The 987,067-nt window shown below is 55.5% G+C and overlaps 381 protein-coding genes and 4 non-coding genes across 385 annotated transcripts in view; 188 read left to right on the top strand and 197 right to left on the bottom strand.

Annotated features, from left to right (window-relative positions):
• Positions 1-1,059, bottom strand: part of F5Z01DRAFT_411261 (putative DEAD/DEAH box helicase) — a 2,460-nt gene extending 1,401 nt beyond the window's left edge. The window contains exons 1-4 of the mRNA XM_046259559.1: positions 910-1,059; positions 772-833; positions 525-721; positions 1-469 (exon numbers count right to left, since the gene is read on the bottom strand). The exon at positions 1-469 is cut by the window's left edge and continues 1,401 nt beyond it. Of these exons, the coding sequence (XP_046121633.1) occupies positions 1-469; positions 525-698 (643 nt within the window). The 5' untranslated portion in view covers positions 699-721; positions 772-833; positions 910-1,059. The remainder of the gene's footprint in view (positions 470-524; positions 722-771; positions 834-909) is intronic.
• A 57-nt stretch (positions 1,060-1,116) lies between these two features.
• F5Z01DRAFT_679651 (uncharacterized protein) lies at positions 1,117-2,956 on the top strand (the record flags this gene model as incomplete). The annotated part of the gene is made up of 2 exons (XM_046265547.1): positions 1,117-1,171; positions 1,587-2,956. The coding sequence occupies 2 exons, from the start codon at positions 1,117-1,119 to the stop codon at positions 2,954-2,956; spliced, it is 1,425 nt and encodes a 474-aa protein (XP_046121632.1).
• A 2,846-nt stretch (positions 2,957-5,802) lies between these two features.
• On the top strand, positions 5,803-6,515 carry F5Z01DRAFT_633623 (uncharacterized protein; the record flags this gene model as incomplete). The annotated part of the gene is made up of 3 exons (XM_046261969.1): positions 5,803-6,116; positions 6,221-6,373; positions 6,434-6,515. The coding sequence occupies 3 exons, from the start codon at positions 5,803-5,805 to the stop codon at positions 6,513-6,515; spliced, it is 549 nt and encodes a 182-aa protein (XP_046121631.1).
• A 685-nt stretch (positions 6,516-7,200) lies between these two features.
• Positions 7,201-8,484, bottom strand: F5Z01DRAFT_646784 (uncharacterized protein). The gene has a single exon (XM_046262933.1). It carries the CDS (start codon positions 8,231-8,233, stop codon positions 7,691-7,693), a length of 543 nt encoding a protein of 180 aa, XP_046121630.1. The 5' UTR covers positions 8,234-8,484; the 3' UTR covers positions 7,201-7,690.
• On the top strand, positions 8,482-9,340 carry F5Z01DRAFT_411109 (uncharacterized protein). Its single transcript, XM_046259556.1, has one exon. It carries the CDS (start codon positions 8,731-8,733, stop codon positions 9,316-9,318), a length of 588 nt encoding a protein of 195 aa, XP_046121629.1. The 5' UTR covers positions 8,482-8,730; the 3' UTR covers positions 9,319-9,340.
• A 6-nt stretch (positions 9,341-9,346) lies between these two features.
• On the bottom strand, positions 9,347-10,430 carry F5Z01DRAFT_671295 (uncharacterized protein; the record flags this gene model as incomplete). Its single annotated transcript, XM_046264686.1, has 3 exons — positions 9,347-9,546; positions 9,605-10,371; positions 10,423-10,430. 3 exons carry the CDS (start codon positions 10,428-10,430, stop codon positions 9,347-9,349), a joined length of 975 nt encoding a protein of 324 aa, XP_046121628.1.
• Positions 10,431-10,651: 221 nt separating this feature from the next.
• Positions 10,652-13,432, top strand: F5Z01DRAFT_646781 (P-loop containing nucleoside triphosphate hydrolase protein). Its single transcript, XM_046262932.1, has 2 exons — positions 10,652-11,060; positions 11,115-13,432. The coding sequence occupies exons 1-2, from the start codon at positions 10,876-10,878 to the stop codon at positions 13,027-13,029; spliced, it is 2,100 nt and encodes a 699-aa protein (XP_046121627.1). The 5' UTR covers positions 10,652-10,875; the 3' UTR covers positions 13,030-13,432.
• Positions 13,433-13,662: 230 nt separating this feature from the next.
• Positions 13,663-19,814, bottom strand: F5Z01DRAFT_410964 (RasGEF domain-containing protein). Its single transcript, XM_046259554.1, has 3 exons — positions 19,717-19,814; positions 18,980-19,450; positions 13,663-18,905 (listed from the first exon to the last, which is right to left on the bottom strand). The coding sequence occupies exons 2-3, from the start codon at positions 19,408-19,410 to the stop codon at positions 13,988-13,990; spliced, it is 5,349 nt and encodes a 1,782-aa protein (XP_046121626.1). The 5' UTR covers positions 19,411-19,450; positions 19,717-19,814; the 3' UTR covers positions 13,663-13,987.
• Positions 19,815-20,044: 230 nt separating this feature from the next.
• F5Z01DRAFT_410743 (P-loop containing nucleoside triphosphate hydrolase protein) lies at positions 20,045-21,190 on the top strand. The gene has a single exon (XM_046259552.1). It carries the CDS (start codon positions 20,414-20,416, stop codon positions 21,026-21,028), a length of 615 nt encoding a protein of 204 aa, XP_046121625.1. The 5' UTR covers positions 20,045-20,413; the 3' UTR covers positions 21,029-21,190.
• A 1,269-nt stretch (positions 21,191-22,459) lies between these two features.
• On the bottom strand, positions 22,460-23,837 carry F5Z01DRAFT_410770 (40S ribosomal protein S0). The gene is made up of 3 exons (XM_046259553.1): positions 23,367-23,837; positions 22,859-23,307; positions 22,460-22,811 (listed from the first exon to the last, which is right to left on the bottom strand). Exons 1-3 carry the CDS (start codon positions 23,534-23,536, stop codon positions 22,552-22,554), a joined length of 879 nt encoding a protein of 292 aa, XP_046121624.1. The 5' UTR covers positions 23,537-23,837; the 3' UTR covers positions 22,460-22,551.
• Positions 23,805-24,960, top strand: F5Z01DRAFT_734086 (uncharacterized protein). The gene is made up of 2 exons (XM_046266753.1): positions 23,805-23,916; positions 23,964-24,960. The coding sequence occupies exons 1-2, from the start codon at positions 23,883-23,885 to the stop codon at positions 24,932-24,934; spliced, it is 1,005 nt and encodes a 334-aa protein (XP_046121623.1). The 5' UTR covers positions 23,805-23,882; the 3' UTR covers positions 24,935-24,960.
• On the bottom strand, positions 24,961-26,602 carry F5Z01DRAFT_646775 (vacuolar ATP synthase subunit D). Its single transcript, XM_046262931.1, has 4 exons — positions 26,362-26,602; positions 26,221-26,309; positions 25,285-26,174; positions 24,961-25,234 (listed from the first exon to the last, which is right to left on the bottom strand). The coding sequence occupies exons 1-4, from the start codon at positions 26,391-26,393 to the stop codon at positions 25,151-25,153; spliced, it is 1,095 nt and encodes a 364-aa protein (XP_046121622.1). The 5' UTR covers positions 26,394-26,602; the 3' UTR covers positions 24,961-25,150.
• F5Z01DRAFT_646773 (nucleolar protein NOP58-like protein) lies at positions 26,603-29,114 on the top strand. Its single transcript, XM_046262930.1, has 3 exons — positions 26,603-26,957; positions 27,017-27,106; positions 27,165-29,114. Exons 1-3 carry the CDS (start codon positions 26,923-26,925, stop codon positions 28,849-28,851), a joined length of 1,812 nt encoding a protein of 603 aa, XP_046121621.1. The 5' UTR covers positions 26,603-26,922; the 3' UTR covers positions 28,852-29,114.
• Positions 29,115-29,133: 19 nt separating this feature from the next.
• On the bottom strand, positions 29,134-30,777 carry F5Z01DRAFT_410734 (uncharacterized protein). The gene has a single exon (XM_046259551.1). It carries the CDS (start codon positions 30,566-30,568, stop codon positions 29,471-29,473), a length of 1,098 nt encoding a protein of 365 aa, XP_046121620.1. The 5' UTR covers positions 30,569-30,777; the 3' UTR covers positions 29,134-29,470.
• Positions 30,778-32,489: 1,712 nt separating this feature from the next.
• F5Z01DRAFT_410700 (anaphase-promoting complex, subunit 10-domain-containing protein) lies at positions 32,490-33,850 on the bottom strand. The gene is made up of 2 exons (XM_046259550.1): positions 33,185-33,850; positions 32,490-33,135 (listed from the first exon to the last, which is right to left on the bottom strand). The coding sequence occupies exons 1-2, from the start codon at positions 33,586-33,588 to the stop codon at positions 32,586-32,588; spliced, it is 954 nt and encodes a 317-aa protein (XP_046121619.1). The 5' UTR covers positions 33,589-33,850; the 3' UTR covers positions 32,490-32,585.
• A 2,056-nt stretch (positions 33,851-35,906) lies between these two features.
• F5Z01DRAFT_695078 (uncharacterized protein) lies at positions 35,907-37,773 on the top strand (the record flags this gene model as incomplete). Its single annotated transcript, XM_046266253.1, has 3 exons — positions 35,907-36,152; positions 36,219-36,890; positions 36,956-37,773. The coding sequence occupies 3 exons, from the start codon at positions 35,907-35,909 to the stop codon at positions 37,517-37,519; spliced, it is 1,482 nt and encodes a 493-aa protein (XP_046121618.1). The 3' UTR covers positions 37,520-37,773.
• A 1,261-nt stretch (positions 37,774-39,034) lies between these two features.
• On the top strand, positions 39,035-40,208 carry F5Z01DRAFT_695076 (uncharacterized protein; the record flags this gene model as incomplete). Its single annotated transcript, XM_046266252.1, has 4 exons — positions 39,035-39,114; positions 39,192-39,341; positions 39,425-39,729; positions 39,789-40,208. The coding sequence occupies 4 exons, from the start codon at positions 39,035-39,037 to the stop codon at positions 39,803-39,805; spliced, it is 552 nt and encodes a 183-aa protein (XP_046121617.1). The 3' UTR covers positions 39,806-40,208.
• Positions 40,209-40,439: 231 nt separating this feature from the next.
• F5Z01DRAFT_410547 (Hsp70 protein-domain-containing protein) lies at positions 40,440-43,974 on the bottom strand. Its single transcript, XM_046259548.1, has one exon. It carries the CDS (start codon positions 43,720-43,722, stop codon positions 40,720-40,722), a length of 3,003 nt encoding a protein of 1,000 aa, XP_046121616.1. The 5' UTR covers positions 43,723-43,974; the 3' UTR covers positions 40,440-40,719.
• Positions 43,975-44,233: 259 nt separating this feature from the next.
• F5Z01DRAFT_646754 (uncharacterized protein) lies at positions 44,234-46,290 on the bottom strand. Its single transcript, XM_046262929.1, has 4 exons — positions 45,862-46,290; positions 45,784-45,811; positions 45,230-45,734; positions 44,234-45,178 (listed from the first exon to the last, which is right to left on the bottom strand). The coding sequence occupies exons 1-4, from the start codon at positions 46,020-46,022 to the stop codon at positions 44,592-44,594; spliced, it is 1,281 nt and encodes a 426-aa protein (XP_046121615.1). The 5' UTR covers positions 46,023-46,290; the 3' UTR covers positions 44,234-44,591.
• Positions 46,291-46,405: 115 nt separating this feature from the next.
• F5Z01DRAFT_646753 (uncharacterized protein) lies at positions 46,406-47,412 on the bottom strand. The gene is made up of 4 exons (XM_046262928.1): positions 47,187-47,412; positions 47,107-47,138; positions 46,978-47,059; positions 46,406-46,925 (listed from the first exon to the last, which is right to left on the bottom strand). Exons 1-4 carry the CDS (start codon positions 47,370-47,372, stop codon positions 46,899-46,901), a joined length of 327 nt encoding a protein of 108 aa, XP_046121614.1. The 5' UTR covers positions 47,373-47,412; the 3' UTR covers positions 46,406-46,898.
• Positions 47,413-47,416: 4 nt separating this feature from the next.
• Positions 47,417-48,489, top strand: F5Z01DRAFT_646748 (Prefoldin subunit-domain-containing protein). The gene is made up of 4 exons (XM_046262927.1): positions 47,417-47,544; positions 47,593-47,721; positions 47,772-47,839; positions 47,898-48,489. Exons 1-4 carry the CDS (start codon positions 47,518-47,520, stop codon positions 48,088-48,090), a joined length of 417 nt encoding a protein of 138 aa, XP_046121613.1. The 5' UTR covers positions 47,417-47,517; the 3' UTR covers positions 48,091-48,489.
• F5Z01DRAFT_410347 (major facilitator superfamily domain-containing protein) lies at positions 48,479-50,709 on the top strand. Its single transcript, XM_046259546.1, has 4 exons — positions 48,479-48,846; positions 48,898-49,100; positions 49,149-49,562; positions 49,619-50,709. Exons 1-4 carry the CDS (start codon positions 48,834-48,836, stop codon positions 50,636-50,638), a joined length of 1,650 nt encoding a protein of 549 aa, XP_046121612.1. The 5' UTR covers positions 48,479-48,833; the 3' UTR covers positions 50,639-50,709.
• A 70-nt stretch (positions 50,710-50,779) lies between these two features.
• F5Z01DRAFT_633603 (uncharacterized protein) lies at positions 50,780-53,098 on the bottom strand (the record flags this gene model as incomplete). The annotated part of the gene is made up of 1 exon (XM_046261968.1): positions 50,780-53,098. The coding sequence occupies one exon, from the start codon at positions 53,096-53,098 to the stop codon at positions 50,780-50,782; it is 2,319 nt and encodes a 772-aa protein (XP_046121611.1).
• A 2,890-nt stretch (positions 53,099-55,988) lies between these two features.
• On the top strand, positions 55,989-58,298 carry F5Z01DRAFT_646738 (cobalamin-independent methionine synthase). Its single transcript, XM_046262926.1, has one exon. It carries the CDS (start codon positions 56,046-56,048, stop codon positions 58,056-58,058), a length of 2,013 nt encoding a protein of 670 aa, XP_046121610.1. The 5' UTR covers positions 55,989-56,045; the 3' UTR covers positions 58,059-58,298.
• Positions 58,299-58,518: 220 nt separating this feature from the next.
• On the top strand, positions 58,519-60,574 carry F5Z01DRAFT_409824 (uncharacterized protein). The gene has a single exon (XM_046259543.1). The coding sequence runs from the start codon at positions 58,717-58,719 to the stop codon at positions 60,382-60,384; it is 1,668 nt and encodes a 555-aa protein (XP_046121609.1). The 5' UTR covers positions 58,519-58,716; the 3' UTR covers positions 60,385-60,574.
• A 747-nt stretch (positions 60,575-61,321) lies between these two features.
• On the top strand, positions 61,322-63,391 carry F5Z01DRAFT_409826 (threonine synthase). Its single transcript, XM_046259544.1, has 4 exons — positions 61,322-61,645; positions 61,707-62,079; positions 62,134-62,339; positions 62,390-63,391. The coding sequence occupies exons 1-4, from the start codon at positions 61,556-61,558 to the stop codon at positions 63,365-63,367; spliced, it is 1,647 nt and encodes a 548-aa protein (XP_046121608.1). The 5' UTR covers positions 61,322-61,555; the 3' UTR covers positions 63,368-63,391.
• A 1,413-nt stretch (positions 63,392-64,804) lies between these two features.
• On the bottom strand, positions 64,805-66,585 carry F5Z01DRAFT_409789 (mitochondrial carrier domain-containing protein). The gene is made up of 4 exons (XM_046259542.1): positions 66,044-66,585; positions 65,589-65,993; positions 65,378-65,530; positions 64,805-65,322 (listed from the first exon to the last, which is right to left on the bottom strand). The coding sequence occupies exons 1-4, from the start codon at positions 66,366-66,368 to the stop codon at positions 65,102-65,104; spliced, it is 1,104 nt and encodes a 367-aa protein (XP_046121607.1). The 5' UTR covers positions 66,369-66,585; the 3' UTR covers positions 64,805-65,101.
• A 1,256-nt stretch (positions 66,586-67,841) lies between these two features.
• F5Z01DRAFT_616429 (uncharacterized protein) lies at positions 67,842-69,008 on the bottom strand (the record flags this gene model as incomplete). Its single annotated transcript, XM_046260915.1, has 2 exons — positions 67,842-68,316; positions 68,368-69,008. 2 exons carry the CDS (start codon positions 69,006-69,008, stop codon positions 67,842-67,844), a joined length of 1,116 nt encoding a protein of 371 aa, XP_046121606.1.
• Positions 69,009-70,820: 1,812 nt separating this feature from the next.
• On the top strand, positions 70,821-72,828 carry F5Z01DRAFT_409485 (uncharacterized protein). The gene is made up of 5 exons (XM_046259540.1): positions 70,821-71,312; positions 71,366-71,395; positions 72,077-72,315; positions 72,365-72,614; positions 72,668-72,828. The coding sequence occupies exons 1-5, from the start codon at positions 71,082-71,084 to the stop codon at positions 72,668-72,670; spliced, it is 753 nt and encodes a 250-aa protein (XP_046121605.1). The 5' UTR covers positions 70,821-71,081; the 3' UTR covers positions 72,671-72,828.
• A 171-nt stretch (positions 72,829-72,999) lies between these two features.
• F5Z01DRAFT_671272 (HSP20-like chaperone) lies at positions 73,000-73,780 on the bottom strand (the record flags this gene model as incomplete). The annotated part of the gene is made up of 3 exons (XM_046264685.1): positions 73,000-73,226; positions 73,279-73,671; positions 73,756-73,780. The coding sequence occupies 3 exons, from the start codon at positions 73,778-73,780 to the stop codon at positions 73,000-73,002; spliced, it is 645 nt and encodes a 214-aa protein (XP_046121604.1).
• Positions 73,781-74,140: 360 nt separating this feature from the next.
• Positions 74,141-75,402, top strand: F5Z01DRAFT_409527 (Snf7-domain-containing protein). The gene is made up of 2 exons (XM_046259541.1): positions 74,141-74,584; positions 74,638-75,402. Exons 1-2 carry the CDS (start codon positions 74,537-74,539, stop codon positions 75,295-75,297), a joined length of 708 nt encoding a protein of 235 aa, XP_046121603.1. The 5' UTR covers positions 74,141-74,536; the 3' UTR covers positions 75,298-75,402.
• Positions 75,403-79,066: 3,664 nt separating this feature from the next.
• On the top strand, positions 79,067-79,555 carry F5Z01DRAFT_671270 (uncharacterized protein; the record flags this gene model as incomplete). Its single annotated transcript, XM_046264684.1, has 1 exon — positions 79,067-79,555. One exon carries the CDS (start codon positions 79,067-79,069, stop codon positions 79,553-79,555), a length of 489 nt encoding a protein of 162 aa, XP_046121602.1.
• Positions 79,556-85,620: 6,065 nt separating this feature from the next.
• Positions 85,621-90,712, top strand: F5Z01DRAFT_671269 (uncharacterized protein; the record flags this gene model as incomplete). Its single annotated transcript, XM_046264683.1, has 4 exons — positions 85,621-86,041; positions 86,098-86,224; positions 86,274-86,585; positions 86,659-90,712. The coding sequence occupies 4 exons, from the start codon at positions 85,621-85,623 to the stop codon at positions 90,710-90,712; spliced, it is 4,914 nt and encodes a 1,637-aa protein (XP_046121601.1).
• A 938-nt stretch (positions 90,713-91,650) lies between these two features.
• F5Z01DRAFT_409339 (GPI-GlcNAc transferase complex) lies at positions 91,651-92,554 on the top strand. The gene has a single exon (XM_046259536.1). It carries the CDS (start codon positions 91,829-91,831, stop codon positions 92,519-92,521), a length of 693 nt encoding a protein of 230 aa, XP_046121600.1. The 5' UTR covers positions 91,651-91,828; the 3' UTR covers positions 92,522-92,554.
• A 32-nt stretch (positions 92,555-92,586) lies between these two features.
• F5Z01DRAFT_616356 (pseudouridine synthase) lies at positions 92,587-94,251 on the bottom strand (the record flags this gene model as incomplete). The annotated part of the gene is made up of 2 exons (XM_046260905.1): positions 92,587-93,711; positions 93,763-94,251. The coding sequence occupies 2 exons, from the start codon at positions 94,249-94,251 to the stop codon at positions 92,587-92,589; spliced, it is 1,614 nt and encodes a 537-aa protein (XP_046121599.1).
• Positions 94,252-94,581: 330 nt separating this feature from the next.
• Positions 94,582-95,783, top strand: F5Z01DRAFT_409358 (P-loop containing nucleoside triphosphate hydrolase protein). The gene is made up of 3 exons (XM_046259538.1): positions 94,582-94,873; positions 94,934-95,147; positions 95,200-95,783. The coding sequence occupies exons 1-3, from the start codon at positions 94,806-94,808 to the stop codon at positions 95,479-95,481; spliced, it is 564 nt and encodes a 187-aa protein (XP_046121598.1). The 5' UTR covers positions 94,582-94,805; the 3' UTR covers positions 95,482-95,783.
• On the bottom strand, positions 95,356-96,124 carry F5Z01DRAFT_409344 (RNA polymerase III subunit C17). The gene is made up of 2 exons (XM_046259537.1): positions 95,892-96,124; positions 95,356-95,833 (listed from the first exon to the last, which is right to left on the bottom strand). Exons 1-2 carry the CDS (start codon positions 96,021-96,023, stop codon positions 95,504-95,506), a joined length of 462 nt encoding a protein of 153 aa, XP_046121597.1. The 5' UTR covers positions 96,024-96,124; the 3' UTR covers positions 95,356-95,503.
• Positions 96,125-96,956: 832 nt separating this feature from the next.
• Positions 96,957-98,586, top strand: F5Z01DRAFT_409305 (ribose-phosphate pyrophosphokinase). The gene is made up of 2 exons (XM_046259535.1): positions 96,957-98,009; positions 98,064-98,586. The coding sequence occupies exons 1-2, from the start codon at positions 97,074-97,076 to the stop codon at positions 98,442-98,444; spliced, it is 1,317 nt and encodes a 438-aa protein (XP_046121596.1). The 5' UTR covers positions 96,957-97,073; the 3' UTR covers positions 98,445-98,586.
• On the bottom strand, positions 98,384-102,282 carry F5Z01DRAFT_695050 (uncharacterized protein; the record flags this gene model as incomplete). The annotated part of the gene is made up of 6 exons (XM_046266251.1): positions 98,384-99,543; positions 99,652-100,499; positions 100,525-100,795; positions 100,832-100,853; positions 100,879-102,067; positions 102,126-102,282. The coding sequence occupies 6 exons, from the start codon at positions 102,280-102,282 to the stop codon at positions 98,671-98,673; spliced, it is 3,360 nt and encodes a 1,119-aa protein (XP_046121595.1). The 3' UTR covers positions 98,384-98,670.
• Positions 102,283-103,997: 1,715 nt separating this feature from the next.
• F5Z01DRAFT_409288 (uncharacterized protein) lies at positions 103,998-106,095 on the top strand. The gene has a single exon (XM_046259534.1). The coding sequence runs from the start codon at positions 104,149-104,151 to the stop codon at positions 105,898-105,900; it is 1,752 nt and encodes a 583-aa protein (XP_046121594.1). The 5' UTR covers positions 103,998-104,148; the 3' UTR covers positions 105,901-106,095.
• Positions 106,057-107,151, bottom strand: F5Z01DRAFT_409281 (uncharacterized protein). The gene is made up of 3 exons (XM_046259533.1): positions 106,803-107,151; positions 106,671-106,739; positions 106,057-106,576 (listed from the first exon to the last, which is right to left on the bottom strand). Exons 1-3 carry the CDS (start codon positions 107,058-107,060, stop codon positions 106,214-106,216), a joined length of 690 nt encoding a protein of 229 aa, XP_046121593.1. The 5' UTR covers positions 107,061-107,151; the 3' UTR covers positions 106,057-106,213.
• A 282-nt stretch (positions 107,152-107,433) lies between these two features.
• F5Z01DRAFT_646668 (tryptophan synthase beta subunit-like PLP-dependent enzyme) lies at positions 107,434-110,169 on the top strand. Its single transcript, XM_046262925.1, has 3 exons — positions 107,434-107,708; positions 107,762-108,153; positions 108,208-110,169. Exons 1-3 carry the CDS (start codon positions 107,661-107,663, stop codon positions 109,928-109,930), a joined length of 2,163 nt encoding a protein of 720 aa, XP_046121592.1. The 5' UTR covers positions 107,434-107,660; the 3' UTR covers positions 109,931-110,169.
• Positions 110,170-116,934, bottom strand: F5Z01DRAFT_646667 (uncharacterized protein). Its single transcript, XM_046262924.1, has 3 exons — positions 110,639-116,934; positions 110,332-110,584; positions 110,170-110,276 (listed from the first exon to the last, which is right to left on the bottom strand). Exons 1-3 carry the CDS (start codon positions 116,701-116,703, stop codon positions 110,262-110,264), a joined length of 6,333 nt encoding a protein of 2,110 aa, XP_046121591.1. The 5' UTR covers positions 116,704-116,934; the 3' UTR covers positions 110,170-110,261.
• A 1,900-nt stretch (positions 116,935-118,834) lies between these two features.
• On the bottom strand, positions 118,835-122,409 carry F5Z01DRAFT_646662 (exoribonuclease 2). Its single transcript, XM_046262923.1, has 3 exons — positions 121,857-122,409; positions 119,651-121,805; positions 118,835-119,595 (listed from the first exon to the last, which is right to left on the bottom strand). The coding sequence occupies exons 1-3, from the start codon at positions 122,164-122,166 to the stop codon at positions 119,028-119,030; spliced, it is 3,033 nt and encodes a 1,010-aa protein (XP_046121590.1). The 5' UTR covers positions 122,167-122,409; the 3' UTR covers positions 118,835-119,027.
• A 356-nt stretch (positions 122,410-122,765) lies between these two features.
• F5Z01DRAFT_671256 (p115 like vesicle tethering protein) lies at positions 122,766-125,990 on the top strand (the record flags this gene model as incomplete). The annotated part of the gene is made up of 3 exons (XM_046264682.1): positions 122,766-125,468; positions 125,523-125,735; positions 125,784-125,990. 3 exons carry the CDS (start codon positions 122,766-122,768, stop codon positions 125,988-125,990), a joined length of 3,123 nt encoding a protein of 1,040 aa, XP_046121589.1.
• Positions 125,991-126,145: 155 nt separating this feature from the next.
• F5Z01DRAFT_409170 (protein arginine N-methyltransferase) lies at positions 126,146-128,079 on the top strand. The gene is made up of 2 exons (XM_046259532.1): positions 126,146-126,835; positions 126,899-128,079. The coding sequence occupies exons 1-2, from the start codon at positions 126,250-126,252 to the stop codon at positions 127,891-127,893; spliced, it is 1,581 nt and encodes a 526-aa protein (XP_046121588.1). The 5' UTR covers positions 126,146-126,249; the 3' UTR covers positions 127,894-128,079.
• F5Z01DRAFT_616205 (OPT oligopeptide transporter protein-domain-containing protein) lies at positions 127,962-130,250 on the bottom strand (the record flags this gene model as incomplete). Its single annotated transcript, XM_046260897.1, has 5 exons — positions 127,962-128,036; positions 128,099-128,426; positions 128,475-128,620; positions 128,678-129,913; positions 129,972-130,250. 5 exons carry the CDS (start codon positions 130,248-130,250, stop codon positions 127,962-127,964), a joined length of 2,064 nt encoding a protein of 687 aa, XP_046121587.1.
• A 172-nt stretch (positions 130,251-130,422) lies between these two features.
• Positions 130,423-134,903, bottom strand: F5Z01DRAFT_646652 (RAVE protein 1 C terminal-domain-containing protein). Its single transcript, XM_046262922.1, has 5 exons — positions 134,536-134,903; positions 131,566-134,490; positions 131,269-131,515; positions 130,968-131,218; positions 130,423-130,914 (listed from the first exon to the last, which is right to left on the bottom strand). The coding sequence occupies exons 1-5, from the start codon at positions 134,614-134,616 to the stop codon at positions 130,462-130,464; spliced, it is 3,957 nt and encodes a 1,318-aa protein (XP_046121586.1). The 5' UTR covers positions 134,617-134,903; the 3' UTR covers positions 130,423-130,461.
• On the bottom strand, positions 134,904-138,967 carry F5Z01DRAFT_646647 (uncharacterized protein). The gene is made up of 3 exons (XM_046262921.1): positions 138,570-138,967; positions 138,401-138,517; positions 134,904-138,346 (listed from the first exon to the last, which is right to left on the bottom strand). Coding segments are annotated over exons 1-3 (3,372 nt in total). The 5' UTR covers positions 138,571-138,967; the 3' UTR covers positions 134,904-135,092.
• A 3-nt stretch (positions 138,968-138,970) lies between these two features.
• Positions 138,971-143,024, bottom strand: F5Z01DRAFT_646646 (tRNA synthetases class I-domain-containing protein). The gene is made up of 4 exons (XM_046262920.1): positions 140,577-143,024; positions 139,328-140,524; positions 139,176-139,271; positions 138,971-139,125 (listed from the first exon to the last, which is right to left on the bottom strand). Exons 1-2 carry the CDS (start codon positions 142,705-142,707, stop codon positions 139,443-139,445), a joined length of 3,213 nt encoding a protein of 1,070 aa, XP_046121583.1. The 5' UTR covers positions 142,708-143,024; the 3' UTR covers positions 138,971-139,125; positions 139,176-139,271; positions 139,328-139,442.
• Positions 139,060-139,345, top strand: F5Z01DRAFT_671252 (uncharacterized protein; the record flags this gene model as incomplete). The annotated part of the gene is made up of 3 exons (XM_046264681.1): positions 139,060-139,125; positions 139,176-139,271; positions 139,328-139,345. The coding sequence occupies 3 exons, from the start codon at positions 139,060-139,062 to the stop codon at positions 139,343-139,345; spliced, it is 180 nt and encodes a 59-aa protein (XP_046121584.1).
• A 413-nt stretch (positions 143,025-143,437) lies between the features above and the next one.
• Positions 143,438-144,910, top strand: F5Z01DRAFT_409036 (Mo25-like protein). The gene is made up of 3 exons (XM_046259531.1): positions 143,438-143,716; positions 143,769-144,250; positions 144,304-144,910. Exons 1-3 carry the CDS (start codon positions 143,554-143,556, stop codon positions 144,769-144,771), a joined length of 1,113 nt encoding a protein of 370 aa, XP_046121582.1. The 5' UTR covers positions 143,438-143,553; the 3' UTR covers positions 144,772-144,910.
• A 37-nt stretch (positions 144,911-144,947) lies between these two features.
• On the bottom strand, positions 144,948-146,778 carry F5Z01DRAFT_646635 (SWI/SNF complex protein). The gene is made up of 3 exons (XM_046262919.1): positions 146,589-146,778; positions 145,610-146,529; positions 144,948-145,565 (listed from the first exon to the last, which is right to left on the bottom strand). The coding sequence occupies exons 1-3, from the start codon at positions 146,692-146,694 to the stop codon at positions 145,050-145,052; spliced, it is 1,542 nt and encodes a 513-aa protein (XP_046121581.1). The 5' UTR covers positions 146,695-146,778; the 3' UTR covers positions 144,948-145,049.
• Positions 146,779-147,264: 486 nt separating this feature from the next.
• Positions 147,265-149,599, bottom strand: F5Z01DRAFT_671248 (kinase-like domain-containing protein; the record flags this gene model as incomplete). The annotated part of the gene is made up of 2 exons (XM_046264680.1): positions 147,265-147,633; positions 147,683-149,599. The coding sequence occupies 2 exons, from the start codon at positions 149,597-149,599 to the stop codon at positions 147,265-147,267; spliced, it is 2,286 nt and encodes a 761-aa protein (XP_046121580.1).
• Positions 149,600-152,108: 2,509 nt separating this feature from the next.
• On the top strand, positions 152,109-153,667 carry F5Z01DRAFT_646631 (uncharacterized protein). Its single transcript, XM_046262918.1, has one exon. It carries the CDS (start codon positions 152,552-152,554, stop codon positions 153,416-153,418), a length of 867 nt encoding a protein of 288 aa, XP_046121579.1. The 5' UTR covers positions 152,109-152,551; the 3' UTR covers positions 153,419-153,667.
• A 215-nt stretch (positions 153,668-153,882) lies between these two features.
• Positions 153,883-154,754, top strand: F5Z01DRAFT_633573 (uncharacterized protein; the record flags this gene model as incomplete). Its single annotated transcript, XM_046261967.1, has 2 exons — positions 153,883-154,088; positions 154,169-154,754. The coding sequence occupies 2 exons, from the start codon at positions 153,883-153,885 to the stop codon at positions 154,752-154,754; spliced, it is 792 nt and encodes a 263-aa protein (XP_046121578.1).
• Positions 154,755-154,966: 212 nt separating this feature from the next.
• Positions 154,967-159,742, bottom strand: F5Z01DRAFT_679625 (chitinase II; the record flags this gene model as incomplete). The annotated part of the gene is made up of 10 exons (XM_046265546.1): positions 154,967-155,284; positions 155,480-155,563; positions 155,601-155,632; positions 155,668-155,902; positions 155,924-156,347; positions 156,527-156,878; positions 156,911-157,144; positions 157,916-157,955; positions 158,357-159,292; positions 159,491-159,742. 10 exons carry the CDS (start codon positions 159,740-159,742, stop codon positions 154,967-154,969), a joined length of 2,907 nt encoding a protein of 968 aa, XP_046121577.1.
• Positions 159,743-160,988: 1,246 nt separating this feature from the next.
• On the top strand, positions 160,989-162,473 carry F5Z01DRAFT_408913 (uncharacterized protein). Its single transcript, XM_046259528.1, has 3 exons — positions 160,989-161,135; positions 161,191-162,025; positions 162,073-162,473. The coding sequence occupies exons 1-3, from the start codon at positions 161,127-161,129 to the stop codon at positions 162,438-162,440; spliced, it is 1,212 nt and encodes a 403-aa protein (XP_046121576.1). The 5' UTR covers positions 160,989-161,126; the 3' UTR covers positions 162,441-162,473.
• Positions 162,474-162,505: 32 nt separating this feature from the next.
• Positions 162,506-164,381, bottom strand: F5Z01DRAFT_679624 (histidine phosphatase superfamily; the record flags this gene model as incomplete). Its single annotated transcript, XM_046265545.1, has 3 exons — positions 162,506-163,942; positions 164,013-164,245; positions 164,285-164,381. The coding sequence occupies 3 exons, from the start codon at positions 164,379-164,381 to the stop codon at positions 162,506-162,508; spliced, it is 1,767 nt and encodes a 588-aa protein (XP_046121575.1).
• A 757-nt stretch (positions 164,382-165,138) lies between these two features.
• F5Z01DRAFT_616207 (uncharacterized protein) lies at positions 165,139-169,323 on the bottom strand (the record flags this gene model as incomplete). Its single annotated transcript, XM_046260898.1, has 3 exons — positions 165,139-165,796; positions 165,851-166,112; positions 166,209-169,323. 3 exons carry the CDS (start codon positions 169,321-169,323, stop codon positions 165,139-165,141), a joined length of 4,035 nt encoding a protein of 1,344 aa, XP_046121574.1.
• Positions 169,324-169,676: 353 nt separating this feature from the next.
• Positions 169,677-171,160, top strand: F5Z01DRAFT_646612 (putative para-hydroxybenzoate-polyprenyltransferase Coq2). Its single transcript, XM_046262917.1, has one exon. It carries the CDS (start codon positions 169,901-169,903, stop codon positions 171,101-171,103), a length of 1,203 nt encoding a protein of 400 aa, XP_046121573.1. The 5' UTR covers positions 169,677-169,900; the 3' UTR covers positions 171,104-171,160.
• On the bottom strand, positions 171,161-172,013 carry F5Z01DRAFT_734037 (40S ribosomal protein S23). Its single transcript, XM_046266752.1, has 2 exons — positions 171,558-172,013; positions 171,161-171,501 (listed from the first exon to the last, which is right to left on the bottom strand). The coding sequence occupies exons 1-2, from the start codon at positions 171,814-171,816 to the stop codon at positions 171,323-171,325; spliced, it is 438 nt and encodes a 145-aa protein (XP_046121572.1). The 5' UTR covers positions 171,817-172,013; the 3' UTR covers positions 171,161-171,322.
• Positions 172,014-172,179: 166 nt separating this feature from the next.
• F5Z01DRAFT_408631 (uncharacterized protein) lies at positions 172,180-173,345 on the top strand. Its single transcript, XM_046259527.1, has one exon. The coding sequence runs from the start codon at positions 172,307-172,309 to the stop codon at positions 173,123-173,125; it is 819 nt and encodes a 272-aa protein (XP_046121571.1). The 5' UTR covers positions 172,180-172,306; the 3' UTR covers positions 173,126-173,345.
• Positions 173,346-174,943: 1,598 nt separating this feature from the next.
• On the top strand, positions 174,944-177,992 carry F5Z01DRAFT_616727 (uncharacterized protein; the record flags this gene model as incomplete). Its single annotated transcript, XM_046260929.1, has 5 exons — positions 174,944-175,297; positions 175,385-176,616; positions 176,686-177,130; positions 177,607-177,693; positions 177,792-177,992. 5 exons carry the CDS (start codon positions 174,944-174,946, stop codon positions 177,990-177,992), a joined length of 2,319 nt encoding a protein of 772 aa, XP_046121570.1.
• Positions 177,993-178,349: 357 nt separating this feature from the next.
• Positions 178,350-179,806, bottom strand: F5Z01DRAFT_646596 (adenylate kinase). Its single transcript, XM_046262916.1, has 4 exons — positions 179,287-179,806; positions 179,181-179,233; positions 178,974-179,128; positions 178,350-178,920 (listed from the first exon to the last, which is right to left on the bottom strand). The coding sequence occupies exons 1-4, from the start codon at positions 179,432-179,434 to the stop codon at positions 178,461-178,463; spliced, it is 816 nt and encodes a 271-aa protein (XP_046121569.1). The 5' UTR covers positions 179,435-179,806; the 3' UTR covers positions 178,350-178,460.
• Positions 179,807-179,837: 31 nt separating this feature from the next.
• Positions 179,838-181,467, top strand: F5Z01DRAFT_694951 (maintenance of mitochondrial structure and function-domain-containing protein; the record flags this gene model as incomplete). The annotated part of the gene is made up of 3 exons (XM_046266250.1): positions 179,838-180,508; positions 180,561-180,832; positions 180,883-181,467. The coding sequence occupies exons 1-3, from the start codon at positions 180,319-180,321 to the stop codon at positions 181,465-181,467; spliced, it is 1,047 nt and encodes a 348-aa protein (XP_046121568.1). The 5' UTR covers positions 179,838-180,318.
• Positions 181,468-181,534: 67 nt separating this feature from the next.
• Positions 181,535-182,160, bottom strand: F5Z01DRAFT_734032 (uncharacterized protein; the record flags this gene model as incomplete). The annotated part of the gene is made up of 1 exon (XM_046266751.1): positions 181,535-182,160. Exon 1 carries the CDS (start codon positions 182,144-182,146, stop codon positions 181,535-181,537), a length of 612 nt encoding a protein of 203 aa, XP_046121567.1. The 5' UTR covers positions 182,147-182,160.
• Positions 182,161-182,269: 109 nt separating this feature from the next.
• F5Z01DRAFT_679617 (Coproporphyrinogen III oxidase) lies at positions 182,270-183,550 on the bottom strand (the record flags this gene model as incomplete). Its single annotated transcript, XM_046265544.1, has 2 exons — positions 182,270-183,289; positions 183,350-183,550. 2 exons carry the CDS (start codon positions 183,548-183,550, stop codon positions 182,270-182,272), a joined length of 1,221 nt encoding a protein of 406 aa, XP_046121566.1.
• Positions 183,551-184,775: 1,225 nt separating this feature from the next.
• On the top strand, positions 184,776-185,387 carry F5Z01DRAFT_616417 (autophagy protein Atg8 ubiquitin like protein; the record flags this gene model as incomplete). Its single annotated transcript, XM_046260911.1, has 3 exons — positions 184,776-184,865; positions 185,071-185,288; positions 185,339-185,387. The coding sequence occupies 3 exons, from the start codon at positions 184,776-184,778 to the stop codon at positions 185,385-185,387; spliced, it is 357 nt and encodes a 118-aa protein (XP_046121565.1).
• A 1,588-nt stretch (positions 185,388-186,975) lies between these two features.
• On the top strand, positions 186,976-189,961 carry F5Z01DRAFT_405316 (uncharacterized protein). The gene has a single exon (XM_046259524.1). It carries the CDS (start codon positions 187,448-187,450, stop codon positions 189,647-189,649), a length of 2,202 nt encoding a protein of 733 aa, XP_046121564.1. The 5' UTR covers positions 186,976-187,447; the 3' UTR covers positions 189,650-189,961.
• Positions 189,962-190,086: 125 nt separating this feature from the next.
• On the bottom strand, positions 190,087-190,836 carry F5Z01DRAFT_671229 (uncharacterized protein; the record flags this gene model as incomplete). Its single annotated transcript, XM_046264679.1, has 1 exon — positions 190,087-190,836. One exon carries the CDS (start codon positions 190,834-190,836, stop codon positions 190,087-190,089), a length of 750 nt encoding a protein of 249 aa, XP_046121563.1.
• A 123-nt stretch (positions 190,837-190,959) lies between these two features.
• Positions 190,960-192,115, top strand: F5Z01DRAFT_694947 (uncharacterized protein; the record flags this gene model as incomplete). Its single annotated transcript, XM_046266249.1, has 1 exon — positions 190,960-192,115. Exon 1 carries the CDS (start codon positions 191,105-191,107, stop codon positions 192,113-192,115), a length of 1,011 nt encoding a protein of 336 aa, XP_046121562.1. The 5' UTR covers positions 190,960-191,104.
• A 134-nt stretch (positions 192,116-192,249) lies between these two features.
• F5Z01DRAFT_679614 (pyridoxal phosphate-dependent transferase) lies at positions 192,250-193,734 on the bottom strand (the record flags this gene model as incomplete). The annotated part of the gene is made up of 3 exons (XM_046265543.1): positions 192,250-193,349; positions 193,402-193,462; positions 193,618-193,734. The coding sequence occupies 3 exons, from the start codon at positions 193,732-193,734 to the stop codon at positions 192,250-192,252; spliced, it is 1,278 nt and encodes a 425-aa protein (XP_046121561.1).
• A 1,578-nt stretch (positions 193,735-195,312) lies between these two features.
• F5Z01DRAFT_406447 (general substrate transporter) lies at positions 195,313-197,524 on the top strand. Its single transcript, XM_046259525.1, has 4 exons — positions 195,313-195,787; positions 195,862-196,252; positions 196,315-197,049; positions 197,105-197,524. The coding sequence occupies exons 1-4, from the start codon at positions 195,538-195,540 to the stop codon at positions 197,430-197,432; spliced, it is 1,704 nt and encodes a 567-aa protein (XP_046121560.1). The 5' UTR covers positions 195,313-195,537; the 3' UTR covers positions 197,433-197,524.
• Positions 197,525-197,559: 35 nt separating this feature from the next.
• F5Z01DRAFT_646574 (uncharacterized protein) lies at positions 197,560-199,421 on the bottom strand. The gene has a single exon (XM_046262915.1). The coding sequence runs from the start codon at positions 199,221-199,223 to the stop codon at positions 197,616-197,618; it is 1,608 nt and encodes a 535-aa protein (XP_046121559.1). The 5' UTR covers positions 199,224-199,421; the 3' UTR covers positions 197,560-197,615.
• On the bottom strand, positions 199,415-201,715 carry F5Z01DRAFT_405307 (membrane transporter). Its single transcript, XM_046259523.1, has 4 exons — positions 201,262-201,715; positions 201,015-201,076; positions 200,098-200,937; positions 199,415-200,045 (listed from the first exon to the last, which is right to left on the bottom strand). Exons 1-4 carry the CDS (start codon positions 201,463-201,465, stop codon positions 199,550-199,552), a joined length of 1,602 nt encoding a protein of 533 aa, XP_046121558.1. The 5' UTR covers positions 201,466-201,715; the 3' UTR covers positions 199,415-199,549.
• Positions 201,716-203,141: 1,426 nt separating this feature from the next.
• F5Z01DRAFT_408093 (uncharacterized protein) lies at positions 203,142-206,851 on the bottom strand. The gene is made up of 2 exons (XM_046259526.1): positions 206,708-206,851; positions 203,142-206,640 (listed from the first exon to the last, which is right to left on the bottom strand). The coding sequence occupies exon 2, from the start codon at positions 206,586-206,588 to the stop codon at positions 203,184-203,186; it is 3,405 nt and encodes a 1,134-aa protein (XP_046121557.1). The 5' UTR covers positions 206,589-206,640; positions 206,708-206,851; the 3' UTR covers positions 203,142-203,183.
• A 670-nt stretch (positions 206,852-207,521) lies between these two features.
• On the top strand, positions 207,522-209,751 carry F5Z01DRAFT_646559 (uncharacterized protein). Its single transcript, XM_046262914.1, has one exon. It carries the CDS (start codon positions 208,019-208,021, stop codon positions 209,513-209,515), a length of 1,497 nt encoding a protein of 498 aa, XP_046121556.1. The 5' UTR covers positions 207,522-208,018; the 3' UTR covers positions 209,516-209,751.
• Positions 209,752-210,049: 298 nt separating this feature from the next.
• F5Z01DRAFT_646558 (uncharacterized protein) lies at positions 210,050-211,265 on the bottom strand. The gene has a single exon (XM_046262913.1). It carries the CDS (start codon positions 211,116-211,118, stop codon positions 210,408-210,410), a length of 711 nt encoding a protein of 236 aa, XP_046121555.1. The 5' UTR covers positions 211,119-211,265; the 3' UTR covers positions 210,050-210,407.
• A 798-nt stretch (positions 211,266-212,063) lies between these two features.
• On the top strand, positions 212,064-213,327 carry F5Z01DRAFT_616543 (uncharacterized protein; the record flags this gene model as incomplete). The annotated part of the gene is made up of 2 exons (XM_046260920.1): positions 212,064-213,061; positions 213,126-213,327. 2 exons carry the CDS (start codon positions 212,064-212,066, stop codon positions 213,325-213,327), a joined length of 1,200 nt encoding a protein of 399 aa, XP_046121554.1.
• Positions 213,328-213,598: 271 nt separating this feature from the next.
• F5Z01DRAFT_679610 (putative fungal-specific transcription factor) lies at positions 213,599-215,805 on the top strand (the record flags this gene model as incomplete). The annotated part of the gene is made up of 3 exons (XM_046265542.1): positions 213,599-213,630; positions 213,685-215,314; positions 215,374-215,805. 3 exons carry the CDS (start codon positions 213,599-213,601, stop codon positions 215,803-215,805), a joined length of 2,094 nt encoding a protein of 697 aa, XP_046121553.1.
• On the top strand, positions 215,643-217,444 carry F5Z01DRAFT_405109 (acetylornithine aminotransferase). The gene has a single exon (XM_046259522.1). It carries the CDS (start codon positions 215,959-215,961, stop codon positions 217,366-217,368), a length of 1,410 nt encoding a protein of 469 aa, XP_046121552.1. The 5' UTR covers positions 215,643-215,958; the 3' UTR covers positions 217,369-217,444.
• Positions 217,445-217,521: 77 nt separating this feature from the next.
• On the bottom strand, positions 217,522-218,514 carry F5Z01DRAFT_633548 (uncharacterized protein; the record flags this gene model as incomplete). Its single annotated transcript, XM_046261966.1, has 1 exon — positions 217,522-218,514. One exon carries the CDS (start codon positions 218,512-218,514, stop codon positions 217,522-217,524), a length of 993 nt encoding a protein of 330 aa, XP_046121551.1.
• A 469-nt stretch (positions 218,515-218,983) lies between these two features.
• F5Z01DRAFT_671217 (argininosuccinate lyase C-terminal-domain-containing protein) lies at positions 218,984-219,302 on the bottom strand (the record flags this gene model as incomplete). The annotated part of the gene is made up of 2 exons (XM_046264678.1): positions 218,984-219,188; positions 219,235-219,302. 2 exons carry the CDS (start codon positions 219,300-219,302, stop codon positions 218,984-218,986), a joined length of 273 nt encoding a protein of 90 aa, XP_046121550.1.
• Positions 219,303-220,216: 914 nt separating this feature from the next.
• On the top strand, positions 220,217-221,386 carry F5Z01DRAFT_646544 (uncharacterized protein). The gene is made up of 2 exons (XM_046262912.1): positions 220,217-220,648; positions 220,704-221,386. Exons 1-2 carry the CDS (start codon positions 220,561-220,563, stop codon positions 221,018-221,020), a joined length of 405 nt encoding a protein of 134 aa, XP_046121549.1. The 5' UTR covers positions 220,217-220,560; the 3' UTR covers positions 221,021-221,386.
• A 132-nt stretch (positions 221,387-221,518) lies between these two features.
• F5Z01DRAFT_t26 lies at positions 221,519-221,619 on the top strand. The gene has a single exon. It is a non-coding gene; the product is annotated as a tRNA-Leu (tRNA).
• Positions 221,523-222,237, top strand: F5Z01DRAFT_405060 (uncharacterized protein). Its single transcript, XM_046259521.1, has one exon. It carries the CDS (start codon positions 221,621-221,623, stop codon positions 222,014-222,016), a length of 396 nt encoding a protein of 131 aa, XP_046121548.1. The 5' UTR covers positions 221,523-221,620; the 3' UTR covers positions 222,017-222,237.
• A 4,225-nt stretch (positions 222,238-226,462) lies between these two features.
• On the top strand, positions 226,463-228,322 carry F5Z01DRAFT_616782 (amino-acid permease inda1; the record flags this gene model as incomplete). The annotated part of the gene is made up of 3 exons (XM_046260934.1): positions 226,463-226,768; positions 226,825-228,003; positions 228,062-228,322. The coding sequence occupies 3 exons, from the start codon at positions 226,463-226,465 to the stop codon at positions 228,320-228,322; spliced, it is 1,746 nt and encodes a 581-aa protein (XP_046121547.1).
• A 335-nt stretch (positions 228,323-228,657) lies between these two features.
• On the bottom strand, positions 228,658-231,252 carry F5Z01DRAFT_404717 (uncharacterized protein). Its single transcript, XM_046259520.1, has 4 exons — positions 231,072-231,252; positions 230,749-230,952; positions 230,548-230,701; positions 228,658-230,500 (listed from the first exon to the last, which is right to left on the bottom strand). The coding sequence occupies exons 1-4, from the start codon at positions 231,153-231,155 to the stop codon at positions 229,059-229,061; spliced, it is 1,884 nt and encodes a 627-aa protein (XP_046121546.1). The 5' UTR covers positions 231,156-231,252; the 3' UTR covers positions 228,658-229,058.
• A 6,387-nt stretch (positions 231,253-237,639) lies between these two features.
• On the top strand, positions 237,640-240,954 carry F5Z01DRAFT_616768 (ras guanine nucleotide exchange factor domain-containing protein; the record flags this gene model as incomplete). Its single annotated transcript, XM_046260932.1, has 1 exon — positions 237,640-240,954. One exon carries the CDS (start codon positions 237,640-237,642, stop codon positions 240,952-240,954), a length of 3,315 nt encoding a protein of 1,104 aa, XP_046121545.1.
• Positions 240,955-241,598: 644 nt separating this feature from the next.
• F5Z01DRAFT_616135 (major facilitator superfamily domain-containing protein) lies at positions 241,599-243,178 on the bottom strand (the record flags this gene model as incomplete). Its single annotated transcript, XM_046260896.1, has 2 exons — positions 241,599-241,833; positions 241,893-243,178. The coding sequence occupies 2 exons, from the start codon at positions 243,176-243,178 to the stop codon at positions 241,599-241,601; spliced, it is 1,521 nt and encodes a 506-aa protein (XP_046121544.1).
• Positions 243,179-245,363: 2,185 nt separating this feature from the next.
• Positions 245,364-246,239, bottom strand: F5Z01DRAFT_671211 (trans-aconitate 2-methyltransferase; the record flags this gene model as incomplete). Its single annotated transcript, XM_046264677.1, has 1 exon — positions 245,364-246,239. One exon carries the CDS (start codon positions 246,237-246,239, stop codon positions 245,364-245,366), a length of 876 nt encoding a protein of 291 aa, XP_046121543.1.
• Positions 246,240-247,308: 1,069 nt separating this feature from the next.
• F5Z01DRAFT_671210 (acyl-CoA N-acyltransferase) lies at positions 247,309-247,830 on the top strand (the record flags this gene model as incomplete). Its single annotated transcript, XM_046264676.1, has 1 exon — positions 247,309-247,830. One exon carries the CDS (start codon positions 247,309-247,311, stop codon positions 247,828-247,830), a length of 522 nt encoding a protein of 173 aa, XP_046121542.1.
• A 74-nt stretch (positions 247,831-247,904) lies between these two features.
• Positions 247,905-250,497, bottom strand: F5Z01DRAFT_404009 (calcium-activated chloride channel-domain-containing protein). The gene is made up of 4 exons (XM_046259519.1): positions 250,363-250,497; positions 250,170-250,308; positions 249,970-250,123; positions 247,905-249,918 (listed from the first exon to the last, which is right to left on the bottom strand). Exons 2-4 carry the CDS (start codon positions 250,300-250,302, stop codon positions 247,980-247,982), a joined length of 2,226 nt encoding a protein of 741 aa, XP_046121541.1. The 5' UTR covers positions 250,303-250,308; positions 250,363-250,497; the 3' UTR covers positions 247,905-247,979.
• Positions 250,498-250,623: 126 nt separating this feature from the next.
• Positions 250,624-252,307, bottom strand: F5Z01DRAFT_671208 (exopolygalacturonase; the record flags this gene model as incomplete). Its single annotated transcript, XM_046264675.1, has 7 exons — positions 250,624-250,770; positions 250,823-250,924; positions 250,980-251,329; positions 251,385-251,481; positions 251,535-251,597; positions 251,648-251,728; positions 251,786-252,307. 7 exons carry the CDS (start codon positions 252,305-252,307, stop codon positions 250,624-250,626), a joined length of 1,362 nt encoding a protein of 453 aa, XP_046121540.1.
• Positions 252,308-252,701: 394 nt separating this feature from the next.
• On the bottom strand, positions 252,702-253,247 carry F5Z01DRAFT_646498 (uncharacterized protein). The gene is made up of 2 exons (XM_046262911.1): positions 253,073-253,247; positions 252,702-253,016 (listed from the first exon to the last, which is right to left on the bottom strand). Exons 1-2 carry the CDS (start codon positions 253,152-253,154, stop codon positions 252,844-252,846), a joined length of 255 nt encoding a protein of 84 aa, XP_046121539.1. The 5' UTR covers positions 253,155-253,247; the 3' UTR covers positions 252,702-252,843.
• Positions 253,248-253,571: 324 nt separating this feature from the next.
• F5Z01DRAFT_646496 (amidohydrolase family-domain-containing protein) lies at positions 253,572-256,089 on the bottom strand. The gene has a single exon (XM_046262910.1). It carries the CDS (start codon positions 255,840-255,842, stop codon positions 253,977-253,979), a length of 1,866 nt encoding a protein of 621 aa, XP_046121538.1. The 5' UTR covers positions 255,843-256,089; the 3' UTR covers positions 253,572-253,976.
• Positions 256,090-256,604: 515 nt separating this feature from the next.
• On the bottom strand, positions 256,605-257,132 carry F5Z01DRAFT_671206 (uncharacterized protein; the record flags this gene model as incomplete). The annotated part of the gene is made up of 1 exon (XM_046264674.1): positions 256,605-257,132. One exon carries the CDS (start codon positions 257,130-257,132, stop codon positions 256,605-256,607), a length of 528 nt encoding a protein of 175 aa, XP_046121537.1.
• Positions 257,133-257,646: 514 nt separating this feature from the next.
• F5Z01DRAFT_633538 (Alpha/Beta hydrolase protein) lies at positions 257,647-259,038 on the top strand (the record flags this gene model as incomplete). Its single annotated transcript, XM_046261965.1, has 3 exons — positions 257,647-257,709; positions 257,777-258,529; positions 258,568-259,038. 3 exons carry the CDS (start codon positions 257,647-257,649, stop codon positions 259,036-259,038), a joined length of 1,287 nt encoding a protein of 428 aa, XP_046121536.1.
• A 431-nt stretch (positions 259,039-259,469) lies between these two features.
• Positions 259,470-261,232, top strand: F5Z01DRAFT_741580 (protein kinase; the record flags this gene model as incomplete). The annotated part of the gene is made up of 6 exons (XM_046266860.1): positions 259,470-259,529; positions 259,623-259,768; positions 259,868-260,208; positions 260,277-260,578; positions 260,629-260,788; positions 260,845-261,232. The coding sequence occupies 6 exons, from the start codon at positions 259,470-259,472 to the stop codon at positions 261,051-261,053; spliced, it is 1,218 nt and encodes a 405-aa protein (XP_046121535.1). The 3' UTR covers positions 261,054-261,232.
• Positions 261,027-262,361, top strand: F5Z01DRAFT_398102 (uncharacterized protein). Its single transcript, XM_046259515.1, has 2 exons — positions 261,027-261,980; positions 262,030-262,361. The coding sequence occupies exons 1-2, from the start codon at positions 261,368-261,370 to the stop codon at positions 262,065-262,067; spliced, it is 651 nt and encodes a 216-aa protein (XP_046121534.1). The 5' UTR covers positions 261,027-261,367; the 3' UTR covers positions 262,068-262,361.
• Positions 262,362-262,679: 318 nt separating this feature from the next.
• Positions 262,680-263,042, top strand: F5Z01DRAFT_633536 (6-O-methylguanine DNA methyltransferase; the record flags this gene model as incomplete). The annotated part of the gene is made up of 1 exon (XM_046261964.1): positions 262,680-263,042. One exon carries the CDS (start codon positions 262,680-262,682, stop codon positions 263,040-263,042), a length of 363 nt encoding a protein of 120 aa, XP_046121533.1.
• Positions 263,043-263,204: 162 nt separating this feature from the next.
• On the top strand, positions 263,205-265,182 carry F5Z01DRAFT_402593 (uncharacterized protein). The gene is made up of 4 exons (XM_046259517.1): positions 263,205-263,419; positions 263,494-263,580; positions 263,651-264,800; positions 264,853-265,182. The coding sequence occupies exons 1-4, from the start codon at positions 263,366-263,368 to the stop codon at positions 264,894-264,896; spliced, it is 1,335 nt and encodes a 444-aa protein (XP_046121532.1). The 5' UTR covers positions 263,205-263,365; the 3' UTR covers positions 264,897-265,182.
• A 503-nt stretch (positions 265,183-265,685) lies between these two features.
• On the bottom strand, positions 265,686-266,766 carry F5Z01DRAFT_646478 (uncharacterized protein). Its single transcript, XM_046262909.1, has one exon. The coding sequence runs from the start codon at positions 266,318-266,320 to the stop codon at positions 265,841-265,843; it is 480 nt and encodes a 159-aa protein (XP_046121531.1). The 5' UTR covers positions 266,321-266,766; the 3' UTR covers positions 265,686-265,840.
• Positions 266,767-266,963: 197 nt separating this feature from the next.
• On the top strand, positions 266,964-267,995 carry F5Z01DRAFT_679598 (fructosamine-3-kinase; the record flags this gene model as incomplete). The annotated part of the gene is made up of 2 exons (XM_046265541.1): positions 266,964-267,829; positions 267,899-267,995. 2 exons carry the CDS (start codon positions 266,964-266,966, stop codon positions 267,993-267,995), a joined length of 963 nt encoding a protein of 320 aa, XP_046121530.1.
• F5Z01DRAFT_398090 (Snf7-domain-containing protein) lies at positions 267,950-269,006 on the bottom strand. The gene is made up of 2 exons (XM_046259514.1): positions 268,726-269,006; positions 267,950-268,652 (listed from the first exon to the last, which is right to left on the bottom strand). Exons 1-2 carry the CDS (start codon positions 268,773-268,775, stop codon positions 268,067-268,069), a joined length of 636 nt encoding a protein of 211 aa, XP_046121529.1. The 5' UTR covers positions 268,776-269,006; the 3' UTR covers positions 267,950-268,066.
• A 282-nt stretch (positions 269,007-269,288) lies between these two features.
• On the top strand, positions 269,289-271,529 carry F5Z01DRAFT_616302 (P-loop containing nucleoside triphosphate hydrolase protein; the record flags this gene model as incomplete). Its single annotated transcript, XM_046260902.1, has 2 exons — positions 269,289-271,370; positions 271,401-271,529. 2 exons carry the CDS (start codon positions 269,289-269,291, stop codon positions 271,527-271,529), a joined length of 2,211 nt encoding a protein of 736 aa, XP_046121528.1.
• A 239-nt stretch (positions 271,530-271,768) lies between these two features.
• Positions 271,769-272,687, bottom strand: F5Z01DRAFT_646473 (cytochrome c). The gene is made up of 3 exons (XM_046262908.1): positions 272,663-272,687; positions 272,072-272,357; positions 271,769-272,013 (listed from the first exon to the last, which is right to left on the bottom strand). The coding sequence occupies exons 1-3, from the start codon at positions 272,670-272,672 to the stop codon at positions 271,989-271,991; spliced, it is 321 nt and encodes a 106-aa protein (XP_046121527.1). The 5' UTR covers positions 272,673-272,687; the 3' UTR covers positions 271,769-271,988.
• A 105-nt stretch (positions 272,688-272,792) lies between these two features.
• Positions 272,793-273,990, top strand: F5Z01DRAFT_646469 (uncharacterized protein). The gene is made up of 2 exons (XM_046262907.1): positions 272,793-273,478; positions 273,530-273,990. The coding sequence occupies exons 1-2, from the start codon at positions 273,053-273,055 to the stop codon at positions 273,926-273,928; spliced, it is 825 nt and encodes a 274-aa protein (XP_046121526.1). The 5' UTR covers positions 272,793-273,052; the 3' UTR covers positions 273,929-273,990.
• On the bottom strand, positions 273,971-275,325 carry F5Z01DRAFT_398086 (ribosomal protein S5 domain 2-type protein). Its single transcript, XM_046259513.1, has 2 exons — positions 274,649-275,325; positions 273,971-274,589 (listed from the first exon to the last, which is right to left on the bottom strand). The coding sequence occupies exons 1-2, from the start codon at positions 275,087-275,089 to the stop codon at positions 274,014-274,016; spliced, it is 1,017 nt and encodes a 338-aa protein (XP_046121525.1). The 5' UTR covers positions 275,090-275,325; the 3' UTR covers positions 273,971-274,013.
• Positions 275,326-277,402, bottom strand: F5Z01DRAFT_403321 (arginine-tRNA-protein transferase). Its single transcript, XM_046259518.1, has 2 exons — positions 277,213-277,402; positions 275,326-276,818 (listed from the first exon to the last, which is right to left on the bottom strand). The coding sequence occupies exons 1-2, from the start codon at positions 277,277-277,279 to the stop codon at positions 275,563-275,565; spliced, it is 1,323 nt and encodes a 440-aa protein (XP_046121524.1). The 5' UTR covers positions 277,280-277,402; the 3' UTR covers positions 275,326-275,562.
• Positions 277,403-279,571: 2,169 nt separating this feature from the next.
• Positions 279,572-280,130, top strand: F5Z01DRAFT_633528 (NUDIX hydrolase domain-like protein; the record flags this gene model as incomplete). Its single annotated transcript, XM_046261963.1, has 2 exons — positions 279,572-279,647; positions 279,712-280,130. 2 exons carry the CDS (start codon positions 279,572-279,574, stop codon positions 280,128-280,130), a joined length of 495 nt encoding a protein of 164 aa, XP_046121523.1.
• Positions 280,131-280,794: 664 nt separating this feature from the next.
• Positions 280,795-281,446, top strand: F5Z01DRAFT_671192 (uncharacterized protein; the record flags this gene model as incomplete). Its single annotated transcript, XM_046264673.1, has 3 exons — positions 280,795-280,939; positions 281,000-281,068; positions 281,130-281,446. 3 exons carry the CDS (start codon positions 280,795-280,797, stop codon positions 281,444-281,446), a joined length of 531 nt encoding a protein of 176 aa, XP_046121522.1.
• A 342-nt stretch (positions 281,447-281,788) lies between these two features.
• On the bottom strand, positions 281,789-282,709 carry F5Z01DRAFT_671191 (uncharacterized protein; the record flags this gene model as incomplete). Its single annotated transcript, XM_046264672.1, has 2 exons — positions 281,789-282,378; positions 282,436-282,709. The coding sequence occupies 2 exons, from the start codon at positions 282,707-282,709 to the stop codon at positions 281,789-281,791; spliced, it is 864 nt and encodes a 287-aa protein (XP_046121521.1).
• A 554-nt stretch (positions 282,710-283,263) lies between these two features.
• On the top strand, positions 283,264-284,157 carry F5Z01DRAFT_671190 (small GTP-binding protein; the record flags this gene model as incomplete). Its single annotated transcript, XM_046264671.1, has 4 exons — positions 283,264-283,274; positions 283,443-283,566; positions 283,624-283,899; positions 283,960-284,157. 4 exons carry the CDS (start codon positions 283,264-283,266, stop codon positions 284,155-284,157), a joined length of 609 nt encoding a protein of 202 aa, XP_046121520.1.
• Positions 284,158-284,998: 841 nt separating this feature from the next.
• Positions 284,999-287,896, bottom strand: F5Z01DRAFT_616414 (uncharacterized protein; the record flags this gene model as incomplete). Its single annotated transcript, XM_046260910.1, has 1 exon — positions 284,999-287,896. The coding sequence occupies one exon, from the start codon at positions 287,894-287,896 to the stop codon at positions 284,999-285,001; it is 2,898 nt and encodes a 965-aa protein (XP_046121519.1).
• A 1,262-nt stretch (positions 287,897-289,158) lies between these two features.
• F5Z01DRAFT_646442 (uncharacterized protein) lies at positions 289,159-290,175 on the top strand. Its single transcript, XM_046262906.1, has one exon. It carries the CDS (start codon positions 289,250-289,252, stop codon positions 289,547-289,549), a length of 300 nt encoding a protein of 99 aa, XP_046121518.1. The 5' UTR covers positions 289,159-289,249; the 3' UTR covers positions 289,550-290,175.
• Positions 290,176-291,539: 1,364 nt separating this feature from the next.
• On the bottom strand, positions 291,540-292,817 carry F5Z01DRAFT_633524 (WD40-repeat-containing domain protein; the record flags this gene model as incomplete). Its single annotated transcript, XM_046261962.1, has 3 exons — positions 291,540-292,502; positions 292,554-292,722; positions 292,780-292,817. 3 exons carry the CDS (start codon positions 292,815-292,817, stop codon positions 291,540-291,542), a joined length of 1,170 nt encoding a protein of 389 aa, XP_046121517.1.
• A 545-nt stretch (positions 292,818-293,362) lies between these two features.
• F5Z01DRAFT_679590 (WD40-repeat-containing domain protein) lies at positions 293,363-295,924 on the top strand (the record flags this gene model as incomplete). The annotated part of the gene is made up of 1 exon (XM_046265540.1): positions 293,363-295,924. The coding sequence occupies one exon, from the start codon at positions 293,363-293,365 to the stop codon at positions 295,922-295,924; it is 2,562 nt and encodes an 853-aa protein (XP_046121516.1).
• A 1,889-nt stretch (positions 295,925-297,813) lies between these two features.
• Positions 297,814-299,643, top strand: F5Z01DRAFT_671186 (flocculation suppression protein; the record flags this gene model as incomplete). Its single annotated transcript, XM_046264670.1, has 4 exons — positions 297,814-298,169; positions 298,224-298,291; positions 298,353-298,769; positions 298,823-299,643. 4 exons carry the CDS (start codon positions 297,814-297,816, stop codon positions 299,641-299,643), a joined length of 1,662 nt encoding a protein of 553 aa, XP_046121515.1.
• Positions 299,644-299,811: 168 nt separating this feature from the next.
• F5Z01DRAFT_633521 (uncharacterized protein) lies at positions 299,812-300,396 on the bottom strand (the record flags this gene model as incomplete). Its single annotated transcript, XM_046261961.1, has 1 exon — positions 299,812-300,396. The coding sequence occupies one exon, from the start codon at positions 300,394-300,396 to the stop codon at positions 299,812-299,814; it is 585 nt and encodes a 194-aa protein (XP_046121514.1).
• A 147-nt stretch (positions 300,397-300,543) lies between these two features.
• Positions 300,544-302,106, bottom strand: F5Z01DRAFT_398312 (sucrase/ferredoxin domain-containing protein). Its single transcript, XM_046259516.1, has one exon. It carries the CDS (start codon positions 301,897-301,899, stop codon positions 300,691-300,693), a length of 1,209 nt encoding a protein of 402 aa, XP_046121513.1. The 5' UTR covers positions 301,900-302,106; the 3' UTR covers positions 300,544-300,690.
• Positions 302,107-303,432: 1,326 nt separating this feature from the next.
• Positions 303,433-304,538, top strand: F5Z01DRAFT_397903 (cutinase). Its single transcript, XM_046259510.1, has one exon. The coding sequence runs from the start codon at positions 303,681-303,683 to the stop codon at positions 304,392-304,394; it is 714 nt and encodes a 237-aa protein (XP_046121512.1). The 5' UTR covers positions 303,433-303,680; the 3' UTR covers positions 304,395-304,538.
• A 144-nt stretch (positions 304,539-304,682) lies between these two features.
• F5Z01DRAFT_616360 (nuclear envelope protein) lies at positions 304,683-306,704 on the bottom strand (the record flags this gene model as incomplete). The annotated part of the gene is made up of 1 exon (XM_046260906.1): positions 304,683-306,704. The coding sequence occupies one exon, from the start codon at positions 306,702-306,704 to the stop codon at positions 304,683-304,685; it is 2,022 nt and encodes a 673-aa protein (XP_046121511.1).
• A 220-nt stretch (positions 306,705-306,924) lies between these two features.
• F5Z01DRAFT_646423 (t-SNARE) lies at positions 306,925-307,959 on the top strand. Its single transcript, XM_046262905.1, has 2 exons — positions 306,925-307,261; positions 307,317-307,959. The coding sequence occupies exons 1-2, from the start codon at positions 306,995-306,997 to the stop codon at positions 307,833-307,835; spliced, it is 786 nt and encodes a 261-aa protein (XP_046121510.1). The 5' UTR covers positions 306,925-306,994; the 3' UTR covers positions 307,836-307,959.
• On the bottom strand, positions 307,949-309,147 carry F5Z01DRAFT_747643 (mitochondrial export translocase Oxa2; the record flags this gene model as incomplete). Its single annotated transcript, XM_046266971.1, has 1 exon — positions 307,949-309,147. The coding sequence occupies exon 1, from the start codon at positions 308,936-308,938 to the stop codon at positions 307,949-307,951; it is 990 nt and encodes a 329-aa protein (XP_046121509.1). The 5' UTR covers positions 308,939-309,147.
• Positions 309,140-311,205, top strand: F5Z01DRAFT_397937 (alpha-1,2-mannosyltransferase alg11). The gene is made up of 3 exons (XM_046259512.1): positions 309,140-309,666; positions 309,718-309,853; positions 309,901-311,205. Exons 1-3 carry the CDS (start codon positions 309,341-309,343, stop codon positions 311,062-311,064), a joined length of 1,626 nt encoding a protein of 541 aa, XP_046121508.1. The 5' UTR covers positions 309,140-309,340; the 3' UTR covers positions 311,065-311,205.
• F5Z01DRAFT_397908 (gamma-glutamyltranspeptidase) lies at positions 311,099-313,424 on the bottom strand. Its single transcript, XM_046259511.1, has 7 exons — positions 313,217-313,424; positions 312,928-313,149; positions 312,604-312,867; positions 312,493-312,553; positions 312,294-312,441; positions 311,648-312,241; positions 311,099-311,598 (listed from the first exon to the last, which is right to left on the bottom strand). The coding sequence occupies exons 2-7, from the start codon at positions 313,111-313,113 to the stop codon at positions 311,133-311,135; spliced, it is 1,719 nt and encodes a 572-aa protein (XP_046121507.1). The 5' UTR covers positions 313,114-313,149; positions 313,217-313,424; the 3' UTR covers positions 311,099-311,132.
• A 460-nt stretch (positions 313,425-313,884) lies between these two features.
• Positions 313,885-313,967, bottom strand: F5Z01DRAFT_t25. Its single transcript has one exon. It is a non-coding gene; the product is annotated as a tRNA-Glu (tRNA).
• A 326-nt stretch (positions 313,968-314,293) lies between these two features.
• On the top strand, positions 314,294-316,041 carry F5Z01DRAFT_646407 (S-adenosyl-L-methionine-dependent methyltransferase). Its single transcript, XM_046262904.1, has one exon. It carries the CDS (start codon positions 314,396-314,398, stop codon positions 316,028-316,030), a length of 1,635 nt encoding a protein of 544 aa, XP_046121506.1. The 5' UTR covers positions 314,294-314,395; the 3' UTR covers positions 316,031-316,041.
• Positions 316,042-318,644, bottom strand: F5Z01DRAFT_646406 (myosin-binding striated muscle assembly central-domain-containing protein). The gene is made up of 2 exons (XM_046262903.1): positions 317,468-318,644; positions 316,042-317,411 (listed from the first exon to the last, which is right to left on the bottom strand). The coding sequence occupies exons 1-2, from the start codon at positions 318,341-318,343 to the stop codon at positions 316,056-316,058; spliced, it is 2,232 nt and encodes a 743-aa protein (XP_046121505.1). The 5' UTR covers positions 318,344-318,644; the 3' UTR covers positions 316,042-316,055.
• On the top strand, positions 318,645-319,945 carry F5Z01DRAFT_646404 (TFIIH subunit Tfb4/p34). The gene has a single exon (XM_046262902.1). The coding sequence runs from the start codon at positions 318,839-318,841 to the stop codon at positions 319,919-319,921; it is 1,083 nt and encodes a 360-aa protein (XP_046121504.1). The 5' UTR covers positions 318,645-318,838; the 3' UTR covers positions 319,922-319,945.
• On the bottom strand, positions 319,946-322,260 carry F5Z01DRAFT_646402 (aspartylglucosaminidase-like protein). The gene is made up of 3 exons (XM_046262901.1): positions 321,598-322,260; positions 320,784-321,549; positions 319,946-320,711 (listed from the first exon to the last, which is right to left on the bottom strand). The coding sequence occupies exons 1-3, from the start codon at positions 321,783-321,785 to the stop codon at positions 320,028-320,030; spliced, it is 1,638 nt and encodes a 545-aa protein (XP_046121503.1). The 5' UTR covers positions 321,786-322,260; the 3' UTR covers positions 319,946-320,027.
• Positions 322,261-322,405: 145 nt separating this feature from the next.
• F5Z01DRAFT_646397 (actin family) lies at positions 322,406-324,222 on the top strand. Its single transcript, XM_046262900.1, has 6 exons — positions 322,406-322,633; positions 322,681-322,703; positions 322,754-323,031; positions 323,081-323,167; positions 323,214-324,047; positions 324,095-324,222. Exons 1-6 carry the CDS (start codon positions 322,599-322,601, stop codon positions 324,158-324,160), a joined length of 1,323 nt encoding a protein of 440 aa, XP_046121502.1. The 5' UTR covers positions 322,406-322,598; the 3' UTR covers positions 324,161-324,222.
• On the bottom strand, positions 324,223-325,470 carry F5Z01DRAFT_718478 (chaperonin 10-like protein). Its single transcript, XM_046266552.1, has 2 exons — positions 325,321-325,470; positions 324,223-325,264 (listed from the first exon to the last, which is right to left on the bottom strand). Exons 1-2 carry the CDS (start codon positions 325,373-325,375, stop codon positions 324,261-324,263), a joined length of 1,059 nt encoding a protein of 352 aa, XP_046121501.1. The 5' UTR covers positions 325,376-325,470; the 3' UTR covers positions 324,223-324,260.
• Positions 325,471-326,409: 939 nt separating this feature from the next.
• F5Z01DRAFT_671171 (heavy-metal-associated domain-containing protein) lies at positions 326,410-326,736 on the bottom strand (the record flags this gene model as incomplete). The annotated part of the gene is made up of 2 exons (XM_046264669.1): positions 326,410-326,573; positions 326,652-326,736. 2 exons carry the CDS (start codon positions 326,734-326,736, stop codon positions 326,410-326,412), a joined length of 249 nt encoding a protein of 82 aa, XP_046121500.1.
• Positions 326,737-327,099: 363 nt separating this feature from the next.
• F5Z01DRAFT_646390 (uncharacterized protein) lies at positions 327,100-328,493 on the bottom strand. Its single transcript, XM_046262899.1, has one exon. It carries the CDS (start codon positions 328,292-328,294, stop codon positions 327,323-327,325), a length of 972 nt encoding a protein of 323 aa, XP_046121499.1. The 5' UTR covers positions 328,295-328,493; the 3' UTR covers positions 327,100-327,322.
• Positions 328,494-328,515: 22 nt separating this feature from the next.
• On the bottom strand, positions 328,516-330,507 carry F5Z01DRAFT_396592 (thiolase-like protein). The gene has a single exon (XM_046259508.1). It carries the CDS (start codon positions 330,126-330,128, stop codon positions 328,752-328,754), a length of 1,377 nt encoding a protein of 458 aa, XP_046121498.1. The 5' UTR covers positions 330,129-330,507; the 3' UTR covers positions 328,516-328,751.
• Positions 330,508-330,885: 378 nt separating this feature from the next.
• Positions 330,886-333,406, bottom strand: F5Z01DRAFT_616624 (uncharacterized protein; the record flags this gene model as incomplete). The annotated part of the gene is made up of 2 exons (XM_046260925.1): positions 330,886-332,604; positions 332,663-333,406. 2 exons carry the CDS (start codon positions 333,404-333,406, stop codon positions 330,886-330,888), a joined length of 2,463 nt encoding a protein of 820 aa, XP_046121497.1.
• Positions 333,407-335,196: 1,790 nt separating this feature from the next.
• On the bottom strand, positions 335,197-337,889 carry F5Z01DRAFT_396403 (transcriptional repressor TCF25-domain-containing protein). Its single transcript, XM_046259506.1, has 2 exons — positions 336,736-337,889; positions 335,197-336,677 (listed from the first exon to the last, which is right to left on the bottom strand). Exons 1-2 carry the CDS (start codon positions 337,589-337,591, stop codon positions 335,395-335,397), a joined length of 2,139 nt encoding a protein of 712 aa, XP_046121496.1. The 5' UTR covers positions 337,592-337,889; the 3' UTR covers positions 335,197-335,394.
• On the bottom strand, positions 337,796-340,396 carry F5Z01DRAFT_646384 (Lsm14a protein). Its single transcript, XM_046262898.1, has 4 exons — positions 340,187-340,396; positions 340,100-340,135; positions 339,809-340,049; positions 337,796-339,612 (listed from the first exon to the last, which is right to left on the bottom strand). The coding sequence occupies exons 1-4, from the start codon at positions 340,201-340,203 to the stop codon at positions 338,296-338,298; spliced, it is 1,611 nt and encodes a 536-aa protein (XP_046121495.1). The 5' UTR covers positions 340,204-340,396; the 3' UTR covers positions 337,796-338,295.
• Positions 340,397-340,642: 246 nt separating this feature from the next.
• On the bottom strand, positions 340,643-341,464 carry F5Z01DRAFT_694855 (t-SNARE; the record flags this gene model as incomplete). The annotated part of the gene is made up of 3 exons (XM_046266248.1): positions 340,643-340,767; positions 340,822-341,237; positions 341,285-341,464. 3 exons carry the CDS (start codon positions 341,462-341,464, stop codon positions 340,680-340,682), a joined length of 684 nt encoding a protein of 227 aa, XP_046121494.1. The 3' UTR covers positions 340,643-340,679.
• Positions 341,465-342,743: 1,279 nt separating this feature from the next.
• F5Z01DRAFT_671164 (uncharacterized protein) lies at positions 342,744-344,384 on the top strand (the record flags this gene model as incomplete). Its single annotated transcript, XM_046264668.1, has 3 exons — positions 342,744-342,981; positions 343,034-343,415; positions 343,466-344,384. The coding sequence occupies 3 exons, from the start codon at positions 342,744-342,746 to the stop codon at positions 344,382-344,384; spliced, it is 1,539 nt and encodes a 512-aa protein (XP_046121493.1).
• A 166-nt stretch (positions 344,385-344,550) lies between these two features.
• F5Z01DRAFT_397090 (cytochrome-c oxidase assembly protein) lies at positions 344,551-345,784 on the top strand. The gene is made up of 4 exons (XM_046259509.1): positions 344,551-344,857; positions 344,919-344,988; positions 345,034-345,481; positions 345,528-345,784. The coding sequence occupies exons 1-4, from the start codon at positions 344,604-344,606 to the stop codon at positions 345,575-345,577; spliced, it is 822 nt and encodes a 273-aa protein (XP_046121492.1). The 5' UTR covers positions 344,551-344,603; the 3' UTR covers positions 345,578-345,784.
• A 207-nt stretch (positions 345,785-345,991) lies between these two features.
• Positions 345,992-346,510, top strand: F5Z01DRAFT_633499 (60S ribosomal protein L26; the record flags this gene model as incomplete). The annotated part of the gene is made up of 3 exons (XM_046261960.1): positions 345,992-346,007; positions 346,061-346,173; positions 346,232-346,510. The coding sequence occupies 3 exons, from the start codon at positions 345,992-345,994 to the stop codon at positions 346,508-346,510; spliced, it is 408 nt and encodes a 135-aa protein (XP_046121491.1).
• Positions 346,511-347,085: 575 nt separating this feature from the next.
• On the bottom strand, positions 347,086-349,260 carry F5Z01DRAFT_646312 (uncharacterized protein). The gene has a single exon (XM_046262897.1). It carries the CDS (start codon positions 349,208-349,210, stop codon positions 347,336-347,338), a length of 1,875 nt encoding a protein of 624 aa, XP_046121490.1. The 5' UTR covers positions 349,211-349,260; the 3' UTR covers positions 347,086-347,335.
• A 1,820-nt stretch (positions 349,261-351,080) lies between these two features.
• On the bottom strand, positions 351,081-356,481 carry F5Z01DRAFT_733968 (uncharacterized protein). Its single transcript, XM_046266750.1, has 2 exons — positions 355,395-356,481; positions 351,081-355,345 (listed from the first exon to the last, which is right to left on the bottom strand). The coding sequence occupies exons 1-2, from the start codon at positions 356,348-356,350 to the stop codon at positions 351,223-351,225; spliced, it is 5,079 nt and encodes a 1,692-aa protein (XP_046121489.1). The 5' UTR covers positions 356,351-356,481; the 3' UTR covers positions 351,081-351,222.
• A 22,443-nt stretch (positions 356,482-378,924) lies between these two features.
• Positions 378,925-379,749, top strand: F5Z01DRAFT_671159 (uncharacterized protein; the record flags this gene model as incomplete). The annotated part of the gene is made up of 3 exons (XM_046264667.1): positions 378,925-378,950; positions 379,003-379,316; positions 379,361-379,749. The coding sequence occupies 3 exons, from the start codon at positions 378,925-378,927 to the stop codon at positions 379,747-379,749; spliced, it is 729 nt and encodes a 242-aa protein (XP_046121488.1).
• A 37-nt stretch (positions 379,750-379,786) lies between these two features.
• On the bottom strand, positions 379,787-381,090 carry F5Z01DRAFT_395921 (ATP synthase subunit D). The gene is made up of 5 exons (XM_046259503.1): positions 380,835-381,090; positions 380,675-380,787; positions 380,614-380,624; positions 380,184-380,558; positions 379,787-380,136 (listed from the first exon to the last, which is right to left on the bottom strand). Exons 1-5 carry the CDS (start codon positions 380,847-380,849, stop codon positions 379,868-379,870), a joined length of 783 nt encoding a protein of 260 aa, XP_046121487.1. The 5' UTR covers positions 380,850-381,090; the 3' UTR covers positions 379,787-379,867.
• Positions 381,091-381,450: 360 nt separating this feature from the next.
• On the top strand, positions 381,451-383,972 carry F5Z01DRAFT_671157 (uncharacterized protein; the record flags this gene model as incomplete). Its single annotated transcript, XM_046264666.1, has 2 exons — positions 381,451-381,507; positions 381,561-383,972. The coding sequence occupies 2 exons, from the start codon at positions 381,451-381,453 to the stop codon at positions 383,970-383,972; spliced, it is 2,469 nt and encodes an 822-aa protein (XP_046121486.1).
• A 148-nt stretch (positions 383,973-384,120) lies between these two features.
• Positions 384,121-384,440, bottom strand: F5Z01DRAFT_671156 (uncharacterized protein; the record flags this gene model as incomplete). The annotated part of the gene is made up of 2 exons (XM_046264665.1): positions 384,121-384,272; positions 384,329-384,440. 2 exons carry the CDS (start codon positions 384,438-384,440, stop codon positions 384,121-384,123), a joined length of 264 nt encoding a protein of 87 aa, XP_046121485.1.
• Positions 384,441-386,178: 1,738 nt separating this feature from the next.
• Positions 386,179-387,805, top strand: F5Z01DRAFT_671155 (tRNA nucleotidyltransferase; the record flags this gene model as incomplete). The annotated part of the gene is made up of 2 exons (XM_046264664.1): positions 386,179-386,914; positions 386,964-387,805. The coding sequence occupies 2 exons, from the start codon at positions 386,179-386,181 to the stop codon at positions 387,803-387,805; spliced, it is 1,578 nt and encodes a 525-aa protein (XP_046121484.1).
• A 300-nt stretch (positions 387,806-388,105) lies between these two features.
• Positions 388,106-389,620, top strand: F5Z01DRAFT_671154 (uncharacterized protein; the record flags this gene model as incomplete). The annotated part of the gene is made up of 6 exons (XM_046264663.1): positions 388,106-388,166; positions 388,237-388,301; positions 388,368-388,515; positions 388,583-388,983; positions 389,037-389,486; positions 389,606-389,620. The coding sequence occupies 6 exons, from the start codon at positions 388,106-388,108 to the stop codon at positions 389,618-389,620; spliced, it is 1,140 nt and encodes a 379-aa protein (XP_046121483.1).
• A 271-nt stretch (positions 389,621-389,891) lies between these two features.
• On the bottom strand, positions 389,892-392,852 carry F5Z01DRAFT_616835 (SacI homology domain-containing protein; the record flags this gene model as incomplete). Its single annotated transcript, XM_046260937.1, has 1 exon — positions 389,892-392,852. The coding sequence occupies one exon, from the start codon at positions 392,850-392,852 to the stop codon at positions 389,892-389,894; it is 2,961 nt and encodes a 986-aa protein (XP_046121482.1).
• Positions 392,853-393,233: 381 nt separating this feature from the next.
• F5Z01DRAFT_396007 (Ribokinase-like protein) lies at positions 393,234-394,956 on the bottom strand. Its single transcript, XM_046259505.1, has 3 exons — positions 394,873-394,956; positions 394,597-394,693; positions 393,234-394,544 (listed from the first exon to the last, which is right to left on the bottom strand). The coding sequence occupies exons 2-3, from the start codon at positions 394,607-394,609 to the stop codon at positions 393,403-393,405; spliced, it is 1,155 nt and encodes a 384-aa protein (XP_046121481.1). The 5' UTR covers positions 394,610-394,693; positions 394,873-394,956; the 3' UTR covers positions 393,234-393,402.
• A 740-nt stretch (positions 394,957-395,696) lies between these two features.
• On the top strand, positions 395,697-397,691 carry F5Z01DRAFT_395715 (putative adenylate cyclase-associated protein, 70K). The gene is made up of 3 exons (XM_046259502.1): positions 395,697-396,502; positions 396,563-397,085; positions 397,140-397,691. The coding sequence occupies exons 1-3, from the start codon at positions 395,901-395,903 to the stop codon at positions 397,578-397,580; spliced, it is 1,566 nt and encodes a 521-aa protein (XP_046121480.1). The 5' UTR covers positions 395,697-395,900; the 3' UTR covers positions 397,581-397,691.
• Positions 397,692-397,818: 127 nt separating this feature from the next.
• On the bottom strand, positions 397,819-399,702 carry F5Z01DRAFT_679567 (acyltransferase ChoActase/COT/CPT; the record flags this gene model as incomplete). Its single annotated transcript, XM_046265539.1, has 2 exons — positions 397,819-397,945; positions 398,000-399,702. The coding sequence occupies 2 exons, from the start codon at positions 399,700-399,702 to the stop codon at positions 397,819-397,821; spliced, it is 1,830 nt and encodes a 609-aa protein (XP_046121479.1).
• Positions 399,703-400,612: 910 nt separating this feature from the next.
• Positions 400,613-402,779, bottom strand: F5Z01DRAFT_671149 (SWIRM domain-containing protein; the record flags this gene model as incomplete). The annotated part of the gene is made up of 3 exons (XM_046264662.1): positions 400,613-402,037; positions 402,090-402,622; positions 402,683-402,779. 3 exons carry the CDS (start codon positions 402,777-402,779, stop codon positions 400,613-400,615), a joined length of 2,055 nt encoding a protein of 684 aa, XP_046121478.1.
• Positions 402,780-403,217: 438 nt separating this feature from the next.
• Positions 403,218-404,539, top strand: F5Z01DRAFT_646297 (electron transfer flavoprotein alpha-subunit). Its single transcript, XM_046262896.1, has 2 exons — positions 403,218-403,673; positions 403,750-404,539. The coding sequence occupies exons 1-2, from the start codon at positions 403,374-403,376 to the stop codon at positions 404,494-404,496; spliced, it is 1,047 nt and encodes a 348-aa protein (XP_046121477.1). The 5' UTR covers positions 403,218-403,373; the 3' UTR covers positions 404,497-404,539.
• Positions 404,540-406,362, bottom strand: F5Z01DRAFT_702053 (uncharacterized protein; the record flags this gene model as incomplete). Its single annotated transcript, XM_046266418.1, has 2 exons — positions 405,879-406,362; positions 404,540-405,818 (listed from the first exon to the last, which is right to left on the bottom strand). Coding segments are annotated over exons 1-2 (1,539 nt in total), but the record flags the coding sequence as incomplete, so codon positions are not given.
• F5Z01DRAFT_646293 (uncharacterized protein) lies at positions 406,363-408,718 on the top strand. The gene is made up of 3 exons (XM_046262895.1): positions 406,363-406,734; positions 406,793-406,988; positions 407,039-408,718. The coding sequence occupies exons 1-3, from the start codon at positions 406,574-406,576 to the stop codon at positions 408,515-408,517; spliced, it is 1,836 nt and encodes a 611-aa protein (XP_046121475.1). The 5' UTR covers positions 406,363-406,573; the 3' UTR covers positions 408,518-408,718.
• Positions 408,719-412,044, bottom strand: F5Z01DRAFT_718418 (uncharacterized protein). Its single transcript, XM_046266551.1, has 3 exons — positions 411,910-412,044; positions 411,761-411,857; positions 408,719-411,700 (listed from the first exon to the last, which is right to left on the bottom strand). The coding sequence occupies exons 1-3, from the start codon at positions 411,940-411,942 to the stop codon at positions 408,747-408,749; spliced, it is 3,084 nt and encodes a 1,027-aa protein (XP_046121474.1). The 5' UTR covers positions 411,943-412,044; the 3' UTR covers positions 408,719-408,746.
• An 80-nt stretch (positions 412,045-412,124) lies between these two features.
• F5Z01DRAFT_395285 (ribose 5-phosphate isomerase A-domain-containing protein) lies at positions 412,125-413,478 on the bottom strand. The gene is made up of 2 exons (XM_046259500.1): positions 412,820-413,478; positions 412,125-412,761 (listed from the first exon to the last, which is right to left on the bottom strand). The coding sequence occupies exons 1-2, from the start codon at positions 413,232-413,234 to the stop codon at positions 412,322-412,324; spliced, it is 855 nt and encodes a 284-aa protein (XP_046121473.1). The 5' UTR covers positions 413,235-413,478; the 3' UTR covers positions 412,125-412,321.
• A 593-nt stretch (positions 413,479-414,071) lies between these two features.
• F5Z01DRAFT_395301 (PGAP1-like protein-domain-containing protein) lies at positions 414,072-417,973 on the top strand. The gene has a single exon (XM_046259501.1). The coding sequence runs from the start codon at positions 414,429-414,431 to the stop codon at positions 417,708-417,710; it is 3,282 nt and encodes a 1,093-aa protein (XP_046121472.1). The 5' UTR covers positions 414,072-414,428; the 3' UTR covers positions 417,711-417,973.
• Positions 417,974-418,077: 104 nt separating this feature from the next.
• F5Z01DRAFT_646283 (major facilitator superfamily domain-containing protein) lies at positions 418,078-420,233 on the bottom strand. Its single transcript, XM_046262894.1, has 4 exons — positions 419,985-420,233; positions 418,932-419,923; positions 418,737-418,870; positions 418,078-418,672 (listed from the first exon to the last, which is right to left on the bottom strand). The coding sequence occupies exons 1-4, from the start codon at positions 420,069-420,071 to the stop codon at positions 418,191-418,193; spliced, it is 1,695 nt and encodes a 564-aa protein (XP_046121471.1). The 5' UTR covers positions 420,072-420,233; the 3' UTR covers positions 418,078-418,190.
• A 331-nt stretch (positions 420,234-420,564) lies between these two features.
• F5Z01DRAFT_616210 (serine incorporator/TMS membrane protein) lies at positions 420,565-422,144 on the top strand (the record flags this gene model as incomplete). Its single annotated transcript, XM_046260899.1, has 3 exons — positions 420,565-420,615; positions 420,675-420,754; positions 420,836-422,144. 3 exons carry the CDS (start codon positions 420,565-420,567, stop codon positions 422,142-422,144), a joined length of 1,440 nt encoding a protein of 479 aa, XP_046121470.1.
• A 112-nt stretch (positions 422,145-422,256) lies between these two features.
• Positions 422,257-423,547, bottom strand: F5Z01DRAFT_395279 (uncharacterized protein). The gene has a single exon (XM_046259499.1). It carries the CDS (start codon positions 423,471-423,473, stop codon positions 422,295-422,297), a length of 1,179 nt encoding a protein of 392 aa, XP_046121469.1. The 5' UTR covers positions 423,474-423,547; the 3' UTR covers positions 422,257-422,294.
• Positions 423,548-423,902: 355 nt separating this feature from the next.
• On the bottom strand, positions 423,903-424,794 carry F5Z01DRAFT_646273 (NADH-ubiquinone oxidoreductase 29.9 kDa subunit). Its single transcript, XM_046262893.1, has 2 exons — positions 423,990-424,794; positions 423,903-423,925 (listed from the first exon to the last, which is right to left on the bottom strand). The coding sequence occupies exon 1, from the start codon at positions 424,773-424,775 to the stop codon at positions 424,158-424,160; it is 618 nt and encodes a 205-aa protein (XP_046121468.1). The 5' UTR covers positions 424,776-424,794; the 3' UTR covers positions 423,903-423,925; positions 423,990-424,157.
• Positions 424,795-426,632, bottom strand: F5Z01DRAFT_646272 (BAR domain-containing family protein). Its single transcript, XM_046262892.1, has 5 exons — positions 426,399-426,632; positions 426,212-426,293; positions 426,045-426,127; positions 425,380-425,980; positions 424,795-425,326 (listed from the first exon to the last, which is right to left on the bottom strand). The coding sequence occupies exons 1-5, from the start codon at positions 426,440-426,442 to the stop codon at positions 425,165-425,167; spliced, it is 972 nt and encodes a 323-aa protein (XP_046121467.1). The 5' UTR covers positions 426,443-426,632; the 3' UTR covers positions 424,795-425,164.
• A 171-nt stretch (positions 426,633-426,803) lies between these two features.
• On the bottom strand, positions 426,804-429,287 carry F5Z01DRAFT_646264 (uncharacterized protein). The gene is made up of 2 exons (XM_046262891.1): positions 428,852-429,287; positions 426,804-428,806 (listed from the first exon to the last, which is right to left on the bottom strand). The coding sequence occupies exons 1-2, from the start codon at positions 429,014-429,016 to the stop codon at positions 427,019-427,021; spliced, it is 1,953 nt and encodes a 650-aa protein (XP_046121466.1). The 5' UTR covers positions 429,017-429,287; the 3' UTR covers positions 426,804-427,018.
• A 153-nt stretch (positions 429,288-429,440) lies between these two features.
• F5Z01DRAFT_646262 (6-phosphogluconate dehydrogenase 2) lies at positions 429,441-431,086 on the top strand. The gene is made up of 2 exons (XM_046262890.1): positions 429,441-429,912; positions 429,970-431,086. Exons 1-2 carry the CDS (start codon positions 429,868-429,870, stop codon positions 430,846-430,848), a joined length of 924 nt encoding a protein of 307 aa, XP_046121465.1. The 5' UTR covers positions 429,441-429,867; the 3' UTR covers positions 430,849-431,086.
• F5Z01DRAFT_395056 (ATPase, V0 complex, subunit E1/e2) lies at positions 431,027-431,707 on the top strand. Its single transcript, XM_046259498.1, has 3 exons — positions 431,027-431,214; positions 431,266-431,349; positions 431,413-431,707. The coding sequence occupies exons 1-3, from the start codon at positions 431,204-431,206 to the stop codon at positions 431,540-431,542; spliced, it is 225 nt and encodes a 74-aa protein (XP_046121464.1). The 5' UTR covers positions 431,027-431,203; the 3' UTR covers positions 431,543-431,707.
• A 164-nt stretch (positions 431,708-431,871) lies between these two features.
• F5Z01DRAFT_679558 (Arv1-like family-domain-containing protein) lies at positions 431,872-435,063 on the bottom strand (the record flags this gene model as incomplete). Its single annotated transcript, XM_046265538.1, has 9 exons — positions 431,872-432,335; positions 432,405-432,561; positions 432,623-432,824; positions 433,334-433,683; positions 433,705-433,707; positions 433,732-433,787; positions 433,809-434,223; positions 434,245-434,547; positions 434,572-435,063. 9 exons carry the CDS (start codon positions 435,061-435,063, stop codon positions 431,872-431,874), a joined length of 2,442 nt encoding a protein of 813 aa, XP_046121463.1.
• Positions 435,064-435,423: 360 nt separating this feature from the next.
• On the bottom strand, positions 435,424-438,591 carry F5Z01DRAFT_646257 (putative ATP-dependent peptidase). Its single transcript, XM_046262889.1, has 3 exons — positions 438,204-438,591; positions 436,333-438,150; positions 435,424-436,282 (listed from the first exon to the last, which is right to left on the bottom strand). Exons 1-3 carry the CDS (start codon positions 438,228-438,230, stop codon positions 435,866-435,868), a joined length of 2,262 nt encoding a protein of 753 aa, XP_046121462.1. The 5' UTR covers positions 438,231-438,591; the 3' UTR covers positions 435,424-435,865.
• A 463-nt stretch (positions 438,592-439,054) lies between these two features.
• Positions 439,055-440,264, bottom strand: F5Z01DRAFT_394872 (uncharacterized protein). The gene is made up of 2 exons (XM_046259497.1): positions 440,184-440,264; positions 439,055-440,137 (listed from the first exon to the last, which is right to left on the bottom strand). Exon 2 carries the CDS (start codon positions 440,104-440,106, stop codon positions 439,252-439,254), a length of 855 nt encoding a protein of 284 aa, XP_046121461.1. The 5' UTR covers positions 440,107-440,137; positions 440,184-440,264; the 3' UTR covers positions 439,055-439,251.
• On the bottom strand, positions 440,171-440,500 carry F5Z01DRAFT_603854 (uncharacterized protein; the record flags this gene model as incomplete). The annotated part of the gene is made up of 2 exons (XM_046260762.1): positions 440,171-440,263; positions 440,312-440,500. Coding segments are annotated over 2 exons (282 nt in total), but the record flags the coding sequence as incomplete, so codon positions are not given.
• Positions 440,501-441,546: 1,046 nt separating this feature from the next.
• Positions 441,547-442,878, bottom strand: F5Z01DRAFT_394533 (uncharacterized protein). The gene is made up of 2 exons (XM_046259496.1): positions 441,798-442,878; positions 441,547-441,747 (listed from the first exon to the last, which is right to left on the bottom strand). Exons 1-2 carry the CDS (start codon positions 442,449-442,451, stop codon positions 441,646-441,648), a joined length of 756 nt encoding a protein of 251 aa, XP_046121459.1. The 5' UTR covers positions 442,452-442,878; the 3' UTR covers positions 441,547-441,645.
• Positions 442,879-446,711: 3,833 nt separating this feature from the next.
• On the bottom strand, positions 446,712-450,420 carry F5Z01DRAFT_633470 (Glycerophosphoryl diester phosphodiesterase family-domain-containing protein; the record flags this gene model as incomplete). Its single annotated transcript, XM_046261959.1, has 4 exons — positions 446,712-446,882; positions 446,943-450,148; positions 450,220-450,359; positions 450,404-450,420. 4 exons carry the CDS (start codon positions 450,418-450,420, stop codon positions 446,712-446,714), a joined length of 3,534 nt encoding a protein of 1,177 aa, XP_046121458.1.
• A 1,152-nt stretch (positions 450,421-451,572) lies between these two features.
• F5Z01DRAFT_633469 (uncharacterized protein) lies at positions 451,573-453,651 on the bottom strand (the record flags this gene model as incomplete). The annotated part of the gene is made up of 1 exon (XM_046261958.1): positions 451,573-453,651. One exon carries the CDS (start codon positions 453,649-453,651, stop codon positions 451,573-451,575), a length of 2,079 nt encoding a protein of 692 aa, XP_046121457.1.
• A 133-nt stretch (positions 453,652-453,784) lies between these two features.
• Positions 453,785-455,026, top strand: F5Z01DRAFT_394230 (uncharacterized protein). Its single transcript, XM_046259495.1, has 5 exons — positions 453,785-453,951; positions 453,999-454,113; positions 454,168-454,233; positions 454,288-454,410; positions 454,457-455,026. Exons 1-5 carry the CDS (start codon positions 453,917-453,919, stop codon positions 454,598-454,600), a joined length of 483 nt encoding a protein of 160 aa, XP_046121456.1. The 5' UTR covers positions 453,785-453,916; the 3' UTR covers positions 454,601-455,026.
• F5Z01DRAFT_671127 (uncharacterized protein) lies at positions 454,830-455,387 on the top strand (the record flags this gene model as incomplete). The annotated part of the gene is made up of 1 exon (XM_046264661.1): positions 454,830-455,387. One exon carries the CDS (start codon positions 454,830-454,832, stop codon positions 455,385-455,387), a length of 558 nt encoding a protein of 185 aa, XP_046121455.1.
• A 474-nt stretch (positions 455,388-455,861) lies between these two features.
• Positions 455,862-457,168, top strand: F5Z01DRAFT_646191 (zinc finger protein zpr1). The gene has a single exon (XM_046262888.1). The coding sequence runs from the start codon at positions 455,886-455,888 to the stop codon at positions 457,104-457,106; it is 1,221 nt and encodes a 406-aa protein (XP_046121454.1). The 5' UTR covers positions 455,862-455,885; the 3' UTR covers positions 457,107-457,168.
• A 144-nt stretch (positions 457,169-457,312) lies between these two features.
• F5Z01DRAFT_671125 (uncharacterized protein) lies at positions 457,313-459,385 on the bottom strand (the record flags this gene model as incomplete). Its single annotated transcript, XM_046264660.1, has 1 exon — positions 457,313-459,385. One exon carries the CDS (start codon positions 459,383-459,385, stop codon positions 457,313-457,315), a length of 2,073 nt encoding a protein of 690 aa, XP_046121453.1.
• Positions 459,386-461,633: 2,248 nt separating this feature from the next.
• On the bottom strand, positions 461,634-462,950 carry F5Z01DRAFT_633465 (tRNA-splicing endonuclease subunit sen54 N-term-domain-containing protein; the record flags this gene model as incomplete). The annotated part of the gene is made up of 1 exon (XM_046261957.1): positions 461,634-462,950. The coding sequence occupies one exon, from the start codon at positions 462,948-462,950 to the stop codon at positions 461,634-461,636; it is 1,317 nt and encodes a 438-aa protein (XP_046121452.1).
• A 186-nt stretch (positions 462,951-463,136) lies between these two features.
• On the top strand, positions 463,137-463,236 carry F5Z01DRAFT_t27. Its single transcript has one exon. It is a non-coding gene; the product is annotated as a tRNA-Leu (tRNA).
• Positions 463,237-463,553: 317 nt separating this feature from the next.
• F5Z01DRAFT_616657 (aldehyde dehydrogenase) lies at positions 463,554-465,282 on the bottom strand (the record flags this gene model as incomplete). Its single annotated transcript, XM_046260926.1, has 5 exons — positions 463,554-463,690; positions 463,743-464,617; positions 464,672-464,688; positions 464,744-465,143; positions 465,221-465,282. 5 exons carry the CDS (start codon positions 465,280-465,282, stop codon positions 463,554-463,556), a joined length of 1,491 nt encoding a protein of 496 aa, XP_046121451.1.
• Positions 465,283-467,536: 2,254 nt separating this feature from the next.
• Positions 467,537-470,609, top strand: F5Z01DRAFT_741535 (Rgp1-domain-containing protein). Its single transcript, XM_046266859.1, has 2 exons — positions 467,537-468,321; positions 468,371-470,609. The coding sequence occupies exons 1-2, from the start codon at positions 467,778-467,780 to the stop codon at positions 470,311-470,313; spliced, it is 2,487 nt and encodes an 828-aa protein (XP_046121450.1). The 5' UTR covers positions 467,537-467,777; the 3' UTR covers positions 470,314-470,609.
• An 841-nt stretch (positions 470,610-471,450) lies between these two features.
• On the top strand, positions 471,451-473,810 carry F5Z01DRAFT_671121 (uncharacterized protein; the record flags this gene model as incomplete). The annotated part of the gene is made up of 2 exons (XM_046264659.1): positions 471,451-471,926; positions 471,977-473,810. 2 exons carry the CDS (start codon positions 471,451-471,453, stop codon positions 473,808-473,810), a joined length of 2,310 nt encoding a protein of 769 aa, XP_046121449.1.
• Positions 473,811-474,401: 591 nt separating this feature from the next.
• F5Z01DRAFT_671120 (uncharacterized protein) lies at positions 474,402-475,169 on the top strand (the record flags this gene model as incomplete). Its single annotated transcript, XM_046264658.1, has 1 exon — positions 474,402-475,169. One exon carries the CDS (start codon positions 474,402-474,404, stop codon positions 475,167-475,169), a length of 768 nt encoding a protein of 255 aa, XP_046121448.1.
• A 164-nt stretch (positions 475,170-475,333) lies between these two features.
• F5Z01DRAFT_616442 (peptidyl-prolyl cis-trans isomerase-like 3) lies at positions 475,334-475,890 on the bottom strand (the record flags this gene model as incomplete). The annotated part of the gene is made up of 2 exons (XM_046260917.1): positions 475,334-475,756; positions 475,813-475,890. 2 exons carry the CDS (start codon positions 475,888-475,890, stop codon positions 475,334-475,336), a joined length of 501 nt encoding a protein of 166 aa, XP_046121447.1.
• Positions 475,891-476,005: 115 nt separating this feature from the next.
• Positions 476,006-476,919, bottom strand: F5Z01DRAFT_393542 (uncharacterized protein). Its single transcript, XM_046259493.1, has 2 exons — positions 476,832-476,919; positions 476,006-476,783 (listed from the first exon to the last, which is right to left on the bottom strand). Exon 2 carries the CDS (start codon positions 476,779-476,781, stop codon positions 476,122-476,124), a length of 660 nt encoding a protein of 219 aa, XP_046121446.1. The 5' UTR covers positions 476,782-476,783; positions 476,832-476,919; the 3' UTR covers positions 476,006-476,121.
• A 663-nt stretch (positions 476,920-477,582) lies between these two features.
• On the top strand, positions 477,583-478,907 carry F5Z01DRAFT_679550 (uncharacterized protein; the record flags this gene model as incomplete). Its single annotated transcript, XM_046265537.1, has 3 exons — positions 477,583-477,675; positions 477,732-478,597; positions 478,679-478,907. The coding sequence occupies 3 exons, from the start codon at positions 477,583-477,585 to the stop codon at positions 478,905-478,907; spliced, it is 1,188 nt and encodes a 395-aa protein (XP_046121445.1).
• Positions 478,908-479,689: 782 nt separating this feature from the next.
• On the top strand, positions 479,690-482,431 carry F5Z01DRAFT_733928 (uncharacterized protein). The gene is made up of 3 exons (XM_046266749.1): positions 479,690-480,275; positions 480,335-480,889; positions 480,938-482,431. Exons 1-3 carry the CDS (start codon positions 479,958-479,960, stop codon positions 482,129-482,131), a joined length of 2,067 nt encoding a protein of 688 aa, XP_046121444.1. The 5' UTR covers positions 479,690-479,957; the 3' UTR covers positions 482,132-482,431.
• Positions 482,415-486,203, bottom strand: F5Z01DRAFT_646133 (uncharacterized protein). The gene is made up of 2 exons (XM_046262887.1): positions 485,936-486,203; positions 482,415-485,834 (listed from the first exon to the last, which is right to left on the bottom strand). Exon 2 carries the CDS (start codon positions 485,760-485,762, stop codon positions 482,820-482,822), a length of 2,943 nt encoding a protein of 980 aa, XP_046121443.1. The 5' UTR covers positions 485,763-485,834; positions 485,936-486,203; the 3' UTR covers positions 482,415-482,819.
• A 223-nt stretch (positions 486,204-486,426) lies between these two features.
• F5Z01DRAFT_702003 (WD40-repeat-containing domain protein) lies at positions 486,427-490,060 on the bottom strand. Its single transcript, XM_046266417.1, has 2 exons — positions 489,910-490,060; positions 486,427-489,854 (listed from the first exon to the last, which is right to left on the bottom strand). The coding sequence occupies exon 2, from the start codon at positions 489,706-489,708 to the stop codon at positions 486,673-486,675; it is 3,036 nt and encodes a 1,011-aa protein (XP_046121442.1). The 5' UTR covers positions 489,709-489,854; positions 489,910-490,060; the 3' UTR covers positions 486,427-486,672.
• Positions 490,061-490,858: 798 nt separating this feature from the next.
• On the bottom strand, positions 490,859-492,472 carry F5Z01DRAFT_616622 (cyclophilin-like domain-containing protein; the record flags this gene model as incomplete). Its single annotated transcript, XM_046260924.1, has 1 exon — positions 490,859-492,472. The coding sequence occupies one exon, from the start codon at positions 492,470-492,472 to the stop codon at positions 490,859-490,861; it is 1,614 nt and encodes a 537-aa protein (XP_046121441.1).
• Positions 492,473-492,748: 276 nt separating this feature from the next.
• Positions 492,749-494,267, bottom strand: F5Z01DRAFT_633454 (glycosyltransferase family 4 protein; the record flags this gene model as incomplete). The annotated part of the gene is made up of 2 exons (XM_046261956.1): positions 492,749-493,733; positions 493,783-494,267. 2 exons carry the CDS (start codon positions 494,265-494,267, stop codon positions 492,749-492,751), a joined length of 1,470 nt encoding a protein of 489 aa, XP_046121440.1.
• A 382-nt stretch (positions 494,268-494,649) lies between these two features.
• Positions 494,650-497,289, top strand: F5Z01DRAFT_718362 (putative DEAD box ATP-dependent RNA helicase; the record flags this gene model as incomplete). The annotated part of the gene is made up of 2 exons (XM_046266550.1): positions 494,650-495,273; positions 495,340-497,289. 2 exons carry the CDS (start codon positions 494,650-494,652, stop codon positions 497,287-497,289), a joined length of 2,574 nt encoding a protein of 857 aa, XP_046121439.1.
• An 82-nt stretch (positions 497,290-497,371) lies between these two features.
• F5Z01DRAFT_671111 (uncharacterized protein) lies at positions 497,372-498,354 on the bottom strand (the record flags this gene model as incomplete). The annotated part of the gene is made up of 4 exons (XM_046264657.1): positions 497,372-497,617; positions 497,669-498,173; positions 498,239-498,267; positions 498,325-498,354. The coding sequence occupies 4 exons, from the start codon at positions 498,352-498,354 to the stop codon at positions 497,372-497,374; spliced, it is 810 nt and encodes a 269-aa protein (XP_046121438.1).
• A 177-nt stretch (positions 498,355-498,531) lies between these two features.
• F5Z01DRAFT_393576 (uncharacterized protein) lies at positions 498,532-500,813 on the bottom strand. The gene has a single exon (XM_046259494.1). It carries the CDS (start codon positions 500,608-500,610, stop codon positions 498,871-498,873), a length of 1,740 nt encoding a protein of 579 aa, XP_046121437.1. The 5' UTR covers positions 500,611-500,813; the 3' UTR covers positions 498,532-498,870.
• A 741-nt stretch (positions 500,814-501,554) lies between these two features.
• On the top strand, positions 501,555-502,736 carry F5Z01DRAFT_646122 (uncharacterized protein). The gene is made up of 2 exons (XM_046262886.1): positions 501,555-502,133; positions 502,190-502,736. The coding sequence occupies exons 1-2, from the start codon at positions 501,800-501,802 to the stop codon at positions 502,591-502,593; spliced, it is 738 nt and encodes a 245-aa protein (XP_046121436.1). The 5' UTR covers positions 501,555-501,799; the 3' UTR covers positions 502,594-502,736.
• Positions 502,737-502,768: 32 nt separating this feature from the next.
• Positions 502,769-504,852, bottom strand: F5Z01DRAFT_393445 (uncharacterized protein). Its single transcript, XM_046259491.1, has 4 exons — positions 504,405-504,852; positions 503,860-504,350; positions 503,528-503,808; positions 502,769-503,475 (listed from the first exon to the last, which is right to left on the bottom strand). The coding sequence occupies exons 1-4, from the start codon at positions 504,648-504,650 to the stop codon at positions 502,871-502,873; spliced, it is 1,623 nt and encodes a 540-aa protein (XP_046121435.1). The 5' UTR covers positions 504,651-504,852; the 3' UTR covers positions 502,769-502,870.
• Positions 504,853-505,612: 760 nt separating this feature from the next.
• On the bottom strand, positions 505,613-506,904 carry F5Z01DRAFT_393482 (uncharacterized protein). Its single transcript, XM_046259492.1, has 2 exons — positions 506,601-506,904; positions 505,613-506,536 (listed from the first exon to the last, which is right to left on the bottom strand). The coding sequence occupies exons 1-2, from the start codon at positions 506,781-506,783 to the stop codon at positions 505,838-505,840; spliced, it is 882 nt and encodes a 293-aa protein (XP_046121434.1). The 5' UTR covers positions 506,784-506,904; the 3' UTR covers positions 505,613-505,837.
• Positions 506,905-507,491: 587 nt separating this feature from the next.
• Positions 507,492-507,563, bottom strand: F5Z01DRAFT_t24. Its single transcript has one exon. It is a non-coding gene; the product is annotated as a tRNA-Met (tRNA).
• A 357-nt stretch (positions 507,564-507,920) lies between these two features.
• F5Z01DRAFT_616704 (C6 zinc finger domain-containing protein) lies at positions 507,921-510,365 on the bottom strand (the record flags this gene model as incomplete). Its single annotated transcript, XM_046260928.1, has 2 exons — positions 507,921-508,097; positions 508,152-510,365. The coding sequence occupies 2 exons, from the start codon at positions 510,363-510,365 to the stop codon at positions 507,921-507,923; spliced, it is 2,391 nt and encodes a 796-aa protein (XP_046121433.1).
• A 3,279-nt stretch (positions 510,366-513,644) lies between these two features.
• Positions 513,645-515,191, top strand: F5Z01DRAFT_679544 (CFEM domain-containing protein; the record flags this gene model as incomplete). The annotated part of the gene is made up of 4 exons (XM_046265536.1): positions 513,645-513,755; positions 513,811-513,943; positions 513,996-514,174; positions 514,280-515,191. The coding sequence occupies 4 exons, from the start codon at positions 513,645-513,647 to the stop codon at positions 515,189-515,191; spliced, it is 1,335 nt and encodes a 444-aa protein (XP_046121432.1).
• Positions 515,192-515,232: 41 nt separating this feature from the next.
• F5Z01DRAFT_393435 (uncharacterized protein) lies at positions 515,233-516,271 on the bottom strand. The gene has a single exon (XM_046259490.1). The coding sequence runs from the start codon at positions 515,934-515,936 to the stop codon at positions 515,274-515,276; it is 663 nt and encodes a 220-aa protein (XP_046121431.1). The 5' UTR covers positions 515,937-516,271; the 3' UTR covers positions 515,233-515,273.
• Positions 516,272-516,687: 416 nt separating this feature from the next.
• F5Z01DRAFT_671103 (uncharacterized protein) lies at positions 516,688-517,410 on the bottom strand (the record flags this gene model as incomplete). The annotated part of the gene is made up of 1 exon (XM_046264656.1): positions 516,688-517,410. One exon carries the CDS (start codon positions 517,408-517,410, stop codon positions 516,688-516,690), a length of 723 nt encoding a protein of 240 aa, XP_046121430.1.
• Positions 517,411-519,458: 2,048 nt separating this feature from the next.
• Positions 519,459-521,028, bottom strand: F5Z01DRAFT_671102 (P-loop containing nucleoside triphosphate hydrolase protein; the record flags this gene model as incomplete). Its single annotated transcript, XM_046264655.1, has 3 exons — positions 519,459-520,673; positions 520,732-520,885; positions 520,946-521,028. 3 exons carry the CDS (start codon positions 521,026-521,028, stop codon positions 519,459-519,461), a joined length of 1,452 nt encoding a protein of 483 aa, XP_046121429.1.
• Positions 521,029-522,118: 1,090 nt separating this feature from the next.
• On the top strand, positions 522,119-525,013 carry F5Z01DRAFT_616405 (RAM signaling pathway protein-domain-containing protein; the record flags this gene model as incomplete). Its single annotated transcript, XM_046260909.1, has 3 exons — positions 522,119-522,465; positions 522,518-522,629; positions 522,683-525,013. 3 exons carry the CDS (start codon positions 522,119-522,121, stop codon positions 525,011-525,013), a joined length of 2,790 nt encoding a protein of 929 aa, XP_046121428.1.
• A 539-nt stretch (positions 525,014-525,552) lies between these two features.
• On the top strand, positions 525,553-526,359 carry F5Z01DRAFT_633442 (uncharacterized protein; the record flags this gene model as incomplete). The annotated part of the gene is made up of 1 exon (XM_046261955.1): positions 525,553-526,359. The coding sequence occupies one exon, from the start codon at positions 525,553-525,555 to the stop codon at positions 526,357-526,359; it is 807 nt and encodes a 268-aa protein (XP_046121427.1).
• A 14-nt stretch (positions 526,360-526,373) lies between these two features.
• Positions 526,374-527,657, bottom strand: F5Z01DRAFT_646113 (steroid alpha reductase family protein). The gene is made up of 3 exons (XM_046262885.1): positions 527,566-527,657; positions 527,277-527,501; positions 526,374-527,225 (listed from the first exon to the last, which is right to left on the bottom strand). The coding sequence occupies exons 1-3, from the start codon at positions 527,600-527,602 to the stop codon at positions 526,555-526,557; spliced, it is 933 nt and encodes a 310-aa protein (XP_046121426.1). The 5' UTR covers positions 527,603-527,657; the 3' UTR covers positions 526,374-526,554.
• Positions 527,658-529,863: 2,206 nt separating this feature from the next.
• F5Z01DRAFT_671098 (uncharacterized protein) lies at positions 529,864-530,484 on the top strand (the record flags this gene model as incomplete). The annotated part of the gene is made up of 1 exon (XM_046264654.1): positions 529,864-530,484. The coding sequence occupies one exon, from the start codon at positions 529,864-529,866 to the stop codon at positions 530,482-530,484; it is 621 nt and encodes a 206-aa protein (XP_046121425.1).
• A 532-nt stretch (positions 530,485-531,016) lies between these two features.
• On the top strand, positions 531,017-532,223 carry F5Z01DRAFT_646110 (ribosomal protein S8e/ribosomal biogenesis NSA2). The gene is made up of 2 exons (XM_046262884.1): positions 531,017-531,377; positions 531,480-532,223. The coding sequence occupies exons 1-2, from the start codon at positions 531,314-531,316 to the stop codon at positions 532,034-532,036; spliced, it is 621 nt and encodes a 206-aa protein (XP_046121424.1). The 5' UTR covers positions 531,017-531,313; the 3' UTR covers positions 532,037-532,223.
• Positions 532,224-532,488: 265 nt separating this feature from the next.
• Positions 532,489-535,381, bottom strand: F5Z01DRAFT_633438 (GTPase activating protein; the record flags this gene model as incomplete). The annotated part of the gene is made up of 4 exons (XM_046261954.1): positions 532,489-532,551; positions 532,602-533,543; positions 533,594-535,210; positions 535,283-535,381. 4 exons carry the CDS (start codon positions 535,379-535,381, stop codon positions 532,489-532,491), a joined length of 2,721 nt encoding a protein of 906 aa, XP_046121423.1.
• Positions 535,382-536,110: 729 nt separating this feature from the next.
• On the top strand, positions 536,111-537,244 carry F5Z01DRAFT_646102 (uncharacterized protein). The gene is made up of 3 exons (XM_046262883.1): positions 536,111-536,186; positions 536,259-536,288; positions 536,335-537,244. The coding sequence occupies exon 3, from the start codon at positions 536,970-536,972 to the stop codon at positions 537,180-537,182; it is 213 nt and encodes a 70-aa protein (XP_046121422.1). The 5' UTR covers positions 536,111-536,186; positions 536,259-536,288; positions 536,335-536,969; the 3' UTR covers positions 537,183-537,244.
• Positions 537,245-537,975: 731 nt separating this feature from the next.
• F5Z01DRAFT_671095 (uncharacterized protein) lies at positions 537,976-550,420 on the top strand (the record flags this gene model as incomplete). The annotated part of the gene is made up of 5 exons (XM_046264653.1): positions 537,976-538,023; positions 538,079-545,780; positions 545,832-546,035; positions 546,093-550,265; positions 550,326-550,420. 5 exons carry the CDS (start codon positions 537,976-537,978, stop codon positions 550,418-550,420), a joined length of 12,222 nt encoding a protein of 4,073 aa, XP_046121421.1.
• Positions 550,421-551,137: 717 nt separating this feature from the next.
• F5Z01DRAFT_679538 (ribosomal protein S6e-domain-containing protein) lies at positions 551,138-552,552 on the bottom strand (the record flags this gene model as incomplete). Its single annotated transcript, XM_046265535.1, has 5 exons — positions 551,138-551,233; positions 551,289-551,456; positions 551,813-552,175; positions 552,268-552,354; positions 552,547-552,552. The coding sequence occupies 5 exons, from the start codon at positions 552,550-552,552 to the stop codon at positions 551,138-551,140; spliced, it is 720 nt and encodes a 239-aa protein (XP_046121420.1).
• A 395-nt stretch (positions 552,553-552,947) lies between these two features.
• Positions 552,948-553,385, top strand: F5Z01DRAFT_671093 (chromosome transmission fidelity protein 8; the record flags this gene model as incomplete). The annotated part of the gene is made up of 1 exon (XM_046264652.1): positions 552,948-553,385. The coding sequence occupies one exon, from the start codon at positions 552,948-552,950 to the stop codon at positions 553,383-553,385; it is 438 nt and encodes a 145-aa protein (XP_046121419.1).
• A 60-nt stretch (positions 553,386-553,445) lies between these two features.
• F5Z01DRAFT_679536 (diphthamide biosynthesis protein 1) lies at positions 553,446-556,525 on the bottom strand (the record flags this gene model as incomplete). The annotated part of the gene is made up of 3 exons (XM_046265534.1): positions 553,446-554,596; positions 554,686-554,944; positions 555,347-556,525. The coding sequence occupies 3 exons, from the start codon at positions 556,523-556,525 to the stop codon at positions 553,446-553,448; spliced, it is 2,589 nt and encodes an 862-aa protein (XP_046121418.1).
• Positions 556,526-556,918: 393 nt separating this feature from the next.
• Positions 556,919-557,341, top strand: F5Z01DRAFT_633433 (uncharacterized protein; the record flags this gene model as incomplete). Its single annotated transcript, XM_046261953.1, has 1 exon — positions 556,919-557,341. The coding sequence occupies one exon, from the start codon at positions 556,919-556,921 to the stop codon at positions 557,339-557,341; it is 423 nt and encodes a 140-aa protein (XP_046121417.1).
• A 638-nt stretch (positions 557,342-557,979) lies between these two features.
• Positions 557,980-561,622, bottom strand: F5Z01DRAFT_679535 (P-loop containing nucleoside triphosphate hydrolase protein; the record flags this gene model as incomplete). The annotated part of the gene is made up of 8 exons (XM_046265533.1): positions 557,980-558,787; positions 558,836-559,161; positions 559,222-559,383; positions 559,437-559,472; positions 559,628-559,696; positions 559,752-559,806; positions 560,445-561,292; positions 561,362-561,622. The coding sequence occupies 8 exons, from the start codon at positions 561,620-561,622 to the stop codon at positions 557,980-557,982; spliced, it is 2,565 nt and encodes an 854-aa protein (XP_046121416.1).
• Positions 561,623-562,025: 403 nt separating this feature from the next.
• Positions 562,026-563,777, bottom strand: F5Z01DRAFT_679534 (Tubulin/FtsZ, GTPase domain-containing protein; the record flags this gene model as incomplete). The annotated part of the gene is made up of 7 exons (XM_046265532.1): positions 562,026-562,251; positions 562,305-562,728; positions 562,779-563,309; positions 563,381-563,456; positions 563,514-563,540; positions 563,608-563,648; positions 563,753-563,777. The coding sequence occupies 7 exons, from the start codon at positions 563,775-563,777 to the stop codon at positions 562,026-562,028; spliced, it is 1,350 nt and encodes a 449-aa protein (XP_046121415.1).
• A 667-nt stretch (positions 563,778-564,444) lies between these two features.
• Positions 564,445-565,196, top strand: F5Z01DRAFT_671087 (uncharacterized protein; the record flags this gene model as incomplete). The annotated part of the gene is made up of 2 exons (XM_046264651.1): positions 564,445-564,726; positions 564,786-565,196. 2 exons carry the CDS (start codon positions 564,445-564,447, stop codon positions 565,194-565,196), a joined length of 693 nt encoding a protein of 230 aa, XP_046121414.1.
• Positions 565,197-565,481: 285 nt separating this feature from the next.
• On the bottom strand, positions 565,482-566,858 carry F5Z01DRAFT_633428 (WW domain-containing protein; the record flags this gene model as incomplete). Its single annotated transcript, XM_046261952.1, has 3 exons — positions 565,482-566,012; positions 566,067-566,444; positions 566,511-566,858. 3 exons carry the CDS (start codon positions 566,856-566,858, stop codon positions 565,482-565,484), a joined length of 1,257 nt encoding a protein of 418 aa, XP_046121413.1.
• Positions 566,859-567,777: 919 nt separating this feature from the next.
• On the bottom strand, positions 567,778-569,493 carry F5Z01DRAFT_392097 (uncharacterized protein). Its single transcript, XM_046259489.1, has one exon. The coding sequence runs from the start codon at positions 569,247-569,249 to the stop codon at positions 567,978-567,980; it is 1,272 nt and encodes a 423-aa protein (XP_046121412.1). The 5' UTR covers positions 569,250-569,493; the 3' UTR covers positions 567,778-567,977.
• Positions 569,494-572,659: 3,166 nt separating this feature from the next.
• Positions 572,660-575,427, bottom strand: F5Z01DRAFT_671084 (uncharacterized protein; the record flags this gene model as incomplete). The annotated part of the gene is made up of 3 exons (XM_046264650.1): positions 572,660-574,865; positions 574,919-575,324; positions 575,379-575,427. 3 exons carry the CDS (start codon positions 575,425-575,427, stop codon positions 572,660-572,662), a joined length of 2,661 nt encoding a protein of 886 aa, XP_046121411.1.
• Positions 575,428-577,183: 1,756 nt separating this feature from the next.
• F5Z01DRAFT_671083 (Metalloenzyme, LuxS/M16 peptidase-like protein) lies at positions 577,184-578,720 on the bottom strand (the record flags this gene model as incomplete). The annotated part of the gene is made up of 4 exons (XM_046264649.1): positions 577,184-577,279; positions 577,333-578,177; positions 578,228-578,402; positions 578,460-578,720. The coding sequence occupies 4 exons, from the start codon at positions 578,718-578,720 to the stop codon at positions 577,184-577,186; spliced, it is 1,377 nt and encodes a 458-aa protein (XP_046121410.1).
• A 1,051-nt stretch (positions 578,721-579,771) lies between these two features.
• F5Z01DRAFT_646079 (RNA polymerase III subunit RPC82) lies at positions 579,772-582,433 on the top strand. Its single transcript, XM_046262882.1, has 2 exons — positions 579,772-580,733; positions 580,791-582,433. Exons 1-2 carry the CDS (start codon positions 579,933-579,935, stop codon positions 581,967-581,969), a joined length of 1,980 nt encoding a protein of 659 aa, XP_046121409.1. The 5' UTR covers positions 579,772-579,932; the 3' UTR covers positions 581,970-582,433.
• F5Z01DRAFT_646075 (mitochondrial carrier domain-containing protein) lies at positions 582,434-584,166 on the top strand. Its single transcript, XM_046262881.1, has 6 exons — positions 582,434-582,692; positions 582,754-582,791; positions 582,848-583,137; positions 583,188-583,365; positions 583,419-583,673; positions 583,736-584,166. Exons 1-6 carry the CDS (start codon positions 582,629-582,631, stop codon positions 583,820-583,822), a joined length of 912 nt encoding a protein of 303 aa, XP_046121408.1. The 5' UTR covers positions 582,434-582,628; the 3' UTR covers positions 583,823-584,166.
• Positions 584,167-584,582: 416 nt separating this feature from the next.
• On the top strand, positions 584,583-590,719 carry F5Z01DRAFT_671080 (uncharacterized protein; the record flags this gene model as incomplete). The annotated part of the gene is made up of 2 exons (XM_046264648.1): positions 584,583-584,683; positions 584,764-590,719. 2 exons carry the CDS (start codon positions 584,583-584,585, stop codon positions 590,717-590,719), a joined length of 6,057 nt encoding a protein of 2,018 aa, XP_046121407.1.
• A 328-nt stretch (positions 590,720-591,047) lies between these two features.
• F5Z01DRAFT_671079 (DASH complex subunit Dad3-domain-containing protein) lies at positions 591,048-591,378 on the top strand (the record flags this gene model as incomplete). The annotated part of the gene is made up of 2 exons (XM_046264647.1): positions 591,048-591,146; positions 591,202-591,378. The coding sequence occupies 2 exons, from the start codon at positions 591,048-591,050 to the stop codon at positions 591,376-591,378; spliced, it is 276 nt and encodes a 91-aa protein (XP_046121406.1).
• Positions 591,379-591,608: 230 nt separating this feature from the next.
• F5Z01DRAFT_633421 (uncharacterized protein) lies at positions 591,609-593,561 on the bottom strand (the record flags this gene model as incomplete). The annotated part of the gene is made up of 4 exons (XM_046261951.1): positions 591,609-591,829; positions 591,880-593,326; positions 593,366-593,429; positions 593,494-593,561. 4 exons carry the CDS (start codon positions 593,559-593,561, stop codon positions 591,609-591,611), a joined length of 1,800 nt encoding a protein of 599 aa, XP_046121405.1.
• Positions 593,562-593,731: 170 nt separating this feature from the next.
• Positions 593,732-594,456, top strand: F5Z01DRAFT_391589 (uncharacterized protein). The gene has a single exon (XM_046259486.1). It carries the CDS (start codon positions 593,856-593,858, stop codon positions 594,192-594,194), a length of 339 nt encoding a protein of 112 aa, XP_046121404.1. The 5' UTR covers positions 593,732-593,855; the 3' UTR covers positions 594,195-594,456.
• On the top strand, positions 594,402-595,892 carry F5Z01DRAFT_391633 (small subunit of acetolactate synthase-domain-containing protein). Its single transcript, XM_046259488.1, has 2 exons — positions 594,402-595,458; positions 595,513-595,892. Exons 1-2 carry the CDS (start codon positions 594,608-594,610, stop codon positions 595,691-595,693), a joined length of 1,032 nt encoding a protein of 343 aa, XP_046121403.1. The 5' UTR covers positions 594,402-594,607; the 3' UTR covers positions 595,694-595,892.
• Position 595,893: 1 nt separating this feature from the next.
• On the bottom strand, positions 595,894-599,169 carry F5Z01DRAFT_391593 (uncharacterized protein). The gene is made up of 6 exons (XM_046259487.1): positions 598,869-599,169; positions 598,606-598,809; positions 598,291-598,553; positions 597,985-598,234; positions 597,686-597,930; positions 595,894-597,631 (listed from the first exon to the last, which is right to left on the bottom strand). Exons 1-6 carry the CDS (start codon positions 599,059-599,061, stop codon positions 596,117-596,119), a joined length of 2,670 nt encoding a protein of 889 aa, XP_046121402.1. The 5' UTR covers positions 599,062-599,169; the 3' UTR covers positions 595,894-596,116.
• Positions 599,170-602,228: 3,059 nt separating this feature from the next.
• F5Z01DRAFT_671074 (eukaryotic integral membrane protein-domain-containing protein) lies at positions 602,229-603,400 on the bottom strand (the record flags this gene model as incomplete). Its single annotated transcript, XM_046264646.1, has 2 exons — positions 602,229-602,961; positions 603,027-603,400. The coding sequence occupies 2 exons, from the start codon at positions 603,398-603,400 to the stop codon at positions 602,229-602,231; spliced, it is 1,107 nt and encodes a 368-aa protein (XP_046121401.1).
• A 2,733-nt stretch (positions 603,401-606,133) lies between these two features.
• On the top strand, positions 606,134-608,895 carry F5Z01DRAFT_646047 (WD repeat protein). Its single transcript, XM_046262880.1, has 4 exons — positions 606,134-606,548; positions 606,623-607,918; positions 607,972-608,409; positions 608,459-608,895. The coding sequence occupies exons 1-4, from the start codon at positions 606,312-606,314 to the stop codon at positions 608,483-608,485; spliced, it is 1,998 nt and encodes a 665-aa protein (XP_046121400.1). The 5' UTR covers positions 606,134-606,311; the 3' UTR covers positions 608,486-608,895.
• A 1,049-nt stretch (positions 608,896-609,944) lies between these two features.
• Positions 609,945-612,940, bottom strand: F5Z01DRAFT_646039 (zinc metalloprotease mde10). Its single transcript, XM_046262879.1, has one exon. It carries the CDS (start codon positions 612,461-612,463, stop codon positions 609,971-609,973), a length of 2,493 nt encoding a protein of 830 aa, XP_046121399.1. The 5' UTR covers positions 612,464-612,940; the 3' UTR covers positions 609,945-609,970.
• A 620-nt stretch (positions 612,941-613,560) lies between these two features.
• Positions 613,561-616,225, bottom strand: F5Z01DRAFT_391305 (acetate-CoA ligase). Its single transcript, XM_046259485.1, has 6 exons — positions 615,986-616,225; positions 615,886-615,909; positions 614,632-615,821; positions 614,318-614,578; positions 613,858-614,262; positions 613,561-613,801 (listed from the first exon to the last, which is right to left on the bottom strand). The coding sequence occupies exons 1-6, from the start codon at positions 616,047-616,049 to the stop codon at positions 613,739-613,741; spliced, it is 2,007 nt and encodes a 668-aa protein (XP_046121398.1). The 5' UTR covers positions 616,050-616,225; the 3' UTR covers positions 613,561-613,738.
• Positions 616,226-617,433: 1,208 nt separating this feature from the next.
• F5Z01DRAFT_391276 (replication factor C subunit 5) lies at positions 617,434-619,053 on the bottom strand. The gene is made up of 3 exons (XM_046259484.1): positions 618,841-619,053; positions 618,167-618,789; positions 617,434-618,102 (listed from the first exon to the last, which is right to left on the bottom strand). The coding sequence occupies exons 1-3, from the start codon at positions 618,925-618,927 to the stop codon at positions 617,754-617,756; spliced, it is 1,059 nt and encodes a 352-aa protein (XP_046121397.1). The 5' UTR covers positions 618,928-619,053; the 3' UTR covers positions 617,434-617,753.
• Positions 619,054-619,234: 181 nt separating this feature from the next.
• Positions 619,235-620,354, bottom strand: F5Z01DRAFT_646030 (ribosomal protein L10e/L16). Its single transcript, XM_046262878.1, has 2 exons — positions 619,717-620,354; positions 619,235-619,655 (listed from the first exon to the last, which is right to left on the bottom strand). Exons 1-2 carry the CDS (start codon positions 620,137-620,139, stop codon positions 619,326-619,328), a joined length of 753 nt encoding a protein of 250 aa, XP_046121396.1. The 5' UTR covers positions 620,140-620,354; the 3' UTR covers positions 619,235-619,325.
• Positions 620,355-623,987, top strand: F5Z01DRAFT_733877 (replication factor RFC1 C terminal domain-containing protein). Its single transcript, XM_046266748.1, has 5 exons — positions 620,355-620,623; positions 620,673-620,718; positions 620,772-620,813; positions 620,869-623,445; positions 623,499-623,987. The coding sequence occupies exons 1-5, from the start codon at positions 620,524-620,526 to the stop codon at positions 623,815-623,817; spliced, it is 3,084 nt and encodes a 1,027-aa protein (XP_046121395.1). The 5' UTR covers positions 620,355-620,523; the 3' UTR covers positions 623,818-623,987.
• Positions 623,988-624,656: 669 nt separating this feature from the next.
• F5Z01DRAFT_633409 (GrpE-domain-containing protein) lies at positions 624,657-625,418 on the bottom strand (the record flags this gene model as incomplete). Its single annotated transcript, XM_046261950.1, has 2 exons — positions 624,657-625,085; positions 625,143-625,418. The coding sequence occupies 2 exons, from the start codon at positions 625,416-625,418 to the stop codon at positions 624,657-624,659; spliced, it is 705 nt and encodes a 234-aa protein (XP_046121394.1).
• A 479-nt stretch (positions 625,419-625,897) lies between these two features.
• Positions 625,898-627,294, top strand: F5Z01DRAFT_616809 (26S proteasome non-ATPase regulatory subunit 11; the record flags this gene model as incomplete). Its single annotated transcript, XM_046260936.1, has 3 exons — positions 625,898-626,079; positions 626,144-626,226; positions 626,288-627,294. 3 exons carry the CDS (start codon positions 625,898-625,900, stop codon positions 627,292-627,294), a joined length of 1,272 nt encoding a protein of 423 aa, XP_046121393.1.
• Positions 627,295-627,496: 202 nt separating this feature from the next.
• Positions 627,497-632,492, bottom strand: F5Z01DRAFT_391065 (uncharacterized protein). Its single transcript, XM_046259483.1, has one exon. The coding sequence runs from the start codon at positions 632,409-632,411 to the stop codon at positions 627,699-627,701; it is 4,713 nt and encodes a 1,570-aa protein (XP_046121392.1). The 5' UTR covers positions 632,412-632,492; the 3' UTR covers positions 627,497-627,698.
• A 590-nt stretch (positions 632,493-633,082) lies between these two features.
• On the top strand, positions 633,083-634,514 carry F5Z01DRAFT_694699 (putative peroxisomal membrane protein PMP47B; the record flags this gene model as incomplete). Its single annotated transcript, XM_046266247.1, has 3 exons — positions 633,083-633,171; positions 633,194-633,960; positions 634,014-634,514. 3 exons carry the CDS (start codon positions 633,083-633,085, stop codon positions 634,127-634,129), a joined length of 972 nt encoding a protein of 323 aa, XP_046121391.1. The 3' UTR covers positions 634,130-634,514.
• Positions 634,172-637,129, bottom strand: F5Z01DRAFT_390133 (Mak10 subunit, NatC N-terminal acetyltransferase-domain-containing protein). Its single transcript, XM_046259479.1, has 7 exons — positions 636,933-637,129; positions 636,746-636,865; positions 636,623-636,690; positions 636,439-636,567; positions 636,159-636,389; positions 635,649-636,110; positions 634,172-635,595 (listed from the first exon to the last, which is right to left on the bottom strand). The coding sequence occupies exons 1-7, from the start codon at positions 636,964-636,966 to the stop codon at positions 634,345-634,347; spliced, it is 2,295 nt and encodes a 764-aa protein (XP_046121390.1). The 5' UTR covers positions 636,967-637,129; the 3' UTR covers positions 634,172-634,344.
• F5Z01DRAFT_390644 (uncharacterized protein) lies at positions 636,812-637,457 on the top strand. The gene has a single exon (XM_046259481.1). The coding sequence runs from the start codon at positions 637,005-637,007 to the stop codon at positions 637,392-637,394; it is 390 nt and encodes a 129-aa protein (XP_046121389.1). The 5' UTR covers positions 636,812-637,004; the 3' UTR covers positions 637,395-637,457.
• Positions 637,155-637,999, bottom strand: F5Z01DRAFT_646017 (mitochondrial ATP synthase epsilon chain domain-containing protein). Its single transcript, XM_046262877.1, has 3 exons — positions 637,887-637,999; positions 637,667-637,781; positions 637,155-637,593 (listed from the first exon to the last, which is right to left on the bottom strand). The coding sequence occupies exons 1-3, from the start codon at positions 637,916-637,918 to the stop codon at positions 637,522-637,524; spliced, it is 219 nt and encodes a 72-aa protein (XP_046121388.1). The 5' UTR covers positions 637,919-637,999; the 3' UTR covers positions 637,155-637,521.
• A 385-nt stretch (positions 638,000-638,384) lies between these two features.
• F5Z01DRAFT_671060 (uncharacterized protein) lies at positions 638,385-639,269 on the bottom strand (the record flags this gene model as incomplete). The annotated part of the gene is made up of 1 exon (XM_046264645.1): positions 638,385-639,269. One exon carries the CDS (start codon positions 639,267-639,269, stop codon positions 638,385-638,387), a length of 885 nt encoding a protein of 294 aa, XP_046121387.1.
• Positions 639,270-639,559: 290 nt separating this feature from the next.
• On the top strand, positions 639,560-641,542 carry F5Z01DRAFT_390733 (uncharacterized protein). Its single transcript, XM_046259482.1, has 3 exons — positions 639,560-639,690; positions 639,761-640,294; positions 640,382-641,542. Exons 2-3 carry the CDS (start codon positions 640,032-640,034, stop codon positions 641,049-641,051), a joined length of 933 nt encoding a protein of 310 aa, XP_046121386.1. The 5' UTR covers positions 639,560-639,690; positions 639,761-640,031; the 3' UTR covers positions 641,052-641,542.
• Positions 641,543-642,218: 676 nt separating this feature from the next.
• On the bottom strand, positions 642,219-644,132 carry F5Z01DRAFT_390128 (uncharacterized protein). Its single transcript, XM_046259478.1, has 4 exons — positions 643,545-644,132; positions 643,362-643,496; positions 642,802-643,306; positions 642,219-642,743 (listed from the first exon to the last, which is right to left on the bottom strand). The coding sequence occupies exons 1-4, from the start codon at positions 644,010-644,012 to the stop codon at positions 642,409-642,411; spliced, it is 1,443 nt and encodes a 480-aa protein (XP_046121385.1). The 5' UTR covers positions 644,013-644,132; the 3' UTR covers positions 642,219-642,408.
• Positions 644,133-645,477: 1,345 nt separating this feature from the next.
• On the bottom strand, positions 645,478-646,522 carry F5Z01DRAFT_390195 (uncharacterized protein). The gene is made up of 2 exons (XM_046259480.1): positions 646,070-646,522; positions 645,478-646,024 (listed from the first exon to the last, which is right to left on the bottom strand). The coding sequence occupies exons 1-2, from the start codon at positions 646,333-646,335 to the stop codon at positions 645,751-645,753; spliced, it is 540 nt and encodes a 179-aa protein (XP_046121384.1). The 5' UTR covers positions 646,336-646,522; the 3' UTR covers positions 645,478-645,750.
• A 625-nt stretch (positions 646,523-647,147) lies between these two features.
• F5Z01DRAFT_646005 (glycoside hydrolase) lies at positions 647,148-649,186 on the top strand. Its single transcript, XM_046262876.1, has one exon. It carries the CDS (start codon positions 647,531-647,533, stop codon positions 648,752-648,754), a length of 1,224 nt encoding a protein of 407 aa, XP_046121383.1. The 5' UTR covers positions 647,148-647,530; the 3' UTR covers positions 648,755-649,186.
• A 20-nt stretch (positions 649,187-649,206) lies between these two features.
• On the bottom strand, positions 649,207-651,196 carry F5Z01DRAFT_390102 (uncharacterized protein). Its single transcript, XM_046259477.1, has 10 exons — positions 650,983-651,196; positions 650,868-650,921; positions 650,672-650,811; positions 650,615-650,617; positions 650,535-650,564; positions 650,375-650,484; positions 650,184-650,314; positions 650,022-650,130; positions 649,905-649,975; positions 649,207-649,857 (listed from the first exon to the last, which is right to left on the bottom strand). The coding sequence occupies exons 1-10, from the start codon at positions 651,092-651,094 to the stop codon at positions 649,316-649,318; spliced, it is 1,302 nt and encodes a 433-aa protein (XP_046121382.1). The 5' UTR covers positions 651,095-651,196; the 3' UTR covers positions 649,207-649,315.
• A 1,235-nt stretch (positions 651,197-652,431) lies between these two features.
• Positions 652,432-654,021, bottom strand: F5Z01DRAFT_671055 (uncharacterized protein; the record flags this gene model as incomplete). Its single annotated transcript, XM_046264644.1, has 3 exons — positions 652,432-652,789; positions 652,839-653,743; positions 653,800-654,021. The coding sequence occupies 3 exons, from the start codon at positions 654,019-654,021 to the stop codon at positions 652,432-652,434; spliced, it is 1,485 nt and encodes a 494-aa protein (XP_046121381.1).
• Positions 654,022-655,391: 1,370 nt separating this feature from the next.
• Positions 655,392-656,287, bottom strand: F5Z01DRAFT_616493 (tubulin specific chaperone cofactor B; the record flags this gene model as incomplete). Its single annotated transcript, XM_046260919.1, has 2 exons — positions 655,392-655,880; positions 656,051-656,287. 2 exons carry the CDS (start codon positions 656,285-656,287, stop codon positions 655,392-655,394), a joined length of 726 nt encoding a protein of 241 aa, XP_046121380.1.
• A 6,551-nt stretch (positions 656,288-662,838) lies between these two features.
• Positions 662,839-663,775, top strand: F5Z01DRAFT_671053 (uncharacterized protein; the record flags this gene model as incomplete). The annotated part of the gene is made up of 2 exons (XM_046264643.1): positions 662,839-663,071; positions 663,127-663,775. 2 exons carry the CDS (start codon positions 662,839-662,841, stop codon positions 663,773-663,775), a joined length of 882 nt encoding a protein of 293 aa, XP_046121379.1.
• A 414-nt stretch (positions 663,776-664,189) lies between these two features.
• Positions 664,190-665,678, bottom strand: F5Z01DRAFT_389745 (S-adenosyl-L-methionine-dependent methyltransferase). The gene has a single exon (XM_046259475.1). It carries the CDS (start codon positions 665,202-665,204, stop codon positions 664,413-664,415), a length of 792 nt encoding a protein of 263 aa, XP_046121378.1. The 5' UTR covers positions 665,205-665,678; the 3' UTR covers positions 664,190-664,412.
• A 473-nt stretch (positions 665,679-666,151) lies between these two features.
• On the bottom strand, positions 666,152-667,539 carry F5Z01DRAFT_718268 (uncharacterized protein; the record flags this gene model as incomplete). The annotated part of the gene is made up of 2 exons (XM_046266549.1): positions 666,887-667,539; positions 666,152-666,863 (listed from the first exon to the last, which is right to left on the bottom strand). Exons 1-2 carry the CDS (start codon positions 667,402-667,404, stop codon positions 666,152-666,154), a joined length of 1,230 nt encoding a protein of 409 aa, XP_046121377.1. The 5' UTR covers positions 667,405-667,539.
• Positions 667,540-668,102: 563 nt separating this feature from the next.
• On the top strand, positions 668,103-669,596 carry F5Z01DRAFT_389748 (NADP-dependent oxidoreductase domain-containing protein). Its single transcript, XM_046259476.1, has 2 exons — positions 668,103-668,567; positions 668,633-669,596. The coding sequence occupies exons 1-2, from the start codon at positions 668,256-668,258 to the stop codon at positions 669,314-669,316; spliced, it is 996 nt and encodes a 331-aa protein (XP_046121376.1). The 5' UTR covers positions 668,103-668,255; the 3' UTR covers positions 669,317-669,596.
• An 863-nt stretch (positions 669,597-670,459) lies between these two features.
• F5Z01DRAFT_616779 (Deoxyhypusine synthase) lies at positions 670,460-671,658 on the bottom strand (the record flags this gene model as incomplete). The annotated part of the gene is made up of 3 exons (XM_046260933.1): positions 670,460-670,546; positions 670,610-671,389; positions 671,443-671,658. The coding sequence occupies 3 exons, from the start codon at positions 671,656-671,658 to the stop codon at positions 670,460-670,462; spliced, it is 1,083 nt and encodes a 360-aa protein (XP_046121375.1).
• A 481-nt stretch (positions 671,659-672,139) lies between these two features.
• F5Z01DRAFT_733858 (myb-like DNA-binding domain-containing protein) lies at positions 672,140-679,326 on the top strand. The gene is made up of 3 exons (XM_046266747.1): positions 672,140-672,490; positions 672,620-676,607; positions 676,667-679,326. Coding segments are annotated over exons 1-3 (6,315 nt in total). The 5' UTR covers positions 672,140-672,488; the 3' UTR covers positions 678,992-679,326.
• A 135-nt stretch (positions 679,327-679,461) lies between these two features.
• F5Z01DRAFT_633391 (uncharacterized protein) lies at positions 679,462-680,227 on the bottom strand (the record flags this gene model as incomplete). Its single annotated transcript, XM_046261949.1, has 3 exons — positions 679,462-679,811; positions 679,909-680,041; positions 680,096-680,227. 3 exons carry the CDS (start codon positions 680,225-680,227, stop codon positions 679,462-679,464), a joined length of 615 nt encoding a protein of 204 aa, XP_046121373.1.
• A 470-nt stretch (positions 680,228-680,697) lies between these two features.
• F5Z01DRAFT_671045 (DASH complex subunit Dad1-domain-containing protein) lies at positions 680,698-681,032 on the top strand (the record flags this gene model as incomplete). The annotated part of the gene is made up of 2 exons (XM_046264642.1): positions 680,698-680,763; positions 680,829-681,032. 2 exons carry the CDS (start codon positions 680,698-680,700, stop codon positions 681,030-681,032), a joined length of 270 nt encoding a protein of 89 aa, XP_046121372.1.
• A 135-nt stretch (positions 681,033-681,167) lies between these two features.
• Positions 681,168-682,841, bottom strand: F5Z01DRAFT_645977 (ras family protein). Its single transcript, XM_046262875.1, has 3 exons — positions 682,232-682,841; positions 681,972-682,175; positions 681,168-681,924 (listed from the first exon to the last, which is right to left on the bottom strand). Exons 1-3 carry the CDS (start codon positions 682,484-682,486, stop codon positions 681,553-681,555), a joined length of 831 nt encoding a protein of 276 aa, XP_046121371.1. The 5' UTR covers positions 682,487-682,841; the 3' UTR covers positions 681,168-681,552.
• A 217-nt stretch (positions 682,842-683,058) lies between these two features.
• F5Z01DRAFT_645975 (BTB/POZ protein) lies at positions 683,059-684,377 on the top strand. The gene is made up of 3 exons (XM_046262874.1): positions 683,059-683,468; positions 683,698-683,838; positions 683,894-684,377. Exons 1-3 carry the CDS (start codon positions 683,299-683,301, stop codon positions 683,922-683,924), a joined length of 342 nt encoding a protein of 113 aa, XP_046121370.1. The 5' UTR covers positions 683,059-683,298; the 3' UTR covers positions 683,925-684,377.
• F5Z01DRAFT_645973 (lariat debranching enzyme, C-terminal domain-containing protein) lies at positions 684,378-686,599 on the top strand. The gene is made up of 3 exons (XM_046262873.1): positions 684,378-684,696; positions 684,748-684,849; positions 684,899-686,599. Exons 1-3 carry the CDS (start codon positions 684,643-684,645, stop codon positions 686,414-686,416), a joined length of 1,674 nt encoding a protein of 557 aa, XP_046121369.1. The 5' UTR covers positions 684,378-684,642; the 3' UTR covers positions 686,417-686,599.
• On the top strand, positions 686,600-688,036 carry F5Z01DRAFT_645969 (putative maintenance of ploidy protein mob1). The gene is made up of 4 exons (XM_046262872.1): positions 686,600-686,771; positions 686,828-687,296; positions 687,354-687,447; positions 687,499-688,036. The coding sequence occupies exons 2-4, from the start codon at positions 686,954-686,956 to the stop codon at positions 687,872-687,874; spliced, it is 813 nt and encodes a 270-aa protein (XP_046121368.1). The 5' UTR covers positions 686,600-686,771; positions 686,828-686,953; the 3' UTR covers positions 687,875-688,036.
• Positions 688,037-688,331: 295 nt separating this feature from the next.
• On the top strand, positions 688,332-689,291 carry F5Z01DRAFT_616846 (ATP synthase delta subunit-domain-containing protein; the record flags this gene model as incomplete). The annotated part of the gene is made up of 4 exons (XM_046260939.1): positions 688,332-688,493; positions 688,627-688,941; positions 689,029-689,121; positions 689,178-689,291. The coding sequence occupies 4 exons, from the start codon at positions 688,332-688,334 to the stop codon at positions 689,289-689,291; spliced, it is 684 nt and encodes a 227-aa protein (XP_046121367.1).
• Positions 689,292-689,703: 412 nt separating this feature from the next.
• On the bottom strand, positions 689,704-693,149 carry F5Z01DRAFT_616218 (family 63 glycoside hydrolase; the record flags this gene model as incomplete). Its single annotated transcript, XM_046260900.1, has 7 exons — positions 689,704-690,076; positions 690,132-691,376; positions 691,423-692,510; positions 692,621-692,717; positions 692,768-692,885; positions 692,937-692,975; positions 693,026-693,149. The coding sequence occupies 7 exons, from the start codon at positions 693,147-693,149 to the stop codon at positions 689,704-689,706; spliced, it is 3,084 nt and encodes a 1,027-aa protein (XP_046121366.1).
• A 1,772-nt stretch (positions 693,150-694,921) lies between these two features.
• Positions 694,922-696,136, top strand: F5Z01DRAFT_616693 (Decaprenyl diphosphate synthase-like protein; the record flags this gene model as incomplete). The annotated part of the gene is made up of 3 exons (XM_046260927.1): positions 694,922-695,140; positions 695,192-695,451; positions 695,500-696,136. The coding sequence occupies 3 exons, from the start codon at positions 694,922-694,924 to the stop codon at positions 696,134-696,136; spliced, it is 1,116 nt and encodes a 371-aa protein (XP_046121365.1).
• Positions 696,137-696,445: 309 nt separating this feature from the next.
• On the top strand, positions 696,446-699,281 carry F5Z01DRAFT_388984 (uncharacterized protein). Its single transcript, XM_046259473.1, has 3 exons — positions 696,446-698,002; positions 698,051-698,826; positions 698,880-699,281. Exons 1-3 carry the CDS (start codon positions 696,846-696,848, stop codon positions 698,945-698,947), a joined length of 2,001 nt encoding a protein of 666 aa, XP_046121364.1. The 5' UTR covers positions 696,446-696,845; the 3' UTR covers positions 698,948-699,281.
• Positions 699,282-701,062: 1,781 nt separating this feature from the next.
• On the top strand, positions 701,063-702,889 carry F5Z01DRAFT_616476 (leucine rich repeat domain protein; the record flags this gene model as incomplete). The annotated part of the gene is made up of 2 exons (XM_046260918.1): positions 701,063-701,492; positions 701,550-702,889. 2 exons carry the CDS (start codon positions 701,063-701,065, stop codon positions 702,887-702,889), a joined length of 1,770 nt encoding a protein of 589 aa, XP_046121363.1.
• Positions 702,890-703,516: 627 nt separating this feature from the next.
• F5Z01DRAFT_645923 (V-type ATPase, V0 complex, 116kDa subunit family) lies at positions 703,517-706,476 on the top strand. The gene is made up of 5 exons (XM_046262871.1): positions 703,517-703,702; positions 703,759-703,837; positions 703,891-705,909; positions 705,959-706,138; positions 706,191-706,476. The coding sequence occupies exons 1-5, from the start codon at positions 703,574-703,576 to the stop codon at positions 706,361-706,363; spliced, it is 2,580 nt and encodes an 859-aa protein (XP_046121362.1). The 5' UTR covers positions 703,517-703,573; the 3' UTR covers positions 706,364-706,476.
• Positions 706,477-709,614, bottom strand: F5Z01DRAFT_645922 (beta-lactamase-like protein). Its single transcript, XM_046262870.1, has 4 exons — positions 709,240-709,614; positions 709,090-709,187; positions 707,698-708,826; positions 706,477-707,637 (listed from the first exon to the last, which is right to left on the bottom strand). Exons 1-4 carry the CDS (start codon positions 709,390-709,392, stop codon positions 706,531-706,533), a joined length of 2,487 nt encoding a protein of 828 aa, XP_046121361.1. The 5' UTR covers positions 709,393-709,614; the 3' UTR covers positions 706,477-706,530.
• Positions 709,615-709,935: 321 nt separating this feature from the next.
• On the top strand, positions 709,936-712,081 carry F5Z01DRAFT_388741 (uncharacterized protein). The gene is made up of 2 exons (XM_046259471.1): positions 709,936-711,237; positions 711,288-712,081. The coding sequence occupies exons 1-2, from the start codon at positions 710,037-710,039 to the stop codon at positions 711,914-711,916; spliced, it is 1,830 nt and encodes a 609-aa protein (XP_046121360.1). The 5' UTR covers positions 709,936-710,036; the 3' UTR covers positions 711,917-712,081.
• Positions 712,082-712,489: 408 nt separating this feature from the next.
• F5Z01DRAFT_388749 (carbon-nitrogen hydrolase) lies at positions 712,490-713,817 on the top strand. The gene is made up of 4 exons (XM_046259472.1): positions 712,490-712,660; positions 712,721-712,813; positions 712,878-713,635; positions 713,689-713,817. The coding sequence occupies exons 1-4, from the start codon at positions 712,649-712,651 to the stop codon at positions 713,708-713,710; spliced, it is 885 nt and encodes a 294-aa protein (XP_046121359.1). The 5' UTR covers positions 712,490-712,648; the 3' UTR covers positions 713,711-713,817.
• Positions 713,818-717,157: 3,340 nt separating this feature from the next.
• Positions 717,158-717,769, bottom strand: F5Z01DRAFT_388714 (uncharacterized protein). Its single transcript, XM_046259470.1, has one exon. The coding sequence runs from the start codon at positions 717,622-717,624 to the stop codon at positions 717,283-717,285; it is 342 nt and encodes a 113-aa protein (XP_046121358.1). The 5' UTR covers positions 717,625-717,769; the 3' UTR covers positions 717,158-717,282.
• A 4,884-nt stretch (positions 717,770-722,653) lies between these two features.
• F5Z01DRAFT_633378 (actin-related protein 2/3 complex subunit 5) lies at positions 722,654-723,368 on the top strand (the record flags this gene model as incomplete). The annotated part of the gene is made up of 3 exons (XM_046261948.1): positions 722,654-722,908; positions 722,969-723,096; positions 723,149-723,368. 3 exons carry the CDS (start codon positions 722,654-722,656, stop codon positions 723,366-723,368), a joined length of 603 nt encoding a protein of 200 aa, XP_046121357.1.
• F5Z01DRAFT_388391 (methyltransferase domain-containing protein) lies at positions 723,018-724,799 on the bottom strand. Its single transcript, XM_046259468.1, has 2 exons — positions 724,357-724,799; positions 723,018-724,303 (listed from the first exon to the last, which is right to left on the bottom strand). Exons 1-2 carry the CDS (start codon positions 724,597-724,599, stop codon positions 723,482-723,484), a joined length of 1,065 nt encoding a protein of 354 aa, XP_046121356.1. The 5' UTR covers positions 724,600-724,799; the 3' UTR covers positions 723,018-723,481.
• Positions 724,800-725,219: 420 nt separating this feature from the next.
• F5Z01DRAFT_616331 (adaptin N terminal region-domain-containing protein) lies at positions 725,220-728,254 on the top strand (the record flags this gene model as incomplete). The annotated part of the gene is made up of 3 exons (XM_046260904.1): positions 725,220-725,716; positions 725,769-728,037; positions 728,093-728,254. The coding sequence occupies 3 exons, from the start codon at positions 725,220-725,222 to the stop codon at positions 728,252-728,254; spliced, it is 2,928 nt and encodes a 975-aa protein (XP_046121355.1).
• A 204-nt stretch (positions 728,255-728,458) lies between these two features.
• Positions 728,459-729,302, bottom strand: F5Z01DRAFT_616080 (alanine racemase family protein; the record flags this gene model as incomplete). Its single annotated transcript, XM_046260894.1, has 2 exons — positions 728,459-728,932; positions 729,015-729,302. The coding sequence occupies 2 exons, from the start codon at positions 729,300-729,302 to the stop codon at positions 728,459-728,461; spliced, it is 762 nt and encodes a 253-aa protein (XP_046121354.1).
• On the top strand, positions 729,271-730,789 carry F5Z01DRAFT_388505 (uncharacterized protein). The gene has a single exon (XM_046259469.1). The coding sequence runs from the start codon at positions 729,514-729,516 to the stop codon at positions 730,615-730,617; it is 1,104 nt and encodes a 367-aa protein (XP_046121353.1). The 5' UTR covers positions 729,271-729,513; the 3' UTR covers positions 730,618-730,789.
• On the bottom strand, positions 730,790-732,061 carry F5Z01DRAFT_388037 (S-adenosyl-L-methionine-dependent methyltransferase). The gene is made up of 2 exons (XM_046259465.1): positions 731,888-732,061; positions 730,790-731,761 (listed from the first exon to the last, which is right to left on the bottom strand). The coding sequence occupies exon 2, from the start codon at positions 731,656-731,658 to the stop codon at positions 730,963-730,965; it is 696 nt and encodes a 231-aa protein (XP_046121352.1). The 5' UTR covers positions 731,659-731,761; positions 731,888-732,061; the 3' UTR covers positions 730,790-730,962.
• On the top strand, positions 731,705-734,265 carry F5Z01DRAFT_388308 (uncharacterized protein). The gene is made up of 3 exons (XM_046259467.1): positions 731,705-732,273; positions 732,327-732,984; positions 733,034-734,265. The coding sequence occupies exons 1-3, from the start codon at positions 731,860-731,862 to the stop codon at positions 733,957-733,959; spliced, it is 1,998 nt and encodes a 665-aa protein (XP_046121351.1). The 5' UTR covers positions 731,705-731,859; the 3' UTR covers positions 733,960-734,265.
• F5Z01DRAFT_388074 (putative deacetylase complex subunit Sds3) lies at positions 734,260-736,310 on the top strand. The gene is made up of 2 exons (XM_046259466.1): positions 734,260-734,942; positions 734,994-736,310. Exons 1-2 carry the CDS (start codon positions 734,535-734,537, stop codon positions 736,167-736,169), a joined length of 1,584 nt encoding a protein of 527 aa, XP_046121350.1. The 5' UTR covers positions 734,260-734,534; the 3' UTR covers positions 736,170-736,310.
• On the bottom strand, positions 736,302-737,415 carry F5Z01DRAFT_387373 (putative 7alpha-cephem-methoxylase P8 chain related protein). Its single transcript, XM_046259464.1, has one exon. The coding sequence runs from the start codon at positions 737,287-737,289 to the stop codon at positions 736,435-736,437; it is 855 nt and encodes a 284-aa protein (XP_046121349.1). The 5' UTR covers positions 737,290-737,415; the 3' UTR covers positions 736,302-736,434.
• A 607-nt stretch (positions 737,416-738,022) lies between these two features.
• On the top strand, positions 738,023-739,981 carry F5Z01DRAFT_633369 (ARS binding protein 2; the record flags this gene model as incomplete). Its single annotated transcript, XM_046261947.1, has 1 exon — positions 738,023-739,981. One exon carries the CDS (start codon positions 738,023-738,025, stop codon positions 739,979-739,981), a length of 1,959 nt encoding a protein of 652 aa, XP_046121348.1.
• Positions 739,982-741,317: 1,336 nt separating this feature from the next.
• F5Z01DRAFT_645885 (uncharacterized protein) lies at positions 741,318-743,149 on the top strand (the record flags this gene model as incomplete). Its single annotated transcript, XM_046262869.1, has 1 exon — positions 741,318-743,149. A coding segment is annotated over one exon (1,734 nt), but the record flags the coding sequence as incomplete, so codon positions are not given.
• Positions 743,150-744,927: 1,778 nt separating this feature from the next.
• F5Z01DRAFT_616235 (Mechanosensitive ion channel family protein) lies at positions 744,928-747,486 on the top strand (the record flags this gene model as incomplete). Its single annotated transcript, XM_046260901.1, has 1 exon — positions 744,928-747,486. The coding sequence occupies one exon, from the start codon at positions 744,928-744,930 to the stop codon at positions 747,484-747,486; it is 2,559 nt and encodes an 852-aa protein (XP_046121346.1).
• A 322-nt stretch (positions 747,487-747,808) lies between these two features.
• Positions 747,809-748,942, bottom strand: F5Z01DRAFT_671023 (dienelactone hydrolase; the record flags this gene model as incomplete). Its single annotated transcript, XM_046264641.1, has 6 exons — positions 747,809-748,237; positions 748,293-748,418; positions 748,473-748,624; positions 748,683-748,723; positions 748,780-748,822; positions 748,879-748,942. The coding sequence occupies 6 exons, from the start codon at positions 748,940-748,942 to the stop codon at positions 747,809-747,811; spliced, it is 855 nt and encodes a 284-aa protein (XP_046121345.1).
• A 541-nt stretch (positions 748,943-749,483) lies between these two features.
• On the top strand, positions 749,484-752,160 carry F5Z01DRAFT_616046 (RHD3/Sey1; the record flags this gene model as incomplete). The annotated part of the gene is made up of 3 exons (XM_046260893.1): positions 749,484-749,575; positions 749,624-751,812; positions 751,862-752,160. The coding sequence occupies 3 exons, from the start codon at positions 749,484-749,486 to the stop codon at positions 752,158-752,160; spliced, it is 2,580 nt and encodes an 859-aa protein (XP_046121344.1).
• A 131-nt stretch (positions 752,161-752,291) lies between these two features.
• On the bottom strand, positions 752,292-753,329 carry F5Z01DRAFT_679494 (ribonuclease HII; the record flags this gene model as incomplete). Its single annotated transcript, XM_046265531.1, has 1 exon — positions 752,292-753,329. One exon carries the CDS (start codon positions 753,327-753,329, stop codon positions 752,292-752,294), a length of 1,038 nt encoding a protein of 345 aa, XP_046121343.1.
• Positions 753,330-753,819: 490 nt separating this feature from the next.
• Positions 753,820-756,212, top strand: F5Z01DRAFT_694641 (Mif2/CENP-C like-domain-containing protein; the record flags this gene model as incomplete). The annotated part of the gene is made up of 4 exons (XM_046266246.1): positions 753,820-753,896; positions 753,925-754,124; positions 754,185-755,759; positions 755,811-756,212. The coding sequence occupies 4 exons, from the start codon at positions 753,820-753,822 to the stop codon at positions 755,936-755,938; spliced, it is 1,980 nt and encodes a 659-aa protein (XP_046121342.1). The 3' UTR covers positions 755,939-756,212.
• F5Z01DRAFT_387013 (RNA12 protein-domain-containing protein) lies at positions 756,022-759,113 on the bottom strand. The gene is made up of 3 exons (XM_046259463.1): positions 758,727-759,113; positions 758,424-758,669; positions 756,022-758,376 (listed from the first exon to the last, which is right to left on the bottom strand). The coding sequence occupies exons 1-3, from the start codon at positions 758,944-758,946 to the stop codon at positions 756,281-756,283; spliced, it is 2,562 nt and encodes an 853-aa protein (XP_046121341.1). The 5' UTR covers positions 758,947-759,113; the 3' UTR covers positions 756,022-756,280.
• Positions 759,114-759,479: 366 nt separating this feature from the next.
• On the top strand, positions 759,480-760,235 carry F5Z01DRAFT_633361 (uncharacterized protein; the record flags this gene model as incomplete). Its single annotated transcript, XM_046261946.1, has 1 exon — positions 759,480-760,235. The coding sequence occupies one exon, from the start codon at positions 759,480-759,482 to the stop codon at positions 760,233-760,235; it is 756 nt and encodes a 251-aa protein (XP_046121340.1).
• A 336-nt stretch (positions 760,236-760,571) lies between these two features.
• On the bottom strand, positions 760,572-762,996 carry F5Z01DRAFT_385859 (heat shock protein 70 family). Its single transcript, XM_046259459.1, has 2 exons — positions 762,192-762,996; positions 760,572-762,124 (listed from the first exon to the last, which is right to left on the bottom strand). Exons 1-2 carry the CDS (start codon positions 762,937-762,939, stop codon positions 760,929-760,931), a joined length of 1,944 nt encoding a protein of 647 aa, XP_046121339.1. The 5' UTR covers positions 762,940-762,996; the 3' UTR covers positions 760,572-760,928.
• A 2,124-nt stretch (positions 762,997-765,120) lies between these two features.
• F5Z01DRAFT_616430 (major facilitator superfamily domain-containing protein) lies at positions 765,121-767,117 on the top strand (the record flags this gene model as incomplete). The annotated part of the gene is made up of 3 exons (XM_046260916.1): positions 765,121-765,359; positions 765,421-766,376; positions 766,432-767,117. 3 exons carry the CDS (start codon positions 765,121-765,123, stop codon positions 767,115-767,117), a joined length of 1,881 nt encoding a protein of 626 aa, XP_046121338.1.
• Positions 767,118-767,249: 132 nt separating this feature from the next.
• Positions 767,250-769,159, top strand: F5Z01DRAFT_385702 (uncharacterized protein). The gene has a single exon (XM_046259458.1). The coding sequence runs from the start codon at positions 767,693-767,695 to the stop codon at positions 768,686-768,688; it is 996 nt and encodes a 331-aa protein (XP_046121337.1). The 5' UTR covers positions 767,250-767,692; the 3' UTR covers positions 768,689-769,159.
• Positions 769,160-770,160: 1,001 nt separating this feature from the next.
• F5Z01DRAFT_386949 (Choline/Carnitine o-acyltransferase-domain-containing protein) lies at positions 770,161-773,163 on the top strand. Its single transcript, XM_046259462.1, has 2 exons — positions 770,161-772,855; positions 772,910-773,163. Exons 1-2 carry the CDS (start codon positions 770,374-770,376, stop codon positions 773,056-773,058), a joined length of 2,631 nt encoding a protein of 876 aa, XP_046121336.1. The 5' UTR covers positions 770,161-770,373; the 3' UTR covers positions 773,059-773,163.
• Positions 773,158-775,128, bottom strand: F5Z01DRAFT_385953 (uncharacterized protein). Its single transcript, XM_046259460.1, has 2 exons — positions 774,197-775,128; positions 773,158-774,133 (listed from the first exon to the last, which is right to left on the bottom strand). The coding sequence occupies exons 1-2, from the start codon at positions 774,643-774,645 to the stop codon at positions 773,269-773,271; spliced, it is 1,314 nt and encodes a 437-aa protein (XP_046121335.1). The 5' UTR covers positions 774,646-775,128; the 3' UTR covers positions 773,158-773,268.
• Positions 775,129-776,451: 1,323 nt separating this feature from the next.
• F5Z01DRAFT_679489 (P-loop containing nucleoside triphosphate hydrolase protein) lies at positions 776,452-777,795 on the top strand (the record flags this gene model as incomplete). Its single annotated transcript, XM_046265530.1, has 1 exon — positions 776,452-777,795. One exon carries the CDS (start codon positions 776,452-776,454, stop codon positions 777,793-777,795), a length of 1,344 nt encoding a protein of 447 aa, XP_046121334.1.
• Positions 777,796-777,834: 39 nt separating this feature from the next.
• F5Z01DRAFT_385694 (DNA-directed RNA polymerase III 130 kDa polypeptide) lies at positions 777,835-781,557 on the bottom strand. The gene is made up of 3 exons (XM_046259457.1): positions 781,336-781,557; positions 781,264-781,276; positions 777,835-781,207 (listed from the first exon to the last, which is right to left on the bottom strand). Exons 1-3 carry the CDS (start codon positions 781,460-781,462, stop codon positions 777,874-777,876), a joined length of 3,474 nt encoding a protein of 1,157 aa, XP_046121333.1. The 5' UTR covers positions 781,463-781,557; the 3' UTR covers positions 777,835-777,873.
• Positions 781,558-781,914: 357 nt separating this feature from the next.
• F5Z01DRAFT_645860 (uncharacterized protein) lies at positions 781,915-783,651 on the bottom strand. Its single transcript, XM_046262868.1, has one exon. It carries the CDS (start codon positions 783,280-783,282, stop codon positions 781,996-781,998), a length of 1,287 nt encoding a protein of 428 aa, XP_046121332.1. The 5' UTR covers positions 783,283-783,651; the 3' UTR covers positions 781,915-781,995.
• Positions 783,652-785,241: 1,590 nt separating this feature from the next.
• F5Z01DRAFT_385663 (putative RNA-binding protein) lies at positions 785,242-790,134 on the top strand. The gene is made up of 6 exons (XM_046259456.1): positions 785,242-785,859; positions 785,970-786,014; positions 786,138-786,565; positions 786,953-787,127; positions 787,466-788,438; positions 788,490-790,134. The coding sequence occupies exons 1-6, from the start codon at positions 785,467-785,469 to the stop codon at positions 789,785-789,787; spliced, it is 3,312 nt and encodes a 1,103-aa protein (XP_046121331.1). The 5' UTR covers positions 785,242-785,466; the 3' UTR covers positions 789,788-790,134.
• Positions 790,135-790,584: 450 nt separating this feature from the next.
• On the bottom strand, positions 790,585-791,972 carry F5Z01DRAFT_645852 (RL15_NEUCR 60S ribosomal protein L15). The gene is made up of 3 exons (XM_046262867.1): positions 791,665-791,972; positions 791,236-791,392; positions 790,585-791,181 (listed from the first exon to the last, which is right to left on the bottom strand). The coding sequence occupies exons 1-3, from the start codon at positions 791,749-791,751 to the stop codon at positions 790,814-790,816; spliced, it is 612 nt and encodes a 203-aa protein (XP_046121330.1). The 5' UTR covers positions 791,752-791,972; the 3' UTR covers positions 790,585-790,813.
• A 193-nt stretch (positions 791,973-792,165) lies between these two features.
• On the bottom strand, positions 792,166-793,501 carry F5Z01DRAFT_645849 (uncharacterized protein). Its single transcript, XM_046262866.1, has 4 exons — positions 793,172-793,501; positions 792,989-793,118; positions 792,812-792,931; positions 792,166-792,757 (listed from the first exon to the last, which is right to left on the bottom strand). Exons 1-4 carry the CDS (start codon positions 793,197-793,199, stop codon positions 792,283-792,285), a joined length of 753 nt encoding a protein of 250 aa, XP_046121329.1. The 5' UTR covers positions 793,200-793,501; the 3' UTR covers positions 792,166-792,282.
• Positions 793,502-794,163: 662 nt separating this feature from the next.
• F5Z01DRAFT_633349 (PSP1 domain-containing protein) lies at positions 794,164-796,986 on the bottom strand (the record flags this gene model as incomplete). Its single annotated transcript, XM_046261945.1, has 2 exons — positions 794,164-794,848; positions 794,897-796,986. The coding sequence occupies 2 exons, from the start codon at positions 796,984-796,986 to the stop codon at positions 794,164-794,166; spliced, it is 2,775 nt and encodes a 924-aa protein (XP_046121328.1).
• A 4,359-nt stretch (positions 796,987-801,345) lies between these two features.
• On the bottom strand, positions 801,346-802,289 carry F5Z01DRAFT_671006 (scaffold protein Nfu/NifU N terminal-domain-containing protein; the record flags this gene model as incomplete). The annotated part of the gene is made up of 2 exons (XM_046264640.1): positions 801,346-801,462; positions 801,528-802,289. 2 exons carry the CDS (start codon positions 802,287-802,289, stop codon positions 801,346-801,348), a joined length of 879 nt encoding a protein of 292 aa, XP_046121327.1.
• A 195-nt stretch (positions 802,290-802,484) lies between these two features.
• F5Z01DRAFT_385278 (putative HIT finger domain protein) lies at positions 802,485-803,681 on the top strand. Its single transcript, XM_046259455.1, has 2 exons — positions 802,485-803,108; positions 803,190-803,681. Exons 1-2 carry the CDS (start codon positions 802,909-802,911, stop codon positions 803,644-803,646), a joined length of 657 nt encoding a protein of 218 aa, XP_046121326.1. The 5' UTR covers positions 802,485-802,908; the 3' UTR covers positions 803,647-803,681.
• Positions 803,682-803,736: 55 nt separating this feature from the next.
• On the bottom strand, positions 803,737-805,326 carry F5Z01DRAFT_385235 (uncharacterized protein). The gene is made up of 2 exons (XM_046259454.1): positions 805,101-805,326; positions 803,737-805,050 (listed from the first exon to the last, which is right to left on the bottom strand). Exon 2 carries the CDS (start codon positions 804,857-804,859, stop codon positions 803,858-803,860), a length of 1,002 nt encoding a protein of 333 aa, XP_046121325.1. The 5' UTR covers positions 804,860-805,050; positions 805,101-805,326; the 3' UTR covers positions 803,737-803,857.
• Positions 805,327-806,225: 899 nt separating this feature from the next.
• On the top strand, positions 806,226-807,074 carry F5Z01DRAFT_385102 (uncharacterized protein). The gene has a single exon (XM_046259453.1). The coding sequence runs from the start codon at positions 806,303-806,305 to the stop codon at positions 806,831-806,833; it is 531 nt and encodes a 176-aa protein (XP_046121324.1). The 5' UTR covers positions 806,226-806,302; the 3' UTR covers positions 806,834-807,074.
• F5Z01DRAFT_385094 (uncharacterized protein) lies at positions 806,916-808,737 on the top strand. Its single transcript, XM_046259452.1, has 4 exons — positions 806,916-807,224; positions 807,315-807,751; positions 807,816-808,114; positions 808,169-808,737. Exons 1-4 carry the CDS (start codon positions 806,998-807,000, stop codon positions 808,532-808,534), a joined length of 1,329 nt encoding a protein of 442 aa, XP_046121323.1. The 5' UTR covers positions 806,916-806,997; the 3' UTR covers positions 808,535-808,737.
• A 1,888-nt stretch (positions 808,738-810,625) lies between these two features.
• Positions 810,626-815,682, top strand: F5Z01DRAFT_616423 (RasGEF protein; the record flags this gene model as incomplete). The annotated part of the gene is made up of 9 exons (XM_046260913.1): positions 810,626-811,093; positions 811,325-811,649; positions 811,707-811,913; positions 811,963-813,623; positions 813,678-813,781; positions 814,046-814,065; positions 814,353-814,582; positions 814,630-815,181; positions 815,239-815,682. 9 exons carry the CDS (start codon positions 810,626-810,628, stop codon positions 815,680-815,682), a joined length of 4,011 nt encoding a protein of 1,336 aa, XP_046121322.1.
• Positions 815,683-816,323: 641 nt separating this feature from the next.
• F5Z01DRAFT_633343 (60S ribosomal protein L3) lies at positions 816,324-817,737 on the top strand (the record flags this gene model as incomplete). The annotated part of the gene is made up of 5 exons (XM_046261944.1): positions 816,324-816,329; positions 816,385-816,470; positions 816,552-816,708; positions 816,761-817,434; positions 817,485-817,737. The coding sequence occupies 5 exons, from the start codon at positions 816,324-816,326 to the stop codon at positions 817,735-817,737; spliced, it is 1,176 nt and encodes a 391-aa protein (XP_046121321.1).
• Positions 817,738-818,303: 566 nt separating this feature from the next.
• Positions 818,304-818,837, top strand: F5Z01DRAFT_671001 (uncharacterized protein; the record flags this gene model as incomplete). Its single annotated transcript, XM_046264639.1, has 2 exons — positions 818,304-818,541; positions 818,593-818,837. The coding sequence occupies 2 exons, from the start codon at positions 818,304-818,306 to the stop codon at positions 818,835-818,837; spliced, it is 483 nt and encodes a 160-aa protein (XP_046121320.1).
• Positions 818,838-819,159: 322 nt separating this feature from the next.
• F5Z01DRAFT_645812 (anthranilate synthase component 1) lies at positions 819,160-821,103 on the top strand. Its single transcript, XM_046262865.1, has 3 exons — positions 819,160-819,295; positions 819,351-820,779; positions 820,838-821,103. The coding sequence occupies exons 1-3, from the start codon at positions 819,284-819,286 to the stop codon at positions 820,975-820,977; spliced, it is 1,581 nt and encodes a 526-aa protein (XP_046121319.1). The 5' UTR covers positions 819,160-819,283; the 3' UTR covers positions 820,978-821,103.
• F5Z01DRAFT_385009 (uncharacterized protein) lies at positions 821,011-822,915 on the bottom strand. The gene has a single exon (XM_046259451.1). It carries the CDS (start codon positions 822,611-822,613, stop codon positions 821,225-821,227), a length of 1,389 nt encoding a protein of 462 aa, XP_046121318.1. The 5' UTR covers positions 822,614-822,915; the 3' UTR covers positions 821,011-821,224.
• A 1,228-nt stretch (positions 822,916-824,143) lies between these two features.
• Positions 824,144-826,008, top strand: F5Z01DRAFT_694605 (uncharacterized protein; the record flags this gene model as incomplete). Its single annotated transcript, XM_046266245.1, has 2 exons — positions 824,144-825,379; positions 825,409-826,008. The coding sequence occupies 2 exons, from the start codon at positions 824,144-824,146 to the stop codon at positions 825,727-825,729; spliced, it is 1,557 nt and encodes a 518-aa protein (XP_046121317.1). The 3' UTR covers positions 825,730-826,008.
• A 476-nt stretch (positions 826,009-826,484) lies between these two features.
• F5Z01DRAFT_384809 (uncharacterized protein) lies at positions 826,485-828,641 on the top strand. The gene is made up of 3 exons (XM_046259450.1): positions 826,485-826,679; positions 826,727-827,030; positions 827,081-828,641. The coding sequence occupies exons 1-3, from the start codon at positions 826,617-826,619 to the stop codon at positions 828,418-828,420; spliced, it is 1,707 nt and encodes a 568-aa protein (XP_046121316.1). The 5' UTR covers positions 826,485-826,616; the 3' UTR covers positions 828,421-828,641.
• Positions 828,642-830,610: 1,969 nt separating this feature from the next.
• Positions 830,611-832,703, top strand: F5Z01DRAFT_616329 (uncharacterized protein; the record flags this gene model as incomplete). The annotated part of the gene is made up of 3 exons (XM_046260903.1): positions 830,611-831,184; positions 831,242-832,060; positions 832,111-832,703. The coding sequence occupies 3 exons, from the start codon at positions 830,611-830,613 to the stop codon at positions 832,701-832,703; spliced, it is 1,986 nt and encodes a 661-aa protein (XP_046121315.1).
• Positions 832,704-832,804: 101 nt separating this feature from the next.
• Positions 832,805-836,227, bottom strand: F5Z01DRAFT_645800 (AEX-3 domain-containing protein). Its single transcript, XM_046262864.1, has 2 exons — positions 833,808-836,227; positions 832,805-833,749 (listed from the first exon to the last, which is right to left on the bottom strand). The coding sequence occupies exons 1-2, from the start codon at positions 836,062-836,064 to the stop codon at positions 833,301-833,303; spliced, it is 2,706 nt and encodes a 901-aa protein (XP_046121314.1). The 5' UTR covers positions 836,065-836,227; the 3' UTR covers positions 832,805-833,300.
• On the bottom strand, positions 836,105-837,249 carry F5Z01DRAFT_384806 (uncharacterized protein). The gene has a single exon (XM_046259449.1). The coding sequence runs from the start codon at positions 836,881-836,883 to the stop codon at positions 836,155-836,157; it is 729 nt and encodes a 242-aa protein (XP_046121313.1). The 5' UTR covers positions 836,884-837,249; the 3' UTR covers positions 836,105-836,154.
• A 2,611-nt stretch (positions 837,250-839,860) lies between these two features.
• On the bottom strand, positions 839,861-841,174 carry F5Z01DRAFT_747474 (uncharacterized protein; the record flags this gene model as incomplete). Its single annotated transcript, XM_046266970.1, has 2 exons — positions 840,793-841,174; positions 839,861-840,703 (listed from the first exon to the last, which is right to left on the bottom strand). The coding sequence occupies exons 1-2, from the start codon at positions 840,853-840,855 to the stop codon at positions 839,861-839,863; spliced, it is 906 nt and encodes a 301-aa protein (XP_046121312.1). The 5' UTR covers positions 840,856-841,174.
• A 247-nt stretch (positions 841,175-841,421) lies between these two features.
• F5Z01DRAFT_633334 (KH domain protein) lies at positions 841,422-843,444 on the bottom strand (the record flags this gene model as incomplete). The annotated part of the gene is made up of 9 exons (XM_046261943.1): positions 841,422-841,445; positions 841,495-841,693; positions 841,743-842,084; positions 842,141-842,349; positions 842,404-842,571; positions 842,622-842,695; positions 842,732-842,753; positions 842,916-843,196; positions 843,249-843,444. The coding sequence occupies 9 exons, from the start codon at positions 843,442-843,444 to the stop codon at positions 841,422-841,424; spliced, it is 1,515 nt and encodes a 504-aa protein (XP_046121311.1).
• Positions 843,445-843,970: 526 nt separating this feature from the next.
• Positions 843,971-845,135, bottom strand: F5Z01DRAFT_616133 (putative ornithine carbamoyl transferase; the record flags this gene model as incomplete). The annotated part of the gene is made up of 3 exons (XM_046260895.1): positions 843,971-844,011; positions 844,061-844,745; positions 844,797-845,135. The coding sequence occupies 3 exons, from the start codon at positions 845,133-845,135 to the stop codon at positions 843,971-843,973; spliced, it is 1,065 nt and encodes a 354-aa protein (XP_046121310.1).
• A 968-nt stretch (positions 845,136-846,103) lies between these two features.
• F5Z01DRAFT_694579 (uncharacterized protein) lies at positions 846,104-849,369 on the top strand (the record flags this gene model as incomplete). Its single annotated transcript, XM_046266244.1, has 3 exons — positions 846,104-846,866; positions 846,975-847,931; positions 848,050-849,369. The coding sequence occupies 3 exons, from the start codon at positions 846,104-846,106 to the stop codon at positions 848,907-848,909; spliced, it is 2,580 nt and encodes an 859-aa protein (XP_046121309.1). The 3' UTR covers positions 848,910-849,369.
• Positions 849,370-850,008: 639 nt separating this feature from the next.
• On the bottom strand, positions 850,009-852,243 carry F5Z01DRAFT_384559 (SART-1 family protein). The gene is made up of 3 exons (XM_046259448.1): positions 851,387-852,243; positions 850,153-851,335; positions 850,009-850,096 (listed from the first exon to the last, which is right to left on the bottom strand). Exons 1-2 carry the CDS (start codon positions 852,186-852,188, stop codon positions 850,185-850,187), a joined length of 1,953 nt encoding a protein of 650 aa, XP_046121308.1. The 5' UTR covers positions 852,189-852,243; the 3' UTR covers positions 850,009-850,096; positions 850,153-850,184.
• A 1,518-nt stretch (positions 852,244-853,761) lies between these two features.
• On the top strand, positions 853,762-855,962 carry F5Z01DRAFT_679473 (putative glucoamylase GMY1; the record flags this gene model as incomplete). Its single annotated transcript, XM_046265529.1, has 6 exons — positions 853,762-853,984; positions 854,053-854,274; positions 854,330-854,477; positions 854,526-854,599; positions 854,670-854,789; positions 854,848-855,962. 6 exons carry the CDS (start codon positions 853,762-853,764, stop codon positions 855,960-855,962), a joined length of 1,902 nt encoding a protein of 633 aa, XP_046121307.1.
• A 98-nt stretch (positions 855,963-856,060) lies between these two features.
• F5Z01DRAFT_645743 (vesicular-fusion protein sec17) lies at positions 856,061-857,305 on the bottom strand. Its single transcript, XM_046262863.1, has 4 exons — positions 857,155-857,305; positions 856,966-857,089; positions 856,600-856,903; positions 856,061-856,538 (listed from the first exon to the last, which is right to left on the bottom strand). The coding sequence occupies exons 1-4, from the start codon at positions 857,185-857,187 to the stop codon at positions 856,115-856,117; spliced, it is 885 nt and encodes a 294-aa protein (XP_046121306.1). The 5' UTR covers positions 857,188-857,305; the 3' UTR covers positions 856,061-856,114.
• On the top strand, positions 857,249-858,103 carry F5Z01DRAFT_384389 (uncharacterized protein). Its single transcript, XM_046259447.1, has one exon. The coding sequence runs from the start codon at positions 857,489-857,491 to the stop codon at positions 858,044-858,046; it is 558 nt and encodes a 185-aa protein (XP_046121305.1). The 5' UTR covers positions 857,249-857,488; the 3' UTR covers positions 858,047-858,103.
• A 24-nt stretch (positions 858,104-858,127) lies between these two features.
• On the bottom strand, positions 858,128-861,258 carry F5Z01DRAFT_679471 (protein phosphatase inhibitor; the record flags this gene model as incomplete). The annotated part of the gene is made up of 4 exons (XM_046265528.1): positions 858,128-858,372; positions 858,435-858,518; positions 859,133-860,994; positions 861,170-861,258. 4 exons carry the CDS (start codon positions 861,256-861,258, stop codon positions 858,128-858,130), a joined length of 2,280 nt encoding a protein of 759 aa, XP_046121304.1.
• A 741-nt stretch (positions 861,259-861,999) lies between these two features.
• Positions 862,000-863,084, top strand: F5Z01DRAFT_645734 (uncharacterized protein). Its single transcript, XM_046262862.1, has 4 exons — positions 862,000-862,177; positions 862,212-862,213; positions 862,289-862,395; positions 862,460-863,084. Exons 1-4 carry the CDS (start codon positions 862,138-862,140, stop codon positions 862,917-862,919), a joined length of 609 nt encoding a protein of 202 aa, XP_046121303.1. The 5' UTR covers positions 862,000-862,137; the 3' UTR covers positions 862,920-863,084.
• A 45-nt stretch (positions 863,085-863,129) lies between these two features.
• On the bottom strand, positions 863,130-866,294 carry F5Z01DRAFT_616805 (uncharacterized protein; the record flags this gene model as incomplete). Its single annotated transcript, XM_046260935.1, has 2 exons — positions 863,130-866,020; positions 866,072-866,294. 2 exons carry the CDS (start codon positions 866,292-866,294, stop codon positions 863,130-863,132), a joined length of 3,114 nt encoding a protein of 1,037 aa, XP_046121302.1.
• A 33-nt stretch (positions 866,295-866,327) lies between these two features.
• F5Z01DRAFT_384352 (uncharacterized protein) lies at positions 866,328-867,228 on the bottom strand. The gene is made up of 2 exons (XM_046259446.1): positions 866,760-867,228; positions 866,328-866,618 (listed from the first exon to the last, which is right to left on the bottom strand). Exons 1-2 carry the CDS (start codon positions 867,091-867,093, stop codon positions 866,530-866,532), a joined length of 423 nt encoding a protein of 140 aa, XP_046121301.1. The 5' UTR covers positions 867,094-867,228; the 3' UTR covers positions 866,328-866,529.
• A 1-nt stretch (position 867,229) lies between these two features.
• Positions 867,230-869,225, bottom strand: F5Z01DRAFT_384294 (general substrate transporter). The gene is made up of 3 exons (XM_046259445.1): positions 868,861-869,225; positions 868,501-868,802; positions 867,230-868,449 (listed from the first exon to the last, which is right to left on the bottom strand). Exons 1-3 carry the CDS (start codon positions 868,967-868,969, stop codon positions 867,337-867,339), a joined length of 1,524 nt encoding a protein of 507 aa, XP_046121300.1. The 5' UTR covers positions 868,970-869,225; the 3' UTR covers positions 867,230-867,336.
• A 280-nt stretch (positions 869,226-869,505) lies between these two features.
• F5Z01DRAFT_679468 (family 32 glycoside hydrolase) lies at positions 869,506-871,056 on the top strand (the record flags this gene model as incomplete). Its single annotated transcript, XM_046265527.1, has 1 exon — positions 869,506-871,056. One exon carries the CDS (start codon positions 869,506-869,508, stop codon positions 871,054-871,056), a length of 1,551 nt encoding a protein of 516 aa, XP_046121299.1.
• Positions 871,057-871,287: 231 nt separating this feature from the next.
• On the top strand, positions 871,288-873,708 carry F5Z01DRAFT_383898 (fungal-specific transcription factor domain-containing protein). The gene has a single exon (XM_046259443.1). It carries the CDS (start codon positions 871,462-871,464, stop codon positions 873,559-873,561), a length of 2,100 nt encoding a protein of 699 aa, XP_046121298.1. The 5' UTR covers positions 871,288-871,461; the 3' UTR covers positions 873,562-873,708.
• Positions 873,709-874,068: 360 nt separating this feature from the next.
• On the bottom strand, positions 874,069-875,098 carry F5Z01DRAFT_645726 (plectin/S10 domain-containing protein). The gene is made up of 2 exons (XM_046262861.1): positions 874,971-875,098; positions 874,069-874,910 (listed from the first exon to the last, which is right to left on the bottom strand). The coding sequence occupies exons 1-2, from the start codon at positions 875,007-875,009 to the stop codon at positions 874,491-874,493; spliced, it is 459 nt and encodes a 152-aa protein (XP_046121297.1). The 5' UTR covers positions 875,010-875,098; the 3' UTR covers positions 874,069-874,490.
• Positions 875,099-875,326: 228 nt separating this feature from the next.
• F5Z01DRAFT_633319 (telomere stability and silencing-domain-containing protein) lies at positions 875,327-876,190 on the top strand (the record flags this gene model as incomplete). The annotated part of the gene is made up of 1 exon (XM_046261942.1): positions 875,327-876,190. One exon carries the CDS (start codon positions 875,327-875,329, stop codon positions 876,188-876,190), a length of 864 nt encoding a protein of 287 aa, XP_046121296.1.
• Positions 876,191-877,039: 849 nt separating this feature from the next.
• F5Z01DRAFT_633318 (cytochrome c oxidase polypeptide VIb) lies at positions 877,040-877,589 on the bottom strand (the record flags this gene model as incomplete). Its single annotated transcript, XM_046261941.1, has 4 exons — positions 877,040-877,074; positions 877,127-877,190; positions 877,249-877,467; positions 877,500-877,589. The coding sequence occupies 4 exons, from the start codon at positions 877,587-877,589 to the stop codon at positions 877,040-877,042; spliced, it is 408 nt and encodes a 135-aa protein (XP_046121295.1).
• A 93-nt stretch (positions 877,590-877,682) lies between these two features.
• On the top strand, positions 877,683-878,613 carry F5Z01DRAFT_645720 (uncharacterized protein). The gene is made up of 4 exons (XM_046262860.1): positions 877,683-878,056; positions 878,124-878,139; positions 878,238-878,300; positions 878,354-878,613. The coding sequence occupies exons 1-4, from the start codon at positions 877,994-877,996 to the stop codon at positions 878,485-878,487; spliced, it is 276 nt and encodes a 91-aa protein (XP_046121294.1). The 5' UTR covers positions 877,683-877,993; the 3' UTR covers positions 878,488-878,613.
• On the bottom strand, positions 878,614-879,326 carry F5Z01DRAFT_701771 (uncharacterized protein). The gene is made up of 2 exons (XM_046266416.1): positions 878,866-879,326; positions 878,614-878,814 (listed from the first exon to the last, which is right to left on the bottom strand). Exons 1-2 carry the CDS (start codon positions 879,184-879,186, stop codon positions 878,677-878,679), a joined length of 459 nt encoding a protein of 152 aa, XP_046121293.1. The 5' UTR covers positions 879,187-879,326; the 3' UTR covers positions 878,614-878,676.
• A 40-nt stretch (positions 879,327-879,366) lies between these two features.
• On the top strand, positions 879,367-883,928 carry F5Z01DRAFT_383884 (uncharacterized protein). The gene is made up of 3 exons (XM_046259441.1): positions 879,367-879,842; positions 879,893-883,382; positions 883,440-883,928. The coding sequence occupies exons 1-3, from the start codon at positions 879,634-879,636 to the stop codon at positions 883,482-883,484; spliced, it is 3,744 nt and encodes a 1,247-aa protein (XP_046121292.1). The 5' UTR covers positions 879,367-879,633; the 3' UTR covers positions 883,485-883,928.
• F5Z01DRAFT_383885 (late sexual development protein) lies at positions 883,929-885,708 on the top strand. The gene is made up of 2 exons (XM_046259442.1): positions 883,929-884,719; positions 884,787-885,708. The coding sequence occupies exons 1-2, from the start codon at positions 884,372-884,374 to the stop codon at positions 885,567-885,569; spliced, it is 1,131 nt and encodes a 376-aa protein (XP_046121291.1). The 5' UTR covers positions 883,929-884,371; the 3' UTR covers positions 885,570-885,708.
• Positions 885,709-887,031, top strand: F5Z01DRAFT_383814 (uncharacterized protein). The gene is made up of 2 exons (XM_046259439.1): positions 885,709-886,127; positions 886,188-887,031. Exons 1-2 carry the CDS (start codon positions 885,848-885,850, stop codon positions 887,006-887,008), a joined length of 1,101 nt encoding a protein of 366 aa, XP_046121290.1. The 5' UTR covers positions 885,709-885,847; the 3' UTR covers positions 887,009-887,031.
• Positions 887,032-888,872, bottom strand: F5Z01DRAFT_383839 (uncharacterized protein). The gene is made up of 3 exons (XM_046259440.1): positions 888,255-888,872; positions 887,948-888,203; positions 887,032-887,900 (listed from the first exon to the last, which is right to left on the bottom strand). Exons 1-3 carry the CDS (start codon positions 888,707-888,709, stop codon positions 887,055-887,057), a joined length of 1,557 nt encoding a protein of 518 aa, XP_046121289.1. The 5' UTR covers positions 888,710-888,872; the 3' UTR covers positions 887,032-887,054.
• Positions 888,873-889,820: 948 nt separating this feature from the next.
• Positions 889,821-893,065, top strand: F5Z01DRAFT_383723 (P-loop containing nucleoside triphosphate hydrolase protein). The gene is made up of 3 exons (XM_046259438.1): positions 889,821-890,056; positions 890,264-892,772; positions 892,823-893,065. Exons 1-3 carry the CDS (start codon positions 890,049-890,051, stop codon positions 892,838-892,840), a joined length of 2,535 nt encoding a protein of 844 aa, XP_046121288.1. The 5' UTR covers positions 889,821-890,048; the 3' UTR covers positions 892,841-893,065.
• Positions 893,066-893,289: 224 nt separating this feature from the next.
• F5Z01DRAFT_633311 (uncharacterized protein) lies at positions 893,290-895,801 on the top strand (the record flags this gene model as incomplete). The annotated part of the gene is made up of 2 exons (XM_046261940.1): positions 893,290-895,362; positions 895,421-895,801. The coding sequence occupies 2 exons, from the start codon at positions 893,290-893,292 to the stop codon at positions 895,799-895,801; spliced, it is 2,454 nt and encodes an 817-aa protein (XP_046121287.1).
• A 676-nt stretch (positions 895,802-896,477) lies between these two features.
• F5Z01DRAFT_383704 (uncharacterized protein) lies at positions 896,478-898,119 on the top strand. The gene is made up of 2 exons (XM_046259437.1): positions 896,478-896,918; positions 896,974-898,119. Exons 1-2 carry the CDS (start codon positions 896,762-896,764, stop codon positions 897,975-897,977), a joined length of 1,161 nt encoding a protein of 386 aa, XP_046121286.1. The 5' UTR covers positions 896,478-896,761; the 3' UTR covers positions 897,978-898,119.
• On the bottom strand, positions 897,824-898,950 carry F5Z01DRAFT_645700 (uncharacterized protein). The gene is made up of 2 exons (XM_046262859.1): positions 898,130-898,950; positions 897,824-897,844 (listed from the first exon to the last, which is right to left on the bottom strand). The coding sequence occupies exon 1, from the start codon at positions 898,589-898,591 to the stop codon at positions 898,262-898,264; it is 330 nt and encodes a 109-aa protein (XP_046121285.1). The 5' UTR covers positions 898,592-898,950; the 3' UTR covers positions 897,824-897,844; positions 898,130-898,261.
• Positions 898,951-899,520: 570 nt separating this feature from the next.
• Positions 899,521-901,635, top strand: F5Z01DRAFT_383657 (methylenetetrahydrofolate reductase-domain-containing protein). The gene is made up of 2 exons (XM_046259436.1): positions 899,521-901,323; positions 901,379-901,635. The coding sequence occupies exons 1-2, from the start codon at positions 899,625-899,627 to the stop codon at positions 901,516-901,518; spliced, it is 1,839 nt and encodes a 612-aa protein (XP_046121284.1). The 5' UTR covers positions 899,521-899,624; the 3' UTR covers positions 901,519-901,635.
• Positions 901,636-902,732: 1,097 nt separating this feature from the next.
• Positions 902,733-903,590, top strand: F5Z01DRAFT_670967 (uncharacterized protein; the record flags this gene model as incomplete). The annotated part of the gene is made up of 1 exon (XM_046264638.1): positions 902,733-903,590. One exon carries the CDS (start codon positions 902,733-902,735, stop codon positions 903,588-903,590), a length of 858 nt encoding a protein of 285 aa, XP_046121283.1.
• A 395-nt stretch (positions 903,591-903,985) lies between these two features.
• On the bottom strand, positions 903,986-906,293 carry F5Z01DRAFT_383649 (major facilitator superfamily domain-containing protein). The gene is made up of 2 exons (XM_046259435.1): positions 905,758-906,293; positions 903,986-905,708 (listed from the first exon to the last, which is right to left on the bottom strand). The coding sequence occupies exons 1-2, from the start codon at positions 906,125-906,127 to the stop codon at positions 904,381-904,383; spliced, it is 1,698 nt and encodes a 565-aa protein (XP_046121282.1). The 5' UTR covers positions 906,128-906,293; the 3' UTR covers positions 903,986-904,380.
• A 73-nt stretch (positions 906,294-906,366) lies between these two features.
• On the bottom strand, positions 906,367-907,654 carry F5Z01DRAFT_645697 (uncharacterized protein). Its single transcript, XM_046262858.1, has one exon. The coding sequence runs from the start codon at positions 907,334-907,336 to the stop codon at positions 906,797-906,799; it is 540 nt and encodes a 179-aa protein (XP_046121281.1). The 5' UTR covers positions 907,337-907,654; the 3' UTR covers positions 906,367-906,796.
• A 944-nt stretch (positions 907,655-908,598) lies between these two features.
• Positions 908,599-909,941, top strand: F5Z01DRAFT_383452 (fungal chitosanase of glycosyl hydrolase group 75-domain-containing protein). The gene is made up of 3 exons (XM_046259434.1): positions 908,599-908,668; positions 908,723-908,964; positions 909,021-909,941. The coding sequence occupies exons 2-3, from the start codon at positions 908,805-908,807 to the stop codon at positions 909,797-909,799; spliced, it is 939 nt and encodes a 312-aa protein (XP_046121280.1). The 5' UTR covers positions 908,599-908,668; positions 908,723-908,804; the 3' UTR covers positions 909,800-909,941.
• A 120-nt stretch (positions 909,942-910,061) lies between these two features.
• Positions 910,062-913,954, bottom strand: F5Z01DRAFT_679460 (uncharacterized protein; the record flags this gene model as incomplete). The annotated part of the gene is made up of 4 exons (XM_046265526.1): positions 910,062-910,077; positions 910,182-911,481; positions 911,544-913,358; positions 913,930-913,954. 4 exons carry the CDS (start codon positions 913,952-913,954, stop codon positions 910,062-910,064), a joined length of 3,156 nt encoding a protein of 1,051 aa, XP_046121279.1.
• Positions 913,955-914,377: 423 nt separating this feature from the next.
• Positions 914,378-916,513, bottom strand: F5Z01DRAFT_383386 (uncharacterized protein). The gene is made up of 3 exons (XM_046259433.1): positions 916,114-916,513; positions 915,498-916,063; positions 914,378-915,447 (listed from the first exon to the last, which is right to left on the bottom strand). Exons 1-3 carry the CDS (start codon positions 916,410-916,412, stop codon positions 914,645-914,647), a joined length of 1,668 nt encoding a protein of 555 aa, XP_046121278.1. The 5' UTR covers positions 916,413-916,513; the 3' UTR covers positions 914,378-914,644.
• Positions 916,514-918,332: 1,819 nt separating this feature from the next.
• Positions 918,333-919,685, top strand: F5Z01DRAFT_645677 (concanavalin A-like lectin/glucanase domain-containing protein). Its single transcript, XM_046262857.1, has one exon. It carries the CDS (start codon positions 918,374-918,376, stop codon positions 919,610-919,612), a length of 1,239 nt encoding a protein of 412 aa, XP_046121277.1. The 5' UTR covers positions 918,333-918,373; the 3' UTR covers positions 919,613-919,685.
• Positions 919,686-919,689: 4 nt separating this feature from the next.
• F5Z01DRAFT_383382 (uncharacterized protein) lies at positions 919,690-921,301 on the bottom strand. The gene is made up of 2 exons (XM_046259432.1): positions 920,081-921,301; positions 919,690-920,021 (listed from the first exon to the last, which is right to left on the bottom strand). Exons 1-2 carry the CDS (start codon positions 921,117-921,119, stop codon positions 919,768-919,770), a joined length of 1,293 nt encoding a protein of 430 aa, XP_046121276.1. The 5' UTR covers positions 921,120-921,301; the 3' UTR covers positions 919,690-919,767.
• F5Z01DRAFT_383347 (putative DNA repair protein Nse1) lies at positions 921,299-922,854 on the bottom strand. The gene has a single exon (XM_046259431.1). It carries the CDS (start codon positions 922,469-922,471, stop codon positions 921,479-921,481), a length of 993 nt encoding a protein of 330 aa, XP_046121275.1. The 5' UTR covers positions 922,472-922,854; the 3' UTR covers positions 921,299-921,478.
• F5Z01DRAFT_645674 (transcription-silencing protein Clr2) lies at positions 922,701-925,016 on the top strand. Its single transcript, XM_046262856.1, has 2 exons — positions 922,701-923,240; positions 923,293-925,016. Exons 1-2 carry the CDS (start codon positions 923,000-923,002, stop codon positions 924,813-924,815), a joined length of 1,764 nt encoding a protein of 587 aa, XP_046121274.1. The 5' UTR covers positions 922,701-922,999; the 3' UTR covers positions 924,816-925,016.
• F5Z01DRAFT_645673 (uncharacterized protein) lies at positions 925,017-925,670 on the top strand. Its single transcript, XM_046262855.1, has one exon. It carries the CDS (start codon positions 925,126-925,128, stop codon positions 925,546-925,548), a length of 423 nt encoding a protein of 140 aa, XP_046121273.1. The 5' UTR covers positions 925,017-925,125; the 3' UTR covers positions 925,549-925,670.
• A 225-nt stretch (positions 925,671-925,895) lies between these two features.
• F5Z01DRAFT_633297 (uncharacterized protein) lies at positions 925,896-927,049 on the bottom strand (the record flags this gene model as incomplete). Its single annotated transcript, XM_046261939.1, has 2 exons — positions 925,896-926,157; positions 926,211-927,049. 2 exons carry the CDS (start codon positions 927,047-927,049, stop codon positions 925,896-925,898), a joined length of 1,101 nt encoding a protein of 366 aa, XP_046121272.1.
• Positions 927,050-929,564: 2,515 nt separating this feature from the next.
• On the top strand, positions 929,565-933,476 carry F5Z01DRAFT_701745 (F-box and WD domain protein). Its single transcript, XM_046266415.1, has 2 exons — positions 929,565-930,280; positions 930,334-933,476. The coding sequence occupies exons 1-2, from the start codon at positions 929,881-929,883 to the stop codon at positions 933,333-933,335; spliced, it is 3,402 nt and encodes a 1,133-aa protein (XP_046121271.1). The 5' UTR covers positions 929,565-929,880; the 3' UTR covers positions 933,336-933,476.
• On the bottom strand, positions 933,475-935,833 carry F5Z01DRAFT_383140 (uncharacterized protein). The gene is made up of 2 exons (XM_046259430.1): positions 935,401-935,833; positions 933,475-935,322 (listed from the first exon to the last, which is right to left on the bottom strand). Exons 1-2 carry the CDS (start codon positions 935,489-935,491, stop codon positions 933,614-933,616), a joined length of 1,800 nt encoding a protein of 599 aa, XP_046121270.1. The 5' UTR covers positions 935,492-935,833; the 3' UTR covers positions 933,475-933,613.
• Positions 935,834-936,176: 343 nt separating this feature from the next.
• On the bottom strand, positions 936,177-937,421 carry F5Z01DRAFT_616746 (putative biotin synthase; the record flags this gene model as incomplete). The annotated part of the gene is made up of 2 exons (XM_046260931.1): positions 936,177-937,064; positions 937,143-937,421. The coding sequence occupies 2 exons, from the start codon at positions 937,419-937,421 to the stop codon at positions 936,177-936,179; spliced, it is 1,167 nt and encodes a 388-aa protein (XP_046121269.1).
• Positions 937,422-938,549: 1,128 nt separating this feature from the next.
• On the top strand, positions 938,550-941,034 carry F5Z01DRAFT_616850 (aspartic peptidase domain-containing protein; the record flags this gene model as incomplete). The annotated part of the gene is made up of 3 exons (XM_046260940.1): positions 938,550-938,733; positions 938,780-939,136; positions 939,188-941,034. The coding sequence occupies 3 exons, from the start codon at positions 938,550-938,552 to the stop codon at positions 941,032-941,034; spliced, it is 2,388 nt and encodes a 795-aa protein (XP_046121268.1).
• A 131-nt stretch (positions 941,035-941,165) lies between these two features.
• Positions 941,166-943,276, bottom strand: F5Z01DRAFT_645659 (uncharacterized protein). Its single transcript, XM_046262854.1, has 3 exons — positions 942,986-943,276; positions 942,660-942,934; positions 941,166-942,607 (listed from the first exon to the last, which is right to left on the bottom strand). Exons 1-3 carry the CDS (start codon positions 943,124-943,126, stop codon positions 941,206-941,208), a joined length of 1,818 nt encoding a protein of 605 aa, XP_046121267.1. The 5' UTR covers positions 943,127-943,276; the 3' UTR covers positions 941,166-941,205.
• A 1,409-nt stretch (positions 943,277-944,685) lies between these two features.
• On the top strand, positions 944,686-946,733 carry F5Z01DRAFT_382020 (uncharacterized protein). Its single transcript, XM_046259426.1, has 5 exons — positions 944,686-945,233; positions 945,391-945,676; positions 945,729-945,824; positions 945,885-946,001; positions 946,050-946,733. The coding sequence occupies exons 1-5, from the start codon at positions 944,998-945,000 to the stop codon at positions 946,404-946,406; spliced, it is 1,092 nt and encodes a 363-aa protein (XP_046121266.1). The 5' UTR covers positions 944,686-944,997; the 3' UTR covers positions 946,407-946,733.
• Positions 946,734-948,654, top strand: F5Z01DRAFT_381695 (zinc finger protein gcs1). The gene is made up of 3 exons (XM_046259422.1): positions 946,734-947,107; positions 947,176-947,949; positions 947,998-948,654. Exons 1-3 carry the CDS (start codon positions 947,060-947,062, stop codon positions 948,328-948,330), a joined length of 1,155 nt encoding a protein of 384 aa, XP_046121265.1. The 5' UTR covers positions 946,734-947,059; the 3' UTR covers positions 948,331-948,654.
• A 99-nt stretch (positions 948,655-948,753) lies between these two features.
• Positions 948,754-949,582, top strand: F5Z01DRAFT_633289 (uncharacterized protein; the record flags this gene model as incomplete). Its single annotated transcript, XM_046261938.1, has 2 exons — positions 948,754-948,807; positions 948,857-949,582. The coding sequence occupies 2 exons, from the start codon at positions 948,754-948,756 to the stop codon at positions 949,580-949,582; spliced, it is 780 nt and encodes a 259-aa protein (XP_046121264.1).
• A 626-nt stretch (positions 949,583-950,208) lies between these two features.
• F5Z01DRAFT_633288 (uncharacterized protein) lies at positions 950,209-951,755 on the top strand (the record flags this gene model as incomplete). Its single annotated transcript, XM_046261937.1, has 3 exons — positions 950,209-950,568; positions 950,626-951,175; positions 951,226-951,755. The coding sequence occupies 3 exons, from the start codon at positions 950,209-950,211 to the stop codon at positions 951,753-951,755; spliced, it is 1,440 nt and encodes a 479-aa protein (XP_046121263.1).
• A 601-nt stretch (positions 951,756-952,356) lies between these two features.
• Positions 952,357-956,190, top strand: F5Z01DRAFT_381480 (uncharacterized protein). Its single transcript, XM_046259420.1, has 2 exons — positions 952,357-954,056; positions 954,115-956,190. Exons 1-2 carry the CDS (start codon positions 952,547-952,549, stop codon positions 956,103-956,105), a joined length of 3,501 nt encoding a protein of 1,166 aa, XP_046121262.1. The 5' UTR covers positions 952,357-952,546; the 3' UTR covers positions 956,106-956,190.
• A 1,007-nt stretch (positions 956,191-957,197) lies between these two features.
• Positions 957,198-958,747, top strand: F5Z01DRAFT_616595 (Sodium/calcium exchanger protein-domain-containing protein; the record flags this gene model as incomplete). Its single annotated transcript, XM_046260923.1, has 4 exons — positions 957,198-957,453; positions 957,537-957,675; positions 957,734-957,940; positions 958,030-958,747. 4 exons carry the CDS (start codon positions 957,198-957,200, stop codon positions 958,745-958,747), a joined length of 1,320 nt encoding a protein of 439 aa, XP_046121261.1.
• A 113-nt stretch (positions 958,748-958,860) lies between these two features.
• Positions 958,861-961,581, bottom strand: F5Z01DRAFT_670944 (uncharacterized protein; the record flags this gene model as incomplete). Its single annotated transcript, XM_046264637.1, has 2 exons — positions 958,861-959,771; positions 959,829-961,581. 2 exons carry the CDS (start codon positions 961,579-961,581, stop codon positions 958,861-958,863), a joined length of 2,664 nt encoding a protein of 887 aa, XP_046121260.1.
• A 1,552-nt stretch (positions 961,582-963,133) lies between these two features.
• F5Z01DRAFT_616428 (armadillo-type protein) lies at positions 963,134-966,757 on the top strand (the record flags this gene model as incomplete). The annotated part of the gene is made up of 5 exons (XM_046260914.1): positions 963,134-963,152; positions 963,203-963,247; positions 963,300-965,627; positions 965,677-966,597; positions 966,654-966,757. The coding sequence occupies 5 exons, from the start codon at positions 963,134-963,136 to the stop codon at positions 966,755-966,757; spliced, it is 3,417 nt and encodes a 1,138-aa protein (XP_046121259.1).
• Positions 966,758-967,102: 345 nt separating this feature from the next.
• Positions 967,103-969,987, top strand: F5Z01DRAFT_381489 (family 2 glycosyltransferase). Its single transcript, XM_046259421.1, has 5 exons — positions 967,103-967,106; positions 967,155-967,528; positions 967,584-967,750; positions 967,802-969,788; positions 969,850-969,987. Exons 2-4 carry the CDS (start codon positions 967,496-967,498, stop codon positions 969,687-969,689), a joined length of 2,088 nt encoding a protein of 695 aa, XP_046121258.1. The 5' UTR covers positions 967,103-967,106; positions 967,155-967,495; the 3' UTR covers positions 969,690-969,788; positions 969,850-969,987.
• Positions 969,988-970,519: 532 nt separating this feature from the next.
• On the top strand, positions 970,520-973,723 carry F5Z01DRAFT_645602 (heat shock protein 70 family). Its single transcript, XM_046262853.1, has 6 exons — positions 970,520-970,745; positions 970,889-970,950; positions 971,185-971,216; positions 971,288-972,740; positions 972,789-973,082; positions 973,134-973,723. The coding sequence occupies exons 1-6, from the start codon at positions 970,733-970,735 to the stop codon at positions 973,425-973,427; spliced, it is 2,148 nt and encodes a 715-aa protein (XP_046121257.1). The 5' UTR covers positions 970,520-970,732; the 3' UTR covers positions 973,428-973,723.
• Positions 973,512-977,758, bottom strand: F5Z01DRAFT_382723 (eukaryotic translation initiation factor 5B). Its single transcript, XM_046259428.1, has 4 exons — positions 976,801-977,758; positions 976,234-976,740; positions 974,215-976,181; positions 973,512-974,154 (listed from the first exon to the last, which is right to left on the bottom strand). The coding sequence occupies exons 1-4, from the start codon at positions 977,263-977,265 to the stop codon at positions 973,911-973,913; spliced, it is 3,183 nt and encodes a 1,060-aa protein (XP_046121256.1). The 5' UTR covers positions 977,266-977,758; the 3' UTR covers positions 973,512-973,910.
• Positions 977,759-978,251: 493 nt separating this feature from the next.
• F5Z01DRAFT_616729 (mono-functional DNA-alkylating methyl methanesulfonate N-term-domain-containing protein) lies at positions 978,252-982,239 on the bottom strand (the record flags this gene model as incomplete). The annotated part of the gene is made up of 2 exons (XM_046260930.1): positions 978,252-981,941; positions 982,006-982,239. The coding sequence occupies 2 exons, from the start codon at positions 982,237-982,239 to the stop codon at positions 978,252-978,254; spliced, it is 3,924 nt and encodes a 1,307-aa protein (XP_046121255.1).
• Positions 982,240-982,691: 452 nt separating this feature from the next.
• Positions 982,692-984,336, top strand: F5Z01DRAFT_381715 (rab-GTPase-TBC domain-containing protein). The gene is made up of 3 exons (XM_046259423.1): positions 982,692-983,139; positions 983,203-983,349; positions 983,403-984,336. Exons 1-3 carry the CDS (start codon positions 982,941-982,943, stop codon positions 984,254-984,256), a joined length of 1,200 nt encoding a protein of 399 aa, XP_046121254.1. The 5' UTR covers positions 982,692-982,940; the 3' UTR covers positions 984,257-984,336.
• A 79-nt stretch (positions 984,337-984,415) lies between these two features.
• Positions 984,416-986,521, bottom strand: F5Z01DRAFT_616552 (Sac2 family protein; the record flags this gene model as incomplete). Its single annotated transcript, XM_046260921.1, has 3 exons — positions 984,416-985,561; positions 985,609-986,000; positions 986,044-986,521. 3 exons carry the CDS (start codon positions 986,519-986,521, stop codon positions 984,416-984,418), a joined length of 2,016 nt encoding a protein of 671 aa, XP_046121253.1.
• Positions 986,522-987,067: the final 546 nt, after the last annotated feature.

Here is a 987,067-nt window from a genome sequence, read left to right as displayed (position 1 = left end):
CCAAGATGCGCTGTAGATCATTCTTGAAGCCCAGGTCCAGCAGCCGGTCCCCCTCGTCGAGCACCAGCGACTGGAAGGCCAGCTGCGGGCAGTGTACGTGGGGCGAGGACAGGAGCTCGACTAATCGGCCGGGCGAGCCGACCAGGATGTTGGGGCTGGTTCGGAGGAAGGTGCTTAGGTCCTGGGCGACGGTCGTGGTGCCGCCGACGAGCAGCTGCGGGACGACGACGGGCCTCGTAGTGTCTGGTCGCTTCTCTTCGTCGTCGAGGTACGGCAGGGCGTGTTCGGCCGTGTCGCTGTGGAATTTGAGCAGCGAAAGAAGGACGGTGTGGATCTGGGCGGCCAGTTCGCGGGTCGGGGAGACGATGATGGCGGACACATGGTGTCGTTTCGTGGGTTCCTCGGCGCGCAGGATCTTCTGGATGATGGGGAGGAGGAAGGTGAGGGTCTTGCCACTACCGGTGACAGCCTGCGGGTGTTAGTAGACTCGAATAGAGCAGAATATCCCGAGAAATTAGCCTCACCTCTACGACGACGTCCTTGTTCCCCAGAAAGTGAGGAATGGTCGCAGCTTGGACGGGTGTCATCTGCGCGTAGCCCATTGTGGCCATGGCGTCGAGGATCCATTGATCGAGGCCGGGCTTGAGCACATTCCAGGCTCTGCTGTTGCGCTTGGGCGCTGCCTTGTCTGGCGCCATGCTCTCGTCGAGTGTCTGACTGTCTGTCTGCTCGTGGGATGGATCATGGATGGAGGGGGCATGAAGCACCTACACGATGCGCACTGGGGCGCTCGCAACTTTTTTCGTATCGGCGCTTATCAGATCTTATCGCCGCTGATCAGCGCTTATCAGCGCTTATCGGACCCCAGATAACGACATGGCGCTGATCAGCTGCTGCAACGGTACGTACCCGGTATCCGTACCCGCTCTGGGATTTCCGTCCTTGGCAAATGTCTGCATCATCTGGGGATACCGGCAGGCAGGGCAGGCTCACGATGTTTCGACTCGGCCTACACGCCCAATGCGCTGGTTCTTGGGTCTGAAACACCGTGAAAGTCGACTCTATGAGTGAACAGTACTCTGAGCCTAGTACAATTAGCACATTTGGGGATGAATGATGGGAAACAACCGTGGACATGGACCCCTGCACGGTCACATGCTCGTATACCTGAGTTAGTGGCAGGCTGGCACCGTAGCGGCGTAGCCCGGCGGGAAAAATCTCGTGCTTCTGCCAGTGTCCGACCCCGAAAAACCCACCGCAGCAGAGCAGACGGATTGAGATTGCCAGTGCCAACATCCAGCAGCCCGACCAACCCCGAATCCCACAAAGTCCGCTGGTCACAAGCCACGCTTGCTTTCTCTCACTCTCCCCCCTCTGATGACCACAGGAACAGCCCGCCCCATGCGAGCGACCTCGACCTCTGCCATCTCACCTCTCCGTCCAACATGCCGCGGGGGAGACACCCTCCGTTGCATCACCACCCGACTTCATCCTGGATTCGCTAGACGTCACATCGCCTCAACCCTCTGCTACGACGTCCAGTGACCGTCCACCAACCCCTTCGCTCGCTCTGCTCGAAGGCCCAGACGCCCCTCTGGCGCGCCCTTCGCGCCTCGATAAACATCTCCACTCCACCACCACCGCCCAGCCTACCGATCCCTACACGGCCTGGGTCGCCAGCTTCGCCTCTCTCAGGCGCATCCTCGTAGGCGCACTTGCCTGTCCGGCACTCCCAGCGTTTCCCGGCATCATGTCCACCCGACGTCGCGTCCCTGCGAGCCCCCGGGTCATCTCACCGTCGCCCGATCCTTCGGAACATGAACTCGACACCTCGCAGGGCCCCGTCACACGCTCTGCTGCTAGGAATCGCAGAGCGGCATCGCAGACCCTGCAGGACGAGGACAGCAACTCGGACGAAACACCGGGCCATCGTCGATCGCGCACGCGGAGTCGCTCCCCCATTGACACGCGCGCCATTCAGCGCATGACGCCGCGCCGGCCCAAGAAGCCATCTTCCTCCAAGATTGTGGAGGAAGTCGAGGAAGAGTCGGCAGCAACAACAACAGAAGTCACTCCCTCTGTGAGCAAACCGCCCAATGGGAAAGCCACGACGACAAACGGCCATCTGGCACCGCCCGAGCCGAGTTTCGCTGGCTGGACATGGCGCGACTTTAGTCGCAGCCCCAGTCCCCTCGGCCTGATCCCCATCCACCGACACTGGAGGACGTTTGTGCACAAGCACGAGGTGCCCCGCAAGGTGCTGCACGTCTCCATCGGCTTCTTCGTCGTCTGGCTCTACGTCGGTGGCACGCAGACGAGCGCGGTGCCTCCGTATCTCATGTCGGCCCTCGTGCCCATTGCCGCGACCGACTGGCTCCGCCACCGCTACGCGTCCGTGAACCGCTTCTACGTCAAGGCGCTGGGGGCCCTCATGCGCGAGAGCGAGTACGCGGGCTGGAACGGTGTCATCTGGTACCTTCTCGGTGCCTGGACCGTCCTCTTCTTCTTCCCCAAGGACGTGGGTGTCATGAGCGTGCTGCTGCTTAGCTGGTGCGACACGGCCGCGAGCACCTTTGGTCGGTTGTGGGGACGCTACACGCCCAGGTTGCGCCGCGGCAAGTCCCTCGCCGGCTCGTCAGCCGCGTTCCTCGTGGGCATTGCCACGTCCTACTTCTTCTACGGATGGTTGGTCCGCTCCATTGGGCCGATGCCTGGCGACGAGAACTTTTTGTTCCAGGGCGCGCTGCGGCTGCCGGCCACCGTGTCGAACGCACTCGGCCTTTCCCCTGAGAAGGCTACTATTACGGGCTCCCTCGCGCTTGGCGTCATGGGCGTCTGGTCCGGCTTCGTGGCGTCGGCCAGTGAGGTTGTGGACTTGTTTGGATGGGATGACAACCTCACCATCCCGGTGCTGAGCGGGCTGGGGCTCTGGGGCTTCCTCAAGGTCTTCACCTGAGGCGGGAGAGGCCAGCTTGGATTATATGGCTCGTATATTTTATGCATAGTACTTGCACGTGTTACGGATCAACGGATGGAATACCCACGCCTCCATGGCGGATTGATTGTGGGGGGCTGGGCTTGTACGACTTCTAGGTAGCATTGTCGCTCACCATTTACTTCTATCTTTCTACGGATAATGTTGTTCATGAGCATCCGTCATTTTGTCAATAGACTTTTTTACAATCGCTCGAAGCAACATGCATACAGCAACGCCTGGTGACTGACACGTGCAGCGCTGCGTGCTCGTCGGGGCTGCAGATATCGTGCAGATGGCCTTCGTGGCAAAACGCTAGGTACTACGTACTCTGCACGGACAAGGGGTTTGGCGAGGGCCACACTCTGGCTGGTGAGTTGTCTCTGCATCCTGGATGGTACGCGGGTGTGTGGCTTCAATATCGACAATGGTCCAGGTTGAGCATGGATGCAATGGCCAGTGCTACATTCATCTTTGCCGGGTGGCGTGTGTTACTCGCCAGGTCATCATCGATACCGGCTTCCCCAGTCCTGCAATACCCGAACTGTGCTTCTGTACGTACCTCATGGTCTCTACATATACCACATGTGAAAGCAATTTACTCACTATGTGACCCTTCAGCAAGCCCCTTGGCCAATAAGCACTTGTCGACGATGGACGCTACAGTAGAGCCGTGACAAGGCCATCCTCAAGAATCCTTCACCGCCTTTCTCCAACAGTGGCACAGACTAAGCATGTATGGATCACTGTCGAATTATGTCATGAGAAACGTGAACCTCACCCCACTGGCTGTCGTGATGGCGGGTCGTTTAGACTTGTCTCGAGCCAAGGTGGGAAGTACTCACTTGAGCCTTGCGGTACCTGCCAGCGCGCAGGCGCCTAGCGTCACTCGAAAAACAGTAATATCGCCGTGGTCTAGATGGCTTCCTCAGAATGGCCATGGGGTGGACATGCTCAGCAAGGCGTTCGGGTCAGCGCTGCGTAACGTCTGTTCATCGGGTAGTGGCAGATCCACGGTACGCTCGTGTGTTACGTCGGATGGTCTATCCCTCCAGCATATCAAGTGTAACAGCTAAGTACCAACACTCTAAGCTGATTGACAGTCATCGCTGTGGGCAAGGCCATGATAGAGGACGCTGGACGGATGAGCATCTTGATTCTTGCCCGAGGGTTGAGGTGGGGGAGGGGCAAATCAGAGGATATCTACTTCTTTGGTGTGCAGAATTTCAGCCAATAAACGTGGCAAGAAATACCGACAAGGTCGATTTATGGCCAATTATCATCTCAAGAATTGGCCCCACCAACCATACGACAACATCCGAGTCCCTTTGATAATGAAAGGAAGGAGCCATCATGTGCATGTCCTCCGCCGGTATTCCCCCCCTCCAGACCTGCACCGAGAATACCACGACGGAACCTGCGCTGCTCAGCCCTCCGTTCTTGGGGACGCCTTTTCGGACATTTCTCTGGCGAATGTTCTGACAACGCATCGTCAATCTATCTATCGCTCTCATCTCTCCTGTCCCGCAGACAGCACAGCACGCAGTGCATTTGCAGACGCAGGCGCACTGCATCCCGCACACCCATCATCGTCCAGACGGTCCTCTCTGCCCATGCAGTCCTGCCCAATCCCTCGTCATCTTGCCCTGTCTGAGGCCAGGCAACGCCCATGCCAACACCAGTACCTGGGTACCCCAGCTGGCGGATTCGTGCTTCGTCAACGACGGAACCTCAACCTGCTCTACTCATCCATCTAGCTTGCGAACAGAGCTTCGTCCTTCCACCTGCCTCACGAGCCAGCGTCAAGGGCGTGTGGAACAGCATCCACACGCCTCGTAATCCAGTGCTGCTTTTGCCTTTCACCTTGTACCTTAGCGTCGATGTTGCGCTTCTGCTTCTGCTTCTAATTCCTTGGTCTGTTTCTCGGCTTCACGCCCACCCAAGTGGCGTGCACGTACTCTTCCCTCCCGCCGTCGAACATGACGCTCGTCCTTCGATAGGCCAATTCGGAACGGGCTCGATCCTGTGGGGACCCCTCGAATCTTCATGCGGTTCTTGTTGGCCAATGCTACCAGTGTAGCCACATTTTGACCTTGTTGGTGTTCGTACGGCCTACTTGTCACCAACCGATGATGCTCTCTGGTAACCTGACCCCAACCTATTCTTCAGGTGGAACACATTTCTTCGGTGGCTTCGGCCATTCATTTACTTCTGCCGCTTCCCTCCTGGTATCTTTGGCTCCAATCACAGAAGCCTTGGCCATGTCGACGCTGTCCTTCGGCTCTATCAGAGCGGCTCCGAGTCAAGGGATCCATCGTCAAGACACGCACACACCCCCTTGAGCACCAACGACAGAGAGGCATCATTCCTCTTAGCCTCTCGAATTCTCTCTTCCCGTTGGCTCCCACCCTACTGGTGCCGTGGCTAATGCGTCTAGTCCCCCTTTTTCCTCCGTACTGGCTGCTTGCTTGTTTGGTTGACATTGTAAACTCACCCGCACGCCACCGTACGCCGTCGGCCGCGATCACCCTCATCACCGCCGCCCCAGCCCATTCTGTCTTTGCCTATTAGACCCTCATGGCCTCCTTCTTCGAGCGGGGGTCATGGCCGTCCACGAATAGAGTCATGGCGTGCTGCTCTCCTGGTTGAGGTGTGTGTCCTCTGGGGTGTTTGAAAAAAGTATAAAAGAGGTGAACTTGATGGAGTAAAGTCAGAGTCCTTTCTCTTCCTTTCTCATCATCCAAATTCCAGTTCCCAAGTTACCTCTCTTCGGCCCACATCCATTACCTTGTGACCCACGTCCATACACATCTAATCCTGACGGCAACATGTCTGGCCCCTACTACACCACATCATACACCATGCCCGCGTCCGCTAGCAAGGGCAACCAGTACCCTGCCTACAGCCAATACTCTACCTCTTCCATGGACTGTGACGAAGAGACCATGAGCCATCACGGCTCGGCTGTCCCGTCCGTCTACTCCGCCACTTCGGCTGGCTACATGACCAGCTCCTCCACCAGTGATTACGACAGCACACAGTCCGCCAGCGGCGTCGACTTTCAGGAATACATGCAGGACCGCTACGCCAACGCCTTCAACCCCATCCCCTTGGACCGCAGCATGGCTGTCCAGGCACAATCGTGAGTTTTTGTCCTCCATATCCACTCGATCCGCAAGGAGAGCCGACTCGGCTTGTCCTTGCGGACTGATTTGCGTTATGTCCCCGCGGCTAACACGGAGACAGATCCGGCAAGCTGAACGCCAAGCACCGCGAGCTCCTGGAGCTCCAGCAGCAAGCACAGGCGCGTCTGGCGAGGACGCGCGAGCGCTTCCAGGACGGCATGCGTGATGCGCGTGAGGTCCGTGGCGACCTTGAGTGGACGCAGAAGAAAGTCTCGTGAGTCTTCGCGCTCCCACGCCCAGTGAGGAAATATCACTGACTTGTGCGTCTGTCCAGTTCGCTCCAAAGCAAAGCTTCGCGCAAGCACCCCAAGGAGTACGCCAAGGCGCGCGCCAGGTATCCTTCTCCCGAATGCTAAAGGGAGCCGGTGCCAGAGTCGTCGTTGAGAGATACTGCAATGGCAGTTCTCGCGCACATCATTTTTCTTCTCGCCAACTGTCGTTCCTGCACAGCGGGGGAGGATCATGCAGGTACAGATCTACTACCCCTGAAAAAGCAAAGGCAGACGGGAGCATTATACGCAAGATCTGGGGTAATATGGGGGGGAGTGGAAACGCGCGTGGCAATCTTGCATCCCGCGTCAGGAACCATCCGCTCGGGTCAGGCTAACAGCGCGCGCGTGGATGCTGCTTTTGCAACGGCGAGATGTGGGGGGTGGAGGAGCCGTTTTTTCTTGTGCTTTTTTAGCGAAGCGTGTGTTTTCAAGGCGCGTTTACGAATCATGATTGGATGGCCAGGGGGAGTATGAGACAGCCACGGGGAGCGCAGCGACACTACAGAGACGCCTCCCTCCTCCTCTGGATGACAGCTGCAGGTCCGGGAGGGAACGGCCATGGCAGTGCCCAGGGGGGCGTGAGGAGAGCAACAGTGTTGGCCCAGGGCGAAAAATGACGAGCATGGGAGAGGCGTGTGCCTCCAGGTGGGAGTGTCAGCTAGGCGCAGGCTGCTCGGGAATCGAGGGTGGATATCTGAGTGAAGGTCTCTTATTGGGTGCTCGGTTCTGGATACGGCGTTCGGTATTGCTTCAAACTGTATATAAGAGTACGTATACGCCATCCTGAAGGTACTCCATCTTGTCTTGCAGTGCGCTTGTCTCTCCACGGCATCGTGACAGTGCGATGACACAGATACGGGGCCATTGTGTCCACCACGCCCGCTGAAGTCCGATGATCATGCGATCCGCACCAAGTCTCGACTGCTGAGAGATGATTCTGTCATGTGAGGGGGCTGCTCCAGCTAAGGCCGGCGTGGAGAGATCGAGTGGCATCTGTGCTGCTGGGGTTGCGGTCACGTGATACCCCTTTTGCTTCGCTGCCTGGACTTTGGGCATCATGCCATAACATTGCTTCCAAAAGTGGTGTTGCATGCGTGCCGCGACCCGTGATGGGAAAAGACATATGGCTTCCCGAGACTCTGTTGGTAAAGGGCCATAAAGATGCGCGACCTCTAACAGTGACAGCTCCCGCCAACGGGTAAGTCAGCCCTTGTCGGGATGGTGCGTCCTCGTATAGCAAATAAGGCGTGTAGATCTCTTCAAGTCGAGACTTCTCCAGGACGATGGCTGCTCTGTGGCAGCCATGTTCCTTGAGCCTGCAAGCCAAGGTTCCTCTCCAGCTTGTCCCATGGATTCTGGTTGAAGCGCGGGTCGTAGTAGTCCCTGTACCAAGCTCCCTGCGTATTCCTCGATCCATGTTGAGGTATCACACCGTGAGCACCTGGCTCGCCTTGGCTGGTTGCAAAAGCTGGCCGCTGTGGAAGACCGTAGGGAATAGGTTGCTGCTGGTGTAATGGCGTAGGCGTAGGTGGCTCCTCGTCGGCTTCGTCATCGAGTTTGATCTCATCGTCATTTGCCTTTGTACCCAAGGCATGACCAGAAGCAGCCTTAAAACCTCCTTCCCCTTTCCGAGCTCCAAGTGGTGTCATATTGGACCCGGTGGAAGACTCCGGCTTAGAGATGTAGACTTGGGCGTCCGCGCCAGGGTTGTACCGTCGCTTCTTCTGCGGGCGATCTGGGCCACCGAAGGCGGAGAAGCCCATCATCTGCGCCATGGCTGCTTCATCGAGCTGGTCGTCCATTATGAGGAGATTGTCGTTGAATGTCCTCTCACTGCGAGAATGGAGTTGTTTGAGTGAAGTCTGTCAACCGCTTGTCGATAATTCGAGATCGGCGAAATAGAGCGATGCCATTGGTTGAGGTGACATCACGCGTGGACCATCCTGGCTCTACTTCTAAGCTTACCTTGAGGCAGGAGAGCCTTGTCGCCGCTTCCAAAAAAGGATGCACAAATGCTGGACTGGTTCAACGAACCAAAATCTGGATTTTATGAGATCGGCATGTACTACTTTTTATAAGGCTGGACTGCGTTTGCCCAAGGCCTCGCACAATTGAGTGGTTGCTTCCATTGCCGTGCCAATTCCGGATAGTCTAGCTTCCGAAGATCTGTCTGAAGAAGCATACAGTCGATAAAGTCCCCTTCAAGCATGCCTAATCGTGCATCACGCCCACATCACTTTTCATCCCCGAAACACCATAGCTCATCTAGGACTGCCCGCAGCCCATTCACAGTCGCATCATGGCTGCCGTCACCATCAACCTGCCATCCAAGTACGCGCCCAATCATGCCAAGAAGACCGGCCCTGAAGGCCCAACGCCAACGCCATCTCTAGAGTGGCTCACACGCACCTGGTGTGTGACCCATTCCACCCTCTCCATGTGGCGATCAGCCCGCAATGTGAGGATCACGTACAAACCTCTCGCCGCAAAGCCAGACGGGACACCGCGCATCGACGACCTGGTCGAGTATGAGCCCATCAAGAAGCAGGGCGTGCGCAAGAGCGTCGAGGGCGTGGACACGCGCGCCGCCGATGGAGGCTGGGATTGGAAGGGTAAAGGCTGGCTGTTCTTTGTGGGGAGTCACTGGGAGATCTTGGCCTGGGGCGAGGAGGCTGATGGAGAGAGGTGGGCCGTGACGTGGTTTGCGCCCACGGTATTCACAAAGGAGGGGATCGATGTGTACTGTGATCGAAAGGAGGGCATCAGCGAGGCCACATGCACCAGGATACTGGAAGCCCTGAAGGCGGTTGGGGTAAAGGAGCTGGTGCAGATGGTCGAGAGCGACATGAGGGCCGTGGAGATCCAATTGCCTTGGACTGAGGCGTGATGTTCCATTCCGTTAGCGAGATTGATACTTATAATGTGTGCACACTAGCCTCTGCTACGGCGTCTGGCATCGTCGTTGTCTCTGGATCTCGCCCGAGTTGAGTCCTCTCTCGGCGAGCGCGACCTATGTCGCCGGTGGTGACGATGCTGCCGGTCATGATGATGTCTCCTGTGCCTACTACTACTGTCATGGTCACGCGACGTCTTGTGAGAACGCCCTTCGTGGTGCCTGTCCCCTGAGTTGGGCGAAGGGGACCTTGAACTTCTCTCTCGCCGCCGCCTGCGACGCCTCTCGGCGTGCTCTTGCTCTCGCCGCAGTTGTCGCAGCTCGGCGTCTCGCTCCTCTTGTACGCGCTTCCGCTCCTGGTTCACTTGGCGAGCCTTGGATGCTCCGAGCTTCATCATGGCGAGGGGATCATTCGACACTGTACGCTGAGCATCGCGCTCTCGACGTTGAGGGTCATCTTTACCCCACACATTCTTCAAGGGAGCTTCCGTAACGCCGTCACCGGCATTGGAGTACCATGGCTTCTGCACACCTTCCCTTCCCGCAGCATTCGCGAAGCGCATGGTATACTGGTCTTCGAACTCTTGCTTCTTCTTCTTGGCCTCTCTCTCAGCCTCTTCGTTGCCTTCAGCCCGACCTCTCGCCCGCTCATCACCAAAGAGATCAATGTGACCTGCATGATCGGTTATCGGCGCGGAGCTGGTCTGGTGCTTGAGGTCGGCAGCTTCCTCGGGTCTAGACTCGTAGCGCTCGTTGGCTATCCGTAGCTCGAAATCTGTATCGTCTTCGCCTGGTCTTTTGCGCTTCCGCTGACTTCCGCGTGCTTCGCGCCTCTCGACAGCCTGTACTACTGGCGGCTTCTCCTCCGTTTCCGGCAGTGGCGGCGGTATCTCACCTCGCAGTATCGACAGACGTCTCTGCGCATCAACCTCTTGCATGCGCTGCTCCTCGGCTTCCTCGGCTGCCCGAGCTGCTGCCTCGTCGCGGCGCACGCGGGCGATGTTGTCGGTATTGTACACGTTCCATGATTTCTTGCCGAGTAGATGGCTGCGGCGTGGTTAGCCGATGGGTGGCGCAAATATGTTCTCGGGATCGTACAGAGGCATGACTGGTGCCCTGAAATCCACAGCTTGGTTCACGCTCCAGACATGGAAGCTGATGAGGAAGAGAGACAAGCTGACGTTGACCACATCGTAGGGCACGCTTAGATACATATAGGGTTTTAAGGATAGTATGCGGGACGCAACCGGAGCGATAGGCTCAAAACGGGGTTCAGCAGCCCCACTACATACACTCTTATGTAATCAACTTCTACGCCGCTCGATGCAGGTCGGTGTGGCTGGACCGTGGCGGTGAAACTCACCTTACCTGTAACCTCACTCAGCTCATCACTCCACATTACTCCGTATAGCCGTGCATCATCCAGGACAACACGTCTTCGCTCATTCATCATCCGATTACATTCTTTGTTCATCAGTTCCCGTTTCCCTGCCATTATACAAGCGTCTTGAAGTTTTCTTGCGAGTGTCTCCCGCCTCATCAGACACAGTCATGTCGTTCATGCCGCAACGTGGCGGCCCTGGCCAGCCACGGCCTGGTCCTGGAGGTCATCCTGGTGGTGGCCCCGGCCAGCATGGCAGTCAGGCCGGCCCTGGAGGTCCTGGACGCCAGGTCACCCTCCAGTGCGCAAAGGTGAACGACAAGAACTTGCAGTCGCAACTGATTTACAGCAACATGTGAGCATCCATCTTCCCCAACAGCAGCACGCACCCCGGTTCACACTCCTTTAGTTGTGCCGTCAACCCCAGAGACTTTCCGACGCAGCGTCCCAACCAGAACTTCCACGTCCTTATCCGAGGCGGGCAACCCAGGGGCGAATTTGTGGTGACCGCGAGGCCTCTGGACGTTCTGCCACCGGGTACCATCAGTCTCTCTGACCCCCAGCGTACCTGGTGCGGCATCTCACTAAGAGACCAGTTCACTGGTGAGGTGTATGATCCGTTCTCGGCGCGCGATGGAAAGGCCTACCTATCCTCGCTGGACCTCGAGGTCACATTTGCCTCGCCTAGTAAGCGGACAGATGTCCCTTTTGAGGAGTCTGCTCTCATTGCCGATTTCACCAAGACGTTCGATGGCCAGGTTCTCGCCCCTGGCCAGCGCATCATCATGGACCGGGGCAACATCCCTCTTCTCGTCACCGTCAAGTCCATCATCCTCGTCGACCTCAGTGGCGGGTCCGCCCCCGAAGGCGCAGAGCGCACCAGGGAGCCATGGTCAAGGGGCATTCTCACCACCAACACAGATGTCGCCTTTCGAATCGACAGCCAGTCCCCTCTCAAACTCAACACATCTTCGACGCGTGCCAGGGCCAACCCGATCCTCGCGCCCGACTTCAAGTTCCAGGACATGGGCATTGGCGGTCTCGCCGACGAGTTCTCAACCATCTTCCGCCGTGCCTTCCTCTCACGTATCTTTCCACAGGCAACCATCTCCAAACTGGGCATATCCCACGTCAAGGGTATCCTCATGTACGGTCCTCCAGGTACTGGTAAAACCCTGATGGCCCGTCAGATCGGCAAGATGCTCAACGCTCGGCCGCCCAAGGTTATCAACGGTCCCGAAGTCCTCAACAAGTACGTCGGCCAGTCCGAGGAGAACATTCGCAAAATGTTTGCGGACGCTGAGAAGGAGTACAAGGAGAAGGGCGACGAAAGTGGCCTCCACATCATCATCTTCGATGAGCTGGACGCTGTCTGCAAACAACGTGGCTCGGGGACCGGTGGTGGCACTGGTGTCGGAGACAGTGTCGTCAACCAGCTGCTGTCCAAGCTCGACGGTGTCGACAAACTCGAGAATATCCTTCTGATCGGCATGACCAACCGAAAAGACATGATTGATGACGCTCTGCTACGTCCCGGACGTCTCGAGGTCCACCTGGAGATCTCCCTTCCTGACGAAAAGGGCCGCCTCCAGATTCTTGAGATTCACACGAACCCGCTGTCCAAGAACAAGATGCTGGGCGGCGACGTCAATCTGCACGAGATTGCCGAGCAGACCAAGAACTTTTCTGGTGCCGAGCTCAACGGTCTCGTCCGCAGCGCCGTGTCATATGCCATGTCACGCAGCGCCCCCATGGGCGAGCAGGGTGTTCCCACCGCCAACCCCGAGAGCATCATGGTCGACCGCGACGCCTTTGAGTACGCTCTCCGCGAAGTCCGCCCTGCCTACGGTGTCTCGGAGAATGACCTCGACGAGGCCGTCCGCAGGGGCATCATCCGCTACAGCCCGCACGTCGGCACCACCATTGAGAGCATGGCTCGCGTCATCGACATGGTCGCGACTTCGCAACATCAATTCGGTCACTCTGTTCTCTTCCACGGCCCAGACGGCTCAGGAAAGACTGCACTGGCGGCCTTTGTGGCGAAGCAGTCGGACTGCCCCTTTATCAAGATCATCACGCCCGCGCACCTGGCCAGCCAAAGGGACGAGTTTGCCCGAAGCGACTACATCCGCAAGGTCTTTGCCGACGCGGCAAAGTCGCCCTTTAGCATCGTCATTCTCGACAAGGTCGAGAAGCTCATCGGCTGGAACCCCATTGGTCCCCGTTTCTCTACCACCATCCTGGAGCCGATGCAGGCTCTCATTGACCAGCCTGGCTCAGAGGTACGTATTCGGCCATGCGCCATATCAAGTGGCACCTGCTGATATTCTCTCCCTTTTTAGAAACATCGCCTCTTGGTATTCGCCACAACGTCAAACATTTCTGCTCTGAAGATGCTCGAGGTCGACCGCACATTCAGAAAGCACACGGCCGTGCCCGCCGTCAGCGACCTCCGTGAGCTTGGTGCTGTGCTCACCGAGTCCCCCGTGCCCTTCTCGTCAGATGACATCAACACTACGTTGGGCGCTATCCAGCGACAGACAGGGACCGATCGTGTCAACGTTGGTATCAAGACGGTACTCGAGTGTGCCTTTGAGGCGCAGATGGCCCCCGCCAGTGAGATGCCACTCATGTTTACGGAGCTTCTCGTCGGTTATATTGAATAGAGTACAAGACGTATATGTCTGAATAGAAGGTTCATGAATTGGAAGCCAAATGACATGCTCATCGCTGAACTATCTCCTAGTCTACTTGGAAGAATGTGATCCAGAAGACCGCCAATGCACACGAGCAGCATCAGGTCAAAGCAGCGGTATTGTCTGTGAAGAGACTGTTAATCTTGCAGCTCGAGAAAGTGTATTCAAGCCCATTGCACCGCGCCAGCATAAGCCCTAGGTATCTCTAAAACATATAAAAGAAGCTCAGACTAAGGAAACATGTTGTTGCTGGTATAGCCGCCGCTGGGAATATGTGTCCTTTCCAATGTAGATGCGTGCCCTGTCCCTATCCTCAAGTAGACAATATGAATATGAATATTAAGAACGAGTGTGCTCTGTCGTCGGCAACAGACCGACGCCCAAAGTCGATGTATCGCGCGCCTCGCTTGGTCGTTAATCGGAACTGTCGTAATGGTAGGATCTGGCCCATGTGTATGTATGATGTGTTATGTATGCATGTATGCCGTGCTGCTGTCAAAAGTACAATTATGAAATGTGTCGAACGATGGGTATCGGCTTTTCTGGTACGCCAGTGTAGCCTGCGAATCGGTATATACTGAGAAAATTATTCCAGGTTGCCGGAGTGTCGCCTGATTTCTTCTTCTGTCAAGGCGCCGATCCAGAGACATCTCTCGGTGACACCCTCGATTGGATGGAAGTCGTAGTAGGTGCTTGCCTCGAGCAGTCGCAGCAGAGTTTTGACGACTCCGGCGCTGATACGGCATCGCTCAAAGTTCACGAGAGGGGGCGTGGTAGGCGAACTTGCAATCTCCGATGGCCTCTGGGCGTTGTAGATCAGATCTCGCGTGTAGATCACCACGAACGGAATGCACCCAATGTTGGGACCCGACTCCATCTCGGCGCGGAGGTCAAAGAAGTTGCGTGTAGGCGTGACCAGAGCTTCCAAGTCCTTTAGAGTCTGGAGATCCAAAGGGGGCACGAGCTCCCACGTCCGAGCCAGGCGAGAGACTTCGTTGCTGGATAGCGCAATCGTCAACTGGGCAAGAGTCGCAAAGTTGCGGTACCGACGGCAATGCGCAGCGATATGGATGTATTTGATAAGAAAGCGGGCTCGCTCCTCAATGTGTTGAGTCAGGACAATCTCAGAGACCGCCCATTTGACCATGAGGTTGAACCGGGCAATGACAACCTGAACGCCCTGTGCATCTGTGTTACGGAGGAACTCAACCCAAGAGCTTGGGTTGTCATTTGCAGCGTTCTTCCAGTCCATGTCCACGAGTTCCTTCCAGTCAATTTCGTTGAGCGCATCCTTTTCGATCAAGGTAAATTGTTGTGCCAAAGTTTCTGAATCAAAGGCCAAGATAAATGGCAAGTGAACAGAGTACTTGCGGCAAGCATCCGCCTCCTGTCCTGATGCGTCGAATGGAGGGTGGTCCGTGCCTATCTGATCAAATGGTGACCTTGGTCCCAACGCAATGCCCGGGGTAGCATCTGGAGTTGGGGGCAATGGCTTCAGAGTCAGATCTCGCTGTGCTGAGGCGCGGCTGCCATTGTCATGTGGTGATTCTTCCGTGCGGCCGTCGCCAGTATTGCTCGGGGAAGATATGTCGCTATCTCCCAGCGGGTGCGCTGGGAACCCTCTCGTCGGTGAAGCCGCATAGTGAAGACCCGGCTGTTTCTTTGGGGTATCTTCCTCTGAGATTTCCGAAGAGAGATCGCTGTCGAGGAACGTCTCATCCCCCGTGCTGTTGCGGGCAGGAGCTGAAAGAGCTGCCTTACTCTCGATTGCGGCCTCTGTCTGCTGAATAAATTCAAAGGATAAGTGAGAACCATCGGGTGAAGCGACTATGGCCAACGGGGAGGCGTCGTCTTCGTCTTGCAACACAGAGCGATCAGTCCAGTTGCGAGTTGTGCGCTCGCTCTGCCCGTCGTCGTCCGTCAGACCTCGATCTAGAAGTGGGACAGACAGGTATGATTCTCTTGTTGCATCTGACAAAAATGACTGACGGTTCACCTCTGCAGCCGCAGCAGGCAAGTCCAAGCGTCGGATCCTGGGTCGGAGGGCTGGTGGTGGCGTACCCGACTGTTCTTCCTCGGCCGTAGATGCTTGACGGTGGATGTCGGTCCATGTTTCGCTAAAGTCAACACTGCTGGTCTCAGACAGCGCATCGTCGTCGCCACCTGAGAGATCCATGGACAGCTTCGGGGGGGTAAGCCGCTTTTCGAACTTGCCCTCTAGTTTTGCCAGGGCAGACTCAACACCGCCATCGTCTTCATCGTCTGGTATTTCAGCGAGTTTCTTGGCTTCCGCCTCAAACGAAGGTCGCATTGGCGGCTTCGAGGAGCGCGTGCTACACAGCGAGACCTGTCGTTTCTTAGGTTTGTCCGCTAGCTGCCCAACAGAGAAGACCTGCGATCGGATTGGATACTCGCTGCTCTTGATGGACCCCATTCGTTCGGCTGACCTAGGTCGGTTTTGGTTGCCAATAGAACCACTGAACGACTCAGACAGGGCCGTGATGGAACCAAGCGACCTTGACCGCCTGAGCATACGTTTGTCCAAGTCATCCACATTGGTTGCAGCTCGCAGGTCGCCTCCTGGTCGTCTACGAAGCATGCGCAAAGGCTTCGGCACGGGAATGTCTGGCTCCTCTTCGTCAACTGAGTATCGCGTAAAGCTCGTGGCGTCAAAGCTCTGAATGTGCGAAGGGGGTATGATGTCGCTGCTGAGGGATCCGTTGCGGTGATGCAGGATAGAGTTGAGTGACTGGTGGGTTTTACTCAACTGATTCCGACGGTATATCTTGCTCATCCCCCCGCTGAGAGGTGGAAGTCGCTGGCTGCGTGCCCTGACCGTGCTCGGTGGCTGATGATATCCTTCGTCCGACCCAGGAGAAGAAGGGTCTTTCATTGATTCTGGGTCGGGCACAGCAGGTACCGGCACATCTGGCGCCATGGCAGTCCGCACGTTGTGGTTGACGACATGTGAGGAACGCCGCGCCAGATCGCCCTGGCGAGCAGGAGGTGTGATCGGAGGCGTGATGTTGGACATCTTTGGTATTAGAGTGTCACCAAAGACTTCGATAGATCTGTCAGACGGCGGGATCGTTGTGTAATTGTCCGAGCGACCAGCAGCAGAAACGGTGTCATCCACAATAAGGATCGACTGACTGCCACCGGACAGAACAGACTCCCTTGGTAGCTGATGTGTTGGTTGCTGCTGCGGGTTGTGGGGTGGCCCAGTTTCCAGGTCACCTGGAGAGTACCCTAGATAAATGGGCTTGTCCTCCTCTTCTTCCTCCTCCTCTTCCAAAGTCGGTTCCATTCGATGATCATGATTCTCGGCTTCTGCAGCAGCGTCCTCCCTGACCGCTCTCTTGAAGTCTTGGGCTACTTCAGCCCCGAGGAGGTCGATCCGCACCGGCGGCCTGGCGCCATCTCGGCTGATTGGCTTCTGGGGGACAATGGCTGTGCCAGGGAGGCGATTAGTAGCGCTGGCGGTCGCGGCCCTGATCGGGAGATGATCTGGCGAGACGCCAGTGCCCGGGGCGCGAGTACTGAGAGCCCTGCGCACACTTCCAAGCAGCCTCTTCATTCCTCGACTGGACATGGCGTCAGCTTGGACGTCAGGCATAAGCAAGCGTTCATCAAAGTCTTCATGCTCAAAGATAGTGGTGTGCCGCCCAGAGTCCCAGCGAGCTACCTCGACGAACGCCTTGCCAGGAGGCATCATGTCGCCACGCACAAGACTGCCGGCGTGTGGAGTAGCCATGGTGAAGTCATGGTCTTTGTATGAGAAATTCGGAGGCTCGTTGTCTGCAGATGATTCTGGAAGGCTGTTGCTGCGCTGATGATGCTGCTGATTCGGCCGGACCCTCTTCCCTACCAGGGCTCGAGGTGTAGTAGCCACAGGACCGCTATGGTTATACGCGGAGCTCGTCGACACAGGATGGGCCCCCAGACCATGATTCACATGCGGTTGGAGACCACGGGTGAACTTGTTCGGAAAGGAGCAGGAAATTATGTCGAGACTAGCCAGGCTCTGAGGCGACCAGGGTCCAAAGTCGCGATCGTGCATGGTACTCTGCGCGTTCTCAGGTGTCGTCGGGCGTCTCGCAATGACAATCGAGTCCCCAATGTGTCCAGGCCTAGACAGCTCAGGCAGGAAATTCGACGCTGCGTTCTCAGAAACGGGCATGAGCCTCGTAGACTGGGGCGGCGCTGTGTGACGCTGCTCCCAGAAGGTGGGATCAAGTGAGGAGTCCCGGTGACCGGCCACACCACCAGGTAGTATGGGGGCCTCTATCGCAGCTCCATCATTGAACTCGGGTCCATCCCAGTAGTGCGAGCAGACTCTCCGCCAACATTTCTTGAGCTCGTCCAGCGTCTTGAGCTGCACCTGGTATGTAGGGGCTTGCTGTAACAGATCATGTACCAGTTCGTTGAGCAGCTCGCAGAACTCACGTCGAAGATCGTAATCGACAACGAAATCGTCCATGAAATAGTTCAATATCCAGTGTCGCAAGGCAACAAACGCCCTCACGTGGACGATCATGCCGGTTCCATCGTTCCGCGCAGCAGCCCAGCGCAGACGAGCGACAAGCATGCGGACAAGGGCGTCCGGTTCAAGGAAGGCGCGATATGTCAAGAAAAAGTCGGAAATCAGCTCGTAATCGAGGAAGCTTGGCGATGTTATCTCGGCCACCAGTCGGGGTGGCGTAGCAGCCGTGACGGCGCCAGAGGTCGGTGAGTAGCGAACAATTGTCCGATCGTCGCATGCCGGTTTGAAGGTCAGCTCATCGTACATCGGCGCATCGATTATCGTTCGAGCGGACATGAAAGTGGCACGAAGTGGGTTGGTAGAAGCCTTGGACGGCACGACGCCTGGTGAGCGGCGTGGCGTTTGGCGTGAGAATTGAGCTTGTGGTATTTGCAGAGTGCTCGGTCTCCTGGGGCCGAGGGGCGGTAGAGGGAAGTTGATATCACTATATGAGCGGTCGAAAACTGATGCCCGCGCGCTCTGAGGTTCCTCACTCTGTGGGCCGCTTTGCGCAAAGGACGGGGCATATGAAGAGCCCCGGAGCAGAGGCGTGCCGGTTGCTGTGAATCTTGGTGTGCCAATTTGCCAAGAGGGTATGGCGATCTCGAGATGAGGCAGCACCTTGCCGTTAGGGTCTTCGGTGGTCTTTGGCCTCGACGGGTCACCAGGCTTGGATATGACTATCCTGAAGGCCCCGGCATCAGATTCATTAGGCGTGACTTCGTGAATGGTGCTGTCGGACAGCGCTCTCCGATGTCGAATTGGGCGTGTATCCGGCTTGGACAAAGGCACATCCAATGGCCCGTCAATCGCGGGGGACTGTCGAGGTGTCGGCGTCCATTGGCTTTGATGAAGGTCACTGTCGACTTCCAAGACACTGCGATCGTGGCTGAAAGTATCAAGCCCCGCGGTCCCCGGTGGGGTGACTGGGAATGTGAACTTGGGCTGAGGGTATCTTTCGTGTGCCGGTCTGACCGTGGGCCTGGAATGTGTTAGCAGACGTGACGCTGCGAACTCACAGGGTTTCCACGTGGACCCCCGAGACAGTTTGCATACTTGAGAAATATCCTCCCATTGTTCCCTACGTTGGCGACCGCGAAATGGCGTCCGCTTCGACCCGCAGAGCTTCCATCGGGGGCGATCTCCCAGTTGTCGACTTCAGCGTCCCGCTTGGCCTTGTGTAGCGTCTTGTCTTCCTGTGATCTGCGCTCTGAAAGGGGGAGCAGAGGTCTAGCAGATGCTGCGCCTCGCAATGATTTCGAGGTCTTGACTTGCGCCTGGTCCCTTCCAGCAGCACCATCTGCAGGGGATTTGGGTGATAACCTCTGCGCCCTGAGCTCCTTGGTCGATCGCTTTGGTGATATAGGATTTCTTCGTGGACTCGTTCGCGTCGTGGGCACCGAGACCCAACTCGAGCCCGGGGGCAAATTTGGGCGTAACTGCTCGTCCACGTCCATATCCTTCACTCGCGACGGCGTCACGACCATCGCAGCTAAGGTGAGCTCGTGGTGCTCGCTCGGTTCGCGCCTACACGTGACATTGAGTTAATACACGCGACGGTCCTCCCAAAAACAGCGGCCAGAAAGGGTCCAAGAAGAGTTTCCAAGACAAACAAGTGTCTCACTCAACCCATATCACCGTCCACCAAGACCCGCGAGTCATCCCAAGGCCGAGTGACGTCTGCGATGGCCAACTTGGGAGTCTGGGTGGGCTGAGACTTGAGTGGATGGCGGAATGGGTCCAACAACTAGTTGGCGGTCTGATCAGGGCTCGGGAGGATGAAAATCACGTACGTCGTCAAGCCATTCGGGGGGGTTAGTTGGCAGTCGAGGATCAAAGCATGTCCATGGAGTGCTCTGGCAGTCCAGTCATTCAGAGAATCGTAAGGCCGAGGGAGCCAAAACCAAACAGCAAAAGGACAATCTGAGCCATGGCGGGCACGCATGGGTTTTGGCGGCGGCCAGCCCATGGGTGGGTGTTTGCTTGGTCGGTTGTTGCGGTGGGTGGGGAGGCCAGTCCAGGCCTGACCACGGTTCGCGTCATCTCTACGCACTGTACAAGTAATGGTCCCGCCTCGATTTGGCTCACTGCGCCGGTCCAAGGAAGACATCGAGGCGAAGTGTCAAACAATTGGACTGCCGGCCAGCTGGATTCCCAGATAATACGTATACTACATCATTGTGTTAACTCTTCGCCTCGGTTTCAGTGTCTGCCTGGTCGATCCTTTGCGCGTTCCTGCGTCAACGCGTCTAGGCCCTGGCACAGCGTCGGTGACACAATCCTGTCATTCCCCTGTGGGCCTGTGGCCGGTCCCAAGCACTCGGTTCCTTGTGATCACTTGCAATCAATGAGGTGTAACTTGGTTTCCCGGCAGGTTTGATTACTTTCGGAGAACCTCCTTTCCATCCTCAACCCTTTTTCCGGTTAAAAATAATTTGAGCCTGGTGCAAACGCCAAAGTTGGACGGACACCCAAGGCGACATCAACAAGATGTCCACCCAGCAGATGTTACCCAAGCTCTTTATCCAGATGTCCGGTGCGCCAGGTTCTGGGAAGAGCACTACAGCGAGGCTGCTCAGAAACAGCATCGATGGCGTGGTCATCGACCATGATATTCTCAGGTCTACTATGCTCGAATCCGCTGTAGGCTTTGATCAGGCTGCGAAACTCGCCTACGACCTACAGTGGGCACTCGCCCAGGACATCATGAGGCAGGGCTTGAGCGTCATCATCGACAGTACCTGCAACTTCCAGGAGGTTCTCGACAAGGGATCTGTCTATGCTAAGCAACATGGCTACGCTTATTGGTATGTCGAATGCAAGGTTGAAGATATCGATGAGTTGGACAGGAGGCTGCGCACGCGAGACCGTATGGCAAGTCAGCGAAGCAGTGTCGACCAGCCTCCCGCTGCAGCAGTGGCAGCACGTGGCGGAGAGGAGAACCCTCGGGCGCGCTTCAAGAAATGGATTGAGAGTCCATGCCGCCCAAAAGACAATGTTATAATCGTGGACTCTACGGGGGACATGGACACGCTCCAAGACTGCATCCTGAAGCAGATTGTTGGTTTCGGTGGCTGTGGAGGAATTGTCGACTCCTCACTCTGACCAGACTGGAGTCTGTGAGAGCTGGGCCATCTGGGGCGAGGGATCACAAGTAACGACATGTCGGTGCGCACTGTGCACCTGGCCCACTTCCGAGTGGTCGGTTCATCCCTGCCCATCAACTCAAGTCAAGTCATTCCCACTGAACTTCCAGTCTGCTAATGACCAGCCCGCGCCCTGTTATCAATGCTGGACTATCCGCAATGACTAGGGACAAGAGCGCTACTCATCAGCTCCGGAATCCCGCGTCATCACAACGCAAAAGAGAGCGGGTTCAGAGAAGAGACGGAAGAAGAAGAGTGAGAAGAAGGAATCCTGGCGTGATGCATGCTGCAGACTGCAGCCGCGGAACACATCTCCCCTCTTTACGCGCCTCGAACTGTGCGTCTGGCAGCTCATTGGGCGCAATGCGGCCATCGTGACCATCCTTGTCGTCGGGATGGTATTTATGCAGCACACAGTCCTTGTAAAAGTACGGTGTCCGATGCGGCGATGCGGTGGCCAGGCACGGCGCGATCCTTTCGGTCACTAGCATTGCGGCGTCAGCACGTGGGCTGGATGAGCTAAATCATAAAGTACCTGACGTATACGGTATACCTGAGAGACGGACTCGGCCATCATACCGTAATATTTTTTTACTTATCAGAAATCGTAGACATCTGTCCTCTGGGCCTCTTGCGATAAGTCTCTCCTGAAGGTGTGACTGCATTCGTCGCGACTCATGCGCACAGACTCGTCACTCAACGGGTTCAAGCCAGCCACTGACACGCCCGTGTTGAATGGTGTACGTAAAGCAGGTCGTCGAAACGTTTGCATAAGAAAGCAATAAACCGCCTGCATGACTCAAAACATGCAGCATATATTCGCCGGTGCTACAGTCTTACTCGCGGGTTTTACGATTGGGATAAGAGCAGCGATATGAGATCACTCATTGTGAGACATCCACGAATCGCCGTTGAGTGTTGAGCGTTGAGCGTACGTTGTTGGTGGTTGCCTACAATTCTTCTGTTCCCTTGAAACAAGTGGTCAAAGGGGACATGGACTGTTCAGTGTTTTATAGGCTACATTACACGCAGCGAGCGCTCGCGGACGACATGCACAGTCAGATGGAACCAGACGCATCAAGTTGGTCAAGTATTGTACCAGGAAACATTGGTGAGATAACGGTCAAGTCCATCCCATTGGCCGCACAGGGCTTTCCCTCACCATCCTCTTCCAACAGACAAGTCGGAAAAGGGGTGAGTATCTTTCCCTCATTAGTGCCACCAACCGTGCAAATACAGCCCGGCACACATGTTTCCCTGGGGAGTACAAAGAAGAGATATTTTTTGCTTTTGATGTAGAACCTGATCCGAGCCCAACTCCATGTAGCAGCAAGCTTCGTTTCTTGCGTCTCGTCGTAGCGGTCAAAGCACCTGACCAAGAGGGTGTCATGACTACCAATTGTCGTACGCGGGCTCCTCTGTACGTGGAGGAGCGACGTTTTCCTTGTCAGCGGATGGGGCGGTCTCGGGACCTTGGACACCCTACCACTGGGTTTCCTTGGCGGCCTCGTTGGACCACTCGGTGGCGGGCTGGCCGGCAGCGGCCCAGTCCTCAACACCAGCGCCGGCAGCACCGTCCCAGTTGCCAGTGGCGGGGGCACCAGCGAAGCCAGGGGCGGGAGCCTCCCAGTCGGCACCGGCCTGCTGGAAGCCGGACTCGATGGCGGCGGCACCCTCCTCCTCAACACCGGGGAGCTTCTCCTCCTCGACCTTCTCCTCAGCCTCGGCCTCAGGGTCGCGGTCTGCACAGTCAGTAAAGATACATGGCGTTCGTCCGGGAGACACATACAGAAGTACAGATCGGGCATGACGTCCCAGGCGGTCTCGCGGTTGTAGATGGTACCGCGGAGGCGCAGGACCTCGCGGGCCAGGAGCCACCAGATGGTACCGATAGCGTTGCGACCCTTGTTGTTGGTGGGGATGGCAACGTCAACGTACTCGGTGGGCGAGTCGGTGTCGCAGAGGGCGATGACGGGGATGTTGACGTACGAGGCCTCCTTGATGGCCTGGGCGTCGGTGCGAGGGTCGGTGACGACGATCAGACGGGGCTCCTTGAACGAACGGGTGATGTAGTTGGTGAAGGAACCGGGGGTGAAGCGACCGGCGATGGGGGAAGAGCCGGTGTGGGCGGCGAACTTGAGGACAGCACGCTGACCGTAGGGGCGGGCAGAGATAACGCAAACGTCGGCAGGGTTCTCGATGGAGACGATGATGCGGGCGGCGAGGACAATCTTCTCCCTGGATCTCAGAGTCAGCAATTGCGTCGCCCAGTAGCTTGCGCATGATTCCAAACATACCAGGTCTTGCCAATGTTGATCACGTTGACACCGTCCTGGCGAGTCTTCCAGAGGTAGGGCTCCATGTGAACCTGGAGGTTCTTGCTGCCCAGGTGAGCCTGGGAAGCGAGGAGCATCTCAATGTCATTGCTGGTGGCATCGAAGACGGGGGGCAGGTTGTTGGGAGCCATCTTGACGGTTGTTGTGGTGGATGAACCGGTTGTCGTGGGGAGGAGGGAGTGAGGTTGCTGGTGATCGTGGAGGGGAACTCAGAAAGTTCGCGATGTGCCGTCTGGATTTTTGCGCAAGGTGTGCGTGGGACACCAGTGGGAGCCCTCATGGCGCTAGATCGTACCTGGTCTAGCGTACTCTGACCTGCGACTTTCTGGAATCTGCACGTGACGACTGCGCTAGTCCTCTTTGGACAACGCGTCAAGACTTCGTCGGAAGGGACTTGTGAATGCAGTGCAGAGCTGGGAAATTTTATGGATCGACTGCTTCGACATTGTATCATTTCCAGCAATTGAGGTGCCCGCCATGGCGCCCAGAATACCAGCGCTGAGCGCAAACCGTACGTATGCCAGTACGACTTTTCGAAAACCTGTCTAACCAGAGTAGTATGCCTCCGCCCGGTCGCGAAACCGACAGTCCCCAACTTCCTACCCATCACGCAGACGGCAAACCTGTCGCAGCGCGAGAAGAAGCGCAAGGCCAAGCAGCACCCGTATGCCTGGGCTCAGGCGCAGCAACGCAAGAATGCCAACTTGAAGCGCCAAGAGGAGCTCAGGCAGGAGCGTCGGGTTGAAGGTGACAACGATCCGGTCAGGGGCAGGACGACAGCCTTCCTCGATTCACTTGAGAATGCCGAATCAGCTGCGGCCGGCGCTGGCAAGGGCCGGTCGATGGCGGAGCGCCGCAACTTTCGACTCGCCGATTCCGAGCTCAAGGATGTCATGCAGCATGCGTACGTGCTGAACAAGCCCATTCACCACAGCGTCGCGGAAGGGACGGCCATGAAGGGCACCGTGTTCCACTCTGAGAATGCGGAGGAGCTCTTTGCTGAGCACGAAAGGAAACACAACCGGGCTTCCGAGGCGTTGAAGCGTATCACGGCCATGGAAAATGCGAACCAGAAGCATCGTTACTACCACAACGTCCACCGCATAGTCGAGGAGTTTGGCCGACACAAGACCGACAAAACTTTGAAGAAGCTTCCGAAGAACGCCGAGCCGCCACAGGAAGCGAACAGGAAGGCCCGTGTCTTGTCGTCGATCTGGGACGCTATGCGGCCACTGAGCATCCAGCCACCCCTGGTGAGGGCCGGCCCAGACACCGGCAGCTCGGAGGTGCAAATTGGACTCCTCACTGCGAGGATTAGGCGTCTCGACACCGTTCTGAAGTCCAACAGGGGCTACAAGGATATCCAGAACAAGCGGGCGCTGGAGATGCTGGTCCACAAGCGACAGAAGCTGCTCAAGTACATGGAGCGCAAGGAGAGGGGCAGTGAGCGGTGGACACACATGCTTGACAAGCTTGGCTTGACCCCATCGTCATGGAAGGGCCAGATCACGACATATGGGAGAATTTGAGGGCCCGACAACCTTGTAGAACACCTGTCCTTTTTATGTACAATACGAAGCCATCTGGAGCCGGGACTGATGTCTATCCGTGTCAGGATCTTTGCTGTGTCCATTTTTGCGCCGAGAATTTGTATCTCCTTTCCAATTACGAAATGAAACAATGCGCTACTTCTACAAAGGCGTGATGCAAACGATGTGTAAAGGGTGGGGGGGTATGTTGCAAGATCAAAAGACACTGATAAAGTTGCCGATCCTGTCCTTCTGGTTCTGCGCTATGCACTCCGCGATCCAAGTGATGTTGCGGATTTCCTAATGGTCATTAGCATCCAGCCCGGCACACACGTGTGCGTACCACTTACCTGCTCTCTCAGTTTCACCCACGCGTAGACGATGGAGTGTGTGAACTGCCTCGTAAACGCATTCTTCGAAATCTCCATCTCCTTCTGGTAGAACAAGTCCTCAAGGGACTTGCCGTCGGTCGAGCCGCCACCCATGTTTCCGGGTCCGGACGCACCGCCACCAATCGACACTGCGTCAAAGAAGCTCTTGTAGTCGTGGACGCCGTCGACAGCCAGGCGAACACCCTCGGCGTCATCAGCCCGCGAAAGCATCAGTGTGCCCTCCGGGTACAGCTTTCCAAAGTTGGGATAGAGCTTCTTGCGGTCTGCCTTGGCCAGCTCCGTGCCAAAGGAGTTGAGTGTGATGTTAATGGCACGGCGGTCCGCCTCGAACTCGAGCATCTCAGACATGACATCTGCCGTCGGCGTCCCCGCCATCTCAGGGTGGCTGTTGACGAAATGGTAAAAGTCCTCCAGGTAGTTCTTGTAGAGGGTGTTGCGCACAATCTCAATGTTGAGCTCGTCGAGATCCTGGTGGCTCAGACTGCCCTTAAAGTACGGCGCCAAAGGTGTCTCGATCAGCACGCTGTTGTAGAGCTCCTCAATGTTGGTCGCAACGCAGAGAACAGGCATGGTCTCGAACCAGCCGAGGGGATGGCATCGCTCGAGGAGTTCGCGGGTGTCTCTTTCGTGGAGTGTGCCAGTGATGAGAAGCGCAACGTTGTCAATCATGTACCCGTAGGTGACGTAGTCCATGAAAGTCGCAAGCGAGCCGACAGCATTGGCACGAACGTATCGGAACTCGGAGATAAGCTTGTCGGTAGTCTTGGATGCGAGGCTCGATGTTGAAGGGTTCGGTGGTAGGGAGGCCAGGAAGTCGCCATAGGCAGGGCCAAGTTGGAGCTTAAGATCTGGAGCGGTCAGCCCGTGTCGTCGAGAGGGTATCGTTGAACGTACCATCAATGGTCTCGCACTGCGTCAGGTTGTTGTAGGCTGGACCAGTGAGGAGGCTGTTGCGGTAACCGCGCACGATGCCCTCGACATAGCTATTTGATGTTAGTGCCGGCGATGCAAGGAAGACCACGTAACGTAACATACCCATTGTTGACATTGTACAAAAGACCTTCCATCTTCGCTTCCAAAAGGGCAGCAGTTCAATACACAAGGTGATGTACAGGAACCTTGAGATGAGCGGCTGATGCTGCAGTTAAAACAGGCGGCTGTCGACTGGAGGACGGACGTCGTTCACCTGCCACAGTTGAGGCGCAATATGCAGGCTAACGCCTCCGTGCCCACGATGACGGTCGGACGCTGGCGCCCAAGGGACTCCACGTGAGTGGCTGGGGGCTGTGCGGAAGAATGAGCTGCCGAATGCCGGGTCTGCGTCCCACCAAGCCAGACTGGCAGAAAGTGGAGTCCGGCCCGGATTGGAGCTCGCCGCCGACTGATCAAACTTTCGAAAAAAAGTGTGAAAAATTTCCCAGTAATAATTGTCAAGCGTAACCAACCCACCACGAACCTTCCTGCCTGAACTTCCTCCGCGCACATACCACTTCGCCTCTTGTGCTTGGGAAGGAAGGAACACGACGTTAATCCGCAACGAACGAGGCAGGAGCTGCAGAGGGATTAATCGCGAATCACGTCTTGCTTCCCGCCGCCATGTCGCTCTTTGTGCTGGCCGAGACGCCGGCAGGGTAAGTTCATGCCACCTCATCACCAATTGAGCCTTCACATACTGACTCAATGCTTCCAGCTACGGTCTGTTCAAGTCCGCCGACAAGAAGTTGCTCAAAAATGACAACCTTGCCGAGGAACTCGGGCGTCCCGAGAAGTTGGTCGAGATGTACGTTTCCAGGCGCCGTTGCATTTTGAAGGAACCAAGCATCTGATTGTGACTACAGGTTGAAACTGAAGAAGTTCGTCAAGTTCGACAGCGCTGCCATGGCCCTCGAGGAGGCTGCTTCGTTGAAAGAAGGCAAGATTCCCGAGCTTCTGTCGACCCTCCTCGAGGATCTCAAGTCCGAGAAGAAGGCCTCTCTCGCCGTTGCCGACATTAAGCTCGGCACCTCCATCTCGAACCTTGCCGATGCCAACATTACCGCTGTCGCTGGCTCAGATACCGTTGACCTGTTCCGTGGTGTGCGTGAGCACCTGTCGTCGCTCATCCCCGGTCTCGAGACCGAGAATGTCGACCGCATGGCCCTGGGTCTGTCGCACTCCATGTCGCGCCACAAGCTCAAGTTCTCCGCCGACAAGGTCGACTCCATGATCATCCAGGCCGTCAAGATGCTCGACGACATTGACAAGGATCTCAATGTCTACGCCATGCGCACCAAGGAGTGGTACGGATGGCACTTCCCCGAGCTTGCCCGTACCTTGAACGACAACGTTGCGTACGCCCGCATTGTTCTCGCCGCAGGCATGCGCTCCAATATTGCCGAGACAGATTTGTCTGAGATCCTGCCCGAGGAGCTCGAGACTGCCGTCAAGGCTGCCGCCGACATCAGCATGGGCACTGACATCACTGAGGCCGATCTCGCCAACATCAAGTCTCTCGCCGAGCAGGTCGTCGACTACTCTCAGTACCGCTCGGAGCTCTCCTCTTACCTGGAGAGCCGCATGCGCGCCATTGCGCCCAACCTGACCACTCTTGTCGGCACTCTGGTTGGCGCTCGCCTGATTGCCCACGCCGGTTCCCTGATCAACTTGGCCAAGTCCCCCGGTTCTACTATCCAGATTCTCGGTGCCGAGAAGGCTCTTTTCCGCGCTCTCAAGACCAAGCACGATACACCCAAGTACGGTATCATCTACCACTCGTCGCTCATTGGCCAGGCCACCGGGCGTAATAAGGGCAAGATCGCACGTATGCTGGCTGCCAAGACAGCTCTTGGTCTCCGTGTCGATGCTCTCGATGAGGAAATCGATGAGAAGGACGAGGAGGAGCGTACCGCTATGGGCATGACCAGCCGTATCAAGCTCGAGAACCACCTCCGCAAGCTCGAGGGCAAGGCACCTCTTCCTCGCGGCACCAATGTTGACCCCTCTGGCAACATTGCCGCTCCCGGACAGTTCACGCTCAAGGAGACTCGTAGGTACAACACCGACGCCGATGGCGTGACAGAGGAAGCCAACGGCGAGACCCCCAAGAAGAGCAAGAAGGACAAGAAGAAGAAGATTGAGGTTGTCGAGGAGTCTGATGACGAGATGGCCGATGCCAACGGTGCGGACGACAGCGACGACAATGCGGCTGCCACAACCCCTGCCAAGGCGGCCAAGCTTTCCGAGGCTGACTACGAGCGCCTGGCCGATGCTGCGGGTCTCTCCGTCAAGAAGTTCAAGCGCAAGTACGAGCGTGGTGACGTGGCTCTGAACGATGACGGCACCCCTCGCGTGTACAGCAAGAAAGAGCTCAAGAAGCTGCGCAAGGCCGATGAGGGCTCGACACCGTCCAAAGCGGCCGCCGTGGAGACTGTCACCGTCGAGAAGAAGAAGAAGCGCAAGCACGACTCGGACGACGACGAGGATGAGGTAGTGGAGAAGAAGGAGAAGAAGCAGAAGAAGAAGAAGCGCCAATCGACCGATGCCTAGGAGGCGACATGGACACAGAGGCCTAGGCGGGTGTGAATCTTTCCTGTTTCTCATATTTTTCTTGTACGCTACGTGGATACCTCGAGGAGACAACGCTGTCTCGATGTTTCTTGGTGACGCCGTTGGCTCTAGGCGTTCCGGATAGGGTGTTTCTTTGGCATTTTTTATCTCTTTTTACGGTGGGTCTGGGAAGGCGTGGACAAGCAATCTTGCTTCATCTGATTAACATCAGTTCAATGTCTCAATGACACATATTCAAACAATCGTGGTTTCAGCACTCCAGGTGTGATGTTAAAAGTGTCTCTCGTTGCAAACTTGCTACGGCGCCGTAGTAAAAAACAACATAAGTAAGTGACAATAACATATTGAATAGCTAACATTAAGCAATCCCGCCTTAAGCCAGCAGCACGAAGACGAGGAAAGTGACTCCATGTCGGCTTCCCTCGGCTGTACTGCCACGACTGTCCTGCCGGTTCAAGGTATCATTTGGGTATCATATTTCGGTCGTAATCCAATCGTAGAACAAATTCCCCAGCGGCCGTTAGTGTGAGCCCCATCTCCTCGTTGCGTTCATGACGCACGCTCGACCATCCAATCTCATCCAGGGACTTCCTCACACTTAGATGTTCTCAACTACGCGGGCGTTCATGGCGGACTGGAAGCCGGGATCCTGCTGTCCGTCGCCAAAGGTGCCGAAGCCCTCGCCAGTCTCGTTAGCGGCGGCGGCGTTGACGGCGGAAGACATGTTCATTGTCTGGTTGGCAGCGGGCAGGAAGATGACCTTGCTGTTGGCCGACTTGGCCATGGCCTGCATCGCCTCGAGGTAGCGGATCTGCATGGCGGGAGCGGAGCTCAGGATATCGGCGGCCTGGCGCATCAACTTGGCGGATTCGACCTCTGCCTTGGCGGCGATGACCTTGGACTCTCCAATACGCTTGCTCTGCGCAGCCATGGATAGAGACTCCTGGAGCTCCTGGCTGAAGATGATGTCCTTGATGAGCATGCTCTCCACTTGGACACCCCAGCCGGCGGCAACATCTTCAATGATCTCTCCAATGGACTGGGCCACCTCCTCACGACGCTCGATCACGTCTTGGAGGATGCGCGCGCCGATGACGTGGCGCAGGGTGGTCTGGGTGCGCTCGACAAGGGCCTGGCGGACGTTGGAGATGCCAAAGGCAGCCTTGTGGGGGGCGACAATGTGGTAGTAGATGACCGAGGTCAATCGCAGGGTGACGTTGTCCTTGGTCATGCAGACCTGCTCGGGGACCTCTGCGATCTGGATCTTGACATCGACCTGGATCAGACGCTCGGAGAGAGGGTTGATCTTGACGAGGCCGGGATCGACGGCCTTGTAGAATCGACCAAACTTGGTGACGAGGCCGACGTTGCCCTGGTTGACACTCTTGTATGGGTTGGGGCAGATGATGCAGCAGGGGATGGCGCCCAAGGTGCCAACGACGGCGCCAAAGGTGTTGATCATGCTCCCGTACCAGCCCTTGGGGCTGGCCTCGGACGTGACGGTAGAAGCGTAGCTGCGCTGCAGGTCCTCTTTCTTGGGAGGCTGGACTTCCATCTTGTTGGTGGCCTGGAAGCCGACGAGATCCTCGGCTGCCTTGGAGGACGAGCCCGGGCCGTTCATGTTGGGCGCACGCGATGGTTCACCCTGCTCGTGTTGACCGTTGTACACGGTGGTGCCGCCTACTGTGGAAGCCATTGTATTGATGAGAGAGAGGCGTCGAGTGGTTGTCGAGTGACTTGATCCGGATAGGAGGAGGAGCCAAGAGATTCGGTGCTTGACCTATGTTCGGGGGTGGTTCGGTGGGATAAAGGCGGATGTGAAACTGGGGTCAAGCACGGGGTATTGGTGAACTTATAGCAGGTGCTTACGTCTCCCTTTGCTGGGCTGTCGCACTCGCCGTATCAATGATGTGAAGCTAAGCTCAGAGGCGCATGCGGCGCGGGTGGCATGCGCGCCTGGCCTGGCCTTACAGGGGGCCCACTCGCACCCGCTGGCCGGGCTACCACTATTCCGTAACTTGCTGCCAGTGGACATAACAACCGGGCGTAGTAGCGACTGGACTGGACTGGACATTGCGGTTTGTTCCCATGACCCCTTGCCCTCGGTGACGTCGAAATTGGCGAAGTTCTTAGCTACAATTCTGCAGCGCTTCTGGAACTTCTACGTGCGAGCATGCCGCGAGACCGCAAATGATCACCTCCAGATGGCAGGAGGCGCGTTGGGAGGAGGAGAGGCAGTGAGGCACTACAAATGCGGTAGCAGGGGCTTGTTGGTCTTGGCTTTTTGTCGCTAACTGCAACTGGAGTATGCGGCACGCGGGGATGCTGTCCCCAGCCTCTACGGACCATGAAGTAACAGCTTACCCTGGTGGTCGACTGGCCAGTGTTTTAGAAGCCTTTTCTCAGTCGCTCGCACGGAAGCCTTGCAATACCATGTTCTCTGGACTCAGAAAGAACCAGTTCACAATTTGCGTCCCTTATCAGAGAGAAAGCCTTGCTGATCGCGCGACCATCAGTAGACATACGTTGGTATTCTGATCAATCCCTAGCGCCATCCATCTACTTTACCTCATTGTGAAGTGAGCCACTCCCATCCCCAATCCCGAAATCGATGACACTGCCAATGCAACATTGCCCAATCAACGCCAGTCGCCGAGCCAAATAGCGAGGATCGTATCCCACCCAATCTCCATGACAGCGTACCGGAAGCTTGACCATCGTGAAGCGTGACCTTGCACTGCCTCGCTTCCGGCACTCACCCTCCTCGGTGCCTTCTGTTCCAGGCGATGGCCGGGCGATCTGGTGAGTTGGAATCATCTTCATCGCCCGTCTCGCGTACGTACGTGTCACCACTGCTCGGCGACAGTTGTATACAGTTGAAGCTCCAGTTGAGTCCTTTCCAAAAAGGGAAACGAGTTATCGCTCTATAGTAATAATTATTGAAGACTCGAGAACGCACTGCGTACAGTATCATCTAAGTACTCCGTACATTCAGCACACTTTTGTTTCCTAACAAACGTGTACTATTATCCAGAGTGCTGCCTACTTGCTTGCAAATTCCATTATGCTCGCCGTGTTCAAACTTCAAACCTCTTTCGTGATAACGGCACTATAGTTCCGAGCAGTGTGTGCACAGTCGGGTCGCGGCACCTCGTGTTACGCGTATACCTACTGGTGTAAGTACACAGAAGCTAAGCTGTAACGGACACAGCAAGACTACTTATCTACGGGTTCCGTGGTCTGTTACTCAGTAATGTCACATCAGTGGTTTCATGAGGCTGTGTAGCCCGAACTTCTGTCAACACTGCCTTGACCGCAGCCTTGCGGACATTCCCGATTTGAGTACGGAGGACGTAGACCTGCCACCCGCTCCCCACAACACCATAACGCATTCGTGCACTCTGCGGCCCTCTTCACCTCTATGCATCATAGACAGGCACAATGCCTGTACGAGTCATCAACTGCCATATTGTAGCTGGACCTCGTCTCGGTTTGGCCTCGGACCCTGGGCCAACAGTTGAAAGAGGTATTCGTAGACGCACGACTCAGCTTGGGATATGCTCAATGGCCCGGTAACATACTCGCGTCGATCAAAAGTCGGAAAGTCGACATGCTTACATTGTTGATAGATGCCATACATTGCAAGGTTGCCTCCCAAACGCCAAACCCTTGCTTCCAGAGGCCCCGTTGCAGTTCCCCGACGCCGTTCACTCTCATCGCAACTCAGGTATACGCATGTAATCAGGTACTTCAAAGCCCCCATCGCCCGTCTCCGTGTTTGCTTCGGCCAGCTGTTGCGCCAAAAGACTTAGCCTCACGTTTTCCTCCGCGGGCTGCACGGCGGCCGGCTGGCGTGGGTTGGCCACCATCATTTCCACCATCTCGTCAACCGGATTGTGCTCTCTGCTCGGCACCTGCGCCGACTCGGGATCGAAGGCGTAGATCTTGAGAGCCCGCAGGTGCGTGTCCTTGCCGTTCTGGTGATTCTCCAAAATCTGCATCTGTAGAACATACGAGACGAGAGTGTTCCCATCAGCACCGCCGCCTGCACCAGCGAGAGGGACCTGTTGCCAGCCCACGGGGCTTTCCAGATTGAGGTGGGCGAATTCGATGAGGTTGTTCTCGCTTGTGCCGGACTTGAAGACAATATTGGTCGGCGTGTACGACTCATCCTCGTTGTAGTTGACGTAGAACCGGATTTCTCGAATGTCGACCCGTTTGACAAAGTAGATCGTCAGCCGGTGCGGCTGAGGGCCATCCGACCTGAGAGTGTTAATATGGCGTGCCGGGCGCCTTGGATGCGTTAACTCACTGCCAGTACATGTTGAGATCGTCGTTTCGCAGGGACTCGACCCCGTTTCCTTGTTTGTGACTGCTAACGGTGAGTCTACCCAGGTTGGAGATCTCCTTGAGACCTAGAGTTGGCGGCTCGGCATGCAGCTCTGGCCCGCCGGCGTCATCTTCGCCCTTCGCGTCCCCTTCCTCGTCGTCTCCTGGGATGTCCTCGTCCTCGTCGTCTTCATCCTCCTCCTCCTCCTCGTACTCGTCCTCAACGCTCGTATCCTCTGCTTCGACCTGGGTATGTGCGTCGTCACCCACCATCGTGCCGGTAGGTGCCGGTGCAGGGGCCTCCTGTCGCTGAGTCGTGTTGGCGCGCCTCATGTCCACGATACTTTGATCAGGTTCGCTTCCAGAGTCATCCGATATCTCCGGCATGCTTAATCGACTGTTGGGTAGATCTGGTGTCGTTAGCAGCGTTTGCTAAGTAGATGCGTTCCTTTGCCAGCGTAATATCTTGACAAAGAATGCAGTTTCGGCCACCCGACACTTGTATGAGAGCTGGGAGATGAAGTTTGTTCGTCCTGAACCAAGTTCTGCGCCAAATCGCTCCTGCACGGACGTCCATTGCTCGGTTTCGGGCTCTTGCCGCATGGCAGGCCTCAGCGAGAGTCGGATCAGTGACTGATGTCAAATGCAGGCGCACCAGTGCATTCTGAACAGGCTCCAGTCATATGACCCTATCAAGCTAAGGCAGCACACGAGATGAAAATCCTCTCCTTGCAGAACTGTCACTGTGCAGCAAGACTGGGACTTGTGTCCCTTCTGACCACTTGATCAAGGCAGAACGAACTTTTGAGCGATAAAAAAACACTTGATGAACCACGGCAAGAACAAGGGATGTAGCAGGTACTCCTTGACCTTGTGAGCCGTCTTCATTTGGGACTTGGGCATCGCATGGTTTAAGAATCTGCCCATGCATATTCCAAAGATGAATGTACGGCGTTCAGAGATTTGAAGGCTCGAAGTGAAGACTTACTTCGATGTAGTCGGAAGGGGTTGGGTCGTGGTGCCGCCGGGTTCGGGTTGCCGCTGACTTGTTGCGAAGGGTCATGCTGGGTCTGGTGGTTTCGATTGCGTCTGCCAGACCACTGCTCTGGCGTGTCATGCCTTCGCTGGTGTAGCATGGCAGCTGTAGGCGTCACTCTCCGGCCTTGACCTTGGCCAGCAGCGCCTGTGGGTGCTGGGAGCTGCAAACTGGGGGTGCGCCGGGCGTCAGCACTGGGGCTTGCACCCGTGCTGCTTCTGGGGGCTGCTACATTGCGAGAATTCCTGTGCACATTGTCCATCGCAGTGTATGATTGCCCGCAGTCGCGATGAGATTCATCTCTTATACGCGATGCGCTGGTGGTGGGGGATGTTGTTTTGATGCATCACGTGATCCACCTGACTGCTGAAGCCCCTGTGCGCGTCGCACGTCGAGGTACTCCGTACGTGATGGTTGATGATGAAGTATAGTAATGGTATTTGGCATAGAGATATAAGCGAGTTCTAGTCCCCCCGTGACTTGTGTTAGCTCGCAGTTCGTGCCCGGACAATCCGTTGACACCAGCATCCAGTGTCGCCCGCGGTGAACGTCGATCAACGGTACATGTATGTATGGCGCTGAGCAAGGGTTTTCAATCATGAAACTAGAACAACGCCCTACGATTGCTTGTATTCTGTTCGAAATACCCTAGCTAACAGTTGTTGGTTGAACAATAACTGATGGTATATGCAGTACAAGCGCCAAAGACGACAGCATGATACAGCCTACCCTGCTGCCACACCGATACCCGCAGCTTTGAAGAAGGAACAGGCGGAGAAGAGTGATTCAAAACAACGATCCCACGCTAATATTCAGAAACCGCAAATCAAGATCGGCCGGAGTTTGCAACCGAAAAGGGACAGGATAGGGGTTGAGACCGTTGAATTAATGATCGTGTTTTGCAAATATCACAACAGTATGAGCAGGTGCCCTCCAATCACATCGCGTCTCGTATCACGTGGGAGTCTGGCTATTATTGGCACCGCTGGCGCCTGGGTGCCGGGACACCGAAGGCAGGTAAGCTTCCAAGCTGTCAGCCGCAGGCGACCAATGCAGCTTCCCTATTGGTGTATCTCACCAAGCGGGTACCCTAATTTCCTCCCACATCCCCGTGAAGCGCATCCCTCCCGCCATTTTACAGAGGGCCCGGGTCTCGCAACTCGCTGAGGGACGTTGCAAACCGCAGACTTGCTGACAGACAGACAGGAAGGGATGGACTGGACACGGCGTCCGTCGTTATCATTCCAGATGTCTCTGCGCTACGGAAACTCGCCCTGAACACCTGGTATATGTCCGCCCTGTGCCGAGCTTGGCCCGTGGTCGCTGGCTCTCGGTTTTCTCGTGTTCCAGGTCGTTCCTCTCCAGCTTTTTCTTGATTTACGTACCTATCGAGCCAAATCTATTTCTGCGCCGTGCTATCAATTTGCTGGAGACGCTATTTGAGTCCAGACGCCGCCTATTCACCTGCCGTGCCTCCTAGGCTAGCTGGACACGTTGAGGTTCTAATAGTCCGACCGGCCCCAACGAACATCCTCCTACGCCCGTCCTCTCTTCTGCTTCTCCCTGTATTGCGTTTCCTCCCTTTCTCTCACATTGCTATGCCATCATGAATAATCAGAATCCGGCCATGGCCTCATGGGCGCAAAACCCGTCGCGCTTCGCCCCCAAAATGTGCGGGCGGCGGCCTGCGATCATTCTACTATCAGTCGCCCTGGTTCTCGGGAGCTTAATACTCTACGCAGCCTTCCAACTCGGGGATATTTGCCCTGAGGGCGGTGGTCGATGCACCTGGGCCGGCGCGATGAACACACTCGACTACCTACGGGGCAAAGGTAGCAATGGCGAAGGAGAGCCTAAGGAAGGTGACGTGACGAGCGCACCAGCAGTCGGAACCGCAACCGCAGACAAGCCCGTCGTCAGCCCCGAGCAGACACCGGCGCCAACCGAGCCGGAACTGGCACCAGGAGTTCCCGTCGAAGAGGATCCAAGCTGTCATGGCTTTCCAGACATGTCGAACATCCTACTCGTCATGAAGACGGGAGCCTCGGAAGCCTACTCCAAGATCCCGACGCAAATGCTCACCAACCTTCGATGCGTCTCCGAATCCAACTTTCTTATATTCAGCGACATGGCACAGTCCATCGCTGGCCAGGAGATTATCGACACACTCGAGACGGTCATACCCGAGGTGAAAGAGCACCAGGACTTCGAGCTGTACCACAATCAAGTGGCGTGCCCCATCGATCAAGAGACCTGCAACAAGGGCATCAATGTAGCCAAGCAGGGCTGGGCGTTGGACAAGTACAAGAACATTCACATGGCCGAGAAGGCCTATGCGCGCAACCCTGGGTTCGACTGGTACCTGTACGTGGATGCGGATACCTATGTCGTCTGGTCCACCCTCGTCGAGTGGCTCTCGAGGGTCGACGCCAAACAGAAGATATACATGGGCAGTGTGGCCATGCTTGGCGGATTCCCCTTTGCTCATGGCGGTAGCGGCTATCTCGTGTCCCAGGGCATGATGGCCGCCATGTTCGATGGGAAGGAGAACGTGGCCAATAGGTTTGATCAGAATGCGACTGGACTCTGCTGTGGCGATGCCCTTTTCTCCATGGCTCTGAAAGAGGAGACGGACGTATCGGTCCAAAACGTGGTAAGTTCCATCCGCCTCGGCGTGGGGATCTCTGTCCACCAGTCCCGGTCGCTAACATGTGGCAGTGGCCAACCGTCAACGGAGAGAAGCCAAACACGCTGTCATACGAAGACTCACAGTGGTGCCAGCCCCTTGTGACGATGCACCACATTGGGAGCGAAGAGGTCTCTGACTTTTACGAGTGGGAGTGCAGCCGCAACTACACGCAACCCGTGCGCATCAAGGATCTGTACCACCAGTTCATCAAGCCCCATCTTGACGACACGCGGGCGGAGTGGGACAATCTCAGTGACGATATACGCTACGCCGACCGCGATGCCGATGGGATCGACTCGACGGATGACAAGTATCGGTTCGACAACCTAAGTGAGGTCGAGCAAGAGGCACACGACAGCGCCACGAACTGCCGCGCTGCGTGCCTGGAACTCGAGGAGTGTATGCAGTGGCGGTTCCATCGCAATGTGTGCTACATGGGGCGCAAGATCAGGCACGGCAACCCCATCATACCCGGCGACGGGGACGGCGAAAAGATGGTCAGCGGCTGGCACAAGGCTAGGATCGCGGCTTGGGCAAAGGAGCACGAAGACTGCGGAGAGATCCAATGGCCGAACGTGAGGACCTCCAACTGAGAGACTGTGGTTCGACGTCAATAATGGTGCGTCTGAAGCATCGCTTTGCGGAAAAGCCTGGTCGAGGGCAGACAGATATGCTCGCTTGTGACCAGACTCAGAGACCACAGGCGGGCTCCAAGTCCTTTGCATGGATGGGCCAAAAACAGTGAGCCCCCAAACATTGCAAAGACGGCACGTCACGGAGGAAAATAGAGACGGCCTTCAACATTTGAAGGAGATGATGGAGATGGATCTGACATCATTGTTAATTACCCACCCTGGGTCGCAGTCTGCAGACGTCTTCTGCAGAGCCCTTGCTACGGTAGGCGTATGGGCATGGATGGGGTCGGCCATACGATAACATGAGCCGTGCTGCTGGCTGCATCTTGGCAGAATGATGATAGGCAATGCCGAGCCCGGTGGTGCGTGGGCAAATGAGATTTGCATGGGGACGATTACCATAGAGTCCCACGGCAATTTGGTCATCTCGCTACGGCCAAATGATCGCGGGACAACGCGCAGATTAATTAGAGCGTCCTCGCCGCGTGACGACTTTGTCCGGCTGGGTGTGTACGATATTGACTTACCTCTGCCTGCCTGGGACATTGTCGGACACGATGCTGCACTGATTAATTCAACAAATTCGTTACCAACACCGGACTCCAGTCGTTCGTATGCGCGCATGAGTGGGTTGATGATGCCCACACCCGACCGGCCCCTGGCGACAGCGCGACGCTACTGTAGACTAATGACCCCAGCCGGTTGGTCCCTGATTGACGGTCAGGCTACGTACGTACTAATTACCGGCGCGACTGGACGTACGTATTTCACTGACAGGTTCTCCTTGGCGGTACGTACAAGTAGCTATCATCTTGATGCTGGCTTGCCTTCAGGCGGCTGTCGCGTGTGCTGTCGATGAGCCAGAGCAGCCTTGAAACAAATCACTGTCAATGCAACACATCGACGAGTGTTTACTTGGCACGTACATATCCGTACTCGGCACTCAAATCGAGGGCTGAAGCGCGGACACGCGTGACCGAGACATGGCCATTCCGGAATGACCATCGTCTCAGCGCCACGTCTCGTGCAGGACAGGCATGGAGTATGCGTGATGAAAGGAAACGCGTGAGAATCATGCGCCCAGCGACATGACATTAATTAGGTGGAAGACACTGTTTCCCCCTGACCATGAATTGAGACCAGACCATCTCCATGTCCATCTCCCCCTGACCCCCTGCCCTGCAGGCTGCCCCTCTCCCCCTGGCCTGGCTGGTGAAATGGCCCAATGCGTGCCCAGCCCACCACCATCCAGTCATCACCCACTGACCGCTGACCACTGACCACTGACCACTAACCAAATGCCCCCCCAGGTCACAGCTCCGCTAAAGGGCATCCTGTCCATCTCCAGTCCTCAAACATCTTCTTGTTCTTCTCTCTCCCCTTTCCCAATTTGACTTCACTACCAATATCTGGCTGTTGAACGCTTGTTGCTCTTCGAAAGCCTTACACGCTGATCAAAACCCAATACACAACATGGATCCTCACACAGACCAGCACAAGACCGATGAGGAGCTTGACCGCGACTGGAAGCCCAGCGGTCGTCGGCCACAGTCGTACGTGCCCGCCCACCCCCTTGTTCCTCTCACCTCGAGTCCCTCACCCGGACATGCTCGAGTATCACCACATATAGTGGTCAGGACAAGGAGCATGACCAAGAGAACACCCCAGCTAACGGTGACGCCAATGCTAGGACCATGGCGCGCTCCTTCTCCGCCGAGCTCATGGACATTTTCCGCATCGAAAACTCGGTATCCGATCTCGACTCTCAAGTCCACAAGAGGTCCGTCTCTCTTCTCCTCGGTCTCACTCACGACAGCAATGGCAGCAGCAGGAGAGCAGCAGCTGACGATGCGACGCGCTTAGGAAGCACACCGTTCAGCAGACCACCACAGAACTCGCATCGCTCGAAGCGCGCCTGAAGGAGATGGAGGCTCGTCTCAAGCACTCCCAGGCTCGCATGTCCATCTCAGGCACCAGCTTCCGCCCTTCCGAGGGCACGCCCTCCGACAACAACCACGGCATCCCCCCATTCAACCCCAGGGACGAGTCATCAGCACCAGCAGTGGCAGCAGCAGAAGACAAGGCGCGCTCACGACCCGGCACGGCCAAGGCGACGCAGCAGGCACCAAGCTCGGGCGACATGCCTCCTACACCAGGAGCTAGCGAGGGTGAGTCGCTTCCCACAGCTCGATGAGTGAGATGAGCCGCCCTGCTGACGTTTGTCAAGATGGCGACCGCGAATAAGCACCCCCGACTGCGCACAACGACACCCGAATCCCCAACCTGGAGCGAGTATTCTGCTGAGCGATGGCGTATCGTGAGGAGCCACCACCACGACCATCACCCCTTTGGGCTCCTCCTTCTCTGGCGCGAGGCGGCCCTCATGCCTCGATATCCTTTACGCGAATGAGCCCTTATTCTTTTTTTTTTTTCTTGCCACAAACATACATTGCATGGGATGGAGGCAGGAAGTCCCGGTGTCCATTCGCTTATACATATATCCCCTACGGCGTTGAACGGTCTGCTTTCTATCATCTCATTCTCCACGGCGAGCCATTATACCATTCATCTTCGATCGCTACACCTCACCTGATGTGACGGTGTTTGTTAGAGCGTTGCACGCGTATTCGGAGCCGATACAATTTTGTAATTACATGGTGGTCCACGTTAGATGGCAGTTGCTGGGAGGACAGGGCTTATAAGGAGGAGGAGGAGGAGGAGAAGAAGAAGCGACAGCTGGACGAAGATATGCTGGTGTGGGACGATGCCGCAAGGTGCGGTGAGTGGTGCTTCGAATATACCATGCTTTTATCGAGGAGGCAATTGCATTCAATATGACGCTGAAGAGGATAAACAGTCTTCCGCTCCCTGAATCCGCCAATGTCATCAGGTATTTCAAGGTCAAACACCCCCTTCTGCTTCCTTATCTCGGGATCACATCTCATCCGCACAGCTCTCGTGATATGTAACGCCTTTAGCGCGGTAATAAGAGATTCTTATTTTACCGTAACGTGGGCATCGTCGTTCTTGATCTGGGGACTAGGTAAATCAAGTACTTGTCACGCTCTAAGATTCGTCACCGAAGACGTGAAGGTATATAGTCTTTGTCGGATAACCATCTACTTTGCGCGGGATATATATGTGTGTCGTTACTGAAATCATAGCTCATCATGACCACTGGCCTCCTTGGGCTTGTGCTTTGCAGCCTCCTCTCGCTTGAAGTCCTCGCTCACCTTCTCCCAATCGCCTTCGCTCATGTTGTTGATCATCTCCTCCAGCTCCTCCGCCGTAAAGGACTGATCTCCCACCTTGATGCTTTGCTTCTCCTGGGCCTTATTGTTGTTGGCCTTCTTTGGCTTCTTCTTCTCCTTCTCCGTCTTCTTCGACTTGCCCATAAAATTCCTGACGCTCTTGAGACTGAGCTCCTTGCTCATGCTCTCGATTTTCTGCAACTTGGCCTCCAGATCCTTGATTAACAGGACTGGATCAGCCGTGGAGGGAAGCGAATCTTGTTTGGGCTCAAGCTCCTTGAGCCACTCATCGGTGGTCTTGGACAGCTTCTCGAGATCAACGAGGTCCTCCAGCTTGTACAGAGGTGGCACAGGGCCTCGCTCCTCAAGCACGTCCTCCATTGTGGGTGCCTTGGCGTCGTCTTCGAGGCCAACGAAATCATCAGCAGGCGTCTCAGCCGGGTCCTTGGCGCTCGAGGCCGCATCTGCAGACTCGGCCGGGTGGTCGGCATGCCACTTGTCGTAGTCAGAGATAGACTTGCGTGTCGCGTCGAGGAATTCAAAGGTCTTGCTGAGGGTATCTTTGAGTTTGGTCAGTAGCTCGGGACGCTTCGCGCTCTCTTCGCTGCGCTTTTGAATCGGCGAAGCCAGATCCTGAAGCTCCTTGAGCTTTGCCTTGAGCTCGTCCTTTGTTGCTTCGGCACCGTCGTCGTAGAGCCACTCGCTGATAGTGCTGCTCTTGGTACCCAGGTTGGTACGCTCGACTTCAGTAGAGGCGGCAATAAACGCTTCGTCTTCGAGAAGATCGCGCACCCTGTAGGTGAAGCCCTCGAGCTTATTCAGAGCTTCTTCACGCGCCAAGCGGGCCCTGTCGGACACGGTAAAGGCCTTAAGACGATCCTTGGTCTTGGACAGCTGGTCCTTGGTAAGCTCCGGAATGCCGAGATTTGACACGGTGATGTCCACGGGAATGGACACGACCTCGAGCTTCTGAACCTCGGGCTTCAACTCTTCCGAAGAGCCAGTGCTTTCAGCGTCCGCAGTCTTAGCTGAGGCAGACTCAGCTGCAGCAGACGATGCGTCAGCCTTTGCATCCTTGTCATCGGCCGGCTCTGGTTTGGCGTCCTCACCCTCCTCCAAAGGCTCTTGATCTTTCTTTCCAAAGCCAAAAAGGTTCTTGACACCGTCCACGAACCCCTCCTTGACTACCACCTCACATCCCACAGCAGCACGAGTAATCTCTATCTCGCCGTTCTCACTGTTGAGCTTGGCGGTGATGCGGAACTGGGGTCCTTGATCGGCACATGTAGGGTGGGCCTCCTTGAAAGAGGCCATGGTGGCCGTGAGATTCTTGGTAGTGAAGGTCTTCACATCCTTGTGATCATCGCCGACCTGCTGCCAGAACGTAGCGGTGAAATCCTTGTCCTCGGTGAAAGTGTACTCCTTAGCAGGGCCACCGATAGGCGAAACGGCCGACCAGATGCGCTCACTCTGCTCTTGACCACCAGACATCCAGGACATTCCGATAGGATAGGCTGAGCCCTCGGACACACGGATCTCCTTGACTCGGAAGCTAGGACTGAGCTCGGCGGCGCGGAAGCCGGCGCCAAAGACAGCGGCTTCGTCCGAGTTAACGTTGGAGCGGAGCCTGTCTGGCGAGCCTACAATCTTCTCGAGAGCTTTTTGGACGAAAGGTGTGCGCGAAGCACCACCATGTAGGATGACAGAGTCAAGGTCGCCGATATCAAGACCAGCCTTCTTGAGAGCATCGTGTATGGTCACCGCGACGCGCTGGGCGTGTGCCTCAGACATGACCTCGAAATCGGCACGCGAGAGCTGATACTTGAAGTCGACGTCTTCGTAGAGACCCTCGAAGCTGGCGCCAGTCTTCTGGTTGGCGCTGAGAACGTGACGAACGCGCTCGGCCTCCTTGTTGAGCTTGGCCATCGCGCGACCGTGGCCCCTGATGCCGACTTCGGTAGCAGAGACCTTCTTGGCGCCCTTGGAATCGACAAACTGGGTGATCATGTCGTTGACGATCAGGGTGTTGAGGTTGTCTCCACCCAAAGTCCTGTCCCAGCCGCTGCCCATCAATTGAACCTCCTGGATTGTCTTGTTGAACTTGCCAATATCCTTGACATTGCGGCTCTGGAACTTCATGACAGAGGCCTTGGTAGACCCCGCGCCCATGTCAAATACCATGTGGTATTCGGGCTTGGCTCCCTCGTTGATGTTGGGAAAGACACGGCTCGTGGCGTAGTTGAGACCAACGGCCAAGCCGTCGCTGATCAGACTGAGGACCTTGAATCCTGCAAGCTCGGCGGCAGACTGAATGGCGCGCTTCTCGTCGGTGGTGAAGAAGGGAGGAACAGTCAGCACAATGGAACGCACTGTCGTCCCATCACCAGCAGCCAGCTCAGCGTTCTTTTGCACGCTCTGAAGTTGCATGGCCAGAAGCTCCTCAACCAGCCATGCTTCCTGGTCAGCCGTCACCGCATTGCTCTTGAAGGCAGCCGTGCCGCGGACATCGTGCGTCTGGAGTTGGAGAGCCGGGTATCGGGCGGCGTATTCTTGTACCACGGGGTCGTCGATCGTGAGCCCGAGAAGGGTCTTCAGGTTGGGGTACACCTCGCTGGGGAAGCGTGCAGACAAGGCCATGGCGTCGGATCCATAGAGACGTTCGGGGAACTGGCCCTCTTGCGGGCCGCCTCGTGACGGCTTGAAGGCCACAGCTGATGTCTCTTTGCGTCGGGAGTCCTTGGTCAGGACAATGTCGAGGGGAATGCCGGGCTTGACGAGTGCTGCTTTGATGTATTCGGTGCCCAAATCGACGCCCAAAACGGCTGATATAGCGAGGACTTGGGAAGAAAAGAAGAGAATGGCTCCGAGGAGCATTATCAAGGGCGATGCCCTCGAGCGGAAGGCCACCATGTCAGATGGTGGGGTGCGCTGGTACTGCAGCGCTGTGAGAATGAGTTTCGCAGAAGACAGGGACAATGCACTGCTTATGAAAGGTATCGAGTATAGAGGCGCTAAAGAGCGTCGAAGCGCAAGTGAATGGCTTCTAGACGATGGTTCAAAGTTGAGGTCAACAAAAGGTGGCCTCAACTAGTAAGTGGTGTGGTCGAGCCTACTTATGGGACAATGCGGTCACAGAAGAGGACAACTTGTACATAAAATAAAACCCAGGGTGGGTTGGTTGACAGAATTTTGAGAGGAATTAATTGCGTTTAACCACTAAGATAAGTGCGCGCGTTATTGTGGCCACCTCATTCGTTCCTGAATGCATGGCTAGTACTCCGTAAGGTGTGGCTAGTGATCTTGCAGGGGTAGCTTCAGCCACAGCTAGCTAAGGTTCTCAACTGCCGGACTGATTACCCTGTGGGCGACACAGGATCCAACTTCAAGTGATCCAAGGTAGACGTTGGTGCATTTGTCGTCCTGGCATATCGTGTGGTGCTGCAGAATATGCAATGCCTTTGGCGCATTTTGGTAGTTAAGAACAGTGGTAGGTTTCAGCTTGAGAGGTCGTAATGCATCATATTGTACATGTCCAGCGATAGGACATATCTAACAATCACCTAAACGACCGCCCTCCAAAATATTGTCCACACACACCCATTGTGTATCTTCCGTTCCTGGAAATCAGCCATGAACCCCCTTGCTATGCCACGGTGACTCTGTAAAACGCCTTCAACAACTGATGTACAATCGTCCTTGCCGCTGCGAGCAGGACGATGCTAAGGTTACATGTAGGTTTAAGCCCTCATGGAAACCAAGCCTCCCTGAGAGATGGAGTTCTACGACTCTTCAGTTCGGCGAGGTCCACCACGCGAAGGGCCACCTCTGCCACCACGGCCGCGACCGCGAGCATCACCACGGCCACGACCACGGAAATCACCGCGTCCACGGCCTCCGCGGCTGGGACCACTATCATTGCGGCCACGGTTGCGCTGTACCGACTGGAAGCCTTCGTTCGGGTCAGCAGTCTTGGGAGCAGGCGTTTGCTCAGGGTGGTCGTCTGCCCACGACTGGGTGTTGGCAGCAACGGCAGGTGTCGCGTTCAGGCCCGTGTCGGTCTCGGCGGGGTCCCGGGGTACCTGCACCCACTCGTCCTGCGAGGTAGGTACGTCCTTGGAGCTGTCCCAGTGACTTTGGCCAATAGCATTGGCAGCTTGGTCGGTGACATTGACATTGTCGATGCCGCTCGTGATTGCCTCCACAGATTGGCCATTGAGCTGTGTGGCGTCGCCGGCTTCAATCTCGGTCGTAGTCGCGTGCGCAACTGTGGGGTCAGTGGCAGCCTCAATCTCGACAGATGGCTCAACCGCCGCATCGATTTCGTAGGGACTCTTGTAAGTCTGGGCGAGGGTCTTGATCTGCGAGTCTATAATGTGGTTAGTCCAGCACGGCCTGAGCGCAAAGAATAAGAACATACATGGAGTCTGTAGCTGCTCCCCAGGCACACTAAGCGGAGCGTCGGACGATCCTTGGGTGAGCTTCAGCATAGTTTCGACTGCGCTGTCATCTCCTGTGTAGATGGCGAGAAGGATGCCTTCAATGGCTTGGGACTCGTCCGACTCTGCGTCACCACCCTCCTCACGGCGGTAGGCAGCTAACCGCAGGAACTGGGATAGCAGCAGCAGATCCTTGCGCTGAGAAGCTCGGAATCTCGCCTCTACCTCGGCGGCTGCATCGCTCTTGGCCTTTTCGAGAGTCTTTTCCCATTCAGCCTTGTCCGCAGTGGCTTGTGAGCGATAATGTTCGTCGATCTTGATGTACTGGTTCAGCTGCTCCTCTTGCTGCTGGAGCTGAGCCCGGAGCTCTGGCTTCTTCTCGATTTGAGCCTTCTGATCAGCGTTGATAATCTTCTCGCTGACGAGTTCATCGAGGGTCTTCTTGGGGTGCTCGTTGAGGATGCTATCGGTCTTCGAGGCGTTTGTCTACAACCTTGTCAGTGGTATATCGGAGAGCTGCTGTGCTAGAACCTACAATCTTCTTGTTCAGATTGCGAATATTCCTGTGGCGAGCGTTAGTCAACTTGCGGAACAGGTCCTGCTTGTCACGTACTTCTGGAGCTCCCTGATGTATTGACTGGCGGGGCCGTCGTCGCTGTTCTTCTCAGCTGCACCTGAGGCAGCACTGGGAGCAGGAGAGTTGACACGCTCGATAGCCTTCGCAGCCTTCTTTTTGGCCGACTTGGAAACAGATTGAGAAGCTGGAGAAGACATCTTGACAGCTCGACGGAGAGAATTGGTGGGAGGGATGAGGACGATCCGAGATGAGTCGATGGGGGTTCGTTTGGTTGTCACGAGCGAGGTCGAGAACAGGTCGTTGGAGGACACGGTTGATCTACTGACTCTGTGAATGATAGGGCAAAGGAATTGAAAGAAATCGTGTTTGGGCGCGAGGGGAATGACTAGGTAGACTTTGACGTTGCACGGTGGTCAGGCAGGGAAGCACGAGAGGTGAGGGTCGATCAATGCACGTCAGGCAGCTTCGTTTTTCTGGGGCTTTCCTGGCTTGGCTCAGCCCTGCAGTTGGTACCTAAAGTACTCCAAGACTCCAACAACCGTGGGCACGCGCTAGCTTATTAGAACATTGAGGGGAAGCATTTTCTAGAATCACGGACAAAACCAATGTTGATATCTGGACTATTGATCACACCGTCCTGGTATGCACGAATGACTCCTCCATCTTCGTCTACCAACCCATATCTTTGACGTCGCCACAACTACCTAACTCAACATAATCCGGCACGAGAGCTCGGGAGCTTGAGGTACCACGGGCAGGTTCCTGTGATGGTTCATCGAATGTTTGCAACATTGCTGAAATCACTGCTGTAGCAGGCGCATGCAGGGAGCTTTGTTTGTGTTTCCACAAACACTCTTCTGCGTCCCCACGCTAGCAAGTAAACGCCCTTGGAAGCGCACACCAGCCGTCATTTCGTGGCAGCAACCAATAGGTAACCATGGCGAAATCCGTATGGTCCTTTGATGCCTAGACCGCAGGCTTGAAGCTCTAGTCGAGGCTGCCGTGGCTCAATGGGCATCATCGCCATCACAGGCGTGTACTAGACGTTGTACATGTGCAGGAAACAAGCCTTTTCAGCCCTTGAACTTTGCTAGAGTATCCTGTCGAGTTCGATCAGCCACGCGCTCGAAGGTTTGGCACTTTGCGGCTTACCCTCGTCACCTTCTTCACGCTGCGCGAAGCGAGTTTCTTGTCACCGTACAGCTTCGAGTCAATGGCCGCCTCTTTCACTAGCCTAAACGCTCTTAGTTGACAAAACTTGGACGCCATGCATGGTCTTACGTTTCCATAAACAGAACATAGTTGAGGTATATCTGACATTCTGTAAGCACGTGTGCAAGCAGTAACAGCGAGAGGCCTACCGTGACATCGGCGTTCTTTTTCAGGTTCAGATTGGCATGCGCCTTGACAATCTTCTTCAATGTCGCCTTGGGATAAGCTTTCTTACCGGCGACTGCCATAGTCCTCAGCAATTGTTCATCTGCTTTGTCTGGTGATGATGAGGCGATGGCATGCGCGTTGAATGTCAACACCATAGTGGGTCGCATTTGAACTGTCCTGCACCGTGTGTGTTTCGCCGCACTGTCTTAAGCACTGTTCCCCCACCATGAAGCTCACTGCACTGGCAAACATTTTGGATGGACATTCTAGCACAACCTGGAGTTCTACAAGACAAGCTCGCAAGATCGCATCATGTCGGAAATTCTCGGCCGCCGTATGGTAAGTAGGCAATTGAGGCGCATATTTCGGTGCTAACACAACCGGTAGCTTTCGAAAGCAGAGGAGGAGGGCAGTGACGAAGTCGAGGTGCGCAGAGAGGACCAGGATAAGATCAACCGTTTCAGTCGTCTGCACCAGCGCGAATTGGCGATCAAAGAGGAGCTGGAGGCCAAAAGTGTAGGTGCCCGGAAATTTTGGGAACGACAGACATTGACCGCATGCCGCAGAAAGAAAAGGAAGAGCTCGAAGATCTCTCTACCGAACTTGAACTCGCAGACGAAGACGAAAAGATCCAGTAAGACCTCTCTACTATCCAGGCAAACCGAGAAACATAGCGCTTACCCGTACACCAGGTACCGAATCGGCGACTCCTTCTTCCACCTACCCCTCGAGCAGGCTCAGGAGATGCTGGAAGCAGCGTCGACGCGCAGCGAAGAAGAGACAGGGGAGCTCGAGGAAAAGCTCAGTTCAATACAGGACGAGATGAAGCAACTCAAGGTCGACCTGTACGCGAGATTCGGCAAACAAATCAACCTGGAGACATAATGCAATAATGTCAAACATGATCATGGTCCCCCCCTGTCCCGACTGCACAAGATTTCCACCCCGAGCAACCACCTGTGTATCTGTGCAAATAAGCCGGCGCACTACGACGTAAGATCCGTTACATCATGCTAGAGAGCCGCCGGATCATTACGGTGGTACCGGCGCTGGATCATCTATCGCAGCCTCAGGATCCCGCTGATTGCTTAGTCATAATATCAAAGCTGCTCCTTGAGTCGTTCCACCCCGGATATACGAATTCCCCCGACTCAGGAGAGCTCTTCTCACAGCCAATAGGAATTGCAGCCATTGAAGAAAGTTGGAGGCCGGCCGGCCGTACGATTGATGCTTAAACCCGGCGCTGCCCTTGTTACAGTTACGTACTGTTCCATCAAGCCGAGAAACGGAGCTGTTGCTCAATGATAGACAAGGGCCTACTTAAATGAGCGAACCAAGGCTTGACCCCACGATTCCTGGGCGGCCCGTGGTTCATCAGCCGGGGTAACGCTCTCTTCATCATTTCGCAATCGTCACCTGAAGTCCTGAACTGTCCTGTACCTTTCATTTTCGGTGATAGGCGTCGCCAGAGGTCTCTATTCTCGCTGTGCACCGAATTGCCATGTCCTCACAGTTGGATCAGTGTAGCGAGCCCAGCCAATACCACCATTCGTTGTACTGAACCACAAGTCCCGTCGTCGTCATGGCGAGTAGTGAGACAAGCGACACTAAGACGGACACGACGGCCCATGAGAACCGTAGGCATACATTTACTACCCCACGGTATTGCATGCACATATTGACGTGGTACAGGCGGTCGGCAAAGGAGCGTTGCAGCCGAGGATCAAATTGATCGCGTGGACACTATCGATGCAATGTCGATATGTGACGACGAGAACGGCGACAAGGGACTGGGAGCCCTTCACAGCATTCGCTCCAGGACACGAAGCCGAACAAATGAGACAGTTATTGGGTGGACTTACAACGACCCCGACAACCCCCAGAACTGGTCAAATGTCAGTGCTCGAAATGGCCATTGTACATTGTTCCTAACGTTGTTGCAGACTAAGAAAAGCGCCGTCGTCTTTATAAGTGGCTTGACTGTCATCAATTCGACAATGGGCTCAGCCCTACCCAGCATGGCCATTCCGAAGATCACCGACGAGTGGGGTGTAACGTCTCCAGAACAGAGTGTGTTACCCATCTCCGTGTATCTCATCGGCTACGTCTTTGGCCCGATCATCTGGGGGCCCCTGAGTGAACAGTTTGGGCGGAGGAACTTGAGCATTGCCGCTTTCTCCGTGTTCTCGCTCTTCACCATGGCCTGTGCCCTGGCGCCAAACTGGCCTTCCTTCTTGGTCTTCCGCTTCTTTTGCGGTATTACAGGAAGCTGTCCCATCGCCGTCGTGGCTGGGATTCTTGCTGATATCTACGGTGAACCCCGGACACGGGGCCGAGCCTTCGCCATCTTCATGGTCGTGAGTTCCCTTGCCAAAGTTTCGCCGTCAAGTTTTAGTTACTGAATCACTTCCAGACGACCGTATTCGGTCCGCTCTTTGCACCCATTGTCTCCGGCTTCTGTTCCTCCAGTATCGGCTGGCGCTGGACCTTTTGGATCGCCCTCATTGTCTGTGGTGTCACTTTCGTCATGATCATTCTCCTGCCCGAGACCTTTGGACCCATACTCCTCGCTCGACGCGCAGCTCGCATGCGTGCCGCTAACCCGTCTGCCAGGGTGGTCGCACCAAGAGATCTCGAGTCGACCGACCTAAATCAGCTTCTCACCGTGGTGCTGACACGGCCAATCAGGATGTTGATCTCGGAACCGATCGTGAGCACCACCTGCGCGTACCTTGCATTGTGTTACGGCATATTCTACATGTCCTTTCAGGCGTTTCCCATCATCTTCCAACAACTGTACGGTCTGTCGCCGGGTGTGACGGGACTGTGCTACCTTCCGATTGGCGTTGGAGCAATCTTGTCTCTGCCCGTGTTCTGGTATTGGGATCACTTCCTCGCTCTCGCTGTTTCGAGAGGAAAGACGTGGACCAAGCGTGAAGAGTTGCGTCGCCTTCCACTGGCCTGTGTTGGTGGGCCATCCTTCGTCATCGCACTGTTTTGGTTGGGATGGTCTGCCCAAGAGGGAACCTCGTTCGTCGTGCCCATGCTGGCTGGCATACCCTTTGGCTTTGGCTTCCAACTCATTTTCATGGCGCTGCTGAACTATCTGACCGATGCCTACGATAGCTTCGCAGCGTCAGCGAACGCCGTGGCAAGCATGTGTAGGTCATTGCTCGCGGTGGTGTTACCGCTGGCAACGAGTCACATGTTTAACAATCTTGGTATTTCCGGGGCCTGTTCTCTCCTCGGCGGTCTGACTGCGGTAATGTGCGCAATTCCGTTTGTGTTCATCTGGAAGGGACCCGACATCAGGGCCAGGTCCAAATTCTGTATCGCTTTGCGTGAAAGAAGGGAAGAATTGGCTCGAAAAGCGGAAGAAGAGAGGCTTAGGGCCGAGTACTCTGGTGAGGGCGAAAAGGAACAAGCAGCCTGAATGTAACATTGTGTATTCATAATTCGATTACGTCCTGTCGCGGAAACCTTTAACTTCTTGGACTTGCCCCCGTGTCTTTCTTCACCAAGGTATGGCTGACGCATTGGACGTGGCAACCGTAGCATCGTTGACTCCTCTCCCTCATTTGATGCCATCTGCGAGATTCAGCCTACCAGAATCGGCCCAGAAGCCTTCTTCGACTCTCACACGCTCCGGTAGATAGCCAACACTAGGGGTTAGCATCTCCAGCTCGGGATACTGAGTGTCAGGCCGCAAGCGCGAGCTATCACGACGTATTTGAAGCGTGCCTCTCTCAGAGTCCTTTTCAACCCACTTGCTAGGCAACAGCTTGCCGAAGCCCAGCTTGATCAAGTGACTTGCTCGCCCTTGGTGTGAGGCTGACCGACTTTTCTCGCGGTCGTCTTCTGCTGTTCGAGCAATACATGCAGGACAGGCTCTACGTCCATACAGCACTTGATCCTGCAAGGCCGCGCTCTGATTTCTCTGAGTGCGGGAATACGAAGGATACCTGACCCATGACTCTGGAGATGTTGCTAGACGCACTGCTGGCTTTCGCCAATTCCTATGCAATAGCTCGTCGCTCTGTGTATCAAACGTCTGTTGTGGAAAGGAGCCCGTTCTGATGACCGAGTTATTCGACCTCAAGACGCTTGGTTTGGAAGAGATTCCGCCGAGATGGTCTCCCTCTAGACTAGTAAATCGATGCTTCAAGGCTGTAGCGTATCCTTGAAGTGCGGATTTCAGGGAGATCCTGGAAATCTGGGGATGTGTCTTTCGACTCATTCCATGGCGATAGTGGCCCTGAGGAGCTGAGGGTGACGGCGGCGCGCGAGATGCTGCCACTTTGCCTTGATGTGCTTCTCTACCGATGCGAGCTGACGAGAATGTCCTGGCTCTCCCGGAAACTGACGAATGGACTCTTGATATGAGCAATGATCTTTTTCTCTCCTCTTTTCCGGTCTCGCCGAAGTCCTCCCTGAACCGAGACACCACTTGTGTCGCCGGCTGTTGCCAGGGTATGATCGGTCCAAACCTCTTGTCCACAGACTGCAGCTCGATCTCGCGCTGCTCAAAACTTGAGCTTTCAATGCGGGCACTGACTGAAATCTCCTCCTCTTCTACAACTCCAATGGTGGCATCCAACATCTCGCCATGCACTGAATCATTGCCACGGGCAGTGGCATAGGAACTTTGTCCCTCTGATCGTGTTGTGGCGTGAACACCAAGGGAAGGCCCGTGCACTGGAATCTTCTCCGTCAGAGTGAACGGGAGGAACTTGCTTGACGAGTGTGTTGATGGGCTATCGTCTTGCGGCATCATGTATGCCAAAGCAACGGTGTACTTGTTGACTAAGTCCTCTGATGAAGATTTGGAATTACGATGGCTGTCTTCTTTTTGTGACTCCTGGCTGTTTGAGTTCGTCGAGGTGTATGGCTTCGGCTGCGAGCCCTTGCTATCGTGATCAAGCTTGGTCTGTTTGTCAAAAGCCAATGGCTGAACTTGCGTGTGGTGTGACTGTCTAAGTTGTTCGATAGCTTTGTCATTTGTCGAAGAGCCGCTGAGATTGCTGTGCCAATGCTCTCCAGAAAAGCGCGCTTGTGTAAGCAAGTCTACACGCGAGGTCGGTTCACCTGTGGTCGACGGTGGCCGCTCCGATCTCATCCAGGAATTGCTGTCTATCCCGAAGACCCAATCAAGCCACGATGCCGTATGCGAAATTTGAAAGCTAGGCTGCGTGTCTGACTCCCGGAGTTTTAGCATCACAGACGGTGGCTCCGTCGCAATATCTAGAACTTGGGTGTCAGGCTTTGAAGCCTCGCAGACGGGCCAAGCTGCATTGTTGTTGGCCGTTGTGGAGCGTGACAGAGAACATGTTCGATCGCTGGCACCTTGAAGTTGCTGAAAACGACGTATTGATGAATGACCTTGCAATGGGGATGCCTCTTTGCAGGACTGAGAGAAGTCGGTTGCACCGCGAGGCCTTCCTCCATATTTGAAAGCGTCCGCTGTTCTTGTAGGATCGTAACCCTTTGATGTGCGATGACTGCCATCGTCGTCACCCGCCTCAGTTCCAAGTACATACTGAATTGCTTCTTGGCCTACGTGTCTCGACTCGGCCCTGGGATCAAGTTTGGTATTCCTGGCATTGGCAACCCGTGCGTTGCCTGCTCTGTGCAGTAACTGCGAACGCTGGCCCTCGCTTTCGTCCCTGTCTGTGGTGAGTCCATCGAGATGAACGAGCGGGCCACTTGGGACCGCTGCGGTGTCCTTTGTGTCATCAACATCCTTCGAGTAGTGCTTGATGTTGTGTGTAAGGTTTCGGAGGGTAGCGAAATCAATTTTCTCGTGCTGCCGTTGGGGCGTAATATCACGTCGTGGCCGCCTTGTGATGAAATTGTGCTGCCTTCGCCTCGAGCCACCGAAACAGAGTGTTGTCATGATGTTCGTTGGATGGCAATGGGCCTTGGCAACACTTCTGTGAAAAGAGTATGGCGGTAGTCGCCGGAAACATCCAGAAGCTTGCGGTGCCGTCGAGGTGATGACTGGGGCTTGGATGATGTCAATTCTGAGGTGCTAGTAACGAAGTCTTTGGATGGAGATCGGATGGTTCTTGCTTCTGATCGGGCGTTGTTGCCTTGCACTCTTGCCTTACAGGTGACATGGAGTTGGCTCTTGCGGATTTTGGAGTCTGGCACCTGCTCATGGAAACCTAGCAGACTCAAGTAGACGGGCATTCGAGGACTCTATATCAGCTTCAAGGTACTTACGGAAGCTGCTGTCCAAGCAGCTTCTGGCCCCCAGAGACGCTTGACATGGCTGCATACTAGATCAGACATTCCAGAGATGTGGTGTTGGAGCTCCGGGAAGGCAACGGCAAATTGAAACTCGAAAGCAGCTTGAGGGTCAACAATACAGGGAGAATTTATAGTGCGGAGTACGCGGGGGTCAGGTACGTAGATTTACTGTTGTCATGTGGTGTCCAGTCTCCAGTCTCACCAACTGAATTACCCCTTTTCCATGAGGCAGTAGCAAACAAAGCCATTGTGGGCTTCCGGCTCTCGACTAGTGAGAGGCTGCTAGGAAACTTGGGCATCTGAATGCAATCGCAATCACAAGAGTAAGGTAAGGTAGGTAACTGTTGATAAGACCAAGACTTGGTCTTCATGGCCTTGAACCCTGTCGAGTAATTAGCCAACGGGCAGCGGAACCCGAACTAGCCATAAGATATTCCGATGCATTGGGAACTGTAGTTAGAACTTACGAGCTACCAAGTAGAGAAAAACGAGTGGGATACTCTCACGCTGATAAACTTCTTTGCCGGCCATGCTCACAGTCGAGAATTGTATAGAAAGCGACGTGAATCTTGTGTTATTAGATACACGTGCAGCTTCACAAGTGAGCTATAACTTGGGCTAGTCACTTCTTCTTGATAGGGCGCAAAGAAAGCAAACCTCTCTGCTGCAGCCTAGTGCCGACATATCAAGTAGCTGACTCCCGGCTCGTTCACATCTAATGAGGCGAAACGGTATAGCTGCGCGCCGCGCCGGGACAGCTTTGGCCGCCAAGGTCTACGAGTACCTGGCTTTGTCGTATGCAAGATGGCAGTTCTCGTGGGACGCCTTTCGCCGCCAGGGGCGAGCTCTGACGATACTGCCCACTCGAGTGGCCCACTGTTAGTACCTCAAGCTCAGGCTCAAGCTCCGAAGAACGGCGATGGCGGGGCTGCGCCATATTAGCACAGGGTCCAGCTCCACCCAGGCTCGACAAGACGACGACCGCAAGCACACGGTTGCGTGATGGCAAAGGATTGGGCGGTTCACCCGGTCGATCCAGGCTGCTTGGCCGAATGGAGGAGACGTGACATTGGCAATGCAGATGTCGCTTCTGAGGCCTGTTCGACAGGCTGGTGGTGTCTGACGCTTGCTGCACGTGCTCCATTCGGTTGCTTTTTGCTCTCACATATCAAACCCAATACCAATGCAAGTTCAGCGACTGGTTTGCAAGCTACCGACCCTCTGAATACCTACTTAGAGATGTAACAAAACGAGCTCGGTCGGTTCGGGGAATATGGACTTGTCGTCATGGGCTAGTTGGGGACGTTCACCCTCTGCGTCGGCTCGGGCCAGCCTTTCTCTTGGTAAGGCGTGCCCGCCACCCGGTGCCGTCTTTCGAGGGGCAATCAGGTCAGGCACTGGAGGGACTCGGACTCAGGCGGTGGATCGCATCAGGTGGGGCAGGGGCGCATCGGTGGGTGAACCATGAAGGAAGGAATGAACCTTGGCTCCAGTATCGAGCATCTGCTGGGCTAATAGGCTTCTAAGATCGAGGCCTTGTGCGTAAGGTACGTACTGTAGAGGTGGGCGGCTTGGACTGGACTGGAGGTGGGATGTTTTTCTGCAGCGAGACTACCCCTCCCCCGCCTCGCATCACCTCACCTCACCTCCGTGCGTGCCCAGCGCAGCACAATGCGCCTTTTCTTGTCAGTCGCCAATCAGAGCGCTGGCCAGTCAAGCTATCAGGCCAACAGATGTGCCATGGAGCTACGCTCAACGCCTCAGGCACGCGTTGCCAGGACGCATCTGCCTGCAGTGTAGGTGGCTCTGGGAGACCCCTCCTTCCAGTTCCAGCGCCTCCAAGATGCAACGGTCGCTTTAAATCACCCCGCCGCCGGCATCTTTTTTTCTGACCCTCCCCTTCTTCCTCTTCTCTCATCCTCTCCAAACCCTTCCTAACCCGTCAATTCGTCTTCAACCGGGTGGAATTATCTTTTGCTTGTCTTCTACAGGTTCTGCCGTCTTTAGTACGAGAACCTTACCCTCCCAGTTAAGTACGTCTCATCGCAGGTGACCCTGTCCTTGGCGCCGCTTTCGCTACCCCTCTACCTGATCAAAAACTCTAAACTTCACTCACCTTCAATGGCTGTGTTCTGACTTTGTTACCAGCTCCTATCTCTCGACCGATCCGCTGCACACACCCAAACCAGCCGGCAAGATGGTTCAGTCTGCCATTCTCGGTTTCCCCCGCATGGGTGAGCTCCGTGACCTGAAGAAGGCCACTGAAGCTTGTGAGTGCTCCGTTTTCGGATTGTCTTGACCGCCGATTGCTGACTAGCTGAAGACTGGGGCGGCAAGATCTCTCAGTCCGACCTTCTCGCCGAGGCCAAGCGTCTGCGCCTGGCCCACTGGAAGATCCAGCAGGCTGCTGGTGTCGACAGCATCCCCAGCGGTGACTTCGCCCTCTATGACCACATCCTCAACCACATCCAGGACTTTGGTGTAAGGACATCTCACCCACCCCCGCCGAACATGTTGCTAACGTTGCTCTGCAGGCGGTTCCTCCTCGCTACACCAAGGATGGCCTCGACACTGTCGACCAGTACTTTGCCATGGGCCGTGGCCACCAGAAGGACGGCATTGACGTTCCCTCGCTGGAAATGGTCAAGTGGTTCGACTCGAACTACCACTACGTCAAGCCTACCTTCCAGGACAACCAGACCTTCAACCTTGTCGAGACCCCCAAGGTTGTCTCCGACTTCCTCGAGGCCAAGGAGGCCGGTATCAAGACCCGCCCTGTCATTGTCGGTCCTGTGACTTTCCTCCACCTCGGCAAGGCCGACCGTGAGCAGTCTGTCGACCCCATTGATCTGCTCGAGAACCTCCTGCCTGTCTACGAGCAGCTCCTCGCCAAGCTCAAGGAGGCTGGCGCCGACACCGTTCAGATCGACGAGCCCGTCCTTGTCTTCGACTTGCCCGCCAAGAGCAAGAACGCCTTCAAGCCTGCCTACGAGAAGTTCGCCAGCCTGGGTGCCAAGATCCCCAACCTGGTGCTGACCACCTACTTCGGTGATATCGTCCACAACCTCGAGGCCCTGCCCAAGGACATCCACGGTGTTCACGTTGACCTCGTCCGCAACCCTGAGCAGCTTGACACCGTTGTCGGCGCTCTTGGCCCCAAGACTATCCTCTCTGCTGGTGTTGTCGACGGCCGCAACATCTGGAAGACCAACTTCAAGCGTGCCATTGAGACAGTCGAGGCTGCCATTCAAAAGCTTGGCAAGGACCGCGTGATCGCTGCCACCTCCAGCTCGCTCATCCACACCCCTCACACCCTGGCCAGCGAGAAGAAGCTCGACCCCGAGATTGCCGACTGGTTCTCGTTCGCCTCTGAGAAGGCCGTTGAGATCGCCACCATTGCCAAGGCTGTCACCGAGGGCCCTGCTGCCGTCCGCGAGCAGCTCGAGGCCAACGCCAAGTCCATGCAGGCTCGTGCTACCTCCAGCCGCACCAACGACCCCAAGGTTAAGGAGCGCCAGGCCAAGATCACCGAGCAGGACTACAAGCGCAAGAACGAGTTCCCTGCCCGTATCGAGCAGCAGCAGAAGAAGCTCAACCTCCCTCTCTTCCCCACCACCACCATCGGCTCCTTCCCCCAGACCAAGGAGATCCGTGGCTACCGCAACAAGCTCACCAAGGGTGAGATCACTGCGGAGCAGTACGACAAGTACATTGAGAAGGAGATCCAGGACAACGTCAAGATCCAGGAAGAGCTTGGCCTCGATGTCTTCGTCCACGGTGAGCCCGAGCGTAACGACATGGTTCAGTTCTTCGGTGAGCGCCTTGACGGCTATGCCTTCACCACCCACGCCTGGGTTCAGAGCTACGGTTCCCGCTGCGTCCGTCCCCCCATCATCGTCGGTGACATCTCGCGTCCCGCTCCCATGACCGTCAAGGAGTCCAAGTACGCCGTATCAGTCTCCAGCAAGCCCATGAAGGGCATGCTGACTGGCCCCGTCACCTGCTTGCGCTGGTCTTTCCCCCGTGACGACGTTCACCAGTCCGTCCAGGCCGAGCAGCTTGGTCTCGCTCTCCGCGATGAGGTCGTTGACCTCGAGAAGGCTGGCATCGACGTCATCCAGATTGACGAGCCTGCTCTCCGTGAGGGTCTCCCTCTCCGCTCCGGCGAGGAGCGAACCAAGTACCTTGACTGGGCTGTCAAGGCTTTCCGTCTCAGTGCCTCGGGTGTTGAGGATGCCACCCAGATCCACTCCCACTTCTGCTACTCGGAGTTCCAGGACTTCTTCTACGCCATTGCTGCCCTCGACGCCGATGTTCTCTCCATCGAGAACTCCAAGTCCGACGCCAAGCTCCTCAAGGTCTTTGTCGACGAGGCCTACCCTCGCCACATCGGCCCCGGTGTCTACGACATCCACTCGCCCCGTGTCCCCAGCGAGCAGGAGATCAAGGACCGCATCGCTGAGATGCTTCAGCACCTCAAGCCTGAGCAGCTCTGGATCGACCCTGACTGCGGCCTGAAGACCCGCCAGTGGAAGGAGACCAAGGAGGCCTTGACCAACATGGTCAACGCTGCCAAGGCCTTCCGTGCCCAATACGCCAAATAAGTGTGCTGTCACACGTGCATAGGGGACGTTGAAGAATGAGAAACGACTGTGACAATTAGTGTGCAATTTGACAGCAGCTGCCTCAACGGCGGCTACGATTTCAACATCGGCGTTTGGGCCAAGGAAGGGGATTGAATATTCAGCAAAGCATGCAAAAAGTTTAGCCTGTGGTCAAAGGATGCGACCAGGCTTGCATTCAACATAGATGATTAATGATGAACATATTAAGTATTTCAGAACCATTCCCAGAATGAATGTGATTGCAACCTTCCACGACAGCCGACAAGACTGTTTCACCTTTGTGATCACAAGCAAGGGGGTGTTACTACTCAGTTCTGTGGCATTTGCGCCGAACCAGGGGCCCTTGGGCGGCATGCGGTTGACAAATCATAATACACAACAGCCTTGATACAGGCTCGGAAGTAGATTAGATAATGATATGGTTTGCCTGTGAACAATTGTTAATGACGGAGTGTGAGGACTCGAGGAAAATGGATTGGTGCAGTCCGAGGATTCAAAAGCAGGTCACGTGCTCTCGCGTATCCCTCCCCTCCTGTTGATACCGCAGTCGCGTACGACACCGTCCTCATCACGACACACGTATTATAGCCCACCTCTACATTAAAGGACTTGCTCAATCTCATGGCTTCATTTTGCTATGGCACCCCTTGTTATCGCCGACTCAGATGACGAGGATGACCTCGTGTATGCGCCTGAAACACATAGCTCGCCTCAACAATCAAATTACGATGACGAGGTGCTCTCATCAGGCTATGTAAGCCTCATGGGCCCAGTGGAAACATCAGACTCGCGCAATACCTCGGATCGGCGCGACAATACGGTGCAGCCTGGTCAGCGAAACGTCTCCAGGTACTCTCCCATGTCAACCGATCCGCTTCATGCGCAAACGAGCATTGATGGAAATGCTTGCCACATCCAACAACCCCCCAGACCACATGGCACGACCATCGCTACTCCCCATGGATGGGGCGGCGATTCACTGCAGATTTCTAGCAGCCCGTCTGGGGTCAACGGATCAACTGAGCTTGATGAAGGCGACAGAGCAAAGAAGAGGAGAAAGGTCGATGTACTACCTTCTTTCGCCGACGCTGACGAATTGAGCCTCGTGGAACTGCCCGGGAAAGGGAATTTCGACAAAAGGACACAGATGCATGCATCGCTCGCCATGCCGCCCCCAACGCTGCCCGATGTCCAGACCAGTCTGATGGCCGAGCAAGCTAGACTGTACGGCAATGAGAAGAAAAGCGATTCGTCGGGGACAAATCCTGCAACCGATCATCTTAGCCAGGATCAGGGGCCCCAGGTTGCGCCATGTGCCCTGATACGATCAAGCGGCTCTGCTACGAACATCAACACACAGAGAAGTGAGATGCCATTCCCACTGAGTTTTGAAATACCTTTCCCGCCGAGCATGCCATCACCGGCTCCGTCTCAGCATCTTGGAACAGAGCCAGCCGGAACGAGCAGGGGTACGAGGGGCGATCTGGACGCTTCCCCCGAGAAGAGCCCAAAGAAGAGCTCAAGCGTTGAGCACTGTCCATCTGCTTTGGCAGAGGAACGCAACTCGCAGGTTGATCCTGATGAGACAAACACCATTCAGAAACCACCCAGCCAAGTTGAAGCCCTACCATTAGTGTGCGAGGACCAGGCAATGCTGAGTAACGCTGCCCCCGTCATCAATGATGGCTCAGAAGATGAGTTTGTGGAACAACCAACTAGGCCGAAGAAGCAGCGTGGTCGGCCAAGAAAAGCTGCAGCTCCTGATGTATCACGGGCGGGAGCTGGAGCTGGAGCTGCCACGGCCACGAATGCCGCCGATCCGCCCCAGGCAGCAAGTGGCAAGAAGGCAACAAAATCAAAGAAGAAAAGAGGCAGGCCGAAGAAAGCGGATCGACAGGACACTGAGGCAGAGCAAGCTGCAGCGGATGTTCCCGCCATTGGTGAACCTGCTTCAGAACTCAACGCAGCATTGAAACCCGACTTTGAGCACCACACTGCAACTGAGCACGTGGATGGGGGCATGGTGGCTCCGGCAAGTCTCGACGTACAGGGCACTACCAAAGAAGCTGTCGCACCGCGCAATGCCCCGGTGGATGAAGATACAGACATAAAAGACAAAAGCCTCTTAGATGCCGAGGTCAAACGCATGACACCTCAAAAACAGGAGACACCCCAGGAGAAGAAAGAGGCTGCCAGAGCGAAGCCATTGCCTGGTCCCCAGAGCACCGGGAAACCGATCTACAGAGTTGGGCTGAGCAAGCGGTCAAGGATAGCTCCTCTGTTGAAAATCGTGCGAAAGGAGTGAATGCAAATGCTTCTTTTTGCGTACGCGGATAGATGGAGTGGCTTTCAAGGTCGCGGGTGTCCGACACTGGCACGTTATGCTCATCAAGATCTTGCATCGTGTCGCTAACACGCAGCAATTCCTGTTGTTCTGCACAAACGGGCTGACAGTCTTTGTGGGCGGGTACTCACACGCGAAGCAGCAGTGCCAGGCTGTCAACACGACTGGGGCTGAAGGCAACGGCGGCTTTCATGTGCCAGTCAAGGCTATCGGCAGGCGAGCAGACCGCCTTCGCCAAGCATGAGGTATGGCGTACCACCTGAACTGGTACTGGAGACAATCCAAGACAGGCGCCGATCTCAATGACCCGGCCAGAGCATGTACTACGTAATATGGGAGCATGACAAATATGCGAGTGGCAACAGCCAGGGTCGCGGGTTGGAAACAAGAAAGAGAAGAGGCCAGAGAGCATTCACGATATTGCTACGATATGAAGGCACGGCGTGGCAGAGTGTCGTTGTTAGGTCAATTGACTTCGCAGTTGTTCAATGGTACGAGCAATCTACCCTGCACAGGAACGGACAGGTTCTGGAAATTGGCAAGTCGGTACGTAGACCCCGCACTAGGCGCTTTCGGGAAGAGGGGCAGCGCGGGTCCGAGTGACCGATGCCGGGCAAGTGCAGACGAGAAGAGCCACCGGTTTGGAAGCCATCCTGACTCTTAAATGCGCGCTATTATTGTCACTGGCTGAGGTGGCTGCTGTTGAATCGGAAGCAGATTTTGCAGCTACTCCAATTCACACTCGCTCTTCTAGATACAGTCGAGACTACCTGTGAAATATTTCCGTCTGGGTACGGTAGTTTCTGTTGGTGATTCCTTAGGTACGTCCCAAAGAGGCCAAGAAAAGGTGCGTGTCTGTCAAAGCTACATACGTACTCCGTACACCGCGCCTGCCTTACCTACCCTACCTTACTTATTTTGCACCCTTGCTGGTACTCCCTCTACGTCAACCCACCGCCGGCATATATCCTCCCCTCCCACATAGCTCTTTGAGAGCCCTGACGACTTTGCGTCTCTTTTCTGGCCGTGTCTGACAGCCTGCCCAGTTCACTGCCTGCGCCGGCCCACAACTACCTACTCGACGGCTCCGAAACCGCTGCGAAGCAAACGCAGCAACCTCGCAGGAAGAGCCATGGCTTCCAACGGCGTTGATCAGAACGGCTCTGCGAGCACCCACACACCGTCGCAGCGGTACTTAAGCACACGAGGCGAGGACGAGGGTGTAAGTGCCACCCTGGCGCGTCTTCACTTTGGCACATTGGCTGATCAATTATGCTGTGCAGTTCTCTTTCGAGGAAGTCGTCCTCAAAGGTCTGGCCAACGATGGCGGTCTCTACATCCCCGAGTCGATCCCTACACCGCAATCATGGGAAAGCTGGAAGGATCTCAGTTTCCCGGAACTGGCTTACGAGATCCTCTCCCTCTACATCTCCCCCTCGGAAATCCCTCCAGCGGACCTGAAAGATATTATCGATCGCAGTTACTCCACCTTCCGATCCCCCCAGACCACACCCCTGGTTCATCTCCACGATAACCTCTACCTTCTCGAACTATTCCACGGCCCAACCTTCGCGTTCAAGGATGTCGCACTCCAGTTTCTTGGCAACCTCTTCGAGTACTTTCTGGTGAGGAAAAACGAGGGAAAGACTGGTCGCGGTAAGAAAAAGAGCACACAGTAGTACGTGGCCTAGCTTGGCTGACAGGTAGCAGATCGTCACCATCTTACTGTCGTTGGCGCAACGAGCGGTGACACTGGATCGGCTGCCATCTATGGTCTCCGAGGCAAGAAGGATGTCTCTGTGTTCATCTTGCACCCCAAGGGTCGCGTCAGCCCGATCCAAGAGGCACAGATGACCACAGTTCTCGACAAGAATGTGCACAACCTTGCCGTAACAGGAACCTTTGATGATTGCCAGGTAGGTTGCCGTCTCCTGTCAGACACAGTTCGTGTGCTCACCAGATCCAGGACATTGTGAAAGCCCTCTTTGCCGATAAAGACGCCAACGAGAACTTGAACCTGGGTGCTGTCAACTCCATCAACTGGGCCCGTATCCTCGCACAAATCGTCTACTACTTCCATTCATACTTTTCACTTGCCAAGCAATCCTCCACCTTCAAGATGGGCGACAAGGTTCGCTTCGTCGTGCCAACTGGCAACTTTGGCGACGTTCTTGCTGGCTACTTCGCCCTGCGTATGGGCCTTCCTATCGAAAAGTTGGTCATCTCTACGAACGAGAATGACATTCTAGATCGCTTCTGGAAGACTGGGAAATACGAGAAGAAGGTGGCTCGCGGGGCAGACGCTGTCGGTGGGCTGGCCGTGGACGGTGCGATGGCTCATCCCGATGGTGTCAAGGAGACCCTGAGCCCGGCCATGGACATTCTCGTCTCCAGCAACTTCGAGCGACTGCTGTGGTTCTTGGCGTATGAGTTCGCCAAGACTGCCAATATGGATGACCAATGGAACAAGAGTCAGGCCGGCCAGGAAGTCAGCAAGTGGCTTAAAGAGCTCAAGACAACTGGCGCATTTGGCCCTGTGTACCAGGATGTTCTCAAGACGGCCAAGCGCGACTTTGACAGCGAGCGTGTCACTGACCCAGAGACCATTGAGACCATCCAGAACACCTTCAAGGACATCAGGTATGTGCTTGATCCGCACACTTCAGTCGGCGTTACGGCTGCCCACCGCTCTTTGGATTCGGAGGACGGCAAGGCCCATCCCCACATTGCCTTATCCACGGCGCATCCGGCCAAGTTCTCGGGGGCCGTTGACATGGCTCTGCGTGGTGAAGAGGGGTTCGATTTTGAGAAGAACGTCCTGCCCAAAGAGTTTGTTGGTTTGGAGCGGAGGGAAAAGCGTGTGACCGACTCGGAGAATGATTGGGCCAAAGTTCGCGAGCTGGTCAAACTGCAGGTCGAGCAGGAGCTTAAAGAGGGCAACTAGACGATCAAGAGGCGATTTTCTCGAGCGTAGAACAAGATGATTGAAAACCTACATTCTTGTCCTGTATGTGTTTGGGCCTGTGAGTTTCTTCTTGCAGTATTTTGCCAAGAAGGCTCTCGTTGAGATCTCGGCAAGGTAGAGCACACTTACAACAAAGGCGCGGGCTACGTTGTGTAACAGGATGGGATGCATTCTAGATGCCCTTCCAACAATGCCTTGGCTCTGCTCCCAGCATGCAGAATCCGAATAGCACCCTCGCCTCACTCCAAGGTTGGCCATGGTAGTACAACAGTGTCGTCCGTCACATTTCGATATCGCCCCTTTTTTTCTGTTTTTTGTGGCAACAGAAGCGCATATCGTATGCTAACAGTTTGTCCTCTGCATACGACAGCACCAGCAAGCCCTCTAGCGGTGAGTGCAAGCACCACGGAACAAGCCTCGCTTCCTTGGAGCTATCACTGTCAAAAAATGTGCATACCGATCGTTGCTGGAGTGGTTTGAAGGGCATCGCGAGGCAAATTTCTTCAACGATTGGTAGTTTTCTCATCTAGCCTGTCGAGATGATCCGCCCTGGAGAAACATTCCCACCCGCAATAGCTGCCCGATGATTCACACAGCACTGATGCTCCGTGTTAATGACGTCTGCAGCCTTGTTTGTATGCAATGGGGACTCGCCTGGGATATCCTCAAACACGGAATGAGGCTGATGCCAGCATCCATTGGCTCCAACCATCCAAACAATCAACGAGATCTGTTGGACAAGACCCGCACGTGTGATGATAGTTACGTCACGGGCTCGCTAGGTTATCAAGTGATTCTGGCAAACAATAGAAAGTCCACTTTGGCAGCTCGTGTGGCGAGCTTCAGTCACTCGCCTGTCTTCGCTGGAAACGGGTATAAAGGCATGCTCTCCCCCCTACACCACATCCTCCTTTCTCTTGTTCTCTTCTCAGAACACTCCAAAACCTTCACACAAGACCACAGACTCTTTGCAGAAACATACCACCTTGACAACTTCACAAAAACTCTCAAACAACAACACCCACCTTCTCAACATGTCTGGCAACCAGCAGCAGAACAACAAGGCCAACCCCATGGGCCAGGAGGACAAGTCCCGCATCATGTCCGCCAATGTGAGTAACTTGACTACAGTCTAATTCGGCTTGATGCTAACTTTGCTAGGCCAAAGAACCCAACAACCCTGGTTTCGCTGGTCGCGCCCAGTCCGCCGCCGACAAGAACCAGCATGCTCAGAACGAGCAGGCTAAGGCTGAGCAGTCTGGCAACAAGCAAAAGTAATTCACGGGGGATAGCAGACTTGAGACTCAACATCTGGACGCGGATGTGGGAGGATAGGTAGTCTGCCATCGTTGGGCTTGTAGTGTTGTTGGCTCAGTGCACGGGGTCGACCACACGATTTCTCAGGCCCCCCTTTACCCCTTTTTTGGTCGCTCTAGCACGATGAACACGAAATGATTTGATTCGCCACAAAAAACAGAAATGTGATGTGCGTGTTCGTTGATTGATGCAAAAGTAAGATCCGCGCCCTGACCAATCCCTAAACCTTCAGAGTGCATTTGCCAAACCATGCCCCTGGGTATCCCGTCCGGCCAAATAAACGCCATTAAACACAATTGCCAGAGTGTCATGTCCCCCCTGGTTGAGGATTGTTCCTAGATACAGGTAAGGGGAATAACAGTCCATCAGAGCTACCCCTGGCAGTCTGGGGCGCTTTCATGAGGCGGTATCGTTATCCATTGTCTTGATGTGCTTCTTGATAAACTCGAATGACGAGAAGAAGATGGCATTGACGACACAGGAGCGGCTCATGGATACCCCCAGGCCGCGATACATGTGACCTTTGAAGAATTCGATCTTCGGTGCCGGTACCTTCTCGCCTTTCGAATACAAGAGGGCGTTGCGTTGGTAGATGCTTTTTGCGGAGTCAATGGGGTCTGTGGTAGTTATCAGCGCCTCTGGAAGCCGTTACTGGCAGCGACCCAAACTCACAGATCATGGCCCATGATACGAGCCCACATAGGCCGCCCGCTGCCACAACTGCCACACGGTTCGTGTTGGGATCGTTTCCCCCGAATGTTGTGATGAGCTGTTTGGAACTTTCATAGACCATGAAATAGATGGACGTTCCCAGAGTATCACGTACTAATTGTCATCATGTCAGCGAATTGACTTGCCTAGCTTGGTCTTTGCAGGGACCCACAGAGATGAAGCCTGAAGCCCGTGTACAGCCCCCATGGTCCACGGTGCTTCATTATGTTGCGCATGGTCCGAAATGTGCCCTTGTTCTGATAACTAGCGGCAACCGCCCGGCTTCGCGGGCATGTGCCGGCTCGATCCGCCAAGAGGACGGAGACCTGAGCACTTAACTTTGTCAACTCGAAAGGGCAGGCTAAAAATGTGATGGCCGATCCAGCTGTTGCGCCGGCAGCACCAAAGCACCCAATCGAGTAGAGGTTCGGATACGTGCCAGGCTTGTTGACGTGGCGTAGAATATCGTAGTTCAAATTCCTTTTCACCCAAGCGGCATATGAATGTTTTGCACGCTGGTACAAAGAGAAGGAGACGGTCCGGACAAGAGTAACGCTAGCCATTGGGGCTGCCACGCCTACTTGAGGTTAACAAACACACCGCGTGCAATCACCCACAGTCACCTACCTCGAAAGAATCCACCAAGTTTCTCCGTATTGTAGGTGTGTCGTACGCAATCCAGGAAACCCCGGTACTGGTATGTTTGCATTCGGGTCTTCACGCTGTCCAGCGGGAACGCAGCGAGCGTCGAAAACACGCTCGACGTGCTAGCAGCTATCTCGGTTCGGTATCTCTTGACGAAGGGTTCGGAAGCCGTGCCGCTTGGCGCGTCGTGCTGACGGCGGTCTTTCTGGGCCCCTCCGGCTCCCAAGTCGGAACGAGGCATGACGGCTGAGGCTGCGAGGTCGAATGGGACATTTTGTTGACCAGCAATAGTGGCCTCAATGGTCATGCTGCAATCGCGTGAGGCCTGGCCAGGGCGGGCAGACTGGCGAGGATGCGCGATGATCCTCAGTCGCCCTGTCCCTTGGGCGGGGACGGCGAGTGCTGAACTGCCTCGACCAAGATCCTGTACAAGACTTGGAACTCTGGCGTGAGTCTGTTGGTGTTGCCCGCGGCTTCGTCAGTCGAATGAGGCTTGACGTTAAGCAGCTGCCGAATCGTGACGCTATCCGTGACGTCGGCTCGAAGGGTCGATCGAGAATATGTGAGCGGCACAATGGAGCATCAATCAAGATTCAAGATGCTTCTTTGTCGATAGTTGTAAAGGCGGGGATGGAAGGCGCCTTGCTGAGCTGATCTAGACGGAATGAAGATGGGAAAGTGTGTTTTGGCAGCTGGCGTGCATGTGCTCGTCACGTCGTACAGTAGATCGGTCGAGAGTTGATGGTGGGATGTAGGCTCCGAGGGCCTGGAATTGAATTGATTACAGACGCCGGAGAGGCCTCAACCTCAATGAAGATGGCAACGTCAAGATGCGATCGGAAGCCATGCACAGCAGGACAATGTGCGAGCTACTCACTTCCCTCCTGGGTCGACCATCCATCCAAGGGCAGACGAAGAAGGGTCGTGATACCGGTAGCAATGTCATGACACGCCGTTGAGCGGCCCATCCGTTGGAGACGGGATGGCAGTCGCCAGGGCCGTGATTGGCTGGTCCGGATCCAGCAGTTACCTTAGCCAGGCAGCTTTCGCTGCGGAAGGCACTCTGGACACTGGCGTCCGCCCCACTCTGTGGCGTCTCCAGCCAATCATCGATAGCAGAGGGATCGCATCCCTCAGCAAACAGAGTGCGGGGTCTGCTGTGCCCGTCTAAGTGCGTCTCTACTGCGGCTGTAGCGCGTAATAAAGTTGGGAATATTGGTGCCACGAACTGTAAGAGCAGATTCACAGCTCAACGTTCGCACGAATTAAGGTGGCTGACTAGCAGGCACTATAAGAAGCACTCGACTGGTCTCAGATACAAAGCACAGGATAGTTCATCAACGCATTAAATAACATCACTCGAGGGAGGTCTTGGCCACCCATGAGATATGAAATGGTCCGCGTTGTACCATCCAAACCCATGTACTCCTTGGGCCTCGATCTCGTGCAGATCGCTAGACCATGAGGCAGCTGGCTCGCCAAGAGGACGCAGCATGCTATGATATTTACTTCCACAGAGCCATTGAGGGTCGCTGAGAGGAACAATCAAGGTGGGTGTGTATTCAAGACAGGGCCATATGCCACGCTAGATACAGCACCGTACAAGTCAGGCTTGCAATCCCTGGCGACAGAATGAATCATGTCTCCCCGGACCCTGTCAGCGAAGCGTCCTCTGGGGCCTTTGGCTGATAGTGCTCGGGCCTGCCTTGCTCGCAGCGCCGTTCATCCTTTCGCAGTAGGCGTTATGATCGTAGATGTGCTAAACGAGTGGCTGTGCGTTTCACGATGCAGATGCCGACGCCTCACCTGAAGCCTCTTTGCCAGCGTCCCCTGCTGGTGTCTCGGCCTCGAGTGAAGGATCAACGGGCGGCGGCGCGCTTCCATTGTACGAAGACAGCAACCGGTCCTCTTCCTTCTTTGCCTGGATGGCTTCGGTTTCCTTGCGCATCCTCTCCAGGTTCCAGACATCGTCGTCTGAATCGTCGTCGGAATCATCTTCATCACGCCATTTGCCGCTCTCAAACAAGTCACGACCAGTCGTTTCCTTGGCTTTCCTTGCTTGCTCCTCTGCAGCTTTCTTGTCCAGGCGTTCCTTCTTCCACTTGGCGAAGCTCTCTGGTGTGACCGGCGTGAGCGTGCCGGTAAGCTTGTGACGTTCAGACTCCAGAAAGTCCTCGAGGGTGAGAGTCTTGAGTGGCGACTTGTCCAGAAGTGCCTTCTCGGCCGCTCGTTGTTCTTTTGTTTTCAACACGAAGCTAGCTCACGTTAGCGTTGAAGCGTCAAAACACGGACTTCGAAGAACTTACCCAGGTGGTAGTGCGTGCACATACATGCACTTGTCTCCTCCATTCGGACACGTCCAGAACCAGCCGTACTTTCCATCCTCGATGGCTTGGATAAAGTACTTGCAGACCTTTTCCGTTGTCGTCCTCTGGTTGCCCTTCTTGGACAGGACGACCTTTCGGAGTTGATCTTCGTCCCAATCAGCAGACGTCTCAGCCTTCTTCTTCTCAGCCTCCGCTTCTCCTTCGCGCGCATCTGTGTACAGGTTCTTCTTCTCTGTCTTGCGCTCGATTGAAGTGTCGTGGGAGAACTTGCACTTCTTTCCCTTTTCACAGTTTCCCTTCTTGAAGAAGATGCAGACGACGGTCTTGGGGTCCGTGCCGAAAGGGACTTTCTGAATTTGAGCTGCCTTGTTGAGTAGAAGCTCTGTCTCCCTTTTGGCGTCTTCGGCTGCCTTCTTTTCCTTCTCGCGTTGAGCCTTGTCTGCGGCCTTCTTCTTCTCTTCGGCAGTGCCACCAGCTGCCAAATTCTTAGTCATCTGCTGAATCTGCCTCTGTGCCTGCGCGCCCTTCTTGTTTTTCATTCCAAACGTTCGGTCCTCGACCAGTTGTTTGGCGCCTGGCTTCTTGCCAGGGCCTTGCGTTTTGTCCTTTTTTGGTGCCATGGTGGGCTGTGGCGGGGTTCGAACGCTGTACAAAGGGAAGGCGATATAGTTTGGAGGATGTAGATAATCCGCCGCAGTTGAGTTCGAGAATTGTATACACAGGCGTTGTGCTCGCTGAGGTCTGATACGCTCGTTTTCTCGACGGCCGTGGGCGTTGAAACTTCTGTCTTTCGGCGAGATGGTGGTGGGCAAAAGGCTTTGTCGCCAATGAGGTCACTGAAGGTCACGTGCGGTTATTCTCAGCACCGCTGGCCCGCGTCAAGTGGACCTTGAGATCAGCCGGAGCTAGCGCCCGGGGGGCATTGGGGTGAAGCTGCGAGTTGTCCCGTGATTAATTACATCGGCCATTCAAGTCTACAAGTATCGCAACCTTTGATTTTCCGAACTTTTGGCAAAGTAAGTCAAGGCGCCTGCATAATCATGCCCACGCTGACAAGTGGCAGTTGCCTGCTCCCTGATCAGCCGCCGCCCCAAGGCCAATCGACAAGATGATCTCCGACAACGACCTCTACTCGCTTGCCATCTTTCTGGGCTCCGCCTCAATGATCCTCATTGTCTTATATCACTATCTCGAAGTAAACGCCCCCGATGCCGTTCCAGATGCTTCGCGGAAGACACAATGAGCGGCGAGTACGAGCGCCAATGGCGGATGATTTCGATACCCGAGTTTGCGAAAGCAAGATCTAGCTAGTATACCCATGACGAGCGAGACACATACGACAGAGAGCGGTGCTACGGATGCCAGGAAAAGGAAGGATTGTCTGCCACCAAGGTCGGCGTATCACCTGTGTAACATGGGGCAGGCACCTGGGAAGTGAAAGACAGCCGGTGACGGAACCAACGACATCGACAAGGCTCAACGAAGCTTTAGTTCAGGCTAGCAACGTGCATCTTGTGTATATAGTGGCATGCCACGAGCCACAGGGATGGGAAGAGCAGTTACATCATCAGGCTCAAGGCCTCTTCAGCACGTTATACAATCTTAGATTTCGCTATCCCTCCACGAAAATAAACAGAGTAGCCCTGCCATCCGGAAGTCTGGCCTTGCCAGCCTTTCTCCAGCACAGTGAGGACCTTTCGGATAGGAGACTTGACATGCGATGTTCCATTGCCTCACGGCGCACGCTCAAACCAACGCAACCAGTGGGTGGACGTGGCAGCTTCTTCTGGCCACCATTCTCACCATTCGTTCAACGTTGCAGCTTCGCCGCCTGGATGGAAAGCGCAGGCGTTGGCGGGTATGATTTCCGGGTGGAATTTTGCAACAATTGACTTTGGTGATACATTTGAGTTTCCATGGTCGGGCGCGGCAATTCATGCTTCAATGTTCAACGCGCAGGCAAAGGGCCAAGCAGGGGCTTCTGCAACGTCCTTGGGAACGACTGAGCTAGATGTGAAGGATTGCCATACAATTCCAGGGTCTTCTCATTTGGGCATTTCTAACATAATAGTAATATAATGATATAGATAGCTCCCTGCGCCCCAATTGCGATCCTTTCGCGAAGCTCACTTCCAATTATTGAGGCAGGTACGTACCGTAGCTGCTTGAGGCTTTGGACGGGGCAGTGTGGCACGATCATTGGCTGGCAACGTCCAGCATGCACACTTCAGCTGGCGCCTCAGGCATAATTCGGCGCGCCTCACTGCGCTTTGAGAGCGAAGCTTGTTCCGTCGCGGGTCAAACACGGTCGCCCCTCCCGCACAGGACTTCATCCTCCCTCACATCACCGTGCTCCTTTATCCCCCAACTCCCTTGGTTCGTCAACCTTACCCCATCCGAGCAACCAAACACGCCAACAAAGTCTTCACTTCACCATCGCGCACTTCAAAGCCGCGCTTTTGTTTCCAGCAAGTCTCATTTAAAGCTCACGGACTTGAACATTCCTTCACACCAAAGACCACACTGCTTCTTCAGCTGCGCAATCGCGACGAACGCTCCTGCACTCTCGTCGCTTCCTGACCATCGCGGCATTTCTCTTTGACAAGCTCCCTATCGTTTCTTCTCTCGAAGCCTTCGTTCAACGACGACAAGACACATTTTAATCTTCTCAACCTACCCTCACCATCTCCAAAATGTCTAGCAACCTCGACAAGGCTCTCGGCGAGATCGAGAAGACTCAGCGCCGTGCCGGTGGCCGTCGTCGCACCCAGCGCAACGCCGCCGCTCGTGCCAAGGTCGCCATTGCGGCCCCAACTGGAGGTGTCAAGAAGACCAGCAAGCCCGCCCGCAAGGCCGGTGCTAAGGCTGCGCCTGCCCAGATTGCCCCTGCCAAAGGTGAAAGCAAGGTTATCGTGAGCAACCTGGTAAGCGCTTCCTTTCCCTTGCTCAAGTCAAGGCCCAATATTAACAAAACCAGCCTAGGGATGTCACTGAGCAGCAGATCAAGGTATGTTTCCGCTGAGGCATCTTTTGCCTGCGGACTTTATTCGATCATTCCTCGCGTGTCCCTTTGGATTCCGATGCAGCGAGTACGAGCGAGATTTGCTCAGATTCCTTCGATCCGAGACGTCCTCCTATAGCCTCCCTCTCTGGAAAACAAGCGATCGTTTGAAATACTCCATCGTTTCGAGAGGTCGAGATATCCTTGTCGCGGAAAGCCACTCAAGCATGCCTGGTCAGCACTTGATAGAGCTCGCAGACAACTTAGAGGATGCTATACACAGGAGGCTCGCTGGGTCAGAACTCTGCTCACGTCTGTCATGGTCGGCTTTTCTAGACGTCGACCCAAGCGAGTAGAACAGTGAGCGACATGCCCCGTGTATCTTATGGCTCGCACTGGGGGACTTTGATGTTTCGGTACCACCATTCGGTGACAGGATGGTGTGGTACGGCATGTCTGGCAACACATGGGATAAGTGGGAGAGGCGAATACACACTACGGCTACTGGGCGCGTGCTTGTCGCGGAGCTTGCGGCAAAGCTCACTGTTCTGCTCACCCAAGTCACATCTTGATCGTGAGAGAGAGTCTCGGCGAATGCGGGAGAACGGCTCAAGGAACAACGATGACGACTGGCCGAACGATTATCAGCTCAACAAACTGACCGTCACTAACCATTCTTCCTAACAGGAGTACTTTGTTCAATCCGTTGGACCCATCAAGAGGGTTGAATTGGTCTACGGACCAAACTCGCAGAGCCGCGGTATCGCCAACGTATCCTTCCGCGATGTCAACGGCGCCAGCAATGCTTTCCAGAAATTGAATGGCCTGCTCGTCGACGGACGGCCAATCAAGATCGAGATTGTTGTTGGTGCCGCGCAGGCAGACAAGATTCTCCCTACTGCCAAGACTCTGGCTGAGCGCACTACGCAAGTAACCTACTTTCTGACTGATTTTCCCGTCGCTAACCTGGAGAAGTCAGCCCAAGGCTCAGCCCAAAGCCCAGCCCAAGTCTGCCGCGGCCGACAAGAAGGGCGCTGCCGGTAAGGCCAAGGCCGGCAAGGCTAAGAAGGGACGTGCCAGCAGCGGACGCCCAACTAAGAAGACTGCCGAGGAGCTCGACCTCGAGATGGCCGATTACTTTGTTGGCAACGAAAATGCCGGCAACACGGCTGCGGCTCCCGCCCCTGCGGCCACTGGCAACGGCGAGGCCATGGAGGAGATCATGGTGCGTAGTGGAGTCCCCAAACGTACAAATACCTCGGGCTAACCATCACGCAGTAAACTTAGCTTCATCAAATCAGCGCAGGGGGAACGGTTTGCATTTTAAATAATTGAGGAAGTTGTCCAAGGCGTTACCGGAACAGGGAGGATGAGAATGCCGATACCAACACTACCAAATCACAAGCGAGAGAATATCTTCCCAGTTTCTGTAACATGACTCCTTTTTGTGCACAATTATTGAGCCAGGCAATGCAGGCCTGTGATATCGTAATTCATTTTCAACCCTGTTCCATGCCTGTCATTATCACCAGTGTAGTAGCATACACCGCGAGTAGGTAGAACTACTAGAGTTCCTTCTAAGCCATGAACCCAGCGTCTTGGAAAGATCCTTATGCCTTCGTAGCATCAGCGGGAGCCGCATCTCCCTTCTTGTCGCCTTCAAGCGCGGGCATATCGTCCTCGTCGTCATCGTCACCAAGATCATCAGGGTTGACGCCAGCACCAAGGCCACCAAGATCAGGCATGCCTCCAGCGCCCAGCTTAGAGAAGTCAATGCCGCCAAAGTCGCCGCCTTCGCCGCCCATACCACCCATACCACCCATGCCGGGCATGCCACCTGTCGCCGTCTTAGTACAATGCCATGCATCAATAGTGCGAATAGGACTTACCCATGCCGCCAAATTGGTTGAAGTCTTGCTCGGCCGCCTCTTCCTGCTCGTCCTCGTCGACCCACTTGTCGAAGTCGGTCTTGAGGAAGTGCAACCGCTTCGAGTCCTTGAGCAGGCGGGGCCAGTACTCTTCCTTGAGATCCTTCTTCTGCAACTTGAACTCAATGTTCTTGGCTGTGTGGTTGATTTTGCTCTGCTCGGGGTCGATCTCGGCGTAGAACTCGAGCTCGACGTGGTACTTGCGCTTGAGGGTGCCCGAGGTGCCGGTGAAATTTAGGCCAGTGGGCTTCAGGTCGAGCGTGAGGCCTTCCTTGGGGACATCGGGGACAGAGATTGTCAGGTAGATGAAGTTCTTCTCGGGGTCCGAGTCGGAGGAGCGCTGGGCCCAGAGAACTAATTGCACGTTAATGATCAGGTTCGTTGTGGCAAGTGACGGGTTCGGCGAGCTGTGCGCCTTTGAGGACATCTATCGCATACCTTCAGGAGTCGCGGTCTCAGACATGTTGTTCTGTGTGATAGAGGACTGATGAGAACTGAATTGACAGTGTTTGTGGATTAGGGCAGTCTGTGGATGAAGGGTGCAGACTTTAAAGCGGTGTTGAGGATGCAGGGTCTGTTGTCGTGACCTGACGATTTAACAAGGCTGGCGAGGACACCAGAGTGGGCATGGAAGATTTCAGAAGCAGAAAGATACGATAGACTGTGACTCCATGCCTGACCTTATTTGTGCGATGATGTGAGTATCTCCCTATCGCCACTCGCCCTCTCCACGCTTGACGTAGGGAACCCCCACAAGGGAGCAATGCTCTACCTCAGCTAGCACAGCAGATCAAAACTTCACGAGAACTGGTTTGTCTGTGTGCAGAAGCTTCCACTACACTCTCCCCACATTTTCAATTACCACAGAGCAATTTCTAGCTTGCTATATCGTATCTGCAGCGTGAGAACTCACACAATGTTTTGCCGCCCATGTTGCAAGCTGTACGGATAGATGGCGGGGTAATGGACAAGCCACCGCCGCGCCACAGGAGGATGAGTGGCTAAACCCCAATCGCTGTACCATACGTTGCCAATCAACGTCACTGCCAGGCTTCCTGCATCGCGCTCGGCCTCATATCTCTCTACGCGACCAAGGCTCGGCACAAGCAGTCGAGTCTAATCCGGCGCTGAATCAGACATTCAGTGTTCTGAAGTCACTTAGTCTGTCTTATTGTGCCCCTCAATACTGGTGCTATCACCGGGAGTTTGTTGGCCCACCATGGAAACCGTCAGAGCTCTGTTCGCCAAACCAGACCCCAATGCGCAGGTATGGTCCATGCAATGCTATTCCGGCACGAGTCGCTGACATTGGACCGGTAGTTTCGAAAATGTAACCAGATCCTTCGCTCCAACCTTCGCAAGCTCGATCGCGACATTGTCCAGGTCCGCAATGTCGAAACGAAGACCAAGCAGCTCATACAGCAAGCCGATCGTCGGGCTCAGCGTGACCCTACGCGCTCGGCGCAAGCACAGAAGGAGGTGCGCGACTTTGCCCGCGAACTCATCCGTGCCCGGCGCACGACAGCGCGCCTGATCACCAGCAAGGCACAACTCAACAGCGTCCAGATGCAGGTCAACGAGGCATTTGCCGTGCGCAAGATTGAGGGATCGATCAAAGCAAGTGTGGGCATCATGAAGGACGTGAACGCATTGATAAAATTGCCTGAGTTGGCCGGGACGATGCGCGAGCTGAGCGTGGAGTTGACAAAGGCCGGGATCATGGAGGAGATGCTCGAGGACGTGATGCCCGAGGATGTCGACATGGAGCTGGAGGGTGAGGAGGGCGAGGGCGAAGTGGACAAGGTCCTTGGAGAGATCCTCAAAGACAAGAAACAGACAGAGCCGGCGGCCAAGCTACCTGCCGCACCAGTCCCCGAACCGCGGAAGCCGGCGGCCGCTCAGGTGGAGGAGGAAGAGGAGGAGGATACAGATGCCATGATGGACCAGATGAGAGATCGACTGCAAGCCCTCAGGAGTTGAGGTGCTTATGGGGCTACGATGTACATTTGGGGCGTTTTGGTGTTGGGTTCTTCCGATCTAGGCGTCATGATGCGATGCCTCCTCACATGAAGTTGTGTGCAGTTCTTCACAACTCACAGATATATATGACCTTGCTACTTGATTTTCAACATTCTCAGCCAGCCGATTACGGCCTGCCGTCGAGATCCCGAGTTTAGACAAGTGAGTAGCATGTTCCAACGGAGTCCTCGTGGAGTCTTGGTTGTGTATGGCACTTTACACGCCGCTCGACACTCAAGTCCTCCGCGCATGTCTCTCAACTACGCCTTGATACATGTCACATTTGAAGGCTCATGGAATGACGCAATAGGACATTGCAGAAGGAGGTCACCTTTCGAGTGGCCTCCTTGGATCAGATCCTTCGTGGGGAGCCAAGAGACGAGAACACCCACGGTGATCCTACAGACGCCTCTCCTCTTGGCCCCCAATCCATCACCGTGGATTTCCGGGGAATAGGGTAAGGCAACAGCGTAATATGACGAAGGCAAGTCTTGGAACGCGCCGAATTCCCACGGTTTTCATTACTATTGTCCTGTCGAAGACGTTGCTTTGCTCTCCTGGCTTTGAATTGTGACGACACACTAGGAGTCAGCTTTGCACATGAGCACTGTGTAGCATCTGACAGCGCCGCAGCTGACGTGAGTGAACAACCGCCGCCTCGTAGACCAAGACAAATTCGATAACAGGCCGGGTAAACGTTGTCCTCATCTGACAGATGGGCATGATTGTAAGCGTGGGGTTGCACGGGGGGGCTCTTCTGGTGAGAGGGGACACTAACGAAACCCCCCTCCTCCGGTCTGAGGGCGCTAGATATCGGTGTATGTTCCGAGACTAATTATTTTGAGGGGGACGATTTCCCTCCGAGATGTTCTCGCCAAGAAGGAAGCAAACTCCGAGGTTAGAAGATAGTACAAGTAAGTAGCCAGCGAGGAGCAGACTCTTGCTCTCTAGTCCGGCGCCAGTGCTAGACTTCTTGACTCGGCTCGTGGGGATAACTCATGGCGAATTGGCAAGACAATTCCGCCGAGCTTGGTGCCAGTCGGCCAAATATTGGTTAATTATCGGGGCACTTCCGGACTTCTCCAACCGGACTGCCCGTCGATGATCTCCACCAGGGGTCCAAAGGCTTTGACAGGCAAAGTATTTAGCCGCAGCTTAAGACGGAGGGACACTATGCTGCCACAAACAGCAGGTATTGCGGCTAGATCCCGCGCCTCGTTCTAGCTTGCTACGTACCACTGGCCAGTGACAGTCAATGGGAATTCTCAGCAGACCGTAAGTCGGGCATGATCGATAATATCAGACAGAGTTGCTGCGCGACATAACAGAATGGGTGTGCCGGCATGGCACTCTTGCATATGACACGAAGCGGTCAACGGGTAGCCTGCATAGATTGTGTCCTCGACGAATGCCATATACGGCATACCGCCTTTCTGACTCTTCAACGACCATGCAGACTCCATGCGGAAGCGCAAAATCTGGCAGAATCTAGGCCGGCATAGATTTCGAAGGCCGACATCAACAACCGAAATCTAATAAAATCTGCAATAAGGGCAGTGGAGAGAAAGGACCGAAAATGATTTATCCACTTCCCCGTGGCTCGGCCTTATAGTACGTAAGTGTAAGTGAAAAATCGTGGCTCGGGAAGCGCACGGACGGAAACCAGAAGCGATTTAGAACAAGCTAGAAGGTTTCTGGCAGTTGCTGCCGAACTCTTCGTTGGAGAGTGGTTTCTTTGAACTCGTCGTCGTTGGAGAGTAGGCCCTATGACTCAGGCTGTGTGCAGCCGCGAGACGAAGGTGCCACTCTTGATCCGTTGGAGTCGATCTGTCGGGAGATCAGTAAAGTTGGGCTAACGTTAGGCTGGTATCAAACAAATGCAGGGACACGTTGGGTATGCGCTGTAATTAGATGAGCAAAGACGGGTTGCTGCAAACAAACATCGAGGAGTCACAATACGTACATACTTGTTAGGCGGAAAATGCATTGGTGGTGATTCATCAGCTACCCGAGGAGTGACAGTGGCGTCCACGCTGCGTAAGGTAGGGTAAGTGTGCCATCGGCTATCGTATTGGACGCCCGAGAAGCAATGACTGGCATGTAATTATTGTCGGTATGTATTAATAGGCCTCGCGAGTTTCACAGTGGCTGAATATCAGCTTCGCCGGGCGGCGCGGGGAGCCGACGGTCACCCAATGTCATTGTAAGTACGCATGGTTGGTCACAAACACGACTCAGATTAGGCGTTGCGACGTGTCGAGTTTGACATGGTGATTGCCCACCGCCAGCCAGCTCAGCAGCACGAGCAAACCAGCAAGTCGATGATGCGGGACGAACGCGACGGTGTGAATGCGAGAACAGGATAAAACGGGAAAATGTCTAAAACGGGCCGCGGCATGCAAGACGCGTCAAAAGGAAGAGAAGCAGCGGTCTGGCAAAAGCACAAACACGTTGTCGCGGGCATTCACATGCCTCAGCTCGGTGGTGGTTGCAAGTGATTCCTGCTTTGTTCGTGGGTGGTGCGCAGTGGTTGCGGTTGGTGATGGATGGCATGTTGCTTCTCTTTGGGCGGTGAAGGGAGGCGGTCAGAAGCAATCAGAGCGTGATGCAGCGCAGCAACGCCTGTGACAGCAGCTGGCCGAGCGCCATTCAGCGCTCGGGTTCGGCCAATCAGCGCGACGTGTCAGGACACATAGGCGGTCAGGCTTCTGTAAGGACCGCGGAGCAAGCCCTGCCAGCCACTGCTCACGCAATTCACCGCCTGCCCTACCTCGCAGTCGGCCTATTGCTGCCTATTGCGCGCCTACCTCAGCTATTTGCATTGACGATGGGGGATGCCAGCGGGAAGGTGCCACCCCGATGGTGACTTCCCATTCAGATGATTCCCATCCCTGCATACGAACCCCCAACCGGAATCCTGCTGGCCATCCATCGCATCCTCTGTTTCGGTCTCATCGTCACGGGTGTGGGCAGGATGACTCTAACCAGCGGCTGTGACTTGCGTGTGATATGTACTGTAATAGGTAGGTACTCGTATATGATCTTGGTGTTGGTCCCGACCGGCTCCTACTATCTTATCTCGTTTCCTCCCTTTCTCTGCTTTTTATCGACACCAAGCTTGTGTTTGCTCAAACAACTGAAAGCCCCTTGATCAGAAGCATCGTCCCCCTGTTCACCAACAGGTACTTGAGCAAGAGCGCTGCCCCGAGGTTCACTGCAACGAACCATCACGGCCTTGACTTGTCGGTTCCTCCAGTACAAGTTTTAGCCGAGCATCTGACTCTCCCGAGGCGCACCGAGCTCTCACGGACATCTGTCACCCACGAGAATACGCCCCCGAGGACGAGTCATCCCACCCCCACCCTGCGCCTCCATTCATCCGCACCCCCAACGCTAGCCTCCAATCCTAGTCAAGTCTACCACCGTCCACGCTTGAGCGCTCCGGCTTCCAGGGTCTGACTCCAGTCGCCCTGTCTTACCCGCCTGCGCCTGCCTGCCTGCCGAGCCCAAAACGCGACACGCCCGACGGAGCAGCCATCCGCCCACTCTGCTGGATCCGCCTAGCATCTTCAAAACATATATCAAGTCCTCCTCCCCAGATTCCTGTGCCAGATCCACACAAAGACCCTTAAAGATTGTTGATACCTTTTTGCTTCGACATCGACCTTGTTCGACCCGAGCTCGACATACAACAACTCACACAACAATCAGACAACAACACATCGCCATCATGTACTCATCGTGGGGATCCTCATATGGGTCCTACAGCTCACTGAGCTCGACCCTCTCCTCCACCTCAGCTATGGACATCTCACCGTCGCCGGCTTCATCATATGGTGCCTCATGCGCCTTTCCCTCGTGGCCTCGAAGGAGTTCCTTGGACAGGGAGGAGAATGAGCGTCCCTCCTCGTTTCTCTCAGATGAGGAACTTCTCGGCGACCCCTTTGAGGACTCCGACACACAGTCGATCAGCAGCACCAGCAGTTCCGCTGATGCCTCACCACGCCAAGAACCGACTGCCGACGAGCTGTTCCAGCAACAGCGTGAGCGCGCTCTTGCACAGAAGCAGTACATTCAGCACATGGTCACCGAAAAGGAGCGCAAGCGCCAACAGGCCAGGAAAGCTGCCGCTGCGCTGCACAGCAACCAGCGCAAGAGCAGTCCCAAGAAGGCCAGCCACAAAACCAAGCTCAACAACATGACGACAATCACTGAATGATCGACGTGTCATGGCGTTTGAATCAAGCAAGCCGCCGGCAACGAGATCATACATAGCCACGCCGTCATTCATGGTTGCCCGCCACCATGACTCCTGGGCGGCTGTCACTCGACACGAATGACGCATCCACCTCGCCCGCCAAACTTTACCCAGACCTCGCGCAACCGACCGAGAGCAGAAACCTTCGAGAAGCCTGGGCAAGCAAATTGCCTTTTCGGGCAAAGCTTCACCGAAGGAGACCTCGGAGTGTGGCCGAATCCTCGAGTCATTCCGCGCACACACCGAGCCCTCGGCAACACTTTCTGGTCGCCGATGTGGATTCTTGCCTCTTCCCGCGGGGCGACGCCGGCCCGACAGGGAGTCGAGTCCCGAGGTCGCGGACGCAACCCCGAACTTCCCCATTGAGACTCTCCGAGTCCAAAGGCCCTTTAGCCGAGGCGGTCAGTCGTGCCGATCGGCTTGCCTCGCCTCATTCCCCATCACCACCTTTCATTTACGGTCCTTTCACGAGGATCCCTCAGCGTCGTCGTTCTTCCTGTAGCCGGCGTTCCGCTACGCTCACAACATCATTAATACTCGGTTCATTGTTGGTCTTCATCGGGTTGGGAGGCATACGCATATGCATGGACATGGTCGGCGCCCAGTGGCTTTTTTTTTTTTTTTTGCATTGTCAATTTTCATACTCATCAGCGCCGGACATTTGGATAGATAGATACCTTTTTGATTGATATGATACCCGAATCTTATTGTTTCTCACATCAGGCATCCTATCTTCACGTGCATGCATCCACTATATCTGATCAGGTATCGATGTCGCGTCCTGCCCTACTGCCCCCCGGGTCCAGCAACAAGCGCACCAATGCATTCTCGGTATAATTTCCCACCAACAGCCTCATTATCGTTTCATTCCCTTCCATCACACCCATTAGCCCCAGGTGTACGGATAATTTCTGTCCAAACTAAAGAAGCCAGGACGGTACGTAGCATGCGAGGCTAGGGTTCCGGCATCACTTCCTAAATATCCCTGCGAGTCCTGTCAAATCTCGCGGATGCCCATGCCTGCATCCAAACCACGCCAGCGAGATCCGGCGGGAGCTTCCCCGGTGGTTGGGCCTTGGGAACAGCGCAGGGGTCAATGCAACTTGGTGCGGTCACGCTAGGCCCGCGCCTTTTCAACCGAATCACCAACTGTCGAGTTTACTTTCGACACAGCAGTGACAGCACTGACATGTGTTGGTCAATGCATTGATTGTTTGCTTGTTTGCTTGTTTCCTGGGCACCCTAACCCGGAATCGTGGGGGTTCATTGGTCTTCATCCACGATCGAATGGAAACAGCCTAACACGTTCTCATTAACTTCTCGCCTCAATGCGACTCAGGTAATTGCATGGCGTCACAGGTTGTTCATGCAGCGCATTATTTAGTCATTTTATGGGGTGGTCCCAAATTCATTCCTTACTGAGCATTGATGCTATTCAATAGCGACAGATCATGGCTTCTTCGGACATCTTCGCGTTTAATGCTGCTGGCGGGTGACGTTCATGAAGGTATCGAATCAACATTGTAAGGCGTGATAACATCAGACCGACAAGCTCTCTTCCTAGGATTGGAGAATTCCATCGACGTATCCATGGCAAGGTTTACAAAGGTTTTTAGTGTTAATAAGACTGTTGTTCTGGATGTCGCGATGTCCCTCGTAGATTACAATCTAGTCCTGACTACCCTGCACTGTCGACTCAAGCAAACAATCATTAACCTCTTCCATCGAGACCTTCCGCTGGAAGTGAAATTTATCATCTGATGGGCTGAGACATAACGACTTGAATGCAGGACTTGCTTGAATTCCCACGCTTAAATCCAGTGTCAAATCCAATAGTGCCAGACGTGGCCATTGCGGTGAGTTGGTAACACGTAAGCAGCGGGTACAAGTAAATTATATGTAATTATTAAGTCGCGATTGAAAGAATACAAGCAGTCTACCATCGGCCTAGTACTTATGGCCTTCTAAAAATCTAGTCATCGCTCAAGCTTAAATTACAGGCCGACTGACTGATTCTCCTTCAAATCACGTATTCGTGGCCTCTTGGGTAGTATGAGGCCACACGATGTAGCTCAAGCTGTGAGTTTTTTTTAACTCCGGCTCGACGGCATGATCGCATCCAAGGAATAAGAGCAAGACAAGCATGAGTCTTATGCTCATGGGTGCTGTTCGCCTGCTACCAACATGAAGTTTGGTGGATCTGGCCATCTATAAACAACAGGGGGCCTACAAACATACGAGCACTGTTCTATGTGCCATGCCTCTACAGACACCATGGATTTCATATCGACGAGCTCAAGCGCAAGAAAATGCAAGATTCCCCCAGGATGAGTCGAGAGCTTCAGGGCACTGCCTTGTCAGAAGTCCCAACGCTCTGTGTTAGAGCTGTGTGATGTGTCCGATAGAGCTGTGGAATGCTTAGACACGCTGGCTTCCCAGCTGTCAGTTGTTTCAATGATTGTAGTTTCATACTAGCTAGACCCAAATTGAACAGTGCTGACACTGTAGGAACTCGAACTTCAGAGCGTGTGGTTTGAAGGCCTCCACCGTCCTTTATGCCCAGCACGTGCCTGCTGTCGAGCGTCGAGCTTCATATGCATGCGGACGGGTACCTACGTTGCCGAAGGTTTGCACGAGTGAACTCGCATCTGTACGAGGTCGCACGTCCTGCGACCCCCCGATCTTGCACAGATATTGTTGAGTGCACGTGGGCTCCATGTGTGACCGAGGACTAGCAGCCTGTGAGACCCTCCATTGAGCTAGCCACATGACCAAGGCGGTTCCAGAGGTGCAACGAAGATATTACTTAAATGGCAGCGTTGTAGATACGGGAACATCATTGTTAGGATAAGCAAGCCTGGCTTCGAAGCATGCGCAGCAGCCCCTGGCAGGCAAGCGGCTGTTGTCGCGAGATCTGTGCCCTAGGATTATTTAAGAGGTAATTGCCGCATACTCCTCGATCACATGCACAAGCACCTAGACGGATTTAACTAGCCACGCAGAGAACTGGCACATGTTGACAGACGTGGAGCGTCGCACCACGCGGCAAAAGAACTTTTGCCCGTCCGTATTCACCAGGGGTCCTGTTGTGTGACATGTGGAGTCGTGAAGGTCACGGGAACTGAGCATAGTCCAGTAGCTGAGCGGTCGGTTGTTTCCAAGAGACAGCAAGACGAGGCGAACCGAGCCTGTTTGGATATCGTTGGCTGTGCGGGCTGCCGAGGCGGTCAGTGTTCGATACCAGCTGATCCTGTGAGGGCCAGATACGTCCACTCAGGGGCTGCGTTGGGCTTGGAGCTCACGTACGCCAGAAAATGACGACATGGCAATATCTGTCCCAATTGTATCTGGTCTTGGAAGCCGAGATTGCATCCTCTCGATTGCTCGCCGTCGGTTGCCTTCAATTTCACCCGTAATCATGGAGACTCCGACGCTCCCATTCTGCTACCACTAACCGAGGGAGGACTGAGGACTGGAACCGGTCCAATTACGACGACGACGATGAATATCCGATTTTTCTGCGGATCAGGCAGTTGGCATTTCTCCTTCAGCAAAACAATGAGGACCGGACTGCTGCCGATGAGGCGAAGGCGTCTGGCCAGGCGGACGTTATGGCGTGGGTAGACGGGAACACAAACATCATATGGTGCGATCCTTATAGAGAATGACAGTGTGGCAGGGTGCTATGCTGTTAATAAGACGGAAAAGACGATTGTGTCGTCGGTATAAACAGAAAAGCAATAGGTAGTTATTAGAATATGCGTCGCACGAGCCGATGAACGGTAGGCTGACGAGGGAAGCCCTGAAGGTATCCCCAGAGCCATTCAGTCGCTCTCCGCTATGAACCTATGATAGATTGTGCACATGTATAGCTCTGATAATCATATCGTCGTGCGAAGCGTTGTGGCGTTAGTATACGAAAAGACATTCTTGACAGTGAGTGAATGAGAGCCAGTGCACATGCACAGGCAGTGATGTCGAGAGTGGAGTGGAAGACTGGACTCGAGAGTAGACATGAGACTGGCGATCGAACCCCTGGAAGGCTGGAAGCTAAAACGGGCGGGAAAAAGAATGGGCCGGGGACGGGAGCGGGGCGATGGCAGATCCCTGTCAAAAGCTGTGATAGAGCAGCTGATTGGCGGCAGGAACAGGCACACCTGCATGAGCCGTGGCCAATGGCAGGCGCGAGCTGGTGTCGGCGCTTCGACAACCGCTTCGATTGAACGTCGTCCCTCGACAGCCCCGCTCGCCCTCTCAACCTCAGCCCAACCACACGCCATTGTGCCTGCTCTCGCGAGCGCTTCTTCGCTCCAGTCTGCGGCTCATTCGCTTCGAGCAGCTCCTGAACGCTGACTCGAGGACTCGAGGAGGCCCCAGGCAGTGGACTCGGAGCGGACTCGGCTCTGAGGGCGGTGATTGCGCCTGAACCGAAGCCTCTCTGCCAATGCCCCCCAAGGTACGTACTGCTCATCACCGCGATACAGCATAGCATCGCTGGCACTGGGCACGAGAGGACATCCGTCATGCCAGGCACTGCTTTACTTTGCCGGCTCGTTCGACCGCGCATGCTGCTGTGTGACTGCTACTGAGCGAAAACGTCGACCTTGTTACTGCGTGCCATGTAGGGGCATGATGCCATGCTGTGCGCCGCGAGAGCCATGAGTCCAGAGTTGCAGCGCAGCACAGAACCAGCTACTGCAGTCAACGTGACATACCTGGGGACAATGACGCTAATAGCCCAAGGGCATTGCAATATGCGAGGTGGCACTGCCTGCTAATATGGTCTAATTTGAGGATAGCCAGATATGCGTCGTCCTCGAAACATTTGCTTTCCAAAGCTCTCGACCATCTGCTGTGGACGATAGTGATTCGTGAGGGGGACCCTTGGCCATGCATGACCATGCATCGTCCTGCTAGTCTTGGCTCCCGGTCCCGTATCCGCCCTGGCCTGCTCCGAGTTGGACTCGACGAGTTGGCGTCCGCAGACAGGGCTCTAATTTATGTCCTCCGTCCACTGGCAGGCCACCTCGCCATCGTCTAGGCGCCTTCCTCTGACTCCATTCTCCTCATGACATGGATGCAGCAGTGCCCTCGAAATATGGTATGGACAGTTAACTATTGCTCTTCCTGCCCTTGCCGTGCCTTTCTTTCCCCTTCACATTCCTTTCGCCCTCCGCCCATCACCAAGCGATCAATAGCAACCACTCAGCCTTGCTGTCGAGGCTCGACAGTCACATCAGTCACTGACTAGGTACGGAACCCATCACACTACCCTTGCCGCGAGGGTCACCCCCAAGTCCCCAGCTTGCTGCATCTACAAGCGCCCGACCCACCCCTACCTCTCCTCATCGGGCAATCGTCGTGTCTGGTCTTGCGCTGTGCTTGTCACTCCTCCTGCAAAACCGCCACGAAGCCCACACCTGGCCTGTCGCTGGCTTCCCCTTACTCTTCCAGCTCCTCTATGCTGCGGTCATACCTTCTTTTCCAGTGCACGCTCACCGAGACAACCTGTGCATCGGACCGTGGGCAACGACTGTTGCTGTTGGACCGATACACCTCAGCTGCACAATCAAGACAGCTTCAACAGTAGAGACAACTCGACAACAATATTAACGCCGAAACTGCAGAATTGAGACATTCGACACTGGTTGAAGGGTAGACGCTCGAGGGATTTTCCGCCTATTTGGGTTGTCGAAACACTTGGACGGCTGGGAGACGCTCGGAGGCGCGGGCAAAGCTGCGGTTCCATGTTCAGGTCGGCATCCGGAATCTGAGCAGCACTCAGATCGTCGACAGACCGAGCGACGGGCACCAGCACACCGGCAGCCAAGCACAACGAACCGGCTGCGACGGTTTCACAAGCCTGGACACCAGAATCTGCACGCACGGCTCGTTGCGAACGACGGTATTAAGGGGAGGCTCATCGCAGTGCACCTTGGCTCTGCCGCTTCCCGACTAGGCGATACTTGTTGGGATTAGACCCCAGTCAACGACAAAGGGCGCCCCGGTATCATATTAAGCCCAGCATGTCTGCATCCGCCGCACCAAGGAATCGCGCCGTCTCGATGAGCTCGGGTAGGTCGAATGGCTCGCGACAGGCGCAGGCGCAGGAGTTCAGTACGATGCCGTCCACGCAGGAGCTCCGATTCTTCGACCCCTGTGCCGCCACGGGGTCCATGTTTCTATACGCTCAAGGAACGTCAATCGTATGCTGCCATCATGACACCCTATCCATCGAGAGGCGGTTCTCCCGGCATTCGGAAGAGGTCCTGTTGCTGGCTGTGGACAACCAGAGCGAGCATGGCAGTGGACGCTATGTTGTCAGTTATGATGCTGGGCAAACTGCCATTGTTTGGGACCTGATGACGGGGGACGAGATCACACGGTTCGCCTCGTACGGTTATCTAACAGCCGTAGCGTGGATGCGCAACGGCAACATCGCATTCGGTGAGTGTTGGTGTCGGGTCATTCCAGGGGAAACGTATCGCTAATCGGCATGGTAGGCAATACGCAGGGCAGCATTGTGCTGTTTGAACCACAAACATCGGAGCATATCTCGACGAGGACGTTGGATCAGATCGCCGTCACGGCACTGGCACCGTCCGCCGACTGCAGGACTTTTGCCATTGGGTATGCTCTACGAAGTCCTGGATGCAAGACGAGACTGACCAGTGCACAGCTATCAAAACGGATCTCTACTCATCGCCACCCTGCAACCTCGCTTCACGATTCTCCACAACCTCACGACGTCTCGCTCACCTTCCCCCATCGTCACATTGTCATGGCATGCATCTTCATCTCGCCAAAAATCGGACATGCTGTCCACACAAACGCACAATGGCGATTTGCGCGTGTGGAGTGTGGCAAAGTCGTACAATGCCGATGACGAGGCTAAAGTTGTTCGGATCTTGAAAAGGTCTGAGAACATGTCAGAAGGACCAAACTGGATGGGATGGTCCAAGAACGGGCGCATTATTCAATACTCGGACTCGTGAGTTTTCTTCTTCTTAAATCGTGCGCGTGGGTCGGGAATGCTTCGACTCGCTGACACAAATTACTTACAGTCAAACACTATCTTGGGATGTGCGAACAAAACATGTCACGTCAGACGATATCCCGACATTGGAGCATGTCAAGGGCTTGGCTGTCTGGGGTCCCGGTGCCAGCCTGTTCACATTGGGCCCGAACAATACCGTCCAGCAGTTCGATCTCAACTCCCCTTCCATCATGGTAGCCAACGTGCAACATCCCGCCAATCTGCTGCCACCTTCACCTCCAAACTCCATCGAAGAGCCTACCGACAAATCAGCACATTCTACCACTACTATCCACACGTCCGAGTCTGAGAGCAGCAGCATCCCTCTGGAGATGGGCGTATCGGAGAGCGACGAGGATCACATGCCACCAATGGCTCGCTTCCAGCGCCAGCTCGCCCACGACTCTGGTAGCGAGACACCATACGGAGCAGCGAGTCCCGTATCGAGTCGTAGTGGACTGACCTCCAATTCAATGTCCTCGGCAGGATCCGGCACGCCGCGACGCTATCCGGGGTCTCTGCGCTCACGCGGGATGAGTGAGAGGACGTATATCTCAGCGGGCACCTCGCTCAAGTCCTCGACCATTGGCCGCAACCAGCCAGAGCCGGATATTGATACTTACTCCATGGGATACTCCATGGGCACCACCAGCACCAGTATTGCCACGGGGTCCTCGACGCGATCCAGGCAGCGCCCTTCACGACTGCGGAATGAGGTGCCGAGGAGCCCAGACGCCAGCAAGGTGCACGATCTGTTCAAATTCACCCGGGCGCGCTTGAGTGATCTGGCCTACAAGCATCCTACCCAGTTAGACAAGTCGCGCCTCACAAACGATAACCTGAGCCGGCAGATGCTCAGTACAATTTTTGGCTGGCACAACAGTGTGGATGACCTGATTCGCGATGAGATGGCGAGACACCCCACGGGTTCACCCAGCCGCATTCTCCTGGCCAAGTGGCTAGGGGACATGGACACGGACATACTCGCTGCCAGCACCGAGAACATGACCTCGTCCGACTGGATGCTGCTCGCTCTCAGCGGCTTTGGGGGCCACTCGTCACAGCACAAGCTTGGCCGTACCTACGTGCAGAAGCTGCTCGAGAGCGGTGATGTGCATGTGGCCGTGACGATTATGCTGGGCATGGGCGACCACAACGACGCGATTGAGGTCTATATCTCCCACAAAAGATATATGGAGGCCCTGATCCTCGCGTGCCTGATCTTCCCGAGCGTTTGGGAGCGACAGGCGGCCATCATCCGCAAATGGGGCGAGTGGGCAGTTCAACATCGTCAGCAGCAGCTGGCCATCCGTTGCTTCGCCTGCACCGATCAAGAGCCGACGGAGATGTGGACATCGCCATCTGCGACCCAGCTGAACTTCCAAAGCATGAACCCCAGCATCCCCGAGGTGCTGAGCCCGCCCCTGTCCCCTCCAGGAGTCCAGCGTGGGCCTCAGCGCAGCATTGCAAAGACGTCTGCCCTGAAGCTGATCACGACTTTTGGCGACCAGCCCAAGAAATCCAAGTTCTACCTGCACGGTGACGATGTGCAGACCCCCATCGCTGCGGCCCAGACTCCTATCGCCGAGTCCGCCGTGTCGCCTGGCGGTACGCACGAGGCGGCGACGGCCGTCCTCCGACCCTCTGACAACAGTCGGTTCAACACACCGACGTCTGCTCGGCCGCGCAACCGCCTCCCTTCCATTGGCGAGATGCCGTCAAACCTCAACAGAGACGAGCTGCGCGCCAACATGCCGCCTCCTCCCCCGCCAGCCCCAGCCGACGTGCACGGCCACATGCGTCGCGCTTCGTCTGGGCAGGACAACCTTTCCACAGGCAAGGCACTGCACCGCGCTGCCACTGCCAGCCCCATGATGATGCGGGAGCGCTCGATAGGAATGATGCAGGACTACGGAGATCGTCCCCCACCGCCCAACCAGGACTTCATGGCCAAGGTGCGTGACATTAGGGCTAACCGCCGCAATGGTTCGCGGGACCGCATCCCAATGGGCCTGAACCTGGAGCTCCATACACCGGCTGTCAACCAGTACGAACAAGAGGTCACCTCGCCCGAGCACTCTGTTGCCTCGTCCACACGCTACCACTGGCCAACTCGCCGCCGCGGAGCGGGCTCGGTTGCCAGCTCCGTGACATCCAACTCGAGCGCTGGGCGCAGTCTGCGCCACGGTGCCCGCCAGCGAGATGACTACATCCACAGCCTCGATGCGGCGCAGCGCTACCCCAAGAAGAGAGGCGCTCACAGCAAGGAAAGGAACGCCTCCCGGGGTCGTCATGGGAGTCACAGTCGCGAGAGGATGCCCGGGTCTCGGGATCAGTCAGAGGACCGTGGTCGCGGAGCCATCCAGACGTGGACCAAGCCGAAGAGATCGCCCACATCCCCGATCCCCATGTCGCCTGAAGACCTGGCGATCTTGAGCACGCCTCGCGTGTCCGAGGCTGGTGACCCCATGACTGTGCGCAAGGCGAGCAACAGTATCAGCTTCAAGCCCAGGACCACCAAGAGCCGCAACTCAAGTCGAGGCAGCCGCAGCCGCCGCCAGAGCCCGGAAGGCCGACAGCGACCGCAGCTCGCCATTGACACACGGGGTCGGAGCAAGGGCCGCGATGGTTCCCTGTCCCGGCCACGTTCACCATCGTCGCCCGTCCCCATGTCCGCCACGGCCGCCAGCCACTACCAAGGGTCCGAGGACGAGGAGGACTACAAGAAGGCCATCAAGGCGCAGGAGGACTTCCGCGCGAGGCACAATGGAAGCCGCGGGCCAATGTCGCCCGCCGTGTCGCGCCGTGAGAATGCCGATGCACGCCAGCGCGATGCCTCCGAGGCTCGCGACATTCTTCCGCCTCTTCAGACGGTCCGGGCCAACTCGACGGAGCACGCCGGCGATCTACGCCGCATGAAGGAGGAGAGACAGCGGAAGAAGGAGCAGGCAGCCAAGGAGCTGGAGGAACGCCGCAAGTCACTCGCGCAGAGGTCGCGGACACCTTCGATCCCTCATCCCAGCCAGTACTCGCCTGCTTTCCCGCGGGTGGGTGTGGAGATGTCGGAGCCGAACGAGGATCATCTACCACCCCGGTGTGCCACGGAACCCCCAAAGAGTATGTATGCACGCGGGCCTCACATCGGCCTACCAGCGACACCAAAAGCCATGCGCCTCGTTGTTGAGTCCGACCACAACAGCAGCCATGACAATGCCAACCGGCAACAGCAGGTGCAGCAGCAGCAGCAGCCAGCTGCTACTAAGGCTGAACCCGCGGTGCCTCCCATCCCGGCCACGTTCGCCCAGAGGCGCACACCAAAGGCCTCCCCTAGCAACTCCCCCGACAAGGAAAAGGGGAAGGAGAAGGAGGAGTCGCTTCTGACTCTGTTGCCCTCGACGGTGTACCAGCCCCCTACCAGGCCGTTTATCCCCCGCAGCATGTCTGCTCCCATCCCAGATGATCCTCCGTCGACGAAATATGGGCGCAAGGGCAGCGTAGGCGAGCTGCGCGGCATCGACGAGGTGATTGGCGTGCCAGGCCGCCGGAGATCGCAAGAAGAGGCTCTGGTACCGCCGCCGCCGCCTCCCGCCCCTTCAGTGCCCGCGCCCCCCATGCTGAGGGAGCTGCAACATCTCGCGTCGCCTCCGCCTCCACCGCCCGCGCCGTTGCCCCATGCCAAGAGGGCTCCAGGATCAGGGGCGGCTTTGTCGGCGGGCATGATTGAGATCGTCATGGACGAGGACGAGACATCTGCACCGGACGACGGCATGGCTCCCGCTACTGCACCGCTCGCTCCCAGCTCCAAGGGCCACAGTCGAGGTCGCAGCGAGACGGGCAGTCTCTCCGGTCGGTTCTCCAAGGCGACCGAGCGCCTTCGCTCTGCTAGTCGCGGACGCAAGGAGCGTGGCATGAAGTCGCCCCCCACGGAGGCACCGTACGAGAGTGTCCCGATGCCGTACCACGTCAAGACGCCGGGTGCGCCGCCGCCGGTACACTATGATCCTGATGTGATCCGGTCGCCTGTGGAGGGACCGAGGATGTCGTACATGTCGACGGGGCTGCACAAGAGCGAAATGTTTTGATTTGGTTCTTCACAAACGATACCACACTGTTTTTTTCTTTTCGCTTCGCCTCTTTCCTTCTTTCTTTTTTACTTCTACTGTGCAATTTTGCCCAGCATCTGTTTGCACAGCGTGGATGGATGGATCATGGAGGACCAGGGTTTGTTCCATGAAAGGGGGTTCTCGGCATCGGTACATGCCTTCATGGGCGTGCCTGGAGACGACTGCATTTTGCTATTTACTTTACTTTATGATTCATGATTGCAAAAGGTGGGCGGGCGGCGACGTGCTCGCAGCCTCCCAGGAGAACGTGACTCCTGTGGCTTTTTTTCGACTACAATGCTGCCTCGCGGCACCTTGTTGAGATATTTGGAGGATTGAGGGTAGTGTAGATAGTGAAATCGAACATTCAATTACAGTGTATTAAGTGTGTACAAGTGCTATTATTCGAGAGGGTGCTACGTACAAGCACATAGTGAGGCTCTCGCGAACACGCTCAGTAGTAAGTGTCCGCGTTCGACTCAGCCATTGCAACACCACACGATCTTTTGAGAATGCAAATACGATATCAAAAGATTACGCCTCGCCCAAGGAAGACCTTATCGCATTTTTCACAAAGATTACCAGCCCAAACGCGCAAAAGGGCAAAAAAGGAGTTGACATCACCAACCTAGTCCACTCACCCCAAGCCCCCCGCGTGCGTAATCCAACCCGCCACGCGACGGGGGAGAAGTCTCTGCAGAGTGAAACCTCCCTGAAGGGTCATCTCCAGCTGCTTAGGGCAGGCACCAGCATCGCAGGTTACCCATGCGAGTGGGCGGCCACCGCAGCGTTCGGGCTGGGCGCCGTCGGGGGGGATCTGAATGGAGTTGGGGTTGAGCGGAGAAGGCAATTGTGAGCCTTCTACCATTAGACCATGACAGCCGCTGGTAAAACCTGCAATAGCAGCTTATATACCTAAGGCCGGCGCCTCCACCTCGACCCACCACCTCTTCCTTAGCTACCTTGACTTCACACGCACCACGTCCAGTCGTCTCCAACATTAACTTCAGCTTCTCCAGCATGGATGGTACGATCATGATCTGACGCTCAACACTCCTTTGCCGCGCACCTTGCCAACCAATCGCGCTCGCAGCCATGCTCACGACGACCCCTCGCCTCTACACGCGCCGACCGTCGCCCACCACCGCCGAGTTCACCGTCACCACCCTCCCCCCACCAACAATCCCCTTGCGCATTCTACGCGTCCTCCTGCTCGCGCTGCGCGTCGCTCTCGTCCTGCTCACGGCGCTCGCTCTCCACGCACGATGGCTCAGCAGCCCCTACGCCCAGCCCTCTTTACCCTCAACATGCCCCACGGGTGACGGCTGGTTCAGCATGGAGGCGGTCTGGTACGCGCTCGACACGCTGCACAAGTCAAGCCTGGGACAGCTCGTGGGAGGCCTGGTAGAAAACGTGCCGCTCGTCGTCCTCCTCCCCGCGGCCGCGGCGCTCTGCTACCTGCTGGCGTTGCGGGTGCACACGACCGAGTCCCTCCTCGTGATGCGCGGTCTCGGCGTGCAGACGAGCAGTTCGCCCGCGACGTACCTCGCCAGCGCCACCTCGCGCTTTATACCGACGGAGAAGATACGGGACATTTTCGTCAATGAGGCCTTTAGGGGGTTCGAGGTGCGGTACTATCTGATTGTCGTCGTCGAGGGGGAGGAGAATGTCGTCGTCGTGTTCCCACGGCTGTTGCCGCGCAGGTCCATTGTGGAAACGGTCTGGCGAGGCGCACGGGCGTGCTTGTACGAAAGCCGGGGCGGCGACACGACGGAGGAAAAGGGGTGACACGCTGGGGCCTTTGTTGTACTACGTCTTTGTGTGATTTACGCTGCTGTGTGGTACCGAGGAGTCTACTCGCCCGTGTCTTCGTCCATCTTGTCCTGCTTGCTACCATACTTGGCGTCATTGAGCTCCGCCATGGAAATGTACCCCTTTCGCTTCGCGTAGCGATCCGACTGCTCCTGCGGCGTCTCCATCTTGAGCATGTCCATGACGGGGATGTACGTGCCCATCAGTCGCGCGCCGTTGCCGCCCTCGAAGCGCTGGGTCGACCAGGGTTTGGGCTTTGTCTTGGGCACGGGTACGTCCGGGACCTGGACGGTGGCTGTTTCTGGTTTCCGTGAGAGCATCTGCAGGAAGCCGTTGGCTAGGATCTCGTCCATCTTCCTGTCCCTCCATACCCGCCATGCTGAGTCGCCGAGTGTCACCGACAGAGCGTTCTTGCTGCTGTCGACCTCGTCATCAGCGTGTAGCCAGTCGAGGTTCTTCTCACTCGCCTCCGGATCCCGCGCCGCGCCCTCGCCAACAAACTTGCAGTCCCACAGCACCAGCGGCACCTCGTCCGCCATCGTGTAGGTGGGTCGACGAGGATTGTTCTCGACATCGAGAAGTCTGTCCACAATGTCCGGTGTCTCGAGACCTTGTCCTACGTTGAAGAGAATGGCAATCATATGACGGATCTGGTGCCACAGGAACGCCGTGCCCCGGACTTTGAAGTAGTACACCTTGGGTAATTTTTGCAAGCCGGGAGCGACGTCTGTGGGGATCTCGCGACCGGGCAAGGGGAAATGCGACGACATGTCGTCCGCCTCGTATATCCCCGCTTCCATGATGAACCTCCTGTAGTTTGTAATGTTCTTCGCCGGATCAACCTTGCAGAAATTTCGAAAGTCCTGATCGCCCTCGAACCGCTTCGCCGCGTCTTTCATAGCTTCAATGTCCAGCCACCCGGGATGTTTCTGCTCGTGAGGCACTGCCATGGGCGGGTTGTATGCCGGCTGCGTGAAGAAATACCGATACTCTCGTTCCTGGCAGGAGAACCGCGCCGAGAACCCTTCAGGTGGTGAAGGGCACCAGGCCATGACGCGAATGTCCGCCGGCAGGATACGATTGAGAACCCTGGCGTACGCGATCTCGTCCTTGATGGGATCAAAGGGCGGTGGCTCGACAGCCTCAGACTCAGGCTCGGGTGCGGGCTGGCTCACCTCCACCGGTGGCGCCGCTCCCGGGTTGAATGGCCTCGCGACCTTGTCTGCCGCCTCCTGCTCGGCCGCCTTCTTCTTCTTCTCCTTTCTCGGTTTCTTCCCAGGCACGGGCCGTGCGCTGCGGACACGGAGGGCGATGACCTGGCCGAATGCGCTCACGCCGCGATCTGTCCGGCCGCACTTGGAGTACTCGCAGCCACTAAAATCCACGACGTGAGGATCCTTGGGGAAGATGAGACAGGCCTTTGTCAGGGCCTTGAAGAGTTCCTCCTCAATAGACGGCGTAGCCGTGCTCGCTGCGTACTCAAACGCCCCATAATTGCGTCCTAGGTACGCCAGCTTCAAGGCAATGTATCGCGTGTTGTAGTTGGCAGCATCAAGCTTCGGCGCATCCTTTCTCTTCTTCGTCGGCGGCGCCACGGGCAGACTCGATCCTTCGCGCTTTGCATGGGCGTCGATCTCACGCAGCCGCTTGATAAGGCTATCCTTTGTCCACTTGTCGTAATCGTCAGGCAGCTTGGTGGCCTCCATCGTGGTGCTGATGGCAGGCACAGATCGCCGTGCGTAGTGACGAATAAGGACCTTGGGCGTCAACAGTCTGGCACAGCTCTGCAGGCTGCCGCTTGAAAGGCGCATATGTGACAGAGGCTTTTCTGGTGGGCCTTTCACCTCATACACCTGCTCGCCTTGGAGACTTTCTCTCCGTCAGTCAGTGAGTGAGTGGCGGTTGAGAATTCGAGGTGTGGCGCGGCTGGCCGTCAGCCACACACAAAAAGCTTGCGTGGGGATGACTACCCTAAACCACAGAGTTCGCAGTCCAATGACACCAACAGCCTCGTCTCTGAGGACCTCATTGGCATATTTCCATGCTTCGTATAAGTAACGAATAGTACTACTGCAGTGAATGGCGCTGTTTGCCATCCTTGCTCCTCTTTGATGGTAATTGGAGTGTGACACCACTCTATTACAGCGCTATCTTTGCCTCGGAAGGCTGTATCGTGGGGTACCACATATTACAACTGCATCTGTCCGCTGTTTGTCACTGTCAGATACTCATCACCTACCTTACAAAGAAGCACGGCACAATGGAACACGAAATCATCAGGTTATTGTTGGTAGGAGACGAGAAATGCGGCAAGACAACCTTTCTTTCGTACGTATCGGCCTGCGATGTACCCATCCCCAAGCAAATCCAACTGACCCAACATCACAGGCGCCTCAGCGCAGGAGAGCACACCAACCCGATCCCACTCCTACGCGACATTGACCAGCCCTTTGTCTTTGAAATCAAGCTCGGCGTCAAAGAGTACAGACTCGAGTTCTCTGACACGTCGTCACCGGACAGCTGGCGACTACTTGACCCCGATGTTGTGATAATATGCTACGATATCAGCCAGCGTCTCAGCCTCATCAACATGAAGCGCTTTGTACACACACCACTGCCCCAGACGCGACGTGAGCACCTGCTGACAGTACCAGTGGATTGACGAGGTCAAGCGGACGTTTGAGCGTATAGACTCATTGCCCATTGTGATTGTAGGGCTGAAGAGGGACTTGCGATCAGAAAACGACCCCAACGGCATCATCTACCCGCACGAAGCATACGCAGCCGCGCAGGAGCTGCGCGCTGATCGATATGTTGAGTGCTCCGCGGTCACGGGGGAGTTGATCAAGCCGGCTTTTGAGGACATATGCAAGACGGCCATCAAGACATCGACAGCAGCCGGCGGTCAGACGGAAGGTGGGTGTACAATACTGTGATTGACACACCTCAAGGGCACCATCAAGCGGCCTGGCCCGCGTCGTCCATGGCAACGTCGCCTTCGCCATTCTCCTGCGGAGCCTCTTCAGCTGGTTCAAAGGCGCCTAGCACCTCGGTGATGATGGTGACAAGCTCCTCCTGCTGCGTCTCATCGAAACGGCCGGCCATGTCCTCTACAATGACATTGAGTGCGACCACATTGGCAGGCCGGAGGTTGAGGATCATGACCACCTCTCCCTTGGACAGATCATATGGCCGCAGGCGTTCCAGTAGCGTGGGGATGGATTGAAGTGTATAGGGAGTAGGCTTCTGGCTCATGGGACTGGGCGATGCCTCGAGCCAGCTGCTCAGCTAGCAGGGCATCATTAGTATGCTACTAGGATCGAAGAGCGCGCCCAAGGGAACACACCTCTTTGACGACAGTTTCGTAGTTGGGTGGGCCACGATGGCGACTTTTCTTGTACCGCTCTCTCTGTTGCAGGACATGCTGATGGACCTCAAAGTTGGAGAGTACGGCAGACTGAGCTTCGAGGACCTTCATCGTGGATTAACGGCTGCTGCTGAGTTTGCGAGAATGATCCCAAGTCGATACACCCCGTTTCAATGAAGGAAGTTTTGCTTGAGTGTGACCATGGCATTAAAGTGAGTCTGACGGACCGGACACTTTCGAATCGGATCCATTAATCTAGGCTGCAGTACCCAATCATCGACGGGCCTTTCCCGGATGGCATCACGCTGCAGGGACCGCACCTGCCACCACAGGCTCTGATGGCGGGCTGTCAGTGGTTAAAGTCGGTAGTCATTGCGCAAGCCACTGTAGCACAGCGTTCGCAGCTTCCCTGCAGATGTGCGACAGGCGGTGGCATGCTGGAATTGACGGGTCTGAGTGGTCAGCCTTGGCGAATCAGATGGTCGCTATTGTCTTTCTTAGGCTGTTTCTTCCTCCAAAAACAGAGAATGGCAGGAACCCTTCTGGAGCCGAACCACCGACTTTTTTTTTGCAGGTCCGGCAGCAGCCGTCAGTTGGGAACAGTCAAGCAGCACACCGTCTTGAGCTTGTTTCATTGCGACGAAGACGTTTTGTGCTACTATCAATCTGCACACCCTCTTCTAGACCGGAAACCTTTTCTTTCATCATGCACAAAGTGTGAGAAACGTCCTTCATCGTAACTGTACGCACGTCCTTGCCCCGGCTGGCTTGCTCTCGACACGCCGGCATCGGTCCATCTCCAACAAAAAAAAGTTCGACGCGCACTGCGCCTGACGTCGCTTCAAGGTCCGCATCGACCTCCCCCACCATCGTTCTCGGCTCTTGAGCCCTTTTCCGGCCACACAATCGCCATTGCGCTCGTCGCATAGCCTGTCACTGAGAGAGGTATGTTCCAGTAGCCCAGGCTGGCTGAACTGCGACGCTGACAATTGGCGCAAGCCTCACTCGAGGACGAAGCGACGACGACGGCCACGACGACGGCGGCTACAAATTCTTCCTCCAGCCAGGGTGGGGTGAACGCAAAGAAAAAGAACCGGCCTTCTTTGTCTGTCAAGGACAACTCGAGCATCGAGACATCAACAAACAAACACCAACCACATCATGGTTCGCAACATCTGCCTGCTGGGTGGGAACTCCCACCCGCAGCTGACCGACAGTGTCTGCAACATCCTCGGCATCCCACCGTGCAACCGCATCCTGAGCAAGTTCTCCGGAGGTGAGAGCCGCTGCGAGATCAAGGACTCGGTCCGCGGCAAGGATGTCTACATTATCCAGTCCGGCTCCGGCAGCGTCAACGACAACCTCATGGAGCTATGCATCATGATCTCAGCCTGCAAGACCGGCTCAGCGAAACGTGTCACCGCCGTCGTCCCGCTCTTCCCATACTCCCGGCAACCCGACTTCCCCTACAACAAGTCTGGCGCGCCATTGTCCGGCTCGTCCAACGGCCACGCGCAGAAGAAGGACTACACCTTTGAGAGCGTGCCTGCTACCCCCAGACCGGGCGGCCCGCGCAGCAGTGGCCTGTTGAATGGCGTCAACGGCCTTGCGGAGAAGCTGGCCAAAACAACAACAGGGGACAGGCAGCCCAATGGCAACGAGCAACACCCTCCCAAGCGCTCTGATACCCTCTCGAGCCTCAGCTCCAACACGAGCCGACACCAGCCCGACGGCTCGCTCTCGTCGCAACCCAGCTTCACGACGCACGACTACGAGAAGCCCGCCCACAGTGTTGGCTTCCAGGCGAAACCCGGTTACAAGCAGTGGGTTGCGCTGGCCGGCACGCTCGTCGCCGACCTGCTGACCTGCGCCGGCGCTGACCACATCATCACCATGGATCTCCACGACCCGCAGTACCAGGGCTTCTTTGACATTCCCGTGGACAACCTCTACGGCAAGCCCCTGATCCAGAACTACATCCAGCAGTACATTCCCGACTATCGAGACGCTGTGGTGGTTTCTCCCGACGCTGGAGGTGCCAAGCGAGCCTCGCTCATCCGCGATAGCTTGGACATTGATTTCGCTCTGATTCACAAGGTAAGTTTGGCCTGTAGTCCGCCACCATGATCGCCTTGCTCACATGAACACCAGGAACGACGTCCCATCAAGTACACGGAGCAGCGCAATGCCAGCATGATGCTTGTCGGCGACGTGTCAGGCCGCGTGTGCATCCTCGTCGACGATCTCATCGACACCGGCAACACCATCACCCGTGCCGCCAAGCTTCTGAAGAACGAGGGCGCCACCAAGGTCTACGCGCTCGTCACGCACGGCGTCTTCAGCGGCGACTCCATCCCCCGGATCAACGCCTCGTACATTGACAAGATCATCGTCACCAACTCCGTGCCGCAGGATGAGCACAAGAGGCTCTGTCCCAAACTCGAGGTGCTTGACATCTCGGCTGTCTTCGCCGAGGCCATCCGTCGCGTGCACCACGGCGAATCCATCAGCGTTCTTTTCCAGTACAACTGAGCGTACTTAGTTGTTCGTCATACATGCAAATGGGTTCGGTTCACATGGTCGACCAGTCACCGGGGATCCAGGCCACCCAATGTTGGAGTTTGAGGAGCTTTGTAATCGGGATTTCATGTCAATTTTCTGTTTTGCTTCACCTAGGTGGTCCAGGTCGCGAGACTATTGGAATCAATCAAGTCATTAAAGTCCGAGTACACACTCAGGACTGGTACGCTCGCTGTAGTTACACTAATGCCCATGCACTCGCCATTGTCGCAAGCTCGGGCGAGATCTTCCAGCCATGAGTGTTTGCCACGCGCTTGTAAGCTCGCACAGCCTCGGAGATGCTGTAGCACGCCTTGTCACTCGGGGAGAGGCTGCGCAACCTCGCCGGCCGCTCCGTGTCGCACAAGCCAAGCCTGACCTGTATCAGGGCCTTCTCAATGCTCAATGCCGGGCTCCAGCCCGAGCTGGTGAGCAGCTCGGAACAGATGGCCCCTCCCGCAGTAACGTGGCCGCCACCGCCGCGGGCGAACTCCAAGAAGAGAGGGCGCACGACGCGGATGAAGGGAGGCGTGAGAGGATAATCAGCACCTGGAAAGACCTCTAACACGATGCTGTTGCAACCCTTTGCTTTCATATCTTGTGCAAGGGGCAGGGCCTCATCAAAGCTGTGCAGCTCGACAACCCATCGGAAGAGAGTGGCGGCTTTGTCCAACTGCTTGAAGTCAATATACCAACCTTGCTCGGCAAGGTCCGTCTCGTCCTGAGTCTTCATCATTTCCCTTCGCTCCTGAGCCAGCCTTCTGGTCGCGGTCATGGTAGCCCAGCTGGGTTCAGGTAATTTGGGCAGCTCGTTCCACTCCAGGACTCCGGGCTCAAAGTCTGTATCCAGCCGCCGCCGCTTTGTCGCCTCGTCATTGGGATTGTCGAGGAATCCATCAAGATCAAGTCCTTCGAACTTGACAGAGAGACTGGCGTCTTGATCATTTGCGCTCAGGGACGGGCGCTTGATGGAACCGGAGCTTTCCCTTTTCGCGGAACTGGACTGTGCCATCTGTGTATTAATACCTTCGTGTCTCGGCACAGCGGACATTGGAATCTGGAGAGCCAGTCCCTTGGGTCCGAGCGGAGTCATTTCTGGATCTTAACGAATGTATCCCTCTGAGGAGCGCTTGGGAGGCGTCGGGAACGGGAGCTGTCGAGCCTCGTCTGTAGGTGACACCTGGGCGAGAAGGAAACGACATTGAATCCATTCTATGTGGTCGACGACGAAATGGGGATGCTTGGCGATAAACAGGTCCGGCCTGTTGACCACTTCGCAAATAGACAGAGCAGCGTTGACTCTGAGTACAGAGTTTGGCCACGTTTCTGGTGCTGGGAAAGCCCTTAGCGAGTAGATCATACTGGTGCTGAACATCTTGCCCAAGTACACTCCATCCCCGAACGACCGCCCGTTTACTGTCCGATCGAATTTAAGTCCTTCATTGACAATGCCGTGCCAATTCCCAAGGCAGCTGCCGTGCCAAGCAAAGAACGTCGGCACAGCACCCTTGCGATGGGCCTCCACCTCACTTCTGAAGCGTTGCTCCTTTTCGGGGCTGCCTTGGACGAACCGAAACTGGAGCCATCCTTTAGGGCCTCCTAACACCATATTCGGCTGACTATTCGAGCCCTCTTCAACGGGCCCGGCCGGCGGGATGGGCTCGTCTTGAACAATGGGTGACCGATTTGCAGCTACAATCCACAGAAGCAGACGGTATGTGTTTTGGTCAATAATCTCTGGGGCATCGGAGAGCAGTCGATCTGGATGCGCCAAAAGGAACTCCCTCATCTTGAGTACAGACCGTATTCCCAATGTCAGCAGTGTCAACGCCGCAGGGCGATCATCTGGCTTAAGGCTGTACAGGTCATCGCAGAATGCATACGCGTACATATTCAAAACCAGACTCTGTAGATTCCGAAGCGACGCCACAGTTGCATCCCAATTTGTCGAAGAGGCAGTCACTGTTGACGCTTTTCCTGCGCTATGGTAGGCGGTGATCTCAAAATCGAACTCGTGGGCTCTCTCCTCTGTGACACGACATATGTACCACACGAGGGTGTCCTTCCAACGTATATGTAGAAAGGCTAGGAAAGCCTCCGCTGAGTAACTGCGTCGAAAGAGCAATTTTTGGGAAGAGTATGAAAGGCCGCCCAGCCTTGATCCAGGTTTGGGGCAGTTTGGGCATGGTCTCTGTTGGCAGCAGTGTCGCGATACCATGGCTTGGATCTCCATGGCTCATCTGCGTCTGGCATTCCAAAAGACTGGCTCCGTCTCGCGGGGGGGCTGGAACCTTGAGCTTGAGGGAGAGAGGAAAGTGGCGTAGCTGTTTACACTTCAAGCTTGTGTAGAAGAAACTAACCAACAGATCCACGACGTAGGGACTGTGGATGATTTCATGCTCGATACCTGGCCCCTGGTTGAGGGAGAATGTAGTGGTCGAGGCAGAGCGGATTTTCGCAGACGTGGGGTCTCATACTTTGGAAACCATCGTCCATGGCTCGATAGCAGTTGACACAGTACCTTCCGCATCGCATGAACAATTGCAGCGCATGTTGCATGGCCACCAAAGGTATGTTCACTAGTGGCTCCAGCGCATGGTCCTGCTGAAGAACCCAGGGCTGGCTCGCCGTGTCGTTCCAGGGTGCCGCACAAGCCTGTGGCGTAGTCTTTCCACCGTAAGAGCGCAGGCTGTGCAATGCAGCGAGCCATGAGACGTTGTCCTGCCGTCGGCGATTGAGAAGTGCAGGGAGATCATTTGTTAACGTGCGTGAGATGTACTGAAACATATACAAAGGCTCGAAGGCGCCTTTCCTCGTGTCATCCAAACCCCTGGCCCTGGATGTTTGGAATACTTGCTCAGCAGATGCCGCTGTCGGCTTGGCCTCCTCGCACTGACCAAATTCAAACCGGAACGTCTCAGTTTTAAGGCGATCCTGAATGTAGATGTCCGGAATGGGATATCCGCCAGTCGTCTTCATAAGAAGAACTAGATGCTTTTCCTTGTCGAGATGCCATGTTTCACACGCCTCCTCTGGTATGCCCAATCTCATGATGGGAACAGAAAGGGAGAAGATGATGCAATGTCCGCGCGTGTGTTCTGCATCGTGATTGTAGACACCAATAGAAAATCCGGCTTCCATTGCCGCTCTGAGGTCTTTTCGTTGACGCTTCAAGGCCTCAGGCCCTGTATGAAGACAATCTAGTGCGTGTGTGGCTGCCTCGGTAGAGCTCAAATTCAAACAGTCGTGGTCGTCATCGCTGCTAATAGGTTGGAAATCGTTTTCATCCTCTCCCATCGAGCTATCGGTCCCGTCGTAGTCGAGTTGATCGTCGAGGCTGGAGCCTTCGTTTCCCAGGTCCAAAGACACGTCTTCGCAGCCGAGCGATTTTTGAGATGCCGACTCTGCGCCAGCTCTCCCACATGGCTCTAACAAATACGTTGTGAGGCTGGCTGATACAAAATCGACGATTTGGGGTAGAGTTTTCTTGTTGAAGAAGCCAACGAGACCCTGCAGGAAGCTCACGATGTGGGGGTCAGGCTCATCCGACGAAACAAACAGAAAGTAGTCGGCTTTTGCTGGATATGCGTCGGTATCTACAAGACACATTAAGAGTTAGCCATCGAGAGCATGGTACTGAAGACGGACATATACCTTTTGCCATTATTACCACTTTCAGAGGGCGCAGGTCTGGGTAGGAGAAGGTGAACGCCAGCTGGCCGTCACTCTCGCCAGCCTGAACACAAGAGACATTGCTGACAGATGCTTTCTTTGCTTGCTGAAGATGGGCGTTGAAAGTTTTGCGACCCATTCTGGCCGTCGCCAGCGATGGGCAAAGTGCTGTTGAGACGGGAGATGTGCAGAAAGAGCTCCCTTGTGAATAGACGATGATTTATCCGCTGGTGGAGAGAAAGATTGGGATAGAGTCTGCAAAGAATGATGTAGAAAGTTAACTGCTTGTCAGAAATCGGGACGGCCCAGAGAACACTATTCAATTGCAAGCTTGCAGTATCTCGAGAGAGTTGGGACGATCCAAGGACTAATAAGGTACGGTAGGTTTAGTAAGGTACCTGAAGTACTCCAGCAAGAAGGCGCAATGACTGGAGCCGGCAATAGTTTGCCCAAGTACCTACTACCTACCTTACACTAAGCTTGAAACTCAGCGATACAACAGGGTGTACCAAGTAACGTAATAGTAGTTAGTACTTATATGTTCCGGGGAAGTGTACGAATGGAATCAAATCCAGCTGCAGACTGGACCATGATGGACTGAAGATGCGCGCGAGAAGGCAACCAGGCAGGGCAACCTGCAGTACCTTGGTACCTTACTAGTATGCAGCAGGAGACAATCCGGCAGCTGCAAGACTGTTACGTCTCCAATGAGACCCCGGTGCCCTGGTTGTCGATTGCTCAATCTAGTCGCTGCATCTTGTCGAACTGCACGACGTTGTTGCCTGTATCACGGCATTGTGCCACAGTGGCTATAGCCTAGCACAGGCTTAGATGCTTCAAAGCACAAAGAAGGAAACTTCTCCCTGGGCAAACCCAAGCAGGTGTGCAAGCATGAATTTACATGGCGAGCTTGAAGTGTCTGGTCGACAGTTGGAAGTGGCCAATGGTTGGTGACAGCATTGTGAAGTATGCGCAAAAGCTTAAGAGCCACTTGGACACAATCAAAGGCCATAATAGACGTAGTGCAACCGATGCGTTGCAGTGTCAATGAGTGTCGTCGTCTGTGGATACTGGATACAACAACGTTCCCAGGCGTTAAGTTGGAGGGAGGAAGGGGCGGCTCAATCTGTGAAAGAAAGGCGGACCCATATTATCCTAAGTTGGCCAATCAACGACGTGATCATGGACAACACCGAACAACGAACACCGCTAATACTAGTGGTCATTCGTCAAACTATTTAACTACCTAAGCATTTGCTGAACATTGTTAAGGACACACAGAGCATATGGCCATTAGAGATTTGATGTTCCCGAGTCTACGGAGTAGACATTGGCGACATTAGCATGTGAGTACCGTAGTGCAATCATGTAATAAACAGGGTCAATTGCGGTGAGCAAGGGGGCAATTTGACTAGGCAGGTACGGTAAGTAAGCACAAGCCAGGTGCTGGCTTTAATCTGTCAGTCCCCGCTTTGGACAGCTCGCTACTGGTGCCACCCGCGCTGATCAAGCCTCCAAGCCCCTGGCGTCGAAACGACATGGACCCTGCTGTAATAATAAGCCGAGCTGCGCAGCCAATGGACAAGCGAAGCATCTCGACAAGGATGTGCCAACCAGGGCCAACTCCTGTCAAGACTCAACAGCTCCGACTCCCAATCTCAATCCCCAATCACCGATCCTGCGACGGTAACGGACGTCTTTGACGCGCCCTCGCTCTTCTGCCCGCCTGCGAATTCATCGCTTGCCATTCCTTCTCGGCCACCAACTGCGACATCGTCGTTGGCCTCGTCACTCCTTTTGCACCAAGCGACACCCGCGACCTCGCCCACTCCCTGCACGACCTCGAACCCAATATACCAGCAACCGATAGCATTACGATGGATGTATAACTTGTTCCTTATGACATGACACAAAAGGCATACCTAGGCTTCTCGGGAACAGCACAGGAACGCACCCGCGAGCTGGGTTGCTGCTCCTGCGCGCGTCGCCAAGGGCCCAGCACAAAATGCCCAAGACGCGGCTGATGCGCGCACTCGTTCGGATCACAACTCGCCGGCTGACACTGGCCTTCACATTGCTTTCCCTAGCCGCCATTGCCTTCATCGTGACTCTTTCCTCGACGGTCCCCAAGTCCCCTCGCCTGGTCGAGTACGAGCACCAGACCCCGACGACGAGCGAGCTTCTCGCCAGGCCCTTCAGCAAGAGTCCCCTGAACCCGTTCAAGAAACCCACAAAGGCGCCCCCTCGGGAACGCAATGACGAACACTCTGGATCCTCATGGTGGCAAGATGGCAAATGGCTTGCGGTGGCCTTTTCGAGCGACCTCACGACAGACGATCGCGTCTTGCTCCCTCCCCTCAAAGAGCGCCCACCTATCTATTGCTACCGCGATACCTCGGTCGAGAGGCCAAAGGATGAGCACGAAGCCGAAGACGAGCTATTCCTGACGTGGAAACGTGCGTGGTGGGCGCATGGGTTCCGCCCCACCGTCCTGGGCGCGACCGAGGCCACGATCAACCCGGCATTCGACGAGGTCCAAAGGCTGAAGCTGGATGGCGTGCTACGGGCCGACGTCATGCGATGGCTTGCATGGGACACGGTTGGTGGCGGCCTCCTCGCCGAAAACACCATGCTCCCCATGGCTTCGAATGGAGACCCTCTACTGGCCGAGCTGCGCAGAGGCAAGTACGCTGAACTGACCAGTTGGAAGGGCCTTGGCAGTGGCCTGTTGGCAGGCTCGGGCGAGGAGGTCAAGTCTGCCATACGGGCTGTTCTAGAGCTGTCCGAGGCGAGGAGCGTGCTGGCGGCCCTGCCAGGCGACATTGTGAAGACGGACGCGACCCCAATGTCGTTGGCTTACTATGGGCCGCAAACCATTGCCAGCAAATACGCCATCATTGGGGAGGCCACTCGTCTCAACCGAGCTGATGGTCTCCGGGCTCTCAACAGACTCATCAACGCGCATTTGCACGTGGTGTGGCAGAACAGCTTCTCCCACGGCATCGACGTGCTCCAGCCGTACCCTAACCACACCTCCAAGATGGTCAGCGAGGCTATCGGGCTGGCTGAGTCGTTGCTGCATTGTCCAGAGACGCCATTGCCTGCCTCGTGCCCGCCAAACCTGCCGCGCTGTGCACCGTGCACGACCGACATGCGGTCGACACGCATCGCAACCCCGTCTTCCTACCATAACGCCTCCAAAGCCTTCACCATTGGATTCGTGCCCCACCCCTGGACACTCACGACTCTGAACATGCTGAAGGACACCTTTGACCTCAACGTTCTGCGTCGCGACTCCCTCCGTGACCCCTGGTTACTAGAGGTGACCGACCGCCTCCTCGACGATACTCATGCCGTCTACGACGAGCTCCCCGCCTCGGGCGATCGTCGCATCATGCGGTTCAAAGAAGCCATTGCCAGTGAAGAAGCCGAGTCGAGGACCCTCTTCCTCACGGCCGAGGCACCCTTGCCATCCGACCTCGACTGGCGATTTGGCTTCAGTATCCCGCAGCATGCTCATATTCCGCAAGAACAGCCCCCAGATCGCGAGGATCCCTCAGAAGACCCGACACTCGAGTGGATTCTTTTGGAGCGCGCGAAACAGGTCGTCTTTGAGACGGCAGAGACGGAGGACACTGGCATGCGCACAGCCCTCGAGACATGGAACATGGCCGACTATGAGGCGTGGAAATTCACCCGCGCCCTGCAGGCGCGGAGAGTCATGGAGAGGTCCAAATGGGCCAGTGAATCAAAATGAGGAGAAGCGCTGTTAATGTCTAATCTATGCAAGCGGAAGAGCATGTGGGACCGCAGAACCACACATATATCACACAATCATCGCATCTGTGCGCACGGCGTTGCGCTGCAGCAGTAGGGGCAATCTTTTGGGTTGAAGATTCACTGTTTATTTAGTTTCGAGAGCCGGACTGTTCAGGATATACCCGAGACGCTGGGCCAGTATATTACGGAGTGGCACATATATAAGTGTATATACACATCATCACGAGCACTGGTAGCAGACCTTGTCTGCGCCATGTATGAAAAGAACGGGGCATCCCCCACCCCCTTTTCTATGCGGCGTTGGCAATTGTCCCTTTGGTAGCCTCATCTTCCAACGACACGAGCGTGGAGGCAGTGTAGCCGTCCAATGCCGCCCGGGCCTTGCTGGCGACGTCCTCGGCTTTGGATAGAGCCGCTCTCAGTAGCTGGGCTGTTGCATCGCCTACCAAGTCTGGCACGTCCGCATGGGCATCCGCAGGCTTGCCGGTGGCCTTTTCCTCGAGCATCTGACGAATATGGCCGCTCAGCCAGAAGCCCTCCAGCTTTCGAGGGTCCATGCCCTGGGCGCCTGTGATGGTGCCGCGGCAGGAGGCTGATTGGCACAGGCAATCAAATGGTTGCGCCATGTGCCACTCTGTGGAAGGGTAGAAGAACTAGTGTCATGTCGTGTGAGTTTCCTATCGTAGTCGTGTGCATCGTCCGCATGTCACATGATGAACGGGTGGGTGGGCGGCATTGGACACGTACCGTGAGCTCATCACCAGGTTTCAACCCCTTTGGACCGGCAAGAATATCGAGGTTTGCCGTATCGAGAATCTTCCTTGGATCAGTCACTGTCGTTCATGCGTAGACTCATTCGAAAGGGCGGGTGGGCTCTACCAAAGATGGGTCACATGAGTGGTTGAGGTACAGCAAGTCACTATTGAGACTGATGTGCCTGTTCTTCCCGATCTGTACGGTGGCATAGGTCGCTTCCGGCGTGATTGTACATGGCGGAAAGGTCATCTTTGCAAACACTCCAAACGGTGGCACTGTAACTTTGGAGAGGCTCTTGGATGTGAACTCGGCCTCATTGACAATGACTTGGTGAATGTCCGGGTGCGATGGCTGCGCCCAGTGAGGCTTGAGAGGTGCCATGATGAGGTATGGGATGATCTGGTATGAAAACAAACGTCGCAAGCTGGCTGTTCGTGGTCTGAAAGTAATGGGCGTTCCGGTAGACGTATATCTACGATCAAGGCGCAATAGTTGGTGCTAATACCCGCACCGTGTAGCCGAGGCTATAGTCTAGTATATGGAGCAACCTACCCTATTGCCGGCTAGCAGACGACTATGCGACAGCATGTGTCCCAAAGGGGCAAGTCCGTCCAGCACGGCTGAGTCATCAGAATGGTCCGAGCGTGCATCCGCGAGACGCATGCATGTTGCGGAGCGGCAATGTGGGGTTCACCGATCAGGACCCTCCGAAGTCGCCTGGCGGGAGGCAATGACACGAACACCCCACCACCCACACCTCGTTCCATTGTCTGTCGACTTTTTTGCCTTCAATAGATGGTATATAAGTAGATTGGCCCATTTTCTCTTCCCGCTGCTTAGAGAAGAACATCAATCGCCCTCGAGTTGTTGCCATATAATAAATCTGCTCGTTTTCAACTCCACCAGACGACAACCCTCAACCCTCTTCCAATACGTTCCTACCAGCATACCGCATTCGCAGCAGCGGAGAGCACCTACACCATGGAGGGCATCAAGCGTGCGTTTGAGCAGTGCAAGAATGAGGGCCGGGTAAGCCACCTGGAACAAGCGCGCGCACGATCTCGTTGCTGATATCCCTCTAGAGCGCCCTGGTGACCTATGTCACGGCAGGATACCCCAAGCCAGAGGACACGCCCGAGATCCTCCTGGCCATGGAACGTGGAGGCGCAGACGTGCTCGAGCTCGGCGCGCCCTTTACCGACCCCATCGCCGACGGTCCCACGATCCAGACAGCCAACACAGTCGCCCTCAAGAATGGCGTCACAATACAGACTACCCTCAACATGGTCAAGACCGCGCGGAGTAAGGGTCTGAAGGCACCGGTCCTGCTCATGGGCTACTACAACCCCTTGTTGAGCTACGGCGAGGAACGCCTGTTGAAGGACTGCCACGAGAGTGGCGTGAATGGCTTTATTGTCGTGGATCTGCCGCCCGAGGAGGCCGTCTCTTTCCGCAAGCTGTGCACACGTGGAGGGTAAGCTATGCGTGATCACCCCCCGGTGGAGAGAATGTCGCTAACCATTACTAGTCTGTCGTACGTCCCTCTGATCGCCCCAGCCACCTCCGAAGCCCGTATGAAGATTCTTTGCCAGCTCGCCGACTCATTCATCTACGTCGTGTCGAGACAAGGCGTCACAGGTGCCACGGGCACCATGAACGCCAACCTCCCAGACCTGGTGGCCCGCGTCAAGAAGTACAGCGGCAACAAGCCCGCCGCTGTTGGCTTTGGCGTCAGCACTCGTGATCACTTCCTCAGCGTCGCGCAGGTCGCCGACGGTGTGGTCGTGGGCAGCCAGATCATCTCGACAGTGCAAAAGGCCCAGACCGGCGAGGCCTACAACGACGTGGAGAAGTTTTGCGCCTACCTCGGAGGACGCAGCGGCAATACCAACGGCCAGACGCGCGAAGTTGGCATCATTGAGACCCTGTCTGCCGCCCAAGAGCCCAGTGGCGAGAGCGTCACGGTGGAGGGGGTCATCACCAACGAGGACCGCTTGACAGCTGAGCAGGACACCGACCTCGTGTCACAGCTCGCTGCCTTGCACGGCAAGATCCCCGATCGCTTCGGCGAGTACGGTGGCCAGTACGTGCCCGAGAGTCTGATGGACTGCTTGTCCCAGCTCGAGGAGGGATTCAACTCCATCAAGGACGACCCCGCCTTCTGGGAGGAGTATCGCTCGTACTACGAGTTCATGGGACGCCCTGGCCGTCTCCATCTGGCCGAGCGCCTCACCGAGCATGCGGGAGGTGCTAACATCTGGTTGAAGCGAGAGGATCTGAACCACACGGGCAGCCACAAGATCAACAATGCCCTCGGACAGCTGTTGCTTGCCCGGAGGTTGGGCAAGACCAAGATCATTGCGGAGACCGGCGCTGGGCAACACGGTGTCGCCACCGCTACCGTCTGCGCCAAGTTTGGTATGGAGTGCACAATCTACATGGGAGCCGAAGATGTTCGTCGTCAAGCGCTGAACGTCTTCCGCATCCGTCTCCTCGGCGCCAAGGTTGTCGCCGTCGAGGCCGGTAGCAAGACGCTCCGCGACGCCGTGAACGAGGCCATGCGCGCTTGGGTGACGGAACTCGACACCACCCACTACATCATCGGCTCTGCCATTGGACCTCATCCCTTCCCCACCATCGTCCGTACCTTCCAGTCGGTCATTGGCGAAGAGACCAAGAAGCAGATGCTCGAGAAGCGCGGCAAGCTCCCCGATGCCGTCGTCGCCTGCGTCGGTGGCGGCAGCAACGCCGTCGGCATGTTCTACCCCTTCTCCAACGACCCCAGCGTCAAGCTTCTCGGCGTGGAGGCGGGCGGCGACGGTATCAACACGGCACGACACAGCGCCACCCTCTCTGGCGGTTCCAAGGGTGTGCTGCACGGCGTGAGGACATATGTGCTCCAGAACGAACACGGCCAGATCCAGGACACCCACTCTGTCTCCGCGGGCCTTGACTACCCCGGCGTCGGCCCCGAGCTGAGCTCCTGGAAGGACAATGAGCGGGCCAAGTACGTGGCGGCCACCGATGCCGAGGCGTTCATTGGCTTCCGCCTCATGAGTCAGCTCGAGGGCATCATTCCTGCGCTCGAGACGGCGCATGGTATCTACGGAGCCATCGAGCTCGCAAAGACAATGAAGAAGGGCGAGGATGTGGTCATCTGCGTCAGCGGCCGCGGCGACAAGGACGTGCAGAGTGTCGCGGAGGAGCTGCCGAAGCTGGGTCCCAAGATTGGCTGGGATCTCCGGTTCTAAGGGACGAAATTCGAGTTGTCGTTCAAAAGCATGTCATCACGGTCGGGCGTTTGTGACTAGGGGGGAAAGGAAATCGTAGATCGGGAGCGATACCATTTGGCATTTTGAGACTAGTTGGCATACATCAGGGGTACACGAAAGTAAATAAACCAACATGCACACTTTTTAGACATATTCCGCCAATGCCTTTGCGAAACGTGAAGTCCCGGAATCATGTGTCTCAAGTAAGCAAGCAAGCAAGCGTCACGGCAGTGAACAGCGTCAATGTAGCAGAAAATATCCAATTGTTCTATAGTTTTGGGCTATCATCAATCATCACTACATGCCGTCGCTAAATGATAATGAGCTGTAAAGAAAGTCAGTCCGCTGCACCCCTGTATCGAACAGTCAAGGGAACATACCTCAATGAGCTTTTCGGTCAAGTCAAAGCAGTCTCGGTGGATGTCGTCCATAGCGCCCATGGAGCATGAGCGCCACAGACCGCCAAAGCCGTTTTGTTCCAGTATCTCGGCCATGGAGCCGCCCGAGTTCATGGCGCGTGCATATTTCTTGTTCGAGGTCAATGTTCGTAGCAGCGTATGGGCTGCCTCGAGAGGTGCCGAGTTCTGTCCGTGTAACAGCACGTCGTCCAGGATCGTTCGCATGGAACCGCACCTATCTCACTATCAGTCTTGACCTCGATACCAAATACAAAGTGGACCAACTCACAGATGTATCATCACGGCAGGGCGGGCCTGGGCGAGTGCATTCAACCACTGAAGACTTCGCGTCTGTACAGCGTCTTCGAGGTACTGGAAGTCGACCATCTCCATGACGGTGATGAGCAGCAGCTCATGGTCAGCAAAAGTCCGAACGTCGCGCCGTCCTTGGTAGTCGACGGTCTCGGACGCAGGGTCCTCTGGGTCAATGCCGGCTCGCCAAAGACTGTCCCTCAGCTCGTCGTGGCCGGTGGCTCTGGCTCGGATCAAGGCCAAGTACGGCGAACTGGACACAGTAGGTGCACCAGAATGGGGTCCTTGCTCTGGAGGAGTTGTCGTCATCTCCAAAAAGGCCGAGAGCACGCGCATGGCCGTGGGTCTGGTGGTGGTGTCGGTCAGCCCCCGAGCTAAGCAAGCACACACGGCAAAATGGAAGCTGTTGTTGTTGAAGTGAATGCCATATGCTTCATCTAGAGCCATGGCCGCTTCGTCGAGCTGCTCGCGGCCCTGGAGCAGCAGAGAGACCATGTTCTCCCCCCTGACGTCCCCTACAGTGCCAATGTTGGCCAGCACCGATTCGAGGAACTGGGCGGCACAATTGAACATGGCCGACGGAACCAGCCTGACAAGTGATATCGCCAGCCAAAACAATTGCAGCCCGTAGCGCGACGCAGACGGTAACTTGGCCATCATCTTGGAGAGGGATGTTGTGATGGATACCAACATCTCAGTGCTGCTCTCCTCCTCAAACCTACCCACGCTGCTACGCAAGGCCACCAAGACCTGGTATAGCAAGTCATCGTCCACTTCCTCACGCGCCAGGTAGCCCATGACTGTGAATGCTCTTGGCTGAATCGCAGGGTTGTTCTGGAAGGCAGTACTAGCCACCAAACTCATCCATCGTGATCGCCAGGCATTGGACATGTCTAAAGACGGGGCAGCTGTTTGGCAAATATCGAAAAGAACAGCGGCCAGATGCTCGGTCGCGGCTAGAGTGGCACCAGAGTCCTGCGCCGTCGAGATGGACGCCCCTTCGCGTACAAACGTGGGATGTATAGGGAAAATGTCGCCCTTGGGCTCGCCCAGCGCCTCCAGGTTGGCCCTCAGCTTGCTGGCCGGGACGTCGTCCAGCGCGAACGATGTGCACGCCGCGTGGACGGAATTGATGAGTAGCCTGTACACCAGCATGCGCACGGACTGGCTGCCCGTGTTGAACAGCATAGTCACGACGTGGAAGACTTCGGGAAGGAAAAGCTGGGCCTGGATGCCATTGTCGAAAGATAGAGCCAGGCAGAAGTGCAGCAGAATGCAGATCTCCGCCCACACAGCATTGTCTGGTAGGTACTTGGTGGGCCTCAAAGAGGAGCGATTCAAAGCCTTGCGTAGCCTGGAGAGGATCTTGCCACGCAGCGTGACGCTCCCGATGCCAGCAACGATTGAAGAGATGATTTCGAGCGCCTCGTCATGGTTGCTATAGCCCATGGAGGTCTTCATGATCTCATCGAGGAAGATTTCAAGTAGAACCTCGTCTTGCGCTATGGCCGGCCAAACGCACTGCTGCAGCGTGTAGGATTGGGCGTGATCAATAATGGCCACGTCGATGAGTTTTCGAATGAGTAGCGCGACGCGCTCCCGGCCCTTTTCGGGATCCTGCTCGCTGGAGAGAACGTTGGTTCGCAACCCAGTGAGCCACGGGGCCATGTACGCTAGACTCAACGGTTTCTGTTCTTCAGGAAAGCTCTCCCAGCCGACGAAGAACTCGGTCAAGAAGTCGGACGTCAATTGTGGCTCCGTCTTGGCTAGCTCCTTGCTCATACTGACGATGAAATTACTGGCGTCGAGAGGCACGGACAGATCTTTGGCACAGACAAGCTTCGCCGCTGAGCTGAACTTGAAGGCCTTGCAAAGTGCTCCGAGCAGGTTGTACGAGGAGACCCTGAGTACATGGTCTGCACTCGATAGATTTGTCAAAGCCAGGTTGAGGAGCGTGCCAGGGACATCCTGTGGTCGGATCAACCTCTCTGTTGGCTTGTGTGTCCGGCTGTCCTTGCCCTGGATGCTCTTGGCGCCCCGCACGCTCTGAAGAATGTCCGCCTTCATGGGACTCGTAAAGTACATGACAATCTTGCCGCCGTCGGCTCGAAGGCCGAAAGCAGAGTCGTCTTCCGTCTGTATAGACGTGGCAGCTTCATCAATGTCTCCCAAGCGGAAGACATCGTTCACCGTTGTGCTCATCCGGAACCCAGTAAAGACTTCTTGTTTCCTGGCCGTGGTGATCTGGACAAATTGGTCGCCCACCTTGATGATCACCTCTATCTTGCCCTTTGATTTGGACAGGCGCGTCACAGGTTTGAAAACGAAGCGGCTATCCTGGATGACGCTGATCGTCTCCTTTGGGAGGTGAAGCTGGTTCAAGTTGAAGTGCGTCTGTAAACTTTCCATATTTCCGACAAGGTGGTATTCAACATTCTTCGGATGAAAGACGCTGGCTTCGTTACGCGTGCAGACCCTCAGAAGTCGCCTGAAGCAGCGTTTGAAGGCGTTGTTCATGTTGTAAATGTAGATTCGGGAAAGACTGCGCGCCAGCTCTGTTGGCGTGAGCAGTTCGAGCATGCGAAACAGCTCATCTTGTGGCTCGTTGCGACCATTGTAGCATGTAGCATCAATGAGAAGTCCAAATGGTTCATGCCAAAGCCTGCTCGCAATCTTGAGGTAACAGTACAGCAAGGTATCATGATCGATCCCCTCTGTCTCAATGTTTCTGAGAATGATGCAGATGATGGAAAGTCCGTCTCTGCTCTCACCACCATCATAGACAGCTCTAGCTGTCAAAAAGGACTCGGTGCTCCTGAAAGCGTTGCGCAGCATGAAATTCTGGAATCGGGAGTATAGCGGCGGGCTGTTGGAAGATACTTGAGGCCGATTCCATGACACGGCCAGTGGAGGTGGCCCCAGGTTGGCAATGAGGTTGCGAATGGGTTCGAGCAGCGGTGAGCGGCCACGCGATAGTTCTCCTGGCGACCGGACGTACTCCCGTCTCTCCCTAGAGACGAGGGTCTGGCGAACATGGTCCCAGTGGTCGTACAAGAAGCGATGCAGCGCTACGCATGAACCGAAATCGAACAGATCCACGTTTGTTGGGCCTTCAATCTTTTCCGGTGGCACAGACACCTCGTGCAAGAACCCCGTGATGTCAAAGACATTCTGCACAAGAAAGTCGTTCAGCGGAAACATGTATGGTTCCTTTACGCCGAACAGCACATTGTTGGCCAAGTTCTGAATGACCTTTGCAATCAGCAAGAGACCGCGGCGCATCTCCTTGGTAGGCGCCTTTGTGGCCAGCCCCTCGACATCCGGGGCGACGATGGCGGGACAGAAGAAGCGGAGGAAGATAAAGGCGCCGATCGCAGTGTACTTGGCATCCGGGAAGCGTGGCTCGACCGCATTGAGGATGATATGGCAGATCTTGCGGAAAGACGGGGGGATGCTCGACGCAGACGCACAGATATTGTCAATGAACACCTTTGCCACGATGCGTAATTGTAGAGCATTCTTCTTCGACTCCTCCGCCGAGCCAACACGTGCTGGATCAAGCTCAAGGTCGAGGTCTTGGAAATTGAGCATGAGTCTATCAAGGACCTTTTGCAACGTGTCTTTGAGGTACTGCGCTCCCTTCCACTTGGCATACACTGAGAGCATCTTGGTGGGCACGCATGTGCGCCGGAGAAGCTCCGCCTCGTTGTTGGTGTCTTCTACCTCTTGCTTGATGAGAGCCTCAAACAGTTCAAAGGTGAGCCCTCGTTGCTCAAATACGGTGAGGAGGCAGATGGCAACCTCGTCAACTTCGGTGCTCGGGCAGATGGAGCTCATGGAAACTGCAAGCGACAGATCCTTTGTGAGCAGTTCAAGGAGCTCTTCGTACTTTTCGCTCACAGCAGAGTCGGTCAAGTTGCTGAACTCGGTACCTTGGACAAGGATGTTGTACAGAACGCGCACAAAAGCTGTACGAATCTCGGGGTTCTCGTGGTATCCAATGCTGAGCGAATGCTTCAGACCAACGTCAATGTTGGCGCTGAGGAGGTTGGAGAGGATGGTGATGGCCAGGTCGGAATTCGAGATGGTGTCCTCTCTGACGGCGGGGCCGACGGTGGCTTCGTTGCGACCCGACTCTGGAGTCTCGTGATTTAGTAAGGAGAGGAAGCGGTTGAAGTAGGTGTGGAACATCTGTGACTTGATCTCACTCATGCCGGCGTCAGTCTGACTTTCGGATGGCTGAAGAGGCAAGCGATAGGTGAGATCCGACAATGACCTGAGGCAAGCCTTGTCAAGGTCTCTTTGAAGACGTGCCATGTCATCTTGGCGTGTTGAGTGTCCATTGTGCTCAGCGTGTGATGATCGTGGCCGGGCAATCCATCCAAAGATGCATTCCAACAACTGGTTCCGTATCCGCACATCGTCGCGAAGATTGAGATGCTCCTTTCTTTTCGTGACCGCTTCGCACAGATGGCAGACACGGATCTTGACTCTGAGAGTGTCCGAGCTCTCAGGCACCCCGTCTAGGAATTTGGCAAAGTTCAGCGTCAAGGCGCCGAGGTGGATCGAAGACGCCGCGCCAAGGTCCGACGGCGTCGTCAACCGCTCAACCAGAGCGCGCAGAAGTGACGCGCCCTGCTCCGCGAAAATGATCTCACTGTCCTGGGCCTTGTCAGATGTTGCCAGAGCGCCCGTGAAGAGGACCTCGAGTTCAGACTCCAGAGCGCGGAACAGGGGCTGATACAGCGACGGAGATACCTCACTAGACAGAACGTCCCGCATGGCCTCACGTACACGCACATTGGCGCATGCGAGCAACTGGATGCTCAGGCGCAGGTATCTCGTCAGCAACGTCTCTTCGTAATTCTCCGAGGACAGTCGGTCGATCCACTTCAAGCCTCCGAGGGCGGGTTCTTCCAGGATAATAGCCTGGTCAGCGACACATATGCCGCCCAAAGAAGCAAGGAAGCCTGAGAAGTTGCGCCACTCTGCAAGCGCCTTGTCATCGACGGCATCCGTGCTCGCGGTAGATACATCCTTGGCAAGGTGTATCCATCTATCAAATGCCGTCTCCCAAGCGTTGAGAATACCCGTTGTCGGGAATTGCATGCGCCGCAATAAACCACGGTTCCGTTTCTGAAAGGCAACCAAGCCAGTGAAGTGGAATTCCGGTGACGCGATCTCGCGGAAAATGTCTCCATTGCGCAGCACCGAGGCTGATGCCTTGGCGGCCTCAGCGACTTGATCAATGACGGAGCACTCCTCCAAGAATATGCCAATGCAGGAAGTCACCAACTGGCATACCTCGGGGTCGGCAGAGCATAGTGACACGAGAAGAATGGTCTCCAGCTTCGACGAGGCTTGCACAACGTCTGAGACATCATTGGGGACCTCGGAAAGTTCTGGGATGTTCTTGAGCAACAACAGCCGTGCCTTTAGGCAATCGTGCAATGTAGCAAGGGCAGAGTCGCTCGTCTGCGCAGCAATACGCTCACACAGCGAGATCAGCACCCTCGAACTTCGTCCCCACAAGTCTTTCCGCAGCGTGATGCTGTCCAGGGCCCGTCCGTTGTAGACCTCCCGAAACGCCTCTCCATGGTCATTGAACAGCCGCTGCGCCACGCTGATGGCTCGTCGACGGATTGTTATCTCAGGCGACAAGACACAGAGCAAAAAGGGGCGGAAGAAGTTGGTGGGCGAGTTGATGCTGACGGGACCGGTAATGAGGCGCCGGGGCGCCGCGTCTAGGAAGTCCAGGACGCTGCAAATCATGTCCGCTCCGTCTTTGCTCGCGACGGATCGTTTGCGCGAGTCGATACCATATTTGGTCTCTGATTCCAGCTGCGATTGCATGAAAGGCTGTAGCTGGTCAAATAGTTCAGCGTACTTGGCGTTATCTGGCTGCCGCGCAAAGTAGCAACAGGCTTGGACAGCAGCTACTTTGAAACTGTCCGGCGCAGAACGCGCAACGCAGCTCTCGACCAAGGGCTCTGTAGAGCCGTCCAGATTCAAGTGAGCCAGAGCCACAAAGGCGGCTGTCATAATCTCCTGCCCAAATGGCGATGTGTCCAGCCCCAGTGTTGGCGATGGTGAAGGGCCTCCAGAAATGGGTCGCTGGAAGACGGCTTCGCGCACTTCATCCTGCACGTCGAGCGCGTACGATACCAGCGCTGCGTCACTCTCAGCATGAAAGTGGCGAGCCGCACGTAGCAGAGCCACGAGGCAAAAGGCGGCTGATTCGTGACCGTTGCGTAGTGATTTCTTCAATCCATCCAAGAAGGACACCTTTTTGACGATTCCGCTGCTCTTGGCCTCCTTGAGGTTACTTGCCACCTCGAAGATATCGGGAAGCAAGAACAATAGACAAGTTTGCAGAGGCACGTGGAGCATGCGGCGCTTTGCATCATCCGACACACGTTGCGCCATGTCGAATAGCGTATCGGCGGACACGTCGAGTCGCCTCCGTCGGACGTGGAGCTGGACGAATTCAGCTGGGAAGCGATCGATCCACCTGGTGATCAGCAGGGGGACAACAACTGCCACGGCGTCCTGGTATGGCCTGCGAAAGTGAAGGTAGCTCGAGCAGATCTCCTGGATCACAAGACGCAACTTGGGCCCGTCTACCCAGAAGAAGGACAGCAGCCGGACGACAACCAGGGCAGAGACTTCCGCGTCAACGGCGGACTTGGGAGCATCCAGGCCACCTGCGGCCATGCTGCTCCGTATCGCGTAGATGGCATTTCTAAAGTAGTCAAAGGATGCATTCCAGCTGGATGCCGTGACATACTCCATCACCACTTTGACGTGCGTGTCGAGCTCAGCCAGGTGCGCACCGAGGAGCTCGGAGGCGGCTGTCGGGTTCTTGGGCTGGTGCAGCCGGGGGATCGTCACGTTGCGCTGCGAAACCTGGTCCAGGAGTGTGGACGGAGGGAGCTGGTACTCGTCTGGTATAGGCTCGAGTAGCCTCTTGAGGGCGTCGAGGATGCGATTGACGAGGACCTTGTCGAGGGGCGGTGGGCGCGGTATATCATCGTCGTCGTCGTCTTCTTCTGTCTCGTCGTCCTCCTCCTCCTCGTCTTCGTCGTCGTCGTCGTCCACATCGCCATCGTCGCGCCGGGCGTTGCTCTTGACACCGTGCCTCAAGCTCTTCCACTTGGCCGAGCAGCAATCGGCGGCGAGCGCCAAGACGTGGAGCTCGGAGAGGAGCACATGGTTGGGGTGAGACGAGACGGTCTCAAAGGGGCGCGCGAGCCCCTCGAGCAGGCTGAGGAGCGATTCGAGGACAGTTTCTATGGAGACCTTGCTAAACTCGACGAGGGTAGCGCGCGTGACGGAGAGGATGTTGTCGTCGGGCAACGTCGAGCCATTCGTGCCTGTGCGATGGGGCAGCTGTTGATCTGGGGGTCAGTATCTCGACTCTGCTTTCAATGTTCTTTGGACGTGCGTACCCTCGTGGCCAGCCTGTCGACGAGAGAGCCGACTAGGCTAGCGTCCGCGTCCATTGCTACAGCATCGAGCAAGGCCGTTGTTGGCCTGGCTTGCGTGCGACTCGCTCGAGCTTCCTGGACGCTGCGGTCCTGTCCTTTGTGCGCTGAGCTGGCTTGGAGTCCGAGCAGAGGGGACCCGGGGGGAAAAGCAAAGCTCGAGGCACGGTCCACGGACGGGCAACTGTGGTCACCAGGGTCCAGTCCTTTCCTAATCCTTCAGTTGATTCATCAAATGCGGAGCTAAGGTATTATATCAAGGTGGGGTGGTGTTCCCGTTTATTGGCGTTTGGAGCTCTTGGGGGCCAGGCTGCCCATTGCTGGTACCTGACCAGACCAGGCTAACTGGATTGGCGATGGTTGATCAATCAGGCCTTGGGCAAGTCGTACAGGCTGGAGCGATGAATCAATCCCCTCTGCAATTGTCAAAGGCTGGAGCTCATAATCCCGCTGTAGACCCTAAAATATTCCCTCATAATAGGCCACAAGCACTGTCCAGTGTTGCAGAATGCCCGTGTACAAACTGTTCGTGTTACAAACTGCCGCGAGTGGGCGTGGCAATCTCGCACCCCGGACCTGACTCCAACCCCTGATGCTCGCTGCGGGAGAACTGACTCAGCCTCGGCAACCTCAGGAGTTCAGGGAACTTCAAGCTAGGGAACTTATTATTATCACATCACGCGCAGTCGCAGCGAAACGGCATTGCATATTTTCTATTTCATGTCTTGTACTCAAGTGGTTTCGTCCTCTCTTCAATATTGTCTTCCCAGATACACTAGTACCCCAACGCCTTTACTCGAACCAGTCCCAGATCAACAGCTGCCAAATGCAAAATTGCACCTCCCCTATGTTTATATCGCCTGAGGTATCCATACAGGTCACCTAATATCTTCGTGAATCTCGGGGCGGGCCGTTGCCTCTATAGCTGGGAGCTGGTGGCGGAGGCTGTCCCTGATACTGCCCATAGTATCCTGGAGGTCCAGGTGGCCCAGGCGGCGGCGCCCAGCCGTTATTGTAACCGCCTCTTCCTCCTTGCTGCTGATACGTCGGCGGTGGCGGTGGAGGGCCACCCATACCAAAACCAGGGCCTCCAGGAGGCGGTGGTTGCCATCCTGGGGGTGGCGCTCCTGAGAACGACTGGTGTGGCGGGTTGTATCCTCCACGACCGTAACCACCACCGCCATTACCACCGCGGCTTCCGCCTCGGCCTCCTCGATAGCCGCCTCCTCGTTGTCCGTTTCCGTTGGGCCCGTAGTTAACAGGCTCATGTCGTCCAGTGTTGTGGTCAAATCGGCCCAGAGGGGCGCCGCCATGGTTGCGTCCACCTCGCTTGGACTTGCTCTTCATGATCTCAATGTCACTCCTGTTCAGCGCCGGTGGCGGCAGTTTCGCACCACGCAGCAGCATGGACTTGTGGGTTTGCGATGTCGTGGGCATCTCGTAAATCACACTAGTAGCACGTTAGCACCCTTGCCCCGTTGATCAGATTTTGATGGTGAACTTACGTGACAGAACTGTCATAGTCGAGATCAGGCATGGCCTTGCGCTTCAAGGGGTATTGCAGCAAGCCATGCGGCACATACTCCTCCATTTTGGCGACTTTGCCGGACATGCCTCCGCTGTTCTTCGGATTCAGCTTGAAATGAGGCGCACCCTGCTTCTTGGAGTAGAAGTTCGTCAGGATATCATCGTAAATACCCTCATTCGCATCAGACAAGATGAGAATATCCTTTCCCACGCCGTTGCGCGCCTTGTCATCTTCGCTGAGAAGATGGTACTTGGATTCCACCGCAGACAAGAGTCGCTGCATGTCGATGAACGGCAGGAGAGCCACGCCCTGCCAGGCAAACTTCTTGCCATTCAGGTCGGTCTCGAACTCCTGGGGATAGAAATCGATAATCTCGCTGTTCTCTTCCAGCATCAAGGGGTGAAAGACATCCGGAATGGCGGAGCGCGACCCAGCAGGCAGCACGCTCATCAGCTGCTCGAATGGCTTGGCGATGCGGCCCTTTTCGAATGAGATTTCCAGCTGGTTGAGGTCTCGGAAATCCGCAGCAAATGGTGCATAGTGGTACGGATAGTACCACTCCCAAGAAGGACAGCCCTGGAAGTAGTAAAGCAGTACCCACGCTAGACCTTCAGCATATGAATGGGCGACCGACTTGCGGAAGTCCAAATCACCGGGGTCCTTCCCGAATTTTTGCTGATAGTATCGGTCTTGATAGCCATCTTCCCAGAGGCGGACATTGTCCACTGGCTCATCGTCTTCATTAGCGGCAGGCGTAGCGCTTCCCGGGGTCTCGGTGGACTTGGGAGTATCCGTCCCGTCGAGAGCTTCGGTGGCCTTGCGTTTCCCAAGCGCGCTGGCGGTCTCCGCGTCGGCTGCCGGTTCCGCGGCAGAGGCCGCAGCCGGTGCTGGTGCCGGCTTGTCACCGCGAAGCTGACTCTTGAGGACGCTGGCCGCGATCTTGTTCGCAGCATTTGCATCGGCAGAACCACGATTGACGACCTTGTCGTGCGTGATACCCTGGTTGTAGATGGCAGGCAGCTTCTTCTCATGGTATGACTCTATGGGCCGCAGGAGATGCTTGGGGGTAAAATCTTGGTCTTTCTTGGGTCGGCCGCCGCCTCGAGCAGAATTGCCGCCACCAGGCGCGCCGTTCTGCGCGCTGCTGTCGTTCTGCAGCTTCCTCCGCTTGGCGTTGGCTTCGCGGCGCCTCTCTTGCTCCTTGCGTCTCTTGAAGATGGCGTCTTCTTGCTTGGCGAGACCATTCATGATGATCTGGGCTCTGTCCATGTCAATGTGACCATCCTTTGTGACATAGCCTCCCATGGAAGGCAAGTTGTCTCGCCAGATGGCCATGAGTGTGTCAATGCCATCCTCCCGAATTTCCAAAGCTGGCAAATGCGGCAGGAAATCGTTTCCGACAAAGCAGCACATGAAGATCCAGTCGTCGACGGCGCGCTCGAGGTCGAATCGGAAGGGCAGGTCGGGCACGCTGAGCTCAATGGCCAGGTATTCCCGCAGAACGGACACATGAAGCCAGATGAAAGGCTTCAGGGCGACACCATGGTCCTTTTCGTCGTGTTCTCCTTCCTTCTCTTTCGCTTCACCCTTACAATTCCGCGCGTCGTGGCCCTTTTGTCCACATATCTTGCACATTCTCGCCTTGCTGTCTTGGAAGAAAACATCCTCGCGCAAAACTCTAAAATGCGGCTCGTGCGTCGCCAGCCCCAACATGATCAAGTCGGCATCGAGACCATAGATGACATGGCGCGTGTTGGGGTCGTGCTCCGGAGACGCGCGTTGCGATCGGACAAATGCCATAATCTTGTGCTCTCCCTCACCAGGCACCGTTGCGTCGGAGATGATGACCTTCAATTTCGCCCATCCAGGGTCTGTGTTGAGCTTGTATTGGCACCAGTATCGCAGGCTGATGGCCAGGATATCCATGAACGGCGTACCCGGGGTGATGGTGTTCGAATCAAAAACCTGCTTCACGACGTTAAATTCGCTGTCGGGCGGTAGTTCGCCGCCGTGCTGCTGCTTCAAAAGCTTGATGAGCTCCTGCTTTTCGTCTGCCTTCTCCTTCGCCTCTTGCGCCGAGCGGAAACGTCGGGAACGTTGCTGGTTCATCTTCGCACGAGGAGCGACACCGTCTGGGAAGCGTTAGCCGGAGTACGGGGTGAATTCTGATGGACAAGACATACCGACAGCGATCATCAGCAGCTTGCGCGGCCTGACCATGTTGACGACGCGGTCTGTGTACCTAAAGACCTCCAGCATCATCTCCTCCTCATCCTTCGGTGCCGGTCTATCCTCCGGATGCGTACAAGGATGCACGATGCCATTCATATCCAGGTAAAGATTGTCGAACTCCTCGCCGTTGGGGTTTTGCCTAGTGGTGTCCACGGGAATGGTCGAGCCGTCGTCCATCTTCACGGGTTGGTCCTCGATCACCGGCGAGATGATCTTGGGGTACCGGTTGGACAGCCATCGGAAAGCAGCGGGGATACCCATGATGGGCTAGGTTTCGCACGTCGCGGAAGTTGAGTCGGCTACTGTCGAGTTCTTGATGAATGTTCGAGGGGCAGCGCGCCCTGGATTTGGTATAAAATCGAGCCCGAGCGATGCGGCATGGGTGGTCTTTGCAATGAATGTAAGAAGGCGGGTCCCTATTGACGATGAAAGGAAGGCGATCACAAAGCGACGCTGAAAATGTCGGCTTGACAATGTTGGCGCAAGAAAGGCTTTTGTCTCCCGAGCCTTCAGCGACTGTCATCTTTTCAGTGCTGATTCATGCAAGGCTGACGACTTGATTGGCCGCGCTGTGGCTGAAGGTGTGGCGCAGGCGCTCAGGGTCCAGTATCCACTCAATCTTTAGCAAGCTGTCCAGACAACCATAGCTCGAGGACAGATTGACTATAGCTAGAGAGCGCGACAGCACTGTTGGAGGTAAGTCCTATTGCGACTCGACGATTGTATTGAGCATCTGCTAATGGCCTGTAGAATATCACTTCCCAATGGCCATCGACCCCTGATCCCAAACGAACGGTGCGCTTGACGCACAGTACAGCAGTCAATCCAATCCCCCCCAATGGCCTGCAACAGCCGACAACATGTTCTCTACTATATCTACGGCGCCTGCTAAGCAGTCTGTCAGCGAGACGATCTCGACGTTGAGCAGCCGACTCAGCTCAGCAACCCTCCTCGAGGATCGAAGAGCAGCTATCCTTGGTCTACGCAGCTTTGCCAAAGACTACCCGGCGTCTGTGTCATCTGGTGCGCTGAGAAGTCTGATCGGAAGCTTGAACAAAGATGGCGAGGATGTGGACACGGTCAAGGTGGTCCTCGAGACTCTCCTGATGCTGTTCAACCCGAATGAGGATAGCCCAGAAGCTTCAGACGAGGTGGCATTGTGGATGGCTGACGAATTCACACAACGTGCGGAGAACATCACCTTGCTACTGGACTTTTTGGAAAACAACGACTTTTACGGTCGGCTATACTCGCTCCAATTGCTCGCCGCCATCTCCAATGCTAGAGCTGAACGTACAAAGGAGTGCATCTTCACAGCTCCTTCTGGTATTCCACGGCTCGTGGCGGCGCTGGACGACCAGCGAGAGGCTGTCCGCAACGAGGCCGTCACTCTGCTAATCTACTTGACCCACAACTCGATCGACATCCAAAAGCTCGTTGCTTTCGAGAACGCCTTTGACAGAATCTTCAACATCGTCGCTGCGGATGGTTCACTTGCGGAAGGGGGGCGGTCAGTGGAGGACTGCTTCATTCTACTCGTCAACCTCCTCCGGCGCAACAAGACCAACCAATCGCTTTTCAGAGAATCAGGCTGCATCGGCAAGCTCGCAGAGCTTCTTGCGCAACTGTTGCAAGTACAAAGCCAGGAGCCTGAGATCGCCGAGTGGGCCTTGGCGCAACGCAATCGCAATCTATATGCCTTCTTGGCGGTGGTTCGCCTATTCCTGACCGGTTCCAAGGGCACCGCGCAGAACCAAGCTGCGTTTTGGAAACAAGGCTTGGCATTCAGCGTCCTGCAGCTTGCTTTCAGTCACGAGGCGCACGCGACAATAAAAGGCGAGGCCTTGGTGACCGTTGGCGACTTGATCAGGAACAACGCTAGCATGCAAGAGAGCTTTGCCCAGCTCATGGTGACGGCACCCCTCCAAGAGATCCACGAGAACGGCGACAAGACCAATGGGCATGCAAAAGTCTACGTGATTGACGGCCTGCTCGACCTTACGCTGAGTGTTCAGGATCTAGGGGCATTCGACGTCCGCTTTGCAGCTTGCGAGTGTCTCAAGGCATATTTCTCGAATCATGCCGAAGTGAAGGCGCATTTCCTATCCAGAGCCATCGAGGGTCACCAGTCGGGGAGCGACGAGGTGACCAACGTCCTGACTGTGTTGATGAACCCAGCAGCAGTCCTTTCACCCAGTGACCCGTATCGCCTGTGGTTCGCGGCCGTGATCGCGTTCCATCTCCTCTACGATAACCCAATTGCCAAGTCAAAGGCGTCTGCTCTCACCGAGGGTGACGCAGAGAACGGCGAGGAGGTGGTGACTAGCATCCAGACAGTGGCGGCCCATCTTGTGGCGGGCCTGCGTCGCGATGACGACCCGCGGATCCTGGTGGGCTACTTGATGCTGTTGCTTGGTTGGTTGTACGAAGACATTGACGCCGTCAACGACTTTCTCAGCGAGGGCAGCAACATCCAGAGCCTCATTCAGGCCATCTTGCAACCAGTAGTCTCTGGAGGCGACCTTGTGCAAGGTCTCTGCACCATGCTTTTGGGCGTAGCGTACGAGTTTTCCACACGAGATTCACCCATACCACGCGCCAGTCTTCAAACGATACTCTTGTCGAGGCTTGATCGCGACACGTACCACGACCGCCTCAACGAGCTACGCAGTCATCCATTGGTCCGCGACTTCGAAGTCATTCCGCAAAAAGCCGACGACTCTGGGACATTGCCCGAGGTCTTCCTTGACAGCATCTTTGTGAATTTTCTCAAGGACAACTGCAGCCGCATCACGCGCTGCATTGATCGGGAACCAGGGTTGGAGATTTCCGTGATCAACAATGGCGTTCAGAAAGGCATTTCACGTGAATTGGTCGACTCGCTGCGCGCTCAGCTTAGCGATAAGGATAAAGCACTGGAGGATTCCCAGCTCGCCGTGACATCGCTGGAGAACCAGCTTGGTCAAGAGAAGACGGAGCATCGCCGCGCCGCAGACCTGGTAGCTGTCGAGCTCAACAAGGCAAAAGAAGAGATGACGGCCATGACAAAAGCCCACGAGGCCGACTTGAGGAAGCTGCAGACGCAGCACACAGCCAAGGATGCTGCTGTCGAGAAGCAAATGGAGCAGCTGCGATCTCAGATTTCTGCCAAGGAGGCTGACTTGCAGAGACAGCTCGCGGCGCGCAACTCAGCCTTTGAGAAGCAGACTGAGCAGTTGAAGAATCAACACGCTGCTAAAGAGGCAGAGCTACAGAAGAAGCTCGCAGCGCAGCAAGCGGAGGTCGAGAAGAAGCTCCAAGCGCAGCAGACGGACATTGAGAAGAAGCACAAGGCACAACAAGCCGAAAGCGAAAAGAAACTGACGACGCAAATATCCGAGAAGGACAAGGAGCTATCTAAGCTACGCGAACAGCTCAAATCCAAAGACACAGAGCTCGATGAGAAGGTGGCGCAGGTCAAGAAGACTGCTGAAACGGAAGCGGAGCGTCTGCAACGACGAACAGAGGCCGAGGTCGCCGACCTTAAGGCTACAATCAGCCGACTAGAAGTCGATCTGATGAAGGTAAGAACCCGCCGCTGTACTTGACGTTCATGCCGTGCTGACGGACCATCACAGGCCAACAAGACCAAGAGCCAAGAGCTGCAGGCCCTCAAGGATGAGCACACCAAGGCCCTGGCCAACCCCAACAAGAAGGTGAAGGAGGCCGAGGCAGAAGCCAAGAAACTCAACAAGAAGATCAAGGACCTCGAAACCAAGATGAAGGATCTGGAAGGCGAACTTGAAGAAGCACATAAGGTTTCCGATACCGCGGGTACCAAGGCCAAAAAGGTGAGCGAGACCATGTCACCCCGCATCGCACACTCTAACAGTGACCAGGCCGAGTCCGAAAAGTCAGAGGCCATCAAGGCGAAGGATTCTACGCAATCTGAGCTCGACGATCTCCTCATGGTATTCGGTGATCTTGAGGAGAAGGTCGCCAAGTACAAGGCTCGCCTGCGTGAGCTGGGCGAGACGGTCTCTGATGGGGAGGATGATGACGATGATGATGATGAAGATGGAAGTGACGACAGCGACGTCGACTAGATACCTGAGTAAGCGATCTCACATATATATACGTGTTCCGATCAAATCATGGGGAAAGAAATTCATGAAATAATCCATCAAGGTAGCGATTCAATTTTGTAGTATGTGGACCCACACCCCGCAGATCAGACCCTGCGTCACAGCCTTATTTAGCTGGTTGGATGCGGGCAGTTTTGTAGATATTTTCATGTGAGATACAGTACGAGACTAAATTTCACCATCACACCACCACGGCGCTTTTTTGAATACAACAATCGACATGCCTGGAAACCGCGATCGCGACTCGGCCAGCAGCGCCTCCGAGAGCTCGGAGGGCAGCGATTGGCAAGACGTCGAGCCGGATGAGGAGCCCTCGACTGTCGTGTCGCTCTTTGACGAGCAGACTTTCCCCAATCCCAAGGAGATGCTGGCGTACTGCAAGGACAAGCACAACTTTGACTTGCTCGCCGTTGTCAAGAGACTGGGACTGGACTTTTATGGCGCGATCAAGCTCGTCAACTACGTTCGATCAAAGGTGCAGCACAACCAGCCTCTGCCTGAGCAGATCTCCGCCAAGGACCTCGAGGACGACCAGTACCTGAAGCCTGTGCTCGAAAACGACGCTCTGCTGTTCACGCTCGACGAGGTCCTCGAGGCGGATCAGGAGACGTCCGCGGATCCTGCCACGCGCGCCATGGCACTGGAGGAAGAGCTGGAGAACCTGCGCGACCAATTCGCCAACTACCGCCTGACGGTAGAACAGACCCTCGACAAGCGCTGGGGCGACGACACTGAGCCGACCCCGTTGACATCCGCGCCCAAGAAGGATGACTCGGAATACTACTTTGAGTCATATGCAGCACACGGTATGATCTTGGCAGAAATGCAATGAAGGTGGATAACCGTCAAGAAACTAACGCTGTGCGCAGAGATTCACGAGACCATGCTCAAGGATGCCGTCCGCACAGACGCCTACCGCGACTTCATCTACAACAACAAGCAGCTCTTCAAGGACAAGGTCGTTCTGGACATTGGCTGCGGCACGGGCATCCTCAGCATGTTCTGCGCCAAAGCCGGCGCCAAGCAGGTCATTGCCGTGGACAAGTCCGACATTATGACCAAGGCCCGCGAGAACATCTTCAACAACGGTCTGTCGGACGTCATCACCTGCGTCAAGGGTGCCATTGAGGACGTTGTCCTCCCCGTGGACAAGGTCGACGTCATTGTCAGCGAGTGGATGGGCTACTTTCTCCTGTACGAGGCCATGCTGCCCAGCGTGCTCTACGCGCGGGACAGGTATCTGAAGCCAGACGGCATCCTGGCCCCCAGCTCGGCGACCATGTGGATTGCGCCCGTGGCCGACCCCGAGTTTGTCGGTGACCACATTCACTACTGGAGAGACGTCTACGGCTTCGACTTCAAGGCGATGCAGGAGGGCATCTACGACGAGGCGAGGATCGAGGTCGTGCCCAAGGAGTCTGTTTGCGGCAAGCCTTATCCCTTCAAGGTTCTGGACCTCATGACCGTCAAGAAGGAGGAGCTCTTCTTCACGGAGAAATGGGAGTCGACCCTCGACAAGGACATTGACATGCTGGATGGTTTCCTCGTCTGGTTCGACAACCACTTCAACACGAACCATGACGAGCCCGCGCCTGCGCCACAGGTCACCCCCGAAGAGTGGAACAAGCAGAAGCAGGGCAATGTCGCCTTCTCGACAGGGCCCTTCACGACACCCACGCACTGGAAGCAGGGCTATCTGCTCATGCCGCCGGATGATTCGCGCAAGGATCTCAAGGCCGGCACCAAGCTCACGGGCGAGATCATCTACACCGTTGCCGAGGACAACGCAAGGGCATTGACAGTGGGCGCCAAGTGGGCGATTAACGACCAGGAAATGAAGAGCCGCTCGTGGAAGATGAAGTAGATAAATCTATGATGATGCTAATGATGATAAATCTTGGGAATAGACTAGAGGGAGGGGAGATATGGCGTCTAAAAGTGCGGAACTTGGAACCCTTGCAAGACAAGGTTGACAATGCTGAGGAACCCCTCGCCCAAGATGAAGCCCTGTGATGAGGTTAGTGATTTCTATTATTGGCAGATACATGGAAGAAAGGGGGGAGACCAACCGAAGCAAGGATGATCATGGGGGTGTTTGACCTCTTCATCTTGTGCACCCATATCCAGCCCCCAATGCCGCCAATGGCTCGAGCCAGTGTGAAAGATGGGACATTGTACATGCCAACAGCCACGGCAATGCCTCCAGGGACCCAGGACCGCCATGCCTTGCCAACTGAAAATGTCCTGATGAGGGTGAAGAACACGAAGAGAACTCCAGCCCCCATCGCCCACTCGGTGGCCATGTACGGGAGGCCCTTGCCCGTGACAAGCCGGGCAGTGAAGATCCACACGTAGGCAGTGGGGACTTGGAAGAGCTCGCCGGGGATCTCATACACGCTGCAAAGTCAGTCAAGTTCCGTAGAGTGAAGAGCCGGTTGGACATACGTAGTGTAGAGTCTGTAGATGAACGAGCTGAAGATTGCGCCTGCGGTGGCGCCGATGACCTGACCCCAGAATTGCGCTTTCGGGGCTGCACCAAGCAGATGGCCCGTCTTGAGATCCTGCATTAAGTCTCCCGCTTGAAGGGCGCCCTGACAAGGTCAGCGTGATCATGGTATAGACAGCTGGGGGTGGGCAGCTTGACTCACAGCTTCAGACACTGCACCGGCCACGAGGTTGATCAGCACGCTTGACTTGTGCCCCTGCGGAATGATCAGAGCAAAGAAGAGCTGCGCGAGCTTGCTGATGCCCGACACTGGGTTCAGGTCCGTCTCGCCGAGGGCTCTGACGCCCATGATGCTCAATACCAAGGCCATCAAGACGGCGATGACAGTGGCATAGACAGGCACAAGATCGCCAAAAACGATGTAAATAGTCAGTACGCACAGGCCGATGGACAAGAGCAGGCCGATAGATACGGTCTTTTTCCCGATGCGCTGCTCAGGCGGTGCGTCAGCATCCAGATCATCCGTGAGCGTCTGTCTGCGCTCAGCATCGTCAACCGAGTCTCGCTGGGAAGCATGCTCATCATCCCTGTTCCGTAGCGGTGTGTACTCGTACGCGTCGAGTCGCAGTAGCTTGCCGACCCTGCTGCTTCTGAGCCTCCCGTAGACATCGCTAGAGAGGCGTGCTACGTGCTTCCCAAGTAGAGGCTGGAGGGCAATGTACGCCAAACTCACGACGGCGTCGACAAGCATGATGGACAAGGACACCCACACAATCCAGCCCTTGCTGCCAGTCTCCCAGTCTCCCACGTCGCCTGGCGCCCAGCCTTTGGACTTGGCCAGTGGACTGAGGATCGCCCAGCCAACGATGGCGCCCAGCGTCATGTGCAGGGTCGTCTCGGCACCCATGATGATGCCTTGTCCAATATACGCAAAACTGGGGTTGAGCGTCCACAGCCACGTGTTAGCCGCCACCGTCCCGAAGATGGGGAGGTTCCGCAAGACCGGGAGGAAGTAGGTAGAGACGGTGTATAAACCCGAGAGACCAAAGCAGATGAGCAACAGGCGCATGTTGCCGGCCCAGTCGTGCTTTGGATCCTGCAGATCTTCGCCAGGGTCGTCGTCGTACTCTTCCTCCAGTCGGTCCGACGCCAGGAGAGGCTCGTCTCGTGGCACCAAGGCAGCAAACTTGCCCTCGGCCGCGGCATCCAACTCCTTCTGAGATTGGTGACCCTGGTCGTGCAGAACCGAGATGAGCACCGCGGTGCTGAAGCCACTCGGAAAACGCAGACGCTCCTTGATGATGACCTGCTTCCGCAAGGGCACGGCGAAGACAACGCCAAAGTAGCAGAGGCCCAAGGACCAAACGATGAGTTGCCATACGCTCAAATTCAAGGGCCCCCTCTCCTCTGGTTTCAAGAGATCAGTCATCGCGGGAATCTGTGGCATCCATTAGCCCTGTTCTGTTGCTCACCATCTCTACGCTCGCCCAACTCACCACACCAACGAGACCACACCCAAGCGGCATAATGGCCATGCCGCACGCCACACTCTGCAGCAGCACATTCTCCACCGGTGTGAAGGGAAAGCTCAAGTGTTTCGAGAGCACCTTGAAGATGGCGAAGCCCATCAGACTGGCCGGCATGGACATGATGGACACCCATCCTGTCTGGAGGCCAAAGTAGACATTCGCCGCGCAGATGACGGTGCCGACCGCGAGGCCGGCCACCACACTGCGGACAGTGAAACTACGTCCAGGTGGTATCGGAGGTACCATGCTTTGACGTGGTGGTGAGACGCGCAGATGTCGATGAGACTTCAAGTTGATAGACGGGCGCATGAGCATGAGTAATGCCATATAGGCCATCGGCGTTAAGCGGACATGACTAAGCACGACCGACGTCAGTCAGTCCGAAGAAGCTGCTCCGAATCTCCTGCTGCTCTCCCGACCAGGCAATTAGAAATAATAATCATTATCAATTAAGCTATCAGAAGCCAAAGCTATCGAGCAACGATCCCGCATCCGGCTCCTCAAACATGGTCGGCGGAGGTTGCTGCTTCTTGGCCGGTCCATCCTGCGGCATCCCCTTCTGCAAGAACCCACCATGTCTGTCGTCCACTATCAACGAGCTTCTCCTCCGCAGCAGCTTGAGGGGGTTGACCTCGCCGCCAAAGCCAGATGACGCCGCCTTCTGGAACTCCCAGTTCCGTACCAGATCCAAGCCGAGCAGATCGCACCCCATGCGGTCGTAGAGCTTGGCACTGTGCAGCACAAACTCCCACTCGGCCTTGGGGCTCACCTTGGACGCGCCGCGCAGTGTCGAGAATGTCTGTTGGCGTAGCTGCGAGTACAAGACCACCAGCGCGGGATCGTCCGTCAGGAACAGGCGAGACTTGATGTCGGGCGAGCCCGGCGTCTCGATCAGTGTGTAGACTGGACACTGAAGGGGCTGGTCAGCAGTGAAGACGGACGAGCACTAGGTTTGAAACGTACCACAAGAGCGCGCACTGCCATGTCTTTGCGGCCCAGCATCCAGAAAGCCCACGAAGCCATCCAGCGGTTGCCTTCGCGGGCAGCCAAGGGGAGCACTGCATCCTGCAGGATCCTGTTCAGCACCGGTCCGCTGTCGCTTTCATATACACGCGTAATCGCAATGGCCAGTTGTAGGTCTTTGAGCTGGTTGAGACAGACATCAACTGCTCCGTCTAGATCATCGCCCAAGAGGAAGAATGCCGCAGCATATGCTGCAGAGTCGTCAGCTCACGCCATCATCACCCGCCCGAAACGCACTCACCAAAACGGCGCTTGCTCAGCAGCGCATACGCATTCTTCAGCGCGGCGCGCTTCCACTTGGGGTCCTCAAAGTTGTTGGCCAGGAGCTTTTGTGTCATGGCCTGCTCTTTGTTCCAGCCTGCCATGCGCCACAGGCCTTGCAAGACAGACTTTTTACGCAAGGCTAGGTAGAAGAGACTGCAGTCCACTGGGTTCTTCTCATCACTTTTCGTGTACTCGTTGCGGGCCATGGCCTCGAATTGTGCTTTCTGCGGTTGTTAGCAGATGGAAGAGTAGAAACGGGGTCTATGCATCCTACCACGGCGGTAATGTCCGATAGCCACATGAAGATGCCGCTCTCGCGGGCGTGCTCCCAGAGCATGCTGCCATGATTCTGGCGGGAGACAAAGTCTACTAAAATGTCCTGACTGGTTGAGTGATACGCCCAGTTGATTTCCCGCCATGACAGATGTATCTCGGTGGCTCGTCTCTTGAGCAAAGCGTGCTGTCGGAAGAAGAGCATGAACCTCGCCCCATTTTCGTCCATGGACCGACGCTGACGTTCGACAAAGGCGGCGCACTCGACAATGTCTGCCAGCTGAATCTGCTCATGGCCTGATAGCTGCGGGAGACTGATCTTTGTCAATTTCTCGTTGACAGCCGCCGCTGTTTGTTCTGTGAATGACGTTTCCTCCTCTTCCTCTTCGCCTTCTCCTTTGTCGTCGAAGAAGTAGCCATTGGGCCTCCCAGATTTGGCACTGGACATATCGAGGTCTGTGTAGAATTCCTCCATGCTCAAGCCGAGGTAGTCATCTAGCTCTTCGCCCTCAATGTGATACTTCAAAGTTCGGTGCAGGGCGAACAGTACCCGTCTGACCAGCGCGCTTTTGCCAGCGAGGATGCACTGCGAGAGGAACTGAGGGTGGAACACCGACAGTGGGCCGTTGAATCGCTGAACTGCTTCGAACAGATCTGTCGATCCATCCTTGCGGTGTGGCAGCCGCATCAAGCCTGCATGCTGTTCACTTGGGTAGAAGTTGCGGTCATGGATGAACATTTGGTTGCCAGCGCCAATCACCAGGTGGCCATCGCTCAGCCATGTTGAATCGCCGATGGGATGCGGTGTCAAGTCGCGAATGCCAATTTCTCGTATCGGGGCCCATGCCGGCCCCTTGTTGAGGTAGTCAAAGCGCATCTGCGACAGAAGAACGACCTTGTACTGAAAGCCAACGGCGAGAATGGACTGTGAGTCGGGTGTTGAAGTCCAGTCCAGATCTTGCACCACGTTATGTGTTTTGTAGTCCTCCTCAAACTCGAGGCGTGCTCCGCCAATATCCCAGATTGTGACCTGTGAGTGGGTTGCATTGGCAAGCGCTGCCTTCTTGAGCGTGCTTCCGCTGACCAAAGACAGCCCAGATATTCCGGTCTCTGTTGTGCATGTCGACAGCCACTCGACGTGTTGCTTCTCCAGATCAACACGTGCTGTCCAGAAATCAACTCGGCCCGTGTCAGTGTACGAAATAGCAACGTCGCCTGCAAAGACATCAAGGAATCCATGCGCAACGGGGGTCGACCCAGCCGGGTCGACTGGAAGCACGTAGGACAGGCCCTCGATGTCTTCCAGTGCAAAGCGACAGAACTCCTTGATGCCACCCCCCGCCATGGACATTGGATCGTCAAAGTAGCGCGGCAGACTGATCTCCCACACAATGCCACGCCCCTTTGATGTAATTGTACCAATGTGGGCTGTAGTGTAGTCGCGGGTCTCCGGACGCGGCAGCACAATCAGACACAGGGGCTGACCGTCCACTTCATAGGAGCATTGGCCAAGCGAAAGAGCACGCTCCGACCGACAGTCCCACAGAGTGACCGTTGTCGCCTGCAAGAATACCACGAAACGGCCTTTTCGCAGCACCGAGATGCGATGGATGCGGCCTTCCTCGAGTATCACACACCGCCGGGACAGTGTCGGACCCGTCTTGTTCGTCCGCGACTGGGTATGTCCCCAGACGATGCTCTCTCCTTGCTCCGTGCGCGTCACGACGGCCTTTCCGCTAAAGTTGCGGACCATCTTTCTGATCGAACCCGAGTGGCCCGACCATATCGTCTCGAGTGACAGTCGACGGTCGTTGGTGGTGGGATCCAGCAGATCCGCAATGTTAGTGGTGAATACGCCTATCCTACCATCAAACGAATGCAACAGTATGTGCAGTCGACCGCTGGCCTTGTCGCAATATGTCTGTATTTCCACGTGAGGCAATTGTCGCAGCGACAGGAAGCCACTGAGGAACTCGAGTTGTCGCGACCGGATTTGTACAATGTTGAAAATCCCTGGCTTTTCCGCCGTACTGCTATTGACGTCCTCGAGCGCCCACGCGGACAAGAGTCCAAAGCTGTCGACCGCGATGCATATCTCGGGGCTCTTCCTGGCCACGGCCACCAGATGTTCCAGCGCGACATCGTCCACGACTGTGTCGTTTGTCATTCGATCCTGTACCGCTCGCTCGACCGAAGGCGTAAAGTCCCGCGAGTCTACGACAAAGGCAAGCTGCACATCCTGTGCGGCAGGCTCGCCATCTTCCAAGGATGCTCCCACATTGACTTGACCCCATAGCTGCCAGTGCTTTCCGTCGTGGGACTCGGTCGGCGTCCAGACTCGCACGGCTGCATCAACGCAGAACGTATATAGAACATTGTCCACCGATTGATCGACATGAAAAGGCTTGCGCCAACGGAGGGAGCTGACGATCTCGGGATGTCGCAGATAGTTCATGTCAAAGCTGGCCTCGTCCGAACTATAGGCGAGACGTCGCCAGACTTTAGGCAACTTATCATGGTAGCCAACGGAAGCAATGTAGGCCGAGTCGTAGGAGAGTGAGGCGAATTTGACGGGACTGGGGAGCTCCCTTTCCCACACACATGCCGGCTCGCCCCGGGTCGAGTACAGCGAGAGCCAGTTCGTCCCCAGTAGCAGCTCCTCGGAACCTCCCCAAGACAAGGCGCATGGAGAATTAGACACGGGGTGCGGGATGGTAAATGCCGCCTCAAGCGCCCACTTGAGAGCGTTCTCTCGCAGCCCGAATGGCCTGTATATCCGTACCTGCTCCGAAGTGCAGCTCGCGATCTTGCCGGTGCTCTCGTCGAGGGCGATCGCCTCTAGCGGTTGCTCGTCGTCATCGTAGATGGTTTGCAGGATCGTCCGCGGGTCGCTGAGGATGGTTATTGCGTTGCCCGTTATATATACCTGCGACGATTAGCTGAAGCGTGCGACCACTGTTGCCGCCCGTACATTAATGTGCCTGCTGTCCCAGCAGCCTGTCGCCAGACCCTGAAGCCGGGATTGGGGCTTGCCCGGCAGGACTGCACTCATACTACCGGCCTCGCAGAAGAGATCGCATCGCCAGTGTATAGCTCGGAGGGTGCGGAAAGGATGTCCACCGTAGATGAGGGCCACAAGACGCTATGCTCGAGCGTGCAAGGATCAATGGTGGCACGATGGTTGGAGGAGGGTTAACCTGCATGTCGGCTTGACGCGACGTGACGCACGTCAAGGCTGCTAGCGCGGTGATTTCTCGGGGATCCTCCCCCCTTTACCTGGGGAGGCTGATTGCTGAAGACTAAGAAGGCACTACAGAGCAAGTACGGTAGAACACAGCGAGGCACGATGCTTCATTCAAAACTTGAACATTTCCAGCGAGATCTCCCGACGCCACGTCTTCCAGAAAGTCACAAGAGGGTATCCTGCCAAGTCAGGTGCTTCCAGTCGGCACGTCTGACATATCCTACCTATCCAAAACGCCTATGCAATGCACCTTTTTCTCTCCCGTAGTATCCGTTCATGCGTAATCACCGGCCATCACTATATATATCAGGCGAGCTCTCCCTCTCTTCCCTCTCTTTTGTTGGTGATCGCCGTGTTGGCGACGCTGAGCGTCTCTGCCCGTAGGACTCGAACAAGCTTCGTGGCGGAGTTGGGCGGCGTTCTTGTTGCTCTGTCCTTGGCCCAGGCGTACTAAACAAGGGCCTCTGGGTGGACGCGAATCGAAGCGGGTGTTGAGCGCTTGCAGGCTGGGTCCGGGAGCCAGCATTGGCGGGTCGCGATGGCGTGGCAAGTACTGGTCTCGCCATGCTCGATTGTGACGCAGACTGGGCTGGGCGGAGTGCGCTCGGTGCTGCTCTTGGACGGATGGCAACCTCATTCCCAAAGATCGCAGGTGGTGGCCCCCTAGGTGTAGTTGAGGAGGCTACGTTTGGTGTTGCTGGGAGCAGTCTCGGGAATCGCCTTGGCCCCTGTTCAAGCTGCGCACCACTGCTTGCGCCTGTCGGGCTGAGTAAAGGCGATTGATCCTCGTCTGCTTCTCTGAGGGGCGGCATTGTCCTTGCAAAGATGCCACTTGCGGCCAGCTGAGGCTGCCAGGTCCCCTTGCTCGGAGTGTCCATGCCATACTGAGCTGTTCGAGCGGACGGCATACGTGATGTGGTGTGCATCAGACTTGACCTTCCGAGAGACGCTCTTGCAGGCGTTTGACGTACAGCAATGGTTTCGTCCTGGAGACACTGTCCTCTCCACCGCTGGAAAGCCTTGTTTCGCGAGCTGCGAGCATAGCGTCTGCTGAGAGCAACAGCTGTATGAGCCTGGCCACCTTGTTGAATAGCCGAATTCGACCACGTCTTCTGGTAGCGCGATCGCTTCTTGAAGATCCACGTCTCCCGAGCCACTCCATCTTGTTCTTGATGGTAGACCGCTTGCTCGCTCCAGCTGTTGAGGAAACCCACCGCGTGGCGAAGCCGCATTTGGTAGTTGGTTTGTTGGTGCTCAATCGTTCGGCCGGCCCAGGTGTCTAGCATCGCCACCCTATGTTCCTGCTCCTTGGTCGCCCGAATCCTCGACGCCCGATCAAATTCGTGTTGGTCGTGAGTGGCCGCAGCTCGCCACCTATCAACGGCTGCAAGGCAGGATCTTTTCTTCTTCTCTTTGCTAAAGCGACGGTAGACCTCCTCCAACCTCTTCCTGAGCGTCGCTTTATCCTGTGCTTGGCGACGAGCCACCGTTTTTTGCACCACGTCCAGGAGCCGCGTAGCGCATATATATAGACGGGCGTTGTTGTTCCGCCTGGTCAGCTGCGCGCGCTGAGATATGCTTGTGCGTACGGTCGATAGTACTCTTGCGCGCGCGCGCAACTCATAATGAGCAGCAGCCACACGTTGTTGTTGAACGTTGGCATTTGCCCTGTGCTCCCACAGATCGAAAGTGCGACTGGCCGATACATATTCGTTCCTCCATTTGAAGGCTTGCGCCCTGGCTCGCAGATTCCAGAGATCGAATGCGTGGCTGGCCTTGTCCATGAGGTAAGCTCGGCGATAAGCCTGAGCACGTCTGCCAACTTCGGCCTGATCCCACCAGATCCTCAAAAGGTCGTGCGCTCTCTTCTCGAATCCCAGTTGCACTGACGCCTGTTGTCTGGCCGCCCCAAGCTCGGCTTTGCCTTGCCACCTGATTAAAGCATTCAGATTGTGCATCAAATGCCGATGGGTGTGGAGAGCCGCTTCCAGGCTCGCGTCATTATCAGCGCGACGCATCCAGCGCCTCGCGGTGTTCAGCCGTTCACGCAATGCGACCTTTTGGCGAGTGTCGGCCGCTCTGATAACACATCGCCACCTGTCAAGGACAGCTGTTACTTTTTTGCTTCTGTGCGAATTGTATGACGCCGAAGCAGAGATGCGGAGCTGTTCTTCGTTTTCTGCCACAGCTCGCTTGAGCTTCTGCGAAGCGGTGACAACTCGAAGGCGGTCCACCTCGGGCAGTCTTGACGTGGGCAGCTGGCTCCAAGCATGGAAGCAGCGGAACCGGATCATATGGCGTCGGGCCACAGCCTCTCGCTCAAGCCGCCGCGCTGTCTTGTCGGCCCAGTGGTTGAACACTTTGCTAGCAAGGAAGATTTCACGAGCCCGGGCTGCTATAGCTTGCATTCTCTGCTCTTCTGCTTGCGCGGCGGCCGTGAGCTTCTGCGCCTGCTTTGGTGTCTCCAATGGCTTGTTCGACTTTGCTACCGCTCTCTCCAGTGACCGCCTCCACGTTCCTCCCACGTCCTGTGGAGAAGTCGCATCTGTCGCTGCGGGCAGTGTAAGCGGTTTCTTCGTTGTCGTCACACCCGGTCGTGTCCCTGTTGCTCCTGGAGCTTGCGCGCTGGCAGCTTGCCCTTTGTGTTGCTCCTTGGAATGCCTCCAGATGTCCAGTGCCGAGAGTAGGGAACGGCGTTGTTGCGTCGGTATCCTTGATTCAGCGGATGGGTGGAATGGCTGTGGACGCTCGTCGAGTCGATACTCGGCCGTCGTCTCCTCTACAGGTTGTAGCTGCTGGAATAGCCGATCTGATTTGAAATGAACACCCTGCATGCCATTGCTTGGAGCGACTGGAGGGTGAGATGCAGGTGCCTGCTTCCCATCTTTTGCACGAGATACTGCCTCTGGTTCCATGGGATGTCTGGCAGCGACGGCATCCCGCCATCGATCCAACGCATTGGCCGCAGCGACTTGCCTAGCGGCCTGGAGCGCGGCTTCGACTTCGGGATCAGCATCAAAACTTGAATCATCCCATGAATCTTCGACCCCATTGTGATTATGCTGATCCGCAGGTCGAGTAGATTCAGGTGAACCAGAAGATTCCTTCGTTTCGTCCGACTCATATTCGGTGACAGTCGGTTTTGGCTGCTCATATCTTCGAATCCCCACGGGCGGCACAGTGACGGAAGCAGAAGTATCGCCCTTTCTGGTCTCCAGCGGTCGCGTCGATTGTCCGTCCTCTTGGGACCGAGAGGAGTTGTGGAGGGAGGCTGAAGTATCGTCGCCAAATTCGAGCGCTATTCCCATGCGGCCCAGGATAGCCTGGAACTTGTCCCCCAGCGTCTCGTGCTCCTCCTCGCCCCCAATGCGGAAAATGAAGGCAGAGAAGTGCTTGTCCTCGTCGGGGTCGATTCCGTATTCGGGCAAGATGTCGTCGTAGGCTTGAAAAAGCGCAGCGACTGGCAAAGGCTTTGGGTCGCGGCCATGGTTGACGCGCTCTTCCGCAGCAGCAACAATTGAGTGTAGGATGGCGATTTCTGGACAGGAGAGGTCAGAAATGATCGTGCAATTACCATGAGGTCTTCTCGTACCTTCGTTTGAGTAGTAAGGATCCTTCACCGAGCGCGCCGACTCGGTGAAACTTGCGCCTTCATCATCGGAAGGCGGAGCACTGTATTCTTGATTGGTAGAATAATCTGAAAATGCCACTGCCACAAGCGCATTAGTATGACTTCCTAGTTGAGAGGCCGTTCCACCCACTTGAGGCGTTCTGTGGACTCTGTTATCGATCCATAATCAACACAGGCGTGTATGGGCGCGTTGCGCCATGCGCCGACTGCAATTGCTCTTGGAACTTGGAGCTCAAGTTGCGACGGAGCTGCAGCCAAGATGAAGTTATCGCGTTGCGACGTCGTGTCCGAGATACCCAGGTAGGCGCGCAGAGTTGCAATATTGTCGTGGGAGAAGAGTCTGGCTGCGCGTTCAGGATCGGGTCATGTCGAGTCACAATTATGAATGGACCATTGGAACAAAGAATGATTTCGCTCTAGGGCGCCTTGCGTCGCGTCCACAACGACAGCCGTCGCGAATTGAACGCACACGCCAGCGCGCGTAAAGTGAGTGGCTGGTGGGATGCCTCCTCTTAGATGCATATCACCCAGTTATGCACCATACCCTAGAGATTCACAATAGACTTCATCATCGACGTGGATTCAACCAAGCCCTCAGTCGGCATCATTTTGCATCGAAGATGAATCCTGCCAAGACGCGCCCGATTCAGAAATTCGCGGCCGCCACTTCAAAGTGCTCTGTCGAAGTATGCTTGACCACGAGGATGTCCAACGGGCTGATCTAACAATTCTGCAGGCCGCTGCATATGGCAAGTGTATAGTGGCAGATTACAATGCCGTGCACAAGGACAAGTGTGCCAAAGAGTTTATGAGGTTGAAGGACTGCTATCTGGTGAGCTATAAGAAGAATGTACCAAGCACGCACATACTAACACGGTCTATCTGCAGCTTGCGTCGAAAAAGTAACTGCAAATATCTCTACATGGTATTCCGAACTGCCTAAGACTCTTATCTATCCCTCATAATATCATTTAAATCTACCAAATGCAAAATCACCACTTCCTCATAGCTTCAGCAACCGAAGCGAGAATGTTGCCTGCTGCAGTTCTTGATCCTCCTCTGCAATGAGCCCCTCCGTCTCCGAGCCAGCCTGCTTGTCAATGGGCCGGCGCAGCGACTTCTCAAAGAACGCCCCTTGTGATGAGAACACTTCCTCCAGCCCGATGCTCTCAGGGTCAGTGAGCACCTTGTACTCCATCTTGATGTCATCGGTAGGCTGCAGACCAGCCTTCTTGCGCAGACGCTGCACGCGGTTGATGACCTCACGGGCCAGACCCTCTTGGGCTAGCTCAGGGTGTATCTCCGTGTCCAGGATGGTCAGAACGTCGCTGTCCGTGTTGGTCTCGAGGTTCTTGGACGTCTCGTCTTCCTGCACGCCACGGCGCACAACCAGGTCGCCCTCCCCAAGAGGGATTCCGTCAACCACAATGGTCTTCTCCATCTCGTACGCCTTGCATTGTTCGCTCGTCAGAGTAGGCAGTGCCTTCTTGACCCGAGCCAGATCCTTCTTCAGCTTCTTGCCCAACACCGGCCAGTCGGCGACAACGCTGTACTGAACATTGTACTTGTTCTCATCCGACGTGAGCACCAGGTCGCGGATGTTGAGCTCCTCGCAGATGTATTTTTCCAGAGACTTGACGTCCTCAAGGTATTGGGGCTCACGGTGGATGACCACCAAGGTCTTAAGCGGGTGCTTCAAGCCGATGGCACGACGCTCACGCGACACACGGGCGAGCTCGATGACCTTCTGCATCCTGCCGAACCTTCGCTCAACGACGGGATCGAAAAGCTCCTTGCGGACCTCGGGAAAATCGAGGAAGTGCACACTACGGGCATCCTTGGCACGCTGCTTCTCGGGGATATGAGGAAGCAGCCTCTTGTAGATGTTGTCGGTCAGGAAGGGTGTAAAGGGCGCCAGGCCACGGCAAAGGGTATAGAGCACCTCAAAGAGCGCGTTGAGAGCGTGGAGTGTGTCGTCCAAGCCACCCTCACCCTTGAGGCGGCGACGGTTGAATCGAATGTACCAGTTCGTCGTGTTGTCGATGAGCTCCAGAAGACGGGGCACGACTGTGTACAAGCGGTAGACTATGTCTCATATCAGCCATGTTCATCCACACCCACAAAGGCCATCACTTACATTTCATCTCCTCGTTAACAAACTCGAGCAAGCTCTGGCAACTGGCTAGAATCCAACGGTCCATGACATTGGTGTTGCTCGACTCCATGCTCGGATCCCACATGTAGTCGACGCCCTCGGCCTTCTTGAGAAGCGCCACTTGACCCTCGAAGAATTTGTAGCTGTTCCAGAGAGGGAGGAGCACCTTTTGCACAACCTCCTTCACGCCAGACTCCTTGAAGCGCAACGGCTCGGCACGTACCACGGGGGAGTTGATGAGATACAAGCGGAGTGCGTCGGATCCATACTTGGCCATGATGACGTTAGGGTCGGGGTAGTTCTTGAGACGCTTGGACATCTTCTTGCCGTCTTCGGCCAGGACAATACCATTGACGACACAGTTCTTGAACGGAGCCTGTCCAAACAGGTGGGTTCCCATGACGACCAACGTGTAGAACCAACCACGAGTCTGATCCAAACCTTCCGCGATGAAGTCGCCAGGGAAGGATGCCTCGAACTTATCGACGTTCTCGAAGGGGTAATGCTGACTAGCGAATGGCATGCTGCCAGACTCGAACCAGCAGTCAAAGACCTCTTCGACGCGCTTCAGGTCACCCTTGCCCTGCTTACTGGGGATCGTGATGTGGTCGATCTTGTCGCGGTGAAGATCGTTGATCTCCTCGGCGTGACCACTCAGTTCGCGCAGCTCTTGCACACTTCCAACGCAGACGCGCTCTTCGCCGTCGTCGCTGACCCAGATGGGGAGGGGAGTGCCCCAATATCGGTTCCTGCTGACGTTCCAGTCACGGGCGCCTGCAATCCAGTTGGCAAAGCGGCGCTCCTTGACAGCGGATGGCACCCAGTGTGTCCCCTCGATGTTCTTCAGCATGTCCGGTACGATCTCAGGGATGCGAATGAACCACGAAGGTACAGCACGGTAGATCAGAGGGGTATCTGACCGTGGGCACATTGGGTATGAATGCTTCAGCATAGAATCAACGACGATACGGCCCTCGTTCTTCAGGTGCTTGATGATGTGCTTGTCTGCCTCCTTTACGTGCATGCCCTCAAAGTGACGGACGCGAGCTGTAAATTTGCCAGTGTCCGTGATCGGGTCAGGCGCCGGGCGGTTCTCCGTGACGATACCAGCCTCCACGGCCACGTTATAATCGTCCTCACCAAAGGCGGGGGCCTGGTGAACGATACCGGTACCGCTGTCGGCCGTCACATATGTGGCGTTGAGAACCTTGAAGGCCACATCCTTGAAGTCCTCGTAGAAGTAGTCAAAGGGGGGCAGATACTTCCAGCCCAGCATGTCCTTGCCGAGGATCTTGCCGGTGATGGTGTACTTGGCCTTTTTGGGATCCTTATAGAGCGTCGTCAGGAGGTTCTCCAGGATGATGTATGTCTTGCCAGACTTCTCGTCCTTGACCTTGACATATTCGAAGTCGGGGTGGGCGGCGAGGCCGAGATGCGAGGGCATAGTCCAGGGAGTCGTCGTCCAGGCAAGAAGGGCCGTGTCCGGGTCCTCAACAAGGGGGAAGGACACAACAATCGCGGGGTCGTTCACGTCCTGGTAGTTCTGGTTGGCCTCAAAGTTGCTCAGGGCCGTGGTGAGTGCCGTGGAATAGGGCATCACGCGATACCCTTGGTAGACCAAGCCCTTGTCGAAGAGTCGCTTGAAAGCCCACCATTCCGATTCCATGAAGTTCGGGTCCATGGTCTTGTAGTCGTTGTCAAAGTCGATCCAGCGACCCAGACGATCGATCGTGTGGCGCCATTCGCCCGCAAATCGCATGACAATAGCGCGACACTCGGCGTTGTACCTGTCGAGACCGAACTGCATGACGGCCTGCCTGCCCGTGACGCCCAGCTTCTTGTCAATCTCGTGCTCAATGGGGATGCCGTGGGTATCCCATCCGAATCGACGCTCGACGTGGAAGCCCTTCATGGACCAATATCGGGGGATAATGTCCTTGATGGTCGATGCCAGGAGATGGCCGTAGTGGGGAAGACCTGTCGCGAAGGGCGGTCCATCATAGAAGGTGTAGCGAGGACGGCCCTCGGAAAGCTCGAGCTGACGCGCAAAGGCGCCAATTTCGCGCCATTGCTCAAGGACGGCCTCCTCTGCCTTGGGGAAGTCGATGGACATGGTGGGCGTTGGCTGGAGGTCTTTGCGGGGTGCCTCGTTGACCCGAAGGAGATCTTTGGGTGACGAAACCTTCAGAGGAACAAGTGGTACTTCCAGAGAAAGGCGCAACCTTCCAACTGTCCAAAGTCACGTTGAAGAGAGGAGCAACGGCAAGGAAAAGGTGGAAGATCAGTCACCAAGTTGGATGGAGGGGTTCTTTTTTCTAAAGGACCCGAGTGAGTCGTGACTCAAGGTGGGGTGGCACTGGCATGCCCACCTACCTAAGGACGAGGCTCTTAACTTCAGGGCTGGCTGAGTTGGAAATGAGCAGTGAAATATTCGATCGCCTTGTCTAAGAATAGTCTTTTCCATTTTCCACATCTTCGTCACCGTACTACCTATGGGAATTTGCTACCGATCTCGTTGTGTAGTAGAATCGCAGTCCTGATATGCGTCTCGTGCTGCCCCTCCTCAGGGTCCGAGCGCGGCGTGCTGAGTACCCGCAACCAGTCTACCCCAGTATCGAAGGTCCTCTTCGCGGCAGATCTGGTGGAGCGGTACCTCTCTTCGATGATTGTCTCAGTCACCGCAACTTGCGTCAATGTGCAGTCGACCAGCAACCCCAGCAACTGCATGGGAGTCGCGACCAAAACACCAAATGTACAGACTTGCGACCTTGTATTATCCTCTCGCAAGACTCTCTCAGTTAGACACCACCGTCATTTCACCGCATCTAGAGCTTCAGCGCATGGTCGATTTCGGCGCCTGATTGTCCCACCCACCATTTAGCACCCGTCCGCCCCAAAAACAGCTCTGGAGGCCTGGATCCCCTCAATCCCAAGCTGCCCCTGAGCACGGCGTATCACCATGTCGTTCCTCTTCGGTCGCGCAAAGTCACGTCCGACCGCAGATCTGGGCAAGCAAGCACGAGAACACATATCCAGACTCGATGGACCAAATGGACCAGCCAAGGCTGAGGAGCTAGCGAGGGTGCTCAGTCAAATGAAGGTCATGTTGCAAGGCACTCAAGGTAAATATCAAAGCCGCGACCCCAGGATGCCACTGCTAAAAACACCCCACAGAAGCTGAGAGCTCTCCCGAACAGATCTACCAGCTTGTCACTGGCCTCATCGACGAGGACCTCCTCCATCTCCTCGCTGTGAACCTCTACCGTCTACCCTTCGAAGCCCGCAAAGATACCCAAGTCATCTTCTCATACGTCTTCCGATTCCGACCGGCGGCTGCGGCACCTAAAAGCGACCCGTTGGCATTATCTTATGTTGTCTGCAATCGTCCGCAGGTCCTGGTGGAGTTGTGTCGGGCCTACGACCACAAGGAGAGCGCGACCCCGGCCGGCTCAGTGCTACGGGAGTTGCTCAAGAACGAGGCGGCGGCGGCCATTATCCTCTACGACGATGAGAACTTGCCCGGTTCCAGTAGCAAGGGACTGAACGCCATTGACCGCGATCGGCCACAGAGTGGCAGGGGCGTGTTCTGGAGGTTCTTTGAATGGGTCGACAAGAGTTCCTTCGAGGTGGCAGCTGATGCTTTCACTACATTCCGAGTAGGCCTATTCGCAGTATCGTGCTCTTTCACTATGCTGACAAAAGACAACAGGAGCTACTGACCCGACACAAGGAACTGGTCCCCCAATATCTCAAAGTCAACTTCAATCTGTTCTTCGAGCGATACAACAACGTCCTCCTTCAGTCCAAATCATACGTCACTAAACGCCAATCGATCAAGCTGCTCGGGGAGATTCTCTTAGATCGGGCCAATTACAATGTCATGATTGCATACGTGGAGAGTGGTGAGCACCTCAAGATATGCATGAACCTCTTGCGCGATGAGCGCAAAATGGTCCAATATGAGGGCTTCCACGTCTTCAAGGTCTTCGTGGCCAATCCCCACAAGTCCATTGCCGTACAAAAGATCCTCATCATGAATCGAGACAGGTTGCTCAACTTCTTGGCGCATTTCCTGGAAGACCGAACAGATGACGAGCAATTCATCGACGAAAGAGAGTTCCTGATCAAACAAATCAGGAACCTGCCTCCTGCACCGGTACCGCCGCCTCAACGATGAGGCTGCCAGTGGTTCGGGGAAGGCTTGTGAACAAAAACAGTGTTTTACGAAAGCTATGACTACGATACATTGACTGTCACTTGGCACAAGGCGTTTGGGAGTTGGGCATTTCCTCAGATACTACATTACAGCGCAAGACCTTGAATTTCAGTGCTTAGACCCTATTTCGCAGATGATAGCATATAATCTATGTGTTGCCCAACGCCAGACCGCGCGCACCCTAAACGAAAATCCAGACTCCTCTGCCATTCGCGCGCAGCCCCATTCAGCATGCGTCATTACACCCGCGGTTGCTTGGACAGCAGAACGTTGACACTCTCCCGAGCGTTCTGGGTGGTCCAGACACTGTTGCTTCCGCCCCGCCTCCATTCATCGCTGTGAATCCTGTCGCCTCCTCCCCTACTGGTCTCGCCCATGACGATGTCCAGATCGCGCTTCTGCGAGCTCATCCAGTTGATGATGAAGTTGGCTGGATCTTCACTCAGCGCGGTGAAGAAAGTGTGTTTGGCCTTGGAGACCGAAACGGCCTGTACCAGCCGCGCTAGCTGATCGTCCAGTCCGTTCACCTCTTTCAGCATGGTGACATACTGAGGGTTGGTGAGGAAGGGCTGCAACACAGCCCGCAGAGGGTCTTCGACGGTGACTGGAATGTCGTAGACGGTCGGCTTGGGGTCCTTGTGGAACTCTTCATCCACGCGGATTGTGTACTCAAGCTGGATCGGTGGAAGTGGTACAAGGTGTGGCACAATGTACTCGCCCAATAGGGGAACGTGCCCTGTATCGCGACAGACGACCTACAATATTAGTTAAGCTCTCGTAGCAAAATAATCAAGCTTACCTTTCTAAGCAAATCGTCGCAACGAAAGTTGCGCTTCTCGTCGTCATCTTGCAAGCGGGCCATCCTGATGTACTCCCAGAGCCCCATGACAGCCTCGTGCTGTGTCGCCTCAGTCATATCTAGTACCTCGGCTAGCTCTGGTTTCAGCTTGTACCGCTCTGGGGTCTCATGTCGCTGTAGGCTGATTGTGATGTTGACATTCTCGTCCCCGCTTCGCTTGAACGAAATGTCGTCAAAGTCGGCCGCCGCTGGCAGCGCGACGGGATGCTGGTTGCGGGGAGCTGGCGGATCGGGCTTCTTCCATTCGATGCTCTGCTCGTTGCTGTTCCTGTAGCGTGACGGGTCGAACTCGATGTTCATCGCCTTGAAGAAATGGGAGAACCGAGGCTTCGGCTTGGTCGGTGTCTTTTTCTGCGCCCCAGGGCCATCCTCGTCCATTTTGTTGCCATCGGCGTCCCTCTCTTGCCCACCCATCTCTCCATCCTGTGCATCTTCGTCATCGTCCAGCAACCGCCCCTCAATCTTGACTCGGTAGGTCGCGTCCATGTTCGGGGAGAAGTCGAATGCATCCACATTCAGCCCATTGCCCTGCCAGACCTGATCCTCGACCGTATTGCTGATCCAGATACGCATGGTTTTGGTTGACTTGGTGGGACGGCTGACGGAGTCCATGACGTCCATCCTCTTGCGTGTCATGGTCGCATCCAGGCGTCGTTCCACGTTCCGCAAGTCTTTGTATCGCTGAACTGGCTCTGGGTCGATAATGCAGTCCGCGACTCCGTCTGGCAATGTTTTGTCGGTCGGTTTCTTGCTTCGACGCTTCGCCATGTCGTTGGCCTGAGCGGCCTGTTGCTGTTGCTGCTGCAATTGCGCTTGCGTGAGCGGCACCTGGGGATGAGGACCTGCAGACATCATTGGACCTGTGAGGAAAGTCAGCGTCGTGCTCTGTCGCTTGTGCGATGGCAGAGTTGAGTAGTACCGATGCCACCGCGACGCTGCTGCTGTTGCTGCTGCTGCTGTTGCGGTTGCGATTGCCGTGGCGGCAACTGCTGTTGTTGCGCAAACGCGCGGTATTGCTGCTGCATGCTGACCACGTGTTCCGAGACAAATTTCTGCGTGTAATATGATTTGCGACTGACTGGCGCTGGATGGTATCACAACTTGAACGTGATGCCTGACAAGGATGCCGCGTCCGTCGCGTCGCATTTCGAAAATGCTTTGGATCACGTGACGTGGACGCCTCCCTAATAAGCGACTTGCCATCGCCAGGATACAATCAATGGGACGAATGTGCTATGTATCAGCGTCCAATTTAGCTCCCCAATCACTCGTATTCAATATTCTCTAGTACAGCTTCTACAATAGAGTGATTAATGCGAGGGCTTTCCCCATTCTCACCATGTCGTGTGCCGGCCAATGATTCCACCTCCCCATGCGTCCAACACGGCTGCGCTCTAGACAGCAATTAAAGCAAAATGCCAACATGCTGCAAATGTACGACAATGACCGAAAGTAAGGTGGTCAATCTATATCACCGCTCCATTTCAAAGGTAGACAAACGATGCTTTCAGGCTGAAGGATGAGAGCAAGAAGAAGAGAAGAAGCAAGATGCGCCCAAGTACGCCGCGCGCCATGCCGAGCAATGTGCCGAGTATTCAAAATGCCGAATCGAGGCCGTTACGAGATTGTCGCTTGCTGAACCGATTACGCTTGCGTTCGGGGACTGGGCTGGGATCATCCAGGCTGGCCTGACTCTTGCCGAGATGACTGCGCCCATAGCGGTCACTGGTAGCGCCATACTGATCGAGGTTGCTGCCGCTTAGCCCAGCGAGAGTACCCGATGGGCTCGACATGGCGGACGAGTAGCCAGGCTCGCTATGATAAGAGTTGTTGACGCTCTGGGATTGCATAATGGCATAGTCCCTGGCTCGTTCAATGCATTCAATCCACTCCTCGGCAGACGCTCTCTTGTCGTCGGAGCTCGTGGCATTTTTGTTGTCTTCAAACGTGTAATGGTTGCCGCCCTGTGAAGTCAGAATCTGTGAACTAGAATAAGAGAGTGGGCTTGCTTACAGTGTCAACACACCAAACCAGTTGGCCCTTTGCGTCGTGCTGTGTCCTCCACGCGCAATCGGAACCCATCAAAGATAACTCTTGCTTGGTGCGCTTATCTTCACCTCCGGCGGGCGCCATGATTATGCGGCCGCTCGACGTTATGATGACGAGACGCTGGCGCTTCTTGGTTGTGCTTCCCCCGAAGAATCGTGATAGTTTCTTGTGTCCTTCTTCTCCCTTCCCGTTTGCTCCCGAGGGCAGGGGAGTCGAGACTACCATCAAGTCCCCGAGCTTCAGTATCCTCTCATGCGGCTTAGTGAGCACCGGGGACCACTCGATATCGAGCTGTGTAGGCGGCGGAAGCTCAGTGATGAGACGGGCCATTGACCTATTCGCGCCATTGGACGGAGTCGAGTGGTTCGTTGCGGGTTGGCGGTGTTGCGGCGGCTGTTGTGGTGTGCTGGAATGAGGGCCCCCGTTAAGTTGGATCACTGTTGGCTCAGGAGTTGGTGGCACATAAGGGCGAAGACGAGGTGCCTTGGCACGCCAGAGGCCCACGCCAAATGGCTGTCCATCAAAGAACTCATGATTGCGAATGTGCTCAATTGTCAACCGGCGCGCAGGATCCAACACCAGCAACCGCTCGACCAGGTCACGGGCTGCGTTGGGAAAGCCGGCAGGAAACTCGTATTCCAGGTTCACAATCTTCTGAAAGGTCAAGTACTCGCTGCCCGCCTTGAAGGGTGGTCGGCCTGCCAGCAATTGATAGACGATGCAACCAAAGGCCCAAAGATCGCTGGCTTTGCAGGCACTTTTGTTCGTAAGCAATTCCGGGCTCACATACTCAGCCGTACCCACAAAGGAAGCCGCGCGGCTGTCCTCCTCAGCCTCCCGCCTACCAGGGTCTGGCATCCCCCTTGCTGAAGGATCTTGCTGTTTTTGAGCTTCGCGAGGGTCTGGCAGTAGCTTGGCAGTTCCAAAATCTGTTATTTTGACGTGCATTGCGTCGTCGAGAAGAACGTTTTCCGGTTTCAGGTCGCGGTGAATGACCCCACGCGAATGCATGTATTCGATTGCGTCCAGGATCTGAGCTCCGTAGAAGCGGGTGCATTCGATATCAAATGTTCCCGTCCTTTTCAAAACACCAAGAAGCTCCCCTCCATTGCATAGGTCGAGAACGTAGTAGAGAGATGTTTCGTCCTGAAAGGTATAGTAGAGCCGCACTATACCAGGATGCTCAGTGAGTCTGTTGAGTGTGTTCTTCTCAATGTTGACATATTTGACCTTCTTTTCCTTGAGGATGTGCCGCTTCTCCAAAACCTTGATAGCGTACTCCTTCAGAGTCTGACGGTCGGTAGCCAGATAGACTGAACTGTATGACCCTTCGCCTAGCACACGGCCAAACGAGAAATCACGGACTCCTTTCTTGACTTGCCGGACCACGGTTCGCCCGTTGGCATCCACTTCACGACGGATGCCCACAGCTGCGCCTCTTTCCTGCCATTCCGCACTCGTGGTGGGCATAGGGCCGTCCACAGCTAGAGGCGCTGCCGGGCCTCCAGGCATCTGCGTATATCCTCGACCCATCCCTTTCGAACTTCCTCGCGGCGGCAGAGCTCTATTCTGCGAGGCCACCGATGACTGTCGGGGTATACCATGTGGTTCGTATGCAGCGCTTTGGCTGTGTTGTCGTGAGGGGACGCTGTCTGCCGTTGCGTATCTGGACAGTTCGGGCTGCGGTTGCGGTTGCGTCGGCGTGGTTTCGGGGAGCGACTTTGCCAAGGGACCACCGTCGCTGGTCAAGATAGCTCCCTCTGTCGTCTTGGGCGTGTTCGCATTAGGATCTGATGCATTTGAGGATGCCTGCGCAATGTCGTCGGGGTTGGCTATACGCAGCCCGCCCAGAGCTTGGGACAAGCTCAGGTCCCCGCTCATGGTGCTGACTGCTGTGAAGAACGAGCGGCGGCTCGACTACGCGAGCTGGTTATGAAGTCGGCAGAGTGGTTGAGGACGAGGCGGTAGACGGTCGGCCGGTCACATGGAGGTAGGGAAGTTTGACAAGCTAAGATTCAGTTCGATCATTATCTTGCCAACGACCGAGTGTGAGGACAAGGCGCGTGCGTCATGAATGACGATGTCGACTGATAAACAAAGGAGAACACAGTTGCTTTAGTGAGGTATTTGATAGTCCAAGGGTGGACGCGTAGAGAATGGAGCTCGTTTGGTTGAGTTTGAGGTTGTAATGGGCAGCAAAGGGTCGAGTCAGTGCGCCAGGAGTTGGAGATTGGACCTCGCGCTGACCGGAGCCTCTGACTTCGCTAGGTCAGAGCGGATCTCCCCAGGATTGTAGTGGCGATGCTCAGAGGCTTCTGCACCCGTAATGGAACTGACTCGTTCGAATTCAACGCGACGTTTGAAAATTCACGTGTTCGTATACAATCGCTCTGCTAGACAATATTGGTGCACGCTTTAGTCCTTGCTCAGGTCTATACCGTACATCTAATAGCTTGAATTGTCATTATTAGTGCGTGTTAATCTTGTCCAGTTGCCCAGGGTCGTGAGGGGTTGGCTACCCTGCACTGTAATACATGATGATGTTCAGTCCCAAGCCGCCGCGTCGCTACGAACAACTACCTCTGTGACTTTTTGGAAATATAAGTACTTTAGTTGTGCCGTCTTATAGTCACTTTAAATGGCGGGTTGCGTTGTTGGTATCTCATAAGGCGTCACGGAATCAGCGGCTACTTCAGTGGTGCTCAAAGTGTTACCCGTCATCACCCACATTCATGAGGGTCTTCTTGAACGAAATATCCAGATTGATAGGCATTTAATCTATCGTCAGGCTCAGCTGGTACTCAATTGCGCCAGTAGCATTGAGCTGCCGTGGGCATATAGAAGACGAGACAATTTTAAGCACTTAGTACTAAAACTTACCTTAGTTTGGATTGAGGACCAAACAATCGTTGAACCCAAAGCTCCTGCCTCTCAGGGGCCTGCACTGCAGTGGGATATTTTATAGTATATGCGTCGTGGAAGGAGCCTCATGGCTGCACTGCCTTCCCAGTGATGAATTACTAGTACCATGCTTCCATTGTCAGACCTTTCGTTCGGGGAGGCGGTATTACCTCTGCCACATCATCCTGCTGGTCCAGTCTGCAACGAAAACATGCTTCGCCTGCCCCCAACAACCTTGAGCATAACATCCAGAGATGTTCAGGCAGTGGACCACAAGACACATTCCCGCAAAGCTCAGCGGGCTCTGGCAGGCGACGGCGGTCTCGTACTAATAAGAGACCTGCCAGACGACATGCTTGCCAGTCCTCTTAGAGGGTCGACCGACGACCTAGGAGCTGAGATCGGCGTAGACAATGATTCAGACGGTAGGCACGCACTCCATCGTCCAGGATAGATACTAATCCCATGCAGTTCCGACGAGCACGCTCGTACATACCGGTACAGCGCACATCATGATTGCAGGCCGTCGTATACCAGGGAAACGGCTGAGGTCCGTCTCGCCTCCATTGATACCGCCTGCATTCTCGACACGCTCTCGCACCCTGGCACTCGTATGTCACCCGAGTCAAGTGAACCATTGCATGTTACTGAACAATACAGGCTGAGGAGCATGACCAGGCACAGCTGGAGTGTTCTGAGAATTCCGAGAGCGACGAAACCCTGCCCTCGGCGCTGTCCGCGTCGTGGACGGTCGAACTTCCTCACAGGAGATTGCATGACGACCGACCAGCCTCCCAGCTAGTGTACAATGACTCCATTCCCGCACGGTACCAACCTCAGACACCGAGAGACTTGTCAGCATCTCACCACTGGACGAGCCGGGACGGGGCGCGAACGATGCCGCCTCGACGTCGAGACCCTGGGGACTTTGGAAGTCCTACGGTGGCCGTGCGGCGGCGTCGGTCACAGGAATTCAGCATGAGGAGAGCATCTGGATTCGATGGTCTTCCGGATGGTAGAGAGAACACTGACGAAGTAATCATGCACCGCCAAGCTTGATCAGATCGAGTTATCATTTCATTGAAAGCAGCAATTACTGATATTGATCAATACGACGCTTCACTGCCCAATGCATCTGGTCTCACGGCTAATTGACGGCTGATCTATTCCGAGCCACAAGCCGCATCAAGTATCATCCGAGAGACGGCACGTGCCCGAGGCCGGAAAAGGCAAGCAGCGTTGATCCCTGCGGGCTCTAAGGGTCCAACGTGATTGGCTTCTGCTGACCTGCGTTTGCATGTTGACGAGGCGCTGCCCTGGCGCACTGTGTCGGCTGCTAGCGCTGTTCCTAGCAGGAGACTAGAGTCTGATAGCAAATATGCGTGGAATGCCTGCTGGGGCTAACTGAATCTATGTACCGCGAGAGTCCACTCAGTCTGGCTACCCCGGGTTAACCGTGCGCCGTGGAATCGCAATCCGACAACCTTCCAGTCGCGATCAGCCAGCCAGAGAGGCTCCAGTTCGCCCTCTCTCGGTTCCTCCGTCTCGTCTTCTCTTCTTCGAGTCTCTCCCCTTCCTTTAAACTTTCCCTCTTGCTCTCCTGTCAATCTCACCCACACCACTCCCCATTAGCCACTCTCATCTTTCCTCTCTTGTAGCTGTCCGCGACGTTGTGCCTGTTCGCTCCTCCCTCAGCCTACCCTCTTACACGAGTCTCACACACTCGCCAGAACCGCCATAATCTCTCCAACACCACCACCACCTCAGCCCTTCTGGGGACCAACAACCACCACACCATCAATACCTCAGCGAACCTAGGCCTTTTGATTGACCCTGTGTCACCAAGCTATCAGCTCCGGCCATTGTTGGTTTGTGCGTACAGCGGCATACTAATCCTCATTTCACTACAGACACCGTCGACCTACATCAGTCATGTCCACCTTTGGTCGTCAGTCTTCAAACTCGGCGCCAGTGCTTTCCATGTCACCTCAACCTGTTCTTCAGAATCCCTTTGGAGGCGCAGCCTTCACTCCCAGCCACCCTGCACCAGAATCACACTACACCTCCGGTGTCCCTCCAGCGGCGTCTACAGCCAGGAAGCGCTCACGCGACGAGGCTGCCGTCAATCTTGAACCCGATGCGCCTCCCGCTCCCCTAGAGGAGGAGTCCGAGGAAGGATGGACGCTTGGCCCGGGCATGACCCTCATCAAGCCGAACAAAGGCTATGTTGCAGACGCGGCGAGTCAATCTGGTACCTGGCTCGAAGAGCGCAAGGCGGCCGATGAGGAGGCACGCCTCAAATTCGAGCGCGAGCAGATGGCCGCGCGCAGCAAGAAGCTGCAGCGTGTAGACACCAGCGATCCCACCCTGCTGCCTCTCACACCCGCGGCCTCTGACATTACCTCGTCGCCCCCGAAAGCAGCACCCGTCGTGGATGACTTCACCGTACACCTCGGCATCGGGTGGCGCAAGATCAGCGACGACGAGCACATTCAGGCCGCTGCCCGTGGCTGGGCACGTTTCATCGAAAAGCACTATCCTGTGAGCAACGCGCAGATTCGCCTTGAAAGCAAGGGCCTCGAGTCTTATCTCGTCGAGTGCAACGAGGGCTTTTTCCTCTTCGCAGAGGACCTTCGTCAGGGCCGCCTCGTCAGCACCAGCATCGAGGGCGCTTTCCGCAACCTGCAGTCCTCGCCGCCCGTGTTTGACGGTGCGGATACCCTCAAGGCTGTGGAATCGCCCCCGCCCATGACGTCGCAAGCGGAGCATCAATTGGAGGCGCAGATGCACCTGGATTAAGACTCTTCTTTGCCTTCCTCGTTCTTTTATCGTGGGTTTAGGGTTCAACGGGCTTTAGGTGACGTGATACGCGGTAAATGCATGACTTTACATTGGGATGTGATGGGACTGGAAAGGGGTGGCACTGGGACACTGGCGTTTGGGTTTTTGACAGCAGACAATTGGGGAACACAACTCTAGCGGGACAGGTTGCTCCTGATTTTTCGTAACAGAATAAAAGCGAATTGAATTCCAAAATTCAAAGTGTAATATTGCGTTACGTATGCGTGATTGGGACAGCAATTTGATCGTTGCCTGGACTACTGCCACACTAGTGCGGTACTTAAGACCGGAGGCTTCGATGTATGGACACTAGTGACAGGTGTAGGGTAGCTAGACTAACTATCACGACAGATCATCCATCCTCCATCATCGAAGCCGTCAACCAGCCATCATTTCGCAAGCCTTCTTCAGCCGTCACTGCCATGTCGAATCCGAACCAGCTCTTCCTCCTCGCCGACCACATAAAGCTCTCCCTTCTGGAACGCCAGCGCGCCCAGACACTACACCTCGACGATGCGGGTGGCTCCAACCAAGATAGTCACATCTCCCGCTCGCTGGATCAATTCCGCGACGGCGTCAACTCCCTTGAGGAGGAGAAGACCCGGCTAGAATCCGGTGGCGAGGATGCGTAAGTCGAAACCGAAGCACCGAGGAACATGGCGCCAGTTTGCGATCGTGACAGAGATACTAAACGTCTGGTCCATCTAGATCCGCCATTACCGACGCCCTCCCATCTCTCCAGAAGCAGCTCAACGACTTGACATCGCAATTCCACGGCTTCGCCAGCCCTTCTGCGAACGAGACCCTCACGCATCCCAACTCCGCCTCCCTCACCGAGGACTTTTCGCACGCATCGTCCACCGAGCGCAAAGCATCGAAGACTGTGCGCTTCAGCGATACCCCGTCGTCCCCATCGCGGGAGCTGTTCGGTCCGTATCACGACGATCCCGAGCCGGAGAATCACGGGTACGCGGATCATGCGCAGACGCTAGACAACCAGCAGCTCCATCAGTATCATTCGCAGATTCTTGATGACCAGGATGAACAGCTCGACCGCTTGGGCGAGAGCATCGGACGGCAGAGGGATCTGAGCATGCAGATTGGCGATGAGCTTGACTCGCATGTCGCCATGCTCGACGAGGTCGAGAGCGCCACCGACAGGCATCAGAGCCGGTTGGACCGAGCCTCCCGGGCCGTGAACAAGGTCGCGAGGAGCGCAGGCGACAACAAGCAGATTACGGCCATTGTGGTGTTGATCATCATTCTGGTGCTGCTGATTGCTATCTTGAAGTAGACAGCGTGCGAGACTTGAGGGTATCCTTGCTAAGCGCTTTTTGGCATTTGTTCGGCGTTGGTGGCTGTTTCTTTTGGTCTGTTCGATATTAATATCACCCAGCCAGTGTACGATCTACACAATGGCAATAGCTTGATTGTTTTGCATTCCCATGTCTCTCATTCGCTACTTAGGTATACAAAGCACGACATCCTACTGTCAGGAGTACAGCATCAGCGGATCACGTCTCCCTCTTTGTCAATCCCCTCGAGACTCTCCAGGATGTCACTGCCGGCCAATGTACCAGGCCCACCTGTCGTTGACTTCTTGTCATCTGGCCATACCTCGTGGAACTTGACGGAATTGTCGCTTGCAGCGACTACCAGACAACCTTGGTGGACTGGGCGGCCGCCGGAGGATGGTTCGCCGACCCAAGGAGCAGATGGGTACGGAACTGCGTACAGGGCACGCAGTCCTTGATTCCACGGGATGGCTGCGACTTGTCGACAATCAGGCCAGCTGAAAACAGCAATTCGATAAGAGTGCTCAGGCTGAGCATAGCCGAACGTGGCCGCAATCTCGCGTCTTGTCGTTGACCAGATGAGAGATGTGACTTGGGCCGACACGGCAATTGTTGCCAATGCAGCTCCTGATGTCGTATGGAAGAAGTGGATGCACTTGTCCTTGGAACCACCGCCCGTGGCAACGAGGCCCGGTGTCCACGGGCAAAATGCAATGGCTTTGACAGCGGCGCCGTGGATCCAGCAATGCCGCTCGCTGCCAGGGGTCAAGGTTCGCAGAGAAAATGTTGCAGCTCGAGCTCGATGGATCTGGGTGACATCGGTAGCCGATGTCCTCATCTCGGACCCGCGGCCATGGTGGATGCGACTGGCGCCATACTCTCGAAGGTCACTCTCGCCTAGCTCAAGCTCACCGGCCACTCTTGGAGCATCTGGGTCCCCTGCGTCGGTGCGTTGTATCGTCGTCTCATGTCGTTGCTCGACACCCAGGATATCGTTTGCATCAAATATACAACAAAGATCGTCGTTTCCACCAGAAGCGAGCGACATACCGTCGGTAGACCATGCCAGACCACAGATCTGCTGGAAATGTATTGCGATCTTGGCTACCATTGTCGTTGAGCCTTGCCATGTGTCCCTCGTTACCTCCTAGGCGAGGGGGTACTCAACCACATAGTAGTATATGATCCCGTTCTCGTAGCCCACTACAAGGTCTTCTGTCTGCACGGAAACGCCAGGGTTGTAAGGATTTCTGGAAGGACGCATCGAACACCGTGGACGCCAGCTTAAGCACGCTACACCCCAAGGTTGTCTTATCTCAAATCGGGGGCATGAGTCGAACGTAGACTGAAGGACGAGATCTCCATCTGCTCGTCCGATGGCAAGGATGCTCTTTTTGCCCTGTGCAGAAGAAAAGGCTACCGAGGTAATCCAGCTGCTGTCGTTCGAACTTTTATTCATCGGGTTGGCCCCGGTAGCCTCGGACCATGTATACAAGCTGTTGCCCAGGCCAACTGCGAGCATATGGCAAGTTGTCGAGTAAGCCAACGCTGAGCAGTAAAAGTCATCGCGGAGACTCGGCGCATCCAGGACTCTGTCGAATGTTAGCACAGATGCGTCCGTCGAAGTCAACAACATCTGACCTGAAGGGAGGGGCTGGTAAGATGCGATATCTTGTAGGCTTCCGTGATCGAGCGCCTGTTATGACCATCAGCCGCAAGACCTTGACTTTGTCCAGAAATTTCACCTTCAGTCTCCTTGGCCCTCACCCACCCCACGCCATCCCACTTTGTCTTTGCTTCCATTTTCGTTAAGCGTCCATTGGCGTCTCGTGATGCCTGAGGTGAAGTGGAGCGACCGCTAAAGTCGAGGATCTTGCGGACACGGTCGACATTGAGAGCTTTTGCGATGCGACCTTGATAGATTTCCGAGTCGCTCTGCGGTGTTGACTTGCCGCGCGAGATCGGCGTGGTGTAGACCTGAGCGTGAGTGCCTGAACGGATCATGTGGCCGCGTCCATCGTCGACGGGGTGACCCATGGGGGCAAGTCCACCCACCGACCAGACGGCGCCTCGACTGACTTGCCGCTCGGCGACAGGAATCGGGGATATAGCGACTATGGGTGCTATTCATGAGCGTTAGCATGCGTCGGGATACATCTGAAGGCTGTGCGCTCACGGGGTAGAGTGGAATGAGGTTCCACCGATGGCTCTGGTCCTGCGCTGTGCGTATTCTCTCTTGTAATTGGTATTCCAGATGCTACAAAAGGGTCAAGCGAGGCTGCAGCATGCCGAACGAGCCGCTCCGATGAGGAAAGCATGTTGACTGGCCGACTCATTCGGAATCGCTCCGCCGTGGATGACGCTGCATCTCGAAGCGGCACAAACCGATCTGGTCGCTGGCACTGGGGGCTTCCTCTACTTCGTGGGGACTGGAGGTGTTCATTCTCGTCTGGGTGCAGGGCGAAGAAGCTCCGAAGTTTCGACCCAGGGGTACGCGGGAGTGGTCCAGGGTTTGACGTTGCTCTTGACTTGGGACCATCGCCCAGTGGCTCCTCGCGGTACGCATAGAGGCTCCGTGGGCTATCTTCGATAGGGTCGTCCTCCGATCCGCGTGTCGAGCCTGGACCATCAAAGATGGGCACGGTCCTCCATGTTCTTATGGGCGGTCGAATCGGTGACGCATCCTCGTGAGAGCTGTATCCGGAGTCGCCCGGGCTTTCTGTTTGGTCGACGTCTTTGGAGACATGGCGCTCTCGGAACCCAGCTCTATGGCTTGGTAAGTTCCCGCATGCTGACAGAACCCTGGACATGTTTGGATCATGAGGCAGATATGGGATGGCCTTCGGTTGAGGTCCATACACATGGGATAGTATCGTGCATCCAACAGTAAGGAGTAGACGAAAACAAAGAAAGAAGGTCGACGCGGAAGAACAGTATTGCTGTGATAAGATTTGCCTGACTGCTGGTGCAAGAGAATGGCGCAACCCCCAGTGGCGACGGAGTGTTGATGATGCTGTCTGGTTAGTACAGATGTTGGTAGTTCGAGTTCGAGGTTCAGGTTCAGGAGACAGAGTTTTAGGAGGGCAGTAGTTGGAAAGGTCAAGAAAGCGGCAGCTGTCGAGTTACTTCTCCATGGGTTGTTAATTCAGTCGCCAGCGACTGCCTTGGTCATGCAATGACTGGATTGCTGTAAGGTAAGGCTAGAGGTGAGTGGTGAGCAGTAGGCAGATGCCTTCCACTGCGTGGCCATCGGGCACTCTGTGCAGATTTTTGAGCAGGAGCGACTGGAGCCTGGAGATGGTGGTTTCCTTGGAAGGCACGCTATACCGAGGGGGTTGGTTGCCTTAAGCGATACGTCTGAAGTAAGGTAAGATGGAAAGAGATGTTGACCGTCCGTCCATCAATTCACAGGCACGTCAACTGCTGTAAGTGCTGGTGCTCAGGACACTCCAAAGCAAATTACTATTCAAAGTACGCCTATCGATCTATCTGGATAACATATCTTAGTGTATATAACGTCTAGAGAGCCCGGTCAACATGCGATTAGCGTAACGTGGTATCATAAGTCGTGTGTCTTCGCGCAACAACACCCTCCTCAAACCTTGCCGGTCCGTATATTGTCGTAAATAGAATTCGGGTACGCGAGGCAGTTCTGCTTCTTGGCCAGGCTGCCCATGCTGTTCTTCGCTGTCAAGATGAGCGACTCGGTCCCCTTCTTGTCGGCGGACGCCTCCCAGAACATGCTGCCGCCAAGGCCTCTACGCTTCTCAAAGCGAACCTTTTGGCGAACGACGGCAGGGGTGTCGTAAGAGATCATGGTACGCGATTTCGGGTCGTAGGTCCACGTGGCACCAAGCAGCTTGTTGTAGTGCATCTGGCTGCCCGGGAACGGGAGCGCCTTGTAGTCCCAGATCCCGTTCTCCCAGCTGCCTGGTCCGACGCCACTAAAGGCGCTACCCGGCCCCTTTGTGTTGGTGAAGGCCCGGCCGTAAATGGGCATGCCGAGGATGATCTTGTAACAGGGGACCCCGGCGGCGACGTATGCATCCACAGCAGCACGGGTGTTGAAGGGGGTGGCCTTGTCAGTGCCCTTGGTGGCCCAGATGTTTGCCTGGTGGCCGGCCACACCGTCCCACGAGCCAGAATAGTCGTATGCCATGAGGTTGATGTTGTCGACTACCTGTCCGAGTTCCTTGAGTTTGAGTTTGTTGAAATTCTGAGGTCCTGCGGGAGCAGCAATCGACAGCTCGAAATGGTGTCCTGGCGTATATTTGGCCGCATAGGAGTCCAGCTCCTGACGCACGCGCTTTAGCAAGAGGACCATGTTGTTCGCCTCGGTACTGGTTGCTGGATATTCCCAATCGATATCGATGCCGTCAAAGCCCCAGTCCTTCACCAAAGTAACGGCGCTCTTGGCAAAGTTGGCACGAGATGTCGATGTAGCCGCGGCAGAAGGAAAATTAGTGGACCAGGTCCAGCCACCTATAGAGAGTATGACTTTGACATTGCGATTTGCCTTTTTGACTTTGAACAGCTGCTTGACGGCGCCATAGGCGTTGTGGCCAGATTCTGTCCAGGCTGCGAGATGATCAGTGGCCCAGTCAGCCCTTACAGGTGAAATCACTTACAGTCGCCCGGATAGTGCTTCTGGAGGTCAGCGTATGTGTCGCCGGAAAACCTGCTTTAGGTCAGTTCCTCGGGTCTCCTGACAATAGGGGCTCGGTTCCACTTACACCCTGCCGCTGGGGTCGAGGTTCATGAAGGAATAGAGGACATGAGTAATATCTTGGGCAGGAAGATCGGCAGGCTGGTAGTTGCGACCGTAAATTCCCCAATTGGTAAAATAGACTGCGTTGATGTAGCCAGTCCCTCGCTTCGAATGGTCCAGGGAGGCGTCTAGGGAGACGTTGTGCCCTGGATCAGCCAGGCCCGCGGCAACCTTGACAGTGGCAAGAAGAGCCAGTATCTGGTACAGTAAGAACAGCATCTTGAAAGCTTGATGAGCTCAAGGAGGTATGATTGCTTGATGCGTATGAAGATGCCAAAGATAGTTTCCTCGAGGCCAAGGGAGCGCTGTAGTTGGGTTCGGTCGCTACTTGTACAAGACGATTCGCTACCACATGTCCATCGCGAAGAAGACATTGACATGCACCAGTGAACTCCAAATAGCTATCGAAACACCAATACCGCTCGTGGCCATCGCGTGAAGCGCACCAAGATCGCGTGTCAATGCATTCCAACCATCCAATACGCCTGGATGGGGGACCTAACATACCTATTACCGGTCCAGCCACTTTGGATTATTCGCGACCACGTACACGCATGGGTAAGTGCATCTGTCCAGATGCAAATTTCCGGACCTTGTTCGAAAACCGCGGGTATCGTGGCATTGAGCAGCAGTGAGCCAAGCACTAGTCTCAGACCCAACCACTCCGTGACTTGCGTCGCCTGCGTCCAGCACGTGTGAGAACAAGTCGATCTGTGAAGGGAGATTCCAGCGGCAAGCCACATTCGATCAATAGGGACTCGAATGTCTCAGACCCTGACCAGCCTCGGATCCATCATCCACGCGCTCACCAACGGTGGTGGTTCGTCAGGCCGGAGCAGGCACTGGAAAGGGCTTCAGTTCGTCGTGACTCGTGCGTGAGGTGCGTCAGGCAGTTCGAAAAGGATGCTGCTACATGAAAGCGCAGTATAATAACGTGCGGCAATTGCGGCCATACGGCCAATGTCGCACTTGTCTTCAAGTTTGCAATGAACACCGGCGCTCCGCGCTCCGCCGCTCTCCCTTGGGACCCAGGCGCTCTCGAACATCGGAGATGATATGACGAATGCCTCGAATGGTCAGTTTCGCGCATGCTACGGTGCCGAGCCGGAAATGCCCTTTTGGATCAGCAGTATGCGCAATCCTAGCGGGGCCATGGTTCGTGGCAGTTTCCATCCGTCGTAGAATCACGAGAGCATTGTGTCGTCGAAGGTTGCGCGCGGATGCCCGTGCGATTAGCTACATTCGCCATACTCTAGATCCAGAGGACTGTATATGTAGCATAGCCTTTATATTCGTAGGAGCGTTGCGTGCACTTGATGGATGTTGCTCAGGTGTCGAGCCGATATGGAGATTGGAGGATGGATGTGGACTCTGGTCTTCTCAGATCAAGGCGACCTGAGCCTAGGGTAAGCATTCTCGCTTGCCTCCGCCTTGGCGACTAAAAACACCACCCACCAAAGGCGGCGGATGAGTAAAGCATGCCCCAATCATCGATGCAGCTGCGGACGACCAAGCCAGAACACCCTTGTTGAACTCTTCATTTACCCGTCTGGAGCTGCAGCGTCGCAGTCGCGATCCCAAGTTCTCCCCTCTAGACAACAAGATGACCAGCGTGGGTGCTCTCCATTCCAACGCCAAATCCACCCCCCCTACTGACACCTTCTCAGCACGGTCACGGCATTGCCCGCGCCACGCGTCCCCGGACAGAAGAACAGCGCCAAGCCGACCTCGACAAGATTGCCCGCTATCGCACTCTAGAGGACGACATCCGCGACAGAGTGTCTCGTCAGGACTACGACCAGGACACCTTCAGCCTCACGTCCAAGCTCCTCCGCCAGAACCCCGAGTACTACACAGTGTGGAACATCCGCAGACGATGCTTGACCTCCGGCAGCTCGTCCAAACCTTGGGCTATGTCCTCGCTCTCGAAGGGGTCCTCGACTTTCTCAGCGACAGGCACCTCACATCTAGCTTCCGCCAGCTCGTCACCGCCCTCCTCGACCGAGACCCCGCCGTCCCACAACTACCCGAAAACTGGGATGAGTGGTACAACAGCTGAAACAACCGAGGACCGCCAGATGAGAGATCTCGAGATTATCAAGTCGGAGCTAGTCTTCACGGTGCCGCTGCTGATGGAGTTCCCCAAATGCTACTGGATCTGGAATTACCGACTCTGGACGCTGGGCCAGGCTATCGTGCGCCTGCCCACGCACGTGGCGCGCAAAGTCTGGGAAGAAGAGCTGGGTCTGGTGGGCAAAATGCTACATAGAGACCGACGAAACTTTCACGCCTGGGGCTATAGACGATATGTGGTCGATCAGCTCGAGAGCGCTGCCCTGGCCGGCCAAAGCATGACAGAGTCGGAATTCGAGTACACCACCAAGATGATCCGCATGGACCTGTCCAATTTCTCGGCCTGGCACTACCGCAGCCAGCTCATCCCACGACTCCTCAGGGAGAGGGACGCGGACGACCAAGCAAGGCAAAAGTTCCTAGATGACGGTAAGCCAGTTGTGACCGTGATGGTGACCTTCACTTACACTGGGCAGAACTTGCCTTCATTCGGGATGGCCTGAATGTTGGGCCCGAGGACCAGTCCCTCTGGTTCTATCACCAATTCCTCGCGTCCAACATCATCGACGACGCCTGCTCACAAACCATAGCGCCAGCACTGTCCGTCGACCAGCGCCGCTCCTACATTGAGCGCGAGATAGACGAGATCAAAGACCTCCTCGAGGACTACACAGATGTGAAATGGATCTACGAGGCACTGATACAGTACACGCAGTCACTCAGCCGGCTTGGACAGCAGGCCAAGCCTACTGAGTTGAAGGATTGGCTGGCGCAACTGAAATCACTTGATCCGCAACGCACGGGTCGGTGGAACGACTTGGAGGCGCAATTGTACGCTGCGTGAGCGTTTGCTTGGGTATCATTATATCTATCAAATGCTTTGCTACTACACACGATGCGCTCGGTAGCTCAGTTGCCGCATCGGTCCCTAACCTTGCTTGCCCTCTTGCCAGCTATATCGTCAAAATAAGCCAGCAGGGTCTCCGCGGCGAGCATGTCGATCTCGCCCAACGTGGGGTTCGAGGACTTGAAGACCTGCCCATTGAACAGGACGCGGACATAGAAGCCGCTGTCGCTGGGCGTTGTGGTGGCGGTGGGCGCAGGAATCGGGCTGTCTGTCGCTGTAGCCGTGGCCTGGAGATCCAAGCAGGAGCATGCCGAGTATATTTCCTCGACGTCGTCGCACTCGACGGGCCACGTCGGCAGGGATTCGGCCGTGTTGGAGCGCGTGAGGCTGGGGCACAGCGATCGGGCGGCTTCGGAGTGACGGATCATCTGGCGCAGGCAGTTGTTGTGGCTGCAGTCGGGCGCAACGACCGTCGACGTGGGCTTGGGCGGCTGAGCGCCGCCACCAGCCTTCTTCTTCTTGTAGAGCTCGAAAACGACCTCGGCGCCCATGCCAGGCCAGACCATCTCGTCAATCTGGAGCAAGCTCAGAAGGCGGGAGACGGAGCCGTCGTGGGCAATATTGTGGAAGTAGATGGTCTCGCGTTTGCCATCCATGACCTCGCGCAGGTGGACAGCCAGCTCGGCGACCCAGACGCCAAAGTTGGCTGAGGCGGCCGAGAACGAGTCGGGATGGTCGCGGTACATTTGGCTGTATTCCCAGTGACCGAGTCGGTACACAGCATCAGCCATCTCCTGGGTGATGCAGTCATCAATCTCCACGCCGTCGACGAGCTTGCAGGGGAGGGGTTTGCCATGGCACTGGCGCGAGGAAAGGTTGTCGAAATAAGGGTCGAAGGAGGCGTGGAAGTTGCCGCCGGCATCAACGCCCGAGATATCATCCAGGGCGCGATAGAGCTCCTCAGCCTCCTCAAGATGGCTCCTCCACTCGGGGTTGTTGTTCGACTTGATGTTGTTGAACACGTTCGCGCCCGTAGGGCAGCTATACTGGGGCTCGAGGCTGTCAATGTTGGTGGCCTGGACGTGGAGTGGGACATCTTCAGTGGTCCCCCACATGCCGTTGATGAGCATGCCCGCGACCTGGCTGGTGATGACATTGTTGGTCACGCGGTACTTGACCTTGTCGTCGAAGCTCTTGTCGCCCTTGGCCGGCAGGAATCCGAGCTCCTGGCCATAGACGCCGTACAGATCCGCGCCGTGCTGCCAGGAGTCATCCAAGCCGCCGGGCGTGATCTGCGGGAACTGGCAGCTGCCGATCCACCCGCTGGGGACGTAGGGATTCACGTCCGAGATGAAGCCCGCGCGATAGCCCTTGGCGGCATCGTGGCCATCAAAGGGGCGGCCGTAGAAGTACAGGCCCTGGTCGTCGCAGTTCCATTGATAGGGCTCGACTGGGAAGGCATTGGACGCGTAGGGCGTGCGCTTGTGGTGGCGATGAATCTACTCACAACGTTGATTAGGCCTTGCCTGCGTTTTTTCCTCCTTTCAAGAAGCGAAAGACAGCACTCACCAATTCGACATATTGCAGCTCAAACGCGTTCTTGTCCACCTTGACGTACTCCTTGGCCCTGACATGGGGCATGTTGCAGTAGTTGTATGTCCCGTACTTGTCGTCCGGTGTGTCGCTGCGATTGAAGATGAACCCATACGTGCCCTGTCCGTGAACGGCCGTTGTCAAGTTGTTCACGTTCGACTCTGCAGGCGCGTGCCATTCCTGCTTCACCGCCTGGACTCGCGTCGCCGCTAAGAGCGCGACGCCCACCACGGCGGTGGCGATCTTACTCGGGATGGGAGCCATGGGCGCAAGCGCGAGGGTGAGGGTCAGGATGGCGAGGATGGTGGTGGTTTTGGATTCGGCCTGGAGGAGGACAGGATGCATTTCAACTACTACCTAAGGTACGTTTATGTAGGTAGAAATGGCAATAGTCCGTATTACGTTTCATGGAACTAGCTGCACGTGTTTAGACTCGGACGAGTGAAAGGACCGGATCCAAAGTCAAAGATACCTGTCTGTCTGGTGGCTTCGAGACCCTAGCTACAAATTAATGTCGCGAATCCGATCGGGATGCGGCCTCTGGGAACGTGGAGGCGCGGAAGAGGCGCACGTGCCCCTGGCGAGAGGATTGGATGGTGCTACCTTACCTTTAGCTTCAGCCTGATTTACCCTTAAGTTCTTGATTAACCAACCGTGTTCCTGGCGTGTGGACCAAGACAGAGCAGTCTAACTTATCTTGGCAGCCCGACTACCGATATTGCCGTCGCGACTGGACCGAAGCTTACGGGGTACGATACCCATCTACACGTATCTGTCGAGCTCGCGTGTAACGAGACCTCATACTCCGTAGTCAGCGTCTAATTAGGGGTACAGTATGTAACTCAGCCTCGACGATACGACAGCATGTAGCATGTACGTACACACGGGCTTGTTAATTCTCCGAGCGTGCGGGCTCTTAAAATGCCCGTATGGACTGTTTAGCACTCCCTGTCACGTGCTTCGGATGTACATGTATGCATGCCTGTCTGGCGATCATCCTCTTACATTCGACATGATGATGGTGATCAAAGGATCCTAAGGTAACGCGTTGCGGCTGAAGCAAAGACCGGGTATCACAAGCATCACATCTCTCCTCCCAACCTCAACCCCTCCCTCTCCCCCGTCCTCTTCCACGTCCCCGTCCCCTTGTTCCACCTCGCCCTCGAGATGCTGGGGCAACACGAGGCGCTGCTTCAGCAGGGATGTCATCGTCATCGCTGGACTCGCTCTGTGTTTGTGCCTTTCCCAATTCGTCCTCAAAGTCAGACGCATCGCTGTGTTCACCAAGTCGAACCACGGTCCGGCCAGATGGCGCGAACACTCGGGACGAGGGTCCAGGGGGCGGAGGGCTTCGGTCGCTTTCGCTACCGCTTGCTCCTCCAGGAGGCGGAGGTGAAGCGTCAGTCTCCTCTCTGTCTTCGGTTCCGTCTCGTGCCCTTGACCCTCCCCCGCTGCTTACAGTCTGTCCAGGGCCTTGCGACTTAAGCGTACCAATCTTGAACTTCTTGCCCTTTAGCTTCATGCGTTCCTTCATCGACATAAACGCAGTCGGTGTCTCAGCTTCGACGGCAGGCTCAGCCACCTCCGATCTTCGAGGTCGGCCTCTGGGCCTGGTTCCCTTGACGGCCGTAGGCGTAGCGTCTTCTCCCGCACTCTCGACGGCCAGGCCACTTTCATTGTCCTCTTCATCGTCCTTGTCCGGAGGCGCAATTGGTTCTGACTTGCGAGGGCGGCCTCGACGGCGAGGACCCGGTGTCGAGCTTGGCATGGCTGCGGCTGGCGGCGAGGCGAAGGGGTCGTCGCTATCAACAGACACCGCGGCCGCTTCTGACTTGCGTGGACGTCCTCTGCGGCCCTTGCCATTCGAAACCTTGGGAGCCCGATATGAAGGCTCTTCTGCCTCGTCGTCTGTAGGCTCCTCGGTGTCTTCGTTAGATTCTTCCTCCTCGTTGACTCCTTGCCCAATCGTAGTGACGCCAGAACGCCTAGGCCTTGCACGTCGAGCCAGTTTGGTTTCAGAGGCCTTTGCGTCTTCAACCCCCGCCAACGCGCTACTTGGCAAGGTCGATTTGACGGCTCGGCCACTGCGTGTGTGCGACGTGACCGTTGGCTCTGGCGCTGTGGGAACAGCGGCAGCTGGCGCCGGCCTTGGGCCTGGGGGTCGACCTGGACCTGGGGGCCGTCCTGGTCCTCGTCGCACAACCTTCACACCATCAGCAGCCGGTGAGCCCTCGCCTGCAGATCCGTTCCCAGCGGAAACTCCGGTCTCGCCAAGCGCGCGCTTGAAGGCTTCCGATGCCAACTCGGCTGCGCTTTTGACCTGTGTGTTCCGGATAACAATGTCGTCCTCATCAAACGCATCGATCTCGGGCTCATCGAAGTCCGCGTAGGAATGCCGCGGCCTCGCGTGGCGGAGTTCAGGCTCGTTGGCGTCAAATACGGGGGCCGGCTGGCCTTTGGTCGACTCTTCTGCAGCCTCAAGACTCTCACGTGTCACCGGTGGCTGCCCTGACTCCAAGCCGTTACTAGGCTCCATAGGCGCCACAGGCGCAGATGCTTGCTGGTTGAACAAGGCAGGGTCCATGTTGGTATCATTCGCGTCGCCGTCGTTACCAGTCGGCGCGACACCGTCTTTCTCCGAGGTTCGGCGTCGTTTCTTCCATTTGCGCACAATGAACTCGGGATCCTCCTCATCCTGGCGAGCGCGCTTTTTCGCCGCACGTATCGATTTCTTCATAAACTCAGACTCGTCTGGCTGATCAAACTTGAGATCCTCGGCCGTCGGTACTTCGTAGTGATCAAACAAGATCTTCTCCGACGTCTCGTCCTTATCGAAATATCCCAATCCGATGCGCTGATGCATTAGTACAGGATCAGGATACGCAGACATATCCCTTTCCTCCCCATTCTGGAAGATAGCATCGTCACCAGTTGTTTCCGTGAAGGGCAGGGGAGCTTCCAGCTCCTCAGGACCCTCGGGAGCGTTTTCAGTACTCGTGAGGCCGGGCCCATCCTGCCCTTCGAAGACGTGTCGTTGGTCGCCATAGCCGTCCACAACTGCACCGTAGGCATGGCCATTCGTGACGTCTTGAGCCTCGTCACCGCCATCTTCCGTTGCGTCTTGCGCCTTGGCCGTGTCGGCTTGTTCACGGAGCCTCTGCATTCGTTTGCTGTCTTTGCTCCGGCTGTCCTCCCCTGCGGCCTTGAGCCAGCCTAGATTGTGCACACGGAAGTCAACCAGAGCCTCGATACTTCTATCGTCGGCAATCGCGCGTGTATCATGCCCCAAGGAAGTGTTCTTCGGCGTGTACGGATTCCCAATCCCTCGACGACGGCACTGCGCACAGCTGCATATGCCCAGGCACTTTGGGCACTGCCACTGTTCGTTCTCCATCACCTCCTGCGGCAGCATGTCGAATCCTCGGTATAGTACGCCGAAGCAGTATGCTTCCTTGCAATCAGGGTTGGTGCATTCCTGAACGCGGTAACTGTAATCCTTGTGGCAGCAGACGTGGCATTTGCGAATGTCGCCCTTTTTCTTCTTGCGCTTGTTCTTTTTCTTGGCTGCATTCTCTTCTCCCGCGTCTTGTTCAGAATCACTCGGCGTCTTTTCACGCTCCGGTTTCGTAATGTCCTTCCACGGACGACGCCTGAGGGCTTCCTGGCAGACTTGGGCCGCCGACTTTTTGCCCGCAAGCTGCTTCGCTACCTCGAGTGGCTGCGGGGAGGTTTCAAAGTCAATGTACCCGTCGTTGCGAATGACCATGGCGCGCCACGTCTCATAGTTGTCGACGAGATCGGACCACTGCCATTGCTCGCACCATTGTAGCTTTGACATGCAAAGGCACGACCTACCCATGGCATAGCACTCCATGCACACATCGTAAGCGTCCTCGTCACCTGTGATCAGCGTGCGAACGCAGTGTTTGCAGGTGAGGAACCGGTTGAAGATGTTTGACCGACAGTAAGAGCAGGTGACGCAAGAGTCGAACTCGAGGTACTCGACATCCTTTTCGGGGGTGGCAAACATTTCATTCACCAGGATCTCCTTGAATAGCCCCAACAACTCCTTGAAGTCCTCCGCCAGTTGTCGTGCCCGGGGTGAGTTTCTGACAATGTCCTGGCCGATGCCCAGGAAGTTCATCTGTGCCAACTCTGCTTGTTCTTCTAGGCTTTGGAGCTGCTGGTAGTATTTAGACAAGGTGAAGTAGACAATAGCCTTGTTCTTGTACTGCTCGTCGCGGCAGACCAGCCGAGCCTTAGGGAGAGCCTCGTGCAGCGCCAAGTCTAGAGTCTCGACCGTCGTGCGATTCCAGGCCACTTTCATGGTGCGCGTACCGCGGTTCCAGACCTGATGTGCGGCCAGGGGCGGAATGAGGATGAAGTCGCCGGGTTTCTGGTCGACAATGTAAACATCGAATGGCGCCTTCTTCCAAGCATTGATTTGGGCAAAGTGTTTTTCAATTTCGATATCGTGCCCTAGCATGGAGAGAAAGTACTCTCGGACGACCTCCCGATCTTTGCTTTCAGTCATGAACCATAACGAGCTTCCGGGCTTCTCGCCATCTGTATCGCCAGAAGCCTCAACCATAATGTTTTGACCCAGCGATGCACACATCTCCCTGTGAGCAGGGGTGTAGGTCCCTTCGTGGCCAATGTAGCACATCAGGTTCTGAGCTCGCATCTCTTCCGGTAAGCTAGACATGAGATCTCCAGCTGGTGCTACGGGCTGATCGGGTTTCATATCGTCGTCGTCATCGTCGTCATTTGTGTTTCGTTGATTGCCGTGGCCACTGACATTCTCGTTCAGGTAGAACAGGCTGGGATGGATGACCTTTTCCAGCGCGTCGCGCCATTCCCGAGGGCAGTCGATATCCTTGAGGTATAGGCGTTGACGGCGCTCGTCGCGGAAGTTGTCTGGCGTCCACTGGTTCGTGAGGAGTTTCATCGAACGGAGATAGTGCCCAGTAGTCATAGGCATGTCCGTGCTGGTACCAATGTCGCGAACATTCTCTTGCTTCTTGTCGTAATTGTCTTGGAGCCAGCGCGCACTGAACAGACCCTTAGGGAATGCCGTGTCCCAGCCCTCGACCACGAGAGGCTTCCCTCCCTCTATGACATGCATCTTGACCACCTTCTCAAACTCTTGTTGACCCAGATGGCGAATCTGGGTCCTTGACACTCGCTGGACCCATTTGAAATTGGGCGTTCGGTCGACTAGGCCGTACAGATCGAGGTCGGGAGGTATAGGGTCGAATTTGGCCTGGGGATGCAGAGATGTAGGCATCGTGAACGACCAGGGCGCACAAAGGCGCGCTCAAAGGCGCGCTCAAAGGCGCGCTCAAAGGCGCTGCTGGCCGCAGGTGCGTCGTGGAAACGGGACTCGCGGATCAGTGATCAGAAATATGGAGTGATTCAGCGACCCGCCCTCATCGATCTATCCCATTCATCGCGCGATGGGAAGAAAAGGCTGTGTGCCCTGTCAACGCGACGTACTTGTTGCTGGAGGGGTTGGGAAAGTTGCGACCAAGACGCGACATGGGCTGGAGGCTGAAATGCGCAGGCGATTGGAGGTTGCGGATACGGCAGGCGCGGTGCGGCGTTTGACAAAATTGCTGACTAATCTCATTTGAAAGCTTCATCCAACACCAACGACGCCAAACGTGTATTAATTAATGTCGTCGCAACCTAATTAATGTATGTTAAGGCACTTTAGGATTGGCTCTACTGATTCGCCGGAACAATATGAGACTTAAGAGAGTCTCTTTGAAGTAGAACGGCCCTCACCCCAAAAGCGTTGTGATCGTGAGCAAGGTCCCCGGCTTGTCACCATCCCTTAACTGACTTTGCGCAGGTGTTGATAGATGAGGCTGGGTAGGCTACCGGCCGCCACTTCGTTGGCAACTTGCCATCGTGGCTATGCGTCTCGAGCTGGACTTGGCCATGTACTACGCTCCAGGCTATCCGTACGGCCAATAATCAAAGTGCGGCAAAGCTGCGAGCAGCTCACAGCCTTCCATGAGGCCAAAAGTCACTTATCGCCTGCAATACAACAAGAGACAACTCAGCCCACGGCTGAGATCCCACCATACAGCCCTCAGACGACGGGGATATTGTCAATCATCCCAAAGTCGTGGGTGCCGTACGCTGAGTTGGTTCGGATAGACAAGCCAACGGGTACTTACTACCTCTTCTTTCCATGCCTCTTCTCAACATTCTTGGCAGCGCCAATGGCAGTACCCATGGCGACGCCGACCACGACTTTGGGCTACTCGGCTTTGTTCTTCACTGGAGCACTCATCATGCGAGGTGCTGGCTGCTCGATCAACGACCTTTGGGACCGAAACCTAGATCCCCATGTTACACGGACAAGGCATCGTCCAATTGCGCGCGGCGCCATCACTCCATTCAAGGGCTTGGTGTTTACTGGGTTCCAACTACTGGCTGGGTTGGGTGTCTTGGTCTCATTCCCGTTCCAATGCCTTTTCTATGGAATCCCCAGCTTGCTGTTCGTGGCTAGCTACCCTCTGGCGAAGCGCGTCACATACTACCCTCAGTTTGTGCTTGGACTGACGTTCTCATGGGGCGCTATCATGGGCTACCCAGCCCTTGGTATTGATCTGCTGTCCAACATGCCGGCGCTCACCTCAGCAGCATGCCTGTATGCCTCGTGCGTGTCATGGACGGTATTATATGACATGATCTATGCCCATATGGACATCAAGGATGACGCCAAGGTGGGCATCAAGAGCATTGCTCTGAAGCACGACGCGGATACCAAGAAGGTTCTCACTGGGCTTGCTACCGTCCAAGTCGGACTCCTGGCGGCAGCTGGGTTCGCCTCAGGGGCAGGGCCCCTTTTCTACGTCGGGAGCTGTGGTGGCGCTATTGCCACGCTCGGCATCATGATCAAAAGGGTCAACCTGAAGAGCGTCAAGGATTGCTGGTGGTGGTTTGTCAACGGATGCTGGATTACTGGTGGCACCATCGGCCTCGGCATGGGTGCCGATTACGTGCATCGTTATTCGACACGGGACCAAGAGATCGAGGGGGCTAATGCTGCCTGATGCAGCGTGTAAAAAGCCTTTGTACATCATCTGTAGCAACGATATTCAACCAATGACACATAATGTTACTTTTTGAGAGACTTGTTGATCTATTCTTTGAGATCCATCTCCCCAGGTCGAAAACCCTAACCTGTGATGCCGATGCAAGCAAAGCCGTTGTGACTCCTCATGCCCAAATTTGACGTCGCCTCGTATTGCCCAATAACAAGAAACAGATTCTTAAGTGCGGGGCTTCTCCTTCTTCTCCTTCCACAGCGCAAGCAGACCGACACCAGAAACCTTGACGACCTTGAAGCGCACACCGGGGATATCACCCTTGGCCTTGCCCTTGCGACCGAAACCAGCCAGGAGGACCTCGTCGTTCTCGTCCACGAAGTTCAAGCAACCGTCATTGGGGACTGTCCACAACGTTAGTATCGACATGGCCTCCACGCTCGTACTGTCTTCCACATACCGAAAGCGGTGACCTTCTTGCCGTTCTTGATGAGCTGCACACGCACACACTTGCGAATGGCAGAGTTAGGCTGCTTGGCCTCAACACCGACCTTCTCGAGGACGATGCCCTTGGCGTGGGAAGAGCCACCGAAGGGCGAGGACTTGTAGGCGGTACCGAGGGCACGACGCTTCCAGTGAAGATCAGCCCACTTCTGGTCCTTTCGGTTTGTTCGCAGCTTGCGCGCGGCGTTAAGACCACGGGGTTTGCCTCCAGCCATTTTTGCTTCGCCACGGGTTAGCTTCGTGAATTCGGTTGAGAGACGGTTGAGCTCAATGGGTTCGAGGGCGAGTGTCGACGGTACGGAGGGTAGACTCACCGGTTTAGTCGGGTATCGCGGCGATGGTTGGGTGGTAAGTCGTTGGCGGGTGACGGCGAAAAGTTGGGCTGATGCTTCCCGGAATTTCTTGGTAGGGTTTTTGCACCCTAGAGGGGAAAACGCTGGTTGTGGCCTTTGGATGTGCAGGGCCACGTGACTGGACGGACTGATCATTGACGGTGGAGTCGAGGAGCGGGTCAAGGTAGGTCCGTCCCCCGGCCATTCTTCATGTGGATACGCCAAGACACTCGATCGGGACATTAGCAAAGTGACGTGCGATCGCTGCCGACCAAATCACAAGTGTTCGCGGTACTACGCGATCACTGAACGGAGCTGACCTTCTGGCGCACCTTTTGCTCAAACAAAGCCCACCACTCTAGTGCCGGCTTTGATGGCTCAGCACACACGATCGCCGAGCAAATCGCAGCGCGATCCGCCGCCTTCTTTGTTCCTGCACCCCTCGCCATCCGCCTCTCATGTGTCGCTACCTGGTATCCTGGCGCCGGGCGCCTCCGCTCCAGGACCGAATCCCTTGACGCGGGAACGATCAAACCTTGATGTATACTCGGGGAGTCTGTCACCATCGACTGCCAATAGACCGCGGAGGGTTTTTAGAAGCGGCGAAAGTACAAGGAGCACTGATAGGACGGATGCCTTGTGGGCTGAAATGCAAGCTACCTTGGAAGAGGTAGAACTGTCAGCATCAGGAGGTACCCACGTGTTTGGGCCAGAGCATGACCGCAAACTAGGAGATCTACGTGCGGCGCAGATTGCTCTTGCACAGGCGTGGGCCCGAAGCGAAGCTGACGATGCGATCGAGACAATGTATCGAGACAGGGCTGGCTCAGCAGCTGGAGACGAAGTCCGCAACATGAAAGGGACAGTCGGCGATGCGTCCAAGTCGGCTGGTGGAGAGGGCACTGAGGCAGTAAAAAGCACAGCGCCATCTACCACTGGGGGCAAGTCCGATGCGAGCTCAGCAGGGGCAGATCGCTTGGGCGCGAGACTGGAAGAAGAGACTGAAGCAGACATACTGCTTGCGCGGAAGCGGCGCGAAGCCAACGATGAGTACTTTCAGAGGGTCAACAATGGAGTTGTCGACGTTGTGGCTAAGCTCGACGACGTGGCCAAAGCAATGCGCAGCATCGAACGAGAGAGCAAGGACGTGTGGGCGGAGAGCGAGGCAATGACCGGAAGCGTCAAGTCGTAAGGGGAGGGAGCGCTCAGCTTGTCACGATCATTCTTCTTTTTAGCGAGCATTGTAATTTGCATCTCTTCAGCAACAAGGCGTTTGGGCGCTGTCGTGTGGGGGTGCCTCTAATCATGTTGTATAAATGTCCGTAAGTCGATGAGATGCCACCCCGTATTCTGTAGCTCGCACCTTTTGCATTGGCCCTTCCACATGACGTGTTGAAAGCTCTCATCCGGCACACGGGTTTTAAGTTTAGAGACCCTCTACAGACTGCCACGTCAATTAGGAGCACCACGGGTGCCTTGGAGGCAGCCGCCGTGAAACGACAATGACCATGCGCAAGCAGGCAAAAGCACCACATCGCACAGTCCAGAAGAGGAATGTATGAATGTATGAGGAATTCAGGGTCTGACGATGGGCTTTCACTGGCTGGGCGATCGTCGCTCGACCCGGAGTGCTACCATTTTTGTCTCCTGCCCAAGATGGCAAGATGGCACTTGGATGGCGCTGCCCCGCCACTGGCGTCGCTGCTGGGGAGCCTGAGGTCATCTGCTCCCGTCCCGTCGGCATCAACCTCTAACACCAGCTCTGAGTCTCCTGTCATTGATTGAATCTCATGCGACTTCCCCCTGCCATCAAACATTTCCTGCATAAATATCGATCTGTCCCCATCTTCAGCGCCAACGTCACCAATCTCACACATACCTCTAATTTTCATCTCAAGCTACCCGAGTGACCCCTACTTTCAACATGCGTGTCTCTGGACTTCTCGCTGTGGCGCTCGCCGTCATTCCTGGTGTGCTCGGCAAGTCGGTCATCATTTACTTCGACGACAACAACACCCCCGATTCTATCGTCGACCAGGCGAAGAAGGACATTGTCAGTGCTGGTGGCAAAATCACCCACGTATACGCCATCATCAAGTACGTTCATCTCATTGTGCTATCTTACTTGGGCTTACAAGCGGTAGGGGCTTTGCTGCCGACGCGCCAGAGGAAGCGCTGCAATCTGTGCAGGCCTGGGGCAACGAGCACAAGATGCGTGTTGAAGCAGACCAAGAGGTTTCTATCAACAGCTAAACTTCACTAAAGACTTGCTCGTTTCATGAAGGCGTTTTGTTAGCTAAGATATGGCGTTATGATGATCACATGCTACGGAAGAGGCAACTGGGTAATGACCTTGCAAATTGCTGGCAATCACGCTCGCTAGAGGAGTTAGAGCGAGGTCTCTGGATTTATTTTGATAATTGCTGTTCCGACTTCCGAATGGTCATATGCAAGTGACAATGTTGTTCGTCTCGTCGGCAGCGCATGTTCCTTATTGACAGATGTCAGTCAGTACGGCTGACAGTAATTTGGACAGAGTGGAACGTAGCATGTATCACAAAGGGCACACGACGTACACCACTCTCCTGTGGGAGAATCACAGTAATAACCTGTTCTTGGCTTTCGGAAGCAATTCTCAGCCTTGTCCGTGAAGCAGAACAACGAGTACCCCATGGCGGGCTGGTCCCGGGTGGATCATGCACACTTGGCGGGTCGCAGCACGCGATGCGGACTCGGTGGACAGGAGGGGAACACCAGCTGAACAGCACCTGGGTTTCCCCATAACACAGCTACGAACCTTTACCACGATCAAGAACGAACATATGCTGTTCTTCGGGATGAGAGAACGCTTCTCCGAATAAGTTTACAGCTCGACATAAAAGCATCCTCATCTCTCGCTGCTCGACATGGTTCTACTTCATCATACCTACTTATCCCGTGGACCACGCGACGCGACTCTCGACCCTACTCAGTTGATCTATATTAGTTATTGACGGCAGCACTCGGCGAAATGGACAAGTCCACAGCAAAGGCGAGGCCGTCATTTAGCGAAGGCGCGCGGGTCGCGCTCCTGAAGACGGTCAACCGCATGTTTACCCTCGACCCCCCTATCGACAGCCTGGACGACCTTCACAACGGCCTTGTCCTAGGCAAGGTCCTCCACGAGCTTGATCCCGAATTCGACCCGTCGCATCTAGAGAAGGACCAAACAGTTCCTCTCTTGACAAACAAGCGCAATATACAGTCGGTCTACAAGGGACTCTTCCGTTTCATCCGTCGCAAGGTCCCGGAGCTGAGCTTCCAAGCCTCCAAATTCGATTATCATGCCATCGCCGAAAGCCCTGACGCGCAAGGCATCAGCCAGGTAAGTCGCCCCAACAGCCTAGCCTTCCAGACCGTGGAAGAGCGAAGGAAGCAGCGCGAAGCAGAGCTAACATTTCACGTGGAACAGTTGCTCGCCGTCATCGTTTGCACTGCAGCTTTTGGCCCTAACCGACAGCAATATGTTCCAAGAATACAGCATCTCGACCAGAAGGCGCAAGGGGAGCTTATGCATATACTGCAAGTCGTGCAGATGGAGATGGCAGATGCCAAGGGAGCAGCGGATGATACGGACGAAGCTGTGGACGATGTGTTGGAGGCGCGCGACATTGACCTCTTGGTGGAAGAGCAGAACGCCGCTCTTCGACAGCAACTAGACACTACCAAAAAGCAGCTGTCCGACTACATTACGCGACTCGAAAAGCTCCACCAAAGCCACAGCGAACTTCAGTACGAGAAGGACAAGAACGACCGCGAACTCGATCTTCTCCGCAAGGCCACCCGAGATGGAGCTAGCAATGCAGACACAGTCAAGGCTCTCGAGGCTCGGGTTCACGAGCAAATGGAGATCATTGCTGATTACGAAGAGACTATGCGAGAGGATGCCAAAGTCAAGGCTCATCTTGAATCTGAAGTTCAACGTCTCACCAATAGAGCTGCATTGGCCGAATCTCTCCAGGATCAGGTGGCCGAGTGGAAGCACAAGGCTGAGGAATTCGAGAAAAAGGCCAACACGGCTGACCGATACAAGCAGAAGCTTGAACAGCACCAAGGCGATGCCAAGGAACTCTCCAACCTCAAATATGAGCGCGCAGAACTGCAGGACGAAATTCAACGTCTGACCGGCGAGATACTTCGCAGCCAACGCGTACACAAGGCCGACGCCGAGTTGAGCACACTAATCTCCCAGTCTGAACAAGCTGTGTGGGACGAGCGCAACGCCAAGAACTTGCTGCGGCAAGACCTGGAACACGCCCTCACGGAGAATGCACAACTACAAGCCCTCCGCGACCAAGATGAGGTCATCATCAAGGAGTTGAATGACCGGCTCCAAGGTGGAGAAGGCTCCTCGATGCACCAGGGTGGCGATGCTGGCATGAGTCTCGAGGATGAGCTGAACGATGCCAACGACGGTGCTCCTGCAGCCGACTTCTCTCTGGCGAATGCACGCCTCAAGGCAGAGAATGAGGTTTTGAAGAGGACCGTCGCCTCAAAGGGGGATACCACCATCTTGCAGCGCGACTTGGACGTTATGACTGCACACAGGGACCGACTACAAGCCAAGACGAATGACGACTTTGAGAAGATTGCGATCCTCAATGCACAGGTCGAGGCCGTGTTGAACAACCTGACAGGCGAAGGGTTAGTCAAAACCATCAACGAGATGCTGGCTGATGGCCCAATGCATGTGCTAAATTGTACATATTACAGGGACAAGGCTTTTGCTGAGCTTCGTCAAGCCGACCTGGAGAAAGCGGACAAGCTCGAGAAGGCACAAAAGCGCATTGAAGCACTCGAGCAGCAGGCCGCTGACCAGGCCCGCGAGCTCGTCACGCTCCGAACCGATTTGGAAGCCGTGGACAAGGATGCGGCCCAAGCCCTGGAGGACATTAAGCACGCCGACGAGATCGTATCAGCATCTCTGAAATCGGAACTTGACCGGTTGCGCGAGAAACTTGGTATCGTGACTGCTGACAACGACGCGCAGAAGAGCCAGCTCATTGAAGCGCTCCTGGCCAAGGACCGACTCTCCAAGGCTGCTGAAGGCAAGACTCTGGACGAGATTATGGCCACTGACCCCGACCTGGCTGCAGCCGCCAAGAAGGAGACGGAGAAGATCGAGAAGCTCCGGGCTCGCTTGGTTGAACGGAATGAGGTGAGTGGCGAACGTTCCCTGACATCTCTCAACGATGAAATGCCTCCCGAGGCGTGGCCAACCTATGTCATGGTTCACCACGAGCGCCCAGGGCTATCGCCCGACAAGCGTCGCAGCATGGGTGGCTTTGGAAATGCGCATGGCCTTGACCGTACTCGCGGTCCACCCATGCCAGCGTTTGGCAGCGACTGCTCGCCGCCGCGCCCACGCCCGATGAGCCTCCCCTGGCCACGTGCGCCCCGAATGAGCCTTGAGCACCAAGTGGTGCCCGGCCACACCCAGTTCCCTATTTTATGTGTCAATGGTGGTGCCGGCAAAGTTGCTGTGGCTAGACCTGAGTCCCCATCCAAGAAGAAGAAGAAGGATGGGCTGTTCAAGCGAGCGTTCAACCGCCCCTTTAGCTTCAGCAGGAAGAAGAGCCAGACTTAGAGAGAGAGAAGGTAGTCTTGGAATGGTGTCATTAACAGAGTGTGCAGCAACTTGAAAAGTCGGAGCTGGAGCGTGTCGACCTCCAACGTAAGCTCAAAGCTGCACTGGGAGGGGATCTAGCGGCGGAGCAAAAGGTATGTTTTCTTGATTCCGCATTTCATTCAGCATATTTTACCATATTCCCCTTTCCCGTTCGGTGATTTGAATGAATGTTAATCTTTTACATCTCCAGGCTGCTCTTGAGAAGACGATCAAGAACCTCCAGAGAGAGAATGCGTTGATGGCGACGGCGTGGTTTGACCTCACCGGCCGCATCCAGAGCAATCTCGTCGTACTTCAGAGACGCCACGATGCGCCCAAAAGTTGGCTGAACAAGCAGCGGCAGATGGTTAACGGTCAGTTGCGCCGCCGCGACTCGCTCTATCTCTACTGAACTGACTTTGTCAGCTACCCCGAGGAGATAGGAGCTCACGACATGATCTCATCATGAGTGAGGCTCTGGGTCTTCGTGTCCCCTTGTCGACGGCGGCGTGGGCCATACTGCCTCTTTGCCTGCCCGCTTTGTTCGGCCAACGGGGCGAACCCTTCCTATTGTTACACACGTATATATTGAATCATATGCATAGCCAAGAGGCGGAATACCCGGGGCAGACGCATTGGAGAGAGGCAGCGTTGATTTAGCCTAGCATCACAACGGAGTCAAGAGGGCGGGCCGGTCGTTCCAAGTTTCATTTGTCCACGATGCGCCATATAATACCAACAATAGACAGGAAGAGGATAGAATAAGAGGATGCTAGTTTCATGGTCTCGGCTAAGTTTGACAATGTGGTACATGCATGCGTCAGTACATCTCGTCACAGCGACGTGATGACCGTAGCTGTCGGCTTTCTGCCCTTCTTGCTTAGTTCGAGCCAGTGATGCGGCTCAGGATCGTCGAACCGTGACCCTTGCTCTGCCCAGCCTCCACAATCTGCAGCATGTTCTTCCACACCTGTCCGGGCTCTTGGCTGGCATCCAAGCCCTTCCAGATGCCGGTCTTCTGGTAGTAATGCACAACCGGCGCGGTCTGCTGGTGATAGACAGCCAGGCGCTTCTGCAGAGCCTCGGCGTTGTCGTCGGAGCGCTGGATAAGGGGCTCGCCGGTGACGTCGTCCTTCATGGCCTCCTTGGGAGGATTGAAGGTGCGGTGGTACGAGCGGCCAGAGGCCGGGTGGACGAGGCGGCCAGTGATACGCTCGACGAGGAGGGAGTCGTCGATCTGCAGCTCAACAGCGTGGTGCAGGTTCTTGTTGCGCTGGCGGAGCATGGCGTCGAGACCCTCGGCCTGAGGCACGGTTCGGGGGAAACCATCGAGGATGAAGCTAGAAACTGTCAGTACCGTCGCGATTGTCGTGGCGCGTGAGAAGATACGTACCCGCCGAGGCACTCCTTGTTGTTGTTGAGCTCCTCCTTGATCATGCCGATCATGATGTCGTCGCTGACCAGACCGCCCTGGTCCATGATCTTCTTCGCCTCGCGCCCGAGGGGCGTCTTCTTCGCAACCTGGGAACGCAGCATGTCGCCGGTGGCCTGGAAAGATGTCAGAACACTGCCATTGCGACTGAGCGACAGTGGTACGTACAAGGTGGCAGCAGGAAAATCGCTCCTTGAGCTTGGGGGCTTGGGTTCCCTTGCCTGCGAGACTTGTCAGCATGCATCGGCAAAGAGTCAATCGCAAGACTGCGTACCAGCGCCAGGAGGGCCGATCAAGATCATGCGAATCTCCTCGGTCGAGGGCGAAGCGCCGGTACCGCGCTGTTCGAGACGCTTGATGCGCGACTCGAGGCCGGTGACCACATCCTTCAGATGCTTAAGCTCATCCTCGACGATGCCCATGATGCCGGTGGAACGAGGTCAATTGACACAGCAAGGAAGACCTGAGAAAGGATTCGACGCGTGGGGAGAGTATGGGGGGCGGTGGGCGTAGAGAGAAAGGAAAAGCAGAAAAGCCGAGAGGCAGGTTTCGAGATCGGAGGATGGAGTTGACGGAAACCAGGCGTGGAGCTTGCCCGGCCGTGGAAATGGTGGCGGCTTGTGATTGGGCGCGGATGTACTCGCGTTGCTTGCTGGACGGGCGGAATGTTATGAGCAAGGGATGGTTTAATCAACTGAGATTCACTTGTGAGGTCTTGGTCATTCAATTCTGACATGTAGTATCCATAGCTTTTGCCGACACTTGTCTTGTTGCCGCCGAGCTAATTAGGAGCAGCCTGAACTGAAGCATCTGCATATCCGTCCGTCCGTCCGCCGGTCCACGTTTCCGCTGCCACGCGCCGAGGTTGGAACCTGCATTTGCCAGGGAACAACGTCCGTGAGCGTCTCTGCGTGTGATGTGTCCAATTGAAGCAGTGGCCACGTCATTTGCTTACAGATTAACTCTAATGGGGCCTGGAGAAGGCTATCAAGCCGAAAACATGTCCTACCACTTCGATATGTCTATTCTCATAAATGAGAGGTGCACTGCGACTTGCAATCTGATGATGTCAAGCGAGCTGTGATCAAGCCACACTGTGGCGCATCACGTGACTGTACGTGGGGCTCAAGCTCTGGTTGCTGGAGCTCTAGCGTCAACTGCATCACCGAAGGCAGCCTCCAGTGTACGTAGGGCGGGCGATCAGATCAGCAAACGACTTTCTTGAGACAACCGCCAGCAACACCATCACATAGCTTCTACACATTTCACCGAGCGCAAGGGGCACAGACCCCATCACGTCTTTGAGATGCCTACCACCACAGCAGAAACCCTTTCCCTCGTCACTCGAAACGTCTCTGTCGCACCTCTCGTGCTGCTGAGCGCCGTCGACCACTACAACAGAACCACGCAGAACCAGATCAAGTCACGAAGAGTCGTCGGTGTTCTACTGGGCCAAAACGATGGGAAGAACGTTAGGGTGTCAAACAGCTTTGCTGGTGGGTGCCCATCATCCCGCTACTATCCGATCCACGCTGACCTCGACAACAGTGCCGTTCGAGGAGGATGAGAAGGACCCTTCAGTGTGGTTCTTGGACCACAACTACGTCGAGAACATGAACGACATGTTCAAGAAGATCAACGCTCGCGAGAAGTTAATAGGCTGGTATCATTCCGGCCCCAAGCTGCGCGCCTCCGATCTCCAAATCAACGAGATGTTCAAACGATACACGCCCAATCCACTCCTGGTCATTATTGACGTCCAGCCGAAGGAGTCAGGTGTGCCCACGGACGCATACTTTGCGGTCGATGAGATCAAGGATGTAAGTTCTTGAAGAGCTGTGCGATACGTGACAGCCACTGACAGCGACAGGATGGCACGACCACCGCGAGGACGTTTGTCCACACCCCTTCGATTATCGAGGCCGAGGAAGCAGAGGAAATTGGCGTCGAGCATCTATTACGAGACATCCGAGACGTAGCCGTCGGCACACTGTCGACTCGAGTCACCAACCAACTGCAATCGCTGCAGGGTCTACACTTGCGCCTTCGCGACATTGGCGCCTACCTTCAAAAGGTCCTCGATGGCGACCTGCCCGTGAACCACGCCATCCTCGGGAACCTACAAGATGTCTTCAACCTGCTTCCCAACCTCTTCACGCCGGAAGCAACAGGCAAGGCAGGGTCTGGCGAGCTGTCGAATGCTCTCAGCGTCAAGACCAACGATCAGCTCATGGCCATCTACCTCAGCAGCTTGATCCGCGCCATCGCCGCATTCCACGACTTGATTGAGAACAAGATTCAGAACAGGCAATCGGCGGAGGAGAAGGAGGCCAAGAAGGACGAGGCGGCGAACAAGGACGAGAAGAAGGAGGCAGCGGAAGCGAACGGGGACAGCAAGGAGGCGACCCCCAAGGACAAGGAAAAGGACAAGGAGAGCAAGGACAAGAAGAAATGATGACAAACTTAGAAGAAGGGCACAGTGCCTGCCTGACTGTACAGTGGGAGCATATCAGCCTAGATTATTATACGCCTGCTATGATACCCGCAAACTGTTCCTTTGACATTTCCTTGTGTTCGATGTAGGCCCCGAGAATAGTCTCCCACCTCTCTGCGAGAAGACAGGCGAGCAAGTGCTTGCAGCAGGGCACATCCTCCCCTCTCCCGGCAAGGCCGTCAAAGCTGACGCCACCAAATGACCAGTCTAGCTCTGCCTGCTCTACACCGCCGCTGTCGTCTATGCTGACCGGGAATGCGTCAAAGGCAAAGCTCGCACAAGAGCAGTTCCAAATGTGCGTCTCGACCAAGTAGCTTTTTGCAGTGGAAGAGTGGGCGTCACGGGTGCGCCGGGTGGCAAGCGTTGTAGCGAGAGACTTGACGATGAATGCCTTCTTTTCCACCCCGTTCCCCAGTGGTGTGCTGATCACAGACACCAGTCGGCGGTCAAGAAGGTCGAGGGCTGGTAGTAGAAGACTCGGGAACAGGACGTGTAGCGTGAGGAGCAGCTCTTGCCGATTGACGGGCAGACGCTTGGCCTCGCCGCCAGATTCGAGGCTGGAGGCAGCCAATGATGATGTGGTCGTAATGGAGTTCAGCAGGGTTGTGAGGAACTGGCGATGAGAGGGCAACGTTGACATTGTGCGGCGCAGAGGTGAAGTTGATGATGTACATTATTTGATTGCACTATGGCTCACAGGCAGATTTACAAATGGGTCTAATCTAATAATCTAACATTGGCGCGCGCACACCAACTCATCTACCTACACCCACTCCTTGGGCTCCTTGAGCACATCCACCAACCTCTGCTCCCGACTCTTGGGTTCTGGCTCGTGCATGTACTTCCACGTGGCCGTCAGCGGCAACGACATGAGAATACTTTCCACCCTCGAGCCAGGCGTGTTCAGCCCAAACGCCGTCCCGCGGTCGTGGACGAGGTTGAACTCGACGTATTTGCCACGGCGAATCTGCTGCCAGTCCTTCTCCTTCTCGGTAAAGGGCATGTCCTTGCGCTTCTCGAGGATGGGGAGGTAGGATGGCAGGAATGACTTGAGACAGTCTTGAATAAAGGCAAACGTGTTCTCCTGGTCGTGCGACGCCTCATCGAGGTCGTCAAAGAAGATGCCACCGATACCGCGGCATTCCTCACGGTGCTTGTTGTAGAAGTACTCGTCGCACCACTGTTTGAACTCGGGGTAGAATTCCTTGTTGTGCTTGTCGCACGCTTCCTTGAGTGTCTTGTGGAAATGGATCGCGTCCTCATCGAACAGGTACGAGGGCGTCAGATCGCTGCCACCGCCGAACCACCAGGCCTGCGAGGTACCGTCTGGGTTGGCCGTCTCAAAGTACCGGTAGTTGAGGTGCACCGTCGGCGCCATTGGGTTGTGCGGGTGCAGCACGAGGCTCAAGCCGGCAGCGAAAAAGTCCAGTGAGTTGACGGTGGGATCCAGGCTCTTGTGGTTCGCACGCATCTTCTCAATCGCAGGCTTGGGGAGCGAGCCGTACACGACGCTGACGCCCACGCCAGCCTTCTCAAAGACGTTGCCGTCCTGGAGAACGCAGGTGATGCCACCGCCGCCATTCTTGCGGTCCCACTCATCCTTGCGAAACTTTTTGCCGTCTATCTTCTCGAGCGCTTGCACAATGACCTGTTGCTGCTCCTTGATGAAGCGTTCCATCCGTAGGCGCATGGGCGAGTCGTCGCTGATCGCAGCTTCGCGCTTCTTCTGGGCATCTTTCTCGGCAAGGGTCGAGGCGTCGAGGCCGACGGGGTTTGATTTGATCTACAGCAACACCAAGGTCAGTTCGGTTCCTTCAAGAGTGGGCATCCAGCGTGCGCATACGTTGTGGTAGGCCAGCGGAGCGGCAACACCCAGAACAGCCGCTGCGCCGATCAAGGAGAGATGCCAGGAACTGCGAGAAGACTGACGCGGGCTGGCCTTTGTCGATAGCGACCTTGGCGAGCCCCATTGGCGTGTGACAGAGTGCGTCGGCAGCTGACGAAGTTGCGCCGCGAGACGTTGTGCCTGTCGTCTCGCAGCCATGGTGACGGTTTTCGCGGTAGGAATGGTGGACGTATCGGCCAATGAGGACTGGGAATGTAAGATGCTATATAGAGCAACTGGTAAGGACGCCTCTTGTCGTCATATGGTCAAATTTTGGGAATGGGAATCGAGGGTCTAAAAAAACAAAACTTACGATTTGACGGTTGGAATCGGGGACGTTTCCATAGGCCGCCGAGGCGCGAACTGCCGTCCGGCCTCCAGTCCCTTACCTGACAGCCGACGTCGGCCACGCGCTTCCATATCGCACCACGCATCATGCGATGTCTAGGGCGTGATCGACTTATCAAGACAGCTTCTTTGAGTGCGAGAACATAATCCACATCGAATCGGACCGTCATCCGAGGATTCTACACTTGCACGGTGTCTGCTTGGGCGATTCATTCCAGACCTTTATGATATACTTGCTGTATGGCTCGGTAGCCGCTGGCCATGAGACGCCTGCCCAGGCTCAGAGATGACGGATCGACGCGGTCCATTGACAAAAAGATTATGTGGCTATCTTTCCACTTAGCAACGCCACATCTTGTTGAATACAATCTGTGGGAAGAGGCTCTGTGACTCGTCCCCGGCACACCTGACGACTGGACCTTGTGATCACGAACAAGAAGGCAGCCTGCTGATGAGGCAGACAGTGCGAATGGAACTCTGGATGCGGTGACAACGATTGTCTTGCGTTGTGTGCACAGTGCGTATAGTCTCTTTTGACCGAAAGCGGCTTAGCTTGGCAGCCCCGCGTCCAGTCGTCACTCACCCGCAACTGGCGAAAGCAGCAGTGCAGCCAGGCGCTTCGGCGCTTCGGGCTGTGACTGTTCCCCCAGGGAGGACAAGTATCTTGTCTATTTGTAATGACTTGTTGGGGGCAGTTTGCTTTGCCACAGCTGTCAGATATAGACCGTCATCTTCTCGTGAATTCTAATCACGTCCTTCTGGTCAGTCACTGCGACTGGAGGTCACGAGCATAGCACAGCTCCAGTCCCGTCCTGTCCCCAGAATCACGGTGTCACTCGCGGCCTGTAGGCATTCACGCCCCCCACTGCACCGCTAGCGCTTGGCACTTGACAGCCTGGAATCTCCCAGTCAGCCCAAACCTTCTACCTCTCCCATCTTCCCTTTGCACATTATCATGCCCGAGAGTCTCGTCAACGAGCAACACGTTACACCATCCGAATCGCAGCCTGTACCAAACGTCGCAACGCCAGACAAGATGCGCAGCAAGTTCAAGGACGAGCACCCCTTCGAGAAGCGCAAGGCTGAGGCCGAGCGCATCCGCCAGAAGTACTCTGACCGCATTCCCGTAAGTGCCATTTGCGAAACTATCGCCATCGCCTTTTTCCTTCCGATTCCTTGATCCCATCGATGGATTTCATCATCCCTTCTTCTCCCGATGCCACGCAGTCCGGAGTGCCCGTCACGGCATCACCGCCTTTTCGGCTTCGCTGCACTTGGCCGCCTCGACGAACCCCGCCACTTTGGCCGACGGTATACTAACTGTGCACAAGGTCATCTGCGAGAAGGTCGAGAAGAGCGACATTGCCACCATCGACAAGAAGAAGTACCTGGTTCCTTCGGATCTCACCGTTGGCCAGTTTGTGTACGTCATCCGCAAGCGCATCAAGCTCTCGCCCGAGAAGGCCATCTTCATCTTTGTCGATGAGGTCCTCCCTCCCACAGCTGCTCTGATGAGCAGCATTTACGAGGAGCACAAGGACGACGATGGGTATGTGTTCCCCCAAGAGGCTCAAGAAACGTCTACTAACATGCGGATAGCTTCCTCTACATCACTTATTCAGGCGAGAACACCTTTGGGTCTGCTTAAGCGAACTACCTACCAGCGCAATGTGCGGATTGACTACGGCGTTCGGGCGGATAATGTTATTTTCTTGGTTTGGGGAAGGGTCTTGCGCTCTCGAGTCAGTATTCAGGAATACCAGCAAATGATACACTTTGACAAAGGGAGATGCTTTGAGCAGCTTGATGCCGGGACTACGGGGCGATACTGCTGTTGTGTCAACAAGCTGCGTGACGAAGCAATATGAAGACTTAGCTGTGCTACCTTACTTACTAATTATAAATTCCCACGTACTACGTATATAGCTGGTTCTCATGCGCGAACACTTGCAGGACTAGATCCTCGCGGCTACTGACGACATGGCACAGGTTGTAGAGCTCGACGTTTGGTTGCTCATGGCCGTCAGCTCGTCCATCAGATTGTTGATGCCTCCCGCCCCGCTTCACGTGCCGTATTTAGCAGCTGTCGACCGAACGCGGCGATGACCCGCCAGACAACCCAAAACTGCCGCCCGTACTGGAGATCCAACGGTAGAGCTTCAGGGTTTATTACTCTTACGCTCAGCTGTCGCGCAGCAATTACTTACTTGAGTCTAGTGATCTCGTGAATGACAGGCATGGTGACGCCTGGGTACCTTATCGTGCGCCGCCCGGCCACTGACGTCAGAGTAGCGGGCAGGGCTTGGCAGCTCAGGCAGGTGGTACTTGCAAATCCCGTACAGCCTCCACTGCTTTCGCAAGTACTTGGCGAGACAGCGACGTCGCTGAGATGCCAGTCGACTTCCTTTCCGTACACCACCACGTGGAGCGCCAATCCTCGGCAGATATTCCAGACACAGCCAGCGGGCTCAGCGGAGCGGAAGAAGACTCAAGGATCCTGCTTTATCCCTTGTTCTCTTCGGGAAGTGGTGGCCAGCAAAGCAAACAGCTATTGGTGGGACCTTGCTCAGGGCCAGGGTCCTGGAGCCGAGAGCATGACTCGATTGGCTGCCCATGTCGCTTTCAACAAAGTTGCGTCCTCAGCCCTCACCATGGAGGATTGTCCCTGGATGGTGTCGGTTGCCACCGACTCAAAGGCAATGTCGTCAACTTGCAGGGGCAGCAGGGCCCAAAGGACGCTCGGTCTGGGCGAGGAAATACCATAAAACACCATGGTCTGTCGTCGCCCTCCGGGCGATGTTCCTGGACGGATGGGCACCATTTTTCACTACCTATTGCGCTCCAAGGTGTACCCCCTTGCGCAGCAAACAAGATATTTCAACTTGTGAGCCGATATTCGCCAGAGAGCACAAGAGACACGGAAAGCCCCATTCACTTGGTGGTCTGAGGTCTCTGGTGTTGTCTGTTGTCGACATTCGGTGCCGTTACTTTGTTGTGCAAGCCGACAAGGATATCAGGAGCGACTCTCAACGAACGCAGTGGCTTCTCCAGCCGACAAGTTCTACTACTCCGTACCCAGGATTCTCTTGGCCTCGGTTTCAGACATTCTCTGGCCAGGGTTTATTTTAAAAAGTCGACGTTGACGCCGGCCGCCAGCCGACCCTGAGCTCGGCGTGTTGACTGGCTGTCGATAGTCGCCCAGCGCTTAGCCGCCGTACGGGAAGCGCGCGCGCCCACTCCACGACCAGAGAATCGACTCTGATTGAGGAAAGACGAAGATTATCCTGTGATTGGAGGATCTGCTGTGTTTGCTTCGCATTCACTACGGAAAAAGATCAGGTGAGTCCATTGTTTCGCAGCTTTCTCGGCCTCACTGCCACCGTTCGTTCATCACGCCCTCAGCGCTCCCTTATAGTCAGTCAGCCGCCTCAACTCTTGTGCTACGGACCGGGCCCTGTTCCTATTGTTCTCATTCACTGAATAAGACAAACCTCACGGCCGGTCATGAACACATAGAATCATTGCTGCGTGTTGACGAGTGTTTCCTTTGTCACTTTTCCTTTGCTATCCTGCTGTTCTGCATCGTTCTTCTTACACCACTTCTCCTTGAACGACCTCTTGTCCCGCGGGCGTGACAACATCGTTTTGGACTCGCTTCTATATACACATACGCACTACTCACGATATATTGCATCTTTGACCAACGCGATGAATAGATTCATCAACATGTTTTCCCCGCGGGACCCCCCGCATCAACACACATACCCCGATGTGCCCGGCTCACTGCGGTCCGACTCGGTCGAGCTATCTGGCTTCGACAAGATCCAGGACGCCAGGGCCACATCGGCATCCAATCTCACTCCCTATCTGGGACTCCGTTCTCGACTCTCGCAAATATGGATCAACCGATGGACCATCCTGCTACTCCTCGTCCTGGTCCGAGTGCTGCTGCTCATCGCATCACTCAACGACAATGTGGGCTCGGCCAAGGAAAAGGCCCTCTCAGCATGTACCAAGGTTGAGGACGTCGGCAGCTCCATGGCATCCATGCCTCATTACCTCTCGCTTGGTGTGAACGAAATGGCGGCCATGGGCGTCGAGACGGCCGTCAAGGCCATGGTCTCCGTCCTGGAAATGATCCTCACGGGGGTGGAGAGCATGATCTTCTTCTTCATCAATTTCCTCGTGGGCACGTACGTCTGCCTCCTTACTGCCCTCATCAAGGGCAGTTTGGACGCCGTTGCCTCCGTCACCGAGGATATTGGCAAGGTGGTCAACAAGCTCATCGACAGCGCCACAGACGACATTGAGTCCATCTCCAGCGACATTGAGGACGGCATCAACAACATCCTTGACGGTGTCACCGACTTCTTCAGTCCCGGATCCAACGACAAGCCCGAGGTCGACTTCTCCAAGCCCATCGCAGAGCTCAAGAACTTTGATCTCGACCCCAATGACTTTGCCAAGGACATCCGCAAGGTCAACGAGCACATTCCCAACTTTGACGAGGTCAAGAACATCACCCAGGAGACCATTGCCATCCCGTTCGACTATGTCCGCAAGGCCCTCAACGACAGCTATGGCGACTACAAGTTCAATCGCGATGTGTTCCCCCTCGCGCAGAAGGAGAAGATGACTTTCTGCTCGGACAACAATACTCTGAACGACTTCTTCCAGAGTCTCTACGATCTCATCGCAAAGTCCCGCATCATCTTCATCGTCGTTCTCGTGCTGCTGGCCGTGGCTGTCATTGCACCCATGGCGTGGTACGAGATCAAGCGGTGGAGGCGCACGCAACGCCATGCCCGTCTCGTGGAGAAGAACTCGTTTGATCCGATGGACGTGGTGTACATTGCTTCCCGGCCCACCACCTCGAGCTTCGGCGTCAAGCTGGGCTCTCGTTTCTCCGGGAAGAGGCAGGTCCTGGTGCGATGGTGCATCGCCTACGCAACCTCTCCCTCGGCCATCTTTGTCCTCTCGCTGGCCCTGGCCGGTCTCTTCTCCTGCCTGTGCCAATTCATCCTGCTGCGCGCGGTGCAGAGCCAGGTGCCCGCCCTCACCAAGCAGGTGGGCGAGTTTGCCGGCGATGTCGTCGGCAGCCTGAACCACGTCTCGGAGGAGTGGGCTACCGACGCCAACGGCGTGATGCAGGGTCTCGAGGACGACATCAACGACGACGTCCTCGCCTATGTCACCAACGCGACCGACGCGGTCAACGACACCCTGACCGTCTTCATGGACAAGATCAATGACGGCATTGAGACGGTGTTTGACGATACCATCCTCGTCGACCCCATCAAGACCGTGGTCCGCTGCATCATCGGTCTCAAGGTCGAGAGCGTGCAAAAGGGCCTGACCTGGGTCCACGACAAGGCCCATGTCGCGCTTCCCATGTTTGCCAACGACACCTTCAGCCTCGGCGCGGCAGAGTCCATCGACGGCGACTCGGACATGAGCACCTTCCTCGCGGCGCCTGGGGATGCCACCGAGGATGAGGTCTCTGGTGCGGTGCAAAAGGTCGTTGACTGGCTGCGCAACGGCATCGTCGTCGAGGCCCTCATCTCCACGGGCATCCTCCTCGTCTACGTCATCGTCGTCCTTCTCGGTGTCATCCGCGCCCTTGCCGGGATGGCTATGCCAGACAAGACCCGCGCCGAAGGGGGAGGCAATGGCTTCCGCTTCACGGGGGATGACCGTCCTCCTCTGACGCCTCGCTCGCAACCGCAGGCCTGGACAGGCGAAAGCGACCAGTTCCAGCCGCACGGTTCCGAGACGCACATTGAGGGTGGCTACTACGGCAGTGGCGACGAGAAGGGGACCGGCGCAGTCGGTGCCCGGCCAAGACACAACGCAGGACACGTCCGGAACAGCTCCTACGGCGAGATTGACCACGCGAGCAACAAGTTTTGATCATTCTTTTGTCTCTCACCCGAAAAGACAAAGCTACGAAAAAAAAAAAGGGACATAACTTCAAGAACATATCAACTCGCCGGGCTGTGCTCGAAAGCATTTCAACCGGATGGGCGTTTAAGAGGGTTTTGGATAAAGGCATTTTTTGTGACGAGGCATGACTGAATGGATTCCACCGTGACCACCACAAGTTTGGACCTTTACTCACTGGTGGTCGGTCTATAAGCGGGAGTTTTTTTTTTTTTTTTTTTTTTCTTGTAGCCTAGGCAAGTCATAGATTGTTTAAGCCTTAGGTTGGACCTGAATACAAAACAAATGGCTACATCCGAGCGTGCGTTGACTACGTACTTATCTACTTGCATGTACTAGCCCAAGCATCCATTTTTTCGTACATATAGTGTACATTGAACACACATACTGATACATCATGTCCATCTTCATGCCTTGAGGTGACCTGCTCTCCCCGCCTCGGCCTCCTGCTCGAGCTCCTCCCTGGCCAGAAGCTCCGGCTCAGTCTCATCCGTAATCGCCTCGCCCACGGCCTCGCCCAGCTCCTCGTTGCCCAGTGTGAACACGTCCCTAGCCTTAAGCTCGGCCAGCACGCCACGTCCCTCGATGCTCAGCTTACCGGGCGTGGCGTGGTCGAGCGCGAACCGCAGCATCCTGGCGTCCTCCTCGGTCCACGGCCGGGGTTCCAACCCCTTGGCCAGCCTCTCCTCGTTGAACTTGTCCCGGACGGCCTTGGTCTGCATCACGGCCCAGCGCAGCTTCCACCCCGTGGGGCCGAGCTCCTTGATGCGCGCGGCCTTGTCCTTGAGCAGGTAGTTCTCGAGGCCGCCCTCCTTCTTGATGGTCTTGAGCACGCGCATGGTGAGCTTTGTGCGGACCTTGCAGCCGAGCGAGGCGACGTCGTAGATGCGAATGTGCACGTTGGGCCGCCAGAAACGGGGCGTCTTCACCTTGTGTGGTGCCGACACATTGTTGCCGAAGCGCACGCGGGTCGTGCCGTACAGGCCCTTGTTGGACTGTTTGTAGATGAGGCGGGGACCGTAGGGATACGGCGGGCAGGCAATGGCCGGTAGATTTTGGGGCTTGATGGTCTTGGTCTGGAGGGTGGATGTTGTCGAGAACAGGCGACTCGAGGATGGTTTCGCCAGCGACGAGCGCAGGGGCGCTGTGAAGGACATGGTCGTCGCCGTGAGTATGTCGCTCGTCGTTATAATCGCATTGAAGACTTGTACAGTATCGCTGCAGCGCTATCGTCGTCGTCGTCGTCGCTCTCGTCGATATCACCCGTAATAGTTCCAGTCCATCCAAGAAATTTGGACCAAGGCTGCCCCCGGGGATCCTCCGCTGATTGGCGTCACGTGCCATCGCGTTCCTTTCGCGGGACCCATCCAGCGGTCCAAGTGCTAGTACCTCAATTGTTCCACATGCCAATGCCAACCACTCAGCATGTTCCCGCCCATAGACGAAGCCATTCTCCAGTCCAATCCCGACTTTGCCAACCTCTACAACAAGCTCACAAACGTCGTGCTGAACCCCGATGGCTCGACACGGGAGGACCCCGCGGTGAAGGAACGCCAGCGGGTGAAGGACGAACTCGAGAAACACCGCCTGCAAGCCGCCAAGCAGCACCTCCTGACACAGGCACTGTCCTCGCTCACGCCGCCACCGCCGTCTCGGTCCCTGAATCCCCGTCAGTCGCAGCGACCGACCCTGCCCGAGCCACTCCTCGACCTCCTCCTCATCCTACCGCCACTGCTCGCTCCCTCGGGCCCAGGCGTTGCCGAAGATGAAGTATCCCTCTTGCTGTCCAGTCCGCCCCTGACAGAGCTCGATGACTTGATGCCCGACTTGACCAGTCTTCTCTCGTCGCATCTGCGCAGCTCCGCCTTGAATCTGGCGAGGATCACACATCTGTCGACGAACCCCTCGTACCTACACCGGCATATCCCCGCGCTCGCGACCAGTTTCGCAAGCTTGACACAGCAAGAGCGCGACGCGCACCAATCACTGGTCAAAGCGCCTCTGGAAGCGCTGTCCAAGTTGCTTGAGCTGATGGACCTCTACGTATGCTGTCTCACAAAGTTGATCAGGACGCTGGAGTCAAAACACGGCGTCATTGCCCGGAATCTGGATCTGCGGGCGACGGAGGCGTCACTGGAGGCAAGACACGTGCACCAAAACGTCGAGATGGCGCTGCACACGACCACCGGCGAGGTGTACTCCTCCGACGCCATGGCGGCTCTGAACAAGTACGCCCTGCATCTGAAGGACGCCAAGGCACGCACGGGGGAGAGGATCAAGAGTCTCACGGCCGAGCTGGGGGACTACGGCGTGGGCGTCCCGGGCGGCGAGGCAAAGGAGCGAACAATGAGGGAGATGGCGCGTGTATACAGGGACATGGCGCGACAGGTGGAGGATGCCAAGGGCGACCTCAAACGACTGCAGCAACGAGGGTGAGGGTAAGGCAGGCACGCAGGCACGCAGGCAGACAATTGCATAGTACTAGTACATGGATCGTCAAACGTCATGGTATCGTCCGTCCCTCTCTACATTTTGATGATCCGACTCGACTCGACTCGACTCTACTCCATTTAACCCTTGACCTGGAAGATGGCCTCGGCGAGGTGGTCGACGTTCTTGCTGGTGATGCCGGAGACGGAGATGCGGCCGTCCTTGGTGAAGTAGACGGAGTAGTTCTTGGTAATCTTCTCGACCTCTTCGGGCTTGAGGCCGGTGTAGGCGAACATGCCGATCTGGGAGGTGATGTGGGACCAGTCGTGCTTGGAGCCCAGTGCCTCGAGCTTCTCGCGGAGGAGCTTGCGCATGGTGATGATGCGGTCAGCCATGCCCTTGACCTCGCCCTGCCACTGGGTGTAGAGCTTGGGGTCGTTGAGGATCTGGGAGGCGATGCGGGCGCCGTGGATGGGGGGGTTGGAGTACATGGGGCGGATGATGATCTTGAGCTGCGAGTCGATGCGCTTGGCCTCCTCGGCGTCCTCGCCGACGATGGAGAAGACGCCGGCGCGCTCGCCGTAGAGACCCATGTTCTTGGCAAACGACTGGGAGAGGAGGATCTTGTGGCCGTCGCGGATGAACTGGCGGACGGCGAAGGCGTCGGCGTCCGAGTCGCCCGAGGCGAAGCCCTGGTAGGCCATGTCGAAGAAGGGCAGGTGGCTCATCTCGAGGCAGACGCGGGACAGCTCCTTCCACTGCGCGGGCGAGGGGTCGACGCCGGTCGGGTTGTGGGCGCAGGCGTGGAAGAGGAAGACGGAGCCCGGGGGCGCGGCCTTGAGATCGGCGACCATGCCGTCAAAGTCGAGGCCGATGGTGTCCTTGTTGTAGTAGCGGTACGGCTCGACGGTCAGGCCCGAGTCCTGGAAGATGGCCTTGTGGTTGGCCCACGAGGGGGTGGGGATGCGGATGACCTTGTCGCCCGAGTACCAGCGCTTGAGCCACTCGCCGCCGATGCGCAGGGCACCGGTGCCGGAGATGGTCTGGGTGACGGCGATCTTGTCGAGGACGGGCGAGTCGTTGCCGTAGGCGAGCTTGGCGGCGGCCGAGGGGAACTCGGGGACACCGGTGATGCCGGCGTACTCCTTGTTCATCTTGTTCTCGATCACGCGCTTCTCCGCCTCGCGGACCGAGGGCAGGACGTAGGGCTTGCCAGCATCGTCGCGGTAGGCGCCAACACCTGTGCGGTGTTAGTTTTGATCTGGCCCTGTGGGTTGGCCAAGCATGCATACCGAGGTTGATCTTCTTCTCGTTGGAGTCAGCCTTGAAGGCCTCGGTGATGCCCAGGATAGCCTGCGAAGGACAGTTAGCACCATCGATTGGGCCGCGATGACAGATAGCCAATGCTGTCGCTGGTGAACAAGGGATGGCTCACGTCCTGGATTCGACCTTGTTAGCGAAAGTTTCGGGCAATATGGACATTCTCTCTCTCTGTTGGAGTCACTTACAGGAGGGCCCTTGGGGACGTTGCCCCAGATGGAAAAGGCGCGCGCGGCAGCGGCAGGGACAGCAGCTGTGCGGAGGGCCGAGTGGCGGGCGCCGGTCTTGATGGTGGTAGACAGCATCGTGGGCAGACTTTGCGTGGTGGTGAGTGCGATTGCAGAAGGACTGGAGGCAGAGGGAGAAAGGCGGGAGAGAAGGGAAAGGAACTGACTGACGTGGATGGAGATGTTTGTCTGGGGGTGCGCCGGCCCGGTCAGGGAAGGACTGGATCCACTGGCCGCATCGAACCACCGACCGGGGTCAGGGCTGAACTGCCTGGACTCGGGATAGGTGCGCTTACTGTGTCATGGCAACAGCACGGTGCTATATTAGGACCAATTGCCTTTGTACTGTAGGGCAATGCTTCTCCTTGATCATTTATTCATTACCATCTTTTTCATGTCGTGGTTGATCAGAGCTGCTAGCTCTCCGAGGCCAGCTTGAATTTGCCGTGCATTTACCCGGTCACTGACCGCTGTGGCTACACCACTGTAGGCCCTGTGAGAGCACTGGGAGCGCCGAAGGATCGCGCAGTCAGCACCCGCATTGCACTAACGGGATGATACACTCCTTGAAGGGCGGCGTGTTAGTCATGCCCTTCCACTGCGCTGTCTGGGGGATGTACGCTATTACTGTCTGATGACTGTGCTGCAACACGGGATCCAGTCCCATCGCATCAGCATCTTGACTGAATGGCCTCGGAATGCTGCGCTTCGATAATTATTTAGTGCTAGTCGGATGGGTCGGTGTTGATTCGGACGTTGCTCGGTGTCGGCAGGGCGCAATTTGTTGTGCGCAAGCATGTGATCACATTGTCCTGCTGGCTTTCATTGCAGCAATAGCTACCACACCTATTAAACCCGCCCTGGCTCCAAGGATCGACATAATGCCAAATAGAAATAATTACTTCATGAAAGGCATGTCCAATAGAAGAGCGGAAAGTCCTTGAGCGCATGACGGGGAGCAATGCGAACGCAGCACCACAGTACAGGGTAGGCTAGGCTCACACCAATGGGACCATGGCCGTACAGCTCACGCACAAGATTCAATATCCGTCCATTCAGCACACAAGTGCCGGTAGAGCTCCAGGGGGTGGTGGGTGGTCAGCCGGCATGCAGATCATTGTGAGGTCGGCATTGTACGTAGACTTGCTAACTGCTTCACGAGTCACGACCGTCAACCACCATACTTGGAGGCACCAGGTCAGCGCGACGTCGATGGGCGCCTCCCCAGTTCTTCTGGAAGGCTTCGGCGTGCCTGAGCCATCCCGCCCTCCCGTCGGGATATTGCGCCCTCCCGCGAGCGCTCTCCAAAGACTGCAGACTACTCCGTATTTGTTGGGCAAACCTCCATCTTCATACCAGTGCTGTCCAGAGCGGACAAGCGTCCCTGCAGGCGCCGATGAACCCCTTCTGCCCCTCCCCACACGAGACTAATAGACGGACTCGCAGCTCAAAGAGTCAAAGTGTCGGCCTAGCAGGCGAATGAGCATGAGGACAATCGACTCGGCAGACAGGGGTGGGATTTTCTCCAGGGCGCCAGGCAGCTCGCCAGCTCATCTTCTCCTTGATGAATCTCGCCCTCGGCTCTGGGGTATTCATTAATAAATTACAGTAGCGTCTTTACCAACAAAGAACTGCACGCACTTGTCGGAGTGCGCGACGCGATCCAGGGACGGAGACAAATTTGCTGTGGGGGGCCCACCTCGATTAGCATCCCAAGCTTGCCGGTCGTTCCTGCCTTCCGCCCATCCATCCATCCAATTCTCAAAACCCGTCTGGCTGTCACGCGACTCCTCTCACCTTTAGTCCAGTCCCTCACTCCCTCCCCTCATCTCAGCTCGCTCGCTCACTTCCGCACTCACTCGCCATCACGCCTCGCACAACATGGCCGAGAAGATCGACGACAGCGGCGTGAGGCCCGCCCCTGGACCCGATGCCGACTACATGGATGCGCCGGCCGAGAGCAAGGCGCACCAGCAAGTCATCGACCACGCCCGCGCCGCCGCTGCAAAGGAGCAGACCATGACCCTCTGGGAGGGCATGCGCCTCTACCCAAAGGCCATCTTCTTCAGCTTCCTCATCTCCTCCACCATCATCATGGAGGGTTACGACATCAGCCTCATCAACAACTTTTGTAGGTGGCCGCCACACCCACCCAACCCCGTGTCTTAGCAAGCAAGGCCAGTCCGACTAACCACTCCCGCCCAGACGCTTTCGGCACCTTCAACAAGAAGTACGGTGAGCAGCTTGACAATGGCAACTGGGAGATCCCCGCCCGCTGGCAGGCCGGCCTCAGCAACGGCGCCTACTGCGGCGAGATCTTTGGCCTGTTCTTCTGTGGCTTCATCGCAGAGCGCTTCGGCTACCGATGGACCCTTATCGGCTCCCTGGTCTGGCTGACGGCCTTCATCACGCTTTTCTTCATGGCCGAGAATGTCGAGACGCTGCTGGCGGCTGAGGTCCTCTGCGGCATCCCCTGGGGCGTCTTCCAGACCATCACCATCTCCTACGCCAGTGAGATCTGCCCCGTCGCCCTGCGCGGCTACCTGACGACCTACGTCAACGCGTGCTGGGGTATCGGTCAACTCATCGGTGTTGGGTGAGCATCTACCCTCCCCTCTTGGACTACGGCAGACGAGCACAGCAGCTAACAGGAAGCAGCGTCATCTACTCCATGCTGGACCGCACCGACCAGTGGGCCTACCGCATCCCCTACGGTCTCCAGTGGATGTGGCCCCTTCCCCTGGCCATTGGCATCTTCTGCGCCCCCGAGTCGCCCTGGTGGCTCGTCCGCAAGGGTCGTGTCGAGGACGCCAAAAAGGCCCTTTTACGCCTGACCTCCAAAAACCACCCGACCTTTGATGCCGACGAGACCATTGGTATGATGGTGCACACGACGGCCCTCGAGGAGAAGATCACCGCCGGCGCCTCGTACCTCGACTGCTTCAAGGGCGTCGACCTGCGCCGCACCGAGATTGTCTGCATGGTGTGGGCCGCGCAGAACCTCTCGGGCAACACCTTTAGCAACTACTCGAGCTACTTCCTCAAGCAGGCCGGTCTGTCGGAGCGCAACTCGTACGCCTTCGCCATGGGCCAGTACGCCATCAACGTCGTCGGCGTCTTCGGTGCCTGGGGCCTCATGACCGTCGGGCTCGGTCGTCGCTCGCTCTTCCTCTACGGTCTCTGCCTGCTGTTCGCCATGCTCCTGATCCTCGGCTTCCTGGGCCTCGTCCCCGAGAGCCACCGCGACCAGGGTGCGCTGGCCACGGGTAGCATCATGGTCTGCTGGGCGCTGTTCTACCAGCTGAGCGTCGGCACCATCACGTACTCGCTCGTGGCGGAGCTGTCGTCGCGCCGCCTGCAGATCAAGACCATCGTCCTGGGTCGCAATCTCTAGTAAGTTCTTTTTGCTTGCCCTGGTGTACTGCCGACCTGCTAACAAGAGCGCTAGCCTCATCATCGCCATTGTGACCGGTGTCCTGACGCCGTACATGCTCAACCCCGAGGAGTGGAACTGGTCCAACTACGCCGGCTTCTTCTGGGCCGGCCTCTGCTTCTGCTGCATCGTCTACGTCTTCTTCCGCCTCCCCGAGCCCAAGGGCCGCACCTACGCCGAGCTGGACGTGCTCTTTGAGCAGGGTGTCTCGGCGCGCAAGTTCTCGACCACGAGCGTCGACGTCTACCACGAGCACGTCGAGGACAATGTGATCAACCAGTTCACAAAGGTCAAGGCCACCGACGCACGTGGCGCCCCGGCGACCGCGGACGCCAATGCGTAGTGAGGTGATTGCCAGGAATGACGATGATGGGACACGATCAACTCTCCACATATAACGAACATAATGTATATAATGCCAGATACTCTACAGCGCAGCGACTCTTCTTCGGCACGCTTACAATATAATAATCTTTATGTACTTGAACACATCCTCTGATATGTATTCTGCACAAGGCCTCCCCCCTCAAGCCTTGCCCCAGAGGTCGCGCCACCACTCCCGGAGCCCATACGCCTTCTCGCGCGACTCGAGGATCCTCGGTCTATCGTTCGTCTTGAAGTGCTCCAGGAAGCTGCTGGCCTTCTTCTCCGCGGCCCCCAAGACGCTGACCGTCTGCCTGGGCCGCGTCGCCCGCTCCTGGATCTCCCGCGCCACGTCGGGGGCCACATCGGCGTACAGCGAGGCCATCTCGCGCGACAGGGAGAAATACGGCTTCTTGGCCAGATCGGGCGCCATGAGGTTGTACTCGCGCGTCATCTTGTTCAGGTTCTCGATGGACAGCTGCAGGTAGCCCGCCTCGGCCCTCTCCCACTCTGGATCCCGAAAGGGGGCCGGGAGGACCTCGCCGGGGAGGTCTTGCATTTGTCGTGGGGTTTCTCCTGTAGCAGCAGCAATAGCATCGTCAACGACTGGCTGCCGCATCTGGACCATGACCGGGTCATCCGTAGAGCTAGCCGCCACCGCGATCTGGTCGACCCTGCGCAGTCTCGGGTTGTGCACCTGCTCGGCGCGCGCGTACAGCTCCGCCCTACTCATCTGCTCCAGCATCGAGCCGCCCTTGGACGCGATTGTCCGCGCAACGTGGCGCTTCCACTCGACCCGGAGACGCGCACGGAATATGTCGGCCTGCTTGACCAGGTCCTGTTGCTTCTCGATCCAGGGGGGCACAATCTCCTGCCGCTGGATCATCTTGTTCATGATATACTCTGTCGTGTCGATGAACGGGTTGTCGGCCCTCGCGTCTCGCTCAATGCCCCGACCACGCGGTATGTCCTTGAACTGACCCCTCGCAATGGCGTCCTCGATCCTCTCGTTGGCGAGCGCGGCGAGGCCCGTGATGGAGTTGGGCATGGCCCTGGCACCGGGGGCGAACCGCTCGCGAAACTCACTCCGCAGCGCCTCACGCTCCTCAGCGTCGAGGCCCTTGTCCTTTCCGCCGCCGCTGCCGCCCTTGTGTGCTGCTGCTGCTGCTGCTGCGCCGGCATAGTGCTGGGCTCGCTCGCGCGCGTTGGCCACCCGCTGGGGCGCGCTCACGACCGGCTCACGCCTAATGCGCATGTCCACGGGGGGCGGCTGGAACTTGGCCCGGAGGCCGGGCTTAAGGGGCTTCTTGGCGTCGCTCAGCATGCGCAGCACGGCGTCGTGCGTGGTCTCATTGCCGTCCCACGCCTGGGCGCTGGCGATGGAGCGGGTGCCCTCGCCCGCGGCGGGAGTCATGTCAGCCTGGGCCAACGCGCTGGCAAAGTCGTTCCTGAAATTGGCGTCTTGCACCTTGTCGAGCAGCTTTTGCTTGAGCTCGTCGTTGAATCCAGCGTCCTCCACGGCGCGTCGACCGGCTCGACCACCCGTCAGGAGCGCTTCCTCGGTGGCTTCCTGGAGGCGTCTGCTCATGGCGCCGGCCGCCGCCCTAGAGGATTCATCGGAGACCGCATTGCCCTCATTTTCTGACTGGTTGCTTTTCTTCTCAGGTGCTGAACTGGAGTACGCGACGGAGCGTGGTGCTCGTCGTCCAAGAGCGACGGGTTTGTGACAGACTCTGCATAGTCGTGGGTAGCCAGCGATGCGAGGGGGCATGGCGATAGCAGTCTCCTGGAAGGGCAAAGGTTCTACGAGTACGTGAGCGACATGGTGTGTTAGGCAAGCGATGCATTTGTCGATGATGAATCGATAACGTTGTCACGGTCAAGTGGCGACTTGGTCAATGTTAGTCATCACGTGACCCATCGGCTTTGCATGAGACCACCTTTTGTTTGTTTCTGTTAACTGTGGACATAGAGCACAGACATGAGGCCATCGTTGGGTTTTATTGAATACTATCGTGGGTATCACAGGTTCCTATTCTCCTCTCCCCCCAAGACCTCCTTCAACGTCCTCGCCCTCATGGCAACGTCGCGCCGCGCTCACGAGCTCCTGCGGCCGTAGGGCTCAAAGGGGAAGAGGGCCGACGTGATGGCCGCGACGATGAACAGCGCGGCGCAGACATAGATGGGCACGCTCGTCGCGGTGTTGCCCTCGGAGGCCACGACGGCCGAGATGATGCCCATGATGCGGTTGAAGGCGACAGAGATGCCGTTGCCGGTCGCGCGGTGGGCGCTGGGCAGGACCTCGGGCGTGTAGGCGTAGAGGGTGCCGTAGTAGATGTTGAGGCAGAAGTTGATGAGGCAGGTGAAGAGGACGTCCTGGTAGTCCTTGCGGACGGCGGTGTAGCCGAAGAAGAAGGCGCAGGTGATGAGCGCGCCGATGACCATGGTGTAGCGCCGGCCGAGGACCTTGATGTTGCACAGCAGGCCGGCGAGCATGGGGCCGAAGATGCCACTGACGTTGGTCAGCGCGTAGTTGCGCCACGTCTCGAACGGGGTGCGGTTGAACTCGGCGCCGCGCGCGGCGAGGTACTGACTGCTGACGGTTAGACGGAAAAGGGGAATCGATCTTCTACAGGTGTACGTACGGCAGGAAGACGTTGAAGAGCGGGTACGCGAGACCGATCAGCGTCCAGGAGAACCAGATCATGCCGGTCGAGATGCCCATCTTCTTGGTGCTGAACAGACCGCGCAGGTGGACCATGAGCTCGCCAAAGAAGCCCCCCTTCTTGTGGCTGTTGTTGATGGTGCCGCAGGCCTCGAGCTTCTCGAGCGTCAGGGAGCAGGGGCGGTTGTACTTGTGCGACAGGTACTCAAAGGTCTCGACGACCTCGGCGTCCTTGCCCATGCCGAGCAGGTACTTGGGGGTCTCGCGCAGGCGGACGACGGTGATGCGCAGGAGGGAGAGGAGGAAGACGAGGGCGCCGCCGGTGAAGAGGGTGTAGCGCCAGCCCCAGTTCTCGTCCTTGGAGCAGGTGACGGCGTCGGCGTCGCAGTTCCACTTGCGGGGGACCATGAAGCCCCAGGCGATGAAGCCGGCGACGGCCTGGCCGACACCCCACCAGGCGGCGAGGAAGGTCAGGAGCCACTGCTTGCTGCCGGGGAGGAACTCGAGGAAGACGGTCGTGTCCATGACGAGGTTGCCGCCGCCGCCGAAGCCGAGCAGGGCGATGAAGACGCCGAGCGACTCCCAGGTGGGCATGGCGCCGGCCACGACGCAGCTGGTCGAGCAGATGAAGAGGGAGATGTTGAAGGCGTACTTGCGGCCGATAATGTCGGCACCGAAGCCCCAGAAGATGGCGCCGGCCAGCATGCCCACGTACACGGCAATGGTCATGCCGTTGACGTAGCCCTTGCGCCCAAACTCCTGAAAGGCCTGGCCGGCGATGATGGATTGGAACAGCAGGATCAGCGAGTCAACAGCATAACTAGGCACCGGTTGCGAATCAGCATCGAGGGGCGGACGAGGGAGGGAGAGAACCCAGTGGTCCATCATTCTTCTTACCCAAAGCCATTCAGGAAGAAGAGTTTGGTGTGGTACGGGGTCCAACCAATCTCATCAATGGCCTTTATTCACCAGAACAAGTCATGTCAGCATGAGGGCGCACAGCACAGCACGGACACACAACTCGCAAGCAAGGCATCCACGGGGACAGGGACTCGTCGTGTCCGTTCGCAATGGCGGCTCCCGAGCGAGAGACAGGGCCTGACTGCCTGCCTTGCGCCGCGAGCAGGCGGAGGAAGCAACTCACGTCATTCACCAGATGCATCTTCATGTTGAGAGCCGGGTCGAGGGCCTCCAGACCCAGAATGTCGCTGCCGACGAGGGACGAGCCATCGGCGTTGCGCACATCGTTGTGCAGGCCGGCGGGACCCCCGTCGCTGCGGCGGGCGCCCACCTTCTGGTCTTCCTTGTCCGGGTCCAGGTGAGACCGCTGGGGCGAGATGGCGGCCATCTTGTTCTTTGTCACTTGCAATTCGCACGGGTGGCACTGTCGTCTTTCGCACAGGATCACGTTGCTGTCGAGGAGAGAAAGAGGCGAGGTCGAGCGTTGCACCGTGCTTGTACCAGGTGGAGGTGAAGCTGCGTGTAAGCGCAAGGTGAGGGATGACGGCAAGAAAGAGAGGGTTGGCGAAAGGAAGAAGAAGAGGAGGTAAAAAAAAAAAGAGAGGTAAGCGAGGCAGAAGACGCAAGGAGACCCAGGGGACCTGAGGAGTTTTATCAGAGCCCGACGCGGCGTGGTGGTTCGCGCGCGCAATGAAGCACCTTCAGACCTCCGTCAATGAATCCATCCAGGATCCTCCACAGACTCTCACCCTTGGGCCTTGGCCCTTTGGCCATCCGTGGGTCCAGGACTCCAACCAGTCGTGGCTCGTGGGCCGTTTCCACCTACGTCAGGGCCATGTACCGTGGTACCCAAAGACTGCCGCGAGATAAGTCGCGCATACCGCGGACTCACATGTACCGCGTTACCTCGAGGCACGTGGGCAGCCTCGTCCGCGAACCTGGAGGCTGGGAGGCTGTTTGGCGTGCCGAATAAGTTAGGGGTTCCTGTCCGCGGAGATTTTGTTGACGCAACAATGCGCCCGTGTCGCGTGCCTCTGTACTTATATCGCTACTCGCGACCGCAGACTCACGTCTCGTCAAGTAGAGGCAACATGCCGCAACTGGTTGGGCGAGCAGTGGCGGCGGCGATCTGGGCGACGGCCGACGCCGAGCCATCGGCCAAGGCCCAAGACGGCACCCTCGTGCTGCGAAGCAAGCATCTTGATAGGCTAACTCGATGGGTAATCGCTCATGGAGAGGTGGTGCTGACCGTGCTGGCTTGCCTACTCGCTGTGGAGGAGAGGAGACTGGTGGTGGATGAACTCCGCACGCCCACAGACTAAAAGGACGACCAAGGTCCCTTTGGACAGACCCCCAAACCGACAATGCTGCCATGAATTGTCCGTCAAATCGTCAATTGAAGCATGAAGCCTGCTTTGCCCGGGCGTGGGGTCGGTGAGGACTGCCGCAGCCCATCATGCACAGTATTGGTGCAGCCTCACCGGGCGCAGCTGGAATGCAATGTTTCTTTCTCGCTTCTCGCAGCGGTCCTGTACTGTACGTAATTATCCGTACGGATCCGTACAGACCATGCGCTTCTCCAATTCTCGATCCAAATCACGCCCCACACCCACTGCAGCCATGGGCCATGGCGTCCATAATCAAGCTTCGACCTTGCCTAGACTGCTTGTAGTGATTAGTGAGTAGCCGCCACTAACCCGCGACTAACCCTTTGGTTCGAGAATTTCGATCGCCTGGAATCGTCGGGGAACCTAGGGAAAACCAGTCATGTCTGCCTAATAGAGATCGCCCACTCAGCCACATGCACCCTGAAATTGCCAGCCAACTAGTGCAGATGCAGCAGAACCTCCGGCCAGTGACCCCTGAGCGAATCCACAGATCGAGCTCCAGGCTTCTGCTCCTCGGTGAGCGGCGCGGGCAAATCGTGTGGTTGATTATCATGGTATGGCGTGCCCGAGCCTCCGGAGGTTGCCGGAGTGAAGCGCTTGACGCTCATCACTCGTGTCAAAATCAAGATTCTTAGCAGTCGATGATGCTTTGCAAGGCCCCATGTATTATCACGCTCCCAAGTAGGTAGTCGCTTCCAGTGTAGTGGTAGTCATCCATTCATATACGACCACCCTCTACCACCTCCCTCGCTGTTGCCACTTGTCCCGACTCGTCCACCCGTCTTCTCTCAACGACCCATCTGCCTTCTCCGCTGTCATCCTCGCGCGTGTACGATATACTGTCCGCTGAGTTGCCGTGCTTGTGGCCGGGTTCCGAGCGGCGGCTGAGGCTCGGGCTCACGTTCGAACCCGCCGGACTGTAGCAGCTGGACGTGGCCGTCGAATCGGGCGACTTGCCAGCATGTGCCTGATGTTGTCTATTCTCCGGCTGAGATGATGCGGAGAGCCGCGGCCCATGCGCTGTGTAAGAGCGCCCCTGACTAACAGGCGCCGACGACGACATGGCCGGCGCCGTGACCGTCGGGCTGCTGCCTGCATTCGCATTCGCATCCGACTCGAGACCCATGCCCGAGATCAGCGACCCCTTCCGTACGTGCGCGTGAGGATGCCCGTTCCACTGCGCCGTCCATGGCGACGAGGGCGCGTCACCTCTCTCAGACCTGGGCGAGCCCTCTCTACTAGAGGCCAGGCTCGCCTGCGACCCGCCCCATGCCTTGTTGCGCAGCCGCAGGAGCGCCGACAGTGACATCTCGTCGCCGCGATCCGCCATCATGGTGAGCTGCGCGAGACCAGGCGACTGCACCGGCGTGCCCAGCGCGAAGCCTGGCATTGCCATGCTCATGACCGAATTGCGGTTCGAATACTCGGACCGCTCGGTGATCGGCGTCAGGTTCGGCTCCTGCGACACCACCCGGCCGCTTTTGGACCGGCTGAGGCCGTCCTTGGGTCCAAAGAAGCCTCCGTTGGCGTACATGAAGGCCGCCTTGTCACTGGGCCCTTGCTTCGAGTCCCGACCGGACACCGGCGCCGAGTAGAATCCAAACTCCTGCCCGTACCACCCGTCCGAATCACTGGCAAGCGCCTCTGCGTTCGCTTCGGCGACGAAGCCGTCGTCGAGCTCAAAGTCGTCCATGTCCTCGTACCCAAAGCTGTCGTCGTCCACGTCATGACTGAGCTGCCATAGCTCCTCCTCCTCCTCCTCCTCCTCCACGCTCTCCTTGGGAGCCAGAACCTGGCTCTCTGATCGCGACTGTTCCCACTTGAATTTGCCCGTGGCAGCCGCCGCATGGGCCGCGGCAGCGAGAGCTGCTTGATAGGCTGCCATTGGGTTCTGGTCCTGGGTCATTGTGTTGTGCGCCGTTTGCGTTGCCTCCGTGTCACTCCCCCCTGATTCATCAATTTTCGCCGACGACGGCTGCGCTTGGCTCACCGACGTGTGCGCTGTAGACTGGTGGACGACCTCGGACTGCGCAGAGAGCCGCGACGTCATATCCGACTCTCTTTTGGCAGCCTCGTCCAGCGCGGCCTGGCGGTCCGACTTGGCCTGTGCAAAAGCGCCAGCGATCGGCCGCCCGTAGCTGTCGGTGTCGTTGATGTCAAAGATGGACTCATCAAAAGGCGCCCCCTCCCACGAAGGCGGTCGTGCAAGATCCTCCGCAAAATCATCCTCGTAGTATAGGTCCTCTTGCGGTTCAACCTTTGTCGACGCCTCGTTCGATGTGACAGCGCCTTGGATACCCAGACCTGCCGGCGAAGCTCGCGGCGGTGACAGGAACTGGTCGTCGCCAGCCTCATCCGTGGGCTGCGGCGTGCCCACAAGGCCGGAATTCCCGGGGGACGGTATCAGAGGTGACGTGCCGTTGGATCGCTGGAAAGAAAAGCCGGCAAAGTTCTCCTGGTCATTGTCGGGGTCTTCGTCGTCACCCACCACGTCGTCCTCCCCAATGTAAAAGTTGTCTTCCTCGTCATAGTCTGCGTTGACGCCGGGGATCCTCTCCTCCAGTCCATCATCATCCATCATGGCGTCGTAATCAAAATCATCGTCAAAATCGTCGAAACGTGAATCTCGTGGCATGGCGCTGTCCGAGACCTTCTTCTCTGCCTCCCTTTGTCTGTGCCGCTCCTCCAGCAACTTTTCCTGCTTCGCTGCGCCAATCATGTCAAAACTGAATCGCGAGGATGTGCTCTTCATGTGCTTGGGGATGCCTGACAGTCTGGACCCCATCGACATCTCCGAGGATATGGAAATGTTCCTGGACCGGGTGGTTGGTGCGGGCGCGGTCTCAGTCCTGTCGCTGTACCGCGAGGATGAGGAGGACTCTTGACGTTGCGGGATCGATCGTTGCCTTTGCACCGCCGCATCCTCCTCTGGCTGCCGCTGGACGGATTCGACCACAGACGCCCCCGAAGATCCGCGAACCAGCATCGAGTCGGGTGAAAGGCTTTTCGAATCCTTCGGCGGCACGCTCGGTCTCTCATTGTCACCAGATTGACGGAGATTCTCACGGCTTTCCGAAGAAAAGCCTTTCCTTCTGGGAGCACTGAAGTCATGTACACGGGTTCCCCTGATGCGGGGGTCGTATGTTGGCTGCTCTGTCTCGCTGGGACGCGGCAACTGTTCTGCGACTTGCTGCGCATGTTTCCTGCGGGCGAGCAAGGATGACATGGAGCTCTTGAGAAACGGTAACCCTTTCCTGCTCTTGTGCGGCTCGGGTGGTGCCATGTTGGGTGATGTCGACGATGTTGGCGCTGGATCTGACGGCACTCTCGCGCCCGCAGGGCGTCGTCCCGTAAGACCTTGGCTCGATGTCGGCTTTTCAGCATCTGTCGGCGCCACAAAGGTGAACGACGAGGACGGCATGTGCGGTCCGTATGAGTGGTGGTGCAGTACCTGTGGTGGCGGTCTCGTCGGCCCTGTGTTCGTGTTGATGGGAGCTGGCACTGGACGCTGGCGCAGCGAAGGTCGCGACTGTGTTTCCTGCCTCCTGTCGTTTGAGTTTGAGTTCGAGGCCGAGTTCAAATTCGAAGCGGGGGGCATCTCGGTGGTTTCGCGCTGGCTGCTGGCCGCTTTATGCTGGGCTTGCAACTTGCGCTTGTAGTTGCGCAAAGCCACGCCACCAATGAACCCTGAGTCCATCTTGGCCTCGTAAGGCGAGCGCGGAAGCGCTGGGGCATTCTGATTCTGCTGCGGCTGCGAGGAATATTTCTGACCGTCAGTGCGGAGTGACGACCCGGTGGCCTCGCTGGCGGCGACATTGTGATGCTTGCGATCGGTGGGGTCGAGCTCGGGTGAAGCTACGCGGACTATCTCAGGGAGGGTCGGTGGCAGGGCTGGGCTGGCATTGTTCTGGTTGCTAGACGTCGCGGACACGGGTGGCACCATGCTACTTCCCGAGGAAGGCTGTGGCGACAGCTGGGCCGAGTCGAGCTGTTGATGCTGGCTTTGGTGGGACTCGTGCCGTTGTAGCTGGTTGTTGTCGCCAGGAGTTTTCGGGGCGCTAGCGGTCACTGGGGAGCTGGGGGCAGATGACCCCCACCGGTGGAATTTGAGGTGGGAGAGCATCTTGCTGCTGTGAGGGTTGATGACTTGTTGTTGAATCGAAGAGAACCTGGTTCTGTACGTGTGGATGCTTTTGGTCAGCCTTGAGGGCGATTCAGCCGGATGATGAAGTTCTCAGAGACGAATGTTGAGTTTGCCGCCGTCATTATCTCTGACCGTGGTGGCGGCGCGCGCGATGTCGTCCAAGGTTGATTGACGTCAAGGTTACAATCGCCTACCGCGTGAAATTGATGTCGCGAGCAATGGCACGCGTCAGGTAGGAGAGTGCATGGTGCGCGAATCATCAACTGCAGCGAAGGAAACGGCTTGCAGAGCTAGTTGTTTGATGTGAAAAGGGAGCGGACTCAACGACGAGGATCTGCTTGGGAGGGTGAGTGAGGTAAGGCAGGTACGGCCGGGGAGATTGGCTCCATCACGTTTCATTCCGGCTGGTTGGTGGCAGTTGCGGCTCCCTCCCTTCCAATCATTGGTGCATGCATAATAATTGATTATGCAATGCTAGTCTCAGTTGTGCAAATTGCTTGTGAACGCTGTAGTTGATGGACTTGGTTGCAGAAAGGTTTCTGCAATAAGGCAAAACAACATTTAGAGATTGGCAAACTTGCCCATCCAAGACGCTGGATTTCTGCAACAATGTGCGGCTTCGATAGATGTGTACATGTTGCAGCGCTACGAATGGCCGGCATCCGCTGAAGGTTTATCCAGCCTTCGTAGCGACAGGCCGACAGGACGGTTTCACATCAGAACAATAGGTGAGACCCGCGTGTGGCCCTTGAATGTATTTCAGATCCTCATGGCAGGACTCAAGTACGTATGATGTAAAACTGTCGATGATTACGACTACGTATGTACTTGTTTGCATAGCCTCGCGTCAACCGCGGACGCGTGGCCTTGTAGATTAGGCGGGCGTACGGACGTACATTAGTAGTTCCGTCTCGACTCACCCCTTACATTCTTTGCCCTGAGAATACAAAGAAAATGGCGACAGCCACAAACAATGCCCTTTCTGTTTTGAGCAGTCCTTTCCGGATGATTGCAAGGCTGCCTTGCTAGTCGGCACAAACTGTCCGCCTACTACTAATTAGGAATTCCTGACGTGGAGAACTCATTCGTCCGCCAACGTCAGGAGTGCATGCGTAAGACCAATCTGTCGTTTCGGACGGTCGCTGAATTTTCTCCTATTATCATCCTACATGCTCTTCAACTGCGATCTCTCCTTCAACGCAGCGACAATCTCCGGCACAGGTCTTTACTTGAGGCGCATTAGGGGCCCCTCAGCGCGTAAGGGGTACCGCCCGCCGAAAGCGGTAATTGGGCACGCGACACACTCCTTACTACCAGCAACGAATTGATGAGCGCGCCTGGTCTGACTTCAGATCCAATCGACCTGCAACTGCGCGCGTCAAGACTGTCAGACACATCACTGAAGCACCATGGAGGGTCTTCTCCCCAAAAGCAACGAGTCTCCTGATGGCATATTGCAATCACACCAAGATGGCCAAGGATCGTGGACACAGCGCCTCAAGGCCCTGCCTCTATTCGCCATCCATCGCGTTCGTCGCCTCGGCGTAGGCTTTCTTCTCAAGTGCGTCGGTGTCTTTGGGTTCTTGCTACTGCTCCTGCATCTCATGGAACCAAGACTCGGAGACCGATACCGCAACGTACTAAGCTGGACCTCCACAGAGACTACCGAGGGACCTCACCTGCGACTCGTCGTCTTTGGAACGCAAGACCTCGTTGGCAGCTCAGGGAGCTCGGAAATTGAACAAATGACCTGGCCCGAGAAGCTCTGCAAAGAGTTGAGCTGTGACTCCCTCTTGTCGTTTGTTCCCAGAAGCGACGCCCAGCCAGGCATCCTGTCCAACGGCCTCTATAGCGATGCACTGCAATCACTGCAAAAGGTAGCCGAGGACGCGGATATCATGAAGAACCCGGCCGCCGACTTTTTCTTCGTCAGCGAGCAGTATCCCGTGCCTGCGCAGACGCCTGATCTGGAGCATCAAATCAAGCAGTTTCTTTCGCTGCCTGCCCCCGCGGTGCCACCGCAGGAGACGCTGTGGGTGTTCACGTTCGGCACCTGGGATATCTGGAATTTCGCGGCGCTGCCGCTTGAGTCGGGCGAGGGTCTTGTCGACGCCTCCACTGCTCACCTATTCGATCAAATCGAGGTCCTGCTCAAGGAGTCGCTCGCGCCAGGCTCGATCGCCTTTTCCGACTTTTGGACCAATGCCACCAAGGCCAAGATCGACGAGCTTACTGCCGAGGGTGCAGCCGAGAATGTGGACGCGCGCAAGCTCGAGAGCTTCCGGGTGATCATCCCGCAGCTCTTTGACATTTCGCTCACGCCAGGCTGGAATGTCCGCCAGGAGCCGTCCCTGCCACATTCGATAGCAGATCAGCTGCGTAACAGCGCAGTGCTGACTGCGCGATGGAACGACAACATCCGACGCGAGATGGACTCGTGGATGGGCAAGGGCAGCATGAGGCCAGCGGGCATCGAGGACAGCCAAGTCGGAACGAGGCCTCTGGAACCAGCGCCAATGAAGGAGAGTCCTGAGAAGCAGGCTGACAACGAATACTTCAACGAAGCTGGAGATGACCCCACAATCTACGCGCCCTTTCCTCGACGGCTAGGCTTCTCAGCCGACATTGCTGGCGGGATCCTCGATGCCATGACCGAAGAAGAGATGCACAGGATAGGTGCGACGGACGCTGTCGGCCGTGGCTCAGTGCCGGCCGAGGACGCGGCGCGCTTCCTCGATATCTGGAATCCCTGTGTGTCGAAGGACGGAGAGAAGGCCAGCTGCGACAAACCCGCAGACCATCTGTTCTACGACTCCTTTACGCTTTCGCAACGGGCGATTGATTTGATGACCAAGAAGACGGCCCAGGGCGTGCTGGAGAAACTGCTACTTAGGGAGGAGCTGTGATGCTGTGCGTGTAACGGCTGTGACTGGTCACCCGTATGTACTACCTAATTAAAGATCATGCACGATCGCAAGCATCGGAAATCTCGATGCCCCGGTACTCCAAAGCTTGTTTGCAAGTGAAGCCTCGCAGAGGCACGATGCGGTGTGGTCAGTGGTCACTGGTTAATGACCCTGGTCAAGTGACGGCTCCATCAGTATGCGCGCTGCTAGCACTGCAACGCTAATGAGTAATGAGCAGGTCTGATGCAACAAGGCAGCGATCATGCCTTTTGCCCTCGAAGCGCCAAATACTTTGGGTATGCAACAAATACAATACATACTCAATGTTCGCTTTGTTACTGATCATTCAATCAGCGCTATAATTAGCATTTTGTTAGCGAAAGCTGGGGTTTCGCGGGAGGAAGGACCGTTGCGCTGGCGGGGACGGATGGGGAAGGTATGACCCGCTATGGAACTGCCTGAACTAACGTTAGACTCCAACGGAACAGTGCCGCTCTTAGGGTGAGCTCGCTCTATGCAAATGACCAAGTTGCACAAGTCTAAGTCTCACTGTTTGGCATTACGAACCGTCATCTAGACTACTTAGCTACATCATTCTTTCCGTTTACCTCCCAGCCATTTTGAGAGCGCTGGCAGTTCGTGAGTGCTAGCAACTACTTGCTAGATGCGTGCTACATGCTGGTATATAATGTAACCTACGTAGTATCGAAGTGCTACTCCTTCCTGTAGGCTAGAACTGAGCGCTCGCTAGGTCGAGTAGATGTGAATCGACGAGTGTTGAATGGATGAGAGCCTGTAGAACTTGGTGATCCTCCTCTCTTCCATCTCCTGAGTCCCTGACCGAATAAAACCTTGTTTCCTCCCTCAAGGTCCTAATTTGCGCTTTCTCGCCCTACTCCGCATCCGAGATAGTCTCGTCACCCCAGTGCAGCTTGTCCATCCGTTGATAGTAGTCGGCGTCAGTCTCCCCGTCCATTCTTGGTGTATCAACCTTCCTCCCGCAGAGAGGGCTGCAGATGCCTCTAGCGTTGCTCTGCCCTACGGTACAATAGTTGTCAACCCGGCTGTTAGACTGAACAAGATCGTCCGAACTGGTATGGCAACCGTAGTGGAGGCAGCTCGTGGCTCCTTTCTCCAGTGAGTCCTGAGGCTCGTATTCTACTCGCCAATCACCGGGAGGCCCATGTACTGGCAGCTTGAGGTCCGGGTTGGCTCTGTTAAAGGTGGCCGCAAATATGACCCTGGCGTAAGGGGGGTCAAACACGAATGTCGTTTCACCGGTGATTCCATTTCTCACTTCTGCCGTGACCTCGATCTCGTCAATGAAGATGAGCTCGTCATCCTTCGTCACGGATGCCTTCTCGATCTGGTTCTTGATATGGGCTGCGGTATCAGGGTGGTGGCGGGTATCAAGGAAGTATAGCTGCTTCTGTCCTGCGACGGCGACGTAAGGAGAATCCGGTGCCACGATCTGGTGGCCGATCGATGTTTGAACAAAGTCCGGCCTGAAGCTGCCCCGGTACTCCTCCTGGAAGGTTGCCGCACCTTCACAAGCTTGGAAGGGGTTTGGAACCATGATAGAAAGCAGGGTAAGAAGAAGCATCGTGGTGGTAAAGATAGGTCACGAGTGTCGGAGAGGGGTAGGTTCATGTTGCTGGTGCGATAGAGATCACGTTACATGCACTCGGGGTGTTGTTGGTTCTGTTGAAAGCCAACCTGACACTGTGCGCTATTGCCCCAACATATATGGTACATTTCATGAGATTCTCCTCCTAGGGAAATAAGACTCCCCTCAAGGCTGCCATCGACATCCTACATGGTACCTGATAATCTGGTCAGCTTCTGGTCTCGAGTAAAGGCGTCTAAAGGTGCGCCATACGAGCCTCTTGGCTATTTCCACGGGGGTCGGCCACTCAAGCGCGTTGTCGCCATAGTGGGACCATGGTAGCAGCTATATCGAGCTCCAAATTTGCTGAAGCTCACTACTAATACTACGTACCTGCTTATACCCTCTACAGTCAGTCAGAGCTGGCTGACCGTTTTCATCTCGTACCGTCAGGGTGTGCAGTTTGCAATAGTGCACAACTTATGCATAAACATCAGCAGGCGACACTGAGCAAGAGCGGCTCTGGCGCTAGTCTCGATTAAGAATAACGTGCAACCCCCCCCCCCCATCACCAGTGGCTTGCGTTCCAGGCACATCACGTCACAAGCCATCGATCACCTCGTGCAGGAGAGCTCGAGGGAAGAAACAACCGACCACCAGGCCCAGTCACAGGCGCCACGTACAAGATGGTCATCCTCGCCTGCCATTGGCGTCGCGCTGCGCCTGATGCTTGTCTCTTCTCTTGCCTGCCACCATTTCTCGCCCTACGACACCTCACTACATGTAGCTGCTGACGCCTGACCACCTCTGCGACGACCTGACCGCAGTCACCAGTTCCTACGCCTCAGGCTGATCCGACATCACCATCACAATAAAAAGGGTCCAGACGGCCCTCCATCGCTCATCATGGCTACATTCGATCCTGCCGCCTTTGCCGCCGAGATGCAGACTCGAACGCGCAAGGAAGCTCAATTTGACGAGTTTGAAGCCCAGCTCCCCGACCCCAAACACCCAGCCTTCAAGACCACGACGTCCAAGGGCGATGTGGGCATTATTGGCGGTCTCATTCGCGCTATTGGCGATCTCAACCCTCTGGGGAAGAATGTCACCAAGGATGACGTGGTCTGGCTGCTGGACAACACGGCGTTCCGAACGTCGAGGCTGAAGAGCTGGCAGGCCGAGTACGTCGCTGCCGTCTTCGAGATGGACCCTCACTGCAAAGTCACCGACATTGTCTCTCGGATCGCCGAGCAACTGGGGCTCGCCGACGACGCCGCAGAGAGAAAGACCATTGCGGAGAGGATCCTGCCGTTTCTCTGGGACATTCGCATGGTGCGCATCGTCAAGGTCCGCACGGAGGGCAAGGATCTTAAGATGACGCCCACCAACGTCAACGGCATCTCGACGCAGGTCATGAAGATCCCCAGCGCCGACAAGGGCACCATTGTGAAGAGTAGGGCCGTGGTGCCCCAAGGCGTCTCGGGCATCCTGGAGGCGAACACGGTGTACGCCGGCACCAAGGGCTGGGCCATCCTCTCGGACATTGACGACACCATCAAGATCACCATGACGAGCAGCCCGACCGGCATTGTCCAGAAGACGTTTGTCGACGAGCCGACGCCTGTGCCTGGTATGCCCGAGCTGTATGCCCAGGTGAAGGCGTCTCTGCCCGAGGACACGCCTTGGTTCTACCTGTCGGCGTCGCCCTACAACCTGTACCCGTTCCTCAAGGAGTTCCGCGACAAGTACTACCCGCCCGGCACTATGATTTTGCGCGACTTCTCGTGGAAGACCGTCGCGGGACTGCTGTCCGCCCTGACAATGGGGACAGAGCAGTACAAGACCGACCGCATGAAGAAGATCAACTCCTGGCTCCCCGAGCGGAAGATGATTGTCATTGGCGACTCGACGCAGTCGGACCCAGAGGCGTATGGCGAGATGTAAGTGCATGCATAGTTAGTCATCTGATTCGAAAGAACCGCGCTGATGAACAATTGTCACCAGCTACCGCACCGTGCCCGGCTGGATCGAGCTCATCCTCATTCGCAAGGTGGAGGACGTGTCTGCCATCGGCATCGCAGACAAGAACCACCCCGATCGATTCGAGAAGGCATTCGAAGGTATCCCCAAGGAGGCGTGGCACGTTTTCACTGAACCCTCCGAGTGCTCGAGATTGATCCAAGATGTCGTGGGCAAGCACTCGTGAGTTGCAACACGGCATGCTTACGTATTGAATGCCTGATGAGCGGTCTGACCTATACCCTTGTACCTAGCACTACACATAGAATGCTTTCTTTTCACCCTGGATCGCGCATATACGTACGCCCTTGCTGTGTCAATTGTTCAAAGAGTGCCCTGTCTGTCTGGCGATAGCCGATGTCGGCTTTGTGTTGTGGGTCTTTGCTGTTCCGATGGCTTGTGGCCCCTCTAGAACCGAAATCCGACAGACAAACTCCAACTCACTCATCGTCAACAACATGCGCTCCAGTCTATCGTGCGACGCGTGCAGGTGACCGAGTCCCTGCAAATTGTGTGACGATGCCGGTCAGCTAACGTCTGACAGGCGAGCCAAAGTCAAGTGCGCCCACGATGGCGAGCCACCCTGCTCACGATGCGCCAAGTCAAAGGTGCCGGGCTGCACTTTGCTGCGGCCTCGTGTGGACTTGGAGAAGGCGAATCGCGTGAGGGCCAAGCGCAAAGAGGAGAAGCGTGCTGCGCTGGCGGCGGCATCGCAAGCGACCAGTGCGCCCGAGACGTCCCCTGGCATGCCCACCCCGAGGAGCAGTCATCGGACTTCTCTACGGACACCACAGGAGGAGCACGATGAGGCTGATGGGCAGGATACCGAGGACGCGAAACTCGATCTCCTCAGGGTCGATCGGCACATTGGCACCTTGCCCAACAGCACGATCCTCAAGTCGCTCAACACATTTTCCAACAAGTTCCCCGAGCTGGCAATATTGCATCTGCCCACCTTTATGCAGGAATTTGAATCGCCATCATGCTCCAGGGAGAGCATGGCGCTCCTCGCGGCGGTCCTGGCCGTGGCGAGGGCGCAACTCGCCTCGCAGGGCGCTGCTTGGACAGAGGGCCTTTTGAGCCGAGAAGAGTATGCCACATATGCCAAGGAGCGCCTACAGGTGTTCATGTTGAAGGAACCCAGGGTCCAGGTCGTGCAGGCGCTGCTCATCATCACGCTCCACGAATGGGGCACGCGCGACTTCCACAAGGCGTGGGTGTACTGCGGCATCGCGATCCGCATCATGCAGGCGCTGCACAGCCAGCGCGTCTCGCCGTACCCTCTCGATCCCAGCAGCGAGCGTGGCCGGCCCGCGCGCAACGCCGTGACGGCCGCCATCGAGACGCGCGCGTACTGGGCGTGCTTTCTCATGGACTGCATGGTCAACTCGGGGACGTACAACCCGCCCATGCTGCCCATGTCGGAGATGCATAAACTCAAGATCCCCCGGCCGCTGTCCGCCGTCGAGTTCGCCTTTGGACCCGAGCTGCCGTCGCACACCATGCCCCTCGCCGGCGGCGCGCTGGACATTACGCAGTCCTTTGAGATCCTCGTCGGCGGGTTCGAGATCTGGGCCAAGGTGATGGAGTTCATCTTCAACGACGGGCGCAAGGCGCCGGGCATGTGCGCGCCGCACAACTGTCCCTGGGTGCCGGGCTCGCCCTGGATGTCCAGCTGGAGCCGGCTGCGGTCCTGGCGCGCCGACCAGCATCGCAACCTGCACTACCCCAGCACCAGCGTCGCCGTGCACATGACGCTCGGGTACGGGGAGACCTTTACGTACCTGAACCTGCTGTATTACGTGAGCAATCTGATGTTGCACCGCGAGTACACGCCATTCCTCCCCACGCCGGAGAGTGTCCCACAGGGGCCGGTGGACAAGCCTCTGCTCGAGGCCACGGCGCCCAACGGGTGGTGGGAGGACAATGCGGCCGAGATTTTTGGGTCAGCCGAGAACATTGCGCTGCTCCTCCACGAGGCGTCCGAGTGCGGTGTCCCGCTCATGACCCCGTTTGCCGGGTTCTGTGCCTTCTCCGCATGCTATGTGCTGGTCTACGTATACCGGTTTCCACGGATGAACCTGGGCCGGAGTCCACGCGCAGAAGAATGCATGCACATGTGCATGGACTATCTACACCAATTCCGGAACGTGTGGAAGATTGCCGACGGATGGGTGAGTTTATAAAGAGAGAAAAAAGAGGTGTTGGCTGTAGTTGTGCTGACCATGCGTAGATCAAGACACTGCAATATGCATCGCTCCTCTATGGCCGTGCGGCAACAGAAGGCCGATACCGAGGACGCACGAGAGCAGACTTTGACAACCTGCACCAGTCCGTGCACGAGTTCCGCGTCGTGGATCGTTCCGAGCAGCATCTGCAGGAGATTGATGGCGCAGATCGTCCCGTTGAACAGCCCGATAGTAGTAGGCGCCATCTACACCAGCACCAGCATCATCACCAGCAACAACACCACGCAGGCCAAAACGAGCCAGATCGCTTCGCGGGCTCCTTTGGCTTCGATGACCAGACCATGGATACCAACATGCTGCTCAACCAGCTCATGGCCGAGGTCAGCACCAATGTCGACGAGCAGGGCGCCTGGTCCCAGTGGTGGCCGACCATGCAGGAGGTGGAACTGCCAGAGGGTGTGCCGCTGCTCATGTAATGCGTGTGTTGACGACGATAGTCAGACTCGCTGTAGGAGCTCCACCTCAGCCATCGGATCTCGGGTCTGAGACGAAGTCCAAGTCAATAAAAGACACCGGCATCCGTCTATCAGACCTTCCTCGGACGCACTCACACAAGACTCCCCAGCGACATGACTTCCCACCCAACGGGAGACGAGTTGTCCCAGCCAACACCACCCACAGAGGAATCGCCCTCCTCCTACATTCCAGGCCGCCTTCTCCACCGCTCCTTTACCCACCACCCGGCCTCCGTACTCTCAGCCAAGGCATCAACACTCTTCCTTTCTGACGGCCGGTCCATCCTCGACGCCTGCGGTGGTGCCGCCGTCGCCACCATTGGGCACGGCCACCCGTCCGTCCTCGACGCCATCAGCCGCCAGGCGCAGGATGTGTCCTACGTACACACACAGGCCTTCACGACCCCCGCCGCCGAGGATCTCGCCAATCTCCTCCTCGAGGGTCAGCCCGGCGGTCTGGACATGGCCTTCTTCGTCGGCTCCGGCTCCGAGGCCGTCGAGGCGGCCATGAAGCTCGCCCGGCAGTGGCACTTTGAGCGCGGCGAGACGCAGCGCGTCCACTTTGTCGCCCGCCAGCAGGGCTACCACGGCAACACCATGGCGAGCATGTCCCTCTCCAGCAACGTCGCCCGCAAGATCCCCTACCAGGGTTTCTCGTACCCGCACGTCACGCACGTGTCCCCGCCTTTTGCGTACCGGTACCAAAGGGACGCGGAGAGCGAGGAGGACTTTACCAATCGCCTCGTGCAGGAGGTGGAGGATGAGTTCCTCCGGATAGGAACGGACAAAGTCATCGCCTTTGTGGGCGAGACCGTCATTGGCGCCACGGCAGGGTGCGTCACTCCTCCCAAGGGGTACTGGGCCGGGGTCCAGGCCGTGTGTCAGAAGTATGGCATCCTCCTGATCCTGGACGAGATCATGTGCGGCTCCGGACGCTGCGGCGCGCCCTTTGCCTTTCTGCAAGAGGATGTGCAGCCCGACATTGTCACCGTGGCCAAGGGCCTCGGCGGTGGCTACGCACCCATTGCCGGCGTGCTGATGAACCGAAAGGTCACGGACGTGATCAGGAATGGCAGCGGGGCCTTTGTCCACGGACACACATACCAAGCCCACCCTCTATCGTGCGCCACAGCACTCGAGGTGCAAAAGGTGATCAGGCGCGAGAACCTCATCTCGCAATGTGCACAGATGGGCAAGTTGCTGGAGGAACTGCTGCGGAGAGAAATAGGGGGGTTGAAATCAGTCGGCGACATAAGAGGTCGAGGGCTCTTTTGGGCTGTCGAGTTCGTGCAAGATAAAAATACCAAAGCACCATTCGATCCCAAGATTGGGTTCGGTGTCAAGGTGCAGCAAGATGCGTTTGAGAGGGGCGTCGCTATATACCCAGGCGCGGGCACGATCGATGGCCGCAGGGGAGACCATGTACTGCTGGCGCCGCCGTTCAACATCACACGAGGAGAGTTGGAGACAGTGGTCGAGGTGCTCAGAGAGTCAATCATGTCACAAGAAGCATTACACGGATAAACAATACTTTCTTGATATAGACTATAGTCTAGGTACGTTTCCTTAGGCAGCGTTGTTGTTGCTACAAGTGCCCACCTGAACGGACAAGTCATTCTTGCAACCTCTCTCGATAGCCATCACCCGCTTGTCCTGCCCGAGTCCAGTGGGATGGGACTAGGGTACACGATGTATTGGGTCCGTGACAGCTGCATGATTCGGTGGTAGGGGGCCAACGCAAGCATCGACACGTGTTGGGTCGTCGGCTCTGAACAGCGGACAGGCTCCGGGACACAGCTCGTGTGTCCTGCGTTGATGCTTTGGCTTCTCAGCAGACAGGGAAGCCTGGTCAAGGGACGACAACACCTGTTGTGCCCGATGCTTGAATCTGAGCTCACGTAGCGTCCATGCGTCGGACACCGATATCCTTGACTTCCTGCGCCTCTCAAGGACAGGCCCGCCGGTGCTGTTCTTCGATCTTTGCCCGAGTTTCTGGACTTCTGCTTCCAGCTGGAGATTCAGCGCATCCATTAGGTGATCAGCATGGTAGCGGAACAATTGCGGAACCGTCGTTGCCTCCACTAGCGTGAAGTCATTGAGATGGGGGAAGATAGCAGCCGTGAGCTTGGTGAGGGCCGACTTCTCGACGTCCGTGACGTCCGTGAGGTTTCCCAGGAAGTCCTTTGGGGCATCATGAAGCTCGCGGGAGAGGGGGCTTGGTGCGATGGGAACCGATCCTTGGACTGTTTTGATGTCCATCTCAAGCTGTCGGTTCTTGTCTCGGAGTGAGTGAATGTCACGCTCGCGATTCTCGATCTTGTCCCACAAGTTGTCGTGCATGTAGACCACTTCCTCGCAGAGAAAGCTGGAAAGCCCGCCCAACTTTTCCACAGTCTTCAAACCGAGCTTGTCCACGTATTCCTCGTGGTGCTGGTGGGCCAAGGCAAGGTAATCGTCGAGCTCGGTAGCATGAATGTCTTGTAATCGTTCAACGAAACCACTCCTGAACTTGTCATCCTCGTTGGCCAGGTCCAGCAGCTGCGCGCAAGGCACTGGATCGAAGGCTGGGGTGACTGGGCCCACAAGTGGTGCGAAAGAAAGGGGGTTTGCGCCCAGATGAATAGGCGCGGGTCCTTGGGCCCCTGCCATACGGCCAACAAGCGAGTCCATGGTCAAGACGGGAAAATGTATAAGCTGATCGAGGTGGTTCAAGTCGCTCAGAGAGTGGGGATGAGAAGGATACTGGTTGATGATGCAAAGTGAGGGTATTGATATTGTCGTATGTTGTGGAAGAGAGCAACAGGACTGTCTTCCAAGCTTGGGGCCCCCCTGATATAAGGTCACAATAGGCCAGCAATCGGGTCGAAAGACCGCATGTGATGCCGTATCGGAAGAGGAAGGATCTTGCTCGCATGTTCTCCGTAGAATGGCAAGAGGCAAGAGAGAACCGGCAGTATTTGCCTAGGAGGCAATGCCCTCAGTTGAGGCAAGCTCAGTTGAGGCAAGTACTGTAGTGGGCTGGCATGTCACGCAGCAGGTACAGGTACTACCACCTTCTCTGGACCATTGCGAAGCAATGTAATCACTTCCTGCGTTCAGCGCCATCCAAGGCCATGGATTCTAGAGCTCCAGTCCCAATTCATCCGCCCTCCCCCAACGCCTGCACATCCTCGAAGCGCTCGTCAATCATCTTCATCTGCTCAAACGTGAACTCGTTCATCGGTGTTACCGTCTCCTTCGACTTGGCGACGCAGCGGCCCGAGATGTGGTGTGTCTCGCGGAAAGGGACACTCTTGCGGACCAGGTAGTCAGCAACGTCGCGGCTCTGCGCTCTCAACAAACGGCTGCAGGTATTGGCATGCTGTGCGCCGCGCGCGCACAGCGACTCACCAAGTCAACCCTTGGGTATTGGTCAATGTTGGAGTTGCCTTGGGGGCAAATCTGGCTTGAAAAGACATGTCCGGGGTGAAATCACATCTGGCAGGTAATGGATGGAAGCTGGAGCATTGGTGCCAATAACTGATCACGATGTGGGAGAGTGCCGACGCGGGCTGGCTCAAGGGCCCTCAGCGCCCACGTGACACAGGAGAAGAAGTCTGGGAAATCTGTATTTTTTTTTTGCAAACTGCACATGCACCCACGAGCTCGGATTGGAACATTACTTATAGAAAAACGCTGCAAGCGCGGCAAGAATCTCGGACACAGACTGGAGGCGCATATGCATCTCGCTGTGGTCAGTGCCCCCATTTCACGTGGGGAGCAAATAGGCTGAACCGCGGAGAGGACTGGAGCCGACCTCGGAGGTGGTGCAAACCCAGCCACCCACCAAAGGGGTGAGTGAGACCATGAGACAGCAAAAATATGGTTCAACATAGTGAATTCAAAGGAGACGCACTTTTGGGAGACCAATTGCAAAAATGCTGCTGAGCTGAAGGCCGAAATACTCCTTGAGATGCCTCGGTGTTTGTGCGTGTGTGTGTGTGTGTGTGTGTGTGCCTGTGTTCTCTGGGCTGCTGCACGATGCATGCACCAATCCATCGTCCATCAGGCCACGCAGCATCACCCGTGCAGCCGTGGCGTGACACTGGCCACACAACACGCCAGATTGTGATAGCAACTGCTCGTTACACAATCCATTCGACAGGTCCCCCGCGACTTTGCCCAACTAGACACGCCTGAGGCTGGATGCACTCCGCTCTCCGCGGCACGGGTGGGTGGGGTTGAAGCGACTTCGGCTTTAAGGCCTGCATTAGCAGATGCTGCTGCACGTTTCTGCTACCTCTGCTAGTGCTACTCCGTGCGCCAGGGAATTATTATTCGCGCTCCGTGGGTGGCCAAGGCCAGGTCCAGGAAGGCTCCCCAGATATCAAGGTACCATCTGCTCCTCGCACGCAAACCTTCCCAACCTTTTCTTCTCTCCTCTTTATCCATCGCTCAAATACCTATTTCACGCCCAAGTCTCGTCCCCCGTCTCAGGAAAAAAAAGAAAGAACAAAAGTGGCCAGCGCCTCTACAGATTCCCCGGTTGTTGCGTGAACGTCCAACATTTCCCGCAATCGCCCGCCTTGAGAAAAAAAAGCCCGTGCGCGCCCTGCCTGCCTGCCCGACTCGTACCGGCGCGCGTTTCTAACCACTACGAACAGTGATTGACGGCATCGTCATCAGCCTGCGCATCTACAGCCTCAATCCGTCTCGACAACACTCGCGCGCGACATCATGTTCACCACGCGTGCTCTCCGCCAGGCTGCTGCGCACGCCGAGCGCACCCCAATGATCAAGTTCCTCGGCCCTCGCTCGATTCCATGTGCGTTCCCTCACATGCCTCGTCAACATCAGCCCCGTGCTAACAACCTCAACAGCGTCCGTCGACCACACCCCCAAGCCGCACCCCGAGTCGCCCTCTGGCAAGCTGCCCGCCGACTTTGCAAAGAGCGGCAACTCGCACACCTCCTTCTCCACCTACCGCGACCACGCCCAGCAGCACGGTCCCCTCCAGAAGAGCATCCGCTCCGGCCAGGGCATTGGCTCTGTGCCCGCCGCCGCCTTGGGCGACATTACCCCCCCAAAGGGTGTCTTCTTCGATACCTCTGAGCTGCCGGCGCGCTTCCAGCGGGCGCCCATTGACTGGGCTGAGATTGAGGCCGTCGAGTCGGGGGGTGCGCCCGCCTGGAACTGAGGTTTCCCCTCCCTTGATTTCGGACATGACTACGGGGACGAGATGGGCATGAAAAGGACTTTGAGCGGCAGGAAAACGAGAGATGAGTTGTCATGGTACCACGTGAAGGTCAGGCGGCGCTCTGAAGAACTGCCGTCCTGCCTTCACTGGACATGTAGACAGACGGCACTGGGATAGTGCGTAGTCATCTAACCATACCTGACGCAGGCACGCTTTTGATGCCTGCTCATACTCTCGTCAACTGCATTTGAGCGTTCTATGGATAGACCGAGCGAGAACCAGGAGGTTCACATCGCCACGCTGATCTACGAGACATGTATGTATCAAGCACGTATAAACAATAAAAAAGACAAAACACTCGACAAACTGGCCTAGCTCGGTGATCACATGTCGCGCTGTATAGAGTGTAGTGAACCCTGACATACAATTGTGTTTCACGCTATTTCGGCGCGTTGCGTTGGGCTCATATTTTACAATAAGAGCACCGTAATCACAACAGCACATCTGGCCGAGTGGTCTAAGGCGCTGTGTTCAGGAGACGTTCATTCGTATCTTTCGCAGTCTCGTAAGAGGCCTGGGTTCGAGTCCCAGGGTGTGTAAATGCTTAAATTTTTTGTTTCTTTTGCTATCTTTTGTGGGCCTGTTGCTCACATTCTTTTCCAACACATCGTTGATAGAGAGCACTCAACCAACCGCCTTGCCCTGGTGTGTGAAAGAATGATTTTGTCAATCACACAGATGGAGGTGTGCTACAATCCGACAGCATGTACCCGACTGAGAGACTTGGAGACCGGTGAAATCATTGTGATGCACAGCGATAGTGGTGGTTCAAAGGTTAATGGATTTCGAAACGGTCCTTTGAAGATGCTAACACAGCCTAACAAGCCGCACTACATTTACGAACTGCTGATCAAAAATGAACGCAGAAGTTCTGCAACTGGTCGTGACGTGAACAGGTGCCTACGATATCGCATGATCATGCCAACGACTACATAGACCATCGCGTGCTCGTGTCCTGCCTGATCAGCATCTATCTCATCGAGCTACCCTGCGCCCGCCAGCTGCTTTCGGTCCGTTGGCAGCCTCGCGCACACAAAAGGCTCTCCTGCTCTTCTACATCTTGTCGCTCAAGAGCAGGAGGCTTTTGGCAGACCCGTCGCAACCACCACGAGACTCCATCGGGCGCTCGGGATTGGTATCTGACGTCCTAGACTGTGAATACGCTGCCCGTCGTCATTGACATGGTGTTCGGACCGCCACGATAGCTCGCATCATTGCACCCTCGGTCGGGGATCTGTCGAAGCTGGGAGTGGCGCCGCCTGGGGGTAGCCAGTCGGTTCGTGCGGAGGTTGTAGGTTAGCAGTGCGGTCGTCGTGAGCATCAAGTCTCAAGACTAGACTAGCATCTCAGGGTCCAATCGAGAATCTGACTTGGGCAATGCGACAATCACCCTCTCCTTTCGCCCTCGATTGCCTTGCCCGACGAACCCGGCGAAGGATGAGCCAAGGAAGAGATGGTCGCGCCGTCCGCTGGAGGGAGGCGTCGCTCTCACCGACAACGAAGGTCGCAGCAGGCGAGAAGATCCCTGAGGGGGCTGCAACGCCCTTCATTATCTCTCGCCTCCAGGCTCCAGCATTTTGACACCAGAGTCGTGGTCATCCACTGCAGCCGGTAGTGATAAGCGAAAAGTCAGGACATTGTCCTCTCATCACTGGGATCATTGGGATAGGATGCGAATGCCAGGATCGTGTCGGAAGGATTTCACATGCGCGCCTAGGCCCATTCTGAACGACTGTCCGTTGACGCAGAAGGGTCGCCCGCGCCAAGGCTAGTGATCGTGCACTGTGCGCGCTTGGCTTGAACCCCTTGGCAGTTGGTCAGCCAGCGGTGGAATCATTGCAGCAGATAAGTGTGTGGTCAGATCACAAAAGCATCCGTGCTCACGCGCTGACGACTGACGAGGGATCACCGCCTCCAGGTCGCAAAGTGAAGCACGCGACCACCTGCCCGCGCCTGAACAGTGGTGGCGACATGGAGTATACAGAAAATGTCAGACACGCGCGCAGTCAAGCGCTCAATGGCTTGTCGCCATGTTTGGCGGCTGGGTTTTCACGCCATCAATCGAACATGAAACCTCTTAACTTGTTGAGTCCAACCGGAGGCTTGAACTAATTACTCGACGCCGGACGGTGAACCCGTAACCCCTCACATTATTTAGACAGCCGCTGATTGGCCACTTCATTGCGGGTCCCTGCCGATAGGCCATCAGCCAGTCAAGAGGCCTCTCGCTATCAGGAAGAATCGAGTGCCGTAAATTAGAATGCTTCGAGAACTTCTCAGCATATGCAGAAGGCTCACTTCGGGCCGTCTGTGCTTGAGCCGGCTGTCATACCTTAATTCATCTGCCAAACTCGAATCTCCAAACCTCCTTTTTTGCCTCGACTGTCGTCAACAACTCCATGCGAGGCATCACCCGTTGACAGCAGTTTGCGGGGGAATTGACAAATATTAACTTCATGCCTGAAACTATTACGTACAAAGTCTGGGGAGCCGACTCTGGGGCAGGTCCGATGCGATGGAGCTGACAAAAAGAATCCAACATCACCTTATACTCTGGGGAAAGCGCTATTAGTGAATATACTGTACGTAATTCCTTGTAATTACTATGGAGCAGTGTTGGAGCTCAACACGACATAGGCATCTTGACCGTCTTCGCTGTTTCACCGTGAGCTTGGACATCTTTTACGAAGCTCTTGTTTCTGTCGATAAACTGGGAATTGGCCTTTGCTCATGTATTTCTGCCTATTTGGGCTTGCCAAGTGACATGGCGAATGCGTCCTGCAGGGCCCTGGGAAGCGCCGAGCGGCATATTCTGAAGATCTCGAATACGTTTAACAGATTCGTACGTAGTACAAGTAGATCACGCAGTGGTAAATAATCAAACACTCTGAGGAGAGTATGGGCCAATACAGCGCCATTCAGGCGCCAGCCGCGCGTGCACGCATAGTTTGCCCCGCTGGCTCACCGTTAGTCTTGCGCGTCTGAGCATGATACTACCCGCTCCTCAGGAGGCCGCCGTCTCGCGTGATAACGATGGGCATCGCCAAGGCGGCACAGTGACAGGAGCTGGTCGCTTGCTGAACCCTATCAGAGACTATCCGCTGCGCCGCATCCGAGACTCCATGCATAGTCCCTCAACGCATGCTTCTCGAAGCATGCGTGGCTTCTAGCGCCCGAGTTCTGTCACCACGGGGAACCTGGACTGGCAGGCTGGACCTGGACCTGGATCTGGACGAATCATCCCTTCAGGAACTACTCGTCACGACATTTGGGATGGCTTGGTCGAGACTCCCGACAGACAAATCAGATTGTGGCATGGAGAGCGCAACAAGTCCTTGTCTCAACCAACGAGTCCCGCTCGCTCGCCCAGCGGCTGACCGTTACGCAGTCGAGTCTTTGTGCAACTACGGACGTACGGAACGCTGCATGTATGTACCTTCGCGCCATGAACATTGAAGCTGGCCCCTAGCAGACTGCTGTCGCATTCGGTCCTGCGGTAAGCGCATGGCAACTTTAACTCTAATTGCCTGCACTGGTGACCGTGGCCAACCCAATTCTGGGAATTGATCACCATACTGCTCGTGTGCCTTGACGCCAGTCGTAGCCGTCGCCGTGTTCATGCCCATGGCAGGTACAGTAATAGCCGTCCCCTCGAGGGACATGTGCGACAAATTAGGCGAGGACACACCTCGGCGCCTCGAAGTCACCTAGTCGGGCAGGTGGCAAAAAAAGAAGCCCGGTGGAAGAAATGGAAGCCCCGCCAGACCACCCTCCCAGGTTGAGTTACCTCACGAGACGCGACAGCCACACTGATAAGCCTCCTGCTATTGGAGGGGGGAAGTGGCCTCCGCACCTGATAAGGCCTCGGCGAGAGCGACAAGACAGGCCACACAGACGGGTAGCGATCTCAGATCCATGCAGCCTCCTCAGCATGTGCTGACACTGTGGCGTCGGCCAAGGTTTGCAACGGGGAATGCAGCAGGCCTTGCGCTCACAACGAGATCGCACGCTTTATGGTTGATTTGGGTTCGACCAGCGCACTCCATGATGCGCGAATGCCAGTAATCATACCGTCACTCCTCTTTCCCCAGATTCCCCGTTTCTTCGCTGCATTTCTCTTACGTGACCAGAATTCCTCGAGTGACAGACATGTGGAGGCGGCCGACAGATTAATTAGCACGGCGCATTTGTCGTGAATAATAAGCTTCGCAGCGACGCAGCGGCCTCCGCACCTCTTCCAGTAAAGTGTTCTGGAAGTCTTCCCAGTTGGTGCACCGATACCGAGCTCCACCTCGACCGATAATCACCATTGGACAACCCTCGGAACAAGCGCGCAAACAGTGGCGCATCCTTGTACCGGGTCGGTAGCTGCTGACTCGAGTTTCGCCGAGAATTAGGACGGGGTCCTATGCGCCGGTACGTGGTGATACCTGACAGTTGCTGTCAGCAGCCTAGGAGTAGATTGCCAGGCAACTGGTTGGGTCCCCATCCTCCACAGGACCAACCTCCAACAACAAGCCACTCGAGAGGTGTGGAGGGTCCCAGCCGAATGTCTTATCTCTGTGGTCTGTATCCGTAGACGTATGGAGTCTATGGACTATGTGGGCTGGTCGGCACCGGATCCGGCCAGAGACATTGCGAGTCTTCATTGCTGTGGTGCTGATTGTTGACGAGGCCGACGGCACTCCTGGCACAATGTTCGTTGTCGTTTTGTTGGACGAGAATTGGGACAAATGCGCGTATGGAGTATTTGGGTCGTATCAACAGCTCGTTCAAGTACCCTATCTAGGTAGGCAGCACGCTCCTGTCCGTTGCAAAAGGCCCGCCCAAGAGAGGCAGCGTGCGGCAACCGCACTGTCCATATCCGCCCACCCAATCCAATCGCCAGTCCTGAGTCCTGACGGACCGGCTGCAAGGATTATGGATGCATGAGCGGGCTGCATGCACCATTTTGTCCCTCCAGGGTCTGGTCTGGCCTGGCCTGGCCCAGGGATTCCCGAACGCAAATCTCCTCCCCAATCTCTCGCGTTCCTCCAGCGCAGAGGCGGCAAGGACCCACCACACTACCCCGGCGCGGCGAACAGCGCTAGCCCACGCTCTATCGCACTTGCCATATGCGTGCGAGACGCAACTGCAATCGCCTGCGTTGCCTTGCTTCGAGGCAGGTAGGGAAGGTAGGTAGGCAGGTAGGAAGGAAGGCGCGCCTGGAGCCCTCTCTCCGTCTCGCTCTCTCTGGTTTATAATAAGACCAGCTCTTGCCCCCCTTCCCCCTCTCCCTCCCTCCTCTCTCCCAAGCTCATCTCTTCGACCATTCCCTTCATCCTTGGCAGGTTGACAAGACGTCCCCGTCTGAGCACACCACCAGCCACTCGACTCACCACCATGTCCTCCAAGGACTCTTTCCCCGTTCCCGATGGCGGCGAGAAGGGTGTCAGCCAGGTCGCCGGCGTCGCGGGCGCCGACACTGCCCCTATCGGCCCCGGCGAAGATATTCACAACTCGTACGCCGAGGAGAGCTGGGCCACCCGCAATGGTCTCAACCTCGAGTCGTTCAAGTGCAAGCACTATGGCCACGGCCTGGTCGAGCTCGATCGCTCCATGAAGAGCCGCCATCTTCACATGATTGCCATCGGTGGCTCCATCGGTGCTGGCTTCTTCGTCGGTTCCGGAGGTGCCCTCTACAAGGGCGTTAGTACTTGGCTGTCTTTGTTGTCGCCGTAGGCCAGCTCGTTAACCAATCTTAGGGACCCGGTTCTGTTCTTATTACCTTCATGATCGTCGGTGTCATGATGTTCAACACGGTCTTCGCCCTCGGTGAAATGGCCGTCATGTATCCTGTCTCTGGTGGCTTCTACACGTATTCGACCCGCTTCATCGACCCCTCGTGGGGTTTCGCCATGGGCTGGAACTATGTCTTCCAATGGGCCATTGTCCTGCCTCTCGAGCTCGTCGTCTGCGGTATCACCATTGGTTACTGGAACACCGACATCAGCCTGGCTGTGTGGGTCACCATTTTCCTCGTCGCCATCATCTTGATCAACATCTTCGGTGTCCTTGGGTACGCCGAAGAAGAATTCTTTGCCTCCATGTTCAAGCTGTGCGCCATTATCATCTTCATGATCGTGGCCCTGGTCCTGGTTCTCGGCGGAGGTCCCTCGGATGGTCGCTACAACGAGTACTGGGGTGCTCGCTACTGGTACGACCCTGGCGCGTTCAAGAACGGCTTCAAGGGTTTCTGCTCCGTCTTCGTCACGGCTGCCTTCTCCTTCTCCGGCACTGAGCTGGTCGGTCTGGCTGCTGCTGAGTCGCGCAACCCCGTCAAGTCTCTTCCTGGTGCCATCAAGCAGGTCTTCTGGCGTATCACCCTCTTCTACATCGTCGGCCTCTTCATGGTTGGTCTCCTCGTCAGCTCGACCGATCAATCCCTTCTCTCGGAGGCCGCTTATTCGGATGCCAAGGCCTCGCCTTTCGTCCTCGTCGGTAAATACGCCGGTCTCAACGGTTTCGACCACTTCATGAACGTGACCATCCTGGTCTCCGTCCTATCCCTGGGTGTCTCAAGTGTGTACGGTGGCTCGCGTACTCTCACTGCTCTCGCTCAGCAGGGCTACGCTCCCAAGATCTTCACTTACATTGACAAGTCGGGTCGCCCTCTGTACTCTGTCATCATCATCTCCGCATGCGGAGCGCTCGCCTACATTAACTTGACCGCTAGCGGTATCACCGTTTTCAACTGGCTGCTCGCCCTTTCGGGTCTTGCCGCGCTCTTCACCTGGGGCTCCATTTGCCTTGCCCACATCCGCTTCCGCAAGGCTTGGGCTTACCACGGACACACTGTCGACGAGATTCCGTTCCACGCTGTCGGCGGCGTGTACGGCTCCTGGCTTGGTCTCTCTCTCAACATCATCGTGTTGATTGCTCAGGTATGCTCTTGCTCTTCCGCTGCACGTCGTGTTCGACCGTACTAACATACTTGCGCAGACCTACACTGCCATCGTCGCTGCCCCTGGCGAGCCTGGCTTCGGTACCGCCGAATCCTTCTTCCAGTCATATCTTGCCGTCCCCGTCGTCATCGTCTTCTGGATCATCGGTTTCGCCTGGAAGCGCACTGGCTGGCTCCGCACCCACCAGATGGATGTCGACACGGGTCGCCGCGATCTCGACTGGGATGCCATGAACGCCTACCGCGCCAAGGTCGCCTCGTGGCCCGCATGGCGCCGCATCTTGCACAAGGTCTGGTAAGATCTTGTGCCTTTGGCGCGCTATGATATCTCATCTCATCGAGGGTTGGATACTCTCGAACGCTTCATGTACATGTATGAATGGTTGCCATGAGGCTCGTTCATGACGATGATATATTGCTGTACAATTTTTAGTACTAGATACCATTTGATATTATGTCATCTTACCAAAATCTTGTCATGGTTGTGCAGGCGGCTGTGAAAACGTTTGCTTGATTGATACAGTTGCGATGCGGGCATCTTGGGATTTTATTCAGTTCAGCCTCGCCGTGTCGTCCACGCCTTTAGTCACGCGTTCCCACTCGTCACGCCCTTTGCGAACAATTTGTGGGGCTTGTCATGTCAAGAAATCCATGATATTACCAAATTGAAGTGGGAATACAATTACATGATGCCCACAAAGGCCCTCCTTGCAAGGTCCTTTTGAGTTTTGATCCGTACGGGCCGATGTTAACCTCACCGCGGTTTGTTCTCGTCAAGGTTGTAGCATACCACGTGACATTGCCCAAGCTTCCAGAAGCCAGCCAGCCATCTAATGTCTAAGGTATACTAGCCAGATCGATACCTGGCTCGCCGCAGCTTGCGGACGTGGCTTTTCGGTTCTTTTGTAACTGGTGGGCTTGCATGCCACATGCGCGGCCCATCGTTGACGGAATGGAATGGTCACAGTGCTCGACACTTGGATAAGCATGACTTGTCGACATGATTGAACAGAAGGGTAAAATTCCTGGTACTCATCATCGCTCCACCATGGTGCGCGCGTCGCCTACTGCGGCGCGCGCCATCTTCTTCAACACCGTCCGTTCGTCTGCCTCGCGGTAGCGATCCCAAGTGTCCAGGCCCTCCTTGGCCTGGATGCTCAGCGTCTCGTAGCCCTGCTTGATGACGTCGGCGACCTGGACTGCCGTCAGGTTGCTGGGCCTCTTCTTGTTGCCGGCGTTGTCGACGAGCATCTGCTTGTAGTGCGCGCTGACGTTGATGAGCGTGTCGATGGAGTTGCTTCCCCGGTTGGCGAGGCGGTAGTTCTCCTTGAACTTGGTGAGGACGTCGCCGGACTCGACCACCTTGTAGAAGAGATCGTCGTAGGCGGCGGGCGTGGGCAGGAAAGCCTCGCCCGCGGACAGCGAGAGGGCTACCAGGTTGACGACATGGTCAAGAAGGGTCTCAATGTGCGTGAGGTCTTTCAGGTCGGCCGTGTACTGGGTGAGGAAGCGAATCATGGATAGCAGGGAGCGGAACAGCTCGGACCAGTGGTACCTTAGCCTCGTGCGCGAGCGGGACAGGTAGGATATGATGCGAAGCATGATGCCGACGCAGAGGGTGTATAAGTTCACGTCCAGGCGTTTGCGGAGGTTGTGGTTGACACCGTCCACCATGACATCCAGCAATGCCGCTGCGATGTTCCGGTCGCCCTTAACCAAGGGCAGAAACGGCTGGCGGTGACGACACAGGCGTACAGGTGTGCTCAGCTCGTCGCTGCATAGCTTCTTGCAGATGACGGGGTCCTCGACTAGGAGGCGGAACACCATCAGGTTGAGATGAGCGTACGACGTCGCCCGCGCCGAGAGGTGGGCGTGCTGTAGGAAGTAGGATGTGAGGGAGAGGTAGCTGGAGATCGGTTGCTCCTCGCCCTTTTCGCTCGTTAGCGTTACGAGGTTGAAGCAGAAGAGCTTGTTGGCATGGGCAAAGTCGTAGGCTGAGAGGAGCAGCGCAGCGTTGGGGCCGGGCAGCTGCGTGAACATGTGCTTGGCCGTCTCGGCATCGTATATGGGCTTCTTCTCCGGCTTCGGTCCTGGCGCAATGAACCCGAGGCCTATCAGGCTCAGCGTCCTGCTCAGTGTCCAGCCCTCGGGTATGTCATCCTGGACCTCGACATAGTCTGCCCTGACGGCCTGGCACGTGTACCCGACGCATCGTATAATTTTCTGTATCGTCGCCTCGTTGACAAAGTCGTTCAGGCGAAGCTGGTACGGATTTTGGAACTCGAACTTGTTGTAGTTGGCGAGCAGCCCGATGAGGGTGAAGGGCTCGAGCACGGGGCCTGGCTTCTCGGAATCGTGAACGAATTTCATGATGGACGGGAACAGGTCCCTGTGTATCATGTATGTGAGAAGCGTCGTCTGGTACGCTCCCGCCGTCGTCGCCAGGAGGACCTCGACGGCCTTGTGCCGCACGTCCACTGCTTCGTTAGTCGGAGTATTAGGGTGCTTCGCGGGCTCGTCATACGGTTCTTGCCATTTCTGATGATTCCATCTAGCGTTCCCACGAAATCTGTGAATATCGTATCGATGTAGTCGAGGCCGGCGAGGACTGCGATGGCGTCGGAGCTAGGTTGGGGGTATTTCTTCGAGAGCACACTCGAGAGGAATACGCTGAGCGTCTGTCCCTGTCAGATGTCTTCTTCCAGACTTTGTGTGGACTGCTTACATCTAGTGCATTGGAGGCCGCGCCAGCGTGCCCGCCTTTCAACGTCGCGACAGCGCGCGCAAACAGCTCCCTCGTCCTCCCCTCGAGCTGCAGCATGTCCGAGGGCGAGACCTCGTTCAGCGTGGCCCGAAACGCATGTCGATCCGGCTTGAGCAGAAAGAACTCTTTCCAAAATCCCTCTGACTTGTCCACGTCGTCGTCATCCTGGTGTCGCGTGCGCGGTCAGCGGCGGGCTTCGGTGGTCGTCGTGGCAGTTTCTGCGTACGTACCTGGGAAAGTCAGACGGGCGCGTGCCAGAGAGAGGGAGAGAGAGGCAGGCGAACCTTGAAGAGAGACTCGTAGAGACCGACGATTTTCGGTGTCAGGACCTCAGGCTGAGGCTGCCGCGTGAGAGGTGATGACTCCATAGGGAGTTGTGTTTAGGTTTGGGAATGCCCATGTGGTCGGACTGGATGGAGGCTGATGGCGTCGTCAATAGTCGTGGGGCGCAAGTGACGTGCGCCACGACGCTCAGCCCAGCAGCGGTCAGCGCATCGGTCGCGGTCGACACTCAGAGCTCGAATATGATCTGTGATCATGTCAATTCGAGGCAATCTAATAGGCAGGACCAGACTCATACTTGTTGTCACTCACATGCACATGTGGTTCGCAGATGCTTGCAAGCAAGCCCCGGGTTGTCAAGCCTAACCCACCTGATGAGCGCATAAAAGGGATCACCAGCGACACCACTCGATTGAACGAGCATTTTCCACCATCAATAAGAACTCACGCTGTAAAATCCATCATAGGGAACAAATTTCCATGGCTCACCTGTCCAAAGCTTCACAATTGTGGCCATGCTTCGCAGCCTGCCGTATAATACAGGGTAGATAGATAGCCTTGGGATTGAGCAGCGAGTGGCTGACCAAAATCCACAACCTTGGGCAACGCCATTAACTAGACTAGAATCAAACGATAAATATTGTTGTTGCTAGAGATTTGCTGTATTAAAGCTTAATTGTTGCCAGTCAGACCGACAGCAAGGGCCGGCTGTGCCCAGAAAGGTGCACTCGGACACACCCATCATGCCTTCGATGGCTCAACAATCCGAAAACTTGGCATTGTTCCCATTCACTGATCAACAAGCCCTCGGACCTGGAATACCGTCGATGGTTTTCCGCCTTACGAAATGCAACCGAACATGGCCGGCTCGCGAACATTGTACAGACAGTGTCATGCCAATTCCACATGTCGCCTGACCCTAATCCTTAGATCCGTGTTGACACTTCGGGGACTGGCACATCCCTGCCTGTCAGACGTGCTTTGACAGTAACAAGTGGACACCAATAATTGGCGTCGAGTCGCCGCGACTCGCGAGAGAGGAGGTGCAATGGCCGTCAGTTATCATTTTATCAATGAGCACTGGAGTCCTGAACAGCTTTGGCCAGCTCGTAAAATGGCCGGACATCATTTTCGCGTTCCTCCGCCCCGTATCGAATCTGGCCAGGACCCCCGACCAGGTGGGCTTGTCCACAGTCCATCCACTCTTTCTGGGGCGTGCTGGGGCCAGGATTGTTGCATCAATAGCAGGCTTGCAGGGAGCTGTCCATGGGTGACCGCAATCCGCCCAGTTCTGTGCTTGCATGTATACCTAGCTTGCGAGGTGGCAGGCTTCATCAGGGTGCCTCCAGATTTGCTATTATCTGGCTGCAGCCGGGCTGGGCTGTACCGATCGAAGCGAGACGATCTATCGCAAGCAGGTTGTGCTCTTCGAATATCTCAATTGTGATCTCGAAAGTGACGCTTTTGCTGAGAACCAATGCGGCAAATGGGTGCTTTGGTGCATTCATGTGCGTGCGCCAGTGTCGTCGGAGTCCAGGTACGTACTCGCGCCTCGAATGCATGTCTGATGGCTAATATGCTAGGCAGATAGGGTCTTGGACAACCGTTGACACACGTGTTGGCCGCGTGCGAGGGTAAGCATTTCGTTCACCTGGCGTCACATGATCGTTCGACCCTCTGCGCCGACAGCGTCCCCTGGTCGTTGATCCTCTTGGTCTGGCCTCGTCATTTCTTAACTGTCATCTGGCCTCGACAATGTTCAGCGTGGATCAACTGGGGGTCAACAAGTGTAAGCGGAGTCGCGGACCGCAGATCACAACAGACATTGACGCACACGTATCCATACGTATAACAGAACCGCTCGGGTATATGTCATCCACCGACAGATGCGTCAAAGGTGCGTCCAACGTAGCACGTGCAATCTCTCAGTCGTCGTAACAGCCAGCAATATGCCAATCTCACAGTTAACGCCGCTCTCGACTGGAGCTGTGGAACCCTGTCTTAATATGAGGTAGACCATGCCCTCACAATTCAGCCAACGTAGGGTTCTTCTCGGCCAACGTCTAGATCTCAAGCGGTCGACCCCAGCCCCCACGCTCAGCCAAGGGTCGAAGAGATGATCACGTTGAGAGCTGGCCTCGGCTTCCGACTTCTCATAATGGCCACTCACTGTCTGCTGCTCGCAGTCCGTATGTCAATCACCTACGAAAGGTCCGTTAAATTGGCCTCTCGGAAGACGGACCCGCATCATTCTGTCAGACCGAGTGTGATCGATCCCGACTGTGTGGTTACACATGGAGCAGAGTCCAACCGGTCCGGATCCGTTGTTCCAGGCACAGGGTCGCGCAGCCATCATGAGGGCCCAAGATGGTTAGGTGGCCATCCTTGAACAGACATTGCGAAGCTAATTAACAGACCACCAGCGTCGCAGCCGATCATTCTTGAACCCAGCAGCAAATTAGCAGGACTTGCGAGCAAGCCGCGTCGGCCCCAGTGGGAAGGGAACGATCCGGCCTTTGGGAATCCGCTGAACACCTTGTGCCGACAAGACACATGCTCCGCTCTATCACTAATTAGTGATCGCGCCGTCGTACTTGCTTTTCCTCAGCCTCAGGACGAATTGGCTTTGAAGGAACCGGAGCCGTTCGTTTCGTCAAGGCACTAAGAACTAATAATTAACATTGACGATTGCAGATCAGACCCCCATGAGCGGCTTCAATCTGCAACCTCAGCAAGGCTCCATCTTTCGAGGTACCGTCTGTCAGGACCACCAATGGGCTTCAATGCCGCCTGCAGTAGCTCCAGTCGCGACTGCCTAGCGCGCCACGCCGCCGGCACCAGCAAAGGTGCTCACGGCAGGGCTAAAAACCTCTCGACCGACTTCTCACTAAGGTAGGTAAGGTAACAAATACGCCGGCAGAGGAAAGAGGAGACATCTGGTTGCCACCGTCGCGGGCCAGTCCAAGGGCCGATGGCGACCCGACGAAGCATGGCGCAACAGCGAGAAGCTAGACTAGTTATTAGCAGCCAACGCGTGTCATCCACGGGCAACGCACGCGTCCTTGAGACAACTTCAAATAGGTCGTCGGCACGCAGTAGGCATATCCTGATCAGTACTCTTCTTGAGCGCAACGACCGACGCCGCCTTCATCTCATTCGAAGGCCTTTCCGCCTGCCTCAAGCTTCGTATTGTACCGGCCGTGCCTGAGCATCGAACGCACTTATCCAACAGTTTGAGATCAAATACACCATTGTGTAAAAAGGCCGTAGCCCACGAATGCATCTCGAAATCTCGGGTTCAGAGTGGGTCATAGCGGGAATCCGAGGGTAACATCGACAGACCCCATTCCAGTGCAGTACGCCGTCGTCAACCGGCAATGGTCGACGAATCAACTGCCCACAGCAGAAGCTTCCAGGTCCAGGATCGACACCACAGTCGCCGACCTCCTATGCGATGACTGGACGCACTCGAATGGGTCGAGAACAGCTTCGTTGTCTGGAAAGATCCGAACTTGCGTACGTAGTCAAGACACGATGGCTGATTGAATCGACCTGTCGCCGTGCGCTTGTCTCCATCGAACGCACAATGATTAGCAGGTCAAAGCTTCGAGAGCAGGCAGTGGCGGACCGAGCCCAGTGCCTCCGCGGTCCAGGTCTGGACGAACAGGTGGTGCAAGGCCGCAAGGCTGCAAGCCTGAAGGCTGCCTTGGTCCGTCGCAAGTAACGTGATGTACCAAGGATGCATTGTGCAACCAACAATAACGAGCCAACAATCCTTACGAACGATCTTCCCGCTCCGGCCAAATGGCAGACCGGACCAGGCGACTAGGCGAGAACTAGTGAATGCTGAGTGCCGGTCATTGCTGGAGCTCGCAGTAATTCGCTTGCGAGACCGACGCGGCGCTGAGATCGTCGCGAGAGCAGTGAATATGCACTTTGAGGACGCTGTCGCGTGTGCGCCAGGTCTTCGTATAGGAATGCGGCGCTAGCCCAAGCATACGGATACAGAATGGCCTTTGAGTTTGCGCGTGCCGTCGATAGTGGTTCGACTACCTCTCCTGAATAGGAATCGCGGAAGCCACCGGACACGCAGAGGAAAAGCTTTGAGTATCTGATGCTCACCTGTGTCTTCTAAACCCAGGGCGCGGCTCACGGTCTCTATGTGAAGATAGGGCGTACTTGTCGGTGCGTCATGTAACCGAACAGAGCTCTGTAACTGTCAACCGTCGGGTGAGTCGGTGACTGGCGATTCGTTACGTGGACGTTGTTGGGTGGGACGGGAACAGGGACAAGGTGCCGAACTGCTGATGTCACCCCGTCAGCCACCGCAAGCTCTCCTCTCTCGTGGGTCTGTGGGTGGAAAAAGTGGATGGGCGAGCATCGGGGACGCGGAGTGATCCAGAACACGACGCGGGTGAGGCGGACAAGGAGTCGAGGACGCCGGGCGAGCTGGTACAAGTAATTTGTCAGAGAGCAGCCCGCCTCAAATCTGACGATGGCTAAGGTAAGGTAAGGTATGATGCCTGGGAGAGGTGTGCTTCCTTCCTCCCAATTGTGTCTCCAGTCCTACCTGACCTACCTAATACGCACATGCTTCGAGACCATGCGACGAGAAGTGGGGCCTTGCAGCCTAAAAGGCGAGTGCCTGACATGCGAAATGCAGGTAGGTTCCCCGAGGCACACCACCTGGCGGCAAGAGCACCCACACAACCTCCTCACTTGGGTGATTGATGTTGGTGCCGCGACGACGCACTTTGCGTCGCCAGCAGTGTAACCATCAACCGGCAATGCTGTGAGTGGTACGGATAGAGCTTCACTCAACGGCAGCAGAGACGATTGATTGAGCTACATACAGCCTTTGCCTACGGTAGGCCGTGCTGCGAGACACGACACATCATTCGAGGCACACAAGCTGCGGATTGCCCTGGAAACGGGCTCATACTCCCCCCTCTTCACATAACTGTTCCAGAAGACCACCGTGTCGGCCATATCAATTGCCCGTGGCAGACATAGGTCAGACATGGCAGGAGATCGTGGTTGGGCCATGAGTTGTCCATTGTGATCGCCGCTGTCTCGACCTTTGTTACGTAGTCAAACCGGCTCGGACTCTCTTCGATTCGTGTCTGAAGCTACGTATATGCAAGCTACGTATACCTTATGCATCACACTCCGCCAGCTGTCACAGCCTTTTCAGACGTCAGTCAATCAATCAATCAGTCAGCAAGGGAGCAATATGATCCTACATCCTGAGTCCGACAGTCACTAGCGCTCAGCAAGTTCTGCGAGCCCAGCATGACGACGACAAGCTGCGCGGCTTTTACAGTACTATTAGGTCGAATGGACGATACCGCAGCTTTGGGTCCATTGGCGTCCAACATGAGTTATTATAATTTATCACCGGTTGGCTCTGGCAATTGATGCGCCGCGGAAGATGTGATGGGATCCGGGAGAAAGTGCCATGGTCCAATAGACCACGGCCCAGCCCATCCCTGCCAGGGCTTGCGAAGCTAGACATGGACAAGGGAAGCTGCCCCTGGAGCTAGCCACCCTTCAGTAGCGCACCCGCTAAGCAGCCCCTGCTCAAAGAACCTTTTGGTCCCACTCCACGTCTGCATCTGCGGCTTCATCACAACGACGGGGTGCTCGCATCACGACGACGGAGTGGGAGTGGGGGTGAGACCGCCAGGGACGGACTGAGAGTGAGAATCGACTCTTGGGTTGCTGCCGGGGGGGTTCATCCACACAACCACACTGCTGCGCCCGCCAAGTTTAAGGGCCCAGGTTCGAGAATAACACCTCGTCCATCCCCGGAAACCCGTCCTTGGGTGAGATTTTCTTCTGATCGATCTTCGTCTTCTTCTCCAGTCGCTTTTGCATGCCTTCGAGGGCGAACTACACCATTCTATCGGAAACTTGATTGCAGTATACGCTCGCTGTGCTTGGAGCATTCTTTCATTGCTCGCTCGTGTCGATTCCGCAGCTCCCTGGCGACTGCCCAACGCAACACATAGGGCGAGGCCGACCATCTCACGAGTCACGGCATCAATTGATCCCCCACCACAGTCTAAGTAGGTAAGCTTCAAGAAGATTCAACAGCTGGGATCGTAACGCGTGCGCTTTCCTGGAAAGAAGAAGGACCGGTCGTCGTGGGTCGAGGAACTGAACGTCATTCCTGCCATCTCCCATTCCTGGCCCCTCAACCCGTCAGGACCGCCTTCCTTCCATTCCAGCTCCAGCCCACCACAACAATCGACAGACACAGATCGCGTCGTTCCCCATCTACACATTGTCAATGGCAAGCGTTCTTCTTCTGACATTGCACAACTAGCGCTGCTGCAGCACTACAAACTCCCTCGACACAAGATACATGCCCCCGGCCGGGCCGCTGACGATTGCGAAGCCACTTAGTCTGGCTTCAGCTTACGCTTCGATGATCTGAACGATAAAAACCCTTTCATCCACAACATGCAGGACAGCGGATCGAATCGACCCAGCCTACAGGTCGCTCCTCTCGCGCTGAATCGACTCAACCACGGCGGGACTCAGCAGTACCCGTACATGCAATCCGAGATGACGCCCCCCCAAACACCAAGCTCCTCACAGGAGGATCTTTCGGAAGACCAGGGGCCTCCCACGTTCCACAACTTCCTGCGCGCTCACTATCCCTTCGACAACTCAGCATTGGATGATTCGAACATTACAATGCCTTTGGACCGAGGCGATATATTGATGGTACACTCGATACATACGACTGGCTGGGCGGATGGCACGCTGCTGGCGACCGGCTCTCGAGGATGGGTACCAACCAACTACTGTGAATCATATGAGCCGGAAGAAATTCGGAGTCTTCTTCACGCTCTCCTGAACTTCTGGGACTTGCTGCGAAGTCCATCAATCAATGACCGGGAGCTTTTTAGCTCCCAGGAGTACCTGCGAGGCATGATTGCTGGTATCCGTCACCTCCTACAACGCACAAACTGTCTGCACAAGGAATCAAGTACGGTGCAACGCAGTGACCTCTTGCGGAGATGTCGCAAGGACATCACCTCAGAGACATCTTCCCTCGTCCGCGCTGCCAGGAAAATGCAAGAATTGCAGGATGGGACACTGAACCCACCGCAAGACCCCAATGATATTTGCGACGAAATGGTTCTCAAGGCCTGCCAGATCGTACTCAAAGGTGTCCAGCTCATCGACACGTTGGAGGAGGAAAGGAGGAATCGCGCGCCCGCCTCCGTACGGGTCATGGACACTGTAACGGAGGAATCAGTCGCCTCTTCCTTCGACCTATCGCAGGCCTTCCCTCTGCCACTGAACAGACGTCTCTCGTCGTTCTCTCGCCCACCAACCCGCAACGAATCCTCCCCTCAAGGACACCGCGTATCGTCCAGCTTGTCGCACCGTGTCTCGTTGGCGGGGCCCTCCTCCTACACTAGGCCTCAGTTCCTCGTGTCCGAACGTCTGAGCCGCAGCCACGACGCCTTTCTATCTCACATTGGCTCGTTCATCGGGCGCTTATCTCTTCAATCTCAGTCCTGTCCCGAGCTGGCTTCGGCCATCAAGCAATGCGCGAGCAGTGGCAGTGAGCTTTTGGCAGTTGTCGATGCTGTCGGCACCCACAGCCACTCGAATTGCGCTGCTCTGGCGCTGGCTCGCTCTATCCTCTGCGAGAGAATCCATGAATTAGTGTATGCGGCACGGGACAGTCTGGTGCAAGCTGCTTCCGAGGAGGACCTTATCATGCCGAACGGAAACAAAGAGCTGCTCATGTCCGCCACAGGCTGTGTTCGCTCTGCCGGTGATTGCATTGCCAAGGTGCGGAATGCTATCGAGCGCCTGGGCGACTTTGAGCTCGTGGAGCTGGATAGCAGCGGACTCGACATGGATCTTAGCATCCTCGACGCAGCCGCCCGCATGCGCGAGCGGAAACAGTCCCACGCTGGTCTATCGGAGACTGCCAGCGCGGCAGAGTCAAGTGGTACGGCAGGCTCGCGAACACCTGGTCCTCGCCATGCACACACACCTTCACTGGACAAGCCGCTGCCCGAAATTCCGGCTATGGAACTTTCCCAGGAAGCGAACCCCTCACCGCCTCCCTCGCGCCCCGAATCCCAGCATAGCCAAGGGACGAGCAGACTCAATTTGCTGCCCAAGCTCTCCACTACTTTGCCATCGGCGGCCACGGAGAACCCTCATGATCATGAGTATCATCATTCGTCCCGCGTTGACAGTATGATCGCCTCCAGCGCCGGAAGCAGCGCCACCTACCTCAGCCGCGATTCTGAGACCAGTATCGTCTCGCAGGCGTCGACCCGTGCCACAACCCCTGACCACACTCTTGTACCCCGGCCGAAACCTTCCGTGTCGGAGCTGAGTGCTACCGCTAGCTCAACTCTCACTGAGGAGGTAGAAGAAGTAGAGTCACGGCTCATGGAGAAGACATATGTGCACGAGCTCATGTTCAACAAGGAAGGCCATGTGACGGGCGGCTCGTTGCCGGCTCTGGTCGAGCGTCTCACAACGCATGAAGCGGCGCCCGACACAGTTTTCCTGTCCACATTCTACTTGACGTTCCGTCTGTTCTGTACGCCCACGAAGCTAGCCGAGGCCCTGATTGACCGCTTCGACTATGTCGGCGACAGCCCCCGCATGTCCGGGCCCGTTCGTCTCCGCGTGTACAACTTTTTCAAGGGATGGCTCGAGACTCACTGGCGTGATGAGACAGACCGCGAGGCACTTGTCCTCATTCTGCCCTTCGCAGAGGGTCGCTTGAGCCACGTCCTCCCGGCTGCTACGGGTCGCCGTTTGGTCGAGCTGGCTAAACGGGTCTCGAGCGGCACCTGCTTAGTGCCCCGGCTCGTGTCGTCCATGGGCAAGACCAATACTGCTATTGCACAGCACATTGCCAGTGACACACCACTGCCGCCCCCAATCATGTCGAGGAGTCAGCAAAATGCCCTCAACGCCTTTAAGGCTGGAGGCAACACGCCTAGCATCTTGGATTTTGATCCTCTTGAGCTGGCGCGTCAACTTACGGTCAAGCAAATGAGCATCTTCAGCTCGATCATGCCCGAGGAGTTGTTGGCCCAGAAGTGGATGAAGAACGGAGGCGTCGAGACACCCCATGTCAAGGCCATGTCTTCCTTGACTACAGGCATTTCCAACTGGGTCGCGTGCACCATCCTGCACAACGAGGAGATCAAGAAGCGCGCCGCGGTCATCAAGCAGTGGATCAAGACCGCCAACCATTGCTACGAGCTGCACAACTACGACTGCCTCCTGGCCATCATGTGCACTATTCAGAGCACTACAATCAGCCGCCTGCGAAAGACGTGGGATCTCATCTCGACAAAGCGAAAGGACACCCTGACGCCTTTGCAGGAGGTGTCTGACACATCATTCAACTACAAAGCGCTCCGTGCTCGCCTGCATGACCATGTTTCACCGTGCCTCCCTTTCCTCGGCATGTACCTGACGGACCTGAGCTTTGTTGAGGTGGGCAATCCAGCGACAAGACAGATGGCCCACGGAAGCGAGACCGGGGATCAACGAGCCAGTGGGCTGACCGTCGTCAACTTTGACAAGCACTCCCTGACCGCCAAGATCATTGGCGAGCTGCAGCGCTTCCAGATACCTTACCGACTGGCAGAGCACGCAGACATGCAGGAGTGGTTGACGGTGCAGATCGACGGCGTGCGTGAAAGCGACAAGGTGAACGTGCAGCGCGAGAACTACCGCAAGAGTCTTGCTCTCGAGCCTCGCGAGACTGTACCTCGCACACCCCTTGAGCAGACGCCGATGCCGACACCCACGACATCCCGCGGTGACTTTTTTGGCTGGATGACGCGTGAGCGCAGCCAGACCAACACGCCAGCGCCTCTATAATCGGCATTTGCCGTCTGGCCTGGTGCTCGGCGTGTATCTTTGTGAACATATTTCGACCAGTTGCACATTCACGCACATTCTTACATGATACCCATTTTTAAACACTCTACGCGAGACGCACACACTTGTTCTTTTATCAATTTTTTTTTTCAATGGCACAGTTACCGGGGCAGGGAGACCAAGGCACTGCGCAAGCAGAATCGGCGTATTATGTTGTTTCAAGGCGTTATTTGAATTGGAGCGGGACTCTGGCGTTTGTACTGGTAACGCGCTACATTGGGCAGCATTGGGACAATGGAAATGGACATGGATGCAGGCTCTGGGCCTGGGGACACCAAAAAGGGAGTGTGCTATTTTGACGGAGTTGCTAGGGGATGCACATGAAGGCAGAGATGTAGCTTGCATAGGCGGCGAGGATGAAATGAAAGTGTATTCAATGTCAAGCGCTCTGATTCACGGCAAAGCGATTGTCCAGCACTCGGTGGTATTTGCATGATACAGCACTCACTCACTGTGTGGCTGCGCGTATCTGCTAGTAGTAGGCATATATGAGATTCCTAACTAGCCTAGGTAGTCCGAATTAACTACTCCCTCAACCCCCATGTCCGACTGATCAAGAACACCAAGTATTAAACGATGAATATTTACGCGGTCCCAGCCCTCTTGTCGTCGATGCCCACGACGACATCCTCAATGGTCTCGTCGGAGAACTTGAGGTCCTCCTCGACGCTGACGGTGTCCTTGATGCGGGTCAAGATGACGGGGGCACCGACGACCAGACTGGCGCCGAGTATGGCCCAGGTGATGGTGAAGAGGGTATCGTACGAGATCTTTTGGGAGTCGAGGGCGAAGAAGATGCAGGCACCGAGGGATTGGAGACTAGAGAAGCGCGTGTTAGCATACGGGTAAAAGAAAGAAAAGGACGTGAAGAGACCTACCCCTTGTAGAAGCCCGCGAGGTTGGCAGCCTTGCGACCCGAGTTGGAGAGGGCGCCCATGTACCAGTACATGCAGGTCTGCCAGACGGCGTCGTAGAAACCATAGAAGAAGTAGAGGAACATGGGGCCAATGTAATTCTCGCCGCCGTCGGTCCAGTCGACGAGGTGGTTGGCCTTGTACTCGTCGGTGGAGGCCTCGGCGCGGCTGACCTGCTTGGACTGCCAGGCGTAGCCGCCGCCCCAGATGCCCATGGTGAGGGCGACGAGGACGGCAAAGGAGATCTTGGCGCGCAGGCTGCGGCGGACGTTGGGAAAGTCAAGGGCGTAGCCAAAGACGATGGCGCCGACGATCTGGGAGAGCCAGTAGAGCAGGCCGTTGAGGGAGCGGGTGCGGATGTTGAACATGATGGCGTTGACGCCGTTGGTCTGGTAGGTGTAGAAGATGTTGGAGGCGAAGAACATGGGGAAGAGGAGGATGATCCAGGGGTCGCGGTAGAGGGTCTCCCAGAGGCCGATGAACTCTGTCTTCCACGAGGGGCTCTTCATGAGGATGACCTTTGTGCCGTCCTCGCGGATGACCTTGTCGGCGTTGACGAGGAACATGGCAAGGACAAGGCCGATGAACATGAGGACGATGAGGCCGGCGTAGGTGCCGTCGGTGACGGCGCCCGAGGTCTTGTTGATATTCTGGGCGAGGGGGATGAGCGAGCCGATGACGCCGCCCATGTTGAAGATGACCCAGAACCAGGAGATGTATCGGCCCTTGAGCTTCTCAGGGGGGTAGGACATCATAATGGCGCCCTGGGCGGTCCAGAGCAGGCCGGCGCAGACACCGAGGAAGCAGCCGGCGAAGACGACAAAGGCGAAGCTCTGGATGTGGTTGTAGGCGAGGAAGGAGGCGGCGTAGAGGGCGTAGCCGAGGCCGCCAAAGGACAGGGTGAGGCGCAGGCCGAGGACGTTGGCGATGGTGCCGGAGAAGAAGCCGACGACGGCGAAGACACCATAGAGGGCGGTGTTGGCGTACTGTTGGGCGCGGGCGTCGACCTGGCCGCCACCGCCGAGGCCGCTCAGGGCGTTGAACATGCCGGGGCACATGAAGCAGACGAGGGAGACCATGAGCAGCTGGATGGTGGGCGAGGCGTACCAGATCTCCTTGCCGCGGAATTTGAAGCCGCGGTAGATCCAGCCATTGGGGCGGTCAACGTAGACGTCCGAGTGGGCGTCGCTGTCACGCTGGACCTCTGTGGCCGGGCCGCTGGTGACCTCGTTTCTCTTCTCGTCGGCCATTGTGTGGTTGGAAAGTGGTGAGTGAGCGCGTGCGACGACGAGCAGGTGGTGGTTGATGGGAGGGTGAGAAGAGAGGGAGGCGGAGTTGGTTATTCCAATCAGGTAGTTGACTGTCGATCCTGGCTTGACTGGATTGTCTGTCGGCTCATGAATTAGTTGAGCGATCGAGCGCGTGCAGATCTAAAGAGTCGTCGTACCAGAGCCGGGGGAGGGGGGGAGGAAGAATGATATATAGAAGCAGTTTGGGTGGGAAGAAAAAAAAAAGGGTCGCGAGCAGGGGTCTCTGGCCCGTCTAGTGAGGTAGTATCTAGTGGCAGTGGCTTGAGACGGGGTGAGCCAGAGCTACGTGACAGCCGGCCGGTGGTGGTGAGGAGGAGGAGGAGGAGGAGGATGGCCAGTCGAGCTGGAACGAGCCATGGGCGAGGGACGCAACGAGCGTGCTCGTACAGAATGGCAGGTAATTAGGGAGCCAACCAACAAGGGGTTTGCAGCACACCTCAGTCGGGACGCATGCCAGATGTGTTGGTGAGATGGTGAGGACATGGAAGCAGAGTAGGCGAAGAGAGCACACTCACTTGAAGCCTCGAGTCGTTCATGAAGTTCAGTCTTGGAATGACGGATCTCGGTGATGCCTGGCTCTAGTCGCGCCTGCCTGTCTACGTGTATTGACAGATGAGGCTGATAAGGCAGGCACAATGGGGATTCACTGCAACGACTGCAACTGCGCGCACGCGACCCCGTGATACGGGTGGGTCCAGTCCCATCATCCATCCCACTGGCACTGCACCACCCGCCCAGAATCCGATTGTGCGTGCTGGTCCTGCTACTGTACAGTAGAAAACCGCCCGACAATTGCCGCTGCAGTGGCTGCAACCTCCAGTCCCTTGTCTGGCGTTACCCCAGATAAGGTGCTGCGAAGGACCGAATGCTGGGCGCTGTGATTGGCCGCCAAGACACGCCGATCGCCAGCCATCCGTCGGTGCGTGCAGCACTGGGGCCTCGTGTGGGCAAGAATCAGTTGCGCTCCTGCCTCCGAGGCACAGAAGGGCAAAATAGTCAACTCCATGTCCAGCTCAGTTTCTCATCCATCATCTACAGATACACCTGGCTCAGTCTGGGAGCAACATGGGCTGGAGCGCGCACAACCTCACCACAAGTTACAACGACCGTCCGAGCAATCTCCAGCCATCCCCTATCGCTCCACCATGCACGCAAGCAGGGCCCCATGCCGAGCCCCGACTCCCAGTCCCAGGACAGACGCGCACCTGTTGCACCCGCACCGCGCCCGCTCCCGCGTCTCTCACGGGGTCCACAATGTAACGTTTCGCCAACGTCCAGTCCAGCCCATCTCCCTCAGACCAGCCGACAACCCGTCGCTCGATTGACGGACACCAGCAAGTACGCACGATTGCCAACAACACATCACACTTCTCGCCGTCCGGGGTACGTGCCAGCGCAAGCGCCACATGTTGCAGACCGACCCCATCCCATCAATTACCTATCAATGGGCGTCCGCCTGCCCCTCCACTCTTCGTGATAGTCAACGGGCTGGCTGGCGTCTGTGATTAGCTCGCAGCGCCATGTTACATTGAGCCGCACCAGCAACCAAGTTGACACTGACAGCTATTGCGAGTACGTATACGTAGATCTCTGTGGTCTGGTCGAGTCTCGTTCTGCGCTCGACCGAGCTCCTGGGTTCTCGTTATCAACACTGCATCTGCACTTTGCATTGATAACCCATGCCACGTTGTCGAAACACCTGAAATGGACCCATATTTTATTTTAGGGACGACACAATACGGCGGACCCCACGCTCCACGATTTGCATTGAAACGTCCCTCTTCCCTCGACCCGGGCGAGCCGTCATCGGCAACTTACGTACTAGTCTAATCACATGAAACTTTGTTCATCTTTGCGATTGATGCTTGATGACGGCTGGTCTGAGGCCGAGCATCGACACCCCGAGTGACTTGCCAGGTGCACATGACGCCGAACTTTCCCTTGGCCACGCACAAAGAGGCTGCCTACGGGGACGAAATGGGGTGATCTCGAACCCAATAACTCGTTGCTTCATTCTTCATGAAGAGCAGCATCTCGCCAATGGCTACTTCGTCTCCGCCCTGACGCTGGGCTGGTGATGTCCAGATGAATGAGGAGTACTGCGTACACGTCGCTCATTGCGAGATCAGGCTCCCGACTTGGTGGCCACCACGAACAGCCGCGGGTACGGCAGCATGACCTTGCCGTCCGCCTGCGCCGGGTAGGCCTCCTTGACCCTTTCGAGATAGGCCGCGAGGTAGCCCTCCCTCTGGGCGTCGTCGAGGACGGTGAGGTAGGGGGCGAGGCCGGTGCCCCTGACCCACTCGACAATGGCCTCGTGGTTCTCGAGGACGTGGAAGTAGGTGGTGCACCAGATCTGCACGTCGGCGCACAGGGGCTGGAGGCCGTCGTACAGCTCGATGGGCGCGGGGAACTGGTCGCGCTTGATGCCGGCGCGACGCATGGTGTCCTCCCAGGGGGTGCCGGGGGCGTGGGCGACGTCGGCCATGGCGCGGTGGGAGGGCTCTGTCATGTTGAAGGGGACCTGGAAGGCGAGGACGCCGCCGGGGGCGAGGTGGCTGACGAGGCGCTGGAGGACCTCGAGGCGGGTGCCGTTGGGGAGCCACTGGAAGACGGCGTTGGAGAAGTAGAGGTCGACGGGGCCGGGGGGCTGAAAGGTGGTGACGTCGGCCAGGTCAAAGGGGACGCCGGGGAGGGTCTCCCTGGCCTTGCGGAGCATGTCCTGGGAGGTGTCGACGCCGGCGAGGTCGGCGGTGGGGTAGCGCGCGGCGACGACGGCGGTGGAGTTGCCGGGCCCGCAGCCCAGGTCGATGATGCGCCGGGGCTGGGCGAGGGGCACGCGGGCGAGGAGGTCGCGCGAGGGCTGTGTGCGCTCGCCGAGGAACTTGGAGTACTGGTTGGCGGACCATGTGTCTGCGGCGGCTGGGGAGGAGGAGGACATGGCGCGGGACGCGGTCTTGCGGCCGAGCTGGGCGATGGATGATCTTAAGAGGTGGGACATTTGCGTATGGTTGGGCGGAGCAGAGAGGTGAGGCGGATGGATGCTCATCGATAGCAGGTGAGTGAATGTCGTGATAGTTCGTTCATTGACATGTTATATATATATGGATGTGTTTATACGTGAATGTGCGCTTATGTGCATGAGACGGCAATAAGATGCCGGCGAAGCGGGGCCATATGCATGTACCGGGACTATTGCCTGGGGACGACTCGGCGCGAGGAGCGGCGACCGAGCTGCGACGCGAGGACTTTATGCTACTCGTTGTTCGGATATGCGAGTCACGAGGCAGAATCAATTCAGCAGATCATGGACACAGGACTATCAAGGGATAGGCCTCGGATATGCGGCGCTGTGATGGTGTTAATGGGCTCGCTGTACGAGCGGCAGGCGAGAAAGAGAACTAAGCAAGTCCCAGTTTGTATCTGTAAAATCCGACGGGAGTCCGAGCTCGGCCGAGCAAGGCCGCTTCTAACTGTAAGAGACAAATTTCCTTTTATACTATCAAGCTAGAATGAAGGTGTATTGAATTGAGTTCACTCACTGGATCTGGGGTAACCGATTCCCCAGATCGAGCCTCCCCAGACACTTACTTGTAAAACAGCGCGGTGGGGCGTCTTTCCCAATATGGCAGGATTTCGACGCATGCGCGGCGCTGATTGGCGGAGCCGCAGGGCCCTGGACCGCTGGGCCACAGCGCTCTCACAGCGGCTTTCACAGCTACAAGCGCTACAGTTTATACTCTTATGCTCAGCCCAGTCTCCAGTCTCATCCCTCTCCTTACACACCTTCGCCGCCTTGTTATACATCGACTGGCGCTTTGGATGGTGCACCTGTCTCGTGTTGTGGCAACCGTCGCAGCTGTCGGCTGACAATCGACATGCTACGCCATCCAACTGCATGCTGCCGCCAGGATGGCTGACAAGTCGCGCCCTACAGTTGACAAGACTAGGTTGACAGCTTGGCGCGTTTGCTTGGCAGATCCGTCCAACTATTACGGATATAATACATATATATATATATCTACATAAATGCAGCTTCTCACAAACCTTTGACAGCACCCGTGGCCGACATGGCCGCCCACGACAGCCCCTTCACCATCCGCACCCACCGCCCGGGCGACATGTGCATGATCGCCCACCGCTTCAGCGCCGAGTTCTGCGCGCCCCCTTGGAACTACGACGAGCGCTTCGAGGCCCTCCTCGGTCGCTCCATCGCCGACTTTCTCGACCACTTTCACCCGGCGCGCGACAGGTGCTGGATCGCCGAGAGGGACGGCGTCTTCATGGGCTGCGTCGCCCTCGTACAGGACCGCGACGACGTCCGCGCCGCCAAGCTCCGTCTGCTCTTCACGGATGACAAGGCTCGTGGGACAGGCGTTGGCACGGCCCTTCTGAACGTTCTTGTTGCTTTTGCCACAGAGGCGGTCTACGAGTCCGTCTCCCTCTGGACGCAGGCTGCCCTGCTTGGCGCGCGACGTCTCTACCAGCGGGCTGGCTTCGAGGTTGTCGAGACGGAGGAGCACGATCTTTGGGGGCCCAAGATCATGGGGGAGATATGGAGGCTGGAATTGAAAGACGCGGGCCCAAATTAGTACTCAATGAACATTACACAGGGTCTATATTCCTGAACGAGAGACGGAACCTTTTATATCTTCTTCTCCTCCTCCTCCACTCGAGCCATAGGACTAACTAAAGGAGCGCTTAGCCATAGGATTACAAGTACTCCGTACGTACACACTCATCAGTCTAGATGCGACTTGTCATCCTCGTGCTCCTCGCCAGCCCCGACTCCCCGACACGCCCTGATCAGGCTCAGCCCAGCCGTCGTGCTCGCCCCGTGCTCCATCTGGCGCGTAAAGAAGGCCTCGCCGCCCATGATACGAACCGACTTTCTACGCTCCTTCTCGGTCACGCTCAGCTGCGCGCCGCCGCCTCCACGTCGCCTCTGCTCCTCCGCCTCGCCGGCCTCCATCTCGCGCAGGTACCGGGCCCGCAGGGCGTACCGCTCGTCCCTCTCGCGGCGAATGTGCGCGGACCCGACGCGCTGGAGGGCGTACCGCACCAGCGACCGGAATCCCGTAAAGATGTGCTCGCTGATAAAGATGGTGATGGGCAGCGCCCACCAGGCGCCGGCCCCGATGCTGCTCGCCCCAAAGAGGTGCACAATGGCCCCCGTCGACAGGCTGCCGGCCCAGGTCAGAAAGTCGAGCGAGCTGATCCACGGCCCGATGCCGTCGCTCCGCACGGGCGCCGGTCGCTGGTGCTCCATGGCGATCTTGAGCAGGTCGGTGCGCAGCTCGACAATGTTGTTGACCAGGAAGCCGATGCTGATCAGCGGCCAGACGGGCGAGAAGAGCGCGAGGTAGCCAAACTGCAGCACAATCTCGGCAATGTCCTCCTGCACGTCGTACGGCGCCCGCGTCGCCTGGTCCCGCGCCGACCGCAGGAAGCGCGCCTCCTCTTGCTCAAAGGGCTGGACGTCGTCTGTCGTTGGTATGGCTGTTGTTGGCGCGCGGTATGTACGGTACCAGTCGTGCAGCTTGCGCTTCGCCACAGGTAGCACGTTCTCCTCGAAAAAGGACGATACCTGGCCCGTGAGCGCGAGGGCAATGACCTCGTCCCGCAGTCGTGTCGCGTCGACGACGCCTCCCACGGCGTGCGCGCTGCCATCGCTCTCCGCGAGGAACCGATGCCCAAACTGGCCCAGGAGACTCCTCGTGTGGGCGCTCAGCCAGGGCACAATCTCGTCGCCAAAGGGCACGTAGACAAAGGCCGTGATGAGGATGGGCAGGTAGTTTGTGATGATGCTGAGGACAAAGTTCTTCTGCGTCAGGGACATTTCGTAGTGGTCCGCGGTCCGGTGGTTCTCGTAGTCGGTGATGGCCTCGGCGACGCGCTCGAGCAGGCCGTTGATGCGCGGCAGGACGAGGGCCAGCATGATGGTCGGGACGTACTCGACGGCGCCCTGGTAGCCGCCCGTGTAGCTCTCGGACAGGAGGATCTCGAGCGCAAAGACGGCCACGATGAGCGCGCCCAGGAGGACCGCCGACAGCGCGATAAAGGGGATCTGCAGCAGGTGGCGCAGGACCTGCTTGTGACGGGGGAAGTGATGCCGCGGCTCGCCTGCGCCGTCGACGACAATGGTCTCCCACTGAAACTGCGGCCGGTTCACCTTGACCGAGGCCACGTTGCGGACCCGCCAGCGGATGCTGAGGTCAATCTCCTGCACCTTCCAGTACTCGAGCGTCACCGTGCACCAGATGCAGGTGAGGATGGCGTAGGTCAGCGAGTAGCGGCCGCCGAGGTACCAGGTGAGGACGCCCGTGACGGCGGGAAAGGTGAGGCACACGAGGTACGTCTGGATAAAGGCAAAGTAAAAGGCTACCTTGGACCCGTGGAGGTCGCGGATGCGGTCCAGGTCCTCGTTGGTCAGGAACAGACGGCGGCTGACGTGCTTGAGGAGGGCTTGGTTGGCCGCCTCGTTGTGCAGCGGGAAGATGGACGTGACGTTCTCCCACTGTCCGAGCCCGGGCGTGATGCCGGCGCCACCGCGGTCCTTGGGCCAGTTCACCAGGTGGTAGACGGAGAGGAGGTCCTCGGCCTCAAAGTCGCCGTCTACTATCGAGTCCTTGGTGCCGCCAGGGTGCGTCTGGACGATTCCGTAGAGCCAGTCCTTGACCCTGGGCAAGACTTAGCATGGTACCAGCAGAGGGGGAGATGGCCAACCGTACCTCGAGCGGTAGACGTATTTGCCCAGCAGCTCGCGTGGCGCCTTGACAAAGACGAGCAGAGTCTGCTCATAGCCAGCGCGCGCCTCCGTCAGGAGACCAGCCGTCTCGAGGTCGTCGATCATGGCGGTGACCTCGCGCTCGGCTGTCTCGGTGTCTGGATGCGGTCAGCGTGTGCTTGACTGGCTGGCTGGCTGGCTGACAGGACGTACCGACGTTCTTGAAATCGTACACAATCACGTACTTGTCGTTGTACCGTTCCATGTGCCCTGTTGCTGCCGGGACCGCAGGGAGGCTCGTCCCTGTCGAGCCGGTGCCCACTCGCCAGATGGCCATGCCAGTCTTCAGTATGTATATGATGAGAGTCTGTGAGAACCGCTGAGGTGAAAAGCCTACATGTAAGCTAGAAAGGCCTCCTGAAATGGAGCCGCATGACGTCCAGCGGCTCCAGCCCTACGGAGCGTGTACGCGTAAGCTGCTCCACGCAGCACAACCGCCAAGCCAAATTCGACGAGCCGTGTCCAGTCTACCATCGCCCTTTTTATATTGCAGTGCACATTCATGCTTACTGTTCTCACTCTGTACGTAGTTGTGTCCCTTCTAAACCGCAGTGTCCCAGCTGCACGCTCAACGTCCTCCCCGTGCCACTCGACACCATCAGCCCTGGGACGTGTCCCTGTCGATCACGGGCGCGACGCACGTCAAGTCCAGCAGCGACTCGTCCACGTGCAAGCAGTCGTAGACGGGCGACTCGCCGCTCGGGACGGTGACCGTCACGTTCTCTACCCGGATGTTGCTGCATCGCTGCACACGATCAGTACATCAAATCACATGGAGTGACAAGGACACAACTCACATCGTCCGCGCTGCACACGAGCGTGCCGGCACGGGGATCGTACGCACCCGACGTGGTACCCCACATGTTCTTCATAGTAATGTCCTCGATGGTGAGGTTCGCCTAGTTCATCTGTCAGCATCATCCGTCCTTCGTCAAGCGCAGAGGCCAAACGCACTGGAAACTCGTTGCACAGCGTCTGGTTCTTCTGCCCGTAGCACTGCGTAATGGTGATGGCGCGGTCATTGTTCTCGTGGTGGAACAGGTCGTACGTCACGTTGCGCACCCACCCGAGGCCGCCGCCGCCGTTGAGGTTGTCCTGAAAGTCCGTCTCGATGCCGGGCCAGACCTTGATGCGCGCGCCGTCGCTGGCGTTGCTCATGGAGATGTTGTAAATGTGCAGGTTCTCGACAATGTCCGTCAGCCCCTTGTACTGCCCCAGCGAGCCGATGCTGATGCCGTGCGAGCCGTGGCACACGAGGCCCTGCACGACCACGTTGGTGCTGTTGGGCTTGAACGAGACGCAGTCTGGTCAGTGTCAGTGGACTGTACGTGTCTCAGAAGGCAGGACGCTCTCTCGTACCGTCAGTGTTGTTGATGACAGAGTCTTGGATGACCACGCGGTTGGAGCGGTACGTGTCCCAGCCGTCCGAGTTGGCAATCTTGACGCCATCTGTGGCCTGTCCAGCATGAGCATCAAGTCTGTCCCCGCCAGCACTCAGGAGTGACTCACCACAGCCTCCAGATCCATGTTGCTGACGATAATGTCGGTGCTGTTGGCGATAAGGTTGAACCACTGTCCACACAGTCAGCCATGATCCACCCCTATACGAAGCATCAACTCACAAAAGGGGGATTGCGCATCCTCAAGTTGGACATGGAGCCGCCCTCGAGGCCCTCAAAGACGAATAGAAGGGGTCGGCGTAGCTACACATGGAATTGTCAGAGAAAGGCAACCCCTCATAGCATAGCATGCCCACGCACCGTCGTGTTGGTCTCAATCTCCTTCCAGTACGCCTGACCATGCCCGTCGATCAGGGACTGGTCGTTGCTTAGGTCGCCGTAAATGTTGACGTCCTCGCCGCCAATCTGCCAAAACGCACTCGTGTTCTGGTAGGGGTACTTGAAGCTGTGGTCCGCCCAGTAGTACACGTCCGTGTCGTCAAAGTGCACCTCGCCCGTGATGACCACGTCGACGTGCTTCAGGAAGGTGAGGTCCAGCGGCGACCCGATCCAGTATACCTGGTCGAGCACGACGGTGCCGCCATCGTTGCACACCTCAAAGGCCTTGAGGATGCGTGGCGCGGCGTCGTCGCGTGGGTGACAGCCCGCCCGGACGTGGCAGAAGCGGTCGTCGTCACGGGGCGGCGAGACGGGCAGGGCCTGGCCAGCGTGGTAGGGGGATGGCTCGAGGATGGGCCGCTCGGGGAGGCCCTCGGGGCGAGCGGCGTGGGACTGGGGAGAGAGCAGCGCCACAGCGGCTGCTGCTATCGATTGAACACGCATGATGAGTGTGTGTTGCGATCAATGGATGCTGCGACTGATTCATCCTGACGCTCGACTTGCTGCCAATTGGGTCTTATATGAGCCGCGTCTGCTAACAAGTGAGTACGTAGGCCTGTCATCCAGCTGGCCTGCGCCATACGTGGAAGAATATTATCACGTCTCGTCCTTCGGGCCATCGTCAACCGGCATCAAAGTGCCGTGGCCCATGTCAATGGGCACGGAGAAGATGTGCAGCGTGCGGAGAACCAGACATGCCCCGGATTCGCCATGTAACCCCGGATGCATGAGGGGGGGGGATCCCCAACTTCAAGCGACGATTCAGCCGCCCAATCAGGCCCGGAAGATATGCATGATCGGTGAGGAGAAATCCGCGTATCGGAGAGGCTCTGGGAGATTCGTGGGAAAAGGTGAAATAAATCTTGTTTGTGGCTGTATGTACACGTATGCCCCGGCTGATGCTGTGCCAAAAATCCAATGTCGAAATCTATCCTGAACGCCTTGAAGTGCAATGTCCCCTTGGAAGTGCACTGTCTCTTCTAGTGCCCCAGGATGTTGAACAGGCTCGTCCTCGGGTCGAGGTGCGTGTTGCCCTCAAAGGTTCTGCGACGCTGCGCCTCGCTCTGGGTGCTGTTGTACTGCGCGAAGCGGCTGTCCATGACGTTCCGCGACCGGCTCAGCTGGGAGCCGACGTAGTGGGCGACGATGGAGACTGTCGTCTGTTGTTAGTGAGTTGTAGGCGTGTCCCTGGGGGGAGGGAGGACTCACCAGAGCCGGCGACGACGAGAAAGGGAACGACTCTGGCCGCGGCGCCAGAAGGACGGATGTGTGCTGCGGTTGGTGCTGCCATTGTGTTTGTGACTTGGGTACTTGGTGTACTTGTAGTGTGTGTGTGTGCGTGTGTGTGACTGTGATGCTCAACTTGTTGTGTTGCTCGTGTTGGTCATCATCACCAGCACACCGTCACACAGGCTTATATACTCGCATGCCGTGAGGTCGTGATCCTACCTCATCCGAAGCCATCATGGTCACATCCTGCCCTGTCCGACGCGTGGTGTGATTCTCGTCTGGCCATGATGCTGGGTCGGGCGTGAGTGGCGTGATGTGACAAGGCGATGAAATGGCGGGCAGTCGAAAACAAGTCCCGAAACGGTAGCAGGATCATGCGCCCACGGGATCGCACGGAAGCAAGCCAGGAGACGGTAAAGTCAATTGACGTCCTGCATTCCACACGGCGCGGGATTGTGCGTGCGTGGCGCACGGGACTCGCCGCATGTCGTAGGAATATTAAAGGGTGGCTTCGGCTGGGGCCGAATGACGGGTGGCTGTCACGTGCTTGGCTCGATGAATCGGGTTAGCGGCCTTTGGCTTCATCAGCCTTAGTTCAGCCACATCTGAAGCTCGGCCACACCTTTTGATCTTTCTTAACGCAATTCTTGACGCGGATTTAATACACGAACTCTCCATTCGAAAAGTCATTTGAAATCTCGGAATAATCTTATCGTTAGCGCGACTCTGCACTCTAGTAGACAACTCTCGCTTCCGCTGAGCTGGGATCCGTGAACCAGCTGTGCGGCGTGGAAACGCCGTAGTGTCCAATCTCCCGCTGGTACTTATTATAGTCAATAGGAACAGAACATGAAACGAATGTCGACCTCCATGCACGCGATTGCTATACTAGACTCTTTCCCGGCGCATGCTCTATACAACCATTTATGATCGTATACGACGGTTCAAGATCCCTCAACTCAAGCAAATCCTGATTTGCCAGCGGATCAATTGGCCAGATGGTCAAGTCAGCCAATTTACCGGGTGTGAGAGTTCCACGAAGACTTGTCTCATTGAGCAGTTCGGCCGCCTGCGTAGTATGTAATGCCACCGCCTCATCGCATGTGATGGCGTGCTCGATACCCATAACTCCGGCAACAGTTGTTCGAGTGGTCATACCCCATATCGAACGCATCGCGCCAAACCGACCGATAGGGTAGTCAGAGCCTCCCCCAACGAGCGCACCGGCATCGAGCCAACTGCGAGCTGGAAAAAGCCGAGCGGTTCGCTCTTTTCCAAAGTAGAGCGACTGGATGGCGGCGACATCGTGAAGTAGAGGTTGCTGAATTGTTACAGGTATCCCCATCCGAACAGCTCGTGCCTGCGTGGCTGGGTCGACGAGAGCTCCATGCTCCATGACCAGACTGTGGGGTGGCAAGCTAGGATGTCTCTCCTGAAGCCGGCCGTAGACATCGAGCAGTGTTTCGACGGCCCTGTCCCCGTATGCATGGGTTCCAATCCTCCAACCTCTTCGAAGCACGACATCCATGGCTTCAACCATCTTGCTGACATCCCATGATAGAATGCCGCGAAAGTCAGTTGGGCCACAGCAGCCCTCGTCAGGTCGGCCTTCATAAGGCTCCTTGGTCGCGCCAGCTTCAATGCCCCCGTCCATGGTGAACTTGACACCCCATATGGACAACATGCTGTCGTGCTGCAAATGTCGATATTCTTCCATCTGATCTAGAAGACCAGTAACGGCAACGGACGACGTCATGCCAATGGATGAAACTAGAGCCCGCACCCGGATGTGTAGTTTGCCAGCTTCACGTGCCGCCATCAACACAGGAACATCGGAAATGGGGACAGCACAGTCTCGAACACAACCAATGCCCTTGGCTGCATACGCCGCCGAAGCAGCATCGAGGCCAATGATTCGTTGCTCAAGAGTCTGCTGAGGCAGCAGGCGAAGGATTGGCATCATTCCTTGATCCTGCAGATGGCCATTGAGACTACCGTCGTTTGTACGACCGATTTTACCGCCAGGCGGGCTCGTACTCGCGGTTGTTATGCCCCCGAGCTTGAGGGCAAGCGAGTTGACGACAATATTGTGCCCGCCTCGCCGCAGAACGATCGGATGTGTCCTTGAAGCGCCGTCAAGCTCGAGAGCGGTTGGAAATCTCCGCTCCTTGAGATTATACTCTTGCCAGTTGGCGGTCGTGGTGATCCATGAGCCTGGTTCGGTCTTTGAGGCATGTTGGCGCAGGAGTGCTAGAAGATCATCAATGCAGGTGGCTTGGTGTACGGGGACGCTGAAGTGACCGAGCCCAGCGAAAATCAAGTGAGTGTGGGTATCGTCGAAGGCAGGCAGCGCGGTGTGTTCTGGCTCATTGATAACCTGAGTCTCGGTATCGATATAGCCATCCAGGCCGTTCAAGTCCTCAGACACCGCCACAATACGCCCGTCTCGCAATGCGATGGATTTGTAGATCGGAGCACCTGTATCTAGAGAGTGGACAGTGCCGGCGCGAATGACTAGGTCGGTCTTTGCAGAGTGCGCAGCAGTCATGTTGAAAGTGCGGGTGAGATGACGCGCAAGCGAGTGGCTGCTCTGGTTGTTCTGATCTGGGATTGAAGCTAAAGTGATGAGTTTGGGAAAGATCAATTGATTGCAGACCAGGACCCTGATGATAATATAAGGGATCCAACAGTCGGGATGGGCGGCTTGACTTGAGCAAAATCGTCGGGTATGGCGTCGGGTAAGGCCCATGTCCTTCGGGGAATAAAGTTCAGGCTATCTAAGCGGGTTCTTCTAACTTACAATCCACAGTCCCTTGAATACATGTAGCGTTGAAGCGATAGAGGTTAAACGAAATAGTGAAGCGGATGCGTACGATGCCGGGTAACCGGGTTCCGCCTCCTCGTGATACTTGACGTTTGTCATAGCATTGGGGGTGCAGGCAACAATGCATTGACAGACCAAAGGCTACGAGATCGGATGTGGCTACATACGTAGATAGGTGGCAGCTGATCTGCAGGTACCTGATAAGAGGAACGTAAAGGAGCGGTAAGGGTCTTCTCATTGTACCTTCCAATGGTCTGAGCCACTCCGCGAGAGTCTATCCTTCGGCCAAGCTGGTCTAGGCTTCCCAGCAAACAACTCGGCACTCGAAAGCGGCACTCGAAAGCGGCACTCGAAAGCGGCACTCGAAAGCGGCTACCACCATTGGCATCTTGACGAGTGACCATGCATGACACATATAACAAGGGTCGCTCTGGACTACTCGTGCCGTTATTCCCGGCGCGCATCTCATAGACCAGTCTTTCCAACTATCGCCTTCAGCCATTTATTCACATCCAACATTTCTTCAAGTCTGCTCGTGACTCTATCACTCGCCATGACATTGGCGGAAACAAAAGCTGTAGTGCGCATTGAAAAGTCTAGCCTGAAGGATGACCGCAGCAGCGCATCCGCGATTGCATTTGATATATTCATTCCATGTGGTATGCTATATTTCAATGAGTCCCTACCTCAGTCCAGCCAAGCTGTCCCCTTCATGGCAGCGGTATCCCAGACGCCAAAGTCCTCCGCCGCCGCTTTTTGATACCCGTCGACGACCTCCACAAAGTCCGTGCCCCTGAGAAGCAGCCTGGGCCCGAGCTGGCGCTCATCCGAGAGCGTCGTCAGGTCAATCTGCCGGATCTTCCCTTCCTTGTTGAAGTAGTACTGCAGATAGGCCGTATACACGATGACGTCGCCCCGTTTCAGATCCTTCAGCCCCATGAGCTCGGGGACGTCCTGGCGGAGCCGGAAGATGGTCCGCTTGGGCACAATGAAGGTGCGCCCATTGTAGACAATGTCCATGGGAATGACCGCCTCGTCGGCGATGGGGTGGATCTGGGCGTACTGCGCCGTGATGGCGTCTTTGCCCACGAGGGGCTCGACATAGGGAAGGTTGAGGGTGATATCGTCGGCGTAGAATGCGTGTTGCGTGTCGTAGTCGCGGGCATTGAACGCGCGCAGATATTTGACGAATGAGGGCAAGGAGACGGCAGCCATGTTGGATGTAGTACGGGGTACAAAGTATGTTCTCGTGAAAGACGGAGAGTGTAGGGTCCCGGGACGGACGGTGAAGCGGGAGCTCCAAGTATTATATCAGGTCTCGACAGAGCCCGGCATGATGAGCCCACGTTCCGCGCTCGGTCTGCTTTTGCCTTGGGCAGCCGCTTCTATCCTTGACTTTCGTGACGGTCTCTTTCCGCTCTGGCTTCTCGTGGCTATGCTGCGCATGTTTTGGCAGCATGAAGTCGTCGCGAGTCAAACCGGTGGCATCTTCAAGTCCGAGTCGGACGGTCCCCGACACCCCACTTCCCCGCAAAATGATGGGTATATTGTGGGGCCCCGCGGATGCCGCGTCGGTCGACCCAAGAGCCCGTCGGCCCGATCCCCGACTCGGCCGCGAGAGCGGACAATGTATAAGACAGACGCAGGACCAGGGCTTCACTACGTGTAGCAGACAAGACCCAATAGCAGAGCTGAAAAGAACAGCACGACCTTGACTTCATTACCGACAATGCCGGAGACGCACACCAAGGACTTTAACCCACCATGGCGCACAAGCCACCATCCCACCCAAGTGAGAGCAACGTGACAGCCTCGACCGTGATGCGTGTCCACATGAACTGACGCTCGTCCTTGCGCAGCCCATGCCACCTCTCAAGCCCGCGCCGCCGCTTCAGTATGAGAAAAGCACGCTCCGAGACGGCAAGACCCTCCTCGAGAAGGACCTCACGATCCCCATGCGCGATGGCGTCAAGATCTACGCCGACGTGTTTCGACCGGCCGACGAGTCTATCCGGTCTCCGTCCATCGTCCTCTTTGCGCCCTTTGGAAAGCACGGGGCGACGCCAGTCGACCTCATGTCCAACATGGGCGTGGACTTTAGTACGATGAGCGAGCATACCCATTGGGAACTGCCCGATCCCCTGAGGTGGTGCGGTGAGTGGGGGTACGCCCTGGTGATAGTCGATCCCCGTGGGACGTGGTGGAGCGAGGGCGACGGTGCGTGCTTCCTGTCCCCTGAGGAAGGACGAGATGGCTACGACGTTGTCGAATGGACTGCGCAGCAGAGCTGGTCCAACGGCAGCGTCGGCTGGGGCGCCGTGTCGTACTACGCCATGTCGGCGTACCAGACAGCTGTCTTGAGACCGCCGCATCTGAAAGCCCTCCTCATCTGGGAGGGGATATCGGACGTGTACCGTGAGGTGAACGGCCAGGGCGGCATCCCCTGTGTTCCACTCCAGCAATTCTGGATGATCTTGACCGGCAACGGGCTCGGCAAGAGCGAGGACCATGGCGCGCTCATGCTGGAGCATCCACTCTTCGACGAGCTGTGGCAGTCCAAGGTGGCCGACTGGACGCGAATCGACATTCCCACGTGGTCCATCAAGGCTCCTGTGTCGTCTTTGCCCATCATTTCACGGACACCACGGAGATCACCGGCCACGCTTCTCTCAAGGTATGGATCCAGGCCATGGATTTCCCCGACACGGATCTGTTTGTGGCCGTGGAGAAGATCGACGCGGCCGGCGCCGTCGTCGACTTCTGGAGCAGCACCCAGGACGCCGATGCGCCCGCGGCCCTGGGCTGGCTGCGGATCTCGCACAGGGCCCTGGACGAGGACAAGAGCCGGCCAGAGCTGCCCGTCCACACCCACTCTGCGCGTCAATGGCTCCGGCAGAGCGACATTGTGGAGGCAAACGTGGAGCTGTGGCCGTCGGCGACGATCTGGGACAAGGGCGAGACTCTCCGGCTTGTCTTGCAAGGGCGGCCCTATGGAGGGAATGCGGCGGCGGCCAGGAGGAGGGCCCCCTCGCATAGCGTGGGAAAGGTCAACGTCTGGTTTGGGGGCCGGTTCGACAGCCACCTGCTTCTACCTGTCATGCGCGACGTTGCTCAGAAGTAGGCTAGAATAGGTCAAATCCAGTGTATTCGTAGCTTGGGCCTTTCCGTTGGCACGCCTTCTATGAGCCCTGAAGGCATGATGATGATGCGCGTTCTGTCGATACGGTACATGTGTCGTGCGATGCTCGGAACATGCGCGGAGGGAGACGAAGGAGAGTCAATGGGGAGGGTTCGGATCTATTAGGCTGTGTAAAGTTTGGAGACGCGAGAATAACGACACGGTTGGGTGTCTGAGCGCGTATTCCCAGGTGCGAAGTTTCTCCAAGGCCAAATGAATGATCGCAAGCGGGTTGGTCAAAGTAGGCTAGATGATAAATACTCAATGGTTATTGGTTAGTATCACCACCGACCCACTATTACGCGCTGGGGCAGCAGCCTAATTAGCGGGTCTCCCTCTCTATTAATTACTGCGCTCTTCATCTGCTTCTTATCATGAAACAAACCGCCCGCACAATTCAATGTCGCCCTCGATTATTCTATCTGCAACGACCTGTATCTTGTACTTACTCTAATAATCATGGCTATCTATATAAAAGATCTCATCCAAGAGTCTGGCGGCGGAAAATAACGACCCCTTCGACAAAGGAGAACTTCCATCGCGTGCCAGATGCGACACCTATCGAAGAGGAGCTTCTTCCCGGGTACAAGGCAGAGAACTATTATCCTATCACGACAGACACGACCTTGCAATCTCGGTACCACATTATCTGCAAACTTGGACGTGGAGTCGGGTCAACGGTGTGGCTGGCCTAAGACGTAAAGTACGACAGCCCCGAGTCTCATTTCAATATACATCATCTCTTTGCACACTTGGCTCATCGAGTATCCAGAACCTCTCAATATCGAGCTGTAAAAGTATGCACTCGGACTACAGAGGGTGCGGTTCCCGCACAAGCCAGTCAAGAGATCGCTGTTGCGGAATTCCTCAAGACAAGCCCTGTCCAAGAGCACCCGGGCAGACGGAGTGTCCGCATAGCTCTGGACTCGTTCACCCTCAACGGTCCTCATGGGACGCATACTTGTCTTGTCTATGCGCCTCAGGGAATGACTTTGACCGAACTTCGCGACTACCTACCGAACAACAGGCTACCGAAGCAGATGCTGCAGTCGACCGTCCAACTTCTTCTGATCGCGTTGGACTATCTTCATAAAAATAGCGTTGTTCATACCGGTGAGTTCATACTCACTGTGTCTGGCGCTTGGAACGTTTTAGTCGTTTCTTGCTAACTTGAGTGCTAGACATTTCTCCAAATAATCTCCTTGTTGGCGCAACGGATGAAGATGACACGGCATTCTCTCAACTAGAGAAGGACGAGCAGACGTGCCCTGTCGCAAGGAAGGTCCTCTCCGACAGAACAATTTACATGTCGCGCCCCGTACCTCGAACTAAAGGCAAGCTTATACTCTCTGATATGGGCTCAGCCAGATTTGGCCACGAGACTTTCAAAGGCGACATTATGCCTGATGTCTATAGAGCCCCGGAGGTTATTCTAGGTATGGAGTGGTCGTCTAAAGTCGACCTGTGGTCGGTGGGGGTTATGGTGAGTTTCTATCCTTTAAGCGCAGTGGTGACCTGCTAATATCAGTATAGATTTGGGATCTTTTGGAAGGCAAACGACTGTTTCATGCCAAGAAGGACGGTGTTCTGGATGATGAACAGCACTTGGCGGAAATGGTATCTCTGATGGGCAACCCGCCACCCGAATTTGTGCGGCGCAGTCCAATCTGCGCCAGATTCTTCGACGAAGAGGGTAATTTTTGCCCCATCGCAGCATCACCTGCATGATGAACTAACACACCGTGATAGGCAATTGGAAAGGCTCTATTCCTATCCCCAGCCAGTCCTTCGAAGATCGAATCACCCAGGTGCAAGGCGAGGACAAAGAGCTACTGCTTGTGTTTGTGCGCAGTCTGCTTTGCTGGCTACCCGAGGAGAGGCCGACAGCCGAGGAGATGGCATATGATGATTTCCTCATGCAAGCATACTTTGCCTCTCAGTCTAAACATGAAGGCTGATACTTGGAGTTTGCGAGAAGATGGGCGCGAAGATGGAAGAAAAGCGTTGTTAGACTTCCGGGTATTCACGGAATCACGGATAGTGCCTGACTTATAGCTGAGACGTGATTAGTCAGAACAACGTCAGACCATATTAGAGTGGAGCAGGTCTGATTTAGTCACGATTGATTGAATTGTCATCGTGAACACTGGGCCGAACTCCCACTTCCAGGGCCCCAGGACTTCGTCAATACATCTTCTGCATAACCACGCTTCCGATGAACGCCAGCCGCAGTCCGACGAGTCTTTCTTTGCTCCCCGCCTGATCGCACGAGATGAACGCACCTCGTTTCCTCGCCCGCGTGGCCGCGCGCGCACCCTGCTGCCGCCGTCCACTCTTCGCCACACCCATCTCGTCCTTCCACAGCTACCCGCTCCCTGCGCAGACGACCACGCCACCCCGCAACGACGACGTGCCCGAGACGTCCATCTCGTCGCCCTCCCAGCAGCAGCAGCCGCCGTCGCAGCAATCGCCACCTCTCCCCAAAGTCCACGAGACACGGCCTCTCAAGCAGCAGCCGCCCGCACCCACGTCCAAGACAGAGACCGAGACGGAGGCACAGAAGCCCAAGCCCCGGAAGCGACCCACGCTGCGCCCGCGAAAGGCCGCCATGACGCTGACGCCCTCGGCGGTGGAGCACCTGCGCGAGCTGCTCGACCAGCCGGAGCCCAAGCTGATCAAGGTCGGCGTGCGCAACCGGGGCTGCAGCGGGCTCGCGTACCACCTCGAGTACGTGGACAAGCCGGGCGCCTTTGACGAGGCCGTCGAGCAGGACGGCGTCAAGGTGCTGATCGACAGCAAGGCCCTCTTTAGCATCATCGGCAGCGAGATGGATTGGGCCGAGGACAAGCTGAACCAGCGCTTTGTGTTCCGGAACCCGAATATCAGTAGGTCAAGGTACACTCCTGGAGATACATCGTTGCTAACATTGCGCAGAGGAGGAATGCGGGTGCGGCGAGTCTTTCATGGTGTAGACGGGTGCTGGACTGGCATACATCATCAGCATGGAGAGCAAGCGAGCATCGACCATGACTACATTGAACCATGACCACATTGATTGCATTGTACGGCGTTAGGCTGGGAGCGGCACAGATCCGCGCGTGGGTATATCACGATTTGTCCACTGATTGTATTACTCGTTATATATTCGATGATATATAGACTTGGTGCACCACTTTTCAGCCCGATGAATACATGCGGGCCGACAGTCACTGCGTAGCTGTATTTTGTAAAACGCAACATGTACAGACTATAGTATACTGCTGGCAATTGCGGCAAGCAATCACTCGGATCTGGGCCGTATCTGTTGCGAGCAAAGTGACCAATAGCGTCACATGACACCGCGTATAGTGTTGCGTGCAATGTCGCGAACCTACCTTTACATCTTGAGCCAACTCCGTGAATCAAGCTTTTGATCTACGCTCACAGTTTCATACCAGCGCTCGAAGCTATCATACTTTCGCACGTCACACGATTCACTAGATCTCAGAATGGCGACAGTCAGCACAACGATGACGTCAAGCCCAGAGCTCGTCGTATACAAGGCGCCCTCATCACAGAAACGCACGCGCAAAGCACACGTCGACATGACAGAGACCATTCACAAGATCGCATCCTCACCACGCGGCACGCCCTTTGAGAAGCGCGTCTGGACAGCCCTGTGCCACATCCCCGAGGGGTCCTTCACGACGTACGCGCTCCTGTCCAAGCATCTGGCCACATCGCCCCGCGCAGTGGGCAATGCGCTGCGGCGGAATCCATACGCACCAGAGGTCCCGTGCCATCGGGTCGTCGCAACGGGCGGGAATCTGGGCGGCTTCAAGGGCAAGTGGCCGCGCAACGGGGAGGGCATCACGTTGGACGAGAAGAGGGCGCTGCTGCGAGGCGAGGGCGTCAAGTTTGATGCGAGCGGCAAAGTGCTCGGCACGCCATGGGTGTTTGGGAGGTGAATTGAATATCTGGTACGGAATAGTAATTATGCATTTACATATTTTATGCGCCTGTAATTGTGAACCTGCCAGCCGGCTATCACGTCGGCGCAGCATTGATCCGCGCCGGACAGCCACGGACCGGCGAATCCCGGAAGCCGAGCTCGACGGCCGAGCAACGCTCGCTGATTCGATCGTCTCGTGGAGCTGATACTGATACTGCCGTGCTGGACAGCTTCACTGTAGTAACCATCGTCATTTGCGCGTCCTCCCCCCCCTTCCTCCATCTCTTTCATCCTCTCCGCTCTCTTTTTCAGTCCCCAGGGACCTCTAGACAGCCCACCATGTTCAGATTTGCCTCGAGCCGCACCGTGGCGTCGGCGTTGAACGCCTCCAAGGTAAGGAGAAACGCGCGACCCGCCCTAGGGGCATGGAACGAAAAATGCGAATACTGACGAACAAACTCAATTAGATTGCGCCCTCTGCCCGCTTTGGCGCTGCCCAACAGAAGCGTAACCTTTCCATCCACGAGTACCTCTCCGCCGACCTCCTGAGACAGGTAAATTGAAGCCCAGAAAAATATATACGCGCATCGACGGCAGGACGAGACGACTGATCAAGAACACTAGTATGGCGTGGGCGTCCCCAATGGCTCCGTGGCCAAGAACGCCGCCGAGGCCAAAAAGGTCGCGCAGAGCATCGGCAACGACGACATGGTCATCAAGGCCCAGGTCCTCGCCGGTGGGCGTGGAAAGGGCACGTTCGACAACGGCCTCAAGGGCGGTGTCCGTGTCATCTACTCGCCGCACGAGGCCGAGATGTTCGCGGAGCAGATGATTGGGCACAAGCTCGTCACCAAGCAGACGGGGGCTGCCGGCCGCCTCTGCAACAGCGTCTACATCTGCGAGCGCAAGTTTGCCCGTCGCGAGTTCTACCTGGCCATCCTCATGGACCGCCAGTCGCAGACGCCCGTCATCGTGTCGTCGTCGCAGGGCGGCATGGACATTGAGACGGTGGCAAAGGAGAGCCCCGACGCCATCAACACGACGTACATTGACATCAACGTCGGCGTGACGGACGAGATGGCGCGCGACATTGCCACCAAGCTCGGCTTCAGCGAGCAGTGCATCGAGGACGCCAAGGACACGATCCAGCGCCTGTACAAGATCTTCCGCGAGAAGGACTCGACGCAGATTGAGATCAACCCGCTGTCCGAGACGTCGGACCACCAGGTGCTCTGCATGGACGCCAAGTTTGGCTTTGACGACAATGCCGACTTTCGCCAAAAGGACGTCTTTGAGTGGCGCGACGAGACGCAGGAGGACGCCGACGAGGTGCGCGCCGCCAAGTCCGGGCTCAACTTTATCAAGCTCGACGGCGACATTGGCTGCCTCGTCAACGGCGCCGGCCTTGCCATGGCCACCATGGACATTATCAAGCTCAACGGCGGCCAGCCCGCCAACTTCCTCGACGTCGGCGGCGGCGCCACGCCCGCCGCCATCCAGGAGGCCTTTGAGCTCATCACCAGCGACCCCAAGGTCTCGGCCATCTTTGTCAACATCTTTGGCGGCATCGTCCGCTGCGACCACATTGCCCAGGGCCTCATCAACACGGTCGAGAACCTGAACCTCAAGATCCCCATCATCGCCCGCCTCCAAGGCACCAACGTCGAGGCCGCCCGCGAGCTCATTGACAAGTCAGGCATGAAGATCTTCTCCATTGACGACCTCCAGAACGCCTCCGAGAAGGCCGTGCAGCTGTCCAAGATGGTCAAGCTGGGTGAGTCGCCTTAAACCTTCCTCTTCACTAAGATCATGCTAACGCCGCACAGCCCGCGACATTGACGTCGGCGTGGAGTTCTCCTTGGGTATTTAAGCAAAGCACATATAGACTGGCTGGCCGGGACGCGTTCCGTGTAATATATTCTCCCTGCGGCGGGCACGAGCAGGGCGCTCCGCCTGCTGAACTGGTGGATGGATAGATGGATCAAGGGAATCCGGGGGTACCGTTAGTGTTGTTTGAGCATCGAATCGACATGATATGCATATGAGGTAGTCTGTGTACGTATCTGCTTTGACGTGAGCCGCGCTACGTCCTTGTCCGATGAGCCGCAATTCCCGCTCCGGCTGTCTGAGGTCAACGTCCCACAAATCTCGGAAGACTGTCGCCGCATTGCATTGCTGTGAAAGATTGAATCATGGAAGCGCAATGATGCTGCCGCTGGACGTCACCCGAAGCGGTAAGGCCACTTCCTCCGACGGGGTTCATGTCTTCCTCCGAGCCAATGGCGAATACCGACACAGCGCCGTGACAGCAGGCTAACGATCGGCAGTCTCTTTCAAGATTTTCCATCTTGAATACCGAGGGCTTCGCGGATTCATGAAGCATTGTAAGCCTTTCTAACCCCATCACAGCAGCGCCTCACCTACTTGGGATGACGCTGCTGTTATTGACGCATGACGACTCGTGGGAGAAAACATGGGAGGTGCCGGACTGTAAGTGCTTTGTAGGCTGTAGTGTGCCCTTCAACTCCGCTATACCCGTCGTTTGTCCCGCGTAAATCGAGTCTACCCGACGCAACGAGCCACGGCAGGGACCTGGGTAGAGTTATCCTCCCAATTAATTCCGCAATACCCATCCGTGTCAATGTCAAGTCAGTCAGTCAGAGCACAAAATCCCTGCGTTGACCGAAACTATAAGTAGCCAGGCTGACCTCCCTCATCTCCCCTGATCTTGACTCGTTCAGCATTCCTCTGTATCCTCGTCGTACCAACTACACACACTCAAACCACCCATACCATCACATACCAACAACACACTCACAATACAACAAGATGCCTTCTCAACGCCAAAGCTGGTTCGCGCGCCACTGCACACCTGCTCCTCCCCAGACATCGACGCCGACCTGCCCCTGCGCAAACTGCTACTCTGCCTTCAACAACGCTTCGCCAGTGTCTGCTGCTCCTTCTCGAGTCAACAGGACACAGTATAGCCTCGGGGAGGCCACCGGCTCGACGAGACACCTCCTCGACGCAGACAACGCTTCGCTGCAGAGCTTCACCACCAGTACCCATGTCGAGAACGCGCAGTAATCCTGGGGCAAGGACAGTCATGCATGCAAGCAGCAGGGGTCCGGTCTTGTGATCGATAACCTTGATAAGAAGCTTGTTGCCAAATGCAACACTACAACGTTGGGTTCTCCAGGGTCCTTGCATGGGCGCGCGGCGCCCGTGTTGGAAGAGGAAGGTGGTACGCGCTGCAGAGACACGCCTAGACCACGAATTATTGGTGCAGCGCATTCACCCGCGGGATGGAGGCTTGGGCTTGGTGAGGGGGAGCAAAAGAGACGGGATGCTGAGTCGGGGACGAACTTAGCCGAGGGCTGGGCATGCCTGTCGGTCGAGCCTGGCGGTTAGCCAGGGCTGGACTCGACTCGCACATGGACCTGCAGATAATGGGAAGGTGATCAGGGGCGAGGGAAAGTTTGGTTCATGTTTCTTTCAACATTGCTGGCAGCACTTTTCCGCGAGTGCTGCTCGGCAATAGACAAGTGGGGCCGACTCCGGGCCCGGCCTGGACGGAAACTATGGGGCCGTATCACCGGACGCTCTGGGCTCAAGCCGGTTCTTTAGACTACCTTACTCAGTTTGGCGTTTTGTATTTGCAGCAGCGAGAATGATACCAGATTGATTGATATTCCTCAAGTTGAAAATCAAGAATAGCGACCATTGATCTTCCTTGATCATGCTCAAGAGCGCATGCCCACACATTTGATAACTGGCCCACCTCATTCTACCGTAAGAGCGAGCAACCGATTGACGTCACTCACAAGATGATGGATGAACATCAACCTCCACGTCCCAGCCTCATCTCGAGGCAGTGTTCTTGCCTCTTCAACCCTCATACATGCACCGCTTCATTTCCAGCCTGTCCAGACGCAAAATGCCATCCACAGTCGACGCGGCCATCCTCACCGCGCTCTCGTTGTCACCCGAGTCCACAAAGATCTCATCACACGGTGCTTCGGGCTTTGCGTCCTCCTACAAGATCACATCGACACACAATGGCCAGCCCATCAGCTACTTTGTCAAAACAGGCAACGGCACCTCTTCAGAGACCATGTTCAAGGGGGAGTACGCATCCCTCAACGCCATCCACGACGCGGTTCCCAACCTCTGCCCCAGAGCCCATGCGCACGGAGCCATGACCAGTGGGGGCAAGTACTTTCTCGCGACAGATTTCTTGGACCTGGGTTCGAACGCCAGCGGCGGATCAGGCGAATCCCTGGCGAGCAAGATCGCCAAGATGCACACGACGACCGCGCCGACCCCGCAAGGCCACGACAAGCCCATGTTTGGGTTCCCCGTGACGACGTGCTGTGGTGAGACACCTCAGGACAACTCGTGGAAGGAGAGCTGGGTGGAATTCTATGCAGAGAATCGGTTGAGGAGCATATACCGCGCAGGCGTGAAGAATCAAGGCCCGGACAAGGAACTGGAAGACGCCGTCGAGCAGACAGTCAGCAAGGTAACGCCCAGATTGCTGGGCCAGGTCCAAGACATCAAGCCCGTCGTCATCCACGGCGATCTCTGGAGCGGCAACCACGGAAGAGGTCAGATTGGCGGCGTCGGCGGGGCAGAAGAGGTCGTCTACGATCCCTCCTCGGTGTACGGCCACTCCGAGTATGAGCTGGGCATCATGAAGATGTTTGGCGGATTCGGGGCCAGTTTTTTCAAGGAGTACGAGAAGTTGGTGCCCAAGGCGGAGCCAAGGGACGAGTGGGACGACCGCATCATGCTATACGAACTGTAAGCCGTCCCCAGCGCACGTACGTACGTACGCACGCACCACGACAGAGACTGACCTACTGTGTGCAGATATCACCACCTCAACCACTATGTCATGTTTGGAGGCGGGTACCGCGGGGGCGCCATGTCCATCATGCAGAAGCTCATTCGGAAGTATGGTAAATAGACAAGACGCCCTGTATACAAGTCCATGATGCTATATCTCCATCCAAAAACAAAAACTCCACAAGGGGTATCTCACGCCGCCAAGGGCTGCTCCTGCTTCTGTGCTTGCGCCTGGGCCTCGCGTGCCGCCTGCTGCTCGCGCTCGCGTTCGGGGAGATTCGCGTCCGGCACACTCGGTAGCTCGTCGACCGTCTTGTCACCACCGGCCATCTCCCTCTCTAGGGCCTCGAGCTCCTCGTCGACCTCCTCATCGTCCTGGGCCGTGAGCTTGCCGCCGAGCATGTCGCTGATCTCCTGCTGGTAGGCGATGGCGTCGGCCGTCTCGCCCATGAGCTTCTCGACCTGCTCGATGCCGCCCATCTCGGCGTGGATCTGAGTCAGGACCTTTGTGCCCTGCTGCAGGCCAAAGACGACGTCCTTCTGGATCTGAGCAAACTCGACCTTGGACGTCAGCTGCTCGAGCTGGGCGAGCTGGGCGTCCGTCTGCGACAGCAGCGTCTCCTGGTACTTTTTGCGCCGCAGCGCGAGCAGGGCGCGGCGCTTGTCGCCCTTGGCGAGCATCTGGCGGGCGACATCGGTCTCCTTGTCGGTGAGCACGGTGATCTGGCGCTGGTAGCGGTGCAGGCGGTCGCGCTGGAGCTTGAGGTCGAGGATGGCCCTAGATGGGGCGCGGGTCAGTCAGGGTGTACTACTGGGTCATTGATTGGGGCACGTGAGGGGATGGAGCTGACTTGTCCTGCTCAGTGACCTGGCCTCTGGGTTTACTGCTGCTGTTCCCCATGGTGCGTGGGTGCGACGCGCCGCCTCGGAGTATGGGAGGTGCGTCTCGTAGGAAGCGTGGTGTGGATGTGGGAGGAGGAAGTGGTGGTCGAATTGTTAATTGCGAGCATGTCCCTGTAGGCGGTAGCTATCAGCCGACGCTCGGGGCGATGACGAACGACGCCTTGGCTTTCGGCGTGCCAAAAGACCGGTATCTTTGGCACTGCGTTGATCGCCACAGCCGCAGCCATCGAAGTCTCGCTGCACTCATAATGGCAAAGACGGACCCTGATCACTGGGGTATTTCACACAATTATTCGACTTTGCCATTGCAATGATTTTGGCCGAATTGCTTAGTATAGGATCAACCTGAGGAAGCGTTCTTATCGATAAGCTGTGACGCTCAGTGGTACGTGGGGGTGTTGGACCCACTGAAACTTTTTGGCACCAAGTGATTCAAGTCGAACCTGTACAGCAGCGTCTACTAGCTCACATTCCTTCAAGAACTGCTGGTCTGCCTTCCGTCGTCGGCGCGATGCCTCGCCTCAACTTGCGCCAAGGTCTCGATCGCGATGTATACGCCGTCATCGCCAAGCTGGAAGAGACCAACGGTGGACCCTTCAAGTCGGCCTGGAAAGCCTACGATGCGATCAAGCACTCCAACTCCCACCTGAGCCGCTCAAAGAAGCGGCCTTTGGAGGACTCGATCGAGCGCGTTCTCGAGTTTCGTAAGGAGGAGCTCGAGGACGACGATGACGACTCGGACGCCGCCATCGAGGAGGCCGAAGAACGCATGCTGCCCATGAAGACAGAGGATGAGCGCTTCTTGCTCAATCGCCAGATGACAAAGCATTGGAATACGACGCGCAACACGCCAAAGACGACCGACGGGCAACCCGACGCGAAGAAGAGGAGGCTGCACGAGGATGGTGCCGAGCGCAGTGGGACGGAGAGCGTGGCGGCCACAACGCCAAAGACAAATGGCAACAAGGACGGGGAAGAGTCGGCCCAGAAGCCGAAGAAGGCGTCGAGGCCAAATCGATTCAATGTGGAGCAGCCTCAAGCGATCATCGGCCTAGGCGGAATGGCTGATGTCGAGAAAGAGTTGACGGACCATCTGCTGTACTCGCTCAAGCCACTCGAGTCGTGGACACAACCAACATGGGAGCCGTCGGACGGTGTTCTCCTGACGGGGCCAGTAGGCGTGGGGAAGCGAACGCTGGTCAGAAAGGTGGCAGCGGACCACTCGCTACCGATTGTCTCCATCGCCCATTGTCTCAACGAGACGGACCGTCTCGACAAGTCGCTCACCGAGGCTTTCGATGAAGCCATGCGTCTCGCGCCGAGCATCGTCCTGCTGGAGGACGTCCACTTCTATCTGGTCAAGCCCGGCAGCTCTGCGCACAATGAGCAGCACAACCGCATCGTCATGGCCCTGGAGAAGCAGAGGAAGCGCATGGCGCAAGAATCACAACCGGGCTCCTGGGTCTGCATCATCGGAACGTGCCCTACCGCTGAAGACATTGCGCCGGCTGCCTTTCCGCACGGCGTCTTCTCCGACGAAATCAAGGTGAAGATACCTGATCTGGCGGCGCGGGAGGATATTTTCAGAGTGCGCCTCGAGAACAGGAACCTGGACGACGATGTGGACCTGCACGAGCTGGCCCGGATGACACACGGCCATGTTGGCGACGATATACGACGCGTCATTGTGCGTGCATTGCGTCTTGCCGGTGCAAGGCAGCGTGGTTCCCGACAGTCACTGGCCAATCTACAGGAGGAAGAAAACGACGACGACGACGACATGGTCGACGGTGACCAGCCGTCAGATCTTTGCGCCACAATGGAAGACTTCAGGCAGGTCATCAAGACATTTGTGCCCTCACTGCGCAAGGAAGGGTTCACGGTGATCCCCAGCGTGAGCTGGGACCAAGTCGGTGCCATGGAGGTGGCGCGGAAACAACTACAAATATCCATCATTGGCCCCATCAAGAACCCCGACCTCTACGAGACCTGGGGCCTCAACAGACCAGGCGGTGTCATCCTTTGGGGACCACCGGGGTGCGGGAAGACGCTGGTCGCCCAGGCCGTCGCCAACGAGGCGCAGGCGAGCTTCATCCTCATCAACGGGCCGGAACTGCTCAACAAGTACGTGGGCGAGTCCGAGAGGGCGGTCAGAGAGCTCTTTCAGCGCGCCCGGTCGTCCAAGCCCTGCATCCTCTTCTTCGACGAGATGGACTCGCTGGTGCCTCGACGCAGCGGCGGCTCGTCAGACGCGGGTGTCCGCGTCGTGAACGCGCTGCTCACGGAGCTGGACGGCGTGCAGGACCGCTCGGGCGTCTATGTCATCGGCACGACGAACCGTCCCGACATGATCGACCCAGCCATGCTCCGTCCCGGCCGTCTCAGTGTGCGCATCATGGTGGACCTGCCCACGGAGGACGAGAGGGTCGACATCCTCCACACCATCTACCGCAACCGACACAGCGCCCAGGCGGAGGACCATCGTGCTCGCATCGAACGGGTCGCTCGTGACCGTCGCTGCAAGAACTTTAGCGGCGCCGACTTGATGGGTTTGCACCAGAAGGCGGCCGAGCACGGTTTGATGAGGACGACCGTCGAGCAGGGACGGTACCCCGAGGCGCAGCAGGCCTCCAAGATCAAGGCAGAAGTCACAGAGGAGGACTGGGAATACGCCTTGAAGAATTCAAAGCCCAGTGTTACGGACCACGAGTCCTACCGAAAGCTGGCGCGGGAGCTGGGGAGAGATGCCTAGTTGTGATCCAGACGTTGATACCCATTTCTTCCATTGATGAAACATGAAATCACCAATCGATGCATACTGCATTCATAATCGTGACGAGTCAATCTTACGTATATTCTGCGCACGCAGGACAAATACAAGGTACTAAGGCTGCCCCCGTTCGGAGTCAGGCAACCGACACGGCCGCCGGAGCGGGTCTCATTGCCATGTTTCTGGGAATCAACGAGTCACACATGTTTTAAATCGGATGGCACGGAAGTTTGGAATCGTATCGTATTTCCAAATGCGCCGAATCCTCATCCAGGATCAACGGCGCTCTCATACTGTAGAAGAGGAGTTGTGAAAAAAGGGGGACACGATGCACGGCGCTGATGCTCCCTCACGGTAAGAGAGAAAAGTCTATAATACACATTCCGCCATGCCCACGTTCTATCATTGTGATATCATTACACGCGACCACGAATTCGTCGCTTAAGCAGTGGACTCCTTGAGGAAGCTGGTGACAAGTCAGTAAATGGTTCGCACATCGGGAACAGCAGATCAGGGAGACGTACGCAATCAGGTCCTTCCTGTCCTTCTCCTTCTTGAGACCGCCAAAGGCCATCTTGGTGCCAGGAATGTACTTCTTGGGGTTCTCGAGGTAGGCGAACAGGGTGTCGTCGTTCCACTCGATGCCCTTCTGCTTGTTGGCATCGGTGTAGGAGTAGCCCTCGACGGAGCCGGTCTTGCGGCCCCAGAGACCGTGCAGGGCAGGGCCGATCTTGTTGCCGCCGTCCTTCTCGACGGTGTGGCACTGCGCACAGCGGGTCTTGAAAAGGTTGGCACCCTTCTTAGCGTCGCCTGCGGATGAAGTCAGTCATGCTTATTCGCGAAATTGGTGCTCGCGATTCGAGTGTCAAGGTGACTTTGAGATGCGCCAGGCGGAGGGAGGATGCTGACGAGGCTTGGCTCGCAGGGGCAAAATGGCGCAAGCGTCACCGCGCACTGCGCAGCTGGCCCTGCTTCTCAGAAAACACCATCTCAACTTGTCGAATGGTCCTCCTTTCGAGAGCCTCCCGTCGCCAGTCTCGCCGACACTTGGCGCAGTCTCAATGGCATCCGGACACCTTGTTCGCGTGAATTTCGGAAGCCGTCGGGTAACTCACCACCAGCCATTTTGTAGGATATTAAGAGGAAAGTGAATAAGGTCTATTAGATTCTCGAAGAGAAAGGTCGTGAATCCAAACGCTGGATTTCTTGAAAGGTCGTGAGTCGTGGATTTGTTGGGTGGATGGGGAGGGAAGAGAAGAGAGAATTGGAACCAAGGCAAAGGGGAAAACTTTATCATGACAGCATCGAGCAAGAAAATCGACAGGGATACGCGAACGGAGCCACCTGTGGCTGGAGCCTGGCTGCACCAATCAAGGGCCCCGAATTACGCAGTTGCGGGAGGCTTGGTCCGGTCCGGGAGAAGTCGGATTCCGCTCTCAGAGAAACGGGGAAAGTTCGGACATTCACACGGGATTATGTAATAACCACGCAAGAAGCATCTCGTGATGGGCCAGATTTTCAATCATCATCGCCAACAAACACGCGCAAACGGCTCATCACCATTCGCCACCGACGCGAAGATGGCGTCCCGGGCGGTCATCCCGCGGTTTCTGCTGCCACTGCAGGGCCCGCTATGGCGTGGCCTGCGTATCCCACTCTCACAGAGTCTCATCATCCGATTCGCGACGACAGACGCCAAGGGCAAGGACAAGGACAAGCAGATTGTGCTGGAGAAGCCTCTCAAGTTCAACCCGCCCTCCCACGGATCGAGGCTGAAGAGGAACACGTTGCCCAAGTACTATGGCGCTCAATTGACGGATGCTGAGCTGGCCGCGCAGAGGGTCAAGAGCTACCCGGGGATGATGGCACCTGAAGGTACCTGGGCGCATTGGTTCTGGCACAGCAAGACGCTCCATCTGTGCATCACCATGGTGAGTTTGACGGCACTGATCCATCGCATCGCCGAGTCTGACCACATACAGGGCACCCTCCTATCCATGTGCGTCTTCACATTCTTCATGGACTACGCCATGAACTCGCCGTTCAAGGACCTTCTCCCGCCCATCTCCGACCTCTGGAAGCATCCCATCAACTTCTTCTACGGATGGTGGGACGTCATTGTCATGCACGAGCGCGACAAGTCGATCAAAGCCCGCGAGTCGCGCGATCAGCACCAGGCCGATGTCCACAAACGACGCTACTTTATGAAGATGCATGGCATCGAGCCAAAGAACCCCATCACCATGGTCTTTGGCAAGGATGAGAAGGAGATGAGCGAGGAGGAGCTGGAGGCCAAGGCACTCGGCAAGGAGATGCCCGAGACGCCCAAGACGGAGGGGGATACGCCGGCTGGGCGCAAGAAGCTGTTTGGCCTCTTTTAGATGTGTCTGGTATTGTACATCCACCTGTGCTATCATAGTTATTGTACCATGTTCGTCGTCGTGCTCATGAATCATTCTCACACTATTACGCCAACTCGACGTCCTTCAGACCATCCAGCACCTCGTCGGCGACCCCGCCCTTCTCCAAGACCGCCTGTATTATCCCGTCCAGTATGGCGAACTTTGTGCCGCCCACCGGTGCCTTCCACACGCCTTCAACAGACTCGCCCTCCTTCCCTGCCGGCGCGGCCCCGGTGCCCGAACTCGTGCCGTTGGGTATGCCGGGTGGTGTCAGTCTTGACGGCGGATCCACCATCCTGACTGACACGAGCTTCAATTTGCGTCTCTGGTCCTGTGCTGCCTTCTCTGATGCTGCCGCGGCCACTGACACTGCGAGTGCCGACTCGGCCACGGCCAGCTCCTCCTTTGAAGGGTCGAAAATGACATTGCCCCCGATCGCGACCACTAGGAGTGTGATGGGTGGTCGTGCGCTTTCACTCTGCGAGTAGAGGAACTGGGAAGCCTGCCAGTCGTCGTCGAACATGGGGTCCTCGTCGCCTTCGGATTTTAATCGTGGCAGGCGCGTAGCGAGCAGGGCGAGGTGTGTAGTTAACGAGAGCAGCGGGAGGGGGTATGACAGAGGAGGCGATATGAGCAGAATCTGATCACATATTGTCAGTATATATCCAGCTTGGATCGAGGGATGGTGCGTTGGCTTACATCAAGGTATAAACGCCAGTGAAACCGTCGGTTGATCCAGAGTTTTCTGGCGAAATCTCCGTCTCCAAGAAGTGCCTCCCGTAGCATCTCGCCCAAAAAGACCGTACTAGCATCGTCGTCCCTCAAGCCGGGGATCTCGACCGCAATCTCGACCCAATCGCCCCGGACTTGCCGTTGTGCGGCACCATCCTCTTGATCCTCTTGCTCATTGTCGGCACGCGTGCGCTCAATCTCTGCTTTCACCCCGACAATCGCCTCCGTGCCGTCGGAGAAACAGACACGCGCACTGCCATTCGTTCCAGGCAGCACACCGGTCTCGGCTGTGAGCGGTCGGAACTGTGTTGACGTGCGCCCGTCGCTGCGGATGGGTGGACGCAGGGATAGCGAAGAATGAATGTAGGCAAGCTCAGCAGGGGACAAGAGAACTTGTGATGTTGCCATGACGGCGTCGTGTCGAGAAGCAGTGCCTGCCTCTCGTTCTGGGGCCTGCTTTCGGTTTGTTGGTGGTTTAGGCAAAGGGTATCAAAGTGTTGTGGTCCAGTCTGAATCAAGAAATTTTGGAGCGCAAGCTTGGAGGTGAGTCGGTCGCATCGAGAAAGGTGCATTCACCGCATGAGGTGAAGGTGGGGCAACTTTAACGTGGGGCAAGGTAACGTCAAGCCATACCCTGGAGCAGAAGGTTATTTTGTGCCCAAGTTTGTCTAATACGGTAATCTCATGTGAATGGTGCCTGATGAACGACGTTCATCTCTGTGCCATTTTATCCTAGGAGCCGGCAAATATCGGTATCAGGCGTGGGAGGAAGTTCACTCAATCTCACAAGAGCCAAAGCTTGTGACATGTGGCCATCTCTTTATGAGAAGATGGTATGTATGTACAATTCCTCTTTACAGCCTTAAACCTGCGCATTTACCCTATGAAGCTCGTGTCAGATCCACACACAACACGTCCACGCAGTCTATCCCCAGGGCTGCTACGAGCTCGGCCACTGCCGCCTTGATCCCCGGCCACTGATCGACCCTCGTTCGTTCCCATGCCACAAGAGCAGACGTAGTGTACAACGGCCCGGCCACGCTGACTTTGATAGCGATGTTGTCCAGGTTCAACCACTTCATCTCTGCAAGAGGAGCGATTCCAGGCATGCGAGACAGGAACAAGGATGTGTCAGAGTCGTCTTCACCTTCCTCATCCTTTGATCCCCTTTTCAAAGTAACCGGGCGCTTGGACACACTGTCGAGTCCTTCAGAAACAGGCTCGCCAGCCTTGCTCTTTTGTTGTTGCTCCAGGAACAGACTGACGAATGGCTTTTGATCTAGAAGTGCCAGCATCTCCTCGTCGAGGGGACTCCACTTCAAGGACACTGGGTCCAGAATGTTCTGGGGCGCATAGTCGATCTTGTACCTCATCTTGGGGCAGCTGTGGATGTAGAACCCAGCGTACCACCACCTGTACCCTTTCTCATGCGCAAGGGAGATTTCGTGTAACGCACCGAGCTTTCCAGGGTAGTGCATGTGAATACTCTCATCGTAGAGAAAGTAGACCGAGCTGACACAGTCAGGCAACAGGTCCAACACCCCAATAGCTACGAGCTTCCCATCTAGCCGGTAGCATTGATGGTACGAGCCTAGCTGCCGCACTCGACCATCCGGGTCGACATACTTCTCGCGTCGCAAGGGTGAGCTGCACAGGAAGCGCTTGAAGCCTCTCCTTGTGCGGTCCTCGGGTGGATCCTTATGGACGACCTGTTGGTAGTTGCTGTACACAGCAAACTTCTCCTCTGTGAAATTGTCTTCTTCCAGAGTCACCACCAGCTTATGGGCTGGTTCTGGCGGCGTCGCGAGGCGCTCGTACTCTGCTTCATGGATGCGATCTGCCAAGACATACTCATTATCTCTCTTCTTGGCCTCAGCCTTGCTTCGGGGATGAAGCCTGGCGCTTTCTTTGATGTAATTGTCGCCTAGAACAAACTTGTTAAAGCGGTTGGCGGTCTGCCTCTGCGTCCTCGACGGTTTGAACTCGTTTGAGTCAAGGCGAATTGTATAATGAGGACAGCACGACTCGCGCTGGTTCGGTCGGTATAAGAGAGTCCCTGACCGTCTCCAGCATCTGTTGAGAAGTGTCTGGTAAAACGCAGCACTCAGAGAGGAGGCGCTTGCGTAGTACGAGAAGCCTGCACAGGTGAAGTAAGATTATCGGTCCAGGTGAGCGAGGGTGAGGGAGTATGTACGCTTGGACTGACTTCTATCGCCACAGTAGCCGCAACGAGTCGACCGAGAGTACCCTGCAGGGCGAAGTCAGAAGAGGCCTTTCCATTCTGCAGTGACACCACTGTCATTAGTAGGACTACTTGTCATTGCCGTGGGGGTGCTGTGCGTAGATCGCACGGTGGCAGATATCGGGTCGTATCGTGACAGCAGGCAACGGGCAGATCGACAAGACCCGAATATAGCTAAACGGAGACGAGCCAACGACGATAGGAGAACACAGCACGTGTTTATATGCAGTGACGAAGTTGTCGCAGGCAAGTGAGGAGACCCAGGTTGCAGGGCGGGGGAAGTGCTTACCAATTGGGGTCAGGTACTCAAAGTCCGAGCCTCCTGAAGACTGTCGTGTGCTCTGTGTTGCGGCCATCCTCAGAAACAGCGATAAATGGCTGGCGGCTGGTGATACGCTTCAGGTTTTGATGCCTTTCCGGGCTGCCGTGCGTACGTCGTTGCAAGGCCGAGCTAAGCTCCGAGATTGGCGAACACTGATGCTAGTAGTGAGGCCGAGCATGAGGGTGGATGGCTCGATGGAGTTGTTCACGATGGTCCAGTGACTCCAGTCGGGGTTGCAAGGTCCAGTCACTCCTGATGATGCAGGCTGCTGCCGAACAAGGATGTGTCCTAGCGGTGTACAGCAGACAATGATAGTTGCTTCAGTGAGGGATATCTGTTAGAAGGTCAGGCGGTCAAACCAACAAAGCGCCATGAAGCCAACGGCCGACACGTACTACGCAACAAGTGGTCAAGGGGCAAACAAGCGGGTATGGCAACTCCCATGTTGAAGCTGCCTGTGGCAGCTTGGAGGCGGCTGTGGGGTCAATTCCGACGGAGGAAGACGCTCAGGCAAGGTAGCAGACAATAAGCATGGGTTCGGGTTCTATGGTATTTCTAACCTTTGGACGTGTAGCTTATTATGACGCCCAAGTTGTATTCCCCCACCTCGGAGGTCTAGCCCCCCGCCAGATACAGCGCTCATGAGGGGTGCTTCTTCCTGACGCAGGCGCCGATGCCTTGTTCGTATAAAATTCACCTAGTGCCATTTGCTAACACGGAAAGGTCGCCCTTCAACAAATGTCCCTACCTGGTAGTATTCAATAACTACGTGCTTACAAAGGAGTACGCTCCCGACTCCTGTGACCGGTCCAACGCTTTGTGCGAGAACCTATCGAAAGTATTTAGCTGATTATCACGCGCACGCAAGCTGCATCGCTCGCAGTTCAAATCCACTAATCCACTATGCTAAATACCACCTTGAACAGACGAGAGGAAACGCTTTGCGAGCACGTGCTCATGACAGCCGCAGCTTGACGTGGGATCTGGAACAGGACCCTTCATCTGTACAAGCTTGAATATTACGCCGGAGCGCCAACAACAACAAATTACAACCTGCCAGATGTAGCGGGCCTGCCCCTCCTGTGGCACCTGAAGAACCCGGGCTCTTCCACCGACCATCATCTGCGACTGCACTCGATCGTCCCAAACGCGCTCAGCATGTCCATAGAGCTTGTGACGAAACACCGCAACAGCCACGCATGTTGGCGTGGGCCAGGCCACAGTAGTGGCATCCATGCCGTGGTTATGTTGCTGGCTCCAGCAGGCTTTGTTCTACGTACTAATAAACGGGCTTCAGTCCCCTCCTGCCGATGAAGGCACAGGTCATCATCGTAGAGCCGGGCCAAAGGCCAGCCACCATTCTGCTTGTACCACTCCACCATTTTTTTTGTGAAATGCACTCCCGTCGGCAGGCTTATTTGCGCCTAGCTCTTGAACAACACCGCAAGCAGCGCGACCATTGCATCGGCGGACTGAAACCTAAAAACCAGGCCCTATAATTAATAGTAACAAGGCCAGAACGGAACGGAAAAGCAGGAGCGGGAACTTGGGAGAAAAAACCTCAGACACTGGCCTTTTTTATCTCCGGCTTGGTATCTCTTTCATTGCTCCCAGCTCTCCACTATAGTGCCAGCTAAAAGAGTAGCATTGTGTGTTCCCACTTCTCGCCCGGCACACAGCGAAAACGGCTGTCCGTCATCTCGGTTCGATCTGACTCAGGCAAAAAACCCTTGCGGGCTGTTCTAAACCAAAAAGGCCCCTCAACCTCGTCAAAAGCCCGGACAGCTGGAAGTGTGTGGAAGCAGCCAAAGGCAGCGGGAACTTTGGGTGTCAAGTACCTGCACCGACGCTGGGCGCCCCCCTCCCGAAAAGGTTCCAACAAACCCAAATCGCCCGCCAACTCCTCGCTGCGACGCTTTCCGGTCAACTTTCTCTCCTTATTTTTCTTCGCCTCCCCAGGCTGGCCTGCGCGCCTGGGCCATTCACCACACGCCCTGCAACAACCTCATTTATCTGAGGAGAGAGAAGCTTCTCTTATTATTAATTCTCTTCACTTCTCTCCTACTGCCCTTTCTTTTGCTCCAAACTATACCAGAACAACGACCTTACGATGGCGCTTTGACCAGCCTGCCGCATAACGCACCCCACGTGGATAGCACTTGGGGAAACTCGCTCGCAGCGACAGCTGGATTTCACAGCGTCTTGGACGACAAAATACTGTCAAAGACAGGCTCCCCGAGCTATTTTAGGAGAGACGCAGCTCAGGCCAGGCAACCCGTTGAATCGGGCTTCTATTCCGCATCACACGACCCTCTGATCTGTCAAAATGGGCGGGTCCGCATCTAACAGCAACGGCTCGAGCAGTCGGTCGATGCACTCTCGAGTTGGCAGGAATAATCAACGTGAGTCGTTCATGCGCATTGAGACTCGACGTGGTGTCATATGATCTGACCCGCCGCCTCTCAGGTTACAACTCAGGCGGCGAGCGACTTGTCGCCGGCGTGGTGCCTCTGACGGCCGATCAGAACTACGTTCTTCTCATCCAGTCGACCCGTCGCAAGGGCTGGGTCCTACCCAAGGGCGGCTGGGAATCTGACGAGACATGCGAGGAGGCAGCACAGCGCGAAGCGTGGGAGGAGGGCGGCATCAGCATACAGGTCGACTACACGCTGCCCAAGATCGAGGAGAAGCGAGCGGCCAAGCCCTCCAAGGAGCGAGCCATCTACCACTTCTACCAGGCCACCGTCCTGAAGGAGCACGCCGACTGGCCGGAGAAACATAAGCGTGAGCGGAAATGGTTCACGTACTCCCAAGCACGCGCGGCTCTCGAAGCGAGACCAGAATTGCAGGCGGCCCTCGACGCATCGACCATGAACCGACTATAGAAGATGTGAGAAAAAAAATGCATCTGCAAAGGCGTCCCGCAAGCGACGCCTAAACCAGCTAACATTGTGGTTGGAAGGTGGTATCACTTATTGCATATTGGTCCGGCGTTTGTGAGAATGGATCTGATTTTTACCCAACATAGAAAACGCCTGGGCTTGGCTACTATCGCGCAGAGGTGCGAGACACGCAAGATAAACTCTGCTTTCACATGTGTATCCTTGCATGCTGATGAGCTCGCCGTAGTGTGATGCCATCACGAAAATCCATAGCGTAGATGTTCAGGTGAATGTACGTATGACATAGTCGAACTTCAATTGAGATGCACAGTCATCATTGCAACCTGCTTTTTATCACGTCCGTCATCGTTTCGCCTCGTGAGTTTCTGTGATGTTCTCCGCGCGCAACGATTGCCCCTCCATTCGTGACTTTTTGCGCGCCTGCCCCGCCATCCCATCCAACACTGCGGCACCTGCTCTGACGTACTGACAAAGTCACGTGGTGCGGCTTTGCCATCTACAGGCCACCAATTCCGGCGGAGCGACGACGCATGACAAGGGCGGCAAACGCAACGCGCGAGCGACAACCATTACGAGCAGCGATGAATCTGTGATCACAGCCACAGCTCGCTCATACACACACACACACACACACACACACACGACAATGGAAAATCTTTCCATAGCCGACAATGCGCCCCCTCCGCAGGGTGGGCAACCGCCAATGGGGCCCGGAGGACCGGCGCAACCACCACCTCAACTTCCTCCACAAATGTTCACTACTGCTGCCCAACTGCTGGACTTGACAGACAGTACGACTGACGATCTTTCACGGGTGCATATGACTGGCTGACGCGGGGGGCTATGTACAGAGAAGCTGATGCTGTCGTTGCGAGATGGGCGGAAGTTGATTGGCATCTTGCGAAGTTGGGACCAGTTTGGTAAGCCTAACATGAGCGCCCGGCTTCCACCGTACGAGAGGGCTGATGAATGATCAAACAGCCAACTTGGCTCTGCAATCCACCACCGAACGAATCTTTGCGCCACAGCCAGATGCCCCGGCCGACCAACCGCGCGGCTATTTCGCCGACGTGCCCCACGGTCTCTTCCTCGTCCGAGGCGAGAATGTCCTGCTGCTGGGCGAGATCGACCTGGACAAGGACGACGACCCGCCGCCAGGCTACGAGAGGGGCGAGTTGGCCATGGTGAAGAAACTGGCGGAAGAGAGGAAGACCCTTGACAAGGCCAGGGAGAAGAGGCGATTAAAGAAGCTCACAAGCATAGGTTTCGAGGGGGAGAACCTGGGGGATATTGTATGAGGACCGGGATCAACGTTGCAAAGGGCTGGTGTGAGGCAGAATATTGTGAAATGCCTCTCACCTATGGATAGCCGGCTACGGCACCTCGAGGCGAGTGAGAATCTCGCTGGCCCCGCCTGACAGAAAGAATCAGGAATTTTTTTTTTTTTTTTGCACGATCCAGTTTCATTTGCTTGCATGCTTGCATGCTTGCATGATTGAGACTTGTCGTGTGTAGAGTTACAAGATTAAGTGGTATCATTAAGTACACGGGGCCCTCGCCCCTAGAAAATACACGGCTCTGCAACAAAAACTGCAGGCGGCCCAGGCACCCCAACGCCAGCATATCCGTACATGATCTTGTCATCGTCTATCAACTCTTTGGAACATCGGCACGGGGGCGGCCCCCGGATCTCGGATTCCCCCCAGCAGCCAGTCAGTCAACCCCACGAATCGGGCGCCCATACCCTTTTCTCTGTTGTTGCTGTCGCCTTGCGCCGTTTCAATTGTGTGGCTCAAGATACGCCCCTCTTGGTCAAAGTCGAAGATGAACAGGCCGGTGAATGCCTTGCTGGCATCCACGCCGCGTCCCATTCGCAATGACTTGGCAATACTGCTGCCGCCTACTTCGTCCTTGTCCGTTTTGGTTTTCTCGCACCATCGCACCACGAGCTGTTCGGCCATCGCGCCTTGTCGCCTTGGCAGAAACGTCAATGGTTCGGACGTCATCCGTTCCGCAAGGACTTCAATCTTCACGTTGCCTATTATGGGGACCCTATTCCAAGCGATCGGTGATGTCCACAGCGCAGCATTATAGGCGACGCGACCGGACACTGTGGGGAGATGAGGATGCGTCGAGGGGAAAAGGTGTAGTGATATATTAGGGGCGAGGATATCTTGGGGTAGCGGCGATTGTAAAAGTGTCGGCATGCGTTCTTGGAGAATCCGCAAGGCTAGCAATCATCAGCACCAGTCGCAACGCTTGGCTCAGGTGAGATTCAGAAACATACTCTTTCCGAGCTTCGCCTTGTTGGGGTCGGGAGGCTTGTCACCGCCCGTGCCTACCCATAGAATCCCGGTCGTGTCGAAGAAAGCTCTTGCGTCCCGTCGCTTCGGCGGTGGTATCGACTCGGTCACAATATCTGGTGGAGGAAGGGTGTCGGCAACGGGATGGTTTATAGGCTGAACCTGCGCTTTCGCAGGGCTGAAGATGGTCAGACCGCGACACAGCGACGGTGCAGAGCGGCCAGCGCCCTTCACAGCTATACGGAGCGGCGCAGCCATTGGGAGTTGCGGTTCCTCAGCTTCGTAAATCGAAGTGCATCAGCACAGGTGAGGCCGCGGGTCGCGGAAGGATGGGCGAGACGGTCATGAGATGGGCGAGACGGTCATGAGATGGGCGAAGGAACTCTGGCGTCACTGGCTGGGGTTCGTCGAATTTCGTGGTGGGGCCGGTTCCTGGACAGTGAAATCAAGTTTGGTCGGGCTGTTTCACGGGTAGGCTGATCCAATTCTGAGGCAGTGCTTCACGTGACCCGCCTGTCAGCTGCACCTTTGGGTGCTGGCGCTGTACCTAGGTAGCAGCCAAGGAAGGCACCTGGCCAGGCGCCCACCGCCTATCGATCAGCAGCCAGAGCAGCCTGACGTACTCCAGTCTTTAGTCGATTGTCCCGTCAATCGCCCATCCAACCTACCTTCACCATCCACCATCTCCACAGGCCATCCTCCAGTCTCCCTCCATCGTCGCATCCAACGCACCGCGCGCATCGTACCCGCTACAAGTGCACTCGCTTGAACGCCCGACGACTACACCAGCCGGCCCTAAAGCAACCGCCATCATGAATCCCGAGTGGTGCGTACCGATCCCCTATTGCGAAACGGACCCCTGATACCGAGTGAATGGTTCGTTTGCTGACTCTTGACCTGCCAGAGTTCTTCCCCAACGCCGACATTCCTTCCTCGATCCAACTCCCGCAACGACACGCGTCTGCTTGCAACATGTCTGACATTCGGCTAGATACGACTACCTCTTCAAGCTTCTCCTGATCGGTGACTCCGGTGTTGGAAAGTCTTGCTTGCTGTTGCGTTTCGCCGACGATACCTACACCGAGTCCTACATTTCCACAATCGGTGTCGACTTTGTTCGTTCCCCCGTTACCCCTCTATCTCTCTGCGCGTCCGCAGGCTGACATGCCCAGAAAATCCGCACCATCGAGCTCGACGGCAAGACTGTCAAGCTCCAGATCTGGGATACCGCCGGCCAGGAGCGCTTCAGGACCATCACCTCGTCCTACTACCGTGGCGCCCACGGCATCTGCGTCGTGTACGATGTGACCGACATGGACTCTTTCAACAACGTCAAGCAATGGCTCCAGGAGATTGACCGGTACGCCACAGAGGGTGTCAACAAGCTCTTGGTCGGCAACAAGAGCGATATGTCTGACAAGAAGGTGGTCGAGTACACAGTGGCAAAGGTAGGTTTATGTTCTCTGGATGCAGCGTGTTGTGTCCCATGCTGATGACTCCCCTCGTAGGAGTTCGCCGACAGCCTGAACATCCCCTTCCTCGAAACCTCAGCCAAGAACGCAAGCAACGTCGAGCAGGCTTTCTTGACCATGGCCCGCCAAATCAAGGAGCGCATGGGCACAACGACCGCAAACAACACCAAGCCCAGCGTGCAGGTCGGCCAGGGCCAGGGCGTCGGCAACTCGAACAACAGCTCTTGCTGCTAGATCAGCAGCCGGTGTGGTTTCAGCGTTGACAGATCTTGGGAACAGCTGTTTTTGATGGAGTCTGGTTGGTGCAAACGTTTGCGGACGATTCAAGGATTACAACACGCCGGGGAGCAGAGAGAGGTGGTGAGGGCGGTTCGGGCCTGGACGCGCATAGAATCGGAATTGCTGTCATTTGGATGTGAATGGCACAACTTGGCCACTCTCTTTTTTTTCACCTGGGAGGAACACGGTCCGCGGGATTTCCTTGTGAATGAGATTCACAAGGGCGATGCATCTTTGGCCACCGACAGGAAGCGAGACGAGCGGGCTTTCAACTTGCGCACGCGGTGCTCTTTGTCTACTTTGTCTTCCCCCTTCCCTTTCCACGCGGTATTATGGTAATCAAGAATTCGGGTCACTCCTATCAAGTCACGGCCGCAAGGTCATGTACAATCATTGCCAACGCGACATGCCTTGTTGAAACATTGCCTGACGTTCTCGCCATCAAGGCGTCAGTCACCTGGAGCGCATGAACATAGCTTCTTGAGCAAAAGTATTGATTAGTCTACGCTATGCCTGCATGGTACACCGTCCGCAACGCGCCGCATGAAAAGACAGACTGCATTTGCCGCAGTTGGGTATCGATTAGATCCGGTCCTTTGCAGTACCCAATGTACCTCCTACTTCCCCCTCCCTCCCGATTTTTTAAGACCGTCATCAACATTGTCGCTAAAATTAGTCCCACGGAGGACAGGAAAATGCAGTGAATAATGTACTACTATAAAGAAAACATGCCAGTGTTTGGCTGGGTTGTATCTCATCCGAGCAAAGCTCCGTTGTGATAAGGAGAGACGAGATTTCAAGCGAGGCCAAGGAACTTCAAGGCCTTGCGACTGTTTGGTTTCTGCATCTGCGAGCGCTTCTGGATGAAGATGGGCATGAGCCTTCGTTCCTCTTCGTCATAGTCGCTATCGCCGGCAGGATCATAGGTCATGATCGATTCCGCCCCATCGGTCATGGCGAGACCACGCTTCGACTTTGGGTTCTTGGTGCTCTTGCCTGTCCGAGACGTCTTGAATGTGCGCACAGTCTCGGCGATGGAGGCTGCTCGGGTCGACGGCGCGTTTGACGGTTTGGCAGACTTGTTGAATCCAGGTGTGATAGGACTGGTCGGCCCTGTCGACCTTGGAAAGGGGGAAAAGCTGCCCAAAAGTGGTGTCGGTTTTTGCTTCGCGGCGGAGGGCTTCTTTGGAGGCGCAGGGGGCTGCAGAGGCTCTTCTGGGGCATAATACTGTGATATGCTCATAAGAATCTTCCTGATTGTAGCAATGAAAGTGGCAATCTCGGTGTCACTTGCATTCGACGTGAGTAGAAAGTTGGCGTGTGACACAGCAATGTCGGTCTCCGATGTCGAGCCAACAGGCTTGCCCAAGGGACCTTGGGGTTTGACCTGGTTACTGATCGATGCACCCCGTAGATGCATGAATCGTGCCATGTCAGAGCTCTCTGAGTCGATGAGCTGGGCCACTTTCATGAGGTCCACTCCGACCAGCTTCTGTAAAGCTAGAATAGTCGAAAGATGTTCTGGCGGATACTCCAGCAGAAGGTACCTAACCTCTGCGTGCATCGCCAGGTACGTTTCGAGATGGGGGACAATGAGGGTGGCGAGTAGGTATGCGTTGTTGAAAGGGTTATCAGATGTTTGGTTCGCCAGGGGCTGGTTTGTGAAGGATTGCATGGCGTTGGCGAGGAGATACCTAAAATCCAGGCGGCCACTTCGGCTCATGCCACTCCGTTTCGTGCCGAGCTTATCCAACAGGCCGACGACGGCAGACGAGTATTCCTTCTTGACGCCCTTTTGGGACCCGATGGCCAGGATCTGGTCCATTCTTCGGTTGTCGGCTCTCGGACTGCTAGGCTCGGCCTCACGGAAGATGGGTTTCCAAAGGCCTTCCAGTTCCGGTAGAAGAGAGAAGCTGAATTGCTTGTAACCGTCGCTTTCAGGAGGAAAGTAGCTCTCCAGCACTGCGCGGAGTGCATTCTGTATCGCAACGGCGGTGTGTGACGTGCAGACCTTGAACTCATAGAAGCTACTGTCCCTCTCTGTCGACACTGATGGCGTAGGAGTCTTCCGGGGCGTGGGGGGCCGGTGCACCTTTACACCAATCTTTTTGGTCTTTGATGTCGGCCAAGTGTCCTGTATGTAGGCAAATGGGTCATATTCTCCCTGGTCTATCAATGGCGACTTGACAATGCTGGGCTCCTCAGTAGCTTTAGGCGTCTCATCTCCACCGCGTATGCTGTGTGACTCTGGCGTTGACGGGAGCTCATCGTTTATGGTAGCAGTGTCTGAGCCGGCAGTGCTACTTGCGAGGATGGGGTAGAGCCCATCACGGAAGGCTCTGATGACTGTATCCAGAAGGGCGTCCGGCGCATCGTCCTTCATATACAGAACAAGGTGCTCCGTCAAGGGGTGTACTGGAACAAACACCTCGACTGGTTCCTCAATAACCTCGGCATTGGTTCCTCTATCGACATAGGACAATCGCTTTATCCTGCGCTTTCTCTCCGGAGGCACAGGCGAGAGGCTCACCACACTCGCATGCCTGGTCCTGACAGAGATTGTCCGGGAAGTATCGGCAAATCTCGACCGCAACGACGGCAAGGGTTGCTGTTCCGTGGCAGTGCTGCGGGAAAGTGGACGTAGCGCGGAGGTCGAGTCCTCATTGCTGGTTGGTGGCGATGAGCAAAGTCCATCGAGGGAGCGTACCCTTGTGACGGGGGCAATCGTGTGTCTCACATCGACAACCGAGGCCTCACCGAAAGTGACCTCGCCAGGTGACCTGATATCAAAGACTTCGGAGCGCGACGTTGGCAGGGCGTCCAAGAGCGGTGAGTGAAGAAAGGTTGGGCCGTAGCTCTCACCGACGCAGCTTGGCGACAGCTTGGGGTCGAGAACAGGCGAGTCTATTGGCTGGTCAAAGGCCCCTTGCTCGAAATGAGTGACTGAAAACCTCGGGGGGCCGACTTTGGGATAGTCATCCTCCACGGCTTCGTCGGCGACGGAGGTGTCGCTATTGGCTCTCTTGCGAGCACCGAACACATAGAAGGGTGCAGCGTCTCCAAAATTGTCGGAGTAGCCGTACATGGGCAGGCTGTGACTTCGCAGACGACTCGTCAGGGTCAGGTCCAGCTCCGTAGAGGGTTGAAGGTTGGCTGTCTCGCGATCCAAGGCCTCGGCTGCTCGCATCGCCCTTGTTATGGGATCTTCACTCAGAGCCTCCAGTGTCTCGTCCTCCGGAATAGTAGTGTCCATCGTAAACGGCGATGAGCGTGACCCGCTGTCCGCCTGTCCGTTAACCCATATGCGTGCCTGTCTCTGCAAGCTACCCAAGCCTTCCTTGACCAAGTGGTGAAACATGGACTCGGCTTCGACATGGTCGCCCTGGGTCTCGTATCGCATGATCTGGCGTATGCACAAGGCTTGGGCGCTAGGAGTTCCGCCATTCATGAAAACGAGTCGTTTGCTGGACGCAGTCGATCCCTCCAGGAAGGTCTGCGCCACATTATAGCGGGCGTTGGCGGCATGGTGAACTTTGCGAATGTATTCGGGGGCCGTAAAGGCATCGCCATCGGTTGACGTTGGCAGATAACACTGGACACTGGGTAATATGAGGATGTGAGGTGAGGTGGGTAAGAGTCGCAGCTGTGTTGATACGGTCTCGGGATGTCCTTCGAACGCGACGATACTGCCCATGGACTTGGGCATGCTGGAGGAAGCCATGATTCTAGAGAGTGAGTTGTGCTGTCCAACGAGGTGCGAAGGCAAATGCGCCACTCATGGCAGGACTGCCAGGGTGTTGCTGAAGTGATGATGAGAAGTGTTCATGAAGAAGAACCAAGGGCAAGGGTTCCGAAGCATGTAGAGAGTGGGGAGACAAGATCTGAGAGGCCTGGAAGAGAAAAGCGAGGAAAGTGTTCTTGCTATAGCAGCTCTGAGGGGGATCATTCGCGGGTGCTTGAGCGCCTTACGTGAGTGACGCTCAGGGACTGGACTAGCACGCCGCCGGTAAGTGCCATGCCTGCCCTGCTTGTGTGGGTCCAGGATATGTCGATAGCTGCTGTTAATCGGGTCAGAGCGACTGGAACAGCGCGGATGTTTCGACGGGGCGCCTGCCTGCTACTGATCAGTGTGGGATGAGGTCCACAGAACGGACGGGGCAGGCGCGACTGGATGTTCGAAGGGCCCAAGCCAAATTGTTTCATTCATGTTGGTCGCCGAGGTGCATGGATTGACCGAATGAAGGAAGAATGAATGTGATGTGATTGTTGGCTGGCTGGCCCTTGGGCCTTCACTTTGCCTCTACTAACCTGCAGGTACCCTCAGGCCGCTCGGACACCTTGGCCAACCCCAGCATCCATCCTTCTCAGCCCCTGCTCTCCAATTTGCGCGCCCATTCATTCATTGCTGAATCCAGTCAATCCACGCGGCGCTTGCGCGATCGACGGGTGCAACCCCCCAACTCCAAGCCGGGCCAGAGCTGGCAGCCTGCAGGCATGTCCGTGCCCGGAGCTCTGGACACCCGAATGAGTGGCTCACGCAACCAACGGACAGGGGTCGTGGCGAGGGTCAGACAAACATGCTCACTTGTTGGCTTCTTCCGTCGCGTTCGTACAGTGCTCAGAGCTTGGTCGCTTTCCGAGCGCAATCGTCAGTCAGCCTGCCCACGCGTCCCATGCGAGAAATCGATGGCACCCGGCGGCTCTGCGGTGTGCACAAAGGAATTGGAAACGTTCCTACGTAGTTGTATGTCAGAGTCCACCTCGAAATACCCTGATCGTGGTCCAATACCCGCCGGCAGTCCTTAGCCTCGAGCGGCCTGCAAGGCCTACGCCAGATCCAGGCTAGCCTCCTTCTTCCGTCTGCCAGCCTCCAGCCAGCGAGATCAACAAGACGCAATGTAAAAAGGGGGGCCAGTCCGTGCACAGAGCACGAACTTGGCCTGCGCGTGCGTTCCTGTTCACACTTCACAGACTTCATTGTTTCTGTTTGGCGCTTATGCAGCACGTTGTAATGGGTTAAGATGTCCGGAGTGGGTTGTGTGACCCGATGCGAATCGCGGCCTCGATGGCCATGCAAATCGCTCTTTGCTCTCGGAAACAAGCATTGACATGCACCAGGTTGGACCCATCGACCATCCATCGCAGCCCTTGGCCCCTTGCTTCGAATTCATGGCTCAGAGGCACCGGAGTACGTAACTTGGCACAATCATCAATGCACACATCGTGCTCCACACGTTATCGCATGGCCAGTGGGTTGTTCTTCAACCATGTCTCACACCGCATGGTGTCTCACGGGTCGCGGCCACGAAAGCTGTTTCGTCTTTGTCGAGGACCGTGCATCGCATAATATCGATAGCAGTGCGACGAGCACAGACAGAAGCTGTGATCGGTCCGGCGTCGTGTTGCAAATGAGCAGCCTGCCGGCTCCACGCCTGGCTATTTGCCGTGGGGCGGGACGGCTGGGGTCACGTTAGCGTATCGGTGATCGACATGACGATTTCCTCAAGATTACAAGACCGGGAAGCTGCCCGTCAAGGTCTCCAAACTCATCACCGCACTCGGTCCGCAGCATCTTCAGCCGTAGATTGCCTGGGCTGCGCACATGCAAGCTACGTGCACAGCCTTTGGAGGCCGTGACGCACGCGATGCTGTTCACTTGGCGTACTCACCGCGAGGATAGCAGCTGGCTACAATCGAGAAAACGGCATGATCCGTAGATCCCAGCGCCATATACAAGTAAAGGGGGAGCCTGGGAAGTCCATGCCGCCGGCTCTCCGCAGCCTCCTAGGAAGCAAAAGTGCTTTAGACTTCCAAGGGACCCTGGGCTTTCACCATTGCGGAGACCCCATTCAGTAATTAATGATATCCTCTAGGCTCTAATTAGCACTTGTATAGGTACCCTGGTAAGTACTAATCTCTCATCTACGTACTCCGTAGTAATACAAGTATTGCGAGCATGTAATTAAGATGGGGCAAGCTTCGATTTTGCAGCGATCTCGGCACGAACAGTAACATCTACGTACTAGTACACTCTCCAGTCTCCATGATTTCCTTAATACCTGTCATATAGGGTGATCACTCACAGCATGTGTGACCAGTCGTCTCATTCTCAGATCTAAGTTCTAACTCGGTGGATCTACCTTACGTTCTGTATGCGTGGCACCTCGCGATCGACTGATAGTACATACATATATCCGGGATGGCGGCGTTGTTTGGCTCGACGGTTGGGTCTGGGGCGTACGTAGTAGCAAACCACCTACTCCTCATTCATCCAGGTTCCAACAAACAGGATAAGTTCAACGCTAGAAGTTTAGCGTTTTCGGTACTGTATCAAGAACTGGGAAGACTTGTTTCGCTGCAGATCGACAGTCAACCTTGGCTCCTGGGCCACTCCCCGCGTGTTGCCCAGCCCTCAGATCGAGAAGTATATCAATAGCAACGTTATCCCAGATGTGTACACGCATATTCCTGGGGGTGGACTGTTGCGAGGGATCAAGCATGAATGTACATGGACAACCCCTTCTCGGTTGTGTGAATTACATGTACTGGGGAGTTTGCCACTTTCTCGCAGAGCACTCTGGATATCTAATTGACCTGCCGCCCCATGCAGGCGTCGAGCACATTGATGAGACCAGTGAGGAATATGTGGAAGAGGAAGGGGGCGGCAAATACTAGGCAAAGATGGTAAAGTGACTGATCCACATGTGCGCAGATTTTGGTCAGCACGGCAGCTACCAGCCGCCACTGGAAGATGCCGCGAATCAAGAAGGCAGCCAAATCAAGGCAACTGTGGATTCCATGGCCAAAAGAGCACAACATATGGACTGTGGCAGTACCAGGGGCTCATGTTCCTTTGGTAGTTCATGTTGATCCGCATGTGGCTGTCTGGTCCAACCGGGTAAGTCGTGATAGGTATCCCGTTAGCGTAAAGGGGCTTCCTCTGGATGGTCAAAGGTGTATTCGCCCATTGCTTGATGCAGGGCTTGTTCGTATTCTTTTGCTTTCGCTGGAAACTCATTGGGTTGTAATTCGATGTTGAACCGGAAGAGACCTTTGGGTTCTCATCAATAGTTGTCACCTTGCTCAAGCAGGGCTGTTCAAGCCTCGGATGTCGACAAAGACACGCGTCTGAAGAGGGATCTCTTCGTCCATTAGACATGTGACAACCAATGCAGACAAGTATTTCTCTCCACGTTGAGAGAACGCTCGCTGGCGTAGATCACTTGACAAGTTGTCGGAGACTCGAAACAACGGGCACTGTACACAATCGTTGTCCCACAGGAGGCTTCGAGACATGCCTCCGATGTGTTTTGATGTCAAGTCACTTAATTCACGGCCTAATCATCCATGAGCTCGGCTAGCTCGGCCTCCTCTTCAGCCGTGAGCATGCCATCACCCGCCTTGTCCTCCTCCTGTGGCTTGGCAGCTGCGGCAGTCCTCATCTTTTCCACCGTCTCGTCCAGATCCTTTCTCGCAAGCGGCCACGTCCGAATGGTGCCGTCGATGCTCACGCTGGCGATTTTGGGCGACGTGTCGTCCCTGAGCAGGACCAGGTCTGTCACCTCCTCGAAGTGACCCTCGAGGGTGCAGTATAATTTACCCGACGACCTATCCCATATCTTGACGTCCTCGTTCCGCCCGGCCGTGATGGCCCATTCTTCAGTCACGACCACGGCACGAACGTAGTCTCCGTGGTCAAAGGAGTCGTCGGCGACAAAGCCCCGCGACCGAGCCAGACATTTGGCCGTGCCGTCGGCACTCGCGGTCCAGAGGTTGGCTTCCTCGTCGGTCGCATCGTAAACAAGTCGGTACACGCTCGTCTCGTGCTCCTCGATGGTAAGTCGCTCGGCATCGGGACGGTCAACAAAGGTCTCTGGCAGCTGTTCCGCGGACGAGAGTGTGATTTTCCAACGTCGAATGTGAGGGTCACTGCTGGCACTGGCGAAGACGATCTCTTCATCGGTGCTGAGGATGGGGTCAACAGCTATGTGTTGCACGGCTAGCATGGTCGTCGTCGCATCTTGAAGGGTGTGGATCCGCTTGCCCGACTCGATATCCCACACCAAGATCTTCTTGTCAGCTCCGCCGCTGATGAGGACGTCTTTGCCGGCCAGCTTGACGCAGACCAATGCCTTGACAAAATCGCTGTGGCCGCTCAGCTTGCGCCCTGGCGCAGCAGTCCCAATGTCCCACGTCCAGATATCCTTGTCCCACGAGCCGGCAAAGACGGTTTTGGAGTTGAGAGCAAGACAGGTGACGGGGGCTTTGGGGCCACGATATGTAGTTTTGGGCTCGGAAGACTGATCACCATGTTAGCAACAGCGCTACCAGTAAGAGTACACATCACGTACCCCGAGCGCTACGCGCCGCACGTAGCCCGCTGACTCTGCGATGAACAGCCTATCTGAGGGAGCCGCCGGGTCTAGGACAGCCGCGAGAATCTTGCTCTTAAAAGTCACCGGATCGCCATTCTTGTTCGAGGACTTTGCCTCCTTCCGCGCCTGCTGTGCTTGCGCTATGCTATCTGACGGTCAGCCACGGTAGGTCTCAGGGGGGTTGTGTTTTTGGAGGGGGTACTCTGAATGGAAGAAATTGTCACGATCGGCAGACTGCATGTTGTCTCGCTTGGTTTGACGTGAGAGCAGTGAGCGGCAGAATTTGGGACTTAAAAATAAGAATTCAAGGATTTTTTTCTGGTATGCTTGTGTGAGCATGGAGGTGATCAATCTGAGTGTTGAGCTGGTCGAAGCCCGCGAGTTATTTGTGGCAACCCCACCAGGCATTATCAATCAATCGACTGGGATGCGCGAGACTTCCTTCACCGCATGGAATACCCCAGCACAAGCAGGCTCGTCATGAAAAATCCCGATGAGCTTTTCGAAAGGCCAGCAAGACTGGCTGAACTCATATTCATGTACTCTGGAGCCACGTAGCTGGTGGATGAACAGTCACCATAGTCTACAGGGTACCCAGAACGCCATGACGCGAAAATTGGCGGGGCACTGAACGACAGCTGGATGGACCCCCTGTTTAATTAATGGCGACGCGAGTCTCATCCGTCCCACGCGTCGACACGCGACGGTCACGTATTTCATCCGCACAACGTCAACATCGCCCAGCTCGCAACGGACCAAGCTCTGCGTGGGCGAGAGGACACATCATGGACCCGACAGCAGCACTTCGAATCCAGCCACGGGCTGGCCACACCAGTGGCACAACGCGCTGCGCGTACACCGCCGATGGCAGCCGCCTGGTCACCGCCGGCTCCAACAACCTGATCCGCATGTACAAGACCGGATCCGATGGCGAGCCGACCAACATTGATGACTGTCAGGAGAACAATATCGCCCTGGCCGCAGCAAGCAGCACCTTTGTCGTGGCGGCCGAGGATGGGACCGTGAGCTTGTACAACATTGCCGATGCCAGCTTCGACAAGTTTGTCACGCGCTCGACACTTCCGGTCAGGGACGTAGCCATGTCACCCGATGGGAAATACGTCGCTGTGGCGGGCGACGAGCTCAGCGTTAAGGTGGTGGATACAGAGGACATCACCCAGGTGCGATACCTGAGGGAGCATGCTCGCGCAACGAGAGGCGTCAGCTTTGACCCCGCGGGGCGTCTCCTCACACTGTCCGGGACAGATGGTATTATCTATGTCTACTCGCTGACATCAGAGTCTCCCGAGCTCATTCGAAAGGTGGATGGGGTCATTGCTGCCATTGACGGCGACTCGGACGTTTCGACCAAAGCAGTCTGGCACCCCGACGGACGAGCGTTCGCTGCCGTCACGGCGACCAAGGATATCCAGGTGGTGTCGAAGAATGACTGGGAGAAGCAGAGGGTGTTTGCGAATGGCCACTTGTCCGATATCACAGCTTTGGCATGGTCACCCAATGGCGCACTGCTGGCATCGGCGAGCAAGGACGGCAAGCTGCTCGTTTGGGAGACCAAGACACAGAGCGTCGTGGCACGGTACGACTATTCCAACGTCGTTGATCTGGCGTGGCACCCCACCAGGAACATTGCCTCCTTCACAACCACGGACGGCGAGGTCTACATCCATACAGACTTTGTGAACGACCAGTTTGCGTCTTTGCTCAGGCTCCCGAAACAACCTGCCCCCTTCATTCACGACCCCCTCGCAGAGACCTCGGCCAACAGAAGGCCTGCACCGGTCAATGGGAAGAGGCAAGAAATCCCCTCGAGACCAAGACGCGAGTCCCTCGGAAGCCTCGATTCCTTTCTGGGCGGCGCAGACGGAGAAGATGATGACTTTGTGGTCGACGATGACGGCGCCGGCTACACCACCGCAGGCTTGAAAAGGGGTCACGAGGGTGATGAGAATGGCGAGCATACACGCAAGCGCCAGCACATTGAACCCATATACCACGAAGCGTTCCAACCAGGATCAACGCCCTGGCGAGGCAATCGAAAGTACCTCTGCCTGAACCTAATTGGCTTCGTGTGGACCATAGACCAAGACTCGCACCACACCGTCACAGTCGAGTTTTACGACCATGATTTCCAGCGCGACTTCCATTTCACCGACACCTTCCTCTACGACAAGGCCTGTCTCAACGAGCACGGCACACTCTTCTCATGTCCACCAAAGGGCGATAAGCCAGCCACCATCTTTTACCGCCCCCATGAAACATGGACGCAACGCTCGGACTGGAGGACGGAGTTGCCCGCGGGAGAAGCCATCACCGCCATGTCACTGAGCGAATCGTTCATCACAGTCACGACCAATGCAAACTACGTTCGCGTATTCACGCTCTTCGGAATGCCTTATCGCGTCTACCGTCCAAAGAGCTCACCCATGGTGACCTGCGCGAGCTACAGGGACTATGTCCTCACGATGGGCAACGGGCCTGTTGGGGCTGATGGCAGCGCGAGGTTGCTATACACCATTGAGAACGTCAAACGAGACGAGATCTGCCAGAACGAAGACACGGTAGCGCTGCCCGAGGGCGCAACGGTGAAGAGTGTCTTCTTCTCCGACAGTGGGGACCCTTGCATATACGACTCGACAGGCACGCTGCTCACGCTGCTGCATTGGCGGAAACCCTCGCGCGCCTGCTGGGTGCCTCTGCTCGACACGAAGCTCCTGTCCCGCCTGGCGTCGGGTCGAAAGAGCGAGAACTACTACCCCGTGGCGGTGGCTGACGACAAGTTCCACTGCATCATTCTCAAGGGCGGCGACCAGTACCCCTACTTCCCACGACCACTGCTGTCCGAGTTTGACTTTTCGATCCCCATCGCATCGGCACCAAAGCCAAAGGAGAAGAAACGGCGCAATCCGGACGACGAGGATGCTGAGATGGAGGATTCCCCATCCGACGAGGACGACGACGGAGACGATAGCGCCGCGGCGGAATTGCGGAAGCTTGAGCAGGCGTATATGCTCAAGGGCGTCCAGGCCGCCCAACTACGTGATCTCATCGACGGCACGTCGAGTACCCACACGCAGCGCTCTGCACTCTCGCGACTGGAGCTCGAGATTGACAAGACCCTCCTGCAGCTCCTGGCAGGCGAGTGTCGCGAGGGCGAAGAGCGCGGGATGCGCGCCCTGGAGATGGTGCAGTTGATGCGCGACCGCACTGGACGAATGTTTGAGGCCGCAGGCAAGGTCGCCGACCGGTATGGACGCACCATCCTCGGGGACAAGATTCGCGAGGTGGCAGAGAGGAAGGCCGAGGGCCGCGATGAGGATGATTTCTAGGCTACGGTAGGATATCATATGTGTCAGTCAGCTGGAGTCATGTGTATAAATGCTGGAATGCTGGGAAGTATTAACGAATTGATGACCGCATGGCTGGCCGTGCACGGGTGAGAGTCTAGACCTGCCTGGCTATCCTTCAGTCAGTTGAGGCTTGTGACAGTCACATGTTCATTGTCGCCGTGGATTTTGACTTTCCAACGGTTCGTTCATGGTGAGGAACAATTCCAGATTCACGTCCATGTTCTCGATTCATGTGCCTACCTGGTACCTACCAGTCTCCCTGCCTGCCTGTTTATTACCCCTATTGTCGAGGTCGGGGAATCCTTGCCTTGTGAGACACGTCGGCAGTTGGACATACTGTCTCACGTTCAGGCCCACGGTTGATAAAATGTCGGCCGGCCAACTGCGATGGAGGACGGACTGGAGGCCGTCGTGCGCTGCAGCACCAGCACCGTGAGTGCTACCTAACAGAGGAACCCCCACTCTTGTTGGGATGTGAGTGAAGCTGTGCTGCCAAGTGCGATGTCGGCGTGCGCATCGTGCCTGATGAGGGCACCATGATGGGGACTGACTGGGCTGTATTATCTCGGACTGGACGGGAGCGCGGGGCGAAAGGGAATTCACATGACAGGCTCTAGTAGAGTACTAGACCGCGAGTCTGATGCTGGTTATTAGTGAATTAGGTAACTTAGTTGAGGTTTGGGCGGCCTGGCGTGGTGCGCTGAAGAATGATGGATGGGACTGCAGTCGGATAAGCTAGTCTACTACGGATAGTTTGTATAGAAAGGAACGACCAACGGCTGGAGGCTGCCCCTTCCCTGCCTTGTTGGGTCAACAGGAGAACCCCCATATGCTCCATGTCTCTCAATCTGCACCTCACATTCTGTTAGATCACACCACTAGGCAGTCAAGCAGCCCGAGCCCGAACCCTTTTGCACCTGAATCACTTGCTTCAGCGGACGGGGACGCCTCATCGCCGTCCACATTCCATCTTCCACGACCCACTCATCGCTGTCCAGTGACTCCAGTCCACCCGTGAGGGGTGATGGCCAGGCGAGCTGCCCCGACGTTCTAGAAGCCGACAGCTTCACCTTGCGCTGCATGTGGCAGACCCTCAAAACGCTGGAAGCTTAGCACCATCCATCTTGTTGCGTGTGCGTCTGCATTACAGCGACGACGGCGAATTGGCCCAGTTGACGATTCCTCTCTTCCCATCCTCGAGGGGGACATAACTACAGTAATTAGAGCTTCGACGCACCTGTGCGCTCGATACATAGCAGAGCACTAACTGACCCCTGCAGCACCGCGCACCACCTGCGTCCCTCGTCCGCGACAGACAGACATCTCGCGTCGCGTGAAGCTTCTCTGCTTAATTCGTCCGCCGCAGTACAATTATTACTGCGTCCGTGTCAAGCCTGGCCTGACTTTGGCAATGAGGCAGGTAAGTACGTACAATTACAACACAACAAAGTCACCCCAGACAGGCGGCCAGTTGCCCTACTTGACCCCCCGGCCCAGGAATAGAGTTCCGCGGCCTCAAACTTCGGAGGGCCTGCGTCTACCCGCTACATCCCTCCGGCTTCCACAAGCGCCGCCGTCTTCGACTTCTAGACCCAAAGACTCTCGGCCATTCTGCTGTGGAAATGCCAGCGCTGACCATCCTTGGCCTCGAGCAGGGCGCATCTCTACGACGACAAAAGGGGACCCCGGCGTAGCCCCCGAAACCGACGAAACCTTGCATCGCGAACAAGCAACATCTCGATCCCCTTCCATGCGCGCCACAGTCATCTCGCGAGGCTGACCGCAGGAACGACTGATAACCCATAATCGAAAGCTCTGTACAGCTTCCACGGCCGTTCGCCAGTTCCGTTGCCTCCGCAAGCGCCGCTATGGCTTCCACAGCCGTTGCCGGCGAGCCCATGGACATTGCTTCGCCCACGTCTAGCTCTCGTCGACCAGACGCGCGCTCTGCAATTGATAAGTCCAAGGCGGAAGCAACCAGTCAAGGCGCAGACAGCGAAGAGCACGAGAACGAACGCGCCGGAAAGAACACGAACATTGGCAACATGGCAGCACCACCTCCCGCCGCGGCGGCTCTGCACCAGCCAAAGATTGTGCAGACGGCGTTTATTCACAAACTGTACAACATGCTGGAGGACCAAAATATCCAGCATCTGATATCGTGGTCGTCCAGTGCCGACAGCTTCGTCATGGCCCCGACGCCGGACTTTTCGAAAGTCTTATCGTGAGTATTCCGCGATGGGTGGATGGCTATGGGGCGTCAGACTCACCAATCCAGACAATATTTCAAGCATACAAACATCTCATCGTTTGTGCGGCAGCTCAACATGTATGGATTCCACAAAGGTACGACCAATCTGCGAGGCACGAAGCGACTGAACTGAACGGCCGACTGACGCAACTGCAGAGCGCGACGTTTTTCACACCAGCAGCCCCGAGTCGACCCTCTGGGAGTTTAAGCACGGCGGTGGCAACTTCAAGCGCGGCGACCTGGTGGGACTGCGGGAGATAAAAAGACGCGCCAGTCGACACGCGCTCGTGCACCGAGAGAACAACTACACAAAGCCAGCAGTATCACAGCCAGGCACACCGGCCGAACCACTGCACCTGGCGCCCGAGAACACGGACATGCGCTTGGCGAACTTGGAGTACTCGCTGAATGACTTGAGCGCGCGGTTACAGCGGAGCGACGAGGCGGCGCATTACATGCACGTCAAGTACCAGTTGGCTTCTGATACGATCGGACGGCTGCTGCATTTCAACCAGGAGCTGGCGAGGAGTGTCATGTCCCTGGTACCTCCGGAGAGCCAGGTCCATCGAGACGGTGGGTCCATATTTGACGAGGAACGGTCAAGGCTGGATGCTAATATTGAACAGTTTCTACTCTACAGCACGAGATGCAGCGCCAGGTCGACGTGCTGCGTGGCATGGATGATGGGGCCGACCCCGGATATGTAGGGAGGCAGCCGTACTATGGGGGGATGGAAAACCAACCCGTCTCGCCCAGACAGCCACAGCCAGACGAGGCGCGCCGGGGCAACCTGACGGTCCCTCAACGACAACTGTTCCACCAGCCCGCCGTGCCTTCGCGGCTCGGCGCCAATGCGAGGCGCCCCTACGGATCGATAGGCGGCGGGACAACAACGCAGTCCTCGCCATCGCGGCAGCCGAACCCGGCTGCGCCGCCGGCACCGCACCCGTTGTCGAATGTCGAGCAGGCGCCTCCCGGGGGCCTGGGTAGGAGGCACACGTCTGCGGACATTCGAGCGCACGGCTGGCTGCCTGGCATGGAGCCGCAATATCAAGGGGGAGCACCACCAGCATATCCGCAGTCCCCCAATCGCGTTCCGAACGAGGATCAGCGGATACGAGAATCCTTTTCCACGTACTCGCTACAACAAGCCGCCTCCCAACAGCAGCAACAACAGCCACAGCCACAGCCGGGATCCAGTTCCAGGCCTTGCACACCACCCTTTGCTAGCAACGGCCACAACGGGGCGGATACCTTTGGAAACTGGTCGTGGGGCTCCGCGGCAAGCCGGGGGCTTAAGGACTCGTCTGCGCCGCCGACACGACGGGGGAGCATGGCACATATTTTGAACCCAAGCGACACCGCCGAGCGGTCGGATGAAGATGAAGGCGACGAGGATCCGAAGGGAGGAGAGGAGGACGCGCGCAAGCGCAAGCGGGTGCAGTAACCAGCAGGAACTGAAGGTGAGAGGGCGGGGCGGGGCGGGCGGCCCTTTGTAGATATGAACGGGCAGGAGTTTGGGCGTTGGCGTGGGCCTGAGGGGAGAGAAACTTGGTAGCATACTGGATATCCGGGTAGTTGACCAGCTTGATCTGATCTGGCGGGGAACAGAGTATCATTCCGAAGTCTTCTTGGCCTTGTTCTTCTTGCTCTTCTTCTTCTTTTTCTTTGCCGGCGGTTGCTGTGATTCCGCGTCCCTGTCCGTGACGTCCTCTGTTACGGTGGCCGCTGGTGCTGATGTGTGCTCCTCGTCGTTGGGCGGCGTCTCCTCGCGACGCGGCCTCTTGGTCTTGTTCTTCTTCTCCCTGCCTAGACTGCCCCGCCCTTCATTGTCCTCGTCGCTCTCGGCCTCCTCCTTGGCCTTGCGCTCCCGCTCGGCCCGCTTCCCTAGGACCTTCCTCCTCAGCTCCTCATTCTCATCCCACTTTTTCGCCTTGGGCTTGACGTAGCCGACGCCGCCGAGGTCCATGCCCCAGTCGTCCTCTTCGTTTCCGAGAGCGGACTGCGCAGGCGGTGTCGGGGCGTTGGATGGAGGTTCACTGGCATCGGCTGGGGGTCGAGCAGAAGATGAGGAGGGGATGGTGCGTGTGAAGTTGAGGTTTGTGAAGAGGCTGTCTGTCCGGCTCCGAAGCATGGACAGCTTGTTGTGGAAAGATGTCGGGAGCGGCTTCACCGATGCGTCATGTTCGTCGGGGGCCATTTTCACGCTTGACCTGGGAGTGATTGTTTGGAGGAGAAGTAAAAGGTGGTGTGTGAACGAAGGTGATGAAGTGAGTTCAAGCTCGAGTCGACTTTTTTATGGGGCCCTTAGGTCGCGCTGGCGAATCCCCATCGAGGACCAGTGAGTCTGTCATACGTGTATTGAGTGAAGGTCAAAGACCTGTTCCCTTTTGTGTACTCCATAAATTACATATCCAATGCAATAGTATTACCCGTGAAGCAGTACCCATACTCCAAGCCATGCATCATAACGTTACATCATAACCCAGTGCACCTATATGCTTTCTGCCGTGCCCATCAAATTCAGTACATACGGCAGGTCCTCATCGTCCTCCCGTGTCGCCAGTCGAATCACCGACCACGACCGACCGGAGCGTATGCTACTAGAGCTCGAGGCATCGTACGGGCGTCTGGTCTGCGCAAAACTATTGCCGCTACTACTGGAGGGCCGCGAGGCCAGGTGCGGCCGGCTACGCGGGGTGGTCGGCGCTGTGCGGAACGTGCCGCCCCAGGAAGCCGAGCGAGGTGCAGGTCGACGGATGGAGGACGTGTCTGAGCTGTCAGGCCGGTTCGCGAGGGCGTGGAGATATTCGTTGCGTGAGTCATCACCATCACCACCACCATAGGCACTCTCCGATGGCGCTGTCTCGTCGTCATGGAGGATGGCCAGGTCAAGGGGCTGCATGCTGCGGAGGACCTCGGCGAAGAGATGCATGAGTTCGCGGAACTGGGCATTGGATATGGGCTGCGTCGAGAAGCGCGCGTATTCGTACAGCGCGAGGAAATCGGTGACTGTCTCGTCTGGCGAGAGGACGTCCAAGCTGGCCAAGTGATCCGCATAACCACGTAGACTAAGATTGGCAGACCGCTGCAGAAGAGACACGGCCTCAGAGTCCGGGGCAGCAACGTCGCTCCCCGTCGCGGGCCCTCTCTGCGCCAGCGTCATGGCTTTGGCCTCGATCAGGTTGGGCAGCTCGGCGAGGACGGTCCCATAATGCAAATTTGGTAGATCGGGCGACTTTGGCGAAGACCAGCCCTTGTGTTCAATGCCGTCCCACAGCTCGTGCTGCAAAGCCTTGGAGATACCCAGCCCTTCAGCCGCCGCAATTGTGACCTTGACGCCGTCCGGTTCCGTCCTCGGCCGTGCCTCGTAGGCAATTGCTGCGCTCCTGTCGAGCCCGTCCTGAATCATCTGGTGCACCGCCTTTGTCACATCGCCCACGTCGATCGGCACCCATGGCTTGGGGATGTTGTTGAGGACCGTCTTGTTCACGTACAGGCGGATAAAGTAGATGACGCTGACGACGAGGATGGTGAGGACATAGGTAAAGGCCAGAAGCCATATGTTGTACACTTGATTGTTGCGGAGCGAGCGCCCGATGGCGTCGGCCGGCGTGATCAGGAGCAGACCAGCGAGAAGAATGTAGAGGAGGAAGTAGACAGATGTGTAGGCGACGCGAAAGAAGTCCCACGCGCGACCCATGTTGGCGGCGGGAACGCGCGCGCACACGCCGGGCGCGGTCAGTATGGAGCTAGGGTTCTTCGATAGCAAGCTGCTCGATGTATACAGAGGTGTCGCATGTTTATGGCGGATGAAGATGCATGGGCGATTGTTGATGGTTGATGGAGGATCGAGGTCGATGATGTCTTGTTGGGTAAGGTAAGGTCATTACCGGGTAAGGTAATTACATGCAATTAGAAGCCTGCAAGTTCCAGCCAACAGCCGCTGAACTTAGAAGGGACAGGGAGGGGGGGGGGAGTGGAGACATGACGAACGTGGATCTCATATCCATCCACGTCCTGACTCCTGATAACAGGACATATCATTTGTTGTTTCTGACCACTTCATATCCAGTTGACTGCCCATTTATTCAACATTCAACCAGAAAGCTTACCCTGGCGGTATTTGCGTTGGAATTGACGCTGATGAAGAACATCGCCAAAGCGTGACCTATGCGATGCAGAGCAGATGGTGTTCCCATCATCCAAGTGGTCTTTCTCCTCGTGTGAATGGAGACGGTCATCATGCTCAAGAGGGGGCAGTCCAGGCGCACTACATACACATCGAGCCAGGCTTGGCGAGGAAGAATCGCTGCTATGCCCGCTTTAGGCATGTGGAATTCCCAAGGCCCCGAATGGACAGACGGTGCGTGGCTGGCCTAGGGCGGATCTACCATACCGTCTTGCAGTAGTGGCATCTCATCACCACCGACACTAGAGAAGTGCGTGTGGTACAACTTTACCGTGACTGACATGAGTCTCAAGCCACTCGACTCGAGAATCCTATAGGTATATGGGCATGGACAATGCTTCCTCCTGTATTCTCAGTTGTGACAGTAGAGAGGCTCAGTATCAGATACGACGATCTCTCACAGCACGCGGCAGATGACCCTGCAGAGACATACCACGCGGGAACTGCCGATCACGAGTCCAAGGTCGATCAAGTTGAAACACTCTCCGTTCTAGACTTTGGTTGTGCCGTTGCCTAGTCCTCACTTTTGACCACGCGTGGCTTCTAGTCTAAGTTCTGCAGGCGCAAGCCAGTCTTGGCATTGGACTACAGCCGAGGCAGTATCTTCCAAAAAGTAAGCATGTCCCCTAGCAACTGTGGTCTTGTACGCTAATCGACGAAGCACGCGCTTTCGAAACATCCTATTCCGATTCCCAGGAGCCGAGGCGAGGGGACTTGGCTTCTCATGCACCCCGCATATGCACTCCAGGAACTCCCACAAGGTTGCTGCACGTCTGCGTATCATCCTGGGCATCATGCATACCGCGATCCCCCTTAGAAGACATCTTGCGAAACTTTGCGGGGGTCTCCATTCTGCCAGTGTTGCGATTGGAACGCGGCCGCCTCACATCAACCACATCACTCGCGTCCGTGGCCGGATTCGTGTTAGGCGGTATCCCCATACTCTGTGCTATCTACTCCATACACGTGGCACGCCAGTCTTCTACAACGTCCGCCTTTTCAACTGCGACTGACAGTGGATGGGTGATGGTCGTCGGCGGGGAAAAGGCCTCGTCGGCCGATGCTGGCAAGGAGCCAGCTCGAAAAGGCCGGTCAGACATGGTCCATCCTTCCAACGTCCATCAGCTTCGGGCTGCCAGCCAGACTGGAGTATCTATAAGAAGACGAGGTTTTCCCTCCCTTTGAGGAGGAAATCAGCACAAGCCAGCCAGCCATAACAGCTACAGAGTCAAGGTTCACTTCCTGAGTTCAGAACACATACACCTGATCTATCCATCCATCCACCAGTCAACATGAAGTTCCTCGCTCTCACAGCTGCCCTGGCCGCCATGGCCGTCGCCCTTCCCATCGAAGACTCCTTCACCGCTGTCGAGATCCGCAACGCGGACCTCGAGCTCGAGACCGTCCAGCTCGAGACCCGTCAGTCCACCACCAGGAACGACCTGCAGAGTGGCTCCGCCTCCTCCTGCCCCGACGCCATCCTCATCTTCGCCCGCGGCTCCACCGAGCCCGGCAACATGGGCCTCTCCGCCGGGCCCATCCTCGCGTCCGCCCTCGAGCGTCAGATCGGCAACATCTGGATCCAGGGCGTCGGCGGTCCTTACAACGCCGGCCTGTCCCCCAACTTCCTCCCCGCCGGTACCAACCGCGCCTCCATCGACGAGGCCAAGCGTCTCTTCCAGCTCGCCCACTCCAAGTGCCCCAACACCCCCGTCGTCACCGGCGGCTACTCCCAGGGCACCGCCGTCGTCGGCAACGCCCTGACCGAGCTCACCGGCGCCGTCCAGGACCAGGTCGTCGGTGCCGTCCTCTTTGGCTACACCAAGAACCTCCAGAACCGCGGCCGCATCCCCAACTACCCGACCGACCGCACCAAGGTCTACTGCGCCTTCACCGACGCCGTCTGCTGTGGCTCCCTGTTTATTCTACCCGCGCACTTTTCGTACAACGACGAGGCCGCGTTCGAGGCGCCCAGGTTCCTGACCAGCCAGATCAACGCTGCCTGAGCGATGTGGCAAGACGCAAGGGGCCACTGGTGTTCGCAGGGCGACATCAGGAAGACCGGACCGATGGGATTGCGCGCAAAAGGAGCGGGGAGACGGGATCTGTCGCTGTTTTCTTTCTTTCTTGGCCATTCTTTACCGTATATAGTCGTCAATGAACAAACAAACCTTCAGCTGGAGACGCACATGTGCCAGAATGTCTTGTCGTACGTATAATTCTCTACAATCGTACCCTACCGGGGTATCATGCCCATAAATGCCTTTTCGCCGATCCATGCATCTCTTTTTTGTTCATCCTCGCACCTGCTCCATCTCTGGTTTGCTGGCCAACCTCCTTCGAGGCACCTCTTCCGCCCTTGAAATGCGCCTCTCGACACGGGGCTTGGCCTCCTGCACCGGCTTGGGTGCGGCGGGCGCCTGCTGCTTGGGCGCGACTGGCTCTGGCTTGGCGGCGGCCTCCTTGGCCAGTCTCAGTTCGGTCCTGGTCAGACCTAGCTCACTGCTGAACGACTCAAAGCTGGCCACCACCTGGCCAAGCCCCTTTCGCAGAGCGTCAACAACCTCGTCGACCTCGGGACACGTGGCACTCCCTTGGATATCCGTCCAGTGAACGGGGAAACGCTGCTTCATGGACTCAATCTGGCCAATGACCGACGTGAGCGTGCAAATGATGCTGGCCACGTCGCGGTGCACATGGCCGAATGGATCCTCCGTGAGACTGTGGACAGCGAGCTGGCACAGCGCATTCGAAGCGTGGACGTAGAGCATGGGCTCGGCAAACGGGGTGCCCAGGACCGCACCTGCGAATTCGGTACGGAATTGTTGCTGGAACAAGGCCCGGACAAACCCAGACCTCATCGACCAGAGCACAGCCCTCTTCCAGTGACTCCGCACGTTCTCTGCTGTCAAGGCATCTCGTTGCTCTTTGGTGAGCACATTGTCCTTGGTCTGCTCCCACGTCTTCTTCGCAATGGGCCTGAGCTCGTTCAGGGCGGACTTGTGAGGCTGTCCGTCGCCACGTAGCAGCTCTTTGACTTCAGCTTGGGCGTAGTCGCGCAATCTGCTTCGGGTAGTGCTCGGCCGTTCGGGAGAGAAGATGTTGTCCGTCTTGATCGGTGCCGCTGTCCGTTCTCGCGGCTCTTCGACGGGTGCGGGAGGCGGTGGTGCGGGTGGTTTTCCCCATGCCTCCGCGCGCACCTCAATGGACTTGATCACGTCGATGCACACGCCGTAGACCTGCGTCCACATGGGCCCCTGTGGGCGGTCAATGTCTGCGTAGATGGCCTTTCTGCGCGTTTCAAGGTTCTCGGCAATGTGTGCTAGCTCCCACATGGCAAAGCTCTGCACAGAGGGCTTCTTGCTCTTGAGACCGTTCAGCAAGCTGCCATTGGGGTCCTTGGATTCGGACGATAGGGGCTGCCCATTCTTGAGTGGGGTCTTGACCATGAAGATGGAAAAGGCAGTGTTGCCCGCCGTCCACACGACGAACAACAGCGAGCCCGCCATGACACATCGTACGCACAGCCAAAAGTCGAGCGGGTGTGTGGGCGGGAGGATGTTGGACCGGGGCATGTTGTAGAATGGCCGCAAGAACATCAGTGTCCAGCCGTAGGCAATTGACCGAATAGGCGTGACCAGATGCGCCACGATAGAGAAGCCCAAAACCCATGCTGACTTGACGGCGCTCTCAGCCACCAGCTTAGGAAAATGTATCAAGAGCCTGACCTCCCGTGATGGCGGAGGCTTATCCGACCCTGGGTTGTCGTCCAATTGCCTGAATACGATCCCGAGGTCCAAGTGATCTACGTCCCCAATGAAGTGATCGAGGCTCTGCTTGAGGGCGCACGCGCCCAGGTACAACGCGAGGAAGATGGTGCGCTCGTTGGCTCGCGCTCGGTCGCCGCTCGTATACGAAACCCATCGGAGACTAGCCGAAGGCGAGATCGAGTAGATGAAGATCGGGCAGAAGATGCATGTCGACACAATGTACCAGAATGCCGTTTCGTATGTCGACAGCTTCGAGAGGTTGGCGCGCAGGGTGTGGAAGCCCGACCCGGTCGTCCTCAGCCCGACGTGATAGTGCGCGATCCGAAGAACAAGGATGGAAAGACCACTGGAAAAGATGGCGAGCGTTCGGAAGCCAGTAGGGCCTAACGGAAACCAGGACCAAAGCAACGAATCCCAACGACTCAAGAGAAGTGCTTCGGCATAGGAAACTATGAACAGCACAAGGGCGGTCGACGCGAATCGGCTCTGCAAAGCAGGCTGGAGGAAGTCTTTGTAGGGCGCCCTACGGACGGTGAGGGGCGCCATGGTTGTGAGGCATCCGCTGGTGATGGATGGTGCGGATGTAAATAAAAAAGTGCCAGCTGAGCAACGGACGATTGATTGAGCAACGCGCGCTGGAGCCTGATGTGGAGGCTGCAGGGTCTGGTCTGGTCTGGTCTGGCGGGAGCGAGCGACATCACGTGCAGTGATTGGCCCGGCGGGCGCTGACGTCGTTCGTCGCCCGGCCCGTCGCAACCTCATTCACTACTGACTCCTCCGCATCACGCAGCACGTCGTCGCCTTCTGTTTTGCGGTCATTTCAGACACTCGCTATCATGTCGTACGATCAACTCTCCAACCTCGAGTCCGGGCGCTACACCGACGACCCGGTATTCCGCGACTTGCAGTACGAGCTCAAGGGCAAACTGCAGTCCCTCCTCACCAGCAACCGCAAGCTCGCCAACGATGTCAACGTTCTGGGCACGAAGAAGGATTCGCCGCGCCTGCGGGAGCGTGTGAACAATGCGATGGACAAGACGAGGCACATATGCCAGGAGATTGGCGAGGGCGTCAAGAAACTACAGTCATGGGAGGAGCTATCGGTAGGAAGACCATTACAGCTGCTCTCTACCCAAGAGCACAGGCTAACGTCGACAGAAACAACAAAAATACGAGCAGACAAAGGTTTCCAGCGACTTCCAGACGGCGCTACAGGAGTTCCAGTCCCTACAACGACGAGCACTGGAGAAGGAGAAGGCATCCGTCCATGCGGCGCGCGTGGCACACGATGCCGAGCCTGGCCACGCCACGTCGCCCTCGGGCGGTCAACAGCAGGAGCAGCTGCAAATGTCCGCGCCCCTCGCTGTGCAGGACGAGGTGGATTTCCAGGAGGCGCTCATCATCGAGCGGGAGGAGGAGATTCGCAACATTGAGCAGGGCGTGGGCGACCTCAACGTGCTCTTCCGCCAGGTGGCGCAGATTGTGGACGAGCAGGGCGAGCAGCTCACATCCATCGCCGACAACATTGAGAATGTCCACGACGACACGCGTCACGCCGACGTGGAGACCCGGCAGGCAGCGCGGTATCAGAAGGCGGCCCGCAACAAGGGCTGCTGCCTGCTGCTCATCCTGGCCGTGATCTTGACCATTGTCATCTTGGCAGTTGTGGTCGGATGAGACATGGGTGCAGAGAGACTCTTGTGTGTTCTTTTCATAAAGGCGTTCAGCGTGGGTATATATCATTTGGTTACAACAGACTATTGTACATGGCAACGCAAGATTAATGACCACTATTTCGGGTTCTGACTCGTGGACGCCGACTGGAGTGTCCGATCCATGGTGCTCGCATGTATGAATGGCGACGAGAGCTCTGTCCGCTTGATCGGCTGCAGTGGCTGCTCCGGCTTGGGGATATATCGGTCCATGATCCAGTTGTTCACGTGAGTGAGGCTGAAGCTCGAGACCCAGTAGAGCAGGATGGAGCTGGGCATATTGAGGCCGGCGAAAAGCGGCCAAAAAGGGACCAAGAGTAAGAGACGCTGAAACGCGGGCTGCAGCCCACTCCACCCTTTCCTGAGCGTCGGTGCTTCAATGTCGCGGCTCAAGAAGACGTTCCACACGTCTCGGTTCCTCCACGTAGACGACCCCAAGGCAGCCACGCACGCGACGGGCAGAGCATAGTAAGGATCCGCAGCCGAGAGGTCCGTGAACCAGGCCAAGCCCCCGTCGCTGAGAGAGGAGTCAAAGCGAGATACATCGCTGCTGGCCGAGAGTTGGACGCCACTGATGCGCCGCAGGGCATCCGAGAACATGATGAACGGCACCACGGTGACGGGCGGTATGAAGTGTTTCCATGTCTGGCAGCCTACGGCCCTGAAGATCCGGCGTCTCGTGGGCGCATTGTCTGCTTTCGCACGGGACAGCGCCAATGTGCTCTGTTTCTGCGCATCGGGCGAGGAAGGGTCGATTTTCCTCATGGCCTTGTGGACGCGGACCCGCTCCCACGCCTGTACGACTGGCATGGCCTGGGCATACTTGTTGCGCGTTTGGCGGGCATAGTATTGCACCGGGAGACGGACGGTGAAGTTGACTGTGGCAGCCACAAGCGGGATCGTCATGTACCACGGGAGGCCGACGTGATGTACTGCGCATATGCCATCGGCGACAGTGTTCACAAGGGCTCCCCAGGTCGCTCCGACAAATGTCCGCCGGGTTGGGTGCGCAATTGTGACGGATGGCTTTGGCAAGCGCCTCAGAGCTGATCGTTGAATGAGTGACATGGTGGCCTTCGACTGCCGCCAGCGACAGCTTTGTTATTGCATCTTTGTTCGGAGACGGGATCTCTGGTGACATGATGAAGCGGACGATGAGAGAATGTCGCTTCAGTTCATGTGGCTTGTAGCTTGTGGCTTGGCGTGGCTGACGAACCAGCCAAGCTTTATTAGCGGGGCACACACCTCAGCAGAACAGCTGGACCCTTCACACAGACAGCACAGCATCATCTGAAGCTTCTCTCACCTGCTTCCCTCACCTGACCTCTCTTGTTGCGGAAGCGTGGGAGCACAACGATCTGAGGACATGCTCAGAATCTAGCACAACTTGATTCTGCTGCTAGTTTCGCCTTCCCTCCAACCCCAAACCGATAGCTTTCGCAGCCCCTCCATCAATCGGGATTCGCAGCTATGGCGGCGGAAAGCACAGCTACAGCTGCTGTGAACAGCAGCGTCAGGATCTTTGTGACGATCGCCGTCTCCTTCGCCCCATTCCTCCTGGCCATGGCCGTGCCAAGGCTTCTGCGACTGTTGGGCCGTTCCCTGGGATGGTACCTCCGGAAGAAGACAGAGGGCCGGCGGTCGTTGCTTATCTCCCTGATGAATGAGGAGGCCAGCAAGTCGCAGGACAAGAACCTCGAAACCAAGAGCACCTCTAGCGGCGAGTGGCAGAACGTTGGGGAGCAAGACGTCGATCGGGACTGGGCTGGCATCGTAGGCTTCTTCCATCCATTTTGGTGAGTCGGTTGTCCTGGACCCCGTGTAACCACCGCTGACAGGTTTTTCAGCAATGCCGGTGGAGGTGGTGAGCGCGTGCTCTGGGCAGCGATCCGCGCGACGCAGAACAAGTGGCCAAAGGCCAAGTGTGTAGTCTACACTGGCGACCACGAGGTCACCAAGGACCAGATCCTTTCTCGAGTCAAGGTGAGTGATGCTACCTGTCGCTCGGGCTTTTCACTGACCGATGACAGAGCCGCTTCAACATCAGCTTGCACCCTCCAGCTGTAACATTTCTCTACCTGTCGAAACGCGACTGGGTGGTTGCGTCCACATGGCCTCGCTTCACCCTGCTCGGCCAATCCCTCGGCTCCATGTATCTCGCTTGGGACGCCTTTTCCCTACTCGTCCCCGACATCTTTGTCGACACCATGGGCTACGCCTTTGCCCTAGGTGTCTCAAAGTGGCTGTTCCCCGAGATCCCGACCGGCGCCTACGTGCATTACCCGACCATCTCGACAGACATGCTGGAGTCCTTGGATCCTGATTCCAAGACGGGCTCGCAGGGGGTGAACGCAGGTCAGGGCGTTGGCATCCGCGGCACGATCAAGAAATGGTACTGGATGCGCTTCTCCGAGCTCTACTCGTGGGTGGGCTCCTCCATTGACGTTGTCATGGCCAACTCGACATGGACACGCACACATCTCACCAAGCTCTGGGGTCCTTGGCGTGAGGTGAAGGACAGGAGGAACCCTATTCCCGCCATCTTTCCTCCCTGTGCAGTCGAAGAGCTCGAGCAGGAGATTGAGGTCTCTGAGGCGAGCGAGACGAAGCGCGAGAAAGCCATGGTCTACATTGCGCAATTCCGCCCCGAAAAGAACCACAAGCTCATCGTCCAGTCGTTTGCTCAGTTCGTCATGACAGGGACCGAGGCGGCCAAAGAGGCCAAGCTGATTCTCATTGGGAGTGTGCGCGACGACCATGACTCGAAACGCGTCTACGAGCTGCGCCTGCTGGTCAACGAGCTTCACATCAAGGACAGGGTCGAGTTCCGCCTGGACGCCCCGTGGCCCGAGATCCTACAGTGGCTCCAAAAGGCGTCTGTCGGCGTCAACGGAATGTGGAACGAGCATTTTGGCATTGGGTGCGTGGAGTACCAAGCGGCTGGTCTGATTTCCGTCGTCCACAACAGCGGCGGCCCGAAACTGGACATTGTGGTGGAGGTGGACGGCGAGCCGACCGGTTTCCACGCCGAGACTGTGGACGAGTTTGCCGAGGGCTACGAGTCGGCGCTGTCCGTTGCCAACCCGCTGGCGATGCGCCTGCGCGCGCGACAGTCGGCGAAACGCTTCACGGAGGGCGAGTTTGCCAGCAAGTGGCTTGTGCAGATGGATAGGCTTGTCGCCATGACGAAATAATTAAAATAGACTAAGGATACCCCCCCCCCTTTTCCCTATCTTTGACGTATACTTCTTCTATAGGTCTATTATATTGTGAGCCCGGCGCTGTTCTTCTGGCGAGGCTCGCCTGCTGCCTCGAACATGCCATTGTCGTGCCTCCACACGCCCTGCACGGAGCTCACGACGGGGGCCGTGTATTTGATCTCGTGGCCTCGCTCGCGCAGCGCATCGACAGTGTCATTGTCCATGGCGTATTCTATGAGTGACACGTTTGGCAGCAGCTGGTCGTGGACACGTGGATGGGCGAGGGCTTGCGTGAGTGTCATGTTGTGTTCTATGGTGTGCCACAGGACTTGCGCCGTGGAGGACACGATGCGAGAGCCACCGGCGGCACCCACCACCGCGAGGAGAGTGCCATCGGGGCGGGAGGCGATGATGGGTGTGATGGAGGACAAAGGTCGCTTGTGCGGGCGGATAAAGTTGGCTTCGGAGGGGGCGAAGCCGAACTCGTTGGGCACACCGGGGATGGAGAAGTCGTTCATCTCGTTGTTGCTAGAGGAGTGAGCACAATACACTGATGAGAAATCAGGGGCTAACTTACATGATGACACCAGAGAGGGGATCCATGATCTGCGCGCCAAAGAGCAAATTGACGGTCGTCGTCAATGAGACCGCCATGCCCGACGCATCGGCGGCGGAGATGTGTGACGTCCCGTGGCTGTCTGTCGTGTACAGGCGCTTGGGATCGTAGTAGTCCACGGGCATTGTCTGGTCGTCCCTGATCAGGTCCCTGATCTCCTCGGCCTTTGCGGTGCTGATCATGTCGTCTTCCATCTCACCCATGTGGGAGATGAAGCTGGGGTCGCCCAGTTCCAAGCGCGCACCGTAGGCAAAGCGCTGCGCCTCGTCGTACCGATGCCACGTGAGGCCCATGTCGTCGGCGTCCTCGAGGTCAAACTGCTCCATGATCTTGAGGATGTTGAGGCAGACGGCGCCGTTGGCTGGCGTGCCCACAGCATGAAGCTGCGCGCCGCGATAGGAGGCCGAGGCGACTTTGCGCGAGATGACTTTGTAGTTGGCCATGTCTTCGAGTGTCATGGTGCCATTGGTTTCCTGGATCGTCTTGATGATGGACTCGGCAATTTCGCCCTTGTAGAAGGCCTCTGATCCATGCTCGGCGATCAACTCCAATGTGCTTTGGCAGGTCAGTATGGAGTGAAAGCTCAGCCTGTGATGTCTAGACTTACCGCCCATATCGTGGTCGAGTCATGGTTTCGCCCAGTCCTAGCATGGTGCCGTTCGGGGCGAATTCCTCTGCAAAAATCGGATCCTCGACCAAGAAGTTGGGCTGGTTCTTCGTCGCTAGCTGTGAATATTTGATGAGATCTGGCGACACTGTCTGGCGGTCAGTACGGCACGTCCAACACTTCTTGAGGCACCACAAACCTTTAAACCCGTCGTTGGCCATGTGTATCGCACCAGCCATGACCTCGTGCCATGGTAGCGACTATGTCTGTCTGTTATTGCAATCCTCACGGAGTCATGGAAGATACTCACACCGTATTTCTTGTGGGCATATTCCAGTCCGGCAAGCTCGCTGGGCACACCAGCCGACAAGCCACCGTAGACACTGCCGTCGACATTGCCCTGGTACATGTCCTCGTATGCCGCTGCAGGCGCAGACTCGCGGAAATCGATCGCTTCGTACTGCCCGTCTGCATCACGCACCAGCATAAAGCCACCGCCTCCAATGCCGGAGTGGTACATGCCAATGACGCCGACGCAGAATGTCGTCCCGACCAAGGCATCGACAGCATTGCCCTACAAGGTCAGTCAGTCAGCGCCTTATCGGAATGGTGAGACATGTATGTAAAGACGTACGCCTTGCGCGAGAATATCTCGACCAATCTCGCTGCACTCCCGTGTCTCACTAGCGACGCCGCCTTTGAAACCATCCTTCTGGCTGCTGAGGTACTGCTGGCTCAGTCCAGGTGGGATGATAGCCGAGGCAAGGCCACTGAATAGGCAAGCGGCCAAAATGGCCTGGCCTGGTCTTTGGGCCTTCATGACTGAACTCGATCAATTACTGCGCAAAAGAAAGTGCTACAATTTGTTGGCGAGTTCGGTGCTGAATAATGATGGATGCGAAAGGCCGTTTTGCCGATCTCACCAATGAGTGTGAGAGAGTGTAAGTCGCAGTGAGATAGTCGATCCACAGCTCAAAAATGATCGATATCAAAACCCCAGCGAACGTGTCCCTTACTATTCTACAGGCCACATAATTAGGACAATTGGACACGCATCTGGCCTTTATGGCAATTTAAGTTGAGCTAGAAACATCGAGTGCGCCCTTATCGGCGTAGAATTGTTAGTCACGCGCGCCGAGGGTGTGACGTGCTCCACGACTCGGATTTGGAATATGGAGACTCCAAACACGGTAATCAGTCTAGTCCAATTCGAGTATCTTGTTTGGTTGCTGACAAGAGCGGACCAGACAGGAGGCTATTCAAGTTGGTACTTCTCGATAACAGGCTTAACAGCACCGATTGTGTATTGAACTTCTAGAGAAATTATCTTGGCTCGGGCGTCTTGATAAGCGCATGTGCCTAGTACATCCTCCGGATGAGCTTCAAAAGGATTCAGCGTCGAGAAAGCAGGCACACATGTGGTATTAGATTTCCGCGACCGCCGTTTCGTTCGCAAAAAATACCATTGCCACAATGGTGTTGGGCCATAATTTTTTGCTCCTATTCTCCCCGTGAGTCGCGGGCAACGCTGCTGCACGTCCTATAGGCACCCGAATCACAAAAGTATAGTCAGAAGCCAAAAAGGTAACGTCTCCCATACTGGGAGTCGAACCCAGGGCTTGGCGGAAGCTTTCAGATGAAAGCGCCACATCATAACCGTTAGACCATATGGGATGAACATGAAAGTTTACAATCGGACTTTTCATATTATATACAGTAGTCACGTAGTACTAATCACGGTCTCTACTTGGTTCATCAGCCACAAGCTGCTCACCCCTAATATCAAGCTAGTGCCCTCCCTGAGTCTAACGCCGGAATGAGTTACCGCCTTCATTGATTATTTTTTGAAGAGAACAAAAGCTTCAATGACTATATAATAGTATCTGGTGCTGGATAACAAGAAACACAACTAAAAGGGGTCGCCGGTGACCAGATCGCCCGAGTAAGTAAATACCCGGTAGCCATGGACCCACCAGACCAGCCGGCAACCAATCACGCAAGGGCCAATTGACATTTGAGATTTCACAAGCCATGCTCTAACTTTTTGAAGACACGACCTCATCCATCACCACACTCACCTCCATATTCTTAGCAATGCCCTTATGAGGCCTTTTCGATTCGCCTCGCTCATAAGATTGAGGACCACTTCTCCCATCACGCTCAAACCATTCGCAACCATGGCCTCAGCACAGAGTGGACATGCGCAGAAGCGCCAACATGGCAGCGCGCAAGGAGGGAAATGGAAACCCAAAAAGACAAAGCGCGAGAAGAACATTGCCGAGGGCTCATCAGAGGACATATTGCGACTAGACATACAAGCTCTGCTCAAATCGAGACCGACGATAGAAGACCCAGAGCCATTGCCAGAGCAAGGCACCCAGGTGGACATTGAGATCCTGGAACTTTCATCGACAGGCGATGCGCTGGGCATGATCGCCGGATCAAACCAAGTCTACGTGACCCAATTCGCCGTGCCGGGTGACACGGCGCGTGTCAAGGTGTACCGGCACCTGCAAGAGGAGAGCCGCACCATTGCCGACTTCATCTCCATCACAAAGCCATCCCCGCTGCGCGATGACACGAGGATACAGTGCAAGTACTTTGGCAAGTGCGGCGGATGCCAGTTCCAGATGCTGGACTACTCGGAGCAGCTGAAGCTGAAGAAGCGCGTCCTGGAAAAGGCGTACGCGAACTTCTCCAACCTCCCGGCAGAGCTCGTCCCCACCATTGGCGACACCATTGGCAGTCCGCTCCAGTACAACTACCGGACAAAGCTGACGCCGCACTTTGACGGGCCGCCAGGCATGTTCCGCGGACGGGGCAAAAAGTCCAAGGCGCATTTCGACTCGTGCCCCGACATTGGCTTCATGCTCAAGGGGACGCGGCGGGTCATGGATATCGAGGAGTGTCCCATTGGCACCGAGGCCGTCAACCTGGGCATGAACCGCGAGCGAGCGCGCATGAAGGAGGAATACAAAAACTACACAAAGGGGGCCACCATCCTCCTGCGGGAAAACACCCAGCGCCTGCCAAGGGACAGTGCCGACATTCCGGAGACGCTTCCGCCATACACCACGAAAGCCGACAACGAGACCACGGTGGACATCAAGTCGTGCATCACCGACCCCAAGGGCACGTCCATCGAGCACATTGACTCGTACGTCTTCACCAACCCGGCCAATTCCTTCTTCCAGAACAACAACTCCATCCTGCCCAAGTTCACGGCCTTCATCCGAGAGCACATCGTCCCGCCCGCCCATCAGGGCGAGATCAAGTACCTCATCGACGCATACTCGGGCTCCGGTCTGTTCACCATCACCCTGTCGAGTGTGTTCCAGCATTCCACGGGAATCGACATTGCCGCCGACTCCATCGCCTGCGCCCGGAAGAACGCCGAGCTCAACGGCCTAAACGACGAGCGCTGCAGCTTCATTGCCGCCGACGCGGGCGAGCTGTTCAAAAGCGTCACGTACAACAATGACGAGACGGTCGTCGTTCTCGATCCCCCAAGGAAAGGCTGCGACGCCGATTTCCTCGGCCAGCTGCAGAGATTCGGGCCCAAGAGGGTACTGTACGTCAGCTGCAACGTGCACACGCAAGCGCGCGATGTCGGCGTGCTCGTCAGGGGTGAAGGCGACGGATGGCGATATGAGATTGAGAGCCTGCGAGGCTTCGACTTCTTCCCCCAGACGGGTCACGTTGAGGGTGTGGCGATCTTAAATCGTGTGGAACAGTAATAGTCTAGAGTTGTGATTAATAATGCTAACTCTGGCCCAACAACGCCTTGAGACCCTGTACTGTGGCTTGCAGCACTTCTGGCCGCCGGCTCTTCTTGAGACATTCCTTCATGGTGTCGACGCCATCTGCGTCTTTGATCTTCTCCCGCGCTTGCTCGCCAACTGTTCCCTCTGCCATCACCATGTTATAGACAGTGTACACGCCGCGGTGGCGCAAGTCCTCGTTATCGTCCACACACATACCCAGCACTGCTTTGACACCGCCTTCGCGTGCTAGAATACCGAGCACGACAGACTCGAAGCCCGTCAGGCTGGCCAACGCGCCACCCGCGGCACTCCGCGTGCCCTCATCCTCCGCATCTGCCAGTGCCAGCAGGATGTGCAGGCGGTTCTTGGCTTGTGGCGAGCCATCCGCGTACAACGCGATGCCCTCGGGCGACTGCATGAGGTTACACACCAGCTCTACTGCAGCCTTTGTCACCAGTGCATTGGAAGACAACAGCTGCTCCTCGATCTGCGGCCAGGCGACCGAGATAATGGACCGCCGCACCTCGCCGTCCTCGAGTGAGGCCAGGTTTGTCAAAGCCATCAGGGCCTCGAAAGAGGGCAAGAGATCCCGCACCTCGGCAGCCGGATCTGGCGGCAAGATACTCACCAATGGTCGTATCGCAGTGTTGATGGCATTTGCCCTGTTCCCTCCGAAAACCAAGGCTGGGTTTGTGCTGATCAGAATCCGGGCCAGAGCTTGCGCGGCTGTCCGGCGAGCTGCATCCTCCGTCTCCGGCAGGATGATCCAGGACTGGAGCAGAAGCTTGATGGCACCTTGCTGGGCGAGAGGAGCACGAAGAGCCTTTGTCACAGCTAGTGCATGAACGATACCAATGATCAACGCCAGAGATGCTGGCGAGCCATTCTTGCTATGCGTTACTAGAACGGGCGTCACACCAGCGTCAAAGACAGCCTTGCATCGCAGCGCCACATGCTCGTCATCCTCCAAGGGATCCTGCCCCGGCAGCTTGCCCGCAGCGTTGGCATATGCCTTGAGTTGCGCCATCTTCTTCTGTTCCTTCGTCAAAGCAGGCTGATATCGCGTTAAATTGCAGAAAATGCTGAGGACGCCATATGTGGTCGAGGATTTCGGTTTCGCTTCGGAGAGGGTCGTCACAAGCCGCTTCAAGAGATCCTCGTTCTTGGCGATGCTCTCCTTGATTGGTGCTTGGAGTGAGGCATATGCTAGGCCCTCGATAGAATGCTGTCGCGCGTGACTGTCGTCTTGCAAGATCATTCGTGTGAACAGTCCAGATAAATCTTCCATTGTCGAGACCGCCTCCTCGACTCGGGAGGATTGCCCATCAGTCGCTGATGGCTTCGTAGGCACTGCCTTCGAGCTTCGTCAGTCAGCCATCGTTAACGAGAGCAAATCTCCACATCACTTACTCTCAGCTTGGCAAGAATGACAGCTGCCAGATTCTGAACCTGCTCCGAGTGTCTTCGCATGGAGATTGAGCCTCCTTCGCTATGCAAATTGGGATCGTTGTTCATACTGCGAACCACCTCTGTTGGCTCCTGATCAACAATTTCCTCCAAAAACTCGACGCAATATTTCTGGATCGCCTCACGACAGTGCTGGTTCATACAAGCTGCGTTGAGCATCTCCAGACACGCGGTCTCGACCTTGCGACTCTTCCACTTGCGCTTCATGAGAGGCCCAAGGGACGGTAAGAAGCCCTCACTGAGGAACAGCTGAGAAGTGATATCCGGCACGATCGGAAAGATCTGTGAAGCAACGCAAAACGCGACAATGTAATCATCGTAGGTTCCTCGGTTCACCCGGTCAAAAAAGAAGTTCTTCAAGGCGTTGGCCCCCTCGTCGCCAGCAGCCTTCAGGTAGGCTGAGGTGGTCAATATGGCATGTCCACGGACGACCTCGTCTTGTCGCATATCAAGGTAACACACTAGTGTGTCCACGCAGTCCGAGTCGATGAGTTTGCAGATACTAGGATGCTCCTTGTTTCTTTGCTGCGCCTCGGCATCTTCGTTGAGCAGCTTCGTCAAGGAGTCGAGGTCGAGGCACGTCTCATCGTCTTCGCGGCCGCCCTCCATAAGACGCGCAAACAGAATCAATGTCTGGTCCTCGAGCGATGCCGCAGGCCCGGTCTGCCCTAGCGTCTCCGCAACCGACGAGGCCATGTTGTCGCGTTGATTTGGATTGGGGGTACTCATTCCTGAGACCTGTTGAGACGAGCCAGGAGAAGATGCGAATCGGCGCCCGCCCTCCTCCTGTTGCTTCGAGACCAAGTGCAGAGGAAGCATCAAAGACTGTGAGTCAGGTGTAGTGAGATGATAGGTAACAAAGGTGATGTAAAGCGACGATGCAGGGGTGTGATCTGGATTCTGAAGCTCGAAAAGGGATCGCCGGTCAGGGTCCAGATACGAAAACTGATAAGCTGGAAAGGCCAAGAAATCCAAGCAGCAGCGTGATAGCGTTGGGGTTATTGTTTGAAATCAATACATCTCCGCTCCTGCCTTTGCAAGTAAAGCCCTCACAATTTAAGCTTTTTCGGCGTTTTCGTAGACAAGGCAACCTCAGATCTCCGTCCTTCCTTCCTTTCCCAGGTTCCCCTCCATCGCCCCCGAATCTTGCGTCACAGCCCAAGGGGTACATATGTGCAGGGTAAGCAATTCATCGATAGATTCACCGACCACAATCACGTGCTTTGGCGTTTGCGCCGCGAGGCTACAACTTCACTTCGTCATTCTTGCAGCTCTCTCCAAGGTTGCATTCGGGTGCGGCGCGTGGCTCTGAACATGGACGCAGTCGACAAGTCAGATCACTACGAGGTCGGCACATATGAAGAGACCCCTTCACTACTTTCCATCATCATTGATACGAACCCACGCGCGTGGGCAGCGATTGGCGATACCCTCCCTTTGTCACGAGCTATAGCGAACATCCTCGTCTTTGTCAATGCACATCTCGCCTTCAGCAATGCGAACCAGGTCTCGCTGATTGCGGCGCACGTCAACCGGGCAGCATGGCTGTACCCCTCAGCGTCTACACCGAACAAGCCAGCCCAGCCAAAAGACGATGGCGGCGACGTCGAAATGCAGGACGCTGCGGCGCCACCGCCGGGCTCTGCGAACAAGTACCCACAGTTTGCGCAGATAGAGACAGCTGTGCTGGCGTCAATACGGAACCTCGTCGACAGCACGACCAAGCAGGACCTAGACTCCACGACGACACAACTGTCCGGTGCTTTGACGTTGGCTCTCTGCCACATCAACAAGGCCACCAGCAGCATGTCCGCCTCAGCCGTCAACGCAACGAGCGAAAGCAAGACGAGCGACACTGTCCACATGGGACTCAAAGGCCGCATCCTTGTCATTTCCGTGTCCGATTCCGAACCCTCACAATACATCCCCACCATGAACGCAGTCTTCGCCGCTGCTCACGGCCAAGTCGCCATTGATACCCTTTCTCTTTCGGGCGACGCAACATTTCTACAACAAGCCTGCTATAACACAGGCGGCACATTTCTCGCCGCGCCTAGTCCGCAAGCGATTCTCTCATATCTCATGTTTGGCTTAATCGCCGACACAGAAGCACGCAAGTCCCTGGTTGCTCCCGCCCACGACACGGTGGATTTCCGAGCGGCCTGTTTCTGCCATGGCAAAGTTGTCGACTTGGGTTTCGTGTGTTCCATCTGCCTCAGCATATTTTGTGAACCACCAGAGAATGCCGAGTGCTTAACGTGTGGGACAAAGCTGGCCCTGGGTAATTACGGCTCAAAACCCCAAGTCGTGCCGAGAAAGAAGAAGAAAAAGAAGAGGCCACTCAATGGGACACCCGCAGAGGGTACAGCAAGCGGCACGGCCACGCCAGCTTTATGATAAAACTGTGTATAAAAAAACATACGTTTGGTCTATTTTAGGGAGTTTCGTTCACAACAGCGGTGCTACGTTGTGCATCGGCGTCCGGCAATAAGCCACACCCACCTTAGTCCAAGCGAATCTTGCGCCCTCCTCTCGTGATTTCAGCACCTTGAGACAAACGTGACATGGTGCAGACGGGCCGCTTGTCATTGCCACCCATTGAGGCCAGCGCGAAGGAATCCGTGTTGTGCGCAAAGTAGAAGTAATATCCACTCCGAGTCTTTTTGACCGTCATGACACCAATGGCACCAGCCGAGTGACAGTTCTTGACGCCAGTATGGTTCATAAAGTCATCCGCGATGAAGGACTCCATGATGACATCGTCGTCGTCCTCCGGGACGTCCTTGCCACCGGATCCCTTGCGAGTTCCGTGGTAGATACGCTCAGCGCAGCGTTGAGAAGCCATTGTTGTCGCCATGTGCTCGCCTGTGCCACTGATGACAGTAGCAACGGAAACAGCCTCTTCGTCATCCGGATCACAGGGCACGACGGCCGTGCCAATACCTACGAGCGCCGCAGGGCCCAGACGGCCTCGATGCTTCATGCCGATCCCGCCAGACGATGAGCCGGCGGCAATGTAGCCCCTGTCATCGATTGCGATGGCGCCAACGGTATCAGTGATCAAGTCATCAGCGTGAGAGAGAGGAGGGAGGCCATATCTCGCCGATGGTGCCTCGTCCGTTGAGCTCGCGGGCCGCTTAATGCCCCGTGGCTCGCCTGGTTGTTGTGCAATCGACGAAAACGTGCTCTGGATACTATCAGACTGATCTGGTCGGGAGGCAGATTGTAGACTACTGTGGTAGCTTTGTTGAGGACCAACCTGGGGGGTAGCCTCCCTCTTTTTGGATTCACTCTGGGAGCGAGGCAACTCTTCAATGCTGATAGGCCGTGGTCGGTCAGAAGAGGCATGCGATTGAGAACGGCTCGCAGATGCGACTGAAGGGTTAGGGACCCGAGAGTCGGCTGTGGCGGCGGCTCCTTCTGGATGGGAGTTGTTGGATATGGGCATCTCATTGTAAGGCGAATCCGGCTGTCCTTCGTTCCAGGTGCCGGCCTCAACCGCAGCGTCATGATCTCCGGGAAAGACGGGGCTCGCCGCAGGTTGTGACTCTGGCGCATCCAGTGCCGAAACCGTGCCACGTCCTTGACTGGCAGATGGTCTAGATCTTCCCTCAGTATGGTGAAGATCTTCCTTCCACCGAAGGAACCGGTCCCTCGCGTTCCTGGACACAAGGTGTTCGTTGGCATACGTTGCCATGCCATTCTCGACGGCGAACATGCGGGCCCCCTCGCCAACAAGAGCGTTCGGCGGGACTCGATGCAGACTGAGTGGCAGGTTGCTCATGTCGAGAATAAGCTTTGCGAGAGAGATAGGGTTGCGTATGCCAGGAACGGCACCGCAGGCACCGCTACGCCCAAGATGGTCAACAACCGTCGCGTCACACTCCACAGTGCCGTCAATAGACAGGTTCGATCCGTAGCCGGCGTTCGTAATATCCTTGTCCTCGAGGATGCGGAGCGAAGCCTCAACGGCTTGGGTAGCGCTGGCGCCTGCTTGCAAGAAACGCATCCCCATGCTGGCGGCACTGTCCCCACGTCAGTCCTGATTAGCGGTGCATGTACTGTGGACATACGCTACGCAGGCTTGGAGGTGGCTGCTCTCATTCTGGTGACTGTGGAAGCCAGCGCCAGCGTGTATGAAGATAGCAGGGACTTGTCTCGATCGATGTCTCAGACGGAGCATGCGATCAAGGGCACCGTCCGTGCCAAGTTGGGTGTTGGGCGTGGAGGAAGGGACCTTGACATGATGGCACTGGTCCATCCTCAGCCATGAAAGATGGAGGCCATCAAAGGTATAGAATGATTTAATAACGATGCTGGGGGGTGAACCCTCAAAGAGGTCAGAACGTGGTGAAGTAGAGATGATATGGCGAGTTTCAAGGTGTGGCAAAGGTGAGCATTTAGGAGAGCAGTCGGACCAAGGTTGAAATGGTTCAAGAATTGGAATAAGCTGCTACCGTATAGAGGTGACAGCTCGCTCTCGCCGCATCATGGTGAAGTACGTGTGCCTTCGTTAGAGTGGAAGGCACGAGATTGGGCTTGCTGGTGAGTGAAGGCAAAGCGGGTCCGTCTGCGCAGGAGCCCCCAGTGTCAATATCTTGGGGCTCGACGTCCGTATCCTGTATGCAGACTAGTCGGATTTGGAGACCAGACTGGATGTCAATATGGCTGGATCGCAGCTCTCAGCATGTAGCAGGTGTGTTAGTTGGCCCAATTCGCCAGGAACACGCCTAAATGAGCAGGAGCTCGCCTAGAACCAGTGCCCGAGAAGCAGGAGCACCATGACGTCGGTCGGCGCTTCATTGTTCCGGTCACTGCGCCAGGCTGCAGCGGGGGCTGTCGTGCGAGGCCAGCCACTGGAGAGTCGAGGGTGGCTGTTCCCCACCAAACGCTGGAGCTCCAGCCCACCAGGCACGTCAACGTAAGACTGCCCCAGCTCGACTCGACGACCTGCAGTGACGACGACCTCAACGACGACGGCCTGTCTCGCCCATAGCCGCGTCCATTCGGGTTCTCGGCTTTTACTCTTGCGTCTCTGTCCTGGGAAATTGCGCCAAAGGCATACACCATCAATATGGCTAACCAAACTCCTGCCGTTGTCATGGACAAGTGAGCTTCCTCCCCGCACTTGACGACAACTACTGACGTTGAACCAGCGGCACTGGCTTCTCCAAGCTTGGTACGGGCATTGGATCCATTGCACGAAGGATTGGGGCTGACGCTGTTCAGGTTTCGCCGGAAATGACTCGCCATCGTTCGTCTTCCCAACCGCTATCGCGACCAAAGGAGGAGCAGCGGGCAGCCATGCGGGTTCTGGGTCGGGACGTCCCTCGGTCGCCAACAAGCCCTCCTTCCTGACCGGCGGGGCCGGACCTGGTGGCCATTTGAGTGCGAAAAGAGGCACAGAGGATCTGGACTTCTTCATTGGCGACGAGGCCCTTGCCGCCTCGGGAGGGCCTGGGTACGGGCTTCACTACCCCATCCGCCATGGTCAAATAGAGGACTGGGTAGGCTTGTGACCATGCATGGCGTCGAATAGGCTGCTGACAGTGCTAGGATCACATGGAGCGATTCTGGTCAAACTCCATCTTCAAATACTTGCGCGTCGAGCCGGAGGACCATTACTTCCTCCTGACCGAGCCCGTGAGCGACCCGTCTTTGTTTGGATCGACTGTAGCTGACCATACAGCCCTTGAACCCGCCCGAGAACCGCGAGAACACGGCCGAGATCTTCTTCGAATCGTTCAACTGCGCTGGAATGTATATTGCCGTACAGGCTGTGTTGGCCCTCGCCGCTTCGTGGACCTCGGCCAAGGTGACAGACCGCTCGTTGACGGGCACAGTCATTGACTCTGGCGATGGTGTCACCCACGTTATTCCAGTCGCCGAGGGATACGTCATCGGCTCGTCGATCAAGTCGATCCCCATTGCCGGTCGCGACATTACCTACTTTGTGCAGTCGCTGCTCCGCGACCGCGGCGAGCCCGACTCTTCGCTCAAGACCGCCTCTGAGATCAAGGAGGAGCACTGCTACGTCTGCCCCGATATTGTAAAGGAGTTTGCCAAGTACGACCGCGACAGGAGCCGCTTCGCCAAGCACGTCGTGCGCCACCCGAACGGTCGCGAGGTGTCCGTTGACGTTGGATACGAGCGCTTTCTCGCGCCTGAAATCTTTTTCAACCCCGAGATCTACAGCTCCGACTTCCTCACGCCTCTCCCCAATGTTGTCGACAATGTCATCCAGCAGTCTCCCATTGACGTTCGACGCGGCCTATACAAGAACATTGTGCTGTCTGGTGGCAGCACACTCTACAAGGATTTCGGACGTCGCCTACAACGAGATATCAAGCACCTGGTAGACACGAGGATCAAGGCGAGCGAGGTCCGCAGCGGAGGAGCGCGCAGTGGTGGTTTGGACGTGCAGGTCATCACACACAAGCGCCAGCGCCATGGCCCATGGTTCGGTGGCAGTCTTCTTGGGCAGACACCCGAGTTCCGGTCATACTGCCACACCAAGCAAGAGGTGCGTATCGCTCACGTCGAAACGATGCATTCACTAACCATGCGCAGTACCAAGAATACGGACCAAGCATTGTACGGAGATTCGCCCTTTTGGGTGGCCCAGGCGGATCATAAACGCACAAAAGGCGGAGAGGGCGACGTGGTGAGTGATGATTCCGATGCAGCAAAGAGCGCTTGCCATGGGTTAGATACATGTTCAATATACTACATACAGCTATTTGCTCGTGTCGACGACGTAGCGACCAGCGATCTTGCCCGCCTGCATAAGCTCGTATACATCCTGAAGCTTGCTCAGTCCCACCGTCTTGGAGGGCACCTGGATGAGCCCCCGGCGGAAGAAGTCAATCGCCTCGGCGGTGTCCGCGCGGTTGCCGACGTAACTACCCCTGATGTTGATCATGCGCACGACCGTGTCGAAGACGGGCGCCGAGATGGACGCGTTGGCCGGCAGTCCGATGCAGACCACAACGCCGCGCGAGCGAACGTACTGTGTGGCTTGCTGGAAGGGCTTCTCACTCACGGCGAGCAGCAGACAGGCCGAAGGGCCCAGACCATCCGGTGTCGCGGCCTTGACGTCTGCGACGAGGTCCTTGGTCTTTGTGAAATCGATGAACGTCTGGGCCCCCAACTTCTCCACGAGTTTCTTCTTCTCGTCGCCCCCATCGATGCCAATGGCATGCAGGCCCATGGCACCAGCGTACTGCAGGGCCAACGATCCCAGGCCACCGCCGGCGCCGACAATGGCGATGGTGTCGCCGGGCTTGGCGCCCGACTCCTTGAGTCCCTTGTACACGGTGATGCCGGCGCAGAGGACGGGCGCAATGGACTCGAGGTCGCATTCGTCGGGGATCCGGGCGACGTGGGCGGCCTTGGCCACGGCGTACTGCTGAAAGGTGCCGTCGACGGTGTAGCCGCTCAGGCTGGCCTTTGCGCAGAGTGGCTCGTCGGCGCGCTGGCAGTAGGGGCAGGCCAGGCACGAGCCGTTGATCCACTTGATGCCGACCTTTTGGCCAATCTTGAGTTCGGTCGCGAGCTCGCCGAGCTGCACGACGACGCCTGCGCCCTCGTGGCCGCCGACAAGGGGGAAGGGCTTGGTGTCCAGGGGCCAATCGCCGTGCAAGGCGTGCAGGTCGGTATGGCAGACGCCCGAGTACTTGACATTGACGAGGACCTCATCGGGCCCGGGCTTGGGCACGGGGATCTTTTTGTATGTCACGGCTATATGTTTGTCAGTACAAGTTGGCCTGCTGCGAGGACAGGGGCGGAAAGCGTACAGCCTTGCTTCTCGATCACCTGCGCCCACTGCTCAGAAGGGATGTTGGGTGACATGTCGGATGAAGGACGGACTTGTGATATGACGGGAAGGTAATCTTCGGATGGCTGATAAATTGCTTGCGAGTGAATTGTTGCTGCTGGAATAAGAACAATGACCAAGGATGGACTTTTATCTTATACTTTGAATGAATCTCTGAATCAGACCATATGGACTCTTACATCATGCCATCGAGGGGAAGCTTCCCCCCTCCCCCTTCTACGCTCCCAATTGTTCGAGCGGCAGCCGCCGGAATCTCCCACATTCATGAGAGCATTACTCCTCAGCTTCGGGTGACGGGGAATGCAAGAGAGTGGGCAGAGCAGGCGGGCGGCAGCTAATTAGTGGTGGACGTTGGTGGACGGGAAGCTCGGCCGTCGCGGACGGCGTTGGCCTGGTGGTGCCAGGCGTGCAGCTCGAGGCGTTTCGGGGAATAATCGAGCTGCATGGCGTCGCATCCAGAGCAGCCCAGCCCCTCCATGGGGGATGGAACATCATACATGACCCGCGCTGGCGTCACGCGTCCTACTCACGTAACCTGGGCCGATCCTGAGGATCATTAAGAAGCCCTTAGGCCGAAAGTCAGTCTGGACTCTGGGGGAGTGAGTGAGTGGGGGCCTGTCAGCCGCTGGGCCGGAGGCTACATGCCTAACCAACCACTCAACAAGCTTTCCTGTTTCTTCATGATTCATTTGCATGCATTGACGTGCGCGTGTCCTGACAACATGTAGCTCACATTTCTCCGATCGTCCGCTGCAGGCTGTCATTCCAGCTCCTCCTGCAGAAAGATGTTCGCTTGTGTGGGGTAATTTTGGGATCAGTCAATGTCAAGCGGAAGTCGGCAAGCTTCTGGCCAGGCGTTCGCTGGATGCTCATCAATCGCCTCCGCTCGACTCTTTTCACGGGGGGAGAAGAGGGGGGAAAGGGGGCATTTGGCCTCCGCAGGTGGATATATTGCAAGCTCGCACGCTATGCGATACTTCGACCCGGTGGAAATCTATGTTCCAAGTCCCAAACTCCAAAAATACAAAAGCAGGACCCGAATATGGCCTTACGCAGCGGCCGGCACAGCGACAGGTTGTTCCACGCCGTCGGCCTTGGCCGAGTTGACCTTCTTGCCGGTCTTGGCGATCTTCTCGAGGACGGTCTGGTATGGGAGGTCTGTGACGACCTTGGCGGTCTGGTTCTCGAGGGACACTTCGTAGGAGTCGACGCCTAGGTTGGGGTCAGTGACGGTTGCTGGACAGGCGCACGTGAAGTGCAATGCAGTGCCGTGCGCGCAGGCGTACGTACCCTCGAGCTTCTTGAGGACGCGGTCAATGGCGCCTGAGCAGCCGCCGCAGGACATGGCAACGTTGAACTCGTAGGTGTGCGACATGTTGGCTTTCGGCGTGGTGATTGTGTGGGCAAGCTCGTGAAGGTGAAGTGAGAAGAGGAAAATGGAGAGTGGACGTGATGTTGCAAGGAAAAAGCGCTGAATAATGCAGAAAGAAGCGGATGGCGCGATACAGTAGGGAAGGAGTGACGGACATCCCCCTCATGGCGGAGAGTGGACGTGGATCCCTTATATCGGCTCGCCGGCAGGACCCGCCCCGGCCCTCCGAAAGGGGACGATGGGTCCACTCCGTCTCTTGAAACTTGCTCACGGAGATGTGTGGCAGTGTGCTGGTTCATTGTATCAATATGAAACCTGGGTAGAGTATTTCCTGGGCTGCTCTCGTTTGGCTACTCAGTATGAAACGTGCGCATCATTTATTCTTGTAGGGACGTGCGCGCAGATGCCAACGTTATGACGTCGACCGGGCTTGGGTGCCTGTGCAGATCCGCCTACCCTGCATTTCTCAGTTGTAGTACCCACTGGGACCCTGGATAGATCTCTACAAAGTACTCTACTGTAAATGGATCTGAGAGTATAGACTTCGATGTCGTATCATTGATCGAATAACACCTCTCCTCCTAAAGACTCACCGACACCAGTACCGTCCCTGCCCTCCCCCTCCCCCCTCTGCCAGGTCGGGCACCGTGTCGCCGTCCACCACCACCGTGACTGGCACAATATCCAAGGTCACTTCGCCCTCGTCATCCGTGAACCGACTTGTAAAGTTGTCGCCCAGTTCGAGAATATTGATGGCATCGCTGATCTCGGACATCCAATCCCACAGACTGCCCTTCTCGACCCACCGCTTGTCTGACATCTCGTCGTCCACAACCATCTCGACCTCAACGTCTCCCTCCGCCGGCATCGCTTCGTCCTCGTCCTCCTCGTCGGGCACGACATAATCCCCCGGCACGGGCGGGAGGTATTCGAGGGTCCATTGAGGCTGGACGTCAATCTCCACGGCTGAGTCGTACTCCTGGCCCCAGGGGTGGTCAGGCAACTGCTCTGTTTCCCTCCAGAATATCTCTGGCAAGACACCCCACGCCACGTACACCCGTTCCAGGTTGGGCATGTCCTCAATGGCTCGCACAATGAGCTCGATGCTGTAGTACGCCGTGAACGCAGGTAGAAGTAAATGACGTATCCGGCTGAGGCTGCGGTTCACCCAATGCGTGTCATCGTGTTGTTGCGCAAGCGTGAGTATGTCCGGCAGAAGCGTCCTCATGATTCCATGCCTCGGTAGGTATACGAGATCCTCCTCCGGTAGGAAGTCACGCGTGAGAATGGGGTACTTGTACGGCTGGACAGTCTCCCATGCGAGTCCCAGCTCGGCCGCAAGCTCCTCTGTCACGCCTCGGGCCTCATGGTTGACCACGTGGATCGCCCAGGGCGACGTGCACTGGACCTTGATGGGCGGATCTCCTCCTTGTGTAGCAAAGTACCAGCGGGAGTCAAAGGGGACCACGGCATTCCGAGGCACGCGTATGCTGGGGAGACTCGCCTCGCGCCAGATTTGCAGTCGAATCTCTGTGGGGAGTTGTGGAAACAGCGTGAACATGGTGACGGGAATGGAGATGATTGTGTCTTTGTGTACATGTACAGCTCAAGATTCACGACCGTGATGATGAGGTGTGGGGGTTCAGTCTTCAGATCCGCGGTCCCTGTCGCGGTAGGTCAGTACTTGTGGGGTTGTGGTGATTAGCACTTGTTTTGAAGTACCGCGCTAGCTGAAGCTAACACCCCCGACTCTTGAATGCAAAGCCTAAGATTCACACGGCCATTGTACACTCTATTACATCTACCATCCCCACGCCACTCAGATGAACTGGACGCAGCGCATCAAGACGCGTCAGGCAGACTGGTAGTACGAAAACGCGTCCATCGAGTGTACCAGCCTAAGACAACCAGGTTCAACCAACGTCCCGAACTCGCGTGGAAAAGTGTCTCATTGCTTGCTTGCTGCTACGTACATGTACTACACCTCTTTCACTAATCAATTCCTAGAAGCCCAGACACTAGAACCTCGCCTCGACCTTCTTCTCCGTGTCCTGCAGCGCCCAGTCGTTCGCCTTGGCCCGACTCCGCACCGACGTGGCCTGCGCCTGGGTGAAGCCCTTGGCCTCAACGGCCGGGTTGTACCCAAGCCCATTCTTCCGGCCCACGGTCGCCGAGTCCATCTCGGGGGCCTCCTGCCCGTCGGCGCGGCGGTACACGGTGACGACGGCGGCGCCGCCGAGGCCGAGGTTGTGCTGCAGGCAGTGCTTGGTGCGGGGGACCTTGCGGTTGTTGGCCCAGCCGCGCAGGTGCCAGACCAGCTCGGCGCACTGGGCGATGCCCGTCGCACCGAGGGGGTGGCCCTTTGAGATGAGGCCGCCCGAGGGGTTGATGACGTACTTGCCGCCGTAGGTAATGTCGCCGCGCCGGACGAGCTCGTGGGCCTTGCCCTTGTCGCAGAGCTCGAGGGCGTCGATGACGACCATCTCGTTGGCGCTGAAGCAGTCGTGCAGCTCGACGACCTGGCAGTCGCGGGGCGAGACGCCCGCCTCCCGGGTGGCGGTGCGCATGGCGTGCTGGGTCATCTCGTAGCCCATGAGGTCGATGGACGACTTGGAGAAGAGCGAGGGGGCGTCGGTGGCCAGGCACTGGCCGGCAATCTCGACGGCCTGCTCCTTGAGGTGGGGGCGGGCGTCGAGGAACTCCTGGGAGACGACAATGGCCGCCGCGCCGCCGTCCGAGGTCGGGCAGCACTGCAGCTTGGTCAGGGGCCCGTGGATGGCGGGAGCCTTCATAATCTGCTCGAGCGAGTAGACGTCTGTGAACTGCGAGTAGGGGTTCTTGGGCGAGTGGGCGTGGTTGACGCGGGCAATCTCGGCAAAGTCCTCGGGGCGGGCGCCGTACTTCTCCATGTACTCGATACCCGCGTTGCCAAACATCTGGGCGGCGCCGGGGGCGTTGGTGACGCCGCGCGTCTCGGCCATCATGCGGTGCGTGGTGCCGACGGGGTTCTCGCGGTCGTTGAAGAAGCTCTGCAGGCTGCCGGGCATCATCTTCTCAAAGCCGACGACCATGACGCAGTCGGCGGCGCCGCTCGAGACGAGCTGCCGCGCCATGGCCAGGCCCGTGCTGCCCGTCGAGCAGTTGTTGTTGACGTTGTAGATGGGGATCTGCGTCATGCCAAACTGGTAGAAGACGCGCTGGCCGCAGGTCGAGTCGCCGTAGCAGTAGCAGGCCACGCCCTGCTCGACGTCGTCGTAGTTGATCTGCGCGTCCAGCAGCGCCTTGACGCCCGCCTCGAACCCGAGCTCTGTGTAGTCGACCTTGCCACGGGGCTTGATGAACTTTGTCATGCCCACGCCCACGACGTAGGCGGGCGATCGCTTCTTGGGGGCCATGGCGAGGGATGTGCTTTGCTACGGTGATAATAGATAGATTCTAATACAGAAGAAGAGAAGAATGAGAAGCCTGGGAATATAGTCGATGAGAGCAGCGCGTGGGAAGATGGATGAGGTCAGTCCAGGTCTGTCCAGGGCTGGTCTTGATGTACGGTATATGTACGTCGTTTACGTAGTACCCCGGCTAGCCGTGGGCCACTTATTCCCCGGTCCGTAAAGAGGAAACCAGCTCGGCAAGCGACCAGGGCCTTGACACTCATCGTTCTCCCCTCCTCCACCCGTCTGGCGTCTGATTGAAGACTGGAGTTGTTGGGGCTCGAAATGCGGGGGAAATGCCGAGGCTCAGCTGCCGCGGCTTCACGCGGAGAGTCGGAGTGGTGGCGGTGGTGGCCCAGCTGTACAAACAAGTCGTATAATTAATCTCGATTCATCCAGATAAGGCACAAAGTCTCCGGACGTTCATGCACTCGTCTGCTGAAGACTTGTAATTAGGTATCAAATGCACAGGTATCAGACCCTGGTGTGGATCTCCCTACCCTAGAGAGCCATGCCATCGACGGTCTCCTCCAGACACGAGAAGATCGAGCGTCGCCAGCCAGCATAGGCTGCTCTGTTGGTTATTTTATATCTCCCCAGTAGCATTATCCATTGTATGTCCTGCGCCTCGCACCACGTAGCCTCTTGTCTATTCCCAGACGCCAGAACCAGCATCATATGGCTGGTACAATACCCAGACAGTCCGTAGCAGAAACATATTTCAATCACCCCATCCGTCCCAAAACATCCATCCGTCCTCATCAGCCAGGGAGCCCATCAGGTTCCCCGACGCAGGGTATGCATTCGCGGCAGGATACGCCTGCTGCTGCGACGACGACGACGCGGGCTGCGCCGTCGCTAACCTCTCCAGACTGCAGTTGGCCGCGCGCAGACACTGATCCAAGACGACACGCAGACCGTGCGCCATCTCGTCCGGCCGGGGCTCGGGCGTCCGCACACTCTCCAGCACGAGCGAGAGGCAGATAATGTCCTTGGTGTCGCCGCACTTGATGTTCTGGACCAGGAACCCAATCACCCTCTCCACCGACTGGATTAGCTGCGGCGCCGTCGGGTCTAGGTCAGACGGGTCCGGCGCCGCCGACAGCGCCTGCTGGACCGCCATGGCCGCCGGGTCGGACTGCGCATCGCGCATCTGGGCGCGGATGTAGTAGCACAGGCTGAGCGCGGCCTGCATCGCGGCGCTCTTGTTGCCCGAGTGGCACAGGTCGGCCACCTCCTCGTACTCGGGCATGCTGGGGTCCAGCTCCTCGATGCCGAGTACCATCTGGAGCGAGTGGCGCAGGTAGGCACGCACGGCCTGCGGCGGCGCGCTGGGCGACCCCAGCACGAACGGCCGGTACAGGTTCATCAGGATTGTGCGGATGTGGGCGTCGAGCAGCCCGCGACACCGCCAGCGCCGCGCCTTGCGCGAGTCGGGCGTCGGTCGGTACCGCGGCAGGATGTAGTCCACGTGCTCCAGGTGCTTCTCCAGCTGGCCCGCCACGTCGAGGATCTCGCTCCAGTCGCGGACACTGTCCAGCCGCGCGATCAGGCTGACCGCCCTCCTCCGCAGCGAGAGGGTCGTCGCCGCGTACGCCTGCGCGTGGTTGTCGGTCACCTGGTCAAAGGGCCTCGACGGGGGCAGCTCCGCCATCTCCGGGTAGATCTCGGCGTCATCCAGGTTCCGAGGTGGCTTCGTCGTCATGCACTCTTCGTGCAGCGTCGACGGCATGTCGCAGTCGTTGGACACGTAAATGTCCAGGTTGATAATCGTAGCCCAAAGCCGCCGCCGTATCTCCCCATTAAAGGGCGTGATCCTGGACCCAAACTCGGATGGATCTCGATGGAGGCCCATGCCCAGGGCCATGCGGACAATCGTACCCAGCTGCGCCCATCCGTCTCGCGGGTGCTCCCGCGAGGAGCGGACGATGGCGAACCAGAGGACCTCCACCTGCAGAGTGTCTATCTCGGCGAGGATTTTCCCCTGTAGATTGTTCAGCCAGAGCCTGACCAGTGCACACGCCGTCGGCAGGTGGGCGCCTTCGGACCGCTCACGGCCCAGACCCCTGGACTTGGTCTCGTACCGAGACGCCAGGGCGAGGATGGCGAGGAGCTTGGGGAGAAACGCCTCCAGCTGCAGCGTGCCATCCCAGTACGCATTGTACTGGGCCATGAAGGAGGGCGCATGGATGATGCGGTAGAGCGTCTCGTGATTGTCCAGATAGCCACGCACGAGCCGGTCGCAGACGGGTTTGGGCGGCAGAATGTCCACCATCCGTTTGCGCACCGGCATCATCGAGTCCACGAAAACGCTAATGGGCATCATGGACTTTGTAAACTCGGTCCGCATGAGCTTGTGTAGCTTCTTGAAGCTCGCAAAGACCTCGCGCATCTCGGGGTCCTTGTTGTGGTGCCGCATAAAGTCCTGGGCCTCCTGGAACTAGCGCCATTGTCAGCTGGGTGATCCTGACCACTCGCCATTGTGTTTGTAGACCTACCAGATTCAGCATGACCCGGGGGCTCGACGGCCCGTAGATTCGCGTCCTGTAACCACCTTGCTTGATGGACAGCCCTCTGGCCGTCGCAGGGGCGATTTCCGGTGGCCCCCTGGCACTCCCACCGGTATGATTGCTCGTCGTCTCGGGCGAGTTGGAGCCTAGTAGATGTTTTTCTATCCTCTCCATCCTCGTGACTAGCTGCTCGAGGATTGGCAGTGTCTGCGCCGCCGTGACCTGCTGCTGCCCTGGTGTGCCCATGGAACCCCCGTTGCGCATGTCCGTAGCCAGCCGCTTCGTCGGGCGTGCTGTCGACCCAGCATCGGTGCCCTCCTCGTCCGAGGCGTCGGACAAGTTGTGATTCGAGTCATTGTCCGCGGCGTACCGGCAGCCCCTGTTGGACTTTTGGCACTGGGAGCAGGGGCACAGGCGATCGCACTTGAGCTTGCGCTTCCTGCATTCCGTGCATGACTTGACGGGGCGCGGGCGCTTCACACTGCGCGGCTGGGCCTGGGTACCGTGGGGGGTCTGCTGCGCGGCGGCGGGTTGGAGAGACGGGTGCTGGTACGTGGTCGGAGCCAGCAATTGGTGACCCTGAGGTGTGTGGCCCTGCGAAGGAGGCGTCTGCTGCTGCTGGGCAAAGGGGACAGCGGCAGCGGAGGAGGAGGAGGAGGACGAAGTGGTAGCCGCCACTGTCGACGTAGCTTCGTAAGGCGGAGGATGGCTCGGTGCCGGGACGAGGCCCATGTCGGGCACGGGCTGGTAGGTATTCGCCATTCATTCATTCATTCGTTCATTCATTCATTGATTCGTTCGTACATTCATTCATTCAACCAAGGATCGGTCCGTAGCGAGTTGAGGAAGGGAGGTGATGGATAAGCCACGTGCAGGACGGCGATAGTAGGTGCCAGGTCCAAGGCGATCAGGATAAGAGTGGCGTCGGTCGCGAGTCGGGTCTGCGTGGGGACATGTCGGATCTATCGATTCGGACTCTATAACGCTGTCTAATTGTCGCGGGAGGTACGTAGGGCGAGGGGACGTGGACGGTGGACTGGTGATGCAAGGACTGGAAAGCAATTCCAAGGACGGACGGGGGTGGGAGCAACTTGGGCAGGTGACGATGGCCAGCTGGAGGTCCGAGCTAGACCTTACCTTACATAGTACGGAGTACTTACTACCTACCTAGGTAAGGTACCTTAATCACCTTGGCTTGGACTTGTTGGAGACACCAGACTACTACGGATACAGTCGACTGCGCAGTCAACCATGTTCATGCACGCATGCCACTGCAGCCATTATTCTGACTGTCTGTCCATCTGCCTCCCACCAGCCACCCGCCGAAGGATCAACAAGGATGGAGTTGCAACATCAACAGGGCCTGCCAGGCAGACGCCGCAGATCAAGCATTCCCACGACGACGCCCTGCAGATATGGATTTTGATTGTTCAAGTCACGGCACTCGCTGTGCAGAAGCAATCGACGGCGACACCGAGCCATGACGACCAACAGCCTCCCCATCCACCAAGGCGCAGCCGGCCACGCCCTGGACCTGGCAGAAAATCCAGGTGGAGAATATTGATATCATCATGTAGACTAGTACGGAGAAATGCTTGCACGTACGTACGTACCTTGCCGGGCGGAGCGCGACCACAGCAGTAAACGCCGAATCCGAGGGTGGACGCTCCTCGTTACGACCGCGACGGGATCAGCTTGCCAGAGACATTGACCATCAACCTCCCAGCCCGGGATACTTGTGCCTCACAATTGTGCAGAAGAATATGAGGCGCGCACGGACACGGAGACTGATAAGCACAGAGATCGACCGCGAACTGAGCGCAGACAAAGGTCCACAGTCCACACACGTCTTGTTGGTTGACTCTTGAGCGTCGGCCTTTTGCGTCCGCCTATACAATGAAGTTACAGAGCTGCCAACCATAATAACATAGACGGCTTTCCACATTCGGCCGACCAACATGCGGAGGATCGGAAAACTCCTCCCTCAGGGACCACGTTGGTCGGGAGTCGGGTCTCGAGCGTCGAAACCCAACATCTATCCAATGGAACCAATGGAACCACGATCCTCCTCTCGACGTCCCGCCCGTCCAGTCGCGGCTCGCTGTTCACAGTTCGACCGACAACCATCAACGTTGAACGGCGTGGTGCGGACCCTGAATATCCACGTCCGCCCGCCGGTCCGCCAAGACCTCACACGAACCCTGTCGAGCGTCGAGCGAAGCTGCAGCCTGCACAGTAGTGACCTGCAGTCCATTGGGGGCGGAAAGGCGGTCAGCCACGTTGTCGGCGAGTTCCACAATGTAGAGAATCACACGCCTGATTAATTATATCGTGAATAATTCTACCGGAAATCGCTCGAGGCATGGCGATCACCAGCACGTGGACGTAACGTGGTCATGCGATGCCACTGACGGCTTCACTGCGCACACATATACTAAATCTTTCTACAAGTTGTACCTTATGAAGCCTTATTTTCCTCTGCTGGAGGTATCTAGAACGCCAGGCTGGCAGCAAGGGTCACGGCCAATCCTTGGATGCATGGCCAGACTGCCTCACTAGGTGACTAACAATCACCCAGCCACGGCCCAATTATCAGGCCCGGCATTTCACTGTCAGGAACACGCCTAGACAGGCTAGACCAGGGAGTAAATCGACTTTGTAAATTGTGGCATCGTGAGGTGTGACCTCGTCCCCTCGAGGCTGAGCACGAGTTCTAGGTATTACGACGGCCATGCCCCGGGCGGACCCTCCCCTGGCGTTTCATCAGAATCATCATGGTAGGCGTACTCCGCCGGCTCATGCTCCCCCTCGTGCGCATACTCCTCCTCGGGCGCCCCGTCACCTCGCAGCATCCTCATCAGCGTCTGCACAATCCCAGGGGCATTGGCGCGCCGCGCGTGCTCCTCCAGGTCCTGACGCAGCTCCGGGTCGTCCATGTCGAGCATGTCCAGCTCAGCATTCTCCTCGTCGTCCGGCGGGATGCCGGCAAGGCCTGCGCCGCCGCCTTGACCGTTATTGTTGGCCCGCCCAGCTTGTAGCCGCGCCTGCTGCCGCTCTATCAGAGCTCGGAGCTGCGCCTCCATCTGGTTATCCATGGCGCGCGTGCTGGAGTTCCTATCTCTCCACGGCATCCGGCACCCGTCGCCCGTGAAGATGTTGTCCTCCTCGGGCGGCGGCAGCGGGTCGAATTCGTAGTTGGGCTGCATGTCCAGGTACTCGCGGGGCGCTGCTGCTATGATCGACGTCTGCCCTTCGAGATACGCCAGTCTGGTGGCCCCCAGATCCGGGGGCGCGTCGCTGGCGGGGAGCTGTGCGGTCTCGACCTTGTCCAGGCTCTTTGCCACCTGCTGGAGCAGCGAGAGAGTGGCCGTGTTGTTCCAGAGATCCTTCGTTTGGTAGACGTACAGCTTTGTCCAGAACGACCGCGCATCCGTGTCCGCCGAGACGCCCCAGATGGAGGGCGGCGCGTCCAGGTTTAGTTCCTGGTATAGAGCGCAGTACAGCCAAGGCAGACGCTGGATTCCGGCGCGGAGCTCCGCCTTTGCGCCCTCCGTGTCCTTCAACTGTAGCTTGGCCAGCACGAGACTCTGCCGGAGGTAGGCTGTGTCTCGGTTGTCGCTCGTCCTCTCCAGCTCCTCGATAAAGTCCACCAGCCACTGGCCCTCGTAAGCCCGGATCGCCAGGAAGTGTAGAAAGTGTCGCATCGCGTATGGGTCCTTGTGGTCAAAGGAGAATAGCAGCTTCGCCCACTCGAGTGCGGTGCGGTACGTGCCCTTCCTGATCAAGCTCCGCAGGTAGTGATAGCCCGCCAGCCATAGCTGCCGATTCTCTGGTCGCCTAAAGTCAAGTCGTGCCTTGCCGCGCTCCAGATCCTGCCGAAAAGCAGTCGTCGCGACGCGTCCAAACGTGAACAATGCCCTCTCACAAAGCTCTGCTGATAGCGCCATGTTCTGATCCTGTTTGGCTACGGCACTGACTTGGAGCAGGGTCGAGACGTGGTAGGCTGGGTATAGGTTAGTACTTTGAAGCCCGACCAAGTCAGTCAGGAGAATAGCACTCACGAACTTGGGCCAGGAGATGCACGATGCGCATCGGATCGCCCATCTGGACACAGCTGAAGAAGAATGTCTGAACAGCATCGTAGCGGTTGTCGTGCACGTAGGCATACTCGGTAGTCCCGTCCGCCCTCTTTTCAAGGACCTCCATCGTCAAGCCGCCCGCCGTCGCTCGAGGCCAGTGTTCCCGTCCCTGGATGAAGACGTTTCTCCGCAGCGACACCTCGGGCAGCTTCTTCATGCCGGGCGGACCCCGAAGGAAGGTCTCCAGGTCGACATTCTGCTGACCCCCACGACGCTGACGTGTGTTGCTCGCCTCGCGCTGCTCCTCAGCGGCCGCGGACTCGATGACCTCCCGCCCAAAGAGCTGGCGCATCTCATTGATTGCTCTGAGATGGTGCGTGTTGATGCTGAGAAGCTCGTTGATTCGTTGCTGCGGTTCGGGTTGGGCCTGTCCCGTAGAGGCGTCCGCTCGCGGTGCGGCAAGCTTGAGTTCTAGAATGGCCTTGTCGATCTCGTCCTCGTCGTCGTTCTCGGCTGCGGCTTCCACCTGAGCCTTGGCCTTTGCCGCCTTCTTCTTCTTCTTCTTCTTCTTCTTGCTCGTCTTTATCGCGGATTGTGACGCCTGCTGCTCGGTCGGTTCACTGTCGGGCTGTGGTTCCTCCTCGGGCTCGTCGTCGTCGTCCCCATTTTCGTCTCCATCGCCGCCTAGGGCAGCAAACAGGCTGACTCTCGGTTTCGCAGCCGGGACTGGGCCAGGACTGTCATCTTCTGAGCTGGATGCCTCAGCTGCAGGAGCGGCGTCTGTGTTGCCGGCGAGTTCGCGCTGCTTCTGCAGTTTGCGCAGCTGTCTGCTCGACATGGTTGGAAACGTGCCCCGCGGCAGGACGTGAGGTTGAGGGGGAGAACAAAATGCAAAGTCCCAAGCCTATGGGACCGAGGCAGGAATCAAGTCAAGTACAGGAGTTCAGTACAGACACGTGGATATGTAGGACGACAATTACAGCTCCACGATGGCGATATTTTTGCAGTGGTTGAAGTTGCTAGTCATGCCGAGCCATGACGTTTGGTGGGGCAGCATCGCACCTACCAAGCATGCACTAATAATCAGAGGTATCTTCAACGCACAGCCAAATTCTCATGATATCACCAGATTTCGGACCAGAAAGGCACTCATGATGGCTTGACGAGTGTATTGATTGCATCGGTCAGTCACGCTAGGAAACCCGTATCCCAATGCTCAGGCGCCAAGCCAACCTCCCCCCTTTCTGCGTTCTTCATGTCTGTCTGTCTGTCCTCAGTTGCCCCCATCCATACCTGGTCAACAGCCAGCCTCTGGCCGTACCCTATGCGTGATCCTTTGTTTCCCATTGCTCATAAAAATGTAACCCCCAGTAAGGACCTTTCTGTATCATATCTCGCTCAGTGCTGCCCCAAACGTAAAACCAAAACGCCGGAAGCTCCGTGCTAGGCAACCCGACTCGAGCGAGCGAGCCTCGCACTCATCTGGTACTAGTTGTACACGTAAAAACTCGGAAAGCTCAGACACAAACTCGTATGGGCCAGCTATTGTCCCTCGGCGGTCTGGTACTGTGGGTTCCCACCGCGCCCTCCACGCCCTTGGCCGCCACGACCACGGCCACCCCGACCGCGTCCGCGACCACGCCCGCGACGGTGCCCGCCGTCTACACTGCCTTGACCAAAGGTCTCCATGTTGCGGCGCTGTTCCTCATCGCGCCACTCGCGACCACCAGGCCGGCCGCCACTGCTGGTGTCGGCCCGATCTTTAGCTTCGCTCGAGATGTTGTCAAAGAACGACCGCGTTTTGTTGTACGCGACAGGCACGTCCTCTGACTGTGGGACCTCGGGAGGCGGGACCTCGCCGCCGTTTGTAGTCTCACCGAGCGGTGAGCCAGCGATGGCCTCCTTGATGAGGTCGTCCTTGTTGAACTTGGCATTGGCTTGGGCAAAGTCAAAGTCCGAATCAGGAACCTCCACCTTGGCAGCCTGTCCCTGAGGACGACCGCCACGCCCACGGCCCCTGGGTGCAGAAGCTCCGCCACGGGCAGCACCGACACGCATCTCGTTGACCTTGTTGGTCAGATTGTCCATCTGGTTGGCACCGCCGTTACCGAGCTGGGCCATGGCCACAGCTACCGCAGCACGAGCGGCACTGGTGGCATCCTGGACACTGCCAGGGGCTGCTGACACGGTGGTCTCAACAGCGGCCTTTGGTGGTTGTTGCTGAGCAATGGGCGGCTGGAAAGGCTTTGTCAAAGAGCCGAGGGGAACGACTGGGTTCACTCGGTTCTGACGAGGTCCGGCAGGAGGTGCCTTGTTGGGTACGGGAGCCTTCGCTGCTTCCCCGGCAAGGTTGGCAGCTGTGTTCTTGACCTCTTCCGTCGATGGCTTCGACTCGACGGGAGGGGCTGGTGCGTTTGTCGGCGGGCGGGCCGCCGCTGGCGACTGTTGGGTCGGCTGGGCCTGCTGCGGCGGCTGGTCGACAGGACCTCGAGAAGCTGGCTTCTGCTCGTGGGGCCCGCGCGGTTGATGAGGTCCCGGGCCGCCGGGGCCAGGAGGGCCAGGAGGGAATGGCTGATTTCCCCAAGGCCCGGGGCCGGGTCCGCCAGCACCTGGAGGGAAGGCTTGCCCAGGGTGACCAGGGCCAAACCAGCCAGGTGGAGGAGGATATGGCATGTTGCCAAATCCTTGAGGGCCCGGAGGGGGGGGCCCACCACGTCCCCAGTTGCCAGGAGGACCGTATGAGGGGTCAAATGGTGGCGGGGGCATGTTGTACGGGTTGAAGTCAGGACCTTGCCCGGGCTTGGGTCCTTGAGGTCCAGGCCCAGGAGGACCGGGAGGACCAGGGCGGTTTCTTGTGGCCTGTGATGATTAGCATTTGTACGGTAACGTATGCTTCTCGTAACAACGTGAGATAGAAAAATTGCTCTTGATCAGAAGGAAGGCAACGGAAAATTTCCACATGGTTTTGCGCTTTCAGGTGACAATAAAGATTTACATCCGAAATATTTCATCATAGGAGAGACTTTGAGGGATTGGGGGAGATTGGTCAACTTACTCCGACGATTGCTGGGTCATCAGGCATCGCTGGGGGCTGATTCTCCTTGGCGCCCGGACGCTCCTCGATGCGGAGGTCCTTCACATCGCTTCCACGGAAGACGATATATTCGTAGACGGAGTCAGAAGGGCCAACCTCCTCCTCTGGACGGTCCTTGCGGCCTTCTGTACCGTAGGAACGAACATTCTCAAGTGACACGGTCGATTCGTCAGAGTTGATCTCGTGGAGGACACCAACGTAGCTGGTCAACGTGTCAATGGAGCTCGGAGGCGCGTGGATGGTCACGCATACCGAATGTCGCTCTTGGAGATGAGCGAGATGCGAGAGCTGCAGCACCGTCAGCGCGTGTCGCATTGGGCTCCCCAGGACCAGGCATACCCTAGGAATTCAGACATCGCGGTCGCTGGTCAGCTGCGTTCAGCACGCAACGAGCTACAGGGAAAGAGCCCGCCTCGACGTGGCTGCGAAAACAAAAGAAATAGGCGCGAGGTAGAGCAAGGATGCGAGGGGACGGAAGCGCCAACGCTCACTGCGCACGGGCTAGGTGAGGTGGTAGATTAGTGAGATGGTTATTTGTTTAGTGCAGGTTTTGTGGTGGTGAAAAGATGGAGGCTGGAGGGAGGTTCTTGTTGTGTGAGGGAGCTTCCGCGCTAAGGCGGGAGATCTTCGGCTATTTGTTACATGCGGCAACTGCCACATGACACGCTCAGCTTCCATGGCATAGGGCATTGTTTGTTTTCAGGCATCAATTATGTATGAACAACCCGCCCATTGCTATCTCTAAAAGGCCCTTGAGGTAATCCATCCATTGTCATGAGCGAGCGTGAATGATAAAGAGTCCGGAACGCCAAACAAGCAAACCCACTTAAAATCACCTGAACTTGCTGTATACAACCGCAATGATGAGAATGACGAGGACGGTAATGATGGCGATAGTAATCACCCGATTGGTAGCCATCCTGGAGGGTTGTTAGCTTCGCCAGAGATGTTACTCGCAGGAGAGAACGCATTACCTACGAGCCATCCCCCGCAAAGTCTTGATGCTCCTGTCGACGTAGCCCTCGCTTTGCAACAGCACATCGTGGGTGTGATTGATGGTCTCGCGTTGCCTGTTGAGGTCTGCAAGTGTGCCGGCGCCGATTTCCTCTGTTTCGTTGGCCAGCGCCATGCTCGACTTGAGGCGCTGACTGCTGCGCTCGAGACGGTCCGTCCCGGACAGGAGCTGCTGGCGCTGCTCCAGATGAGCGTCCGAGGAGCCAGCCGGGTCATCAGTGTATCTGGAGCCGAAAAGGGCGGATCGGTCCGAAGATAGATTGGCGAGCTTGCGCTTCGCGGCGTCGATATCTGATTCGAAGTTGCGGAAACGCTGGTTCACCTTCGCCCTCGCCGATGTCGGGATATTTTGCTTCTCTAGACGCATCTGTCCAAGCTATCACCTGTCAGTAATCGTGCAGACCATGCTCACGTCCGACGTACAATCTCATCGGCCTCTTCAGCTGCTCGTTCGGCCTGGGAGAGGGCGGCTTTCCGGGGCTCGCCCGACAGCTCGGGGATCTGGTCTATCTTTTGCTGAAGATCGGCCTGAACAAGCTTCAGCTCTGCCTCGTAGGAGCCAAAGAGCTCAGAGCCAGCGTCGGTATCGAGTGGGTTCGACATGATTGCAGGTATTGAGTGGCGGTTCAATAGGATGGGATCGCTAGCAGAGGAACGCGCAGGTAACGTTTTGTTGAAATTGTGGTTGCAGGAAAATGTGGTCACCGCGCTGGCTTCAAAGATGGACAGCAAAGAACAGAACGTCGAATATCGAGTGATTGATGCCTAGACTACCTCTTGGAAGTGTTCGTCGCTGGACGCATGCGCCTGCCTGATCGATGTCATGCGACGGCTAAACTCGGGGCGTCGCTCCACATCGCTGTGGCTGGGGTAGCGGCACGTGACGAGCGGCCCCGTTTGCAGTGTCGCTAAAATCGAATTTCGAATCCTGCTTTTTTGTCCTTTTCTTCTTCTTATCATGAAAGTTGAACCCCCGGAATATGAAGAAAATAGGCTCGCCGTCTTGACTTCGGTCTCATGGCGTAGAGTTGTATTACCCGGGCAGAGTAAAAGGTGCTTCTAAGAATTGGCAACTCGGTCTTCCGTTGTCCGATCCCGTTGAGTGTCCAACATATTTAAGCCCAAGGTATCAAAGGAAGATGATCCATGTGCGATTCGAGTCGCTCTGATGTCTGCTCGAGGACACTGCTCCGACCGTTTACGTAGACGCGTAGTATTAGTGGTACGGAGTACTCTGGTCCTCACGCAAAGCCTTTGACTGAACCCCAGCTGTCACCACAGACGTTGAGCCAATTGGTGCCTCGATTGTTGAGGAGCTCCTCGGGAGCTTGTACCGTCGGATTGCCCAGGCTCAAGTTCTCAACTCGCAGTGGGGCCCCCCGTCATCGCGCATGTCCACATGAGCATTGTCGCATGAGGGAAGCGCTTCCCCAACACGACTCCCAACGCCCATAAGACCTCTGGAGAGTCGTGATGACTTCTAGGTCTTCATATCCACGATTGGGGGCGCCCTCGCCCGTCGAAACTCCTGTTCAGCTCTAACATCCGTTTGCGGCCAAGCATGGCGCTCCAACAGCATGTGTGAGTTTTGTCCTACCGTATTCCTGATTTATGCATGTTCCAGTCTTCGTCATCGAATCAGCATTCGACACCCATTCTGCATGAGTGGGTGTGTCGGTGTCGGTGACGGTGACGGAAGCCGGGCCTTTTGCGGTGTGGTTCCTCATCATCCACAGTCAAGAGAACTGGGAACGTCTGGCTGTCCTTGAATTGGCTCTAGTAGCGTCGCGGCCGCAAGTTTTGTCGCGTGCTTCGTTTCTTATAGCATCGCGGTCCTTTGTTCCAGCATCTTGCGTTCCCTTGCCTCTCTTCGCAATGAACCATGTTCACTCTCAGTGTGCCGATTATTGACCCGTTCCCCAGGAAAAAGGTGGCTATAGTCGGCAGCGGTTGCTCGGGAATCGCTGCTCTTTGGGCGCTCAACCGGACTTATCACGATGTCTACCTGTATGAGGCTGCGGATCGCCTTGGCGGGCACACAAATACCGTGTCCTTGAAGAAGGGCAAGTTCTCAACGCAGGTTGACACTGGCTTTGTTGCGTTCAATGCGGCGACGTACCGTAAGTCGAAAATTCTACATACTTATCTGGATAAGTTGCCTAACCGCTTCAGCAAATTTTATGAGCTTCCTTCAAAAGTTTGATATCCCGCTTGAGCCAACAGAGATGAACTTCAGCATATCAAGAGATGGCGGTCTGTTTGAGTGGGCGAGCTCGAAGTGGAGCGCGATGTTCAGTCAACGGAGGAATATCCTGTCCCCCAGGATGTGGAGGCTACTCTTCGATGTCGTCCGTTTCAATCAATTCGCCGTTGATCTGCTCATGGAAGATGAACAGGCCAGCAATCCGGAGTCGATTGGGCAATACTTGAACCGCGAAGGCTATTCTGATGCCTTTCGGGACGAGTATCTCATACCCACGATCGCAGCGGCGTGGAACACCAGCCCCGATAACTTCTCCCTCGACTTTCCTGCATCAACGCTGGTCAGGTTTCTGTTCGTGCTCTGGCGTGTCGCAAGACAACTCGAATACTGACACTTCACAGGTGGAACCATCACTTGCTGTCCACAGTGTCCACTCGACCGCAGTGGCTCACGCTGAGGGATGGGTCGAGGACATATGTTGACGCTGTCATGAAGGGCTTTCCTCCAAATCACCTGTTCCTGAAGACGGCAGTGCGCAGTGTCACCAACGGCACAGACGGACGCCCGGAGCTACACCTGGAAAACGGTCAAACCGAGGTGTTTGACCACGTTATCATTGCGACGCACGGAGACCAAGCACTTTCTCTCATCGGATCTTCGGCTACGCCAGAGGAGCGCGCTGTCTTGTCCGCCTTTACGACGACGCAGAACGAAGTTGTGCTTCATTCAGACCCGTCCCTCATGCCTACCAGACGAAAGGCATGGGCAGGACTCAACTACGCAACGCAAACTTCGAAATTGCGAGGATACACCAATGTGAATGAGGTATCGCTGACGTACAACATGAACGCCTTGCAACGGATACCTAGAGAGCCCTTTGGGGACGTTTTCGTCACACTCAATCCTCTCCAGAAGCCCCAGAACTCGCTGACCCATGGCTGGTATTACTACTCCCATCCACGCCACACACTCCAGTCGATTCGGGCCCAGAATCTCCTGCCAAGCATACAAAATAAGCGTGGGATAAGCTACGCTGGCGCATGGACGAAATATGGCCTTCACGAGGATGGCTTCAGCAGCGGACTCGCCGTTGCCACTGAGCACTTGGGCGCCAGACTCCCGTTTGAATTCAAGGATCCGACGTATAGCAGGGGCAGGGCGCCAAAGCTAGGGCTGTTTGACCACATCTTGCGTTTAGTCGTGCTTCTCATTCAGGTGTTTCTGATACAGGTGGTCGAGCGGCTCGTAGAGTCTGGGAAGCGCAGAGCGAAGCCGTACGTGATGGGCGCGGCGAAGAAAGTCAACGGCAAGGCGACATAGACCTGCGGGCCCTTTTGTTGTACGACCATGATGATATCCATAATAATGTGTGCAAATATAGAATCCACCAGATACGAAAATCATTAATGTGGTGAACATCATGAACAAAAATCAATGACCCGGCCATGTCGGCCTTGGCGGTTCCCGAATCCCGACATGGAAAATGGTCCCAGCCAAGAGCTCCAGTAACGACATGACACCACCACACCAACCACAACCATGAGTGGCGCTCCGCGGTTACAACGAGGCTTCACGGCGGCGAGCACCTCGTCGCCATGGGCGTGCCTGCAGTGCCTACGCGCGCGCCCGCAGCCGACCCAGACGACGCACTTTACGAGCGCTCTACGACGCAACATTGCAAGCTCCACGACGCGAGCAGCGCAGCAGTCTCGCGCGCAGGCGCAGGGCCAGGCATATTCAGAGTCTATGGCCAAGGTCCGGGCCCATTATGACAAGAAAAACAAGACGGTCATGTACGCAGAAGTCGGATTCAGCAGCCGGGACGAGCAGCAGTGGCTAACGCAAGATGGATAGGTACTACACAATAAGTGCAATTCTGGGAACCGTTGCCTTCTCCTACGGCTCAGTGCCACTGTACAAGATGGTGCGCTCCCTTTTTGCATCACCATATTTATGGCTAATGGTATAGATCTGCCAAACCACCGGCTGGGGAGGTCAGCCCATCCGCGCCCATGGTCCCGACGACACCGAAGGCGATATCTCGAGTCGCGTCATCCCCGTCACCAACGCCAAACGCATCAAAGTCACGTTCAACGCCTCGATATCGGACACGCTGCCCTGGAAGTTTGTTCCTCAGCAGCGTGAAGTGCGCGTGCTACCCGGTGAAACCGCACTCGCCTTCTACAAAGCCACAAACCATGGCGATAAAGACATTATCGGCGTGGCCACGTATAGCGTCACGCCGGCCCAATGTGCCCCGTACTTCAGCAAGATTCAGTGTTTCTGCTTCGAGGAGCAGAGGCTCAATGCGGGCGAGACGGTCGACATGCCTGTCTTCTTCTATCTGGACCCTGACCTGCTGAACGATTTGAACATGAAGGGGGTCGAGACAGTCACGTTGAATTATACCTTCTTTAGTGAGTAACTCTTACGGACGGATGGGTTCGCGCTAACAAGATGCAGAAGCGAGGTACGACAACAATGGTAGATTCCAGCCACCGGCAACAGTGTAGAGACTTGTTGGCTGTTGGCCAGTGTATCATAGAAATGTACACTACGTATATAGACAATGTAAAACAACACTCTGGATCCAATACGAAGAGATCTCATTCGCGCCTCTCAAGCAACTCACGCAGCCTCTGCTACATGATATCAGGCCATGGTTTGAGCATCCTCGAGTCCTGGACTCACCCCAAATGCGGACGAGAGCAGGTGGGGTCTTACCGGTAAAAGGTTCACTAGCTCTGCCAGCAACGCAGTGCTGGATTGCTGGTAGGGTATCAAATCACGTGAGCGATCCACCTTGGAAATCCCGCCCACAACCTCCACACACCAAAATTCCCCTGCCTGGAAAAGGAACTTTTAGAAACCATTCCTCTCCATCACGCCCATCGTCAATCACGCCGTCGCCCATACTAACCGCCAGGATGAAGTTCAGCAAGAGTACGTCCCTCAATTGATGGATGCATCAAAACAGCCATGCTAACAAGCAACAGTGGTCGCCTCCTCCCGCCGCAAGAGCCGTGCCGCTCACTACAAGGCCCCTTCTTCCCAGCGCCGTACCATCATGAGCGCTCCCCTCAGCAAGGAGCTCCGTGAGCAGTACAACGTACGCCCTTTCCCGACCTACAGACACACTCCAATTGCATGTCATTAACACTCCCCAGGTCCGCAGCATCCCCATCCGCAAGGACGACGAGGTCACCATTGTCCGTGGCTCCAACAAGGGCCGCGAGGGCAAGGTCACCTCCGTGTACCGTCTCAAGTACGTGATCCACGTCGAGCGCGTCACCCGCGACAAGGCCTCTGGCCAGTCCGTCCCTCTGGGCATCCACCCCTCCAACGTCGTCATCACCAAGCTCAAGCTCGACAAGGACCGTGAGGACATCCTGAAGCGCTCCAAGCAGGGCCGTGAGCTCAAGGCCACCGGCAAGGTCTCCGCTTAAGCGAAGCGTGCCACGCCATAAATCCAAAAAACGACTCGACTTTACACCAATGGGAATTGCGACACACTTTCATGAGAAGCATAGGAACTGGGCATGATACTCCGGCGTTAACTTTGCGACTGGTTGGACCGGATCAAGGGTAGATCAATTGAGAATTTCACCGTTCTCAATGGCCGTTTCACAGCGTCGTCTGTGAGATGCTCCATGGGAGGCGTTTCCCGAAGTCCACATCCGTCGCATCTTTGTGCGCACCGTGTCGTGAATGTCCTTGGCCATGTGTCAAGTGTAGCTCTCGAGCTGGCATTGATCATGTCAAATTACGCTCGAATGCCCTGTCAAGGGAATCACTAGGTGAGTTCTCGTAGTCCCGCCGGTTTATCTCCGCGCCGACCACACTCATGGTTGTCGAGGTAAACATCCGGCGAAGAGCAACCCCAGCAAGGACAACAATAGTTATCATCGTCCCTGCTCTCGTCGAAGATGTCCACTGAGGTTTTATCCTGTGAGGCTGGAAATTTGATGTCGAGGCACATGTTTTATTGCATATTTAATCTAACTGTAATGCTACCAAGTTCATCCTCTTCTTGTCGACAGGCCTCGTAGCAACTCGCAGAGATACGCCGTCCTTGTGCCTTGTCGCCCCTCGATGCAAGCTGATAAGTGTAATAGCCATGCATATTGTCTGCAGTCGTTGAGTGATACAGACCATGAATAATACCGTCCAAAGCCATGGATAAGAAAAGCACTCCTCGGGTTGGAAACGATCGCAGCAAATATTGATGCACAATGTGTCCTGGTCATACTCAGTCAATTTGTCGGTCCTCCTCAGAAAATATCGTCGACGTTGACGCTAGGCGGGCAGTTCTCGCCGCTCTTTGTGGTGGTCACGCCAGCCAGTCTTGCTTCGTCCAGGCCGATCTTACTAGTGTTGCGAAGGTTTGAAAACATTTTGTTTGTGATGGATGGTGTGAGCGATGCTGTGGCGTGCCCGGAGTAGTTCGGCAACACGCCCTGTGCAGTGGTCGAAGAAATGGATGCACTTGAGCCTGTCGAGCTCTTGAGCACATTCGGCAGCAGCCGCTGGCCAATTTTCATCATGTTTTTGCGACCGGTATACAGAATCTCGCGGTCGTCATCATTGGTCTCTTCAGAAGAAGACTTTTCTCGCACACTGCCAGACGAAGTTGGAGGGGTGTCATGCGAACCTCGGTTCAGCTCATCCATGCTACGACCGATGCGCGTTGAGTTTGCGTTGGTGCGATTCGTGGTCACGGTGAGCTCCTCGTGATCCTCGGACGACCCTTGCCCTGGACGAGGGAGCGACTCTGATTGAGTTGAGAATCCTGGTCCATTGCGTGTCAGTACAGTCGCAGTCTGGCTCAGGCCCTCGAATGGATCACTGGATACGACAGGCTTCGCATCCTCTCTGCCTGGTGAGGTCCGAAAAAAGTCCTTCCCATTGAACTTGGGCAAGCTCTGCTGCAGCTCGGCGGGAGCCTTGCCCCAGTACATGTGGCGAGCCCGGAGTTCATCTGAGGATAAAGCACGGTCATACACATAATCAGTGTCCCTTACCGACGAGGGATCGACACCTTCAGGGACTCGGCCTCGAAGGTAGGGAGTAGCTGCTGTCGAGGATTTTGTTGCCATGAGCGGTGCATCAACACGTGGCTGAAAAGGGGCCGCCATCGCCGCTGTGACAGGAAGAGACGCCTTGTCATTGAAGTGCTCAAGACTACCAGCAGGAGAGTTAACAGGCGCTTGCCAGCCAGCAAACGCCGAAGTGGACTTGGTCGAGTTGATACCTGTTCCAAACCGAGTTGTAGAAACACCAGGCTTAGGATCACTGTCTGAAGAGCGTCGATTGTCACGTCGTGCTTGCTTGTCACTCGTTCTAGGCAATCTGGCAGAGGACTTGCCATGTGAGCCTTGTGAGGGACTCCGTGGTCTACCATCACTCTTGCTCGCTGGCGGCGGGTAACGATCATCTTCGACGGAGAGCTGTATCTCGAGGTTGGTTTTGAACTGGTCAATATACTGACGAACCGTTCGGGCATCAGCCTCCACCGCCTTCTCATCAATTTGATGTTTGTTGAAGTTCAGTTGATCTTCGAGGTACTTGAGACGTGAGCGTAGGATGTCAAGGTGCCGCTTCGTGATTTCACTAGGCCGAATGGACGACCTGGGAGGATGAGTCTGTGCTCCCAAACCGAGACCACGGAGAGCTGTAGAAGATAGGTCCACGCCTGGCTCATCTGACGATGCGGTTTTCGTCCCAGCAGGACGATTTGTCGGTGGCATGTGCATCCCGGGCGGATACACCATGGGTACGCCATAGGGTGCGTTGGGGTAACCCGGACCTGGTGTCATGGGATAGGAGAACGAGGAACCACCTGTTGGCATGAGCCACTGTCCATTGCAATAAACTGGCCGGGGATAGTTGTCCGCTGGAGGACACCGTGGTGGCTGGGGATAAACTGAGCCAGTGTCTGCTTGGTTTTCAGTCCTTCTCTCGCCCCGGCTATCGTCTTGTTGAGGAGGTGGAGGCATAGCATAAGGGTAAGCGCCATGTACATTCATTGCCATGGGCCATGGCATCATAGGAAAAGCCGGGGTCCCTGGAGCCATGCCCGGAGCAATGTTCCCCGGCATGGACGGAAACATGGCAGGAAACACGCCAAATGGGTGACCAGGCAGCATGGAGTAAGGAGGCTGCTCGAAATGCCCACGTGCCTGCTGTGGCGGCGGGAAGGCTCCATCTGTGCCAGTTCTGTCTTTTGTCCACTTTGTAATGGGGGAGACCGAGGCACGAGTGTTTGGGACGATACGTCCACCCGCTGTGACGCGAACGTGAGTTGGCGATGCCACTGCGCGGTAGAATCTCTGGAAACCCTCATCTTTCTGCGCTGCAAGCCCTGCTGGGGCCGAGATGGGCTGGGACTCCACATCCTCGGACTCAGTTCTACCGCGATACTTCCATTCAGAATCGGTGCCGTCCAGCTGACGTGATGCCACATGCTTCTTGCCACGGACCGACTCATTGGAGTCTGCCGAAAGCTCGCGAATCTCTTCTGGTATCCGAGGGAGTCGTGGGTTTGGGGGACGTTCTGCCACTTTAGATGAAATGTCGTCTGGGAGGTTGTCAGAGATGATCCTTGTCTTTGCGCGTATGGAAGCTGACTGACCTAGCTCAGGGACCTTTGACAGCAGAGCATGGATTCTGGTTGTCGTGCCTTTGACTAAAGCCGTGCGCCGCATGTGAAGCAACTCTGAGGGCGAGTAGTGCCGACACGCCATTTTGTCGACAAGAACCCCGGTGGATAATTCGAATTGGCAAGTGAACTGGCGAAGAAGCACTGCCAGTCGTCTTTGAATAGACGGAATGGACTTGATCAGGGATGTTGCGAGGAGCGGGCGACACTAAGACAAAGGTCTGCTACAGTCAGTAACACTCTGGGTCTCTGGACTGATTGGGAGATGCGGTTGCGGAAACAAGCAATCAAACGACCGAATGGACGATTGGATTTCTGATGTTTCCAAGTTGACCCCAGCAACGACAAATGAATGCAGCGATGCACGTTGAGGTCTTCGAAGGCTTTGAGGCCGCTCACTGCCAAGCAGCGTCAAGAGCCTCGAGTTTGCTCGATTCGTGGCAAATCTTGTCGGATGCGTGGGGGATGATAGGAAGCGTAATGAAACGAGCACAATGTAGAGATACATGATAAGAATGCCCAAAGTTCGTGAGAAAGAAATATCAGGAAGGTTACCGCGCTTGAGGCAGGTGTTGTTGTCGGGGAAATGAATGGTGAGTAGAAGCTGAAGCCGCCTTAGAAGCTCAAGCAAAACTGAAGTATCCGACGACTTGCTGTTTCTGGCCCTTCAGGGGGGCTTCTATGAGTGCAGTCGAGGATGGCTCCTCGGGATTTGGAGCATAGGGACGAGAATTGGGGGAGGAACTCACCCAAGCAATTCACAAGTGAGCAGATCAACAAGGAATATGCATATAGAGCCTGTTGGAGCTCCAAAAGGTCGAGAATTGCGAAGTGTCGATTGAGTGTGGTGCGAAGACAGCTAGTAGGGGGTCTCTTGATGAAACCTCAATATTGCGAGGGGGGCGTTGGTGAAGAGATGGTTGAGATTTAAAGCAACTCGATGAAGAAATTGAAGCAACAGTCGGAGGGAATACAACTGCGAGGGCTTGTAACCGAAGGAGCGACGAGGTTCGGGAAGGTTCAGAAACGAGGAAGGTTGGGGGCAACCAGCCAAACAAAGAGAAGGACTATGAGAGAAGTGAGGCCTTCAGAACAGAAAATGTCATTGGAAGGAACGGTGTAAGTCAAGGTAAGGCAGGGTGAGGTCATACACGAGTCTAGTCATCAGCTCCTGCTTGAAATCAGCTGTGCGCTCCGAAGCCAAGCTTGGCAAGGGCTCACGATACACTCTGGAAACGAGAAGAACTCGGCGATGGGGAGATCGTGTGCGCACAAGGTCGCAAGTCTCAAGGTAACCCGCCTTTCCTTGGCACTGATGAAGAAAGGTGTTGGGATGGAAAAGGAGACGTAAGATGAGGATACAATTTGATTGTCTTATTGCTAACATTGACTCCGTTTTACTCCAACCAATCCAAATTTTCCATCCTTACTGTCTATCTAGTAATCTATCTAAGTAGTAATGAAGTATGCTTTTCACACAAAGTATCTATCGGTCTGAGCTTATGAGGCTGCAAGCCTCTCTCCTGTATATCTCTCAGCAGGCCAGCCCTGCATAGTCCAGCGCTCGTCCACCACATCACCACCCATGATGAGCGTGTGCTCAAGCAGGCAGCTGTCGTCCCTCATGGCCGCACCACTGAGCAAGCGGCTCCCGCTGCGCATGACACACCTGTCGCCAATTTCGAGGCGGTTCAGGTCAAACTTGCCTCGGGTGTTGATGTGAGCGACAACGCTGGCGTCGTCCACGGCGACACGATTTCCCAGCTTGATGAGGTCTGGTTCAGTGAACATGAGGCTGGGCCTCCCGTTGGCGAACAATGCGCAATCGTCGCCAATGTCCGCCCCGAGCATCTTGAAGTACATGACAATCCAGTGCGTGCCAGTGAGCATGCCCAGGATACCGTGGCCACGGTAGCAGGTGCGGCGCAGCTTCTCGATGTTGAGGAACAGCTGCCAACGTTGGCAGTATGGTGACTTGTCCCAGTCATAGTTGCCTGGCTGCCTGCGTCCAAGTAGAATCCATTTGGCGCTGATGACAATGGCCAGGGCCAGAACTGCCTGCAGTGTAGTGAGGATGGCGATGACGACCCAGCTAAGAAGATAGAGCGCCAGTACGTCCCACCACATGTTGATGCCTTTGGGGATAAAGTGGTGAATAAGTACGTCCACTATTTGAATGGAGGAAATGTTGGGAACATTCCAGTAGAAGGCTGTGAAGACCGTCAGGAACGAGGAGTAGCAGAAGATGAAAAACGGGCCAAAGACGCGGTAGGATGCCTGGCCCATGTAGAAGGCTCTTCCAAATGGAGAAGCAGAGTTCTGGTCCTCTGACGATCCGGAAGGGAATTCAGTCTCAAACATGGGGGACGTGGGTGTCTGCAGGCCAGTGTGGAAGGTTTCCTTCACATGACCATTGGCAGCAGCCTCTCGGGTATCTGCCAGCGTGTCGTCGCTGCTCATGTGTTGCATGCGTGGCCGGGTATCGTAGTTTTGGCCATTCTCTGCCTCCGTGAGGGTCACTTCGCTGCCATTGCGCGATGAGCGCATGGTCCTATATGGCTTCTCGGACAGCTTCTGGTCAATGCCCGTCGAGAGACACACAGCGTCTCCGCCCTTGTTGCCAACATAGACACCCTCGGGGTTGTAGGACTTGCCTCGGCTGGTCATCGCTCCAGAGCCCATGGTTGTGCGCTCGCCAATCTCGACACCGGGGAGCAAGCAGACCCTATCCGCAATCATCGCACGATCACCAATGGTGATCTTTTCGGAGCCGAAGGCGTCTGTGGTGACCAGGTGGGACCGGGAACCAAATACCACGTCGTTGCCAATGTCGATGAGGTGGTAGTCGCCAATGCCAGGTCCCGTGCCAGGCCAGTACACTCGCTGGCCAACCTTGCCTCCAAGCATGCGAATCGCCACGGATGTAGCTTCATAATGCTGACCAAACATGGACGTCATTGCATGAAGACGTGACACGGGGAGCAGTGTCTTGATAAGAGACGATCGCCAAGTGTCAACGACACCGCGGGGACCAGGTTTCAGCTCTCCGAACATGAGCTGCAGGACGAAACGGACTAGAACAGTGAGGCCGAAGACAATGTAAGGCGCGAACAGGGTCCTCAGTACGAGCGCCAGGTAGTGATAGCTAACTCGCTCGGGATGGGTGAACCAGTCCAGGATGGCAAGAAGAGGGGCGCGGTGATCCATCGGTTGTTTGATGACCATGCCCACCAAACCACCAAGCCATGGGAGAAGTGAAGTGAACCAGACAAGAAGGCCGATCGGGGCTGTGAAGAGAATAGTGAGAAGCCAATGGGGCTTTGGGCCCGCATTAGCAGAGAGGCCACGGTTGACTTCGTCGGCGTCATCGAGCTCCCAGCTCGAAGAGTTGGGACCGATGCAGGTGTTGGGGGGTATGACAGAGCCGGCGGCCAGAATGGACGAGACACCAATAGAGCAGTTCTCTCCGACGACGATACGTCCCAAGTACATGGATGTGTTGCCCTCCGCTGCAAAAGGTCGGCACATGCAGCGTGTCAAGGTGGCGCCATCACGGATGTCGATCAAGTCCCATTCACCCATGGAAACACCTGCGAGCTTGACACCCTTGCCGATACGCGCACCCATCAGACGACAGTATGTTCTCTGTGACGCCTCAGTAGCGCTGAAGAAGCCTTTGCCGCAGATGCTCACAATCTTCTCGACCAGCCACCAGCGCGTATGGTATGATCCCCACATGGGATAGAGACCTGGGCGGTAGCGACCGATGATGATCCATTTGGCGAGAATACCCACCCAAGGCGCGATGCACCGGATGAGGACGCGCGCAACGAGGATGGAGGTTACGAGGTTGAGCAGTCGTCCAGCGACGGACGTGTTGGTGGCCCAAGTCTGGGTGAAAGTCAGGAAGACAATGAACGCGGTCCACTGCGAAGCCCGTCTCATTGGGTAAATGATAGCCAAGGGCACAAGCTGCAACAGCATCAAGAAGGGGTTGCGAGAGCTCCTGGTTTCTGTGCAACCGTAGATCTTGTCCTCGCCAGGACCCGCTGCTGAAGAGTTGGTTGCGTCAATGTGCGCCGCAATGGCCTTGACAGTCCCGTGGCTGAACACCAAGCTGATAGAAATAGGGGTCTTGAACGTGCTGCGCAACAATGAGACCAGCTTGCCCGCGCGAAGGGAGTCGCCTCCGAGGCTGAAGAAGTCCACATTGTGGGCGATGTCGTCAGGCTGGCATGAGAGGACCTCGGCGAATACCTTGGTGACCCGGCCTTCGGTAGAGCCATCCAGGTGCTTCATGGTGGCCGCTTGAAGCTCGTTGAACTCCTTGCGCAGTGAAACCTGGTCAATGGCGCCATCGGCATCGGTCTCAAAGGGGCGAGGCATGAGGTAGACATAATCTGGCACTAGGTAGTTGTGGAGGAGCCGAGCCAGATTGGTCTTGAGCTCGTCGGCCAACGATGGATCCGTCTCCGGTTGGCCCGATCGACGAGGGGCGACGAACAGGGTGATACTGCCAGCAGTGAATGTAGTCGAGTAATGGTGGCGCAACTCGGCAGGCATAAGTCCATCCAGAGCTGCAGAAGCCGCTTGGATGTCAAGGCGACAGACAGAGGAAGGAATATTCACTGTCAAGGCAGTGTCCATTGGCGGGCACTTGGCTTCCCAGTGACGCCGGGACATGGGCATCTCATCATCAAGCTCGGGGAGACCAAGCCTCTGGCCCAATTTTATGCGAAGCACCTTGTTGTTCTTCTTAGGCACGTCGTTCATGTAGGTGATGAGAACAGGCCACTTTGCCTGCTGAAGAGATGCCTTCAAAGCCTGCTGCAGTATCTTCAGGTCGACGCGTGGTGTGTTTGGGGGTGTGACGAGCGCTACAGCGACGACTTCCTGAAGGACGCCGTGACTGGCAGAAAAGGCAAGACACTGAGTGATCCGTCCACTGATGGGGCTGTCTGGCGACATGGAAGCGGCCATGATGGCGTTCTCAACTTCAAAGGGAGAGATGAGTTCACCGCCCCTGTTGATGACCTCCTTGCTTCGGCCGGTGATGTAGAGATACCCATCCTGGTCCATGTAGCCCAGGTCGCCAGTATCAAACCAGCCCGAGGCATTGAAAGGAGATTTGTCCAGGCTGCCATCCGGCCTCAGGTACCCGGGGAAGACTGGCTCACCGCGAACACAAATTCTGCCAACCTTATCAGGGGCCTCCAATTTGTCGGACCAGTCCAGAATTGCGAGCTCTGGACCCGTGCTGATTCCTGACGTGCCTTCGCGGTCGAGAACGTAGCTGAGAGGTGGTGTAGAAATAGGCATGCACTCGGTCATGCCATAGCTGGGTAACACGACACACTTGAATGTGTCGCGAAGCTGGCATGCCAGTGAAGGCAAAAGACCGCCAGCGGCGTTGCAAGCCAATCGGATCCGACTCTTCTTCAAGGCCTCCGGTCTTTGAGACCCCTCGGCCAGGATGAGTGAGTGCATAGACGGGGAAGCATAGTACCAGGTTGGCTGGAGTTCCTCTGCTACATCCCAGAATGTGCTCGGGTCAAACGCTGAGCAACATACAGTGGCTCCTGCAGAGAACATTGGGGCAAAGATGTTGCGTACCAGGCCACCCCTACTAGAGTTAGCGGATGCACGGCTTGTAGGAGAGGAGTAGGACTTACACATGGTAGAGCGGCATCATGTTCAGGCAAACGTCTTTGTCAGTGAGTCCCCATGACTCCATCACGAACACGATGCCGGCAATGATAGAGTGCGTCTTCAGAGGCACAACCTTTTTCGAGCCCGATGTGCCACTGGTGAAGAGGACCAAGCCAATGTCGTCAGCCTTGTTGGGCTGGCGGTGAGCTGCCTTGCATGATAGTGGTCGACCGGAGGTCGTTTGCAGCTCGATGCCGTCGCGGCCATCCCATTCCACCACAAAGACCTTGACACCATCCTTCGCGGCCCACTCTCCAATTTCCAACTTTGTGTACTCTCCGGTTGTTGTGAGGACGAAGCTCGCCCCAGCCTGCTTCACGTCGGCTCTGAACTGCTCAGCGCCGGCAGCCGGGTTGATGGGTGCCAGCGTATAGTAATTGGTGACTGCGATGCATGTTGCGGCCATCAGTGGACCGTTGGGTAGGGCCACGGCAACAGTGGGCTTCTTTTTTTGAGGTTCGACTGGCAGACGCAGCTTGTGTACGAAATCACTGAGTCCCCTGTGCGTGATGAAGGTGTCCGCAGTCGTGCCGCGCAGTGCTGGGCGTTGATCGTGATGGAGGAAATCCGAGAATGCCTTGTATGACTCCTTGACAAGTTTGCCAGTTGCGTCTACAAGCCACTCTTGCTCCTTGTTGGAGCCATCTTTGCTCGACTCGGGCAGGTATTGTACAAGTCTTGCGTGACACTTGATCAGGTCAAACACAGGCCATTGTCCTTGTTGTTGTGACAGGGCGGTATATAGCAAATGAAGGGGTCGGTGTGATGCCACGGACGGCTGAGGAATCGACTTGAGAAACAGCGACTTGTCGAGACTGGTGTCTTGCAACATTGGGCAGCTCGCTATCTCCGATAAAGGGGCATCGTATAGCTTGAGGCAGAGCTCGGTAAGCTTGGCAGGAGTTGGCTGAACATTCATGGCGAGCACCCTGCCTGTCGCATCGGACAGGTGACACTGTAGTTGTCAAGGTACTTGAGGGTATTCGGTGAAGCCCTTCAGTCACTTGTGCTGGTTGTAAGAGGCGTTGAGTACTTTGGCAGCCACAGACGTAATTCAGTGATGCTAGCACGAGGCAAGTGAGCCCTGATATACGAGGACAGAGGGCTTTTACATAGCAGCGAGCCAGCCTCGCAAGTCGCAACGAATGGACCCGCGTCACAATGAAACCGATCATCGTACGCGGCCTGTAGAAACCGCATACCAGCTTCGGGAAGTGAATGGCAGAAGGGTAAGCGTAGAGCCAGCCCATGGCCGCAGACAAGAATGGAGTTCTGTGGACACTCGTCCCCTATCATGGCGGCGGCGCAGACTCTAACCCATCGATAAAGGCGATGATAGTCGTCGATCTCGATGCGACAGAAACACGATTTCCCATTTTGAAAGTTGTGCAGCGTCCATGGGGTGCCAAGGGAGTCTTGGTGGATGAGACATGTCTGAGGCTAGTGGCACACAACATGCGCCATTGAGGTCGACCATGGCACAATAAGTAAACTTGAACAATGCCATCAAAGTCCAAGCAGGAACATTGCTCGCCCGCTCATGGCACAGAAATTCGATGCGCTTGATGCTCGGATAAGCATACAATTAAAGCCTATCGGTAGTGGTTGTGGCATCGCAACGGAACCTGTAAACACCATTAGATCGACTAGCAATATCCGCCAATCAGTAAAGGCCACCAGGGCAGATAACGGCAAGAGATCACTGATGGTTGCCGGCATTGAGTCCCGTCCAGACGGCACTTGGGCATCCAGTTCCGAGACTCGTCAAAAAACAACGCACCCGAACGGAGGTGACTGAGATCAGGAACGGAAAGGGATGGCCCACTTAATTAGACAGCAGACAAGCTTCGGGACGGACCCACTGCCGTTGAGGAATGCCAACGCGTTCCGATGCTCATCATGCTAGCCACCGTAGCCAGTAGTATCTTACCAGAGGATAGGAACCGCGACCCGTCTGGCGGGCCTAATCATCTCATCGAAAGTAGGCAGCCCTGCATGAGAACGTTGTGACCCCCAACAGGAAAATTCCAACGGCGATCCATACCTACGAGCGACCTGCGATAGGGTAATGAGCAGGGCCGCAACGCGCAGGTTGTCCCCTCGCGAGGCCCCTAGCGAGGGCAAGTTTCATCAAAATTTGTCGGGCTTGGTGAGCGCAAAAGTTTTGCGAGGCCACAAATCGCCGACGAGAGACGTCTTTTTCCTGTGTACGACGTCATGACGAAGCGGACGGTATCTCGAGTGCTGGCCATGCGCGGATTCAAGCTATAGCCGACAATGGGCTAATGTGCAAAAGGGCGCCTTGCTTGGTGACACACGGATCTGCACCTGCCGTGATGGCGAGCGAAAGCTTGAGCGCTGAACATCGGCCTGTTGGCGGGGGTCACTTGAGTTTTGTGATCAACCTGTGGCATCGAGCTGGTAAGTGGTGACTGGAGGTCAGGACTGGAGCTCGATCAAGCTTGGTTGGTGTTGAGTGCTAGCTCGCTATCCGCATATTCTGCTTTGCTGCAACACTTGCCAAATCGGCATTAGATAGCTTGGCATTGCTTACTCATTATCACTATCCTAATGGCGAGCAATAGGTGCGCACCCAGGTGCGCAAATAAGTGTCACGTGCTGCGCACCCGGGGTGCGTATGTAAGATTCCTTATATAAGTAATAGCTAAATATAACGATATTTCTATCTTCTATAGGAATATCCTAATAAGCCTTATATTTAAAGATCTTTTCCTCGATTACTTATTATCTAAGGAAGCCCTCGTTATTATAGGTGACACCCCGGCTTTTAGCTAGACTATCGATAATACGCTGCCTCCCGAAAATAAGTATATATCGCGCGAAGCCCTCGTCTACGCCGCTAATATATAGGTAGCCGCTAAAGGCTACGCTTTCGTGACTACGAAGTCGAAGAAAATACTAAGCGGCCGGCGCGTTATATTTCTTAGCTACGATCGAGGAGGAAGAAGCCTTAATATATCTATTCCACGCGTACGGAATATAACGTTAAAGCGCATAGGATATAACTTCTCGGTCCTCGCTAAAGAGTTACTAGATAAGTCGTCCTAGTGTTACGACCCGACATGCGATTATATGCGCCTCTCACGTGCCCCCCGCTTTTTTCCTCCTATTATACGTTACCCATATACTACGTAGAATAGATAACTATAGGCGACTAGCGACTATAGTCGACTATGCTATAAAGGTACTCGTAGATAATAGTCGACTATCGTCGACTATATAATATTTACTTAGTATATAAGAAGCCTAGCTTTACTATAGTTAGTCTCTACTAGCTCCTTAGCTATTAATATAATTATCTACGTAAGATCTACTATCTCGTATATAGACTATAACCTAACCGCTTAAGTTAACGATATCCTAGTATACTTAGTTTATAAACTAACTTTAGATCTACCTACCCTATAGCTAGTCTAACCCGAACGTTATATATTTATAGCTCTTATTTAGTATATTACTATATTAAGGTACTTAAGTAATACGATACTATAGCTAGCGAATCTTCTAAGATAACCCTTAAGTCTATCGATAAGGGTAAGGCTATAGCTAAGTATACTAAGACCTCTTAGATAGCTTAGTTTATAGACTTAAACTTAGACGAGTCCGACGATAAGGATATAAAGATCCTTAAGGGGTAGATCTAAGAGTTATAAGGGTAGCTATAGTAAGTCCTCGATATATAAGCCCGCGATAAGTAATAATACGACGAAGCCTACCGTTCCTTCTATAAAGGAATAACCTTATAATAGTAATAGGCCGCTTAGCTAAGAAACGAGATAAATAGCATAAGTAATAATACTATTCGATAGGCTACCGGTAAGGACCTAGAGAGATTATAAAGCCACGCTAACTAAGATTATTCGATAGTATAACTAAGGACCTTTAAGGGTTCCTAACTTAAGTTAGAGCTTATTAATAGTACTTCCTATCTATCCTTCGTATAGAAGAAAATAAAGTACGCTATATAATAAGATATTTATTAGGAGCCGCTCTTATATAATTCGAACCTACTCTTAGGGACTTCGTAACTAATACTTACTAATACTAAAAATAAGAGACGAAAGATATCTTCGCGTATTATAATAACTTTAAGGAAATATTAAAGGCGACCTTCGGGATTATCGATAAAGAATACCTAGCTAAGAACTAGCTAAAGGCGTTAAAATAGAAAGGGTTAGCCTTAGATTATAGCGCTTTATTTACCTAAATCGCGTCTAGAACTACTAAGAGTAAAGGAGATAAGATAGCCTCCTTCTACTAAGGTCTTAAGGACGAGGTTAAGGACGAGCTATATAAGGAAGACTAACCCGCTACCCTCGCGAGCTATATCGCGATAGCCGTTAAGATCGATAACCGATAATTTAAATAACGATACGAGAAAAAAAGATAATACTTTATTAATACCTTAAACCGCGATCGTAATAGTAAAAACCGAATCTATCTTAATATAGGACGACCTCGATTTTACTAAAGCACGGCTCTCGGCGGAACCTATATAAGATTAATAGATCTCGACGCGATAGAACGAAAGCTCGCCGCGATAAATAAAAAGAACCTTACTTATTATAACTATAGTAAGAAGGGATACTTTACGCGCGAATATTATTCCCTAAAAAAGGAACGAAGCTAGGGCTAGAAACTAATCCCTAAAGGTAAGTATAAGTAGCTAAATATAATTAAGTCCGGATACGATATTAGCCCCCCGTAAAATATAGTATCTTCTAGGGAGAAAGAATAATAGAAGTTCCTCGAAGAAATAAAGAAGGTTAGAGAAAAAGTAAGAAAGTAACTAATACCCTACGAAGTATTATATTAGTTAGGGTGCTACGATAATAATTACCTAACTTATCGGGATAATAAGGAAAACTTAGGATAGTTCCCTAAGGTATTACGCGGGTCTCGCGTTCTAGCTATAATATATAAAGTTACTATAGAACTAAGGTAGTACCCGGATAATATAAATAAAGAATTATCCGATACCGACTCTATAAATAGCGATAAAGAGCTTTTATAAAAGAAATAGATACTCGAAACTAACTTATTATACGGACGAATAACCTTACGAGAATAAATAAAGGTAGCGATAGATCGGTATAACCCTCTACTATAAGGGGAAGATCTTTAGATAGTTATCCCCGCTTAAACGCTAAATAAAGGAATTAATTAAGTAATAAACTAAAGAATAATCTTAAGAGACGACCTATATATATACCTAGATATACTAAAATATTACGAACTCTTATAGATTTCTTATATATATTACTTTTATAAAGTATATATACTTAATAAAGGAAGGTATTAAGTTTACTTAATTAAGGGACTAGCTACCCGTATTATTAATAACTTATATAAAAAATATAAAGCGGAGTTTTACGAGTATATATATATAGAACCTAATATAGGATATATAATACTAAGGTAGTTAGTAAAATACCCCGAAGTATACGTACGAGACTAGAAGATATAATATAAATACTAGTTAATAGACTATCTACGATATACTAAGGTAAAGGTATTCGATTAGTATAGGACTAAGGAATAAAAAGAGATAAAAGAGCTCCGGCGATACGAGAATATTATAAAAGTATTACTTAGTATTAAGATAGTTAAGAGTAAGGAGTATACCTTAAGCTATAAATAAGGATATAAGGGATATAAGAAGTACCCTAACGGTATAAGATTATTATTCGACCTTACTAAATAAGTAGATCGAGACTATATTAACTAAGGTAAAATAAACTACGAAAGATATACTAGAGCGAAGGAAATACTATACTTACGATATAAGATCGGAGCATAGGAATACCTTATTCTATAAAGAAAGGTATATATATAATATATTATATATAAGTATTACGAAGGATATATATTAGACTATAGAGTTTATTACTATAGGTATATATATTACCTATACGAAGAGGAAGGGAAACGATACCCCTTAATATACTTAAAGTCGTATAATAATAGCTATATATACGACCCTAAGGATAATATTACCGATATAGAATATTACCTATTAAAAAACTATTAATATTACTTATAAATAAGGTATAGGACGACGAGGAAAACCTAAAAACCCTTTACTCCGTAGAGATAGATAGAGGATAGAAAATAATTTTAAAAGTCTAGATTAATGGATATTACCTACGAGTATTATTAAATAATAGGGTAATAGGAAACTATATCTTACTAGCGGTAGTTAACTAATATACGCTACTATAGAATTATAAGGCTCGATTATATAAGTTTTTTAATATCAAAGGATAAAGCTTTAATTATAATAGTAGAATTATCGACCGCGAGACCGATTATCTCGACGCGACGATATAAGGATACTATAAGATAATTATCTTCGATATTATAAACTTATATAGATACGATATAATACTAGGTTACCTATAGTTAACGAGAAGTAATCCGGTAGTCGATTAATGTACTAGCTAGTTAGCGTGGATAGATACGATAACGCGATAATTATTATTTAACTAAAAAAAAGCGAATATTCGTAATAACTTAGCCTCTAGAGTATCTTTATAGGAAGATATAAGCGAGCCGAAGTAAGTAAAAGCTATAGTATTAACCGAGAAGGCTTTATAACTAGGTATACGATATAAATAAGGAAAATAAATTATCGCTAATATTATATAAAAAATATTCGAAATAAACTAAGCCTTATAAGAAGAAAAAAAAAAACTTATAATAAAAGAAGAATAAATAAAGAATATACCTTAAGAATATAGGAAGTATAGTAGGTTATTTAAGGAAACCCTTAAAATAGGTATTCCCTAATATAGTTAGTAAGATCACGAAATCTATCTTAAAACCGGAACCTCGACTAAGTTCTATAAACTCTATAACCTTAACTAAAAATAACTTAAGATATTACGAGAATATATCGACGAAATACTTAAGAAAGGCTATATTCGAACCTCTACCTCGGAAGTAAGATATCTTATTATATTCGTGCTAAAGAAAAATAAGAAACTATAATTAATCGTAGACTATCGGTAGCTTAACGATATTACGATTAAGGATAGGATACCCCTACCGCTTATTAATGAGCTTAAAGATAGACTTTATAGTAAGAATTAATTTACCGCTCTTAACCTAAAAAGAGCCTATAACTTAATCTATATAAAGAAAGGAGATAAATAGAAAATAGCTTTCCGTACTAAGTTCGGTTTATTTAAGTATTTAATAATATTATTCGGCCTTATTAATACTCTAGCTACCTTCTAATAAATAATTAATAATATACTTAGGGAATACTTAGATATCTTCGTTATAATATATCTAGATAATATCTTAATCTTCTTAGAAAACCTTAAAGAGTATAAAGAATATATTTATTAGGTACTAAAAATACTTTAAGATACGAACTTCTTAATTAACCTAGAAAAGTATATATTTTATATATAAGAGACTATCTTTCTTAGATATATAATTAGACTAAATAAAATCTTAATAAAATAAGTAAAGATTAATATAATTAGAGAATAGCCTTTATTAGAAAATAATCTTAAGGAAGTATAAGTATTCGTAGGATTCGTAAATTACTATCGGCGCTTTATACGCGACTTCGCGAAAATCGTAGCGCTACTTATAGAACTCACGAAGAGTAAGAAAGAGTTCTAGTTCGGAGAAGAATAAAAAAAAGCTTTCGAGATATTACGAGATAGTATAATATCTAATACTATGCTTATAACCTACGACCCCGAAAAACTACTCGAATTAGAAATAAATATATCGGACTATACTATAGGAGCGTAGATTAGTTAATAAGACGATAACGGTAACCTACGATTAATCGCCTTCTTCTTGAAGAAACTCTATAGCGTAAAATTAAACTATCCTATCTATAATAAGGAATTCTTAGTAATTATCGCCGCTATTAAGGAATTTAAGTATTATATACTAAGGACGAAATTTAGGACTAAGGTTTATACCGATTACTAGAATATCTCTTACTTTACTACGATATAAGAACTTAGCTTACGATAAGTATAATACGCTAAATTCCTAGCTAAATATAATATTAAGATTATCTATCGGAAGGGATCGGAAAATAATAAAGTAAATATACTTAGTCGCCGATTAAATTATAATACCGAAGTATTAAAAGCAAAGGGCTAGATACTTTAATAAAATAACGAAGGGAACTATATATAAATATTACTTAACCTCCTTATATATAAAGTCGAAGTAAATACTATATATTACGATAAAATATTAGAATAAGTATTTAAATATAGAAAAAATACCTAATAACTATACGATAGAAATAAGGAAAGGACTTATTAGGAATAAACGACTCTAGATACTACTGCTAATACGCGATAAAATCTTAATTAATATTTATATATATCCTACGGTAGGATATTAAGGAGTTAGGAAGACTCTCGAACGAATATAACGACCGTACGACTACTAAGGAATTAAAATAGATATCGCACGTATCGTCGGATAATACGAAGACTATATACGTAGTAAGGCTATATAGTATAAACTATATAGAGAACTAAAGCTATTACTAGTGCCTTTAAGACTATAGGAATTAATAGCCTTCGATTATATTACGAAACTACCTAAATCAAAGGAACTAAGATCTAACGTCGAATATAATAGTATATTCGTTATTATAGACCGAATAAGCAAATTCGGATATTTCTTACTATATTAAGAAGCAATAGATATAGAAATACTCGTATATATAGTACTTAAATATATCGTAGCTAACCACGGCCTTCCAGAAGAAATCATTTCGGATCGAGGAACGATATTTACCTCGAAATTCTAGTAAGCCTTAATAGCTTAACTTAAAACAAAACATAAGCTTAGTATAGCTTACTACCCTTAGACGGATAGATAGATAGAAAGGTTAAACTAGACACTAGAACAATACCTACGGTACTATATTAACTACGAATAGGACGATTAGGTCCCGAGATTACCACTCGCCTAACTCGCCTATAATAGCGCACCTATAGAATTAACTTAAATCTTACTATTCTATACGAACTACGGATACGAGCCCGAGTTCGGTAGTAAAATACTAAGGGATAGACCTCTTACTAAAAAAGTAATACTTAAAGTAGACTAACTACGCTTACTATATAAATATATAAAAAGATAGCTCGAATTCGTACGTATACGAATATCGAAATACTATAATAAGAAAAGATCGAAGGGACCGATCTTTTAGAGGGGAGATATAGTCTACCTACTACGCAAAAATTTTATAATAACTCGACCCTTACTAAAGCTCGACTATAAAAAGCTTAGACTATTTAAAATCGACGAAGTTATCTTAGATACTAACTATAAGCTTTCGCTACCCTTAAGTATAAGAATATACCTAGTTTTTTATATCTTATTACTCGAAAAAGCACTATAAAACGCAAAAATAAATTATAAACTAGAAGTCCTCGAAGAACTCTACGAACTAGAATGAATTATCGATAAATAAATAATAGACGGAGAAGTTAAATACCTTATTAAATAGAAAGGCTATATAAGTAACGAAAATATATAAGAACCCGCTAAACACCTTAAGAATTACCGTTACCTATTGCGATAGTATTATTAAAGGGAAATATATCGGGCATTACGCTCTAATCGATAACCTTAAACGCACCTAACTCTTAAGCACGCCTAACTACCTACTACTCCTTAAGAATAGCCTCTTCCTAAGAATATACCCTATCCTCCTTATCTAACTCACGTATACCACGAGATACTAACTCCGAGGTCCGACTTCGAAGTAGTTCTTATTAGCGACGAAGGCGCTAAACGCGCCCTAGAGCCTCTTAGAGCTCCCTCTTAGATTTTTCTAAATCCGCTTCTACTTATTTCTACTTAGACACCGCACGCGTTACTAAAATATAGGTTAGTATATACACGAAAAATATATATAGTACTCACGATACGACGCCACGCTAGTACTATTATAAGTTTTCTTTATTTCGATATATAACATATAACGACGAGAATTACTACTTATACGATAAACGCGCTTAGCACGATAATAACGAGTATAGGGTATCTCGCTCTTAGAACTATTAAAATAAATAGCTTTAATTAGGATAGCGCGACACGAGTCGTTGGTTCTTTTATAAGAAGAGGAATATTTCTATATACGGTTAGGTATAATAAAAGGAAGAAGTTACCGAACACGACTTATAATAGACGGCTAACGGGTTTTAGCTAATTCTAGGATAGAATCTCGGAAGGGGAGATATTATATTACGACCTAATATATAACTATATACGCCTCTCACGTAACCCCTGCTTTTTTCTTCCTATTATATATTACCCGTATACTACGTAGGATAGACGACTATAGGCGACTAGCGACTATAGTCGACTACGCTATAAAGGCGCTCGTAGACGATAGTCGACTATCGTCGACTATATAATATTTACTTAATATATAGGAAGCCTAGCTTTACTATAGTTAGTCTCTACTAGCTCCTTAGCTATTAATATAATTATCTACGCAAGATCTACTATCTCGCACATAGACTATAACCCGACCGCTTAAGTTAATAATATCCTAGTATACTTAGTTCATAAACCGACCTTAGATCTACCTACCCTATAGTTAGTCTAACCCGAACGTCATAGAACTAAGTATAAGCTTAGTATAGCCTACTATCCCTAAACGGATAGATAAATAAAGAGATTAAACTAGACGCTAAAATAATACCTATAGTACTATATTAATTATAAATAAAACGATTAAGTCTCGAAGTTATTACTCGCCTAACTCGCCTATAATAATATACCTATAGAATTAACTAAGATCTTATTATTTTACGCGAACTATAGATACGAACCCGAGTTTAGTAATAAAATATTAAGGGATAGACCTCTTACTAAAAAAATAATACTTAAAGTAGACTAACTATGCTTACTATATAAATATATAAAAAGATAGCTCGAATTCGTATATATATAAATATCGAAATACTATAATAAGAAAAGATCGAAGGGACCGATCTTTCGGAGGGGAGATATAGTTTACTTATTACGTAAAAATTTTATAATAACTCGACTTTTACTAAAGCTCGATTATAAAAAACTTAGATTATTTAAAATCGACGAGGTTATCTTAGATACTAATTATAAGCTTTCGCTACCCTTAAGTATAAAAATATACCTAGTTTTTTATATTTTATTACTCGAAAAAGCACTATAAAATATAGAAATAAATTATAAACTAGAAGTCCTCGAAGAACTTTACGAACTAGAATAAATCGTCGATAAATAAATAATAAACGGAGAAGTTAAATACCTTATTAAAAAGAAAGGCTATATAAGTAGCGAGAATATATAAGAACCCGCTAAATACCTTAAGAATTACCGCTACTTATTATAATAATATTATTAAAGGGAAATATATCGGGTATTACGCTTTAATCGATAACCTTAAATATACCTAACTCCTAAGCACGCTTAACTACCTATTACTCCTTAAGAATAGCCTCTTCCTAAGAATATACCCTATCCTCCTTATCTAACTTATATATACTACGAGATACTAACTCCGAGGTCTAACTTCGAAGTAGTTCTCGTTAGTAACGAAGACGCTAAACGCGCCTTAGAGCCTCTTAGAGCTCTTTCTTAGATTTTTCTAAATCTACTTCTACTCGTTTCTATTTAAATACTATACACGTTATTAAAATATAGGTTAGTATATATACGAAAAATATATATAGTACTTACGGTACGACGCTACGCTAGTATTATTATAAGTTTTCTTTATTTCGATATATAACGTATAACGATAGGAATTACTACTTATATAATAAACGCGTTTAGCGCGATAATAACGAGTATAAGGTATCTCGCTCTTAGAACTATTAAGATAAATAGCTTTAATTAGGATAGCGCGATACGAGTTATTAGGTTTCTTATAAGAAGATAGATATTTCTATATATAGTTAGGTATAATAAAAGGAAGAAATTACCGAATATAACTTACGAAGAACGACTAACGGGTTTCAGCTAATTCTAGGATAGAATCTTAGAAGGGGAGATATTATATTACGACCCGATATACGACTATATACATATGACGTTCGGGTTAGACTAGCTATAGGGTAGGTAGATCTAAAGTCGGTTTATAAACTAAGTATACTAGGATATCGTTAACTTAAGCGGTCGGGTTATAGTCTATATACGAGATAGTAGATCTTACGTAGATAATTATATTAATAGCTAAGGAGCTAGTAAAGACTAACTATAGTAAAGCTAGGCTTCTTATATACTAAATAAATATTATATAGTTAACGATAGTTAACTATCGTCTATAAGCGCTTTTATAGTATAGTCGACTATAGTCGCTAGTCGCCTATAGTTATCTATTCTATATAGTATATAGGTAACGTATAATAAGAAGAAAAAAGCAAGGGGTATATAAGAGGCGTATACGGTCGTATATCGGGTCGTAATATAATATCTCCCCTTCTAAGATTCTATCCTAGAATTAGCTAAAACCTATTAGTCGTTCTTCGTAAGTTATATTCGGTAACTTCTTCTTTTTATTATATCTAACTATATATAGAAATATCTATCTTCTTATAAAAAAACTAACGACTCGTATCGCGCTATCCTAATTAAAGCTATTTATCTTAATAATTCTAATAGCGAGATACCCTATATTTATTATTATCGCGCTAAACGCGTTTATTATATAAGTAGTAATTCCTATCGTTATATATCGTATATCGAAATAAAGAAAACTTATAATAATACTAACGTAGCGTTATATTATAAGTACTATATATATTTTTCGTATATATATTAACCTATATCTTAGTAACGCGTATAGTATCTAAATAAACATAAGTAAAAACGGATTTAGAAAAATCTAAGAAAGAGCTCTAAGAGGCTCTAAGGCGCGTTTAACGTCTTCGTCGCTAACGAGAATTACTTTAAAATCGGACCTTAGAGTTAGTATCTCGTAGTATATATAAGTTAGATAAGGAGGATAGGGTACGTTCTTAAGAAAAGGTTATTCTTAAGGAGTAATAGGTAGTTAGGCATACTTAGGAGTTAGGTATATTTAGGGTTATCGATTAAAATATAATACCCGATATATTTCCCTTTAATAATACTATCGTAATAAATAATAGTAATTCTTAAGGTATTTAGCGGGTTCCTATATATTCTCGCTACTTATATAGCCTTTCTATTTAATAAAGTATTTAATTTCTCCGTTTATTATTTATTTATCGACGATTTATTCTAGTTTATAAAGTTCTTCGAGGACTTCTAGTTCGTAATTTATTTCTATATTTTATAATACTTTTTTAAGTAATAAAATATAAAAAACTAGGTATATTTTTATACTTAAGGGTAGCGAAAGCTTATAGTTAGTATCTAAGATAACCTCGTCGATTTTAAATAGTCTAAGTTTTTTATAATCGAGCTTTAGTAAGGGTCGAGTTATTATAAAATTTTTATATAATAAGTAAACTATATCTCCCCTCCGAAAGATTAGTCCCTTCGATCTTTTCTTATTATAGTATTTCGATATTTATATATATACGAATTCGAGCTATCTTTTTATATATTTATATAGTAAGCATAGTTAGTTTACTTTAAATATTACTTTTTTAGTAAGAGGTCTATCCCTTAGTATTTTATTATTAAACTCGGGTTTATATTTATAGTTCGCGTAAAATAATAAGATCTTAGTTAATTCTATAGGTATATTATTATAGGCGAGTTAGGCGAGTAGTAACTTCGAGACCTAATCGTTTTATTTATAATTAATATAGTACTATAGGTACTATTCTAGCGTCTAGTTTAATCTCTCTATCTATCTATCCGTCTAGGGGTAGTAGGCTATACTAAGCTTATACTTAGTTCTAAGCTAAGCTATTAGAGCTTACTAGAACTTCGAGGTAAATATCGTTCCTCGATCCGAAATAATTTCTTCCGGAAGGCCGTGGTTAGCTACGATATATTTAAGTATTATATATATGAGTATTTCTATATCTATTACTTCTTAATATAGTAAGAAATATCCGAATTTACTTATTTAGTCTATAATAACGAATATATTATTATATTCGATATTAGATCTTAGTTTTTTTAATTTAGGTAGCTTCGTAATATAATCGAAGGCTATTAATTCCTATAGTCTTAAAAGCACTAATAATAGCTTTAGTTCTCTATATAGTTTATACCGGGTAGCCTTACTATATATATAATCTTCGTATTATCCGACGATATATATAATATTTACTTTAATTCCTTAATAATCGTATATTCGTTATATTCTCTTAAGAGTCTTCCTAACTCCTTAATATCCTACTATAGGGTATATATAAATATTAATTAAGATTTTATCGCGTATTAGCGGTAGTATCTAGAGTTATCTATTCCTAGTAAGTCCTTTCCTTATTTCTATCGTATAATTATTAGGTATTTCTTTTCTATATTTAGATACTTATTCTAGTATTTTATTATAGTATATAATATCTACTTCGACTTTATATATAAGGAAGTTAAGTACTATTTATATATAGTTCCCTTTGTTATTTTATTAAAGTATCTAGCCCTTTGCTTTTAATACTTCGGTATCGTAATCTAGTCGGCGACTAAGTATATTTACTCTATCGTTTTCCGATCCCTTCCGATAGATAATCTTAATATTATATTCGGCTAGGAATTTAACGTATCGTACTTATCGTAAGCTAAGTTTTTATATTATAGTAAAGTAAGAGATATTTTAGTAATCGGTATAAACCTTAGTCCTAAATTTCGTCCTTAGTATATAATATTTAAATTCCTTAATAGCAGCGATAATTACTAAGAATTCCTTATCGTAGATAGGATAGTTTAATTCTATACTATAGAGTTTCTTCGAGAAGAAAGCGATTAATCGTAGGTTATTATTATTATCTCGTTAACTAATTTACGCTCTTATAGTATAGTCCGATACGTCTATTTCTAATTCGAGTAGTTTTTCGGGGTCGTAGGTTATAAGTATAGTATTAGATATTATATTATCTTATAATATCTCGAAAGCTTTTTTTTTATTCTTCTCCGAACTAGAACTCTTTCTTATTCTTCGTAAGTTCTATAAGTAGCGCTACGATTTTCGCGAAGTCGCGTATAAAGCGCTAATAGTAATTTACGAATCCCACGAATACTTATACTTCCTTAAGATTATTTTCTAATAAAGGCTATTCTTTAATTATATTAATCTTTACTTATTTTATTAGGATTTCGTTTAGTCTAATTATATATCCAAGAAAGATAGTCTCTTATATATAAAACGCGTACTTTTCCGGGTTAACTAAGAGGTTCGTATCTTAAAGTATTTTTAGTACTTAAAAGATATATTCCTTATATTCTTTAAGGTTTTCCGAGAAGATTAGGATATTATCTAGATATACTATAACGAAGATATCTAAGTATTCCCTAAGTATATTATTAATTATTCGTTAGAAAGTAGCTAAAGTATTAGTAAGGCTAAATAATATTATTAAATACTCGAATAGACTAAACTTAGTACGGAAAGCTATTTTCTATTCGTCTCCTTTCTTTATACGGATTAAGTTATAGGCTCCTTTTAGGTTAAGAGCGGTAAATTAATTCTTACTATGAAGTCTATCTTTAAGCTCGTTAATAAGTAATAGGGGTATCCTATCCTTAATCGTAATATTATTAAGCTACCGATAGTCTATAACTAATCGTAGCTTCCTATTCTTCTTTAGTATAAATATAACGGGATATCTTACTTCCGAGATAGAGGTTCGAATATAGCCTTTCTTAAGTATTTTATCGATATATTCTCGTAATATCTTAAGTTATTTTTAGTTAAGGTTATAGAGTTTATAGAACTTAGTCGAGGTTCCGGTTTTAAGATAGATTTCGTAATCTTACTAACTATATTAGGGAATACCTATTTAGAGGGTTTCCTTAAATAACTTACTATACTTCCTATATTCTTAGGGTATATTCTTTATTCGTTCTTTTTCTATTATAGGTTTTTTCTTCTTTTCTTCTTATAAGGCTTAGTTTATTTCGAATATCTTTTATATAATATTAGCGATAATTCGTTTTCCTTATTTATATCGTATACTTAGTTATAAAGCCTTCTTGGTTAATATTATAGCTTTTGCCTATTTAGGCTCGCTTATATCTTCTTATAAAGATACTCTAGAGGCTAAGTTATTACGAATATTCGCTTTCTTTTAGTTAAATAGTAATTATCGCGTTATCGTATCTATCTACGCTAACTAGCTAGTACGCTAATTAACTACTAGATTACTTCTCGTTAACTATAGGTAACCTAGTATTATATTATATTTATATAAGTTTATAACGTCGAAGATAATTATCTTATAGTATCCTTATATTATCGCGTCGAGATAATTAGTCTCGCGGTCGATAGTTCTACTATTATAATCGAAGCTTTATCCTTCGACGTTAAAAAGCTTATATAATCGAGCCTTATAATTCTATAATAGCATATATCGGTTAACTACTATTAGTAAGATATAGTTTCCTATTACCTTATTATTTAATAATACTTATAGGTAATATCCGTTAATCTAGACTTCTAAAACTATTTTTTATCCTCCGTCTATCTCTACGGAGCAGAGGGTCTTTAGGTTTTCCTTATCGTTCTATACCTTATTTATAAGTAATATTAATAGTTTTTTAACGGGTAGTATTCTATATTAGTAGTATTATCCTTAGGGTCGTATATATAGTTACTACCGTACGACTCTAGGTATATCGAGGGGTATTATTTCCTTTCCTCTTCGTATAAGTAATATATATACTTATAGTAATAGACTCTATAGTCTAATATATATCCTTCGTAATACCTATATATAATATATTACGTATATGCTTTTCCTTATAGAATAAGGTATTCTTATACTCCGATCCTATATCGAGTATAATATTTCCTTCGCTCTAGTATATCTTTCGCGGTTTATTTTACCTTAGTTAATATAGTCTCGATCCGCTTATTTAGTAAGGTCGAATAATAATCTTATACCGTTAGGGTACTTCTTATATCCCTTATATCTTTATCTATAGCTTAAGGCGTACTCCTTACTCTTAACTATCTTAATACTAAGTAATACTTTTATAATATTCTTATATCGCCGGAGCTCTTCTATCTCCTTTTATTCCCTAGTCCTATACTAATCGAATACCTTTACTTTAGCGTATCGTAGATAGTCTACTAACTAATATCTATACTATATCTTCTAGTCTCGTATATATACTTCGGGGTATTTTACTAACTACCTTAGTATTATATATCCTATACTAGGTTCTATATATATATACTCGTAAAACTCCGCTTTATATTTTTTATATAAGTTATTAATAATACGGGTAGCTAGTCCCTTAATTAAGTAAACTTAATACCTTCCTTTATTAAGTATATATACTTTATAAAAGTAATATATATAAGAAATCTATAAGAGTTCGTAATATTTTAGTATATCTAGGTATATATATAGGTTATTTCTTAAGATTATTCTTCGGTCTATTACTTAATTAATTCCTTTATTTAGCGTCTAAGCGGGGATAACTATCTAGAGATCTTCCCTTTCTAATAAAGGGTCGTATTAATCTATCGCTACCTTTATTTATTCTTGTAAGGTTACTCGTCCGTATAATAAGTTAGTTTCGAGTATCTATTTCTTTTATAAGAGCTCTTTATCGCTATCTATAGAGTCGGTATCGGATAATTCTTTATTTATATTATCTAGGTACTACCTTAGTCCTATAGTAACTTTATATATTATAGCTAGAACGCGAGACCCGCGTAATAACTTAGGGAACTATCCTAAGTTTTCCTTATTATCCCGATAGGTTAGGTAATTATCGTCGTAGTACCCTAACTAATATAATACTTCGTAAGGTATTAATTACTTTCTTATTTTTTCTCCGGCCTTCTTTATTTCTTCGAGGAACTTCTATTATTCCTTCTCCCTAAAGGATATTATATTTTATAAGGGGCTAATATCGTATCCGGACCTAGTTATATTTAGCTATTTATACTTACCTTTAGGGATTAGTTTCTAGCCCTAGCTTCGTTCTTTCTTTAAGGAATAATATTCGCGCGTAAAATATCCCTTCTTATTATAGTTATAGTAAGTAAGGTTCTTTTTATCTATCGCGGCGAGCTTTTATTCTATCGCGTCGAGATCTATTAGTCCTATATAGGTTCCGCCGAGAGCTATACTTTAATAAAATCGAGGTTATCCTATATTAGGATAGATTCGGTTTTTACTATTACGATCGCGGTTTAAGGTATTAGTAAAGTACTATCCTTTCTTCTCGCGTTATCGTTCGAATTATCGGTTATCGATCTTAACGGCTATCGCGATATAGCTCGCGAGGGTAGCGGGTCGGTTTTCTTTATATAGCTCGTCCTTAACCTTATCCTTAAGACCTCGGTAAAAAGAAGCTATTTTATCTCCTTTACTCTTAATAGTTCTAGACGCGATTTAGGTAAATAAGGCGCTATAATCCGAGGCTAACCCTTTCTATTTTAACGCCTCTAGCTAGTTCTTAGCTAGGCGTTCTTCGTCGATAGTCCCGAAGGTCGCTTTTAATATTTCTTTAAAGTTATTATAGTACGCGAAGATATCTTTCGTCTCTTATTTTCGGTATTAATAAGTATTAGTTACGAAGTCCCTAAGAGTAAGTTCGAATTATATAAGAGCGGCTCTTAATAAATATCCTACTATATAGCATACTTTATCTTCTTCCGTACGAAGGATAGATAGGAAGTATTATTAATAGGCTCTAACCTAAGTTAGGAACCCTTAAAGGTCCTTAGTCGTACTATCGAATAATCCTAATTAGCGTAGCTTTATAATCTCTCTTAGGTCCTTACCGGTAGCCTATCGAATAATATTATTACTTACGCTATTTATCTTATTTCTTAGCTAGGCGGCCTATTACTATTATAAGGTTATTCCTTCGTAGAAGGAATAATAAGCTTCGTTATATTACTACTTATCGTAGGCCTATATATCGAGGACTTACTATAGCTACCCTTATAACTCTTAGATCTACCCCTTAAGGATCTTTATATCCTTATCGTCGGACTCGTCTAAGTTTAAGTCTATAAACTAAGCTATCTAAGAGGTCTTAGTATACTTAGCTATAGCCTTACCCTTATCGGTAGACTTAGGGGTTATCTTAGAGGATTCGCTAACTATAATATCGTATTACTTAAGTACCTTAATACGGTAGTATACTAAATAAGAGCTATTAATATATAACATTCGGGTTAGACTAGCTATAGGGTAAGTAGATCTAAAGTCAGTTTATAAACTAAGTATATTAAGATATCGTTAACTTAAGCGGTCGGGTTATAGTCTATATACGAGATAATAGATCTTACGTAGATAATTATATTAATAGCTAAGGAGCTAGTAAAGACTAACTATAATAAAGCTAGGCTTCCTATATATTAAGTAAATATTATATAGTCGACGATAGTCGACTATCGTCTACGAGCGCCTTTATAGTATAGTCGACTATAATCGCTAGTCGCCTATAGTCGTCTATTCTACGTAGTATACGGGTAATATATAATAAGAGGAAAAAAGCAAGGGGCACGTAAGAGGCGTATACGGTCGTATATCGGGTCGTAATAATACGCCTCTTATATACCCCTTGCTTTTTTCCTCTTATTATATGTTACCCGTATACTATATAGAATAAACGATTATAAGCGACTAGCGACTATAGTCGACTATATTATAAAGGCGCTCGTAGACGATAGTCGACTATTATCGATTATATAATATTTACTTAGTATATAGGAAGCCTAGCTTTACTATAGTTAGTCTCTACTAGCTCCTTAGCTATTAATATAATTATTTACGTAAGATCTACTATCTCGTATATAGACTATAACCCGACCGCTTAAGTTAACGATATCTTAGTATACTTAGTTTATAAACCGACTTTAGATCTACCTACCCTATAGCTAGTCTAACCCGAACGTTATACCTAGTGCCTCGCGTATCGCGATAATATAAAATTTTAGCGTTATAACCACGGCCTAAGTATAGATATTATTACTTATCTAGTCTATCGCTAATTATCCGCTACCGATATTTCTATAATTAATAACCTTATAAGATCTAGAGTATAGCCGAGGGATATCCGGACCTACCTCCGCATGTATTCTAATATATTAGTAACTTAGTAAGATATCTATAATTATATTACGTAAGGTAAGCGAGACCTTTAAGAAGGGTAGAGTATAATATACGCGCTTGCTAACGTACTTAAGATAGAGGGCTTCTAGAACCGTATCCGGTTCGATAATACTAGCCGAGTTATAGCTATATTATTTATATATCTAGAGTCGTTAGGGTACCTTAGCCTATACCTAGATACCTTTATTCTTAATTATATATATAAGACTAATAAATATTAGATATTATTTCTCGATATAGTCGGCGTTAATACTTATTAGCGATCGTTCTATATCGCCTTTGCCTTCTTAAGCGGAGAAGAGGAAGTAGACTATATTTAGGCGTTAGACCGGCTACGCTCGATATACTAGACTTACGGCGTAAGGCTACCGATTATTATCCTTACTAATCGCTACCTTACCTATATAAATACTATATCTTCTTACTTTCTAGACGCGGTATCTCTTTTATACCTTTAGTATACGAATAAGGTAGTCCTTAGCTATTACTTGCCGAGCTTTAAAGAAGGAGATATTATAGGGACCGAGGGCTAACTTATATAGAAGGATTTCTATAGGAGGTAGTATAAGCTAATTGCCTCTATATCTAACGAAACCTTTAAGTAAAGGCTCTAGGCCCTTAAGTCCCGTTATACTATATTATATACCCGAGAAGTTAGCTATATTATAGAAGTCTAGCTCGACCTATATAAGGAGAGGCTTATAAAGGCCTAGGTCGATAAATACGCGTATTTCGATAATATAGTTATATCCCGTACCGAGGGGATTTACTAACTAATTAAGATCTATCTCGAGATAAGTTAGCTAGATCTCTTTAACGCCTAGAAGGTAATTAAACGCGTAATTACTAACTAAATAGCCTCGCTACGGGATAATTAAGCGGAGTAACGACTTCGTATACCTATCGAATTAAATAATAAGCTATATAATATTATACGCGGCTAGGTATTATATAAAGCGTTATAAAAGGTCGAGGGCTAGAGGAAGTTACTTATATAAGGTAAGGAACTTCCTATCTATATAAGTAGATTTATATTATTACTCGGCCTCCCTTGCGCTTATATACTCGAGCCCCTTATATAATAATAATAGCCCCTCTAACTAGGCTAATTTCACGTATACTAGCGCCTTTAGTAAGAAAAGAGTCCGTAATTCCTTATCGAGCTAAGGAGATAATTTAATTAAGCCACGGCTCGATCGACGCTACTAGAGATAAGCACTCGCCGCGAGCTAAGCGTATTTAAGGCTATCGAGAGACTATCTAGGGCTTAGCCTAGGTGCTTAGCGTATAATAAGGTTAGCTATATAAGGATATCGAAGTTATATAACCTACGCTATATGTATATTATATCTTTATTAGTATTAGGGCTAGCGTTAGCGCCGACTTAAGGCGTCGTAACTTTAGCGTTAGCTTTAGCGTTAGCGCCGATATAAGGTATCGCGGATTTATTGTTAACGCTAACTTAAGGTATCGCGGCTTTATCGTTAACGCTGACTTAAGGCGTTGTAACTTTAGCGTTAGCTTTAGCGTTAGCGCCGATATAAGGTATCGCGGCTTTATCGTTAACGCCGCCGCTAGTATAGAGCCCGATCGCCCTATTACGTATATTTCGAGCCCTTATTATATAATATTACTAACCTTTTTAATAGAGTTCGAACTATAGCTAGAATTAGGGCTTAAACTTACGTTAGAAGTATAGCTAGAGCTTACGCTAGAACTATAGCTAGAGCCCGCGCTAGAACCGGAGCTATAACTCCGTTATAATTATCTATATACTATATATAAACGATATATTACTAATCGAGAGGCCTAGTATAAAACGCTACCGCGAGATAGCTTAAAGACTAACTAGTAATATCGGAAGGCGATAGGCCTACTATTACGCTATAGTAAGAAGGTATATAAATATTATCTTAATTATAAGCGGATAGGTAAGTAATATAATATAAGAAAGCTACGTAAGGATTAGACTAAGGAGGAATAAATAGCCTATCTAGATTAAGAAGAGAAAGAGGATAAGCGAGTTAAGGCTTAGGTTACTATTACTATAGCCGAGGAAGTAGCTAACGGTAGATCTATTTATAGACAAGGGATATAGGATTTATAGGATATAGCGGAGAGGGATATAGAGGAATAATAAGCGTTATATAAGGTATTACGCTTAAATTAAGTAAAAGGCACGCTTATTAATAGCTTCGCTAATAGTATCTTTAATAGTATTATCTTTAATAGCGTTATCTTTAATAATAACGCTAGTAGTATCTTTAATAATATATTTAATTATATCGCTAGTAGCCTTATATATTAAATTAATTCCTCGCGCTTTAGACCTTTGCCTTAGCCTATGCTTATTAATTTACCGCTTAATTGCCTATTACTTAATTACTTATTGCCTAATTACCTATCTCCCCTCCTTATTTACCTCCGAGATAATACCCTTATATATTAAGATTACGATTAATTTAATAACTCGGTCTAATAATTAAAAAACGAGATCTCTTTAGTATAGTAGTTATAGGCTAGTATATCCTCTACGCCGAAGCTAAGTAGCTAGCCCCGCTTACGTTTATCGGATTCCTAAAGTTATTAGAGATATAACTATTAGTAGTTACTAATCTAGCCCGGGTTAATTAATTCTTAGGAGTCTTTTCTAAACTTATACCTACGATAGTTCTTAGTATTAGCTTTAATCTATCTCTCTATCGTAAGACGCGCTAGCTAGGTTTAGTAGATCTAGGTTCGTATCGGAGTAAAGTAATAAGTTAATATAAAGAGCGAGGATTCGTACTTTTTTTTAGTTCGGCTATAACTTATACGTATGCCGTGTTATAATATTATAAGCGAGGGGGCCGTGATAATAATACACGCTTCTTTATATAGTTATTACGAACGATAACGATATGCGATTAAGCCTGAATAGGAAATTCGTAGAATAAGAGGTTAATAGTTCAAATTAACTAAGGAATTGTTTTCTATTAATAATTGCCTAAACGAGGGGAGTTATTAATATTATAAAGTCGTTAATAATGTTGGCCGGTAGTAATGCCGCGGCTTATATAAGGAATCTTGTATGCGCACCCCGGGTGCGCAGCACGTGATACTTATTTGCGCACCTGGGTGCGCACCTATTGCTCGCCTATCCTAATCGCAACGTCGAACACGCTTTCATTCCCATTGCGCACTGCATCATTACCATCACACCTTGTCGCAAGCCATTTATAAAAGGCCTCTTCAGTGGACGTCAATCATCATGGCTGTCTCAGCCCCCGTCAGCACGTGCGTGTCATTGCACTCCGACACGCCGCGCATTTACTGACATGCATCATAGTGTTTATGTGCAGAACCTCGAAGAACGCGTCAAGCCCGACACGCTGGTTGAGTCTCTCCGCGCACTCTTCTCCGAGTTTGGAAATGTAGTAGACGTTGTGGCAAAGCAAAACCTCAAGGCCAAGGGCCAGGCTTTCGTGGTCTTTGACAACGCGCAAAGCGCACAGGATGCCGTCGAGGAGATTCAGGGCTTCGATTTGTTTGACAAACCCATGAAAGTAGCCATGGCCCGGACGCGGAGTGACAAGACTGTAGAGCTCAATGGCAGCGCAGAGGAAGTGGAGTCACACAAGCGCCATCGTCAAGCTGAGAAAGGTATGTTCGCCATCTGCAAGTTGAGTATCTCTAACGTTCCGCAGATAAGAAGAAGGCAGCTGAGGCCGCAGAGGAGAAGGGGAATCTCAAACGTGGCGCTGGCGCCTCGGTGGACAACAGGCCCGCGAAAGCCGCCAAGGGCTCCGGACTCAAGTCAACCAGCGTCGCTACCTCAGCAGTGGTTCCCGACGAGTACCTCCCGCCCAACAAGATTCTGTTCTTGCAAAATCTACCGGAGGAGTACGATGTCGAGGCGCTCTCCACTATTTTTGGTCGTTTCGATGGATTCCGCGAGGTTCGCCTGGTTCCAAGCCGTCGTGGTATTGCCTTTGTCGAATATGACGCTGAGCAAGGGGCTATCAATGCCAAGGAGAACACTGCTGGCATGACACTGGGCGACAAGACTATCAAGGTCACATACCAGCGACAGTAGGCCTTTACGGAGAAGATTGTAAGCTGGCAGCGAAAGGGCGTTCTGGTCATTTGAATCTGGCAACATGTAATTATACGGCAGGCTAAAAAGGGCTCGTGTGCCCAAATCTTGGTAACATTTAGAAGATGACATCCTCATCCTCACCGGCTCCGAGGACATCTCCAGGAGCAGCATTCTCCTTCCCCTGGTCTCGCCCGTCCTCCTTGGCTGCCTGTGCTTCGCGTTTGGCCTTCATTTCCGCATCCGCGGCAGCAACGTCTCGCTGCTTCTTGTTGGCGACCTTCTTCAATCTGTAAAACTCCTCACGGTCGAGCTCATCCAGCTCGGAGTTGATGTATTTGATGGTGTTCTCCGTCCGGGGGATGATGACATGCTCAATGGCATTCACTAGCCTTTGTCAGTATCCTTCTGGTTCATAGCCTTGCCGTACGAACCTCGCCTGTTGACAACCTTGATCACCTCGTCCAGGATCACAAAGGCGGTCTGTAAACTGGCCAGCTCCACGAGAGCCTCGACAGCGCGCGCATATGTTTCTCGCGCCCTCTGTACTTGTTGACCTCCCTTTCCGAGACCTGTCAGCCCAAAGTCGTTGTTACCCTCGGTAAGATAACTCTCGAAAGCCGGGAGAAAGACACCCGAGACGTTCTCTTGCTTCGTGCGCACACGGAAACGAGCTGATTTGGCCGACTCTTGCACTTGATACCCAATATCCCCGCCCACAGCGTATGTCACCTCGGCCAGGGAGAAGGCGGCGATCTGCATGACACGCCCCATCTTTCGCTTCGCTTCGTCGATTCGGCGGGTGATCTCTGATCGATATATGTCAGTGTGCTCCTCCCAATCTCTTGGCCAATCTTCACCAACCTCGGAAACGTCTGTGGTCTTTTGTTAGCGATTGCAACATGCTTGCGTTGGAACTACCCACTTGGTGAGGGCTTCGCTTTTCCTCTTCAGTAGACTGTGACCAGTCTCTGCGCCCTTCAGCTTCGCCTTCATGATTCCGAGCGACTGCCGGGTCGGGAAGACGGCCTCGCGATCCTGCCATCGTCAGCTTGCCAGCAGACTCGCTGATAGGGTGATAGTACCGCAGCTCCAGACATCTTGTTGGATTCGGACGAACAAGTGCTATAGATCAGAAATAAAGAAGAGTCGAGTTTCCAACGGAGCTGAGTACACCGTATTGAGCTGTCGTTCCTCCAACTGCAACTACGAAGCTGGCCAGAGGTCAGGTACGTACATGAACCACGACATGACGGAATTGGCCCAGCCGCCGCGCCAGCCACGAAGTGGGGCAAGCAGGCGCATCAGGTGCCCCCACAATGGGCGACTCGGATCCCGGAAATTCCAGACGCCGACTCCAGCCTCAATCTTCAAACAATAAGGTGACAACGTCGCGCACGGCTTGACCTATTGTTCCGTGGGGATCCGCGAGCAACGAGGCCGAACGAGGCCACCAGACGACCGCTTGATTGCTCACTGAATCAAGCCTCCTTCATTGGAGACGATTGAGCCCATCCGCCACCACCGAGTCACAGCCACAGATTCGGTTTCGAGAACGGTCGAGCAGCACATCAGGCGAGGACAATGCGCTGCTTCGCGTAGCGAAATTCTTGTGCTCGCGCATGCACGTCAATTATTCGTCCTACTTGGATATTCCGGGCAGCTTACGCCCTTTCCATCCCAAGCCGCGCAAAGCCCACCATGGAGATCACCAACGCGACGCGGACGTTGGAAAGGAAGCCGGACCTGAGCCTCGTGGTGAGTCAGACGCACGCGTGCCCCAGTACAAAGACTGACCGTTGCTTCTGTAGACCAACGAAGACTCCGTATACGAGCAGGACATCCTCAGGGAACCTGCTAGCATCAAGCCATGGCTCGCTTACATTGACTTCAAACTTCGCCATGGGACAATACTGGAGCAGGCTTTCGTCATGGAGCGTGCATGCGCCCAACTTCCTCGATCATACAAGTTATGGAAGCAGTATCTTCAGTTTCGGACCCGCCATGTCTCGTCCCTCAATGCGGCCGTTTTCGCCGCAGAATACCGCAAGGTCAATGCCCTGTTCGAGAAGGCCCTCATTCTTCTCAACAAGATGCCGCGGATATGGGAGATGTACCTCAAGTTCTTGACGCGCCAGCCCTCTGTCACGTTGGTCCGACGGACGTTTGATCGCGCGCTGCGTGCGCTGCCCATCACGCAACACAACAGGATTTGGGCACTGTACCGGCCTTTCGCGAACTCTGCCGCGGGTCCCACGGCTGTCAAAATCTGGCGGCGCTACATGCAGGTACATCCAGAGGATGCCGAAGACTTTGTGGAGCTCCTGGTGCACACCAAGCGCTACACAGAGGCCGTCCAGAAGTGCATAGACATTCTGAACAACATACAGTTCACCAGCAAGCATGGCAAGGGTCATTACGAGCTTTGGAGCGATATGGTTGATCTGTTGGTGGAGCACGCATCGGAGGTGCAGACGGGCTACGACACGGGCATTGATGCCGATCGCATCATTCAAAGTGGTATTCATCGCTTCGCCGACCAACGTGGCAAGCTCTGGGTCGGACTGGCCACGTATTGGATTCGCAGAGGCAACTTTGAACGAGCTCGCGACATCCTTGAGGAGGGCTTGACGACGGTCATGACTGTGAGAGACTTCACCCTCATCTTCGATTCATACACCGAGTTCGAGGAATCCATCATCGGTGCTTTGATGGAGAGCGCATCGACGCGTGCCGAGAAAGGCGTTGAGGACGACGATGCAGACTTTGAGCTGGATATCAGAATGATGCGATTCGAGCATCTAATGGACCGCCGGCCATTCCTCCTCAACGATGTCCTCCTTCGTCAAAATCCCCACAACATCTCGGAATGGGAGAAACGAGTTGCCCTATGGGGTGACAACATGAAGGAAGCTGTCCAGACGTACACCGATGCCATTGCCGCCATCAATCCCAAGAAGGCTGCCGGTGCGTTCCACCAGCTGTGGGCCAATTTCGCCAAGCTCTACGAGAAAGCGGGCGATCTTCGCAACGCTCGCGTCATCATGGAGAAGGCGGTCAAGGTAGCCTTCAAGTCCGTCAACGAGCTCGCGGACATGTGGATTGAGTGGGCGGAGATGGAGCTGCGCAACGACAATTTCGATGATGCTATGCGCATCATGGCCAAGGCTGTGCAAGCGCCGAAACGGTCCAACGTGGACTACTTTGACGAGACCTTGTCGCCGCAGCAGAGAGTACACAAGAGCTGGAAGCTGTGGAGTTTCTACGTCGACCTAGTCGAGAGTGTGTCCACTCTGGATGAGACGCGCAAGGTCTACGAGCGCATCTTTGAGCTGCGCATTGCTACTCCGCAGACTGTGGTCAACTATGCGAACTTGCTGGAGGAGCACAAGTACTACGAAGAGTCATTCAAGATCTACGAACGCGGTCTTGACCTCTTCAGCTACCCCGTGGCATTCGAACTATGGAATCTCTACCTCACCAAAGCGGTGGACCGTAAGATCGGCATTGAGCGGTTGCGCGACCTCTTTGAGCAGGCAGTGGAGGACTGCCCGCCAAAGTTTGCGAAGACAATCTATCTGATGTACGGTAACCTGGAGGAAGAAAGAGGTCTCGCGCGGCATGCCATGCGCATCTACGAGCGGGCAACGCGAGCCGTCGCCGACGAGGACCGGGCCGACATGTTTAACTTTTACATCACAAAGTCAGCTTCCAACTTTGGGCTCCCATCTACGAGACCAATCTACGAGAGAGCAATTGGTGTTCTACCCGACAACGAGGCCAAGGAGATGTGTCTCAAATTCGCCGAAATGGAGAAGAGGCTGGGCGAGATTGACCGTGCGCGCGCCATCTTTGGCCACGCCTCGCAATTCTGCGATCCTCGTACCAGCCCCGAGTTCTGGACAAAGTGGGAGCAGTTCGAGGTTCAGCACGGCAACGAGGACACGTACAAGGAAATGCTGCGCATCAAGCGAAGTGTGCAAGCGCAGTACAACACAGATGTCAATTTCATTGCATCGCAGGCGTTGGCACGGGGCCAGCGCGCACAAGAAGGAGCCGGGGCTACCGACGAGTCCGATCCCATGGGCGCGTTGGAGAAGCAGCTTCGAGCGCCCCAGGGCTTCGTCGCTGCAAGCACATCGGTGCACGACAAGGCCAGTGCTGCCCCTGTCGCAGCACCGTCAAATCCGGACGCAATTGACATTGACGGGATGGACGAATGATACGACTACAATGCCAGGGGTTTTGGCGGGACATCTACTACAAGATTACTATTTTCCTTTCATGTTTACTGGTCATCACCGGATTTCCTTCAAAACGGTACAAAATAACGGCTGAATTCCACTACTATGTCAAGCAAGATGTTCTTGCTCAGCTTCTACTCCCGCGTCTGTTCATCTCGGCAAACTTTGCATGGAATTTCTCGGCGTAGTTCCTGTCCACGTGCCCATCGCGTGAGCTAGGCGTGGCATAAATCGAGCCCTTGCGCTTCTGGAACCGACTCGGGGGCACTTTTGATGCATCTGGGGACAGTCTTGGTTAACGGATCGTCAGGGCACTATGATTGTTATGTACTCACCCCACTCGTCACTCATTCTCCGGTCCTGCTGGAGTCCCTCCACGGGTGACTCGTTCATGACAATGGGAGTGAACTCGGTAGGTTGGTTCTGTGTTGCTGATTCCGAATTCATAGCTATTGGGGGACTCCTATAACAGAAGTTGGTAGCGGATGATACTGATTTATTGATACTGGGAGCGTTGCTTTCGTAGGATATATAAGGTGATGGGAACTGGGAGACCACAGGGGAAGACACCACTATATATGCCTTTTCCCTCCGAGCAAGTCCAGCTGACGAGTTACCAAAGAGGAGAAAGGAACCGATCGTCCAAGCGGCAAACGTTCTCGATTCCCCCATCACTCTCCAGGGGCGGACAAGTACATGCCGAACGTTAGGGGGACCCAATGATGCTGCTAGGTGCGTACCGCTAACCAATGATTCTGGGGTATGACGATCATCCAAGCGTGTGGGGATGGTTCGCTGCTACATACGTATTTGACGCCAACATCGGGTGGGTTAAAGTATAACTGCTCTCGAGTACACTGGGCTGTGCAACAGATTTGCCCCCCTCTCATTCCAAGAGGCCTCATGCACGTACTTACTTACGTACATGCGCGTGACGGGCAGTGGGCTGCGGGCATCGCCAGCCAGCGATAGGACGAGGAACTCGCCCACCTCTTGATCTGGTAATGATGCGTGTGCTACTGAGGAAGACTGCGATCCTCCCGCCCGTCGAGCTGCAGCTGAGTGGAACTTGGGGTTCTTGTTGCTGTTACAGTGCAGGCGGCGAGTCATCGTCCGTTGCGTTGCCCCTTGCCCCCCAGGTCGACGACCCCCTCTCTCAAGAGGCTATTTGAGCTGCGCCGCCAGCCCTCGCAAGCCAAGCATCTAGACTAGAAATTCTCATCGCGTGCCTCTGGTCCCCATGCTTGGCAAGGTTGGGGATTCCCGTGCCGAGAAGTTCGTCGCGTTCACGGTTCAAGATGCAGCCCGTCAGCTGGGCATGCATGCTATTCGGCGCTAGATGAGGCGTTGCACGAACCTTAACTGAAGCATGTTGCGACCACCCCGTGGCTACGATCGTCGGTCCCATTGACGTAATGGACCAGTACCGATCGTAGAGCTTGAACACCCTTCATGCGGTTGCAATCTATTGCTCGACGGTGATAGGGGTCCAATGCCGATCAATGTGGTCAATCCATGCTCGCGCTACCAACTGACGTACAGATGGTGCAGTACAGGGTGTCTGGATTGCGATGATGACCACAATGTGCCAACATGTTGATGGTGAGTGATCCCACCTGCAGTAATTTTCACTCGGTAATATTCCTTCCACGATCATAATATGAACATCAGTTCATGGCATATGCACAGCGTAGGTAGTCGATGGAATCTTGGCATCTCGAGGAAGATAGTCAGGCCAAGCGTCTAGGGTAGCCACGATGTGAGGTTGCCACAGGCAGGCGAAACGGGAATCCATTTGATGACAGTGTGACGAGCATTTGAAAATTCAAGAAAACGCATATGCAACATCCGGAAACCGCCAAGGCCCAGCCAAAAGCAGGCGAGCATGAGTACGATTGAGAACTCGTGAAATGACATCTATTACAGACAGATTGCGCCAAAAACGAACCGATCTGGGCTGATTGACGTCCGGCAAAGACTCATCCGCAACAGTCAAGACTCAGAGTCAGAGTCACACATGCTGCTCGGCAAAACAGTATCGCGCCAGCTCTTACACCGCATACAACCCAGAAGGCCGATCTCACTATTGCAAGTCTGGGTGATGAAACGAGACTTGGCCACTGCAACTGAACGATCTCCATCTCCCGGGCCTCGCACAGCGAAGAGGACAAAGACCGCCGCCGTCATGGCCCACGTCAAGCTGAACGAGGATGAGCAGCGCCTACGGAGACTTCTCTTGGGCGCAGCAGAATTCATCGACAGGGCAGGAAAGGAGCCAGTCATCCTGCGATGGGCCGGTGGGTGGGTTCGCGACAAACTCCTGGGCACTGAAAGCAACGACATTGACGTGGCCATCAACGTGATGACGGGCGCCGACTTTATCACGCACCTCAAGGAGTATCTCAGCGACGCCAGGGTCATTGAGCACCACCAGCTCAAGGAGGACGAGGTGGGCAAGGTCTACAATGTGGCGGCCAACCCCGAAAAGTCGAAGCACCTGGAAACTGCCTCCGTTAAAATATTCGGCCTGGACCTCGATTTTGTGAACCTGCGAAAGGAGGTGTACAGCGACATCAGTCGCAACCCGACCATGGAGTTTGGCACGATCGAGGAAGACGCGGAACGACGCGACGCCACCATCAACGCACTGTTCTACAATCTCGGCACCGACCTGGTGGAGGACTATGTCGGCGGGCTGGCGGATCTGCGAAATGGCATCATTCGAACACCCACTGAGCCCCTCCAGACGTTCACGGATGACCCTCTGCGTGTCCTTCGCCTTGTCCGGTTCGCGAGCCGCCTGCAATTCGAGATTGCAGAGGAAACCATGCTTTTCATGGGCAACGCAGGTGTGCTCGAGTCCTTGCGCGTGAAGATTAGTCGTGAGCGGGTGGGCATCGAACTAGAGAAGATGCTTCGAGGTTTGTGGTATTCTGACAACCAGCAGACGCGAGCTAACCGTGCTGGCAGGCCAGTTCCCGCGCAGGGCGCTCTCCTTGATCGACGACCTTGGCCTTTATGAGGCCGTGTTCACAGACCCGAGCCAGAGTGCGGCCGTTCCTCCGTTGCGGCGGAAATGGTCCGTGGCATACAAGTGTCTTTACGACGTGATGCAGAATCACTCGCCCATGTCAATTTACGATTTACTCATCACCAAGAAGGAAGCCGAGTACATGGCATGGAATCTCGCCGCACTATCGCCCTGGATGACGGCAGACCCAGGCTCCGAAGTCGAACGCAAAAAGAAGAGGTATCTACCACCGCCTGCCAAGATGGCCTGGGAGGGTTATCGGGCATCCAACAAGGTCAGCGATGTCATTGCTGCATCCTTCAACAACCGGGCGGAGATCATGGAGCTCAAAGAGGATATCCTCGCCAAGGCACCCCGAGCCAGCGACAATGGTATCGTGGGCATGGCCCTTCGACGCTGGGAGCTGTCTGGCAGCTCATGGAAGCTACAAGTTCTGAATGCCATTCTCGTGGATGCCGCTGAAAAGCTGGCTGTGTGGGACCTAGATAAGAACCACGATGAAGAGGCGGCAGAGCTGCAGAGGAACTTTCTCAAGGACTGGCAAGCCGTGCTCGACTGGCTGGTGGACCTCGATGCCCTAGGGGCCGTCAACGTGAGGCCCTTGCTGACCGGTTTGGAGCTGAGCAAGGCTTTGGGAGTGAAACCTGGGCGGTGGACGGGGGCGGCGCTGAATGAGTGTGTTCGTTGGCAGCTGCGTCACCCGGGCGTGACGGATCCGTCCGGTGCGGTCGAAGAGATCCGAGCGCAGGCAGAGCGGTTAGATATCCCGCTGAACCCATGAAGAAGCGAAGAGTAGAGATGCCCCTTGTGATGACCAGGCCTTGCAGTCAGCCTGTCACGAGATGCGGCAAACACAACCATAGATACCATAAAAGTAGACGACGCTCTATTAAATGAACGTACACATAATTAATTTTCATTTACCTATAAGTGATGGCGTGGTGGGCTGCTGACAAAATTGTCGGCGCCCTGGTGGTGATGGGGACAGAACTCACTCCAGTCATCACCCAGACTTCAATTTCTCCCTTTGCAGCGCACCTCTCCCATCGGATAAAGAACAGCTTCCTTGACCCTTGTCGAGATGAACGACACTGCTCACCTCAGCGAGAGCAACCTCGCTCGTCAAGGAGAATTATCCACAGGTGAGTCCGCGATGCCCACGTCTTTTGGCAAAGTCTCTGTCCTGGGCCTCAGCCTTACGCAGTCCCGCAGCACAGCAGCCAACGACGCTCCACGAGACTGCCACGACACTCGAGGACAGCGCGAAGAACAGCGAGGTATGCAAAATAATAGAATGTCTTTAATTCATACGCTACATACTGACAAACATCTTGTCGCCGAAGTCTGTCCGTGACGCACTCCTCACGTGTCTCGGCACGCTGTCTCACACGCCAGCCACGGCCGCGGACGACGATGCGCGGGCCGCGACACTCGGGAGGCTGAAAAAAAGTGTGACCACAGGCCTGGGAGGCACGGCGATCGCGGAAGATGGTACGTTCTTCTCGGAACTCCGTGTCCGCCGGAAAATACGTGACGATGGCTGACACTGTCTCAACAGTCGAGGGACAAGCCTTGACGGCCGAGGCAGCGCTGGCCTGTCTCGTCGAGCTGCAGACCAAGTGGCAGGTCGAAATGGACGACGAGTCTCTCAGACAAGTTCTCGCGTACACGGATGCCGGGGATGGCTGGACCACGGAGGAGGCTGCTGCCATGGCCGGCCAGCTGGTCGACGCTGCTCTCCCCGAGCACAAGGTGCCGAGCTTCATTGTGGAGAGCATCCTACAGCAGCATCTGCGACCGCTGTTCTCACAGTCTACTACAAAGGTCACTGCATCGGGTCGCCCGGTACTCTTCGAGCAAGGCGAGCCGAGGGCCTACAGAGGCCTGGAGACGCCATCATGGAAGCGTGGTGGACTACAGATCATGTCGTTGTTCAGGTGGGCTGTGCAGCACGCGGATGTGAGTACTGAGCATCGTGATACGAACGACCCATGTTTTGACGTTGTATACAGGACATTGTGATACGTGACCATTGGCCACTATTTACGCCTGTCCTCCTTACTCTCATCGAAGATGAAGACACCGCCGTTCGGGTACATGGCCTCGGCACACTCGGTGCCTTTGTTGACAAATGCCCTTTGCGCATCCTGGCCACTACCGGCATCGCAAAGGTCTTTGAGGAATCTATGTTCCCGTCCTTGTTGTTTCTGCCTACTTTGACGCCCGAGGACCAGTCTGTCGAGATCATCAAGGCCGCCTACAAGGTTCTCCTGATCCTCGCGAAGAAGGACCCAGATACCAAGAGCTCTGCCCGACGTCACCTACTGGACAAAATGCTCCGCAACGGCGTATTCGCTGCGCATGATCATGCCTCCCAATACATGCGTATAGTCGAGACTCTCATGACCACGCTGATCTCCGTGGTCGATGCGCTGGAGATCTTCGCGGTCAAGCATCTACAGGTGAGATCGCACAGTCGCAACTCGCAACCGTGGCTGACGCTACCAGAACCTCCTTTCCTTGCTGTCTGCCGTCATGACCGACCCCTTCGCCCCGTCGCGACCAGCGACATTGCTCGCAGCGGCCCAAGCAATGAATGCTGTTTTCGCCAATTGCTGGCCCAGAATCTCCGAGGGTGGGTACGACGACGAGGTTATCCGGATAGCGAGCACCTGTTGGACGAATCTGCGCGACCACGACGCAGCCGCGCTCGACTCCAGCCCATTGGAACGAGAGCTCCGGTGCACCATCTCCGCTATCCTCGCGGTCCAGAGATCTCAGAACCTCCGTGCGGGCCGCGCCGTTTCTCTCGAGGACGTCGAAAAGGCCGAGCCAGAGCTCAAGACACTCTGGCAATGATCAAACGCTCAGTCCAGCGGCTGCTGCTTGAAGAACGACTTGCCCCGGAGCCACTTTCGATAGGCCTTGTACCGCTTCTTGGGCCCGTCCTCTTCCGTCACGGTGAGGGGGTTCTCGCCGACTTTGAGCATCTCCGCGTACAGCGCAATCTCTTCCTCGTCGCCCGTCACCATGAGCCCCTCGGCCTGCCAGTCTCCCGATACGTACTCCTGGTATTCAGAAGCGTCGACGTCGACTGGTGTGTCTGTGGACGTGACGAGTGGCATTTGCTGCGGGTGCTGGATGTACTGGACATAGTCTGCCTCCTCATGCTCCTCCACGGTGGGGTTCAGCGACTCGATGACAGCCTTCTGGAAGGTCCACTGTGCGCTTTTGGACTTTTCGCTCTTCTCTGGCATGGTCGAGTTCTTCCTCTCTGGCGCCGCCTCTTCAATCTGCGTCGGAGGGAACGCTGCTCTGTGGAATGGATGAGGGGCTCTGCCCTGCGGAGCGGGCATCTGCAGCCAGCGCTGGATACCTCTTGATGCGGTCTGGCCGGACGCAATGGAGGCGGTGTCATCGTCGACTCCTTCCTGCTGATACAGCGGCGAGCCTGCCTGCGAGATCAGCGAGACACCTCTGCGGTGCTTTTTGCTTTCAGCGTGCGTATCGGCATCGGTGCGGACTCGGAAAGGGCTGAGATCGTATCGACCGTCCTGCGTCGATTTGAATGGGATGTACTTGATGGTCGAGTTCATCTTGTACGCAAACATCTTGGGGAAGGACGATAGGGTGGATGGGCGATAGTATTCGAGCCAGTAGTCGTCAAAGAACTCGACTGGACGCGCACGTATTGACCGACTGAGCGGGACCAGTGGCGGCAGCTTTCTTTCCGCGAGGAACTCGGGCGTGTACCAGTTTATATACCCTTTACCTGCCTTGTTGGACCAGTCCCTCGGGTTGGCATGATGGAGGTAGTAGTCCGTGGCGAGATCCCACAGCATTGGCTGTCCGTGGGCAAAGATGTAGTTGCCGAGGAACAGGTTGTACGCCTCTTGGCGCTGGCTATCCAAGAAGGAGTTGTTGTAATATCGCTTGAAGCTCTCAATCATGTCGCGTGAATGGCTTGTCCACTGGTTGATCTTCCGATACGTCTCCATCGTGTTCACGAGCTGTGAGCCACCGTACTGGACGGCGATGGTGTCGCCATGATCGTGCCACATGTGCGTGAATAGGTTGACGGCGTCGGTGTCGTACTCGACCGTGACGTCTTCGATGATGCCCAGGGCATGAAGCTGGTGGCCTAGCGCGCGCTTGCCTATGACAAACTGGGCGGCATTCGTGCGGTCGAGACAGTCGATACAATTTGTTCGTGCGACGCCGTTCTGGGCGCTCATGGGGCTCGTCTCGCCATCACCGTTCTGGAAGAAGCCGGTCGTTTTGAGAACGGATTCCGCAATGACCTCAAGGTTCCCGATGACGTCCCCGCCCCGAACCTTGGATGCCCGACTCATGTCCCAAGCCTTGTGTATGATCTTCTTGTCTACAGGAAGGAACTGATTCAGATAGTTGATGGCGTCCGTGTACTCGTCCAGAAGCTTCGACTCGCGAGGCTGCCTTTCCTTGGACTTGATGAGATTAACGACATAGACAGGAGCGCCATAGCGCTCAAAGAGGTTGTCAAAGTGCAGTGCCGCCGCAGAATAGAAAGGGTCGACCAGGTTGACTTCGATTGGAGGTCTCGGAGTGACACCAGTGTTGTCTTGCGTCCAGTACAATGGTATGCTCCCTCGATGTTGTACGTACGAAGTATACTGCGGGCTACAGTACAGCCGAGGCCCGGGCGCGTGGAAGGATGTTGTGAGCGATTCAGCTACGATTTGCTCCGTCTCGACATCGTTGGCAACGTAGCCCAGGTCATTCGCTCCACGCTTGAGGAACCGCGCACCAGCAAAGTAGCGGGATCTTCTGGCAATCACGGTGATATGAGCGGTCCGGCCATAGATGGAGAGGGCTGCCTGATCAATGTAGCCATGGATAATGGGACGACACCAGTCAAAGGGATCACGCAAAGCTTTGACCGCCGGCTGCAAGAGGTAGTCATTCCACACGAACATGGAGTTGAGGTCGTCCTCTGAGGCGGTGAACTGACCTTTGGCAAGGTTCTCACGCTCGCGCGTGACATTATGCTGCAGGGTCCCGGTGACATCGTAGGAGTAACTGTAGTAGAAGGACCTCGTGAGGTCGAGGTTGTTGAGAATGCCCAAGAACCTCTGCTCTTCCGTATTTCGCGAGTCCGTCTTGAAGCGAGAAGGGACGAGGGGTACCAGCTCGGTGCCTTCAATCTGGTAGATGTAGTGGCCACCGATCATGGCCACCGTGCTTTTCTTGGTGATCAGGAGCATGTAGTAGGGTCCGGTGAACTTGATGAATCCCAGCAAGCCCCATGTGGTGCACCGCAACTTGATACCACCCGTGCCCCTGTTCCCGTGATCGATGGTGTCCAAAAGCTGGTTCATTTGCTTGAGGCTGTACACAATCTTGTCGTCCGTCATGCTCAGTTCGGATCCGTCGCCCGTACAGTCGATCTTGAGAATGCGATACCACTTCTCGCTCACGTCCACGCCCACTATGTAGTATCGGCTCGCTGTCTCGTACAGATTGAATTTGTGCATTTTGTAGGCAAGTCGATCTGGCGTTTTGTCGTCCTTGTCGGGCATCGCAGTATGGGCCCTGGGTGCACCGGAATCTGGGCTGGCGGTTCGCACAAAGGGCTTCGCTACAGTAGCCTCATCATCATTGTCTGCCTCTCCGAGACGTGTCGACACGAGAGGCGCCTCGGATGAAGCGCGGCTCGACTGGTCATTGTGTTGGAGAGAAGGGAAGACTGGCGCCTCTGGAGGTCTTTGGGCTGGTTCGGGCTCGGCGGGCAACGGCAAGTCCTCTGGGAAAACCTGGCTGGCAACAGAAGCAGGAATGGGCTCCGCCATGACTGGACCGTGACTCTTTACGGCTGACTTTGGGAACGCAGATGGGCCGGCATGGCGAGATATTCGATAGGCGTTGATGCTGCGCGGTGGAAGCGACGTCGCGTGGGTTGGTGCGTCCTCCTCGCGTTGGACTCGGCGTCGGGTATTCGATGCGGGACACGAACTACATGCCTTCTACATGAGCGTTTCGGTGCTGTGGTTCGGGCATTCGATTTTTTCGTCGTGAGAGTCTGCCTTGACGACCTGCGCAAGCTGTAGCAGAGCTCCCTCGATGAGGCAAGCTCCCACCAGCAGCTGATGGTCATGTCACGTGGATCCCGGGCGACAACCAAGGACATCATTTGATGTTTCACGAGTATTTTCTCTCTGCATTTGACATGTAGAGAGAACGCTACGCTGAATTTGACCAGAAGTTGTCCTTGTGAGGTATTCATTGAATTACTTTCGAGCCTGCGCCGTCCAAACATGCGGCAGAATCATTGCGCCTGGTACATGTATCCTAGTCTAAGTAAGTATGCTATGTATTGTAAAGTCTATATCGTGCTCAAAATCATTTTCTGTCTTGCATTTCCTCCACCCTGTCATGGACATTGGCTCCATTCCATTTCTCCTTTCCATTGTCCTCGGCGTCGGTTTCTAGCTTGGGGACCCCGACCTGCTCGATAGCAAAGCTAGCAGCAACCGAGCCCCATACGGCCGCCTCGTCGATCGAGTGCCCCCGCGCTAGAGCAACGGCGAGACCGCCCAGAAACGTGTTACCGCCTCCCGTTGGGTCAACAACCTTGCTCGCGTCCTGGTGGTAGGCGGGCACCCAGCGCTCGATGCCTGGGTCGACTTCGATCTCTTCCCGGGCTACCAAGCCATCTGCATCTTGAAGCAGGCCTGCAAAGAGCGCTTCCATGTCGGTATCCGGCCGTAGACCACCCCGAGGGTAGTGCTTCTTTCGTTGCTGTGTGTTCGAGCTCTGGTTGCGCTGACGCTTCCTGCCTCCGTTCTTTGCGATGTAACATCCCTTGTCACCCGCCCTCACCACGAGTGAAAACGACTGCAGCGGCATGCTGGCCAGGAGCTGCTCACATGCCCGCTCCACGGCCTTTTTCGAGATCTCGCCGGTATCTGGGTCAAGCCCGTCATCGCCCATGAAGCCAGCCAGCTCCGAGTGATTGGGACTACACACGTCGATTACGGGCAATGTGTTTGTGCAGTTGAGTAGCTCGTCTGGCGTGCAAAGATCCGGGACTGGTTCCCAGATGAAGACCGGTCGGAAGTAGGTGTCCTGCATAACGGCCTTGCGACGAGACGTAATGTCGGCAACAAGCTCCTGGCACCGGAGCGGTGAGCATATGAGGTGGATCGACCGTGCCTGGAGCAGCTCGGGGGTCAGGTCGTCGGCGACTAGGCGCTTCTTGGGCGTCATGTATTTGAACAGCCTCTTCTCGTCGGTTCCTTCGTACCCGTTCCAACCCCTTGTTGTCAGGCGTTCTGGATCATCGCGATATAAGACGGATGTCCCCCAGTCGTCAATCTGCTCCGTGAGTGCCGCTGGAAAATCAGAGCCTCGATCCACGATCCAACCGACACTTTTTGACAGAGGCGGAGGGGAGAAGAGCCGGGCGCCTAATGCCGACCAAGAGCCAGCGCCTCCCAAAACATCCTTGACTGATGGTATTGGTGGAATGAAGTCAATGTCGTCTACAAGTGTGAGCAGCCATATCACCTCTTCTTAGCAGTCAATTGGGTATACCTATTATGAACATGCCCAAGGTGACAAAGTCAATCTGAGTCGGGGCACTATCAGTTCGTTGGCGGATGCTCAGCTCTGCAGTTTGCTCTGGTTGTGGCTTGTCGGACTCGGTAGCCTCTTCCTCCTGTCCAGGCTTGTGGTTCGCGTCCTCGACCGCGACCTGCTCATCTTCACTCTCGCGCGACCCAGAGTTTTCTATACTCTTGGATGCACCCATGTCATTGTTCGGCTCCTTGTCCATACGCCGTGGTGGGTTTTCTTGAGCCTTGGCTTGGCTTAGAAAGACTGATGCTGACACGCGGCTCGAAGATGCCCACTGTGCTGAAGATAGTCGGACTCTGCCAAGCGAGACCGCTCTCTTGGACAATCTTGAACAATAGATAACGAATAATCAAGCGAAACTCAGTCAACAAAAAGGGAGACGGGCTGAATGATGACACGGCCAGAAGTCAGCGCACAAGAAGAAACGGTGTAGGCTGGGCCATCAAGCTGCGCAGCATGATAGTGTTGTGTGGGCACAATTCCTCCCTCAGGTACCCGACGTGGGCTTGAGCTTACAGACACCAGCGGGACACATGTCTCGATAGCGCAGCTCGGCTTGGCTGCATCGTCCCGTGCAAGCTTCGACGCGCACTAACAGCCGACCGGGATTGAGGCGCAAACGGACTCCCAGGAGGAATCCAGGACGGGATTGAGCCTGGCACCGTTCGTAACGGCCAAGACGGACCATGACGCGACAGCTGTTTCCCAGAGTTGCTCAGGGGACGCCCCATCGTGATTGGCTTGCCTTGGGGGTTGTAGACGCAACAGATCCATCCAGGCGTGGACTGGATATCCGATGCCATGTTGGTGCTTCCTTGCCAATAATCGTACTGCCTACCTCTCAAACCATTGACAATAGACGACACAGAACATTGCGTGGCCAAGGCATCAATCGACGCCTCTGTCCGCACAGTTGTCGAGCTCTGCCTCCCCGCGCCTTGTTTAGCCGGTGGTTGCCTGGTGTTGGATTTGGTCGGTTACCCCCTTCGCAGGACACATTTGGCTTGACAGACCGTCGATCGTCTTGTTCGGTTTCGAACCTGGACAAGGAGCTACTCCTGTTCTCCTCGAATTGATCCGTCCGCCTCGACGTCCACAGCAGACCGTACCTTACCTTGCTTGAGTCAACTGTGGAAGGAAGGAGCGACGCCCCCTGCGTCACAACCACACCACAATGGCCGCTGCTAACAACATGCACAACCTCACCACTCTCATCAAGCGGTACGAACGCCACAAACCCCATCTCTTCATCTTCATGGGCCATGCAGAACATTAGCGCTAATCTTGCCAACCTGTACACCAGGCTCGAAGCTGCCACCTCCCGTCTCGAAGACATTGCGACATCCACCGAACTCCCCAAGAATGGCGCAACACCGGTGACCAGCATCGACGCCAGCTCGTCCCCGGCGCAGCTCCCACCACCGCCCACCGAAGCTCCCAAGGCTGCCGACGAGCCCCTGCCCGCCGCCGTCGAGGACTACGATGCGTTCCTCGAGACGACGATTGGCAAATACGTCCAGAGCAGCGACGAGCTGGGTGGGCTCGTGGCCAAGCAGGCCGCCTTGGTCGCCAAGGCGTTCCACGAGCAGCGCAAGCTCCTCCTCATCGCCAGCAAGGCCAAGAAGCCCGACGACGCCACCCTCGGAAAGCTGGTCGAGCCGATGAACGGCCCCGCCATGGAAGCCATGAACATCAAGGAGGAGAATAGAGGGAGCGACCAGGCGAACCACCTGAGCACTGTCGCGGACGGCATCATGCTCCTGGGCTGGGTCTTCGTCCCGAACCGACCCTTCAAGCACGTGGATGAGTTCTTGGGATCCGCCCAGTTTTGGGGGAACAAGGTCCTGAAGCAGTACAAGGAAACGTGAGGAGCCAGATATTTCCAACCATTTGCCAATCGAAAGAGGCTGACACTATGACACAGGGACCCGAAGCACGTGGAATGGGTGCAGTCGTTCTACGGCATCTTTAAAAACCTCTCGGAATTGATCAAGGATCGATACCCGAACGGACTCACGTGGAATGCCAACGGAGAGTCTGCCGTCGAGGTTGCCAAGTCGCTGGACTCCAAGGCCACACCAGCAGCGCCTGCTCCGGCTGCTGGTGGTGCGCCGCCGCCGCCTCCTCCTCCCCCGCCCCCTGGCCCTCCCCCAACCCTCGATGTCAAGACTGAGCCTGCAGCCCCTGCCGCCCCGTCGGGTGGCTCTGGGTTCGGGGCCGTCTTCTCGGAGCTCAACAAGGGCGAGTCCGTGACCAAGGGCCTGCGCAAGGTCGACAAGTCCGAGATGACCCACAAAAACCCATCGCTCCGTACCTCGTCAACGGTCGGGGATGGCAGCTCGGCGTCGCGCGCTAAGAGCCCGGCGCCTGGAAAGAAGCCCAAACCCCAGAGCATGAGGGTGAAGAAGCCCGCCAAGAAGGAGCTTGAGGGCAACAAGTGGACGATTGTGAGTGGACATGATGCGGATGTGCATGCAGGTGGAAGACTAACACGGGGCTAGGAAAACTACGAAAAGGAGGCTGAGCCCGTTACCATTGACGCCGCCTTGTCCCATTCCGTCCTGATCAGCCGTTGTAACAACACGACGATTATTGTCAAGGGCAAGGCCAACCAGGTTACCGTCGAGAACTCGTCGAGGCTCTCCCTGGTGGTGGACACTCTCGTCTCCACAGTCGACGTGGTCAAGGCCCCCAACTTTGCCCTGCAAGTCCTGGGCACCATCCCCACGGTGATGCTGGATCAAGTTGACGGTGCGTCTGTCTACCTGAGCAAGGAAAGCATCGCCACCAAGATCTTCTCCAGCAAGTCGGACAGCATCAACCTGAATATCATTGAGGGCGAGGATGACTACAAGGAAGTGCCACTGCCTTCGCAGTTGTGCTCGTACTACGACGAGTCCAAGGGCCAGCTGGTCAACGAGATTGTGGACCACGCCGGTTAGACAACGTGTGGCTGGTATGACGGGTGTACGATGGAGTGTTTCTTCTAGGTAGTAAAGTTATGAAACATGTGGTGTCGTCTTGAAGACTGCGTGGAACGCGAAATTGTACAAGTTGTGAGAGTGTATTGTCTCGACATGTAGAGCGCCTGGTGATCCTACAACCTTGCTGCAAAGGACTTCTTTCTAACCGACCAACCATGCTTGAAGGAATCGCTACCAAGTATGTGTATCCAGATCTCTATAGTTTCGCCTTGGGCGCCTCGACAGTGGGCATCAGCAGGTCGCGCATCTCGCCCGCGGCTTCGTTCAGGTAGTAGCTCATGCGGTCGCTGCCGAGCCCCTTTGACACAATGTTCATGTTCAAGCTGCGAGAAATGTTAGCCGCACTGTCTTTTTGTCACAAAAGTAGAAATACACACCTGTTCTCGTTGATCATGTACGCAATGCCGAAACCGTCATCAATGACCTGGCTCCATCCGTAGCCGTTGAAGAACTCGGAGCTGAGCTGTGAGGTGGACAGGTACCACGAGCTCGAGTAGGCGTAGGCCGGGTCTTGGTAGATGGCGGGCACCTCCTGGCCGGGCTCGAGGAGCTTCTTGAGGCCGAACAGATGCCTGTCGACGCCCTTGCCCTCGGAGGCCGAGGCAATGTACTCAATGTGGGCGTTGACGGCCTTGCGGAAGAGGTCGACGCGGGCCTTGTCGTCGGTGTTGGGGTCGTGCATCGAGCGGCACCAGGCGGTCGACTCGTCCGAGACGCTGCGGCAGGTCTCGGTGCGGCCGAGCTGGAAGCGGCGGGTGGCGGCGGACTCGTACGTGGGACGGTTCTGGCCGTACATCTTGTAGTAGGCCAGCTGGATCAGCATCTGGACGTAGGCGTCCGGGGAGCACTTGAACTTCTTGATGAGGCCCTTGCCGTAGCCCTGGTAGGCCTGGACGGCGAGCTGGTGCTGGCCGATGAGGTCGACAAAGTCCCGCTGCGCGCGCTCAATCTCGGCCTGGACCTTGGGGGTGATCTCGAAGCGAATGACCTCGGGGGCGGCGAGGTTGGAGCGGACCGAGGGGTCGTCAAAGTCGAGCTTGTTGCCAAAGATGAGGTCGTTGACGTAGTCGTTGAGACGGTGCGTTGGCGTGCCGTCCATCATGGAGTGCTCGCCCATGAAGCCCGAGGTGCCGTTCTCGTTGATGATGAACTGCAGGGGCTTGTCGAACCAGCGGTTGGCGCCATCGCCGTGCCAGTACTGGTGGGCGCGCTCTTCGAGGGTCACGGGCGACGCGTCGTCGAGGCACACGACAAAGGAGGAGGACTCAATGGCCTCGAGGGCCGCCTTGTTCTTGGGGCTGGCGTCGAGGAGGATCTGGCGCGCGTCGGCCCAGACGTCGCGGTTCTCGGACGTCAGGGCGCCGACGGGGGCGACGGGGTCGGCGCGCTCGTAGATGCGCCTGAACTGGGTCTCAAGCTCGGTGGTGTTGAGCTGCTTGCCGTCGACCTCTGTGGGCAGCTTGAAGAACTGGTTCTTGCGGATGACGACAATGTGCTTGTTCTGGTCCGGGCTGAACTTGACGGGGTAGTCCTTGGGGTGGGCGGCGACGCGGCTGGCGTTGAACATCCACTGGTAGCTGTCCATGCAGATGGGCAGCTTCTTCATGTACTCGGGCTCGAGGGTGCCGGCGTCGACCTGGCTCTTGAAGTCGAGGATGGCGGTGGTGAGGGCGGCGGCGCGCTTGGCGGGCTCGCGTCGCTTGCGGTCGTCGCGGTGGGAGTAGAAGTAGCTGACGTAGGGCACGACGGGGTCGCGGTAGGCCAGGTAGGCGGCGTCGTTCCACCACTCGTAGATCCAGTTCTTGGTGTTGGGGTCCTCGCGCTTGGCCACGAGCTTCTCCTGCAGCGTCTGGCCCACGCCGCCGGGCTTGACGAACTCCTGGACGGCCTTTTGGCTCTTCTCAAACTCGGACTGGGAGAGCAGGGGGTGCAGCGTCTTGAGGTAGCGCTTGGCCGTCTCCTCGAGCGTGGGGACCGGCAGCTTGGGGAGCGACTCCTGGTACCGCAGCATGGGGCCCTTTGACTTGTCCTCGGCATAGGGCTTGGGCAGGGAGCTGCTGCTGCGCTTTGTCTGGGCCATGATGGCAGTGCGGGCGCCGGTCGTCGCGGCGGTTGTCCTGCTGGCTCGTTGCAAGGTGCTGGTGACTGCGCGTGAAGAGGAGGCGTAGGAGGAGCGGGAGGAGGCGAGGGCAAACATGACAATTGGAAGGGAAGGGTATCAAGAGATGTGAAGTAATACAAGCAGATCGAGAAGGAGGCCCTTGCGACCGAGGCTGAAGCGTTCCGGGTGGTTTTGTATGATGTTGGTGTGGGCCGGCTTGGAGAAGCCTGTCACTATTGCTCGAAGTCTACTAGCCGAGCATGTGAGGCGGGCTACCAGCGCCTATTACCACGCACTGGCGGCGCCCAGCGTGCCAACGTCACCTTCTGAGCCTCTTGGAGGGCCATAAATTGGAGATGGACCCCCAGAGTCTTCCCACTCCTCCGCTCTTTAGGCCATTTCCCCGTCGCTGCCCCATCTCGGCCCCCGTTTGCCTGGTCCGTTCACCCGGTGGGGCGTCATTCAGCCGAGGTAATTCACCACCAGGAGGTTTGGAACGAGGCACAAACTACAGCGGCTATAATAGTCAATCTTGGCTGTAAAATGCCTAATTAGTGTACCTGGTAGTTATCACGTCGTGTCTCACAAACAACACGAGCACAAGAGCGATTCCCCCAGTCTAAACAGGCCTCGTAGATCTAGTGCATTAATACAAGCATGCCTGACTACCTGGTTATCGCCGGAACTCCGAATGAATAGTACACCAAATCGTCGCAAACTCGCGCCAGACGGTAGCGTACTTGTAGTCACGCGCCGTCCATCCATCCCTTCTCGCCAACTGTAGAGGCACTCCCCGCCACGACATACATTCTGCGCCTCATAGTGAGGGCGCGTTTTGAAAATACCCAAACACCTCGTGCGTCGTTCGTAATACCATGCTGCCAACCCCTCATAGCTCAAAGCTCTTGGTCTGGCCGTCACTGCTCGGGGGCTGGATCCCATTCGCATCAGCTACCGGCTGGAAGCTCAGTCGCTCGCCCTCCGTCATCGCCTCGTTCGCCATGCGCAGGCCCTGATCACCGCCGGTGGCCGCGGCCGCCTTGAGACCATCCTGCACCGTGCGCACGCGACGCTTGAACGCGAGCCTGTCCAGGAACAGTTGTTGTCTGCCGCGCTCCAGGTCGCGGCGCTCGGCGCGCATGATCGACTCCATCTCGTTGAAGTACTTGAGCTTCAGCTCCAGCTTCTGCAGCGTCACGTTGGCAGCGGCAGATACTAGGCGTGTCATCTCGCGCTCTTCGTGCGAGGCGAACCCAGCCGCGCGGGCGCCCATGGAGGCTAGAGGAACAGAGGCCAGGCTTGTTGTCTTGGTCGTTGTCGTCGTTGTCGTGGTGGTGGTCTCTTGCCGCACGTCAATGTCCATCGACTCGTCCTTCTCCTTTTCCTTTTTCTTTTCCGCCACTTTGTCGTCGCTGTCGGCGGTGGGGACGTTCTCGAGCTGCTTTCGCAACTGGCGCTTGAGCTCGGCAGCCGACTTGTTCGCCGCCGCCGCTGTGCTGGCAGGGTCGGCGAGACTCGCCAGGAACCCAACCACAGACATGACGGGGTTGTCAGCCTGGCTGAAGGGCAGCTGGCCGTGTTGGCTGCCCAGCATGGCCAGTCCAGTGGGAGGGTTGAGGGGCACCTCGGAATCCAGGTACTTCTCCTCAATGTCCAGCTGCAAGAATTGGAGGACGCACTCTTCGCGCGTTCGGGTGCCAACATGGTCGGCAATCTCGCTCCAGTCCTCGTCGAACCTCTCGAGACCCTCCAAAAGACGCAGGATCTCGGCGTCAGTCCAAGGAGCGTCGCGGTCGAGGACTGCGGTGTACTGAGGGTTCTCCTCCTTTGTGTACATCTGAGATGTGTGGTTGGATGGCAGGCGACCCTCCACAAAGCAGCTGGGGCAGACATCGTACCTCGTCTTGGAGGCTGTCTCGCCCTGCTGCGCGCCGTTGTGATAGTAAACACGCGTGCAGTCCACGCTGCACATGTGGCAGTGCACTGCGGCAATAGGCGTCTTGGTGCCCGGCTCGCCTCCCGACACGCCGTTAACGGCCGAGGCGTCTCCATTGGTCTTGTTCTCTGTCTTGCTGATGGGCGTTCCCTTTGCGCTGGCTTCGTAGATGTTGCGCCCGATTTCCAGGTTCAGGTCACCCTTGTTCGCCGTCGATGCGGCAGCCTTGTTGTCGGTGTCCTGATTCTTCTTACCCTCCAAGAGGGTGGGGTCAGCGGCAGGCTGCCACGGCTGAAGACCGCGAGGGGTATCACAGATGATCTTGAAGTGGCCGGTAAAGGGAGGCCCGACGTGGGAAGGGCGTTGCTCGGCATCGACCTGAGGCGCGTCAGTGGCTATCAGAATAGAGAAGGCAGCTTGGGTTTCTTACCTGGTAGTTGATCAGTCCCCATTGCTCGAGGAAAGCGTGCACGCGCATAATGGCGCAGACGTCGCCCGCCAGGTTCCTGCGGCAAGCCGTGACGGTCAGATACTCAACCGGGTTAAGGCGGTACGTGTTGATCATGAAATCCCTGTAGTCCTTGTAGATGGCGGGGGTCTTGCTGCGATTCCGCTGGTTGAAGAACTCGGCCATGGCTTTGCGCTCAATCTCGTGAATCGCATTCATGTCGAACCAGGTGCTGTAACTGGGCAGGACGATGGCGTGCGTCTGGCTGATGAGATGATCACGCGCGGCGGACGTGATGCTTTCCTTCGTCTTGGTCTCCTGCACCGTACCGGTGGCCGCGTCGTTCTTTGCGTCCCCTGGGGCATCGCCCATGTCTTCATCCCCCGTTTGCGTCGTTTCGGCTTGGGGCGCGTTGGGGGCATCGAGAGGGTTGTCTGAAGCGGCGCCTGGCGCGGGCGTGCTGTTGTCTTGCTTGATGGGTGTCCCCGTCGCAGCATTGTCAGACATTTGGACATCTGGGGGCGACGGTCAGCAAGCACATCCTCAGAAGCGATCAATGACGCCCATGTCCTTACCATCACCGTTGCTGTCGTCCAAAGGAGGCTGTGCGAGGATGTCGTTGTCACCCGGTGACCCGTTGCCAGGCGAGCCGTAGTTCGCAGAGTCGTCCATGCTGAATGTGGGATGCGCTCTTGATAGGTCGATGGGTAAGTGGCAGGGCGCGTCCGGATGGATTGGCGTTCAGCGCGGCGACTTGTGACGGATCAATCAAACTACGCGCTTGGACGTGGTGCAATTGGGTCGTATCGCAGGGTGGACGTCAAAGGCGGCGTCTCGAGATAAGTGGCCCTTGTCGATGCGATGGATTTCGCGATAGCAAGTGCTGCAGCAGGAGGCGCGTTGAAATTCGCGACGAACCAGCCTCGATCGATCAATCCCTGCGGAGCCTGAGCCTGAGCCTGGAAGCTGACAGGCGTCGCTAGCCTCAAACTTAGCCACTCCAGCCACAATCAGGGAGCATCAACGATCACGTGACAAAGTTCACGTGCCTCTGCCGGTCTCGGCTGCCATCACCGACCACAGCGGCGGGCAGAATCGGCACTCTGCCACCAGTCGATCGGCATCGTTGACCTCGGGCCGCCAGTATCCATACCCCGTCAGTCGACGACCGACGCACGACGTGCCTCTCATTCTCTCTCATTCGCCCGACCACGAAGGACCTCGCCAACATATAAATCAATCTCGCGTTGATCGAAGTCGGCCATTATGTTTCCCGCCGCTCGACGAGCTGTGGCCAGGCACGCCAGCAGAGTGATTGGCGCAGCGCCCTCTCTGGCGTCCCGCGCCTACGCCCGAAGCCGACTCCTCTCTACACTCGCCGTCTTGGAGCAGCGCGACGGTCAGCTCAGCCATGGCTCGCTGAGTGCCTTTACGGCGGCCAAGAAACTCGGCGGAACGGTGCATGGCTTCATTGCGGGCAACAGCGTCGCTTCGGCTGCGCAGGAGGCGGCCAAGGTGGAGGGTGTCGAGAAGATCATCAGCGTGGATAACTTGTCCTATGAAAAGGTTGGTTCGACTTTGCGAGCAGCTGCGGCAGCAGCAGCAGTAGTGGCAGCATCTCCTCTAACGAGCATCTGTGCAGGGCCTCCCAGAGAACTACGCGCCACTGCTGATCGAGAACATTAAGAAGGGCGGGTACACACATGTCATTGCCGGTCACACTGCCTTTGGCAAGTCCGTCCTGCCCCGCGTGGCCGCCATGCTCGACTCGCAACAAATCTCAGACATCACCGCCATCGAGAACGAGGCGACCTTTGTCCGCCCCATCTACGCCGGCAACGCCATTGCGACTGTCGAGTCGTCCGACACGATCAAGTTCATCACCATCCGAGGCACGGCCTTCGCTGCCGAGACCCCCGGCTCCGGCTCGGCTGCCATTGAGGCTGGTGTCGACCCCAAGTCGGAGCCCATCTCGGAGTGGGTTTCGGAGGACCTGGCCAAGTCAGACCGTCCCGACCTGGCGACGGCTGGCAAGGTCGTGTCGGGTGGACGCGGTCTCAAGTCCAAGGAGGAGTTCGACAAGGTGATGCTTCCATTGGCGGACGCCCTCGGCGCTGCTGTGGGTGCTTCGCGCGCTGCGGTGGACAGTGGCTACGCGGACAACAGTCTGCAAGTCGGCCAGACTGGAAAGGTTGTGGCGCCTCAGCTGTACATGGCTGTCGGTATCTCGGGTGCGATCCAGCACTTGGCTGGTATGAAGGATAGCAAGGTCATTGCCGCCATCAACAAGGATGCGGACGCCCCCATCTTCCAAGTGGCGGATGTTGGTCTGGTGGGCGATCTGTTTGAGAAGGTGCCTGAGTTGACAGAGAAGGTGAAGGGTTCATAGCGTGCTGTACATATACTACAATGGGACATCATTCTAGACTAGTCTAAGACGGCGAGCATGTCAGAGGTGTTGGTAAATTTCTCCCTCTCTTTACCGTTTGCTCGGCCCCGGGCCTTCTCCGCCGCATCGATCAGGCGCCACTGATCCCACGTTACGACACGCCCAGCACGGGCACCAAGCTCCCGTCTCACGCCCTCCCATCCATCGGACGCCGAGGGAGAGGCCGACTTGAGGAAGTCTTTGCCAGAGAGCCAGTCGTCAGCAATCGCGTCGCCCGTGGTGAAGGCGTCAGACATGGTGGAGGCGATGACGCCCGTAGGGCCTCTCTTGAGCCACCCTGCACAGTACAGCCCGGGCATTTGTCTCGACGCAACGTCTTGAGCGTTCTCATCGGACACTAGACGTGTGACTCTCCCAAGCCCGTCGTTGCTGACAATGCCCCGTTGCTCATCGAACTGGATGCCGACTTGATCAAACCCGGGCAGGGCGACGGAGCGATAGCCCACAGAGCGGAAGACAATGTCGGACGGCAGGATGGCGGTTTCACCGGTAGGCTCGACGCGGGACTGCGGATCATATGGATCGGCCAACTTTGTCACGTCAAACGCCGTGCTGGCAACGTTCGCTGGCGAGTTCTCATGACCCAAAAAGTGCTTTGGCGATAGGCAATTGTCCAAGGACCAGGTTTTACTCGTGGAGCCGAGGGCCTTGTCAGGGGTGCCCTTGAGGATGACCTCCATCAAGCGCCTCGTTGCTCTGGGCAAGGCCTTGGGATCGTCTGGTATCAACGCGCGGTTGATGGGGTGAAAGGCCACATCACGCAGCTTCATGAGCTCGCGGACCTCCTTGATTGTGAACGCAGCCTGCATGGGCCCCCTTCTGCCCACGACGTGCACGCGCTTGATGCGGCTCTCGGCAAGCAATGCGAGGGCATGCTCCGTAATGTCGGTCTTTCGAAGCACGTCAATGTCCTCGAGCAACATTCTCGCAACATCCAACGCGACATTGCCCTGCCCGATGATGACGGCCTCGTCTCCCCGCGTCAGGTCCGGCTCAAGGGACGCAAAGTCGGGTAGTCCATTGTACCAGCCCACGAATCCGCGTGCCGAGTAGATGCCTGACAAGGTAGACTCGCCAGGGATGCCGAGTTTCTTGTCCTCGGAGGCGCCGCAGGCGAAGAGCACCGAGTCGTAGTGGCGCATGAGCGTTTGGAGCTCTACAGTGCCGTGCTCAGCAGAATGGCCTGGGTGGCCTATCGACATGTTCCCAATAAAAGTGAAATTCTCAGACGAGGCAATCTCGTCGAACTTGTCTTGGCAGTTCTTATGACAACGTCAGCTCAGCTGTCATATACCTTGTCAATGCTGGTGGGAGCTGCTCACCTTCACCTCTGGATGGTCTGGTGCGACGCCATGACGCACAAGGCCAAACGGCACGGGAAGAGCCTCATACATGTCGACCTTGACGTTGGGCACCTTGTTCATGACTCTGTAGGCAGTATAAAAGCCGGCAGGTCCAGAGCCGACAACGGCCAAGCGCAGAGGCGCATCGCTGGGTCGTGATGAGCTGGAAGCATATCGTTTCGAGAGTTTTGTCAAGGGGTGCCGCGACACATGAGGCCTGAGAGCCCGATTCATCCACATGCTTGGTAGTGCAGATAAATGATCATTTCCAGCCCAGGTCTGGTCAATCCAAATTGCGTTGGGTTTCGTGACTGATATAATAATCGACAGTTGGAAGTAGCGCCGTATCGGCTCCGAGAACAAGTCGGACGTGAAATTTAAGTTACCCTAGACAGATGCCGGGATTCGGGCCTGTCAAGATTCCGTTGCTGTGGTGATGGACTCTTTCGTGCCCGAGTAAATAATGCCCGGGTATCTCACCCTGATCCCACGCGCCCACGTACCTTATGATGCTCAGCCCCACGTCCGCTGACGTCTCCATCCATGTCGCAAAGCAAGGCGCTTAGTTGATAAGCGTGTATTTCTGCATTCCTTTCCTCTTCACTGTCCCTTCAATTCAAGACAATTCTTGGACAGCTTGCAGCATCACGCCCGGCTTGCTCCCAGTCGGCGCGATGGCTATCCAACCGCCCTACCTCTACTCTGACCAGCGCGACGACTCTCGCTTCCCGGCGACATCTTTCGATCCAAAGGCTGTCACTCGAGCAAGCTGGCAGAAGCCCGAGCCAAAGCCAAAGCGAGATGGCCCGCTCATATCCTTCAATCGTCACCCAGAGTCAGTGTCCATCCGTCGTGTCGCTCATGCCCACTATATACATTAACCCGCATTCCAGCGCACACATGGTCTTGACACATCGAACGAACCCGTATGCGCCAATGGGCTCGCGCACAAAGAAGGCGATCAAGTGGCTACGCAGGGTTCAACTATGCATCCGAATTGTGCAGATCAACGTGGCGCTTGGGCTGCTGGCGTGCATGGTGATACTCACAAACATGGACGCGGTGAAAGGATGGATCATGCGCATCGTGGTATGTCTTGTTGATCGCGCCCGCAATGAAAGCTCTCTAACATCTCGCAGCCAGGCATCGTTGCCGGACATTGTCTATACTCCATCTACCATCTTTCGCGCGATGCCACAGGGCGCACACCAGGCTCTTCGGCCGCCTATCAGATCTTCTCGGTCCTTGCAGATATGATTACCATGGGCTTCTATGCCTTCACTGCACTGACAATTCACAACGACTCGGGTAAATGGTCCACACGTCTCTCCCAGGGCACCGAACTACTCGGCCCTTTGGTTATGGCCGCCTACTATGGGCTCGTCGGCTCGGGAAGTCTCCACGGTGCTTCGCTGTTCATGTCTCTGTGGCTGGCCTGGGCTTTCCGCAAGATAAGCTTGATGCCTCCGGACATGAACCCCCTGGAGGACAACCTCACAGCTCGACCAAAACACAAGCGCAACCAGTCCTCTATGACGACCTTGACAAACAACGAAAGCGAATATGAGAAGCGCTTGTCTACACCAGGGAGTGGTCGGCCCTGGTCGCAAATGTCATACGGAGAAGAATCACCTCGCCGTTCTGTGCCCTTCATGCACACTCGCCAGGGATCGAGCATCTCCTTTGGCTCAGGCAGTCCTACCAGGGCCAATTTGCCGGACCGTCAGTACCAGGTTGTCCCAGGCAACATGTCCCCTCGCAACTCCGCCATGTCGCCCCAGTCCAGCAGGCTATCTCGTCCAGTTTCTGCCCAAAACAGCGCCTATGCGGAGCTTCCCATGCAGGACTCCTCGGAGCAGGACAGTCGGGTTGGCAAGTTCAGGGAAGCCTGGGCGCCAACCGAGTCTCTGGTATCGCGGACCAACCGGCGCAACAGGGAGGCTGCGGCGGCCATGCGTCAAAGCAACAGGAACAGCGCCGCCTATGCTGCATTGACCGACGAACGATACGACGTGGAGGATTCCGACTCGGAGTATGGGAACGAGAACGATCTGAACGATGGAGATCTTGCGCAAGGCCTCCACCCCAACCCATTGAGATCCAACCCACATGAAGCCGCGCAGAGGCTGGCGGACCGCGCCAAGACCCCTTTCGACCCTGTGATCAAGCACCAGTCGGCCGACATGGCCGTCTTCGGCCGGTCCGCCAAGGTGGAGGAGATGAAGCACTACTCTGCGGATGCCAGCACACTATCCGAGACGAGCCACAACCGGAGACGCGTCTCTGACAAGGACATTGCCGACGAGGCGGACCCGGTACCAGCAGCAGTACGGACCAAGCGCTGGTCGCAGCGTCTCATGAAGAAGAGGGACTCTTCGATCCAGCCAGACTCGGCTTTCCTCGCCAAGCCGTATGGGGAGCTCAAGAGCGCCACGCCCCCCATCATAATTGGCAACGATCGCAAGATCTCGTCTGGAAACGACTATGGTTCCAAGTACATCGGGTCCATGCACGGACGTCGCAACGTGAGCGGCAAGGTTGCCGAGGAGGGCAGAGCTACACCTGCGAAGAAGCCCGTCAACACGGGTATTGGATTTTACGCACACAAGGGGTATTAGACCCCCAAGGTGGTAATTTGTTGGATTGTGAATTTGAGCAACGTATGCGGGAAGGAGAAAATGGTAGCCGGCGTTTTTTGGTTTCTTTGATCAGGAAGGATTTGATGAAACACAGAGATGGCATGTATTTATGGAGCACAATGTCTGTCTGCTTCTCGCGGTGGTCAGCACGTACAGAGAGAATTGACGATTTATACCCCCCACATTAATCCAAACATGAGGCAGGGTGTCATGCTGCTGCCCATGAAGCTAAAGAAGAACACGCCTGCGCATCGTGATCCCAACTCTTCTCGTCCCACATTTGCATCCTACACAAGTGGCGCATGGTTGGTCGACCGTGAGGGCAGTTCCAGGGTTTGTCAAGTTCGCCCATGTGACCTACAACGTTGCTCATCTGGCTCCGCGTCAGAGCCTTGCCGATCATGATACTACTCCGACACGCGCGCATAGCAAACATCTTTCTGACCTTGGCCGGCCGAGGGATATGCTTCGACTCGGAAGATTCCTCGCCCAACAGCGCAATGAGCTCTTCCAAGTCCGACACGTTAAAGGTTGTCTCGCGACTGAGTGGCAGGGCCATGAGTTGGCAGCGGGACCCGACAGGGGTGTCACCGCTCGTGTCGATACTAACCTTGAATCCGTTCGCCTCGATGGCCTCGGGATTCTGCATGACGATCTCCTCCTCAAGCGCCGTGAGCTCGAGGCGCTTCGGATGCACCAGGCGCTGGGACTGGACGATGGTGATATCCTGCAGCCGCTCAAAGTTGTACTTTTCGTCCGAGGCGTGCTGGTCGATGATGAAGAGCTCGTCTGCGCTGGGCTGGTTGGACTGGGGGTCGCCCGGGCGGATAGCGATGATGAAGCCCATGTTGAACTGCCCAATGATGCGCATCGCGCCAAAGTCGGATTTCTGGATGATGAGGGACAGCTTGGACTCGGCGTCTGCCGAGGTGATGTCCTCCATTTCATTCGTTGACGCCGCTTGAGACGAAGTCGTGTGGCGCAGTGAGGTGGTCCATGTTGTCATCATGGACTGAATCGCCCTCTCGCCGGTCGTGATATTCTGGATGGTCTGCAGGGTTGCGTCTTTACGGCGTGAGCTCGCTTGAAGAGAGTTGCCCCTGGTCTTGGCGAAAGCAGCCGCGTCCTCGCCGTCTTCAGCGTCCGCGGCTCTGGTACTTGTTGCATGATTCTGCTCGCCGGCTTCGATGACAGAGTCTTCTTCTGGTCTGTCGTCAGAGTGGTGAGACGACACGGATGCAACACTCGACTCTGCTTGTGAGCTGGCTTGACGATGGGTGGTCCTGACGTTTTCCTTATCTTCCTCCGCCGCTTTAGGGTCTGGCGCATCTATAGGAAGTTGTACCGTGACAGTAGCTTGCCGGTCGTTGACCCCCGAGTCCTCAGAGCGACCCCTGAGACCTGCTGTGAACTTTTGACTTAGAATGCCACCGAATGATGGTTTGGTCGGCAACTCCTCGTCGGACGACGATCCTTCTTCGATATCTTCCGTCCCGTCGACATGCGCGTCATACAAGACCCTACGACGCTTGTGCGAACTGGATGGGACCTCTGGATCGCCGATTGTGATGCTGATAGGCTCTGAGGCTGGTTTGCTAGGACTTCGATGCGCTAGCGGGCTTGATTTGGGGATTTCCTGCCTCACATGCTGCACCTTGGGAATGGGCATTTGTGGAGGACCGACATCCGGAGGCACTGGCGCCTCTGGGACGAAGAGCTCTGGTTCGTTGCTGTACTGGTGGACGTGAGGATTTCGTGGTTCGGTTTCAGCCATGGTTGCGTCCTCGTCCTCGGGAACATCCTCTTCGTCAGACACTGATCTCTCTTCGACATCAATCTCTTTGGTACTTGTCGAAACAGGCTCCTGTCTGTCTGGAAGGGGTGGCGTAGCATCCTGCGTACGCGCTCCGTCAGAGTCTTCCGTAGTATCACGCCGTTGAATCCAGCGGTCGATCAGGTTGTCGGCTCTGTTGGCACTAGCCTTGACGGAGGGAGTTCGCGAGTGGCTGCTCCTTAACAAATGTGCCCTAGACGCACTGCTACGGGGTGCTTCTGCCGACTCCGAATCAGAGTCAGAGTCAACTGGCGCCGGCGCCGGCGCAGGTGTGACATCTTGACCGCGCCAGGTCTGGGTTCGGGCGGGCGTTGCAGAATCCCGCTGACCAAAGGGACTCTGCTTTGTCCTAGCAAGCTGAGAAGTTGGTACCGAGTAGTCTTGAGAGTCGAATAGGTCGTTCAATGCAGAGCGTAGTGAGTCGAGAAGCTGATTCTGTTCATGGAGGAGAATCGTGCGCTTGTCCGGACTCACATTCACATCATACATGTGGGTGTCCAATTGAATGTCGGCCATGATGAATGGAGACTGCGTCGAGTTGTATGACTTGTAGACCTCGTTGAAAGTCTTGGCAAATTGAGGCAAGCCGCATGGCCGTCCATTGATGAAGAACATTTGACGATCGGGTGTCTGACGACCTTCGCCCTGGGCTGGTCGAGACACATGCCCAACAATCCGGACTTGGGTGGAGACTGATCCAGTGTCGACCGTGGGTTGGAGCACAGAGCTGACAGACGACGGCTGCATTTCGAGCGTCAAATCCAGGGGCACGAGGCCCGTCATGGTCTTGGCGCCAAATATGTTGATAATGTTGTCCTTTGTCGTGGCATTGCCCTTGGTTGAAAACAGGACGATCCGCTTGCCCTTGGTAGGCTGCTGCGACACCGAGAACTTGAGATTCGTTTGAATGCAAGCGTACTGATTGAGCAGGGCAATGACCTTGTTCCACTCCCGCTTGATGTTCCTCTCAAGCTCTTTCCTGCGCACAGGGAGGTTGTGGAACAGCTTCTCCACGGACACAGTTGTCCCCTTTTGCGCAGCCACCACATTCGTCCCCTTTAACTTGCCAGAAGGCTCAAAGCTGAGCTTAGTAGCCTTGGGAGCATCCTCTGGCAAGCAAGTGGTGACCGTCATTGTGGAGAGAGCGCATAGCGAGGCGAGGGCTTCACCACGGAAGCCAAAAGTGTCTAGCGACCCTATGTCGGCATACGTTGACAGCTTTGAGGTGTGATGCTTCAAAGCGACAGACTCATAATTTGCTGGCGCAATTCCACCACCATTATCTTGCACCTCGATCAAGTCGAGTCCTTGATTCTTGAAGCGGACGTCTGGCGGGTATTAGTGAGTACAGTGATCTGGTACGTGTCTTGGTCACGGGGTATCCGCACCAATGTTGTTAGCACCTGCGTCTATGCTGTTTTCCACGAGCTCCTTGACGACGGAACAGAGGTCGACGATGACCTGACCAGACTGGATCTGATGGATCTGATGTTGTTAGTTCTCTCGAGTGATCACGACTACGTAGCTGGAGTCTTACGGTGCGCCCATCAATCTGCTTGATAGTGGCCATGAAGCATTGCGAAGGATAGGATGCATTAACGGCGATGCAGGGCAGCGCGCTTTGATGTCACAACAATCACTATCATCAGTTGTGCCTGAATCCTGATGTACTTGCGTAGATGTGGTTGAAACGCGTAACGACGTTGAAGACGCGTTAAGTGGTCCACTAGCGGACTTTGCTACGTCCGAATTCCCGAATGCCGGCACTGGCCATTGCGTGCAGATGAGGGACATGCATTGACGTCATCGCAGGGTGCAGATCCCGCACCACGTCTTCGACTGCTTGAAGTGTCCCTCAAGACGAGGGCTGCGCTGATTATAGTCGGGCTTCAGCTTCAGTGGTCACACTGGGAAAAAAGGTTTACGAATTGGTATTCATATCACATAAACTATGCCCGCTGAACGTCGACCTTACCGTCAGCCGTGCCAAAGTAGGCCGCAACCGGCTTCTGTGCCTGCCCCTCCCTACCCAGGCCAACTGCTTGGGTCCCGTTGAAGCCATGGAAAAGACCAATCTCGACGATGCCGGGTGTGCGGAGCAACTCGTCGGCAAGTTTGCTTACCTCCCAAACACCGCCCTTACCGAGACCATCGACCTCGGGGGTCAGGTCGCTGGGCAGCAGCAGCGGTGGGAAAGGCGCATCAATGATCCACATGCCATTGTCCGTGACGCACTCACCAGCCTTGCTGGGGAGACCCGAGCGGACAGCGGGTGCTGGAGAGCCCAACGCCTGGAGACGAAGAAGGACATCTGGTGCAGAGAGAGGAAGAACCTCGATAGGAATGTTCTTCCATGTAGTGCAGAGTCGTGGTGACTGCTTGCGGTAGTCTGGGCACTCTTAGCACTGCACGATCAAAATTCCAACCACCGAGCATGAGTCACTCACCGGCCACGGCGACAAAAGTCTTGGCCGCAATGGCAACCAGCTTCTCCTGGAAGAGGCAGGCGCCGCCACCCTTGATCAGGTTGAGCTCAGCGTCAACCTCATCCGCGCCGTCAAAGCAAACATCAAGCTGCACAGGCCTGCCATTGACAACGGGCCTCTCATCGAGGTTTGCCAGGGTGAGCCCAGCAGTGCGGATCAGACCCTTGGACTGGCTGCCTGTGGGAATGAAGACCATGTTCTTGTAAAAGTCGACTCCCTTGGCCACGATGGCTTCCACCACGTAGACGACGGTACTGCCGGAGCCAATGCCAATGTAGCGATGGCTCGGGAGCAGGTGTTCATCGACGGCCTGGATGGCAGCGGCTTTCTTGGCCGACTCGACCAAGGCAGCTGGGGAGGGGGCTGCGGCAGACATGGTGATGGTGGTGATGTGCAAGCACTGCTGAAGATTATGGTACGTAGCTTGACGAGCCTTTGCTTCAAGATGTTGCGCAAACGGCCAAGGTTTTGTTAGCGGGTGTACGTTGTAATAGCACCTGGTAGGGGTCAAGACACATGCAAGACGAATAGGGTTAGCCCACTTGGTACACTTGCTGCTCTGCCAGTGGCCTATGCCGCCTACATACTAGGCTCCAGTTGGCTAGGGTCTGTGCTTAGAAAGTGCGCAGGATGTATCCGTACCATGATACTCGTCGGGGAGATTAACAGCATAATACTAAATATCAAGTATGCATTCATGCAAAGATGTCAAGGAATTCCCGGTCAAGACTCAAAAGACTGTGAGGAGGGTTCAGCTCAGGCAGCGCCGAGTATACTTTAATCTCCAGGACCCCGAATCTCATCGCCATGATACCGCGCCAGGCGATGCTAAAGTCAAATCTGCCACCATTCTAGGGTACGCAGAATGACTATCAGACTCGAGGCCTTGGCAGCCAAGACGTCGACTGGCGCCCAGACGGCGTGCGGCAAAGTTCAAGCTGGTGGGAGGCGAATGGACGCCGGCTCTCCGGAAGAAAGTAACTTGGCAAGAGGCAAGAGGCTTGACCGGGCAGCAGACTGCTCGACTCCAGTCCCTCAGACACCGAACGAGACGGAAATGGATGAGGTGCTGCGAGACATGAGTTTTGCACCTGCACGGCGATCGACAGGGCACTTACGTACTGGCTAACGCACTGCCCGGTCCAGTCCAGTCCATGTCCAGTCCCGTCCCTGCCCTGGTAGAATGTAGCAGATTGGACCAGCGAACAGGTGCCGCGTTCTGCATCCACTACCTTACCATCGACAATCGACTATCGATCACCGTAGGATATATCGCATACGTACGCACCCCATCGACCAGACCCTGGCCGACCCCCTTACACACTTGTCGCTCCTCGAATTTCCACTCGCTCTTCCATATCGTGCGATATCGTCTTTAACGACATGCGGCGTCGCTTGCATCTGCGCGACTCCTCCTTCAATACCGGATTCAGCTTCCACTAGTGAGTCTCGGCGCCTCGCGAGCCCCCTCGACCCTTGCCCTCAAGTTTAACTTGGTTCCAGCGCCAGTCGCTTTGCGCTATTTAGACATTGAGCTCCCTCCAGTCCTCGCTACGCGCACGACAATTCGATGAAGCCGCGACCGCCGGCAACGGCCGCCGGCACTGCTGCGACGCCCTCGCCAAACACCACGGACGGCAAAGGTGTTCGGGTATCACGATCCTCCTCGACGGCAGAGAGCAACGGCAGCGTCAAAGCAAGCGGCAAGCAGAGCAATGGCAGCACGGAAACGCTACCAGCCCTCCTGGACCGGCCATCTTCATCCCACAACAAGGCTACCAAGGCTATCCACAATGACCGCAGAAGTTCATGGTCAATATCGCTCTTGTCGCTGGCACTGGCCAGTCTCGGCATTGGGCTCCTGCTAGCCATTGTGAACTCGCTCGTCACTCGTCAGTTCGATCCGAAAGGATGCCGCATGTCCTACATGAGACCGTCGTACATACCCTTCCCCGACTTCGACACCGAACACACGAGGTTCGCAACCAAGTACTCCTTGTACCTGTACCGTGAGCAAGGGGTCGACGACTCGGACAAGCTACGAGGCGCTCCCGTCTTGTTCATCCCCGGCAACGCTGGGAGCTACAAGCAGGTCCGGCCCATTGCCGCAGAGGCAGCCAACTACTTTAAACAGTACGTCGTGACCGACGGCCTCTCGATCGACGCCGGCGTGCGCAACTTGGACTTCTTCACGGTCGACTTCAACGAGGACATTACTGCCTTTCACGGGCAGACGCTGTGGGACCAAGCCGAATATCTCAACGAAGCAGTGCGATACATTCTGGCGCTCTACTCGGACCCTCAACGGGTTGTCCGTGACGCACACCAGCCCGAACCATCCTCAGTCATCATTCTGGGGCACTCGATGGGAGGCATCGTGGCACGGACAATGCTTGTGCAGCCGAACTACCAGCCCGACTCTATCAATACCATCATCACAATGTCTGCACCTCATGCACGAGCCCCTGTCAGCTTTGACGGTCAAATCGTGCAAATTTACGACCAGATCAACGGCTTTTGGAGGAATGCGTTCACACAAAAGTCTATTGGTCAGAATCCCCTCAAGGATGTTACACTACTTTCCATTGCGGGAGGCAACCTCGACACTATCGTGCCATCCGACTATGCTAGTGTTGACTCGCTGGTCCCAGAGACACACGGCTTTACTGTGTTCACGACCGGCATTCCTACTGTCTGGACCAGTATGGATCACCAAGCCATCTTGTGGTGCGATCAGTTCAGAAAAGTGGTGGCTCACTCGCTCCTCGATATCGTTGACGTCCGCCGCGGGTCCCAGACCAAGCCCAGAGAAGAGCGCATGAAGGTCTTTAGGAAACGTTTCCTGACGGGCCTGGAATCACCCAATACGGCGACACCCCAAACGCGAGAGCCTACGACGCTTCTCAGATTCAATGACGACTCCACGGAGGTGCTGTCTCCCGGCCACCGACTCGTGTTGTCCAAGCTCGGAGGCCACACCAAAGGCAAAGCCCATGTCATCCCGGTTCCCCCACAAGGGTCGCCCCAATCGAAACGATTCACGCTCCTCACAGACCAGATGCTCAACGGAGGCACCGTCGACGAGCTCGACGTATTATTGTGTAGAGTTTCAGATTACATGCCCGGGTCACTGCCGATGATTGACCTTGCCAAGGGCACTTCTCGCGCAACGACTCTGGCTTGTAGGCCGACTGCAGGCGATGTATCACTTCTCCCACCCTCCACCTCGTCCAGCCGTCATCCGTTCACCAGGGACGGAGAGGCAAAGAAAGACCCATTCTCCTATGTTCAATATGACATTGAAAACCTTGTGGATGATCAATTCATCGCAGTGGTGGACAGAAAAACATCGACCGCCAACAACTTCCTGATTGCTGAATTGAGCGATTACTCGGACTTTCATCAGAAGCACGAGATCGATCTCATGCAGCTCTTGCGACAAGGCATTATGGCCGTCCTCCCTGCCAACCGACCCATGGTGACAGAGGTGGAGATACCCAGCATGACATCGAGTCTCTTGGCCTATCGACTTCATCTGAAGCAGGACGCGTGTCTTGGGAAGCCAGCACTGTTCGCCCCCTTGGTCCGACAGTACATTGAGCAACCTTACGAGTCACGATTCTTCGTCAATGCTCAAGATGTGGACGTCAGCCTGCACGGCGTCGCACCGTATCTGCCCCCTTCCTTGAAGCCTCGTGAGGGCAAGGGGGTGACGTTCCAGTTCTGGACAGATCCATCGTGCAAAACAAGTCTGCAAATCACGCTCGCCGTGGACCCTTTTGCAAGCCTCGGCAAGCTCTACATGCGATACCGCACAGTCTTTGCGGCATTCCCCTTGCTGATTGTGACGCTCGTACTGCGGAAGCAGTTCAGGGTGTACGACCTCACCGGGACCTTTGTCTCCTTTGCCGAAAGCCTGGACTTGTCGCTCCGTCGTTCAATCCCGCTGCTCGTACTCTCCATGACCATGCTGTCTGTCTCCGTGGGGACAGCTGTCGGCGCCGGAAGGTTCTTGTCACTCAAAGACCTGCTGTCGAGGACACCTGTACCGATCGACTTTCAGAAGAACGATCTTCTGATTGGCACAAGCGATCCATTCTACTGGTTTCTGGTGCCACTTATCGGCATCGTCTGCCTGGGAGTGTGTGTGATACTGCACTACGCTGCCCTGGGACTGACGCATACTCTAGCTGGGATATGGTACCTGGTCGGTCTGGTCCCAGCATTTGGTCCGACGCCTGCCGCTCAGTCGTCATATGCGCCCACAACGCCGCGAAGACGCATGATCACGACGATTGCGCTGCTGTTGCTGGTCTCCTTTCTCATCCCCTACCAGTTTGCCTATCTCGTGGCATGCCTGGTCCAGTTGTGCGCAGTGGTTCGCGCACTGCGCACCACTCGTCACTGCCCGTCCACCGCAAACACCAACTACTACAACTATGCGCACTCTGTTCTCCTCTTGATGCTGTGGGTCCTCCCGATCAACCTGCCCATCCTGGCAGTCTGGATCCGGAATCTGGCGGTGCACTGGCTCACGCCCTTCTCCTCCCACCACAACATCCTGTCCATTGCGCCCTTCATCCTGCTGGTGGAGAACCTCACCTCGGGGAAAATGGTCCCTCAGCTCAAGGGCGGACTGCGCCATGTGACCAGCATATTACTGTTTGCCACGGCGGTGGCAGCGGCCATCTACGGAGTCTCACACGCCTACATGCTTCACCACCTTGTCAACATCATTGCGCTGTGGCTTGTCATCGTCCACGCGACTGGCGACTCATGGTCACTGACAGGCGTCGGCGCCATCTTCGACGGTAACGCCAGTGAAGGTCGGCAAGTCAAGAAGACACCTTGAGAGCCCGGACCACACTATATACGATTTGACGACCTCTATTTACATAGACTAACTATACTTAATCACCAAAGACGCGGAGTTTCCGACTTACGATTCGTGTCTCGTCATTGCTCCGCGTCTTTACACCGGGCACGCCGGTTATATACATTGCCTCGGCGTTGGGTTGGACTTTTGACGCTCTTTTCTTTTCTCAGAGCATAGCGTGTATCATTGGAAGGCCGGAGGTCTTGGATCATTGTTTGTAACCATGACAGCGTCAGGTTCTGGGAGCCCGGGCAAGGGCAGCTTGATCAGACCCGGCGTCAGGAATTACAGTACTGGGTCAAGCATATATACAAATAATCACATAACATTCGACATTTCAAACGCCGGCAGCCGTGTGATCTGCGGTGCCCTAAAGCCCTTCTATGCTCTGCTCTAGCGCTCTTGAAATAACCTGAGATCTAATGTATTTCTTCCAATGGTACGGTCATCAAACCTCTAGTCCTCCTCATCGCCCTTGGAGAGTTCCTTCTTGTGCCTGACATGCTGATGGCGAATGGTCCACAGGGACGCACCCAGCCCTACAACGCAGGAGCAAAAGGTCATCCAGTACGCGCTCTTGTAGCACTCCAGCCCATCCATGCACATCATCTCGCCACTGGGGCGCTTGACAGTGTGTGCGTCGTACGTCTGCCCGTAGAAGATGTTGAACACGTTGGAGGAGACGACGGGGGCGAGCGTGATGAAACCCCAGTTCTGGCTCAAGCCACGGATACCAAAGGTTTCGGCAATGATGGACGGGAAGACGCCAAACAGGAAGCCATACCCCAGGCCCGAGAGGCTGGAGACGAAGCCCAGCAGGTGCGGATTCTCAATGTTGAGAGCGCAGACCTGGGCGCAGAAGAAGATGACGGTGGCAAGCACCAGGCACCAGACGCGACTAGCGTGCAGGCGCTTGACGAGAAAATCGGAACCGACGCCTGGAGAGTTGTGTGAGTGAGATAGGCCAGCGCTGCCAGAGCAGGGGAGGGAAAGGAGACGCACCACTGGACAATCGTCCCAGGAAGCTGCAGACCGACAGGATGGAGACATGCATCTGCTGACGCGACACCAGGAACTCTGAGCTGACGGAATCGTCGTACTTCTTCCAGAGGGCCTTGGCGTTATTGCCAATGTTGCTGTCGGCGGGTCAGCATGGCATCCGGATCACGGTGGTGGGAAGGTGGTCAGGCGACTTACTTGATGGTCATGAGACCGACGCCCGCCAAGATGGCCATGATCAGGAACAGTTGCCAGAATTCAAAGTTTGTGAGGAGCTTGAGTCCGCGAATATCTACTCGGTGCGAACGATCCAAATCAATAATGCTGTCCGCCACCAAATCCTCAGAGGAATCACGGGGACTGGGAAAGATGGGCGTGGTCTCGTCGGGATCTTCACGACGGGACGCCGCGGCTTCGCCAACAGATGCTGGCGTATAAGGATTGGGGGAGGCAGTGGTGCTGATGGTAGTAGTAGCAGCAGTACTGGCAGTAGTGTCTGTGCTTGTGATGGTGGTGGTGTGTGAAGCTGATTCCGACGTACCGGGTTCAATATCATTACCGTTGGCTCGACGAGCCTTGAGTTCCTTGGAGGAGGTTCGCCGAAGGCGGGCTGGACGATCGGGCACAAGATCCTCCGCGTCGTCCTCCTCGCCATCGCCAGACTGCAGCGCATGGTAGCTGGAGTGCTGGTGCGGGTAGACCTTGAGGAAGAAGAAGCCCACCAAGGTCATTCCGCATGTCCCGACCCCCAGCAGCAGCAGGAAGCTGCTGGGGTCGCCTGGGAAGAGCATGCCGCCCAGCAGCGAGAAGAAGAAGGCGCTGAGACCAAAGGCCGCGAGGGGAAATGCGGTGGCAGTGCCTCGGTCTTGAGGCCAGTTGAGGGCAGATGTCTTGACCGCGGCGGCAAAGGCCATGCACCCGCCGAGACCACTCAGATACGAAAAGAAACAGAGCAGCGGGACCGGCCCTGATGCGCTGTCGTACGCACGATGGAGAGGAAAGTAGCCGACGGCGAGCAGGACGGAGCCTGCTAGAACGGCTGGTCTTGGGCCTCCATTGTCGATGAACATGCCTATGGGCACGCCCATTGTGTACATGCCCAAGTTGCCAAAGAGCCCGATGAGGTTGCTCTCTGTCGCTGAGAGCCCGAGTCGCTCTGCAAACTGCGGCGCCCACGCGGAGTAGACATACTGGGCTGATCAGTATTGACGTGACAGAAGCGCTCGAGAGGCGATGATCGCGAGCACTCACGTTGGATCCACAGGCCAGCGCTATCGCGGTGGCAGCGACGCTCGCAACGATGCGGCCTCGCTTGTCCGCCATCGCGTCGGGAGACATTGCAGGAGGGAAGTTGCACGTTATCTGACAGCCATGGAGGAGTCTACGGAGAAACAAGGGAAAAGGGAAACGGTAAAAGGAGTGAAGCACCGAAATGGGCACGAGATAATGCAACGTGGATTCCTCCTCGTGCTCTCATCGTGGTTATCTAGGCGGTTGTATGTACCGTGCAGCGGAAAGCTTGTGCACGGCCTTTGGCACTGTATTAGAGCCGGTTCTCGGCGCTGCTGACGCGGCTTAGTAACTTCCAAAGCAACAAAGGAACCCGAGGTACGTACCTGAGGCCTGCAGCGCGTGCCACTAAATCCTGATGCCTCCGCTGACCTCATGAGCCACCGTTGATGCGCCCACGTCGAATCCTCCAGCTACACACGTACCACGACTCTTGACCGACCCGCGGGTTTCTGCCGACACGACCACCGCGCCCGGACGCTCGAACAAACACCAATAGAGGCCACAGCGCCGCCGCGAATCTTCAAAGCGTCAAGCCATCATGGGTGCCCTACTGTCGCTGCCACTGCTGGCGATCCCCAGCGTGGGAACGGTATGACGACCTCATACAGCCCTGTCCTGTCAGTGACGCTTGCTGACGCTCAAGTATAGCTGGTGTCGTTCGGAGCCAGCTGCTGTGGTGCAGCGACTTGCTCAATGGTCTGTAGCGCATGTGGAAAATGCGGCAACAGGTATGGAACACACACGGGCGCGCGCTTCTTGACGCCTGCCATGATCGCGTGTAGTTAGCCAGCTAACGATTACGCCTCCAGTGTCGCAACCCGTATCGCATACGCTCTCATGCTCCTCGTCAACTCGATCCTGGCGTGGATCATGCTCACGCCCTGGGCGATCGAAAAGCTCCAGCATCTGATGCTCGACTACGTCAAGATTAACTGTCCGACTGGTCAATGCTATGGCTGGCTTGCTGTCCACCGCATCAACTTCTCCCTCGGTCTCTTCCATCTCCTCTTCGCTGGCCTCCTCTTTGGAATCAAGACCTCGAGAAGTCCTCGCGCTGCCATCCAGAATGGCTACTGGGGTCCCAAGATCATTCTGTGGCTGGCGTTCATTGTGCTCTCGTTCCTCATCCCGGACGAGTTCTTCATGTTCTGGGGCAACTACATCTCCATGATTGGTGCTACTCTGTTCCTCCTGCTCGGCTTGATCTTGCTGGTTGATCTGGCGCACACATGGGCAGAGTACTGCTTGGCCCAGATCGAGGATACCGACTCGAGGTTCTGGCGATTCGTCCTGATCGGTTCGACACTGAGCATGTACATTGGCTCCATCGCCATGACGGTCGTGCAGTACATCTTCTTCGCCGACTCGGGCTGCTCGATGAACCAGGCTGCCATCACCGTCAACCTTATCCTGTGGATCGCCATCTCAATCATCTCAGTCAACCCCACCGTCCAGGAACATAACCCCAAAGCTGGTCTTGCGCAAGCGGCCATGGTCGCTGTGTACTGCACCTACCTCACAATGTCCGCTGTGTCCATGGAGCCGGATGACAAGCAATGCAACCCCCTGATCCGAGCTCGAGGCACGCGGACGACCTCTGTTGTTATCGGTGCCATCGTTACCATGTTGACGGTGGCGTACACCACTACCCGTGCAGCCACCCAGAGCCTCGGTATGGGCAACTCGACCGGTGGAGTGCGTCTTCCAGACGATGACGAGCACGATCTAGTCACCCAGCAGCCTGGCAGCCGCCGCGAGATGCGAGCCGAGGCCCTCCGACGCGCCGTAGAGGAAGGCAGCCTCCCAGCCGATGCTCTGCTCGAGGATGACGATGAGGACAGCGAGACGGGCGCCAACACGGCCCACGACGACGAGCGCACGAGCACGCAGTACAACTACAGCATGTTCCACATCATCTTCTTCCTGGCGACGTGCTGGGTTTCGACACTCTTGGTCCTGCAGCACGAGGATTCCACCAAGGACGGCAACTTTGCTACCGTCGGACGCACGTACGCCGCCAGTTGGGTCAAGATCATCAGCGCCTGGGCTTGTCACGCCATGTACATCTGGACGCTTGTCGCACCCATTGTACTGCCTGAGCGATTTGACTTTGACTAAACTGCATGAATTATACTTTGAGCATTGGAGCGTCGGAATGTTGGGCGCAAAGGAGTCTTTATCGTACACTGTCATATCCGTAGCAGCCAAGCATTATTCGTTGAAAATGTTTTTTTTTTTTTTTTTAGATTTTAACAGGTATACCGTCACTTATCCTGCCTCTCTGATGGGGAGCGAGGAGTACATCGGCACAAGCGGTGACCCGTGTGATATCCTGTCCAAGCCCATGGCTGCCATTATATGAGGGTCCGCGTTGCTTTCCAGCGTCGTGTATACGTCCATCGCCTTTTGTGCCTCCTCCTTTTCAGCTGCCCTTCTCTCTTCCACTAAATTCGCCTGCGCCGTTGGCAGGACGGGTTCCACCAAGTCAGAAATGTATAGAGACGCCGTGGCATAGAGTTGAAAGAAGATGCCACGCCGTTTGTATGGCTCATCCTTGGTAAGCTCCCGTAGTCGATGTTGGATATCCTCGACGGCTCTCAAGGTTTTTATCCGGAGATCGTCCTTCATCTCCAAGTGGCGCTCCTCGCGAGCACTCTCCAGGTCGTCTATTGCCTCACCCTCCAGTTTCATGTCCTCCTCCCACTGCGCGAGGTGATCGTACAGGGCCTCGAGACCAAGGACGTGTTCGGCGTGCACATTATAGATTTCGCAGCTCAGCATGGCCGCATAAAAGTCCACGGCGCAGATCGCTTGGGGTCGTATGCGCATCCAGGGATACTGCTGAATGAGAGACTCAAAGTAAGCCTTCACCTTGGGCATGTTCCTTGCTGAGCCCCATCTACGTTGCCTGCGCGGTCTTTGAACTGTGCCTTCGTCTTCTGTCTCGACTTGGACGGGTGTCTCGCCCTCGCGCATGAGGATTTCCGCACCGATGGCCCAGAGGTCGTTGTGGCGCACATCGATCGGTGTGCCATGAGGCTGCAGTTGTAGTACGATCCCGTACGCTCTCGAGGCTCGTTCGACGTTTCCTTGATCTAGGAAATGATGGATACTCTGGATGAGCAGGTGGACTTGTTTCTCTCTCTGGCCGATGGTTCTAGGCTTGCCGAGCGGGCCATCTTCAATGTTTGACTCTGCCGCCCGAGAAGACCGCGCAATCCGCTGGGAAATCTGGCTCCGATGTGGGAAGTTCGGTATGTTGAGTGAAGGGTCCTGGTCCGTATCTTTGAGGCCGGCGAGAGAGAATTGGACAATCTCAGCCGGCGAACGACTGTAGGGGTTGATGGCATCTGAAGGGAGTTGACTGGACGGCGCCGAAGACTGATGTGCTACTGCGGTAGGCGTCCGTTTGCGCTTTGCTGGTGAGTGCTGGGACCTTGAGGCCATTTTCTACGCGCCATTCGGCCAGCGATTGGGGTCTGGGTGGAAGTAGGTCAATGGTGACGAAGATGCAAAAATCGTCTTGATAAAAGTGAGAGGGCGACAGTGGTCGCTAAGAAAGCGATGAAAGCAGCACCACGACCCATGTGATACAGCCATGGGTATTTTTCGAAAGAACGACACCATTATGCTTGATCTATATGCTGCAATCGCATTTTGGGAATTAGGCGCCAAAGGGATGACATAGAAACCTGTTGCACATCACCACAGCATACACTCACGCAACACAGTGGCAGAAGCCTCGTTGTTCACCGTCTATGGTTATCCAGGCCTCCAAGAACATATACAGCCGTTGTGCGTCTACTACTTTACATGCCATTTGCCGACCCAAGCCTTACGCCCGGCGCTCAAAGTATGTCCACTGGCCCTCGGGGACAGGGTCTTCGAGGTCCTCCCAGCTATCGACAAGTTAGCATTCGTCGCCAAGGCATTGCCACCATTATAGCATCCTGCTGCACTTACACCTTGCTCTTCTCCATGGTATCAATCAGCTCGAGCTCGCCCTCGGCAACCTGGATGACCTCTTCGATAAGGCCAGCGCCAATCTTGTGCTCCAGCTCGTGGACCCTGAATACCAAAGTCAGAAACACGCCTCACTCCGCCTTGTTACGGCATGTGCTCTTCAAAAACTCACTGTTCAGCCGTCAACTGCGGCTCGTCCTCCCACTGGACCTTCTCGTGCTCGGCCAGGGGCTTGCGGTCGCCCAAGAAAGCCTGGTCCGCCCTCTCGGCGGGCGTCCGGGCGCCCTCGAGCGCTGGGCCCTCGTTTTCCTCGCCGTCCCATTCCTCCTCGCGGGTGTCCTTGCCCTCGTGCCTGTGGCCGACCACAAAGACACGGTCACCGAGCTTGACTGTGCGGGCCTCGCTGCCGTCGATGCGGCCGCTGTTGACGCGGAACTTCTCCTTGTCCTGGCCGACGAGCTCCTTGGCCCTCTTGGCCCACTCGTCGTAGCCGGGGGGGATCGCGGCCTCGACGATGCTCATGCGGTGCTTGGTCGTGGCCTCGACGGACTGGCGGTAGAGCGACGACTCGGGGATCTTGGACAGACGGTCGAGCGTCGAACTGTAGAGGTAGAGGAGGGTCGATCGGGGCGTCGCGTGCGTCCACAGGCCGGTCAGGCCGGTCGGCTGGCCCGCCTCGAGGTATTTGGCAAGCAGACGGGTGGTTTGCCGCATGCTGGCGAGTACAATGGATGTGTTGGTTGGGTGGGTGGGTGTTGCAGACGGATTTCCTCGGATTGACCTCATGACAATCCAGATTCAAGCTCCTGGGATTGGCCCATTCAGCGTCACGTGACTCCACTTTTGGGGGACCTTTCATCAACCATGCGAACATTGGTGATACAGGAACCCGGTCGTGTTGATTACACGTACGGATGGAGATGATAGATATTCTAGATTCTAGACTTCACCAAAGAAGCGGCTTTCAGAGTCTCTTGGTCTTTGGCTCACTGCACATACCCTACATTAAGACAAACAAATCGACCCGGCACCATTGCGCTGGCCTGCAAACCAGACACCACCCAATTAGTGCCGCGGCGCAATCCCCCTAGGTAACATTGCTTTCTTCTCGTTTAGGAACCTTCCTCGCGGCTCTTGCGGTAGCTGGCCTAGGGTGACAGTCAGCTCCTGGTTTCTCAAGGCGCATAAGCAGCAGCATGTCCTACTTCTTGCTCAGTCTGCAAGCTCTCAATGACAGGAGCGAGCTCTTGGAGAACCTCAGCAGCCTTCTTGTGGTACTCGATCTGGGCAGCGATGAGCTCTGAGAGGTTGCGAAGAGGCTCGGGGGAGTCGAGGACCTGCACTTGATTAGCCTTGCCGTGAACTAAGGCATTATTCACGCCTGACTCACGTTCTTCATGACGCCCACGGCCTCCTCGGTCTGAGTGACGAACTCGTCCTCGGCCTTCTCAATCTCCTCCTGAGCCTCGGGGCTAAGCTCCTGCTCCTCGTGGGGCTGGGCTCCCTGAGCGCCTTGCCCCAGCTTGAAGGTGGTGCCCTTGGCGTGCGCCTTGACAGCATCCAGCGACAGCCTCGAGTTCTCCACATTCTTGCGAGCGCGGGTCGCAAAGTTCAAGTTGGTGTTGAGGGTGGTGTTCCAGCCCGCGAGGAAGCGGCTCTGGATCTGCGAGTCCTGCGCGAGGCGGGCCTCGCCAACGCGCTCCGAGGCCAGAGCGTACTTCTCGAGCGCGGTGGCCAGGGGATCCTCGCCGGCACCCGTGTGGTTCTGGTGCAGCATCTGGCTGCTCGACAAGCTGGCGCGGGCAATGGCATGGCTGAAGGTCTTGGGCTGGGGCTTGGCGCTCGGGGGCGCGACAAGGGCAGCCTGCGCCTCGCCAGGGGAGGTCGCAGATGACAGCAGGTGGACCTTCTCGCTGACGGTGCGGCCCAGGTCCTGGAAGGTCTCCTTGATGTTGGCTGGGTAATCGTAGGTCTCGTTCGAGTAGGTCGAGCTGTTGTCCAGCATAGTTAGCTACCGGTCGCGCGACCGCATTGGTCCATCTGTCGACTACTCACGTCACGGAGAGCATCTTCTGGTGAGCCTGCTTGAGGGCATCGACGCGCTTCTCGAGGTCAATGTAGTCGGGAGGCAGCTGGGTCTGTGCGGAATGTTAGTGCCAGGCTTGGGATAGCTGCTGAGAAACCGGTGATGCAGGCAAAGGGGTTTGGGCAAGGCAGACCACCTTATCGTCGGTTTGACCCAACTGCTCCTTGGTGTACTGGAAGGTACGCGATGCGAAAGGCGTAATCTGAGCTCCGAGATCGCTGTGCAATGGCATCAGTATGGGCATGCGCGAGAATGCGTGACGATGCGAGCTAGCTATGATGCGCGCGCCGTAGCTGCTGCCATCGAGATGGAGGGGTGCTCACGAGAGATTCTTGCCGAAGCTCTTGAAGTCGACGTTGAAATCCATGATGGCGAGCGAGTGTGGACAGCTGCGTGTCGCCTGTCGTTGAGAAATGAGACAAAAGGAGCTCGGGATCGATTGTGTGATGTAGGTCGAAGGTTGGATGGACCCTGTGCCTGTGTCTTGGAGGGTCCGTCTTTAGGGGTTGGATGCAGCAGCAGCAGCAGCAGTCTCGGTCAGCCGCTGATAACGTTCAGGGCCAGGCAGGCACCTGCTGTGTTACAGGCCTAGTGGCAGCTGTTGTGGGGCCCGGTTCTCATGCTGCAGCCTGACTGCACACCTCATTTGACACCAATAACTTCATGTTATTGGTGATTACCAGGTACTTAGTTATGAACGCCGCTTCAAACTGTCACAGGGAATATTCTTCTCGTTTCTTCCATTCTTTCAGGCGCTTGCGGGGGTGGAACGAGACCTCGAGGACTCGAGCCCCTCGCCCTCGAAAGGGGGGTATAATATACAGTCTTCACTGTGCGTACATCATCTGAGGTATACATGCAAAATCGTCCATTCTACCTTCATCGAGATATTTCAAAACAATCGCTTATGCAGGGTATCTCCTCCGCCTCCTGTAAGTATCTTTCAGTCCAAAATATGCTTGTTGTCAGCCCAAGAAGGCTCAACACCACGGCAGACCTTCTCATAGTCCCTGACCGTCGCATGGCGCGGGTCCAGGCCTGGGGTCGTCCAGAACATCGTCCAGTTGCTGTCCTGCAGCTGCGTGACACCAGTCGACCGCTCAAAGTACCATTTGTTGACGGGGTTGTCTTTGCGACTGCGCCAGCAAACGCCACCCGGGAAGCAGTCTCCTGTCATCGCGTTGAACACAATGTCGGCGACGCCACCGCTTCCTTGCCGACTCTTAAGAACGGCAAACTTGTCGAGATACGGCACGAGGCGTCCCTCTTTGTAGGCGGTCTCCTTGTCAACGCCCTCGGGGACCTCCCAGGTCAGGATAGCACCGCCTTCGTACTCTCCTGCGATGATTACGCCAGCCAGATTCTCATTGACTCTGCGGAGATAATCGTCGACGTCGAGCTTGCGGTTGAATGAATCCTCGATGAGATAGACGAGCCGGGGCAGGTCGATACAGTTGTCCGTGAGCCGCAGTCGGTCTGCACCGGGCTGTGGTGGACGCCACGGACTCAGCCGCGGATTCGGGAAGATGGTCAATGGCATGCCGCGCTTGACAAGCGTTGCTGCTGCTGACGGTCCAGTGTCGAGTCCGTTGAAGCCGCCATCCCGGATTCGCTGGTACGGCAGTGATGCTGAGTACACTGGTTTGTCTGTGACGAGATTATGCAATAGCGGATTCCGCCTGATCCTTGTCGTAACCATGCCATCAAAGCCAAACGTAGGTGCATTCATCGACTGCTCGTTTAAAGAAGAATAATCGTTGCTGGCAGTGGCTGCTGCTGAAGGCGTCGTAATCAGGGCTGACGACGTTGGCGGCAGGACCGAAAGGGCTTCCTTGACCATGTTGAGATTTGATCCATGCACAGTCGCTGAGGCTTTGCAGAACTCTCTTCGGGCTACGGGCGATCCTTCTGGGCCCATGAGCTGCTGTAACAGTGTGTCGTACTCCTGGTCCAGGTTGACGAAGCGATGGGCGGCGCCAGGTCGCCCAGGTACGGGTGTGCCTCCTAGGGGGTCCAGTACAAAGATTCGTTCGACCGACGCAATCTTGACAGGTTTCTCAAAGTGTCCGCCTTCCTGTCCAGCTTCCAGATGCTGCGCCCCAAATTGCATGCCGGTCAGGTACCGGGTCAATGTCAGGACAACCTGGTGGGCATCGGCTGGGCAAGTCGACGACAGATCATCTTTGCGCGACAGTGATGGCACGACTGGGATGAGGCCATGTTGCAGGCAGAGCTTCAGCCGACCGAGGTCGTCCACTTCAGACCTGGTTTGCAGTATCGAAGGGGATTCGCCGTCACTCACACCAGGGCCTTTGATGACTTCTGAGAGGATTTTGGATCCAGGCTTCGAGAATGAGTCAATCGCCTCACAAAATCGCAACGCCTGCGTATCGTATGTCTCGCGAGATTCGTCCGGCCCGCAATCGACGACGACAATGCTCAGCAAGCCCAGTGTCCGAAGTTGTGTCAAGGTTTTGGCCACACCTTCCAGGATGTCATCGTCAACAAACTGCGGCGCGCGGATCTTCACAATGGCAACATTCCTGGGCTCCTGAGAGACTTCCAGTGTCTCTGCAAGGGCCGTGTTCTGTTGTTGTGCGACATGTGTATCCTGAGCTGTCTGCGTGGCCGCCTTAATTTTTGGCTTTTGCTTGTTGGAGGTGTATTTTTGCAGATAGCCCTTGGCATCTCTTTTGGTCGCTGAGACCTCGAGGACTGAGACCAGTGTATCCTTTTTAATGTCAGCACGACCATTGTCGAGAGTCGATCAACGTACCAGGTCATTGCGATGTTTCACGCGGGCTTCTGATGGCGACGACAAACTTCTTGTGGACGCCGATCCCGGCCACTGGTTGGACTTTGTAGAAACTCGCGAAGCTGTTGGGTTACCAAGCCCACTCTTACGGGCGAGAGTACAGAATTGACTTCCGCAACGATTCATGGTTCTCTTTGTATGAGATTGACTTCCTAATCTTTTGTTGCTGTGTGTCGGCCTCACTGCGTGTGGGAAGCGGTGACTGATTGAAGTGGATGTGATGTATGCCTTGGCAGACCGCGCACCAGATGCTGGATTTTTTTTGTTGTGCTGCGGTCGCAAATCAATATTATTTGGAAATCATAGTCACAGCCTCTAGGCGCGGTCTTCCCTTGAATCAAAAAGAAAAGCTCGAGGCAGACGCAAGCTACATGTAGGTAAGGTAAAGAAAACACACTCCATCGTGAGTCAAGAACAAACCCAATGCAGTGCGACTGCGACACAAGGCCGGCTCGGGCACTAGCACCGGCCCCATGGGTGCGATAACGCCTGCCAGGTACGATAAGACTCGCTGCCCGCCAATAACAGGCGCCAATCCGACAAATCCGTCGACAGCTCCGTCGCTCCAATTCAGTCCGGGTCGATCATCCGTGGTGCTCACCTGAGCTTACCCTATAACTCAGGTCAACGAGACCAATGCTAACCGCTTCCCAGAATGATCATAGTTCTTTCATCCATTGATTCAGGTTCACTGGCCCTTCTCAGGGGGGTATTTTCCTGGTCAAACGATGTCTCGCCATTATAGATCTCTTGCATCCTCCGGCGTCGTCAACTTCCTTCCCACTTTGATACACTATGGGGTCTGCAGCGTACTCGGAAGAACGGCAATGCTATTGGAGTCAGCGTCATCCAGTGTCCCGCGCGTCCTTTAACTCATGAGGTCACCAACACTCCCTGGCAACATTGCACACTAGATACAACATTGAAACCGCTCATCTACTGCCAGGAACCAAACCTTGATACTACTTCTCTAAGCTATGGCGCCCACGTTGTTATGGATTGGCCTCGGCAACATGGGCCGAGTGAGTACACTGGAATAGCCCTTGAGAATGAACGACGCCTGACAAAGAGTCCAACAGGGCATGTGTAAAAACATTGTGGAAAAAGCAGATCTCTCGTCACCACTACTCTTGCACAACCGCTCGGTGCAACGTGCCGTCGACCTCAGCAACAAGCTCAGTTCCGACAAGACGGAAGTGGTGGAAGATCTGGCGGCTGGCGTGAGCAAGGCTGACATCATCTTCACGTGCGTGTCCAACGACGAGGCGATCAATGCGACCTTTGAAACGATGCTACAGGGCCATGTCAAGAACAAGGTCTTTGTTGAATGCTCGACGGTGCACCCCGAGACCACAGAGGCTCTGGCAAAGGCCGCCACGGCTGCAGGCGCCGAGTTCGTAGCCGCCCCTGTCTTTGGAGCACCGGCAGCGGCCGAGGCAGGCCAGCTCATTGGGGTGCTCGCGGGCCCACGAGCGAGTGTCGACAAGGCCAAGCCGTACTTCAAGGGCGTCATGGCCAAGGCTGAAATCGACATGACCGACAAGCCCTACGGCCAGGCGTTGAAGCTCAAGGTTCTGGGCAACACGTTCGTCCTCGCCATGGTGGAGCAGCTAGCTGAGGCGCACACTGTAGCCGAGAAGTCGGGGCTGGGCACAGAGTATGTCAATGATTTTGTGCAGGCCCTCTTTGGCGGGCCGTACGCTGCCTACAGCTCGCGCATGCTGGGTGGTGCGTATCACAAGATGAAGGAGCCGCTCTTTGGTGTCGATCTCGCGAGGAAGGACGCTCGGCACGCCAAGAGTCTGGCAACCGACGCTGGAGTCCAGATGAAGATTGTTGAAACTGCCGATCAGCATCTAGCCCAAGTTCAGGAGCATGCTGGAAGCTTGGGGGACATTGCTGGCATATACGGTGCTGTGAGAAAGGAGTCTGGCCTAAAGTTCGAGAATGATGCCTAAAGACGCGGGGCTATGTAGCCTCGCCCGTTGCAATGCAGAATTTCAGTGTAGATAATCGCCGACGAGCTCAATCTAGCTTGCAACTGATTATCCCCAGAAAAGTGTCTGGTGAATTATCTGAGATGGTTCACAGACGCGAAAAGGAGCTATCACGGCCATCAGACCCCTGTCGTGGATGACTAATCTCGACGTCAGCTCCTTTGCCAGCGGCGGTTGCACGTGGTAGCCAACATCACCTACGACAGTCGACGCATCGCACCGGCATCGACGACATCCACCCTAATTCCGACCGTCCTCCCCGAACGACAAACGAGTTTCTTTTTGTCGAAACTCGCAGAGAACAACAACCGCCGCCATGGCTCAAGGGTCAGCTCACTAGCCCGCGTCTCCCAGAATCGTCCACTGACGCTCCTATAGCTACTCCATCTGGATCGGCCTCGCCGTCATCGTCGCGCTGTGCGTCGCGTCGTGGTTCCTTTCGCCAAAGGGCGAGAATCAAGTGTATGTGATCATGGACCCTGTTCTTCGCAAGATATCCAGACTGACTCGCCTCGTCCCACCCAGCCTCTGGCGATCCTCCCTCATGCTCGCCATCATCAGCTGCTACCTCATGTGGCTCATCACCTTCCTTGCTCAGCTACACCCACTCATTGCGCCACGCCGAAGCGATCTCCGGGAGGCATACCTCGAATAGACGATTTGCGAACGGAAGCGGCACAGGAGGGTGGAAAAGAGGATCTAAGAACATGCGATACGGGTCAGGGGATGGCAATGCCCCCGATAACCTGTACGAATACATTCACGCTGCAATTTCTGCATGCGTATTTGATCGGCGTTTCTGGAGCGGCTGCTATATCATGTTTTTCTATCTGGGGGAGTGTTTTTACGAGAAGACAGGCATTGACACCCTGCACGAATGGCAGAGTCATCATAGACAGGGCTAGTAGATGCCCGCCGCATGAGGTGGCCCGTTCCATAATGCTCAATATCGCTCCCTCAGCCAATGATGCAGTTTTCTACTTTTCACCCTGCCGCTAGTCTTCCTGCCCACTGGATCGCATACATGAGATACCCCCAGAATGCCTTGCCGTCCGCCGCAATGTCACTCTCGGTGATCGAGTTCCAGTCGCCCAGACGCACGGACGCGAGGATCAGCCAGCCGGTCATCCATCGTGCCGCAGCGCCCAGAATCGCCAGGATGGCAGCCGTGTAGTACCTGCAGTCGAGGAGGATCCGCAGCGCCTCGACATTGTTGGCCACCACCGCCCAGCCCAGCGAGCGCGCCGCGGCGGGCACGTCGTATTCCCAGATCACCATAAGAATCGGAAACAGCTTCGTGGACGAGGACACGAGCAGGGCGGTGGACACGGAGTTGGGACGAGAGAAGCGAGGGAGCAGACCGGCGAGGACGAGCGGCGAGTAGCGGGACGAGGTGAGAAAGCGGATGCTGGCATGGAAGGCGAACGTGGACACGGCGCAGAGGATGACTGTGGTGGATATGTCAGCCGGCGCACTATGACAAGGGCAAGGCAGACGGGGGAGGCGGGCTAGCTTACGGAAAAATAGATACTGGAAGACAATGGGCTGCTGCGCCAACTGTCCCAGCGTGCTCTGACCTGTTTCCGACTCGGGCAGGCTTTTCTTCTCGATCCGCGCCCAGGTCAAGTAGACGTCAAAGAGCAGTAGCAAGACACCCAATCGCACAATGGATGGCTACGGCGCGTCAGTGAACAGCCATGCAGAGAGAGAGAGGTGCGCCCGCCGGGCCACTTACATCAAAACGATCCCCATCGCGCATCAGAGTATTGTGCAGGAGGTGCCGGTAGACTTGTGGCTTGATAAGCACGAGGTCTATGAAGAGCACGACAAAGTCATGCTCCACGTACTTGTCGCAGAAGCGGCCGCAGTTGCGACAGACGGTCAGACGGATGCTGTGGCCGCTGGACTTGTCTCCGGCCCCAGAGCGCCAGAGGGTGCTAACCGGCGTGCGACATTCGATGCAGATGGGCATCGTCGGTAATCATTGTGGGGTGGCGATGCTGGGAAGACGTCCCCAAGGGCGCGTTCTGTGGTTGATAGTAGTTTGAGGTGGCAGGCGCATGAGGTTGTCGTCACTCACGATAAGAGCTCCGATAAGCCGCCCTTAGTCGAGGGGCAGACTGTCACCTACAGGCAGTACCAAGTATTATTTCCTCTCCAGTTGGTCAGCGGAAGAATCAATGTTCAATACTACGGTATGCTGGCTTCTATATGTGTGCGCGATTGACTGTACCACCTAATGAATAACGCCGCCATCCAGAAGAAAGAAAAAAGAAGAAGATGCAGCCGGAAGGCTATGCGAATAATCCACCGCTCAACGCACCGCCGTGATGAGTATTTCCCTGATTAATGTACCGGGGATAATCAATCCGCCTTGCTCCCTTTCTGTGCCTCTCCCACTGTCCTCCCACGGATACCCCCAGCTGCGTCGTTGCGTGCGCTGGACCCCAGTGACAAGCCATCCACATTCAGCGCGTTGTCAACGAACCCGCCCCGGCCGTCGTCACTCATCGTGTCCGTGAGCTCAATGAGATCGTTGGGATGATCACTGCGGCCGGCACGCGCCTTGCCCAGTGGCGTGCCCGGTCCCTTTGCGAGCGCGCCGCGAAGCCAGGTCTCGACGGCGGCCGCTGCACGGTCAATACCTGTTCCTTGGCGGGTGGGCGCGATAGCTTCGCGGCCTTCCTCGTACGAGCTCTCGGCAATACCAGCGTCCTTGCCGAAACCAAACTTGGCCGTCTCGGAACCCATAATAGACATGGACGGCCCATCAATGTTCAATCCGGGTATATGCTTCTTGGTCCATGAATTGATAACGTCCTTGTCAGGCCCAGGCGCCCTCACGTTCCTGCCCATGGAGCCCACACCACCAGGTCGCTTCATCCATGCAGGCCTCTCGTCTGCTGGGTCGCTCCCCATACGGCTGCGGTTCGAAGGTGGTGTCCCCGGGAACGCGGGGCGGCTACTGAGAGAACTAGGGCGGCGGGAAGATGGTCCCTCGGCGGAGCCAGGAGGTCCTGAGGCGATCTCAAAGCTCTGTCGCGGCGTAGAAAGGGAGGATATGGTCCTAATGCTCTTCTTTCTCCTGGGCGGGAAGTACCCCATGGCGCCCCTGGCAACGCGGCCGATCTCGACGGGTTCTGGTATCGAGTCAACCTTTACCCAGCGAACGTGCTGCCACGGTTTCTCCTCCTCTTCGGCCTGCGCCTCGTCGGCGCCGGATCCGTTTGCCTTGCTGAAGTAGTCATCGTGGGTCGCCTTGGATGCCGATGCGTCTTCGATGGCGGGTGTGGGTGCAAGCAAATCAACGCCCTGCGCGTTGCGCCATGACGGCGCCTCACAGGGTCGCCCGCGCACGTCGCAGGCATCCACCGGTATGGTCACCCATTTTCGGGTCTGAATGCTGTCCCTCGACCAGAGCCCGTTGGCCCGTCGAAAGACATCTTCCCTGCACCTGTACTTGAGCACGATGCCGGCAAAGGTGTCGCTCGCCTGCACCCAGTGCACATAGACCAGGTAGTCGTCAGGCCCCGGGTTGCCCGTGGCGGCCTCGTCCGAGTTCCGGCGCTTGTGCTTGCCCGACACGTCCAGCCCGCCATTCACCCCCGTGTGGCTCTCTAGCACGCTGGCTGTACGGGCAGCTTTGAGGGCAGCCTGCCTCTGCGCCAACGATCCCGAGGCCACGTCATCCAAGCTCGGTGCCGACGTGGGCGGTGCCGGACCCCACGAGGCATTGGCTTTTCGCCCTCCACTGGTAGACATTCGGCGTCCGCGAGGGAAAGCCTTGAGACCACCATCGCCGTTCAGCAGCCCCTTGCCCAGGGACGATGGCCCGTTGCTGCTGTTGAAGAGGGAGCTTGTCAAGTCTTGCACCGAGGACCAGCTCTGGTTCCAAGAATCGCTGAAGAATTGTCCGAGGTCGCCCGTGGACGAGTTGGTAGGTCGGCTGGGGCTGACGCCCAGCGATCTCGTTCGTGGTAGCGGGCTGACCGAGCGGCTTGTCGCCGGGCTCAGGGCGGACAGGAGGCCCGACGTTTGGTTCGAGGGCCCATTGCCGTCCGTGCTGATCAATAGTCTGTTACGTGGTCGTACTGAGCCGCTGGGCGAGTCGGTACCGGCCGCAGCGATGTGGGAGGATGATCGGGCGAGGTTGCGGTCCCTCACTCGGTCGGTCATGGTGACCAGCGGCGCCGTACGCCACGTGTAGTACCCTCGCTGGAACTACGTCGCGCGTAGCGGGCAATCGACCATAGAGGTGTGTCGCGCGTAGAGGAGGCTCGTCGTAGCGGTCTTTGGGCGGATGTTGTCCGTTCTCGACCGGAGTAATTAAGTCAATGTCGGCAACCGGGCGATAAGGGGCGTGGTTGGCTTGCGGGTATTAGCGATGACGGAAAAGACTTGTGGTCGTACTCTAATGGACATTATTGATGGGAGACAAAAACATAGAGCAAGTGTAGTGATTCAGCCAAGGGAGTCCATTGCGGGTTTGCTGCGTTCGCGTGAAGCTCTGGTAGTGGTGGGATGGCAAGATGTTGAACTAGGAGGGTAAGTTACGATAGTGCCGCCACGGTGGTTCATTGAATTGCCTGTCCAAGGCTGCCGGGTAGGCGGATCAGGCAGAGCCAAACGAGCTGTCCAGCACACTCACTACCAGATACCATATTTCACCATGAATAGTACCAGATAACTGATAGACACATGGGAATAGTATTTACCACGCTTAATGCTCATATTGCGAACTTGTACAAGTAGAATTCACACGGCTGTGCATAGCCTCGTCCCCAGAGGAGACCTTCCTCCTCCCGCTCGACCAGTCTCCCCATCTGCCGCTGGCCGTTCGAAATGCAAGACTCGCTACCCACTGTCCAACATGATTGTTGGCGGTGTTTCTGGTACATCCCCCAGATGAGCTCTGGATCATCAGGAGGGCCAAACCTCACCCGCGGCACCATAATCTCCCGCCTTCCCCTGTCCGTCTCTACGCATTGCCGGCTGCAGCAGGCGGCTCTTGCGGTTCGGGCGGCGTCGGTTGCGGGACGCCTGGTGGGAGAGGATCTTGTTTGGGCACTGGCATGAGCATGGGACCAGGGGGAATCTGCGTCCGACTAGGAAGCGACTCGCCCTTGATCACCCTCATGACCTCCTCCTTGTCCAGCGTCTCGTACCTGACTAACGCTTGCGCCAGTAGGTCGAGCTCCTTGCGGCGGTCCGTCAACAGTTGCCGCACATCCTCGTACGACTTCTTGAGCGTCTTCTGGACCTCGCTCTCAATCTTGGCACGTGTGTCGGAGCTAAGATACTCGTATCGCTTGCCATACTCGACAGGACCGAGCTCATGCGACATGCCGTATTTGGACACCATGCTGAAGCACAAATCAGTGGCGCTTTCAAGGTCCTAAGTAGAATACGTTAGCTTCGTCCCCTTGTGAGCTGCGCGTTACTCACCTGTGACACTCCGCTGGTGACCTTGTCGTCGCCGAACCGAAGCTCCTCAGCCATCTTGCCGCCCAAGGAAACACGAATACTCGACAAGTACTCCGCAGCTGTGTGCGAGTACTTGTCCATCTGCGGTAGGAAGGCCGTGTGGCCCAGCGACATGCCCTTGGGCAAGATGGTGACCTTGTAGAGATTGCTGGAGGATTCGCTGTCGAAGAGCTGGACCAGTGCGTGTCCAGCCTCGTGGTATGCAGTCATCTCCTTCTCCTTCTCGGTGATGACCATTGACTTCCTTTCGGATCCCATGGTGACGCGGTCGAATGCCCACTCCATGTCTTGCCTGGAGATCATGGTGGCCTTGGCCCTGCTTGCTTTCAAGGCAGCCACGTTGAGCATGTTCTCGAGCTCCGCACCCGACCGCCCCGGGGAGCGAGCCGCGATGGCTTCGAGGTCGACGTTGGGCGCAAGCTTGACCTTGTGGGCGTGGTGCTTGAGGATCTCGATTCGGCCACGCACGTCGGGCAAGTCAACGCTCACATGACGGTCGAAACGGCCAGGGCGCGTCAGGGCCTTGTCGAGCATGTTGGGCGTGTTGGTGGCGGCAATAATGATGATTCTCGCGTCCTGGTCGAACCCGTCCAACTCGGTGAGGAGCTGGTTCAGTGTCTGCTTCGAGTGGGCCTGATCGCGGGGGTTGCGTTTGCCGCCGATGGCGTCCAGCTCGTCAATGAAGACAATGGCCGGAGACTTTGCCTTTGCGCTGCTAAACAGTTCGCGAACACGCTTGGCGCCGACGCCGACGTAGATCTCGTCGAACTCACTGCCAGACATGTAGAAGAAGGGGACCCCAGCCTCGCCCGCAACTGCGCGAGCGAGGAGCGTCTTGCCTGTACCAGGAGGGCCGACGAGCAGGACACCCTTGGGCAGCTTGGCACCGAGGTCCGAGAACTTGTCGGGATGCTTCAGAAACTCAACAACTTCCTCGAGCTCTTCCTTGGCCTCGTTGCACCCGTGTACATCGGTAAAGCGGGCTGTCTGCTTCTCCGAAGTCACCTCCGAATCGACCTTCTTCGGTGTACCACCGGGACGACGGTACGAGTTGAGCACCTCGATGACGATAGTCATAAGCGAGAAGGAGATCCAAAGGGCAAGCATGTACGAAAAAATGAACTTGGTCCAGCGGAACAACTTGGATCCGGCAGACTCATGTACGAGAACGTGCATGGGCTTGCCCTTAATACCACGCTCGGTTTCCGCAGCAGATCCTGTCATGTTACCAATGCCGCCCATGCCCAAGTGTTGATTTTGTGCCGCGGCGCCACCATAGCCCGCGTTGAAGACAGGCTGGTGTCCCCCGGTGCCGAGCGTGCTGGACATGGCACCGCCCCCTTGGACGGCACCGAGAGCCCGGCTGTAGAGTTCTTCAGTGGCCGCATTGGCGCCGTAGCGGCCAGACTGGTGGCGGGTGACGACGATGCCAGGCATGTTGGCGCGAAGCAGGAGGTCGTAAAAGGCATTCTGGAGGTTGGCGTTGTTGGGGTCCCGGTTCGCGTTTGCCTCACTGTTGGCGAGCTGATTCCTAGGCACCCCGTTGACAGTGCCGAAAGACCGATGACTATGCGATGATGACGATGATGATAGTGATGTGCTGGGGATGTATCTCGCTCCGCTGGATAGCATACGCAAGGAGCCCATAGGGGTAGCTAGGTTATGCGCCATCGGTCGAAGCGATCGTAGTACCGAGGTCGACTCGAAGACAGGCTGCGCGAGAATCCTCTGCGAGCCCATCAGGCCTGTACGGGCCATTCGAGGGACAGGCGTCATTGCCTGGGGAATTGTCAGCGTGTCACCGGGTAACGAAGGGCAGAGTATCCACGCACTGACAGCCTGAGACCTAGAGAGGCCATGCTTGAAGCCCAGTCTTGTTCACCAGTCTGCCTCGAGATAATAAACAACGAGCGGACGTCAGGAGACCGAGGAGTGCTAGTCGACTAGCCGAACTTTGGAGCCACGAGGAGTGTAGGGATGGCGCTTCATGAAAGTATGCCTGGACGAAGATAACTGGATGGGACAAGAAAAATCGTAGGGTGAGCAATCAGCTCATTGTGCGACAGGCGCGCGGATGGTTTTCGCTCAGACCGCGAGTCGTGCTGTAATGATGAACCGCAGGCTTTGGTGGTTTTCCGTGGGGGGGGAGAACTTGCCACTGTTTGAGAAGCTAAAGTTAATTATGACCCCAACAGGCACGCGCGCGAAGACGAAGGTGCGGCTCAGCGGTCGGTCCAGGCCAATTGACGTACGTCGGGCGTGGATTTGCTTAGTCATCGGGGTGGAGCCGGGTCGATGCGCTGCCGGCGCCGACATCGCAGAGAATCCCTCAACTTGGTGACTTCACATTCTTACAAGTACGGATACTTCACTTCACAATGCTCTCTCCAACGGTTCGCGTAACTTGTCTCAAAATTGGGGAACTATTCAAAAAAGAGTTTCGGCTGCGCCTGACCAGCCTCCCAAGCTTTCCATCATCCATTTGATTTTCGTTTTCTCGTCAAAAGTCGAATCATGCAATCATCATCAATATTTCCGTTTTCCGTGTTCTTCGTAAAACATGACATAAGAGAAAAACAAACCGAAAGAGTGGTGCAAAAGCGAGTCAAATAGCAAGTAGGAGGTAGTAGAGTCACGACTCGTGAGGTCGTTCGTGCCCTGATGAAACAACTCGAATGACAAAAGGGGTAGTGAGAATCGAACAGCAATAACAAACAATGACTTCAGTATAATGGCATCTCCTGCCATGCCTCGCCGAAGTTGAAATTTTCGCATCAGTGGTATCCTGGTGAAAGACAAGTTGGCCGCCCATTTGTGTTTGTTGGTTTGTGTGTGTGTTTGGTTGTGTCGTAAGTACAGATATGTCTTTCCAGACAAGCATCAGAAGTCGAAAAGCTCATTTCTCTTCTTGCGTTGTCCGGGAAGCAGGGAAGCCACCTCGTGCGCCACGTAGTTGTAGGCGGCGGCCTCCTGTTTGGCCTTCTCTTCCCTGTAGGACAAGGAATGGCCAAAGGTGGGATAGGGATGAAGCCCCTGAATCGACAGAATCGACAAGTGATCCATGAGTCTTCCGGGCAGTTCGTGGGGTTGCTGCCATATTTGGGGTACCTGGAGACCGAGTGCATCTCCTTGTACAACTGGGGACAGAGCCTCCATAGCAACGTGGTTGAACTGCTGGCCTACGGGGAGACCATACTCCAGCGATGGCTGAGGTGCCTCTTCATCGAACGTCGGTGACCCATCGAAGGATGTTGCTGTTGACTTGACATGGTAGACAGAGGAATCGTCGCTTGACATGTTCGAGGTAAAGCTTGAGCCTACGGAGACGTCATCAAGGCTGTGATGCTCATCGAAGGCAGTGCCGTGAGCGAAGTCGGGGCCGTCAAGTGGAGGGCAGTCGTCAATATCGTCCTCAAAGTCATAGTCGTGATTGTACGGTTCGGTCATCATGATGGGCATTCCAGAATGGCTGTGTTCGGGCACATAGCTCTGAACGCTGGTGGCGTGGTATGCCTGAGGCTCGTTGCCACAGTCGATCACCTCGGGATTGGTAGTGTCGTGTATTTGTGAGTCGACGAAATGCTGAGCCATATCCATCGACGATGGCTGTGAATCAGACCACAGACTCATCTCAGGAGACTTCGACAGTGTGTCCTGACTAACTTCAGCCGGTTCAGCCTCGATATCGACGCCATGTGCATCGTATCTCGTGTGACGCATCGGGTGATGCCTCATGTGCTTGATCAAGGTCTTTTTACGAGCGAACCTGGTTGCGTTAGCTAGACTCAGATGCCGTGATTTGGTGAACCCACCTCTTTGTGCATCCCGGTACTCCACAAGCAAAGGGCAAGTTACCGGTGTGGACTCGACGATGCCGGGAAAGGCTAGACGACTAAACCAGTCAGGAGACGTGCAGAAGTCTGAATAGTATTGCACTTACGTCCGCAAAGCTGCGGCCACAATCATCGTGCTGGCATTGATAAGGCTTTTCCCCCGTATGGGTTCGATGGTGTTGCTTGCGGGCACTTTGTTGAACAAAGCTCTTGCCACAGTGTGGAAACTCACAGGCGTAGGGACGCTCGCCTGTGTGGATGCGGTAGTGCCTCTCCAGGTCCGACTTTCGCGTGAAGCCCTGCTTTCATCAGCAACCATGCCAGCACTTGATCGATCCTACTCACCTTGCCACATGACTGAGAGGGACAAGGAAATCGAGGGGTGACGTGACGCTCTTGTGAAAAGCTGATTGGTTCCATCTCTTTGGCTAAGCGAGGTTCCCTGCTATACGGAAAACTCAAGCATCCGCCCTTTGCATACAGATGGCTTGATCAAAGGGACGATATCCCTGGCCGGTTACTTGCCGCTGGTCGAGGTTCGAGCCCTGATTGTCGTTGAGATTCCTGATGGCCTGGAGCTGAGAGATGTCTTCAATTTTCGTTTTTCGTTGGAAGCGTTCGTAATTACATATGAGAAGCTGTCGTATCATTGCCTGGACGGTGCATAAAGTCGTCCTCGTCACATTGATGAGGTACGGACCCTGGGGAAGATCAGTCAGTGGTGTGTTATAACACATATGAGAAGTGACCAGTACCTGGGGTAAGAGACAGTGTGCATGGGAGTCTCAAGCACGAAAGAAAGGAGGTGACCGAAGCGACCAGGAACCAGGTCAAGGATGTGCAACGGGAGCCGGCCTAATCTTGAGAGTTTATAACACAAGAGGCAGAAGCAACAAGGGACGATCCACAGTGCTTTGGCGAGTGCCAGTGCTCCTCGACGTTGTTCTCAGGGTTGGAAGAGTGCCGGTTGGCTATCCCCCAAACCCTTTCGACTTGCGAGACATGAGATGGCCCGCCTCTGTCCGCACATGGAGCTACGCCCACTAGCAGGTAAGGGGAGCGACGATGGGGCCTTTCAGGTGAGGAACCGTAGACGTACGCAAGGCTCGCAACACCCCCAGGCCGCACATACAGCGGACATCACTCGATGGGCCGCAGCCGCGATAGCTGCCGCAAAGCCCCCGGCAGTATGGGGAACGGGAACGGGAACGATGAGTCTAGGAACAGCTTGCATTGCTAGCTAGGCTCAGAGGGGTGAGCACCTGAACACCCAGCTCTCAACGTGCGACGGCCCTCTTTCGTGTGGCTATGGCTCAGATCACTCATATCATGCCGCTCTGTGGCAAAGACATGATGGACCACCAGGACACTCGGTGCGTTCCACGATGCTTGACTGGCGATACTCCGAGCCTTGTCTGCGCCGGGAAGACGAAACGGCGCATCAGCAGCAACTCCGCGGAGGAGCCAACAGTGCTGCTGCTTGCCAGGCAATGCTGGACGCCACAACTGGTGCCTCCCCGATCTCAACGGAGAGATGGAGAGACTGGCATCTAATTAGTCTAGACCATCATCCTGTGGTGTGTGTGTATGTACTGAGACGTGAGCCGCAGACCCATCCCCGCGAAGGCCTTTGTTTGGCAACCAGGACGTGGTCTTGCAGTTAGCGAGTGCCATGGTAGCTGAACTGCTGCGGCACGACCCAGACGACCCACGGCCCATAGTGACGGGCTTGGGTGAGAGCAGGCTGCGATTGGCCGCGGCAGAGCAGGATATCGGGAGCGGCGTATGCGGGAAGAGCACAGTGCCAGATACGTACGTATGCCAGGCAGGCCAAGAGAAGTGATCAGGGGGGGGCCTCTTCCGGTCTGCTAGGGGGACCGTTGTCCGCTTTCGGTGCCGGCCAGGGGTACGTAGGCAGGCAGGCAGGCAGGCAGTGGTGCATTCATTGCTTGTGCGTGTATGTGCACGCAACAGATTACTTCGTAGAGTAGCAACATGAAGGTCGCCAGGTCGCCGAGTCGCCGACGTTGCTGGCTGTTGCAGCAGTCCACTGCAAAGCGAATGCAGGCGGGATGTTCGTGGGCAAGCAAAGTGTCTTAGGACATGCTTAGAGTCGCCAATGGGGCCATGATGCCTGATTGCGTCGGGGTGCAATTGATTGCTCGTCTGGTCTGCTCTCGTTGTAAGCATCTCGTCAGCATTGAGAGCTTGAGCATATGAAATGGACGTGTACGTGTCGATCCACATGTGCGAGCCTTATGATTGACTGGGGAGGGGGCCGTTGGAGCTCAGCTCGACTAGACTATCAGGTACTAAATACTGCATTTTACTCAAATCCTCAATTGCCTGTACGTGGTATGGAGAACTTGAGAATTGAGAAGCTGAGAAGCTCCGCTCGATGCATGGTTCAGTCAGCATCCCGATCGACATCAAGGTGCGTCACCACAGAACGCACCCTCAGCATCCGCCCTTGGTATACAAGGCTTGGTATACAAGGACTCTCTACAGGTGCCTGGGCAGGTTCCAGAACGTACTAGTAATGACATGGAGTGGACGTACGTAGTGGCTGGATCGACAGAGGACGCGCTGCCCGCAGAAGCAATGAAGTTGCTCCGGTCTATGAATCAGCACGAGCATGTTAATCAGCGGGAGGGGCCTGTGTCTGGCTCTGAGCAAAAGGTCGTCCTGCCTCTAATCGTCCTTTAATTGTTGATACGTATTTAAGCTCTCTTCGAGACGATTATTCCCGTGATATTGTCCCTAAGCTCTTTGTGGCGCTATTGAATTACTGGTATCCAAAAACACCCCCCTCCTCGTGGGTGTTTTGCACTTCCGTACTCCGTATTCAGGCCAATGAGCTGAGTTGACGAGGCAGCAATGCCAACAACGTGACTGATGACTAACCTATCCCACTAGCGCACTGATAGTACGGACAATTGATTGGGACTAGACCCCTTCCGTTCCGTCTAATGAGGAAACGGCAGCGGCCGAGAGTGATCAGACAGGAAAGGCAGGCTCGACTCACGGCGGACAGATATCTTGCCGGTGCGGTACCTCACGTCTAACTTACTAGTAGTTGTCGAGATCTGTCTGTTGGCAACTGAACTTGACGTTAACATGAATCTCGTACAGATCATGTGAGCACCGACCATTTCGTCCTTGGCCCGGAAGGGGCCCCGTCCGTCATGGAGTCACCAAGTTCACGATACCGTCACCCTGATCACTCCGTGAGGTACCTGAGCTTTAGCGCCACCATGCACTTGCTTGCAACCACTTGCGGCGCCACGACGCCACATTCAATGTTATTTGCAAACATTCATATTCGTTTACAGGTAAGTTGGCGTCTGGCTCGCCGCTCGGCTTTAGTCCCCTTGGACGACCCCTTGGACGGGGCCATTTAAAGTTTGGCACAGCAGTTCTTCATCCGTTCCAATCTCGACCTGAGCTGGAATCCATGTCCCCATCAGACTAGCGATCGACGCACCCCTTCCACCAAAGACCATCACTTGGCGCCCTGGGCCCTGCAAGGAACCCCTAGCCTCCAGGTAGGTCCCCGCGTAGGTAATCGCCTGGTTCGTATCAGTCAAGCTGATAAAGACACAGTGTGGAGAGCTTCTTGATACGAATCGTACGATGATGCTCGTGGCGTTGCCAAGCGTACACTACTATTGGCTTGAGAGTGGATGCAGATCATGTCAAAGTCAGTGCGCAATCTCTTCATGTTGACAGACCAGGGCCAATTTCTGCTCCAAGCAATATCCCTTGGCTGCTCAAAGCCTACGTCTGCTGCCTCGTTGTCATGGGAAGCGCGCCGGCCCTAGCGCACAGCGCCGCCGGTTTATGGATCCTTTGAACAAAGAGGCGTCCTTTCAGTTCCAATATCGCCGAGTTTGTTTCGTACATATGTACTACGTAGGTATCACTGGCCGTGCGTGATTTGGAAAATCGTATACGTAACGCCCAGTATGTGTTCGACCTCTCGAAATCTCAGCATGTGCGGTTGAGTTGATCGGTAAGTAAGTATACGATGATGTATTGCCAGAACGCGGCAAGGTCAAACTGACGCAGACCCAAGCTTTATTTACTATAGTGAATACCCCTGGGGCCCTGAGCCGTCGGAGTTTTAATGACCCGCATCTTTTCCGCATCGCCTTGGCCGCGCGCTTCGTGTCAACGATTACCGATACGTACTGAGGTTCTCGGGCCCAAGCGGGCTGCGTCAACCTTGCACCAGCAGATCTTCAAGGCAAAGCGCGAGTCTAATAATTCCCGCAGTGGCCGTCAACGCGGCCCGCAGTGCAATTGTCTGCAGAGGCCTCTTCCCCCCACGGCTGTCTGTAGCCGGCCGGTCCGCTACTAGGCGCAGGGCCCAGCAGGTCACAAGCCCAGGGGCCGCAGGCTTCGGCATACTATCACATGGACCGTACTACATACGCAAGCGCTTGACGGAGAGGCGGGGTCACGATGAGCCCCGAAAGTGCTCCTTGCCCAGACAATGGATTACGGCGAGGCTGGGCGAGGCAAGGACTGGGAGAGAAAAGAGACAACGAACCCAAGCTTATCCACCAGCTGTGCGCGAACGCAATACAGAACGTACACTCTGCTCTGGAGCGACCCGTGTGCAGTAGCGGATATGCACGGCATCTCTTTCGGAAAACGAGGCTTGCAAGCGTCCCCTTCCCTCGGATTTTGCGTGACGCTCGCGCAATCACGTACGTATCTTGTAATTATGGAGCAATGCGGAGTGTCCGCGGAGCATGCCGTTATCTCGGTCAAGCATCGAGCTGAGCAAGCAGGGACAATAGGTACGGATGCGGATAAAATACGCGAGCTGTCAACCAGGACGGCTTGAAGGTTAAACTATCTGAGGGCGTGCAAAGGAGTGCACACACGAACACACACCTCTGTACTATGGAGCTCTTTCGAGTCCACTCACCAGCAGCTACGTGCGGGATCTTGCCTACAGGCAACGTCAACGTACATGTTCGTGCCTGAGACCGCACAAGGCGTTCTGCTGCTGCAGACCTGATGGGCCTGCAGTCGACACGTCGCCGGCAGGCAAACGACTGAGGCGGGGCCCAGCCTCCGGGGACTGTCTGTCCCGGAGAGACTTGCTGCTTAGTCGCTCGCTCTGCCGCAGACAGGACGGGCCATCTAGACTAGACAGCACCATTACACCATGACTAATTAGGGGCCAATTGTTCAAACGATGAGATCCTGTCGTTCTCATCCCCAGCCGGCTAACTATGGGGGTCTTGCAGGGAAGAAGGAGGAGGGGATCGAGGGAGCCGCGACTCGATCTGCGATCACAACACCACAAGACAACACCTTGGGTCATCTCTCGATGATAAGGCGCGTGGGAGATCAGACAAGTTGACGATACGCAATGGCTTGCAAATCACGAGCGGGTATGCGATGCTACGGTCGAAAAGGGAGGCTCCCTACGGTCTAGGACGGTTGTTGTTGATCACCACGTCTTCCACCAGCGCCCGTTGCTGCACACCATGCGGGCATAGTCCGGGCACTGTTTACAAGCGGCACGTCCCAAGTAGGCCACTAGCTACTACTGAGTACTACGTACAACGTACCGCACTTTGCTGTCGGACTATGCAAGCCAATACTACGTGTACACGAGCTAGAAACAGACGTGGCAGGGTGGGTGGTGCCTCTTTCTGTCGGTCTCGCAATCGAGGAAAGGGAGGCACAGCAGCAGCAGCAGCAGCACACCAATGAGCGGAAAATCGATTCGTTCAGCTATCATGTCGCCGTCGCCGTTCTCCATACACTCACAAGCGGCCAGGAACGTCTGAGACATACGTTGGTCGTCCAAGCTGTTGGACCATGAACGACTTCCCATTCGTCGTCTTCTGACTGCTCCACCAGTGCCAATGAGAGAGAGAGAGAGAGTGCTGCCCTACTCAGACATTGGCCCTTGCGGGCTGCTCACCAACTTTGGTCGCATAGACAGATGCACACTCCATTGAACCTATTGGCCGCGGCTCTGGATGACACTACCCCGTGGTGGCGATGGCGAGGAAGGCACATGTACGTACAGACAGGAGAGTGAGACGGGACTTCTGTCAACCTCACCCATGGTGCCTGTCACACATTGCCATGGCGAACTATGCAATAGTCCAGCGTCCCCGCAAGCGTGGCCTCGCTACATGTAGTGATGGCAGCCAACGGATCCGAGCCTGTGCACGTGTGACCTCGTGTGGACGATGGAGTTTGGCCACCCCAGGGCATTCTAGGTCGGTCCATGTCTGTTCGTGTTGACTCGGCCTCATCACCGCATCGGACACAATGTTCCGCATAGCGTGCAAGATCAGAACGCATATGTGGAAAGTGAGCACTTATGCATTCGAGCTCTTTCGGCTTTCGTGGCGTTCAACAACCTCCCGTTCAACAACCTCTCGTCTCCACCGTGATCGAGGGCCCCATGCACGCTTCTTTCTTTTCCCTGTCCGCCTTTTCTACACGTAGATCGCGGCATCGCCCATGGCCCCCTCAAGCGGTAATGTCGAGCCTCATCTCTGATTCGAGCTTGATATCGGCGCCAAGGCCCGGATCGGCGCCCACCTTCGGGGTCTCGCCTGCCGTCTCGCCGGTGGTGAGGCCCTTCCGGATGGCTAGGACGCTATCAACAATCACTGCATCGATGCCCTCCTTGACTTGACGCTGTCGGATCTGTTAGTCCCCGGGACCACGCCGAGAAAGGGTTTGCACTCAAAGACTTACCTGGACCAGCAAAGGATCATTATTGGCCGCGCCGTAACTCACGCAGACCAGGCCGTTCTCCTTGACCACCTTGACCAACCGCGGGCTGTTGATCAGCGGCTCGGCTGCGGAGACGATGCCGAGCAGGTTCCAGCGACTTGCAAATCGGATGGCCTCCTGCAGCGATGAGGCCCTGATGTCGCCGACCTGGCAGCATCCTGCGTCTGTCAGGAACAGGATGGGAATCGACGGCTGCTTGTAACTGAGACACAGGCAGATATCAGGACTGAAGGAACTGAAAATGATGTGCCGCTCCCCGGCCAAGTCGTACACCTTGGACAGCACCGTGTCGCAGAACGAGTTGAGCTCGACGGCATACGTGTCCATCTCGTGCTCCTCGCTCTCGTGTAGCATGGGATACTTCATCTCGATGTTAAAGCCAATGTTCTCCGGCAGCTTCCGGAACAGGTCCTCCAGCGTCGCAAAGGGGGCCTGGATGAACTTGCCGCGCGAGTTGGCCTTGAAGCCCTTTTCCTTGAAGTCGCGAGTGTGCTTCATCCGCTCGTCAAGCTCCTCCGATAGCCCGCGGCCGGCGATACCCATGGACTGGGAACGGGTCGGCGTGAAGCTGTTACTGCGGCTTCTCCTAGTGCCGTCGCCCTGCAGCCTCTCCATCGGTCCGCCGCTGGTCCCATTCTTTCGGTTCACGCTGTGGCTGCGGCTGCTATCCGGGTTGATGTGAAGGAACTGCTCCAGGGTAAGAGTGTGTACGGGAGCGTCGATGCCAGTCTCGCTGACCAAAAAGTCGTGATACACAACAGGGACGTGATCCTTGGTCAGCTGCACGTCAAACTCGACGTACTGCGCACCCAGGTTGGCTGCCGCGATGAAGGATGGCAATGTGTTCTCCCCAAGCTGAAGGGAGCGATTAGACGTGATGTTCTTGCCCAGGCCACGGTGACCGATGAGCATGGTCGACGACAGCTTTTTCCAGTACGTGTGCCGCGACGTGACCTCCATGTTGGGATGGTAAAATGGAGTGATGACAAGAAAGTTGAAGTTGACGGTACCGATCACCTCGAGGCTGCTCGACATGATGGGTACACAGACATCGCCTTGTAGATTGACACGTCCGCCGCCAAGGGTAGGCTTGATGGAGGAGAGGAGAGCGACGGCGCGACCGATCTTGTGCTTCTCGTTGCCCGAGTAGGTGGGCACAATGTCGAAGAAGAGCTTGACTTTGGTGGCCTCCTGCGTCGTGAACACGATGGGCTCTGTCGAGACATTGTCGTGCACTGGCAAGTCTATGATCGTCGGCTCGCCAGTCGCGCCACTTGCAGACACCACCACGGACAAGGCTGTGTCCAACTGAGTGTTGTGTGCCTCGTTGAGCGGGATCCGGTCAAGGTTGATAGCCTCAATGCGCTTTCGAAGATCCATGGAACCCAGGCTAACATGCACGAGGCTCTCGTTGGTCAGGTATCTGTGACCAAAAGTCTTGACAGGCTCGGCAGGTCGTATATTGCTGCCACTGCCGTTCGATGTACGCTCATCAATGGAGCTGATCTCGCCTGGCGTGGACGAGGCGGAGCCACCCGCCTTCGCCGGAACCTGCTCCTCGCTGGTGTGCTGAGCAAGAAGTTTGGCAATAGAAATGTGCCCACGTAGCGCAGCGTGCTCTTTTGCTGTCCAGCCAGACGAGTCGAGCTTGGAAACGTCGGCGCCAGCGTCGATCAGCAGTTTCGCCACAGACAAGTGTCCGTCGACAGCCGCCACATGCAAAGGCGTCCAAGCGTACGTGTTTTCCACGATGCTGAGATCAGCCTTTATGCTCTCGCTTCCCTTGAGGATGACTGCAGCGCATTCATCGTGGCCGAATCTAGCAGCCACGTGCAGCGCCGTCTCGCCCGTCGCATCACGCCAGTTGATGTCGACGCCAGCCTGCACGAGCATCTCCACAATCACTGTATAGTTGGCCTTGGTGGCTATGGCCAGGACGGCACCTGACTGGGGGACACCTTTGCGAATGTCGGCCTTGGCATCACTGCTGGGTCGCCAGTTCTCCCCTTGAAGTAAGGCCTTGGTCGTCAGGGGGTGGCCACCAATGACTGCGAGATGCAATGGGGCCCGTCCGTCGTTGTCCTGCCATTCAGGAGCGTCCAGCCCATTCTTGACATCGAATTGTTCCCACTCCTGCATTTTCCGCATGACAATTTGGCAAACAATGACGAACCCAAATTGTGCGGCATAATGCAGAGGTAGGCGCCCGAACGAGTCCCGACTTTTGAGCGCCGTCCGCTGCTCTGGCTTTAAGTTGTCCAACAAGAAAACAAGGGTCTTTACCGCCTCGTCATCACTGGCGAGCTTCTGCGCCTCCCCCGTGTTCAGCTCCTTGACGGGAGCGGACATGGAGACAGCGGGTTGGATGTGTCTGTTGAACTGCGTGCCTGCAGGAACGGGATACGTATTGGAGTCCTGCTCCAAAGGCGTGATCTTGGTGCGGCCAATGTGGATGACGAGGCGATGAATACAGTTGCGACCATTGATGTCATCCGGCTCTTCGAGGTCCTTAACCTGATCAAGCAGAAACAGCATGGCGTTCCTCGAGCGTGAAGAGATGGAGCGTTGAAGAAGATTCAACAGAACCGTCTTGGAGCCAGCCACGGTGCTCAAGTTAGCCTCTGCCAGTCCTGACCGCAGTGCCTCGACGTTATCTGTGCGCACAGCTTGGTCCAGCGAGTCAAGCTGGGCCTGGGGCAACTGAACCATGGCCTTGTTTGACACGCGGCCGAGGGAGCGACTGGATCGGTCAGATAGGGAGTCGTCCATGTTCTGCGCTTCGCCCAGCACACCGAGCCAGCGATTGATGTCGGCGAGAAGGCGGCTGATGTTGCCATCCTTTGCAAAGGGCTTGGGATCAACCTTTGTCGAAATGTACCGATGCTGCGTCGCAATCTGGGGCACCTTCTTGTCCAGCTTCTTGGTGATCTTGACGAAACCGCGTCGGTTGATCTCGCCAAACCACTGCAAGTTTCTCAGCTGTGTGCGCAGGTCCAGCAGCGCACCCATGACCTCCTCAATCTCATCCTGATCCAAGCTCTCTACCACATCCGGCACGCGGCCATAGCGGTTTTGCAGCACGTTTAGACGTCGACACGCGTCAGCAAACTTCTTGTTGTAAAATGCATCAACATCCTCGAGATTGCGGTCCAGGGCGAAGAAGAATTCTGCAAACACCCCAGGTTAGGAACACGGGGTCTCATATCACACAAGAACGCGGTAGCTGGTCAAGGCCCACCTGCTGGATCGACGGTTTCGCCGTTCTTGGCCTTTTGAGAAGCAGCCTTAATCAGCTTCTTGAGACCTTTGTAATTGATGTAGGAGGCTGCCCATTCAGGGACCTGGTTGCGTGGGAGGCTGCCACCTAGGTCAGCATTACTGTCATATCGACAGGAGTCGCCAACGTCCGCGAGAACACTTACTTGCGACCAAATTTCATGATGAATCCTAGCAATTTGGCCAATCACCGGCCGGGACAGGCGTGTCTGGTATCGTGAAATCAGTTCACTGGCCTGAATGCTTGACTTGTCGACAACGTGGCGCGAGCCCAGCTGCAGCCTGCCTCAACTCAACCCGTGTGATCGGAGCCACTTGTGTGAAGGATAAGTCTGATTGAGGAGCGAGGCGAATTGAAATCAGAACAGGAACGCGATATGACCTGAGGCAGGACACCGCCCTTCGGCGTCGCTGGGGTCAACGCAGGGTGTATCCGTACGGGGTGAGGGCTGCAGGATAGGTCCACCAGGGGCGCCGCAGCAGGGGCCGCAGATACGCGATGCTATAGTAGTAATGCAATATATCAGGGTGCAAGAAAATGAAGGTGATGTCTAGTAGATTAGACTGCGACGATAGGTATTTGAAATCAGGGCAATGGGATGTGGAGGCGGAGAAATTCGAGGTTTAGAACTTCAGGGACCTGAATCGCAACAAAGCCCCATTTCTTTCGTTCTGGCTGAAAACACGTACTAAGAGTGCCTGAACTTAGGACATATTAGCTTAAGTGGTGTCAAACTTTCGCGTGTGATCGAGACCCCTGACTCCAGCCCTTCGTCCTCAGAAAGTGTGCACGCAAGACGGCTTATGAACTGGCAAGTTCGACCGGTGGCTGTTTCTGATTCTACGATAGTAGCACGTATCAAGGGAACAAAGCGGCAGAGCAGTGACACCAGAGGCAGTCACGGCGGAATGGTGGTGGGGCGTCGGGTCCACAGCCTGTTGCACGACAGATAGATTGCGGTAAGAGTACACAAATTATACGCAAATTTGCGCGGAATTAAAAGTACTTCTGTCCCACTTAATTTATCACCTGCGTCACGCTCCCGCCCAAAGCGAGGCTCAACACCAACTCCCTATCCGCTGAGCCAACCACATATCGTCTCCTGACCTCCGTGCCAGCCTCGACGACAGTGACTGGGCAACTAGCATAACACCGCTCTTTTCTTCACATGCCGCTGACCACTCCAGTCAATTTGCACGTGGGATTGGAGTTTGATGATGAATTGAACTCTCTGTATTGCACTGTGTACTCCGTACAAAGCGGCTTTTCGCTTACTGAGTTATACAAGATATGGACGTTGGTCTGTCCGTCTATCTACCACGTAGTGCTCTTCTGTTGCACCCCTGTTGCTCCTCGTCTCGATGCAATCAATGCCCAAGGAAAGCTATCCTCGTAATGTGCCGCTGCTACTCCTTTCCGTGGAAGCCCCCGGTAGCCCTCACCGAGCGCGCGTCCATCCACCGGGGGTGTCTTGACCTTGTGAACCACGCTCAGGGGCTTGTCCGCCTCGACATCGGCCACCGTTCCGAGACGTAACGAACCAAACTGCTCGAGCGCCTCCTCGACCTGCTTTTGCCAGAATTGTGCCTCACGCATCAAATCTTCGCCGCGATGTAGAACGAGTCTCCTGCGATACGACACGGATATCTTGGACATTTGCGTATTCTTGGATCGCCTGCCAATCAGCGCATTGTTGATGCGTGTGACCTCTGCGTCCGCGCTGAGGAACTGCAGGCGACGTGTGCGTCTTGCAACGCGTGTTTTCCCATTGGCAGTCCCAAGACGGGGCAGTTGTGCAGGGTTCGGCAGACTTGCATTAGTCTTCGACAGTTGCCTCCATAGCCTGGCAAGTTGCGATCGGCTGAGCCCAATCTGCCCCAGTTCCGAATCGGCCAGTGTGACTCCGCGCGTGCCTGCGCCCACCACAGCCATGAGAGAAACCACGCGGTCGATGATGTAGGCCGCCGTCTCCTGGTCCCGATCAGTCATAAGAAAGGGCCACATCCTCTCATGTCTGGCTAGCTGGTGCGTGAGCTCCCAGCCGGCCCGCCAATCCAACGCTTCAAGGCACTCATCGAGAGTCTGCTTGACGATCCTCGACGCGATCCGTACGCCGGCTTGCAGAGCAACAGTCAGGATTTCCATCGCCTTGTCAAATGACCCCAGTCGTAGTAGCCCGCTGAGCATCTCTTCAATGACAATCATGTTCAAGGATGCGTGCTGCCACACGTAGCCGCTGTGCATGGAGCGTTTCTGTTCATCCGCCGCCCATGCTTGGAGCTCACGACTCTTCCTGAGATCCTTGACCTTGCGCCGCATCAATTTGGCGCCCGTGGTAGCGTCAGATCCGCAGATACAAGCCATGGTGCGGAAGAACTGTTCATGCTGTCCCGTAACACTGTAGTGGTGCAGAATAGCCGCGAATGTGCAAGGCGTCGGTTTGAGGAGTGATTTGGTGAAGAAAAAGTCCACCATCTGTCCGGACAGCTTTCGTGTCGCGGGGTGCTTGTCAAAGCCCGCAATCAGCGTGTTGAAGATGTTCATGTCGGGAGGAAAGACCGACACGAGCAAGTTGTAGCACACCCTGCCGACCTTCTCTTTGATGCCAGCATTGCTATCATTGATTGCCGTTTGGTTGGCCTTGTTCAATGCCTTCAGGTTGGCAGCGGCCGCCGCCGGGTTGGAGCTGCGATAGCCATATCGATGATGGCTCGTCCGAAGCACGCTCGTCGCCTCGTCGAAAGATGGACTAGGAGCGTCCTCAGATTCCACCTGGCGCAGAAGCCGCTCGACCAGAAAACCAATGGACTCGCCGAACTTTTGCATGTGTACAGGCTCTTCCGGGTCTCTCGCTGACGAGGCGTGCTCCGATTCCTCCGCGAGCAGTGCTAGCTCGAGTCGCTCCGACGTATTTGCGCTCCTTGAAGCGATGGGAAGCCCCCGTCCGTTGAGGTACACATGCACCAAATGCCGGTGCCGCTGTGCCTCAGCCGGCTGCAAGTGGCTAGCGGACGCTCCAGTCTTCCAGATACCCTTCATAGCCTGCCAAATGGCATGCATCTGCTCGTCCGTCAACAGCGAGATGCTCGACTGGGCGCTCATATTGTCCGCGTCCTCTGCTCCTCTGCCGCTACCCTGCTCCCTCAAGGCTGCTAAGTCGCGCCGCGCTTCCTCGAGCTGGCGATCGAGGTCTCTCCGGCGCTCATCCTTCCGAATCGAGTCGACAATGGCAGCCGAGGCAAAGACCGAGCTATAGGCGGCGGTGAAGATCTCGACAAATGTTGCTTTTCGACGGGGTGTCGTGACTCGTTTGCTGGCGCCCCGGGCGACGGTGCTGCACGCCCGACAGCCGCAGCTGTGGGCCTGCTTGGCCCTTTGCCAAAGGGTTTTCATGAGAAAAATTGAATGACGGATGCGCCACTCATGATATTGAGGTTCGCCGCCGTCGTGGGGAATCAATTGGACTGCGTCGAAAGTTGTATTGTAGTGGTCTGATGGACCTCGCGGAATTGGGATTCGGGAGTGGATGGGTTGGTTTTCAGGTCACGTGGTTCCCCGTCCCCCTCTCACTTGAAGCTTTCACTCGACGCTTTCGACTAACACAAACAAGCCGACAACAGCATAGCTATTGTGAAGTGTGGTAAAGAATCTTGTCAGAATGTTCACTCTCACACTCAAGGCCGAGCTCGAGGGGTTAGTATCGCCTTTCAGACGTTGACCCTGAGCTAACATCGTCTCAGCGTCACCAACCTACGCCCCGATGACTCCGAAGACAACCCTTTTTGGTACATGTTCAAGGTCCAGTGTACCTCCTGTAGAGAGACGCACAACAACTACATTGGTGTCAACCGCTTCGTACGTCCAACGTGGGCGGTGCCTCCAAGTCTCGCGCTGACATTGTACATGTAGGAAATGAATGAGATGAGCGGAAGCCGTGGCGAGGCCAACTTTGTCTGGCGATGCAAGAACTGCAAGGTAAGCATTATGCTTCTATACATGCATGCTTGGTCGAATGCTGACATTAAGAAGCGCGAGTCGACCGCATCGATCAAGGAGGCACCCAAAGCGTATGAGCAGAGTGAGCCCCCCAAGGCCCAGAAGATCATTGAATTTGACTGTCGGGGTCTCGAATTCGTCGAATTCAAGCCAGAGGTGAGCAAGGATCTGGCGTGTCATTCTCTGATATTAATGATCATAGGGCGACTGGCTCGCCGAGGGCATCGACTCGTCGACCAAGTTCACCGGGATCGACTTGACTGAGGGAGAGTGGTTCGACTATGACGAGAAGGCTGGTGAAGAGGTCAGCATCAAGGAGCTTACCTGGGAGATCAAGCGTTCTTGAGAAGTTCATAATTTTCTTAACGATGAAGGCAATGGAAGAGAGAGATTGAGCCAGAGAGACGACCGTGATGCTTGTACTTTAATTACAGGGTAGCATGCTGCGAACCTTGTTGATCGTGTCTGTGCAAGGCGCGGACCCACTCAAATTTATCTCATGGCATCGAAGCCTTGCCTTCATTCACACTTCAACCTCCACGATTCGCACGAGCTGTTGTCGCAGTGCACACGCCATGGCGACGGAATTCAAGCCCACACTGGATTTCCTAACAGATGCGGCACATCTTCTGAGAACAGCTGCACCCGAGACCTCAGCACACCTCATGAGCCATCGCGGTCAGCTCATGGGTCAACACGATCTAGCTCCTTCAGAGGTTCAGCGGCAACACGTCTGCAACGCATGCGGCAACATCATGCTGTCGGCTCATAATATCAGTCTGATAAACGCGAGGGGCGTTTCTAAACGCCAACGCAACCCAACCAAGACACCGCGAACAAAGCAGTCGACGCCCAAAGACACGGCCAAAGTCATCACTTGCGAACTATGCTCCAGGAATACCAGAGTTCCGTTACCGACACCGCCCAAGGCTATCAGAGCCAAGTCTGCGACAGGCAAAACAAAACCGACGCCCGCATCCAGCACCGTGGGCACACCAGACACAGCCAAAACCTCCAATGCGACCAGCAAAAAGCGAGCCAAGAGCCGCAAGGCAGGGCTCCAGGCGCTTCTTGCTGGGCAGCAAAACAAGGGTGCAAGCCCACTGAGTCTCGCGAGCTTCCGCCAAACCTGAGGTGACATGAGCCTCGAACAATCGAGAAGCATTGCTCAGGTAATGTGCATCGAACAGGGACCCACACAACGTCACTCGGCGGCTGCCCCTCCAAAATTTTCGAGACGCAGTCATTCATAGGGGACCCCTCCATCATCATCAACATCCCACCCCTCCGATCTCTGCGACGGCTGACAATATTGCAACACAAGCCAAATCGCTGTCATATCAGATTACCATGTCGTCCGAGGATATCCCCGCGCAGGTCACAAAGACCGAACAGCCCCAGGAGTTTTTCCAGGCCATCGGCGACAAGGTCAAGAACTTCTCCGAAACCAAAGATGCGACTGCGACAGAGACACAAGACCGCAACGACGACGACGATGAGCGGCCTCCAGTGGAAGAGATCGAGTCGCTGTGCATGAACTGCGGCAAGAATGTGAGTCTGTCAAGAAAACGGGGCGAAATGCACGAATACTCATGCTCTGTCTCTAGGGCACAACGCGCCTGCTCCTCACAATGATCCCCTACTTCCGCGAGGTAGTCATCATGTCTTTCCACTGCGAGCACTGCAACACCCAGAACAACGAGATCCAAGCGGCCGGCACCATCCAGCCCAAGGGCACCCACTACGAGCTCCGACCGACCTCGATCGACGACATGCAGCGCCAGGTGGTCAAGTCCGACACAGCCACCGTCAAGTTCATTGAGCTCGATCTTGAGATCCCCGCCGGGCGTGGCCAGCTCACAAATGTGGAGGGTCTCTTGTCGTCGGTCGTGGACGACCTAGAGATGGGGCAGGAGGCGCGCAAGGAGCAGATGCCAGAGATCTATCCCAAGGTCGCGCAGATCATCGTCAAGGGCCGTCAGATGCTCCTTGGTGACGCATTCCCCTTCCGGCTCTACGTCGACGATCCGGCGGGTAACTCTTTTATTGCGCCTGACCTGAAAGATGGCGTTGGCAAGTGGGAAAAGAGGGAGTACATCCGCACATCAGAGCAGAACGCCGAGCTCGGCATCGGCGACTCGTCTGGGAACGACTCGGCCGCCGCCGCCGCCATGAACGCGGCTGCCGAGGGCGACGTCAACCCAGACGAGGTGTACAGCTTCCCCGCGTCCTGCCCGGGCTGCATGCACCCCTGCACGACGCACATGAAGATGGTGGACATTCCGCACTTCAAGCAGGTGGTCATCATGTCCACCGTCTGCCATGACTGCGGGTACCGCTCCAACGACGTCAAGACCGGCGGCGAGATCCCCGAGCAGGGCGAGAAGATCACGCTACGCGTGGACGGCGACACGGATCTAGCGCGAGACATCCTCAAGAGCGAGACGTGCGCCCTAGCGTGCCCGGAGCTCCACCTCGAGGTGAACCCCGGCACGCTGGGCGGGCGCTTCACCACGGTCGAGGGTCTGCTCACCCAGGTCCGGAACGACCTGCACTCGCAGATCTTCGAGACGGGCCAGGGCGGCGACTCGCTGGCGCCGGAACAGAAGACGCAGTGGGATTCGTTCTTTGAGGGGCTAGATTCAGCCATCAAGGGCGACAAGCCGTTTACCGTGATCTTGACAGACCCCTTGGCGAGCAGCTTCGTGCAGCCGCTCGTGGACCCGCCCGCGCCGGATCCCAAGATGACCAAGGAGAAGTACTCGAGGACAGAGGAAGAGGAAGAAGAGCTAGGTCTCAAGGACATGAAGCTAGAGGGCTACGAGAACGACGCCAAGGCGCAGGAATCATAGCAGTCGGTCACTTGAGGGTGAGCAAAGGAAAGAAGAAAAAGATGAACATTTACGGCTACAATGGCCCGCTTGCAATGTGATGGCGAGTAATGCAACGTTCCAGACACAAGTGAACTAAACCAACAAATGAACCGAGCACCCAAAGCTCTTAATCCAAGAAAGGACACATGAACGATGATACATATCTCCACGTACGGCGCGCACTACTAGTAGAATGAGGGCTTGGTCAAGACCCGGTACTCCACGTAGTCTTCCCCGTCAATGTTGATCAAATTGCCAGGGGACACGAGCTTCCCAAAGAAGGGCCCGTGGTGCTTGCGCTCATACTTGATATTGTCGTACACCTTGACGTCCTCGGCCCCCGCGCGGGCACGCATCGATTCCTGACGGGCCCAGACGCTGTTAAGGCGCTGGACCTCGCTGTTCTGCTGAAAGGTGCTGCTAGCTCGGCTCCCAGGACTCGAGGAGGCGGCGGCGGCGGCGGCGGCAGCAGCAGCAGCCGATGCGGCCTCGTCGGCGGCCACCTGTGCGCGTTGGCGGTGCGTCACCTGGGCATCTGCCCGACCCTGCGTGGCCTCGGCACGCGCGACCTCACGCTGCGCGAGGGTGGTGGCTCTCTGGAGGGGACCAAAGTGGCCGCTGGGGGGCAGCGCGAGACCAGAGGGGAGACTTTGACGCCCGTGACCAGCGGGGAGACTTTGACGCGCGCTCACCGTCTCCCTGCGCTGTGGCTGGTGCTGCTGCGCTACCGCCAGAGCTTGCCGCGCCATGTGCTCGGACGCGCGTTGCTGACCGAAAGCCTGCTGCTGCTCCGACTGTTGCTGCTCCAGGGCCTCCGACTGTTGCTGCTCCAAGACCTTGCGCTGCTGCTCCTGCTCCTGTTGCTGCTGGTGTCGAGCTTCCACTCTACGGGAGGTGCGTACCCCTTCAGCGCCCGAGTGGACTTCGGTGGAGGACGTAGCCCCGTTGGTTGGGGTCCCCGTGCCCGCGGTGGCGTCTGCGGCCGTTGTCTGGCCGACATCCTCCACGGGATGGTTCTGCACGGAGCGGAGCGCCATGACGCGCGCCTGTGCTCTATACACCGCCTGCGTCTCATGGTCGATGCGCTCCTCCTCCGTCTCGCCATGGTCAATCTGATACTGGCGGATGCGGACGTACTCCTTGACCTCGTTGCGCGTGAGGCTCTTGAGATGCGGTTCAAAATCCACCTCCTCGTACGGAATCCACAAAGCGCCCGCGCCCTGGGGGAAGTTGCCGTTCCTGTACTCGCCCGTGCGCGTCTCTCGTACTAGCTTGACCCGGAACATGTCGTTGCCGCCCAGGATGCCGTAGACGGCATGCCGATCCTCTGGCCTCTCCGCGTCGGACTTTGACCAGCAGCCCAGGAAGATGCGGGTCGGACGCGTGCCCTCGAGGGGGTCGAGACCTGCGCGCGTGTGTGCAGGAGGCTCGGGGGCACTCGTTGTAGGATTGAGGTCCGTGTTTGTCCTTCGGCGTTTTGTGTCGGGGGGGTTGGCCCCGTACGCAATGAGTGGCGGCGGGTATGGATACGTGGGAGGCTCTGTGCTCGACGCCTCCTTCATCTTCACAACCTGAATCGCCTCCTTCTTGGCAGCCAGCTCAGCCGCCTTCCTTTCCTCCTCAGTGTCCTCGTGGGCGTCTATGCGTAGGCGAACATACTCCTTGACCTGCAGTTGATCCATGCCGACCAGATGCGGCAAGAACCAGATGCCCTCAAAGATCACCCAGCTGCCTCCTGTCTTGTGAGGGAGCGGCCAGATGTTAGCTACAGCCTCGCCTTTCAAGTTGTACGACTGGATCCTGGTCCGCAGTCTGTCTCTCACGTCGATGAAGCCAATAACCGCATGCTTCCGATCTTCGTCGGGTACTCCAGAGTCTCTCCAATGCCCAAGCACGACACCCTTGTTGCTGTTAGAGTGGGCGCGGTACGACTTTCCCAGTGATGGTCTGCCGGTCCGGGACTTGGGCCTGGTGGTCATCCTGGTAGGCGTCAGGGTCTGCGCAGTGTCGTCCGATGCTTTCAGCGTCGCCTCGCCATTAGTCGAAGCGCGCTTGCGTTTGGCGACCCTGCTGGGGCTCTTGACAACGGACGCCTCCTCATCCTCGTCCTCATCCATGTCATCCTTGAGAATGTAGGAGCTGTGAGCGTTTCGTCTCCTGTTGTGCCTGGCCAGATTCAAGGGCGGCGAGTTCTCAATACTGCCTGGCTCGCTGAGCTCGCTCTCATCGCCGACATCCTCATGCACGCTGGACGACATTGGGCGATTCTCCTTCTGTGCGTCTTGGTCAAGTCTACAAGAGTCGATGAGATTAGTTGAAAGATCTTTTGATGATGATGATGATGATGATGATGATGATGATGATGATGATGTGGGTCGAGCATGATGGATGCGGTTTGCCTGCACGACTGATCCCTCAACATTCGACGCGTCGTGCGCGTTGGGGCGTTCAGACAGTTGGGTGCTGTGAGGCATGGTGCGGGTGTTTGTGGTGGAGAAAAGGACAGGATTGCGCGTACAGGAGCTGGAACGGTGTTACAGTGTTCACTCTATTCTGTGAACAAACATGCGGCGGTCGCGCGATTGCGTTGTTGGTTTGGCGACTTTGAAAAGTGTCGCAGGGGGGGAGGATTTATTGATGAGATGAAGAGAGAGTGGGACGCGGTCTCAAGTTGTCCAGGTAAAGGTTGTGCAAAGTCAAGTCAATCAGGAAAAAAATGGACCAAGTTCGCATTGGTCCCTCGATGCAGTGAGAGCAAGGGACGGTAGATGAAAAGTGGCGACTAGGAAATGCTGGGTTGATGAAGAGACTTGTGGTGGCAAGTAACCATGGGGTCTACCTTGGGACAGTCAAGGATTGAATAAACACGTTGCGGCAGATGACTCGAAGAGTGCTGTATGTGTGGTGTGTCCGTGTGCGTGCGTACCTTGCCTATGTGCGCGCGTAAGACTGGCGACGAAGAGGGAGGGGGCGGTCAGGAAGGTTCGGAAGAGAATGTGATTTGAAAGGCGAAGATAGAGGGGCGATGGCGGCGCGCTTGGGGATTGTTATTATTATATCTCGTCAATTGCAACGCTGGCTCTAATCTGGGTCTCTGATTGACTGTGCAGCAGCCCATCAAACACTCGCTCGCTCGCTGGGGTTGCCCTATTGGCTTCAAGTTCCATCCCAGGTGGGCTTCCGCAACTCTCTCGATACTGATAGCGACCACGACTCGCGCAGGCCATGATCAAGGCTTGTGGATAGCAAAGGCTGTTCTATCCAACTACTAACCTACCTGGTAGTCTACCTTGGCTAGTGGTCTGGACCAGCCGACCACCTAATCTGTGGAAGCCACCGAGCCAACTCACTATCGATCAACTTGAGTATGTACCACCTCGTGCAATTCTCCCGTGCACCCCTGTCTCGGCTCCTCTGTGTCTTGCTTGTTCTATTCAGAAACCAGGCGGCCGCGCTTGTAGTGAACCATACTCCAATTGATTCCATAGTACAGGGAAAGAAACGCAGAGATAACAGACGAGCGGTGCAGCTGGAGAGACATGACCCTTGCTTCTCCACCAATGCATGCTCATCAGGTTGCGATTTCGTTGGCATTTCCGTGGACATGATGGTACATATACGGTTTGCAAAGTCTTCAGGCTGACCAACATTCTCCATGAGCCTACTGCAACTTGGAATTCATGAGGACTCGATGCCAAGACTGAATTGCACTCCTACCCATGATCACCAACATCACGACATTCGCAGGACGTACTCATAGCTGTGAATGTCTCGAATCTATTTGTTGATGATTGCTCGCTACTCATCATAGGTCTCCCATTGGCAGTTTCACATGTCTGGCTCAGGCAGTTGGTCGTCACCTTGGAAGCCAGTCATGACCACAGACACTATAGGAGTCGCTCTTTGGGTCGCCCTCTGTTGCCGTCGACCAAAATCATCCTTGGGCCGACATCGTCCCTGGCAGAAGCATGTGCCTGCGCAGAGGCTGCACGTAAAAGCCTCCGACCTAAGCCTCTCGATCTGGCCAGCTGCATGGTTACGCCAATACCCTGTGGTCCGTCACGAGGACATGGACCAGGTGCGACAAACCCGCATCCACCTTGTCCGACGCCTGTGCACCCATCTCCCAAAAGCAAGCAGGCTAGCCCAGCTGGTGGCACCCACGTGAAGACAAACTTGTCGTCGTATGCGAGCAGGGCCAGGTGACGAAGCACGTCTATTCGGACACTTGGTCTTCCCTGGATTCGAGTGCAGCCACGCCAGCTGAAGACCCTGAATCCGTCGGCATGCCTCCAATCATCTGCACCTGGCCGTCACACCCAATGGAACGCTGGCGCCCCGCCACTAATCGGTCGTAGTCAAACATCATGTTATAGCCATGACATGCTACTCTGTCCACAGCCAAGTCAGTCGGCCCGTGTGTCGCTTGATACGGTAATCTTGGGAGCACATAGGTGGTGATTGCGCATCCGTGGCGAAATCTTCAGCCTCAGTCAACACTCAACTTCACCTGCGTCCTCGGCCTCGGCCTCGGCCACGACCACCGCGACCACCTCGTCCGCCGCCGCCTCCTTTCCTGCCACCCCTCATCGGCGCATCGAATCGCGTGACCAGCGGCTCCTCACCAAAGGCACCCTCGCCAAACCGGATAAAGTTGACCAGGCCTCTGTCCACAACCGCCACGAGAATGTTCCTGTGGCCCTGTCGCAGACGCTGGTACATCCGCCCCGGCCCCTCGAGCGTACTCGGGTCGTAGGGCGCCGACGACAGCCAGAGCGCATCGAGCTCCTCAAGCGTAGGCACAAAGGAGGATGAAGTATCGGACACGGCGATCCTAAAGTCCGGCAATGGGGGCGTCTTCTTGGAGAAGGGAGCGCCGCCTGACTTCCACACGTGGAAGAATACCTTGAAAGGATCGTGGGGTTCCGGGGGCGAAGTAGGTCTTACGACAGGTTTGTGTCGAGGGATGATGTTGAGCTGCTGGTAGATTGGTTTGTAGGCGCGATACAGTCCCGGCCGGACGAGAGGTCCCCAGCCTGCGGGTTCGGGCGTTCTAGTCGGCAGCAAAGAGACGAGCCACTGCCAAAGTGTGGGAGCGGCTGGCGTGCGCAGCGGCTCCGGCGGGGACAGGTCGGTGGGCGCCCGGAGGATGTGGAAGCCGCCTCGCTTCAAGTGACTGTAGACCTGGAACTTGGCCATGGACACCTTGCCCCGGTCCCCTTCCTCGCCGAGGAGCATGGCGTACGCTGCCTCGAGGCTCAAGGGCAAGCCGACGTCGTAGTCATCCGGTCCGTAGCCTTCCGCCTTTTCAATCGTCTTGGTCATAATCTCCTCAAACGGCTGGTCCGGCCACCAGAGGTCAAGCGTCCCGCGCTCCACCAGGTACAGCGCCTCCTCGGGCAGCAGCCACAGCCGCGCAAAGTCGCCGGCGTCCTTGTGCACCTTGCCAATGTCCCGCACCCAACTGCCCTTCTCATGCTCGACCGCGACGACCCGTTGCTCCTCGACGCTGCCTGCCAGCCGTTCGGGGAAAAACCAGCCACGTACCCAGGTGTCGCGGCGATGCACACGCGCGTAGCTGAGCACCTCCTCCATGGCTGAGCGGCTGGCCTCAAGCGCCGAGTCCTGCGCCCGTGTGCCGTGTGACTCAAAATCCTTCTCGCCCTTGCGAATCGCCTTGCTCGAGACGCCCTTTTTGCTCGCAAACATGGCAGCAAAGTGCTTGAAGTCGGGTACATCTTCGTCTTCGAGAGCTTCTTCGGCCGTTGCAGGCTGGGCGTCGGGCCGCGTGCTGAACGGGCTGTCGTCGTCGTCGAACGCCATGGCTGCTCAATTGGCGCGATCGCTCTCGGTGTAGGTGAAAGTGAGGTGTGTGGTGTGTTGGCTTGGGAGAACCCCACGAGGCTGGCAGCCTCGTAACTTTTTCGAGCATGTGGTACACGCTAGCGCGATAGAAAGACGTCAGGGTCTATACGACTCAATTTCAGCCGATTTATCGTACCCTTACTAGGGAGTTTGGCCGAGTGGTTAAGGCGTTGTGTTTAGGCTACCCTACAATAGTCATCCGCAATGTGCATCGCACGCGCAGGTTCGATCCCTGCAGCTCCCATGTTTTGGTTTTTTTTTGTCTTTTTTGTGTCGATTCTTGTAGAGGTGAGCAAATCCAAACAAATTCAGTAGACACGGTGTGGGCATTTAATATCGTGATGTGGACGTTTTCTTACACGGTGTGACTGGTCGTATATATAGGCTTGGGTGGTGGCCACGAGGAATTACAAGCATCCCCTTGGAAGGGGGATCACTTTCCTGTTTACCTTCTTCCCACGTACACTCTAGACAATGTTTTGGGTATCAACAAAAGAGAGGCTTCATATTTACTACATAAAGTCATGTCGCGTTTCTTGCCGCGTGGTACATCCCAACCCCTTAGAACATGTGGCCGCCCAACCGCATGTGGACGGTCTTGAGCTCTGTGTAGTTGGCGAGCGCCGCCTCGCCGAGCTCTCGCCCGATGCCGGAGGACTTGTAGCCACCGAACGAAGCCTGGGGCGTCAACAAGTTGTCTATTGCGATAGTCAGTACACAGATCACCGGCAGCACAGCACGAAAACCTACAGGAGTTGACCCAGACGGTACCGGCCTTGAGCGCGTTGGCCACGCGGATGGAGGTGTTCAAGTCCTTGGTGTGGATGCCGGCCGCGAGACCGTACGAGGTGGCGTTGCCGAGCTTGATGGCCTCGGCCTCGTCCTTGAACTTGGCAATGGCGCAGACGGGGCCAAAGATCTCCTCTTGCATAATCTTCATGTCGGGGGTGACATTGCTGAAGATGGTAGGCTTGATGAAATAGCCCTTGTCGCCGTGGCGCTCACCACCGGTCTCGACGGTGGCACCCTCCTTCTTGCCGGTCTCAATGTAGCCCATGATGCGGTCGTACTGCAGCTGCGAGACCTGGGGGCCCTGGAATGTGTCCGACTCAAATGGGTCGCCGACCTTGTTCTGGAGGGAGCGCTTCTTGAAGGCCTCGAGGAACTTGTCGTAGATGCCCTCCTGAACAAAGATGCGGGTACCAGCGCAGCAGCACTGGCCGTGGTTGAAGTAGATGCCAAAGTTGACCCAGGAGATGGCCTGCTCAATGTCGGCGTCGTTGAAGACAATGTTGGGGGACTTGCCGCCGAGCTCGAGGGTGACCTTCTTCAGGTTGGAGTCGGCCGCCGCCTTCATGATGGTGCGGCCAACGACGGTGGATCCGGTAAAGGCCACCTTGTCAATGTCCATGTGCGAGGAGATGGCGGCACCGGCGACCTTGCCGAAGCCGTTGAGCAGGTTGAAGACACCGGCGGGGAAGCCAGCCTCCTTGATGAACTGCGTGAAGACCAGAGCAGACAGGGGCGTCTGCTCAGCGGTCTTCATGACAACAGTGTTACCGGTGGCCAGGGCAGGGCCAATCTTCCACGACAGCATCAGCAGGGGGAAGTTCCAGGGGATGATCCTATGCGAGTTAGCACGAGGACAAACACAATCGTAACTTGACTAGGGTACGCACTGTCCGCAAACACCAATCTGCAGCAACTGTTAGCATATGATGCTTCCTCTCAAGGCCAAAAGCAAAACGTACCGGCTCGTGACGGCTGTAGTGGAACGTATCGGGGTTGATGTCCATGGTCTGGCCGGTGATCTTGTCGGCCCAGCCGGCATAGTAGCGCAGGGTCTGGATGACGGCACCAACATCACCCTGGGCCATGGCAAACGACTTTCCGTTGTCGAGCGCCTCGACGGCGGCGAGGAGCTCAATGTTCTTCTCGGTCAGGTCGGCGAGCTTGTTGAGGAGCTGCCCGCGGACAGCAGGGGTGGTCTGGCGCCACTCGCCCTCGAACGCCGCACGGGCAGCCTTGACGGCCAGGTCGACATCCTTCTCGGTGGCCTCGCAGACAGAGGTGATGACCTCCTCGGTGGCGGGGTTGATGGTCTCGAACTTCTTCTTATCGACACCCTCGACCCATTCGTTGTTGATGAAGCTGCGGGGGGGCTTGTCAGCAGTTGGTCTCGACGGCTTGACGAAGCACAAGGCTGCGCGCGCGCGAGGGCAACTTACAGACCAATGGGCTGCTTGTAGGCGCCCGAGGCCGGGGTCTTGAGATCGACGGTCAAGCTCATAATGTCGATTTGTAGGGTATCTTGGAACACGGGAACAGGAGAATTCGAAAGATGAGAAGGAGAGTATGTGGGAGAGGAGAGGCGACTAGCTGTGGGAGGGGGGAGGGAGGAAGCTTTTAAACCAGCAACTGGAGGGAAGAAGCAGACCACCACCGTACATGTCCTTACCTACTCATTACTTAGCTCTTACTTAGCACAACACAACGGACTGCAGTAGTCGATGCCACAATAGTGGACCGTCGGTGCCGACTCCATCGCCAACCCCCGCTTGCTTGCCTGCTTGCCAGTGAGTGCTCGCTCGCCCGCACCGGCTGCGACACCAACATGACGCCTCCGTGTGGGTGTCTGTCTTGAAAGCAAGCCGTCTCGGCATAGAGGACCCCCGGGCTGACGGAGTCGCGGAGGGGATTGTTGGAGTTGCTCCTGGACCTGCGCGACGTGCTGCGTACCGTGCATGTTGGTTTGGAGCTTCCCCGCAACCCACAGGGCCAATGAAGCGTGCCGCGTCGGGGGGTTGTGGTCCACGGCTCCACGCGCCTCGATGCAGTGGTGCAGCGAGTGTGAGGCGTCCTGTATGTCCCTTTGGAACAAGTCTCCCGACTCTAGGCGAACCTTGTGATGGCCGAGGCTTGTGATCTTAAGCAGCTTGAAAGATGTTTCATTTTGACGATGTAGCAACTTGGACACACCCACTGCCAGCAGCTAGTACCGCAATAGTAAGGTATCATGCAATTGCCTTTCACCGTGTCCTGGCGTGCTAGCGCACAACCCCACCATGTTCAAAGTTGGCTGCATTCTTTCGTAAACACCCCACCAAAAGGGGACTAGAATGACGTTCAGAATCAAGGGATCACAAGCCCCCAAGGCCTAAACCCCAGGATGTAGTGTTTGGAATTACTCTCGATGCAGCGGCGTCCGTGGCGAAAATGGAACAACCCTCTTTACACCTCTACATCAGCATCTTCTCGGATGATACAATAGCGCCAGATCTGATCGTAACAAATGCCAGACGCCAGGCGTGACAACCCCTCCTCGGCCCAAAGCACAGCGAGCTGCGACCTGGTGGGTTTGACAGGGTCTCGTCCTGAGCTGCCCCGGGTCGCGAGACTAGACACGTCGGTATAGTGGATGGTTTCACAACCATGAAAAAAATAGAATAACCCCTCTCATTCTTCCAAGCTTCGTTCTGAGGTCTTATATCCCGAGGAGCCGATCCTCCGCAACATGTGCTGATGAGGTCGAGGAGTGCGAGTGCGAGTCTTCTGTCTGGTGGGGCGCATCCGCCTAATAAAAGTTAGCCTCCAACAAGTCCAGCACTGGCAGCTCACACCCCGCACTTTCCTCAGCGCGCCACGTCTGGGAGAAGCGGTTCGGGTCTGGGGATCTGCTGAAGCCTCACAGTCCGGTTGTCCTAGCTCGTCGCCAGCACGCTTCCGCCTGTCCATACTTGCCAATCATCGGAAGTGACCGGGTCATGGGATACGACGCTGTTGAATCGACGACTGCTATCCAGCTTGGAAATCAATTGCTTGCACTGACATACAGGCAAGGTGCGCACATACAAGGTCGTCGACAGAATCACAGTCAACCTGAACACAAGAGGGAGCCGGTGGCGGCCATCTATTTACTCCGAGACCTGATGCCAAAAGCCCTAGCAACTGTGAACTCCTCGCGCGACTTGTACCGTGGGCCTCTGTTCCTTTGGATGTGATATTCACAGCTGCTATCCATCTATTCAGGATGATGATATCTGTGGTATCGTATGGCCGCTTACTTACGTACACGCTTCCGTTCCGATGTCCGCGCAACAAGGTAGAGGTGATTAGGCTACCCTACGTTCAATTGCAACCCGCAACAACTACGGTCAGAACAAGATGTCTTGATCGCTCGATAGTCTGCTGGGTTGATCTACATACGCAAAGCCCTAAGAAAGCTCTAGGATTTATTTAGAAAAAATAGCAAAGTAGAAGTTAATGAACAATGCTTTCTTTATGAAACTGGCAACAAATCACACATGAGGATACCCTGGGTTGTACGGAGCAGCTGGCCTCCAATGTCACGGTAAAGCGAAACACGTGCTCTGCAATAGGCCTCACGCGGCAGTACAAGAGACAATGTGATACAGAACGCGACAGAGTGCAAGGTCATAGGAGAAGAGGACATGGGAATAAAGAAACTGACTGGAACCTCGGGCGAGACTCGCAGCGTGCGGCTGTACCTGCAGGCAGGTACTGCCTGTTCCGGGCGGAGCCTCGCCAAGCACATCAGCATCCAACAAGCGTGCGCCGTCCCCCTTTTAGATTGGCACCCAGGCTAGGTACTCCGTACCTACTGTAGGCTCATGACGTTGCCCGGGGAGCTCCTTGTCCATCAACTTCATCCTTAACCCGACCATTCTCGACGCGAAAGCCACGCCCGGGCGATGCAGCATCACTCTGCTGCTTCGACGCCCTTGACATTGACGCTCTGCGCCGTGGGCGCCCTCGTGGTCCGATATGGCGCCGCTCGAGGAACCCAGCAACATCCGTGTATTCGTCCACTGGCATGAACAAACCGTCTTCGCCGGCGAGGAGGTCAAATGCAAGATCACCTTTAAGAATGTTGCGACTGGTGCCGACAACAATAAATCACAACCCTCCGTCCCGTCGGATCGCACGCGCAAAGCCTCGTCGCTACATTCGCGCGCCAAAGCGGCCTCGAGCAGCACACCACCACTGTCTTCCACAGGGCGAGGCCACAAGAGGTCAGCCCTCTCCCTCAGCGTTCCGTCGTCGAGCTCGCACAAAAGACAAGGGTCTCTACAATGGCCTTCGAACGGCAATAGCTCCGAGGCCAGGACTGGCCAGGCTCACAAACGCTCCGTCTCCATCGTTTCGATAGGATCCGCGAGCACGGTCGATGATCACACGCCATCGCGTCAGGAAGCGCCCCCAGTGCCTTCACAACCACCACGCCCAATGCGTGGTTATGGCCATGGCAGGGCTTCGAGCTTGCAGATCCTCCCGCGCGGGCAACCTGCGCCCTCCAGCCCCCAGTCAGGTGTGTGCCTCTTCTATGACTTCCGCCCGCATCCTAACGCGTGTCGTAGCAACGCTTCAAAGACAGTCTAGCTCCCCCCTCACGACGGCCTCGTACCCCCCCGATCGATTTGGCCGCATGCGAAATGGCTACAACCGTCCCAGCGCGCCGGCAAGTGCGGGTGGGCCACGACGTTCGCCTCTATCCTCGCCAAATCCCATGCCCGAGTTCAGATTCCCTGCGGCGCCACCACCGCCATCCGATGAGAATACGAACAAAGTCAACAAAGTTCAGGACGAGGGATACCTGAGCCCGAAAGTCACAGCAGCAGACAGCAAAAGCGCACCCGCACCTGGCAAAGAACGAGCCTTCCCAACTACCGAGCGCCCTTTGCCCGCGGCACGTATACTATCCAGCACGAGCATGGCCGGTGGTGGTACACCGCGGAGTAGCGGCGAGTTCTACGCTATGAGCAACCAGTCGACGGAGACCCTGGCATCAGACTACCCAATCCAACCCAATCGAGGGGTCGCTCGGCCTTCGCACTTGAGGCGGAACTCCAGTATGAGCGGCCAACAGCCATCGCGGCAGCCAGAATCCCTGATTATGGGGTACGCACAGATTCAAGGGTCATTCACTCTGGACGGCTCCTTGGTCAGCCTCAGCCCTTTCGAGCAAGTCAAGAAGAAGGCTGTTGTGGGCGGTCGAGGCGGCGGCGTCATAGGCCTTGAGCCAACCAAGCAGCGGGAAAGCGGGCTTCTCAAAAGTTTCGGCTGGGGAAATCTGAGCACATCTATAGGCGACCTGTGGGGCGGCAGTGAGCTCAGCACGATCAAGGAGATGCGAGGGGTAGCAGCCTCCAAGTCTGTGCCATTGTTGACAACACCCCAGTCGATCCTGTTTGTTGACCTCCAGCTTGCGCCGGGGCAAAGTCAAGTGTTTGAATACACATTCAGGCTCCCCAAGGGGCTACCGCCCACACACAAGGGCAAGGCAGTCAAGATCTCGTACAGTCTCGTGATTGGCACACAGAGAGCGGGCGGTGTGAAGGAGCAGCAAGTCCGTTCGGTGGAGGCCTCATTCCGAGTTTTGGGAGGCGTCAACAGCATTGGTGAGATCTTGGGCCACGATCTCTTCAACCCGTACATTCTGCTCCGGGACGAAGCTCAAGTGAGAGGTGGTGCACAATCAGGGAGGTTTCACAAGCCCAAAGCTTCGAGAGCGCCTGCCACGGTGAACGAGTTTTTGAATTATGTGGACGAGCTCGTCCACCGACCACGGTACGAAGGGGACGGAGGTCTATTGTCACCATCTGCGGTTGGTGGGTCTAGGCGACCATCCGCCGTGGAAGAGCGAACGGCGTCGGTCAGAGACGCCATTCACTTTGCGATTATGCGCAGCAACATGGCTGGCGAGGGGCAGCAGAGCCCAAACCGCTTTGAGATTGCCCGCAACGGTCTGCGCGTGGGCGTCGTTATGCTGACACGGCCTTCGTATCGGCTGGGCGAAACGATCACCCTGGCCATCGATCTGAGCGACGCGGATATCCCATGCTATGCCGTCCACACTACACTAGAGACATGTGAAAAGGTGGATCCCTCACTGGCTGTCCGCTCAGAGTCCAGTATACAGCGAGTGACGAGGAAAGTCTATGTCACAGCGTCGGATACAACGCTTTATTCGAGGCGCGTCGTCTTCACGCCTACAATTCCGATCACCGCGACGCCCGAATTCATCACGAGTGGCGTCAGCTTGGAGTGGAAGATCCGCGTCGAGTTCGTCGTCCCATCTCACGGGGAATCCACAGGAACCGAGGACGGTCCAGCCACGCCCCATCCGCTGCTGGAGCAGATATCGCAAGACGAGCGCGGAGGACTTGTTCTCGCGGCGGCGGAGAACCTGACATGCGAGAGCTTCGATGTGCTGGTACCGCTGCGCGTGTATGGCGCCGTCGGATCTGGACTGGAGCGACTAGAACGCGACGAGGCTTCTGACGAAGGACTCGTGGTTTAATTAATAAATGGGAATGGAACAGGCGTTATGTTGGATAGATACAACGGGTAGGGATGTTTTTGCTGTCGGTGGTAGACAGGGATACACATTTAGAGAAGTCAATCCATTGGGCCACGGTTGCGATTGAATATGTCGTTGGCAGCCTTATGTACAAGGACGCTTGCACGTTTTGTTAGCATCTGCGAGGATTGCGAAAGTCTTTGTGAGGCAATGCAGTAAAGAGCGTGGTGGAGGAGAGACACATAAACCATCTATCATCACGTGGTACCGGGTCTTATCGCAATTTTCAGGGCGGGTCGCGGGCGGCTGTCAGTCGCTGTCAGTGTCGTCAGTGCGTGTCGTCAGTTTGGCGTCTGTCATTCAATTGAACGGCTCAAACTCAAACTCCACCTGGCCGGCCATGTCATCGCGATGCTCCTAGATACGTAGTAATTCTTCCTCTCTTCTGCCCGTACTAGTGAGCTGCAATTGAATCACCGTTTACACCTCCAGTGTCCCAAGCACACGATTGATTGACTGGAGGCACGCTGCTACTCGCTCCAGCCCAGTGCTATCCACCACCAACCCAAACCAGACCAGACCAGCGGTGTCATCAGCGTCTCTCGATCCCACTTCGAAAAAAAGCTACCTGCCTACAGGCAACGACGGTCACTACAACTATACATTCACACAACAAGCAGCGATTTCCAAGCTGTGACAAGGACCTGGTGCATATCCCGGAGGATTGCTCTGATTATTGTTCCTACACGGGCATTGTTGGAGAGCAAGCAGAACCATACCTTACGGTGAGGTAAGGCAGGTTGCGTACCCGACTGGGTTGCTGCTATAGCGGCGTGGCTCAGTGGCGCAAAGGGCTTCAGCTGCATTTTATTCTGCGCCACCTCGACTCTGCGACAACCATCTACGACTCACAGGCGCCACGTAGCCGGCGCGACGGACACCTTTCGACGCGATCGCAACAGCGCGCCTCCGCGGCGGACAACCCGGCCTCGACGGTAGAGTTGCGATTCGGCGGACTTTGGTAGGAAACCTCCTCCGCCGCCACTATACACCACTGCGCATTCATCCGAGTCGACTGTCGTCTCCGACACGCCAGTCGCGACACGTACCAACTCCAGACGCAAGAATACCATCGCCATGTCCAACCCGCGAAAGCGTGCAGCGCCAGGTGCGGTCCCCATGGTGCCAGCGCAGCAACAGTTCCCGCAGCCGTTCCCCCAAACGAACATGTCGAATGACCAGATGGTGCGATGGGATGGCGGAAATGATGGCGGGAACTTTGGTGCCGGAAACCTGAACAGTGGGAATGGCATGGGCTTCGTGCAGAATGGACAGGCACAGTACACCGACTCTCTCCAGCCGGCACCGAGCAATTCCCTTGCGCGAAGACCGATGAACAGCAGAGCGCTGGTCCAAACAAATCCAGGAGGTTACGATCCATCTCAGGCCTGGGGCAGCCTGCCCATGGACAGCGGCGCTTTGACTCAGCAGCAGCACGACGATCAGGGCAACGAAGATAGCATCGAGGTGTTGGAGGAGAAGGCTCAACAGGCCAAGCGCGAAGCACAGGCGAAAAGGAAACAAATTCCCCCCTTTGTTCAGAAACTTAGCAGGTAACGTCGCTTTCGATCTATGCAAGCAACCAGAACTGACCACTCTGTAGCTTTTTGGAAGAAGGGAAGAACGATGACCTCATTCGCTGGTCCTCCAAGGGGGACTCATTCATCGTCCTGGACGAGGACGAGTTCGCCAACACGCTGATACCGGAGCTGTTCAAGCACCGCAACTATGCCTCCTTTGTGCGGCAACTCAACATGTATGGGTTCCACAAGCTCGTGGGCCTGTCGGACAACTCCATGCGGGCCAGCGAGCGGAAGAACAAGAGCCCAAGCGAGTATGCGAATCCGTATTTTCGGCGCGGCCATCCCAACCTGCTCTGGCTGATCAACAAGCCCAAGCCCGGCAAAGGCAAGAACAAGACTGCCGTCAAGAGCGAGGAGCCAGATAGCGAGGAGGAGATTGGACATGATGAGCTTCACGGTCAAGTGGCTGGACTGTCGTCCGCTCACGCTCCGAAACCACTGCCCGCGGCTCCTGGCGACCAACCTCCGCCTGCCAAGTCAAAGGAGTTGTCTCTGGTTCGAGATGAGCTCCGGAAAGTGAGAGAACAGCAGTCGCTCATTCAGCAGACCCTTCAGCACCTCCAACAGAATAACCGGGATCTGTACAACCAGGCGCTACTGTTCCAGAATCAACATGATCGTCACCAAAACTCTATCAATGCTATTTTGCATTTCCTGGCGAATCTCTTCCGCAAGAGTCTGGAGGAGCAAGGCAGTGCGCCGAACGTGGGCGACATCATCTCTAGCATGCTCGCCAACCAAGGCCAACAACAATCCCACGGCGGAAACGTGGTGGAACTGGGAGACTTGCAAGAAATGTTTCAGAACAACAACACCAACTCGCCTGGCTTCAGCGGCACGCCTCATAGAAGAGCGCGTGGGCTGCTGCCGCCGATTCCTGATGCGAACGACAGCGCGCGCTCGAGCAGGTCCCCAAGCTCTGCGCGTGGCAACTATCGACATAGTGGCGAGGTGGGACAGGTGACCGAGCTCATGGACGGTGCATCAGAAACGCCGCCCAGCCTGCGACAGGAACTTGAGAACAACCCCCAGGAGCAGATGATGCGCATCATCAACGATCACAACGCCACCAACTCATCGGGTATGGACCTTCCGGAGGCCGCTGACTTTGTGGCCAATGCCTCCAATTCCATGAACAATGACCAGCGCAGCCAACTGGCCAACTTTATGAGCAGGCAATCGCCAACGGGAACAGGACGGAGCTCTGCCACGCCGCCGGTCAACATGAACACACAAGCGCCGCCTCAACAACGACAACCACAACAACCGAGCAGGCGAACAGCAGCACCGACGCCGTCAGACACCTCCGCGCCCCCGCCGCCTCAACAGGCTAATGCTGGCACCAATTCGAACGGCGCCCCATCGCTGTCCCCTATAATGCGCTCTCCGGCCATGCCTCCTCTGTCCATCAACCAGATCTCATCAAACCAGTCGGAACTGGAGCAGCTCCAGCACCTCAATGCACAACAAGAAGCGACGCTGAACAACATCACTGATCTTCTTGGTCCGCTGAGCCCCTCAGGTCGCATCCCGGAGCTCGACGAGAGTGCCAACGGAGCGTACTTTGATCCGAACAGTCTGGACATTGACCAGTACCTGAACAGCGAGGCCTTCACCGAGGAGCCCTTTGGTACAGGCGACGAGGGGCTGAATCTCAATTTCGACGGCACAGATGACCCCTTTAGCGCACAAAATCTCAACCAGCAGCCCCAGCAACAGAGATACAACCCCGGCAATTTGAGCGCGGCACCGACACCTGTCAATCATCAGACGCCAAGCGATACAGGCACGGAGGAAATACAAAGGGAAGACTTTCACGCGGGGGACAGGACAAAGAGGCAGCGCGTGGCGTAGAGCAGCCGGCTTTCTTGAGGTCGTCACGGCGCGATGGGCATGCATGGGGGGGCGCCCGAGGCGTTCAGGGGCAAGGCGGCAACGGGCCGATAATTTTTGGGACTTGTAGTTAGCATATGGTTGTGTGGCGGTTTGAAATAGGTTGTTATTTCATGGGTAGAGAGAGCTTAGACCGCTACAGGGCCGATCGCGCGCACGTCATTGCTGCGCGTCAAAGAGATGTTTGTAGATGGACGGCCGCACACATGTCGGTTTTTTCACAGGTGCATGCACATTATTCTTGACTGTTCTCCATTGTATTTTGCATGTTGTACAATGTTCTTGTGCACATGTGGGAAGGGTCAGGTTGTTCACGGCAGTGCCACTGGTCGGGAGACGCGAACAGTCTCCAAGTCTTCGCGACAAGAACAGCGACCTTGACATGGTGAAGACGATAAAGAGGGCATGTTGGCACATTGATGTTCATGTTTGGGCTCCTAATCTACAGCATTCACAGCTTGACTACTGACTCTGGAAGTCGGTTTCGGAGCTGCCTAACCAGTGAGTATCTGTACCCCATCGTCTCGGCTAACCATCGTCTTCTCGTCCCAGATGTCTGACTTTCCCGTCCGTCTCCGCATCAGTTTCCCGGTTGTCCGTGGATATGCTTACGAGCGCACAGAGATCGCACTCGCCTTCCGCGAGCGGGGGATGGTCGACCAGCTCATGGCCGCCGTCGCGGCAAGGACCGAACAGGCCTTTTACGAAGCACCAAAGAAGCCCACCAAAACGATGACCATTGAGCGGAAGCGAAATGGGGAAACAGAGGCGCAGCACGTCGGTCGGAACAGACAGGAGACGCTGGAGATCCTGGAAGGGTTGCGCATCGCGGAGCGGGATTTCGAATTCGGCAATCTGCTCGACATGTATGTCCCCGGCTTCCTGTATCTGATGCAGAGAGACTACTACACGGAAGACGTCTGCGACGAGCTCGGGATGCAGCCCGCGCGGCACTTTCCCGACATGCCCAGGAAAAAGGGCCAGTGCGAGCGCAGCTTTGAGCTGCGGCACCTGTTTGACGTGATCGTGTCGCGGCTGCCCTTCCGCGAGGCCATGGAGTTCCCGGACTACGACCCCGGCATGAAGCCCATGCTGCTGTCGCTGGGTCGGGCGGACGAGACGGGGGCGAGGAGGATCACCCACAAGTACCCGATGGAGATGCGGACGGTCGTCGAGGTGCAGGCCATGTTCATGGACTGGTCGGTGCGAGACGAGGAGAGGACGTTGCTGTGGATAGGGTATGACGGCGACGGGTCGCTGCCGCGCTCTCTTCGTTTGGGATCGGCGCTGGAAGTCGAGTGGGGATCTGACATGTTTTGAGGGTTCTTGAACAGGTACGTCGAGATAATTGATGGTGAGTTTCTGCTTCTTGACGTTGTGTCCGTGTTGATGTCGAGGCTGGACCTCGTTCGCTCCTCGATGAAAACAGCCTGCCCCTTGTTCAATCGTTTCTCATGCCGTGTCATTGTGTCGCTTTGAAGTGCTCAGCCAGCCAGCGGATTGGCATGGATCGTGACTGAGTCAATACGGACCGTCTCCTTGGGTCGATTCTTCTTGTCGACCTCTACAGCCTCCATCTTGGCGAGTGTCGCCAGCCCCTCGTCCCCAATCACCTTGCCAAAGACGGTATTGAGGCCATCCAGATGGGGCGCCTTGTCGAAGAGGATGAAGAACTGCGAGCCGTTTGTCGACGGGCCCTTGTTCGCCATGGACACGACGCCACGACCGCCGTGCTTCAGGGCTGGGCGGATCTCGTCCTCGAACGCGCCGCCCCAGATGGACCGGCCGCCCTTGGGGTTCTCGGGGGTTGGTGTCGCGGGGGCGCCGGTCTGTGCCATGAACTTGGGGATCAGGCGGTGAAAGGGGGAGGCATCGTAGTAGCCCGACGCACAGAGCGCGAGGAAATTCTGCAGAGACGGTGAGTACGCACACGGTTTAGGAGCACGCTGGCTATGAGCTTTACCTCTGCTGTCTTGGGCACGCTTTCGCAAAACACCTCGATCTTGATGTCGCCGTGGGTGGTGTGGAGAGTGACGGACATGATTGTGCGCGTCGTCGTCGTCGTCGTGGGGGTTGTCCGAGAGAGTGTAAGCTGTTGCTGTCGCGACGAAACAAAGTTTTGCTGTGAGAGAGTGCCAAGTGAAATAAGAAGGGATTCGCGGTGCTTGATGGCCCGAGCACGCGACCCCGCATACGGGTAACCTACCGTCGTCACGCATTAGCCTGGGCATTCTCGCTTACACTCCCAGAACATCTTGAAGACCCTGCCAGCTCAAAGAGCCCGATATATCCCAGGCGACATGGACTTGAGCTGTGCATGGGGCTTGCTGACATGTTCATTTCGGGCACAGGAAGGGCGTCTGTACGGACTCATGAACCCGGAACCCAAGAACAGCGTCCTCGACCTGTTGTTCTGGGACTCGTTCACTGTCTCACCACAGCACAGACATTTGAGCCACCCACTCAGCGGCAGCACGTGCGTCGAGGAGTGTGTAGACACAAATAAGCATAGCTGAGCTAATTGTTGCCGCAGGCATGGCGAATCCTGGGAATACGTACATGCACGCATTGTCAGCCCTGTGTGCCCAATCGGTGCCAGCAGGCTAGCACCATGACTGCATCTCTTTGCTGACGCCCCTTGCCCAATCCCAATGTAATCAGACGGTCTAATGTTGGGCGACAAGAGGATAGCGGGTGCATCTGGGGCAGTAATCAACTTTAGCAGGGCAACAAGGCACCATTGACTGTGTAAAAAGGTAGGGCTTGTGTTAATGGATGGATACTGTCTGTGTAAGGTACCTGACCTTTGGCTCAAGTCGTCACTGACGACTCCAGTCGAGAAGCACTGCAAAAAGACGAAAACCACAGTGATTAATAAATTAAACCAATGTTTTGCGGAAATCGCATAGATCCTCCGCCCTGTCTCAGCCATCCCTCCACTCAGCTTAGCACTGCCTTACTGTAGAGCTGGAACAAGCATACCTTAAGGTAACATTAGGTAGTCATCATAGAAACGCTAAGCCGAGTCGTCATGACACAATTCCATTGCGCAGACCACTCCGTGACAATGTGACCCTGTCCCCGACCAGACCTCTGCGCGCGCATTCAACGTTGGCTTGACCACGAGCCCTGCCGTCCGTCAGCACGTCCCGTTTCCTCTTCAGGGTCCAGTCTTTCGTCTGCACTCTGCAAGCACACGGACGGGCGCCTGGTCTGGGCGCACCTGGACATCATCTCCGTCCCATACTCCAACAACCTCCAGTCGTCGCTCCAGTCCCTTCTCACCCGCAAGCCGCTGACTTGTGCGACGACGATGCACTGGATTTCCTGCAACGCCTAAAGCTCGACCTATAGACAGACATTCGCTCCTCTTTGCTGCCGGTCCCAGGCACCCCGTCCACGCCACCCTCCTTCTTTGCGACGCCCAGTCCTCGAGCCTCCAGTCCGACGACGATTCCAAGTCCCAACCCCGCCTATCTCTAGTAGTGCATCGCACGCGCTGACCGCGATCGATCGACCACGACGACCGTTCAAAGGGTCCAGACACCTCGAGCACAGCAATTATCGAGTCCTCTAGCCCTGGGTCTACTCGCACGCCAATTCCACCACTTGCACCCCCAATCCCGGCCCGCATCGCGGCGCTCCCGCTCCTCCACCCAGCACCTCCAAGGTCGCGTGTGGCTTTGTCACCAACTCGAGTCAGCTGCCCGGCTGGGCGAGCGACATTACAATCATGGCTGCTGTCCTCGCGCCGGCCAGCGTGAGGGTCTCGGGGCCGCCCAACAGCAGCTTTCTCGTGGGCTACCCAGGCATCTCGGCCACCTTGGTACGACACCCTGCCCGCCCCAATCGCTCTGCTTCACCACTAACACTCCTGTGTAGCCGCGCATCGAGGGAAAGGTCGAGATCCGCCCAGGCGTAGGGTACTCCATGCCAGTGCCGGTGTCTCTAGTTCGAATATGTCTTCTACGGAAAGAAACGATCCACCCCGACGCCGACAACCTTGCCAAACGACACCTGGGAACACCGAGACGCGAAACAATGGACGTTGTGGGGAAGGAAGTGCTGCTGTTCCGCTGCTCGACCGGCAAGGAGGCGGAGAGCGTCATAGCCATGGACCTACCCTTCGTCCTCTTCATACCCTTTGGTCGTGGCGGCGAGGAGACTAACCGTCGCATACCTCCCGCTTCACTACAGCTGCCGAACCGGACGGCGGAAACACTCTACGAACTCGTGGTCACCGTGCAGCAGGGCCACAGCAGTCAATTCAAGTACAACTTTCCCATGCCGCTTCGGCGCTACGATACCTTGTCCACCTTTGGCATGTACAACAAGCCCGAGACGAAGCTCGTCACCAACGACAGCGTTGTTCACCTGGGAATCAACCTGCCGCGATGGAGCTACGGGCCTAGTGATCCCATCACCGTCTACATCAAGCTATCGCCAAACCCAGATTGGCTCAGCAAAGCCAAGCGCGTCACCATTGACAAGATCACACTCACAATCGAAGAGGAGATCACATTCAATCCCGAGGGGGACGAGCCGACTAAGAAGATCAACAAGATATCAAAGCAGGTTCAGCAGGTCAAAACCAAGCTTCCCGAGGCGGGCTATGCCACGAACATGGGCCTCTGCTTCCCTTCAAAAGATTTACGCGACCCCGATGGAGTGGTCAAGCGAGGGAAACCGGGCTTCCCCATGTACGAGGTCCAGTCATTCACCACCACATCGACACTGTACAAGATTGAGTTTTATCTCAATATCAAGGTAAGCACAGACTCTGTTGTCCGGGAATGATCCGCTAATCCCTTGCGGGTGAACCTGAGTAGCGCTCGCGATGTGAGCATACGACAGCCGATCGTCATCTGCCCCCTCGACCAACAGGGCTGCAAGGAGGAAATGGACGCCATCGAACAGGCCGCAAAGGATGCCTCCCACGTCGACCCAAACAACCCCATGCTGCCCGCTCATTCCATCATTTTAGCAAGCGACCGCGATTCATTACGAGCACTGGGGCTGTGCATGGTTGGAGGTCAGAAGAAGCCGCTCATTGAATGAGAGGATTGGTGCAGGTTGCAGATTCATCTTCCACGACATGACTGCATTCTACGTTACTATATTCCAGCACGCCAACAGCAGCGCCAAGGCGACCGCGCACGAGGGGGGCAGCAGCCCCGCGCAACCGACACAAGTGCTCATAGCACCGCCGCCACCGACACTCATGGTCGATTCTTGCAGGTTGAGCGAGAACTGCACGGCGCGGGTTGATGATTTGTACGAGGAGTTCTACGGACGGTCTCTATACCCCCCGGAAAGACCAGTCACGGCGTCCCGAGCATCGTTACCGGGGTATCACACAGAGACGGAGCGTTTCGTGATAGCATGGCGTACATTGGCTACACGCCGGATTTTGCTTTCGATATATCGGCTTTAGGAGAGCCAGATGTCACGGTTCAAGAGCACTTGATCGAGATGTTGTGTTCAGGGGTACACATGCGTCAACCTGTCAACCTGTCAACCTGTGCTGGCGACATGAGGACGCCTCCTGACGAGTTCAAGTTGATACCTCCGATATCCCTGAGTTGGCTTGAGAGCTAATGTACATACAGTTGAGCTTTCCGTAGCCCCAGATCCTCAAAGCTAGTAGGCCAGTGTATGAAAGAAGCTCGAGCATTTCATTCTCCTGCGTGAGTGCGTGCAGTAGTCGCGTCAGATAGCTGAATTCTGGGCGCGTGCTGTTTCTCAAAGATCACCCCGGGAGCTACTTCCCAGCTGAAGTGCTTCCAAAGTGAGCCCCTGTCTCGCAATGAATCCAGGCCCTCACCGCCGACGGTCACGTTCACGTTCACACTCACGCTCACGTCAGGTGTGTACCAGGTATGAGATGAGACGAACCTAAAGGGTGTGACTCCTCGGTTGCCTAAGGCAAGCCCCCTCTCTGCTATATCTTCAGCTTCACACTGCCCTGCCCTCCCTCCTTTCTTCATCATCATCTTCTTCATTTCCAGTGTGATTCTGTTGTGTCCCAAGAGCTCCAACTTGCCTAGCACATTAGCACACCGCCCACCAAAAGCATCCTAGGCTGACTTACAAAGTATCTGAGCCCAAATGGCCCCCGGCCTGGGAGAAATTGTGTCCTTGTACACGCAAAATGGGCCTTGCTATGACTGGCAGCCAAATCGAGACGCCGCATTACTGGAGAGATATGGCAACAACAAGATGCTACCCCCACATCATAAATTCGACACATGCGAACAAGCCCTAGTTATTCTGGGCCAGAGCATTAAGCATAGCGCCCACGTCGAAATCAAAGCAGCGAATAAGCTCCGGGGACTCGCCCTTCAGGCACAATTTGTCAGAAAGGCCGATTCAAAACCCGGCGCCACGACCAGATACATGGCGTTCATCCGTGTCCCCACCGACTTCGTAAGTCTTACGTCGCTTGACAAGTGGAATGACTCTTTGCTGATTCAATAGGTACACAGTATACACAGTTTCCGTTCCTCAAAGCGAGGGCTGAAGTACCCGAGTCTTCTGCCAAGCACAATGGTTTGGTCACAGGGCGAGCGTCCATCGACGTCTGCTTTGAGCCTTTCAAGGCCCATGGTCCAGAGCAAGAGGACAGCCGTATTTTTTGGCCAGGAGTCGTCTACCGGCACCGCGACGTCCGTTCTGAGGGCCCAACTGGGATTGGCTACCTGGTATTACAGGTTGACCGGGCTACTTCTCACAAGGCAGCGAGCACGGAGTCGAAAGTGTCACCATCAAATACCTACACTGTGTACAAAGCACAAGGACAGGCTTTCGAGACCATCTATCTTCGCAAACACCCGGTTCCACATACTGCGAAGACGATAGTGATGGGTTTACACCAGCTCTTTAGCCCAGCTGTCAGGGCAGAGCTTGAAGGTCTTGTGCCAGACGAACAGCCTCCACTGTTCCCCCATAGCGGAGTTTATGGTCACAAGTACAAAATAGGGGCTTGGAAGTTACCCCCGTCTCCCCCAGGAGGTCCTGCACAACAGTACCCGGCTATTCTTGTAAGTCAGATTCTAATCGGAGATGCATCGAGCTAACATAATGTCCAGGGACTGCAGGTCGGACAATCCCCGACAGCAGACCATGTTCGATCTGCCATGCTGCGAGCCTACATCATGGGCCAAGATCCGGCGAAGATTCTCTCCTGCGTGATAGGATACCTCAGCGAATCCGAAGTGACTCGTCTCCAAGAAGCGTTTGGAGCAGTCGATAAGCAGGCTTTACAGAGCTTCAACATCTTCAGCGCATGCAGACATCCAGAACTACGGGACACCATTCTCCGCTCAACGCCTCACGACCAGAGCTCAGCCAGCCTTCCACCTCTCCCACCCTCATACATGGGCATGATTACTTTTGTTGGCAGTAGATCACAAAAACATGTCACTGCAACCACTTTGCTCATGCTAGCATCTTTGGGTCCGGTATTCGCGACGGCTTCGAGCAATTTCGTAGCTAATCGGTTCGCCGAGGGCTTACAACACGAGTCAGGAAAGGTCATGGAGCAATTAAACAGCCTACAAGGGGGCAGCAGGCCCAAAGTCCGGTCTCCTCTAGTCGTCAGAGGGTTTGCTGTTGAGCTTGAGCTTCTTGAATTCATGGAGCTTGTCAAGGCGAGATGGAGACGGAAGACCGGCATATCCCCCCATGTCGCTGCCGGCGCGTGGCAGAAGTCGCTGTCACTCTGCGAGTGGCTCTTCAAAGTCACCAAGATCCTGAATGATGATCTCAAGGACACGGATCACGCGGCGCTTTTCACACTACGCGAGGCCATTCAAAAGACGGACTTCTATCGACCGCTCAGAACTTTCCTCGTACGTCATCACGCCTGGCCCGCCGAACAGGCCGCAACACGTTCGTCAACGTCGACCCCACTGAGTAGTCCTGGAAATGTCGGCTTGGATGACGACGTCTCCAAGGTTCTGAAAGAGGCATGTGTCTTTCTAGTGAACCACTGCTCCAGCCTATGCACAACGCCAACAAAGTCTCACAAGCCGCTGTACCGCGACTTCAAGGCATCTGCCAAAGCCATCGCGATTGTGGACGCAGACAACGTGACGCGTCCCGAGGCGGTGTTGGTGATCGGCGACAAGATGCGGCCCTGTGTGATGGGTGGATTCACGCCTGACATGTACCCGAGGCCGAACATGGCATTTCCTCCGCCGCAGAACCCTCTGTATGCGGACATGAACCTGTCCCTGCTGGCCGCGCACCAAGAAAATGGCTTCTTTTACATAAGCTGCTGAGTCAAGAGCTTGTGTCTCTCAAATGCGTGGTGCAGTTGTCTCGGGCAGTGACGATACAAGGTGGTGTCCAAGTCGAACGATGATTTTGCTTTACTAGAGTCGCTAGCAGGAATTATGGTTTCAGTCATTTCGAGAAGCTCTTTCTATCCATTCAAGATATAGATGAGGGCGAGAGGCGGGCACTCCGAGAGTTTGGCATGCAGTGGATAAGCTCCCTATCATGTGTACAGTGGTCAGAACGGCAGGGTTCGGAATCTCAAGGGCCTGTAGTTTGCCATGATGAGAATAATTGAATGTGGCTATTATCGAAAGTGCTGATGCATGAGTGCTTATTTTTGACATGTTATGTCTGAACGACCCCAACATTGGCATTCAGAACTCCCCCCAAGCATCACGTCCTCAATGTTATTGTTGCCCCTTTTTGAGCACCCAGCTGGTAAATGCTTCCACTCATTGAGATTCTGGTTGCTTGGACGCTGGAACAAGGTTTCCTTCTTTTCGTATGGATTAAGTGTATGGACCCCTCGCATTAGAAGGATACATCACTCGTGACCACGATGTTGCATTAATGGATTATTCTGACCGCTGCGTAACCGTCAGGGTGTATCATATCGCTAATAATAATAATAAGACAGCCAACTAACTACGTCCTACGTCCTAGCCCTGCCATGGCACGACGCGTGCCGATCTATGGCTTCACGCGTCGTCTCTTGGTGGTGCCAGAAGTCATGTCTCCGTCGGCGGCGAGCTCGTCCTCCTCCTCCGCCGTGTCGTCCGCCGGCGTCGCGACGCTGCCCGGTCGAGGTGTCGACGAGGGCGCCGGGCCGGACCTGTCCTTCTCTGCGGCGCGCAGATCGCCCATTTGCTTCTCCACCTCGATGAACATGGCCTGCGTATTGCTCACGACGGCATTCTCGTCGAGATGATAGCCCAGAACGTCGTCGTCCTCCTCCTGCGTGCGTCGCATGAAGGCCTGCCCCGGCCCACGGTTGGGATCGGGGTTGTACATGATGGCATTGCAGAACATGTGGCATAGCTCTCGCTCAAGCTGGGCACTGTTGATGATGCCCTTGGGCGGGCGCAAGTCATCCGAGATGGGGAGCCAAACACCAGGAGTGCCCGGGTCACCGTTGGGCAGATTGGCAGCCGCCTGGGTGGCCGCTTGGTTGCCCCCCTTCACGGCTGCGCGGATGGCTGTCATGTCCTGAGGCTGCAGAACGATCTGACGATAGTTAGGCGCGTCCCGTTCGCGCACAGGTTTGAGAAACATGTTGCCGTCACGGTGGGAGGCAATCTGGTCCAGCGCTTGGTAGCTAACCTTGTGGAATCCTCGAGTCCAGAGCACCTGCGTGGGTGGGCCAGGCGGCTCCAGTGGCGTCTCTTGCCTCTTGCGCTTCAAGATCCGCGACACACTACCGGGAGTTGCAAAGTTTCGATGAGCCACGCTCTCGTCAGCCGTGGTATCACCTCCCTCTTCATGGCCTGATGTTTCGTCCTTGACCTTTGGCATGGTGTCAGGATGATCCAACGCAAGCTCGTCGGTCCCCGACACAACAGAGTCGCTGCGCCTGCGTCCCTCGCCCAACGGCGTGCCCGTCGCTTCGCGTAGCTTTCTAGTGCTTGTTCTCTTAGTTCTCCGCCCCGATTGGGCAGGCAAAGGTAGCTTGTTTGAAGGCGCTGTTGGTGTTTGCAGGGGCGGTGGCGCGCCTAGATGAGACTGGGTTGTCCAGCCTGGCGCCTTACGCGGCACTGGCAGTGTGGTAGACTGCGGTTTCGGTGGGCTCAGCGGCTCCCATGCGGGGCTCTCTACTTCACCCTGTAAATCAGTAGGCTTCGGCGTGGAAGGCGTGGGTGATCTTGTCCAGCTCGTAATTAAACCGCCTTTGGTGGCCGGGAGCCCAAGCTGCAGGGGCGTAGTGGGTAATGATGCTGCTGCGGCACTGACCCGCCTAGGGACAGGTGTCGCAGCTTGACGTAGCACATGGTCCGGGATAGCTGGTCGGGGTTGCTGGGGGCCGTGCGCGGGCGCCATAGGCTTTTGATCCTTTGGTGCCTGTTGGGGAGTTGGTGTACCGGCGCCTGTGGGGGGCGAAATACGTTGCCCAGGAGGTAGTTGACCTGGTGGCCATCGTTGGGGAGGTGCAGCCAATCCATTATGAGACTGCGGTAAGGGGGATGCCGCCGCAATAGGTCGAGGTTGCGGTGCCAACTGTGGTTGTTGCGGTTGTATGGGTCGATGAGGAGGAGGCACGGGAGTTTTGGTCCGCGGCCGGGGCTGAGGTGACGCTGCCGATCCAGCGTCGGCGGCTCGAGCTGTCGCTGCTGGGATCTGAGGCACTACTTGACCTGCATTCTGAGGAGCTACCAACACTGAACTCGGCTGAGATGGTTGATGAGGTGGAGGTTGGGACTGAGGTTGATTCTGTTGCGCGAGAGGCGGCTGTGATTGTGGTTGCTGAGACCCAGGGGCAAAGGCCTGGCTCTTTTGTTGATACTGGCCTTGCTGCTGCTGCTGCCACTGCTGTTGATGCTGCGCGTACTGTTGAGGCGTGGCAGCTCTGGGCGCAGCCGGTGATGGTACTGGACGCGGTGGATGCTGTGGATGCGGCACCGCGCCAGGCGGCTGATACGGCTTCTCCCACTTGAGGCCACCCTGACCGGGGACATTTGCTACACCTGCGGGTTGAGGCGCTATGCTACCCTCCGCAGAAGCTGGCACCGGTGTGGTGGCGTTAGGTCGCGGTGATATCGGAATTTTGGCCGGATGCTGCTGCTGGGGCGCTTGTAGCACTCGTTGCGGCTGTTGGTGGGCGCTGTTAGGCGCTTGAAGAACCGGGCTGGCAGTGCCTGCTGGCTGCCCTTGCAACGAAGAGGGCGTACGGACGGGGCCAGAAGGGATGGCTGGAGAAGGTTGCGCAGGGTGTTGCGCAGGGAGAGCGATTGGGGGGTTCGGCGTGGGAGGCTTTGGCTGGACAGCCGGACTGCTAACCGCTTGACCTCGAGCTGGCGCAGTCTGCGCGGATGGAACCGGTGGCGGATGGGCTGGCGTGGCTGTCGGCGGAGGCACAGGCGTATTGTGTGGGAGCTTGGGCGTCGCTGGCTTGATCTCCTTGGGCGACAATGCCGCTTGCGCCTGTCCATTCTCCCTCGCCAGCCTCTTAGACCGCTCCGCTTGGTTCTTCTCCAACACGTAAATCTCCCTCTGCGTTTGGTCGTAGTCGTCCTCCTTTTGCCGAATCTCCTTGACCTTTTGCGTCTTGTATCGCTCCCATAGCCGATCGATGATTCTGGGGACTTTCTCGAGGTTTTCCGCTAGATCCTTCAGCGTAGCCGGTGGCGAGCTCCCATCCAGTTTCCTCTTCCTGGTGCCACCCGGTGACGTTGCGCCATCCCCATTCAGGATGCCATGGTCCTCAATCAACAGTTCCTGATGCAGCGTTGTAAAGAACCATTTCTCGAGCGCGTCCGAATGCAGCCGCTTCACGTCAAAGCTCTCCCCCGTTTTGATAAACTCATTTTTCAGAAGTCGGTCCGAGATGCGCGGCCATGCTGCTGGCTCGACGCCCTCTTGGAGGACCGACTCCCACAGTACCAGCGACTCGAGGTGGGTATATGTCGACAGTTGATTCATGCCCTTGCTCTGAATGGGTCCGCCTCGCCAGCGATCGAGATGCTTCGGTAGGAGATGGATTGGCGCCACGATCTACGCAGACGTAACAAACGTGTCAGCGATTCAAACTTTGAGGCTGCGGATTGGCGCGACGTGGCATCGCTGCAAGGCTGTTCTGGGGCAGAAAGACGTACAGGCAGAGTGGCCTGAACACCCCAAGTCGCAAATGTGTGGCTTTGGCGCCTATCATCGGTTATGGCGCGTTATTGAGCTCCCAGTCACGGTCGCGCTCGTCTTGTTGATGGTCGTGATGATTTTTGCGATAATCACGTGATTGGTTCGCGACGATCGGGATGCGATAAGGATGAAATGGGAAAAGTGGAAATGAGGAAGAGAAGACGTTCATCAACGCCGACGGGCTTGGGATCGATCGCCTGCTCACCAGCGCTAGCATGTCACGTGCTCTCATCGTGAGCTACCGAACGAGTCGGACAATCAGAACCCCAAGGTAAATGTAGGACAAGACGTTGCAAAAAATCTCCCACTGGAGATCCTGAAGCAGGATTCAATGTGTGGACAGTTGCAAGCATGCGGCTATTATTGATGGATTAGGTCACAACAGCCATTGATGTAAACAGCGTTTCGAACCCCTGACACACACACACAGGGGTAGCTGAAGTGAACGAGAGCAGTAGGTCACCAAGTAGGTATACATGAGGGATTGGCTTGGAATTGGCTCGTAGCCAAGAATGTATCAATTTCGCCGATACCAATGACTCCCCCCTCAGGGTATCATGCCTAATCGCTTGTGCAGCGCTTGTCTTTCCGTTGCCCGACTGCCAGGATGACCATTTATTCCCCAAGTTAATCCCCAAAAGAACATCCCCGAACGCCAGACTAAAACGTCAAATCGCTCAAACAAAACAAAATATCAGGGTGATGATGATCCAGAATCTTCTGGTGTACCTTCTGCCCGACATTCGTCTGGGCTTTCGCTCCCCTTCTCCTGAGCTCGAGGCTGATAGGTAAGCCTCATCTTCTCGTCCAACAACGTCACGAGCCTCTCCGAGTACTGATCAAGGAGCCCGCTGAGGACCGTCTCATTCATCGCCTTGCTCCGGATGGCTCTATCCCCCAAAGCAGCTGCGGTCAAGCGTAGCTCTCTGTCCAACTCCGCCAGCACCTCGGGGCTCAGAGGCTCCGCAGACTCTAGCTTCTTTCTGTACACGCGAAGCGTGCGGCAGGTTTGCTCGGTCGCCATGTTGAGGGTGCCAAAAGCGCTCCGCAGATTTCCGCCAGATGTCTTGCGCGCTGCTGGACCTAGTGCGGGCAAAGAAGGCCGACGCGTGACAGTCTTACCCCTTGGGCTGGTCGGAGGGCTGTACTGCCTGCTGTCCCCAGTAGGACGTTTCGATGGCGTGTCCTCGGCGATCGTGCTGCTACTCGGGCTGGCCTGCAATGGGCCGGTCGGCGTCTTTGCGCTGCTGTTCACCGCCAGGTTCATGCGCGATCTTCGCCGTCGCAGTGTCCTCGGTGGCGACGAAGGCCGATTTCCTGGGCTTGGCTTCTGGAACTCGGCTAGTTCAGCCTTGGAAAGGACCCGTCGCAGCGTTGGTCGAGCTGAAGTGGCTTCCTTCACAGGCGAGGGATCCCTACTTATCGACGACCTGGGTGAAGAATCGTTCAAGTCGAGGGCCCAAATCATGATAGTTGCATCAGACCCAACGCTAACAACTTTCTTTGTCCCGTCATCCCCTTCGATAAGGCATAATCCATTGATGGCCTCGGTGTGGCCCCATTCCCGATCAATAAAAGCGCCCGAGTTGGCGTCATATAAGCGGATGGACTTGTCCGTGTTCGACACGCCGAGCAAGAAGTCCAATTCCTTCGGTGGCCATTGGCCAAAATTAAGACAATCCAGCACGGCAGACTCGGCTCCCCCTTCATCCACACACTTGAAGTTGTGAACTTGCCGCCCGTTGTTCAGATCAAACTGGGAAACTGAACGATCCAGAAAAGACACGAAAGCGGTGGATCCATCCCGGCTCATCTCCATGGATGTTGGAGAGGCCTTTAATGATATGACCTTATGGGGCACGGCTGCCATCACGTCAGGCTCATCCTCCCTCGATAATATCTCATGAACCTGCATAGTTCTCTCCATGGAGCACGTGAACACCATGTGTGGCGAGGGAATTGCCACGGCGACGACTTTGGAGTTGAAGTCAAGCGTCTGGAAATGCTCAATCTGGCCCTTGGAGTTCCGATGGAAAAGCTGCGTCGTGCGGTCTCGTCCACAGGTGGCCATCATAAACTTTGTGTCATCTTCATATAGGCTGATGCAGACGCAGTCGGAGGTATGGGCTTTGGTGTCCAGAATGCATTCGTCAGTCGCTATATCGGTGACCTTGAGGATACCCTGTCGATCTGCGGTGACCAGGAGTTTGCCGTATTTTGAAACCCGGGCGCAAGTCAACTGGTTTATTATGCCCAGCTCGGCATCCTGCTCGGGTGTGTCCACGGCAACACGAACAAGCGATCTGACGCGGCCCTCTAGGTCCCAGAATGCCACGATCCCAGATGCTGACCAGGTGTAAAAGGCAGCGTCCATTCGATTAGGAGTTGGCAGGGTCTGGCAGCCGACGATGGCCTCGCCGTGGCCAGGTAGGGTTATGTGCGGAAACTCGTTGGCATTCCTTCCAGGGGTATCGTCGGGGTTCCAAATATCGATCGAGTGATTGGCATCAATGGTGACAAGTTTGTGTGTGAGAAACCCCATTGCCACGACCCCACGCGAGCTTCTGGAGCTGCTCAATATACTCGACTCGACACCTTCCATGACGCCTTGCACGTCCAACGTCGCGAACTGACCATCCTCGCCGCCCACATACGCGACGTCTCCTCGGATGATGATTGACGTAATGGCAAAGCCGACATTGAGGACACGGACCAGCTTGACCTGTTTCACTTCATCGTCAAAGATGCATACGTCGCCTGCTTCTGTGCACACAACGAGTTTCTTACCGTCCACACTGGCGCAAGTAAAAGTGGCTTCGAGCATGCTGCCCAACAGGACATTGCGTCCAGGCAAAGCTCTGCGCGAAGACGGCGTGGAGGATCCGGATTCGGCCAAGAAGCGCTGCTTCGTTGGTGACGTGACTTTGAATTCCTCCACCTTCCAGACCTTCACATGACGCACGCCCATTGTGATGAGTGAGTTGCCCAGCCATAACATACTCTTCACGTATGATGTGCAGCGGTTTTGCTGGAACAACCTGGCAGAGCCATTGCGTGGGTCAATCTTCCACACGTAGAGAAAACCGTCATTCGCCTCTCCTAGCGAGGCCAACCACCGGGAGTCCGCTGACCACGCGACGGCGCGTACGCCAAATGCGTGTTCGCTGATCGACACCAACGGCGTGTCGGAAGACGAGTCTTGGAGGTTGAAGATGAGAACCCTTGGGGCGTATCCAGTCTCGCCGACCGCCAAATACCTCCCATCTCGGCTCAACGCAAGGCATGTCGCGGCCTTGATTCTCTCCCGACTCGTCCATGTCTTAGACCCTGAAGAATCTGACCAGTCAGCCCCACCATAGATCGAGTCGCGAGGCGCTGCCCTCCCTCTGCTGTCGTTCGCTTTCGGTGTCCCATTTGGCGTCGAGGGCGCGTTGTGGAAGGTTGTCGCTGGGTATGTGGGAATAGCTGATGGTCGCGCGCGGAAGAAGCGCTGCGTGTATTGATCCCCGTCAATGTCCACCACGACCACAGCAGCCCCCGCGCAGTACGCGAACGAGGACTGGACAGTATCGAACCCGCCGGGGCACGAGCATGTTGTTCCAACCACTCGCTTCAGCGAAAGGCGCGAGTCGGGCGCAGACCGGCCGCGCATCGGAGATCTAGAGGGGCGAGGTAGAAAGGGAGAGTTTGACGGCGTCAACCTCAGGCGATTGGAGGGAGTCGACGCCATTGCTGCGCCATTGACTCATGAACACAGCTGTGATATGTATGTAGTGTCTCGAGGACGTGTTGCTGCAGTTCGCGAATTGTCATGAGAATTTCCAAGCTGAGGATGGCAGATTCTGTTATTTGTGTAAAATCCCAAGAGATGAAATGCTGTGGGCGCCATGTTAGGTCTGGCACGAGCGACGGGAGATAGCACACAACTTACAGTGACTATAAATAAAGTGTGAAAGAATGTAGAGCTGTTAAAAGAAGGACAGATTTCTCAATGGAATGAATCTTGGACATCAGAATGCGCAGAAGCGCTTGTGAGAGAAGAACAACAAGAGGCGGGTACGAAATACTGAACTTGTCGAGGCTGCACCTGCCCGCCTCTTGTTTTCGCTACGGTGACGGTTGTCTGGGGGCAGGCACGGCCCACCCCATGTCGCGACCCAGGATCTCATTGGCTACCTGAGATCCCCAGGCCATGGGGGAGCTTCAGGGGCCACTCAGCCATTCACCACGCTAAGGCAGGCCGGCAATCACTGGCTCGTGCTCCAGTCTCTATCACTGTCTTGAGATTCTGATCGTCGTAAGACCAACTGACCAAGGGGCCTCCACGATGCGGAATCATCATCGATACGTAGTGAAGAGATATTCTGCGGTCATTAGGGACACCACGCATCGTTCGTAAGTGGGCAGCAGCTGGGCTCCCTCGTGAGTAGCTTCGTGAACGGCACATTTGGTGATCAATTGAGTATCATCATCCACCATTGACGCGACTTGGGAGCGGGCGTAATGAATCCACGGTTCCACCATGACATTGACAGACGCGCTGCTCGGCAAGGCGCCGTTCCTAGCTCCCCCCTGTTAGCGCCGTGACCGTTCGTTGGTAAATGAGGACAAGCCCCTGACCCTGGTCTCGTCACACGGCCCCCACGAGCTTGGAGTCTTGGACAGGAGATGAGCAAGACCTGAACATCCGCGAGCAGCCATGGCGCGCACAAAGGGTTGTCGAACGCATCAATGCCATTGTACGGAGTAATAACCGTCCCACCAAAGGACAATTATGTATTCAAAGTTCAAACTCAGAACGGGGACCTCCCAGAGATGCAAGTCCATGAAGCTCCCCAAGCTGGTGTTTCCCTAGTGTCCAGAGAAGTGCGTGCGTTGAATCATTTAGCACCTCTACCGGCCAGAGACGCTGCTTTTGCCAGCTTCGCATTCTTCGCCTGGTCTCTCCGCTGATCCCATTGCTTGCCCTCTCCACGATCTCGTTGAGGCCGCGTGTCGTCCTTCATGGCCTTGGCCTTCTCCCGAGGATCAATGACGACAAGTTCCTCCTCAGCCTTGCGACGGTTGGTAAGGTCCTTGCCAAGCCGATCTGCCGCAAACGAAAGCGAGTGAGACATCCAACCTTCGTCGTCGCTGTCCTCCTTGACGTCCTTGTCCCATGCTCGGCAACTCTGGCAGTTGGCAATGAAGTGAAGATCGCATAGCTCCGCTTCCTCGTCGCCAGCGGCTGCTTCCGCATCCTCAGTGCCGTCGTTGACATTGACAGCAGTGTCTAGCTCTTTGCTTGCTGGGAGCTTCTCCAGTCTCGACTGGAAGGCTTTGAGCATCTGGAGCGTCTTGGGGTCTTCCGGCGCAGTCTGTCCTGGTCGTCTTTTCCGGCCTCCTTTGATCGACGATTCCGGTATTAACGAGTCCAGTGCAGACTTCTTCTCATGTGGGACTGTATCTTCCGTCTGTACGGTGCGCTTCATCGACGCTTTCAGGGCGGCAATCTCCTCGTCCGCCTTTTCGGCTGCACTCTTCTTCGGTGGCGGTGTCAGTTCCGGCTCGGGTGATACATCCCGGATCTGAACCTCCTTCTTCTTGGAGTTTGGCTTGGGTATCGACTCAGCCTCCTCCTCCTCCTCCTCATCAGGCCCAGACAGTTGTCGCTTTGGTGACACTTTGCGCTTCTTCGGTTTCGGTTTGACTGCAGGAGCGTCGTCCACCGTCTCGTCGGCAGCGATAAGCCGGGTATCAAACTTGGGCTTCTTCAGCACGGGCATCTCCTCCTCGCCCTCATCGTCCCCAAAACTCAGCAACTGCTTTCCTCCTTTGCGCTTCTTCTTCTTCTCCTTTTCGGCAGGCGGTTTACTAGGCGCTTGAACCGCAACGCGTGACCGCTTCTGCATGTCCTCAAAGGGGTTCACTATGATCTCCACCCGCTGTACCTTGACGGGGTACATGGGCCGATCAGTCCCCTCTGCGACCTCTGATTCTCCAATCTTCGCCATGTTGTAGATGGTGCCATCTTGTGCGACGCGGCCGAACAGCGTGTTCTTCCCATTGAGCTCCTCTGCCTTGTCGAGCGTAAAGAACCATTGGCTGCCATTCGTGTCCGGTCGCCCATCGTTCGCCATGCCAAGCAACCCGCGCCTGTTGAATTTCAACCTTGAATGGAACTCATCCTTAAAGTTGATGCCCTGCGGTCCTGCGTTCTTCCCTTGGCGCATATCCATGGGCCAGGGATCCAGGTCGCCGCTGAATGCGCCACCGTCGTAGATGGATTCGCCGCCATTGCCAGTGCCGGTCGGGTCACCTCCTTGCAAGATGAAACCTGGCACAAGGCGGTGGAATATGGTATCGTCGTAGTAGCCGTCGAGGGCTAGCTGCAGAAAGTTCCGGCAGGCAAGTGGCGTTTGCTTCGCGAACAGCTCGACAGTGATTTCGCCTAGGGTCGTGTGTATGATGGCCTTGCCGGTGGGCTGGGGTTCGAGATTATAAATTGCCGACATGGTCGCGGCGAGCTGAAGGCGAAGGTGGCCGGACCTAATGTCTTTGTGAGCAGATAGCAGACACGCAAGAGGTTGGTCGCGATCGAATGTTTGGGTGACGGAATTTGGAGGGCGAAGGTTTATCGATAAGCTTCTACCCGCGACCCATGTCACGACGCGCCGATGTGCTTGTCGCTACTCGAGCAAGTTGTTGAATGTTCATATTTCCGGTAATGAGATGACTATGGCGTCTGATAAATATTAATTTCCGTGAATTCGAAACTTCTATACCCTAGACTAAGGTCGCTTCGCATCCGCGTCTACAGAACTGGTTCGCTCGTCTGCGGAAGGCTTCCTCGGCCAGTCAGGGCAGGTGTCTATATTCTCCCTTGGGAACCACCACTCCAGAAACAGGAAGAATAGGTAGTCAATGGCCACGCAGAGGCAGAACAGTTTACCTGCCCAAATACCACAGCCATAATACCTCTTCAATCGGTCGATGAGAGTGAAATCCCGTATGCGACTTCCGTTGTAGCCCCCAGTATCGCATCCGTAAAAGTCCTCCTCAGAAATCGTGCCCGTGATGCCATCGTACACACGCTCCGTGCGCAGCGCGACGTTCGACCAAGAGTACATCTTCTTCACTTGGTCATGGAACTTTTCCGTGCGGACCTGGCCTGCTCGCATGGCAGTGATAGCTTTCCCCGTAGCCGCCACAACATCGTCCTCCTCGGGTTTGGCAAATGTGGTCATGTGGCTGGGGAGAACCTCTGGAATCCCGCCCACCTGAGTGCAAACAACGTAAAGCCCACATGATGCCGCTTCGACAATGACCGTGCCAAAGGCCTCGGTGAGGGATGGATGAAGGTAGATGTGCCCCCTGGTCATGACATCGCGCACTTCCTCGTGGCGAATGGAGCCGAGCATCTGGACCCTGTCCTGCAGGACATTGGTCTCAATCATCTGTTCTAGGTCGATGGCATTCGGCCCGGAGCCAGCAATCAGGAAGCGTGTGTTGGGATGCTCCTCGAGGATACGAGGTATAGCAGCCGTGAGCAAATCGGTGCCCTTGTTGTAAAAGAGACGAGAGATGACTACAATGGTGATCATCTCATGGGGGGCTAGTGGTCGAGCAGGAGGAGGATCAGTTTGAAACCCGTTGGCGCCAGCGCGAGATGATGATCGGTAGTTGCGCGGACGGAAAGACTCTGCAACAATGGCATTGGGAATTACAGACACCATTAAAGGGTCAAGGGATGCTCTGAGGACGGTGTTCTCCTTACTACCAAAAGGTCAGGACTCGTCCATCTCTAGAAGACGGGCGCACTTACCAAGTGTGGCTCACGCAGATGCTGTGATCGACGTCGCTGAGGATGAACTTGAGGAGTTTGTTCGTCAAGATACTCGCAGCGTCTGCGAAGCCGAATAAAGAATGATCTGTAAACACCGTCCTCAAGCCCATGGTTCGCGCATGCAGAATCGCCTCGTGGCACAGACTGCTCAGGCTGCCATGGCCATGTACAATCTCTATCCTTTCGCGAATGCAAATGTTGCGGAACACGGGGAAGAATGAGAACACGGTTGGGAAGGTTGTATTTCGGTAGATAACGAAGAACGGTACGTGGTAGACCTTGACGCCATTTGTGAGGTAGCGCACGCCCTTGCGGTCGTCGTAGGCGTGAGTGATGATGATGACTTTGTGACCTCGATCGATCAGCTTGCTTGACAGCTGGTATATGTGCGATTCGACGCCGCCTGGCTGTGGGAAGAAGTAGTCGCTGACCATGGCGACGGTATACGTCCGGCGACGCGCCATCTTGACAGCGATGCGGACGCGAACCTCCGATTCGTAGGGCGGGTTGTTTTGACTTGCGGAGACATGTTCAAGCTTCAAACGCTTCGCAAGGCTATGCCATGGGTTGGGCGCCTCATCGAATCGTGGATTCTTCTAATTGCCTCTCGAGGGGAAACGCGGGCGGGATGGTAGGGAGTAACACGCGGCTAAAGGGTAAGTAAGGTACGTAGTAGTCGCGATAAGGACCGGCGGTGGCCTGTGGCAGAATCAGCGATAAGCCGCGACCGCCAAATTTTTGGCGGATGATGGACATCCATCTGCGACCACCCACCCCATCCACCATTCGAGTGCGACACAGCCATTCTCAATTGTCACGCATAGGGGGCATTGGGGCGATTCCAAAATGTACGCGAGGTACATTCCACCTGCGAAGCCTGCGGGCGCGCCGAAAGCGACAACATCTTCGCAGCCCCCGGCACCAAGCCCAACACCTGCCGCCACGCCGCAAGCTGTGGGCGCCCCAGGCTTCAGCTATGCTCGGTACGTGCCTGGAGCCAATGCCAGTCCGAAGCCGCCTGTGACGCCAGCCGTGCATTACTTCGACGACGAGGAGCCGACGCCGTCCAGCGTCAAGCGAAAGCGCATTGTTAATGAGGAGGGGGAGACAGACTCCTCCGCCAAGAAACCCAAGAAGACGCAAAAGGGCGAGAAGTCGCCGGGACGCGAGACCAATGGCGTTAGCAGTTCAAAGAACGACGACGCAGAAGGCACGGAATCGCGCGAGGTGGCCAAGAGTGGAAAGGAACGAAAAGGGAAGAAAGAGAAGAAGCAGAAGAAGCAGAAGGAGCCCGATAACGACATGGAAGTCGAGGATCAGCAATCGACATTGAATGGCGACACCATGGACGCAGAGCGAATCACCGAGTCCAAGGCAGAGCGCAAGGCGAAGAAAGGGAAGAAGTCGGACGACAGCAAGAGCGATAAGCAACCAGACCGGGACGAGGTCGTGGAGGATCCATCCGAGCCGGTTGTACAAGAGGACCAACCAATGGTCGACGCTCCGAATGACACTACAGAGCCTGCCTCGGGAAAGAAGGAGAAGCGGAAAAAGGAGAAGAAGAAGGCGGAGTTGGAGAACGGATACACGACAGAGGAAACCGACAAACGACACAAGACAGTCCTGGAGCGCAAGACCAAATCGCTCAAGCTGGCTGACAAGGCGGCCGCTGAGGCGGTGTCAGAGTCGGAAGAGGAGCCAGAAGAGGTGCACGACCTCGAGCCGTTGCCTCAACCGAAGCTGGTATCCGCGGAGACACCCAACCCAACATACGAGACGTTGCCCGGATGGCTGGCCGATCCTATCCGCGTGGCTCAGGATACAAGGACTCCTTTCTCGGAACTCGGTCTCCTCCCCAAAGCTGCGCGCGTGCTGGAGGAGAAGGGGTTCCCGGATGCCTTTGCCGTCCAGACAAAGGCGATCCCTCTGTTACTACCGACCAGCAAGCAACGACCCGGGGACCTGCTAATTTCTGCGGCCACCGGATCTGGAAAGACACTGGCGTACGCTTTGCCGATTGTCAGGGATATCAGTCAGGGCCTCGTCACCAGGCTCAGAGCGCTCGTTGTGCTTCCCACGCGAGAGCTGGTCAAGCAGGCGCAGGATGTCTTTGAGCTCTGTGCCAAGGCTTACGAAGGTGGCGACCGCAAGCGAGTCCGCATCGGCGTCGCAATTGGCAGTCAGACCCTCAAGTCAGAGCAAGCGCATCTGATGGAGCAACAATCACGATATGACCCGGAGGCCTACAAGCGCATACAGCAAGAAAGACAAGGAGATCTGTCCGATGTTACTCATCTATCAAATCTCGACCCTGATGAGACAGATCCACGGCTGGGTCCTTGGGAAGGGGAGGTCGTCGACTTCTTTTCCAAAGTGGACGTACTTATTTGCACCCCTGGACGTTTAGTCGAGCACCTGGAGCAGACACCAGGCTTCGATCTTGATTATGTCCGCTGGCTCGTCGTCGATGAGGCTGATAAGTTGCTAGCCCAGAGCTTCCAGGGGTGGCTGGACGTGGTCCTGGAAAAGTTCAAGACCTCCAAGTTCACTGCGCGCGAGTTCCCGGACATGGATCTGGAAGGCGTGCGCAAGGTCATTCTCAGCGCCACATTGACCCGCGATCTCAGCCTGCTCAACCAGCTGGCGCTGCGGCGACCACAGTTGATTGTGCTGGAGAGCGAGAGCGACGCGCCGATTGCGGAACACGCGCTACCCGCCTTGCTGGAGGAGTTTGCCATCCGTGTGCACAATACCAACCTGAAACCGCTGTACCTGCTGGAGCTGCTCAAAGCTGGTCACATGAAGAGCGCTGGCGCTGCGCCGAGCAACAATGATGCCACCGCAGATGAAGGCTCGGACACATCGTCCGACGAGTCGGATGACAGCTCCTCAGAAGACGACACAAGCTCTGATGACGACTCGGATTCCGACTCGGACGCAGAACCAAAGCCGTCCAAGTACCAGCTCAAAAAGTCGACGCTCCCCGTATCTCTCATCTTCACAAAGTCCAACGAGGCAGCGCTCCGTCTCTCACGACTCCTCACTCTACTCGACCCATCACTATCATCGCACATCAGCACTCTCACGTCCACAACGCCGACCAACGTTCGACGCAAGACGCTACGCGCGTTCACGACGCCCTCGTCACCGATCCGCATCGTCATCGCCTCCGACCTGGTCGCCCGTGGTATCGATCTACCCAAGCTCGAACACGTCATCAACTACGATCTGCCCCCGAGCGCGGCAGGCTACGTGCATCGTGTCGGACGTACCGCCCGTGCGGGCCGCACCGGTCGGGCGTGGACACTCGTCGGCGACGACGAGAGTGGTTGGTTCTGGGGCAAGATCGCCAAGGGGGCGGGTATCAGGCGTACGCAAAAGGTTGGCCGCGTCCGGATTGAGGAGATGGGCGAGGAGAGGGTGGCGAATTACGAGGCTGCGTTGGAGAAACTTGGACAGGAAGCGATGGATGCGCGAAAGCGATGATCTGATGACTATATTAATCGACCAAATCTTCGCCATGGAATGGTATCAAGACCCTGATTCTGCGCGGTCCCCCCCAATTCGGTCAGTGCTCGTTCCAGGCGTTGCGTTCGTGAATGGGTGACGGTTCGACTCGGGGGCCCGACTGCTCCTCGTCGGTGCCACCATAGGCTCGTCTCTCGCTCTGCTCAGGCCGGTCATCTTCTTGCGTGTCGGGACCCGTCAGAAGAGGTCGGCTGCTCCCCCGACCGCCTATGACATGTCGCCAGCCTCCTGTTCGCCATGCTGTCCACCAATCGTTCCCTTCTCGCATCATAAGCAAGCCTAATATCTAGCCGATTGTCAGCGAATGCACCTCGTCCAGCGTCGGGGGAACCCCTACCTGCAGTAAACCAACAGCCAGCACGACGCCAAGGTCGACACCCGCGCTGACTCTCACAGCCCTCTCCAGGGGCACTCTGCATGCCACTGTCCTCCCGTAGGTGTCCGCGCAGGTACTTGGCGCCCCTCTAGGAAAGGGGTACGCCCGATCCTTGACGCTGTTGAACCCGCAGCACTCGAGCATATCCTGTACGCGTCGGATGGTGTTGGCGTCGTGCGCGCGGAAGCGCGCCATCCATTCGTTCCCGAGGATGCAGCTCATGGCCTGTGACGGCACGGAGGCTTCGAACAGCAGAGTCGCCAGGATGGTTGTGACGAGAGCCTGGACGACCTGCGGGATGGTGGGCGCGAGGCGGGCAAACTGCGAGTCGCGATGACGCGTGTTGGCGAGCAAGGATGGGTAGGTGTAGGCGTTGAAGAACGATACCAGTGGGAGGATGGCGGTGAGGATCGTGACGACGGGTGTGATGGGCAGGGACAGCGACGAGCTGTGGAAGTGGACGACACTGTGAAATGTCAGCTAGCTTGGTCTGGCTATTTCATGGTCTCGAGAAGCATTAGGTGGACGAACACTGCCACTGCGAACAAGGCCGCGCTCAACTGCGACGCGTCAGTGAATCTGAGCTACCGTACTTTTGTCAAAGCGTGCACGCTCACCAGAAGGAAGAAGATGCCAGGAGCGAGCATGATGAATATCACCGACAGAGTGTACGAAATTCGCAACGAGGCTGACGATTGTTCAATCAATAGGCCCGTTTGAGCATGTGCAGAGTCGAAAACTGGGAGTGTCGAGAAACTTCCCCTCTCTCCATTAGATGAGATCACATCGCCTTCATGCATTTATCAATGTTGGTTGTGTGACAGCCATTGAGGCTCGGATATGCGGGAGGCCGGTCAGTGGCCACACTTTCAACATTTCCCCTCTCCAGCGTCTCATTTCAGTTTGCGCATCATTTGCCCGTCCTTTGAGGAGGTTGGTCCTAATGGATCATGATTCATGCTATAGTCTAATGGATGTCCCAACCCTAGGTGCGTACTTACCTCAACTAACTGACATATGAAGCTTTGTGCATCTGCTAGTACTGACTTACCTTTGCAGGCCTTCATATCACAAAAGAGCCCATTGCTCACCCGTGCTCCATCGTGGCTGATGGTCAAGAGAGTGCTGTACTGCTCTCAAGCTGTCTCCGCCAGGCCGCCCTCCTACAACTCCTCTTCATCTTCATCTTCATCTTCATCGTCATTGCCATCGTTCATGTCCACGTCCTCGTTCATGTCTGAGTCTGAGTCTGAGTCTGAGTCTATGTCCACGACAGGAGGCAGAGGGACAGGAGGCATATCAGGCAGAGCAGGCTGAGCTGGCTGCGCTGGCTGAGCAGGCTGAGGCACGGTCAAGGGCACAGGCCCTGCGGGCAGAAGCCCAGCATTATTCGAAAAGGTGGTCGCGAACGTCAACAGGAGGTGGATCGTCGGCCTCCAACCGCAAGCCACCATGTCCTCCCTGCAAAAGGGGCACGTCGGCCTCATCCTCTTGTCCTGGGCTTGAAAGTGCTTCTTCGCGCAAACGACGTGGGCGGCCTGTTGGCAGCAGGGCAATCTCATCAGGGGCCATTGCCAGCTCCACGGCTCACTGCAGATGGGGCAGACCATGTTCTCCTGCTGAGCGACGGCGCCCTCAATGGCAAAACACGGCTGGCGCACAAAGTTGTCGAATGCAATCTCCCGCATCACAGCCTCGCTCATTCGCCTCCGTCGGTTTGCCATACAGTCCTCCCACAGAATCCTTCGGTTTGGCTCCCGCATTGCGAGGAGAGTGGCAAGTATGTTGGGCATTCCATCAATGGTCTTGACAAAGCTCTTGAGTGTGCTGTGAATGAAGACACCGCGTCCGCATCTGTACGTTGGCCCTTGCACGGGGCCGTCGGGATCGAGGAGGCAGGGCAGCATCTGTCGGAGCATGGCGGCTACTCCGCTGCTCAGGCCTGGGTCGTTGGCCATCGTTTTGAACATAAAATAGCCGTGCCTGAAGCGTTTGGCCCAGGTAGCGTATTGCCGATCCTCGTGATTTGGCAGGCGGTTTAGCTTGTGCCAGAGTAAGGCATGCCAATCCTCATCCCGGACGCTACAGATGGGGTTATCGGCATACCAGTCCTGCGTAGCATTTTCCCTCTGGTCAATCTCGCGCTGTAGATTGTTACGGTACCATTCGATCTGGGGCAGCGGAAGTGGTCGGCCATCCTTGCGCACCCTACGACCCTCTGCGTCACGGACCCAGAGATTCCTGCCGTACTGCGCAGGCCCATGGCTTTCCGCACGGTCAGCCTCTGCTATCCTAAAGCTCCTTAGTACATTGTGTGCTTCGGGCGCCTCAAAGCACGGACAAGGAACACGGCAAGAGCGGGCCACATATCTATGCTCGCAGACATGGCTAGGGTCAATAGTGCAGGCTTGGGAGATGAAGAGCTGGGATTCCCATTCTTTACAGATCGGGCCAAGGCCGAGCGCTACCATCAAGTCGGACCACACGGCGGTCTCGTGGGATATTGCTTGTGTGAGAAACCTCTCGGCGATATAGGCGAGCTGCCCTCTTTCAAAGATCTTCAGCTTATCGTGGCCATCTACCGCCACCAGCGTGGGCGGCTGCAGGGACACGCATCGATCTGACCCGGTGCAGTCTGGGCAGGATCGGTTGGCGTAGACCTCGGTGCGGACTTCACGAGGCCCGGTGGTGCACATACGGGCGTTAAGGCAGGCGCATCGAACCCTGCTTTTGAGGACATGCCATGCCGTTTGGGCAGCTGCGTTAATCACTTGGCCATGCTCGTATGACCTCCACGGCTTCAGGGGGTCGGCAATCGGGGTAGGTTGGCGGTTGGAATTTACGGCGGCTTCGACGGCCTCTGGGTCGTGGCAGACATACTTGCGCTCGACAAAGATACACATTGGGTCTGGGTCTTGGGTGACGGATCTTGGAAGCCTGATATTCGGTATAGGAGACTGGAGGTGGTAGTCGATAGTAGTTTTGGGAATGTGAGTAATTACGAAAGTGGTATCGACTGGATCTCGCAGAATCACAGACCCCTTAAGTATTGCGCCTCAGTACCCTGAGAGTATATTCTCGTGGGTCAATGCTCTGGGAGGCAGGACATGGCGCAAGAGGTCGTGCTGGCTTTGGCATTGTCTCGACGCAGCACAGAGCCAGTTGAACATTGAACAAGAAGCTAGATCCCGGGGAACAATTAGACAGAACTCAACTTCTTTGTCTGATAGGGAGGAAATTCGTTATTTGTGCGCGAATCAGACCTCTCTTGAAGTACACTTAGGACAAGGAGCCAGTTGTCCGAGGACCATGTCGCATTGTTCGAACAAAAAAAGGGGGTCGCACAAACAAAGAGGCTTTGGAGAAGGCGGGGGACGGTGCCCTCGAAAGCTGGTCAATAAACTCTTGCCCAGGCCAAATTCCGAGTTCTTCTTCTCGAGAACAGCCACATGGAATACATTTGTTTTGTCGTCCTATAGACACACAGGTTAAGTAAGTAGGTTGAACCGAGGCTTGGCGGCCATGTCAGCACCGCGCACTCCCCAATCTCGCAAGAGTAGCCGTCCTAGCGCACTACAATGACGGGCTAGAGAAATATTGAGACACATTCTCTTGATGCAATCCAAGTTTGCCTCTTTCAACACCAGCTAAGAAGGCCTTCGGCGGCTCCGCGAGCTTTGATCCAAGCTCCAAATTACATCGCGGCATAAATGGACCAGCCCAATTTGATAGCTCGTTCTCCAACACTCTTATAGTATTTTACTTGTTCATTAATTACTCTAAATAAGTTGGACACATGTAGATGTACTCCTTCGACCAGAAAGCCGAAATCAAGTTGACCCCTGTCCCAACAGCCTGTATCAGCTGCGGAGTGATGCTATAAATAGGTGGCCCAGCCGCAGCCGTGTGCGATTCCGCAACGACGAGCGAAAATCGCATTTGCACTGGCAAGACTTGAGCGATGGCTCGATGGGAATATAAATGCTCACATAGGACCATGAAGATGTCCAGTACTGCCGCTCCACCGACACAAAGGACTACTTCCAGTCTCGTACGTGTCACGACCATCGACCTAGTCTCTACCCCTTCGTCATGGGCCATCATCACGAAGCCGCCACTACTCATGGCCAGACCCAGTCACTACCCATCACTCTATACGCCACGCCGATAGGAACTCAGTCCAAAATTCTCGGCGTCCGCAAGCCCTTCAAGCCGCTCGGACACTGGGCTGTCTGCATTCAGGGCTACTGCTACGAGCTGACCAGGAAGTCGAGGAATGCACCCAAGAAGGACCCTGCGTACAGGGTGAACTGCGAGCCCGAGGAGAGCTGGTTGGCCAGGAAGGTCGAGCAGCAGCGAGAGTGCGTGCCGAGTCACGTAGGCTCGACCGCTGGGTACCTCTCGCCCGAGACGATCTCTTATATCGGTACGCCTATCTATCCTACTCTCCTCCTCGGAATTCACTCACTCACGCAATCCCAGGCGAGCTCATCTGGGTCAGGGCGCTCCAGCAGAAATACGTGTACGACGAGAACAACTGCCAGGTCTTCCTTCGTCTGCTGGTCGACCTCATCGGGGACCACGCCACGCGCGCCGCGTTCCCAGCATTCCTGGACCAGTTTGTCAAGTGGGCGGGCATCGGCCGCGACGCTGCCTTTTACACGTTTGCCGCGGGCGCCTCGGTCTTTGCGGCCGCGGTGTCGCTCACGGTCGCCCCCGTCGATACCTCAGGGACAGCCGCCGTGGCGTTCGCCGCGTCCACGCAAATGGTGCTGCAGAACAGCACGGCTTTGCTGAAACTGCGGCACGGCAAGGAAAAGTTCATAAAGAAGGCGCAGGAGGATATTAGAAAGGAGCTCGTGGCAGATGAAATCCTGACCGCCTGACGAGAGTAAACCACAAGTACCAGGTATGGTACATGTATTGATGAGCGTGCATAGCGTTGGCGTTTAGAAACATTGCATGGTGCTCTTATACCTTTGGATCTGGTTGAGAGCTAGGACCACTTGACGAACAATAAGCATTGACTAATTAAATGACATAAAGGTGAACCTGGTACAAACCCGTAATAAATCGTGACACACTTACAGTTAGAACACTGCCAGCAATGGCGCTCCTCCCACAAAGGACTTGCCTCTTTACAAGCCTTGCAACCAGACCTTCTCAATACTTGTACCCTGCCACATTGCCCTGCAGTCCGTACCCGGTCCCTTGCGGATATGCCTGTGTGTAATCATGGGGCGCGTCGCCAGACTTATAAGTCTGTTGCAAAAGGTATTGATCTTCCAGCGACGTGTTGGAGGTAGCGGAGGAGCTGCCAGTGCCTCCCGAAGCGTCTGTCGGGTACGAAGAGTCAGACAGGGCTTCACTGTACTGCGGCTGTACCGACGCGTCAAGCTCCTCAAAGGGGAATCCGTCCTGAGACGAGAAATCGATCAGGCTGAGATCCTGCCAGGGGCTGAATTCGAACGATTCTGGGACGGCGCCGGACATGCCGTGCACGTACTCGAGACCGGTCAAGGGGTCCACGACATGTTGGGACTGATTGCTTTCCCACATTCGTTGCACGGATCGCAAGATGGGTTGTAATTGCGCTATGGTCTGGTTCCAGGCATCGGGCATAGCATCTTGGACGATCCGGCCCGCGGCATCTTCCATCACCAGTCGCACACGGGGTGTCACTTCCTGGCGCACATAGTCAAGATAAGGGGCATGCTTTGAGCGACCAGTGTGACCGTTCCTCCAGTCGGGGGAGTCGTCATCCTGGTCTACCGATTTGGTCAGCACCCACGCAGTGGCAATGAATCCCATGACACTTACAGGGCGAAGGAACGTCTTGGACCGATACCTTGAACAGCACACAGTACAGGTTGATCCATTTCTCGTGGTCGGGCGAGTTTCGCGTGGACCTCTTCTTGATCATCTTCAGCTGCTCTTCATCGAAGCCATCCTCCAGCTTTCGTGGCTTGGGCGACAGCTGACGAACGGTGCAAGCCTTGGCGGCGCGCGAATGGGCGTCGAGCTCGGCTTCGCTTTTGAAAGTTTCATAGCAGCGTCTACAGTGGAACAACGGGAGGCCGTGTCTTCTCTGCACGTGCTCCCTTCGAGATGTTAGCCTGCAGTAACTTCACGCACCCAGCGGAAGCACTTACTTGAGCCTGTGGAACTCGGAGAACCCTGGACCACAGCACACATGCTCCTGCTTGTATCGATCAGGTGCGTATTTTCGGTACGGACAGGCCAGGAGGCGATTTTGCTTCTTTATGCGCTTGTTCTTGCTGGGTCGTCTTCCTCCATCCTCCGCATTGTCGTCCTCTCCGCCACTGTTGTCATCCCGCTGAAGCTGTCTCTTCTTGCCACGAGTCTGCTTGCTGGTATCAGTCGTCGACTTGCCACACGGTCGGTGCGAAGACCCATGCGATGACTGGCCCGAGCAGCCCTCGCCATCGCATGGGCCTTCGTACGACTCGAGTTGCTTGTCAAGACATGCTTCGAACACAGCCATTAATGTCTCAACAATTTCGGCTTTACTGGAGTGCAGCTTCCCCTGAAACTGTACTTTCAGCTTTGATGTTGCCAGGGGCGCGGTACTCCGCGCTTTTTCCGCTGTCTTTGTGCCTTTCTTCTTGTCCGAAGTAGTGGTCTAGATGTGTGAGCGAGTCATGAAGTGTGCAAGTAGCTGTGGTGATTTACTGACCTTTGCTGAGCCGCGAGAAGGCTTGGATCTGTCCTCTTGAGACTCTGACGATGGCTTTGCTCGTGTGTTCCGAGGTCCTCCAGGCATATCCGTTTCCTGGTTTCCCAGATGGGCCACGAATCGGTTGATGACGTTCCTAAAGTGCGAGGTCCTGTCGAATCGTGAGAGGTGACGGTATCTGTAACTGCGTATTGTTCTGTTTGCAAGCAGCGATGACCGTTGAAGCACTTCCACCACGGCTGGCATGTTCTTTCGGGAGTAGGGGATTCACATTCGGCCGCGATACATATGCTTGGTGGATTGGGGAGTGGATGAGCCAAAGGGCTCTGTTGTCAAGGGATTAGAACGGATGGGTTGGAGACTGCATTGCTGCCCATCTCAAACGTCTGAAGGCGGGTCCAGCAGGGCCACTATATAGGCCACGAGTGGTCTCCCAGTTCCTTCCGTTACGTATATCACGTCAAAATGCGCAACATCGAGTTCCTATGCGAGGATTCCTTGTGACGTAAGGCGGATTCGTTCGCCTCACGGCGATACCATCGAAAGCGAACCACAACGTGCCACTCGTCAATTGCGGAGAGGCCAATCAGAAGGAACCGATCAAGAGCTCCCAGGTAGTCACGAAATGCATGTCATCACGCGCAAAGGCGTTCAATGTGCTGGCAAAGGCATGCGGAGCATCCAGAGATAACACGCAGGTGCGTAAAACGTGCCGCCGCGGAATCCCCAAACCGCCCGCAGGGTCGAGATCGCGGCATATCCCGCCCGAGGGGACCGTCGTACGCAGTCTCTCCCCTCCCCCCTTCTTTGCAGCTTCTTCGGTAAGTTTTTGCAAGACTTGCGGTGCTTGGACGCGTCGCAATTGGACAGTGTCCGCATCGTCTGAGGGCGGGAGACTCGTTCTAACCCTCGCGAAGGCCTCTGCTCAGCGAATTGATAGTCGTGGAGGGTGACAGACTGGCTGCTTGGACGAGGAAGTGCCATGCTGTGTGCGGATAAGCATACTTTTGCTGCACGTCGGCTACATCGGTGCTGTATTCCCCATTGGCGGATCACGAACGCGCTGGCGCAGAGGTGAGCTGAAAGTGTCACTTGACGGTTAGCTGCAGCAAGGTGGCGAGCAACGGACACCACAGGTCTGACCGAAGTGAGACGTAGCTCAGCGTCGGCGTGGAATTGACGCTGACCTGTCCGAGGTATGGGAGGATGATTGACAACGCCTTACGATTCGCGACTGCGTGGTAACTGATCTGAGGAGAATGTGCTGACTAAGCATAAATATCCCGCTCTTCCCCTTTTCTCTCGTGGTGTTTTCTTTGAGCTGAATACCCTACACCTTGACATTGTCACGTACCATTGCTGGCCACGTCGTTAAGCCCCAGGCCTTGGATTGTCTACCACTCCAATTGGGCTGCCACAAGACCTCGTTTTAGTTAACTGCCGATGTTCCCTTGAACTTGGTCTTTGCGATCGCTCAATGCGACGGCTCCAAGAGCGCCCATACGGACATGACGGCAATGTCGCTCCAATCGTTTCTTCTCATCGTCACCCATGCTGCGCTTTCTTTCTTTCGCATGCCTTTCCTTACAATCCCGGCCGCCGCAAGGGCTGTTGGTGTTGTCGTAGTCACGCATGGGATGGATTCTGCGAGCGATGTGATCGGGTTTCTCGTCCCACGCGTCAGCAGCGTTGAGCTGCGGTATGAACTCGTCCAGACCTGGGACCCCGATGACGGAGGGAACGGGCAATGATGGCCCTATAAAGTCCTCCGCGTTGTCGTTGAGGAGCTCTTCCCAAATAAGCCGTACCTGTCTCGGGGTCGTGTGAACACCTGCGAATTCCTGAAGAATGTCTCCGTCATCTCTCGCCCTTTGCGCGTGGGCATACGCCGCACGGATGGGGAGCACGGCGGCTGTGTAGTCGGACAGTGTCTCCTTGAAAAACTCACGCTTCGACCAGAGCTGACAGTACCTCTCGATCAAGGGCGCAACCTGGTGCGGCTCGATTTCTCTGCATTTGTGATCTGTGCCGTCGAACAGCCTCCAGGCACGGTGCAGGGCGATCATGACTTCGTCCGTGGGAAGTTTAGCCAGACCTTCTTCAGTGGGTATGACGCAGTTTGGAAACTCTTGCTATGATGAGCACACAGTTGTCAGCTGATGCTGTGAATAGTCTGCGTGCCTGGGGCAAACCTACGTGGAAGATCTCGGCGAGTTGCTTGGCTTGCCAATGGGGAAGGGTTCTTTGGCGGAACATGATGACCAGCTCTGCCAAACCGTCGAGCCTGTCAATCCCTTCGCAGTTCCAATAATTGAATTTTGAAGGTTGATCCGGCTCACTTGGGATCTCGCTCGATGTCTGGCCCATGGCGTCCTGCATTGGAGAGTAATGTACTCGAGTTTCCAGGGAAGCGCAGAAGTATCCGAGTGGCCTGAAAAAGTAAAGAGCACATGTTCTGAAGGATCAGTGGTTAGGAGAAAGCACCGTCGCTGAGATCGTAGTCAGGATGAAATGGCTGGGCGCGGGCGCGGCAAGTTGCTGGGTTAGACAAACAAAGGCAAACGCAAGCGAGGTCATCGCTAGGTGAGGTGCTTTCTCTATATCCGAGACGAATTCACATCTCATGGATCAGATATCGACTTGACTGGGGACGAGGGAGCTTGACGCTCCAGCCGTCGATTGACCGTACGGCTACTGCGACGAGCCACAGCCTCTTTAGGATTGGACATAATGATGCCACTGAAGTAAAAAATTTAAGTTGGCAAGTCTTCTTGCGTATGTGGATGGACATACGTGTAGCACTGCACCTGACGTCGAGCAAGGATAGGTGGTCGCGTGACCCATCCAGCAATTTTGTGAAGCTCCACATTGAAAACCCACGATGCCCTCACTTGCATAGTTGAGATAAAGTAGCTACTGCGGGCCAACAAACATATCAAGACTGCACAGGGGCAAGCAAAATACTATTTTCACGGGCCTGCAAAAGGTGGAGCGTCTCACAAGACCGATGGGGAGCCCCAACAGTCAATAGACTATTAGCAGTGCCCTGCCTCGAACTGCAAAAAAAGCGCAAAAAGAAATGATAGATAGCAACACCTAGTCTCGATCCAGGGACCTACGGGTTATGAGCCCGTCGCTCTTCCACTGAGCTATGTTGCTGATTACCAAGCTGGTTTGTTGAAGACGCTCGTCGTTATTGTGTCTTATGTAGGGCTTCCATCCGGTCTGAGCTTGTGGCCCACACGAGGGCTTGTGACTCATGTGGGTATGGGTATTTGCGGCATCGCAGACTTTTTTTTCTCTTCCTTGCCAGGGCTGGCTGGTTTGTGAAGGATGAAATTGAATCGATCCTAGCCCTTCCAAGGCAAACTTCATCAGTAATGCGCGCGAGATTCATCGTGTCTCTGGTATCAACAAATCGAATAGCAGGCGCGCGCAATGCCGCCGACTCCAAAACGCCCTCCGCAACACTCCACAATTCCCAATCGCTCTTCTTTTCTTTCTTATCCCATCAAATCAACCCAGTTCCCATGAATCGCCCCAGAGTTCGTTGAGATTCAAGCCCAACAGCTCCAGACTGGGGTCCATGTTGAACGGTTGCGCTTGTTGGTCGTTTGGCATCAACCAGGGCATATTGCCGGTATCCAATGTTGCAGCGCTCATCGTGGGGGTAAATGGAAATGGTGTAATAGGCTAGCAATGATTAGCGAGAGTGGTGCGAGACTGGCAGCAGAGCGCTCGACTTACCTTGTCCAAATTGGCCGGGCCGCCCAGCTGCCCGGGAACATCGAGCGGCGGCCCCATGGCCCCTGGCATCTCCTCGGACAGCGTTGGCTCTTGGTTGGCGAGCAGCTTCTGGTGCAGCGTGACGAATCGCTCGGCGGATGTGGATTTTGCGACTTCCGAGGTCTTTGTCCCCAGATGAGCCTCCAGCAAGCCGAGAGCGGCACACATGATGCAGTATCCCCAAGGCTCGTTGTTGCCGCAGCGCAGGAGCCGGTCTTCCTTCATGGCGAGACACTTCTCAATGAGCTTGACGGTGTGCTGCGAGTTGATCATGATCATGTTCGTCGATCCGCGGGGCTGTAGCATTGTGACGCTGCACAGGTTGATGGCTGTGGTCAACGCGTCCTCTCGCAGAAAGTTGAGCGCCCGAATCCCCTGCTCGTAAAGCTTGTCGTGCAAAAGTACAATGTCTCGTGCTGCGTTATAGTAGATTATCTCAGAGTACTGATACTTGGAGTTCTGCTTGCGAAGCTTGAGATACGGCTGATGGAGTGGAATGATGTACTGTCGGAGCTGGACGTGAAGCAGCGTGTACGCAGTCATGGGGTTCTTCTTGCACTTGGTGTTGTCCACATTCATGTCCCATGACGGCAGGGCGTCGATTTCGTGCGTGAGGTCGTTCGTGTACCGGATAACCTGGTCATAGTCGATCACCGAAGCGGGTCCGGTGAGTAGACGACTGAGCTCGAGCCGTAGCTGTAAACTTTGGCGAGCCAAGTGTTGGAATGACGAATATGTGTACTCTGTGTCCGGCTTCGACGGCGGCAGGGTTGTCGTCGTATCGTCAAAGTCCTCGTCGTCGAGGTTCTGTGGGGGGTTGGTGTCGTAATGCAATTGGCTGAGGAGTGTCGGCAGGCCATGGTCAAAGGAAGCCTGCATGTCAAACTCCTGGATCGTGGCCCAGATGCGACGGCGCATTTCCTGATTGTACGCGTCGATCTTGCCGCCCATGTGGCTGGGCTCGCGGTGGAGGCCAACCGCAACACCATCCTGTATCAGAGCCCCCGAGCCCGTCCAGAAGCGCTTCTTCTTGATGGTGTTGACACGCTTGCCCAGATACAGAAGGCAGGCCACCTGGTAGTGGATCAGTCTGCGATGCTTCTGGCTCTGCTTGGATTGCCAAGCGTCAATAGCCCAAATCCATTTCTCGGCCCAATGACGTGCACTAGACTTCATGCCGATGAACTTAAGATCAGGGTGAGTATGGACGCAACTCGCGACAGCCATCATGGACAAAATGAGAGCGGTAAAGGCAGCGTGGCGCTGCCCCGAACCTGGCACCCAGAACTGTGCGTACTCCTTCTTGAACGTCGGTATGTGGACAATCCGATGGACCTGCTCAAACTGGTCAAGGTAGACGTGGATGAGAGCGTCGGCCTCTTCCTGCGCGGGGAGCAACGATTCCAATTCCGCGTCGGGTTGGGCGAACATGTGTTCACGCCCTTCCTGCCGACGCTTACGGTCCTTGCGGTCGTGAATGATCACAGGACGTAGCCATTCATCTGCGGTCTCCCTCATAAAGGGCGACAATCCTTTCAGCTCGACAAAGGCCATACTGGCATTGTGCGGACCAAAGTAGCGGGTGCGGAAGTTCTTGCCTCGGAAGAAGCGCAGCTCACCCGTGTCGCCTGCTGCATTGATCTTGCTGGCCTCGATGCATTCCTGGACCTCTGGCCTGGTGGAAGGGTCCGCGCCGTTGACGTCGTCCTTCTGCGTGCCGGGCGAGCTGGCTGCGGCGATGGTGCTTCCATCGAGCGAGGCGGAGCCCACCTGGCGCTGCAGGAGGTTCTTGAGCTGGGACAGCTCCAGCTCCAGCTTGCGAATGCGGTCGTGATCCTGTCGGATGACATCGGACTCGCGAGGGGAGACGGAGTCGCCCAGGCCGTACCTCCGATGATCGAGCTGCGCGAACGGGGGAGGGACGCCGGAGGCTGCACTGACGACCTCGCCATTGCGCGCCTCGTAGCTGCAGCGATCCGGCGTGCCGCTCTTAATGCAGCGCTCGCACGGGAAGCCACGGTCGCACGAGAGCTTTCGCCGACGGCATTCGAGGCAGCTCAGCCGCACGCGCTGCCGCTTGCGTGATGGCTGGCCATCCGTGGTCGAACCATTGACGCTGTTTTCACCATGGCCAGCGTCAGAATCCGGCGTTTCACTGCGAGGATGTTCGGCCATAGATGGGCGAACAGGGGAATAGGTCAAGAGGTGAGGCTGCCTGGGGACGCGGGGGACGACCTGGGGGGACTGGTCTCGGGCACTTGTGTCGGAAACCGAAGATGTGGGCGCCGGTGCTGGCTGCTCTGCTTGATGAGAGGTGGCACCTGGCAATCTTTGCGCTTGGAGCCTTGGAGGTTGTGGTTGGTCTCGTGCAGTGCGGGAGCAGCTGCAATGGAATAATAAGAGTTCAGCGAGCGTCTGCCAGGCTTTTGCAATTCCGCGTTGCCTGCCTTTGCCAGTTGTCACGATTTAATCATTAATCTCATCAGCGACTTGGACTGGAGTGTCGTGAAAAGCGAGCAGCGAAGTCGCTCGGCGATGCTCGGAGTTAAGTCGAATGCTGGCTCTCTTCCAGAGCAGGAGCTGCTGAGTCATCACAGTTCATCAAGCTTCCTCCGTCCCTGCCTGCTAATATTCAACAAGGGCTGGCAATAGTAGGTGCCTGATCAATTGTCTTCATCGCTCGTGAACGATAAAGCCACATTCACGTTCTTCTGCATTGCTCATATATCTTCCTTCCGGGTTCAGCTGTCATCATCTTTCGGGCGCCTCCTCTCATACGCTGCACTGCCGTGACTACATCGGCGACACCTCGGAATCCGAGCACTGCGCGCAGCAAGCAAGTGACTCTGCTTACCAACCGCCCGATATCGTCGTCCAAGGGCGAGTGTACCGCTCGTCAACCTTTGCTGAGGGTGTAATACGTATAGCAGAAAGCGCCTCGATCCTTTTGGATTGGATGCGACGATTGTTTCGGTGGTCGTATGTGCAATGATCAGTCCAGACAATAGTAGATCCCTGCCTGCACTTGACCGTTATGGTGCGTCTTGCGAGACTGCCAGGATCACCAGTCAACGCGTACACGAACGCAGCCGTTCGACTGGTCTCAGAATTGTTTGAGAGAGAGAGAACGATTACCTAGGCCTTTGGGGAGCAAGACCAGATTTTATTATAACCATGATTATCTGTGCGCAAAGCCAGCCACGGAAAGTTTCGGGGAAGAGGGACGAGCCGACTCGCTGCGAGCACAATACTTACCCGAAACGACGTCGGGACAATGGACATCACAGTCCCGACTCCAACAGATTTCGTGCCGCCCACTGATAATACTTGCAGACTCAGTAATCAATGGCTACCTGTTTACTACCGCAACCAGCGGACCGCAGATTGCCGCTATCTGTCGCTGGTCAACATGTACCATCAGACTATCAGTTCTCATCTCATAGGCGGGTGATGCCATGACCGTGGGTCGATCGCACCCGAATCGTCAATTATTATGCCTAGCGTCACTCGACAAATTTTCCGAATGGCTGATCATAAACTCATGATCGTAGCTCCCGGCTCCGGTTCTCCTTACGAGTCGTGCGTCTAAACAGCCAAACAAACAAATATGCCGTGCATGACTCTCGAGCCTGCCAAATTCGGTTCAACATACAGCAATACCCCACACACAAAGATGATGACTCGGGTTAGGGCATCTATTAGACTGTGGAATGCCTTCGGTTCTTGAGTTTCCTTGTTGGGGTAGCCATCCCCTTGGACGGAGACTCGGAACAACCATCGCTGGCCGCGCGCAATCCACAAGGCTCGATTCATGCCTCAAAGCTGCGCAGCAGAGCTCTTCCAATAGATGCTAGACTAGTCCCCGAGACTAGTCTGTGCCCGAGACGTCGTGCGACTCCTCCTTGAGTTATGCCGACACAGATCTTCAGCGCTCATCACCTCAAGATTCAAGACTTCAAACAACGGAGAGTCAAAGGAGAATGGGAGCTAGTCTTATACATCCGCGGCCTCAGATTCGCGCCTGGGGCCCTCCTTGCGCTTCTAATTTCTCCCGGGATTTCGGGGCCGCGTTGACAAACTTGGGTCTCACAGCATGTCCCTCCTCAAGGGTATCCCTGATGAGATCTGCTCGGCTGCGGGGATAGCGCCAGATGCAGAAATTCCGAGACCACACCGGATCGTTTTTCATGCAGTTACTTGACATGAACGTGGCCGATCTCGTGGCAACTCAGGATCGACCATCTCCCGCATACAGATGGCGGGGGGCGCGAGTCATCGTGCTTCAGCAAGACAAGCCTCTCTCACGACAATGAGCGTCGAGGTCACAAGACGGCCAGGTCCATGTCCCTCGTTGCTGCTGACTAGATGATCCAGATCGCCCAGAACCGTCCCATGCTTGTCCGATTGAGGATCAATAATATTGCCTGCCTCCAAGCAGATTGGGATGGTCGCGGCACTATGTAACATGACCTCTTGGCTACGACCCGCTAGACTTATTGGGATCTGATTCACATTTACTTATTGACGCTAAGTTGGGTAGCTCTTTTGCCAGCAAATCGCAAACCAACAAGTCGACGACTGACATGTCAGCCCTGGTCTGCCTGGCGCCTCAGCCGACGTGGCTAGCGACGACTACGGTCCGTACATGACTCGAAAACGGGTCTCGCCAGCGGCTCCACCAGAAAACAGCGAAACGAGACTCGAAACCATGGAGTCGTCGGCATGCCATTGTCACGAAGCGATGGGTCTTCTATGCTCTGGTGCGATCATGCCAAGGAGCCGTGACCCTTGAAGCATCACGGCAATCATTAACAAAGGGGTCGTTCACCGGCACAAGCGCATGTTCATACGGAGCACTATCGAAAGCAGACAGTTGTCGTGATTCGCTCCCGTTTAAAATCGCCGACGATGGCGGGACAAGGCTCCATTGATCGCGTCGGCCTTGCGGTAGCCTGTAGGCATGCAGCCCCTGTCTGTCCCTTGACTTAGAACCGTGCCTCCTGGGCCCTGGGAACTGGCTCCTGGAACCTGTCCCCTGGGATGGACCGTGGACGCCCCGATGTTACGGGAGGGGCATGTGGCGGTAATCGACTAACGTTAGACTGGCCTTGTTGAAACCTTGTACATAACGAGCCATGCGGACGTCCGCACCCGTGCAGCTAACTATTAGTATATACTTCTGACCCTGCGGGATCCGCACAAGGGCCTCGCTCAGTCCGCAACAACCGAACGTACGAAACGATACATCGCATTTATAGTATCCTCCTCGCCTCTGGTAGGCGGTCGATTGGGCGTATCATCTGGCTTGCCCGTTGTTTGGTTTGCTCCTGGCAAACAAAGTCGCCCACGCACGCACCCGAGTCCACCCATCTTTCGGCGAGCAAGGGACGAGTCTCGCCTGTCGACAACTTGTTTCCTTGTCACTTGCTTCCCTCTCTCGCCAGAGCGTCGTCAATGAGGGTCAAATCTTGGGGACTAAGCCACCTGGCTTTGTTGCTCGTCGGGCTGGTCACGCTAGTACGAGCTGACATCTTCTCGTCACTTGCGAAATTGCCCTCCTGCGGTGTATGGACAACCTCTCGTTGTATGGCGATGGCTCAAGGCTGACTCGATGCTCTAGACGGAATGTTTTCAATCGTCCCTCGCCGAATCGACCTGCGGACTCAACGTGACCTGCATTTGTGCGGACAAGACGTTCCACGATGTAGCGTTCAAGTGTATCCTCGGCACGTGCTCGGTCCGTGACGCACTGGGTAGGTTTCGAAATACATGAACGGTGGCGGTGGCATGGCTGACAACCTCCAGAGGTGGGCCGGGTCGAAGCAGAGGCATGCGAGAGGCCAGTCCGGTCTAGGAGGCAGGACATTCTGATCCCATTGGCAGCGTACTTACCTGCGTGGATCGCGCCCTGGTTGCGTTTATACTCGAGGTGGACGACGTGCGACAGACTGGCCATCGACGACTATATGATGAGTATCTGCGCCGTGTTCTACACGGTGTTTGTGGTGCTTGGTCAGATCACGGGCCACGTGGCCTTTGGTGTCGACACATGGACCGTGGAGATTGACGAGGTCTCGAGGGGGCTCAAGATCTTCTACGTGGACGAGAGCTTCTACCTGTTCTGCCTCAGTCTGACCAAAGTCTCGATGATCTTCTTCTACCTACGGGTCTTTCCGAACCGTGGCTTTCGATACGCCGCGTTCGCCACCATGGCCTTTGTCATCATCCCGACCGTGGTCCTGATCTTTGCGCAGATCTTCCAGTGCTCCCCGATTCACTATGTCTGGGATGGTTGGGTCGACGGTTCGCAGGCGGACCACTGCATCAACATCAACGCGCTCGCCTACACGGCGGCCTCGTTCAGTATCGCGCAGGAGCTGGTCCTCCTGGTCCTCCCTCTGCCGCTGCTCATCGGGCTGAACATGGGGCTCAAGCAAAAGGCCGGCATCATCCTCATGTTCAGCCTGGGCGTCTTTGTGGTGATCACGTCGTGTGTGCGCCTGCGATACATTGTCTCCTTTGGCCACACGGTGAATCCGTCGTGGGACTTGACGGACCCTCTCATCTGGTCTGGCATTGAGGTGTCCGTGTCCATCATCATTGCCTGCCTGCCGGCCATCCGTGTGCTCATCATTCGCGTCATCCCGGGGTTGCTCAGCTCCTTGGGGAGCCGCGGGCCGAGCAACAAGAACGGTTATGTCAAGGAAGGCTCGGGCTTCTCCGCGCAGAGATCCACCAACAGCCGAAACAAGCTCCAGCGCCGGCGGAGCGCCAATATCTTCTCTTCCCGCGAATGTGACGTCGACGACGACGGCAACGGCAACGGCAGCGAGGTCGAGCTGGGCCTGCAGCTCGGGGACAAGATCCGAGGCAACGTGCAGACGGAGATCTACGGGGCGCAGGACACCGATTCAGACAAGGCTGACCAAGGGATACGCATAAACACGACCACGCGGGTGGACGTCCATGAATTCGAAATGGAGCGGCGGAGACAATCATGAGGCAGCGGCGCCATAACATATAATATACAGATACATACTGCAAGATCAGCCTAAAAAATAATGTCATGGGAGATTCTGCTCCTCAACGCTTCTTGGCCTGCTCGGCCTTTTTCCTCTCAATGAGCTTGTCGATCCGCTTCCACGCCGTGTAGCCCTCGATCCAACAGTTGGCAACCCACGCCAGCCATAGCCCGCTTCCTCGCCGGACACCATGCGGCGTGAGGCGCGTGAGGTCGAAGCCAATGGCCTCGCCCGTGTGTAGGGCCACCACGGGCCAGAAGATGGCCTTGACCAACCAGCGGAACCAGTCCACGCCGCCGGGGTAGTAGGCCTGGATGAGGGCGTACGACGTCGAGGCAGGCTGGGTGATGGTGTCGAGGAAGGTGTAGCAGGCGAAGTAAAAGGCGACGCCGCTGAACACGACGATGCCAAAGCCCTCGGGCGGGGTGTACTCGCGTATGACAATGCCGTTCTCCTCGCCCAGCGCTTCCTTGGCCTCGTTGTCCATGGCGACGAACCGGCCGCGGATCTCGCTCCAGGAGGTAAGTGGTGGCGTGAAGGGGACGGCGTGCTCGTTGTCGCCGTTGCGGATGAGGAGGCGGTCGAAGGAGACGTCGGTGAGCTCTGGGCCGTCGTCGACGGGGTGTATGGCGAGAAAGTGCTGGAGGTAGCGACGCAGGGAGTCCTGGTGGTCCTTGTTGACGTGGGTGATGATGGAGGCCTGCCGACTTGGCTTGTCGGACATGTTCGAGGGCGGAGAGGGCAGGGCGCGGTATATATGACTTGGCCAGTGGGGGCTGGTCGAGCGAAGCCGAGGCAGTGGTGCTTTGATCGGTGCTTCCAGGTCAGCTTGGGTGTGAATTGATGGACTGATGATGGAGGGGCGGCAGGAATCCAGGATCGGGGTCCAAGGACAAGTGGATCTGATCGCAAGGTAGACCCCGAAATGGCGATGAGCTACCCTGAAGCCGAGGAAGACATGAGCTGTGCAGAGTCAGAACGCTGGCCAGAACCAACATTGGTGGTCCTTGACTCTCTGTAATCATATTTGTCGTTTTAGACGCACGTGGATATATTGCCAGACTGCGGTTCACTCGATGTGCGCAATCTTTGAGATGCAATGTCCTCTTTGTAGGTGAATATGACGGCCATCGAATCAGAAACCAGTCTCCAGCCCAAAGCGGCAGTCTTGAATCACGTATGATCGACGCCATCGATTATGCTGTCCGTGCGCCAGCAGAAGCAACGAGATCTAGAAATCTCATGCTACAATATCACACATTATGGCATGGACAAATCAGGTATATCACAGGTTTTTCTCTCGTTGCTATGAAAATTAAACCTGACCCGCCGCAGTCTTCGACCCCTACTCGCCTCTCACCCGAACAGGACGACCCCCTCGCATTGCGATAGTCCATCTCGGAAGAAGAAGACCTATGCCTCCTTCATCACCTGAAGGGATCAGGCAGAATTTGCGCGCAGCGACGCCGATTGGCTTAGTAGCCGTAATTGTAGCAGCAGCAGTACTCCTTGCAGCCCTTGTTGTAGTCGTAGTGCTCGTCCTTCTTGCAGCTGACGGTGGCGGAGATGTGCTTGGTGCTCTGGCGGTACTTTTCGTCGTCCTTGTACTCGTAATTGTTGTAGCAGCGGTCGTTGCCGACCGCCAGGTAGATCTTCTTGCCGCAGAGATTGGGGTACCCGGGCAGGGAGTCCGTGGGCACCGAGCACTGGTTCCCATGGCAGTAGTTGTTGTAGTTGAGAGACTCGGGGCGGTACTGGTCATGCTCGTCGAGGTAGATGCCCAGGTTGGACTTTCCAATCGACTCGTACCCGCCATCGCGCTTGTGGCTGTTGTACCCATTCTGGTAGTAGACCTTGAGGCACTCCTTGTTGCCCTTGTCCGAGGAGCAGGCTTCGACCTTGACCTTGAGATCGTACCGGAACTGGTCTGGGCAAGTGATGGCCTCATTGTAGCTGAGGTCAAAACGACTGTACGTGTTATAGTACTCATGGTCGTACTTCTCGCAGTAGATGCTCTCTTTGGGACACTTCTTGTTGTTGTACCCACCGCGGGCCTCGATTTCGAGCGACCGCGGTCCATGCTGAGGGGGCTTCGGTGGGCAGTGGGAGCATTGAGGCAGACCAATATCAGGATCGGAAGGCATGCCAACAACAGATACAGCCATGAGGCCGAGCATCGAGAGGACCTGTGTCTTCATCTTGGCGATTGGGTTTGGATTGTGAAGAATAAGTGATTGTCCTTTGCTTCTTAGAGTGAACGTTGTCGATTTGGGCGTTTTCTGTAAACTGTAGGACGCAAAAGATTATCTGTAGGGGAGGGAGGAAAGCCCACCCCTTTTTATGCACAGTCAACCAACAGCCCGAAAGACTGATAGCACCAAGAGACTCCATGGACCCGGCCTTGCCTGGACCCAGACCCATACCATCCGAGTGTGAACCAGGGCGGGGCTCAGTGGCTTCACAACTGTACACGACGCGTAGACATTTCGGTCGGATCCCCCTCCACCGCCGTCATCTTTCGTCGATGTGATGTTTTGCATGAGCCTCGGCCAGTTTCTCCAGGGCCCCCGACGATCCGAGGACACCCATAGCAGCGCTAAGTATAGATCTGAAAGCAAGCCATGTCCTAGCGTATTGCTATGTCAGCGCGGAGAACACTATGCATGGGTGAAGAGTTTGATGCTGGCGCAAATCTAAATCGCCCAGTAGGACCCTGAAAAGCGTGTTTTCTTTCCGGCAAGGTAGAGAGAGACGCACCAAGAACCAGGAGCATGCGAGGCAGGTTTCCGCGAATCCTGATACTGACTTCATGTTGATCGAACAACCCCCTTCGTCACAGTTGTTGACTCCGTGAGACCCGGGAGTCAGCTATGCGCAGGGCTATCAGTAAATGAAAGTGTCGGGATGCTGGAGCTGCTGGAGCATTCTGCGTCCACGCTGACGGCGCTCTCACAATTACCCCCCGCAGGCATCCAGCTTATGCCTAAATCCTAGCGCTTCTCCTATGATATACTCGAGAGTCATAGACTGGATTTCATCACAGGCAGGGAATCTCACAGAAGCGGCGCAATCGAGGTGGCTTGTCTGCAACGATGAGTGATGACCAATAGCCTAAACTCTGAAGCGCTACCGCCGCAAACCCTTGGATGAGGCTTGAGAAGTCTAAGATTTCCTGGTTTGGAAATCCAATGATAAGCTCCCCTATCGTAGTCAGGATGATATGACTAGCACTCTACAGAGGCTGTCGAAAGACAACCGTCCGGAGATTCAACGTTACATCAATATTGGTGTACTGCTGGGCGAAAGCGTGAGACAGTCGGCGATCACGGAGCTGATGCAGCCTAATCGAATGGCCTCGAGGTGCCGAAACGATGATGCACAAGTACACTCACTCCATCCGTTAGGAATGATGACCCATTGGGCCCAACACACCTCCTTGCCAGGGTCTCGGGTGTCTGTGGTGGACCTCTGAAGAGAACCACGCGAGAGGTGACATCGGGAACATGGAGCTTGACAACTGCTGCCAGCCCGGGCTTGTACTGTGCCGTCGGCTGCCATGAGCTTCCGAAGCAGCACTTGAATCACCTGCTGAACCTGCATGGGAGAATTGGCGGAAGTTTTATACGTCCGTATAGGCCTGAGGCCAAAGGTAGAGCTCAGTCGGTGGGTGACGGGTGTTGCCGTTTCCTGTCTTCACGTGTAGCGTCGGTTGCCGACTCTCGGTCTCGATGATGTTGTCTGATTTCGCAACACACAACTGAGCTAATAATAGCATTGTCCGCCACAGACATCAGACTATCAAGCCAGAGCTTCAATCATCGCGCCACTGCTGACCCCCTACCCTCTCCGAAATCTGTCCCTGGTCGAGGTGCAACACACAGGTAACGAGGTTGTCATGCCTGGATCCATTCAAAGTATCCACCATGTTTACCAGTATCAATCAGCGGCGTCGTTTGCCATTTGATGATACCAGGCAGCGGGAACGGAACGAAGGGTAAGCACTATTGCCTCTGCTCGGGCCGGAAGCCTTGGGTGGGAGGCTCGGAGTGAGCAGAAGCCGGGAAAATGCCTGGCCAGATGACCTCCTTGAAAACAGAGGATTCGTCAACAGAAGAGTGTCTGCACCTGATGTCCTCCTTGATGATCTTGTACGCGGATGTCCAGCATGCGTCCGTGAGATGAGATGTTTCTTATATCGTGAGCTTCTTGAGTATGTAGCTGCTTTTGCCTGATAACCGATGAACAATTAATCATCGCAGTATGGGTCCATTGACATTTCGTATGAGACGTCGTACGTTCCTTGCATTGCCTGGGTGCTCACGAATTCAGCGTCTGCGAGTCCTCGCATATATCGTGACTGAACATCCGCGGGATCCTTGTGCCAGTCGCAAGCGAAATCGCACTCCGGCTTGGTGGTCTCCCCAAAGTATGCACAAACGACGGCATGCCGGCATTCGGAGATGTTTTCGCAGTATCTCGCTAACGCATTGAGACTTTGCCGGCGAGCATTGGGGTTCTTTGCATCGCTACTAACCATGCGGTCCACACGCTCCAAATCCTCGCGGCTGTAGTAGAGGAAGCAATAACTCGCATTGCCATCACGGCCGGCTCGGCCAGCCTCCTGATAATACCCTTCGAACGACTTCGGTAGTCGCCAGTGAACCACAAAACGCACATTGTCCTTGTCGATGCCCATTCCAAATGCTGTGGTGGCAACGATAATGTCGTAGCCATCTTCGTTGTTGATCCACCTGGCCAGCGTCTCCTCTTTCGTGTCTTTGTCGAGCTTGGCATGGAACGGGCGAGCGCCGATTCCTGCATCACGAAGAGATGCCGAGAGGGACTCACATTCATCACGGGATGTGGTGTAAATGATGCCCGGTATATTCTCCACGCGTTCCCCAGTCCGATCGAGCTCTGCCTTGCGAGCGGGTTCGCAACGCCGGTTGTATACTCCGCGGATCCAGAAGAGAAAGTCTGAAAGACGGTCATCGTCTTCATCTTTGGTATACCGGATTTCCAGGTGCAAGTTGCTCCTCTGAGGACTCATTAGAAACATCTTTGTGTGTTTCGAGTCAGGGACTATCCCCAGAATGCTCATAATGTCATTGCGAACGTTCGCATTCGCTGTTGCCGTCAAGCACATGATTGGAACATCGGGGAATGTCTCGCGGAACCAAGACAGGCGTTTGAAATCTTTCCTGAAGTCGTGACCCCATTCCGAGATACAATGCGCCTCGTCAATGGCGATACGCGCCAACTCCTTTTGTCGATATACAACCTGCAGTCGTTCGCGGAAGTTGGAGCCGGAACAAAGCTCTGGCGTTACATACAACAGGCGGGTGTGCGGATGACCAGTTGCAAGATCGCGGTAGATATTTTGTCGTATTGAAGGTGGCGTGCTGCTGTTGAGCGAGTACGCTTCGATGCCTGACGCTTGCAACGCTTCCACTTGATTGATCTTGCAATATGTTAGAGACTGGAGGCAGCAACATAATGATCGCCAGAGGCAAGCGCACCATGAGACTCAGCAGTGGAGAAACGACGATTGTGATGCCGGATTCGACGACCGCAGGTAACTGGAAGCACAGGCTTTTCCCAAAAGAAGTCGCAGCTTGCACATAGACATCATAACCTTCTAGGGCAGCCTCAATTATCTCCCGTTGATGTGGCCTGCGCCCAGCAAGCCGGTGGTTAGCTTCGTGAGCTGACTTCAACACGACTGTAGCTGACCTGAATTCTTCTTTCTTGAATTGCCGTCTCAGGGTGAACCCTATGTCCGTGCAGGACGGTGTACGTTGAAGCTTGCGCGACATTGTTTGCTGCTGCGCGAGAGCGAAGCCCTCGAACTATGCTGTACTCAACTTTGAGGACGCATAGTTCACGAGGCTACTGGGGTTCAGCAATAACAGGTAGGGAAGGCAATGGAGAAGCAGGAGCTGGCCCTCGAAAGTACCTACCTTAACCAGGAAGGTTGCGATCTAAATGGAAGAAGAAGGAAAGTCCTATTTAGAGTGCAAGCCTCAAGTTCTTGAAGTAAGGCAGGTGCGATATGCTTGGCAGTACTCCTTGTCGGCTGGTCAGTGGTGACGAGATTCACTCGCAGCTCAAGCCTCACGGTCAGTCCTGCCAGCGTGAAGACCCTGTGCAGCGCCCTCGCCAATGAAATACAATTGGCAGGGGTGAAAACAGAGACGCGATCCGGCAAGCAGAAGACTTGAGTACTCGCACTGTATGTTTCATCTTTGCGCACCAGGACTACTGTGTGTTTGTGTCGCATCTACAGTGCGTGAAAGTAGCTCAAACAGTACCAGCAGTAAGCGTCGCGCTAAGCCCCAAGGGGGCCAGGCACCATGCCTGACTAACGCCTTTTCCAGGCACATGGCAACGACCCCTTAGTCCTGATCTTGTCCTATTCAAGCCCGTACTTTGAACCATTACACAAAGTGCCTAAAGCACCGGCCTACATTATCAGGAGGATCGCACTCAGCTGAACTGGTCGAGCTGTCGGGCGAACATTGTGCGGCACTCATTCAGGCGCAATACAAATCAGCTCTCGTCACCCCGACCGCGGTCCGACAAAGCACAGACGAGAACCCGAGCTCAACCTCAACAAACCGGCCACACGAACCGAAGGAACGACAGAAACAGATCGATCTCTTCGCCCATCGTCATTGGCGTTTTCGCATATACATTGGCCGATCCTGCGCAATGAACATGCAAAGTGTCACGAATTAAGACCCGAAGCCCTGGCCGGCCGCGCCCAGCAGTTGCTTCTACCATCCCATTCAGCTGCCCAGAACGCTGCAAGACCGAGTGCATATTCTTCCGGGGACGTTTTAATCAATGATCGGAATTCCTTATCCTCGACGTCCGAGTATGGACTTGCCTGGCCGAATACCCGCAATGCCTCAACCGCGAACAATGTCCGAGGCCCCCAATCGAGGTCGACGACCAATCCCCAATTCCGCAGCGACCTCAAATGGCCTGTCTTCGATCCCCCCCGTGCCGACACTGCGCAAGGCTGCTTCGAGCTCCAACCTTGCTGCGGGGGTCAGTACCGCCGAAGCGTCAAAAGTGATAGCGCTTGCACGAGAAGCCATGCGCATTGCCTTACAGAATGAAAACCAGGCTGCCGAAGCAGGAACTGTCGACGCAAATCTCAAACCCGGAGTTACGGTGGACTTGAGCCGGAAGAATATTGACGTTATACCGGATGAAGTGGTAGACATCATGAAGGATCAGCTTGAGAGGTACTGCGCCAGTCGGCGATACTGGGCGAACAATTGCTAACGAGACTGACAGGCTAGCCTTGTCGCACAATCAACTTACCACTGTTCCGTCACGATTTTCCGAATGTACGTCTCTGCGATATTTGAATATCAGGGCGAACAGCATATCCGAATTCCCTATGCCGGTGAGTCCACGAGGCCCAATAGACATAAGGAAGCCTGCTTACCGCTCCCGCAGCTCTGTGACCTCACTTCCTTGGAAATCTTGGACCTTGGCTATAATCAGCTCCAGGGTCTCCCCCAGGAGATGTCGAGGCTGTCGTGCCTAAAGGTACTATCCGTCAAGAAGAATCAGATACGCGAGTTGCCGCATTGCCTCGCCGACATGGCTTCGTTGCAGTTGCTCACCTACGAGGGCAATCCATTGGTTTTTCCGCCAAAAGAAGCCCTGCCGCCTCCCGATAGCATGCCACCAAACGAGGCAACAGCACACATTCGACGTTACCTGAAGCAGTACAGCGCAAACAATCGGTTTGATGCGGATCACGCCATTTCTGAAGAGAACGGTCAAAACGCAGAGGTGACTCGTGCGCCTTTGAAACGCAGGATCAGTGGTCGATTTCCGATCAAAGTCAGTGGTTCGGAGGCATCACTTTCCAGATCCCCATCTATCAGCCGGCCCCCGCCACCAATCTCACAGCGAGCGCATAACCGCGGCTTCTCCCAGCAGCACACCGCCGCCAGGCGTCCTGGCGCATTGCCTTTGACACTGGGCAACGTCAACGAAAGGGTTCGCAGTAATTCCGAGACCCATCTTCGTGAGCGATCGGAAAGTCGCAACAGGCGGATGGGTGTCGTGTCAAAGAAACCAGACCTTGGCACACTGGATGAGACTCAGGCCAACAACCGTTTCAGCCATTACCGCGGACTTAGTCATGGCTCAGCAATGCAAGGTGCGCCTATCGGCCCCAAAGAGCCACCGACTCCCACGGAAAATTATCCCCAAAGACCGTACTATGTTCGACGCCTGTCGATTTTGCCAGAGAGGCGGCGCGAGTCCAAGGTGTATGATCCAGTGACTGAGGCTGCCAAGGGCATTCTGTACTCTGTGTTCCAGATCCATCCTATGATTCAGATGCTCATGGGTCTGACGAACGATGGCTCTGCCGAGAGATCACGCCTGGAAAGGATTGTCTACAACACAGACTTGCATGTGCAGGAAGTCGAAGGCGAAATCCAAAAACACGACCTGGCGCTCGGCGAAGCGGATGAACAAACAGGGCGAGAGAATGAGAATGTGCATCGAGCCTGCCAGACCCTCGTTGGCGCCTACGGCCATGTGTGCACTATACTGGCGGACAATATCGACACTTTTGTCGATAACGGCGATCCCAGGTATATCAGAACCCTGGTGATGGCCATCTACAGCTGTATCATGGAGCTGCGGGCGACCCTGTCCTCGATGGCTGCTGAGAGTGGTCAAAGTCGCAAGGCCTCGGTTGCGGACACGACGGTTTCTAACTATACCTTGAAGCCACCTTCGAGGGAGCCAGCGGCTACCCCTACCGTACATCGACCTGGCATCACGAGATCACGAAATGGCACTTTGGTTCACAATCCGGCTAACTTACGGGTAGCCACCAATATGCCTGTACCGCCACCGATGCTCAGCTCAGGCTATTCGGATGCGCTGGCTTCGGCGACCCCTCGGTCGGGCGAGTCGTTCGCGTCTGCCATTAGTCGTGACGTGCGATCGGACACCTCAGAGGAGGACGCGCAGTTTGACAAGATTTTCCTGTCGTTGCAAAAGTCGGCCGACATCATGTCATCGACGCTGCCGAACTTTCACATCCAGCTCAATGGCCGTTTAAGGAACGCCATACAGAGGGGTGTCCACTCGGGATTGGTCCACGAGTGGAAAACCCTCATCAGCATATGCTACAGTACCATGCAGCAAAGCGAGGTCATGCGGGGCCGGCTCTCTGCCATTAAGCTCAAAGAGCCCGGCATTCGTTCACAGCCAAGCTTCTGGAATCTGTGCAGCAACTTCTTGCGGTCTTGGATGCGGCTGGGAGACGAGATCAAGTCAGCAGCCAACAACAACGTGCCGCTGCCAGCTGACATGCGACGACGCCTGAAGCCCATCCAGCAGAGCATCAAGGAGACGACTACCACCATTGTCAACTCGCCATGGCATCATCTCTTGGGACCTCTGGAGCCTTCTGCTCCCAACGGACACTCTTACAACGACTCTGGCCCCCTATCGCCTACCGGTGTCTCCATAACACCTCAGAGTGCGGCACTTGGCCCAGCCATGCAGGCCATGGTACCCAAGACGCCGTCCTCATCCAACAACTCATTCGCCGCCGCCTTTCAAGGCAACGTCTTCGACCGCGCCGATGCGCTGATGGCGAATCCGGGAATCTCCATGACCCGTCCTGGCTTTCCGCGCAAAGGGCACTCAAACCTGAGCTCTTTCTCCTCCGTGTCCTCGCTCTCATCCGAGGGTGGCATGAGCCCCGGGCCGGGGCTAGGGCTGAAATACAATGCGGGAAGATCGGCCTTTTAGACGAAGGACCCGTTCTCGCCTGCCCGAGCGCTAGCCTGTCAGGTCTGGATCTGAGCACGAGTCGGTGATACAAACGAATTTTGAGTTTTTTGGTTAGTTATCGCTTACCATGGGCATTGAGTGGGGGTGTAACATGAATTGGTCTCCTTAGCATAGCATGGCGCATGGATCTGCTTCGTAGCAGGGCTGCTGTACTATTGTCAGCGGGGATCAGCTACCCATCATGAAACAGATATTCAATTTGACTTTTACATAAGTTATACCGCCGAGCACCGTTCGTCAGACTGGCGCACAGAAGCGCGACTATGGTGGCGAGGCCTGGGCTTCCATTGCTTCGATCACAACCGCGGTCATGTAAACAAATCAACCCCTTTCCGGCATTCCTGGGCCCCGTTTATTACATCGTATCTGACACCTTCGCGCACATACACGCCCCAATTTCGGAATTTCTGGCAATGTCGTTGCTCAGTGAAGATATCATCAGTACCAACCATTGCAACAGACATATGCACCCCACCCACCCTTCCGTCATCTGCAACATGCACATGACCATTGCGTCCTCGGACTTGTACAAGGCAAACCTCGTAGACGCAAGCTCTGGAGCTCGTACATTTGTGCTTTCATCCCAAGAAGAGCAATTCCCAATCCCAGCAGTCGAAATGTCCACCTCGTCAGCTCCTCGGCGCTCGCCGTCCACGGCCACGGCCACAACGACCACATCCAACACCCAAGCAATGTCACAAAGCCATATACAGCCATCATCCACCGGCGATGTTCCCTACATTCACCCGACGTTCCCCTCGCCACCCCAGCACATCTCGCAGGCCCGAGCTGCCGTGGTCGCCTCTCTGTCTAACATGGTCGACACAAGCCTCACACCGCGTGCCACGCTCTTGCACGCCAATGCAGAAGGCTTGTCCAAGCAGGAGCGCGACGTGGAGCGGGCAACAGCAGCCCTCAGAAAGGAGAGGGAGGCTTTGGGCAAGGAAGCGGACCGGGCGGCGAGACGACTGAAAGAAGTCGGAAACGTGCAGAACTGGGCCGAGGTGCTGGAGCGACAATTCCTCGTGTTGGAGGAGACGAAGCGGCTGGTGGAGGAGGGCAGCGAGAGCGAGTGCAGCTGTAGTGACTGTGGGAAGTATGATGATAGCGTCACGGATGAAGATCGTGATCAAAAGGACGATGAGCCCAAAGGGAAGGAGAGAGAGGATCTAGCCATGGCGGATGCAGATGATGCCAAGGTTGCTTGGTCTGATGCTAGCCGTAGCCTGAACGAGAGGGAGTCGAGCGCGGGCACAGGTAGAGCTAGAGGCTCGGAGACGGCATCAACGGGGACCTCGCCATAAAGCAGGACGCCAGAGCTCTTTTTTGAGTGGACAATTAGGGTTATGATAATGATAATACGTTTTTCTGGTCTCCCTTTGCATCCTTTGCATCCACGCGATCCCACAGCCGTTTTTGTTTGTTGTTGGTCATACCACACAACTTCTTCCACCAGGATCATTGCAGACCCAGCTCATGATGCTGCTGCTACCGTTCGCTTAGTAGATACCCGGAAGCATCACGTAGCGCTTCTTCTTGTAGCGATCCCCAAACTCCTTCCTGTACGCCTTCTCCTTGCCCTTGCCCCAGGGTCCCATCTGGGCCGCGCCGCTAGCGATGAATACCACCACCGACCAGTCTCTGGTGGCAAGAATGACGCCTACCCATGAGAGGATCTCATACATGTAGTTTGGGCATGTGACGATCCCGAAGCCGTATCCGACTGGGATCTTGCGCTCCGTGCCTCCGGCAGAACGCAGGCTGGACAAGTACCAGTGCACAGTCGCATTCATCGTCTCGCCAAAGAGGAAGATGGCCGCACCAATGTAGTCGATGAGGGGCTGGTCGGCCTTGGCTGCCAGTGAAGAAGGGCTGTATATGTTGTAGGCACACAGCACACCCGACAGGGCCCAGTAAAAGATGCTGTTCTTGAAGACGTTGAAGACGGGCATCGTGTTGGCCGAAAACTTGTGCACGAAAAGGGTCTCGAACTCGCGCTTCAGGAAGTGCAGCTGGAACATGGCGAAGCCGAGCCACTGGGTGGGGGACAGATCGAGGGGTTCCGGGGCTCCTTTGTAAAGGTGAGGGCGGAGGGCAAGCGCGAGAGCGTGGATGATGATAGGTCCGAGGTACTCGATCACGAAGACGGTCTTCCAGGCGATTTGAGGCCCTGGTGATAATGTCAGCTACTGCTCCAGAATACCGGTGTTGAACAACCTACCCATGTCCTTGACCAGGACCTCGTGTGCGGCGGCCACGCCGGGCTCCTCGCTCAGGCGAGCTTTGCGGTCCTTGAGGGTCTTCTTGGTGGTAGGATCATATATACCGATACGGTTGTGGTCGCTGATGCCCACGGCTTTGGCAATCAGGATTTTGAGGTCTTCGACGGTAGCATCGGCAGTGAGGTCAACGGAGCTAGGTAGCTTCTTGATGGGAGCCTTGGGAGCTAGTTTCAATCAGCATGTTGCCTTTCATTGTATCTTGCAAGTGTCTCCGGCAACAGCTCTTACACCGGTTGGTCAGCTTGAAGCTCTTGAGGGCCGACATTGTGGCGTGCGTTGCGATCAACAAGGTTGTCGAAAGTGGGATGCAAAGGCAAGCAATAGCTGCAATACCAAGGTCAATTCGAGACACCCTGAACCTTTCCTTACCTGGTCTTAGCAGGCTTAGCGGTGCAGTGCCTGCAGTGCCGAGGGATGTGGGTACAAGCATGTGATTGGCTGACGTACTTTGACTCAGCACATTTACACCTGACGGTGAACCACGACCTCCATCATTTCATGTCGCTTGATAGTGTGCCTTTTGACTCGATAGTGATTCCTTCACGTCACCTATTGAGGTGAATGAACCGTACATGTGCTTGGTGCGAGTTCTAAGCGCCATCAGCCCCGCAGCAACTACCCCGAGTCACGGAGTATAGGTAGGACGCGATTCTACAGAACATAACCGAGTACGATAAGCTTGTCGACTGCATCAGAATGACACTGGTTATGTGTGCCTATCAATCGTGACCATGTCTTGCGTTGATTGGAGGTGAACACCTGGACAGGTCAGTCGAAGGTAGGTAGGCCTGTTGACAACACCAAGTCAGCGCTTGGTGAGCTGAGCTCGTCCTTGCTTTCTTGCCCACTACATCTGGGCCATAGACAAGACGACGCTTGTAACCTCTGCTCTTCTACGTTTAGGCTGTGTTAGCTATAGAGTGACACGAATGGGTCCTTTGTAGATGTCCGCATCGGATTTTTATAGCGCGATTGTTCCAGGCTCGTCAACTACGTCGATATCTGAAGAACGATTTTCAACTCACTGCACAGTACCTAACTGCAGCGAACATGGAGGCATGCTTGAATGGCTTCTTTTGGCTGATCAAAAGGGATTTCTCAGAATGTTTCAGCTTCTTCACAACTTCAACACACAACCGCCACATCCACCAGAACCATTGCCATGTGCACATGCACTCGTCGTTCGCTTTCCCACAACGCATAGCTTCTCACACAGTCTTTACCAGCTATTTGCTCAAGTCTTTTCAAGGACTGCGAGTAAATTTGTGATAACTGGCCAGGCACCAATAACAGTCAGTAGTTCGGATGATCACGCCCTTCCCTCGCCTGACCGTTTCATCCAGAGAACTGCAACGCATGCCTACTTTCTCTACATGCCTCTTGGATTCAAACTTTCCTTCACTTGCAATCAACTAGTAACGCAAGCGCGAGAACGAATCCAACCTTCGCCTGGGTTGTGAGGGCACCCGGCTGCATCAGCCCTACACAAGCGCTGCGGCAGCCATGTCTACCAACATGAATCCTTGTGCTTCAAGCTTTGATCCCAGGCCGCCTTCGCACGCCATGATGTATCGACATGAACGCTTAGATGACAGTCTTTGTCCATCTACGAGTGAAAGGCCAAGGCCACCACCAGAACACATTCACAATGTCAACTCGGCCGATACTCAGCCCGTGGATCCTCGCTCGAACCCGTCTATACATGTTTCATGCAGCGAGGAAGATCAGTACATGGCAGCAAGCCGCTTCATGATGTTGGGGCCCCCAGGGCATGGGGAACAATGGTACGCTCCCGCTCAGACGTTTTGGCATTTGACTAACCGCTTCCCAAGGGATCGACCTATGGCTCACGCACTCTCGCCGAACTTACAAGTACCAACGATGCATCAGTGGATCATAGCACAACAAGCCAATGCGATGAATCGACCTTTACACCTCCCAGCACTTGCTCATGCACATCCATCCTTCTTCCCGGCAGCTTGCGGACCGATGAGAAGCTCAGCCTCAGATGACATCCAACTACCGAGTATACAGCGATATAATGCAGGGTCGATAGGCCCTTTCCAGCCGCCACCTCCTCCAGCAGTATCTTTGACAATGGATCAACATTTGCAATCATATTATTTCCCCCAAACGCCAGCACACCATGGTCAGCAGCCACAACATACGCCAGCACCGCCGATTAGCCCGGCACCGTCCGCAATACTGCAGGCTCCGAGACCCATACGCCCCAGAGGTACACGGTCACGGTCACGGCAGATGAGTCGGATGAGGCGAAGATCTAATGGAATCAATTTTCATTCAAGAGCAAGTAGCGCCGCCCCTTCAATGAATACCCAGGACCCTGACCAGGCTACACAATCACAAAGCCCCGCTGATGGCGAGACTGCTGAATTGAAGGAACCTCGACGGGGCAGGTCAAGGTACAGGATCGTAAGCTCTGTTCACTCAGGGACACCTCTGGGCCTTTCCGCACCAATTGGTAGCACGGGTCCTATTTTCCGACGAGTGTCGCGCGATACTCACATGGCACGAGATCGAAGCCCAAGCGGGCCGCCATCCAACGCGCCAAAGGCGCCAGCCGCTTTCCGTCGCCATCTCGACGAGCAGCAGTCTTTGAACCTAACATATCCGAAGTCGTCGGCAGGACCTGGCTCCTGGACGCAGTCGAAAAGATGGGTGAGCGACGAGACAAAAGAACGCGCAGCCTATCAGAAGCTCATGCAGTCACTTCACTACCTAGGCGCAGACAAGTCACCATCTCTTCCGCAAACATCAAGTGAGCTGACAAGCTTCAGAGTAGCCCAAGCTGAGAGCAAGGGCCGCATCTTTGGTGAGAAACTGCGGCGAATGGAAGAGGCAGAGGCCCAGAAGCAGAGGAATCCACAACACCTCGAGGTTTTCCATGGCCTAGATCTGGCTGACGGTCTCTCCCCTGTGTTTGCCGTCTTGAATTGCTTCAACAAATATCAAGACCCCAAACAACAAGCAGGATGGCCCAGCGTGGCCGAGTTCAAGGAAGATGGCGAGAAACGGGCCGCACGCTATGGGCGATATTTTCCACTGCCTCGTCTCGATTTCATTGCGAGAGAGTCGGAAGGTGAGGACGCGGCCTGTCTATACACCAGCGATGGATCCATCAAATAGGAGAAGAAGGCCGTCAAGGTCGCGTCTGCATCAATACTTCCTACCACCAGGGCACTTGGCGAGCCCGAGTCAACGGTCCCAGTAGACCTCGCCGATCTTCATGAGCGCTTACGGCAGCTGCTACGTGACATTGATGAGATTGACCCCTGGGCGGGCGAGGGAACATCAGGGGTGAGTAGCGTCGTGGACTCATGATTTCGATTGCCACGAGAAGCGGGAATTTTGGTCCAGAAAAGGTCGCATACCTAGTAGGACAAGAGCGTAGATACTGAGATTATATCCACTCAACCATTTGATTTATTGCCGTGCATGCGATTTACAGATATCATGGACGGCATGCGCTGTTGAAGTGGTTCAAGGCGAAGACTGCACGTGATCAGCCGTCAACTTGAGCTGGAGCCTGGAGAGCCCCCACCAAAAATCTGGAACTGCTACCCCTCCACCTCTCTGCATGTCTGACCACGTGACCCTAGGAAGCCCTCGCAGTACGTACCCGGGCTAGCGCTGGCCTGGCCCACAACCACAATTTTCGTGTCAATTCAATCCTCCACGGCCTGTTCCGCCAAAAAGTTCACTCCTCCCTCAACCGCCAAACGACGACAATTCGATTGCCCTGGTGAGCATCACATTCATCAGGTGAGTACCGCAAATCCGTTGCTTCTGTCTTTTACACACGCCATCTACTCGCCATCTTTACCAGCACAACGCTGTCTCAGCGCTCGCCTGCTCGATTCGCCCGCCGCATCGTCACCGCCGGCCTCACCACCACTTGCTGCGAAGGAAACATCCAAGCTAACATCTGCCTTTCTCGTCATTAGAAACCGCAATCATGGGTATCTCTCGCGACTCCCGTCACAAGCGTTCCGCCTCCGGCGCCAAGCGTTCCTACTACCGTGCGTAAATACCTATACATATATATACCGAAAGCCCGTATCGGAGTCTTTCTCTCCCCCAACCGGGAGAGGAGAACCATACGTTCTGACCTTTGTCAACAGGGAAGAAGCGCGCTTTCGAGGCTGGCCGCCAGGGTGCCAACACCAAGATCGGCGCCAAGCGCGTGCACACCGTCCGCACCCGCGGCGGTAACCACAAGTACCGTGCCCTCCGTCTCGACTCTGGCAACTTCGCCTGGGGCTCCGAGGGCTGCACCCGCAAGACCCGTGTCATTGCCGTGGCCTACCACCCTTCCAACAACGAGCTCGTCCGCACCAACACCCTGACCAAGTCCGCCGTCGTCCAGATCGATGCCGCTCCCTTCCGTCAGTGGTACGAGGCCCACTACGGCCAGGGCATCGGCCGTCGCCGCCAGCGTGCCCAGGCCGCCAAGGACGGCAAGACCGAGGAGGAGGAGAAGAAGAGCAAGGCTGTCGAGAAGAAGCAGTCCGAGCGCTTCGCCAAGCAGGGCAAGGTCGAGAGCGCCATCGAGAAGCAGTTCGAGGCCGGTCGTCTGTTCGCCGTTGTCTCCAGCCGCCCCGGCCAGTCTGGCCGCTGTGACGGCTACATCCTCGAGGGTGAGGAGCTCGCCTTCTACCAGCGCAAGCTTCACAAGTAAAAGGGTCGCCAAAATGGATTGTTCCGTCGGCGACAAGTGGTTGGCATGGTGTTCACGGATATCTCTTTGATTTGGCAACAGGTGCCAGTAGAAAGAGCTTCACGCACGCATCGGGATGGCTTCATAGGGAATGACCAATTTCACGCGATCAAAAAGGGGGCGTTTCATGCATTTAGGTGATCAAAACTGTTCTCTCATCATTGCGTCCGTGGACATGAATGAATGTGACTTGTTCGTTTGCCCTTTCCACCAGTAGCGAACCGATCAGTGTCGCTGCCAGGCATCTATCTAGCCCTTGCGCCCAACCCACGTCTACTTAGACTCTAGACATATAAGTAGCTGTTTCAATCCCCCCGTACACCTTCTCCAAAGTGCAAATGCGATGCAGTACGCCATTCAATGCCCTGTGCCCAAATGGCATTCATTGTTATATACAGGTTGACATCCACCCACTACGCAAATTGACGCTTCAAGTCGGACCACTTGCGAGTCAGGGTCTCATGTTGCGAATTTATCTATAGTTGTTAGTGTCAACACGTCACGTACGTTGGGGACCAATTCATACCTCGGCGTAGCGCATCTTGGTCTGCACCAGCTGCTCCTCGAGCTCCTGAAGCGTCTTCTCGAGCTCTTCGTTTTCTTCGTGCACTTTCTGGTTGCGCTTCATGAGGTCCTCGCGTTCTAGAGACCACTTGCCCTCAAGCTCTTGGGGCTGTTGTTCAATGACCAGCTTGAGTTCGCGAACTTGGCCTTTCAGACTTTCGTTCTCATCTTTGAGCTCCTCGTTCTCAACTTTGGCGTGGACCATCTCAGTGGCAAGAGCAGCCTGCTCCCTGTCACAGACCTCGACACGCTCCTCAAGCTTGCGCACCTTTATAGTCAAATGCTGGTTGTTGTTCCTTAGGTCGAAGAGCTCTGTTTCGCGCTGTTTTTCGGCTCGGGTCTTTTCCTCCCATTCCAAGCCGTACGCCTTGAGTGTCTCTGGTGAGATTTTTACCTCGCAAGCATCGCGTATGAGTTGGTCGGCTCTGTATACCTCCTTCTCCATATTGGAGCTGGATGATCCGAAGAAGCCGCTTTCGAGCAGACTGCCTTGGCTAGGATCCTTGTCAATGTAAGCATCGAAGAGCTTGTCCTTCAAGAAGACCGTCAGTTGCTGCATATCGGACAGTGACAACAATGTGGCCGCGTTCTTCTGCATCAAGACAAGGCCAAATCGCAGAATAGCCGAAAGACCTTCCGACATAATCAAATCGTATATCCGCAAGACGAGCTGCAGGGGGAAACGGTACGCGAAAAGGGTCAGGAACCATTGCGTGGCGTAGAGATGCCCTGATATGCCCCGGCGATGCAGATGACAGTACAGGGCTGGCTCAAAGTCCTCGAGCAGCCGCTCAAACTGATACAGTCGCATGTGTAGACCAGGCATATCCTGAATGAACAAATCACGCAGACCATAGTTGTGCATCAAGCGCGCAAGCAAGCAAAAGGCTTCTTGTTCAGGCATCTGACTGAGTTTAGTGCATGCGCAATGTTACCTCACATATGTTCACTTACGTTGAACAGCAAGGGCATGATGAGAAAGTTCATGCCCTGTGCGTAGCCGACACCTTCATCGTACAGAGCATATGCCTTGCAAACGCCAAATAGACCATCCTGGAGGCCAGCGGCGGCTGCGTACTTGGAATAGCTGGTGCGAGCTCCCAGGTCGCGGCGGATCGTCTTTTCGAGCTTCTGCAACGCTGCGGCGTCCTCTTTTTCTTTCTTCTTATTCTCCGCCGCGTTGGCTTTGGCTGCAGCCTCGGCTCCTTTATCGACATGCGGTGAGACTGGACCAGCCCCTCCGGAGTGTTCTGAATGAACCGAGGATGAAGAAGACGCAACAGCATCGCCGCTGTGCACGCTCAAGTTCGTATTGCTCGCAGCACTTGTCGTCGTGCTGTTGCTATTCCTTGTCTTGTCCTTTTCGGTCCCCTTTACTGATAGCTCTTTGTACAACAGTTCCAGCTCGTCATTCTTACTTTGCGCGAGGACCTGCCAGATGACACCCCGAATGGCACTGGGGATGCCAGTAGCGATAGCTCTGTTGAGTTCTGCAGCGCTCGTCCTCGCCACCGCAGCTGGACCTTCGTACACGACAGATTGCCACAGGTCCCAGTCAACCTCAGTTTCCGGCATTGCTGAAGGACCGGCATGAACCCCAGACATTGTACCAGCCGGCATTGTCGCATCAGGCTCGGGGACAGACGACGGTGGCGGTGCCTCGGTGAGAGTGGAGTGGTTAGCGGGTGGCGTGTCTGCGCATTCTCCGTTGGTATCCTCGACTAATGGTGCCGTGATACCAGCCTCCTCACGCAGACGCAGTAACTTGAATCTATCTTTGAGGCTTGCTCCATGTGCTTGCTCGTCCTTCTCCTCCTCAAGCCGACTCAATAGCATGTCGGGATTGCTGGTAAGCGTTGCGACTGAGCTTGCAGTGTTTCTGCGTGGCGACGTCTGGTTCGCAGCAGGAGTAGCTTCTTTATCTTTGCTCGAACTTCGAGATAACCAGGAGAAGGGACTCGTCAATTTTCGCGGAGGTGGCGGCGGCGGTGCTGCAGCTGCGAGTGTTGGCTGTGACACTTGGGGGACGAGAGCTGCTGGCAGAGGGTTTGGGCTGCGAGATGGTGACGGTTCGGCAGGTGGTGACCATGGCATAGAGGGTAGCGCACTTGTAATGCTACTGAGAGAGATGGTCTTGTTGGTGTGCTCTTTCCCTGTAGGACTCTTGGTGCCCTCGGCAGCAGCATCCGGAGCATCATCGTCCAGATTAACGTTGTCCAGGTTCGATGTGGTGGAGAAACGCTTGGGTGAGGTGGAAGAGCCCGATCGCTGGTCGAAATATTCACCGTGTTCGTCGACATTGCTTTCGTTGGGCTCCTCCTTGACCTTGAACTCGCTGGGTTCCTCGTTGGCCTTAGACTCGCTGAGCTCCTCGTTGGCCTTGGACTCGCTGAGCTCCTCTTTGCCCTTGGACTCGCTAGTCGGGTCCTCCGCGTTTTTCGGGGAGATTCTGCCACTGTCGCTTTCGTCGGCGTCTGGCTGTATAGGTTTCGAGGTTGATACGTGACGCTTCGTCAGAGACCGAACGGAGCTAGTATCGACCGCATCTTCGAACACGTCGTGACCGGAAGTCTATGTATGTCAGCCTGCTGCAGCCTGCCAGATTTGCATATGAGGTTGCAGTATGCTGTGTGACGGACGTACTTTGTCGGGAGCAGCTTCTGAATCTGAAATCGATACCCTCTCTCCGTCGCGAGATGGCGAAGGAGGGTCTTGCTGCTTATCATGTGCCTGCTGCGACATGGCGAGGAGTCGTAGAGCAGGCGTGTCTAGGCCCAGTGACACGGGCAACAGCCAACACAGACGATCTGGGGGATGCGTAGATCGCAATGCGTGCACCAGCGGCACGATTCAATGGAAGCCTCAGCCTCGTGTGTCGTATATGATAAGTCGATCGATTGGGGCGATTGGTGGTTCCGAGTTCCGACGCTCCTGAGAATTCGTACAGGACTAGATTTGATCTAAGTAGGGTCGACCAGTTGGTGATTATCGCTGCGTTTCGATGTTGTGCGAGCTGGGAAAACCATCGGCGAGATAGTGAAGGTTGGTATCTAGCTAGCTAGGAAATGGTCTTCGTGAGTGCGTCAAAGGATGGAATACCCGGGGCGAGGCTTTTGCGTCGCGAGACGCAATCCAACGACAGGAATGATGACGCTTGGTGTCAGTTTCCGGACTAATACCATGTAGCAAGCATGTGCCCGTGATCCTCGAGGAAGGGGCGTCCAGTCGAGAGCAACCTGGCAGTGAATGGCAGACTGCGACTGGAGTCCCAGACCGCCCACTAGCAGCTTGCACTGGCAGGTGTGCTGGCGGGGCGCTGCTAGTGGTAGCTTCAGGGGGTTGCCCTTGTCTCAGCCCCTGACCGCGCCAGTGGGCATTGGGCAAGCAGCCCCTTGCTGATCTATAGTTCACGCTCCTTGATCGGAACGCGTTAAAGAAACGATACAAGTATGTAATTCGATTTTCGGTCACTTGGCGAGATGCAATGGTTGGTGACGCCCGTGGACTATGTGCAATTGAGACAGACGAGGGCTACGTCATTTATCCAGTAGGTTCGGCGGCTCCTTCACCTAGCACCCTCGACGTCGTTGATATACCGACTTACCCTATAATGAAACAGGAAACGGAACACTCTGGTAATTGCTAGGAGGTATTACGACCAGTACTTCAGTAACACTGATGCTAACTAAATCAAGCCCACTGGCGTTTGGTCCGTAGTTATACCGTTTCTTCACTTGCCCATCTCCAACTTCGGGCTGGGCCGTGAACGCTGCCTGCCTGTGTGTATTACGCGACATGAGGTAAGTTGAGGACAACATGCGGGAACGCGCGGAAGACGCAATCTGGATTGCAAATGTAGCCTTTAGCTATTACAATATTTATCGAGCATGTCTAGACGAGCACTTAGTGTGTATTGTTGTGCTAGTAGCCCCGTAGGCTATGGTAAGTAGTAATAAGTAAGGTAGGCACTAATCTACACTAACGCCTTAAAGTCAACAAGGAGCGGAACGTGACAGGCGGGGCGCTCGGTACCTGCGTCTTCGAGTCAGATGCGTCCGGTTCCCGCGGCTGCAAGCTGAAGAAAGACATGGAACTCTGTCACATATTAAGGTACTACAGACTGAAGCTGTAGGAGATGCCGATAGTAGTGAGTCACTCCTTTCTGCGGGCTGTCAGCAGTTCAGAATGTGGAGTCCTTTTGGTTTAGAATCCAGAGCTTCGACTTGGACTGCGATGAGAGCTTCAACATAACATTATTTTAAGGTATTGCGATGTTACCGAATAGCAGTTTTGGAAGTCCATAAGACAAGTATTCATCTACCGTCGATGAATGAGCTGGATGCATCCCGTGGTCCCGTGGTGGCTGCAGGCTATTGCTCGAATCGCTCCGGGGATGATATCATGTGTGCTGAATGGAGCTTCCTTGGGAACAACCTCTAGGTTTAGGGGAGTACCAGCGACAATGGGCTATCAACAAGTCAACCCCTATGAGAAGATTGGTCGGATACAAACGAACACAAGTAGCACAGTGCTTGAGTTGTAGCAATGTACTAGGACGTAGCAGCTTGCACAAGATGCCTCTACTTCCCAACTTGGCGCCTGTCCAGAGCCTCAGAGGTAGGCAGGTACGCACGGACCACTTTCCACCGCCCAGCTCACCTTGCAGTTACGCAAGACGACGTAGGCGGGACCGGGACCCACCACCACCAAATCATGATCGTCCCTAACTTAGCAAGAAGTGAAGTTGCTCTACTCACAACTTCGACTTGACACCAACACCTTTCATTACATAGACCTTCGTCGTGCGCACCGCATTGCACGCCCGTCTGCACACTTGATTTGTCTTTGTGCCTACTTCTTCGTGCCCTTCTTTGTTGACGGAGAATCTTCGAGCCTTCTGCATCAGCACCTAATTGCTAGGTGCCCGCTTTCTCAGTTTGAAGACTGCTGATCCTAGGCGACCTGCACCCGCCTTTGCATCACGTCTATTTGCTCCGCGCACGTCTCCGCGTCGTGTTGTATAACGAAGCTGCAAGTCTTTGCTGACTGCACCCGTACCTGCCGATCCGAGCAATTCTGTCTTGCCCACATCGACCAGCATCCGCACAGAATCGACGTGCATCTCGAAAACTTGAACCCCACAATCCAGGCCACAAGTTACGGGCAGCAGAAGTTATCCTCAGCCAGGAAAATCAAGGTGGCGCGTCGGAAGCTGTCCACCACCGGGCAGCTCGTTTCTTCTTCATGAGTCGCACTGCCGTGGCCAAAGACTGAAGGATAGCAGTGGAGGGGACGTTTGCATCCAGCCCCGCGGCAGAGCCGCGTTCGTAGCCAACATGGGCAAGATCACAAAAGCCATGACGGCCAAGCACCGAGAGACTCTGGTAAGTGGAGAGGAGAATCATGATTCGAGCGCAGCCATACTAATCCCGTCTTTAGTCTCCGTGGCTCAAGGCCTACGTGGACGAAGCCTGCACGACACCATTGCCCCTTCTGCCTAACAAGCTCGCCGAGTTCCCTTCGAGGTGGTCTTTTGGACGGGGAGATCTTTACCACTGGATCCCCCTCCTGAATAGATTCGACAGCATACTCGAGCGGTTCTGCTCTTTATATGAGCTAGACAAAGGTCCCCAGACCCGCGATTTCACATCCGAACTCATCACGTCACACAGTGGCGACCCCGATTTGGGCGGCAAGGATGATTGGCAGCAACATATGCCAGAGGGTTTCAGGATGCAGGACGATGCCGACAAGCTTTTGGTTGAATCCGTGCTGGGGTTCTCGACTATGCTGCTCAAGCAATGTGGCAACCGAAGCGTGTACGCGAGCAGCAGCCATCTCAACGATCTTCTTAACTCGTCATCCTGGGACGTGCTCATCGCCACTCTTGAGGTTGCCTTTGAGCTGGCCAAACGTTACCAAGCCTCAGTCAGGCGGTTGAGCAATCCTTCGCGCCAGTGGAACGCTGCTCTTCTCGCAAATCACTACAATATCGATTTGGACCGCGTACAGCAGCTTGCGGCGCCATTCGTGAAAAGCAAACTGGTCGGCTTGGGGGAGCCCGTGACGACCTCAACACCCGGCTCATCTTCGAAAGGCAAAGACAAGGCATCGGCAGCTGGTACCAGAGGTGCCCACAACGGTGTTCACCATAATGATTTGGTCTCACTTGCCTGCAGCCAGAATGACCGTTGGACCGGGTGGGGTGATATTCAAATCAAATACTTTCCCGAAGAACAGCTCGTTCTGCCTCAAGTTCCACCTCAAGTGGAAGCTTCGCAGTCTCCAACACCAGCTACACCCACTCCTCTGCGCCGCACCCAGACAATGACTACGCACAGTCAGAGTACACCACGCTCCCGACCTGGTCACGCCGAGCAGTCCTCCCCTCTTGGCCCTAGCACGCCCTACAGCCACGAGGATGCTGCTGGAAGCAGTCAGAAAGTGTTCGAGTTACCGCATTCGGTGGTCAGCTCGGTCTCAATACCAGAGCTTCTTTCACGGCTCCCCAGTGATATGCCATCTGCCACCAAGTATGAAGCCTTCCATAGGTTGAGGGTGGCAAAGGCCATCCTTAGCACGCCAGAAACCCGTCAACGCGCTCTAGCTGTTCGTTTCCTTGCTATCACGAACCTCGCCTACATTCACAATGAAGCAAACTTTATCGAAAAAGTGTTCCGTCAGGATGGCGAGGAAACGCGTCGTTACCAGCTTATTTACCAACTCGCCGAACTGATACGTCCTTCCGCCGATGGCACAAGTGTTGTGCCGCTGTGGCTCCAGACAATCTCGATGGTACTACTTGAGGTGCTCGCGTACTTCAGCACGAAAACCCAGGACGTACTATCGGCCGTTAACGCCAATGTTAATCACGGGGTGCTTCTTTACGTGATTCGAAAAGCTGCCGCTGGCTTGCGTGAGGACGACGGAACTGAAGCCATCGGCAAGGTCACAGCTCTTGATCAGTGGCGCAAAAGCCTGTTCGACATGGCTATGTATCTCTGTGTTCAATCTCGATCTCAAGAAATGGTATCATCTGGACTAGTGGAGGTTCTGGTTGAGATGCTCAATTTTCGATCCAAGACTGTCCAGCGGTACTACCCTACCATCATCGGGTTCTTGGAAAGTATCCTCTGGTACCCGGTCAACGCTTTCAACCCTTTTCTCAACATGAATGGTCTGGACGCTGTTGCAAGTTTGATCGTCGACACAGTGCAGCAAGCGCATGACCATGTCCGAAGCGGTCATGGCATTAGTGACGAGCATAAGTCAAGTCTGATTGACTACAGAATATCCTACTACCAGCAACAGAGTCTCCGTGCCCTGCTTAGGCTGATACATCACGCGATGACCAATTCACCAACAATGGGCGGCAACACTGATCGCTTGTTGCGTAACCTTGTCGACAAATCCGACTTGCTTGCGAGCTTGCGCTGTGTGATTTCGGAGAAGGAAATGTTCGGTGCAATTGATTGGACCTACAGCGTTACCATCCTTAGCGACTTCATAAACAACGACCCTACCAGTTTCTCTGTCCTGATGGAAGCTGGTCTGATCAAGGCCTTCCTCGCAGCTGTCACAGGCGATACTGCGGCTGTCGAGGCCACCGCAGCTGCCGTGCATGTCGAGGCGACGACAGCGCGCGCAGAAGATGGGGACCCCTCAGAAGAAGCCGTGGAGGATGATGAGCCTACGCCAGCAGGCTCGGCGATTCTCGCTGACATGGACGATGACGGGCGACCTCATCCTCCACCGGAGGACGTACTGAGCATGGACCGAGGTGCATTGGCCAAGGGGATCTTGCCTTACTCCGATGCTATCAACGTCGTACCCCAAGTGCTGAACTCAATCTCGCTCAACAACGCGGGCATGAAGATGGTTGTTTCCTCGCATGCCTTTGATCATTTCTTCCAAATTTTCGAGAACCCCGATCATGTAAAGGGGATGATGAAAGCCATGGATCCTGATCAAGATCCCAATAAGGAGATCGCGAGCAATGTGGGGCAAAGCTTTGACGAGCTCGCCCGTCACCACCCGGCATTAAGGACGTCTATCACCAACGCTCTCATTGATTTGGTCGCCCGCATTCGATACTTGGGCTTGAAGAAGGCTCGCACCGATGGATGGGGAGCTAAGCTCCGTGTTGTCAGCAGTGATGGATCACATCTTGCGGTTACCATGGATGGAGCTCTGCGGAGCGCATCCATTGCCGGGGATCAACCTACGTCGTCAACATCAAGCGCCCGAGCCGCCGACGCTGAGATGCCAGAATCTTCGGAAGCTCCCGAGAAGGATAACAGTGACACCTCATCGTCTTCAACTTCCGACGAGACCGTCTACAACTGCTTCACACCCTACGTGCAGGCGCTGTCGACCTTTTTGAATTCGTGCTTCAGCAATCACGGTCTCAAGTCCGGGTTCGTTGCGCGAGGAGGGACCGAGCTGCTCCTTGACATATGTGAATCTCCATGTCATTCTTCCACATTTGGCGAATCGCAGACTTCCCGAGAGCTTGGGCACGTCATCTCTCGCTTGGTGGAGGTGTCTCCCATTCGAACGTTGCCGTCGATCCTCCATCGCACTCAAAAGGCTGTAGATGAGCTACAGCCATTGGTCTCACAGACGGATGTTGCAGCACCATACCTGGCACCGTTTTTGAAAGCCGGTACGACTGTCAGTCAGCAGCCAGGAGACCTGTCCGAAGTAGTGCGGGGCGGCAGCAAGATGGTGCACGCACTGTTGAACGTGCAAAGCCTGATCAGGCTACTCTCCCAATGCTTCCACAGCTCGCGATCCCATACTCTGACGCTATATCCTGTCAACGTGTATGATCTCTACCTCCGGCTAATTCAGTCCATCGGTACATTGATACCTGCGATTCTGACCGAGGAAGCGGCACAGGCAAACCTGGTGCCGCAAAAGTGGTCAGGCAGGCGCTCACTTGGTGCAATTGTGCCCGATGAAACCGTTGAAGATGCAGAACCAACCCCGAGCGCCGGAGAGTCCCAGGACCAAGCACAAGCCGATTCGAATGCCGCGTCAGGTGATCCAGCTCGCGCTTCGGATACCACCGACACTGCAAATAGCTCCAACCCGCGTTACCACAATTACGAAGTGCTTCACAAACTGCTTCATCCCTTGCCGCCGACTATCTATCCGCTCTTCCAGGCACTGGGAAAGTCATTGCTTCCACGCCGAGAGCCGACGCCAACACCTGGGAATGATGCTTATACTCGAGTCCGCCAGATCGAGTTGGCTAAAGCCCTGGCTGATGCTTTCCTCGACCATCTCCGAACTTCCGTCGACAAGCCTGAACACTCTTCCAGCGACTTTCACTATTGGATCATCATGTTCTTGAGTATTCAAGAGATGCTCGTCGAAAACGGTGGCCCAGGCAGACATTCTGAGACAAGATCAAATTGCCAGATTTCTATGCCTGTCTTCTTCGCCTTCAAGGAACGGGGAGGCTTTGATGTGTTGAACAGCATTCTTCGTGTACTCTCGACGTGTGTCCAGAGTTCAAGCACGCCACCTGAGCCACAGGCCAAGATCAAGGTTGCTGGCCTCGCGTTGAAGAAGATACTGGATCTGTACTACATCCTCGGCAACGGAAAGTACATCTCCGAAGGCGCCAATACTTGCAATCTGCAAAGGCACACAGACAAGAGCGCAACAGTCCCGAATATCTTTGAACAATTCACTGTAGAGGTTCGCGCCGCCATGCTACCGGCTGTCACTCATCTCTGGACGTCTTCTGTTGTGGAGAAGGTCCCAGATCAAACAGCGAAGAGACTGATTGATGTATTGAAGCTGATATCACGCGGCGAGCATGAGCCACAATCTACGCCAACAGATAAGATGCCATTCATCTTGACGAACTGCAAAGACACTCGCTTCAGATGGGACAACGTGCGTGCTACTCTTCGGGATCTCCAGAGGAACGAAGCCTGGGGCGACATTGCGCATGAAGCCACATATCGAGCCAATGGGCACATAGGTCCCGCAAGCGAATATTGCACCGGTCACCTTGCTGGTATCATTGGTCCAAGAAATCCTATCCCGCCCCAGGATCAAGACGTGCAGGGACCTCAGGAGTCAGTGGCGAACATGCCCAGCCGAACATCATCTCATGACACGGATTTGTCCGATGGCGATAGAATGTCTTTGGATGATCTGGACAGTGACGAGCAAAGGGACGAGGCCGGAAGCGGCTCTCAACCGTCAATCCATCACGCAGTTTCTGCGACTCCCGGGCCAGCTGCAGCACAGGAGACCTCGAACCAGCCATTTCCCGCTACCAAGGACGGGTTGGACAAGCTTCGAATTGAGTTCCGGAAGGATCTTATTGAGAGGTGTCTCGATGTCATTCGCACACACCCAAGCACTGCCATGGAGGTAGCTGATCTGATAAACGCTACCATCATGAGACAGGATGACAAGGAGGAGTTGGAAGATGTTTGCTCTACGCTGACTTTTGCCCTGTCTTCCCTCGCAATGGACGACGAAGAAAAGAAGCGTAATGGTCAGTGCATATCCTCGTACGCACACCTTCTGGGGTTGCTCCTCCAGAACAAGGCGTTCTTCCAGAGCAACTTCGATGTTCTTCGCGACAAGGTCGAAGAGTACGTCGATCTTCTCAAGGTCCCGTCACCTAACACCGCTGAAAATCTACCGCCATGGATCCCGCACATTTTACTGGTACTGGAGATGCTACTGCGTGAGGATGAGCGGCCCGTGGCAGCTCAATGGAAACCCCCACAAAGCATAGAGGACCCCATAGAGGAGCCTGTTCTCACTCTTCCCACACCTCTGGTTGAGCAGGATAACCGCGACCAATTGCTCGAGTCTGTCCTGAACCTTCTACCCCGGGTTGGAAAGGAAGATGTGCTTGCTACGTCGGTTTTGCGCATCCTTGTGATTCTCACGCGCAAGCGAGCGTTGGCTAAGCGCGTCGGCGACAAACGGAACTTGCAACGCCTGTTTCTTATGGCGAAGCAGCTAGCTGGATCCGGCTCAGGACGCCTCAGGCAAGACAGGACAACTGCCCACATCATGATGATCCTGCGCCATATTGTCGAGGATGAGGAAGTGATCAAGCAGATCATGCGTACCGAAATCCGTGCAGAGTTCTCGCACATAACCCGTGCTCGTCACAGCCAGGCGGATGTCCTGGCGTACCTTCGTCACATGGCTGCACTGGCACCTCGAGCCCCTGACATCTTTGTCGAAGTGACCAATGAGCTGGTCCAGTTTGAGCGGTGGTCTCCTGCTACAGGAGATCGTTCGTCGACCCTGGTGTTGAAGGAGCCCACCGCTTCCAATCCCGACGCTCCCTCGACGGAGGAAGCTAACGTCAAGCCTTCCACGGAACAGTCAGACAAGGAAATGTCGGATGTACCGAAACCCCCTACTGAGCTGAAGCGACCTCTTGTCGAGAACCCGGATGGCGTTGTTCATTTCCTACTTAGCGAACTTGTGAACTACCGCGAAGTCGATGATAAGGAGCCCACTGCACCCGTCGTCGAAAGTGCGTCGAAACCTGGAGAGGCCGAGTCAACACAACCGAAGGAAGAGCCTCCAGCCGATGGCGACGCCTCTCCCGCCGCAGCGAAGGACAAGAAACCACTCAAACCCGTCTTCAAGGCTGAAGAGCATCCTATCTTTGTGTACCGCTGCTTCCTGCTGAGTTGCCTCACCGAGCTTCTCCACAGCTACACTCGTACGAAAGTGGAATTCATCAACTTCAAGCGGAGTGCTCCTCCACTGACTTCCAACACGCCCATAAAGCCCCGAACCAGCGTGCTCAATTATCTCATCTACGACCTTTTGTGTCAGGGAAATTTGAATGGGACAACGGACACCATCGCCTCTAAAAAGAAGGCTGCTACGTCTGCGCAAACACTGAAGCTGTTGGTGGCCTTGGTCACCAAAACTTCCGAGAAGCCCATCGACCGTGGCATTCCCAAGTACGAATATGACGACGAGCCTGACTTGCTATTTGTACGCAAATTCGTCCTGGATACAATCTCCAAGGCCTATGAGCGAGCGCCAGTCTCCGATGATCCCTTGGAAACCCGGTACTCTCGCATGCAGAGCCTGGCTGAGCTCATGTACAACATGATCACGGAGCGCGAGAGACCCCCTCACCTCAGTCGCCCTGAGCCTTCCAACGGTCGATCACAGGCTCAGCTTCGCCGTCTCATGTTCGAGAAGGGATTCCTTGATAAGCTCACTTCGTCCATTGCAGAGGTTAATGTCAACTTCCCTGGCGTGAAGAGGGCGATCAAGTACATTCTGAGAGTCTTGAGGATCCTCACAGATACTGCCAAGGACCTCAGCCATGCCAACTTGCTTCCGGCAAATCCTGGTGCGGAGGCTGTGGAGGACGATATCATCTCCACGTCGTCCTTGTCAGATCTAGACGATGATCGTGAGGAGACACCTGATCTTTACCGCAATTCTTCGCTTGGTATGTTGGAGCCTGGCGGGGATGACGACGACGAATCGGAAGATGGCGACGAGGACGGCGAGGATCTGTATGGGGACGAGTACGATGATGAGATGGACTACGATGAGGATGCAATGTCCGAGGACGACCAAGACAATGTCAGCGAGGACAGCGAAATGGGCGAAATTGAGGGTATGCCGGGCAATCCTGATGTGGTCGAAGTCATCATGGACGGCGATGACGACGAAGACGATGAAGACGAGGAGGATGACAGTGATGAAGATGACGAGGACGATGAAGATGAAGACCTTGACTCCGCCGACATGGAGGATGTGGAAGACCGCGTTGAAATCATCAATGAAGACGGCGAACCGATCGACGACGATGGTAACACGGACTGGGAAAGCGATGGCGAAGATGACGACGATATGGACGAGGAAGTTCTTCAGTTCGAGCCCAACGGGCGCGATGGCCCGGGCAACCACGAGCATCTCGGCGTGCCAGGCGGGTTAATCGGCAACATGGCTAGAGCCCTACTTGAGGGTGAGGAATACGACCCTGATATTATGGACCCAGCATTTGACGACGACGACGATGCTGAAGACCTGGATGACTTGGAGGAGGAGGAGGATCAAGACGAGATGGAGGAAATGGAGGATGAGGAAGATATGATGCTGGAGGAGAACATGCCTTGTGAGTACCAAGTCCCGGAGCCAGGGCTCTCCCCGTCTAACATTGCATTAGTGAACGACGATCCAATGATGCCTGAAGGACATTTCCACTGGGATATGGCGGATCGTGACGGTGAGCCTGGCGAGCGTATGGTTCTGATCGGTGAGCCTGGGCACAGACATCGGGCTATGGCTAGAGGCGATCCCACCCGAGGATTTCCTCCAGGCTTCGTGGTTGGTGGCCACGGTGGTCGACATGGTACGGCAATTGGAGGTGGTGAGTGTCTTGGACGCTCACGACGATGTGTTTGAAACAATGCTAATCCATATGCAGCTTTCCGCAGCTTCTTTAGTAGGAGGCCACAGCATGCGCCACCTGCCGCGAGCGCTGCCGATGATAGCATAAACCCCCTACTCCGACGTCAGGAGCCAGCCAGCCAAGACAACCGCCCCCAAACGTCTGGGCACTCGCGTCGTCCTTTGGAGATCATGCCTGAAGGCGTCAACATCGGTGGCGGACGTCGTGGAGTTAACGACCCTATGGGCATCCTCGGCGAACTTCTGGATTTCCTTCCCCAAGGAGGCCGCGACGGACATCACTTCCACGTGCAGATTGCTGGGCCAGGTGGTGTTGTTCCGCACGGCCGAAACCGGGATATGATCCAAGAGAATCTCTTCCGAGATCTGATGGGCATGGGCAGAGGCCACGGACACGAGTCTCGACGCGACACTGGAAGTCAGGAACCGCATCAAGCTGTCGCATTCCAGTTGCAAAGTACCATGGAGCGTTACACGGAAGAGGCTGCTATGCTTTTCATGGACAAGGTTGCCCACGAGGCCGCGAAGCTAGCCAACATTATCACAGCGAAACTGACACCTGCCGCTGTGGCGCGTGAGCTGAAGCTAAAAGCTGAAGAGGCAAAGAGGGCTGAGAAAGAAGAGGCTGAGCGCCAGGAACGAGAGCGTAAGCTTCGCGAAGAGAAAGAGCAAGCCGACAGAGAAGCCAAAGAAAAGGCTGAAGCTGAAGCACAGGAGGCAGCAGAACGCGCCGCTTCTCAAGCAGCCGCCGTTGCTACCTCAGAGTCCAACACTGCCACCGGAGACAACACCGAGTCCGGGGCGATGGAAGGCGTGGAATCCACCTCCACCACAATCACTGAGGGCGAACCTGCTGCGCAAAGTACAACTGCCTCGGGCGAGACTAGTGCCGGCGTTGAACCCACGAGCGACGCACGCGCTTCCACCCCTGACCAGCAACGGGTAGTGACTGTCTTGAACAACCAAGAGGTCGACGTTACTGACCTGGGGATTGACCCTGACTACCTGGCAGCTCTCCCGGAAGAGTATAGGCAAGAAGTCATCGCTCAGACCATCTCAGAACGCCGCACTCAGGCACGCGAGCAAGCACCCACTGGCCAAGATCCCGGCATCTTCCAGGAGTTTTTGGATGCCCTGCCCACCTCGCTGCGTCGGGATATTGAGGCGCAAGAAGCTCACGACCGACGCCGCCGTCGCAACGAATCTGGCAGAAACGCTGCTGCAGCTCCAAATGCCGGCGTCGAGATTAATCAAGGCAACCCAGGCGGTGCTGCCCAGCCGGCTGCTGATGTCTTTGGCGAGATGGACGCAGCCGACATCCTCCTCACATTCCCGGCTGAGCTCCGAGAACAAGTACTCGCTGAGCAGGGCCATGAGCTCATAGCACACCTGCCCCCGGAAATGGCAGCCCAAGCGCGACGACTTCAACAGGACGCGGCGCCTCCACCGCGTGCCCAAGTTACTCATCGGCGGGCTTTGGGAGCAGGAGGTCTGAGCCCTCCACCGCCCCCAGAGGCCGCCGGAAGCAGGGCCCCTAAGCCGCAGCAGCGCCGCACTGTTGTACAGATGCTCGACAAGTATGGCGTCGCGACACTGGTGCGACTCATGTTCATTGCACAGCAGGGCTCGATTCGAAATCACCTGTTTGGGGTCTTTGCCGACGTGTGTGAGAATCGCCAAAACCGTCTCGAGGTGGTTAGTACCCTCTTGCAAATCCTCCAGGAGGGCAGCACCGATATGCACGCAGTCGACCGCAGCTTCAGTCAGCTATCGCTCAAGGCTAGGCGTGCAAAAGATGAGGACATCAAGACGCCACGAGGTCTTAAGAGAACATCGACATCGATTCTTCAAGGCACGCAAACCAGCTCAGAGACTTCGCCATTGTTGATTGTGCAGCAGTGCTTGGATCTACTTGTCGAGCTATGCAGCAAGAACCCCCACGTTCCATGGCTCTTCCTGACAGAGCACGAGACGGTGGGCTTCACCTTGAAACGTGCGTTGGGTCGAAAGGGTAAGGGGAAGGACAAAGATTCTAGGGTGCACAAATTTGCCATCAACTCACTCCTGACCCTGCTGGATCGCACGCTGGTCATGGATAACGCCGCTGTAATGGCGCACCTCGCAGATCTCCTCAACCGTGTCACCATGCCTCTGCAAGCACTGGATCGCCGTCGCAGAGAGGCTGAAGAGAAGGCATCCAAGGCCAAGGAGGACGAGGTCAAGGAGCCGGAGAAGCCAAGCGAGAGCACCTCTGCAGAGCCATCTGCAGCCCCGGAGACAGCGGCTCATGACCAGCCTGCCGACGCGGTCGCTACAGATGCTGCCGCCAAGCAGCCCGACGCCCAGGACCAGGGCGATCGATCAAACAAGTCCCGACTGCTACAGCCGCCTCTGATTCCGGACCAGTATCTGGTCATGGTCGTCAAAATCTTTGTCGCCCGTGAGTGCAGCTCGAAGACATTCCAGAACACAATCGCCACAATCAAGAACCTGTCGACTCTCGAGGGTGCGAAATCGGTCTTCGGCAACGAGCTTGTGGCCCAGGCAGAGCTCTTGAGCAAAAACATTGTGTCGGACCTGGATAACCTCCTGCCTCACATCGAAAAGGCAAAGACCGGTACAGAAATCCAAGGCGTCGCCCTCGCCAACTTCTCGCCCGGCAATTCAGAACAAAACAAGCTGCTTCGTGTCTTGACGGCGCTCGATCATCTGTTTGATGTTAAGAAACGTGGAGAGGGCAGCACTGCCGCCGATGACCAGAAGAGTGCGCTTCTCTCTTCCCTCTACCACAACACGACATTCTCTGCCATGTGGGAGAAGCTTGGCGCCTGTCTTTCAGCTATTCACCAAAGAGAGAACATGCTCCACGTCGCCACAATCTTGCTGCCGCTCATCGAGTCGCTCATGGTCGTGTGCAAGAACACTGCAGCCTCCGACACGAATCTGCGAGAGGCCGATAAGGACATGCTCATGGCGAGCCCGCCTCCCGAGTCGCGGACGGCCAGTCTTTTCTTCACCTTTACAGAGGAACACCGTCGGATACTGAATGAGCTTGTTCGGAGCAACCCCAAGCTCATGTCGGGCACTTTCGCCCTCCTTGTTAAGAACCCCAAGGTGCTCGAGTTTGACAACAAGCGCAACTACTTCAACAGAAGTGTTCACTCACGTACTGGCCAGCCGCAGCATGGTCGACCTAGCTACCCAACTTTAAACCTACAGGTTCGCCGCAACCAGGTTTTCCACGACTCCTTCAGGTCCTTGTACTTCAAATCCGGCGACGAAATGAAGTTTGGAAAGCTTAACATTCGTTTCCATGGAGAGGAGGGCGTCGACGCCGGCGGCGTCACCCGTGAGTGGTTCCAGGTCCTAGCTCGCCAAATGTTCGACCCCAACTACGTACTCTTCATTCCAGTCTCGTCGGATCGCACGACTTTCCACCCGAACAAGCTCAGTGGGGTCAACGAGGAGCATCTCATGTTCTTCAAGTTCATCGGTCGTATCATCGGAAAGGCATTGTACGAGGGCAGGGTACTCGATTGCTTTTTCAGCCGCGCTGTCTACAAGCGCATCCTGGGCAAGAGCGTATCCGTCAAGGACATGGAGTCTTTCGACCCCGACTACTACAAGTCTCTGTGCTGGATGCTGGAAAACGATATCACGGACATTATCACCGAAACGTTCTCAGTCGAGGACGATGAGTTTGGCGTTACCAACGTAGTAGATCTCAAGCCCGGCGGTCGGGACATTCCGGTCACAGACGAGAACAAGCAAGAATATGTCAAGCTTGTTGTTGAGCACAAGCTTCTGAGCTCGGTCAAGGACCAGATGGAGCATTTCCTCAAGGGATTCCACGATATTATCCCCTCCGAGTTGATCTCCATCTTCAACGAGCAAGAGCTTGAGTTGCTGATCTCTGGTCTGCCGGATATCGACATTGACGATTGGAAGAGCACCACGGAGTATCACAATTACACGCCGTCTTCGCCCCAGATCCAATGGTTCTGGCGTGCAGTTCGCTCCTTCGATAAGGAGGAGCGCGCCAAGCTGCTTCAGTTCGTCACTGGTACCAGCAAAGTACCTCTGAACGGTTTCAGAGAACTGGAGGGCATGAATGGCATACAGCGGTTCAACATTCACCGAGCCTATGGCAGCAATGACCGCTTGCCAACTTCTCACACATGCTTCAATCGTAAGTCTTGCCCAGAAAGCTGGCCCCCTATGGCTTGAGCAATAACTAACAAGCATGCAGAACTGGACCTTCCCGAATTCGAGAGCTACGACGCCTTGCGGTCACAGCTGTTCAAAGCTATAACCCAAGGCAGCGAATACTTTGGCTTTGCATAAATATTGCCAGGCTGCTGTTTACATGTTGCATCGTGGTTAAGGACGGCATGACACGACTAGTAGAAGGCGGCAACGGAACGAAATGGGCGCAAAGAGCAGCCTATTTACGTTTGATTCACGGCGTTCGGGCGCAGTGTTTATTTTTACCAGTACAGTACGTTATTTTTGTGCGCAATCTGCCTCAGACCAACTCGAGTCCATATGGTCAGTCGGGCAGGACGCGAGGAGAGTGCAGGTCTCCTTGCTGTTCCAGCCTCTGGCGGACCGAGTGGCACGGAGATGGGAACTTTCTTGGAGCATATCGAGTAGCCGGTAATTAGATAGTAATTTCTCTGGTATGCGCAAGGCTGCTCCGAGTTGATCAAGTCGAAGTGAGGTGAATCGTGTCAAGCACAAGCCAGTATGTACGTACACAATCGCAACAACAGGAGGAAAGCCGACATTTACGACAAGATTCACGCGAGGCACGCACGCACACACGAATCAGCGGCAGCAACTCATCAAAAATGCATTTGAAATTCCCCAGTAGAACCTCTAATACAACCGTGGTGAGCTCGAACCGAGCCCGCGAGATGCCCTTTGCACGCCCCAACGCACGTACGCGCGTGCTGTGGGTATGGAAACTAATGCCGGAAAAAAAAATCTTTTCATGTGGCCTCTTTTTTACCCATTTGTTGTCTTCAAATACTCATTATAACGCCGGACCAGCCCTGCCGTTTACTTGCGCATGGAGGAAGCACGACGCTTGCGGGCGTCGGCCTTGTTGGCCTTGGCCTCAGCGACACGCTTGGCCAGGATCTGAGCGTACTCGTTCTGTATAGGATGAGATTAGCAAAGTGAACTTCGGAGGATGGAAAAAAAAACATACGGCCTCGTCCTTGACCTTCTCGGCCTGGCGGCGCTTGAGGGCAGCGCGGTGACGCTTGTGCTGGAGGCGCTGGGGAGTGACCAGGCGCTGGATCTTGGGAGCCTTGGTGTAGGGGGTCTTGCCCTCGCCCTTGGGCTGGACTTCACGGCGGATGACGTACTTGCGGACCTAGAGGGGTGAAGGTTAGCATCTTACAAAGGTTGTGTATAGCTGGAATTGTTTTTGCCGGGGAGAGAAAGGACAGAGGGAGAACAAAAACGACCCCCTTTCCATGCATGCTCACTCCCATCGTCGATCGATGTACAGTCGGGACAGCGGTTCCGCGTGTATGTTGAAACAGACGTGTACCAGCTCGAGCCCGTTCGATGTTCGTCCGATGGGGTTTGGAAGCATGTATTGCCATGGGGGACCGGTTCATCCTCTCTCGTCCGCATTCTCTCCCCTCCTCTCACACTCTACCCGGTCTGCCAGCGCAGACGCGGGCAGGCGATGATCGAGTATGGCAGGAAGGTGGGCAGACATACATCGTCATCCTTGGTGAGGCCGAAGAACCTGCGGATCTTGGTCGCACGCTTGGGGCCGAGGCGCTTGGGGTGAACGACGTCGGTGAGGCCGGGGATGTCCTCGTCGCCCTTCTTGACGATGGACAGGGCGATGACGGACATGTCCATGCCGACGATGCAGCCGTGGACGGACTTGCGCTTGCGCTCACCGGCGCGGCGGGGGCGGTAGCACGAGTGGCCCTCGGAGAGGAGGAGCTTGACACGGCCGGGGACCATGACACCCTGCTTCATGGGGAAACCCTGCTTGTCGTTGCCGCCGGTGATGCGGAAGATGTAGCCCTTGAACTCGTCGCCGACGGAGTCACCGGGGACCTCAGCTCCCATCTGTCGAGGAAAAGAAATGTTAGCCTTGTCTCTCTGGATACTGGGTCGAGCAGTCGGTCGTGCGTTTCGCTCGGGGAGGCAGTGGTACGTACGCGCTTCTCCATGAAGACGTTGAGCTTGCGCTCGTCCTCGATCTCGAAGAGCTTCTGGCTGCCATTGGCAGGGTAAGAGACGTTCAACTACAAAATGCGTTAGCACGGTCATTCCCTCCCACGATTGGTGTGCTGGGTCGAATCATCTCCAGCCAGCGCCAGCAGTAGTTGAGCAGAGCTCCCTGTGCGGGCCTTCGCAATCTCAATCTCGGAAAAAACAGAGGAGTTGCTCGTACTGCTGGGCGGCCGTCGACTTGTCTCGTATGTGATGCTTCGTACCTTCATATTGCCGGTTGTGGTGGTGCAAGTGGCTGGACCTGGCGGGTTAGTTGTCGGAGTTGTCGAGGAGGGCGGTTGAATTGCAAAGTTGGAAAATTTGGTGGAATTGGGTGGGAGAAAGTGTGTGCTGCTAGGGCTGGTCGGTGCTGCGGCCAATCAGCGGCTCGTCAAAGTAGGAAAGTACCCAAAGGTGGGGAGGGTTTGTTTGTGGCTGGTGCAGTTAGCCCCCGCCATGGCATGTCAAGCCACACTTTGAGATTATGCGCCACAATCCCGCATCAGGCGCGTCTCGTCTTCAACAAGGCGCGTAGCTTACTCACATTTCACTGTGTGAGTGTACGACCACTATGCAGTGCTCTTGACACACAAAAGGAGTACATCTGAACTGAACGTCATTGATTATGTCGACTATAACGATCCACCCGCCAGACACCAAGGCGTCGGCAGCCTCACCGCTTCCTACTCTCCTCAAGACACCCGGTGGTCTGGCCCTCCTTGATCTCCAAGGCACAATCAACCACCCAAAGCAGCCCAACGGCGAGCCCTTGATCGGCGACTTCAGCTTTGGCCGTCTCGAGTTCCCAGAGTATGATCCCGACTCTGTCATCGGCGGCACAGCCTGGATGAAACGTGTCTTTCTCTACGTGGGCGAGTACCAGCGACTCAACGGCGAGGTGAAGAAGCTGGCCAAGCCCTTTGCGATTGTGGGCAAGAAGCAGCAGCAAGAAGCAGCCGGAGAAGGGAAAGAGGACGAGCTGGAGATTGTCGACATCGTCAAGTACAAATTGCTCTTCTCGGGACGACCTGAGCCGGTCGGCACCACGCATGCACCAGCTTGAAGGAGGGCAATGTCGTATCATTTATTGCCTCTTTACGGACACATGTTCCGATACGAATCATCACTCTGGACCAACCGATATCGCCTTGGTCCTTCCTAACCCTTCCCGCCCATAGTAATCCATAGGATACGGACCATCGCCCCAGCCCTCTCGCTCCTCCAACGCAACCAGCGCCTCGTACGGCGTCAGCAGCGGCCGAGGAAACGCATACCCCCAGTCAATACTCAACCGTGGACACGCCACCTGCACCCAGCACTCGACGTCGCTCATGAGGGCCAGCTTGCCCGGGAAGATCTCGCTGAGGAGGAGGTTGATGAACGGTATCCCGCGCTCGCGCAGCCTCTTCTCGACGAGCGTCAGCGTGTGCGGGTTGCCCTGGCGGCCGAGGGAGCCCAGGATGAGACCCCACTTCTGGGCCTTGCGCGCGGTGGCGATGGCGGTCCGCCGGAGCGTGTACATCTCGTCGTGCTCGTACGTCTCGCGGGTGAGCTTCCTCGAGTACGGGTCGTATCGGTAGGCGGGTATGGAAGGGTTGTGGATCATGATGCTCTCGAGATGGAAGCGGCCGTCGCCGAGGTAGAGGATCAGGTCAATGTTGTCGTCGGTGTGGAGCTTGGGCGAGGTGCAGCCCAGGATCTCGCCCTTGCTGAGGGGTGCGATCTGGGGGACGAGGACCTGGAAGCCGGCGCGCTCGAGGCTGCTCCGGACGCCGTGGATAGTCGCGTTGAACTGAATCGTCCCGACGACCGCAATCGTCTTGCCCGAGGCAAAGTTCCGTTCCAGTGATGCGAGGAGGTGTGAGGTGTCTATGCTAATGTCCACGAACACGTATAGCGTCTTGATCTTGGTGACGTCGACGGGGATGAGGCAGCTGTGGGCGTAGTGCACCAGCAGGTCGCAGCCGAGGGCCCTGGCGGTGTAGTCGTCGATGCAGCAGGCGCCGTAGGTGACGTCCCCCATGATCAGCGTCTCGATGCCCGGGCAGAACTGCGTGAGGATGTCGGAGATGGTGGTGGCGAAGAGCAGGAGGCCCTCGGGCATCTGGAGGGCCACCTTGGTAGCCCCCGACGTACGGATGCGATGGATCGTCTTGGGGATCTCAAAGGAGTAGTTGGCGGGGAGGATAGCAACGGCAGCCTTGAGGTTCGGATCCTCTGTGATCTCCTTGGGCACCTGATTCAATAAACGGGGGGCACGCCGGGGTTTGGCAGCTGTACACACGTAGTTTGTCAGTCTCGTCGGGTCTCGCGTCGCTCATTTATTCATTCAAGGGGTGCCTGAGAAGGAAACTTGAACTCACGCCCAACGGCTCCAGCTTCACCACCCGCGCCGCCATCCGTCGCCTTGGAGGAAGCCTCAGCTGCCGTTCTCCGCCCGACGAAGCGCTTCTTTGGTTGCCTGACGACGTTCTCTCCTGACTTTGGCGGCGGCTGGGTCCCGCTCACTGAAGGTACTGGTACTGATGGCTCTGCGGGTGGTTGAGATTCCAGGGCTTCTTCGTGGCGTTGCGCCTCTTCGATATCGGCGGCGATGCCCAGGTCGGTCTGTGCGCGATCTTCCTCCATTTTTATATCAAGCAATAGGCCCAAGAATCGGTATGCGGGCTCGTGTGGTTGTCAAAGTGAGATGATTGAGATGGTGAGATGTGGGATGGTGGGGCAGTATTTTGCTGGCGACAATTTTTTGGTTTCCATTTCTCCAAGTCAATCCATCACTCATCGTGTCCTCCACAACGGGATAGGTAAGGTACCAGGTATACAAGACATCATTGTCATGGGCTGTTGATCTTTGTACATTCATTACTGATCAATATGGAAGATTACTCCCGCTGTCATTGCCTCATCATTAACTTGAAATCGACACTCCTAGCCGAGTGAACTAATTGCTACCACCTATGCTACCCACCAGCGCATCTACTCGTCTGCCTCGTCCACGGTAAAGTGGTACCTCGCCCGCAGGACGTACGGGTCGTCGCCGGGTCCAAAGATCTGCTTCTTCTCCCGGAACCAGGCGGGGTTGTTGATGCCGTCAATGTAGTCCTCGACCTCCATGACGACGCAGCCGTACTGGGGGATGGTGCGGGGGAAGTCCTCGTCGTCGTCGATGCCCTGCGACTGCTTGAGGGCGAGCGTGCCGTCCTGGCCGTTGCACGAGTAGATCTGGAAGGCGTCCTGGTCCGAGTAAACCTCGATGCCGATGCCGGACCAGTTGGAGTGCAGGACGGCGACGGGCGAGTGCGTGCGCCAGTCGTAGTTGCCGAGCTGCTGGCGGTTGACCGAGTAGCAGTTGTCGTAGCCCTTGCAGCCGAAGCCGCAGTTGCCCTCGAGCTCGTCGTCGTCAAAGGAGGCGCCGAGCTGCTTGGGCTTGGACCAGAAGTCGTTGGCGCTGCCCTTTTCGTTGGCGAGGATCTCGCCGGTCGGGATGAGGATGTTGTCGACGGCGACGCGCTGGCCGCTGTAGGGCAGGTGCAGGGTGTGGTTGAGCGCGAGGCTCGTCTCGTTGTTGGCGAAGCCGTCGAGGTTCCAGTACGCGTGGCTGCTGAGCATGATGGGCGTCTTCTTGGTCGTGGCCAGGGCGACCATGCTAATGTCCCAGTCACTGCCGTTGACGGTGTAGGTCACGTAGGAGATGACCTCGCCGGGGAAGCCCTCCTTGCCGTTGGGGTCGACAATCTTGAAGGTGACGGTGCTGTCGGTGTGGGCCTCGACGGTGAAGTTGCGCCAGCCCCAGCCGTCCTTGCCACCGTGGAGGGTGTCGAGGCCGTCGGGGTGCTCCTTGGTGGGGTTGTCGTTGAGAGAGACTTGGTACTTCTCGCCGTCAATCTCAAAGGTGCCGTTCTTGATGCGGTTGGCATACCGTCCGGGGACGGCGCCGTAGTTGGGGTGCTGCTCGTCGAGCGTGTAGTAGGTGGCATTGTCCCAGCCGGCGACAATGTCGCGGGTGACGCCGTACTTGTCCTTGATGTGCAGGTCCGAGATGGACGCGCCGTAGGGGACAAAGCCAATCTTCATGACCTCACTCTGGATCCAGTACTTGCCGTCCTCATCGGGCGGGAAGCCAGTGTCGTTGCGAGCAGCGGCACCGAGGCTGGGGAGGGCCAGGGCCGCAACCAGGCCGGCGACCTGTGTCTTGAGCTGCATGATGGGATGTCTGGACAGTCTTGTTTGACGATTGACAAGGTGAAGGTGGTCAATGGCGCGGTAGGTCAGCAGGAGCAGCCAAAGGAGGTCTGTCAGTCGGGGGCGTCATGCGGTATAAGTAGTGACCAACGACATGGACTGGACGCGCGCAAGTGATCAGCAAGGAACGGCCATCACCCCCAACGTCGTATGCGTACCCGCAGAGTCACTAGAGTAACCGACTGCAACGCAGAAAAGGACCTGACCTGGATCCTGGGGTCCAGGACTCCAGTCGTTTGTTGGGCACCTGCCAAAGGCAAGTACGCTGCTCCAATGCGCCTTCCGAGCTAATCACAGAGTCATCGTGAACGGCATGGGCCAGCATGGTTTGTTTAACCGGTCGAAACCGCCCCAATGGCAAGTGGTGAAGCTCGGAGTCTCGCCCCGTTAGAGCTCAGAATGCGTCGGTCTCGTCGTTTCTTCCCCGCGTGGGGAACCATAAGAGACAGGGATGGACATTGGAATGCTGGGGCCCCCCCAGCCGGAGAGAGAGGAAGATACCGTGGAGGAGAATTATTGAGTGGTTGGTCGCCAACTTCTGCCGCCATGATGTCAGCCACCGGCAAATGTTCACCCATCCGTCCTCGGTTCCTGGCCCTAAGAGCCTGTCTGACCTATATCTTGGGCTCATGGCCTGCCCAACGTGCCCAGTCTCTCAAAGACGAAGAGCCACTGGCAACTCTAACTTTCAACCCCGAATTCACACCATCTGGCGTGGAGCAACTCGTGGCCATAATAACTAGCTCTGCCGATCAGTTCGTCTCCCAACACGGCTGAGGCAAAGAGTCCATCCCGATGACCAGATTGGTGCGCATCCGCGTCCTTCTCCTCACGGACACACCTTCGTTCCGGCACCATAGAGAATCCCTGCGTCGCACGGCAAATACCTACGTAGCCCCAGCCTACAGCCGTGCGGGGTCCCCGGCACTGTCTCTGTTTACACGCAATATTAAAGAGGCAGTGTGATAAACAGGCGAGATAAACAACTCTTCCACCCCCGTCGACGAAGCTGTTGCGGTGCCGTTACCCGAAGTCGGACTATGCTGCCCCGACGCCGTGATGCCCTGCGCCGCGGCAGCTTCTCTCAGGATTTAAATTAATTACTTACGGCAGCTTCGTCACTGCTCTCTTATTACTGCATAGGTTGTGACCCTGGTTGTGGTTAGCGAGCGGAATCGGCCCTTAAGTCAAACATGGCTTTGACCGTGGCTGATGCGTGCACTGGACCAATAGCAGTTTCAAAGACGTGGATAATAGTAGCAGTAAAGGCATCGTGCTAGCAGACAATCGGCTTTCTTTGTGCTTCGGTATACACAACAACATGGCTCCCATGGAGAAGTGTCTAACACTCTCCCCATCCACCTGTAAACTTTCCTTCAGCTTCGTCCTGTTCCCGAACCTCGACCTCTCCCGTTCTACGCGTCGATCAGGTTCTCCTCGGTCTGTTGCTTGTTGGCCGCGTCGGCATCCGCCTTTTGCTTGCCCTTGGACTTGGCGTCCTTCTGCGCACGCTGGTAGTACTCGTTGAGCACCTTGGCGGGGATACGGTTCAGCAGATCCTTGGGGAAAATGCGGAGCAGGCTCCACGCCAAGTCCAGCGACTCGAAGATTGTTCGCGACTCGTACGGACCCTGCGAGATGAACTGGCGCTCAAACTTGTCCAGGAACTCCAGGGACAGCTTGTCTTCGGGCGACAAGGCCTCCTCACCGACGACGGCCTTCATGGCGGACGCGTCACGACCAATGGCGTACTTGGCGTACAGCTGATTCGACACATCACCGTGGTCCTTGCGTGTCATGCCCTCGCCAATGGCAGACTTCATCAGACGCGAGAGCGACGGGAGCACGTTGATGGGCGGGTAGATACCACGGTTGTGCATCGGCTGGTCGACGAAGATCTGGCCCTCGGTAATGTATCCCGTCAAGTCAGGGATGGGATGGGTGATATCGTTGTTCGGCATGGTCAAGATGGGGATCTGGGTGATGGAACCGTTGCGGCCCGTCACACGACCAGCACGCTCGTAGATGGTCGACAAATCCGTGTACATGTAACCGGGGAAACCACGTCGCCCAGGCACTTCCTCGCGGGCGGCTGACACCTCACGGAGGGCATCGCAGTACGCCGACAGATCAGTGAGGATGACGAGGACGTGCTTCTCGAGCTGGTAAGCGTAGTATTCGGCAGTCGTGAGGGCGAGACGGGGGGTGATGATACGCTCGATGCTGCTCTCTGTTAGCTTCTGTCCAATGGGCGAGGACCGTGGTACCTACGTGGGATCGTTGGCAAGGTTGAGGAAGAGGGTAGTGCGCTCCAGCGAGCCGTTCTCCTCGAAATCACGCGTGAAGAAACGGGCTGTTTCCAAGTTGACACCCATGGCACCAAAGACAATGGAGAAGTTGTCCTCGTGTCCGTCGTGGGTACCCTTGTTGGTAATGCCCTGCTTCTGGACCAGACTGGCCTGTCGGCAAATCTGGGCGGCGATTTCGTTGTGAGGCAGACCGGCAGCGGAGAAAATGGGGATCTTCTGTCCACGGGCGATCGAGTTCATCGTGTCGATGGCAGAGATACCAGTCGAGATCATCTCCTCGGGGTATTCCTACGCCTGTAAGCATGTGCACCCTTGCCTGCCTGTCTGGGGAGCAGTGGCTCAACGTACACGAGAGAAGGGGTTGATAGGACTTCCATTGATGTCGAGGTAGTCCTCGGCCAGGACGCGGGGGCCCTTGTCGATGGCGCGACCGGAACCGTCAAAGATACGACCAAGCATGTCCTCGGACACACCGAGCTTCAAGCTCTCGCCGGTGAATTCGACTCTGGTCTGTCATGTCTCAGCATATAATTCGTATCGTTGCCAGCACCGCAGTGTCCTACCTTCTTGACATCGATGCCAGAGGTTCCCTCGAAAACCTGCGCAGTATATCGTCAGCGAAATGGGATTGGGCTCGATGACCATTCCATAAGTACCTGGACAACGGCTCGGTCACCTGTGCGCAAAATAGTCAGCTTGGTGCCGTAGCGAGGGAGTCACGATCAATGGGGTTCTTACCGCGGGCCTCGAGGACCTGTCCAGAGCGCTCCGTGCCATCAGGCAAGGTGAGCGTCACAATCTCGTTGAACTTGGGGTATTTGACCTGTGCCGCCATCAACATGTGCTCGTCTCTCAGCCAGATACTGGGAAACCCATACATTCTCGAGGATGACCAGAGGTCCGTTGATACCACCGACAGTGTTGTAACGAATCCTCGGGACGACCGAGTATGACGACGAGTCCCCCATGGCGGGCAGCGAAGATCGAGTGGAAAGGGCGTGGCGGCGGAGGATGGTCTAGAGCCCTGCGACTGAGGTGCTTCCTGTTCAGGGCGGTGTCGAGGCGGCGTAATCCAAGTCGGCCTCGAAGTCGGGGAACGGGACGTGGAGATAAGTCGGACGGGATGAGGTTGGGTCGACAACGACGTACGTCCGGCCCTTGGTGGATTGGAGGAGGTCGACTGGAGCTCCAGTCGTCGTTGCTGAGAGAGTGGGGCGAGCTGCTGCGGTCGACGCACGGGGTGGAGCTGGCCGCCGATAGGTGAATCGTGATACTGGGAAGGCACGACCTGTGACATCACATGACCCTCTGCTCGTGGAAGTACGTCCATGATGAGGACTTGTCTTTGAGCTGATGGTCTTCTTCGTGCTGTCTGGAAATACCAGTCATGAGGGTAACGTCACGAACTCCGTCCCTTTCACTCAAGCGAGGTCAAGCTGAGGCCGCTTGGGCACGCCAAGACGAGCGGAACAACGCAGACCGCCGACATGGAAGCTCACTCATCATGGCCCCCATCTACAGAAATGAAGTTGACATGCTTGTTGTAAATTCACCTAGTAGGACAAAACTACAGCTTAGCCTTTGGAGTGGCCGCGTCCCTCGTCCTGGCCCCCAGGACCGCCTTGCCGACAGTGCTGTCGTTGGGCCTGCCCAACTCGCCCGAAATCCACGCTCCAATATCAGCCACAGCATCCAGGTCAACCCCCGTGTCCATGCCCAGCGTCTCCATAAAGTACACCATGTTCTCCGTGGCGACGTTGCCCGTCGCGCCAGGGCTGTACGGGCACCCGCCCAGACCACCGACGCTGCTGTCAAAGATCCGGACGCCGTGCTCGAGCGAGACGGCCGTGTTGACGAGCGCCTGGCCGTAGGTGTCGTGGAAGTGCATGGCAATGTCCTCCGTCCGGAGGCCCGCCGCGGAGAGGCTCCTGAGCAGGGCGCTGGTGCGTGGCGCCGTGCCCATGCCCGTGGTGTCGCCCAGCGAGATCTCGTCCGCGCCCGACTCGAGCAGATCCGTCGCAATCTCGGCGACGCGGTGGGGGTCCACGTCGTACCCTTCAAACGGACACCCGAGCACAACGGAAATGTAGGCCCTGACACGCATGCCCATCCCCTTGGCATCCTGGATCACCTCCTTGAAGCGCTCCAGGGAGGTCTTGATGTCACAGTTGAGATTCTTCTGGGAGAAGCTCTCCGTGGCGGCCGCAAAGACAGCCATCTCAACCGCGGGTTTGCTGACGTGTTCGTGGATATTGGCAGGGCTGTTCTGCGTAGAGTAGGCGTCGGGATTCTTCGTCAAAAGCGCGGCCGCGTTCTGCAGACCCTTGGTGTTGGGTGCCAGGAAAGAATACGACACGGGTACAGGGGACTGGATCTTCTTCTGTAGTATATGCTCCAGTATCTCGCTCGAGTTGGCCATCTGCATCGCGAGGCGTCAGTCATCAATTGTATCCCACCCATCTACAGCTCGATAGCCTGTTGCACTGACCTGTGGCACCCATTTTGGCGCGACAAAGGACCCGGCCTCAATGGTCGTCAAGCCCGTCTTGGCAAGTCTCTCGATCAGTTCGATCTTGGTGGCCAGCGGTATGACCTTCTTCTCGTTCTGTAGTCCATCGCGAGGTCCAACCTCGACAAGCTTCACAAAGTTGCTTGAAGTGCCGCCGGTCGCAAAGCCACGCTGCATGCGCAACAATGCTCGCGCGGGCTGTCGACAAGCTCGACAGATCGATGATCGAAGGAGGGTCATATTGACGTGGTCGTGTTTGCAGACTTGTGTCAGGAAAGAGAGCGTTGGCTTGATTGTTAGTTGGTGAGGAGGTCCTCGGAGTGGCTTGAGCCTGGGTCGAGCTCTTGTCCAATGCCGGTCTGTCGCCTACCGTCGGCTTTCGCAATGCACAGCTACCTTAGGTACCGTACCGAATGGGACCCGAACAGTACCAGAACGTACAGTCTTTCCTTCACCACATTCCTGGTCGATATGTTGCGTCTAAAAATTTATTATAACGAAATTAAAGGCGCCCTCGGCTATAATTTTGTAAAGAAGATACACTACCTGTCTGAGAGTGTGGGTGACAGACTATAGTAGAATTGGTACTCTAACCGCAGAGTCAAAGGCTTGCAAAATCACCTCGCGGACAATCTCTAAAAGTCTAGTACTCGGCCTCAAGCTCCTCCTCGCCCATCGAGTCAGCGGCGACCTCCTCGTAGTCGCGCTCCAGGGCAGCGAGATCCTCACGGGCCTCGGAGAACTCGCCTTCCTCCATACCCTCACCAACGTACCAGTGCACAAAGGCGCGCTTGGAGTGCATGAGGTCGAACTTGGCAGACAGGGAGGACCAGGCCTCGGCGATGGCAGTGGTGTTGGACAGCATGCAGCTAGAGTGATTGTTAGTCTTTTGACCTGCTGGGAAATTCACAGGTGGACTTACACAGCACGCTTGACCTTGGCGAGATCGCCGTTGGGCACGTTCTCGGGAGCCTGGTAGCAGATACCGAGCTTGAAACCAGTGGGGCACCAGTCGACGAACTGGATAGTGCGCTTGGTCTTGAGGGTGGCAACCGCACCGTGGGCTTCCTTGGGGACAACGTCGCCGCGGTAAAGCAGGCAAGTGGCCATGTACTTGCCCAAGCGGGGGTCACACTTGACCATCTGGTTGTTGGGCTCGAAGCAGGCCATGGTCATCTCCTGGACAGAGTTGGCCTCGTGGGCGGCCTTGGCCGCGGAGACGACAGGCGCGTAGGCAACCAGAGGGAAATGAATGCGGGGATAAGGAACCAAGTTGGTCTGGAACTCGTTCAAGTCGACGTTGAGGGAGCCGTCGAAGCGGAGCGAGGCGGTGATGGACGACACAACTACCAAGATTAGCATCATTTCAACGTCCCGGGCACCGGGGATTCCTTACCCTGGGCGATCAAGCGGTTCAGGTTCTCGTAGTTGGGGCGCTCGAGGCCGAGGTTTCGGCGGCAGATGTCGTAGATGGCCTCGTTGTCGACCATGAAAGAGCAGTCAGAGTGCTCCAGAGTGGTGTGGGTGGTGAGGATGGAGTTGTAAGGCTCGACGACCGAGGTGGCGGTCTGAGGAGCAGGGTAGACGCAGAACTCGAGCTTGCTCTTCTTGCCGTAGTCGACGGACAGGCGCTCCATGAGCAGGGCACCGAAACCAGAACCAGTTCCACCACCGAACGAGTGGAAGACGAGGAAGCCCTGTAGACCCACGCAGTTGTCGGCAACACGGCGGATCTTGTCGAGGACACCCTCAATGAGTTCCTTGCCGACGGTGTAGTGACCGCGGGCGTAGTTGTTTGAGGCGTCCTCCTTGCCAGTGATCATCAACTCGGGGTGGAACAGGTTGCGGTAGGTGCCAGTGCGGACCTCGTCGACGACATTGGGCTCGAGATCGCAGTAGATGGTGCGCGGGACATACTTGCCCTGACCTGCGTTCCATGTCAGTATGGGTGCGGCGAGACAACGCAGCTCGCGGTCGTCGTCGTCGTCGAAGACGTACCAGTCTCAGAGAAGAAAGTGCTGAAGCCCTGGTCAGGATCCTGGGCCTTGCGCTCATCGGTGAGGTAACCATCAGGCTATTGTGTGGTCAGTGGGTGGTCTTGTGATGGCGTGTCGTCGGATCATCGCTTTACCTGGATACCGTGCTCGAGGCAGTAGAGCTATCAAAATGTCAGATGAGGGTACAGTGCGGGCAGCGCGCAAAAGGGGTTTGGAAGAAAAACATACCTCCCAGCAGGAGTTGGCGATTTGGCAACCAGCCTGGCCGACTATAGCATGATGTCAGCATATTTTAGGTTCTGGCCAGCGGCCGCTGGTAGCAGCGGTGTGCGAACGACGCGTTCTCCCACGAGCCTAGGTGCCCACTACTCACCGTTGATGCTGATAACCTCACGCATGGTGGAAGTTTTGACGGAGACCTTTTATGATTCGAAGACGAACTGGGCAGCAACGAAAGCCAGCCGATGGACAGAGGGTGGAGAGTTGTATATGAGCGGCGAGGATGGAGTGCAAGAAGAAAGGAAGAGGTTCGGGTTCGTCGACGTTGGGTAGATGAAAATAGGTGGGGGAAATTTGGGCTGGACAGGGGTTCGCCGGCGGGTGGCTCTGGTGTTTGCCGGGCCAGCGAGTGGATTTGTTGATTTCCACGACCGACGTGTCTCGATGGGGTAAGCGCGTCTGCACTGGCAGCTGTTCAAATCAGCTTCACCGCTGGTGGGTGGTAGATGACAATCTTATCGCACCACAACTCAAAAGTGCGTGGTAGTATTGAGGCAACCTCCAGATATCTTCTGGAGGGAGCCTCTGGTCACAGCTCCAGATATCTTCTGGAGGAAGCCTCTGGTCACATCAATATGTAATTTACCGCCGTCGTACCGTGATGGATATACTAAAATTGAGCTGTCAAATGCCATCAACAGGGCGCTGATCTCGGGGGCACCCATGCACAGTCGCACCGCCACACGTGCTCGCCAGCCACATTTGACCTCATACCTTACACACAGTCCAACAATCTCAGTCAGGACTCAGGCTCCAGCCATCCAAGATGTGATTACAACAACAACCATGCGGATGGTCCTGCTTTTTCTGTGCCTTGCGGCGTCTCTCGTCACTGCCAATGTCGAAAAGGCTATCTTCCTAGGTCCTCCATCGATCAATGTCCCGCTGCAACAGCCCACCCTGTCAAGCCTCAACCTTGACACCCTGACGCCAGAGAGCTCCACGATTCGTACACGGCTCCCGAGAAGCTTCCAAACAGGAGACTCACCGGGCCAGACGTCATGGCTCATACTTGACGGGTTGACAGAGGGTCAAAGATATGAGCTCCGCGTCTGCTGGTCAGCCATGGTAAGCAATGCTCCCACCATTGGGGCCTCCTCCAGGGTGCACGCTCACAGTCTATTGAGGAACCCACCGCCTTTGATATAGAGACCTTTGATGTCGAACATGTCTTCGAAACGCCAGAACTCATACAATCGCTCTCAGACTTCGCATACGCCCGGGTCGGGACTGCAGCTGATCCTGTCGACGTGACCACGAATGAGACAGAAAAGACTTCCTCCGTTTTGTTTGTGCGCATCATTACAGCGGCAGACTACTACTCAGATTATACCGAACTCATGGAGAACCCGCCTCCTGTGCTGGTCGACCTCATTCTCGACCCGTTCCTCTTCAACGTCTTACCACGCTCACTGCTTCCGACGGGAGGCTATATAATCTGCGTCGCTATCGTTGCGTGGTTCGTCGCCAGCTACATCACCTCACAGGTAAAGTCCTTCGCGGAGTGCTCGAGCACGATGGAGAAGAAGAAGCAGTAATCGAGAATCTTTGGTCATCATATACTGCATATAAGCCAATTCCGCCGTTCCCTCGGTCTACTTTAACGTTCATAAAAAGAAAACAGCAGTTCAGCCGACCCTGGACAAATCATTATTCATGCATCTTTCGAAGACTTCTTTCTACTCCTGCAATAAAGGAAAATGGCCTGGTTGTGATATCCAGGCATGTGACACGTGCAGGGAAATCATCGTTCGCCAACGTCCAAATGGAGAAACCGACACCCTGTGCTCTATACTTCTCTCTCTTGGGGCCGCGCCAACATCTCAGTACGGGTAGCCACCGTGCGACTGCTGCTGCGGCTGGCCATAGTTCTGGCCGTGCGGTTGACCATAGGATGGCTGACTGCCGTACGGCTGTTGCTGCCCGGGATAACCGCCATAGCCAGCCGGGGGTGCGCCGGCTGGTGGGTTGTATTGCGGCGCATGTCCTCCTCCCTGTTGCGGGGCCCCATAGTTTGGCTGCTGTCCATATGCGTGTGACCCAGGCGGAGGAGGCTGAGAACTGTTGTGATCGTAGCCTCCAAACTGCTGCTGGCCTGGTGGAGGACCCTGGGGCGACGGGTAATTTTGATAGTGAGACGGGCCTGTCGACGGTGGTTGAGAGTATTGCTGGTGGGCGCTGTGAGACTGCTGGTGCTGATGCTGACCCGGCGCAGGCGAGCCGTACCCTTGCGCTGATGAACCTGGAGGAGGGCCGCCTGACGAGCCAGGAGGCTGATATGTCGGTGCTTGACCGGAGTACCCACCATTGCTGCCTCCATTTGCCCCCGAGTTCGAGTAGCCATAGCCCTGGGCCTGTCACACTTCTGTCAGTACCCCATACGTTACAAGGCCACAGAGTCCACCTACACCACCGCTACCATCATGTCCTGGCTTGTTACTGCCAAAGAGGTTCGTGACGCCCCCCGTGACAGCGCCAGCCAATCCTCCACTGGGCGAGTGCGAGGACTGTCCCGACGTCGATCCGCCGTGGTAATTCTGACCCTGCCCTGAATGGCCCGACGGCTTGTTCGAAGAGGATAGGAAACTAGAGGCAAGCTGGCCGACGAGCTTGCCGGCCGAGTTCTTACCCCCAGAGCCGCCATGCCCCCCGCTGCTGTGACCGTGCGATCCTCCGCCCCCTCCCAGGAACTGGCCGGCGAGGCCACTCAGTGGACTCGAGGAGGAGTTCTGCCCACCGCCGCTCTGGCCGTGCTTACCGCCCAGGAGCGCATTCATGGCCATACTCTACACCACGCGACCAGTGTTAGCCGCGCTCTCGCTGACGCGCGCCGTGGCCCAAGGAAAACTTACCCCGAGTCCCCTGTCTCCGCTGGATCCGTCGCCCCCCCTCATACCGTCCGGCAATATCGGTTCCATCGTCCCATCGGCGTGGCGCATCGTCTGCGATCCGTCCGGGTGCGTGATGAGCTGGGGGGGCGGTGGTCCGCCCGGTGTGCCGTAGGGGTGGTCCGGCACGGGGACAGGCGTGTTGCCCGTCTGCGCGGCCTCGGTGGGAATCTCCCATTGCGACACGCCCGTCGCGAGCTGGACGTAGTAGTACTTTTTGCTGGCGCCATCCCACTGCGCGATCCAGCCTGCGGGGAGCGGTGGCGGGGCAAACGTGGGACCGTCGGCGTTGGGGGAGGCTGGACCTGCCATGGTGGGAGCGGTGTCCTCGAGGGACTGGGTTGGGCGTCGAAGATGGATCAAGAAGGTATTGTAGAGAAGAGGACGATGCGTATTTGGGGGAGAAAAAGAAAAGGATGGAAATGGAAACCCGGAAGTGGGAGAAGGTTGGAACGACGGATGGGGTGCTGGGCTGATGTAGGTCAGTGGGCTGGTCCCTGGACTCTGGAGGGTCCTTCCTGGCTGCCCGCGCCACAGCGGGCTGAAAATCAACAGCCTGTGAATGAAAGCCTGTCGGGCGGTGAATAGGTTGGATTTGGGTTGATTTGGCTTGTCAGATAACGTCCACGTCGCTGACCTCCAGTGATCAGCTAAATTCGACCACTGTGGCCGCCCATGAGTGACGCCGGATGGGGATGGCCTCATCCACGTAGCGTCTAAGCCACACCTTCACTATCGCGTGGCTTGACTTTTTATCCGCAGTTCAGCTCAGCTGAAGACCATCTCGTGCGGCAAGGCATTTTTTTTTTGTAAATTTACAAATCAAGGCCCTCTCGAGCGCCGCACGGAAAAGACACTATTTAATTCACTTGGCATAAAGCGTGAGTCAAACGCCATCTAAAGGGGGCTGTCGACACAGTGCTCGCAGTCTTCATACTGTGCATGCATGTCACGCACCACACGCTTCCGTCGCTAGTAACATCGCGTGCATCTTCATTTCATGCATCACTGACATGTTTGTTTTGACCTGAACATCATCGCCGCAATTTCACACACGTAGCACAGGCAAAGCATTCTTCCTCATCTTCATTGTATTTTCATCCTGTCAGAGGACCGGCTATGAGTAAACCACGACATGAATCCATAGTCCCCTTAGCCACTGTCCCCTCCTCCAAATACCGAGAGTAAACCAAACGAGCGAATCGTGGCACGTGGCCAGTCGCGAAAAGCGAAGAAAGCGAGAGACTATGTCCAATCTTTTCCCACGCATTCGATGAGAAAAGCAAAAAAAAGTATGTACTGGAATCGAAACCCGGAGCAAAAGTCGTCGACCCAGTCGTTGTGACTTTGCACCTCCATCTTCGTTCCATCAACCAGCAGCCACCAGGAGCTGCGTCCAGCAAGCGAATCTGGGAAAAGGGAAAAGTCCCCTTACGCCCGCGCCTCCCTGGCGGCGATGCGAGAGGCACGGAGCACCTGGCCGTAGTTTGGGGCGGGCGACCGGGCGCGAGCAATGATGAGAGAGTCCGACTTGCCGACCTTGCACACGGTACCAGCATAAGGCGCCATGCGGTCGGACCAGATGCCCGAAGCACAGCGCTGGTACGACGCGCCCCCGTCGATGCAGTTCCACTCGCCCTCCCGGTCGCAGGCAGAGCCGATTTCCATGAGGCCTACATCAGACTGGCCGTCGTCGTTGCCGCCGGCATTGTCGTTGGTGGGCGCGGGGTCGGCTGTGCGGACGCTGGTGGCGAGCGTGGTAGGCTTGTCGCTGGCAGGAACGGTAATGAAGACACCGCCAGGGCTGCTTGTTGGTGAGCTGATGTTCTTGCTTGCGGAAGGCGAAAGAGGCAGCGAGGGCATGGTCGGAGAGACCGAAGGTGAGGAGGAGAAAGGGGTGGGAGATACTGACATTGTCTTGGTAGGCTGGGGCTCCGCAGACGTGGTCTGCACAGGCTCCTGGGAGGGCTCAGGCTGGGGCTCAGGCTCAGGAGCCTTGGCGCCTTCCGCGCATGTACCAGTGGGAGGAGCAGTCTGGTCCTTGGGGGTCTTGCGAGTGACATCGGGGCCGGGGTTGGGGAACTCCAGGTCTTTGCCCTCAGCAGTACCGCAGCCGTTGCCTACATTGGCCACGAACATGGCAGGACGGGAGGTGAAGGCATCCCCAGGAGCGCGCGCATCGACGTCGGCACGCTTCTTGCCGCCGCCAATGGTCACGACGGCGCAGTTCATGTACATCTCGCGGTTGCCAACCTGGTTGAACCAGGACCAGCCGAACAGGGCCTCACCGGCGGGCGTGTCGTTGGGGACGGTGAAGTCGTAGTTGGTGTCGCCGGCGGAGATAGGGCAGTTGCCAATGTACGAGTGGATGACGGTCCAGGTCTTGCCGCTGTCGTAGGAGAGGGAGGCCTGGCACGAGCCGCCGTTGTGGGGGGTGCCGCCGGTGATGGTGAAGGTGTAGGTCTGCCCCGGCTGGTAGTTGATGACGGACTGGCCCTGGGGGGTGCCCATCAGGCTCTGATAGCCCTTGCAGGGGAAGTCGGAGCCACCTGCGTTGAGGGGGCTGGTCATGGAGTAGTCGACGTCGGTGGTGAAGTCGTTGAACTTGGATCGGAAGGGTGGCGGGTTCTTCATCTCCATGTGGGCGGAGGCCAGGCCAGCCAGGCCAAAGAGGGCGCCGAGGATGCCAGCGTTCATCTTCATGATTGCGGTTTTGGTTGCGAGTGCGTTGCGTGTGTATGTGTGAAGAGTAGGGTGCGCTCGTTCTGGTTCTTGAGTGCGGATGAAGGAGTGGTTTCGTTTGGAGACGGCAGAAGAAGTCTCTGATATTTATTTACAAGGTGCTCCTGGCTGTGCGATGTGGGTTGCGTCAGATGCGGTGTTTCCCAGTGAACGGGCAAGTTCAGATGAAGTGAGGGTCACGTTCGGGTGAGCGGTCACGCGTGGTGGGTTGTTCAGTGAATCGCTTGTTCGAAGGAGAGGCTGTTGTTGGCGAACACTGTCAAAGTATCGACGTCAGGTGTTGCTGTTCTGAAAGGAGGGTGTTCTGAAAGGAGGGTACAAGGAGGTCTCAAAGGTATAGTAGATCAAGCACCAGGCTCTGAGGAGACAAGAAGAAGCAGATGGGAGGACTGGAACAACAGAGGCGGCGTCACGACGGGTTTAAGTACAAGCTGAGTGTCTGCCGTCGATGGTCAGTCACCGGGGAGGAAGGTGTAAGAGTCGTTTGATGTGGCATTGCATCTCACCTTACTATGGATACTCACGACGTACCTTGGTCTCAGATGTTCATACTACCCAGAGCCTAGGTGCATTATACCCACCGATTCACGCATGGCACGCGCTTACAGCCGGTTCCTGGCATCCGACACGCCGGTCTATGGGATGTGGGAGCTCTCATCAGACCAACTGGCTTCAGGTAACAGAAGGTTGCTACACGATACATACCAGGGGATGGCTAGGAACCACTCGTGCCTTCGGATTACCCACACGACACCCCGGGGGCCCCCTGGCCACCAGAAGATATGTTACGTTGTAACTTACTTGCCTCTTGCGGACGGCCCTGGCTCTGCCTAGTAGTTGCGCCAGAGACGTGAGAGAAGTTTCACGGCATGGCAGCTGTCATTGGTGCACAGCAGCCGCTGGGCGAGCAGCGACGTAATGGAGACATACCTTATGCAGACTGGAGTGTCTCACTGTCGCGGCGTCGAATCCGGCACCACTGGCCTTGACTCCAATCCGCCCGCGCCCGGTTACCGGTTGTCATCCGCTGTTCCTGATCTGCCTTACAAGTTATAGCTAGGTAACCAACAAATCAAATCCTAGAGCATGCGCCCAGGGGAAAGCTTTTGCAGCGGATCCTTTGTTCGATGCGCCGGGGCTGGTGTAGCCGCCACCCCTGAGCCAATCATCCACCTGCGCGGCTAGACTCTCGAAACAAGGACGTCGACTCTGCACTTCATGTTCACGTTGGAAACAAAGACACCCCTTTGTGTCTTCTTTGTTTGGTATGTCAGATCTTATTGTCTCATGACTCTAGCCACCGGCGGACGAAACAATGCGCATACACAAACCGATTGGGTAACAGGGTAGGTTGACAAGGACCTCGCTGCCGCCCGGAACGTAAGTTGTTGTGCATTCACTACTATTGCTAGGCACATACAATATTCGGTGATCCCAACGGGCATCGATGGAACAGTGCTAAGAGACCGAGAGTCACCTGAGGAAACGGAGGCTGGATACCCTGCATGTGCGTTACCTGCCCTTTTCTGCCAGGCGTCATGGCCACCCTGGCAGCAGTGAATGCTTTGCATGATCATCGCACCATCAGCCGCTCGAGCGACTTCAAATATCGGCAAACGAATACTCTACTTGGATGAACAGTCGAATCTATCACAGCAGGCATCGTTCATCTCACTTCGCTGACATGTGTTAACGTGACGCCCGATGAGGCTGCTAGTCTATTTAGTGTGCCCTCCTGATCATTGCATGTGACAACAGGAAGAGCAAACAATTGTAGCCGACACCCGTTTCTAAACTCCCTTTGATCGACACGATCGATGTGAAGGATGTGATCTACATGACATATAATGTTACAGATTCAACACCACAGAATAAGCACTCCGTGGCTTGACACCACCGAGTGCACCCTTGCCAAACCCCTATCCTAAGGTACCGATCGCCCGGCCCCAACCCGACGTCCCTCTGCACAGCGGTCGTTTCGACTCTCGAGGAACAATAAACCTGCCTGGATACCTTGACGTAATCAGCTTTTCAAGTTCAGGCCTGCGTTGCAAGTGTAATTATTTCTTAGTCATGGGGCGTCAATGCAGGTCCCGCGCTTGTCTGGACTCTGCTCATCCCTGGGCGGCAAGCCGCATGGTTCTGTCGACGAATTGGGGATAAACGATTGTCTCAAGGCTGTTTCAACGATTCTGATCTACAAATCCTTTCAACGGTATAGCTGGTACCACGATAATTTGCTGTTTATGGTCTGAAGATATGACGGCTGCCCGTCTGTGACCTATTCGTACTGCCGCTGACTTTGACCTTGCTGGACGACTTTGCATGCAGCAATGCCGAGCTGATCATCCACTTGGCACTCTGAGCCTCTAATCTTGATCCAGCATCCCTGATCGCTGCCAGCCGTGGGTTCTGCGTCGCATACACAGCAAGCTATTACCCAAGTTGGGCCACTCCAAGTCCAGATGTCCTCGACTTGCCTAATCAAGCCGGGGTAGTCCCCAGCTCGATCCAGCTGGCCCAACGTAACGTAACCTCTTGTCTCCGTCGACCTAAAACACCGAATGCCATCATACCAAGATACCGTAGTACTCATTTTCCTTCTGCTTTGCTCTCCTCTCACTCGAAGCACACTGCTGGTGATGTTGCAGGCGCACACAAGCCAGCACGCTATCCGTGGCTGGCCTCGACCAAACAGACAATGCGCGCCGAGTTACGACTGCCGTCACATGAAATAAGACACGCAATGGCGAGACGCAGTCGCACCTCGAGTTCAGATCCATGCAGAGCGGCTCAGGTCGAGACACGTAGCACACGGGACCAACTAACCACAAAAATGTCAGCTAGGCTTCATCTGACAGCAAGGTGGCCTCGGGTACCTTGATTCATAACACTTCCTTTGCTTGTAGATATTCACCACCGAACGATGATAGCTACCGATGCTCCGTATCGCCATATACCTCAATGCCCGACATCACCACGGTGGCTTGGCTTATCCAGTACCGCATCTTTCTGTGAGTAGAGCCCCGACCGCCACAGACCCACGCAAATCTTGAACATTCAGGGCCAAGGCTCGTGCCGTCCCCGCCACACTTCAACTAGTCTCATCTGAGCCTTTCCCTATCCGCGCTTGGCTCGATGGTGTCTGTCCCGTGCTAGGTTCGCCGGCAGGCGGCTGTCCCTGCGTGCTAGGGTTTCGACTAAAGCTGTGGCTCCCTCTCCGCTGCTGATGGCCCGCTTGTGAATGATGCTGGTAAGGGCTGGTTCCAAAATGATGAGATCCTCCTGCGCCGCTGTAGCCTCGGGGGTGCGACACTGCGCTGCAGTCAGCCAGTCTGTTCGGCAAGGAAGTAGCCATGCAGACAATGGGTTTACTGACTTGGACCAGCAGGCTGTTGTGGCTGCTGCTGCTGATGGTGCCCTGGACCAAACGAGGGCTGGCTGTACTGCACGCTTGGGCTCATTCCGTACATCGGCTGCCCTTGCTGCGAACCTTGGTGGGCCATCATCGGGGCGACGGGACGCCCTGGGCTAGGGTAGCCGTTCGCGCCTGGTCCTTGTTGCGGAGGTCCACCGTGAGGCATGAATTGGGGGTTGCCTCCGGGATACATCATCTGTGGGTTGCCGACCATGCCCTGAGGGCCGGGCATGAATTGTGGTTGCATCATCATCGGGCCTCCCATTTGACCATGCTGGGGCATGTACTGATTGGAGAAGTTCCGGTACTGATTCATCTGGGGAGTTCCGGGCCCCATGTAGGCCGACTGGCTGGACGGAAGCTGCGCTGGAGAGTTCATGGCCGGATAGGCCATCGATGCCGGAGGCATGCGAGGTGACGCAAAAGACTGAGCCGAGTTTGAGTGAACCATTCTATGATCATCATGCCCAAACTGCTGATAAGGCCCCGGGCCGTGTTGGGGCCCATGCATTTGCATGTGAGGGAGGTGAGGTGACTGGCGCGGCCCCATGTTGTGACTGCCCTGTTGCAGATGGAACGGGAGTTGATGCTGGTGTGGTAGGTGGGGAGCAACGTGTGAGGAACTGGGTGTGGCCATGCTTGATCCTCCAAACGGCTGGCGTTCGAACAATTCTTTGACTGTCAAGTGCATGGTCGACTCGGGGCTTTCGTCGTCCTGGAATTGCCTCCACGTCGGTGGCGTGTCGTAGGAAGGACGCAGACCGCCATTGTCATCCCACTTCCGGCCTGGTGGAGGTTCAATAGCCTTGATGGTCGACAAGATGTTACACTTCTGGCAGCTGACGTTCTTCGTCTTTCGGCGGATGGGAGGCGGCCCCATGGCCAAGGGCGTACCCATGGAACCAGGTGTGCCCATGGGTTGCGCGGACCCGCTTGTGCTATCCGATGCTGGGTTCGTAGCAGGTCGTGGACTGGATGCGGTGCTCTGACCTGGATTGAACGTAGGGGCAAAGGCATTGGGGCGGAATTCGCTGCTGTTGGGATTGAGCTTGGCTCCCATGTGTGATGGCACGCCGCTCAACCGACGGTTGACATTGGGGTCGCTGCCAACAGCGGGCCCAGTGGGCGGGATCCTGCCATCCTGAAGGGGCACTGTTGCAGGAGGCATGCCAAACTTGCCCGGATTCTGTGAGTCGGCGTTGCGAAGTCTCTGAGCCAGGCTGCCTGGTTGAGGCTGCTGGGCGCCCATCTGCTGTGGACGATTGTTACGATACTGAGAGTACTGTTGCTGCTGGAATGACTGGCGAGGACCAGCATGACGGTTGGCACCATTGCCCTGAGAGCCCATCTGGTTTGCATTTGGACCCTTGGGAGGGCGAGCATCTGCGCCGGTTCGTGGGGGTTCCTGCTCGCCAGCTTTCACATGGCCTTCTTTGCCAGCTACGGCTTTCGGCTTGGACGTGACGTCTTTGCTCTTAGTCCGCGCGACCTCCTCTGCATTCTTAATGGCCTTGGCTTGGATTTCGATCTGTTTGGTAGGGTCCTTGGCAATAATGGAGACCAGGTCGGTTGGAACAGGGGTTGATAGCTTGAAGGTGCTGGCGAATTTCTTCAGCTCCGTCAACTTCACTTCCTTGTCCGCCTTGGCTTTGCTACTCCGAACTTGCTTGGCTGTCTCGCGTTGCTGGTTGGCAAAATTCTTGAAATGATGAAGAACATCACGCTCCACGGTTGATGTCGCGCTGGCCACACCCTCTTGCGCATGGGGAGACAAGGTGCGGCCGTTGACTGACGAATTGGGTCCTGGCGCAGGCGCAGCGAGTTTCTCCGTCTTTGTGCCATCAGTCGATTTGCTAGTCCCAACAGTAGCAGGAACACTCTCCGGGCCGGGGGTACCGGCGCTTGCGGATGTTGCGTTGGGTCCCGGTGAAGTGCCATTCGTGGGCGCTGGCGACGCGCGTGCCTTGCTCTCCTCGGGCGTTGGAGTTGACTGCTTCTTGACAGGAGCTTTGATCTGAGAGGAGATGATCGCAGGGTCCACAGGAGCACCTTTCACGGTCGATTGCGATGTTGGCGCTCTCTTAGCAGGAGCAACATATCTGTTCTCACGCCCTGCACCAAGAGGAGGGAAGTCTTGCTGCCGGCGAACACCACTGTACCTAGATGCTGTTAGCTGAGGTGTGAAAACACTACCGGTCTTGAGGGCGCGTACTTGTCCTCTTCGTTCTCGCCTCCATCATCCTTTCCACTGGCCGTGAAGTCCATCTGTCGTTCTTCGGCGACATGCGCCGTGGTTGCTTCGCTGCGTTCGATTTCCCGAGCCTTCTTATCGGCGGCTGACATCCGCTCATTGTACCGGGGGTCGCTTCTGTTGATCGATGTGGTGTAGTAGTTCTCGTCGTAATCGGACTTCAACCCGAAAAGTTTCTCATTCTCGGCAAATTGATCCCACGCGGCGCCGCTACTACCACCGCCGCCGCCGCCGCCGCCGCCTGATGGCCTCTCGAGACTGCCATCGACAGCGTCGTTGGCATCGGGCACCCATCGTTGCAATACCCTCTCTTGACCATGCCGGCTGTTCGAGATGGCTGAATCCGTTCGAAATCCTCCACGATTTCCTGCAAGTAGTTTAGAAACGTAGGCAGTATCTGACAGAGTGCAAGACCACTCACCACTTTGGCCACGGCCACCTGCCGAGCCCTCCTTCTTTCCACCAGGCATAATCCGGCAAGAACTGCGATTATGACAATGTGTGTGCGGTGAGAGCTCGATTTCGATGGATCATGCGGAAGGGTCCGGTCAGACTAAATAGTGACTTCGACCGTTGAGAAGAGGAGCGTGTGTCTTGACAGGGTCAAGTATGAAGTGCTTACGCTACAATTTCACAAATACTTAGTTAGCAAGCAGTCGTCCCCGGAACGCAGACAGAAATCTGAGACAATGGCCGCATAGGAGGGGTTGGGGGGCAAGGTCCGCAAATATCAATTTGACCAAGCGAGTTGGACGGAGCTTGTCGCGTGGGAAAAGGCTCTACTGGAGAGAGCAGGCTACTCGAGAAAGCCTTGCAGTGATAGGAACGGAACTTTGGTGGGACAAACCTGGTGTCGGAACAGCTGTCGTTCTGTGTGTGTTACTCCAAGGCGCCACCAACTCGGTGTTGATTCGACGGTCACGGACACAGTCGTAATTGTAGAAGCATTAACAAGCTGGCCCTATATCTAGTAGTATTAGCGTGAGTTTGTGTCCCAATTCTCAACGAGAGACTGTGCAGACGACGCCAATCGAAGCCTATGCGAAACAACCGGCATCTGAGCCGGGTCTCGTGGGGAGCTGAAGCTGGAGCCCAAAACCTGGCCTCGCCATACCGCACACCTCGGAAAGCGAGCTTACCTCGTTGGAAAGATAATCAAGGGTCGAAAAGCGAGAGACTTGGAACCAAAGTGAGGAAGAAAACGGCGAGGCGCGATCGCTTGCTGCTGTCGGGGCGCAATGCGGAGTGAAGCAGAGGTGTCGTCCAAGAGCGCCCACGGATAATGGGAACGGCCACGAGAGAGGGCTGTGTGGGAAGAGAGCACCGGGAAGGAACAGAGACAGCAGCGTCCAGCCTTGCTGTTTGTATGTCGAAGCGGAGTGATGTTTGCGATCGTGCGCAATCGGCTCGGTGGAAGGCGAGGGATTCTTGAGGAGGAAGTGTGCGGTGCGGTGGTGGGTGTGACGCTTGGGATACTTTGCCTTTCTTCTGGCGTGGTGGTTGTTTTCCCCCCCTTCGCGGTCCAGCTAAGTTGAGCTTAGTGTCCAGTTGAGGGAAAGGGCGTTGTGAATGGCCAAGCATGGACCATGCCCCCCCACAACTTACCCTATGAAGCGACTTTTCCAACGGGAACTACAAGTATTGACTGCTAGTACGATGTAATTATTTATCACCTCTCGTTGTAGTCGACCATTGACTGACATAACATTTGGTCCATGATGAAGGCACACGATCAGGCTGATCCATCACGCCAAGTAGTATGTCTGCTCAATGACAATGGGACGTAAAAGCGTCTGCGTGTGCTTGCATCGCTGCCGTAGGGGCCGCCTGCCGTTTATTCCCAGGTAAGGTAGTCGTGCGCTGCTCGAAACTCTATTCCAGCTCATGGTCAGACAAGGTACATTCCCGGTGTCTTTCCTCCTTTGCCTCTGATCATGACCCCGTCGTCCTGTCCTCAGGCTGACGAGCTGAGGGCTGTCGCTCTTGAGGTGACGGGAGAAGGACCACCATCTTAGCCTGATGACGCGCCGAGCTTTCCAAAAACTTTGTCCAAGACGTATAGCTAGCTGACCCTGTCACGTTTGGAAATGATATGAGCTCTTCACACGTGCAAATGGTGAACAAAGGAATTCTTCTACAGATATGGACAAACGAGGAGCGGTAAAGGCTCCCCATCTAAGCGACCTTGACTGTTGGTACAAGCAAACACGCCCCTCTAACCCCCATCTATACCCGCAGACCAAGCTGCTCAGCGTAAGGCAACAAGAAGAGGTCACCGACGGACGAGACGGAGGCCTTGCCCTCGAGGAGAGCCTTGGCAGCCTACAACCAGGGTCAGTGGGAATGTGTGAGATCGAGATTGGATAGCAACTCACATTCTTCAGGCTCTCAGCAGAGACCTTCTCGATTCCTTGAACAAGGCTGGCGGGCTCATAGGCCTTGCCAGTGTTGACAATGCCGGAGCCAACAAGGTGGAGGCTAGGCTCGCGGAGCTGTGTAGCGTCGAGAGCGTTGAACTTGGCGTTGGCGACCGCCTTGGCAACCTCCTCCTTGGGAACGGAGCCGTTGGCAATGCTCTCCAGAGACTTGACGGTAGCCTCGGCACCGGCACGAACCGAGGCAGCCGGGCCGGACAGCTGGACGGCCAGAAGGCCGGCATCAGAGTAAGGAATGTTGGAAGCAGACACGTTGAGGCCAACCACGTCCGAAGTGGCCTTGGAGAGCAGGCTGTAGCCGGTCGACCACTTGATGGTGGACTTGCCGCCGAGGAGAGCGGCCAGGACAGCGACCTCGGGCTTGGGCGCAGTGTAGGCGGAACCAGGGAAAGCAATGACCATGGCATTACCACCGGTGTGGGTTGTGCGCTGCTCACCACCGTAGTACTTGGTCGCGGTAGCGTCAAACTTCTGGCCAGACTGGGCAGAGGACTGCACGTCATTGAAGAACTGGCCGACCCACTTGGACACGTCCTGCGAGCTGGCGCCGTCGGCGACAAGGGCAAGAGAAGGCTTGGTGTAGACAGCGTCGGCGAAGCTAGCAATGTACTCCTCATTCAGGTACTTCTTGGAAGGCGTCGAAGGGGTGGGGTAGACGGAGGAACCCAGGCCAGTGTGGAAAGCAACCGAGTGGGCGTTGTCGAGGGCGAGGGCAGCAACGTTGTTGTAGAAGTTGTTCTGCTTGATGCGCAGAACGGGCTCAATCTCCTCGTGGAACTCGTGAGCTGACGAGGATTAGCTTCAACGCCCGAAAACAGCCAGCCTCAATTCTTACTGGTGTACTTGGTCATGGAGACCACCTCGGCCAGGAGCTCGGCAAAGTAAGGGAGGTCATCGCGGAGGAAGCTGGCCTCGAGGATGAGGGCCTCGCGAGTGTGCGAGGAGGCCAATTGGCCACCCAAAAGCTCGGACTCGCGGGTGATTCGGAGAGCAGTTCGGCGTTGGGTGTTCTACGCCAGCGTCAGTCGGGTCGGATTCTTCGCATATACACATCCCGATTGCCTCACCTTGAACGCGTACTCCTCAAGACCGACGGTCAGTCCAGGCAGCGGCTGGAAGCGTGTACCAGCCTTGGCAACAATAGCGAGCTTGGTCGTAGGGCCGTGAGAATCACGCGAAGCAACCTTGAGGCCCGAGCCGTCGGAAGTCTCAAAGGCGCCAGACGAGGATGCAGCGGAAGCCAAGGTTCGTTGCTGCGCAGGGCGAGCCGCCCAGGACCGGCGGACGGCCTGCTGCGCGTTGCGCGCGAGGGCTGCTCTCGAGATCATGGTCGAAATCGAGGTCGAGGTCGATGTCGTAGGGAATTGACGTCCGTTAGCCGTCGTGACGGATTAATTGGTCGCCAGAAGAAGTGCCTCGTCGAAAAGCTTCCCGTCTAATTTTCGGAGCGGAAGGTATCACGTGACTATGGAAAACTGGTGTGGGTACCACCTGTTGGGCCGGAGCTGCATTTGGCGACGAATCATAGACAGACCATTTCGAAGGCAAGCTCTACAGAGGTACAAAAGAATACCATCTTATGGTTGCACGGCGGCGCAACGGTTCAAGAGCTGAATTCGGTGCCAAAGGCGTCAAGAGGTTTCACCCATCAGAGGGCAGCCATAGTCTTCGCGACTGTTGTGTGAACCCGATTTATACTTCCACCGGAGAAGGTAGCAGTTGAATGCTGTTGAGGGCCCAGCTCGTCCATCTCCCCCTCCGTCTTTACTCCGTACTGCCAACAAGGTTGACAATAACCGGACATGGAATCAACTACTGGTAAAGCAAAGCGTTGCTTCTTCTTTGATCGTATCGCAAGACAATATCTATGCACTGGAGCTATGCTGCATACTCGACCCAAATCATAAAGTGAGAGACAGTGTGACTGTGGGCAATGCTGTACTGACATGTTTATGAGTTTGTGAGATAGGCAGGACACTTGGATCACCCAATTAACATAAGGTTGATGTCCAGACAAGTAAGTATGTGAGGCCATGTCAAGGCTTCCTTATGTGAATGACTGATGGATTGCGATGTTGAAAAGCCATCCTAATTACAGGTAACCAACCCCACTGTGGAGGTTGCCAGTGAGTCCGCCCGTCAGGTCAGTTTTGGGTGGGTGCCGAATGCTTCCAGTCATTCGGCAGCGGGCCATTCCTCAAGTGGGTGGGCGCTTTCGCAAAAAATTAAAAACATATCTTAACTTGTCGAGCGACAACAATACCGTCTTCATCGCTATTGCTTCCATTTCGAACACTCGCGAACTCGACGTGCAGTGTCTTACCAGAGATCAATGTCGCTACGGTAGTAATTGCGACCGCTCCTGAGATAGTGAGAGGATCTCTAGGAGCAGTATGCTCGTGGTGAGTCGTCCAAGCAGCCGCCCATCCGCCCATCCCACCGAAGCGAGACCAATTGCTAACCATGGCGCACCAGACCAAGCACGCTGCTGAGCTGTGTGCTCTCCTAGTCAGCGATCTTCACGGCGAACTTCCTTCGGTATGCAACATCTTCCAAATGGCCCCTCATCGAGGGGCTGGGTGCTCCTCCAAGCCCCGCGACTGACGTCGTCCACGCAGCGTATCCTCATAGCTCTACTCACCAAAGGACGATGCAACGTGACCCAGCTCGGTCGACACACGTCGCTCGGTGCGCGACACCTGCGCAATGGACTCGCCGTCCTATTTCAGCATAATCTCCTCTATACCCGCATCGACAACGAGACGAGGGTAGCCTCCTACGATGCCAACCCGGAAGCTTGCTACAACCTCATCCGAACGGGCAAGATCCTCGACATGGTCGACCGGCAGTTTGGTACATCGGAGCGTGACGTGATTCAGACTCTGCTCCAGCTCGGACATGCCCGGATCGGTGATCTGAAGCAGGCGTTCGATTCGAGAAACGCATTGGTGAGCAGCCGATCGAACGGAACGAACGGTCACACGAATGGCATGGTCTCTTCCGACAACGAACTCTACGTCACTCTGGGCCGACTTATTCAAGCTGATCTTGTCGAGACCGTGCGCGCCGACTCTTTCCGCAATCCGATCGATGTATATCACGAGATCAAGACCGAGGCTACCAAGATCGCGCCGGGCGAGAAAGCCACAGGCACCAAACATGAACAGCAACAACAAATTATCAATCGATGGCGCACGTATCGCGAACAAAGCAAGGGCGTCAAAAGGCAGTTGGATCAATCACGAGGCAGGATATCCAAGAAACGGAAGCTTCAGAATGGCCATGCTGCCAGTACAGACTACGATGATGAGGACAACCTACACCATGTCCCCCAGTTGGCTGTAGGTCATTGCAAACCATGCTCTCGGTGATTGTCTGTCATTCTAACATGAAGCTAGCCGAACATGATCGTCCGGGTCAACCACGAGAAATGCCTGGTCGAGCTGCGAAACCACTCTCTGGCGAATTTTGCAGCCGATGCCTTGGGCGAAGTGACCGGGGAAGTCTACCGAGTTCTTCTGGGCCTCCTCACTCTGGAAGTGTCACAGTGCCGGCCAGATACCATGGTTGAAGACGAGACCCCTCCGCCGCCACCTGCTGCCACCACCACTCTCGACATACTGGACCACCTCGACGACTCCATTGATGTGTCTTATGGGCTAGGCAAGGTCAAGAAGGAGAATATCAACCAATCAAGTGTGGAGAAGACAAAGGTCAACCCTCCACAATCAGACGATGAGTCCGAAGAGTCGGACAATGAGCAAACAAGTCATCGGCAATCGCGATCTGGCATCAGCCTCGACGACGACGATGAAGATGATGACGACGACGAAGACGAGTCGGACGACGATCATGGCGATGGAACATCACATACCAAATCAGCCTCAAAAACAAACGGTCATCGCCAAACAAAGGTCAAATTCAAGGAAGAGTCAGCCCCAGCCAGTCGCTTGGATCAGTTGCGGCAGCACCTGCTCCTTCTGAAAGAGAGCAAGCACAAGTTCATTCGGCACTGCGGAACGAATGGGCGAGGCCAATGGACCGTGGATTTTGCGCAACTGATGGATCACGTTCGCGAGTCGGAGCTCGACGCTGTCATTGAGCAGTCACACGGTCGCTACGGCTTGCGCCTGACGCGGATCCTCCGAGAGAAGGGCAAACTGGACGAGAAGATGCTGCACTCGGCGGCGCTCATGAGAAAGCCCGACGTGCAAGGGAAGATGCTAGCATTGCAGATGGCCGGGTTGGTGGATATACAAGAGGTGCCAAAGGACAGCAGCCGCTTGGCCAACCGGACCATCTTTCTCTGGTTCTTTGACGGGGCGCGCACGCAGGCCCAGTTGCTGGACGACGTGTACAAGGCGATGCTCAGGGCCTTGCAGACCCTGCAGGTGGAGCGCCACAAGGAGCGTAACATTCTCTCGTTTGTGGAGCGCAAAGATGTCCAGGGCAAGGAAGAGGAAGTCATGGGGAATGACTACCTCAAGAGATACAACCGGCACCTTGAAAGGCAGGAGATGCTACTGGGGCAGGTAATGCGGTTGGACAACATGATTTCGGTGTTCAGGGATTTCTAGGGTCCTCGGATCCGGCTGTCCGCGCGAATCTTGTGCTGCCTTGGCTTTTGTGTAAGATAGCATGCTAGGCGTCCGCTGCGGATTGGAAAGGATACCAATTGCAATGATCTACGTTAGCGGTGTCGTGTGATCTATACCTTGTTTGGTGGATTTGTCTAGTGTGGCCTCGACTGTCTAACTACATCTCAGCTATGTGGGCGGCAAAGCCAACTTGCCTTGACATTGCATACTGCCCAACTGGATAATTCTTTCTTGCTAGCATTGCTTTGTAGCCACAGGAGGGTTGGATCATAAAGCAATTGGCAGAGACGGGCATGATTCGGCTGTTGAGCATGTGATTACCTTGGGCCTAGGGTAGCTCATTGCACCCTGGCTGCTCTTACGTGGGGGTCCCGGCCCGGCCTCAGGTGCTCACTCTTATCGCCAGTGCTTCAGCCTTGGCCCTTCAGTGAGTGAGTGGACCCCTGACGCTACAGCGTCGCCCGACGTCGGCCCTGGAAAATTTCCCAGTTTCCAGTTCCTGAGCGACGAGAATCAACGCGCACGCAACCTCGTATCCCATATCCGCGCTCGCCAGCCCGTGCCCTTTTCTAAGCGACATTGACATTCACTACAACACTCCTTTATCGAACCGAGTCGCCAATTGCATCGCCATCACAATGTCTCCCCCTATGGTCGCTGGACGGGAGAAGGAGTCGGGGTTGGCTCGCGTGCTTGGTTCAGGTATGGCCATGTCCAGCTTCCGCTCATATACTCCAGCCAGTCACTGACAGAATGCCCACAGGTTCCGCTGGTATTGCTGAGTTGGCCGTCTTCCATCCCGTGCGTCCCGAATCCGAAGATCTCGATCCCCCGACTTCCTATTGACTCGTAGCTAGGTCGACACCATCGCCAAGCGCCTCATGAGCAACCAGACCAAGGTGTCTGGCGCATCCCAGCTGAACCAAGTCATCTTCAAGGACAAGGCAAACGCACCCGTTGCGCGCAAGTTCTTCTCTCTTTTCCCCGGTCTGGGGTATGCCGCTGGCTACAAGGTTCTCCAGCGTATCTACAAATATGGCGGTCAGCCCGTCGCGCGAGACTACCTGGGGAAGCACTACGGCAAGGACTTTGAGAATGCGTTCGGCAAGAAGACGGGCAAGGCTATCATGCACTCGACCGCTGGCAGGTGCGTTGCGGCTACATGATATTTCGTTGACTGGTCACTGACGGAAGCAGCCTTGTCGGCATTGGAGAGATTGTCCTCCTCCCTCTCGACGTGCTGAAGATCAAGCGTCAGACAAACCCAGAGGCCTTCAAGGGCCGTGGTGTCCTCAAGATCATCGGCGACGAGGGCTTCAACCTGTACCGCGGTTGGGGCTGGACCGCTGCGCGCAACGCCCCTGGGTCCTTTGCGGTGAGTTTCTCGACCTCGGGCCAGTGTGATCTCGTGCTGACTGACAATCATAGCTCTTTGGTGGCTCGGCATTCGCCAAGGAATACCTCTTCCACCTGCAAGATTACAACAAGGCGACGTGGTTCCAGAACTTTATCGCCTCCATTGCCGGTGCCTCTGCCTCGCTCGTCGTGTCCGCGCCCCTCGATGTCATCAAGACCCGCATTCAGAACCGCAACTTTGAGAACCCCGAGAGCGGTATGAGGATCATGGCCAACATGGCCAAGAACGAGGGCGTTTCGGCCTTTTTCAAGGGCCTCGTGCCCAAGGTATGTCCCGCTGATTGAGCCAATTCCCACCCCTATCGACAACAAATGCTGACGGTGTGTAGCTTCTCATGACCGGCCCCAAGCTTGTCTTCTCGTTCTGGCTTGCACAGACTCTGATTCCAGCCTTTGACACTGCGTTCCGCAAGTAATCGCCGACGATGGCTCGACAACACGAGCAACTGAACCGAACCAGCACAGCGGCAAAGCCACCCAGAAGCGTCGAGTTCCACTCTTCAAACGGCGCGTTATGATGTACCGGTCTTTAATTGGGGTTATAGAAATTTTTTAATGGTTTGAGAACTGGGTGAATGGGGTTACGTATTCACGTACGGTTGCAAAGGGTGCAGAGAGCGGCGCGGGTATTACGCGCTGGACTGCATAAAGAAGAAGACTCCCTGCTCTGTATGATAGACCTGATGCAGGACCACGAATCAAGTGCTGCTTCACTGCAGACCGCTCTGCTTTGACGATATTTTTCCGCGAGCTACCTAATACCAGCTGCATGTGCCATTGACGTGGCTCCAGTGAGGAGCGTGATGATGGGCAGCTCAGGTTGTGGTTGCTGGGCAACGGCTGGCGGTGCGCGCATCGGCGACCCGCGGCGGATCGACAACAATCGGAGCGCATCCATAAACCCATGCAAACACATCCGCCGCTACTTGACTCCAAAACCCACCATCTATCATACACATTTCTCTGCTGTTCGCGATTGTTTCAGCAAAACAACCACTCTTGATACCCCATACCTGTATTTATCGCGAAGCAACAGCAGGCAACAAGCGAGGCAAGCCTCTTGAAGCAATAGCCACCTGGTGCATCCTTTGAGACGTTCTCCACGAGCGTGGCGGCGGTGCTGTCCGCATTCCTCGACACCGCATCATCTTCATTCCACTCTTGTACGCACAGAAAATGGCCCATTACGAAAGGGACAGCCCTCAGGAAGGGCAACAGTACCTGAGACACTCGCATTCCGCATCTTCAGACCAGGGCAACCGGGCTCTTGTGCCAATGTACGTCTTGTCTTGTTCATCACACTCCCACGCAAAGCACAAATGCTCCTCTGGCGGAAGCTGACACGAACCGACGATAGGTGGGACAGTTCAGACCCCGACCGCGCGCCGCCGCCGTTGCCCTTGAACCCCCAGTCACCGAGTCTGACGTCCCGAGCCGGCACTTCGAGCGCGATCCAGTCGGCCCATGCAGCCCTTAACGAGAAAGCACGGGAAAGTGCTGCCCTGGTGCCTCATGTCGCGAAGCGAATGAACGACTTCTCCCCCGAAAGGACACCGACCGGCCACAGCAGCTCGTCACATCGACGTACGCAGACCTTGCAACCTGGTTCTGTGCGAGGCCTCAGTCTCATGCTCGAGGGCGCTACACAAAGTCCCACAACTTCTCCCTCGAAATCGCCAGAGAAGTCGCTCGAAAAGTCCTACTTCCCTCACACCCGCTCCTCAACAGCGACACCAACAACTGTCCGCCATAGAGACCAAGAGAACGACCAAGAGGGGCTCTCAGAGCGAGGCTCACCAACCAAGGAGCCCCTCAACCTGGGACCCATGCCGGGATCAAGTCTGACGCCCATCATCCGGCCGACTGTCCGTCGACCTCCTCCGCAGAGCATTCTTGGCGAGAACACGCCGCCTCAGTCCTCTACGATGCTGGCACTGCAGACCATGGGTTCACAAACATCACGGGCGGATTCTGAGCCGCCGCTCTCCAATGTCACAAATGGCGCCACCGCCGGGTCCAAGCAGCCTCAGATCACAGACAATCTGTCGGCCCAGATTCTGAGTCTTACCAACATTGCTACTTCTCTGCAGAAGGAGATGTCTGCCCTGAGCCGCAGGAGCAGGGACAATGCGACCGATCTTCTCAGCCTCAAGGAAGCTACTAACACGAGAGACGAGGATATCCGGAAAAGCTTGCGAGACCTCCTTGGTAGCGTCAACGAGACGTCTCACAGGATCACCTCCGGCCCGCAGTTTGGCGGTCTGTACATTGACAACAAACCCCACAACATCACATCACCAGGAAGCCGTGGCTTCCACCTCCCTCGAATCCCTTCACCAAAAAGCTTCTCGGACTCCATCGACAGAGGGTCCGTGAGCACCCCAAGTCTTGTCGGCGGCGATGGCTCGGCTTCCATAGCCCTGCTGGAGAAGATCATCCGTGATATGGGTACGAAAGAGGGCCAGGACACCTTGATCAGCCGGCTAGCAGAAGTATCCACCAAGCTCTCAGGCATGGCGACTGCGTCCAAGGTCGATGAACTAGTCGGCCAGATCCAGGCCCAGGCAGAGAATGCTGTCATCACCAGAGGTCCCCCTATGGGCGACCGCGGCAGGGCGTTCAGCTACGAAGATGGAGAATCGCAAGCTGGATTCAATCCTGGGGCCAGCCACTTGTCCTCGCGCGTTGATGCAGTCCTCCACAACGAGGGACGTCGCTCATCTGCACCTGCTCGCGGGGTGGAGATTCTGAATGAGGACCTGATCAAGATCATTCGCTCCGTCAAGGACAGTGTCGCTCAGGGCGGCGGCCTCACAGCCGAAGTCAAAGCTTTGGTTAGGGAGCTCCGAGGCGAGGTCTTGGGAATGGGCCGTGAGATAGGCAAGCGTCTGGAGCAAGTTGGCCACAAGGGCATCGAAGAGAGCGACCAACCCAGCAAGGACGACGTTTCGCGGGTCATCGACGAAGGCCTGGAGCAAATGAAGGACCAGCTTAACCACGTCCTTCGCGAGCACCGCCGTCAATCGGCGCAGTCCGCCGCCACCTCGAAAAGCTTGGTCGACTACCAGGAAATCTACAATGCCATGCGGGCTGCGCTCCGCGACAATGAAGCCGCTCAGAGCAACATGCCTGATCTGAGCAGGGATGATGTGATTGAAGCTGTACGCGACGCCTGGGAGACGTACAAGCCTGAGATTGAGGTCCAGCAGCTGGGTCTGGAGCGCGACGAAGTGCTCGCGTGCCTGCAAGAGGGACTTCGGGAGTATGCACCTCGCGACGAGCGTCCTAGCGGAGCGACCCGTGACGAGGTGTTCACAGCCGTGGTGGAGGGCCTCCAGCACTTCACCCCTCCCCAGGTCGACACACCTGCTTCAATGTCCAGGGACGAGATCATTGAGGCAGTGAGAGATTGTCTAGAGGAGTTTGAGTTCCCGGTCGCTGCGTCGGCCATCGGGGCACCCGATATCACTAGGGAGGACATGATCCACGCCGTCAAAGAAGGTCTGAATGACTTTGATATACCCCGAGGAGGCGCTCTGGTACCGGCTGGTGGCAACAACGAAGAGATTATGAGTCGTCTCGAAGATCTCATCGGCTATATCAAGCTCGAGTTCAAGGCCGTTTCTCAGGAAGCCAAAGACAATGTGGCAGCCAACGGCCGCGACACGGAGCAGGTTCTGGATGCCACCAAGGACGGGCTCGAGAGCTTGCGTGTGGCCATTGAGAGCTACGTCGACCGGGCCACTGGCGGCTCCATGCAGGAAGAGTTTCTTCAGGGCCTTGCGGGGACCATGGAGGATTTCAAAGATGAAATTTCGCATCTCCTCAACCAGAGTGCGGATGGCTCGCGCGAGCAGCTGCAAGCAGAGCTTGAGGGCCTGCGTGAGATTGTCAACTCGTCCATGGTGCCAGCCACGCCCCAACAACAAGGCAACAACCAGGAGATTCTGGATGCACTCAGCAGCGCCGCGAATAATCTCCGCCAGGAGATCCTCCGTCCTCGATCTGAGACGGCTGAGATTCTGGACGCTCTCAATGATGGTCTGAACGAACTCAAGGCTGGCATCGACAGAATGACCCACAAGCCTGCCGATCTGACCGCTAATGACGAGATCCTTGAGGCCCTCAAGTCTGGCCTCGACTCTGTGCGCTCTGACATTGAGACCATCCGCGAGAACAACAACGAGCAGGCGCTTGCTGCAGTTGCCACCGTTCGAGACTCTCCCTCTATGGACCAGGCCATGATCCCTGCCGACATGGTGAAGCAAGACGATATCAAGAACCTTGAGGTTCTCATCACCCAGTTGCGTATCAAGCTCGAGGCAATGGAGCCTGAGGAGAAGGAGGAGTCAGTCCAGAAGGCTGACCTCACACGCCTCGAAGAGATGCTGCGCAACGTTCAGCAGGGTGTCGAGGAGATCAGCACCCGGGAGACATCGGCAGTGGTCCCCAAGACAGCGACTGTTGAGGACGACGAGGCCCACGATGCGCCACGAGCCGCCAACGGTGATGCAGCGACCAAGGACGACGTGGAAGCCATCGAGACAATTCTGCGCAACACCAAGGCACGTCTGGATGACCTCATGGACGGTGACCAAGCTGTCCGCAAGGACCACCTTGACACTGTTGAGACGCTGATCCTGGAGACGCGCGAGAACATGGCAGCCATGGCCGTCCAACTCGATGTTGTCTCTCGCAAGGAGGACTTGACCACCCTGGAAGCCCTGATCACGCAAATCAAGACGGACTTTGAGGAAGTCAAGGAGAAGTCTGAAAAGGCTGAAGAAGACCCCGACAAGGTTTCCAAGACCGACGTGGAGGCAGTGGAGACTGTCGTGCTTGAGATCAAGAACATCCTCGATGTATTCCAGGGTGTCGACTTTAACAATATGCCGCAGAAGGAGGACCTTGCCGGCATTGAGACTGCGGTCCGGGAGGCTCAGGAGAAGATTGAGAGCTTCAAAGAGTCGTCGACCGCCCTGGTCGAGGCAAAGGACGTTGAACTGAACAGTGTCGGAGACAGGGTCACTGAAGTCAAGACCTTCCTCGAGACGTTCCAAGAGACACTCACAAGCAAGCTCGAGGATGGCAACACGGGCGTCGAGGCGCTGGGCAAACTCCTGGAGATCATGGGCGAGAAGATTGACAAGAACGAAAACATTGGCACCGACCTCAAGGACATGTTCGACACGATGAAGACCGAGTTTGAGGATTCCAAGGCCGTTGTGGCGGGCGCCCGGCTTGAGTCCGACGAGAAGCTGCAGGTGACGACCGAGGGACTCCAAGCCAAGATTGACGAGAAGATTACCGAGTTGGTGACCAAGTACGACGAGTTCATGACGGGCTTTGACGAGAAGATGACGGCGGGTGTGAAGCGCAGCCTGGAGACGGAGGAGGCTGTCGTCGGCACGAAAGCGGTAGCAGACGATCTGAAGCTCCTCGTCGACACGCTCGGCTCGTCGGTGACAGAGTCCTTGGAGAAGATGGAGGAGGCGTCACAAATCGTCTTTGGCAAGGTGGAGGAGATGGTCACCAAGGGCGGCGAGCAGCACGAAGAGGGCAAGGCGGAGCACCAACAGACGCGCGACCAGCTGCAAGAAGCCGTCGCTCTCGTGGAGGGTCTCAAGACGGAGGTGACGGACCAGAACCCCAAGGTTCTTGAGGCGATCCAGGAGGTCCTGGCCCTTGTTGGTCAGCACTACGAGCACTCCAAGACATCGACGACCGACATCCAGGAGAAGATTGTGGAGGCCAAGCCTGAGATGCCCCTTCTCCCGCCTCCACCTGAGAAGTACGATGATACCGCGGTCCTGTCCAAGCTGGACTGCCTCGTAGAGTCTAGGTACGACGACACCGAGCTCCGCCAGAAGCTGGATGTCATCGCCGAGCTCAAGTATGACGACACGGAGCTGCGCGAGAAGCTGGACCAGATTATCGAAGCCAAATATGACGATAGTGAGCTTCGCGAGAAGCTGGACCAACTCGTCGAGGGCAAGTACGACGACGCGGAGCTGCGTGGCAAGCTGGACCAAATCATCGAGGCCAAATACGACGACACGGAGCTTCGTGGCAAGCTTGATCAGCTGATTGAGGGCAAGTACGACGATGCAGAGCTCCGTGAGAAGCTCGATCAGCTCGTCGAGGCCAAGTACGATGACTCTGTCGTGCGGGAGAAGCTTGACCAGCTCGTCGAGGCCAAGTATGACGATACCGTCGTCCACGAAAAGCTGGACAAGCTCGTCACGTACGGCGACTCGACACAGCAGGCTTTCACGCAGCTCGAGACGCTGGACAAGGTGCACGAGGCTGTTGCCAGGACGGCGGCCGACATTGCTGCCTTCCTCAGCATCCAGACCCAGCGGATTACCGACGAGCACGAGGACCGGGAAAAGACGCTGCAGGACACCATTTTCTCGCTGGAGCGAAAGCGAGGCGAGCGTGACCATCTTGAAGCGTCGGTACGCAGCCTCCGGGACGAGGAGGAGAGATTGCGCAACAATGTCATGACACTACGCACGGAGCAGGAGAGCCTGATAAGACAGAAGACTCGCCTGACGGGCGACGTGTCGTCACTGGAGACGGCGCTGCAACTGCGCAAGGAGGAGCTGTTTGAGGTCGAGGCCCGGGGCGAGCGTCTGGAGAGGCGGATCATGGAGAGCGTCATGGACCAGTCGCGGGTGCTCCTCATGTCCAAGGCGACTAAGAACAGCACGGACTCGATGAACAGGAAGCGCGTTAAGAAGCCTTTGGCGGCAGAGGGGACGCCAACTGCCAAGCCGTCGCCCAAGCCGGTGCTGAACATGGCGTTGTCGGGCAAGCGTAACCTCGCCCCGCCAGGCCAGACGGGGGCGTCGCGCCGCATCGCCTCTCTCGGACAGATCAACAACAATGTGTCCTCTGGCGGTGTCAAGAGGAGCCAGAGTGTGAGGACACCGGCTGGTGGTGTTGGCGGCGCCAAGTCGTATCGCAAGCGCAGCTGGGGCGGTGACATGATCCCTGCCGAGGCCGACAAGGAGAACCTGGGCGTCAAGGAGACGGTTGTGGAAGTGGACGAGGGCGAGACGCCTGGCTTGCTGGGCAACCTGGCGACCGAGTCGGCCCTAAGCGAGGAGGTGGCCACGGACGACCAGAGCGACGCGGGGACGTTACGCCGCAGCAGTTACATGACGGGCAGCACGGACCTGTACACGGGCTCCGAGTATGATGAGACGGCGAGCGAATGGACGGCGAGCGTCGTGGGCAGCTCTGTAGCGGCGACAGACTTGGGGGAGAGTGAGCCGGGCGCAGGCGACGTGGTGGTATATGGGCAGTAGCAGGACGGTGATGGATTGATGACTGTATGACGGAATTCTTGTGTTTGTACTGGCGTTTCCGGTTTGTCAGGGATGGTATTATATTGGTAGTGAGCGGTATATCTATTTGCATGTTCAGGTCGAGGAGCGAGCATAGAAAGCAGTCTTGTCATTGTGTGGTGTTGATGAGTGTCATGTGGAGTCCATACATAATATAAGATATAACAACAAGAGGGCCCCACCACGCATTCAACCTCAACTTGAACTGAGCACGCGTCGAAAGAACACATCCAGCAACTTGACTTGCCAGCCTCTTTCATCGAGCGCTCAAGGAGCAACGACAGACACAATGGAGCCAGGCTCCTCGCACCTGGCCCCGCCTGAGCTGACGCCGCTGCAGCAAGAGGTGCTGGAGGAATATGAGCGGCTGGCGGAGAACATGAAAAAGGTCCAACTCTCCGACCATCAGCCCTTGAACAGAATGCTGACGCGGTTCTAACTAGCTCGCCTCCACACTCGACGACCTCGCGTCGAATCCGACGGCGGAAATCATGGACGGGCTGCGCGATCTGGAGCGCAAGACGAGCCTGGCGTTCACGCTCCTCAAGGCCAGTGTGTACAGCATCGTGCTGCAGCAGGAGATTGACTGGGGCGGTGGCGGCCAGCAGCAGGAGGAGTAGGGCCTGAAAAAGGCACCGGCAGACACACACATGGCAATGATACCCACAAAGAGACACACACAAAGAGACACGAGACCTCGTGGTGTATTTAGTTTACACGCGTGAGACGGGGGGAAGCCCAGAATAAACCTTCCCGCCTGCCCTCCGCTTCTTGTACAAGGCTTCTGTACAGGCTTCTAATGATATATGATATACACATGACAACAATAACAGCAACGCCCGTCCTGCCCTCACGCCGTCGACCCCCCATAGTACACTTTCCGCACGTCGACCAGCTTCTTACCACGGCCAATGGCAATCTCCTCCGGGTCGGGCTGCTCGAGGAGGGCCTTGTAAAAGGCCTTGACCGAGTTCATGGGACTCTTGGAGCGGGGCAGCTGGACGCTGAGGTCCTGGATGCCGACGGCGCGGCACATTTCGAAGATGCGGGCCGGGACACGGAGACCGAAGCCTGGAGGAGTTAGTTTCTTCTTCTTTTGTGAGGGGAGATGGACAACAAACCCGGCGGGCGCGACTGCAGCTCGGCGACGGTGCCGCTCAGCTTGGCCGTGACGTTGCCGTAGATGGTCCTGTTCTCGTAGCGCCGAATGGGCCGCATGTTGCGCATGGCGAGACCCATGGCGGCCTCGCGCGCGACACTGGGCTCAATAGACTTGGCCATGCCGATGCCGAGGCGGCCGTGACCATTGCCGGCGAGGACGATGACGGAGGCCTTGCGCACCTTGCCGAGACGCGTCTGGTTGGCGACGTTGCGCGTGGCGAGGACCTTGGTGTACAGCTTCTGGATGGTCCTGACCGGCAGCCCGCTGGTCTTCTTGTACCGCTCATAGCGGCCGTCCGGGTCGTCTGGGTCCTCGTCGGAGCGGAACTTGCCCTCGACGCCGGGGATCTTGCCCGTGTCGGGCTGCTCGGCCGTCGTGGCGTGGATGAGGCCGTCGGGCGCGTCCTTGGCCAGGTCCACCTGCGCGGGCCGGAGGAGCTCGTAGCTGTCCTCGGAGAACATGTTCTCAAACTCCTTCTGCCACTGGGCGTCAATCTCCTCGTTCAGCCGCGTCGCCTGGCCGCGGGTGAGGGCGCCCTTGGCCTTGGCGGCCGCGGTGTCCATGTCGTCGGCGTACCGCTCGACGCCGTCCTCGTCAAGCTTGGCGACGTACCGCTCAATCAGGCTGGGGTCGCGCTCCATGTCGTCGAGCTCCGCCTCGGTGAGGTCCATGGTGTCCATGCCGACCTCGGTGCGGCGCACCTTGCGCATGGCGCGCAGCAGGCTCCGCGAGATCATGTCGTTGGTCGACTTGGTGGCCAGGTCCGTCATCTTCTTGTACTGCGCCTCCATGTACTCCTGCTCGGTGGGGAACAGGGGCTCGTCGGCGGTGATCTTGGCCTCGGGCTTGACGTCGTACCGCGGGTCCATGACAGCGTAGTCGTCAATGTACGTCGGGCGGTGAATGTCGTCGCGCAGGCGGCCCTGGAAGATCATGTCCTCGGAGTCGACGGCCTTCTCGCCGGCCAGGAGCGCCTCCATCTGCTCGGGCGTGTACTTTTGCCGGAGCTTGTCCAGCTCCTCGGGCGTCAGTTCGCCAAACTTGTCGGCCTTGTACGCCTTGAGCGTGTCAGCATTCGTCAGGCCCAGCTCCGACGCCTTGACGTTGCGGAACTGCGACCGCCGGGGCTTGGAACATGACGTGGAGCTGTGGAACGGGAGACATTGGGCGGCGGCGGTGGCGGCGGCGTAGGGGGTCGAGGAGGGCGGTTGTGTTCGCGTCTGGCTCAGGCAGCGACCGACGAGGCGGCGTGCCGCTGGTCTCGAGACGCTCATGGCCGTGTGTGTCCGTCCGCTTCGGTTGCGAAGCTCGGCGAGGGCGAGATTTGCTGTCGGGAGCGAGCGAGTCTCCTTACGCGGCGTCGCGACGTGCTGCTTGCTTGGCTTGACGGTCTGGTCTGGTCTGGTCTGGAGATTTTTCGATGCTCGACTCAATTGCCCACTCACGATGGCAGGCACCCAATTGGGTGGTCCCTGAGCGCGGTGGAATCCGCGTTCTGATTGGCCAGACCTGCTTAGTCACATTCGGCATATCCACATGCAAATGCAGACCACAGCACAAAGTTATGCATCACAGACAGGCAACATCTTCACTCTTCTCGAGTAAAAGTATGGAATCTTCAGCCTTGAATGAACGCGTCATCTCGAACTGCGATGATGCTTTCCTCGACCTGTCAATATACGTGTAGGCGCGCCCACTGCGAGCCCAAGACACCGACGTGACGCTAGGTGAAACCACTCCGTGGCTTGTCACGAACCCTCATGTTACAGGTTGCGTTTCGGTGCCTCGAGTGAAGCGCCTCCATTTGATGTCTGCGTAGCATACATAGTTTGTCAGGAGCAGCTCTGGCTTCAAATCTTCAATTTTATTTTTTTTCAATCAATGTAGCCTTGTCGTGTATTTGTCCAGAATCCAGTCCGCAGTCACCCTTATTACATGATCCAGCTGGCCATCATCAACCTGTATACAGTACACAGCTACATCGGCACCATGTCGCAATTCGGGTTCATGAAGCGCGTCGGCGCGTCGGATCGTGCCGTCGCTGTCCTCAACGACCAGCCCCAGCTCTTCACCACGCTCGTCCTCGTCCTCGTCGGCCTCGCCGCGCAGTGCGGGTTCATATACTTCATCCACTACGCCACACTCAAGCCCGAGCAAAAGAACAAGAAAAAGAAGGAAGACGGCCGGAAGCGCGCCGGCACCGGAGCCGCAGGCGGCAATGGTGGAGGAGCAGGGTCTGGCAACGCGCGCTTCTTTGGCTTCAGGAGGTCATGATAAACGCAGGAGAAGTCAGTGGAGGAAGGAATGTTAACTACTATTACGTTGGTTCTGGCGTCTTCAGCTTACTGTGAACAATGCATTGTCACTCTGCAAGTCCAGTCCTTGACCTCTCCGTGCGGCCCCGGGTATTGGCGGCCACCACGCACGTCCTGCACTAACAGCCGCACGCGCTCCGACAGCGGCGCAGCTGTTAGCGTCGGCCTCCAGCCACTCACCGATCCCAATTCCCCGCCGACGCCGGCGCTGTTTTTCCTATTCTCTCCTCAGGACTCATCCATCCATCACCCTCTCTACTAAAGGGAGTCAATTCGTCGCGAGAGCAAGTCTTCCGTTGCTCTCCCACAATCCCGCGTCCGTGAGTGCGAGAGAGAGACTATTCCCTCATCGCCACCACAGCCGCATTCGCCATGTCCTCGCTTCGGCCCATCGCCCAGCGCTGGGCCGCCAAGACGACGACGACCTCTGTCGCAAAGGCCTCTCCTGTGGCCGGCCTCCGCTACAACTCGTCGTCCTCGTCGTCACCGCCCTCCTCCTCTTCTTCCTCCTCCTCGCGCGGCCCCAGCTCCTCCACCTCGGCGCTCGCCTACAAGGCCCTGCACCGTCGCTCCGCGCCTCTCCCCAAGAGCGCCGCCACGCCCGCCTGGTCCGCCCAGTCCGCCGTCTCCAACATCCTCTACGAGACGCCCACGCCCCCGACCGACCCCCCCAAGCGCCACATCCTCAACTGCCTCGTCCAGAACGAGCCCGGCGTACTCTCCCGCCTCTCCGGCATCATCGCCGCCCGCGGCTTCAACATTGACTCCCTCGTCGTCTGCAACACAGAGGTCGAGGACCTCTCCCGCATGACCATTGTCCTCACCGGCCACGACGGCGTCGTCGAGCAGGCCCGCCGCCAGCTCGAGGACCTCGTCCCCGTCTGGGCCGTCCTCGACTACACAGAGGCCGCCCTCGTCCAGCGCGAGCTCCTCCTCGCCAAGATCAACATCCTCGGCCCAGAGTACTTTGAGGAGCTCCTCCACCACCACCGCGAGATCACCACCGGCCACCCCGCCGTCGCCGACGAGCTCGCCGCCGCCGCCGCCGAGCAGGGCCAGCAGCAGACCCTCGAGCAGACCGCAAAGGACTTTCACCCCAGCAAGCTCGCCGCCTCCGAGGCGTTGCGCCACAAGCACGAGCATCTCAAGTCCATCACCTACTTTGCGCACCAGTTTGGCGGCAAGGTGCTGGATATTAGTAATACCAGCTGCATCGTCGAGGTGTAAGTTGTCTCCTCCCCACCAGATAGAACACGTGCTGACAATCAATTTCACAGGTCCGCAAAGCAGAGCAGGATCGACTCCTTCCTCAAGCTCGTCGGCCCCTTTGGCATCCTCGAGTCCGCACGCACCGGTCTCATGGCCCTGCCTCGCTCGCCCCTCCACGGCATCAACGAGGAGGCCATTGCCAAGGAGGCGGATGAGGCTGTCGACGCGAGCCAGCTTCCCCCTGGCTAGGGGCTTTGTGCAAGTTGGTGTATAAGACGCGCGCGCTTCTTTACCCATCCATACTGCTCCACGGAGACTTGTTCGAGTTGTTCGAGAAAATACGTATTTCAAAAAAAAAAAAAAAAAAAAAAAAAACATGTATCATTTCCTAGTGTGACTTCTCTGTAAATAGAAAGACACAACTGCAAGGCCTAGCTTGCCCCCCTAACCTTCCTCCCCTCCCCTCCCACCCCCTTTGCCCGCCTTGCTCCGAGAAACGTGCGTCATGAGAAAAAAAAATTGTAACATGGCAAGGGAAAGCAAACGTCAAGTCGAGCGATATACAAAGTTCGCGCTGTCCAGCGAGGCAGCTTCCTATCAACATACAAGCAAGCGCTCAGGCCTTTTCTCCCTCCTTCGGTATGTGTCCGGCTCCAGCATGAATAGATGCTCCTACTCCGCAGCGCTGGCGGTAGACCCGCCGTTGGCCGCCCCGCTGGCGCTCTTAGGCGACGTCTTGCTGTCCGCTGCGGCGGCTGGGGCAGCGCCCGCTGTGCCATTCGTGTGCGCCGCCTTCTTCTCGTCCTCGCCACTGTCGTCGTAGTCCTCGTCCACGTCCATCTTGCGAGCCGCTCGCTCGGGCTCGTTGGCCGGCTGCGCAGCTTGCGTCGGCTGGGCGACTGGCGTCGACTCTGCGGCCGCCGGCTCCTCTTTGGGCGCCGCCTCGGCTCGAGGCTTCTCGTGGGCGGCAGAGACCACTGGGCTCGGTGCCTGCCCTGGGTGTCCCTGCGCGCCACTGGCGTGGTGTCCTTGGTGATGCGCCGCTTCCGAGGGATGATAGGCCTCCTTGGCCTGCGGGGGCTCCTCGGCCCTCCTTTGGTCCTCGCCGCGCTTTTGATCTTCCGCACGTCTCGCTTCAGAGGAGTTACGTCGGAAGCTGTCCCGTCGTGGGGTAGACGGGCGTCGATGGCGCACGTCTTCCAGGCGAGCCCGGTTCTCCTCGCTCGCCGGCTTCTTGACTGCGCCCTCTTCCTCCCATTCACGCATGCGCTTGGGGCCAGGCCCTGTCGATGTCGGGCGCTCGTCCGCAGGCCGCTGCTCAGCGCCCGGTACGGATGACGGTGCTTGGGTCGCATTGCTCTCGGGCGCACCAGGGTGCGCACCTTCATGGTGATGAGCGGGGTACATGGGAGGCTGGTGCTGAGGATACGCCGAAGTGGGCGACGGCATGCGGTTGTCGTGGGGAGGAGGCCCGTGAGGTGGGCCATGGGGAGGACGACCGTCAGGACGAGGGCTGTTGTTGGCACGGAAAGGCGTGCCACCGTTGGAGTGAGTCGCGCCGTTCAAGTGGCTTGGAGGAGGCCCAGCCGGTGATGGGGCTGCGCCACCCCAGTTAGGGTTGGGAATTCGGCCCTCCGACCCTGGTGGGTGGCCAGGAGCTTGCCCGTGCGATGATGGCGGTTGACCATAGTGGTGACCACTGGGGGGAGGCGACTGGCCCCGGCGTGGAGGAGGAGCCCCGCGGCCAGGCTCAGGATAGCCCTGGCGCATATGCGTATCTTGTTGGGGCGTTGGCTGGCGCTGGGGTCCAGGCAAGGCCTGTCCACGATAGCCCTCGCTACGCTCGTTGAAGGGGTTCGCGGGCTGAGATGGCGGGTTGACACCGGCAAGGCGACCAGCCCAGTTCTCGCCAGCCGCAGCACCTCCTTGTGACGCTGGTGGAGGAGGAGGGCCGCCGCTCGGTGGGTGCTGCTGCGGGCCGCCCCAAGACGGTCCCTGAGGTCCCGAAGCCTGGTAGGTATTGGGGTGGACATCAGCTGGCTGAGGTGCGGCCGGCGGTGGGCCGCCGTTGGTTCCGGAACGCAGCAGTTGGAGACGGGCCTTGATGTGCGGGTTGTCGGGGTCGAGCTCGGCTGCGCGTTGGTAGGCGTCCATGGCATCAGTAACCTGGTTGTTACAAGATTCATACTGTTTGCTGGTCAGCACGCCTGCGCGCGTGAGGGAAGCATGCAGTCAACTTACCAGAGTGCCAAGATCGTACCAAACTTCGGAGATAAAGGGGTTGAGGCGAATGGCGCGACTGTACGCGTCAAGCGCATCTCTGTACTGGTTGATCTGGTAGTAGAGAACACCAATCGAGCACCAGAACGTCGGGTTCTTGCCATCGCGGTAGACGGCCTGCTGGTAGGCCTCGTATGCTTTGGGGTACTTCTGCTGCGACATGTAGCAACGTCCGAGGAGGTACCAGCTCTGTGAGTCTTGGCCATCTGGTGAAAGAATGTCAGTGTCTCGCAAGAACAAGGTGGAGCAGCACAACACACCAGCTTGGACCGATCTCTCCAAGTACGCAATAGCGCGCTCTTGCGATTCGAATGAACTGCTCTGTTGGTGATGGAGCCAACCCAGTTGCTGTAGAACCTTGGCATGGTTGGGCGTGTTATCCAGCACCTGGTTGTAGGCAGCCTTCGCATTGTCATATTGCTTCTGTTGTTCATGCACATGGCCGATCTGGAACCAGATGTCGTCCCGGGTCAGCGGTGCAGGTGGCGAGTTGACGATATAATTGAAGCACTGGAGAGTCAGATTAGTCCCTGGAAAAGTCGCCTCGCCAGTGTTGGTGTGCCTACCTCTAGACTCTGATGGAACTTGTTTTGGCCTTTGTATATGATTCCGAGGCGAAAGTAGATCTCATTGGCCTTGTCAAAGTCGGGCTGGATTTGCATGACTTGGGAGAACGCCTCCTCTGCATAGTCGTAGCTGCCGTAGCGGTCATATAGTATGCCGATGCCGTACCACAGCATGGGGTCTTTCGGGTCGCGCATGTTAACAAGTGCCTGTTGATACGCGTCGTATGCTTTTTGCAAATTCTCCGACATGAGGTAGCAATGGCCTGTCAGGTTAGGCAAGCTCATTTGTGCGCGTTGAGGATTGGTGAAACTTACCGAGGTTGCCCCAGGCCTCGCCGTTCTGAGGCTCCATCTGCACAATGGTGCGGAAGAATTCGAGCGCCTTCTCGTATGCTTCCTTGGCCTTGTACAGCATGCCGATAGCGTTCATGGCAGCTGTGGAATTGGGGTTCGCTTGCAGCGCGCGCTCGTAAGCATGCAACGCCTCGTCAGGGACGCGCAGGAGCTCCGAGAAACTTCCTGTTGAGGGGCTCAGTCAGATATCTACACATGCAACTTGCATTGACACGGCGACCTACCAATCTGAAGCCAGACATGCTCGTTGACGCCGGCAATCGACTGACTTAGAGTTGGGCCGGCCCAGTGGGGCGGATGGCTTGTGTGACCCGGAGGAGGGTGATGTTGGTGATGATTTTGCTGCTGCTGCTGCTGTTGCTGTTGCTGCTGCTGGCCCATCATCATGGTCGGTGAGGGATGATGGTTGGCCGCCATGGTTCTTTGGCAGGCTCGGGCGATGCGACCGCCGATGCGCTGCTGTTGCTGCGATGCGGAAATTCGTCAACAGCGCTCGCGGAGGCAAAGGAAATATTGGTTTCGCGGAGCTCTCGAACAATGAGTCGTCGAGTTCAATCGGTTGGGTGCTTGCAGAGGTACGGTGGTCCCAGGCTAGGCGCGCGTCGCCCACGACGACGAGAATTGGAGCCGTCGGTCACGGGAGCTTGAGGCTGTAAATAATATTGCGATGACGATACGCGCGCAGGCGATCCGAGGGATAGCAGGAAACCACTGCGTATGACCAAGCGCCACGCAGGACGGTATTGGGATTGTTGATACTAGAGGTGGCCTGACCCAGCGCGCAGCTATTATTATGGGAAAGGAAGAAACGACGGGTTGGGGGGGAGGCCGGACGAAGAAGGCTTTCTCGTGCCGCCATTGCAAACTCACCTTACCCACGCTCCAATGCGGTACGTACCTCGACAGGGAAAAGACAGTCTGTCTGGCGGCATGCAGCTAGTGGTCATTAGCACCACGGCGGGGTGGTCTTGGCGTGCGCGGGCGGGTCCAGCCCATGTCCACGCCGCGCCTGGGGTGTGCTACAGAACAGGGGCGCCTAACTCCATGTCGTCTGCCGGCCCGCCCATCGTGGTCCAAATCGTCGGCGGCCCTAATTCGCGTACTACGTATGCAGCCTGACCAGAGAGGCTGCCCCAAACCCCAGGCGATGAAGTCATGTGTCCGGCTACCCTATATCACCACCTACTGCCCCAATTCCCGCATCGTACTTTGTTGATTTCTCGTGCGCACGTCGACACAAGGTCTTGCATACTTAAAACGCAATAATTTGAGTTGTATATAAGAGACATGGCTTTGGGTGTGTGATTCCCTGGGCGTGCATGTGAACGGTCGAAATTGAAGACAAACTGTCAGGATGCTAATTAACACCAAATACACTACACGTAAGTCAAAATGATAAGCAACCGCAAAACCAGCCTTGCGCCATCGGCGATGAAAGGCTGCACTCGTCAATGTGAGCAAGTCACAACAGCTGTGTGAAATCCCCAACATCCGGCGAAACTTCAGAACATCTCAATGTGTCTGCCCGCGCGAATGACTCAGATACATGGGAGACTAAGTAATAGTACTAGTACTGAGTTAAGTGCTCACCTAGACAACTTTCTTCATCTTCACGCCAAAGATATCACTAGCGAGAACACTATGAACACAAAACGCTCGAAACTCAATCTCGAGTGTGCTAGATCTCGCCGCTTGAACGCAATTCATACAGGGTGTTCCAAGCACGCTACTCATCAAGAAGCTGCGGCTGTTGTCACTAGCTCCAAGTGGCCAGATCTCGAGGCGTCGCGTAAAAAAAGAGGGAAGGTGTAACCTTATATGACCGCGCCGTTCCAAACGCGCGCAGACAGATATACGACACTTTTGCGTTTCTGACTAGTTTCACGGTTCAATCCTGATGATCGATCATGCGAAGGGCTCCAATATCCGCAAAAATCCCCGGTGTTGCGCACGGAGGCTCAGTTGGCCCATCGACAGCCGGTGACGCGATATTGCCTGGCAAACGACCATCAGCCTCTTCTATGCAAGAGGCCAGAAAGGAATCCAAAGATCCCATTAATGTTCGTGCGTCAGCCACATCCTTGACACGCCCATGATAGGTCAGCAGCTGAATAGGGCCCTAGGACGGTTGGCGCGTAATTAGGGCGTGAAATAAATTAACGCTTGGCCAGATCCAACTGACGATTCAAGAGACGGAATCGCGGGTTGTGTGAGACTCGATGGGGATCCAGTCCCCTGCCGTGTTCATCATGAGCGAGCACAGAGCACTGAAAAGGGGGGGTGGGGAGCCAGCCGGGCGCAACATGTCAAGCGTCGGGAATGGAAGGTTCGGTGGGAGGGCACGCACCATCCTGACGAGCATGCTGCAGGTGGAAAGGGGGGCGTGATCGTGACGCAGTGAGAGGTCGGGGTGTTGGTAACCGACCTGGCTGAAAAGCAGTGGGGAAGGGGCTGCCCACAATTCCTTCCTTCTGCTGCCCCTAACCTACCTACTTAACTTACCCTAGCCCACTGCTCTACGTAACATCATCAAAAGGGTCGCCGCACCGCACCGCACCGCACCGCACCGCACCAGCTGCACGGTGTGCGCCGCTTGAGCCACTGCCCGTCTGCTTCAAACCATCATAACCAGGTCTCGCATCTTTCATGCAACCTGACGCTCCCGCCATGCACGTCGACGCAGGATGGCCGTCCGTTGCTGCGACTGGCCCTCGCGCTCGCAGGTGCCAGCAACGCAACCTCTCAATCAGACAAAAGACCGGACCGGACCCCATCAGTGATCACCCAGCCACCTCTGTTCTTCTAGTGTGCTTGCATGGCGCGGCTTTTGCAGCACCACGCGGGATGCCTAAAATACTAGCTACTTACTATTATGCTTGATGTACTTACTTATGCATGTTTTTCTGAGTAAGTCATCGGAGATAAGATCCATTCGCTCTACGCACTCATCCGCCACCACTCCGTTTCCTATCCTACGTGTTTTAGACAAATGGGGAAACACGACTATTGTCCGTGCCGATGGCCACTTGCACATGGCCGATGGCGCGCCACATATGACACACATAGTACCAGTGTACCACCCGCCGACAAGGGAGGACCAAAATGATCAACGACTCGCACAACGACCCGTTAACACTTGTGCTGTCTTCTGTGTCGCATTCCAAGATCTGTTCTGGCTCGGCTATGATGTGCAAACTGACTGGACGCGACGTGCCCGGCACAATGGTTCGCCTGATGACTGCAAGATCATGCTGCCGCCGCGAGTCTTCCACGGTTCTGGCTCTTCCAAGGGCTCACTTCAATCAGCACGGCAAGTGGGCGCCTCTCATCTCAGACCATCGCGTCAGGTGCTCGCTAATTAGCTCTCCTCCAGGCGCACTTGTATCGCAAAAGATCTGAATTCTTCGTGAAAATGTCCACTGCAAATGCGTGAAACGACTCGTGGACCACCAAACATTAATCAACGCTATGTCTACGTCGTACAGCCATGCGCTCCACATGCTCCTTTTGATGTCGCCTGCTGATGAGACATGGCTCAACACCTCCCAAACTCCGGAAGCCACCAATAGCACGTAAAAAGACGCTCAGTGCCTGTCCTCATCATCGTCGTGATCGGGCTCAAACTTGGTCTCGCCCAGCATCGGCCCCGGCTGTGACGTGGTGGCTGTCTGCGCGTTCGCCTGGTGTTGTGACCGTTGGCCGTCTTGCTGCCCACCACCAGGAGCCTGCGCAGACGGCTGCGAAGGCGACCTGCTCGGCGCGGTACCTGTCGCAGCGTGCAATCTCTGGTCCAAAGCCCTCAGGGCGATGGCCCGCCTTCGTTCGGCCTCTGCGCGGGCGCTGCCGGGTGTCCCCCTCTGGAGATAGCTCTCACCCCTGGCGGCGGACATGTCGGCCTGCGAGAAGGGCGCGCATACACGCATCGCCACGAGCGCCTCGAAGATCTGGTCGGCGAACGCGGCCACGAATGGCTTCGCGGGAGCAGGGAAGAACTCCGCAAAGGCAAATGTTTCGCTCGCATCGCCTCGTAGGCCGGCTGACTGCGACGAGGCTTCCAAGTCGGGGAAGACAGTCTTGTAGAAGCGCAGGTACGTCCAGCTCGTCAGGAACCCAAACAGGGCCAGCCAGAAGCTGGCGATGGACAGGGCGGGCGTCAAGGAAAGCAGTGTCACCACGCCCAGGTGGACGAGGGGAAACCGAGGGACGCGCAGGGAGAGTATCCCGCGGAAGAGTGTGACGGTATGGGCGGGCACGAGTTGACTGAAAGCGACGAGGAAGGATATCTGAATCGAGATGGTTCCGGAGACAACGGTCAGTCTGCAACGCGAATATTGTTAGCTGGCGCACCACGCAAGGGAGCAAGGGGGGAGGTAATCGCATACGTCCAGCTTTCGTTGCGCGAGAGAGTGAACAGAATCACGAGCATGCCAAAGGTCAAGAAGTTTGGGACCAGCGTGACGAGCGCCACAAACTTGGCCAACTCGCGTGAGGACCAGGCACGCTCAAGATACCGCCCGCCGTAGTAGAGTGTCGCAGCGCCCACCGCCAGCGTGAAGATGTTGCTCTCGACGAGCGATGTCGTGAGGAGCGTCCATGGGTACACGATCGATAGTTGGGGGACGAAGGTGAGGTATGGTATGACGATCTCGGCGTGCTCTGTCCATTGGCGATAGCGGATGGCAGAAGAGAGCATCGACTGGAAGACGAGGCCCGCGAGGAGGACGCGCGTCACAGGGGGGATATTTATTCGCGCCATGGCTAGCGCGCGACCGAAGAGGAGCGGAGTGTCGATGAGTGTGATGAGGTTGAGCAAAGCCGTACGCGCAAAGCTCGGCGGGCTTATTACTGCTCTCCTGGCTGGGCGTCGTCTTTTGAGGCTGGCGGAAATGTCAAGCCCCAGCAAGTCTTGGGCGGTCAGGGATAATTACAGTGAGAGGAGTGCAGCTACCGAAGAACAGAAGTCTATTGGCCAGAGCTAGGAGAAAGGCTCCACGACAGCTGGTTAGGTTGCGGTCACTTTTGTCTGGTTGTGGCTGAAGGGCTCGAATAGGTCAATTTTCTCAATCGGCCTGGACAATGTTGATTTATTGTCTACTAGTCTGCATTGTTACGTAGAATCATAGCGAGGCAGCTCGACGAGCTCTTTCTGAACGCACTCAAGTTCCTACTCGAGAGCCTCACTACGAGGCGTACCTTAGTAAGCACAGGGTTGTCACATGTACGGTACGTAGATGCGTAGTACAAGATGGTGGACGCGGGGGTCTCGCGGCTGAATCAACAAGAATGCTACAGACTAGGACTCGGGCGGGTGTCGTCCTACTCGCCATCAAGCCTCACACGATGCTGCATGAATGCCGTTGCGTAGCAAGGCTTGTAGTTGTGACTGATGAGGCCTGGCCAAGTACGTAGTATTATTAGGCTGTGGGTGCCTGGGTGGACGGATCACTGGGCACGACTCATGCGCACACGGCATCTTGCATCAGGAGGTGGCATCAGGATGTAAAGCCTCCCAGCTGCAGGTTGTGGTCGAAGGGCCGCAGGACGCGGTCGATGGGGTGAAGGCTACTGCGTAGATTGAAGATTTGGCCTTCGCCAAGTTGTGCCAGTGACCGTCCAGCGTGCTGTGCCTGGAGGACAATTTGACCAGAGCTCCTACAGCAACAACAAATGTCAGCAACAACAAGTTTGCTCTGGCGCGGCGTGGGGATGCTGCGTGGCAGATGATGCGGTGCAGGCCCAAGGAACATATTGTGCCAGGGGTTCCCGGCGGGCGTGGCCACACAAGCAAATGACCCCTGGCTCCACCGCCATCGGGGGCTGGGCGCTTGTCGCTTGTCGTGGTCTGGTCACTTCGCTCTGTTAGGTTCCAACGTGCATCTCTGCAAGAAGCCTCGCGATAACCCTGCCACTAGGATCAGTGAATAGCAGTTGCGGCCGCGCCGGCTGGCAGCAGAATGGACAGCTTGTCCACTGCCGGTAGTTTTACAGGGTCCATGTCGTGGTGGTTTGTGCCTGGACGCAGGCTGGAGCCTGGCGCTGTCTCGGAAGCAACTCCGCCAATTTAGCAGCGGATCTGCAACGATTCGACCACGCCTTAGGAGGTTGATGAGTGTCAGAATTGGGTTAGCTGCCCAGTCACGAGGCGTGGCCTCTGCTCCGTACTGGTGGCCGCTAACGCCGACATGCTGGCAGACGATTGTATCAACATTGTCTGCCAAGAGCTGGTTCAAACGCTAGAAACATGTAATGATGAAGATTGGCGTGGCGTGACGCCGATGATATGTAGAAGGGCCATCGTCGGGTCGCTAGAATAGGATAGATTCTGCCTGCATCTGGAGAATGTACTTCACCTGGATGTGACATGGCCTCCGGCTGCGCAGCAATTGGGGCTGGAATGAGTGTGATTCAAGACAAGCAACGGCTCGATAGTTCATTGTGATAAGAACCAGATTGATACAAACCCACAAACTCCAGTCCAAGTTCAGTCGCCTTGGAGTTGGGTTAGGTTGCCTTGCAGACAGGGTCATGACGCCTCCATGTCCTCTCAGCATAATCTGCAGAGTCTTGAAGGTCTGGGGCCACCAGTCAAAAGTTAAAAGGGCCAGGCCTGTGCAAGTGTCGAAAGTACGTACCGCGCTTGGTCGGTCCCACCAAAAGGGATTGACCGCTGGTGCAATGCTTTGAGGCCGATGGGGACTAGCGCGGGTTAATAAAGGCTGCAGCACCGCACCTGCCCAGTGCCAACGCTCCGGGGGTTTTCCTGGGCAGCTGCAGCCTGGGAGCAACTGCCAACAGCCAACAAGCGCCGCTCCAGTCTAGTCAGTGCCAGTGGACGGATTGATGAGTGATGACTGGACAGGTCTTTGGACATGACTGGAACCAATCCAAGGGAATCCAGCGTTGACGCAGGCAATGGAAACTTTGAGGCGCTGCCCCCCCCCTGGGGACGGTGACAAGCGTCCTAGCGACCCTTTTGACGTGGAACCGGGCAGCCAGCAGTCCATCCAAGACGCGGACGGGCCAGACCCACCTTAGATCCGTTCGGCTCATGTTTCGATTTCATCTCTTCGAGGGTCTGTGGACAAACCTTGGTTCCCCCAACATCACGAGCCTCGCTCACGACAGGATTCACAGCGCACACTCAAGACCTTTGGAAGTGACGCCCGCCGGCAGACACCACCCTCGCTCACACTTTTTCGCCCGCCCTGAGGTCCATCGGCGCCTTCAGTCTAGTTAGACGCACTCTCGCACCCAGCGTCCCCAGTGCGCCCACTCGCGGCGCGCCCGGGCTCGTCATCTCTCCGGATCTCGAATCTCGAAATCTCCTGGCCCTGAAATCTCCCCAGACAGCACAGCACCGGTTGGCGCGCGCGCACGCACACACGCTCGCACACGCCAGATCATCAGCCATCACTCTCACTCACTGCCTGCGCGACCGTAGGCCGAGGCGGCCAGTCATGGCCGTCAAAGAGTTCCTCGACTCGGATCGAGTCAATTTTCTCATCTGGAGGTTAGCACTCACACTCTCTCAACTCCCCCCGCTTGCCGTGACTTGTCACCCATCTAGTCCTTGATCGGTTCATGAGGCATTGCTCGTGCACGATCGAGCCGTCGCACAGTCGCAAGAACCTTGCCCCAATTCGCTCAGCTCACGAGGCTAACTCATCATGCTCATAGGTACCTCCTCGAAGGCAGTATGTCACGCTGGCACACGGCCCCCCGAGCACTTGCTAATATCTATAGATTACCGCGAGACTGCTGCCAAGTTTCAGAAGGAATGGCAGGTCAAGCAGCCACACCACCAATTCTCATTTGCGCCTCATGTCAAGGGCCACGCGCTCGTCTCCGTCATCAACAGAGGCCTTCTCTACCAGTCACTCGAGCGCCAACGCGCGAGCAGCCAGGTATGCACCAGGTTTGCCCAGGGCAAATCCCCCCAGACGCTCTGAGACATTTGTTGACTGATCCTTCCTCCCAGCTGTCTGATGATCTAGCTCGCACGGCAGAGGCCGAATCGCTGCAGGTCGGCATTTTTGGGCCCTTGAGCGCGCAGCCACCCGCCAAGGAGGAGGATGATGGGGTTCCCGCGACGACGATTGAGACAGTCACCACCACCCTGACGCCATTCGCACCACCGACGGTCACCACCACAACAGACGCGGCATCGGCATCGACCGCCCGAGTGCAGGATCACGCATCAGCGAATTCCGCCACGCCCGTCGCCGCTTCAGCAGAGGAAACTGAATTTCCTCGAAAACGATCTCACCCACACCTACAGAATGGCTCACCGATTAAAAGGCCACGACTCAGCCATGGATATGAGAATGGCACCACCGACGCAGCTCCGGGCACGGACCCGATGGACATTGATCAGGACCAGCATGACAACCACGCATACCCTTCACCACTGGAAGGGGAAGAAGCGACGAGCCCGATCCCCCATACTGAGGGCCCGGAGCAGGGCACCCAGCATGACAAAGTCGAGGAAATCACGCCGCACACGACGTTTATCCGCTTGACCGACGATAGATCGGCCTCTGGCCACTTTGCCTCACCGGGCGCCGACATGGGCGCGCAAGCCGCAAATGCCCCGACACTTTTACATTGCCAGTGGAACCCCAAGGACCCTTCGGTATTGGCCGCTGCTGGGAGCGGGGCGCTAGCCCGAATCTGGTCCGTCTCACGTGCGCCGACCTCAGACTCCGAGCTTCACCACGATCACGTGCCCTCAAATGGCCTGTCGCTGCTGGAGCCGGATGCACCGTTAAGCACTGTCGTTTCACAGCTAGCGTGGACAAGTGATGGAAACTCGGTGGCTCTAGTCGCCGAATCCGGCGGGCAGACGTCGATTCTTGTCTGCGCATCCAACGGTGGCATGCTCCAGACGTTTGATTCCGCTGCCGAGCAGGTGATCAAGCTTCTATGGAACAGGAGCAACACGGCGCTACTGGCGATATCACCATCGCCGGACGAGAACGGTGCGATCATTACGGTGTACCAGAATTTCCCGAATGGAACATCGCAGTCCCAGTCCGTGCTGTCCTACACACTGCCAGACCACGACATCAACGCGGCACCGCTGGATGCGAGCTGGATCAGCGATCTCGAGTTTATCATCTGCGGAGGCAACCTCCTCGCTACACTGTTCTGTGCCGAGGACAAGATTGTGCAGGTGCGCAAATTTGAAACGAAACCCGACGATGCCTTGCGCAGTGTGCTCTACGACTGGCACTCTGAGCTGACGGCAACTGGCAGTGAAACGGGGATCTTAGACGTACGTGTGCCGATTCTTTTTGTTACTGGAAGTATTTGCTGACTTGTTGCTAGCTTTGGGATACCAATGGACGGCGTCGGTCCATACAAGCCCACCAGGGTGCCATTACCTCGATGGAATGGCAGCCATTGACGGGCCCCGCGAATTCAGATGACGAGCGACTGATTGCCACTGGAGGCGAAGACTGCGCCATCCTCATATGGAACGCCCGCATGCCCGAGAGTAAACAGCGTTGCTTCCTAACCATGACCTCGCCCATCGTGCGGCTTGCATTCACACCCGATGGCGCTTTCATTGCTGGCGCGTCGGCGAGCCAGGTCTTGATCTGGAAGGTGTCCAGCCCGACATTCCCACGAGCTTCGTGGCGGCGCAAATCGCACCCCGGCTGGGAGAGCCCCAGAGCGGCCTCGGATAGCGACGAGGAGTATGCGGAGCACTGTCTCTGTTGGGATGCGAATGGGCAAAAGCTGGCCTACGGCTCGAACAGCAGAGTGAGTGACCAAGTCTCTTGTGAACAAGTGTGCAAGTTAACGAAACCAGCTGGCCATTATCAACTGGCGGCGATGACGAAGAAGAAAGACGACAAAAAAGTTCCTTTGTATTTGAAGCCCGACTTCCTCGGGGCTACTGACCATTCTTGGGTACCATATTCGGCCTTGCCGCCTTGTGTTACGAAATCTCTACGCATAGTACGGGCATGGGGGGGTCTCCTTGAGTAAGCGGCGTACTGGTTGGTGGGTTGGTATGGGGCGAGTGTCCCTGTCCCAGCGATTCTTTCTTTACTTTTGTGTGTGTTTGTTCAAATACCATACGGTGCAATCGGCGAGGTGTCAAGGGATCAATCATGCGAGGAGGATCGGAAGGCGGGCTGCTGCTACTATCTGGCAAGCGAGTGTTCTTTTTATCTACAGACAAGGCTGGGGCTATCATCTTGTACAACAATAGTTCCACAACATCAATAAAGAGTTGAACTCTATTTTGTCATTTGTGAGGAGGGCAAAGCAGGCGAGCGATAGCAGTTCGTCCGTGTTTCTGAGGCCTGGGTTTTCGTCATATGTCACCAACCGACTGCTGCCCCATGCGCGCCCGTCTCGAGTCCGACTGGAGTCCAGCAGCTAGCTTCCCACTTTCACCCCACCATCACCGTCGCGGTCAGGCCTCACCTCCAGATCGACGTTCCGTCGACTGCTCACCACAAAGTACTATATAACACAATCACTTTTTCTGCAAGGCGCGCGCCGCCATCAGCAGCTTCATTTTCACCCTCGACAACCTCCACCGAGATGGCAACGCGCACGCAGAAGACGCAGGAAATGGAGATTGACCTCCAGGCGCGAGGCAAGGATCACACCCACCGCGTCAACCAAGAGGACAACGTCGACTCGCGTTCATTTCGAATGGTCATTGGCGACGTGTGCGTTCCTCCCAAATCTCTTTTTTGTAATTTTACTTTTCTGACCTGGTATGTAGTCTGCCCGTGGACACGTACTATGCCACGCAGCAAAAGGATATCGCCATGCGAGCTCTGGATCAGCCTGAACTACTGCTCATGCACGCGCACGGCAACGATGATGTAGGTTGTTCGCTGGTGTCAGAGAAAAGGGCAAATGCCACAGACATGACACTGACAGCTTCGCAGTCCGTAGCAAGCCAGCGCTACAAGTTCATGTGCATGCTGCACGATCCAGAGGACAGAATGGAGGCGCCATCGCGTGCCATCAGGCCCGAGAAGCTATCGTCTAGGAGATCGTCCGGGAAGCAAGCCTGGAGGTGACTCATGTCTGAGCGGGATCCTTTTTCCTTGTAACGAGTATACGTATGATTGATGATGATGACCATGACGGAGGCAGCAGCAGGGCGTAGTAGTATACATCATATATATCCAAAATGATATTGTAGGAATGAATCTATAGAAAAAAACAACATGCTGGTGACGTGAACCATCAACCCATGATGATAACCCCGTATGCTCTGTTGCGCCACGAAACGCCATGACTATGCAATGCAAGCTTCCCATATATCCAAGAAAAAAAAAAAAAAAAAAGCAGCCGTCTACGCGTACCGTGTGCTCCCCGTCCGCTGCCATCCCCCCATCTCATAATTGTTGTTGTGGCCCATCTGCCGATTCTGGAACGGGCTGTTGGTATTGTCCTCGTAAATGTGCCCGTCGTGCGTGCCGTACTGGTGCGGGTTGAAGGGCTGGCTCGTCGGGTCGTGGTGGTCGCTGGGGAAGCGGTCGTTCCGGTTCTCCGGCTGCCAGTACCCTCCCACGGGCGGCGTGCTGTTCCCGCCCGACATCTCTGGTGGTGGCAGCGGTGACGGCTTCTTAGCCATGGCACGCTTCCTGGACCGGCGGCGCTGGCACCGGCGACAACTGCTCCAGATGCAACAGGCGATGCACAGGAGCAGCAGCCCGCCCACGACGCAGCACACGGGGATGGCAATGTTCTTATTGTTGCGGAACCAGTCCTGGATCCGGCCCCAGACAGAAGCGCCGTCACAGCTCCCGTTCTTGCAGTGGCCGTCGCCTGAACAGGGCGTCCCGTCGAGCAAATTGGTATTGTACATGCTGCATACGCTGCTGTCGTTGGATGCTCCGCGACAGGACAGCATGCAGCCATCGGTGCCGCCACAGGCCTCAATGTTCTCGTTGCCCGTGTCACCACCGCCCAGCATGGCGCGGCACTGCATGTCACGGTTCGTGCACTGGCCGGATGCGCACTGTAGACCGTCGCCGCACGAGTCGCCGTCGTTGAGATGCTTGTTGGAGGGACAGGTACCGCTGTCACCGGAGCACCTCTCCTCCGGGTCGCAGTCGCCGGTGCTCGCGCGACACACCGTGCCGTTCGACTTGAAAGCGCACTCGTCGGTGCAGCAGCCTTCGTTGGTAGGGTCGCACTCGGCGCCGTCACGGAACTTGCACGTCTCGGCGTTGCAGCAGCTGTTGTCGCCGCAGCCGTCGGTGCCGCCGCAGTCGCAGTCCTCGCCCTCCTCGACGATGCCGTTGCCGCACTGGCTGCCGGTGAAGGTCCCGACGTTGCGGTTGTTGGTCAGACACTGGCCATTGACGTTGCGCAGCAAGCCGGAGCAGATATTGCCGATGCTACAGGGCGAAAAGTCCTCAATCTTCTCGTCGGTGGACGGGTTCATGATGAAACCACCCCCGGCGTCGCAGGTGCTGGAACTAAAGGGGCAGCACGACTGCGAGTCGCGACTGACGGGGCAGGTTGAGCTGGTGCAGTCGTGGACGGCACCAAACGTGTGGCCCGTCTCGTGCGCAAAGATCTGCCACTCGGACGGCGTCCGGACGACGACGTTGGTCGCGGCCACCGTCTCGTTCCCGCCCTGGTCGTCGACGCCCTCGGACGAGCCAGACCGGCAGAGCTGCCCTCTCCACGCGAGGCCGACGGCGGTGTCGGTGCTACAGGTGGTGAGCAGCGTCCAGTAGGCGTTGCTGTCGGGATTCTGGCCACGCCACCCCGAGAAGAGGTTGAGTCGGTCGCCGAGCTTGACGCTGTTGCTGCAGGCGAGGTTCCATGGCGCGGAACCGGATTCGGACTGAGAACATGGCCGATCGATGACGGTGAGATTCCTAATCGCGAGCGAGATGCTAAAGGTGTCTTCGTACAGGGCAGAGGCTCGGTTCACCAGATCAATCACGTTCTTCTCAAGCGCATCGCGGTCGCTATCGAAATCGTCCCAGTAGTTGCAGTCGGTGGCGATGCCCACGAGCGCGACCAGGCGGGTGTCCGGGCATCCGCTGGTCGACCCGATGGTGGGATAGTAGTTGGCCCCCATGTCGTCCCCAACATTGTCGATTTGGCGACCAAACAGCGATTTTGCGGGCATCGCGGCGAGGTTTCGACTTTCCAGCTCCAGCTGCCGCCTCTCCAGGTCGTACCGGGTGTTGAACCCCAGATTGTCCGAGTCACAGGTGGCCGCGAGGCTGTCTCGCTTCAACTCGGACGGTCGAATGTCGGAGTCGCGATACACGACCATGAGGGCCTCGCCATCTGGGGACGCCGGAACCTCTGGGTCCTCTTCGTGCTTGACCTTGCGGTACTTTGCGTCTTGCTGGATGTGGTGGCTGACACCAAACACTCGAAAGGCGCCCTCGAACAAGGGCTTCTTGCCGTCACGGTGCACGATGATCCTGGCCCATCCCGCCTGTGTCCAACCGGTCGCTTTCTGTACGTGGGCACGTCCCTTGTACACCTTTCGGGCATTTCTGTCCACCTTCTCAACCTCCCGTATCGTGCCGTCGGGGTCCAGGCTCGTTATCGTCAAGTCCTCATGTAGGATGTCGTGATTTGGCTCGAGGGCCAGGCGTATAGGTATAGGGTCCAGACCATCCTGCCGTAGGTCGAAGACGAGGTCGAATTCAGAGTGAGCGTGTACCCTGTGGGCGGGCGTGTCGATGACGGGGTTTGTGACAATCGAGACGGCGCTGACGGCGTTGCGTTTTGTAGAATGGGCCGTTGTGGAGGACGAAAAGATGGCCGCGCCAGCGAGGACAGCCGTCGCTACAGATCGGAGGCTGATCATCTCGAGCGACAGAGGCTGGCGAGGGCCAGGAAGTGGCTTCTGTCCCGGAGGACGGGTTGGGAGAATGGATGTTATTGCGATCCGGCCATCCGTCTGTGGATTCTGACAGTGATACAAAGCTAACTGAGTACCTAAAGAAGCGACGGGCTCGAATCAGTGCGTCTGTTGTTCGACGAGCACCAAGAGAGGCACGATTGTATAGGGCCGGCTCGGGAATAGAATAAGGTAAGGCACTTAGAAAACACGTCAAATGAGGTTGTTCGAAGTAGAAGGAAAGGGCGGGTAATCGATGCTATCGAAGACAAGAAGGTTGGCGCAGCGTAATCGACCCGGAGTGTCGCTCTGCCGTCGAAGTGGACGGTGGACGTGAAGCGCGCGCTAGAGGGACGAGGGGCTATATCTGTCACCAGCACACTCTGGATGCTAAACTGAATTATGGGCATTCGTCAGCACTGCATTTCCTTGTTGAAAATAAGTAATGATAATAATAATAATAATAATAGGGGCTACGCCTTTGAATTCGTCCTGTCTCTGCTGTGCCAGAGCGCACTGGAGCTGGCCGCCCCTCAAACAGGACGTGTCGCACGTCAAGTCGGGGCCTGCTCCATGCTCATCGCTCCCATGCAGCCTGTCCGCGTACTCGCTCAGCACCCTACGCACAGCCACTCGCGCCTATCAGAGCATTCGAGTGATAATTATATTTAGTCCAGTCCAGTCCAGTCCAGTCCAGCGGCTCCACGGCTGGTATTGAAGAACACGAAGTGTGCGCAAGAAGCAACAAGTCCATGACTCTGCCAAGGGTGCTTCACGAGTAGCCTCCCAAGACCTGGATCTATCCCATCCAACGGCCACGCTCACCAACCCTCCATCGAGCTGCTGGCCTCGGCCTTGATGACGACGACACATGCACCTGGCTGATGTGAGATGGGAGGGCTGTCGTACAAGCATGTTGATTGCTCATTGACTGATTGATTACACAGTGAAGCTTAACTTAATCTGTATATGCCCAGGCTTTCTCGGTGGAGAAAGTCTTGGCCTGCCACGCGTCCAATGTGGCTGGATGCCATCTGCCGACGTGACTTGGACATACAAACGTACAGTGAAGATGAGTCGCTGGGACCGTAACGGGAACTTATAAAGCACAAATTGACAAGGCTAACATGACTATTCGGTCCAGCTACTCCAAACTTGCAGCAGATCCCTAGTCCAATTGCTGCTGTGACGGCGCTCCCTCTCCCCATCCCCTCTTCTCTTGGTAGTATTCTCCTCGCCAGATCAAGCCTTCTTCGACGCATGCACAGTACTGATAATCTTCTCGACAATGGAGGGATCCGAGAGCTGCCACTGGTTAGCGCCCCCATTCGCACCGCGTGGGACAATGATAGTGCACGAACCGTCGTAATGTCGCCCAGCTGGTCCTCCTCGCCCGCCAAGATCTTGCGCAGGATACGTCGCATGATCTTACCACTCCGCGTCTTGGGCAGGTCCGGCACAATGTACACAGTCTTGGGCGCCGCGAACGGACCGATACTCTTGCGCACTTGCAGGACAAACTCCTTGCGCAGCTGCTCGCTCGTCTCGTGGCCGTCCTTGAGCGCGACAAAGGCGCTGATGGACTGGCCCGTCAGCTCGTCCGCGACGCCGACCACCGCCGCCTCGGCGATGCCGTGGTGCTCGATGAGGGCCGCCTCGATCTCGGCTGTCGACAGGCGGTGGCCGCTCACGTTGATGACGTCGTCCACGCGACCGCGGATCCAGTAGAAGCCTTGGTGGTCACGACCGGCACCGTCACCGGTGAACTAGCAAATGTGTCAGCCTCGCAACGCCCTCTGAGACTCAAGTCCAGCTACTCACATAGTATCCCTTGTACACGTTCAGGTACGTGTCCATGTACCGCTTGTGCGAGCCATACACGGTGCGCGCCATGCTGGGCCACGGCTGCTTGAAGGCGAGGACGCCTTCGACGTCGTTGCCCTTGATTTCCTCGCCGGACACGGGGTCGACAATGGCGGGCTCGATGCCGAAGAAGGGCATCGAGGCACTCCCGGGCTTGGTCGGCGTCACACCCGCCAGTGGCGTGATGACGTTGGATCCCGTCTCGGTCTGCCAGTATGTCTGCGACTCGTCAGCAATGATGTTCCCAGTATGGTAGCGGTCAATCAGCCTACATCGACAACGTGAGCCTTCTCACGACCGACAACCTCAAAGTACCACTTCCAGATCTCGGCGGCAATGGGCTCGCCGACGGAGCCCAGGACGCGTAGGTGCTTCATCTCCGCCTTGACGTGCTCGTCGCCGGCCCGCTTGAGGAGACGCAGCGCCGTCGGCGCCACGTAGAACTGGGTCACCTTGTGCTTGTCGATAATGTCCCAGTACCGGGAGAAGTTGGGGTAGGCAGGGGTACCCTCGAAGACGACCGTGGTGACGCCGAGGAGGAGGGGCGCGTAGACGACGTACGTGTGACCGGTGATCCAGCCCACGTCACCGCCGCAGAAGTAGCGGTCGCCGTCGTGCAGGTCAAAGACGTACTTGCCGGTCATGGCGGCGCCTAGCAGGTAGCCGCCGGTGGTGTGCATGACGCCCTTGGGCTTGCCCGTCGAGCCCGAGGTGTAGAGGAGGAAGAGGGGATCCTCGGCGTTGACGGTCTCGGGGGGATAGTAGGCGGGCCACTTGTCGACCTCCTCGTGCCACCACCAGTCGCGGCCCTCGGTCCAGGGGATTTCGGCGCCGGTGCGCTTGTAGACGAGGCAGTGGGTGACGTCGGGGCACTGCTTGAGGGCGTCGTCGACAATCTTCTTTGTGCCGATGAGCTTGCCGCCGCGCTTGCCCTCGTCGGTGGTGATGACGACCTTGGACTGGCCGTCGATGACGCGGTCGCGCAGCGAGTCAGCAGAGAAGCCGGCGAAGACGACCGAGTGGACGGCGCCGATGCGGATGCAGGCGAGGATGGCGATCAGGGCCTCGGGAATCATGGGCAGGTAGATGGCGACGGTGTCGCCCTTGCGCACGCCCATCTGCTTGAGGACCCACGAGGTCTTGGAGACCTGGCGCAGGAGCTCGGCATAGGTCAGCTCGCGGCCGTCACCGGGCTCGTCGGCCTCGTAGATGATGGCGACGCGGTCCGGGTCCTTGTGCGCGTGGCGGTCGACGCAGTTGTAGCATGCGTTGAGCTGGCCCTCGGTGAACCAGGAGACGTCGCCGTTGGTGAGGGAGCCACTGCGGACGGTCTGGAAGTCGCGCTGCCATGACAGCATCTGGCGCGCCTGGCGACCCCAGAAGGAGGTGGGATCCGTGATGGACTCTTCGTAGAGCTTCTTGTACTCCTCCATGTTGGCCAGATGAGGCTTGCTGGGGTGGTCTATGGGCGGATGGTCAGTCTCCAGGCTAGGTACCTCGTGAGGGCGAGAGGAGGGAGCTCTTACTGGCAAGCATCTTCTCGGGAGGATCTGTGACAGGCAAGGCCGTGGTTAGCAGGTTGCTGGTTGCGCCTCATGTATTCTAGGGGGCACTGGTCGAGCTTACGGAATGTGTCTACGCCGTGCGCCTCGGCGACGACTTTAGGGTGGCTTTCTCCAGCTTCCGCCATGGCTGTGATGTGTGTTGTTTTGGTCGTCTGTGTCGAATCTCGCTCAGTTCGCTCAGTGAAGCTCTCACGGGGCAGCGTTAAATGTCAAGCAAGCGCAGTCAGCTGTCGCGGGGCACTGGAAATATTATTGTGACAGTACGGATAGAAGCGCTGGAACCCTTTCCCTTTCAGGGCAGCTCAGGGTGCCGATGCGGGGTAGCGGGGGGTCCAGTCTCGTGCTTCCACTCCGGCCGGCCGTGCGTAATGGCTGGAATGCGACGGGCTAGCGGGCGAGAGCTGTTCTGCAAGACTGTGCGTACTGACTCTGGGGATGAGGCCAGTTAATACGGCTGGAGTGTGTAGGTTCGTGGTAGATGAGTGGAGGATGTCAAGCTGTGCGCAGGATGAGAGGAGAGGAGAGGAGAGGAGACTGGAATGTCAATGGATGCAACAACGGCAAGAGCGACTGCAGGAGGACATGGAGGGAAGGTCGCGAGACAGGGCACCGGGACGCTCTTATGGAAGCGTCCAACTGTCTACTAGTAGTCTATGTCCAGTCGCGTGCGCAACGATGGACGGTAACTAATGGGATACTAGAGGGGTCCATGTCCCCAGACCACTGCAGGCATTGCGTCAGGCGGGGGACCCCAATGGCAACGATGGCGTTGCCAATTCTCAGTGCTGATATTCCCGTGATGCGTGCCGAAATGGACCCAGCCAAGCACACGAAGGGTGTCCTTTCCCCCAGGCCCAGCCCCGACGCGCGCATCCGTTGCCCCGAGCAGCCAGTCGTGGTAGCCGAAGCCATGCTCGGCTGGAGATTAGCCGTCACTCTCTCTCTCCGCGGAGGGCACCTCATTAATTCACGCAGAATCATCCATGCGGCGAGACAGCCTAATTCGACCATGAGCTGCTTTGTCCCATCTGAGCCATATTATTCATTATATACCGCTCGACGCAACGCAAGGGTTCTGCGCCGATCGAGTGGACGGACGTGTGGAAGCTGGAGACGATGCCACCAGCCGGCTGGGCTGAGGGTTCCACTCCACCACCCACTGGCACCATTCTCATTGCAGGTTGCGTAACCTCTCCCTTCAATTCATCCCGCAGATGCATGACCTCAGCCGGCATCGGGTTCCTTTCGTTTCTCTCGTCTGCGCCCACGCGCGAATGTGGCCAGGCGCAGGAACATGGGCCTGGGGTTAATACAACACCGCATCAGGTTGCCTCTGCAGACCCATCCATTTGTATGCAATGCGCAACCGCCATCAAGAACAATTAGAAATCAAACCCATCTCAAACGGTACTCCATTGCACGGCCCAGCCATCGCGATGCCAGTTATATTCGCGTCCGCCTAGCTTCCATCAGTGATGCAACATCCACCACCCCCAACCACGCCTAGCTTCCCCTCAGTCCCCCGCATTTGGGGAGATCGGCGCTCATTCATGACATCGTTCTGGCTTGGGCCTCGCAACTGGTCGATGCCCTCCGATCCTGTGGATTCATCATTCTTCAGACTTTAATTTCTGCCTGATGCACGTTTGAATAAACCCTGCTGAGATCGATGGGTCTACTCCGTAATGCTGTAACTTTAAAATTGGGATGAACCCTTGGCAGGACGTCGCCAGCTCATAAGTGGTTGTGACGTTGCCCCAAAGTGAGCTAATACAGACCTCGTTCTGCACGCCATACGCCAATCCATTGATGATGATGACAGCCGCCGCTCACATGTCCATGCTCATCAGGTACATCTCGTACACCCTCATGAACTTGGCCACAAACGCTTCCAGGTGGAAAATCACCTTGGTCCCCGTCTTGATCCTGTGCTCGTAGAACGCCGACCACTGTATCACCTCGCCCTTGAGTGTGTCGTCAATCATCGGCAGCAGCTTGAACGTCAGGGTCTTGAGGATTGTCGTCGCCGGTATGCAGTGTGTCAGGAGATCGTACAGCTTCGCCCGGACCTGCATGATGCGCGCGGGCGAGTGCTCCTCGATGATCTCCCTGGCGACCTGCCCTATGAGCGCCTCCCAGTCGGCCGGAGGGATTGGTGTTTTTTCCGTCACTTTCTCACTGAAGCACAGATGTCAGCACGCGCACTCCACAGGATAACGTGACAAGGACGCGAGATACTCACTTTTGTGCGTGCACAGCCTCGTACATGAGCAGCGCTCTTCGTAGATTCCTCCCACTCTCCCTGGCGATCCGCATATTCAGCTCCGTCACCACGGGCCAGCCAAGCTTCTTGGCCGACACGGCCAGCACGTCGCAAATCTCCTCGTGCGTCGGCGCCGCCACCCGGACCAGCAGCGTCCTCGACCGAATCGGCGCAATGATATTGGCCGTCGAATTGGCCAGCAGGATCAGCCGCAGGTTGGGCGAGTACTTCTCCATGGTCCGGCGCAGCGCCGCCTGCGCGTCGCGCGTCAGGTGGTCCGCCTCGTTGATCACCACCACCTTGAACTTTTGCCGCGCCGACTGGTCCACCTGCTGCGTCTGCGCCACCTCCTTGAGCAGGTCCTGCACGACGACGCGGTCATAGTTGCCCACGTCCGAGGGTGTGATCTCGAGGTGGTAGTTGGATGCCACAATGTTGAACTCGAGCTTGCGGTTGCTCGTCGTCTGGAACACCCGCGCGTCGATCTTGATCTTCTCCACGCCCGGCCCGTACAGCTCCTTGAGCGTGGCGACGATGCGCGTCTTCTTCCCCGCGCCAGACGGGCCGTAGACGAGGAGATGCGGAAAGTCGCCGCTTTGTGCCTGGCCAGATTGTCAGCTTCTGTAGTCATGCCCAGCGGCAGCGAAACGCACAAGCGACTGTAACCGATCGGACAGCTCAGGGTGGTATGTGAGGGCTTCGAGGGAGCGTGGACGGTGCTTGTCGACAATGAGGGCCATGTTTGCGGTCGGTATTCAGCTCGTGATTAGGGTGTCGGAGCTGCCGTGGAAAGTGAAGTTTCTGGGGAGACGCGTCAGGCGCGTAAAGTGGTTGACGGGCTGATCATAGCGTCCAAAGTGGGTCTGCTCAGGCGGCCGTGCACGGGCCTTCGGTGATGGCCATACTGCTCCTCAGCGTGCTTTTTTATTTGGATGCAATGAATTGGTAAGAATTACTTGTCAGATGAATAAAGCTAAGGTGAAATTTCTTAATGAACATGTACGTACGCAGTCAATAGTACTCGCAACCGCATAATGACTGCCTTTCACTCGAACGTTCAAGGTGGACCAAAATCTGGGTCTCATGATTTTATACACAGGCAACGCCCGTAATATACACTGCTACATCATACAAGCTCTCATGGCTTTGGTTGCGACTCCGTCTTGCTCCCAGGCTGCGTAATCGAAGTCGGCGACGACGCCTCCAGCATCTCCTGGGGGGCGATGTGTCTCCTCGGAGCCTTCAACTCCTCCAATGTGAGACCATTGTCCAGCGGTGTGATGCCGACAATGGGCGCATCCCCCTTCTTCGCAAACGCCCACTGCCCCGGCAGCTTGTTGCCGGCCAGACGGAAGGCGTCTCGCACGATGGCCTCGTGAATCTTGCCTCGAATCTCAAACACGATCTGGCTGACGGCGATTCGCGCAGCCCAGTGGTCGAAAGAACCCTTACCCTTACCCATACGCATCTTTTGATCTCGTTAGTGCGCTGTTCATATCATGTTGCCCTTGGAGGAATCCCGAACTCACATCGTTTCCGCTGACAAACACGCCAATGTTGCAGTTCTTCCGCTTGTACAGCCTGTACTTCTCACCACGCAGGCGTGCCTTGATGGTGCTCTCCGCCGTCTGTAGCGACTTTGCGCTGATGCGTCGGTGGTGGTCGATCATGCGCAGCCCGTAGTCTCCCCACATCACCGTCGTGCCCTTGGCCGAGCCGCCGGTGGCCACACGAGGTCGGCCCTTGGCCATCTTGTCCTTGCGGTTGAGTTTGGGCTCGAGCCAGTTGCCCATGGCTGTGGTGGTTGTCGAGAAGGCTCGAGCATTCTGGAGGCGTCGTGCGGCGTCGAGTGCTCGTGTCGGTGTCGCTCGGGCAGTCTGAAGGGCCGTCGCATTGCCCAGCGACAAGCCTCGAAGGGCGCCGACCAGTGTCGACGAGTGCGCAGGCTTCATTGTGCTGGGTTGTGATGGAATTGGATGCCCATGAACGCTTGTCGTCGTCGTTGATGAGCTCCAGAAATTCTGTAAACCTGAAAGCCACAGAGTGGAGCCGCACTTTGGCGGCGCCTGACTGGTCAGGCTGCCAACGATCCCCTGCGCCTGCCGCTCCTCAAGGCACTTAAGGCTGTCCCACTTCTTCGCGTCACGTTCGCGTTGCTCTGGTCGTCAGATTTCGGGGTGGTGCACGTCACTTCCGAGTCTTGACGTGCGTGCATCTTAGGCTGCCACCTCTGCCTGGCTATACAGACGGCCTTACGCGACACTTTCTGGGCTTCACAAATACTGCGTTGGCTCAATTCTTGTGTCCGTCTTCGTTTGCCCATCCTATCCGACAAAATGCCTGATATCCGTTCCTTCTTTGGGCCGAAGGGTGGTGCTGCCCCCACGCCAGCTAAACCAGCTCCCAAGGCCGATGCTGGAACCAAGAAACGCAGTAGTAAGGAATTGGCGTCTAAATCGATTGCGAAAGCTGATTCAAATCATAGGGGGACGCAAAGTTGTCGAGGACAGTGATGAGGATGATGTTGTCGAGTAAGAAGCACTCCACAACGATCATCATCTTGCTTCCGCTGACCTTTCTCAAGAGTGAAACCCGCCGCTAAACCTGCGCCCAAGAAGAAGGCAGTGTATGTGGTTCTGTTTGTTGACTTGTTTTGTGGCCACCGCTAAATCCCAGGCCAGTGATGCCGAACCCAGAGGCACGGCGATATCTGCAGATGCCTACTTCGCGTCCAGCAAGGGGAACAAAACAGCCCATCCCGAACCAGCCAAGAAGACTACTGAGGTTCCCGTCCGGGCGAGCCCACGAGGCAAACCGGCTGCCCCGAAGGCACCAGTACCTGCGAAGAACGAGACTCCCACAAAGAAGCGAAACACCAAAAGCCACACCAAGGTAGAATCGGACGACGATAAGGACGCTTATGTCGACCAAGAAGACGATGAGGACGACGATATCTTTGCAGCGGATGCCAAAGGTCGTAGCAAACGCAAGACGGACGATTACGAGGAAGCTGAATCGGAAGAGGACGACATACCACAGCCCAAGCGCGCGCGAGGTCGGCCAGCGGGAAGCAAGAACAAAGCGGACGATGCCAAAACTGCGGCAAGCGCAAAGAAGCGCAAATCTCCCGAAGACGACGAGGAAGAGGAAGAGGAGGCCCCTCCAAAGAAGGCAGCCAAACCCAGAGCTCCGAGGACGCAAAAGGCTGCCGACTCTGAGGATCCCGAATACCAGAGCATCATTAACAGCGTTGCTACGGTCCGAGCCCCGACACCACCACCACAACAGGACGGGGCCAAGTTCGACTGGCGCAAGTCAAAGGCTGGGGGCGGCAACTCCGCGTCAGCTCCTTCAGCGCCATTAGACGAGATGCCGGAGGGCCAGGAGGATTGCCTGATTGGCCTGACGTTTGTCTTTACTGGCGTCTTGCAGCAGATTGCTCGTGAAGACGCCCAGGCGCTGGTCAAGAAATATGGTGGCAAGGTGACAACAACACCGAGCAGCAAGACCAGTTTCGTAGTCCTCGGTCAAGATGCTGGCCCCAGTAAGCTGGCCAAGATCAAGGCGCAGGGTATCAAAACAATTGACGAGAATGGACTCTTCGACCTGATCAGGAAACTGCCTTCCAACGGCGGTTCAGGAAAGGGCGCAGCCAAGGCCGCCGAGAAGAAGAAAGCCGACGAGGAAAAGATCAAGTTGCAAGCCGCGGAGATGGAGAAAGAGGAAATGGCAAAGAAGGCGGCAGCGGCCAAAGCAGCTAAGGAAGCCGAAGCCAGGGGCGCACCGAAACCCAAAGCGACAGTCGACTCCACGACCCAGCTTCTCACATCTAAATATGCACCAACACAGCTTAGCCACATCTGCGGCAACAAGGGCAACGTGGAGAAGATACAAAGCTGGCTCAACAACTGGCAGAAATCGAAGAAGTACGACTTCAAGAAAAGGGGGGCCGACGGGCTGGGTGGCGAGCGCGCGTTGATCCTGTCGGGGCCACCAGGCATTGGCAAAACCACCGCCGCACACCTGGCTGCGAAGCTCGCGGGCTACGATGTGATCGAGAGCAACGCCAGTGACACGCGCAGCAAGAAGCTCGTCGAAAACGGCGTGAGCGATGTCATGAACAATACATCGCTGCTGGGATTCTTTGCTGGCACGGACAAGAGCGTCGATACCGCCAAGAAGCACATTGTCCTCATCATGGACGAGGTTGACGGCATGTCGGCCGGTGACAGAGGCGGCGTCGGCGCCCTGGCAAAGTTCTGCCGCAAGACCGAAGTGCCCCTGATCCTCATTTGCAACGAGCGCAAGTTGCCGAAGATGAAGCCATTCGACCATGTGGCTTTTGACATTCGCTTCAATCGCCCTACCGTTGACCAAGTTCGGTCTCGCATCATGACAATCTGTCTCAGGGAAGGCCTGAAATTGCCTGTGCCTGTCATCGACGCTCTTATCGAGGGTAGCAACAAGGATATCCGGCAAATCATCAACATGATCTCGACCGCCAAGCTTGATCAGACGAGCATGGACTATGATCAGTCCAAGAAGATGTCCAAGGCATGGGAGAAGCACGTTGTGCTCAAACCATGGGATATCTGTCAGAAAATGCTGGGTGGAGGCTTGTTTGCAGAATCCAGCAAGGCGACTCTGAACGACAAGATTGAGCTCTATTTCAACGACCACGAGTTCAGCTACCTGATGATTCAGGAAAATTACCTTCGCACAAAGCCAATGTTGTTGAACAACAAGGGGTACACGCAACGTGAAGAGCGTCTCAAGGCGTTGGAGCTGTTCGATGCGGCCGCTGAGAGCATCAGTGATGGTGACCTGGTCGATAGGATGATTCATGGTCCTCAACAGCAATGGTCTCTGATGCCTACACACGCTGTCTTCAGCACGGTCAGACCTGCCAGCTACGTGTCCGGGATGCTGACGGGCTCCAACTTCACCTCCTGGCTTGGCAACAACAGCAAGACAGGCAAGCTTGGACGTTTCACTCGCGAGATACACTCTCACATGCGTCTCAAGTCTTCCGGCGATCATAATGAGATTCGTCAGGAGTACATGCCTGTGCTGTGGAACCAACTCGTCAACAAGCTCCAGCTTTTTGGCACCGAAGCCATTCCAGAAGCCATCGAGCTTATGGACAGCTACTACCTCACACGCGATGATTTCGATGCCATCCAGGAGCTCGGCGTCGGCTACATGGCTGAAGAGGGTGTCAACATCGAAACTAAGACCAAGGCTGCTTTTACAAGGACGTAAGTGATTTGACATTTCCCATCATGCAGGGCATTGCGCTAACAAGCTACAGTTACAACGCGGCAAGCCATCCTATTCCATTCCTGAAAGCAAGCAATGTCACTGCTCCAAAGCAGCAGGCCAAGGAAGCCCCTGATCTGGAGGAGGCCATTGAAGAGGAAGACGATGCTCAACTTGCGGAGCCAGCCGAAGACGACGACGAGGAGATTGACTTGAAGAAGGACAAGCTGATCAAAGCTCCCAAGAAGAAGCCCACGAAGAAACCAGCAAAGAAGGTAACGAAGGCTGCGGATGATGAGGACGATGCCGACAAACCTAAGAAGGGCAAAGGCAAGGCCAAGGCCACCACTGGGAAAGGAAAGGCCAAGTGAGATGGGTTGTTTGACTTGAAAAATCACCATGGCTGCATCTTGTATCATCGCCACCGGGAATGGGGAACTTGCTTGAGCTACTGCTAGACTAGTGGCTTGTACGACATATACTGTGTTCAAGACCGGCAATGTCACGGTCTAAATGTTGAATACAATTAATTCAATCTATGAGCCAATGATTTGCAATCTTCGTAGCTGGGATAATTGCTGTAGCATAGGACTGGACGTGTCTAGCGTTGGTTTACGTTGGCCCCTTTTTTGTGAGGTGTTAACGAACAAGAGCATGCTGTTCTACCAAGTAAACCGTGGAAACAATCTAGAATAGATCATTTCACACTGACCTGGCCTGTCTATAGGACCGCATGTCTCATTCACCATACCTAAAATTCCGCCTCTGAGCACGAGGCTGTCGCCCCGGGGGCCCATGAGTGACTTCAGCGAGAGCGATGATGAGAACGTAGAGATGGCGGTTGTTGGTCGAATGTGACGACCACGTCGATGATATATTCCCAATTATACACTCCAGATCCTGCGAGTGCCCGAGAGCGACCCCTGGTTGATATCGTACAAAGTCATTTTGATGTGACAACACATAACAGTTCACCCCTTTTCCCCCCAAACATTCTGCAACCGCCATGCAATGACGAAAAGACACCGTAGATCATGAGAGGAGCATTATACACAACGGCTGTAGCCCTTCAACGCCTGTTTGAGAACCTTTGACCATCTAATAGTACACAACAATGTGACATGACGAGAAGCCCTCGCGTCCCGAAATTACAGGGTGGAGTGGTGGTGGGCCGCGAGAGCTCCTCGTCGTTCATCAATGATGGCGCTGCTTATTTGTTCTTGACGATGCCGACCTTGGCAGCACGCAGGGTGCGGCCATTGAGCTTGAAGCCCTTCTGCTGGACGTGGAAGACCATGCCGTCCTCCTTGTCGGGCTGCGGGGCCATAAAAGTGGCCTCGTGCTCGTTGGGGTTGAACTTTTCGCCCTCGGGGGACACGCGCTCCAGGCCGTGCTTGGCGAGGGTCTGCATGAGGATGGTCTCGGTCATCTGGACACCTTCGTGCAGACTGGCGAGGTCGGGGTTGTCCTTGTTGAGCTTCTCGACGGGGACGGTGGTCAGGGCACGGTCAAAGTTGTCGATGCTGTCGATGAGGTCCTTGGCGAACTTTTGGATGGCGTACTGTTTCGCGTCCTTGACTTCGCGCGCGGTGCGCTCCTGGAGGTTGCGAAAGTCGGCCACGGTGCGTAGGCACTTGTCCTGCAGAACGTGTTAGTCAAGACTACCTCCATGGGGCCGTGTAGCAGGGACACAAACCTTCCAGTCGCGGGCCTCGGTCTCCTTGGCCTCCAGCTCCTTCTTCAATTGCGCCAGGGGATCAGCCTCAGCAGCGGCCCCTTCCTCGGTCTTTGCCTCCTCCTTGGTTGTCGTGGCATCACTGTACCACCGCGACGAAGCGGGCTGGACGGCGCGTAATGAGTATGCGGGAGCTGCTGTGCGGTACTGGGGGCGGAGAAGGGACATGTTCGCCGAGGTCTTGGTCACGCCAGCGCGTAGAGCTCGGGAGGAGGTAGAGAATGCTTGGCGGAACATTTTGGAGGATTTGTGGTGGTCGGAGAGGTAGGATGATGGGAGGATGAGGTGGTGGCGTGGTGATCGCGTAGATTGATGATTGTATGAAAGGGTCTGAAATTTTATGGATATCGTCTTGCCTCACAAAGTCCTACTGCCGACGCCCGCGCGTAGCCGGTCGCGGAGGTCTCGGGCGGGATTAAGGATAGTCCGCACAGGCTGGAGGGTGGATCCCATTGAACCAATCAGCCATTCAATTTACTTGGACGTACGTCGTCGCCCTGCCTGCTCGTTTGGAGTTGCGCTTGCTGGATGATCGATGCTCGTGTGGAGCTCAAGCTCAAGATTGTTCCATCATCACCATCCCACCCACTGACACGACGACTCTGACGCCTCACACACCACAACACTACGATCTGGATTGACTGCAGAGAGCAAGGACACATTGTAGAAGCACAAGCTGCAGCCTCTTTCCTTTATTACCACCACAAACATCTACCATGGCGGCTGGCGACTCGGAGCGAGTCAAGGAGGCTCAGAATCTAGCCAAGACGGATTCGAAGAAGGCAAAGGCTCTGTACAAGGAGATCACATCGAAAGCGCCAAGGGCGGGGTCTGATGCAGCGACGCGAGAATACGAGACAGCCCTCGTAGGCTTGGGCGAGCTGTACAGAGACGACAAGTTCGTGCACATGACGGCCCCAAGGGCGGGATCGCGCAGGACAACACGCTGACAGGTGCCATAGGAAGACAGACGACCTGGTCAACTTGATAAAAGAGAGCCGGGCGGTCTTTTCGTCATTCGCCAAAGCCAAGTCAGCCAAGCTCGGTATGTTGCCTCACGACAGCTCTCGACCGTTGGAACGAACAACCTCGCTGACCTGCCACAGTCCGTCAGCTACTTGACCTTCTCAAAGAGATCCCCAACAGCACAGACATCGAAGTCGCCGTGACAAAGGATTGCATAGAATGGGCCACCGCCGAACGACGCGCCTTCCAACGCCAGGACCTCGAAGTCCGCCTGGTCGCCCTGTACATGACCAAGGCGAGCTGGTACGATGCGCTCACCCTCATCAACGGTCTCCTCCGGGAGCTCAAGCGCCTAGACGACAAGCTCCGCCTCGTCGAGGTCCAGCTGCTCGAGTCCCGCGTCTACCACGCCCTCGGCAACATCCCCAAAGCCCGCGCGGCCCTGACCAGCGCCCGCACAAGCGCCGCGAGCGTGTACACCCCGCCCGCGCTCCAGGCGAACCTCGATATGCAGAGTGGCATGCTGCACGCTGAAGATAAGGACTTCAACACGGCATTCTCCTACTTTATCGAGGCGCTGGACGGCTACCACAGCTTGGACGAGAGCAGCAAGGCGCAGGCGGCGCTGCAGTACATGCTCCTGTGCAAGATCATGCTCAACCTGAGCGAAGACGTCAACCAGCTCATGACGTCCAAGCAAGCCCTCAAGTACGCAGGGCAGAACCTCGAGGCGATGAAGGCCATTGCCCGCGCGCACTCCAACCGATCCCTCGAGGAGTACGAGAGCGCCCTCTCCTCATACCGCTACGAACTCGGCAGCGATGCCTTTATCCGCAACCATCTTCGCCGGCTGTACGACGCCATGCTCGAGCAGAACCTCATCAAGGTCATTGAGCCCTTTTCCCGCGTGGAGATTGACCACATTGCCAAGATGGTCGGGCTCGACACGCAGCAAGTGGAGCGCAAGCTCTCCCAGATGATTCTCGACAAGGTCATCATTGGCGTGCTGGACCAGGGTGCAGGCTGCCTCATCATTTACGACGAGACGGACCGTGATGAGTCCTACGACGCGGCCCTCCAGACTATCGAAAAGCTGAGCAATGTCGTTGATGCTCTGTACATTAACCAGGCATCGCAGCTGGAGTAGAGTAGGACGAGGAGGCACGAGCAGGTCTTGCTTGTAGTGTATTTGAGCAATGTCACGTAGACAAGGGTGGCCAGGAAAGGGGGCGGCGTTCTTAGAAAGGCAGGCTCATCAACAAACCATGCATACATGCACGAGCGTGTGTATCCCTCGCGCCAAAGTCACATGAGGCTCAGCTTCATTGTTCGCGGTCGTGATATCATGTCAAATTGCCGCCTCGCTGGTGTCCAGGCCTCCTCCTAAACTGGCCATGCAATATGTGCAAAGCAATGATGGAAGCCAAGTTGGTATCTCCAAAGGCCAGAACAAAGATCAAAACATGATCCCTTTTCGTCCAGAACGCCAATACCCTTTTCCATGCAAGACGTTTCATCGTAATTCAAAAAGCAATGCTTCTTCCTACGCCTTTAGTGAAACATGATCGCATCATGTTCTCGTTCTCTTTGCTTCTGCAACTGCCGCGCACGCTGCTTCTGCACGCTTCTCTCCTCGTTGACAATGAGGCAGAATAATCTCTTGCACACCGTCTGTGCATCCCATCCACCCACCTCAGCGCAGAATGCATCAACCACGTCGAGGTGCCATCGTTCTATGAGAATGTTCTCCCCCTTGACCTTGAACACTTTGCCAAGGAGCTTGCCTGACTGTCTTGGTGCTGCCAAGGGGAATGGAGAGCTGCGACGGGCTTTGAGCAGATCGTCAAGCAAAGTCCAGTGCCTCTTGGACCATTCAGTAGGAGAGAGCTCGGATGGATGGACCTTGCTCTGTGCGAATCGGGATGACCGCACGCTCGTCAGTCGTCGATTCTCCTGCTCATTGACTACGTGAGGGGATTGTGCAGGCTGTGAGCTTGGAGTTCTGTCCGGTTCTGCTATCGCAAGCGGACGCTGCTGCATCAGGTGGTGATGATGCTGCTGCTGCTCCTGGTCCTTCTGCGCTTGGTCCGCCGGTTCGAGCACGCTACTCGTAAATTCGACAACTCTGCCAGGGGTACGGGGTTTCAGGGGCGACCGAATATTCGACTTGCTGGGCGAAGCATTCCTCGGGGGTAGAGGGCGCAGAAAGCGACGGGGCGATCCATTGGACTCTGAGCTACTTGTCGCTTGTGAGGCTTCTTGTTGCCATCGCGCAATATCCTCGTGCGATAGTTGCATGCGAGGCGGAGTTGGTATTGTCGAGGGGGCCGTAGGGATCGGTCCACGGGAGGTACTTGCTCTCCTCTGTTGGGGCACAGGCTCCAGCCTTCGCGCAGGGATAGGTCTCTCAACCTTTTCGGGTGTCCCAGGGGAGGTCGACATCTGATCCACTCGCGGAGGGAGAGGCTGGCGACTTTGCACACGCACTGGCGACGAAGTCATAGCTTCCATTTCGCTACTGGGTCGAGAAGGCTGTTGCTGGGGTGCCGATGGAAACATGCTGCTGGTTGGTACAGCAGCTGTCTTCTTCGTCACATTGGCAGCCTGACCTTTTGTCGGGAAGAGCTTGTCCGCGATCATCCCTGGAATCGATGCCGGAGAGGAGAAGAACGCAGATAGATCAAAACGGGGCTTTGACGCAGTTGGAGGCGCTTGGGCCGCTTCAGCTGCCCTTTTCTCCTTGTCCAGCAATGAATATTCTTCTTCGTCTTCTTCAGCGGCCGCTGACGCTGCCTTGGTAGCTTTCGCCGACGAGGCTTCTGGTTTCGACGCGCTCGCCCGGGGTGCAAAGCTTCTGCGTTTAGCCCGTGGGCTCGGTACGGCCACCTTTTGATGAATCGGCGCCGCTGTGCGACTTTCGAACAGCTTTTGATGAGGAACAGGCTCATCAGCCTCTCCGCGAGAGGCCTCAAACTCCCATATGTCCGTCTCATCATCGCCCGGAAGAGGGCCACCTTGCGCGCTGGCTTGACTGGGCTCTTCCGACCGCGACGGGTGATTTCTCAACTGAGCAACTTCCTGCAGTGAGACGTCTCCACGCAGACTTGGATCGATGGGACCAGCCTCAGCCACCCAGCTCATCTCATCATCCGGTGGGGTGATGCGCATAGAACTGGCCGTAGAACCCTCGGCATTACCCGGAGTCCTATTCGCGTGTTCGCTCATACTGCGGTTGAGGGCTTGCATAAAGCTGCCTTGTCCCGTGCTTCGCGAGCCTGCGGCAAAGGGGTCCTCGCCCAGGCGCTCCATCGATATGGTGCGGCGATGACCGCTGGTAGACCGCCGAGTAGGACTTGAACTGAGACGGCGTCCGCTTGCTGCATCACGAGATCCTGACCAGGACTCTTTACTCGCCGAACTCCTGAAGGGACTTCTGAGCTGCGGTTGGCGGTCTTCGGGCGAGGGCGGGTCAGACGTGACATGCTGCAAGACCTTGCCAGCTCTGACAATAGCAGAGAGGGCTGGTCTTGGTGCCTTGTCTTGGGTACTTTGGCTCCCCGCAGACTGAGGTTCCTGGGCTGGCGACGACAACTGATGAAGCGGTGTGATCTCCGGTACCCGTGAGTCTCGTTCAAGCGAGGCTTCCGTTTGGGGTGGCTGTAGATATTCCAAGGCTTGCGGTGACTCAGCAAGCTCGTCCGGGAGCTGAGCATCGGGTTTGCTGCGGGCAGCGGCCTGATCAGCCAACAGACTCCCGGGTGCCTTTTGAGGAAGTTCCGGCTGGGCGTCGTCAGGAGTATCGTCTGGTGTAGGCAGTCGCCCGCTTTCTGTGTGCGCAGAACTGACCACGGAGGGTGCCCGAGGCTGGGTTTGATTTTGCATGTGGGACTGATCTGGGCTCACAGGCCCTGAGGTTGGCGCATCTTCCCTCATCTCGAGCTCACGTTGATCCTTGGGCTCAGTTTCCTGTGGTGAACGGGCTTCCTCAATATTTGCGGATCTTCCAACCGCGTCCGCAACAACTGTATCCTGAGCTGGCGCATCTTGAGTGTATCGCGTTCGGAATGGCTCGACCTTTGAACTCCGCTCTGCCTCGCTTGGATCATGCTCTGCTTGTTCGACGTGACGTGGGTCGCTTCTTTGTGGCGGAAGTTCCATGTCCTCATCTCCCTCTCCAATCCCTTCACCCGCTCCATCCTCACTATCCAACTCCATCTCTACTTCGGGCAGCATTTTGGGCGGTCCCGGTGTCGCCGCTTCCAGTATAGCTGGTGGAATCTCGGAGAAGGAGTCCTCGTAGAGGTTTGAGTCGTTGTTGGTCCGCCTGCTGGGCGAACTGTCCATCCGCGTGTCCTCGTCCCTGACCCCATGGGCAAGCGGTGCCGGCCTGCTCTGCTTCGCTGTGGAAGCCAGTGCCCTCCTTCGCAACGGCGAAACGTTCGATCCTCGAGGAGTGCGTAGCCATCTTGGAGAAAAGCCCCGATGGGATGCTTGCACGGCGGAAGACATGAGTGGCGCTGGGTCTTCTGCCTGCTCTTGATACGTTGTCGCTGGGGAGGACGAAAGTCCAGGCTCCTCGATGGGCGGAACAGGAAGCTCTGTCAATGTCGGTATGGGAATGTCCTCGTTAGGGCTCAACTCGTCCTCGGCAATCTCTTCCGCCATATCTTTGCTCCCACTCTGCTCAGGTTCTGCCATGACCTCTGTATGCATGGTGTCGCCATCATTGTCAGCATCAATCGCCATGGAATCCTGTTGAACGCTGAAGGCCTCACGCTCCTCGGGTTCCCCCTCAACCCTATCCATTTCCATATTGGCAGTGTTGTCCTCGGCGTGGTCGGTTCTACCCTCCCGTGGGTGTTCTCGGTCTTGCAGCAGGTCAACATTTGAGTCCTCCCCCTTTGCACTACCGCGACTTTGCCGCAGTGACTCCAGAGTCGTGTTTACAATCCTTTCCTCCTCTTCATCAAGGTCGCTAAGGTTTGTGGGCGCTTTCCCGGCAGCAGAGCTCTTAAATTCTTGGTACGAGTGAATAGAATCCACAAATATCATGCTAAAGTCTTCTTGTGCAATGGTATCGTTTCTCGGGCCCTGATATGTCGGGGCATCCATGATGGAGCCGGCATCGCTTATGGATGGCGCGTCCGCGGCGTATCCTTCGGGCCCGGAAGTCTCACTATCCGCCTCACTCGTCGCAGACGAAGGTATTGAGATGTGAATTTTTGCCTGAGCACCAGATGGTGGCTTCAGAGTGGGCAATCGTGGGCGTGGTGTTTCCTGGTTCGCCATGGTGTTCATCCAAATATCCGACTCTGGCCCTTGAGGAGAAGATCGTTCTTGATGTTCTGGTTCCACAGCAAGTGAGGGTAAGCCCGTTTGGTTCGTGTCTTCTCCATGTGCCAAATCGGGTTCCTCGGGTATCGCCTCGTGTATAGCCTCCAAATCCTCGGGTAGAAGCGCTTGACGTCGACGCCGAGTTGTTTTGGCAGATTCCTTTGCGACTGAAGACGGTTCGGCAGATTTGTTCTTCGGCGGGCGGCCGCGACGCTTTGGTGTCGGAGTCGGTATTGACACCATGTCAGACGAGGGCTCGACGCCAACCCCCAGGTCACTCGACGGCTGTATTAAACTTTTGAGCGAATGACGCTGGCTACTTTTCGCAGCTGAAACTGGCGTGGGTTGTGATTCAGCGCCCGATAACGGGTCCGGTTCGGCCGCAGCGTTCGGTCGCTTCGCGCCTTGCCTCAATGGCGTCGCGGCTTTCCTCTTCTTCGCGGCGCTGGGAAATGGGGTTCCATTGTTCTTCCTCGGCCGACCTCGTTTCCGCGGTGTCGCATCACCTCCAGGTCCAGATTCCTCCTCGACCGACTGCTTGAGAGGCACCCTCATTGTGGTGGCGCTCAGAGCGCGGTGCGCGAATGGGCTCGCCGAATAGAGCTTCCTCGCCGTCGCGCTCGGCGGCGCATCATCCTGCGCTTCGAGGGTGACCAGCAACTTGGACCGCGATCGATAGTCCCCATATTCGAGCTCGTATTGCTGTTTCCGGGGCGAGTCGCTTCTCATCCTAACCGGCGACAGGCGACTGCGGGTTGAGCGTTGAGACGACGGTGGCGCAAAGTACGAGTCCTCTTCGTTGAGGGGGTCCGGGGAGGACATAATGTCGAGACTCGACGTGGCTGGGTTCGCGATCGCGTGCCAGCGCACGCTGAAGTTCTCGGGAGCGGTGTCGGTTACGATGGGGCCCGACTTGCGACGTTTGAACATTGGTGGATGGTTGCTCTAGACATGGACGTGGAACGTTCGGCAGGGCAGCCACATAGCAAGCGAGGTACTAGCAAAATGTGTTGTGAATGTTGTTGAACCACCTGAGCAAGACGCAACGGCGTGCAGTACTCGGATTCACTGCACTACGGAGCGCTAATCAAGGTCAGACAGGTCGGTGAGCAATGTGGCGGCGTGTGTGGAGAGTGCCGAAGCACGATGCGCTGGGCTGGACTTTGTTTACTCGTGACCTCTTTGGGTCTAGCGTCGTAGGGGTCCACCGCAACAAGGTTCCACAGGGGCCGCCGTGTGTCGGCAGATAGTTTATCCGCCTCCCTCAAGCTTCACCCCACAATCGTCACATGCAGCGCGCCGACAGCAGGTGACGTCGGGCCCAGTCACAGTGAGGGAGGGACCCTCCAGGGCCTCCACACGCCAGTCGACGTCGGCGTCGGCATCTCAGACCAATATGACCTCGGCTGAGTCGCGTATCGCCAGGGCGCTCCCCTCGTCGATCCTCCCTCTTCAAGGCATGCGACTCTTGTAATTAGTGGTTAACCGAATCGATCTCAATCATTTAAACCACGTACCAACTTCTACACAATCCAACATCAGCCTCCCCGCCTACCCTTCTACGTACCATACACTCAAACCACGAGTCTACGAATCGCAAGATGGCATCCAAAGCGCCAATTCCCCAGAATGATAACGTCGCCCACGCCCTCGCTGGCGCAGGTGGTGGACTCTTGTCCATGGTCCTCACGTGCGACATCTCCCACGTGCAGCAGTGAACCATTCAGCCAGACTAACGACCCCAGATACCCCCTCATCACCCTCTCGACCCGCGCCCAAGTCGAGTCCAAGAAGGCCGAATCGAATTTCCTCGCCGCCGTCCAGAACATCATCGCGCGCGAGGGCGCCTCTGGCCTGTACTCGGGCATCAACTCGGCCCTGTTCGGCATCAGCGTCACCAACTTTGTGTACTACTACTGGTACGAATGGACCCGCGGCTCCTTTGAGCGCGCCGCCATCAAGGCCGGCCGCGCGGGCCAGAAGCTGACCACGATCGAGAGCATGATCGCCGGTGCGATCGCCGGCTCCGCCACGGTCATCATCACCAACCCCATCTGGGTCGTCAACACCAGGGTCACCACCAGGAAGCAGAGCACCGAGGTGGACCCGGAATCCGGCGAGCTCAAGCCCACGCGTGCGCCCAGCACCATTGGCACCCTCATGGCCCTGCTGAAGAACGAGGGGCCCCAGGCGCTCTTTGCGGGCGTCCTGCCTGCGCTGGTGCTGGTCATCAACCCGATCCTCCAGTACACGCTCTTTGAGCAGATGAAGAACGCTGTCGAGAAGAAGCGCAAGGTCACGCCCACAATCGCCTTCTTCCTGGGCGCCCTGGGCAAGCTCTTCGCTACCTCGGTGACGTACCCTTACATCACCGTCAAGAGCCAGATGCACGTCGCAGCGCACTCGGATCGCAAGGAGGGCATGACCGAGGCGCTGCGCCGTGTCGTCAGATCCGAGGGCTACGCTGGTCTCTACAAAGGTGAGTGGTCGAGAGTCGTGCACAATGGCATCAGTTGACTAACGTATATCTAGGCATCGGCCCCAAGGTCACTCAGAGTGTCCTGACAGCGGCATTCCTGTTCGCCTTCAAGGATGTTCTGTACGAGCAGACTGTCAAGCTCCGCATGCGCAAGCGCTTGGGAGCCTAAAAACATTTGCCATCATGATCCAGATGTAACACCATCCTCTGTATGAGAATCCTTCATGCAGACGGAGAAACACCAACGCCAACAAATGTCCCGCTCTCTCTTCCTCTGAGAGAATCGAGAACATGGCAAGCACCGGTCACAGTGCACAACCTCACAATTGATACCATCCGCCCGTCGTTGCGGCGGTTTCATAGATGTATGAATGTATATGCTATTCACGTTGACTTGGATGCGATCCTCGGCACTATCCAACACTCATGATATGTTTTGTCAGGCGTGGGCACCTCCACCGTCAGCTTCAACTGCCCGCCCGTCGTGTCCTCTCGCATCGCCTTCTGCACGGTCGCTATCGCCAACCCAGTAGCAATGCATGACTTCAGGGTGTTCTTGATCGACACCAGCCACCTGTCGTGCGAGCCCACCGAAAAGGATTCCTCGGGGGTCATCTTGCTCATCGACTCACAAGCTCTCTTGGCGTCTGTCATAGCTTTCGATGCCTCCACCAAGAGCTCTTCGGTGCTAACGTCTTGCTGCGACGCATGGGCTGCAAACTGCTCAAAGGTGGGTAGTCCAGGAGTCTCAATCTTCGCAAAGGGCTTCATCCGCAATTCGTAGCGGAGCTCGTCGTTGCTGTACGGCCGGGGTGGCGGGGTGAGAAGGTCGAGACGGCTGCACGCCGTGTATAGACCTGCCAATGCTTCGGACAGGCCCCATGTGATGACGGCGTCGAGCAGCGACAGCCTGATCCACTCGAGTGTCCGAAGCATCTGCCTCTCCATAGCCGGGTCACGCCGATTCTGGGCCGGAGATTCGCGGAGCTCTTTGACTCGCTCGGTCAGGGTTTTCCTCAGCCGAGGCACGTACTCTATCCGCGTCTTGGACAGGTAACTGAGGTACCAATACATCCCAGCCAGCTCGTCTGGCTGATAAACCTCCAGTTCAAATCCGAGTTGCACGATCCACTCCATTTGACGGAGCTTGTAGAGATACGTCCACATGGACAAGGACCAAGCATCACCCTCCACCGGGATGGTATTGGGCGAGAACTTCTGCCCGGCAAGTTTCACCTCTTGCGCTCTGACCTGCAATTCGAGGTCGAGTTGTTCTGCATCGGCCTGCAATTGGTCCCACCTCTCGATGTTGTGGCAGAGGGTCCTCCTCACGCGGCAGCGGTTCTGGCAAAACGTGCGGAAAATATCCAGGAATGGCTCCGCTGCCCTCTTCCGGAATGCCTCCATTTGTTGCGCGATGATGAACCGCGGGTCGTGTAGAACCTCAATATCGTCATTTGCGCGGTCGAGATAAGGGCTTGCTGGGAGGGAGATGATGGCGAGGTCATCATCCATAATCATACGTATGCTCATTCCTCCAAGCATCTCCATGGCGTCGAAGAGGAATGTTTGGAGCAGGGTCCGTACATAGACGAGAGGTTGCGGTTTCTTTGCCTGAAAATGGCGTAGGAATGTCTGAGAAGACTTGTCAGTTCTACGCAAGCTCCATTTTGCACTGAGAAACTCACCTGTAAACATTGAGAGTTTGTATAGCTGAGCACATTGATGAGCTCGCAGCCGTCCTTGAAGAGGCGATCCAGATGGCCAAAGGCATTCTCAAAGCTAAGCTTCACGATTGGCCGTGGCGGCACAGTACTAGCCAGCTTTCTCTGGAGCTTGACGCTGAAAGACTCGTCCACTGCTTTGGACAGGTTATGGGTTGCCTTGATAGTTGGCAGGAGCATCAGAGCAGCCTCCCACGGCTGACGGGCCAGATCTGGCTGTGCTACGAATTGCGGGCATTCCGCGGCGGACAAGAATATGTCCCTCAGCTTGAGCCGGGAGGATAGCGCTTCGACCATGTCTCCGCCCATGTGCTCTTGTTGCTTCTGCACAAGATTCAACGCACTGTTGAGCTCAGCGCGGATATCTGCGGTGGATAGACTTCCAAGAAGCGTACGGTTGTATGTGTTGGTGACAAAGTCTTCCTCCTATGGATAATCAGGTTGGTTCCCATCTCTCTGACCGATCAAACATACCTCATAGTAGTGCTCGGACTTGACCCGCTCGTTGACATATGCACAAGCCTTGAGCATACCAAGACAGTAGGCCCGGAGTACCTGCAACATGGGCTCGGCATTGGCCTGCGTGTTTCCGCGCCGCACAAACATCGCTTCGTCAATGTGCGTTGGGTTTGGCATCATAAGCGCCTCGACGTACACACTGGTGAAGACGGTCTGAGAGAGGGGGTACCCAAGATGCCACGACATCTTCCTCCATTAGCACAATTCTAAGGGGGGCAGGGCCATATGGTCGCACCTCGTGGCATAGTAGTTGATCAATGATTCCGAGCACCTCTTCCGGCAGAAGCGGCTTTGACACATCGTAAAGCTCCTCAAACTCGTCGCCTGCCTTGACGCAGCCACTGTCCATCTTGGGGTCCATGATCTGGACAAACGGCGTTAGCTTCCATACTGTCGTCACAGACAGAATGACCACGAACCTCCAACGCCCCAACAGACTCAAAAAGAGTGAAGAACTCATCTTTGACAATCTCGCCTGGCTGTAAGGCTGGGTGCTTGTCAGCTCAGTTCGTCGACCGGCTGGGAGTCATGGGAGCACCCACCAGAACTAGCCTTCTTGAACTTCTCGGTAATGTCTACAGGGATCGTCCCTGTGCTGTTCAGCTCGGGTGCATCCCGGATCCTAGGCGGCGTATCCTGCCCAAGAGAGAGGCGGGATAGCTCTGTTCACGATCCGTCGAGTCAGCACCGCGCGAGGCTCGTGTGTAGAAAAGTGCCAGGATGACCCACCATCGGGTACATCGATGCCCGGATTGAAAGTCATGGTAGAAGGCTGACCGACACATCCGATCGACAAGTTGCATGCGTCTGAGAGTGCGTCGGGGAATGTCACGGTCGTCGCAACCACTTTGTCAACAGCTTGTCGCGTGGCTGTTGATGGTGGTGCGAGGTTTGGTGAGTAATGGCTTGCCGAGGGGTCAGCTGGCCAAGCGAGCACCAGCCGGTAGTGCAACCAAACTCAATGTCAAGCAACATTTAAATCGACCGGGTACGGCTCTACAGCTATGGCCATATGAACAGCAATTGCAGGTGCAATTATTCAATGATTTCAAAGCCGGGATGGCGGCACCTGTGAGAAAGTCGATAACCACATGTCCCAGGAGCGAAGCGCCAACATTGCCGACTTGGATACAAAGTGAACTGAGCAAAGCTCCAACAGTATTTGGTATATTCTGCCACAACCGTCTATGATACATCGGCAGGCGAGGGCCATGCGCCGAGTCGTGGTGCCTTACGTGCAGCCTATTCCTTCTCTATCGGCCATCCACGCATTCCTCACACGCCGTCCCCTCGTTCCATCCCCATTGCACCGTTTCGTTTAGGAGCTCTGCTGAGCCATGGCAGCAGCGTTCTCGGAGGCGACGTTCTTCATCTCGGAGGCCTTGCCGTTCTGCGGTAGCGGTACTCTGTCAGTCCTTGTCCACCATTCTCATGATCGCAGCGTCCCCCGGGTCAAGACTCACCTGCCACTTGGCGAACTTGAGCTCAGACTCGCCACGGCGCTCGGCGATGATGCGCTTGTCCTCCTTCAGGCTGCGGCGGATGGTACGGGCCGCAATGGCGAGGTAGCGGTTGTAGCTGTTCGAGGGAAATACGTTAGCTTGGTTCGATCGGACGGTGGCGCGGAGGAGGCGAGGCCTGCGGTTTCATCGCAGCGTGTCGCAGGAGGTTCGGTGGACGTACGTGAGACCGGCGGCTTTCCACGCAGCAGACATGATGGCGGTTTGTGGTGAGAATGTGGGAGGTTGATTACGCTGGAGGTGTCGGTTGGGATGTTCCAATTGAATCTTTGCAGGTCCCGAGCTGCGCGTGTTCCCGAAATTGTGGAGGCCTGAGGCACCCGCGGACAATGTCGGCGCGTCACGTGCCGTGCGCCTCGCCTCACTTACCTACCCATCTACCGTACTAACTTATGCTGGTACATTCCCAGGCTTTTCGCCTCAGAAGCTGTGACATCTTGCAATGCGCCAGTCATGCTATCGTAGGGCATGTCTACAGTTGCCGTGAGCCGGCGAGCGGGTCACAGGCGGAAGGGCCATACTGTTCGGCTCAACGCGCAGAGCGTTGGTTTCGTGCCCGACGTTGTCATTAGAGGCAGTCCGAAGCATGTCCCAATGCACGTCAAGTCAAAACAGACTGCGCTTATATCACTGACTACCAGATACCATTGGACATGACAAGCTAAGGGCCGGCCCCGCTGACCGCTGCTGCGATCATGAGCATCTTCTGCCCTCTCCTCCGATCGACCTCCCTTTTCAGCATGCAAATGAGCCCCGTCACGACAAACACCTCCAACTCATTGCTCTGCTTCTCCCCGTCTCGCAGGTCCATCATGAGTCGTCCGCCGTTCCCCGCATCAGCCCTGCCCGTACCCTGGGTCCGGAACTCGTCATTGCGGATGAAATGAGCAATACGAGTGTACTCCTCCTTGGTCTTGCCGCCTGCCAGTGCGACGGTAGTGACCTTGTCGAGGATGAGCAGACTGTCGGCGTCGCAGGCTTTGCGCTCGCTGCGCCTGCCGTAGCGCCATTGGTATGTGCCCAAGGGTGTCCTCATGCGCACAGATCGCGTAGTAGCGCCGCGACCGGTGACCTCGAAGCCCTCGTCCTCGGGCTTTGGTGCCGCGCTCTCTGCTGCCGATGATTCGGGGCTTTGGCGGTGCAGACGAATCACAGGAGGCCTTCCTGGTCCAAAGCGATATGTCGTTGATGAGACAGGATGATCCGATCCGGCTGCATACAGAGAGCAGGAACCCGACCTTCGCTCAGGTCGGATCGACTCGTACACCTTTTGGGTCTTGGTACCAGCCGGCCCAATGGCGTAGACGGTGATTGGATCAAGCTTTGGTGCTGTGGGCAGCGACAGCCACTGCGAGCCCTTGCTCTCGATCTGATAGCTCAGCGTGTGTGAGAACGATGATGCTGTCGGGTTAGAGGTAGAACCATATTCGGGCAGAGAGTACGCTGATGACGATGGCGATGCGTTGATGGCGGAGGAGTATGGCGGAGGCTGGGTCGTAGGACCACCACTGGCGTCAAAGGTCGGAGACGGTGTACGCGCAGCCATTGTATCGGTATGACTTGGTCGTGTAATCTTTGTCCTCATGGATTGATGAGATTGTCATGGCCAGATCGAAAGGCTGGTGTGCTGGGCAGGCGTGGCTGCTATATACCCAATCCAGACGTGCATCTGTCGATGCCGACGCCCGATGGATAGGCAGTCGACTAATCAACAGGTATGACACTGCAGCTGGGCACCATTCAGCATGCCAACCGAGATATACGATACCTGCTCAGCCGCACTGCCATGAGCGATGCCACGACTCGTGAGCACCCAACGCCGGGACTAGCAACGTGCGCCCCGCTTTTAGCGCCAGCTACAAGTATACGAGGAATACGAGCAGCTGAGTACGCCGCAACAGCCACAACCAGGGACCCAAGAGTGGCATGACTATGTACTGTGTATCTCTCAGGTTGAGCAAAATTAAGTAAGCGATCAACGACAGGAATGACCCCTCTTATCTTACAGTTATTCATAATTGACTTTAGATTTGGCAGATGCAATTGAATTGCGCTATGAACGGATCCAACTGACAATGCATTCAATCAACCTTCTATTAACAAGAATACATATTCCAAGCAATGAGCGCCAGGAACAACTCAGACGCACTCGCACGTTCACACAACTGGTAGCGGGGGGGACATGCCAATCGCCTCCTTCATTTCTTCAATCTGTTCCTGTGTGAGTTGAGGGGATCGTGCCTGTCGCTTGGAGCCAGGCTTGCCGTCGAGGTTAGCGATCCAGTCGAGAAGATCAAACCGCTTGGCCATGTCCGCGTCAGAATCCGCAGAGACATCGCGCTTGGAGCCAGGCTTGCCGTCGAGGTTGGCGATCCAGTCGAGAAGATCAAACCGCTTGGCCATGACCGCTTCCGAGTCTGTTGAGACATCACGCTTGGAGCCAGGTTTGCCGTCGAGGTTGGCGATCCAGTCGAGGATATCGAATCGCTTCGCCATGTCGGCCTCGGTGTCTGTGGCAACATCGCGCTTCTCGCCGGGCTTGCCATCGAGGTTGGCAATGGTCGCGAGCAGGTCGATGCCAGCACCGCCATCAGCGTCAGGCACAATCTCGCGCTTGGAGCCAGGTTTGCCATCGAGGTTGGCAATGGTCGCGAGCAGGTCGATGCCAGCACCGCCATCAGCGTCAGGCACAATCTCGCGCTTGGAGTCAGGCTTGCCGTCGAGGTTGGCGATCCACTCAAGAATGCCGCCATCGCGCTTCTCGCCGGGCTTACCGTCGAGGTTGGCGATCAAATCAAGAATACCGCCGTCCCGCTTCTCGCCGGGCTTGCCGTCGAGGTTGGCGATCAAATCAAGAATGCCGCCGTCCCGCTTCTCGCCGGGCTTACCGTCGAGGTTGGCGATCAAATCAAGAATACCGCCGTCCCGCTTCTCGCCAGGCTTGCCGTCGAGGTTGGCGATCCACTCAAGGATGCCGCCATCACGCTTCTCAGCGTCGCCAAGCTCAACATTCAAACCAAGCTCGGCGAGCACCTCGGGAGGAGGGACAGCCTCGCGAGCGTCGACGTTGTTGTTGCCGGTCACGGGGGCCGCCATGGCCCTGGAGGTGAAGGCCAGAATGGCCGCGGCGATGGGTGCGTTCATAAGCATGTTGGATGATATCTTGCGTGAGGATGAACGGGGTATTAAAAAGATTGTGAGTAAACGACCTGCGTTGGGATGCAATACTGCAAGTGAATGGAAGAGGTTGTTTGGTGAGGTGAAGACCAGCTTCTTGCGTTGGACGTTGGGATTGAAGAGTGACGAGAAACGAAGCACTGTACGATGAAGGGTGATCATCATTATATACACAAGTGCGTGGCCCCATCTCGACACCAACCGATCGTCATGCTCAGGTGCCGAGCTGGGCGAGCAGTCGAGCCCGCAAAGACGTGGGAAGAAAGTGGTGGCAAAGGATCGACATGCTTACCCTCGAGAGCTGCGCTTGGTACGTGCGCAGTGGCATCTCTGGGAAATGGTCGTACTACGTAACACTGATGCCTTCGCCTGGACTGGCAGAGACACTGGCATGCTGATCTGAGTGAGATCCCATCTGCAGACGGAGATGTCGAACGGAGTGAAGTCATTCCCCACATTCGGGCCTGCCCTTATGCAGGGTCCAGCGAGCCTAAGCAGACCCTGAGAAAACGGTGTCAGCACATCGGGTGACGGTAAGACGGAGTGAAGAAGTTGAAATAGACTTTTGGTTCTCATTAATGAGGTGACGCTTTCTCAATCTGTCGGGATAAGACAGACTCCAGTGAGTCCAGTCATCCAGGGCTCCTACGTCATAGCGCGGGGGCTGCCTGAGATTGACCTTCGTGCTATCGCTACCTGCTAGGTACGTAGTCTACTAGTACTCAGTCTCTGCTTGCACCAACCTTCAGTACACCGAAACCCTCGCGGGCGCGCAAATGGACATCCATCACCAAGGTGCCGTGACCTGCCTCTTCAACAGAAGCGCACAATCGGCAATGTCCGGGACTTACAGGACGTCGTCAGTGGTGGGGACGGATGCATGATGCCCTGCAAGAGATGAGAATGTGAAACATTCGACACAGCTACCAGTTTGCCACAGCGTGCGGCTGAAACGTCCCCAGGACTGCACCGAGTGTCGAGACTCTTTACAAGCGATCCTCGCCCGGTCGGAAAGAGGTGAGGTAAGCCAACCGGCCACACCGCACACACCCCCGTCGCCATGCTTGCTCAGTGCAAGAGTAAGGATCCTTCGGGTCATCCACACCGGCAACGAGGTCATGATCACCATCAGCCTTGCGATATGCAGGCAGGCGTACCACTGGCTATCTCAAACCTCCTTCGCGCCCTCCGACGCCGCCCTCGGTGTATCCTCGCGCACCTGCATATGTGGTGAGAGCTGCAACGAGAAAGCCAAACAAGCCAGTGATCTTTGTGAACAAGATCAATCTCGCCAGACACGGGGCTTCCTCATACCATGGATTCGCACTATTACAACTAAGCCAAAGGGAAAAGCATGCAGGACGTCGCTATTAGTAACGCTCGCTACCCCCGAAACATCAACACCACGCTATCACACAGCAACATCACGTCTGGAACATGACAGTATATCCCAGGTCTCCTGCCAAGTTTGGCATACTGAGCGGTCCGCCTGCGACTGGCTGCATTCGTCAACGGACCTTGCCAAAGAACGTAATATCCTTATCAAGCTGCGCCTCGATCCACATGGGCCACTGATTGAACATTTGGTGCTCATAGTCCACCCGCGCGTTGATATACTTGAGCCAGCGGACAAAGCCCGGGTCAGTCGGCTGGTCATTCTCTGGTGGTCGTCGCTCGCGCACTTCTCGCTCCTGCTGCGTGATGGGCGTCATAATCTCAATGAGCGAGATCCAGTGCGTGTGCAGAAGCAACATGACCTGGTTGTTGGGGGAGATGAGCTCCTGAAAGACGTTGTGCGGAAGCATCATCCACCAAGCGTGTTGCTGCGAATGCGCCTTGTACGCTGTTGGGCAAATTCATCAGCACAATGGCAAGGGGTAGGCGCACAGACATAGACCTACCCGTCCAGGAGCTGGTGTATAGTTTCTGCGCCATGTCGAGGAGCTTCTCCTGGTACTCCACCTCGACGGGCTCGACGCAGAGCGGTCTCAGGGCGCTGATGGCTTCCATCGCAGCGTCCGTCCAGCCCTTACGTATGAGGGGCAGGCCCTGCATCAGCGGCTCCAGAATCTCATCCTGGCTCTCCTCAAACAGGGTGCTGAAGATGGGCCGGATCTTCCTGAACATCATCTGCATCCCGACAATGACAATGCCGCGTATGAATGTCATGTACTCCACGAGCCCGTCTTCGAGGCTGACGGACTGAAAGGTGAGCGCGTAGCAGGTGGCAAGGAGCGCATTCGTCTCCTCGGCCGAGGTGGTGTCCTTTGAGGCATCGGCCAGCCGCTTCTTGATGGACTTGATCGCTTTGACGCGGTGGCTCATCGCCGCTGCGACGAAACTGCTGTCTGTCTGGATGAGCTCCGAGGCCGCGAATCCCAGGATGGCATGCATCAAGAACTCATGCTGTTGGGTGTTTAGTTATCGCGGGTGAGTTGATCTACCTCGTCCACAGACTCACATTGTGTGCGATGCAAGGCACCTCATGTGTCCACACCGACTCTTGTTTCAGAGGGTGATGCGGATAGCAGTGTGTCAGGAAGTGCTGGAAGAAGCGCATGTCTTGCAGGCTGAACAGAGGGATCTGGTTATGGGGCTTTTCTATTCCTCAGCATTCGTGTCCTAGGCGAGAAACGGCACATACCTGGTGGGTGATCTGGGGTGCGGCAGGGTACTCGCATTTGAGTCCCGTTTTGACGCAGTGACCACAGGCCGGGTGTGTCTCCTGGCACTTGATCCTTCTCCGCTTGCAGTTGAAGCAGCCCCGGCGGCTCTTTGTATGCCCCTTGCGCTCGAGTCTCTGCCTCTGGGTCAGCGTCTCAGCTGCCGGCTTCCTGGTGGCGTCTGTGCTGCCACTCCTGTTGCCCGAGCTTGGTGGTGTCGTCCTGCCAAGGGAAGAGTCGGATAGGGTGGTCGCCCCAGTGCCTAAGTTGGGTGCTGTAGTCTGCTGGATGAGCTGGGGTGTCGTGGTCAGTGGTTGTGGTGGCACTGGAGAAGCCAGGTGAAGGTTGCCATCCTCGGCTCCCGGGGTCTGTTGCAGAAATGCGCCATAGTCAAAGTCGTCGGGATCAGGGTACGTCAGTATAGACGGCGAAATGTTCTGCATGTCCATTATTCTAATGTGACATTTATATGCACCAGTTCAGTCGCTTGTTCGACGACGCTAGGAGGCGTTCATCGATGGGAATGGTTGATACGAATAACCATCCAGTGATCTGGCTCCCGTCTTGATACCAAATTTCGCGGGAGGGAGGGAGTTGAGGTTGAACATCAATGTAAGTCGCTTTATTTTATGCGCAGCCATATACTTGTATATCATGATCTTACTCCTCAGCTGAGACCGTGACGTGAGATGAGTGGCAGCAGCACCGCTGCGCCGTCACGTGTGGAGCCCGTCGACCCTGTGGATCCGTCGTATTCGTCGGTTAGGACGACGTCCTCCTCCCAGGCTCCCACCTCGTGCGAAACCCCGCAGTATTTAACCTTGGGGACGGAACCCCAAGTCACAATTGGCTTCAGCTGGAGCTCTGAAAGGTTATATGCTATCGTCTGTCATTGGTCGCCCTAAAACTTGATGTTTCTAGGCTGCGTTCCAATGACCTGCGTCAAAAAAAGCTACTACGTATAGTATAGCCAAAAGGTCTTTTACGTCTTCCGCGTGCCACACGACGTAAAACATCAACTAAGACTCAAAGGTTCAATCAAAGTCAATGAGCCAGAAGTCCAAAGCTCACTAACCATCACTAGATCTTGTGTTTTATGTAGACCACCAAATACTTATGACCGAATCTTTGCTCCGAAGAGCAACTTGTGCCTCCATCGTGAACATGTATTTGGTATTTGGTGCATCTGCAGGGTAAGTTCATCGCGCCAAGAGGCTGGACTTCATACAGCCACGACGTTCGAACGTATATGTAGAAAACCCCCTTGAACCAGTGACCGATGACTTTACACAGAAAAATAAGAGAGAGAAAGGTTTGGCACGGAAAACTCTTATGGGTCGGCTGGGTGTGGTTCGCTCCTGTTCCTGGAAGTGGCTTACCACGATACTGGGTCCAGCAAAGTTTTCGATTAACGTTTAAGCAAGTTAGCTACCCTGACTTCAAATTTCAGAGTCTTCAGCGCTCTTGTACGGACCCAACTCCCTCCAAAGGTGCCTCTTGTTGGTCAGAAGCCTCACTTCTGGCCCACGAGTGATATGGACACACATCGCGTGACCCACGCAAGAAGAGTTTTTTTCCCTGTACACATCCCAACAGCGAGTATGACTGGATCGCGCATACTTGGCAGTCGGTTGAGCTCATCTTGTTGACTGATTAACGCGCCTAAAGATTCGAGAACAAGTTTGAGATGCCAGGCCAGATAATTAGTAGACTGCGTAGGCGGCTGGGCTCATGTTCCAAGTTCGAACCCTGCCTGATGACCCGGTACGGACGCTGCAAAGATCAACAGCTGTCAAGATCGGTCTGAACCTGAATCGCTTGGCATCGCCCAAGGTCCCAATGCGCTGGCGCTCGTTGATTGGCAGCTCGCCGTCCATAGAGATGACAAGCTTTCCACGACGCTACACTCCCGACGGCTTTCTGCAGGGGTTTTGATGGAGCCATCGGGAGACTCCTTGGGCCGCCGCAAAAGAATTTGCTCAATGTGCTTGGCGTTTGAGGGGCTGCCAGGGTGGGCGAATGTTACCAAGGACAGTTTCGTGTTACGCAGAGGCTTCAACCTGGAATGCTGGCTGCCGTGCACCAACAAAGTGACATTGTTTCTTGTGCAGCAGTCCGGCCCCGATTATCCTGCCCTCCACTTGTCCAGGTACGGGCGGAGCAAGTGTCCTTGTGTCAACGTGGCGGTCAGGTACGCCCCAGACTAACAAAGCGGGAATGGCCGACAGCTTGGGACGCCAGACGCTCAGACCAAGAAAAGAACAAAGAAAAAGCTCTCTTTGACTGACTCGGACCTTGTTGGAAGACAAAGGAAAACTCAAGAGGAGGTTGCCAAAATCGCGATTGAGGCTCCGCATTTGTCGACCCAGTGTTTCTTTTGCCACTCGAAGGCGGATAGCACCGAAAAGTTAAGGTAAAGGAGGCCAGTCGGGCCAGTCCGTTGGTTCCATGATATTGTGCACTATTGCCTTAATATGGATACAAAAGTTTTGTTTGCACGTATTACTCCTTAGGTTCCTGGGCATGATCAATCGAGTCCCAGGTGGGAAGTTCTTGGCCAAAGTCGAGAACACTGGCACTTTTCTTGGTGGATCGATTCGTCGTCTGCTTGTTGGAGGCCTGAACACTGAGAGCACACGGTGTCACTGTTGCCAGCACTGTAAAGGCGACCAACAATAAAGTGAGAGCAGTGCGCGAGCGAGATCGATTGCACAGTGCAAAGAGTAGCGCCGGTGTGTCTTGAGCCGTTTGCTCCTTTTTATGTTCCTGCATTAATGCGGTGGAGCTTCACTGCAAACAAAGCAAGCCGACTGGCTCGTCGTCTGTGATGGAGGGTCGTGGCGGCGCTGTACCTGAATACTAGCCGGTGCTAGAGGTGGTCACCACAGTTGGCTTGTTTCAGTCCGCGCCCAGTTGGTTGCCTGCCGAGGGGGCCAATACGTGCAGAAAGTAACAGAACTGCTGCTGTACGGAGTACGGAGTAGCGGTTGCGCGGCTATGATGACCGGAGGCGCCATACTGGTCACCTGGGTGAGTCCACCTGGGTGAGCTGACTGAACGGCCGGTTAAACCGGCCACTGCCTGGCACCGCCCACTGGCTGACGACGACCGCGCAATACGGCGGCAAGGGGAGAAAGACCAGCGACATGAGCGCTTCGCAGGCGCCCAGGGCAGGTCTATGTCAGCCAGACTTGACTGACGGAGTCAAGTCTGGCTGGCGCATTTGCGCCCAATGTCACGTACACTTACGTACTCCATACAGACACACACACAAACAGACACCTTGCTTCGCTGGCAAGCCTGCTGGCAGCCGTGCTCGGATCCCACTGCCCGACAGAAGATGCGGACGGACTGGGAGGTGGGGCCGCAACGATATGTCGGCACCCCTGCTAGAAGCAACGATAGTGAAGCAGGTACGGCCGAACCTGCCACGATTCATCACGGGTGGCGGCAGAACGGAAGGCCAGACCAAAGTGCTGCGCATGGCAAGCGCAGCAGCAAAGCCCCCGATTGGCGGTCGATGCGAAGGAAAGGGGACACGAGTTGTTAGACTGGCAGGGAGGCACCCACATAGACGAGTCCAGTTGCCAGTGGGCCGGTTCGTTTTTTGAATATTGTGCGCCTGGTCCTCTTCCTCAAGAGACACTGTTTCTCTCCCTCTTCCCTTCCTCCCTCTTCATAACTGTTCACCGACACCAAACATTCATTTCCAATACCCAACGCAGCTAGCTGCTTGACTCTCCTTCACGCGTCTTTGACAGACTGCCAGCTTGACACTCCTTCGGCTGTGCCGACCAACACCGCACCAGAACACCAAAGACAAACGCTCTTTCATATACACCTTTGATCACTTGAACTTAGCGACCGGTCGTCCAAGTTCTCTGTCGTTCAATCCCACATCCAACATCCGTCGTCGGACAGCTCTCGAAGCCAACACTCACTCCCAACCAAATCAGCAACAGCAACAATGTTGACCTCCAAGGCCCTCACCGCCGCGGTCCTGACCGTCCTCACTGGCCAGGCCGTCGCCGCCAACTCCCACCGTCACCTCCACCGTGCTGAGATTGCCAAGCGCGCCATGCACACCGAATGGGTCACCGTCCAAGCGACTGTGTACGTTACTGCCGGCCAGGAGTCTCAGCCCACTACCGTGGCCGAGGCTCCTCAGCAGGTCTCCCAGGAGGCTGTCGCACAAGCTCCCCAGGCTGAGAAGCAGGCTGTCGCTGAAAACCCCGTGGTCCCCGAGGCTCCTGTTGTTTCTGTGGCCCCCGTCGTCTCCCAGGCTCCTGCCGTGGCCCCCGTCGTGGCCCCTGCTCCCACTACCACTCTGGCCACCTCGGTGAAGCCTGCCTCTACCACTGCCGAACCCATCATTGAGATCAGCGCTTCCATCGATCTCCCTAGCGTACCCGAGCCTTCCAAGGAGCCCGAGACGCCTTCGGGCGGCTCTGGCTCTGGCTCTGGCTCTGGCGTGTCCGGCAAGCGTGGTATCGCCTACAACGATGCCAACATGGCCAACATCTTTGCCGAGTCTTGCGAGTCCTGCCGCTGGGCCTACAGCTGGGGCTCTGCCCCCGGCAGCTTGGAGAAGAACATCCAGTACATCCCCATGCTCTGGGGCGACTCCTCCCCGTACACCGATGACTGGGACCAGAACTGCCGCAGTGCCCTCGACGCTGGGTCGCCCGCCATCCTGTCCTTCAACGAGCCCGACCACCCTGAACAGTCCAACATGAGCCCGTCTCAGGCCGCGTCTGCTCACGCCAATCTGATCAACCCCTACGCTGGCCAGGCTCTGATCGGTTCTCCCGCCGTCACCAACTCTGGTGACCCTGGTATGGGCCTCGAGTGGCTCCAGAGCTTCATGGATGCTTGCAAGGCTCAGGATGGCGGCTGCGCCATTGACTTCTGCGCCGTCCATTGGTACTCCGAGGCCCAGTACGCCGACACTCTCTTCGACCACATTGAGAAGGCCCACGAGATCTGCGACAACAAGCCCATCTGGCTCACCGAGTTTGCCCCCACGGGCTCTGATGCCGATAAGGAAGACTTCATGAAGACCGTCATCCCCAAGCTTGACGCCGTTGAGTACCTCGACGCCTACTCCTACTTCATGGTCTCCGAGGGCAACCTCATGTCCAGCGTCAGCTCCCTCAGCAGCGTTGGCTCGCTCTACGCCAGCGTCGCCTAAGCGGACTGCTCGTAGGCGATGACCATTCGACCGGCATCGGTCACGTTCACTTCTTGTCATGGGGAAACCCACTTTTTTTCAAAGGACATTTTCGGGGGGTATGTACGTCAACAATTGGGAGATATAGGACAAAGGCGCAGTGTGTTTGGGTATCCAATTTATATGCGTCTCTTGTGCTCGGAGCAGGATGTCCTTGGTATGCTTCCAGTATTCCGAGACTCCCGCCATCTGTACGATCATCTCATCCAGATTGGAGCCGGTCTGTTGCATTCCTTCCCCTCAACCTTTCGAGGGGAATGTCAATCGTTTTGCTACGGGGATCGGCGCTAGGATGTTTCAAGGGACAGGGTTAAAAGGGAGCCACCGATATACGGTAGGCTAGATAGATGTTACGTGCAATGACCAGCAATGCCAAAAATTGCCTAAAACAAACTTGATCACGCTCCTGTGCATGAAATAATGCCTGGCTGGACATCTGCTGTCGTTTGAAATTTGCGATTATGTCCATGCGTAAGTGAACTATTGCTACACTGGAACCTGCTTGTGATGCCTCCACGAAGTTCAGCAAGGAGACTCTCCTTGGTCATTGCCATGTTGCCCTCCTGTAATCATCGTTCTAGAAGTCACGTATCCGTCTGAGCCTTGAGGACCGCAGCTCATCCTTCTTGACCCGCGATATCCAGGCGCATCTCGCGCGACGCTGTCGGCGCCAACTGCGTCATTGTCAAAGTGATGATGCCTTGGCAGGCCATGATCCTCGCTCATGCTGCTCAGACGCTGACACGGACCCTCGTCGTTTGGTCTGCTCTCTCGCTGAATCGTCGTGGTGATCAAAACATGGTTCTCGAGTTTCAAGTCGGCCATGTCGGACGAATCCTTGCTGTACGTGGTGGCCACCGAGGGCACGAGGGCGATCTCAGCCGGTGACGAGGGTGGTGTGCATCGGGCGCATATCGTCTCTGATGCAAAGCCCGTGCGCCGGACTGCGTCGACGATCCGTCCCCTTCGCGCAGCGCTGTTGTCGGCGGTGAGCGAGTCGTGGCCCGATGTCCCGGCGTTGTCCTTTGATGTGACCCATTGGATGACCATGGCCGAGAACAGGACTCGGGCTGTTAGCGATAAGCTACTTCAGCGGTGGACAGAGACTCACTATCGCAGTTGCAGAGCATGAGACAGACCCATCCTGGTTCACCATTGAGGACCATGAGGACAGTCAGGTTGCTGTGATTGTTAGTTGCCTGCTCCCGCAGAATGTAGGCCAACTGACGTGATGCTGCTTAGAAGCGTACTAGCGGCACCAAAGAAGGTACGGAACGCCACGGTACGAAGGCGCAGGTTGGCCGCCGTGCGCGGCATGTTCTTGAAGGTGTAGAGGTCTTGCTGGTCAGCGCCTGTACGTGAGTTTGGCCGAGGTGACAACAGTACGCACTCTTCAGGGGGATGAGGAAGATGATCGTCAGATACACATTGACAATGGCGTCAAAGGTGATGAGCGGGATCATGGCAAGCTTTTCCATGCCAATGATACACTGTCCGTTCTCATCCATACGTGTTATGCGGCTGGTCCCCGTTGTTAGCAATCGAGCCCCCCCCTTGCAAGTCGCTTGCTAGTGAACCTACAAGATGAAGTTCATGGTGACCACCACAATGTACACACTGATCATGCCAAAAGAGTTGAACAGGTACAGTCGGGATCGCATGCGAGGCTTAGTGGTCCCGCGAATGATATACTGTCACGCATGTTAGTGGTGTTGTTGGGGCCGGTACATAAGCTACGTACAGCTTTCTCCACGAGGAAAAGGTAGATGAGCTTGACACATTAGTTGGCAGACCAAGAGCGTAAGGAAGCCTAGTACTGACTATCTGCAATGCGTGAGTAGATGCCTTGGTGTCAACTCGCCGGAACAGGGGACGTACCTTTGTGGTCACATAGCACGCCAAGCAAAGCAGGATGGCTCCTCGACAGATGAGGATATTGGAGTTCACCCCCAGTGCATGCTGGATGATGGCTGTTGCGACAACGAAGGCATACGAGTCGACGTAGATTGCGAACACCACTACCGCCAGCAAACTTAGCACATGGTCTTTGAGTATACAGCAAACGACCACTTACACCATACCACGAATGGTAGTCTGCGCCAAGTTCGGATCACCAGGAATCGTTTTGCTGTGATGTTTTAGCTCGCTATTCTTCGCAATGTTCACAAGATATAGAAACGTGGACCTACTGAGGAAGAGTGTCAGGACAGTGACCGCAGCAAGTGAGACTATCACGCTCATAACCTGCCCGCCCAGTGGTACGCCCCCCGCTGGTCCATGGAGCTCGTCGTTTGGTGCCATACTGTGCTGATCTGCTCTGATCCACGGAGCGTCTGAAGACAGAGTGCTCTTCCAAGGCCTCGGAAGTTTTCTCTCAATGCCAGTAATGGAAGCCTCAACAGTCGAGTGGTCGGCACTTGCGCTCACCGTTCAAGTTTCGGAAATCTAGGCATGAGGAGCGGTCATCGGTATATGTGTTTTCGGAGACCTTACAGTACGATTGCGCTCAGGCTCTCGAACGAAGCCCCAACCGCACGATTGGGAAAGCCACATCGCACCCTGCAGGCTGCGGCCCAGCTCTTCGATCTCCTATGAGACAGCTGCACCCGAGACATTGGTAGCAGATTGTCCCACATCTGCTAAGGACGAGGACATCAAGGCATGCCCATCGCCGGGTTTGGGGCATGCATGGAGGCGACATGAGGTGCGTGTGCCCGCACGCGAGGAGGGAGAGCAGTGGACTGCGGCGTGGACTCGGAGAAAAGAAACGAGAGAGACGCGGCTCATGCGAGGCAGGGCAAGCTAAGGGGATGCGCGCAAGTCTAGAAGCGCTCCAAGAGATCGCAGCACGTCAGTGATCGGTCAGTGGTTCTTCAGACTTTACCAGAGCAAGATGGTATTTGTTCTGCGTGGCTCATCCCCAAATGGTGTGTTTCTCACGCGCTTCAAATGTGCTGGGGCTCTGCGATTAGAGCGAACCGACAAGAATCGGCATACACAACCCTGGGGCGATCATCACTCATGTTCATAGGATCACCAGGCTATTGGCCGATGGCGCCTGGTGCTGCATGTGTTCATCGCCAGCCGAGGCGGGTGAAGGTCGCATGCCGACAAACTAGTCGACGCCCACATGACTGGGGCCCTCTTGGCCCAAGAGGCCCGAGCCATGTGCATATATGTATGACGATGTCGAAGGCCGCGATCGCACGCGTATTTTCGCTGCCGCGGTTAATTGTGCGGCCTCACTGGGCATAGCTGGGAAACTTGGTCTGACACCATGATTTCAGCTCCAGGAAAAGGAAGCGCAAGCTGATTAAAAGCCGGACGGCCTTACACACGATCAAGCGCCATCTCATGGAAATAACAACAATGCATTGTCTCGATCGACAAGCCGAGATAATCGTAAAGACCTGGGTATATGCAGTACTTCTTTCTCCCTTGTGCCAGCAAAATGACAGTTGAACGTGGCGGTGCCTCGCCATATCGCCCGTACGTCGCGCATCTGTGGTCCCCAACGCCTTCCAATGCCATGCTCTTGTGGTATCTGTCCAGAGTCATTTGCAAACCGTAACGCCTTCATCAACAAAAATTCGAAGGTGCCAGCTTCGATCAGGGGGGCCGCTCCCCGTCGACGTATTTCAGCAGCTTGCGTTCGCAGATTGGGCCCTGGTCGCGATGCGAAACCGCTCTCGCAACCGACCTGCGAACCGTGCACCCTGCTGACGCTCCTCAGCCTCCGAGGGTTGCACATACCCGGCCTCCGGCGCCTCGCGGGCGATCCTAACTTCACGCAGCTGCCGTAGCATCTCCATCTGCTCCTCCACGGATGCTTGTCTAAGTCGATTCACGTCAAAGAGACGGGATAGCCTGTGGCGGTAGGAGTCGGGAACAGTCTCGTGCTCATCAAGCTCCCAGGTAAGCGGAGGTGGCAGCACCTGCTCGCCAGTTGGTGAATAACCAACTGAGCAATTGTGCCCAGGGCGCAGATCAAGACGACTGGGACTGATCAGCAAAACTTTCTTGGCTTTTGCATCCTGCGACTTACCATAGAGGGCATGTTCCGGAAACGTTGATGAGCCAAGGATCGATACATTGAGGATGGTATTGATGATCACATGGGAGTACCCGAACATCTTCTCCAACTCTGAAATCCTCTGTGCAGATGGAACACCGAAGACTCTCCTCCGCAACCCCTGTGCCTGTGGTAGAGGTGAGTTCAGAGCTCGCAAAAGAGGATCTGGTGCTCGGCTCGCCCTGTCCATGCGTAGACTGCGGTGTGACACCCTGTGCCGGAGGATACTGGCCTTCAGTGGTTGCAGTCTCCATCTCTAGATCTGGATCGGGCTTGGCTTGCTGCTTGTCCCCAAATTTGACAATTGGTAGCGTGTCCAGAACGGCCCTCGCAAGGCCTTTGGCCCTGCTCTGTCGAGGACGGCCCCCGTTGGCACGCCTTGGTCCGTAGCGTTCCGGATAACGATGGGCTCTGACGACTCCAATGGCGACGATGATGACGAAAAGGAACGTGATCAGTCCTGTTATACTATAAAGAACACTCATGGCAACAGCCGAGTGATTACCTTGACTGTGCTCGTCTTCCGAAATGTCAAGATTCGTAATGTTGCCGTACATCTTGACACCAACCGTTTCGCCCTTGTCTGTACCGTTGAGATGGCTGAGCACGGTCGTAGCCTCTCCCGGATCCACCATGGAAAGAATTCTGGTGTATCGTACTCCCTGTCTGTTCCTCAGAGCACACCTGTTATTGGAGGTGGAGTAGAGCACAATCGCCCTGGGAGTTTGCTTCATCAACTCCTGGATCATGTGGGATGAATCAATGCTCGCATCGTCGTTCGGTTTGTCGCAGCTCATGTAGGCTACATCGTCGTGGCTTGTGAAATCAAGGTAATTCGATTCGGTAACAGCCTTCAATTTGCCTTTGATACTAACATTCTAGAAGACGAGGTCAGCATCGCAGTCTCCGATTTCTGAGTCGACGGGGATCTTACCCCTTTCTGCGCCTCGGAACTGGGCAGTGTGAGGCTCTCGCTGAGTGGGATGACGGCGTAGTTGGTCGAGTCGGCGGACAGCTGCAATTGCAACGTGTTGTCTGTAGCCCATGAGGGTAATTCGTCTACTGCTTCTACGTAGACACCGTGTTCGCCAAGTACACAACGGACAACGGAGGAGATGACAAGCGCAGAGCTTGGAACCGTCCATTGGAAACGCATGGTGGCACTGTTGCTCCTGGCCGGACCTCGGGAGAGGGGCCCTCTTCGTAGGGCTGTATGGAGACGACGACACGGCTTGCGACCGTCGCTCTGACTTGTCGAGTCTGCTTGTAGGTGGTTTCGAGCCGGGTCAGCGCCAAGAAGCTCACATTTCATCCGTCGCGGACGGAGGCATCGGCCACGGAGAGCGTGCAGGATCGATCCACTCCGTTCTCAATGAAAGGGCGAGCGGAAGGTCGGGAGGTGAATTGGGTCGGTTCTGCGCGAGTACGAGGACGTCGTCGAGGGTGAGACGAGAGGCAGACCAAGGAACGACTGGAGTGCAAAGGTGAAAGGATGAAGTTGCACATTGAAGAGATATACAGGTTACATACTGGACTAGCTTGTCTATCCGGGCATAGGCAGGCGCGATGCGGTTGATCCTAACTGAGAAGCACCCAGCGTGGGGAACGGCTCAGTCACGACCGCGCTTTCCCAGTGGCCACTGGCCAGGCATTCGAGATGTGCTTGGCCGGGCCTTGGCGCGGGTGGAGCCCCAAGACCGCCCAGGCCTATGCGACTGGACCACCTACGTGGCTGCGAATCCCGCTTGAGCCTCACTGCCGTGATTGAGCTCGACTCCAATATTATCCGACATATATCCTCAGTCCCTTGCCATGTTCTATCGACTGACTGCTGACTATCAGGAAATCAAAAGGCAGTGATTTTGGCTATCGTCAGCTCGTTGTACCGCTTCTCCCATTGCTTCTTGGCATGTTCACGAGGAAATGTGGTGCGCAGCCAGGTCTGGGCGCTGTCTCGGCGTCGCCTGGGCATTGGCTCGGCAGCCCATCGGTCAGAGAAAGGTCCCTTGGTGGTCGGGTCGGCCTTCCAAAACGCAGCTTATTCTTGACTCAGCTTGAGACAACCCCGATTGTCGGACGGACGGCCTGGAAACTGCTGAGTAGGGGACCGAACCCCTTTTTCCTCCTCAGGGACAGGTTTCAAAATAAGGTTCACTGTCACTGCGACGCGTCACATGTTCGAATGCTGAGGATATATTATTTCACGCCGTTGTATATTCGCTCACACTCGAAATAACGTAATCTATTTTTGGCGCTCACAGCGACTCCCGAGGTTTTGCTGATGCAAAGAGCTAGTTACCCGGTAGTTTCGTGCGTACAGTCCATCGAAGCGGTTTCACATGTATTTCCCCACTGCCTTGATGCTTGTCGAACGCTACCTAGCTTACGGAGTCATTAGTATCACAAGAATGGATGCGTGAGTTCTCGACCTGCGCTTGAATAGGCACATAAAATTGAGCTCTGTCCGAAGACTTGACGTTTCCTCTTGTACGTGGTCTTCTCGAAAACACTGGACCAGGTTACAAGTCAGATTTCTTCCATGTCTTCCAAATCATCCATAGCCTCAAAGTCCCCCACTTCCACTCTCTCAGGCCGCACAAAAACACCATGCTTCATAGACGATGCCTCGCCCCAATACCGGGTTCCTTGGATACTGCCGTCATTCTTGCCAGCCGGCTCATCTAGCTGTACGCCAACCCACGGCCCAGCCCCGTTGGGTATCTCCTTGACCTGACCGACGTATTTGACGACACCTCTCCTCGTGTCATCGCCACCGACGCGGCATCGTCGGCCAGGAGTGATGTCGCGTTGGGCAATGTCAGCTTCCAGGGCAGCAATCCGTGCTTGCTCATGATCTGGGGCGTTGGGGTCGAAACGCCCCAGCTGCTGGGCCTTCTTCCAAGCGCGTACGGAATCCGACTTCTTCTCGTACTCTTCCTCGGGCATGACATACTTGTCAACAGCTGACGTGTCCGTGTAGTTCTCTCTGGCGCCTGGTGGCCGAGTGTCCCCCACCTGTGGATATGTTAGCGAGGTGAATCACCCATGATGATGTATACGTCTGGCAGGCCATGGCAAGTCCTATGCTATCACGGTGCCCACGGGAGCATCCCTGCCTGAGTACATGCCTGGGGATGAAAGGGGGTGGGACTAGGTAGGTGGCAAGATAGATTCGAGCAACTTACACGAAGCTCTGCATAGGCTTGTAGAGGGAACGCCGACAGTCGTGTATTATCCTCATCAGACGCCTCGATAGGTATGACCTGGCCATCGGACGTCTTCAGGCTGAGCGTCTGCGACAGAGGAGGCACACCAGTGATTGGCTCAAGTCTTGCCTTGAGCTGGCCAATTGTCCATGACGGTGTGATGCGTCGCTCCGACGCTGAGTTGTCCGAGACAACCTGGAGGGGAATGTCGGCCATAGTAACGCCTACTTGTCGCAGTGCAAGGTGAGCTGTTGCCAAAGGTTGATATGCCCGCGGGGGTGACTGGAGTTCAGGGGCTTGCCGCTTGCCCTGGAAACATCCACAGCTGCCCGGTGACCTGACCCAGACGGATGTCGAGTTGGGGTGGCGGATCGATCTGTGGGATATTGGGCCACGAAGCTCTGACCAAATGGGGCCAGTCAATGAGTGAAGCTATTCTCGCCTTGTCGTGAATTGAGGCCTGGACGACTGGATTGGAGTATGCACAGGGCTTGCTCTCTGCCGCCACCACAGGCTGTGGTGGGGGTACAACCACTAAGTTAGGCGGTAATCCTCACGCGGGGTGCCCAACGGCTGTGGCTCAGTTGACTGCCTAACCCAGCCACAGTTGCCGGGCAGGCCATCTTCAGCCACGTCCCAGCCCCCCCTGAGATGGACGTTGATCAGTCGCCGGCATTTGCGCAGATCTTCGACACATCACAACGATCCTCGCGGCTAGTATAAACAGCCCGGCCGTGGATCCAGGAGGTGCCTTTTCGTCGCCCGCGGTGGGCTGATGCAGAACCGACAAACGGGCTACAACAAGCTCTATCTCGCTGCTGCTGCTGCTGCCTCTCAGGCCTCGACGAGGCACCGATACTCAGCCCAATTCGCTGGTCGGTCTGACCTGAGCCGCCTGACCGGCTGCACTCAGCGCAGAATGGGATCAATGCGCATACTGATATGGGTTGGTAGTTAGTTACCAATCCAACGAGCTGGGACTCATGTCTGCTCTCTCCGCTGCGTCGACAACTAACTCTTGAGCCGCCAAATGCTGTGCATCACGACGAGCCCGATCTGCGGCCCAAGACGCAGGGCGAGTATCCATACCGTGCACTCGTCTCCAACAAACCCTGTTCGCGACCTGGCCAGGAGCTGCAACTTTCAGCTGATACTATCATATTTATAACATGCCAAGTTGTTGCCGCTCAAGCCAAACGGCCTCTCCATCAGGCCTGCTGAATTGCTGCGAGAGGCGGCCTGGCTTTTGCGCCTCCAAAATTGACAGGTCAATTTGTTGCTGTCGCACTGCATTCACTCTTTGTTACGCAGACGAGGCCTGCGGAGTTTCCTTTCTTTTCTTTTTCTCATAATCAACAATAGGTGCTTCCTCTCGTTTGATGTCTCTTTTTTTCGCATCTTTTGCTACAATTACGTTTTGCCCGAGAGGCGGAACTCGGTCTCTCCGTTCCGTCCACTGGCATCGGTTCCGTCAGGCTCCAGTCGCTTACTTTGTATACCCGCGCATCCTCGCATGAACCAACTTGTCAGGGCTGTGCACTTCTTCGTCACCGTCGTCCCAACTCGCCAGGCTATCTGCTCTCGAGTCAACACCCGCGCCTTAGCCCACGGCTGCTAGGGCTCATTCAATGAGTATCGTCTTGCCACTCGAATTCATGTCCCCTGTCGAGCAACGATCCTCTAGTTGATGCTACGTACCTGTTGTTGGTGCCCGATCAACAAGTCTGTCTGCACAGCATCAAGCCTTCCCACCAAGTATCCCGAATGCCTGCTCACCGCTCAGCAGATCTTGCGCCAGAATTTTCGTCACACTTGTTATGACTCCTGCTTTACCGCTCTTGTGAGTCTTTGATGCCGGAGGACGTCGAGTCACAGTAGCGTGGGGTGTATGTCTATCATATCTCAGTCTTCTTCCCCGAACACATATATGTATGTAAGTTGTCGAGGCCCCGCCTGTTGTTTGTGCATGAACTCAGCTTGAGCACTGCCTTTGTTTGATATCCAGCGAGGCTTGACCGTTTGTCAGTCACTTGGCTTTGATCCCGCCGCGCTTGAGGACCACAGACATGTGCTTTATAGTCACCTGTCGAGAGATTGATATTTCGCGCAGTCACGACTGTGGACATGAGGACGTTGACGAAACTACGTATATAGTTATTATTGACCTAAGTTACGATAATATTGCGCCCAAAGCTCCGCTCGCAATGATCGCCCAAGAGCCGTGGCGAGAGATACATGCATGAATGCAGACTCACGAGACCCGCCCAATAGCCTCGGTCCCGAGGAGACACTTGCATGCTATTAATATGTATTCGAAGCCCTGTGAGAGATCTGTACGTTGTGCGGGCCAGTGAACAGGCTGTTGTGATGTTGTCTCAAAACCCTCGGAGTTACATGTCATAATAGATCGCATGCTATTAGATCAAATGGTTGGGCATCAATGATTTTCTGAGGCGACTTCTTGGCGGGGGCTGTAAAGTCAATCGGCCCCGAACAGAGTCGGTGTGATATTGCCGTATTACTTGGAATATTCCACGCTAGCGAGAAGAGGTTGGCGGGTTGCAGAATGCATGAGTGTCGCCAACAACTGCTCGTGGTGTTCACAAACACGGGTTTGCCAGTCGTTCACCGCCGCCTCACAGCCGTCGTCATAATAGTGGATCGGTGTCGAGAGCGGCGGACCCTGACGAAGTGGAGAGCCAGCTAGGGCTGGGACGATCCGATCAAGAATGGTGAACGGTACGGAGTACTGTCAGCTCGAAATTTGCCAAACTTATGAAGTTAGTGCTTGCGAGGATGTGCTGGCTGCTGGTGTCGCTGGTGATGAACTCGAGTTGACTTTGGACTGATACCCGCCAGCCAATATGCATTCGCCTACCCTAGCCTCACTGCGCCAGCGCGATGAGGTTTTGGAGTGTGTGTCCGCGTGTCGGTCTACTGTGGCTGAGTTGTATGTACACTGTTATATGTGCCAGTTTGGCACACGAAGTTCGTCTCTTGCGTGGGGGAAGGGTGCGTCCCTGGACCCCCGGAGCCTGAATGATGACAGCACATTACACACCCTCATCGGCAAACCCTTGCCCTTGCTGTCAGTCAATGTACGATGACTTTCAGGTTGTCCGCTGTCTTGCGCCATGCTTCCTTTTGGCGTAATAACGGAAATGATCTGGTGTCAATGCCACTGACCGCCTGTTCCACAACCTCACAAGGATGCTCACATACAGGAGGTCCGCCACTGATTACTCAAGGGCTGCGTCAATGTGATGCAGGATGCGAACTGGCTTGGGCGTAGTTGAAGCCAGCGGAGCGGGGCTAGGCGTCTTTTTTTCTGACTTTTTTCCCCATCTTCTTCACCTGCGACAGAAACCACCGTATCTTATTAGTACTGTCGGCGGCAGCGGTCCATCGGCAGTCACTGTTTAGCCGCGTTCCTGTCGGATGTGTGGCGTGTGCCTCGCCCCTGGTGACACACATGCTGTGTGTGTCAACGCACATGTGTCTGCCCTGCAAGTCACTGCAGGCAGCCCAGCCGGCCCTTATTATATGCGATGACAAACGAGTGGTCGACACCCCATGGAGATGACGCGCACGGACGTGAAGGAGAGCCGACTGGGCACACGCATCCAAAATGATCAGAACATGCGCGATGAAGCTGAAGAGGGCGAGTAGTGTAGTTCGTGAACATTGAAAATGCGGAGCGTCGCCATGTGTCGAAATGGCGGAGTTCCTGCCTCGTCATGTTGTTGATACGCAGGTATGTACTATTCGAGGCTCACCGCCGCGCGCGAACACTTTGCAACCAGGAAGATCCTAGGTTAATAACAACAAGTAATGCGCCGTAACTGTGGGAGTAGTGGCATGCAACGTCAATGGCTAGTTCAGAATGTGAGAGCAGGGTTCAGCGTTGTTCGAGAGGAGAGAAGCGCGGACGCAAAGTACCAGGAAGTCGAGCGAGCTGGTGTCTGAATTTGTTATTAGAGGGCAAACTTTTCTATCAACGGTAATCTCAGCAGCAGTACGGCATACCTTAAGATCCAGAACAGACTGGATGCACGCATGACCAGCCCCTTCCTTCCTTGTCCATTATTCTCGCTTCTTGACCCGAATGAGGCACCTGCTGGGGTTTGCTGTCGCTGATTCCGCACTTTCGGGCTTCTGCTGGTAGTGATGATTATATGATAGATGCGGTGGGGAAGGTGCGCAGGGACCGGATGTTCCTTCTACGTACCTTGCCTTGCTTTTCCCCGGGTCTTCAGCCTGTCATCAGGCATTGGACGAACTTCTTCGCGACGACAACAGGGCCGGCCCAAAAGGTCAGGCACCGAATGTGCTATCCTTACCTTACCTTACCTTACCAGGTGCCTGACGTCTTCTCGTCTTCCCGCCACGGTGCACGCGGCATACGCCGCGCTGCCCCTGTCGGCTCAGTTTCATGCCCATTGCTCGGGCAGCTAACTTGAAAGAACTATTATTATCATCATCATCATGCACAATAGCGCCTCTAAATTACTTCCGCGAACGACAAGCCAGCCGGACGTGCGAGCGAGCGACCTTTCAGCGCAAACACCCCGGCCTTCCCGCCCAACTCGAAGTCGCGGCCACCGACGCCTGGTAAGCAACGACATCTCCCTGTTCGTGTCGCGAGTTGGATCAACAGCCGCGCCGGCTGTGGCTGACCCCAGTCTGCCCCATCGAGTCGGATCTCACAGCGGGTTTACCCCCACTCCCGGGCTTCTTTTGCAAACTGTCTCGAGGCGAGAAGCGAAAGCAATAGAGCAGAGCAGAGCCTGGCTAGGCAAGCAAAGCAACGCGGCGCGAGGCAAATAAGAGAGCGATTGGAAGCAGGGCGACGACTCGCAACGACTGGAGACGTACCGCCTGGCGAGGTAAGGTACGTCTTATGGCTGGTATGGCTTCATGCTTATGCACGTATGCGTGGCAGTGGGATGTGTTGGCCAGTCCCCATCGCGGCTGCTTCCCGTTGGGAGCGCACCCCTACAGTGCTGCGGCGCGCAAGACCGCGCTGCCTGCGCCTGGGCCTTGTTGTTTGTCTCCAGTGCATTGTGATCTCCGTTTATCTGGAGACTGGACGGCTGCGCACTAGACAATCATCAATGAGCGGGAGAGAAAAAAGGTCCTGACGACGAAGATGTCCGGATCCTGTTTGGTTTGGGAGCCAGTGAACCCTAGGTAGCCCACCAGCAAGTGGTTCGGCGTCCCTAGCAGCCCAACCGTGGGATGTTGAGATCATTGCTGGGGTCACGGAGATCCCCTTTGGCCCCTGCCATGGCGCTGCGTCCGACTCTCTAGGACGGGCTTGACATTCCTCAGCCACAGCCTTGTTGGAACGGGGATCGGTGCCTGGGCCATGCTCCTAGCAATTTCTAGATCTGTTTGATAATATCTGTGCAGATACCCATCGAGTTCCGAAGAGGAGGTGCAGCGGTATTAGGCGACCCCACGCGCTGCAACGCTGGAAGTCAAGGTCAAGCCAAGGCCAATGGTGTCCTGCCCTGAATGATGGCTTTCTGGCGGGCACGCCACCGTGTGCTAGCCTCACCCCTCCTCCGTTGACCGTTCTTCTTCATGGCAACAAGCGTCCGTGTACGTACATCTCTATACCGCCTGATGGAGAGGCCATGCTAGTCTAGCTGGCCTGGCTGGCTGGCTGGCTACGGGATCGCTGCCTGACTAGGTACTTATCTATCCGGAGCGCTGTCACACACAGCTCTTGACGTTGTCATTGCTAAACAGACACCGAAGACGACCACCACACCCTGCTCATCCATCAACCTTCTTCAAATCTACACTGAGAATACGCAAACCACGACCCGGCGGCCCAGTTCGTTGTTCGTCAGTCACCGTTCTCTGTGCTCCCTGACGTTCATCTTGCACACCCGTAAAACACACTACCTTGCCCGACGTGAATCGGCGCCTTGTCCCTGGTCGTGGATCATCACTTACACGGCCTTGCCCCTACCGACGTTTCCCAACCAGACACATACTTCATGCACCAACCTGAGCCTAGTTTCTTGCGTCTCAAATACGGTCACTCGAGCTCCTGTGCCAAATCTCAAGCATAAGATCTCGTTCAAAGTCGTTGGCGCCGTCCTAATCGCAGACTCGACTCGTCCCCTTCAATTGCCCTATTGGCTGGCGCATCACCAATCAGCACCCGACTACAAGGTTGTAGGCTTCCCATAATTCGACGACATACGCCTTCCCATACGGCGAGGCTATTCTGGCCTCTCTTCTATCATACCCCCTACTTCATCCTGCTCTGTGCTTCCTGGAGTTGAGACATTCCTTCGAGCACCAACAGACACGCGACTATCCACGACAAACGGCGTGGAAAGCCAGTTGCGATTCTGGCTCAACTACAGAGCCAAGTTCCGGTCTGCCTCCTACAGGCAGGGCATCTTGCATCAACTGGTTTTGCGCAGGCACGCTTTGACCGATACCGCAACTCTCGATCTCACGCCGCCCAAGCCTCCTCTGGTAGCTTGAGCAACCCTCCTGTCAACGTGGATCTCCAGACTCTCCTAGGTGGGCGCAATGCGAGCAGGCCCAGCGCCCAAGCCTCTACACGCTTTGAGCAGCAAGCGCAGCCCTCGCCGGTACACAGCCAGATGGCAACAGCAACGATCACGTCGGCATCACCGCCGTCATCTGACCCGGCGCTGGCGCGTGCACAGCAACGCACCTCAACATCCCACAGTGTTCGGCGAAAGACCGTGCCTGCCACTAGGTCCGGCGGCCGACGCAGGATGCCAACGCCGGAGGGATCAGAGCAACCAGCCAAGAGGCAGAGCAAGTGGTCTGCGCAAGAGAACGCCACCATCATCGAGCTTCGAGGCAGTGGAATGAAGTGGGAAGACATTTCAAAGCAGATCCCCGGCAGGAGTGCCATCAGCTGTCGACTACACTACCAGAACTATCTAGAGAGACGACCCGACTGGACGGAAGAGCGCAAGGACAAGCTCGCACAGCTCTACGAAAGGTTGGCGGCCCTGATTTGAAGAATGTTTTTGATCCGTAAAACTGACACTTGACAGATTCAAGGCGGAGATGTGGTCCAAGGTGGCGGAAGAGCTGGCAGTGCCCTGGAGGGCAGCTGAGGCCATGCACTGGTCCATGGGCGAGGTTGACATGGCTGCGAGGGCTGGGACGACCCCTTTCTCCATGGCAGCAGTGAACGCCGACGCGAGGCGTCGTAGGTCTCCCTCCCGCACTGACTACAACTCATACCGACATGACACGGTCCCCCTCGAGATTGCAACGGCGTACGACTATGGCTCACAGCCCGCTACTGGCAGACCCCAAGCGATCGGCACACGGCGTGAAGCGATGCCCCCGCCTCCTCTCTCCGCCAGAACGGAGCAAGTCGAAGGCTCCTTTGAACCTCCACTACCAGCACTGGCACCTGTACAGCTTCGTCAGACGCCCCAGAGTGCCAGCGGTACCTTCCTACCCAGCATCGCGGAGATGACAACTGGTGTTGCGCCTTATCACGGTCCACATGACAACACACCTGCGCAGGGTGTGCCCATGACGCCGGGGCCATACCACCCTCACATGCCAACGGGGCCAGACACGCGCTATTCTGTGGAGCGTCAAGGTGTCAAACGACCGGCGAGCCCCGAGAACAGTTACCATGACACGAACCAGCGCCGACGAATAAAACTAGAGCAAGTGTCGAACTAGAAGTCTTGGTGGATGGCGCAACAGGCCAGAGGGCAGCAGAGTGTTTGAGTATGCAGACCTGGGGGTCCGGATTTCGGGTGACCAGCTGTTGCATTTGTGGTTTTGATATCTTCCATGGCAAGCGAGCGAGGTTGTTTTGAGCGACATGACACGAAGGAGCGGCATCATAATGTACGACGGACTATTTTACAACGGGCAAGGGAACGACAAGGGCATCTAGAAAGGAGTACGACACACTTTAGAAGGGAACGACGGGCATTTCAGGATTGGGAACAGCAAGCATCGTTTACAAGGAAGCCTTCAAGAAACACAAGATAGACAGCATCTCCGAAGCATAGGCAGCAAACACTCGAGAGTTAATGGACAGGTGAATCTTTAAGCAGCGACAGTGCACATGCACCAGTGGGCCTTGGACGAGGTGTTTGTCAGGGCGTACGTGGGCGTGTTTGCGTGAGTTGGGAGAGGACTCGACAGGCACGTTCCGAGAACCGACGTGACCCGTTTTCTGTTGTGACTCACGCAGGTTTCAAGGCTCACTGCCTGATCGGAGGCTACACGAAGGCTTCTGACAGCCATGGAAAGGTCACACGCAACAGAAGCACGACGGAACGTGGGCACCCACCACAGAGAAGTTTCATCATGAACCTGGCTTTTCATTGTCTGTTCTTTCACAAATGACGTACCAGTTATCCCGCTCGTAGCCCGCCTCCTTGACGAAGCCACCGGCGGCCCGCACGTCCTCCTCGAGCTCCCCCTCGCGGTAGAGGTGATAGTAGCGCTGAAAGGTCCTGTCGGCGTCGTCAGACCCCTTTTTGGCGCGCATGACCCAGGGTACGAGCGTGTCCTGGGCACTATCCTCGTTCCAGCCCCGGCGGCTGGACGACTGCTCGAGGGCCCAGACGTAGATGAGGACCATGCCACCGTCGGGACGCACGCACGCGAGGAGCTTGGCGATGGCCTCCTGCCGCCGGGCCCGGGTGGAGAGGTGGTGTATGACGGCGATGCAGATGGCAAAGTCGGCCTTGTCCGGGCGGTAGGGTAGCGCGAGGCCATCGGCGACGACGACCTCTGCCTTGCGCTCCGTCTGGGCCAGCTGGACGAGGGCGTCGCTCCTGTCGGAGCCGAAGAGGAACAGGCCCGGGTTGACGTCGAGATACTTGCCGTTGCCGCAGCCGACGTCTAGGCCAACGGCGCCAGTGGGCAGCGAGGAGAGGAACGAGGCGATGAAGGGCCAGGGCTTGTGGCGCGTGGCGGAGAAGTGTGGCGCAATGGCATTGTAGACGCTGTGGACGTGTGTGGCCTCGTACGACGCGGCGGCGGTGGCATCCTCGTCACGATCATGGCCTGCGTTATTAGGCTGCTGCTGCCCAGTTTGGGCTGGTGGTGGTGGTGGTGACGGCCGCTGATGAGGTTCAAATGAGGATGACATGCTGTGGCCAGGGAGGGCGTGTGCGTAGACAGACCACAGGACTACGTCCGCGGACGCTAAGTTCGGTGTTCTTGTCTGAATGAACGTTGGGATGACTGACTGACGTGTGTGTCGGCGCCAACGTGAGTCGACGCTTGCTTGCTGGGGACTGGATGAATGTTGTCGGACTGGAAGAGTGCCATGCGCGTTTGGTGGTGGTTCATGCTTTGGCGCTGCTCCATGGGTTCGTTCACCGTTCACGTCAACACAATAAGTGGACCTTTTCGGAAGAATAATCTAGTTGATTGACTCCATGACTTGTCATTAATTAGCACGTCAACCCCCCTGACTTTTCTATATTTATTTGTTGCTATTGCAGGCTTTGCAGCGAAGGAAAGCTGCGTTCGTAGGTACCCTGCAGCATGGACGAGCCAGCCTCTGCCTCACCAGTCAAAACATGAACGAAACAAACCCACAATGGGCCTTGAAACCAGATTCTCCTCTGCTTCAACGAACTACTTTCCTAGATGGAAAGCCTGCACGCGCTCATCATGAAACAATGACACTCGGAGCACAAGGAGCGGGACCCCACGATCAATCATGACTCGGCCATGTCATTTGTGCAATCTCGCTCACACCTAGCCTCATTCTTGCTCGGAAGGGAAATCCGGTTCTGTCGAGTGATTCGAGTCATGAACCCTCATCTTGACAAAGCTTGTCGGCACAGCCGGCGCCTACCATGACGAGAACAAATCTTTGCAACTCCACGCTCTTCGTTTGGCGCTACAGCTCGCTACATGTCGCGGGAAGAACACTTGGACGCGTTCATGCGCCTTTATGCGAACCGGTTCGTTTTGGGGTTGCAGCTCGCCGGCATACGAGTCACGACTACCATGTCTCATGCCGGAGCTTGCGCATAAACCAGCCCATTCTATAATCTACTAATCATTATTGTACATCTAGAGGACCTATTGGTTTCCGGTGTTGAGAGGGCTCTTGGCGTCGTACACATCAGTCGTGATGAGAGCCGGGTACGTCACGCTGCCCTGCTGGAGAACCTGGTCCATCACGTCCATGATGACAACGCTCTCCTCCCAGGGCATGAACGCGCTCTGCTTCTTGCCGTCCCGGAGGCAGCGCGCGCACTCGTCGGCCTCCCAGAACATGCCGTGGCCCCAGTTGTTGCGCTGGGGATCCGTGGGGATGGGGCAGTCCACGACCTCGACCTTGCCGTCGCTGTCCTTCTTGATCACGCGGTAGGCCGTCGGACGATAGGCCGGATGCAGGACCTGGATCTCGCCCTCGGAGCCCTGGATGCGGATGGCCGCACCGGCTGTCTTCTGGCCATCGGGGTCCGTGGCCACGCGCATGCCGGTCGTGGCGATGCCCATGGTCGCGTGCTGGGGAAACTGGCAGATGATGCTCGTCTGCTCGTCGGCCCCCGTCTTGTACTTGTTGATGGCCGAGACGACCTTGGGCGCCTCCTTGGACGCCTCGGGCTGGACGTGGTAGAGGGACTGGAAGACCCAGGTGAGGGCGTAGATGCCGAGATCGAGCAGGGCGCCGCCGGCTAGGTCGAGGGAGACCATGCGGTTGGTGTCGGGGAAATCGAGGGAGCCGTCAGGGTTCGCCTTGCCGAAGCTGAGATCGGCTGCGGGGCACGCAAGAGTGTCAGTGATGCTGTCTCATTGCGTTATGGGAACGAGAAGACAAGCTTACCAAATGTGCGGTAGACGGTACCAATGGCACCAGAGCTGATGAGCTCGCGCACCTTGATGCTCAGCGGGAAGCACCTCGTCCAGACGGCTTCCATGAGGAACAGGTTCTTCTCCTTGGCCTTGTCCACCAGCTTCTTGGCCTGGGCGACGGTCACGGTGAAGGCCTTTTCGCAGAGCACGTTCTTGCCGGCTTCCAAGCACAGCATGGTGTTCTGGAAGTGGTGGCTGTGCGGCGTGGCGACGTAGACAATGTCCACGTTGGGGTCCGCGACCAGCTCGGCGTATGAGCCGTAGGCCTTGACCGAGCTGAGGCCGTCCACGCGCTTGACAAAGTCGGCAGCACGGTCGGCGGAGCTGCTGGAGGCTACGGCGACGAGCTCGTGCTTCACATCGGAGACGTCACGGATGGCTGGGTTGGTGAGGAGATCCTTGGTAAAGGTCTCGGCGATGCCACCGGTGGCAAGGATGCCCCATTTCACGGTGTAAGGAGAATCGCCAGCCATGATTGCAGTTGGTATATGGGCGTTGTGAGGCGGGAGGAGTGTTGACGGAGCGATGTTGGCTTGAGGGGTAAAATGGGAGAGTGAACGGAGGCTCCGCGATGGACGCTGTCGATTAAATACTTTACCAGGTAAGGTATGAGGGGCAGGTCCAGCAGATCTAATGTTACCTCCTTACTACGTATTTGTTTCTTCCAGATACTTATTACCAATTGATCTACCCCATCTTCTTTGAGGCTATTCGATAGCAATTTTGCCAGCAGACCATATGATCTGGGTCGCTGCAATCTCGATGCCGCCGAGTCGACATTGTCCTTCTGCAAGTGCCCCTTTGGGAACAAAACTCCTCCTCAAGACTCAATGTTATTGTCTCTTCGCCCTTGATTAGCTCCGGGAACGCGCACCGTTCTCCTCCAACTGCCTCCACGCGGCGGTGCTTCCCCGCGTCTTGCAAGGTCAATTGATGACGGTCATGGCGGAGAGCAAGTGGGGGACACCCTCCAAACTTGGCAGCTAGAGCAAGCGGATTACATGCGCATATCACCATATCTCTCACATCGATACGTCGTCGATGTAGAATATGTTCAAGCAGCTGGGGGGAATATCTCCGGCACGATTCTGTATCGTACTTGTCCACAAGGCCCCTCAGGCAACGTCCCTCGGATCAAGTCTCTGGGTTGGAGATGCCATTACGTCACGCTGCCCCTCCATCGACACCATATCGTTCGAGTCTCAAGATGAAGTCTTGCAAACCTTACCTTACCTGAGCAACTCATATGAAAACCCTGTCCGTGTCTAGCTACTGAAAGCGTAGCGGTGTACCGTCCCGATTTCCGAATCGATCCTTCTCAGCAATGGCGAACATGCAGGCCCCAGCACAGATCCCGTTGCTCTACAGAGATCTTGTCCTGAGGGAAGACGAAGCCAGCGATGGAGAAAGCGACTCACGTATCTTAAAGACCGACAGAAGGTCTGGCATGCCTCGTATGATGTATGGGACAGCCTGGAAAATGGAGCAGACAGCCGATCTGGTGTACAAGGCCATCAAGGCCGGCTTTCGAGCTCTTGACACTGCTGCCCAGCCAAAGCACTACAACGAGGCAGGTGTCGGAGAAGGCGTCAGGAGGGCCATCCGCGAGGGCATTGCCAGGCGCCAGGATCTGTGGGTGTGTCACCATGCGCCGCAATCACCATACATCTCACAAACGTGAATGGCTTAATTACTTCCTAGATTCAATCCAAATTCACATCTGCATCCGGCCAACGCGGCCAAGCGCCATACGACCCGACCTCACCCCTAAAGACGCAAGTGGAAACCTCCATTCTCGGGTCCTTGGTGTGCTTTCGTGTGGAGGAAGACCGAGAACCCTATCTGGACAGCCTTGTTCTTCACGCGCCATACAAGGACGACGCCTCCAATGCACAAGTCTGGTCGTGCTTTGAGGAATTCGTCCCCGACAAAATCCGTTATCTCGGCATCTCCAATCTCCTCGGAGATTCAGGGGTTCTGGAGACTCTGTTACAGCAGTCACGTGTGAAGCCAGCCATCATCCAGAATAGGTTTCATGCCCCCACCAAGTACGAAGTAGAGCTCAGAGAGCGATGGTGCACCGACGACCAGGGTGCCATCATCTTCCAGAGCTTTTGGACCCTAAGCGCCAACCCAGACATGCTGGCGAGCACGGCTGTTGAGGAAGTGGCCCAGGGGGCTCGAGTAACCAAGACAGCGGCTTTCTACTGCCTAGTGATGGGGCTAGGGAAAATATGTGTTCTCAACGGGACGACCCGTGAGCGCCACATGCGCGAAGACTTGGAAGGCTGGGAGCTGGTGAGCACATGGGCTGACGGAGAAGGCAAGGCTGCATGGGAGCGAAGCTTGAGGGCATTCAAGAGCATAATTGGGCAGGCGGATTGAACGGGGCTTTGTCAATGATGCCTGTGGCGCTTGGTGTGGTAATGGTCCCTCGTTTCTCTACTACGTTATCAAGGTGCGGATACTTTGCCCGTTGACGTGCGCAAGCAACCAATCGCTGAACATGGACCCTTTGAAACGCAGAGACCTGTGATGAGGGTAAGTTATTTCAAATGTCTTTACACTTTGAGATTATCTTTACGCTGTCTGTTGAGTCACCATCGTCGAGACTTGGTTATTTGTCTTAGCCTTGCCGCTACGAGACCACTGGAGTGAACCCTCCGCGTGCACAAGGCCAAATCATACAAAGAACTCTTTATACTTTCCAAAAATTCAATGAAGAGAATGAAGAAAAAGACGCAACCTATTCCCCGTTCGCTATAAGTGCTCTTGTCACGCTGCATTGTCTAGAGGACACCTTTGTTCCTTACACACATACACACACAATCATCTACACCGGTATCGACTGTATCAACCATCAGATCAGCCTGTACTAATACAACAACTCCAACCGAATCCCTTCATTCTTTTTCATTTGGTTCACGCCTCAAGCATCATCATCATGGCCAGCGTCTCGACTCTTCGCCCCGCCACCACGCCGGCTATCCGCGTCCCTGCTACGGAATCCCCCATCTACAAGACCATTCTCTCTTACACCGTCAAGTGGCCCAATCATAGTGATGGCCGAGGCTGCATCATGGCCTTTTTGGCCGATGGACGTCGTGTGAAGCTCATCTCCAGGCGTTATGGGGGTGTCCGCAAGCCACGCGAAGCAGCCGTCGCAACCGCTGCCCCGTCCAAGATCAAGCTGAAGTTGACCCGAAAGACGGCCAAGGCGAACTAAGCGCTCTTGCTTCCATCATCCAGCTTGAAAAGGGGCGAGGCGTCCATGAGATCAAACATTTTCATACCCTGGGAGCAATCCGGACTCGACAGACGGACGGACAGACAGCTTGTCATTCCCGCAACGCACAGACAGACGACAATGCGAGAAAAGGAAAAAAGGAACAAAAACACATGTAACAACAACAAAGGAAAAAAAAAAAAAAAAAAAGCATTTTCACGTCTGATAATGTGCAGCAGCTCACCTGAGCAACTGCTCTTATCTCAGCGTATTACTGATTTTGGATATGGTTGGAGTCTTGATTAACTAGCGCCCGACTGCATAGTAGTACCCTTAGCAAAGGTATTCGCAACAATCAATGGGAAGCAAGTTGTAGCCTCAACATGAACCTACACAACATGAGTTAGCAGTGCCCCGCGTGAATTATTAGTGAATCGTAACGTCTGACTCACCTTGACATTGTCCGCTCCGATCTTGATCTTGCCCCACGAGACGGCCTCATCGGGTCTTGCTCCCGCATCACTTCCATCAAACTCCTGCCCCGTGTTGATGTACACCGCCGACTCGGCACCATTGCGCATGAGACACGCGTTGGCAATGTGGTGCTTCACCACGCCGCCACCCAGGATGATCATGCCCGCCCGCTTGGCACGCACAGAGATGGTGTTGATCTTGCGGATATCCTCCACAATGTCAATCTTGAGCTGCTGGGGCGAGGACTTGAACGTGTGGAAATACAGCATGTCGCCCAGACTGCCGTCCGTCAAGGCGGGGCAGAAGACGGGGATGTCGTTCTTGTACGCCCAGTAGTACACCGATCGCTCGTCGTTGATCTCCTTGCCGAGTCTGTGGATCACCTTGGATGGGGTCCAGTTGATCTCGTCGTCCGTTCCCTTGCCGGCCTCTTGCTCCTCGAGCATCTTGTCCAGGATTGGCACCACCCAGTCTTCGAACGCGCAGTAGTTTGCGTTGGGCACAACGAGGTTGCCTATCCGGTTCAGCCCCTTCTTGCGGAGGTCGGATCCTACGGCGCTGAAAGACGCGAGGTATGTGTCGCCGAGACACTTGATAAAGTCCTCCTCGATGCCGCCTGCCGTTGTGACAATAGCAGAGACGTGCTTGTGCTCGACAAGCCACCGGAAGATACCTCGGAGGCCGGAGGAGATCATGTTGGATGTGTACCCGAGGAAAATGGTTGTTCCATCGCCAGTCTCTGGGTCTTTCCACTCCCGCTGCAACATGTCAGCGCTGAGGCAACGCTTTTCTTCCGAGAGAGATTCCTTACCATTCCGTTGATGATCCTCACGGCTTCCCCTATCGACGAGGCCTGGAATCCCATGTGTGACATGCCTTTGAGTAGGTCCTCGGCTGTGACTGGCCCGGTGAACTTGTTGAAGTCAAAGTCCTCGACCTGCTGCGCGCCTTCGGGCATCGCTTCCGACTGGACGAGCACGGCATCTTTGGCGCCAGATGGCGCTGCGCTGCCAAGCGGATCACTCATGTTTGGCTGATGCGCGAGTCTGTAGTAAGAGTGGGTGAGATATTGTCAATGGTGACCACGCAGTGTTCGATTCCAGAGACCGTGATGTTCCTTGTGGCGTGGCGAGAGTGTAAGTTACGAGTTGTCGATAATGCTGTAGGAAAGGTGGTGCCACAACCTCATGTAAGTCGAGTTTTCCCCTCGACTTCCATCCAGTTTCAATTGAGGTCGTTGTGGAGATTTTGAGGGTCTCCAAATCTTCAACCACTTTGGGACTAGCGTAGGACCTTCCACATCCCTGTGCAGCTTGCAGTGGCTCGTTCCCCCCTCCACAAGCCACACCTTGAAACGCTGCGCCACAGAAGACGCTGATTGGCTCACGATAGCCCATGTCTGCCGTGAACGGGGCAGCCAAATCGATTGGATTGGTCTTTCGAGATTGGGCTGAATGAAGCCTGCAGCAGGTGCATTGGAGTCTGGACGCCTGCCTCGATCTTGAATCCAAACCTCCAACCCTCCCCTTCAACGCATGCGAACCGCGTGCAATCATCCTCCCACGTCCAGGCGACGAAAGCCGCGAATATTGAAGCAGGCTATTCGTTTAGCTTGACGCCCTGGTTTTTTTCCGTATCCCACATTTGCTCGCAAAACCCCGACGCACAGACATATTGCCGGGATATCGACAGCCGCACGAACCTCCAGAACGCGGCGACGTCAAGCAGGAGACGATTCGCGGAACTCGCGCAAACAACGATATCGTCTCTGGAGCGACATTACTAGGGAGCAACATTATTAGATGAAATCGACACTATTGGCGATAGTTCCTTCGCGACCTCAGGCCACATCTTATCATGTACGTGTTCTTCACGCCACGGACTACCACTACGCGCGAAGACAGCGGGCGCCAGAAACCGATTCTCGTGCAGCACGTGGCGCGGTGACGCTCTCAGAGGACTCTATCTTATTGACACTTTATGCGCAGGGCCTCGAGATACTCGCGATACGATCCCGACAGGCGGTCCAGGTCGCCTAGAGATCGTTCGCCAGGTCGCTTTGACCCAGACAGGCGCCGGCCACCCGTCGATGTAAGATCTAATGCGCCGGGCTTCCCGTCCGCGCGCGATGATTTTGGCGACCCCCCACGAAGAGAGCCGCCTAGAGGGCCTCGAGCTCTTGTCGACCCCCCCAGTGGACCGCGCGGTGGATTTGGCGGCGATTTCAGAGGCGGCCGTGGCCGTGGCAGGGGATGGGCACCACGCGACGACAGCAGAGATCGTGGCAGGGACAGAGATCTAGATTTCCGGGATCGATATCGCGATGATCGGAACAGGGACCGTGACGGGCGCCCCTGGCCGCCGCGAGACCGCGACCACCGGCCACCGTACCCTCCGCGTGCGCGATCGCCACTTGGGCGACCTCGTTCACCCCCAGACTTCCGCGACAGAGACAGAGATGGACCTCCAGGACCCGACACGGATAGGCCCCGACGCAACTCGCGAGACGGGCCGCCCTTTGTGGGTGCGTCGCCTCCCTCGGACAAACCCCATTTCGACATGCCTAGAGGCCGCGGCGGGTTCCGAGGCAGAGGTCGTGGGCGAGGTGACTGGGGCGCCGACCGTGGCCGTGGCCGAGCGCCTTTCGACGACCGAGGAGATCGATATATACGGAGTCGTTCCCAAGAAGGCCGACAGTGGAACCGCGAGCGTGAGGAGAGAGAACGCATGGACAGGTTTGCCGACCCTGAACCGAGGCGCGACCCCCGAGATGATCGCGATCGAGGTCCTGGCCCTGCTCCTGCGCCTGAGCGCGAGTTGTTTCGCGCCAAAATGGAGGCTCGCGCCGCACCAGCCCAGGAGGGCCTACCGCAGTCTAGGGACGTTTCGCCTCCCCCGGTTGCGCCGTCCGCCCCAGCTTTTGGCTTGGTGCCCAATCGATCGGATGTGCAAGGCGGACCTGGTGGCATGAGTAGACCTCCCCCAACAGGTCCAAGGGCTTTGAGTGACCGGCAAGGTCAGGAGCCTCCGAGCGGGCCCTCTAGGATGACAGACCACCAGGCTGTCCCCCCTTCAGGGCCACGTCACCAAACGCCCAAGCCGCAGCGATCTACGAGTAACCAATGGATCAACCCGAATTATAGGAGATCGCCCCAAATGGCCAGAGCGCAAAGCTTTGCGCAGCCACGTCCAGCGCATTCTCGGCCGGAAAGCTCGCAGTATGACTATTCGTACGACGACAGGCGACCGCGAAGTAGCGCTTCAAGGGGTGCTATGGACTCGTTTGAGTGGGAGAATCGCAGGCGAAGTCACAACAGTGTCGAGTCTGGCGAAATCATGAACCGTTCTGATGACGATAACCTTGAGAAGCCAGAGACGCACCACAGGCGTAGCATGGATGAGCCGAATTCGAGATACCTACCGAGCACGTCGGACCGCAAACCTGAGCCGCCTAAAGAAACTACCGAGCCTTCCAAGCCCCGGCAGCAGGGTCGAGTCGGCTTGAAATCTGTTCGATTCGCCAGGCGACGAGAAGTCATACAACCCAAGGTCATGCCTGATCCGGACACGGATTCCGATGAGGAGGACTTGGGCGACTTTTTCAACCTCCAGATCGAGCAGACGGAGGCGGAACTCAGCAAGCTGAAGAAGCCGGAGCTTCCGTTGGAGGTGGTGGCTCGTTTTGCATCAACGTCCCACAGTGCCATGGTGAAGATTCTGAATGAGCCGCATGGCTTGGTGGATGTTCTAGGGGAGATCCCCAAAGAGCCTGCCAAGCCGAATGACCAGGAGGTCTTGGTCGCGCAGCCCGCCAAGTCATCAGTTGTTCTCAAGGAGGAAACGGCTGATGTGCTAATGGCGGATGCTCAGACCGAGCCACCAGCGAGACCGAAGGAGGAGGAACAGCAGGCAAGGCTGGAAGAGACAGTCGTGCAGCCCAAGGCGACGAGCGACGGTCCTATTGAGTCTGATCTGATGGAGGTCGACAAGTCAACGCCCGCAAAGCGAAAAACACCTGTTCCGGGCGACCAGCCAGCAGAGAAAACGGATTCGGAAGCGGCGTCGGCTCAAGAGGTCATCTTCGAGACCACGGAGGTGACGCCAGAAAAGGCTGCCGCAGAGGTCGAGGCCGAATCTAGGAAAGTCGCAGCCGAGGAGAGTCTTTCTACAGAAAAGAAACCCTGGGCTGGTCCCGATCATGACCAATCACCCAAAGTGCCCAGCACGCCGTCTCAAGTTGAGGACGACGGCGACGATGAAGAAACCGAGACGGAGGAGGAGGATGGCTACGTGGACATGGATGTCATGCGCGGCCACATGCTCACGCCGCCACTGGAGGATCTGCCTCGTTTCGACGTCGAGCCATTCAATGGGGCAGAAGACCTAATGACATTGGACGACAACACTGACCTGAATGCTTACATTCTCCAGCACCTCGAAAAGGTCCATCTCGACAAGACTGCTGAGCAGGAGCACGCACGGGCACAGTACGCGGAGGCTTATCATGCATATCTCAAGTTCACCTTGTCTGATGATCCCGTTGCCATCAAGGTCCGTGACAAGCTTTCTGTTGCGGCGCCCAGCACAGAGGTCGTCAATCCAGCTACACCAGAGCCAGCTAAACCCGAAGGCCGCAGCGCGCGGCGCTTCGGATCGGAGAGAGATTTGGAACTGGCGTTGCAGGCCTCTTTGCAGGAGCAAACTGAACGCGAAGAGCGAGAAAAGAAGACGCAGAGCGGGAAACATCGCGGCGACAAGGAAGCCGAGATTCCAGACATGTACTGGGGCACTGAAGAGCAAATGAAGGAGCAATTCTTCGACACTTCAGGCTGGGTGCCGTCTAACCGTCTTGTATCTACATGGGAAGTGCTGCCCCCTACAAACAACTTCACGCCAGAGGAGGCAGAGCTCTTTGAGAAGAGATATCTTGAGCTGCCTAAGCAATGGGGCAAGGTGGCTGAAGTTGTACCGAACCGTGACTTTGGTACTTGCATTCAGTACTACTATCTCATGAAGAGGGAGCTCAACCTCAAGGAGAAGCTGAGGCGCCAGCCTAAGAAGCGCAAGAAGGGACGGGGCAAGCAGAGGTCCAGCGCGCTTGTATCCGAGCTTGGCAATGGAGAAGGCGATGCAGACGACAATACCACTGAGACTGGAGAGAATGGCGAGACTCGACGCCGTCCACGCCGCGCGGCCGCGCCCACTTGGAATTTCGAGCAGCCAGCCGTTCTACTGGAGACTGAGTCGGCAACGCCAGTAACCACGCCTGGTGGCCGACGAGGAGCTTCGGCCGCAGGTAAATTGGACCAGCCTGACAAGCCAGACGGGCGGAAGAGAGGGCGAAAAACGGCCAAATCATCGGAACCGAAGATTGCCAAACCTAATCCCACCCTGGCTGCCGCGCCTGGTCCGGGGCAAACTCTGGCTCCTGTGCCAGGGCGCGCGCGCGCGCGCTCTGATGTGAAAGGGCAACCGCAGCAGCCGCAGCCGCAGCAACCTCAACAACAAACACAGCTGCAGCAACAGAGGCAGCCGCCACAGGCACAGCAGCCATTCGAGTTTCAGGGCGGCATGCCCGGAGATGTGCACCGCTTGCCCGCTCACTACGAGCAGCAACAGCCCATTGGCATGCAACCACCATATTCTATCAACCAGCCGTCGATACAAGCACAGCAGCAACATCAACCACCGCAGTCGACGCAAACGCTCGATCGATCGCAACCTATGCCGACGACCTCGTCCATGGCAGAAGTCATCGCCGCCCCTGCACTGCGGCCCGAGCCCCCAGCATTACAGCAGTCGAGCTTAGCTGGGCCCTTCACCCATGGACTGACGCAGTCTGACCGCAAGAACCCGGCGCAAGCATCGAGCTACTGGAGCGTGTCTGAGTCGAATGATTTCCCGGGCAATCTGCGTGCGTTTGGCTCGGACTGGACAGCCATCGCGGCCCACATGGGCTCCAAGACGGCAGTCATGGTAAGTTTTGATTGACACACGACCAAGCCAGAGGGCTATCTTTGCTGACCACCTTGCAGGTTAAGAACTATTACGTCCGCCAAAAGGAAGGTGGCAAGAATGAGTGGGAGAAGCTCGTTCGCGAGGCTGACAGTCAGCGAATGCGCGGAGAAAAGCGACCAGACCCACCGATACCGTCGACAAGCGGTCGCGGCAGGCGATATGACGGGTACGGCAACTCACGTCCGATAGCAGCAGCGCCTGGTGGAGGCATAGAACTCGCGCCTGAGGGCGTCGGACACCCTCTGGATGGCGGCCAACCGCAGCAGGTCAGGACTCAGTTTGGCGCGTACAGTGTTCCCATTGCACAGGCACCCGCTTCTCATCAGCAGCAGCAACCGCAACCACTGGCTCCAGGCGTGCCAAAATCCATGTCCATGCAGCCCCAGCCAAACGTCTCGCAGGCCATGTCTCCGAACGGCGGGCCAACCCTCCGCGACCCTTCACAATACAACCTTGCCGACAGAGAGCGTGAGATAGAGCGCGAGCGCGAGCGGCACAGAGAACGGGAAATGGAACGAGCACAACAGCGTGTGCCACTGCCTGGCAAGTCCGTCGGTCCCATGGACACAGCTCGACGCGGGCTCCCCGGACAACCGCTCCACTCTAGCAGAGTGGAAGTGATGCCAGAACGCTCGCAGCAGATGGACATGCTGCATCATCAACAGCAGCACCGAGAAAGGGAGCGTGAGAGGGAGCGTGAGCTAGAGCGCGAGCGCGAGAGAGAGGAGCAGCGAGAAGTGATGGCGAGGCAAGCAGACAGACGTGGGGTCCCCGTCAAGGCCGAGCCTGACATGTCTCAACGCGCGCCCCTCGACCCCTATAGCAGGATGGGTCACCAACATCGGCCCGAGCCGCCTCGACATGACCCCCTGTCGTTGTCTAGACATGCTCAAGAGCCTCCTCGTCATGGGCCGCCTCCAGCATACTCCTCCGCGACTCACTCCGCGCCGCCTCCTCACCGCGGCTTACTGGGTGAGCAATCCAGTGCACGATCGCCGCCCCCCATGGGACATGCAAACGGGCCCCCAACCTCACGACCCATGTCGGCGCTTCAGCACCGGCACTCGTCCAGCTCGGCACCAGACGTCTACGGCCAGCCTCCACCGCAAGCCTCGACGCCCGTTCCGGCTGCCGCGGCGGCCAGGGCACCTGAACCTCGCAAGTCGACCATCATGTCCCTGCTCAATGATGACAACGATGCACCGACCCCTTCCAAGCGCGTCAGCGATCTTGCCGGCTCTGGGAAATCGTCCACGCCGCCGCCTCAGGGCGTGGGCCGCTCACCCGCGGCGTCTCAACCCCCGCAACACATGCGTCGCGACTCTGGCCCGTACTCGCCCTTTGGTCGTCCACCTTCGACCTCGGCACCGGGCATGCCATCCCTGAAGCCCACGTACAGCGGCCCCCCTAGTCAGCCGTCCAGATCAGCTTTGAGTATGTCTGTGGATCCACCCCAGACGGAGAGGGACTACTTCCGACAGCAGCAAGGATATCACCCAAGCAGCGCCAACGAGTCTCCACAGCCGACGCCTCCCCAGTATGGCGCTTCAGGGAGAGGGCAAGGTCCCCCAGGCTATCCGACATCGTTCGGCGGCAGCAGCGGTGGTGGTGTCTCGCAAGCTCCCACTGCGTCTTCCCCGCCACCACAGTACCCCATGCACGCGATCTCACATTCCCGTGACATGGGACACGGCGCGCGCGAGCAATGGCAGCATCAAGGGAATCAGCCACCTCCTCAGCATGGCGGCTGGGGAAGAGAGCCACCCAAATCCTCTCAGCCACCTCACCAAGCACACGCGTGGGCAGGCCATCCAGGCCCTGGGACTCCCAAGGCCAGTTCATCTTCAGGTATGTGGCCTGCGCCGCCGCCGCCACAACAACAACTGCAGCAGCAGCAGCAGCAGCCGCCGCAAGCTCACCCTGGGATGCGTGACGAAAGGGGACCACATATGTATGGATCTCAGCAGCAGCAGCAGCAGCAGCAAGCTCCGCCCCCTCAACACCAGATGCAAGGACGCTATGGGCCACCTCCCAACAGAGGGCCTGATCACGTCCCGTCCCCCGCTCAAGCATATGCTCGATACGCCTCGACGCCAGGACCCGGACCCGGCCCAGGGCCGCCGCCTCGAGATACCAGAGACATGCCTGGCCGAAGCTACACGCCAGTATCATATGACGGCCGGGGGCATCCACCACCGCAGGGCTACCAGGGCGACATGCAAATGCGCGATCCTAGGGAGCAGCCGCCAGCGCAGTCCCGCGATCCCAGGGACATGATGGGCAGGGGTCTACGGCCGCCGCCGTCAGAATATGATAGGCATCCGGAAAACTACGGGAGATAGAAACCCCTTCCGGCAGGAGATGACGAGGGTTGCGGAATGGGAAGTGATATAATTTTTCGACCGCAGTTCTTGTATTTGCCCAATGTAAAGGTGAAGTATGGATGAGAAAGAGGCCGCCGTTCTAAGGCTTGATGCTCTGACTGCCAAGTTTGCAGCCGGGAGCGAGGGCGAGTAATGAGTTCACGCACTCTCATTGCGGTCAGTCTAGAGTGGAGCGATTGTACATTGGCAAGGCAACATCATGGGCTACCATTGGAGGTGTACGTGTAGATGTGCGGATGGCGTCAGGAGTGCTTGGCCTGGGTTGGCATGACAATGGGAATTAAGCGAAATGTAATCATGCTTTTCTATGTACGCGCCAATGGCGGATTATTTGTGAATTTCCAAAGTAAAACACAGCCTGGATGAAGGCGAAGTGTGCCAGCCCTCGGAGGGCTGGACGATTACTTGAGCGCGTGTCACGCTGTCTATTAGAACAAGAACCATCCTGACAGGGCAGCAACGCCCATAGCGCTGCCCATGCCCCGTCCGAACGCTGGCGCAGCGCCTGGCGTCTCCGAGGGCGCCTCGGCACCTTGCTCGGTCTCAGAGGGTTCCGAAGTCGTCTCAGCCGATTCCTCAGAAGAGCTGGTGGCATCCGCAGATTCGGTGGCGATCGTCTTCGTCGCCGTTTGGGTGGCAGCTGACGTGACGGTGGAGGCCTTTGTCTCGACGGCAGCCTGCGACGAGGAAGTCTCCTTGATGCCGCAGGCGCCCTCGAGATCAAAGGTGAATGGGATGCCAAAGGCGTCGCAGTTGTCTGATGTTAACTCTAGAGCATCTGCATGTAGACCAGCTTGTCAGCAAGGCACATTGCATCGTCCCAGCATGAGAATTCCCAGGGAGACGGAGAAGGAACAAAACAAAAAGGGCCTCACGTTTCCAAAAGTCGGTCACACACTCCTTGGCCACGCAGCAGAGGTAGGCCTCGCGCTTATCCTGGTTGTTGCACTGGCAGGCTGGGTCCTCGACGCAGTAGCCTTCGGGCCAGGCAGCGAAGAGGCAATTGTTCTTTGATGAGTGCGTCAGTAAACGGTGGGTTCTGTTCTATCAAGGGCAACGTACAGCGCAGCTCGCATTGCGGTTTTGCTCGTCCATATCCTCCTGGGTAGGCGGACCGGTGGGATTGGGATTCCGCTGGGCGAGCGTCGAGGCGACCCCGAGGCTCAACACGACGAGTGCTCTGAGTGAGGCCATGGTGGTTGATAGTATGTAGAATGAGTTATTTGTAAGAAGCAAGTTGGGTATGAACATGTGAGACTGGTCGATATTCTACATGTAATTACGGGCGTTTTTAAAGTCCGAGGTGCACTCGACTTGGCGCGGCACAGGGCTGAAAAGGGGCCAAGAGCCAGGGACCAGGAAAATCACTAAACGACCTGCCCACTCGCAAAGCCGCACTCTTCGACTGACAAATGATGCGGCCTTTGGAGTACTGCAGCAGGACATACCTGTAATCAATATCGCATCGTACATGTACGTAGTAACTCCTTGGGTACTTAGCCGTAGGTTATGTCCATCGCGTGAGTGGTGGGGCTACTTCCAGTTGCCAACAAAGGTCACCTACTCCATCTTGACGCGTCCGGAGTCAGACGCGGCTTTCACTCATTTGCACGTGCCACTCATACACTCACAGTACCTACTACTACCTGTACTGCCAACACATGATGGAGCCAAGGGAAAAGACTTACTTTGAGCTTCATCGTGAAGCCCTACTCTCGGAGATCGCTGTGGTACGTTCCACCAGATCCTGCGACTGATCGCCATCTCCTTCTCCTCATCTAACCCCGACTTGCAGAGCTTCGAGCATGTCCTGGCCAACATCAACAAGCTTAATCGCTCTCTCGAGTCAGTAATAACCGTTGGCAACGAGTTCTCCTCCGTCGAGGCCCTTTGGTCCCAATTTGAGAATGTCATGGCAAAAGAAGACAAGGGGGATGCCCAGCAGCAGCAGCGCAAGGATGAGGGGCATGCGGAAGAGGACGTCAAAGATGGAAAATAATTAACGACAAGCACCCAGAATAATGAATGTTCTCGGGCACCATGACGCCTTACGAAAGCTTACGAGTCTACGAAAGTCACAGAGAGCCTGCTATCAAGTGGTGAAATACGCAATAATATCATTTGTTCCCTGCCCCTCCGTATCCCAGGGACAAGGAAGAACCGTGCTGCTACAAAAGAAATGTCGGAAAACATATGTGTCCGTCGGCGCTTGATTCCATACACATTCGTCACCGCGCCTTGCCTTGCCTTGCCGTTGTCTCTTGTTTCTCCCTCATCATCTCACAAACCATTGATTGCCCTTATATACCAACTCCCTATTTCCCTGAGATGCGCCCGCAACCTGCAATGCACCGCCGCTGATGCCCCGCGCGCGCGTGCGGCGCAACGGAGCCAAGCAGCCCAGCTTGAGCGCAAAGAAGAAAACACAGAAAGATCATGCATTCGTCATTACAAGTGTGTATCGTTCCTCGCCCACCACATCTTCCTGGCCGAAGCCAGGACGCCCGAGGATGACCCTCTCAAAGAATGCGGCACTTTGCCTTCTTCTTCCTCTTAGGTATCCCTACGCCAGGCATCGACGTCCGCGAGCCGTTGCTACCGTCCTTGGAGGCAGGTCCCGCGGACGACTCGAGGTTCTTGCGGTCGTTGGCGACAACGGTGAGGATCGCCCGGTTGAAGATGTCGTCGACGCCAACCATCTCCTTGCTGCTGCACTCCATGTACTGGGCGTCCATCTTCTGGGCCACATTCATGCCTTGCTCAGTCGTGACGGGCGTCAGGCCCTGGGTCTTGAGCATGTCTATGCACGTCCTCTTGTAGCGGAGGTCTGACTTGAGGCCCACGAGGATGAGGGGCGTATACGGGCAGAAATGCAGTACTTCGGGATACCACTGCACGGGTCAGCTGGGATCTGGCCAGAACACACCATTTCCCTCACCTTGTCTAGTACGTTGTCCAGCGAGTTTGGGCAGTCAATGGCGAAGCAGACAAAGATAAGATCGGTCTCGGGGTAGGAGAGTGGCCTCAAGCGGTCGTACTCTTCTTGCCCGGCCGTGTCCCATAATGCTAGCTCAATTGTCTTACCAGTGGGCGGATGCACTGGGTAGGTGATGTAGTTTTCAAATACTGTCGGCACGTATTTCTGGGTGGCCGTTAGCATTGGCTCACATGCCGTGCTTCAAGGTTGAATGCGCCTACCTCTGGGAAATACCCCTGGCTGTAGCTGATCAGCAAGCACGTCTTGCCGCAACCACCATCGCCAACGACAACAATCTTCTTCGAAAACGTCGGCGGCTCCGTGGCTTGCGTTGCTTGTGACTCGCGGCCGCTCGATGTGCTGATGGATGTGCTGACGGTGCCTTCGCTGTCGCGGGTGCGCTGGTCTCGACGGGGCTGCTCGCGGCTGCCCGTCGGCTGCCCGTATTGGGAGTTGCGATACTGATAAGATGACATGACTTTCTTGCAAGGCTAGGGCCCGCGATCGATGCTAACGAATAATGTCTCGGAAGCAGAGCTGGACCAAGAAGGCTGTGCGATGTTGGTCCGTCCGCAAGAGCGTCTGGTGGAGCGATGGTGCGCACGCTTCGCCGCTTGGGCCTTGTTGAATGCGAGGGTAGTCGATGCGCCAGAGGCGAACGTAAGGGTATTGCTGCGAAAAAGGCTGTCGCGTTGTGAATGCAGTGATCAATGTGTGATGAGCGAAAAGGGCTCGAAAGACCAGTAGCGTAGGGTTTGATGGTGCGATGGAATGTGTGGCGGTTGGAATGGAGGGAAAGACGGAAGATGGGGTTTAAGATGGGCAAGAGCGAGATCGAAGATGGCTTTCAGAGCCAAGTGCGGTGCCGTGGGGTGCAGCTCCAAATCAAGTAAACACGGACCTGGTTGGCATGGTGATGAAACGCAAGCGCCCGGGGGCAACCCACTGGCTGCAAGGAAGAAAAGGGCCCGTGCGCTGTCGGCTCCACTCTTTGCCAATCGCTAAAACCTCGATTTTTGTTCCTGGTGCAAAACGAAGCTCTCCCCCTCATCGACCTGCACCAACTTTTCCCTAGGCGCCCACCAACTGTTCGTTCCTGGCAGGCGCACAAGCTCCAAGTAGCCGTCTGGTCTCATCGATGGAGTGAGAACACCCAGGTGTGTAGCAGAGCAGTCCAAGTGGTCCGGCATCATCAGCCTGCGCTGTCGCCCAAAACGCACCTCTCAGGGTCGACTCAGAGCCTCCAATTCTTGGCGCATCACCATTCTTCACCACTCCACGTATAAAGATGGCTTCGGGCGAGCCTAGCAAGTATGTGACACTTGTCTCGGGTGACGGATTCGAGTTTGTGGTGCTTCGCGAGGCCACAAAAGTCAGTCCCATTATCAGCGGCATGATCGATCCACGCAGTGGATTTGCCGAGGCCAGAGATGCTCGTTGCGTATTCCAAGAGATAAGGTCAGTCAGCGCACGTCAGCCCCCCCTCACGACACTGCTTGTTCCCCGTTCCCCAGACAGATGATGAACAATAATTTCGCTGTGTTCTTCCTGACGAAACCCGGCTCTCTTTTTCCGTGCGTTTCGGTTGATTACACACTACACTTGAACTGATATCTTCCTTCAACTCCCCCTGATCATTCAACCTTGGCGGCGATTTCAAAGGAACTGTGGCTGACCCTTCACGCAGTTCCCCTGTGCTTGACAAAGTTGTCGAATACTTCCATTATTGGTACCAATACCGGGACAATGACGATGTTCCGGACATGGACATTCCCGTAGAGATCTGCCTCGAACTCCTTGCCGCGGCCGACTACCTTGGGCTTGACCAGTAAGTCGCGTCGTGTTCTGCGCGCATCTCTGCTCAAGACGCTGACAATCCACAGAGCCACCATGAACACGAGGCAATGGTCTTGAGGCGCGTACTGCCCAGTTCTTTTTGTAGAGAGGGTATTCCAAGACTGTTTTGTACACAGTCGCCCCCATATCAAGTGACGCCAGATATCAGCCACGAGCACCCATTTCAGCATATACGTTCTGCTCCTCACACTCCCGTGGGTTGAACGCCTATTAGAGATGGAAGATGAACGCACAGAGTGCGGCACCCTCTCACTCTGCGTAGCTCAGTTGACGCATTGAGTGTTCGCTTTTTCTGCAGGGGTACATCCTCCGACACGATGCAAGCCTTGCACGAACTTGGAAGGCATGAATAATTGATTCTAATGAGAAATGAGAGTAATAATGATGCACTATGCCAATATTCTTGTCGATTCCGTGTGATGTCAGTTGTAAGCTCTTGTGGGGTCTGGGCGCATTTATTAGCCAGAGCCTATGCTGCAGGTTCTGTGACCAGCGCGCAAAAGCGAGACTTGTCCGTAGCGCGGCTCAGCGGTATTCAGGTAGTAAATAACACAATCGTTGACTGTGCACATGCGTTCGGGACGATTTTAATCTGATCAGAGGGTCCTTTTTCACAACGGCGCAGGATGTGATGGGAAGTGCGAGGGCGGCCGCGCTTGCCACTTCTGTTGCACTTGGGAGAAGTGAGAAGTCAAGAACTTCCAAATGAACTCTCTCCTCGACCCATCCCTCACATCGTACCTAAACCTATCCCGCCACTGACACATTTTCGACAATGGCTGCCCATATTACAGAGACAAAGGGCGTCAAAGTCGCTGTGGAGGGCTGTGTATGCAAGGTTCATTCTCTCGCTGATCATGGTTTTGCTGACACCGCGTAGGGCCATGGCACACTTGATGCCATCTACGCCAGCATTGATACCGCCTGCAAGGAACGAGGCTGGGATGGTATCGACCTCCTCATAATTGGTGGCGACTTTCAAGTACGTACGCCTCCGGGCCCTCGCGTATCTCAGGCTGACGGCATCTCAGGCCATGCGCAATGCTGCAGACCTCTCAGTCATGGCGTGTCCGGTGAAGTACCGAGAGTTGGGCGACTTTCCCAAGTACTATTCTGGCGAGGCTCGTGCTCCGTATCTAACTATATTCATCGGCGGTAATCACGAGGCCAGCGCACATCTATGGGAGCTCTTCTACGGCGGCTGGGTGGCGCCCAACATCTACTACATGGGCGCTGCCAACGTCTTGCGACTTGGCCCGATCCGCATCGCTGGCATGTCTGGGATATGGAAAGTTCACGATTACCAGAAACCCCACTTTGAGCGACTGCCGTTCAACGATGATGAAGTCCGCTCATTTTACCACGTAAGGGAGATTGACGTGCGCAAGTTGTTGCAGATCCGGACGCAGGTCGATGTCGGCTTGAGCCACGACTGGCCCAGGGCCATTGAGTCGCACGGGAATTCCAGGTGGTTGTTCAACAAGAAGCCCTTCTTCAAGCAAGAGTCCATCGACGGCACTTTGGGGAATATGGCTGCGAAATATGTCATGGATCGGCTGAGGCCGCCGTACTGGTTTTCTGCACACATGCACATTGGTTTCCCGGCGCTCAAGAAATACAACAACAACGAGTCGCAACAAGAGGTCAAGCAGTCCGATCCAGACAAGGAACAAGCTCCGGAGACACCAGCGGAAGCGGAGGCCAACCCAGATGAGATTGACCTTGACATGGACGACGAAGATGGCAACGATGAGCCTAGCGTCAAACCGACAATCGCTCAAAATGGTGGGAACACCCATGACGAGAAGAAACCGACCGAAGAATCAAGTGAGACACAGGAGAGCGAAGTTCCGGATCATCTCAGGGCGCAGCTTCCTGCATCTTTCGCAAAGCCCACGCCAAAGCCAAGAACAACGCCTGGACAGCCTGTTCCCGATACCATCCCCAACCAAGAGGTTCGTTTCATGGCACTAGACAAGTGTCTTCCAGGGAGACGTTTCCTACAGCTGTGCGACATTGAGCCGCATGATAAGCTCAATTCGCTGAAGGCTGGGCCTCACACCGAGCAGCCCAGGTATCGCTTGCAATACGACCCCGAGTGGCTTGCTATCACTCGCGTCTTCCACAAAGATCTGCGCATTGGCGATCCAGCAGCACAAACACCAGCAGACCAAGGCGAGGAGCACTACGTTCCCCTCATCGAAGAAGAACGCAAATGGGTTGAGGAGAACGTTGTGGCGCAAGGCAAGCTTGACGTGCCGGAGAATTTTGCGATTACAGCGCCTCCACATCAACACGGCCAACCCGAGATCGTACAGGAGCAACCCGAAGAATACACCAATCCGCAGACGGTCGCATTCTGTAGTTTGTTGGGTTTGGACAACTTGTGGGATGCCAGCCAGGAGGAGAGGAGCGAGCGGAGGGCGCAAGGCCCAAGGCAATCGGCGTTCAGAGGTGGCAGAGGGGGACGAGGCGGTGGCCGCGGCGGTGGCAGAGGTGGGAGAGGGAGAGGTGGTAGAGGTAGGTCAGGTGGGCGTGGTCGGAGGTAATGGCAATCACATTTATCTTTGCTGGCGCTGACGGATTGGAGTTGTATTGGAAGTACATTCTTCAGGTACAGCTCCGAGTTTTGGTGTTGCTGTTGTAGGGTAGTGCGTTCCATCAAACGGCACCCCCCAGCAACCGGGGTACGACGTAGCTGGCTCGATTAGGCAATAGAGTAAACAGTGATCACAACCCGACCTGACGCAACATTCTGCCAAGCTCCATTCTACATCGACACTCTTGCATCACCGGATTCTCTCCTTTCTGTCGCGCACCTTCCCTTCGTCTCTTTCGATCATTCTCTCGTCTTGGAGCACTGGTACGGTCTCACACGCTGCGCGGTTGATCCAGCCCAGAGAGGTTCGCTCCAACCCAAGCATTCTGCCCTCATCACCCCGCTAACCATTGGAATGCAGCTGCTCGGCACCTCGAACACCTTTGACGTTGCTATATTACCTCGACCGATACCAAGATGGCCCATCAGTTTCTCACGACCGTGTTCGTCTTCTCTCCATCTTCGCGCCCCATACAAGCTGCCCACGATGATGTCTGCGTTCCGCTACCTGAGCCCCCAGTCGCTTGCGACGATGGCCAGTATCGAGAATACCATCATCCCCGTCTACAACGACCCTCCGTCTCCTCCTCCTCCCGTTCCAGACGCTCCGCCAACTCTCCACGTACCAAAGGGCATGGTCACTAACACGAGATCTGTGTCCGACAGCAACCAGCGCACGAAGAACCAGTTCCGACCTAGGCTGGGCAAGGGCGGTGCCACGAGCTATCAGCTCAGACAGTATGCCGAAGTCACGCTGGGAGGTGGAAGCTTGAGGAAGGTGGTCAAGCTTCCCGAGGGCGAGGACGAGAACGAGTGGCTGGCGGTCAACAGTAAGTTCCTGCCGTGGGCACGACTGGACTTGGGCCGTTGACTGACTCGTCACGCAGTGGTCGACTTCTACAACCAGATCAATCTGCTCTACGGCGCCATCACAGAGTTCTGCTCCCCACAATCTTGCCCGGAGATGAAGGCGACGGACGAGTAAGCGGCCTCGAGAAACCACGAGTCCGGCACGCACTGACAGTGTCCCAGGTTCGAGTATCTCTGGCAAGACAGCCAGGACTACAAGAGGCCCACCAAGATGCCTGCGCCAGCCTACATTGAACAGCTCATGAGCTGGGTGCAGGCCAACATTGATAACGAGCAGGTCCTTCCCAGCAAGATCGGCGTCCCCTTCCCCAAGTCGTTCCCAGCGCTTGTCCGTCAGATCTTCAAGCGCATGTATCGCGTCTATGCGCACATTTACTGCCACCACTACCCCGTCATCCGCGAACTGGGCCTCGAGCCGCATCTGAACACAAGCTTCAAACAGTACGTGCTATTCATCGACGAGCACAGCCTGGCAAGTGGGCGGGACTACTGGGGCCCTCTGGGTGATTTGGTGGACAGCATGCTCAAGAGCGATTGAGCTCGCTGATGTGACTTATCTGTGATTTCGTCGCTGGCGTTCAGGAATTGGGACAGCAGGGGGGATAATGGCATCACTGGCTGGCGGGAGGCAATACAGGCGTAGGCGCAAGGATTACCGTACAACTACACTGGCAGCAATAAAGTCTGTGAAAAGATAACGAGCTGTTTAAAGTCGTTCAGTCTGTGCATTTTGTTTTATTCTGCTTTAAGCCAGCAAGCATTCATGTCCCTGCGCCCTCCCAGCACGTCGGAACAATGAGGAACGTGGCATTAGGTAAGCATTGTGGATGCCTCATCGCGGCTCCGCCCGTCAGGCAACAAGATCCAAAATTGCCGGACAACCTCATCGTGCACCTCAATTGAAGCCGACGTACCATCACCCACCTCTCCTCCCTTTGCCCAACGACCGAACCTCCGGCCAATTCCAGCACCGTCTCTCGCCGATCACGACGACCATGTTCTCGCGCCAGGCCATTCGCTCCGTCCGGGCTGCTGCCCCCCAGCGCGCCCTGGCCGTCCGCTCGACGCCCGTCCGGTCCTTCGCCGCCGCTGCTGCCAACGACGGCAAGCCTCCTGTCTCTGTGTTCGGTCTCGACGGCACCTACGCCTCTGCTCTGGTACGCTACCCATAGACTTGCTTGGATTTGCGCTCGGCTGCCCCGATTTCAACGGAGAGCAAGAGCCGAGAGGGAAAATAGGCGCGGAATTGCCAAATGGCCCAGACAAGTTAGCTAATGCGTCAATTCGCAGTACACGGCCGCCGCCAAGTCCTCCAGCCTCGAGCCCACCGCCAAGGCCATTGCCAGCCTGCACAACCTCATCCAGAAGGACACCAAGCTCACCGCCATCCTCAACGCTCCCACCCTGAGCAACGACGACAAGGCCGCCGTCATCGCCGAGCTTGCCAAGCAGTCCGGCGCCAGCTCCAACGACACCGTCAAGAACTTCCTCGACGCCCTCGCCGAGAACAACCGTCTGGGCCTCCTGGGCGGCGTCTGCGAGAAGTTTGACACCATCGTCGCCGCCGCGAGGGGCGAGGTCGAGATGAGGGTCACCAGCGCTCAGGTGAGTTTCTGAAGTCTTGGTTGGGACATGAACCTGTCAACCTGGAAGAGGGCGCCCCGCGAGTCGATGCTGATACGAACGTGATAGAACCTCGACAACAAGACCCTCTCGAGGCTCGAGGCTGCCGTCTCCAAGTCTTCCTACGTCGGTGCCGGCAAGAAGCTCAAGGTCACCAACGAGGTATGTCTAGTCACCAAAGAGATAGAGAGACGAAGGTCCCATACTCACGCGCGCAGGTCAACCCTGATATTGTCGGTGGACTCATCGTCGAGGTCGGCGACCGCACCATTGATCTTTCCGTCTCCTCGCGCATCGCCAAGATGAACAAGCTCCTCACCGACAGCCTGTAAATTATATCGAGACACTCTCGATCACTCACATAATCACCGCACCCTCCCATCGTGGTCCTTGGCTCGACACACGATATGAAACCCTTACCTTTCCCTTTGTTTTGGTCGGGAGGAAGAAGCGCTTTGGTCTACAGACTGCGCGCGCTTGTGTAGAAAGCCTGTCCTTAGGGTTGTTGTGGGAATAGATGCTCTGCTTCAAACATTTGCGCTACATCCCATATGCTCATGTGACCATGCGAGAATTTCGTTCACTCAGATCTATCGGCCACTACATACGACGATAGATTGCTGACCATCCCTGCTCATGTGCTTTCCAACTTCGTTTATGCCATTGCTAACGCCAAGATATGCTCGTCTTGCAGTATATAAGATCTAGTTCCGAGGCTAGTCTATCTGCCATGCCGACTTGCCACTACTCCGACGCCTTCGTCTCGAGGTCATCGCCAGCCACGTAGCCCTTTGAGTTACCATTCTCCATGTAATTGTTTAACTGATCAGAAACGTAGCGGTGCATGTGTGAGTCCGCCTCCTCCTTTTCGCGGACTCTTTCCGGGTCATCACTAGGGAAGATAGACGCCGTCGTAGAGCGAACATCTTCTTCATCGTTGACAGAGTCATCAAAGTCGCTGCGGGCGCCGATCGACCGTGCCGTTGACGACCGACGGATATGGCGCATGCCTTTCTTAGGCGTGCCGTTGTTAAGACTCCGGTGGAGAATGTCATCGAAGTAGTGTGACATCGCAACAGAGGGGGTGCGAGGAGTCTGAGGCAGACGACAGTTGAATCTAAAACCCGTCAGTAAGCGGAACGTGATGGTCAACGATAGCATTGTAGACATACCCAGTATCATGGATCAGACGGGCGATCAGGCCCGTCCAGCCGCACTGATGAGTAGAACCGAGACCACGACCCGAGTCACCGTCAAAGAATTCATGGAACCACAGGTTGTCCTTCCAGTGCTCATCAAAGTCGAGACGATCGTCGCCAGCATTGATGCTGCGACGTCCGTCATCTTTTCTCACAAACAAATGTTGCAAGCGATGCTGGATCTCCTCAGCGACCTTGCCCAAGTGCATGTAGTCGCCACTCCCCGTTGGGCATTCGACCTGGAACTCGTGGCCGTAGAAGAGGAAGAATCTCTGCAGGGACTCGACGAGAAGGAAGTTGACACAGAGCCAGATAGGTCCTCTCCAGTTGCTGTTGCCGCCAAACAAGCCGCTCAGGGAGTCACCAGGCACATACCCAACTTCGAACACTTGCCCATTAACATCCATAGAGAAAGGGTGTTCCTTGTGGTACTTGGAGAGCGATCGAATGCCGTGCTCACTGAAGAACTCGTCCTCATCAAGCATCCTCTTAAGAATCTTTTCGAGGCGGTCCTTGCTCACAATCGACAGGAGAATACGATCACCCTTGCCACGCTTGGCGATACTTGCCATGTTCCTCTCAGCCATGTCATTGCGGTTCTTGACGAACCACTCGACACGCTTCTTGAACGACGGAAGCTTGTTCATAAGCTCCGGCTCCAGAGTGGCAGTGGCGTACAGTGGGATAAGACCCACCAGCGAGCGGACGGGCAGTTGCTTCATCCAGGGCCCGCCCCAAGAGATTGCGTCGTAGTAGAAGCCGTCATCTTCGTTCCACAACGACTGCTCGTCCTTGGAGCCCATGCGGAAGGTCATGGCATCGCTGATGAAGATGAAGTGCTCGAAGAACTTGGACGCAATATCCTCGTACGTCCGGCGGTGCTTGGCCAGCTCGAGAGCAATATTGAGCATGGAGAGACAGTAGAAGGCCATCCAGCCCGTGCTGTCAGCTTGCTCGAGAACACCTCCAGTGGGCAACGGCTCTGAACGGTTGAACAAGCCGATGTTGTCCAAGCCGAGGAAACCGCCCTCAAAGACGTTCTTGCCGTCGGCGTCCTTACGGTTGACCCACCAGGTGAAGTTGAGAAGCAGCTTCTGGAACACGCGCTCCAAGAAGTCTATGTCTTGGCGGCCATACATCTTGCGCTCGATCTTGAATGTCCTGAACGTGGCCCAGGCATGGACGGGCGGGTTTACATCACCAAAGTTCCATTCGTACCTTATTTGATCAGCATTGGCACAAAAGGAGTGGCGAGAGTACTCACGCTGGCAGCTGTCCATTGGGATGACAGTACCATTCCCTTGTGAATAGATCGAGCTGCTTCTTAGCAAAGTCGGGGTCCATCATCGCAAGAGGAATGCAGTGAAAAGCGCTGTCCCATGCAGCAAAGAAGGGGTATTCCCACGAGTCTGGCATCGATAGGATATCGTCACAATGCATGTGCTTCCACTGCGAGTTACGAACATTCTTTCGACTGTCAGGGGGCGGTGGCATCGCAGGGTCGCCGTTCGCCCATTGGTCCCAGATGAACAGGTAATGCTGCTTCGTCCACATCATTCCAGAGAAGGCTTGCCTTTGGATGTTTCGCATGTCATCGGAGATGGGCAGCGGGCTGAGCCTGTAGTAGAAGTCATCAGCCTCCTCTCTCCGGCGTTCGATGATCTCATCGAAAAGCTCCTCGTCGACATAGGTCTGGTCTTTTTGTGAGAATCGGAAGCGAACAACCGCACATTCGCCAGGATTGACACCGCCGTCCTCGTTGAAGTTGAACCAAGCAGCACATTTGGTGCCCTTCTGGGACGGGTTGATAGCATCCTTCTCTCCGTCCACGATGTACCGGTGAAACGCATCCTTTACATATGGCTGAGCATTCTTCTGGCCGTAAAGACTGTCAAAGTTGGTGTCATTCTCGGTGAACATCATCTTTGGAAGAACATCATCGCCGCTGGATCCTACACCAGGCGAAGGGGAGCAGTTGAAGTACCTATTACCCAAGTAGTGATGCTGTGATTTCGCGCCAGCCTCTTCGTTGATTTCGATCGAAGGCTTCTTGTCCGCGGGCTCTCTACCCCAGCTCCAAGTGTTACGGAACCACACATGGGGAATGATGTGGAGCGGTGCGGGATCGGGACCTCTGTTCCATGCTGTCACACGGAACAGGAGCTCCTCGGCATCGTCCGTCTCTTTTGCGGTCTCGATATAAATATCCCAGTAGCGGTCTTCGTCAAACACGCCAGTATCGATGATCTGGTATTCTTTCTCTTCTCTGGAGCGTCGGCCGTTCTCTTCGATCAGGTCTTCGTAGGGGAATTTCTTCTGGGGGTATTTGTACAGGAATTTCATGTAAGAGTGCTGTCGTCGGTATTAGTGAGGTACGGGCCCGAATCCTCTTCTTTGCTTACAGTCTAATGGCACGTTAGTGACTCAACTTTCAAGCCTACTCAGGTATCAGAGATACTCACAGGGGTATTGTCCACATGGAAATGAGCCTCCTTGACACTTTCGCCGTGGTTGCCCTGAGGATTCGACAAGCCAAACAACCGTTCCTTTAGAAAGTCACTAGGATAGATCAGTCTCAGCTTGGCAACAGCTTGATCGACCCCGCATACTCTTCCTCGTTCCAGAAAGTGAAACCAATGTTTTGGTAGCCATGTGTGTCGCAGACACCAGCAATACCATCTTCACCCCATCTGAAAGCTCGAGAGCGCGCGTGGGCGTGCGGGAAATCTATTGAATGGTCAGACGGCTTCTTCACAGCGGTGATAGCTCTCTACGCACGACTCCAGGCGTCGCCATCCGGACTGTAATCCTCGCGTACTGGCACAATTAGTCAAAGAGTCCCTCGCGGCATGACGCGTGCTGCTCACCCGTGGCCCATTGGCGCTCAGAGACATACGGTCCCCATTTCTTCCAATACTTCTCACGGTTGCGGTCCTCCTTGAGGCGCTTCTCTTCCTCAGTGAGGTACTCGTGGCCGTCGAAAACAACCATAGCTGGAGGATGGGGGCACGAGGGACAGACGTGCAAGGCAAATGGTATGATGGAGAGGAGAAGCTGGAGAAGCAGCCTACAGGGAAAACAGCTCACGCAGGCAGGTTACGGTATCTGGGCGTTATCGAGAAACCGGGACGGGGGGGATCAATCACATGGAGGGGCGGGCGTTGGCTCCTTCCGGACTGCAGCACCGGGAGCGAACTGCAAGGGCACACGCGAATGGAGGCCTGCAAATCTCTGCAGCAAGAGAGAGAGGGCACAGGCACGCAATCAGTAGTACGCACGATCGGTCAGCAAATTGGTCAGAACCAGGCGGTAAGGCAATGTGCTGGTGGTACCGCGACTCGAGAACGGCTGGCCATCGACGATGGCGCTTTTTTCTTGATGGCTGAGAACGTTCGAGGTGGGGGATCATCGGCATGCCAAACCTCCATCAGAGACTCTTGTCGATAACCCCACTACACCATCTCGGACTACCTCACTGAGACTACCCGTATGCTCGGCGCTGTGCAGCCGCTATAGCACTAGCAATAATCGCACTATTGAGAGGACCTTGCAAGAGTCACGAATTCCGAGCTAAAGACATGGACTCATGGGCCCCAATAGCGAACTTATTATATTCTGCCACGCCCACTATGAAGGTCGGAGCAGTTTGTCCCGCCAGTGGACTCTGCTCGTAGTCGACATGCGATGACATCATTTGAGGAAGAAAAGGCCTGTCTAGACCAGTCCTGGGGGGCCCGTGCCTGGCGTCGAAATGGCGAGGCCAGGATGGCGTTGATAACACTTTCGTACTGCAGAGACGCGATCACCTCAATCAAGGCACAAACAAATCCCATTGGCCGGTCGATGTCCAGAATATTGCAGTTGCTTCCTCTAAAAGCACTAATAACCATCGTCGATCATGCTTATTATTACTCTCGTGCTCTTTGAAAGTGCGGGGACTTGCCGTTCCATGTTCAATAGTACTTGTACTCGGGCGTACGTCGATATACTTTGGGCTATTGACTGTGCATCAAGCATGGCAACCTGATCTGGTGGGCCGAACATTGCCTAACGGGTATTTCATCATCGCCCTCTACTTCTCAATTTGTTGAATTCGTCTGTGGGGTCGCCATTCTCCGTGAGATATTACTACAGCTTGATGTCTTGGAGCACTAGGCAGATGCGAAGAGATGGGGTGCCAGCTCCCACGTTCAGCTCTATTCGACGGGGCGTTCTAAATATCCTCCCAAGTCTAGTCGAGTTTCGAGTACGAACATAGGTGCTGCTAACACTTATGATTAGCATTCAACGTTAGCAAGTATGTGTCCCTTTCAATGCTTGGTTCCTTGGATCAGCTCGAGTGGCGCTTGTCAGCCTTCTGCGCCCGGTGCCGCATCACTCTCATGTGGCTGAGGACTGGACGGGCTGTGGCTCAGGCCCCGTCATCAGCAAACAACAGCCTGGGCTCGCCGTCGTCAGAATCTCCAGGCGCTCCATGTCCAGTCGCCAACCACGCAACTGCGCCACTACTCATTCGTGGCATCTCTCCTATTCATTGCCTCCCTCCAGTTGCAGGAGCTCATTCTATCATTCATTTATTCTACATCGTTCTCGTCATTTCGTCCATCCAGCCGGTCTCTAACTTCTATCGCGTCGCCATTTGCCCCTTGGTCATCTTTCCCAAGGATATCCCACCGCTGCGTCTTGGCTCTGCCGCGTAATCTAATAAACTTCTTTTTCACACCTTGACACCAACTTCCGACAGTCAATTGCTCTCCAGCGACATGAGCGACGTCGTTTCTATCTTGCGGCGATTCGTCTTCGAGTCGCCGCCCGGAGAATGGGCCATCAAGCAGCTGCGCGAGCTGTTGATCGGTGCCCTTAAACAGGGCCCCGTGCCGCAACACGTTGCTTTCGAAATGGACGGTAACCGCCGCTACGCCCGTAGTCATCGTATGGAGACGGTCGAAGGGCACCACAGAGGATTTGAGGCACTTGCCAGGGTACGATTATTGCTCCCTGAAAGTGCCAGATATTGTGGCTAATGCGCACAGATCATGGAGATTTGTTACAAGGCTGGCGTTAAGACCGTCACCGTCTACGCGTTCAGCATCGAGAACTTCAACCGCCCAAAGTATGAAGTGGAAGGGTTGATGCAACTCGCGAAAGTGAAACTCGAGCAGCTTACCACGTACGGGGATGTGCTTGACCGGTATGGGGCTGCTGTCCGTGTCATGGGGCAGCGCGAGATGATCCGGGACGATGTTCTACAAGTTGTGGACAAGGCCGTTGCCCGTACTCGCCACAACCAAAAGTACGCGCGATCTTCCTCGAGATGCGGGGCTATACTGACAAGATACAGGGCTATCCTGAACATCTGCTTCCCTTACACATCGAGGGCTGAGATCACGACTGCCATTCAATCGACGGTTGCCGAATTCCTCGCACCTCCACCGCCTAAGAATACTCCGTTCTCGCAGACTCGCATAAGGCAGAACATTTTATCTCGTCAACTCAACGGGCATGATCCCCTGCCCACGATACGCGACTCGTCGCCCGAGAAGCAAACACAGGCTGGCGATGGCGCATATGCTGCAGAAGTCGAAGAATCCGGTGATCTCGACGAGGGCGCCTCTTCGTCTACAACACTTCCCCCCGATTCACCACCGCCGCGTCTGAGGGACGGAGCTGACCAGTCGCACCTCCCGAACCCCGAGGACATCACAGTGGACACGCTTGATAGTCACATGTACACATCAGAAGACCCTCCACTGGATCTGTTCGTGCGCACCAGTGGTGTCGAGCGGTTGAGCGACTTCATGCTTTGGCAGTGTCATCAAGATACCCAGATCTTCTTCCTCGACTGCTTGTGGCCTGATTTTGATCTGCACCACTTCATTTGGGTGCTCCTAGAGTGGCAGTGGCGGATGAAACAAAGAGATCGGGATGAGGCGCCCGGAAGGAGGAGACATGTCAAGCCCAGGAAGCTGGTGGAATAATCGGGATGGAGGATTGGCATCGCAGGTATTAGTTTGCTGTTCTTTGATACCCACATTGCTCATAGCTATGAAGGAGAGAGCGTCACATTGGAAGCATGAAGCCAGAACGGAGATACTTGATACTTGATTGCCTTGACCATGGTCACTAGGGAATACATATCCAGGTGTTCACTTATTAATTGAGACAAAACCTGGTCGCGCGTTTGGTTGAACTGTCTGAACATAATGACCCTAAAGTTACGTCGACATCTCCAATGTACAGATAGCCGATAGCGCATCTTATCGCCAATCAGCCTTATCGTGCCTGGCAACAGCACAGGATGACGCCTGAGGCCCCCAGGTGCCGCCTGCGCAATCCAGTCTACTCCACACCGGTCGCGCGGCGCTTGAACTGGAAGTACGATAGCGGATAAGGCCTCTTTGCTTCAGTGTCGTACCGCAGTGTGGGCGATACGTCTCTTGTTCCCTTCCAGCTCTTGCCGGTCTACGCGCCCAAATCCTTCTTCTAGTTTGTTTGGCGTATGCTTTCTATTCGGTGCAAGTCTCATCGCGAGACGCTCTCAGCCAGTATCAGTTCTCGCATTCGTGCCTTTCCTCCCGAAACAAGCAACACCTGCCGCGAACGAGCTTCAACCTCGACCACGTCCCAGTTCGACTCGCCTCCGCTCCCCTCGTCCCGCCGACGCAGACAGCCATCCCGACCATCGTCATGAAGTCGGCAAAGCCGCAGGCTTCAGAAGCCTCGTCGAATCGACGGTCGCAACCCACTCGACAAGCCCGCACGAACCCAGCACGAACCGCCAATGTTGCCCGCTCGACGGCTGGTAGGGACGAGTCGCTGGGCGAACAGCCTATCGACATATTCCCCGCCATCACATACTTTGCCGATACCATGACGGCGCTCCCAAAGGAGCTTGTGAGACACTTCGCTTTGCTCAGAGAAGTCGATGCGAAGATCTCTGGACCTGAAGAGCAGCTCTTTGGCCTTGTCGGGGACGCGCTCGCCAACACGGCCGCGGAAGACCGCCTCAAAGACGATCAAAGAGTCTTACACCTGCCATTGACGGCTCCAACGAGCTTTCATAAGCAGCCGAGTAACGGCAGGCTCCTCGCTGGGGCTCTGCAGTCAGGATCGTCAACAATGGCTGGCGACCCACCGACGCAAGAGGACTTGATTCTCCGTCGCCGCCACCTGTTTGGCCAGATATCATACAAAATTCAAGAGATGCTTGTCTCACTGGAGGAGAAGAATCATGTCATCAACACTGCGAATGAGGCTTTACAAAGACAGCTAGCGCGTGTTGACGACGTGTGGCCCTATCTCGAGAACGAGTTCAGCGATGAGGCCAAATGGGGAAGTACAACGCATTGGGCTTACCCAGAGAATCGCAATGGCCGAACAGCGCATCCAGAGCGCACCCGAAGGGATGGTGCCGCGGCGATTTCGGCTGCTGCCCAGGTCATTGCGGAGGAGGCGGCCGCCAGAAGCGATGCTAGGAAGCAAGCTCTACAAGCGAAGAAAACCCTCAAGGCGCAACAGCAACAACAAGAGTCTGACTTTGACGAAATTGAAGGCCGACACCAAAAAGGCGAGAACAAGAAGAGTGCGGCCAGCAAGGTGCGCAAGACGGCCGACTCGAACAACGTTGGGTTGGGAATCTCCGGTGTCACGAATGGGAATGCGCCGCCAAAGAAGCGCAAAGCAGAAAACACAGCGAACAGCCTATCCCAGAGCAATGGAACGCCGAACTCTTCATCTGGACCGGCAGCCCCCAAGGGCAAAGTCGCTGCTGCTGCCGCTGATGCGACCGGTCCGCAGCCCAAGAAGAGAAAAGCCCTCCCGTCTGCGAGTGGTCAAGCAAAGAAGTACGCAGTCCGGCACCGAACTCATGAGCTCGCACTAATTGACTACAGGAATGGAATGTCGCCCTCCGTCGCCTCCTCCCCCGTCCTTGGTTCCCTCCCGGAACCCAGGGGCTTGAACCGCGCGTCCCCCGCGCCCAACACGAACCCTCGACCATCTACTTCCCGTGCACGTGGAAACTCGATAGCATCCCTTGCCGACGTGGCTAAGAACCGCCCGGCGTCTGTCGCGTCTGTACGGGCGAACGGCAACGGCCAAAGCAATATCGAGGCCGGCCAGACTACATCAGTTGCTCGTGCCCCGAGCGTACCACGGTCGGTCAAAGAGTCAAGCGTGCCGTCGAGTAAAGAGCAGAAGAAGGAGCCAGAACGACCCGAGACCGAGATACCGACAGCTCCTCAACCCCCTCCCGAGAGAAGGGAAACCAAAGCTGCTGCGGCGCACGAACGCCGCAAAAGTGAGTCGGTACCGCCAGTACAGACACCAGCGACGGTCACGACCAAGAGTGGACGTGCTAGCAAACCGTCGACACCAGCCTTGCCGACTTTCCAGGAAGCCGCGCAGTCGCGGTCGAGGTCTTCGAGGACAGCTGACAATGGCGGAGCGAAGAAGAGCCACAAGAAGGGGGCAGCATCAACTACGCAGGCACTCGCCCCACCGCCAGTCGAGGAGGGTTTGTCCAGTGGCGAAGGTGACATTGAGGATGAACCGCTGTACTGCTATTGCAACGGTATCAGCTACGGCGAAATGGTCGGCTGCGACTCGGATGACTGCGAGCGCGAGTGGTTCCATTTGAGCTGCGTGGGACTGAAGGTTGCACCAGCTGGTAAGTTCACTTCACGACCCAGCGCCGTACGCTGCGATGCTAACGAAAAGTAGGCCAATGGTACTGTGCCGATTGCAAAGAACGCTTAGGCCTCGGCGGGAAGAAAGTAGGCAGTCGATGATGCTGCGAGGGACCGAACGACATTACTGTGCGTGTACTCTCCATATGAAGGGGGGCATGGTGGTAACAGGAGCGATTGGCATAATGGTACCTTATGTTTCTTTATAGGCGTTTCCACGCCACAAGGGCCCAAGAAGCCTCGAGCGGGCGGCGTTGTGTGAATTGGGGTCATGGGAATGGCAGGCCGCAAGCCAAGGGGCAGTTGTGTGCATTGAAAGAGCATATAGGCGGTCTCGGGATTGGTCTTTCAACATCGGGTATATTACTACAAATATTACTTTTGCGTGTCACTTGAATGGTTTGCTACAAGTGTTACAGCTGGCGCTCTCGAGGCTGCGCCTTTCTGCGTCGACGATATTGGGGTGCATTTGCAGTTAGCGACGCGTATGAATTTCATTGGTTTTACAATTTCTGAGGCTGAGAGAGAAAGAAGTCGGATAGCAAATAGGGCACGGTGCTTCTGTAATCATATCACAACTGATAGATAGATGACTTTGATTACAATTCTTCGTCTCGACCGAGTGATGGGTGATATGTTGGCGCGTGTATAGGGTATCTGATAATGATAGACAGGGTAAGAAACGGCTTGCCTCGGCATTGCGCGCCGATCACGGCGGTTTCAGCCTGAGAGGTAAGCACGTATAGGGTAGCCCAACACGACATGACGTCATGGGCGGTGTAGTTCATGCGAGGTACGGATACGCAACGACAAGTAATCAGGTTGCCAATTCCACGCGCGTTGACACGCGTGCAATTGAGGCGAGTGTGGCTGAAGTGTCACATCAAATTGAGAGAGCCAGGCGCGATACGTGTTTGCTGAGGACGGAAGGTAAGCGATATTAGTGGTTCAATGAGAATATGGTCACAAGCTCCTTTATTAGTCTCAAAGCAGAAGGTGCGGCTCGAAACTGGGGAAGGACCAGTGTAGCGCGCCTGCACCATGGCGGCCATGCGGCAGCCTGCAGGTGGTGCAAAGACACCAACAAAACGCGACCTACTGCAGGTCACGAGGCTGCGCAACTGGGGCTCATTAAGTTCTGGATCCGCCAAGCTGGCAATTCATTACGTTTAACAACCCCTTTTTTACACCAAACAACGCAACGACTCAACGAACTGAGCCGCCAGGCCAACAGGCTCCCTGTTGGTGAAAGGATGGTCGCACAGCTGCGCTGGCGGTCAATTGGATGATTCTCATTACCCAATTCACATTCATTTGGCGACGTGAGAAAAAAATCTGCTGTTCACCTGACGACATTACCGCCTGTCCTTGGATTTCATTACGAAATACCGACCGCCTATGAGCGAATCATGGCATCGTCACGACATGCAACGTCTGCCCATCTGGAGATGGAATGCCCATCCAGCCAGCCCCCCTTGAGATTGTGGTCGACAACTGAAAGACGAAGAATGGGTCCCTGGCCGAAACGGGCCTTGACGTCGTTCATTGTCCATTGTGGCGCGGCGGCCGAAAGTGAAAATATCTTTTTCAGTTCGGCCTTCGAACAAGCTCCGCTGTGATGAACGTAATACGTACTACCTTAGCCAGGCCAAAATCCGAATCCCGTCTTCCGTGTCCGGCACCGCTCGTCGCCTGTTTAGCCTTGTGTTCATATACTGATGAACCTGACTTGCAACAGAACCACGCATCCACCACCACCCCGACTTTCTCTGACAAACCACCGAGATCTTTAGTCTGCGCATTCTGTCGGTATCCCTGGCAGTCCATCCACACTATTCAAACGAGAGCCGCTTCCCCGCATTGTCGAAGCCTTCTGTTACCTAAACCCGGCTCTACTTGACTAATAGAAAGCATCCCTACGGACACTACTTTCTTCTCCTCGACCGCTCAACAGCTTCTGCCCTGCAACCTTACATTCGATACAAGTCGCAACGCCAACCTTCCCTCGCTTCGCGTCTCGGCCTGTTGGACGTTTTGCACTGTCACATAAACGCCTGCTAGAGTTTTGATTCGTGGCCAGATACGACGAAACGAACCCACAAGCCAAGACTCAGGCTCCCTCTCACCGTTCGAACAATTTATATGGCCGGTCACGAAGATGCCGGGCACCCCATGGTGCTCGACCTCGACCACAACGCCACTCTGTTAAAGTCAACCATGCCCGGTGCTATTTCGCCCTCCGAAAAGACGGCTCGGTCATCCTTCTCCTCGGTTCGCGAGAACGACGATGGGCTCGCTCAAACCTTCACCAGATCCAAAATCTCCTCCTACACCAACGAGACCGAAGAGGTTTTCGATGAATCCCCGTCGTCCGAGAGCGGTCAGCCGTTCTTCCAGCCTCCCTTGACCAACCCGCACAGTCAGCTGAATGGGTTCTGGGCACCAGCACCAACCTTTCGGGGATGGAGGGAGATTCCGTTGAAGGGCAAGAAGGCCAGCCGAAGCCTGGAGAACCTGAGGAGCCTGGTTATGTCATGGAGTCCCCCGTCGACCCCCAGCAACGAGCCTGAGGCCAAGAAGAAGACAGCCCGTACGACATATGAGCCAGGCAGGGCGCCGATTGAGACGCTCCCGAGCGAGGTACTCGGTAAGTTGACGGGAGCACGTATGCGTTTGCTGATGAATTGCTGACATGTTGTACTAGACAACATCATTGACCTGCTGGTTGTTGAACTACCGCCCAACGGGCTCACTGTTCGCAATGCCGACCTCATGGCACTGCTCCTGGCGTCGCGCGCTCTCCACGCCGCCACGTTGACCACCCTCTATCGACACATCACCATTCCGCACTCACGAATCTTCCGCAAGTTCCTGAACACTGTCGTCGAGTACCCAAACCTTGCCAGCATCGTGCGACGGCTTGACTTCAGTCACTTCAACCCCAACTCGATCTTCTCCAACGCCAGCCAAAGGGCCTCCACCCAGAACTTGACAGCCAAGACGCTGGCGCAGTGTCTCGACCTGACCCCTTACCTGCAGGAGTTCCTGGCTCAGGAGTACATCGATGGCGACATTGACAGGGAAGTATTGCGAAAGCTCTTCTTCAGCCTGCCGCGTCTCAAGGCGGTCGATTTCTGCGGGTGCTCCACTGCATCCTTCCGGGAAGCGTTCAAAGAGCTCTTGGAGGACGAGTGGCCGGAGAAGCTTGGAATCACACGTTTGTCGTTTCACAAGTGCATCACGCTGCCAACTGCTGTCTTTGAGACGATCCTCCCTAGACTCACCAAGGTCACCCATCTGGACCTCGCTGGAACGCGGGTCACAGATGCAGCCTTGATGTCGATCCCGACTACTGCTCAGATAACACATCTGAACCTCGCTAGGTGCAAGGAGTTGACGTCGGAGGCGGTCGTGGCGTTCATCACCACTCACCCGGCTGTGAAAGATTCCCTAGTCTTTCTAAGCCTCGCGACCGACGCGAGCTCCCACCTCCTACTCGGCAAGGACGATATCGACAAGCTTGTGCCTGCTCTGCCCTCCACATTGCGCTCGTTGAGCCTGAAAGGCAGTCGCATGGAGGAGTCACACATCTCCCTGTTGCGACCTCTGACAGAAACGTTGGAGGAGCTTACCCTGGGGCAAGGCTTGGAGATCAGCGATATCCAGAAGTTGTTCAGGGTTGACGGTCAGTGGAGGCCTCACAGCGTCCGATACCTCGACATCTCAGATATCGAGACAAGGATCGGCAGTGCTAGCGAGCTTTTGGCTGACGAGTCGGCGCCGCTGCACGTCATTGAAGTCGACGAACGTGTGTACGAACGGGCGGCCAAGATCAAGAAAACCCTCCAGCGTGTTGGGTGGACAGCCAAGGAGTTTGGCACCCGTTATTGGCTGGTTCGCCTCAACGCCGATGGCTCAACCGCCGACAATGGTGGTCGATGGTGGAAGATGGGCGCCGAAAGCTGGGGCATGCGAAAGGTCCCAGTGGCCAAGGGGGAAGTCGGTGGCATGTACGGATCGTTCATGTTTGGAAGACACATTTGATTTCTGCAAGCGCATGGCAAGGGAAGGAATACCCAACTCATTCATCATCAAAGGCACACAAAAAAAGCTTTTACGCATTTGGAAGCAAGGAGTTTGTTGGAGCATGGGGCCAGCGGGAAGCGCAAAAGCATGGCTCTCTTCGATTGTGTGATGGCGGATTCTACAAGGATTTGGTGGCTTATGCATGTTCAAGTCTAGCCTTTGTTTATCGCGATATGTCGCGAGAGATACCAGATGAGATTACGAGCACATCAATTATCGATTCAGTTGTACATACTTGGATCATAATTACCAAGCAGCAGGCCTGTTTCGACTTTTGCGTGAATGAGGACCATGAAGATTTTGGTTAGCAACATGAATCTGCCGCGTTACCGTCATTATAAGATGGCTTAGCAAAGTTCGACTAGCCACATTGATAACTATAAAATTCTATTCGTAAGGTAACAAGCAGAGGTAATTAATTCCATGCGCTACGTATTGAAGGCGTCGTGCAATGCTTATTGTTCCCCTACCTACGAAGGGTACACGTGACGTAGCAGAGTGACCGGAATAACATAATATCCGCTCCGGTCGCAGCCGCCGCGGCGAGGTGACGACGTCTGAGGCTACCATCCCTGGCCACTGCAGCTTCGACCTCAACCTCCCTCTCAACGTTGCTCCTGGTGCCACCCCACACGCATCACCATGGCTCCGCGACAAGACACCCCGTTCCGCTCGGCGGACATGAGCATGGTCCAGCTCTATGTCTCCAACGAGATTGGCCGGGAAGTCGTGACAGCCCTCGGCGAGCTAGGCCTCTGCCAGTTTCGCGACGTAAGCACCTTCACGTCATATCTAAAGATGGGCATCGCTGACCTTTCCGCCTTTAGCTCAATGAAGATGTCAGCGCCTTCCAAAGGACTTATACTCAGGAAATTCGACGTCTCGACAACGTTGAACGACAGCTGCGTACGAGTCACGTCTCGACGAATCGAATCACCTCCGGGCTAACATGGAAATAGGCTATTTTTACTCTCAGATGGAAAAGACCGGAATCCCGCTTAGGAAGCTGGACCTCGATGTTGACCGACTTGCCTCGCCTTCTACGACCGAGATCGACGAGCTCTCTGAACGTAGCGAGAAACTCGAGCAGCGCATTTCCGCGTTGAACGACAGTTACGAGACCCTCAAGAAGCGCGAAGGCGACTTGACTGAGTGGCGATGGGTCCTACGCGAAGCCGGTAGCTTTTTCGATCGCGCTCATGGCAGTGTTGAAGAGATTCGTGCCTCGAACGACAACGATGATGCTCCCCTGCTGTCTGACGTGGAGCAGAACCAGGGCGCCCCTGATGCCGAGCGCTCATTCTCGGGTATGAACATTGGCTTTGTGGCTGGTGTCATCAACCGTGACCGCATCGGGTCTTTCGAACGTATCCTGTGGCGCACGCTGCGTGGTAACTTGTATATGAACCAGTCGGAGATCCCTGAGCCTCTGGTCGATCCCGCCAACAACGAGTCAATCAACAAGAACGTGTTCGTCATCTTTGCTCACGGAAAGGAGATCCTCGCCAAGATCCGCAAGATTTCCGAGTCCATGGGCGCCGACGTCTACAGCGTGGACGAAAACAGTGATCTGCGCCGCGATCAGATCCACGAAGTTAACAGCCGACTGGAAGATGTGCAGAATGTCTTGCGCAACACCCAGGCCACCCTTCAGGCTGAGCTCAACCAGATCTCGCAGTCGCTCTCGGCCTGGATGGTCCTGATCTCCAAGGAGAAGGCTGTGTATAACACACTCAACAACTTTTCCTACGATCGTGCTCGTCGCACTCTGATTGCTGAGGCATGGGTGCCCTCCAACGACCTGCCCCTCATCCGGTCGACTCTCCAAGATGTCACCAACCGCGCTGGGCTGTCTGTGCCCTCGATTATCAACGAGATCAAGACGAACAAGACGCCACCGACATATCTCAAGACGAACAAGTTCACCGAAGGCTTCCAGACCATCGTCAACGCCTACGGTACGGCCACGTACCAGGAGGTCAACCCTGCGATGCCGGTCATCGTCACTTTCCCGTTCCTGTTCGCCGTCATGTTTGGTGACTTTGGACACGCCATCATCATGCTGTCGGCGGCCATTGCCATGATCTACTGGGAGAAGCCTTTGAAAAAGGTCACTTTCGAGCTCTTCGCCATGATCTTTTACGGTCGTTACATCGCCTTGGTCATGGCTCTCTTCTCTGTTTTCACCGGTCTCATTTACAACGATGTGTTTTCCAAGTCCATGACTCTCTTCCCCAGCGCCTGGGAATGGAAGAAGCCTGACAACTGGAAGGAGGGAATGTCACTCACCGCTGAACTCAACGATCACGGCTACCGCTACCCCTTTGGTATGGACTTTGCGTGGCACGGCAGCGACAACGATCTCCTCTTCAGCAACTCTTACAAGATGAAGATGAGTATCATCCTCGGTTGGTGCCACATGACCTACTCTCTGTGCTTTTCCTACATCAACGCTAGGCACTTCAAGAAGCCCATTGACATCTGGGGTAACTTTGTGCCCGGCATGATCTTCTTTCAGTCTATCTTTGGGTACCTGGTCATCTGCATTCTATACAAGTGGTCGGTCAATTGGGAGGAGGCTGGTGCTTCGCCCCCTGGCCTGCTGAACATGCTCATCTACATGTTCTTGCAGCCTGGCACGCTCCCCAATGGTGAGCGCCTGTACAAGGGTCAGGAGGTGGTCCAGGTCATCCTGCTACTTCTCGCCTTCGCCCAGGTTCCCGTCTTGCTGTTCCTCAAGCCCTTCTACCTCCGGTGGGAGAACAACCGTGCACGCGCCAAGGGATACCGAGGTATTGGCGAAGTCTCCCGCGTTAGTGCCCTGGATGGCGAGGACGAAGACGACAGCCGACCCAACGGCCATGGCCCCAGCTTCGACGACGATGAGGGTGTTGCTATGATCTCACAGAACATTGACGAAGACCACGAAGAGTTTGAGTTTAGCGAGGTCATGATCCACCAGGTCATCCACACCATTGGTATGTCTCAACCGCTCGCAAGCAGACCTTTCCACTAACCGTTCACTAGAATTCTGCCTGAACTGCGTGTCGCACACTGCATCGTACCTCCGTTTGTGGGCCTTGTCGCTCGCCCATCAGCAGCTCAGTGTCGTCCTGTGGAGCATGACCATGGAGCTGGCTCTCGTGAAGACCGGCGTTCTCGGTGTCATCATGATTGTTGTTTGCTTCTATGCCTGGTTCTTCCTTTGTAAGTTTTGCATGTCATTTGCGCCAAAGGTGCCTGAAACTAATCGTCGCAGCAATCGCCATTCTCGTGTGTATGGAGGGTACCAGTGCCATGTTGCATTCCCTGCGTCTCGCTTGGGTAGAGTCCTTCTCCAAGTTTGCCGAATTCGCAGGCTGGCCGTTCCAGCCTTTCTCGTTCGACACCATGCTAGAGGAGTCGGAGGAGTTGAAGGAATATCTGGGTTGAGATTCATTCATTGCCACCACTTTCATAACCTTAGAGGCCGCGTCATGCTACAAGAACTGTACACATAGCCTGCTGTATGATAATTGCATGCTCTAGAGCCCGTTGTATCGATTCGTTCATCAAACTATCAGAGCCTGTGTACTATGCTGGCCAGGAGATTTCCCTAATCATCGCCACAAAGGTGCCGTCACCTCGACTGCACGTTCCACCACCGCCCTGACCCTGTCTGCAAAGACCTTGTTGTTACACTCGACCTCCAGATCCTCCAGCCACACCTTGGCCGACATCTTGTCCACTGTGATGCTGACGCCCGGCACAGGAATGCCAATCCTGTGAAGCCTCTCAATCTCTTTTTGTTGCCTTTCTCCCTCATCGTCGCCATCGCCCTCGGGCGAGACATCCATCTCCTCCCCTTCCTTGACCTCGGCCTTGATCTCCTTTGTGGCTGCTTGTGGCAGCTTGGGCGTTTCGATAGGCGCGACATTGTCCGCACCAAACTGTGCCTCCAAGAACCAGAACAGACGCTCCAGACGCTCTTCAGGCGACGGGTTGGCGTGTGGGTTCTTCATTGTTCCGTCCGCAATGTGCGAGTGGCTGTTCTTGGACGAAGACCGCTTGACGGCAGCCGGGGAGCTCTCCACGCTGAAGAGTACGGCCATGACCGAGTCAGCGATGCCGTCGTTGAGCAGGTTGGCTTCCCACTCGAGCTCAACATCGCCGGTAGAGCGGTAACGGACGGTGACGATACCCATGACGAGATAGGCTGCCACGAGGTTGGGAATCTCCTCATCGGCAGTCTCCTCCCGCATATCATGCTCCATAGCATCGTCGTTGCCGTTGGCAGCCTGGCGCATCTCGGGGAGTTCCTCAATGGTGCCAAAGGTACCCTCGAGCGCCCACTTGATGAGGTCGACGCCCGCGGCGCTTAGCCGAAGACGCTGCTTGCAGGCGATGGTCGTGGTGCTGAGACCGGCGTACTCGCGTAGGTCTTCGGGTGCCATGAGGGAGAGTTTGAAGTCGTTCTGAACGAGCACGCCAGAGACGAGGGGAGGGTCCTTGGTGAGTGCCGTGCTTTCATCTTCCGACGGCAGAGGCGGAGGGATGGACGCGAGCTTGCCCACGACCTTGGCTGTCTTGTCGGACTTGAAGGGGATGCGGAGTTCCTCGCAGTTTCGGGGCGAGAAGACCTTTGTCTTTGTGGTTTTCGATGCGTTGAGCGAAAGAAGTTTAGACTTGAGGCGCATCATATTGTGCTGCTCCCCGTGGACTAGAATCTGATTTACGGGTCAGCGAAACCTAAAGGAGAATTGACGTCCCTTGGATAGGTAACTTACAACGACAGGCGCGGCGACCTCTTCAATAAACTCGCGATTCTCGACACCATCGACGTGAGCCGCGAACGAGTACTCGGCTACACTGCAGCGGCGAGGGATGAGGACCTTTTCGTCGCCACCGACGCCTCGTCTCGCGCCTGCAATGCTGCGTGACATGACTGCCTGGATCTGGTCCGGCTCCTGCATGACTTGCCGTGCCATAGTGCCCTCGACACTGTAACCCGTGATGATGACGCCGTTCTTGTCGCTCGGCGCCCATCGCTCAAAGAGCTCTCTGCTCACGCCGTTCTGCAGCATACCAGGACTCGCCAGCATGACGCATCCGCCGACATCGTCGAAGCGATCAAGGTTCTTCAACGACCTGATGAATTTGAAGTCCCAAGGCCCGCCTTTCCCCTTGCCGTCGCCGGTTGCTTCGGCCTCGGCCATGCGCTCACGGAAGAGGCGCTTGATGTTGTCGTTCATGGCGCCGACATATGTCTGGTAGACCAACATGCATTTCCTGGCGAGGTTACTGGCGTAATAGATGGGGAATTTCTGAAATTCGGGGTGCTTGGCCCAGTACTCGTCCAAGATCAGAAGAAGCTCCTGCGCACGACCCAGAGCAAAGACAGGCAGCAGGGCGCGCCCGCCGCGGTTGAGGATGCTGGTGATCGTCTTCATCAATGCCTGCTCGCGCTCCACTCGGGGCACATGCGAGGCGATGCCGTACGTGGACTCTGTGATGAGCACGTCGATCTTGACGCCCTTGGGCACCTCGGCCGACACCAAATGTCGATCCTGTTCGCGAGAATAGTCGCCGGTGAAGAAGATGTTGAGCCCTGCGATCTCGACGAGGAACATGGCCGCCCCAAGCACATGGCCAGCCGGGTACGGCGTGATACGGATCGAGGAGATGGTGTGTGTCGTGTGGTAATCGATCGCTTCGATTTGGGGGAATGTGTTGAGATGGTCTTGTTCAGTATACACTGGCTGCGTCGTCGAGTTGGAAGATGTATTGCCGACGCGCACCGAGTCCTGGATGAGCCACTTGTAGATGGCCTTTGTAGGATGGGTCATGAAGACACGACCCTTGAAGTTGGTCTTGGACAGGACATACGGTAAAGAGGCCGCGTGGTCGACGTGGAAACTGGAGTCGTCAGCATTACGGTTCATCGCCATGAGGACCTCATCGTGCGTGGTCGGATCGGCTAGTATGGGCTCTGGGGGGATAGGCTTGTCGCATCACAAATAGCAACCGGGAATGCGAGAAATACATAGTCTATTGATCTGCGTAGAGAATATGGGCATGGCGCACACGCGAGGCATCCCATCCCCCTTGGCATGAATACCACCCGCGCACATCTGCCGACCGAAATGCATGTACGATCGAGGAGCGTAGGGAGCGCTTACTGGCTGATCAGCAGAACATCTACTGTACTGAGGTCGAAGTCATCGTAGAAGGGCAAAGCGGCGAGACCGTCGTATGCTGGGTGTTGACCGGCGTCGAGCTGGTGATTTGTTAGTTGGGAGTTTCTGTGACGCGAAGAGGGTTCAACATACCATGACCGTCTTGCCCTTGTACTGAATGATGTGACATGATCGACCGACCTCGTTGCCGCCGCCCAGACACAGGAACAAGAGCTCATCAGAAGGATCGACTGGGTCTTCGTTGGAGGCCATGTTCATGGCCGCAGCCTTCCGTTTGGCCGCCATGTTCGCACACCGTGAGAATGGACGATGCCCCTAGTCACATTAGCAGTCGCGTTGATATGGAACTTCGATCACCAGCGCAAAAGACCATGAAGGAGGTCTAGCGCTAGCTCTGCGTCAAAGCGGCATAGAGCAGTATTCGAGGTCGCCGTCGCAAAGACAAAAGACGCGCTTGAGCAGGTGAAGTTCCAAGGGACCTTGCCAGTGGGCGTTGGCATGGGCTTGGATGCGTTAGTGGGGTGTGTGCAGGCCAGGCGCGCCGGTTAATCCTGGGTCGGTGCTAGACGAGAGATCACGTGACTACAAAGGAACGCGACACTCCTCACAGCTGTTTGAACCTTCCTGACTCCACGCCCACGTATTCAAAGGCGATCCCGTATATCGCCACGCGACGAGCCCATCCGAACCGCGCCGTTACTGCACACCGAAGCTCGGAACGCAGTGACACGTTTCTCTCCCAACAGCACTCCCTTTCTACACGTCCGAGGTCGATACAGCGCGTCGAATGAGATCCGCTGCAGCTACCACCCCGGGCTTCATGGCCTGCTGAGTGCAACGCTCGATCACGCCTGGCGCCCAGGCAGCAAGCAGCACCTTCTCTCTCTTCTTCCATCTGTTTGTTGTCGTCCGAAAATCTCATCAGCATCATGGCGCAACCAACGCACGCACAGCCGGCCTTCTCGCCGCCGCCGCCGCAGCACAGTCCTTCACCAACCATCTCACAATCAGGCTTTGCGCCTCCGCCCAAACGTGTTCGCACCGATGGTCCACAGTCTCAGCCCGACTCGCCGTACCCCAACTCCCCGTTTGCAGCCAGCCCTCAACTGGGCGCGACTCCACCACCGGGTGGTACAGGCTCGCCTGCGCCCGTACAAAGCCCAGCGTTACAGGGTCAGCAATCGCCCTACACAAACGGCGCATCAACGCCCACACTCAGTCTACCGGAAGCACGACCAAGTCCCACGCCGCAAGTCACCACTCCTCAGCCCTTGAATCCGACGGCATCCCAGTATACCACCGCCACGATGGCGCCCTTGACGATACCAACACCAGCGCAGCCGGGCAGCATGGGTCCTCCTCAGCGGCCGGCCGATCGACCAGCGAAAGACTACGAATACGATGTGACGGACAGCCTGGCGGGAACGGGCATCGACTTAAGAGCTGAAGAAGATTTCATGGCGAATCTCTACGCTAAGCAATATGAACAAGAGGCTCAACAAGGGTTCGCGCAGCATCCGGCTGGATCAAAGTCGACGTTCTTCGGGGCCGGGCCGGCCAACCAGCCTGCGGGACCTTCTGAACAGACTAGTCAGGACATGTTCGCAGCGCAGGCGGCAGAGAGAGCGTGGGCCGAGTCGGCTAGGCGTCTGGCCACGCAGCGAACGCAAGAGATTAACGACCCTTTCCTGCTTGTCGCTCTGCTCCACAGACGCGCCGACAAGATCGCCCGGGAGCACCACTTGGAGCTCATTGTGGACAACAAGAACAACACACAGCCGATGGGCAAGATGAAGATGCCGAATGAGTTTCCCGAACCAAAGGTCACGGTCAGCATGAAACCCTCTGGGGAGGACCAGACCATGGTGGAAACTACGGGCTCCTTCATACCTCACGACGCGCATCTGGTGGATCAACTAGCTCTCATGTCCATCGCGACGAAGACGAGACTACGAGACTTGGTGGAAGAGGCTGGCAATGTTGCTGTGCACAGACAGAGCACGTCGCATGGCGAGATCCCGGCGGCCTGGGAGCCGGCATCTGCGCCTCTGAACGTTGAAACTCCTGAGGCTATGGACGTCGATGGACTCAACGTGGACGGCAGTCCTGCCGCCGTTACAGCTCTCAAACGTACGTATTGGAAACAACTTCATCATGAGCCCAAAGCTAACACAGAACAGGTCCAGCGGACACTAGTGCATTGGAGAATGGCGCTCCCGCCAAGAAGCTACCCAAGATATCCTCTTACCTGACGACGACAATGCGTGAGTTGGCGAAGCAAGAGCGTCAGTGGGAAGAAGCACGGTTAAGGAGGCGCCAGCAACGCAAAGATGGCACGGCGGATGCTGCGGGCTCGCGCAGCGGTAGTGTTGCGCCAGGCACACCTGGCTCGATAGCTCCGGAGGAGAAGGCGCCAACTAAGAAGGAGGCCAAAAAGGCTCTGAAGGCAGCGGAGCCTCACGATGCCAATGCGCAGAACTCGACGAGTGCGACGTTCACAGCTATACGAGGCAAGTCTCTGTTCGGCAAGAAAGCCAAGTCGTACGACTGGATGACCAAACCCGGTATGAGCGGCGCCAGCACACCGGCCGCGAGGACACCTGGAGCCAAGCCCGGCGTTGGTGCGAGCCCAGCTGCCGTCGCGCTTACGACCGAGGGGCGGAATCGCCTGGGGACGTGGCGTGAGGACAAGGAGAAGGGCAAGAACATACAGCTGCGGGACTGGGTTGCGGCGCTCGAAAGAGACGGCCGCGAGACGGCGGTCCTACAGCGAGCGTACATTGACCTGGACCTATCCACGCCACGATAGGTCCTTGCGAGGTGCTTGCAGCAAGGGAGCTGCACGTGTCCTTGGTCGATTTGGTTTTCATTTCATTGGGTATGGTTGATTCAGTTAGCCAGGCGTTGGTGTCACTTTCACAGCTTGGGGGGGAGAGAGGAGGGAGGGACTTCCTCGCGCGTGATTTCGTTCCTGGTCTTTGCTATTCCGGATAAAAGGGGTCCAACACGGGGCGCATTTGCGATAGGATGACGCTGGGCCGGTTGCGGGGGAAGAACATACTGCGGCTGAAAAGGCACGAGGAGGGCGTCCGTCGTGTGATCGACCGACCGACCGGCTGTGCTGTGTATACATATGATTTAACAAACATAATGGGCTCGGTCAAGGATGGAACGATGTCCGATTTTGGAGACGACTGGTCTCGGTCGGAGAGCGAGCGGGCGGGCGAAGGCGGCCAAAGCGAAATACAATAAAAAAACATCACAATAAAAAAACAATGTCAATGAAATCGGATGCTGTGTGGGTTCGATGTAGGGTTCAAGATTGGGTGGTGTAAGGATGGCCTTGTGATGTTGGTGACACTGGCCTTGGACAACCGCCTGGACGTACCGGCCTTCACATATTACCAGGTATGGACTACCCGTCATCGCCCTACGACAACTCACATTTTAGCATCTTGCCAGCTCCTCTTGTAAAACACGACAGATACTGCGTCTGCGGACTCACACACACATATATTAACCAGCTGTACTGGGATGAGCCATGGCGATTGCGGTGATCTGCCCTCCCCTCACAGCCCGTCATCGACGTTGACTGATAAGCAGTCGTGCCCAGGCCATCGGACAACTCTGCTCCACGAGCTCTCTCAAGGGCAACCTTGATCAATGTGTCAAGCTTGCCACCAAAGCCGCCCAAGGAGGTGCCAAAGTACGCAGCGCCCATTCTTCCCCGAGAACCGCACCGCTGGGGCACTGATCTAACTGCACCTCAGATCCTCTTCCTCCCCGAGGCGTCTGACTACATCGCCTCCAACGCGCAGGAGTCCCTCGCCCTGGCCGTACCGCAGACCACGTCACCTTTCGTCGCCGGTCTGCGCGACGCAGCCAAGCAGCACGGCCTCGCCATTCACGTCGGGATCCACGCCCCGTCCCCTTCTATCCAGGACAAGCTCGTCAACCGCGCGCTGTACATCCGGGAGGATGGCAGCATCAACGACGCAGCGACCTATGACAAGCTCCACGTGTTCGACTACGGGTCGCTCCGAGAGAGTGCCACCGTGCAGCCCGGGACGGCGCTCACGCGGCCCTTTGCTTCCCCCGTCGGCAGGATAGGCAGCCTCATCTGCTTCGACCTTCGCTTCCCCGAGGCCAGCACGGCACTCACGCAGCCGGGGCCCTCGAGTCCGTGGCGGAATGCCCCCGCGCAGGTCCTCACCTTTCCGAGCGCGTTCACCCTGCGGACGGGCGAGGCGCACTGGGAGGCGCTGCTGCGCGCGAGGGCGATCGAGACGCAGAGCTGGGTGGTCGCCTCGGCGCAGGTGGGACAGCACAATGACAAGAGGGCGAGCTACGGCAAGAGCATCGTCGTTGATCCGTGGGGCAAGGTCATGGTGCGACTGGGCGGCGTCAAGGATGCTGAGGGTGGTAATGGCGAGGCAGAGGACGGAGCGGTTGGGGCCATTGGGTTTATGGACATTGGCATTGACGAGGTTGAGCGCGTGAGGAGGGAGATGCCCTTGCAAAGGAGACAGTACGTATACGGATGACAATGGTGCACCAGCGGTTGAGACTGACAGTATCTAGGGATGTTTACCCAGAGCTATGACGAGGGGAATTTCGCCAAACTACGAGCTCTTCGATATTGGTACTATTGCAAACTCGCAGATACAAGGACACACCAGGTTGGTCTGTCAACAACACTTGATCACATGAACATGTTGGCTACTGCAGTATATGTATGTACGCACTCTATTGTTCGCGTCACACAATAACCCAGAGAGCCGGTACCGAGTCACAGGCAAGACAAGCCACGGCAGCGAAATCGGACCTTTTGTTTAGTGCCCACAGATCAACAGCCTTAAAGCCCACAAGGTATCTTCCTCTCGTATGTACTGTACGGTGTGCGGACATGCCGCAAGCCTTGGTTCCCTGAACAACCGTCCGGGGCGTTGCAGCCATGCCGGCCGGCACTCAGCATGTCAAAATGTGGATATATTCACCTGGACTCGGGCAGCCCGCAGGATGGCTGTTCCTAATGAACTGTTGCTGGACCTGAAGGCTCAGTTCAGACACATTGCCCCAGCCGCAGCCGCATTACTCATCGATAAGCGGCAAATGCAGTATGAGCCTGCGAGGTGTGTCGGAAAGGGAAATGAGAGATTGAGCTCGGCGACCTGCGAGCTGGAGATAGGTTCTTGTCTCAGATCTCCGGTGTCTGAAATATCCGTACAGTAGTGTCTACGTATGTACCGTCGGTACATGCGTCTTGTCTCTTGTCTCGGGCACTGCCAGCCGGGGCCTTGGTTCACTACTTGTTGAGAGCACACCTGTTTGCGCATTACTCAGAGTAGGCCACAGAGTATAGGGACGAAGCTATGAATTGATTGTCTGGTCATACCAGTTCGATCTTTGTTTGCGCAGAGACAACAACAACAAGAGACACACCACACAAGCGGCAAGCCACACTCCCAAGTGGCCGGAACCGAGTCCCAGATCCCGCAGTGACTATCCGTAGCGTCTGTTCATTTTCCATCCCCACCCCCTTTCACTTGGACGTCGAGGTGGCGAACTAGGCATAATTATCACAGGATTGTACCTCAGGCACAGCCAGGGTGAGAGCTTGTTTGCTGTTTGCTGGCTTGCTTGGTGCGTGCCTCATCAAGCGCACTGTCAAACACACACGAAGCGCCAGATGCGACGGAGTGCACGTCAAACACACTCTGGCAGGAACGACAATAATTAGCTCCAGTCCTTCTGCCTTTCCCATCATGCAAGGGCGATCAACCAATCACTCTCCCCATTCCACATGCGAAGCTCCATTGGCACAGTTGTTAGATGCTTCTTTTTGATGCGCGGCTGCTGCAGCGCTACCTCATGCGGCCTGGCTGCTTGTGCATTGCGCGACAAAATAAAACAGCTGCTTGCTTGCTCGCCGACTGCTGTGTTTCCCCATTCATGCATCATGCAGCCGCCTGCCTATGGTGGTATGGCGGTTCGATCCGCCAGTGTGCATATGCACACACTCTACTTACAAGTACTCCATCCGTACTTGGTAATCAGTAGGTCAACAAGTACTACCAGATGCGTCATGTACGTTCCGTCATGCAAGGTACGGGACGTTCCAGCTGCGATTTAGCCTTCTTCTCCCCTTCTTTGACTGCCCGCTCCGTCACTGTGCATTGCTTCTCCCAGATCGCCTGCGCCCAAAGCGCGGACCAGCCGCCACCTCGAGAAGCAAACATTGGTCCATCCGCGCTGACAACTGAAACAACCCTGCCGTAATTGTATACGCCTATTGATTCCTAGTCGGATCGGCCAGTTTGCTGCGGGACGACGCATCTCGGCGCGTCGCGCTGCGGTTGGTAGCAGGGCGGCGGCTGATTTATAAACTTGGACAAATCGTTGGATTGGACGTTGCCTGCTTGCTGGTGTTGGCGGCGCGTCAGTCCGCCTGTCCGACGGACCATCACCAACCGTCACATCTACCCCAGCATTCCTCCAAATTGACAGCGCGAAAGCTGCCCATAATGAATCACTTGTATCGGCAGCCATCCACTGGTAAACCCCGATCTTGGGCAGTACCGGCACATTGGGAATTCAAATGCTGGAAAGGTATAGCAAAGTAATGATAATAATAATAAAAAGGGTATCTTTTCCATCCGTCTGTCTGAGCCCAGCCCAGTGACGCCGGTGGCAGCAGTCGGGCCACGCTGAACTGTCTCTTGCCTCGTACAGATATATTTGTACATACACCCGAGTTGCCCGAACATGATATGTTGACAATGTAAAAGGAAATCAGAAAGGCAAAGCAAATGAAGCCCTAGTCTATATGCGCAAACCCAAGCAAAAACTTCCCAACTTTTGTTGTCCCGAAACCAGTATTGGAGGCAGCCCTCCAAACAAAAAATAAGAAAACCCTGTCTGTCTGCTCTGAATCTGATCAGGCTCGGACAGGGAGCCCGTGAGGGCAATGCTCTTGTCGTCTACTCTTCTGCGCCGTTTTGGAACACTGCAACGTGTTCGTGTCTTCAAGCGAGGCAACCGCCTATCACTGAAGCAAGGCAGAAAAAAGGACGTATCCCGAAATGTGCCCAATGTACCCCATCTATGCCCAAAACGCCGCGCTAGGACTGGTCTGGTCCTGAGAGCGCTGTGAAAAATCCAAGTGAAGGGAAAAGAAATGTCCAGGCTCTTGAAGCCTGGGGTTCCCCCCGAAGTCGAGCCGCTGAGAGGCAAGGGAAGGCTTTTGATCCGCGGTCGGCAAATGGTGATCATGCCGGATGTTGGTAAATTAAAATATGTCATGTCAAGGTGCCCGTAGACACAAGTCGAAGAGAAGAAGACGTCTTGCTGGGATCAAGGCTCGCAGCGGTCCGATGCTTTTATCGAGGATGAGGTGGAGGCTTGGGAACGCCCGTGGTATCGTAGGCACCACGGCCCATGTTGCAAGGACTCGATGATTCGGCAAGCATGGTGATGTGTTTTGTTGTTGCGGTGTGATCGGTGTTGCAATGTCCAGTGAAACGAAGAGAGCTATTGTTGTGTTAGTAGATGTAATCGCATTAAGGCTGGAGAACCAAGCAGTGTGAGGACACTCGAGATTCGCAGCGCAAGCGAGTTGTACGTACCAGCTCAATCGTCAGTGTAGAGGGTGTATTGGACTGGGGCGAATTGTATGGATACCAATGCGTGTAGGACAGACGACGGGAGTAAGATACTGTCTCGGTAGGTGGTCGAACAGGGCGTCGGGTGTTTGAAGGTCGTCACGCGATGTGCTTAGAGCTTCTTATATGTCTGCGCAACAGCGTGTCCAAGCTTGTAGTGTGGTTTTTGATGTCTTTCGGTGGCTGGCAGAATAGGCGGGTATATTCTTTTCTGTTGGCAATGGTTGCAAGTGCGTGTACAGAAGTATATCGAGGCGAGTCGTAGACCGAGCCGAGGCAAGGGTCAAGTGATGGATCGATGCGTGAGCCGCGAGGCTATGATTAGTGTAGTAGATGTGGTGGTATTAACGAGGTAGGAAAACAGAACGATGGTACACGATTGGACTGAAGGAGAGTAGGGGAGAGCTGAGAGAGGCAAAGGAATGGAATGGTGCGAGACCAGGAGCTTTTGTATATTAAGAGGCCAGAAGAAGAGCAGGAGGATTGCAGAAGGAAAGTGGAAGGGGGCTTTCCGTCACCGAGGACGACTCAGGCAGCGCCCAGAAAAAGTTGAGAGCACAAGAAGGCAGGCAGGTACCTTGTCCTTCTCCAGGTACCGTAGATTGTCAAATTTACCAGCTGGACACGCCACGCTTGCTAGGTAGCCGGTACGAGCGATCCGCCGCCGGGCGTGCCTGAGCGCTCGCGGCCCTGTTTGGGAGAAAAAAGCAGCAACGGACGGCCCAGCAAATAGCCGTCGCAGGAGAATGGCTAAAATGGACATGGGGGCCACTCTAGCGCCGAGATGGGCAATTAAGGGTGCCAAAGCAGGGAGGCGCCAGGCATGGAAACCGCGGCAAGGGAGTGCGAGGGCCATGACATTCCAACAGTGTCATAGTCCGTCGCCTCAGCGGGTGCGGATGGGATGTTTGGGGCCTTGGGTGGGCAACGCGACCAGACGCACCCAGGGGCCAGCAGCAGTGGATGGACGCGACGGATCGAGCCAGTGCAGGACAGGATGGAGCTATGAAGTTAGGCCAGGGGTCTGGGGTCATGGCTGCTGATCCGCTCAGCCCAAAACGCCGGGCGGATGGGGTGCGTGCCCACAACAGCGCGACGACACTGTGCATTGCTCGCCGATGATACCTGGTCGTCCATCACTGTCAGCGCTGGAGGATTGTACCTGACGCTAGCGTCACGTCCACCACTCATTACGGATCAGGGGGGCATCCACGCCGGAAGAGCGCGACACCGTGCCCGTGGACGCTCCAGTTATTCATCGGCGAGACTCCACTGTGGTCTTCTCTTTTGGTGGTTTTCAAATCAGTCAAAGAGAAAAAATGTTTGCGCAAGGTGAGTTGCGGATGAATGGTTCATCGTCGTTTATGATACGTACGGTCAATTGTGACATATGCTTCCATGGGCTGAATGCGAATGGCAGCCTCAAAATGATTCAACACAGTATCGCATTCCGGGGCCTATCACTTTCCAGGAAGAAGCAAAAACGTGGGAGCATGCAGGCACTGTCCCGAGGGTGTGTGTGTAGAGATCCAGGCACCTCAAACGCGCTTTTGCCAGAACGCAACAGCGCGCGTCATGACCTGATTCAACCTCATCCGTCCCCTGCGCACGACGCTGTGGAAGTAAAACCTGCTCTTCAACGCGCCGGTGTACCGCCGCTCACATCGAGGCCATGGCATTGGCAGTTGCACATATGCAAGCTCACCGAGAAAATAGGCATTGCGCCGGGCGGCACTGCACCTCGAGAACTCTTTCCTGGGCCGATCTTTGTGCGACTATCGGGTCCAACAGGGCGCAGTATAGGATCACAAGGGCCGGGGGTCCTAACAGCAAGTTTGTCCACGCTTCTTCTCAATTGATTTTCCGGGTGCTGTGTGTCAATAAGCAATTATTCTCTGCCGCTCGCAAAGGCAAAAAAATGTCTGCCGTGCTTTCTGTGAATAATTGACCATAACCTGGAAACTGACCATCCACTTTTGGCTTGCCGAACTGGGAGCAATCAGCATGTCGCCGATCCATGCTCCTAGTCTACGAACTGAGACAAACGGCTGTCGTTCGCCTATTACAACGCCAACGGGTGTTTGCTGTATAACATTGCACTGCATCCGAAACCACCTCCCTAATAATAATTGCGAATCGTGTAACGGCGCGAATTCGTATGCGGTTTCATCACTGTGCCAATCGACCATCTCTTCTCGTGGAAAAAAGCCTGCTCTTGCGATAGGATCGCTACCGCAGGGGATAATGAATGGCGCAACTTGCAAGTCGCACTGCATCTCGGCTCTAATGTACTCATCATTCTTCCTGAACGCCCGCATCGGGTTATTATTATTTATCATCAGTGCAATTAGCCTTTGGCTGCATCTGCCGGGCCTTCTGAAAGATGACGTGGGTTCAACTGGCCGCGTCCGCTGTTGATGCTCCAACTTAACTGTCAGATTGGTCGCTCTTCCGTTGTCCATCTGCCATGTGGGCTGACCGACCAGGTGACCCCTTACAAGACCTAAATACGGAGCGATTTGTCAATTTCGCCTTCAGCTTAGCGATCAACCCAGGAACTTCAGGAAGCAAAGGAGATGGCTGGTGCACGCGAGGCACATGGAGATCACTTGACTTGTATACGTAGTTAACGCAAAGACAACGTCCCAAAGTCGTGTCTTGAGAGGATATGCGTCACCCAAGACACCGTCGTATACGTACCGGAGGCCAAATGGCATCGAGGATGGATACTTGCTATATGGACCATTTCATCCATTGCAGGTAGAACAGTCTCCGGACGACGTTCAGAGCTACCACCACAGCAAGCGAGCGTTCATCGGGCGTCGGAGCCGCCTGCCTGTCTTCCGCGACCCAAAATGCCGGTCCCAATGACAAAAGGTCGTCCGCGGAAGTGGCCCGGGGACCATTCCAAATCTCGGGCAGCGCAATTAATGAGGCGGCAACAGGGGCTGCCGCCGTCTGGCCCGTCTCAGGGTGCACGTCTGCCAGTGCCATGTGCGAGGCGGTGCGATGCTGTCGTAGAAGTCTTCTGGAAGCTGTCAAACCTAATAAGTAGTGGAGACAGACAAACGCGAAGCCGGGGTGTCCTACATGTACCTGGTAGACAGTGTGCGTCTTGAGGCTAATCGGCTCACAGCCAGGGGCTCGAATTGGGGGGGGTGTCCTTCCCAATGACGATTGTATAAAAATTCACCACCAAAGAAAAGATCGGTCGGACTGAGCACGTACGCACGTAATGATGACTTTGGGTAGCGAATGGCCCATCCGTCTTTGACGATCTGCCTGAGTCACCAAGCGATTGGGGACTTTACAAATAAAGGAAGCACTACAAACGTGGTGTTGTGTGTTCTTCGCGATTCAAGGTGCCATGGCTAAGGTACTGCAGTAATAAAGACACGAGTCGTTCGCAAAGGGACTGTGAATTGGGATGGTCACCTAACATCAGGGGAGGTCATTGGTCGTGCTTTCCGCGGCTCTCCACGGGTACGTACCTCTGACAGTGCATCACCGCGCTCTTCTAAATTGCACAGTGTTAAAAGATTGGGCGTCAAACTGCATGTCACTGTGCCGGCTGTTCCTGCATTGGCGCCACGCCCCCTAAAGTCAATTCATCTCACTCATGACGAGATCTGTCCTTGAGCAGTCAAGTGTCAGGTTCTCCCGATGATAACGAACAATAGCTGGCTGAGGATTCAGACTGAGTCATTAGGATTTCGCTCTAGCCCTTCAGCCCCATCAGCCTCTTTTCGACTTCGCCCGTCCGAGCAGGCCACACTCTCACAGTCTCACTTCTGCCAGGCTGTCATGACACAACGTGGGAACAGGGGCTCCCCCTATAATGCAGCAACCAACCCATGTGAGCTTTCGTTACTCCGCCAGCATGATAACAAGTTCCTTCAAAAGGGACTTCGCTCGCGGATTTGTGGAAATGGCAATGCCTCGCCTCGCCACATTGTCATAAGAACTTTGTCTAACGTAGAACCGATCAAGGGTCTGCCTTCTTGGGGGCCTGTTGCGGATGCGCTGTCCCGAAATCCTGGGGCTGGCCTACTACATACGTATCTCTCCACCTCGTCTTGTCTCGAGACTGTGTCTGTAGTAAGATGGCACGCCTACGTGGAACTTCAATAATTGCTCTATTCGGACTGTAAAACTGACTCGATTTGTGACGCTCGTTGGGAGAGCCATTACTAGTGCGGCTCGCGAGTGGCTGTGCTACTGAATCAATGCGGACAATAACATTCGTTTCCTTCCATTCTCCCACCAACGGAGCAGTCAATACGGACGTCCAGAAGCGGACACCGCCGTCAGCGGTTTCAGATCTCTTCAGCCAATTTACTCGTTCCAGACATCGTCACCCCAGACCCAGCGACACGGTCAGTGGTTTCCCACGCCGGGGATGTGCGTCGCCTTGTTCCGCCGCCCTATCCTTACCAGCCCGTCGACCGAGGATGGCTTCCGTGACGTTTCTAGCGTCTTCTCTTCGCTCGCCCGTAATTTCAAATTTTTCCCCGTCGTTTTCTGTCCCGTCCGTTTCTTTCTGTCTCACAGTTTCGGCGCTCAATTCAGGGTCGCCAGAACGCACTGTGCCTGAGGGGACCGCATCCGAATTGTTGGGGGCTGGTTCCGTACCGAGAAGAGTATCATGACAAGGATGCCAAATTGGGCAGACATTCATGGAAGATCTGCGTACTACAGTCTACTAAGTAGTCTAGTCTCGCGCGCATGAGGAACTTCCTGGCTAGAACTTATGTTCGTCATGTTGCAATCTGCTTGCCTGAAGCTGGGCATGCTTCTCGTCAACAAGGCGGGACGAAACGAACAGTGCCTGATGGGCCGATGGCGAAGCTTGTGTACATGATTAGTGGCTTGCCCTTGAAACGACGTACAGTAGCTGGTTACTTGGCTGACGCGGTTTGTCCTTCATCTTGCCCGTGAAGATATGCCACCGCTTTTGCAACTCCTGGCCGGATTACAGAGTATTCGAGCTTGCCGAATGGGAGTCAGGACAACCCTCTACTTTCCTGTTTCGGCATCTGTCCCATTTAGCAGGACGTCTGTGGTCGATCGGGTCTTGGTCTAACGACGGTTAGGGAGTCGAGGACCTGTCAGCGTCGCCGCCTCTTCTCGAAGCACTATGATCAAATTGGGAGGTGTCAATCCCTCCTATTGAAACATGCAATTCAGTATATCAATAGGCTGTTGTAGTGGTCTTGCTGCCATTTAGTATCGCCCGCGCTCACGTCTCCGGATGTCGCGTTCCCAGTTAGGCTAGGTGGCCGGAGTTGGGTCGCATATCGAAGTGGGATAAAGACTGTTCCTCATGTAAACAGTACTGGGAGTGGAATGTAAAGCCTACATGTATTATTAGCGAGGTATCGCATTGTTCATGTTCAATGTATGCATTGGAGTCGAAGCGTCTAAAGATGCGACAAGCCATAAACGGGGGTTGCCTTTCCGTGTGTTTGGGTTGTGGTGCCTGAGTATTGGTACCTTAGATAGTCTTGTTTTACGTCACCATTGATGGCAAAGCATGGGAAATTATAGCGAGAAGGAGATAGTCCAGGAAGTCAACCCACGACTTCACTTCATTGACACAAGGACATCAGATTACTACTACCTGGTAGTGATTGAGATTATAGTTGAACGAACTTCCAAGTTGAGATCGTACAGGGTAGCCAACTCGACAGTGCCTCCCCCACACGAGCGCAACCGCCCTCCGGTCAGCCTCCAAGTCCCCACCCCGCCGTGCCAATGTCTGACGCAGCAGCTCCCATCCGCCTGAGCTGCATCATCACCAACACTGGAAGTAAATCGACCCGACTTAACACTACGATCCGTCCTGCAGCTCACGATTGAGGCGTTCAGAACCCCAGCCGCCCAGAATGTCTATCATCCAGCAACACAGCAACGCCACCCTCGGTGACGCTTGGCGCACCATCAACATCGACGCGCTCACCGAGGACTCGTCCGTCAACTTCGACACCTCCACTCTCCATCCTCCCCAGCCCGAGATATCCGAGGCGGATGCGCGGCAAATCAACACACAGGTGCGACAGCTGCTGCGCGGGGGCGACGCCGAGGGTGCTTTGAGGGGATGCCTAGACACACCGGTATACAATGGCTCAGAGGCGGCAAAGGTAGGATGCTCAGAGTGTCAGGACTGGGAAGGCCACATCTGAATAACACCGAATAAACAGGATGCGCATCTGCAAACCATCACCGAAGTGCTGCAGTCGATCAAGGCGAGCGAGATGAGCCCATTGCTCAAGAGCATTTACAGCTCAGAGGGCGGAAACGAGGCATTGGATGTTCTGATGAAGTACATGTGGGTACCTTGTCTCTTCCGACGATGATACGGTACTGACTATCCTCCGTAGCTACAAAGGAATGGGCGCTGGCGCTCCCAAGGTCTCGAGAACGCCATCTGGCGTAACCCCCCAGTCTACAGGAGGGTTTAGCCAGGTAGGAGGACGCCCAGGTTCGAACGAGCCCACGGGAGCAGCAATGAGTGTGCTGCTGAGCTGGCACGAGAAGGTTGTGGATGTGGCTGGCCTGGGCTGCATCGGACGCACGATGACCGATTGGAGGAGAGTATAAACAGAGCACGAGCTGGGCTTGGGGGGCTGAAGTCGCGAATATAGATATCTATATGCCTCCCAATTGCATGGATGAATTTGGTGTACATATACTACAAGAGAGGCCCATTGCTCTCACTTTTGCTCCAAGATATCCTTGAGGTTGAGATCACCGCTGCCCCGTGGTAGGGGCTTGGCTTGATCGGGACTTTCGTGCCACCCGATCATGTAGATGATCCTGAATGTAGCCGGCAGCGAACCATCTTCGTTGCCATGTAGTTCGCGGTAAATGGCTTCGTTGGCAAGCAGCAGATCTCTGCTGATGGGCCCCATTTCCCTTCCGAGAATCACGTTCGACTCGCCCATGGCCTGGAGATCCTGCATCAACGTGAATGTGTCGGGGTAGTCGACGATGATATCGTCCACATCGACCGTCAGCATTTTAAACCCTGCTTTCTGCAGTAGCCCCCCGACATCACGGACGTCGGCCAAAGGTGACACGCGGGGTGACATGCCTCCCCGCCTCTCCTGCTCGGCGAGCTGAAGCGATGTCCGTAACTCGAAAAGCGTGTCGCCGCCGAGCATAGCCCCAATGAATGGACAGTCCGGCTTGAGAATGTTGTTGATTTGAGTGAGTGTACCTGGCAGGTCGTTGATCCAGTGCATGCTGAGGTTGCTCATGACCAAATCGAACGACTCCGGTTCGTACGGCAGAGTCTCCTCGTCTTCAAGAACGTGGCGGGTGATATTCAACTGGTTATTGAAGTCGAGCTTGGCGTCTCGGTACAGCAGAGCCTCGGACGATTCAGCTGCCACTAGTTCGGTGATGCGCGTAGAGATGGGCGGCGAGTCTGGCTTCGAGGGATCTGGATCCGGATTCGGCTGTACTAGAGCGCGCGCAATGTTGCACGAGTTGGCTCCAACATCGAGGACCTTGGGAAAGTGTCGCTTGATATCCTGTCAAGAAGGTGAGCGCGGGTCCGGTCCGGCCATGGTATTCAGCAACCTACAAGTAGACGCTCGGTAAGTCGGACGGCCACCTCGTCCTTCAGATAGTCAGTCTCTCGACTGAGCTCTGGGTTGGCCGCCGCACGCTCCTTCTGCAACCATTTGGAGCGGCGGTTGAACACCTGAAAGCGTGGCGCGCCACCGGACTGAACCGCATATGTTCTGCGATGACATCGCGATAGCTGGTGCGGCAAGCTAGGCAAGCGGCTGCTCGCGGCAGTGAGAGAGCGCGTGCATGATGACATTACATGCTACTCCGGACCAAGCGACGGGGTCCGTGTCAGCATCCAGCTTGCCTTGAAGATGTTGAGAAAGGAAGGGAGTGGCTGCCTGTGAGTGTGACGGCATCCACCGTTGAAGAAGCCGCTCCAGCGATTTGAAGGTGCACGGACCAGGGGACCGACCGTCTGCAATGAAAGGGTCCCCACATTTCGACGGACTACCTACAGGCTACTGCGGTGCACCCTCCGTATCCACGTCCATCTCAGGAGGAATCCACGGAGTCAGTTTGAGGAACTGCATTCGACGCACAGGTCTGGCTTGGGGCAACAGAGAGGCGATTCGGATCCAACTACCTCGCGCAGGTTACTTGTCCGCGAAAAGTCGAGACCACCTGCGCCATCTCCGCCCTCTCACATCCTCGGATCATCTGAGCCCCTCGAATCGCCAACCGGACGTCCGAATCCGAGCCCCCCTCGCGCGCGTGTATTGATGGTGAGCTCTTGAGCAACCGCGGACGAGCTGTCCACGTATACACCAGAGGTCAAGATAGGAGTCAATCTGCATACTCCATCGTGCCGATCGATCGACGTTCCGAATCCAACGTACTCTCTCGTAGCCCTCGGGGCGCTCAAGGTCATCCACCATGTCGACTTCAGGCGGCGGCTTTCTCGGCCGCTCGAGCAGCAGCAATGCCAACATGCGAGGGCTCGTTCAGTTCATTGCTGACCTCCGAAACGCCCGTGCGCGCGAGCTGGAGGAGAAGAGAATCAACAAGGAGCTGGCCAACATCCGACAAAAGTTCAAGGACGGCAATCTCAACGGGTATCATCGCAAGAAATACGTCTGCAAGCTGCTATACATCTACATCCTGGGCTGGAATGTCGACTTTGGTCACCTCGAGGCTGTCAACCTGATTTCGGCCAACAAGTACTCGGAGAAGCAGATAGGATACTTGGCCATGACCCTGTTCCTTCATGAACAACATGAACTTTTGCACCTGGTGGTCAACAGTATAAGAAAGGATCTCCTGGACCAAAACGAGCTGTACAACTGCCTGGCATTACACGCCATTGCCAACGTGGGTAGTCGAGAGATGGGAGAGGCCTTGAGCAACGAGGTACACAGGTTGCTCATCTCGCCGTGAGTCTGCCCCGAAGGTGCGACTTGGCCATTCAGACTAACAAGCGAGCAGGACATCCAAGTCCTTTGTCAAGAAAAAGTCAGCATTGACCTTGTTGCGACTGTACCGAAAGCACCCCGATATTGTCTCACCACAATGGGCGGAGAGACTGATTCATCTCATGGACGATGTTGATCTCGGCGTTGCGCTCTCAGTGACATCGCTGGTCATGACGCTGGCCCAGGACAACCTGGAGCAATACAAGGGCGCGTATGCCAAGGCTGCGACGAGGCTGAAGCGCATCATTATCGATGGCGAATACACAACCGACTACCTTTATTACAAGGTGCCCTGCCCCTGGCTCCAGGTCAAGCTGTTGCGACTCTTGCAGTACTTCCCGCCTTCGGAAGACACCCACGTGCGCGACATGCTGCGCGAGGTGCTGGAAAAGATCCTCAGTCTTGCCATGGAAGGGAGCAAGAATGTGCAGCAGAACAATGCGCAGAATGCGGTTCTATTCGAGGCTATTAACCTCATCATCCACCTGGACACGGAGACAAGACTGATGAAGCAAATCTCTTCGCGTTTGGGACGTTTCATCCAGAGTAGGGAGACCAACGTACGATACCTGGGTCTCGAAGCCATGACGCATTTGGCTGCGCGTGCCGAAACTCTGGATCCGATCAAGCAGCACCAGGATATCATCGTCGGCTCACTGAAGGATCGCGACATCAGTGTGCGTCGCAAGGGTCTCGACTTGCTGTACAGCATGTGCGATACCGACAATGCGCAAATCGTCGTGGCCGAGCTCTTGCAGTACCTCCAAAATGCCGACTTTGCGATCAGGGAGGAGATGGTCCTGAAGATTGCCATCCTGACGGAGAAATACGCCACGGACGTCCAATGGTATGTCGACATTTCTCTGCGCTTGATCGCCATGGCAGGCGACCACGTCAGTGACGAGGTTTGGCAGCGCGTCATCCAAATCGTCACCAACAATGAGGAGCTACAAGTGTACGCCGCGCAGAACGCGCTGCAGTACTTAAAGTCCGACCACTGCCACGAGACTCTCGTCAAGATTGGCGCGTATATCCTCGGAGAATTTGGACATCTCATTGCCGACCAGCCCAAGTGCAGTCCGATCGAGCAGTTTCTGGCGCTCCAGAGTAAGATCGCTCCCTGCTACTCCGGCACACGATCCATGATTCTGTCCTGCTTCATCAAGTTTGTCAACCTGTTCCCCGAGATCAAGCCCCAGCTTCTCGGTATCTTTGATCTCTACAGCCACACCCTTGACTCGGAGATGCAACAGCGTGCCTGCGAATATCTCGTGCTGGCCTCGATGCCGACAGACGACCTGCTTCGAACAGTATGCGACGAGATGCCACCTTTCCCGGAGCGGCAATCTGCGCTCTTGTCACGTCTGCACCAGAAGCAAGGCGCTACGAGCGACAAGCGGACCTGGGTCATCGGCGGCAAGGATGCGAACAACGACAGGACGGAGTTGAAGATGGCCTCGCCCAGTGCGTTGAAGCGGACGTTTAGTTCTGGTAACCCCTTGAACGGGGGTTCCAACGGCGCAAATGGGGCCTCCGACTTGGCAGGCCTGGACATGAATGCGTCTGGGCCGTCGGAACCAAAGCCGCTCAACGTGCCTAATTTGGCGAGCGCTGCGCATCTGTCCCCCGGCTGGGAGAAGGGGTACAACCGCCTGCTTGTGCGCACGGACGGTGTGCTTTACGAGGACGGTCAGATCCAGATCGGTGTACGATCGGAGTACCGGGGGCAGATGGCCTGTCTTATTGTTTACTTCAAGAACAAGATCCCCACAGCACTGGGCTCCTTTACGACTACGTTGGATTTGGACGAGAGCGAGAAGACGAAGCTCACGTGGGAAACCAAGTCCTTGCCGGACAGCCAAATTCCGGAAGCGGCCCAGTCCCAGCAGGTGATCATGTTCGAGGCGAAGCACGTCTTCGCCAGGAGCCCAACCATGCGCGTGAGCTACCTGGCGGGTGCTCTACAGGCCTTGACTCTGAAGCTGCCCGTGGCCATCCACAAGTTCATGGACCCAGCAGATCTATCGGCAGAAGACTTCTTCAAGCGGTGGAAGCAGATTGGCGGCGCCCCCCGTGAGGCGCAGGCCATCTTCGGCATCACTGGCAATAACCGAGCCTTTTCCCCAGAATTTGTGACTCGCACGGTCAATGGCTTCCGGTGGCGGATCCTGGACATGGTGGACCCCAATCCTAGGAATATTGTAGGCGCCAGTGTCCTCCACACGTCAGGGGGCGGCAAGTTTGGGTGCTTGATGAGACTCGAGCCAAACTACGATAGCCAGGTAAGCTTGCCCAACTGCGGTATAGCACTTCGTGCATACTGACCACCTCTCTCAGATGATTCGTCTTACTATCCGCGCCACGGATGACTCGGTTGCTCCCATTCTCCTGTCGCTCATTCAGGAGCGCCTCAGCGTGGGCGTTTCGACCGGGACCGAGCGCCACCCACCTTCGGAGGACCAAATGCTGGATGCATTTGGCAATGTGATGGTCAACTAAAGCGAGCGGGCATATTCCATGTTCAGTATATAATTACGCGTCCCCTATGCCGGAGTCGTTCTTGAAAAGCGTGGAAAGCACATTGGCGTTTTGCAGGAGCATGATGGTGGGTGGACCGCATGTCTAGGTTAGGGGTGGACATTTTTTTGGTGCTGCAGCGGCATCATCGAGGTATGAATTCGGAGTATTGTGTGTGCTTCTTAGCTACGCCGTGATCTTCGCCTCGGCCTTGGGTGGCCTTTGACCAAAGATTGTGCTGCCGACCCTGACCTCACCACTGCCCATCTTGATTGCGCCCTCAAAATCCTCGCTCATGCCCATGCTCAGCTCAAGCCGGCCCGCCTCAAGACCCAGCTCCTTCTCGACAAGGTCTCTCTGTTGCTTGAGCGTGGCAAAGTCCTCATTCTCTGTCTCTGCTGTCGTCGCCTTGCTCCGCGCGATCGCACCAATGGTCATCAGTCCAAGGAGGTGCAGGCTCGGGCAATTCTCTAGAATCTCGCGGCAGAGTGCGACGGTGGCATCCCCCGGCTCGCAGCCTGACTTTGCCTCTTCGCCCGATGTGTTCACCTGCACGTGCACTGAGATCTTGGGTAGATCAGGCAGTGCGGCGCGGGCTGTGTTGAGAAGATGCGCCTTCTTGGCCGTATCGACGGACGAGACGCAGAAAAGATTCGGGATCTTGGCCAGGGGCTTACAGTGGCCTATTGTGCATTGTCAGAACCATTGTCGTCGTCGTCGTCGTCGTCGTCACTCGACCGACTGCAGAATGGGTGAGAAGCTTGCCTGACTGCAGGCCACCGATAAAGTGCCACTGTATGGCCCGGGGAAGAAGCTCGCTCTTCTCCCTTAGTTCTTGTGCATAGTTCTCGCCAAAGTGGACATGGGAGGCCGGCGCTTGGTGCAGCGCGAGAATGTCATTCGCAGGCTTCAGCTTGCTCACGGCCACGAGGCGGACATTCTGGCCAATGGAGGCGGCACCAGCGACGCGCGACTGGATGGCAGTGAGGTTTGCTACGAGCGTGGAGGCGCGGGACGGATCGACTTTCATTTCCTCTGTCATTTCTTCCGTGCTGTCTAGCGAGATGCGCGTCCAGTTGTACAAGTAGTAGTGAAGTGAAGGAAGTTGAGTCGCGGGATGCATGACGATGTTGAAATTCGGGATATCATCGGGCAACCGCCTCTCACCTTCTTCCGCCTCGCATCTCAGGACCGCCCCGTATGACAAGTTTTGGGTCCCGCCTCTCGTTTGATTGAACAAAATGTCCGACTTTAAGCACCAGCGACGGCGGACGAACAGCAATGCGCTGTCGCTGAGGAGCGCAGGGTCGGCTGGTGGCGGAGGACACGCACGTGGCATCTCACGCGCCGTCATTCAGCCAAGATCAACACACACCTCTGATGAATTCCTCAAACCCTTTCTCCAATCTTCATTCGACCCTGCGAACTTTTTCAACGCCAACCTCCCGCCTGTGCAGCAGCGTAGTGGTGAGGGCGCAGCTACAGGGGGCACGGCGGACCTGTCATCGCAAGCGCAGGCGCTCATCACCCAGCTCAATACTCACACCACACGCCTGTCAAACACACTCACAACGCTCACCGACGACATTCTACGCAGCGGGAGCCGTCTGGCCTATGAGGTGGAATTACTTCGGGGCGAAACGGTGGGGCTGAACGAGACGTTGCATGAAACCCTGGCGGACGATGTGAGGAAGTTCGTGCCAGAAGGCCTTCCGACGGAGCCGGCCGTCACGAGGATCAACGAAGAGCAAGAGGAAATGGAGGAGGCCACGACGACATCGACGGAGCCCGAGTTTGTGAAGCAGCTGCAGACGCTGACCCTGGTGCGCGCACGGCTCGACTCTGTGATCAAGACCTTTGGGGACTCTATGGAATTCGTCTTCCCGCCCTCGGAGCTCTCCGTCTCGTCCTCCTTCCTGTCCGTGTCCGCGCCCGAACCTGGCTCGGAGCAGCAATCGTCCGAGGAAAAGGGGCAGCAGGTGCTCGCCAAGCTTCGCGGGGAGATTGCGGATCTCCTCGACACGCCGGCCGATCCCGTGGAGGGCATCGCGCAGGCGGCGCAGCGGGTGGAGGAGCTCAAGGAGCTGACGACGGTGTGGCGTGGCACGCGCGAGGAGAAGGGACGGATGCGGTTCATTGAGAGCCTGGCCAAGATGGTGGAGGACAAGCATCGGGAGCTGATGCGGGAGATGGAGCTGGCCGCCAAGAAGAACGAGGCGGTGGCCGCGACTGGTAGGACCAGGAAGAGCAGCGTGACGAGGGATGCGGCGGTGGAGGAGGCCAAGGTTGTGCCTGGCGGGTTTGGGCTGTTGAACCAGTTGCAGCGGTTGAGGAGTGGTCTGTGACACAGGTTGTTGACCGATATCACTGGCACATGGACTCGGGCAGAAGCATTGCGGTCCATTGCTATACAAGAGCTTCTAGTGACAGGAAGTTGGTGTCATCTGGCTATGCTATGACACGGCAGATCTGCAAGGGGAATCAGACAGGGCATGTTTGAGCCAGCCAGCGCAGCACCACGACTCCACGAGTGCACGCTAAGAGATGAATACGCGAATGGCCTGGCTGTAAACGCGGGGACTTGACTGGTCGATAGAAAATAGTTATGTGGAGGGGTGAAGGACATCTATTTCTACATCAGGTACTCTATTGAACATTCTGCTGAGCCACGAGATTCCATGTTGCATGCCCTACTCGTCTTTGACCAGAGCCATCACAAAACCATTCAAGGCTGGTGTAGGTAGCATAGGGTGACAAGCCACGTTGGGCACAAGTGCCGCCTTGACTCTGTCGTCCTTCCCAATATGCGTCAGGATGGAATCCACTCCCGGTTTCACCTCGCCGTTCTTAAACATGGAAGCCACCACGTCGTCAAAGAAAACACACCCTCCAGGACGGGTCAGTTTGACAGCCCAGTCAAAGTGCTCCAAATGGTCCTCAAAATAGGCATCAATAAAGACCATGTCAAACTGCCGTTTCTCCTCGGCCAGTTTGGGTAGCACGTCAAGTGCAGCTCCGAGCAGAACCTCGACATCAAGACCCTCGAGGTTCTCCAGTGCGACATTGCGATACTTGGGATCGATCTCAATACTTGTCACCTTGGCGCCACCTTGGGCAAAGCAAATGGCCGAGTAGCCACCAAGTGTACCGATCTCGAGTACCGACTTGGCGCCCATAAGTTGAGTGAGGATCGATAGATGCTGGCCAGCCATGGGCACGACGCTAATGGGTGGGAGGCCTTTGGCGGTTGAGTTGGTGAGAGCTTGTTCCAGCTTGGGGTTGGGTGCAAGTAGTGAGGTGTCGGCTAGGGTTTCCAGAACGGGGGCTTGGCGGAAGTTGTCGAAATCGACAGCAGCCGCTAGAGAACTGAAATCAAAGTCAGGCATGGTATGTGGTGTTTGATGTGCTTTGATGATATGATTGAGAATTAGAAACGTTTGTTTTATTATCTGCTATGCTAACCTTGCGCTATGGGCATTGCCTTTATAAGTAAGTAACAAGTTCAACGACATAGTCCTTGTACGGGGTTGCGAAGGAGTCCACGGATCCGTTGTCCGTCCAGCCCGATTGTCTTGATATGAATCACAATGGCACCAGGCTTACAGAGAAATGCATGCCTCTCATGTCGTCAGAGAAAGCTCAAATGTGACCGACAGCATCCGTGCGCGAACTGTATCGCCCGGTCGATTGAGTGCACTGAGCAGTTATTGCCGGCTCCCAGCCGAGCATTGAAGAGGCCGTTGCCTCAAGAGCCAGATCCCGCAACACTGTCAAGTATACTATCGAGACTAGATCAGATCGAAAGCTACCTCGGCCCAGCTCAAGACAGTAGACATGTTTCAGTGTCATTGCCCATTGGTAACCAGCTCAACACTATTCGATTCAATGTCCCCAACTCTATACCGAAGACACAAGAACCGTCCGATAAGCCCATCATCGGGTTGATGTCCTCTGAAGATCATATGCAGGCTACCCAATATTCGGTCAACGACAGTTTTTTGGTACTAGTTTTCCCAAGGTTCATCAAATACCCCATTCCTCCTAACGGTACCAGCGCCAAGCACTCATGCACGAGCTCAGCATTTCAATCTCCCAAGACTACAAATCGCAGACAACGACCAAACCTCGCCACATACAGCTACCTCCCAAATGGGAGACCCTCCGCTTATTCGGCGTCTACTTTCGCTACTTGGGCCAGGTCCAGCATATAATCTATGAACCACACGCTCGCACTCTTGTAGATGAAGCGTATGACCAGGTCGTTAATGTTTCTGCAACGACTGCTCCTCGAGGACTTGCTTTGATTCTCAGTGTCATCGCGTTCGCCACGATTCTTGAGCCTGTGAATGGAGATCTGGCTACGGCTATTCCAATACTCAAAGAACGACTCGGGATATTTGCCACCTACATCCGATCGTCGATGGACTGTCTGGAGCAACACCGTCGGAGAATAGATCACACGCTCGAAAGTGTACAGGCACTCATCCTTGTCGGTTTCGGCATCTACCACATCGAGGCATTCTCTCCAAGATACCGCGTGTTACTTGCTGAAGCCATTGCTGTCTCTCATAGTCTTGGCCTCCATGCTGTTGACCTAGCGTCGGCTAGCCGAGGCCACCAAAGGGTTGAGACTGACTCGGTGACCCAAGAGATGAAGAGACGAGTTTGGTGGTACCTTGCAGCAACAGACTGGGCCTCCTCAAAGGCAGAAGGTAATGATTCATGGTCGAAAATCATAGTTGACTTGCTGACTTTACCTAGGATCGTCCGGAGTCACATACCTTGTCCATCCAAAGCTCATCAATACCAATCTCCCAAAGCATATCAACGACGATGACCTCGGCAAGCTTGATCTCAATGAAAGACCCATTTCAGAACCCACTTCCATGTCGTACAACCTCCAACGTCTAAAGACCGCCGAGGTAGCTCGCTGTATCTCTGATCTGATGCCGCACGATCCAAGCGAAGCGTCATGTGAGTTGATACTCTCACTCGACGCGAAACTTGAATCGTTGCTGTGCGAGCTTCCAGACTTCTTCAAGATAGAATGGAAGGACTCCCAGGAGACTCAACGAATAGACGAAGCGCATCCCTACATTCCATTGCAGCGGCTTCTGGCCAACCTGCTGATCAACATTGTCCGATGCGGACTGCATTTCCCCTACCTCTCCGGACGCGCCAACAAGTCTCTGCATGCTTTTTCACGTCAAGCCAGCCTAAAAGCCGCTCGAGCCGTGCTTTCATCCCATCGGGGTATGAGCATGGCGGACATGTCACACTCTGCCGATTTTATGAAGATCCAAGGCACGATATTCCACATATTTGTGGGGGCACTTGTTCTTGCTGCGGATATCTGCTGTAATCAACAGTGTGGACAGGATGGCGAGACGCAGTATTCAGAGCTGATGGCGGTTCTGAAGCAGCTGGATGATGTTAAAGGTCATTCTCAAATGGCTGCGAGATTGTTGGACGTTTTGACGCAGTTGTTGATCAAGTATAGGATCTGGTCGCCGTCTGCGACGATCTCGACGTATGAGGAGGGTGTGACGCCACTGCATGATGTTTCGTTGAGAGATGCAGAGCTAGGAATTGATGATCTTGAGATGGTGTTTCCGTTTGACGAGTTATGGGAGACGTTTGTTGAACGACCGTCGGGTTTCAACGTGCTGGATATTTTGGAAGTTTAGGGGCCTACTCGGGAGAATGTAACGGAAGAGTCATGTCCACTTCTTATCACTTAGCTCTCTTGTCTCAGTTGTTTGGTTTGTAGAACCAATCTTGGAGTTCTGATCACGGGCCTGTGTGCCGCACAAAGGGCCGTTCAGCGAGAAGATGAGAACTCTATGGGATCCTGCGTCATCCAGTGAGCAAGGCTGTATTTGATGGATTCAAGCTACCTGTAGAGATAACCCTTGATCAAAAGTCTGATAACGGTAGATCTGCCTTTATCTAGGGTAGTTCTGAAGGCAGAGTGAAGGACAGCTTTTGGCCTGGCCCTCGATGACTTACCTAAGGTACTGCTCGCCCTTTCAGCCGCCTCGGCGGGCGCACTGACCCGGCGCTAACCAACACCAGTCCAGTTCAGTCCTCCTACCAGCGACACCGGTAGTACCTAAACCAGAACCAACCTGGGCTTGCACGATTTCCTTGCTTCGCTTGTCGGCTACATTTGCAATTGTGCGTGCTTCATATTTTCTCTGCCGTTTTCTACCATCGCAAAGCCTTCATTTATCGCACCTGTTCGCCTTGTCTGACCACCGCAATGGCAGCGCCCGAGACAGCCATGGCGTCGGCAACCGCAGGTCGACGTTCACCACCACCACCGCCCTCGTCCGCCCTTTCGAAACGAGACCGCAAGCGCCAGCAGCTGATGGACCGTCTGGCTGCGACAGATGAGCAGTTCCAGCGCGAGAAGAACCTCACGTACCGTGACCAGCTCCAGCGCATCCAACTGGACATCAACCTCGTCCAGAGCTTCGACCCCTACGCTCCGAACGCCCTCGATGTCATTGGGGGCGCCCAGAGTGAGCATGATCAAGTGCAAAGGGAGCAGGCGCATGCCGAAGGAGCACGGAGTCTGCTGGACATGGCCGGCATCAAGTTCCACACCTTTATGACCGAGATGGAGGACTTGATTGAGAAACGGGACTTTCAACTCACTAGGTCAAAGGTACGCCACAGACAACAGGCGACTGCCCACCACATCCACTGACAAGACTAGAATGAATACGATCGCAAAGTCCAAGAATACAAGAGCGTCCGCGACTACAAGATCGAGACCGCCAAGCGCGAGCATCGAGCCTTGACAGGCACACTCCGCGACCGCCTCATCAACACCCTCACACAGAAGAAGAACCGGCTGAGCCGCGAGAAGGAGGTCCTGGAGATCAACGACTCGAACGCTCTCCTCCTGAACCCGAATCAATTCAGCATCACGAACCCAGCGAGCCCCGGCGGCACCCACGGCAAGAGAAACACCCGTCTGCGCAAGGACGTGGAGGACCTGAACCTGTTCTCCGACAAGAAGCGAAAGCGCAATGCCGGCGATGATGACGGCTCCCCGGCGCCGACACGACGAGCGCTCGATGCCAACAATACGACACCCCTGTGGCAGTCGGAGAAGGCGCGCGTGGCGGCCAAGCAGAACGGACCTCTCTACAGTATCGACAAGCTGTTCACAGACAAGGAGCTGTCCATGCACTACAACACCGCTGCTGTCGCTGCGCACCAATACATCCTCCGCTCCCGCGCCCATGGGAACGGTTCCTCGCCAGACGAGAGTGATTCGGGTAACGGGGACGCCGAGCATGGCGAGCAGGACAACGAGTCGGCAGCCGCCCCCATGATGGAGCGGCAAGTCTCCCACGCGACGAGGAGTACACGCGGAGCGGCGAACCAGAACTTCCTCGACGATAGGATTCTCGGGATTGAGGGCATCGCCAACCTGGATGTGGCGAATCTGGACCTGATCCACGCACAGGAGCCACCCAAGATGCCGCCGCCCGTGCCGCAGCAGTATCTCAAGCCGTACCCACGATCGTCCGACCAGAACTTCCCCGTGCCCCTGTCCCAGGAAGACGTGCAGTCTGATCTGGCCATCATCGACTGCATGAAGCGCTACGACATGCAGAACAACAAGCCAGGCGCTGTCCTGGACGGTGCCAACGGTGTACGTAAGATCCTGGAGGCTGTCGCCACGCCCTACCGGAATGGTCGCTACGTCGCCTTCACGCGCGCCCCGAGGGACGACGCCGAGACATTCCGGGATGGACTCGGGTTGCGGGAGCAGGCTAGTCCGATGCCGTACGGTGCGGCCCCCATGAGTCGTCAAAGCAGCCTAGGCGGTGCGGCTATGAGCCGTTCGGGCAGCACGCGCGGCCGGGGACGTAGGGCGTGAGCGCCGGCCGACGTACTGTATGACTTTTGGGCATGGACGGCGTTTTGGTGGTTTGGGAATGCGTTGCATGAAGCGATGCTGGGCAGGCTTTACGTCGCTGGGGGGCTTTTGATGATTTTTCCCTGGGATTCTTTTGTCACGCCAAGGTACAACTGCTTGGACACGAGCTATTCACACGTGTTATACACAATAGCATTATAGTAGTTATGATATCATTACACTCGTACGCTCATTATCAAATCGCTCTGTCTTTCCTTTCCACATTTCAAGGTCCAAAGACCAATGCTCTCACCTCGATGCTCTCCCTCCCCTCGGCATCCTCCCTGGTCCTGGGGTCCACGAACGCCGAGTGTGGCACTCTACCCCCAATCTTACTGCCCGCCTTCAAGCTCTCACTATCAAAGCACTCGAGCAGGATCCTCTCATCACCCGTCATGCCACTGAGGTAATACCACTCCTGCGCCGGGTTGTGCTGGATGGCAGCCGTCTGGCCCGTGTAGCCATCCGGATACCTGTGCTCAATGGGGATCACATCTCGCTCGTCGAGGGTGGCGCTGGACGCAAAGCCAAGGGGGAAACTCTCGACGGGCGTCTTGTTCAGCGGCCGCCAGACGTTGACGATGCGGTACCGGCCCTGGAGTAGACGCTCGGCCTCTTCGGGCGCGTAGTAGCGTCTCACGCGCTTCTCGACGGACGACGCTGTCTGGTCAATGTGGACTCTAGTGACGGGGTGGCGCGACGAGGTCGGATCTGCGCGGCGGATGGTGTGGTCAAAGAGATAGACCTTTTCGGCGCCTTTGACCTGGTCCAGGAGCAGCTTCTCGACCTCGGGGTAGTAGTTGGCCTTGATGCTCTCGTCGTCGGCAAACTGCTCCTCCGCGCTGGGCGGTTGGGATGACAGGATGGCAAAGGCGTCCTTGTCGAGCGTGAACTCGGCCTCGCGGCCGCGGGCGTCGTTGATGAGGACTTGCTTGACGGCGTCTGAGTAGTTGCGCTCTGGCTGGCCGGCTGCTGGCTCGACGTTGTTGTAGGGCTTCTCGGCGGCATTGGCGGGTGGCGCGTAGAAGTGGAGGGCGGCGGTGACGGGACCGCGGGGAATCGTAGAGGAGCCTACTGCCATGGTGTTGGGGTTCTTGAGATTGACAAGTTCGAGTCTTGTAGTATGGTGTTTTAGGTATGGGATTGACCTGATGTCATGGCCGTGGTGAGAGCATGACGCCCGGCTTTATATACCACGGGTATCCCATCATTGTAGCTCGCCACACCCGTCAGAGCTTTGAAATCAACCGACGAGTCATTGTGACAATGTCAATTGGGAACGGACGCTTGGTGTGGCACGCAGTGGAAGATGTGCTCTCCAACAGATGAGCACGTCATTTGCGGCCACGCCCATTTGTCATGTGCCGTCGAAGATGCTGTTTGAAATCAATCAGGCGCAGATTATTAGTCAAGACGGGTTGATGCATCCGTATACACATGCTGTGTTGAGTGGCACCTAGCAGGGAATATTCGGGAATGAATGGCAGCATGTCGTTTGTTCGTCTGTCGTTGAAAGTCTGGGGTCTTTTCCGCACTGTATTGGCCACCCAATCTCACGCAGATGTACAGTGTTCACACGGTGACTGCGCACATTTTGCCCAGCAGGAAAGCTGCCTAATTATGACGCTTCACCCTCAACTCGCATCGGCGCCCACCCTCAGACACCGGATCTCCGTGGAGGCACACGCTTGACGCTATCATTTTCCCGAAAGGGTCTCGGACTCTCGCGACAGGTCGCAGGGGACTGGAGCCCGTCCCCCATGAGGCGCCTTGCAGCAGCCTCGCCCAAGAGGCCCACCAGCCCGCCCACCGCCATGTCGCTGCCAACCCGCGACGTGACCCCGGAGACACTCGAGGAGGCCTATGTTGCCTTTATTTTCTACTGCAACCCAGCCGTGCCCCGGCACTACGACAGCACGCCCCTCCGGGAAGCCTTCCGGGCGACGCCCAAGCACCTGGGCAAGGTGTTTGACGTATGGACCATCTTCCAGCTCGTCAAGCGGTTCTACGCCAAGGACATCAAGACGTGGACGGAGCTCATCATCACGCTGGGCGTGGAGCCACCGGACCTGGCCAAGGATGAGAGCTCGCAAAAGGTCACGCAGTACGGCGTCCGCCTTAAGAAGTGGATGAACTCGCTGCGCGTCAAGAGCTTCTTTGAGTACCTCATGGGGACACCCAATGACTACTGGACCAACATCCCAAGCACCATCGGCAGCGAGCCCCGCGATGGCGTGGCCGTGGAGGATGACATGGCGCTGCGTGCGCTACTGCCTCATCTGAGACCGAGGCGTGGACGAAAGAGGCCGAGCGAGAGGGAGCTGGACACGCCCGTCTCTGCCAGGCCGAGGCTGTCGCCTGCTTCCGGGATGGAGCCGACCAGCGGCACCTTGACGACGTGGCCTCGTTCGGAAGAGAACGACATGGGACCCGACCAAGTGCACTCGGCGCACCCAGCCACCTCGGGCCCCAGCGAAGAGGCACGCGGCGCGTACGCGCAGTGGCCGGCCTCCGCCGCAACGCCCACGGCCCGCCATGGGTTCTGGGACGAGACGTCGACGCCGACGTCGGGTCCACGGCAGAGACGTGGCCCGAAGAATGTATCGTCCGCATGGAGGGTGGGTCCAGAAGACAATGGAAAGACGCGAGGAAGGCCGCCCGTCAGCCGCACGCCGGTCGAGGACAGCCCTTTTGCCTACAGATCATGGCAGCCACCGCCAGCACACATGGCTGCGGACACGCAACCCCACACTCCGTCTGTCATGGGTCGAGATATAGCGCCTGGTCCTGCCACGGACCATCCAGTTGCTGCACAGATGCCGCTCAGGGACAGGGCGTACTCGGAGAGCCAGAGACCGCAGAGGCCGAGCATCTCTCTCCAGGTACCGGAACGATCTGGCGGCAATGTACGCCTCGCTACGCCGCCACCTCCGCCTCTTCCTCCACATCCCCCGGGCGTGGTGGTCAGCGAGCACCCCGACATGCGGCGGACTGCTGTGCATGAGCCCGTGGGCGAGAGAGTGTACGACACGGGCCACGGCACGGCGCAAGCTAATGGCCACGTCCCCGCGCCGGTGCAGAATCGCTCGAGTGGCTGGCAAGACTACGCAAAGCAGGCGACCGACCAGTACGAGAATGCGGACGATCTAGGCAGCTCCGGGCTGCCGGTCGGGTCAACGGTTGAGCACTATTTTTTCGAAAAGACCGAGGAGCGGACCAACGTGGACACGCTCATCAACTTCTTCATGCGGACGACGCAGGACGGGCAGTGGTTCGACTGCGACGGCCAGCCGACGGAGACGGCGTCGATGGACGAGTCGGCGGCGATTGTCAACGCGTTCCTGCAGGGCATGTTCAAGACGGCGACGAGCTCGCAGGCCTTTTTGATCAATCTGGGGGCGCTGGCCGGGGCGCGGACGCTGATGACGACACAGCCCAAGTACTACCGCCTGCCGGACGGGGAGGGGTGCCACAACTACCGGTTCGAGTGGGAGTACAGCTTTGCGCACGTCAAGGGTCACTTTAACATGACGCAGACGGTGCCGTGGGACATGTGGAGGAAGCCCCAGCAGCCGCCGTCCCAGGGGCCGCCGGGGCTGAAGGTGTCTGCCGACTCTGGTGGGCGAGGAGGCGATGGAGAGGCGGGCCTGTCTGCGGAGGCGTGGAAGAAGAAGTACGAGGTGTTGCTCGGCGAGATTGGGGCGCGGGAGAAGGAGTTGGCGCTTTTGAGGGGGCGAGTCATGTCGAGTCTTCGCGAGGATTTGTCCGAGTAGCTGTGTACGTAGTTTGTATAGGTATTTGGGTGTGGCGTTTGGGCACAGACTTGGGTTTTTGGGGTTCGGGATCACGGTATAGAGTATAGTTAATGTGCATAGGTACATACAGTGTTATCACATCTTCTGGAAGCTTGCCGCACTCGGACACACATCATGGTGATGGGGGTGGTGATCCGACCCACCTCAAGCCACGACAGCACCACTACCGCCATCCAAGTGGTGTAGGGCATCGCGGGTGGCTGATAGATGCAGCCACAAGCTGAGAGAAGCATAGGTAAGGTAAGCACGACAATCTCAACGTGGCTTACCGGGAAATCTATCTGGATCCAGCGAGCCTTGTTGGCGACTCGATGGGCGTCACAGGGTCCAGATCCAGAAACGGTGAGTGAGGTTCTGGAATGAGGAACAATAGGCACAGCTTGATGTTGCGATCGGGCTATCGGCTGGGAGGGACGGACTGGCCGGGAGTTCTCGAGGTGGCGGTGGCGTCGCCTGGATCCCGCCAAGCAGATTTCTTCATCGTCAATAGCAATAAGACCGCTCAGATCTGGCTGGTAGGGCTTCTGATGATAACGAACTAGTCTAGGACTCTAGGCTGCAGCATCTACGTACTCAACTCACCTCACCCTTTGCATACATACCTCCGAACCAACATTCGCCAGGCTGCTGCCGCTCTGACGTTCCAGACGGCCTCTCACGTGCGCCTCCATCGTATCCCTTGGACCCTGGCCTGGGCGACCCCGGATTCCAGAGTCGTATTCAGTGTCCCCTCCTCTCCACCTCCACACTTTTTAGTTCGACTCTGCCAGCAACGATCCTCCCTCTCGACGCAGACTCGCATCGAGAAGCGACCAGGCCAAGGTCCCGGCGGGATCGGATCCTTTCAATTCATCGACACCCTTGCTTGCTGCTTTCTAGCCTTTGGGGCACGAGCGAGCGTCGGCAAAGAGCCTTCGCGTGAAGGAGAAGAAGAAGACGAAGAAGAACAAGAGACCCCCACCCCGGCTGGGTCCGCCGATCAAACTGCAGGACTGGCTCTGCACCATCCATTCGATCGCACTCCATCTCAGGCGTCGCAAACCTACGCTTCTGTCGCATGAACGGCCTTGGTCATGTCGCAGTCCTCTGCGGACAGTGTCGAGCAGATCGAGGCTGTCCACGCCCAGAACACCGCCCATCGCACACCATGCCCTGAACCAAGCCGCCGCTCCGACGACAAGCAGGTCAACCTCAACGACAACTACGAGGCGCGCATCCAGAACCCGCTCGCCAGCCTACCGCGCCACACGCTCCTCCGCGCCGTCGACGACTTTTGCACCGACAAGGGCCTCGAGCAACACCGCCTCATCATCCGCAAGGGGGCCCTGGTCGCGCGCGACCCGACGGGGTACGAGGACATCACCGGGCACGAGGCCCTCGACCAGGCCGAGATTAAAGCCCTGCGCGACGAGGTCCTGCACAAGTGGCGCGTCACGCCCTTCCTGCTCCTGACCATTGTCACCTGCTCCATCGGCGCCATTGTCCAGGGCTGGGACCAGACGGGATCCAATGGCGCGACCATCAAGTTCCCCGAGGTCTATGGCATCGACGGCGAGAACATTCGGGACAAGATGCTCGTCGGGCTGGTGAACGCGGCGCCCTACATTGGCACGGCGTTTGTCGGGTGCTGGCTCTCCGACCCCATCAACGACCTCGTGGGCCGCCGGGGCACCATCTTCTTCTCCGCCAATTTCTGTCTGTGGCCGGTCCTCGGGAGCGCGTTCTGCAACTCGTGGCCGCAGCTCCTGGCCTGTCGCCTGCTCCTGGGCTTCGGCATGGGGTCCAAGGCGTCGACCATACCGCTGCTGGCGGCCGAGACGGCGCCCGCGCCCATCCGCGGCGCCATCGTCATGGGCTGGCAGCTGTGGACGGCCTTTGGCATCCTCCTCGGCACCATTGCCAACCTGGCCGTGTCCAACATGGGGCCGGAGCCGTGGCGGTTCCAGCTCGGCTCGGCCATCATCCCCGCCATCCCGCTGTGCGTCCTCATCTACTTTTGCCCCGAGTCGCCGCGCTGGTACATGAAAAAGGGCCAGTACCGGGCGGCCATGGCCTCGCTGCTCCGCCTGCGCACCAACGCCGTCCAGGCCGGCCGGGACCTGTACTACATCCACGTCCAGCTCGAGCTCGAGCACCAGTACATTCGGCGCGGCAGCTGGAACTACGCCGCCAAGTTCCTCGAGCTCTTTACCATTCCTAGAGTGCGCCGCGCCACGCTCGCCTCGTTTACCGTCATGATCGCCCAGCAGATGTGCGGCATCAACATTATCGCCTTTTACTCGACCACGCTGTTCCGCAACGCCGGCGCAGGCGACTTTGAGGCCCTGCTGGCGTCCCTCGGGTTTGGTCTCGTCAACTTCCTCTTTGCCTTCCCCGCCATCTGGGCGATTGACACGTTTGGGCGGCGCTCCCTGCTGCTCTTCACCTTTCCGCACATGGCGTGGGCCTTGTTCGCGGCCGGGCTGTGTACGCTCATCCCCGGCAAGGATGGGCTGCACCTGGCCATGGTGGCCCTGTTCATCTACCTGTTTGCGGCCTTTTACTCACCGGGCGAGGGCCCGATTGCGTTTGCCTACTCGGCCGAGGTGCACCCGCTGTCGCATCGCGAGATTGGCATGGCGTGGTCGGTGGCGACGTGCCTGGGCTGGGCGGCCGTGGTCTCGATCACGTTCCCGCTCATGCTGGCGCAGCTGGGCACCATGGGCCTCTTTTTCTTCTACGCCGGGTTCAACGTGGTCGCGTTCGTCATGATCTTTCTGTTTCTGCCCGAGTCGAAGCAGCGCACGCTGGAGGAGCTCGACTACATCTTTGCGGTGCCGACGCGGGTCTTTATGAAGTACCAGGTCACCCAGACGCTGCCGTTCTGGTTCAAGCGATGGATCCTCCTGCGCAAGGACGTGTCCCTGGAGCCGCTGTATCGGCTCGACACGAGCATGCCGCTCGAGGTGGAGATGGCGGATGCTCTGCATGAGAACGACAAGGCCATGGTCGAGATCAAGGACATGGTGGGCCATGTGCAGAGCCATCCGCGTGGTCCTGGGGGGCGGTGAGCCAGCGGTTCAGACTGGCTAGATACTCCTTACGATAAATTGTATATAATATGATAATAGTACATGACACAAACATTGCACTTCTTCCATCAACGCAAATCGAGTCGATGGGCAGCATGACTTGGCGTCTACTCCACAGGGTTCGGATCGCACGCGATCAGGGAGGATCAATTGTGGAATGGGTCTGGAGGTCAGGATCTCACAGTGCTCACTTACCAGTGTTACCACTGACCGACCAGTGTACTTACCACGGAGAATTGATCACTGTCACCCGTTCTTCTTCATCTAATTATCCGTACCGTACCCGTTCAAGGACTCTTGTCCCCGTCAAAGACTCAAAGTCTGCCGACTGGAGCTGCGCGCCTACGTCACGGACGCCGGGGCATTGAATGGTGGCGTCGGCGCTAGCGCATCTAAGGAAGGAATGGTGGGAGACGTGGAAAAGGGGTCGAAAGACTTTTCGTCTCCAGGAGTGCAGTCGCTACTTAGTCTAGTATAATGGTGAGAGTCGTAGAGGAAAAGAAAAGCTCACTTTGATACAGATCATACCTATGTGACCGCACATCTGGGCAGCGTTGATATGCATGATGGGCAGGGATGCCGGGTGATTGATCGCTCGCATCTCTGGGCGATCTGATCTCGAAGCTTGAGGGTGATTGGGTTTATTACCCGTGCAAGACTGGAGTTTCTCGTGCCCACTGTTCCTGGCCACGATGGATCACCTTCTGATCCAGCCTCCAGGACACTCGCTTCGTTGATGGCCTGTCTCTCGTTTCAAGACCGGTTCGAGCCTTTGCGGCGCCCATTGTGAAACGAGGCGCACGTCTTTCTTTGCTTGACGGCACGTCGACACGCGGTCCTGAGAGGGGCGACGCAGGGCACGACGGGCCAGTCTTAGCGCCATTCATTCGCTAAAAGAAGTGCCAGGGCCTTGCAAGACACCTGGGGACTGCCACTGGCCCAATTGCCATTTGCGAGGCAGTCGCGCGGGACCCCTGAGCGCCTTCCGCCTGTCTAGTCCCACCCATGAGCCCCAGAAAATCCCAGCCTCTCACCAACCACGATCCTCGACGCTTCACCTCGAGATCCATCCACCCCTTGACCCTACTTACGATACGAAGAGAATTCCAGCTGCTGGCGCGCGCGCCCATCATCGACCTCCTCGAGGTGAAAAAACGGACGCGTGTTTCTCCTGGGGACGAAACAGGCCCGCCGCCTTCTCGTATATCCATGCCAACCCTCGTTTTTGGATCGTCACTCTCCTTCTGCTCGTCCTCCTCGTCATTCATTCCTTTCTGCGGTCCTTCAAATTTGCACCCCTAAACCCCCCCCTGACTCCCGACCCCGGATCTCAATCCGGCTTGGCTCAGTTGATCGTTCACATCTCGCTTTTCAACACCTCAGCCATCTTACCCTCGTTACTACGTACCACCGTCTTGCGTAGACGCAGACCCGACCCTCCAGCAGCCCTAGTTCAAACACCACCAACACATCGCTCATTGATCGGCACTGGCCCCAGCTTCAGCTCGGAGAGCTTAGGTCTCGTGTGCATCACCGCATTCACTAAAAGCTCCCCGACGCTAATCTACGACAACTCTCGCCCCGCACACGGTCCACCTCGTTCCCAAGCGCTACCACAGGCAGTCAGGACTGTGCTGTGGGATCCATACGTGACTGGGTCACTGTTCTGTTCTTGTCCTCCGGTGCGAACGCAGAGGTCGTCGACGTCTCTTCCACATCAAACGTCCTCGTCTAGTCATGGGCGTACCCGGCAGACAACACTCCCTCACATCACGCACATCTGGCTTTGCCAAACTCCCCGACGGAGCCAGTCGTTTTCAGCAGGACGACAACATGAGCGGCCCAGACGACGGCATTCCTCTGGCCACGGTCAAGAGCCATGCCTCGACCGGCGCACGCCGACCGGACATGGCCCTCACCTCGAGCATCGACTCGGCGCAGTTTGAAAAGGACAAGCAGAACGAACACTCGCACAACCCTTTCCAGCGTCACAGGGGCCGTCGCCAAAAGAAGGACGACACCATTGGCCGAAGCAACACGGGTGACACCGTCCACGGCACCGGCCCCAAGCTGAACTTTATGGGTCGACTGTACAACAAGATTATTGGATTCTCCGTGGTCAACCGCTATCTCGTCTACATCATCCCCGTTGGCATCATACTCGCTATACCCATCATCGTCCTCGCCGTCACCGGTCATCAAAACGATATCCCCGTGGGCAACACCGGCCGGGGTGACGATCTCACAATCGGGCCTCCCCTCTTCCGACTTCTGCTTTGGATTGAGATCACCTGGCTCACTGTCTGGGCCGCCAAGCTCGTCGCCTGGTTCATTCCCAAGCTCTTCATGTTCTTTTCCGGCATCGTCAGCGCTGGCACACGCAAGTACGCCACGGTGCTCGAGAACCTGTCTCTTCCCCTCTCCCTGTTCTTCTGGGCGCTGGCGTCCTGGCTCACCTTCCGGAACCTCTTTGGCAAGTCATACCACATCGGCGTGAACTGGGTCAAGACCCTGGAGACGATACAGAGCGCCCTCTTCGTCTCCTCGGCTGTCTTCCTCGGCGAGAAGTTCATCGTCCAGATGATTGGTGTCACGTACCACCAACGCTCCTTTGCCAACCGCATCAAGGACTCGAAGCGAGAGGTGCATCTCCTTGGTCTCCTGTACGACGCCTCCCGTACGCTCTTCCCCATGTACTGCCCCGAGTTCGCCGAGGAGGACCATGTCATCAACGACAGTATCGAGTTGAAGTTTGGCGGTGGCAAGCACAGCCGATCCAAGTCGGGTACCGTGACGCCCATGAGACTGATCGGCGAGGCTGGGCGCATTGGTGGCAAGATGACCTCGGCTTTTGGCAACATTGCCTCTGAGATCTCCGGCAAGCAAGTCTTCAACCCCAACTCGGCACACTCAATCGTCCTCGAGGCTTTGGAGAAGCTGCGCTCCTCTGAGGCGTTGGCACGCCGCATCTGGATGTCTTTTGTTGTCGAGGGCAAGGATTCGCTCTATTTTGAAGATATCGCCGAGGTGCTGGGCCCTACCCACCGCGCCGAGGCTGAAGAGGCCTTTGCGGCCATTGACGGCGACGGCAACGGTGACATTAGTCTCGATGAGATGATCCGCAAAGTCATCGAGACTGGCAAGGAACGCAAGGCCATTGCCGAGGGCATGAAGGACATTGGCCAAGCTCTCGGTGCTTTCGACAAGGTGCTTCTGTTCGTGGTGCTGCTCATCGTCATCTTCATCTTCCTGGCCTTCTTCCAGAGCAGCTTCATCACTGTCATTGCCTCGGCTGGCACGACGCTGCTGTCACTCTCGTTCATCTTCGCGGTCACTTGCCAGGAATTCCTCGGTTCCTGCATCTTCCTCTTCGTCAAGCACCCATACGATGTTGGCGACCGTGTTCGCATCATGGACAAGGAGCTCATTGTCGAGCGTATCTCCCTACTGTACTCGGTCTTCACCCGCACCGAGACCCAGCAAGTCTCACAGATCCCCAACATTGTTCTCAACACCTACTGGGTCGACAACATCTCCCGCAGCAAGTCCATGTACGAGAGCTTCACCGTTGACGTATCATTCGACACGAGGTTTGAGGACGTTGAGCTCCTTCGCCAGGAAATGGAGAACTTTGTACGCGACCCTGAGAACTCCCGCGACTTCCAGCCAGACTTCACCATTGGCATCGGCAGTATCGGCAACCTTGACAAGCTCACCCTCGAAATCTCCATCCTACACAAGTCCAACTGGCACAACGCCATGGTCCGCGCCAGCCGCCGTTCGAAATTCATGTGTGCGCTGGCCCTTGCCATGAAGAAGGTGCCCATCAACGGCCCAGGTGGCGGCGGCGATGCCCTCGGCGGCCCTGCCAACCCCGCATACTCCGTGTCTGTGACGGACGACTGGGCCTCCAAGGCTCGCGACGACTGGGCCAAGTCCAAGGCGGAGGCCCGTCTCGTACCGCCCCCGTCCAACGCCGCCGAGGCCGAGGAGAAGGAGGAGGCCGCCATCTCGGGCATCGCAGAGCGCCCGCCCGTGCGCGAGATGGCCGCCACCGGCCAGTGGGATGACTCGAAGCTCGGCGGCAGTATCGCTCGGGAAGCCTCCCAGCGCGACCGTGACATCCACACGCTGCGCAACGACATGCTGAAGAGGCACAGCACACGCGGCCGGCGCAAGGCTGGCGAGAGTATCCCGTCGCTCGCGGGCAGCAACCAAGGTGTCTCCTCGCCCATATCGCCGTCGTACAGTCGCCGGGAGCTCTTTGACGAGGAGTCCCAGATTGACACGCGCCGATCGTTTGCCAGCCAAAGGTCACCACAGCGTGAGACGCACGTGCCGCAGCTGAACGTCCCTCAGCCGAGAGGGCCGCCTCCTGCAGGGCAGCACTAGAAAAAGACACCGTGTAGTAGGTGTGGAAATGTGAAGTTTTGAGGCTTCATTGTATGTTCATGCTTTTCCATGCATGGGTTGCGAAGGGAGCATTTATGTCAACATCAAACCCGGATTTTTTGTTTATAGAAATTGGCATAGTATCATCTCCGCGCTGCGGCGCGTCGAGTCCGGATTGGTTTAGGTATAGCATTACATCGCATATCCCGATGTGTAGATTTTAAGATGGACCGGTGTGGATGAGTTCTTGATGGACTCCACACCGGTACCCTGGAGATTTCTGAAATTATTACTTTTTGTCTTGTACTCTTTGGCTGCCCTCCTAACACACGTGCTCTGGCGCAGCCACAGCTCCGTCTCTGGGACCAAGATCGGTCTTGAGGGTTCTGGTGAAGAGCTCGAGGAGTACCTCAAAGCAGATCTTGGTGATGGCCGGGTCGTAGCGACCTTTGCTCAGCTCATCCCTGATAAAGGCGTGCTGCGCGTGGGCAAACTCATAGAAGCTGAAGCACGCCTTGGCCTCGCGCAGCTTGGAGCGGATGAGGTCTTGTCCTGCGTCGGGTACGTGCGTGTCCTTGATACCAAAGATCATGGCCACCTCGGCGTGCTGCAGCTTCTGGAGATGATCCAGCGTGTGCGCGCTGCCGGTGGGGGCCTCCGGGGAGGAATTGGCGGCTTCATGGGGGCCAAGAGAGCGGGAGTGGATGTCTGTGGCAAAGTACGCCACGCACGCTGTTATGCGGGAGTCGAACTGGGACATGTGAGTCTTGCGTGTATGATAAATGCCGGGAAGGCGGAGGACATACTGTAGCGCGCAGGGCGAGGTGACCGCCGAGGCACATGCCCGTTGACCCGATGAGGCCAGTGCACGTGGGCAGCGACAGGAGGTAGTCGACGGTGCTTGTAACATCGGCATCGTACGACTCGAGTGTCTGTGCACGTTAGAGGCCATGCTCTTAAGGATCCGGAGTACGGGAGAAGCTGACCTTTTGCGCCTTGTACGCGTTGCCTTTGTCTGTGTCGGCGGCGTCGTACGCTAGGGGCTCAGGACCCGTGAAGTCATGGTAGGAAGAAGGCGCGGCAACGATGTAGCCTTGTCCCGCGATCTGACGGGCAAAGCGGGCCACGGGTCCGGTCACTATGTGTGTGTGAGGACGGTTTAAGAGGGTGTTGGACATAGGGGCTGCTTGAAGTACCTTGATAGATCTCGCTGAAGACGCAGACACCGGGAAACTTGCTATATGTGCGCCTTAGCCAAGTCTGTCTACACTGTACGGAGAAAGGGAAGCTCACGCCTTTGGATAGCCTGGGATAGTTGGGTGAAAGACAAATATGCCTGGCAAGAGGGATCAGCAAGCTATAAGACATAGGTAGCTTAGGATAAGACCTCACGCATAGACTGTTCGGTGCCATTGACAGTGACAGGCACGTCGACGTGGGACTCTTTGATGAGCATATTGGATTGTGTGACTGCTCTATGGAGGATTATTGAATAAGAGCAGCAGGATAAGCAGGCTGTGAGATGAGCTGTATTTCAATGTGAGGAACCCCTCCTGGTGTAGTTCATGGACTGGACCCTGAACAGCTTGGCCGCCCCTCCATTGGACGTGGGGTTCGAGAAGCGACCGATGCATAACGTGCACAGTGTGCACAAGTCATGCACATCTGCATTCACTAGGGATGACGTCTCGGCGCGGAACATGTGCCAAACCGAGGGATGGGTGGGGGGCAAGCTCCCTTCTCCGCCACAGCTTGGCTCGTAAACTTGATGGCATGCAGCTGGCCACCTGCCCACATCATATGAGCGAATGTATGGTAGGCAGGCAAAACGACCATCAACTTCCAAGGAGACTTTCAGACATATCTGTTCTCCCGGACAACTTCCATGCGACGAGACTCTGAGTCTGCATTTACAAACTGTCTTTTCAATCGATACATGCGACCAATTCCACGGAACCCGCCCACGCCCCTCCTGAACTAAACAACTGGCCACAACGATGAACGGCCACATGGCTGGTGTCGGCGAGGCGCCGTCCGCCGGCAGTTTTGAGCATGGCGTCCAGATCATTGACGGCGACAAGGAGTTCAAGTTGGTCTGAACGACAGGGAAATCGCAAACATTGCTGACTGTAGGCAGCGCCAACATGAACGAGTACCTGCAAGTGGAACATGTCGCAGAGGCCGGCTTCAACTACCACATCATCTCCGTCTTCGGCTCCCAATCGACCGGCAAATCGACTCTGCTCAACAACCTGTTTGGTACCGAGTTCTCCGTAATGTCGGAGACGGCGCGCCAGCAGACGACCAAGGGTATCTGGATGTCCAAGAACAAGCGCATCGAGAGCGCGGGTACGAAGATGGCAGACAACATCCTGGTGATGGACGTCGAGGGCACCGACGGTCGCGAGCGTGGCGAGGACCAGGACTTTGAGAGGAAAAGCGCGCTCTTTGCGCTCGCGACGAGCGAGGTCCTGCTGGTCAATATTTGGGAGCACCAGGTCGGATTGTACCAGGGCGCCAACATGGGACTTCTCAAGACCGTGTTCGAAGTCAACCTGCAGCTGTTCCTCAAGGACAAGAAGTCGACGCCTCGATCGCTCCTCTTCTTCGTGATCCGCGACCACCTCGGCACCACGCCGCTGGCCAACCTGAGGAACACGCTGATCCAGGACCTCACGAAAATATGGAGCTCCATCTCGAAGCCCCAGGGCCTCGAAAACTCCAGGATCGAGGATTACTTTGACTTTGGCTTCGCGGCACTACCCCACAAGATTCTGCAGGGAGACAAGTTTGTCAGCGAGGTCGCTACGCTGGGCTCGCGGTTCACCACGGGCCACCGTGGCAAGTCTGGCAACAAGGATGACGACGAACTCCAAGGCGGCGTGTTCTTGCCCGAGTACCATCGCAGAATTCCCGCGGATGGTTTCTCCATGTACGCCGAAGGCATCTGGGACCAGATTGTGAACAACAAGGATCTCGATCTTCCTACACAGCAGGAACTGCTGGCGCAATTCCGATGCGACGAGATCGCGCGCGAGGTGCTCATTTCGTTCGACGTTGTCATCACGCCACTTGAGGAGAAACAGGCCGAGGCGACAAGATTTGGCAAGCCCACAGTCCTTCCCGATCTCGGTGCGACCGGCAGCAAGGCGCGCACCGAGGTGCTCAAGTCGTTCGAGTCGCAGGCAAGTCGGTACCACAAGGGCGTCTTTACGCGCAAAAGGCAAGAGTTGGAGAGCAAGGTCGATACGCGCATGAAGGCGCTGTACCAGGGACAGCTCTCGGCGGCCCACAAGGCGGGCGTCGTGGCGTTCAGCGAGGCGGTGAGCAACAAGGTCAAGGCAGGGCAGAAGGCCGGCGGGGGCTACGAGTTTGCCGAGATTGTGGCCAGCGAGAAGAAGAAGACGCTGGACATTTTCAAGGTGGAGGCGCAGAGCCTCGCGATGCAGGGCGTGCCGTGGACCAACTTCAAGACGCAATACATGTTGTTTGAGCAGGAGCTGGACGAGGTCAGCGGCAAGCTGCGAAAGGAGGAGATGCGCCGCTTGGCCACGCGCGTTGAGCGATGGGTCAAGTCTCGTCTCGGCGAGGCGATTGGTCTCGAGTTCAACAAGCTTGGTTCCGGTAGGGGAGGAACCGGCGCACCCGAGGAGGGCGAGAAGCCTGCGACGGAGAAGGACCTGTGGGACCGCATCTGGAACGTCTTCACGGGCATCGTCAAGGAAGCCGAGGTCCGTTTCGCTGAGCGCGCCAAGAGCTTTGATGCCAGCGACGAAGAGGTTGATGTGGGCATGTGGCGCTTGAGGCGCAAGAGTTGGGTCGCCCTGCGCGAGAAGGTGGATGAAGAAGTCATGGAGGGCAATATCCTGATGAAGCTGCGGGAGAACTTTGAGGATAAATTCCGCTACGACGAAGCTGGCGTGCCCAGGATATGGCGCCCCACCGACGACATTGAGGGCATTTACACGAAAGCAAGAGAGTCGACGCTCAAGTTGATCCCTCTGCTATCAAGATTCAGACTCGCGTCGACCTATGCGCCGCCCGATCTGGTCAGCTTCATTGGCACCCAGCCTGGCGGCGTGGAGGCTGGCGACGAGGAGGATCTGCCCCCCATTGGCGGCGTCGATGAAGACGAGGGCAAGAGTCTCGAGGAGGAGACGACGGTGCTCAGCGAGAGCAAGCGACAGGACCTCGTTGTCCGCTTCAAGAAGACAGCCGACGGCGTCTTTGTTGAGGCCAAGCGCGGTGCGCTCGGTGGCGTTACGCAGGTGCCCTGGTATTTCTATGGTCTGCTGCTCGCGCTTGGATGGAACGAGTTGTTTGCTGGTAAGTGGAGTGCCACCCCTGCCTTACCTTCTTCGCTAACAGACAACAGTCCTCAAGAACCCCTTCCTCTTCTTGCTGCTCATTCTCATGATTGGTGGCCTGTACGTCTCGTACTCTCTCAATCTGCTCGGACCCATGATGCACATGGGCAATGCGGCGTTCACCCAGGGGCTCGACATTGGCAAGGAGCGTCTGCGCGAGTTTATCATGAACCAGGAGATGGCCCGCCAGGCCGTCGGCGTGCCAGCCAACAGCGGCAACAGCACCGAGGACATTGGCATGGATGATCTAGACACAAAGGGCAAGAAGAAAGGTGACGACTCGGCACATGGCGATGATGAGATTTGAGCCAGGTCTTGGCGGCTCTCCATGAGCAAATAGGATATATGTATAATGCTTTCACGATTTAGGATATCTATGAGGACCCAATGCCCTTGCGCCCAACGCCGAACTCTACAACAAGCATAAGAAAAGACTAATCAAAAAGCCTCGAGACCGGCCAATGTGCCGTACCAACTCCCCAGCTCGCGGGTGACATCCTTGTCCGCCGAGCCGCCTGCAAAGTAATCCGTCATCTTGGTCGTGTCGCCATCGTCGTCCTCTGGCCAGTCCACTTTGACACCTTTGCCCTTGGCATCGAGCATGTCCTTTGCGGTGCCCCAGCTAAACCGACACTCTGGACCCCATCCAAAGACGGGGTGCATATTGTCCCTCAGCCAGCTGGAACACCTCGCGTCCGACGGATAGCCCGACCCCCACGTCATGCCCTCGTCCTCACCGCGGCCGGCGGCCTCCCCTCTGGCCTCGTACAGGACCTCCAGTGCCGCGTCGCGCGTCACCTTGGCGCATACACTGGCCGCGCTGACGCAGGGGTACAGGCTGTCCGCCTTCTTCGCGACGACAATCTTGGCCGTGGGGAAGACCCGTTGCAGCTTGGCCTGGTACGAGGCCGGCGGGCCGATGGTGTCGACGTAGATCTCCTGCACGTTGACGCCGCGCGCGTAGACGCCCCGGATGAGGTCGACGGTGGCGTCCATGGCCTGGGCGTTGAGGTTGTAGGTGGTCGTGGGACGGAGCATGTTGGCGCCAATGTCGCGCGCGGAGAGGGAGCTGGTGGCCCATCCGCACGAGGCGTGTAGATCTGAGCCGTTTGTGCAGAGCGTGCGCATCAGGTCGGAGCGGACGTCTGGCTTGAGGACCTTGGAATCGTCAAAGTGATGCGTCTCGCGCAGCAGGGGGTCGGACAGCGGGAGTGGGAGGTAGAAGACGCCGTAGACCATGGGGCCCAGGACGGGACCGCGACCGGCCTCATCGACGCCGAGGGCGCATGCGGGTGCGGATGATGGGTTCGAGGGATCTGTCGGCTGGAGAGAGGATGGGACGGGGGAGAAATAGGTTGATGAGGCGCCTGCGAGTAGGGGCTGGCGGTCGATGGATGGTGGGAGGAAGATCTTGGACGAGGTGGGCGGTGTCTCGAGGGCGACTTGGGAGTCGTTGGGTTGGGGGTCGTCTTCCATCATGGCTGGTGCTGGTTACAGGCGGAAGGTAAAGTCAATGGTGCCGTGATGAGGACGATCCTGTTCATGAGATGGAGATACCTGGTATACTGATAGTGACCTTACCTGAGGTTAGCAGTTGCTGCCCCTCGACGCGTCGCAAGTCTCAGGCGCTGCGAAGACGCGTCCCGGCGCGTGCCAGTGGGGCCCAGCCACTGGGTGACCGCTTCTTCGGGGCCGTCTGCAGCGGCCTATCCACTGTGAATCAACACTGGGCCCAACGAAAGACTCGGGCGCGTCTTGACGACTTGACGCACCTTAACATGGATGGACGCTGCCCGGTAGCTTTCCGTCGCAATCAACTTTAGCCGCATCCCATTCATCTGCCTTGTGGTGCGAACTCTCGCGAATTGAGCTAGATCACTCGCCCTTCACTAGCATTGAACCTTGGAACTCGGAAGGCTTCTTAGCCTCAATCTCGCCAATTGTCACGCAACACGATAACACCGCAATGGCGCCTCGCGGCCGTCGCGCTGGGGGCGAGGGCTCGGAATCCCAGGCCTTCCACGAGCTTGGTGTCCGTGGTCGGTAAGTCGCGCCACTTGCTTCGTCGCAGGACTCTCAAGTGTCTGACATTCTTTGCGCCCAGGAAAACTGGCGTTGCCCTGCCCAACACGGGAGAGGTTGATGCTCAGGGCATGCAACCACTCGACGCCCTCTTCTCCTCGCCAACGAAACAGCCCGCGCAAGCCAACGGCGTAGATGACGATGATGAAGACGACGAGTCAGGAAGCGAGGCCATGAGCATTGAGACAAGTGAGCCGCCTTGCCCATAGGCAGCGACCATACGCCGACAGGACTAACTAACGCGCGCAGGTGCTGGGCCAGGCCCACGAACGCTCCTTAAGAATCAGCGCAATGCCCAATACCCAATCTCACAAGATCGCTCGCCCCTCAAAACCACTCTGCGATCACCCGCCAGGCGGAACCTACACATGTCATCGCCCATCGCGGAAGACCGCGATGTGACAGTCACGCGCAGGATCAACTTCCCGTCAGCCGCGAAGCGCAGCAAGACGAACGGGACAAATGGCGCGGCTGCAGCCGAGATGGCCGAGCAGGAGGCGGCCATCGACGAAAATAATGATGACATGGACATGATCGAGAACGGGTTGGACGCGCAGCACGAGGACGATGGTAGTGACGGCGACCTTGGCGAGGACAACCTGCACGATGTGGAAGAGGTGTCTCAAGTTGAAGATGAAGATGAGGCTGATCCAGAACCCGAACCCGAGCCTGAAGTTGAGCCTGTGAAACAAGCGCCGGCCAAGGCTGCAAGGGGTCGTGGGCGTCCAAAGGCAACGCCTGCCGCACAAGTGGAGGATCAGCCCACGCCAGAGGCGACACAGCCTACATCATCGGAAAAGAAGAAGAGGGGACGTCCGTCCAAGAAGAGTAAGGAGGCTGCTGTGCCCGAAGCGCCACCAGCTCCCAAATCGACGGCCGGACGTAAGAAGCGGCCGCCTTTGAGCGGCGACGAAGACGGTGATCAGGAGCCTCCAGTGGGGGACAGCCCGCGAGCAAAACGCCAGAAGACGAGACAGGAACCTCCAGCCCCTGCCGCTTCGAAACCACCACCCAAGTCCTCGTCCTCGACTGCACCAAAAGCGAAATCACGCGGGAGACCGCCAGGTCGCAAACCAAAGGCGGCCAATGCGGGAGGCGAAGATGCCGGGGAAGCGTCACTCCTGGACTTGCAAAAGGGTCCGCCCATGCCCAAGCGCAGAGGACTCATGTCTGTGAAGCGGGATCCCGATGCCATCTTGCAGACGAGGTCTGGACGCCACACCTACAGGCCTCTGAGCTGGTGGGAGGGCGAGAGGGCCATCGAGGAGGATGTGCAGCAGCCTGATATATTCCGCAAAAAGGACCAAGATGGCTTCGTCCTCAAGTCCATGAAGGAGATTGTACGTGTCCACGAAGATGAACCCGAGCCAACAAAGCGCTGGCGTGGGTCCAAGTCTGGGCGGAAACCTGCAGCCAAGGCGAGAGCCGCCTCCGTCAAGGAACAGGACGACGCTGAGCCCCTCGAGGACTGGGAGACCAACGAAGGCAGAATCGTGAGCGAGGTGATAGCCTGGGACCCAGAGTATGAGACTCAGCCTCCTGGCGACGAGGAGCCCGTCGACATCAGCGAGGAAGAGATTGCCATCTCGGGTGAGGCTGTCCAGACCCGGGAAATCCGCGACGCGACCTTCAAGTTCGCAAAGACGCTGACCATGCCGTTCATGGGCGCCGGCATCGTCGATCTACCGCCAGGCGCCGTCAAGAGGCCCAAGAACTCGCGCAAGATGCACATGGTCTTCTTTGTGCACACGGGCAAGGTCTCCGTGGCCGTGAACGAAACGGAATTTGCGATTTCGGCTGGCGGCCAGTGGTTTGTCCCACGAGGTGAGCTTTCTTCCTTCGTCTGGCTTGTTGGTCAGTAACTAACTACGGCAGGCAACTACTACACGATCAGGAACGAGTACTCCCAACCGGCTCGCATATTCTTTGCACAGGGCTGTGAGCCTTCGTCTACCTTACAGCAGGCAGACATGTCGCAGTCCATGCTGATGACGGATTCGTAGCCGGTTCGCAGCTGGGAAGCTTTTGCACGCGGACGTCTGTTGGGGCGGATGGCGCTGGATTTTTGTTTGATACCAATGATGTTCCGAGGCGCAGATGAGGAGTTCTGCTCTCGATGTGGGTTAGCTATCGTGGCGCGACCGCCAGGAAGGGGTCATTATGCATGTGTCTACTGGGAAGATGAAAATGACAGCGTAACACCTGCTTGAACAATGTATTCGAGACGTTACCACTACAGATGGAGGTGGGTATGTTCTTTTGCAAGCAGAAATACACAAGCCGCCACGTTACGCCCTTCCGTGCCCAGAAATCCCTGATTTTTAATGTACGAGTGAACATTCTTCCTAGTACTCCTTGTTCAAAATCTTCTTGAGGTCGCTCATCTCACTGTCGAACTGGACAATCTTGTCCTGGCTGCTGTTCATCTTGCCCAGCAGGTAGTTGATACGCGTGGTAGTCTCGTTAGTCTGTTTGGGCAAGCCGCCAAGCAGTGAGAGCTCCTTCTCGTACTTGTCAATGTTCTGCGCCTCGACCTTGGCGTTCTCCGTTAGAACAGCCAGGTCCATCTTTGCACGCAAGACACGGTCATTTTGGAGGACAGAGAATGCTGCTTGGTTCAATGGCTTGCCTGCGGTGATGGTCGTGGGGCGGCCCTGTGTGTACTGCACAGCAATGAGCTCCGAGTTGGTGAGGCTTTCGAGGGCAGTCTCCCCGTCTTTGGCAGATGGTGTCATGGAGCTCGCGAAGGTGGGCGAGAGGAGGACTTGGTGGTAGCGAAGCGTAGGCTCCTTGGCCAGCGATTTGACAAGAACCCAGGCTTGCTGAGTAGACCACTTGCGCTCCTCGCCACTGGTTTTGCCCAAGAGGAACATCTTGACAATCTCGGAGGCGTTTTCGTTGACAATTTCGTCAACAGCCTGCTTGGGGGTTTGGCCAGTCTTGATGCGGCGGGTGAGGAACTCGAGATCCGTGAGGCGACCACCCATGGTCTCAATGCTCTCGTCAAGTCCTGCCAAGTCGAGCTTGGTGGGCTTCCCTTGTTCGCCATCGCGCTTCTCCTTCTGCTGCTCTTTCTCGTCTGCCGCGGCTTCTTCATCCAGACGGCTCATGACAAAGTTCTTTGCCACATCCGGGTCGAGATCTCCCAGCGATACCGAGCGAATGACGCGGTCAGGGAGAGCCTTGGCCAGAGGTTTGGTGTAGGAAGAATCGTTTGTGAGGAAGATGACGTGAGCAACATTGTTCTGCACAACTGAGGCTGCCCAATCTGCTACCTTCTCGTAGACAATGCCCTTGTCCTCGGACTTGTGCAGGAAGTTGTCAATAACGACAACTGGCCGGTGTTCAGGATGCGACTCTAGGTAGGCATCGTCGGAAAGATTGGCATCCTTGTCCCGTTTGGAGCGACCAGACAGTGAGACTTTCTTCAAGGCTGCAGTCGTCGTGTACAGTATCTTGTTCAGCTGCGACTCGAGAGTCTCTGAGAAGCCAGCCTTGACGCCCGTGGTGCTCTGCACGGCCAGGTCGATCATACTGCTCATGCTGTTTGCCCACGAAAAAATGGGCCGGTACCCGACAGCGGCTGCAAGTCTGCGAATCGTGCCAGCTTCTCCACGAGCCTCGACAATAGGTCGGCAGTCAAGCGTCAGGACGTTTTTACGACCTTCGAGTGACTGACCCATGACCATCTCCTTCTTGCCAGAGCCCTTCGGGCCGGTCACTACGATGAAAGTGTCGGAGCTCCCATCGAGCCAGCTTCGCAGCTGATCAATCAGGTCCCGGCGGTGGTTCCAGACGGCGCTGAGGTCATCGTGGGGCGATGATTTCTTGGTGATGTTGAGTTGGTCGGTCTGCGACTTGAACCACTTGTACACCCTCGATTCAGTGAAACGCAGGGAGTGCTGGATGTGCAATTCGATGAAGAACTGGCGGATAGGGTCGAAGACGATGACTGAGATACCGGCAATGAGCGCTGCAATGGCGGGCACCACAATACGGGGGTGATTTGTGAGCCAATTCCAGATACTATGCGCCTTGACACGCTTTTCATAGGACATGCGCAGCCTGGTGCCCGTCTTGCCACCGCCTAGGGCCTCACCAACGACAAAGCCATGCATACAGTTCCGCGCCATGATGGCGTCACGCATCATAGGAAAGGCTAGGTACGCAAACCTCGGTGTGGCCTTGTTGTCTTGAGCTTGGGGAATGATGTCCGCAATCTTGCCATAGCGGCGGAACAATGTGTAGAGCTTCTCTTCGGACAGTTCCACGGGTTCGGCCCCAGGCTCTGGTGCGACGAATTCAATCTTGACAAGGTTCGAGGGGTACCGATAAAGGTCCTCCAGCCAGGGTGTGCCTCGGACAAGATGTGCCTTGATGCCTCGGAAGGGGTTGAACCATGGTTTGATGGGTCGATCATTAAGCTTGTTGATCAACGTTTCTGGCCATGTTAGAGATGCATCGTCGATAAGGCAATTTCCACCTCACCTTCGGTAGAGCCAACATCCAGAGCAGCTGAATGCTCAAACTTGACAAAAGCGCCACCGTCTTTCAACCGCGGCAGAATCTCTGTAGCCTTTAATTGCATATCCTGGGGGATCGCGTTCTTCACGAGACGAATAGGGTCCATAATGCCGAGCGATGAAGTCTCGAACCGCTGAAGGACCTGGGCCATATCTTTGTCTGTCTTCCATACTCGGTTGAGAATGCTTGACAGTTTGAGAGGGAAGAGGTCTGCAGTTGTCAGCTCCAGTTTCAATGTGGTTAACGGTTAAGCAGCCGTATACTTACTGTCGAAGAAGATGACTGTCTCATTGGGCTTGACACCGATATGCCCGTCATCCTTATCCTTCTCGTCAATAATTGGCGAGGTGCTTTCCCACGCCTTCCTCACGACAGCTCCATGCTTCACGCGCTGCCGCGTCGAAGCTAGAAGCGGCCTGATGGCCTGCTGAGATGGAACCCCAGGCCGCAGGGCCATTGCCGCCGCTGGTATTCGCAGGCGGAACATGGCGACACAACTTTACAAAGACAACATGACAAGAAGAAAAGCCGACCCCGTCCAGCTTGATCAGATTTCTCTAGGCTAGCTACTGCTCCTGCCCCGAGTCCAAATAGACTGGTTCTGGAGCCAATGAGGTCATTGTCGCGATGACGGACCCACCCTGCACTCCAGATGTTGGAACGCGGAAAGGAAGGCGCGTGGCCCGGACGTCCAGATCTTCCGATCCCGCTTTAGTGATAACGCACCGTAACAGTACGTACCTTGTGAACATCAAGATTGAAGCCAATCAACTTGCACGCGATATACCAAGCCCGAGCACCACTTCCCTAGAAGCGAATCACGTTCCGTCGCCTCGCATACAGCACGCATACAACCCTCCCGTCACGCGATCCAGACTTATACGAAGATACTGAGACTTCCCCGCGTTTGCCAACCGCTCTTTGACCCATCACCCGAGTGTCTAATCATTCCTTTCTCTGCCTCAAACGACCAGATACACCCGGACGTATCTTCCCTCTACAAGACCGATAGAAGACATCATGGGCTGGCTCTGGGCATCGGGCTCTCCCAAAGAGCCAACGGCGCCTCCAGCCGACAAGGCAGCAACGACCACAACTACATCCCCGTCTACATCGGCACCCAAGACTGCACCGAACGAACCCAGCATGGACCCTGAGATCCAAAAGTTCTTCGACCTCTTCAACAACGACAGCAAGAAGCCCGAGCCTCCCACGCCGGCACCAAAGTCAGATCCGACATCCTCTGGCCCATCACAAGCAGAACCCGAGTCCAAATCATCATGGTTCGCACTCAAAGCGTCTAAATCGATCGACCCAGCGTCCGAGAACGCTCCCCCTCGCGATCCCCTCTCCGAAGCTCTGCTCCCCACCGAAATGTCCTGCCGCCAGGCCTTCGATCTCGCATGGGCGTGCAACTCCCTCGGAGGCCAGTTCAACGCTGTCTACCGCAACGGCGAGATGCGCTCCTGCAGCCAGCAATGGGACGACTTTTGGTTCTGCATGCGGACCAAGTCGCATACGGGTGCTGTCAAGGCCGATGCGGTCAGGCAGCACTACCGCAACAAGGAGTACGAGAAGTACTACAAGCCCGGGGCGAGGAGCAGCGAGGACATCTGGCAGAGTAGGGATTGGGTCGTCCGAGACGACGAAGTGTTCACACAGGCATTTGATGCAAACACGCAACTAGACGACGACGAGTGGAGGCGGAAGGACAACGAGAGGCGCAGGCAGGTGAGGGAGAGTTTGGGGATTGACAAGCCGGCGAATGCATCGTGATTTTGGCTATTGTATCAAATTGTATAGAAATTGAGTAAAGACCAACTCCCTGTATCGGGGTCTACATGATTTAGTACAATGTCTCATTATTGATGGATATGAAGGCCGGCGTATTGTCATAGACCTCTAATTAATATGTTAATTAAGAATATTCATCGAACATACAGGGGTAATATTGCCATCCAAGTAGCTATGGTACAAGATCTCCCAAGTATTGATAGACAGGAAGGCCGGCATATTGGTATAGACCAAATTAAACAAAATAATCAAGAATCCATCGGACATGCAGAGATGATGTCCTCGTCGGAGCAGCAATAGTACAGAATTATATTCATTTGGGACAGGCCTCATTACTATTGATAGATAGGGAAGCCAGTGTATTGACACGGACAAGGTCGATTGAAAAGACCAAGAGGAATTTGTCGGACTGGCAATGACATGTTGAGTACAGCAGCAACGACAGACATCACCAAATTCATTTTGAGACACACTGTTGTTGAAGTTATGAAATCTTCATTGACTCATTAAAGTACAGACCGATGCTTTTCCCTTATCGTGAACCATGATGCAACGCAAAAAATAGCAAGTGTCTAATCAATCCTCATCCCAGTCGAAACCAGCACGCCATAATATCGCAGAACCAATTTCATCAAACTGTCGACGAGTCTTGACATGGGTATCAAGACGGAGCATTTAGTCGACCTCCTCGACGGTGGGGCCGTCATCGCCGCCAGCACCGCCTGGGGCACCGCCAGCGCCAGGGAAGCCACCGGGAGCGCCACCGGGGGCACCGCCCTCACCAGTTCCGTAGAACTTCATCATGATGGGGTTGGCAATGCCCTCAAGCTCCTTCTGCTTGTCCTCGTACTCCTCCTTGGCAGCCTGCTGGTTGTCGTCGAGCCAGGTGACGGTCTTGTCAATCTCGGACTTGAGAGTCTCCTTGTCGGCAGCCTCAATCTTCTCGTCGACCTTGGGGTCGGACAGAGTGTTGCGCAGAGAGTAGGCGTAGGACTCGAGGCCGTTCTTGGCACCGACACGGCCAGCCTCACGCTCATCCTCCTCCTTGTACTTCTCGGCGTCAGACAGCATGCGCTCGATCTCCTCCTTGGACAGGCGGCCCTTGTCGTTGGTGATGACAATCTTGTTGGACTTGCCAGTACCCTTCTCGACGGCGGAGACGTTCATGATACCGTTGGCATCAAGGTCGAAGGTGACCTCAATCTGAGGAACACCACGAGGAGCAGGAGGAATACCAGTGAGCTCGAACTTGCCGAGCAGGTTGTTGTCCTTGGTGCGCTGACGCTCACCCTCGTAGACCTGGATGAGCACACCAGGCTGGTTGTCGGAGAAGGTCGAGAAGACCTCGGACTTCTTGGTGGGGATGGTGGTGTTGCGGGGGATGAGCTTGGTCATCATACCACCAGCGGTCTCGATACCGAGAGACAACGGGGCGACGTCGAGCAACAGAATCTCGTTGGTGGACTTGGAAGTAGTGTCACCAGACAGGATAGCAGCCTGGACGGCAGCACCGTAAGCAACAGCCTCATCAGGGTTGATGGACTTGTTGGGCTCCTTTCCGTTGAAGTAGTCGGTGATGAGCTTCTGGATGCGGGGAATACGGGTAGATCCACCGACGAGGACGATCTCGTGGACCTGGGACTTGTCGATCTTGGCGTCGGAGAGGACGCGGTCGACGGGGGCGGTAGTGCCACGGAAGAGATCCTGGCAAAGCTCCTCGAAGCGAGCACGGGTGATGGAGGTGTAGAAATCAATACCCTCGAAGAGAGAGTCAATCTCAATGGAGGTCTGTGCGGAGGAGGAAAGGGTGCGCTTGGCACGCTCGCAGGCGGTGCGGAGTCGGCGCAGGGCACGGGCGTTGCTGGACAGATCTAAAGAGAATAAAAGTTAGTCAAAAGTCCAAACAATAACCAGCTTGCGCATTGGGTCAATATTTACCTCGCTTATGCTTGCGTTTGAACTCGTTAACGAAGTGGTTAACGAGACGGTTGTCGAAGTCCTCACCACCCAAGTGAGTGTCACCGGCGGTGGACTTGACCTCGAAGATACCCTCCTCGATGGTCAGGAGCGACACATCGAAGGTACCACCACCAAGATCGAAGATGAGAACGTTGCGCTCGCCCTCAACCTTCTTGTCAAGGCCGTAGGCAATGGCAGCGGCAGTGGGCTCGTTGATGATACGGAGCACGTTGAGGCCGGCAATGAGGCCAGCGTCCTTGGTGGCCTGGCGCTGAGAGTCGTTGAAGTAGGCGGGGACAGTGACGACAGCGTTGTTGACGGTGCCGCCGAGGTAGGCCTCAGCAGTCTCGCGCATCTTGGTGAGGATCATGGAGGAGATCTCCTCGGGGGTGAAGTTCTTGGTCTCGCCCTTGAACTCAACCTCGACGACGGGCTTGCCGCCCTTGTCGATGACCTTGAAGGGGAAGTGCTTCATGTCAGCCTGCACCTCAGCATCGGCAAACTTGCGGCCGATGAGACGCTTGGCGTCGAAGACTGTGTTGTGAGGGTTCATGGCGACCTGGTTCTTGGCGGCATCACCGATCAGACGCTCGGTGTCGGTGAAGGCAACGAAAGAAGGAGTGGTGCGGTTGCCCTGGTCGTTGGCAATGATATCGCAGCGGTCCTCACGGAAGATACCCACGCACGAGTACGTGGTACCCAGATCGATACCGACGGCGGGAGCCATTGTGTCTGATGTATGTTGTGATATCCTGAGCGGGTGTGTATGAGTGTTGTATGACGGGAAAGGTGTGAATCTCTCTGATGGGAAAAAGAAGAGGTTGTTTGGGGTATCACAGGAGAATTGTATGAAGAATGAGGGAAAAAAAAGCAGAGCAGAGAGTGAGCGGTTGTGGCATGCACCTAGATAAAGGCGGGTGGGCGAGGTTCGACATGATTCTCTGCATTTCCAAAAGGAGCCCACACCGATTTAGCAGGGGCCTTCCAGAAGCCTCTGCATTGCCCTCACACTCAGGCGAAGCACCCACAACCGCCTGGAAGATACGATACACATTCCAAAGCTGCCGGTCTACAATGCTCGCGATCCTACCGTTTTCCTCGTCTTCTCCCTTCTTGCCGTTGTCAAGGAGCTCAATGCTGTCCATCGCACCTTCCATGAGCTCTCATGCGACTGATGTCATGGAGATCCTAAAATTCCAGAGCCCACCGCGGGGCGTAGGTACATACCTCTGTAGCCTGAATTTGCCCGAACCTCAGGTACCTGCCCCTGCCCCACCACAAGCTCCCCACCCCCTGCTAGCAGCCCCTCTTTTCGGGCGTTGCTGGGAGAAAAAGATTTCGAAGAGGCGACTAATTTCTTGGACCGGGTTGTTGCGAATAGTTTCCATTGATGACGATACAGTACGTAGCTACAAGCCTAACGAGGCTAACATCATTCCCGGCACGCTCATGCCGTAGAGATTCTGGAGAGAAGTTCACAGGAGACATGGCAGTCGGCTTGACTGACTGCTCGTGCTTGAGCTGACCGGAGCTGCCAGAGCTGCCCCGCCATCGAAACTCAGAGGTTGTCAGCGCCCGCGCTGGGCGGGGCGGAATCATTGAGTTTGCTCTGATTCACGACGGAGCCATACTACTTCAACATTTCGTCACAGCATCTCCACAGAACACGTTCTCCAGGTCGTCAGGGTAGCTTGACTGGCGTCATCTGTAACAGGCGGCTTTCTTAACATTCCTCCTAGGCTTTGGGCTTGGTATGTGCGTTGACTACTTTGCTCCGAAGTCTACACGTACCTCTACCTACCGTGTCGTCCATGTGAATACACCATTGCCATGTCTACAATAAGGAAGCAGGCACACACAGCTGACAAGGTGCAAGCCTCGCTTCCACTGGACCCTGCGCGCAGATTCTTCATGGAGCTACGTACTGTGGTACGACTAGTGGAGTGGCAATCGTGTGATCCTGCAAGCCCGGCGCATGCGTTTCCATCGAACGCAACCGGCAGTAGATCGCCTTACTTGTGCAAGTGCCCCAGAAGGTGAAGGTGATTGATGCGTGAGCAGTGTGTGTAGTAGCCCTTGAGTTTACCGGTATTCACCCCTCAGATTTCGAGGGACACGCTTAGTCGCTTGTTGGAACTCGGTCTGACCTCATCTTCACGTTGTGATGTTGAAGATGCCTGAACTAGAGATTGCATATAGGGTAGGTGTTAAGCAAATGCGGCATGTTAATCGAAGCTTGGCTCCATATGCACACATGGTGCTATCCTGCCATTCTTCATATGGACAGGCAGCTTGGGACATTGTATCGGTCGCATTGGTAAATATGTGTAATCTGGGCTTGCTAGCTGATACTTGTTGATCTGTAGACTCTGATTTGAGATTGCAGCCCTACGTAATACGTCGCTCCTTGGGTAAAATAACCTTAGTACTGATGACAGGGGGCTAAGCCGAATGAGGGCAGTCATTCGAGCTTCACCCCTGCGCCGTCCTCGACATTCCGCCCCGTGCTTCATCCTCGACCATGAGAATGCCGAATTTGTCAATCCATTCGAGCGACAAAGGCAGCTGCCAAGTGCAGGTTGCTTCTCATTGGACAAGCAGGCTTACTCGCGCCTGATATGTCGCATTGCCATTCGAGGCCAGTCACACGAAATTCACGAATACGGTATAACCATTCGAACCCCAGGCCATGGAGTCTTGGAGGCTCCTTCGCCCTGGCACTGCCTTACGGCGATCATGAAGTGATATGGGTCCAGCTCGAGTGAGACCGAAGTGTTGGGGTATACAAGTAGGACTGTGTCTCGTCGCTGTACCTGACGGATGGTTCTTGAGCATCCCTCCGCCATCAGGATAGCTGAACGACAACGCCCCTAGTCATCCTGTCTGCTCACTGCTCCACCGATTCAACATGCTCGACAGAGAATCCAAAGACAAACCTATTAATATTACCCGGCTCCTTGGCTGGGCGTGGGGGGATAGTGAGAGGAAGTCAAAGACAGACCCAAAGACGTGTGAGCACCGGAGCGCGCCATCTCTCGAGCCCTGCGACTCGTGCGGAGCAGAAGCGACTAGAGCGCGAAAGTACAGATGGAAGATCATTCTTGGGCTGGTGTTTCCTTTTGCTCTGCAAGCTCTCGACTCGACCATGTTCGTATCCTCAACTGTATCGCCTCGACGACCCAGAGAGTAACCCACTGACACCTGGCAGCATCGCGAGTGGCTTGCCGTGGATCGCCCATGACTTTGGCAAATTCTCTCAGCTCAACTGGATCGTATCAGCCTTCAACCTCACCTCTGCTGCATTTATCCCCTTTTGGGCGCAAATGTGCGACGTCTTTGGGCGCAACGCCACGATCAATGGCAGCATCATCCTGATGCTCCTCGGCAGTGCTCTGTGCACAGGCGCTCCGACAAGTGCCTTCCCGATGCTTCTTCTCGGACGTGGATTTCAAGGTCTGGCGGCGGCAGGCCTCAACGTAGTGGTGCAGACAATTCTAGCCGATCGTGTCTCGCTCAAGGAGGCTGCCAACAACTGGTCCATCTTTGCCTTTGTCGGTGGCACTTCGTACGGCCTCGGACCGGTCATCGGGGGCTATCTGACCAACGCGAATTGGCGATGGTGCTTTGGGATCAACCTTCCCGTGGGCGTTGTCGCCCTGGTGACGGTCTACTTCCTCCTGCGCAAGGAGCTGCTCGGGGCCCAGCCGATTCCGGAACTCGACGAGACAGTTGAGACAGGACGCCGCACCAAATTCGGCGCACGAGTGAAGACTGTCGACTTTGGGGGTCAGGCGTTGTTCTTGGTAGGGTTTGGCCTGATCATCTTGGGTCTGACGTGGGGAGGCGCGACGTATCCCTGGGCATCAGCGGCAGTCATCGTTCCACTGGTTCTTGGGACCCTATTGACTGGCGCTTTTGTGTATTGGGAGTATCTCATGGCGCCGGGGAAACTTCTTTCTCAAAGATTCCCTGCGCAAAAGCCCATGATTCCATGGAACATCATCACAACCAAAGATATCATGTTGGTCTTCTTCACAGAGACAACCTCTGGAGTGGCCATGTATGCGGTGCTATACTTTTGCAACATCTACTTCATCTCGGTGAAGGATTATCAGCCCGACAAGGCCGGAGTCCAGCTTTTGTTCTTCATCCCTGGGTTGTCTGGTAAACATGGCAACCTACCACGCAAGGGGAGATCCTGTCAGCTAACAGTATTTAGGCGGCGTCATCCTTTGCTCTTTCCTCTGCAACTCGTGGCCTCGTATGACCTGGCCACCGATTTTCCTAGGTACCCTCGTCGAGGCTGTCGGACTCGGGATGCTGTCGTGGGCATGTTACAGCGAGAAGTCGTCAATCATCTTTGGCATGATGGCGCTTGTCGGTGTCGGCTCTGGTCTGCGCTACATGTCAGGCCCGCTGCATGGCGTTGGCTACTTCCGCCAACATCGCGCGGTCATTGCGGGAATGATGGCTCTTGCGCATCCGTTCGGTGGAACCTTGGGACTCACCGTGATGACTACCGTGTTCAACAACCTGTCTGGTGTAGACTACGACCCACGCCTTTCAGAGACGAACACCAGCGACCCTCGAATTAATGACGAGCTGAAGGAGAATGCCAAAATGGGCGTGGTTTGGGCATTTGTAGCCGTCACACCGTTCCTGGTGCTGGCCTGGATCGCGACATTCTTCCTCGGCAATGTCATTCTCGGCGACGGCAATGGTCCCGATGAAGAGGGCTTGCACAACACTGTCATTCGAGACCCTTACATTCTGAGGCTTCTCAAAGGCCAAGGAAGACCAGCTCAGCCTGAGAAAGAGGTCAGATTGCGGAGTTGGGAGATGCTCGGGAGCTCCCACAGCACGGGAGAAGACGAGCTGCTGACTCGACCTGTCCAGGCAGACTGAAACAGTGACCGAAAGAACAATAGTGATTGTAGTTATTATGTTAGATCAAAACAAGGGAACTTTTGTTTCGTCATCCTTGTTCTCGAAAGCATCCCATCTCCCATGCTGCGTAATGTGTCAGGCCCTAGCTGCACGCACGTCGCCTCAGTGCAAGCTCACTTGTCAATCAACTTGTGCGACCATCGTCACCCGGAATCTAGAACAGTACCATCAACACATTCCAACCATCCCACTGCGTAATCTCTCTCCTTTCATCATCTTCCTTAACGTGCCTTAACTTGCACCTCGTCAATTCGTGCAGCAGCACCACGCCGGAATTACGTCCGCCGCTCTGCATCGAGATATTTCACAGTCGCATCGCCACATCAAGACAGAGGTGGCCTGGAGCAAATCTGGAACACCGCAAAACCGGAATTCGATTCTCATGCGCGTCACGGGTCCGTCCTTCCAGGTAGCAAGCAACAAGCGAGTACCGGTATTCAAATCAGCCACACTTTGTATTTCAGGCCCAAGACTCACACACGTCGCACCAAAGCAAACTCGTGAATTTTGGCCCGCGCTCTTGATCACCGACCATGAGCTCGCTCAGTGTTCAAGATGATTCCTCCGGTCCCCTTTGTGGGCTTGTATTCCGGACCTTTGATGATGGGCACCAGCCACATTCGCCCCGCCGCCATGCTAGCCTGAGCCGGAGTGTTTCGACCGGCAAATCTCCTTCGCCCACCACCAGCACCAGCAGCGACAGCAGAGTCGACGATGTGGCGTCCACGGGAGACTTTTCCCAATTCACCAAGCTACCACCCGAGCTCCGGCTCAAAGTCTGGGAATGCCTCATACAGCCACGCATCGTCGGCGTATGCTGTCTCCAGAATGACACACGCGGGGGATACCAACCGGGCGAAAAGATCGCCGCCCGTCGCAAGGAACTGGACGCGCGCACGACGCGCGGGAACCAGGTACCGGCCATCCTGCACGTCAACAGCGAGTCTCGCGCCCTGGGCTTGAAGTACTACGAGCTCACCTTTGGATGGCGCATCAAGGGGAGCAGGCCGAACAGCGCACCGCCGCGCACCTACTTCAACTTTGCCCAAGACGCACTCTTCCTCACAGGCGACCTGGAGGCCTACGACTCGTTTGGCTTCAACGCGCCCATGGTGTACTACTTGCGCAAGGAGGATACGGAACGAGTCAAGCACGTGGCCTGCCCCTTTCGAGAACTGGGCTATCCCCATCAACACAGTGACTTGATCTGGGGCTGTCTATGGCACATTGTAGACCGATTCAAGGTGTCGGCTCGCTTGCTGCTCACGGTGGGCGAGGGCGACGAGGAGCGTCTCGGCCACGCGGGCCACGCGGGGCGTGATCTGGTGACGGGCACGGCGACGCCTGGGCTGACGATGGCGGAAAACGAGAGCATGGCGGGCCAGATGCAGACGCAGCACGCGCTGCAGAATATATGGCGGGCTTGGCTCGGGGGCCGCACGGCGACGAACTCGATGATGGCAGATAAGCAGATGCTGCTGGTCTCGGAGGCGGAGCTGATGAACTTTGTGACGAGGCAGGCTCAGTAGACCTAGGGGCCTCAACCGGCATAGACTACCTAAGGTAGCTGGGACGGCATGTGCATGATTGCAGATTTTGAGCGTAGCGCAATGAAAAAAGACTTGCATTAGCCAGCGCTGCTTCAAGTGTGAGAAGGAGCAACGGGCGTTTCTAGTCGAGGAAAAATAGAAACGTACATAATAGTGATGGGCACGGTTCCGCCATCTCGTGCGAGAGCTACATGCGCTGCAACGTCCAAGATGGGGCATGCCATTCAGTGCATCGGTTGACGACAGAGGCACCAGCAACGAATTTCCGTCTGGCCGAGATCACCAATACAGTGTCTGAAGAACAGTATTTGTCGCTTACGCACGGTACAATCGGGCGGCACTTGGGCAGGAGCAACCTGTCTTCATATCCTTTGAAGGCAGCCACATTGCGGAAAGGCTGAAATGATGTGGCGCTTTGAGTCATCAATAATGTTCAACCTCTCAAGGTTCAAGCTCCTATCTCGCCCAAACAACTAGTACTGACTCATGTCACTCCACGAGTCCGTCGGCAGTACGTATGTGCCATGGTAGCGCATGCGCATCATTCACATCCCGTCGTCCGAACAAGCATCCGCGGGTACCCACCCACCCGCCCTTGGCCCTTGGGCTGGCGTCTGGCATTCGGCCGGTCATCGTGGCATGGGGATGATCAAGCCGCACGCTCACGCTCACGCGCGCGGGGGCCCCTGGTGACGTATCCGCCAATCCGCCCGTCACTCCGCACGGGGTTGAAATGCCTAAAGTAGAGAGTGCTATTCTACGTACTTGTATGGCTCAAGGAGACGAAGAAGCCCCAGAGAATACAGGGAACCACCGAGAGACACGTTACGTCCGCTACACGACCAGGCCATTCCTCGAACGACAGCATCACCCTCTGCGCCAGCCGACATTTGCTTGACGCCGTTCCCCCAGGTTAAATCGATCAGTCAGCCAGCCAGCCCTTCCAAAAAGGCCCCTTTCGGTATGTCTGTGGAACCTTTCGTTTGTCGTTTTCCGGCCCTACAAGCCAGCAAGCCAGGGCGTCGCTGGAGACACTCTGGCGCACCTGACGATCATCACGCTTTGCAGCAAGTGCTCTGAGCAGTTGGCCGCCCTCATCGGGGTACGTGACCAGCTTCACCTCCCAGAAGACCTGGTTCTCGCTGTCCTGGGCAAACTCAAAACACACCCGACTTCCATCATCACTGAACACCACCGTCATGGTCTCCTTGAGGCGAGGACCTTCTTCAGTGGGCATATGGTCCCGATGCAGGTTGCACCGAGCACATGCCTTGGCCGTGCCTTTCGGGTCAATGGACGCCAGTTCGGTTGTTACGGTTGCTGCACGGGTGAATAGTCGAGAGTGTGTGGGGGACACCCTAGCCAGCCATTCTAATAATGGCTCGTCGTCACACCTATATCCTGCACTAGGCACATGCTATAAGTGACGCATGGCCTCGGACTCATTTTCCGTATACACCTGTTCCTATACTTCCCATCTTGCCTTCGATCAGCTTGTCAGTCTACTACATGTTCCCTTCCATGAGCTGGACACTTCGAGTGTGATGCCGGCCTACTATCTTCAAGACTGCCACTACTTCTACCGCACGGCTCTGCGCGGCCTCAGCATCTGCACCTCTATCTCACCACTCTACGCCTAAACCTTCACGATTCGCACTGACACAATGTCTACTCAAGTTCGCACGTTCACGCCGCCTCAGCCACTAGGCCAGACGTTATCCCAGCCAACCCCTCGAGCGGATACTCCCAGGTCCATACCCGAGCAGCCGGTTTTCAACAACAACAATATCACAAAAGTCCCTGCAAGTCCCTCAAAGAAGGACGCGGACTACAAACGAGTCCCGATGGATTCCCACCACGACAAAAAGCAGCCGGGTGGCATCACCTTTGCTGCTCAGGACAAGCTACCCAAACTCCCCATCCCGGATCTGGAGCAAACAGTCAAGAGGTATCTCGATGCCTTGCGGCCCCTTCAGTCTTCCAGGGAGCATGGGGACACAGAGCAGGCCGTCGACGAGTTCCTGAGGAATGATGGGCCAGAATTGCAGGAGAAACTCAAGAACTATGCACAAAGCAAGACGAGCTACATTGAGCAGTTCTGGTACGACTCGTATCTCAACTTTGATAACCCCGTGGTCTTGAACCTGAACCCTTTCTTCCTATTGGAAGATGACCCAACACCTGCGAGGAACAATCAGATCACGAGGGCCGCGTCTCTCGTCGTCTCAGCGCTCGAGTTTGTGCGTGCTGTCAGAAAGGAGGAGCTCCCGCCCGACACCGTCAAAGGCACACCACTGTGCATGTACCAATTCTCGAGACTCTTTGGCACAGCACGAGTACCAACAGAAGCTGGGTGTCAGATTGAGCAGGATCCCAACTCGAAGCACATGGTGGTCATGTGCCATGGCCAGCTCTACTGGTTCGATGTGTTGGACGACAACTCCGATGTCATCATGTCCGAGCGCGATATTGCCCTCAATCTTCAAACCGTCCTGGATGATGCGCAGCAGATCCCCATTCGAGAAGCTGCCAAGGGAGCCCTGGGCGTACTCAGTACAGAGAATCGCAAGGTGTGGTCGGGCCTGCGCGATGTCTTGACGCGAGAGCCTGGGTCCAACAATGCCGACTCGCTCAACATCGTCGACTCCGCCCTCTTCATCCTCTGTCTCGACTACACCGAACCACCCAATGTCGCGGCGCTCTGCCAGAACATGCTCTGTGGTACCAGCCAGGTAGAGAAGGGAGTGCAGATCGGCACCTGCACCAACCGCTGGTACGACAAGCTGCAGATCATTGTCTGCAAGAACGGAAGCGCTGGCATCAACTTTGAGCACACGGGTGTCGATGGCCACACCGTTCTGCGCTTCGCGAGTGACGTTTACACAGACACCATCCTCCGTTTCGCCCGGACAATCAACGGCCAAGCGCCCACGTTGTGGACCTCCACCAGCCCTGACCCGTCCAAGCGAGATCCCGCGAGCTTCGGCGATGTCAACACCACGCCCCGGAAACTGGAGTGGGACATGATCCCCGAACTCAACATTGCTGTTCGCTTCGCCGAGACCCGACTCGCCGATCTGATTGAGCAGAATGAGTTCCAGTGCCTGGACTTCAGCTCCTATGGCAAGAACTTTATCACCTCCATGGGCTTCTCCCCCGACGCCTTTGTCCAGATGGCGTTCCAAGCCGCCTACTACGGACTCTACGGCCGCGTGGAGTGCACGTACGAACCGGCCATGACCAAGGTTTTCCTCCACGGCCGGACGGAAGCCATCCGGCCCGTGACAGATGAGTCTGTCAATTTCGTCCAATCCTTCTGGGCCGACAACCCAGCCGAGCAGAAAGTGGAAGCGCTGAGAAAGGCATGCCAGAAGCACGTTGACGCGACACGCGTCTGTGCCAAGGCGCAAGGCTGTGACCGTCACCTGTACGCCTTATTCTGCGTCTGGCAGAAGCATGTCAACGAGGAAATGCAGAGCAGCCGAAGCAGCGACGGCTACTCCAGCCCTCTCGAGGGCTACTCGGATGCCGCCATGTCTCCTGTGGGGAGCCCACCCAAAACAACAGGGGAATCAATGGATGGCGTCGAGGTCAAGCCAACGAGGGAGCGTGGCGGCAGCACCGGCTCACGGAACAGGGACCACATCCACCCCCTACCACTCCTCTTTGCCGATTGTGGCTGGGACCGCCTGAACACGACTGTCCTGTCCACGTCCAACTGCGGCAACCCCTCGCTCCGACACTTTGGCTTCGGCCCCACGTCAGGGGATGGATTCGGCATTGGCTACATCATCAAGGACGAATCCATCTCCATCTGCATTTCGAGCAAGCATCGCCAGACCCGTCGTTTCGTCGACACTCTCGAGTCCTATCTCCTCGAGATCCGCCGCATTCTGCGCATCACCAACCGCAAGGCCTCCGTCGCCGGGGCGCAAAAGGGGTCGACCCGGGCGCGCGAGGCAGAGGAGGCGCACAAGAAGCCTGTAGTGCACAAGTCGAGCAGCGAGACTGCCAGTCGCCTCAAGAGCAGGGGACGTTTGATCACGCAAGATTCGCTGAGGTCGATACGCCAGGCGCCGAGCGGGACCATGTCGCCTACGGAAGAGAGTGTGACTGTGAGCGAGGAGGACGACGAGTTGGGTGGATGTAAGTTTTCCGTGTCTTCCTTTCCAGGTCGAGTAGATGACTAACGATTTGTAGATGGTTTCTTTGACGCGGGAATGCTCTTGCAGGCTCTCAAGGCTAGGGGAGATAAGTTCGATGGGTCGGAGACAAAGGCCTCGGAGAGAGCGGCGGTGCAGGCCAGACGGCGTGATGTGGGCAAGAAGCTGCGGTTGAGCGAGTACTGAGCTATCCTTGTTGTTTACAAGCGAGCTAGCTACATGTAGCTTTTGTTGTTTCATGCATGTCGGTTTTCGAGAGAACGCCAGATCAAATATCTTAGCATCTTGTAGCTTGAATGGTACTCTATCGTCAAATGCACATGGTCATCGTATGAGTCGCCTTTCTGTACGCACTCATACTCCTCAAGAGTCTACAAATCCTCACACGTTGTACCTTCAAGCCATCTCATGCACTCCTCCTCCCCTCTGCGTGTCTTCCGGCCTCGACGGCGCCTCGTGGATCACCCCAGGGTTTGCCATCGAGTTACGGTTATCGGTGGCCTGAGGGGAAACGGTGAAGCCGGAAGGATATACAGCCGAGGGGCTCGATCCGTCATGGTAAGACATCGTGGGGCTGACGCTATTCGGTGGAGGAGTATTGCCCATGGAATGAAAGCCACCTGGGTGCTGATGCTGATGCTGTGGATGCTGATGGGGTGCGTAGCTGTACGCTGCGCCCATTGCGCCGCCCTCGCTGGGGTCGTAGTACGTCGGTTGCTGGAAAGGTTGTTGAGGGTTCCCTGGCGAGGGTCCCTGATGCGGCGGGGCGTAGGCCATGGTGGGAGATGTGACGGCAGACGCGTCGGCGGCGGCGGCGGCTTGCTTCTTCTTCTTCTTGCGGAAGAATAGCCACAGCCCCAGACCACCGAGAGCAATGGCACCTATACCACCAACGACACCTCCTACAATGGGACCAATAGGAGTGCCATTGTCACCATCATCGTCGTTGTCGTTGTCCTTGCCGTTGCCGTTGCCCTTGTCGTTGTCGCCGTCACCATCGTCTTTCTTGTCTCCGTTGTCGCCGCCATCCGTCGAAGTAGGATCCGCGGTGACAGTTGCGCCAGGAATCTCCGACTCCGCTTCTAGCGTGAGCGAGGACTCTGGATCATCCAACGGTAAAGGCGAGAACTGGCGCCCAGTTTGACCTGAGTACGCAGTGGAGGCCGACTGCGCCGTGCTGATATCGAGACTATTGCACCAGTAGTCATAAATATCATCTGCGAATGAAATCGTGTTGCAATAAGGCATCGCTGAGTCCATACTACAGGTCCGGGTGTTAGAAATGCTGTGTCACATCATGGGAACGCTTCCGGGCCTCACTCACCACTTGACAGTGAACGCATCCACACGGCAGCCATCGTCGCAAGCGCTGGATGAGTAGTATGAGTCGTAGTCGATGCAGCTGATGCGAGCACCGCATTGGAAGTCGTCACAGCAAGCGACGTTGCCGGTCAAGGGTGCCGATGCGGTGAAGAAGACACAGCTATAAGTGGGAGAGCAAGCGAAGAGGGCGCCTGGGCGGGCAGAGATGAAGCCGCAAGTATTGTCCGGGGCAATGAGCACAGTGGTGCCATCTTCATTGTCGTTAGAGTTGATCTGACGCTTGATCAACGGCCGCAAGCCGCCGGGAGGAGCTGTCGGCCTGGGCGTCCACCCGTCCCCGGGCAAGTCCACGGAGCGTGTGGCGTGAGGCAGGTCAAGTTTCCATGCCTTGCTTGGTAGAGCAGAGAAAGCAGTTGCAATGGCTACGCCGAACCCTGTTCTGGCGATCATGATTGCTGCTGTATGGGACAGTTGGTCTGGACAAGACAAGATTGAGGAGCGAAGGAAGGTCGAGGAACAAGAGGAGACAGCCTTGAACCACGCACAGCAGTAGGCCCAAGTCCTCCGTTAGCGTGGTACCAGGCTGTGTCTACGAAGCAAGCCATTATACTGATAGGCTGCCAGCGCGATGGGTCGTCGTTCTTCCCCTGTCACCGGTACTCGGCGCCAAACAGTAGGTCATGTTTGCGGTCGTCAGGTTAGCAGTACGAGTCGACGTCCGCAAGCGCAACAAAAAGTGCCTAGCAGTGTCAGCCCTGGGATGGCACTAGCGGATCCAGCGCCTTTAGCCTAGTGGACGAGCGTCAAGACCCCGGCTTGCTTAGACCATGAAGATGGGCGCGAAGGTCGGTTGTGGCTTGTTGCGGTGCAGGAGCTGAAGATGCGTGATGGGACAGCGGCATCTGAGCCCCTCCCAGTCTCAGCTTCTGGTGCAAGGTCCCTCAGGCCATTGCTCATGGGCGCTCTGCTTTGCACCGCGAAGAAGAGTCTAGGTGCTCTCCTCGGATGGGATTGGCGCCTGTTGCTAGCTATTACACTGTCTCGTGGCACTGCAGTGTGTTAATTGGAAGGATCCAAACCAGAGAAGCAAAGAGACGCTGAAGGGTTGCGTGGTAATGGAGCCTTTTCAGCGCGGGCTGATCAGGACCCAGCTGGGGCTAGAGACATTGACGCGGATGGATGATCCTTGCCGTGAAAGAGGTTGTTTTTAGCGAAAAGCCATCCATAGCCAACGCGCAACTGGCGAGGAGCTGTCGGTAACCGACTTGGTCTCCATGCTGTGAGGCTCACAGCCAAGTGGTTGGAATAAGCCTCAACTTAGGTGTCTAAGAGCCAGAAACGTGAGGTCGATCACAAACAACTTATTAGCGGCTAATACAAGGCGACACCCTGCCACCTGGAGAAGTTGCATGTTGCATGATGCGGATCCCTGCTTATGCTTGTTCTCGAAGCGCGATACGAGACGCCCGACTGCGCGGGAGGGGCTGCTGCGTCTGGGACTCTGGGTGGAGAGCCGAGGGCAAAGGTGGCTGCTCATGGCAAATTAGGCGGTCGGATGAACAAGTAGCTGACGATGTCGACAACAATTGTTCAGCCCTACGAGGGTGTTTAGTGAAAAATACGACGATACTTGATCAGGACACTGTGCCACTGTCGTGGTCGACTTTTGTGGTAACAATCAATGGGGAGTGGCTGGAAGAATGGCCAACGTTATCCGTACAGAGTCCCACTTTCTTAAGGCGGCGGAATTTTCGGAAGGTACCACCGATTGCTCGGCCGTTGGAAGGCACCAGGGCAGGAGGTGCTGCCTGAGGCGACATGACGCGACATGTAGTCCAGCACTGATGTTTAGTGCTTGTATCCGTGGAAGAGGGCGGACATGGAGATGCAGAACTTTAAGCAAAGATAGGGTTGCAAGACAGACCTGTGTGAGATTTGATCGGAACACCTACGTAGACTGGATCCGACCCCAATTGGTGGTGAGTTGGTGCCAAGCTGTAGGTGGGGCTCCATACAAACTGACCTCACCTCAACGCGGTCGTGCGTTCACTCACTCACTCGCCCAGACAAAGACAACCAGACACGTACCTCACGTCGCCTTACAATTCGTGCTGGCTCTTCATCGGTACGATTGACACCAGAAGCTCACAAGGGCAACCACCACCCCACTACAACACACGGTCTTGGTTCGTATAACCGCTGGCCATCCATCGCCCCAGTCCCCATCATGAAGTCGCGATAGCATCCGCCCACACCATGACCGATCTGCGGCGCATCCTCCCAACCTTCCCCACAGCATCTTTCGCCGCCCTGCTTCCGACGGTCGAGCAGCACGCCATCACAACGACAGACCTCCTCACATCACACCCCGCGGATATCGCCAAGCAGACGCACCTGCCCATTCTCGACCTCAAGCGTCTCATAGCGACCATCCAGGCTTCTCTCTCCGATGATCTCAAACCAACAGACTTCTCAGAAGAGCAAGGCAACAGTCTAGCATGTATCAGCACACTTGATCCGGATCTCGACGCAGCCTTGGGAGGTGGCGTCCCAACCGGGCGTATTACCGAATTCGCGGGTGAATCAGGCGCAGGCAAGACGCAATTCCTCCTCTCACTCTGTCTGGCCGTGCAACTACCAGCGCCCTACGGTCTCTCACGCCAGGCGCTGTACATCTCCACCGAGTCTGGCCTCTCGACCTCCCGTCTGTCTCAGATTCTCCGCGCCAACCCCATCATCAACCAGCGGATTGACTATGTGGATCGACCCTCGCTGGACAACATCCTCAGCGCCTCCCTGCCCGACCTCGAATCGCAGGAACACATCCTCAACTACCAGGTCCCTGTACTCCTGGAGCGGCATAATGTCGGCTTGATCATCCTCGACAGCGTCGCCGCGAATTACAGGGCCGAGTTTGAAAGGGAAGGCTCCAGTCGCGGCTCTAACATGGCGGCGCGTAGCAACGACCTCATCAAACTCGGGGCTCTCCTACGGGACTGGGCAAGACGACATGACCTCGCCGTCGTGGTCGCGAACCAGGTCGCCGACCGATTCACCCCCGTAGGCTCTACGCCTCGCTGGTCCCAGCATCAGGGCGCCACGCAGGACACACCACTCGCCTCAAGGAGCAATGCTCCCAGAGGCAGTATGCCCAGCACGCCCACCTCGTCACTGTCTTTCTCCATGCCCAACGAGGAGACGCCTGCACCGCCGGCGTTGGCGCTGGACCACCAGCAACGGTGGTTCACCGGCTGGGGCGACGATCCACTGGCGACATATGCGCTGAAGACGCCAAGTCTGGGCCTTGTCTGGTCAACGCAGATCGCCATGCGGATAGCCCTGTTCAAGAGGCCGGTGTATGGTGTGTCACATCGCACAGCAGCGCCCATTATGGCGGACGACGAGTTTGCGGATGGCGAGACGGGCAGCACGCTCAGGGCATGGAGGCGTTGGATGAAAGTTGTCTTCGCGCCGCACGTGCAGTCTTCAGGTCAGGGGTTGCAGGGAGCGACAGAGTTCGAAATCACCCTTGGCGGGCTCAAGACTGTGACCAAGAAGAAGGAGGAGCAGACAAGCGGGGATGAAAAGAACGAAGAATAGCTAGCAGCTATAGTAAAGTCATGACGTGGAATGTATACAATATGTACATTAATTTTCCTGTCGATGCAGTGCGCTATGCTACTTTGGATGTGGAAACTCGTCCTCCAGCTGTAGTCGTACACCCACGTTCATACTGATCAGCTCCTGCACGAGGAGCTTGGCCGCGTACGGCATCGTCATCTTGGTCACCTCCTTTGTGCTCTTGCAGGTGTGGCAGTAGCCCTTGTATCCGAACAGTCCGCACTGCTGGCAAATGTCAATCTCTGTGCCGTCGGAGCTGATCATGAGTCGCTCGAGCAGCAGCTGCGAGGCACCGTACGCGATCAGACAGTCACGCTCCATCTCTCCCAGACGCAGACCACCGTCACGCGAACGACCTTCGGTGGGCTGACGCGTCAGGATCGCGCGTGGACCGCGGGAGCGCGAGTGCATCTTGTCCTGTACCATGTGCTTCAGGCGCTGGTAGTAGATGGGCCCGTTGAAGATGTACGCCTCCAGCGGTTCACCCGTGATACCAGAGGTGAAGTAGTCCTTGCCTTCCCAGGAGAAACCATGGTCCAGCATGACCTGGCTGACCTGCTCCACCGGATGAGACCGGAACGCGTCACCGAAACCGTAGTCCTTGCGGCCGTCCAGGACGGAAGCTTTGCCAGTGAGACACTCCAGCAGCTTCCCGACCGTCATTCGCGACGGGAAACCGTGGGGGTTCATGATAATGTCCGGGCATAGACCGTTGTCCGCAAATGGCATGTCCTCCTGCTCGACAATGATACCCACGACACCTTTCTGTCCGTGGCGCGAGGAGAACTTGTCGCCCAGTTCCGGTCGACGGGTCTGGCGTGTCTGCACCTTGATGACGGTCGTCTCCCTCTCCGTCCGTGAAATCATCACCTTGTCGATGAAGGCCGGGTCGGGGATGCGGTAGGATACAGACGAGTCGCGGAACTCGCTCGGTCCTCGATCCATGCCAATACCCGTCGTGGTCTGGTCGAGGGGTGTCCTCTTCTTGACCATTGCCTCGCCGGCCTTGACCCGGTAGCCAACGGTGGCGAGACCGTCGTTATCGAGAATCTCGTCCTTGGGCACGCGTCGCCGCACATCGCCGTCCATCTCGTCCTCCGGATGCGTCATCTCCTCTCTCCTGCCGTTGGGGTATTTCTGCAGCTCGGCCGTGTACTTGCGGAACACCTGGCAGCGGCCGAAGCCCCTGTCGATGGACGCCTTGTTCAGCACCAGGGCATCTTCGATATCGTATCCAGAGTACGACATGACCACAACGGTGGCATTCTGACCTGCGGGCAGCTTATCGTAATGGATGAGCTGGATGGTTTTGCTGATGACCATGGGCCTCTGTGGATACACCAGTGTGTACAAGAGGGTATCAATTCTGTTGAACTGATTGTATGCAATCGCTCCAATGGCTTGCTTACCCATGGCGCATTGATACGTGTTACGGGGGGACTGGTTGTGGTGAGGGAAGGGAATGAGACCGGCCACAGCTCCAAGGATCGTGAATGGTTCAATCTCGAGATGCGTCGTACTTTGTGTGATCTGATCTTCGTAAATCGTGATAAGGGCGTCGTTCTCCTCGTTGACATCGAGGTACTCGACGATACCGTGCGTCAAAAAGTCGTCAAACGTGGCCTTGCCCATGTGCAACAGCTTCAAATGCTCAGGCTTCAGCTTCTGCTGACCATTCTTGACAATGATGTAGGGGCGGCAGATGCGGCCTTCATCCGTGGCAATGTGTACGGCGTTGAAATGGGTATTGATGTTGATGCTGACAAAAGGTGACATCCAGCCTCTCCGTCGCATGGTTCGGAACCTGTTGGCAAACCGTTTGGGATATCGCGTCAGGGCAAACGGTGTACCGTTGACGTGAATGATGAAGCTCCCTTCGCGATGCATCTCGGCACCGGAAAAGTTCCTGATGGGTTCCACGCCAGGGTCGAGTGTGAAGATCCATCTCTTCACAGGTCCCTCTTCCACGTTGGTAGTGATATGCGTCATCAAGGCCAAGTTTTTGACGAGACCACAGGCTTCACCTTCAGGAGTATCGGACGGGCACAGCATACCCCATTGCGACGGCTGCAAAGCACGGGGACCACTGACTTTTCGCGTCTTCTCAAACTGACTGCTGATACGGGTCATCATACCCAGAGCACTGATGTAACTGAGTCGACTGAGAACGTGCGTGACACCAGCACGGTTCATGTTGAAACGTTTGACATTCCAGTTTCCTGTCTGGATGGCACGGTTGATCCCCATGCCGATGTTGTTGGCATGGTTGCTGATCATGTGGACAGCATCCAGTGGCACCGCGCGGTTGTTCTTCTTAAGGAACTTGTCGATGGACATCTTCACCTCCACGGTGAAGCGCTTGAACAGATCCTCGAAGAGTAGTGACAGAAGCTGCCCAGCCAGTTCGAGACGCTTGTTGCCCACGAAATCGCGGTCATCGACCAGCTTGGGGTCGTGCGCGGCGACCAGGACCCTCCTGGTCATCATGGCCACATAGATGGCCTTGGGATAGAAGTCCAAGCCCTCAATAGGCACATGGGCGATAACCAGGTTTGCCAAGGCGTCCAGTCCCTCCTCGACGTTGTTCCTCCGAACCTGGGGTCCGAACTGTGCCTTCTTTGACCCCATCTTGACCCTCGCCCCAATGTACTCAAGAGCTTGATGCTGGGTGAAGACCTGCGCTTTGGTAGCTTCGTCAAAGTTGATGAGGAATTCGTCCTGGTATCGACCGTCAGAGCCCGCGACCAGCTGCATGATCTCGAGATCCGACAGCCCTCCCAGCGCTTTGAGCACAATGACAATAGGGATGCCCTCCACCAAGACGTTGTGCGTTAGGGAAATCTTGTCCTTCTTTTGTGTGACGTATGTTTTCGACTTTCGCTCGTGGGTCGAACTGGTGACGGACGCGGAAATGATATTGTTCTTCTCGTCTGCTTCCACAATGACACGATTCTTGCTCAACTGCTCTTGGATCAAAATGACTTTCTCGGTTCCACCAATGATAAAGTAGCCGCCAGGGTCAAGCGGGCACTCGTTCATCTGCTCCATCGTGTCGTTGTTCGCGCCGCTGAGCCGGCACTTGGAGCTGCGAAGCATGACGGGCATGCGCCCAAGTGGTACGTTCCTCCGGATGATCTTCTGCTTATCACGAATGTATACGACGTCGACGAGGATCGGGGCCGCGTAGGTCATGTCTCGGAGGCGGCACTCCATGGGGGAGACTGGACGGGTGGTCTTGCCCTCATTGTGGTCTTGTCTGCGAGGGCGGTCGACGCGAATGTCTGTAAACTCCAACCAGAAATTGCTGTCGACATCGCTGCGGATCGTGCGGTTGGCGCGCACGATTTCTTTGATCTCCTGCTCCACGAAGAAGTTGTAGGAGTCAATATGCCTGCTCTGCGTTAGCATCGCGTCGCTCGTGGGAGGGCACCCTGGTAAGTAGCGTACTGCTTCACGAGACCTGCACAAAGTTGTTAGCTCAAGTCGCTCGGAGGGGAGCAGTCCAGGAGGTGCGCGTACCCTTGACTTTCAGGAACGCTGGGAGCAGCTGGAACTTGTCATCCTTGGTAGAAATGGGATCGGTCAACTTCTTGCCGTTGTAAAAGGGCTCCAGGAGGGCCTCGAAGCCGTCGTCTACCAAGGGCATCGTAGTGGCTACCGTCTACGATACATGGGTTGTGTATGTTGTGTATGAACACGGGAGTAGACCACCTCACAGGCGGCTTTGGATAGGAATGCGACGAGATCGGTTCGGTCGTGATGGTTGGAAAAAGTTGTGCCCCGCGGAATCTTTGGAGTTTGGAGTCACAGCCAAGTCCGTCCGTCGCGTCCGTCTAATTAGTGGCGCCGCCAACGGACAAGGTGGGGGACGAGGTGAGCCTCACTTACCCTGTAGCGTAGCGCGATATTGAGATTACACACGTTGTTGTGTATTTTTAGAGTTGCAGTATATTTTCATGTTATTGGACGTATAGTACATATCTACTCTCGGTGCACAATTACTCCACGTTATGGTGGTGGTTACCGGCTACTCTGATGGAAGCAAATATAGCGGCTAGCCAACCTCAGCCGGTGGGACACGGTCTGGTTTTCTAAAAATATCAACACATTGCCTTACCAATCATCAACTTCAACTGACACTGCTCAAATGGAGTGCCGCAGTCTCGGAAGTCTCTATCATCATTCTGCTACATGAGCTGCCATGAATGGAAACCTCTTAACGACCTCGCAGCCACAACTCCAATTCTTCAAGTCACGTATGTAAGCCTCGAAATTCGGGTTCATACGCAATTCACCAGCAGACTCCTGCACCGCATCGACAGTAGAGTAAGGCCAATCGACAAAGGTCGTCGCGCCTACCAGCTCCTCGAATTTCTCAAAGACACTCCAGTCTCTCATTTGAATGAGTGCATCGCGCGCATCAGGGTATGAGATGATGTCGATCCACGCTGGGTGAGGTATTGTTCTTTGCAGCTCTGTTGGCTTGAGATAGTCCGGCATCTGATTGTACGACTGTTGCGTCTGACAGGCCAGCCATCTAATATAATAGGCAAGTTTATACATGATGATTATGCGCTTGACGAGAGGAGCTAACAAGGTAGCAGATGTTTCAACTGCCTCCGCCACAGAGACGCGCCGGGATCTGGAATCAACGTCGTCCGCATGCTCATTGAGCAGCGAATATATACTTGGCAAATGTCCCTTGTCTGGCTTGTCGACCTTGGCAGCGATATGCCGAAAACATGAACGCCAGGCCCTGGTCTTTTTGATGATGGTCTCGTCAAGTTTGTTTGTTGGCTCGATATGCCCAGGTAGCCTTTGCCATACTGGTCTGTGTTGACGCGGGAGGGAGGCATCGGTTTGTCCGTCCCGAACTGGAGGCCCTTCTTTCACGGAGATACCGAAGGAGTCGAGGTTCCCGCAGCCAAGGTTGCGTGGCAGGATACGGGGGCTGCGGGCTTGAAGGTTTGCTGCTGACACGCTGCAGGAGCTAGGTGTCAAATGTGCATGGCCCAGTCGACTGGGCGAACCTGTGTCGGGGTGAGAGGGACGTGACTCGGATGCGGACCGTGAGGCTCTTCGACTCTGCTCTGACGTACTGAGGACGGTCTGCATATCATCGTCCCTAATCACTTCCTCGTCTCCCTCATCGTCCGATACAACCTCGTATTTTCGCAACCGGGCGCGCAACAGCGCCTTTTCGTATTTTAATTGAGAGATCCTGTCTTCTAGGCGCGCTGTGTACGCCTTGTTCTTGGCCCGGTGCTGTCTCTGGTTGGAACGATCGATTTCTCGTTTCCTCTGGATCTGTGCCGGGGTAAGGTTGGCCACTCGCCGACTTTCTCGTTTGTTGTGCATGGAGTTTATCGGTGCAGCTGGGATCACAAGCAATATTGTATCAAAGTGAGAGTAAGAGAGGATGTTTTCTTCATAGCCGAACAGGGACAAGATATCAACAAGTAACATTTGTCGATGTTGTGAGGGCCTGTACTTGTGGTTGGTGACCTGGAGTCTGGACTCTGGACAGCAGCCAGGAACTGAGGAAGGCCCTTCCTGTTAGCCTTTAGCTTCCCACCTCAACAATCGCCCAAAGGCAGCTCATCACGCCCACTTGCGTACCTCTACACATACGAGCACATCAGTACGTTTCCGCGGCGCGTTGTCTAACTCGCACTTAATACTAGTGTTAATGCCTGAGCCTCTGGGATCTCTCCCCGCGTATCCGGTACTCTGCGATGCGCTAATGTTGGGCTTGTGCCGCCTGTCAATGTCATGCTGATGTGGGGCAGCACCGAAGCTCCGATTTATATCACCTTGCTTGGTGAAACATGAGCATGATTACCTATTATAGATTCCATGTAGAGCATCACTGCAGACGAGCTGCACGTAGTCTCAGATCCTTTCGTCAGGCGATTTCTTGGGGATAATATGTTCTTGGTGCTATCTCATGTTAGCGAGCTAGACATTGCACATAAGGCAGCTTATCACACTACTAAAGGACTAAGCGCGCACTCGGAATATTAGGCGTGACTTGTGATTGATCGACTGAAAGTATTTGTTACCTGCCCGGCTTCGAAGTTACGATTCCGCATCGACGCCAGTTTTGGCCAATCGCACGACAAGCGATCCTCACAACACCATACATCCAGTGATTCTCTGGTACGACAGCACCCTGAAATGACTCCGTTGCTCAAGACAGGGTATGGACGAATTGCATGTGGCGCAGAGACAATGCATCAAGGGAAGGGGGAGAGCCATCTATTACCTCTGGGTTTTCGACAACCCCAGGTTCACGGACTGTCCCGGCGGGATGATTTTTAGCATATCTACGTAATTGTCCTAAAAGAGTAATAGTGAGACCCTTAATTATGAGCTTTCCTCACCGCCTCTTTGCCTACAGCTAGTGAACGGTTGCCTCTCATTATGCAACACTTGATTCACGAGTTTGGTCGAGAACGACCATTAGAGGCAATTTTGGATAATATTCACACCTGAAATAAAAAAGTGCGGACTCATTGATCACCAATGCCCCGCAACAGCACGTAGGGTTGTGGTCCTCACATGCACCTGAAGAATTCATCCTGAGCGCACGTACGGATAGATACCATGCCATTAACCAAGGTTGTCCATAGCTGGCGCCTCCAGTCCTCGATTTGACGTGGCCCTACGACTGGAGCTGAGGATTGTATCAAAAGCTACATGTAGTTTTTGGGTTGGTGAGCTGGCCAGCTCTGGGCAATAAACAAAGCTTGGCTTCAAGCGTCAAGTCATTTCACGTTCGCACATGGTTTAGAGTGCTCATGTCAGGTTGTATCTGTAACAATTTTCCACGTAGGATGATGGCATATTAGTAGCTGAGGCAATTCTGGTCGTCTGCTGGCTGAGACATGGGTGTACATTGATTCGGATGTCCACAAGATGGCACCAACCACCGCCTGGCGACGACTACGTACTAGCGGTCGCTTCAGGCGGCTCAAGCAAGCGTCCCAACAAGCCCGCTCGCGAATTTCCAGCCACGCCGGCGCGCCCTGGTCCCTTCCAACAAGACCCATTGAGGCGCTTCTGTCCTCTTGTCCTCTTGTTACAGCGTGCTGGTGACCAATAGACTCCAGGTCCGGTCGTCCCTACCAGGCGCCAGTCATCATTTGAGGCAGGACCGACCCGAACAGACGTCCAGTCGCCTGTAACTTGACCGCACATTCCCACCAACAAACCTCACCCCGCCTCTCCGACGTCCACTCCTCAAATCTTTAGCCCTGGGCCCTGGATTGTACTTGTGGCTCTTGTCGACGCCCTCATCCTCCCCTCCTGTCCCCTCCTGTCCCTCCCTCCTCCTCTTTTGAACTCTGATCTGTACCTTTCCGACTGTGTTACTTGCTGTGTACCTTATTCTTTCTTCCGGCTTCTCGTAGTCCCTGTCAGACAGTTCTGCGCATACTAGTAGCGAGCGAGCCTCCTAGTTTTGGTGGACTGACCCCTGCGGCTCAGCTCCTGCGACGACTGGGTGTATTTTCTGGAATTTTAAACAAATTTCGCATCCTGCATCAAGACCTGAACCTACTTCCGAAACCAGGATTCTACAGTATAGGAATTATCCTCAACCGGTTTGCAGAGAGAAGCTACAAGTTCCAGTCGTTGGGACCTGCACAGATGGAAGAGTACGACTACCCTTGGCGAACCCGCCGTTCGCCTCGCGACGATTCGAACGCCCCGAACTCCACATCGACCACCTCCTTTTCAAATGCCATGTCGCTCGTAACGCCGCCGCGAAACAACGACCGCTATCCTCAACAGCAGCAGCAGCAGCAGCACTCGGCCCAGAGTCTGACTTCCGACTTGCGATCAAACTTGACCCGACGTTTCACCACCGAGTCTGGCAACGTACCAACCATGTCGTCCATGAACCTCACGTCTCCCCAGCGAGGTCAGGGCCTCGGATCGACTCAGGCCAACCGAGATGCTCAGTACGCCGCGCAGCGTCAGAGCCACATGTATACAAATGGATTCCCTCGGGCCCAACCTGCCCGCATCGATCACGACGACGTAGGTCCTCCTATCCGATATTCACATGCGCTCCCGCTTGGTGTCGCGTTCGCCTCGCTCTGTGGCCTGCCGCGCATCTTTTTGCCCCAATTACTAACTCACGTCTGCAGTACGACGGCATGAGTAGACATGGCCAGACTAGCCAGGCTAGCCAGGTGCGCATCCCGATTTTCCCGCTTCATCTGAACTGGTTTGCAGGGCTGGCCTCTACCACGGGACGATCTCTGGCAGATGCCAACCACGCGGGAGCTGGAAGAATATGTCGTTGACAAGTTTAGATCGAACAAAGCCGAGCCGAACTCGAACGTATCCGGGCGCATCGGCGCAAATTCGAGCAAGAGATGGAGGCTCTCGAACAACGGCACCAGCAGGATCTTCTCCAAATGACCAGCCGCTACAATGTTGGGCACCAGTCCGAGCCCACAACGCCTCCCGAGCACAATGCCAATAGCGGATTCCCTTCCATGTGGTCACGCCCCGCTCGCATGTCCATGTCCAACATGACCTCGCCTCCTGGTTTCATGAATCGCCCTGGTCGATCTGGCTCCCACCTTATATCACCCCCTTCAGGCATGGCGCAAGCTCGAGCTGGCTGGGACAGCGCTCTCCCCTCTAGGTCGGTGCCAACGACACGTAGGAACAGCGACGACGAGGAAAGGGACGAGAATATCCGCCAAGAAATGGCCAACCACCGAGGTTCTCACGCGTAAGTCAACCCGATGCGTCGTTTTGGTGTGCCCTAGTTGTTGCCGTGTTCTGCGCTTGAGGAAGAGCAGCGTGGATTTTCGTTCAAGAACGATTCGCTATGGTGTTTGTAGGCTTGAGAGAAGTGAGGGAGCGAGCCAGCATCTCTCAAGCCTACCTCACACCTGCTCTTCGTCTCATTGATGCTGCCTGTGAACCAGGCTGATTCCCCACGTTACCTTACCTTATATTTAAGCTTCGTCAACCTGCACTTCCCTCTCTCCAACCCTTTTACTTCTCACAAACTCTCCATCTTCTCTCATCGCAAGCAATCCTCTCGATTCTAGCACCTCTACACTGTCCCCTACAACTACTCCAAGAAACTTATTAACATGCCTTCTGACAATAGCCATCGATACTCAATGCCTGGTTCCCGACCTCGCAACGGCGTTCAGGACAACGCCGGCCTTGACACCGCGAATATCACTCGTTTCTTGTGGGATGATGAAGAGGGCGGCGGCAATTCGCACTACAATGCCAACGAGATGGGCTTCCCTACGCTTACCCGCACAGAGGATCAAATTGTAAGTTGGAATCCCTTTGCAGTTCCAGTCGCACATGGCGCACATCTTCTTGCCCCCGAGACTTCTGTGCTCAGGTACCAGATGCGGTCGCACAGACCTACACAGACTTGGGACGAAGAGAGGTCAGGGTGGATCAACTCGCTCGTGTTTTGTTGTTCGTTGCTTGGATCTCAGCTCTGCGACGTTGAGCAAAATTTGTTGCGCCTGAACACACGCGCGGCTCTCTTTCCTCTCACCTCACACAAACCCGTTACCTTTTGACCCCCTATCCTCCGCAGAGCTTCCATTTTGCCTCTTCTGTAATTCTCTGTTATCTGACTTTGCGCGTGCTATATCAGCTTTCTGCATCTTCAGCTGCGCTGGATCTTGCCCTATCATCGTCGCCTAACCCTGAACCATCTTCGCACAACTGGAGTACTTCGATTAACCGTCATCGCCCACAGCAGAGTCTTTCGGCCTTGAACGGACCCTCCTCTTCCGCCTTGGGCACACTCGGTCACCGGCCTGCGTCGCTTCGTCAGTCGCTTGACTTGAACTACATCGCCGAAAACTCTGAGAACGCGCCCGGTAGCACCACGCCCACTCAAGCAAGCCACACCATGGCGGCTCCAAGACTCCAGAGCTCGTACTCATCCAACGATGTACCAACCGTCAAGAGCCCAACAGGATCTACTTCCGGCAATGCTAACAATCACGCCCAGCAGCATTTCCACAACCATAATGCTAGTATCGGCCGCATTCCGACGGGCGTTCTCCCATCCTCGCGAGGACACAGCCGTCAGCTCTCTCAAGAGACAAACACGAATGGCAACACCGAGCAGCCGGCAAACACTTACCCATCCATCCAGTCGACTCTGCACGCCAACGCGCCCGTCTTTGGACCTGGATCCGCGACTTCCCAAAACATGAATGGGCAGCAATTGCCTGCTACATCGCAGGGTCCTATGCATCCTGGCTTCCAGCCTTACTACCCCGTCAACCCGTACATGCCCGGCCTCAACGGTGTCAATGGCATGCCCGTCAACTACGGCGCTTCTCCAGCGAATGGCAACTACAACATGAACATGCTTACTGCTGGTATGCAGAACATGGGGATGAATGGCTCTATGAACGGTAACATGAACGGCATGGCTCCCATGTACCCTGGCCAAAACTTTGTTCCGCCTTACAATCCTATGCCCTACAACAATGGCAACACCAATGGCAATGCGAACAATGGGGGCAACGCCACCATGGGGCAGCAAACTCTCCAGCAGCCCCGCGATAGTCAAGCGCGGGTGATTTCAAACCGCCGCCAGGCAGACAACGATGGTGAGCAATGAATGGTTTCCACTTTCAGCTTTCGGTGCTAATGGTCTACAGCTATGAGTCGCTACAGTGGTTTGCCTCTAGAACACTTCCATGGGCAAATCTACGAACTTTGCAAAGACCAGCATGGATGCCGCTATCTCCAAAAGAAGCTCGAGGAGCAAAACCCAGATGCGGTTCATATGATCTGGCTCGAGACGAACCAGCACGTCATCGAGCTTATGACCGACCCTTTTGGCAATTATCTGTGCCAAAAGCTTCTTGAGTACTGCAACGACGAGGAGCGCACAATTCTGATCCAAAATGCTGCCCAAGACATGGTTCGCATTGCTTTGAACACTCATGGTACTCGAGCGCTGCAGAAGATGATCGAGTATGTCCAATCTCCTCAGCAGATTCAGGTCATCATCGAGGCACTTCGTTTCCGCGTCGTCGAGCTTATCCAGGACCTGAACGGCAACCACGTTATTCAGAAATGCCTGAACAAGCTCAGCTCCCCCAACTCGCAGTTCATCTTCGATGCTGTTGGCGGTAGCTGCGTTGAAGTCGGCACGCATCGCCATGGCTGCTGCGTACTGCAACGTTGCATTGACCACGCCTCTGGCGAGCAGAAGCTCTGGCTCATCCAACGCATCACAGAACACGCTCGAGTCCTTGTCCAAGACCCATTCGGCAACTATGTTGTGCAGTACATCATCGACCTTGGCGAGCCTACCTTCACGGAGCCTATCGTCGCCACATTCCAGGGTTGTGTAAGCCAGCTGTCCCGACACAAGTTCAGCTCCAACGTCATGGAGAAGTGCTTGCGTTGTGCCCTGGCCCCGTCCAAGGACATGATTGTCGAGGAGATGATCAGTGCTCAGGAAATTGAGCGCCTCATTCGCGACTCCTACGCCAATTACGTCGTCCAGACGGCGCTTGAGTACGCAACGCCATCTCAAAAGCACCGCCTGGTGGAGGCCATTCGCCCAGTATTGCCCTCTATTCGCAACACACCATACGGACGTCGCATCCAGGCCAAGATATCCACTTACGATGGCCGCGGCAGCGTGACCGCCTCCGGCCAAGCTACACCGGCAGATAACACGCAGGGCCAGATTCCTCTCCGCCCCGCCCACCAAGCTCGAGGCCCGGCCGTAAATGGAGGAGGATCTGGTCACCCGTCCCAGACTGGAAGCCAGGTTCTCGAACAGGCTTTGAACGCCTACCAGAACTCGGGTGCCCAGCAATCTCCCGCCAATGGCCATGGCAATAACAACAACAACAACAACCAGGGTCACATGAACGGCAATATGACGCAGCCTCCCTCGGACCAGCAAGCTCAGCAGGGTAACGGGGGCCCCTGGATGTAAAGTGCGCTGCCGTATCCTACCGACATTGGTATGATCACTGTACAACAACAAAATCTCATTCGTTCTGTCATGGGTGGCTGGTTTTGACGCAGCACGATAACGACACCACGACGATCTTACGAATTTCCTTGCTGTACACTTGCATCGAACCTTCGGCCACTGTGGGCCGTGCTAGCACGAACACTTTTCCTTTGTTTTCGCGCATTTCACCGCATCGCCTGGTATTTCGCCAAGGACAGGAGTTTTTAAAGAAGGTGCCCTCACTACTGTTGGCGCTCACGCGTCAACGATTCAGGCTGATGATGTCTACGGGCGATGCAGTCTGTCTCATGGACGCAATGAACGCTGACGTGTACCTGTACTTCTCACGGGCACGAATTTTTCACGGCATAGACATGGGGGAGGATGAGAGTTTCTTTTCTATTTTGTCATATTGATATTCGTGCGTACTTTTCTTCACTTTTCAGCAGTTGGCTGGGTTTGACGGCGGGCTATTGGGGAACATTGGGAATGCCAATGAGGACTTGCGAAGCTGCGACACAGTCAATTGCCATTTTCTGTATCTAGAAGTTTTATAGTTGACGCAATGGGATCTTGGTCACGTTAAGAGAATTGGTCACAATGCCAAGTTTGGTGCTTGAGTCGTACGTACGCCTTGACATCACGAACAGCTATTGAAACCCTACAAGCGTCAATGCGGTTACGGACAAAGTCTTCACAGCTTGTGGGTAACTCTCGGACAGCACGGGAAATACTTGGGAAGACTAGCTTAGTCAATGATCACATGGCACGGCACATAAGCTTTAAGTACGTGGAGATGTGTTGGTCAATTCATCTCGAAGGATATTGCTCATTCCCATTTTTCCATGCTATGTAACGCAGCATCCGGCTCGTCCAAGCCCAAACCCAGCGAACACCACTCCATTGATCATGATCCCTGACCTGAAAACGACAGGCGTAACAAGGGCAGATAGCCCGCCAATCCACTGACAAGCCACCTGCCGCAGCACATCAGCGACTGCGCGTTTATCGGTAGCGCCACAGGGAGAGGGTGTTCTGGCGCTTCCAGGTCTTGCGGCGACCGGCCTTGGTGTTGTTGTAGCGGTGGCCCTTGTTGAGACCACGGGACTTCTTGCCGGTGGCGGTGAGACCACGGGCCTCGCGGTGCTTGTGGACGGGGTTGACGATCCAGTTGATGCGGGGATCGATGCGGATGGCCTTGTGCTGGGGGTCGACAAGGATGACCTCGTAGTATTTGTAGGTGGAGTCCTGGTTAACCCAGTACGAGTTGAGGACGCGCAAGTTGGCGCAGCGGCGGCCGACACGCTCCTCGGCGGTGGCCTTGAGGGAGCGCTGGTACTTGAGCTGGTTGATACCCTGGTTGGTGGGCTTGCCTTGGGGAAGGTCAGTCTTTGCTCTGTGAGGGAACGGCTGGGGATGCTACTGACCGTAGGTGGCACCCTTGGGAGCGGGCCTCTTGCGGCCACCACGGCGGACACGCACGCGGTAGATAACGTAGCCCTGCTTGGCCTTGTAGCCCAGACGGCGAGCCTTGTCGGGGCGCGAGGGACGCGAAGCGCGGTGGATGACGTTCAACTGACGGAGCTATATTGATGCACTCTCAGCAAATGTTCAACGAGTGTATAGCAAGGACGAGGGCGTGGTGATGGGCCTTCGCCAACTATAACGATTTGTGTATCTTTCTCTCAGTCAATGTCCTGATCCCGAAGGATGCGTGTGTCTCCTGCTGTTGGCAACAGCGAGCACAGCTATCCCAACGGTCTTCAGGATGCAAGACTTTCGAGATCGATTCGGTGTAGTCGGGTTGTCCCATCGGCCGCTCGTCCACAGCGTATTGGTTTTCGGGGTTATCGTACCTCCCAGCAGCGGACACGGAGGAGGAACTGCATCACATCCGACTGCTTCTTCTTCTGAAGCTCCTCGACATACTTGAGGGCACCCATCTTGGCTGCAACAAAGAGATAAAAGTCAGCAACGAGATTTTCCTTGCTTCAATTGATTGACTCGGGTCGGTTCGTCGACGTACCGGTTGGAGGGCTGTTCCTTGGGGGTTAGTAGGAAAAACGTGAGGTGGGAAGAGAATGAAGCGGGAAAAGAGGGCGACGAGAGTTTCGAAAATTTGGGTGGGATTTGCCCGTGTCGGAGGTGAGGGCGAAATGCGTGGGTTTGTGGGCGGATAAGACGCGCTAGTGCCAAATCAGGATAAGCGGCCCTAGGATGTGCCCCGCCTGGGAGAAATCTGAAGCCCTGGCCCGGTGAGTGATGAGTCAGCACAATCTCACCGAGCGAACGACTGCCTCCCGCCCGGTACAGTATTTGCGGATCCAGGCCTGGACGTTGGTTTAACTCACAATCAATGTAATTACATCGTTGAGTACCTTTGTGTGAAAATGCCCGTCCAAGTCACTCAACCACTGGGCTTCAGTGCCAAAGGCAAATTCCCGCCGTAGTACTTGACAAGCCCAAGAAAACGGCTACTCCTTCGTCTTCAGCACCCCAGCAAAAGCCTTCAGCATGCCCTGCGCCATCCTTCCCCACGTAGTCTCCGTGGAAGTTGGTCTCACCGCGTCGTACAACTCCCATGCCACTGCTTCGACCTCGTCCGCTTTCTCGGGGAGCTTTGGAACACCAGCCTTACCACCAGGAACGATCATGCTGTGAACCAGCTGTTCCGCCATGGTCATGGCGTTCTTGTTGAAGCTATGGAGGTCTCGACAGTCCGTCTGCCAGCGCATCCATTCTGGTTTGGATACCCCCGATGAATTGCCAGCGTCCTCTGCATAGAGCTTGATTGTACGGCCCATCTCTTTCATCAGTGTGGCAGACAGCTCCGCGGTCAGGTTGCGGCCATCGTCTTCGGACTGCTTGGCAGCGTAACCATGGGCCATGACGGGCGCAATGTCCGCCGGGAGACTCACGCGCAGTGCCTTTCCGATGTTGGGATTTGATCTGGATAACCTGGTCAGCCTCAGGTATAGTCCAGGATGAGGATGATCATCGTACCTTTTCTCCTCATGCTTCTTCCCGATGAAGACGCAGAGCTCATCAGAGCGGCTTTGCAAGTACCTTTTTGCCTCCTCACCATAATTCTTGCCGTTGGGCTTTGGCGGGTGGATAGATCGTCTACATTGTACTCGTTAGGTGAAGCTCGACTGAAGATTGGCCGCCATGTAGACGTACTTGGCCGTGGTGGAGCGTCCATTGTCGCCTTCGCAGGTTGCCTTGTCTTTGCCTTTGGCTTGTCTCCTGGGAGCGGTACGTGGTTTCTTGCTTGCGGGCTGGGGATCGTAGCTTTGACTGGGCTCATCGTCTAGGTTCATCGTTAGCAGTGCCCCGAAAGCGAGGGGCAGGTAGGTATCTTGCCGTCGGTCGACTTGCGTTTGGTTGGCATACTGAACAGCGACCACTGGGGGCGAGCGGGCCTAGGAACGAGAATCAGATATGCTTAATGCCCCAAAGGTGTCGAGTGTTTTCCAAGGCGTCAGATTCCTACCGATGGTCGCGAGCAGAGTACCTCAGGTCGCTCCCCGACATTGTTGAGCAGTCTGATTCTCGCACTCGGGGAAGGAACGACGCACAGATTCCACGTGCCCTGTCCGATCAGTCGCACCTGGCTTATCTAGCGAACAACAGCAAGCGGTAGGTACTGGCACAGGCATGAGAGCTATTTAGTATGGAAGGTACTACTCATACTCGAAACTTGAAGAGTGTCACAGAAGTGAATGGCACCGCCACCAACTGTAAGTCGTGATCTTTCATTCAATCTTCCTTTTCCTATCTTGTCCGTTCTAAATTACCTAAAGCAAAAAACCCCGGTAGAAACATTCGGAAGAAATGGCGCGATGGCAACCCCGTTCCAGTCGTAGCAAAAACAACAAAATTCCTCATGTAGAAAGAAAGCAGGTCTTTGTCCGTACAATGAGTGGTAATCCCTAGTACCCCAAAGCAAAAGATTGCCCTTCTGGCGTATGTGTGTGTGTTGAATATTAGATAGAAGCCGTAAAGCGTAAATCGCATCTCACTTGTCTATAATTTCTCGGTCGATAACGTGCGTCTGAGCGATAGCAAACCCGGTGCCGGGACTCGCCCCCGTCCTTTCTTCTTTACAAATCAAGAAAGCAAACCCCTGAGGCAGAAAAGCAATGAACAATAGTGTAAATGGAGATAAGTTGGAACGATCGACAGCCGCATATGCGTCAATCGTGAGAAGAAGAAAAGGAGGAGTCATGATGCTGGCTCGCAAATGAATGTGGTGGTATAACGTGGAATCTTCATCGCCATGCAGTAAAGAATGAGCGCCGCAAAAGGCCAGAAGAATGGCGTGAGTGGTGCCAGGGTAGAGTGAGTAACATGAACTAATGGGAGTTCAGCGAAAGTCCTTGGAATGCGGCGCTCCAATCATTCTGTTGGCCCATTGGCGATAACGGTGATATTGCCTGGGAGTGTGGATTGGGACTTGCACCAGACTGAGGAGAAGCAAACCGATTCCGCGTAGGCTGGAAATCGCCAAACTGTTGAAAGTTGGCGCCGGAGTAATTGTCCATCACCCCGGGAGATGTAGCTTGGCCATAAGCGGCGTTTGTACGGGCATTGCCAAAGGCACCTCCTTGGGGGTAACCGTAATTGGCTGAAGGATACCCTTGGTAGCTCTGTCCGTTCGTCCTATCGTTCCCATACTGCTGATTGAGTCCTGGACGGAATCCACGGGGAGCCGGAGACCCTTGACTGGTGATCGATGTTGGCGTGGCACCCATCGACTCCTGGTTCTGCTGTGACTGCGGCTGCTGCTGGGCCGATGCCGCCTGTGGCTGTTGCTGACCTTGTCGGCGGTCATTGTGACCAGAAGATCGGCCAGCGCCAACGGCCCCGGGTCCTACGCCGCTAGGCGCTTGAATGCCCAGTGTGGGACTGGCGAACGACGCTGGGTTGATGGCGGACATCCAGATACGCGTCTTGTAGATCTTGAACAAGTCGGTGACCAGAGAATTGAAGTTGATGTAAGCATCGGCAAAGTAGTAAAAAGTCAGCTTCTTCCAGTCCCTAGAATCGTTAGTATAAATCTCTGCGATGCGCGAAACAGTGACTCACATTTGGAACTCAGCATCCAGGATTTCCATTTGAAGTCCATGCTCCTTGACCTTGGTGTTGCAGACTCTTTTGGCCTTGGCCTCCTGGCCCTCTTTCTCGCGCAGAGAATGTACCTCGTGGCTTTGCGCAAGACGCTTGATAAGCTTGGGGCGGAGCTCGCCGGCGTTCGGCTCTTGCATATGATGCTGCGTGGCAGGCCCCATGCCACCCACGGCGCTGCCTTGCGTCGCGCTGGAGGAGGCAAGCATGCCAGGTCCAGAACCAGATCCCTCCTGCGCAACCGCGGCTCCCTGAGAATACATCATGAGCCATTTGTAATGCTCTTCGGCGTAGTGCTCCTTCAGCTCTTTCGCAGTTTGCCAGTCGACATTGTCCTTTGCCACAGTACCCAAGTCCGTTCCGCGGTCAGCCTCCACAATGACGAGGTCCCCGGGCTTCACCGTCAGTCCAGTACCCTCTTGGATATAGAAGACGTCGGCGCGTGCGCATTTGAACAACACAACGTGCAGCAGCTGGTTCTGTCGCGGCTGGGCCATCCCGTAGGGGGTGCGTTGTGGTGATCCGGGCCGGTTCGGCATGTGAGGTGAGGCAAAAGATGGCTGGTACGGGTTGCCATAGACCTGGGGCACATTGGCGCCCATCTGTGAAGTCATCGGACTGAATAGATCTGAAACTGACACGTTAGCATCACCGTTGGCAATTCCCACTCCTACGGCTGACGTACTTCCATTTCCCGTTTGCGCATACAGGCTAGTGTCCTGCAGCGCGCCCATGTACTCCTGATATTGCTGCGCTTCAGGCCCAGCCCCTTCCATTGCAGAGGCGGTGTCCGCGACGGAACTGATGGAGCCATGACGAGTCGGCATGTTGGCGAAGGAGTGCCGCCGACTTTGCGATGCGTCCAGGAGAGGATATCCGGAAGTCGACCACAGCGCTTTCTTCAGGCTCGTGCTGTCGACTCTGGTAGAGGGAGAGCGTGCAGCGGCGCCCCCACCGTATTCACTCATACGTCGGGTCGCGGCGCTTCTTGCAAACGACTCCCCATTCTCAGTGTTGACCAGGTCGTATTCGTCAACAGCAAAGTCTGATTCTTCCGGGACGGCCCCTTGCAGCGGAACGCCATTGCCAAAGTACGAGGTCCCGGTCGAGGCACGAGGTCGGAGCCTGTTGTACTGTTGCTGCCGAAGCATGGCGTTCTCGCGGGTGAGCATCTCAATTGTCTTGGACTCGGCGCTCTGGTGAAACGAGCCTTGCATGGATTCGGGCGCGCTTTCCTCGTCGTCGTCATCTTCCACCTCCTTGACCTTGCCGAGCATCGACCCATCGTTCGCCATCTCGCTGAGCATGCTAGGCCGAGAAGGGCGATGCTGTAGCGCCGGATGCCTCGCGCGGCCAAGAAGCGTGGATGAGCTCATCCCGGTGCTCGGGGGCGCATTCGCTTCGGACTCCATCTGCCCAACCGAGTAGGACTGAGATCGATACGTCTTGGGAGTGGGATGAAGCGGGATCGCAAAGGGAATCTGAGTGTTGTTGCCGTCGCGAGGATTGGGCGAGGTCTGAGTGGCTGCTGCGTCGGGCCCGAACATGGAATTGCTGGTGGCGCCTGGAGGTGCAAGGGAGGTTGGCGAGGGGAGAACCTCGCTCAATCGTGAGGGTTCCCTCCTATCGTTGTTCCAAATTGCACTTGTCCACGGAAACGCCGACCCTCCCACCGCGCGACCGAGTCCTGCTGAAGCCGAGTGCGCGCCCCAGGTGCCTGGCGCCGTCTCGCCCGAAGGCGTTGTTGGATGCGACGCGGTGGGCGACATGGAACCACTCGCAATCGACCCTTTGCGTGGCCGGGCAAATGGTGCGGACGTGTCGTTCAACCAGGATGATCGGCGGGCGGGTTTTGAAGGCTGAGCGGTAGGTTGCGTTGACTCGTGACGATGGTCACCCTCATCGTCGGAACTAGCGAGGGCTTCGGAATCTGGTGTCGAAGTTCGCACATTAACTTTGTCGCGCAGGTGGCTTGCGGTGGCCGGTGCACCTCCGAGCGATCCCGGTCCAGCCCGCGGCGTTTGGCCGTTCTTCTGCGAGCTTGCGCTCATTGTCGCGCTCTGACCAAAGAGGGCGGTGTTGGGATACGCAGCGCCCTATGAGGGCGTTCACCGAGTTGGTGGAGAAAGGCGAGCGAGGATGAGAGTTTCCAGTCAGGCTGAATACGGCACGTGAATATTGTCCTCCTCAAATCAGATCGTGGCAGCGAAGACCTGCGTGGAAGGATTTCCGCAAGGCTTGAAGTACCGAGAAGAGCTGCTTGGAACAGAGTTAGTCATTGAGCTGTCCGAGTTGGTAGCTTGGGGAAAGCAGGGCTATGCGGCATTGGAGGTCGCGAATCGAAGAGCGAATGAGACGACGCTGTAGTGTATGTTGCAAGACCCTGGGCTCCTGTGCAAACATTCAAAAGCCATAAAACAAGCGCGTCCACGTTGACAAAGCGCACAGGGAGAGCGAGAGTTTGCGCTTGCTCAATGGAGAAAGCTAGTCATGGACCGCAACAAGGTCTGGTGATGGAAAGCTAGATGAGGATTGCGGGGGTTGGTTGACATGGAGTAAAGCTCCCAGACAAACAAGTCTAACTTACTGGACAACTGTGGGTGTCTGCCTGGCTTCTAGCCGTGACAGTTTAGATAGGATGGCGATTCTGTTTCGCGACAAGACGATCCTGGTGTTTCCTGGGGCCAGAATGGTATGGTAACAAGATCAGCGAGATCCGGACTCGAGAAGTTTCCTATCCAGAGAGGGCAAATTTGCGGAACGTGAAGGCTTGGTCTTGCCGTGGTAATTGCGCGGGCTCGTGCAGATCGACTGCGCCGTGGCAATGAGAACAGTGCGCAGCTCTGGGCGCGGGCAGCGAAGCCAGAGGTGGATGGTATGAGATGTTGGCGCGCGTATGTGTGTGTGTGTGTGTGTGTGTGTGTAGGCGATTAGGCGGCTCGATCTGTCGAGAGTAAGGTAGGTAGAGAATTGCAGTACGAGAGGAATGAAAAGTCTAACTATGCGCGTTCTATTCCAGGGTCCGAAAGGCAAGATCCAAACAAAAGAGGTCGAAGAGAGAGCGCAGATGATGAGAGAAGAGTGGCAGGCCCAGGCGCGCACACGGTCGCGTGAGAGGGGAGAAGTTGCAAGCTGGGGATGGGTCGATGTGAGTTTGGACTCTGGAGCTTCGACGAGACGGACTTGCTGGTGTGGGCCCTTGCCCGTCGCTCAGCTGGGTCTAAAACGGCAGACTCCAGACGGTGAGGGGGACGGACGGAGCACGGGAGAGGGAGGACTGGAACTGCGTGCAGACAGGCTTGCAGTGATCGTGGCGGGTCCGACTGGCGATCGTCCAACTGTGGCGGCGGCGGCGGCAGCAGCGTTCTACTATGACTTGTCGTCGTCGTCCTTGTCCTTGTCCGTTGGCGCCGGAACGAGCCCGTTGACGATCGCTTGATGGCCTGCTGTTGTAGGCTGTGTATGTCTTGCTGCACCTGACCGCGCGTGTCAATTGTGCCTGGTACAGTAATGTCTGCGACAGGCACTGCAGTGGGCGCAATAGCCTCCTATAGGTGAGCGAGCTCAGCGTGGCGCGGCGGCGCTTTGGGCTCAGGTGGTAAGAAGATGCTGCGTCGTCTCCAACTGTTTTCAGATTCAGGGCAGTTTGTCGCACCGCTCTATCAATCTTGCATGGGATGGATGCTCGTTTCTCGCTATTCTGGTTTTATAGGTAGTTGGCGACTGAACTCGTGGGTGTGCCAGGTGACGGCAACAGGGGAATTCCAGGCACCAGAGGAGGCAAGAAAGCGATGGCAAGCGACCTGTCGGAAAGCGGGGGGCGACTGGAGGTCCTCGTACGTTTTAGTCAGTTGTCGTGGTATTGTAGGTGCTTTGTAGGGAGTTTTCTACTCCAGGCCTGAAATTGTTGCTGCACAATGCCTGCAGGTAGGTAGTAGGTAAATGCAGCAACGGAAACACGTCTTGACTCGCAGTGTCCCTGAATTGTTGTATTACTCAAAAAGCCCCGATGCAGCACGAGGATATCGTGGATCGATTCGGAACTGGCACTGGAGCTGCCGGCAACGGATCGATGAAAGACTGCCAGCCAGCCGTACGTATCGCGCCAGTCCACTGGCGAAAGGGATGGTTGATAGTTACGCTAGTGGGCGCGGGAGCGAAGTGAAAACACAAAAGTATGGGGTAATAGTAGCAGGGGTCCGTGCCCAGAGACAGAGGGGTCTAGTTGAAGTCTCGACTCGAGTTCCAGGTCTTGGCTGGGCTTGCACTCAGAATATGTGCGAGATATCCGGCTCTGGGATCTCCCAGGCGTGGGAGAAAACTCGATATTAATTACTGCTGTAGAAGACTAGAGTCTACGTTCGCGGTCGCGACTGAGGGGGCTCCTTGCCTGATTTGTAGATTTTGCGCTCAGTGCCTCCCCGAGTCTGGCTGGGTCGATGGCGGGATCAGCTTGACGATCCGGGTTAGTGTCCGGGGGCGACGGAAGGCCGGCAGTCAACAAATTGCGTGACAATGGGGGTAGGCGGACGGGCAAAAACGTCAGTAACACATTATCCATCTTTGATAACAAGGGCAAAGTTGAACATTAGCACGGTATGACTGTAGTCTTGTTGTTGGCCTCAGGCAGTCCAGTCCGACAGTCAGTCCACCAAGTTGTCACTCGCCGATGGTGTAGTTGCATTGCAGGGCTGACTGGCCCTGGCAGTGGCTGGCGCCCCAGGCGGGCTCCATGGCGATCCAGACCGCAGCCAATCACTTAGCCTAATTCAGTGGAGAATAAATCGGCGACGGAACTCGAGGGGCGTTCTGAGCAAACGCCAGAGTGCTACTGCTGAGCAGTAATTAGCAGACATGGACCGATGAATGCCCTGATGAATTAATTAGACTCTGACTGGCTTCACATGAAGGGCTTGAATTATGTTTGTTTGCGTAATTGTTCTTCTCCCATTAGGTACTTAAGCTACCTTACCAATTAGCTTCCCTCGGTTCGACAACCCTGTGAATACTATCCGTACTAGCCCGTATATTGCATCGTGCAACAGCTTTCATACTTCCTTGCAGTAGGCGCAGAGGTCCAAGCGCATCCTGCAGTTCCCCAACCTTCCCCATCTTTTCTCCCGCAGTGGTCTCTCAGAAAAGACATCCCCAGTGTCGATCTCCTCGCTACCTCACCGTTTTACACTAAAACCTTCGAGACACCCATTTCCATGCAGGGAAAGTCGGCTCTACTCAATTATGAGGCGGTGTCCGGTCTCGACATAGGCCTTGCATGCTGCAATAGGGTAGGATATGGCAAGAGACCATCTAACCACGAAGATGTTCCTAGAATGCGACCCTGCCTCTTCCTTCACATTGCCTACTACGTACTACTTACTTAATAAGTACTTACGGGTAATGTCTGTCAATTCTTCACATACATTTGCGCAGCTGTCTCTGCTCCGCGGAGTATTGATCGGGTAGACATTTCATCTGTCTGCTAACTACAGCCTTCTCCAACGCAAACCACCTTACACATCGCAAACCTCCGATCTCCCCTCTTTGTGGGGTCCCAGTTCTCATCAACTGTCGTCATTCCAGGTTGTCACCCTCTCTAGCCGCATGGTCGTCTTAAACTCAAGACGCGACGCCACACACCCTTAGGTACCCAACGTGGAGGGCCGATCTCATCTACTGGCTCTGGCGACTGGACCCCTCTAATTCGGCTGGAGCAGTATCACGCGACAGCCCTTTGCGCCATGCCATGAGCCCCTTGTCGCCCACCATGCCGTCCTGAGCCTATCGCCGCCACAACCTCAACCGTGCGAGGGATCCTCGAGCTGCAGTCACCCATTGTGCCAGTTGACTTGTTGATCCTGGCCAATCGCCAATGCATTTATTGTGTCTTGACTGCGACAAGTACATCTCGTCTGCAGGTCTACCCCGGATTCCTTCGTAACTCAGTGAGGCACAGGAGACGGGACGCATCGCCTGCATGGCCCATTGCACATCAATGCAACCCCTCCAAGCCGCTGGTCAGGTGGTCTCTGTATCCTCTCGGGTAGCTTCCACGAGCCTCCAGCGGCCGCTACTGGAACAACGAGCGGCGACCCACCATACTTCGTTGTTAAGGCCTGTTCATGAGTACTCATGAGCGGCTTCATCCACCAGAATACGCCATGCGTGGACGGCTTCCCGTCAGTTCAGAAATTGCGGTCTCTTTGTGAACTGTTGAGTGCGCTGTGGCCGTACAACATTTACGTGCTTCGGTGCCTGATTTGTGCCAAGTGGCACCACCATGACGACGAGTGGCATCACTCCCATTAAGTCTCCCTTCACATCGACCAAATAGCGCCTTTAAGCTTTACAAGCTCTGGAACATGATTGTCTGGTTGGGGGGTATCATTCTTTGTTAAGATCTCGGTTGCATTCTATGCTGGTGCCGCGCCTTTCTGCTGCTTGAGCTTCTCCTCAAACTTGGCAAACTCCTGCAGAGCCACCTCCTCTTCCTGGTCCAAGACCTGGTGGACACCCTGCACCTCTTCAATCTGAAGCGGTAGTTAGTTTCTGTAGCACATGCATGGCCAAGGGGGGTGAGATGGAAAGTGCTTACATAATGCATCAGCATGCTTTCGATGCCATTCTTCAGGGTGACGGTACTCGAGTCGCATGTCCGGCAGGCACCGCGCAGTTTCAGGGCCACCATGCCATTCTCGAAACCACGAAACTCGATATCACCGCCGTCCTCCTGGATGGCGGGCCTGATCCTTGTCTCCAGGAGCTCCTTGATCATGCCGACGACTTCACTGTCGTTCTCGTTGTACGCCAGGCTGTCCTCCTCCGCGGCGGCATCTCCTTCCTTGCGCTCGGCCACGTTCACAATCGTCTCGCCACTCGTAATAGCCTCTGTGATCAGCGCAAAGATTTCTGGTCGGACGTGCGCCCAGTTTGCGTCTGCTGATTTGGTGACTGTGATAAAGTCGCTGCCGTAGAAGACGCTTGTGATGCCGTCAATGTTCATCAGCTTGGCCGCCAGGGGCGAGGGGTGAGGTGGCGAGATGGTGGCACGAGGACTGAGGTACTCGATGAAGGGGGACGCAATGCTGCCATCGTCCGGGATAACGCGATGATTGGGGAGGAATTTCAGGGCGTCGGGGTTCGGTGTCGACTCGGTCTGGATGAAGATGGTTCGTACACCAGAGGGGACGGCTCGAAGCGCTGGGGCGAGCTTCGGCGAGCGAAGAAGTGGTCTTGAAGATGGGAGACGCGGGTTGGTGCTCAGAGCGCGGATGGCTCGTGGTGCCGTAGTTCTGGTGACAGCGGCTGGCCGCACTGCTTGCGCCATGAGGCGCGCTGTGATTCTCTGTGATGCCATGGTCTATGCTTTTCGACAAATCTAGAATGCGTATGAGAAGGAAAGAGAAAAATACAGGCAGCGAATTAAGGTATGATGGTTGAAAGTTGACAATGATCGGAATCGAGAACTTTCCCTCGGCTATGGTGAGAACACCGATGATTTCTGCCCAGGAGGCAACTGAATTACTAATAGCGGAACTATGATGCAACGCCGACTATCGGGACCCTGCAGACGAACCGAACCTTCAAAATATCATCACCGTCAGAGCTCAAGGCTTTGCGCCATTCTTTCAGTCTAGATAACCAATTCTGTCCGATCCGACTTGCGCGCTCACAATGATTTCTCCAACATTGCGACTGCTTCGGTGCCAGCCATCCTCACTGGGTCGCAACCGCTTCCGCGTGGTGGGTCTCTAATTATCGTGTCACGTCACCGACATCAGGGTCTCCAGAAATTTTGTTCCAGCACCAGCATCGCGAAGACGCGTTTCTCGCTTTTCAGCTTCTGATTACATCCGACAAGAACACAGTTCTGGTCAATTAAAGTCGCTGGCCTAGCGACGAGTCTATTTCGTACCGTTTGCGATTTAATTAGCGACACCTTTCGCCTCCTGCTGCCTAGGACCATTTTGCCAACCATGGCCGAAGCACGCGGCGAACCACCAGAACCCATTGCGAACGGTGCACAAGAGAACCCCGAGGCGGATGCTACAACAACGCAAGGTGCACAACCGAACGAGGAGAAGCAAGATGAAGAGATGGAACCTCTGAAATTATTGTGCGGTGTCTGTGAAACAGAGACACCAAAGTACAAGTGTCCACGATGCTACCTTCCCTAGTAAGCACCTCTGTACCACAACGCAAGCAGGGCTGTTTGCTGCCTCTTCATTCATTAAGCTGACTCAACCCTCTTCAATAGCTGCTCCGTCGCTTGTAACAAGGTCCACCGCGAAGTACACGCTGGAGAACCCGTCACAGCACCGCCGCCTCCGAAACCAGCGCCCACACCCGAGGCCGCAGACGACAGTGCAATGCGAGGTCGCAAGTTCCGGCATCCGTGGCAGACACTGCAGCACTCGGAAGAGCTCCAATGGCTCTTTAGGAAATACCCGCGCCTTCCCAGCCAGCTGCTGGAGATCCACGCAGCAACACAGCCACCGCCCGTACAGAAGCCCAAGATCCCCGCGTCACTCCTCAAGGATCTTCCACCGCAAGACCTGAGTAATGGATGGGATAAAGACAAAGGCATTGAACGCGGCAAAGAGGCTCTGCGAAAAGCCAGGAAAGCAGACGGCGAGGATGGCGAGGCCCTCCGGGAGTACTCGGAGCTCGTCTTACATTTCATGGAGGAGGCACGGGAGCGCAAGGGGCCTTAGGATCGGTCTACCGACCGTCCTCGCCTTCCCACGCGGATCGTTCAACGTCGTAGCATCGCCACGCCTCATCTCAGTGGGCTTGAGCGCTTGTGAGAGGAAGATGCAGTACTGTATAGAACGAAATCGCTTTCGACACACTACCCGGCGCACGCACTCCCCGATTCGAATTGTGGCACAATGTGGGTTCTTCCCATTGACATGTGTGATTGATCTAACGCTTCAGACGCAAAAAGAAACCAGATATGGGAGACTTCAAGCCCTTTGGTGCTTTCTCAGACTCTTCAGGGGACATGATGCCCGGCAGCGGAGGATCATCGTCTTCTTCTCTGCTCTTGTGGTGCCCGCTCAGTCTCAGTCTCCATTTCGATGCGGCTTTGCGGATCTTTGGCGGCGCAGCATTCATCGTCTGCTTCTCGCGCACTTCATCGCTTTGCGTCCAGTCCTGCCGCGTGTCCCTCGGCCCTGCGCCCGACGTACGCCCATTGGAGGCAAGTTCTTCGTCATCACGATGCTCGACATGATTGGAAGTACCCATCATGTCTCTGACTGTATCAGACGGTGGAAAGATTGACGAACGTGTCGTCTGCCCTTCAGGATATGTGTCGAGGGTATGCCGTTGCTGATGGCGGCACCCGCCAAAACCGTCGACCTCTTCAAGGCTCTGTGGGGTTTGGAACTGATTGCGCGCATATTCCCGGTCTCGCTGGCTGCGGACCCTTTGCAACCGCTGAACAATATCGCGAGGATCGCTTGCTTGGTCCTGCGCCGCTTCACCATGTGGGCCACCAATGTGAAATCGCACCGCCGGATGAGAGAGCCTGTGTATGTTCATGCCCTCGACCTGCTCCACGGCCGTTGTTCTCTCAAATTGCGCCGCAGCGACTTGTGGCGTGTGGTGATAGGATTTCGGGTCATTCGGCCCATCGTTTTTGGGGCAGGGGTGTCTTTCGCGTTGGCCCGCGCTCCATCGTCTGGACCAGGCCTCGGATGCGTCTTGTTCGCCTGATTCTCGGTTTCGAGGCTGCTTGGGTGCTGCTCTCCAGTGATCGGCCGTCGATTGTCGCGAATTGAACTCGCGAGAAATCCGCTCTTTCGCCTCGAGGCCACGCTCTCCAATGTTCAAGCCCAGCTTCGTCTTCCTAGCTGCTTTGAGCTCTTGCTGCGCCTTGACTTCGTAAAGTCTCCTGGTCAACTCATCCGGGTCAAAAGTCATGGTCAGATGCTGCTGCCTTTTCGGCCTCTGGTCGATGGCTCGAGGCGTCGCGGGAATTGAGTGCTCGTTTTAACACACGGCAATGGTATAGCACTATAGGCTCTTCCCGACGATGCCGCTGCTTCTTCGTCAGAGAGTCCAGAACGATGCAAGTCTGCTGCTGTAGAAAGTGTTCGTGTAGTCGCGGCGCACTGTATTGTTTTAGCAGCAGACCCAAGAACGGTAACTGCCAGGTACTTACCAGCGTATCTTGGTGGCGACTGGAGGGAGCTTTGTGAAGTATCTGGTTGAATTTGAAAGCATTCATCAAGGGTTGTATGTGCCGGTGACATGTGACTTGTTTGGCGAGGTGGTATTGTACTAGTAGTACGCAAGGTTGGGACTTGCCTGCCTCGGCGGTGAAGGAAGGAGCAAGATCGCAGGCAAGTGAATGCCGGACCATGAAGGAAGAGCAGGAAATCAAAATGCCCCCAATCAGCACAGACGACCTCAATCAGGGACAATGGAAGTTATGCAGGTAAACTAACGGACCAACAAGTCGGGTGAAGTACAACACGAGACGACCGTGGCAGGGCCCGACACGATCAGCGCAACCCTCAATGAAAGCAACTCGCAGGTGGCCCGCTCCAGTCGCTTGTCTGTCTTGCCGCTGCAATTACCCCAGAAAGCTGTCGTCGATCTACTACCGCCAATGCTAGCACCGAGTAAGGTTCAGAGCATCAATGTGGCATCGCGCACGCGTTGCACAGAGGGTCGAGGGTGAAATAGGGGAGCATGGTAAACGACCCCCCCTCGCATCGCGTTGAAGAAATGACCAGTGCCGCTACCAATTTCGAAATCCAACTTGATCACAAGGACCCTCACATTCTGCTTGTGGGGTTGGGATGGACATGGAGCCACAGGCAAAAAAGCCGAGGAACGCTAGAGGCCTGAGGCGTTCGTTCCCCTGTAATAATTCACCAAAACCCCGCCCTCTCAATGCGACCCCGGGAGGCAATCTGGAGATTCTGGACTGCGCTGGCAACTTGGCATGGCTCGTGATGAGCACGTACGGAGTACAGCACGGGGGGAAAGCCACTCCCCATATGACAACAAAATGTCGTCGAATGCTGAATGCCAATTGGTGGGCTTGGAGGTGGTTCGCTCCTTTTCTGGGGGCGGCTGCACACGGGTCATGGGGAGATGTCAATTTCGACAGCCGTCATGTTGCGCTGGCGCTTCTGCACAGCTTTCGATTGGCGAGACGTATTTAAAAAACGAACCACAGCTGATGCTTAGTGCTAGTCTTATAGGTGTCTTAATACACGTATTTCATTTGGCTATTTGGTAGCGTATTTCATCGCTTATCTTATAGAATTCCGCCGCCGTTCTACTATGGAAAAGTCTTGAATTTATATCATAATACTGGTAGTATTCTTAAATACCTTGGATCAACCACATGTCATGTATGGTCATCCCACTGCGCTTCACGGCCAAAGATGGTGGGATCCCAGGAATACCCCGATTGCGGTCCCTCCACCTCGGGGAAGTAGCCAGCCCCACAGCCAGAGAAAGAAACCCGCGGCTGCATGGCATAGAATGCATCAAACTCCTCCGACATGGCATCCTGCAGACTGGACACCTGACCTTGCGGGTGCAGCACTTCCCAGGGCTTGGTGCAAGACCTTCCGCTGCATGTCTTTAGCACAAGAAGCAATGCGTCAAGCCGATGGGATAGCCTGTTTATGTCCCAGCTCCCAACTCTTTTGCACTTGTTGTTCCTACACCCAAGGTCACTGTCATCCTGCGCAAGGCAACAAGTCGGACTGGGACAGGATCCCTCTCCTGAGGAAAGGCATATTGACCAAGAACGACATCTGCGAATACCTCGACTTCTACTTTGAGACGCTCTGGAGAGTGCGGCCCGTCATTCATCCATTCTTTGCGGACCAAGCAGATATCACCAGCTTGCAGCAGACGAGCCTCTTCTCTTAGCCTGCCTCGTTGCCATTGCGTCGCGTTATCATATCCTGGCGGGCCCCCATGGCGCAATTAAATCGGAGCGAATTCACTGGCAGGCTTGGCCTTTGGTCCAGAAGGATTTGCAATCAGCCCTTTGGGGCTCTTCCTGTACCAGATCTCCCGGAGCCATTGCTGCCATGCTTCTCTTGATTGAATGGCATCCCAAGTCTATAAACAATCCTCTCAGCTTCAGTGGCGTGGACGACACAGACGCAACCAGCTGGACGAACTCGCGGACCTTGCAACCAGGGAGCACCCCCGAGTCACTGACGTCGTCGACCAGTCAACAACGACATAGCATGGCAGGGCTGCTGGACGAGCTCAACATTGTGGCACCGGCCCACCGCAGCATGAAAATGTCAAGGTAAGCTGTCTCGTCTCCCGTGCTGTTGGAGACACGGTTCTGTACGTGCACGACACGGCTGGGATTCTGACCCAACTGAACGCTTCCTAGGATGCTCCTTTGCAACGCTACCGGAATTGCACAGGACGGATGCTGCTTTGAATTGGACTCACCAAGCTACGCCACGCCTACCTCGTCGTCTAGCGATGAGTCTCTCAAGCAGCAGTGGAACCAGCTTCTTTGCGTATTCCTCTACCTAGCAGATGAGACGCTTGCTACGCGCCTTGGTCTTGATACGTTGTTAGCAGAGAAGGCAACGGATGCCGTGCGAAGTCGATTCTCAATCACATTTGCGAATGATCTACCGGACGGTGCCCTGTGGGAGAGCTACTACGAGCTGAGTCTAGAGCTCGGAAAAGCTAGAGACTTGCTCAAGTCCACCAGACATCGCAACGACGCGCCCGATGTTGCAAAATTGCTGCCGGAGCTTCAACACGTCGACAGAGCGCTCCATCGCTGGAAAAGCCAACATTCATATGCCGAGTCAAGTAAACTTCTCAACCGGACTTTCACATCTCTCACGTTGCCCAGAGTGCTAATTCTACTCTATAGCTGATTCGACACTTCTGAAAGCCTGTGTAGATATAGAATGTGACTATTCTGTCATGTACTGTTTCGCGCCCGCAGTCCAGGCCGCAACAAATTATGGCGCGGCGAAAAACAACGCCTCAACTAAGGAGAATGCAACAGGGGACCAACTAGAGCTTTCTGTCTTTGCCAGCAAAGCCACTGAAGCGAGCCGCCAAATCCTGACAACCGTGGTGGAAATTCTGCTACCTGCGGGACTGGTCTCTTATTTGCCTATACGTTGCTGGCTATGCATCTTCGCAGCGTACTTGCATCTATTAAAGGTCAGTTCCTCACGATAATGTTCATGAGTCCGTGTGCTTACCAGCGCTTGCTAGACGACGCTGTTGGCAAATCCGAGCCTGAATCACTCGGATCGCGAGATCCAACTATTTCGAGACTCTATTGCCGCTATTCGACAGGGCTCTCCGGATGATTCGCACATGGCTGTACGTCATGCGAAATTCTTGGAAATCCTGCGCAACGCGTCCTTGCATTCCTCACGAGTTGGAAGTCCTGCAAGTACGAGAGACACACACGGGGAGAACCCAGTGACTACTGGGGTAGCCGAAGATGAGGATGCGTTCCCGGTATCATTTTTCTCGGCTTTGGACTTTCCTGCGCCAGCTTTCGGCAACGCACTGGAAGAATTAGGTGGACTAGCGGACTGGGCCGACGGCTCCTTTGGTTGGTTGAGAGGATAATCGTGGAGTGTTCGGCGATCATGTACCTGAATCAAACACTAATACCCTATTAGTAACTAATCGTCATGCTCTAGACACTATCGGTAACTGTGGCTGCCATTCCTGAATTCTAACCCAGAATCAGGACCTGGACATTTCTGGCAGCATGCTTACCTGCATACCCTGTAGAGCAAATATTTAAGCAAGCGGTGCTGAAATACTGCTAGAGCACGACTAATGGCAGACAAATGAATAAGGTATTCTTTCTATTGACAGCTTAGGCTATTCCCCTAATAACAGTCACACTTGGGTAGCGGCAAGAGACGATTGACTGCTTCTACCAAGGCGGTATGATGGCGCGGACCAACGTGCATTCCCCGTATTAGAGCCATTTGCGCGCTGTTAGTTGTCAAAAGTTATGAAACCATGCTGTGCTACTTTCAGTGGGCACTTGATATGTGCAAGCCATTAACTATAAATTCGTGTAATCCAGTCGCCGCCTTCATGTTTCTGGGGTTGTGTGATACCCGTTTGCTCGTGTGGCTTGTAATAATAACGCTTTGCCGATCGAGGGGTCACGAATTGACTGGAGACTGTCAAATGATTGTTGGCGCAAAGCCTTTTCAGTGGCACCCTCTGCGCCCAGTGACAAGGAAACGCTTTTCCACTCGATCATGTTCTGGACTACTCCGTAAGTAGTACAGAATGAGCCTCCTTACGCACGGTGTATTTGAAGGTCGTGACGGTATTTCATCAGATGTCAAAGGCTCGGGCCTTGCCGCGGTAGTAGTGCAACACTTCGCGCAAAGTCTATTGCGGTTGGTGGCTGCAGCCGTCATGGCATTTATTCTCAGCGCGCTTGTCTACAATCCGACCTCACTTGACGGGTGACAGGGTCAACATGGCCTTTGGCCAGTACGCCCTTGCTTTGGCATCGATAGGCGGTCTATGGCCCCTTTTTTCAAGAAGCCTTGGGGTATCAAAGGAACAACACTAGCCGAGGAGCTTACTTGAAGGTTTGTTCCATTCGATGTGCTACCTCCTCGTCCACTCCGTCAACATTAGTTTCACGAGAGTTCTGTCTGTTCGCTTCGATGCTTATCGCGAAGCCAGCACCCACTCATTGAAGACCCTCGGTTGTTTGCCCGAAGAGGCAGCTACTTGGGAAGTTAGGTACTTCCATGTATCGATATGCGGCTTTTCTTGTCGGTGGAATGGTCGGGTAGGACATTCGAAGAGGACACAGCACGTGCGCACGACACGTGCTCTGGCTGCATCCCCAGTCCAAGTCGTGCAACGATGGACCAGGTAATCAACCTAATTAGTGAAGCGCGGTACCACTCAGGGCACAATCGTGTGGTACGTACGGTGTGTACGCCTGCATGAGCCCCAGCAGTTGGTGCGAGGGGATCCTCCTCCAGCTCACCATGGTATCGCGTGTTCATGTTATCCACACCAGAAGTCGGAGCGACATGCACGTTCTTGCGTCGCTTCACACGTAGTGACACTCGATGCCAATTGGACCCTTGGTGAGACAGTGAGACAGTTGCTTGTGGGCACTCTCTGGTGTCGTGTCAAGTTGCTACGCGGGATCTTGATCTCCCAACTCTCTTGACTTCTTCTTCGTCACTTGGTTACCTTAGGTCAGTGACGTTAATTGCGAAACACAAACACAGACCCAGCGCGCGACCACGATTCTGCTGCAGCTCGACAACGGCACCATCTTGACCGACCAGGATCGTTGCGCTGTTCTAGTCCTCGTCGAGACTGTCCAAGTGTTTTCGAGGTGAGCTGAACCATTTCGCAGTGTTTCGCCAGATCGCAACATGAACTACGTACGTGCTCCTGGGCCCGATCGAACCCCACCGTCGCGGCCACCATCCGGCTGTTCTAGCTCTGTTTGTTTCGTCGTACGTTAGTGCCACCCTCGCTCGCGGCGGTGACATCCAACAAGAGTCAAGACAGACCTGGAGAAGTTTGCTTGGAGGACGCACCAAAATGCCGTGATCCCCTTCCGGCAACATTCCATTCCCATTGTTCAGCCTTTGCTTTGCCCCTCGCGTGTTTCAAACCCCAGCTGGACCTGGCTTCCCAGCTTCGTTGCGACTAATTATGCCCCTCGATAAATCAAGCGGGAGTCGTCACCATGCTCACAAATCTGCAGAAGGCTTGCCGTCGGCCAGCAAGCAAAGCAGCTCGCGAAAGCCGCGTCGAAGTGCCTCTGCGATTCTGCGCGAACCGACGAAGCCAAGCAGCAGTAAAACACGACAAAGCTCAATAGCAAAAGGCACGCCTTCCATCTTGGCTGAATCCGCCGGTGATCAATGCCTTGAACCCAGCACGAAGCGACCAGCAAGAGCGCCATCCGAACCAGTTGATAATTCAAACCGCGACTCATTCCACTCAATTCTTGAAGACCCCTTCTTCCAGGACTACGGCCCAGACGGTTCCCAACTGCAGCCACTGGACCTCGCAACTCACGAGCCAAGCCCCATTGAGCGCGACGAGAAAGAAAGCACACATAATAACTGGCCGCCTCCGCGACGGGAATCGTTGACAATTGGAATGCTTGAGTCCTGGGTAGGTCAAATTCACCCTGGAATCGCCTGCCCCACTCTTCTGTGACCGTTGTCGTCGCGGGGCAGGGGTCGTTATTAGGACTGCTATAGCTTTAAGCAGCGTCCCGTCCAATACAGCGTGACGATACACCCACGTCGTGAGGAACGCGTGCGCTGACCTGGCTGATTGCCCGCGACGCAGGACCAACACAATCAACACACGTCACTACATACTGCGGCCCAACAACAGCAGCGTTCGAAGAGGACGGCGATGGAGTCCTTCCACGTGGCGGTTATTGGCGCCCGTGGCGTCGGCAAGTCTTGCTTCATCCAAGCTGCCCTCGCACTCCAGAGTCTGCCTATGACCGAGGCGCCCAGCATTCGGTCTTCTGTCGATGGCGTCACGCACATGGTCACAGCTCTGGAGCTCGACGTGAACCACTTCGAAGCCAGCCCGTCACAGCAAATCCAATGGCCGAAACAAATCAACGGGCACATTGTGCCGCGAGTCGACGCTGCCATCATACTATACGACGTGACCGCCCGCGAGACAACTCGACCCTTGACGCAAATACTCGGTATTCACAACCACAGTAGCATTGCGTTGTGATTGCAATTGCGCTAACGCGAAGCAGCTGCTGTCAGCAACGCCGGGATGCCTTCTATTCTGGTAGCAAACAAATGCGAGACTGCGGAAGACGACTGGCACGTGGATGTCGACGACCTAGCCAAGCGATACTATGAGGTCGGCATCGCAACATACAAAGCGTCGGCCACCAAGCCTGAGGCGGCACGGTCGTGCCTACAAAGTATCCTCAGAGCAGCAGTGAGCCAACGAAGAGGTACGGCACCCATGACCGGACGAGTCTCTTACTGACCAAGATTGTGCAGAGGACAGCGGCGAGCAGGTCGCGCGCAGGCGAGCGCAATCGAATCTCGAAGCCCCCGAACCCATGGCATCTCGATCGTATAGCGGCGACAATAAACACAGCAGAGCAAGCTCCGAGTTCTCCTTGTTGAAAGGCTTCAACAGCGGCTCAACAAGCGAGAGCCATCGCCAGCAATCTTCGATCAGTCCTCGACCGCCCACGGGCTTCGACAACTCGAACGGCTCATTCCTGCATGTAGAGGAATCAGACACGGAACAGCCTCAGTCGTCAGACGACATTCCCCTCTTGCAGCGGAACGACAACGATACGAAGCAGACAGCAAAGGAGGAAGGAGTGGCCTTTGGCGAGCTGGTTGATCGCCTTCTGGCCCCAAGAATATCAAAGACCGACGCAGACTTCTCGGACATTTTCCTTTGCCTGTATCGGAAGTTTGCGGCGCCAGGTGAGCTCTTCGCCGCCATTTTGGCGCGGCTGGATCGAGTTCGAGACGACAAGGCAGCGCACTATCTGTCGAGGACCGCGACCCAACTGCGAATCATCGAGGTTGTGGCGCGATGGGTGGCTCTGTACCCTGGCGATTTCGCTCGGCCCACCACGAAATATAGGCTGGATGAATTCATCAAGCACCTGTCGACCGAGCCCATTTTCTCAATAGCAGCCCAGCAAATGCGTCGCAACCTGAACCACAACGTCGTTGAGGACGACGACACGGGGTGGGCACACGCAGATGATGTAGAGGACGACGATGGAGGCCACAACGCGCAAAAGGAGACAAACGAAGTTACATCTAGCCTTGGCTCCTTGCAATTCGAAGACGCAGACGGCAGGCCTTCCGAGGGCTCCGAGGCGGATCGTGCCGACACGATGAGCAACCAATTCCAGTATCATTCCTACGAGGAATACGAAAGGGAAGCCGCCCTGCTTGAGCCCTCGAATCAGCTGCCGATGAACAAATTCCGCTACCACATCTTCATGGACGTACCCGTCGACGACATTGCGGAGGAGATGACGCGCATTGACTGGATCATGTTCTCGTCGATGCGCATCCGGGATCTTGTGCGGCATGTGAGTCTCTCCGCGGCAGACAAAGCTAAGTGTCAGAGCTTGAAAAACGTGGACCGGACCATTGCCCACTTCAATCACCTTGCCCGTTGGGTTACATGCATGATCCTTCTCCGGGACAAAGCCAAGCATCGGGCCCAGATGCTTGAAAAGTTTATGAACATAGCGACAAAACTACGCCAACTGAACAACTACAACGGCCTGGCGGCGGTCGTTGCTGGCATCAACTCGACTCCTATCAACCGCCTCCTCCAGACCCACGCTCTGGTGTCAGAGACGGTCGGCAAACGATTTGCCAAGAATCTGATTTTGACCAGCACAACGAACAGCTACTTTGCCTATCGTCTGGCTTGGCAGAACTCACCATTGCCGAGAATACCATACATGGCAGTGCATCGCAGAGATCTCGTGCAGGCTGAAGTAGGAAGCAAGACCTTTGTTGGCGCCAAGGGGGACAAGATACACTGGGCAAAGTTCCATGTTCTTGGAAGTATTCTGCTCCCTATCATGAAGAGTCAAGGTAGCCCGTATCCAAGCTTGTCCAAACACGAGACGGTGCGCGAAACTATCCTCGGCTGCAAGATGCCCGTTGATGAAGTGGTGAGTTGCAGTCTGGATTGTCCTGGAGGAACTACCGCTAACGTGATACAATAGGACATAGACAGGCGCAGCGAGCAGGTGGAAAACAGCCAAGGAGGGGGGTTGGAGGCAGCGAAGAAGAAGGGATCTTTCCCGTGGTTCAACAGAACAGGATCGGCGTGATGAGCGTGCAAACCTGCGGCTGCGTACTTTATGCGGCGAGATGATGATTTGGGCAATTCGTTTGGATATAGACGGTGATACGGCGTAGGAGCAATTGGGAGCATCACGTCACATTTGCGAGCGTTGCAGTTTCATGGCGCCACTGTCCAATTTCATGGCTTACAATACAAACCCGGGTGCACTCCTGCACTGTCTTCTGATACAAATATTGTGAGAGGTATCGCGCCATGTAATCATTCGGACTGCAAAGGTCTGTTTAGGGTGAACGCAAGGCGATTGCGTACCTGAACTGTCCCTAAGGAATCGGGAAGGTGCACCTGAGAGCGCGCCAGCGTTGGTAATTGAGCCTCATGCCACCTTGGGCAACTTGCCTAGGGATGCTCCTACCTGGAATACTAAAGGGCTTTTCCCGAATGTCGAAGCTCACAGCGTGAGGCTACTAAAAATGATTCCCCCAGCATTCAGCACCTGTTCTCATGTGTTCTATCCCTGGTGCAATGACCCTACAGTGGCATGCCTCGGCCATGACACTCAAGACGTTGGATCTACCTATACTGGATCTTTCAGAAAAACACGGCGATTCACACGTGGTCCTACAATGCTCCATGACTCTCGACTTACCCCCCGAAGCTGACTGGATTGCCTCTGCTGTCGACCTGAAGCGCGCGGTGGACGACAAACAACTATGGATCGAGAAGAAGGATGCCAGCTTCGTCAATCTTTCGGTAGCAAACTTGTGGCAAGGGTTGACCGTAGACGATCTGGAGACGCTGGAGCATCAGATCAAAGAATTCGAGGTGAGTTACACCGGTGTTCTCGCACAACATGAGCTGACCCAAAGTAGTTGTGGGCACGACTAGGCGTGCGTCTCGTTGCCGTCGACCCCCTGTACTCTGCCGAAGTTTGTTTCTCTTTGCAGCATCCCGATATATCGTCTGCTCTGGTGGCACCCGAGGGCGTCTTGGCAGCGAAACTCATCGAGCTACACTGCTTGCTGGACGTGTCGACAAAGTTCACGGAGCATGCAGATCTATCCAAAGCTAATGTTTTGATGAATGGGACGCGTGCACGGAGGAAAAGGAAGCGAACTACGAGCAGTACCACGCAACATGCTTATACGTTCCTTGACCCTGTTGATCAGAGAGCGATTGAAGAGTACATGGGTCTGGTTGAGCAGACATGGACTCCCCCAGCAACAGAGATGCAAGAAATACCAATGCACAATGCACTGCATGGAATGGCTTCATTTGATGTGGTCAGGGCCTTGGAGACCAGCCTGGATGTGCTCATGATCGGCGTCCAAAGGAAGCACAATGGTTATCGTGTGATGAAGGGAGAGTCCTTCTTCGAGTTGGCCAGTCTTGCGCCAGGCGTTTTCAACATGAGCTATTTGAAGGTAAGGGTTCAGCATCATCGTGTATCAGAGAAGCCTGAGCCAATTTTGCAACGACAGGCTATAGCTGGAAGAGTGTCTGCCATGTCAGTCATCAGCACATCGCTCGCCAGGATGGTAGATGCTGAATCGCCCGAGCTCAGGAGGAAGGCCATGGCCTTTGGTGTGGCCAGAGGCGAGGAAAACGTTGCCTCCTCGCCCTTGGATAAGGTTCGCCATGGCATCCAGGAAGGCGCTTGGGCGACATTGCTAAGACACACGAAGCGGTCGGTTCCCAAGCGGTCTCCCGGTCAGAATCGCAGCACGCAGCCTGCAATCGAGTTTGACAAGGATTTCGCCAATGGAGTGCCACGCCGACCGTCTCAGCTCGCGGACTCGTTCACATGGTCGCAGTCTGAATTCGCCCCTGAGATGAGCCACACCGCGTTCATGTCGTTCAACAACCCGCTGCCGCCGGTTCACACCCGACAACCTACACTCTGGGTGGCAGATATCTTGGAATAGCTTCCAAGGCCATGTATGACTCGGCTGATCTTGGGCTCGCGTGATAGATGCTTGTGTGTGTAGTCAGTGCTTTCCTGCAAATTGTTTAGCCTATCTAGCCCCTGGGCCCCGACTTCACACATCTCCAAATCGTCGTTTCAATACATCCACCAGCGTCCGCGCTGGCGACATCTTGCGGACTTGGCCTCACGAAGCATGCAAACAGACGGACCAAGCTTGTGAGAAGCATAGCAATATTCCGTAGCAAGTGCAGATAGAGCGCAGTCGAGCGCCTGGCATAGAGCGTGAGTAGTGCGCTGATCCCACAGTTCAACGCACAAGTGCTGTGCAAAGACGCGTCTTGCTTTCCGCTGTCTACAATACGTAGAAGATAATCCATACGTTACTTTATAACGCAATTTCACATTCTCAACCGCTGGCTAGGCGGGTAATGAGGAGCATGCGCACGTGACTCGGTAGCCCTGAGGAAATCTCCAAGTCCGCCAGCGGTGGAGTCGGCCGTGCACGAGCCACCCACGGATTTTGGTGCAGCTAATTTTCGCCCACACAAAAGTCGAAACCCTCTCTGCCTTTTCTCATCTCTGTGTTTGCGCTTGTCCCATCCCACCTCACACTAACAACCACCATCCAGGCCGCCCAACATGTCTGTGAGTAGACACGCCGGACGCTTCAATTGATCTCGCAAAGACTAATGATGAACAGCACCGCAAGTTCGAGGCTCCCCGTCACGGTTCGCTGGCTTTCTTGCCGCGCAAGCGTGCTGCCCGTCACCGTGGCAAGGTCAAGTCGTGAGTGTTTCTATCCTCTCCCAAAATATCAAGCTGCAATGATGGGACTGGAGACTGACCATTGCCTTTCTTCTCTGCCAGCTTCCCCAAGGATGACCCCAAGAAGCCCGTCCACCTGACGGCTACCATGGGCTACAAGGCCGGTATGACCACGATCGTCCGCGACCTCGACCGACCTGGCGCCAAGGCGAACAAGAAGGAGGTTGTCGAGGCCGTCACTGTCATCGATACCCCACCTGTACGAACAATGCAGCCCGCTTGGCTCTGTGCCTATGGCTAACATCTTTTAGATGATCGTTGTTGGTCTGGTTGGCTACATCGAGACTCCCCGCGGTCTGCGCTCGCTCAACACCGTCTGGGCTGAGCACTTGTCCGACGAGGTCAAGCGCCGCTTCTACAAGAACTGGTACAAGAGCAAGAAGAAGGCCTTTACCAAGTACGCCAAGAAGCACTCCGAGAGCAGCGGCTCCTCCATCACCCGCGAGCTCGAGCGCATGAAGAAGTACTGCACCGTCGTCCGCGTCCTCGCCCACACCCAGATCCGCAAGACCCCTCTCAAGCAGAAGAAGGCCCACCTCATGGAGGTCCAGATCAACGGTGGCTCCGTCGCCGACAAGGTCGACTTTGGCCGCGACCTCTTCGAGAAGCCCGTCAACGTCGACTCTGTCTTTGAGCAGGACGAGATGATTGATGTCATTGCCGTCACCAAGGGTCACGGTTTCAACGGTGTCACCGCCCGTTGGGGTACCAAGAAGCTCCCGCGTAAGACTCACAAGGGTCTCCGTAAGGTTGCTTGTATCGGTGCCTGGCACCCGTCCCACGTCCAGTGGACCGTTGCCCGTGCCGGTCAGATGGGTTACCACCACCGTACCTCGGTCAACCACAAGATCTACCGCATCGGTAAGGCTGACGCCGAGGACAACGCCTCCACTCCTCTCGACATTACCAAGAAGCGCATCACACCGTATGTTCATCCCGGTCCTCCGTCCTTTTTTCTCATGCTAACTCTTGTAGTCTTGGTGGTTTCGTCCGCTATGGTGAGGTCAACAACGACTTCGTCATGGTCAAGGGCTCTGTCCCTGGTGTCAAGAAGCGTGTCATGACTCTCCGCAAGTCCATGTTCACCCACACCTCGAGGAGGGCTCTCGAGAAGATCAACCTCAAGTGGATCGACACCTCTTCCGAGTTTGGACACGGTGCTTTCCAGACACCCGCGGAGAAGAAGCAGTACCAGGGTACTCTCAAGAAGGACCTTGCCTCCGCATAAACGGAGCCAATATTCGGATCCTTTCTTTTGTTGTATCTTTCGGTCATTGCATTGGTGTCGAGGGACTGTTCTTCCTTTTTTTGGGCTGGGCTGGGTTCACAATGGATGAAAAATGAAAAGCTCAGCTAGACGAGACTATGAATCTCAAATGAATACCCAAACACATGCTCAACCATTTGTGATACTTGCTCCAAGTGGAAATACAGGGACCTCGGGTGGTGTAAGCGCTTCTGTGTGTGCCATCCTGGAGTATTAATGTGTACCGGAAGGCACTGAAGTACAAAGCTTGCTTGCAGTTGACGTCACCGCCTATTGGCTGTCCAGCATACGAGCATCTCAGCTAGTAACAGTCCCAGTCCCTAAACTTGAATCAAGTGGAAATAAAGCACCTTATGGTCTTACTTTGTCGTCATTCCCCATCCTTGTTTCTGACCTTGCGATCTGAGCTCCTTACACCTGCGGCACGAAGGCTGTACCACTCGACATTTCTTAAAGCCCTGCCCAAGCTGCCTGCGCCGCCACGCCTCCATTTGAAACGGAACCTGCAATATCACACATCGTCCATCATGGCTAGCGACGAAGACTACATGTCGTTCCTTGCCAAGGCCAACCAGGACTCCTCTGGCGGCGGCAATCAAGCCTCGACCCAAAGCAAGACACAGTTCAAGACCACCGACTCGAAGCTCCAGGTCCCAAAGGAGATTACAGATGCCGTGAAGGATGAATTCTACGTCAGCGACGCAGACGAGCCATTCCACCCCGTGGCCCTCTCATGGTCTGGAGAAGGTGGACTTCCCGATGAAGGTGTGTCTTGTCCCCCTCAGCGAGTAGTGACAACCACTGATGCGTATGCAGTTGAGTTTGCCAAGCTGATCAGCCACTGGGATGCCGAGAAGGCAGACATTGAGATCATGGACCCTGCAGACTGGGACAGGAAGGGACAGTACTCCAAGCTGGTGGATGCTGTCACACAGGCCACAAAGGGCAACGACGTGAGGGTGTATGCTGTCAAGAGGGATCACTCGAGGATTGAGTACTGGGTCATCTCGGGGACAGATGGCGGGATTGTAGGCGCCAAAGCGTTGGCTGTGGAGAGTTAGCCTGAACCCTTCAGATAAATCTGGATTCCATTCTTATTTGATCCAGTGAGCTGCGGAAAAGATATGATTGTCACGTTCAGGTATGGCTTGACTGGCACGCGTGATGTCCGCCTTGGTAACAGCTATCGAGAGCTATTTGACCCAGAACCACCCGCACCCTGTCCATGCCGGATTTTCAATGCCACTCAGTCGCCATACATCAGTAGCTATGCCTGAGGAGAGGGTCAATGCGTCAAAACGTACGTCTGAAGAGCATTTGTTGGTCACCTTTGCAGTCATGGACGAAGCCCCGCGACCGATAAGGACCCTTTGTCCGATAGCGGCGGGGCATTCAACTTTCTATTGACTCGACGTCTGACATGTTCGTTCATATTGTTCTTCGAACCCACCCACCTCGCTCTGCTCTTCCACGTTCCTCGGGGCAACGCTCCTCAATTTAAGGCAAAATGGTGCCCAGTGTGAGTCTACACAGAGCCTCGGCCTGATCTCGCGAGCTAATGGAGAGCGCGACAGCCAGACATCCTCCCCTCATTGGAGTCCGTCGGAGAAATCATTTCCAAGGCCAGCAAGACCTCGAGCGCCCGCAAGCCCACCCTCGTCCCCGTCTACCGCCAGATCTCCTCTGATCTGATCACACCCTCCGCCGCCTACCTCAAGATCTCCACGCGCGCCGCCTCCGACGACCGCCAGTACTCTTTCCTCTTCGAGTCGGCCGCTACCGAGCAGCTCGGCCGGTACAGCTTTGTGGGCGCAGGCCCACGAAAGGTCCTCACCACAGGACCGGGCTATGGCGAGGAGACCGACCCCCTGGTGGGCTTGGAGAAGGAGCTGGATCAGCATGTGGTCGCCTCGGTGCCCGAGCTGAGACTGCCTCCCCTCGCAGGTGGCGCGATTGGCTATGTGGGATACGACTGCGTACGGTACTTTGAGCCCAAGACGGCGCGACCATTGGAGGACAAGCTGCACGTTCCCGAGTCTCTGTTCATGCTCTACGACACTATCGTGGCCTTTGACCGGTTCTACGGCGTCATCAAGGTGATCAGCTACGTTCACGTCCCCCAGGACGGCCAGGCTTCGAGCCTCGAGGCGTCGTACAACAAGGCAAAGGAGACGATCAACGACCTTGTCACACTTCTCGACTCACCGAACGTACCTCTGCCAGAGCAAGGGCCCATTGAGCTAGGACAGGAGTATACCTCCAACATTGGGCAAAAGGGGTACGAAGCGCATGTGACAAAGTTGAAGGAGCACATTGTCAAGGGCGACATTATCCAGGCCGTCCCCTCGCAGCGCTTCGCCCGACCGACCGCGCTGCACCCTTTCAACATCTACCGTCACCTACGGACCGTCAACCCCTCGCCGTACCTGTTCTACGTCGACTGCAAAGATTTTCAGATTGTCGGTGCATCACCCGAGCTGCTGGTCAAGAGCGAAGAGGGCCGGATCATCACACATCCGATCGCCGGAACTGTCAAGCGAGGACCTACCCCTGAGGAGGACCAGCGTCTGGCGGACCAGCTACGAAGTTCGCTCAAGGATCGTGCGGAGCATGTCATGCTGGTCGATCTGGCGCGCAACGATGTCAACCGCGTCGCTGACCCTTTGACGGTTCGCGTGGATCGTCTCATGGTGGTGGAGAAATTCAGCCACGTCCAGCATCTTGTCTCGCAGGTCTCTGGCGTGCTCCGGCCGGGCCAGACACGATTCGACGCGTTCCGGTCCATCTTCCCCGCCGGCACGGTGTCAGGTGCGCCCAAAGTCAAAGCGATGGAGCTGATCGCCGAGCTGGAGGGCGAGAGGCGAGGTGTGTACGCGGGCGCCGTTGGCTACTTTGGCTACGGCGGTGTCGACGAGGAGGGCAACGCTGTCGAGGGCGCCATGGATACGTGCATCGCGTTGCGGACGATGCTCGTCAAGGACGGCACGGCGTACTTGCAAGCAGGTAAGTTCATTGAATAGAAATGTAGAGTCTATGGGAGGTAGCGCTAACAACTGTGCAGGCGGCGGCATTGTGTTTGACTCGGACGAGTACGACGAATGGATGGAGACGATCAACAAACTCGGCGCCAACATGCAGTGTATCACCTCGGCGGAGCAGATATACCATCAACTACAACAGCACAAGCCGTCGTCGCAATGAGTCGGATAGGCATATGTTCTTGGAACGGGGTAGGTGATGAATCCTTCAGGCGATGCTCATTATGTTGGATAAATGCTGCCTCCTTTGCTATGCTACCCACTCCAAAATATATACCAAAAAAAGTCATTGCTCATTTCGTGTCTCGTAAAAAAAAGGGGGAAAGGGGAAAACAAGCTGGCGATCCAGCCCGCCGCAAGCACCATATCTCCTCACTCGTCGCCAAGTGATCAACTCGCCATACTCTCTTCTAATTTTGGTACTCTGGCGGTATAGGTGTGTCCCGCTTCACAAGCTCTGGCGGCACGGGTGTATCCCGCTTCATGTGTTCTGGTGGCACAGGCGTGTCCCTCCTGCTGCCGGACAGCTCTGGGATGGGCGTGTCTCTCTTCTGCTCCGTGCCGAATGACCTCCTCGGGGCGATCGGTGTCTTCACGTCCGGATCGGTGTCACTGCGCGCCACACTGAGTCGATCCTCCGACACGACGCTGCTCGAATCTGTCATCTCCACGTCACGCATCTCGCTCCATGCCGAATCTGAGCTCTCCACGCTGGGTGTCGGGAGCTCATCGCGATCAAGGTCGGGGGGGAACGCGATGGGCGTTCGCCGGTCGTCCTGTTCGTCTTTCCGCTCGTTTGCAACCTCACGCCGCATGGCAGCCAGTGTGCCACCAACCTCCTGGCTCTGCTCCTCGTCTTGACCAATCGTCCAGACCCACCGCCTCTTCTTCTCCTTCTTCTTGCGCTTGCGAATCCCCATGGGTGAGGATGGCGACAAGGGTACGGCAGTGGAGCCGGTGACTCGCCTGCGTGTCTCCTCAAATGGACCGGGTGTCTGTCCTCCGTCCTGGATCTCGTTGGATGTGAAGGACAGAACAGCGTCCAATGGTTCCTGTGAGGCTGGGGCTGTCATGCTTGGAGAGCTGGGGGAGGGTTCTGCCGACAGCAAGTCGATGTGAGACCTCGTGTACTTGTTCGTCACAATGGTCTGCTCGAGTGGGCTCGTGTACCCGACTCGTCGAGCAGCCTTTTCCTGCAGTCGCAGCGACTGTCTGCGAGGTGACGGTGGGGGTATGGCTGTCTTGGGTGGCAGAGGCGAGTTGCGAAGAATGCTGTGGAGGACTTGGGGCTGGGTGTATGGAGGGCAGCGAAGATGGTTGGTTGATATGTATGGGAGGACGCGGCTCTTGCCCTTGCGGTCATCTGTGGGCTTGGCCTGGGGCTGTTCACCCGTGTCCGCCACGGAAAAGGTGAAGACCTTGGACTCATTGGAGTCGGTGGTGCCAGACATTGGTGGTGTGGCCGCCATGGTGCTGGGGAAGCTCATCTCCATGACCCGTGGCGACTGCGGATGAGCGGAGAGTGGTGTCTCTGGATATCTGGCCACGAACGGGGTGTGCACTCTCAGCCTCGAGTCCTGATGTTCCACTGGCGTATTGAGACTGAAGGCCTGCAATGTGTTGATGGCCGTGAGGGGCGTGGACCTCTCGATAGCGGTCACGTAGGCATTGGACAGAGTGTTGAAGGCGGTTGGGTCTGAGGGATCGACTTGAGGCCTTGGTCGGGCGGCTGGCTCACATGATGTCTTTATCTTGAGCGACAGCCGTGGTTTCTTGGGGGCCCCTTGCTGGAACGACATGGTGGATGGGGGTCGGCGGTCAAGTCCAATCGTGCTATCCCTCGAGAGTTCTTGAGCGAGATCAGCTGGGCCAGAAGTGCGTTGGAATCTTTGTGTGAGTGAGTGCCTGTGGACCAGCCCGACAGACAAACTCGACAAGACAGTGGTGATGCCTGGCAAAGTGACACTTCCAGTGGGACGGATCCGCCAGGGAACCTCGAGGATGAATGAGCGAAAGGGATTCGACGTGACTCTCAACTTGGACGCAGAAGGAAGAGAGGAAGAGGCGTCAGAGCCAACGGCTCTTCAGACGATGCCCGGCGGCTACCATATATCACTTGAGAGCGCCCTGTCTCTTCTGCGGGGGACATGCGAGCAGGCCACGATAAGCGCCATCCTCATGAATGCAGCCCATGGGCCATGCAGCATCGTCGCAGTCGAACCCCAGCTGATCGAGCTCTAGACGCGGCAGGATTCGAGGGAAGGTGCTGGATGCGGTTGTTGAAGGTGTTGGGCCATGGAGGTGAGTGAGATGGACGCTCGCGATGGAGGGTCAGCCGCGGCTGTGGTTGGTCGTTGGCGCAGCAGGTAAGTGCTGGACAGGGGACGACGACACAGACCACCAATGGGCATTTGTGACTGGCGTCTATTTCATGCAGCTAACGACTTTATCACCTTGGGTCTCCTTGGCTTCTTCTTCGTCTTCGCAGAGCTAGGTCGGACTATCGCATGCATTGCTCGAGTCTCGACGCGACGCGGGGGAGAAATGCGGACATTCGGCGACCTCTCGCGTGGCTTTTGGTGGTGCCATCCAGAGAATCCTTTCCATGCGAGTTTGATGAGATCCGAAGAGGCGGTGACGCGTGGTGGTGCTGGTGGTGTTGTGCTGCACCTCGCGAGGGACTCGACCAAGTCGCGTGTCACAGCGAGTACATGTAGAGCATGGCGATGATTACTGACAGTGCTTCAACTTTTCGTTTGGCGCTTTTCGGCTTCGTTCCAAGCCAGGCTAGCCTCAGGACCTCGCAGACTCACCTGTCTTGTTCGTGTTGGAAAGGGCGCTCAGTTGGCATCAAAGCAGACGGCCAAGGTGGTGATGACCGCATCGCTGGTCGCGTCAGGGCCGCATACATCCTTGCGGCGCCAGTTCCAAGGATCTCGCGACAAAGAGCGCGCCTGACATGGGGTGGTGTTTTCGAGGCCCTAACAATTGAAGGCACGTGTGGGTATGTAGATGATAGATCCCTGTGCTGCTGGCTCCTGGAGACTTTGAGTCTGTGAGTCCTGTCCACGTCAATCCACGTCAGGCTTGCTGCTTCCAGTGACTACATGTAGTAGTACACGGAATCATGGTAATCAGTGCAGCCAAATATGACTCTTGATAGAAAGTCCGTCGTGTAAGAGTTGATGTGTCGTTTTGGGGGTTACACAAACATCAAAAATGGCCCAGGTTTAATTGACTGCTGTCTCGGAGCTGAGGCTGCCCCTGAGTTCTCAGGCCAGCCTCACCCATTTGATCTCAATCAAACATCATTTCATGTTGACCTCGTCATGACGGCTGAGAAATTCCCCGAGTCATACGAAGATGCTCTGGACCTTGACGACAATGTCATTCACGAGAAGCAGTACCTGGACGCGACAACAACACAAGCGCAGCAGCTCGTTGCGGAGCGAGCCACAACCAAAGCCCTCATCAGACACCATCTCAGTGTTGCCCAGGATGCTCGCGTTGTCATCAAGTACAAGGAATGCAGGATCGGCACTTTTAACATCTGTTTCCCCGTTGTCGTCGAACCTTTGGATGCACCATGCAGGCGCTTATTCTTGCGGTGCGCCATGCCTCACAAGTTGGGTGAAGTGCGGTCACGAGGCGCCGTAGATGAGAAGATGAGCTGCGAAGTGGCAACGTACGCCTGGATGCAGGAGCATTGTCCTGGTATTCGCATACCACATCTCTACGGTTTCGGGCTCGCCGATCACCGCCAATTCACCCATCAGTCGCACCGCCCCTTCTTGACCCGCGCTGTCCAGTATCTTCGACGGATGCTCCACGCGTGGCTCAGGCCCTCTACTCTCCTCTCTCACTATATCCCCCACACGTCTCCCTATCGCCTTTCAACTGCCTACATGATCCTTGAGGATGTTGGCGCGGACAAGAGCCAGATGCTGTCCAACACCTGGGCCAAACACCGCGATGACCCCATGCGAAGGCGGAATCTCTACCATGGACTTGCCAAGACGATGCTCTCCCTGGCCTCTATTCCACAGCCCCGAATCGGCGCCTTTAGATTCCACGCTGACGGCATCATCACGCTCTCCAACAGACCGATCACGACGAGCATCGCCATTCTCGAAAATGACGGCGCACCCCGTTGTATCCCGCGCGACCGTACCTATGCGGCCACAGAGTCATACGTGTCCGACATGATGACCTTTCACGACCACCGTCTCTCGTCGAACCGTAACGCCGCCTTTGATGCCACGGACTGTAGCAGCACGATGGCGAGCAAGGTCACATTCCGGGCCGTCGCCCACCGCTACATTCTCGAGGATCGGCGTGAGGGGCCTTTCTATCTGCGGTTTGACGATCTCCACGCCAGCAACATATTTGTCGACTATGACTGGAACATCACGAGCCTGGTCGACCTGGAGTGGGTGAACGCACAACCGGCCGAGTTGCTGCGCGTGCCGTACTGGCTGACGGACGGCGACCTTGGCGAGTTCAAGGGCGAACAGCTCAGTCGGTTCAATGAGAGACGCGAGGAATTCCTGGAAATATTCGAAGCAGTGGAGCGTAGGGCACGCCGACGCGGAAGCCGGTCCTGACCAACGTCATGAAACGGACATGGGAACACGGCGGTGCGTGGTTCTGGACAGGCCTGAGTTCTGTCAACGGCATGCACGCCATGTGGTCTGGTCACATTTGCCAGCTGTATGCACCTACGCTTTCTCTCAGTGAAGAGGAGACCCTCTCCAAGCTGTGGTGTCATGATAGCGACGACTTTGTGGAGAGCAAAGTGCGGGATTACGAGGCGTACTGTGAGGAGCTGAAGAAGCTGTACGCCGACAAGGATGTACCTGCCGACAAGTACCGTAGGCACTCAACAAAGTCGCTAGCGCTGGTTGCTAAAATCTAGCCTCCTTTAGTTTAGCGTCATGCATCCATGCCTATGCAGGAGTACAAATCCTACTCAGGCCCTGTACAAAACTCATGCCCAAACGACCCGTGCAGCCCAATAGCTACAGATCAATTGGCACCACTTCTGACAGGGGTCCCGGTCAGCCAAGACAGACCAGCGCTAGCGACTTTGTCGAGTGCCTACGGTAGGCCATGCTAAACTGCACTCTTGTATAACAAATTTTGTGCAATACACCTGTTGTCGTCGGATGAAATGGCTTCCTGGCGACAGCGAGCGCTTCGCGCTTAGCGCGCTTGCGCATGCATGGGGGACAAGGATCAATTGCTTCGGGCTTTGTGGAGAAGGTATCAGTTTCTAAGGCTGCTGCTGACGCCTCTGGTTCTTTCTGTTGGGCTCCAGAGTCATGGCTGAGTGACTGCTGGGACGATTGCGCTTGTGTCCGGACGTTCGTAAGAGACTTGTATTGAAACTTGAGACGCGTTCACCAGTCGGTCGGTCGGACTGTCTCGGACAGTACGTCGAGGACTTTCTCAAAGTGAACGATCGCTGAAAGTACGTGTCTCCGATACGATCGAAAGCCCGACTGCTATTTTGAGTCGTTTCGGTGATCGCGTGTCTGTTGTACGAGCCAACATTTCAATGGCAGAATGTTTCCAAGATACCTGATATTGACGTGCGTTTTGACTAAGCGTCGTATCGCCTACCCTACGACGCTGTGTCGGTCGCGTCCGTCAATGGGATTCACGGTCCACCATCAACCTAAACACTTTGAAGCAACATGAACTCATCAAATCTTGATTGTGCCAACTTAATACCCAATGAGATATCCTGAATATGCACAAGTTCGGCGGGTGGTCTTCTTGGTCCAAAAATAATACGCCGCCATGGACTTCACGCAATCCAGAAAACCTCCCACACACTCCCATAATCGCCTCATACTTCAATTTGTGAGTTCTGATGTTCACCAAGACAACATTGCCACTGATGAGACAAGGACTACGACTGCTTCTATGCCCAAGTCCATACCATTCTCAACCCCTCGCTGGCACCACCTGGCACACCCCTTGGCATCAAGCAGAAGAACATCCTTGCAACATGCAACTACGCCGCCCGCGCCCGAGGCGTGAGGAAACTCATGCTCGTGACTGAGGCTAGCAGGCTGTGTCCTGAATTGAGACTTGTCGATGGAGAGGACTTGACGCCTTTCCGGGACATTAGCAAGAAGCTGTTTGGATTTGTCAGGGGCTTCAGCTGGTGTGGACGTGTAGAACGACTGGGCCTTGATGAGATCTTCATGGGTGCGTGCAATCTGGAATCTCTGATGCGGCTTCATACTGATTAAAATTAGACGTGACCGACCTGGTAGACCACAACATTTCATGCCTCAACCGAAACGGTCTGGAGAGCTCGTTCTTCTATCTCTCCAAGCAAGACCCCGAGAAAGGCTTCCCGTGCGACCTCACAACGTTCGCAGGCATGGTCGAAGGCGAGGTACCGGACAAACCTAACTATGACGACGTTCGGTTTTTACGCTTACTCCTCGGCTCACACCTTGCTTTGTATCTGAGGACAAGAATCGAAGATGACTACGGATATACTTCAACATGCGGAGTATCAACAAACAAAGTTTTGAGCAAGCTCGTAGGCGCGAGGCACAAGCCTCGCAATCAGACCACCTTGCTTGCCCTCACCGACGACGATGTCACAAATTTCATGGACGATCTCAAGCTACGCAGCGTGCCAGGGATCGGATTCAAGATGGCCTCAATATTAGAGAGCCATCTGACCGGACATAGTCCTCCCGAGAACTCTCACGAGTGCGAGTCCAAGTTGAAAGTCGGACAGGTGAGAAAATCGCCAAAAATATCACCGGCCTCCCTTGAGAAAATGCTCTCTGGACCTGGCGCAGAGAGGGGCGCCGGATCGCGCATATGGCAACTTCTTCATGGCGTGGATCCATCGGAAGTCAAAGAAGCGAGTGACGTCCCTTCACAGATTAGCATCGAAGACACCTACAAAGGCCTTTCGACAATGCCCCAAATCATCGAAGAGCTCCATAAGCTGTCCCATTCGCTGCTAAGGAGAATGAAAATTGATCTCCTGACCCGAGGCGATGGCGCTCTCGCGGATGCAGGCGAACAGCGCTGGCTGGCCAGGCCACGGACTCTTCGCCTGTCCATCAGGTCGTGGCACAACATGCATGCCCAAAACTACCAGCGCGCCTCGCGGTCCGGGCCTCTGCCCAACTTCGTCTTTGATCTGCAGTCTGACATGGAACACTTGGCGGAGCGACTCGTGTCAGAAGCTTTGCTGCCGCTGCTACGCCGCTTGTCCAGCGAAAAGGGACCCAAATGGAACCTACAGCTGATCAACATTTGTGCCGCAAACATGGTCATGGGAGCAGCCGAGGACAGGCCTGGAGTGGGTCGAAACATCGCCAGTATGTTTAAACACCAAGACGAGGCTCTGCGCCCGTGGCGGGTCATGCAGGACGGGAGCGACGTGGACGATGAAGAGACCGGTGAAAGAAATAGTCCCCCCCAAGTCCAGGACCCTGAAGAAACACCTGCGTCTGACACTGAGGGTGGTTGGGAAGAGAGCGATAATGATTCGTGCCCGCAATGTGGCCACGCAATACCGGCTTTTGCACTGGCTGCGCATCTCAGGTATCACGATCTTGAAGAATGAGAGATACTTTGACGCTGGGGTGAATGATCTTCAACATCGCAGGACGGAGTTCTGGAAACTTATAGGCAACGAACGGTGCTTGCACATAAAGTGGACGGTGGCAGCCTGTACAGCCCCTGGATTGAATACCCCTGACGAAAAGCGCTAGTCGCGCACTTGAACAACAGCTTGGTCCAGGTGTATTGCCTCCTCACGAAACACGAGAAGATTTGGAGAACAAGGCGCCGGAGGACCTGTTACCTGGGAGCACGTTGCCACCTCACGGATGCGTCGCAGTAGTTACATGTAGTTACACATGGTGTCACGCGCGCGTTCGGGCAACAATGTCAGTCAGTCAGTCAGTCAGACAGACAGACAGATATCAAGAGACTGTCTTGCTGCTACGACAATGCACAATTATCGGACATATTTTCAGCACTTCCGCTTTCACTACTTACTTACCTACCTGATAAAAGAGTAAGCAAATCGGGCTCGCAAACAGCTTGCTTTCCCGGTACATTTTGAACAACGAATCTCAATTAAAATTGTGCTTGTCCACAGCGCATACCGGGGACTATGATAGCAAGCTGTTTGCTTGGTGTGACAGCGGCTACCCCTGTCCCCTTCCGCCTTGTTGTCCGCTTCAGTGGCTGCAAATACCAGGTAGAGTAGAAACAGGTGGGCAGCGAATGCTGTGTAACACCAACACGCTGCAATGCCACGACCGCGCGCCAGCTCTTGCACTAAAGACACTGCAATCATTGGCAGCTCGCCACATGCTGCGACTGGAGCGGGTCAAAACGGAACCTGGGCGCGAGAACACAAGCGAGATCTGGTCTTGCAGACACTCGCGTGCGATGTAGAGGTGTAGACCGGGGAAGAGTGTTTGCCTGACCTGACCGTATCGCTGTTGCCGCGCCCGTGTCACGGTCTGGCGTTAGACTGTTTGCAATGTCCTTTGCCGTGATCAGGGTCGGATGAGGAACGACCATGAGCAACGCTCCAAAACATGGACCAGACCGGGCTCTCGTGACACTCGAGAAGCGCTCTCGCGCCCCCCTCTCACGTTGACCGAAGTACTTGTAACCAGATTGCCCAGCTATTCTTGCCTCGCGACAGCTGGACGCTCCAATACCTCCATCATCATCGGCATCTTCAGTACTTGTTGACGAGCCCACGCAAACATCCCTTGTTGACAAGCCTGAGGCGGCAAGCAAGCCCGCGCTTTCCCTACATAGCCTTGCTCTCACTCACACGACGGCAAGAGCGACAATCCATCGCCGCTGCGTCACTGCATCGCAAGAACCGCAACGGGCGTTTGATCGAGTCGTCCTTCCCAGGCTTGGCTCACATCAGCGTCCGCTGAGCGTGACAGTAGCAGGCAGGCAGGCAAGCAAGCCAGCAAGCAGAAACCAAGGCAAGCAAGACTCCATCGGACTAGCAGATATGGCCGCCTCACCTTAGGACGGCGTGGAAGAGACCAAGTCTGTCGTCCCATAGTCTTCTTGCGCTTGTGCCGGTACCGGTGCCTTGAAGAGGAGCAAGTGCACAGTAAACCCGGCAGGTGAATCTGAAGCGCAAGCCAGACAGCCAGCCCTCTGTTACCTGGCATCGTGCAGCACTGATTTCTGTGCTCTGATGGCCAGCAGCTCAGCAATCTGAGGCAGGTACGACCTCCCAAACTTGTCACTCGCGTTCCAGTCTTTGTTGCATCTCGAGTCTCTCGTGCTGTTGGGAACTGCCAGGGCACGCCAGGTCAACCCGTCTTTTTCACTTGGCTCCTGGTCTTTCTCTCCGACAAAACTGCTCATTACCTGGGCTAACTTCATCTCAAGTGTTGCAAGGCAGTATCTGCACGTCACAAGGTCTTTCTCAGGCCGAAGCCGGTGTTAGACCAACTGCGAGCGAGCCGGGCTGTCCTTCTCTACCGCCCTCCACCCTGCTCTTTTCTTGACCAAGGTGTTGAGGAGAACAGCGTAGGGATCTCGTCAACTCCTTCTCACCACGGCTAATTGTCGCTCCCTGACATACGGGTCTGGTACCTGCACGCTGCCTCGACTCCCTCCAGCGCCGTCTCAAAGACTCCTACATGCCGATCCAGGGTCGTCTTGTTGGTAAGACATACCAGACTCGACGAGATGGGTCGCTTCCGGCTGACTTCGCTGCCAGACTCTTTGAACCAGACGACAACATCATTGTCCGCTGCCCCTAATGCCTCGAGGAGGTGTTGGGCGAGGGGGCAACTCCGCCGCCGCTCGTCGAACCATTGACTTGACAGGATGCATCTCAGCTGCCGAAAGAAACGATCTTGCGACACTGATCAACGCCATCACGGAGCGCATGCACAATGACATTAGCACCATCTTTGACTCGCCTCCAGTCTCTCCCGTGATGGCTGACGATTGTCACCACTGGCTGAAGCTGCCACTGCTTCACCGTCGAGGCAAAGAGAATAATCCCCCATCTTCAAACACTTACCAGGATGCGGGGAGAACATCGAACTCGTATAACCGGGCTCATCAGACCATCGAGAAAGAGGAAAAGGAATCCATGACACCGCATCTGAGAGAGTTGAAGAAGGAGGCCTTGACGTTCTTTCGCAAGTGGCAGTCATCCATCTTGCAGCGAGTACGAGACATCAGCGTCACTGTCCAAGATCAGTCGCCTGCTCAAGGCGCCTTGCGAGGACGGGGACGAGGAGCCCCTATCGTTCGCGGTGCCGTGAGGGGTGGTCGCGGCGCACGCGGCGGTAGAGCAAGCCGCGGTGCTCTGACATTGGCCACAGGTAGGCGACCACATCTGCAAACCACATTGAGGCTGAGAGTTCTGACAGTATGACTAGGCCCTCCACGTCTTCCATCAAAGCACACCGATGTGCCTTTTGCCAACCGTTTCCCGCCGATCCCCAACACGCTTTGGACTCTCCCACAAGAAAGACGCAAGCTACTGCTGCACATCGCGTTTTTGACCGTCATATCGTTGACCGAGTACTCGGCGAATGCACATCTGCTGCTCTTGAACTTGACTTCATGCCTGAATCTCCCTGTCAAGATGTTCCTAGCCGAGGAAGTGAGGCTGGCACAGGCTTTTGCTAGTGCTGCGCTCGACGTATCGCCTGAATCTTTACTGAGCCAGAAGCCGGAAGAGATCAGAGGCTCCCGCAAATGGAAGGGGCCCGGGCCAGGGGCCAGCCTGGCACCTGCACTCATTCAAGCAGGGATTGGAACTGCTGCTGGAAGCTTTGGCCTGACAACCTGCGCCGCTACCGGGCTACTGGGGCCCATGGCGGCAAGTGAGAGGCCGTTGTGCAACATGTTCAGCATGAATCCAGCCAGGCCCATAAGCAAAATGATGGATATTTTCAGCAGAGATATTCAAGACTTCGCGTTGCTACCGATGCACGGCAAAGTTCGTTCTGAATATATAGACGCACGTGAACCTCCAGCGATCGATCGTCGATTTCGGCTCGTCATTGCCTTGGGCGGTTGGCTGACCGAAGACGAGGACGTACATGATCCTTGGAAGTGCCTCGGACAACAAGCCGAGGCCTTTGTTCTCCAATGGGAGACAACGGCTCTGCTGAACCTGGGAGGCTCGCTTGAAACTGTCATCAAGAGTAAAGCTTGGAGAGATGCTAAAGAGGCCATCAGCACAAAAACCAGTGAGTTCGACATGACTTTGTGAGAACGAGCGCCGACTGACATTCCGCAGTCTTCACTAGCATCATTGAATCATCCTGGCCGAGTCAGCTGCTGAAGATCAGCAAGATCATCGACAACCCATGGAGTGTGGGCATGGTCCGCGCAGAAAAGGCTGGCCAAACACTGGCGGATGCCATTTCACGTCACAAGTTCCAAGGCGAGCGGTCTGTGTCGCTGGTAGGATACGGTCTCGCTGCCCGCGCCATCTATACTTGTCTCATGTCCCTCGCTGAACGGAGGCTCTTTGGGCTGATCGACTCCGTTGTCATAATAGGCGCACCGGTGCCATCGGAGCCCCGTGTTTGGTTGACGTTGAAAAGCGTCGTGTCGGGGCGCTTGGTCAATGTGTACTCGGAGCACGATTACCTTCTCGGTTTCCTGAACCGATTTTCCAACACGCATTTCGGCATTGCCGGTCTGCAGGAGATACAGGGTGCCGATGGCGTCGAGAATCTCGATGTTGGAGAGCTCGCCTATGGCCATATGGGATATGCCTCGGCCACAGGTCGCATCTTGAAAGAGATCGGTTGGGATGACCTGGACAGTGATATCGTCAGGAACGAGAAACCATTTCGGGTCGCGCCAGCCGCCGGAAGGAGATGAGTTGTGGCATTTCTTGTTGAATCGGTGTCGCAACCTGATGACGGCCGTTGATGGTTTGCGTGGCAGCAACTTTGTGGAGCGGTCGTGGTTTTGAGTGGATGAAGCTTTAACGCAGAACATGTCTCGGAGGCGTTGTTTGAGCTTATCTGGTAGGTAGCTGGCCACCCCCTTTTCTTTTTGCCCTGCTACGTACTGTTCTATCATTTGACGAATCGGGAAGATTACTGGCAGCTACATTATTTCCTACGTACACAGTTTATCATCTGTATTGTATCGGTAGGACAATGTGCGCCAACGTTATTGTTTGTGCATTTTCCCATTTAGGACTGTTTCTTTTCCAACGGACCCCATGGACTCGATCTACGGGTCCCCTCCTATTTTACCCATTGTTGACCACGTGCTCTATGCTGACAAGCGACTCAGTCATGTTTGGCCAACCTGATCCCCCTTTTTTCAAATCTGGAAATTTGCACCTTGACGTCGCTACCACCAGTGTTCGCCGTAAAGTCAAGGTTGAGTGTGTATGTGTGTGTGTGTAGAACAGTTGACATTACACGCTGATGTAGAGTACAGACAATAATATGTAAGTAAGTGGGCTCAAGAAGGCGGTGTGGTGCCTATCATGCTGGGCACCTGCTTGCGCAAGACGCCTCTGATGCCACCGCGCTGCTCGGGACGCTGGACGCCCTGCGCAGCTCGCGGCTCGCGCATCAATGTGCGATCGAGACGCGCAGGCGTCCTGGTGATGATGGCGTGGTAATCTCCGGGGAAACTGCCCTTGGGCATCGGGACGGAGGCTGTCCGCCAGATGTGCTCGGTCGTGTCGCTGAGATAGTTTGCCGGCTTGCCGCCTCGAGATGGTGCCAAGAAGCCGGAAGCGTTGGCTGACGCGCCGGCTGACTGGCGTATGGTGGAGAGTCTTGAGAGGCCGGCTGCTATGCCTGGGCGCCCGCGGGCCTTCTTTGCCATGATCACCTCGTCGAAGAGGCGAATAGTGGGTTCAGTGGCTGGCTTTGTCTCACGGTCGTGGATGAACTCGTTAAATCCTGTGGTGCGTCAGCATCAGCAAAGCGTAGTTGGAGTGTCTCGGTGTATCTCTCTTACCTTGTGTTTCCCTCAGCATAGTGGCATACTCCTGCTGATCGTAGGGGAGACTCTTGATGAATCCATCCATGTCGAACGCGAATAATTGGCCATTCGTCTTTTGTTGCTTGTTTGGACGACCGAGATACTTGCGATACGTGTAGAAAAGACTGGCTTGGCATCGAACGAATGCTGCGCGGACGCGGTCCTGGAGGAAAGCCTCTGGACAGACCACAGACACTACGCCGAGACACCTCCCGTGAGACGTCGCGTTGCATCCGGAACAGATGTAGATGCCGTCCTCTTCAGCCTTATCCGTACATATCGTGCAAGACGCTGTGCTCTTGGCCGTCCAGTTGAAGCAGTGGCCCTCAACCCAGATCGTGGTGTCCGTGTTGTGCACGGGTTGCACTTGCATTTGCGGCATAATGGTTGAAGCAGCGATCGTGGACTGTGCGTATGTAGATGGTGCGTAGCCTCCTCCACCACTTCCACCGCCTCCACCGCCAAGAGACGACATTGACTCGGCGGAGATGGAGGAGATTGACATGTTGGTTTGATGACCATTTAGGAATGGCAGACTAGGCCGATGTTGGGGAGGCGGCATAGGTGGATGCTCAAAGCCAAAAGACGAGCTTCGCCGACCCTTCTCATCCCTAAAGTGTCCCGATCTCTTCTCACGCAGGGTCGCTGCCAGAGCATAGCCCGAATCGCTCCTAGAAATCGGCGTTGTCGGCATGGGTGGAAAATTCATGGACACCGGCGAGACAGACGATTGTGGGCTGGTCTTGCTTGATTTGCTCGTCCCTGGTCGATCGGATTTCGCACTGTCTGTTGGTGCGACTGCGAAGGCATTAAACACAGGGGGTAGAAGCTCGACCGTGGGATCTGGTGCTCCAAAGGTGGATGAGCTTTGTGCCACCCACTTGCCTAGTGTGCCTGGGACAGCCTTTGGGGTGAACAGCGAACCATTCTCCGTGGAGAATGCATCATAAGGGAACGACTCCATAGCATACGGTGGTGGACCAGTCGCCACGCCGCATCGCAGCTTGTGTGGTGCTGCGACCTGCAGTAAGGAGTGAAGCTTTCGTCGAATTGGGCGTGGCAACCTCACGGGCTGCGAGGTGGCATCTATTGTGTCGTTGTCCAGGTCAACCAGGACGTAATCGTCATCAGGCAACTCAATCTTCTCGTACCGACGCTCCACCCCGACGATGTAAGGGCAGGGGGCGTCCAGTGCGGATATCAGACGCGCGGGAAGCACAGGAATGAAGATGCTGGCCCATTTGATGGGGTACAGCAGGCTTGCAATAGCGTGGCAAGCTAGATGCAGCATGCTCGTGTGCGAGGATAAGAAGATGATGCGCGATTCGGACATGGCGAACTCGTAGAGTGTCATGATGTTCTCAATGGACAAGCAACGGAAGAGGGCATACAGATCGACCGTTCGCGTACCAGGGATCTCATTGTGCGCCTCCCTGCGAGCATACAGCTTGAGCTCGCGTATGCTCATCTCCACTTGCGTCTTGGACGCGAGTGGGCTGAAGGCCTCTGTGCACAAGTTTATCACATAGCGCTCCAACGGCTGCCATTTGCCGACACGTGGCGAGGTCGGGGGGACTCTGAGAACTCCGCCATCGGTCATAGGCACCACGATGGCCTTCAGCCACTCCTTCCAGAAAGGAATCGTAGCAGGATCTCGACCCAGTACACCGTACGCCCTGGGTGTCCACAGCCCCGTCTCGCCGGCAGTCAAGCCCTCGATCTTGGAAGCAGCACCATGCCGCAGCGGTCGGAGCATGTCTGTCATCATGGAAATTTTCTCTTCCACAGTACTGATTTCGTCCTCGAGGCGGTCTCGAGCAGGCGCACCAGAAGGCAATGTGGGGAGTTTGGCCAGAAGATGCGACAGATGGGTCCTTTCGCCAGCCAGCCTGACGCCCAAGCTCGCGGCCAACTCCCGCTCCTCGTTGGACATGTGACTCTGCCGCCATTGCTCGCATTTGAGTTCTATCTCTTCGGCAACGGACGCGTTCACCGCCATCCATATAATTATGGTGATGCCATATAGTTTGGAGTTGTCGTCAGATGTCATGGTGAAGCCGTGCCATGTGGATCGCGGCCGGTCATCGGACGACACTATCTGTATATCGTTGGGAAAGGCGAACATTGGCACATAGTCAGGAAATTTGCCTCGTCGTCCGAGTTCGCTTGTCGCATCCTTTGGCGGGTAGCGGTCCAACAAGACCGGCTCGAAGCGTCGCTTGAGAGGGTGCATGTCGGGATCTGTGTTGAGGGGCTCCGGGGGCGGAATCACGGAGTTGTAGTTACTCAATCGTCTCGTCGTTCGAACCGAAGCTGCAAAGTGTCAGTGGTAGTCGTTTGGGGGGAAGCATAGAGGAACAAAGGGAGACCCACGGGCTCGGCTCGTCCTGTTGCCAGCAGGACTAGGCTGTTTTCGCGAACTGCTCATGTCGCGGAAGCTGATGCGCCGTCGTATGCTGCCTCGGAGACTCCTGAGAGGGCTGCGTCGGCCGCTGGGTTCGGCGTCGTCTGCTTTGATGCGCTCCGTCCGCGGGTTTGTCATGGGCTGCCTGGTCTGAACCTTGGCACCAGCGCTGAAGCTGAGGTCCTCCAGGAAATCTTCCCTCTCGGCGGCGAACTTGAGCAGCGCGCTGTCGAAGTCGAACCCCTCGAGGGTTGTGCCCCCACTCCCTCTGTTCTGCCCGCCATTTTCGGGGACGGCGAGGCCGTTGGTGTTGTTGTTGGTGTTGTTGACGGGGCGGATGGTAGCGCTACTTCTATTGCTAGCAGTGTTCCCGCCGTCCAAATCTTCGATCGTGCTTATCGAGAACCGATTGTCGCTCAGGGACAACTTCGAGAAACGGTGGCCGGAGCTTTGGCGGGAGTGTCTCGCGGAAAACCGACTGGACGAGCTGTTTGCGTCGGCAGGTTCCTCCGGCTCGCCATCCTCAGCAATGGTCGACTCTACATTGTAGTCGCGCGAGGCGTGGCCTGGCGGGGCATCGTCGTAGGTAATTGACTCTACACCCGCGATCCAGAAGTAGTCGGCCAGAGGGGTCGACGTGCCCTCCATGTCATGTCAGTCGCCGGACCACTCCCGAGGTCCTGGTTCGTTGAAGGGGAGAAGCAAAGGGTACAATAGCAGGAAGAAGACAGGAGAAAGGACTGAAGAAGGGGCCGCAATCGAGACAGGCGTAGGGGCAAATCAGCCAGCGTGGCAGTCGGACGCAGTTGCGAGCCTGGGGGGTGGATGGGATGGGCGACGGATATAATTTTTTGGGGGTTACTGGAGGGGTCCGTTGGCTCTATCTGGTTGCTGTAGTACGCACAGCAGCGCGCGGCCAGTGTTTGTCAACGGTCGTATCAGCGTAGAGGCCGGAGCTTGGCAGGTTAGGATCTGAACTCGGTTGCTGGAGGGTGGATTGGGCTGTGGACAATACAGGGGTCGGGGACCGGAATACCTACTGGTCAGGACAGGACGTGGGCCAAGACGGACACGTCGAGGCGGCCAGTCGCAGGCGTGGCAGCGGCACGATAGCGTCAGGTACGAACGCGCCTCTGATTATTGCTGCACGTATGTATACCTGGTACGTTCTTGTTAGGCGGTCGAGTCCGGGCTTCGATAGATCTGTACGCGCAGTCCTCGATCCAAGTGGTGTCACCGATACCCGCGGCAAGCCTAGGTACGTAAGCATATGGAAGTGAAAGGCCCAAGTGAAAGACTTTTACGCTCATTCTACGTACTAACTTTTAGTCTAGCACAAGGCTCGATAGAGTCCAGTCGTCTGCCACGGATACTATAGCCTGGTCGGTCGTTATGGTTGTATACGTAGTAGTGTACGGAGTAGAGTGGAATTGATCGCCAGCGCCAATTTGGTTACCCACAAGAGGGAAAATGCCACCAAAGATGCCCGAACTGTGCGAACGAGCGGGGGGGTCAGTCGCTGTAACTTAGGTATTAATTATATATTATACCTTACCGTTGATACAAGAATTATTCACCTCACTCAGCTCTCTGCTCACAGTGAAGCTAGTCGGCTTCGGGACAGCACATGCTGTACGGATACACAGACAGCTTTGTCGCGTACTCATTGGCTTCAATTCATGACTGCGATCATTCCTGACCGCGTCGAGCTGTACCTGGTAGGTAAGGTAAGGTACTAAGGTAGGCGATTACTGTCCTCGAGAGCCCTGCACAGGCAGAAGCCGGTAATTCTTGCTGCAGAAGGACCATCCCGGGGGCTGAATCCGCCCAAAGAGGAAGCAACGAGCGCCAACGCTGTTTTGTGTGACTGACGATCCGAGAAACTCTTCCCTCTGCCACATTCCTTCATCGGCTCTGCTTCACATTGGCATCCATAACGGTATCGTTTCTTTGCCCTCTTCGCCTCACAATGCCCCGGCACGGTACTGCAAACTCTGCGAATCCTAGTGCTGAGTCGCGTCTATGACTCTATCCGACTGTGCCAACGGCCCAACACACCGGCGAACACACGCACGCACTCCGCATCCAATGGCTGAACCCTGGCGAAAATAGGAAGCCGATTGCAGAGGACCCCCGCGAGCTATTCCATATCGGCCGCCACGGACCCATCAAGGCATGCACACCATCCTTCTCCACAGAGAGTTCACGTAGCGAGGCCTGGCCTACAGTCTACAGAGTACAGACCACATTGGATTCGTTGTGTGCGCTTGCTCGCCTGCAAGGTCGCTGCAACCTGCAGGAGAAAGGACAAGCCAGATGCAATGCAGGGCAGCACAGAAATGCGCCTGCCCGTATTAACTGCAGTGTACTTTGTGGCCTCGACACGGCACAACTCACGCATCTTTCCGTCGTTTACCAACTGACAGTAATCATGGCACGGGGACGCGGGAATTCAGGCAGCAAGAGCCGACTTTCCATACACCTTACGAGACAGCGATTGTAGATCTGGGTCTAGCCTCTGATCAGCCCGTCAAGCCAGTGTCTCATACTTTGGCGCCCCGCCGGCCGCCTAGCTCTTGCGATCCTAGTAGTCAAGATCGCAGTCCTCGTGCCTAGGAGATATTCTCCGCTGCACCAGTGACCGTGCAGCAGTCTGACAGTACAGTAATTAGACAGGTCGCAGGTGCTCGTCAAGGACTCTCATCTTCATGGACGGCCCTCGGTCGGCGCGGACCCCTGGATCTTGGGCTGGTGGAGACGGTCTGGAGAAGGCTGCGCGGCCGCGGCGCGCCTCTGCCCTCCGACATGACATCAAGCGCAAGACTTCGCGCCTCTCACTGTGCGGTCCCCGATTCAGGCGCAAGCCACTAACCACTGTTCGGGATTCGCAATCCACACATTCAGACTCTAGCAGTACGCCGTCTCTGGAACGGCCTGCTTTGAAGTTAGATCTCGCATTCTTAGGCGAGCCATGATAGAGGGGTGGGTTGGCTAGACCGCCGATATGGCTCCAGGGTCGGCCCACGCTTGCAGGACGTCCGTTCCTTGCGCAAAGCCAATCCAATCTGGGACCACCACTGGTCGCATCAGGAAAGAGTCCGATGCTGTCGCTCGCAATTCTCATCCACTTGAGACGCGTGCTTGGGGCAATGGAGCCTACAACGGCCGATTTACACCGACAGTACGGAGGAGCCGTAGCATGGAAACACCCACTTGGGGCGTGCAATCGGCAAGCCTTGGATTGGCGTTGACCGCAAGTCCACGTATAGGAAGAAGATAGCATATAGCATAGGGTTTGGCTGTGCGTGTCGCTACATTCGTTGTGTTAGCCACGTTCCTCTACCCTTCGCCAGAAATTGATCCTATTCCCTGGAGACTGTTACATGGACTCTGATATGAAGCGCGATGACTTCCATTGCACATTTGCTTGTCAACTATTACAGATGCGAGTCTGAAGTACACAGGGGTTGCCCTATATACATAAATATATACGTACCTGTACTTCGAGGTGTGAGAAGCACGGCACCAAGCCGCTTCTTGCTGTGCATGGTTAAGTCAACCAACTCGACGCACCAGAAGATGAGTCTAACACCGCCAACGACCTCCCAGCATGAATGCTCATGTCCTACGTCCGAACCTTTGTCCCTAGCTTCCCCGTACTGAGATAGCCCCTGTTGCCCATCTCGCCTCGCCAACTAATCTCCAGCACGCCAAAGACGAGCCTCCCGTCCGGCAACGCCTTCATCACGCCGCCCTCGTCGACCGTCTCGACCACGAAGCATACCTGCTCCACCTCGCCTGGCTTGACGACGGGACCCTTTGCCCCGGCGACTTCCCAGTTGCACCCTTTCCACCGCAGCCCGTCCTCCACGCTCATGCCCACCGTTTCCAGCTGCATCACGTCCTCGCTGCAGTTCTCCAGCTGCGCCTCCACGACCCATCTCCGCCGGCCGCTCGGCAGCGCGGGCAGCGGGCTCATCTTGGTCCGCACGATGAGCGACGACTTGCATATGAACTGGTATAGCTTTCGAAACGTCCTCGTCCGACCGCTCGTCTCCGAGACCTCGTAGTAACTGACCGTCACGGCGAGCACGTGGTTCCCTTCCTCCTTAAGATCGAACCCCACGACGCCCTGCACCGTCTCGCCCGGCTCCAGGTCACGCGGGCCCTCGCCATGTTGTGTCTTGAGCTCTAGTTTCTGTGCGCGCCCTACGCTCGGCGTCTTCATCTCGGCCTCGATCTTGACGTCGCGGATGGCGCGTGACGAGGAAGGGAGGTCATTGTTCGCGCACAGCGTGCAGGAGAATGTCTCTCCTGTGTAGGCTGAGCCGAAGGAGAAGGGGAGGTTGAGGATGGGCGACAGGAGGAAAGGGGACGGGTTCGTGCTGCCCTTGGTCTGGTACGCAAGACTGGCGGGCGAGGGTTCGAGAGTCGTTGATTTGGAGAGAGGAGGCGCGAGGGTTTGTTGCTGGACGAGCGACGGCCGGGAGAGACTGTCGCGCGTTAGCCAGGTGACGGGAGGTTGGTGGATGCGAGGTATGTAGCTTGCCGAAGCACTTTGAGAGAGATGGAGTGGGGTTCTTTGATAGCGTCATGGGATGGATATCTCTGGTGGCTCATTGTGTCGATATGGCGGCGTACTGGGCCTCATAATATATAGCAATTGAGGTTGTCTTTGCGTTGCCAGCGTGGTGGGTAGCTGCTATGCCATGCTCTACCAGGTACGGTTGTAGGCGCCCAAGTTGGAGGTTAGGAAAGGTGGTGGCAGTACCGCGTTGACGTCGTCACCCTAGCTGGCTGTTATCGATAAGCAACTCTGGACATGTCCACGGACATTCGATTATTCTAGACTAGGACTCGATGCATTGCAAGCCTTCTGGAACGAATGTATCCATGCATCAGCTTCGGTTGGAAAGATACATGAGCCCCTGGCGGGTGTGATCAGTGAAAAAATGGTTGTGCTGCTGCTAGTTTTCTATAGTAGCTGGGACATTCCGCATGTGATAGAGAACCACAAAATCCCACATCCTATGTCTTAGTAAAGCTGCATATTACCACCAACCTACATGTAGCTACAGACCTTGCCGCAAGCTAAGTCTGCAGTATCTGTATCACTCAGTTATGCCATCAGAGAACCCCAACGCCTGTCCTCAATGAGCCAGTCTGATACCAAACCTTGTGTGGATTTACAAGCCAGGGGGAGGAGGAACCTGCGACAAGTCAGCAACTTTCGGCCCATGGTGTTCCATACAAGCATACCGATCCATAGCTACCTGTGCCAGGGGGGGCACCAGAGGGAGGCGGAGGAGGAGCAGAACTAGGAGGAGGAGGCGGTGCAGCACCTGATGGCGGAGGAGGTGGCGAGGCCGACTGACCGGCGCCTGGAGCACCAGGTGCTTGGCCAGGGGTTTGGCCTCCCGCTTGTTGTCCGTAGTATTGCTGGTACAGCGCGACATAGCTACTTCAGTCAGTAAGAGTCCCCTACGAGGGATAACGGGTCAACTGACTTAGCATATCCTCCCCAGGGAGCATAGGGATCCTGTCCTCCATAGTACTGCGCATACTGGGCAGCGTAGTCTGAAGCATTGGCAGGGCTGTCAGTACCAGGAGGGGCGGGGCTGTTCGAGGCGCCATTGGAAGAATAGCGTTCGTACGAGTTGTTACCACCGTACGAGCCTCTGTTGCCGTCATTGTAGCCGCCTCCGTACCCGCCGTGGCTACCGCGACCACCGTGGCCGCCATGCTGGCGCGGCGGGCGGGCCTTGAACTCTTCGTACTGCTCCCTGACGTTGGCGATCAGGTCCTCGCAGAGTTCCTTTCCTTTGTCGATCATGCTGTCGTCGGGGCCACTGGCGCCATGTCAGTGAAACAGAACGTCGTACGAGGGAAACTTGGGGCAACAAACGTGACATTGAGGTACATCTCCTCGTCGCTCTCCCGGTTCGTAGCAGCCTCAAGATAGCCCGAACCCCGGCCCTTGATCTGTACGCGGCATCCAGTCTCTTGCTGAATGTGCTTGACGTAGGCTCCGCCATGGCCAACAACTTGGGCGCGTAGGTTGAAGCCTGGCACCGACTCGAGGCCGATGAAGACCTTCTCCACACGCCATTTGCGCTGTCACATGTCAGCAAACTCCGCGCCAGTATTCTCATCCGGGGGCAGATGTACCCTTCCAAATTCGTCGCGCTCGACGGGCTGCTCCTGGTCGCGGCGCCGGAGGCGGCGGTCGTCTACGAGCTGAGGTAGTTCCTGCTTGATCATGTTCTGAATCATAGACACGGCCTTTTCCAGGCCTTCCTTGTTTTGGCTGGTAACATGAAGATACAACGGTGGGTTCTGGGCTGGTCAGCACGTGAATATTCTCTACTGAATCCATGGTGACTTACAGCAGCGGTAGCGAGAGCTTTGTTAGGATAGAATGCTCCCCGCGTCGTGACATCTTGCAAAGTCAACAGTGTTCCTATAAAGCACACGGGTTAAGAGGTGGATTGCGTACCGGCACCGGTTTCTTCTTTGATCTATCATACGGGAGTTAGCAGGAGCATCGAAGGGGGCTGGCGTGCGAGCTATCGCGGCTGGTAAGCAGGATATCCTCGACATGGCAGTGGTTGTGTATGAAAAGAGTATGACCGAGAGTTTTGGAAAGCTGGAGGATCAGTGGGATTATCAAGAGTATTTACCATTTTCTGTGTCGCTCCCTTGGTCACGACATACTTGTTGCGAAGATCATTGACCTCAATGTCTTGAATGTAATCGCCGTCGTCGACGTACATCTCACCGCTGAGGACCGGTCCGCCGGAGTGCGCGTTGCTGCTGCTGCTCGGAGCGCTGGTGCCCTGGTCGTTGGCTGGCGCAGCTGGAGGCGGTGCGGGCGAGGACTCGTTCTGGATCGGAGGTACGTCGACATGCTGGATACCCTTGCGCGCCTGCAAAGAAGCATTAATCCTTGCCGCAGCGGCAGCTGGCGAACGTTAGCAATGGAAGCAGGAGAGGCTTGATGGAGCAGGATATACCAGCAGCAGCCGCCGCATCTGAGGGCTTGGACTCGCCCGAGCTGCCTTCGCGTCTCAATGGGCTGCGATCCCTGTCCTCAGAGCGGTCTGAACGCCGAGGGGGCGACCGAGAGCGTCGGTCGAAACGCGACTTCTTGGGTTCGGGCTCCTTCTGGTCGAAGCGCGACCGCTTTGTGGTGCGCTCGGAATCCTCCATTGTTGGAAGTTCGAGGTGTCGGCCGGGCACTCTGGGGCTGGTCAAGCTGCTTTGCTATCAAAAGGTCGCTAGTGGGACGTCGTAGCAGTCTCCTCGAGATGGTGTCGATGGTGACTTGGAGGTTGAGTTGCGACTGGAGTGTTCAGTTGATGGTGGGAAAAAGTTGGAGATGCGATTATGCATGGCGCTTTTAGTGAGGTACGAAGTCGACTTTTGACTTTTGGCATGACACGGTGGGGTCCCCAGGAATTTGCCCAGCATCACAACAGGCAACGTGGTAAAACATGCACTCTGGATGTCACAGTATGAACATGGCCCTCACTTGAAGAACGATTATTTAAATCTTTGAAAGTTACTGAGGTTACGCAGGGTTGATACAGCTCGTGCACAATAGGGACACCTGTCTCTGCCGACAACTATTAAACGAAATGCGAATGCATTTTACGTATTACTTGCGCTACGCTCAAATAATATTCAGAACGTTGGCCGAATTGGTCGAAGACAGCTAAGAGTTCGAAAACGCGTCCTAAATTTGACCTTTGTTGACCACAAAGGCTTCTAGAGCAGCTGCAACTTGTTAGTCGGGCAAAGAGCTCAGGCACGCGTTTGAACTTACCGACAGCGGCCCAAAGACGGTTCTCAGCTTCAGGAAACACGAGGGATCGATCGCTGTAAAAGACCTCATCGGACACTTCCTCTGGGTGTCGAGGCAGGCAGTGCATGAACTTCCAGCCCTCCTTAGCACCACCACGCTTCGCCAGTTCAGTGGTGATCTGGTAACCGGCAAATGCAGCCATGCGGCGCTTAGCCTCCTCTTCTTGGCCCATGGAGACCCAAGTATCGGTCACAAGAATGTCAGCGTCCTTGATCGCCTCTTCGGGGACGTTGGTCTCGTTCAATTTGCCAGGCTTGCCTACGCCTTTCGATGCCGAGTTGATGACGTTGCGCATCTTTTCTGGGATCTCATAGCCCTTGGGTGTAGCCACGGAGATATCGACCCCCATCATCACGCAGGCGGTGGCCAAGTCAAAGAGCACGTTGTTGGCGTCACCGACCCAAGCAACCTTGAGGCCCTGCAAGCCCAGGTCGACACCGGCAGCTTGTGAAGGGAAAGCCTCGTGGATGGTGAGGAAGTCGGCGATGATCTGGAGCGGGTGATAGTCATCGGACAGAGCGTTGATGACGGGGACGCTCGAGCTCTGGGCAAGACCAGCGACATCCGAGTGAGGGCCCACGCGAGCAACCATGCACTGCACCATGGACGAGATGACAACGGACGTGTCATAGAGGGACTCGTTCACCTTTTTGCCCCGTCGTTAGTTTGAGTACCGATTGGTGGTGAGGTCACTTACACCAAGCTGGATGTCATCCTTGCCCAGGAACATTGGGTGCCCACCCATCAATGTGACCGCCGCCTCTGTCGAGACACGCGTTCGCGTGCTTCGCTTGCTGAACATCATGGCCACAGTCTTGTTGGACAGGCTCGTGCTCAGCGACATGGCGGGCTGGGTGGCCTTGACCGCTTGCTTGTGCTTGGCGGCATTGCGGACGAGCGTCGCGAACTCGTTGGGCGAGAGGTCGCCAATGGAGAGCAAATGCCGAGGAGAACCTGTCGAGGCCGATGAGTAGGCTCTAAATTGAAGGCCATTGACCGCCTGACGGGCGGTGCGAAGGAGCGAGGTACCGTTCATGATGGGCAATTTTTTTGAGCGGTCTGACCGAGACCGGAAAGGCAATGTAAGGTAGCAGGTGGGAGCAGCGACGTCTTAATATGAGGCAGCACAGGAGGCCACGGCCCAGCAATGACTCAGCTACGTTGGCAAACACGCCAAAATCGGTGACTCGACGGATTGGAATATGGTTCAAGAGGATGATCAAGAGAATATTTCAGAGTTCAAATCCAGTGTTGTGTCACGTCGCTCTCTTTTGACGCCCAGCACTCGGTGGAGCGCACCAACACATGGCTCACAGGATCCGGCAGCGGAGCGTGGGGTCAACAAGGCTGATGAGAGTCATGATGGTGATGCTGTCCGTGAACTACCCGCAGTGTTCCGAGAATTTGTCCAATTCGCGGCCTTGGGATATTTCAATTAAGCGCAAATTGATCATAGAGGCCTTGTATGGCAACTTCGTCTTGCCTTTCACTCAATTCTGAGTACAAACCATTTGCTTCCCGTGCTCTGGTCTTGATGCTTGCATCCCAACGAAGTGCGAGTCGCGTGCCGCATTGACGCTTAACCACTTAGGGAATAGAAGGTCTCGGTTCCTGACACGATTAGATAAGGACATATCTGACCAATAGGAGAAGTGTTATCCGGCGCCGGATCTTGCAGGGACTGGAGTCTGGAGTCACTGGACCCAGCCATGTTGCAATGACGACGCGAGTGGCACGCTGACGCTGACCTGGTTATCCTCCAGTCATCATCTAACTAAGTAACGTGCCGGACACGCAACGCATCATATCACCTGCATCCATATAGACAAGACCCTTTGCATCGAGTCCGAATCGTCGCGCCTTTTTGCGAAGCATCTCGTGGAGCCTAATATCACTAAATACCGTCCCGCATTCGATATCCAAAACCACCCCCGCCGGCTAAGCCGCGCTCATGTCATTCCGAGCTTGACCGGGAGAAGCTGTCAACGCCTTACTTTCTGAACCATGCCACCTACGGAGCACTCGCCGCTTCTTGCGGCAAACAATGAGGTCGAGGACCGAATCGACGCCACCGAGGATTCGCCATTGCTTGCAGATAACGAAGACTCGCAGCCCAGGCAAGAACAGCAAGATGGCCAGGAGCGTCAGTCATCATCCTCGGCGCTGTGGCCGCGACGCAAATCAGCAGAAGGCTCCAAGAAATCGAAATGGAGATGGCCAAGCATTGCTGCTGGGGCCATCCTTGTATTGCTGGTCGTTGCTGTACTTGTTGGCGGATTCGTAATGCCAGGTGCTGTCAAGGAATATGCCGAGGGCGCTGCGGTCATTGAGCCAACCGGCCTGTCTGTCGAGTCCATCACCACCGACGGTGTCCGGGCACGTATCCAAGCCAATTTTCGGTTGGATGGATCTCGTGTCGACAACGTCCATTCTCGCCGCCTCGGCCGCTTTGCAACGGGTATCATGCGCAAGCTGGAGACATCAGAGACCAACGTGAACGTCTATCTCCCGCACTACGACAACTCACTGCTGGGTTCGGCTGTCGTCCCGCCCATCACTGTAGACCTGCGAGATGGTCACACGACTGCGGTGGACTTTGTCACCGATCTTACCCCCGGTGACGCTGAACAAATCAAGAAAATTGCCAACAACTGGCTCGAGGGAAAGCTGGACCAACTCAAGGTCACTGGCGCCGCTCAGATCCAGGTCAAATCCGGAATATTTCCTCTGGGAGCCCATGACGTGGTGGAATCCATGGTGTTTGAAGGTCAATCCCTCTACCGTTCCTTTGCAGCCCTGTACTTTGGAGAAAAGATGATACTTCAATGATAGGAGGGTCCTTGTCGTGCTAGAACTCTGCTGATACCCCTCGCAGCAAGCAAAATCCCGTCGGTACCCAAGTACAACATCGAGCGTCTTACTTTCATGGACGTGCCCATGGGCCGCGACGGACGCAAGGCTGTTGGTGCGAATGTCTCACTCGCTCTCCACAACGATTACCACGTCGGCCTCAATGTCCCTCCATTGGGCTTCGAGATTCTCCTGGCCAACTGCGACTCTTCAGACCCCTACATCACGGTGGCGGAGGCTGTCACTGACAACATTGAGGTGCGCCCCCTCACTGATGTTCACGCTGGTGCGCTAGGCATCATTCGCAAGATCCCCAAGTCGCTGGTGCGGTCCTGCCCCAAGAGCAACATGTCTCCGCTGGACCACTTCATGGGCCGGTATCTACGGGGTGAAGATGCTGAGATCTATGTCCGCGGCAATAAAATCGAGGACTCTGACGCGCCGGAATGGATCGCGTCTATTTTGCGGAACATCATGGTGCCTATCGAGTTCCCTGGACATTCATTTGGCAACGTCATCCGTAACTTCTCGGCTACCGATGTCAACTTTCAGATGGGCAGCCCATTTGCCGATCCTAACGACCCGGAAGGTGTGCCGCATGTATCAGGAACCATCCAAGTCATTGCAGCTTTGCCGGAGGAGTTTGACCTTGACCTCGGAGTCCAGAATCTGCGCTCCGATGCCGAGCTCTTCTACAAAGGCAAGAAGCTTGGAAATCTGAACATGGAGGATTGGAATCCAGCCAACTCGACAAGGGTCACAATCGACAACGAGGTTATGATGAACATCACTTCCCGCGTTCTCAACGTACCCCTCGATGTCACGGACAATAACGTATTCACCGACATTTTACAGAAGATGTTTTTCGGGGACGGTGACATTCTTCTCACTGTTGAAGCAAATGTGGATGTGCAAGTCGGCACTGTACTTGGACACGTTGATCTCAAGGGTATTCCCGCGAATGGGACCATCCCAGTCAAAAGTTCGTCCTCATTCTGGTAGTCTGCAATTTGACTTGTGAGGGCGATCGCAGCGATACTATGATGTACTTTGACCGTCGCCTCACAAGCCTTCAGTACGTATGACTGACAGGTCCTTAGCAATGCCTCGAGATACCCTCACTCAACTCCTGCCGCAGGTCGACAACATACAAATCCTGAATACCTCTCACACGGGCGTCACCATGGAGGCCAGGGTGAATTTCACCAACCCTACCCCATACACTGCGCAAATACCATATGTCAACCTTCACATCCTCAACAGCGGGTCTCTCATTGGCGAAGCGATTGCAACGGACGTAAATCTAACGTTGGGGAACAACACTGGGAATATTATCCGCGCCACCTGGGATCCATGGACCTTTGGCGGCGACGAATCCCAACGGATCGCCAAACGTCTCTTGTCAGAATACTTGTCGGGCGAAAACACGACCCTGGAAGTCCGGACTCACCGAGGCACGATCCCAAGCATGCCACTCTTGGGCGAAGGGTTATCCAAGCTCAACGTCACCATCCCAACACCTCGATTGAGACTACCGCACAACCCCGACGGGGACGAGGACGGGGATGATGGCGGCGATGACGACAGAGACAGAAGCCGCTTCATCCAAGGAGCTACATTTCACATATTCTCATCCACAGCCACGTTCACGCTCGCCTCGCCCCTTCACCACGACACGGTCTACATTGAATACATCAACGCCACGGCCTTTTACAACCACACCGAACCTATCGGTCAGATCGTCAACGACCAGGCGTTTCCCGCCCCTCCTGGGTTGACAGTCACACCAAAGCTACCGGTCGAGTGGTCACCCAGTCACATTGGCTACGGCAAGCTCAAAGAAGCACTTGGTGGCAGGCTGAAGCTGGATGCGGAAGCCGATGTCAGGATCCGTCTCGGCAGTTGGGTCGAGGAGATACACTACATTGGGCACGGCATCGGTGCCAAGGTGTCGCTGTAAGTGCGTCATAAGGCTATTTTTCCTCGGCTGTTTCTTGGTTTGGACGGCAAGGCGTTCTGGTGTTGTTCTCTGTATATTAGACGGTCAAAGAAACATAGGTAATTCGTAGAGTCTTGCTCATGATTGGCTCCCCCTCACAAACTCTCCCAATAGATTGTCACTTCGTGCACGAGATTATGACAGTAATCAGGAGCCTTCAATTCGATGTAAAACAGGGAGGGCTCTGGGGGCGTAGCCGTCCTTTCGGATTCCAATACCACGATTACATCCAGTCTCCTAGATGAAGATGGGCAAAGGGGAACGCCATCATGAGCGGAACTGTACTAGTGTGTTCTACGTTGTTGTTACAGGCAAACACAGTTCGATAAAAAGTTTGCGTCGAACTTTGATATGTCATTACGATATGTGAAATCCATCTTTGTTCGCGTTTGTGCTGAGGATGGACGCTGTAGACGGTCACTGAGGCGCGTTCGGCCCACGAACGTAGGAATTGTTTCCTCATCACATAAAGTCTACAACTATCCGGCGTGTCCGATGAACTTTTAGATTTCCCAAGGACAGAGCTGTGGAGAGTGAGCGAGCATCTTGTAAACGACCACGCAATCACTACACAGACTTTGCAAAAGTCTGTCAAGATGCCTCGTCAGACCGAATCATCTTCTTCTACTGCTGCACCTTTACGCGCTCAGCGCCTGCCCCTTGCACCCGTGGACATGAACAGCCTTAGGTCTAGAACTCTAAAGGCCAAGCCTGGGAGGACGCTCGATCTCGGCAATCTTGTGCGGAAGGATCAGGTAGACAGCGAGATGCGCGTTGACACTGTCGTCTTGGAGCTGTGCTTCGAGTCGGACAAGGTCATGCGGCAGTTCAAGCACAGCCTTGAGGATGCTGCTCCTGGCCGGCCCAGAGTACAGGATGTACAAAGGCGGCAGTGCCCCGAGTTGGAGCCGGAGGGTCTGAGGTTGAACCAGTACAAGTGAGAGGGGTCACAGAGGCTGTTTTTCATCCAGGGTCGTCTTCTACAGTACGTCACAGGACAAGGAGGAGTGCGTCACGCAGAATATGGCAGGAAGGGGAGCCGGGCTCTGCTCGGCCATGGAACATCACAAGTAGCGGTGGGCTTGACAACATACCAGCATGGTGTGTCATGCTCACGATGAGTGTGGCACGCGCCTGATCTGATGAGGCTCGTTTGTGTCAGCAGGACATTAGATAAATTGAATACAGTGGTAGGGTGCAGCACCTTTCGTCGCCCATGTCCCTCCGTCTTCCCAATTACCCGAGGCGAACACCGGCCTCTTTGCGCTTCTTGAGTTGCTGCGCCGTCGCGTTCGTCATGCCGCTGTTCTGTGTCGCGTCGAACAAGCTCTGCGCCTCGCGGCGCTTCTCGTCGCTGATCTGCTTGAGTTTCTTCTCCGTCTTGCCCTTGCCGCTGCCCTTGCCGTGGAACTGGTGACTCATCTCCTTGAAGGCTTCCTTCTGGTTGAGGTCTCGGCCGTGCTCGTCGCGATACTTTATGTTGAAGCTTGGCTTGTAGCTGGCCGAGAACAGCTCGGCAATGCGGCGCGACTGTTGCTGTTCGCGCCACTGGTTCTGTTGCCGGGCGTACTCTTCCCTTTCCCGCTGCGACATCTTGTCGAGCTTGCCGCTTCTGCGGTCGCGCTCACGTTGCTGCAGCGTCTGTTGCTCGAGTTCGTCTTCCAAAGCGCGCTTCTTGGCGAGGAAAGTCTCGCGAGCTTGCAGTGATTCGAAGCGCTCGTCTCCCTTCGACTCTTCTACAAGACCACGCTCGCGGAGCAAGGACAAGGCCGCACCCATACCTTTGTCCAACGTCTTCTCCTCGTCCAGGTAGGAGTCGTCTGGTTTCTCGGCCGGTTCCGAGTCTTCTCTTTTGACATGTGTCTCCTCCGCCTCTTGATGCGCGTCTTCCATTTCGTGGTCTTGCTCAGGCTCAGCAGCCTCGGGAGTCTTTGTGGTGGTCTTCCGGCGTCTTCTTGCCGGCTCCTCTTCCTCCTCCCGTTTGCCCAAACCAGACACGAATTCCGACGTCTCATCGAGGACCAGGCCGTGGTCGCCAAGATCCTCCTCTTTCACTGGTTCATCCCCTTGCTCTCTCAGTTGTTTAGCAATATCTTCTGGTCGCATCTTCTTGCGCTTTTTGAGAGCCGTTTTTCTTTGGATAGCGAGTGATGCTTGCAGGTCATCGTCGTCGTCTGCGAAGTCGTCGTCAAGCTTCCTCTTCTTTGTCGGCGCCGCATCTTTGGAGTCAATGTCCATGGCATTGCTGTCAAGTGCAACTTCAGTTGGGTAGATGTCGTCGTCATCGGCCTGCTTCTGGCGCGTGCCCTTCTTGCCCTTCTTCTTCTTTGACTTTTTGATCTTGATTTCTGAGGGAGCAAGGTAGTCTGATGAAATGGGGGCATCACCTAACACTGTGTTAGAAAGAGTAATATCGTGAATGCAACAGATTGACGTACCGACAATGTCATCCAAGCTGACGTTTTGGGGCTTCTCAGCCCTCTCGACTGGTTTATCGAGGATGTCGGCGAGTTCCCCGAACGCACCGATAGAGTCCAGCGTGAATTTTTTGCTTTGCTTTCCGTTGATTTCCTCGTCGTATTGCGCTAGTAGTCCGCCACTCTCGTCTTCGTCGTTTGGATTGTAGCCGGGCCGCTTCTTCTTCAGGTCAAGTCGATTCTGGAGCTTTTCTTGTTCGCGGAGTGTAACGTTCTCAAGTTCGTCCTCCTCATCCTCAGCGCCAATGTTTGTGTCTTTGAGTGTCAGAACCTGATCGTCGCCATCCAGGAATGCCGCGTTGTCGTGGGCGACTTTGATGCCGGCGAGGTCCTTTGACGTGTATTGGACAGCCGCAGCGGCCTCAGCCTCGGCAGCGGCGAGCTCTTCTTCGAGCTTGCGCGCCATGTCAATTTTCTTCTGTCTCTTCTTCTGGCTCAGAAGCCATGCTTTGGTATCGACATCGGCATCCTTTGCGTCTCCCAGGCCCTCACCCTCGAGTTGAGCTTGCAGCTGTGCCTTCTCACGTGCCTTCTTGATGGCCGTGTTCCTCTCGTCGCGGTTTTTCTTGGCTACTTCCGCCTCCTTGATCTTGTTGTAGTTGTCATACGCCAGCGCCTGGCGTGTCTCGACGGTGCTGGCCTTCTCGCCTTCGCTTTCCGAATCCGAGTCTGAATCTGAAGCGACGTTGCCGGGGACCGGCAGCGGCTTCATGCCCAGAGAGACACGAATCCGGTTCGTCTCTTCAATCGTCGCGGCGTCCATGGTTGCTGTGTCTGTGAAGCGACCAGGTATGATTTTGGTGATGGATTCGCTGATGCGACCGTGGAAGTTGAAGTCGCACTGGCGAGCGTCCGTCATGCTAATTATTGTGGGTCCAAGACTATGCGCGCACGTGATCTAGCCCCACCCACCCGCGTCCATATCAATCGCGTTGAATTTTCTTACTTCCTTTTTCTCTTCTTCTTCAACCACGGATCTGTGCCATTCTTCCTTTGCAGCCTTGAGGCTCGACCTCGAGGCTGTCAGAGTTGAGGAGTGTGCAGTTCGACACTCGAGCGGAGCCATCAACTCGTTATGGTGTTATTTCCTTGTCGACAGGTCCAAGAGTAACGGTTTCTGCGTCCACACGGACGTGGTCTCCGAGGCACTCTATTCCGAACCTTTTTGCCGAGACCGTTGGTCGGTGAGGTGGGAGGAAAACCAGGGATGTCTACATTTCTTGACCCAAGTATAGTGATGATGTCCTTGCCCCTGCTGCCAGCTGTAATTAGTCCCGCTGAATGCTCAACTCCAGCATGCATTCGCTGGCTGGCTGCGGTTGCATCGTACCTGTACTCAAAAGCCGCATGGAGGATATGTCGGCATGTCTGCTGGGGTTTACCGCTGCCCATGTGTCCTTGACTGCCCGTTCACACCACAAAGTTTGCATTCATCCCCACTCGAATTAATTAGACTGTTTCGAGATCAGCTCGCGTCGTAATGTGGCGCCGCAGCTCGGATGCAAGTTGAGTTGGTGCCGCCATCACATGTCCAACTACACGTGGAGAAGACTTGTTTCTTCTCATGTCCAGCATCTATTGCGTCGGCCCAAACACGTCGTCCGAGGACCATGTACCGACCAGACAACCGGTTCAGCTTTAGCCTCGCGATCTTTGCACGGATTGGGTAGTGTTTTCCTTTGCGCTCGGCCAAATCCCCAACATCATCAGATATGCGAGGCTCTTTGCAACCGCGCGTGCTTGGCCCGGCACTGGTCCTGATGCAGCGCTATTGATTCTTCTCGGCCCTATTATACATCATCATCATCCGCCCAGTTTCCCCATGGGGAACATATCCGTGGCGATGCCGGCGCTGTCATGGCTAGGACACGCTCAAAACGCATAGATTCTGCAGCCACATCTGGAACCCGGCAGTGAAGACATGGAGCTGCGTTCTGATAGGCCCAGGATCGAAATGCGGATGGCAGACAGACACTGACGTGCTTGTACCCCGGATCAGGCGCCCTCGACAGAGGACGCTGCTGACCTGTTGGTGTAATACAACACGCGCCTCCATACATAGCCACAGTGAGATACATCCCACGACCATTTGTCAGGTATGTACCTTATGCGGGACGGAGCAGCTCCAATGGGGTCATCACCACCGCAATCTAACCAAGTCGAGCTTCCGCCCTCTGCCGCATCATGTGGTCATGCTGGTTCGAATGAAGGGTAGGACTTGCCATACGTGGTGCTCGCCGAGGGACAATTCTACCTATATAAACACCATGGACCTGTCGATCTCTGCCGGGTCTGTGCTATCAAACAGCTCGACTCTTCTTACCACGCAGCCCCTCATGCATATCCTATCCTCCGCCCTGCTCCTAGGCTCCTTTGCCCTCCAAGCCGTCCTTGGCCGTCCCAACCTCATCGGCAAACGTGCTGTTGACGACTTTGTCGAGGCTGAAAATACCATCGCCCTCGAGAAGCTCCTGTGCAACATAGGTGCTGATGGATGTGCTGCTGCGGGTGCATCGCCGGGAGTGGTCATCGCCTCTCCAAGCAAGGTGGACCCTCCGTGTAAGTCAACCGCCGTCCGCTCCAAGGCCCCCAGCCGTGAACTTGTCACTTACAGTGATGTGTGGTAGACTTTTACACGTGGACTCGAGATAGTGCCCTAGTCTTCAGGAGCATTGTGGACAGGTTCACGGATCAGTATGACGCCAATCTCCAACATCTTATTCAGGAGTACGTGGGCGCACAAGCCAAGCTCCAAGGCGTTTCCAACCCATCAGGTTCCTTGTCAGATGGGCAAGGCCTGGGCGAGCCCAAGTTCGAGGTCAATCTCACCCCTTACACGGGCGCTTGGGGTGAGTACTTGCAGAACCCTATATAAAAAAACTGCAGCAGCTGAACAGCGTTTAGGCCGACCTCAGCGTGATGGACCTGCCCTGCGGGCCATCGCTCTTCTTGGATACGCTCAATGGCTCATTGACAACGGCTACAAGTCCACAGCCAACGACATCGTGTGGCCTGTGATCCACAATGACCTCGAGTACTCCGCTCAGTACTGGTTCGTAGCCGTCAACACGGAGCACGTATCGAGACTGACCATTCTTAGGACCCAGCCCGGCTTCGATCTCTGGGAAGAAGTGAACGGACAGTCTTTCTTTACTGTAGCGAGTCTGCACAGAGGTACGTACTCCCTGAAGGCACCCTTCCAGCAAAACAGCTTGTTGACAATGCCCTTTAGCACTTGTTGAAGGTGCCTCAGTCGCCAAGCAGCTGGGCAAGTCGGCAGACAAGTATTCCAACATCGCGCCGCAGGTTCTCTGCTACCTTCAGAATTTCTGGGTATCCAACGGCGGATACGTTGACTCGAACAGTGAGTATTCTGCTTCACACCGCCAGCCGCGCGTATATTCCAGCGCTAACCGCGACAGTCAATGTCAACGATGGCCGCACGGGCAAAGATGCCAACAGTGTCCTGGCATCGATCCATCTCTTTGACCCAACTCTCGGATGCAACTCGGCCACGTTCCAACCTTGCTCTGACCGCGCGCTCTCCAACCTCAAGGCATACGTCGACTCTTTCCGCTTCTACAGCATCAACAGCGGCATCCCTACCGGAAAGGCCATCGCTGTGGGACGGTACGCTGAGGATAGCTACTATCAGGGCAACCCGTGGTACCTCAACACACTGGCCGTAGCTGAGCAGCTGTACGATGCCCTGTATGTCTGGAAGCAGCAGGGCAGCGTCACCGTGTCGCAGACATCTCTTAGCTTCTTCCGTGACCTGGTTCCCAGCATCGCTACTGGAACGTACGCGAGCAACTCCGCTACCTACACAAGCATCATCAACGCCGTCTCAACCTACGCAGACGGCTTTATTGCCAAGGTCCAGCAATACACGCCCAGCGACGGCTCGCTCGCCGAGCAGTACTCCAAATCCGACGGGTCACCCCTTAGCGCCAGTGACCTGACCTGGTCGTACGCTGCCTTCCTGACGGCTACATCTCGTCGCGCCGGCATCGTGCCCCCAACCTGGGCGAACGGGGCGAACATGGACGTCCCAGGGACGTGCAGCGCGACCACGGCGGTCGGATCGTACACCTCTGCCACCAAGACCTCGTTCCCGGCCAGCCAGACGCCCACAGATGGCGTCCCCAGTCCTACTGATGGCAGCCCCACGACTACGGATGGCGGCCCAACGACTACCGAGTCTTCCGCGCCATGCGCGACAGCAACATCCGTGGATGTCACGTTCGAGGTGCGCGTCACCACGCAGTATGGTCAGACAATCAAGATCGTTGGTGATGCCAGTGAGCTGGGTCAGTGGAATACCGGCAACGCCGTGGCCCTCAGTGCTTCCTCGTACACAGCCGCGGACCCTGTCTGGAAGGGCACCGTGACTCTGCCGGCTGGCGCGCAGTTGGCCTATAAGTACATCAATGTGGCCACCGACGGCTCCGTCACGTGGGAGAGCGACCCGAACCGCCAGTACACTGTGCCCAAGACGTGCGAGACCACCGCGACGGAGTCGGACACGTGGAGGTAAGTCAGGGGGGGAAAGCCGAGAGGGCTGTTCATAGTACGTAGCAACCGCATTGCCAGTGGCAAAGGCTTCGGTTTCGGTACTCGGAGGAAGAAGAAGATCATGTATCATAAGTAAACTCAAGAACCGGCACATATTTACAGCTTTCTTACGCTTTACGCAAATTCATCATCCGAGTCCTCCTTCTTCTCGATTGTGTTCTTCACCCGCACCAGAAGTGTTGTCTTCCACTTGTCGAGCTTGCTGACTTGATCATACTGGAACAGCTTGTCGGTGAAGAGATCCTGGTCCTTGGCCTCGACCGCGGCCGTGAGGTCGGAGAGCAGTAGGTACTCGCGCTGGCTGGCAAACTGCGGGTCCATCTCGACGTAGCGCTCGAGCGCTCGTTGGGCGGCCACCAGGTCGCCGCTGGCCAGGTGGCAGATGCCCGCCTTGAGGAAGTACTCCTTGACACTGTACTTCATGAGGTTGTTGTTGATGGATTGCTGGGCGACCTTTTCGAATTGCTCAATGGCCTTGTAGTACTCGCCCTCCAACCCCGAGGCTTCGGCAACCTTGAGCCACAGTTTGTTGGCAAGTCTAGATTACGTGTCAGCACGCCTGTCCCCAAAGACAGATACCCCGGGCATCTTCTGCTTACGCTGTCGCGTTGTCGCCCTCGTACCATGTCGCTGCCGCCTCGTATGCCTCGAGGGCCCCTTTGGTGTCGCCATTTTCCTCGCACATCTGTCCCAAGGTCTCCTTGTGTCCGGCCGCTCGTCGAAAGTTGCCCTTGCTGCAGTATCGGTCGATCGCGACGTTCAGGCACCGGATCGCAGCCTGCGGGTCCGCCTGGCGGTACGCTTTGAAGGCATCGACGTTTGTATTCGCCGCGTCGTCGGGCTCTTTGAGGTTGTTGGTCTGGATTTTGGCGGCTTGCTCGAAAGCCTGGCCTGCCTCGACCACTGGTTCCCAAGCATCAGTTCCTGCGCTCGTGCTGTTTCAGTTTGGGGGGTTCGTATCGTACTCTGCTTCTGCATCTTGAAGGCGTTGCCGGCTTGCATGAACATGTCGGCGGCATTCTGGTATTTCTCCTCCCGGCCACCGAAGAAGCTGAAGCCGCTGCCGGCGCCATCGAGGGCCTTCTGGGCCTTTGGGTTGTGTCGTTAGCTGCGAAGCTCCCAAGAGCGGATGGCGGGGGAGGGGCATGCTGTACCTTTTGCAATAAGGCGCGAGGATCTTGTGCCATGGTCGCGTGATATGTAGGGTCGGGCCCAGGTTCAAATGTCCGAATCGGTGTTCGGGAATGTGCTTGGGTGTATACGGTCAAAGTGGCTTCTTGGTATTGATGCTGAGCTGCCTGGAGATGGAGCTTATCCGACGGCGTATCAGAAGTGTAACATATGACGCCAACAGGGTACGCAGTTGCTCAGCCACAAGTCAAGCCACATGCCTACCCGGCACCATCTCCAAAGGTTTAGCTTCAACTCTCGAGGCTCGCGAGCTGTGGGTGATGCTTCAATACTGCATCATCACAGCGCTTCGCAAGAATGAGGCTCTGTACAATTTGCCGACTCCCTGTTCGGAGGGCATTAACTCAAGCGCGCTATCTGTCCACCGAGACTCCTCCCCCAGCAGAAATCCTTGCGAAACCGACATGGTCCGTACGGTCGCTTCTATCGTCGCCCTCCAACGACACCGCGAAAGATGAGAAGATCACACCGAAACAACTACACCACCTCCTGAAGCTGTCGGCGCTCCCTCTCCCCAAGACTCCAGAAGAAGAACACTCCATGATTGCGACCCTTCAAAGTCAACTGCACTTTGTACGCGCAGTCCAGCGCGTCGACACGAAAGGCGTGGAACCCTTACACGCTATTCGCGACGAGACAGACCAGGGCACGCAAGAGGAGACTATCACATTGGACAAGATGAAAGGGCTGCTGGAGGAAGAGGTGCAAGTCGGGTACTACAAAAGACCAAAGAGGGTGAAAGCCAAGGTCGAAAGCGAAGCAGAAGACTGGGACGCGCTGGCCACCGCGTCCCGAAAGAAAGGTCGATTCTTCGTAGTCCAGGGGAAGGGGAAGAAAGCAGGCGAGGCTGCGTAGAAGTGTATAACCCAAATGATACCCCCACCCGCTCATAAATCAATCTACAGACGCTGCCGCATGTCGTTTCCCTCTCTCTAACTATGCCTTGGTCTCCTTCTCTTCCCGGGGCTTCACCTTGGGCACCTTTTCGTATGCATTCGGACTGGGCGCCCGATCCTTGCTCGGTCGCTTCTTCGCTTTGCGCCCGTGGCCGTGACCGCACGCACCCTTCCCCTTGTCGGGTTTGGACTCGGCTTCTGAATCTTCGTCGGAGCTGCTGCTGGATGTGTCTGATTCGTCGCTTGACTCGTCGGCCGCCTTGGGCTTGTGATATATGCAGCAGACTGTGTGAGAGTTAGTCGTTGTCCTGGGCGTCGCGCAGAATAGCACAGGCGAGCAAGCATACCTTTGGAGCTCTTGCGCCCCAGACCCTCGTTGTCCACCACGTCCTCCGCCCACTGTACTGATCGCCCATTTTTATTCCTCGCGCCTCGTAGACGAAGAACGCGCTGGGGTTGCTCCTGCGTAGATATAGGGATCGAGGGCGCCTCAGTGGTGGTCTGTGTTTGGGACGGTCCAGGCGCGGAGTGGCGCGATTGTGACCCCGACATGATGCGCGAGTTTGCTTGCTAGGTTGTATGTGTTGTCCAAAGAGGGAGGTGGTGGAAGCGATCAAGTCCAAAGCGAGTGGAAGAAATATGAAGTTGTAGGATGGAGGATGCAGAATTCAATCCCAGTGTCTGGAATTATGGAAGTCTGGGGTTTGTCAGTAGTAGCGACGTCAGAATTTGGAGGGGCATTTACGAGATCCTGTCACCCCACACTAATGTGCTGCTATTTACCTGAGGGATAGCATGTTATTCTGGCTAACGGAGTAGATACGAATAAACTGCTATTCTGTACAATGCGAAGCAGATTTTCCAAAGTACACCCGCTGTTCCCTCTCGATTTGGTACAGAGATCCGACCGATAATGGTCCGCCCACGATGCTAACGCCGGGTAATGCAGATCATGCTTGCTAGCTTTACATGTTGTACAAAGAAATGCGGTGCTAGGAACTTGCCTGCGCAGTCCTCATTTCATGCTTCTCCTTCTTCTTCTGACCGGTCATGCTTCTCCTAGGTCGTGCTCGCTTGTTCTCCGGTTTCACAAGCGGCTTGTTATGCAGCCATCCCTGAATCGGTCGTCGCGATCCGATGAAGCGTCCCTCGGGCGAGAATACATCAATCTCGGGCCAGGTGTATTCGGGCTCGGCGACTTTGACGGGTTTCTCTGGTTTGGCTGGTTTTGAAAACCGCGCCATCTCACGCAAGGTCTCTGTCGTTTCACGCCTCTCGCTCTTCATCGCGTCAAATGGGTCGCTGGGCGCTGGGGGTGTCTCCTCCTCCACAGGCTCGGGCGCCTTTTCCCTTTTGATCAGTTTCAAGTCCCGGGTTCGCATTTGTGCGACCACCTCGACGTAGCCAACGCCTTCAATCAAGAGATCGATCGAAAATACAAGGAATGGTAGGCGGTCTAGTGATAGTCCCACCGCGTTCTTCCGGGTCAACGGACCGGCTCTCAGCTTGGTCACGTCGTGTTTGAGCTTGAAGGTGCCCGCGTGCGCCATCCTGTCGCCGATCCCATCGATCGAGATATTCTTCACCCCAGGTGACATTCGTTGTTGACCCTGAAACTCAATGGCCTTGGTGGTGTTGGTAATGTGGTCGTCTAGAGGAGTGAAGTTGTACAACAGGAACGTGAGGTCGGGTGTCCGTGGGGTGATCCTGATGAGTCCGCCACCAAGAAGAAGAGACTCTGTAGATTTCGCAGAGATTTGCTCGGGAACGATTCGGCTCTTCATGATCATGCTTTGTCTGTGCTCAGGCTTCACGAACAGCTCGAGATCGCTCCTCTCGAGGCCTGGCAGATCAATGAGCTCCCCCTTTTTGTTGCCAAACGGAATTCGGATCGGCGAGGCCGTTGTGCCAGGCAACGACGATACGATTGGCATGTCGGGATACTGTGTAGCAGGTTGAGCAGGCGGGAGGAGCTCGCCAACATCCAGCTCCTCGTCGTTGGCGTGGTTGTCAATCGCAAGCTCGTTGCGGGGGTACACTGGAAGTGCCATGTCCTTGTCTCCGGCGATGCTCTTGGGAGCACCCGAGAGCCTGCCCTTGGGGTAGACCGCTTCGAATAGCTGACTCTTGCCAACATTCACTTTGCCGACCATCCATCCCGCACCGCCACGCTTCCAGATTTCCTCTCGAATATCAGAGGTCCACCATGCGCGCTTCGCACTGACACACCTCAGATTGCCAAGGCGAATCCGGGGCCCTATCCTGCCCAGCGCATCCCTCATCACATCCCGCAAGTAGGGCATCATGCCATCCACGATTTTCTTGGTCGGCCCAAGCAAGTCTCCTCGCGTGATGATGAAGCTCATCTCAATCTGACGGTCCCGCACGTATCTCGTGGCCTTGGATCGGCGGTTTCGCGACCGCAGCGGAATGTCGCCCAGGAGCACGTGGAGTCGCGGTATTAACGACATGGGAAAGTCGGCCGCGTCGATGATGTGGTAGATGTGGTTGTGTTTGTGCGGCGACTCCTCGATCGTCTCGCGCAGGGCCTCGACTGTGGGATGGTGCATCGATATTTGCGTCGAGCTATTGTTGAGGCCATGATGCATCAGTCCATGGCAGCGCTCGCAGACAGGCGGTTTCTCCTCCACCAGGTCGCGGACAGCGTTCATGTCCTGTTCACCGTTGCTCTCGCCCGTGATCAGGCTCGCAGCATCCAGACCGAGGGCCTCGAGCTCGGCTGCGTCGAGGTTCTTGAGCACCTCATCGACAAGTTGGTTCTCTTCCTCCTCCTTCGAGACCTCCAAGAGCGGTTCGTAACTTTTCTCCGAGTCGGGGTGCATCCATTTGCGCACCCTCTTGGATTTCACATCGTAGTAGCCGAAATGGTTTGGATCGTCGATCTGACTGAAAGCGCCGCAGCCAGCGCAATTCACAGGCAGACGTCGGCTCTCCGGCACATGAGGATCAGCAGCTGGCGTAGCTAGCGGTTGCGTAGCCGATTGTTCAGGGGTCGCCTCGGTGTGTAGATATCGTGGTCGGCGCAAAGTCTGGGGAGTCGGAGTCGGTCGGTTTAACGGACTAGTTGCGACAGACCGGACAACGGCAGGCCAAAACAGTACAGGGAGCGAGGACGTGCTCTGGCGAATTCTGGCCGCCCGAGGAAGCCATCGTGCCGATATTGCGCGATGCATGATCCTCTCACGACTCGACTTTGACTGTGGAAGACCCCCGAAATCTCGACTTTTGGCGGGAAGAAAAAAGTTGGAGTGACGTTGAAAGTCGCGTGTCAGCGCGTTAAGCAAACCCCACCGTCCCGCATAAGTACCTAGGTAGAATAGTCCGGTCGATTCCCGCCTCTACGTGCCAGATAATGAAGAGTTTATGTTTGAGCACGGATCGGGATCATTTCTGGATGCCAATTTTTGCCTTCTTGATGAGTTGGCAAGGCACTTTTGGCTCATGGCTCATCATCGCTTATAGGGATCGGGCTCTGTCGTGTCACAGATCACAACCTTAGAAGACCCCAGCAGTGAGCAACCCATATCAAGCCATATCAAATCGGACAGCGCAGGGCAGCCTGATAGGAAACACTGCGCGTCGTTCCACGTCGATCATTTCAGGATCCAGAGATTCTTCGAGCATCATCAAGGCCTTGTGCTCACCCCTTGAGGCCTCATTTACACCGAGGCTCTTTCACACGATGGCCCTAGTCTCTGTAATGCCGCAAGACCGCTGATCAGGAAGTAGCAGTTGCGCGGAGCATGAATGATGAATCCATGTCGCTTCATGTGTATCTATAAGCTAAGTAGAGGAAATAAATAAAAGTCGACAGATAATTAATAATATAAACGTGCCTTCCAATTGAATCAATGTCTTCGAGAAACCGCAAAGGACGCCTGGCGGCTTGTGCACAGACCACAGGGGCTCCACGTGATACGGGATTTGGAGAAGCAGAAACCGACGAAATCCAGGCGTCGCGAATCGCGAAGTCGAACATTTTGGACGATCTGACCTTTCCTGTCCACACGTCACATCACAACCGCCACAATGAGGACACTAGGAGTACGATGGAATAAGCTGAGACGTGTAAGCATCCCCCATACATCATGGATATTGATTTACTAACTCTCCTAGGCTGTAAGTTCACACCTGCGATATCGATACCTGCCAAGCCGCAAAGCTCACGAGACAATCCTAGCTCATCAACCTCCAAACAGGCCCCGGTGCCGCCATCATTCCTCCGAATGTCACACGCGTGCATATGGACTTTGCCGTCACATGTAAAGGCGGCCACATGGGACCCAAGTACGTCCCGATCCTAGGCGACACGGCCCAGACCAAGAGCAAGAGCTGACAGGAGATTTTCCAGGAAATTCTGGCGCGAGATCCTCCCCCGTCTCAAGTACCACAATCCCTCGATCCCCATGATCGTCAACCGCCACCGACAAAACGAGATCCCCCCCAAAATGACCATCTACGTCCGCAACCCGGACGTGCCAGAGCCCAGTGAGCCCCAGAGCCTCCAGCAACCGCCCTCGTCACATGCGGGCTTGTCGAAAGCGCAGCCGCCGCTGCCGACCGAGAAGACGATTGAGCTGGACATGAAGGACAAGCACTCGTCGTACATTCTCGAGTACTTTGTCGCCGAGACGAGAGCGCAGGTGCTCAAGCCCACGCCAGAGCAGGTGCAGGAGATCCAGAGTCTGCAGGATCTGGCCAAGCAAGGAGAGTACGACAGGGGCGTGCTGGACAAGCTCAGGGCAGAGAAGAAGCGGGAGAAGGATATGCTGGCACGGGCCAGGCAAGCGGGTGGTTTGAGCGAGGACTGAGTGTTGAACTCTGTTACTAAGCGTTGTATAGATGCTGTATCATTAGGCCATATAGAGGCCGTGTATAGGGAATTGAAAAGGCGCCGACCATTGGATCACCAGATTTTGCAGGGCGGGAATCTTGTCACTGGAACGAAATGAGCTTGAGTCCTGACAAAGACTGATCCATAAGAAACGTCGCCACGCTATGAAGCTCTAATACGATCTCTATTACTTTAACCCAAACCCCTCGCTTTCGTATACGGCTGTCCACAATTTAGTCCGTAGCTTCTCTTTGGTCGAATAACGCCAAATGGCCAGCATGTTGAAGCATGTCCGCGCAATGGGGAACCTCTCCGAGTCATCGCCCAGGCACGATAGTTTGAGAGGCATCATGGAGGCCCCAGCAGCTGGTAGCCGGTCACTGCCTGTAATAAACAACAACAGCTTCCGCTGGTCTTTGGGCGACGCCTCTTCAAAGACGTCCCAGAACCAGTTCACTTGATCCACAAGTGCATCTGGGTTCCTGTATTCCCAATTGTCGTATTCTGCTACACCCCGGAGTCGGGCTATGTCGAGAGCCTCGTCCGATCCTCTAACCAGCAGTTCGACCTCGTCTGGTCGGAAAAGGCCAAAGGCATTGCCGGAGCAGACATTGTAAAATCCCCTTTTGAAGGGCTCAAACTGGCGGTGGACGGATGTGTCCAGCAGGTAACGAACATACAGATCGACGAATTCACGTCTGTTCTTATTCGTGACAGCTTTGTTTTCGCCTCCCTCGCAAAGAGGGACTTGGATGACCGTGTCGTACCTTTGAACGTCAATGACAAAGCTCCAGCAATAGGTAGCCTCGACATCGCCCTCGTACTCAAGCAGCTGCCGGAGTCCACGGGCGAGACTGGGCCGGTATTGCGAAAGGTCCTCCAATGTACAGCGAGCTGCATGGCGTGTCGAGCTGGATGGGGCCGGTTGAGACGTGCCTGATGAAGAGCCAAGCAATTTTCGGAAAGTGAAAGGCGGCAGAGGCACGTCGAGAATGGTTGAGTTGTAGATAGCCAAGCCCATGATCGCTCCGACTAGGTAGAATTGGTCTAAGCTCTCGAACGAGAAGGGATTGAAATAGCAATATTGCGAATCCTCGTCGTAGATAAACAGGCCAAGGTCAGGGCTAAAGACTTCTCTCACCAGGAGGAGAAACCACTCCTTTCGCAAACCACCGCCATCAATCCCCTCTTCACCCTTGAAAGTGATCCGAAGCGCTTTCTTCGCGTCTTCGCTCGCACCTCCCAGCGTTTCGCCAATAGCCTTGAGGCTATCGTCCACCAGGCACTCGCGCCGGACGGTAATCTGCAAGAATTGGTTGATTGTGCGTCGTCGCATGATACTGTCAAAGAAAGCATCTCGGACGCTGTCCCGCATTTGTCTTTGCACATCGTGCTCGAGAATCTGTGTCTTGGCCCAGATACTCAACAAGAAGGGGTATTGGCAAAAGGCAAACTTGGCTCCTTTCTTCTCAAACTCGCGGAAATCGGCGACGAGGTCGATCGAGTCCGCCAAAGACACGTAAAAGTCGCTCAGAGGGAGAAATCGACCTCTCAACGCGCCTGGTTTGCTCAATGATGCCTCCCCGGCCAAACGCCCCGAGCTGGAGTTATTGGCCTCGAAGAATATGGCCAGTATCCGTGCTGCAGACTTTACCTGCCAATCGTCGATATAAGCCGCTCCTTGCGATCTCGCTTTGGAAGCCTTCTGGCTCAGCCGCAGCTCCTCGTGGAAGGCTGCGTTGGATTGCCCAGGACGGATTTGTGGCACAAGTTCTGAAATGTCGTTGACTCCTGGGGCGCTTTTCGTGTCACTATCCTTCCTTAACAATCGGTAGCCCAGGAAACCAGCAACGAGGTCCTTGATTCGTATGAAGCGGCGCGCATCGTATCTTCCAAACCAATGGACGAGCTGCACATGTAGCTCTGGTGCCAGATGAGAAATTATTCCGACGATGCGCTTGATGACCCGCGAGTGTCTTCCCGACAAAGGTCCAGACGCTGGGCTCCCCTTTTTCCTACCAAGGCCATTCTTTGAAACGCTTACGGCGCCAGTCTCATCTTCGCAGTCGAGCAAGGGGTTTTCTAGAAGAATGAGCAATGCTCGTAGCTCTTCCGCGTCCGTTATCTTTCCTCCCGGTCTTTTCAAAAACGATTCCACGGTCTTCATGAGGCTTTTCCTGAGGCCCACTTGTGCTGAAGCAACGTCTCGCTCAGCTTGCTCCAGCGCGTGTTGTTCGGGATCCTGCCAGTCAGGGCGCGAGCATACCTCGGCGCAAATAGACGGCCATCTTTCCATGGGGTTTACAATCAGCGAATACCACTCGTCCAAGTCCTCCCAATTCAGATGAGGTGACCTTTGAGGGGATGACCTTTGAGGAGGTGAAGAAATGGCATCCTTGCGATCTCTGTCAGCCCCTGTCTTTGATGGCACGTCGAGATCTTGTCCAAGCCACCATGTGCCATTCTTAGCGACATCACCCAGGAGCAAGAGTTTCGGATCGATGTTACAGACAGTTCTATTGCCTGGGTGGGCCTCGACGGGAGTCGGCTTTCTTGATGATGTAGGTTGCGCAGCTTTTTCGGGAACAATAGTGCGCTCCGTATGCGGAGTGCAGCGCGGTCTGGTCCTGAAGGAGTGGCTGACGTTCTCGAAGGAGCTGAAACATTCTTCGAGGTATTCTTGGACGATGTTGAAGATTGGCGAGGCTTTGGAGGTCCCAGATGTCGCACTGCTCTCAAGTATGCCGCCGGGGGAGGCTCTGGAGTGGCCTCGCGAGGGCGTCGGGGGCGTCGAGGAAGTACCGCTTGTAAAGACCTTGGGGACAGGCTTTGGGCACAGGGTAGGTGCCTCATTGAACACGTACTTGCGCACATATTCGATGTGCTCTTTGCCGGTAGTTGCTGCACTTGATCCAGCACATGTCTGTTGTGGTCGAGAATAACATTCGTCGTGTCGGGATGCGGCATCATCGAGTGCGCCCAACCGCTTGCTATCGTTGGCGCAGAATCTCTGAATCAAAAGACTACTCAGACAGTCATCCACTAGAAGTCTCGTACGGTCCAAAGAAATCGGCCTCACTGGAATCATAAGTATGAGAAAAGGGGAGCTAATAAGGTGTGGCAACCTACCCGGCACCTCTGGGGAAGTCTTCCTATCCTCCCTCTTCGTGGATGACTTTGCATGGCGGTTCTTCAAAGGGGAAAGATCATTGATTGTGGCGCATATTGTGCATCGAAACTCTTGGAGTCCTCGCGGCCAGCGCATGAGCAATCCGCAGGTCATGCAGTGCCCTGTCGAGTATTCATCTTTGCCCGAGACCTTGAGCTTAGGCCATTGAGGTTCGGTGGGCATCGTTCTGCATCGTGCGCCTTACGCAGCGAGGTGAGTACCCGAGCAGGCGCCTCCCCAGCTTGACGAAGTTGCGTATGTGTTGACTGTTGATGGGCGTGACTTGTGAGGCTGCGAGTCGTCACTGGCGTGGCAAAGTGTTTCGGTACGAGGTGAGCAGGTGCCGAATCTATAGGTGGGAGATCGGCAAGTGACTCGACACGTCTACCCTGCAGGCTTGAGACAGGACTGATGATAATCAAGAAGGTCGCGTCTTCTGTGTACCTTCGTGTATGGCTGAACTTGGCTTCGTTTCGATTTTGCGCTGGTCTGCAATCTCATACCGGTCTAGGACGTCCTTCTTAACCCAGCAATACTTTTGCGGCGCGCCGTTCATGTAGCCTTGAGATTTTGCGTGTGCGAGTGTGATGGGCTCACGTATCTCCCATAGGTGACAAATTTCGTACCCCCATTTTGAGGCCTTCTTACCAGCATTGAAGTCTGCGTTGCCGATGCCACCATTCTCTGGTACTTCTCCGGGCTCTTTCGCGCAGGAGACTTCTGCTATGTAGCAGACGGCGGATGTTGGTGCGGTTGTGTAGAACCAGATGCGGCGCACTTCATCGGGGAGTTTGTATTTTCGATACTCGTGGTTCTTGAGACCGGATGCGATATTTTCCATGTGGGCGGGCTTGATACTCATGAAGATATCGTGTTTGGTCGCCATGTTGAGAAGAATTTGTTGATGGTGAATTGTTTGGGTGCTAGACTGTGACTGTTTCCGGGATTTGATGGTCACCACGACCGCCTTCGTCGTCGACATTCGTCACGCACTGAAGGCGTCAAAAGTCTTGAACGCTTCATTGGACATGCACATTGAAAACCAACCACTAACAGTTGCATTGGCATTCAAAATGCTTGGCAGCTCTAGACAGTGAGATATTAGCTGTGCACACGCCTGCAGTACTAGGTACAGGTGAGTGAGCCTCCTTCATGTTTCTAGCATACATTCGTTGGAGTCGTTGAATTCATATTCATACACGAATCGACAGAACATGTTTCCCTCCTACGCCTTCTCATTATTGCCCACCTCCACCACGCTGGCGTCACTGCCTTGCACGTGTGCACTGTCGACGGCACCCTCACCCCTCTTTGGCTGTTCTCTCCACTTCCTCGCCGGGATACCATCTCGAAAGAACCCATTGATCTCTTCCATGCTCCTCCCCGTGACCTCGCCGACGCAAAAGTACACATACGCCCAGGTGATGAAACACAGCCCCGTGTAGACGAAGCCCGTCTTGGGGCCGAGGTTGGCCGAGTAGTAGAGGTAGGGCAGGGTGAAGACGGTGACCCAAACTGTGATCCAGAAGGCGGCGACGGCAATGGCGTAGATTTTGTTGCGGTTGCGGCCCACGGCCATCTCCGAGGCAATGGTCCACCCGAGGGGGCCCCATGCAAAGTTGAAGGCGACAATCTCGATGATGACAAAGCTGATGATGACTTTGCCAATGGTGTTGCTGGGCTGGCCGCCTGGAATACCCAAACACCCGACGACGAAGATGGACACCGTCATGATGCCAGTGGTGATCATGAGCAGGGGGCGACGAGGGAGTTTGTTGGCAAGCAAAACGGCTGCCAAGACGACGAAGACCTGAATGATGAAGACAATCAGGGTCATCAGGAACGGGTCGCTCAACCCAATCGCTTTTGAGAAGACGGTCCCAAAATAGTAAAACCACTGAATGCCGTTGATCTGCTGAGCGACCAAGGCGCCTGCGCTGTAGATCACTTTGCGCCGTTCAATGGGGTCTGTGAGCAGCTGCAACCAGCCACCTTCTTCTTCCATCTCCTTCTCGCGATCCAGGTCGTCCTGTATGACCTTGATCATGGGCTGAGGGTCATATGTCTTGTCCTCGCGATGAAGGAGCTGGAGAGCCTTGCGGGCCTTTTCGCTCTTCCCCTTGCGCAAGAGCCAGCGAGGAGACTCAGGCACCCACCATATCCCGAAAATGATGACCGCCGGGAACAGTAGTTGGAAGCCAATCGGGAAGCGGTACGCAAACGTGGTCTTGTTGTTGACCACGCCACGGTTGATGGCGGCAGCGATGATTTGTGAGACGGACAGGGTGAGCTGCCAGCACATGAGGAGCGGGCCGCGCATAGATTCGGGTGCAATTTCCTGCTTCTGTCAGTACACAATAACCAGGACGGGCAGGCTGTGTTGACTTACGCCCATGTAAAGGGGCGATGTGGCCGAGAAGTTGCCCACACCGTAGCCCAGGATCACACGGCCGGCTGTGATCATGACATTGCTCGAGCTAGTGACCAGTTGTAGAATCACGCCGACAACGATGGCGATTGTGCCCGTCAAGAAGACGCCTTTGCGCCCAAACCAGTCGTTGAGAGGCGCGGCCGTCAAAGAACCTACGAGCTCGCCGACGTTGATCATTGAGGTCATGATGGAGAGTTGCGAGGGCGAAATCTCATATTCGCCATCCGAGTTCAGTTCACCAAAATGGCGAACAAAGACGTCTGGTATTCCAGCGTCAGATATGTTGGCCTACGCATCAGGGATGTTGAAAGGACTTACCTAGAGTCGACACGCCGTTGAAGTAGACGCCATCATAGCCGTATAGGCAGGCCCCCAGAGCAGCAAAGCCACAGAACAGCCAAATGTAGGGATACTTGATTCCAGCCATGGTGATCAAATGATACGGGCGTTTGAGGTGATCCTCGGATCTGGACACTCGACTGACTGGCGGCTCAGCGATTTATTTATGCACAAGTGCGCCTGACGCCATGGGGAGAGATGTTCCCCAGCCTGGAGCTCCGTTCCCCAGATTTCTTCTGGCTCATGCGTGCCACGAGGCTCAACGAAAGTTGAATTCGCCTTTCAATAGGCTTGGTGAACCATGGCTGTCAAATGCGGTATCCACAATTACTTCTTTTGGGATGCCGCGGCGAGTGAGACGCCAAGAAGTGCCGTTTTGGGATCGATGCCGCGGGCGAATGCTCAAAGAAGCCTGCCGCGGCCGGCTTGGTTCACCAAGCTCCCACCGTCGGCCGGCGAGGCCTCGAAAGAGACCGCCGAGTGCTTGGTATGCGCCGGCGTGTGCCAGAGTCACGACTGTTTAAAGTCAGTCTGGAGGGACTGGAGGAAGAAGGGCAAGGCTTACATCCAAACAATATTGTCGAAGTTCTGCCGTCACACTGGCTTTCGTTGAGTGTTGACAAAATGGGCTCGTTACCAACACCATCCCATGAGGGCACCGCATACTCTCGCCCATCGCCAGCGCAGGCAGCAGCTGATGCCATCCCCATCTTGGTGGATGATACATATCATGTCTTTCATCTCACAACTCCTCCTTTCACGCAGCATCATCCGCCGCGACTGCGATCCTGCTGGTCGAGAATCAGGTCCCAGAATCTGGTGGATTGGACTCGAGACTCACAGCCTGTGCTGAAACCGGGAGCAAGACCTTCGGATCCCGACGCTGATGGAGTATGGACCGGCGCTGCTGTACATGGCCCTGACGGCAACATGAACATCTTCTACACCGGCTACAACCTCTCTCAGAATGGTAAACAGGTCATATTGCGCACCAAGTCCAAGGACCGGCATGGCGCCCAGTTCGAAAGTCAGGGAACAGTCATCGCCATCCAAGGAGACATGTCGCAATTCGAGGACATTGACTTTCGCGACCCGTATGTATTCTTCAATGATGCCGAATCGCGGTACTGGATGCTGGTCGCGACCAGATTGAGAAACGGCCCTCATTGGAGCCGTGGGTGCATCGCTCTCCTGACCTCGTCTAACCTCGACGACTGGACGCTAGATGCAGAACCGCTGTACTCTCCAAACGACATGTTCTGCCCCGAGTGTCCAGAGCTCTTCACCCTCCCAAGCAGCGGCAAGTGGTATCTGGTGTATTCGCGCTTCCACGCTCCCAACGCGGGCACCGTATATCGCGTCGCCGACAGCCCAAGAGGGCCCTTTAGGGTGCCGCGTGATGGGTCGAACGGCCGCCTGGATGGCCGTCGATGGTACGCAGCCAAGTCGTGTCCCAGGGCTGGGAACCCTGATCAAAGGCTGTACTTTGGCTGGCTTGGTGACTTTGTCGATGAGCAAGGAAAGTGGCTCTGGGGAGGGGACTTGGGCGTGCCACGGCAGGTGTCCGCTGATTCGCAAGGATGGCTGCGCGTGGACATGGCGCCCGAGTACCGCCATGCCCTAAGAGAGGCAGCTGAGCCTCTCGAGAAGGTGTCAGGGCGAGGAACCCTACTTCTCGAGTCTAGCGGGTCGACCAGGACCAGCTTCCCCAAACTCACTGCCGACATGGAACAGGATGATCTGCTGATCACCTTCAACGTGCAGACCAAGGAAGCGCATTCCTTTGGCCTACTTCTGCAGGCCGACGAGAGCGACAAGGCGTTTAGACTCAGCATCGCGGCAAATGCGCACGACAGTTTGTGCAGTGTCGCGTTGATGACGGACTTCCCTCCTCTGGATGACTTTTGGGCGGATCAGTACCAGCTTCATCTGCCGCGCCCCATTGACGGCCCGGAGCTCGTCAGGCATGACGGCCTCGATCTTGAGGGTGGCATCAGTGTGTTGTTGCGCGCGCGCTTGGTCGAGGTGTTTGGTGGTGGAAGATCGCTCAGCTTCAGGCTACCTGCGCCACGCGCGGACGGGGGAAAGACGAGGAGATTTGGTTGGTTTGTAGAGGATGGCGCGGTGGCCTTTGAAGAAATCGCCGTGCATAGGATCAGGCCGGGGCAGCTGTAAAAATTGCACGAAGACGAGACATGGCGGAGGACATGTGAGAAGTGGAAGTCGACAGTGTGAGATGTTCACCACAGTGCAAATCGCCAGTTTCGACGCGTGATTCACTGTAAGGGAGTGGGAGTGGCCTACGTTCAGGATGGCTAGTGATCACGGTACATTGATGAATCGGAAGAATTTAAACCGGGGAATTAATACAATCAGGTCTATCTTAGCTTGAACAAGACAATTATGTACTCATCAAACTGTTTCCGAGCAAGGACTATCGAGTCACGCAGGAGTTGAGTTGAAAGCACAGTGCGAAGTTCAGATCGCACCATCCGCGTGAACCCCAAGGTAATTCGACTTTGAACGTGCCTGAGCACCTCGATAACGTCAATCTTGCGCACCACATCCAGAAAATTCCATATGGAAATCATAACGCCAAATGATTTCGATGGCAGCGCCCGCAAACGAAAGCGACGTACGGACCGTCCATGCGATGCTTGCCGCCGGCGCAAGTCACGATGTGTGACAAAAGAGGATGAGAGCGATTGCATGCATTGTCAATTGCGGTGTACGGCATGCACATATGATGAGGGCACTCGTCCTCGAACGGCAGCAAAGGCCACTGCATCTGAGACTCGAAAGAAGACGCCCTCGAGAGCGACGGAGGGCTTCGCTGCTGCCTCACCTAGCCGAGCTTCGCAATACTTCAGGCCCATCAATGGACAACATCAGTCAGAGAAATCGCAATCGCCTTCAGGTTTTCAGATTACAGGGCCGCCCTCCAATTCTACCCTTCGATCCACGGACCCTGGGCAACTGGTGCCCGGATCATTGCCAGTTCTAGGCTTAGCTTCTGAGAGATTCGCTGAGCTGTACGGGCTAGGGAGTGACATGGAGCCCATACTTATGCGGCACAGGCCATACGACAAGACCACACATGAGTTCAGTCTGGAGACACACTCTATACGCAGAGTTGCGGAGAAAGACAACGGTCAGGAGTATCCTCTAACGTTCCACATGGCAGCCGACAACAAAGCCATCGAGGGAGACCCTACCTACACACAGGTGGACGCGGTCGAGGCATGTGTTAGCCCTCATGGCCCAAGTCTTTTAGATCTCTTCTGGCGCCAAGTACAACCTTGCTATCCAATATTATCCAAAGACACTTTTGCGCACGCCTATTCTAGGAGTTATCGTCACATCCCTGCCGCGTTACTGGGGGCGATATATCTATGCGCTATGCGATGGTGGACCTATGATCCAGAGTTGTCAATCCGAAGCCCACCAGACGGTACTCTACTCCGGAAACTGCTGAAAGAGTCGCTCCCCTCATCATACCACCGCCCGAAACTATCTTCGATACAAGCGGCATTACTCCTGCTCCAGTGTCAACCCGAGGATCCCCTGAACCCGGATCACACCTATCAATGGGGCATAACATGCCAAGCTTTGGCTGTTGGACAATGCTTAGGTCTGCATCTCGACGCTACGAACTGGAGTATACCACCATGGGAGCGGAACCTGAGGAAAAGGTTAAGCTGGGCACTCTATATGCAGGATCGCTGGACAGCCTTGGCATATGGCCGGCCCGTCCACATCCACGAAGACGACTGGACCGTGCCAGACCTGACTCACGCTGACTTTACAGATGATGACACGATTGCGGCCAGCGCCGACGAGGAGCGGAAATCCATAGGCGCGACTGGCAGAATACAGTTCATGCAAATGGTCAGCCTGGCCAAGATCTTATCTTCAGTCCTGTCAACGTTCTACACGGCCAAAGCGAGCCGCGAACAAGACACGGTTATCCTCCATGAGAAGGCATACCCCTTGCTCCAAGCTCTCAACAATTGGTACTCGGCGGTTCCAGCCTCGCTGCAGATGGAAGTCACGTATCAGCGCAAGCTTTGCTTCCATGGCCACCTGCACTTCTCATATTACGGCGTCGTCATGGCCATCCTTCGCCGCCTGGTCCGCTCGACGGCTCTCCCTCCTCGCTGCCTTGACCATGCTGTGCTGGGCGAGATTCGCCAGATCTCCCTGGAGACGGCGCAGTGCGCCATCGCATTTGTGACCAGTCTTCGACCTGACCACATTGAGGCCTTTTGGTACTTCACTTCCCCGTACCTGTACTCGTTGCTCGGGTCGTTCACCACTCTGCTTCTTGTTACTTCACTCTCTACCCAGGAACGCGGTTTCTGGCAGGAATCCCTCAACTCATATCTGTGGACCCTGCGTATGATGAGCAAAAGTTGCGAGCCGATGCAGTATGCTGTCAACAGACTGGAAGGTGCCATATTGCGGGGATTGGAGCATGCACTCGCGGTGAATCTGAACGAACCGGTCGACGACGAAGATGTGAGTCCCATGATGGCGAACTACGGGGGCGACGTGTTTGATTTTACAGATTTCGGGGACTGGGACTTGGCGGCCACTGGCAATGAGGGCGCATTCGACTTACTCAGTGCCATGGCGTTGCAGCCAGGAGCTATGCCTGGGAATGGCAACGGCCATGTGTAGTAATCCGGTCAATAAGCCGTGGGGACTGTATCACTGTCTGAGTATAGGCCAGTTTATCCATTGACCCGAGGCAGCGAATAAACTCATTCGCATCGGAGTGTGTTGGCGACATTCTGGCCAGTGTCATCATCTCTTGGTTCTACCACGTAGTACCGGTATACCTGGACACTGGCGAGTGCAATGCAGGCACGTAGATTTTGGCGTGGTTCATGAAGTACCAAAGCAAGTCATTCCTGTAGCTCAGGGGTATAGGCACTGTGGATAAGTTTGGGCACTACATCTCTGTATCTTTGTCACTGATATGAAAGGACAGCTGGACTCTGGAACCAATTAAAGTTACACCCTGCTGTTGTTCCGGCGAGGCCAGATGTCTCAGCAAAGAGCTGTCGGCGTGAAGCCTTGAGCCGCTCGAGTTTCTGACCTGTCTTGCATACCATCGAGGTACGTGCAAGTGCGCTCCCCTTACGAGGGTCAGAGATTCGTTCAAGCATCAGCTCGAAACATGGAACAGGGTAGGGCCAGGGTAATCCGAACTACTTAGCAATTCACCTGAATTACCCATAAACATCACATAATCACGCAGACTCAGGTATTTCATAAAGTGTTGAGAGCAAACGTGAACCCTAATGCAAACCATGTCCGAGGGCTCTGTGACCTCCTTAACTCCCACGGTGAAACCCCACGTAACCGATCATCCACATGCGAGCCCAGGCTCGATCATTGTGCTTTTATTTTCCCTCCATGTTTAGAGTACATGTCGCCATAATCCTTGCGCCATGTATCGTGAGAGTGATGAGTGGGTATGCGTAATTCCGATCGGCTTACGAAGGGGGAGCGCCGCCGCGGCCACCACCACGTCCGAAACCACCACGGCTGTGTGAAGATTAGCATCCAAGTCCACAAGAGTCAGCTGCCAACTGGGCTGAGACTTACAACTCAGGGGCGTAACCGCCAGGAGCACCAGCACCCTCCTTGCCCTCACCAGCATCCCGGCGACGGTAGCCACCCTCGCGGTCGCCACGGTCACCACCACGTCCACGGCCGAAAGGCCTCCTCTCACGCTCACCCTCGCCGAGCATGCCGCGGGGAGGAGCGTGGGTGCGCTGCGACTTGATGTGCGTAGCGGGAACAATCTCGGCGGGCAGGTGCAGCCACTCGCGGAGGTAGTCGAGACCCTCGGGGGTCAGGGTGTAGTAGTACCATTGCCAGGAGAACTGGGTCTTGACATAGCCGCGGGAGGTGAGCGACTGGCACGCCTTGATGACGAACAGGTTCTTGGTGTCGATCTCGGGGTGCTTGGGCAGGTTGAACTCCTTGGGAGCGACGAGCACGCCCTCACGGAAGAGGTACTGTTGGAAAAAAGTTAATTAGCCAATTTTTCGTCGTCGTCGGAATCGATGCGAATGTACCTCGTGGATCTTCTTGCGGTCGGCCTTGGGAATCAACATCGTGGCGGTTGGGGTGGAATTCGTTCGGTCGACGTTGGGAGAGCTGGTTTCAGTCGGACTGCGATGAAGATGCCTGCGCTCAAATTGAATTTCTTGTGGGCGGAAACCCTACAATCGAGAGTGGGGTGGCTTGGGAGGCAGTGGGGGCTGTGGCTGAGATCACGTGCTAGTCTGTCAACCGGTGGAGCATTGGTGTGGCGCACATGAGGCGGGTCTTGGCGTTGAGTCGCAGCCTCCACCTCGACTTCGCGATCCGCAACTTGTGTTAAGCACGTAGTGCATCTCTCATCAGCTGCATCTCGACAACTACTTCCAAGATGGCGAACAAGCGCGTGAACACCCTCATCACGACATTCGGTGGTCTTGGACTGCCTCCCACACTTTCCCTGCCCACAGAGGCCTCGGCAACCACAGCGGAAATGGAAGGCAGCATTCTCGATCGGTTACCCTCTCAAGACACCAAATTCATCATCACTACGCTGGGCAACAAGCAAATAGTACCTCGATCCGACAAATTTGTATCCGACTACCTTGCGCATGCCGACGATGACTTTCTGTCTCTACGACTCAGTGTTCCCCTATGTGGTGGCAAGGGTGGCTTCGGCTCACAGCTTCGCGCCGCAGGCGGGCGCATGTCGTCGAAGAAGAAGCGCAACCAGGAAGATCACGGCTCAAGTCGCAATCTGGATGGGCGACGATTGCGTACGGTGAATGAAGCCAAGGCACTGGCGGAATACCTGGCCATCAAACCCGAGATGGATAAGAAGGAGAAGGACAAGCGCCGTGAACGCTGGGAGCAAGTTGTCGAGGCCGCTGAGCGTAAGCAAGCCGAGATCAAGAATGGAGGGGAAGGTCGTCTTGACGGCAAATGGGTTGACGACAAGGAGGAGAGCAATGAGAGGACACGGGATGCGGTCTTGGCAGCCATGAAGGCCGGCAACTACACCGACAACCTGCTTGCGACCTCGGCCGGTTCCAGCTCTTCGGGAACCAGCCAAAAGCATTCTGAATCGGAGGAGGGCGAAAGCCCAAGCTCACAAGAGTCAACGCCGCATACGAAGCCAGCGGAGACAGAGAAGACAGTCAAGGGAAAGGGCAAAGCCCCTGCTTTCTTTGGGTTCGACGACGATGACGACGAGTTCATGAGCTCGGACGACGATGACGAGACGGAAAAGAAGTGAATCTGTGCGGGACATCACTGTCATCTTTGACCACCACTTACCCCTGACCTCTCATTTCTGTCCTGGACCATCGAATTCAGTCCGTCATTAAACTTGGTTGAGGGACGCCACCGCGTGCTAAAATTGAGGCACCAACAATCCGGTCATGATGGGAAAGATATTCATGACCAAATGGGATCGGTGACTTCTTGTCAGTCCCCCCTCACACAGCCCTCTCGGATGTGGGATGATCTCCCAGCGCAGCTCTTTCAGCTCAGCAGTTGTCTACGACCACGGCTCGTTAGGTGCTAAGACGATACGGCAGCTAGCGTTAGAGAGCAGAATCTAGCTGCCACCGCTCAGTGTCATGGTTCAATAGCTGTGCAGCGCTCAGGCCTTACAATACCATTGCTGCTAAATGTTGACACCAGCGCGAGCAACTTGGTGGAGCGGATACTGTATCGGAGCAGACCAAATCTGTGAGTTGTTTCTGTCGCCCGCACAACCCTCAACTCTGGTACGATGACCCATCCCCATTAATTGGTCTACTCAACCGTCGAAGACCTGATCAACTTGGCATATGTCTTTCAACAGGACAAGCTTGGTGGGCTTGGCAAGCAGATTTACGCAGATGACGTCGCATGCGGACTTGTCAATATAGCACGTAGCACATGCGTGCAGCTAGTAATAGTATGTAGCAATAGCACAAATGAAAGCGTTGTTTTTCTAGCCTGTATTCAGATGGGCAGACTATTCCCAAACCTGCAATCGCTGTCACCACTGGCAGTAGCCTAGCTTCATTTGACTATCGGAATGCATCAATGTTACAGAACTCCATCACCCAGTGTCATTTGTTGTCCTGAAGAGCGCTTAAGCGTCAAGCTTGACAGGGAACTGGCCGGCCTCTGTAGCGATATTAGCATCCATTCTCAGCGGCGTGTATCGGGCATCTCATACCTCGTTGCTCGTCCCAGCGCTGGTACCATCCCGAGGGGCAGAGCGAGCGGTAAGCGAGCCAAAACTTTTGCCATGGGTCAGTCTCAAGACACAAGCAAATCCTTGAACTTAGAAGTTCGTACCTGGCGGCAAGGAGCAAAGTCCTCTCCCTTGGCGATAATGCACTTGTGGTAGTCCACATAGTTTTGCCAGCAGTGCTTGGTCTGGTTGACGTTGGGGAAACGAGCGTCGGTGCCTATTCGGATGTTCGCGTCAGCCATCCGCCGCTTCCATCGAGCCCAATTGATCCCGTATGAAAGGTCTGAATCGTAGCCGTCGTCGAGAGTCGGGTTTCTTACCAGCTGCGCGAGAATGTTAGCCTCGGATTACGAACTCGATTAAATTTCGCGACAGAGGGATTGTACGTACCAGTCACAAACTTGAAGGGCTTGGTGACAAGCTCCTGACCATCTTCCTCAGCCATTGTGATTGTTGCGAGATCGTGCTTGTTGGGGGAAAATGTTCGGTTTGTCGATGACGGCAAGATTGGGTGAGGTTGTTCGCAGGACGAGGTTGAACGCACCGACGCAGTCGGGATCGAATCAGGTGGCCTGACCTTTGGAGACAGCCGGCTAGCTTTCAATGTGTGCCTGATTTTTGGGGATTGCCGGGTGCAATTGGCGTCAGGCATGCAATTGCTTGTGCGTTCATTGGCTTTCCGGCCGTTCCAGCAACCAATGCGGGTCCAGCCTCTGTGCCTTCGCCGGAGACTCAGATGTCTACTTCGGGTCTTTGCTCCAAATAACCACGCCTTGACGAGCATCAGCCCACCAGCAACGACCACCGACGACGTGAACAACTCCCTCTGAACCTCTCCACTCCTTCAACATGCGCTCTACCGCCGCTCTCAGGATGTTCCGTGCCACGCCGCGCATGATGCGTGCGCCTCCTGTAAGCTTTTGTTGGATACACTGGTCTGCAATTGGCTCGGCCTTGCTAACAAACTTGCGTCATACAGAAGGAGGACCAGGCCGGTATGTGACGATATCCGACCAATTGGGACGGAAACGACTCGGGCAAGGTCGTGATAGGGACGCAAGGAACAGCACGACTGACGGCGGTTGCTTTACAGGTCACACCATCTCTCAGCGTCTCAGGAAGCTCAAGTCCATCCCTCTCGAGCTCTACCCCCTTGGTACGACACCACGGAGATACTACGAAGAAAAGCGCAAGACTAATATTGGCCAGCTGTCGTCGTTGGTTTCGCCGTGTTCGCTGCCGGCTACTCGAGCATTCGCAAATTCGTTGTCGACAAGAACCTTCGTCTTGCCCGACAGGGCCCGGGTGCTCGCGCCGAGAGCCACGGCAGCTCCGACCACTAGGGAAGCAAAAGTTTGTCAGGACAGACATCACAAGTATATTCCATTTGTCAGAGGTTGGAGCATTGTACATGTGTTAGCAAGAAGGGAGGAATTGGATTTCTTGATAACCATTGTGTTGAAACCACAAACGCCAACGCTATGCACATCCTTGGGGCTCCCGTGAATTGTCGTGATTACAAGGTCCAGTAATTACGCCTGTTTCGGCCCTGCCACGTCTAGGCCTTCTAAGCCTTGCATCGGATCAGGGCCGGTCATGTCCGTGGGCGGTGGCTCTTCGCCAGAAATGCCATTGCTGTCCTCCGCAGTATTCTTCGCCAACCAGCCTTCCTACGATATGTTAATCATTGCAACTTTGAACGCGAATGGGGGATTGCCTACCTGTTCCCAAACAGCGGTTTTGCTCCCAAGACCCTCGTCCGCACTTTTGGGTGCCTTGGCTTGTGAACATCTCAGTATCTTTCCAAAGAATTCTGCCTGGTCCATGTTGTCTATGGCTTCCTTGGCATCGGCAACATCCTCGTACTCAACGTACGCGAAGCCGCGGTGTGGTTCTGTTGAGTTTGGCGCATCGTTCTTCGGCACTTGAACTTCTACTATCTCCCCAAACGGGATGAAGGCGTCCAGGACGTGTCTGCTGGTGGCCATATGAGAGAGTCCACCGACGTGAACAGTCGCTTTCCACCGAGCAGCGTCTGTCATCTTGATTTCTGGGATTCGCACGAAGAAATTGTGAGCACTTCAGTTGATAAGGGTCCTTGATCTGTAAGTGAATGTAGCTTTCCTACCTGAATCTTCACCTGGACCGATTCACGTATCACGTGCATCGAGGCCTATCGATGATGGTGGGGCAGGAGCCAGGACGGACAATTGGAGTGGGCAGAATCCCCAGGCCAGGCTGGCAAGGGGCACTCAGGCTGGGCGGCAGGTGGGCCTGCGATCTGGCATCATACTTGGCCTTCTGGACCTTGTCCCTTTCCTCTTGCTTCGAGACTGTACATCTAAGACCAGCTTAATGCCCGTCAGTAGCTGGCAGGCGTCTGGATTCTTGTAGCTCCTTTTCCTACAATCTTCTCATGATCAAAGTGCGGACCCATTGAGCTCGAGTAACGCCACCTCTCGCCAACCTCCTCGATCGTCGAAACCGCCATGGTGCGCCTCCGCGAGCTTCCCAGAACGGCCACATTTGCCTGGTCCTCCGGCTCTGGCAAGCCGCTCCTGGTCACTGGTACTCGAGCTGGAGCTGTCGATGCCGACTTTTCGGACGAGTCCAAGCTGGAGCTATGGGATCTGGCACTGGATGATCAGCAGCAAGGACTGGAGCTGCAGCCGGTGGCGAGCATAGCAACGGAGTCAAAGTACGTGGGCGCGGTAGAGTGCTTCGTTACCAGACATTAATGCTCTTCAGGTTCTATGACATTGCCTGGGGACCTCCCGATGAACAACACCCGCTAGGTATCATTGCTGGCGCCCTCGAGAGCGGCTCCCTCGACCTGTGGGACGCCGAAAAGCTGCTTGCTGGTGCTTCGGACGCACTGATTTCGCAGACGTCGAAGCACACCGGTGCAGTCAAGACACTCCAATTCAACCCTCTCAAGCCCCAGATCCTCGCTACGGGTGGTGCCAAGGGCGAGCTCTTCATCTACGACATCAACGATATTGAGAACCCTTTTCGGTTAGGAAGCGCAGGCCGATCCGACGATGTTGATTGTCTGGCATGGAACCGCAAGGTGTCACATATCTTGGCTACTGGAGGCTCTGGAGGATTTGTGCAAGTTTGGGACTTAAAGACCAAGAAGGCCACCCTTACTCTGAACAACAGCCGCAAGCCTGTCAGTGCCATCGCCTGGGACCCCAACAACTCGACGAAGCTCATCACAGCTACGCCCGACGACAACCAACCTGTGATTCTGCTCTGGGATCTGCGAAACTCCAATGCGCCGGAACGAACGCTACAAGGTCACGAGCAGGGTGTTCTCTCTCTCTCTTGGTGTTCCCAGGATGCCGACCTACTCATGTCCTCTGGTAAGGACAACCGCACCCTCGTTTGGAATCCTCAGACCGGCGAGCAGCTTGGCGAGCTACCTGAAGTGACCAACTGGACCTTCCAGACGCGCTTCAACCCACACAACCCCAATCTCTCCGCAACTGCCAGCTTCGATGGCAAGATCACTGTTCAGACACTCCAGAACACCAACCCCGACACTTCGCAGTCTACTGCAGAGAAGAATCTGGATGACGAGGAGTTTTTCCGCGCCGCTCAGACACAGCCGCAAGGAGCGTCGTGGACTTTGAATAAGGCGCCTAAATGGCTTGAACGACCTGTGGGTGCTTCTTTTGGGTTTGGCGGCAAGGTGGTCGTCTTCAAGGCCAACGCTACGCAGCCTGGTCAGAAACGATCATCCAAGATCGTCATCTCCAACTTCTCGGTCGACAGTGATGTGTCATCTGCCACCGAGAAGTTCCAAGCTGCCATTGCCAAGGGTGATGTCACAGCCATTTGCGAGGACAAGATCGAGCAGGCCCAAACGGAAGAGGAGAAGGCAGACTGGAAGGTCATGGAGACCTTGGCTAGCGGCAACACACGCTCCAAAATCGTTGAATATCTCGGCTTCAAGGAAGATGAGCTGTCTAACGGGCAGACTGACGCTGAAGGGAAGCAGGATGCCGACGATGCACTGAAGGCCAGCTCCGAGACTGAGGAGAAGAAGAACAACCGCCTGTCCACCATGTTCGACGGTGGTGATGCCGAGGGCGAAGAGGACTTCCTCTCGAACCTCGCAGCCACCAAGGGAGCCAAAACCGACAATCCGTTCGAGCTCTTCAGCGACGCGGACACATCGGTGGAAAAGGATGTCACCCAGGCTCTGATGCTTGGCAATTTTGCAAAGGCCACGGACATCTGTCTCAAAGAGGAGCGCATGGCGGACGCTTTCCTTATTGCCAACTGCGGTGGTCAGGAGCTGCTTGACAAGGTGCAATCGGCTTACCTGTCTCGCAAGAGTGGTATGCCGAGCTACATGCGCCTACTTGGCTCGGTTATCGCCAAGAACCTCTGGGACGTAGCGTACAACGCCGATCTTGCGGGCTGGAAAGAGACTATGGCCATTCTGTGCACATTTTCCGACCCTGCCGAATTCCCCGATCTCTGCGAGGCTCTGGGTGACCGCCTTCATGAGAATGGGTCGCGAAAGGATGCTGCTTTCTGCTACTTGGTTGGCTCCAAGCTAGAGAAGGTTGTGACAATCTGGGCCGCCGAGCTTGAGGAGGCTGAGCAAGCTGGGATCAGCAACGCTTCTGACTCGACATTTTCAGTCCACGCCAGATCTCTGCAGAACTTTATCGAGAAGGTCACCGTCTTCCGTGAGGTCAGCAAGTTCTCGGACAGTGAGCAAGGACTTGAGTCTGGATGGAAGTTGTCCACACTCTACGACAAGTATACTCAGTACGCGGACATTCTGGCAGGACATGGCCAGCTCGAAGCTGCTCAAAAGTATCTCAACCTCCTTCCTGGCAAATACCCAGCAGCCGAGCTTGCCAGAGAGCGTGTCAGACTGGCCACCCAGAAGCCAGCCGCCCAGGCCACTGTACGACAGCCTACTTCAGCTAGTCGCACCACATCTCGTGTGCAGCCGCAGATGGGATACCAGCCTCCTCAACCCAGTAACCCAATGGTACCTACACCTAATCCCTACGGCGGTTACTCACAGTCCCCAGCTCCAACACCACAGCAACAGCAGCCTTATGGAGCTCCTCAGCAGCAGTTCACTCCTCAACCGAACCCGTACGCGCCTCAGGGAGCTTACCAGCCTCAACAGCCGGCATATGGTCAGCCCATGGCTCCTCTCCCTGGCCCGCCCAGGGGGTTGACGCCATCGGCACCGCCACCACCCAAGGCCAAGAGCAATGAGAACTGGAACGACGTGCCTCTCGTGTCTAAGGCGCCGCCGCCACGACGTTCGACTCCGAGCATGGCCCCAATGACCTCGCCGTTCCCGGGCAGCCAGCAAGGGCCATCGGCACCTCCACCCCCCGGCGCGTACGGTCATCGCGCCGTGGCCAGCCCACCACCGCCTCCACCCAAGGGGCCTGCTCCTCCTCGCATGCAGTCTCCTTTCACAGGTCCCCCACAAGCCGGACAGGGTCCTCCTCGCCCGCCCTCCACGGCTGCCAGTGCATACGCGCCACCGCCGCCTCAAGCCGGCTCAACTGTTCAGTCGCCGCCTGTTCCTCCGCCCAGCGGGTCCCCGTATAATGCGCCCCCATCTGCGGCGCCTCCTTCGAACCGGTACGCTCCCGCGCCTTCTGCTCAGCAGCCACCGTCGCAGCAGCAGCAGCCAACTTCGTTCCCGCCTCCTCCTCAAGGGGCTCGGCCTCCACCAACTGGTGCTTACGGAGCGCCGCCTCAAACAGGCACTCCCAGTAACCCGTATGCACCGTCGCCTTATGCGCCTCCGGTCGGCCAGCAGCCCGGACCTCCTCAGGGCCCTCCCCAAGGTCCGCCGATGGGAGGTCGCCCCGGTCCACCCCCGAGCGCGCCTCCGCGGGCAACGCCGCCCCCTGCTCAGCCGACGCCCCCGCCAGCCGCGGCCAAGCATCCTCCCGGCGATCGCTCCCACATCCCGGCGCACGCGCAAGAGCTGGTTGATATCCTCAGCAAGGATATGCAACGTGTGGCTGCCGCGGCGCCATCAACGTACGCGACCCATGTCAAAGATACTCAAAAGCGCTTGAACATCTTGTTTGACCATTTGAACAATGAGGAGCTCGTGAAACCTGAGACTATTCAGGACCTGACGCAGTTGGCGCGTGCTCTTCAAGGCAAGGATTATGCCACTGCCCTGAGAATGCAGGTCGACATCAACCGCGACCGCACAGACGAATGTGGCAACTGGATGGTCAGTCATGAATCTCCCCGTGCGTTTGATTTTGAAATGAGACTGACACGACTCTAGCCTGGAGTGAAGAGACTCATCAGCATGAGCAAGGCTACTCCTTGAGCTTTGCTACCGCGGGCTAGCTGATCATTACGAAGTATGAGACGAGGGATGTTGCTTAGATGAAAACATGCACAATGCGCTTCTACCGGTGTATCCAATAATGTTGTTCAACTTCCAATTTGCGCTCGCGACTACTGTATAATTACTCGCTCGAGAATGCCCGAGGCCCTCCAGATCCATCACTCTCTGTGGCTTCAGACGACGGCGCCCTAGGACCCAATCTGTGCCAGGGACTCCAATCGGGCAGCCGAATTCCTAGATGCCTCAAGGTGACTTCCGTCTCTATTCCATCAAAGCGCATGACAGCTACTCGATGGATGCAGAAGGCTGCCAACCCTCTCGGTAGACGTAGGCCTAGTACGGGGTAGGCTCGGTAGCCACATTCCTGAGGTTGCGCGAGATCCCCGGCGGCTGTGCCGGATAGCATCGCAGATTTGCCAGATTATTATATTCCAGGGGCGCCAAATCCGCCCATCGATCGAATCAGGGAATCAACATGCGAGGGTATCTAACATCCGGATGCCGGCTTTAACGCGTTTTTTGGTACTTACTTCTTTAAGGGCTGGCTGACGTGTTTCGCGAAGCTTCACACAACCCGAGCGTGACGTGGTGCGTGTGCGAGCATACGTACGTGCTCCCACCGTCAGGTATGCCCTTGGAATTGACTTGGGATGGTGGGCAGGGCAGAGCACGGCGGCGTCGTCATCACTCTAGAGTCTCGCACGTCTTGAGTCTCTCACATCAATGTATGACACGCTTCCGCAGAGATGCCGAGCGTAGCGATGTACAAAAGAGTGGACGTTGGCCTGCTTGCGCCCGGCAGTAGCTGGCTTCTGAAAGAAAGGAAAACTCACTGATTAAGCCTGGATTGAGCATATCAAATCATCATGCTGGCCAATATGGTTGCTCCATACTACCTCATCACAGCCTCGCTGGTTGGCATCGCCTGTGCCGGCTTGGTTCCGCGTGCCAATGTCCCCAGCGCCAACGGCTTCCCACAGCCGGACAAGCATGAAAGCCTCACCATTGCCCAGCAAGCCGGGGGCCTTCTTCCCAATGCGCCTCCTCCTAAGACTCTGGGCAACGGGAGCATCGCGGCCTTGCAGCTCATAGCTTTCAACGAGCTCTTTGAGACCGCCCTCTTCAACTCGCTGATCAACAACATCACGAGCAATGCCACTGGCTATAATGACACTCCTGATGGCGCACTTGAGGCCCTCGAGGCTGTACGTGCTGTAAGTTCCTTCCGAATGTGTTGTACAGTATACGGGCGAAACAGACGTTGACACTTTGGCGTCGTAGCAAGAGGAGCAGCATGCTCTCGCCGCCATAGGAACCTTGAAGAACACCGGTGCTTTCGCACCTGTGCCTTGTCGGTACCAGTTCCCAACGGCGCAGAACTTCACCAGTGCGATTGCTCTGGCCGAGACAGTCACTGCGGTCGTGCTAGGCGTGCTTCAGGAGGCCAATGTATTCTTCTCCCAGGATCGTGCGCCTGACCTTGTGCGCCTTACTTCGTCGATCATCGGTCAGGAGGGCGAGCAGACAGGCTACTATCGCCGTCTGCTGGGCCTTGTCCCGTCCGAGTCGCCCTTTTTGACCTATGTCCCCGCATCCTATGCCTTCTCTGCGCTGCAATTATTCGTCGTCAACGGTTCATGCAACTACACGCTGAGCAAGGTGGGCAACTTGACCATCTTCCCACCCATCGCGACCAACGGTGGCCCCGTTGCCTTGATCCCGCCCAAGAATCAGACACTCTCTTTCCAGACCAACCTCACCGACTCGAAGGCTGCGCAGCAGTACGTCGGTAAGAACACGAGCAGTCTGTACTTCACATACACGACCGGGCAACAGCTGCCCTTCAGCGTGCCCCTCCAGAACGCATCATGGAGCGGTTCGGTACTGAGCTTCCGCGCCGACTTCCCCTATGAGAAGCATGTCATGCACGGCTTCAGCCACGGCGCGTTGACAGTTGGCGGGAACTTTACGAATGCCACCACGCAGGCGAATGCGACACTGGCTGCGCCTGCGGTCATTCAAGTGAATAACTCGATTCCAACGAACAGCACGATGGGTATGTAAGGGTTGATTGTTGGAAATAAATGTACATGTATGACAACATTATTCCTTGCTTGTTGGAAACGGATGGCACAGTACTACCTGGTGATTGTTGGGTTTGGGTGAGATCAAACAATGCTTTTTACACCAGCAAACAGCCGATTCGTCCCTAAAATAAACAGATAGCTGCCTGTAACTAGAGTGTGCTTCTATAAACATGTAAACACCATTTCAGCAGGTTGTTATAAAACTACACCTTTGCGGTGCAATTGTTGATGAATGTGCCGGGTTAGCTAAACGACATGGGCTCCAGTGACGTTGCAGACAAGAAGTGGATCGACTGCCTGGCAGCTTCACTTTCCAGTTTCCACCCCTCCACCCCCCTTGTGAAGACGTTGTCACCACGCACCCTCCCATTATACACTCTCGAAACGATGTCAGAGACAACTGGTGCTTCTCTGGAGGCTGACAGGGCAGCCGAGCAAGCCCGCCAGCGCAAGGCCAAACGCGAGGCGAAGCTCAAGGCGGGTGGCTCTACTCGACTGGACAAGATCACTGGCATGAGTGGCCGACCCAAAGCTGGTTAGTTTCTGGGATAACAGAACCACACGTTGGCGTGACAAGCTGACTGACACACGTTAGACTTTGACCCCCCGCCACCCGATGAGGCACCCAAGACAGCAGCCGCCGCAGCTACGGCCTCAGCTATCCCTGCCCCCGACGCTGACCCCGAAGAGGTGGACATTTCGCAACATTTCTACGCACCACAGGCCACTGCTCGATCGAAGAACACAACGCCACCCGGCCCTCAACCTGAAATCTCGGAAGACGCTCTGCGTCAGATGATGCTCGGGTTCGATCCCGCACAAAATCCACGAGCTGGCGCGGCTGGCGCCCAGGGCCCGCCACCATTTCCAGTTGCACCCGGTGCGGAGGACGATCCCATCATGAAGATGATGTCCCAGATGATGGGCGGCGCTGATGGTGCTGGAGGACCGAACCCCTTTGCTGGCATGCCAAACCTGGGAGGCTTTCAGCAGCAGGCGTCCGGACCCCAGCCCATCGATTCCTCCTATACCGCTCTGTGGCGCGTGCTCCACGCCATTGTCGCCCTTGGCCTTGGTCTTTATATCACTATCCTGACACCTTTTACCGGTACGAAGATTGAACGCGAGACTGCTTCTCTGGGGGAGAATGAGCACCAGAAGCGAATGTTCTTCTGGGTGTTTGCCACAGCTGAAGCTTGTCTTCTGACGACGCGCTTCTTTCTAGACAAGGGACGGGCACCGCCGCCCGGCATCGCTTGGACGTTGACTGGGTACCTGCCTGAGCCATGGAAAGGATACGTGCAGGCTGTCATGCGGTACGGACAGATTTTCACAACGGTACGAGCGGATATACTGGGCTGCATGTTTGTACTGGGTGCTTGTCACTGGTGGAGAACGTCAAATGTAGTGTATTAGACTGCGCCATGCGCATGCAAATGCTGCATGGACGGTGTGAATCAAATCAAGTCTTCATAATCATGTTCAGTAGTCCCCCCAAGACACCTCTTACCCTCTTGGGGTTTTCCAGTACGCATGTCATAACGACGGCCGCACTGGCTGCGAAGATCATGGATTCACGCCATTGCTTCTCGATGGGATATTTCCGAGGTACCACAGTCGCCAGCGCGCGAGGCGCCACGAAGAGAGCCATATCCTTGCGCCGGCTTGCCGTTTCAATGAGCACACTCCATCCGCACAAGAAACAACCTGTGCCGACGCAGACTCCACCGTCAATCTTTTGACGGCTCGATACGTCTTTGCCAATGATGTGCGGGCCGACTCTTGTTCGGCCTAGACACACGCCGTAGTAGAAGAGCATGATGAAGGTACCCAGAAACGCCGAGGACCTAGCCGCGGAAAGGAAGGCGAAGACAATATTCTTCTGTGTCGGCTTCCGCAGCTTAAAGGCCAGAGCGAGAGGTAGATATGTATACATGGACCACTTCCAGGACCTGACAAGGCGGCTGAGGGCGTGATATTCGCAGCTGGATCCGCAGCCCATATGGACGATTTCGCACGGGAATGGGATCGCTTTCTCTGGATCACCCCACTCGTAGGGCATGTTGTGGTCGACGCACATTGACCCAAGCAATGGAGCCGCGCCAGTGTCTTCTCCGTAACGAAGCTCGTTGAACTTGCAGCGTCTGAGGGCCTCGATGAGGCGGAGATCGACAGAAGCGGCGGAAGTGATCCATTTGTTGTAGCTGGGTGGCAGGTTGTTGGGGTAGTAGAACCAGGACCACATGATGAAGGCACAAGAGACAGAGAAGACAGCCGGATCAATCATGCCGGTGACGAATTGTTCAGTCTGCACGCGTCAGTGACCCGTGTTGTCTTTCACCTCGCAGGTCTTACCCGAGTCCATCTGTGCGCTGCCTTCCGACGTGCACGATGCTGCGACCAAAGCTCACCGACGATCACGTCCACTGCTCGCGTGGCAGTGAACAAGGTGAGGTCCAGAGTTCTACCACCAAGCTGAACCAGGCGCGGTTCACCCTCTTGTCCATCGTCCTTCTTTGTCGTCCACCTTGAGTAGGCTGGACTTGAGGCCGAGTGAAGGAGCTTCAGGGCGACCCATGATGAGATGAATGTTGACAACCATCTGGCGAATCTGGTCACGGAGTAAGTCTTGTGTGTATTCAAATTTAGATATTTGTGTTACCTTTTTCGGGCGTCTTGGCTGAGGCTGGCCGCGAATTTGTTGATGACAGCTTTTAGAGGCCCCTGTTGTTTATCATCAGATCTGATTGCGCGTGCCAAAGTGGTGCATACCTGTAAGAGCGTGCTCCCGCCCGCCAGAACAGCACAGAATGTGGGAAAGCGTTTGACATCGAAGCCAGTCTTGAGGATGTACAGGGCCGATTGGCGAAACGTGGATGTGTCCGTGTCGTGCCCCTGAGAGAGGCGCCTCCTTTTCCGCCGGGTGAGACGCTGCAGGACGAGGGTCAAGATTCGGGGACCCACGGCCGACACATAGCCGAATAGATACGCTCGAACTACGGGACGCAGCACTGGAGGTATGGAAGAGAGCTCCAGAAAACCCCTTTGCAGTGCGACAGGGCTGGCTTTAGATATGTTGCTGGCCGGGCCCAGCGCGGGCTGCAGCTCCTTGGGCATCGTAATGTGGCATCCGATACATTGGTGTTGGCGCCGTTGGATGGCCTAGCCAAGGAGCTTAGAAACAGCCCCTTATGGATGAACTCCGAGTCAATGAGAACTCAATGGACTGAGCTTGAAAGTTCGTGACGTGATTGATACAGTTGGAGATTGCCGTCGGCACGCAGCTGATGTTTTGTGCTGAGTCATCACATGTCACCTCGGCCCAGAAAGGCAGCAAGTAATTGAGGAAGCAATTGCTTGTGAAGATGGGCTACATCAAGTTATCGAGCTTGTCAAAGCCAAACCTGGAAAAGTGAATCATTCAGTTGATGAAATGCCGGACATCATAAGAGGCGCAAGGCCTTCGCAGTTTGGGCGAGGTCAGACCAGTGCATCTCTCGCTGGTTTGCCGTATTAGTCGCTGTAAACCATGACCTCGAATGGAATATCACGATCAAGGTCCACCGTCTTGCAGCACGCCGAAACCTTGAGCCTTTCCCCAGATTTTGTGCTTTCATAAGAAGGACTACGGCGAGAGCCTCACGGAGACATGACCATCAACCGAATCAACGATGTGATCGCGCTCGTCGGTATCTTGAATGCAAATGGAGCTCGGAGCTTCTGAACCATGTGTTGAGGGTTCCTGCCCTCAAAAGCCCCCACCTCCACAAAGTGCCGTTGCTAATTGGTCACAAAGCTCGCGTAGCTTTGAGCATCCGGCGTGGTGAGTCAAGCCCGGGTGTCCGCAGCAACCTTCAGCAGCCTGGAAGGAAAGGTGCGACGGCGGGGTCCTAAATTTTTAGCAGGAAGGTGGGGCAATCGGTCCCTCTGGGCCACTCCTGCCCCTCCGAGATGCACCAGTCTTGGGATTTTCGCACAGGACAGTCAGGCTCGCCGATGAGTGAGAGGGCCATGGGCGCTTGTTGCCGCCGTGAGTCCGTTGTTGTGTCTGAGGCGTGACATGGCTGGAGCTAGCTAGCCTGCTTTAACCTCCAGCTCTGCTCGCCGAGACCTGAATTATAGTGAGGCAAAGACATGGACCTCGTAGTATATAGCCACGTAGCAAGCTTTCGACTAGACTCTGGAATGTCCTCATGTTAACCACAACTTGTATTTAAACCTCTTGTCCCCTTGGAACTCAAGGCAAAGATCCAACAACCGATCCTTCAGAATACACTCGCCTCCTAGGACCGCCTAAAGTGGGCTTCAAGATCAGTGGTTTTCTGCAGAGACGTCAGTCGACGCGGGGCCATAAAACTTCAACCCCGCTTCTCTTCTCCCATTCTGCCTCACGACCGATTTTTTCCTCACACACCACACGGCACTTGAGCCAGGTAACCAGAACAATACCGCCAAGATGGTCAAGTAAGTCCTCTGCCAGCCCTCAAAGCACCCTTCATCGACTCGACACGAATTTGCGCTTTTCCCGACACCAATCGACCTCAACAACAGTGTCTGCGCATCTGGCCTTTTCCCTTTGAACCATTCTCCCTCACTCTCCGGAGTTAAGCTCCACCTGCATCTAGAGACTAGAGAAACACGTTGCTGACCTTTGGCTCTTCACCATGATAGTTTCACGGTCGACGAGGTCCGGGCGTTGATGGACAAGCCCACCAATGTCCGTAACATGTCGGTCATTGCTCACGTCGACCACGGCAAGTCGACGTTGACTGATTCCCTGCTGTCCAAGGCCGGTATCATCTCCACCGCAAAGGCTGGTGATGCCCGTGCCACCGACACCAGAGCCGACGAGCAGGAGCGTGGTATCACTATCAAGTCGACTGCCATCTCCCTGTACCACAACCTCGAGGATGAGGAAGATATCAAGGATATCGTTGGCCAGAAGACTGACGGCCGCGAGTTCTTGATCAACCTTATCGACTCGCCCGGTCACGTTGATTTCTCTTCTGAGGTTACCGCCGCTCTCCGTGTCACCGATGGTGCTCTCGTCGTCGTCGACACCGTCGAGGGTGTCTGCGTCCAGACCGAGACTGTGCTCCGCCAGGCCCTTGGTGAGCGTATCAAGCCCGTTGTTGTCATCAACAAGGTCGACCGTGCTCTTCTCGAGCTCCAGGTCTCCAAGGAGGACCTTTACCAGTCCTTCTCCCGTACCATTGAGTCCGTCAACGTCGTCATCTCCACCTACTTCGACAAGTCTCTCGGTGACGTCCAGGTTTACCCCGACAGGGGTACCATTGCCTTCGGTTCCGGTCTCCACGGCTGGGCCTTCACCATCCGCCAGTTCGCTGTCAAGTACGCCAAGAAGTTTGGTGTCGACAAGAACAAGATGATGGAGCGTCTCTGGGGCGACAACTACTTCAACCCCCACACCAAGAAGTGGACCAAGAACGGTACCCACGAGGGCAAGCAGCTTGAGCGCGCCTTCTGCCAGTTCATCCTGGACCCCATCTTCAAGATCTTCGCCGCCGTCATGAACTTCAAGAACGACGAGATCAACACCCTGCTCGAGAAGCTCCAGCTTAAGCTCTCTACCGAGGACCGCCAGAAGGAGGGCAAGCAGCTGCTCAAGGTTGTTCTCCGCACCTTCATCCCCGCCGCTGATGCCCTGCTGGAGATGATGATCCTCCACTTGCCCTCGCCCGTCACTGCCCAGAAGTACCGTGCCGAGACTCTCTACGAGGGTCCCATGGACGACGAGGCCGCCATTGGTATCCGTGACTGCGACCCCAAGGCTCCTCTCATGTTGTACGTCTCCAAGATGGTTCCCACCTCCGACAAGGGCCGCTTCTACGCCTTCGGTCGTGTCTTCTCCGGTACCGTCAAGTCCGGTATCAAGGTCCGCATTCAGGGCCCCAACTACACCCCCGGCAAGAAGGACGATCTCTTCATCAAGGCTATCCAGCGTACCGTCCTCATGATGGGTGGCAAGGTCGACCCCATTGACGACATGCCTGCCGGTAACATTGTCGGTCTGGTCGGTATCGATCAGTTCCTGCTCAAGTCTGGTACCCTCACCACCTCCGAGACCGCCCACAACCTGAAGGTCATGAAGTTCTCCGTCTCCCCCGTCGTCCAGCGCTCCGTGCAGGTCAAGAACGCCCAGGATCTGCCCAAGCTTGTCGAGGGTCTCAAGCGTCTGTCCAAGTCTGACCCTTGCGTCCTGACCTACACCTCCGACTCTGGTGAGCACGTTGTTGCCGGTGCCGGTGAGCTCCACCTTGAGATCTGCTTGAACGATCTCCAGAACGACCACGCCGCCGTTCCCCTGATCATCTCCGACCCTGTCGTCCAGTACCGTGAGACTGTCGCCGGCAAGTCGAGCATGACTGCCCTCTCCAAGTCGCCCAACAAGCACAACCGTCTCTACATGGTTGCCGAGCCCATGGACGAGGAGCTGTCGTTGGCTATTGAGGCCGGCAAGGTTAGTGCCCGTGACGACTTCAAGGCCCGTGCCCGTGTCCTCGCCGACGACTACGGTTGGGATGTCACCGACGCCCGCAAGATCTGGTGCTTCGGTCCCGATGGCCAGGGCGCCAACTTGCTGGTTGACCAGACCAAGGCCGTCCAGTACCTCAACGAAATCAAGGACTCTGTCGTCTCCGGTTTCCAATGGGCTTCCCGCGAGGGTCCCGTTGCTGAGGAGCCCATGCGCTCCGTCCGCTTCAACATCCTCGATGTCACCCTGCACGCCGATGCCATCCACCGTGGTGGTGGCCAGATCATCCCCACCGCTCGTCGCGTCCTGTACGCCTCGATGCTCATGGCTGACCCTGCTCTCCTCGAGCCCGTCTACCTGGTCGAGATTCAGGTGCCCGAGAACGCCATGGGTGGTGTCTACGGTGTCCTGACCCGCCGTCGTGGTCACGTCTTCAACGAGGAGCAGCGCCCTGGAACTCCTCTGTTCAACATCAAGGCCTACCTGCCCGTCCTGGAGTCTTTCGGCTTCAACGCCGATCTGCGTGCTGCCACCTCTGGCCAGGCCTTCCCCCAGTCCGTCTTCGACCACTGGCAGGTTCTGCCCGGTGGCTCTCCTCTGGACCCCACCACCAAGACTGGTGCCATTGTTACCGAGATGCGCAAGCGCAAGGGTATTAAGGAGAACGTCCCCGGTGTCGACAACGTGAGTGATTCTGAACATGTCAAATTGAGGCCATCGCTAATCCTGCGCAGTACTACGACAAGTTGTAAGCAGCTCGATCACGAACCAAGTCGATCAAGCCAAGGTGTCATATTGGACACGAAATATCCGCGGGTTTCTCGCAGCAACGATGCGTTCTTGTCTAGGAGCTACTGCGCACACTACACAGATACTGTAGGTGTGTTCGTCTCCTGGGCCAGGAAGACACGAAGGGACGCCACCAAAGACAAAAGGGATACACTGGTGGTACACATGACGGAGATCATGATAACGAATGTAGTTCCGTTGATTAGTGGATTCACAATCAAAGATGATGTTCAAAATTCTGAGGTTCCAAGTGCAGGAATGATCAAGTGATGTAAGTTTTGTGCGATAAGCGATAAGGCTGTGTAATTCGGGACCCGGATCGTCGCAAATAATAAATGAAGACGCGAATATGTTGAAATTTCCATGCACCGAGTCACTGGCTACCTGATAAGTTCATGAGTCGCCATGTCGCATGCCAGCATTTCCTAGCTACTCCGTACAGCTTCTCCAATTCCATCGCACTCCACAAGTATCGATCTGCCCCTGCTCGGTTTACCTGATATCCTCAGATCTTGCGGTCCCCAAAATCTGCAAACCGCACGCTCCTCGCAACGCTTCCATCGAAACTCTCGTCTCCCAAGCGTCTAATCGGCTGGTCGAATGTCGCCCGAACGCCGCTTATGGTCCCGACTACTATTTTCCCGTCACCTGTCCGCCTTGTTTCGAGCAACCCTCCCGCGCCCCGGCGCAGCCGCGCGACGCGATGATGCTGTTCCCCGAAGAAGATGCGCCTCTGCTGAAGAAATGGGTCGTCAAACGTCTAGAGAACACGTCTGATGCGGACGCCGACGTACTGGCCGACTACATCATGGCCCTCCTCAAGCATGAGGGTACTAAAGAGGATGTGCGTGCCTTATGCGAACAAGAGCTCCCAGTCTTCTTGAACGAGGACATCAAAGTGTTCTTGGACGATGTCTTCCAAGCAATCGCCTGGAAATTATACGTCCCTGGCATGTCGAAACCGCCGCCCTCGAGACAGACGGGCAACGAGTCACCGGTGCCGCCGCAAGAACATAGTGGACCCCGACGACCGCAAGGAAAAGGGCGAAAGAGAGGATACAGGGATCTTGATGCGCCGACTGAGGAAGGCGAGGTGCAAGAAAGTCGACCCTTCAAGAACGCGAGGATCAATGGTCAAGGAGGCGACATGGAGTCGCAGCAAGAAAATGGTACTTTCCATCCCATGCCGCTAGCCACAACAGGGGGGCCTTATGATCCGCAAGACCCCATGGGAATGGGAATGCTGGCGATGGGAATGCCATTTTCTGGGATGCCAGGCCAATGGCCCAATACGGGTAGGAACAGTCACCGCAGGCGGAAACGATGTCGAGAATTCGACACAAAAGGATTTTGCGCAAGAGGCAACAACTGCAAGTTTGAGCATATTCTGGACCCCAACTATTGGCCTCAAATGCTGCCACAAGTCCCCGGTCTGACTGGAGGTGCGTTTGATGAATATTTGCGGACGGTACAGTTTGCTAAAAATGCCGAAGAGTATGATCCAAATAGCAACGCGATGCCGGGGTCTTCATACCATCATAACCAATCGATGCCCGCCTTGCCTTTGCCACAAAACGGCAGACATAAGCAGGACGGCCGAGGAGGTCAGAGGAAGAAGAAGGGCAGGGCGGCTTTTTCTGCCGAAGGGCCTGAATCCGACAAGACGAAGAGCACGCTGGTGGTTGAGTCGATACCCGAGGATCACCTGAACGAGGAAGACATTCGAGCATTCTTTGGGGAGTTTGGCACCATCGAGGAGTTGACGCTGCAGCCGACACAGAAACTAGCAATCATCAAGTACGACAACTGGGAATCCGCTAATGCGGCATACAAGTCACCCAAGGCAATATTCGACAATCGTTTCGTCAAGGTCTTTTGGTATAAAGACGAGATCAACCCCCCACACGGAGCCAAGTCGAATGGTGCCGCAGAAACAGGGGAGGAGGCACAGGAAGAGTTCCAGATGGATCCTGAAGAATTCGAACGGAGGCAGCAGGAGGCTCAAGCGAAGTGGCAAGAGCGCGAGGCGAAGCGTGCCGAACTCGAACAACAACGGCAAGATTTGGAACGCCGCCAGCAGGAACACCTAGAGAAATACCGCGAAGCGACCGAGAAGCTCACTAGTAAGATGGTAGAAAAGAACGGCGGCAGTGAAACCGAGGTCTCGGGTACGGAAAAGCTGCGCGCTCAGCTGGCAAGATTAGAGCAAGAAGCGAAGATCCTGGGCATCGACACTGATGGGGCGGCCGACGATGCATCCGTGTCATCATTTGGGCCGCCTCATCCCTCGCGTGGTGGCTGGCGAGGGCGCGGCCGAGGCAGGGGCAGGGGGACATGGCGAGGAAGAGGCGGCGGCACTGGCGTCGAGGGGAGGCATGCAGCATACGCACAGTACTCGTTGGATCTTCGACCCAAGACGGTTGCCATTGCTGGAGTCGATTTCACGGCCCCTGAGAAGGACGAGGCACTACGACACTATCTCCTGGTATGTATACCCCCTGATTCCACCGCTACCACATTGTCCAAGCCTAACCGCGCACTAGAACCTGGGCGAGTTTGACACCATCGAGACAAGCCCCGACGTAACCCAGGTCTCTTTCCGTGACCGCAAGACTGCGGAGACGTTCTTCTCCTCGCTTCACGGCCGGTCACTGCCTGATGTAGAGGGGACGCTGCAGCTTAGCTGGTCTGCGAAAAGACCGAATCCCGTGACGGCAGGCCGACCCCTAGATCGAGGTGGGGGCGTAGGTGGTGGTGAAGGAGGAGGGCTGTTGATTTCGTCCATTGCGCCGGAGGAGAAAGGTTCAGGGGGCCAGAGAGAAGAAGAAAGAGAGGAAGGCGAGGTCACGATTGGGGATATGGATGACGATTATGCCGATGATCAGAAGGTCGAGGAGGATGAGGAGGTTGACTATGTCTATTGAGCTTCAAGTGCTCAAAGAGGACTGCGAGCGTATTTAATGACCATGGCGAATATTGTTGTGAGTCAAGATATGGACCGTATTTGCTTGATTCAGTGACGGCACGGCATGATCCCTAGAGGCCAGGACGCGAGATCAAGTTACAAAGTCGCAAAGCCGTGTGGCAACGCGGATATCTGGTTTTGTGACAACCTGAAAAGCGTTACAGCTTATCATGCTAGCACAACAGTGGCAACCATTTCACAGGTGTTTGCCTACGTCAAGTGAGTGCATACCTTTTTAGGCCTCGGTTGGTCAAGGTCGTCGTGATGCCTCCAAGGCGTTATGCTAAACCATCATACTTGCGGTCCATCAATGGAAAAGGGGTATAAAAGAACTTGCTTTGCGAATCTGAATTGAATTCATGGTCTTTTTTGAACTCTATTTCTCGCATTTCACGATGGTTCTTGTCCTTCTCCTCGCTCAGTTTCATCATTCTGAGCAACCGGCCGGTAGGAACCGCCTATCTTTCAGCCATGACACTCCCGGCCGCCGTGTATCTTTCTTCAACACTACAAATTAGCGAGTTTGATATCGGTCTACGATTGTGTTGCCGAGCACGTTACGATACTTGAGTCAACAGGAGCGGGAGCCTCCCTCACTAACAGCGCACTGTGCTCATACCTGCTTGCACTGTATACAGCTGACTCGCTGCACTATTATGTGATAGAGGCTACTCGAAGATCGGCTGTAATTTGCCGTCAGTCAAAGTATCTGATATCCGTTATGGTTGTACAGTGCGAGACGGCTACACTCGTCCATGCCGTTATGCTCGTTCTATGACTTCTGCAACACCGAAATCCTGAGCAGTCTACAAACTTTCAGACCATTTAAACGACAAACAACCCAAGTTGAATCACAGACTCAGTCTGAAACAGCGGCTAAATAGCTTGAGTAACAGCACACGAAGTTTGGTGGTACGATATGCCTGGCACAGCTTCACGACCATCAGGGTCGACAGGACAGCCCCGGACTCGACAACGAAGACATAAATCACCGCCCGTTCTTGATGTCCCTGACATTGAGAAAGACGCTGCTGAGAGAAAACGGGTCCTCAATGTTTTGGCGCAACGACGGTACCGTGAGTCATCGTGCTTCATGAATGGAGACAGCCTGGATACTAACGACGGCAATAGGCGAGAAAAAGCGTCTCAACAAAAAGTCTGGCTCGCATCATGGTGCTACAGCGCAATCCTCTGAATCACAGGATGTTCCTAAAGTTGCTTCAGCGCAGGCTAGTGAGCCAACGTCTTTGGATTCTACACAGCATCTCTCAACCACACCACCATCCATAGACCAAGGCGTGGGACAGTTGGGTCTGGACTTTGATTTGCTCCATGATCCAATTGGCGTATCTGAAGCTGAACTAGGTCTCTCTCCAGAAGATTTGTTGGGGCTTCTAGGAAATGAGAAGGATGCAGACCAGTCACTTCCCGTACGGGGAGCCCTCCCATCGTCGCTACCGGAGGCATTGCCTTTCGCTACAAATCTTGATACAGCCTTCGCCGCGCAGTTCCCATCCTTTGGTGCTTTGGATCAACCGACGACTCTATCGGCGAGCACCGTGTCTTCCTCGTCGACATTGTCGTTCACGCCATCACCAGCAGGGGAGTTCGACTTTCCGGACTCCTATATGCTCCCTGTTCACGAGCTCACCCTCCTCCGTGGACTGATGCGCGTATCGACAAGAATAGGATGCGACACGTCCGAGATCTGGTCGCCGACATGCCTCTCCCCGTTCAACACCAACACAGGCACACCGGCTGCTCTGCTCCCTCCCAACTGGCGGCCGACATCAGCGCAGATCACGGTGCCACACCACCCGCTCCTTGATCTCCTCCCCTGGCCCTCGGTGCGGGACCGTATCATTATGATTCTCAACTTGCCCGACGAGGCGCGGCCGACGCATGCGCGGGGCGCCATGGCTCTCTTCAACTTTGCGTATGACTTTGAAGACAGCGCCGAGGGCGCCAGAATCTACGGCGACGATCCTTGCGATGGGAACAGCTGGGAGGTTGGTCAGGTGCTTTTCGAGAGATGGTGGTTCTTGTTTGATAGGACGATTGTGGAAGGGAGTAATCGATGGAGAGCACTCAGGGGGGCTCCGCCGTTGATGGTCAAGGATGTGACGGAGTCATAGGCGTAGCCGCGTACGATATGCCTGAAAAACAAAGAAGAAATACTCAATACTGGAAAGGGGGCATGTAATTCAAGACGTCTACAAGTATACGTGTATGTTCTCACAACAGCTCCCACACATAGGACTCGCATATGAGCCTGGCAAGAGCTCACCTTTGGTCCAGTGCTCGGCCGATGCTACTATTCCCTATGCCTGCTACCTGAGTTTCAAGACTGTTTGAGTTTTGAACTTGCGAGTCGCGATGGCGTGAAGCTTGGGGTGATTGGATCATTAGATCGTCCGGGTTACAGGGGCACTTTGTTAGTCCAAAACGCCATTGCACTGCTGTCAGGGGAAACACTTGAGTCGATGAACACTCCCATATGGCTCGCCTTCGTCATTACTAGTAGTAGAATATCCCAGCACCGGTTTGTCGCGACGTACTGTGGCCGAAGAGGGAACACGGGGCCTAATTCACTGGTTTGATGCACTCCAACAGCGCCAGTGAGCAAGCAAGAACCGTGAAGAACATACCTACATGCACATGCTGCTTGAGAGTGCATGCAAAGCAACAGAAGCAGGATTCCTGCATAGCACCATAGTTCGATGAAGTGATCTGGCTGCGACTGAGCCATTTATTAGGAGGTTCGCGGCGGATGTATGCGTCATGGCCAATTGAAGGCCATTGCAAGGTGCGAGAGGTGTGCCGCGTGGGGGAGAGCAGCATAAGCAGAGAGTTCTGTGGTGTTGAGACCTATTAAATCCCAAGAGTAAAGACTTTGTATAATTACAAGAAGATCGATGTGACGAGTCAAAGCCTTCGATGAATCAACGTGTCCGTGGCCTCCTGGATCATTCTCCTGACGACATGATTCAGGGCCTCGAGGGGAGAGGTCCCCCACCTAAAATGCTCCCTGTACAAGTAGATACAGGCAGTAATTAATAGCGGCAACCCCACCCAGTTCGTTGAGTCCAATTTCGACGCCGGCAACGGCGCTCTCCAGTCGTCACTGCAGCCTGCAGGTCGGGAAGTGCTAAGCGGTACTTTCTACCCCCAGTATGGACCAATGGGAAGATACTTGGCACCCATGAGCCCATGGCGGGGCAGGTACCCTCCATCTCCCCACGCGCGACCCAACCCACCAACACCAAGGCACGGAGGGTCCCTCGATCCATCTTGTTCGTCTTGTCGTCGCTGCCCCTACGCCTCCTCTTTGCCTCAAACTCCCTCACCTTTCTCCCCTCAATTCCTCCTTACGATTGCTCCAAGGGACTGCCCATATCCTTTTCTTCTCGCGCCGAAGTTCCTGTGTTTCAATCCGCCCAGGAACGCGTTGCACTTCACGTCCTTAGCTGTGAGTCAAAAAATGATCTACCACCGAAACCCCACCATCCGAAGCCGCACCTCCAGTCGCTCAAACGGACAGCGGACAGCACCTGCGCCCTCACCGTCTCGGTGAAATTTACCTACTCTTTTTTTCTTCTTGCCCAAGAGACGGACTGTAGACTATACTCTCGTGCTGACTATTTTCGACAGTGTCTGTTCTTTGTTCGGTGTATTCGTAATTCCGGATTTATCGAGACGATCATCGTAGACTGCGAACATCCGATCTCCTCTTCACCACCAGCCGTTTCCCGCCCACGAAATATTCCTCGATATCCTTCACCATGCATATCAAGGACCTCCTTCCCGGAAAGGACGAACATGACCAGCCGTCGTTCTCCTTCGAGTACTTCCCGCCCAAGACGGCCCAGGGTGTCCAGAATCTGTACGAGCGCATGGATCGCATGTACAACTTCGGACCCAAGTTCATCGACATCACCTGGGGCGCTGGCGGCCGCAGCGCTGAGCTAACCTGCGAGATGGTCCTCCAGGCCCAGGCAGTATACGGTCTCGAGACTTGCATGCATCTCACCTGCACGGACATGGGTCGCGAAATGGTGGATGACGCGCTGGAGAAGGCGTACAAGGCTGGCTGCACCAACATCCTCGCCTTGCGAGGCGACCCCCCGCGAGAGCAGGAGAAGTGGACAGCTGCCACCGATGGCTACACCTACGCCCGGGACCTTGTTAAGCATATTCGGAAAGCGTACGGTGACCACTTCGACATTGGTGTCGCCGGGTACCCTGAGGGGTGTGACGACAACAAGGACGAGGAGCAGCTTCTGGATCACTTGAAGGAGAAGGTCGACGAGGGTGCATCATTCATCGTCACTCAGATGTTCTACGATGGCGACAACTTCATCCGTTGGGTCCGCAAGGTGCGCGAGCGTGGCATCACCATCCCCATCCTGCCGGGTATCATGCCCATCGCTACGTACAACAGCTTCCTGCGCCGCGCAAAGCACATGCAGTGCAAGGTACCTCAGGAGTGGATGGACAAGCTCGAGCCCGTCAAGAATGACGACGTTGCTGTCCGAGAGATTGGAAAGACTCTGGTCGCCGACATGTGCCGCAAGCTGCTCGCCAACGGCATCAACCATCTTCACTTCTACACAATGAACCTCGCCCAGGCTACCCGCATGGTGCTAGAGGAGCTGAACTGGGCACCATCCGCAGAGCGCCCCTTCACCCAGGCTCTGCCCTGGAAGCCTTCCAAGGGTCTCGGCCGCCGCGATGAGGATGTCCGACCCATCTTCTGGCGCAACCGCCAGAAGGCTTACATTATGCGCACGCAGGACTGGGACGAATTCCCCAACGGTCGATGGGGTGATTCCCGCTCCCCTGCTTTTGGCGAGCTCGATGCCTACGGTATCGGCTTGACCGGCACGAACGAGGCCAACAGGAAGAAGTGGGGAGAGCCGCAGTCCTACCGCGATGTTGCCGACCTGTTCTGCCGGTACCTAAACAAGGAGGTGGATTCGTTGCCCTGGAGCGAGTCACCATTGACGGTTGAATCCGACGCTATCAAGGACGACCTCTACACCCTCAACAAGCACGGTATCCTGACCATCAACTCGCAGCCTGCCGTGAATGGCGTCAAGTCGACCCACCCAGTCTTTGGTTGGGGACCTACTCACGGATATGTGTACCAAAAGTCATACCTCGAGGTCTTGGTGCACCCTAGCATTTACGAGAAGCTGGTCGACCGCGTGCGCAAGCTGCCGGACCTCACCTATTACGCTGTCACCCGCACCGGTGAACTCGAATCCAACGTGCCCTCCGAGGGCCCCAACGCCGTGACCTGGGGCGTGTTCCCTGGGAAGGAAATTGTGCAGCCAACAATCGTTGAGAGTGTGTCCTTCCTCGCGTGGAGGGACGAGGCCTTCCAGTTGGGCATGGACTGGGCCAAGTGCTTTGATGCATCATCACCTAGCCGCAAGGTCGTTGAGAGTATTATGACTGACTGGCACTTGATCAACATCGGTTCGTAGATCCCCTTTTGGTGCTCAGATGTGCTACCACTAACACACGCTTCCAGTGAACAACGACTTCCAAGACCAGACCGGTATTTTCAAGGTGTTTGAAGGCCTAGAGCTCGACTGGGACGCCGTGGGTCAGCCCATTGCCAGCGGAGAGACGCAGAGCAATGGCAACCACGCTGCGGCTGCTGCGGTCTGATCCACGCTGGCAGCTGTCTGATTATTCTTTTCCTTTGTTTGAGCATCGATTGGCGTTACTTAAAGGGATGAGCGTGTCTTTTTCAACAAAAAGGCACTGGGCCAACGCGCGTACAGGCGGGAGCACGACTGACGAAGCGACCATTTGGATTTTCTTCTTTTTGACATGACACAAAAGTTACACTACGACATGAGCGACGAATCAACACCGCAGGCCGTCTTCAATAATTTAACATGACGGCACAACGGCGACGGGGTTTTCAGAAAAACCCCGCCACCTCTCTTCTTCTACCCTTTTGCATTAACATATATCTCAACGATACCCCGAGTCGAGGAGGCGGAGGAGGAGGTGCACAGGTAGCTTGGAGTCCAGTGACAGGGGCTGGCTACGGTGCCAACATGGCCGAGAAGGATTGTATTGAGTAGATTGCAAGCGGCGAAGTTAGATCTTCACGTAGCTTTCTTGGATCTATTACAACTTGATACTTTCCTTGATGAGTTTCTTCCTTTCGCATGTTGTGACTTTGGGGGTCGCTTGCCCAATACCCCCCTGAGATATCAGCTCTCTCGAGCTCGCTGCGTACTCAAACGGCACGCATGGTCGAAACGACGATACATCTATCGGTCATTGATGGGTTTATCTCGGGATTTGGGGAATAGGTGGAAATAAAGTGCCAAATCGCCACTGGAATTGAGTTTCATAGCCTGACACTTGCGCAACAGCCAGTCTCCTTAGCGTGGTCGTTCCGTTCGCGCTCGCCCCTCAAACTTGGTTTGTGTGGCTTGATGGGCAACGTACGCACTTACGAGTCGAGGATGCGCTCCAAGCCAAGAGAAACAGTAGTGATATGGTCCTTCGTCATGCCGCTGGATCGCCACCAAGTGGCGGGACGGAGGCATCAAATGGCTCTTGCCTGCCTGCCTGCGATGAGTTGAGCTTTTGAAACGAACACATTAGGAGTGCCTGCCTCTTTACCATCCCACATACTACTTGCGGCATGATGCTTTGGCCGCACCCAGTTGACAATCACGTTTGCTGAGAGAGCCTTTCATCCATCCAACTCCTTAGCAGCATTGTCTTTCTCGTCTTTTCCAACATAAGATACCCATCCCGGAAGGCAGCGTCTTCTTGTTGGTCTTCTTGATCCCTCGACGCGTTCTTGATAAGACGGACTCTCCTCAACATCTTCTTAAAAACTCATATTTTTGGTGAACATGGCTGCCGAATCGAGCCAATCCCTACGACCAACGCGCAGGCCATCAATCTCCTTTGGTCCTCCACGCTTCGGATCCAGCACCGAAACGCTTGAGCTGCCTTCGCCCACTTCAGTCGAAGAAGGCACACCTGTCAGCCGGTCATTCAGTCGCGTCTCCAACCGTCTTCGTCGAAGTCTCTCCAGTCGTCTGCCCAGCCTTCGCGAGCGCAGCCATGAGACAGACCGGGAGAACTGCTCGAGCCCTGTGGAGTCCATCAACCCTATCACACCCGAGTACCTTGCCTACCTGGCTCATTGCTCCAAGAGCGACCCCGTCGACACCGTTGAGGAGTGCCCTCTCGAGGTGCAACGGCGCTGTGGGAGGCAGCTGAGATACCAGGAGAATGGCAACCTGACCATGGACATGGTCACGCCTTCTGGCTCGTCAGCTCACAGCTATCTTGAAAGACAAGATGCTTCAACACAAGAGGCGTGCACAGTCGATCAAGCACATGGGCCAGTTGAAGGTGACAATGCGAGCTTCACGTCCTCTGTCTACGATCAAGACGACTCGTCACAAGAAGGCATCGACGCGCCGGTAACGCCCCCCATCGGGACTGTCTTTGAAAGCGAAGATCTCAGCAAATACAGTCGTGGAAACGACAATCTGGACAACCTCATGTCCGACTATGCATCGCGCAATGAGAGCGTCGACGAGGTCGTTCACCCGGCGGCCGCTGATGCGGAGCTTGCCGATCAGGGTTGGCACAGCTTTGTTGTCCCCATGACAGCCATGCCGACAACACCTAACAAGGTGCCAACACCTTCACCAGAATCGATCGAAGTTTGGAAACGCAGTGTGCGGCAGGGAAGCTAGGAGACGCCCACCGTGCCTCACACTTCTCCGCTCCTGTCAGCGCTGAATGGGACGTTCACGGTGCAACCTTGCAGTAGCTTCGCCATCACAGCTCAATTGGATGGCATCAGTGAGAGGCGCTTCTTGCGTTCGACAGACACGTCAGAGGATGTGCTACTTGAGGGAAACAGAAATGGTAAACGGAAGGCCTCGACGTTCTCGTTGCGCAGCCTGTCCGCCTCTCTGGCAACTTCCAAGGGGAGCGGCAAGCGTCAGCGACTCAGCCTACGCCACTTTGCGAGCAATGTCGCCAGCAGCCTGAACGAGGTCAGCCGCCGCATCAAAGAACGACACAGAAAGGATCGACACAGCTTTGGGGCCTAGAGAGCTCGTCGACGCAAGGAAAAGTCCGGCAATACTGCCACTCCGAAATCCAGCCCCCCTGGTGTCCGTAACGATGGAGACATAAACACCAGTGAGGAATGGTGGCAGGAAGGTGCGAGCAAGTATGGGGCGCCGAGCTGGATGAAGTTTGGAGGTGCTGCGGGGGGTGATGCTCTTGTGTCGAAAATGTCACAGCTTCGATTCAAGGGCTCGTCTTGAAGTTGTATCCTTTCTGGTAAATCCTGTCTGGTAATAGCGAGGCGCATGGCGTTCGCACAATACTTTGCCTGGTGATTGCCCCAAACGGCCTTTAGAAATAGAGGTAGGCGCAGCAGGATAATGCATAACATTGAATGGCTCGCAAATGGTGCTACTGACATATCGCTGGGATTGAATGCTTCCTCTCGACCACCTCTGTACATTCGTCCTAGAGCATGTATCGGAATGGCTGGCCTGTCGTCTTCTTCCGCCCCGAACCAACCAGACCCTCCTCTTCTACCAAGCTGCCGTGTTCGCCCATCGCTTGCTCTTCCCTGTCCAGCTTGCGATTGCGATACTGGAGGAAGAGCCATAGGGCGATGGCAAGCAGCGTGACAAGAAGCATAGCACCAGCACAAGTCCGCATGCCGGGGCCATAGTACGGCGCATCCTTGTCGGGGTACAGTCGCGTGCCGACCAGAGGTCCGCACTGGCCGACAAGCTGCATCAGGGCGAAGCCTGACCCCTGACGAGACGATGAGGGCTGATTGTTGATGGTCCACGTAATCAGCAGCGTGACCACGTTGAAGAAGCCAATGGCCGCTGGGTAAACGGCTAGATAGCGGAGAGTGGCCGACAGAGCTAGCGGTTCGGCGAGGGCGAGTGCGGCATAGCCTGCGCACGAGGCTGCTGCGTGGAAGACGATGAGGGGTGTCCTCGCGCGCAGGCGATCGGAGAGTCGCGCCGTAAGCAGCACAACGATGAAAGAGAGGAGGTAGGGCGGGGCGGAGAGGGCCTGGGCCGAGAGCGCGTCGTGACCCATGTCAGTGAGGATCTTGGGGAGGAAGACGGGCAGGGAGGAGTAGGCCATGTTCGTGAGGAAAAACATGCATGCGGGGAGCCAGGCGAGGGGATCCTTGAGCACGGCGAGGGCTTCGGGAAGCTTCAGACCCGACGTTGGCTTAGTCGAAGACGATGAGGGCTGTTCGGCGCGTAGGCGGAGACGGGCGACCTTCTTCTCGCGCTTGGTGAGGTAGGACGCCGTCTGGGGGGAGTCCGGGATCACGGACCAGGCAATGGCCGAGACGATGACGGACGGAAAACCCTCGATGAGAAAGAGCAGCCGCCACGGCGCAATGGGGCTGTGCTCGCCGACCCTGACAATGGCCCACGCGAGGACACTCGCGAAGCTCGTCGCGAGGGGCGCCGCAGAGATGAAGAGGGCGGTGCGGAAGGCGAGCTCGTGGCGCTTGAAGAAGAAGCTCAGATAAAAGGGGATGCCCGTGAAGCCGGCCTCGCCGATGCCCAGGAGCGTCCGCAGCGCAATGAGGACGGGATACGAGGTCGCCACGGCCTGCAGCGAGGCGAGCAGGCCCCAGGACAGGACGAGCATGGAGACGTAGATGTGTGCCGGAATGACCTTCCAGAGGAGGGACATCCATTCAAAGGCAATGTAGGAGATGTAGAAGGATGTGAGGGCCCATTCGTACCAGTCTGCGCGCGCCGGTGTGGATTGGAGATCGGTGTCCATGCCTGCGATGCGCGCGTTGCCAATATCTGCCGCCGTCAGTTGTGCTCTGGTCTGTGAAGAGACGCGGGAACATACTCGATCGATCCAGGAAGCTGAGCATGTACAGCAGTGCGACGAACAAGACGAGTCGCCTGTCGAATTTCCGCCGGACGGCTATCTCCTCGTCGGGCGTGTACAACTGGAAGCTATCCACGGACGAGTCCGTTGCCAACTTGTCTTCGTCCCCAGCGTCCCAGTGCTCCGCTCTTCTCGGGGCGCGCATCTCGTATGCATCGTCGTCTCGGCCGTCGCGCGCTTGGCTCTGGAGGTCAAAGTCGTCCACGTCGCTGTCGTCGAGGCTGAACTCGGCGCCTGTCTGGGCAAACGAAGGGGAGAGCTCGCCAGGGGCGCTGCCGCCGCCGGGGCTCGCGGTCATGAGGTGGTGGTGGTGGTGGCTCGAGGCCATTGTCGTCACGGGGAGATTGTGCGTATTCGATTGGCAGCTGGCTCAATCATCCAGCGCCATGGACGTTACGCTGCGACGCGCATGGTCGTGGATGAAGTGAAGCGTAGGTACGGAAGCTGTGGATCGTCGTCACCTAGGAAATCCGGGGTCCGTCGCGCCAAGACTTGTCGTTGATTGCGATGTTCATCACTCACTTTTACTGACCAAACACTCAACAATGTACACAAGAGAATGCTCGTGTACAATTTCAGTAGCAGTATACAGCCAGCCTGGACCGTGAAGACTTCTTAAACCCATGTTGAATTCAGCGCAACGCCTTTTCTTCTGCTCGAGTGATATACACTCTGGCGTCATCTATAATAACAATACGTACTCCATACCACCTCAGTCCAGCGGAACGGCTCAAGCCGCCTCTCCCTCTCCCTCGCCGTTATTGTTTTGTTCGTCCGTCGCATTGCGCCCGGCTTCCTCGGAGGCTGGTTGTGTCGGGGGCCCGCTGCTCGCGCTGCCAGGCTTGCGACGCCACGTCAGGAACCTCTTCTTCTGTTCGCCCAGAAACCGCTTGGGCTTGGACTCTGACCTCGCTTGCTGTCCCTGGGCCACTTCAACCGGCCTCCGAGTTGGAGCAACCTTCTTGACTTCTACCTGCGTACCAGCAGCGGCGCCTCCCTATGTGGCGCGCCCCGGGTCGGCACAGTGGACCACGTACCAAGCCAAAGGCTCGTCTGGTGCGAGCGCTCCCTGGAGCGTTTTCAGATACCCATGCTCTGTTTCGTGTTTCTCAGTAAGCAGAGCCTTGTAGGCCGACTCCATGCTCAGATTGCAGTCCTGGTCCACGCGGACGACGTAGTTAGCCACAAAGGCATAGGGTCGCGAAGTCTCTCTGTTGGTTCCATCGTGAGATTCCAAGAGCTTGATGGCAGACCAGTCTAGGCGGAGGACAAGGTCGTCCTCGGGGTTGTAGTTGGCAGGCAAGTGGGCGTACTCGGGTTTGACTTCCTGTCCAAGAGCATCCCGGCCTTGCAAATCGACGGGCTCATCTGGCTTCCCGATGGAGGGATAGAGCTTGTGCAGCTGTCGGAGGATCACCCTTGATGACATCTTATTGATGACCCAGTCGGGCGTGGCGTCCTCGAGGTCGTGGTTTGCGACAAAGATGCGGATGGCTCGGCGATCCCAACGGAACCCGTAGCATAGGTAGGTGGGCATGGCGAAGGTGCTCACTACCTGTGATAACGATGTGACGTTGTATCTTGATGTTTCTGAGACGATGATCAGGCCCTGACAAGCAAAGTGATGGAGTAAGCGGATATGGCTCAAGTGGTGTTGTCAAGTTGGACAGGAGCGTGAAGGTGAACCATGGTCGCCTTGATGTACGTAGAGCGACTGCCCAAATGCCCGATACTCATCGTACATGCAGCAACTGCGGCCAGTCGAAGCCCGCAGTGGATTGGGTTGTGATTGCCTGCTGTCGTGTGTGCCTGCTGTCGGAAGCCACTCGTCAGCAAGGATGAGGTAAGGCTGGCCCTGATAGCAGAAGACAGAATAGCCCAGTAGCTGCAGTGGCAAGAAGGGCAATAATCTGTCCGGCTTAATTTATCGCACAGTAGAATAGCAGTGTGCGATGCAGCTCACGCACTGTCCTCTGCCCCACGGATACAGAGTGCAGCCAACATCGCACCTTCTTCCCCAGATCCTCGATTCCGCATCACTTCTCTTTCACCTAAGATGCTCTTCCCCCTTCCAAAGACTGCGGTAGTACCCTTTCATGTGGGCCTTTAGCTGCCTTGGTTCACTGCGATAAGCGCAGGAACTGTGGTGTGTCGCACAAAGATTGGTCTGGAATGAGAGCACATGAACAGAGACCAGCGACCGAAACCGCCGCCCAAAGTCGACTTGACGATGTAGGATTCAGGCCATCTCGGATTTGTACAGCCCATAACACTTGGAATCTGGCCATGTCGCCTGGCTTATGAGGTCGCGCCTTGTAGTCACGGTCCGTCCAGTCTGTCCAACAAGCAAGCGTTTGAAGATACAAACAGGAGCGCGGATGACCAGGCGTCGAAGCGAGCTCCCAATAGCACCGATAAGTGCGAAGACTCGGCCATGACTATGGTAGCTAAGTCCAGACACATCTCGCCTCCCATTTTCCACGAGTCGGATGAAATCCTGGACTTTCACATGATGAAGACACTGAGATCGACTGGAAAAGTATGTCAGCTCGCGCCCAGTCCAGTCTCACTCCTCCCACGCGAGATGAGACGCCAGCATTCCAATGATGTGAGCATCGCACACCCGTTTACCACGCTATTGAAATAAGGTTCATTATCATCCGCAAGTCTATCTCATTCATTGTCGTGAATCTCACTTGCTACAGCGCTCTTTCATGGGCAAGTTGGGCGTACAACCTCTCCTCACAATATGGTCCGAGATTGCTCACAAGGCTATCGCTGTATCTCGACTACTGGGTCATCTTATACATCGCATGGATATGCAGGACTTCTAGACGAAGCATAAAGATACAGAGCTTTGGTCGGAGTTGTTCGTCCTTACTGTCGTGTGTAGGGACAACGGTTGAGCTGACAACCCACGCAGCAATGCCAACATACTCAGCCATACATGTGGACTTGAACGGTCTCCCGATTTTCGGATTGTCGTGAATTGTCAGTTGAAGACTATGAGGCTATCAGGCATGCTCCTGGCCATGCTGGCCTCCCCATCTGCCGCTCTCAAGATACCACCACACGTTCAACACTTCTACAACGAGCTCAGAAGCAAGTCCGACTGTCACAGGAAGCTCTCGACCGGATTTCACAACTCGCAATTCGAGCCAGGAAGTCAATTTCCCAAGCCCCTTTCCGATACTAAACCTCTGGAGCTGACAGCATAGTAGACATGTCCTACTGCGGCGACCACCTAGAATCCCACGGAATCATCTATCTCCTCGGTCCTCATGGGAAGCTCTCCAATCTAGACATCAACTGCGACGGCCACTCTTACCCTGCCCTCTCCGACCGCTGCCGATCCCACGCCGCCAACAGAACCTTTCTCCCCTCCACGAGCATCCGGTATCTCATCGAAGACTACGACGTAGGTATCCCCGACCTCAACTCGCACATCCACTCTTTTGTCGTCTTTGGAAACACGGGCCCCCCTGGCTGGGACACCTTTGACCCGCGCGAGTACGGCGTGGAGAGAGCCAGTCTCATGATTGTCGTGTGTGGAGGGCACATGTTCTACGGTGTATGGGGGGACACGAACGGCGCCCATGGTCCGAGGGCGTCTGTCGGGGAGACAAGCTTGAGTCTGGCGACGGCGTGCTTTGGGGAGGGGATGGGCGGTGGTGATGAGGCTCACTCTTCGCATGATGAGCCTGATGTGCTCTATGTCGCCTTTACGGGACGTGATGCTGTGCCCGGCAGGGCCGGGGCCAAGTGGGAGAGCGATTCCTTTGAGGAGTTTCACGCAAGCATCGAGCCGTTGGGGGACAGACTGATGGAGAGGATCGGCGAGAGTGCGTGCTCATGGCCTGGACATTGTGAAGGTGCCATGTGTAGGGTTGCGCAGGATTGTGCGGATAATCTGGTGTGCCTCCAAGGGGAATGCGGCTGCTCGTGGCCTGGACATTGCTTTGGTACGTCATACATCCTTTCTGGAGTGTTTGCGTGCTGATGAGGACAGGGGCACATTGTGAAAAGGCACAAGATTGTGCTGACGCCATGACATGCGTCCGAGGCCAATGTGCCTAGTATATGTAAACCGATATTCGTAATTTGCTTGAGAACTATGAATGGTATAGTGCCAAATACATCAACGCCCCTGAAATGTCCTTCTTTGCTACTTTTGTACACACCATGCATCACGATGCCCCTTATTCAACACCCCCTCGACAACCACAACATAGTCCTATCCGCGCGACAAGCGCACGCCACCATCATGCTCCTGCTGGCCTGACATGGTAAAGTCCATGCCCTGCACAATATTCCCCATCTCCTCGTCCGAAATGTGTTCATTGATGAACACCGTCGCATCTTCTGCTTCTCGGAGCGGGCACTCGTTCTTCGAGCCCAGCGGCAGCGGACCAGCTTCGGCCAGTAGGGGCCCGCCGTCCTGCAGTATGCCAGTGGCACGCTTGAACCGGGTCAGCCACTCTTCGCTGTCGGCATGGGTGTAGTTCCACGGGTCATCCTCGTCGTAGAGGATCCAGCGCGCTTGGTGCTGTATCTCGGCGTCGGTAGGGACGTGCCGGGCAGGATTGTTGGGGGACATGGTCGCGGCCACCCAGCGGGCAAGGTCGCGCGAGAGACGGCGGTAGCAGTTGGCTTCGTTGAGATAGAAGAGGTTCAACTTGGACATGTTGCCGTCTGCATCCAGGATCGACGGACCACTCATGGCAGTCGCAGGTGAAACTGTGGTGGCGGTGCCGCTGGCGAAGGGCGTGGTGCCGGTTAGAGATGCAGTTGTCTGGGGTAGCGAAAACGCAGGCGAGCTGTCCGTCGGCTTTGGCTTTGGCTCGGCAGAGTGGCGAGACTTGAACGCCTCGAGCCATGTCACATTGTCGGCGGCGGTCTGGTTCCAGCCATCGTCGAATTCGTAGATGATGATACGCGCCTGACGCTGCAGTGCCTCGTCCGAGAGCTCGATACCAGCCGCGCGCTGTGTTCGCATGTAGTCCGATAGCTCTCTTTCTAACCTCGTATAGTTGTGGATGGTCGAGTCGATCACCGTGGGGTCCGTAGACCGGATGAGCATATCCTTGATATCGTCTGACCGTGGCAGGTGCGCACGCCGTCTGAACGGAGCGAGCCAGTTTGTCGAGGACACGATCATTCTCAGCACCCAGTTGGCCACAATGTCGGATGGATGAGTCGATACTTCTTCCACACGTCCGACAATGCGGCAGGCCTCCTCCTGCAGCTCGTCGTCCATGGCGGTTAACCCCAGTAACCTCTTGGCCCTGACAAACTCGTGCAGCTGGAACTCCATCGGGCACTGCTCGAATAAATTGTCCTTGCCGTTAATCTTGAGTGTCTCCAGCCTGTTCTCAGTCGCACCACGCAGGGGACCGAAACGAGCCTTTTTCATCAGGCTGTCGTCCTTGAAGATGAGATCACGCAGCCAAGAGACCTGTGTTGCGATGCCCTGCAAAGACAAGATTTCGCTGGCGAAAATAATACGCATGCCTTCGACCGCCATCTCCTCGTCTGTCGGGGACCGTCCGTGCTGCTCGCGATGGTTGCTGTCGAAGAAAGCAAGCTCGAGCTTGATAAGCTCGTAGGCGTTTCGCGGTGTCTCGGGCGCGGAGCCAGTGGCCATGTACGGGAATGGAGATGTGCGCTCATGATGAATAAGATCTGTATTGCTCAAAAGTTAGATGGCTGCACCTGATCTACGGGATACTGTAGAGGTCTCATACATGGAGGGATCGAGTTCTCGACATGCTCGAGCACCGGGTTCTCGAAACCCCAGTCACCCTTCCAGTCCGCCATGGATAAACCCGTCTTGAAGTGCTCTGCCAGGTGGTCCACCCGGTACGACCACGTGTCCATGATCTCGCCGCAGAAACCACAGCGCGACCTGATCTCCGGCGTCGCCACCTTCCATGACTTCATCGCCCAATCCATGAACTTGACGTTGTGCACGAGGCGCAGATGCTGGTTGAGATGGTCTTTCCGGTAAAAGGTCCGCTCCTCGAGCGTCCGTTCTTGACAGGTCGAGTGGTTATGACTCTCCAGGTGCTCATCGTCAGGGTTCGGCTGGCCACAGTAGACGCAGGAAAGCTGGTTTGTGTCGGGGCACACGGCGCGTGAGCCGTGAGGCGCGCACACCCACCGCTCGAGCGACAAGTGCAGTGATTTCTCATGCCGCTGCCAATCGTGCTTCGTCCGGAATGTCTCTGTACAGAAAGTACACTGGAAGGTCTTGAGAGGAGCGCCCAGCTCCGTCTGGTTGTTCAGTCCTTTGCTAGGGGTGGCCCTCCTGCGACGTCGGCGGCGTCCGCGGTTGTTGAAAGGTGCCGAGCCAAAAGAGCCAAAGGAATTGCGAGACCCATGGGAGTACGCAGATGATCCATTGCTGGAGTGCGAGGTGCCGAAACTGCTGGCCGAAGATTGATTGCAGAGTGACCGACTGGAGCCATCGTCGGTGTAAGGGTGCGAGAACGGGCTGTTCAGCCCGGAAGATACAGCAGAGGACGACGCTGTCACAGCGCGGGCAATGGCGCTGACCGATGCAGGTTCGTGCTCAGGAGGCGAGTGTGCCCAACGCTGCAGGGGGTTCATACTTTCGAGAGCGGGCGTGCCACGGCGTTGGGGGATGTCAATGCCACGAGATAGGTTGCTGGGGTGAGGTGAGGTCGCCCGCGGTCCCTGCACTTTGCCTCTGCGACGAGCGTTGGCCAGCCAGTTCGTGATTTGTGTCTTGCTGAGGCCCGTCTTTCGTTGCAGCATCTCCTTTTCCTCATCGCTGGGATAAGGGTGCCTGTTGTGGGTAGTCAACCATGTCTTGAGGATCCTCACAGACTCCCGGGAGAATCGAGCGCCAATCTTGGGTGGAGCACCGTCGGGCTTGGGTGCGAAGAAGTTGGTCTCTTCGGCAGTGCTCAGATTGGCCAAGTCGGTGGATGAAGACTGAGTGCTCAGTGACCGATGTAGCGGATGCTCCTTGGGGTCGTTCATGGTATGCTCGGCCCCAATGGTAGGCCACGGGTTGATGGGGAAGCCTTCCTGAACGGAGCCTGGCTGTGGACCAGACATCATGCTGACGAAGCTGCACTCGATGCTGAGCGCAATGCAGCTTGTGCAGTAGCCTTTGTAACGGCCCTCTCGGATCTTTTTGCAGACGTGACCGCCCATGATGCAGTGACCACACGGATACTCTGGTGTTTCCCAAAAGTCCGTGGGGAAATCCGTGCCAGTGGGCATCTCGGAGTTGGCAATGGCGTTGCCTGTCAGCGCGGGAAGATCAATGCCCCCGGCGTTTGTCGCGCCAAAGTGCTCGATGGCGCTGAAGCTGAAGTCATCTTCATCGACGTTACCAAGCATGAGATCAATGTTCTCAGGGGTTGGGCCAGGTCCCATGCTCATGCCAGCGAGGGCAGGATCAATCTCAAAGGGCGGGAAGAATGCGTCGTTATTGGTGTCGGCTGTGCTGTTGACATTGTCCAAGGCGTCGTTGGCATTGACGTTCACACTGTCGCCCCAGTTGACGAATTCGTCCAACTCGTCGAGTGCTGGGCGTGTAGACATGGTTTCAGTCAAGCAGACGACCTTATTTCTGGGGTGAAAGGGCGCGCGATGACAGGTGACCACGTCTGATATAAAGAGTAGGGCGCGCCTTTGCACCGGCTCTCAAAGCCTCCGATGCTGGTTGTCTGACTGTGCTTCCTCTCTGGGTGAAGCAGTCGACGATGGTGGAGCCTCGTGACAGGCGCCTTTGCTGCAACACGGATCACAGTGTTCTTAAATTGGAGGAACGAACATTGAAGTATGTCAAGAAGAGGAGAAGAAGAGAGAGTCTGTTCAGCCGTTCGAGTGTTGAATGCGCCGCTCTTGTCAGCACTCTGATCGTGTCCGGTGGTGCTGAGTGGCTGGCCCGCTCGCTAACTGCACCGCTGTACGGGGTAGAAGGCTGTGGTCGCTCTGCTGCTGGTCGTGCGCCCTTGAATTGACAGGCTGCGTCTAGGACAGTCCAATCCACACTGTGCCACGCGGCGAAGTCAGGCCTGACTAGTACAGTGTCAATTCATCCTGTCAGCATCGCTGTCCATCCGGCCCACACAGCCTACCCTGCCTGCCCCACACTTCTTGTCGTCCGGAAGGCGTGCATCTTGGTCGGACTCTCCACTGATTAGCGCCTCTGCTTCGAGTCTTTTTTTCCGCATGACCCCATTGTAGGCTGTATCATCCATGATCCGACACCGGCAATATTGAGTCGCATCATACCTGGACGCTACGTCCAAGCACTCGAATACTCCTACGTACATGGATTATCCGAGAAGTCATCTACCTTAGCAAGTCAATTTCTCCTCACCGCTGTTTGGCTGGTAGCTACGGATCACTTCATGACGTTTCTCGAATCTTCCTCATACGGTACCACGACCAAGTGCGCCAACGCCATTGACAGCCGTTCCTTGGCAGTCGTACTCGTGTCAAGAACGCAGGCCGAGATTCGAGAAGAGTCTCACTGTCCATACCAATGGGCGTGCATCGGCTTGTCCATACTTCACGTTGAAGCAGATTTCAAGACTCGTTGCAATTCGTCTGCCGTGTGATATCGCTAAGTTATAGGGTTAGAGGCTATTTGACCTGGTGGAGGCGTCAAAACGAGACTGCAACAAGCCGATGGTAGACAAGCATCCCGATAATTCGGCCATCAACGCCATCCAATGCTCGTGCCCCTTGAAATACAATTCCAGCCATGGAAGGCCTTTCCCAATACGCCTCGCTCTGCCCCCTTGGGGACTTGTCATCGCGTATACTCCGCCAAATAGTCGCGGTCACTCCTCACTTTGTCCTATTACTCGCCCATCTCCATGAGCTCCCTCTCCTTGGCAGCCAGCATCTCGCGCATGGCATCCCTTTCCCGCTGCAGCGCAGCCCTGCGTTCAGCCTTGACCTGCTCGCTCTCCGCATCGGACCGCGCAGGCGTGTGATCTCTCGTCGAATGTGTGCCAGGACTGTCTGGAGGAGGTGCCGTAGGGCCAGGTGATCGGAGTGGCGGCAGGGCAAAGTCGGATCGTTCGTCGTGGCGTCCGCCCTGCTGGGAGGAGGGGTTGAGAATCGACTTGATGGACGACAGCCTCTTGGAGTTCTCGCCGCCGCTCTCTTCTTGTTGACTTCGCGGATCGTGTTCGGCTGACGAGAATGAACGTTTACGCGTCAAAGACCCAAAGGACGCCGGCGACATGGAAGACTGGCGGTCGACCGCACCGCCAGGCGCATGTAGACCAGCTATTGGCGGGAGGCGGTTGTCGTCGCTCAGGGGTTGGTGCATGTTGCGCGGGCGCAACGACTGCTGGTGGTAGGCTGCGAGGTCCGACGCGCCGGAGATTGGCGAAGGCTGTCTGTGACCTTGGCTGCTAGGGCGGGCCGACATGTAATCCATGCCAGATGGCTGAGCCTGTTGTCTCCGAAAGCCAAGGTTCACGGATCCATCTTCGTTCATAGATCCTTTCACTGCCGGAAGAGGTGTTTGCGCGGCTTGCGACGCGTCCTCCATTTCCGCATCCTCGCCCGCTGGGATAACTCGTTTCCGCCTCTTGATTGTCGCCTTCTTCATTGTCGTCGGCCTGTGCACGTTGTGGAGCTTGTAGTAGAGACCTGCTGGCATTAGCTAGAGCTTCTGGTTTGGGCAAACGACTTTGACCTACCGCAAGCGTTGCAGATGGTGTGGCCACTCTCATCCCTCCTCCACAGAGGCGTGACCGTTGTTCCACAATTTTGGCATGCTATGACCACTGTGGTATCGTCTTGCTGATTCGGTGTCGTCGGCTGAACGGTGGTGAGATCGGTAGCATGATCGTTGATGCTGGTGAACTGAGACGAGCCTTCTGTAGGTGCATCCGCCGGGCGGCAACTTGCCGATTTTTGGCCCTTGACATTCAGGTTGGCGCTCTTGGACAGTCTGTTGTTGAAAGCAGGGCAGCCATAACACCCCTCCGCACCACCGGTCCCGTTGCAACGCCCACCACCAGGACATGATCCAGTAGGCGTCTGCTCAGCAGAGACGTACGTTGCACCGGGCACATTCGCGTTCGGCTTCGGTGCAATGGATATGGGCTGCCCATTTGACTTCTCTTGAACGACCTGCGGTGGCTTTTTCAGGCCGATGGGCCGTGACGTGTTCCTTGCCTTGTAGTAGAGGCCACAAGCGTTACAGATAGTAGCGCCCTGGGGCGATCTTCTCCACAACGGCGTACGTGTTGTGCCACAGTTGCTACCCTCGTCAGCTTCAAGAGAAGAGATATCAGACCACGACAAACGTACCTGCAAATCTGACCGCCTGGTGTATGGCTGCCGGGTGGCGGACTAGGCTTTGCTGCCGACATTGCCGTCGACGAGACGGGACTCGCTGCTGAGGGCGAGGGCGATGCATCACGCAGTGCGCTGTCCTCTGAGTTTGGTGAGATGCTTCTTGACATGCGATGGCTTGTGGGCGCTTCTGGGCGCAGGGACATTTCCCCAATCTGTGGTTTCGATAGCACGGGCCGCGACGGCAGAGCAGTGCGCGCCGCCGCATCGCGCAACGACGCAGAGAGCCTGTCCTGAGACGGTTGCTCGCTCATCTTGATGGTAAGGTGCAGTTATCTCCAAGGTAGCCGTGAGGTTCTCAAGGCGGGATGTGGGAGTCAGAACAGCCTCAAGCCTCGTGTCATAAAATGACTTGCCCAGGCATTGATTCCGGTCACACCGGATCTTTGGACTGTGAGAGGATAGTGACGATGAGTGCCCGTTGTGTCTGAGGAGACGAGTGTCCTCGGGCAGCGAAATGGCCGGCAGGCCAGGTGCGAATCGAACAAAAACCCCGAGAATCTTGAGCGAAGAACGGGAGGAGGCGACCAATGAGTCGTCAGCTGACCTAGGTGAAGACGTGACTGGGCTGAATAATACACCAGCCAGCGCCCAAGGTGAATATCAAGTAGATCCTGGGGACGATGTTGGATGGGGAATACTGATCGTGGGCACGATGAGATGGTTCCAAGCCTCAGCCTCAGCTTTCTTTGCCGCACTGACCAGAGGCCAGGTCCAGGAATCGTCCGTGCCTTGAAAAGGGTTGAAAGGATGAGGTGACACTTTGCTTTTGGTCAGTGAGCGCTGAGGCGTCTGTAGTCAGTCAGCAGAGCAAGAACTCGCGATGCCGCTGTGTCACTAGATGCTCCTGCGATGGGTTGACGTTGTTTGACATGGGTTAATTATGGATCGGGGATTTGGATCCTGAGATTGTGAGATCCAGACGACTCTCAACGGATCTCACCGAATCCAAGGAGTGTCAACCAAATCGTCACTTTCAAATGTTGATGCTGGAAGGAGCCAATTAGCGGCCGTGACCAGGCCCCTCAGGTAACAATGATTACATTCCCTCAGTTTTCATTGGCCGAACAGATCAGTCGATGCCCATAAGTGGGTCTTGATACATCTCCAGAACCGCTAGTCTGGGCTAGGCCACAGTGAAGACCGAATTTTGTACAGTGCCATTACTTGATTCGAGCCTCCAGTCGATCTTGTAGGTCAACCACAGGCTAAAATTGAACGAGGGCGACTTACCCATGCGAACGTTACGTGCTGCGATGCGCCAGCTCAGCTTTGATATGGCGGTACTTCTCTACTCGTACGTACAATGATGATACTGATAACTGAACTGCCCGCCCCCTGCTTGTCTGCCTCGTTATCGGGGAAGTGCCGTAGCGTCGAGTCGGGTGAAGTTCTTTTCTTGGCTCCTAGTCTCCTAGATAAGACCCGTCGTTGAGTCGTTGACAACACTACCAGGTAACCTAGACCCTCGACGTTCAAGCAAAGACGGCAGATACATGATTATGGAAAAATAAATTTGATTGCAAAATCCATTCAAATCTGTGTGCGTGATGATTTGAGTAATTAAAACGCAAAGTTGATGGCAAAGTTCGTGTAATGTCGTCGCTGGGCCTTCTACTGATCCCTTTCTGCCCTATTCGCAGACCTGGGCACTTTGGTCGCGTCAAGACGCGCCTGTCTACCACCACGGCCGAACACCTAATTACCTCGACGTCATTTCTTTTTTCCCCCAGTGACTTGCCCTCTCTCCATCCACCACAATGGCCACAGAAAGCGACACACCCAAACATGAGCCGACACCTGCGCCACTTGGGTCAATTCCGCAGAAGCGCGCTCTTGATGACGACCATAGTCCCGCCGTGTCTTCGCCCTTGAATCCTGACAACAGGGCCGCCGAGCAACTCCCGACTGACGAAGCACCCCATCGCACAAAGTCAGCGCGCGCCAAGAAGGATACATTCAAGAAACGCGAGGCAAAGGGCACTGACAGCGCGCGCGCAACGCCTGACCCAAAGCCGCGCAGTGTTGGGTTCAAGAGCCTCAAGGAATCGCACGATGCCGAGCTGAGCCCCCTTCGATTCGTCGCGCCTCCGAAGCAAACCGACTTTGAGCTCTCGAGAGGGCCCATCTTGGTCCCACACCACAAGGCTACGACCCAAGATGGCGAGGAGATTGAGTTCTTTGAGCCGACAGAGGGGTGAGTGCCGTTGGCCAGATGGCTCCGCTGCCAGCTTTGACTAACGATGCCAGCGTTGCGAATAAGCGCAACTTTCGTTATTCACATTACATAGGCGACCCCCTTTTCCCTTCCATGCTGTACTACCGACAGACCGAGCTCGAGCCGTACGGGCCCAAATTGACCTACGAAGACGCTGCGTCACACATCTTCTTCGATTCGACGTGCCGACAGGTAACCACCGACAAGGGATTCCGCATGGCCAGGGCCAATGTCGGCGTACGAGAGGGCAGGTGGTATTGGGAATGCAAAGTCAAGCAAGGCATCCGGAAAGCCAAGGATGGCGACTCGAAATCGCAGACAAGCAACCACGTCCGAATGGGCTGGGCGCGACGGGAGGCTTCCCTCGAGGCGCCTGTGGGATACGATGCATACAGCTACGGTATACGCGATGTGACGGGGGAGAAGGTGTGGATGTCAAGGCCAAAAGACTTCTTCCCACCGGGCGAGACCATCCATGAGGGGGATGTCATAGGTCTCGAGATCCAATTACCCTCTGAGCGGCTACATCGCAGAGTTATGGCCGGCACATACAACCCTGCGGTCGACCCGCACGAAGAGCTGCAGCCCAAACGGACGGCCAGTGCTGCCAACATTGTCCGCGAACGACCCGCGATCCGACACAAAGCCAACAATTACTTTGAGAATATCGATTATAGCTCGACAAAGGAGCTGGAAGATCTCATGAACCCATCACCTCTGGGTCCAAGTGGTGCTATGGAGGCACCAAACCCGTTGCATGCGTCCCCGAGTCTGCGCACCTTGCCGAAATCGTCCATCCGACTATACAAGAACGGGAAGCTCATGGGCACCGCTTTCGAAGACCTACTTGGGTTCCTGCCACCAGCTTCGAAGCAACAGCAAGGAGCCAGGGATGGGTTAGATGATGGCTCGTTGGGATACTACCCCGCCGTCAGTGTATTTCGAGGCGGCGCCGCAGAGGTAAACTTTGGACCTGACTTTTGGTACCCGCCTCCTGGATACAAGTCAACCAATGGCAATATGGAGATGGTGAGCAACGGAGAAACTGGCGGTGTTGCTCGTCCCCTTTCAGAACGATTCGAGGAGCAGATTGCCGAGGATGTAGTATGGGACATTGTCGACGAGGTCGACTTCTGGATGCAGGACGGCCAAGGACCTCCAGGTAGCGGAGGTATGGCGAGTGGTTCGGCCAAGGCTGGTCTCACGCACGGAAGGGGAATTGCACAAGACGACTAAGTCAACCATGAGATACTCAGATACCCAGCTGAAAAAGAAACGACACGTCAAGGTTGTCATCACTTCAGGGGAGGCCATTCATCATGTCTACATTCATTAAACCGTAGAAACTAGTCCAAAAGATCATAAGGGTATCATCATATCATTCCGATGGTTCATTCATCCCGGCGCTGACGCGAGCTTGATGCCTCCTCGTGCTGAGTACGGCGGCGGACAGGCTCAGCGACGACCGGCTCTCTGTCCGTAACCAGAGGCATAGTCTCCGACCGCGGGGCAGGCAATTGGGGGTCGTCAGGGAGTTCTTCGATCCTGCTGCTGCCGTCGACGGGAGCCTCGCCTTCGGCTTTCTCCTTCAGGAGGCGCTCCTCGCGTCCTCGCTTGTAGCAATACCAGAGTACGAACATGAGCACTATAGAGGAGTTAGCATCACGGGCCTGCCAGTCAAGTCAGGGGCTGTTGGCCACTTACACATGAGCGCCACGCTCCAAAGCACATTGACTCCAATGAAGGCAGGCCATCTTGTCTTGAGCGCTGTGACAATGGCCCTCAGCATACCGACGAGTGCGCCGGGCTTTGTCGCCAGTTCGAGGATGTTCTGCGGCACGAGCATCTTCTTCGTCGCCTCCTTGAGGCCACCCTCGGCGTTGAACTGGACGCCTTGGCTCTTGGCAGCCGCGGCGAGGATCTCGGGGGCGAGGCTGTTGGTGAGCTTCTCAGGCAGCTGCGTGACCAGCTTCTGCAGTGATGAGGGCAGCTTCTCGAAGCCCTTGTTGATGGTGCCGTCGCGGTCACTGATGAGCTTCACAAGGTCGTCGTATGCCGTAGGTACGCCGTTCGCCAGGTCCTTGAAGATCTGCGTGAACCTGGCCAGCAGGTCGGCGTTATCGCCGGCGAGGACCTTGTTGTTCTTCGCCTTGAGATTGAGACGTTCGAGGACGCGGCCGAGGTCGTTGGCTTCCCTCTGCTCTTCTTCCTCGGAGAGGGAGGTGTCCCCAGGTGTGACAGCGGGTGAGGCGGCTGGGCTGGTCTTGTCATCGCCTGTCTTTGACTTGGCTTTGGAGAAGAGAACGGAGAGGCGGCCTGGCTTGAGTTCCTGGTGCTCCTTGTCTTTGTTGTTCTCTCTGTCTTTGGCCCTCTGCTCTTTCTCCTTCCGCTTCTGCTCCTCTCTCTCCTTCTTCTGGCGACTCTTGTTGATCTTGCGTGGGTCTAGCGACTTGGCATCGTCAGACTGCCATTCGAGATCAGGCACAGCGAGAGGCCGCTCCGGCAGCGCAGGTGGATCGCCATCCTCAGACAAGATCTCTTGGAGGAACCGTTCGTCTGAGCGGTCGAGGATAGGCGTAGCAGGGTCATGGGTGGGCCTCGAGCTGGAGCCGTTGTTGTTGAGGTCCACGGGGGTGGTCACATTGCTGTTGCGCTCCTCGAGGGCCCTTGTGGCTTCGTTCTCGCGTGCCTTCTTGGCATCCCTGTTCTTCTTGACTTTCTTGTAGGTGAAGTACTCGAGCATTGCGTTGACTTGTACGTTTGGCTCAGGATGAATAACAGTGAGAGGATGAGGAGAGCTGGCCAGGGGATGCAAGCGACTTTTTAGTTAAACGTTTAGCGCCCACTCCGTCGCCTTGTCTTGAGCTCTGGACGAATCACCAAGTTTCGCATGTGCTCATGAATGATCATTGCCCTGCTTTGTTGGCCGCGTGTGCACCGCCACACTTGGACCCTTGGTGATGTCATCAGCCACACCTTCTCCAACCTCGCAAATCTAGATGCACCTTCAAAGTTCTTTGGCGCCCAACTCTTCTTAGAGAATCTTGGCACAGCCACGCAGGAGGTCCATCCATCCATTCATTCATTGTGAAGCGCTGGTCTTTACGAATTATCGTCACTGTCGACCCCTTGGTCGTCCGAGTCGCCCTCGTTGGGCTGTGCGTGGCGCGTAGTCTCTTCGGCCGCATTGCTTCTCCTCGCGCCGCCCGCCGTCCGCCGTCTCTCGTGCGCGTCTGTCTTCGTAACCGCCCTCTCACCGACATAATTCTTGCCAGTCCACGCGCGCGCGCATTTGGGACAGTTATTGTTGCCTCTTGACCTCCAGAATGCGTCTTCGCAAATGTCGTGCAGCCGGAGGTTGCAAAGCGGCTCTGCGCATCGCAGCCCGTACGTGATGATCTCCTTGCAAGCCGCGCAGGTCTTGATAGGCTGCCATTCGTCCGGTTCGGCGTCTGGGCTGTTGAACTCCTCAATGAGCCAAGGACGCAGCTCCAAGAGCGCCCTTGGCGACAGGCTGTAGAAGCCCTCTCGACTCTTCTCCAGCCAGCCGCCGGCTGTCATGTTCGCCAGCACATCCTCCACCTCACTGTGCTTTAGTCCACGGTCTGTCGGCACCTGCGTGCTCTCCTCATCGTGTGCCTGACTTGGCCTCGACCGTGGCCTCGCCAACTTGATTGCTTGCATCTGTGTGATCGCCATGACCTCCATGCGTGGGCTGTTGTGGGACTCGAAGATGGCTACCAGCAGCCGCTTGATGAACGCGAGCTCATCGGCAGTGAAAGTTGTTGCCAGCTGTGTCTGTGGATCTGATGTGGTGTTGATGAGGGCATACAAATGTTCTTTTGTTTTTTGGTGCGTTGCTCTGCGGACCTCATAATCGAACAGTGAGACAGCTTGACGGGCCAAGTTGATGTATTCCTCAAAGATTTCCTCGGTGATTTCCTCCTCGTCGTGCTCTTGCGAGCCATCGTCGGCATTCCATATGGCGGCTAGAATGGGGCGAGCCTCGTCGTATGTCAGGGTCCCCCGAGCCATCAGTGCTTGGAGGAAAGCCTGGTTGCCAACTTTGTAGTTTGGACCTATGAGTCCTTCCATGATTCTCCCTAAAGTGAATCTCGTCCAATTGACTATAGTGAATAGTTGGGCGGAGTCTTCGAATCATACGCGTTTGCGAACTTGTCAAAATTGAAGTGACGATGGATGGATGAATGAATTGATACGCGTCGACCGCGTTGAGTGCCTGCAGTGTGCAGGAGTAACGGTTGACCAATCATTGAATTCTTGGTGGGTCCCGCATCGACCTCCAAACATCGAACAAAGTGCTTTGCTCTTGTTCATGGTTCATCTGTTTGCGCGCCTCGTCAGTTGAGTGGTAGTCAAGCAGGATTGGTTGAGATCATTTCTTGTCCCAACCCTCATTTTGAGCTGCGGTCACTGTTTGCCAAATCAGCCCTCAGAAAACGCGTCAAGGGATCCCAGGGCTAGCTTGACAGCTCAAGACCACGCTCAGCTTTTTACGATTGTAGCCCCTACATCAGCCACTTTATCAGCAACGCGAGGCGAAAGTACCCTCTACCGGCGGATCGGAGTTGACTGCAGGTGGCGGGTGCTTGGACGGCCGCCATGGCGGACCAAAAAGAGTTCAACGTTATCCAGTTTGGTCGTAGCGATGGCGCGGATACAGGACCTGGGTACTGGCCTGCAACGCCCGCGCCGCCCAAGAAGGTCTCAGGGGCAGCAACAGACGCTGGACGACGGACAAAGCCATCAATGGCCAGACTGGCAGAGGATGACCCACGATTTGTCGAATGGAAAGTAAAGCTGGGGATTCTCCTGAAGCAGGAGTTATCGCCTAGCCCTCATGGTGAGATTTGGCCAGCGCACATTGCTCACCGCCCATATACTAATGCTCACAGAGGGGAATGCGTGGCTCGTCAACTTCCCTAGAGGATACTGGCTGTATGAGAAATCTAACAAGACTTGGGTCTCGGGCTATCCGATCAAGTCAAAGCTGTTCAGGACACCACAGGAATTCGCTTTCCATCTCATATGGCTTTCATCTACATCAAATGACTACAAAGACTGCTGTTGCCCGCATTGCAACTTCCAGAGCGCGCCCAAGCCTGTGGTCGTGGACTTGGACATGCCGAATCTGCCTCACGTGGAATCGCTGGCCAAGCCAGACAAGGTGCAGCCCAAGGCGACACATGTGCCGATACCCATCTCCGGGCAGACACAACAAGAAGCCACCGTTGCAAGGCCAGTTGCCGCCAAGCAAAGCGCCCTCGCGAGTCAAGCGCCCGCTCCGGTCCAGGTCCAGCCTCAAGTTCAGCACCAGCAGCAACTACACCTGCGGCCGCAGACACAATCTCCTATGCAAAGACAATCCCCGGCCCAAACACAATCGCAACATCAGGCTCCAGCCCAAAGCAATCCCCAACCACAAGCGCAACCACAAGCACAAGCTCAACAAGCAAACATTGTATGGAGCCTCAGGTCGCCACTTGTCTTCCGTGCCGGTGAGCTTGTGTGGTTCAACAACGGAGCGTCTTGGCGGTTGGGCATCATCGCGGCGTCAAGCCAGACGGCGCATGAGCTCTTGCCCATAGGACATGGCATGGTTCACCGCCCCAATGTGGTCAAGCCTCCCGAGGATATGCGGCCTTTCTATGCGTTCAGCGTGCCGTTTGTCACCATACCCGATCTCAAAGACAAGGTCTTTGACGACATCCCATGGGAGTCGACCTTCCATGCCCTCGGCAACGACACGGGCAAACGCGATGTCTTCGCGCTGGATGCGTCCAAGATGGCGGCGACCAAGATCGACTACTCGTATTCGACCTGGTCTCCCGTGTCACAAGACCAAAAGACCATCTTCTACTACGGCTGCTTCCTGGGAGCGGAGCGCATCGAGATTGGCGATGCCCTGCGCCTTCGGAAGCTGCCAGCCTCGCTTATGGCCGGCGAGACCGCGGTCATGGGGCTGCGGAACATCTTCGTGTCGGAAGAGCAGGGCGGCCTGCTGTTCCGCGGCCATCTCTACGTGCTCTGCAAGGATGCGTCCAAGAACATTGTCCCGCCAGAGCAGCTTCCCATCGCGCTGCGCGACGAACTGAAATGGAGGCAGTCGACCGCTTCGAAAAACAACACCTATCAGTACTCTCTGATCAAGGAGAATGTCATCCTGAACGAGAGGTCGATCAAGGGCCGCTTCTACCCGACGCATCGCCTGATGCCCATTCTGGACCCGGGGAGCTTCAACCAGATCGTGGCGTCGGGCCATGTGAACGAGCAGGTTATACCGCAACTGAACAACCGCATGGAGGCAGGCATGGGAAGATATATTGGCCGTAAGAGGAATCGCATCGATACACTGGGCCCCTGTGTGGCCCACGGGTCACGACTGGCGTTGGAAGGACATGTCAAGGAAGATATGTGAGGAAGGACTTAGTTTTATTGGATGTCACGGAGACATGGGCGCAATTATTATTCTCGCTACTGAACCTTGTAGTTAGCGGATCGAAGCTTTTGCACCAAGTAGGTAGTTCCCGTATGACTCCCTCCGAGGCGGCGTGAGCAAGGCTGAATGAAATATCTCGTCACGCTTATTCACTTGTTACGCGACGAACTATGCAACTCTATTTCAAATCAAGAATAAAAGGCCAGGACTCGCTCGCTTCATACCCCTAATCCTACTTCACGCATTGCCGTCCCCTTTGACAACGTGTATCGGCAACTCATCTAGCGCAATGAAACCTCATCAAAGAGTATCGCATTCTTCCGGCTCCAGAGCCCCAGCCCAGGATGAGTTCATCTCCTTCTATCTTCCCAACGCACCATATGGGGAGTTCTGCCAATGGTATCCCAGTCCCTTCAGCGTCTTCCCGGCCGAGATCGCCTCCTTGATAGGCCAGCCATGTGAACCCTCGGTTGTACATGATAGTATCACGTTCAACTGCGCCGAGCAGTTCATGATGTACTGCAAAGCAGGGCGGTTCCGTGACTTTGCACGCCAAGTTTGGTCAAAACGAAGGACTAAAGGCGAAGCTCCTCGCGACCGGGGACCGCGTGCTGGTCGAGGCATCAAGCAAGGATCGAGTGTGGGGGATCGGGTTCAAGGAGAAGCATGCCATGGGTCACCGTGCAGAATGGGGCGAAAACAGGCTTGGTGAGGCGCTCATGGTTGTTCGAGAACGTTTGAGATGGGAGGAGGAGGCGCAGATTCGGGAGAGGGCTGAGAGGGAGCCGTGGACAATCTACAACAATGCCTAAATACATGTCTACAACAATGCCCCAATACATGAAAATACATGAAATGGAACACTGAGCTTGCGGAGGCGGGAATTTGGTCCTGCTGAAATAGACGGCTGAGAGAACTTGCGGATACAGTGATCTTATATGATACATATGATACGTGGTGATGTATGTCAAAGTATATGAAGAAGGAGTAGTTGCTTGAAATGCGGTTCATCAAATAGGCGGCCGTCAGGTGCGTTGAGTCGTGAGCCCGGCCAAAAGATCAGGCACCTGTGCTCACATTGAGTGTAGCCAGGCGCGCCGCCAGCCTCTTCACAACTTCAGGATCAGGCTCGGGCTCAACCTTGCGCGGCTGTGCCCGTGGGCTTGCGTCCGACTTCTCCAGGCCACAGACCTTACACTTGGTCCCATCCTGAACATTTTCAGGATGCAAAGTCGTGCACTTGGCGCACTCGAAGCGCGGAATACTGTTGGGACCAAAGACATCGCCTGGGTACCCAAAGGGATACTTGTCTTTCTTGGGCCTGTTGTCATGGTTAGCTTCAGCTCGTGGCGGGGGGGTTCGTGGCCAACATACGGGTCGCGCGGACAGTCCGTGCAACGGACGTGGTCACAGCTTGCACACAACTTGCTTCCGGCGGCAAAGAGCGTCTGGCACTCGTGACATGTGCGCCGCACACGCTGGCGGGGTTTCTTGTAGACGAGATCGTACCCACCCTTCCTGGCTGGACGCGTGAGAAGCACTTCCCCCTCCTTCTCATCAATGTCCCAGTCAGGGGTGATGGGTGCGTTCTCCTTGTTGGCCTTGAGGATGGCCGCCTTCTTCTCGCGACTGGCGATGATCTCGGCCTCGGTGCGCTTCGGGGGGTAGCGCGCGCACTTTGTGCAACGGACGTGCTGACAGTTGGGGCATTCCTTGGCCGCCGAGAAGGAGGCGTTGCACTTGTGGCAGGTTCGACGAACGCGCATGCGGATGGGCTTGTCTGTCCGCAGCACGGTGTCGTTGGCCATGGACTTTTGCCATTCGGCCGGCTTGAGCTCGATACCGAAGCGCTCGCCCAGTTTCTTGGCTCGCTCCTCGAAGATCTCGGACTTGGACAGGCGTGAGACGCCCTGCATGGCCTCGTACCTGGCACGAGCCTCCTGCGCCTTGGTCAGAGCCGGAGCTGGCCTGCTCAAAGTGTTAGCAGAGCCGGTAGCAGCGCAAGTTCGGGAGGGTTTTGGTACGAACATTTTCTCAGGCAGCTCAGAGGCACCGCCCGTCTCGGAGGCTGGATCACGCTGCTCCCTCTGCTTTGTAGAGCTTTCACTGCGCCGGAGCACTGTTCGAGCCCTGGAGAATATATTGGTCAAACTCTTTCGTTGCGGTCTCTCGCCCTGGGGCGTACCACCCGGCGCATCTGGCTGAGAGCTCATGGTCGGGAAGCGTTTCCAGCACTAGGCTTGTCGTCAAAACGTCCGTCGTGTCGTCCAATTGGAGCAGCTGTTGAGCGCGCAGCGAGGTCTTTCGTCGGTCTCGGGGTGTCTCAGAGGGTCTCCCCAATGCTCAACTCGATCGTGGTTCGCGGCAATTCGAGGGGATGATAAGTTGAGGTCGATCGCGAAACACTGGGGTGTAGAGTGGTTTGCGCGAGAGGTTGAGCCCAAGGTCGGATGGTTTCGAGGGGTTCTTCTACCAGTTCACGAGAATCGAGGCCAAATAGATGTAAGTGGGAGGTGGGTGCGGAGAGATATAGGTACTTAGGTACGTACGTAGGTGAAGGGTTCTAGGCTCCGTGTCCGTGCCGCGTGGGCATCTTCAAGTCGCAGCGTCAGTACCCGCACCCGTGGACCTGTACTTGTACTGTACAGTGGGACAACGTCGGACCAGGTTCCCGGTTGCAACTTGCATATGCACGTACGTAGCTGGATTCCATGTACGCTTGTTTTTGCACGGACAGCACTGTGCTATCGGGACAGCATGTGCGTGCTCTGGCGGCGCACATGAAGGATGGATTGGACTCATTGGAGACTGAGTAGTACCTTGCTTGTACGTAGCCAAGACATCGGGTCCAGTCTATCGCGCCCGTAGTTTAGGCGGGCTCCAGTGCGGCGGACCCTCCAGTCACCTGCCAGTGCCACAGTGCCACTCCAGTCAGCTCAGCCTGTGCCAGCGGTGGGCTAAGGTACGTGGGGTCCAGCGCCTGGCGGCTTCTGATGTGGGTTACGGAGGGCGGTCGGTCCCGTCTTCTCGCCCCGTACTAGACTAGTCCAGTCATTTCTCTATCAACTTCACAAATCAGTCTTCACCAACAAGTCGCAGCGCTACAAGTGTGGGCACCGGAATCGAATCGTCCAAGGAGCCCAGAATGCACTCTGTACTGCAGGCAGCAGAAGGACTGGACCGGCCGCCACAAACTCCCGTCCGCAAACTCCGACTGTCTGGTCTGCTGGCCTGGCCGGACAGGATCCAGACAGCCAGACACCGCATGCAGCTGCTTGCCGCATGATGTATCACAAAGCCGGTCTCACAGACTCACAGTACGTACGTATGCGTGTTGACTCAGGCCAATGGTCGCAGTAGCTACCCAATCTGTTCACCAGGCTGCCTGGTTGCTGGCGGTTGCTGCTCACGGTAGCCAGTGAGACTTGCTCTGTCCTACCAAGCGAGTCTTCACGTCAATTATCCTAGAGACAAGGCTGGCAGCGGACAACGATGGCTATTTTCCCATCCAATGGACAGCTGCGTTGCAACTTACAATTGGGCTTTGACACTGGGCCTCGAATGTGGCCTCACCAACGTCACCCTACCGCGACTGGAAGTACCGGTACCGGTACAACGGGACGGCTGGGAAACAAAAAAAGGGGGGCGCTGCGGTTCCAACACATCGGGCTGGACCTGTGGGTGGCTTACGACCGACATCGTCGCACGGTACGTACTGTCGCAATGCCTCGCAAGAAAGGGCCTGAAAGTGTTCAAGCAGTCCGAGATTGTGACGGCATTTCGTTGCTTTGCATCACGGCTCAGACACGCGACACCCGTCTAGGCCAAGTGACAACTGAAGATGCATATCAGCAAGTCTAATAATAAGGTAACTATTGCAAAGCTGAGCTACGATTCTTGTGCAGAAGGACACAGCATTGCCAGGCAGATGTGGACATTTCGAGCTCCTGATCTTCGGGCAACAAACTTGCTGTTGAATTCATGTTGGCATCGATAGTGGCAGGCGTTACAGAGCAGAAGGAGACGCAAGAAGAGGGGGGGTCCCAGCAAACGACTTTCAAAAGATCCTCGCCATAGTTCGATCTTCATTCGCAGGAAATTCCTCTACGAGACGGTATCAGGGCAAGGATCAGTCATGCTGGCTGCCGGCTGCAGTCCAGTGCATCCACGGCGTCCGCCGTCCTGCAAGAGATATCCAATATTCGTGACACACTTGGGATCTTGCCGCATCATTTCTCTTCTTGCCTCATCGCTTTGCGAACCCCGCATCTGCCGTGCTTGGCTGCTCCGAGCCAGTGGGCTGGTTTCACGGCGTAAAGGGGTCTCCAGCAGATGTCACACGGAGCTCGTCAGATACATGTACTTTTCTTTCTGCCTTCAGCTCGGTTCTGGGTAGACATTCCACGGCTGAAGTTGACAGTGCCAATGAGATCTCTGTAGGGGCAGCATTTGCTCGCTCATTATTCTCATGGTACAGGCAGTCACAAATTGGTTCATACAGTGAACCGCTTTCGATCAGGAAGGGGGTATTGACTGCTGTTTATTTAGGTCTCGATCCAAACAGCATCTGCGTAGATCTCACTCAATGCGGAAAAATTACCTCATGCTACACATTCATACAAGCCATATGTCACAGCCTGTCAACAGAATAAGAACACTAATTACACAGCTTTATAATCTGGAGAGTTCTGACAGCGTAGAGCATCACGATACAGGGTAGCTAGCTCACAAACCAGGGCCGCGGGTCACTATCGATAAGTCAAGGTGGTTCCTGCCGCCACTGCGGCTAGCGTCCCGAGTCAACCAAGTCGTGACGACAGAACAGCGACGCGCATTTGCTTCTTGGAGAAAAGCTCTCAACTCCAGTCAACACCACATACATATCACAGCTCACAGCTCACGCAAACGCCCTGCAACCTCATCACTCGAACGAGCTGTCCTTTCCGACGAATCTCACTCCTACCCGCGACGCAACTATACCAGACTGTGCAAAGACCACGCGCACAGTCATCTTGACCTGAACCGCTCCTCCACTCTCGGCTACATGCAATACGAGCCCCTCGCCATATCAGAACAGCACCCAGAACCCGGAAAAACACTCGACTCCCCTATTTCCTCCCAACATGGCTCCCTTCAGCAATGCGACTTATCTCATCGAGACCGTCTCGACGGTCACAGCGGAAGTGCCTCGCCACACTCCGTGCGACGCGATCACCACGACGACCTCCCCGCGGGGTTTGACGCCGGACACCTCGACGAGCGATTGCGTGGCCTAAGCCTTGGTCATCCGCTTGCAGAAAGCGCTGTACTCCCGGGAAAACGCATTGCTGACTATGAAAACGCGGTTACCCCCCCTACACCCAAGCAGGGCCTCGGTTTCAAAGTCATCAAGCGCCGGAGTGACTCACATATCGAAGACATTCATATTGAGGACTTTCCCAACGGTATGTACGAGCGGATTCACAATAGTGGTGATGGTAGTTGACACGTGAAACAGAGGTCCTGACGCACATCCTGTCGCATCTCCATCCCGATTCCCATGCTGCCGTGTCACTCGTGTCCAAACGCTTCTATGCGCTCATAACAACACCACATGCGTGGCGCATGGCCTTCTTGCGATATTTCCCTGCGCACACCTTACTCAACACGAAAAGTGGCAAGGCAAACAGCGTCTGGTCAGAGTCGGTGACAGATGTCATCCGGTCCGAGACCCGCCACTTTACGCGCCTCACCCCCCTCGCTACCTGGAGGAGTGAATACCTGTTCAGGACTAGATTGATACGGAGTCTTGAGCGAGGTAAACCAGGGCATGGCATCGGATCATCAGGTCGCACGAGCCAGTCAGGCAAGAAGAACAGTGCTGTCTTGACCTACAACTCGAAGCTACCTTGGCTCATCACCAACATCCACGCTGTTTTCAACAATGGCAAGAAACCTCCTCGAGCTATCCAGGGCGCAGCCGCTCTGGGTGTTGGCACCATGAGTGACCCGACCAGCGGGAAAATTGAGAAATGGGGCCTCGAGGATCCTTTCTCCATCCTCCAGCTAGATGAGATTGCGCCCAACACCATCCCCTACGGCTTAGGAGATGGTCCAGCTGCGGTGCCCAATGTGATGGATGTCAGCCAGCCTTACGGCCTTTTGGCTGGAGAAGGGTTCCCAGGCGGGCGGGCCTACTTCCGGGCTGTGAACGAGAATCGAGGTCGCTACTTGGGCGCCGAGTCGGCCGTCGCGGACACATACCCCGATATCCCCAAGGTTCCCGAAATGTCGGATGCTGTCTCTGCCGTGTGGCTGGCCAAATCGTCTGCTGTCCCAGCGGCTACCTCTGCCATGGTTGGCATGTTGGTTGGCTCTACACTTGGCGTTATCACCGCATTTGCGCTTGGCTGGGACTCATCAGGTCCCAGGTTCGCCAGTGGAGACATGACTGCCACATGGGTGCTGAGCCCTGGTGTGCCAATCATCTCCATCAAGGTCGACGATCAGTACAATGCCAAGCGCAAGTCGAGTAACAGGGCGTGGGCAGTTGCACTCAACGCCCTGGGCGAAGTCTTCTATCTGACGGAGACACCCGCCCACAACCTAAGCAACGCCAAGGGGGAGGACGCGCGCAAAAACGCCTGGTACGCTGGTCGCACAGCATACTGGCATTTGCTCGAAGCAACCCGGCGCGTGGCTCGACCGGACGAACTGGACCAAAATGCCATCCGCGGCACCTACTCCCCTCGATCACCTGCTGATTTCATGAAGCTGAGTCAGGAGCAGATGGCCGCAGAAGCCCGCGAGGTCGAGAAATACTTGCATTACAAACCTTCCCATTTCGTCAATGTCTGCGAAGGCTGGGACATGCGGCGCAAGTTAGAAGTGGACTTCGCCAACGATGACGGAAAAGGCGCAGGCGAAGGCATCTTTGTGTTCGACTGCGGCTTGGCAGAAGGTCGCCCTGCCTGCGTGCACCGGTATCAGCGCACTTCTGCCCAGGGCCAGCAGGCAACGCCTGGTGCGTCTTCAAGTCCAACGCCGCCCTCTCTGTTTGGCCGTGTCGATGGGGAGGCAGCGGATTCCACATCGACCCCCGACGCCCAGAATCCCAAACCTCCTCCATCGACTCCCCTCAGCCCCGGCGTGGCTTCTCCAACAAGACAACACGAGTGGTGGTGCCATGCGCTCAAGTTCAAGACATCTCCTTCCACCGTCATCACGGCCACTGCGTTGGACTGCTCCACCCATGCCGTCACCAGGCTGACAGAGGATCCCCTTCATATGGCCGCCGAAGGCACTAGCAACGACGTTGAGATCCCCGGCCGGCGTGCGCGCTTCCTCGTGCTGGGCACCAAGTCTGGTACTGTCGTGGCCTGGAATGCGAGAGAGAGGCCCAGCAGCTCTGATATACTTCCTGTTCGCACCATTCAGACCGAATCGCCGCAAGTCTCCAGCGTCGCGGCCTCCTCTCTGTACATTGTTCATGGCGGAAGCGATGGCCTTGTCCAGGCATGGGACCCCCTGGCTTCCAACACGGAGGTGGTCAGAACACTGAATGCCAGATCGAATGGCCGCGTACCCCGTCACATGGTCACTATGAATCCAGCATTGACGGCGGAGCATTACTGTGCTGCCAGTGCCATCTACCTCGACCCGGACCCGACTGTCTTGCGCGGAATCGTGTCGTTTGGCGCATTCATGCGCTACTGGTCCTACAGCTCGACCCCTCATCATCCCGGTCGCAAGCGCCGTCTCCGGCACTCTGATATCCACGGCCGAATCGCTAGTCGTCGCCACGCAGGGACGAGCTCGAGGTACATTGCTGCAGAAGAGGCCGAGCTTCGTCGTGAGAATGAAGACCGAGAACGCGAAAAGGCACGACTGCGCAGTCGCTTTGGCGTTGGCGCGTTGGGCGATCTGACCGAGGAGGAGCAGCTGCTGTACGCGCAGATGGTGTCTGAAGAGGCGTTCGCTGTGGAGGAGCAACGGCGCACGAGCGACTCTGCCGAAGCCAGTATCGACTCTGCCTCGTCCTGGAGCGAGACGACGGCTGAGGTCGTCACCCCTGAAGCCAGCGTTGCGGGGCCTTCCGCCTCAGCGCCCATCGTTGAGGAAGATTCGGACTACGAGCAACAGATCCAGCAAGCGCTACGTCTGTCGCTGATGGAGGGCGTGAACGACGTGGCGGCACAGTCACCGCGTAGCCAGGGGCCAGGGGACTTTGAGTTTGCCGTCAAGTTACGACCTATGGGTGGCAAGAATCGCAAGACGTCACGCTCTGGTTCCAATGAGTCGCCTTCAGCGAGCCACACGCCTAGTATGCCATCTCTGGACAACCTGGCTCGGCCATCGACGCAGGAAGAGGAGGACCTTGCCCTGGCTCTCAGTTTGAGCATGGCTGGTCAGGATCCGTCTTCCTCGGCAGCAGTTGAGAACGGCCATGTTGAAGTTGAGGAATTTCCGACGTTAATGACCGAAGGGGTCGGCAAGGGCAAAGGTGTGAGCAGATGGTGATTGTCCCTTGAGTGCGCGACGTGTGTCTTTGCTTCTGGATTGCTTGATAATACCTTTTGTTCACTTCCCCGTGGGTACACGTATCCTACTAGACCTCTTTTGAGCTCCCTTGAAATATATTTGGTATTATTCTTTTATTAAGTCATGCATATTTTGACCTCTATCTGGTCTCTCGAATATTTGTCCTGCCACGAACGCCGAATGCCCGTTTATCCTGATGTGTGCGTGCGCGTATATCTGTCGTAACCCTTATCATAACGTCGTTAAATAATGACCCCTTATATCAGGAGCTCCAGAATGGCCAGTACTGTTATACCAGCTGAGATTCTGTGCGGTGACAAAGCACCCGCGCCATCGTCCTCATCGTCATCATCATCCTTGCTGCCTCCCGTCTTCTTCGGCCTGCTCTCGCCCTCAAAAGTGGCGACGACCTTGTCCGTCTCATCGCTGCTTGTGGACCGTTTGCCGCCTAGTGTCACGCTGGACATCCTCACGCCGTCTCGTCCCACCGTGAGCACCTCGCCCCCCATGGTGGTCGTGACATCCGCATCGTCCACGCTAAACGTCTTGCCGTTGATAAAGATGACATCGTCAGACCGCGAGACCGTCACGCCGCCGACGAAGGCATACAGTGTCTCACCCGATGTTGGCGCGAGCATAGTCGACTCCAGAGTCACGCCATCTGGGCCAATGGTCAGGGTGTCATCGTCAACCTGCGTCGTCATCTGCTCCGTGTCCGTTCCGTAGGTGATGGTGGTCGAGTGGATGACAAAGACAGTCGGCCCGATCGCTGTGACCCTCTCGCCGCCTGCGACTGCGATGCCGTCCTTGCTGTCCTTGATAGGCCAGGAGATGGCATCGTTGCCAAAGATGGCCACGCCCGGCGATATTGATACAGCTTCGTGGTTGATAACTGTACTCAGACCCTCCTCGGGGGCGGTCATTGTCGTCCCGTCGACCACAACCACACTCCCTGAGGCTGAAAAGGGTAATCCGTGCATCGTTGTACGTAGCTGAGGCGGAGGCGGGGGCTTGATGAGAGTCTGGCCCCCACCGACGACCGCCGTGGGCCCGATGGTGAAAGTCGCACCACCAACATGGACGGTTGTCGTCTGGCCTGGTCGTAGATTGGTGACTGTCTTTGTGCCTATCTGGACCTTGTCCGGCTCCGCTGTGACGATGACTTGTGACGGGCTCGTCGTCACTTGCGCCGGGGGGGCAAAGGGGTTGGGCTTGTGAGGATCGGACGGTGATGCTGTGATATGATGACCGATAGGGTCGAGGCCTGCACCATCGTTCCTGTGGGAGCGGCTGTAGCCTGGTTTGGGCCCCGGCGAGTACACCACCTGTGGATTCTTGTCGGTTGTGATAAACGTCACATACGGTATCGAGGGTGTTGGGAATTCCGGGTAGACAGGCTGTCCCGACTTGATGGAGGCGTGAATGCTGCTCACTTTGCCTTTGGTCGGGATAGAGCCAGTGATGCCCAGGTTATCGCAGTATGTCGGTAGGTCAGTGGTGGGGTAGGGAGGTGTGTAGTCCTGGGGCTGCCCGTAGTACGTCGTGGTCGTCGTGTAGAGGGTGGAGTAGATGGTCCAGTACTCGCCGAATGTGTAGTGTCTGCAGCTTGAGGATTCATCGCTAGGATCGGACCCGGCAGTCCTGGTTCTGGAGGAGATCTCGGTGTGGTTTAGTGAGCTTGGTGAGCTTGGTGGGCTTGGTGGGCTTGGTGGGCTTGGTGGACTGGGCGGTCTTGCGATATCTGTTGGAGCATGCCATGTCGTGACTAGTGGCGCATGGCTGGGATTCGATGTGGTGGCCACTATCAGCGTGGTCGTGGTCGCGGTCGCGACAGAGCTCTCAGAGTTAGAGAGAGCGGACTCGAATGTATTCGGACTCAAAGGATGGTTGTCGTCAGAGGGGGCGATCGAAGATGCATTGCTAAAACGAAACTCGGACCGTGGTCCAAGGCGTTGTTCCCGGATATCTACAGACGTGATGGTCAGCATTGCAAGCGAGAGACGAGTTCGGAGGCATCATATGCTCTATAGAGGGCTGGACGTACCAGATCGCACGGCTGCCAAAGCTGGAGCAGAAGACAGAAGAAGCAATGATGCGAGCGCGTAGCAGGCGCACTGTCCTGCGGTGAACCTCATCGCAGGGGTTAGTTAGGAAGACGGAAGCGACAGACTGTGGGTGAGTGAGCGAGGAGTAGAGAACGAGGAGGCTACGTTGCCAACGTCAAGCGACGGTTTGACTGCAACTGATTGACGCCTCGAGGGCGACACATGGACGGTGGAGAGAGAAAAGATTGGGTCATGACTGCCGGCCGAGATGATTTCAAGCGCAGATTAAATGTTCCGCACAGAACCTGGGGTTCAGAATCAAGATCAACAAAAGACATGCATGCCATTCGTGCGCTATGCTTCTTTGAGGAGGAGCCGGGCTGGGGTCCCTGGTTATCTTCAATTGAATTCTTGATGGAGTCGCTTTCTTTTGTCACTCTGTGACTTGACTGTTGCTCGTCGAGGCATGGCTGGCGAGAAGCATATCTTCAACTTGCAACAGCCACGTGCGAACACAGCGATGGGGTTCAACTTTGCAAGTCTCTCGGGACCCCTGATCTCACTGGAATGTATTTGTCAGTCCGAGACATGTCTCCAGGCCAGGCCCCAGGGTCTCTCGCTGGTCTCAGGAAAGGAAGAGGGTGTCGTCGATGCACGTGATCCCCGTTTTCGAACGTCGTTCAGGCCATTCACTTCAATTTTTTGATGGACGAAACAGCTACACGATCAGACATCGTCCTTGGCGACGAGAACGAAATGTCACAGAGGCACTCCATTATCTCGCCCTCGGCTCCATGGGCCGCAAACCCCAGCGGCCAAACAGGACACTGTCCTCGTCCCAGCCATTGCAGTCCGTCGTCAGCATCTTTTCGCCTGTGAACACGGCGTTGGCGCCAGCCATGAAGCAGAGGGCCTGCTGTTCTTCGGACATGTTCTTGCGCCCGGCCGCGATGCGGATCACGGTCGCCGGCATGAGGATGCGCGCCGTCGCAATCGTCCGCAGCATGCTCGCAAAGTCAATCGGAGGGCGGTCACCCAGGGGCGTGCCCTTGATGGGCACCAGCGCGTTCACGGGGAAGCTCTCTGGGTGCGAGGGCAGCGTCGCCACCGTAAACAGCAGCCCGACACGATCTTGCGCTGACTCCCCGAGGCCCAGGATGCCACCCGAGCAGACGTTGATGCCCGCGTCGCGCACATGAGCCAGCGTCTTGAGGCGCTCATCGTAGCTCCGCGTCGAGATGATGGACGGATAGAACTCGCGACTCGTGTCGACATTGTGGTTGTACGCGGTCAGGCCGGCCTCCTTGAGCTCGCGCGCCTGCGCCCCGTCGATCATGCCCAGCGTGACGCACGACTCCATGCCCAGTGCGCGTACGCCCTGAACCATGGCGCGGATGTTGCGTAGGGCGTTTTTGCGGCCGCGCATGTCCCGCCACGCGGCGCCCATGCAGAAGCGCGTGCTGCCCCTGGCGCGCGCCACGCGCGCCGCCTCGAGCACCGACTCGACCGTCTCGACCTTCTTCGCCTCGAGACCGGTGCCCTTCTGGTACCGCGTTGACTGGGCGCAGTACGAGCAGTCCTCGGTGCAACCGCCCGTCTTGATGTTCATCAGGGTGCAAAGCTGGACCTCTGCTGGATCGTGGAATCGACGGTGCACAGAGCCCTGCCAGCATGCCAAGTCAGCTCAGGAACGCATCACGAGGCCCTCGCCTATCCGGGGTCTTAGCTGTGTCGAACGCACGGATTCAAAGGCCAGCTTCATTAGAGGCTGGTGGTAAATGGCCGAAATCTCCTCCTTTGTCCAGTTGTTCCGGACTTGCGTGGCGGCCACAGCTTGGCGGAAGATCTCCTCCGCCTGTTGTGTCTGCTTCACGTCTGGTTGTTTATGGTCGTTTTCAAATGGGCTGCGTGTAGGCAGCGGCTGCTGGTCCACGACGGTTGAAAAAGGTCGGTTCAGTACTTGGCATGGACGAAGGCTGTAAGCGTGTCGTGAGGCAGCCGCTCGCCATGAAGTGCTCATCATGTTGACAGGCATGGTTCAACTGTGGCACGTCTGGATGGCCTCCCGCTGCGAAGGCAGGGGAGAGTCATATATAGAGGCGTGAGTCACAAAGAGTATCTGTTGATCACCTCCCCTACTACTACAAGGGTGTGATGTTGCCGGGCACCACTTAATGAGATGGGGACGGACGGCTCAACAAAGTGCGGGTGGGCGGGAAGCACATGCCGCTATGCATGCAACTGTTGACTACGTACCGTTGTTAATTGGCGACGAGTGATTGGACTCGCAATGTTTGCGGTATTAATATCACCTGGTGAGAGAAGCTGTCGGTTGTCGCCTTGGGCAGGCCCAAGAATGCAACGGACATGCATAGCTAGCCTAGTACATGTAGCTAGCCACGTCAGGTCAGATCCGTCCGGTCCGTGCGAGACCAGACAGCTACCGAGGTCAACAACGGGCCCATAATCGCGAAACAAGCTGCGCATCAATTTTCGGTGCTTGAGGAGGATACAAAGCGTGTCTATTTACCTGCATCAGCGATGCGGAGGCCGATACTAAGCGGCTCGAGGTCGTCCTTGGCCACCCAGCTAGCCCGCCAATGTTGATACATGTATCAACGCCCTGGAGGAATTGGTCAATGCCAGAACCGAATGCTAGGTCGGCAATACTAAAAGCTCTTGATCCCTTAATTGCTGCATGAGGACTCAATTGGTCGTGGAGTCACTTGACTGTATGTGATGAGGTCAATTGAGTCGTTGGATTCAAAGGGGTTTTTCTGGTACGTATGACTGGGTGACTAAGCCTAAAAGGGGCCTGACCAGGGGCCCCACGCTTGTGCAAAGTCCCCGAGTTATGCACCTTGTGCTGGTCGAGTGCAATGTTTGATGAAGCGACATCATTCATGCAGGGCGACAGCGTTCGTCTCTCCAGGTTCACCACGACGAGTACATGTAGGCGACTATCATTTCGTCTGTGACGTTTTTGCAGCCGCTCAGCCTCGCGCCGCTTCTTTCCTTCTTTACAGATGGACGGGGCCAATGCGGATCTCATTCGCAGCATTGTTGCGACGGTCTGTTGGCCAGACGCCCATCTGGCTCATGTGAGCCCGCCATGAACATGTTGGCATGGCTACTCATGGCGACTGTCATGAGGACCGCGCAAGCTGCCAAGCCCTCGGCTTATTCGCTTCCCAACGGCAGATGGGCTGGCATCGATGGCAACTGGTCGACGACTGAAGTCTTGCTCGGCTCTCAGCAGCAGAAGGTGAATGTTCTTATCGGCACAGCGCTATCTGAACTCTGGGCTGTAGGCACTGGAGGATGCTATCCCAGTACGTAATGACAGCCCTTTGGATAGGACACAGCTGACTGATGTAGATGAACCGCACTGCTCCTCTGCGCGAGGCGGTCTGTACGACCCCATGCAGTCGAAAGACTGGCATGATATGGGAACGTGGCAGCTCGGGCTGGATCATCTGAATCACAGTGCGAATGGCCGGTACGGTCTCGACGCGTTGCAGATCGAGCCCACCGACAGTGAGAAAGGGCTGTCCATGAAACAGGCTTTGACATCTGCCTATAATTCGACGGACTACTATTTGGGCATCTTCGGTCTCGGTATCACGCAGGGAAATTTCGGGGACGTGGTGGCCAAGTCACCATTGACGGCTGCCGTCGAGGATTATGGACTCTTCCCTAGCTACAGCTATGGCTACACTGCTGGAGCCCACTATCGTAAGTAGCCACGGTCACCGTATACCTCTGAGCTTTGCTGATGTGTGCCAGATAACACGCCCGCTTCAATCACCATGGGTGGTTTCGACTCTAGTCGCTTCATCAATCATGACATTGACTTTACAGTCACAAAGCAGGACACTCTACTACGGACCCTCGTCCGGGGTATTGAGGTTGAGACCGATGGGAATGAGACCCCTAGCAACTGGAACTCATCCGTAGAGGCTCTCTCCGGCTGGGATGCTCCTTTTGTTGCGCTCATCGATACGGCGACGCCCTTCCTGTGGTTTCCAGATCAAGTGTGTGACGCATTTGCACAAGCCTTGAATCTAACATACGATGTTACTCTGGGCTTGTACACCATTGACAACGACCAGTACCAGCAACACCACAACTCAGACGCCCTTGGCTTCCGCTTCACACTGTCAAGCACGGACAACACAGACGACCTGGGAGACCCCATGAACACCCCTGGCGTAGTCAACATCACCGTGCCTATCAAGGCCCTCATCAGCACCGTCCAGTATCCCTTCGACAACGAGGCTATCAAATATGGCGATCCAGCAGTTCCCTATTTCTCCCTCAGAAGGTCGGGGGACAATTCGACCTACGTGATAGGACGGTCGTTCTTCCAAGAGGCTTACCTCCTGACCGAATATGATCGCGAAACCTTCTCCATACACCAGGCGTTGTTCCCTGACAGCCCGAATGAGAGCGCTGTCCTCGAAACAATTGAGCAGCCAGATGGCAGCCCATATCCACCACCCAAGTCACGCAATGATGGCATGAGCACAGCCGCCATTGTTGGAATTGCCGTGGGCGTCACAATCGCAGTGGTCCTTACCCTGGCACTAATTGGCTGGTGGTTCTGGCATAAGCGTTCCAAGGCCAAGAACGCTGCCGAAGATGAGAAGAGATCCGAGAACTCGACGCCTTCTACGACCTGCGATACGCACAGCCCCTCCTTCTGGTCCAGACTCCTACACCGGAAGAACCCCCACCAGGATCCCACCGTACAGCAGGACGTCAAACCCTCTGAAGCGCCGGACACGCAGATATACGAACTCTTTGCGCCCGTGCCGCCCGTCGAGCTCAATGCTGATGATGGAGAGACTGACGATGACAGCAGAATGATCGGTCAGCACATTAACTCCTACGAGCAAGCTCGTCTCAAGCTCGACAGGCAGCTTGCTGGGCCGGTGCCAGAGTATACACCAGCAGCTGACGGTTGGGCACCGCCCCCTGAGAAGGCCCCGTACGAATATAGCCAACCGCGACTGCACGCTGATGCGCCGAGCAACGGCTCCGTATCGCCACAAGCATTTGACTCGACCGACTCACATAACTCGAACCGCATGCCTGCATCGACCGGCTCCCTGGTGTCGCCTCTCACACCCAGGGATGGCTGGGCAGAAGGTTCTACCAATGCATCAAACTTGTCATCCCCATCAGCGGTTCCGAGGCCGGAAACAAGAGATCAATCGACATTGTCAGATGCTCACACCGGGCATCGTCTCCCCGCTGGCTCCGAGTCACCAGCCAGCGTCCAGCTGCCACCATCCTCTGCCGTACAGCGCACGCCGATTGACCCGTCCAGAATTGTGTTTTTGGGACCGCTGCCCGACAGCGTGCGTCGTCGACATGGACGTCCCGAAGCTTCTGGCGGTACAGTGCAGAACGACTCGGTCGATGGAACACTGGGAAGCAACTACTTTGAAGAGGGGGAGAGGATGCTACCCTTGCGGGGCCAGGTGAACCACAGGGCGGAGGCTCCTCCTGTATCGCGGGGGGCAGAAGGGCCCGGGGATGGTGCTCCTGGTGATGGCGGGATGGAGTTTGTACATGTGCCGCAGATGGCCGCGAGGAGATATAGCTGGGAAGAAGGGACGACAAATTAGGCTGTTCTAATGACTGGCGAGAATGATTTACAGACATGTTCATGGACAGTTTTGTTTATAATTTGCGAAAGGTATATAGAAGGGCGCATCAAGGATTATGGGTACTTTGCCCCTGTATCATGACTTTATGTGCAAGTCGTATGTTTGTTTATTCAGCTCCAGATATAGGTATCACCAAATCTCTTGCCACCATGTTAGAGCGTTCAACTCTTGTTCCCTCTTTTCTGTCTCGCCTGCACTCTTGTACGGCTCGAACACGGCCTCTTTGCATGCGTCCGCCATCTTGCTTGAGCCACCGCACACAGCAAATATGGCGCCCTGCTGTATCAGCGATGCGATTTTGTCCGCTTGCTGCCTGACGAGATGTTGTATGTAGAGCTTCTTCTCCTGGTCTCTCGAAAACGCCGTAAAGACTTCCAACTGGCCCCCACTATGCAGCGCCTCCCATTCCTTCTCAAAGAAATAGTCTGCCTCGCGATTACGGTTGCCGAAGAAGAGTAGCATGGGCCCAGGATTCGGATGGCTGAGGCGCTCGTGGACGAGACATCGAACAGGTGCAACGCCCGTTCCTGTTGCCATCGCGACAAGGGGCCGTTGCGCATTGGCGGATCCGTGGATGGGGCTGAGGACGGGTTTGCGAGAGACAACAAGAGTCGACGAGAGGGGCATAGATGCGAGGTAGCGAGAGCATAGACCTTGTCGCGGCTTGCGCAGAATAGTGCGGTACCGCACCAACGCCACGAGAAGGTCGACTCGTGTCCCCAGGCCGGAGGTTGATGAGCCTCCCCCGTTGGCGATGCTGAAGTCTCGGCCACGGATCAGAGGGAAGATGTCGAAAAGTCGCTCCGCTGGTAGCTTGACGGAGGTAAACTCCTCCAGTACCTCGAGGATGCTGCGCCGCGACCGTGTGGCATAGTCGAAATACTCGTCAATGTACAGGTTCTGGGTGAACTCCAGCAGACGGGTCTTGTGGTACTCGTCCGTGGAGAAGTAGGACATGCTCTTGAGAAAGGACCTTTTGGGAATGGCCGTAATATCGACGTTCTCGAGGAGGAGGTTGCGTAGTGTGCATGGTCGAGGGGCGAATAGATTGCGAGGCAGTGACGGGCAGAGGGAGAGGTCGAGGGGGATGTCCGCGATGGATGTCCAGTCCATGAGTACGATGAGCCGGTGGACGTCCTCGGGGAAGTTCTTGGGATAGATTGCGAGACAGTCACCTGGGTTCGTCTGGAGAACCTCGCCGGTAGGCCGCTGCTGAATGTCAAAGGATACTTGACGAACGTCTTGCCAGTGCGAATCAGGGGTGAGTCGACTGTTCTCGACAATGGTGGCTGTCCACCCATCTGGGATAGGGAGTGGTCGTTCAGGAGGTGGGCCGGTCAGGATGGGTTCTGCGTCTTGTGTGTGATGCCCGTTCGAGGAGGCTTTGATCTTGTCCAATGCTGGGGCTAGAGACCACCGAGCAGGCAGTACTGTGTCGTCAGGTATGGGCGACTGGCCTGCCTCAAGAGGGTATGCCTCCAGCAGGTGATTATGCAGCCGCTCCCCCCAGTTTGAAAAAGCACCTTCGATGCTACGATGTGTCAGTTGTCGCACGTATAGAGTGAGGAAGTCCACTGTCCTACCCATCTTCGAACTGCTCGTCTGCCTCACCGTCGTCAAAGAACCGGTTCGCCCCCAGTTGCTCGAGCCGCCTCACGAGTTTCCGAGCCGCCCAGTTGAATTTGACATATGTGCTGTCACCAAGCCCAAAGCAGGTGAAATTCACTTGGGACAGACAGCCTGGTGGCAGCTTCTTCCGCAGTAGTTTCTTCCAGAAGAAGAGTGAATTATGTGGCATGTCACCCTGCCCCGTTGTCGATATGACAAATATGACGATTTGATGCTTGAGAAGACTATTCTGTGCGTTTCAGTACGAAGCCATCCTCCTTCTTGGGGGGAGAGTGCTCACGAGGTCGACCGCGTTGAGCTCGTCGACGTCTGTGCTGAAGTGCAGGCGTGCGCATAGTCGCCCCAGCTCCTCGGCCATGTCCTGCGCATTCCCCGTCTCCGATCCATAGAGGACGAGGGCGGATCTCTGGCTGCCAGCCATCTTGTTGACTCTTCAGTGAGAATGTGATGCGCAAGTCATGAGTTTACGTGGTTCTGTCATTGATGGAGAGCGCGCGCTTGGTTCATGTTGTAGGGGACGAAATTGTTTAATGGAGACTCCGATGACGGCAACTGTTCGCTAGCCCACCACCACCACTACTACTAGACTAGACACTAGTAGACTAGACTAGTAGCTCTACGAAGGTCGTATATCTTATCAATCTACATCCAAATCACATCGCACAAGTTCACAACGTTTTGATGAAAAGACCCCCGCGATCATGGTTGCATTGAGCATCCGGCATCGATAGGACCCCGGCGCTTCTATGCTGGGCAAGCCAGGAAATCATATGTTCATGTGATTCTTGCTGTCTGAACGTACTGTGACTCCTGCTATACGAATGAGGCGAAACCTGATGGTGACCGGAATGTCGAATGTGCTTTGAAAAAACGTGGCAAGCAGCTGGCCTGCTCAATCCGAGCGACCGAGCTTGTCAGTAATGGAGGCGGTCAAGGCAGGGTTGAATCAACTCATATTAATAAAGCATGAACTCATTCTACCTTACCAGGTAAGGTATGATCTATCACTCCCGGAATGGCATCTTTCTCATGCACTCCTGCCATAAGCATAAGCTTTGAGGATTGCAAATTTCCTACTTTCTCTGGGTTCCCTGATGAGGCCCATCGTGAGGGCCCAGCATTTATCCTCAACACTGTTCACATCTGACCAACAAATGACAATCGTTCGCAGCATGGATGCATACAACGAACGTACTTCGTGTTGATCTTGTTATGCTTAAGAATGTCTTGTGATCATGGAAGACGTCAGAAAATGGCAAGGTACCCTCCCTTGCGAATAGGCATGGCTCTTGCCAAGCTCCAGTCCGGTCTGCTCACCTTCCCATCAACTTGGGAACTTCCAACAAATGATGGGAAGGGTCGTCTCGAACTCCACGTCGGAGACTTTGGGCGGCAAGACCTCCCCACAGACACAATGGATCCAGTCGCTCTCCTAGAGGAGTAGAGGCTAGGAGTCTAGGACGAGGTCTAGACGCTAGAGAGCCTAGGACCACCTGGAGACCCCTGTTTGTGTCTCGTCCGAGCCAGCAGTTTGGGGAAAGCTCTGCCAGAAGACAGAAAGCCAGTGTCCTGCATTGCTTCAATATTCCACTGGTCGTTAACTTCGAGAGCTACATTATAGCTATTAAAGACAAACTGTAAGCGACTTCGGGGTAAATACAGAGGCCTGCACAGCTGATATCAAGCGACCTCATGCACACATCATGGCACCTCCAGTCGTCTTGTCATCTCGATTGATGGGCGATAATTGAGTGCCCGTAGCTCCGGGCCTATTGGCGCCAACTTTAGGCATCCTATGAGCGCCACTGCCACTTTGCTGAAGCTTGTCGCAAGCTGGCAGGCGCGATTGCACGCTTGCTGGGGCTGCACGCCCGCTGCACCTGCGTTTCGATCTCACCGTCACAGGGGGCTGCTGCAGCGGCGGCAGGTGCTGGGAGGCAACGTGAAGGTGCGCTGACTGCAGCCTGCACCCTCGAAAATTATTTCAGAGCTTCACCGCGCCCAGCTCCTACGCTCCCTCCCCCTTTCTCTCTCCTCCAACACAACAATCAATCCAGTCAACTTTGTGTCTCCGCGCAACGCTCGACGTCTGTCAAACCACAACTGTTTCTAGGGCACCAAGCTACCCTGATTCAACTTCCTCCTCATTGCTCAAACGAGTTCGCCTCTTTCAAGCACACTTCTTCGAACCTTCAGGTGCCTCTCCACACCCACGAGTTCGAACGTCATCCCAACCTCTCACCGACCTCCACCCCATCACACGACCCGACACGACATCACAAGTTCATCACCATGTCTGCTGTTCCCGCCCCCGTGGAGAAGGCTGCCGAGACTGTCTCCAACACAGTCTCCAACGCCGTCAACGATGTTGCCGAAGCTTTGAGCAATACCAACCTCAACAGTAACAAGGCCGCCGCCAACGAGGCTGCCTCGGCCAGTGCTGCCGAAGGCCGTCGTCTGTACATTGGCAACCTGGCCTACGCGACAACCGAGGAGGAGTTGAAGGGCTTCTTCAAGAGCTACCTTGTGTAAGTCATTCCAGATGCTGATCCTTTTGGACCTTGACGCAATCTTCGGCCGAGCTCGATGCACCGTCCCCGCGCCGCAACGCTGCGCATTTGATGTCGACGTCACACCAAACGCGAGCGCCCGACTCGGTACGAGCCTACGCTAACTGTAGTGTAGCGAGTCCGTTTCCATCCCAAAGAACCCGCGTACCGACCGCCCTGTCGGCTACGCCTTCGTCGACCTCTCGACCCCTACCGAGGCCGAGCGCGCCATCGAAGAGCTGTCAGGAAAGGAGATCTTGGAACGCAAGGTCTCCGTCCAGCTGGCTCGCAAGCCCGAGGCCGCTGCCGAAAAGGCTGCTGAAGCTCCCGAGGCCGCTGGTGGCGAGGGCACTCGCCGCCGTGCCTCTGGTCGCGGACGTGGCCGTGGACGCAACGGCCGTGGCGGCCGCAGCGCCCGCGCTGTGAGCAACCCCCTTCTTTCTCCTTGCCGACAGCAGCTAACAAGACCAGGAGGGCGAAGAGAAGAAGGATGAGACCGCTGAAGGCGCCGCTGCCGCTGGTCCTACCGGTGTTGTAGCCACCGATGCTCCCCCCGCTGCTACCAACGAGGTTCCACAACCTTTGGCCGATATCACCAACGCAAAGAACAATGCTGACCCATCCTCCAAGGCGGCCGCAAACGCCCAGCAGCGCCAGCGCCGCGAGCGTGGCCCTCCTGCTGACGGTGTTCCCTCCAAGACCAAGGTCATGGTTGCCAACCTACCGTACGACCTGACCGAGGAGCAGGCAAGTTGACCACTACTGGACTGTCTAGAACCGTGCTGACTGTGATAGCTCATCAACCTGTTCAAGGACTACCAGCCCACTTCTGCCAAGATTGCCCTGCGCCCCATCCCTCGCTTCATGATCAAGAAGCTTCAGGCCCGTGGCGAAGCGCGCAAGGGACGTGGCTTCGGCTTCGTCACCCTGGCCTCTGAGGAGCTCCAGCAGAAGGCTGTCGCTGAAATGAACGCCAAGGACATTGAGGGTCGCGAGATCGCTGTCAAGGTGGCCATTGACTCCCCTGATAAGACTGACGAGGAGGCCAACGCCCCCGCGGACGAGGCTACCCAGCAAGAGAACACCAAGCCCGCCGAGCACAAGGATGCGGCTGCTGTCCCCGCCACCGTCGCCGCTCCTACCATTGTCTAGATGGGCTTGGGTGGCACTCACGACAATGACCTCCATATGCCCAATATCACATCATGAACCAAAAGGTCACAATGAGTTTTTTTTGGAATGAGTATTTAATATCTGGGAGAAATTGCAGAGTTACTCACCGAATAAATTCCGTTCCAGTTGGACTCAAAACCAAAATTGAGACTCTCAAACTCGGGTGACTGATGCGCTGGTGAATATGCCTTTGTAATTTGTCGTTCGCAGCCGTGACACATTCCATATTGCATCGTATGGGAAGTTTCAAAATGCTTCAGTACTACGTACAGAAAAAAAGCACGAGCGTTGTTGAATGTTGTCTAAAGGAGTACAGCTATAGAAGCTGATCACCATGCCAATGTCGATACATACCCGTGGTCCGTTCTGTGTGGGGATTTCCAGCTGCTTGCCAGGGGGAAGGGGGTCCAGTCTGGGTTCCATCACGATTCCAGCGGCGTTAAGTTAGTGGCCCTTCCCGCCCGTACCTTGGTGCATAGCGCCCCTGGCTGTCGAAACCACACCAAGCTACCGCACACTTATCCCAACAAAGTGCGTTATACCTGAAGACCAGTTTCTCGACAGATCTCCGAGTCGCCGCGCAAGGTTCGAAGACCTGTTCCCGATATAATCACCAACCAGAGCCGCCCGCGATGGCATCCAAAGCCATGTGGGAGGTTGACCCAGAAACGCGGTCCAAGGTGACGAGATAACCTCTGCCCGTGGATGCGAAGGACAACAGACTGACCAATGATTCTTACCCGTGCAGCTCGCCGCGTTGCAGAAAGAATCAAGCAACAACGTTTGCTGCGACTGCAATGCTCCGTCACCCCAATGGGCGTCGCCCAAGTTTGGCATCTTCATCTGCCTGACTTGCGCTGGCAAGCACCGCGGTCTGGGCGTCCACATTTCGTTTGTGCGCAGCGTGTCCATGGACGCCTTCAAAGCCATCGAGATTGAGCGCATGCGCCTAGGTGGGAATGCTGGCTGGCGGAAATTCTACGAAGAGCACGAGTCGACCGACAAGAGCAGCATCACCTGGGATGACGGCACCGATTCGGACAGATACACGAGCGAAATAGGGGAGGAATGGAAGGAGAGGCTGACGGCCAAGGTGGAGGGCAAAGAGTACGTGCCCAGCGAGAAGAAGCCTGCGCCCGCGCCCGTCAAGAAGCAGTCATCGTTTGCCACGTCTGGCTCCCGCTCAGGCACGCCGCTCAGCGGGTCGGCAAGTCGCAGCGAGAGTCCCTCGCAGCAGCAGCAACCTGGGGGCAAGGTGAAGGTGGACGACGAATACTTTGCGCGTCTGGGCAACGCAAACGCCACTAGGCCGGACCATGTTCCTCCCAGCCAAGGAGGCAAGTATGCAGGCTTCGGCAACACACCTGGTCCCGCCTCGGGCGCGCAGAATCCGCCCTCGTTTGAGGATATGCAGAAGGATACGGTGGCGGCGATTACAAAGGGCTTTGGGTGGTTCACGTCGACAGTGACCAAGACCGCCAAGAACGTCAACGATGGGTATCTACAGCCCGCGTCGAAACAGGTTGGTCGGTCTTCGTACTCGAGGACGACCTCGCTGACCATGACATAGTTTTCTCAGACTGACTTTGCGCGCCAGGCACAGACTACAGCGGCCAACTTGGCTAAGCAAGCACAAGCTGCCGGCAAGAATGCCTCTGAGGGCTTCAATCGCTTCGTAGAGGGAGATGAACAGGGGGCCAATGCGCGATCGCCGCGCGCCTCGAACATGGATGAGAACAGGAGGAGTTTCTGGGATGACTTCTCCAACCTGGCAGACCAGAGAAAGGAGGCAGGCAGCGCCGGTTCCAGCGCCATTGGAACCAGTGCAATGGGCAAGGGGCGAGCCGGTGGAGGCGCCACGCCGCCCGCAAAGAAGAAGAACGATGAGTGGGATGATTGGTAAAGCCACAGGTGAATGGCGATGCGCGGCAGGGAGGGAGTGCTTGCTTGTCGAAGATTAGACCTTCATGCTAGGAGCTAGGCGTTGGAATATATGCGGCGTTAGACTATGTGACGAATGCGGATACATGTACTTGATCCCGAGTCCAATCACTGTGAACCAGTACAGACAATAAAGGACAGGATTAACCTGTTGTTTGAGCCATAGTGATCAACTACGAGTTCCAAAGCTTCGGGTACGTACCTTAGGTACCTTGGTGCGCATGCCGAAGCCGGAGTTTTGTTAGACGACATAAAGTCACGTGCGTCCTGGCCCGAGGTTGGAGGCCGGGCCTAGCCGATCGATCATCGACCTGCCGAGCGACCTCACGATAGTGGACTTTGCGTCCTCCATTCCCATTTCGGCGTTCATTGTCTCTAGATCACAATGGCTTCCAAACTACGGATTCTTGTGCCCGTCAAGAGGGTCATTGACTATGCGGTAATTACCATGTCTGTCGCGCGAGCCTAGGAGTACTGACAAGCAACAGGTCAAGCCCCGCGTCAACAAAGCCATGACGGCCGTCGAAACCGCCGGCGTCAAGCACTCCATGAACCCCTTTGACGAGCTCTCCGTCGAAGAATCCGTCCGCATCCGCGAGAAGAAGCGCTTCCCCGGTGGTGTCGAGGACATCTGCGCCATCTCGGCGGGACCACCCAAGGCCGCCGATGTCCTGCGCACAGCCATGGCCATGGGCGCTGACCGTGCGATCCACGTGGAGCTCAAGGATGGCGAGGAGATGGAGCCCCTGACTGTCGCCAAGATGCTCAAGGCGGCGGCCGAGCGCGAGAAGAGCAACCTGGTGATCCTGGGCAAGCAGAGCATCGATGATGACGCTGCGCAGACCGGCCAGATGCTGGCGGGGCTCCTTGGCTGGCCCCAGGCCACGCAGGCGAGCAAGGTCGAGTTTGGAGAGAACAACTCCATCACGGTGACCAAGGAGGTCGATGGTGGCGTGGAGACGGTGAAAGCGAAGCTGCCCATGGTCGTGACCACCGATCTGCGATTGAACGAGCCCCGCTACGCGAGCTTACCGAACATTATGAAGGCCAAGAAGAAGAAGCTGGACAAGGTCGGGCTGGGAGACTTTGGGTTGACGAACGAGCCTAGGCTCAAGGTGCTCAAGGTCACTGAGCCAGCGCCCAGGCAAGGCGGTGGTAAGGTGGAAGATGTTGACGGGCTGGTGGCCAAGCTCAAGGAGCTGGGGGCACTGTAAATCATCCAGACATTCACACAATACAACCTGCACATGTAGCAATATCTTGGGGTTGATTCAGCAGGACAGTGAGCGTTAGCAACGTCATCTTCGTCTAGTGATTTAGTATGGTATGAATGGCTCAAAGTCTGCAAGTTGGCAGGCTACAGCAGTGGTATTTCGAAATAGCAGTTTGTGGACTTGGTTGAAGTGAACAATTATTATACAATTCTATTTAAAGCGGCTTTCGTATGCCGAGGTGCAGAGATTGTTTCTATCGACAAAGAGAACCTGCTAATAATTGACGGGTCTTTGTTACAAGCCTAAACAAACACGCTTGATTGGCTGCATTTTTCACTTCCGCAACCTCACTCAGCTGCCGCCCAAACTCCTCTTGCCTGTCGCGCAATTCTTCGACCTTGAGATTTTATTCCCTCCTTCAGCAGCCAGCATTCTGTGCAAGCGGCGCAAAACTACGAGCCTGTGGTGTTGCGAAAGATTCATGTTGTGTTGGCGGCACCAGCGGTAACCCCTCCAACACAAGCGAAAGGCGGTCTTATCGACGAGCAAGCCGTATGCGCTTAGGCTACTGAACTTTGCACCTCCGTCGCCCGCCACGCCCGTCCGCCTCAATACACGCGAGCACCATGGCCGACGAAACCAGCAAAACGAACAGTCCCAAAGCGAGTCCTGCCTCCAAGGAGGACGCCGAGACGCGAGCGGCCCGCAGGGAGCTTAAGCAGCACTCAATATCCGAACCAGCAACTACCGCTGCGACCGACGCGAACGAGCGTCCCGAGACCCCTGCTACTGAAGGAGAAGACGCTGCTCCGGCTGAGGATCACGTTCTGTCACCAAAAAAGAAACGGGCACATGACCAGCTAGACAGCGGAAAGGTCGCGCAAGATAAGGACGGACAAAGTGGTGCTTCGACAGACTCGGCCAAGGACCGGGCTTCGAGATCAGAGCCGGAGAAGAAGAGGCCGCGGGATGGGGAGAGCAAAGAAGTATGTCGTTTCTCCTCGCAGTATGCCTACCAACCAGGTACTAATGCCTTTTGCTAGTCCACCACCGAAGACGACAAGAAAACCGGCGGTACCGATGAGAAACCCGATGCGAAGAAATCACAGACATCCTCAAACGCCTTTGCAGCGTCAGGATTCGGCAAGCTTGCCGCGGGCGGCTCAGGTTTTGCTTCATTAGGCGGGGGGAGTGCCAGTCCCTTTGGAGCGCCAGCCGCTAAACCCATGGCTTCCTTCGCCTCGCCCACGAAGCCCAGCGAGGCACCGAAGCTGAGCTTTGGAGGCGGTTCAAGTGCCTCGCCGTTCGCCGGACTCTCTTCCGGATCCAATGGGTTCGGCAGCGCGCTAGGCGGCGGCAGCGCATTTGGGGCGTCCGCGGGTTCAAAGCTCGGGTCATTCGCTGCGCCAGGCACGAAGCCGGCTTTTGGGAACGACAAGCCCGCCAAAGCCTTTGGCGCGCCAGAGAGTGATGCCGAAGATGATGAAGACGACGAGAATGACGATGATGAGTCCAAGGACGACCAGGGTGATGAAGAGCGAGCAGCATCGCCTGAGAAAGAAGATGATAAAAAGAAGGCCAGACTTCAAAAAGGTGGGTGCATACTCAAACCAGCGTTACTTGTTTTACTAATGCGATTCTAGTCGAGGTCAACGATGGCGAGCAAGGCGAGGTCACTGTTGTCTCTGTGCGGGCCAAGGTCTTCCACTTGGACAAGGAGGTTGGGTGGAAAGAGCGTGGCAGCGGCATGCTCAAGATCAATGTGCCAGTCGAGTGCGTCGAGCTTGATCAGGATAACAGCCCGATCCCTGGATCATTCGACGCTTCAGGCTTTGAGCTGGAGGACGAGGAAGCTGGCGCGAAACCGAACAAGGTCGCCCGCCTTATTCTTCGACAAGATCAAACACACCGCGTCATTTTGAACACGGCCATCGCGCCTGCGATGGAGTTTCAGGAGAAGGCAACGCTGAAATCAGTCGGCATCGTCTTTACAGCATTCGAAGGGGACGGTGCGGGTGCTAAACCTGTGAACATTACTGCCAAGGTGCGCATCTGGAATCATGGGCTGCACGGCTCTGACTTGGAACTAACCCGATCACAGATGACGGCCGCGAACGCAAAGATCTTCATGAACGAGGTCAAGCTCATCCAGAGGGAGCTCCGAGGCATCTAGGGGCAGCCCTCGCCAATAACTTCTGATTCGGCGTCCACCGATGCGTGGCCTAGCCGTGACCTACACGTAGGGTACACCTGAGTTGTGTCTATACTCGGAGCGAAGCAGATCTGTAACGGCAGACCAGAGGGACGATGCAATCAGATGGAGACGAAAGAACATCGTAATGGGGGGTACGGGGATCTACAGTTGTCAAGGCTGAAGAGGCGACTGTGAATCGAGAATTGGGTTCCTCAACGTCAGGAATAGCTCACTCTCATGTGCCACTTGGAGGCGTGTTGTTACAAGCCGAACACGGCGGATTGATTGACACAATCTGGTTTGGAGGATTGACATTGTGGCTGATATACGGAAAATGGTGGTTATGTGCTCGGCAGTATGCACAAGGAGGCAAGGCGTCCGGGTAGACTAGGGGAACTCTTCAAGGGTCAAGTGTTTTGCACGTTAGAGGTCGGGGGAGAGTCTACACAACAACAGTGCGTACTACGATAGTCAGAAGACACATAGCTCACTCTACCACGTCGTATGTTTTATGCACCATGATCCGTTTTGACGGGTACTTAATGCAGGCCCTTGGTCTTGATGCGCTCCTCCTGGTGAGAAAAGGGGCGTTGGTGACGTAGAGGACACACGTGACTTGGCGCCAGTTCCGCGACAAAGATCTGAGGTCGACGCCGTCGCCACAACACCCTACACACAAGCGGACACTGAGCTGCCCCTTGGCGACTGCGCTGCTCAATTCAAGCATCATCTTCCTCACCATGACCTGAGAACGCATCACAGCCGCGACTATGCCTGCGATAGCCGCTCCAGCAGGGACTGAAGACACCCGTGCCAAGCGGCCCCCAGCGAAGCGCAAGAGAGCTGCCGATGAGGATGATACTCCTGCGCCGGAGGGCGAAACGGTAGACGATGGCGCTGAAAAGCCCAAAGCCAAGGGTCGGCGTGCCGGTGCCAAGGGCAAGAAGGCGACTTTGCAGAAGGAAAGCAGCACAGTGGTGGACTGCCTCATAGACTGGCCACAGAGCTTCAAGGCACTAGAGCAAACGCACCGAGCGCTGAATCTTGTGTATACATTTTGTTGTACGAGGCGACATCTGGCGACGACATTTGAGACCATCAGACCGACGGTGGAAACGCACATCAAGAAGACGTTGACGGTGGAGACGGTGGCGTCCATCGTCGCCCTCCGGCCAGAGGGAATCAAGTTTGCCTATGTCGATGAGCTCATGCTCGAGCTGGATGTCAAGGCCTCGGAGAGGGATAACACCTTCAAGACGGGAAAGTCTTTCCGATCCCAGGCTCCGGCTCTGGATGCGTCCGTGGGCGGCTGGACTGGCAAAGACACATTCAGACGGACGAGCCCTGATCCCGAAGATCCACCCAAGAGCCGGGAGGTCCTCTACTTTGAGTTTATAGATGGCGACCTCAAGCGTCAGGTGCAGGACCGTAAGAGCGGCGAGCCTACGAAGCCAAATCGCAAGTTGAGAGAGGAAGATCTCAAGATGCCTGTGTACAGCCAGAAGCAGATGACCCAGCTCATTGAGAGGCGCAACACAAGGTTCAAGAGCGCAGTCAACGCTTTCCTGAACAAGTGTGTCGAAGAGAAAGTTGACCCGGAGATGGTGCTGGCGCAGAAGACGAAAGCGCATATCCCTGAGCCTTCGCCGCCGGAGGAAGATGAGGATTTGCACGCACCCAGCACGTTGCCCGAGATTATTCCAAAGGAGCGCAAGAGCATTCCTGAGATTGTGCAGGAGCTGAAGGAGAGCTCGTGGTACACGGGGCAGATCGTGCCAGATGGACATCGAGTGTTCGAGGCCCAGGAGCCAGTCTACGGAGACTTGGACTTTCTCCTGAGTCAGGACCTTGTCAACGCGCTCTACAATGCCAAGGGTATCACCCGATTCTTCGCCCACCAAGCGGAGGCACTGAATGGGCTTCACGATGGTCAGAACGTGGTGGTCTCGACGTCAACGAGTTCGGGCAAATCGCTGATCTATCAGTTACCAATCATCTACGCTCTCGAGCGTGACTTTAGTTCACGAGCCATGTACATCTTTCCCACCAAGGCACTGGCGCAGGACCAGAAGAGGAGTCTGAAGGAGATGATGTCCTACATGCCCGGGATGGAGGAGGTCCTGGTGGAAACCTTTGACGGAGATACGCCCTTTACGATGCGGAACGAAATTCGCGAGAGTGCGAGGATCATATTCACAAATCCGGACATGCTGCACATTACGATTCTTCCACAAGAGGATAGATGGAGAACATTTCTCAAGAACTTGAAGTATGTTGTTGGTAAGTGTTCTTCGACTCCTCCCAGCATAAGGCGGGATTGTGCTGACCTGCCTGATAGTGGACGAGCTCCATTACTACAATGGGCAAATGGGCTCCCATATGGCCTTTATCATGCGACGGCTGAGACGGGTCTGTGCTGCCGTCGGTAATCGCAAGGTCAAGTTCATCTCGTGCTCTGCCACCGTTGCCAACCCGAAAGATCACTTCAAGACCATTTTCGGTATCGACAATGTCCGGCTCATCGACTTTGACGGGTCGCCCTCGGGACGCAAGGAGTTCTTGTGCTGGAACACGCCCTACAAAGACCCTGGCGATCCCGCAAGTGGCCGAGGCAGTGCCAAGTTTGAGTGTGCTCGGTTGTTCTGCTCGCTCATGTTGAGAGGCGTGCGCATCATCGCCTTTTGCCGGGTTCGTCACCAGTGCGAGAAGTTGGTCAACGCCATCAAGCAAGAGCTAGAGTCAATGGGCCGTCCAGAGACTATCAATCTAGTCATGGGCTACCGTGGCGGCTACACGCCGCATGACCGCCGACGCATTGAGAGCGAGATGTTTGAGGGCAAGCTGCTGGGAATCGTTGCAACCACAGCCCTGGAACTTGGTATCGACATTGGGTCGTTGGACTGCGTGATGACATGGGGTTTCCCCTACACCATTGCCAACTTGCGCCAACAAAGCGGACGTGCCGGGCGGAGGAACAAGGACTCCTTATCGATCCTGGTGGGCGATTCGTTCCCTACAGACCAGCATTACATGCAAAATCCTGATGAGCTGTTCACAAAAGCGAACTGCGCATTGCAGGTTGATCTGGACAATCTCCTGGTTCGAGAAGGCCACATTCAGTGCGCTGCGTACGAGATGCCCATTCGGCCTGAGGAGGATGCCAAGTACTTTGGGGAGGACTTGCCCCAAGTATGTGAAGATAGACTCCTCCTGGACGAGACCGGCTACTATCACTGTCACGACCGCTTTCGACCCATGCCGTCCAAGTTTGTTGCTATCCGCGACACGGAGGATGACCACTTTGCCATCATCGACATTACAAATGGACGCAACATTGTTCTCGAGGAGCTTGAGGCCTCGAGAGCTCACTTTACCATCTACGACGGTGCCATATTCCTCCATCAGGGTAACACGTACCTTGTCCGAGATTTCCAGCCTGAGAAACACATGGCCAAGGTGGAAAAGGTCAAGGTGGAATGGACAACGGTGCAGCGTGATTATACAGACATTGATCCCACCGAGACGGAGGCGCTCCGCAAGATTACCGATTCACGGTCGATGGCCTACTACGGCACAATCAAGATCCAGCAGAACGTGTTTGGGTTCTTCAAGGTGGACAAACAGAACCGCGTCCTGGACGCCGTGCACGTCGACAACCCACCCGTCATTCGGTTCAGCAAGGGGATGTGGGTGGACATACCAAAGGTCGCCTTGGAGATTCTACAGGAGCGACGACTGCACTCGGCTGCGGCGATTCATGCGGCCGAGCACGCCATCATGAGCTTGGTGCCCAACTTTGTCATCAGCATGCCGAGCGATGTGCGGACCGAGTGCAAGTTTGCGGCCAAGGAGTTTGCGCAAAAGGACAGCCAGCGCAAGCGACCGGCGCGACTGACGTTCTACGACGCCAAGGGGGGCGCGGGGGGCTCTGGTATCAACACAAAGGCGTTTGAGCACATTGATCAGCTCCTACGGGACGCGCTCAAGAGGGTCGAGGGCTGCCACTGCGAGAGAGGCTGCGTCGAGTGCGTGGCCTCGGAGCTGTGCAAGCACTCCAACGAGGTGATGAGCAAGGCGGGCAGCGCAGTGGTCCTCAAGGCTCTGCTGAACATGAAGATCAACGTGGAGGATCTGCCCATGGGGCCAGAGGACGAGAGCCCCCTGGGGTTCGAGACGGTTGTTGCAGCGCAGCCAGTGCCCTTTAGGGATGCGCGTCTGTCGGCGCAAGACGGTGGTGAGTCTGTGGTCAAGGCAGAGCCACAGGAGGAGGACGTGACCATGGGTGGTTTCGATAGATGGTCTGGTATTGGGGAGCCTCCCATGCGATGAGCAGACCTTGCGATGCCGTATTCTAGATTTTCGATCACGTCGACATGCAGCTAGCAGGCTTGAGTAGCTAGCTCATCAACAAGTTGCATCGCCTGCTTGTTCTCATCAATCGATCCAGACCGGGTCGTGGGATCGCCAGCCGGGAATGACGTCAGAGGCTCAGCGCCGGCATGTGGGAGCCGGACGCGCACCTGGAGCTGAGCGACATCCATCCCTTGGTCGTCACTCTTGAGCGCGATGTTTGCTGTCAGTTATCCACTGCTGTCGTTCCCTGGCCATCTGGGGAAATGCAAGTTCAAATCCCTGCTGTCACTATATCGCCGTGTCTGCCTGAGCTGCCCTCACTCGAAGCTCGTACTCACGATCAGTCGTGTTGTCGAACCAGATACTGGAGCTATTTAACGTTAACTACTTTATTAGCACTCGAGCCGCTCGTGGGCTCAATGCCGTTCAAGCTTGTTTGGATGAGACCCTTGCAACGGTCCGTGCAGGTCGCGTAACCAATCCTCTCCCACTCTCCAGCCTCCCTCGACCATTCCACCGGCAATACGGCACCGAATATGTCGAGCAAGCTGTCCGCGTTTGATTGTTTCACCAATGGCCACTAATAATTACGGTCTCAAACCTACGGTCAAGGGTCAAAACCGGCAAGGCCCTCCCGCAAGAAGAGTGACGATGATGCTGGCGCTCCATAGCTGGCGTATTGGAACCCCAACCCAATCGAGTATTATGCATCCTGCGATGCTGTTGATCCTAGTCTTGTCTCTTGATACTCATTCTTTAACATCATCCTCACTCTACCATCACATCTTCTTCAAGCTGGAACCTCTTCGTCTCTCTACGCCAAGTACGTCGCCAAGCACAACATCAGGGGAATAGTAGCAGCGCCGGCGGCCTCCAGGATATTGATCTCCTATTCTGCGCAAGCAGAGAAGAACAAAAGACAACATTCAATATTCGCGTAGAAGCGAATTGGAAGGCCAACCTAATCACTCTGGCATCATGACGCCCCCTTCTCCTCCTCAACAGACCAAGAGGCATTCCCGTCCACGCAGCCGCGACGAGCGTCGCTCTCATTACAGCGGCAGCATCATGGGTGATGATCAACATCGACAACAGCAGCAGCAGCAAGAGCTTCCCGCCCCAACGACCTACGATCGCTTCCTCAAACGGCACCAGAATACAAATGAAAAACAGTCCCGACTGGCCTTGAACCCGGAGGGCGAAAGCGGGCGACGAGGCTTCCATCCCGGCCACTTCTTCCGCATCAACTTTAGGTCGACCAGTCGAGCCAGCACTCTCTGCAATATTCTGTGGCCATTTGTGCCTGCGGCGCTGGCTGTGCGATGTGAGTTGTCTCACCTCTTTTTCTGTCCAATTTTGAGATAGCAAAGACAATTTCAGAAGTCTTGTACTGACGGGGGCGGGCAGATACCATGGAGGAGCGACACATTCTCATCTTCACGCTGGCGTATATCGCCATGGTTCCGTGCGCCAATCTCATTGGCTTTGCTGGGCAGGAACTGGCGCAGAAGCTGCCGCGTGTCATTGGCATGTTGACCGAGATTACGTGCGTATCAGACATATCCCGCTTGTACATTGGAGAGCGAAACTGACGCCCTGTCTAGCTTGGGCTCCGTGGTCGAGATTGTGCTGTTCATCGTCCTGCTGTCCAAGGATTACTTTAGCGTCATCAAGGCTGCTATCCTCGGTTCCATACTCGCCACGATGCTGCTGTGTCTCGGATTCTGCTTCTTTGTTGGTGGTGTCGGCCGTACTGAGCAGACGTTTGGCGGAACCATCAGCGAGAACGGTCATGGCCTTCTCTTCCTAGCGTAAGTTCTCCATCGTATTTCGCGTGACAGACATACATGTCCCGGCCAAAGACATTTACAAAAGCCCGGTTACTGACAAAGATACGTAGGGGCGTCTCACTCGCCGTGCCTACCGTCTTTGGCCAGGGCATCTTCGAGGCCAACCTCAGCAACGTCGAGCTCGATGATCGCACCCTCCAGATCTCCCGCATCATCTCCGTCCTCCTCATCATCGCCTATGCCGCCTACCTCTTCTTCACTGTGACCACCCACCACGGCCTCTACGACGCCCAATTCGCCTACGACGAGCACCGCGACGCCGACAAGCACGAGGACGCGCAAAAGGCCAAGCTCACCATGACCGAATGCATCATCTCTCTCCTCATCGCCATCCCGCTCGTCGCCATCATCGCCATCACCCTCGTGCTGCAGATCGAGCACGTCATCGAGGTCTCCAACGTGAGCGACGCCTTTATGGGCCTCATCCTCGTGCCCCTCGTCGAGAAGTTTGCCGAGCACCTGACCGCCATTGACGAGGCGTTCGACAACCAGATGAACCTCGCGCTGTCGCATGTCCTGGGGGCCACGATTCAGACCACGTTGTTCAATGCACCGCTGACGGTGGTCGTTGCCTGGGGCCTGGGCAAACAGATGGATCTCAACTTTGACATTTTCAACCTCGTCATGCTGATCTTGTCTATTCTTACTGTCGGGAGGTTCCTGCAGGACGGTAAGAGCAATTATCTCGAGGGGCTGTTGCTGGTCTTGCTGTACATTGCCGTTGCTGTGTCGGCTTGGTACTACCCCAATCCGACGGAAGGGCACTGAGCAGTTGATGTTCGGATTTGGTATGTACGAGTGGTGTCGGGGTGGTATGTTTGTAGCGATCTTTTGAACTGAACATTTGATTATCGGCTATCCAAGATGCGGTCGTAGTGTCCCTAGAAGAACAGCAAATTGTCCTCGCTCCAGCCCATTCCCAGAAACACCTCCTTGACCGTTTGCTCCATGGGTTTCGGCCCACAGACAAGGACCATCTCGTCTCCGATCCCAGATTTGTAGGGTGCGCCGACCTCTTCTGAGAAAAAGGCCTTGTCCATTCTGCCTCTCCTCCCGGCCCACGCGAGACTAGGCTTTGAAAGCGTGTGGATGAGCTGGTAGCGCGCCGGGTGCAGCTTGGCTAGTTCGTCCAATTCTACTTTGCACAGAATATCTGTCTCCTCCCGGTTGCCATTCAACAGGAGACACTTTGTCTCGTCCTTGGGATCCTTCAGGACTGCCGTCAGAACCTGGAAGATGGGGGTGATACCCGATCCACCGCAGACCATGATGAACCGACGAATATGCCTCGTCTGCCCGGAAACACTGACTCGGCCCTGACCGAGATACTCAAATTTCCCAACAGGGCCTTTAAAGTCCACAAAGTGCCCGGTGGGGATGGCATCGAGGGCCTGTGTCATCCTGCCACCCTGGCGGTCAGGCGTATCGTAGTATACTTTGATAAGTATCCTTAGGAGGCCCTTCTCGTCGGCTTCCGATAGCGGTGTGTACGCCCTTATAATGGCCTCGCGAGTCGCGGGATCACGTAGTCGCACCATGAGATGTTGGCCCGTCGGCAAACCAATTTTCTGTGCTTCGTGGTCTAGACGAAAGGTGAAGATGAATGAATCGGGGGACACTCTGTCCTTGGACTCGAGAATGGCTTTTGTCCAGCACTTGGGCTGGAGGAAGACGGCGCGGTTGGCGTCAGGCTGTTGTTCTTCTTCACCACCAGTGGTCAGGGCTTTGAGAGAAGCAGGGTCGAGCGTGCCAATGTGGTAGTCGGGCATCATGGCTTTGGCGTTCTCACTATCTGCAGATACATGTTAGCCATGTCTTCATCTATCGGTAAACACAGGGCAGCACGCACGGATAGTGACGAATTCTTCGGTGGCGTCCTGGGCAGCGGCAGCTGTGATGGACGTTGCGCCACCGGGGTGTCCCTCCAAAAAGGAGGTTCCATCGTACACCTCGCCATTGACAACGAACCACGGCTCCTTTTCGCTCGCATGAGCTTGCAGCTCTTCAAGGGTAATGGTACGCTTGACCTTGTCGTTTGTCATGCAGATGTCTTTCGCTGGCTCCGATTCGACCACAACGGTCTCGTCTTCACCAGTCATCCTTTCACCCCAGAAGCCATTGCTCAAATCGCCGCCGTTCTTCTTCACTCTCTCCATCCAGCCACCCGGCATGAGGGCCGGTTGTGTTGGATGCTCGAAGCGCAACGAGTGGTTCTCCTTTTGTATCACAACGCGAAACCAAGGATTGTTCATCATACCCAGCACAGACCAGTACATGTCCCTCGGCTGCACCATCATGCCCTCGTCCATTGCGCGAACCATGATGTCGTCAGCAGAACAAAGATCGTCCAGTGGAATGTCCAGGGACCAGAAACACCAACAGAAGCATGTTTCACGCCACCACATGTCCACGCGCCCGCCGTAGAGAGTGTCACCATCGGGCGCGGCGCGATAGTCGTCTTCTGGGTAGTATATGTTCGCGAGGCGCCATGATTTGCCCTTGTCGAGAGTGACCTCCATCCTGGTGATCCGCTTGCCGCCGCCGCCATATGCGTAGCCCCTGACGTTGTAGCTCGTATTCTCGCCCGTTGTTGGTATCTTCTCTCCATGTGCTGGGTAGCAGATTGCGCTGTTCGAGTTGAGGTCGTAAATGGCGTACTTTTCATCCTTCCAGACATCAGGCAGGTTGGCGCTGGCTTCCGGTGTGACCATGGTCGGTAGCACGCGGTTGTCGTAGATGTGATACCAGTTATCACTCGGTTCGGCTGTAACAATAATCTTCTTGAGCCACTTGACACTTCGACCGCCGATTTGCCCAGGCACAACGATGCGAATGGGCTTCCCGTGGTCCGGATGGAGCTTCTCGCCGTTCATCTTGTGCGCCACCAAAACCCCCTTATTCGGGTCCATACACCAGTTGAGCTTCAAAGAGGTGCCGTAGTATCCGTTGGGGAGTTTGTCCGCGCCCTCAAAGCAGACGTGCCTCGCTCCCCGTCGAGGTCTGGCGCGAGCGAGCAGGTCACCGATGGGCACGCCTGTCCACAACGCGGTGGACAAGCCCGCTGCTCCCCAGGAAAAGCCCTTGGACTTCCGAACCATATTCTGCTCCTTTCGCCGGTTGCCAGCGCAGACAAGTGTGATAGGATACGTGACTTGCTCATGATCGGCCAACAGGTCCCTTACGCTCATCGTGATGGGGTTATCAACCATGCCCTCAACGGTAAACTCCCAGTCCAGCATGTCCTCATCTGCACAACGAGGGACAGGCCCATGGTTGCGAACGTAATGGAGATCTTCATTGGTGAGAAAGCCTTGGTCGTAAAGGTCGCTCAGCGGTGGCTCGACATTAAAGGGATGGACACCCGTAAGGCGAATCAGCCGAGGATCTCGCTCAACATGACTGTCGGGCGTCTTCAGGTCCTCCTTCAGCACGCTTTTCTTGCTGGACGAAGGTGGTAGAGGATATACTTTCGCCAGCTCGGACGAAGACGAGTCAGCCGTGTCAACCAGGTGTTCTTCTCTCGCGGACGTGTCGGGACTGCCCGATCTCGAATGCTTTGCGGTAGAAGGTGGACTTGGGGGATACGTGACGTGGGTAGACATCTTTGGCGTTCCCATCGTGGGTCAAGTCTTTCTACAGCAACCGTGTTCAAAATGTATGTATGAACAGGCTGCTAGATCTTTGCTAGGTCTGGCCAGGTTCAAGAACACCAGGAGTGTGAATAAAACATTGAAAGCAGTGAACCCCAGGAGATCGATCGTGTGCTTCCGCTTACAACACATGTACGCCTCAAGCGACTTCCGTATGGCGCCCCCATCTCTCCCCATTTGGACGTCACATATCATACGATACCGCATCGCCTGTGTCCGAAGAGACTTGGATCCGCGAATCTGACAACGTCTTTCACCCGGGGAACTCCAGGTCTAATAGCGAGGAGATGCAACATCTGCCAGAGTGGATGTCGCATGGGCGTCTTATCGAGTTCATCGCATTGGAGCTGGTTGGGAGGATAGGTCGCGAGATAAGACACGGCGAATCAAGACGCGGTGCCCGCCCTGATAAGCTGGTTGCCGCGACACGGACGCCGGAGATGCACTTTTCTCATGGAACTCCCTACCTACTGCAGCCTCCTTCTGCCTGGTCCTTCCCCACGGATATGCGCGAAGAGCTGCATTTCTTGTTGTTGCTGAGGTTGTGGGTTTTGCGAAGAGCTCAATGGACGTTGATGTGTATTGGAGGTCTTGTGGTTGTGAAGGCTCGCTTGCTACAATCACGGATTTTGTCGTAGATGGGCGGCAGTTGTAATTTGATTGTTAACCCCCTCAATCAACACCTTGAGATCCTGCACAACATAACGAGATCTTCCACACAATCGTGAATTCCTGAAGAATCAAATCTCTTATTCACTGTTGACTTCTACTGACAGTTGCACGGCATGTTACACAATGTGGCATGTTTCCGCACTCTGATACAGGGTAGGTACATTCACGCCTGAGCCGCAGATCTGAGCTAAGACGGATCCGGCCACCCCGCGGTTTTGCCGCACTGAGGACTTCTTGGCCTTAACTTTGGCGGGACAGTGGGTGACAAAAAGAAGCCAGCTATCCCAGGCACAAGGTCGTATCCTATCTGTGCAACCTGCTATCTCACGCTGACCTCAATTGCACGATACCAAGAAGATTCACAAATCAGAAATACAAGGTACTGAGTTTGCGGACAGTGCAAACTCATAGCCCTCGCAAACACTGTCCCATGGTCGTTCTCAACATTGAGTCATGGTACGTACCGGTTGGGCGACATAAATCCACCGCAACGCACACCCCTGCAAGATCCAGTCGCACCTGCTAACTGAGCTTAGGGAACTTTCCATCGTCATTCTCGAAAACCGTCACCTTGTGCGGCATGAACCACCAAAAACCGAATTTCATCGACCATAGCTCACCATCACATTCCCCGAAAAGACAGCCTGTCAACAGCCCGTCTCGAGCCCGAGCCCAGCGCCAGTGAGACTCGATCTGAGCCAAGAGGCATGCGGCCCACCGTATCTAGCACGAATGATAACCAGACATCTGACGCCGTCAACATACGACCGACGCTGTGTCGCTTCCTGTTGCCCTGACGAAATCGCCGCAGCAACAGGGACTCCAGACCAGCATGGACCGCGCCAGGAAGCGTACATAACCCGATGATCTTGGGCGTTGCAGCAGGCTAACGAAAAGACAGGCGAACTGCGCAGCCTTAATGAACGCGCATGGAATGGCGAGCAGGGTGCGACCAACATGGCGATGCGTTTCGACCCTTGACTGACTTCAAACTTCAGATCTGTTCGCCGTCAACAAGGCTCTCGACTCGTCCCTCAAGAAGAACACCGCCTTCATCAAGCGACTCCGAACTGCCGTAACCCCCGCGACCCTCGCGACTTTTTTGCAAGAGATTCGAACACTCAGCCTGCACAAGTACCTATCCGAAATCATTTCGGCATGCTACGAGGGCCTCTGCAAGCTCAAGTCGCCTGGTGAGGTGGACGCTGGCGTGGAAATCGTCAGTGCCCTCCACCAGCGCTTTGGGCCTGGCGAGTTTACTGAGTACTTGGCATGGCTTCTTGGCAAGGGCATGGCCACGCCAGACAAGAGCTTCCTCAAGTCTCTGCCGCAGGAGACTCGCGAGAAGGAAGAGAAGGAGCGGATTGGCCGCCAACGCGCGCTTCTAAGGGTCGTCACTGAACTCTGGCTCGCAGGGGTTCTTCGGACCCTTGACGATGCCGCCAAGCCCGATGACGCCACGAAAGCTGTGGCCGGAAAGACAACCGAGATCAAGTCTCGTGGAGGAGCTAAGCAGAACGATGGAGCTGTCGAGCCGTTTCCTTTGGAAGTTCTCAAGGATCTACTTGGCCATGACCGCGAGCACGTCAACCTCCCGCTGCTGGTCATCTTTGTCAAGGCTTTCAGCTGGGATATTCTTGGGACCAAGCCTGCTGGCGCTGATGGAAGGAAGACGGTAGAGGAGGACGGTGTGGCAAACGCGGCCCAGGATGTCAGCGGGGACGCGTCCCCTGTCGATGCTGGGGACGAAGCTGATCAGCCCTTCACACCGCCCGAGCTTCGAGAGCGATTCAGGAACGTTCTGAAGAAGTACTTTGAAGACGTCAAGGCGCATGTCGTTCGTGATCAAAAGTCAGTGCACTCTCAGGCACGTCGCAATGCGGAAGCGTACGTCAAGTCAGGCGAGGTCTTTGAAGACCGCCAGTCCACCTACGAGAAGCAGGTCAAGAGTCAAGAGCGCCTCGTGGCCAATGCCCAGGCTGTTGCAGACGCGATTGGGGCAGAGATGCCGGACCTCAAAGTGTCTGACGACTCAATGGCCGCTACGAACAGCTCCATTGGCCTCGTCAAGACCGGCGATTATCTCTCCAGTGATGGCGCAGGAATTTGGGAAGATGAAGACGAGAGGCGCTTCTACGAGAATCTCGTGGATCTGAAGGGCAAGGTCCCTGCCATGCTCCTCGAAGACGGCAAAAAGAAGAAGCCCGACTCGGAAGAGCAGGTTGGAAAGAAGATTGAAGCAAGCGACACGGCCGAGGACCCAAAGCCAGATGCCTCTGAGGACCAGTCGACAGCCATTGCCAACAAGACGATCGGCGCACAGGTGGATGCCCTGCTGACACGCTTGCCAGAGCTTACCAACAAGGATACCATCGACGAATTGGCCATTGACTTCTGCTTCCTCAACTCCAAGGCTTCCAGAAACCGACTAGTCAAGGCTTTGACCGAGGTGCCCAAGGGACGTACTGATCTACTACCGAACTGGGGTCGTCTCGTTGCCACGCTCGGACGGTACATGCCGGACATTCCCAAAGGCCTCGTTGATTACCTCGACGCCGAATTCCGCAGCTTGCAGCGCCGAAAGGAGAAGGATTTCCTCGGTCAAGTCCGCCTCAGCAACATTCGCTATCTTGCCGAGCTGACCAAGTTCGGTATCGTGCCGGAGCACGTTGTCTTCCACTGTCTGAAAGTCAGCCTGGACGACTTCTCCCGCATGAACATTGAGATTCTGTGCAACCTTATCGAAAACTGCGGTCGCTACCTGCTTCGCAACCCGGAGACGTCGCCTCGGATGGCCAGCTTCCTGGAGACACTGCAGCGCAAGAAGTCAGCCCACCACCTGGGCCAGCCCGAGCGCATGCTCATCGAGAACGCCGTGTACTATGTTGATCCGCCAGAACGGCCGGCCGTGGTTCACAAGGAACGTACACCGATGGATACATTTATTCGCAAGTTGATCTACATGGATATGACGAAGCGCAACTATAGCAAGATTTTGAAGCAGATACGAAGGTTGCACTGGGAGGAGCCTGAGGTGGTGCATATCTTGGAGAAGGTCTTTTCCAAACCCGGCAAGATGAAGTATGGCAACATTCATCTGCTCAGCATCCTCCTCGGCGCGCTGTACCGATACCACCCAGACTTTGTCGTCAAGGTCATTGATAACGTTATTGAGTCCATCACCTTTGGGCTCGAGCAAAACGACTTCCGCTTCTCCCAGCGCCGAATTGCCGAGGTGAAGTATCTCGGCGAGCTGTACAATTACCGCATGCTGGAACATCCAGTCATCTTCGATGCCATGTACAAGATCTTGACATTTGGCCATGGTAAGGATTTCCATTATCGCACTTGTTGAAGCACGCTGACTAGTCGTAGGAGGAGCACCCATGCCAGGGCGTTTCAACTACCTCGACCCGCCTGATGATTTCTTCCGCATTCGTCTGATCACAACCATACTCGAGACTTGTGGCATGTTCTTCAACCGAGGTGCAGCAGGCAAGAAGCTCGACTATTTCCTGTCGTTCTTCCAGTACTATGTCTTCACCAAAGTCTCGATGCCACTGGACATTGAGTTCAGCGTCCAGGACGTGTTTGCTTTAACACGTCCGCAATGGAAGCTCGCTGCCAATTTGGAGGATGCCGCCCAGGCCTTCCAGCTGGCCGTTGCTCAAGACCAGAAGGCGTCTGGTGTCGAGAAGGCCGCTGAGCCTGAACCAGATGAAGCCAGCAGCGGCGAGTCATCCGACGACGGGATCGACGAGCTGGACCTGGAGGGCGAGGCTGATGACGATAGTGGCAGTGAAGAAGAGGAGATTGAGGATGCTGAAGAGGACTCTGGTAAGGAGAGCAGTGTCGAGGACGATGACGACATGCCCATGTCTCGTCAGCAACCGGAGGTGGACTCGGAGGACGAGGCCGAATTCGAGCGCGAGTATGCCAAGATGATGTCAGAAAGCCTCGAGTCCCGCAAGTTTGAGCGGAAGCAGCTCTTTGACGTGCCTCTACCCGTCCGGGCCAAGAGTCGCGAAACGTCTGGGCTTTCGGCACCTGGCGAGGCTGCACAAGAGCCTACCCCAGCACAAGCATCAGCCGCGGAGCACCCGCCGATCAACAAGATGGCTTTTGCCCTGCTCACGAAGAAGGGCAACCGACAACAGACCAAGACGATCGAGCTGCCTTCCGATTCTACCTTTGCGATTGCTATGAAGAATCAGCAGCAGGCGGAGAAGGAAGAGCAGCAGCGGATCAAGAGCTTGGTCTTGAACTATGATCTGAATCAAAGTGATGACCCTGACTGTAGGTATCATCCCACCTCGGGGAAGATGGCAGACTGACAAGAGGTGTAGCTCAAGACGACCGGGAAAGGCCGTCGACCTTCCACCATAATCGTGTGGAGCGTCCAAAGGACCGTGGACAGAGGGTTCGCAAGTTACAACTGAGCGACGTTGACTGGTAGAGTCTGTCAACACGTTGAGATGTCTTGTTCACGAGGCACTTCTGTTATCTCGGGCATCACAATCCTCAATAGAGGTAAGAGTGGTCACTATGACCGTTCTGACGCCCGATGCGCCACTCGCGATCCAGCTGTCGGAGCAGATTCCGCACCGAGGTCGCTTGAGGCGGACCACTGGGCGCCTCCGAGCATGACCTGTGCAGCAACAGATGGGACCAGCTACCTAGCCAGGGCTTGCATATCGTCGCGCCACCTGCGCTTATCAGCGAAAGGCCTGCTTTGAGTTGGGATTTCGACTGCAAATATCTGTGCTGGGCGTGACGGAGACATGGTCTACCACATCGAGGCAAGGGTCAGGTGGTTGAGGATAGTGGCTTAGTGAATCCTGACGCTTTGATAGTTTTCTCAGCATCGGAAGACTCGGTCGACAGGTTTTGAAGCTATTGGGCTTATGGATGCTTGTTCTGTGGCACCCATCCCAATGTGATGGCTTTGGGTGGTGTTCAATCGAAGTCGTCGATAGATAGCCAGCACCGCCGTCAAGGCGTAAGACTTCCATGGTGAATAGACGAAACACCCCTATAATCTTTCACGAGTCTTTGAAGCATGCACCTGCGCCGGGCCGGTGGGCGTTCTGTGTTACGTGAGTGACTGATCTGATGTTGTCTGGCTCTCACCATTCGTACGACTTTTCAACGCACACCTCTGCATTCTTCATTTTCAATTCATAATCACACAAAAATGGCACCCGAGGAACCATGGCCCATAGGACAGGCGAGTCGAAGCCAGCACCTGCCAGCGAGTCATGCTAACCTGCGAGTGACTACAGATCGTCTTCACTGCCATAATGGGCCTTGTCATGCTAGCCGCATGCTTGGAATGGTTTCTATGGCTGGCTGCCTTTGTGTACTGTCTAGTCAAGGTGTATCGAAAATCGGAACATTGGTCGATCAATGTCCTATGTGTCGTCGTCGGGACTGTGTTCACTCTCCTTAGGTGAGTACAACCTCAAGGCGATAAGGAAAGTCAACACTCACTGAGATATAGGGCCGTATTCCTGCCAATTATTGTCGTCACACTGCCGCTGCCCAATGCTATATCAAACTACTGGCCTGATTTGATGGTAGAGTTTCTGCAATGGTTTGCGTTCTGGTCGTTCGCCCTGCTCTTGATCGTCCCGTGGCTGTTTTGCGTGTACCAACTCGTCACTCATCAACTGGGCCGCACCAAACGGATGGAACAGACTCTTGACGACACCTCAGCGCCAAAGGTGGTGGTTGTCATGCCCTGCTACAGGGAGGAGCCCGAAGTCCTGATCAAGGCTGTTAACTCGGTCGTGGACTGCGATTACCCGCCAGCATGCATCCATGTCTTTCTCTCCTTTGACGGGGAAGAGGAGGATGAGCTCTATGTCCGCACAGTCGAGAGGCTCGGCGTGTCCTTGACGATGGAGACGTCCCCTCGAAGCATCGACGTTGTCTACAGGGGCTCTCGCGTAACCATATCCAGATTCGCGCACGGTGGAAAAAGGCAGTGCCAGAAGCTGACCTTCCAACTGATCGACAAGGTCTATGAGCAATACCTCGAGAGAAATGACAACCTCTTCATGCTCTTCATGGACTCTGATTGCATTCTTGACAAGGTGTGTCTGCAAAACTTTGTCTACGACATGGAGCTCAGTCCTGGCAATTCTAGAGACATGCTGGCCATGACTGGCGTCATCACTTCGACGACAAGGAAGCACAGCCTCATCACTCTCTTGCAGGACATAGAGTACGTTCACGGTCAGCTGTTTGAGCGAACGGTGGAATCCGGCTGCGGCGCCGTCACCTGCCTGCCAGGCGCGTTGACCATGCTGCGCTTCTCTGCGTTTCGTCGGATGGCCAAGTACTACTTTGCAGACAAGACCGAGCAGTGCGAAGATCTCTTTGACTTTGCAAAGTCTCACCTCGGGGAAGACCGGTGGCTGACCCATCTCTTCATGATTGGAGCCAAGAAAAGATATCAGATACAAATGTGCACATCGGCATTCTGCAAGACGGAGGCTGTCCAGACCGTCAGATCCCTGGTCAAGCAACGACGCCGGTGGTTTCTGGGTTTCGTCACCAACGAGGTCTGCATGCTGACAGATTGGCGGCTGTGGAAGCGGTATCCCATCCTGATCCTGGTGCGTTTCATGCAGAACACTATCCGCACGACGGCGCTACTGTTCTTCGTCATAATGGTGGCGCTCACGTCGACAGCGAAGCAGGTGGACGATCTACCGGTTGGCTTCATGGCCATAGCCCTGGGCTTGAACTGGATGCTCATGCTTTACTTTGGGATCAAGCTTCGCCGGTGGAAGATCCTGCTGTATCCACTCATGTTTGTGGTGAACCCCTTTTTCAACTGGTACTACATGGTGTATGGCATATTCACCGCAGGCCAGCGAACGTGGGGTGGCCCCCGTGCAGATGCCGCCGCCGCCAACGGCCACACGACAGCTCGTGAGGCTATCAAGCAAGCCGAGCTACAAGGGGACGATCTGAACATCATACCAGAGACTTTCAAACCCGCACGCGAGGCTCAGAGGGCGAGATCACAGCCTACACAGTCGCAGGTAGATGGCCTTGTCCGGGAAAAGAGCCAAGTGCGTCCCCCCAAGGCTGTCGAAGGCAAGTTCTCCGCGCGACGCAAGACAGCAGCTGGTATATATGCGCATCCGGACGAGACGGATAATTCAGTGGGAGCCATGGTCTCCTCGCTCGACTCGCTTAACAGAGTCGTCCACGTAACAACCGGCGACCACCTCGTTCACATACCCCAGGACATGGAAGAATGTATGGGCGAGGAGGACAGGCGCAAGTACGCCATCGCGCAACGCGCTCAGGAAGTGAGGCGTGGCGCGGGATCGGAGCGTCGAGAACCACCTCGCCAAGGTTCGCGTCCAGGATGAACGTGGCGGACGGGCGGAAACCTCAGAAGCTAGGAATCAGTCATGTGCCATTTGTGGCAGCGATGCCTCCACCGCCAACATGTTGTCTGACGGCTTGCGGTGAGCAGGTCAGGGATTGGGGCCCATGGGGAATCGTTGACTAAGAGTAGGACTTTTCGAGGCAGGACAGAGGTGGAACGAGAAAAACCGACCAGGTCAGGTGGAGCTTCTGGTTTTCTTGGACATGATGGTCGTCATGATGTTGGGCGGTCACTGCGTGATTCAGATTGACCTGTGTTGCTCTGGAAGTGAAGGTTGGTGGTGGTCAGTGCTTTCATTGACGCACGTCCGTTTATCGCGATAGACGATCTCTTATCTTATCTTAGAGAAAAGGTCCCTCGAATGTGGTCAAGGGGAACAAAAAGCGAGCGATTCAGCCATGATGAGTCTTACGAATCCGTGAGCTAATTGTTACCTCAGTAATTGCCCTGACAGCCATCCCCCGTTGTCTTGGCCTCTGCTACTCGCACCATAAGTGAAAAGCCGTGCCTGACGATGCATGCTTGCTTCATGTTTGCTGTCGCGTCGATCACGTCAAGCACCGTCCAGCAACTTCTGGAAGACTCCAACGCGCTTAAGGAGGGGCAAAGGAGTACCTGCTCCGCTGTGCTGACGTGGGCGCACGGGGAGGTACCTGGGCTGCCGTGCCCCGCAGTCCCGGGCCTTCCTGCCTGTGTGCCAGTGACTTCAGCTGCCCCGCGACACGACACGACCCACGCTACAGTGGGTGGGTGGACAATAAAAAAGGTGAAGCGCTCTGTAGGACCAGCGCCTGGTTGGAATTTTTTTCGCTACCCAATTGAACGCATCAGGTTCCACTTTGCGATTCCCTAGACTACCTTAATCACCTTATCCTGCGTCCTGCTCTCCGACTTGCAAATCTTCCAAGCAACATTATACCCCCCCAAAACCAAAAAGATTCGACCCTTTCGAACTCGCCCTTTTTTACGAGTCGTCAGACATTCTGTGTATATTGAGGAAACGAACATTTCGCAACCGCAATCATGAGTGTCGTGGGTAAGTAGTTGACGCACTCCCTCCCAGCCAGACCAGCCCAGTACACCGACCACTGGTGGTGGTGATCTTGGTGCCCCTCATCGCATACTTTTGCGCCAGCAACTCAAAACGAACACTTTGGCTGACAAACTGGCTGCGCACAGGTGTTGATTTCGGTACCCTCAAGACGACCATTGCCGTCGCGAGGAACCGTGGTGTCGATGTGGTACGTTACTGTTACCCCTTCGTCCATGCTTCCGCCTTCCTTGTTCTCGTTCGAGCACCGAAACCTGCGTCTGTCGACACCCCACCACGACAATTTGAGCCCAACGGTGTCCGACCAGTTTTTGGCAGCGACTTCGCGTGGCGTATACGTCTGAAGAACAAGGAGGACAAGGACGATGGGATCTTGGAATCTTGTTTGTTGCGGACATACGGCTGACTGGTTTCTCTCTTGCAGATCGCCAATGAAGTTTCTAACCGCTCCACCCCGTAAGTGTTCTCGCAGCCGCGACCACCTCGAGACAAGAAAAGTATGAGCACTGAGACTGACACTGGCTCAGGTCTATGGTTGGCTTCGGCCCCAAGTCCCGTTATCTCGGCGAGACGGCGAAGACCCAAGAAGTGACGAACCTTAAGAACACCGTCAACTCCATCAAGCGCCTCATCGGCCGCTCCTACAACGACCCCGACATTGCGGTCGAGCAGCAGTACATCACAGCCCAGCTTTGCGATGTCAACGGCCAGGTTGGTGCCGAGGTTAACTACATGGGCAAGAAGGAGAAGTTCTCCGCCACCCAGCTTGTTGCCATGTACTTCAGCAAGATCAAGCAGACCACAGCCGCCGAGCTCAAGCTGCCAGTCCAGGAGCTCTGCATCAGCGTGCCGCCCTGGTTCACCGATGTCCAGCGTCGCGCAATCCTCGATGCCGCCGAGATCGCCGGTCTTAGGGTTCTCCGCCTGATCAACGACAACACCGCTGCTGCTCTCGGCTGGGGCATCACCAAGCTCGACCTGCCCGCCCCCGAGGAGCAGGGCCGCCGCATCTGCATCATCGACATTGGCCACAGCGACTACACTGCCTCTATTGTCGAGTTCAAGAAGGGTGAGCTCGCCGTCAAGTCGACAGCCTGGGACCGCAACTTTGGTGGTCGCGACTTCGACAAGGCTCTCGTCGACCACCTGGCCAAGGAGTTCAAGGGCAAGTACAACATTGACATCACCACACACGGCCGTGCCATGGCTCGTGTCATTGCCGCCGCCGAGAAGACCAAGAAGGTTCTGTCTGCCAACCAGCAGGCTCCCGTCAACATCGAGTCCCTCATGAACGACGTCGATGTCAACACCATGATCACAAGGCAGGAGCTTGAGGCCTTCATCGAGCCTCTCCTGAACCGCGCCCACGTTCCCGTCGAGGCTGCTCTGGCCCAGGCCAAGCTCACCAAGGACGACATTGACACCATCGAGATTGTTGGTGGTGGTTCCCGTGTTCCCGCCCTCAAGGAGCGCATCCAGGCTTTCTTCGGCAAGCCCCTCTCCTTCACAATGAACGCCGACGAGGCTGTCGCCCGCGGTTGCGCCTTCAGCTGCGCCATCCTCTCCCCAGTCTTCCGCGTCCGTGACTTTGCTGTCCAGGACATTGTCAGCTACCCCATCGAGTTCGCCTGGGAGAAGGCCCCCGATATTCCCGACGAGGACACCAGCCTCACTGTCTTCAACAGGGGCAACGTCCTTCCCTCCACAAAGATCCTCACTTTCTACCGCAAACAGCCCTTTGATCTCGAGGCGAGGTACGCCAAGCCCGAGGAGCTGCCCGGCAAGACCAACCCCTGGATCGGCCGCTTCTCCGTCAAGGGCGTCAAGGCTGATGGCGCTGAGGACTTCATGATCTGCAAGCTCAAGGCCCGTGTCAACATCCACGGTGTCCTGAACGTGGAGACAGGTTACTATGTCGAGGACCAGGAAGTCGAGGAGGAGGTGAAGGAGGGTGCTGAGGGCGAGGAGAAGAGCCCTGACGTGAGTATATTGCAAACCAGCAGCATTGCCCCAGCTGACAAATTGCAGGCTATGGACACAGATGGCCCAAAGAAGACCCGCAAGGTCAAGAAGCAGGTCCGCAAGGGTGACCTGCCCATCTCGGCAGGCACTGCCTCGCTAGACGACGCCACCAAGTCCGGTCTTTCGGAGAAGGAGAACGCCATGGTCATGGAGGACAAGCTGGTCGCCGACACTGACGAGAAGAAGAACGAGCTTGAGGCGTACATCTACGACCTTCGCGCCAAGTTGGACGAGCAATACGCCGAGTTTGCCAGCGAGGAGGAGAAGTCGAAAATCAAGGAGAACCTCGAGAAGGCCGAGGTGAGCATTTCCACCCTTCGCATCACCTGAAGATAAGCTAACATGTGACAGGATTGGCTGTACGAGGATGGTGAGGATGCCTCCAAGGGCGTCTACATTGCCAAGATGGACGAGATCCGCGCCATGGCCGGTCCCATTGTGCAGCGCCACTTTGAGAAGGTCGAGGCTGACCGTCAGCGTATCGAAGCCGAGCAGGCCGCTAAGAAGGCCGCCGAGGAGGAGGCGCGCAAGGCCGCTGAGGCGGAGAAGGCTGCCGCGGCCGAGGCCGAGAAGGCTCAGGACGCTGAGATGAAGGACGCCGAGGCGCCCCAACCCGAGACCGAGGAGGCTGGTGACCCCAAATAGAGTGGTTCCAAGAGACGATCCAGCAACTTCTCTGGCCTCGATACGGTGCCCGAGGAAAAGAAATCAAGATTTTCTACGACGGTGACCGAGGTGACTAGCGATGACGAGTGAAAATGATGACAATCTCGTTGGTTCGGTTCATTTGGATCTAACGACGTTGATGACATGAAGGGAGTTGGCTCGGTAGGACAGGGAAACCGGAATAGAGGACGAGAGGCCTTTCCGGAAAAGTGCAATCATGATAATGGACATGCGCCTCACGTTAGAACGCCTTACACAAAATAGTTAGACGACATACAACTTGTGTTTTTCATATCTGTTGACTCCTCCATATCCACCCGACTAGCTGACTACTACGTACGTACGTCCACGGAAAGTGATGGTGAATATGAGTCGAATTATCAGACTAGAAAAGATGCAATGACCCCCTTTTTGTTTCTCATATCCTTCCTTATTTTTGGGCAGTCCTTTCTTCAACTTGAATTAAATGTCGAACAGAGGCTTGAGCTTGATGATCAGCTGCCACTCGTCGTTGCTCACGTCCTTGCGGTAGAACTCCTTCAGAGTATCAATACTCTTGCGCGAGATGAGACTGTACAGCTGGTCGGTCTCCTCCAGGTGGCGGCCGTACGTGGGCTGGTTGCTGCCCATTTCGATCTTGACGGCGACCGAGGGCTGACCCTTTTTGCAGACGGGGATCTGTTTGTGATCACGCTCGATGGAGGTACTGTTGTCTGTTGTTAGTCACGTCTTCGACACCAGCAGTGCGGAATTCAGGGAAACTTACACTCTGCCAATGCTCACAATCTCCTTGCCGTTCGCAGTGTGCTTGACGGCGGCAATGGGGGTGTTAATCTTCAGCTGGCCCTCGATGACGTCTACACCGACAACGATGGGGGTTGTCTTGTTGAAGACGGCAACAGTCCTCAACACGCAGGGGAACACAGCCAGCATCTTGGACTCCTCCTTCTTGCGAGCAAGCTGGTCGTCCATGTGCTTGGTGAAGGCGTCGAACAAGTGATAGATGATGTCGGCCTGGAAGACCTTGATGCCCTGGTCCTCAGCGTACGCCATGGCCTCCTTGTCGACCTTGACGTCGAAGCAGAGCATGACGGCGTAGTCGGGGCTCTTCTCCAGCATGACACCGGTCTGCATGATGTCACGCTTGTACACGGGGCCGATACCGACGTTGGCGACAGGAATTTTGCAGTCCTTCAAGAAGTCGAGCAAAGCCTCCAGGGAACCCAGCGTGGAAGCCTGGACGGAGACACCACGACCGGACTTCTCGACACGGCTGAGGAGCTGAGCAAGATCGGCCTCGACCTCTTCTTCAATGTCCTCCTCGTCATCGTCGGGGCCGACGACCATCAGCCTCGAACCGGCGATGGCACCCTCGAGGCCGGGGGCGCTGATCTTGACACCAAGAGCGGCCTTGACCTCCTTGTTGTGCACGTATTGTGACTTGAGACGCAGTTCCCTGAGAGGCTGCGGCGTGAGAAGCGCCCTGATGTTTGTCTTGATAGCGCCCTCGGTACCGCAGATGACGATGCGGTCGCCTTCGCGCAGGATACCGTTGGACAGGATGACATCAATGGTCATACCGAAACCTTCAATGGCCTTGACCTCGAGGACGGTGGCCTGGACCTCAGACAAGTACATGAGAGACGACGTCATGCGCTCCTGGGTCAGATGGAGGATGAGCTTGAGCATGTCGGGCACACCCTCACCCGTGTGGGCAGATGTGGGCACCAGGGAAACGTTGTTCTTCAGCGACGGGTTCTCGTAGAAGAGGAAAGAGTTGAAGCCCATCTCGGCAAACTCGAGCTTGGTCTTCTCGAGACGTGTCTGGAACTCGTTGTGGACAGCCTTGCTCTGCATGGCCAGCGACTCCTCGAAGCCGTTGTTATCAATCTTCTTCCATCCGTAGAGACGATCAATCTTGTTCAGCGCGACAATGAAAGGAGTCTTGCGGTCCTTGAGAAGCTGGATCGACTCCCTGGTCTGGGGCTCGAGACCGTGCATAATGTCGACAACCAGGATGGCAATGTTGCAAAGGGACGAACCACGGGAACGCAGGTTAGAGAAAGACTCGTGACCAGGTGTGTCGATGACCAGGAGACCGGGGACCTTGAACTCGAAGCTGTTGTCTCTGTTGACGACGGCCGTCTTTTGACGGATGGCGTCCACGGGGAAGTACGTAGCACCGATCTGCTGCGTGATACCACCGGCTTCGCCCTCCTGGACGTTGGTCTGGCGGACCTTGTCGAGGAGCTTGGTCTTTCCGGTATCGACGTGACCAAGAATACAGCAAATGGGTGAGCGCAGGTTGTCCTTTGACCGGGCAGCCAAGGCAGCCTGGTGAGCCTTCTCACGACGCTCTGCCGCCTCCTTCTTGCGCTGTGCCTCGGCAGCGCGCGCCGCTGAGATGCGCTCCTCATCTTCCGAATCCTCGCTGTCGTCTTCGCTATCGTCTTCGTCATCTTCATCCTCGCCATCCTTCTTGGCACCGCCGTTGGCCTTGGCAGCCTCGTCCCCTGACTCGGCGTCCCAGCTGTCCTTGACATCGTCGTCTGAAGCAGCTGCCGCTTCCCAGTCATCTTCGATATCGCTCTCTGCGGCCTTCTTCTCGGCGGCGGCCTTGGCCTCGGCCTCAGCCTTGGCGCGAGCGGCCCTCTCTTCAGCCTCCTTGAGCTCCTGCTCGGCCTTTGCGCGTGCACGCTCGGCAGCTTCGGCGAGGGCCTTCTCCTCATCGAGCTAGAGGTTGTTAGTCAAGTGTCAACAAGCCAAAGATCGAAAGCATTCGTACCTTTTGCTGGATTTTGCTCTTCTTGACCTTGGTCTCAGCGGCCTTCTTGGCCTTCTTGGCCTCCTTGTCGGCTTCGTCCGAGGGACCAATCTGGATACCCGCCTCGATCATCTGCTGCAGCTTCCTCTCGTTGCGCATCTTTTCTTCCTTCTGGGCCTTTGTCATGAACTTGCCCTCTTTCTTGAGCTGCTCAATCTTCTCCTTCTCCTTTTGCTTCTTCAGAGCCTTGGCCTCCTCTCTGCGCTTGATCTCCTCCTCCTCGAGGCGATCCAGCTCGGCGGCACGGGCTGCGGCTTCGGCCTTGCGCTTCTCCTCGGCCTCGCGCTTGAGACGCATCTCCTCTTGCTGCTTCTGGATCATAGCCAGATGAGCGGGGATCTTCTTCTTCTTGCCGCCAGTCTCCGCCGCGGGAGCTGCTTCAGGGGTAGGGGATGAGGCCTCCTCCTTTTCCACGGGCGCGGCAGCCTCGGGGGCCTTAGCAGGACCAGGCGTCTTCTTCTTGGCAGCCTGAGGAACTCGTTAGCCTGGGGGCGCATTCTACGGCACAACTTGCAAGGTCCGACATACCTGTTCCTTCTTACGCTGCTTCTCGCGCTCCTTCTTGAGCTTCTCCTTCTCAGCCTTGGTCAGGACACGGCCCGGCTCGCCGCCATTGTCGTCGCCGTCAGCCGCCTGGGCGCCACCCTTCTTCTGCTGGGCCTGTTTTCCCTTGCCGCCCTTGCCCTTCTTATCTGGCAGGGCAAACTCGTCGTCCGCGTTGGCCTCTTGAGCCGTTTGCACATGCGAGAGGTCTGGCTCCCCCGTGGTCTCGGCCTGCTCCTCCTCGGGAAGACCCTTCTGCTTGCGCCTCTCCTTGCGCTTGCGCAACATGGCCATCAGACCACCTCCGGCCTCGTCGTCTTCGCCCTCGGCACCGTCACCGTTGGCATCCGCCGCATCGGCAGGCTGCTCGGCGGCCGGGGCGATGGACTCGCCCAGCTCAGCCTCCCAGTCATCGTTGCCCTTCTTGTTACCCTTCTTCTTGGGAGCCATGATGGCGGTTTGTCTCGAGTTTTACGAAAGTGGGATGGCGTGTAGGTATCTTCAACCCTTTGATGCCAATGCGAGCACGGTCGTTTGTGCAGGGCGGACTTTTTTCGCGGGTTGACGTTCTGGTTCGGAAACGGGTCGCATGCAGTTCAGCACGGCTTGAAAATATCGGGTGGCAAATCCAGCGCGAGAGGTAGAGGTTGTTGGAGTAGAGGTGGAAAGCGAGACGACATGCTCTGGTCACGTCGACTGCTTCTGCTGGTCTTGCGGAGCTCGAATCCGACGGGGATGCTCCTCGGGAGGGCTTTCTGTAGAAGTGAAGCCAAAGTGGGTTGGCACCTTTTCGTGTCGACAGCGGTCGTCGATCCAGGCTAGAAATCGATTCGACGTCTCAAGGGTGGTGGTGGTGCCGTGGTGGGTGGAGGGATTCCAGTCACGTCAGTCCAAGACAGGACAGGCGGGGCCTATGGAGGGGCATTTTTAGTGACGCACCGCTATTAGTTAGTGCACAGGTGCAAACCCAGAGTGAATTATCCCCGTGCGATAACACCACCCACGTCTTGTGCCACGTACTGCTAACTACTTAATCACTGGTTAATCACCAAGAAATGACTGTACCTGTATTTTTGTCCTTCGAGTCACAAGCGGATTTTATTATGGTGGTGTTTCTCCTGTCCACAAATCCACGTTCAAGGGCTGCCTTCGAGACTGGACCAACTGAGTCACAGCTGCCCATTACGTCATTGGTCGCTTGGGCAAAACCCTATTGATGCAAAGGAAAGGAAGGACCAATCCAGCGGCAACCTAAACACCCCTGAGCCCCTTTTCCAAGCAACTGAGTTTGGCCTCAGCCACTTGATCAACACACTCTAGGTTCGAAATTGGGAGATGTTACGTACTCCCCATATGTTAAATTATTTTAATACGTTTGCCCGCACACCTAGATATATATATGTAAGAGTGTGCACTCGCTAATGACTCCCTGCCTGTCACACGGCTGGAGTCAGAACGAATGCCAGGACCTTGTATCCTAGCTTGTAGTATTCCTCCGCGCGAGTGTCTTCTGCAACAGAACTGAAGCTCTGGGTATACTTCCCTCCCTCAATGTCATCTAGGCAGCAACAGAATGGCAAGAAGCTGTCTTTCGTGACTTCTTCCAATCGCCTTGACCTCAGACAATCCTTCAGCAGGAAGCCGTTGACATGTAACGCAGGCGAGCCACCACCCGTAGAATGATGCTTCTGCGCGCTCCTGTTTCCCTGAGCTGGTCCGCTTCCTCGACACAATTGCTGCACCAACTGTAGGTATCGGCACAGTTCGATACTTAGCAATCGAAAGTGATGAAGGCACCCGTCGACGGACACCCCAAAGATGTCAGAGTAGCCGTCAACACTCGTGCGTAGGACACCGTACGTCTCGCCCTGGGACTGGCCTGACGTTCTCTGCCATATTGGCCGACAATCAGCTCGCACGAAGCGGCGTATTGAGTTATGCATAGTACCTTCGAACAAGGTGACAATGTCTTTTCTCCCCGACCCTTGTGACGTCCATAGGCCATAGACACATCCGTTGAGGTCCGAGACAAGAGTGATGGGCCATGATTCACTCTCTCTTGATGCTCCCACCTGAATCATATGGGCTCCTGGCCGGAGCATCTCTTCGCCGCGCAAGAGTTCCATGTCCTGCCTCTCTGGACGACTCTGATAATCGATCTCATGTAACGAATGGGATTGCGTCAAAGCCATGAGCTTGTTGTCGGTTATGGCCATGCTGACAGCTGGAGACTGCAACTGAAATGTCTTGACAGATCGGAGTTTCTTCGTTTGGGGGTCGAGCACCACGCGACAGAGTATCAGCCCAGCGCAATAGATGAAACCTTGGTCATCAGGCACGATGGAAGTCACCGGACCATCGAGGCCTTTCAGTCTGTGACGCACGGCATGCTCCAGTGTCCTTGGCGAGTCCCAAGATGCGTCCTTAATACGGATAGGGCTCACATGCACAATGGCGACGCGCGCATATGCCGTGCCCACTGCAATGTATGAGAATGTTTGCCCGTCTTTCTCATACACCCATTCGGTCAGTGCGAGGATCTTGTCTCCTGGCTGGTCAAATGAGGAGAGGGTCCCTTCTTCCTTGTCAAGCCCAATAGGCTTTGATATGGTAAGCCCCGTGTCGGGATCGACAAACGCCAAATCGATTCCTTCGCTTGTCTGCAAAGCAACGACGAGACAATTCCAACTATGCGAGTATATAATCCGAGTTGGCGTATGAGAAAGCGGGAGGACACGCGGCACAGGCGCCGCATGAGACTCCATGTCCGCTAGATATAGCTTCGTGCCCCCAGCGAGAAGAAACAACGGCGACGCAGGCGTCGTCGGGGGAAAAGCGACAGAGACAGAGTGCACCGGCGGAGCAGCCAGAGAAAGGTCTCCCGCATTCGTCGGCCACACAATGTCTTTGCAATGACCGATATCATCCTGCACGGAGGTTATGCTGAGTCGCACCAGCCTGTCCTCGCAGGCTATGAAGGAGATCCCCCGTCCCCCCTGGATATCAGAAGGCGGGAAGACTTGCACTGAGCTCAAGCCCACCCTTTCTGCAACACAACTCAAGCGCAAAGTCGGGTCAACTGACAATGTCAGTGTCAACAAATTTCCACAACGAGTACCTGCAACCAAGCGAGCATCCTCCCCTGTGGCATTGCTTAGTACTTCGATGCTCGTCAAGGACTCCAGACTTCCAGGTCCATTGTCGATTGTGTGCTCCTTTACAAGCTCCCCCTGGAGAGTGTATATTGACAGCGTTGGGCCGCTCTGTGGAGACGTTGCTACAACCACACAAGCCTGCTCGCCGATAGAGAGTAGCGCAATGCAGCTCACATCACCTCCAACGCACAACGAAGACTTGTGACCAACGTGCATTTGGTCAATTTGCAGAACGTGCAAAGCTGTCCCGTCTTCATCTTGTGCTGACACGGCCACAAGATCGTTCATAAAGCATCCATTCTCAGCCACCACTTGTGGGGCTTTGAGAATGTCCTTGAAAGCATGTTTGGAACTCTGAGAGCCAGTGACAAGTGTCACACAGCCTTCAGAGACTTGGACAATCATCCCAGACGGTAGCTGACCAGCGCACAGTGTGCGCGAGGAACAGCCAAAGGAAGCGCCGCTGGCGGTCTCGTCCAGAATCTCGTCGTACTGATCGGGAATATATAGCAGCTTCGTCGAGTCGGGGAGAGCCGCAAGCACCCAGACACCGTTGTCATCTTTGCGGCCATTGTCAGCAAATATCCAGGCTTGCCGGATCGGTTCCCCAATGTCGACCTCAATACCGATCCTCGCTCTGAGTCCGTAACGAGACTCGACAATCGCACCATCTTTGCCTCGCCCGGATGCAAAGAACAATCTGTCTTTGATCTGCTTCTGGGATGAGTGGGGTGTCGAAGTATTAGGTGCATCCCATTTCGTCACCAAAGTCGTGCTGGTCACGTCAACGATGGGCGTCCAGCTAGGAAGACGTGACTTCAGCTCGGGAGCTCCCCGCGGCTTGATCTCCCATATCCCGCCCTGACCTGACTCTCCTCCGATGAACAAGAGGTCGGAATTCCCATACACTACATCAGAGCACAGGCAACGCGCGCTCACGTCGAGGAATTCTTCAATGTGAAAGACGGGCAACATGGGCGACTCCCCAATGTCAACCTCCATCTGCAACAAAAGACCGTCCTCTCTCAGAAGGTGGAGGACATCTATCGAAGAGTTTTCCAGGTATTCTTTCCTGCGGAATGGCCGAGACCAGTCAGTCCACAAAGGGCGGCTCTTTCCGTGATGGCGATCAGACGGCGCATGTGGTGGGAAGTCGAGAAGCTCCATGGTGGCGCTGGGCGACGGCCCTTGCACTAGGACGAGGTAGTCCTGATACAAGGCGCAGAAGACATGGCCCCATAACAGTGGTATCACCATGAGAGGTATTTGACCTTGCGGCCCCCTGAGCATCTGCGCTCGTGGGATTAGGCTCTGTGGGTCGCTGAACACCCGAGCATATTCGGTCGCGCCATCCCAATCCCAGGTCATGAACTTTGGTCGGTGTTTCACATCTCGTCCTCGATGGCTCACGATAGCGAGTAGAATCGTCTGTGTGCTGTGTGGCTTCGGAGGGTGGAGGAACTGCAAATCCAATACAGTGTGGAGTGGCTGCATGACCACGCCATCCACAGCATGGGAGAGATGGCCGGTTTTGGAGTACTCGTCGCTCATCACTGACCACGACTTAACTTTGAGAACAATAAGGGGTCCCTGGAAGGATGATAAGGCGATGTACTCTGAGCGGGGGTCGACCGATAGGTAGTGGCCAAAGTAAGGATCGCCCGTGTGGTCGAGCGGAAGTTCGACCTCGCACACTGAGAGCTCCTCACGGCCGTGTTCTATCGTCGCCAGACAAACTTGACCGGTGGCAAGCGTAAGCACAAGCATTTGTGGTGGCAGACATTGGCTGGCGGCATCGCGGCCCAGAATCTCTTCAAGGCTGCTCGAAACCGCGGCACGTTCCTCGTCTGCTCTCTCATCGTAGGCACCTAGTACTGCCGCATTCCTGATCCGAGTATACGGGTTGCTGTATCTGCAGATCTCTCGAGTGAAGTTTGCATCTTGAAGCTCACAAACGATAATTTGGTGATCCTATAAACGTCAGCCAAGCCATCACATGGTCCAGCTTTTCGCAGATCATAACCGTCGGACTCACGCTAATGAACGCAATATCATTGTGCTTGTTTGATCTCAGGCGCACTGGGAGAATCTTGTTGACATTGGGGCTGTCGAATACCGTCGTGGACAGGAGACCGCATCGAGGTTGTGTTGAAGTTTTCATGGACTCTGGTTGGCCAGGCTCAGCTGATGTGTCGAGGGCATCACGGGAATCAACCATCTCAAAGACCCATTGTCCGTTTCTGAGGACATTCGTCCTGATGAGCGACATGGTGGCACGGTCGAAGGTACGCAGCGCTGAGAAAAGGCAAAGCTTGTCAGTATGCACATTGTACTTGTACTGGCGTGGCCTGATTAGCAAAGATACTGCTTTGCAGCACGCCCTTGCGTTGGCTCTGATATGAAGCTCAGTCGGCGTCTTCGCTGCAGTGCGCGATGCAGTGGCGTGTTGGGCGGGGCGGCATTGGGAGTTGCGTCCACGGGAGTTGGTTGGGGAAAGTCTTTGAGTTGCTTGCTGTGTCTTGAGATGGCGCGCGTAGACGTCTCAATGATAGGGACGAACGCTCGCGCGGATTGTCATCGCTCAACAGACTTTGATTTCAGCCTACCTGGTAAGCAAGCGCCGCCATCTGTTGAACCAGCAGACGAAGAATTGCTCTGACATTAGGCGACAAATAATAGTAGTTCTGTCACGTCGCGTGGAATGCAGGCAGATCCACGTTAGTGCCTGCTAGATTAGGCAATCAGCTTCGTTTGACGACACGACATGACGTTGCTTCCCAAAGACTATAAACATCGAGGCAGCAACAACGAACGAGCTGGCCTCAAACACCCGTAGCTTGCAATAACTTGCCGAGACGCAACTTTTCCATCCAACTTCGGTTACTGTTCTTTACACGCGGTACCAATGTCCGCGCGGCTATCGTAGCATCGCTTGAGCCGAATCCGCGCGACCGCGGTTCGATACGATCCATGGCGCAACATGACGAGAAAGTCGCCCTGCGCAGTGACTTGTCTTCAACGAGCGCGTCCCCCGAACCCTTCGATCCCGTACTCTTCGAGAAGGAAGAGCGAATTAGAGAAGCCTGTACATGGCGCGATGCCGACAAGCTAAGGTCATTGGCCCAGTCGCAGGGAGGGCTGCTCAAGGACGAACTGCGCCAGCAGGCTTGTGCGTGTTCCCTGCCCTCCGATACCACAATTCGACCGCGTGTTGTACTAACACAGACTGTAGGGCCGATACTCATGGGACTGTCTGGTCTAGGGGACGCAGACGAGAAGCATGATCATATCAGTAGCGAATGGGAAACCCTCCCACCTCACAGGGACGAGAGCCAGGTCGAACTTGACGTGAATCGCTCGTTCGTGTACTACCCACATGGTGAGGCTGTACAGTCCATTTTCACTTAAGTTCCGGCGTGCTAATGTATTTAGACCAGTCAGACCGCGAGCTCGATCGAAGGAAAGCCGAGCTATCAGCGCTGATCACTCAAGTCCTGCGAGAGAACCCCTACCTCTGCTACTTCCAGGGCTACCACGACATATGCCAAGTCATACTCCTCGTCCTCGCTCCAGAGCTTCGCGCGCCTGTTGTCGCACGCCTCTCGGTCCTGCGAATACGCGACTTCATGCTGCCCTCGCTCGCCCCGACTACAGCCCAGCTACGACTCCTGCCCGACATACTATCAGTCGCGGACCCGAAATTATGGCGGCACCTCCTCGGTGTTGAGCCTTTCTATGCGCTCTCAGGGACATTGACTATGTTTGCCCACAACATTGAGGCCTATTCAGACATTGCTCGGCTTTTCGATGTTTTCTTGGCCAGAGAACCCGTCTTTAGCATATACATGTTTGCCCAGATCGTATTAGACAGGCGAGACGAAATCTTCGAGATAGACGAACCAGATATGCTCCATGTCATCTTGGGCAAGGTGCCGCCTCGGATGGATTTAGATGCCCTCATTGTCGACTCGGCTTCGCTCCTTGAGCGACACCCGCCCGAGAAACTGCGCGCATGGCGTGGAATCTCTAGGTCTAGCTCTCTGAAAACTGTGCGCCATGTCGAAGATTGCGCAAAACAGACTTTGACAGACGGGCAGCACTTCTTTGAAGCGCAAGCGACAGAACTGCAGAGGGCAGAGATGAGGGACAGGGTCAAGGCGAAACTCTGGGCATATAGGAAGCCAGCCCGGACGGTCGGTGCAGCGTTCGCGTTTGGCATATTGGCCATGTATCTCCGGCGTAACCCAGGCATTGTGCATCAAATCGTAGGACTATTCATGCGATGAAAATCAATATCAATAATACGAGGAACGATAGATGGCCTGCTTCACAGTCGGAATGTGTCATTCAAACGACCTCAGATGCCAAGATCTTGGTCGAGCCCAAACGCCATATACATGCGGCCTCTATGAAGAACGCTCAGATGTCAAGATAAACCCGCTCACCTATGACTCTTCTTGATAAGGTTTTTTAAGGCCTTCGAAATACTGCTGCTGCTCCTCCGCCAGTTTCCCAAGAACATCGCTTATGATGGTGGAAATCAAGGAATAGTTGTTGTACAGAAAGCGACTGCTCTTGTACTTGTCGCTTGCAAACGCCTGGGCTTGCCGGGAAAGAAAAGTCTCTACCTCGCCTCGCAGACGCCGTATGCTTGAGACAACGGGCTCGTCGTCTCCGGCCTCGGTGCTGAGCGCAAGGAAGCCCTGGAGCAATTGGCCGAATCGCTGAGTAACCACATGAGGAGCTGCCGATAGCTTTGGATCGGCCACAGACTTGGTTGGCTTGAAAGGCATCGCGTTGGTCAGTTGACGCACAGACTCGCAATGCTTGTCCATGATGACCTGCAACCGCGGCCACAGCAGCATGTTGGTCCCGTTCACATACCCTTCTACGGCAGGCACCTTTCTGCGCTGAAGCTCGAAAGCAAACTGCTGGTTCAGGCGGATACACAACAAGAGACCCAGCGCATCATAAGTCTCGCCCACAAGCGTCTTTGACAATGTTTTGCCAAGCTCGAATGTCGGCTCAAAAATGTAGTTGAAGTTCTTGGCAATGTGCGAATAGGACAATGCAGGGGAGAAGAAGGTTGCGAGGAAGGTGTACTCTGCAGTGGCGTTATCGATCAGCGCCAGGTTGAAGTTGCGAAAGGGCACTTCGAGGTAATGTGTCGACTGATCCTCATCCACAAGATACGACGTCAGTGCATTCTGATTCCTTGTTCGGAGTATGTCTATTCGCCTTCCGAGGTTGAAGGCATCGTGTGGGGGCCCAGCTGCGCGAGAACCAGACAGGACGGTGGCTTTCCGTGTCGTATCTTCTTGTCCCAGCACATCGTTCTTATCGAGAACATGCAATCGGACTTTGGCGAGGGCCTTTTCGTATCGACCAAACTGGTTGGCATAGTACCATCGCATAGTATTCATGTATGCCAAAGCGATTTCTTCTGCCAGCTTATTATGGTGCTTGTGCAGGAAGGTGTAGAGATCTTTGAACTTCAGGAAATTCTGCTGTTGCACAATTTGGGCATTGATGCTCGGTGACCGCAGGGCCTTGATTTGGGCCACGAGGAAATCACGTATCCTCTCAATTGCCTGTGTTGTCAGCATAGAGCTCAATCGTCCACAGCAAATAATCTTACCTTGGCAGTGAGCTTCTCAAGGAGCGGGCCCAGATCGTCAGAAGCCTTCGTTTGCTGTGATGTCCTTTTCTGGTTGGCAGCCGAGCGGCGATCGATCTCATTGAGCATTCTTGCCCAGGTCTCGTCAATATGCCCTTCCGAAATCTTGGAGATGATGTCGGGCGATATACTGAGCTCCTCCACCAACGGTCCCAGCGCTTTCTCCACGGCTTTGCGATTGTCGAGTCGTCTAGTCAAGGCCGACGATCGTTTCTGCAATGATTCGATATCTGCAGAAACTGTCGCTAGATCATTGCGGAAACTTGTGAGATTGGCTTCAACAGAGCCGAGAACATCGTCGCATGCAACGATAGACCGATGCAGGTCGTCGAATTTGCCTTGCTGTTGCTCGTCTACGTATCATTAGCCACATTGTCTCGTACATCGTCGTTGTACACGCACATGACACTGTTTCTGGGGGTTTTCGCGACAACTCTAAAGTGGTTTCACGTGCTTCTGCCTCCGCCAATTGCTTCAAAGAGAGTCCATCAAAGTCTGGTTCCATTTGAAGATCGTCGTCCCTGATGAAAACACCAAGAGGAGCTCCAGACGGGACGACGTCTCCATCTGCATCTGGGCTCAGAAGCTTCTCAAGAACCTCCACCGGATTCGGTCCATCATATACGGTAGAGGCCTGTCTCAGGCCTGAGCCATTGTGTCGTTTGCCTGCGCCCAGGAGGGACGTCGTCGAATCGTTCGATGCGAGAGATAGAGAAGAGCTGCGAGGCGACTGCCCTGGGCGTTGTGATGTAACATAGGGACTCAAGGCGCTCGAGGTACGTCTAGGCAATGGTGAATAGGAGCGGTTCGCGGATTGCGGCGTCGATGTCCCCGACACGTTGGCCTGGCTGCCAGCGAGGCGATCGAGCCACATGGCGCAGTTGGGCTGCCTCAATGTCAATCGCAGACGACTATGTTAGTCCAGATTTGATTTGCATTGTCGAGCAATCCACCGTGTGCAAGATCCGTTCGCAATGGGGAATTCGTGTGAGCAGAGCTGTTGGGGTTCAAACTTAGAGGGACTGGAGCGAGCTGACCCCAGATTGTCTCTACACGCGCGCCAGGTGAGATGTGATGTGATTGGTCAAAGCTCTCGGTGAGACCGGTCAGCTACACCGAACCTTGCCTAACAACCTCCGATATTTTGTTCACTTCTTCAGCTCTTGCGCAAGAAATGGTCAAAGTGCTATTGTAGCCGATGACTTTCCACCTTGCTCAACATATTTCAGGCTCGTTCAGCAGAAGTGAAACGCCGCCAGAACGATTCAAAAGGCATGGTTACTAAGCACTTCATTGACTGCTTAGCAGTAATTACTACCTTACTAAGTAAGTACGTAGTAGTACTGTAAGTAGGTACTTACGTAGTGTGATGCGCTGTGGAGAAGGTTGTTCAAGTGCCTTGTATTATTACAAAAGAGAT

Source organism: Emericellopsis atlantica (assembly GCF_019669845.1).
Source record: "Emericellopsis atlantica unplaced genomic scaffold F5Z01scaffold_4, whole genome shotgun sequence".
NCBI lineage: Eukaryota > Fungi > Ascomycota > Sordariomycetes > Hypocreales > Bionectriaceae > Emericellopsis > Emericellopsis atlantica.
The sequence above is the reverse complement of the archived record's forward strand: the minus strand, read 5'-3'. Positions and strand labels throughout refer to the sequence as shown.

Excerpts from the sequence above, each read along its gene's own strand:
- F5Z01DRAFT_646784 (XM_046262933.1), bottom strand. The coding sequence starts at position 8,233 with ATGGACGACCAGCTCGATGAAGCAGCCATGGCGCAGATGATGGGCTTC.
- F5Z01DRAFT_411109 (XM_046259556.1), top strand. The coding sequence starts at position 8,731 with ATGGCTGCCGTCACCATCAACCTGCCATCCAAGTACGCGCCCAATCAT.
- F5Z01DRAFT_646781 (XM_046262932.1), top strand. The coding sequence starts at position 10,876 with ATGTCGTTCATGCCGCAACGTGGCGGCCCTGGCCAGCCACGGCCTGGT. Across the intron at positions 11,061-11,114 it reads CAACTGATTTACAGCAACAT|TTGTGCCGTCAACCCCAGAG; the intron begins GTGAGCATCCAT and ends ACACTCCTTTAG.
- F5Z01DRAFT_410964 (XM_046259554.1), bottom strand. The coding sequence starts at position 19,410 with ATGGTCGTGACGCCGTCGCGAGTGAAGGATATGGACGTGGACGAGCAG. Across the intron at positions 18,906-18,979 it reads AATGGGAGGATATTTCTCAA|GCCCACGGTCAGACCGGCAC; the intron begins GTATGCAAACTG and ends AACACATTCCAG.
- F5Z01DRAFT_410743 (XM_046259552.1), top strand. The coding sequence starts at position 20,414 with ATGTCCACCCAGCAGATGTTACCCAAGCTCTTTATCCAGATGTCCGGT.
- F5Z01DRAFT_410770 (XM_046259553.1), bottom strand. The coding sequence starts at position 23,536 with ATGGCTCCCAACAACCTGCCCCCCGTCTTCGATGCCACCAGCAATGAC. Across the intron at positions 23,308-23,366 it reads ATCAACATTGGCAAGACCTG|GGAGAAGATTGTCCTCGCCG; the intron begins GTATGTTTGGAA and ends TCTGAGATCCAG. Across the intron at positions 22,812-22,858 it reads CATGCCCGATCTGTACTTCT|ACCGCGACCCTGAGGCCGAG; the intron begins GTATGTGTCTCC and ends CTGACTGTGCAG.
- F5Z01DRAFT_734086 (XM_046266753.1), top strand. The coding sequence starts at position 23,883 with ATGGCGCCCAGAATACCAGCGCTGAGCGCAAACC. Across the intron at positions 23,917-23,963 it reads ACCAGCGCTGAGCGCAAACC|TATGCCTCCGCCCGGTCGCG; the intron begins GTACGTATGCCA and ends TAACCAGAGTAG.
- F5Z01DRAFT_646775 (XM_046262931.1), bottom strand. The coding sequence starts at position 26,393 with ATGGAAGGTCTTTTGTACAATGTCAACAATGG. Across the intron at positions 26,175-26,220 it reads GCAGTGCGAGACCATTGATG|ATCTTAAGCTCCAACTTGGC; the intron begins GTACGTTCAACG and ends TGACCGCTCCAG. Across the intron at positions 25,235-25,284 it reads GGGTGAAACTGAGAGAGCAG|GAAATCCGCAACATCACTTG; the intron begins GTAAGTGGTACG and ends AATGACCATTAG.
- F5Z01DRAFT_646773 (XM_046262930.1), top strand. The coding sequence starts at position 26,923 with ATGTCGCTCTTTGTGCTGGCCGAGACGCCGGCAGG. Across the intron at positions 26,958-27,016 it reads CTGGCCGAGACGCCGGCAGG|CTACGGTCTGTTCAAGTCCG; the intron begins GTAAGTTCATGC and ends CAATGCTTCCAG. Across the intron at positions 27,107-27,164 it reads CCCGAGAAGTTGGTCGAGAT|GTTGAAACTGAAGAAGTTCG; the intron begins GTACGTTTCCAG and ends TTGTGACTACAG.
- F5Z01DRAFT_410734 (XM_046259551.1), bottom strand. The coding sequence starts at position 30,568 with ATGGCTTCCACAGTAGGCGGCACCACCGTGTACAACGGTCAACACGAG.
- F5Z01DRAFT_410700 (XM_046259550.1), bottom strand. The coding sequence starts at position 33,588 with ATGCCGGAGATATCGGATGACTCTGGAAGCGAACCTGATCAAAGTATC. Across the intron at positions 33,136-33,184 it reads GATCTCAACATGTACTGGCA|GTCGGATGGCCCTCAGCCGC; the intron begins GTGAGTTAACGC and ends TAACACTCTCAG.
- F5Z01DRAFT_410547 (XM_046259548.1), bottom strand. The coding sequence starts at position 43,722 with ATGGTGGCCTTCCGCTCGAGGGCATCGCCCTTGATAATGCTCCTCGGA.
- F5Z01DRAFT_646754 (XM_046262929.1), bottom strand. The coding sequence starts at position 46,022 with ATGTCTTCTCCAGCTTCTCAATCTGTTTCCAAGTCGGCCAAAAAGAAG. Across the intron at positions 45,812-45,861 it reads TACATCAGGGAGCTCCAGAA|GAATATTCGCAATCTGAACA; the intron begins GTACGTGACAAG and ends CGCTCGCCACAG. Across the intron at positions 45,735-45,783 it reads GCAATCTGAACAAGAAGATT|ACAAACGCCTCGAAGACCGA; the intron begins GTAGGTTCTAGC and ends ACAAGGTTGTAG.
- F5Z01DRAFT_646753 (XM_046262928.1), bottom strand. The coding sequence starts at position 47,372 with ATGCGACCCACTATGGTGTTGACATTCAACGCGCATGCCATCGCCTCA. Across the intron at positions 47,139-47,186 it reads AAAAGAACGCCGATGTCACG|ATATACCTCAACTATGTTCT; the intron begins GTAGGCCTCTCG and ends ACAGAATGTCAG. Across the intron at positions 47,060-47,106 it reads TATGTTCTGTTTATGGAAAC|GCTAGTGAAAGAGGCGGCCA; the intron begins GTAAGACCATGC and ends AAGAGCGTTTAG.
- F5Z01DRAFT_646748 (XM_046262927.1), top strand. The coding sequence starts at position 47,518 with ATGTCGGAAATTCTCGGCCGCCGTATG. Across the intron at positions 47,722-47,771 it reads AGGAGCTGGAGGCCAAAAGT|AAAGAAAAGGAAGAGCTCGA; the intron begins GTAGGTGCCCGG and ends CGCATGCCGCAG. Across the intron at positions 47,840-47,897 it reads GACGAAGACGAAAAGATCCA|GTACCGAATCGGCGACTCCT; the intron begins GTAAGACCTCTC and ends CCCGTACACCAG.
- F5Z01DRAFT_410347 (XM_046259546.1), top strand. Across the intron at positions 49,101-49,148 it reads ACCCCCAGAACTGGTCAAAT|ACTAAGAAAAGCGCCGTCGT; the intron begins GTCAGTGCTCGA and ends ACGTTGTTGCAG. Across the intron at positions 49,563-49,618 it reads CCTTCGCCATCTTCATGGTC|ACGACCGTATTCGGTCCGCT; the intron begins GTGAGTTCCCTT and ends AATCACTTCCAG.
- F5Z01DRAFT_646738 (XM_046262926.1), top strand. The coding sequence starts at position 56,046 with ATGGGCCGTGGCCACCAGAAGGACGGCATTGACGTTCCCTCGCTGGAA.
- F5Z01DRAFT_409824 (XM_046259543.1), top strand. The coding sequence starts at position 58,717 with ATGGCACCCCTTGTTATCGCCGACTCAGATGACGAGGATGACCTCGTG.
- F5Z01DRAFT_409826 (XM_046259544.1), top strand. The coding sequence starts at position 61,556 with ATGGCTTCCAACGGCGTTGATCAGAACGGCTCTGCGAGCACCCACACA. Across the intron at positions 61,646-61,706 it reads CACGAGGCGAGGACGAGGGT|TTCTCTTTCGAGGAAGTCGT; the intron begins GTAAGTGCCACC and ends TATGCTGTGCAG. Across the intron at positions 62,340-62,389 it reads GAACCTTTGATGATTGCCAG|GACATTGTGAAAGCCCTCTT; the intron begins GTAGGTTGCCGT and ends CACCAGATCCAG.
- F5Z01DRAFT_409789 (XM_046259542.1), bottom strand. The coding sequence starts at position 66,368 with ATGACCATTGAGGCCACTATTGCTGGTCAACAAAATGTCCCATTCGAC. Across the intron at positions 65,531-65,588 it reads GGGCTTCAGGCTTCATCTCT|TACGTGATACTCTGGGAACG; the intron begins GTGGGTCCCTGC and ends GATGACAATTAG. Across the intron at positions 65,323-65,377 it reads CGTATCATGGGCCATGATCT|ACCCCATTGACTCCGCAAAA; the intron begins GTGAGTTTGGGT and ends TAACTACCACAG.
- F5Z01DRAFT_409485 (XM_046259540.1), top strand. The coding sequence starts at position 71,082 with ATGTCTAGCAACCTCGACAAGGCTCTCGGCGAGATCGAGAAGACTCAG. Across the intron at positions 71,396-72,076 it reads TCACTGAGCAGCAGATCAAG|GAGTACTTTGTTCAATCCGT; the intron begins GTATGTTTCCGC and ends TCTTCCTAACAG. Across the intron at positions 72,316-72,364 it reads ACTCTGGCTGAGCGCACTAC|TCAGCCCAAGGCTCAGCCCA; the intron begins GCAAGTAACCTA and ends AACCTGGAGAAG.
- F5Z01DRAFT_409527 (XM_046259541.1), top strand. The coding sequence starts at position 74,537 with ATGGAAACCGTCAGAGCTCTGTTCGCCAAACCAGACCCCAATGCGCAG. Across the intron at positions 74,585-74,637 it reads AACCAGACCCCAATGCGCAG|TTTCGAAAATGTAACCAGAT; the intron begins GTATGGTCCATG and ends TTGGACCGGTAG.
- F5Z01DRAFT_409339 (XM_046259536.1), top strand. The coding sequence starts at position 91,829 with ATGCTCACGACGACCCCTCGCCTCTACACGCGCCGACCGTCGCCCACC.
- F5Z01DRAFT_409358 (XM_046259538.1), top strand. The coding sequence starts at position 94,806 with ATGGAACACGAAATCATCAGGTTATTGTTGGTAGGAGACGAGAAATGC. Across the intron at positions 94,874-94,933 it reads GGCAAGACAACCTTTCTTTC|GCGCCTCAGCGCAGGAGAGC; the intron begins GTACGTATCGGC and ends CCAACATCACAG. Across the intron at positions 95,148-95,199 it reads TCATCAACATGAAGCGCTTT|TGGATTGACGAGGTCAAGCG; the intron begins GTACACACACCA and ends TGACAGTACCAG.
- F5Z01DRAFT_409344 (XM_046259537.1), bottom strand. The coding sequence starts at position 96,023 with ATGAAGGTCCTCGAAGCTCAGTCTGCCGTACTCTCCAACTTTGAGGTC. Across the intron at positions 95,834-95,891 it reads ACGAAACTGTCGTCAAAGAG|CTGAGCAGCTGGCTCGAGGC; the intron begins GTGTGTTCCCTT and ends ATGCCCTGCTAG.
- F5Z01DRAFT_409305 (XM_046259535.1), top strand. The coding sequence starts at position 97,074 with ATGGTTCGCAACATCTGCCTGCTGGGTGGGAACTCCCACCCGCAGCTG. Across the intron at positions 98,010-98,063 it reads ATTTCGCTCTGATTCACAAG|GAACGACGTCCCATCAAGTA; the intron begins GTAAGTTTGGCC and ends CATGAACACCAG.
- F5Z01DRAFT_409288 (XM_046259534.1), top strand. The coding sequence starts at position 104,149 with ATGCCCAAGACGCGGCTGATGCGCGCACTCGTTCGGATCACAACTCGC.
- F5Z01DRAFT_409281 (XM_046259533.1), bottom strand. The coding sequence starts at position 107,060 with ATGGCACCTCTCAAGCCTCACTGGGCGCAGCCATCGCACCCGGACATT. Across the intron at positions 106,740-106,802 it reads ACTCATGTGACCCATCTTTG|ATTCTCGATACGGCAAACCT; the intron begins GTAGAGCCCACC and ends GATCCAAGGAAG. Across the intron at positions 106,577-106,670 it reads AACCTGGTGATGAGCTCACG|TTCTTCTACCCTTCCACAGA; the intron begins GTACGTGTCCAA and ends ACATGACACTAG.
- F5Z01DRAFT_646668 (XM_046262925.1), top strand. The coding sequence starts at position 107,661 with ATGGAGGGCATCAAGCGTGCGTTTGAGCAGTGCAAGAATGAGGGCCGG. Across the intron at positions 107,709-107,761 it reads AGTGCAAGAATGAGGGCCGG|AGCGCCCTGGTGACCTATGT; the intron begins GTAAGCCACCTG and ends ATATCCCTCTAG. Across the intron at positions 108,154-108,207 it reads AAGCTGTGCACACGTGGAGG|TCTGTCGTACGTCCCTCTGA; the intron begins GTAAGCTATGCG and ends AACCATTACTAG.
- F5Z01DRAFT_646667 (XM_046262924.1), bottom strand. The coding sequence starts at position 116,703 with ATGACAGCCGCCTTTGTGGCTCTGGCTCACTTGAATCTGGACGGCTCT. Across the intron at positions 110,585-110,638 it reads CCTGCCGTGATGATACATCT|GTGCGGTTCCATGCGAACGA; the intron begins GTGAGTTGGTCC and ends ATAGTGAGATAG.
- F5Z01DRAFT_646662 (XM_046262923.1), bottom strand. The coding sequence starts at position 122,166 with ATGGGTATCCCCGCTGCTTTCCGATGGCTGTCCAACCGGTACCCCAAG. Across the intron at positions 121,806-121,856 it reads GCTGCTGATGATCGCTGTCG|ACGGTGTCGCTCCTCGTGCG; the intron begins GTATGTCTTGTC and ends AACGCTTCCCAG. Across the intron at positions 119,596-119,650 it reads GACTATGACAGTTCTGTCAC|TGTGATTTACGAGATGCCCA; the intron begins GTAAGTTCACCA and ends ACGTGCTACTAG.
- F5Z01DRAFT_409170 (XM_046259532.1), top strand. The coding sequence starts at position 126,250 with ATGCCTGGAAACCGCGATCGCGACTCGGCCAGCAGCGCCTCCGAGAGC. Across the intron at positions 126,836-126,898 it reads TGAGTCATATGCAGCACACG|AGATTCACGAGACCATGCTC; the intron begins GTATGATCTTGG and ends CGCTGTGCGCAG.
- F5Z01DRAFT_646652 (XM_046262922.1), bottom strand. The coding sequence starts at position 134,616 with ATGAGTGCAGTCCTGCCGGGCAAGCCCCAATCCCGGCTTCAGGGTCTG. Across the intron at positions 134,491-134,535 it reads GGGACAGCAGGCACATTAAT|GTATATATAACGGGCAACGC; the intron begins GTACGGGCGGCA and ends TAATCGTCGCAG. Across the intron at positions 130,915-130,967 it reads TGGCAGTGCGCGCTCTTGTG|TGTCCAGTCTACACACTGAT; the intron begins GTACGTTTCAAA and ends CAGCCCCTTCAG.
- F5Z01DRAFT_646647 (XM_046262921.1), bottom strand. Across the intron at positions 138,347-138,400 it reads TCCTTACTACTCAAACGAAG|AAATCGCCATCCTACACTCA; the intron begins GTACGAGAAGAC and ends TCTCCTGTCCAG.
- F5Z01DRAFT_646646 (XM_046262920.1), bottom strand. The coding sequence starts at position 142,707 with ATGTCCATCGACTTCCCCAAGGCAGAGGAGGCCGTCCTTGAGCAATGG. Across the intron at positions 140,525-140,576 it reads TGTTAACGAGGAGATGAAAT|TCTACCGCTTGTACACAGTC; the intron begins GTAAGTGATGGC and ends TATGAGACATAG.
- F5Z01DRAFT_409036 (XM_046259531.1), top strand. The coding sequence starts at position 143,554 with ATGTCGTTCCTCTTCGGTCGCGCAAAGTCACGTCCGACCGCAGATCTG. Across the intron at positions 143,717-143,768 it reads CATGTTGCAAGGCACTCAAG|AAGCTGAGAGCTCTCCCGAA; the intron begins GTAAATATCAAA and ends AACACCCCACAG. Across the intron at positions 144,251-144,303 it reads ATGCTTTCACTACATTCCGA|GAGCTACTGACCCGACACAA; the intron begins GTAGGCCTATTC and ends AAAAGACAACAG.
- F5Z01DRAFT_646635 (XM_046262919.1), bottom strand. The coding sequence starts at position 146,694 with ATGCAGCAGCAATACCGCGCGTTTGCGCAACAACAGCAGTTGCCGCCA. Across the intron at positions 146,530-146,588 it reads GCAGCGTCGCGGTGGCATCG|GTCCAATGATGTCTGCAGGT; the intron begins GTACTACTCAAC and ends CTTTCCTCACAG. Across the intron at positions 145,566-145,609 it reads GCGACGATTTGCTTAGAAAG|GTCGTCTGTCGCGATACAGG; the intron begins GTAAGCTTGATT and ends CTAATATTGTAG.
- F5Z01DRAFT_646631 (XM_046262918.1), top strand. The coding sequence starts at position 152,552 with ATGTCCACCTTTGGTCGTCAGTCTTCAAACTCGGCGCCAGTGCTTTCC.
- F5Z01DRAFT_408913 (XM_046259528.1), top strand. Across the intron at positions 162,026-162,072 it reads GCAAAAGTTCCTAGATGACG|AACTTGCCTTCATTCGGGAT; the intron begins GTAAGCCAGTTG and ends TACACTGGGCAG.
- F5Z01DRAFT_646612 (XM_046262917.1), top strand. The coding sequence starts at position 169,901 with ATGAGGCTGGGTAGGCTACCGGCCGCCACTTCGTTGGCAACTTGCCAT.
- F5Z01DRAFT_734037 (XM_046266752.1), bottom strand. The coding sequence starts at position 171,816 with ATGGCTGGAGGCAAACCCCGTGGTCTTAACGCCGCGCGCAAGCTGCGA. Across the intron at positions 171,502-171,557 it reads CAAGAAGGTCACCGCTTTCG|TCCCCAATGACGGTTGCTTG; the intron begins GTATGTGGAAGA and ends CGTTGTGGACAG.
- F5Z01DRAFT_408631 (XM_046259527.1), top strand. The coding sequence starts at position 172,307 with ATGGCTCAGCACACACGATCGCCGAGCAAATCGCAGCGCGATCCGCCG.
- F5Z01DRAFT_646596 (XM_046262916.1), bottom strand. The coding sequence starts at position 179,434 with ATGGGCATCGTCGAGGATGAGCTTAAGCATCTGAAGGATGTGGTCACC. Across the intron at positions 179,234-179,286 it reads GATCGGCCCTCCTGGCGCTG|GCAAGGGAACCCAAGCCCCC; the intron begins GTACGCAGTCTT and ends CAAGTCTCGCAG. Across the intron at positions 179,129-179,180 it reads GATTTTCCTGCTGCCACCTT|GCCACCGGCGACATGCTGCG; the intron begins GTACGTACCACT and ends ACATCTTTCCAG.
- F5Z01DRAFT_405316 (XM_046259524.1), top strand. The coding sequence starts at position 187,448 with ATGAATAGATTCATCAACATGTTTTCCCCGCGGGACCCCCCGCATCAA.
- F5Z01DRAFT_406447 (XM_046259525.1), top strand. The coding sequence starts at position 195,538 with ATGGCCGAGAAGATCGACGACAGCGGCGTGAGGCCCGCCCCTGGACCC. Across the intron at positions 195,788-195,861 it reads CAGCCTCATCAACAACTTTT|ACGCTTTCGGCACCTTCAAC; the intron begins GTAGGTGGCCGC and ends ACTCCCGCCCAG. Across the intron at positions 196,253-196,314 it reads GGTCAACTCATCGGTGTTGG|CGTCATCTACTCCATGCTGG; the intron begins GTGAGCATCTAC and ends AACAGGAAGCAG.
- F5Z01DRAFT_646574 (XM_046262915.1), bottom strand. The coding sequence starts at position 199,223 with ATGCCCCCTCGCATCGCTGGCTACCCACGACTATGCAGAGTCTGTCAC.
- F5Z01DRAFT_405307 (XM_046259523.1), bottom strand. The coding sequence starts at position 201,465 with ATGGCCGCCATCTCGCCCCAGCGGTCTCACCTGGACCCGGACAAGGAA. Across the intron at positions 201,077-201,261 it reads AGATGCATCTGGTGAATGAC|GCCATTGATGAGATTGGTTG; the intron begins GTGAGTTGCTTC and ends TGGTGAATAAAG. Across the intron at positions 200,046-200,097 it reads CTCTTCAACGTCTTCCTGCC|TCAGTACCTCGCCGCGCGCG; the intron begins GTACGTACACCT and ends AACCGTCAGCAG.
- F5Z01DRAFT_408093 (XM_046259526.1), bottom strand. The coding sequence starts at position 206,588 with ATGCTCTCCCACCTCAAATTCCACCGGTGGGGGTCATCTGCCCCCAGC.
- F5Z01DRAFT_646559 (XM_046262914.1), top strand. The coding sequence starts at position 208,019 with ATGGAGGGTCTTCTCCCCAAAAGCAACGAGTCTCCTGATGGCATATTG.
- F5Z01DRAFT_646558 (XM_046262913.1), bottom strand. The coding sequence starts at position 211,118 with ATGCTTCTTCTTACCCTGCTTTCTATCATGGTTCCAAACCCCTTCCAA.
- F5Z01DRAFT_405109 (XM_046259522.1), top strand. The coding sequence starts at position 215,959 with ATGACTTCCCACCCAACGGGAGACGAGTTGTCCCAGCCAACACCACCC.
- F5Z01DRAFT_646544 (XM_046262912.1), top strand. The coding sequence starts at position 220,561 with ATGTTCACCACGCGTGCTCTCCGCCAGGCTGCTGCGCACGCCGAGCGC. Across the intron at positions 220,649-220,703 it reads CGGCCCTCGCTCGATTCCAT|CGTCCGTCGACCACACCCCC; the intron begins GTGCGTTCCCTC and ends CAACCTCAACAG.
- F5Z01DRAFT_405060 (XM_046259521.1), top strand. The coding sequence starts at position 221,621 with ATGCTTAAATTTTTTGTTTCTTTTGCTATCTTTTGTGGGCCTGTTGCT.
- F5Z01DRAFT_404717 (XM_046259520.1), bottom strand. The coding sequence starts at position 231,155 with ATGGAGTCATCACCTCTCACGCGGCAGCCTCAGCCTGAGGTCCTGACA. Across the intron at positions 230,953-231,071 it reads TCTACGAGTCTCTCTTCAAG|GATGACGACGACGTGGACAA; the intron begins GTTCGCCTGCCT and ends ACGCGACACCAG. Across the intron at positions 230,501-230,547 it reads CATCAGAAATGGCAAGAACC|TGGACGTGCGGCACAAGGCC; the intron begins GTATGACGAGCC and ends CTAACGAAGCAG.
- F5Z01DRAFT_404009 (XM_046259519.1), bottom strand. The coding sequence starts at position 250,302 with ATGGCCATCTGGCGAGTGGGCACCGGCTCGACAGGGACGAGCCTCCCT. Across the intron at positions 250,124-250,169 it reads CAAGAACGTCGGTACGTCCT|ACACCGAGACAGCCGAGCGC; the intron begins GTCAGCCAGCCA and ends GACCGCATCCAG. Across the intron at positions 249,919-249,969 it reads AAATACGTCTACCGCTCGAG|GGTCAAGGACTGGCTCTACG; the intron begins GTACGGTTGGCC and ends AGTCTTGCCCAG.
- F5Z01DRAFT_646498 (XM_046262911.1), bottom strand. The coding sequence starts at position 253,154 with ATGGCAGCACCAACCGCAGCACACATCCGTCCTTCTGGCGCCGCGGCC. Across the intron at positions 253,017-253,072 it reads TCTCGTCGTCGCCGGCTCTG|TCTCCATCGTCGCCCACTAC; the intron begins GTGAGTCCTCCC and ends AACAGACGACAG.
- F5Z01DRAFT_646496 (XM_046262910.1), bottom strand. The coding sequence starts at position 255,842 with ATGGGCCTTACCCGACGCCATACCCGACGATTTTGCTCAAGTCAAGCC.
- F5Z01DRAFT_398102 (XM_046259515.1), top strand. The coding sequence starts at position 261,368 with ATGAACGCACCTCGTTTCCTCGCCCGCGTGGCCGCGCGCGCACCCTGC. Across the intron at positions 261,981-262,029 it reads GTTCCGGAACCCGAATATCA|AGGAGGAATGCGGGTGCGGC; the intron begins GTAGGTCAAGGT and ends AACATTGCGCAG.
- F5Z01DRAFT_402593 (XM_046259517.1), top strand. The coding sequence starts at position 263,366 with ATGTTCAGATTTGCCTCGAGCCGCACCGTGGCGTCGGCGTTGAACGCC. Across the intron at positions 263,420-263,493 it reads CGGCGTTGAACGCCTCCAAG|ATTGCGCCCTCTGCCCGCTT; the intron begins GTAAGGAGAAAC and ends AAACTCAATTAG. Across the intron at positions 264,801-264,852 it reads GTCCAAGATGGTCAAGCTGG|CCCGCGACATTGACGTCGGC; the intron begins GTGAGTCGCCTT and ends AACGCCGCACAG.
- F5Z01DRAFT_646478 (XM_046262909.1), bottom strand. The coding sequence starts at position 266,320 with ATGCGCTGCACCAATAATTCGTGGTCTAGGCGTGTCTCTGCAGCGCGT.
- F5Z01DRAFT_398090 (XM_046259514.1), bottom strand. The coding sequence starts at position 268,775 with ATGGGGAACAGCAGCAGTAAACCCAGAGGCCAGGTCACTGAGCAGGAC. Across the intron at positions 268,653-268,725 it reads CAGGTCACTGAGCAGGACAA|GGCCATCCTCGACCTCAAGC; the intron begins GTCAGCTCCATC and ends CGCCCCATCTAG.
- F5Z01DRAFT_646473 (XM_046262908.1), bottom strand. Across the intron at positions 272,014-272,071 it reads GACAGGAAGGACCTGATTGC|CTTCCTCAAGGAGTCCACTG; the intron begins GTACGTCTCCCT and ends ACTTGTCACCAG.
- F5Z01DRAFT_646469 (XM_046262907.1), top strand. The coding sequence starts at position 273,053 with ATGGGCCAGATTTTCAATCATCATCGCCAACAAACACGCGCAAACGGC. Across the intron at positions 273,479-273,529 it reads TCCATCTGTGCATCACCATG|GGCACCCTCCTATCCATGTG; the intron begins GTGAGTTTGACG and ends GACCACATACAG.
- F5Z01DRAFT_398086 (XM_046259513.1), bottom strand. The coding sequence starts at position 275,089 with ATGGCAACATCACAAGTTCTCTTGTCCCCTGCTGAGCTTGCCTACATT. Across the intron at positions 274,590-274,648 it reads ACTGGCGTTTATACCTTGAT|ATTCTGCTCATATCGCCTCC; the intron begins GTAAGCCAACGC and ends ATATGTGATCAG.
- F5Z01DRAFT_403321 (XM_046259518.1), bottom strand. The coding sequence starts at position 277,279 with ATGGCCGCAACACAGAGCACACGACAGTCTTCAGGAGGCTCGGACTTT. Across the intron at positions 276,819-277,212 it reads TGAGTACCTGACCCCAATTG|GCTTCTCGTACTACGCAAGC; the intron begins GTAAGCACTTCC and ends TCACCTGTGCAG.
- F5Z01DRAFT_646442 (XM_046262906.1), top strand. The coding sequence starts at position 289,250 with ATGCGAATCGCGGCCTCGATGGCCATGCAAATCGCTCTTTGCTCTCGG.
- F5Z01DRAFT_398312 (XM_046259516.1), bottom strand. The coding sequence starts at position 301,899 with ATGGGTCGCGCGTGGGACTTCTTTCGCGTCGCCTACACATCTGTCTAC.
- F5Z01DRAFT_397903 (XM_046259510.1), top strand. The coding sequence starts at position 303,681 with ATGAAGTTCCTCGCTCTCACAGCTGCCCTGGCCGCCATGGCCGTCGCC.
- F5Z01DRAFT_646423 (XM_046262905.1), top strand. The coding sequence starts at position 306,995 with ATGTCGTACGATCAACTCTCCAACCTCGAGTCCGGGCGCTACACCGAC. Across the intron at positions 307,262-307,316 it reads AGTCATGGGAGGAGCTATCG|AAACAACAAAAATACGAGCA; the intron begins GTAGGAAGACCA and ends TAACGTCGACAG.
- F5Z01DRAFT_397937 (XM_046259512.1), top strand. The coding sequence starts at position 309,341 with ATGGCGGCGGAAAGCACAGCTACAGCTGCTGTGAACAGCAGCGTCAGG. Across the intron at positions 309,667-309,717 it reads GGCTTCTTCCATCCATTTTG|CAATGCCGGTGGAGGTGGTG; the intron begins GTGAGTCGGTTG and ends CAGGTTTTTCAG. Across the intron at positions 309,854-309,900 it reads AGATCCTTTCTCGAGTCAAG|AGCCGCTTCAACATCAGCTT; the intron begins GTGAGTGATGCT and ends GACCGATGACAG.
- F5Z01DRAFT_397908 (XM_046259511.1), bottom strand. The coding sequence starts at position 313,113 with ATGAAGGCCCAAAGACCAGGCCAGGCCATTTTGGCCGCTTGCCTATTC. Across the intron at positions 312,554-312,603 it reads ATGCCCACAAGAAATACGGT|TCGCTACCATGGCACGAGGT; the intron begins GTGAGTATCTTC and ends AGACAGACATAG. Across the intron at positions 312,442-312,492 it reads GGCCAACGACGGGTTTAAAG|TGTCGCCAGATCTCATCAAA; the intron begins GTTTGTGGTGCC and ends ACCGCCAGACAG.
- F5Z01DRAFT_646407 (XM_046262904.1), top strand. The coding sequence starts at position 314,396 with ATGAGGCCTTTTCGATTCGCCTCGCTCATAAGATTGAGGACCACTTCT.
- F5Z01DRAFT_646406 (XM_046262903.1), bottom strand. The coding sequence starts at position 318,343 with ATGCTTCCTCTGCACTTGGTCTCGAAGCAACAGGAGGAGGGCGGGCGC. Across the intron at positions 317,412-317,467 it reads TCATTCTTGCCAAGCTGAGA|GCAGTGCCTACGAAGCCATC; the intron begins GTAAGTGATGTG and ends CGAAGCTCGAAG.
- F5Z01DRAFT_646404 (XM_046262902.1), top strand. The coding sequence starts at position 318,839 with ATGGACGCAGTCGACAAGTCAGATCACTACGAGGTCGGCACATATGAA.
- F5Z01DRAFT_646402 (XM_046262901.1), bottom strand. The coding sequence starts at position 321,785 with ATGGACCAGTGCCATCATGTCAAGGTCCCTTCCTCCACGCCCAACACC. Across the intron at positions 321,550-321,597 it reads CACCTCCAAGCCTGCGTAGC|TGCCGCCAGCATGGGGATGC; the intron begins GTATGTCCACAG and ends ACGTGGGGACAG. Across the intron at positions 320,712-320,783 it reads AGAGGGAGGCTACCCCCCAG|AGCACGTTTTCGTCGATTGC; the intron begins GTTGGTCCTCAA and ends GATAGTATCCAG.
- F5Z01DRAFT_646397 (XM_046262900.1), top strand. The coding sequence starts at position 322,599 with ATGGCTAACCAAACTCCTGCCGTTGTCATGGACAA. Across the intron at positions 323,032-323,080 it reads ATGGTCAAATAGAGGACTGG|GATCACATGGAGCGATTCTG; the intron begins GTAGGCTTGTGA and ends TGACAGTGCTAG. Across the intron at positions 324,048-324,094 it reads ACTGCCACACCAAGCAAGAG|TACCAAGAATACGGACCAAG; the intron begins GTGCGTATCGCT and ends AACCATGCGCAG.
- F5Z01DRAFT_718478 (XM_046266552.1), bottom strand. The coding sequence starts at position 325,375 with ATGTCACCCAACATCCCTTCTGAGCAGTGGGCGCAGGTGATCGAGAAG. Across the intron at positions 325,265-325,320 it reads GGTGATCGAGAAGCAAGGCT|CCGTGACATACAAAAAGATC; the intron begins GTACGCTTTCCG and ends ACAAACATATAG.
- F5Z01DRAFT_646390 (XM_046262899.1), bottom strand. The coding sequence starts at position 328,294 with ATGTTCACGCTGTTTCCACAACTCCCCACAGAGATTCGACTGCAAATC.
- F5Z01DRAFT_396592 (XM_046259508.1), bottom strand. The coding sequence starts at position 330,128 with ATGGCCCCCAAGAAGCGATCGCCCGCCTACGTCGTGGGCGTGGGCATG.
- F5Z01DRAFT_396403 (XM_046259506.1), bottom strand. The coding sequence starts at position 337,591 with ATGTCGAGCAGACAGCTGCGCAAACTGCAGAAGCAGCGCGAACTCGCC. Across the intron at positions 336,678-336,735 it reads GCATCTCCTGGCCCAAGTTC|CCTACCACGTCTCGACCCTG; the intron begins GTGAGTGCTATT and ends ACCTATACCCAG.
- F5Z01DRAFT_646384 (XM_046262898.1), bottom strand. Across the intron at positions 340,050-340,099 it reads ATCTCCAAGAGCGACATTCG|CTACGTTGGTGTCCTCCACG; the intron begins GTATGCGTGACC and ends CACGTTGACCAG. Across the intron at positions 339,613-339,808 it reads ATGACCCAGCAATCGTCGGA|GCCACAAGAAACCGCCCTGG; the intron begins GTAAGTTGACCA and ends TAATCATCACAG.
- F5Z01DRAFT_397090 (XM_046259509.1), top strand. The coding sequence starts at position 344,604 with ATGAGTGGCGCTCCGCGGTTACAACGAGGCTTCACGGCGGCGAGCACC. Across the intron at positions 344,858-344,918 it reads AAGAAAAACAAGACGGTCAT|GTACTACACAATAAGTGCAA; the intron begins GTACGCAGAAGT and ends CAAGATGGATAG. Across the intron at positions 344,989-345,033 it reads CAGTGCCACTGTACAAGATG|ATCTGCCAAACCACCGGCTG; the intron begins GTGCGCTCCCTT and ends CTAATGGTATAG.
- F5Z01DRAFT_646312 (XM_046262897.1), bottom strand. The coding sequence starts at position 349,210 with ATGCTGCCTGGTCACCCATTTGGCGTGTTTCCTGCCATGTTTCCGTCC.
- F5Z01DRAFT_733968 (XM_046266750.1), bottom strand. The coding sequence starts at position 356,350 with ATGAATGTTCAGCCAACTCCTGCCAAGCTTACCGAGCTCTGCCTCAAG. Across the intron at positions 355,346-355,394 it reads ATGATGCCGCTCTACCATGT|GGGTGGCCTGGTACGCAACA; the intron begins GTAAGTCCTACT and ends TAACTCTAGTAG.
- F5Z01DRAFT_395921 (XM_046259503.1), bottom strand. Across the intron at positions 380,137-380,183 it reads CAAGGTTGTCAACAGGCGAG|TGAATGCCATTGAGCATGTC; the intron begins GTTCGTACGGCA and ends GACAAAGGCTAG.
- F5Z01DRAFT_395715 (XM_046259502.1), top strand. The coding sequence starts at position 395,901 with ATGCAGAACATTAGCGCTAATCTTGCCAACCTGTACACCAGGCTCGAA. Across the intron at positions 396,503-396,562 it reads CTGAAGCAGTACAAGGAAAC|GGACCCGAAGCACGTGGAAT; the intron begins GTGAGGAGCCAG and ends ACTATGACACAG. Across the intron at positions 397,086-397,139 it reads AGGGCAACAAGTGGACGATT|GAAAACTACGAAAAGGAGGC; the intron begins GTGAGTGGACAT and ends ACACGGGGCTAG.
- F5Z01DRAFT_646297 (XM_046262896.1), top strand. The coding sequence starts at position 403,374 with ATGTTTCCCGCCGCTCGACGAGCTGTGGCCAGGCACGCCAGCAGAGTG. Across the intron at positions 403,674-403,749 it reads ATAACTTGTCCTATGAAAAG|GGCCTCCCAGAGAACTACGC; the intron begins GTTGGTTCGACT and ends GCATCTGTGCAG.
- F5Z01DRAFT_646293 (XM_046262895.1), top strand. The coding sequence starts at position 406,574 with ATGGCTATCCAACCGCCCTACCTCTACTCTGACCAGCGCGACGACTCT. Across the intron at positions 406,735-406,792 it reads TCCTTCAATCGTCACCCAGA|CGCACACATGGTCTTGACAC; the intron begins GTCAGTGTCCAT and ends CCCGCATTCCAG. Across the intron at positions 406,989-407,038 it reads GATGGATCATGCGCATCGTG|CCAGGCATCGTTGCCGGACA; the intron begins GTATGTCTTGTT and ends AACATCTCGCAG.
- F5Z01DRAFT_718418 (XM_046266551.1), bottom strand. The coding sequence starts at position 411,942 with ATGGCCACTATCAAGCAGATTGATGGGCGCACC. Across the intron at positions 411,858-411,909 it reads AGCAGATTGATGGGCGCACC|ATCCATCAGATCCAGTCTGG; the intron begins GTAAGACTCCAG and ends TAACAACATCAG. Across the intron at positions 411,701-411,760 it reads CGCAGGTGCTAACAACATTG|ACGTCCGCTTCAAGAATCAA; the intron begins GTGCGGATACCC and ends AATACCCGCCAG.
- F5Z01DRAFT_395285 (XM_046259500.1), bottom strand. The coding sequence starts at position 413,234 with ATGTCTGCCGCAGCCCCCTCCCCAGCTGCCTTGGTCGAGTCGGCCAAG. Across the intron at positions 412,762-412,819 it reads GACTTTTGTCGCCGTGGCCG|ACTACCGCAAGCAGTCACCA; the intron begins GTGAGTGACTCA and ends AAGAGTGCCCAG.
- F5Z01DRAFT_395301 (XM_046259501.1), top strand. The coding sequence starts at position 414,429 with ATGAAGCCGCGACCGCCGGCAACGGCCGCCGGCACTGCTGCGACGCCC.
- F5Z01DRAFT_646283 (XM_046262894.1), bottom strand. The coding sequence starts at position 420,071 with ATGTCTCCCGACGCGATGGCGGACAAGCGAGGCCGCATCGTTGCGAGC. Across the intron at positions 419,924-419,984 it reads CGCTGGCCTGTGGATCCAAC|TATGTCTACTCCGCGTGGGC; the intron begins GTGAGTGCTCGC and ends TGATCAGCCCAG. Across the intron at positions 418,871-418,931 it reads GTCGGTCTCATGACCATCAA|CAACATTGGCAATAACGCCA; the intron begins GTAAGTCGCCTG and ends ACCCGCCGACAG.
- F5Z01DRAFT_395279 (XM_046259499.1), bottom strand. The coding sequence starts at position 423,473 with ATGGCCTCAAGGTCCCAGCACTCACCAGCAAAGCGCAAACGGACGCCT.
- F5Z01DRAFT_646273 (XM_046262893.1), bottom strand. The coding sequence starts at position 424,775 with ATGAGGTCAATCCGAGGAAATCCGTCTGCAACACCCACCCACCCAACC.
- F5Z01DRAFT_646272 (XM_046262892.1), bottom strand. The coding sequence starts at position 426,442 with ATGGATTTCAACGTCGACTTCAAGAGCTTCGGCAAGAATCTCTC. Across the intron at positions 426,294-426,398 it reads AGCTTCGGCAAGAATCTCTC|CGATCTCGGAGCTCAGATTA; the intron begins GTGAGCACCCCT and ends GCCATTGCACAG. Across the intron at positions 425,981-426,044 it reads CAGAAGATGCTCTCCGTGAC|CTCGACCTACTCGAACGAGA; the intron begins GTGAGTAGTCGA and ends GCTGGACAACAG.
- F5Z01DRAFT_646264 (XM_046262891.1), bottom strand. The coding sequence starts at position 429,016 with ATGAATCGTTGCGGAAGTCAATTCTGTACTCTCGCCCGTAAGAGTGGG. Across the intron at positions 428,807-428,851 it reads TGAAACATCGCAATGACCTG|GATACACTGGTCTCAGTCCT; the intron begins GTACGTTGATCG and ends GACATTAAAAAG.
- F5Z01DRAFT_646262 (XM_046262890.1), top strand. The coding sequence starts at position 429,868 with ATGGCGCCCACGTTGTTATGGATTGGCCTCGGCAACATGGGCCGA. Across the intron at positions 429,913-429,969 it reads GCCTCGGCAACATGGGCCGA|GGCATGTGTAAAAACATTGT; the intron begins GTGAGTACACTG and ends AGAGTCCAACAG.
- F5Z01DRAFT_395056 (XM_046259498.1), top strand. Across the intron at positions 431,350-431,412 it reads CCAAAGGGCGAGAATCAAGT|CCTCTGGCGATCCTCCCTCA; the intron begins GTATGTGATCAT and ends CGTCCCACCCAG.
- F5Z01DRAFT_646257 (XM_046262889.1), bottom strand. The coding sequence starts at position 438,230 with ATGGCCTCTCTAGGTCTCAGGCTGTCA. Across the intron at positions 438,151-438,203 it reads CTCTAGGTCTCAGGCTGTCA|GCAATGACGCCTGTCCCTCG; the intron begins GTGCGTGGATAC and ends ACAATTCCCCAG. Across the intron at positions 436,283-436,332 it reads TCACCAGCGGAGTGTCACAG|GACCTTGAAAGCGCCACTGA; the intron begins GTGAGTAACGCG and ends TATTCTACTTAG.
- F5Z01DRAFT_394872 (XM_046259497.1), bottom strand. The coding sequence starts at position 440,106 with ATGAGGCATCACCCGATGCGTCACACGAGATACGATGCACATGGCGTC.
- F5Z01DRAFT_394533 (XM_046259496.1), bottom strand. The coding sequence starts at position 442,451 with ATGTGGATCGACACGTACACGTCCATTTCATATGCTCAAGCTCTCAAT. Across the intron at positions 441,748-441,797 it reads GGTCTGCGGCTCACGTCTCA|TCTCTCCATCTCTCCGTTGA; the intron begins GTACATACACAC and ends ATTAGATGCCAG.
- F5Z01DRAFT_394230 (XM_046259495.1), top strand. The coding sequence starts at position 453,917 with ATGTTCACTCTCACACTCAAGGCCGAGCTCGAGGG. Across the intron at positions 454,114-454,167 it reads ACATTGGTGTCAACCGCTTC|GAAATGAATGAGATGAGCGG; the intron begins GTACGTCCAACG and ends TTGTACATGTAG. Across the intron at positions 454,411-454,456 it reads TCGTCGAATTCAAGCCAGAG|GGCGACTGGCTCGCCGAGGG; the intron begins GTGAGCAAGGAT and ends TAATGATCATAG.
- F5Z01DRAFT_646191 (XM_046262888.1), top strand. The coding sequence starts at position 455,886 with ATGATCCCCTACTTCCGCGAGGTAGTCATCATGTCTTTCCACTGCGAG.
- F5Z01DRAFT_741535 (XM_046266859.1), top strand. The coding sequence starts at position 467,778 with ATGGCGCCGCTCGAGGAACCCAGCAACATCCGTGTATTCGTCCACTGG. Across the intron at positions 468,322-468,370 it reads GCCCTCCAGCCCCCAGTCAG|CAACGCTTCAAAGACAGTCT; the intron begins GTGTGTGCCTCT and ends CGCGTGTCGTAG.
- F5Z01DRAFT_393542 (XM_046259493.1), bottom strand. The coding sequence starts at position 476,781 with ATGGCTGAGACAGGGCGGAGGATCTATGCGATTTCCGCAAAACATTGG.
- F5Z01DRAFT_733928 (XM_046266749.1), top strand. The coding sequence starts at position 479,958 with ATGGCCCCCGGCCTGGGAGAAATTGTGTCCTTGTACACGCAAAATGGG. Across the intron at positions 480,276-480,334 it reads TCCGTGTCCCCACCGACTTC|TATACACAGTTTCCGTTCCT; the intron begins GTAAGTCTTACG and ends ATAGGTACACAG. Across the intron at positions 480,890-480,937 it reads AACAGTACCCGGCTATTCTT|GGACTGCAGGTCGGACAATC; the intron begins GTAAGTCAGATT and ends CATAATGTCCAG.
- F5Z01DRAFT_646133 (XM_046262887.1), bottom strand. The coding sequence starts at position 485,762 with ATGAATCAACTGTCGACATATACCCACCTCGAGTCGCTGGTACTGTGG.
- F5Z01DRAFT_702003 (XM_046266417.1), bottom strand. The coding sequence starts at position 489,708 with ATGGCGTCGACTCCCTCCAATCGCCTGAGGTTGACGCCGTCAAACTCT.
- F5Z01DRAFT_393576 (XM_046259494.1), bottom strand. The coding sequence starts at position 500,610 with ATGTGTATCTTTGTCGAGCGCAAGTATGTCTGCCACGACCCAGAGGCC.
- F5Z01DRAFT_646122 (XM_046262886.1), top strand. The coding sequence starts at position 501,800 with ATGGGCCATCATCACGAAGCCGCCACTACTCATGGCCAGACCCAGTCA. Across the intron at positions 502,134-502,189 it reads CGAGACGATCTCTTATATCG|GCGAGCTCATCTGGGTCAGG; the intron begins GTACGCCTATCT and ends ACGCAATCCCAG.
- F5Z01DRAFT_393445 (XM_046259491.1), bottom strand. The coding sequence starts at position 504,650 with ATGCCAGCCGTGGTGGAAGTGCTTCAACGGTCATCGCTGCTTGCAAAC. Across the intron at positions 504,351-504,404 it reads CTTCTCGCGGCTCAGCAAAG|ACCACTACTTCGGACAAGAA; the intron begins GTCAGTAAATCA and ends TCACACATCTAG. Across the intron at positions 503,809-503,859 it reads TCCGAGTTCCACAGGCTCAA|GGAGCACGTGCAGAGAAGAC; the intron begins GTAAGTGCTTCC and ends AACATCTCGAAG.
- F5Z01DRAFT_393482 (XM_046259492.1), bottom strand. The coding sequence starts at position 506,783 with ATGCAGGACGCCATGGGCCAGACATCGAGCGAGATCCCAAGTGAGCCG. Across the intron at positions 506,537-506,600 it reads AACTCGCCGAGATCTTCCAC|CAAGAGTTTCCAAACTGCGT; the intron begins GTAGGTTTGCCC and ends TGCTCATCATAG.
- F5Z01DRAFT_393435 (XM_046259490.1), bottom strand. The coding sequence starts at position 515,936 with ATGTCCGACAAGCCAAGTCGGCAGGCCTCCATCATCACCCACGTCAAC.
- F5Z01DRAFT_646113 (XM_046262885.1), bottom strand. The coding sequence starts at position 527,602 with ATGTCGGCCCTCAAGAGCTTCAAGCTGACCAACCGGT. Across the intron at positions 527,502-527,565 it reads CTTCAAGCTGACCAACCGGT|CTCCCAAGGCTCCCATCAAG; the intron begins GTAAGAGCTGTT and ends GATTGAAACTAG. Across the intron at positions 527,226-527,276 it reads GGTCCTGGTCAAGGACATGG|GGCCTCAAATCGCCTGGAAG; the intron begins GTAGGTTGTTCA and ends CATTATCACCAG.
- F5Z01DRAFT_646110 (XM_046262884.1), top strand. The coding sequence starts at position 531,314 with ATGGGTATCTCTCGCGACTCCCGTCACAAGCGTTCCGCCTCCGGCGCC. Across the intron at positions 531,378-531,479 it reads CGCCAAGCGTTCCTACTACC|GGAAGAAGCGCGCTTTCGAG; the intron begins GTGCGTAAATAC and ends CTTTGTCAACAG.
- F5Z01DRAFT_646102 (XM_046262883.1), top strand. The coding sequence starts at position 536,970 with ATGAGCTGGATGCATCCCGTGGTCCCGTGGTGGCTGCAGGCTATTGCT.
- F5Z01DRAFT_392097 (XM_046259489.1), bottom strand. The coding sequence starts at position 569,249 with ATGAAGATGAACGCTGGCATCCTCGGCGCCCTCTTTGGCCTGGCTGGC.
- F5Z01DRAFT_646079 (XM_046262882.1), top strand. The coding sequence starts at position 579,933 with ATGCAACATCTTCCAAATGGCCCCTCATCGAGGGGCTGGGTGCTCCTC. Across the intron at positions 580,734-580,790 it reads ACCATGTCCCCCAGTTGGCT|CCGAACATGATCGTCCGGGT; the intron begins GTAGGTCATTGC and ends ACATGAAGCTAG.
- F5Z01DRAFT_646075 (XM_046262881.1), top strand. The coding sequence starts at position 582,629 with ATGTCTCCCCCTATGGTCGCTGGACGGGAGAAGGAGTCGGGGTTGGCT. Across the intron at positions 582,693-582,753 it reads GGCTCGCGTGCTTGGTTCAG|GTTCCGCTGGTATTGCTGAG; the intron begins GTATGGCCATGT and ends GAATGCCCACAG. Across the intron at positions 583,138-583,187 it reads ATGCACTCGACCGCTGGCAG|CCTTGTCGGCATTGGAGAGA; the intron begins GTGCGTTGCGGC and ends TGACGGAAGCAG.
- F5Z01DRAFT_391589 (XM_046259486.1), top strand. The coding sequence starts at position 593,856 with ATGATCCAGCTGGCCATCATCAACCTGTATACAGTACACAGCTACATC.
- F5Z01DRAFT_391633 (XM_046259488.1), top strand. The coding sequence starts at position 594,608 with ATGTCCTCGCTTCGGCCCATCGCCCAGCGCTGGGCCGCCAAGACGACG. Across the intron at positions 595,459-595,512 it reads ACCAGCTGCATCGTCGAGGT|GTCCGCAAAGCAGAGCAGGA; the intron begins GTAAGTTGTCTC and ends TCAATTTCACAG.
- F5Z01DRAFT_391593 (XM_046259487.1), bottom strand. The coding sequence starts at position 599,061 with ATGGCGGCCAACCATCATCCCTCACCGACCATGATGATGGGCCAGCAG. Across the intron at positions 598,235-598,290 it reads AGTTCCATCAGAGTCTAGAG|TGCTTCAATTATATCGTCAA; the intron begins GTAGGCACACCA and ends CTGACTCTCCAG. Across the intron at positions 597,931-597,984 it reads GGAGAGATCGGTCCAAGCTG|ATGGCCAAGACTCACAGAGC; the intron begins GTGTGTTGTGCT and ends TTCTTTCACCAG.
- F5Z01DRAFT_646047 (XM_046262880.1), top strand. The coding sequence starts at position 606,312 with ATGCTCATAGGTACCTCCTCGAAGGCAGTATGTCACGCTGGCACACGG. Across the intron at positions 607,919-607,971 it reads GTGAAACGGGGATCTTAGAC|CTTTGGGATACCAATGGACG; the intron begins GTACGTGTGCCG and ends ACTTGTTGCTAG. Across the intron at positions 608,410-608,458 it reads CCTACGGCTCGAACAGCAGA|CTGGCCATTATCAACTGGCG; the intron begins GTGAGTGACCAA and ends TAACGAAACCAG.
- F5Z01DRAFT_646039 (XM_046262879.1), bottom strand. The coding sequence starts at position 612,463 with ATGATCAGCCTCCGATCTGTAGCGACGGCTGTCCTCGCTGGCGCGGCC.
- F5Z01DRAFT_391305 (XM_046259485.1), bottom strand. The coding sequence starts at position 616,049 with ATGGCGGAAGCTGGAGAAAGCCACCCTAAAGTCGTCGCCGAGGCGCAC. Across the intron at positions 615,822-615,885 it reads TCCCGAGAAGATGCTTGCCA|ACCACCCCAGCAAGCCTCAT; the intron begins GTAAGAGCTCCC and ends ATCCGCCCATAG. Across the intron at positions 614,579-614,631 it reads AGAAGGCTCACGTTGTCGAT|ACATACTGGCAGACCGAGAC; the intron begins GTAGGCTGATTG and ends GACGAGTCGCAG.
- F5Z01DRAFT_391276 (XM_046259484.1), bottom strand. The coding sequence starts at position 618,927 with ATGGCCCTCATTGTCGACAAGCACCGTCCACGCTCCCTCGAAGCCCTC. Across the intron at positions 618,790-618,840 it reads CCGATCGGTTACAGTCGCTT|GCACAAAGCGGCGACTTTCC; the intron begins GTGCGTTTCGCT and ends CAATCTGGCCAG. Across the intron at positions 618,103-618,166 it reads GAGGCTGTGCACGCACAAAA|TGAGAAAGTGACGGAAAAAA; the intron begins GTGAGTATCTCG and ends TCTGTGCTTCAG.
- F5Z01DRAFT_646030 (XM_046262878.1), bottom strand. The coding sequence starts at position 620,139 with ATGAAGCCTGCGCACTCGTCGACACTGGTCGGCGCCCTTCGAGGCTTG. Across the intron at positions 619,656-619,716 it reads TGTTTGTCAGCGGAAACGAT|ATGCGTATGGGTAAGGGTAA; the intron begins GTGAGTTCGGGA and ends CGAGATCAAAAG.
- F5Z01DRAFT_733877 (XM_046266748.1), top strand. The coding sequence starts at position 620,524 with ATGCCTGATATCCGTTCCTTCTTTGGGCCGAAGGGTGGTGCTGCCCCC. Across the intron at positions 620,624-620,672 it reads TGGAACCAAGAAACGCAGTA|GGGGACGCAAAGTTGTCGAG; the intron begins GTAAGGAATTGG and ends TTCAAATCATAG. Across the intron at positions 623,446-623,498 it reads AAGGCTGCTTTTACAAGGAC|TTACAACGCGGCAAGCCATC; the intron begins GTAAGTGATTTG and ends AACAAGCTACAG.
- F5Z01DRAFT_391065 (XM_046259483.1), bottom strand. The coding sequence starts at position 632,411 with ATGTTCAAACGTCGCAAGTCGGGCCCCATCGTAACCGACACCGCTCCC.
- F5Z01DRAFT_390133 (XM_046259479.1), bottom strand. The coding sequence starts at position 636,966 with ATGACTTTCAATCCGGGCATCGATGTACCCGATG. Across the intron at positions 636,691-636,745 it reads GTTCAAGAAGGCTAGTTCTG|CCTTACAGCCAGGCGAGATT; the intron begins GTGGGTGCTCCC and ends ACAAGCACCCAG. Across the intron at positions 636,111-636,158 it reads AGTCCGAGCACTACTATGAG|GAGGAAGACTTTGTCACCAA; the intron begins GTATGTTTGATC and ends GATTATCCATAG.
- F5Z01DRAFT_390644 (XM_046259481.1), top strand. The coding sequence starts at position 637,005 with ATGCGTCTGAGAGTGCGTCGGGGAATGTCACGGTCGTCGCAACCACTT.
- F5Z01DRAFT_646017 (XM_046262877.1), bottom strand. The coding sequence starts at position 637,918 with ATGTCTGCTGCGTGGAAAGCCGCCGGTCTCAC. Across the intron at positions 637,782-637,886 it reads TGGAAAGCCGCCGGTCTCAC|CTACAACCGCTACCTCGCCA; the intron begins GTACGTCCACCG and ends TCCCTCGAACAG. Across the intron at positions 637,594-637,666 it reads TCAAGTTCGCCAAGTGGCAG|AACGGCAAGGCCTCCGAGAT; the intron begins GTGAGTCTTGAC and ends CCGCTACCGCAG.
- F5Z01DRAFT_390733 (XM_046259482.1), top strand. The coding sequence starts at position 640,032 with ATGTCCGCGTCAGAATCCGCAGAGACATCGCGCTTGGAGCCAGGCTTG. Across the intron at positions 640,295-640,381 it reads TTGGCAATGGTCGCGAGCAG|GTCGATGCCAGCACCGCCAT; the intron begins GTCGATGCCAGC and ends GGTCGCGAGCAG.
- F5Z01DRAFT_390128 (XM_046259478.1), bottom strand. The coding sequence starts at position 644,012 with ATGGACATGCAGAACATTTCGCCGTCTATACTGACGTACCCTGATCCC. Across the intron at positions 643,307-643,361 it reads TGCCTTGCATCGCACACAAT|CATGAGTTCTTGATGCATGC; the intron begins GTGAGTCTGTGG and ends AACACCCAACAG. Across the intron at positions 642,744-642,801 it reads ATACACCAGCTCCTGGACGG|CGTACAAGGCGCATTCGCAG; the intron begins GTAGGTCTATGT and ends TTTGCCCAACAG.
- F5Z01DRAFT_390195 (XM_046259480.1), bottom strand. The coding sequence starts at position 646,335 with ATGCAGGAACATAAAAAGGAGCAAACGGCTCAAGACACACCGGCGCTA. Across the intron at positions 646,025-646,069 it reads CATGCCCAGGAACCTAAGGA|TGCACAATATCATGGAACCA; the intron begins GTAATACGTGCA and ends TTAAGGCAATAG.
- F5Z01DRAFT_646005 (XM_046262876.1), top strand. The coding sequence starts at position 647,531 with ATGTTGACCTCCAAGGCCCTCACCGCCGCGGTCCTGACCGTCCTCACT.
- F5Z01DRAFT_390102 (XM_046259477.1), bottom strand. The coding sequence starts at position 651,094 with ATGGCACCAAACGACGAGCTCCATGGACCAGCGGGGGGCGTACCACTG. Across the intron at positions 650,922-650,982 it reads TGTCCTGACACTCTTCCTCA|CAAAACGATTCCTGGTGATC; the intron begins GTAGGTCCACGT and ends AAAACATCACAG. Across the intron at positions 649,858-649,904 it reads CATGCTCTGCAACTGCGATA|TCCTGTTCTCGGCCATGGTC; the intron begins GTGAGTCTCTGT and ends TAACAGCCCGAG.
- F5Z01DRAFT_389745 (XM_046259475.1), bottom strand. The coding sequence starts at position 665,204 with ATGTCATCCTCATTTGAACCTCATCAGCGGCCGTCACCACCACCACCA.
- F5Z01DRAFT_389748 (XM_046259476.1), top strand. The coding sequence starts at position 668,256 with ATGGCGAACATGCAGGCCCCAGCACAGATCCCGTTGCTCTACAGAGAT. Across the intron at positions 668,568-668,632 it reads CCAGGCGCCAGGATCTGTGG|ATTCAATCCAAATTCACATC; the intron begins GTGTGTCACCAT and ends ATTACTTCCTAG.
- F5Z01DRAFT_733858 (XM_046266747.1), top strand. Across the intron at positions 676,608-676,666 it reads GCTCCAAGACGGCAGTCATG|GTTAAGAACTATTACGTCCG; the intron begins GTAAGTTTTGAT and ends ACCACCTTGCAG.
- F5Z01DRAFT_645977 (XM_046262875.1), bottom strand. The coding sequence starts at position 682,486 with ATGTCATCTTATCAGTATCGCAACTCCCAATACGGGCAGCCGACGGGC. Across the intron at positions 682,176-682,231 it reads GCCAGGGGTATTTCCCAGAG|AAATACGTGCCGACAGTATT; the intron begins GTAGGCGCATTC and ends ACGGCCACCCAG. Across the intron at positions 681,925-681,971 it reads TGGACAACGTACTAGACAAG|TGGTATCCCGAAGTACTGCA; the intron begins GTGAGGGAAATG and ends TGACCCGTGCAG.
- F5Z01DRAFT_645975 (XM_046262874.1), top strand. The coding sequence starts at position 683,299 with ATGGCTTCGGGCGAGCCTAGCAAGTATGTGACACTTGTCTCGGGTGAC. Across the intron at positions 683,469-683,697 it reads TGCGTATTCCAAGAGATAAG|TTCCCCTGTGCTTGACAAAG; the intron begins GTCAGTCAGCGC and ends CCCTTCACGCAG. Across the intron at positions 683,839-683,893 it reads GACTACCTTGGGCTTGACCA|AGCCACCATGAACACGAGGC; the intron begins GTAAGTCGCGTC and ends GACAATCCACAG.
- F5Z01DRAFT_645973 (XM_046262873.1), top strand. The coding sequence starts at position 684,643 with ATGGCTGCCCATATTACAGAGACAAAGGGCGTCAAAGTCGCTGTGGAG. Across the intron at positions 684,697-684,747 it reads AAGTCGCTGTGGAGGGCTGT|GGCCATGGCACACTTGATGC; the intron begins GTATGCAAGGTT and ends GACACCGCGTAG. Across the intron at positions 684,850-684,898 it reads TAATTGGTGGCGACTTTCAA|GCCATGCGCAATGCTGCAGA; the intron begins GTACGTACGCCT and ends ACGGCATCTCAG.
- F5Z01DRAFT_645969 (XM_046262872.1), top strand. The coding sequence starts at position 686,954 with ATGATGTCTGCGTTCCGCTACCTGAGCCCCCAGTCGCTTGCGACGATG. Across the intron at positions 687,297-687,353 it reads CGAGTGGCTGGCGGTCAACA|TGGTCGACTTCTACAACCAG; the intron begins GTAAGTTCCTGC and ends CTCGTCACGCAG. Across the intron at positions 687,448-687,498 it reads GAGATGAAGGCGACGGACGA|GTTCGAGTATCTCTGGCAAG; the intron begins GTAAGCGGCCTC and ends ACAGTGTCCCAG.
- F5Z01DRAFT_388984 (XM_046259473.1), top strand. The coding sequence starts at position 696,846 with ATGAAGTCGGCAAAGCCGCAGGCTTCAGAAGCCTCGTCGAATCGACGG. Across the intron at positions 698,003-698,050 it reads GCGAGTGGTCAAGCAAAGAA|GAATGGAATGTCGCCCTCCG; the intron begins GTACGCAGTCCG and ends AATTGACTACAG. Across the intron at positions 698,827-698,879 it reads ACTGAAGGTTGCACCAGCTG|GCCAATGGTACTGTGCCGAT; the intron begins GTAAGTTCACTT and ends AACGAAAAGTAG.
- F5Z01DRAFT_645923 (XM_046262871.1), top strand. The coding sequence starts at position 703,574 with ATGGCTCCGCGACAAGACACCCCGTTCCGCTCGGCGGACATGAGCATG. Across the intron at positions 703,838-703,890 it reads CAACGTTGAACGACAGCTGC|GCTATTTTTACTCTCAGATG; the intron begins GTACGAGTCACG and ends ACATGGAAATAG. Across the intron at positions 706,139-706,190 it reads CTATGCCTGGTTCTTCCTTT|CAATCGCCATTCTCGTGTGT; the intron begins GTAAGTTTTGCA and ends TAATCGTCGCAG.
- F5Z01DRAFT_645922 (XM_046262870.1), bottom strand. The coding sequence starts at position 709,392 with ATGGCGGCCAAACGGAAGGCTGCGGCCATGAACATGGCCTCCAACGAA. Across the intron at positions 709,188-709,239 it reads ACAAGGGCAAGACGGTCATG|CTCGACGCCGGTCAACACCC; the intron begins GTATGTTGAACC and ends ACAAATCACCAG. Across the intron at positions 707,638-707,697 it reads AGGTCGCCGCGCCTGTCGTT|ATTCTAGTCCACGGGGAGCA; the intron begins GTAAGTTACCTA and ends CCCGTAAATCAG.
- F5Z01DRAFT_388741 (XM_046259471.1), top strand. The coding sequence starts at position 710,037 with ATGGCGCAACCAACGCACGCACAGCCGGCCTTCTCGCCGCCGCCGCCG. Across the intron at positions 711,238-711,287 it reads CGCCGTTACAGCTCTCAAAC|GTCCAGCGGACACTAGTGCA; the intron begins GTACGTATTGGA and ends AACACAGAACAG.
- F5Z01DRAFT_388749 (XM_046259472.1), top strand. Across the intron at positions 712,814-712,877 it reads CCGCCCAAGGAGGTGCCAAA|ATCCTCTTCCTCCCCGAGGC; the intron begins GTACGCAGCGCC and ends ACTGCACCTCAG. Across the intron at positions 713,636-713,688 it reads ATGCCCTTGCAAAGGAGACA|GGATGTTTACCCAGAGCTAT; the intron begins GTACGTATACGG and ends GACAGTATCTAG.
- F5Z01DRAFT_388714 (XM_046259470.1), bottom strand. The coding sequence starts at position 717,624 with ATGGCCCTCGCACTCCCTTGCCGCGGTTTCCATGCCTGGCGCCTCCCT.
- F5Z01DRAFT_388391 (XM_046259468.1), bottom strand. The coding sequence starts at position 724,599 with ATGTCATCATGCACGCGCTCTCTCACTGCCGCGAGCAGCCGCTTGCCT. Across the intron at positions 724,304-724,356 it reads GACTTACCGAGCGTCTACTT|GATATCAAGCGACACTTTCC; the intron begins GTAGGTTGCTGA and ends CCTTCTTGACAG.
- F5Z01DRAFT_388505 (XM_046259469.1), top strand. The coding sequence starts at position 729,514 with ATGTCCGACTTTAAGCACCAGCGACGGCGGACGAACAGCAATGCGCTG.
- F5Z01DRAFT_388037 (XM_046259465.1), bottom strand. The coding sequence starts at position 731,658 with ATGCCTGACTTTGATTTCAGTTCTCTAGCGGCTGCTGTCGATTTCGAC.
- F5Z01DRAFT_388308 (XM_046259467.1), top strand. The coding sequence starts at position 731,860 with ATGGCACCAGGCTTACAGAGAAATGCATGCCTCTCATGTCGTCAGAGA. Across the intron at positions 732,274-732,326 it reads CGGTCAACGACAGTTTTTTG|CGCCAAGCACTCATGCACGA; the intron begins GTACTAGTTTTC and ends TAACGGTACCAG. Across the intron at positions 732,985-733,033 it reads GGCCTCCTCAAAGGCAGAAG|GATCGTCCGGAGTCACATAC; the intron begins GTAATGATTCAT and ends GACTTTACCTAG.
- F5Z01DRAFT_388074 (XM_046259466.1), top strand. The coding sequence starts at position 734,535 with ATGGCAGCGCCCGAGACAGCCATGGCGTCGGCAACCGCAGGTCGACGT. Across the intron at positions 734,943-734,993 it reads TTCAACTCACTAGGTCAAAG|AATGAATACGATCGCAAAGT; the intron begins GTACGCCACAGA and ends TGACAAGACTAG.
- F5Z01DRAFT_387373 (XM_046259464.1), bottom strand. The coding sequence starts at position 737,289 with ATGGCAGTAGGCTCCTCTACGATTCCCCGCGGTCCCGTCACCGCCGCC.
- F5Z01DRAFT_387013 (XM_046259463.1), bottom strand. The coding sequence starts at position 758,946 with ATGTTCCGCCTGCGAATACCAGCGGCGGCAATGGCCCTGCGGCCTGGG. Across the intron at positions 758,670-758,726 it reads GACAGTCATCTTCTTCGACA|ACCTCTTCCCTCTCAAACTG; the intron begins GTAAGTATACGG and ends TGACAACTGCAG. Across the intron at positions 758,377-758,423 it reads GGATGTTGGCTCTACCGAAG|AAACGTTGATCAACAAGCTT; the intron begins GTGAGGTGGAAA and ends TAACATGGCCAG.
- F5Z01DRAFT_385859 (XM_046259459.1), bottom strand. The coding sequence starts at position 762,939 with ATGGCTCCCGCCGTCGGTATCGATCTGGGTACCACGTACTCGTGCGTG. Across the intron at positions 762,125-762,191 it reads CAAACGCAAGCATAAGCGAG|ATCTGTCCAGCAACGCCCGT; the intron begins GTAAATATTGAC and ends TATTCTCTTTAG.
- F5Z01DRAFT_385702 (XM_046259458.1), top strand. The coding sequence starts at position 767,693 with ATGAGCTCGCTCAGTGTTCAAGATGATTCCTCCGGTCCCCTTTGTGGG.
- F5Z01DRAFT_386949 (XM_046259462.1), top strand. The coding sequence starts at position 770,374 with ATGTCTACTCAAGTTCGCACGTTCACGCCGCCTCAGCCACTAGGCCAG. Across the intron at positions 772,856-772,909 it reads GGACGACGAGTTGGGTGGAT|ATGGTTTCTTTGACGCGGGA; the intron begins GTAAGTTTTCCG and ends AACGATTTGTAG.
- F5Z01DRAFT_385953 (XM_046259460.1), bottom strand. The coding sequence starts at position 774,645 with ATGATCGCCAGAACAGGGTTCGGCGTAGCCATTGCAACTGCTTTCTCT. Across the intron at positions 774,134-774,196 it reads GATGCGTTCACTGTCAAGTG|TATGGACTCAGCGATGCCTT; the intron begins GTGAGTGAGGCC and ends CCGGACCTGTAG.
- F5Z01DRAFT_385694 (XM_046259457.1), bottom strand. The coding sequence starts at position 781,462 with ATGCCCTTGGTAGACGACGGCTTCGAGGCCCTCCTGGAGCCCTTTTAC.
- F5Z01DRAFT_645860 (XM_046262868.1), bottom strand. The coding sequence starts at position 783,282 with ATGTTACTTGTTGATATCTTGTCCCTGTTCGGCTATGAAGAAAACATC.
- F5Z01DRAFT_385663 (XM_046259456.1), top strand. The coding sequence starts at position 785,467 with ATGGAAGAGTACGACTACCCTTGGCGAACCCGCCGTTCGCCTCGCGAC. Across the intron at positions 785,860-785,969 it reads CCCGCATCGATCACGACGAC|TACGACGGCATGAGTAGACA; the intron begins GTAGGTCCTCCT and ends TCACGTCTGCAG. Across the intron at positions 786,566-786,952 it reads AACCACCGAGGTTCTCACGC|CCATCGATACTCAATGCCTG; the intron begins GTAAGTCAACCC and ends TTCTGACAATAG.
- F5Z01DRAFT_645852 (XM_046262867.1), bottom strand. The coding sequence starts at position 791,751 with ATGGGTGCCCTCAAGTATGTCGAGGAGCTTCAGAAGAAGAAGCAGTCG. Across the intron at positions 791,393-791,664 it reads TCCGTGTCCGCTGCTGGGAG|CTCCGTCAGTTGAACGTCAT; the intron begins GTACGATAACCC and ends GCATCAATATAG. Across the intron at positions 791,182-791,235 it reads TCCCAAGGGTGCCACCTACG|GCAAGCCCACCAACCAGGGT; the intron begins GTCAGTAGCATC and ends ACCTTCCCCAAG.
- F5Z01DRAFT_645849 (XM_046262866.1), bottom strand. The coding sequence starts at position 793,199 with ATGCCAACCAAACGCAAGTCGACCGACG. Across the intron at positions 792,932-792,988 it reads GGACGCTCCACCACGGCCAA|ACGATCTATCCACCCGCCAA; the intron begins GTACGTCTACAT and ends AGTACAATGTAG. Across the intron at positions 792,758-792,811 it reads AAGAAGCATGAGGAGAAAAG|ATCAAATCCCAACATCGGAA; the intron begins GTACGATGATCA and ends CAGGTTATCCAG.
- F5Z01DRAFT_385278 (XM_046259455.1), top strand. The coding sequence starts at position 802,909 with ATGGCCGAAGCACGCGGCGAACCACCAGAACCCATTGCGAACGGTGCA. Across the intron at positions 803,109-803,189 it reads CCACGATGCTACCTTCCCTA|CTGCTCCGTCGCTTGTAACA; the intron begins GTAAGCACCTCT and ends CCTCTTCAATAG.
- F5Z01DRAFT_385235 (XM_046259454.1), bottom strand. The coding sequence starts at position 804,859 with ATGACTTTTGACCCGGATGAGTTGACCAGGAGACTTTACGAAGTCAAG.
- F5Z01DRAFT_385102 (XM_046259453.1), top strand. The coding sequence starts at position 806,303 with ATGTATGGTCATCCCACTGCGCTTCACGGCCAAAGATGGTGGGATCCC.
- F5Z01DRAFT_385094 (XM_046259452.1), top strand. The coding sequence starts at position 806,998 with ATGCTTCTCTTGATTGAATGGCATCCCAAGTCTATAAACAATCCTCTC. Across the intron at positions 807,225-807,314 it reads CGCAGCATGAAAATGTCAAG|GATGCTCCTTTGCAACGCTA; the intron begins GTAAGCTGTCTC and ends AACGCTTCCTAG. Across the intron at positions 808,115-808,168 it reads CGTACTTGCATCTATTAAAG|ACGACGCTGTTGGCAAATCC; the intron begins GTCAGTTCCTCA and ends AGCGCTTGCTAG.
- F5Z01DRAFT_645812 (XM_046262865.1), top strand. Across the intron at positions 820,780-820,837 it reads CACGGCGTACTTGCAAGCAG|GCGGCGGCATTGTGTTTGAC; the intron begins GTAAGTTCATTG and ends ACAACTGTGCAG.
- F5Z01DRAFT_385009 (XM_046259451.1), bottom strand. The coding sequence starts at position 822,613 with ATGTCGTTCCAGCAAGGGGCCCCCAAGAAACCACGGCTGTCGCTCAAG.
- F5Z01DRAFT_384809 (XM_046259450.1), top strand. The coding sequence starts at position 826,617 with ATGGACTTCACGCAATCCAGAAAACCTCCCACACACTCCCATAATCGC. Across the intron at positions 826,680-826,726 it reads ATCGCCTCATACTTCAATTT|GACTACGACTGCTTCTATGC; the intron begins GTGAGTTCTGAT and ends TGATGAGACAAG. Across the intron at positions 827,031-827,080 it reads CCTTGATGAGATCTTCATGG|ACGTGACCGACCTGGTAGAC; the intron begins GTGCGTGCAATC and ends GATTAAAATTAG.
- F5Z01DRAFT_645800 (XM_046262864.1), bottom strand. The coding sequence starts at position 836,064 with ATGCACCCTCTCAAGCGACGCTTCGAGCCGGTCTTGTTGGACCGCTAC. Across the intron at positions 833,750-833,807 it reads TATGCTGAGGGAAACACAAG|GATTTAACGAGTTCATCCAC; the intron begins GTAAGAGAGATA and ends GACGCACCACAG.
- F5Z01DRAFT_384806 (XM_046259449.1), bottom strand. The coding sequence starts at position 836,883 with ATGGAGGGCACGTCGACCCCTCTGGCCGACTACTTCTGGATCGCGGGT.
- F5Z01DRAFT_384559 (XM_046259448.1), bottom strand. The coding sequence starts at position 852,188 with ATGGACGCCGCGACGATTGAAGAGACGAACCGGATTCGTGTCTCTCTG. Across the intron at positions 851,336-851,386 it reads CAGCTTGGATGACATTGTCG|GTGATGCCCCCATTTCATCA; the intron begins GTACGTCAATCT and ends ACACAGTGTTAG.
- F5Z01DRAFT_645743 (XM_046262863.1), bottom strand. The coding sequence starts at position 857,187 with ATGGCACAAGATCCTCGCGCCTTATTGCAAAAG. Across the intron at positions 857,090-857,154 it reads CTCGCGCCTTATTGCAAAAG|GCCCAGAAGGCCCTCGATGG; the intron begins GTACAGCATGCC and ends CACAACCCAAAG. Across the intron at positions 856,904-856,965 it reads CTTCAAGATGCAGAAGCAGA|TGGTCGAGGCAGGCCAGGCT; the intron begins GTACGATACGAA and ends CTTGGGAACCAG.
- F5Z01DRAFT_384389 (XM_046259447.1), top strand. The coding sequence starts at position 857,489 with ATGAGGCTCTGTACAATTTGCCGACTCCCTGTTCGGAGGGCATTAACT.
- F5Z01DRAFT_645734 (XM_046262862.1), top strand. The coding sequence starts at position 862,138 with ATGAGGACACTAGGAGTACGATGGAATAAGCTGAGACGTG. Across the intron at positions 862,396-862,459 it reads GGCGGCCACATGGGACCCAA|GAAATTCTGGCGCGAGATCC; the intron begins GTACGTCCCGAT and ends GAGATTTTCCAG.
- F5Z01DRAFT_384352 (XM_046259446.1), bottom strand. The coding sequence starts at position 867,093 with ATGTCGACGACGAAGGCGGTCGTGGTGACCATCAAATCCCGGAAACAG. Across the intron at positions 866,619-866,759 it reads CAACGCAGACTTCAATGCTG|ACCGGTATGAGATTGCAGAC; the intron begins GTAAGAAGGCCT and ends AGGACGTCCTAG.
- F5Z01DRAFT_384294 (XM_046259445.1), bottom strand. The coding sequence starts at position 868,969 with ATGGCTGGAATCAAGTATCCCTACATTTGGCTGTTCTGTGGCTTTGCT. Across the intron at positions 868,803-868,860 it reads CAACGGCGTGTCGACTCTAG|ACGTCTTTGTTCGCCATTTT; the intron begins GTAAGTCCTTTC and ends CTGGAATACCAG. Across the intron at positions 868,450-868,500 it reads CATCGCCCCTTTACATGGGC|GAAATTGCACCCGAATCTAT; the intron begins GTAAGTCAACAC and ends TGACAGAAGCAG.
- F5Z01DRAFT_383898 (XM_046259443.1), top strand. The coding sequence starts at position 871,462 with ATGGAAATCATAACGCCAAATGATTTCGATGGCAGCGCCCGCAAACGA.
- F5Z01DRAFT_645726 (XM_046262861.1), bottom strand. The coding sequence starts at position 875,009 with ATGTTGATTCCCAAGGCCGACCGCAAGAAGATCCACGAG. Across the intron at positions 874,911-874,970 it reads ACCGCAAGAAGATCCACGAG|TACCTCTTCCGTGAGGGCGT; the intron begins GTACATTCGCAT and ends TTTTTCCAACAG.
- F5Z01DRAFT_645720 (XM_046262860.1), top strand. The coding sequence starts at position 877,994 with ATGCGCTCTACCGCCGCTCTCAGGATGTTCCGTGCCACGCCGCGCATG. Across the intron at positions 878,301-878,353 it reads TCTCGAGCTCTACCCCCTTG|CTGTCGTCGTTGGTTTCGCC; the intron begins GTACGACACCAC and ends AATATTGGCCAG.
- F5Z01DRAFT_701771 (XM_046266416.1), bottom strand. The coding sequence starts at position 879,186 with ATGACAGACGCTGCTCGGTGGAAAGCGACTGTTCACGTCGGTGGACTC. Across the intron at positions 878,815-878,865 it reads AAACCGCTGTTTGGGAACAG|GAAGGCTGGTTGGCGAAGAA; the intron begins GTAGGCAATCCC and ends AACATATCGTAG.
- F5Z01DRAFT_383884 (XM_046259441.1), top strand. The coding sequence starts at position 879,634 with ATGGTGCGCCTCCGCGAGCTTCCCAGAACGGCCACATTTGCCTGGTCC. Across the intron at positions 879,843-879,892 it reads AGCATAGCAACGGAGTCAAA|GTTCTATGACATTGCCTGGG; the intron begins GTACGTGGGCGC and ends AATGCTCTTCAG. Across the intron at positions 883,383-883,439 it reads ACGAATGTGGCAACTGGATG|CCTGGAGTGAAGAGACTCAT; the intron begins GTCAGTCATGAA and ends ACACGACTCTAG.
- F5Z01DRAFT_383885 (XM_046259442.1), top strand. The coding sequence starts at position 884,372 with ATGCTGGCCAATATGGTTGCTCCATACTACCTCATCACAGCCTCGCTG. Across the intron at positions 884,720-884,786 it reads CCCTCGAGGCTGTACGTGCT|CAAGAGGAGCAGCATGCTCT; the intron begins GTAAGTTCCTTC and ends TTGGCGTCGTAG.
- F5Z01DRAFT_383814 (XM_046259439.1), top strand. The coding sequence starts at position 885,848 with ATGGGCTCCAGTGACGTTGCAGACAAGAAGTGGATCGACTGCCTGGCA. Across the intron at positions 886,128-886,187 it reads GAGTGGCCGACCCAAAGCTG|ACTTTGACCCCCCGCCACCC; the intron begins GTTAGTTTCTGG and ends GACACACGTTAG.
- F5Z01DRAFT_383839 (XM_046259440.1), bottom strand. The coding sequence starts at position 888,709 with ATGCCCAAGGAGCTGCAGCCCGCGCTGGGCCCGGCCAGCAACATATCT. Across the intron at positions 888,204-888,254 it reads AGCCAAGACGCCCGAAAAAG|ATTCGCCAGATGGTTGTCAA; the intron begins GTAACACAAATA and ends CTCCGTGACCAG. Across the intron at positions 887,901-887,947 it reads CAGCGCACAGATGGACTCGG|ACTGAACAATTCGTCACCGG; the intron begins GTAAGACCTGCG and ends TGACGCGTGCAG.
- F5Z01DRAFT_383704 (XM_046259437.1), top strand. The coding sequence starts at position 896,762 with ATGCCTGGCACAGCTTCACGACCATCAGGGTCGACAGGACAGCCCCGG. Across the intron at positions 896,919-896,973 it reads TTTGGCGCAACGACGGTACC|GCGAGAAAAAGCGTCTCAAC; the intron begins GTGAGTCATCGT and ends CGACGGCAATAG.
- F5Z01DRAFT_645700 (XM_046262859.1), bottom strand. The coding sequence starts at position 898,591 with ATGGCTCAGTCGCAGCCAGATCACTTCATCGAACTATGGTGCTATGCA.
- F5Z01DRAFT_383657 (XM_046259436.1), top strand. The coding sequence starts at position 899,625 with ATGCATATCAAGGACCTCCTTCCCGGAAAGGACGAACATGACCAGCCG. Across the intron at positions 901,324-901,378 it reads CTGGCACTTGATCAACATCG|TGAACAACGACTTCCAAGAC; the intron begins GTTCGTAGATCC and ends ACACGCTTCCAG.
- F5Z01DRAFT_383649 (XM_046259435.1), bottom strand. The coding sequence starts at position 906,127 with ATGGCCTCGAGCCACCACCACCACCACCTCATGACCGCGAGCCCCGGC. Across the intron at positions 905,709-905,757 it reads CAGCTTCCTGGATCGATCGA|ATATTGGCAACGCGCGCATC; the intron begins GTATGTTCCCGC and ends TGACGGCGGCAG.
- F5Z01DRAFT_645697 (XM_046262858.1), bottom strand. The coding sequence starts at position 907,336 with ATGCCCACCTACCTATGCTACGGGTTCCGTTGGGATCGCCGAGCCATC.
- F5Z01DRAFT_383452 (XM_046259434.1), top strand. The coding sequence starts at position 908,805 with ATGAGGCTATCAGGCATGCTCCTGGCCATGCTGGCCTCCCCATCTGCC. Across the intron at positions 908,965-909,020 it reads CTCGCAATTCGAGCCAGGAA|ACATGTCCTACTGCGGCGAC; the intron begins GTCAATTTCCCA and ends ACAGCATAGTAG.
- F5Z01DRAFT_383386 (XM_046259433.1), bottom strand. The coding sequence starts at position 916,412 with ATGAGCGAGCAACCGTCTCAGGACAGGCTCTCTGCGTCGTTGCGCGAT. Across the intron at positions 916,064-916,113 it reads CCAGGCGGTCAGATTTGCAG|CAACTGTGGCACAACACGTA; the intron begins GTACGTTTGTCG and ends TGACGAGGGTAG. Across the intron at positions 915,448-915,497 it reads CACCATCTGCAACGCTTGCG|GTCTCTACTACAAGCTCCAC; the intron begins GTAGGTCAAAGT and ends TAATGCCAGCAG.
- F5Z01DRAFT_645677 (XM_046262857.1), top strand. The coding sequence starts at position 918,374 with ATGGCTCCGCTGCCAGCTTTGACTAACGATGCCAGCGTTGCGAATAAG.
- F5Z01DRAFT_383382 (XM_046259432.1), bottom strand. The coding sequence starts at position 921,119 with ATGCTCGAGTACTTCACCTACAAGAAAGTCAAGAAGAACAGGGATGCC. Across the intron at positions 920,022-920,080 it reads TTGGAGCGTGGCGCTCATGT|TGCTCATGTTCGTACTCTGG; the intron begins GTAAGTGGCCAA and ends ACTCCTCTATAG.
- F5Z01DRAFT_383347 (XM_046259431.1), bottom strand. The coding sequence starts at position 922,471 with ATGGAAGGACTCATAGGTCCAAACTACAAAGTTGGCAACCAGGCTTTC.
- F5Z01DRAFT_645674 (XM_046262856.1), top strand. The coding sequence starts at position 923,000 with ATGGCGGACCAAAAAGAGTTCAACGTTATCCAGTTTGGTCGTAGCGAT. Across the intron at positions 923,241-923,292 it reads GTTATCGCCTAGCCCTCATG|AGGGGAATGCGTGGCTCGTC; the intron begins GTGAGATTTGGC and ends TAATGCTCACAG.
- F5Z01DRAFT_645673 (XM_046262855.1), top strand. The coding sequence starts at position 925,126 with ATGAAACCTCATCAAAGAGTATCGCATTCTTCCGGCTCCAGAGCCCCA.
- F5Z01DRAFT_701745 (XM_046266415.1), top strand. The coding sequence starts at position 929,881 with ATGCAATACGAGCCCCTCGCCATATCAGAACAGCACCCAGAACCCGGA. Across the intron at positions 930,281-930,333 it reads TATTGAGGACTTTCCCAACG|AGGTCCTGACGCACATCCTG; the intron begins GTATGTACGAGC and ends CACGTGAAACAG.
- F5Z01DRAFT_383140 (XM_046259430.1), bottom strand. The coding sequence starts at position 935,491 with ATGAGGTTCACCGCAGGACAGTGCGCCTGCTACGCGCTCGCATCATTG. Across the intron at positions 935,323-935,400 it reads TTTGGCAGCCGTGCGATCTG|ATATCCGGGAACAACGCCTT; the intron begins GTACGTCCAGCC and ends TCACGTCTGTAG.
- F5Z01DRAFT_645659 (XM_046262854.1), bottom strand. The coding sequence starts at position 943,126 with ATGGCTGGCAGCCAGAGATCCGCCCTCGTCCTCTATGGATCGGAGACG. Across the intron at positions 942,935-942,985 it reads AGCTCAACGCGGTCGACCTC|AATAGTCTTCTCAAGCATCA; the intron begins GTGAGCACTCTC and ends TGAAACGCACAG. Across the intron at positions 942,608-942,659 it reads GACGAGCAGTTCGAAGATGG|CATCGAAGGTGCTTTTTCAA; the intron begins GTAGGACAGTGG and ends GACACATCGTAG.
- F5Z01DRAFT_382020 (XM_046259426.1), top strand. The coding sequence starts at position 944,998 with ATGTCTGCTGTTCCCGCCCCCGTGGAGAAGGCTGCCGAGACTGTCTCC. Across the intron at positions 945,234-945,390 it reads TTCTTCAAGAGCTACCTTGT|CGAGTCCGTTTCCATCCCAA; the intron begins GTAAGTCATTCC and ends ACTGTAGTGTAG. Across the intron at positions 946,002-946,049 it reads ACGACCTGACCGAGGAGCAG|CTCATCAACCTGTTCAAGGA; the intron begins GCAAGTTGACCA and ends TGACTGTGATAG.
- F5Z01DRAFT_381695 (XM_046259422.1), top strand. The coding sequence starts at position 947,060 with ATGGCATCCAAAGCCATGTGGGAGGTTGACCCAGAAACGCGGTCCAAG. Across the intron at positions 947,108-947,175 it reads ACCCAGAAACGCGGTCCAAG|CTCGCCGCGTTGCAGAAAGA; the intron begins GTGACGAGATAA and ends TTACCCGTGCAG. Across the intron at positions 947,950-947,997 it reads TACAGCCCGCGTCGAAACAG|TTTTCTCAGACTGACTTTGC; the intron begins GTTGGTCGGTCT and ends ACCATGACATAG.
- F5Z01DRAFT_381480 (XM_046259420.1), top strand. The coding sequence starts at position 952,547 with ATGCCTGCGATAGCCGCTCCAGCAGGGACTGAAGACACCCGTGCCAAG. Across the intron at positions 954,057-954,114 it reads GAACTTGAAGTATGTTGTTG|TGGACGAGCTCCATTACTAC; the intron begins GTAAGTGTTCTT and ends CCTGCCTGATAG.
- F5Z01DRAFT_381489 (XM_046259421.1), top strand. The coding sequence starts at position 967,496 with ATGGCACCCGAGGAACCATGGCCCATAGGACAG. Across the intron at positions 967,529-967,583 it reads AACCATGGCCCATAGGACAG|ATCGTCTTCACTGCCATAAT; the intron begins GCGAGTCGAAGC and ends GAGTGACTACAG. Across the intron at positions 967,751-967,801 it reads ACTGTGTTCACTCTCCTTAG|GGCCGTATTCCTGCCAATTA; the intron begins GTGAGTACAACC and ends ACTGAGATATAG.
- F5Z01DRAFT_645602 (XM_046262853.1), top strand. Across the intron at positions 972,741-972,788 it reads GCGAGGAGAAGAGCCCTGAC|GCTATGGACACAGATGGCCC; the intron begins GTGAGTATATTG and ends GACAAATTGCAG. Across the intron at positions 973,083-973,133 it reads AGAACCTCGAGAAGGCCGAG|GATTGGCTGTACGAGGATGG; the intron begins GTGAGCATTTCC and ends AACATGTGACAG.
- F5Z01DRAFT_382723 (XM_046259428.1), bottom strand. The coding sequence starts at position 977,265 with ATGGCTCCCAAGAAGAAGGGTAACAAGAAGGGCAACGATGACTGGGAG. Across the intron at positions 976,741-976,800 it reads AGCAGCGTAAGAAGGAACAG|GCTGCCAAGAAGAAGACGCC; the intron begins GTATGTCGGACC and ends CGAGTTCCTCAG. Across the intron at positions 974,155-974,214 it reads ATTGTGAGCATTGGCAGAGT|TACCTCCATCGAGCGTGATC; the intron begins GTAAGTTTCCCT and ends AACAGACAACAG.
- F5Z01DRAFT_381715 (XM_046259423.1), top strand. The coding sequence starts at position 982,941 with ATGGCGCAACATGACGAGAAAGTCGCCCTGCGCAGTGACTTGTCTTCA. Across the intron at positions 983,140-983,202 it reads CGAACTGCGCCAGCAGGCTT|GGCCGATACTCATGGGACTG; the intron begins GTGCGTGTTCCC and ends CACAGACTGTAG. Across the intron at positions 983,350-983,402 it reads GTTCGTGTACTACCCACATG|ACCAGTCAGACCGCGAGCTC; the intron begins GTGAGGCTGTAC and ends TAATGTATTTAG.